Source organism: Canis aureus, chromosome 14 (genome assembly GCF_053574225.1).
Source record: "Canis aureus isolate CA01 chromosome 14, VMU_Caureus_v.1.0, whole genome shotgun sequence".
Taxonomy (NCBI): Eukaryota; Metazoa; Chordata; class Mammalia; order Carnivora; family Canidae; genus Canis; species Canis aureus.
The window spans coordinates 51,539,848-52,690,797 of record NC_135624.1 but is presented as its reverse complement, the minus strand read 5'-3'; the positions used below and the strand labels follow the sequence as shown (position 1 = coordinate 52,690,797).

General features: G+C 40.1%; 15 protein-coding genes, 10 long non-coding RNA genes, 1 other non-coding gene and 7 pseudogenes across 81 annotated transcripts; 15 read left to right on the top strand and 18 right to left on the bottom strand.

The window, feature by feature from the left end:
* Nucleotides 1-12,290: 12,290 nt before the first annotated feature.
* On the bottom strand, nt 12,291-13,606 carry LOC144282952 (uncharacterized). Its single transcript, XR_013351358.1, has 3 exons — nt 13,401-13,606; nt 12,750-12,911; nt 12,291-12,342 (listed from the first exon to the last, which is right to left on the bottom strand). It is a non-coding gene; the product is annotated as an uncharacterized LOC144282952 (long non-coding RNA).
* Nucleotides 13,607-45,955: 32,349 nt separating this feature from the next.
* IGFBP7 (insulin like growth factor binding protein 7) lies at nt 45,956-117,549 on the top strand. Its single transcript, XM_077848144.1, has 5 exons — nt 45,956-46,460; nt 104,525-104,634; nt 114,969-115,085; nt 115,815-115,941; nt 117,288-117,549. The coding sequence occupies exons 1-5, from the start codon at nt 45,986-45,988 to the stop codon at nt 117,305-117,307; spliced, it is 849 nt and encodes a 282-aa protein (XP_077704270.1). The 5' UTR covers nt 45,956-45,985; the 3' UTR covers nt 117,308-117,549.
* POLR2B (RNA polymerase II subunit B) lies at nt 117,468-164,556 on the bottom strand. Its single transcript, XM_077848141.1, has 25 exons — nt 164,229-164,556; nt 159,735-159,807; nt 154,354-154,504; nt 152,138-152,250; nt 151,799-152,018; nt 151,269-151,427; nt 147,093-147,257; nt 144,869-145,065; nt 144,595-144,714; nt 143,631-143,817; nt 142,803-142,946; nt 142,435-142,574; nt 142,223-142,334; nt 136,844-136,998; nt 135,431-135,629; nt 134,729-134,897; nt 127,401-127,497; nt 126,302-126,396; nt 124,449-124,699; nt 124,274-124,363; nt 123,927-124,034; nt 122,598-122,711; nt 122,098-122,258; nt 118,416-118,611; nt 117,468-117,729 (listed from the first exon to the last, which is right to left on the bottom strand). The coding sequence occupies exons 1-25, from the start codon at nt 164,245-164,247 to the stop codon at nt 117,640-117,642; spliced, it is 3,525 nt and encodes a 1,174-aa protein (XP_077704267.1). The 5' UTR covers nt 164,248-164,556; the 3' UTR covers nt 117,468-117,639.
* On the top strand, nt 138,810-138,985 carry LOC144283857 (U4 spliceosomal RNA; annotated as a pseudogene).
* Nucleotides 164,454-177,440, top strand: NOA1 (nitric oxide associated 1). The gene is made up of 7 exons (XM_077848142.1): nt 164,454-166,118; nt 167,452-167,616; nt 168,274-168,479; nt 171,788-171,919; nt 173,042-173,158; nt 176,592-176,712; nt 177,036-177,440. The coding sequence occupies exons 1-7, from the start codon at nt 164,984-164,986 to the stop codon at nt 177,260-177,262; spliced, it is 2,103 nt and encodes a 700-aa protein (XP_077704268.1). The 5' UTR covers nt 164,454-164,983; the 3' UTR covers nt 177,263-177,440.
* Nucleotides 177,441-191,885: 14,445 nt separating this feature from the next.
* Nucleotides 191,886-216,049, bottom strand: REST (RE1 silencing transcription factor). Of its 3 annotated transcripts, none has more exons than XM_077848140.1 (4): nt 215,836-216,049; nt 212,410-213,313; nt 206,083-206,166; nt 191,886-198,894 (listed from the first exon to the last, which is right to left on the bottom strand). In XM_077848140.1, exons 2-4 carry the CDS (start codon nt 213,302-213,304, stop codon nt 196,883-196,885), a joined length of 2,991 nt encoding a protein of 996 aa, XP_077704266.1. In that variant the 5' UTR covers nt 213,305-213,313; nt 215,836-216,049; the 3' UTR covers nt 191,886-196,882. The 3 variants fall into 3 exon arrangements, with proteins under 3 accessions (XP_077704266.1, XP_077704265.1, XP_077704264.1); XM_077848139.1 differs by lacking the exon at nt 215,836-216,049 and adding an exon at nt 215,077-215,215; XM_077848138.1 differs by lacking the exon at nt 215,836-216,049 and adding an exon at nt 215,052-215,190.
* Nucleotides 216,050-219,534: 3,485 nt separating this feature from the next.
* On the top strand, nt 219,535-219,649 carry LOC144283865 (U5 spliceosomal RNA). Its single transcript, XR_013352372.1, has one exon. It is a non-coding gene; the product is annotated as a U5 spliceosomal RNA (small nuclear RNA).
* A 59,715-nt stretch (nt 219,650-279,364) lies between these two features.
* LOC144282951 (uncharacterized) lies at nt 279,365-291,548 on the bottom strand. 2 transcript variants are annotated; one of them, XR_013351356.1, is made up of 4 exons: nt 291,314-291,548; nt 280,270-280,502; nt 279,895-279,976; nt 279,365-279,553 (listed from the first exon to the last, which is right to left on the bottom strand). It is a non-coding gene; the product is annotated as an uncharacterized LOC144282951 (long non-coding RNA). The 2 variants fall into 2 exon arrangements; XR_013351357.1 differs by having other exon boundaries at nt 280,341-280,502.
* Nucleotides 291,549-291,950: 402 nt separating this feature from the next.
* SPINK2 (serine peptidase inhibitor Kazal type 2) lies at nt 291,951-304,335 on the top strand. The gene is made up of 4 exons (XM_077848137.1): nt 291,951-292,108; nt 292,990-293,042; nt 301,770-301,879; nt 304,008-304,335. Exons 1-4 carry the CDS (start codon nt 292,033-292,035, stop codon nt 304,051-304,053), a joined length of 285 nt encoding a protein of 94 aa, XP_077704263.1. The 5' UTR covers nt 291,951-292,032; the 3' UTR covers nt 304,054-304,335.
* A 31,004-nt stretch (nt 304,336-335,339) lies between these two features.
* LOC144283858 (U4 spliceosomal RNA) lies at nt 335,340-335,464 on the bottom strand (annotated as a pseudogene).
* Nucleotides 335,465-336,498: 1,034 nt separating this feature from the next.
* Nucleotides 336,499-344,279, bottom strand: LOC144283026 (nucleoside diphosphate kinase B pseudogene; annotated as a pseudogene).
* Nucleotides 344,280-379,706: 35,427 nt separating this feature from the next.
* On the bottom strand, nt 379,707-382,329 carry LOC144283687 (uncharacterized). The gene is made up of 3 exons (XR_013352241.1): nt 381,940-382,329; nt 381,631-381,749; nt 379,707-381,256 (listed from the first exon to the last, which is right to left on the bottom strand). It is a non-coding gene; the product is annotated as an uncharacterized LOC144283687 (long non-coding RNA).
* On the top strand, nt 382,208-395,799 carry LOC144283686 (uncharacterized). Its single transcript, XR_013352240.1, has 3 exons — nt 382,208-382,478; nt 393,768-393,956; nt 394,287-395,799. It is a non-coding gene; the product is annotated as an uncharacterized LOC144283686 (long non-coding RNA).
* Nucleotides 395,331-398,843, bottom strand: LOC144283688 (uncharacterized). Its single transcript, XR_013352242.1, has 2 exons — nt 398,023-398,843; nt 395,331-395,693 (listed from the first exon to the last, which is right to left on the bottom strand). It is a non-coding gene; the product is annotated as an uncharacterized LOC144283688 (long non-coding RNA).
* On the top strand, nt 398,474-427,418 carry HOPX (HOP homeobox). 3 transcript variants are annotated; one of them, XM_077848133.1, is made up of 3 exons: nt 398,474-398,857; nt 419,346-419,502; nt 426,617-427,418. In XM_077848133.1, the coding sequence occupies exons 2-3, from the start codon at nt 419,359-419,361 to the stop codon at nt 426,692-426,694; spliced, it is 222 nt and encodes a 73-aa protein (XP_077704259.1). In that variant the 5' UTR covers nt 398,474-398,857; nt 419,346-419,358; the 3' UTR covers nt 426,695-427,418. The 3 variants fall into 3 exon arrangements, with proteins under 3 accessions (XP_077704259.1, XP_077704261.1, XP_077704262.1); XM_077848135.1 differs by lacking the exon at nt 398,474-398,857 and adding an exon at nt 402,662-402,819; XM_077848136.1 differs by lacking the exon at nt 398,474-398,857 and adding an exon at nt 418,934-419,076.
* On the bottom strand, nt 421,966-442,215 carry LOC144283689 (uncharacterized). Its single transcript, XR_013352243.1, has 3 exons — nt 440,957-442,215; nt 438,060-438,950; nt 421,966-422,041 (listed from the first exon to the last, which is right to left on the bottom strand). It is a non-coding gene; the product is annotated as an uncharacterized LOC144283689 (long non-coding RNA).
* LOC144283806 (small ribosomal subunit protein eS12 pseudogene) lies at nt 430,233-431,122 on the bottom strand (annotated as a pseudogene).
* A 15,746-nt stretch (nt 442,216-457,961) lies between the features above and the next one.
* SPMAP2L (sperm microtubule associated protein 2 like) lies at nt 457,962-506,217 on the bottom strand. 3 transcript variants are annotated; one of them, XM_077848132.1, is made up of 10 exons: nt 506,085-506,217; nt 505,317-505,772; nt 492,063-492,093; nt 481,396-481,461; nt 474,364-474,492; nt 471,241-471,378; nt 468,047-468,161; nt 464,964-465,095; nt 462,678-462,853; nt 457,962-461,199 (listed from the first exon to the last, which is right to left on the bottom strand). In XM_077848132.1, the coding sequence occupies exons 1-10, from the start codon at nt 506,161-506,163 to the stop codon at nt 461,085-461,087; spliced, it is 1,437 nt and encodes a 478-aa protein (XP_077704258.1). In that variant the 5' UTR covers nt 506,164-506,217; the 3' UTR covers nt 457,962-461,084. The 3 variants fall into 3 exon arrangements, with proteins under 3 accessions (XP_077704258.1, XP_077704256.1, XP_077704257.1); XM_077848130.1 differs by lacking the exon at nt 506,085-506,217 and having other exon boundaries at nt 505,317-505,929; XM_077848131.1 differs by lacking the exon at nt 506,085-506,217 and having other exon boundaries at nt 481,396-481,449; nt 505,317-505,929.
* A 12,650-nt stretch (nt 506,218-518,867) lies between these two features.
* On the bottom strand, nt 518,868-536,801 carry ARL9 (ARF like GTPase 9). Of its 2 annotated transcripts, none has more exons than XM_077848128.1 (4): nt 536,526-536,801; nt 533,011-533,173; nt 530,200-530,375; nt 518,868-519,159 (listed from the first exon to the last, which is right to left on the bottom strand). In XM_077848128.1, the coding sequence occupies exons 1-4, from the start codon at nt 536,799-536,801 to the stop codon at nt 518,980-518,982; spliced, it is 795 nt and encodes a 264-aa protein (XP_077704254.1). In that variant the 3' UTR covers nt 518,868-518,979. The 2 variants fall into 2 exon arrangements, with proteins under 2 accessions (XP_077704254.1, XP_077704255.1); XM_077848129.1 differs by lacking the exon at nt 536,526-536,801 and adding an exon at nt 536,117-536,270.
* Nucleotides 536,055-556,735, top strand: LOC144283683 (uncharacterized). Its single transcript, XR_013352239.1, has 3 exons — nt 536,055-536,121; nt 553,783-553,971; nt 555,886-556,735. It is a non-coding gene; the product is annotated as an uncharacterized LOC144283683 (long non-coding RNA).
* On the bottom strand, nt 538,741-568,541 carry SRP72 (signal recognition particle 72). Its single transcript, XM_077848127.1, has 19 exons — nt 568,382-568,541; nt 565,768-565,888; nt 563,172-563,295; nt 561,554-561,697; nt 561,363-561,474; nt 558,886-558,917; nt 558,141-558,265; nt 557,994-558,051; nt 555,265-555,396; nt 554,084-554,212; nt 553,037-553,109; nt 551,393-551,457; nt 549,899-549,994; nt 548,823-548,926; nt 548,610-548,687; nt 547,713-547,850; nt 544,208-544,245; nt 540,783-540,942; nt 538,741-540,163 (listed from the first exon to the last, which is right to left on the bottom strand). The coding sequence occupies exons 1-19, from the start codon at nt 568,488-568,490 to the stop codon at nt 539,986-539,988; spliced, it is 2,016 nt and encodes a 671-aa protein (XP_077704253.1). The 5' UTR covers nt 568,491-568,541; the 3' UTR covers nt 538,741-539,985.
* Nucleotides 568,542-573,012: 4,471 nt separating this feature from the next.
* Nucleotides 573,013-576,888, top strand: LOC144283680 (uncharacterized). Its single transcript, XR_013352238.1, has 2 exons — nt 573,013-575,601; nt 576,701-576,888. It is a non-coding gene; the product is annotated as an uncharacterized LOC144283680 (long non-coding RNA).
* Nucleotides 573,676-644,776, bottom strand: PAICS (phosphoribosylaminoimidazole carboxylase and phosphoribosylaminoimidazolesuccinocarboxamide synthase). 7 transcript variants are annotated; one of them, XM_077848119.1, is made up of 17 exons: nt 644,552-644,776; nt 637,305-637,479; nt 619,394-619,480; nt 617,874-618,308; nt 616,781-616,870; nt 606,991-607,362; nt 606,600-606,665; nt 604,053-604,189; nt 600,046-600,112; nt 595,630-595,827; nt 588,339-588,517; nt 586,025-586,204; nt 585,811-585,924; nt 584,850-584,933; nt 582,511-582,691; nt 580,488-580,646; nt 573,676-575,114 (listed from the first exon to the last, which is right to left on the bottom strand). In XM_077848119.1, the coding sequence occupies exons 3-17, from the start codon at nt 619,473-619,475 to the stop codon at nt 574,948-574,950; spliced, it is 2,511 nt and encodes an 836-aa protein (XP_077704245.1). In that variant the 5' UTR covers nt 619,476-619,480; nt 637,305-637,479; nt 644,552-644,776; the 3' UTR covers nt 573,676-574,947. The 7 variants fall into 7 exon arrangements, with proteins under 7 accessions (XP_077704245.1, XP_077704247.1, XP_077704241.1 ...); XM_077848121.1 differs by lacking the exon at nt 637,305-637,479 and having other exon boundaries at nt 644,552-644,706; XM_077848115.1 differs by lacking the exons at nt 637,305-637,479; nt 644,552-644,776 and adding an exon at nt 624,396-624,792.
* On the top strand, nt 600,438-638,033 carry PPAT (phosphoribosyl pyrophosphate amidotransferase). 3 transcript variants are annotated; one of them, XM_077848125.1, is made up of 11 exons: nt 600,438-600,537; nt 626,368-626,434; nt 627,054-627,260; nt 629,568-629,680; nt 629,778-629,923; nt 630,653-630,725; nt 631,234-631,385; nt 631,797-631,924; nt 633,033-633,254; nt 634,337-634,457; nt 635,581-638,033. In XM_077848125.1, the coding sequence occupies exons 3-11, from the start codon at nt 627,057-627,059 to the stop codon at nt 635,775-635,777; spliced, it is 1,356 nt and encodes a 451-aa protein (XP_077704251.1). In that variant the 5' UTR covers nt 600,438-600,537; nt 626,368-626,434; nt 627,054-627,056; the 3' UTR covers nt 635,778-638,033. The 3 variants fall into 3 exon arrangements, with proteins under 3 accessions (XP_077704251.1, XP_077704249.1, XP_077704250.1); XM_077848123.1 differs by lacking the exon at nt 600,438-600,537 and adding an exon at nt 600,803-601,069; XM_077848124.1 differs by lacking the exon at nt 600,438-600,537 and adding an exon at nt 606,825-606,847.
* Nucleotides 644,777-644,869: 93 nt separating the features above from the next.
* On the top strand, nt 644,870-684,322 carry AASDH (aminoadipate-semialdehyde dehydrogenase). 5 transcript variants are annotated; one of them, XM_077848111.1, is made up of 16 exons: nt 644,875-645,045; nt 645,208-645,305; nt 647,876-648,150; nt 649,453-649,573; nt 654,979-655,295; nt 658,673-658,865; nt 666,188-666,429; nt 667,154-667,260; nt 667,750-667,922; nt 668,883-669,075; nt 669,670-669,776; nt 671,408-672,200; nt 676,711-676,874; nt 678,185-678,307; nt 678,793-678,924; nt 680,031-684,322. In XM_077848111.1, exons 3-16 carry the CDS (start codon nt 647,921-647,923, stop codon nt 680,418-680,420), a joined length of 3,285 nt encoding a protein of 1,094 aa, XP_077704237.1. In that variant the 5' UTR covers nt 644,875-645,045; nt 645,208-645,305; nt 647,876-647,920; the 3' UTR covers nt 680,421-684,322. The 5 variants fall into 5 exon arrangements, with proteins under 5 accessions (XP_077704239.1, XP_077704236.1, XP_077704237.1 ...); XM_077848110.1 differs by lacking the exon at nt 645,208-645,305 and having other exon boundaries at nt 644,871-645,145; nt 647,880-648,150; XM_077848112.1 differs by lacking the exon at nt 645,208-645,305.
* CRACD (capping protein inhibiting regulator of actin dynamics) lies at nt 682,876-962,456 on the bottom strand. 25 transcript variants are annotated; one of them, XM_077848093.1, is made up of 15 exons: nt 961,862-962,054; nt 961,667-961,759; nt 933,041-933,215; nt 880,167-880,261; nt 850,471-850,629; nt 820,933-821,074; nt 739,367-739,538; nt 712,238-712,373; nt 704,892-705,056; nt 702,210-702,278; nt 699,774-699,956; nt 696,355-699,151; nt 688,907-689,097; nt 688,228-688,390; nt 686,112-687,441 (listed from the first exon to the last, which is right to left on the bottom strand). In XM_077848093.1, the coding sequence occupies exons 8-15, from the start codon at nt 712,355-712,357 to the stop codon at nt 687,230-687,232; spliced, it is 3,900 nt and encodes a 1,299-aa protein (XP_077704219.1). In that variant the 5' UTR covers nt 712,358-712,373; nt 739,367-739,538; nt 820,933-821,074; nt 850,471-850,629; nt 880,167-880,261; nt 933,041-933,215; nt 961,667-961,759; nt 961,862-962,054; the 3' UTR covers nt 686,112-687,229. The 25 variants fall into 25 exon arrangements, with proteins under 25 accessions (XP_077704231.1, XP_077704229.1, XP_077704232.1 ...); XM_077848094.1 differs by lacking the exon at nt 933,041-933,215 and adding an exon at nt 906,657-906,814; XM_077848090.1 differs by lacking the exon at nt 933,041-933,215 and adding an exon at nt 882,843-882,956.
* Nucleotides 744,561-744,724, top strand: LOC144283853 (U2 spliceosomal RNA; annotated as a pseudogene).
* Nucleotides 828,911-865,171, top strand: LOC144283679 (uncharacterized). Its single transcript, XR_013352237.1, has 4 exons — nt 828,911-829,004; nt 830,051-830,162; nt 833,042-833,296; nt 864,944-865,171. It is a non-coding gene; the product is annotated as an uncharacterized LOC144283679 (long non-coding RNA).
* Nucleotides 909,026-911,642, top strand: LOC144282950 (peroxiredoxin-1 pseudogene; annotated as a pseudogene).
* Nucleotides 962,457-976,984: 14,528 nt separating the features above from the next.
* CEP135 (centrosomal protein 135) lies at nt 976,985-1,054,600 on the bottom strand. Of its 5 annotated transcripts, none has more exons than XM_077848078.1 (26): nt 1,054,421-1,054,598; nt 1,050,782-1,050,939; nt 1,049,087-1,049,277; nt 1,047,400-1,047,567; nt 1,044,329-1,044,470; nt 1,042,143-1,042,227; nt 1,038,876-1,039,004; nt 1,037,080-1,037,295; nt 1,035,173-1,035,238; nt 1,032,083-1,032,221; nt 1,027,153-1,027,376; nt 1,022,138-1,022,290; nt 1,021,070-1,021,222; nt 1,017,161-1,017,238; nt 1,009,344-1,009,495; nt 1,000,664-1,000,779; nt 1,000,440-1,000,594; nt 999,791-999,846; nt 998,672-998,840; nt 997,756-997,866; nt 997,257-997,442; nt 990,784-990,993; nt 989,339-989,541; nt 988,134-988,238; nt 984,838-984,951; nt 976,985-978,754 (listed from the first exon to the last, which is right to left on the bottom strand). In XM_077848078.1, exons 2-25 carry the CDS (start codon nt 1,050,892-1,050,894, stop codon nt 984,849-984,851), a joined length of 3,423 nt encoding a protein of 1,140 aa, XP_077704204.1. In that variant the 5' UTR covers nt 1,050,895-1,050,939; nt 1,054,421-1,054,598; the 3' UTR covers nt 976,985-978,754; nt 984,838-984,848. The 5 variants fall into 5 exon arrangements, 4 of the variants coding, with proteins under 4 accessions (XP_077704204.1, XP_077704206.1, XP_077704205.1 ...); XM_077848080.1 differs by lacking the exon at nt 1,054,421-1,054,598 and adding an exon at nt 1,054,036-1,054,262; XM_077848079.1 differs by lacking the exon at nt 1,054,421-1,054,598 and adding an exon at nt 1,054,041-1,054,262.
* LOC144283672 (ATP synthase peripheral stalk subunit d, mitochondrial pseudogene) lies at nt 984,963-988,123 on the bottom strand (annotated as a pseudogene).
* A 2,148-nt stretch (nt 1,054,601-1,056,748) lies between the features above and the next one.
* Nucleotides 1,056,749-1,069,264, top strand: LOC144283670 (uncharacterized). Of its 2 annotated transcripts, XR_013352234.1 has the most exons (3): nt 1,056,958-1,057,086; nt 1,066,949-1,067,017; nt 1,068,481-1,069,264. It is a non-coding gene; the product is annotated as an uncharacterized LOC144283670 (long non-coding RNA). The 2 variants fall into 2 exon arrangements; XR_013352235.1 differs by lacking the exons at nt 1,066,949-1,067,017; nt 1,068,481-1,069,264 and adding an exon at nt 1,061,600-1,062,201 and having other exon boundaries at nt 1,056,749-1,057,086.
* Nucleotides 1,069,265-1,080,057: 10,793 nt separating this feature from the next.
* On the bottom strand, nt 1,080,058-1,147,171 carry EXOC1 (exocyst complex component 1). Of its 7 annotated transcripts, XM_077848070.1 has the most exons (21): nt 1,147,013-1,147,171; nt 1,141,710-1,141,843; nt 1,129,666-1,129,796; nt 1,126,784-1,126,943; nt 1,123,456-1,123,476; nt 1,121,814-1,122,001; nt 1,119,726-1,119,953; nt 1,119,390-1,119,522; nt 1,118,630-1,118,739; nt 1,117,810-1,117,863; nt 1,111,423-1,111,572; nt 1,105,487-1,105,592; nt 1,100,696-1,100,740; nt 1,099,264-1,099,427; nt 1,098,371-1,098,478; nt 1,096,869-1,096,945; nt 1,096,122-1,096,350; nt 1,088,885-1,089,068; nt 1,086,037-1,086,236; nt 1,082,751-1,082,945; nt 1,080,058-1,081,142 (listed from the first exon to the last, which is right to left on the bottom strand). In XM_077848070.1, exons 2-21 carry the CDS (start codon nt 1,141,831-1,141,833, stop codon nt 1,080,990-1,080,992), a joined length of 2,760 nt encoding a protein of 919 aa, XP_077704196.1. In that variant the 5' UTR covers nt 1,141,834-1,141,843; nt 1,147,013-1,147,171; the 3' UTR covers nt 1,080,058-1,080,989. The 7 variants fall into 7 exon arrangements, with proteins under 7 accessions (XP_077704196.1, XP_077704198.1, XP_077704199.1 ...); XM_077848072.1 differs by lacking the exon at nt 1,100,696-1,100,740; XM_077848073.1 differs by lacking the exon at nt 1,117,810-1,117,863.
* Nucleotides 1,147,172-1,150,950: the final 3,779 nt, after the last annotated feature.

The window sequence follows — 1,150,950 nt, the reverse complement described above, 5'->3', positions numbered from 1 at the left end:
TGATTGAGCGTCTGCCTTTGGCTCAGGTCGTGATCCTGGGGTCCTGGATCAAGTCCCACATCGGGCTTCCTGCAGGGAGCCTACTTCTCTCTCTGCCTAGGTCTCTGCCTCCCTCATGTGTCTCTCATGAATAAATAAATAAAATCTCAAAAAAAAAATAGAATATCATAGTTTAGTCAAGTTGATACCTGGTTATAAATATTATGCTTTTATTTTTTGTTAGAATTATTTTTAGCCTAGATCTAACCATTTTCATACTCTTAACTGACTGAAACAGATTCAAAGAAGTATCAAATGCCATGCACTGAAGCCTGTTTTTAAATGTTAACTGGCACTATGTACACTAATGTAAAACAGTGTTCATTTACTCAAGTTTTCAGCCTGTTACTGCCTGGTATGTCTGTGTAAGGAGCCAATTTTTGTGTATTGTTATAGTTTCAGGTTATTTATATATGATGTTTCATTAAAACATCAAATTACAACTATATGGTACTCATGGACCAAATAAATGGTATCTGCATACTTGTTTTAAAAAAAACTTTTTATCAACTCCACACATCTTGCACTTTCATATATGTTAAAGATTTGTACTCCACAGGGAGTAAATTACATTGCAAGGCAGTGGCATTCATCACAGGGAATTCTAGGAGAAAAGAGCTGGACCCAGGTTGGGAGGGACACAGGGTTTTGTGGGCAGAGCTGTGGCACCAGTATAAGCCATCAATTGTCCAAACCCTAATCCAAGCAGACATACAGCCAATGCAGCCCATTTGCAGGGGTCTCAGGGAGATCTGTGGGAAGACAAGACAGTCTCAGAGATTTAAAATACTGACCATGAGAATGTCAAGCTAACCAGAGATCCTACACAAATTCTGCCTCCACCAGGGCCTGAGAGAACAGTATATAAAGTCATGAGGACAATAAAATAGGGCTTTGCCCCCATAATCTAGAAAGGGGTGCAAAATATGAACACTCTACGTATCCAGGAGACCCAGACAAAGGAGAACTAGACCCAAGCTTGTAAAACCTGATCTCCTGTGCAGTAAACGGTTAACTCAGCAGGCCTGGGGTGCCCAAACTCTGCATATTTCAAAGAAAGGACTTGCTCTTCCTGGGATCAGGAAGATCCCTATTCCTATCAGGAAGATCGCTACTCCTATTCAGCAGTAAGTCTGTTCTTCCCCCTCCCTCTGCCCCTCCCCCTGCTCATTCTCTCTCTCTCTCTCTCTCTCTCTCTCTCTCAAATAAAATTAAAAAAAAAAAAAACTCGCCCTTAACCAGGGCCCATGGCCATGACAGTTTATGTTAACAATGTGATATATGGTAAATGCCTATTTTTGTTTGCCTGGAATCATGAGCCATACCCTGGGGTGGCTGGAGACTGAGTAGCTAAGGTCAGTTACACGAACACTCCATGTCTATACGACTGACCCCTAAAAGTTGGCAATACTTCATGTGTGTTGTCCTGCATTATTGCTGGGGGGATTGAGTGGTATCCATGCAACTCCACTGGATGAGGACAACTGGAAGCTCATACCTGGTTTCTCCCGAACTCCACCCTATACATGTTTTTCCTTCACTGGCTTTCATCTGTATCCCTTCACTCTAGTAATCTATACCTCTAACAGTTTTTCTAAGTTTTGTGAGTCCTTCAAGCAAATCATCAAAGCTGAGAGTAGCCTTGGGGATCTCATACATATCTCCCAATGCCAGAATATGTAGAGGAGTGGTTAAGGGGCTTAGAACACCGAGGTAGAGCCCAACACAAAGGCCAGTTCTAAACCTCCCTCTTTGTTGCCATATGCAACTCTTATTAACAGACCCACTGACCTCTCAGTGGGACTAGGAGAGAGCCAGATCAGCCTGCAGAAAATGGGGTTGTCATTTGAGATAACTGGGATGGATCTAGGACAGGGGTAAAAATTCACACAGATGTCCCCATCTGGTATCCGTTCAAATGAGTATGTTTTGAGTTGTTTTTTTTTTTTTTTTTAATGTATTGGCAAAATCTATGACTCTAATTGTGAAAGTAATACATATTCATTGTCAAAAATCTGGAAAACATAACAAAATACATTAAAAAGAAAACAGCCCATTGGAATCCCACCACCCAGAGGTAAGCGCGGTTAATACTGTGATATAGCTCTTTCCAGTCAATTTCTTTTTCATGAATATGCAGCAGTGTCCCTGATGAGACAGAATTTAAAATTTTTTGTTAGCAAGAAAATCTGCAAGTTAAAAGTTGCCAGCCACTTCCATGTCTAACAAGTCATCTTGGGACACATTTTTGTTCTGGAAACAATCACATGGGCAGTTTCTTTTAGTCTTGCAGATGTAAGGCAGAGGCACCCATCATAAGGCAACAATGGGTTTTTTTTGTCATGGAACATGTTTCTTGTCAAAGGCTGCCCATCTCACCCTGCTGGTACTAAAGCCAAATGTCACTGGAAAGTAAGTGAGCCGATCTGAGAGGGAGCCTAGAAGCTTCCTAAAAAAAAAAGAAATCAAGACCCCAACTACTTCTTGGCTTCACTAGTTTTCAGCATTTCTGATGAGTTCACTTAGTCTTATGCAGGAGCCCAGATTACTGAACTGTTGGTGTTTTAGTTTAGGCATAACACATGGACCCAGACAGGAACCCTCTACTGCAGTGGCCACCCAGGCACCATGCGTTTGAGGATATTATGTACGAGGGCACACTAAGAAACTGAAACAAAGAGATCCCAGGCCATTACTGGTACACAATGGTAAGAAGAAATCTCTTCCCAGCACACTGAGAACTATCCCCTGACCAGCTGTGATAGCACAGCCAGGGATGGCTCCAGGGAGTGGTAGCCAAGTCGGTAGACAACCCAACACACAATAGGCCAATAAGATTCTCCAGGGTTCTCTCCACAGGCACTTGTTCTTTAGTCTGAATAAAGTGGCACAGAGGAGCCTTAAGTACATCACAAGAAGGGTATCACTGAGAAAGAGAAGAAAACTTTCATGCTGAGTGAAATAGGGCCTCTACCCTGTGCACTGGAGACATGTGACCATATTTTATACCCCAAGCTGACAAAGCAGAAGATATACACCAAACAAAAATATAAACCTACATGATGTGTAACAAAAAGGGGATTAAACCTCATAATGTAGTTTTTTTTTTTCTCCACTTAACATTTTTTTTTCTCCAACTCTTATGCCATAAGAGTTGCATATGGCAACAAAGAGGGAGGTTTAGAACTGGCCTTTGCGTTGGGCTCTACCTCGGTGTTCTAAGCCCCTTAACCACTCCTCTACATATTCTGGCATTCTCTCCTTTGAGCCTTGAATAACACAGGTTTGAACTGTGTGGTTTTTTTCAATAAATATAGTCCAGCACTGTAGATGTGTTTTATCTTGCTTATAATTTTCGTAATAATATTTTCTTTTCTTTAGCTCACTTTTCATATACAGTATATAATACAGATACAAAATATGTGTTAACGGTTTATGTTATTAGCAGGGCTTCTGGTCAACTATAGGCTCTACAAATAGTTAAGTGTTGGGGTAACCAAAAGTGTTATGTGGATTTTCAGCTGCACAGGGAACCCCCATGTAGTTCAAGAGCCAACCATATACTGAGCATTTTCTGACATTACACTTATTTGGAAATGCACTATTAATAGGTAATAATAATAACTAAGACCTACTTATGTAGCACTTGTGTAGCACTTACTGTGTGAGGTAGTATTAGTAGCCTTATCTCTAGATAAGGAAACTGAGGCACAATGAGGTTGTATAACTTGTTAATGACATGGCTAGTACATGGAAAAACAAGCATTTGAACCCAATTTTGTATACATAGTATATATAATCACTTTTCCTATAAATAGTTCATTTTCCCTATTATAAATATATAGTGATAAACATCCTTATACATAAATCTTTAAAAGTCAATTAAAAATTTTAATCTAAATGTAGAACTTCACGTTTGTTGAACTCCACCACTTAAAAAAAAAAAAAAAACCCACAAGTTGTCTACCTGCCACCGTGTTGGTGCTACAATGTCATGGACTATATTCCTTCCGCTGTGCCTCTTATTCCCCTAACTTATTCATTCCAGAGCTGGAAGCCTATGTTTCCCATTCCCCTTCAGCCATTTTTCCCATCTCCCCACCCCTTCCCTCTGCCAACCAACAGTTTGTTCTCTGTGTTTATAGGTCTAATTCTGCTTTTTGTTTATTTGTTTATTCATTTGTTTTTTACATTCCAATATAAGTGAAATCATATAGTATTTGTCTTTCTCAGTCTAACTTATTTCACTTGGCCTAATACCTCTAGGTTCATCAATGTCACAAATGGCAAAAACAAAAACAAACCCTCATCCTTTTTATGGCTGTGTAGTATTCCTGTGTGTGTGTGTGTGTGTGTGTGTGTGTGTGTTATATACACCACATCTTTGCTCATCATCTGTGGGTTGCTTCCATATCCTATTGTAAACAATGCTGCAATAAACATAGGGGTGCACAGATCTTTTCAAATTAGGGTTTTTGTTTTCTTTGAGTAAATCCCAGTAGTAGAATTATTGGATCATATAGTTTTTCAATTTTTTGAGGAACCTCCATACTGTCTTCCTCAGTGACTGCATCCATTTATAGTCCCACCAATAGTACACGAGGGTCCTTTTTTTTCTTCACATCCTTGTTATTTCACTAGTTATTTCTTTGAATTCCAGCACTTTTAATTTAGACCTGTGAGATTTTTCTGGAATCTTAATTCTGCAATTCAGATTTTCCACTCTCCCCTCCCCCCTCAACTTTTGTGTCATTCTGAGTTAACTGACCTGTTCTCCTCAAATTCACTCTTTCTTTCTTTTTCTTTCTTTCTTTCTTTCTTTCTTTCTTTCTTTCTTTCTTTCTTTCCTTCCTTCCTCCCTCCCTCCCTCCCTCCTTTCTTTCTTTCTTTCTTTCTTTCTTTCTTTCTTTCTTTCTTTCTTTCTTTCTTTCTTTCTTAAATCTTTTTTTTAAGTAGCCCTTACTCCCAACATGGGACTCAAACAATCCTGCAATCAAAAATTGCATGCTCTACAGACTGAGCCAGCCCAGGCACTGACAGATACTTCATCTTAAACTTGACCTGGACAAGACAAGTTCCCATGGCTTGGTTCCTGTCTCTCCCACCAGTTCATCTCACATTCAGGCTTCCACTTTGTCAACCATACCATGTTTCTGTGGCCTTGCATTCTGCTCCCCTTCCTGACACCCCCTGCCTTCCCTGGTGAACTCCCAACAGTCCTTCACATCTCAACTCAAGCTGAGGCCAGAGTGAGTTTTTTGTTATATAGTCACAGAATCATATTCTTTTCCTTCCAAGTGGGAAATTCATGCACTCATTCATGAAATTATCTGATTGATAGCTGTCTCCTTTATTCAATGAAAGATTCCATGACAGCAAGGGCTACACACCTGCTTTCACATCCTGGTACCCAGCGCTATACTTAGTCTGGAGTGATAGTCAATGAATATTTGCTGAATGAATGAATACAGCATCCTGTGGCAAAGCAATAGAACAACTGACCTTCTGTGTTCATAATAGCATGCCTGGATTCATCAGCTTTCTTCGAGTATGGTACTGTAATTAGTTATAATTTATGACCTACCCACATTCTCATCTTAGCCCCAGGATATTGCTAAAGAGTGTCAGATACAGCTGACATCAAGCCATACTGTGATTGACCACCCCTACTCTCTCCTCCCTCCAGACAACCTCTATACAGCCTCCAGTTGTCCTTCCTAAGGCAGCTCTGAATACACAACTTCCTGATTAAGAACCTTTTTGGGGGACGCCTGGGTGGCTCAGTGGTTGAGCAATGGCCTTTGGCTCAGGGCGTGATCCTGGAATCCCAGGATTGAGTCCCACATTGGGCTCCTTGTGGGGAGCCTGCTTCTCTCTCTACCTATGTCTCTGCCTCTCTGCCTATGTCTCTGCCTCTCTCTCTTTTGGGTCCACAATGTCCTCTGGATGATGTCCAAGCTCCTAATCATGACATTCAAGGTCCTTCACATTTTGGCAAAGGATCACCTGCCTTGTCCCTATTGTCTGCTGCCCCTCACACTGCCACCCACTCCCCACATAGTGCAATACCACAAGTCTTCCCACACACCACGTGCTTGCATATCTCTGAGCCTTTGCCCTCTGTCCCCAGAATGCAAACCTCTCTACTCTGACAAACCCCTACTCATCTTTTAGGTCAAAAGTCACTTCCCCTCTTAAGGTCTCCCTGTCTCCTTCCCACCCTCATCAAAGGCAGAACTAATGATTCCTTCTTAAATTCTTGTTGCATTTTGTCTACTTTAGTATTTTCAATCTATGTTACATTTAGATGTTTGTGTCCTCTGAAGGATTTTGAGCTCCTTGAGGGCAGGGACCATATCTCATCCACCACTCTCTCCCCGCAGAAACCACCTCTGTTCCCAACACAAAACAGGCACTCAGTGAATGTTCATGCTGCTACGTCTTGGGGTACTATCCCATTCCACAAGTCTTGTGGTACTTTCAAAACACATTCAACTTTTAGAGCCATTGCTGACCAACTCGCCTAAGAGCCACTGGTCGATGGGATGTGGAGGTTCTCAGCCACAGAAGTGGTAAGTGCGACCTGAGGGCCTTGAGTCTCTGCTTCCTCCACCATCACACCAGCCACTAACCTACCCAGTGCCTGTCAGTCCAGTGGGGGTACCTGCTTGATCCTGCTAGTCCTCTCTGCGGCCCATCTTTTCTTTCTTTGCTTTCCTGCTCTCTACTTCTTCATGAATTAGTGACAATTCCGGACTGGCTCAAGGTGAAGAAGCTACTGAGAGAATATAGAAAAACTGATATTCAGAAATCAAGGGCAGAGAAGACTGCTGGGTTTTTAAAAAATTGAAATGGAGACATTCTGGGGTTCTAACCCTCACCTCTTTCTTCCTCTTTCCGCTCAGCTAGCTGCCTCAGTTTGCCTATCTTTCACGCACCCCACCCCCTGCCAAATTTACATGACTTTTCAGCTCAGCTCTCCATATTAAACAAGACCGTTCCTTTCAGTGTTCCAGTCCCAAAAATCTTAAAAGAAGGCTCTGATCATCCCATTGCCACCCCAGTTTTGTAGCTTTGGATCCGGTGTCCTGTCCCAGTCCAACCAGCCAGGGCTAGCACAAAGGTTCAGATCATGTGGCCAGCTTCCCTCCACAGAGGGTGGAAAGAGAAGGGATGGTTAGATTCAGCGACTGTATCTTTAGTTAGGCACTAGACTAGGGCATTTTTCAATCTCAGACAAGCCTTGAAACAGAAGTACCAGCTGTTTGGAGGTCAAGTGTTGCTATATAGGAGACCAACACTGCCCCCCATCCTCAGTGTAATAGCCCAGAGACTGCTTTCTCAACATTGTTCCAAGCAGCCCCCATTAGTCTGGCAAAATGAATAAATGGGTCCGTAGCTCAACAGAGAGATTTTGAGCGGAGATGAAAATGTAGTCATCATCAGGATTAATGAGCAATAAATGGTGGTAGTGGAGAAGGTGGTGGTGGGTCTCGGGTCTGTACATGTAAACAGGTCCTTGGGGAGGTTGAGCAAAGTGAGGAGGAGGCTGAAGTTGCAGGGACCAAGGACATGGGAAGTTGGCAAAGGAAGAAAATTTCTGAAGGACAGAAAAGAACAGCCAAGAGCAATGGAGGTCTTAGAGCCAAGATCTGGCCAAGGTGGGATGGAGTTTGGAGGAAGGGAGAGGGTGTCAAACCTAAGGAGATCAAGTAAGACCAGGATGGGCTTCTCAAGAGGAGACGAACTCCTAACTCTGGGAAACAGACCAGGGGAGGTGGACGGGGAGGGGGGCGGGGGGTGGGGGTGACCGGGTGATGGGCGCTGAGGGGGGCACTTGATGGGATGAGCACCGGGTGTTATGCTGTATGTTGGCAAATCGAACTCCAATAAAAAATAAATTTATAAATGAAAAGAGGAGACGAGGAGGTGGGAGGGGATTGAGTTAGCAAACCACGGGGGGGGGGGGGGGGGGCTGAGACAGGTGAACAGAGAGGAACTTAGTGTCACAGGGAATTTTTTCCCCCAAGATGAAGTTTAGGTGAAGAGGTTTAAAAGCCAGAGAGGCCGCGAAAGGAGCGAGGCGGAGGCCGGTGGAACGGGACTCCTGAGTCTTGAGCTCCGAAGCCGCCTGAGAAGGGTCGGTGAGGCCTGAGGGCGAGGGGAGGCTCCCCACGCGCCGTCCCGGGCCCAAGGTCAGGCCTAGGACTGCCCGCCGCCTCCGCCGCGGGGCTCCGCGCAGCGCGTGACGCTGGTGCCCTCTAGTGGCTCGAGTCGGCATCGCGGGGGCGCTCGGCACCGCCGGCGGGGAGGGGCGGGAGGACGCGCGGGTCTCAGGATACGGCTCCCGGCACGAAATGGGCGGGGGAGGAAACCATCTAGATGGGGACAGTCATCAGTTTCTCCGGGGGGAGGGGGGGGCGATCTGGGCCAATTAGCCACAGCATCGGTCACGCCCGGACCCCGAGGCCGAAGCCCCAGGACGCCCGGGCCGCGGAGGCCACCTGCAGAGCAGAGCGTGCGGCGTCCGCGGAGGCGGGAGGCGGAGGCGGGAGGCGGAGGCGGAGGGAGGGGCTCCGCGGGGAGAGGACGCGTCGGCTGCGCGATGCTGCCACCTGCCGGGCACGGCCGGAGCGCGCGGGCCTGGCGGGCGGCTCTCAGGCTTTAGCAACAGTGAGACTCACCTGGCTCGCGGAACAGCTGGAACAGCTCGGGGGAAGCATGCAGGTGCTTGGTATTTTCCATCTTCAAAGAACAAAGAAAAATCCTCTACCTGGAACCAATATAACAACGTTCGTTAAGAGTCAGGAATTAAATTTTTTGAAAATAACAATGACAATGAAGAAGCTACTAGAAACAGAACCACTCCCCTGACCAAATAAATTCTCCAATGAAATGTACACAGCAGGGACCCCTGGGTGGCTCAGAGGTTGAGCTTGATCCTGGAGACCCAGGATGGAGTCCTGATCGGCCCCTTGCAGGGAGCCTGCTTCTCCCTCTGCCTGTGTCTCTGCCTCTCTCATGAATAAATAAATGAATGAACGAAAGGAAAGAAGGGGAAGGAAGGAAGGAAGGAAGGAAGGAAGGAAGGAAGGAAGGAAGGAAGGAAGGAAGGAAGGAAGGAAGGAAGGAAGGAAGGAAGGAAGGAAGGAAGGAAGGAAGGAAGGAGAGAAAAGAAATGTACACAACAAAGAGTAGATCAGTGACTGGGGTCTGGAATGGTGTGGGTGGCAGTCTCGGGGTCAAAGGTCATTCTCAGCCTTACAGATCTGTAGAGTACATGGAAAGAAGGTTTGGGGCTCAAGCCTGTTTGCTTTTGAGCTTGGTTCCTTCCTTTCTAACGTGGCGGTAATGATGGCCTCAAAGGAATGCCCTGAGGATCAGAAATGTTGATCCTTGGAAGGAGTGTGGCAAGTGTAAGCTGCACGTCGTCACAGATGCGATCAAGTGCAAACTCTTGTTCCCTATCAGAGGTGACTGAGCAAAATGCTGCCCATCCAGGAGTTGTTGGTGTGGAGGGGAGAAGCTAAGATTCTCCATTTCGTTTCCCCAGATCCTGGTTTTAATAAAACCTGTCTTTCCTAAATGGTCTTCCCAATACCATCACTGGGATGCTGTAAGGAAGAAATTAAATCACTTATATAAAAAGCTTACCTCTCCCTGAAGAGAGACTGACAAGGGTGTTTGCTTTTTGGAGTTGTATTTGTCAAGTCAAAACGTATGTCAGTCTTATTTTTGGCAGCTAAGCAGACTAAATGTTAGACATTTTTGCAGTGAGCATGATTTTTCCATGATTCTTAAGAGAATACTGAAGTTCACAGAGGTTAATTTTCCAAGACCACCAAGCAAGTAAGCAGTGGGTATAAAACTCACAATTGGAGAGAAAAATCAATAAACTTTGGATAAAGCCAGCCTTGAGCCTAGGCAATACACCAGCCCTGCCATAATGTCAATTCAGATCCAGTATGAGGACTTTCCTGCCTGATAAAAAGCACTTACTCTGCCTACTTATAAAGAAAATTAGACTTATAAAAATCATTAGAGAATGATTCTTCAGGTTTAAGACATTTTTGTTCCCCTTTTTGAAAAGCAAATTCTCCTGAGAATGATAATAACTTTAAGCTTTTTTTAGTCATTTATACCTACAGAAGAAAAAGTTTATTGTATTCTTCCCCAGAGAGAAGCTTGATGAAGAAATGGATGAAAAGCACATGGAGAGTCTGAATACTCACAGGAAATAAAAAGAAAAGGAACACAAAAAGGGAGGCAGGTTGCCCCAAATTGCCTATTTCACTATTTTACCTAGAATTTTGGCTGTGATGATAGGATGTGTTTTTGATGCCAAAACATCATATACTGAAGACAACAAAGTTAGAGGACTGACATTTCCTCATGTCAACACTGGAAAGCTACAGTAATCATGGTGTAAGTATCCTACTGTCACAAGGATTGACATAGAGATAAATAGTATAAAATTGAAAGTCAGAAATAAACCTTAACATCTACGGTCAATTGATTTTTGACCAGGATGCCAAGACAATTCAATGGAGGCAAAATAGTCTTTTCAATAAATGGTGCTGAGAAAACTGGGTATCCACACGTAAAAGAATGAAGTTGGACCTTTTAGTCACATTATATGCCAAAATTAACTCCATATGGATTATAGATTTAAACATCACACCCAAAACTATAAAACTCTTAGAAGAAAATATAGGAGTAAATCTCCATGAACTCAGGTTGGACAAAGACCTCTTAACTATGACATCAAAAGCACAAGCAACAAAAGTAAAAATAGAGAAGTTGGACTTAAATTTTAAAACTTGTACTTCAGGGACACCTGGGTGGCTCAGTCAGTTAGGTGTCTGACTCTTGATTTCAGCTCAGGTCATGATCTCATGGGTCATGGGATCACCCAGCATTGGGCTCCATGCTCAGTGGGGAGTCTGCTTGAGATTTTCTTTCTCCTCTCCCTCTCCCCCTCTCCCCATTCGCACACTCACTCTCTCGTTCTCTAAAATAAATAAATAAATCTTTAAAAAAAAAAAACAAAAACTTGTACTTCAAAGGACATTCCTAAAAAGTGAAAGGACATCCTACAGAATAGGAAAAAAATATTTGCAAATCACATATTCTAATAAGGAAATTGTGTCTGGAATATATAAAGAACTCGTAGAAGTCAATGACAAAAAAGACAACCCAAGTTGAATGCGCAGAGATTTTAACTAGATGCTTCTCCAAAGAAGATAATACAAATGGCTCATAAGAACATCAAAAGATCCTCAGCGTCATTAGCCCTCAGGAAAATGCTAAATCAAAAACACAATAAGATACCTACCACTCCATACCTAGCCAGATGCCTGTGAAGAAGCCTCTAGATGATTCCAGCCCCGGGGCATTCACATGTTCCCACTGAGGGAACAGACAAGTCAACCCTGTGTGCACTGTCCAGATCTCTGACCCATGTGACCCACATACACAAAACGGCTGTTGTTTTATCCTCCTCGGTTTGGGGTAGCGTGTTATGCTCTCACAGATGACCAGAACATGGTTTAACTTGAGTGCTCAGACGCCTGTTCCTCTGTGAGCCTGCACAACATAGGACCAAGACACAAGAGAAGAATGTAGGGTTTTCCGATGAAAATTACCCACTGTATCAATAGAGATGGTTAATTGGCCTCTGCTATATGCTAGAGTGGTGCTGGATGCTTTCCAGACTTATCTCTGCTCTTCCCAGCAACTAACCCAGGGGTTCTATAAGCCCCATTGTACAGATGAGGAAGCTGTATCAGGCACATTTGAATGACTTGCCCAGGGTCACACAGATGCTAGACAGCCACGATTGACGTCCACACTGATGTAGTTTCCGCCGCGTGCAAAACCTATATGTTGCCCCCCACAGCGTGGCACCCACCCACCCCACCATCGCAGCCGTCCACCAGGAATGCAAAACTGTTCTGAAACTGCAAGCAAGGAGTTGAGATACATAACGAATAGTGACTTTTTTTATTCCCCTGCCAAAACTACACGAAACACGCAGAACATCAAGAGGCAGAGGCGGTCAAGGTGTTTGTTTTAATAATTCATCTTATCAAAAAATTATTAAATAATAAGAAGGAACTGAGGGGAGCTGAAAAACATATTTCATTTTTCCGGCCTCCCCTACCTGGAGTCAAGACTGGTAAAGGCATAGGGAGAGCCTTTTCTCACTTTGGGCCAGACTTAATATCTCCACACCTGACGGGGTCATTTCTTACCCTGTGGACACAAAGTGGTGTCCAAATTGTGGGAGACGATTCCAGTGGCCTAGGAAAAAAGCCAGAATCTACAGTCACCCTGAGGATGTTAGAATAGACTTAGCCAATCAATCAATCAATCAATCAAAAGAATAGACTTAGCCACTAGATATTTCCGTGTCAACATACCACATGCCACATGCTCAAGCAGTTGTACCATTATTCAAGTATGTAAATTGTTTGTTTAACATTAGACAGGGATCTCCAGAGAACCGCCAGGCTTTATGTATATAAAACCTTCTACCCTACCCCACCGCCCCACACTTGCATGCAGACTCTCTCATAAAATAAATAAATAAAAAAGAAAAAACATTACATAAATATTTGTTGAATGAATGAAGCATAACCCTAGGAGACTTCTTCATTGACATTAAGCTGCCAAGTCCCCCACAAACACTTGATTATGACCGCGCTTACCTGAGTATGAAATAGCACCCACGTTGAATGTCAAGGGTGCTATTTAAATGTCAAGGTCTAAAGGCAGCCGGCTGACTCAGCTGGAAGGGCATTGGAGTCTTGATCTCGGGGTCATGAGTTCGAGCCCCACGTTGGAGGTAGAGGTGACTTAAATAAAGAAAACTTTAAAAAAGAAAGAAAAAAATAAATAAATAAATAAATAAATAAAAAAGAAAGAAAAAAGAAAAAAGAGATGTCAAGGTCCAAAGCAGATGACCTGCCCAGTCACCACCAGTAACAGTGATGTCGAATGAAGAAGTAGAAGCTAAGAATAGAGTAAAGGCATTTAGGGATGCCGGTGAACCTAGAGTAATCCAACAGAAATGCAACGTGAACCACGTGGGGTATGTTTAGTGTTCTAGTAGCAACAATCTTACAAATTAAGAAACAGCAGGTCAATTTAATTTCAATAACACACTTTATAAATTATGATTTTTAAATATAATTATTTTACCCATATCCAAAATATCATTTCAGCATATAATCCATAAAAAATCATCAGTGAAAATAAATAAATAAATAAATAAATAAATAAATAAATAAATAAATAAAACTATCGGTAAGGTAGTTTGCCTTCTTCTTTCATACTAAGATTCTGAAATTCATGCTTACGGCTCATCTTCATGTGAACTGGCTCGTTTCCAGTCCTCGGTGGCCACAGGCGGCTCACTCCGGTGCTGTCTAGAGGCAGCAGCATGATGTCTGACCACTTGCAAGTCAGGATGAGTGGCATCCTCTGAAGCCCTGCTTGCTCAGTGAGGCTGACTTGACTCTCCATGGGATTTGATGTCCATGTCCCCGTGTCTTCCCTGATTTGAGAAAAGTCAGAACCAGGGTCACCATGTACCTGGAGTCCATGGAGACAAATGAGGCCAAGACTCAAGACCTGCTATTCACAACTGGTCAGACTTGGGGCACTCTCCGGGTGTCGGTATCCTCACAAACGAAATGTAGAATTGCTGAGAGAGTTCAGTTTGAGCACCTTAAACCCTGCACAGGAACTTCGAGATGCCAGCCTGAACCCCCTGAACATGGAACTACTTTGAACTCCTACTACTGGCTGCTTCTGCAGAATGGCTGAGGCTTCACTTTAAAAAAAGAAAGAAACTGGGGCACCTGGGTGGCTCAGTCGGTTAAATGACTGACTCTTGATTTCAGCTCAGGTCATGATCTCAGGGTCATGAGGTTGAGCCCCACACTGGGCTCCGCACTCAGCGCAGAGTCTGCTGGAAATTCTCTCTCTCCCTCTCCCCTTGCCCTCTCCCCTGCTTGCTCTCTCATGTGCTCTCACTCTCTAAAAATAAAAATAACTAAAATCTTTTTTAAAAAAAGAAGGAAATTCTACAATATGTGACAACATGGGGCACCTGGGTGGCTCAGTGGCTGAGCGCCTGCCTTTGGCTCGGGCCGTGGTCCCGGGGATCGAATCCCATGTCAGGCTCCCTGCATGGAGCCTGCTTCTCCCTCCGCCTTTGTCTCAGCCTCTGTCTCTGTGTCTCTCACAAATAAATAAATAAAACCTTTTAAAACAAAATGTGACAATATAGATGGATCTTGAGGACATCGTGCTAAGTGGCACAAGCCAGACACAGAAAGACAAGTAGTATGTGCTTCCACTTTTATGAGGTATCTAAAATTGTCAGATTCATAAAACCCAAGACTAGAATAGTGGTTCCCAGGAGCTATAGAGAGAGGGAAATGGATCATTATTGATCAATAGGCATAACATTTCAGTTAATAAGTTTAACTTTTTACAAAAATAAGATTTTTTTTTTTAATGGCCGAGGCTTGAAGGAAATCTCCCACTTCCCTAGAATTTCCTGAGACCCCTGAAGGAGGCTAGCCCGTGAGAGGCCACTCCAGAGTGGATTTCAAGCTTGCAGTCCATGGAGGGAGCTGGTGGTCTTTTCCAGCCCCTGACTTGGGCTTCTAGCCCAGACATGGGAGATTTCACAAAGAGCCCATCGAGGGCCAGAACACAGAATCCGTGGCACTCTCGATAATGCAGCCAAGCGATGCACACGCTCCCACTCTCTCTGCCATTTTTGCACCATCGCAGAAACTCAGAGAGATGTGGATGGAACACTATAGATGTTGGCATCTCCAGGGAATGACGCCAAGGTCGGTCATATTAGGAAGACAATCCCAAACTCCTCTGGGGTCCTCACAGCTGCTTCCAACCCTCTGCCCATGGTCTGGTTTCCCATCACCGGCACACCTTCAAGTGTCTATAAGATAAGCTTCTGAAAGTCATAGCCATTTAGAAATCTAAATGTTCTCCTAGTCTCTAATTTATACATCGGCTTCCTAGAGCCCTTGACATTAACCTCCCAAATGTTACCAAATTCAAATCCCCGTTCATGATCTGTCAGCCTCTTTATCTCTTAGAAAGGTAACAGAGGGAAAAGAAACAAGCCCAAATGGCTTTTTTGGCTGCCCACAGTATTCTTGGAAGTCGGTACGCGAGGCATCCAATGCCTTCTCCCCTATTGTTAGTACCAGCTGGCAGGCCACGGGCTGACAACACACTTGCCAGCGTCTGTGCTATTCCATACTGTGGAATAAAGCCCGGCTGTTTCCTTCTCTCTACCAAAGTAAGAGAGTTAGAGTCATAGGCAACTGGTAAATTCTCTGAATGAGATTTTTAAAAAATGTTTAAGATACTCCTTGTTTAAATAGAACCCTACAGGAGGGCTGCTGAAGCAGGTACCCTTTCTAAGCCCCCTACCAGGGGAGGCGGGGACTGCTGGGGAGGGCGGGATCCGAGGAAGCAGGTACAAGAGAAGCAGACAGATGGAGGATGGAAAGAAGGTGGAGAAAGGATGGTTCTGGTGGCAGGAAGGAGATGTGTCTGCTGAATGCGTATGTGGGAGCCCCACAGCTAAGCCACCCAGCCTTCAGGAAAGTGCTTGCTGTTCCTCCGCAGGAATGTGGCCAGCAGACAGCCTCCAGGTGCCAGCGCAGGGTCTGTCTCCGCTGCAAGAGCTGCCTCACACAAGGGGGTGCCCTTTCCAGGGCAGGCACGTCTGGTAGTTGAGGGAAGCAGGGCCCATCACCATGGTCCCTAGTAGGACAACTCATTGCAGGGCTCCTGGGTTGGCTGAGGCCTTGCGGGGTTCACACTGTGTCTCAGCTTCTCCTTCTGTCCGGCCCTGCTTCCTCCTCTTGCTGCGCACAGGAGCGGGTCCCTAGCAAATGCCCATACATTGAACTCCATTTCAGCATCTGCTTCTGAAAACCCAAACTGCAATGGCCTGGATTTGATTATACCAGATATTTTACATGTTACCCCACTTAACGTACACTGTTGTATGTAGTAGGTGTGTGTGTAAATAGTATATTGTATATAGTATGTATATAATATATAGTATACATAGAGCATACTGTATATAAAATATTGTATATGGTATAATATTGTATACAGTGTGTGTGTGTGTGTAATCAGTCCCCTTTTATAACTGAGGAAGCCAAAGCTCTGAGAGGTTTAGTAACTTGCCCTTGGCTTGCACATTAGCAGAAGTGGGGTTCAGAAGACCCCCTGAGTGAATTACTGATGACCTAACGTGTACCAGAAAGTCAGGGAAGAGCAAGCCCTTTCAAGGGAGGGGAAGAAGAAAAAAAAAAAAATGAGAGGGGAAGAGATGGGAGAAAAAAAAAATGCAGTCCCCTTTTGGTGACTTTTGGAAACATACTCTATACCCAAAATACTCCTCCTCCTCCTCCCTGGCCAACTGCTGACTACAATCCCTTTCTTTCCAAAATTGGAGAGAAAAATTAACATACAAATCCTGAAAACAGAATTGCACCCACATGGTTAAGTCAGCAAGCCCCCGGCACCCGCACTCTCTGCTTCTCTCATCCTCTGCTTTGCTTCCCTGCTCCTCTGTTGCCCTAGATCCCTGCTATCATGAGAGAAGTGATCTGATAAACTAACTCCTTCAGAGGGACATGCAAATGACAGCGTGTGTACATTTTGCGAGATAATTCAGGACGCAGCTAATGTGTAACCTGAGCACTGGGGTTCCAGATTGGAAAGCTATTTTGAGGCAGGAGGATCGTGACATTTGCTGTCACTTTGCAGATTTGTGTTTGGAAGGCCAGTACTCCCAAAGCTGTTTATCTCTTCCTGTTATGTTACCCATAATTGAGATAAGGTTGACAATGGTCCTTTAGAAATTGTCTAGTGGTAAAAATAGCTATTCTTTCCATGGACACAGTTAACATAGATATTTTCTAAAAGCCGAAGTAGAATTCTTCATTAGCAACATCATTAAACACCAGTCTCTAAATATAACAACAATTAAGGGAAGTTTTTTAAATAAAAATAAATAAAATCACTTGAAGTCCAATTTTACTAGTTCTTCCAATAAGTGCTTAATCTAAGCGTAGCTTCCCTCAGGCTGGATGACTATCGTCTGACTCTTTCACCCTCCGACACTGCTCAAGCACACATCTGAGTTTCTCCAGCTCTGTTGTTGGCAAGACTCAGAACCCTCTATGCAGTGAAAGGGTCCAAAATGTGCCACCCCCAAATGTGCCACTTTGGCACAGGATTACTTTGAGCTAAAGGCAATGGAGAGTCAAAAGTTGTAAGAACTTTTTTGTAAGAACTGCCCTCCCCTTACCTGCTTAAATTTCCCTTTGGGCGTATCCACCCCCCCAATCACCACCCCCACCAGGAATATAATTCTTTTTTTTTAAAGTATCATTGACATATGATTTCTGAGAAGAGCTGAGAAAAGCATTCTTATCATGCTGAAACGAGTTTTCATAAACATATCTTACTATAATAATCTTTATGTTCCATTAGTTCTCCCATATATTTCCTAGTCACTCCCTCACAATTATGCCTTGAAGCCTGTTGGGGAAGGTCATCAAAAAGATGTGACTGCCAGATGACCCATGACTTAGAGGCTCCTCATCCCCTCCCCTGTCCTTGGAAGGTGGTTCTGATTGCCTTTCCCATTCTCAGAGGCGGCTCCAAGGACACAGCCTTGAGATAGTGATGTGGTGTTGAGAACACCCGCATAGTGTACATGACTAAACCCCTTAAGGCTTCTTTATAACTTTAAAGATTTGGTGGGTGGGTACAGGGATCCATCCATCTTGTTGCTGCACAAGACAAGCTTATTAAAACCTGTCACCTACCAACCTGGAGTAACCTGTCTCTTTCTTTCATCCCTATGGGGGCCAGTTTCAGATTACACCAGAGAAGCTCCCAATAGGGTTGTCTAACCACTTCTTTGAGTTTCATTTCTTTTCTGTGAACTTCTGTGCTAATAAAATTTGGTAAGTTTTTATGCTATCTTCTCTTGTCAATCTGTCTTTTGTTACTTTGGTTTTTTTAAGATTTATTTATTTTAGAGAGAAAGAGGTAAGGGAGGGGCAGAGGGAGAGAGAGAGAGAGAGAGAGAGAGAGAATCCCAAGCAGACTCCCCGCTGAGCGTGGGGCCCTGACACAGGGCTTGATCCCACGACCCTAAGATCATGACCTGAGCCAAAACCAAGAGTCAGATGCTTAACAACTGAGCCACCCAGGCATCCCTGTCTTTTGTTAGTTTAATTCGTAGATCCCCAGTTACTGAAATTAAGAGTAGGGGATCATTTTTCCTCCCCAACATCAGCTATAGGCATCTTTTACTCAAGCCAGAGAGCCCTTTTGGTTACTATTGAGTTTCCCTCTGTCTGGACTCAAGATTTATTCTACCTAACAATGTGGGCTCTCTTTGTTCCCTACGTCAAAGGAAAATACTTTCTGAATCATCTGTCTCCTGAAACAGAAAGGCCATCATCTCTTGGGCTTTCTCTAGGAGTGGAAACCCTTGAGACATAAGGAGTAAGTGCCAGCCTGGAAGTTAAGAGGTCTGGGTCCTTTTCTAACTCTGTTCTATGACCTCTGCAATAACCAATCTGGGGCCCAGTTTCCTTACAGAGGGAAGGGAAGGGAAAGGAAAGGAAGTAGAAGAGTTGACTCTAACTCCAGCTCCTCTGCTCACTCTCATGAGTTGAGACCCTCTCATCTCTCTAAGTTTCAATTTCCCCCTCTATAAACTGGGGGCTAGGGAAGTTACTAGATCAGCACTTCTCAAGGTGTGGTCCTCTTCCACCTCCACAACCTCCCCCCCATGACCACCAACCAGCCCAGCAGCAGCAGCATTGGAGAATTTATTAGAAATGCAAATGTATGTGCTTGCAGAGATCTACTAAATCAGAATTTCTGGGATGCAGTCCAGAAATTCTGTTTTAGTAAACTTTTTAGGTGATTCTCACTCAAATTTATGAACCACTGGCAGAAATGATATCACAAGTCTCTTCCAGATTAGCAACCCTTAAACTCTTTTGACCCCAACCTTAAGATCTCTCTCTCTCTCCTTCTTTCTTTCTTTCTTTATCTTAAGAACAAAACAAAAAATCTGCTACAAATGTCTCTCTCTATAGACTACTAACTTTAAGGGACTTAAAATAAAATTTGCATTCAGTTATTTCCATAGCAACCTTAACAAAACCACTAAGATGTTTTTGTTCTTTAATGTACCTGCTACTTCTTTTAAAGGAACTGTGTTCCTTTTCCAGTTATAAATCCAATCTTATGTAAGGATATCTCTTAAAAACATCTCAGTAGTACAACCAGAGTCCCAGCCAGCAGTACAAAGATTATCATTTAAATCATACCACCTAATTGACCCTATATGTCAACTCTCTTATAAAGGCCACCTCTCAAGATGAGACATAATCTAAGATCCCAGATCTCCAGGAAAGAATCTGTTTCCATAATAGTATTCCATATACCGTTATTGATTTCACATTCTATCCACTGACCCTACTTCTAGAAATAGCTGCCAACTCTGACTGATGAGCCACCCACCCCCACCCCACCCCAGACCGTGAATTTCTGGTGCCGCTGATTCTACACCCAGATCCAGGTTTGGCCCATAAAAGCCTCCTAGCCCTGGACGCATGACCCATGTCATTCAGAAGTAGCAATATGACCCATCGAAGCCAATGAGATGTTGACTGAAACTTTTGGAATATACACATGTGATATTTCTCACTGGACTATAGCCAGGAATGATGACATCTAAAACTTCACAGTTGTTTTAATCTCATGACAGAAGATTTATCCAAGATGGAGCCACTGAACAGGTGGAACTATGAGGCCAGGTGAGTGAACATGGGGCCATATATCATTTCTGAGCCTGTATCCAATAATGCCTGAAACCAGTTCCCCTTTCCAGACCTTTTGGTACAAGATCCATTAAATTTCCTTTATTCACTTTGGGTTGACTTTCCTACCACCTGGCACCAAAAACATTTTAATGGGTACAGAGTATAAATTAATACATCTTTTGGTAAGCAACTTGTCAGTGTCTATTAAAAAAAATCCCATGTGCATAACTCTTGTCCTAGAAATTCTATTTCCAGAATATACTCTTCAGAAATGCTCTCACAATTTTGGAAATATGTACACACACACACATACACACACACATTCATTAAATTCACTGAAGTATTGTTTTCAGAGAAAAGAGTTGGAAGCAGCCTAGTGTCATTTGATAGAGGAATGGACCAATAAATCATGTTGCATCTGTACCATGGGACACTGTGATGCCACTAATATAAACGAGGCAGATCAATATAGTGATGTGAAAGAAAATTCAGATTTCTATTGATAAGTAACAATAATCAGTTTCAAAGGATATTTTTATACTATATTGGAAGTAGGAGACATGAATATATGAATTGAAAAGGTCTGGAAAGATCAAATGGTCAATTCTATGGAGTAGGGTGAGGGGACATTTAAAGCATTTTATATTGTTAACTTTTTACCTCAAATATAAACTACTTTGGTAAATAATAAAACCCAAAAAAGGATAAAAGAAAAACACTAAAAAGCAATACATTGAGTTGTACTTTGTTTCAGCAAACACTTAATCAATGCCTACTGTATGCTAGGCTCTATGCCGGGCCCTGTACATCCAAAGATGAGCCTCATTGTGAAGATAACACTAAGAAGTATACCTGTGCCATAAGGTAACTGTGCCCCACGTACTGTTTTGAAGGTTTGGCCATAATGAGTCATAGACTAAATCCATCTCTTACAAGTAAAGCCATGGGTTTTAGTGTGTGTAGGGTAAAGTTATTACCACTAAGTTACCATTCAGTGCTATCAGGAAATTTTTTGTTGCATTTTTACAACCGACTAGTCTTTCAAGGGCTCCCAAAAAACCCAGAGCTCATGGTTGGTTGTGCGACTAGTGGGAAAGCCAATAGTTGGTATAGATTTGAACCCTGGTGGCTCCATAAACAATACTTGCTTTTACTCTGTGAAACAGGCAAATGAGGCTTTGATTAAAAGAACATCTCAATGAATGGATAAAGAAGATGTGGTTTATGTATACAATGGAATATTACTCAGCCATTAGAAATGACATACCCACCATTTGCTTCGACATGGATGGAACTGGAGGGTATTATGCTGAGTGAAATAAGTCAATCGGAGAAGGACAAACATTATATGGTCTCATTAATTTGGGGAATATAAAAAATAGTGGAAGGGAATAAAGGGGAAAGGAGAAAAAATAAATGGAAAATATCAGAAAGGGAGACAGAACATGAGAGACTCCTAACTCTGGGAAACGAACTAGGGGTGGTGGAAGGGAGGTGGGTAGGGGGTGGGGGTGACTGGGTGAGGCACACCAATAAAAAATAAATTTATAAAAAAAAAAAGAACATCTCAAAAACCAAGGTCAACAGGGCTTCCCATGTGCTGGGCTCATGCACCTCCTAAAAACTGATCCAAGACCATCAATTAATGTCCCAGAGGCCACCAAACACTGTCTGAGGAGGGAGAGTGTGCAGTGGTTTTGAGAGAGCACTGGATTCATTCTAGCAATGGAAAGGTTTTAGCATCCCTGTTGTATCCTCACCCCTGGGCAACCCAATCTCCATGAAGCAATGAACTATTCACACTCTATTAATGATTTATCTGATCATGTGTTTACTCATGCTCTTGCCACTGCACAGTTAACTCCATTAGATTAGGACCATGTCTAGCCTCATATCTCCATCTATAGCATGAGGTCTGACACATAGCAGGGGCTCAATAGACATTGTTGAATTAATAACCTATTCTTTAGTCAAACCATTTTTAAAGGTTTTTAATGTGAAGTACAGTATCTTCACTTCCCTGCTCTGAGCTGTACTACAAGAAGACTAAGAATTATAAATTAAGAAGCACATGAGATGGCGTATATGGAACCTTCTGCAAACTTCAGTCTCCTATACAAATCTTGGTAAGTGGTGCTCAGGAAACTGGTTAACTTCTAAGTAATGGCTCTATCATATTTCCAACTTAATAGCTGATTTGAAAATAAATTGTGGAGCAGTTAACACTTCAATGCACAGGCTAAAGTATGTTTTTGTTTGTGTATTTTTTAGAATCCTGCCTCATTTGTGCATTTATGATGTTAATGATGAGTAAAGCACAACCCCAATCATAGAGTCAAAGACTTTTTTTTTTTTAAGATTTTTTAAATTTATTTATTCCTGATAGAGAGAGAGAGAGAGGCAGAGACACAGGCAGAGGCAGAAGCAGGCTCCATGCAGGGAGCCTGACATGGGACTCGATCCTGGGACTCCAGGATCAGGCCCTGGGCCAAAGGCAGGTGCTGAACCGCTGAGCTACCCAGGTATCCCCAGTCAAAGACTTTTAGAGCTAGAAAGGACCTAGGTCAAGTATTGTACATCTATCACCTGACAGATGCAAAATCTAAATCCACAGAGGTAAAGTGACTTGGCTGGTGTCACTCAGCTAATTCTTCACAGAGCCAGGAGAAAATCCTTTATCTTCTGGTTGCCATTCCTCCTCTACATCATGCTGGGTCTGAAATTCTGACTGTGCTGGTCATTGTCAGACAATGGCTGGCATCTGGCTTTTCACTGTAAAATCAATACCCCAATGCAAAAGTTAAATCAACATTATGCTCAGTGTCAAGGATAACAAATTAAGCTGCTTTAAGCTCGACAAAAATAGCTTTTTCTCTGCATACAACTTTTTTCTTTCCCTCTCTTCTCCTTCTCTTCCGTCCACCAAACTCACACTTGTCCTGGATACACCAATGCAAGCGGCAATTCAGAAAGCTTCAGCAGCTAAATGCCAGTCAGAGTAAAGCTCTATTCTCAGCCACAGTAATAAAGCAGTTGAAAATGCTGTTCATTCAAGTCACAAAAGATATGATTTCTGCCTGAGATTGTCCGATAACAGAAATGAATGATGGTTCTTTCCCTGAAAATACGTATTGATTGTTGGCTGTGAATTTCACCATGTTTAATGTGGAAGTCACCATCCTTCAAATGTGTGTGAATTGAAGTTGCTGTTGCCCATTCCTTGCAGGATGATTTGTAGCAAGAGACAAGACAAAGCAGGAGAAATGTCTACATCCAGGTCAGGCTGGACATTCTCCAGCCAATTTTCCATCCTGGATTATTTGATCTTCACTTCTAAGGCCCCAGTTTATTGCATTCGAAGGGCAGATTGATTGCCTGCATTTGACTAAGATGGAGGGGCCCTGGCATTCTTGAAAATCTTCTGCAGAACTGAATTCTTTAAAAATCACCCCATATTCCCAGGCCAAGCCACCATTTAACAACTTAAATCTCTAGTGGCCTCACCTAGCCTACTTTCTGCTGACCTGTGAATGGGACCAAATAGAAACCAGCACCAATACCAGGTGTCAATCTTCTCTCCCTAAGCCAGACCAAACTTCATCCTTCCTGCTCCAATGCAGCAATAGCTCTTTGTATCACTTCCTGATGCTTAAAAAGCATTAGGCTTTACTGACTGATTTGGCTACCAAAATTCCTGCAGAAGGTAGTTGGCCAGTCAGTGTTAGTCAACAGAGGAAGAGAACAGTCTGCCCCAGCATCAGTTTCATGCTACTCACAACTCTAAGACATCAGAGTCCAGTGAGCTCAGAGATTCTAAGTAGGAAGTTTCTTATGCTATAGAATTCAAGGGCTCCTAAAATTTTCCCCTAACCCAAAATGCTTCCCCAGCAGCCTATTACAATATCTAAAATCTCACCATTACAAATCTGTTTCATGAGAGTTCTATCAAATTAGGGTTTCTGAATGCCCTTCATAAAAATTCCAGAACCACTAAGAGGACTAAATATTATCTTCATTTTAGCAGAGATGTCTTCTAAGCTCTTAGCACTGAACAAAAGGCTTTATGAGGATATGAAACATCCAGATTGCGGAGACACATAGGTGGTAGTGAGACAGTCATGGAATGGAAATGCTGAAAGATACCACAGATTTCCAATTTAGCCCAGGATCAGCTGGAGGAACACACCAATCCAGTTTATAAGAGAAATCAGTCCCAGTGAAATGTTCTGAAGACAGCAATAGTAAAATTCCAGAGGACATTCCTGGAGCCTCAGTAAATCCCAGAAGAGGTTTTTGATGCCTTTCCAGTCCTGTAATTCACTTCATTACTTTCTCCTAGGTACCTAATAGGGGAAACAGGACCAGTGGATAGACACATGGAGGATTTGAGAGGAGAAACATACATTTTAATATAATTGACTGTCATTAAAAAGGGTTTAATGCTTTATATAGTCAGCAAGACAAATTAGTTGACTTCACCTTCTTTTTTTTAAAGTATAAAATATTACAGTTAGAGCAGCGCACACACACAAAAAAATCCCCTTAGATATACCAATGCTTTATCATTGTTGTCAGTTCTTGCTTTGTCTAACTAATGACTTAATCATCTTTCTCCTTCCCCCAAGTTGGAATGGACTCAGTTACCCCCTACTCAATTGAGGCTTAGGCTACACATGTAGTCATGGCTCTTTTTTTTTTTTTTTTTTTTATGATAGTCATAGAGAGAGAGAGAGAGGCAGAGACACAGGCAGAGGGAGAAGCAGGCTCCATGCACCGGGAGCCCGACGTGGGATTCGATCCCGGGTCTCCAGGATCGCGCCCTGGGCCAAAGGCAGGCGCCAAACCGCTGTGCCACCCAGGGATCCCTCATGGCTCCTTTATCATGTCTTTCCAGGAAAGTCTCTACTGACTGAAATTCTACTCTTTATGGATCCTGTAATTTGCCCAGAGATGCCACATGCACTAACTCCTTTTATGGTTTGTTCTATGTAACCATTATAGACAGAGGTGTACCAAACATACATGTGCCCCCATCCCACCTACTTCATGTGTATCTATTTTACTCTGGTTTATAACACTAATTAAAACAATTTACTTCTTGCATGTTAGGACAGCCAAATGCATCCAAGATTATCCACTGTAACTATCACAGTGCTCACTGGCCTCTGAGGAAACCTGCCTACGGATAAATCCTCCAAACTCTCTCCTCTCAATCTTTGCATGTGCTTTCCTCAGATCCATCATCCTCCTTCAGATCATCTCAGGATAAATGCTATACTACATCCCTTCTGAGAAAACCACCTCAACCTTCTCTCGGTCTTGTCCATTTCGCCTCCTACTGTATCTTGAAATATTAACTTTCTACCCCCACCCTCATCGCAGGACTCACCTTCCTCCACCTACTTACTCTTATACTCTAAATCTGCACCTGGCTCCCCAAATTAAAAGAACATTTCAATTCTCTCTCCATGTAGAAAGTGAAAGACTAACACAATGACTAAATTTTCCATCCCTTAAACCATATTTCTAAAGTGCCAGTCATAGAATGGATACTCAAATGTGGTTATTCTTTCTACCAGCTGTGATGGATTTGCTCCTCAGCCTTCCAGCCAAGCTGGATGGTACAGCATAGTAGGAAGGGCAAAGGCAGATCTTCAGAGTCAGGCAGATCTAGGTGTACCTCCCGGCTCTCCCACTTACCAATTGTATCTAAATAATGGTGTGGGGCATTGACAGTTTGGTGGGATCGTGCATAAAGAATCAATGTGGGGCTTTCCCCTCTCCCATCATCAAGTGGGGACCATGATTTCAATGATCATTGCATCTATCTCCAGGCACAAGAGACACACCTGGCATACAGAAGCCACTTACTACATATTTGTTGAACTAACATGCAACAAAGATAACAAACATAACAGATATTAGACCCTATAGACACGGGAGGGAACAAACACAAGGTTTTCAGAAGCACCAAGAAATCCCTGGAAGTCAAGAGCCACTGTCCAGAAATGGAAGAGAGGGAAAAGGGTGAGGCAGGGAATGCCATGATTCACCACAGAACAAAATGTAAGAAACTAAAGATTGCCAGAACAACGGACTCTGACACGTGGTTCCCTAGTCCTTCTTTTAAAAGGAGATTTCTATTTAAAAAAACTTTTTGAATGACTCCACTACAATATTGATATGGGCATTCTTAGTCATAAAATGGTTTTTTTGTGTGTCAATCCCCCCTTTTGTCAAAAATGAGCAAGAATTTTAAACTTACTTGGCTAGCTACAGGGAGAAGAGATGGAAGAAACTGGAGGAGGGTTAATTATCTGAAAGAACATCTAGGAAACATATTCAGGCATGGAATTCCAGAAATGAAAAGGCATCTATCTCATCTTAAGTTCAGGTTGAAGAAGGATGCAAGTTTCCCTAGGGAAGGTTCCTTCCAACCCTTTTGAAAAGGCATCCTTGACAACACTCTGCCCCCCTGCCTTGGACATTTCAAAATCATGTAGCATTTTATACTCCATAATTTTAGCCACTTATTTGTTCTGCTAAAAGAGTGTAGAGAGGGTTACAGAAGAGAGTCCATATATAATGAGAAACTAGAAGCTCCCTATGATTATTAAGCAAAAGATGGCTGAGCAACACTCTCCACGTAGAAGAGAATTCTCTGTCACAGAAGGAAGGAAGTCTCAAGGCCTCTGAGACTGCAACCAAAGCATCGGTCACAAGTTCCAACAGCCAGAAGGCCTTGATCAGAAAGAATGGTCATCGTCGCAGACACAAAGCTAATGATGACACCAGAGTGCCATTATCAAGAGAAGCCAGGGGCTAGCAAGTTTCCATCTGCTTGAAAAGAACATGATATTTTCTGATGTGCTTGCTCTCCTTGGAGGAACAAAAGATAATAAATGTGAAATACTAGTGGTTACCATATTTTAATGGTATTCTGCGGGGGGGGGGGGGGGGAGAAAAACAATAGATTCTGAAGATAGGAATATGAATTTTTAACACCCTCTTCTTTGTTTCCCCTCTTTGTGACCCAGACAAAACGGGATATTTCATGGTCAGTCTCAACACAGTTCTACCTGCAAAAGAAACCAAAAGAAGATATTGAAAAGCAATTTAAATTTTTATAGAATTCCCTTGAAGACAAAGGAAAGGGTATTGAGGGCATGACGCTAGGGAAAGCTCCTTTAAGTCTTTCTCTCTCTCTCTCTCTCTCTCTCTCTCTCTCTCTCTCTCTATATATATATATATATATATATATATATATTTCTCTTCAGCAAAATTCCATCTTTCAGTACTGAGGGGGGCACTTGATGGGGTGAGCACTGGGTGTTATACTATATGTTGGCAAATCAAACTTAAATAAAAACAAATGTAAAAAAAGAAAAAGAAAAAGATCAGCTTCCCCACCCCCCCACCCCCCCAAAAAAACTCCATCTTTCTTCCTTTCCCTCCCACCCCAACCCCTTGCTCAGAGATCTGTTTTGTTCTTCTAATAGCTCCAGGCTCATCCCACTATGGGTCAATCCTGTCTCCTTGCTCCTTCCAGCTCTTCCAGCCTCACATTTCCATAATTAGCACAACAGTAGATCCTAGCCTCCTTAGAAAAAGAGGGGCACCGGGGAAAGCTATGATTGTTTATACACTAGTACTTTTTAATATCAGGGATGCTATCATACCTACACTTTCTTAAAATTTTTAACGAACATGTATAATTTTGTGATCAGGGGGAAAAAAAAGCCATGTTTCCTTTTTTCAGTAAAAAACAGAGTGTCTTTAAAATAGAGTATCCTAAAAACAGTGGTGCCCAGATTTTAGAATGTTATAATAGAGTACAACTTTCAGAAAAATCCTAGGGAATAACACAGGGCTAATAATTTTATAGCTTGACCCAAAAAAGGATTATTTTTAAAATCTGCTACCCTCATCGTTTTATCAAAGAAAGAGCATTTTAACAACCTTAACAGTGGAGAGAGGCACGGATTCTCCTGACTGGCTAATGGTTTGGACCCATTCTTTAAGTAATGGGTGAGAGTATTTAATGAGAGTAGAAAGAAATTGACTTCTGTTAGAAGATACCCTTTTATGTTCAGAACAAGAGACAATTACATATGCTTATCATTAACATAATATTTGAACTTATTTGCAATTGTTTTTCATTTCACTGATTTTCCATTATTCCTAACTACAAAGCACTGTGCACTCATCCCCAGCCCCTCAGACTCACCAGGCATGGAAGCCGCTTACGTAGCTTTTTCAATGGGCTTTTATACTGTTTTGCTTAGTCTTTGTTAACAAAACACTCCCTTTTCTGATATGTGTGTCCTTCTTTAGGACGTGAATCTGGATGTATCCAAACCAGATACATTTTAGGAGACCTTAAAGGGCTTAAAATGCATGTGATAAAATAAATCACTTGTTCTCAGTAAGCAGGACCAAGGAATGCATGCTGGGTTTCAGAATTTCAGCTGATTGCAGCTGCCAACCTCAGGCCACTGGCGGCCGGCTGGCTAGGCTTGGTTGGGGCTGACTGAACTTGGTGCATGCTGGAATCATAAAACTATTCAGACAAAATTGGCCACCACCATCAGAGAGTGCTTTGTGTTTGCTTTTGTTTTTGTTTTTGCATCCACACGAGGGCCTCTAAGACTTCATTAGGATTAGGAACAATACACTTTTTAATGCTTTTGAAAATTATGGCACCTGAAAACCTGAGTTAAAAAGAACCATATTTCTGGGGCGCGTGGGTGGCTCAGTGGGTTAAACATCTGACTCCTGGTTTTGGCTCAGGTCACGATCTCTGGGTCTTGAGATCAAGCCCCACATCTGGCTGAGCATGGAACCTGTTTAAGATTCTCTCCCTCTCCCCCTGCTCCTCCTTCCCCTCCCCGACCCCCAACACTTGCACGTGCACACTGGAACCCAATCTCTCTCTCTCTCAACCAAAGCAAAAACATATTTTCTGATTTACAGCATCCCTTCTAATTACTTCCCTAGGAAGTAGCTCAGCTGACCTGGTTCTTAATCCAGACTCTAGAAAAGTCACTTGAATAATGGATTTGACTTTTACGTACAGTTGAAAAACCACAAAAGAATAAGCGCATGCATCCAGGTACACCAGAGATTTACCACATGTAGTTGCAAGATGAAGAGTATTTTTAAAGTCTCACCTAGTTATTGATCGCCGACCTGTTTCCCCAATGAGCATCTCGTCCAGCCCAAACTGGTAACAATTGCTTTACCTTTGAAGTAATTAGCTTTGACTGCTCCCAGATGTGGGAAGGGGGATGGGGGACATGAAGGGGACACCCAGGTGATGGCTGACAGCATGTCCTCTCGCTATCCCATGCAAGTGAAGAGAGTTGAGTCTGTCCCATCTATGTCCCTCTCCCCTGCCCTGTAATTGGCCTATATATTGTCCCCTGTGGAAAATATGTTCAACAGCAGCCACCTCTTCCCCTTCCCCTTGCAAATCTGCACCCATTTTTTTGTGCCGACGTGGACGGTTCATTCGATGTGCAGAGAGGAATGTGCAGAGAGGACCCCCCACCAGAGTGAGAGAATCAAGCCCAGATTCCCCTCCAGCATCCTGGGGAGCAGCCCGGCTCCACTGCCCCCTGGCAGCCCAGCCTCACGGATGGGAGATCAGGGCCGGGAGGACTTGGCACCTGCCGGAGCTGCCCTCTGAAGCTCATCCAATAATCCCCCCACTGGAAGCAGGAGGTATGGAGATAATGACTATTTCCTGAATATCGTGCTGTTTAAACAGCCCTGCTGTGGTGTTTGGAGAGATCCAGGATGTTTTTGCATCCCAGGTGCTGTCGGAGCTGCCGAGCTAAGCTAAACACAATGCTCAGCCTTTGAGAACAGGTGGTGGCTGGCCAGATTGCTGGCAGTCAGGGTGCTGGCGGGTGTTTTCCTTGTTCCAGAAGTTGGCAGAGGAATGCATGCTTCGGTACAATCGGTAGCTTTCCATCCTCGAAAAAGGAATGTTTTCCCTGACACCAGAACAGGAAGACACACTCTACGCTGCTCAAAAGCCCTTTCGGAGACCCAACAAAGTCCAAAACTGCAGACTGCCGTTCAGAATCATCCTCGCTTTATCCCCGATTTTAGCTGGAGCATTTTGGCTTGGAAAATGAGCAATGCACTCAAGCTAGCTCAAGAGGCTATGTGTGGGTGTGGAGGTGGCTTTGAAGGAACGCAAGGGAAGAAATAGCTCTGGGGCTCAAAGGAGCTAGCAATCCAATCTCTCAGGGACTGTGTACACCCTCCCATCTCTAGTTCCCTCACGGACTCCTTTCCTGTTGGCCAAGGCCCCCAAGTCCCCTAGTCTTTGTCACCTTCCTGGAAAGGCCTTCCCTGACCCAAGTCCTTGCTGCTGTCTCTCCCCATTCTCTATCAGATAACCCTGTTTTATCATTCCATTGCCTTTACCATTGCAATGGATTGAACGTCGTTGTTCCCCAAATTCAAATGTTGAAATCTGATCCCCAAAGTGATATTTTTTGGAGGTGAGGCCTTTGGGAGGTAATTAGGTCATGAGTAGGTCCACCGTTAAATGGAACCTTCGTGAATGCAATTAGCACCCTTTAAATAGAGGCCAAAGAGCCACCCAGCCTGCTTTCCATCATGCAAGAATATAACAAAAAGCTGGCTGTCTGCAAACCAGGAAGCAGGACGTCACCAGAAGGTGACCATGCGGGTGCTCTGATCTTGGACTTCCAGCCTCTAGAACAATGAGGAATCAATTTCTGTTGTTTATTGACTGAGCACCCCGTTTGTGGTACTTTGTTATAGAAGCTTGAACTAGGATGATTAACACCTGAATTTTTAAAAAATTTATTTGCTATTCTTTTCCCCACTTTAACATACACTAGGTAAGAGCAGGACTTTGTCTTATACATCACCACAGCAGCCTTAGATCCTAAATAGCATGAAGCAGGTCACTCAGGAAATGCATGATCTTTCGCACCCGGGGCCCTCTGCTCCAGAATTTCTGTGATAATGGGTTCAAACTCCCAAGAGAAAACATCTCATTGGTTCTCTAGCCAGCAAATGGACTTATGCCTATAGTTCTGGCATCTGTCCCTCGTTCATTCAGCCAGGGCAAGTGCCAGGGGTCATAGACCACCCTTTGCTAGGTCTCTAAGGGATCTGTGGGTGAAGAAGAGTGGGGTCTCAGGGGGGTCTTGCCACCTTTCCAGAGTTACCTCCCACTACACACGAATGTACACAAGTGTGTGTGCAACCCACTTCCCCCCGCCATGCATGTGGGTCACCCACCAAGATGACGCATAGCTCAGATTAGACATTCAAACTGATGTATTCCTGCTTCCAGATCTTGCCCACGCTATTCCCTCTCTGCCAGAAAGGCTCACTCCAACCAGTCCAACCTCCACTATCGGCCTACAGGTGTTATAACCTTATTTCAGAAATCAACTCAGATTTCATCCCTTGCCCAGAGTCTGCCTTTCTGAAGTAGCCACTCCTTTCCCCAAACTCAGGAACCGCCTTGTGGCAACCTCTATTAGCGGCTTATTCCACGCTTCTTGCCAAGAGAAAGGTAAGAATCAGATAACAAAATGTCACACAAAGACCCCTAGCAGTGAAAACCCGAAGACTTACATTAAGACAGAAGTAAAGTGTGACATCCATGCCAGGTACAAGAGGTCACTATGGGTGTGTTCACGCAGAGGACACAGCTTCTTGAAGAAGGCCATCAGAAAGAGGCTTCAAGGGCCATAAGGTTACATTTTGCCTACTAGCAAAGACAAGCTGAGTCTTTACCCAAATGCAGGCTGTCACTAGATTTTACCCCTGAGACCAATGGTCATCAACTTTGGCTGCATATTAAAGTTACCTGGGATGCTTATGAAAACTCTCCGTGTCCAGACCCCACTGTAAGAGAATGGGATTTAATTGCTCTGAGGTGGGGCACGGCCACTGAGAACCGCTTAAACTGTGTCAAACACATAAGAGACAAACAAGGGCTCTGATTCCAAAGTGGACAGAGCATAAACCCCAACTCCATTCTTTCCCAGCTTCACCATCTCTGCAAGTCACTTAAAACGTCTGAGCCTCCCTTTTCATACACCCAAATAGAGCGATGCTAGTAATTCTTATCTTATGTGATTAGTGTAAGGATTAGAGAAAACATATTTAAAATTCCTAGAACGGGACCCCTGAGTGGCTCAGTGGTTTAGCACCTGCCTTCGGCCCAGGGCGTGATCCTGGAGTTCCGGGATCAAGTCCCACATTGGGCTCCCTGCATGGAGCCTGCTTCTCCCTCTGCCTGTGTCTCTGCCTCTCTCTCTGTTTCTCATGAATAAATAAATAAAATCTTTTAAAAAAATAAAATAATAAAATAAAATTCCTACAACATAATAGACCCTCAATGAGATGCTGGGTATAAGCACTATTAAAGCCTCTCCGGGGCAGCCCCGGTGGCGCAGCGGTTTAGCGCCGCCTGCAGCCCGGGGAGTGATCCTGGAGACCCTGGATCGAGTCCCACTTCGGGCTCTCTGCATGGAGCCCGCTTCTCCCTCTGCCTGTGTCTCTGCCTCTCTCTCTCTCTCTCTCTCTCTCTCTGTGTGTCTCTATGAATAAATAAATAAAATCTTTAAAAAAAAATTAAAAAAAAAATAAATAAATAAAGCCTCTCCGGACAACTGGCTGCAGAGTGCTATTTAACATGCTGTGGTTTAAACACCTAAGAGAGTGTTGCCTACAAAACAAAATATTAGTGCTGTAAGGAAGAGGCTTGCTTTGTTTGTATATAAGCCACCTCAGCCCCATCACCGAAGAAAGTTGGTTGGCTTTCTCTGAAAAGTGACATCGTCCAGACTCTGGCTTTTCATGGAGGCAATATGCCCTTAAGAAGTAACATTTGTGTCAGCAACTCCAGACCAGAAGGCAGCTATCCTGTCACAAAGCAAATGACAGGGAAGTCCATAACCGCCCTTGAATGAGAATGCTGTGCCTACAGAAAGCTACGGGTGGCAAAGGCACGAGGGGACATCACATGAATGTGAGCCAGGCATCTCTCACATTTTTCAGGCACATTTGTATATGAGGGGAAACCATCTGCCAGGCACAAAAGACAAGGAGAAATACATTTCCTGTTCTTCATTAGCAAAATAATAGTATCCCATTCCCAAAATCCCTTAGAGACATACTTCCTGGCTTTTTCACTGTACTGGACCCTCTTCCCACCCAACACTAGAACTAAGTCTATAATGCAACAGTATGAAGCTGAGAGGTGGCAAAATCTGGCTTGATTTCAACCAAGTTCTTGGGGAAGATAAACATGCTGTCATTTACAGTCTGAACCACTAGGGAAGAGAAAATGGCACATTGTAATCAGGATAATTATTTGCTGACTTAATTTAGACTGTGGAGATATTGAGAAGCATAGGACCCTACTGCAAAATATAAGATATGGGAGGAAATTCCAACATGGAAATTTACAGATTAAATTGATACGGACGATTACAAGGCAAACGGAAAATATCTATGACAACAAAAGTATCCTGATGGAGACCCTAATTTACGAATTAACCTATTGATTTTTCTCAGCTGTGTATATTAGTCAGCACTTGGTTGTTCTCTTCCCTAGAGGGTCAACAAACTACGGCCCATGAGTCAGACCCAGCCCACCACCTGTTTTTGTAAATAAAGTTTTATTGGTACACAGCCACATTCACTTGTTTACAAGTCATCTATGCCTGTTTTCACGCTACAACAATAGAGTTGTAGAGTGTTGCCATTGTATAACCTGAAAATTTTAAAATATTTCCTATGTGACTCTTTGCCAGTGAAGTTTGCCGAGCCCTACTCTGTTAAAACAGGGCCTACAATCATCTCCCCACCAAAAATACTTAGGCTAACCATGATAGCGTCAGTAAAAATATATTAAAATATATGCTTGAAGATTTACGCTTTGTATGAAGTACTCAGTATAGCAATAATGTGTTTATTATTTGTTACATACCATTTGGGGAAAATCACTAAGTAAAATTACCTTATACCACTAAATATCCATTTTTATATAGATAAGAGTTATGCTAACAGTAAAGATTTCATTTCAGTCTTTATTAGTAATTACTAGATGGTTAGTTATTTTCACCTATCAGGGCAACTTGGAAAAGAAATACAGTTCATATTATTTCTGTCTTAGTTTTTCCACAGATTAAATGTAAAAGGAAATGGAGCTGGTGTGTTTAATTCAACTCAGCACTTTCTAACAAGGATGAAATAGTGTCAATTATATGCACTGCAGTTGTTTTAAAGCAAACTGAAACATAAAATATACTCAATTTAATTAAAGCATAAAAATAAAATGAGGTATCAATAGTAAAAGAGTGAGAACAGCAGTATTGGTATGGTAATCTTATTTATGCATCTAGATTTACTGCATCCAAAATTGTGTGGGTTTTAAACAGTCATTAATGGGAATCCGGTTAAAATAGAGCAACAAAGGAAGAAAAAAACAATTTAAATAAGTGACATTTTTCTTTTTTACATTTAGCCATCGTCTAAAGAAGGGGCTATTAAAATTTTAAATCAGTTTTTAATCAAAGTTTAGTAGTATAATATTTAATTGAAAACACCACCAGATGTTCTTTATCAAAACATCTTTCATAATGGCTAAATCAAGGTCTAAGAAGTTATTTAATGAGATAATTGTTGGTCTGTGAATACAGCAGCAATTTCTTATTTATTTGTAACACTAAAACACACAAGTTTGGAGGCTAGCCGAGGTTCTGTTAACTGCTGTTCACGTCTCGTATCTCTCCTTGTGTGGTCCAAGCAAAGATGCCTGCTTACAACACCAAACCTCAAAGTCCAAGCCAACAGATGAGCCCCAAGTATCAGTGCCCTGGGAGATTAGCCCCTTCTTTGAACCCCAGGAAAAAATACCATTGATAAGATATAGGGCATAGGTAACAAACTGCAAGGTTCCCAGGCACACAAAAGCCAGGAAGAGAAATCACAGAGCTTGGCTTCAGGGAAGAGTTATCTTCAGAAAACAGCATTTGACAATTTTGGTAGGCAGAAATCTCAACTGACTACCCAAGATTTCCCACTCTAATCACCAGGACTATAAATATGATGATAGATCATGCCCATGATTATGTGACATTACAAGGTAAAAGATTTTGCAATAGAATTACATTATTACTGATCAATTGACCTGCAGTTAAGCAGGAGGAAGATTATCCGGGTAAGCCTAGTCTAATGACGTGACCTGCTAAAGGCAGAGTTCTCTTTGGTGGCAGAAGAGGAAGTTGGAGAGACACGGGGCTCTAGAAAGATTCAACACTGCTATGGCTGCTCCGAAGATGGAGGGGGCCACACACAAGGATCAGAGAGCTGTCCAGCCAACAGCCAGCAAGAAAACAGGGTCTTTAGTCCTACAACCACAGGAACTAAATTTTGCCAATAATCAAAATGGTCATGGAAGTAGAGTCTTGTCCCAGAATCTCCATATAAGAACCCAATCCAGCCTACACTCATTTTAGCCTAAGAACCCAATCTGCAAGCTACCAAACTTGTGTTAATTTTTTAAGCAGCAATAGAAAGTTAATACCACCATCCCCTCCGTTATCAAGGCCAGAATGACCAGGCATTTCCAAAGCATCTATTGGCTTTTCTTATTCAGACTCTTGCTTGATCAAATTCCTAAGATCCCCTTGACACTCACTATGAGCTTAATAAAAATTCCTCTCCCTGGAAGAAAAGATGAAACTGAGAATCTATAAATATTAAGCAAGTTACACTGAGATTGGCAAGCACCTTTTCCAAAAAGACAAATACTGTACCAGAGGCAGCATGTAACGTTTCTGAGATTCCCAGGAGATACCTCTCTCAAGAAAAGTTGTGCTACTTTGCAGTTCAATATTGCTACTTTCAGGCAGAAGCCAACTTAACTATGAACCTGCTTCAAATGGGATGATTAAATTCAGGGCAGACATTACCACCTCTGCTATGTGGGAGGTAATAAAAAGGTCCCTCCCCAAGCGCTCCACATCAGCCCATTGGTGCGCAGAACCCTCTGTGTGCATTTTCCCCTTGAAAGTGAAAGGACTAGAACTGCTTAGCCTTTGGGAAAAATGTATCTCACCAGCAGGGGGCTGAAACCAGCGTGGGGAATATTCAAATGTCATTTACTATTCTCTGAGATAGAGAATTAAAAAGCAGTAGGAAGCCCGTCTGATGCCTTCAAACCTCTCTGCCTTATCGCTTATTTGAAAAGAACGAGGAATGAGAATCCCCAAACCTGGGGAGATCCTAAGGCAGCAAGCAGGAAGCCGGAGAACTCCTGGGTGTAGAGGATACTATGCTTTTCAAGACTAAGTCCTCTTCTCCCAGAGACCTTCTGCTCAGCAGATGGCTCAGAGATCCAGCTGGTAGGCCGTGCCAGTTTGGTAAGAAAGACCAGCGCTCCATAAACCAGTTTCCATTTTGTCCCACTCACCATTTTAACTTCATCAGTGCTCACAATAGGGTTGTTCAAAAGCAGGGGGGTGGGGAGGTGGGGAACTTATAAAACCGCTGAAAGATTTTCTTTTTTAAATGATTTTATTTATTTATTCATGAGAGACACAGAGAGGCAGAGACACAGGCAGAGGGAGAAGCAGGCTCCATGCAGGGAGCCTGATGTGGGACTCGATCCCAGGACCCCAGGATCATGCCCTGGGCCGAAGGCAGATGCTCAACCACTGAGCCATCCCAGGCATCCCATTACTGAAATATTTTCAAACTTAAGGCAAATATTAGGTATCTCTAATATTCTAAGTGTGACCCACAAAGCCATTTAGCCCTACGGGACACCAACAGAGGTACCCACCAACCCCACCCCCGCCCCAACCCTAGGTACCTCCGAAAAATAAGAGAGGAATCAAATGAAGGAGTAAAGAAAAAGAAAAATTAATCCATGTTTACATAATTCCCCCCACACCTAGTGAGACAGGAAGGTCCAACAGTGATCTTAGTCTACTAATCAATTTTGACAAAATCATTGGTTTAGCAATCCTGTGAAAACACAGAGGAATGCACAGGAAATAATTGAATAATAGCATTTACTTAAGGTTCATTAGTTCTAAGCACTGTTTTAAGTACTCTAAGTGTATTAGCTCATTTAATGTCCCTACTACCTTGTGAGGAAGGAACTATTCTATTCTTATCCTCATATTACAGATGAGAAGACTGAGGCACAGAGAGGTTAAGCTACTTACTCAAGCTTGTAGGCCTAGAAAGTGCTAGAAACTGGAATAAAAGAAGAAAGGGAGCCAAAAAATTATATATATTTATATTTAAATCGACATACACATATAATGTGTGGTGCTGAGATGTCTTAGAAAACAGGTAACCAGTGAATTCACTCATTCGTTCATGCACGCATTCATGCATGCATGTGTTCATTCATGCATGTATCCACCTGTTGGGCTGAGTGCTAGAAATACAGCAATAGTAAATCAGTTTTTAAAGCCACCCATTCCTTGAGATTGCAGAGTCTGGTGGTTAGATCCAGGGCAGCAAAGCTGAGACAGGAGATGGGCCCAGGGGGGAGCCCACTGCGAGACCTGAGGGGTAGAGAGGGCTCTTCCCACAGACCCTGATGTGTGAGCAGAGACCCAAAGTATGAGGATGCTCTGGGACTCAGACCAGATTGCCACTGCCCTTTGAGAAGGACTTTTGTCCCCCCCCCCCCAACACCCTCCAGCACTAACTGTTTTAAAAATAGACCCAAAAAGAAGAGAGAAAGAGACTGTGGCGGCCAAATTCCAAAGGAGCCCAGTCATTTCCTCCCACCCTGAAAGTCCCGGGAGAGAGAAAGGGCTGGGCAAAGGCAGAGCAGGACAGGGTGGACTGACCCGGAAAGGCTGGAGGCTGGGATGCGATGTCCTCACCCAAGGGAAGGAAGCTCTGGAGGCCAAATCCAGCTAGAGATTGGAAGCAGATAGAAGCACACCTGCGGTATGCACACGTGCGTGGAGAAGAGTGAAAGTAGACCCCGCAAGCAGCCAACCCGGGACAAGAACTGAGACTCCTGCAGCTCAGGACCCCGAGGTCTACACCCGCAGGTGGGCGTCAGACCGCGCAGTCGAGTGGGGGCTTGGCTGCGGTTCCCAACTGCAATTCTCAGAAGGGAACCGGACAAAGGAGGAGGGGTTCAGTCCCAGAGAGAGAGAGAGAGAGAGAGAGAGAAGAGGTTCTGGGGAATGAGATAAATGCTCAGCTTCTCTAGGGAATTCCAGAAGGCAGAAACAAGGTGTGAGACGTCTAGAGAGGATGGCACGCTCAGGACATTGGAGTCTTTGAGTTTGGTATCAGCGAGGTCAAAGGGCAAGTCTAGGGATGCCCTTTGGGAAATTTAAAATACTCCCAAAATTTTTTAAGCAGTCTGGCGTGTTTCTTATCCACTGAAGGTGGTTAATCAACAGGATTTATTTAGGTCTAAACCTTCGATTGACCAGGGCTGCCTCGAGGGGCCCAGATTAAAAATTTCCTATGTTCTAATCGGTTTGATGCAGTTATACCAGAGAAGAGCTTTAACTGGGTCCCCAGTGAGCCTCTTCTTGCAAATGCTTGTGGTATAGAATTACATTAAGAATGTAACCGAAACAGATTTATCGAGCCATCTTCTGAGAGGCACATGAAGCTGGCCAGTGTTGCTTTCCCACCTTAAGCCAATTTACTGGACTCCCCAATGTCCATGCCATGGGGTCTCATGGCCAAAAAGGTGGAAGGCTTCCCACAGTCACCGTTGCCACATTGTCAAAGCCCCTCCTAATATTCCCACTGTGTACTAACAGGACACCTCAGTTGGGTCTACTTCCCTCCCTGGGGGCTGCTCAAGCCTCCGGTAGACTCCCCAGCTGTGGGCTAGCCTGTCGTACAAACTCCAGAGACCTGGGATCACACATAGAACATGAGCGATTTCACCAAAGGTCAAGGAGACACGAGTTCCTTTCTCCTAGAGTTGTATCCTCTCTTCCCTCTCTTGAATATCTGATCCCCAGATCACTTTTTCTGCAATAAGAAAATCACTGGGGAACCTCCCCGACCCCCCATCAAGCCAATCACCAGTAAGTACATCTCATGGGCTTCCAGAACCCAAGGCCAAGTAACACGAGGACAAAAATTTCACCTCTGAACCTTGGAGAAAATCTAAAAATGTTACTTCTCAACAAGGCATAGGAATATACTCAAGTGACCCAAGAGAATTCCACTCAACAAGAATCAAAAGAAGAGGGACTTTTTCCAGTATTCCCTTTAATCTGGCATATCAACATTTCTCTTAAAAAACAAGCATTTTAATAAAACATTAATGCTATGAGAAGGCAGTAATGAGGGAGGTGCCCTGGCATTGGGGATTTGGATCTGAAACTTGATAGCTCTAGATGGTGACAACACTGGAATTAGCTTGCTACTCACCCAAGAGGCTGACACACCAGCCAGGTACACTGCTGTAGTAGATAAAGTAACAGTCATGTCATTCGGTTATCAGCTTTTTAAAAAGTGAATCTTTAGCACCAGTGAAAGGAATGTTGTTATTCTACTCCCTTAACAAGTTTAAAAAAAAAAAAAAAAGAAAAGGAAAAGAAAAAAGCAGTATCAATGAAGGAAAATTTGCTACTCAACATCTTAACCTCCTAGCTGATGATCTGTTCAGAAGGGAAAAGATCAAAGCTCTCGGGATAAAAATCCTCACAGACTTTCAGACACCCAGATAACCCCCTCAGAAGCATAAAGTTTTCCTCACAGTTAAGTTTGTGACTGAACCACTTATTCTCTGAAAATATTTTATTCATCCTTGTTTGATAGTCTCGGGCCTCTGACAACGATGAGGAGACATTCTTTATTTTTTATTTTTCTGCTTTGCCAAGGTGAGTTATGGAATCGGGCAACTGGAAGATGAATATGGGGGCACTGCATCATTTACCACCAAATGATCATATCATTTCCCCCATAACAAAAAAGGATGGAGCCTAATTATGGAATAACCCAAGGAGATTTCTTTCTACTTGTTGTCACAAGAAGCAATGCTTCTCTAATTTATTTTATAGGGGGATGCAAATGTAAAAGTCCGTGCTAATTCAAAGTTAAAGTGTAAAATAATGAATCTGAAGCCAGGAAATGAAGCTCCCAGAGATTTAACAGCCTCCTGTGATATATCTGGTATAGTGAGGATTAGAGCGTAAACCTAAATTTTCTTTGCACTTGTGTGTATTTGGAAGTTAGCTTATTATTCAGTGACCTTCCAAAATCTTGAAAGGTTGTCAAATAATAGAGCAGAATCTGAGAGAGATCATCTTCTTCGATGATCTCTAAAAGTCCTTTAGGGGTCTCTGTGCCCCTGATGACTCATGATCCGGGCTAATGGCATGCTCCAGCTTCACCTCGCTTTCAATGACCTCTAGAGAGTCCTTCAAGTTCTGTGTCTCTAATATTGAATTTTATAGGCTTTTAATGCCTTTTCAATTATATCATTAGCTATTTCCCTGCATAGCTGTAGCTCTTTTAAGAGATCAGATGTGGAATGCTGATAAGAAATCGGTTTCTGTCCTTTATTAAACAATGAGATTTTATCATTGAGGGTCTTCATATAACAGAGAGAGAACCGACGTCAAGGGCTGACTCTAAGTCAAATTTCCGGCAGTGTCTCCGCAACAATGTGATATGATCACTAGGGAGGCCCCCCTTTACCTTTCTAGAACTATCCAAAGAGGATAGACCTGGTTTTATAAAGAATCAGCATGTCCAAAATCAAGCTCATCATCGTCCCCTAACACAACAGTGTGCCAACAGCAGCTTTCACCAGGTCTTCCAGGCCAGAAATGTCAAGGTTTCTCTTGCCTTCCTCTCACAGTTACTTTCAGAGGCCTGTGTATTAACGTCTTAAAAAAACCTCTCATCCTCTATATAGGGTCACTGCATGTCCCTCTTGTCCCAGGCAATCTTGATCTATGCCTGTTTGTCCCAGCATAATTGCGAACAGTACTCCCTTTTGCTCATGAAAGTGTCCAGGATGGACCTCATCCCTTCCCATCACCACAATTCACTTCAAGCCCTCATTGATTCCTGCCTGGATGGTAGTTGTAGTGGGCACTAATAGTTACCCTGCTGTCTTCTCTCTCGCCCACTGACTTTTTAAAAATTCTAAGTCAGAAAAAAAAAAAAAATTCTAAGTCAGTGCCAGTTCTGTATCACACACAATGTTGGCACCGGGCTGGGCCTCCCTGTACGTCTGTGCAGTGTGCACACAGGAAGCGAGTGAGGCTGAAATTCAGCCCTCCCATCACCTGCTAGGCCCTATATTTTGGGGCAGGCTTGGTTCCCCTCCCAGGAGGAAGAGGCGACTTCTTGGCACAAAGGCACCATCTACATGCCAAGTCTTGCTCTCTCTATACTGCATCTGCCTGGGTGGCAGGCGTGGGGGCGGGGGGAGCTTTTTTCTAATTTACATAAAGACACTACAAAGACTAAAGGTAGCTCCTATTTTGTAAAAATTACACTCCTTCTTCAAGTCTATCCTATGTGAATCCATCCCTGTTTTCTGGACCAACCTTTCTACACTGCAAACCTGATCTTGCGTCTCCCCTGCATCCTTCAGCAGCTCACTGTCATCTATAAAGCTCCAGTCCAAAGTCATGGGCGTGGTGTGCAAAACCCTTGGTCACCTCCTCTCTGCCTTCTCTCCAGAGTCATTTCTCCTCCCACACACCTTGCTTCAGCTATCCTGGACTTTATCCAGTTGTTGGGATGTGCCAAAATCATTTCCACTGGCTTCATCCTTTTCATGTGCTGTTTATCTGGGCTGGAATCATCATCCACACCCGTTCCCACCACCTGACAATCTACTTCCTGACGATGATGAAAGAAGGGGAGGGAGAGGAGGAGAAAATGAAATGATGATAGAGATGATGAATAATTATCACAACAGACGGTTAGAACAACTTTTCCTGTGCCTGGAAATGGAGCAGGATCCACACCCCCAAAACACAGATGCTATGTGTCTCCCCACATTCTAGAAAAGAGCCAGCAAGAACTGGAGCAGAGTGCTCCTCAGTGCTAAATGGCCTACAACAATCAACCCCACCCAGCACACTAACCCCTACTCTATAAAAGCAGGTTGAGTGAGAGCCTAGTGGAGGACACAGGCGGGTTCTCCTCCGCTTCCATGCCTACCCCCGGCTACCCAAAGAAGCCAAGGTGGGGGGAGCAGCCAATGTATCTGTGGTGTTTCCAGAAAAAGGGAGACAGATGTTCCATTTTCCAGTTAGATATCTGCTGGAGAGGCAGGGCACAGAGGGACACAGCAGGGGAGGCCGCATGGCTCCATGAGCTTCCCATAGATGCCACTGAAGTGTGCTGGCCGGGGAGTCTTGGAGATGCCCCACCAAGATGGGTGCTTGTCAGGTACATGGATCCATTGGCAGAGGGTTTGGGGGTGTGCTATGGGTTGGGGTGGGAAAATGTTGAGCTCAAATAAGACAGAAAAGAAGGAGCTGGAGGGCAAATCTCTCATGTGCCACTGCCCTTCATCCAAAGGCCACCAGGAGCACACCTGTAGTCAAACAATTGGCTTTCTTACTCATTGTAGGAGAGAGAATGAGCTCCATATGGAACTGAGGGGTTCCCGCAGTTAAGAGGGTGTTAGAAAGAACCTATTACAGAATTTGGACTTTGGTTGAGTAATTTTGGGAAAGGTCTAAGGAAGCAGGAGTTTACTCTGAATGGAACAATTCTCTGATTATCTCAATAACTCTTATCTGTAGGGAAGGCAGATCCAAGTAAAAAAAATAATAAATGATAAAGTAAAAGACTTTTTTCCCCCAATTTTTTATTTAGATAAAGTAGCAGTCTTGTTTAGTGAGGGAGGGGGTGTTCAGTATTTTGTGGCTGGCACCTTGTCTACAGTAGGAAGAGGACCTTGCCTTTACGCCCTTGGAGGAAACCAACCCTCCCAGCATCTTGATCTTGGACTTCAAGACTCCAGAATTGGAAGAAAATTAATTTCTGCTTATTTAAGCTGCCTCATCTGTGGTATGCAGAAGGAGCCCGATGCCAGGACTTGATTCCAGGACCCCGGGATCACGACGTGAGCCCAAGGCAGACGCTCAACCACTGAGCCACCCAGGTGTCACTCACTCTCACCACTTCTATTCCACATTATACTGGAGGTTCTAACCAGAACAATTAGGCAAATAATAATAATTATAATAATAATAATAGAGGGTATCAAGATTAAACAGGAGGAAGCATAAAATTCTATTTGCAAATGACATAATCCCTTCTCCAACACCCAGGTGTTTCATCTCACTAGAACTGAAGCTGAATAGGTGGCAACATCTTCTTTTTTGGAAGCAAGGAGTTGCCAAATTTCTTTGTAAAGGCTCCATCTTCCTGCCGTTTCTTCTTCCTCTGAGTAGCCACGTCTGTTCCTATTTTCAGGTGCTCCGCATTGGCGCTGTCACCACAGCCCAGGTGCCCCCTTCAATGATGAGAACCCCGCTTTCTCTCCTGCTCACTGGGCAGTGAGGGCCCCCAAAGGAACTCTACTGTCCCATGTGCCTGCTTTCTAACTGCTGGCTTGGATGCCGGGTTTCAAAACACCACACAGCTGTGGTCGGTGCCCCCCCACCCCAAACGTGTAGAGCCTGAGGGCTTCATCTGGCTGCACACCCACCTGGGAGCTAACTTGATAAGCACCTGTACCGCCGCCTGCCTTTCTAACCCGCTCCCAAACCTCTCCCCCAAAACCCGGTGCAACTGGTGTGGCCTTATGTGGCCTCTCAACTAAACTCCTTGAACTGGGATCCTTGTTCTCAGGATCAGCTTCTGGGGACCCTAAAACTACAGCAGATAGTCAGAGTGGGTCATCATGAACCTAGTGGACCTTGACCAATGAATTCATAATGTTGCAACAGAAGAGGAAATATCAGAGTGCAATCTGCATTCGTTTCGATTTGGGACTGTATACCGGGTCACGAAACTCTATCTCACAGTGGGACAAAGGCAAGAATATTTAAGGAAACTCTCTCCAAAGACTTTTCATCGTTTTACAATCGTCATGTCAACATGTAACCTTTCAAACGAAAGTGCCACTTTTTCAGAATATCGGAGGCCAAAAAAGCAGTGCTGCTAGGTTTTCTGGTTAGGAGGATGCTTGGTTTTTTACTCCCTGATTACATTTTGCGATTGCATAATTCCCAGGAAAAAGTTTACAGGAATCCTAGTAAGGACGATGAGAGTGACATCCATATACCGCCGGTGGCATCGTGAACCGCACACTTTGAGTTAGCAATCCTAGAAATCCTTGGATTTATGCTAAGAAGAAAGAACTCTAAAGAACTAAAAGGTGACATGCAGAACGATGCACATGGCAGTGTTGTACGCTGGATAAAAATGGAAAGAATTTAAATGACTGCATAGGAAGGACGTGAAGGGCAGGCTCTCAGGAAAAGAGGCTTTACGGGTAAGTTGGCAGCGCACTTTACAGAAAGACGGAGGAAGAAACGCCAGTGGTTTAGATTAAAAATCTCATGGGATTAATGGTGACAATTGCTGCAGGTGCCTCCAGTGGGCACATGCAGCTGTGCCCCGTTCTCTGGAGGCCAACGCAATCCAGAATGAACCTAAGGCAGCGAAACGGCTCTCGTGTTTGTACTCACGCTTAAAACTTGATTTGGGGGCAGCCCGGGGGGCTCAGCGGTTTAGCGCCGCCTTCGGCCTGGGGTGTGATCCTGGGGTCACAGGATCGAGTCCCGCGATGAGCTCCCTGCGTGGAGCCTGCTTCTCCCCCTGTGTCTCTCATGAATAAATAAATAAAATCTTTAAAAATTAATAAATAAAAATAAAACTTGACTTGGCATAAGAAAGCACAGGGTTGGCAATGATTTGTCCTCTTAGCCTGGCACCTAAGGCCACACCGAGCCTGTGGCCAATGGGGACACCAAACCCCATGCGGGGCCTTAAGCACCGATTGTTAAGAGCTTCCCAACCGCAGCGTCTTCAGTAGCGGGGTGTCCCGGGCCCCCGGAGACTTTACTAGGTCATCAGCTTGGGGGGCCTCGGGCGGGGCGGGGCGGGGGGCAGCGGAGGGGCGGCAAGAGCAGCGAGGGCAGCGCGGGCAGCGGGGGGCAGCGGGGGGGCGGCGAGGGCAGCAGGGGGCAGCGGAGCGGCGGCAAGGGCAGCAGGGGGCAGCGGGGGGCAGAGGAGGGGCAGCGCGGGCAGCAGGGGGCAGCGGGGGGCAGCGGAGGGGCGGCGAGGGCAGCGGGGGGCAGCGGAGGGGCGGCGGGGGCAGCAGGGGGCAGCGGGGGGCAGCGGAGGGGCGGCGAGGGCAGCGGGGGGCAGCGGAGGGGCGGCGAGGGCAGCGGGGGGCAGCGGAGGGGCAGCGCGGGCAGCAGGGGGCAGCGGGGGGCAGCGGAGGGGCGGCGAGGGCAGCGGGGGGCAGCGGAGGGGCGGCGAGGGCAGCGGGGGGCAGCGGAGGGGCAGCGCGGGCAGCAGGGGGCAGCGGGGGGCAGCGGAGGGGCGGCGAGGGCAGCGGGGGGCAGCAAGGGGCAGCGGGGGGCAGCGGAGGGGTGGCGGGGGCAGCGTGGGGGCAGCGCGGGCAGCGGGGGGCAGCGGAGGGGCGGCGAGGGCAGCGGAGGGGCAGCGCGGGCAGCAGGGGGCAGCGGGGGGCAGCGGAGGGGCGGCGAGGGCAGCGGGGGGCAGCAAGGGGCAGCGGAGGTCAGAGCGGGGCAGTGGAGGGGCGGCGGGGGCAGCGCGGGGCAGCGGGGGTGGGCGGCGGGGGCGCGGGGAGGGGCGGCGCGGCGCCGGGAACCGCACGCGGGCCCCTGCCCCGGGCCGCGGACGCCCCGCCCCTCCCGCCGGCAGCGGCGCGCGGCAGCCGGGCGGTCCCGGGAGGGGGACCGCCCCGGGGAGTGGTTCCCGCGGCCGGGCCGGGCGGGGCGCCGGGTTTAAGGCTCGGGCCCGCGGGGCCCCCTCAGTCGCGCTCCCGCCCGCCGCCGCGCCCAGCCATGGAGCGGCCGCCGCTGCGCGCCCTGCTGCTCGGCGCCGCCGGGGTGCTGCTCCTGCTCCTGCCCCTCTCCTCTTCCTCCTCTTCGGACGCCTGCGGCCCCTGCGCGCCGGCCGCCTGCCCGCCCCTGCCCCCGCGGGGCTGCCCGCTGGGCGAGACCCGCGACGCGTGCGGCTGCTGCCCGGTGTGCGCGCGCGGCGAGGGCGAGCCGTGCGGGGGCGGCGGCGCCGGCAGGGGGCACTGCGCGCCGGGCATGGAGTGCGTGAAGAGCCGCAAGAGGCGGAAGGGTAAAGCCGGGGCAGCAGCCGGCGGCTCGGCGGCGAGCGGCGTGTGCGTGTGCAAGAGCCGCTACCCGGTGTGCGGCAGCGACGGCGTCACCTACCCCAGCGGCTGCCAGCTGCGCGCCGCCAGCCTGCGGGCCGAGAGCCGCGGGGAGAAGGCCGTCACCCAGGTCAGCAAGGGCACCTGCGAGCAAGGTGGGCACGCGCGCCGGCCCCGCCCCGCCCCCGCCCCGCCCCCGGCCTTGGCTCCCCCTGGCGGAGCGCGCCCGCCGAGCCCCGACGGCTGCGGGGGCGGCGGACGGGCTGCGGGGCGCGGCGCCCCCTCTTCCCTGCCTCTCTCTTTCTTCTCTTTCTTTTCTTTTGCTGGTTTTATTTTGGAAGCCGGTTGCGCGCGCCAGAGGCGAGGATGCGGCGGGGCGAGCGTGCGCGGACCCCGGTGCCGCCCCCCCCCCCCCCGCCCGCGCTAAACAGCTGGCGCGGCCCCCGCTGCCGGGAAACGCCGGGGCCGCTGCCTCCGGGGTCCTCCCGCCCGGGCTCCGGGCGACGGCGGGGCCGGGGCGGGGCGGCCGGACGGGACCGGGGGGCGACGAGCGCCCGAGCGAGGGCGTCCCGCGGAGTCGCTCGCCGCGCGCGTCCGATGGGCTCGAGTGCCCTTTAAACGTTGGGTTTCGTTCACTTACTGCGAACGAAAGATCCTCAAAGAATAATCTGGCCCCTTATCTGTGGGCCAGAAGCACAAACTGCTGCAGGAATGTTTTAATGGTGTCGCTTGTATCCTGAACCTTCTGGCCGGTTTTGTTCTTTCGTGTCCCCTTTTTTGGGGCCTTCATCCCCCAGGATGCGCTGTTCAGCAGGAATGCCTTTGAGGCTGTTTTATTTCCGGGCAGGTCCAAACTTGCCATAAAAGAAAGGGGAAAATAAATAAGAGTCTGGACTTGTAAGGAGGAGAAGGGGAAAAAAAAAAAACCTCAGAGGTTTTAACTCTGTCTGAAATAACATTTTCCATAGGCAGTAACTTCAAGGGAGAGTTAGAGCCAACCTTGGCAGCCCCTCTCCTGGCCCCTGCCAGTGTAGAAAAAAGGAAGGGAGGCGGTTCTCCTGAAATGACAGGAGCAGTTGCTTCTTTAGAGCACAGCTCAGGCTTTCTCCACACTTTCCAAATAATTCTTTTTTTAGAGTTCTTCCCAGAACTCCGTGCTCTGATGAGTCCTATGTCACTAATTTCAGAGTTCACCCCCGAAAGCCTTGAATTGTGTAACTTACGGTTGACTCTTTATATTATGGTCACCTTAAGCTTAGAAAATCACCACCCAGAATAATTCACAGTACTTTTTTTTTTTTTTTTTTTAATCTTTTTTTTTTTTTTTTTTTTTTTTTTTATGATAGTCACATAGAGAGAGAGAGAGAGAGGCAGAGACACAGGCAGAGGGAGAAGCAGGCTCCATGCACCGGGAGCCCGACGTGGGATTCCATCCCGGGTCTCCAGGATCGCGCCCTGGGCCAAAGGCAGGCGCCAAACCGCTGCGCCACCCAGGGATCCCAATTCACAGTACTTTTCCAACAGGAATAGTCATGTCTTCTTTTGGATCTCATTTATCAGTCCTACCCTGAAAGAAGTGTGTGGGGTTTAAAAACTCATTCCACATACTGAGATTTTCTTAGAAACATTCCAAGGGGACTTTTTCCCCATAGTCCTTCAAATTCCTGGTTATCAGAGCAGAAGGTTAGCTTGGTGATTGTTTAAGCATTGTTGCCGGTTCTGGCCGGTAGCTGGTTTTATCCCTTTTTCTCTCCTGCTATGTGCATCCCTAAACGCACAGTGGGATTATAAGATCTTGAGACTGATAGTCCTGTAGAACTGTTCCTATCACCTCCATGTACACCCTGTTCCTTAGCATCTTTCCAGACTGCAAACCCCATGAAGATGCGGACCTTGTTTTTCTTTTTGTTGGGGGGGGGGGGGAGGTGGCACGGAATGTTAAGAGAACTAGCATCTAAAACTGAAAACCCTGACATAAATTAGCCTTTTCTTCCCAATCTAAATTTAGAGATATGGGGTCTAGGGCCTGGGACCATTTATGGGAGGAATGCCAGAGAAAGCAGAAAAGAATGTGAAGCCTACCAGTGTACTTTTCTACAACAGAGACAAATGGGGCTAAAGCCATACGTGTTAATACATTTTTCCTGACGTGGATGTGTTTTGACAATTACAGAGGCAAGCCGGACAGAGTGCCGTTTATTTCTGTGCCATTTGGTACTGGGGCTCTGCAAAGAATAGGAAATGCGTTTGCTAGCTTTCTCCAGCCATTTCCACCCCAAGAAGAAACTTGAGTTATGCTTCCTTGAGTATTTAGAGGAAGGGGGCATTGCTGTTCTCTCGTTAGCCAACGTTTATTGAGCATCTAGCACACATCAGCACGGTGTCTCTACAGCCAAGGATGCACCAACAGATCTGGTCGTGCTAATTAAAAGTATCCTAATTAATTAATTAAAATAAATAAAATAAATAAAATAAAAGGATCCATACAGGTTGCAACCGCTCCTCCATGAGTGGTTTCCTTAGAGCCCTGGAGACACTCCCAATCGTCCCCTTCCTTTCTGAGATCACCACTTAACCATATAGGAAAAGAACTTCCTCTGCTTGTTTTCTGTACCTGTGATAAGAGGCAAAGCCATCTTCTTGAAGATATGTCCAGAGGTAATGAGCTAATAATCTCAAACCTTGGAACTGCCATCACAAATTTAGTGCCGTTAGATCTTACTGAGGTCCCTGATGTCATGAGTAACTGGAAGAGGGGATTTGACAGTTCAGTTTAATAAGGACTTATTATAGACGTGCTGAGATCTATAATAAAATCACACAGTTGGAAGAGAATATGGTGCTCCTTTATTCCGTTTCTTGGTTAACACCTTTTGTTTGTGGTCTTTTAAATCTGAGCTTCTTGGCAATTCCATTTCCAGTGGTCTTACGTTTCTGTTTAGTGCTTTTAGGACCAAGTTCAAACTACCTGGCTGGGCATACGAGGCTCTTTACCATAACTGTATTATTTTGGCTTCTTCTCTCCAACCCCCTTATGGTCCAGCCACTGTAAGCGCTGCTGTTTGCTATTATTTGCAATCACACCCTCACCCTCACTATCTCTCCACCCTTTGAACGCCAGGCCTTCCAGAACTGGCCCATATCCCTTTCTCCATGAAGCTCCTTAACACCCCCGTCCTTCTCCACCCACCCTCTATCCCCATAATGATGTCCTTCTCCTCCTTTGGTTCTCTGTAGGCATCCAGCCATTTTTCAACAGTATTTATTGCAGACATACTGTGTATATGTAAGCAAGAGGCGTTCTAGCAGAAATAGTAAGACACTGAGCTCTAGAGCCAGACTCCTGGGTGTGAATCTCAACCCTGTCACTTATCCTTAGGCGAGTCGCTTGACCTCTTAGGACCGGGTTTTCTCGCCTGTAATAAAACGATTCTAACCAGACCTATCTCAGAGTTGCTGTTAAGACTCATTATAAGGGAAAGGAGGGGAACTGGGTGGGGAAAAATTAGGGAGACAAACCATGAGAGACTCCTAAGTCTGGGAAACAAAGGGTTGCAGAAGGGGGGGGAATGGGGTAACTGGGTGATGGGCACTAAGGAGGACACTTGATGGGATGAACACTGGGCATTATACTGTATGTTAGCAAATTGAATTTAGACTTAAAATTTTTATTTTAAAAGATTCAGTGTTATGGAGGTTATCCATAGCAAGCACTCAATAAATGTTCATTGTCATTATGGAACTTGAAAGTAAGCTCCATGAGGAAAGGGCATTTTTGCTCCTGATCTATGCCTACATCAAGTGTGTTTTAAACATACGTTGAATGAGTGTATGAATTTGCCAGGCATTCTTCTAGTCTCAGGGCAAGCAGCCTGAAATAAAATAAACAAGATCCCTCTTTCACGGCTTTTACTCTAAGCTTTAGACAGAAACAAACCTTTTCATTTGATAGCATGTCCTGTGAAGAATGCACCACAGGAAAATGGGATGGAGGCTAGGGGTGGATGAGCAGTGTTAAGTGGGGTGGGCCACGCCATGCAGAGGATCCATGTGGGGATTTCAGCAAAGGGACCAGAATTCCTGAGGGAAACACAAGCTCTGCTAGTTAGTATAGCATTCCCCATGGTCTCCAAAGGGCTCTTTGAATGTCTGTCTCCCCCCTCCACCCCCACTAGGAGCATCCTAAAAGAAGACGGACTCCACCTTATAATAAGTATTTATAAATACAGTGGCTGGTGGATAATTGGACACTTTGTAAATATTTGTGATTAAACAAAAGAATCCATGTAAGAAAGAGCCTTCCCATTTGGAAATGCAGGGTATGGACTCTCCTGCCTGCCTGTTCTCTTTTCTCCTTGTATATTGTGCCTTCCTCAAGTCCAGGCCAGTGAATACATCTGACTGTTGACTCCTCTTCCCTTCCCCGGCTATCCTGAACTCTAACATTAGGTAATCACGTTCCCCACCCCCCAAATCCCAACATTTCTCCGTCCCCACTGTGGTAAGGATTAGGTTCAGAGCTGCAGAAACTGTTCTGCAAATAGAAAAAGCTTCAGTAAAAGATTGTGGTTTTCAGAAACTCCTTTTGTTTGATGGATTTTATTTTATTTTTTTAATTTTATTTATTTATTTACGATAGTCACACAGAGAGAGAGAGGCAGAGACACAGGCAGAGGGAGAAGCAGGCTCCATGCACCGGGAGCCCGACGTGGGATACGATCCCGGGTCTCCAGGATCGCGCCCTGGGCCAAAGGCAGGCGCCAAACCGCTGCACCACCCAGGGATCCCTGTTTGATGGATTTTAAACATTCAGTCTTTGAGAAGCTCATTTTAATGTTGAAAGGCCATCATTTAAATGTCCATGTCCTATTACCAGCCGCCAATGAGTTATGAACTTGCGATATCGTGATTTATAATGAATGTATGTGTGATCATCCTCCCTGTTTCTGCAGCGAAGCTCCTAAAGTCCTTGGAATCTCTAAAGTGTGGAGAGTGAAACAAAAAAATAAATAAATAGGGATCCCTGGGTGGCTCAGCGGTTATGCACCTGCCTTCAGCCCAGGGCGTGATCTTGGAGACCCAGGATCAAATCCCACATTGGGCTCCTGCCTGCTTCTCCCTCTGCCTGTGTCTCTGCCTCTCTCTCTCTCTCTCTCTCTCTCTCTCTCGAATAAATAAATAAAATCTTTAATATAAATAAATAAATAAATAAATAAATAAATAAATAAATAAAGTGTGGAGAGTTATCAGGGTAGTTTTTGTTATGTTAATGAGTGACTTTGGGACCAAGGAGGGTGCTGGCTGCCTGCCAGTGGAACCAACCACTTGATTATTGGGTGGGAACTTTCAGACCCACCCACCCACCCCTATCTCCTGGGAGGACAGAGGGGCTGGAGATTGAGTTCAATCACCAATGATTGTCATTGAATCAATAATACATAGTGATGAAGCCTCCACAAATACCCAGAAGGGTCGGGTTCAGAGAGCTTCTGGATTGGTGGACATGTGGAGATGCTGGGAGAGTGGCCCTCCTGGACAGGGCATGGAAGCTCTATACCCCTTCCCCCATACCTTGCCCTACACATCTCTTCTGTCTGGCTCTTCCTGAGTTGTATTGTTGTATAATAAACCAATAGTTTTTTAAGCAAAATGTTTCTCTGAGTTCTGTGAGCCACACTTGCAAATTAATTGAACCCAAGGAGGGAGTGGTTGGAACCACCAATCTGTAAACAACCAGAAGCACAGGTGGCGAACTGGACTTGCAATAGGCATCTGAAGTCCTGTGGGACTGAGCTGTGGGATCTTATGCTATCTCCAGGTAGATAGTGTCAGAAAAGGATTTTAGGTCACCCTGCTGGTGTCAAAGAATTGGCACTGGTGTCAGAATTGTAGAACTTTATCAAAAGTTGAAACAGGGATTCCAAAATTATTAATGGTCTGGTTTATCTGCAGGGATGGGGGGAATGGAAGTCCGTGTAATACTTTGTTAAACTGACACAGTTCTACCATAAGATGGTCCCAGAGCCCAGAGGAGAGGGATCCTTAACCCAGATTTGTAAGAAGAGAGCCAGGAAAGAATTCCTGGGAAAATAAGGTCCTGAGACAAGAATGTACAGGAATTGGCTGCAGAAAAGCTGGCATGGGAGTTGGAATGGACTTAGAAGGGAGGTGAGAAGGGTATCAGCTGTGGAAGGACTAGCACGTGGTTCCATGGGGCTGCCTTGCGGAGAGAGAGCGAACTATCCAGTTCGCTGGCAGCTGGACCGTTGGCAGAGTCCAGTGATGGAGAAAATTAGATGCATCAAAGTTTAGAGGTGATCCCAAGAGTAGTGGGACCTATTGAGTGCTGCTGTTGGATTTATGTTTTTTAAAAATCTGTATTGGTAGGGGCGCCTGGGTGGCTCAGTCAGTTAAGTGTCGACCTTTAGCTCAGATCGTGATCCCAGAGTCCTAGGTTCAGGATCAAGCCCTGCATTGGGCTCCCTACTCAGTGGGGAGTCTGCTTCCCCCTCTGCCCCTCACCCCACTTGCTTGCTCTCTCTTTCTCTCTCTCTCAAATAAATATATAAAAATCTTTTTTAAAAAAATCTGTGTTGACCACCATTAGAATGGATTGGAAAGGGGCAAGACTTGCAGTCAGACTCCCATTAGGAAGCTGTTAAAGTAATCCCAACGGGGGATGCCTAGACTTCTTCACAAGACCTTAAGTTTCTCAGATCTTAGAAGCATTGTCAGGTCTGGGTTCCTAACCTACCATGACAAGCTGTGTGTTCCTTGGGATAGAGGAGCCCATTGTGCCTCGCTTTACAAAGTGCCCTCACGTCACTAGCTCATTAGCCAGCCCTGCTCCCGAATTACAGCCCTTTGCTCATTTCTGGAAGCTCTTCCTTTCTCTCCACAATCCCCATTCCTCTCTCTCCTTCCAAATCAGAAACCGAAAAAGTCACATCCCCCCAAAAAAGTCTACCCCAGCCCAATAGAAATACTTTAAATATTTTTTCTGGCCTCCTTTGTCCTTCTTGAGCACAGAAACCTGAGGGCCTTGGTTCCTTCTTATTTTATCTAGTTTTAATCACTACATTTCAGGAAAGATTTGAAAACCCGAAGAAGCTTTAGAAAAGCTAATAGGCAGCCTTGGAAAAGGGTCTAAAGGACTTAAGATTTTTTTTCTAGGAAAGGAATCCAAAGAACAAGTTAATGTTTCTTCATGGTTGGGGAATGAGTTATTAAATGGAAGGTGCCAGACCCGTTCTACAATTCCTCAGGAGATGGAATTAAACGGCCTGGAATTAAGTAGCCATGAGGCACATTTAGATTACCCAGTAGGAAGAACTTGCTCGTAAAAAAAAAAAAAAAAAAAAAAAAAAAAAAACACTGCTCCTGTTGGGAGGCCAGAGCATTCTGTTTGAAAGATTCTCTCATGGAGAGCTGAGAGAGAACTCAAGTGAGGAAGGGAAGCATGTGGAAGAGGCTGTTACAAGTTTTAAAATCTTTGATCCTTGGTGTGCCTGGGTGGCTCAGTGAGTTAAGCACCCGCCTTCGGCTCAGGTACATGATCCTGGGGTCCTGGGATCAAGATCTAGCTCCGCATCAGGCTCCTTGCTCAGCGGGGAGTCTACTTCTCCCTCTGCCTCTTATCCTACTCATGATCTCTCTCTCTCTCTATCTCTATTTCTATCTCTTTCTCTCTCTCAAATAAATAAAGTCCTTTTAAAAAATTAAAATCTTTGATATTCTAGAGCTATGAGATAGAATGATTGAGCTAAGCAGGCATCTATTGACACCACTAAATATGATTTCCATCCTTCCCCTAGAGCCTGCCCCCTGGGTTTACTGCACACTTGCCTTCTACGAGAAGCTGCCTTATAAGGCTCTCTTTCAGTAGTTTAGTGACAAAACTCTCTTGGACGGAGCCCAAGGCCAGCCAGCCTGCCTTCATTCTAAATTCCTCCCCACAGTGGATAAGATTATGGAGCTTCCTTTACCTCGAGCTACCCCACAAATGATCTCACCTCGTCTGTGTTTTTAATTGTAAGACAGCCTCTTGTTTTTAGCAGCTATTAAAAAGGAACCTGAATTGTCAAAAGAACTTTTAAGCCAGGGAACATATGAATGTAACCTTTTTTTTTTTTTTTTGTAATTTAGATCCAGGAGTGGCACTGTTAGAAAGATTTGAGATGGGAGAAGGCTTGTGACTGTATAAACAATTGTCAGTTTATTTTTAGGCAATTCTGAAGATTTCCCGGTGAGACCTTTTACTCTTCAGGAAGGTGGGTGGGAGGGACTAGAAAGGTCTAAGGAAAGCTTTCCCAAGGCTCTTCTGGGTGAGTTTTTCAGGTGGATAAGACCCACCACCCCACTAGCCCACAAAGCGTACAAAAGAGAGTGAAGAGCTCTGGAGAAAGCCAGGGTTGATCTTGGGTGGCGGAGCAGGGAAGGATTTTTCTCTTTTTTACTTCAAATTGATATAAATAGTTCATGGTGTATTGAGTTCAAATAGTTGAACTCTTTTTTTTTTTTAAGATTTTATTTATTCATGAGACACACAGAGAGGGGCAGAGACACAGGCAGAGGGAGAAGCGAGACTCGATCGCTGGACCCTGGGATCATGACCTGAGCCAACTGAGCCATCTAGGTGCCCCTGAAAAAGTTGGATTCTATCTCAAGTTGGATTAATGGCAGAATGATCTGGAGCCTTTGAACAAGCTTATTTATTGAATTGACATTACCCTTCTACAAAGGAGGGCTGGTGCGGTTGACAAGGAACAGCTGGAGCAGGGGGTCACCCCACCTAGTGCCTCCACCCAGAGAGGTCACCAGAGAGAGGAGCCAGCTGTGGACCGGGCCGCACCCAGAAGCAGGCTGAGGTGGCACAGAAGTTCTGTGTCTGAAAAGGAAGAATGGTTCAGACCTGGTGAGACAAACTAGTAACCCAGTGTTGACAGAGCCACGTTCATACGGTTGTGGCTTTACTCACTTACAGTAGGAGGGCCAAGGACAAGCCGGCACGTTCCAAGTAGAGTTTCCTGTGAAAAAGCAGCACCCTCAAAACTTCGAAATGACACATTTAATTAATTGCGAAGGTCAAATTAAAGAACAGATACGAAATAGCTGTGAAGTGTGCAGCACCAAACAAATGTCAAGAGTCATTGACTAGACTAAACTCCTTTGGGGCAAGAGCTCTCCTTGGGGCCTTGTAGGTGGTGAGTCACTGATGTTTGTCGGTAACTCAGAGTTAACTGGGGGCTTCTGTGGATGTCTGCTCCTTTGCCACTCACAGCAGCCTTGGAAGGTAAGGGGAGTCCTCCAGTTTCCAGATAAGGCCCTGAAGGTCAGCCATCACACAGCCAGGAAACCGCATTTCTGGTGTGTAAATCTAGGTATCTTATAGGCTTGCTGTTCAGAGTGTGGCACGTAGACCTATAGCATCTGCTCTCTGCACTTTCTCTTCTGTAAACCTAGAGAGTTATTTCAAAATGAACAGTTTAAAACAAGAGTCAAGGGGCACCTGGGTGGCTCAGTCGGTTGGGTGTCTGGCTTCAGCTCAGGTCATGATGCCAGGGTCCTGGGTTCGAGCCCCACATTGGGCTCCCTGCTTGGGGAGGGGAAACTGTTTCTCCCTCTACCCCTCACCCCGTTTGTGTTCTCACTGTCTCTCTCCTTCTGTCTCTGTCTCTACCTCTCTCTCACTGTCTCTCTTCTCGCTCTCTCTCTTACTGTCTCATAAATCTTTTAAAAAAAGACTTTAATGAGTTTATCTTGCTTATATTTTTCTCTTTGATGAATTGAGGGGGGTATATGGTAGATTCCTGTGTCAATAGCTCTAAAAGAGTTCTTTCAATGAGCATAAAATAGAAACTCTTTATGATAACAAAGTTGACGTCTTAGTTTATTGGCTCTTTGTGGTAAGGTGATGTACCTTATAATAAATGTCCTATTACATTCAATGGAAGATGGTATTTCTTACAGGAGTGCATCCGAGGGGCCCCCTCATGGATACCTGAGCTCAGTCTTGCGTCTCCTTCCAGGTCCAAACTGGGGAGTCTCCTCAGTTGCAGCCCAGAGGCTTTGGAGGGCCAGGGTGCTGGGAGCAGCTGGCCTGAATCTTTTCCCGAACAGGACCTCTTGGAGCATAACGGTTGTGCGTGGTATTTGATCACTTGCCAGGCCTCTGGGTAACTCCGAGTGGACTGAAGGAGGAGGAAAATCACTAAGCTAACTGTCAACACGCTCGAGTGTTCGCTTTCACCTGAAGTCTTAGCTCTGAGCCCTGCCTGGGCCCTGCCCCCAGCACCACTCTGGCCTCCGTTTTCCCGCCTGGGATAATATTTACTCCACATCTAAGCTGTGATTCATCCTAGGCCTACTCTTTAGGGATCGAAGCATCGTTTTGTCAGTCAGGTGATGACTTGCCAAAGAAGGCAAGCCCTTATAGGGGCTTGAGGACTCCAGAATAATCCATTTTGACTTTCTGAGAGGAAAAAAGAGCGCACTTTAATATTCTGACAGGCAGAAGTGCAGCTGACTTCAATCACTCCCTTCTTTCATGCTGTTTTTCTTGAAGGAGGGACGTCTCCTGCCTTCTCGGAGGCTTGTCTTTTCCCTGAGTGAGAAAGGCTCAAAGACATTACATTTACATCACGACAGATGAGCCGGCCAGCGGTCAAGTGGTTGAATCAGGAAAGCTTTAGATCTAACATCTGTTCTGCTCTCTTCTGGCCTGACCCCAAGCGAGGGAGAAAATTTTATCAAGGAATAGATCTACTGGAACATTCAGAAGGTTTTGAAAGAGACCACACAGAAGCGAGGCTTTAGGAATTTGTCTGGGAAGCCGGAGCCTGCAGGATGCAAAGCCCGCTCCTTCTCCCTGGGAGCTTTCAGAACTTCGTGCTCCGGGAACAGGAACCCGAAAGTAAACTTCAGTAGCAGCTGCAGCAATTCTCCTGCAGCCCCGGCTTCCGAAGGACCCCCCCTTGGGGAGGCTGTGCCGCCTGTGACCCAGAATGAAATGCTGAGGCGGCAGGCCGCTCCCAGTTAGAGGAGGCGAGGGGACGGGCTGCTAGTTAGAGACGCCCAGCCCTGCTGGGGAGCGCAGGCCGGCCCAGAGCAAGACGCTGCTCGAGTTTGGACAGGCCAGAGCTTCGGAGCCGGAGGCCCTTGAGAGCAGGAGGGAGAAGCGGATGCAGGTTGGCCCTTTCTGCACCACCAAGCCTTTGGTTCACCAGGAGAGAGCTGCCAGGGCTGGGGCAGGCCCGTTGGGACCCAGCTGTGATGTGGGGCAGCGAGCCTCCCTCACTCCTGCCTCCTCGGAGGCCTCTTGCTTTTTGCTCTCTCTGCCTGGCCTGGCCTTGCCTGCTGCCCTTTTCTCCTGCCCCAGCACGAAGAAGGATGGTTTTCTCTCCCCAGCCCTCACCCTTCGTGAGTTCCAGAGCTCGGCCAGCAACTTTATAAATGATGAACTCTGCTCAGTCCACTCCCCCAACTGCACCCCCAGACGCATGAGCTGCACCTGGCATTCCCCCGTAGAGCGCGAATAAGCAAGAAGCAAGAATAATGCCACGTCTCAAGGCCCGTGTTAACCAGGAGATGGTTGTCCTTTTCTTGATGAAGTTTTCTTGGGATGAAGTTTTTTCAGATGGTTTAGGATCCCGACTTATCCTATGCATCAGCCCAAACCCAGTGGCCTCCCCCAGGTCTAGCCTAGGAGGTAGGGGAGACAGCCATAACCCCCTGGTGACCGTGGGCTTGATAGGTCTCCAAGGCTCACCCCCGGCTGGACCCTACCAATTGTCTTCAGTTCTTAAGACTTCTGGGTCACCCAGCAGCCAAAATGATACACGTGACAAAATACAGTGGAATGGTTAAGGATGTGAACTTTGGAGTCAGACCCCGTGAGCCAAATCCCCCTTTGCCACTTAACTACTTGTGGGACCCTAACCTCCTTGATTCGTAGTTTTTTTTTTTATTGCAAAGCAGGTATAATATTAATGTCTGCCACTTAGGGAACATGAGTGAGCTAATACATGAAAAGCATTGGTATCCGGCACATAGAAAAGTCTCATTAAATGCTGTTTCATTTCCGCTTTTATTGTTACTAGCATTATAAACCCTTATACAATTTAGTTTGTAAGTGACTAGACTGTGGCATGTTGATGTCTTTTTTTTTTTTTTTCTTTCTAAGAGGGAGAGGAGGAGGGGCAGAGAGAGAGAGAATATTAAGCAGGCTCCACATCCAGCTCAGAGCCCAATACGGGGCTCAATCTCACAACCCTGAGTTCATGATCTGAGCTGAGATCAAGAGTTGGACACAGCCAACTGAGCTACTACCCAAGTGCCCCTGACAGGTCGATGTCTTACTTTGAACAATCCAAATGTAATACTGCCTTATGTATCTCCCAAGTTAGATCTGAAACCTGTATTTAGGTCTATGCAAACAAAATGGCAGGATGACTTTGTGATAAACAAATCCCTGAAAACTCATCTACCTCTTGTTCTTGCTCTTCAAGTATTTTAGGACAGGGAGTTCTGCTCCATCTCCAGGAGATCCCAGAGCCAAATGCAAACAGTCACATGGGAGCCACCCAGGATGCTGGCCAGAGGGTTCACTTTGCTTTACAGCATGGAATATTTCCATCTTCTGTGTCACACACTTTTTTTTTTTTTTCTAATAGCACCTTTCAGGTATAGAGGATATTTTAGAATCAAAGGACACTCAAATTAGTTTTTTTTTTTTTAAGATTTTATTAATTTGAGAGAGAGCATGGATGGAGAGAGGGAGAAGCAGACTCCTTATTGAGCAGGGAGCCTGATGCAGAGCATGATCCCAGGACCCCGAGATCATGACCTGAGTGGAAGTCATCCACTTAACAGACTGAGCCACCCAGGCACCCAAAGGACACTCAAATTAAGTAATTATTGGTCTGTTTCTTCCTTGTATATATAGGAAATGTTTTGGGGTTATGTTGGTTGGTTCATTAAAAACAAATCAGAGAGACTGGCTCCAAAGAGAAACATAAACCCAAATCAGAGATTGGCCAAGAGTATGATTAGTATTGGGTACATGTTGGGTATTAGGCTTGACCGCTGAAGACTTATTGGTGGAAATAATAAAACCCTTTGCTTGCAATTCATGTATGTCCTTTTTGGCTTTCACCTGTAGCCTCAGCTTAGTAAGAACTCCTTTTAAAAATCAAAACACTTGGGACCCCTAGGTGGCTCAGTGGTTGAGCTCCTGCCTCTGGCTCAGGTGATGTTCCCAGGGTCCTGGGATCAAGTCCTGCATCAGGCTCCCTGCAGGAAGCCTACTTCTCCCTCTCCCTCTGCCTCTCTCTCTCTCTCTCTCTGGCTCTTTCATTATAAATAAAAATCTTTTTGATTTTTATTTATTTTTAAACATTTAGCTATAAACAGACAAGTTTAGACTCAAGAAGGTATCCACGTAGGTGGGTTCTTTGCGACTACTCAAAAAATGATGCCGTCAACCTCCCAGCAGAGGGTGGAGAGCAGAAGAGAGGAGGGTATGGAGAGGAAATTTAGGAAGCTAGGTAACTTTTCAGATCCACCAGCTTCAGCAGTTTTGAGTGAAATAGAACACTGGACCCACCAACTCTTGGCACACACTGTGTGCTCCGACACATTCTAAAGCGATGGTTCTTGACCTTGGCTGGATGTCACAATCACCTGGGGAGTTTTATAAAATTCTGATGCCTGAGTTCTACTGCAAAATTCTGATGTAATTGGCTTAATTGGGCATCAGGATTTTTAAAAACTCCTAGGTGATTTAATGTCCAGGCCAGGTTCAGAGCCATTGTTCTAAAAGGACTTCAGGTGACTTTGGAGGTGCATTGTTTCCTTCGGTTAATCACGATATTGATGGACCAATTTTTGCTCCATTTATCTGCACATAATGTTTCGCAGCAGGACAATTTTTCAGAATATCTATTTTACCTTGGGAAGCGGAAGCCCTCGAAAACATGAGCACTCAGTACAGTGCAAGCGGCATGGTAGTTTGGCTGCTGCTTATCTCCTTGGCTATTTCAGTGCAGTTTTATGAGTCAGAATGGAAATATTCCTACATTTACTGGTATTTGTTGGTATTAATAAAAGTTGGAGTGCCACAGTACTTTAAGTACTAACCTGAAGCCATATGACTCAATCGTTCAGTCCTGTCCCTAGAATATAAATTCCATGAGCCTAGTGCTTCTTATCTGTTTTGTTCAGTTTTTAATCCCCAGTGTCTAAATAGTCCTATGGATAAGATAGTAGGTATTCAATACACACTTGTTGAGTAAATTAATGAATAAGAGTGGATTAGAATGTGTCCTATGGGAAAGGGGAACCTTCACACAGGTGGATGCCCACCTCTCTCCCCGTCCCTCCCTATTCAGGATCTCCAATGGGGAGAGGTGATGGTCCAGCCTAGAGGGGAATCTTTTGTCCCTTGGCCGAGTGTCCCAGTTGTCATCTTCTCACATTGCCCTTTATACTTACATCCTGCCGTCACAAAAACCCTGAGACTGAGAGTAAATGTTCAGTTTGATTATATCATCTCCCTCAGTCACCTCCCAGGCAGTGGCTCTGTGACCTAAGGAAAGTTACTTAACCTCTCTGAGCATCAGTTTTCTCATCTGTAAAATGAAGATACTACCTACCTCACAAGCTGGTTGTGAGAGTTACATGAGTGAATGTATTTTAACTGTCTAGCACAGTGTTTGACCCACAATTGGCCCTTAATAAAGGTTACTTCTAGTCTGTTTTCCCCTTCGGTGAAACGGCAACAGAGGAAGACACAAATTCAGTTCGTTCCCATTATTTGTGGTAATGCAGACACTGAATTAGTGAGTACTGAACCATTGCTCTTAGGGGCAACAGACTTAAGTTCCTGATCACATTTTCATTAATCGGTACATGTGTATTTGTTTTATGTGTATTTCTGCTTAAAGACACTTTATTTAATACGTATTGTTGATTTATTTGCACTGAACTCAGGCCAACAACCTGTAACTCCTGCCGGAGTGAAGCATTTCTAACACACATTTTCTCTGTAAGACAGGTAGCCTTTTCTTGCTGGAACACTAGACAGCATTTCAGCACTACGCTTGGGGACCATTTTAAACAGTGAAATCACCAACAGGAAACAAAAAAATGCAAAAAAAAAAAAAAAAGTGGCAATAATAGACTGTGAAGGGGATTCTTGTTTACAGTGTGAGAGCTGAAACGAGCAGTTTGGCCTTGTTTGACCTCAGCTGGGACCTCAATTTTTTTTTCCACTCTGCACAAGAAATTTTTTTTGTACCCTGTACAAGAATCATTTGATTTGAGGGTTATAAATGTTAATGAGTCGGTGGCTCCGCAATACGGAATCCATGAATAATAAGGATCAACTGTCAGAAATAGATCAGTGACAAGCATTAGGAACTGTCAGGATTTCTGAGGACAGTACACGTTATGGGTTGTGCTAGACTGTCCCCGTGACAAGCCTCTGTTTTCTCCCTGCAACTCGTCTGCAAGCAGGACTCCCACTCCACAGGTGTTAGAAGTGTAGGTTTTATCGTGTTTTTATGGGACAGCAGGAGGCACCTCCCATTTCTTCTCCAGCCTTCCCAGCAGCCGGAATCTCCTGCGTGGCTCTTCCTTCACACAGAGCCAGGCTTGCAGGCACCCTTCTTCACCTTGCTCAAAACCAGCTCTCTCCTCTCTGTCTGGATTTACACTCAGCAATTAGGCTCTATCCTGGCTTCTCTGAGTTCACCCCATCCCTGAGCTCAGGAAACGAAGGTTACCTGGATCATCACTGTCATTAGAAGTAGAGAATTATGATGATTCCCTAGGAATCATGTCAAGTACCTTTTTGTAAATGCTGTGCTGGGTGCCATAATAAGGACATCTGCAGTGATGAGAAAGTTAACGCCCCTTCCCTAAGGAGCCTACAAACCTGTGGTCTGTCTGATGGTTTGTGAAGTACAGGAAGGCAGACTAATATGAAAGAGGCCCGTGTAAGTCAGGTCAATAAAAATGCGTAGGAACAAAGAACATCCACATGACCGAGCCCTCAGCTCTTTACTTTGAATAATTAGAAGCATATATTTTCCATGCAGTTTCCACTGAAAGGGAAAAAATGAACAAAGGTACCTTCACGTTTGTAGCCTATGAATACATTATAATTTAATTATTGACTTCGTGAGCTGATAAATAATGTAACTATGGCTCAATGTGTAGTATATAAATGACATAGTTATTACTTTGCCCAAAGTGACATTCTGGAGTGGAGACAAATGGATTTTATTTCTTTTTTTTGCTCAGGATTGAGCTAAGGATAGACTGTTGATCCAAAAGAATCTCAAAGATTGTGTTTACCCTGGTAAACACTGAGAAGAAAAAAAATACAATAAGTTCACTTTTGTTCCACCTAGTTCCCTGACAAAAAGCAAAATTATAAATAGGTACGAATGACCTACTGAAATCATGAGGATACTATTTTGCACTTAGTGATGCATTGTCAGGTGGTTAGCTTTTTGGACAAACTACAGTGGGTTTTAAATTCTAGACGTTTCTTATCCTTGTTAATTAATTTCAGCTGGCATGCAGTTTATGTGTGTTCTGGGAATGTGAGCTCATTTAATTTTGTTTTCAATTAAGATCATTTTTGTTACTGAAGAAAAACCCAAACATTATGGAGGCTTGTAGAATTCATTGAAATCAGAGACTGTCATTGTTAGTTTTTTTATAGTACCCATTTCATATTTTATTGTATTTCATTCTAGCAGTTTTCTAGGCATGTATCATATAATTAAATAGTGTTCTTCATATATTTTTATTATTTTCATTTATAACTACTCTCTGTGGACTCAAAATGTCTTATAAATATTATTTATAATGCTACATGATTATTTGAATGAATCCTACTTCACCCCAGTTTTCCTGTCATGAATAACCTTGAAATTCACATCTTTGGACATAAAGGCCTTCTTCTGCATTATATTTTTAGAATAGACTCCACCTTGGAGTGACTGATTCAAAGGTTTGAACATTTACCAAAAAAATTTTAATATATGTTGACATTGGTAATTCCATTTTAAAAATTAGCCTCTTCTAAATTAGACATATTTTCCCCAAAGAACAAAAGGCCAAAAGCAAAGCATTCTGTTATGCAGTCAAAATTACTTTGGGGGAGTGCCTGGATGGCTCAGTGGTTGAGCGTCTGTCTGCCTTTGGTGCAGGTTGTGATCCTGGGGTCCCACAGGGAGCCTGCTTCTCCCTTAGCCTGTGTCTCTGCCTCTCTCTTTCTATGTCTCTCATGAATAAATACATTTTAGAAAAAGAAAAAAATTACTTTGAAATTATCTTCAGACTTGAATTATACTGTGACTGTCCCTCTCCAATGGCGTAGAAACCAGTGAGAGTAGTACCTTCACCCCTGTCCCTGTCTATGAAATGTGTAGTGACTGACCAACATCCAGATCCAGTTTGCTTCCAGGCTTACCAGGCATTGGGAGTAGAGAGTTAGAGATCAGTTAAAACTCCTCCATCAGGAGTTTGCTGTAATGCCTTTCATTTGTTAGAGTCCAGTTTGGTCAGTCATACCTTTCAAAATAATAGGGAGCTGGAGAGAATATGCCTTTGTTCATCATTGAATTGGGATTCATTAAAAGCATGTGTATCTCTGTGAAAGTAGCTTGAAAATGTCTGTTGTAACAGCAGCCACCTCTATGAGATCTCAATGGTCAACACTTTGTGAACTTTGGAGGTTTTGTCTTTAGTGTCCTTTCACAGAAGAAAAATAATAGCCTTTACAACTCTATTTGGCCATGGTCAGACACGCATTCTCAGCATCTCGTTAAATACGAGTTCCATGCATGATCATGAGCCCAGGGCTTGACCACCTGTTTCATCTTGCTTTTGTGAGATGTACTGCTACTCTCCAGCTCTCAGGGTCAACCGATGGCCTGTTCCACTTACTAAAACTGGAAAAGAATGTGTTTACAACGTTTTACTGCACGTGTCCTTGCAGCTCTCCTTGGGTCCTTAGAGATTGGCAAAGCCTCATTTCCTTTTCCTCAAATCCTTAATCTCTAGCAATTCAGCGACAATAGTCCTCTGTGAGGCGGTTGTTCCTGCGAATACAGTAGTAACCAAAGAATGCTGAGAGGATAGATTTATAAAATGGAGAAGCTGCACATGATTATTCCAGCAGAATTTTCCCCATTATTTTACCAGGAGTTAGGAATAGTAACAATACCCTAAGTCAACAGGATAGTACAAGTTATAAGAATTTTTACATATGCACATATGTATGTCACCTTTTAATCCTCACAGGATCCTTGTGGTGTTAAGTGTTATCCCTGCATTATAAATTAGACAACCAAGGTTCAGCATATGTGAGTGCCCTAGCAGAGCTCTGATGAACAGGAATCCCTTGAAGCTGGAGCGAGGGTTTTCCGCAAGCAGATGTGTACCTGGGCACACACCTTTGAAGCCACAGGAAACTAAAATCGAGTCTCAGAACCAGTTAAACCTAAGAGATGCTTCATTCTAGTCCCTAATCTGTGGATTCCAGTTTCTATTTCCTGTATTTTTATGCTATATTTCCACAACTTCCAGTTACTCTGATTATTACCAGTGTGTGGAAATGCATGTGTTTGTGCTGTGCTTATTTTGTTAAGCCATGTATGTCTTTTTTTTTTTTTATTTTATTTTATTTTTATTTATTTATGATAGCCACAGAGAGAGAGAGAGAGAGAGGCAGAGACATAGGCAGAGGGAGAAGCAGGCTCCATGCACCGGGAGCCCGACGTGGGATTTGATCCCAGGTCTCCAGGATCATGCCCTGGGCCAAAGGCAGGCGCTAAACCGCTGCGCCACCCAGGGATCCCAAGCCATGTATGTCTTGTTGAAGAAAGATATCCAGAAAGTCTAAAGCTGTTGTTTTAGTAAGTTCAAATAACGTAAAGTCGAGGTGTTGGCAGTGGCAGTTGCCTAGTTTAGCATGATAAAATTATCCCCTAAGTGCCCATGATTAACTTGGTTAATTACAAGTAGCCCAACTCCCAGTTGTGCACACTGCCTGGATTGTTGGTTTTGCTCAATAAGCAGTATGTCATTCAATATCCTGGGGAAAATGCCAAATAAGTTTAAAAAGGTAATCAGGTAAATCACTGCTTTCACACATATTTTCTAAAACTCATCACTAAAAAGTAGAACTTGGGGTGCTTGGGTGGCTCAGTCCATTAAGTGTCTGACTCTTGATTTCGGCTCAGGTGGTGATCTCAAGGTCACGGGATCAAGCTCCGCATTGGGCTCTGCGCTCAGTGGGGAGTCTGCTTCTCTCCCTCTGCCCCTCATCCCCTCTACCCCATGTGTACACACTCATTTTCTCTCTCAAATGAATTTTTTAATTGTTTTTATTTTTTTAAAAGATTTCATTTATTTGAGAGAGAGAGAGAGAGAGACCAAAAGCCGGGAGAGGGGAAGAGGGCGAGAGAGAAGCAAGCTCCATGTGGGGCTCAATGCTAGGGCTCCAGGATTGGGACCTGAGCAGGAGGCAGGTGCCTAACTGAACCACCCAGGCACCCCTACATAAAAAAATTTTTAATTTTAATAAATAAAAAGCAGAAGAACTTTTGAAGAACAGATAAGTTTTCAGTCAATTCGAATAAAATTGAGTCCTGGGAGATTTATCATGGGTCTGTATGTCTGTGATCTCTACGGAATGAGAATGTGACCTGAAGCCCTTGAAACCAACAGGCTGTATCCTAACAACTGAAAGGCCTAACTTTGAACACTGCCAAAGAAAGCAGGAAATAGATTCCTCATGGAAATATGACATCGCAGACCCAAGAAGTTCTTCGGCAGAGAAGTGAAGGGATATTTCCCAGCAGTATTCTGAATTAGCCGTGTAATGTAGTTTGTATGCAGCTTGTATTATTCTTTAGTTTGTAAATACTGTTGGGTTATGTAAGTCTGTGCCTGATGAGAAGGTGCCATTCTGTGCCGGTTCCTTCAACCTGTACGGGGTGGTTGGATTTGGGGAAGGGAAAGAGAAGAACCATCCCCAAAAGAAGGCAGCAGCTAGTCTATCAGTAAGGAACGTGTTCAGCTGCAAATAACAGAAAACCTGGCTACAGTGGCTCACCCAGCTCGGGGTCTGCACAGCAAGGAGTCCAGGTGTAGACAGCTGCTGGTATGGATTTAACTGCTCAGCAATGCCACTGAGGACCCAGGTCCTTTCTGCTCTTTCATCCTTTGCCTTGTGTTGGCTTCTATCTTCATGCTAATCGTTTCAAGGGGGCTTCTGTGCCTCTGGTCATTGAGTCTTACTCGGGGAGGGGCGGGGGGCAGTAGTTAGTAGGAACAGGGACAGTGCAGTTGTATATCCCGTTTTATCAGGTGAGCAAAAGATTTCCAGAAGCTCTTCTCTCAGCAAATGTCTGCCTAATGTCATTGGCCAAAAATGGGTCAGTTGGCTACACTACAGCAAGAGAAACTGAGAAGAGGGAGGTAGAGATCGGGGCAGAGTCAGGCCTACCCTCTCTGCCAGAGCTGGGCAGCAGTTTGTCTTTGCAGAATTATTAAGGCAAATTCAGAGGATGACTGCAAGTTCAGTGGTTTGGAGTCCACAGATGCCATCAGACTTCAGTAAACAGCAACCAGTTACTTTTGAAAACCAGATGATAGGGCGCCTGGGTGGCTCAGTGGTTAAGCATCTGCCTTTGGCTCAGGTCGTGATCCTGGGGTCCTGGGATTGAGTCCCGCATCAGGCTCCCCTCTGGATGCCTGCTTCTCCCTCTGCCTGTGTCTCTGCCTCTCTCTGTGGGTCTCTCATGAACAAGTAAATAAAATCTTAAAAAAAAAAAAAAGAAAAGAAAGCCAGATGATAAAATAGATTATGTCTGGGGAAAAAATGAGACCAGCTTTATAGCAAAATATGTCATTCGCAAAATTCAGTGTGAAGAGGTTCTATGGAAAATGTACCAAAGATCTTGACGGAGACCATTATGAAAGAAATGACATTTCATTCCTTAATGGTTTCCTTTATAGAAGGGATAGGTAACAGGTTTGAGGATTCCTGCCTAATTTGCTTTTATGATGTGGAAAGGGATACTTTGAAGGTAAACAACAAGGTTTTTAAAATTGCTTTTATGCAGATATGTGCTATGAAAAAGCTTAGAAAACAAACTTTATGCAGTTTATGAAAAATCAAGCTTCAGTTCATCCTCAGGTGTCTTGGTATGATGAATTCCTAATTGTTATGTTTTTATGCTTATTTAAACCATACGTATTGCAGAGGGGTTTGTTTAGGAGAGCGTGGGGTTCAAATTCCTACTCCTATAGTTACTATATGCATGATTTGGGGGCACCTGGGTGGCTCAGTTGGTTAAGCATCTGCCTTCAGCTCGGGTCATGATCCCAGGGTGCTGGGATCGAGCCCTACATTAGGCTCCCTGCTCAGCAGGGAGTCTGCTTCTCCCTCTTCCTCTGTTCTTCACCCACCACCTCTCTCTTTGCTCATGTTCCCTCTCTCTCAAATAAATAAAAATCTTAAAAGTAAATAAATAAAAAGATTTTTAAAAATAAGTGCATGATTTGGCCAAGTTTCTTGACGAAACTGAGGTTCAGAGAAGCTGTCTGTAAAGTGGGAACAGTACTGCCTGCCTAGCAGGGCTGGTGAGAGGAGGTGCCTGGCTCACAGTAGGACTCAAAGTCTGGTTGCTGCCCTCAGCATTAGTGGTACTGTGATGCTTCTGGAACAGCCCCAAAATGTCATACCTTGGTACTTTTATACTTGTTCTTCCCTCTTTTTCTTTCTTTTTTTTTTTTTTTTCTTTTTCTTTTTCTAGAGTTGTGGTGATTGAAGGTAGAGGCAGAAACTAAGTGGTAGGAGTGGTTTTAGGGATTGCAGGGAGCAAATTAGGATTATTCTTGCCCAAACTAGTCCAGAACCTCTCTGTTTTTATATATGTATAATATATACCCTGCCTTCTTCTGACATTGGGTGTGAATAGTTTGTGTCCCCACGCTCTTCAGGTGTAACAATGGTGTTGTAAAACACATTAAGCTTAGAAGAGAGTCCAGACTATACATTGAGTGGATGTGTTGTATGGACAGGTTGCTTAGTCTCCTGGACCGCTCCATCCCTTCACCTGTAAAGTGGAGCTAGCAGGGCTTGTATTAAAAGGATAGGGTTGGAGCTCGTGGGTGGCACAGTTGGTCAAGCGTCCAGTTCTTAGTTTCTGCTCAGCTCGTGATCTCAGTGTTGTGAGATCGAGCCTACCTGGGGCTGCACGCTGAGTGTGGAGTTTGCTTGAAGTTCTCTCCCTCTCCCCTCCCCAGTTGTGTTCTCTCTCTCTCTCTCTCTCTCTCAGATAAATAAATCTTTAAACAAATAAAAATAAAGAGGTAGGATTGTGAGACGAAATAAGCGAGGTAACATGTTTGAAAGCCCTTTGTAATGGTAAAGCATGGTACAAACGAAAGATTTTATTCCTTTTGGTTTCACCAATTGTCACAGCAACAGCTCTCAAATATGCCCACCAGGTTAACTATCTCATATACATCTGTGTCAAATGTTTACTTTCTAATGGGTTGCCCCATGTATGACTGGGCCACCTCCTTCCCTTCAAATCACCACCAGCAAGTGATGCCCAGGGACTGCTCACGTTATAGCGTGTGCCTGAACCAAGCATAATTAGTAAAGAAATCTGTCACAACAAATTCATACACAAGAAAATACAAAGTACTTTAAGGTCAGCATCAATCTGAGATCATCTGTTCCTCTCCTGCTCTTCATTAGTCGGGTAATCAAGAGTTGGCAGTGTTCTTTGCAGAAGCTCATGCTGCATATTGACCTGGGTAATGACGGCAACTTTTATGTTAACCATCAATCACTTTAATGAGTATAAGAATGCCTCCTATCAGCCTTCCAGAAGATGCAGGCATTAAGAGTAACTTGTTCATGGGTGAAATATGTGAGTGTCTTCTCTGGGTTGGGTGCTGTGTTGGTGCCGTGGGCATAACACCAACTCCCGTCTCCAGGACTTATAGTTTGGTAATGGGGCTGTGGCAGCAGACTTCGTTGGTCCCCTGAATTCAACTTCCTCATAAAAACAGAGCCATACAAGGGTGGTTGCCAGGGGTTGGGGAAGAAAGGAATGGGAGTTGTTTAATTGGACCACAGCTTGGTTGTTACTTAACACTATTGAACTATACATTTAAAAATAGTGAAGGAGGTGCTAACCTTTATGGTAAATTTTAAATTTTTAATATTAAAATAAAGCCACTAGATCCCAAACCAAAACCCCATGGATGATGTTTACCACACAGAGGTGACAAGCTGTCCCTTAGAATCCCAGAATAGGAGATGTGTTAAACCACCTACGTCACAAGGTCTGCATGATGTTGATAGCTTTGTGCAAGGAAGCAGAGGAAAGTCATGAGATGATGGACAGACCCGATTATAGGCAAATCCCAACGCAATCAGCTAGTACTCACTGGAAAGTGTGATGTGTACCAAGTCCATTAGTGGTGAGTGCAAGGAACTCACAGAAGGATCCGAGGAGCTGGAGCAGCCTGGACCCCCAAGATAGGGTCCCTCACTAGGGAGAACTTCTAGAAGTAGGATCAAAATTGAGTGGGAAAGAGACAACAGAGATGAAGGAAAGAGGAGGCCAGGTAAAAGTGGGGAGGAATTTAGCTCCTTGTGATTGCAAGACAGCTCAGCAGCAACCACAGACAAAGAAGAAGGTTGTGTCTTCTCCTGCATTCCACATTATTATTATTATTCTCAGAGAGAATTTTTCTAAGAAGTGCTCCGGTAGATTTACCCGTAGGTCTCATCAGCCAGAATTGGATCACACCCCCCTGTCTGAACCAGTGACTTTGACTGTCAAGGGGAATGAGATACTGTGATTGGCTGACACCCAGTCATAATCCACCCTTGAGAATTAACCTTCTCTTGACACATGAGAGCCTGAAGACCCAAACGCAGTCTGGTTTGCCATTAAGGAAGATGGGGCCTGCCCGTTGGGTATATGATCAACAGTATTTGCAATAGTTTGCTATCGTGCTCAATTATGTTGTGGCTCCTAGTCCTCAAATATTGTGATCACACTAAGTCTGTGGGAATTCTCCTGTTAACATTTGGTAGACATGTTATCATACATGCAAAATGAGTCTTCAAGGGTGACCTATGCAGTTGTGTGTGAGCCTCTTTTCAAAATATCCGTAATTCTCTTGAGTAAATTAGGTACATTCTCTACTGCTATAGTATTAATTTAAGTATTACTGACTAATATATCAAAATAATCTGTAAATTGTGGTGGAATATAAATGAATAAGGTATGATTTCTGTCTTTAAGGCTCTTAGACTATAATTAGTATAAAGATAATCATCATTTAAGCCTATGATATAATTTTATTGTCTAAGTCAAATGAGTCTCAAGAAGTACCTGGATCTCTTATCAAGCAGTTCACCTATGGAGTAACTCAGCACCAATTACAGAAAGTTAAAATTCTTCCAGTTTAAAAAAAAAAAAAAGGAAAAGAAATTGCTGGGGAGGGCTATAGCAAGGAATTCACAGAAAGCAAGTCACCATATATTTTTTTTAAGATTTTATTTATTTATTCATGAGAGACACAGAAAGAGAAAGGCAGACACAGGCAGAGGGACCTGGAACCCCAGGATCACGCCCTGAGCCAAAGGCAGAGGCTTAACCGCTGAGCCACCCAGGCATCCCAAGTCATCATATTTTTAATACTAAGTGAAAATAGCACAAAATGGAGTTCTTGAGAAATTAGAAAAAGGTATTTTGGAATACCTCCTTCTGAAAGTTCAGGAGAAAACCAATTTTACATGAAAATAAGCACAGAAAAGGATTAAGGTTGATGCCATATTAGAAAGAAATCTATAAGGACGGAAAAGAGAATAACATACCTGCAGATAATGAAACCATCCACAAAAGACATGTGCTCAAAACAGATAAAACTATAGCCTACTATTCAAAATGAGCATAGAGACCTGTTTTTAAAAATACAAGGTATGAAATAACAATAGAGATCAGACTTAGAAACACTCAAAAATGAGGCAAATAGCTCTAATTACAAATAAAAAACAATTATTTCAGATTAAGAGTCAAAATCAAACCCAACAGCAAGCAAAAGCAATAAATAATTCCTTGAAAGAAATAGAAAGATTAAAGAAATAGAAAGGCAAAAGACATTATTATTATTATCATTATTATCATTTTCATTATTATTTATTATTTTGAAAGGGAGAGTCCAGGAGGCTAGAGAGGGAGGAAAGAGAAAATCTTAAGCAGGTTTCCCCAGTATGGGGCTCAATGTCACAACCCTGGGATCATGACCTGAGCTGAAATCAAGAGCAGGACGCTTAACCCACTGAGCCACTGAGGCACCCCAGAAGGAGGAAATTTTTGAAAAAAGAAATGAAGAGATAAAAGTAACTATTGAAAATCTGCAAAGCAGGGGTACCTGGGTGGCTCAGTGGTTGAGCATCTGCCTTTGGCTCTATGATCCCAAGATCCTGGGATCGAGTCCCACATCAGGCAACCTGCAGGGAGCCTGCTTCTCCCTCTGCCTATGTGTCTGCCTCTCTGTGTCTCTCATGAATAAATTTTTAAAAAGAAAATATGCAAAGCAGATCTAGCATACAAATAAATGATAGAGGTAACTGAAGAAGAAAACTGAAGCAGGAGAACAGAATAAATACTTAAGGTTATATTCTAGAAAACTTCCCTAAAATACAACAACAACAAAAAATTTAAAACTACATTGTGGAAGAGCAAACAGCCTACTTAAGAGTATTGATGTAGAATGGCAGACAAGAAGTCATTCTAGTAACATTACCAGACTTAAAAAAGAAGAAGAAGAAGAAGTCCCTTAAACATCTGAGTAAAAAGAGACTTATAAGGGGGAAAAAGTAAATCATCAGACTTTTAACAGCAGCTCTTTGTGCCAAGGGAAAATAGTGTAACCGCTGAGTTAATAGAGACAATTTAAGTTTACTTGCAGTCTATTTTGTGAGCAGTGCCTGTGAGTGGTATAAACAGGAATCCCTAGAAGAGTCCAGGAAAAAAAGAAAAAAAGCCATCGCTCTCAACTAGAAAAGCTTCATGAAAGAGGTGGAAAAGAAATCTTGGAAAAATTTTAAACTAATATATTTCAGAATTATAATACATGAATGTGATTTATTCTGAGTGCTCAACTATGTATAATATTGGATTCATTGCATACCACCCTGTGTCTGTATTTCTCTTACTTACTTTTATAAAAAATATAAAATTCCTGGCTAAAAGTTTTTTTTTTTTAAATACTGGAATTTGAGTAATTCTGTGAATCCAGAATATGTTGCTATTTTAAAAATTACATACAATTCAGTGATTTTTTTTTCAGTAGATGTGATAAACATAAATTTTTTGTCAGTGGAAACCTGGATAATCCAGCTTTTGAGTTGGTTGATTATTAAGACAAAAGTAATTACATATAAATAAACAGAATTCTGAGCAAAATTAACTGTCCAAGTACTCTCCATCTTTATTTTTTGGTTAATTTCTTTTTATAGCACATAGAATGGATGGTAGAGTATATTTATATTTTATTGTATAGAATACCTTAAAATCTAAAGGGAGTTTTTCGTTTTTAAAAAAATATATTTTATTTTTTAAGTAATCTCCACACCAAACCTGGGGCTCAAACTCACAATCCCAAGATCAACAGTTGGATGCTCTACCAACTTAGCCAGCCAAGTGCTCTGAATTTGCATTTTGTGTAATGCTTTTAATACAAAGTAGTGGCCAAAGTTCAGAGTCAAACAATTCACACTGCTTCATACCGTATTAAAAACAAATTCAGGATGGTTAATAGCAAAAAAAGTTAAACGAATAAAGCTATTCTGATAGCCCAGAAACCATAAAGGAAAAGATCAACTGACTTGGCTACATAAAAATTCTAGGCTTATATATTTATTTATGCATTTATTATTTTTATTGAGATCATACTAGTTACCAGGCACTGTTCTTGGTGCTGAAGATACGGCCTAAATAGCCAGTGTCACATCTCACAAAGAGCTTATATTACATGCTATATGGCAACCAATACCATAAATAAATGGCTATGGGGGAAAAAAAAAAGACATGACCTAGAGAGATTCTTTGCAAGATATATAATAAATATCTGTAATAAACAAGGGCTCGTAATAAATTAGTAAACAAGTAACCCAATAGACAAATAAGCAAAAGTTATAGTGAATTAAAAGGAGAAACAACTGGAAATGGCCAATAAACATGTGAAGAGTTGCTCAGTCCGAAAGTAGTTCTAAAAATGCAGTTGGAACAACTACAGCATACAGTGTTTCCCCCTTCAGCTTGGCCTAATTTCTGAAAATTCCTAACTCCCACTGTTGGGAAATGTGTGAGGAAATGAACACAAGTCTAAGAATTTCTAGCCTTTTTGAAAGTAATCTAGGAGTGTCTGTTAAAATGAAACATTCTCATACCCTTTGACCCAGAAAGCACATTTTCTGGAACCTCTCCTACAGACATAAAAACACTAATGCATAAAGATAAGTGTAAGAGTATTTACTGTATCATAGTTTATTTTGTATGTAGAAGAGAATTGAAAGAGGTTGACTCGCGTTATGGAACAATTTGTAGCAATTGAAAAGAATGAATTTGATACATGTGAATTATATTGACCCAACAAGAACATATATGAAATGCTGATTGTTCAATGACAAAAGGCAATTTGTTGGGTAATAGAATGAAATTTTTAATTAATTAACTCTTTTTGAGTTAGTGTTTTAGCTTTGTTCAGATAAATACCCAGAAGCGAAGTTGTAGGATCATATGATAATCCTATTTTTAGTTCTTTGAGGAAAGTCCATACTGTTTTCCATACGGCTGCACCAATTTAAATTCCCACCAGTAGTGCACAAGAGCTCCCTTTTCTTCATATCTGCACTAACACTTATTTCTTGTCTCTTGTTCCTTTTGAGGGGGTGAGGAGGAGCAGAGGGAGAGGGTGAGAGAAAATCTCAAGCAGGCTCCCTACTGAGCGTGGATTAAGGATTAAGCCAGTAGCCATCCCCTACTTTCTTCCCTATATTATTCCCGTCTAAGAGATTTCAAACCTGACTGCTCCAAAGACACCAGTAATAGAGTTCTCTCCAATCACAGTTTGCTACCCATATTGGTCTAGAATGGAAAATTTCACAGTATCCTTTGCAAACTGAGATTTACCGTATGGAGGTCTTTCTTACTGTGAGTGATATCCTTTGGACTGATGCTTACACCTGTTTTCTCCACTTCAATTATCAGAGAGAAAGAACCAGAAATTATTCTAGGCCTCTAAAGGACTCCCTGGAGGTTGCTTCAACCTTCCCATCTTAGAAGTGAAAAAACTGAGGACCAAGTAGAGTGTGGAACCTGCCTGTGGTGAGAACTGATACCAAAACCCATTTATACTCCATGCCAGCCAAGTGCACTTCCTGCTGCCCTTGTCCTACCTTTCTCTCAGAGAGACACTAGCATCACCTAATTGGTTCTACATTCAGTGCCTTTTACCTACTGATACAAGGTCGGTGAGGTACAGACTACTGTCATAACTTTTGAAGTAAAAACTAATCTATTGGAACACCTGGGTGGCTCAGTGGTTGACCGTCTGCCTTTGGCCCAGGGCGTGATCCTGGAGTCCCGGGATCGAGTCCCACATCGGGCTCCCAGCATGGAACCTGCATCTCCCTCTGCCTGTGTCTCTGCCTCTCTCTCTATGTCTATCATGAATAAATAAATAAAATCTTTTAAAAAAAACTAATCTATTAATGTTGGGATTTGCCATCCTATACCAAAGTAAGAGTGTTTCAGAGCAAGGATAAAACTCCAAATCACCACTCATTTTGGACTGAGAACCTAGAAGCTCCACTTTCCCTTCCCTGGTTTAGGCTCCATGCTGAGACTTTAATTTAAAGTCAAAACTTCACAGGATTAGGAATTGAGGGTATATTTTTTTTCATATCTACTCAAAACTGAAGCCCTACTGCCATTAGGCAGCTCAGATTCTTTGCTCAGCTTCTGCTTATGTTTGGGCAAAGTGAAGACCCCTGGGTGGGAGTGAATGCTTCCAGCACCGCATGGTTTCCACAAAGGTCCAAGCATTCCTCCTGGCCTGATATGAGGGTCACACCAGAAGGATGTGACTAATAAAGAATGTGACTTCAGAGACTCTGCGAGTCCAGACAACTTCTGATAAACATTTAAACAGAGGTTAAGAATGTTTTCGTTTCTGAAGGGAAACTATGTGGTCTGTGGTGTGAGTGGGAGGGAGTAGAGGGGAATAAATCTAAACATCAGCTTCCTCTTTTCATAATTCTTAAGCGTTTTAGCAGCAGCCGTTTTTAATACCCTGACAGGCTTTCGTACTTAGAACCCAGAGCTGGATGCCAGCCAAAAGAGAAGGGGGATGGAATCTCTGAAGACCAGGCAATTCCAAAGTGATTACCAAGCAAGTTTAAACATAAGCTGGACATTGAGGCCAATTTCCCTGGTTCCCACCCTAAGTCCGGGAATGCTCCAGAAGGTGTCCACTCAAGGCACACTTTGAGTCTCCTGGTTGGGATCCTCACTTCCTATGCTGACAAAAGGGGGAAGCTCTGTAGAGGAAATGGGTGTTGACTTCAGGGGGAGGAAAGGTGAGGTGGACCAGATGGCACCTTTCAGCATCCTCAACCCACCCAAGGAATTCTGGGAACACTGGTCCAGGACAGGGAGGAGACAGCCAACACGTTTACCCGGCTGGCAGGGGAAAGGAAAGCAGCATAGTTCTGGTGACGCAAAGCACTTTCATTGGTAGTGCTGACCCAACGAATATCTTTGAGCACTTTCTCCTCGTGGGCTCTTTGATTTATCTCCTCACATTTCCTGGATAGTGTGTGTTGGGGGAAGGGGGTGTGGATAGCATGGCACTTTCTCTGCTGAATTCTAAATAAAAAGTAAGAAAAATAATGTCATTCAGCAAACTCTCTCTAAATGGGGAGGGGAGGGAGTTCAGTATTGGAAGGAAAGGCATGGGTGTTAACTTTAGGAAAACCCTTCGTGTATCTGAAGTTGATATTCCTTTGAATATGTCTGCTTCCATTATTTTAGCCATTACCCCTACAGCCAGGAGCACTCAGGACCAGTGTGGTTGTGTTAGTTCCTTTCCTTTGAATTTTAAGTGGGTAGAGAAATTATTTTTATTTTGAAATCCTAAGTATTCCCATACTCCATTTCTGACATTTCTTGCTTTTCTGAGAGCAATTTCTCTAAAAAGGCTATTGTTCAGAAAGCACATTCTTCTTGGTTTGTTCATTTATGTAGTCATTCATTCGTTCATTCATTCAAGTGTCCACCAAAACCTATGATAGGCTCTGTTAGGATGGAAAGGGCCATCATCCCAGTAGGTCATGACTCAGAAAACTGGGAGTCATGGTTAGGATGAAAGTCGTGGAGTTAAACCTACCCTGAAATCTTGGCTCTGCTACTGATAACCTGTGTGACTTTGCACATCATTTAACCTCTCAGAGCCTCTGATTTCTCATCTGTAAAATGGAGCTAAAAAGCATAAGCCCCTCATTGGATTCTTTTTTTTTTTTTTTTTAAGATTTTATTTATTGATTCACGAGAGCCACAGAGAGACAGGCAGAGGGTGAAGCAGGCTCCCTGTAGGGAGCCTTACGTGGGACTGGATCCAGAGACTCCAGGATCACACCCTGGGCTGAAGGTGGCGCTAAACCGCTGAGCCACCCAGGCTGCCCACCCCTCATTGGATTCTTATGAGAATTACTCAAAAGAAGAAGAAGAGCCTACACTCTGCCCGGCATATAAGCTCAGTAAATGGTGGTATAGTCAAGATTCATGGTAGCTTTAAGGCTGGTGGCGATTTTTATTATTATTATTCATGAGTGATAGGGCAAAGCACTGTTAGATGTCAAGGTCGGGGAGAGAGCGCTGGACCGGAGTGCCTGCAAAGGTTCCCTGTAGAACTTGACTTGCTAGCTTGCTCTCCCTTGAGCTCTCTTATTTTTTTCAATCACATCTTCATGGAGAAATTGGGAAATTCCTTTCCCTTTGCATTTCGCTTTCTATTACATTCCTGAAGACTGAAGCTTTAATACAGTATTCAGCTGAAGGCCACATCCCGGTATTTGCATTGACCTTGGAGTGCCAGCGTAATTATTTTGTCAATTATTTGACTTTTTAGAGTGTGCTTACCTTGAAGAACCTCCACAAAGGAGAACCGTGTTAATGTGTAACACAGAGATAAGCAAGGAGCTGCTTTCTCTCTCTCTCTCTTCTCTCTCTCTCTTTTTTTTCATGACCATTCAAGTGGAAAACTGAAATGGTTCTATTTGCATCTCATGGAGCATGTTGAAAGGTGGAGGCAGAAAAGGGGCTTTTGCTAATGAACTACCCTGGGGTGTAAATTTTAGCAACACTGAATGCAAGGAGTCACCTGTGATTTGTTTTCTGTTTTAAGAAAAAAAGAAAATTACAAAACAACGTAATCCCTTGCTTGAAGAAGTGGCTGGTGTTTAGCAAGAAGACAGCAAATAGGAATCATCTGAGTTCAGCCAAGGAGCAGTGTGCTCCCTTGTAGATGGGATGAATGAATGAATGATTCTCACTTGCATTGGCAGCAAGGTCATTTTTCTCACCCTAAAAAGAAGGCATTAATCATCGGGGCTGGAGAACAACATGTGAGACAAGAAGAAATGAGCGGCTGCAGCAGGAGACACAGAGCTGGGCCGGGAGGCTTGGCGACCCTGCGGGTGGGAGTCGGGCCTGCCCAAGTGTCCCCTCCCAGGCTGGCAGGAGTGGGTGTGGGAGCTGGTGCTCCTGAGCCCTAATAGTTCTGTTGGGAACTTTCCATTGTTAGAGAAACCTCCTAGTCCTCATCCAAGTGCATTTCTGAAATGCCTGACTGTGCTCAGGGCTTGGTAAGCTCAGGATTAGCCTGCCTTCCACGTACCCAGTGTGTATTACAAGCAGGGATCAGGGGAACGTGGCTGAGCCAATTGTTTTTGTTGTTGTTGTTGTTGTTGTTTTTAAGCCCCAAACCCACAGGTAAATGGAAGGTACATATTTATATCACCAACCCATCAAGGGCAAAGGTGTTTTGCAGGAAGAGAGAGAAAGAAATTATCACGAATGAAGCTCTGGAACTTAGAGCTAGAGGAATTATGGAAGATTGAGCAAAGGAGATTGAAAGCAAATACTGGACCTCTAACCAACTTTTCCATCCACCACAACCAGTGGTTTGCCTGTATATCTGTTCGTTGACTTGCCCAGGCAGGCTCTTAGGTCACCTATATGGTAATATGGGATCTTGGCTGGGAGCCTGGGTTCTAGAACCAAATTACTTAGTTTTGAATCCCAGCATAACTACTTATGAGCCTGGGGACTTCGGGCAAACTCTCAACCTTTCTTGGCCTCAGCTTTCTCTTCTGTGAAATGGGAGACAGCCCCAACCTCACAGGGTTGTTGACAGGGTTAAATTAGTTACGTATCTATCTGTCCGTGTCAAGCCATTGGTGGGGAGCTGGGGGCAGGAGTGAGTGGAAGGGCAGGGAAAGCCATGTGGAATAGAATAACAGAGTAGGGTGGATGCAAGGAATGAGAAAGGTCATTTAGTCCAGCCTCCTCCTTAACCAGGAAAACAAATCCTGCTCCATTTTAGAGGATTTATAAGAGAGACCAACCAAAAGCGCATCTGCCAGCAGGAGGAGGAGCAGAGGGGGAAGGCAAGGGAGGCGGAAAATCTCAAGCAAACTGTAGGCTGAGCGTGGAGCCCACATGAGGCTGAATCCCACCACGCTGAGATCATGACCTGAGCTGATACACATGTGTGCACATGCGCACGCACACTCTTTTTGAAATAAAGAAGCTGGGATCCCTGGGTGGCGCAGCAGTTTGGCACCTGCCTTTGGCCCAGGGCGCGATCCTGGAGACCCGGGATCAAATCCCACGTCAGGCTCCCGGTGCATGGAGCCTGCTTCTCCCTCTGCCTGTGTCTCTGCACCTCTCTCTCTGTGTGTGTGTGACTATCATAAAAAAAAAAAAAAAAAAAAAAAGCCTTTAAAATAAATAATAAATAAAATGATAAGTAATTAAATATTTCCTTTGGAAAATCTCATAGGAAATTATAGAGTCAATCCATCATTTGATTGACTCCATCATTCAGTTTGGTTGAAATTGTGAATAAAATGAAGAATCCACCCACTAATAACTCTCAGCCTTCACTCATATCCACAGGACTACATTTTAGGAAAGTCTGTTTATTGTTGGACACCCTTAACTGCTGGTGCTTTGCTACCTTGACTTTAAACATGCAATGTAACTTTGATCTTAGTGTTTCTGGAGTAACTAAAATCAAGACTTCTCATTTCCCGATGTGGCATTCCTTCAGACGTTAGAAGATATTTAACAGGTACTTCCCCTCTCCAGGCTTCTCTTCTTCAAGCACCCCACATCACCTTCTACGTTGGTTTTCCGACCCTACACCATTGTTTGATGGGTCTCTTCCACTCTTAACCTCTTGGATGGGACCCAGGTCTGCAGGACTGAGAGGATTAGTGCAGAACACACTAGAACCATAGGCTCACATGCATGCAGACCAAGGGGGCTGACCTCTAGCCTCTTGGTTAAATAAGGTGGTGGGCTCCTTGATTAAATAAGGCAGAGAGGCAAGCAGGAGCAAGGAAGGAGCTTTCCCGAACTGTTTCAGGGTGATCCATAGTAGTCTTGGTATTGTTGCTGCTGTTTGTATTTCAAGTAAGAATTCCTCATTAAATTACTTGTAACAAAGAGATCCTTAGCATTCAAGTTTTGTTTTTTTTTTAAGATTTATTTATTTATTTTAGAGAGAGAGCATGGAGGTGGAGTGAAGGGCAGAGGGAGAGGGACAAGCAGACTCCCCACTGAGCCCTGAGATCAGGACCTGAGCTGAAACCATGAGTCGGACACTCAACTAACTGAACCACCCAGGCGCCCCAGCATTCAAGATTTTTATAGACTATTCATAAATTCTCAAGCACGAGTTCAAACAATGAAAAAATGTTCCTCCTTTTTATGATAGGGGACATCTGTAGCTATGTTGATCAGAGATCTGTATGACAAATAGACCAGGACCCATGGAAAGGGAGAGATTTAAAGATCTAGATGTCGAGATACTCAGGTGACTCCTTTGTGATCTAACTACTACGCTGCTTCCTGCCCACCCCTTCTCTCAGATTGGAAATTATTGGACTTTATTTTTCTATGTGTCACATTCTCTGTAGCTTTTTAGTTGCTGCACTGAATCCTTTCCCTTAAAGGCATTTGTTGTTAGGTTGTTGGGTTTGTTTGGGTTTCTTTCTTTCTTTTTTTTTTTTTTTTAACGTTTTTGCTTCACTGAAGCTTAGTGTGCTTTTTATGGTTTTATAGTTACCTTGCAGAAATCTCATTAGAAAAGCACTTTAATATATTACTTGGCAACCAGACATCTGACAGTGTTCTAGTTCATTAGTTAGGAAACCTCCCCAACCTTGTAGGAATGGACATTCCTCAGTGAACAGGGAAGCTTTGATCACTCCTGCAGGGGCCAGGATTTATTTTAATGCATTTTGGGAGTAGGGGAAGAGGGGCTGTAAATCTGGCAAAATAAAAATAACCAATTAAGAAAAACAATGAAACATTATTGAAAAAGAAATAAATTTAAGTTAATATTATCCTGTGGTATCTCCTGAGTCTATTGAAGGCAGAGCTTGTTTTAGGAAAATGGTCCTCCTGTCGTGAACAAGAAGCTAGTTAAGCAGCCTCACGCCAGATCACAGATTACACTGAACTGATCCTAATGAGGATAGACTTTTCAAAGCTATATTCATTTTACCATGAATAAATGGATTCAAGTCTTATTCGTGGGTTTTTAATTTTCAACTTTGAATTTGCAAACTATCAAATTCCTTCAAAGCTATGGTGTGCAGAGAAGGCTCTGAGTAATAGGATTGCTTATTCTTAAAGTCAGATGCCCTTTAGCAAAGCACTAGGCTTTGAAATGTGATCAGTCAAGGGTCCAATAGGCACGGATTGCCCCACATGGCGCTGTTTCTTGTTGAGTTCCAACCAGATTTAGTATCTCTCACACAAAACACAACTCGGCCCCGAGGGCTTCTAGTGCATTCAAAGTAGGTAATGCTATATTGTTTTAACACAGATTATACCAAATGAAGTGCAATTTAAGTTCCTGAGGCATGACGGTACTTGGGTGCTGGTAACTTTTTTTATTTGGGAGCTGGATCTTTTTTCTTTTAATTGAAAGGCTTGAAAGAAGCAAGCTGTCTGGAAAGGTGTTTTTTTTTTTTTTTTTTTAAAAAAAAGAAGACTCCTTTATTAGAATGTTAAGAATAAGCCAAAAAGCAAATGGGGTATTATGAAAGAACTTAGAGATGAGAGAAGAGAGTTTTGGCAAGAGTGCGGGAAGCCCCTGAGGTAAAGCTGGAGAATAAGCTCGAGCATCCCACGTAGTGGGAGGGTAAGTGCGTGGAGCCTGTGGTGTTTTCACACTTGCCTGAATGGGGAGCAGAACCCAGATGCCAGATGCTCACTTTTACCTTGTGAGGCCTTCAGAGGCAAGTAGAAGGAAGAAAGGGAGAGCCGAGCAATAAAATGTGTTTGTTCTGGGTTAGAGACGCGGTTTCCAAAGAGGAGACCATGTCAGGCAGTTGGGAGGCCCTGTCTGTGTCCTCACACCAGGATAGGGCCGTGTGAGCTCTGGCCTCAGGCGGGTTCCTCACCTCTGTACCAGCAGTCACTGCGGTTCCCAGTCAGCGCCACAGGACTGCGCTGAGGGTCAGCTAAGGTAACCCACTTGAGAAGGTTCTCCACAAATGGGCAGTGGTGGTGAGCAAAGTTGGAGGTGGTGGTGATGACTGTGGGGTTGTATCTGGGCTGACTTACAACCTGGCCAGTTACTGTGCAGGTGTGGAAGTTTATGGGGCCACCCAAAACCCATGCCCGTTCTAGTCTAATCCTCATGATCCAGAGACCCTAGTGATCTCAAGCAATTCTGGGACATTCTTAGAACCACCTCCCTCCCCACATCTGGTGTTCCTCAGTCTACCCAGAACAACTATTCAAGACAAGCCCTCCTAAGCAAACCCAATGTTTTGAAAGCCCTTGTGGATCTGCCCTCCTGATTACCCTGGTATCCGCCATGCCACGTATGCCACGAGCCACAAGCCATGTGGCTCCCTTGTGTCTGACCTGTTAGGATACTAACCGAGGCCAGCCCCCCTCTGTTGGGCTGAGTATTGCATCTGAGGGCTGGGGGCCCCCAGGTTCCTCCCCCAGAGGGACCCCCACCCACTCAGTGACCAACCAGGAAAACCAGGCTGGCTTGCTGAGCCTGTGTGTTGGAACTCTCCCCAGTGTTGGAGAGCTGGGGTTGCTTCATCTAAGCCCGAGTGATCAGCACCAGACGTTTACAATGTACAGAAGCAAACATTTGTCAGCACAGATGGAAGAAGGAGATGCTAGATGTGAGAGTCCCAAGGAGGCCTCCTGCCGACTGACTCTCCTCTCCCTACGCATGCAGAACTCTCCTGATGTGATGAGACATGTGTGCACTCAGTGACAGCATGGAATGTAGTGTCTGACTAGAAGAGGCTTTCCAAAGGCCGTAACAGGAGGAGTGTTCTTAGTGAGTTCCAGCTGGTGTTTCACACTCCAGATGTATCAAAAATACATGCCTTCAGTAGGACGTAGAGTTGTGCGTTGATGGGCAGCACTTCTGGCCATAATTACTCATGCTGCAGCCTGAACTGACTCGCATACTTCCTTCAGCCCGACTTTGTCACCACCATATGCCCATGGGCCCCAGGGACTTTGTTAACCTGGGGATCCAGTGTGTTCAGAACAGGAGAAATAGGAGGTAGTAAGGTGAACACACGCTGGGAGAGCCCATCTGCAGATAAAGTAGCCTTTGTAATTAGCAGTTTTATTTCAGTAAGTTATTAAATTAACTGAGATGTCTGTGTGGTACCATTCGACTCTGATCCACAAGATTGATCACGTTTGTTTTTCAAGATTTATCAATCTCACTCCAGTAGAAAAATGCACCGAGGGCTCCCCCCACCCCAGTGTTCATTGCTTATTAACCCCCCCCCCCAAATTGTCAGCTAGGTTGTCTCAGACATCCATAAGAGAAAACAAAGGTGTTCTTATTTAAGCTTTTGTTTTACATTCACACGTTTTGATTTGATTGGAGAACAGTTAAAGACTCAGGGAGGTTTAGGCCTGCAGGAGGAGATTGAGGACTTTCCATCATTATAAACGTGTCCTGGGGCGCCCACCTCATTTAACTAGAGCATAATGCAGAGGAGTGATTTGGGACTGACTCTTTCTTCCCACAAACTAATCTTTTTAAATGGCTTGCACTTTTTGCTGTCCCCAAAGGGATTTGTAAAATGTGATTTTCAGCAGGAAATTGGCTTTTTTTGATGTTAGCCATAATGGAAATGTGTAGATAAACAGAATCTCGGTTAATATAATAAGACAATCAGGCATTTGGGGGGTAGGGGGTGGAAAGGAAGGCAGGAGAGAGGAAACAAAGCTAGGAAGACGTCTGTCAAACGTGGAAGGAGTATGTCTTTGGTTTTCATTTTTATTTAAACCAGCCTCTTTATAAAGTTAATTTCTTGTTAAGACATCGTACAGTGAGTCTGATCAACATTTTGAGGGGAAAATGTCTCGCTCTGGGTGGACTTCTGGGAGAAAGAGACTCACCTAAGATTCCTGTGGGAAACCTAAGGACAACTCTGATGCTGAAGGTCTCCTGATGGAGGAACTTCCATTTGTGTTTTGGTGGAGGGGCCGTGGACAACCTTGAGAGACCAATCTCAGCATTTGGAAGTTCCTCCTATAGCCCGACCTGTGGTCCCTGCCCAACTTCTCTCTGCTCATTTGGTTTCTTTATTTTTCTCTTTGGCTCCCTCCAGCCCAAAATGGCCCAAGAGACACAAATGGCCATTTGGGTTTTCACACCAGTTTGAATTTCCTTCCCAAGGCAAGTCCGTGTGTCTTGATGGTAGCGTTGTGTCCTTAAACAGTGCAGTGGGAGGGTGTGGGAGTCTCCTTCATCCCCACCTCTGGGAGCACAGCTGGAGGAAGGCCTCATGGGGGATCCAAGCCAGTTCACCAAGCCAATGTCTGGGCAAGGGGCTCAGAACGTTTCTGTGGTCTCAACCAGAGGGTCTTCCTTCCATGGTTTTTTTCCTCTCCTGTCATTGAAAAGGGTTCCACACCTAAGACTGGCAATTGAAAAGCTTCAGGGAATTTGCTTTTAATGTAAAAAGAAGTAGCAAGCTGAGCAAGTGACTGAAGAGGAAGCCTACCCCGGCTGCCGGTCCACTTGGAGAGCATGAGCATGACAGGATGTCCTCAATGTAAACATAACTTGTCCCTTTCTCCTTGTCCTTAGAAGACATGAAGTCTCCTTTCACTTCCCTCAAGGCCTTCGCTAACCCCATTCCTGGTTTAAGGCCCGGCAGGGATAATTTTGTGTTTGCACTGTGAAAATCCAAACCTTAATGTGCCATTTACTCTCTTTTAATATCTTTTTTCCTTCTTCCTGTGGAAAATGAGGTAAAAGAATCAATAAAAAAAAAAGAATCATTTTTTATCCCAACCATATATTAATGAATGGGAAGTATTTCCGTCCTTATTTTTCTCTGCCATTACTGACATATTACCAGGCTCCTCTTATCTCTGCCTTAGCTTCTTGCTTATCTGAGCCTTCACTGGCTTCTGTTTTTCCCTGTTCTCTTGGGTATTGTGTCTACAGGTCTTTGGTGTTGGGGGAATGAGCTAGTGACCTGGTGACATCAGGCCTTTGATTGGAGTCTTGCTCTTCAAATGCCTGGGTATGTTTTTAAGCCCACTTGTCGTGAAACCTCAACACATCTCCAGATTAGCAATTCCCAAACTTGTTGGGCTTATTACTATCCTTGTTTTCCTACCTTACCTTTGGTTTATATGACTTTCTTCCTCCTCCTCTCCCATCCTGCCAATCCTCCGAGAAGAAGAGTGCAACGTTTGTATCTATTAATATAAAAACAAATAAAAATTTGTTTAATTTTGAGGAATTTTGAGACAGCATGACACGTATACTGGAGAAATTCTGGAGTGTTGCAGAAAAGAAATCACTGCTATAAATCTTGGAATAAGGTCATTTTAATCTCATGATTCCTTTTTTTTTTTTTTTTTTCAGTTTTCATTTTGGTAGAAAACATGTCACGGGGCAGCCCCAGTGGCGCAGCAGTTTAGCGCCGCCTGCAGCCCAGGGCATGATCCTGGAGTCCTGGGATCGAGTCCCACGTCAGGCTCTCTGCATGGAGCCTGCTTCTCCTTCTGCCTGTGTCTCTGCCTCTCTCTCTCTCTCTCTCTGCATCTCTATGAATAAATAAATAAAATCTTTAAAAATAAATAAAAAATAAAGAAAAAAGAAAACATGTCACATGAAATCTACCCTCTTAACAAAGTGTTAAGTATACAGTACAGTATTGTTAACGGTGTGCACATTGTTGTACAGCAGATCTTTAGAAATTTCATGTTGCGTGACTGAAGTTCTACACTCATTTCCCCTTCCCTCCAGCCTCTGGCAGCCACCATTCTACTTTCTGCTTCTGTGAGTTTGGCTCTTCATGTACATAAAAATCATGCAATATTTGTCCTGTGATGGGCTTATTTCACTTAGCGTAATGTCCTCAAGGCTCATCCATGTTGTAGTTTATGGCAGGTTAATTTCACTCACCATTAAAGTGTAAATATGAGACTCTTAAGGGGCAAAAAAAGTCCCTTATATCTTCTATGGGCTGTTTAAGGTTACAAATGCTCACATTTAGGGCTTCTGTTTTAAAGATCCTGGGGTGATAGAAGTTCCAATTCTTTATTATATAATGATGAAGTAACGTAGAAGATTGTAAGATAGCAGATACAAAAAACATATTAAGAAGAGTCCTTGAAAATACTTATCATCTCCATAGTCATCTTGTTGGGATTGAGCAATAATGGCCCGAAATCAGTAAATATCCATCATGAGGACTCTGAATATGTGGGAGTATATCCTTGGGATATATCTTTGGGAGGAAGGACTTTATGACAAACAAAAAAACCTCATTCTCCAGGGAGGATTATGATTAATTAAGGAACAACTCTAGTTGATGGTAGAGAAGGTTCAAAGATGTTGTGTCGGTTATTTATCGCTACAGAAAAAAATTAGTCCAAAATTTAGCAGCCTAAAACAACAAAGAATATTTATTAACCCACACATTTTGTATGGGTCAGACATTTAGGACTGGCTTATCCAGGTAGTTCTGGCTTTGGGATCTCTCATGAGGTTACGGTCAAGATGTGAGTGGGCACTGCAGTCATCTGAAGGTTTGACTGGGGTTGGTAGGATGTGTTTCCACACTGGCTCACTCACAGGACTGTAACTATAAGTGTGTATTCCATCACACAGGCCTCTCCATTGCACTACTGGAGCATCCTTACAGCATATCAGCTAGCTTCTCCCAAAGCAAGTGACCCTAGAAAAAGGACGGAAGCTACTGTGCTAATGGCCTAGTGTCAGAAGTCCTACTTTGTCACTTTAGCCACATTCTATTTGTGAGGAGTCCAGCCCACGGGCAAGGGGAGGAGAATTAGGTCCTGCCTAGAGAGGGAGGATTTGATAAGAGGACGGGGAGGCCTGTGCAGTAGGATTTATAAATAGGACCTGGACTGGATACTGTAGTGATGCTGCAAGACAGACAGATTTGGACACAAACTCACTTCTGTGGTTGTCATGGGGCTGATGTGGGGTGGAGAGAACCAGGGACACAACTGGCTGGGTGCCCTAGAGAAGTGATACAGGTAAAGGCAGTGGCTTTGACCTGGGAACAAAGGTAGGTGCTCTGGGCCAGCCCAGGAGCTGGGCACTCCTGGAGGGAAAAAGTACTTTTTACCAACCAGGTTTTTGTTTGCTGTCGCTGAAACTGAACAGTACCCGCAGGTTCTCCTCTGCACTGAAGATGTTTCTTCAGCTCAGCAAGAAGCTGGCTCAGAACCCAGACCCCACGGTTCTGTGAAATCGGAGGAGGGCTAACATCTTGCTGCCGTTTGTCCCTGGACTTGCCCCTTTGTACATGGCCGTCTGTTGGCATTTCCAGAGCTTAGCAGTGAACCCTTTTCTGTTTTCCCCGTGAAGTCAGATTCTGGGGTGGGCCTCGATGTTTCTCCAAAGGCCCTTTCCAAAGCTTAACTTGTGTTTACTTAGAAGAAAGTTGCCTGAATTGCCTTCCTAACCTCCGTAGACTGAGTTTATTTGTCTTGAGGGAAGAATCAGAGTTTCGAACTCATCTCTTTGGCTCCAGCTCTCTTGGCAGAGGACACAGGGAGAGAGTTTTTGCTTGTGTGTGTGCTTGGGGAGGATCTTTTTTTAATTTTTTATTTATTTATTTATTTTGTCCCAGCCATAGCCCATGGGTGAGCAAGCACCTGCGACCTTGACAAGCCTCCATGTGTGGGCTGGGGTCACATGGGGAGTTCTACCCAGGAGGACCATTTGTGATGTTCCCAAATTCCAGAGTAGGCGGTGGTTTTCCAAATTCAAGGCTCAGGGGAATTGGGGGAATTACTTTCCTGGAGCCAGCCTTATCTTATTTATCCATGTTCTACTCACGCGAATTAGACATATTCCCACAACTAAACTGTGTGCTGCCCATCTGCCGAGAAATGGAGCTGTGGATGCTTAATGGCTTTGCTCAGCACCTTTCTGATCTCTCAGCTTCACCCCACCTAATGGTGGCCAGCTGATCGAGGACAGATAATGTTTTTTTCTCAGTTCATAATAAAGTGCAAGGAGATGAAATCACATAGTTCTAGTTTTTGTTGCTACCAGCATCCAGTGATGAGCAAAGGCAAATGGTCACAACCCCCACCCCCAGCCTTACCTGTAAAATGAGGATCTGGACAAGATGTATATTAGGGTCCTTCTACATCTAAAAGTCACGGCCTATATGATATTTTAAGAGAATGAAAGCATCAATAGGAAAGGACTTCTTTACTAAAAGAGGTGAATCTCATACTCATTCCTATCCCACTAGAAAGGGCCTGTCCCTCCACTGGAACATTTCCTCTCCATGTGGAATCAGCGATTTTTCCTGTTTGGAAACAGATTTTTAAGTAGACCTTTTTACTTAAAACTTGATATAAATGTTTTTAACATCTTTGGGTAACTGGGGCTTATGCTTTCCTGTTTTTTTAATCCATCTCTTCTAACAAGAATATCGTTGGTCAACATGGATTTGAACTTTGGCGCTTTGAAGTATTTACACCACCTTTACTCTGGTTCTCCCAACAAAAGTCTGAGCAGTGATCCTGGATTTTTAAATCTCACAAATTGACTAATCAGGCAGCATTTGCTACAGACTCAGTCTTTATCTTTTGTCTCCTGGGTTTTATCTACGTTTTTAAATGAGATTGCTATTTTTTTATAGACTTTTTTTGAACATGTGATCTATGTTAGTATAAGGGTAAAAATACAGAATCAGCAATTCTGGCCATTTGATTGCTCTGTTGAGTAGCTGAGTCAGGAACATAAGAAAGGCAGACCGAAGCATTGACCTGTTTGTACCTATGAATGGTTGAGGACCGGCTTTTAAATAGGCCACAGTTAACAAAATCTCTGCACTTTCACCTTTCCCAAATGCTAAGACATGCCCTGTACAAACTCTGGAACAGAAGTAGTTTATAGCTGGCTAGCCACCCCCCCCCCCGCCCCCAGAGCGTTTTTAATAATCAACAACACGAAAGCTAGTTTCTTGGAATGATTCCTAAACTCATGCTATTGAAACCTTCACATGAAAATACTAAAAATATTAAACCTGGTGAATAATCTACTAGAGGCATTGTTTCAATCAACTACTCAGCAGAGTATTATTGGTCATCTACTCAGTGCTAGGCAGTGGGACACAGGAAAGAACTAGAGAGAGCAGGTCGACAGATCCTTACCAGCACTGAGCCCACAGTCTGACGGGCTACATAGACACAATCAGACTGCCTTGTGAAAATGCTAGGATGAGAGTCAATACAGAGAGCCAGTTAAAAACCAGAAAAGATGCCCCCATTCTAAATTGGGTGCAGGGAAGGGGTGAAAAGGAGAGGAGGGAGATGAGGAAGGAAGGGTCAAGGAAGATTCATTAAACAAAAAGATAGCTGAGACCCAAAAGATACCTAGGAGTTAACCAAGCAAAAGTGGGGAGGAGTGAGAAATGGAGGAGAGAGGGATTGTTCCAGAAAAAGGAATGATACCTGCAAAGATTAGCAGAGAGCAAGGACATTCGAGGAACACAAGAATTCTCTATGGCTGGAGCTCAGAGTTCAAGAGAGATGTGGCAAGAAATGAGGCTGGGAAAACATCAGGGCCAAATCTTATTTATTCTGGATTTTATAGTTTAGTAAATGTTTTCACATAAGGCCCTGATTCTCTTTCTGGCAATTAAAAAGTTTTTCTCAAGATGAAGATATAAATCTAGAACGTATCTAATCCCAAAGAAATGACATTTTCACTAAGATAAGGATTGCTTGGCTCTGCCCAGGAATGTTTACTAAGTGTTAACGTTGACTTTTAAAGTTCTCATAGGATTCCTGCATATATAAGATACTTTCTAAGAATCTGGCATCTTCTTAATGATTTGTAAGACAAAACATGAAATGTATTTTCTCACACTGATTGTCACATTAAATATTTATTTAATAAAATCTTTAAAAAAAAATAAAAAAGAAGAAAGAAAAACTAAATTCATGTCCTGGCCACACTATTCTCAATCTGGGTGACTTTCTACAAGCCACTTAGCCTTACTGAACCTCAACCATTTTTTTTTAAGATTTTATATATTTATTCATGAGAGACACACAGAGTGAGGCAGAGACATAGGCAGAGGGAGAATCAGGCTCCCTGCAGGGAACCCGATGCAGGACTTGATCCCAGGACCCTGGAAATAGGACCTGAGCCACCCAGGTGCCCTTGAACCTCAACTTTTGTATCTGTAAAATGACTAGCTAATCTCACAAGATTATTGGGAAACTCAAAATGAAGTAATAGACATAAAAGCTCTCTGTGTGGTTGGTGTAAAGCCCAACACCAATATAAATTATTATTTTTCCTGCAAGTGACCTCTCATTTCTTTGAGCACGCTAATCCCATTGCCTGCAATCTCCTCGCCTTTGCCGCCACCACCTTTAACTTTTGAAAGGCCCTTTCCTCTTCCACGAATTCAGTTCTCACCTATTCAGTCAATATTTTTTATATTTATATCATAGGACCAGTCAACACTCCATCCATATTATAATTGCTTATCTACTTGTATACTTGTCTACACTTTCTGTATTGTAAACCCCTGTCAGGCAGGAGTCCAACCCAACCATCTTTCCGTCCCATGTCACCAGCACAACACATAGTTCGTGGAGGGCCTGAATGAATTAATCCACTCCTTGTTGTTACCTGCTTTGTGCCAATGCAATGCTGAAATTTGGTTTGGTTAATATCATTGTGGATCATTCTCACCTTTTATGCCATTTTCCATGGGGATATTCCCTCACAGAATAAATTCAAGTAGGCAATAGTAGAAGTTAGGGCTCTAATTACAGGGATGGATGTTAAAGTTAATGATGATGAGATGACATTTTTCCTTTGATATCACCTAATTATACAGAATTAAATCTTTGGCCAGCCCAATTTTACATCTGATGATCGACCGATCAGTGTATTTCGGAAAGATCTGTCCTTTAAACATCTTCTGAGTGTGTTAACATGACATTGGGAAAGCTATCTAGTGCTGACACTATAGAATATGTGTTGAATTGTGATTCCTCAGTAGTTTTGTGTAGGTTAAAATGCTGCTTGCTCATTAAAACAAAACAAAACAAACAAAAACCTGTCTGAAATGGATTGATGGATTGACCTTTCTCCACTCCAGAAGCCATGACCCTCAGTTTTCACAGGCCAAACTCACATGGATATGTGGGTGGAAATACGGAGAGAGGTTGCATGATTGGCCAACATCCAACTTATTTGAGTCTCCTTTGAATTTTCGTCTCTTCAAGTGTTGGTTTAACTGACAGACTCAAAAACCATAATCTTTTCCCATGGACTAGATGAGCCTGGACTACTTTCCCTCCTCCTCCCCATTGTTCATAAGCAGAACAAGCATGAACCCCCTTGTGAACAGTCTTCGTCTTTGAAGACTCCAGCTTCCTAAAGAGGTCACACATTTCGCTGGGGAGATTTCCCGAGAATGTGTTCAAAAGGCAAGGCCTGAGGGGGTGTCAACTGCAGCTTTTACGTCACTTTCAGGAAGATTGAGGACATTTTCTTCCCCAAGTTTATAAAGAATGAGTTTTCCTACTTTTATGTATGGTTGCTCTGAAGAGGTGCCAAATCTGAAATCCCAGCTGCTTGATGAGGAAATTATTTTTCATAAACAAAAGAATAAGGTCTCCATGCCTGGAACTGATGGTAGCTCTAGAAGGCATACCTGTGGAGGAAAAAAATGGTTCTGAGGGACGAGGCTTTCCCCCGGTGTCACCTCACCTGCAGGGTACTTGGCATGTGGTTGCTCCCAGGCCTCACAAAGATACAGCGGCCTAGATTTTAAAACCCAAGCTACTGAAACCATGAAAACCTTCCTTGTTTCTTCCTCTGTTGTAAAAAGAATGAGCAACTTAAGGAAAACAAAACAAGAGAAACTAAAACAAAACAAAACAAAAAACCATAGCATCACTAATTACAGAAAAATAATCACTGCCTAAAAATAAAGTGCCAAAGTCAAGATGTTTGGTCCTGTAACTCCTGGGAAGAGCAGCCAAGAGCATTCCCATGTCCCAAAGGTCCCTTTTTCTGGAGAAATTACTCCCCTGTGCATTGACATAGCTTTGCTTTACCTGCTTCCCGAATGTCCTATACCTCACACCCACCCAGATGAGCTCCAGGTTGTCCTCCAGCAGATGAGAGCAAGCATGATTTGCCTCACTAATGAAAAATACAAGATCCTTATTCAAAGTTCTCCGGCTCCTACCAGATAGCTCCTCCTTCCTACCCTGAGGTCAGCAAGACATACCCATTTTTCTGACTGTCAGAGTGGTGGTGTTTGGCACTTCTGAGCCCCCCTGAACAGTCTAGCTCACCCAAATCCAGATGGTCTAGCACTTCTGTGATGTGAACTTCCTCTCAGCACCCAGGAGGAATGTCTTGCCCATGTGCCAGAACACACAGCACCTTCACAGTGATTTATAAAGCTAGCAAGCCCCCGAGACACACACATGAGAATTAGCCCACAAGGTAGGAGGAGTGTTATGCTCCAGCCTGAGCCTGGCGAGCAGCCCTAGAAAATGCAGAACATGGGAGAAGAAACCCTAAATCCTACCAGGGAGGGGGAGGGAAATCTGAGGACACTCAGCAAAGGGGAGATAAACAAAGGCTGAGTCTTGGGGTAAATAGCTGAGAGCTTTCAAGCCTGTGGCCAACATCACAGAGGAGAACAGAAAATCACCAGAGGGTTTTGATTTGTATTTCCCTGATGTGGGCGGGGGGACGGGGTGACTGAGTGACAGGCACTGATGGGGGGCACTGGATGGGATGAGCACTGGGTGTTATACTGTATGTTGGCAAATCGAACTCCAATAAAAAAATATATATTAAAAAAAAAAGAATGAAGAAAGAAAGAAAGAAAGAAGAAAGAAAGAAAGAAAGAAAGAAAGAAAGAAAGAAAGAAAGAAAGAAAGAAAGAAAGAAAGAAGAAAGAAATCACCAGAGGGCACGAGAGGGAATGAGAACACAGAGAAAGAACAGGGGGAGCTCTTTTGTGGGCGGCTGATTCACGTCTGGGGTTGGCGGCCAAGGAGGCAAGTGTAAATGAGCTCTAGGGGAGCTGGAGCCTGGAGGCCGAAAACCTCATCAAATAGAAATGCCAGCCGGGGCCTGCGCTCTGCTTCTCAGCAGCCTGGGGGGTGCTGTTTTCTGGCACCCGGGTCCCTGGTACCCTGCCCCTGGCCCTCCCCATGCCAGGGCCCATGTGTCTTCAGGGAGCTGAGCGGAGGGGCAGGGGCCCCAACTTGGCCAGATTTTCAGGAGGTAGGAGTTGCGAGGCAGCCGAGGGGGGCAGGGGCAGGGCTGAGAACCAACTGCTTTATTTCAGGAAAATGAGCCAAGGCGACTGAGAGCTTCCGACAAAGCTCCAGATGCGGCCCACAGGGGCCCCCCTTCCCCCACCAGGCCCAAGTGGCCAGAACAGTAGTAAGCACGCAACACCGGGTCACTGCCATCGGGCTTCGCCCCCTTCCCTGGAGCGGCTCCCGGAGCTTGCTGTCTTCCCCAACCCTCTGCACCTCCCAGGGCCCCTCGGCCTCTCCCCGAGGAGACTGGAAGCCTTCTGTCTTCAAATCTGTCCTCCCTGCCTCTTGTCTTACTTTGTGCCTTCCTGTCTGTCTGTCTGTCTGTCTGTCTGCCTCCTCCTCTGAGCGTCTCTGGAGCTGTGTGCTCATTGGTCCTGCCTGGAGAGGGTGCTTGTTATCGTTGTTGTTGTTGTTTTAATACTGGGCCAGACCAGTGAGAAACTCCGGGAGTGCGGCCCAGGCCTGGGCCCTGACCCTTCCCAGGGGAGTCCAGGGCGCAGCCAGGATTGGCAGCCTACCCCCCCGCCAGGTAAGATGCTGCAGGACCCCATCCTGCAGGCCCAGTTCCAGGTGGCAGGAGCCCCCCACCCCACCCCTGCCCCCCCAGCTCTGTGTGCCTGGCTGCTGCTTATTTCTGCAGGCGCCTCTCTGTGAGATCTTTCCTGACCCATGTCACCTCTGGAGACTGGACACCTCTTCTCCTTTTGGCCACTCCTAGTCTGAAAGAGTGACTGTGCTGGACGGTCCATTCCCGCAGCTTCTTCCAGAGTTGTCAGCCTGGCTGGAGGCGATTTGCTGGGACCCCTCTGGTGTAAACCTCTTCTTGGACAAATCGGAGCTCATGGCAGGGTTCGGGAACACCTGTGTCTTGGGGATGGCGCACACTGTGGCCCTTGTTAGCGACACAGGGCCCGTGGGCAAAGGTGAAGCTTTGAGGCTGGGTGACCTCCAGGCTCCAAGAGACTTTTCTTATGCTCTGGTCCAGAAAGCACTTCCGACGCCTGACAGTGCCAGGCACCGGGTGTGTATGGAGGGGAAGGGGAGCGGGCAGGAACTCAAAGGTGAAGCATCCTGGGGCAACTCACTGTCCAGGTTTCTAACAATCCCAGAACCAGGTGGCAAAAAAAAAAGTGCCCTTCTGTGGAAACTTCCCCACCCGTTTCAGTGCTTATGGCATAGGAACAAGTAACCTGCATTTTTCATAGGTTGGATTTAAGGGAAGTGAGTCATAGGTCCAGACAGGACAAGCCCACGAGATGTAGAGAAAATATCTCCGAGGCCGCGTTAACGAGATACACCCACATAACTGGGGAGTTGCCCTTCGTAATGGTACTCCATATGAGGTCAGTTCTTGCACATGCCCCCACCAGATAAAAATCTAGCCCACTCGCTTAACTTGTATGGACATCAGTCAGTCGGGTGGTGTGATGGCAGTAGGCAACTGCTGTGTGAGCTCATAAGTGAGCCCATCCCTTGGCATGGTGGCCGACACAGCCAGGTTAGCTCATCCGCTACTTGGCTACCCCCGGGACCGCTCTACCTGACCCATCTGAACCCTTCATGGATTTGCTCTACGTAATGCAGGGTTCCTCCCAAGGTGACCCCAGGCCACGTGTACCAGAATCACCGGTGGGTGGCAGTCACCCCCGGGGGTCAGACCCTTGGTCAGTACCTGTCTCCTCCTTGTGCTAGACCCAAGTTAGGGGAAAAGAGTAAGAAAACATGGTCACAATAAGAGATCTGTTTGTAAGCAACAGATTGTAAGAAGCAACTTTCTATTCCTGTTCCATGGTCAGAGTTAACGGTAAAAATTTTGAGACACTGCAAGATTCGCAATCATCATAGAATGACTTATGAACACTATGATATCTACTAGAGTTAAAAAAAAAAAAGGGGGGTGTTGCTGGAGTGTGGGCTAATACATTCTGGGAAGATTTTCGGCATTGAGGATTGGAGCCATAGTGGGGTGTCTCATTAAAACCCAGAGGTTAAATAATAATAATAATAATAATAATAATAATAATAATAATCCCAAAGGTTAAGTAGGAGTCAGGAGATGTAGCAGACAGGACCTGTGTACGCCGCCACCAGGGTTCCATCACTGGGCACTGTGCTTTCACCGTGGCTCATGGCCACGTGGCTCATCTCCTTCTCTGCCTTGGGCCGGCTGGGGATGCAACCTGCTGTCTGAATTTTTGCAGAGAAGCTGCCCATGGGATGGAGAACCAAAGCTGCCTGCCTTCCACACGAAGGAAGCTACCTAGCCTTCCCAGGGCTAGAAGGTAAACTAGACGACATTGACCTTGGCGCACCTGGTCCCTGCAGCCTGTATCCTTTCCTCTCTTTCCATTGGGTTCAGACCTCAGTCCCCAGATGGTATCTCCAATTCAGCAAACTAAGACCCAGATGCATCCTTTCCCCCCTCCCCAGACTGGCATCCTGCTCGTGCGCATGTGTAGGAGCCTTCTCTTACCCAGCCTCGCACCTTTTGACTCAGCCCCCACTTCCCCCATCCAAGCAGTTACTGGATGGCATGAGTTCCTCCTGAATACTCTCTGCTCTCCTGTCTGTTCCCCTTGCTGCAACCTTGACTTACCCCCCCAATCCCCACCGTGTCCTAATCCTGCTGCAAAGGCCTCATGCCTCTCCAACATTCGGGGACACACTTGACTATAAAGCCCCAGCTCCCCACCCCCCCACACACACACCAGATCTCTGCTCCTCCTCTTCTGTGCAACGTGCTCTCCCAGAGCCGGCCTGGTGTGCTCGCCCTTCTGCTGGCAGGCAGGCGTTTTCCTGCCTCCACACCTCTGCTCAGGCAAGTCCCTGAAGGTGGAAACCTCCTTAACAGAAGTCCTATTTCCGAACTTCAGGGCCTACTCAGATGCCATCTCCCTTCCCTGGCCATCCCAAGTCCAAGTGATGTGTGGTCTCCATTGGGGAAAAAACAATTTTCATCAGCTCCAGTCATAAGGAATTTGCTTTGAAACAGAAGCAAGAACTGTTTACCTCATGCTGCAGGTTCCAGACCAATTGCTGTATCTTGTTTGATCTTTCTAATAATCTAATGATTTGGATATTGTTGTCTCATTTCAAGATGAACAGACTGAGAGAAGTTAAATAATTTGGGCACTGTCACACTACTTGGAAGTGATAGAACAGGATTCCTGATTCCAGGGTCCATACTCCAAACTCACCAGATAGTCTCTTAACTCCCCAGAATTCTGTTTGTAGTTTAAACTGTTAAGCATCCCCCATCCTATCCCACTAGATTATATATGGAGGAGAGGAAGCAATTCTTACACACTTTTGCATCCGGCAGTGTTTGACAGGGCCCCATCATTAAAAACTGTTATGTCTTCATTCACACTAAAGTGTAAATGACTAACAGTAGCTACCATAACCAGATGACTTTGCCTTAAACTAAATGAAATTAAACCGAGGCTCTGTTGCTTGAGATTTAGTACTTTTTCCTCCTGCCTTTGCTGTCATCCACTGACACCCTTGAGACTGTGTGATAGAGTCCCATATCCAGGTTAGCTGCCACCTCACCCCACCTCTGGAAGTTCCCAAAATGACTTGCCTTGGCAGATAGCTCTGCTCTTTAATTAGCCATGGAGCTACTGCTTCCCCTTATTTAATATCAGGAAGTTTTTGCATGTTTCATCCCCTTCCCCCTCTTGGCCATAGTGCCTTCCTACTATTCTTTTCCTAGTTTGTACTTTTGTTTAGTGTTTTTCCCTTCGATGTGTTATCAGAATGCAATCTGGGGATTTTTGCCAAGGTGTCTGAACTCTTCATCTCCATATGTGGTATCACAGTTCTTTCTTAAGTCCTCCTTTTTTGGTATGAATACACATGTGCTGTATGAACTATTCCAAGATTTGGCATCTCTGAGAGTCCAGATGAGTGTGGTTTGCAGACCCACCATAATGTAGAGAAGACTGTATACATCGCTGTCTTAGCCATGTTGATAAGTACTCAGCGGGAGCTGTAATGTCCATTGTATAACCCAACATGGTGCAGAAACCCTGTTTTTCACGTGAGGATGATTGATGATGTTTTACCCCCAGCAGACCTACCCTCCTTGTTGGGATTTCTTAACTACTATATACAAATTAATTTGCATCCCCTGATCATATACAAACAGGCTAGTGAGTGGGCAGTAGCCATGATACATTGCTTACGGCAAGAGAAAGTCAAGTGGAGGATTAAAGAAAATTGTGATAAATTATCTTCCAGCTGGTAAATAAGCAGTGGTTCTAGCATCACTTTGGTTATGTGTCTTGGCAGTGTGCGCACTGGTGCATTTTCAAGACTGTGGCTAACTACTCAGTCCCACGTGGCTAATCACGTTCTGTTCTGAGTTTACTGCTGCCCTTTACCCACTGCATGTAATCTGGGCTGTCCCTCCTTCCAGTGAATGCAAAGAACATCTGATTCCAGAGTTTCTGGCTCAGTTCTGACTCCATCCGGGCACTGGTATCTTCAATTAGCTCTGCTGGGGAAAGCATTAGAGAACAATGATGTGCTAAGCCATATGGCACTAAGTGAACACAACAGAATTTCCCAGATGAAATAAGTGGGAATCTTAGCTATACAGAAGTGCCAGAGGGAGTGACACTTCAGTCCTAGAGATTCAAATAAAGGATGGGGCATAGATAATAGATGAGAGGAAGGACATCCCAGGTGGGCCAGCGCATCATCATAAGTAAAGCTTCAAAGCAGTAATGAGCATGTAATGGTGGGTGAGCCCAGGAATGAGTTTGGGTAGAAGTAAGAAGAGCGAATTTTTAGTGTGAGAACGAAAGAGATGATAAGGGAAATGAAAGCAATGAAGAAAAAAAATATATATATATGCATATACGTGTGATTAAATATCAATAAAATAGGACAAAAATTGACTATTGGGGAAAATTTGGCTTTTGACTGTTTTCCAGTGGGCTGTATTCAGCTTCAGAAGACCTCTCCTAACATCTTCTATGCAGCTCTTTCAGACTAAAAACTTGGCTTACTAGGTAACATTTGATACTTTAATAAGCTCTATTTTATTCATTGCAGAGAGAACAAACTTTGTTATGAGTCACATATGTTGCATTTAGGTAGGGGAGAAGGTCACTGGACTGTTGTGGGCCGTGAGAGCTCTAGAAGCAGGCAGCACAACTGCAAAACTTCATGGATGTCAAAGATGCCATTTGAGTTGTAGTCCTGTGCTCTCAAGGACACATTCACTTCTAAGCCCAAAGAGAAGATTCTCAGGCCCGTTCTGGTTTCTTCTGTAACGATGGGTTAGTGACTTTTCCAGGGTCTCTTGGCCAGAAGCAGCAGACGAGGATCCAGAGCCAGGTGTCCTGTCCCCAAGAGTGCTTTGATTTTTGTTTTTTTTTTTAATGGTGACATGGTGAGGCCATCTCAGGTCATGTCAGGGGAGTGTTTTGTGCTCTGTAGGAGACTAGGAAATTGTTCACACGTTTCTTATACATGATCTTCATGCGTTTTATAGGATAACAAATCTTAACCCTGTTCTACAAGTTCATGTAAATTAGTTTGCATGAAATGTTGGTCAACTTAAAAATTCTGCTTCAGGATCTTCTGGTATTTGTGTGTTTTGTGAGAACTGCTCTCCTTAGCCTCTTCAGAATCAAATTGAAATATTCGGGGCAACTGGGTGGCTCAGGAGGTTGGGCATCTGCCTTTGGCTCAGGGCGTGGTCCCGGGGTTCCATGATCGAGTCCCGTGTCAGCTCCCTGTGAGGAGCCTGCTTCTCCCTCTGCCTGTGTCTCTGCCTCTTTCTCTCTCTCATGAATAAATAGATAAAATCTTTTTTAAAAAGTTGAAATATTCCAAATTTAAATCCATCTTGTCTACGTTTTTCATGATTTCTTGGAACATAGCTCTTTCTAGGTTGTGATTGAATATTCCTAAAATTAATTGGTCATGTGTCTAGAACTTAATTAAAAGGAGCCGAGGAGAAGGAGGTACATCTAGATGGAAATTCTGCGGGAGATTTCTAGCTCCTCCAAGGTACTATTAAGGTGACGTTGATTCAATAAAGTTAATTTTAGTTTTCTTCCAAACTTAGGACTTCCTTCTTCCTTGCTACAACTTCATTTAGGATCTGGCTGTCTTGCTTCTCCTCCACCTTCTGCCTCCCTCCTTCTTCCTCCTTCCCTCCAAAGAATGATTAAAGAGAAGAGACTATGTAAGGGTCACAAGGCAAGAGTTACTAAAAAGGAGGGGGACAAGAACATTAAGAGATTGGATGAGAATGGAGTTACGAGATGTAAGAAAGGAAAAATAGTGGCTCAGTGTTTGAGCCTCTGCCTTTGGCTCAGGTCATGATCCTGGGGTCCTGGGATCGAATCCCCCATAGGGAGCCTGCTTCTCCCTCTATGTCTCTGCCTTTCTCTCTGTGTGTCTCTCATGAATAAATAAATAAAATCTTTAAATAAAAAAAGAAAGAAAGGAAAATGAAGGAGCCTGATTTGGGGAAGCATTGGGGTAGACTCCTTGTGCCAGCCGCCAGGCAGCACTGTGGGCAGCTTGGTTGCTACATGGAGTTGCCCAGGGTGGGGATGGGGAGGAGACAGGTGGTGGGCCGTCAGTTATCCTCCGTCCGCACAGGATGTTTGCTAGACAGATGTTTGAGCAGCCTCAAGTGCTTACTGGAACAAAGACCAGGATAAATAAATAACTGAACCTATCCTGGTGTCTGTCCTTATATATTTAAATATATAAATTGCTTGCTTTATATGGAATCTCCACTTGCTTTAAATGGAATCCAAACATCGAACGTGATTTAGATGGTAATGTCGGTCCCATTGGCCCAACCTCAAGAACCAGATTCTGAGCTTTCTGCCTGAAACCAAGGTCAGAGTGAACCAAAACTTCCTTTACCCTTAAAAAAACAAATAAATTCTGGATCTGCTTTGGACTTCTTGGGAACAAGGCAGAGTGGAAGGAGAAGCTATTTGGTCAAGAGTCATTTTGCTGAGCTCTCTCCTGAGGTCGAACAGACTCTTCAGGAATTGAACTGTGTGATAGACTCACAATTCCAGATGATGGTGGTGAATGCTTACCCATGGAGCATGTGGGATGATGGTGATTCAGGTTGGGGGAGGGGATTACAGTGTTTTGGGATCTGCCACCGTATTAGCCCAAAATGTTTTCACTATCCCTTCACGTCCAGACAAAACCTGTCCACTTGGTGTCCCTGTGGGTCACCATTAAGTCCCTTTCTTACTCTTTCTCACTGTGTATCCTCACTCGTCTTTCTGTACTGCTGCTGTGTCCTGCTCTCATCACAAGTTTGTCCGCTCCCCCTTCATACCTGAGGGAATTTCCTGACTGGTGAGTGGCAAAGTACCAGGCAAGAGTTTAGTAAGTAGGTGACCAAATGGGTATCAGCACTGAACAGCGTAAACAGGAAGAATCTGAAACCATGGATCCTTCCAATGCAGGAAATCAGATTGAAGCCAGCCTGCCCCCACCTACTCTAGGAGGTTGGTTATCTCTTGAATGTTAGTCTAATCATTCATTGATCTGAGCTGACTTTGCAAGAGACTGCATATCCACATCTAAATCTAAAGGTCATACCGTAGGTCAGCAACTATCGAGAGTAGATATTGCGTATTCAAGTTTTCCTTGGGTTCTTGAATCTGACATTTGTTCAAGGACATATGAAATAGCCAAGGGTTTTTGTAAATGCTCTTCTGGCAAATGGGTCCTAACGGCCCCTCTGCTCCTCCACCCCATCAACTCAAGATTCAGAGGGTAATACAGAATTTATGGTATGGAATCTTGTAGAATTCTTGGGAAAGCCTGGTAGCAGAATTGTAGAGATAATTTATGTTCTTAGAATGGTCCAAATAGTGGCTCAGCCCATTCACCCCTGGTTTAATATGTACTTCAAGGGTTGGGAGAGAGAAAGAGGAACCCACAGCTTGATTTGTCCTAATTTTGAACTTCCTAGCGATGGCTCTCATTCAAAGTATTCCTGGCTTCAGATGTTTTGAAAGAATTCTTGCTCTTCCTGAAATGTAATGCTTCTTGGAATAAGGAGAGGATTGGGGAGGGATGGGTGTAATAGATCTTCTCTCTATTCGGTGCTATACTTTTAATACATTTCTAAATTACACCATAGTCATTATTAGCACAAGGACAGGCACATAGACCGATGGAACAAAATAAAGAATCCAGAAGTAGACTCCCACACATATGGTCAGTGGATTTACCATTATGATTCTGCAGGAAAAGGATGGCCTTTTCAACAAATGATGCCAAATCAATTGATGACCTGGGCCGGAAGGGGTGTGGTGAACTTTGACCTCTGCCGTGGAGCATGCACAAAGATCAATTCAAGAGGGCCACAAACCTAAATGGGAAAGGAGAAACCATAAAGTTTATAGAAGAAAACAGGAAATCTTTATGACCTTGGGGTAGGCCAAACATTTCTTTAAACAGGGCACCTCCAAAGCACTAATCATAAAAGAAAAGTGTGATAAATAGGACTGTGTGAAAACTGAGAATATCTTAGCTTTAAAAGTGTGCCCCGGGAAGAATTCGTAGGCGTCTTCAAGGCCTGTAACAGAAAATCAGGCTGGGCTTGTTCCCTGCACCCCTGACAGAGGGGGGCCTCGGCTGCCCCTCCTGACTCTAGGGAGGTGGATGGACGCAGGTTCAAATAAGTGGTTGGTTCTAAGGCTCAGGCACTGAGACCTCACAGCAAAAAACCATCTTACGTTCCTTGTGTGGTTTTACTACATGAGAGGCAGCTTTGTTCCCGAGCCCCTCCACCCCTGAACACTAGGGTATTCTTCTCCGAACAATCTCTTGAGATTCCCTGAGCTTTGAGGTCATCCTGATGAGTCTGTGTGGGAAGGAGGACAGAGCCACATGGAGGCCCTCAGAGAGGTGAGGGAAAGTAGTTCACATTCCAGCCAGATCCGGTTCGCTGGCAGCTCAGCCCCTGGGTCCCAGGACCCTGGAGGAAGGCTGGGGTGGGGTCAGGCCCGGCCCAGGCCTTTGCGGGGTCCCCTGTTGCTTCAGTCAGACTAGGAAGCACCGGAGACAGAGCCAGAAAGACACACAAACACAGCCTGGCCTTGCTCACCGCATCTCCACATCTGCAACTGAAAAGCCAAGACCCCTGGCCAAGATAGACGTTTCCTCCTCAGACCTATGGTTTAGAGGGAAGGAAGCACGAAATATATTTAGAACTTTCAGAACTTTGATTGTTTTGCACATTCTTACAAAGGGGAAAAAATAAAAATACCCTGAGGGATTAGAAAAAAAAAATCAGCAACCAATACTTTAGATGAGTGGGAAAAAATCTTATATGCTGGAGTTATTTCCTTTCTATTTCAAAAAATTACTAGTGTGCTGGAAATAGCCTGTTGCAAAAGGGGAGATTTTGTGTCCTTTGAATGCTGATTATGCCAGAAAATTTTCCAGGCCTAAAGGGGAAGTTGTCCCTTTCCCAGGACACTGACGCAAGATGACCCTTACAGTTAGACATTTTATTTGGCAGAAGACTCGAGGCAGTGGAGAGCTGAAATTCAGAGGGAATGATTAACTCATTCGTTCAAGAAACGGCATTGAGCATTGAGGATGGGCCAGGTTTGGTTCTGGAGTGGTGGGCTGTCCTACCAGGAAGAGGGGGCGTGGGGGGGCGGGGAGGTAGGCTCCAGCTCCACCTCCCTCCCTGTTCTGGGGACTGTCCCTAATCTCCCCGAAGGCCCCTGTGCTTGAGACCTGCCATTCAGAATTTGCAGAAGTGAAATATTAAATACAACCCACTAAGAAGCAGGTGTGTGGGCCTCTTCTACAGCAGATGCTGGGGAGCTGCACCCCCCACCCCCCCACACCCAAGAAGCAGTGAGCATAGCCCTCTCAGTACCTATTGGTTTCAGAAGTGTTACAGTTCAGAGCTGGACCAGCAGGTGGGTTTACCTACACCAGCTCCAGGTAACGTGTAGAGGGAGGTCGTGTGGAGCCCTGCGGCTTTCCTGTGACATCTTTAGGCATTGGTAGGCTGATGAGAGAAGGTATCAGCGCTTCTTCCTTAAGGGGCCAATTTGTAAATTGGTTGTTTCATGCCATACAGCCCCGGGCCACAATTGCCAGACTCGCATGACTGTGTTCCAGTAAAAAACTTAATTTATGGACACTGAAATGTGACTTACAATTTTTGCATCATGAAATACACACACACACACACACACACACACACACACACACCAACCATTTAAAAACACAAAGACTGGGGCGCCTGGATGGCTCAGATGATCAAGCACCGACTCTTGATCTCGGCTCAGGTCTTGATCTCAGGTTTGTGAGTTTGAGCCCTGTTTTCTTAAAACAAGAAAAAAAAAATCCTGGTAAACGAGAAGGAAATAAAGCTCAACATTTTGGAACTAAATTTTATTATATTAATTGGGACATCCCAGATAATGCAAAACAGCCGGTGCATTTAAACCATTAAACAAAAAAAATAAAAAATAAAAAAATAAACCATTAAACATGGGCAGTCCGGGTGGCTCAGCGGTTTAGCGCCGCTGTCCGCCCAGGGCGTGATCCTGGAGTCCCGGGATCGAGTCCCACGTCGGGCTCCCTGCACGGAACCTGCTTCTCCCTCTGCCTGTGTCTCTGCCTCTCTCTGTGTGTGTCTCTCATGAATGAATAAATAAAATCTTTAAAAAAAATAATAAGCCATTAAACATGAATTAAGGGAGTGGAAAATTTTGTCAACAGTGAATTTTTCTTCCTAATGATATCTGTTTGTTTAGATGTGTGCATTTCCAAAGCAGAGCTTCAAATCATGCTGGTGGCAGGGGGATGCCAGGCTCTGGTCTTTGAAATTTATTTTAGGTAATGCACAGGGGGCACAGCCTCCTAAACAGAGTCAAGTATTTACTTCCTAGAATGCTAACGTGAGAAAAAGATGGTTTAAAAAGATGTGTTTGGCTTTGTGTTCTCTCTTGTAGGTCCTTCCATTGTGACACCCCCCAAGGACATCTGGAATGTCACTGGCGCCCAGGTGTACTTGAGCTGTGAGGTCATCGGAATCCCAACCCCTGTCCTCATCTGGAACAAGGTCAGTGGCCCAGATTTCAGGAAGGCCTCCAAGGCTGCCGGCCTCTCCTACTCCCTGCCGCTCCTCAGAGGTGAAGCCTTGTGGTGACCTTCCAGACACTTCCCCTGGATCCACAGACCGATTTTACTGACCTCCAGAATGGTCTCCGCTCTGCTTTTGTTATCAGGGCCTGAGGCTGGAGTCCTAGGAACTGGAAAACTATAATGCTGAACACCCAAACCCAGCATGTGAGTGTGTGCGCGTGTGAGTGTGAGCATGTGTGTGTCCTCACCAGAGACGGTACAGCATAGCAGCATCATGGTTAAAGATGTGAGTAACCAGGTCACGAGAGTTCTAAGGCCCCCCTGCCCCCAGGTTTCTTCCCCTGAGCACTATTAACATTTTGAAGCAGGGATCCCTGCGGGGCTCAGCGGTTTAACGCCTGCCTTTGGTCTCCAGGGTGTGATCCTGGAGACCTGGGATCGAGTCCCACGTCGGGCTCCCTGCATGGAGCCTGCTTCTCCCTCTGCCTGTGTCTCTGCCTGTGTGTGTGTGTGTGTGTGTGTGTGTGTGTGTGTGTGTGTGTGTGTCTCATGAATAAATAAATAAAATCTTAAAAAGATATATTTTGAAGCAGATAATTCTTTGATGTGGGGGCTGCGCTGTGCATTGTTAAGATGCTTAGCATCATCCCTGGCCTCCACCAGCTGGATGCCAGTAGCACCTGCCCCCTCCAGCTGGGGACAGCCAGAAGTGTATCAGGACATTGCCAAATGTCTCCTGGGGGAAAAAATCGCCTAAAGTAAGAAGCAGTGCTCTAAACCTCCATCTCCTCCTCTGTATGATGAAGGTGGCATATAGTTTTTGTAAAGAGTCCATAAAGGAACGCAGGCTTGTTATCAGCAGAGTTAACGCTGTTGGTGTCACCTACTGTTCCTGGAAATATTTCTCCTCAAGTGGTATTATCTTGTGTAATTGTCATCACATTTGAAGGATAACGTATTCCCAGCATGTCTGTAGAAGGGAAAACACTCATTTCCCAGATCAAATAGTACTTCACGGTTATACTCTATGATTTTACATTATTTCCCTTTTTGTGCATTTTCAAGGTTTTATTTATTTGTTTATTAAAGATTGTATTTATTTATTCATGAGAGACAGAGCGAGGCAGAGACACAGGCTGAGGGAGAAGCAGGCTCCCTGCAGGGAGCCTGTTGTGGGGACTCGATTCCAGAACCCTGGGATCACGACCTGAGCCAAAGGCAGACACTCAACCACTGAGCCACCCAGGCACCCCCTTTTTTTCTGCATGTTGACAGGGTGAAGCCTCCCAACAATGCGATGGAGTAAATACCATCAAACTTGTGCTAACAACAAGGAAATAGAGTTTAAGGAGAAAGGCGTAACCAGGTACCCCTTTCTGGGCTGGTTCACTTCTCCAGCGAGCTCTGAGATGGTCTCTTGATTATTTTGTTTGCAGGTATCTGACCAGAGGATCCACTTCTGGAATTCCAGGGGGATCTTGGCTCCCATGGTCAGAATCTTGATGTGGCAGGTTGTAAGAACCTCCCTTCAAACTACCCTGAGCAAGAAAAAGGGAGAGTGGGGAGTGGCGACTCCTGCCTCTGGGGTGCCTAGATCCAGGTGCGCAGTGTGGTCAGGACTCGGGTCTGGACTTTGATCTCCGCGTGTGCGTCTCATTTTTTCCTTCTACTTCAAAAAGCCCCACACGGTCGGCAGCATTGTCATTGGCAGCTCCGGACGCATGTTATGATCACCCCTTGAAGACTCTAGAGGAAAGAAAGGGCTTCCCCTGTCCCTGCTGCATTGTCCCCTAGAAGGACGCTGACTCGGGTGGGGCCACCTGCCACCCTCTGGCCAGCGGGCTGCATCATCCTCATGGGGCCATCTGGTGGGAGTGAGGTCAGGGGGATTCCAAAAATGGGGGTAGGGGGGCAGAGACACCACCAGCAATGTTGCGACCAACCTTTACAGCTGTAACTTCTGTTAAAGAGGACAGTGAAGGGGATCCCTGGTGGCTCAGCGGTTTAGCGCCTGACATTGGCCCAGGGTGCGATCCTGGGGTCCCGGGATTGAGGCCCAAGGCCCGCATTGGGCTCCCTGCATGGGGCCTGCTTCTCCCTCTGCCTGTGTCTCTGCCTCTCTCTGTGCCTCTCATGAATAAATAAATAAATAAAATCTTAAAAAAAAAAAAGGACAGTGAAATTTCACAGTAAATTTTGCATATTTCAAAAACGCAAATTTCTTTTTTTTTTAAAGATTTTATTTATTTATTTATAATAGACATAGAGAGAGAGAGGCAGAGACACAGGCAGAGGGAGAAACAGGCTCCATGCAGGGAGCCTGACGTGGGACACTATCCCGGGACCCCAGGATCCCGCCCTGGGCCAAAGGCAGGCGCTAAACCGCTGAGCCACCCGGGGATCCCAAAAACGCAAATTTCCAACGCAAAATGTATTTGTCACTACAGGCCATGTCACCGACCTAAATAATTAAACAAGCCATTTGTTTCTCCCCACTTTCCCTGTAACCAAACTGTTAAGAATACAAACCAGAAAAAGGTCACGTTCAAATTCAATTTAAGCCCAGAATTGCTTTCGGATTATAAATGGATGTTAGAGTCTCAAGTGTCAAGCTTGAAGTTCAAGAAGGCAGCTTGTCTTCCTTGCTCAAGAACTAACTCCCAGTGGGCAGCCCAGGTGGCTCAACGGTGTAGCGCCGCCTTCGGCCCAGGGCCTGATCCTGGAGACCCGGGATCGAGTCCCACGTCGGGCTCCCTGCATGGAGCCTGCTTCTCCCTCTGCCTGTGTCTCTGCCTCTGTGTGTGTGTGTGTGTGTCTCTCATGAATAAATAAATAAAATCTTAAAAAGATATATTTTGAAGCAGATAATTCTTTGATGTGGGGGCTGCGCTGTGCATTGTTAAGATGCTTAGCATCATCCCTGGCCTCCACCAGCTGGATGCCAGTAGCACCTGCCCCCTCCAGCTGGGGACAGCCAGAAGTGTATCAGGACATTGCCAAATGTCTCCTGGGGGAAAAAATCGCCTAAAGTAAGAAGCAGTGCTCTAAACCTCCATCTCCTCCTCTGTATGATGAAGGTGGCATATAGTTTTTGTAAAGAGTCCATAAAGGAACGCAGGCTTGTTATCAGCAGAGTTAACGCTGTTGGTGTCACCTACTGTTCCTGGAAATATTTCTCCTCAAGTGGTATTATCTTGTGTAATTGTCATCACATTTGAAGGATAACGTATTCCCAGCATGTCTGTAGAAGGGAAAACACTCATTTCCCAGATCAAATAGTACTTCACGGTTATACTCTATGATTTTACATTATTTCCCTTTTTGTGCATTTTCAAGGTTTTATTTATTTGTTTATTAAAGATTGTATTTATTTATTCATGAGAGACAGAGCGAGGCAGAGACACAGGCTGAGGGAGAAGCAGGCTCCCTGCAGGGAGCCTGTTGTGGGGACTCGATTCCAGAACCCTGGGATCACGACCTGAGCCAAAGGCAGACACTCAACCACTGAGCCACCCAGGCACCCCCTTTTTTTCTGCATGTTGACAGGGTGAAGCCTCCCAACAATGCGATGGAGTAAATACCATCAAACTTGTGCTAACAACAAGGAAATAGAGTTTAAGGAGAAAGGCGTAACCAGGTACCCCTTTCTGGGCTGGTTCACTTCTCCAGCGAGCTCTGAGATGGTCTCTTGATTATTTTGTTTGCAGGTATCTGACCAGAGGATCCACTTCTGGAATTCCAGGGGGATCTTGGCTCCCATGGTCAGAATCTTGATGTGGCAGGTTGTAAGAACCTCCCTTCAAACTACCCTGAGCAAGAAAAAGGGAGAGTGGGGAGTGGCGACTCCTGCCTCTGGGGTGCCTAGATCCAGGTGCGCAGTGTGGTCAGGACTCGGGTCTGGACTTTGATCTCCGCGTGTGCGTCTCATTTTTTCCTTCTACTTCAAAAAGCCCCACACGGTCGGCAGCATTGTCATTGGCAGCTCCGGACGCATGTTATGATCACCCCTTGAAGACTCTAGAGGAAAGAAAGGGCTTCCCCTGTCCCTGCTGCATTGTCCCCTAGAAGGACGCTGACTCGGGTGGGGCCACCTGCCACCCTCTGGCCAGCGGGCTGCATCATCCTCATGGGGCCATCTGGTGGGAGTGAGGTCAGGGGGATTCCAAAAATGGGGGTAGGGGGGCAGAGACACCACCAGCAATGTTGCGACCAACCTTTACAGCTGTAACTTCTGTTAAAGAGGACAGTGAAGGGGATCCCTGGTGGCTCAGCGGTTTAGCGCCTGACATTGGCCCAGGGTGCGATCCTGGGGTCCCGGGATTGAGGCCCAAGGCCCGCATTGGGCTCCCTGCATGGGGCCTGCTTCTCCCTCTGCCTGTGTCTCTGCCTCTCTCTGTGCCTCTCATGAATAAATAAATAAATAAAATCTTAAAAAAAAAAAAGGACAGTGAAATTTCACAGTAAATTTTGCATATTTCAAAAACGCAAATTTCTTTTTTTTTTAAAGATTTTATTTATTTATTTATAATAGACATAGAGAGAGAGAGGCAGAGACACAGGCAGAGGGAGAAACAGGCTCCATGCAGGGAGCCTGACGTGGGACACTATCCCGGGACCCCAGGATCCCGCCCTGGGCCAAAGGCAGGCGCTAAACCGCTGAGCCACCCGGGGATCCCAAAAACGCAAATTTCCAACGCAAAATGTATTTGTCACTACAGGCCATGTCACCGACCTAAATAATTAAACAAGCCATTTGTTTCTCCCCACTTTCCCTGTAACCAAACTGTTAAGAATACAAACCAGAAAAAGGTCACGTTCAAATTCAATTTAAGCCCAGAATTGCTTTCGGATTATAAATGGATGTTAGAGTCTCAAGTGTCAAGCTTGAAGTTCAAGAAGGCAGCTTGTCTTCCTTGCTCAAGAACTAACTCCCAGTGGGCAGCCCAGGTGGCTCAACGGTGTAGCGCCGCCTTCGGCCCAGGGCCTGATCCTGGAGACCCGGGATCGAGTCCCACGTCGGGCTCCCTGCATGGAGCCTGCTTCTCCCTCTGCCTGTGTCTCTGCCTTTCTCTCTCTCTGTGTCTCTCATGAATAAATAAATAAAATCTTAAAAAAAAAAAAAAAAACTAACTCCCAGCAGCTGCAGAGCGTGCGGAACGAGCCTTCTCCCTCAGACACTGAAGGCTACGGTGGCGCCTCTTGTGGTCTGTACTCTGTGGCCTCTAGTTACTGTGTGATGTTGACGAGGCCCATACTTCTCCAGCAAACCCCCAGCCTAGAAAGATTCCAGGAGCAGTATTTTGAGATGGAGAAATGAACTGAAATAGCCATATTTTAGGCTGAGAGAGCCTTAACCCAGCAGGTCAGAGATGATGCTTATGGAGAAGATAAAACACCTAGAATTCCTTCCAAACGCTTGTAGTTTCTGAGACCAAAGCTCTTTGTTCTTTTCCTGCCTGAACATTTCTGCAGATTTGGGCTTTCATGACCCCCAGAAATAGTTCTTTAATTAAAAATAGTGATAGGAAAAAAAATAGTGATGGGGCACCTGAGTGGTGCCCAGTTGGTTAAGCATCTGCCTTTGGCTCAGGTCATGATCTCAGGGTTCTGGGATCGAGCCCCGTGTCAGGCTCCCCGTGCAGTGGGGAGTCTGCTTCTCCCTCTACTTCTGTGCTCTCGCTCACTCGGTCTCAAATAAGTAGTTAAAAAATTTTTTTTAAATAAATTTTAAAAAGTGATGATAGTAATATTAGGAGAGACTCTCCAAAGACGTAAAAAAAAGAGTTCAAAATCTCCCACCGTCTTCCACTCCCTGAAATAACCAAGTGAACTGCCCTGGTTTTTCTTTCTAGACCCTTATTTGTGTCCAGACACCGGCACATATTCCCAGTATGTGGCAGGCATAGGGGGGAGCATGTTACTGTGATACTGGCTTTTCTCAATTAATTTCTTGGGCATCCCTCCAGGTCTGCTCTCGGTAACTACATGATATTCCTAGTATGAGAGTGTACCATAATTATTAAACAATTCCTGTATTGTTTCTAATTTTTGACCACCTTAAATAATATGAGTATATACATATTCTATATGCAAGTGCTTTTATTTTTTTCCCCTAGAAGATGGACTCCCCCCAAAAGATCCATGACTAGGTAGGTCAAAAGATTTGTTTTAATGCTAGTTTTAATAGACATTGTCAGATTACTTTCTAAATAGATTGTAGCGGTTCACACCCTCCCCAGTAGTGTAGGGGTGCCATTTCCCTGCATCCTCACCAGCACTGAATATTGCCCAACTTTTTAATTTTTGTTAATGATGGCTAAAAATATCCTTTTGTTATTGCTTTAATTTCTTTGACTACATTGAGGATACATTTTATCACATTGTAAATTTTCTTTGGGGTTCAGCAGTCTTTTATTTTAAATTTTTTAAGATTTTCTTTATTTGAGAGAGATAGAGCACACGAGTGTGGGGGTGGGTGCAGGAGGACAAGCAGACTCTTCTCCCTTGTGCAGAGAGCGCAAGCTGGGCTCAATCCTAAGACCCTGAGATCATGAGCTGAGCTGAAGTCAGATGCGTAAGCGAATGAGCCACCCATGGGCCCCTAATTTTATTTTAATTCCAGTATAGTTAACATAGTGTTATATTAGTTTCCAGTGTGCGATATAGTGATTTTTATCAATTCCATACATCACCCGGTGCTCCTTACAAGCGCACTCCTTAAGCCCCCTCACCAATTTCACCTGTTCCCCCCTCCACCTCCCCTCTGGCAACCAGCAGTTTGTTCTCTAGAGGTAGGGGTCTGTCTGTAAGGGCACCTGGGTGGCTCAGTGGGTTAAGCATCCGACGCTTGATTGCAGCTCAGGTTTTGATCTCAAGGTCATGAGTTCAAGCCATGTATTGGATTCCATGCCCAGCATGGAGCCTACTTTTTAAAAAAAAGTCTATTTCTTGATTTTTTTCCCCTTTGCTTCTTTGGTTTCTTAAATTCAACATACAAGTGAAATCATTTAGTATTTGTCTTTCTCTGACTGATTTCACTTAGCATAATACCCTCTAGCTCCATCCATGTCATTGTAAATGGCAAGATTTCACTTTTTATGACTGAATAATATTCCATTGTGTATGTGTGTATGTATACATATATATACGTTTCAGTGGACACTTGAGTTGCTTCTATAATTTGGCTATTGTAAATAATGCTATAAACATAGGGATGCATGTATCCCCTTGAGTTAGTGTTTCTGTATCTTTGGGGTAAATAATAGTGCAATTCCTGGATCATAGGGTAGTTCTATTTTTAACTTTTTGATTAGCCTCCATACTGCTTTCTTTCCACGGTGGCTGCACCAGTCTGCATTCCTACCAGCAGTGCATGAGGGTTCCATTTTCTCCACATCCGTGCCAACACCTGTTTCTTGTGTTGTTGATTTTAGCCATTCTGACAGGTATGAGGTGATATCTCATTGTAGTTTTGATTGGTATTTCCCTGATGGTGAGTGATGTTGAGCATTTTTCATGTGTCTGTTGGCCATCCACATTTCATTTTTATAGCAATGTCTGTCTTCTCATTTTTAATTGGATTGTTTTGGGGGGGTTGAGTTGTATAAGTTCTTTATATATTTTGAAAAGAGTATTTTTCATATTGTGTGTTATGTGAATTGTGTTCAAATATTCTTTACCCATTTCTCTTTTGGGTTGTTTCTAGTCTGTGGCTTTTTGTACAGGAGATATTTATTGACCCTTTCTCACGTATTAAAAATATCTTTCCTAGACAATTATTTTGTTTTTAGTGGGTTACAGTGGCCGGGGATATGCAAGTTTCAACAGACATGTATTTATTTCATCATAAACCTCTTCTGAAACTTCATCAAAAAGGCACAGCAAGTATGTTCTATACTGCATAAAAATCCTCTAATGGTTCCCTGAAATTCAGTGAACCCTTGAAATGTATTAACCTGTAAGAGTCAGACTAACTCATCCTGCTTTGTAACCACGGGCACTTTTCATTAATTGCTTATTTGCAATAGCAGGATTCAGGAAGATGTTGTTGCAGCTAAAATACAAGCAGAGCTGAAATGACTTCCTGGGTCTCCCTCTGATTCACCTAGTTGACCCCTTATGGTGAGCAGTGACTGCTAGGCAGTTTTTTTTTTGCCTAAATTTCTAAGGTTCAAACTCTGAAGCACGTCCAGCCCATTGCACATCTGTCAAATTGTCTTAGAATCCACTTTTCTCAGCCAGCATCCTTTTCTTTTCTTTTTTTTTTTTCAAACTATAAAACACATTGATCGACAAACTCCCCTCACATGAGGGAGCAAGGAAATGTGCCATATAAAAATGTACCATGTAATAATTCTTGACATTTCTACATGTTTTCTATGTGGTGAGTAGCTTTTTACAATGTATTAGAATGTGAGTTCTGTTACATATAAAGATTTGCTTTCCAATCCAACTTGAGAGCAGTTTATACAGTAGACCAGGTTTACTGGCGCAGAATGCTCCTAAGAGTGACGTAACCTGAGGACCAGCAGTTGCTGAGATTATTTTCCATGGAGTAGAGTTTTTCTGCTCTGGTCACACACAGAGCTCTAGAAGAATTCTGAAATTCACTAAAGACCAGAGATACGTTACTTTGGCCATTGAATCAATACTCTCACACCATGGTTATAACCATTTTCAAATATTTCAAAATCTGCACTAGCATAAACTGTTTTTGCCAGCTACTTGGTAAATGGGAGGAAAAAAGATGCCTACGGAGTTTATCTGTTTCGTCTTGATAGCTCTTCCATGTGAAAAACACTACATAAATAAAAATTAAAAAAAAAAAAAAAAAAAAGGGATCCCTGGGTGGCGCAGCGGTTTGGCGCCTGCCTTTGGCCCAGGGCACGATCCTGGAGACCCGGGATCGAATCCCACATCAGGCTCCCGGTGCATGGAGCCTGCTTCTCCCTCTGCCTATGTCTCTGCCTCTCTCTCTCTCTCTCTGTGACTATCATAAATAAAAATTAAAAAAAAAAAAAAAATGAAAAACACTAACCTGGCTTTCTCTAATGGTCACAATAGGGGGAAACCCCGGGGGGTGGGGGGCGCTAAGCAGGCAAGCAAAATCCAGGCATTCCAAATCAATAATGCTAGGTATTTTTTTATAAAGTAGAGGAGTTGGCCTAGGTCCCTCATGGTTTTCAGAGCCCTAGCCCTGGTGTCACGCCACAGAAAATGAGTAGACTTGAAGTTGAGACAAGCTTACTGATGTGTAGTAGGAGTGGGACACACAGGGAGATGCAACACTAATGTAGAGTGTCCATATAGTATGTCACCTGTTTTTTTGTGACTCATAATCTGCTCAATAAAATGAAAACTACTTGTGAGATTGCAAGTCCTTTTTCCTAATTAGAAGTTACTTATCAGTTAAACATCAACCTCTTACAGGTGGCCTGAGATGGAATAAACAAAACATTGCTTCCTGTATCGCTTTTTTTTTAAAGCCCATCCTTATCACAAGCCTTAAAATATTTGTACCCTGACTCAACAATTCCACTTTTAGAAATTTATACTAAATGTGTATGTACATAAGGGTTACAAGTACATTTTATTTTTCCATATACTTTTGCGTATTTTCCAGTTTATAATATGAACACAGGTCATGAGGGGGAAATTAGGACAGAGTTCACTATTACCCTCAAACCAAGGAGATGGAATGTCTTAACCCATCCCTATTTCCATCATGACGCACAGGGGTGGGCAGCAAGCAGCTTTTGTCATAAGAGAACAGAGCCAGCAGTGTGTATTTGACAGGCATTTTTTTGCTCTCAGTTCTTTAGTAAATCATTAGAATGAACTCTTAGCCCTCCAAACAAAAAGAATGGTACTGATTTTGGACTCAACCTACTGTTTTCTATTACTGAAGTGGTTGCAGAGCATAGCCTCCTACTCAAGGTCCCAAGAATCAAATCTAGCACTTGGTGACAGTTTGTCAAACATGGCATGGCAAGCAAGAAAAAGCTCAGCAAAAAACAGAATTTATGAGGGCATGAGTGAAGGATGGTAGTCAGTGGCAGCAAAGTATGATGGTGTGCCTTCCCCAAGCATGCAGAAAAATAATTAGTTTAAAATATATAAACTTAGAGGGAAACTGACAGGAAGAAATAAGATCTATAGTTAAGTATTCAGGAAAGAGTAACAGGGAAATTGCTGGGTTTAATCCAGTTAGAAAGTCTGACGCATACCCCACACAATTCTAAAAATGTGGCTGCTTCCAAGTTGGTTTTTCAGTACAAGAAAACTTAAGACTATTTGCTTTTGTTTTTGCAGGTAAAAAGGGGTAACTATGGAGTTCAAAGGACAGAACTCTTGCCTGGTGACCGGGACAACCTGGCTATTCAGACCCGGGGTGGCCCAGAAAAGCATGAAGTCACTGGTTGGGTGCTGGTGAGTACCAAGAGCTGCCAAGGATTTCATTCCTAGGATTAGACACAGCAAGCCTGGCAAAAGTGCCAGATGTCCTGCCAGGCTGCAAGTATTTGCCCTGCCACACCACACACTCTTTGGAACAAGCCTACCAGGAAACTGCTACTCCTCTTTCAGAGGGAACTTAAAGAGCTGAGATTGGTTCAATGTTTTGGAAACAACCAACAAATAAATGAGAATATTTTCTCTTAAGAATTCAAAGCACGGGTGCCTGGCTGGCAGTCAGTAGAGCATGTGACTCTTGATCTGAGTTGTGAGCTCAGTCAAGCCCCATGCTGAGCCTGGAAGCTTACTTTAAAAAAAAAATTCAAAGCAAAATCCTCACGGGGAACTAAGTGGCCCAACCATTATTTTAATCAATTCTTAATGGTTATTTTTATTTGACCTCTGATGCTCCTAAATTGTACTTATATCCACTAGTAGTCTTCCTCAAGCTGGTATGGCACATGTCCCCAGTTCTTCACCTATACATTGTGTTCAGAAGCTGTCAGTGGTGTTTCCTCAGAGCGTCAGTGCTCCTGGCAGAACAGAAGGGCAGCTGCCTCACTCTTCCAGCACAGTATCTGCACTGTTTCTGGCAGTACCTCTGCTAGGAATCCCCTATTCAGCCTAAGAAATAATGACCTAACTGGAGCCACTGGGAAAGAGAGGACTGCCATAGAGGAGCTAACGATCCTTTTTCTTTCATAGGTATCTCCTCTCAGTAAGGAGGATGCTGGAGAATACGAGTGCCATGCATCCAATTCCCAAGGACAGGCTTCAGCATCAGCAAAAATCACAGTGGTTGATGCCTTACATGAAATACCAGTGAAAAAAGGTAGGTAATGAATCTCACAACCATTTAAGGATTAGTGGTTTTGTCTCATAGAGAAACAGAACCAAGGATGAAATTTAGACGTAGCTCTTACTGAAGTTGTTAGCCACAAAGACATGCCATCAACATGTGGAGCACATGGCTCTACGAGAACATCTGGACAGTTGATGGAACGCTACTGTTAAGACTTAGATGCTTTCATCTTATCTCACATGTAAAAGTCAAAACTCAAAACTTCAATGGAATGGCTTATATTTCCCACAACCTTCTATCCACATGGCAGTCTTCCTTGGTGTTGCAACCATTACATTAAATTTCCACTTTAAAGTAAATGATTGTGGGATCCCTGGGTGGCACAGCCGTTTGGCGCCTGCCTTTGGCCCAGGGCGCGATCCTGGAGACCCGGGATCGAATCCCACATCTGGCTCCCGGTGCATGGAGCCTGCCTCTCCCTCTGCCTGTGTCTCTGCCTCTCTCTCTCTCTCTCTCACTGCGTGCCTATCATAAATAAATAAAAAAAAAAAATTAAAGTAAATGATTGTGAGCAATTCTGGTCCTTCACTTTGAGCTTTTATAAGAGAAAGCCAGAAGGGACAGTATACTGGCAAGTACCCAACTCTACTCTGCCTTGCCATCAAAAAGCTGCCTCTCAAGCACCTATCCTGGCAGCATCAGAGCACTGCTACTTTACATTTATGTAGTGGTCTTAGACTGATGTCCGAACTGGCTTCTCTTAAACCAAAAATAACAAAATTTATTATCAGCATCTGTCAAAACATCCCTCTGCGCAGATCGCTCGGGAGGAGGAAGTATCAAGTAAATATGTGCTTGGTCAGATTCTCCTTGGCCAAGATGTGGACAGCCAGGTGATGAAACAGCAGTAGCTGACAGTCATGTTTCAATCTCAGCTCTGCCACTAATTATCCTCCACTTGAATTCTGAGAGAAAGCTTGATGACAGAGGACAGTTCCTTCGCGTCTCTGGATCTCAACTTGGTTGTGAAATGAACTCTTCCACTTCTATAATTAGTTCCATCTCTCATTCGTAGACCAGAACAACAAAATCACATAGGTCAAATTCCAAAGAGTGTTTCACCCTATCATGTGTTGTTTTAGAGATTTTAATTTATTCATGAGAGGCAGAGACATAGGCAGAGGGAGAAGCAGGCTTGGTCTGCAGGGAGCCTGATGTGAGACTCCATCCTGGGACCCCGGGATCACGCCCTGAGCCGGAGGCAGGCGCTCAGCCACTGAGCCGCCCAGGCGTCCCCCTATCGTTTGTACAGTTACTCACATATCCTTTATCATTTATTATTTCTTTAATTTTCATCTTTTTCTTTTTTTAAACAGGTGAAGGTGTTGACCTATAAACTGCAGAATGTATTAATCTGCATCACTAAAAGTAGTCCTGGTAACTACAGCCTCTGTTCTTGCCTAATAACCAGTTTCTTTTCATCCAGTCCACTAACGCTTAGTTATATATTCACTGGTTTTACATAAAGGAAATCCAAAATAAAGATAACACATCAAGACTATCTACAAAAATTTATTGTCTATTTACAGAAGAAAAGCATGCATGTAATTAAAATCAATAAAATGCTTTCTCTCACAATGCAGTACACTGTGGTTTTTTTTTTTTTTTTTTTAAAAACATACTGAAGAAACAAAAATATTTACAAGTATCTTGAGGTTTTTAAAAGAACTAAACACTCATCATTCGAGGTGCAATACTCATAGACATAAGTTCCTGAAACAACAGCTTGCACGCATAAGGCATTCGCACCAAAGAAATCTGGAGGGAGAAGAAAAAGGTAATTAGCAAAACTGTATTTGAAATAACCCCACTCCCCTACCCCAGAAAAAGGTATGAGGTCTTGGTACTGTAGGTGATAAATAAGGGCTGATAACATTCATCCCTTATTTGCTACTTTGTGGCGGCTCTTTCTCCTGAGAGGCTTTGGTATTTCTTTTTTTTTTTTTTAATTTTTTTTTTAATTTTTATTTATTTATGATAGTCACAGAGAGAGAAAGAGAGAGGCAGAGACACAGGCAAAGGGAGAAGCAGGCTCCATGCACCGGAAGCCCGATGTGGGATTCGATCCCGGGTCTCCAGGATCGCACCCTGGGCCAAAGGCAGGCGCCAAACCGCTGCGCCACCCAGGGATCCCGAGGCTTTGGTATTTCAGTCTTCTAGCCAGACATAATTTATATTCACCTTTTTTTTAACTCCTTAATTTAAAATGTTTAAAATCTCTTGTACACATCCTTATTTCCAAAAGATGAGACATTACCCCACTACAACTGGTTTTTAGAAAAATCAAATTATCTTTTTCCTCATTTAAAACTAAGAATCTTATACAGGTGTTAATCAAAATTGTGAAAATGCCAATCGGTTCCACCACACTGAACCTGCCTGCATGATTAAACCAACATAGTTATATCCTAAACAAGTATCAACTGCCAATAAGGTCTACACACCTGGGTTTTATTGCGGCAGCCTCGGCATTCATATGTATGGGTCCTCGTGTTAGCAATCGCCATTATGCCACAAAGATTGCAGACATGAACCTGATATGGATCTGACGCCTCAAACAATCTTTCCCTTAAAAACTGGGCTGCTCCATGGGCAATCTGACAATCTCGTTCCATTTCTCCAAAACGTAGACCACCATCACTGTTAAGAACAAAGAACAGATTATTTTATACTAATAAATAAAGCAGCTTCTCCATGAATGAGTCTCCCAGGCAATCAAGCCTACACTGATAAATGTACACTGGTAAAAGTAATGGAAAGAACAAGTGAATAATCACAGGTTTCCCCAGTATGGAAGTGAAATGAAATGCATTATTTAAAGAGCCAAAAAGTGGATGGTTACAGCTTCTATTTAATAGTCTCAATACATAAAATTCATAAAACCAATGATTTCTTAGTGATATTACCAAAAACCAAATCATCAATTTTGGAGAATGATAAACCAAGAAAGAATCAAGCATTTATCTTGCCTAAATGAACTATGTCACAAGGTTAACCAGTTGAGGAAACAAAGTTTCTCTCTATACAGAAGTATAAACAGGGACATCAAGTAATGATCATTAATGGCTGCTGAAACTGTAAGACACAGACACTGGAAATACACAATATTGCCTATGACATTACTGCAAAACAAAAGAGTGCAATTCTTCATTTCATCAAAGCTCAAGATCTAATTAGCTATTTACAAGAAAAATAGGAATATATAGCCCCAGAATGCAACCGGCAAAATCCAGAGTGTGAGAAACCCTCCAGGGCTAACAATCCAGTTTCTTCAACACATAAACACTGCAAGGGAAAGGAAAGGTGAAAGGCAACCTATAGACTTAAAAAACAAAAACAACTCCAACTGCAAAGCACAGATGTATCTATATCCTAACTGAAAACAAATCTCCTTAAAAATTAAAAATTTCCAATCAGGAAAATTTGAACATTGGATACTTAGTAATATCAAGGTACAGCTCACCCTGAACAAAGTGTAAGGGGCTCTTATTCCTAACCCCATCCTGCAGTCAAAAATATGTGTAAACATCTGATTCCCCAAAAATCCTAATAGCCTACTGCTGACTGGAAGCCTTACCAATACTAGTCAGTTAACACATACTGCACATATGTATTCTATACTATATTCTTTTTTTTTTTCTATAGTATATTCTTAAAGCTAGAGGAAAAAAGTGTTAAGAATTGTAAGAGAAAATACATTTACAGTACCATATCAAAAAAAATCGTGTACAAGTACACCTGCACAGTTAAAACCTGTATTACTCAAGAGTCAACTATAGTGTGATTAGGTGTTTTGGTGGGATTTTTGTAATGTTCTAATACTTTAAAGTTTTCTGAGTGTAATCTGTGGACCCAGTAAGGGTGGAAACTATTTTCATAATAATATAACACATTTTTACTTCTTCCACTGTATTGACATGTGCACTGAGATGGTTGCAAAATAAACTACAAGACACAAAACAAGGCAGTGGAACCAAACTTACTAGCAGTCATATTCTCCACTGTGAAGGGAAGAGGGAAAGCCAGTTTCACTTAAGAATGTCATTAATAATAAAAGCCTGGGTGGCTCAGTCCGATAAGCATCTGGCTCTTGATCTTGTGATCAAGAGTTCAAGCCCTGTGTTGGGTTCTGCCCTGGGTGTGGAGCCTACTTAAAAAGAATGTCATTAATAAAACTGTAAAAATAGTTTTATTAAACCTTGATTCTTGAGTACACGTTTTTCTGAATATTCTATGACAAAACAGTTCTAAAGCACTTCTGTTCTATACTAAGGATGCTTGTCTTAAAGAAAAACACTTGCATGATTCTGAAATAATTTCCTTTTCTCATGGAGTATCTTGAAAAAATCGCTGACACCAATTTTGTTAATTCACCAACACGAAGAACACCAACTATGTGAATCTGAATTCAGACCTGGGTATTGGGCAGACATCATTTTTTTTTTTTTTTTTGAAAATGAACACAGTAATCCTTTTACTTTGAGGAAAACTTGTAAGTATTTGTTGAAAATGATTAAAATTTGAGCTTTCAATCAAAAAAAATTTTTAGAAAACCTCTATTTAACACTGGCCGTGAGAGCTTCTCAATAAAAGATTTCTGATAACACTGGTGAAGACACTACAAATGTGAATTTTTAAAATAAATGAAACACATCAACATGAACCAGTTTTTTCCAAATAGCCCCAGTTATAATGCTACAAAATTATACATGTGTAAAAGATACATTCAAAGTGCAAGACAGGCCAGAATTTTAATACAATATGGTTTCAGATTCTACATCACAGCTAACCTTTAAGAAACTACAAATTGTTATTTTGGCATAGCCAAAGAATATCCACAGTCATCTAAAAAGGTTATTAAAATATTTCTCCCTTTTCCAACTACATGTCTATATGAGGTAGGATTTTCCTCATATACTTAAATATAAAAAATACTGCAATGGATTGAATGCAGAAGCAGACACAAGAATCCTGCTCTCTTCTAGTAAACCAGCTCATTAAAAAGATTTGCAGGGGTACCTGGATGGCTCAAGTCTAGGTTAAGCATCTGCCTATGGCTCAGGTCATGAGGCCCAGGTCAGGGTCCTGGGATCAAGTCCCAAATGTCAAGCTCCAGGCTCAGCAGGGAACCTGCCTTTTAAGGACATTAAGGAGGGCATGTGATATGATGAGCACTGGGTGTTATAAGCAACTGATGAATTACTGAACTCTACATCTGAAACTAATGTACTATATATAGGTTAACTGAATTTAAATAAATACATTTTTAAAGATTTGCAAAAAGGTAAACCAATGTCACTCCTCACTAAGTTTACTTAGAAAATAAATTTTTCATTAAAAATGTTATTTATGAGCAGCCCAGGTGGTCAGCAGTTTGGCGCTGCCTTCGGCCCAGGGTGTAGTCCTGGAGACCCGGGATTGGGTCCCATGTCGGACTCCCTGCATGGAGCCTGCTTCTGCCTGTGTCTGTGCCTCTGTGTGTGTGTGTGTGTGTCTCATGAGTAAATAAATAAAATCTTTTTTTAAAAATGTTATTTATGTTAATGCCTAATGGGCTTATTAATGTTTTCTGTGATTTATTTTAGCAAAAAAGAGCACGCAAGCAGGGGGAGGGGCAGAGAATCCCCAAGCAGACTCTCCACTAAGTGCAGAACCCAATGCAGGGCTCAATCCCAGGACCCTGAGATGATGTCCTGAGCTGAAATCGAGTTAGATGCTCAACTGAGTAAGCCACTCAAGGGCCCCCTTATTAGTGTTATTTTTTACTAAATTAACATTTTAAGTCTTAATTTTAACTTCTACCATGATTAACATCAATAGAAACAACTCAAAAACTCTTTAGGGTCCTGGAACTAAGAAATTTGAGAACCACTTTCATAAATATATCCTGAAATATATTCACAGATGAAAATGATGTCTAGGCTTTGCTTAAAAGTAATCAGGAGCTGGTGGCAGTAGGGAGATAAATGCAGTTAAGTCAGTCTGGCCACTGATAATTACCTGATGTGGAGTGAGAGGCACATGGGGGTTTCATTATACCATTACCTCTATTTTGGTAGGTGTTTGATATTCTTCATTAAAAAAGGTTAATTAATAATAACAATGATGGTGATGCAGCTCTCTTACCGAGATCTACCCTCCATGGGCTGTCTATTAAGGATCTGAATAGGTCCCCTGGCACGAGAATGAATCTTATCATCCACCATATGCTTCAAACGCTGGTAATATGTGGGACCAATAAAAATCTGTGACGTGATTTTTCGACCAGTGAAACCATTGTACAGGACCTGAAAGAGATTTTGAAGTACAGACTTAAAAATATTAAAAATACATGCATAGACCATATGATTTCATTTATATGAAAACTGAAAGCAGAGAGAATGTTTACCTTGGGGCTCGGATGGGAGTAGTAAATGGAAGGATACAGGAGGGGGCATCCAGGCCTAAAAGAGTTCTAATTTTTGAGATCTGGGTGCCAGTCACACAGATGTGTTCATCAAGCTATACATTTATGATTTGTGCACATATTTAAAGCATTGTCATACTTCAGTAAGAATTGATTTTTTAAAAATGAAACTAGACATATACGACAAAGGATATAACTACTAATATAAGAGCAAACATACCTCATTTCCTCTGAGATGGTAGCCATAATCAGATAACAGATTAGAAATCTTCTGCACGTTAACAGCATCATTAAATGGAGTGGCATCACCAATTTCACCCTTGTTAGCTGATACCTTTTTTTTAAAAAAAAGTAGTCTTTAAAAGCTGGGTCCTTCTGTATTCCCTTAGAAGTCTTTATCAATAAAAATATATTCAGTTAAAAAATCCTTTCTATACAGGGAAGATTTTGAATTTAAAAATCTATGTTATGGAAAGCTGTAATATTATGTTTCATTTTATTAATATCTTAAATGAAATATTTATAACAAACTAATTTACTGAAAAAAATTAAACTTGGGCAGCCTCGGTGGTTTAGCGGTTTAGACCTGCTTTCCGCCCAGGGCATGATCCTGGAGACCCGGGATTGAGTCCCACGTCAGGCTCCCTGCATGGAGCCTGCTTCTCCATCTGCCTGTTTCTTTTTTCTCTCTCTCTCTCTCTCTCTCTCTCTCTCTCTCCCCCTCCGTCTCTGTGTGTCTCTAATAAAAAAAAAATCTTTAAAAAAAAATTTTAACTCAATTATAAGCCTTCAAAAAGGGAAGCTATCCATGAAACCAGATACAAAAAGAATGAGACTCCCAACTGTTTCCTATGGCTCAAAGAAAGTGACATTTTAATGCCCTCAAACCAAGTCACCTATGTGTTAGGCTATATCCATTCTACCGGAACAAGATACTTAAAAATGGAAAACCTACTGAAAGATGCATGAATATAGCTAATAATACAGCTATACAATTATTAAGTTCACACTGAACTAACCACCAATGAATTAACCCCTCATCTACAGAAAAGAACCAGTCAAAAGATAATAATAGATGTATGTAGAGATTGGATGTAGTAAATTTAATAAAAATTCTGACTTAGCCAAAACCTCACAAATTTTTGCTGGGGGAAGAAACACACAATCATAACCAACTTACAAATTAAAAGCAGGAAAAAGAAAAAAAATTAAAAGCAGGAAAGTGGGACGCCTGGGTGGCTCAGCAGTTGAGTGCCCGCTTTAGGCTCAGGGCACGATCCTGGGATCCTGGACTGAGTCCCGCAACAGGCTCCCTGTGGGGAGCCTGTTTCTTTCTCCCTCTGCCTATGTCTCTGCCTCTCTCTCTGTGTCTTTCATGAATAAATAAATAAATCTTTACAAAATGTATGAATAAATAAAAGCAGGAAAGTAAGTATCATACAATCTTTTTTCCAAAAAAGAACCCTGACTCAAATATGAGAGAATCACCTATCATCATTTTGGAAGAAACATCAGTTTGGAACATATATTTTTAAAGAATATTTCTTACCTTCCCTTGAAGACATTCAATCAAGTGACCAATAGTCATGCGAGAGGGAATGGCATGGGGATTTATGATGATATCAGGGGTGATACCCTCACAGGTAAAAGGCATGTCCTAGGAAGAAATTTTTTAAAGGAGACAAACGTAACTCTCTTAACTATGAAACTGAAATGGATCCTCCCCTTTCTGAAGTTTCCTATGTCCTCAATTCTGTTCAACATGCTCTATTCATTTACTTACTCAAAATTAAAAAGTCAAGCCTCTATCATCTTTGCACTTTTAAGTTAAAGCAAATTTTGATTCTGTAAAATGTTAAACTGTGGGTTAAGGTGAGGGAAATAAGAGATACCTACCTCTTGTCTGTACTGAATACCACAAGTACCCTTTTGACCATGTCGACTAGCAAATTTGTCTCCAATCTGTGGAATTCTAACAGAGCGGACCTGAATTCATACAAAAATAGGTTAATTAACTTAAGTCAAACTGGTTTACTTTTTATAAAAAGCAGTATGAAAAAGCTATACTCACCCTTATTTTACAAAATTTATATCCTTCCTGGTTGAGAGTTACCATAACCTGATCCACAATGCCAGTCTCACTAGTTCTAAGAAATGTGCTACAGTCTCTCTTGGTATAGCGCCTATTAGTGCCCTCTAATTCATCTTCATTTTCAGGCAAGGTGACTGTTTTGCCTATAATAACATCATCTCCTGATACACGGACTCCAGGAGCTATCAAACCATCATCATCCAGCTTGTCATAAATGGCATGCCTCATACCTATGAGGAAACAGACACAGAATTTTCTGAAATGGTACTACTATATAAAGTATTTAAAATGTCACATAACCCGGGGCACCCGGGTGGTTCAGTCTGGTTAAGTGCCTTTGGCTCAGGTCATGACATCAGGGTCCTGGGATTGAGCCCTATGATGGACTCCCTGCATGGTAGGGAATCTGCTTCTCCTCCTCTCCCTGCCCTCCCCCCCCCAAACTTGTGGTCTCTCATTCTAATAAATAAATAAAATCTTAAAAAAAAAAAAAAGTCGCATAATCCCCCCCAAAAGATTAAAACCAAATCCTGAATCAGTTCCAAGTCAGAGAGAAGTTCATAGGAATCTTTAACACCATGAGCTATGTGTAATAATAATACAATGCTCTTACTCCAAATCCTACAAACTATTCTGAATTCTAAAAAAGTACTGGACTAACACTGGAAAATCAAAATGTCTATGACTTTGGATAAGGGTGTTGCCATCTTCTGATCTCAGAGGGCCTGGGTTGTGCAGTCGGTTAAGCATCTGACTCTTGGTTTCAGCTCAGTTCTGATCTCAGAGTAGTGAGATCAAGCCCTGCATCCTGCTCTGCCACTGGGAGTCTGCTTGGCTTTCTCTCTCCTTCTTCTGCCCCTCCCTCCTACACTCACACTCTCTCATTGAAATAATCTTAAAAAAAAGAAAGAAAAGAAAAAGAATATGCTCTCTACACACATCCTCTCAAAGAAATTTTGAATTTCATCTTACATAATCTTAACTCCACTGGACATCAATTCACTACTACATAGAACCACCCACAATGGCTCTATTTCTATAGGATAACAGAAAGATGACTTAAAAAACAAGACACATTTTACTTCACACAATACCATTAGAGGTCAAAACTGTAGCAGATACATACATTTCCCTGGGACAGCCCATCCATCCCACTGCATACATAGTTTTTAAGTGTCTATGAAAATAGTAACTAGACAATAAGTTTGAGTTTTCTAAACAAAAAAAAGTGCCAGGTATCCCTTTATCTGTTAAATGTATACAAATATGGTGGCTAGACAAATATTATGGACACACTACAATGTGGAGAGGGAAGGGAGTTCCCATGCAAATACATAAATTGAGTGAAAAGTTCACAGTACAGGAGTACTGTATCCCATGAAATTATATGACCTCTGTGATGTTCTAAAACCCTCTTCGGGGATCCCTGGGTGGCGCAGCGGGTTAGTGCCTGCCTTTGGCCCAGGGCGCGATCCTGGAGACCCGGGATCGAATCCCACGTCGGGCTCCGGTGCATGGAGCCTGCTTCTCCCTCTGCCTGTGTCTCTGCCTCTCTCTCTCTCTCTCTCTGTGTGACTATCATAAATAAATAAAAAAATAAAAAAATAAGAAAAAAAATAATAAATAAATAAAACCCTCTTCGATGCAGATCTACCAGGATGGAAGGATCTTAACAAGCCAACTCCTATGTGTAAAGACTTTTGGCAAACACACATATTTTCTTATATATCAGCTCTAAAAATAGTGGAGGGGGGCAAGGGGGAGGTACTAATTAGGAAAAACATGGTGAGTTAACTTTAAATTCCATTATTTTAAATGTCAGTATCACTTACCCTGGCATGTTTCGCGAGTTGGCTTCTCAAAAACTTCTTCTTGATCAAATCCTTTCTTAGATTCCTGTTCTTTATATGATCGATAGAAGACAGACCTAAAAATGCATGGTTGTAAAGGTAACTTCTATTTTCCTTTTATAATAGAGGTTAGAATATACCAATCATTTTTACTTTGATATTTGGGAGACAATTTAACCATGAATCTAAAATAAGAGTTAACTGTATCAAGAGTCAAAGTTAAGTCTTAAATGGTATTATATGCGCCACACACGTAGCATTTGATCTGTATCTTAACACAGCTGGATTATATGTGAGAACAGGAAGGACCTAAGGTCACAACTGCAACCTCCTACCTAAAAGAAGAATCCCTTCCCTAATAACCCCCAGAGAAGGTCATTCAGGATCTGCTCCAATATCTCTGGTGAGAAGTTTATGATATTAAGGTATCATGCCCACTCTCTGGTCCTAGTTCTATCCTGACACTATGCAGAAAAAAAATCCATCTTCTCAATCTCTAGTTTTTAACCAATCTTCATATGCCAGTATCTGGGATTGTCAATAAAATAACTAAAGCATAAGAATAATAAAGACTGAAAAAATACTATAATTTTAATAGTTATTTGTGGGTCCTAAGATTAATAGGTTTATTTCTTTAGACATTTCTGTATTATAATTGCAAACATGTATTTGCTTACCAAAAAAGAGTAGAGGGTGGCGACCTCAAAATATTAGCATTTGAAAATCCTGAGACACAGGAAATAGTGTCATTCCTTCAGTCATTCATGACCATGAACCAACTGGGCCTGTTTTCTGGAGCAGGGCATTGATTTCGCCACACTGAACTCTATACAGCTATCTATACAACAGTATGTACTGGCCAGTATGTACACATAGCTTCATGAATGGAGGCAAAAGAGTAAATATCGTAACAGAAAAACTTCTCTGCTGTCAGATCATTTTTTCTTCTAGCCTGACTTTCAAAACCACCAAAAAGTTTGGATACATACAAGCCAAATCTATTTTTTTAAAAACTTTTTTTGATTAAAGTATTAATTTTTGCACTGTATCTGTGTTTTGACAACTGTTGTAAATAGCTGACCTGAAAAAGCCTCTGTCTACAGCTGAACGATTCATGATAACAGAGTCTTCTTGGTTATATCCAGTGTATGATGCAATGGCCACAATGGAGTTGATACCTGTAGTGCATGTAAGAGCATACATTAAAGCCTCATCCGGGAAACAAAGAAAAACTTTCTTTTATTTATTTTTAAAAAGTTAAAAATTCCTTAAATTTTTTATTCCTGGTACCACTACTGCAATTGACAGGACAATATACATGATGTAATGAAAAAGACAAAGCTACAACAGCTAAAAGACCTCAGGAATATACATCTAGGGGCGCCTGGCTAGCTCAGTCAGTAGAGCAAGCAACTCTACTGGGTCAAGCCCCCATGATGGGTGCAGATTACTTAAAATTAAAAAATAAAAAAAAATAAAAAAAAAAGAGGAATGTTCGTCTAATTGACACTACATCGCATTAAGCAATAGCTGCATGTTTTGAAAACTGTGGCTATAACCATCCTGAACAAGAAATGTTTTCTATTTAAGCTCTGGTAACTTTACTGACTATGGATCATCATTTCTCCTACGGCAGACTTTTACAGACGAATATTTCAAAGTAACCTGCAGCTTTCCTGACCAACTCACTCTCTCTCCTGCTAAGAACTGTAACCCTTTTCTTCTGAGTTCTTTTAGAATCTTCTGCTATCATATCCACCACTTCCACCACCAGATCCATAACCACCACCATAGGGACTACCCAAGTTTCTTCACCAAAACTGCACCCCTTCACAGGTCCATAATTTAATTGCTGTTGTCCACTCTAATTTCCAAAATCACTAGGTTCCCACCACCAGCATAGTTACATCCTCCAAAATTTCCTCCTTCACTGTAACCCCTGTATCTTCCACCACCACACCATAGCTTCCTCTACTGTTACAATCAAGACCACCACTATCATTGCCACCACCCTCTACAACTACCTCTGCTGCCAATACCTCCACCACCACAGCCTCCTCTTCCACCTAAGTTTCTTCTGTGATCCATAAAGTAGCCAGATCCACCTCTACAACTTCTTTGTGATCCAGCAGACTGCATTTCTTGCTTAGAAAGGGCCTTTTTCACTTCACAATTATGCCCATTAATAGTATGGTATTTCTGAACAGTAATTTTGTCAATTGTATCAATGATCATTCAAAGTTACAAAAGCAAATCCTTTTTTTTTTCCATCTCTTCCTGTCTTCCGTAACTTCTAGAGTTTCAATCTTGCCATATTTTTAAAAAATACTTAAGGAGGGACAGCCTGGGTGACTTAGCAGTTTAGCGCCGCCTTCAGCCCAGGGCCTGATCCTGGAGACCTGGGATCGAGTCCCACGTCGGGCTCCCTGCAAGGAGCCTGCTTCTCTCTCTGTCTGTGTCTCTGCCTCTCTCTCTGTCTCTCATGAATAAATAAATAAATAAAATCTTTAAAAAAAAAATACTTAAGGAATCTCTATACCTAACATGTGACTGGAACTCACAACCCTGAGATCAAGAGTCATACACTCCTCCAACTAAGCCAACTAGGTGCCCCTAGAGTTTTTTATTTTTTTTAAAGATTTTACTGATTTATTCATGAGAGAGAGAGAAAGAGAGGGAGAGGGAGGGGGAAGGGAGAGGGAGACAGACAGACAGACAGACAAGCAGGCAGGCAGGCAGAGGGAGAAGCAGGCTCCGTGCAGGGAGCCTGACATGGGACTTGATCCCAGGTCCCCAGGATCACGCCCTGGGCTGAAGGTGGCGCTAAACCACTGAGCCACCCGGGCTGCTCCAGAGTTTTCTTTTTTTATTTAATTTTATTTTAAAGATTTTATTTATTCATAGAGACAGAGAGAGAGAGAGGCAGAGACAGAAGGAGGCACCATGCAGAGCCCGACGTGGGACTCGATCCAGGGTCTCCAGGATCACACCCTGGGCTGCAGGTGGCGCTAAACCGCTGCACCACCAGGGCTGCCCCAGAGTTTTGTTTTTAATTTGAATTCATTTTTAACACTTTAAAAAGTAAATTTACCTAAAAACTTAGATTTTAAACTTTTCTTTAAAAATCAGATCTGGCATCACTGGGCCCATTTATACACATCACAACCATAGCTGAAGCTGAATACGGATAAGTGGAAAGGTAAACCTCTAACTCACCAACCCTGCCTAAACCTGTAGGAATTAGAGGCTGCAAGCCCTGTTTAAAAGATAACACTAAACATTTTATGCTAAATATAACCTTGACTGCTCTCTAAGGAACAATCATACTAACAAGAGGGTATTTGTTCTGAGCACCTTGATGAGTTTGTATATTTGAATTTAGATCTAAAATGCTCTCCTTGAGGAGGAAAGGACTCTGATATTCTCCAAGGAAAAACCCCAGTAGTAGCAAGGCCTTCAGAGAATCAGAAAAGTCCAATAAACCGTCACTTCTCAGGTATGCAATGAAAACTCCTCCCGAAATCTAAATGATTTGCTCTAGTAGCATTCACACTGGTCACCATCCTTTTGTGTGGACTCTTTGGGGGAACTAGAAGAATTTTTAAAAACTTCACAAATGATTAAGCAGCATAATGCAAGGAAAACACATAAAAAGCCAGCAGTAGGACATAGATCATCACATCTGTGGTACATGAAACAGGCAAGACTTCTCCAGCATGTCCTTACATTTTGGTGGAGAACCACCTATACCTATGTCCTGCACCTTTTCCCAGATGATATAGCCTATAGGTGTTCAACTGTCTTGGCCTTGTGAGGCTTTCTTGCTTTCATGTGACAATCCCTGGATCACCTGTATATACTACATCAATTGGAGCCCAGAAGATAGTCCCTTCCATCCTACCTTTATCCAATCTATCTGGGCAAGTCTGAGAGATCAGCTAAATTTAGCTAAAAACATGAACTTGGGACGCCTGGGTGGCTCAGCGGTTGAGCGTCTGCCTTCGGCTCAGGGCATAATCCCAGATCCTGGGAATGAATCCCACATCGGGCTCCCTGCATGGAGCCTGCTTCTCCTTCTGCCTGTGTCTCTGTCGCTCTCTGTGTCTCTCATGAATAAATAAATAAAATATTTTTAAAAATAATAATAATAAAAAAATAAAAACATGGAACTTAAGTATGCTTCTAATAGTTTTTTTCTTAAAAGCCCCAAATCAAGATGCAATGTAGTGAAGAGCAAAAGGCACCAGAAAGAGAGAGATGGGAGGAAAAGGTCTACGTTTGGTCAAAAAGGAAAAACAGGCCAGTTTAAATTCTGGATTTATAGTTCTTAAGTTGTTTAATTCTGGGCAAATAACTTAACCTTTTGGATCCTGTCTCCACAGTTGTAAAACAGAGATAATATAACTACCACTATCTCTAATCATTTGACATTTATTCCTCCTTTACTATCTGCCAGGCACTAAGCCATCAGTTTTAAATGGATTTAACCATTTAATCATCACAAAAGCTTCATGAGGCAGGTACTATTAATCTCATTTTGCAGGTGAAAAAAATTTCAAAATGTTTTTATGATGTTTAGAAATAACATGTAAAAAACCTTTGAACGGTGTTTCAAATTCAATGCTCAATAAATATTAGTAACTTTGACAAAAATATCTGTGAGCTATGGGGTGCTTGGGTGGTTTAGTCATTGAGTAGCCACTCTTGATTTCAACTCAGGTCATAACCTCAGGGTCCTGGGATCAAGTCCTGAGTCTGGCTCAAAACTCAGGGGAAGTCAGCTTCAGGATTCTCTCTCTCTCTCCCCTTCTTGCTCTCTCTCTGCCCCTCCCCCTACTCACTTGCTCTCTCTCTCTCTCTAAATAAAGCTGTGCAATCCTTGCACACACTCTAAGATGAAATTCTGTCACAAGCATCTTTGCTCCCAGAAGATGTCAACTAAGGTAATAGTATACTATTACCTTGATAGTGTATGATACCCCTACAAGAATGATACTCATCAAGAAGACATTCCTTAAGATAACTTGATTAGCCCGAATCCGTCAGTCAGGGCTCAGAATTTGGCCAATGCAGCTGGCATGTTAGACAAAGCCAGGGCCAATAATTCAGCCAGGAGGTCAAGAGATTGGTTATATCAATAGAATGAGCAAATAAATAAATACACTGAAGTCAGCAGGAGCCAGATTTCTCCTTATCAGAAAATGGAGTTCTAAAATAAACACTCTCGTTTTGGACTGGGATGGAAGATGCTTGTGTGAACCTGTGTTACTTAACATACAGAATCATAAAAATAGACAAAGTTATGGGAGCAGTATATGCATATGCATTTTTCTACGTATTAGCTGAGGAACCCAGAAACAATGATATTCTAATAGCAAAAAGCACACTTAACACCCACATTCTGGTTTCCACATATTATTCCTTCACTGAAAGAAACTGATGAGTCCAGGTTTAGAGAAAGCACAAAATACAATGAAGTGCATAAAGAAAGATAAGGGACCTATCAGGAGTCAACTTCAAGTTGTTCCCACTGCAAAGTCTGGAACAATTTTAGCATCAAAATGGAAGGAATGATGGAATCAGAAAATCACCATTTGACAACAATCATGCTACACACTAATGGCTGAAAATTTGACAAGGAACAGAATATTTACATCATCTCAAAGTATCTCTTCCCAAAACACAACTTAGTACAAAATACTTTTAATTAACAGAAAGTGGAGAAATCTGGCAGACATCATCTTAATCACATGAATAGTTAAAAGTCACTATTGGTACATATAGACAGCATGTGCCTCCTGATATGATGCAATAAGAATACAGTATTACTTCTTTGCTGGTCCTGCCAAAAATTCATACTAACCCTAACCTGCATACAATCATGGGGAAACAACAGCCAAAGCCAAACTGAGAAGACAAAGTATAACTTTGCCTGAACGCTTCAAAAACGTCAAGGTCATGAGACAAGGAAAAACTAAAGAACTGTTCCACACTGAGGAAACTAAGGAAACATGCAACTAAATGCAATGCACAATCCTGGATTAGAGCCTAGACCCGTGAAGGACAGTATCTAGAATGGCAAAATGAACTAGGGACTGACTGCTCACTAGATGGGTATCCATGTTAAACTCCTGATTTTGACTGTGGTACTATTGAGAAGATCTTTGTTTTTAGGAAACATTCACTGAAGAATTAAAAAGTGATGTGGCTTCATGTCTACAACTTACTCTCCAATGATTCAGGAAGAGAAAGGGAAAGAATAAGACAAATGTGGTAAGATATGAACTAGGAAACTAGATGAAGAGTATACAGAAGTTCTTTGTACTGGTCTCACAACTTTTCTATCAGTTTGAAATTATCTCCAAAAACAGTTTTTAGAATAAACAATGTGATTAAAGCTTGAAGCAAAAACAGAACTGAAAAGTATGTGTAGTCCCTACCAGCCATGACTTCACCACTTCAAACCAGTTACCAAAAGAACATTTTATTTCAAATCTAACTTTTTACCTGTATTTCTTTTCTTCTCTAGTCATAAACTATTATCTAAATATTGAAGAAAAACACAACAGTGCAAGCATCCCCCAAAGATAGGAGCACACTGTAGAAAAACCTAACAGATTGTGTTTTCCTAGTCAAGAGTAACCCCTTGTGGAGGACTTTGAAAATAAACCATTCTAACCTGTGAGAATTTACTATCAAAATGTTAGATTTTCTAGTGTAGTTAATTTAAGGCCACCATTTACAAAGCAAAATTCTATATCACATTATATAGATAATGTTACAAATAAATAACATTACCCACAGTTAAAGCCAAAATCCTATTAATAGTAAGGTAAGAAGACAATTATGCCAAAGAAACTTTGCTGCCTTGATTAATATTCAACACTCCCCTACCCTTTAGACGTCTCTGCACCATCTTACCTGTTGTCCAGTCTCCCTCTTACAAATCTGTAAACTCCTGATTCTCCTATCAGTTACATCTCAAATCTGTTCTCCTAAATTCTTTTCCTGGTGACTAAAGTTCGGTCTCTGGCTTTATTCACACTTTGTTTTTTTTTTTTTTTTTTTTTTTTTTTTTTTTAATTTTTATTTATTTATGATAATCACAGAGAGAGAGAGAGAGAGAGAGAGAGAGAGAGGCAGAGACATAGGCAGAGGGAGAAGCAGGCTCCATGCACTGGGAGCCTGATGTGGGATTCGATCCCGGGTCTCCAGGATCGCGCCCTGGGCCAAAGGCAGGCGCCAAACCGCTGCGCCACCCAGGGATCCCTTTATTCACACTTTGAAATTCCCCTCAGTAATTTCATGGTAATCTAGAATTATCACTAATATATCAAAAACCTCACAGCTCTAAATTTGACCTTCTTCCAAATCACATTTGCAACTATTAGAAAATCTTTTCTCGGGACACCTGGGTGGCTCAGCAGTTGAGCATCTCTGCCTTTGGCTTGGGGTGTGATCCCAGTCCCAGGATCAAGTCCCACAGGGGCTCCCTGAGAGGAGCCTGCTTCTCCCTGTCTGTGCCTCTGCTTCTCTCTGTCTCTCATGAATAAATAAAATCTTTAAAAAAAAAAATTCTTTTCTGTTATGGCAACAACTCAAAACCAACATGCTGAAAACTGAACTTATTATTATTTTACCTCTAAAACATCCTCCTTCTGTATTCCCAGTCTTATTAATAGTACCCCTCTCTTCTTGATCACCCAAGCCACAAGTAGCAACGTATTTCCAATTCCTATCTTCTCCCCCTTCATCACTCCACAACCAATTAATCAAGTCCATCATGGGTATTCCAATAGGCACTCACCTACTCTTCATTTCTTAAAGACCTTACACATTCTGAGACCACTGAAAAAGCCTCTAAATTATCTCCTCCAATACCATTCCTGACTGTAATCTGTATCAACTATCAGAATGATATTCCTAAAATAAATTTCTAATTGTATTACCGCCTTGCTCCAAAAGGCCGGATGAGTGTCCTTCTCAAAATTCATTCTGTTCTCTCCACATTGTGAGACCAAGGTTCATTCCTGTGCACTTATACTCCAGTCATACTAGAGTGCCAGGACTACTACTAACTTTTCCCATATCTCATACATTCATGTATATCTAAGCCCTTCCTCAACCCATCTCTCAAATTCAAATACTCTTTCATCAACTTTACATTAGTCTAAAATGCCACCACTCTTGTGAAACTGGCTCTAGATTTCCAATAGGATTCAATCATTTCCTGTACCTCACCCTAACACTTACCACATATCTATCTCTTTATTATTTGTGTTGTTTCCCACATTATAATTCTGAGAGAAGAGATGCTGTGTCATATGTATTTTATTAACCCTCCCAAGCACCCAGAAGTGCCTTAAGCATGACAGGATCTTAAAAACTAAAGAGCAAAACTGAACATACCTGCTGGAAGCTCTCTAAATCGTAGATATTCCATTGACCGTGTAGTCACAAGCGGTTTTTGAGGATAATACAGAACATGGGCCAGTGTATCCATACGAACGTGGAAGTTGGTGATATAAACTCCCATAGCCTGCTTACCCATAGCAGACTGATATGTGTTTCTAGGGGACTAAAGGTAGAAATGAAAAGCAGAATCAATGAAAATTTAATTGCTTCTGGGGCACCTGGATGGGTCAGTTAGTTAAGTGTCTGCCTTTGGCTCAGGTCATGATCCCAGGGTTCTGGGATGAAGACTTGCATGAGGCTCCCTGCTCCTCGGGGGGCCTGCTTCTCCCTCTCCCTTTGCCTGCTGCTCCTCATGCTTGTGCTCTCTTTTCTCTTTCTCTCAAATAAATAATCTTTTTTTTTTTTTTTAATTTACTTCTGAAGGAACAAACTTTACAGGGTGCTATGTAAATCAGTAATATGGTTGATAAAAGTTATGTTTTCTCAAAGATAAGTGATAAGCATTTGGAATAATCAACTATGGCTTCTAATCCAACTATGGCTTCAGCGAAAAAAGAAAATAAGTATATTAAATGCAGATTCTCTAGGAGTTCACAGTCCTTTCATCAACATGCTTTTCTTTAGGAAAAACTAGATTAATCATTTTTCTACTTCCCCCAATTTCTCACAAACCAGAAGTTAAAAACTCCTACCAACCTGGTTATGATCAGGAAAGGGAATAATAGATGCACAGACACCAAGAATCATTGATGGATGAATCTCACAGTGTGTATATGTGGAACAATAAGCTACTTCTTTTTCCTGTAAATCATCTGGAGTCATTGCAAGCATCACTGTTTCTTCTTCCAGAGTATCAATATATTCTACTACCCCACTGGCCACAAGATCCTGCCAACTAAAAAAGAAGAACTCACTTTATTTCCTTACTTACTGAATTATTTTAAATAAACTTCCTAGTTAACAGAGTATTCCAAAAAAAAAAACAGAGTATTCCTATATCTACATATACAGATAGAGTTCCAAAATAGGTCTATTATTGTTAATAGTGGGAAAAAAATCAAGTTACTAAACAATACACATGAAGTATAGTTCTATCAATATTACCATTAGTTTGTAATGCTTTGTCCTAAAAGGAACTATTTAGGGGAAGGCTAGCTCAGTCAGTGCAGCATGAGACTCTTAACCTTGGGATTGTTGAGTTTGAGCCCCACACTGTTGTAGTGATTACTCAAAAAAAATAATAATAATAAAAATTAAAAAAAAAAAATAGGAGTGCCTGGGTGGCTCAATCAGTTAAGCGTTTGCCTTCGGTTCAGGTCATGATCCCAGGGTCCCAGATCGAGTCCCGTGTCAGGCTCCTTGTTCAATGGGGAGCCTGCTTCTCCCTCTCCCACTGTCTGCTGCTCCCTCTGCTTGTGTTCTCTTTCTGTCAAATAATCATTTTCTAAAAAAATAATAATAAATCGAATTATTTGTGGATGTATACGTATAGGTTACATAATTATTTATTTTAAGATTTTATTTATTTATTCATGAGACACACACACAGAGAGGCAGACACACAGGCAGGAGAAGCAGGCTCCATTCAGGGGCCTGATGTAGGACTTGATCCCAGGACTCCAGGATCATGCCTTGAGCCGAAGGCAGATGCTCAACTGCTGAGCCACCCAGGCATCCCACATAATTACTTTTTAAGAGGAAAATACAAATTGGGGGCTTTTATGTATTTTTATTATATATACTGTTTGAAATATTTTTACAATAAAAAATAAATTTTAAAGCAGGTTCATCTTATTAAATGATTGTTACACGTAACATATATATAAATTTATATTATATGCTATTTATTATTTGATAACATGTCACAAAGACTTTATTCTTCAAACTCTACAAGTCCCTTACTTGATGACAAAAATTAAGAAAAACAAATATGACTGCTAATACAGAGTTTCTTTCTGGGGCAATGAAAGTGTTCTGGAATTAGGTAGTGGTGAGAGATGCACGATCTTATGAATATACTAAAAACCATTGAACTGTATACTTTAAAATGGTTAATTTTATGGTATGTGAACTAAATCTCAATTTTTTTCTCTTCTCAAATGTTCTTACCTGTAGTTGTTATATTCTCTCTCTTTCAACTGATCAATGTGTCTCTTCTTCAAAAGTAGTTTTTGTTTTTCTACAATCAGAAGTGGCCTACAAATACGGCCTGCATCTGTATAAATCCGAATCTCCCTCTCTCGAATATCTCTGATCATAGAAACCTTCCAGTAAAAAGACAAAACAGTGTTATAAACTTTAATTTTCTCTTATCATTAAACCTTAGTGAAAAATAAAATTCTTAATAAATTTCTGGAGCAAACCGTTATTAAATAACATGCACAAATCTCAAGTTTCTCGTTTGTTCAATATACTAAAAACCTAGCTATAATTCAAAATTTTATAAAAAGGGACACCTGGGTGCCTCAGCATTGAGCGTCTGCCTTTAGCTCAGGGTGTGACCCCAGGTCCAGGATGGAGGCCCACATCAGGCTCCCTGCACAGGAGCCTGCTTATCACCTGGTCTATGTCTCTGCTTCTCTCGGTCTCTCTCATGAATAAATAAATACTTTTTTAAAAGATTTATTTATTTATTCATGATAGACAGAGAGAGGCAGAGACACAGGCAGAGGGAGAAGCAGGCTCCATGCCAGTAGCCTGACGCGGGACTCGACCCCGGGACTCCAGGATCGTGCCCTAGGCCAAAGGCAGGCACTAAACCACTGAGCCACCCAAGGATTCCATAAATAAATTTTTAAAATGAAATTAAAAATAAAATGAAATTTTGTAAGGAACAAATATTTAACCCTGATACTTGTAAAGCTGAATAATATCCAGCAATGGGGATCTCTGGGTGGCTCAGCGGTTTAGTGCCTCCCTTCAGCCCAGGCGTAATCTTGGGAGTCCCGCGATCAAGTCCCACATCAGGCTCCCCACAGGGAGCCTGCTTCTCTCTCTGTGTGTCTCTCTCATGAATAAATAAAATCTTCAAAAAAAAAAAAAATACCCAGCAATAATGTCATGCAAGATAAAGTAAAACAAAAAATATATTTTTGGCATCACAAACACTAGTATATTACAACTTATTTTGCCTCTTTAATAATTACACAGACTTCACTCTGCAACTTTCCAGTAACCAACCCTGTATCACTTTGCATTGATCATACTTTCTCAGTAATAAGCTCAACTTCTGACACTTACCTATCAAACAAATGGCTTACTGTCTACCTTCCAATACAGCAGTCACTAGCTACATGTCACTATTAAGCACTTGAAATCGGCCATCTCTGAACTGAGATACACTGCAGTGTATAACATGTACAAACTACAAGGTAGATTTCAAAGGACAATATCACATAAAAAAAAGTACCACATTAAAAAAAGAAAAACAGACCCCTAAATACAGAGAACAAACTGGTGGTTAAAAGAGGTGGGGGGGGGGGGGGAACACCTGGGTGGCTCAGTGGCTGAGCATCTGCCTTTGATTCAGGGCATGATCCCGGGGTCCTGGGATGGAGTCCTGCATTAGGCTCCTTGTGAGGAGCCTGCTTCTCCCTCTGCATATGTCTCTGCCTCTCTCTGTCTCTCTCATGAATGAATAAATAAATAAAATCTTTAAAAAGGGGGGCGGGGAGCAGTGGTGGGGATGGGCAGAAAAGGGTAAAGAAATTAAGAGGTACAGATTTCCAGTTATGGAATGATTAAGTCACAGGGATAAATGGTACAGTTCAGAGAATATAGTCAATGGTATTATAATAGCATGTATAGTGATAAACGGTAGCTACATTTGTGGTGAGCACAGCATAACAGAGTTGTCAAATCACTGTTGTACACCTGAAACTTATGAAATACTAAGTGCCAACTATAAATTAATAATTTAAAAAAGTACCACACAAAAATAAAGAATGTAAAATTTCTCATAAATAATCCGTATACTGATTAGATACTGAAACTGTAATATTTTGGATATATCAGATCAAATAAAAATATTAAAATTACTTTCATGTTTCTAATTTTTTTTAACACGGGTACTGGAAGCTTTGTGCAGTGGCAGTATTGTAGCCAATGAGGTTTATCTGAGGTGCAATTATTGCTAATTGAAAACTTTTCCTAACACGAGTACTGGAAAAATTTAAGTATGTAGCTCATATGATATTTCTACTCGGCAGAACTAGGAAATATATTCCCAGAAAATAATTTTTTTTTCAAAGATGTTTATTTATTCATGAGAGACACACAGAGAGAGGCAGAGACCCAGGCAGAGAGAGAAGCAGGCTCCATGCAGGGAGCCTGATGTGAGACTCGATTCCCGGTCTCTGGGATCAACCCCTGAGCCAAAGGTAAACACTCAACCACAGAACCACCCAGCAGTCCCTCCCAGAAAATACTAAAAAAATATCTGGGGCAGGGACACCTGGCTTGCTCAGTTGGAAGAACATGCAATTCTTGATCTCAGGGTCATGACTTCAAGTCCCACGTTGGGCACAGAGCTGACTTCAAAAAAAAAAAAAAAAATGGGGGTAAACTTACAATAAAAAACATAGTAATTACTAAAAGCACTGTGGATCTTGAACTACCTATTTACAAAGAAATAAGTCAAAAAGAAAATAAGAATTTCCATTGAATTATATAATTCTAATATATAATCTTGGAAGCCAACTAAAGAAATGAATTGACAAAGAGTTGGGAAATGGAAAAATAGATTCGTATTTCTCCAACAAAAGTACCTTAAGAAAGTAAAATCACCTCTGGATACTTTTATTAAAGACTGAGTTTATTTAAGAAAAATTTGGATTACTGGGTTTAAAACCAAGAGTAAATCATAAAAGCTTGATCAAAAACACCAAGGTCTCCAAAACTAAAATGTCAAAAGCCATTAAATAGAAAATGTTCGGGCAGCCCGAGTGGCTCAGCGGTTTAGCGCCATCTTCAGCCCAGGGTGTGATCCTGGAGACCTGGGATCGAGTCCAGCGTCAGGCTACCTGAATGGAGCCTGTTTCTCCCTCTGCCTGTGTCTCTGCCTCTCTGTCTCTCATGAATAAGTAAATAAGATCTTTAAAAAAAAAAAAAAAAAATAGAAAATGTTCTACATCCTTAGCCCACTTCCTGTCCTTGAAAAACAATGTGAGGAGAAACACTATGTCTTTGAGCAAAACACGATCAGTGACACTGTCAAGTCCTAGAAAAGATATTGTTTTCAAATGCATTGCCTTGAATCCTTAGAGAATTCCTAGTAAAATACAGTTCTATTCTTTTTTTTTTTTTCAGTTCTATTGTCTTAATAGGACGACATAAATTGTGAACTGTATCTTCTCAAAGCCCCAAAGGAAATGGGTGTACTTTAGTAGGTCTAAAGAGGACTACTGACAGGACAGCCTAAGTCAGAAATCGGTAAAATGACTACCTCTGGTAGTCACAACATATGAACAAAAAGAAAAAGTGCCAGATTCCTTCAGGAAAATATACCCAATTCTCCCACTTACTTAGAGGCTCCCATAATCACTAACAGGAGATTAAGGTACCTAGTCCAAGACACAGGATTATTTAAATGTTCAATAAACACTTAGTGTCTACTATATGTCAGGTACTATGCTCATAGCTGAAAATAGAAAGTCGTATTAATACATGTTCCCCGCCTCTGGAGAATTAAGAGTGTAGCGAGTGAGGCTGGCATGTAAGTCAACAGTTCCCATCTGGGACAAGGATTCTGTCACAAACATGTAAGTAAAATACACTGTATACAGTCAGAGATCTAAATCAGGGGGTCAGGGAAGAGCACACAGGCCAAATCTACCCTTGTCATCTGTTTTTGTAAATAAACAGATGGTTTATGTACTGCCTATGGCTGCTTTTCACTACAACAGCTGAAGTGAATACACAGCAGAGTACATGGTAAACAAAGCCTAAAATATTTAGTATCTGGCCCTTTCCAGAAATCTTTGCCAAGTTGTGATCGAATCAAACGGGGCAGGGGGAGGTGGTCAGGTAAGGTACCCTGAAGGAGCCAAAGGAGATGAGAGTTAATATAAGCTTTTCAGAATAAGTGAGATTTATCTGAAAAAAGTAATAAACACCCTTTTCCCTACTGCTCATTTTTGGGGAGGAATGGGGACAGGAACACAAACATTCTAGATTAAAGGAATGGGCCCATGGAAAGGTAAAGAGGACTAAAACAGCAGGAGGAATTTAATTTTACTCTAGAAAATAGAAAAGCTAAAGAAGGCTCTTAGAAAAACATGGAATTACCAAAGTTCTCAATCATAAAAAATACAGCCAATTTTGGTTCTTAGGCTTTCTCTTAGTCCTGCCTGCTCTCAAGTAAAGCATGCTGTTGCTGCCTTCAAGCTATGAATACTCTGGATTCAAAACCCAGGGTCTGCTTGCTAGAGAAAAGCCTAGAGCAATCGCTCTGCTCTGCTAAGTAGAAGAGAGATCAGCTACTGACTTAAGTGTGTTAGTTTCTCTCCAAACCCACTTTCTCCTAGACATAATCCACAATATAGATTGGGGGAAATCAAGACTGAGCCATATCTCTCAATACAGTACACTAAAAGCAAAAGCCCTGTTTTGGGTAGTAATAAAAGTAATAAAGCCCATATAATATATATTAATGCTTAAAAAAAAAAAGCTCTCCTAATCCCAAAGCATTTTAATATCCACCTAAATATAAAAATCTTTATAAAGGTGTATCACATTTTAAGAATGAATCTCTGGGGATGCCTGGGTGGCTCAGTCAGTTGAATACCTGACTGTTGATTTTAGCTCAGGTCATGATCTCAGGGTTGTGGGATGCAGCTTCAAGTCAGGCTCCGCACTTAACGTGGAGTCTTCTTGTCCCTCTCCAACTCCCCACCCCCTATTTGCATGTGCTCTCTCTGAAATAAAATCTTTAACAAAAAAAAAAAAAAAAAAGGAACATATCTCTGGATTCAGACAAAGGAAAAATCAGAGCTCATTATTCTCTTATCAAAAGCATTATTGTCACCTTTACAAAAAGACCCTCAAAAGAATTCCTTTTACTTTAAAATATAATTTGAGTTCTAAAAATATAATTAAAATTACATGTCAAATTTTTATTTTTTTTTTTAAGATTTTATTTATTTATTCATGAGGGCCAGAGAGAGGCAGAGATATAGGCAGACAGAGAAGCAGGCTCCATGCAGGAAGCCCAAAGTGGGATTCGATCCCGGGACTCCAGGATGCCCTGGGCCAAAGGCAGATAATCAACTGCTGAGCCACCCAGGCATCCCTACATGTCAAATTTTTATAAGTATATACCTAAAGCATTAAAGCAAGCAATATCTTATATTTAGCTCAAAACATCACCTAGACTTTTGACAATGTACTCTACAAGGGAAACAGTTAAAGATGCCAATGCAAATAAAACTGTCACTAGTCTTATGCCTTGTTTAGATATCCCATATGATCATGCACTCTCAAAAGACTCACTTCAGACACAATGATGTCCATCTGACGCCGCAATTTCCTTAGAGTGTTCATAAGTTGTTCAGGATCTTTATGTATTCCAACCCAGCAACCATTAACAAAAATCTTGGTTGCACTAAAATGTGAAATCAAGAGCATTTTGCAGTTAGTATCTGTATACTAAGCAACAACCCAAGATTAACAATAGTTTCAAAAGAAATCACATCTATACATACTCAGCAATAGCTGCAGGAGAAATTTCTTCTAAATTTTCCATACTCCATTCTTCTAAAAATTCCAGAATTGGAGAAGGCTGAGACCCAACTGAAATATAAGCCATCAGGGCTAAATTCTTCACAAGTCCTACAGCATGGCCCTACAAATAAACAAAGTATTACTCATACTGATTTAGCATGCCTATCAAAATTCTTTTCCATAAACGTTTTTCCTTCAATTTGATTTCAGGATTTACTCTAAGAACAAAATCATAAATAAAACATTAGTTCTAGAACCACACAGCATAACTAAATACTTCCACAAGTAATTACATATCCTACATAATTATTGATAGACTTTTGACTGAATGTAAACTCTAATGTATTACCTCTGGGGTCTCAGCAGGACACACCATTCCCCACAATGTATTATGCAACTGTCTTGGTTTTGCTAGCTTGCCATCTCTACCAATAGGTGAATTCAAACGACGAAGGTGAGAAAGAGTAGATGCAAAAGTCAGGCGGTTTAATACCTAGAAAACAATAGCAAAACTTTAAAAGTTTGGGCATTTCTGTTACTCGTCCTATCACATTTTTGGCAAATACTAGAAAGAGGCAAAGTCACATTTTTACTTATAATCAATTGACATCAAACTCTCCCTATCACTCCTTTCTCCATCCTTTCCCTGAATAAGATCATTCACCTCATAAGTGCCTGTTATAGCAGGGATGGTAAACATGTGAGGTACAATTCTAACATGTCACATAAATGCTTTATTTATAATCACCTCCAACCACTAGGATGTTAGTTCCACCAAGAGTTGGTGACCCTAACCCCCACGCGTTCACAAGTCAAAAGTGTACTGTACTTTGCATCAAAGAAAGGGAATACCCATTTATTCTCTGGGTCGGTGTCTAACATGGAGATCTAAAAACATAAAAATTTCACTAACATGGACCATCTTTACCTCCCAAGCAGCTACACTAATTTATTAAATATCTTGCTGTAAGCCAAAACCTTAATTTCTCTTAAGTAATGCTAACAGCTAATTTGAAGACAAATTTCATTTTCATAATCCAAAATCCCCCAGTGCTGTTATACCTGACAGGGAAAAAAAAAAAAAAAAAGGCAAAACAATTTACACTCAATGAATGAAAGGATTTCTTAGTCCCACGACATTTTCCTATCAAACCTGTAATCATAGTCCATGTCCTACCTGAGATACTCCAGCTCTGGCTTGATGAGCTTTCTTTTGGTCACCCCAGTTTCCAGTAGCTAAGGAATATTTTAGGCCATCAGATATAATCCTTGTTTTAATTGCCAACTCCAAGTTAAAATCCTTTCCTCGATCAATAAACTTCTGTGCATAGATCCGCACTTCTTTAAGCAAATTCTTAAACATACTGCCAAATAAAATGGTATCGTTTCAAATATGTAAAGGTCAACATACATTCTCAATACGGACAATACTGCCCACAAGGGGGAGGAAAGTAGTTAGCATAGAGGAAGGGAAGTGTTATTACTCTCTTTATGTAAAAAGCACTGATGTACTTACAGTACATAAACATACATAAGAGGAACAACTAGGGAAAAAAATGTCAGAAGAGACTCCTTAATGGGGTGAAAACAAGACTGAAGAACATCAATCCAAAATACACAAAATAACAGAATACATAGAAACACTACTATAATCTTTTTCATATTGTCTACATACTTTGTTTTTAAAAACTTCTGATTATAAAAGTGTTAGATGTTCATTATAGGAAATATGGAAAATATAAGAACATATGAAAAATAAAACTCACTTTAAACCAATATTGCTAATATTTTGATAGATTTCCCTCCAGCTTTTGTGTTTTTATAAAATGCAAAAGCAGGACTAATAAAAATTCCAATTTTTATTAGTAATGTACTAACTAATGTACTTAGAAAATCAAGACAAACGCCTTATAAAGCTACCAGAGAAATAAAGAAAATGTAAATAATAAACTGTCCTCACAAACCTGAAATTGTCAGACAGGAACCAGAACAAAATCTGGGCAAGTGGCACAAAGAATGTAGCTAACTTCCTATGTACCCAATATGGATGCCAAGAGAGTTTAGTACTTCCATTAGTGCAATGACCAATCTAAAGTGAAATCTCTCTACTTTTAACAACATCGTTTTATATCATTCCTTACCCTCTAAATAAGAATGCAAGCAGTGGCCCAGCAAGATCCAATCTTTTGTTTCCATAGTGATCCCTGTCATCTAATTCTCTTCTACCCAAGGCTGCTAGAAGCAACCTATGAACCATGTACCTTGAAAAAAAAGAAAAGAAACAAGAAAATGAAAAACAATACATATGGCTTTTGGCTTTTTAAAAAACTTGTATATTAAAAACACCATTTCTGATATTTTTAACTTTAAGGAAAACTTTATCTCGACAGTATCTTGGCAAAAATCTTAACATACCCCAAAAAATAAGCTTTTTTGGTCTCACAAAAGTCACTGACACCAACATGAGGGAGCATTTCTTTTTGTAAGACTTCTTTTGCATATTTAATTCTTTTCTCTTTAGTGACCCCAGGCTTTGCCCCTCTTGAGCCAATGAAATTTAGTGCAACATTCTGCTCCTGGATGACAAAAGCTTCATCGAGAGAAGGTTTCACCTATCAGAAAATTCAAATGAAAGTTATTTTCAAATTCATATTTTCACCTTAAAATAAGTAACTGTTAACTTTCATTTATAACTTGTTAAATATCCCTATGTACTTAATAGAATACGCAAATATTTTTTTTAAAAAACAAGGAACCACAAAATCCTAAAACTTGAATAAGTCTTAAGATCTAGAGATCTGACAGAATCTACACAATTACACTTCCTAAAATAATACAAATAACCCTATTATTTAAAAAAAAAAAAAAGCAGTTTTTGGTTTTTACATTTTAGTTAACAATGGCAAAACAAAAATTCCTAAATATCTTACACCAATTTAGAAAAGTTTAATAGTCAAATTAAAATTGACTCAACTACAAATGAATAAATGCACTAGGCTGGTTTTAGTCTTGGTTTTAAGAGGTTTTTAAACCTATAAATAAAACTACTCTGTTTTTTGTAAAGCACAATATTTCAAAGGCAGACTGTTATAGAGACCTACACGTTCTATACCTGCAGCAAAGTGGGTGTGGCCTCTAAGCAGTCATGTAATCAGTTTCCTTGTCTGAGGTGGTCAGACATGATAATCCCCAAGTTTTACTCACTCTAGTTCTAACATTCTAAAATTCCATTTTACATAATGAGCATGAAGAATGGGTACCACTTAACTTTGGCCTCTGTATATACACTTGAATTCTATCACATTTTCTGAAATGTCTTTCCTGCCTCTGACTTCCTATGTCTATTTATCACTGATTCTCAAAAGTCTAAAAATATCCATATTCCAATCATAGAACCAACGATCAGAAAAAGGTAACATAAACCAGTCAAAGTGAGGCCACAATATGGCAAATGGAAGTGGTCTTTTTAAATCATCAATGTTATGAAACTGTTTTGTTAAGGTTAATATGGATTTGGAAAAAAGGAAAACAAAAGAAAAAATTAAAGTACTCTTGCAAAGTGAATGGCTTGACTCGGACTGTAAAAATTGGCCTAAGCTTCGTAAGAGCTAAAGGAACAAGCAATAATTAAAAATAAGTATGTAACAGACATAAAGCAAATCAGCTCTTTCACTTTCCTAAGAAAATTCCAGTTTGAATATGATCTGAATCAATTTTGAATCATTTGCAATGCCTTTTGGATTAAAAGATAATAAATTTTCTTAAATACTTAAATAATTACTATCTTTAAGTATTTAAAGAAAACAAACAAAAAAAAAAAAAAAAACACAAAAACGCGACCATTAGTAAAAGCTAAAAGTAAAATCTAACCAGAATCCATTTTTCTCATGGAACTGCATCAATGCTCTAATAACTAATGTACTCATTCTGCTATCTCACTTTGTGACCAATGTTTGGCCTCCATTTAACCTTCTTACTTAGTAGTCCTAAAGACTTTAGACAATTCAGGACAACTGGCAATAACCTAAATAAGATCTATGGCCTAGTAGTATTAAAGCTAAGTATTATGAATATGTAAAGAATGTCCTGGTTTTCATAGGAAATACACATTGAAGTATTTAGGAATAAAGGGCACAATGCCTGAAACTTACTCTCAAATGTAGAAAAAAATAACATGTATAAATAAAGAGAATGCTAAAACAAATGTAGCACAGGTACCAACTAGTGAATCTGGATGAGAGTATACAAAAGTTCTTTGCAACTTTTCTACAAGTTTGAAATTATTTCAAAATAAAAAGTTAAAAAAGGTTATCAACTATTCATTTTCTTTTTTTACTATACATTTCTTTTTTTTACTAAATTGCACCATATGGTATGCTTTCATGATTTTCTTACTATGGTTTCTTCTTGTTGCTATCGGTGAACTCTGGCTGCCTCTAGTTTTTATGTCTATTTTACACAGAATTGTCAAGAAAGAAGCTGAAGCAAGGCTGAAGGCTTTTGCTACACAGTAAATAGCATGGATCTGTGGCCGCTAAATTACTCTTCAAAGCATCTTTCTACTATGTTTTAAGATTACCAAGTCAGTAACTTTAAACCTCTCATTAGAACACTGCGAATATATTTTGCTTTACATTACCATTTCCATCATCTCTGGATCTTCAAAATCATAAATAATATGCTCTAAAATATCTCTGTCAGACACAAAACCTAATGCTCTAAACACAATAATGATGGGAACTTCCTGCTTGATATATGGTAGAGTTGCCACAATGCGTTGACCAATAGCACTCTTTTTTGCACCCTAGAAAAATAAAACATTAGAATATCAGTACAAAGAGATCACGGTCACATAAAAATATCATAAGAACCATTTCATACACATGTCCACAGTATGTATTTCAAAAGAAGTATACCTTTCAAACTTTAAGGAATGTCCTATGGCTGCTTGCCAAAGACACTGAAACAGGTTTACTAATTCTATGAACAGGCTGATCATTTAGACCTAAGAGAACTTCCATCCTCTATTCTATGCCTGCCAAGACTCTCTTATTAAAAATACACACACAAAAAAAACAAAACACAAAAAAGTCTCTGGAAGAAAGACATAGCGGGTCAAAAAAAAAATATGTAGGGTAGCCCAGGTGGCTCAGCAGTTTAGTGCCACCTTCAGCCCAGGGCCAGATCCTGGAGACCTGGGATTGAGTCCCACGTCAGGCTCCCTGCATGGAGCCTGCTCTCTCTCTGTCTGTGTCTCTGCCTCTCTGTCTCTCATGAATAAACAAATAAAATCTTAAAAAAAAAAAAAAAAAAAAATATATATATATAGGCAAACACAGGAAAAAAGCTAAGCATGAATGAAAAATATTAACTCAGAGCTGGTAAGGTATCTCATTTGAATAGTATTTCAAAATTAAACAGCCTCTCTCACATAATTTTTTTCCAATTTCTCTTTAATTGTATACACATACAGAAATGAAACAAAAGTTACTAGCCTACACTTTCATAAAAACTGGCTTCTCCATTTTAATTATCTTTAATATTAAACTCTATCTCCTCTTGGCCTCATAACCCTATATTATCATGGTCCCTCTAATAACAATTTCTGTCATCTCCTCCTATTCAGACCTGGGTCCTTAGAAATCTTATCCAATTTTATGGGTATTCAGTTAATGGCTCTTGAAAAATGATACCCAAACTTTCATCTTGCTCTTTTTCCTGTACTCTGAGCCAAATGCTAGTTGGTTGTTTCTACTTAGAAATCAATTATGCCATTCAGTCTATGATCTGTTTCATCACAGATCTTTTTCAGAATAAGCAAAACATAAGAAAATAATGCACACATCATGTACCCCCACAAAATCTTTTGTCTAAGAAATGAACTCACTACATTCTAAAAATCAATTCTTAGAAGTTTTCTATTTCATCCAGAACTTGAGGATAGAAACCACAGAATCTTCAGTGACTCATATTATACCAAATCTATCACTAAACCCAGATTTTTTTTTTAAAGATTTGATTTTTAAATTATCTCTACACCCAATGTGGGACTCAAACCTACGACCCTGAGATCAAGAGTTGTATGCTCTCCCGACTGAGCCAGTCAGGTGCCCCAGATGATTTTTCTTTTCTCTGCCTCTAATTTATTCATTTTGCCCCTAACTGCCATAGTAATCTCTCTAACTTATGTTTTCATTTCTTTGCCCTCCATGATCTAGGCTAATGCTGCTCAACAAAGAATGCACACATCAGGAACACATCTTTTCCAAACATTTGTACTTGGGCCCCATTCTACCTCTATTTACAAATAAAAACCACTTTAATTATTTAAAACACCTATTCTATGTGTCTATTTAACTTCAGGTAGCTAAAATTCTCTAATCTTCAAGTTCAGAACTGTTTGCAAGAGCACAGGACTAGAAACCTAAATGCCCATCAAAAGGGAAATGGTTAAATAAATTTGCTACCAAAATAAAATAAAATAAATTATGCTACCAAAAATAAATAAATAAATAATAAAATAAACCTGCATCTATAAATAAATAAGTAAATACTGAAAGAAAGAAAAGAAAAGGAAGGAAAGGAAAGGGAAAAGGAAAAGGAAAAGGAAGCAAGCTATATCTACATATGGAATATAACAGCTCCAAAATAATGATAAAGTGCTGATCTAAACATGTTTTTAGGGATCCTTGGGTGGCGCAGCGGTTTGGCGCCTGCCTTTGGCCCAGGGCGCGATCCTGGAGACCCGGGATCGAATCCCACATCGGGCTCCCGGTGCATGGAGCCTGCTTCTCCCTCTGCCTGTGTCTCTGCCTCTCTCTCTCTCTGTGTGACTATCATAAATAAATAAAAATTTAAAAAAAAAATAAATAAATAAACATGTTTTTAAAGGATACCAGCAGGGACGCCTAGGTGGCTCAGTGGTTGAGCATCTGCCTTCGGCTCAGGTCATGATCCTAGGATCGAGTCCCATATCAGGCTCCCCACTGGGAGCCTGCTTCTCCCTCTGCCTATGTCTCTGCCTCTCTCTCTGTATCTTTCATGAATAAATAAATAAAATCTTAAAAAAAAAAAAAAGATACCAGCAAAGTTCAAACTTTGTATCTCATGCTACCATTTATATTTTTTGCATTAAGACTATTTCTGAACTGATTCATGAGAAATTATTAAAAGTGACTGCCTCTGTGGAAAAGAAGGTCAAAGGAAGACTACTTTTTATATTAAATTTTTTTCTACTTTTGAACTGTTTTAATGTGCATGTATAACTTATTCAAAACAAAATATAATAAAAACTGTACCTGAAATTAAATAGAAGCAATTGCAACTACTTTTGAAGACCGTTATAAAGATAATATCAAGCAATCAGAGTAACATAACTACACACAGCAAATAAGAAAAGCTAGCTATTATTTTTTTAAAATAAAGATTTTATTCACTTACTTACAGATGTTAGAGACAGGGAAGGGGGGAAGGGAGGTGGGGGGAGGAAGGGAGAGGGGGGAAGGCAAGGGAGCTTGCTCCAGTGTGGGGAGGGGCAGGAGGAGAAAGAGAGGGGAAACCTCCAGTAGATTCTACACTGAGCACAGAGCCCAATGCTGGGCTCCATCTCACGACCCTGAGATGATGACCTGAGCTGAAATCAAGAGTCAGACACTCAACCAACTGTGCCACCCAGGTGCCCAAGGCTAGGTATTAATTATTACAAATCACATAGGGGACGCCTGGGTGGCTCAGCGGTTGAGCATCTGCCTTCGGCTCAGGCCCTGATCCCAGAATCCATGATCATGTTCCACATCGGCCTCCTTGCAGGGAGCCTGCTTCTCCCTCTGTCTATATCTCTGCCTCTCTCTCTCTCTCTCTCTCTCTCTCTCTGTGTCTCTTGAATAAATAAACAAAATCTTTAAAAAAAAAAAAAAAAAACAAAAACACAAGTAACATGGTAGGCAGCTTCTAAGATGGTGCTCATGGACTCCTGCCTACTACTATTATTCCCTTGTATAATTGTCTTCCCTTGAAAAGGGGCTGAACATAGTGGCTTATATCTAACCAAAGAGAATACAGCAGAAATGATAGGATGTTGTTTCTAAGATTATGTTATAGAAGACTGTGATTTCCATCTTGCTTGTCCACTCTATGGTCTTCTCGATTACTCTCTCTGATGAAGCAAGCTCCATGTTGTCAGCAGCTACATGGAGAACCACGTGGCAAAGAACTGAGAGAAGGTTCCTGCCACCAGCCAGCAAAGAACCGAGTCTCTCAATTCAACAGCCCACAGTGAACTGAATCACACTGGTTTCACAGACAACCACATGAAATGAGCCTTTGACGAGCACAGCTCAGGCAAACACCTTGACTGCAGCCTTGTGAGAGATGCTCAGCCAGAGGACCTAGTGAAGCCACCCCAGATTCTGGATTCACAGAAACTGTGAGATGATCTATGTTGTTACTGGGGTAATTTGCCACAGAGCAATAATAATACAACATCTACCATATAACACTGACAATAAGCTCCAGAAAACATTTTTTAACTAAGAATGGAGTCTGACGGGACACCTCGGGGGCTCAGCGGTTGAGCGCCTGCCTTTGGCTCAGGGCGTGATCCTGGAGTCCTGGGATCGAGTCCCACAGCGGGCTCCCTGCAGGAAGCCTGCTTCTCCCTCTGTCTGTGCCTCTGCCTCTCTCTCTCTCTCTCTGTATCTCTCATGAATGAATAAATAAAATCTTTAAAAAAAAAAAAAAAAAGAATGGAGTCTGACAGATTATAAGACTAGACAGAAAGAAATAAACTCAAACAACATCATATTCCAGACCATACCTGTCCTCCTCTTGCCAGCATGCTAACCCAAATAGTACTTGTGGGTCGGGAAGAATTCTCCAGACATGATCTACACTCTCCTGTGTAGGCATATTTAGAATCCTTTTTGGCGAACACATAGACGGTGTTTGTCGCCATTTTCTCTTGAGCAATCAGAACCTTTAGGAACAATAAAACAGTTATGCCATAAAACCCACAAGTCCTTGAAGTAGAAAGAAGAGTAAAATCTGCATCTTAATTTAAGCTGATCAAATGAACTCACTGAAACATCAATTCTTAAACTTTACAAACTCCATTTTACATAAATGCTTCACAGAAACACATAAGCTCAAGCAACTGACCACATTTCTAGTATTTATTATATACAACTAAATAAAGGTTTGGTTTACATAAGTTTGGCTGTCACTCCCTAAATAATTCAACGCCACTTCTAGGCTTTTCTGTATACAAGTTTACTTTTTAATTTGAAATTTCATAATCTAAATCTTAATTACAATTTTGTAATTTTCTTTAAATAACACTTATTATACCTTTTCTGATCCATTAATAATGAAATATCCACCAGGATCCAAAGGGCATTCATTTAACTCACAAAGATCACGATCTGTTAAGCCATTCAACAGGCAGTAAGTTGAACGCAACATAATTGGAATTTTTCCTATGAAAGTTTTCTGATGCTGAGTTTGAAGTTGTTCTTCACCTTCTTTAATGACTGTTTTTGTTATATCAACATAAAGTGGAGCAGAATACCTTTAGAAACAAAAGTAAAATCACAACTAAGTAATAGTAAGGTGTTTGCTAAAACTCAACTGGTTAAAATCACATTTTCTGAACTGTATTACAGTATCAATTATTGGAAAAATTCTTACGTGAGATTTCTTAACCTGGCCTCATTTGGCATCATTGGCGAAGGAGCACCATCTCTTTCCCAATGGGTAGGCTTGGAGAGGTAAATTTGTTCAAACTTCAGCAAGTATCTTGGCTAAAAGGAAACCAAAAAACATGAAAAGGATAGTTTTCCATGAAAGTTTTAATGATTCCATTTTAATCAACATTAACATTTGACTAGGAGCAGCTCTAGAAACTGCTGAAATTCACCCACTTTACTAACACTGGGGACTCTCAAAGGCCAATATCCCTATTTCAAAGATGTCAAGTTTTGTACCTGCTTTCTTAAGGCAAAGACCAAGAGACTTAAAATATCCCAAGTAAATAAAGATTATGCATATATCTCATATGCTCTATGTTTATATCAAATAGTTAAAAGATTTGTATCAGTAATCTATATACTTCTGTGTGGTCTCTCCTTAGTTAAGGTCAGAAGTACATACAATGTTACCGGAAAAACAAAGAAAAGATAAATTCAATTAGGACCATCCTCTAATTTATTCAACAGAACACTGGAAAAAATAAACCTATCTGTTCAATTAAATTTACAAAAAAATCCCAATTACTCTATATCAAGGACTGAGAACAACTTCCAACCCTGATCAAAGCACAACGTACTCCCTCTACCAAAAAAAGTTTTCAATCAGTATCTGTTCCCCAATAAAACAAGATCCATGAGCACTTTCCAGAGGTAAACGGAAAGTGGTTTCTCTCTAAACCAGATCTTAGAAAAAGAAACAATGGGACTAAAACAGACCACTAATGGTAATTAACATCCAAGTTCCCCAAATTGAACAATTCCTAATAACACCCAAAGCCCATGACAATCTCATTCTATCTTACCTTCCGCTAACACATATCAAAAACAGATCAAGCTAAAAATCATCTACTGACTGTTGTGGTCATTCCATCCCCAAGTCAAATAACACCAAGTATTTCCTTGCTGAACCCCCTAAGTATCTTGTCTCTACTAAGACAAGTTCTACCCCGCCGCCCTTCATAGTCAGCTTAAGTCTGCCCCCATCTTTTCCACTAAATTCTGATACCCCAGCTTCAGATCTATTCCTCCAATAGTACTTAATAGTAGTGACACTTTGAACCTGTTATATTGTTACCTCTCTGTTTTGCAAATACTAGGAAAATATTGTGTTAAAAAAAAATTATGCCCATTTTTCCAGCACAGTGCCAGAAGAACCGACGATTTTTGTTAAAAGTCTATGCAGCATCTCCAACTAGATACGATTTTTGTTAAAAGTCTATGCAGCATCTCCAACTAGATTAGAAGAAAAGATCAGCCCTTAGGAGATTAGCTACAGAAAAGGAGGACTGAATTTGCCAAAAATAAAAGGAAGATTGAATTGGGGCTCTCCCTGACTCACTTGGTTTTTCAGTTTCCCCATCTCTCTTCTCAAAAACTGGGGACAGCATTATTTTGGACCATATACTTCTTTACAATAACTCACATAAGACCAGATTATAAAATTATAACCTTGCGGGATCTCTGGGTGGTGCAGCGGTTTGGCGCCTGCCTTTGGCCCAGGGCGCGATCCTGGAGACCCGGGATCGAATCCCACATCAGGCTCCCGGTGCATGGAGCCTGCTTCTCCCTCTGCCTATGTCTCTGCCTCTCTCTCTTTCTCTCTCTGTGACTATCATAAATAAAAATTTAAAAAAAAATAAAATTATAACCTTGCTATGATTTTAATAATGCTAAGAACATATGTATGTATAAACAGACTATTAGAAACTTAGAAAAACTAAAACAGCTGGTATGTTTGGGTGATTTTTTCCTTTATTATCTATTATAACGTATTTCTTACAAAAATAAGGGGGAAAGTCCTTCAAATATATTTTCTTTTATGATTGTTGAAAAGAAATCACGAAAGGAAGAAAAAAGGGGGGGCTTCTGAAGCAACATGACTATTTGTGGCCTGCTTCTCCTAGTAGTTCATCATATTTCTAAGCTCCCCGTCCCCAGTTATTATATCCCTACTATCTGAATAAGGATTAGGGATTTGGATTACTTGCAAAAATATATCTACTAGTAAGAATAAACAGGAGCTGATAAAAGATGCTGTAAGTAACCTACTAAAAACATTCACTTTTTTTTTTAACCTTTAAGCCAGGTGAGAGAACTGAAATTACAAATTAATACTCTTCTTTTACATATGTTACTTTATTAGAATAACCCTCTTACCGGTTCTTCAACTTCTCCACTAGCATGCTGAGCTTCAGCTTGTAGGTCTATAGGTGGAGCATCTTCCACAATTCTTTGAACAGACATCTGAATAAACTCATCAAAAGAATCCAGCTGTTGTCTGACCAAGCCTTTCTCGTCAAAATAGGAACTGGGAAAAAATATTTGAGTTTATAACTAGTTACAACTCAGTGATGTTTTCTAGAGTATTTCCCCATTCTCATTATAATTAAATCCAACCCTTATAAGTCCATCATTACGCAGATACTATGATGTATCAAAAAAAGGGGTAAAACTAGAAACAGTTTCTCTGTAGGACTTAAGTTTTGGGAATCAAGGCTTATGGGTAAAATAATTAAAGCACAGCATAAAAACTATAAGGAATCCCTAATATAAAGATCTCTTATAAATTTTATCCAACCTCTTTAAAATGGACTGATTGATTTATATAAGTAATCTCTACATCCCACGTGGGGCTCAAACTCACAACCCCAAGATCAAGAGCTGTACACTTCTCTGACTGAGCCAGCCACGTACCCCTCATTCAACCTCTTTGAAATAGTTTTTCAAACTAAAGAAAATGTGGGACATCTGAGTGGCACAGTCAAGCATCTGACTCTGGGTTTTGGCTCAGGTCACGATTGCAGGGTGATGAGATCAAGCCCCACATGAGACTCTGCATTCATTGCAGAGTCTGCTTAAAATTCTCTCTCCCTCTGCCCCTCCCCACCATGCTCTCTAAAATTAAAAAATCTTAAACTAAAAAAAATGTATAAAGATAAAATAATTCTAATTTGAATAAGAGGAAAGGTGATAAAAAAAAAAGAGGAAAGATGATACCCATAACTAAAATACTGAAGGTATAAAAACATAATTTAAGGTTTAAGAGTAGTTCTATTTTGAATATGTTAAAGGTGAGATGGCACCTGGGTGGCTCAGTCAGTTAAGCGTCTGCCTTCAGCTCAGGTCATGATCCCAGGATCCTGAGACTGAACCCCACATTGGGCTCCCTGCTGAGCAGGGAGCCTGCTTCTCCCTCTCCCTCTGCCTGCTGCTCCCCTTAACTGTGCTTGCTGTCAAGTGAATAAAATCTTAAAGAAATAAAAAATATAAAGGTGAGATGAAGTCATTCAAGTGAAAATATTCAGCAAATGACTGATGTTAAAAAATGAAATAGGAGTTAAAAAAAAAAAAGAAAAGAAAGAAAAGAAGTATGGGAGAGATGGGAGTTACCAACAGATACAGAAATCACATAATGAAGCCCTAAAGAAGAACCTACAAGAGTAGATATTCAGTTTACAAGGAACAGACACTTCTTCACATGAAGGAAGGAAAAAGAAGAAAAAAATATATATATACACACTAAAAGTAACAAGAAGCTAAAATTGCAAGAGCAATTTCACTCCTCACCACCCAGAAAGTGTACAGCTAGGTTTTAGGAAGACTATGAGAGCTCTGAGATTTACCACACTCTTATGGACTGGATTATCTCATCACCCCTCAGCAGGAGCAAACAACGCACCAGCATACCACCATGTCCCAATTCCTTCATCTTGTGACCCTGCATCTTGTACCTATGACAATTTCTTAGTTTCTACTCACCTCTCCCTGGCCACTACCAATCCCTTATCCTTACATCAGTTTTCTGAGGCAATATGTACAGCCCAACTAATGGTCAGTTTGGCATCACCAGGTCATTTCACAGGTCACTAGCAGACCTAGATTGGATGGCTTTGGGTCAAGATCTCAACCTGATTCAATCATGGACATTAATATTAGAAGTTAGGTCTTATGGCAGAGAATAGAAAACACAATCGGGCAGCCCCGGTGGCGCAGCGGTTTGGCGCCGCCTACAGCCTGGGTTGTGATCCTGGAGACCTGGGATCGAGTCCCACGTCGGGCTCCCTGCATGGAGCCTGCTTCTCCCTCTGCCTGTGTCTCTGTCTCTCTCTGTGTGTCTACGAATAAATAAATAAAATCTTAAAAAAAAGAAAAAGAAAACACATTCTTTTTTCTTTAAAGATATTTATTTATTTATTCATTTATGAATGAGAGAGAGAGAGAGAGAGAAGCAGAGACACAGGCAGAGGGAGAAGCAGGCTCCATGCAGGGAGCCCTATGTGGGACTCGACCCCGGAACTCCAGGATCATGCCCCGGGCCAAAGGCAGGCACTGAACCGCTGAGCCACCCAGGGATTCCCCCCACAATCATTCTTGTATGAGATACAGCCTAAAAATGGTTAGGGTAATTTCCTTGTATAACTGCAAGCTAACAGGAAAGACATTTCTCACAACCATTTGAGTCTGCCATTGACATATAAGAAACATATGAAAGAAGGCACTATAATTTAAGTAACAATGTGTTGTTTTTTTTTTTTAAAGAAAAAAAGATTAATTTATTCATGAGAGACAGAGAGAGAGAGAGAGGCAGAGACACAGGCAGAGGGAGAAGCAGGCTCCACGCAGGGAGCCCAACGTGGAACTCGATCCAGGGTCTCCAGGATCATACCCTGGGCTGAAGGCGGCACTAAACCACCGAACCACCTGGGCTGCCCAGTAACAGTGGTTTTTATGGACAATTAACAATGAAAAAATCTTTACAAAACTGTGGATAAGTTTCATTTCCCCCAGAAGACTTCCCAAAATCATTAGAAACGTTAGAATGTTACCCTTGGGGTGCCTGGGTGGCTCAGCTGGTTAAGCATCTGATTCTCAATTTCAGCTCAGGTCATAATCTGTCTTGATATTATTTTTTAAAAGACTTATTTATTTATTCACAAGAGACACAGCGACAGAAAGAGGCAGAGAGAGAAGCAGACTCTATGCAAGGAGCCCGATGGAGGACTCAATCCGGGATCCCAGGATCACGCCCTGAGCCGAAGGCAGACACTCAACGGCTAAGCCACACAGGCGTCCCTCCGTCTGGGTTTTTTTTTTTTTTTTAAGATTTTATTTATTTATTCATGAGAGACAGAGAGAGAGAGACAGAGAGAGAGAGGGAGGGAGGGGCAGAGACACAGGCAGAGGGAGAAGCAGGCTCCATGCAAGAAGCCTGACATGGGACTCGATCCCAGGTCTCCAGGATCAGGCTCTGGGCTGAAGGCGGCGCTAAACCGCTGAGCCACCCAGGCTGCCCCTCAGTCTGGGTACTAAGCCTGGTGTGGGGTTCCACGCTCAGCGAGGAGTCCGCTTCTTTCCTTTCTCCCTCCGCCCTTCCCCTATACAAGCACCCTATCTCTATCAAACAAACATTAAAAAAAAAAAGGTTGTCCTTTACATGCCTAAACTATATAAATATTTCATATATGTATATATATATATCTTTTTTTAAATTTTTATTTATTTATGATAGAGAGAGAGAGAGAGGCCGAGACACAGGCAGAGGGAGAAGCAGGCTCCATGCACCGGGAGCCCGATGTGGGATTCGATCCCGGGTCTCCAGGATCGCGCCCTGGGCCAAAAGCAGGCGCCAAACCGCTGCGCCACCCAGGGATCCCCTATATATATATATATCTTATTTTACCACAAGCCCTCTTACTGAAGTCTCTGACATTAAGTAACATCACATTCACACTGTTTGGGAAAAATCACTTGACGTTAAAAAGTGAGAAAATAAAGCATCATCTCACAATAGCCAAAGAACCTATAGTCTATTAAAATGTAAAAATCAAATATTTTGTAACAAATGTTAAATGGGGTGACAGCTCAAAAATAGTTTACCCTGAACAATCATATATGTTGAAAACAGTTCTTTTAAGATCAAAATATTCCTTCTCCCTAGATACTGCAGAATATAGGAATACTCACAGAATATCTACCTATTTTTTTCCTAGTAAGACACTTCTTAGTGTTTAAAACTCAAACATCATAGAGGATACAAATGTCTTAATACAAAGTTTTTATAGCCCATGATTAGTAGTAAAAAGACACATCTCAAAATTGCAACACATTTTTTTAACAACAAAAAAAAGGTTCAAGAACGTTTAGTTATATTCCAAATACAACTGGTACAACATTGGAAGCATGTGTTCTTTGAAAAAGAAGAGACTGTGAACCCAGAGGATGTGCACCTTGGAGATGAAGGGGCTCAAAGAGACATCACAGCAAGTGTCAGTTTGATAAGAGAGCAGAGTTGTAGCATTTTATATTCTAATACAGCAGGATATAAGTTCACTACTTAAAAGTTACTTTTCTTACCTACAAAAAGGCTTCTGAGTTTTAATTATACTTAGAATTAGATGGGAAGTTAGGTTGAAATACAACCTAATGTAACTTTATCATTTAAAATAATAAAACCAAGGAATTGGGACACCTGAGTGGCTTAGCAGTTAAGGGTGTCTGCCTTCAGCTCAGGGCGTGATCCTGGAGTACAGGGATCGAGTCCCACATCAGGCTCCATGCAGGGAGTCTCTGCCTCTGTCTTTCTGTGTCTCTTATGAACAAACAAAATCTTAAAAAAAAGAAAAAGAAAAAGAAAACCAAGGAATCAAATTAACATCAGCAATGGATAAAAACAGGTTATATCACATGCTACCTAATGGACTGCAGAGAACATCACTCCTGCCAAAAGCAATCATATGAATCTAATTATGAGAAAACATCAGACAAACCCAAACTGAGGGGTATTCTAAAAAGCAACTGGCCTGTATTCCTCAAAAGTGCCGAGATCAAAAAAAAGGAAGACTGAGGGACTGTTCTGAATTACAGGAGACAAAAAAATAAGAAAACTAAAAGCAATATGAAATCCTAGGCTGGATCCAGGATCAGAAAAAAATTTACTTTTCTATAAACATTAGTGGGGCAACTGACAAAATTTGGGTAAGAACTATAAATTATTGTATTAATATCAACTTCCTGATTTTGATGACTTATTATATAAAAGAACGTTCTTATGTCTGCAACTTACTCTCAAATGTCTCGGAAAAAAAAAAAAGAAAGGGAAAAAAAGGCAAAGAAAATATGTAAGGTTAACATCTAGGGAACCTGAGTGAAATGTATATATGAATTCTTTGTGTAACTTAAAGTCTGAAATACTTTAAAAGTTCAAGTTAAATATATATATATATATAAAATAAAGAAACCAGCTTTCATGTGACATATTCATATAAAATATAACTTTTTTAAGATTTTATTTATTTATTCATGAGAGACAGAGAGAGAGGCAGAGACACAGGCAGAGAAGCAGGCTCCATGCAGGGAGACCGATGTGGGACTCAATCCCGGGATTCCAGGATCACGCCCTGGGCCAAACGCAGACGCTCAGCCACTGAGCCACCCATAGGTCACTAAAATATATAATTTTCAATAACAGAATAAGCATGAAATCCCTTTATGGATTATTATGCCTTTTAAGGCTTATTCAGTTTGGTCTCAAAAGTTACCTGATTACAATCCAGCATGCTTCTTGCCACAAGTCTGGCGTGATTTCATCATCATCTTCATCATATTGCATATCTGCAAAAACCAAAATTATTGTACTTGTGCGCAATAAAATGCTAGTAGTTAACATCTTGCTCCTATGATTTGAAGTAGCAGAAACATATTTACATATTTACTCTTTGCTAAGTAAAAAGCAATCCTTTACCCCGCTTCTCTAAACTTTCAATTAACTAAATTATTACTAACATACATAGGTATATACCTATGTGTACGAAGTCTACATCACATAGGTATTCTCCCAATATACAAAGAGCCTTCGTTACAAAGGTTCAGTATAAGTTGTGTGAATGTGTTAATAATCCATCTTCTCCAGAAAGTCCATGTAATTCTCATCAATAGCTAACTGTAATGGTAACTAAGATGAAGCACATAATCCTCCAATCAATAAGCTCCTTAGAGACTGGAAAGATTATGTAAGGAGGTAAAGCCAGAGAAGGGTTCCAATAGCTGGGCAATACCTTAAGGTTCAGTAGACTATTATAGCAACATTTCATAAAGGTAAAAGAATGACAGGTTGTATTTTCTGAGGATGGCCACAACTATATTCTTCCATTTCACATGCTCTTTTACAGGGTCATCTTTGCCCACCATCAAGATATAGAGGTCTAGGTTTCCTCCCCTTAAATCTGGGTGGGTTTTTGACACTGCCATAACTAAAAGAATGTAGCTGAAGACATACTACAGGACTTTAAAGGTAATATTAGGTAAGAAAAGGCAATGCAATGTGTTTGCTAAAACACACACTTCTAGAGCTCTCTGAGTGGCCATTAGTTAAGTCCTACTACTTCAAGGCTTGTATAGTACAAGGAAGCCCAAATCATATGGAGAGGACGCTTGTAGAAGCCATGGTCAGCAATCCTGGTCCTTGAGTCCCACTAGGCTAGGTGTCAGACATGTATAATAAACACTCTAGATCACATAGGTCCCAGTCATCAATACCTAGCCTTTGAGTCTTTGCATTGAACCACTGGTCTCATGGAGCAAATAAGTCATTCCTATTATACTCTGTGCAAATTCCTGACCCACCTAATCCATGAACACATTAATTTTTTAAGCAGCCAAATTTTAGGGTAGTTATGCAGCAACAGTAATTTGAACAGCAGGAGGTTTGAAAAATCAGACTGCACAGTTCCTCTGATATTAGTCTCATCATCTGTAAAAGAGAAGCATGCTGTATTTTTGTTTTTATATTCTAACTTATATAGCCTGTAAAACTTAAGACTTTAGGTAAATTTTTTTTAGGAAACAATACATATTCAAAACAAATTATTTCATAAATGCTTCTTGAATGGATTGGAATTACTGACCCTATTCTGGAGGTGGGGGAAGAGTAAGAAACACAAAGATAGCTAAAATAGCTCAGAGATACCTAGCTTTGATGACAGATTAGAGGTTAATATCACAGCCACACAGAGAAGCAAGAAGGTGAGAAAAGGAGAGAAATGAGGTTAGCTTTAGGTATACATGTAGATCATTTGTCCCCTTAAGTACTTGCAGTAAACAACTGGATATAAATATGAAGCTCAAAATAAGGGGTATAAATTATAAATCGCTGAGAATCATTACAAGTGGTTGGTAGAATATGGAGAGCTTACATAGGAAAGGAAGACTGAAGGCAGGATATTGAGGAATACCTCTATTACAGTCATGTGAAAAAAATCCACGAAGGAGAGTCATTTATTCATTCATCCATTCCCATTCATTAAATATTTATTGCATGTATGTACTATATCCCAGGCACTGGAAACACAACATTCAGCAAGATAAAAGATGGCTATATCCTCAGAGAGATTATTACCTACTGGAGGAATACAAACAAGATGAAAAACAGGGCAGCCCCGGTGGCGCAGCGGTTTAGCGCCGCCTGCAGCCTACGGCGTGATCCTGGAGACCCTGGATGGAGTCCCACATCAGGCTCCCTGCATGGAGCCTGCTTCTCCCTCTGCCTGTGTCTCTGCCTCTCTCTCTCTCTCTCTCTCTCTCTCTCTCTCTATGTCTCTATGAATAAATAAATAAATAATCTTTAAAAAAAAAAAGAGGAAGAACAAAGTGAAATGGACAATCCTAAGACCTGAGGAGGTTAGGGTAGCCTTCCCAAAAGAGGAGCTGAGCAGAGACCTCATGTATGAATAAACAGGAGTAATCGAGGCAAAAGGAAAGGATGAGGGTGGGAGCGGCAGAGAAAGTAGTCTTTCAAAAAAAACAATTTGTGCAAAAGACTCTAAAATGAAAGCTATTCAAGGAACAAAAGAAGGCTAATGTAGCTGAAGCACAGAGTATAATGTAGTAGTAAGAGATTGGTCTTTGCCAAATAAGAGCTGTGAAGAACCATTCTAAGATTTTAATAAGGGTGTGGTAAATCAGATTTTCATTTCTGAAAAATCACTATAGCCACAGTATGGGCAGTGAAATGGGAAGCCAAGAATCCCGGAGAGCATACAAACCAGTTGAGAATCTGGAGAAGTTAATCTAGGCAAGAGATTAGTGAGTTCGAGTGATGGCCTGAACTAGAAATTGTGGCAGAAGGGACAGACAAGTCACCAGATTTGACATATTTGGGAGACAGAACCCTTAGAACTTGGTGGCTCATTAGATAATGGGAACAGAAAAGAGGAATTAGGAATGATGCCCAGGCTTCTGGCTTCCACAACACAAGAGGAAGATACTACTCACTGAGATGGAGAACATAGGACAAAGCAGATTAGGAAGACAGATGAGTAAAAGCAAATAGCTCAGTCTGGACAGTGACAAGTTTGAGGAGGCTGGGGCATATCCAAGTGAAGTCGTCCAGTGGCAGTTAGACATGTAAGACACTTGGACTAGAAATATAAATTCGAAGTCATCCACATATAAATCATACCCGAAGCCATGGAGAAAAGATAGAATCCTCCTGAATAGTATGAGAGAAGAGAACAAGAAGGAATGCCAGACAGGTAAGAAGAATTACATGAGAGTTATGTGGCAGAAGGACTGAGTTTCAAAGAGGAAGTCATCAACAATGCTGAATACCACAGGGTCTGGATACGGTTTGAAAAATGTCCTTCTGGGGTGCCTGAGTGGCTCAGTTGGTTAAGCATCTGACTCTCCTCTTGATTGTGGCTCAGGTCATGATTGCACAGTTGTAGGACTGAGCACCATGTTGGGCTCTGTGCTCAGAGCAGAGTCTGCTTATCCCTCACCCTATGTTCCTCTGCTATCCTCATTCTATCACACACACAAATATCTTTTAAAGATTTTTTTTAAAAGATTTTATTTACTCATGAGAAACAGAGAGAAAGAGGTAGAGACATAGACAGAGGAAGAAGCAGGTTACCTGCAGAGAGCCCGATGCAGGACTTGATCCCACGACCTTGACCTGAGCCAAAGGCAGACACAACCACTGAGCCACCCATGTGCCCCAATAAAATTTTTTTAAAAAGGTCCCTCTGATTTGTCAATTGGGAAGTCATTAACATTCTTATCATGAGCTATTTTAATGTAGTGGATAAAGTATAATTAGATTATTGTACAATCTGGTTGTAGGACTCCTGGGTGGCTCAGCAGTTGAGCGTCTGCCTTTGGCTCAGGGTGTGATCCTGGGGTCCCGGGATCGAGTCCCACATCGGCGTCCCTGCAGGGAGCCTGCCTCTCTCTCTCTGCGTCTCTCATGAATAAATAAAATCTTTAAAAAAATAAAAATAAAAAAAAGACTAAAACAGTAGAGTTTATGCTTCTGCCTCTTTTTCTCCCGAGAGTGGCCTGGGAATAAAGAGAAACATGAGAAGTGGCCACAGGATTGGGAGTCAGGAAAAAAGTGAAGTCTGAAAATAGTAGCTGTGGAGAATGAGAGACCGAGCATTAAAAATGATTAAAATACACTAGACCACGACTAAGATTTCCACATGTGAAAGGAAAAAATAAAGACATAGTGGCCCTATTCAATAGGATACATAACACCTGAACACTCTGGCATCTTGTGGGAAGACGGAATTTAAAGGTCATCTTTAAAGACCATTGACTTGGACGTGTGACATCACGAAGGGATGTGCCCCGACACACACACGCTATTCTTTAGCCCGGCTGTATGCGTGGCACAGGCTGACACTCCACAATTCAGGGGCTCCATAAATCCACTACGGCCTTGAGGGAAATCCAGAAAGGAGCCCTTTGCTTCAAAGTAAAAACAATGGACTCTGTCTTGCTGCTCGGCGCGCCATTTCTGTCCGGGAAGGCGGTGTCAGACTCACCCAGGAGCCGAAAGTGGAGAGACAGGAATCAGCTGACCGGGGGCATTAGCGCTACGTTCCCCGCACCCTCCACGCTCACGATCCCGGCCTGAGGAACGCCGGGGCCACCACCGGGAACACTCGAGCGGCGACTGAGGAGAGGCCGCAAATTCAGGTCCCCGCTTCTCCCCCCTTAGTTCGCCGCGGAGCGTTCCGAGTAGTTTCACCTACCTTCGTCCGCGTCGTACATATTGGCAGACGGTTCCCAAGTTCCTAACTCTTGAAACCGGAGAAAACCGCGCAGCAGCCACCAGCGCCCTCAGCGTGAGGGGAAGTAATTTCCGTCTCCGGCGTTCCCAGAATGCTCTGCTTCTCGGGGCCGAGGCCAACCCACAAAGCCGCCAACGTAAGATCTGCGCCTGCGCAAGTCGTCGGCTGGGTTAACGAGGGTTAGAGCTGCGCACGCGCAAACTGCAGACTGGTGGCTGCGAGGAATGTTCCTATAGTTTGAGGGTCGGATCCCGCCAGCTTTTTTGTTTTTCGATATCGTTGAACAAAGAACACCTGATAAAAAAAAACCATAAAGATTTATTAATAAAAGGCTTTAATTGAAGCCATGAGGACGCGGCGTTTTGGGGGGAGGGGTTCTGAAGACCAAAACCACGAAGCTTTGAAAAACGTGATTCACTAGAAGCCCGCCGGGCCAGCAAGTGGCGCGTTCCAGAAGCCCTAAAGTACGCAACCCCTCACTGGCCTCTCCGGCCCACGCAACTCGGCCCAGGTCGCCGACGCTTTTGCAGTAACTTAGGAAGGGTTCTCGGGCCTCAGATCATTCTCGCGAGAACTCACAGGATTCGAAGTTTGGTGTCGGACAAACGAACGCCCACCGGTAGTCCCGGGCTCCGGTCTCGGGTTTGACGCACGTCTCGGACCCTAGTGCGCCTGCGCGCACGCGTCTCCGCCTCCCGCCCTGGGTCGCGTTCCCCATGCTACCTGCACGCCTCGCCCGCCGGCTGCTGCGGCCCTTCCTGCGGGGATCGGCTCCCGCGGCGGCCGGCCATGGCTCTCGGGGGCCGCTTCTCGAGCGACGTGCGGCCGCGCCCTCCTCCCAGCAGCCGTCGTGCCTGGTACGCGGGCTTTCCCGTGGCTCAGCGGCGCCTGGGGGTTACGAAGGGGGGACTGACGTGGAGGAGCATTTTCTGTTCCCGGAGTACGTCTCGGAGCCGGAGCCTGCACCGACCGTCGAAGAGCAGCTGCGGGAACTGCAGCAGCGGCAGGAGGAGGAGGAGGAGCGACGGAAGCGGCGGCGGCCGCAGAAGGGACCGCCCGGGAGTCGGGGACACCCGGTCGTGGGACACCCGGACCCGACGGTGCCGCCCAGCGGCCTGAGCTGCTCGGGCTGCGGAGCGGAGCTGCACTGCCGGGACCCGGGCGTGCCCGGCTACCTGCCCAGCGAGAAGTTCCTCAGCGCGGCGGCGGAGACCGACGGCGGGCTGGCGCGAGCCGTGTGCCAGCGCTGCTGGCTGCTGGTGCACCACCGGCGCGCCCTGCGCGTGCAGATGAGCCGCGAGCAGTACCTGGAGCTGGTGAGCGCCGCGCTGCGGCGGCCCGGGCCCGCCCTGGTGCTCTACATGGTGGACCTGCTCGACCTGCCCGACGCCCTGCTGCCCGACCTGCCCGCGCTGGTGGGCCCCAGGCAGCTGATCGTGCTGGGGAACAAGGTGGACCTGCTGCCCCAGGACGCGCCCGGCCACCTGCAGCGGCTCCGGGAGCGACTGTGGGACGACTGTACCCGCGCAGGGCTGCTGCGGCCCCCTGGCCGCCGGGGGCCACGGCACGCCGGCGAGGACGGGCAGCGAGACGGGGCGGAGAATTCGAATTCTGCCGCCAGGGCCCGCCCGGTGCTCAGGGACGTGCGGCTCATCAGCGCCAAGACTGGCTATGGAGTGGAAGAGTTGATCTCCGCGCTCCAGCGCTCCTGGCGTTACCGCGGCGACGTGTACCTCGTTGGCGCCACCAACGCTGGCAAGTCCACTCTCTTCAACACGCTCCTAGGGTCCGATTACTGCATCGCCAAGGGCGCCGAGGCTATCGACAGAGCCACCATCTCCCCCTGGCCTGGTGAGCCCTCGGGAGGCCTGCCTCCTCTCTTTTCTGAGACGCTGGGAAGTCTGGTTGCGGCCCAGGCCTCTAGTCCATCCTTCCTTAATGCCCACGTGGGGCGCAGTCTGGAGCCTTCCATTTAAAAGTTCCCTCCCGGGCATCCCCAGTGGCTCAGCGGTTTACTGCCACCTTTAACCCCGGGATGTGATCCTGGAGACCCGGGATCGAGTCCCACGTCGGGCTCCTGCATGGAGCCTGCTTTTCCCTATGCCTGTGTCTCTCTCTCTCTCTCTCTCTCTCTGCCTCTCATGAATAAATAAATAAAATCTTTAAAAAATAATAAAATGAAAGTTCCCTCATGGGCAGTCCGGGTGGCTCAGCGGTTTAGCACCTGCCTTCAGCCCAGGGCCTGATCCTGGAGTCCTGGGATCAAGTCCCACATCCGGCTCCTGCATGGAGCCTGCTTCTCTCTCTGCCTGTGTCTCTGCCTCTCTGTCTCTGTCTCTCATGAATAAATAAATAAAATCTTTTAAAAAATAAAACTTCTCTCCCTACTATGGTCACACCTGTCTTTTGTGTCAGCCTAGTGCTTGGAAAGTTAGTATATGTTAGACTCATTTTCTCATGGGAATATTTATGGAGCACTTCTGTGTTCCAGTCACTGTTCTTGAGGCACTGTAGATGAACCAGAGAGCAGAGCTCCAGTTCCTCTCTTGGAAGTTTCCCTGGTAGCTTTACCTTGTATGTTTCTCTCTTCTTTTTCTTCTTTTTCAACTTTTTCTTTTCTTCTTTTCAACTTTCTAAACTTCCACCCTCTCTTAAGTTTATTCGTAAGATCAAATCCAAATACTATACGCATTTAATATTTGAATAATTCACTAATTGTCATTTGGTGTGTGGCTTTGAGAAAAAAATGTCAACTGTGCGGTTTTAAGAAACTTTGGTAATCGCAAAATGGGTCTTTCTGTGACCCTGTTGGTATTTAACTGTTGGCAAAACTCTTGTTCCTTTGAAACCAGTGCTTAACTTTAATAAGCTGTTCTTCTCTGTCCAGACTTTGTTTGAATTATACACAGAAGTGCTTTTATACTGGATGGTAGTACAGTGAAAATGGAAAGAAAGCAGGTCTGCAGATTTGGGATTCAAATCCAAGTTGAGCCTTTGATCCAGTCTCTGAGCCTGTTTCCTCATCTGTAAAATGAGAATGATCTTGTAGAGGGTTGTCTTGAAGGTTAAGTGAAGTAAATAGCAGTACCTGAGACAATGTAGCCCCTCAAAAATGTTAGTTTTCCTCCCCTTATTTCCTCTTGTAAAATGTTTATAAGAACATTTTTATTCTTTGGTATTTCAGGTACTACATTAAACCTTCTGAAGTTTCCTATTTGCAACCCAACACCTTATAGGATGTTTGAAAGACAAAAAAGGCTTAAGAAAGATGCAGCTGAAGCTGAAGAAAATCTTAGTCCACAAGAACAAAATCAGCTTAAGCTCTTGAAAAGGCGTGGTTATGTAGTAGGTAAGTATCTTCTATAGGAAAACTCTTGTTGGGCCTATGCTAGCATTTTTTTGTTGAGCAACCTGAAATACAGCTGTCTGGGGCTAGCGAGTTTTTGTGGGGAGAGACAACCCCCCTTATTCTAGAACAAAGAGGCCCTTTAGAGGCAAGGCTACCGTTTGAAATCCCAGAGTTCATTGTGCTGAGAAAACTGAAACAGTAGATTCTTGGAGAAATCCAGGAGAGGAAACCTGCAACAACTACCCACGTAGCCAATTGCCAGCAATCGAAGCATTTTCACTGAGAAACAGCACACTCTCCGTGCAAACCAGCACAGGTTGCTGACTCCACAACACAGCTTTAAATTACCTCGTCCCTCTTTCCTTAGTATCTTTTTTCAACCTTCCTTCACTGAAAACAGTTTGGTTTCCAGAACTTTCCCCCACCCACCCAACCCCCTGCCCGATGTACACAGCTAGCCACAGATTTGACCGTTGCAAGAGTCTGACTCCCATTGCCTTTGAAAAAAAGGCAAAGGTATCGTTGTAGTCTTGCTTCCAAGCACCATAGTTAGTCTAAGTAACTTGTTTTTGAGGCAAGTAAGGAGAATAAGAATTATCTGTCTGGAGTCAAAAGCTTCAAAAGAATGACTAATAGCTTAAATATAACTTTTTCTAGGAAGAGTTGGAAGGACGTTCTTGTATTCAGAAGAACGGAAAGATGAAGCTGCCTTTGAGTTTGATGCTGATTCACTTGCCTTTGACATGGGAAATGAACCTGCTATGGTTGCAGATAAATCCACCAAACGAGTAGAATTAACTCCACAAGATATAAAAGATGCCCACTGGTTTCATGACACCCCTGGAATTACAAAAGAAAATTGTGTATGTATTTCATGTCTTTTGGAAATAATAACTTTTTTTTCCCAAGATTATTTATTTATTAGAGCACAAGAGGGAGGGGCAGAGGGAAAGGGAAAAGCAGACTCCCCGTTGAGCAGGAAGCCTGATGCGGGACTCTGTCCCAGGACCCTGAGATCATGATCTGAACCAAAGGCAGACATTTGACTGACTGAGCCACCCAGGCACCCCAGAAATATTAACTTTCAATTGCACAAGTACTGTCTTAATTGGCAGAACACAGGAAAGGAGTATCCTTTCACTTTAGGCTCAGTTCTGATTCATTCATAGAAGCAGTTCAGGGTGATCTATGTGCTATCAAGATCAGTATTCCATTTTGTAGGCTTTACTGCTCACAACCTCTTTGTGTTATTGTGGTTGTTACCTTAGTTAGGGAGACATTTATGAAATCCTAGATTTTGAGTTTGGAAGAAAACAAATATCACTGCAGTCCCGCCACATGTTCTGTGCTTGAATTCCCTCTAAACATAGCCATTTGTCTTGAACTGAAATAAGGAGTGACTTAACCTCAGCTAAAGCAGTGTCACCTCATCTCCCATGGTAACCCATTTGGCCTTTGACCTGCCTTTTGTGTTGAGCTGAACAGTCTACCTGTAACTTGTACCCATTGTTCTTTAAATGGTCCTGCATGGAATGAACAGAATGCCTGTTTTCCTTGCTAGACTTTGAACTACTTTAAAGGGTAATGTTCTATATCTTCTCACTCTTCTCTTTCATTAGTTCATCCTACAAACATTGAACATTTACAGTGCTGACATAATCCAGATTATTTCTCTTTGTTTCTTGTGGCTGTTCTGAGAGATAGGCTTTTCATCAATTCAGGCCTCTATTCAGAATATTTTCTAATTTGTTTTTGTCCTTAAAATATGACACTAAGAACTAAGTGTCTTGTATAAGTATCCTCAGATGAGCACAACTTGGAATAGGATTAACTCTACCTCTCTTGCCCTTATACATCTTACTCTAATTGCAGGATCTCCTGGGCAACTTTGTTTTATTTCATTAAATTAAGCCCGTGTCCTATACACTCATTAAATCTCACAACTTTTTATTCATTTGCAGTTTTGATTATCATCCAAGTCATAGGTTGACTGAAGAATGCATCCAGGATACAGCCTTACAACAGATCCATTAATCAGTTTCCTTTGAATCTGGTCACTGATACAAGTTCCTGGTTTGCCTAATTATGCCTGTTTATGCCTAGGAAAAGTGGTGTCTTAGCTTCTTTTCCTTCTTTGTGTTATCTGAATCACTTAGTTTCATTCTCAAAATTATGCTCTACTTATAGTGTCCCATGTCATAGAATCATATGGAGCTTTCACCGTTTTTGTGGTCCAAAATATAATGGCTTGTGTCAACTTTCTCTTCCTTAGCAATCCATAACTTCAGAGTAATTGGACTGCTTTCTAATAATGTTCCAGCACTTGAACTTCACCATTCATTGATTTCTTCCCTTTTAGACTCAAGTCAAGGATAGCAGGTATTTTAGTCATATGTACCCTCTTGTCAAATAGTCAGAAAAGCAAGAATTTGCTAAATATTGTAGCCAGCAAAATGAGACCCTCAAGTCATTAGATCTAAAAGGTCTCTGGCATTTTGTTTCTGTCAGTTTATTGATAAGTTTATTGGATGCCTTAAACCAGTGTTTTCCCAAACTAAATCAAAGAACTCTGCTGAGAAATAAAAGTGTTAAGGTCTCTGCTAAAAAGGGCTAAAAGGCTTCTACTGCAGGTGGCTTTTATTTATTTTATTTTTTAAGATTGTATTTATTTATTTGATAGGGAGAGTACACAAGAAGGGGAGAAGCAGGCTCCCCCCAGAGCAGGGAGCCTGATGTGGGGCTGTATCCCAGGACCCTGGGATCATGACCTGAATGGAAGGCAGATGCTTAACTAACTGAGCCACCCAGGTGCCCCTGTAGGTGGCTTTTAATATGCTTTTTTTTAATACAAATGCTGAGGGAAAGTACTTGCAGGCTCCTTGTTATGTATTTGCTTGTGAGGCTCTCTAGGTTTCATGTGTTCTTTATTTACTTATCTTTCTTTTTTGTTGTTTTTAAGATTTTATTTATTTATTTGAGAAAGTGAGGAGAGTAGGGGGCAGAGTGGGGAGGGAGAGAGAAAGAATCTCAAGCAGAGGGCAGCCGGGGTGGCTCAGCAGTTTAGCTCCACCTTCAGCCCTGGGCCTGATCCTGGAGACCCAGGATCGAATCCCATGTCAGGCTCCCTGCATGTAGTCTGCTTCTCCCTCTGCCTGTGTCTCTGCGCCTCTCTCTCTCTCTCTCTCATGAATAAATAAATAAAATCTTTTAAAAAAGAAGAATCTCAGGCAGACTCAGAGCCTATCACAGGGCCCAATGTGGGGATTGATCTGAGGACCCTAAGATCATGCATGACCTGAGCTGAAACCAAGAGTCAGATGTTTAACTAACTGAGCCACCCAGGCGCCCCTCCTTGTTATTTTTCTTAATCCAGTTCACAGAAGTTTTTTTTTATCCACTTTTTTACTGACTCTAATATTTCTTTAAAAAAAAAATTTTTTTTTATGTAATCTCTACACCCAGTGTGGAGCTCAGACTCAGAACCCTGAGATCGAGTCACATGCTTTACCAACTGAGCCAGCCAAATGTCCCCATAATATTTCTTTTTAAATCAGATTTTGATTCCCTGAATTCTATCAGAATCTTGTGCTTCCTGGGTTTCCTTTCTATTTTCTCTAGTTTCTTGGAACTCTTCATTCTTAGAAGCCAGAGAATTCATCACTTTCTCATTTTTTGCTGACACTTCAGGGGAAATAAAAAAACTGAAGACCAGAATGTGGAAGAGCGTTCTTCAGCGCTCTCTAACTGCTCCTAGAATGAGTGTTTTTTTCATTTAATGCATGCATACTTGCCACTGGGATAGAAGGTGGTATATTGCCTTACCTTTGGCTGATAACTACTGGTCCCTAGAAGCCTTGATGGAGAGAACATAGTGCTGTTTTGGGAATGACTCAAAGGTGTTTTCGGTTCACACCAGTTTTGACATTTGAGAGATACTGCTGACATACAAAGTCTCATACTCCCATGTAAGTTGTTTTGCGGGTTACTCAGTATTACATTGTGAAACAAGAGTAGAGCCATCCGCAAATTGATTTAAACAATATAGCAATTTTATGTGCAACAAATTCTGACATACTTTGGTTTATTTTATCACTTTTTTACCTTAGAGGGTATATCACAATATATCTTCAATAAAGGTAATTCTCTAAAACATCTGCCCTCTGCTTTACAGATTTTAAACCTTCTAACAGAAAAAGAAGTAAATATTGTTTTGCCAACATGTTCCATTGTTCCAAGAACTTTTGTGCTTAAACCAGGAATGGTTCTATTTTTGGGTGCCATAGGCCGCATAGATTTTCTGCAGGTAAGGAAAGTCTGTACTGTTAAAAAAAATGATGTAGGATTACTTTAAGGATGCAGGTATATGAACGAGATTGGCAAAATGTTGATAACGAGATCATGACTGTGTAGGAAGTTGATTATACTTTTTTGTTTGCAAATGTCCATAATAAAAACTGGGGGAAAAGAAATGGGAGGAAAAACAAGTAGTGGGTCTCAAAAACTAGATCTTCATTAGGTTATTGAATGCCCATACAGCTTGGCATGAGGAAAAGATGCTGTCCCTATCCTGTGGTATTGTTTCACATGGAAATCATAGGTTAAAAAGAAAAAAATAGGTCCAACCTTTAGGTACATGGTTAATATGCATTAAATAAATCCCACTTTTTTGTTTTAAGCTTTTTTTTTTTTAAGCAAACTCTACACCCAACATGGGGCTTGAACTCACAATTGATCAAGAGTCACATGCTCCCCTACCTGAGCAAGCCAGCCTCCCTTCCCCCACTCCTTATATCCCCAAGATATGTATACATTTATGTATGTGCTTTTCTGTTTGATATTCACTTACATAGCATCATTCTGGGGATTTTTTAGTATTTACAGAATTGCTCCGTTTTCCCAAAGAGAGGAGAAAAAAGGGAAATGAAACATGGATGTGTCCAGCAACAGTAAATGCAACTTGGAGGCCAGTGCTATAGCATATTTCTTGGGTTTTGTGTTTTTTCATAAATTGTTAGCAATTTAGCCTTACACATTTATGTTTCATTAAAGCCCACAGAACGTTAACTTTACACTGCACAATTTACACTTTAAAATGCGCAATTAAAGCATTTCCTTTTACTCACATTTCTTTGTGTGTAGGGGTTTTAAATAGGCTTCATGCCCAGCATGGAGCGCAACATGGGACTTGAACTTACCACCTTGAGATCAAGACCTGAGCTGAGATCAAGAGTTAGCCACTTTAACTGACTGAGCCACCCAGGTGCCCCTCCTTGTGTATTTCCTCTACTTATATTTAATTATACTCCATTTACTTAGAAAAGGAGCTTGATTTAGGGGGACAAAGGGGTCATTGATCGTAACTTGTAATATGCGGTTTTTGCAAGTTTTTCATTCTGTAAAATAATTATTTTCTTCCTTTCTTAAGGGAAATCAGTCGGCTTGGTTTACAGTTGTGGCTTCCAACCTCCTCCCTGTGCACATTACTTCCTTGGACAGGGCGGATACTGTGTATCAGAAGCATGCAGGTCATACATTACTCAAGGTGAGCCACACACTTTGAAGATTACACAATTAGGTTAACGTACACTGTGACAGCCTCACAGCCCTGCTAAGAAAGCCTTTGTTGAACTTACCATTTTTGTTATATGATCAGCTAACTCTCTCCTCACCTGTTCTGCTTGAGGATTTTGGCTATAAAGTAAAGTGAGCTCTATGAGAAAAGGGAGGTTATTTGGACTCATCCTAGAATAGTATGGACTTGTGTTTTTTCTAAACTACACTGGCCAATACCGTAGCCACAAGTGGCTATTTAAATTTAAATAAATTCGGGACACCTGGGTGGCCCACCAGTTAAGGGAGTCTGCCTTCAGCCCAGGGGCATGATCCTGCAGATCCAGGATCGAGTCCCACATCGGGCTCTTTGCATGGAGCCTGCTTCTCCCTCTGCCTGTGTCTATGCCTCTCTCTTTCCGTGTCTCTCATGAATAAAAAAATAAAATCTTTTTTAAAAATTGTTTTTTAATAAATTTAAGGTAAATAAAATTTAAAGTTGAGTTGTTCAGTTGCACTAGCCACTTTTGACTGCCCAGCAGTCACATCATTGCGGAAAGTTATATCAGATAGCGCTGAATGAAGAGAAGTTACACATTTTCTCACAATTGGGGTTGCTACTGACTTCCGGTAGATGGAAGCCAGGGATGATGCTGGAATCCTATAGTGCACAAGACAGACCCTCACAACAAAGAATTATCTGGTCCAAAATGTCCATAGTGCCAAGGTTGATAAGTCCTGGCCTGAGTAGAAAAGCCCTCCTCCTAGGTTCTTAATCCCAGACGCTTACAGATTATCTTAGTTTTTCACTCCTGCTCTACTTTCCCCTTGTAGGTATGTTACAGTTTCTCTCATTTTTTTTTTTTTTAAGATTTTATTTATTTATTCATGAGGCACAGAGAGAGAGAGACAGAGACACAGGCAGAGGGAGAAGCAGGCTCCCTGTAAGGAGCCAGATGCAGGACTCCCATAGCAGAACCCCGGGATCACAACCTGAGCCAAAGGCAGACACTCAACCACTGAGCCACCCACACGCTCCTCTCATCTTTAAAAAACGAAACAAAACTCAGGGTCCTGCTTGTTCCTTCTTTTTACAATCAACATTGTAAGTGTTGGTAATGATGCTGAAGGAACACATCTACAAAAACACCAGGTACATCCAGCAGAAATGATTGAGCATTAATTAGTGTTAATGCAACTGAATATAAGCCAAAATCCAAAATATATACCTGCCTGCCCTTCAAGGAGGATAAAAATAAACCTGACTTGAGAAGTAAATGCTTCTTTCTCTCTGTATTTCCTAAGAGAGCCAGACTAAACTTAAACTCCATTGAAATAACTGCCATAAGGTTAATATTCCAGAGACTTGTAGGATTTGCAGAATGGGTGAGCATATAAAGGCAATCAGCAATATAGAACCTATTGATTTTTCTACACTTAAAAGCCTTTAGGGGTAGCCCAGGTGGCTCGGCAGTTTGACGCTGCCTTCAGCCCAGGGTGTGATCCTGGAGACCCGGGATTGGGTCCCACATCGGGCTCCCCGCGTGGAGACTGCTTCTCCCTCTGCCTGTGTCTCTGCCTCTCTCTCTCTCTCTCTCTCTGTTTCTCTCATGAATAAATAAATAAAATCTTTAAAAAAAAAAAAAAAAGCCTTTAGTTCTCCTGTTATATTTGCTCACTTTTTAGGCCAAACAATAATATATGAGGTGAAATACAGTTAAGGACTCACAAGAAAGAAAACTTCTTACTCTATATAACATGGTGCTCATAAAAAAGGACCTGTGTGGTGCTCTATCCTAATGTATTTGTGTAGTTTTCAGAGCGGACATCACTGATACTTTCCAAAGTAACAATCCTAGTCTTCTCTCCTACTGTAACGGAAACTTTTTTTGGTGGGGAGGGCTGCTCAGAGACTCACTCTTCCATCCCATTTTTCTTACCTCCCAAATCAAAGTCAGCCTTGCCTCCTGATTATCACTGAATCCAGCCTCCCAATTCAAGCTGTAATCTGGTTTCATTAGGTTTATTGAGAACCTATTTTCTTAGCTTCCAGCTTTTATTGCCCTCCTCCTCCCCCAGTATATCTCCCCAGCCACTAAAGTAGTGGTTCTCAATCAGGGGACATTTGACAATGACTAGAGTCATTTTTGTGTTTCACAACTTGGTGGATGCTGCTAAAAATTCTACAATGAAAAAAAAAATAAAAATAAATAAAAATTAAAAAAAATAAAAATTCTACAATGCACAAGACAGCCTCCCCACCCCGACAACAAAAAACTATTCAGCCTAAAATGTCGACAGTGTCGAAGTTAAGAAACTCTGCACTATAGAGGTCTTTCCAAAATACAAAGCAGGTCACAGTATTTTTTTATTCCTATCTGTTCTTTTTCCTGCTAATTCCTTGGTATTTCCACATTACTAAGAAATCTAAACTGATAGCCTCGTCACTAATACACACACATACACAGACTGAACATACCTTAGACAATTCAACTACAATTCCCCGAACTCATCCTTTTTCCTGTTTTTGTGTCTATACTTGATGCTAACCCTGAATACCTTTCTAGTAAGTAATTTCAACCTATTGCTCACAGTACTACTCAGATATTGCTTCTTCATTAATGTTTTCCTTGACCAAAATGTGTTCATAACTTCTTCCTCCACAACCGTAGTACTTAATAGATGCCTCCCATCACATGCCTTACCTTGTAATTTGTTTACATGTTCTTTCCACCTTCTGACCTCCTTGAGGGCAGGGACCATATTGTAACATCTATTTTGTGTCCCTAATGTTAAACCAGAGAGATCTATTTTTTTTTTTTTTCCAGAGAGATCTATTAATAAGTTATTATCCAGCTACTTCCCATTCATGGACACATCTGTAAACAGAAGTTGAACCTTATCCATCATACATGTACCCTTCACTTGCAGTGAGGCAGGGATTAATCTTTGAGCCAGCCAGGCCTATGAGAACTAAGGTATTTTGAAGGATATTATCTTTTTTTTTTTTTTTGATTTTTATTTATTATTTATGATAGTCACACAGAGAGAGAGAGAGAGAGGCAGAGACACAGGCAGAGGGAGAAGCAGGCTCCATGCACCGGGAGCCCGACGTGGGATTCGATCCCGGGTCTCCAGGATCGTGCCCTGGGCCAAAGGCAGGCACCAAACCGCTGCGCCACCCAGGGATCCCTGAAGGATATTATCTTAATTGCCAAACATTACTCTGCAAAGCTTAATGGAGGGCTGTAAAAATAGTGTAAACTGATAAAGATTCTGCTATCAGGAGGTTACCACTAGAAACATGTTCACATGCAGTTCTTGGCACTGGGGTAGGCTTCATTTCACAGAGCTCCCATGCTTTTCATTGGAACAAGAAGTGATTTGGGATTTTCAGTAGCTGAGAATATTTATCTCAATGGCAGATTCCAATGGGTGGAGAAGAACGAATGGCAGGATTTCCTCCTCTTGTTGGTGAAGACATTACATTAAAAGAAGGACTTGGGGAATCTAAAGCAGTGGCTGACATCAAATTTTCATCTGCAGGTAATTTTACACCAAGCACTTTTTAAAAGGTGAATAAAGTAGCCTTTACTGACTTACAGTAGATTTTTTTAGAAATGTGCATTTAATTGACATAAACTGAGGATTTTAGGAAATACATACTAGTTTATTCATTAAATGAAACCTACTCTAAAAATAAATTTGTACCTTTTCACAAATGCATGCCTTCTACAAATGCATGCCTTCTTTAAAAATCGAGTGAAGGAGCAGCAGCCTCCTTTGGTGTTCCATTTTGAGCTTGGGGTAGGTGTTTTTAAGAAGATATTTGCTAACACCATTTTGTGTTCTGTCCCATGCCTGCATAGGTTGGGTTGCAGTAACACCTCAGTTTAAGGACAGACTGCATCTCCGAGGCTATACACCTCAAGGAACAGTTCTGACCGTCCGGCCCCCTCTCTTGCCACACATCGTTAACATCAAAGGAGAGCGCCTCAAGAGAAGTGTGGCCTATAAAACCAAGAAGCCCCCTTCCCTTGTGTACAATCTGCAGAAGAAAAAACAGAAGAAGTTGACCTTGTTCACTGAATATTAACATAACTACATACATAAATATAACCATAATAAAGCTGTCTTTGCTCCTACTCTTCTTGAACCACCCAGGACTGTACCTGTTTGTAATGTATTGAATTTGTATATACAAGGTTTTTTTTTGTAAGGTGTATATATGTATGTATGTGACCCTAATATACTTAAAAAGTAGTTAAGCTACATTCAAGTTTCTTGCACTATTAAGACCATATACTGGGGTCCCTAGTTGGCTCAGTCAGAGAAGCGTGCAACTCTTCATCTTAGGGTCATGAGTTCAAGTCCACATTGGGCATAGAGATTACAAAACAAAACTTTAAATAAATAAATAATAAATAAATAATAAATAAATAAATAAATAAATAAATAAATAAACCAACCAACCAGATGTCATTTCTTATTTACAGCCTAGTTGGGAGAGCAACATCGCAGCTGGCATATGAAAAAAATGGTAAGAAATGAGTCTCCAAAATACATTGGCTTAAGTAAAATAGAAGTGAATAGTGCCTCTGCTCCATATAGTTATCAAGTATCCAACTGGTGGAACACTCCATGGCTTCATCTGTAGGTCTACATCAATCAGAAGTCTATCTTTTATTATTCCTAGCTGAGTAAATAGCACTGTAGCTGTGTACAGTGAATAACTGGCAAGTCAAGTCCCAGATCCCAATGTTAGATAAATGCTAGTGGGATTAGCTGGCCTGAAATGCAGTCAGATCCATGAACTTCCTTGTAGACTAAGGTTTACCATAGAATTAATAGACATACCTATGTCTTCAGTCAACAGGCATCCATCCCCTAGCCCCCCATCTCACTAAGACAACTTAGAATAAATGGCTAGCATTTTAAGATGTAACTTGTAAGAACTGTAGATCTTGCTTTCATCATGTTTCAAAGTAAATACTATTGGCATCTTGGGGAAGGGAGCCCCTTATGTGTAAAACTGCATTTCAGGATGCCAGCATCCCTCCCCAGATACTAAATGCCACTAACAGCTCCCCCTGCCCCATTAGTCCTGGTGACAAATGAAAAGTACTTCTTATATTTATATATTTTATATCTTTTCCTCTAGAGGGCAGTAGCTTCCCAAGTTGAGAAATTTAATTTCCAGTTTTTTATTTTGGAGAAAATAAAACGCCATTAATTTTACAAGTCAAAACCTGGCATTTACATAGAAATATAGAGGAATGCCAGGGTGGCTCAGTGGTTGAGTGTCTGCCTTTGGCTCAGGATGTGATCCTGGGGTCCTGGGATCGAATCCACATCAGGCTCCCTGGGAGGAGCCTGCTTCTTCCTCTGCCTATGTCTCATGAATAAATAAAAAATCTTAAAAATTAAAAGAAATATAGAACCTAAGAACTAATGCTATCACTCTAATAACTTCTGAATTATTTTAGAAAGCAAAGCATTCCTCCTTAATGTCTCTTTTAGACCTCTTGACTAATAAAGATCCAGTTTTTAAGTGTTCATAATTTATACTCTCAGATTTTTACCTCTGAAATTCAATGGTTTTGTTTTATAAAGCTTGACTGAAACAGGTGTTTCAGGGTATCTTGCTAGAAGTTTCAAACAGTACAGTTTACTAGGCAAATTTAGTTTCCCTGGTTATATTAGTTAATGTCTTCAAGTCTTCATTTTCTCACCTACAAAAGGAGGGAAAGATGTTGGATTTCTCTTGGTCCTTGTATAATTCTCAGGAAAAACAGGCAGGAAAGCCAAGAAAGAGTGTTTCCTATACCACAGACAAAAAAGATGCCCCATGCCCAGACAGTTGAGGCCTTCAGCTAGGATCTATGTTTACTCCATACGCTGTCAACATAATACAGCCCAGGGCAACCCCGGGTGGCTCAGCGGTTTGGCGCCACCTTCGGCCCAGGGCGTGATCCTGGAGACCCGGGATGGAGTCCCGCAACCCTGCATGGAGCCTAAGCTTCTCTCTCTGCCTCTCTCTCTTTCTGTGTCTCTCATGAATAAATAAATAAAATAAAAAATCATTAAAAAGAAAAATGCAGCCCAGGATCACTACTGGTATATTCAATTCCACGGTAGATTTTACTTTAAGTTGTTACTGTATTGGTTTCTGAGCTTTATTTAGTTTATTGATAGTTTTTATTTTTCTTTAGAGATTTTATTTATTTGAGATTTTATTTGAGAGATTTAGAGCATGAGCAACAGTAGAGGCAGAGAGAAGCAGGCTCCCCACTGAGTTAGGGAGCCTGATGCAGGGCTTGATCCCATGATCCTGAGATCATGACCTGAGCCGAAGGCAGACACTTAACCAACTGAGCCACCCAGGCACCCCTTTACTGATACTTCTTAATCCAGTAATCTAAGTATGAAGACCTCCCTTGAATCAGTAATCATTTACACTATGGCAGCATGCAGGAATAAGTAAAATTAATGGCCAAGTGTCAGGACAACCCGCTCACTTTTCCACAGAACAGAGACTGGGGCAACCCCAGTGGCACAGCAGTTTGGCACTGCCTGCAGCCCGGGGTGTGATCCTGGAGTCCCAGGATCGAGTCCCACATCGGGCTCCCTGCATGGAGCCTGCTTCTCCCTCTGCCTCTATGTCTCTGCCTCTCTCTCTCTCTCTCTCTCATTTTCTCTATGAATAAATAAATAAATAAAATCTTTAAAAAAAAAAAAAAGAAAAGAACAGACTGTTTTGAGTGGCCAGAAAACAATTAAGCAAGTTTATACTAGATCATTTACAAGTTCAGCTTTGTGGTGGTCTGCATGTCACCTCTTTTGTACTCATGTCTAAAACAAGTAAAATATGTGTCATCAAAGGTTCTTGACTTCTATTTAACATTAAACTCAAAGGTTTGTTGTTGTTGTTGTTGTTGTTATACTTTCTCTCTCCTTTCCCCCTCGAAACAGCAGCATTTTCTTCAGTTACTGAAACAAAGTTTAACACATCTTGTATTTTTAATCACCATAAATGGCGATTAGAACTTTACCACGTAGTTCCCCAGAGTCTAAATTTGTTTATGTTGCTTGCAACACTCACTTCCCATGACAACCAGGGAGAAGTGCAGCACAGATGCAATCTTGGATGCTTGTGTTTCTTGATCAGACACTTCCTACAAAATGGAGATGAAGGCCAGTTCCCTGCAGATGACTAACGTGGAGCTCCAGCTGTGCCAGCCGTGGCAGAGTTGTTATTGCTTCACTGAGTAGGCACCCAGCGCTCAAGCTGAGGCGAGCTGTTTCGTAGACAGCCTCTGATCATTTATCCTGGCTCCCCTCCCACTTGGCTCTGTCTTGCGGAGCAATAGAATCATTTCCATTCTTTCTCAGACTGTTCCATTTTCTCTTGGCTGCTTTCCTCCTCCCAGGGGGATTGTTTTCTCAACTGTCAAAGAGTAATGCTTAAACATTAAAAACAAGACCTCACACTCATGTGAATCGAATAGATAGCACCTTTGCCTGCTCTGAAAGTCACTGTGTCATGTTGTCTGCCCCCCCTTAATGTCCAGTAGTGAGAGGGGAACGTTCAAGGTTAATATTTTAACACCATATAGGAATGATGCCTCACTTTTTCCCTTCATGTCAAAGAGCATTGTTATTCTCTCAGTACAAGAGTTTCATGATCTGAATATTACTAAGTCTATCTAGAGCATCCTGAAGATACCTGTGGCTTGGACCCGCCAGGTTCTTGTGTTTCAAAAGCTTCCTTTTCTCTCCCGGATAATTCACAGAATTTACCTTGTAGGTAATCAACCTAGTAGAAGAATTTCTCTGGTCTTAATGTTCTCATTGGTAGATGCAATAGATATGATGCTTAATGGCAGACGTTATCAGTACCTCTAGCCAGTAGCTGTGGCAAATCTGAAAAAACACAGGACACACCAAAACAAACAAACAAACAAAAAAGACACACATGTGCTAGAGAACACATCATCAGGTGATTTTAGAAGGGAAGAATGCCAAGGTCCTTTCTAACTTTTCAGTAAGTCTGTGAAAATAGCAGGCATTCAATCCATAATTGAATGAATTAGGAGAATGAGGGGATTTTCTTGTTTGGTTGGGCTTTCCATTCCCTGGAAAATAGCAACAGAGCAGACTTAAATTTGCATAGTAGAGGGGCGCCAGCATGGCTCAGTTAAGCATATGACTCTTGATTTCGGCTCAGGTCATGATCTCAGAGTCATGAGATCAGTTCAGGTCATGATCTCAGGATTGTGAGATGGAGCACCACAATGGGCTTAAGATTCTCTCTGTCCCTGCCCTCCCACCGTGTGTCCATGCACACACACCCATGCTCCCTCTTCAAAACAAAATAAAACAATTTGCTTAGAAGCATTTGCATTCTCCTAGGGTTTCTTTCTTTCCTGCATAAGGGCACCACCTCATGGTAGTTGTATTTCAGACTGCTAATGGTTGCTAGGATCATATATTACATTATAATAATAATAATAGCTATCTCTTATAAAGCACATGCAATGAGCCACACACAGTTTTAAGTGTTGTATATATATTAGCTGAATCTCTACAGCAAACACCATGAAGGAGATATTACTATTACCTGCATTTACAGATGGGAAAACTAAAGCACAAGTAACTTGCCCAGAGTCACACAATCAATGAACAATGGAGCTGTGATTGACACAAAACCCAAGCACTCTAGGTTCAGCACCCCTGTGGGTTTAATTGTACAGTAAAACTAACTTTAGTCCCTTTCATCGTACGGTTCCATGGATTTCAATATATGTATGTTTGTGTAATGACCTCCATAATCACAATACACAACAGTCCCATTCGACAGCACCCAGGTTTCTAACCCCTACACAATACTTCCTCTGTATATGGGAACCCATCACAAGTCTAAAAGAGGGAACTTTTCAATCTCGGGGGGAAACGTTATCTCAGAAAGGCCACTTTGAAGACCTCCAAAGGAAATGACACAATTTCCATGGAAACTCTAAATGCCACATAATTCTTTCTAGCTTTCTTGAATGCCACTATAAACAATTCTACTGTGAGAAAGGTATTTCTCAGGGTTAGGGCAGTGTGTGTGTGTGTGTGTGTGTGTGTGTGTGTGTGTGAGATGTGCTATACTCTTGCTGTCTTACTTCAGCAGTGCTGAACCAACGTCAAGTGTCCCAGTGTGATTTCCTTGCTCTCTTACCATCTCAGATAGCTTTAAATCAACTGTGCTTTCATGGCTGGCTGGGAATCTTTTCACATTGCTAGTGAGCTTTGCCAAGTACCACGGACAGATCACAGCATGAGTGGAGATCCTGACCCACAGTTCTGATTAAGAAAATAGTAAATTAAATACACAGGAAATCTGGAATGCAAACATCCAAAGAATTATACCACTAAACTATCACAGAAAAGAAATTGATGTTTAGTTCTGACTCTACTAGTGACATAGAACTGTATTAGACCAGAAGAACTCTATTCACAAAGCCAAATAGCCTCGAGTGCCAAACTGATTTGGTCTTGAACTTGTTTAAATGGAATTGCCTTTTCTATTTGTATGGTACTCATCCTCTTCCTGTTCATTTTTACATGTTTTACTAAAAGGGAATCCTGGTTGCCGAACTAAAAACTTTCTATTATCTCCAGTTTTTCTCAACATTTAACATCAGGCTTAAAAAGTTGTGGGGGTTTTTGGTGTTTTGTTTTTTTTGTTTTTTCCTTTAAACTCCATGGTTAAATTACTCAATAGGAAGGAAAAATAGAAACTACTTTTCTCTAAAATGCCAGATAAAAGATATATTTTGGTGAAACACTAGCTAAAGAAAATGTCTTTTTCACTGGACAAATAAAGTGATCGTGTAAAGCTAATTCTGAGAAATGTGAAAATTTTCAGCATGGAAACTTGGATGAGACTGTTCAACAAAGGAAAACTATGCCTAATGGTCCCATTTACCCACTAATTCCCCCATTAGGCATAAGCTAAGTCACTTCTAGGAAGTTGCTCATTTGTTAATTGGAAATGCTTTTTTATTGGGGCGCCTGTTGGGTGGCTTAGTTGGTTGGGCATCTACCTTTGGCTCAGGTTGTGACCTTCCTGGGATTGAGCCTCAGGCTCCCTGCCAAGCAGGGAGCCTGCTTCTCCCTCTGCCCGTTTCTGTGTGTGTGCACGTGCATGAGCACACTCTCTCAAATATTTAAAAAAAGGAAATGCTTTTTCATTAACTAGATTCGGGGCATTATTAGATTTGTATCCTTGTCTATTGCTGGGTAACAAACTAAGTGACAAACTCAAACTAAGTGACTTTACACAAGCATTTATTTGCTCCCATTCCTTAGTTTGGCAGTTTAATCTAGGCTCAGCTAAGTGGCTCTTCTGCTCTATAGAGACATACACTTGCAGAGCTCACTCTGTATCAGGAGCTCCATCTGGGATGGTCATTAATAACTGGGAAACCCAGGCCTTTTTCCAGCGGTCACTCCTTCTACCCAAGGTCTCACCCTCAAGCTTGTTCACAAGGGAACAGTGTTTAGAAAGAGCATGAGACTAAGGGGCAAGGCCTCCAGGGGCTGAAGCTCAGAAGCTACACATGTCACTGCTGCATTTTGCTGGTCAGAGAAAGTCATGATGGCAGCAGCACAGACAGGGACTCAAGCTGACTGGAAAGGCTACAAAGAATCTGTGCACCAGATTTTATCCACCAAATATCTGGCATGTTGACCACCTTGAGGAAAATGCAGTGTAACATGCTATCCGTTTTAACAACCTTATGAAGAGAATCCACTGTAAATCTGCAAAATAAGAAATTTGATGCTAGTTTAAATTTATCTCAGGAGTGAGGTACATATAGCAGTGATGCAACTTAGGAGAGGAGAGAGGAAAAGGCTATGGAATGTTGATGCCATCATAAATCTTTTAGGAACATTGTTTTTACCCATGCATGTATAACTTTCATAACTTAAAATGAAAAAAAATCCATTCAGGGATGGCTGGGTGGCTCGGTGGTTGGTGGTTGAGCGTTGAGCGTCTGCCTTTGTCTCCGGACATGATCCCTTGTCCCGGGGTTCTGGGATCAAGCTGGGATCAGGCTCCCTGCAGGGAGCCTGCTTCTCCCTCTGCCTGTGTCTCTGCCTCTCTCTGTGTCTCTCAGGAATAAATAAGTAAAATCTTTTTAAAAAGAAAAAACAATCCATTCAGATTCAAATACAGCCTACCTCCACCCCCATGAAGTACTTACAGTAGCAGAAAACTATCTCAGGAAGTGAGCTATCTACAGAAATCTCTCTGGGGGGGTAAGGTAATGAGAACACAGAATTTAAGGACGCTCAAAACAGTATCCTACTGCTCTTCAAGAAGGAATAGAGAGATTTGAGGCAGAATCCAAGCTGAGGATCCTCAGACCCTAGAAACTCTTCTTTTCCTGGCTCTACAACCAGGGTGAAGGATGGAGTGACATGGGGTTGGAACCCCTCTTTTAACCCTGACCACCTACTAGCACTTTTTTCTACCAGCACTTCTTGATCTCTGCAATCCCCTCCCCTCCCCTTTTAGTCCTGGGGAAGGACACTGGGTCCTGGCTTAGACGGAGTGGGGGATGGGAAGCAGAAGGAATCCTATAGGCAGTCCCATTTGCTCCAGTCTTCAAATCAATGTTTAGAACTGTACACTGGGGTATCTAGAAATTTGATAACAGATTAGCTTATTTTCTATCCCACTAGAGCTCCACCCTGCCCGCCCCCCTCCAACAACAAAGGAACCCAAATGGCAGTGTTACTGCCAGGGCAAAATTTGGGCATTTCTAGCTCCCTGGCTTCAGTCCCCAAACCAGTAAAACCTCTCAACCTGAAAACTCTAAGGAGATGTGCAAAAGAAAAAAAAAAGACACTTCAACTTTTAAATAACCAGTATTTTCCAAAGGGAAAATAACCGCACTACTACATATCTTAGCCTTGGGGGTGGTGGAAGTACAATGGGATTATACTCAACAATAGCACAGGCTAAAAATGGTTAACATCTCAAAAGAAACCACGTGAACTTTCCCCACCAGTTGATGTCAAAATTATGAAAGACGGGATCCCTGGGTGGCGCAGCGGTTTAGCGCCTGCCTTTGGCCCAGGGCCTGATCCTGGAGACCCGGGATGGAGTCCCACATCGGGCTCCCTGCATGGAGCCTGCTTCTCCCTCTGCCTATGTCTCTGCCTCTCTCTCTCTCTCTCTCTGTGACTATCATAAATAAATAAAAATTTTAAAAAAATGAAAGTGGAAAAAAAAATAGGCAAAAAGTTGTAACATTGAAGACTTATTATTTTTTTTAAAGATTTTATTTATTCATGAGAGACACACAGAGAGAGGCAGAGACAGACAGAGGGAGAAGCAGGCTCCATGCAGGGAGCCCGATGTGGGTATTGATCCCGGGTCTCCAGGATCATGCCCTAGGCTGAAGGCAAGTGCTAAACCACTGAGCCCCCCAAGCATCCCACACTGAAGACTTTTAAAGCTGTATTGTATATTTACAGAACTGCCCAAAGCTTGAAAAGGACACTTTATTGATATTTACTCAAAGTGATCAATGTTCTAGCAAGACTGGGGATCCAGAGATCTGCAAATGTCTCAGGATTATCATCTACCATTTTTCAGGCCCTACTGGAAAGCACATTTCCCATGTATGTGAGTAGCCCAAAGAGTCTCAAGGGTCCTTACCTCTGGAACCCACTGACCTGAACCTGAGGCCCTGAAATAAATCTGGACCATCCACCTTCACCTGCATGGGGTAGACTGACCTGGGCCTGCTTCCTGGCAAGCCATCTGCTGATCAGAACTCCAGCCAGTGTTAATGTGTGCATTCCTATACGTGCATGCTCATGCTGAAGACCACCAAAAAGACACAAGATGGAGAGAGAAATGCCTGCTACTATTACTGCTATCAGGGTTATAACTGCTGACTGGTCAACAATAAATAAAACATGGGAAGACAGCACAGAGAGAAGCTTACATTGTTGTTGTTGTTGTTTTTAACTGAAAACACCTGGTGTCCAGAGGACCTCAAGACTATAGGTAGAAACCTTGGTCAGAAAAAAAAAAAAAAAAAAAAAAAAAGAAACCTTGGTCAGGGACTCTGCTGCTCTTCCTCCTTCCTGCTGTGTAGAATGGACAGCCTATTACTGTTATGTCTCCACTACTCCCAATCAATTCTGGGAGACTGGGAGACACCCACGCACAGCCAAGTTATCTACAACTTGTGATATTCTAATCAATGGGTCAGATGGGACAAATGTCAAGGCCTGTAATACAGCAGGCTCACAGGGCCCAAGAACCAAGGGCATTTTCAAATAAATACAGCTCTCAGGGTGACTGGGTGGCTCAGTTAGGTGTCTGCCTTCATGACTCAATCAGGTCATAATCTTGAGGTCCTGGAACTGAACCCTGCATGGGCCTCTCCGCTCAGTGGTGAGTCTGCTTCTCCCTTTCCCTCTCCCTCTGTAATCTCTCTCGCTCTAACAGAATCTTTAAAAAAGAAAAAAAAATCCAGCTCTCAACTTTAAATTATGACATATTCTTATGCTTTCAAATAGCTACCCCACAAGGGTACATGGGTAGCTCAGTGGGTTAAGTATCTGGCTTTTGAGTTTGGCTCAGGTCATGATCTCGAGGTTGTGGGGTCAAGCCTTGTGTCAGACTGCACTCAGCATGCGAGTCTCCTAAAAATTCTTTCCCCCTCCCCCTCTGCTTCTTTCCCAGCTCATGCTCACTCTCTAAATAAAATTTTAAATATATAGCTAACACATTATAGTAGTATCTAAAAATGCCAGCTTAAAAAAATTAACATAAACCATCTCAGAACTAGGCTTAAGTAGGATTAGGGCACAATTCTTTTATCCTACTTTTGTTTAAAAAAGGTGAAATTAGGGATCCTTGGGTGGCGCAGCGGTTTAGCGCCTGCCTTTGGCCCAGGGCGCGATCCTGGAGACCCGGGATCGAATCCCACGTCGGGCTCCCGGTGCATGGAGCCTGCTTCTCCCTCTGCCTGTGTCTCTGCCTCTCTCTCTCTGTGACTATCATAAATAAATAAAAATTAAAAAAATAAAAAAATAAAATAAATTAATTAAAAAATTTTTTTAAAAAGGTGAAATTAATCTACTGATGGTAAGCTTCTGATGTGATCTTTACTAAATATAAACTGACTAGAAATTGATAGAGGGATGCCTATTTTTTTTTTTAAAGATTTTATTTATTTATTCATGATAGTCACACAGAGAGAGACAGAGAGGCAGAGACACAGGCAGAGGGAGAAGCAGGTTCCATGCAGGGAGCCCGATGTGGGATTCGATCCCCGGTCTCCAGGATCGTGCCCCGGGCCAAAGGCAGGCGCCAAACCGCTGCGCCACCCAGGGATCCCGAGGGATGCCTATTTAAAGAGCGCCCTTTTTATCATGTTAATAGGGCACTGTAAATTGAGAACATTCAGATTAGGCTGATATCCCTTTGATCACTCCTAATTGCTCCTTTTATTTTTGTAACATCCATTTCCCACATAATATTCACTTAATCAGGGGATCCCTTGGTGGCGCAGCGGTTTGGCGCCTGCCTTTGGTCCAAGGCGCGATCCTGGAGACCCGAGATCAAATCCCACATCGGGCTCCCGGTGCATGGAGCCTGCTTCTCCCTCTGCCTATGTCTCTGCCTCTCTTTCTTCTGTGACTATTATAAATAAATAAAAATTAAAAAAAAAATATTCACTTAATCAAAAAGGCAGTGTAACACAGACCTGCCACTTCCTACTCTAATATCACAATTTACTTGTCTGTAGGTTGCAATGTTTGAATAACAACTTACTTCTTGGTTATGTTAAGGGGATTCGGTTAAGGGGATGTGCTTGATACTTATAAAAAGTACTTATACTACTAGATGTTAATGCAGGATCACCAAGCCCATGCCACCTTTGTTCCCAAAGACTTAGGAGTTGTCTTACATGGATCACGAGTAAATACTACCTACTCTTACATGAAATTAGCCATTTTATTTCTCTCCAACAACAGCTTCCTTTAATGGAATTTCATACTTCTGTGCACAGGGCACAGAACATCTCATCAGAAAAATCTTTGTTCTTTTATGCCAGTAAGACTCCCGTTGGGCTCCCCACACGGGTCAAATAGACATGGCCTAGCTAGTTGACATGGCCTAGCTAGTTGTATCTTATGCTCAAATAGGGAGCTTAAAAACTGTAATTCTTTCATATATCATTATATGGGTAATTCATTCACCCCAGTAATGGTAGCTTAGTGTGAGGTGTTATTACCTACCCACATCTATGCTGAACATTAAATGCTGGACATGTTATTCATCATTCTATTTTAAGCAACACTAAATTAAACACTCCAAATATATACATCTTCTGTGTTTAAAAAAAAAAAAAAAAAGCTTTCACACACAAAGTTTAGGACTTGATTACTGGGCAGCCTGGGTGGCTCAGTGGTTTAGCACCGCCTTCAGCCCAGGGCGTGATCCTGGAGACCTGGGATCGAGTCCCACGTCGGGCTCCCTGCATGGAGCCTGCTTCTGTCTCTGCCTCTCTCTCTCTCTATGAATAAATTTTAAAAAATCTTTGAAAAAAAAAAAAAAAAGACTTGATTACTGTTAGAAAACCTGAAAGAAGTTCTATTAAGAACACAAGCATAGGGACACCTGGCTGGCTCAGCAGTTGAGCATCTGCTTTCAGCCCAGGGCGTGATCCTGGATTCTCAGGATTGAGTCCCACGTCGGGCTCCCTGCATGGAGCCTGTCTCTCTCTCTGTCTTTGTCTCTCATGAATAAATAAAATCTTTAAAAAAATATAACTATTAAAAAAAAGAACACAAGCACAAACATAATTTTTAAGATTATAAGAGATTATGGGTCCTCTGAACCTCACTTCATGAGAATACTTCCAAGATTGTCAACCAATTTTGGTGATAAAGATATCAGAGAAATAGGCATTAAAGTGATTAGACCGGGATCCCTGGGTGGCGCAGCGGTTTGGCGCCTGCCTTTGGCCCAGGGCGCGATCCTGGAGACCCGGGATCGAATCCCACATCGGGCTCCCGGTGCATGGAGCCTGCTTCTCCCTCTGCCTGTGTCTCTGCCTCTCTCTCTCTCTCTCTGTGAGACTATCATAAATAAATAAAAATTAAAAAAATAAAATAAAATAAAATAAAGTGATTAGACCATGACACATCCACCCTTTGGAACATTATGCAATAGCTACAAAGAATGAGGAAGTTCCTAACTACTGACATCAATCCCCAAATTCTGCAAGCTGCAAAATATCAATAATCCTATTTATATCAAAAGCATAGAAACCAAACAATATGTATACAGATACAGAGATAAAGAGTTAACAGTAAACCATTAAAAGTAGTTAAATCTAAAGAACATGAGAGTAACAGGGTTAACAAGAAGAGGGCTAGTCAAGATAGACTTTTTTAATGAGAATTTAGTTACACATGCATTGTGATTTTTATTAAAATATTTTTTATTTATTCATAAGAGACAGAGAGAGGCAGAGACATAGGTAGAAGGAGAAGCAAGCTCCATGTAGGGAGCCAGACACAGGTCCCTACATTGTGATTTTTACAAAGCAATCAGGGCACACACACAAAGAAATAAAAGGTATGGTATTTCAAAATCAATATAAGAATGAGGATACTGATCTCTAAAATTGCCCCTTCTGGTAGTAGAATCTTGACCACTGGTAAATTTCCACCTGCAGTTCATCCCTTAAAGACATTCCAGCAAGCTTCCATAATTTTATAGCACTGTTATGACTTAAGCAGAGGGATATTCGATATATCTGAGTTTCAAAGTATTCGGTCATAAGTAAGAATCTTCAGTGTATTAGGACTAAGTCAATTCTTATGAAAGGAGCCAGAAAGAAAGGGCACTCCGCACTCCCCACCCCCAACAAAATTGGGGTGAAGTGAATGACTGCCAGGTAATACATGAAACAAGAACTGGGATCTACCAGAAGGAAAAGCTCTTCCTGATGAGAATACATAGAACATAGAAGGTATAATGTATTCAAGCAAAAATAATTACATGCTAAAATCATTGGGTTTCTTAAAAAGATTGTTTCAATATATCTTCCCACAGATTACAAAGGGAAAAAATAACTTAATAGAGAAATCTGGTGAACCACACCTTAATCAAATGAGTTAACACCAATAATGGGATAAACTGACACGATGTATGCCATCTGGAGTAATACACCAATATTTAGTATTCCTGCCAAAATGTATAACCTGAACTGAGGCATGAATAAACAGTATTTAGAATATTCTAAATTAAGGAACACTCTTTAAACCACTGGGATGAACTCTTAAAACTCATTGTTGTGAAGAACAAGCTAGGGAATTGTTCCAAATTAGAGGAAACTGAAGAGATGAGACAATTGAATGCAATGGGTGTTAGGAACAGGGGGACTATTAAAAGGTTACTATTAAGACATTTGAGACAATTTGAACATATATTGTAATACATTTTATCAATCTTAAAAGTCCTACATTTTTTAACTAGAGCCTGGTTGTGCAAAAGAATGCCCTTATCCTTAGGAGGCAAGAACTGAAATATTGAGATAAAGAGGTACGCTACTTAATTTCTGGTGGTTCTACAAAGCACACATATTATACAGAAAGCAAGTATGAGTGAATCCAAATGAGGGTACACAAAATTTCAAGATACCATTGCTGCAATTTCTCTAAGTTTGAATCTTTTTCAAAATAAAATTTAACAAAGTCTCTTTCTCAAGATTTGCTATTTCCTGTAACTTGGGTTGACTCCCAATATCCTCGGTCTGTGAAACAAGAGATTTCTGCATTATCAGAATTTAAAAATTACAGTAAACCTACCATTGTAAATTAATTAGCTGAAATCAAGGAGAAACACAGAAACACCTCACACACAATTCTTGGCCTGGGCAACTATTTACCCTACTAAGGACCAGATACTATGTTAGCTGCTTAATAAAGTAGTGAACATAAAGCATTCTGACTCCTACGATATTATAATGTAGTTTGACACAAAAGCCCATGTACTTCTTTAACATTAAAAGCTGTTTTCCAAGACAAGCAAGTCAATTACACAACTTAATCATGCCCAAATAGAGGAAGAACTTCAAGTATTTAAGGATACTTACTTGGTTTGTCATGTAGTGAAAGAGGTCCTAGTAAAAGTATATATCAAGCAGTAGGCTAAATGCTTAATAAGCATTTAACACTCAAAGCCACTCTATGGATAGAAATTCCATGTCTCCTTTTATAGATGAATAGGTTCAGTAAAGTTAAAATAGTTTGCCCATTTTATACTGGTAAGGAAAAGAGGCCCATTGTGAACCCAGCTGTAACTCAAAGGCCCACAGAACACTTGATGCAGTGCTCTTTGAAAAGGCAATTTCTTAACACTGAAACTTTCCCTTATTACCAAACACTACTGCCTTGTTCTTAGCACCTTCACCAATCCGCCTTTATGGAGCTGAGGATGAGTGCTGTGGAGTACCCTAGGTGGGAGGTCACAGGATTATACAGCAACTCTACCTACAAATGAATCAAGCCCTCACTGAGACCTGGGGAGAAAAAAAAGATGGCCAACTGGTTTAAGTGTAAAGGCAGGATATATGTAAACATCCTAACAAGGGTAAGCCCCTGGGAAAGAAGTAGAAAGGAACTGAAGACACTTGTAACCATTCCTTCATTCATTAAAGATAACAAACCAAATCAGACATCAATAGCATTTATGTATTCAAGATAAATTCCCCATATATCCTTGGTCGGTCAAACTTTCATGCTCTTTGTCACTGATTCTACTATCTCAATAAAGTAAATGCTTGGAAATTCATTTTGCTTTTTGCTGATAAAGTCTTACAAAAGACATCAAACGAAGAATCACTCTCATCAATATGAAATATCCATTCTTTATGACTCAGGAGGTTACAGGTCACTTGTTGTTATCAGACCACAATGCAATCCAATTATTTTGATGCTTTGCAAAGCCAGAGGTTTCTCCATCACCTTCTTCTCTTTTTGTCAACAAAAACACTTTAAAAAACATGTTTCTCCATTAACAAAAGAAGCAGACTCTTATTTTCTTCTCAGAGGTCCATTACAGTAAGATCCTTAAGACAGTAGCCTGGCAGTCAACACTTAGTATAACTTATTTCCCCTTCAATGCATCTTTTTCCAATCATGAGTCAAAATGTACTAACACCAGGCCTGCTATTGAGAAAGGATATTTATATTAAAGCTATTAAGGGAAGGACGTCTGGGTGGCTCAGTGGTTGAGCATCTGTTTTAGGCTCAGGGTGTGATCCTGGGGTCCTGGGATCGAGTCCCTCATTGGGCTCCCTGCGAGGAGCCTGCTTCCCCCTCTGCCTATGTCTGTCTCTCTGTGTCTTTCATGAATAAATAAAATACATTTTTTTAAAAAGCTGTTAAGGGGGATCCCTGGGTGGCGCAGCGGTTTGGCACCTGCCTTTGGCCCAGGGCGCGATCCTGGAAACCCGGGATCGAATCCCACATCAGGCTCCTGGTGCATGGAGCCTGCTTCTCCCTCTGCCTATGTCTCTGCCTCTCTCTCTCTCTCTCTCTGTGTGACTATCATAAATAAATAAAAAAATTAAAAAAAAACAAAAAAAAGAAAAGAAAAAAAAAGAAAAAGCTGTTAAGGGAACCTGGGGTTGGGAAGTAATTACTATGTAAAGCATCCTGTGATTTGTCTTCAGGTTGTTTCTCCCTGACCTCAACCTCCTAAAAAGTAGAGGAAGATCTACTTTGGACGACTACCCACTAGACTGTTACCCCAAACAATGGATTGTGATGACCTTTCTACCTACCATGGTTTATCAGAGGTAATAATTTTAGAATTAATATACTTGCAATTCTAGCAAAATAATTCGGTTTGATACTTGACCTACCAAATAATAAACAAAGGCATAAATGCTTTTTAAAACTTTATTTCAACATAACTATGCTTACAGAAATACACTCATATTGGTTAATAGAATGCAATTTAAGTTTAACTTATCCTACACAATTTGGACCAAAAACTTGGTACATGGTTTAAGCTTTAAAAAAAAAAAAAAAAAAAAAAAAAAAAAAAGGATTTGCAATCTGGTTTTTCATCTATTACAAATGTATATAAAAGATCCTCCCATCAAATGCTGCTAAAGCAGGCAGCAAGAACCTTGAGAAGTTAACCTTTGGTTTGTCTCGGAAAAATAACACGTATTGCACTGTAAAAGTTTATAAAATTGGTGCAACAAAACATTGTTGTAATGTTTCAATGCCAGTTTACAAAGATCAATTAACTAATGGATGTTGAAAAGGGTGGGGAGAGCCTATGTACAAAGTGAAAATGTAAAAGCTATCTGATTTAGTTAAAATTGCATGTAGATTGCAAGTCTACACAAACCGAGATTCAGATAATTTCGCGAATCTGAAATAACACTATCAGCTCAGTTCATCTGCTGAGGTCAACAAGGAAACTGCACACTAGCGGTTTTTCTGGTTTATGCAAAAAAGAAAATTTTCTTCCCCAGCTTTTCAGTCCAGAACTGATATTATACTACAGGCAAGGTATTCCTTCCATTGTCAACATTCATGGGGTGACATGTGATGAGGTCTACTTGGGTTTAAATTTATTTGCATTAGCACTTATATGCAAAATAGTCCCCAAAGTTAAAGACCACATGACTTTAGAAGTGACTCTAAAAAATAAAATGGCCCTTCTTGGAAGACTAGAACAAAACATCCAGCCATAGTTATAAGAAGCCTTATCAGAAAAGTAGCCCCTTATGAATTACACCTCAATAAAAAAAAAAGTAGCCCCCAAAGAAGCAGCTCTGAAAAGAGGAAAAAATATAACTTAAGATATCTTGAAGAGCAATGTGAATATAGATAGGTTCAGAAGATAAAAAGAGATACATTTTCATAAGACTACCTAGGATTAGGCTTATAGTGTATTCTAGTATTTCAAGTTTATCTCTAGTTACTAAACATCAATTTACAAATAACATATTCACTTTTTATTCCTTTAACAAAAGGGAAAATTCTAGTTTCAATTCTATCCAGTGGAGGGGAAACTGAGAAAACAAAGATTCAAACAGTTCCATGCAAATATCACATTTTTCAAATGGAAGAACTCCCAACTAAACCAGAAGTTCATATTACTAATATATTTTTCATTGAAACAATTTTTAACAAGTACAAATACATGGCATTAAGGTTCAGAACCTAATATAGGCCTGACAATCAAGTCCTTGTTTTCTGGAAGAAAGGCCTCAAGTCCCACTCAATTTCCAGTAACAATGTTTTCACAGATCAATTTAATAATAAGGGGTTTTAATTTCCTTCATATTTTTGTTTTTTAGCATTCTAGTCTTAAAAACTAGATAAGAAAATTAGCCCAATTCCCCAGACATCTAATTTTTCTCTTTTGTAGGATGAAAGAATCCACAAAATCTCTTCCCCAAACTGATTCCCAATCTCCAATCTGTACTTAACATGAGTCTTTTCATATAGAATGTAAAAGGTAACTTACATAAAATGTACCCATGAACATTAAAACTAGTTGTTAGAAAGATTTAACTAGCTTTATAATTTAAGTTTTAAAACATAAATATTTGCAGCTTGATCTTCTGTTGACAATGATTGTCGGAGCCGTGAATTCACCTAGAATTCAACATCATTTATAATTCCCATTCATGCACACAAAACACACACCATTAACACACAACTTACTCCTCATGTCTTGAGAGAATCTTCTCTTCTTTAAATCTTTGGCCTCCCAGTCAATCCCAAGTTCAAATGTCTTTTAACTCAAACTTCACTCTCAGATATTTAACAAGTTTCCAACCACACTTCATCAATGCTTTTCCTATTCTTTTCATGTTGCATTGCCAAACTCTGAAGCCTGCCTCAAAGAGATCACCAGATAAAAGAAAATAAATGAAATATAAAGTGGTTATTTCAGAATAGAACATGGGAGGATCAGAATTGTTCAAGATTCCCTACTGGGATCATACTTTGACTGCAATGAATTAACTGCTATCAGCAAGAAAAATCCTGTTGGATTCTTTCAGTCTTTGGCAACTGGCCAAAGAACCTACCAAGAAAGTTTAGAAGTACACTCTTTCTTAATACAAAGTGCCCCCACAGGAACACCAGGATAGCTGCAATTCATCTGAGGCCTCACCTGTAGAAAGAGGCTGTCACAGGGACAGCCAGGACACCCACTAGTTTGTGGAGATCCCTGAGAAAGTATGATTTTAAAAATCTGGACTGTACTTGAGTTTCACCTGCCTTTTTCATTGTATTCATAGGAAGGAAGTAGCAGCTGGTCTACCAGCACTCATACTACTACCTCTCTCAACCTAGGTTTTCTGTGTAATTGCTATGGCTTTGGAATCTCACAACCGATATTCTGTATAACTTAAAGGAGTAATTATGCCTCCTAATTCCAGGTTTGCAGTTTCCAAATATCACTTACAGTTCTTTATTCAGCTGAGTAGCCATATGGACACCAACCATCTATGCAGAAAGGTTTTCCTCAAAGATATGACTTAACACTGCACATTTAAGGAAGTAGTTCTACTAAAACAAGCCAAAAATTTTTACTCATGGTTGGTATCTGAGATAAAAATCTGTCTAATATAGAGTCTAGTGGTTTATTGTAAAGGTCAAAATGAGAGCTGTGAATTCACTACATCCATTTAAAATAAATAACTTATGTGAAATACAGATTCTGGCATAGATATAAGATGTGAAATTCAAAATCAATGGATTGAACCTGCATGTTTCATTTGCTCACAAATTTGCACACACTAATATTCTGCAAAAAAGACAATTGCAGCAAAGGAAAAAGAAAACTGCCCTTTTGCAAACAAGACTAAAAGCATCCCTCGAAAGAGGACAAAATAAACATGCATATATATGTATAAAGTGTTACTGTTCAACACGAATACTATTTCTAGAAAAAAATTGAACTGCATAGGTTAAAAAAAAAACAAAACAATGTGCAACATCTTAAGCCATTAAAGCACCAAAAAAAAAAAAAAAAAAAAAAACTTGAAAGAAAAAAAAACACACCAAAATCATTGTTTTTATGACGATTAACATACACAAATAAGAAATATTGATCAAAACTCAGTAAGTAAATACCTGGACTGATACAATGTCCACTGTTGGGAGAATTTTTCTTCAATTTAAATGTCTCTTCTCATCTCTAAAAAAATTTTAAAGTGCTAACTTTATATAAAGCAGGCAAATTCAAGTAATTTGCTATTTAAGTATGCCAATTTTTATAGAACTAAACAAAGAACTAAGAAAAAACTAAAGCGAAACAAGAAGACAGACATGGCAAGAAAAGTGACAAGTTACAGCCAGACAAAGCAACAGAATGCTACAATACCACCTTGGCCTTCTCATTTCAATTAAATGTATAAACTAACAGATTTAGGTATCTGCTGGTTTAGTACACTAACTTCCTTGGATTTGCTAAAATTTATCCATCAATAGATATACAGAGTCCTAAGGAAAAGAGTGCCACTTAAAAATCAACATTGGACACTAATTAAAGCAATTTAAAAAAACAAAAGGTTGTCTACAGCTATAAATGAATATTAAATGTAATAGATCGCATAAACTAAGAACTGAAGCCTTATCCTAAGATTAATTACTCCTGCCCTTTAGCTGCTTTTTCAAGGAAGTATACGTTAACCAAATGACGATTGAGGTGCTTGCTGTAATCTTTTTCCTTTCTAAAAGAGCGATCACAGAAGATACAAACAAAATCTCCCTCTCCCACTTTGACTGCTAAGGCTTCCTTTGCATTTTTCCTGCTGGTTTCTTGTGGAACTGGCCGGGCCCCATTCAATCCAGAGTCATCACTACCCTCTGACATGTTGTCACTTAGATCACTTCCATCATGACTGTGGATGCCTTCATCTTCATCCATTTCCTGAGACTCATTTACTGCCATGGTGACAGGAGGTGATGTCACAGCAGTTTTAGACACTGCTTCATGGTTTTCTATTGGTAGGGGATGCAGCACTGGTGAAACAGGTTCTTCAACTGCTGGGCCTTTGCCAGGGGGATTCTCTGTTTTGTTCTCATCAGTGTCCATTTCCATTTCACAAAGCACAGTGTCAGCCTGACACTTAGCATCTAAAATTTCACCCTCTGGTATAGTCAAGTTTTGTTGAGAGGATGAAATATTGGCAGATTCCTTAATAGCAGCAAGACCAGCTAGACCTTTCTCTGCCTCTTCTACTTCTACTTTTTGAAGAGGGGCTTCTTTACTTCCTTCGTTTTCAGTGAATAATTTTTGGTCTTTTGACTCCTCTTCTTTTGAGTTTTCCTTTGGTGGCGGCAGTGGTGGTGGTGGTGGTGGTGGTGGTAAGTGATCCTGTGCACTTGCACTTTCCTTTAGAAGCTGGCTATCTTTAACAGGCACTAAGCCCACTTCAATAAGGACTTGCTCCTTCCGTGCCATTTCACTCTGTATGTTGGACTTTTCCTTTTTATCTTTTCGAGGAGACTTTTTGGGACTTGGTTCCATGTGAAGAGAAGGCTCTGTGGGAGGAGGCTCCATCTGAACAACCTCCATCTGAACAGGGCCCATGGGAGGAGGTGGCTCCATCTGAGAAGACCCTATCTGAGCAGACTCCACTGGGGGAGGCGGCTCCATTTGACCAACATCCATCTGAGTAGACTCTAGGGCCGGGGGCGGCTCCATCTGAGCAGGCCCCCTGGGAGGAGAAGTCTCCAACTGAGCAGGCCCCCTGGGAGAAGGCTCCAATTGAGCAGGCCCCTTGGGAGGAGAAGGCTCCATCAGAGCAAGCCCCTTCTGAGCAGGCTCCTTCTGAGCAACCTCTTTCTGAGCAGGCTTGCTGCTTTTTTTACTTGACTTATTTTTCAGACTTTTCTTCTTTGTACTTTTTTTCACACAGGTATTTTGCTTTTTATTCTCCTCTACTTTGCTATCACCTTTTGGCACTTCCTGACTATTTTTGGATTTGCTTTCTGCCTTCTTTTTCTTTTTTGTCACAGGTTCCTCATCATTTACAGGGTCTTTTAAGGAATGGGCTTCAGCTTCCATCCTCCTTTTGCTTTTCTTGGTTTTACCGGTAGCTTCTGAATTATTTCCTGTATGCACATCCATTTCTTTAGTTTCCATTGCTGATTTGCGAGTTCTAGTAGTCACTTGGGTGGAAGCATTACTACAAGACTTTTTCTCTTTTGAAACATTATCTTTTTTCTCCACTTTTACAGACCTCTCATTCTTCTTTCCAGCCACATCCCCCTTTACTTTTGTCTGTTCTGTCTCTGTTTTTTCATTGGTAATATTGTTATCAGGCAGGTCAGCCTCTCGCTTTTTGGTTTTCTTTAGTTTCACTTTTGAGACATCCATTGTTTTATTAGGACAAGTAGGATGCTTAGACTTGAAATGATACTGCAAATTACACTTCTTAGAAGCTGCATAGTCGCATACAGGGCAATTGAACTGCCGTGGATTAACATGTAGCTCTACGTGTTTTTTGAAATTACTTCTATCTGCTGTTTTGTAGTCACAATGTGGACAGTTGAGAGGTTTAGGCCCATTATGAACCTGTCTTGCGTGGCGGGTTACTTCATGTTGATTAGAGGCCACATAACTGCACTGATCACATTTAAATGGCTTCTCACCTGAAGGTAAATTAAGAGATGTTAGAACATAGGTTAAGAAATGAACTCACGCTTCTATTAAAATATAAGGAATTGGATGTTAAAACATACACACAACACAAACTATTCATTGAAAAGACTGTATCATGCACTTTACATTTACCATATTTATTTGTAGATCTTTTCTCTACACCTTGACATGGATTCTCATACCAAATGGAGGAACAATTACCTCATTTAACCATCATCTTCTAAAAAGTTCGTCAAGCTAGAACTCTCAAACACTGTATAAGAGAACAATGATTCATCAAGAAGTACACAACAATTATTGGCAAAGTTGGTTGGGCTGTGGATGTGAATTTTGGGGCAAGGGCACTCAAAGAGGAAAGATAATTTTTTTCTTTTGAGAAAAGATTAATTTTAAATGTTCTACATTTAGTCAAAACAAATATATAATGGAATAGAATAGAATATATAATTCCCATACATTTTTAAGATAAATCTTGAGACTTCAAAAGGAGTATCTTATACTCCAGGCTATATTCTCAGACCTTAGATGTAGAAGTTATAAAACAAAGTTTTTGGCCTCAAGGAGCAAAAGGCCTTTTCTTTAAATTTAACCATTTTATTCATCCCAGCAAGAGTAAAGTTTCATTCAGCAAACTCTTCCAGATGCCAGAATTGCTATTTTAAGGCAAAAATATAATCAAACCAGAAACCTTTTGATTTTTCCCTACCTTCTTCTAACATATGGGCAAAGAAATTATATCAATGAGAAACAGCATACAAATAGATATGGTATGTAAAATAATTGAACAAAGTCATGATCACAGATCACAGGTACATACAAAACCAAAACCACCCCCACCCCCAAATTAAAGGTATAAGATTAACATTCTACCTGAATACATACCCATCTAGATCACACTCTAGTAAATATTACCAAATGGTATCCATACCCCACTGGTCCAATGGAATGCATAGTAGAAAAATGGAAATTGACATTTATGAAAATTCATCTCTCAAACATTCTCAAATTTATTATCAAATCTAATTTTTTTTCACAAAGTAAATTTCTCAGACATTAAGTAAAACCATGGTAAGCTTTACATGATTTGAAAATGTCTGATGATAAAATAATCACAGAAACAAAAACTTACCAGGTATATCAGATTGGTTATGTAGCTAACTGGACAACTCTTTCCCATGTTAGACTACTAATAGATTCATAAATAGAGGTTTCTACAACATGCTGCATTACTCTATATTTGGCTCTATCTTGTCCTCTCCAATGAATGACCTCAGTGGGGACAATCGTTTGCATAACATATATAGACATAGAATAGGGGAAAATAGGTGGCATAATGTTTAAAACCTTTTCTAAAATGAGACAATTTGGGGGATCAAATATGGGCTCTTCTTCTCCAACTCACTGTGAAATCTTGAGCAAAGTACTGAAAACTGTAAGGCTCAATTTCTTCATCTGTAAAATACTCTTAAGTGTTCTGAGCTATAATTTATTCTACATAAAGCATTTAGGATGAACAGAGAGGCAAGCAATTCATATACATTCCCTATACATCATCACTTTTGGGACTGGTACTTTTAGAATAGGTTAATAAAATGCAAGATTCATGGGTTTATCCTGCCTGTCCATTTAAACCTTACCTCTGAGTAAACAAATGGCTGATGAATTTTCTCTCTTTAGGAAAATATTTATGCTAATAAAAGAATTATAATGGAGTATCACCATTGTATAACCCCTAACAAATGAGGATATTTACATAGCAAGCATCAAAATGCAAGCCTCCAAAAAAAAACAAAAACAAAATGCAAGCCTCCACCTATGAAATGTTCAGAGAATGGGAGTTCATAAAAACCTATTTAAATTTTGATGGCATTTGGGATTTTCCATATTCACCATTAAAGAATTATAATTTTCTTAACTATACTCTCTACTTTTATAACTGTTGAGCTTACTTTTTAAACTTTTCAATGAATAACAGACACATAAAAGTACCAATAAAATGAGCCCCTATGGGCCCACTCTCTGACTCAAGAAATCAAATTTTCCTATATAGGTAGACGTAGCCATTATCCTAATTATCAGGATATTAAATTTTAACTATATCTTAGTAAAACTGTATGAAACTACAAGATAGTGTGGTTTTACTTATTTCTTCACATTATTTTAAATAACAGTAAACATTATTCTGTGTTTTTGCCGAACATTGTTTTTCAAATACAACTATGTTAATGTAGTTCATTCACTTTTCCTCGCTGCATGACAATACTCATTTATTAGAATTTATTATTTTGCTGATGAGCATTTTTGCTGTCAGTATTTGACTATAAAATGGTATAAGCATTAAAAAAATAAAAAAAAATTTTGATGGCAAAATTTACTTGCTCCATTCATTCTCCCCCTCAATTTTATTTTCTTGCCATTAAATATTACTTGTGGGATCCCTGGGTGGCACAGCGGTTTGGCACCTGCCTTTGGCCCAGGGCACGATCCTGGAGACCTGGGATCGAATCCCACATCGGGCTGCCGGTGCATGGAGCCTGCTTCTCCCTCTGCCCATGTCTCTGCCTCTCTCTCTCTCACTCTGTGTGTGACTATCATAAATAAATAAAAATTAAAATAAATAAATAAATAAATAAATATTACTTGTATTAGGATATCTAGTCATCAAAACTGTATGTTATTAGCGCCTAGTTGAATATATATATATTTTTGCCTTGTATCAATGATTTTAACTTAATTCTTTTCCAATTCTAGTAATATTTATCTATATTTTTAATCTTTATAAATGTGTCAGATATCTATTTTCTTCTTCCCAAAGTAACTTACAGGTACATTACAAATTCAAAAGGCAAAGCTTTTTATACAATTTATATGTTCTTATCAAGAATCCAAAAAGAAAAGGGAACTTTTTATAAAGAACAGGGCATACAATTGATTACTACTTAGCAATAAGAACAAAGTTCTGATAAAGCAGCATGGGATGAATGTCAAAAACATCTTATAGAACAATGTTGGAATAGTCTTTCTTGCTAGAAATCAGTATCAGTTGCGGGGAAGTACTGATTGGCAAGGGCAAGGACAGAACTTTTCTGAGGGTGTAAGATTCCTTCCTCTAGGGGGCAGTCAAACAGGAGAAATCCTGTGAAGTAACTACACTTCAGATGCATGTCTGCATTTTCATGTGTTAATGAACCTCAACAGAATACTGTTTAAAAATTTATTCTACATACCTGCAACTAATGTAACATTGCATATTAACTATACTTCAGTAAAAAATGTTTACTGACAAAAAGCCCAAACTGCATAGTAAGTTGAATTTGACATGGCATATTAAAATGGGAATAAAATAAAATAGCAAAGACCCAGGAAAAAAACATATTCTGGAATTCATGAAGACTTTTAAACCATAACGCCTTTCAAATAAACCCAGCTATTAAAATAGTGCCGCCATAATAATTATGAAATCCTTGGTTAAAGGAAAATAAACTTATTGTTGAATAAAATATTTTTCCATCTTAAAAAGAGTAATAAATGGAGATAGAACTTGGCAAGTTGTTGATCTCCTTTAACAAAAGCATCCAACAAAACAAAACAACACCAAAACACAAAAGCATCCAGGCAAATCAAAGTAAAAAAAAAAAAAAAAAAAAAAGTTACTAAAAAAAAAAGCATCCATTACACTCATTATGGAAAAATACTCAAAATGAATTCCTATGCTAGCAGAATAGGGAACTAGCCAGTGTGATATATACAAAAATATCATTAACAGCAAATACCAACTGGATGTATTTCATCAAATGGTAGCATCTCCATTGAGAATAAGAAAGGGAGAGCTGTGGATAATGTCAGTGTAGATTCTAGGACTAGCCAAGTGAAGGATACTTTAATACCATTAGGTAGAAACACCAATAAAACAGAGAATAAGACCAGATATGTCAGATTGGTTTAGTGTGTCAATTTTTCACCTCATCAACATTCTGATCCCTTCCTAATTTAAAAGACTCATTTTATGGATGAAACTGCTCCAAGTAAACAACCAGTGTTATAAGCTGTCAATTAAGCTAAAATGTATCAACTCCATAGAGCCTCATCTTTTCCAAAAATAAGAGACTAATAATAAGCACATACTTTTTCTTCTCTAAAACACACTCACATGAACAAGAACCAACCAACCCATGGAGACCTTAAAAGACTCCAGACCACAGAGAAGGCACCCAAGAGATTCATTCCATGCAAGACTCCATGCAATCTTTAAAAAAAGACTACCTATCTAATTTGACCTAACTTAGCCTCACTTTTTATAATTGCACACTCATACACAAAACAAACTAACCATGTTTGTTTCCTGTCTGCCACTCAAACTATTGGCATCCAATAAAACACAGATCCCCGCTCTCTCCGTACGCTGTGGTTCCAATGTCATTATGCTATAGTCTCTTAAGCCATTTTCTGAGCCATAATGTTCTTTTAACTCTGCTTAACTGAAAATGTGAGGGTAAGGAGTTTAAGGCCAAATCCTAGCTCTTCTGATCTAAAGGAATGACAACCATAGGTAAAACATTTAGCCTCTCTAAATCTAATCCATAAAGTAAGATAAACCATTTAAGGAATACTAAGATTAGAGATAACAAATCCCAATTTCTCAGTACCTGACATACATACAATAAATAGTAGCTACTATTAGGGTGCCTGGCTGGCTCAGTAGATAGAGCATGTGACTCTTGATCGTGGGGTTAAGTTTGAGATCCACACTGGGTATAGAGATTACTTAGAAAAATAAAATCCTTATTTTTTTATTTTTTAAAAAATATTTTATTTGACAGAGAGCACGCACAAGCAGTAGAAGCAGCAGACAGAGGGAAAGGAAGAAGCAGGCTCCCCGCTTGGCAGGAAGCCTGATGTAGGTTTCCATCCCTGGACCCTGGGATCATGACCCGAGCGGAAGGCAGACATTTAACCAACTGAGCCACCCAGGGACCCAAAATAAAATCTTTAAAAAGAAAATAGTAAAAAACAAAAAAAAAGAAAAAGAAAATAGTAACTACTACTCATTAAGAAATTTTTTAAATACTTGCTGTAATGTAACAGCCAACTACTGAATATCATCTTTTTAATACAGCAAAGAGAGTCAAAAGACAACAGTTAGCAAACACAATTTTTTTTTTTTTTAAGCAAACACAAAATTATTCAGGCAGAAGTTACTGACTGGTGTAAAACCGACACTTATACAGTGACAAAAATATTATCTATTCAATGAAAAAGATACAAGAATGTCATCATTCTAATCCAGTGACCCAGCAAGAGTACTAGTGAGCCAACCAGATAGTACTTTCAAATGAGACACATGAAGTAGAATCCAAGCATTCCAATTTAATTTCCAGTGTACAAGTAATACAAAGTCACAGGTAAAGAGGAAAAACCAAATGACACCATGAGAAAGCAAGTAAGACAAATCTAGAAAGGAGGACACTCTACAGAAAAAATGGCCACATTTCTTCAATGCCTTAAGTTTCCGCATTGGTAAAATGGGGACAATAATAGAACCTATACATTATAGCATAGTTATAAGGACTAAAATTAGTTAACTCACATAAAACTTTTATACGTTTCATTTAAGGGCTAAAGCACAATTATCAATAGAACATGATGCCTACCCTCAACAAAACTTGAGACAACATCCAAATTACCCTCAGAAAAATGAAACCAGGAAGTACCCCTAAGCAATAAATTCAGGTTTCTGGTTAAGTGACTCAATTCAATAGCTTAGGAGATTTAGAAAGAACATTCAAAGTATATTAACATGACAAGAATGTAGGGTGAAGAAAAGCTAGTAAGCATATTATGTGACCCCTTTATAGTGCTCAAATCACAACCTGTACTATAATCAAATGTTACTTATTGACTTAAAATTGCAATATCCAATAGAAATAAAATACAATATATGTAATTTTAAATTTTCAGTAGTCACATTTACAAAGGTAAAATTAAATTTTACTACTCATTTAACTCAATATAACCAATGTTATGTCAATATGTAACCAATATTCAAAAAAAATTTTTAGGTTTTATTTAAGAACTCTAGACCCAATGTGGAGCTCAAACTCACAACCCCGAGATCAAGTCACATGCTCCTCCAACTGAGCCAGCCAGGTGCCCCAAAGTAGATATTTTATGTGCTTTTATTTATACTGTTTGAGTTCTACTATGAATTTGATACATTTCAATTCAAACTAGCTACATTTCACAAGTTCAATAACCACATGAGGCTAGTGGCTACCCAAGCAAACTGCACAAATTTCAGGCAATTAATTATTAACTTAAAGGAGGTTAAGTCTACACAGACTTCAGTTATCACCAAAATTTTGGCATAGTTTGAAAGTATTCTGACCAGTTGTGGTGGTTCACCAAGGGTCAATTATAGCCAAAATGAATTATCCTTTAAAGACCACCTATGCAAAAAAAAAAAAAAAACACCTATGCTAATATTTACTTTTTAACTCTGCCATCTATCTACCTTGATAATGGGGGCCAATTCTGGTTGGTGATCACATTATTTCAGTCACCAGAATGGACAAATCTTCCACTGCATTTATAGTCCTGCATTTTATCTATTATATGTTAATAAATTGAGATCCTAGAATTACCGATTATTCTTTAAAGTCTGGCTTTTGTAAATTAGTCCACAGAAGCCCTATCAGCTCTCAAAAAGAGGACAAATTCACACTTTAGGACCTGAAAAGTTAAGAAGGAATCCCTATAACTGGAAATCACATACTATGAAACTTGGTGTTATACTGTGTTGGGAGTAGGGGAGAGGGTGAAAAGGTAGGGGTTGTTCAAAAGTATGAACCAGCATTGGTCTACAATAGCACTTCCAGTTTTATTAATCATGGAATTTGAAGATCTGGTGAAAATTATGGACCCTTCAGCCAGAAACCGTGCATGCATGCATTCACATTCAGTTTCAAGAGTTCCACGTATGGATTCCTTGTTAAGAACCTACATTTAAATACAACACTGATTTTTTAACTCTTAACTTCTAAATTATATTAAAAATAAATAATTTGATTTTTAAAATAAATAAATCATAAATAATGACCCAGTTCCAGGTCTAGAAGAACTTCCTTATAATGAGGTATTGAATACTAAAAATCAAAGAAGAGTTTCCATTTCTTACCAACCTGAATGAGTACGCATATGTCTAGTTAGATGAGTCTTCTGAGAACTTGAGTAAGGACAAAGCTCACATTTGTATGGGCGTTCCCCTGCAAGAATATAATGATTAGGGTTTAAACATGATAAAATAAGGGAAATACAATTCTAACAATACACACAATGTTCAACACTGAGCATTTTTTTTTTTTTTGATAAGGATTCTTTTTTCCTATTCCTGGCAAAATGGTCAATTTTTTATCATGTATTAGACACATCAATGATTTAACTCAGAATTCACATTACCTACATTTCAGCTTTGCTGACAAAAAAGATCACTGGCTTTCTGAATTCTCATAGCCCTCTTAATTTTCCCAGAATGCTACATACTATCACATTAAATATTAAGAACTGAATACTTATCTTGATAAGATATCAAGGAGCATCTTTTTCTTTAAATTAGAATTATCCTTAGAAAAAAAAAAATCTACCCAAATTTTCTCCTGCTGTGACTTGGAGTATTTTTTTTTTTTATTCTTGTGAAAAATAAACCTATCATTTGAAATTGTTAGCTTAAAGCAAGAACACTTGAGTGGGGGTAATTAAGCTAAAAATACTATGAAAGGTAGATAAACCTTTCATAAATTAGATCAGTGTTAAAGCAAATCATGCTCATAAAGCCATAGAACTGATAGCAATTGCAGATGAGAAGACCGTGATTTCAGTACTAAGCAATTTAAGACTTAATGGCAGGAAACGTTTATTTTTGGGATATGGGTTGTCAACCACAAAACAGGTTTTTTAAAAACCTTGACAATTAAAAAAAAAAGGTCGACAATTTGTAATTTGTTTTCATCCAGTCTTTGGCCACAAGATAATAATTACGACCTTGGGCAAGTTTCCTCCCTAAAAGTAAAAGCGCCTTTATTTCCTAGAATTGTGAGAATTTAAATTTAAGGTAATACAGAGCATTTGACATTGTGCCTGGCACATAAAGCCCTCAATAAATACCAGTTATTATTTTGTCTATATGGTAAAACTTCCAGTAACAAATATGTCTAATAAAATGGACAAGGAAAAGACAAAAAAGTGAAAAGAGGAAGAATATGATAAGGAGTAGGAAATGTGTTCCTAGTAGCTGTACAGCTGTTACTAGTTGGTAGCTACAGATTAGCGATATAGGTCATACCAAAAGAATTCTTAACTTCAATCTCCAAGAATTTAGCTTTAAAAATGTTGCATGTGTTCTTATAAGGATATATAAATGACAGATAAGCACATGAAAAGATTCACAGTATCTTTACCCATGATGGAAATGCAAAACAAAACCATAATGAGATGAAGGCTTCACACCCATGAGGATGGCTATAATCAAAATGACAGATGTTAACAAGTATTGGTTAGGATATGGAAAAATTGGAAGTCATACAATGTGAGGCTGTAAAATAGTGCAGTCACTTTGGAAAACAGTTTAGCAGTTCCTCAAATGACTAAACATAGTTACCATATGGTCTAGCAATTCCACTACTAGGGATAAACAGTTGACCCTTGAACAACAGGAGTTTGAACTGTTTGAACTATATGGACCTCCACATATAGATGCTTTTTTCCAATAAATACACTACATACAGTACATTTATTTCGCTTTCCATGGAGTTTTTTTCTTTTTAAAAAAACATTTATCTATTGGGGCGCCTGGGTGGCTGAGTCAGATAAGCATCTGCCTTTGGCTCAGGTCATGAGCCAAAGGGTTCTGGGATTGAGCCCTGCATCTAGCTCCCTGCACAGCGGACCCTGCTTCTGCCTCATTCTCTCTCAAATAAATAATTTTTAAAAGTTATTTATTTGAGAGAGATAGAGTGAGGGGCGGAGCAGAAGAGAATGCCAAGCAGACTCCCCACTGAGCAGAGCCTAAGGCCCCGAAATCAGGATCTTAGCCCAAATCAAGAGTCAGATGCTTCATCACCGACTGAGCCACCCAGGAGCCCCCTCATGGATTTTCTTCATAACATTTTCTTTTTTCTAGCTTACGTTATCTTAAGAATACAATATATAATACATACAACATACAAAGTATGTTAATCAACTATGTTATTGGTAAGGCTTCTAGTCAACAGTAGGCTACTAGTGGTTAAGTTCTGGGGGAGTCAAAAGGTTATGTGCTCATTTTCGACTGCCCCTAATCTCTGCATTGTTCAAGGGTCAACTGTATATTCCCAAGAAAAACAAACGTATGTCCACGCAAAAACTTGTATATGAATGTTCATAGCATAATTATTCACAATAGCCAAAAATGGAACCAATCCAAATACTGTGATTTATTAAATAAACAAAATGTGGTCTATCCCTACAAAAGATTATTTGGCAACAAAAGGAAAACAAGTACTGTATACAGGACATGGATAAACCCTGAAGACATTATGCTAAGTGAAAGAAGGCAGTCACAAAGGACCATATATTATTGTATGACTTTATATGAACTGTCTAGAACAAGCCAATCCACAGTGAACTGTATGGTATGTAAAACCTATCTCAATTAAGCAGTTACAGAAAGAAATGGAAGATAAACTAAATACCATTATAGATTAACATAAAGGATCAACTAAGGATAATTTACATTTAAATTCTTTATAACAGAAAAAATAAAAAAAATTCTTTATAACAGAATAGATTGCTTCTATCTGCAATTCTACAAAATGAGCATAGATACTTCAGAAAACTTAAGTGATTTTTCAGTCACACATAGAGGCAAAAATGTCATCTTTCAAGTAGAACTTGTGAACTGGTTAAATATCAAACCCACAAAATTAAAAATCTTTGGACTCAAAACTCAAATGAAAATAATACTCAGCCCACACCATGATAATTACCCATAAAAAGAGAACTGAACTTTGACTCTTGGTTATATATGACCTTGGACACATCACTTCAGGGTTTCTTCTCAGTAAACATGGGCTATTGTAACTTACCTTATGTTCCTCAATAGATTGTTCTGCAAATTTGCATAGAAGTACCCAACACTGGGCACTAAAGAACAGAAGAGACCCATTAAGTGAATCTGAAACTAGGGTACTTAAATGAGAAGTGATTCTATCATTTCTTATCTCTACTCTTCAGCATTAAATAAATTCATTTTTCCATAAACACAATTTTCAGAACCATGCATTTAACATCAGAAATACTCAGAATTCAGATAATCAAAATATTATCCTCCTGATGTAGTATACACTACCAAATGGTTTTAAAATGCCTACCAAAAATTTCAAAATTACAAAGAAGATTAACATTAGGAAGAAAAAAAATCTTTTCAAAAAAGTATTAAGATCACTCAAGTTTAACACTAAAATGTGGGGGGAAACACACACACGCACACATAAATGTGAAATGAGATACATACAACCACTGTTAGCTTACTGTGAAAATACCAACCTTAAATTAATGGCAAGAAAAACTCATGGATGGTATAGTTAAGGACATAAAATATACCCATTAAAAAGCAGTCAACTAAACTTCAATTAGATTAAACCACTGTACAAAAGAATTTTTAAATGCCAAGAGTTTGTTGTTGTTTTGCTGTTGTTGTTTTTTTCCTTGAAGTATTATTTATTTTAGAGAGAGTATTCTACTTGAACCCACAGAAAGAGGTAGGGGCAGAGGAAGGAGAGAAGCTAACTCTCCAAGCATGGAGGACGACTCTGGGATTTTATCCCAGAACTCTGAGATCATGACCTGAGCCTAAAGCAAGAGTCAGAGGTTTAACTAACGACTGAGCCAGCCAGGCATCCCAAGAGTTCTTTAAAAAAACAAACAAACAAACAAACAAACAACAAGAAAAGCTTTACATAAAAAAAAAAAAAAGAAAAAAATTAGAAATACACATAAAATACTAAAAAGCTTTTCCAGTACTCTCCATTTTCTTTTTGGTTCTAAAAATATTCTTAAATTGACAAATTTAGATTTACTGTTGAAAACATTTTTAGCTTTTTGGGGGAATATGAATTACTCAAAATACGAACTGTCAAAAATCAAAATGTATTAAGACAAAAGCACTGGGGTGCTGATAATATTCTCTATATTGACTTGCATGGTGGTTATGAGTATATTTATTTGTAAAAGTCATCGATTATACTTCGATTAAAACAATTCATAAAATGTACAGATCAAAGTCATGCCCTGGCTATTCCTTGAAAGCCGTACAGATCACAGCCAATCTAAATTAAGCCCCAAGGTTTTCAAAAACCTGTTAAATAAATAAGAAGTACTTATGGCTGAAGTATATACAGTAGCTGGGATTTATTTTAAGATATTGTATATAAGGTTAGTCTGTTTAATTCAAACTATTAAGTGATTAATGGGGTAGAATTTCCAAATAACTTTCATTTCCTATGCCATGTAATTTTGTAATGTTTGAACTTCTTGACTTTTGAAATTAAAATGGTTTCAAAGCATGGAGAAAATCACAGGTTACAACAAATTCCAAAGGATCTACACATTTTTTTTACTTGACTAGATTTTAAAGTTTTAAATACAGGAACCATCTCTTAGAGGCTTAGAAATCTTGCTTCAGACATCTTTTTTTTTTTTTTTTAGTTTGAGAGAGAGAAAACACAGGGGGGAGGGGAGGTGCCACAAGCAGACTCCACCCAAGTGGGGCTTGATCCCACTGCCAAAGATTGTGACCTGAGCTGAAATCAAGAGTCAAGTACTCAACCAACTGAAGCCACCCGGGTGCCCTCTTTCTTGTAATAAGTTCATCTGCAAGTTTTATTAAATCCATCACTTAGTAAGCACAATGGAATCCCCTCCCCACTGTACCCTACTTTACCTGTGGGGTTCAGCCCTACTAAGTGATGACTCTTGCAAAAGTGACTTGATGCAAACAGCATCCCTACAACCCCTTTTCACTTCTGATCCAGAGTACTGTACTAGATTACCCTATCCATTTTGTTCAGACCACTACTCAGTCCTCAAAGGTACCAATTCTTAGCAGAAAAAAATATAAGAAAATTAACTACCATTAAGTTGCAAACATTTCCTTAAAAAATGAGATTCCTTGGGGTGCCTGGCTGGCTCAGTCAGTGGGGCATGCAAGTCTTGACCTCAGGGTCTTGAGTTCTAGTCCCACAATGGGTCGAGAGCTTATTTTTTAAAATGAATTATTAAGGGGTATTGAGGAGAAATAGGGTGCAAACACTAATAGAATTTTGTGCGTGTGTGTTGAAGATGTCCTAGAAACTGATTGTGGTCATAGTTACACAACTTTTGTGAATATACAAAAACCAGTGAATTTTAACTTTAAATGGATGAGTTCTGTGGTAGTGGACTGTATCTCAATAAAGCAAATAGTTATCCACCCCACCCCCCCAAAAAAAACCCAAACTGCTAAATGTGATAAAATATCAGTAACTATTAAATATAGGTAATGGACATACATGTTGGTATTTGAGATGTTTGAAATTTTTAACATTGTTCTATTTTTTTCATAGAGTACACTTACAAATGAGAAAGGTCCTCTTCCGAGCATGAGTTCAAACATGCTGAACGGCATTGGTTTTGGTCTGAAAAATAGCTTCATTTTCCACCTGTGTGTTTGCTTTCTCAGGAAAATGACTGCAAGTGTGGCAATCCCACCAATCTTTTAATTTTTTTTAAAGACTTTATTTATTTATTCAGGAGAGACACACAGAGAGAGGTAGAGACACAGGCAGAGGGAGAAGCAGGCTCCACGCAGGGAGCCGGCCGTGGGACTCGATCCCGGGTCTCCAGGATCACACCGCGGGCTGCAGGCGGCACTAAACCGCTGCGCCACCGGGCTGCCCCCCACCAATCTTTTAAAAACTACTTCTCACATTCCTATGTTTTGGAGACAAGTTGTTCCACTTAGGAACTCAATACCCAGACAAGTTTTTTAAAAAGTTTAAGGCTTCTGTGAAATGGCTCTATGCAAGGGTTAATCGCTGAGTTTTCCTTCCTGTCTAAATCCTCGATTTCTTTGGGAAACTACATTGCGTCTTCGATGTATTCACTATCAACTAAATATATCTTCGAAGAAAAAAAAAAGTCTAATTTGGCTAAATGATCTATCCCAACTTGTCAAAATATGAATTTTAACAAGAACATTGATAATATTTCTCTTGGCCATTCTTTGAAGCAAGTCTTCTTCATGTACTCTCCAATCCCTATTGTTATTACCACCATGGAGAGAAACTGAAGCACAAAAGGGGTTAAATCACTTATCCAAGGTCACAAAGACAGCAAAAAGAACCAGAATCCCCCATCTTTAGTACTACTTTAAACTGCCTACTGAATTAACGATCAGAAGAGAACTGAACTTAAGGACTACAAGGTACTCTTACCTGTATGAGTTCGAACATGTTGAACATAATTATTTTTTCTGTCGGAAAAATAGTTGCATTTTCCACATGTGTATACTTTCCTTGGAAAATGGTTTCTCAAGTGTTTCCTCCAGTGATACTCGCTGATTGTGGTGTATGTGCAAATGATGCACTTGTAGACTCGCTCATTATCCCCAGCTCTGGTGTGGTGTTTCAGGTGAGCGGTATAGTGATCATATCGATTGGTATTGTAGCCGCAGCGGTCACAGCGAATGGGGCCCTTGGAGAAATCGCCCTCCTCTGCAGTGGAAGACCCAGATTCTCTGGCTTTTGCTTGCTTCTCTGCACTTTCTTCCACAAAAAACTTCTTGGCACTATGAACTCTGATGTGATGCACAAACTGTTCTTCTGATTCCGCTTCATACTGGCATGGCTTACAGCGAAAAGGTTTGCTCTTCAAGTTCTTGCATTTGTCCTCTGCTCCAGGTGTTTCAGGAGGAAGATCTTTATTTGAGTTGTAAATTTCTGGGGCAGCTGATACCTCAAACACAGGCTGTGGTTCGACAACACTGAGCTCCAAACTTTCCAGTTCCATGTTTTCCAGTCCACTGGGTTCACCTTTTATTTCAGGAGACTCCTCAAGTCCTTCTCCGTCACTATCTGAAAAGTTGTTATCTCCAACAGGCATCAATTCTGCCATCTGTCTTTCTTCACCAACCAGGTAATCACAGCAGCTGCCATTTACTTCCCCAGTTAAGGCCACATTTGCCAACATGATAAGCTGGGGCGCCGCCAGTTCAGCTTTGGAGAGGTCATGCAAGTCATACATGTCGTTAGGCAAGGCCATGCCAATGTTGCCACTGCCTGTGAACAGCCCTCCTCCTCCAGAAGACTGCCCCATTACCTGGGTGGCCATGACTGTATTCTGAATTCAAAATAAGACAAAAAAAAAAAAAAAAAAAGAAAGAAAGAAAGAAAGAATGAATGAAAGAAAGAAAGAAAGAAAAAAACACAAAAGTACCGGTTTAAATACAACATCCAAAACGTTGCTGTAATTCCTCGTATCTAAAAAAAAGTTCTCCAATGTAATCTTTAAATTCAATATATGCTGTTAACTGCTAAAATTAAGGCTTTGATACATTTTTGTACTTCCAATTTTCTTTATTGCAGTCGCCAAAAAAACTTCTACTATCCCTACGAAAATTTCTATCAATTGTTGGACGTAACTCATGCATCCACTAGGCCTACGCCTGGCATGCCTTCCCTCAAGCAGTTTTAAATCTTTCTTGTAAAAAAAAAAAAATTAAGGAACTTCATTTTTAATGTTAGTTAAAATCATTTTTAAATTCAATACGTGAAGAGTAAACTTGCTGTCCTCCCAACTGGCCCCCTTCAGCAGTTTACTGGTCAGAAAGCGGAGAAATCCAAAAACCATACTGTGCATTTGTTAAGTACAAACACGTCTGGAAAGTAGAAGCCTGTATTAATTGGTCAAGTGAATTGAATTTCGTATGAACTCAAGTAACTCCAGAAGAATAAACTGAGAAAAAGTACCCCTCGGTTTATTTATTTAATTTCCTAATGACTCGACCTTTTTAAAGGGAGGCAAAAAAAAAAAGAAAAAAAAGCGAACCTTTCTTCCTGTTAAAAAAAAAAAAAAAAAAAAAAGGGAAGCTCCATGCATTCAAAACTTCACTAATGAAAATAAAGAAACTTTCAAACCCGCTAATAATCGTACAGCTCGACCCGACGACCGGCAACTTTCTTGCATTGTGCTGGACTTGGCCTACTTGCTTGGGGGAAGCCATTACAAGATCACCTTCTTGAAAACATGCTGGGCTTTTAAAGTCGCCTTAAACCACGTTACTTTCCCATCTACAGGGTGCTATTCTCAAACTGAGCGCTGTCTTGCAAGTTAGAAAAAGGAAAAAAAAAAAAAAAAAAAAGCAAGCAAAGTTATGCTGCAAGCCCTCAAAAAAAAAAAAAAAAAAAAAGAATGCAATCAAACCCCAAAGACGAAAAGCAGTCGGTTTTCACCCAGGTGCATAAACACAAACCGAGCGGGGTCTGCGAGGTCCCCGGAGCTGGGGCCGAATGCCATCACAGGACGCAAACCCAGGGCCCCGGCGGTCCCAGGGCTGAGCAGCCCGGGCTCCTCGCAGTTGGCCCGATCGTCGCCTTTTCTAATTGCAACCCCCCCCCCCCCAGCCCTAACTACGGTCCCTAAAGGAATTTTCACGCTGGTCGGGGGAGGCCGTCTGAGCAGAGCCCCAAAGCCCAACGTGCTGCACGGATTCCTCCGTGCGGCCGCCAGCAGCGCCGGCCTCGGCCGCGGCATTCCTCACTCCAATAGGCATTCGGCCATTTTCTCAAAATACCAAACACAAAGCAGCTCTTTGCAAAACTCGGGCGCTCTCGCTTCCTCCCGGCCGGGCGCGCTCACTGCACGCGCTCCCACCCCGGCTCGCGCGACTCGCCCCGACCCTCGTCCCGGAGCCCTTTCCCCGGGTGCCCCCCCCCCCCCACGCCGAGCGGGGCCGGCGGGGCAAGCCCGGGGCGCCGTTGGGCCAGACCCGGGCCTCCCCGCTCGCCGCCGCCGCCGCCGCCGCCGCCCCCTCCCCGGCCCCGCGGGCCCGAGTCCGGGAAGGGGAAGGCAAAGTTACCGCGTCGCCGGCGCCCCGGGCTCACCCTCCGCGGCGGGCCCGGGAGGCTCCGCGGGCGCCCTCCGGAGGCGTCGGGCCCCAAGCGCCGGAGGGGCCCCCACGCGCGCCCCGGAAGTCTGAGAACTCACTGCCCCACGGCGCCCCGCGGGCCGCGCGCCCCGGTCCCGCCAGCTCGCGCGCGGAGGCGGCCGGGCGCGGGGGGCCGCGGCGGCGGGGCGGCCCGGGAGCAGAAATCGCTGTCCAGCCCCATTGGCGGAGCCGCCCGGGCCGCGGGGCTGACTCAACCCGCCCGGCCGCACTCAACGGCGCCTTCCGGCGCAAGGGAGAGGCCGCGGAGGGAGGGGGCCGGCGGGGCCGGCGGGGCCGACAGGGCCGCGGGCCGGCGAGGGGCTGCGGCGGGACCTGGGGGCCGGGGGCGCGGGGAGGCAGCTCCGGGGCCGGGGCCGGGGCCGGGGCCGCAGGCGGCGCGGCTCCTCGGGACCCCGCTCCGAGGGCGCCCGGGCCCGCGACTGGGGAGGGGGTCCTGGCTCCACGCCGCTCCCCGGGGACGCCCCCGGCCCAGCCCCCGGGCCGCGCCGGTGTAACCCGATCCCGCCCGGCCGCCCGCCCCCGCCCCGCGCCGCGGCCGCCGCCGGAGCCACAGTATCTGCAAATCAGCCCTGGACAGCGCCTCGCTCCGCGTCCTTCCGCGCCCTCCCCCTGCCGCCGCCGCCGCCGCCGCCGCCGCCGCCGCCGCCCGGCCCTCCCCCACCCGGCCGAGCCCCCGGCCCTGCGCCGCGCTTACCGGCCTTCCCCGGCGAGGAGGCGCGGGCGACCCGCCGTCGCCGCTCCTCCGCCGACTACTTTTCTTTGTTGCCGGAGTTTCGGGGGGAGGGGAGGGGGAGGATGGAAAAGTTGGGCGCCGGGGACGTCGAGGCCCGCGAAGGCCCAGGACTGGGGCTCGCAGAGAGCGCTCAGGCCGCCGGCTCCCGCCCCGCCGTCCCGGCCGCCGCCGCCGCCGCCGCCGCCGGGGTCTGTGGCCCGGGGCCTCGGCGGCGCTCGCTCTGCTGCTGCGCCGCGAGCTCGCGGGAGCCGCACATTCCAGCACAGGAGGCTGCGCCGCGCACCCAGCCCGCGCCGCCGCCGCCGCCGCCGCTGCCGCCGCCGCCGCCGCCGCCCGCGGGACACGCCCCCTCCACCGCCCGCGCGCGCCCGCGGGACACGCCCACCCCGCCGCCCGCGCGCGTGGCCGCCCGGCACGCCCCGCCCCTCGGCCGAGGGGGTTGCGCCGGGCCCGGCCGGCCGTGGGCGCGCCGAGGGGGAGCCGCACCTAATCCGCGCGCCCCTCGCTCTTGCCCCGGGGTCGCGCGGAGGCGAGCCTCGCTCCCTTCCTCGACTTCTTTCATAAACAAACAACAGAAAAGTTGCCCCCTAGCCCTGGCGCGCGAGGATGAGAAAAGAGCTGTTAAAAGGAAAAATCTGCAGGCTCTGACCGTTCTCTTTACAACTATTGTCACCCGCCTTTCAAGTCTAAAGCGCTCGAAAAATGCCCTTTTAGAAGCTCTTGAAATCTCCACCCGTGGCCACCCTTTAGCTCATTAAGGTTCCTTAAGCTCACGCGGTAAAAAAAAAAAAAAAAAAATGCATCCCAAATGTGAAACAATAAGCAGGGAAAATGCAGGCAGCTCTTGAGTTGCGAGAAGAAACTGTCCCGGGAAGGTCGTGGCCTCAAAACACAACTGAGGGGAACAAGTCCATAGACGTGGCAGGTAGCAGGTCCTTCCTGAGCGTTCAAGACACGGTTTCAGGGGCGCAGTTATCGTGTGGGAGAGTAAGCCCGGCTTCCCCGTTTCTAAGCTGGGGTAACCATGCACAATAGCTGGTGCATAGCAATATGCTTTTAAAAGAGAGAGAGACCGTAGTCTCATGTGCCCCTTACCTCCTGTTTACACCAGAAATGCCTTCTTAGTCTGCCTTTGATAGCTAAATCATGCCCATCCTCCAAAATTTAATGGCTTCCTTAAACTCCTTAGTTTAGCTTTCAAGGCCCCGACCAACCTCACCTAGATAACTTGGACCGTCACTAATATTAAAATACCGGTAGCAGGGGCACCTGGGTGGCTCAGTGGTTGAGCCTCTGCCTTCAGCTCAGGTCCTGATCCCAGGGTCTTGGGATGAGTCCCCCATTCGGGTCCCTGGAGAGAGCCTGCTTCTCCCTCTGCCTGTGTCTCTGCCTCTCTCTCTCTCTCTCTCTCTCTGTGTGTCTCTCATGAACAAATAAATAAAATCTTTAAAAAAAAAAAAATAAGAGGTAGCAGCAAGTGCTATGGGGGTTCAGAGTAGGGAGATGGTCCCTAGTGAAGAGAACTTAGAAACTTCTCACAGTACATGATTATCCAATCTGGCCTTAGAGAATTAAGAGAATTTCAACAGGTGGAAAGTAAGGGAGGGAACAATCTACACAGTGAAAATAGCAAACTCAGAAACCCATCAACTGAGACCTAACTCCTCCTCCAGCTCTCCCAGTTTTTCTGTCAAGTTCCTTCATGTTTCTCTTAAGACCCAGCTTCCACACTCCTCACTTTCCTAGTCTACACCCTAGTAGGACCCTTGTTTCCCTATATTAGGACAGTAAATGATTAATTAATGCAGGATAGACTAGAGGCCCTAAGAGTTCAGTTACTTAATACCACATGCAAGCACTCCCCCATGAATCAAATTTGAGAAGTATTCATTTTCATTGAACCCAAAAGAGAAAGATATGCAGAAAGGAGGAAAGGAGAGAGACAGAAGAGAGGGAGAGAGGGAAGGAAAGGAGGAAAGAAGGGAAGAAGAAAGGAAAGGGAGAAAGAAAACTTTTAGTCTGCTATAAACTTGTCTACCTTTTCCTTTTTTAATTTTTTTTTCCTTTTTTCTCCTTTTTAACTTAAACCTAATTCAAGTTGCATGGCTTTTTTAGATGTTGTAGCCCAGAAAATAATTCTGGCCTCTTTCATAGCTCTCAAAGACATACAGTGTTTTCCCTTTTTTATGTCCAAAAAGGCAAAAATGAAACATCTCTTTTTAAACTAACTAGATAAATGTCCTTCATTTCCTCAGTCTGACTGCTGGAAATGTTTTATTAATTGCAAATTTACTCCCACATATTGTGATGCAAAAAGAAGAATGACAAATTGGCAGCTGCATTCATTTAAAATTAGCAGAGGCTCTTGTTCAAGAGATGGCATATTCAGAGTGACCCAAATTATCATGACATGAAGGCCACAGGTCAAATTCAAGGCCAAGTTACAAATCAATAGAAAATTTCCTTCAGAGGAAGCTGGTGCTACGAACTTGAATTCTTAATTGTTTGTCAAGAGACTGTATAATTTGCTGCATCCAAAATTTAAGATCTGCAAGATAGGACTTTGAAACGTGAATGAGTTCTGGTTTTCTTATTTTGAGAATATGGATTCTTTCCTATATATTTAATTGATCAGTTTTTTTATTTTAATTATCGTATGTTCTTAATAACATTTCCTCTGGAGATTTATTTCAAAAGTTTGGTAGAATGTTTTTGTGCTTCCGTGTGCTTTTTATTCTTAACCATGTTTCATTTTGTTTTCTCTGGAAAAGAGTTTAGTTTGACTGAACTCACATTAAATGTTTCACTGAAGTTCAACTACTTGCTTTACATGTTACATAACTCAAGGTTTGTGAATGAAAACTGGGGTACATCTCCATTCTGATGTCGAAAGCTTTTGCTTCCACTCTTGCTGTCACCAGCCAAATGGAAGACATCAGTGCGTCAAGGACTAATGTTTTGGGTGTTTCTCCCACTTTCTCTGCATTTTCAGTAGTATCTGCCACTGTTCTCCTCTCCAGGAATCTTCCCCCCAAAGCAATTGATCCTGCAGGGCCTGAGGTCTGGCCCTAAACTTTGTGCTCTGTGAGTTAGCACAGTTTCACTTTGCATTTAGATCACAGTGATTTTAAAAGACAACTTAAAAAATACTTCTTTGTGGTGCACCTGGGTGGCTTAGTGGTTGAGCCTCTACCTTTGACTCAGGTTGTGATCCCAGGGTCCTGGGATCAAGTCCTGCATCAGGTTCCTTGCAGGGAACCTGCTTCTCCCTCTATGTCTCTCCCTCTCACTGTGTCTCTCATGAATAAATAAATAAAATCTTAAAAAAAAAAAAAGAAAGATTCAAACCCAGGCCATTTGATTCCAGGTACTCTGTTTAGATAGATAGATTAGATAGATAGCTTTTCTTATTCTGAAACTTTCATTGAGAATAAAAAAAGAGAGGGATCCCTGGGTGGCGCAGCGGTTTGGCGCCTGCCTTTGGCCCAGGGCGTGATCCTGGAGACCCGGGATCAAATCCCACATCGGGCTCCCGGTGCATGGAGCCTGCTTCTCCCTCTGCCTGTGTCTCTGCCTCTCTCTCTCTCTCTCTGTATCTGTCATAAATAAATAAAATATTTAAAAAAAAAAAAAAAAGAGAATAAAAAAAGAGTGCACTGGATACTCTGGTTTCTCTTCAGATCATATAAATGTTTTGCCTTTTACTAAAGATTTCCATGGAGAGGAACAACTTTGAGTCTTAAGTAGATTTTTTGGGTCCTTGTTTCAGTAAAGTTTACAAAGAAAGAGAGAAAGGAAGGAAAGAAAAGAAAAGAAAAGAAGAAAAGAAAAGAAAGAAAAGAAAAGAAAGGAAAAGAAGAAAAGAAAAGAGAAAAGAAAAGAAAAGAAAAGAAAAGAAAAGAAAAGAAAGAAAAGAAAAGAAAAGAAAAGAAAAGAAAAGAAAAGAAAAGAAAAGAAAAGAAGGAAAAGAGTGAGTGAACACTGGCCAGATAGGCCAGAGAACTGTTTCTCCTTCCCTCTGTCATTTTAAGAAATCACTTCTCGTAGCACCTGGGTAATTTAGTTTGTTAGGGGGTTAAGTCTCTTCCTTGGGCTCAGGTCATGATCCCAGGATGCTGGGATGGAGCCCCAGCTCTCTGCAGGCTTCTGGCTCAACAGGGAATCTGCTTCTCTCTCTTCATGCTCTCACTCTCTCTCACAAATAAAATCTTAGAAAGGAAAGAAAGAGAAAGAAAGAAAGAAAGAAAGAAAGAAAGAAAGAAAGAAAGAAAGAAAGAAAGAAAGAAAGAAAGAAAGAAAGAAAGAAAAAAGAAAACGAAAGAGAAACAAAGAAAGAAAGAAGTCACTTCTCTTGTGTTTTGCCTATAAAATGAAGAGGTTGGGCTAGTGATGTCTAAAATTATCAGCAGCTTAGAAATCTAAGGTGCTTTTTATTCTGTTTGAAATTTCAAATCATGTGTAGTTGTTCCTGGTATAATTATATATATTTAAGTTCAGTGTACTGGGGACCCTAGTGTCTTCTCTATGGCTCTCTTCTGCCCCCTTGGAGAACCACCAGTAGCCTTGAGCCATACTAGTTTAAAGATCTGTGTGTCTTCTGAAGACAGGGATCTAAGGCCTGGTCTGGCTTTATTAAGTGCGGGATAATCTAGCCTTGCTTCCAGTTGAACCCTGACCCTTTGTTCTGGTTCTGACAATTGCAACGCAGTCTTATCCAGTACAGTATCCGTATCTGCAACTATGTAGGCACAGGAGATGTTCCCTAAATGCTGAGAGGAGGGAGGGAGGTGAATTAGGGAATTCCAGAATGAGCTGGGCTCCTTCCTGCCCTCTGCAAGAGCCTAGAATATACTTTGAACTACTCTCCCCTTGTTCCTCTTCCCTTCAGCACCACTGGCCTCCCTGAAGCCTGGTTCCTCTCTCCATTGTGGTTCCTTGTTCCGCTTGCTGTTCCTCTTTGGAGAGACTGTCCAGTACCCTCTGTCAATACTGCTCGGTCCTGCCCCTTCTGATTCAGATGTCCTCGTCTCAGGATCCCTGGGTGGCGCAGCGGTTTAGCGCCTGCCTTTGGCCCAGGGCGCGATCCTGGAGACCCGGGATCGAATCCCACATCGGGCTCCCGGTGCTTGGAGCCTGCTTCTCCCTCTGCCTGTGTCTCTGCCTCTCTCTCCCTCTCTCTCTCTCTCTCTGTGTGTGACTATCATAAATAAATAAAAATTAAAAAAAAAAATGTCCTCGTCTCATTCACCAAGCTGTTAGAATTACAACCTCTTCCCCTTTGCATCCGATCCTGTCATCCTTCCTCACTGTTTTTATTAGCTTTTATCACTAACTATAACATAGTTATAGCATAGCATTTATCACGTGCTATGCGTTTTATTTACCTTATTTTTACTTTCTTTCCTTACGAGAACTTAAGCTCCAGAAAAGAAATTGTTTTTGTTTTTGTTTTTTAAAGATTTTATTTATTCATGAGAGACAGAGAGAGAGAGAGAGAGAGAGAGAGAGAGAGGCAGGCTCCATGCAGGGAGCCCGATGTGGGACTCGATCCTGGGACTCCAGGATCACGCCCTGGGCCTAAGGCAGGCGCTAAACCACTGAACCACCCAGGGATCCCCGAGAAATTGTTCTTTATCTCCAATGCCTATAACATGGTAGTTACTCAACAAGAGTTTGTGAAATGAATGGTTAGGGGATCTCAGCTTGGCTTTGGCAGTCTTTCAAAGTGTGGACACCCCTTACCCATATCGGCATCCCCATTTCAGTACCCATCACAGACCTCCCTCATGCTAAATGCTAGCCTGCCTCTTTGACTCTCCCCTACAATATCCCCTTTTCAATAATCATTTGTGGAAGGAATAAAGAAATGCTCCTGGATCCCTGGTCCCTGTGGTTTGTCCTCTTATTGGAAATCTTCCTTCTTGCTCTTCTGCATAGTGTATTCCTAGCACATCACTACTTTCACATGCCAGCCTCTAGTTGGATTTTCCTTGGTGCCCCTAATAGTCTGCTGAGCCTCCAGTGTCCCTCTGTTTGCCTGTAGTTTAAATATAAGCCACATCCCCCTCCCTGCAGAGCTGTCATCTGTATTGCCCTGCCCTCCCCTCCCCTGCATTCTGTCTCTTCACTCTGGCCTTTGTCATTGTTGAATTATCCTTCTGGATGGTATGCAGACCACAAAATCTCACAAATGAAAGAGCTCTTAGGGGTCCAAGCTCTTATTTTATAGATGAAAGAAGATAGGCCTGCAAGTATTTGGCTTGTGCAGGTTTGCACTCAAGTTAGGGTACAGCTGGAACTAGGATCCAGAGGCTCAGATTTCCAGCCAGTCTGGTCCTCCTTCCACCTCTCTCAAAATCTCCAGTCTTCCCTTGGTTTTTCCCTGGCCCAGTGGCCTCCTTCCCAAAACCATCTTTTACTTCTCTGGACCTGACAATTTATTCAATGGCTGTACAAACAATGTATATTTCAGGTAAGAAGTCTTTTCAGATTCATTTTCCTTATTTTTAAGCCTATTTTCATATTAAGATTAATTACTCTGGCTAGGAAAGCCCTTACTGTATTCTATTGCATTTAAAATACTCAAGACCTGGAGCAGCCTGGGTGGCTCAGCGGTTTAGTGCCGCCTTTGGCCCAGGGCCTAATCCTGGATGACCTGGATCCCGAGTTGGGCTCCCTGCATGGGGCCTGCTTCTCCCTCTGCCTGTGTCTCTGTCTCTGTCTCTCTGTGTGTCTCTCATGAATAAATAAATAAAATCTTAAAACAAACAAAAAAAAAACCCTCAAGACCCATGGTGACTGGGTGGCTCAGTCTGTTAAGCATCTGACTCCAGGTTTCAGCTCAGGTCATGATCTCAGAGTTCTTAGGGTCTTGAGATCAAGCCCCATGGCAGGCTTTGAGCTCAGTGAAGAGTCTACTTAAGATTCTCTCTCCCTCTCCCTCTGCCCTTCCTACTCTCTCTCTCCCTCTCAAAATAAACAAATAAATCTACAAATACTCAAGACCCAACACTGACATTTGAACCTACAAAACTGTACATCAATTTAGGAAAAAGAGGACTTAACTTAAAAGACAGAATCTGGCAGCCTTTTCCTTCCTCCCACAAAGAAGCAAAAAGCTCCCAGTATGTGCTCCCAAAGTGCCATAAAAAAAAGTTTACTTGTACATGTTTTCTTTCCTGTGTCTTTCTCACCTGACTATGAGAACCTGGAGATAAGGAAATGTTTGTATGTTCTCAATATAATATTCCTTCCACAAGTCAAAAAATCAAACATCTGACAAAGTGTATCACTGGTTTTATCAATAAATGTTTCTTAGAGGAGTAAAACCATACCTTTTCCTTATTTGTTTTTAAATAATCACTTAATATACTAGAATGGCTAAAAGTAAAAGAGCTGGCAATATAAGTATTGATAAGAATGCTAAGCAACTGAAACTCTCATATATTACTGATAATGCACATTGGAATTGGTCTATGTAGTTTTCTTTCTTTTTTTTTTTTTTTTTTTGGTCTATGTAGTTTTCTATAGAGACACTTAGCATATAATCTAGGGATCCTATTGTTAAAAAGAAAACCACAGGCCCAAAATGGCGTCACTGAAGCCAAGTTTCAACCTCCCCCCTAAATATAGTCTTACCTGGTCAGTCAGGAATTTTCTGATCGACATCAATGAGGTAATCTGTCACATGGGCTCTCTTCATCTCCCCCCCCTTCCAAAAAAAGATGAGGTAATCTGCATGATAAGATTCCTGTTCTTCCCCCTAAGGGAAGGTGACCTTGTCTGAAACAATCTTTTCTTTCCTCTTGTTAATAACTTCCTTGCCCCACCCTCCTTCCTATAAGAACATTCCATTTTGTACAATTCCTCAGAGCTCCCCTCTACCTGCTAGAGGGGATGCTGCTCACTTCATGAATTGATTAATAAAGCAAATTAGATTTTCAAATACACTTGGTTGAATTTTGTTTAACAGTACTAATACAAGAGAACTGAAAATGTATGCTATCCACGCAAGGACCCTATAGGAAAGTGTCCAAAAAATGGGAACAACCCAAAAGTCCAACTGGTGAATGGATAAATTCTAATACACCCATACAATGGAATAATTGTGTCAGGGAACTAAAACTTTCCCTGTACTCTCTTAGTTTAAGTGATTGGGGCTCTGAGAATTGACTAACAAAGACAAATTAGCAAAAGATAAAATTTAATCATTGTTTTTGTTATGGTAAATAGAAGGGTACACAGTAAAATGTGACACAAAGGGGCTGTTAAGATTTGGGGCTTATACACCATCCTAGTAGAGGCAGGGGAGGAAGAGAAGGACACTTACAGAAAAACTAATGGCTTCTTATTAAGGAAAAGTGGGGAAGAAAGAGCACTTATGGGAACACAAATGAGCTTTTGGAAAGATAAACGGGCCTCAGAAGAGATGAGAGATGTAACAATTTTGTGACAATGTCTGTGTGATATAATATGGAGACCTCTCATCTTCTGGGATAAGTGATAAGAGTCTTTGGTCCTTGTTGATCCTAGGAAGAGGATTTATGACAATTGGTTTTTTAGTTCTTTTGATAGGCTCTACTTTTAGGAAGATGAGAGATTTCAGGAACTCAAAATAAATGCCCCTTCCAAAATGTTTTTTAAGATTTCATTTTTTTTTAATTTTTAAAAAAGATTTATTTTATTTTTTATTTTTTTAAATAAATTTTAGAATTTTTTTAATTTTTTTATTTATTTATGATAGTCACAGAGAGAGAGAGAGAGAGAGAGAGAGAGGCAGAGACACAGGCAGAGGGAGAAGCAGGCTCCATGCACCGGGAGCCTGATGTGGGACTCGATCCTGGGTCTCCAGGATCACGCCCTGGGCCAAAGGCAGGCGCCAAACTGCTGCGCCACCCAGGGATCCCAATTTTTTTTTATTTTAGAGAAAGAGCAAGCAAAGGGCAAAGGGAGAGGGAGAGAGAAAGAAATTTCAAGCAGGTTCTGCACTGAGCGTGGAGCCTATGCAGAGTTGATCCCAAGGCCCATGAGATCACGACCTGAGCTGAAACCAAGAGTCAGACACTTAACTGACTGAGCCACCCAGGTGCCCCTAGGATTTCATTTTTAAGGGGGCACCTGGGTGGCTCCGTGGTTGAGTTCTGCCTTTGGCTCAGGTCGTGATCCTGGGGTCCTGGGATCAAGTTCCGCATCAGGCTCCTTGCAGGGAGCCTGCTTCTCTTTCTGCCTATGTCTCTGCCTCTCTCTCTGTGTCTCTCATGAATAAATACATAAATTCTCTTTAAAAAAAAAAGATTTTATTTTTAAGTAATCTGTACACCCAATGTGGGGCTCAAACTCATGACCTTGGGACCAAGAGTCATATGCTCCACTTGCTGAGCCAACTAGGGACCCCTTCTAAAATATTTATGCCACAGTGAGTGGCATATTCTGGACCCTTCAATAGCAATAAGAACTAGGCTATAAAGCAACTGCATTGATGAATCTTGAGAGTTTTATGCCAAGTGAAAGAAGCCAGATACAAAAGGCCACTTACCATATGATTCCATTTGTATAACATTCCAGGAAAGGCAAGCCAATAGAGACACAAATCAGATCTGTGGTTGCCAGGGGCTGGTGGTTATGGAAGGGAATTGACTACAAGATGGCATAAGGGAATTTTGGGAGTGATGTCAATGATTATATCTTGGCTATGGTGATGGCTACACAACTGTATAAACTCAAAATCCATAAAAATGAACAACTTAAAAGGGCAAATTTTACTGAATGCAAAGTATACCTTAATAAGCCTGACTTTTAGGGGCCCCTGCATGGATCAGTGGTTGAGCACATGCCTTTAGCTCAGGTCATGATCCTGAGGTCCTGGGATTGAGTCCTGCATCGGGCTCCCCGCAGGGCATCTGCTTCTTGCTCTATGTCTCTGCCTCTCTCTGTGTGTCTCTCATGAATAAATAAATAAAATCTTTAAAAAAAAATAAGCCTGACTTTTAAAAAATATAGCTGTAAAGAATAGAAATGAGTTTTTCTTTGTCTAGGTGTTTATTTGAGTTATTTTGGAAAATGTTTGAAATCCTTTCACAAAACATTACATCTGAGAATAATGATTTTTCTAATAGAGTCTCTACTACCAATTTATACTTAAAAGACACTTACCATCCCTAAAGTTATTTTATTCCACCAATATTTACTAAGCACCTCCTTTGTTTAGGACACAAGGATGGGGATGCAAGGTAGGAGACAGTAAAGAAATATAAACTAGGTGTTGACCTTCACGAGCTTACAATTTAGCTCAGTAGAAGAACAGACAGTAAGAGCTTCTTGAGTTTGGAAGAGAAATCGCTTCCAGCTAGGGCAAAGCTTCAACAATGCAGAACAGGATGTCTTGCAGGAAAAGAAGCTGCTCATGGATTTGGTTCATAAGGAAAGAGTTCAAAGTCTGGAGATTAGTTACCTTTAGGTCATTCCTAATGTGTCATTTCAGGAGGAGGAGAGACTGGTTTTCTGCTGAAACATGAAGCATGAGCAGAGATGCAGGAAAGAAAGTCAGGTAAACCAGAATTGCAAACCAGCTGGGAGCTGAAGCAAAACAGGGTTGAATGGGAAGTATATGGCACCAGTCTAGGACTGACACTTTTTTTTTTTTTTAAGATTTCATTTATTTATTCATGAGAGACACTGAGAGAGAGAGAGAGAGGCAGAGACACAGGCAGAGGGAGAAGCAGGCCCCATGCAGGAGCCTGATGTGGAGCTTGATTCCGGGTCTCCAGGATCACACCCTAGGCCGAAGGCAGGTGCCAAACCACTGAGCCATCCAGAGATACCCCCCACCCCCTTTTTTTAAGCCTGGCACCCCTCTTTTTTTTTTTTTAAGATTTTATTTATTTATTCATGAGAGACAGAGAGAGAGAGAGACAGAAACAGAGAGAGACATAGGCAGAGGGAGAAACAGGCTTCCTGGGGGGAGCCTGATGCGGAACTTGATCCCAGGACCCTGGGATCACGACCTGAGCCAAAGGCAGACACTCAACCACTGAGCCACCCAGGCGTCCCAAGACTGGTACCCTTTTAAGTAGGGGCTTGGCTTTCTACTAACAATATCTTAAATAAGTAGTGATGAATTCTCTCAGAAAAACAAATAAAAATTCAAACAGAATCAGCACTGCAATCTAATTACACTTGTGATTGTCACACAATCAAAGCCTAACCAAGTAAGTATATTGATTTGGATGAAGATAAACTGTAAATTCCTGCAGGGTGCTCAGAAGAAAGAATGTGTTTCTATTAAGAAGCTTAGTCTGCCTGTAATCTAGAAAGAAGGAAAATGAAGGGGAAAAAATTGACTTTACCTCACACTTTCAGGAGAGGATTGAAAGGCTGAATGTGGCAGTTAGAAAAACCCATATTCTAGATTTAGGACAAAGGACAAGTTCACTTGGATTTTCCATGACTTAGAATAGATGTCAAAATTATTTAATCTTTCCTGACATTGAGTCCAGGCTCACAAAACAATATAATAGTCATAATATTCTCTCCACACTTTGACTTCAAGACACATTTTTTCAATTAAGATTTTATTTGTTTACTTGACAGAGAGAGAGAGCAAGAGCATAAACAGGGGGAGTGTCAGAGGCAGAGGGAGAAGCAGACTCCCTGAGGGGAGCTGGGAGACTGATGTGGGACTTGATCCTAGGACCCTAGGATCATGACTTGAGCCAAAGTTTGACACTTAACCTATTAAGTCACCCAGAAACCTCTCAAGACACAATTATTTTTTTATTTTATGTTTATTTATTTTATTTTTTTTATTGGAGTTCAATTTGCCAACATATAGCATAACACCCAGTGCTCATCCCATCAAGTGCCTCCCTCAGTGCCCGTCACCCAGTCTCACACACACACACACACACACACACACACACACCTCCCTTTCCACCACCCCTTGTTCGTTTCCCAGAGTTAGGAGTCTCTCATGTTCTGTCAAGACACAATTATTAACTGGTATTCTAATTTTTGAATTTTCTCCTATTATTCCCCCCTAACATCTACTACATCTCTTTTTCTCACTGGCTGGCATTCGCTGAGCTCCCCACACATGGCAGGCATACTCCTGCCTCAAGGCCTTTGTAGATGTAATTAAATTAAGGATCTTGAAATGAGAAGATTAACCTGGATTATCTGGGTGTGTTCTAAATCCATTGACTTGTGTCCTTATAAAAGACACACAGAGGAGAAGGCAATGTGAAGACTGAGGCAGGGATTGGAGAGATATGGCCGCAAGCCAAAGAGGCTGGCAATCACCAGAGGCTAAGAGACCTGGAATGGAGCTTTCCCTAGAGGTCTTTTAGAGGGAGCCTGGCCCTACTGACAGCTTGATTTTGGACCTCTCGATTACAGAACTGTGAGAAAATAAATTTCTATTGTTTTAAACCACCCAGTTTGTAGCAGTTTGTTACAGCAGCCCTGGGAAACTACTGCACTGCACCATTCCATCTATGTAACATAGCAAACTGACAAAATTATAGACACAGAGAATAGATTAGATGTGGCCAAGTGTTAAGAATGGGATGAAGGGTGGTGGCTTGCTGAGTACAAAGGGGTACCACAGGGACGCCTGGGTGGCTTGGCGGTTGAGCATCTGCCTTTGGCTCAGGGCATGATCCTGGAGGTCCCAGGGGTCCCACTTGGGGTTCCCTGCATGGAGCCTGTTTCTCCCTCTGCCTAGGTCTCTGCCTCTCTCTCTGTGTCTCTCATGAATAAATAAATAAAATCTTTAAAAAGGGGGGGGGGAGCACCACAAAGGAGATCTTTGTGGAGATGGAACTTCCGTCTGCATGTAAATCTGCAGATATCCGAATAAGGATTTCCTTCTCTGTGGATTATACCAATGTCAATCTCCTTGCTTCGATTTCATATTATAATTATATAAGATCTTCTCATTAGAGAAAAGTGAGAAGGAAGAGAATACAGGACCCTTCTGTACTATTTTTGCAACTTCCTGTGAATCTGTAATTATTTTTTTCATTTAATTTTTAAAGATTTTATTTGAGAGAGATAACACATGCACTTGCACACACATACACGGGAGCGTGGGGTGGAAGAAGGGACAGAGGGCAAGAGAGACGTAGGCTCCCCACTGAGCAGGGAGCTTGATTTGGGACTAGATCCCAGGACCCTGGGATCATGACCTGAGCCAAAGGTAGTTGGTTAAACAACTGAGCCACTCAGGTGCCCCTGTAATTACTTTAAAACAAAAAGTTGAAAGAAGTAATTTCACTTCTTTCTTACTATTTTCAGTTGCAGCCACTAGAAAACTTTAAATGACATACGTGGCTTGCATTATATTTCTATTTCATCAGGGCTGCTCTAGAATGTTATTTTCCCCTGTAGGGCTCTGTAAAGCTGAACAGTCTCCTGCCCTGAAATCTCAGCCTCACCTTCTATAATTGCAGTAAAAACAATACAAGCCCGGGAAGTAAAGTCATAAGAGGAGGGAAAGTACAAGCTGAGTCAGACAGACCTGGGTGGAATCCTGGCTTTGCCATTTAGAGTCAGACTTCAAGCCAATTCTTTAACCTCCCCCCGGCCTACCTCTCTTAGCCTGGACAATCAGAATAATAATGCCATTTTTTTCAGCAGGACTCCTGTGAGGACAAAATGAGATCACGGAAGTACCTGACACAAATTGAGTGTTCATTAAATGTCAGTTTGTTGCCTTTCTGTTACAAGTTTCTCACGTCACATTCGATCTTGGATGTTTCCAGAAAAGGGAAGAAGAGGGAAGTGATAATTAGGGCCATCTTAGAGGCTGTCTATCATGCATGGGAAAGTACATTATTGCTTTCAGGTCCTTGATTTCATTCACTGCTCATGATAATCCTGAGATAGAGATTATTGCTCTCAATCATCAATGTCCCAGAAGACCATCAGAAAGAGTTGCTGAGGAAGCAAAGCTAAGTTTATCAGAACACAGGGAGGGGGAGCAGCACCTCACCTTAACAGAATCTTGGTAGTCAGAGGAGGATATTTATACGGTTTAGATGGTTATATGACTTATGCAGGTCTGGGAAGACAGGAAACCGGTTGGGAATGAGCAGAATTTATAATATAATAGTTTAGGATTAGTGAGGATAGCAAGATGAGGGTATTAAAACAAGTATTAATGAGCAAGTTGTTAATCTTGATTAGTAACTTCTTTTAGTTGGTTCCTAGTAGTACCTTTCAAGAACAAGAATGTCATAGAGTAAATAGCTAAGTTATTTCTGTCTAATCCCAGAATTGTTTAGCCCAGGAACAAGAAAGTAAGTTAGTTTCAGCTCTCATGGCTAACAATTTTAGAGTACAAACACAAAAAATGATTAATGGTTCATGGTACGGCAACAAGAAAAGGTACTCTGCAGCCATTAAATGTAATGATTAAAAGTACTTGAAAAAGTGTTTATATTGTATGTTGATGATATAATGTTAAATGAAGGAAACAGAAGACAAAATCTTAAGTTACATGGTTATGACAATGTCAAAATATGTCAGGATTTGGAAGAAAATGTGCTAAGAAAAGGATGCAAAGGTGGTGAGGTGATGAGTGAATTGATCAGGGCCCCATCAGGACACAGAATCCATTTCTAAGTATTTAAAATAGAGGCAATTTGAGGCAAGGGCTTGTTTACTGAAGCGTTAGAAGAGCCCAGAAGCCAAAGAGGGCAGCCAAAGAGCTAGGGGTATGCGACAGGTGCTAGAACCTCCACTGTGGGCCTGTTTAGCAGGAGGCGGAGTCAGAGGTGGAGCAAAGGGAGAGATCACTGCCTCTGCAAAGACACTTCTCAGGACAGAGAGAGAGAGAAACTGCCAGACTTCTCACTTCCTCTCGGCTACAGTCCCTTGCCAGTGCTTCTCATTAGCCAAACCCGGTCAGATACCAGCTTACGGGAAGCCTAGGAACTGCAGCTGCAAAGGCCAGCCTCCTGCAGATGCAGAGGAACACAGAGGAGCCAGGAGAAATAGATCTGAGGCCACAATTAGAGTTTTTCCTTTGCTTTCAGATATATGTAATTGCTGGTGTTTTACTGCTTTTTCAATTCCAGTGGAGGAGGGAGAGGAGATGTAAAAAAAAAAAAAAAAAAGTATATTAATTATTCTCAGAAAGAAAATTCTAAGCAGTCTCTTACACTGTAAGTTGCTGTGTAAATAGGTATCACTTCTTGGGAGGGTAACTTGGCTACTGCGCTCAAAGATCTCATTGTACTTATCCTTTGTCCCTGCAATTCCATCTCTAAGATTTTTTTTAAAGATTTTATTTATTTATTCATGAGAGACACAGAGAGAGAGAGAACGAGAGCGAGGCAAAGACACAGGCAGAAGGAGAAGCAGGCTCCATGCACGGACACCGACGTGGGACTGGATCCCAGGACTCCAGGATCATGCCCTGGGCAGAAGGCAGGGCTAAACTGCTGAGCCACCCAGAGATCCCCCAACTCTAAGATTTTACTCAACAGAAATATTTGCAAATATCTGCAAATAGATAGATGATAGATATACACACAATATATATACACACACACATATATATGGATGGTAATTGTAGCACTATTTGCAATTGCAAAAAAACTAGAAATGCTGAAGTGTCCATCATTAAGAAGTTGGTTTTAGATATAGTTATAGGAATAGTATCTAAAAGGGACAAAATAAGGATGCCTGGGTGGCTCAGTGGTTGAGCATCTGCCTTTGGCTCAGGGCATGATCCCAGGGTTCTGGGATCGAGTCCCACATTGGGTTCCCTGCAAGGAGTGTGCTTCTCCCTCTGCCTATGGCTCTACCCCTCTCTCTGTGTCTCTCATGAATAAATAAAATCTTAAAAAAAATAAAAATAAAAGGGACAAAATAGAAGTGTATATTGATATAAAAAGATACCTTAGGTGCATTGTACCATTTTTAAAAAACAAGTTTCAGAACAGAACATAGAGCATGAGCCACTTTTTAATTTTAAAGTTATTTATTTTTTTGACAGAGGGAGCGCACAAGTAGGCAGAGCAACAGGCAGAGGGAGAGGGAGACTGAGCCACCCAGGGAGCCCCCCTTTTTAATTTTTTAAAAATTAATGTGAAAAAAATATCTGGAATAGCATTTCAAACTATTTGTGGTGATTTGAGAAGTAGGCTTACAGGAGACTTCTGCTTTCAAATAATACTTTTCTTGCTGTTTGAGATTTTAAACATAATGGATTTCGTTATTTTATAACATGAAACACATGGGAGGCCTGGGTGGCTCAGCAGTTGAGCACCTGCCTTCCGCCCAGGGGGTGATCCTGGAGACCCGATCAAGTCCCACGTCAGGCTCCCTGCATGGAGCCTGCTTCTCCCTCTGCCTGTGTCTCTCTCTGTCTCTGTCTCTGTCTCTCTCTCTCTGTGTCTCTCATGAATAAAATCTTAAAAAAAAAAACAAAACGTGAAACACATTCAATCCAGCAAATACCTTCCATATCAGTTAGCCTTGATCAGTTTCTCAAATTCAGTACTGACATTTTGGGCTGGATAATTCCTCATTGTGGAAGCACTGTCCTTGTACTGTAGAGTGTTAGCAGCATCGTGGCCTCTCCCCACTAGATGCCAGTAGCACACACCCCTACCCTGAATCTTAACTGCAGAGATGGACAAATACCTCCTATGGATATGGTTGCTTCCCACACAGTGATCCAGTTAAATTTGAATTTTGGATAAATGATAAATAGCTTTTTTGTTTTATTCTGTTTTTGTTTTTAAAGATTTTATTTATTCATGAGAGACACAGAGGCAGAGACACAGAGGGAGAAGCAGGCTCCCTGGGGGGAGCCTGATGCAGAACTGGATCCCAGGACCCAGGGATCATGACCCGAGCCAAAGGCAGACACTCAACCACTGAGCCACCCAGGCATCCCAACAAATAGTTTTTTTTTTTTTTTTAATTTTTATTTATTTATGATAGTCACACAGAGAGAAAGAGAGAGAGGCAGAGACACAGGCAGAGGGAGAAGCAGGCTCCACGCACCGGGAGCCCGACGTGGGATTCGATCCTGGGTCTCCAGGATCGCGCCCTGGGCCAAAGGCAGGCGCCAAACCGCTGCGCCACCCAGGGATCCCCCAACAAATAGTTTTTTATAAGTATGTCCCATGTAATATTTGTGTTGCATCCTATGTTTTTATTTGTTAAATCTGGCAATCCTAACTTGGGAGCAAATAGCCCTGGTTGAGACCCACTAGCCAGGGTATTATGCTGCTTCATCGCTTTTCTGAGCAGCAATCTTTGCATGGAAAATCTGTTTGTCCCTTTATTCACCATGAAACAGACATGGCCAGAAGGCTGATTGGAAACCTGTAAAGCACCAAGTTATTTTCCCGCTCTATTCTCTTGTACTATCTGCCACCAAACAATCAATAGTATCTTCCAGAAAATTCTCTCACCCGAACTAAGCCCTTGCAATGTTTTAAATGAATCTATTGGGCCAGACAATTTTTTTTTTTTTTTAAAGATTTTATTTATTCATCCATGAGAATGCACAGAGGGGAGAGAGAGAGAGAGGCAGAGAGAGAAGCAGGCTCCATGCACCGGGAGCCCGACGTGGGACTCGATCCCGGGTCTCCAGGATCGTGCCCTGGGCCAAAGGCAGGCGCCAAACCGCTGCGCCACCCAGGGATCCCGAGCCAGACAATTTTGTGTAGAAAATATACATCATGTCCTTCTGTTTGGCTCTGGTATGATCCTTTTTTTTTTTTTTTAAGATTATTTATTTACTTGAGAGAGAGCACACAAGAAGGGGAGGAGGCAGTGGGAGAGGGAGGGAAAGAAGCAGACTTCCCACTGAGCAGAGAGCCTGACATGAGGCTCAATCACGGGACCCAGGGACCATGACCTGAGCCAAAGGCAGGCACTTAACTGACTGAGCCCCCCAGGTGCCTGGTACGATCCTATTTAAGCCAGATCAGCTATGCCTATAAAGGTTTATACTCAAAACTTTGAAAATAAATTGTAAGACAGACATCGATAAAGGTTTAATGAAATATTTATGGATATATTCAGTTGACATAACGTAATAAACTTAGCATTTATTAAAATGTCATTTTTTAAAAAGCTTATAGGCTAGATTTTCTTACTTCCTAAGAAATCCTGAGTATGTAGAAAAATTATCAAGAAATTATAGCTGATAAATTAGTTTATTATGGCCAAGTATTTTTTTTTAAAGTTAACTTATTACCCTCTTTATTTTCTTTATTTTTTTAAAATTTTTTTTATTTATTTATGATAGTCACAGAGAGAGAGAGAGAGGCAGAGACATAGGCAGAGGGAGAAGCAGGCTCCATGCACTGGGAGCCCGATGTGGGATTCGATTCCGGGTCTCCAGAATCGCGCCCTGGGCCAAAGGCAGGCGCCAAACCGCTGCGCCACCCAGGGATCCCTATTACCCTTTTTAAAAAATATTTTATTATTTATTTGACAGAGCATGAGCAGGGGGAGCCACAGGCAGAGGGAGAGGGAGGTAGGGGAATAGAGGGGGCAGAGGGAGAGGGAGAAGAAGGCTACCCATTGAGCAGAGTCTGATGAGGCTCTATCAATCGATTGCAGGTCCCTGAGTCCATGACCTGAGCCAAAGGCAGATGCTCAACCAGCTGAGCCAGCCACCCAGGCACCCCAACTTATTGTCCTTTTACATATTTTACACACACACACACACACGCACACACACAATATTTGATGGTGGACATCTGAAGATGATTGGTATGATGCAAAGTAGAGCCCTGAAATGTGAGGGTACTCAGAGCCTAGAAGTTTGAGGCATGTCTCTCCCAGAATTTTTTAGCAAAGACATACGTTGTTTACTTATGCTGGGGGATAAAAGAAGAAAAGATAGAATAAAATTGATTTTGGGAAGTGACTATATTTACTATATTGTTGTCTTATTCTAAAATAATCTCAAAAATTGGATGTAGCAAAATTTAATTTTTACTTTGTATGCTCCCAAATTGTTCCAACTCTTTTTGAATGAATGTATCACTTTTATAATATAGAAATCAAGGATTTTTATTTTTATTTATTTATTTATTTTTTTTTTTAAATTTTATTTATTTATTTATTTATGATAGGCACACAGTGAGAGAGAGAGAGGCAGAGACACAGGCAGAGGGAGAAGCAGGCTCCATGCACCGGGAGCCCGATGTGGGATTCGATCCCGGGTCTCCAGGATCGCGCCCTGGGCCAAAGGCAGGCGCCAAACCGCTGCGCCACCCAGGGATCCCCAGAAATCAAGGATTTTTAAAGTAAAATAAAACAATCATGGGCCATCTCACAACACTATGTTTGGGGAGTATAAATTGTGCAACTCTTTTGGAGAATAAGATGGCATTGCCAAAACACACACACACATACACATACACACAGACAGACACAGCTTTTGACCCAACATAACCTTCCACAGTGCACAGAGATATACAAGAATGTTCAATCCAGTGTTTTTAGAAAGTTACAAGTCAAAATATTAGCCAGGATTATTTTGTGGAACAGACTTTCACTTACTAAAATATGCATTTCTATAAAATGCATCTTTTAATGTTATATTTAAATTCTAGGACTCTTGCTTATGAATTGCTTCATTCACTGGACAATATTTGGCACTTACAATAAGCCACCAGGCTTCCCCCTCTGAATCTGCCTTCACCAATATAAGACTGGGATGAAAAAATAATTGTATTTTTATTTTATTTTTTTCTTTTTAAAGATTTTATTTATTTATTCATGCGAGACACAGAGAGAAAGGCAGAGGCACAGGCAGAGGGAGAAGCAGGCTCCCTGCAGGGAGCCCAATGTGGGACTCAAGCTCAGGGTCCCAGGATCATGCCCTGAGTGAAAGGCAGACGCTCAACCACTGAGCCACCCAGGCGTCCCTGAAAAAAATAATTTTAAAAGGAGACAAAATAGGGAGGTGATTAACTGCTGTTTTGTTTTTTTTGTTTGTTTTTTTTTGGATACTGGAGAATCTATGAGGCACAGAAAGACTGGGAAGAAGATAAAATAGAGGGTGCTATCTGAAGAGTTCTTGATCACATCTTCTAAGGAAGGCCCACCCCACCAGTTGCTTTAGAAAGGAAACTGATGCTAAAGCTAACTAATCCCTTCAAGTGTCAGCCACCATCCTCCAAAACGCAGACATTTCAGATTGAAAGCAAATAGGATTACCTGGCCCACCCACTCACCCATCTTCCATGAAACTGTCTTAGTGAATAAAAACCATTATCTTTACTTTCTATATTCTGAAGCTATTAAATGAGTAGCAATCCCCAGCTTAAATGAAAAAGAAAAAAAATAGACCTTCAAGTTTATTTTTAACATGCAATATAAATTATAAATAAACAACTATTTGGTCACTCTCAGTGGTTTATGCAAACAGTTGTGGTGATACTGATTACTCAGTTTCAAGGAAAAGTTAAGAAAAAAAATAGCATTCATTGATCAGGAAATATGGAACATATATGGACTCACTTTAGTTTCACAACACCCACTCTATAAAAAGGTTCGAAGGACGTCTGGGTGGCTTAGCAGTTGAGCGTCTGCCTTTGGTTCAAGGTGTGATCCTACAATCCCAGGATCAAGTCCCGCATCGGGCTCCCCGTGGGGAGCCTGCTTCTCACTCTGCCTATGTTTCTGCCACTCCGTTTTTGTGTCTGTCGTGAATAAATAAATAAAATCTTTAAAAAGGAAAAAAAGAGGTACTGATAAAGTCAATTTGTATATGGGGACCCACTAAATGGAGGCTGCCTCAGTGGCCCAGCCCAGGTCACAAACCTAAGTAAATCTTTGTGGAAGGATTTCAATCTAAAATGGAACCAGAGGATATGAAATGGAGAAACTCATGAATAGGCTTTCAGAAGAATGAAATCTAAGAATAAGAGACTGATTTCCATTAAATGCCTGATTTCTGAAAGACTGAGGGACATCTGCCAAGAGTTTCTTCTCATCTTCAAGCCCTAACTTACTCCTGGAACTCTGGCTGGACTTCCCCTTCCTTACACTCTCTAGGCGTTAATACAGCCAATCCCAAACCCTCAACACACCCTAGCTTGCTACAGCATGTGCTTCTCGAATTTCAATTCTTCTGTGATTTCCAAATAAATTCAATTCCAGGTAATTCAAAATTTTCCAGTTTACCTCCTTATTCAGGTTGAGAGCCTGAATTTATAAGAAATGCCTCACTGTCAAGGAAACCTAACATAAACCAATCACAATCCTCCATCTAAGCTAGTTTACCCTACAAAATAGGACCTGCTAGTTTTGTTTATTTGGGTTTTTTTTTTTTTTTTTTTGGTCCCCACCCTAAGGACTTGCTAGTCTTATAAGGAAACCCCCAATCTCCTAGCCAATCATGCCCTATTTCTATGTTCCCTCTTCTAACACTCTGTAGGACTTACTCTTGTCCAAAATCCCTTGGTAAGAGTACTCACTGCTTGTTAGCACTGTATTTCCCCAATCCATGGATAGTTTTACCTTGAACAAAGGACATCAAACTTGTTCTGAGATTGTATTATTTTAGTCATTTGATAGCATGGACTCCCAATTTTACAGAGGAGCCAAGGAAAGGGTGGGTGTCTCTAGGCAAGTCCAGCAATCTGGCATTATCTGTGACATGACAATCAGTTCTAATATCATCCAGCTGAGTTTACCAGGCTGGGAACCAGAGGGTACTATATAAGTACAATAGCACCAGGAAGCCCTAGACTGGTTTCCTTTGCCAAACTATTTCGAAGGCTTTGAATTTGACCTATGCCCCAACAATTTTAAAGTATTACTTCTTATAAAACTGCTTATCATCAACATTTTCAAACATCGAAGTAAAAGAATAGTGCAATGAGGGTGCCTGAGTGGCTCAGTTGGTTGAACATCTGACTCTTGATTTTGGCTCAGGTCATGATTTCAGGGTTGTGAGATCCAGCCCCGAGTTGGGCTCCCCACTGGGTGTGGAGTCTGCTTAAGTCTCCCTCTCCCTCTGCCCTCCTGCCCCTGCTCATGCACTGTCTCTCTAAAAAAAAAAAAAAAAAAAAAAAAAAGAATAGTGCAATGAACTCCACATACCCATCACTTAGGGAAGCACTGAATTTTTTTTTTCATTAAAAAACTTGTTGAGTCACATAAAGAGGTCCATAGAAAGAGACAAGATGCATAACCAGTTTGCAGTCCTAGCTCTGCTATAGATAAACTGTACAGCATTGAGTTCTTCGTGGTGCCACCCTGGGACTCGGTTTTCTCATTAACTGAGATAATAAAACTTGGATGGGATTTGGGGGACTTTCCAGGCTTATATCCTATACTTTGATCCTAAAGTTCATTCACTCAATGTCCACTCATTAAGTCACTATTACCTTTTGCCTTGACTAATCTCTCCTTGCCCGTTCCTGCTCCTCTACATTCCATTTTCTATCTGCTGGCCTAAAAAAGTCAACTTTTAAAAATGCAGATCTGATCAGCCGATTGGGTCATTCCTCTGCTAAAATCCCCTTAGTGCCTTCACATTTCTTTATTTCTTTATTTATTTTTTAAAGATTTGTTTTAAAAGAGTTTATTTATTTATTCATGAGAGACACACACACAGAGAGAGAGACAGAGACACAGGCAGAGGGAGAAGCAGGCTCCATGTGGGGAGCCTGATGTGGTTCTTGAACCTGGGACCCCAGGATCATGCCCTGAGCCAAAGGCAGATGCTTAACTGCTGAGCCACCCAGGCATCCCTTTTAAGATTTTGTTTATTCATGAGAGATATAGAGAGAGGTAGAGACACAGGCAGAGGGAGAAGTAGGTTCCCTGCTGGGAGCCTAATGCGGGACTCCATCCCAGTACCCCAGGATCATGACCTGAGCCAAAGGCAGACACTCAACCACTGAGCCACCCAGGTGCCCCAGCACCTTCACGTTTCTTGTAGGATGACGTTCAAGCTACTCAACAAGACCCATGAGGTGCCACATCTGGCCTACTCCTGGGCTGCTACCTCTCCTTTCACTGACTCTACCTCACTGGCCATTTCCAGCTCAGGCTCTCTCTCTGGGCTGTTCCAACTCCCTGGAGGGTTCCTCTGGGCCTCGGCACTCCACCTACCTCCAACCCGACACAGACACATTCTGCTTGGGCTACATGTTCTCGTTCTTAGAAATCTGTTTACGTATAACATCCTTCAGAATGCCTTCACCTGAACCGGACCAGGTCCTAATAAGTCTGTATATGCTCTGTTAGCACTGGGATGTAGGGGCGTTAAACACCATTTTACTTAATGAATCATTTGTGTATTTACTTAACAACTAATTTCCCTCACCAGACTATAAATTCCACAATGTTGTCTTTACTGCTTTGGCCATCACTGTAATTCCAGCACCTAGCACAGGGCCTGGTACAGAATGGGTGTTCAAATACATATTTGTGGACAAATGACTCGTTCCCTGCTAGGTCTTAGGGATTAAAAAGAAACTCATAATTTAGTGGGGAGGACAGATTGAGAAGTGATAGAAAAAAGACAATGCATTCATAGAAGTGCTAGGATGAAGGAACAGATGCAAGGTGGCTTGCACCTAACAGTCTTGGGAGACACCTAACACAGTCTTGGCCAGGATAGGCTTAGCAGGGGAGTCAGTGACATCATGGAGGAAATCCATTCAACAGGCCTGGATACAGTCTCTATGCGGGCAGGGGTGCAGTGAGGGAGGGAGACAGTCTCAGTGACCTTTTAAGAATGTTCAGATGCGGGATCCCTGGGTGGCTCAGCGGTTTGGCGCCTGCCTTTGGCCCAGGGCGCGATCCCGCGGTCCCGGGATCGAGTCCCGCATCGGGCTCCCTGCATGGAGCCTGCTTCTCCCTCTGCCTGTGTCTCTGCCTCCGCCTCTGTCTCTCTCTGGTCTATCATAAATAAATAAAATCTTAAAAAAAAAAAAAAAAAAAAAGAATGTTCAGATGCGGGAATCCCTGGATGGCTCAGTGGTTTAGTGCCTGCCTTCGGCCGGGGCATGATCCTGGAGTCTCGGGATCGAGTCCCACATCAGGCTCCCTGCATGGAGCCTGCTTCTCTCTCTGCCTGTGTCTCTACCTCTCTCTCTCTCTCTCTCTCTCTGTATGTGTCTCTCATGAATAAATAAATAAAATCCTAAAAAAAAAAAAAAAAAAAAAAAGAATGTTCAGATGCTGACATGCCCATGTGATAGTCCTCCAGACTTATTTGGCCTATGGTTAGGTGCCATCTATCCTTTCTCACTTAGAGGATTGGAAGCAGAATAAGTATTCATCAGTACTCAGTTGAGCTTGGTTAGTAAATGAGTAATAATGGGGTAAGTCCTTTTTTTCCCAAAGAAGGGAGTGGGAATTACAGTTAAGAAGGTAGACTTTTCCTTAATTTAAGCTGCAAACATAACTTTTTTTTTTTAATAATAATCACCAATAACTTATCAGCAAGTATAAGGTCATCTTGAACTGAAAGTCCAAGGGTGTCTTGGTGGCTCAGTCAGTTAAGAGGCCGACTCTTGATTTCTGTTCAGATCACAATCTTAGGGTCTTGAGGTTGAGCCCCATGTCCAAGTCCCATGTCTGGTTCTACATTCAGGACAGGCTCCTCAGGATTCTCTTCCTTTCCCTTCTCCTATGTCCCTCCCCCTGCTCATGTATGTGCTCACTCTCTCTCTTTCTCAAATAAATAAATAAAATCTTTTTTTTTTTTTTTAAGAAACAGGATTGTAGAAAATATCAAACATTTCAGAAATGTGCATCTGAAAACTAGAATTGTGTATATTGGGAGACACTTAACACTCCTGCTCAAGAATAACTAAGTATCAAGAATTACACATTTAGTTACATAGGATTTTTTTCTAACTATATGAAAATATACATATAAAATAAACATTTTTAACTAAAATTATTTTGTATTGTCCTGAACTTTTTAATTTAATTTAATTTTATTTTAACTTTTTTCTTTTAATAATATATCTTGAACTTGTTATTTTATGCAGATCTATCTGGTTCTCTTTTTTTAAATTTCATTTATTTGAGAGAAAGAAATAGGGATAATGACAGAGATAGGAAGAAAGAGCACAAGCAAAGAGCAGAGGGAGAATGGGGCTGGATCCCAGGACCCTGGGATCATGACCTGAGCTGAAAGCAGATGTTTAATTGACTGAGCCACCTAGGCACCCTTGGTTCTTTTTTTTTTAAATGAGATTTTATTTATGTATTTATTTTTGCCAGAGAGAGGGAGAGGAGGAAGGGGCAGAGAGAGAGGAAAAGGGAGAAAGAGAATCCCAAGCAGACTCTGCACTGAGCATGAGCCCAACATGGGGCTCAATCTGAGGTCCCTGAGATCATGACCTGAGCTGAAGTCAAGAGTTGGACACTTAACTGACTGAGCCACCCAGCCACTCTTATCTAGTTCTTTTTAATAACTTCCCAGAATTCTATTACTTAAAAATTTTAAAGCATTCCAAAACCAAAATTAAATATTTGCCTACTGAAATTAAGTCTGTACTAGATTGTACCAATGAAATATACTTACCTATCATTTTCACTGGATTGTGTACCCTAGAAAGATCACAGCAAAATTTGCTCCAGATATAAAACCCACCAAATCAAATTGAAAGGTCAAATTGAATTTGTTGGAGAAAATCTCCTCAAAAGCAGGGCCTGGGTGGATAGAAGGGTAGAAGAAGTCAGTATGGAAGAAATAAAGAGGGTGTTTCACAAACCTGTGTATTTGTGCATTTGTGATACACAGTTTCAAGATATAATGAAAAATTTGTTTCCTCATTTTTTACAAAAGGGAAGTCTTTAGAGATAAGGGTTTCAGTAGAATAGATAACATTGGTTTGCATATTCAGGTCATTGCAGACTGATGTCTAAAGTTCCTCTAGGATCTGGAGAGGGAATTCCTCCCCTGCCCCCATCACTGTAGAAAAAAATCGTATTTTCTTTTCAGATTGATACCTTTTTTTGCTGAAATTTCTTTGGTGTTTAAGTATCTAGCTTCTTTAAGTGTTCTAGGAGTTTGGATTTTTGTCTCTGTGCAAACAGACACAATAGGGGATTTAAAGCAGGAGAAGGAGCAGATCTGATTATGTTTACAAAAGGTCACTTTGGCTGGTGGAGGAATGGATTGTAGGGATGTGTAGCAGCCTAAGTGAGGTCCTATAAATAATGCACAAGGGTCAAGTCATTCCTTGGCTCAAAAGCCTTCATCCCAAAGTAAAACCAAAAGCCTTTTGGTGTTCTGTCCCCTTCCCTATCTTCTTCCCTTGCATATCATGCCAACCCCCCTACACCCCCACCACCACTATTGGGGGCTTCATGAGGGCAGGGGTTTTGTTTTCTTCATTGCTAGAGGGCCAATGCTTAGCAGAGCTTCACATACTAGTGCTGATAATGTTGGTTATCGAGTGCATGGTTCTCCTTTGGCTTTAGAATAAATTTTTAAATTCTTGACTTAGTATCCAAGGTTTATTTAGGGTAGTCACAGCCCCATCTTATCATTAATGTCTAGGGCTTTTGCTGCAGCCACACTGACCTCGCTTTTAACTTTCTCACAGTCTTAGAATTCCCTGTGGCCTCTGCCTAGAAGGATCCTGACTTCCTCTTTTCTTAGCCGACTCCTTTTCGAACTTCAAGTCTCAGCTTGTATGTGATTTCTTCAGAAAAACATTTTCTTGTGACCTTTAGGAACTCTAACAACAAATACTCAGTTCTTTGCCTTCTTGGTGTTTATCACAAATAATTTTTGTTTTTATTTACGGTGAAAACCTTTTTTTTTTTTTTTAACTTCTAGATCTTATCTTTTTAGAACTGTTTTAGATTTACCAAAAAATTGAGCAGATAGTACACAGTTCCTATAGACTTTCTCTCCTGCTAAAAAAGAAAACCACAGGCCCAAATGGCATCACTTGGGCCAGGCCAAATCGCCAAACTGGGGCTTAATCCTAACCTAATTGCAATTTCAACTTCCTCTGGAAAAAATATAGTCTTAACCTGTCAATCAGGAATTTTCTGATAAGTACCAGTGAGGTAATCTGTCATATGGGGGCCATTTTTGCCCCCGAAAGGAACAATGAGGTAATCCAAGATCCCCTGCCATCTCCCCCACCACCCTGAAAGGGAAGGTAATCTTGCCTGGAACAATTCTTTCTTTTCTTTTACTAATAGTTTTCTTTCCCTACCCTCCTTCCTATAAAAACTTTCTATTTTGCACAACCCCCCTCAGAACTCCTTTCTACTTGCCAGATGGGATGCTGCCCAATTTGTGAATCCCTTAATAAAGCCAATTAGATCTTCAAATTTACTTGGTTGAATATTGTTTTTTGTTTTTTTGTTGTCTTTTTTTTAACATCCCCAACACACAGTTTTCCCTGTTGTTAACATCTATGTGGAGAAAAGATGGAGTCACACACATCAAGTAGTGAGGTAAGCAGCCAAGGACAATGCAGCTAAGACCAGATATTGCTGGAAACAGCAAAGGCCAACGATATTCAGAACTGATAAACTAGCAGAACCAGAAGAGGCCTGCAAAGGCCCAAGACTGATTAAACTCCTTTCAGTGGGAGGACTTCTGTAGCAAACTTTCAGACTCTTCAGGCACTGACCTCCCTCAGGTTTGACCACATCAAAAAAGCAACTGCCACCAAAGTCTCCACCCAACTGATCTCTGAACATCACAGATTCTACATGACTTGACTATAATAATCAGCATGTGCCCAGAGCTGACCCGAACCGGACTGAGTCCTCATCTTAACTATGTGCTCACAGACCGATTTTGCATTGGCTAACTTCCTATTCCTTGTTGTATCTTTGTTGTGGAACTTTGGACTGTGCTTTGCTTTGTGTGACATGTATGAAGGCAAGTTTAAGATTTTTTTTAAAAATTATTTTAAAAATTTTTAAGTAATCTCCATACCCAACATGGGGCTTGAACTTACAACCCCAAGATCAAGAGTCGCATGCTCTAATGGCTGAGTCAGCCAGGCGCCACTGAAGCCAAGTTAAACGCGTAGTGAAATGTCATTTGAGTTTACAATCCTAAACCTGCTTTACAACTATATTAAGCTTGCCACAATTAAATAAAGCTGATTGTATGGAAAGACACAACTCATGTGTGCCATCATAGTGTGCTTTTGACAATATTATATTAAAATGGTGCATTTCTGGGGCACCTGGTTGCTTCAGTTGGTTAAGTGTCTGCCATTGGCTCAGGTCATGATCCCAGGGTCCTGGGATCGAGTCCCACATTGGACTCCCTGCTCACCGGGGAGCCTCCTTCTCCCTCTCCCTCTCCCACCTGCTCCTGCTCTCTCTCTCATGCTTACTTTCTTCCTCTCAAATAAAATAAAATAAAATCTTAAAAAAATAAATAAAATGACACATTTGTTATAGTTAATGAACCAATATGTGTTCATTACTCTCAATACATTATTATTAATTAAAGTCCATAGTTTATGGGATGCCTGGGTGGCTCAGCGGTTGAGCATCTGCTTTTGGCCCAGGTCGTGATCCCGGAGTCCCGGGATTGAGTCCTACATCGGGGGGGCTCCCTGCATGGAGCCTGCTTCTCCCTCTGCCTGTCTCTGCCCCTCTCTCTGTATCTCTCATGAATAAATAAATAAAATCTTAAAAAAAAATAAAGTCCATAGTTTATTTAGATTTTTTTTAGTTTTTACCTAACATCCTTTTCTGTTCTAGCAACCTATGCAGAATACCACATTATATTTAGTCATCATATCTCCTTAGGCTATGACAGTTTCTCAGACTTTCCTTATTTTTGATAACTTTGAGTTTTGAGGAGTTCTGGTGAGGTACATTGTTGGATGTTATTTTTTTCAAGTAAACCTTCTATTTAAGTATAACATCCCAGTAGTAATTTAATTCTCTGTGGTGCAATTAGTATTAATTTTTCTCAGTATATTATAATCTCCAGGAAGGTCAGGGTCATGTCTGATTTATGCAAAGTGATAACACAGATTAACACAGAGCAGACACTCAATATAAACTGCTGGATGAATAAATTATTTGCTCATGAAACAACAATTTGTGCAGTACTCATCGCTGGAAATTCCCATTTGTAGGAATTCTCCTTGGGGCTAAGTATAGCCTTAGTATATCAATACAAATCCTATTCCTCCTTCTGGTTGAATTCTAGATTCCTTTTTTTCATAAAGTTTTTCCAAATTATTTTACTTTACAATATTTCTCTTTTTCCTTAACTTTTTTTTTTTAGCATTCATTTTGTCACCTACATATGGCTTTATTACTCACTAACCCTTACTGAGCATTAGAGAGCATATCAAAGGAGCTGTTACTACAGCAATGTATTAAGAAAACAAGTCTCCTTTCTTTTTCTTCTTTTTTTAAAGAGAAAGAGCACGGGGGCGGGGGGGGGGGGGGGGGGGGAGTGGCAGTTGGTGGACGGGAGAGGGAGAGGGAGAGGGAGAGGAAGATGCAGACTCGCTGCCGAGCAGGGAGCCCGATGTGGGACTCATCCCAAGACCCTGAAGATCATGACCTGAGCCGAAGGCAGATGCTTAACTGACTGAGCCACCCAGGCACTCCAAGCATTTTTTAAAAAAATTTTTTTTAGAAAACATACCTACTTTTGAGTGGTTTATAATCTACCTGAGGAGACTGGACATGTACATAAATATAAATAACATTAAGAAAACATTAGGTATAAAAAAAAAGAAAACATTAGATACATTGGCAAATGAATAATATCACCCTGAAGTACTTTCTAGGTCTCTCGGGACAGAGAACTCATTGGGACTAACAGACTAGGCTTTGAGGAAATCTAGAAATAAGATTGCACCTTCCAAGTTATAAGAACACTTGGTCCTGGTAATGGATATTCAGTTGTAAGCCCTAGAGCCTGGAAATCTCTATAGCACTCCTCCCAAATAAAATATATCATGTGTCAGTGGAGTATGGTGGAAGGAATATGAATTCTAAAGTCAACACCCCGGCTCTGTCCATTATAAACTGTGTGCTTAAGGAAAAAAGTGTGTTAGGATTCTGACATTTGTTAAGAAAAAGGATCTGAAATTTGGAAATAGGCAAAAAAGAAGGCTGTGTATCCTTTTAGTGTCATACTTGAGTTCTATCTTAACCAGTCTGCCCAAGGATGATTTAATTCTCTAGGGAAATGACCACTTTTGCTATGCTATTTACAACTGATTAGGCCCAGACTTGGTGAAGAGTTAAAATTAAGTTACATGATTAACTTGCAGATTCTCTGATAGAGAAGCAAATAATTTCTCCCCAGGAGAAAAGATACCTCCAATCTTATTGCCCTGTAGGAAATGAACTAGTTTTATCTCTCACCTCGCAAACTTATTTCAGAATGTCTTTCTTGGCAGACTTTATTGTCCCAATTGGGACTCATCCCAAGACCCTGAGATCATGACCTGAGCTGAAGGCAGATGCTTAACTGACTGAGCCACCCAGGCACCCCAAGCATTTAAAAAAATTTTTTTGTTGTTTTTTTTTGAATCTCTATTCTTCAAAGGGTTTTTGAGCTAGCTTCACCATTGCCAGTTCCCTAGTTTCCCTCACTGATAAGTTAAATCACACACACACACACACACACACACACGTCTGGGAGCCATATTAATTTTGGGGCAAGTTACTAGTAGATATTTCCTTACCACTTAGTTTCGTCCTTGTAGTTAATGTCACGGTGACAAGACCTTTCGGTGAGAGACTCACCTCATCTCCATAGCTTGTAGGGTTTATTTTTTCTGCATCTACCGTACTACCAAGTTTAGTTTTGAACACATGAGGTTTGAAATGTCCATGACACATGCCAGTAGAGATGTCAAGGAAGTTCTGAGCTCAGAGTTGAGGGAAGAGCCTAGGCTGACAATATAAGTTTGGAAGTCATTAACATCCTCAGGAAGGTATTTAAAGTCATGAGGCTAAATGGGGAGGGCTGAGGAAGGAGGAGAAGGAGTGAGAAAAGAAATGAAGACAGTTCACCTGAGGCAACATCAGCTTGGAACTGGGATATTTAGAGACCCATGGAAGATGAAGAAGTAGCAAAGGATGCTGGAGAGGGAAAGGAGGACATGAGAGAAAAAACAGCTTAGGGTCAGAGAAACCAGAGGGCTGATCAGGGTAAAATGTTAAGTAGTGATGTTAGCAGGGACTAGAGTGCATATATTAGATATGGTAACATGGAAGATGGCAGTGACTTGAGAAGGTCACTCTGTGTGGAGGGATGAGACAGAGGCCTAGCTAGCTAGATTCAAATGAATTGAAGCATGAACTGAAGTTGAAGCTGTGGAGACAGCACAAATGGAAAACTTGTAATACAGATCAACCTGAGACTTCTGGCAGAGATCCAGACTCTACAACCATTTATTACATTTCCCTTTTTAAGATTGATTGATTGATTGATCGATTGATTTAAGAGAGAGAGAGAGAGAGAATATGTGAGCATGATTCTGGGGAGAAACAGAGGGTGAGTGTCTTCAAGCAGACTTCCCCCTGAGCTCGAAGCCCATTCATGGGGCTCAATCCCACAACCCTCAAGAACCAGATGCTTAACTGACTGACCTACGCAGGTGTCCGACAATTACAGTTCTAACAGGATCCTAATGATTTCATCAGTATGAAATCCAACAAGATTGGATGCCTACTACACACCACACTGTGTTATGTTAGAATTATTGAGAGGAGGGGCGCCTGGGTGGCTCAGTTGGTTAAGTATCTGTCTTCAGCTTAGGTCATGATCTCAGGGTCCTGGGATCAAGCCCTATGTCAGGCTCCCTGCTCAATAGGGAGTCTGCTTCTCCCTTCCCCTCTGCCCCTCCCCCCCATTCATGCTCTTTGTCTCTCCCTCAAATAAATAAATAAACTTAAATAAAATAGAATTATTGAGAGGAATACCCCAAGAAGCTTCCACTTGAGTGGAATATGAGTTCTAGAGCCCAATTGCCTAGGCTTACATCCCAGTCCTGTCACTAACTAGCTTCATGAATTTCAGCAATTACCATAACACGAATCTCGGTTTCTTCATCTGTACACTGGAGAGTACCTATATGATAAGGCTGTTGTAGAGATGCAAAGTGATTAGAATATGCCTGGCATATAGTAAGTGCTCAATAAAAGTTACTTTCATTATCTTTTTCAAGGAGCTAGTTTAAGTTAGAAAATAAAGAGACTTACAAATCCAAGGTATAAAGTGTCATGATCAAAGTATGCATTGGGGTTGTGGAAGCCCAGAGGCATTGCTTGGCCTAATAGGAGCCCAGGAAGGAGTCTCATTGAGCTGAGGTATAAACCACCTGGACTATATCACTTTTTTTCTCATGATGACCCTATAAAGAGGATGTACTGAATTTTACAAAGAAATTGTAGCTTAGAAAGTATCAGAGAACAGCTGATGAAGAATCTAGAAAGCTTCTTTAAAGATCGATTGATTGATTTAGGTATTCTGCAAAACTATAAAGGCCTGGGAGTCTGTAGCTTTGAGACCATATATATCTTGAACAAAGACTGTATCTCTCATCCTATGCTTTATGACATTTCTCAACTTGCATTTAAATTGCTTTGAGGGAGAGTGGGAGACAGGAAGAGATAAAGAGTAGGCCAGGGCTTTGTTGTCCTATTACTTGGTTTCCTTCCCCAGTGGTGACTTGTGTGTTAATATTGATGTCATGGGATTTCTTTTCCTTTAGTGCCCACGGTTCTTGGTCACAAGCTTTGAAGAATGAAGAGGTAGACCAGATGAAGAGTGGTGGGCAGCAAAGCAAAGTTTATTAAATGATAGTAAAGCAAAGTTTAATGAGTGACAGTACAAAGCTCCCAGAGAGGGAGAGAATCTGAGAGGGTTGCCACCGCAGTTTCTAACTAAGTCTAGGGGTTTTTATGGGCTTGTGGGCAGGCTGTTTTAATCTGATTAACCCTCCATGCACTTGTCATCGAATCAGATTTTTGTCATCTACCCATCACTGGGAAAGGGGGGTGGGTTTCTTCCAGGTAGTGTAAAATCGTTTTAAGGGTGGTTTCTGCTTAGGGCAGGCCCCCTGGCTCCTGCCTGCCTTTCTTCCAACTATCCTTCATTATTGACTCTGGGACTAAAATTTAGTGCTTAATTAATAAGAAAGGAGTGATAGTAAATCAATCTGACCAAGTCCCTTTTGTTTAAAACCCAACCATATTTCTCCATGGTCAAGCTCTCAGCAAGTCCTGGTTTAAGATTGGAAACTCTTCCTTTATTAATACATTTACTCCCTACTTTTGAGACCTGCTTGCACTGGGGTTTAAGAATTCTGTGATCGAGGGATCCCTGGGTGGCGCAGCGGTTTGGCGCCTGCCTTTGGCCCAGGGCACGATCCTGGAGACCCGGGATCGAATCCCACATCAGGCTCCCGGTGCATGGAGCCTGCTTCTCCCTCTGCCTGTGTCTCTGCGCCTGTCTCTCTCTCTCTGTGACTATCATAAATAAATAAAAATTTAAAAAAAAATTAAAAAAAAAAGAATTCTGTGATCGAATATCTTGCTGCACAGAGTATAGTCCCTGGACCAATAACATGTCATCACGTGAGAGCTAGTTAAAAATGCAGAATCCCAGACCTACTGAATCAGAAATTGCATTCTGACAAGCTGTCCATGCACGTTAAAATTTAAGAAGCACTATTATAAAATAGGTAAAAGGAACTCAGGAAAATTTCAGGGAACCAAGAGATTTTTGCACAGAAGCAGGACAAGTTAAAACTAAATCTAACATAGAAATGTTTTCTAAAATCAGATTTTTTTTTCCAAAATCAGATTTGTAAGTTCAAAATAAATGTTGTGACATTTAGTATACCCATTCAAGTGAATTGCTACAGAGTTTAAACCTCTTCGTAAGTACTCAACTTTTTCAGAGAGCTGGAATTTTGTATTGATAAGTAGAACTTCTCTATAAAAAAAGACAAATTTCTTATTTTAGACACAGTCCTGAGACAAAGTCATCTTAAGAACATGGGTCATATAGAAGACATGAAATGGCTTCTTTTGCCATATCTTTTTTCTTTCCCTTCCAGAATCAAATGTAGCCACTTAAAAAAAAATCTTCTTTTGCTATTTCTATTCTTCTTTTTTATTCTTCTTCTTTTCTATTTAGGAAAGATCTTGGGAGCCCAAAGTACAACTTTATCCAGTATGGCTGGCATCCTTAGTTTACCATACAAGGAAATGGCCAACAGTGGAAACCTGGAAAGAAAGGAATGGAAAAAGGAGCCTCTGGTCCTTGACTAATCCTCAAAGTGTGGTGGTCTGAGAATCAAGACAGCTATTAAACTCTTTTAAAAGTTCATAATGGGGGCACCTGACTGACTCAATGGGTGGAACATAGGATTCTTGGTCTTGGGGTTGTAAGTTTGAGCCCCACATTGGGTGGAGAGATTACTTAAAAATAAAATAATTTTTTAAAAAGATTCATAATGAAATACTTTCAATAGTCTTAAAATTTCAGTTCTATCCCCTAAATCAGGATCCTTTAAAGGTGAGCATTTTCCTCTAATGTAATTAAACTAATATGTTGGGGGGCACCTGCATAGCTCAGTTGGTTAAACATCTGACTCTCAGCTCAGCTCAAGTCTTTTTTTTTTTTTTTTAATTTTTATTTATTTATGATAGTCACACACAGAGAGAGAGAGAGGCAGAGACACTGGCAGAGGGAGAAGCAGGCTCCATGCACCGGGAACCCGACGTGGGATTCGATCCTGGGTCTCCAGGATCGCGCCCTGGGCCAAAGGCAGGCGCCAAACCGCTGTGCCACCCAGGGATCCCTTTTTTTTTTTTTTTTTTTTAAATGGTTTTCAGCTCAAGTCTTGATCAGGTTTGTGGAGCCTACTGAATAATAATAATAAATAAATACAAATACAAATACAAATAAAATAAAATAAACTACTAAGTCGGATTAGGTATTTTTATGCCAATCCCTGTGAAGCACTGTCCTGGTGCCATTTACTGAGCATACTGCTCCAAACAAGCCAGTTATCTTTTTTTTTTTCTTTAAAATTTTATTTATTTATTCATGAGAGACACACAGAGAGAGAGAGAGAGAGGCAGAGACACAGGCAGAGAGAGAAGCAGGCTCCATGCAGGGAGCCCGACGTGGGACTTGATCCTGGGTCTCCAGGATCACACCCTAGATGGAAGGCAGTGCTAAACTGCTGAGCCACCCGGGCTGCCCCAAGCCAGTTATCTTGAATCCCATTTTCCCATTCCCTCAAAGTTCCTTATAGAAGAAAGAACATTATTTAATTTGTTTATTTATTTTAAGTTTATTTAAGCAATCTCTACATCCAGTGTGGGGCTTGAACTCATGACCCCAAAATCAAGTGCTGCATGCTCTACCAACTGAGCCAGCCAGGTGCCCTAGAACAACATAATTTTAGATTCAACAGATCTAAGTTTAAACCCCAAGAGAAACTCATTTTTCTCATCTGTAAAGCAGGACTGACGGTATCTCTCTCTTTTTTTTTTAATATATCTATATTAAATCTCCAGCAGACTCCCCACTGAGCATGGAGCTTGATGCAGGACTTGATCTCATGACCCTGAGATCAGGAGCTGAGCTGCAATCAAGAGTTGGACACTCAACCAACCAACCCAACCATGCACCCCACTGATAGTACCTCTTAAATGTGGTAAGATTAAGGCAAATCTGTAGAGCCTGTGGCCCACAGTCACTACTCAATAAATATTAGTTCCTTACTCTGGCATGCCTAAAATATCTTAATCCTTCAAAAAAGATTGCTGAGTGTAGAAGGCAAAAATGGTTTATGGTTTATGGAAGATAGTTCCTTAGAGCAGGATCTCTTCTCCCTACCTGTCCTCAGCCTCAGTTGCAGCCTTGCAGTATTAAGAATCACTGTGACGACAGCAGAGGCAGTTGGGGGATCTAGTGGAGATTGGAGCTGCCACCCCAAATTATGATGGTGAACATACATTGAAGGAAGGAAAATCATGGATTTCAGTGTGAGCAAACCCTTAGAAATTTCCTTGGCTCTCAATGTAGCCTTCAGCACTGCCTCCAGCCTCCACCACTGCTGATACCACTGTCACTGAGGCAATAGTCTCCATTGTTGTGGGCAGCCTCCCCGGGTAATTGACAGCGACAGGGGTTAGGAGAGGTAGAAAGGCCAAAGAACAGACATCAAAGGCAATTATCACAAAATCCAGCTTGCTGTGAATGGAGGCAGTCACTCAGAATCTCATTTTGGAACTGAACTCCCCAGGCAGATTAAAAATTCTGATCATCACCAAAGTTAAAATGAGACACAGAAGCTTTCTATGAAAAAGATGTTTTGACCAAAACCATACCAGCATCTGCTTCCTGGGGTTGGGTGTTTCCTGGTTTGCAAATACACTCCTTCCCAGTACCTCAAAAGCTGTTTAATTACATTTCCGAAGTAGTCACATCTGTTTTCCATTGTGCAGTAATGGTCCTACATTCCTTCCTGCCCACTTGCAGCAAATAGCCTTGCAGCACCTACTACGTGCAAAGCATTGCTTTGGGTTGTATGAAAATCTGTCCATAGAGATGGGCAGGGGAGCACATTAACACAAACCAGCCATCTTAAAATAGTTATCACCCTGTCAATTATATTTGTCAGTATTGGCTCCAGGCCATCAGGAAAAATTCCTCTCCAGTTGGCCATAAAATCTGATAGAGCCAATGTTTTTGAGGTCCCAGAGAATTAAGCTTCCCGCATTTTTCTTGTTCTTAACATTGGGAAATAGATCCCAAATTCAAATGATCTCTCTCTCTCTCCCATTTTTATTATTATTATTTTTTATTTTTTAAAGATTTTATTTGTTTATTCATGAGAAACAGAGAGAAAAGAGAGAGAGGCAGAGACACAGGCAGAGGGAGAAGCAGGCTCCTTGCAGGGAGCCCAATATGGGACTCGAAGCCGGGTCTCCAGGATCATGCCCCTGGACAAAGGTGGCACTAAACCACTGAGCCACCCAGGCTGCCCTCTCCCATTTCAAAAAATATTTTACACACTTATATTTTACTGTATATACATCTCAATTTTGTTATTATTATTATTTATTTTTGGTAATATACCTATATATCCCTAAAATTGAGATTCCTATACTGTAATATTTTGCAATTTCCATTTTTCACTTAACAATATACTCTAGGGAACCCTGGGTGGCGCAGCGGTTTAGCCCCTGCCTTTGGCCCAGGGCGCGGTCCTGGGGACCCGGGATCGAATCCCACGTTGGGCTCCCGGTGCATGGAGCCTGCTTCTCCCTCTGCCTATGTTTGCCTCTCTCTCTCTCTCTGTGTGACTATCATAAATAAATAAAAAAAAATTAAAAAACAAAACAAAACAAAAAAAACCAATATACTCTAAAGATCCTTACATATCAATAAATACCCAAATTTGTATTTTTTTAAAGCTTAAAAAATAATTTTTTAAAAATTAAGTTTAATTTTTAATTTTTTTTTATTACAATTTTTTTTTTAGTAAGCCCTACACCCAATGTGGGGCTTGATCTTATGACCCTGAGATCAAGAGTCACATGCTCCTCTGATTGAGCCAGCCAGGTGCCCCCCTCCCCGGATTTGTATTTTTCTTCTTACTACACATTAGTAGCTAAAATTAAACATTCTGTTATTAGTTATCTCAACTTATTTCTATTGATTGTTTTGTTCTCACACCATAATGCAACCTTCAGAATGCAGAGAACTTGTCTGCTGTATTCTCTAACTGAATGCCAGGCACATAGTAGAAACTTCATAGATATTTGATAAATGAATGATTAAAAAATATTTTACTTTAAACGTTAAGATGTAACTATTATTTTATTAATTTTTACTATTTTACTTTTCTGAACTTATTTACTCCACTTAAAAATAATCATGGAAACCATTGAATTGTACACCTGAAACTAATGTTACACTTCATGTTACCTAACTGGAATTTATTTTATTTTTTTAAGGTTTTTTTTTTTTAAGATTTTATTTTTTATTTATTCATGAGAGACACAGAGCGAGAGAGAGAGAGGCAGAGACACAGGCAGAGGGAGAAGCAGGTCCCATGCAGGGAGCCCGATGTGGGACTCGATCCCAGGTCTCCAGGATCACACCCCAGGCTGCAGGTGGCACTAAACCGCTGTGCCACCAGGGCTGCCCCCTAACTGGAATTTAAATAAAAACTTCAAAAAATCATGGAACATACACTCTTAAAAGCATAAAAAACTTTAAGTAGTAATATAAAAATCAAGGGAAATTTTCTCTTAATATTTGGGGAACATGCTTAAAGAAAGGCCTGAACTACCTCCAAATATAAATCAGTAAAAGTAGGGAATTTGATTTTAAATAACTTGTTTGAGGGATCCCTTGGTGGCTCAGTGGTTTGGCACCTGCCTTTGGCCCAGGGCGCAATCCTGGAGTCCTGGGATCGAGTCCCACGTCAGGCTCCCTGCATGGAGCCTGCTTCTCCCTCTGCCTGTGTCTCTCATGAATAAATAAATAAATAAAATATTAAAAAAAAAATAACCTGTTTGAAAAAGGTAACCAGAATAACCAGAAATCTAATACATCCTTTTGAAGAAGTCATGCTAAATCTTTCCAAGACTGAAATTTGAGGAACACTGAACACCTGAAATGACCAGAAGAATAATTGACTGAAGCATGGGCAGATGAAAATTGTAAAATGTCAGAGTCATATGCTCCATTATATATATTCATTTGCTCCTACTGAGCGTGCTTGAAAATATGCATTCCTTTATGCCTGGTTTCACAGTCCTTCTTTGAGAACAGATATTTTTGAAACACAGAACTTGCAAGCTACAAGGGGCTAAAATTGTCGCTTAAGAATGTGTTTACAGATCTCTCTGAATGAGAAACAGAGAACAGTATTCTTCCTTTGTTCCTTGCACGGGACAAATGAAGCTCAGAGTAACATGCAAAAATCAGAGGGAAAATGAGACTGAACCATAATAATAAAAGTTCTGGATTATTCTGTGTTTGTTGATCATTATTAAAGATATCTGTGTATGACTTGTTTCTCCAAACAAAACAAAAACAAGAAAAAAAAAAGCCCTTTAGAGATAAGAAATTTCTCCTTCATATTAACAAATGTTTACTGTAGGCATTCTCAAGGTGCTATGATGGGAAATTCAAAGATGTCCGTAACAGGATTGCAGCCCTCGGCCCCTGTCTTCATAATCTTGGGGAAGATAAATCTAAAAACCAGGCCCAGGGCAGCCCTGGTGGCTCAGAAGTTTAGCGCCTGCTTTCAGCCCAGGGCCTGATCCTGGAGACCCCGGTTCGAGTCCCACGTCGGGCTCCCTGCACGGAGCCTGCTTCTCCCTCTGCCTGTGTCTCTGCCTCTGTGTGTGTGTGTGTCTCTCATGAATAAATAAAATTAAGAAAAAAAATTTTAAATAAATAAATAAATAAATAAATAAATTAATTAATAAAAACCAGGCCCAGGATAAAATGAAAATGCGGGGGCCCCTTCTTAAAAAAATTTTTTTAGGACTTTTAGAAAGTGACAACAGAGCATTAAATCAAACACAGAGCCTTTCTAATTGCAGGGTCCCATTCACTGCACAAATTACACACCCATGAAGCAGTCCTTGTGGAAAACAACAAACCATTAAGGCCAAGGAGAATGAAACAAACCCTAGAGGATACACAAGGCACTGAGGAAATAAAAAAGGAAAAAGCCATTAGGTATTCTTGCTATAAGAAAGGAGCTAAAAGGAGGGTGGGGAAAGGAAAAAAGAAAGGGGCCAAAAGATTATACAAAAAACATCAATACTTCCTCTAAGGGCAGTGGATGTGAGGCTGAGGAGGGTAGGGAGTTGATACAGGGAGATTTTCTTTTTTTCTTTCTTTTTTTTTTTTTTTTAAAGATTTCATTCTTTCATTTGTGAGAGAGAGAACAAGTAAGGGGGAGGGGCAGAGGGAGAGGGAGAAGCAGACTCCCCTGCTGAGCAGGGAGCCGGACTGGATGTGGGGCTCGACCCAGGACTCTGAGATCATGACCTGAGCCAAAGACAGAAGCTTAAGTGACTGAGTCACCCAGTTGCCCCAATACAGGGCGGTTTTCTTGTTTAGTCTCTGTACTGCTACATTGTCTGAAATCTTTTACAATGAGTTTTTATTTATGTATTTGTAACTTCAGCAAATGACTTAACAAAGAACCTATACTATAGCTTATGGTTTCTTTCTTTCTTTTTAAGATTGTTTTATTATTAAGTAATCTCCACACCCAACGTTGACAAGACTGAGATCAAGCATTGCATGCTCCACCAACCGAGCCAGCCAGGTGGCCCTAGCTTCTTGTTTCTTAATACTTATTTCAGGAGTCAGAGGGAGACAAATCTCAGTATTCTCTATTTCTGCACTAAATCAAAACTTAGTGTTTTTTTTTTTTTTTTAAGATTTTATTTACTTATCCATGAGAGACACAGAGCCAGAGACGCAGGCAGAGGAAGAAGCAGACTCCCTGCAGGGAGCCTGATGCGGGACTCGATCCCAGGACCCTAGGATCACCACCTGAGTGGAAGGCAGATGTTCAACTACTGAGCCACCCAGGCACCCTAAAACTTAGTGGTTTTAAAACAATAGCAAACACTAATTAGCTCAGATAATTTCAGAAAATTTGGAGCACCTTTGCTGGCTGCTTCTGTCTTAAGGTCTTTCATGAAGTTGTGGTCAAGATGTAGCGATGTAGCTGGGGCTATAGACTCATCTGAAGGCTTGATGGGGCTAAAGGATCCACTTAGAAGATGGCCCACTCATATGACTGGCCTGCTTGGTGCCAGCTTTTGGCAGAGGCCTTCATTCCTCATCAGGTGGAGCTTTCTGTTGGACCCAAATGTCCTTAAGACATGCAAATCAACTTCCCCCAAAGCAAGTGACCCAAAACAGCAAGTCAAAAGCTGCAATGTCCTTTATGACCTAGACCAGGAGTTGGCAAGCTACAAGTGGCCAATAAAGCCAGCTGCCACCTGTTTTTATAAATAAAGTTTTATTGGACTACAGCTATACTCATGTATTTACTTACTGGTTGCTTTAATGGTTCCGTGACAGTATTGAGTAGTTAAAATAGAAACCACATGGCCTGCAGACTTAAAATATTTACTATCTGGCCTTTAAAAAAATTGCCAACTTCACACACCATTACTCTGATATATTCTATTGATTACAGAGATAAACCCTGATCTAGAGCAGAAGGGGACTACACAGATTATGTATACCATGAGGTTGGCATCCCTGGGGACCATCCTGGAGGCCAGCTGCCACACACTTCCCCTCCTAGAGGCTAATATCTCTATCATTGCACTTGCCATCTCAATTTGGTTACTATCTGTCCATGGGTGAGCCTCTCCCACTGCAGTACTCAAGCACCTGTTCCATCTTTGGACTTTCATTTAGCACAGCAACAGCTTTCTGCTTAATAGTTGCAAGAGCTCCATAATGTATGGGTTCTGCTTACATGTAAACTGGGAGTGGCAGGAAAGTTTGACTTCACTGGGCAAGGGGCTTTCAAACATCTTGAAGGATGGTTTTGACTTGATTAAGCAGAGAAGACATGGCAAAAGAAGGGAAGACAGAGAAATAGAAGATTGAAAAATAATTAGATAGCAGTACAGCTATTGATTATCTGTCTGATGAGTGATCATAATCTGCTCTTCTCAAAAGCCTATGGACTAGTCAGGATCTTTCTGGCTGCAAATGGCAGAAACCCAGATGGAGGAGAACCAGGGAGGTGTAGAGGTGCAAATGGGTCCCAGGGCTCTCCTGAACCAGACTATAATGTCACAGGAATCCCTTTCTCCATATCTTCCCTACTCCTCTGCCTGTGAATGAGCTAGATGGCCTCTGGTTTGGTATTGTAGTGGAAGAGACTGACCCCGGAATGGAATCTTTTTCTCTAATGCTGAAGAGAGATTCTAGGAGAGGATTCTGGATTGAGGCCTAGGGCCAATCCTGTGATGGTGGTTAAGCGTTGGCAAAGGATGGGGTATTTAAATTAGAGGTGCCCACAAGAACTCCTGACTTGAGTCAGAGGAGTTGTACTTCCCCAAAAGAACCAGAATGCAATCACTAATGGAAGAGAGGAGTATTGAGTAGACAATGGTAATGATGTCTATTCTAACAGTGGCTTCCATATCTTTTTTACCTCAATGACCTGAAAGAAAAGGAATTTTATTATTAGGACCTACTACACGTATACAGTACTTTGGGTTACCAGGAAAGCAGATTCTGGATAGAGAACTGCAAGTAACTTGTTTATCGGACTCTGGAAAACTTGTTTATGTACTCTGGAATCAGCACCTGTGAAAGAACAAAGGATTCAGGACTGGGCAGAGGGAGAAGTTGAATTGTGATGCCCTTGCCACCTGGGTGAAGCTTCATTTGATTCTACGGAGGGTTCTGAAGTAGGCTCATCAGTGGTGTTCCAAATTGTGGCAAAAGTATGGTGGCCAACCATCCCATTTTGTCTAGGTCTGAGCAGGTTCCCAGAATACAAGACTTTCAGTTCTAAAGTTAGGAAAGTTCTAGGCAAACCAGGATAAATTGGTATCGCTAGGAGGGCTAGACCTTTGTATTCACCTTCCAAGTTGACCAGCCATTGGATGTGGGCTTTCCCTGGGGAAGGATCTTAACTCTGGGTAATTCAGTTCCCTCAAACTAAGGGCAATTTCTGGGGAGAGACTCATTTTGAGTCCTTGGTCAGCAGTAAGCAACATACCTGGGAGCTGGGGATTATGTGTCTTACTCCTGTAGCAGGTCATTGGGGTAGTATACCAAAGCATCCACTACAATATATAAAACTAAGCAAATGTTTCAGGAAAAAATACCTCCTTATGCTATGTACAATCTACTCTGATATTTTCTATTCTGTTCCATTTGAAAAAATATACTGGCCCTCTGAACAGGCACTTCACAAAAGAAGATACTCAACTAGCCCATAAAGAAATAGCCTTATGAAAAGGTCCTTAACTTCATTAGTCATCAGAGAAATGCAAATTTAAACCACAATGCAATGCTACTGTAAACCCAGTCAAATGGCTAAACTGAGAAAAACAATGCCAATTGTTAGTAAGCTAATGGAGTAACTGGAACTTTCATAAATCATTTATGGGACTATAAATTGGCACATGCAAAAAACCCCACAACTATTTGGCATTGTCTAATAAAGTTAGGCATCTCTACAGATTTCAACTTAGCAATTGCACTCCAAAGTACCTATCCCACAGAAATGTTCATATGGCCATGAAAAATGTCCAAGAATGGTCTTATGCCCAGCCAGGGCATATTTGTATATTCCAAAAAGACTGCAAACAGTATCTCCTATCTCCTATCCTTTCCTACAATGTAACCTAGAGATTCTTCACTAGGAAGAGTAGGATCTGTGTTTCTATCCTTTGAAACTAAGCTTGTGACTCACTTGCAACAAATAAAATGGTGCAGAAGTAATGCTGTGTTAAGTCACATGCAAAGTTAAGTCAGAGGGTAGAAGAAAACACCACCCAAAAATATGCCATTTGGGCACTAGGATTCTTTTGAGCTGAAGGCAATTGAGAAAAAACATATGTAAGAAAAGCTCTCTGCCTCCCCCTGTGTGCCTAAATGCAGGGTATAGTTTGTAAAGGTGTCCCCCCTCTCCTCTCTACCAGGAAGGACAGAAGTTAATCGCCAGACACAACTGTAGATCTTATCAGCCTAGAGATGGCACCAGAGGAATCTACATAACAAACCTTTTTTTAAAAAAATTTTATTATTTTTTTAAGATTTTATTTTATTCATGAGAGAGAGACACAGAGAGAGGCAGAGACATAGGCAGAGGGAGAAGCAGGCTCCATACAGGGAGTCTGATGTGGGACTTGATCCTGGGTCTCCAGGATCACACCCTGAGTCAAAGGCAGACTCATAAGCACTGAGCCAGCCAGGCATTCCTGTAACAAACCTTCTAACGGAGGCTTATCTCCCATTAGTTCTGCCATATAGTTCCCTTCCCACATATAATTCCCATCCTAAAAACTTGAAGTCCTATTCATCTGCCTTATCATTTCTATAAAACTTTGTTATTGTTTGGTTAAGATGCTATACAAGCCCAAGTTCTAACCGCCCTCTGTGTCACTCATCACAGAGTGTCCCTTGTGTACATGTGCAATGCACATGTTAGTAAACTGTTTTTCTCTTGTTAATATAGTTTTTTGTCAATCTAATTTATAGGACCCAGCCAATCAACTAAGATGGGGGGAGGAAAAAGAGTTTTTCCTCTGCTCTATCAGAAAAAACCTTGTTCCCAGGGACACTCATGCTTGGAACTCTGAGCTATCTTGTAAGAGGTCCAACTGCCTTGAGGTCACCTTCCTGTAAGGAAGCCAACCAACTAGAAGAATCCACTAAGATGACCTAACTGACCTACTTAGTCTTAAGGGTTCTCTCAACCCAGGTGCCAGACATAGGTCCACCCCACTGTCAATTCACCTCCAACCACTGAGCTTTTCAGCCAGAGCCTCAGACCTCACTGGAGCAGAGATAAGCCATCCCCCCCATACCTTTTCCAAATTCTTGACTCACAGAATCTGTGAGCATGATAAATAGCCATTCTTTTATACCACTATCCATAATGGCCAAAACCTGAAAACAACCCAAATGTCTATTAAGAGCAGAATGGATAAATTGCAGTATATTCATTATAATAGAATATTCTAGGGCAATGAGAACTTTTGATACATACAACAAAATCGATGAATTTCACAAATAATAATGTTGAGCAAAAGAAGTCAAATACAAAATAATACATACCATATGATTTTATCTGTATGAAACTTCAAAAAAGACAAAACTTGGGAGTGCTTGACTGGCTTAGTCAGTAGAGTGACTCCTGAGCTTAGGGTTTTGAGTTTGAGCCCTATATTGGGTGTGGAGATTACCTAAAAATAAAATCTTTTTTTTTTTTTTAAAGGCAAAACTTATCTCTAGTGCTAGAAATCAGGCTACTGGTTAGCTTTGGAGGGAGGTAGTGACTAGGAAAGCATTTGAGAACATTTCTGTGATGCCAGCAATATTCTGTTTCTTCAAGTAAGGCTGGCTACATGGGTGTGTTCATTCTGTAAAAATTTTGTTGAGCTCTATTCTTTTGATGTATTCACTTTTCTGCTTATAGGTTATACTTCAATAAAAAATTTTAAAGATGCTGGCCATGACCTACAAATTCATTTCCCAACCCACAGATTACAACTCACAGTTCTATGTAAATGGTGGCCTATGGAGATATATGGGACAGCGACTGGTGGTGATCTTGTCTCAGCCAGATGAGTATCTTGGGTTCATAACTAAATGTTGCCAACACAAAGCCTCCTGAATATCAGAGCCAACTGCATAGGCTGTTCCTGCCTATGAAGGCTGTGGGGAATATTATTCTTTCCCTTCAGATTATGATTGAATTTGGGGTAGGACCCTAAAAAAGACAGAAATATCTTGGTGTTTTAAGAACATGGACTTGGGGATTTGATAGGCTTTGAATGACAAGCAGTGGTTAATTTAACCTTAAAAATTTATTTTCTTTCTTTCTTTCTTTCTTTTCTTCCTTTCTTCCTTTCTTTCTTCCTTTCTTTTGCAAGCTCTATGCCCAACAGAGGTTTGAACTCAGGACCCTGTTATCAAGAGTCATATGCTCTACTGACTGAGCCAACCAGGTGCCCCCTTAAAAATATTTCTTTAGCACTTACTCTGTGCTAGCATTTTACATGTACAGTCTCATTTATTATCAGAAAAAATCTATGAAGTAACTTAAGTACTAGGACTCTCTCCATTTTGAGAGATGAGGCAATTAAGAACTGGAGAGTTACATAACCTGCTGGGGTTTCCACAGTTGAGCTCACTTAGCTGGGTTGGAAATGTCTGAGGATTGGGGTGTCTGGGTGGCTTAGGCAGTTAAGCAACTGACTCAATTTTGGCTCAGGTCATGATCTCAGGGTCTTGAGATCAAGCCCCACATCAGCTCCATGCTGGGCGTGGAGCCTGCTTCAGTCTCTCTCTGCCCCTCCCCACTCTAAAAAAAAGAAGAAAGAAAGAAAGAAAAAGAAATGTCGAAAGATACAGCCTGACATATTACTTTATTTTCTGAGTTGCCTGAATATATGGAGAGACTTCAAATTGAAGAACTGTGAAGTATGAAACTAGTCAGCCAAGAATGGAAGAAAGAGCTTCCTGAAGATGTTAAAGATTCTTGGTCAAGGGCAAGATCAGGTTAGGAACACATGAATCTGGGGGTTGACTAAGTTGAGTCATTTGAGTTTTTCTTTTTGCACTGTGTTTTTTTCCCCTCCTACAAATCACTGCTTTTAGAGAAATAATTAAGATCTTTGTCCCTTTGGATCTTTGTATGATTAGCTTCTTTGTATCATTCAGGTCTCTGCTCAATTCCACTTCCCCAGAAAGCCTTCCCTAGCCTTGTCTAAAGATCCTGCTTCCCACTCTCCCACTCCTCTTATTATTATTTAGTTTTCTTCTAAGCAATTATCAATACTTGAAACCATATTATTTACTTGCTTATTGCTTGTTTTCTCCATTATAATGTGAGCTTCACAAGGGTAAAGATTTGTTGTCTTGTTTACCCAACATCTCCAGTGCCTAGAATAGAGCTAGAGTATACTGGATACTCACTGGGGAAGGAGAAATGGAAGGAGGGAAGGAAGGAGGGAAGGAAGGCGGGAAGGAAGGAAGGAAGGAAGGAAGGAAGGAAGGAAGGAAGGAAGGAAGGAAGGAAGGAAGGAAGGAAGGAGAAGGTAAGAGAGAAAAGAAGGAAGGGAGGGAGGGGAGGGAGAGAAGGAAACTGGTATAAAGACATTTTAAAGACTTTGAGATGAAAAATTTTTTAAAAGGTTTTATTTATTTATTCATGAGACACAGAGAGAGAGAGAGAGAGAGGCAGAGACATAGGCAGAGGGAGAAGAAGGCTCCATGCAGGGAGCCCGATGTGGGACTTGATCCCTGGACCCCGGGATCATGCCCTGAGCTGAAGGCAGACTCTCAACCACTGAGTCACTCAGGAATCCCTAAGCTATAGTTTTGACTTGATTATAAAACCTGCCAGGGTTGCCCCGAAAGGTATGGATTTTCTAAAAACGTGGCTGTCAACAGTCCCAAATACATTCCCAAGAATTCAAAATCTTATCATCTAGAAAGAAATGGATTTTTTTATTTTTTATTTTTCAAATTCTATTTTGGCCCAGGCGAAGCCTGGTGTTTCTACCAATTGCCTTACTATAATGTTTCTCTTCTAATTTAGTACTGGTCAAGACTATAAGCTCTGAAAGAATGAGTTTCAGGTCACTGGTCAGAGAGGTTAGAAAGGGGATAATAGGAAAGAAATAAACATCTATGCAGAGTTGTTTGTCAGGACTGTGCTAGGCACTGTGCCCATGCACTTGACTTCCAGTAATCCTCACGTTGACTTTGCAAGGAAGGTAGTAAGACTCCAGATTTATTGTTGAGGACCCTTTGTCTCTGGGAAGCTAACTAACTCACCTGTGGTCCCATGGACAACAAAAGACAAAGCTTGGATATGAGTTGTGAGCTGAGGTGGGTCTGGCTCCAAAGCCCAGATTCTTGACTCAACCAAACTGGGAAAGAGAATGAAAATGAAGAAATTGGGGCATCTGGGTGGCTCAGTGGTTGAGTGTCTTCCTCAGGTGGTGATTGCGGCATCCTGGGATCAAGTTCTGCATCAGGTTCCCGCAGGAAGCCTACTTCTCCCTCTGCCTCTGTCTCTGCCTCTCTCTGTCTCTCATGCATAAATAAATAAAATCTTTAAAGAAAAAATAGAAAAGAAAATGAAGAATTTAAGAAATGAGCTAGAGATAAACACTGAAGCACCTGGAATTTGATTTCTCAGTCTTTCCTCTCCTGGAAATGATTAATTCCTTTTTGTCTCTATTAGCCACTACACTGTAGAAAGACATAAGTCACCTGTACAGTTAGTGCTTCAGATCCCAGGACTAGCTCTCTGATGTTTGTAGTCACTTCTTAAAATCACCTCGCAAGGAGTTTTTCCAAAGTAGCTGTCTGTGGGAGCAATCAAATTCCCACCCTGATTCTGACTGGGAAGGGTTGGCCACCCTGATCACGCCTCCATGGGAAAAATGAAACTGACAGATTAAGGGAACAATTCCAAGAATAATTTTGGCATTCAATTTAAGACTGGAAAATAATTTTCCTTCTTATTTGGGCAAGGAAAATGCCTGAGGGACAGTAAAAGCCTGCAGGAGAGGTTCAGTTGAGAGCCCTTTTTCCTCTTCCCCTTTGCCAGGCTCATGTCTGTAAAACAGCTGAACTATTTGCTACCTTCCTGAGTTTGTACTCAATTGTTTAAAGCAGACTTGGAAATATATACATCATTAAAGTAAAAAATTAGGCTAAATAGCAAATCTTCGGATTGGGAGAAACAACAATTTTTACAAGTATATGAATTAAGCTTAAATTCCAGCCTTATCTATAAAGTAAGTTTTTTGAATCCTAAGAATTATATTTTGCAAAATGGAATGTATGTATCATTTTTGGAAAAGCCACTCCTTTACAATCTTCTTGGATTGATACCATTTTCAAATTTCCTTTCTTACAGCTATTGCATAAAGGAACAACTGTGCTAAGACCCATTCCCTGTAAATTGGTACAATCTCTGTGGAATCTTGATGAAGTGTACATTGGCAACATTTATCAAAATTGCAGTACAAAATTACATATTTTTGACTCAGATATACCATATTCAGGAATTTATATTATAGATACACTTGCATATGTACTAGTGTATGTATATGGTTATTCTGCACCATAGTTTATACAAAGACTAAAGGATGGAAACGACCTAAAAGTCAAGAGGGCTAGTTGAATAAATAATAGTACATGTATACAATGCAATAGTATACAGCCATCAGGGGCTGCTTGGCTGGTTCAGTTGATAGAACATATGACCCTTAATCTTGAGGCTGTGAGTTCGAGTCCCACATTGGTTGTAGAAATTATTTAAAAATAATATCCTTAAAAAAAATAGTATGCAGCCATCAGGATGAATATGGAAGCTAATATTTAATGAGCTCCAGGATATATTGTTAAGTGGAAAAAAGCCTAATGCAGGACAGTGGTGCAAGTACAGACAAAAGTTAATTTGTGTGGGTGGGGGATATAAAATTTTTTTAGACTTTATTTATTCATGAGAGACAGAGAGAGAAGCAGAGACATAGGCAGAGGGAGATAGACTCCCTGTGAAGAGCCTGATGGGGGACTTGATCCCAGGACTCCAGGACCACGCCCTGAGCCAAAGGAAGACCTCCACCACTGAGCCACCCAGGAGTCCCTATATGTTTTTGCTTTATATGCAGAGACTAGCTCTAGAAGGACACAGAGAAACTTGTAACATTGATTACTGCAAGAGAACCGGGTAGCTGGTGAGAGATTTCACTGTATGTTCTTTCTATCTTTCAAGTTTTGAACTATCCCAGCAATTTAAAAGGATAATTTTTTAATTGAAAATATTCTGAATTAAAATACATCACAAAACAAACAAACAAAAACAAAACAAAACAAAAACACATCACAAAATAATAAAAAACAGGAATTATGGAGTTATATTTTACACCCTAAGATCTGGAATTTGAAAGCTCTCTTTATAATAACTTTGTATCAAAGAAAAATCCAAGATCTTTTTTTTTAAATTTTTTTAAATTTTTATTTATTTATGATAGTTACAGAGAGAGAGAGAGGCAGAGACACAGGCAGAGGGAGAAGCAGGCTCCATGCACCGGGAGCCCGATGTGGGACTCGATCCCAGGTCTCCAGGATCGCGCCCTGGGCCAAAGGCAGGCGCCAAACCGCTGCGCCACCCAGGGATCCCCCAAGAGAAGATCTAAGTGGAAACTACAAACTGTACAGAAGATAAATATTATGAAATTTCTAGATATTTTCATGGTTTAAAAGTGTCTCTTCACAGACTGTTTATTAGTTGCAAGGAGCAAAAGAGTATATGGTAAAGAAACTGGACAAACCTAGACTGGATAATTGAAATTAATATCACTACCAGAGGCAGACAGAAATTTTGTGATAACCTGAAAAGGTCATAAATCACTTATGGGAATGTAAAACCAGGCTGTACTCAAACGGAAACCCAAACTGAAGAACACTCTAATAACAGACCTGTATTCTTTTTAAAAATATCAATGCTATGTAACACTGACTATTCCACATTAAAAGAGACTAAACAGACATGACAACTAAATTCAACTAAATTCAACTAAATGTCTTCCTGAACTGTGTCTGGAACTAGTGGGAAAAATAACATTATAAAGGACATTATTGAGACGATTCACAAAACGGGATTAGAGACTATAGATTAGATAAAAGTAATGTACCAAAGGTACATTTTTTAAAAGCTTTTATTTATTTATTCATGAGAGACACAGAGAGAGAGAGAGGCAGAGACACAGGCAGAGGGAGAAGCAGACTCCAAGCAGGAAGCCCAATGTGAGACTCAACCCCGGGACTCCAGGATCATGCTCTAAGACGAAGGCAGATGCTCAACTGCTGAGGCATCCTTACCAAAGGTTTTTATTTTATTTTTTTCTTACCAAAGGTTTTATATGAAATGTTGTCCTTCAAAAGCTCATGTAATCACAGTATGAGATAAAGGAATGTGACATTTACTCTCAAATGGTTGATAAAAAATAATGATGCATAAATATGCATGCTTAGGCATGTATCTACAGAGATAGTGAATTATAAAATGAATGTGGTGGGGTGCCTGGGCAGCACAGTCAGTTAAGTGTTTGTTAGTTTTGGCTCTGGTCTGATCTCAGGATTGTGAGGTCAAGCTCCAGAATGGGGCTCTGCATTCAGCGGGGAGTCAGCTTGGGTTTCTCTTTCCCTCTCCCTCTGCCCCTGCTTGTACCTCTTCCCCCAGGGACACGAGCTCTCTCTAAAATAAATAAATAAATCTTTAAAAAGAATGAAGTAGGGACACTTAGATAGCTCAGTCAGTTAAGCAGCTGCCTGCAGCTCAGGTCATGATCCAGGGGTCCTGGAATCAACCTCATCAGCGTCTGCCTGCTGAGTGCTTTTTCCTCTCCCTCTCCCTCTGCCCCCTGCTCATGCTTGTTCACTCTCTCTCTCTCTCTCTCTCTCTCTCTTGCTTGAGCTCTCACTCTCAAATAAAGTCTTAAAAAAAAAAAAGCAAATGTGGCAAAATGTCAAAAATTGATAGATTTATTGTGAATGTACTCATTGTCACTCAGGTGTTCACTTTACTTTTTTTTAAAGATTTATTTATTTATTCATGAAAGACAAAGAGAGAGACAGAGAGAGGCAGAGACACAGGCAGAGGGAGAAGCAGGCTCCATGTAGAGAGCCCGAGTGGAACTTGGTCCCGGAATCCCAGACCAGGCCCTGAGCTGAAAGCAGACTCTCAACTGCTGAGCCCCCCAGGCGTCCCAACTGTTCACTTTAAAATGGTTAATTGTAAATGTTAATACGTAAATTTCACCTCAAATGAAAAAAATCAATGGATTTCAGCAAAGGGTATAAGGGTATTGAGAATTTCTGTGTACTATTCCTGCAATGTTTCTATAAATTGGAAATTATTTCAAAATAATAAGTTAAAGAATTTCTCTCTGTTGAACCACCCTGGTAGGTGGTTCAACAGAGAGAATTAAATTTGGAAATTTAATCACTTATACAGATCTTAAAGGTCAGGAAAAAGCAGAGACTCTGAGGTAACACCAAGGTAATGCCTGCAGGTAGCAGCTGCCATGCTCTAGCAGAGGTCCCACTGAGCTGAGAGGTACAGTGGGGCTCATTCAGGGACCATGGAAAAGAATCTGAAGGCTAAAACCAGTTGCTGCTGTCACCACAGTAAAAAGACGTTGCTGGCCAAAGTTCTGGTTTCCTCCTCCTACCTTCTAGTCCCCCTGTCTAGTGCCCCCTCCTGGTAGAACCTAATAGCAGCCAGCTGACAGAGAAGGAATGCAGCTTATAGAGTTCCAGCCCCACCTCACAGAGCCCAGCAAGGAGGATTCAAAACCACCAGCCTGTAGGATTTGAGGTACCTGGAAAGCAATTCTTTCTGGGTTTGGATTTTACAGAAAGTAGCTTAACAACAGACACACTTTACATATCAGAATGCTGAGATGCACAAAAAGCCCACCTTGAAAGAAAAGTCACAGCCTTAAATACAAACACTAATACAGCTTGATTCATATTATTGTAGTAGTATTATTATTTGTAAAAAAAAATTTTTTTAAGTAGGCTCCACTCCCGGCACAGAGCCTAACATGGGGCTTGAACTGACGACCCTGAGATCAAGACCTGAGCTGAGATCAAGAGTTGGACACTTAATGGATTGAGCCACTCAGGCACCCCTATTTGTAAATTACTTTTTTTTTTTTTAATTTGTAAATTCTGTCAAGTTGCTGCCAACACTAATTTAACAAGTACTGAACCACTGCTCCTGGGGAAAATACAGGGTTAGCTTCCTGTGACACTATGGTCATAATATTTTTGTTCAACAGCCAATGTATAACTTTGTTTTATGGGTGCTTCTGCTTAAAGACAGCTTATTTATTATATATTTGTTGACAGATCAACTTTGAATTCATGTCTAATAGCACTATAACTCGTGTCTAAATGAAGCTCCTCTAACACATGTATTTGCTCCTTAAGGCATATCACAACATTCTTGCACATAGGAATACTAGGCAGCCCTTTGACACTTAATGTAGGAGTACAAACAGTGAAGTCACAAATAAATAAAAAGCCACAAAATATGGAAAAAAATATGGAAAATATGGCACTAATTAGACTGTGGGAGGACATTTGTTTATAATATGAGAGCTAAAATAAAAAGGCAGGGGATCACCTAATTCAACCTTATTCAATTCAGCTGGCACACCAGCCAATTTAAAAATTTTGCCATTCTGCACATGTCTGAGGATGACTGCAGAAGCACCCAAAGATTTACTCTATGTAGGTGTGGTAGACAGTACTGACATGGTTCTAGTGATCCCTAATTCCTGTATTCACACCCTTGTCAAATCTCTTTCCCTTAAGCATTAACTAGACCTAATAATTTTCTTCTAATGAATAGAATACAGCAGTATGATGGACTGAAACTTCTGTCAGCAGATTCCTGCAGGAGAGAAAGAAAATCCTTTTCCTTCTACCATTCTAAGTCCTCAGCATGAGCCTCTGTAACAAATGACATATCAACAAGAGAAAAACAAATTGACATTAATAACATGTAGATCTTACATATGCATGGGAGAGACTCAGAGTAACTAAAAAAGGTGGCTTAGAGCTCTGGCTTATACAGTATCTTCAACAAACAACAGTAAATCTGTAGAGAGGGATGCCTGGTGGCTCAGCGGTTAAGTGTCTGCCTTCAGCTCAGTGCGTGATCCTGGAGTCCTGGGATTGAGTTCCACATCGCGCTCCTTGCATGGAGCCATCTTCTCCCTCTGCCTGTGTCTGCCTCTCTCTCTGTCTCTCATGAATAAATAAATAAAATCTTAAAAAAATAATCTGTAGAGAAATGACAGGATAAAGGAAGGTAGTTTTAGACTTCCTAAAGTGGCAAACTCTAGGAAGGTAAATATATAGAAAACTAATGATAAATAAAAGCTAGTTAGGGGGCACCTGACTGGTGCAGTTGGAGAAGAATGTGGCTCTTCATTTAGGGGTTGTGAGTTCCAGTCCCATGTTGGATATAGAGGTTATGTAAAAATAAAATCTTTTCTTTCTTTCTTTCTTCTTTCTTTTTTTTTTTTTAGAGGGAGAAGAGAGTGCACACCAGTGGGACAGGGAAGGGGGAGGGAAAAAGAGAGAGAGGATCTTTTTTCTTTTAAGATTTTATTTATTTTTTCATGAGAGACACAGAGAGAGATGCAGAGACATAGGCAGAAGGGGAAGCAGGCTCCCTGCGGGGAACTCGATATGGGACTCAATCCTGGGACTCTGGGATCACACCTTGAGCCAAAGACAGATGCTCAAGCACTGAGCCACCCAGCTGTCCTGAGAAAGAGGATTTTTTTTTTAAAAGATTTTATTTATGTATTCAAGAGAGGGACACACAGAGAGGCAGAGACACAGGAAGAGAGAGAAGCAGGCTCCTGTAGGAAGCCCAATGTGGGACTTGATCCCCAGACCCTGGGATCACGCTCTGAGCCAAAGGCCAGATGTTCAACTGCTGAGCCACCCAGGCATCCTCTGAGAGAAAGGGGATCTTAAGCAGGCTCCATGCCCAGTGCACAGCCCAACTCACGACTTGATCTCATGACCCTGAGATCATGACCTGAGCCAATATCAAGAGTCAGACGCTTAACCAACTAAGACACCTAGATGCCCCCCAAATAAAATCTTAAAAAATAGGAATAAAAGCTAGTTAGTAAAGTTTGTCATATAGATTCCTCTAGTGCCATCTCCAGGCTGCTATAGGTCTAAGGTTGTGTCTGGTAATTAACTTTTGGCCTTCCTTGTAGAAAGGGGAGGAGGGATACCTTTTAATATTTAGGTCGTACTTTTAGGCAAATAGGGGGAGGACAGGAAGATTTTCTTGTATCTACTTCTTGATTGTCTTTAGCTCAAAATAATTTTTATATCAAAGAGGCATATTTTGCAGTGACATATTCTGGTTTCTTTCATTATAAAATACTGTTATCCTCATCTTACTGGTCCTTTTTATCCATGGCTCTCCTCTCATGCCTGTCTGATGGTAAGGGCCAGCTTCCAAGGAAATAACAGCCAACCTCAGACCAACAGCCAAAGAGGAACTAAACCACTGAGTGGGCTTAGAAGTGGTTCTGTCCCAGCTGAATCTAAAGATGACTATGTCTTTGGCCAGTACCTTTTTTTATTTTAAGTTTATCATTTATTTTTTTAAAAATATTTTATTTATTTATTCATGAGAGACACAGAGAGGGAGAGGCAGAGACACAGGCAGAGGAAGAAGCAGGCTCCATGCAGGAAGCCTGATGTGGAACTCGATCCCTGGACCCGGGATCATGCCCTGAGCCAAAGGCAGACACTCAACCTCTGAGCCACCCAGGTGTCTCTCAAGTTTATTTATTTAGGTAATCTCTACACACAACATGGGGCTTGAACCTGCAAGATCAAGAGCTGCATGCTCCACCAGCTGAGCCAGCCAAATATCCCTCATTGGCCATTATCTTGATTGCAGCCTCACCATAGATCCTGAAGTAGGGGGCCCAGTGAAGCCAGGATTTTTGACCCAGAGAAACTATAAAATAATAAATGATGCTGTTTTACAGACACATGGAAAGATGCATAACATCACTAATATTCAGGGATATGCAAATCAAAACCACAATGAGATACCGCCACATACCTGTCAGAATGGCTAATAAAAGAAATAAACAAGAAATAACCGGTGTTGGCAAGATTATGGAGAAATGAGAATTCTTATATACTGTTAGTGGGAATTTAAATTGGTGCAGCCACTCTGGAAAACAGTGTGGAGTCTCTTCAAAATCTTAAAAATAGAGCTATGTATGATCTAGCAATTCCACTTCTGGGTATTCATCCAAAGGAAACTAAAACACTAACTTGAAAAGATACATGTCCCCCTCCCTGTGTTTACTGCAGTATTATATACAATAGCCAAGACACGGAAGCAAGCTTAGTGTCCACTGATGGATGAATGAATAAAGAATATGTGGTATATAAAAACAATGGGGGCAGCCTGGGTGGCTCAGCGGTTTAGCGCCGCCTTCAGCCCAGGGCATGATCCTGGAGACCCAGGATGGAGCCTGCTTCTCTCTCTGGCTGTGTCTCTTGCCTCTCTCTCCTCTCTGTGCATTCTCATGAATAAATAAATAAAATCTTTAAAAAAAATAAAAAATAAAAATAAATAAAAACAATGGCTATTATTCAGTCACAGAAAAGAAGGAAATCTTGCTATTTGTGACAACATGGGTGGACCTAGAGGGTAATATGCTAAGTGAAATAAGTCAGAGAAAGACAAATATGACTTCACTTATGTGGAATCTAAAAAACAAACCACATGAACAAACAAACAAAATAGTAGAAACAGAACCATAAAAAAACAGAGGACAAACTGATGGTTGCCAGAGGGAAAGGGGAGGGCGGTGAGAGGATGGGTAAAAAGGGGTGAATGGGCGGTGGAAATACAGGCTTCCAGTTCTGGAATGAATAAATCATGGGGATGAAAGGTAGAGCATAGGAAATACAGTTAATTGTGTGGTAATGGTGTTGTATGATGACAGATGGTAGCTATACTTGTGAACATAGCATGACATACAGAGTGTGGAATCATTATGTTTGACACCTGAGGCAAATGCAATGTGTGTCAACTATGTGATTTGATTTTTAAAAAGTATGTTTTACATCACCAAGCCCTAAGGTAATTTATTAGCAATAATTAGCAAGAGGCAATTAATACAGTAAGAAAAATTAAACAAAGTAAGCACTGAATATGAAAACATGTAAAAGACCAAAACATAAGAGAAGCAAAGATCAAATACAAAAATTAACTACTTAGAGATTTTTAAAAAGGTAGCACTAATAAATAAATCCAAGAACTGACACTCTGAAATATGTTAAACTACTAACTTAAAAGAAATAAAAAAGAAGCGTGAATACACAAAATAAGGAATGAGAACTGGAAAATAAGCACAGATAGAAAAAATTTTAAAAGTTTTTGGTTGAAAAAAAAAAAAAAAAAAGCTCTTGGTTGAGAGGCCAGTCTAACTCTTCTCTGTTGGTACTGTGTCTCCCGCCAGCTTGAGCTGCAGCCCCAGTAAAGCCCTGCCTGTGCCTTTGGAAAAAGGAAGAGGAGGAAAAAAGTGCTTGATTTGACTTTGTGAATTATTAAAATTATTAAAAGAAAATATTTGTTTCATACCTGATTCCCTTCCTTTTCCCTATGGGGAAGTCAGATGATGTAAATTTGGGCTTGGTGTCTTTATCCTGACCATTTTCTGTAATTCAGGGTGAAACTGGGTGAAAATCTTACAAAGCAGTATTTATCTCCCTGCATGTCACGACCTATTAATTCTTGACCAGATTTTTAAAATGACATACAATAAAATATAAAATTTGTAGTGTAATACATACTATATTAATAAAACACAATGAGGATAAGTATTGTTTTCATAAAATTTGTACCTCAGTTATGTGTGAGTGAATGTGTACACATTAGCTGTTGTATAACAATGTACTTCTTGGATGCCTGGGGGGCTTAGTCAGTTGGGCGTCTGCCTTTGGCTCAGGTTGTAATCCCAGCGTCCTGGGATCAAGCCCCCACATAGGGCCCCCCACTTCTCTCTTCTCCCCTCTACCTCTGCTCACTCTCTTTCACTGTCTCTGTTTCTCAAATAAAATAAATAAAATCTTTTAAAAAATGTATTTCATTCTTCAAATGACTCTTTGTCCAGGTCAAAAGCATTTGAAAGCCACTAGTGCAGGACTTGGGGTATATGGAATGTAATTTTGTACACACAGTTAGCTCCTGAGAGTATCTTTCATTGGGAGCCCCAACATCAAAACAGGATGGTACAACTTTTCTCCATTAAGATGTATGCCACAACCTCATACGTTTCAAACTGTGACTCATTTTTTCCAGGGGTTAACTTTCCTTTTTCTGCTGTAATTAAACCTGCTGTATAATAGCACTGGCGATTTCCATCTGTTCCAATGATCTTGTATTTCAAGGCAACTGACTTCTTCGGTTCTATCCATTTCAAAATTATGTTTGCATGTTTTTTATATTGAGAATTTGTTCATTTCTTGCTACATGGTAGATTCCTGAGCTTTATGCTATTTTTCCTTTAGTTTTAAGTATATATATATACTTTTCCACATGGACTCTATCTGCCTAACATATGGGAAAACCAAAGGGAAACACTGAAGATCGAACTATTTCACCAGTCCTTTGGATTGCCCTTACCTACTACCTTAATTCCTTCTTCCTGCTGTTCTCTGCTTTACTCTTAAATATTGCACTGAGAAGGCATTGGCATTCTTCTCTCTCAGCCTGCACTCTGGGGGACGGGCTGCCAGGGTGTAAGTGGCCCGATGGAAAGGCCTATGTGGCAAGGAACTGAAGATCGGCTAACAGCCAGCAAAGATCTGAGGTCTGACGACGGCCACATGAGCAAGCTTGGACGTGGACCCTCACCTAGTTGAGCCTCGAGACTACTATTCTTCTGGCTGATAACATAAAAGTAACAGACCCCGAGCTAAGTATCCAGCAAAGCTATATCTGGATTCTTGATCCACAGAAAGTGTGAGCTAATGTTTGTTGTTTTCAGTTGGTATGATTTAGGGTAATTTGTTACACCACAAAGATAACGAATACAGGGGCAAGTCACCCATTGTTTGAGCTTTGTTGGAGGCATGACTCAGCCTCTGTCAGAGGTATTGAAAGGAGCCAGGTATAGTCTGTCCTCAATTGCTGATGAATATGGGCACCTGTGGGCACATGACCCAGGCTCAGCCTATTCAGAAATGGCTTGGGATTTAGTGCCCTAAATCCCTAAAGAAGTGGAATGCGGGATGCCTAGGTGGCTCAGCAGTTGAGCATCTGCCTTTGGCTCAGGATGTGATCCTGGAGTTCTTGGATTGAGTCCTGCATCAGGTCCCCGCATGGAGCCTGCTTCTCCCTCTGCCTGTGTCTCTCATGAATAAATAAAATCTTAAAAAAAAAGAAAGAAAGTATAATGGTTGAGAAATGATTCTTCAGAGTGCCTGCCCTGAGGGTTCCACAGTAGAGGTACCAGTGGTAACTTCCTAGCCAGACTATTCTTGTCTCTGGTCCTCAATTTCCCTATCTGTAAAATGGAGACAGTAATGCTTTTCCCTATAATGTAGGGGTGTTGTGAGGATTATGTGGATTCCAATAAAGTGCTTAGGTCAGCACCTGGCATACAGTAAGTGCTATTTTAATGCTGATTTTTATGATTATTTTATACATGAGGAAATTAAGGCCCAGAGAAGTAATTTGCCAGGATTGGATCTCATACTAAAAAATGGAAGGGGGTATAAGAAAACAGGGGCATCTTTCCCCTTTGCTTTCAGGGAACTTGTAGACAGATGCTCTAAAATTGGGAGTTGTTGGGACTGAAGACAGAGATTCAATGGGAGAATTTTGAGTAGCAAGGTGGAGTCCTGCTTTACCACCCCCAAGTCATTCAGTCTCTCCTGCATGAGTGAGACTTCAGATTCCCAGTGTAGTGTGCTTCTTCAGGGTTGAGCTGCTGACAAAGCTTGTGTTGAGAAGTGGGATCAGGGCATCCCCAGGATCTCCCTGTGAGCTATCCCAAATAGTTAACACCTCCTGAGAGCTTACTGTGTGACCTGCACTAGTTACCCACATGCTTTCTGTGCATTAACTCATGCCAGCAACCTTATGGAGTATACTTCTCATTAGCTCGATTTTACAGATGAGGAAACCAAAGCACAGAGAGGTTAAGTCACTTATCCAAGATCACACAGCTCATGAATAGCAGAGCTTTGAATCGGGGCAGGCTGGCTCCAGATTATGTTCTTAACCACTAGACTTCTCTGCCTCTCAGGTGAACTGACTCAGTCCTACCTACCTCCAGGCAGGCTCACTCAAGTGCCCAGTAACCACCTTATGTGCTGGTCACTATGATCAGCTGAATAACACCCCCCAAAGATACCCATGTCCTAATGTCCAGAACCTGTGAGTGTTACCTTAGATGGAAAAAGGACTTTGCAGATGTGATTAAACAGAAGATTTTGATGGTAGAGATTATCCCAGATTATCAGGGGCAGTGGGGGGGGGCACTAAATGTAATCACAAGTACCCTTCTAATAGGGAGCCAGAGGGGGGTTTGAGAACCAAAGAGCAAGTAGGAGACCTGAGGACAGAGGGAAGAAGTTAGCGATTCCAGGAAAGTGTCAGGTGTTAAGGGATGCAGGCAACCTTGAGAAGTTACAAAAGGCAAGGAAATGAGTTCTCTCCTATACCTCCAAAAAGAGCCACCTTGCCTACACCTTGCCTGTAGCTCAGTAAAACGGATTTCAGACTTCTGACCTCAAGAACTATAGGAACACAGATTTATGGATTTTTTGAGCCACTAAATTGGTGGTAATTTGTTACAGCAACAATAGGAGACCAAAAATAGTCACCCACGTTGAGAGTGCCTCATTTTGGGGGTCATGGCATTACGGCAAGGATTACAGGGGACTCTGCCCCCCTCAAGCCCCCTCTCCATCACTCATCTTCAAATCATATGCCAGCAGCTTTCATTCCTTCATTCGCATATTCTCCAAGGGTCTCTTAGGGTCTAGGCACTTCTACAAGTCCTGGGTTTATAATAAACAGTAAACAAGACAAAAGCGCTATCTCAGAGTTTCCATTCCAGTGAAGGAGAAAGATCATACACACGCAAAGGAAGACATAAATTCTCTGAAGACACTTTAAAAGTAATCTCCACGCCCAACGTGGGGCTTGAACTAACAACCCCACGATCAAGAGTGGCACGCTTCGCTGCTCCACCGACTGAGCCAGCCAGGTGCCCCCAGAGTTATTTTCCTAAATGGCCCATCAGCCCTGAGGGATCAAGACCAAACTCCTTAGCTTGGCTCAAAAAATCCTGGCTTTGGTCCTCACTCCCCACTCCAGCCTCATTCTATTCCCCTCTTTCCCTGCCTGACCTCGCCCCCCAGCCCAGCTGACCCTGGTGTTCCTGAACTAGGACCCTTCTCTAGGCTTCTGCCTGTCTACTTGCCTGCCAAGGATAGGCTTCCCCATTCCTCTTTCAGAAAGCCTTCCCAGGACTCCCAAGTTTGGGTTGGGTTTCCAAGGCACCCCGGGAACATCCCACACATAGCACTTACCCTATGGTAATATATTTACATGTTGTCATTCCTCAACGAGCTGCAAGCTCCTTGGGGAATGGGACTGCCCACTTCATTCATCTTGGAATTGTAGTGTGCCTTAGAAAACCTCCAGGCACACAGTAAGCCCTCATAAAACATTTCCTGAATGAACAAGTCTGAGTGAGGAGGTTTCACAAATCTAACCATGAGGGTGAAGAGAAAGAAGTCATTCATGAGGGCTAGGTGTGCCTTTCAGAGAATGTGAAACTTCAGACATGCCTTGTAGAAGGGCCAAGGCTTGGCAGGCCTTCCTCATGCTGGCAAGCTGGGGCGGGTTTCTGGAGACTCAGCAGAGGAAGGCTGGGGAAGAGGCTGAGAGGAGGAAGCTTATTCCTGGCTGCAGGCAGGGATGTTTGAAGAAAACAAAGTTTTTTCAAACCATGTTGGGTGCGTGGGCCTTAATTATTCAGGTGTCAGAAAAGTAATCAGAGGCAGGTAAGTTGCTGGGCTTCCATGGGTTCACCATTAGGAGGTCTTTCTCCAGAAATGTGTAACTAAGAGTCACTTCTGAAAGCACGTCTCCGCCTGGTAAACCACTCAGCCTTGAAGGAAAGAACTAGAATGCTTCTTCCTTTATCCGGGCCAGGCTGCTTTAAGATGGCTCCAACCCCCCACCACCTCCCACCTTCGGGGAGGAAGAGGAAAAGGGTAGGAGGAGGAAGTCCGAGATAGGAGGCAGTTGAGACCAAGTTGCTAGAGGCACCCCAGAATCTCCAGCAGGGCCGGGTTTTTCTGTGTGTGATCTGTAGGCACTTTTAAAGCTGGAAGGGGAGTGGCATTTTCATTGTGTATCTAAAGCTTGTTTACTCCCCTGGAGCTGGTTCTTTGATTGCTGGGCTTTAGAATATTTACATATGAATTACACACAATGGGACGATAGTTTATAGAAACCCCCAGGTGGGCTGGTTTCAAGGACCAGAATTGAAGGAAGATTGACCTTCAACTCTTCTGGGAATCTCTAGGGCAATTTAATGGACTGCAGAGCGTATTCACAAGATGGCCTGGGTGGGGCCTGAACTTGTGTTCTCTTTTAACTGCTTTTAGGCGGAGAGGAGATAGGAGAGGATGAAATTTCTGTCTTGCATCAGCACCCCAGCTCCCCCTCACTGTGGCCCTGGACTCTTGTCACTTTACTCCATAATCCCCACGCGCAGCCTCTTCCGGTTGCCACCACATGTGGAATTTTCCAAGAGGCTAGCATTTTTGTGGTTGTTCCCAGTCTGGGACAATAATCCTGATGCCAAATCTCTCCCCCGTGTCTGTCTTGGCCCCTTCACCACCCCCCACGTGGTGGTGTCATCTCAACATTTCTTCAAAGGTGTCTGGTGTTGTCAGCTCATACTGAAATGGTTGCTACTAGTGATGTTATTTGTGGAATTTTAGCCTAAAAGTGGAACCCTTCAGTGACTGAGAAATAAAAAATGTTTAAACATAATTTCAGAAAACTTGAGGACCATATATACATTCATACCTCTCCTGAATTGGGATTCGTGTAGAATATTGCCCATGAGGGGTTCCTAGCTGGGTTAAGCATCCTACTCTTGACTTCCGCTCAGGTCATGATCTCAGGGTCATGAGGTAGAGCCCCGTTTTGGGCTCTGTGCTTGGGATTTTCTCTCTCCCACTCCTTTCCCTTGTGTTCTTTCTCTCTCAAATAAATAAATAAATCTTAAAAAAGAGGAGGTGGGGAGAAAAGATTGCTCATCACTAATCCATGCTTGATTTACTGACTTCTCAAAACTTCATAGGAGAGGCATTCCAGGACTGTGGAATCCTTGAGATCTGAGGCTGTTTCACTTACTCCAGGAGCTGACACATAGCTGACATTCAGTAAACATGTTTGTATATTTAGGAGAGAAGCCACCAGTATTCTCTGGGCTGACTTTTTTTTTTTTTTATGTTCCTCCCTTTCTGCATAAATCATAGACTCAGATCTCATCCCTGCAAAACCAAACCAAACCAGTGTCTCCATAACCCACCCCCTGCCTTACCCTACTCCCTCTCACGTGCCCCTGCCATCGGCCTTACCTACCGTCCTTTCTCTTTGTGGAGAAGAAGAGTGTGATCTGCCTTGAGCATCCATTATTCACAGAAACTGTGCCCTCCACATTCGTCAGTAGCCTCTTCATTGAGAAACCGGCTGGACCCTGTTTAGTCTCTTAGACGTGCTGCTGTTGATTGTCTCACGTGGGCATGACTCCATCATGGCTTCCCTGACGACATACTGTTCCAGTTCTCCTAGGACCTCTTTAGGGCTCTTCTCCCCTCCTCCACTTCAGAGTCTCTTAATTTTTATCCACTGCCTCATAAACACAGGTGTTGCCAAGGCATCTAACACTGGTCTCTGCCTCCCTCCCTTCCCTGTAGAGCATTGCTCCCAAAGGTGCTCCACATTGACCCCCAACATTGGCATTATTGAGAGCTTGTGAGAAATGCAGAATCTTAGCTCCTACCTTGGGCTTCCTGCATCAGAATCTGCATTTTTACCAAGTGACTCATTTGCACATTAAACTGAAGGACTGCTGGTCTGTAGCAGCACTGGCTAATGGAAATACAGTGTGGGCCACATGTGTAATTTAATATGTCTAGTTATTACATTTAAAAGGTGGAGAGAAGGGGCACCTGGGTGACACAGTTGGTTAAGCATCTGCCTCTTGATGGGGGCTCAGGTCATGGAGTAGAGCTCCGTGTGGGGCTCTCCGCTCAGTGTGGAGTCTGCTTGGAACTCTTTCTCTCCCTTTCCCTCTGCCCTTCCCCCTAAAATAAATAAATACATCTTTAAAACTAAAGAGAAACAAATGAAATCAATTGTAATCATACATTTAACTCAGTATATCCACACTGTTACAACTTCAATATGTAGCACATATAAAAATTATTGCAATTTTTTATGCTTCTTTCACAGTAAGTGGTTGAAATTGGAGTATATTTTACTTTCACGGCACACCTGGATTCACCCCACAACATTTTAAATACTCAATAGCCACATGACTAATGGCTACAGTATTAGGCAAAGCAGCTGTAGAGTTTAGCATGAATATAAGAACTTAGGGTTTAAAGTGAAAAAATTTGCATATGAATCTAACTTCAGCACTTACCAGCTTCATGATCTTGGGCAAATTTCCCTCTCTGCACTTCCTTTCCTCATCATGTTAGCAGGGAGTAATATTCACTATCCCACTATTAAAAAATAAATAAAATATTTTAAAGTAAATAAATATATAAATAGAATTTTAATTTAAAATCCAGTTAGTTAACATATCAGATGTAAGCAATTTATTTATTTTTTAAAACTTTTATTTATTTATTCATGAAAGACACAGAGACATAGGAAGAGGGAGAAGCAGGCTCCATGCAGGAAGCCCGACATAGGACTCGATCCCGGGACTCCAGGATGGCGCCCTGGGCCAAAGACAGGCGCTAAACCACTGAGCCACCCAGGGTCCCAAGATGTAAGCAATTTAAAAACTTACTTTCCACACTTATATGATGGCAGACTCTGGAGGCAAGCTTCCTAGGTTCAAATTGTAGCTCTGTCACTTACCAGCTGTGCCTGTTTCTTCATCTAAAAGAGGGCTTAGGGGATCCCTGGGTGGCTCAGCAGTTTAGCACCTGCCTTTGGCCCAGGGATCGAGTCCCACGTCGGGCTCCTGGCATGGAACCTGCTTCTCCCTCCTCCTGTGTCTCTGCCTCTCACTCTCTATGTCTATAATAAATAAATAAATAAATAAATAAATAAATAAATAAATAAATAAATAAATAAATAAATCTTAAAAAATAATAAAATAAAAGAGGGCTTATAGGGGCACCTGGGTGGCTCAGTGGTTGAGCGTCTGCTTTCGGCTCAGGTCCTGATCCTGGGGTCCTGGGATTGAGTCCCTGCAGAGAGTCTGCTTCTCCCTCCGGCCATGTCTCTGCCTTTCTCTCTCTGTGTCTCTCATGAATAAATAAATAAAATCTTATTAAAAAGATAAAAGAGGACTTATAATAGTCTCTGTACTATGGAGTTTTTGTGAAGATTAAATACACAGAAATTCCTCACACCAGTACCCAACCCATAGTAGGCACTGCAAATTATAACAATAATAAAGGACCCTTTAACAATAATACCTATGGGTTTGGGGATATTGGAAATGCCTATTATGATGTTAAATAAAAGAAACAGAACACAAAATAGTTCTTGTAGTATCATCACAACTGTATTTAAAACAAAGTAGCTTAGTACTATGGCTAGGAGTGAAGCCGTAAGTGAAATGCTTCACTTAGTGAAGCACTAAGTGTTAATTGTGATTATGTTTGGGAGCTAGAATTTTCAGTGATTTTTTTTCTTTCTGCTTTTCTAAGTATGCATGAATTTTGTAACAAGGAGAACCAAATTAACTTGTATTTCTTAAATTGTTTACTGGTTAAGAGAATGGGCTCTGGAATAAAATTCTTTGGGTTCCCTTGAGGGCATTATGTTAAGTGAAATAATTCAGACAGAGAAAGACAAATACTGTACAATCTCACTTATATGTGGAATCTAAAAAAAGCCAGACTCACAGAAATGGAGAATAGAATAGTGGTTGCCAGCAGCTCTGATGTGGAAGAAAGGGAAAAAAGGTCAAACCTCTAGTTTTAAGATGACAAGTTGTGGGGAATCTGATATTCAGCATGGTGACTGTAGTTAACGATATATTAAAATACTGGAAAGTTGTGGGGAGCTTGGGTAGGACAGCTGGTTAAGTAGCTGACCCTTGGTTTTGGCTCAGGTCATGATCTCAGGTTCATGATCTCAGAGTTGTGAGACTGAGCCTTCTGTTGGGCTCTGCATTTAGCACAAAGTCTGCTTGAGATTCTCTCTCCCTCTGCCTCTCCTGCTCATGCTTGCTCACTCTCACTTAAAACAAGTACATAAATCTTTAAAAAAAAAAAGCACTAGAAAGTTGCTAAGAGTAATTCTTAAATGTTCTCACTGCACAAAAACCTTGTAGTTATATGAGGTGACGGATGTGTTAGCTAACTTTATGGCAGTAATCATGTCTTAGTATCTATGTATCAAATTATCACATTCTATGCCTTAAACTTATATAATGTTTTGCATCAATTATATCTCAATAAACCTGGGGAAAAAAAAGAGATGGAGGAATAAAAGATTCATTTCATAGATGTCAGAGAAGCACATTTAACTTTAATTATATAAAATTTTGAAATAAAAAAATTCCCAGGGCACCTGGCTGGCTCAGTCAGAGGAAGAGTATGCAACTCTTGATCTCAAGGTTGTGATTTCGGGCCCCACATTGGGTATAGAGATTACGTGGAAATAAAATCTTTAAAATAAAATAAAATAATTCCCTAGGCTCCAATTCTGGCTATGCTATTCACTATTGATGACTTTGGATAACTTGCTTAACTCCTTGTGCCTTGATTTTCTCATCTATAAAATGGGAATAATAATTATACGTCACTTATAGGAATTGTTGTAAGGATTAAATTATGTAATACCTGTAAAGGATTTAGGAAAATGCCTGGCACATAATGACAATGTTTTGAGGAAAAGAAGAAGAAGAAGAAGAAGAAGAAGAAGAAGAAGAAGAAGAAGAAGAAGAAGAAGAAGAAGAAGAGGAGGAAAAAAGTGAAGATGATGGTTGGTGTTAGTGACATGTGACTCCTCTGGTTTGAAACTTGGTGATCCTATTTATTAGCTATTGGAGTATGGGTATGTTTTTCATCATCGCTAAGCCTCAGCTTCTTCATCTATAAATGGGAATAATAACACAGGTGTAGTATCACATAGGATTGTTATGGGTGTTAAAAAAGAAAGCCACAAAAAAAAAAAATAAATAAAAAAAGAAAGCCACAGGCCCAAAGCTGAGTCATTTTTGTCAGGCTAAGTCACCAAACTGAAGCTTGCTACCTAATTTAATTGTAGTTTCAACCTCCCCCAGAAATGTGGTCTTGTCAGTCAAAACTTTTCTGATCAGCACCCACACAGTAACCTGTCACACAGACCCTCTCTATTTTCCACCCACTTCTGCAAGGGAAGATGAGGCGATCTGCGTGGTAAGGCCCTAGCCCTTTACCTTAGGGGAAGATGACCTTGTCTGGAACAATCCAGTTGCTACTAACTCAGCGCACCACCCCCTTCCTATAAAAACCTTCCATTTTGTACAACTCCTCAGGGCTTCCCTCTTCTTGCAAGATGGGATGCAACTGGATCATGACTCAATAAGCCAGTTAGATCTTCAAATTTACTCCATTGAATTTTATCTATTTATTTATTTTTAAGATTTTATTTATTCATGAGAGACACACACACACAGAGGCAGAGACATAGGCAGAGGGAGAAGCAGGCTCCATGCAGGGAGCCCGATGTGACCCCAGGACTCCAGGATCATGACCTGAGAAGAAGGCAGATGCCCAACCACTGAGCCACCCAGGCGTCCCTGAATTTTGTTTTTTTACGTGGGGAATTAATAAGATCATTCATGTATAGTGCTTGGCTCATAGTTAGCTCAATATTAATTAAAAAAAAACTAATTGGAAAAACAGTATCTACCTCATAGGTTATTGTGAAAATAAAGTGAGAGCCCTTTGGAAACTACTATGAGGCACTAGTTATGTCAATTCATGCCCACTAGATGGCCATAGACACCACCAAATACAGCTTGGCTCAACTAAAGATGGCGCTGAGGGAAAACAAATAGAGGATAGTTTTCTTGAAATTACTTACCAGACCTAGTCTCACATCTGTGATTATACTGGAATGTAGTGATCACATATAGTATTTCAAATGAGTGAACTACCTGCCTGGGCTTAGGAATCATTTTGTTTGATATATAGATTGTAAAAAAGAAAATAAAAGGAAAGGAAAGAAAGAAGAAAGAAAAAGAAAGAAAGAAAGAAAAAGAAAGAAAGAAAGAAAGAAAGAAAGAAAGAAAGAAAGAAAGAAAGAAAGAAAGAAAGAAAGAAAAAGAAAGAAAGATGATTTTGACTAGGGACTCTGTTCTAATTCCACATTCACCTCTGTCAGGTTCCATTTTCACTTCTGGACATTTCTACATGCACTTATGCTCTGGCCTACTCCCTTGTTACTCAAGGTATGGTCCATGGTCCAGCAGCATCAGTTTCAACTGCACTTGTGGAAGTGCAGCATCATGGGCCTCACCCTAGATTTGCTGCAGACGCAAACTAAACTCTTGGATTTCTCTAAAGACGTCACGCTGGCCATTGTACATGCTGGTCTTCCCAAATCAGAAGCACCTCCTTCTCCATCTGCTGGGCAAATGGGCCTCTTATTTATCCTTCTTACTTAACCCATTAGTGAGGGAACCAGCAGGACAGTAAACCAGTTCAAAGGAGAATGGAAGAGACTAGTAAATATATGGTCTGTGGGGAAAAAAGAACTTTGGAATAAGACTGCAAAACCACATGTAAACAATACTGCTTTCTATCATCAGAGCAATAAAACAGTAACATTTGGAGTTACCTTTTCTACCCAGCAATATCGTTTGCCACTTATCTTCCACAGTTAATATCTAATAGACTCTAGGCCCCATCACCAGTAAATAACAGGACAAATAAGATGTAGAGTCTGATGAGCCCCACTCAAGCTTCTTAGACAATACTCTAGTGTGACTCTGAAAAGGCACATAATAATATTTTGCCCTATTTGCAAGTTTTCAATACTTTTTCTTAAAAGTTTATTTATTTATTTATTTTTAAAAAGATTTTATTTATTTATGAGAGACACTCAGAGAAAGGCAGAGACATAGGCATAGGGAGAAGCAGGCTCCCTGTGGGGAGCCTGATTTAGGACTTGATCTCAGGACCCCAGGATCATGACCCTGAGCCAAAAGCAGACGCTCAGCCCAGGTGCCCCTTTTCTTAAAAGTTTAAACTTGGTGACAGAGATAATAAGGAACATGTTGAGCTGCTAAACTTAATATCATAGAATATGTTCGTTTCAGAGGATGAAGTGAAGATCTACACCACAGAGCTGAGTGGAAAGGAAAACAAGATAGAATTAGGTTTGTCTTTTAAAAGATCTCTTCCTGACCTTCTTTGAGCCCCACTACACTAACCATAAAATGGCTATAACATCTATTTCATATGGCAGTTGATTTCAAATATTTTGGTCTTGGGAGTCCCAGACCAAATTTTAATACTCTTGAAAATTACTGAAGATCTCAAAGAGTATTTCCTGTTATATCTATCAATATTTAATTATATTAGAAATTAAAACTGAGGAATTTAGAAAATATTCTCATTTAAATAAGAAGAATAAACATTATTTGTTCACATTAATAACAATTTTTAGGAAAAGAAACTATGTTTTCCAAACCCCAGAAAGATTTGGCTTTGATTCAGAGGACCCAGTTAAAGTTTCCACAGTGCCTCTGTTACTTCAATAATTTCTTAAAAAAAAAAACAAAAAAATTTTATTTTTAGTAATCTCTACACCTATCATGGGGCTTGAACTCACAACCCCAGGATCAAGAGCCTCATGCTTTACCAACTGACCCAGCCAGACACCCTGCAATTTCTATTTAGATGAGATTTGATAACATGCTGGATTAAGACAAGCCTAGGAGTGACAACATGTATTTTTGGGATTTATATGGCTCGATTTACTATACTGCCTAATTTTTATAAAACATCCTCTGATCTGTAGGTCTTGTGTAATCAATTAGGAGTGGGTTATACATTGATGGTTACCATTACTTGAACAGGTGTTTTCTTAAAGGCCTTTTATCATAGTAATATCACTAGATATTAGAATTAATCCCTGCCTCTTGAGGGCAGGGATTTTTAGTAGGTGTTGTTCGCTGCTAATCTGGTTCCTGGGACAGTGCATAGATAGCATTTTGAAATATTTGTGGAATGGATGAATGAATAAAATGAATGACATTTCTAGAATCATATATCCTTCTGGATAGTGTGTATGGTTTCATTCAAAAATAACCATTTAAAAAAATTTTTTTAACTTGCAAGTTATGACCCTGGAGGTTACCCACCAATATTTCAAAGAGGGCTCTAAAAATTTCTTTGTGATAAGAGTCATAAATACTTTTTGAGAATTCTTCCCAAATTAATATAATTTAAAGTTACTGATTAGTTAAAATTCTGAGAACCATATGTAATGAGCTAGCAAAAATGTTTTCAGTAAAGTCTCAGTTTCGGCTATTATTTCTCTGCTTTCTAGCTTTTTGAAATTGGGTTTCTTTTCTTTAACGCATCATAGTGCCCTTGAGATCCACTCACATTGTTGCATGAATCAATTATTGATTCATATTTACTGTGGAGTAGAACTCTGGTATGAATTACCATAGCTTAATTGTTCACTTGATGAAGGATATTTAGGTTGTTTCCAGGTTTTGGCTATTACAAATAAAGCTGCTATGAACATTCATGTTCAGGCTTTTGTGTAAACATAAATTTTCAGTTCTGTGGGAGAAATGCCCAAGAGTACAATCTCCAGGTCATATGGTATTTGCACGCTTAGGTTTTTTTTTTTTTTAAGAAACTACCAAACTGTATTCCAGAGTGATTGTACTGTTTGACGTTCCTGCCAACAATGAATGATTCAGTTTCTCCACCACCTTGACAGCATTTGATGTTTTTATTTTAGCCATCCTGACAAATGTGTATTGGTATTTCATTGTGATTTGCATTTCCCTAATGGCTAATGATATTGAATATCTTTTCATGTGTTGGCATCTGTATATCCTCTCTAGTATAATGTCTGCTCATAAATTTGTTTTCTAATCAGGTGGGTTTGGTTTTTTGTTTGTTTCTGTGTTTTGTTTTGTTTTACTCTGGAGTTTTGAGATCTCCTTATATATTCTAGATACAAGTCCTTTGTTGCACATGTGGTTCGCAAATATTTCCTCCCAGTCTGTATTTGTCTTTTCATCCTCATTACAAGGTCTTTTTTTTTTCTTTCAGATTTTATTTATTTATTTGAGAGAGAGAGTACAAGCAGAAGAGAGGAGGGGCAGAGGGACAAGCACACTCCTGGCTGAGCGGGAAGCCAGAAGTGAGGGCTCAATCTCAGGATCCTGAAATCATGACCTAAGTTGAAGTCAGACACTTAACCACCTGAGCCACCCAGGTGCCCCCTCATTACAAGGTCTTTTACAGAGCAAAGGTTTTTAATTTTGATGAGGACCAATTTACCAATTTTTCTTTTTATAAATCATGCTCTTAGCCTCAAGTCTAAGAACACTTTCCCTAGATCCTAAAGATTTTCTCCAATGTTTTCCTCTAAAATCTTTCTTTGAGGATTTTTTTTCTCTTTTGAAGAATAATTACATACAATATTGTATTAGTTTAAGGTGTACAACATACTGAATGGATATATATATATATATATATACACATTCAAAAATGGTCACCACAAGGGGTGCCTGGCTGGCTCAGTCAGTGGAATGTGCAACTCTTGATCTCTAGGTTGTAAGTTCAAGCCCCATATTAGGTGTAGAGATTATAAATAAATAAACTTGAAAAAAACTTTATAAAAAATGGTAACCACAATAAGACTGGTTACCATCTGTCACAATACAAAGTTGTTATAATATTATTGACTTAATCCCCTGTGCTGTACATTATATCCTTGTGTCTTTTTTATTTTATAACTGGAAGATTGTAGTGTTTTAACAATATGAACTTCCAATCAATGAGTATAGAATATCATTCCATTTCTTTTTTTTTTTTTTTTATCATTCCATTTCTTTGTGTCATCTTCAGTTTCTTTTGTCAATGTTTTACACTTTTCAGAGTACTGGTCTTTTACTTTCTTGATTAAATTTATTCCTACATATTTTATGCTTTTAGTGCTTTTAAAATTCTTTTTGATGTAATTTAAAATCTAAAAGGTACACATTTTACATTTAAATCCATATTTTACTGAAACACAGCCATGCCCTTTCTTTGAAATATGGTCTGTCTGCTTTTGTACTATATCACAGTGTGGACTAGTTGTGACAGACTGATCCACAAAATCTTTTTTTTTTAAGATTTTATTTATTTATTCATGAGAGACACACAGAGAGGCAGAGACATAGGCAGAGGGAGAAGCAGGCTCCCTGTGGGGAGCCCGATGAGGGACTTGATCCCAGGACCTCAGGATCATGATCTGAGTTGAAGGCAGATGCTCAACTGCTGAGCCACCCAGGTGCCCCTGATCCACAAAATCTAAAGTATTTACTCTTTGGCTCTTTACAAAAAGTGTTGACTCTTGTTCTGGGCTGACAAATGCTGAGAAAAACTATATGGAAATATTTCTAAGGTGTAATATCAACAGTTTTTTTTTAAAGATTTTATTTATTTATTCATGATAGACACACACACACACAGAGGCAGAGACACAGGCAGAGGGAGAAGCAGGCTCCATGCAGGGAGCCCGACGCGGGACTCGATCCCGGGACTCCAGGAACACGCCCTGGGCCAAAGGCAGGCATCAAACCACTGAGCCACCCAGGGATCCCAATATCAACAGTTTGGAACAAAATAATATGAAGGCAGCAGTGTCCACCCACATAAATTTATGACAAATCTGTCTTGAGGCTTTTCTTTTTGAAGCTGCAGTTCCTAACACAACTCTAAGTATTGTTCCTAAGTCTATGCTCAGATTTTGGATTGTTTTCCTGAAACATCATAGACAAAGATGTTTATAAGCAAGTGTTTGTTATTTGGTAATAGGAATCTAACAAGGTTGAGAAAGTATGTGTGTATAATATATATAACATATATACTCCTTGATGAATGCCTTTGGCAAAATAAGCCATCTTCAACTCATGGACTTTATTCAAAGAATTTACATTAGGTGACTCAGAAATATATTAACATATATTCCAAATTTACCCTCCAGCCTCAAACATGACACTAGTCAGAACTCAGCCACGCATGGTGCCGGATGGAGTTTAAAACTGTATATTGTCTTCTCATCCCAGTACTTGAGGTTACTAAAATCAAAGGGTGGGATATGTGACCATGCCAGTCATTAGATTATTGTATGTCAGCTCTGAAACCTCCCTGCCAGACTCAGCGAGGCTAGAATTCATTTCTGCCTTGCCAGCTGGCTTACTGAAGTTTCCAATTGGATGTGTTGGGGGACCCTACACGGCAGGACAGAGGAGGGACTTGATTCTGCATTCTGGCTATTTCTTTCAGCAGTCCTGTCCCTGCAATGTCCCTTCACTGGCTGTGGCAGCTGCTTCCAGTCTCTGGCTTTGTCACACACCTCAGACGGCCTCACTGCGCTCCCTCAGAACCATCAGCACTAGGCATGCAACATCCCCACTCAGAGGTCTAAATCTCAGCTTTCTAGCAACTCTCCTCCAAATTTCTAGATAATCTCAACCTCTTCTTTTATTTTTTTTTTTAAGATTTTATTTATTTATTCATGAGAGACACACACAGAGAGAGAGAGGCAGAGACACAGGCAGAGGGAGAAGCAGGCTCCATGCAGGGAGCCTGACATGGGACTCGATCCCGGGTCTCCAGGATCATACCCTGAGCCAAAGGTAGATGCTTAACCGCTGAGCCACCCAGGCGTGTCCCACAACTTCTTTTCCTCCAGACCTAGGGCTGATACCTATGGCTTGGAGTTACCATATTTGTGTATTACCGCACTGGTCCCTTACTGCTTTTTTTTTTTTTTTTTTAGTTTTCCAATACCGGCCTGGCCAATCCCTTATGTTAAATTCTTTGGGAGGGACACCCGGGTGGTTCAGTGGTTGAGCATCTGCCTTTGGTTCAGGGCGTGATCCCAGGGTCCTGGGATTGAGTCCCACGTTGGGCTTCCCATTGGGAGCATGTTTCTCCCTCTGCCTATGTCTCTGCCTCTCTTTCTGTGTCTCTCATGAATAAATAAATAAACATCTTTAAAAAAATTCTCTTTGGGAGAATTCCTAGTGAGGCTTGTGTTTTCTCCAGACTGGATCCTGAATGATACAGGGAATATTTCACGGGATCAACATTTGACACATAGGCATACAAGGCAGGAAAAAAAAAAAAAGGTCTGCCAATTCACTAACTTGTTGTGCCTCTTTGGCAACATTAGTTCTCTTCTCCAAACTTCTCATCAAGATTTGCTGAACTGGGGATCCCTGGGTGGCTCAGTGGTTTAGCACCTGCCTTCCGCCCAGGGTGTGATCCGGGAGTCCCGGGATCGAGTCCCACGTCAGGCTCCCTGCATGGAGCCTGCTTCTCTCTCTGTCTATGTCTCTGCCTCTCTCTCTCTCTCTGTCTCTCTGAATAAATAAATAAAATCTTAAAAAAAAGATTTGCTGAACTGTTACCAAAATTAGTGTTCAGAATTAGTAAATATCTCAGAGGGTGCTTGTCTAGGGAGAAAAGAATCAGTAAATCAATATTATTCTCCAATACTATATGAGTTATTGTTAGAGTGCATGAATGTGTTTCTTTCAGAGTAACCTTTCTTTTGTTCAATTTCTTAAAATGAAACCTTTTGATACAAAATGATACATGCATATAATTTATTTTATCACATACATGTACTGGTTTGCTAGGGCTGCTGTAACAAAGTACCACAGATTGAGTGGCATAAATAATAGAAATACATTTTCTTTTTTGTTTTTATTTTTTTTATTTATTTTTTTTAATTTTTTAAATTTTTATTTATTTATGATAGTCACAGAGAGAGAGAGAGGCAGAGACACAGGCAGAGGGAGAAGCAGGCTCCATGCACCGGGAGCCCGACGTGGGATTCGATCCCGGGTCTCCAGGATCGCGCCCTGGGCCAAAGGCAGGCGCCAAACCGCTGCGCCACCCAGGGATCCCTCTTTTTTGTTTTTAAAGATTTTATTTATTTATTCATGAGAGACACACAGAGAAAGGCAGAGACACAGGCAGAGGGGGAAGCAGGCTCCATGCAGGGAGCCAGATGTGGGACTCGATCCCAGGACTCTAGGATCACGCCCTGGGCCAAAGGCAGAGGTTCAACTGCTGAGCCACCCAGGGGTCCCTAGAAATACATTTTTCTTGAAGGTGGAAGTCCAAGATCAAAGTGTTGGCAGGTTTGCTTTCCTCTCAGCTATTCTCCTTGGACTGCAGATGGCTGTCTTCTGGGTCCTCACAAGGTTATCCCTCCGTTTTGTGTCCTAATCTCCTCTTCTTGTAAGGACACCAGTCACACTGCATTAAGATCTACCCTAACAACCCTCTCTTGGGTTTGAACTCTTGTTTCCTGGATCCTGTGTCTGTTTTGGGTCTACTTGCTGTGATGTCAGTTTAACGTTTCAGGATTCATCTATGCAGCAAACATGTACTGAGCTTGTGTCAGGCATGGTGCTAGGCACTAGGGATAGGCAGGTAAGAGAAACAAAGCTACTGCCTACAGGCTGCAATGGCTCTGTGACAGCACAATGAACCAATGTGACTGGAAATCAGAGCAGAGGACCACTTGTCTGGGAGCACAAGAACTGCCCCCTTTACAAATGTCAACATGGAAAAAATAGAAAGGGACTAAAATGTATTGAGTTGTACCATGTCTGAACACATGTAGGTCCTTACCTCATTTAATACTCATACGAGGGCAGCCCGGGGCGGGGGGGCTCAGCAGTTTAGCGCCGCCTTCAGCCCAGGGCCTGATCCTGGAGACCCGGGATCGAGTCCCGCATCCGGCTCCCTGCATGGAGCCTGGTTCTCCCTCTGCCTGGGTCTCGGTGTCTCTCCTTAATTAGTTATGATACCCGCTTTAGGAGGAGAAGGATGGCGAGGTGGGGGGCTAGCACCGCCCCTGTAGCCCCGCCCCCGCAGCCCAGCCCCGTAGCCCCGCCCACTGTAGCCCCGCCCCGTAACTACGCCCCACGTAGCCCCGCCCCATAGCAACGCCCTGTAGCCCCGCCCCTTGCAACCACTCCCCGTAACCACGCCCCACGTAGCCCCCCACTGTAGCCCCGCCCCCTTGTAACCACGCCCAGTACTCCCCGCTCCCTGTAGCCCCGCCCCCGCAGCCCCGCCCGTAGCCCCGCCCACTGTAGCCCCGCCCCGTAACTACGCCCCACGTAGCCCCGCCCCATAGCAACTCCCTGTAGCCCCGCCCCTTGTAACCACTCCCCGTAACCACGCCCCACGTAGCCCCCACTGTAGCCCCGCCCCCTTGTAACCACGCCCCCTGTAGTCCCGCCCCGTAGCCCCGCCCCCGTAGCCCCGCCCCTGTAGCCCCGCCCCGTCCCCGCCCCCCGCCAGCCCGCGGCCGCTCGGACCTGGGCGCCCCGAGCAGGGTTCGGATGGCGGGCCGCGGAGGGAGCCTGGCGCTCGGGGCGGTGAGCTTGGTGCTGCTGCTCCTGGCCCGGGACGTGGCAGGTAGCCCTCCCCGCGGGTCTGGTCGGCCGGCACGGCTGCGGGCGGAGTATCCGAAAGTGGGTCTGGCCCGGGGCTCCCAGCCCCCCGGTCCCGCGGCCCTCGGCGCACCCGTTACTGGCGGTTCCCCGCAGCCTGGCCTGTGCGCGTCTAGGGGCTCGAGCGGGGGGGGTGCAGGGCTGGGGGTGCAGGGCTGGGGGATGGCCCTGGGGCCAGCGCCGCTCTTTCCTTCTTGCTTGGCCTTGGCTCCGGGCCTCTTCTTAGTGACACCCAGCTATCTGCTGTCTCTCTCCCTTGAAGATTTTCTGGAGCCCAAGATTATTAGAATTTGTGTGTGTGTGTGTGTGTGTGTGTGTGTGTGTGTGTGGACACGGGGGCCCTCACTGAACCTCTGCAGGAAATGAACAGGAATTAGGGATTGTGAATGCCAAGTGCATCAGGCACACTGAGGCTTATGAGAAAGGGGCTTTAAGTCCAGCCAGACTTGACACCTGTTTGAAAATGGAATTAAAATGGTAGCACCTAATGTTCAGTTTTGCGTCTGTTACCCTGAGCCACAGAGGAGAATCTGGTGAATTAGTAAGAGTTACTTCTCTTTTATTTCATGGCTCCGAAATGCTTTTTCAAGCCAATGTGTTAGGGTGGTCAGTTCCAGAATCCGTACCAAATATTCCTTATGTGTGCCTGCCAGGAGAGGTGCCAGAAAACAACTTATTACCCTTCTTTGGGGGTGTGGGTGATGGGGGCTGTTCCAAGAAGCGAGGTGTCTGAGAGGAAGGGAGAGGTTGTGGCCAGGATAAAGCATAAGCTGGATTTTAAAAGCCCCTTATGAATAAGAATTGACCTTAATCATATACTTTAAGATGTCTGTCTTCTTCTCACAGCCTCTTTGGACTCTTTGAGCTCTGAGTTTGGTCAACCTTCAGAATACAGAACAGTAAGTAGGAGCCCACTTGTATTATTTCCACTCCCATAGGGTTCGGGTTGGGGCTAGTTTTCAGGTCTGACCTGCCAGGTTTGTTTTGTTTTGTTTTGTTTTCCCCTAACCTGCCACTTTTGAAACTGTTGACTGCCTCTTTAGAAATCAGATTCTAAGGCAGGCCTTTTGATGCAGATCAAAATTGTAAATTTTGGCCAGAAATAGCTCAGTCCTTGAAGGCCTCAGCACTTTGTTTCCTTTAATAGTTTCTTTGATGACTCAAAAAGTCCTTGGTCTAATGGTTATGTCTTGTACTAGACATTTTATGAACATTATCTAAATAAGTCTGTGGAAGCAAATGAAGACCAACTAAATGAAAACAAGCAAAAGCAAGATTTCAGAGCTTGATGTGTAGCACAGGATTCAGCCACACATCTTTTGTGTTTTGGTGGAAACTCAAAGGCTGGCAGAGGAGAGAGAAAGCGCTATAGTGGGAAGAAGGGAGGGTTTCAGGTGTGCCCTGATTGGAGGCTGTTGGCCTGGGGAAGCTAACTAGAAGGTGGGCTAACTAGAAGCAGACATCCTATGTGAAGGGTAAGATGTGCATATTTGGCTTTCTCTGGTTGGTGCTAAGTTAGAAGTGGGGAAAAACATTAGTGAACTTGTCAGTATCAATCAAATCCTGGCCATTTTGGGCTAGTTGTTATGTAGGTTATTGTTTGGCTTCCTGGATTGTCATTAAAGATAGCTGTCTGACTTCTTACAAGTCTGACTTATACTAGACTGGCTTCCTGGGTTGGTTATTTCTAAATAATGAATTGGTTTCCTGGGTAGGCTGCTGTAGGTTGTGGGTCAGAGTTTTTTTTTTTTAATTTATTTATGATAGTCACACAGAGAGAGAGAGAGAGAGGCAGAGACACAGGCAGAGGGAGAAGCAGGCTCCATGCACCGGGAGCCCAATGTGGGATTCGATCCCGGGTCTCCAGGATCGCGCCCTGGGCCAAAGGCAGGCGCCAAACCACTGCGCCACCCAGGGATCCCCAGAGTTTTTTATATACATATGTGTGTGTGTGTGTGTGTGTGTGTGTGTATTAGAAAGAGAGAGAAAAAACACATAAGTGGTAGGGGAGTGGGGTGCAGAGGGATAGAAAGAATCTTAAGCCCAGCATGGACCCTATGGTGGGACTCGATCTTGTGACCCCAAAATGATGACCTGAGCCAAAATCAAGAGTCAGACGCTTAACTGACTAAGCTACTCAGGTCCTCCAGAGTTCAATTTTAATAAATGATCTTACATTGTCCGTATGTATATTCAGTCTCTCAGTCCTCATAGTGACCTTGTAAGATATTATTTTATGTATAGGGATATTGACCTCAAGGGGTTAAGTAACTTTGAGTATTCAGAGTAGACCTCTTCCAGGAAACCTTCTCATCCCATTTTCTAACTCCAAAGGAGATATAGATGCACTTTTTCTTTGTTTCCATTCAACCTATAGTGCATCATCATCATCATTATCATCATCACATGACAGTGTAGGGAAGATTTACTTATTTATTTAAGATTTTATTTATTCATGAGAGACAGAGAGACAGAGAGAGAGAGAGGTAGAGACACAGGCAGAGGGAGAAGCAGGCTCCATGCGGGGAGCCCGATGTGGGACTCGATCCCGGGTCTCCAGGATCATGCCCTGGGCCAAAGGCGGCACTAAACCTGTAAGCCACCAGTGCTGCCGTAGGGAAGATTTAAAAGCTTTACACTTCTAAGTTCTCAACTGGGGCCTCTTGAACACAAGACAGTTTAACAAGAAAAAAAACAAGCAAGTTTATTAATAAGTGCATCACACATACACACATGGAAGCATTCAGAGATGAATAACTCAAAGAGGTGGTTTAGAACTTTGACTTATATAGAACAAATTTCTAGAGACCTGACAGGACAAAGTAAAATGGTTTTAGGCTTCCAAGGGTGGGATACTATAGGAAGGTAAATATATGGAAAGAAACTACGGAGTAAGGTTTGTTTGCAGGTTCCTCTGGGGCCACCTTGGGTGGAGTCTAGAGTTGTCTTCAGTAAAGGAGAAACTATATTCTGCCTTTGGGCAGAAAAGGGGAGAATACAGAGCACTTTTTTTGGGATTGCTACTTCTTAATTGCCTTTAGCTCAAAATATATTTTATGTCAAAGAGTCATATTTTTGGGGTGACATATTCTGGTTTCCTTCAACAGTAAATGCTATCTCATCATCGCATTGAATTGTAATTGCCTGTTTGTCTCCTTTCAGTAAACTGTATACTCCTGTGATCAAGTATGATGTCTTATTTGTTATTTGGTGTCTAATCTTCAGCTCTTAGCAGACCCCAATAATACATTTTTATCAGATGACTCCATTTTTGGGTGGTTTGATTTTCTCTCAGAAAATGGTAATAACGGGCAGCCTGGGTGGCTCAGCGGTTTAGTGCTGCCTTCAGCCCAGGGCATGATCCTCGAGACCCGGGATCGAGTCCCACGTGGGGCTCCCTGCGTCTCTGGCTTTCTCTCTACCTCTCTCTGTGTGTCTTTCATGAATAAATAAATAAAATCTTAAAAAAATAAAAAAAAAGAAAATGGGAATAACCCCACCTCCATCTCAAGGCTGGGATTAGGGTAAGGTGAGTTGGGTGCCTAGGGTGCAAATTTTTTTTCTTTTTCTAGGGTGCAAATTAAAAAGAAATATTACTTATTCATGAGAGACACAGAGAGAGGCAGAGACATAGGCAGAGGGAGAAGCAGGTCCCATACAGGGGGCCTGATGTGGGACTCGAGCCTGGGACTCCAGGATCATGCCCTGAGCCGAAGACAGGCGCCCAACTGCTGAGTTGCCTAGGCATCCTGCTAGGGTGCAAAATTTAAAAAGGCACTCACTCTCAGGAGGCAAATGCTACAGGACTCTGCTCAGTTTGTACAGGATTATTAAAAGAATGAATTACTCAAGAGATTTTTGTTTTCTTCCCCAGTTCTGTTGCCACTGCTCTGGTTTAGGGTCCCCATTACCTCTTACCTAGGCTAGCATAGTGGCCCCCTATGCAATTTTCCTGAACTCTTTATTATCTCCACTTCCTGACCCCTGCTACACACTGCTGCCACAATTCCTTTCAAAACTTCAGCTCTAGGGATGCCTGGGTGGCTCAGTGGTTGACCGTCTGCCTTTGGCTCAGGGCATGATCCCGAGATTCTGGGATCAAGTCCCGCATCAGGCTTCCCACATGGAGCCTGCTTTTCCCTTTCCTGTGTCTCTGCCTCTTTCTCTCTGTGTTTTTCATGAATAAATAAAATCTTCAAAAAAAAAACAAAACAACTTCAGTTCTAAGTACAGCATGTCCCTATGCAGAACATAGAGACTTCCCAGTGTCAACAGTGTCCTTACTGCAGCCAATCTTTCTACCTGTACCTTCCACTGTCTTCCCATAGCTTATGCTCTTCTATCCCTAAGCTAGTGCCACACTGTTTTTTTTTTTTTTTTTAAGGTTTATTTATTCATTTTAGAGAGAAAGAGAGTACATGGTGTGGGGAGAGGAGAAAGAGGAAGCAGACTCCCTCTAACACCTCTCTTCAAATCTTATTCATTTATTGAATTTTTCAAAAGAAAATATTCAGAGTATAAAGCTCTGACAATTACTTAAAAGCATATCACATCCTTCTACAAATATTGATTCTAAGAAATAAGTAAAAATGCGAGATGGCCCTCTTCCAGAATGAGAGTGTCTTCTAAAGCTCTGAGGAGCAGTCTGCCATGGATATAAACTCTCTTCTAAAGTTGGCATGTCGTGGCATGTAATTTAGAGCCTCCCCTGATGGTGAACCTATTCTGAATTGTTTTTCTTCTGTCATAAATTTGGGTAACTGAATAAAACTAAGGGTTGGTGGAGGCATAATTTATTAATGAAATTATTTGACCTCATTGATAAAAGTGAAAAGTATTTATTCGTAAAGCCTCATGTTTCCACTCAGAAAATCCAGGAAGTGAGTGGCCTAAATTTAATGAAGTTAAATGGTGGATAGCCAAAGTTAACTTTGAAATCAAGAGAATGAGACTGGAAACAGACTGGAATACCAACATTGTCTTCCAGCTGGCTAGATACCTTGGGGATCTGAGAGACATCAAAGATCTTCTGCTTAAAAAACAAAACACAACAAACAAAACTTCCTTACCAGCCTGTTAGTGCTCCTCAAAATTCATATGTTAGTCATTCTTTGAGATGAAAGCATTTGAAAGCTTCTGTTGAATATAAAAAACCCTAAGACCTTCAGGCTAAATAGATTGATTTTAATTAGTTGTTTATCTAGTCAGATAGTGGGCATAGGCAAGATATGTTTTAGTTAAAAAAAGGGAGGCAGGAAAGGTGTAGAGCAGGAGCTCCCTGAAATTGTGTGCCAAATTGTGTATCTCAGTGTATTCCCTGTATCTTCCAAATGTAGTCTAAGTGGATTGGATGTCAAGATGATTGGGAACAGCAGTTCCTAAGACCAGTCATAGCTGAATCAGAATTCAGGGGCCTCTAGACACATGGATTCTAACCCTGGAGATGCAAATTGAATCTGGCATGAGGTCCCAAATCAGTGTTTTCTTTTCTTTTTTTTTTTTAAGTTTTATTTAATCCATTTAGTTTACAGTGTAATATTAGTTTCAGGTGGACAATATAGTGATTCAGCACTTCCATACAACACCCGGTGCTCATCACCACAAACGCACTCCTTAATCCTCATCATCTACTTCATCTACTTCACAGCCACCTTTTCCCACTAGCCGCACCCCCCACGCACCCCCCCCCTCCCGCCGCCAGCCCCAACCTCCTCTCTGGTAACCATCAGTTTGTTCTCTGTAGTTAAGAGTCTGTTTCTTGGTTTGCCTCCCTCTCAGTTTTGTTTTGTCTTTCCTTTGCTTGTTTGTTTTGTTTCTTAAATTCCACGTATGAGTGAAATCATACAGTATTTGTCTTTCTCTGACTTCTTTTGCTCAGCACAATACTCTCCAGCTTCATCCATGTCATTGCAAATGGCAGTAAATCAGTGTTTTTAACACGCTTCTGAGGTGACATGCTCAGGCAGCCCTGTGTGGGTCCACTGGGGCTAGTTGTTAACACTAAACACTCACTGAACACCTTCCGCTTAAGCAACTCACAAATGACCCTCTTCCTTCTCTCTGAACAATTGCCACAGCATAATGACCATTTCCTGGTTGTAGGTAGACTACCCTCTTATTTGTATACCAGTAGACTACTTCCCATCAGTAGAGTTATATTCTTACCAAGACTTAAAGTGTGTGTGTGTTCACAAGCCTGTTGTGGCAGTTACCAGTCTCATTTTAACTAAAAATGTAAGGACAATAAAAACATGAGTATAAAGAAATAAAGTCATAGATTATATGATGACTGAATTGAATGCTTTTGAAAGACTTGGTAAAAGACATATTGTTAAAAAAAAGTTGCTGTCGAGTTAGTTGTAGGTGAAACAACTGTAAATAATTGTAACAAGATTTTTAAAAATTGTATATTACATTGTTTTAAATTCTCACAGTATTTTTTTTTAAGATTTTATTTTTAAGAAATTTCTACAACTAGCATGGAGCTTAAATCTACAACCCCAAGATCAAGAGTTGCATGCTCTACCGACTGAGGCAGTCAGGCACTCCTTAAATTCTCACTGTATTTTAAAATAGTGGTTCTCAGCTGGGGGCAGTTTTGCCCTCCAGCAGACATTTAGACTGTTATTTTGATCATCATGATTGAGGAGTTGATACCGGCATCTAGTGGATAGAGAACATCCTACAACATATAGTCCAGCCTCCCACTCCAAAGAATTATCTGGTCCAAAATATAAACTGTGGTTGAGTAATCATGTATTAAAGAAAGGAAAACAGTGTGTACTTGTGTGTACTTATTATGGGTATCATTTTTGCAGTGATAGCACACAGAACTCCTAATTATAGTTGACTCTTGAACAATATGGGGATGGGGATGCCGGCCGCCCCCCCCTTCAATAGTCAAAATTCTAAGTATAACTTTTGACTCCAAAATGTAACTGCTAATAGCCTACTGTTGACCAGAGGCCTTACTAATAAAGACTTGATTAGGGGCACCTAGGTGACCTAGTTGGTTAAGCTTCCTGACTTTATTTTGGCTCAGGTTATGATTTCAGGCTCACGAGATTGAGCCCCTCATTGGGTCATTGGGTTCGACACTCAGTGGGGAGCCTGCTTAAGATTCTCTCTCTTCCTCTGCCCCTACCCCATTCCTCTGTCTCTCGTCCTCTCTATCTCTCTCTCTATTAAAAAAAAAAAAAAAAGAGAGAGAGTTGATTAATACACATTTTGTATGTGTTACATTCTTAACTTGGTATTTTTGTAAGTTAGAGAAAATAAAATGTTATTAAAATCCCAAGGGAGACAAAATACATTTAAATACATGTTGTTCAAGGGTCAGCTGAAGTTGAAACATTCAAAGGAAAGATCTCTTGTATCAGGATTAGATTCAGCTGCAAGTAACAAGAGACAAAATAGGAGCACACAGTGCTGCCATCCTAGAATGTGCCCTTTATCCTCCTGATGTATAAGATAGAGATTAGAGCTCCATGCACCCAGAAGCAGGATGGAGGAATGGACAGAGAAAAAAATTGAGGGAAACAAAGGACAAGTAACTGCTTTCTCTTAAAGGACATTCCCAGAAGCTACTGCACAGTAATTCCATGTATATCCTTAGCTACAAGGAAAATTATATTATAGTAGCATTACAGGTGGCCCTATGTGTCTTATATCCAAAAATTGGAAATTTTGTTTTTCATCTATGTGTTTTATGATAAAATGTTTAGGGTATATATATACATATATGTGTGTATATATACATGTGTATGTGTATATATATATGCACATACAGTTATTGTTTCCTTGCTTTAATTGATTTTATCAACTATACGACCAACTACCACTTGTCCCAATCTCATTGGATAAGAGGGCATCCACTCTGCCTGTGAGAGCAGCCTCACAAGGCATCATCTTAATGAGCTTTGGGCAGCATATCAGGCTCCTGAATGAGGGCTAAATGAGAGAATGGGAAGGGTCAACAAAACCTCTTTTACTTTAGATTTTAATCCATGGCCATCCCTGCTTAGGTCTTTATAAATCCAGATAATATCAATAGAAAAATGCACTGCCTTTATTCAGAGTGCTAAACCAGGATGACTTCTTTTATTCTGAAGTGAAAAAAGTGATTACCATTTACTAAAACAAGTATATATACATATATATATAAACATATGTCTATAAAATAGAAATGTAGTGGACCATATATTTGACCTTTGTTAAAGTGAGACTGCACACCATGTTCTGATCGCTGTGACCACATCTAGTCCTGGCCCTGCTGGAGATTAGCAGCTGTGAGAAAGATATATCATTTGTCTAGCCTCAAATCCATCTAATCACAGGGTTGAGTTCCATGATGCCATGTCAGTTTCTTAGGGCTGCTGTACTAAAGTTCCACAAACTGGAGGAGTTGAACAACATAAATTGAATGTCCCACAGTTCTGGAGGCTAGAAGTCCTAAATCAAGGTGTTGGTAGAATTGGTTCCTCTTAAGGGCTGTGAGGGAGAATCTGTTCCATGCCTATCTCCCGGGTTCTGGGAGTCCCAGATGTTTTTTTGCTTGTAAATGGCATTCACTTTGTCTTCTCATGATCTTCCCTCTGTTTTAACTCTATGTCCAAATTTTCCCTTTTTATAAGGACACCAGTCATATTGGATTAGGGTCCATTCTACGGACCTCATTTCAACTTAATTTCTTATATAAAGACCCTGTTTCCAATAACGTCACATTCTGAGGTTCTGGTGTTTACAACTTTAACTTAATCACTTTTTGAATGGGTATAATTCAATCCATAACAACCCCTAAGGAAGGTCTAATTCTGAACCTGCTGTTTTCTTTGGTGCTGTTGGTTAAATGCCAGTATCTTAAAGGTCCAGACTAAAAGATTAGATTCCTGAGTTTATCTTGACATTATGCCAAGGGATTAATTAAGATGGAATGTAACAACATTCATTTGGAGTTAGTAGTAAAGTACAAATTACAAAGTGGGTATGATGGTGTGTCTTGGACTTTCGTTTAAAAATCAGCCAGACTGGGGTGCCTGGGTAGCTTAGTCAGTTCGGTGTCTGACTTTTGATTTTGGCTCAGGTCATGATCTCAGGGTTGTCAGGTCAGATCCTGCATCGGGCTCTGCACTGGGCATGGAGTGTGGTTGAAATATTTTCTCCCTCCCTTTCCCTCAGGGTCCTCTAAAAAAAGATAAAAATAAATAAATAAAAATAACCAGACCGAGGTCCTTTTCTTACATAGTAGGTATTAAACCATTGCTTCAATATTGCACCTGATTTTTGCATTAAAAAATCTTTTTTGGGCAGCCCCGGTGGCCTGGTGGTTTAGCACTGCCTTCAGCCCAGGGCATGATCCTGTAGACTCAGGATCGAGTCCCACATCGGGCTCCCTGCATGGAGCCTGTTTCTTCCTCTGCCTGTGTTTCTGCCTCTCTCTGTGTGTCTCTCATGAATGAATAAATAAAATCTTTTTAAAAAAATCTTTCTTGTGTGTGGGAAATAGAACTATTTTTGTAGGATGTTCCTAGGAAATCTAGGAGACTTGGGACTTTGTCTTACCCTCAGCTATTTTGTGATGAGAATGTCTCAGTTTTGTAATTTCTGTTTTTCTTTCTCTTTTCTAGCCAAACTGCAATCAGTATAAATTACCAGGATGTCCCAGAGACTTTAGCCCTGTGTGTGGAAGCGACATGTCCACTTACCCCAATGAGTGTACTCTGTGCATGAAAATCAGGTAACATAGTTTTATAGTATAGACTGGTCAAGTTTTCCTTAGTCCTTTTCTTGATTTTTTTTTTTTTAAATTTTTATTTATTTATGATAGTCACAGAGGGAGAGAGAGAGAGAGAGAGAGAGAGAGAGAGGCAGAGACACAGGCAGAGGGAGAAGCAGGCTCCATGCACCGGGAGCCTGATGTGGGATTCGATCCCGGGTCTCCAGGATCGCGCCCTGGGCCAAAGGCAGGCGCCAAACCGCTGCGCCACCCAGGGATCCCTTTTCTTGATTTTTGATTACTTAGGAAGTAGCAATTCTTTTCTTGGATGTAAGAATCAAATGTGACATAATAGTTCTGTTTTCAGACTGACATTTAAAAAGGCAGAATCGGGGACGCCTGGGTGGCTCAGCAGTTGGATGCTTGCCTTCGGCTCAGGTTGTGATCCCGGGATCCAGGATCGAGTCCCACATTGGGCTTCCTGCAGGGAGCCTGCTTCTCCCTCTGCCTGTGTCTCTGCCTCTCTCTCTCAGTCTGTGTCTCTCATGAATAAATAAATCTTAAAAAAATAAATAAATAAAAAGGCAGACTCATTCAGTGCATTTCCCAGGTCAAAGTTAGAGAATGACATTTGTGAGTAGCCAAGTATAGACCAGATAACCAGGTTATGTTACTCTCCACGGATGGGCAGTTTCCCCAAATTAAGAGTATATTTAATTCTTAAACTCTGTGACATATTCATCTTTCCTTTATTTTTACTCATATTTTTAAAAAATGGTTTTTTAAATAGGCCCCACACCCAATGTGGTTCTTGAACTTATGACCCTGAGATCAAAGAGTTGCATGTTCCACTGACTGAGCCAGCCAGGTGCCTCTTGAATCGTCTTTTAAATTCAGAGGGCATGTGCAAGTAACCTGTATCCCCTGCAATATGAACTGGGACATAGGTCTTAATCATTCCACCTAGTAGAATGTTAAGCAATGTATGTTATGCTTGATGCCCTTCATGTCACTCACAGGTGATGTGACTCCTATAGGTATGAAGCAGGGTGAATCACAGGGTTAAGATGCATTTCAAATAACCATGTAGTGCCAATATTAAATTCATGAATTACTCAGTTTATTGCAAACTTTATCATACAAGTTAGTCACACAAGAAAGCTAGCGGAGGGGATTAATGAACCACTCTGAAGAGGATCCAGGAAGGAGGCATCACAAAGCAAGCAGTGAGGCACCTCTCCAGTGACAAGCTTTGGCCTTGATTTCTGTCACGCCACTCTGTGCTGACAGCCTCCAGCAGCATCTGTCCTGGCACAGCAAACTTACACCTATAGCCTGGGTGGTTGATTGGCCTTAAAATGTCTGCCGGACAGCTTCTTCATTTAAGGATCTGCTTGGTTGAGGGTAACAGTTGTATCCAAACATTTTTGCCGCATCAGCTCCATCCACTTGGTCTTACCATAGATGTTTTCAAACAAGTTACTTATCTGTTGGTTACAGATATGGGCACACTCTAAGTCTGCATCAGACATTGACCAACAATTAATTATAGGAGTTCACATTGACCACTGAGACTCCATCTTGTCTTCCTCTAACTTAGCTTAATGTCAACTGTGAGTAGGAATCACATACAAAATAGCACCTTATGACAAGGGATGCTGATTTGTATTTTGGGGGTTCATTCTCTGGTGTCAGTCTTTTTTTTTTTTTTTTAAGGTTTTATTTATTTATTCATGAGAGACGCAGAAAGAGAGAGAGGCAAAGACACAGGCAGAGGGAGAAACAGGCTCCATGCAGGGAGGCCACATGGGACTTGATCCCGGGACTCCAGGATCAGGCCCCAGGCCGAAGGCAGCGCTAAACTGCTGAGCCACCCTGGCTGCCCCTGGTGTCAGTCTTTAGTGAGTTACTAGGTCTTCTCAGTATGCGTTTTTGAGGTTAGCGCCCTATACCCTAGGGTTAGAAAAAAGTGGCCAACTTGGGGCTTTTACACTCATTTTTTAACCAGATGTAGCTTTAAAAATGTTTAAGTTAGCATCACCTTAGAAGGAATCCAACGTATAACAACATGGGTCTTTTTGGTACAAAGAGTGGGACAGTTTCGGTATGGGAGGTAATAAATGTGTCTTTATGGTTGTTCAATTTGCAGGGAAGATGGGCGTGACATTAAAATAATCCGGAGTGGACCGTGTTGATGGAGCAGTCCATAGAAGAGAATTCGGAGAAACCACCTTCAACAGTATATGCTAGATGAATTCCATTTTCCCTTTTTCTCTTTCCTATGTTCTTTTGCATGGGATTTGTTAGCCCACATTTTCTGAAAGGAGGTATGGAAGAGAGCTAAGTGCAGTGACTGATAATTAAAACAAACACAAAAAATCCTTGTTTCTTGGCTTTTACCCCTTGAGTTAAGCTTAATGCCCAGGTGCCTTGTGTATTGCTTTATTTAGCTGGAATAAAAACAGCATTGTATTCAAGTATTGCTGTTCTCTCTTGAATACCCATTCTTACTCCGCAGCCTCCTGGTGGCTCTTTTCCTTTCAGGCAAAGGTGAATTTCATTAGGGCAAAGTGGAGTCTTCGTTGAGAGGGCAAGATTTATTCTACTTCCTCCTTCTTCCAAATCTTACAGAGTTAATGTAACGGGGACAGTGTTCTGCACAGAGCACATAACCATGAAATACTTGGAGCTGATTTTAGCCTGAGCCAGTAAAGTCAAAGAATCATGCAGGTTGAAATATTTACTAGATTCAATGTCTTCTTTCAGTAGTTTCCTCTCAGGGTTCGTGCAGGTATTTGGCTCCTTTTATTTATTTATTTTTAAAGATTTTATTTATTTATTCATGAGACACACACACACACACACACACACACACAGAGGCAGAGACACAGGCAGAGGGAGAAACAGGCTCCATGCAGGGAGCCTGACGTGGGACTCGATCCCAGGTCTCCAGGATCAAGTCCTAGGCTGATGGCGGCGCTAAACCACTGAGCCACCTGGGATGCCCTTTTTCTTCCTTTTAAGAGCAGTGGTTCTCAACTCCAGGGCGATTTTCCCCCAGGGGACATCCAGCAATATGTCTGGTGTTTTGTTGTCACAGTTGAAGGGTAGGTGCTACTGATATCTAGTGGGTAGACACCAGGGATGTTGCCAAACATCCTACAGTGCCCAGGTCAGCTCTCAACAAGAATTTTTTCAGTCCAAAATATCAGTAGTACTGAGGTTGCAACATCCTGTTTTCAAGTTTGATATAACTAAGAATAAACATTAGCAATAATAAAAGTGATGGGGGATTACTTTAAAATGATGCTTTCAGGCTTTCAGGTAGAGGATTTTGAATCAAATCCTGGGTGAGGACTAGCTTCTAGGAAACCATTAGCCATGAGGCAAGAGGTGGCTGAGAAAGTGTGTAGTGGAAAGAATATGGCTTTTGAGGTCAGCAAAACCTGAGTTGGAATTCCGATTCTAGCAGTTGTGCTTTGATTTTTTTTATATGGAAAATGGGATAGTGCTCAACTCATGGAACTGTTGAGAGGAAACTGCTTAGCACAGTGCTTGGACGTAGAAACCACTGAAATATCAGCTGCTGTTATTTCAGGTACCCCTCTTAGAGAGAAAGAAACTGAGGCCCAAGTAATAGAACACATTGAAAGTCTGGCCTAGATGCCTGGGTCTCCAAATTCCCAGTCCTCTGTTTCTTACATGGAATAGAGGTAATAAAGTGGGAAGTTGTATAGAATAAACGGGCTATAATAATGTTCTGTAGTTATTTTTGGCTTAAGATTTTAGTTTTATTAAAGTAGTATGTACTCTGGAAAATTAAGAAATGCACAAGGATATTTAAAAAGTGGAAGTCAAAAAAAAAAAAAAAAGTGGAAGTCATGCCCATACTAGCCTAGAGGTAACCTGTATTAACCTTCTGGAACACAGTATCCTTTTCACTCTCCCTAACTATGTGTGTGTCTATCAAATCATACAGACACATAGAAACACACACACACAAAATCCTGTCCTAAACTTGCTTTTCTCCTTATACTAGATTTTTAATGTCAATGAAGATTATTCTTTTCAAAAGCTATATAGTATTTTATTATTGTGCTATAAGGTATCCAGCCTCTATTGATCTATATTTGGATTGTTTTTTAGGATTCTCTTGGTTGAAACTGGAAGAATCCCAACTCAAACAGCCTTAGCGAACGAGGGAGTTAATTGGCCCATTGAGTCATATTTGCAGAAGAGCGGGGGTAGCATTAGCCTCCGAGGCTACATTTATTATTTATTTGCCTCAGAGGCAACTGGGGACTCTAATGCATCAGGACTTCCCATCTCTTCATGTCTCATCTCTGTTTATTTTGGCATAAGCAGCTTCATTCTTAGGCTTGCTTCACCTCCTGTGCGAGAGACAAAATTGGAAGTTACAGATTCTATCCTGGCAGCTTCCTGAGCTAACAGGAAATAATTCTTTCCTATCAGTTCCAAGTGAGTAAAATCTCCTGGAGTTACAGTCCCAACAATTGTACTTTCTGAAAAGAAAATGACTCTTCTGGACAAAGACCCTGATTGGTTCATGTTAGATTACATGTTCCCCTTCAGGCTGATTGTTGTGGTCACAGGAAGTAAGGTGGTATAGGATTGGTTTAGCTGAGATGGGACATTGGGTGCTTTGTTCTCAGAGGAAAAAAGGGGGAAAATCCAAAAGGGGAAAAAAAAATCAATAGATGTGAACTATAGGTTGTTTCCAACATCTAAGGATTATAAAACTGTTTCAGAGAACATTCTTGTCCATACATCCTTATCACTTGAGAAAAAAAATATACACATACACAAGATGAAAATAGCTCTAAAATTTTTTTAAAGGGAAATGTATGCTTGTATATAGTACACTGTAATCGTTTGGTGTACCCAGCACCTCTCCCTTCTGCCCTAAAGAAGCATTGCTTCCACCTTCCCCTTTCCTTTTCCACTCTGCTCCCAACTTCTTGCTGAAGGAAGCTGCCACCTTCTTATAGGATCCCATATCCCTGACTCTGGAGGCAGGCTGAAAGGTGAATGCCTGGACCAAATTAGACCAGTCACGGTCAGTCATAATTCCTACTACCTTGCTCACAGGGTTGGTCTGCAATGGGTTTGTGACCATTCAGAGTCCATCCTCAGAGAAGAGCCCTTTTCTCCTTTTAGGTGGTGAGATTGAGAGGCTGTGCCCCTAGAAGCTGCTGGAAGCCCTAACCCCTCACTACTGAGAAAGACTATGGTAGGAGAGCATGAGGCTAACATGCCCAGGGAAGCAGAACAAAAGACCCAGAGTGTCTTGGAGAAAGTAGACATTCTGGTTCTGGTTCGAGGGCTAGGGCTCCTATTTCCTGCCTTGCCATGGCTTAGGCTTTGTTAGTCAACTTCTCCTTTGAAAAGTGAGCTGGGGGATCCCTGGGTGGTGCAGCGGTTTGGCGCCTGCCTTTGGCCCAGGGCGCGATCCTGGAGACCCGGGATCGGATCCCACGTCGGGCTCCCGGTGCATGGAGCCTGCTTCTCCCTCTGCCTGTGTCTCTGCCTCTCTCTCTCTCACTGTGTGCCTATCATGAATAAAAAAAAAAAAAAAAAAAAAATTAAAAAAAAAAGGATTTTGTTGCAGTATTTATTTTTAATTTTTTAAAAAACATTTATTTATTCATGAGAGACAGAGAAAGAGGGAGAGACATAGGCAGAGGGAGAAGCAAGCTCGCTGCAGGGAGCCCGATGTGGGACTTGATCCCAGCATCCCGAGATCACAACCTGAGCCAAAGGCAAATACTTAACCACTGCGCCACCCAGGTGTCCTTGTTGAAGTATTTTTTAATGATATTTAACTGTTAATACTTCCATGCTTTTTTGTATAACTTTGTCTATTATTTTAAAACATATATATATTCATATATATTTTCTGTAAACTTGCTTTTCTGTCTTACGTTCGGTTTTTTTTTTTTTAAGATTTTATTTATTTATTCATGAGAGACACAGAGAGAGAGAGAGAGGCAGAGACACAGGCAGAAGGAGAAGCAGGCTCCATGTAGGGAGCCTGATGTGGGACTCGATCCTCGGTCTCCAGGATCAGGCCCTGGGCTGAAGGCGGCGCTAAACCGCTGAGCCACCAGGGATCCCCTAGGTTTGTTTTTATATTAATATATGTAGTTTCATCTTTTTATTTTTTTAAGATTTTATTTACCTATTTGAGAGAGCGAGAGAGAGAGTGAGCATGAGTTGGGGGGAGAGGCAGAGGAAAAAGGAGTAGCAGAATCCCCACTGTGCAGGGAGGCCAAGGCGGTGGCACTTGATCCCAGGACCCCGAGACCCAAGATCATGACTTGAGCCGAAGGCAGATGCTCAACTGACTGAGCCACTCAGACTTTTAAAAAGCTACATGGTATTCCATTGTATGATTGTGCTATTATTTATCTAGTCTCTATTGAGCTATATTTGGATTGTTAGGATGTTCTTGGTTGAAAGGGGAAAACCTCCAGCTTAAACTAGCCTAATTAAAGGGAGAAGTGGTTCCTGGATATAACTGAGTGACTAAGCACATGAGCTCCAAATAACATATCTACATTCATTGAGCAAGTTATGATTTAACTTTGTTTCCTCATCTGTAAAGTGAGGATGATAAGAGTACCTACTTTCCAATGTTGCGGTGAGGAGTAAATAAAATAATACATATGAGGTGCTTAGCAGACTTGAAATGTTGTCTGTTTTAGAGAAAACTATACATTTAAAGAAAAGCAGCTTGCTTTTTCTTTTTTTTTTTTTTTTACTTACCCCTGGCCCTATAACAATATATCATGTATATTTTCCCCAGTCGTTACATATAGATCTACTTCATTTAAAAAATAACTGCATTATATTCTATTATATGGATATAACATAGTTTATTTATGCAGTTCCTCAATGATGGACATTTAGGTTGTCATTTTCCACTGTCACAAATAATGTTGCAGTACCATCTTGGTACATGTATCCTTCTTTATGTGCGCAAGCATTTTTAAGGACAAACTCCTAAGATTGGAGTTACTTGGTTAGAAGACAAACCAACTTAAAATGTTGGAAGAGGGGCGCCTGGCTGGTTCAGTCAGAGCATGCAGCTCTTGACCTTGGGATTGTGAGCTCAAGCCCTATGTTGGGTATAGAGCCTACTTAAAAAATGTTCAAAGATATGTTGGCAAATTGAACTCCAATAAAAAAATTTTAAAAATGTTCAAAGAGAGAGCAGCCCCGGTGGCTCAGCGGTTTAGCGCCGCCTTCAGCCCAGGGCGTGATCCTGGAGACCCGGGATCGAGTCCCACGTCAGGCTCCCTGCATGGAGCCTGCTTCTGCCTCTCTCTCTCTCTCTCTCTCTCTCTGTCTCTAATAAATAAATAAAAAAAACTTAAAAAAATGTTCAAAGAGACTACATTTCTTCCTGAAAATATTGTACCTGTATATGCACTTTTTGTGGTAAATGAGTGCCTGCCCTTATTTTCACTGTCACTGTTATGTAATACATGCAGTGCTGCCCTAAATATGCTCAGAGTTGTATTACAAATTCAGATTTGTATCCACCCTTTATTAAATAATTCCCCTTATCCACTCTTAAAAAAATAGTCTGACTGTAAAGATGATATGTAGTAGTTATAATCACCAAAAGTAAGTGGTGAAAAGAATAGTCTATGGAAAATTTTAGAATAGAAGCTCCTAGAGGATAGAGATCTTACCAGTCTTACTCATCATGGGATCCTCAATGCTTGAGACAGTGCCTAGCACAGGGCATATTTGTTGATTGAAGGAAGGCTTGGGAGGCCTCATGATATAATGACGACAAAACCACTAACCTTCCCAAATTTCCTTCTTCCCCCCAAACAGGCAAGGTAACTTAAACATACAACCCACACACTACAAGAGAAATAAGCTTTGACTCTTGCCCAACAGTGAATTTCTGCATCCTTGCTTATTGGAATATTTGCTGAGTAATATTTATTTTTAAGAAAATACTTTGTTTTTCTTTTTTTTTTTTAAGGTATAAAGTTGTTTTGACACACTGAATTTTTTTTTCTTGGCTAAACTAAACGCTGTTTCTGTCTATGAAGCCCAAGTATAAAACACAGACTCCTAGTGTTTGAACTGGGGGCAGACTTAGATACATAACTGATCCAATGTTCTCATTTTAGAGATGAGAAAACTGAGGAACAATACTCAAAATGACATTGTCTCTCTGGGTCTGGTTAGGCAGGTCAAGAGGTCAAGATAATAATTATAACTAAATTCTAGCTTGGCATTAGCTTTCAGCTTTGTAGTTTGCTCTCCCCACTTTGGAAGCAGGCAAAGACGGCAGAGAGCTAGAGTAGATAGATGGGAAGGACAATTGCCAAATTTCCTTGGGGCATGAGGAATTCATTCGAACAGTCTCAATCAGAATGCAGGCAATCAACTGAGATGGTAAGAGAAACCACAAGCCAGAATGGTTAAAGCGATGAACCTCATCCAGGTACCTGTGGCCTGGTTGGCTTTCTGCAGCCTCTGCTCTGCTGAGCCATCTCTTGAGAAATGTGTGCCCACCTTTTACACTGCCCTCACCTGCTCTCAAGTAGAGCACCCTGTTGCTACTTTTGTAAAAAGCTAGTCAAGTAGATCTCTCTGGATCCTTCCTGTCATCTCCACAGACTGGTCTAAAATGCAAATTCCACTAAAATATATGGGATATATATGTTTTACCATGATCTGGATTCAAATCTCATATATTTCAAAGAATAAAAATGGATTTAAAAAACAGGGCACAGGGATCCCTGGGTGGCGCAGCGGTTTGGCGCCTGCCTTTGGCCCAGGGCGCGATCCTGGAGACCCGGGATCGAATCCCACGTCGGGCTCCCTGGTGCATGGAGCCTGCTTCTCCCTCTGCCTGTGTCTCTGCCTCTCTCTCTCTCTCTCTGTGACTATCATAAATAAATAACAAAATTAAAAAAATAAAATAAAATAAAAAATAAAAAACGGCACATTACAAGCATGGCAACAAGTAAGAATGTGTGATAACAGCAATCAGAGACTTTGAGTTGTTATAATTAATGTTTAATATTCAATTTTTTGGTAAAATTGTTCAGGTTTATGCATTATTATTTTATGTGCATGCATAATAATGGCCATTTGCAATTGCCATTAACTGGATCATTTAAATGACCAAATTACATAATTCCCCTAGATCATCTTTACAGAAGGAAGTTGTATTTTTCTGTATTGAAAGTGTTAAAATGTCTATGTGCATTTTTTTCTAGGTAGGCTCTACACCCAGTGTGGAGCTCAACAGGGCTTAAACTCATAACCCTGAGATTAAGACCTGGGCTGAGATCAAGAATTGGGTGCTCAGCTGACTAAGCCACCCAGGTGCCCCTATCTACATTTTTTAAAAGTGGTATATAGGAAGTAGGTGGCCTATGGAACTTTATTCCTGTAGAATTCAAGTGATCTGTGGGTCAAAGAAATGGAGAACTCCTGTTCCAGACTCTTTTGAAATATCCTCTTTGTCACAAGATCCCCAAAGAGAATAAAGGATAAGAGAAAGCAGCTGAAGCTACATTAAACTTCCTCTAAGCCCATTCCAGTTCTTAGTCACAGACTCCCTCTGACACCATACATTCATATTTATATTGTATGGTATACACACCTAGATGATATGGACAACAATTAAGATATAGAAGAAAAGGAACTTGGAGAAACAAATGACTCCTTTTCCACTCCTCCCGACATGCCCAGATCTAAGCCTTTGTTTCTACATTCTCCAAAGTGAGGAGGAAGCAACATATCTACACGACATTTAGAAATATGATAAAATCACACTGAAAGCAGTTGCCAATGACTGGATCAATTAGACTGCCAAATTTCCTAATTCCACAGGCCATCTTTAGAGCAAAGAATTTTGGTATTTTTTGTCTTGAAAATAAGATAATATTCAATTTAATGTGTTTAATAGTTGTATTCACCACAGTGTTTGTAATTCACAGAATTGGAACTATAGGCAATTTTTATAAGGCTCTATGATTTAAAGTGCTATTTTTTGCATCTTATGTCTTTTTTAAAAAAGATTTTATTTATCTATCTATTTATGAGAGACACTCACACACAGAGAGAGAGGCAGAGACATAGGCAGAGAGATAAGCAGGCTCCATGCAGGGAGCCTGCTGTGGGACTTGATCCTGGGACTCCAGGATCATGCCCTGGGCCGAAGGCAGACGCTCAACCACTGAGCCACCCAGGCGTCCCATCATCTTATAGTTTTTGAAAGAAAAAAGGCAATTTGTTTCTTGGTACTCTAGCAAACTTGAAAGTTGATTTTCTTGTTGTGGAGAAGAGATCATGTTTATATAACATTTATGATAAAATTAGATTTCATAGTTCTGTGGGTTTTTTTCTATTTCCAAGTAAAATTGGGTTTCCTTATATGGAGAAAGAAAAAAAAATCATGGAAGAAATACATCAAAATGTTAACAAAATTAAATAATTCTACGTGAATTTTTCTTCAAGAAGTATACACTACTTTGATAATTATAACACAATATGACTTTTAAAAAGTGCATATTGGGGAGGAAGAATGATTATGATTTTAAAAGCCATGAGATGAAAGGAAATCTTACTTCAACCAACAAATCTGAGAGGCAGAAATAGCCCACAATAATCTTTTACAGATTTTTCCAAATGTTCTTCCCCGGCGTGGGGTAATTCCTGGCCAGCGTTGAGACACAAGGGGGCAGTGGCTCCCTGGGAACTGCCAGCAGCTCTGGAGCTCAGCCTGAAACCAGCTAAGTGACGCGTCTCTAACTCATTGCCACTGGCCTGGGAGAGTCACATTTCACTTGCAAACTGCTTATTAAAGCCTCTTTTGCTTTGATTCTTTGAAGACACCATTTCTATGAAAAAAAACTAAACGAATGGTCCAGTTGAGATTAACATGGGGTCAAAGACCCAAGTGAAAAGATGGGAAAGAAAGACAAATAGAAACAATTTTCCCCTCTGGAGTAGGAGTTAAGGAAACATACTGAGATTGCCTGGAAAAACTGGAATTTGAAAAGATTCCAGAGAACGAGAGTTAGCTGACCAAGCTTAGCTGACCAAGCAAACAGCTCTGACACAGAAACTAGCCACTGGCCTAAGATAATTTAGGAGACCCCTTCTCTGTGGTAGGCAAGCTTATGAGGAAGCTTCCAACTTTTCTTCCCAAGCTTTTCTGCTTTACTGTCCCCCCTCTGGTTGTCTTCATCCTAAAACTTCTACCTTTGTGAGCTTTTGCATTACTTCAGATAAAGTACAATATGCAATATTTGCTCAGCTATCTTCAGTTGACAAAGTCTTCTATAATTTAGGGGTGCCTGACTGGCTCATTTGAAAGAGCATGTGACTCTTGACTCTTGATCTCAGGGTCATGAGTTCAAGCCCTGTGTTTGGATATAGAGATTTACTAAAATAAATAAGTAAATATAAAAAAAGAAAATAAAACAGTCTTTTGTATTTTATTAAGCACTTTCATGTATGTTTTCACCCACATTTGAAATGTTTTGACTTTTGACCCTCACTTTTAATGAATTTATTACTGGAAATAAGAACTTCACCACCATGACCAAACCTAATATATATTTAAAAAAAAGAACAACCCTCAAAAAACAGTGAAAGGCTGGGAACTCATTGCCAAGGACATTGTATTGGCCTGGCAACGCAGACCAAGCTGCAGGTTAAAGGTCCAGATACAGACAGAATGGGAATGTTGGAATCTTGGTTATGGAGCTCAGCAATGGATTCTTCTCTTCAAAGGAAGAGCAAGGCGGCACTATAGAAGCATTTTCACTCAAAGACTTTCAGAGGCATCCATGCACATGAAATTGGCAATGAATATGTGCAAGACAGATGACCCTAATTTTCAATGTGGTATGTTAGTCTTTGGAGGAATGAAGAAATCCTTTGTTTGCCATAGAGTAATGTCTTAGGAAAAGTTGTCCTCATAGACCATATATTTTGATAAGCTGCAACAAATCTAAGCCAAACAGAAAGCCTCTCAAAAGGAGCTTTCCTATGAAGTTTTTAGGCCTGTGTTGTTTTACATATTTAATAAATTCCTGTAACTATATTTGATTTTTTTGTTCTACTTTTTATGATCAATATCATAATGTTTGTGGTAGGAAATAGGATTGTGCTTATAGAAAATCAGAGTTCCATTCATGATGGCTTCTCTTTCAACTGTCAACCAGCAATGATTTGGTTGTAAGTTGGAGGTTGTTGTGTCTCTGTTTTATGGTTTAGGAAACAGTCTAAAATAGATCAAAGGACCTTGTTCCTGGTCAACTAAAAGGCACAGCATGTCTTCTGACTCCAAACTTGGAGTCCTTTTTTTTTTTTTTTTTTTAATCGTTGTGCTCTAGAAATATCTAACTCTGTTAAGAGAGTCTTTTTAACAGACCACCTTTTCTTCATCTCTCTATGATAGATTTGGTGGCTGCTATTTTCCATTTTGGACATACAAAACTAAGGCACTGAAAGAATTTGGTGTTTGCAGTGCTGCTGAGTGAGGAGCTTCTTACTTACACCCTGTTGGGAAAAATGTTAGTGCCCAAATAAGTGGCAGCACTTGGGTGAGTTATTTTTTGCTGACTGCCAAGGGCATATTGATCACAACATACGGTACATTTGTGCCTTCTGTAAGCCCACTTTCTCAAGCTCCTTGGCTCATATCACAGACAGAGAATAAAATAAGCAACAGACCAAGGAGTGTAATGTGAAGCATGGAAAGTTGGTGGTGGTGTTATATAGAAACCATATTAGCAGCAAAATAAATTGCAGCACCTTGGGCAAATTTTATATATTTAACTAAAATTTAAACTCAATATTAGATCCATAAAATGGCGGTTTGCAGAGCTAGGATTGGCACTTTTTCTGTGCTCTTTCAAACTGAGTCTCTCTTTTGTTTTTTCCTTTGGCTGGCTTTTTTTGTTTTTGTTTTTTTGTTTTGTTTTGTTTTTTGGTTTTTTTTGTTTTTTGTTTTTTGGTAAAGATTTATTTATTTGAGAAAGAGAATGAGAATGAGCAGGGGGAGGGGCAGAGGGAGGGAATCTCAAGCAGACTCCCTGCTGAGCTCAGAGCCTGCAGGATCCAGCATTCCATCTCCTGACCCCGAGATCATGACCTGAGCTGCAACCAAGAGTCAGATGCTTCACTGACTGAGCCACCCAGTTGCCCCTGAGTGTCTCTTAGGACAGATCTTCCTTTCGGTTTCTTCTGCTCTCTTTCTATGGCTTCTCCCAGCTATTTTTTTCCCATCGACCTTCTGCAAATGTCTGAACCTCCATTTATTTTCAGTGTTTTAATAAAGTGTTGTCTCTTTCACATTCTTCTTCTAACATGCAAATATCCCACAGCAATATGTTAAATTCTTAATGCCAGGATGGCAAGTTGTAGGCAAGTTTTGTGGCACGCTCCCAATATGGGGGATGTTAGTAATCCATCACAGCATGCTTTCTCATGGAGTCTGGAGTTAGAATCCTTAACGCAGTGCTGTTGGCAGCCTCTACAGGCTAATCAAAGTTGGCACAGGAGTTGAAGCCTATTTGGCATCCCTATCTCAGCAGTGCGATCCGAATGAGTTGCTAATATAATATCCCCTTGGTCAGAGTTCTAGAAACCAGGAAACTGTGAATAATAAGGGCATGAGAGTAGCTACTAAGGTCAAACTTGTTCTACATCACAATTTCACCCCAGGCTCTTTGCCTGATACCGTTTAATAGCAGAAATAAGAAATCAGGGTGACTGATCTACAACATAATACTTTCAGAAACACACACTTTACAATAGTGGAATATTTTCAGGCCTTCCCAAATGGATGACTGTTCATCTCTAAATAGCTCATTCATCAAGTCTTGTGCACAGAAATTCACCTATCTCTAAGCCAAGTGAAGACCACACACAATGGGCCTGAAATTGTTAAATAGGAAAATGTTAAACAGCTACTGCTAAGGGGAGTTTGATAGTGTCGTCCAGAAAATAACAAGTAAATGTCTCCTGTACACTGGGGGAGACTTTCCAGGTAGTTCAGTGTTGCTTGAAGAACTGCCTTGAGTTTCTTCTCCTCCTGCCCAAAAGTTGGTCCCCATGATCCCCATAATAGAGAAGCAAAGGAAGAGTCATACAGAAAGCGAGAAATCCTTTTAAGAGAGCTGCAGCTGCAACTGGCTCATTACATAAAGCACCTTGAAAGTGAATAAGGGCCTAATAACAGCAGGAGGTAAAGCTGTGAAGGTATAGTCATTTCTGTTCTTGGTCTGACCTTTGACCTATTGCAGAGAGACACAATTTTCAGTGGTGAGCAGAAAAGTCTTGAATTGTTCCTTCAAAAAAAGGATTGATGTAGTCACTGTAGTACTAAAAAAAGTATAGACTGAGGTAATAGAAAATGGGAGGGCCGGTGGGGAGTCTGTATTGGATCGAGGTGGGAATATTTACCCTCCCTTTGGCTAATTAAAGTTTCATTTATTCCTTAGTGATGTGTAGTCATATTCTACAGCATATAAAATCATATTTTAAGTAATATTTTATAGTATTTGGGATTCTTTTTCATACTCTGACACATTTATACATATCCATATTTTAAAATCCTGGCTTTTTTTTTTTTTTTTTTTGGCCTATTCCAGAAAGGATTTAAAGCACCTGGATATGCGTGAGTCTATGTGCATTTTTGCATGGAGGGACAGATGAATGGATGAATATATCTGACACATCATTTTAGGTCAAGTGAGTTAAGGCTAGCATGTGGGATTAGGCAACACAACTCTAAACCCTATACCTTCCACCACTCTACAAGACTGCTGTGAAGTTTAGATAGGTCGGTTTCCCAACCATTAGAAAATATTCGGAGAGCTTTGAAACCATTCTGTCATGCTCAAGGATACTGATTAACACAGAGGTCCAAACATATCCCTTGCTTCACATGGGGTCCAGAAATCCTATGGGAAGGGCATGGACCCCAGTCCCGAGTCACAGTTCAGACATGTAGAAACTGGTAGGGACTGTGACCCTCAAAGAAAGGCCTGAAAGGAGGGGCAGTAGGACCTTCTCATAGAACTGGCTGGACTGAGCATGGGGACTTGAGACTGTCCCAACGGAGCAGTGTTCTGGTGGGCTGGTTTGGCCACCTTGGCCTCCAGCCCCTTCAGAGACATCACATGCACCTGGGGGAGGAGGGCCATGGTGTAAAGGAAAGGAAAGAACCTTGTCACCAGGAGCCAAGAGCTTTGTCTTGAGAACTCTTCCCCCCCTGAATTCAAATTCCAACTCTGTCACTTATTAGCTTGGCAAGTTACTTAGCTGCTTTGTGCCTCAGTTTCCCCATCTATAAAATGGGAATAAAAATTGCATCTATCTAATAAGAGAGATGTCAGAATTAAATGAGTTAACATTAGTAAAGAGCAGTGAACACAATCTGGCACATCATATGTGTTTTATAAATGTTGTCAAATAAACACACCAGTCTTTGTCTTTGAGAAGCTCACAGTAATGGCAGGTAAATAGTGACATGTAGGGGATCCCTGGGTGGCACAGCGGTTTGGCGCCTGCCTTTGGCCCAGGGCGCGATCCTGGAGACCCGGGATCGAATCCCACGTCGGGCTCCCAGTGCATGGAGCCTGCTTCTCCCCCCGCCTGTGTCTCTGCCTCTCTCCTCTCTCTCTCTCTTGTGACTATCATAAAAAAAAAAATAAAAATAAAAAAAAGAGTGACATGTAAAGAAGCAAGTTATAATATATGTAATAAATGCTATAAAGACATATCGTGAAGTGCTGAACTTTCTTTGCTGCATGAGGGACTACAGTAAACTGTCTGGGCTCTGGACAGCATGTGCTTGTTACATACAGCTTCCTTCTGTAGAATCACAGTGGAGAAAACCCAGCAAGTTTTTATCCTTCCTTTTTATAGCTGCTACCATGACAACAACCTCCATTATGCTAATGTATAATTACCACAAATGGTTTTCAAAAACCTTTCTATCAAATTTAAATGAGAGTGAAACTTGTTTGGGAGACCACCTGCTTGAACTTTACAGGGCACAGGTGCAATTTATGTGAAAACAGGATTGGGCAGCTGTTCTGCAGTTTCTGCAGTCGGAACCCTGGGTGGGGCACCGTGTGAACTAGATGTGGCAATAACCTGCAGAATTAGGGTGGCCAACTTACGCCAGTTTGCACAAGACGTTCCCTGTATAGGGGTTGAAGGCAGCCACCCCAAGATGAGCCACTTTGGCATGAAGGTTATTTTGAGTTGAAGGCAATAGAGACCCTACGGGCTCAAAAGACAGTTTTGCCCTTCCCTTAACTACATAGAAGAATCTAAGTTGGAAGTCTTCCCAGAATAAGGGTTATCAGCAGGGATAAATTTTATCTGAGTGATCCATCTGTATGGCAGGACAAACATCTCATTACCAAACATCTGCTCTTCTTCTAACTGCCCTGTGAAATGCATTCCTTCCCTTTGAAATCCCAAGCCCTCACCTCCTTCCCCTTAGTTCAGAATAACCTTTTTGTCTGTCTTTGGAACTTCTGTGTCTGTGGATTCCCTGAATGTATGCTACTAAATTTGATTTTCTCCTGTTAATCTCCCTTATGTCAATTTTAGTCTTAGTCTGGCTAGAAGGACCCTTGAAGGGGACAGAAATTCTTGCTTCTTGACATCACTTTTATTTATGTTCTATAGATTTGATTTATTTATTTGAGAGACAGTGAGCACATGAGCACAGGGAGGAGCAGGAGAGGGACAAGCATACTGCCCTGAGTGCAGAGTCCAATGCAGGGTTTGATCCCACGACCCTGAGATCACAACCTGAGCTGAAATCAAGAGTCAGATGCCCAACCGACTGAGTCACCCAGGTGCCCCCCTGACATCAGTTTTAAAACAGAAGGTTCCACTTCTCAGGAACCCTCTCAGTCTTGGACAAATATTTAAAATTATTACAACCCTTTTGATAGGAAATGAAAGATTTAAAAAAGAAATCCAAAACTAATATAAGGTTTTATGTCAATTGTACCTCAATAAAAAAATAAATTAAAAAATTCATGTTGCAAAAGTACTATTTCAGACTTTATACAAAAAGAAAGAAAGAAAATATAATTATTGGGTCCTTTGGACTGGTGATAATTGGAAAGTACAGTAGAAATCAATAGACATTTATTGACTTTCTACTGGGGGGACACACATGTGTTCCTGTGCCTGATAAGCTACAATCTCATTCAGAGAGCAGGAAATAAACTAATGTAAAGTTAAATCTAAGTACATTACATATCATTTCAAGACAATAAGGGAAATGATGTTACAAAATGGCTAATGGCTAAATGAGTTTTCTATTCTAGAAATGCTTTGGGAATGGAGGTGAGAGGAGAGGAGGGGCCCTCACGGGGGCTGTAGCATTCATGGGAAACTCCACAGAGTTGTTCTACTTCACGATGGTCTGGAACAACTGGGGGGACTTTGATACCCAGAGATGAAGGCAGGAGCCATCACACAAAGATGGTACACGCAGGCAAGCCCACAGATATGGGAGAAGCATAAGGCAAATCCAGAGGATGGGAGGCAGTGCAGGGAGAGGAGGAGACAAAGGAAGAGACGTGCTGTGAGATGAAGTTAGGAGTCACACAAAATTCTGCACTAACACGCACTGCTCTTAAGCTTTGTTGGAAGATCATCTGCCAAAAGACCACCCTCCCTCTGTGAAGAAATACTATCATTAACCCCAAATCTTTCTATTTCTACATTTTTCTATTTTTAAATCCTAAATATAGTATGGGGAGAGTATGGGGGTAGAGTAGCTCTTTGTTTTGGTAATTCTAGTGTTAGATAATAAACCACCCTAAAAGTTCCTGTGGACTTCCTCACAGTGTGGTGGTCTCAGGGTGGTCAGCCTTCCTTTATGGCAGCAGGTTTCTCCCAGAGTATGAAATAGGAAAGTGGAGGCTTCGAGGCTTTCTTAAGTTCTAGGCCTCAAATTGGCCCAACATCACTTCTGGCTCATTCTATTGGTAAAAGCAGGTCACAGAGCCATCAAGAGTAAAGCAGAGGGTACGTATTTCTCCCAAAGATACAAATATGGTGATCCAAAGGTACACCTGCATCCCAATGTTTGTAGCAACAATGGCCCACAATAGCCAAACTATGAAGAGCCCAGATACCCATCAACAGATGAATAAAGAAGAATATATATATATATATATACCACATTTTCTTTATATAATATATATACACACACACACACAGTAGAGTACTACTCAGTTATCAAAAAATGACATCTTGCCATTTGCAATGATGTGGATGGAACTAGATGGTATTTTTTTTTTTTAGATGGTATTATCCTAAGTGAAATAACAATCAGAGAAAGACAATGATCATATGATCTCACTCATATGTGGAATTTAAGAAACAAAACAGGAGCATAGGGGGAGGGGGAGAACAAAACAGAGAGGGGGACAAACCATAGAGACTCAGTCATAGGAAATAAACTGAGGGTTGATGGAGGGAAGGAGGGGCCGATGGGGCTACCCGGGTGACAGGCATTAAGAAGGGCACACGAGGGGCAGCCCAGGTGGCTCAGTGGTTTAGCACCGCCTTCAGCCCAGGGCCTGATCCTGGAGACCTGGGATCGAGTCCCACGTCGGGCTCCCTGTAGGGAGCCTGCTTCTCCCTCTGCCTCTGTCTCTGCCTCTCTCTCTGTGTGTCTCTCATGAATAAATAAATCTTAAAAAAAAAAAAAAAAGAAAAAGAAGGGCACATGATGTAATGCGTACTGGGTGTTATATAAGACTGATGAATCACTGACCTCTACCTCTGAAACCAATAATACACTATATGTTAATTAATTGAATTAAAAAAAAGGAGTCAAAAAGAGGTGACTATACAGGAGGCATGGCTCATGGTGGGTTATGACAGCCTACACACACCTCCTTGGGCTTCCACCGCAAGGTTCTCAAGTCAAAAACCTCTTTCACAACTCAAAGATTTTACTTAACATTTAAGTTTATGCACCTCTGCTTAGAGGAAGAAGCCAGCCAGCAGTTTCCCCCAGGGAGGACAGAACCCAAACAGGAAGTTAGGTCTGTTGAGTCCTCAAAGGGGCAGCTGTGTAAAGACTGTGATCAAGGGCCTGAAGCTGGGTAGGTGCCCAAACCCAGGACAGAGTATCCTGAAAGGGAATTCAGTGTTTGGATTTGAACCCCAGAGTTCCTGTTCACATCTGCAGGGACAGGTACTACAAGCAGAGAATTCACCACAGAGCCCTGGCTGCCATATGGCTGGACGTTTGAGAGCTCCCAGGTGTGAAGTCAGACTCCGCAAGACTAAGATTGGAGGCTAGCGGAGTCGTCATGGTCTCCCGAGTGACTTGATGATGCCAGGTGAATGTTTTCCATGTGTCATACTGCAGAATTTCATAAGGCCATTGACAATAACTTTGTGCAATGGCTCTTTATTTGTCTTTCTCTCCACCCCCCTCCCCTTGTATTCAAGATACCAGGTGCAAGGTTGAGTTGAACAAACACCAATCTCAGAATACATTCTCATCAGAGGTCTATGCAGGGCCCTTCTCTTTTTAAAATTTGCTTTTCCCCACCCGCACCAGCCATTTCCTGTGCCTGATTGCAGGCCTCCCACTCTGGTGTGATTGAGATGTGCTCCTAAACACACATATATCCGCGACGCACATGTAGTGTGCTGCGTGTTTGTGCTTAACATACACAAGCAGGGGACACCTGGGTGACTTAGCCTTTGGCTCTTTGTCTTTGGCTCAGTGCATGACCCTGGGGACCCAGGATCGAGTCCCACATCAAGCTCCCTGCATGGAGCCTGCTTCTCCCTCTGCCTGTGTCTCTGCCTCTCTCTCCGTCTCTCATGAATAAATACAATCTTTAAAAAAAAAAAAAAAAAACTTACACAAGCAGGAAAGGGGAAAATATGAAGTGGTCTGCCGGGTGAGCCCTGCCCCCTCTTTGATGAGCTTTGTAGATACCCTACTTGACTTCCGCTTCCAGCTCGCCAGCCAAAACTTTGCCACTCACCCACTCCCATCTGTCCACCTGAGAGGCTGGGGAAAGTAACTGATCCTATTTGCTGACCTGAACATACTGATGTTTGCAGTAAAATAAAAGTTTATTAGCCAGGAAGAAGGGGGAAATGGCTGTGGATAGCCATGTAGCTCCTTCTGTAGGAATGAAGAAGGGACTGGCTAAGATTTCCTGGTCTCAGGGGTCCCTATGCGAGGGACAGATGCAAGGAAGCAGGAAGTCTGGAGAAAGGAAGCTGACCCAACTTCATTCCATCTGCATTCACTTCCTTAGGAGCGGAGATCATAAAAAGTGACCACAAAAGACATTCACTATAAATGTGCTTTCATCCTAGAGGGAACATGGCCAGATCTTGAGATAATTTTAGAAGGGCAAAGGAAGAATAGGGAAGTGGTAGGATGGACAATTTGTGAACATGAACTATAAATGAGGGTGAAGGAGGACTTCCCTTCACATTTTACTTGCTTTCTACCTTCCTTACAAGGCCAGCTTGCCTACACTGAAAAATATCCCCAGCATGTTGTTTAAATGAAACTGTTTCTAAGTTAAATCCAAAAATTTTTTTTTAAGATTTATTTATTTACTTATTCATGAGAGACACAGAGAGGCAGAGACACAGGCAGAGGGAGAAGCAGGCTCCATGCAGGGAGCCCAATGTGGGACTTGATCCCAGGACCCCAGGATCACGACCTGAGCTGAAGACAGATGCTCAACCACTGAGCCACCCAGGGATCCCCCAAATATAAAGATAATAAACTTTTGAGGAATACCTTTTGAAAGCTACCATGTAAACCCACATGAAGGAGGAAACAGCTGAACACTTCAAGGTGCTAAATTAAAACAAAACAACAAAACGACAAAAAACCAAAACCATAGGAAAAACTCTCATGCATTAAATATATACATGTGTATGACACATTTAAAGATTGTGATTGTGAGGGTTCATTTTATGTTATGTGTCTACTCAACTGGTCATGGGTTGCCGAGATTAAATCTATTTCTGGGTGTGTCTGGGTGTTTCTGGATGAGATTAGCAGTTGAATTCATTGACTTCAGCAAATTGATTGCTCTCCCCAGTGTGGGTGAGCATCATCCAATTCATTGAGGGCCTGAATCGGACAAAAGGTAGAGGAAGGAGGAATTTACTTTTTATTTTTTCTGCCTCACTGATTAAGCTGGGACATCTCATTTCACCTCCTGTCCATAGACTAGGTTTTACATCATCGTCTCCCCTGGTTCTAGGCCTTTGGACGCTAGCTAAATTATGCCACTGGCTCTCAGTTTCCAGCTTACAGATAGCAGATGGGACTTCTCAGCCTCCACAATCATGTGAGCCAATTACCCATAAAAAACTTCCACAAATCTATATCAGTATCTGTCTTATTGGTTTTGTTTCTTTGGAGAACCCTAAGACAGTGATCTTTGGGGGAAATTGCTGATATTTCCATTATCCTGATTTTAAGATACTAATTTCAGCATTGCAAATGACTCTTGATTTTTTTTCAATATTTTTTCAGTTTTGACATTAGTATGAATTTATTCTTACGCATTTCTTTATTTTTGCACCTGAAGTTGTCTCTCAGGCACAGTGAAGGAACATCGTACCCCAGTGCAGTTTCTCTCCCTGTGAAAATTGCCAAGGAGAATCTCTGGGAGGTATATTATTGCCTTTCGAGCTCTAGCACCAAAGTTCTGCTAACCTTATGTTGAGATAACCTGGTGATGAAGACTCTAAGGATTTCCTTGGCTCCTAGCAAGAGCTACTTTACCATGCTAACCAAGAGGCTGAGCAATTGGCAGAGCCATTGGCAGAAAGGGTGAAGATCAAAGAAGAAGTAGAAGTAGAAAGTTACATCTCTTGAATCTTTTTTCTGACTCCATTTCATTTTGAGGTGCTGAGTTTCCAAAGACGCTTAATTTACAATCAATGACTACACACCTGTTTCTAAGCTACACCAAGCCGGTACATAACTTGTTCAATAGCTGGACAGACGCACAGCTGAGATGACCTTGGAGAGAGACAGATCCTCTTCACCCCATTTGAGAAGACCCAACTAAATGAGAACAATGGACTGCTCTGGCAGTCAATCCTTTCAGGAAATTCTGGGACACACCTTCAGATCCTGCCTGTCACAGCCCTGTCAGAGCCATCACTATTTCTTTGCTTTGGTGAAAGTTACTTCTTGCAATAATTGGATTTAGTTCAGCAATATCTTCTCATCAGAAAACCCAGGCCTCTAAGTTGCTTGCCTCCACAAAATCCATTTGGCTTCAACAAATCTGTCTTTTCTCATTGCTCTTGGCAATTGGGTGTATGTATCTAATTTCTTTAAGCCAACTTACATGTATCACAGTCTCATAATTACATAGTTCTCTGCATCCCAAGCCCAGGAAATAATTTGGCGAATTGGCACATGTCCCAAGGGTTACTTCTACTGTAGTCAAACTCAGTTCTCTTCTTCCTTAGAAAAGCACCAAGTAGGGGCACCTGGCTGGCTCAGTCAGGGAAGCATGTGACTCTTGACATTGGGGTCTCAAGTTTGAACCCCACACTGGATGTAGAGATTTCTTAAATAAATAAACTTAGAAAAAATAAAAGAGAAGCATCAATTAATCTAAGACAGAAAACTACTGCCAAGCCATCCAGGGCAATTCCTAGAGTGCCAATGACTACTGTGAGAAAGGGAGATGGGGAGCGGCAGTCATTTCTGTTCTCTTTCTCCAGTCTTCCCAGATCCAGAATCAAATTCTATTCTTGCAGAGGCACAGTAGGTCAAAGGCGGAACTGCAAAGGCCATAATCTGCATCCCAGGTTTTTCCATTCTGTCTCCTTTCTGTACTCCTGGAGCCCCTTTCTCAATCTCTAGGTACCTGTTATTCTCTTCTTCTCCACCTTACTACCTCTTATTTAAAAATTTCCTCAACTCTTTTGGTCACTCTAAGCATTGATAGCAATTCAAAGTATTATATCTCCCAAATGTGTCTCCATTTTAGCAGGGATCAAAATCTCAAATTAAAGCAACAGAGTACCACTGAATAGAAGGCATCACCCAACAGGAGCAGATGGGAAGGAAGGGGGCTGCTTGAATCCCTAAAATCACACCATGTAGACAAAGGTATAATCCACCTGCACTAAACCAGCCCTGCCTTCAGGCTTTGGGGCAAAAATGACTTCTTTCCCACTGGAATCTCCAAGGTGACTTTATTTTCTCATCAGATCATTGATCAGAAGGTCCAGGCAATTATCCACTGCTGTTTTTTCTTTGTAATCATAAGATTTTCTCAGGCTCATCTGCTCTCTCAGTTACCTTCACATCTCTTTCAGACCATGGGATGTTTGACTCTTGTTCAACTGACTCTATGGCTCTGGGAATGTCAGTGGGACTGTCTCATTGCACCTTCAAGTCATTTATACTCTGTGCCCATTGCATGCTGGGTGCAGGCAGGTCCTATGATACTGGTGTTTAGGGACAAGTTTCCTCTCCTTTGGTAGACCTCTACCAAGATGGAGGTTCCATCATTTCTCCTCACTCCATCCTCAGACTTGGTCCAGAGCAGGACATTCATCAGATTTGTTCTTGATCTTCACTTCTGCTCCAAAGATCTTTACCAACTTTAGAGTGAGAAGAGCCCAGTCTTTTACAAGCATGCATTCTCTCAAATTTATTGATGAGAAATACTTATTGCCCTAAATTCTTTGAGATTTTAGCCCTTGGTACTCAAAATCCAGATACTGATGCTCCAAGGAAAGGCTTTGGGGACTAAATATATTTTCTCTCCAGCTACGTCCTCTAGCATGAGTTTCATAGTCTATTTTTAAACTGAAAAGCTAGGAATCAATTCTGTCTTTTCATGTCTGCATTTCTACTCTACAAAGCCCATGTTGAGGGCACTGAATACAGAATATTCTCACTACTGCCCAAATGAGAGATGGGTGGAGGTGACAGGAGATCCTAGAAACAGAAAATTCCAGATAATCACAGTGAAATCCACTAATACCTCCACTAGAAGAGCTAGAATTAAAAAGACTGACAATACTAAGTTGCTGAGGATGTGTAATCCTAGCCATCAGATGGATAGATGATTATCCATCTGTCTATACTGCCTTCAGGAGTATAAATTGGAAACCTGCTTACTTTCTACTAGATCTGAAATAGGTATATTTCATGAACCAGCAATTCCACTCTTGGGTCTGTATCAACTGAGTCTTTAGATTCACCAAAAGATAGTGCAAGAGTTTTCACAGTAGTATTATTCATAATAGTTAATACAACAACAGCAACAACAAAACCCCCTGGAAAAATCCTGATGGCTATCAACAGAAGAACTGATAAATTATGATAGTCTCATAGTGGAATACTACTCAGCAATTAAATTTACATCTGTATGTAATAACATAGATAAAACTTAAAGATAGTAGTGTTAAAAAAAGGAGTCAGACATAAAAAGATATTATTGTATATGATTCCATTTATATGAAGTTCAAAAGCAGGCAAAACTAATCTGTGGCAACAATCAATGACCTTTACAGGTCATTACCTGTTTTAGAGGGGGCATAAGAGAGTTTGTATTCGTTCTGGATAGTGGTGCTGCTGTAGTGCACATACTAAAATCCATTGAGCTGCACACTTTAAGACTTGTGCACTTTCCTATCTGCAAGTTATACCTTGATATAAAAGGAAAAAATTATATAATTTAATATATGTGAGATAATAAAAAAAATATACTGGTGTCTGCCCTGGCTCCAAGCACAGTGCTCCCAAAACCTTTGCATTTTCCTAAGTGAAAAGAGTGTCTTTTTTCTAATGAGGCAATTCTGAATGTGCTCCAGGATGGCTCCTGGATGGGGGCTGATGGTTCAAAAGACCAAACCACAATTAGAAACTTGGAATTTTCAGCCCCACCCCCCCATTCTTTTAAGAAGGGAAAAGGGCTGAAAATGGAATTAATGATCAATCATGCCTACACAATGAAGCCTCCATAAAAATCCCAAGAGCACAGAATTTGATGAGCTTCCAGGTTGGCGAACACATCCAGACATAGGAAGGCTGATGCACTCCAACTCCACAGGGACAGAAACTCCTGGATTCGGACCCTCCTAGACCTCGCCCTATGTATCTCTTCATCTGCCTATTCATCTGTATCTTTTGTCATATCCTTTAATAAACTCATGAACCTAAGTAAATGTATCCCTGAGTTCTGTGAGTTGTTCTAGCAAATCAATTGAACCTGAGGAAGGGGTTGTGGAACCTTCTATTTGTAGCCAAATCAGGCAGACATTATAGGGCAACTACTACTTGGTTGTAGGAGACCTACTACTTGTGTTTGGCATCTGAAGCAGGGAGGGAACAGTCTTATAGGACTGAACCCGTAACCTTTGGGATCCGACACTAACTCCAGGTAGATACAGTTAGAATTGAATTAGATTGTAGGGGTCAGGGCAGCCCGGGTAGCTCAGCGGTTTAGCACTGCCTTCAGCCCAGGGCATGATCCTGGAGGCCCGGGATTGAGTCCCACGTCGGGCTCCCTGTATGGAGTCTGCTTCTGCCTCTCTCTCTCTCTCTCTAATAAATAAATAAAAATATTAAAAAAAAAAAAAAAGATTGTAGGGGTCAAGGTGCCTGGCTGGCTCAGTCAGTAGAACCTGCAACTCTTTATCTCAGGGAGGTTGTGAGTTCAAGCCCCACGTTGGGTGTAGAGATTACTTAAAATTTATTTTAAAAAAATCTTTTAAAAATGAATTGTAGGGAACTCCACTCTGTTACAGAGAATTGCTTGGTGTGGGGATAAACCTACACATTTGGTGACCTGAGGTGAATTATTTTATAGTAGTAGTAAAGGAGACACACAGGAGGGGAAGATTGAGTTTTTCCAGTTCATTAAAATATGATCCTGCCTCACAGTCTATGTTGTCAGTGCTCAAAGAGTTGTATATGGATGCAATGGACGTGGAGGAGGAAGGACAAAACCTGCCTTGGGGAGTCAGGGAAGGCTTTCACAGAGAAGGGAATGCTTGAAGCAGGACTTGAGGGGCTTATAGGCATTGACAGCTATACGTAAGGGTAGAGCAGAGAAACAGAACATAGAAAAGCAGGGAGGCCTAGCATATTTGAAGATTACAGAGTTTGTTATTTCTAGAGCATAAAATGCAACAACAAAGGATTTTTAAAAAGTATGAAATTGGTGTAGGATTAGACTGTTTACATAGAAAGGGAGCCAATTCTATTGTTCTGGATGTGAATCCACTGAAGGTGAACGAAGGATTGATTTTTATAGAGCTGCTTTGGGGGCATTGTGGTGGATGGGTGGCCAGGAAATGTGTCTGGAGTCAGAGAGACCAGTAAAGGAGGCTGGTGTCTTGTCCATAAAAGAAATGATGAAAACTTGAAAAACAGAAGGCAACAACGGTAGAAATGGAGAAGCAAATGTGGATATGAGAAAGATATCAGGGGCTAATGGCCAGGACTTGACAAAGGGCCAAGGAAGGACCAATACCAACAAGACTTAGGAGGTCTCTGGTCAAGAGAAGCCTACAAAAAGACTGAGAAGTTACTAGAGAGGAAAAGAATCGAAGTGAGCAGAGACAGGAAGAGGGGTAGGGGAGACATGAAAGAGACACATGTGGACATGAAGGAGATACATTCCCACTATGGAGGGGTTCATAATCCACTGAGCCAGTTAGATCAGGATGAAAATACACCTCAAATTACAAGAAGGGTATAGTCTGAGCCGAAGAGAAGATCTGGGGGTTTCTTTCTGGGTTTTCCACTTTTGCACAATTCTTCTTCCAAAGGCTTGAATTCTCTTTCTATAAAACAGGCAACTATGAGATTATCTTATTATAGATAATAATATAATTATATGTAATATAATTAGCAGAGTTGTTTTCTTAGATGAAGTTATGTCTGTAGGATTCTTTGAAGTCCTAGGGAAACAGGGCATTCTTATTTTCTTTCTCCTCATTTTTCCATCATCTATAACTTTTTTAAAAAAGATTTTACTAAAAAAAAAAAAAAAAAAAAGATTTTACTTATTTGAGAGAAAATGAGAGGGCACTTCTCTCAGGAGGGAATGGCAGAGGGAGAGGGAGAAGAAGGCTGAGGCTGCCCTCTGAGTGGCCAGCTCGACTTGGGGCTTGATCCCATGACCCTGGGACCATGACCTGAGCTGAAGGCTGCCACTTAATGGACTGACCCACCCAAGGGCCCCTCTATCATCTGTAAAAATTTTTTTAAATTTAAAAAAAATTTATTTATGATAGTCATACAGAGAGAGAGAGAGGCAGAGTGCAGTGCAGAGGGAGAAGCAGGGTCCATGCACCGGGAGCCAGACGTGGGATTCGATCCGGGGTCTCCAGGATCGCACCCTGGGCCAAAGGCAGGCGCCAAACCGCTGCGCCACCCAGGGATCCACTATCATCTGTAAAATTAATAGGTTTCAACATTTGTTAATTTCACTCTGGTCTGAAAAATAAAACTAGATTTAAAATTTCTTGACCTCTAGATATGGCCTCTGAGAAACTTGTTTCAAATGACCACTAACATTCAGCCACCCATTTCCAATGTGTTTAAATTATTTTTCACATATTGGAAGAGACAATCAAATTTTTGCAAATACGAATCTTACGCCCACATTTTAAATATGAGAAATCCGCACTACTCTTTGAATATTTGTTTTTTTTGAGCTCTGAAGCTTTTAGAACTCACCTATTTTTAGAAAATATTGCCATGTGTTCAAAATGCTTTTATTGGTACTGATAAAATATTTAGTAATATCATTTGCCTGAGCTTATTTAATAATTTAGCAAGTCCACCTAAAGAAATCTGGACATTGTCCTAAGGCCTATAGTACAAAACTGACCACCTTTTGAGGAAAATTCTGAGAAGTACTCAGGAACCAGAGAAAAACACATGTGAATGCAGCTTCTTCCCCCTAATTTTCCACCCAAGTTTAGGATGATGTAAGGAGATATTTATAAAACACTTCTTATCACAGCACATTGTCCATTTATTTTTCTATCTCAGCTTACATCATTTCTGTTATTCAGAGGAGCATTTAGTTTTTCAGTGCATTGTATTATTTATAAATGGTGATTTTTGCAATGGCATCATCACCTACGTTTATGACCACTTGTCGATAAGAAATTGCTATTAGGTCTCTCTCCGCAGAGATGTCATTATCATTATTTATGTTTGGAATAATGCAGGGACACAACAGTTCTTTTTTTTTTTAAGATTTTATTTATTTATTCATTACAGACACACAGAGAGAGGCAGGCAGAGACATAGGCAGAGGGAGAAGCAGGCTCCATGCAGGGAGCCCGATGCGGGACTCAATCCCTGGTCTTCAGGATCACACCCTGGGCCAGAGGCAGCCGCTCAACCACTGAGTCACCCAGGTGTCCCACAACAGTTCTTGTTAAGTGGTGCTGAAGTTATGAAAACAAATCCTACCAACCTAGAGATAAGTGGATGGAATTAGCCTCATCTTCTCCAAGAGGTTTGTTTGGTGACCAGTTTAATGTGCCAGAGGAGATAAGGTGTTGGAATATACTTTGTGAACCTATAGAATGTTCTATAATTGCTGTGGCAGTGGTAAGGAAGCTAGAATTGAGTTTTTACCCTGTTTTTAATGTTTTGAGGAGTACCTATTGTACAGTAAGTACTCACTGAATATTTGTTGAACGAATGGATGAATGAATAAATAGAAATTGTCTTTCTAAGACCTTGTGAATTGTGAGATAAGAGTAGAAGGCCATTATGAAAACCAAGATTAGTCAACTGTGGATTGACGAGAGGTTGCTAACTGGCAGAAAACTATTTATCAGCCTGTACCCTTGCTATTGTTTTGGGGGAATTGGGAATTGGTTATTTGGGTAAGTGGTGATCAAATACTATCCGCTCATTCTATGTTGCAAGAATATATTTGAGGTAAGATAGCACCTGATAAAACTATTGCCTCAGTAATGATTCCCTTAGGCAGTGGTCAAGATGTACTTCTACTAAAAGCCATGTTGTAAGGTCAGATTAGAGCAATCTAGTTGTACAATACATTCTGTTCTACTTTGTTAACATCTCATTTCATGCCTACATCTCTAGCTTAATATTTTCAAATTTCATACATGTGTGCTTCTCTTTCTTTTTTTATACTTGTAAAACTTAATGTAAGGCATGCTTTTTCATAAGCAGGTTTAATTAAATTCATTTGCTGTAATAGAGAAAGGCCCTGACCCTTGGAGTTAATCATGGAAGGAGGGGAGAGAGCTCCCTGTACCCTGATTTCAGGCCCAAACTGTTCTGCGAAGGCTATGGGCTACACCCGCAATGTCTAGGGGGTTAAGAGGATAATGGTACTTTGGACTTGAGCCTTATAAACTAAGCCTAACATATCTGAAATATCAAAAGGAAGACAAATACAATTTTATATCTTTAAGCAGATAAAAGATGAGGGGTAGAGAATTCTCCTTTAGGGTAAACTATTCTTTTATTTCCTCTGAATTTCATGTAGAACAACAGGCTATATTTCCATTATTTAGAGTTGTATAACAATGTACTCTAAAACATAGTGGTTTGGAGCCTCTCAAGCAGCTGCAGTTGGGTAGTGATCTGGCTGGAACCTTCAAAAAGGTGTCATTCATTTATCTGGAGCTGCAGCAGATTTGACTAGAGGGCTGGGACCTCTATGTACATGGCCTCTCCTTCTATGTGGTCTCTTCAGTAGTGTAGCCTGACTTCTTATGTGGTGGCTTAGAGCTCCCAAAAGTGCAACCTAGATCTGACACAAGGTCACTTCTGGCACATTCTATTGGATACGTGAGTCACAGGGCTAGCTCCGATTTCTTGTTAGAGAGGACTATACAAGTATTTAATGCCAGAAGGTGTGGTTCTTTGGGGGCTATCTTCAGAGACTGGCTACCACGTCATCTTCTAGAATGGATGGACTTGATATGTGTGTCTCCAAGGAGCTAAACTGCCCTGAATGATAATGTGTAAGAGATAGACAGTATATTGCTTTTAATTTCTGGTAAAGGGATGCACGTGTATTGGTGTGCAAATAGACAAGAGATCAGGACACAAGACTCTGAAAATAGCTGGACAGTTGTTCTCTTGAATGAAAGGAGATTATAAAAAACAAACTGGATTGGGTTTGCTATGCCTGACCTGGCGCTAGCCTGTGATCCAAAAGAATATTGAATTGTTTCCACCTCGTGAGAAACTGTTTACCCAGTTGGGGCAAGTTTAGCCCTGTTGATTGGGAATGAGATATTCCTGCTGTCAGTTATTCTGGGAAAAGTTAGGTCTTGGAACAAAAGACAAGGCTGTTGGAAGGGGGATTTATACAGGTGTGAGTGGGGGAATTCCTTCCTCTACTCGAACCTGAATTCTTGGCAAAGAAGATACACACTTGGCAAAGAAGACTCACTCATGAGGTCAGGAAAGAAGTAAAGGTCAGTGGCCTCACTACGTGATTGTAGGCTAGGGTTTAAGCAAAGCTGTGCTCCACAAGGGAGTTATGTGGAAGGTTCAAGGCCTGTGAAGATTCTCGGCCTATGTTATAATTCCTTCGTGTTAACCACCAGCTTCCAGAAAATCTTTATTAAACATCACAGCCTGGTTTCAGCTAGTACTCTGTAGAAACAAGGGAGGGGGCTGTGCCAGATTGGGATGAAGCAGTATAAGAGAAAGCAGTAGCAACCAGAGGGAGAACACTTAGGAACCTCTGGGGGGAGGGATTTGGCAGACCAACTGGTGGCCCAAGATGGCTCAGAGATGGCCTGATCATTACTAAGGAGGTATGGGACAACTGGGATGGATTTTGGAAGCAAGTAAATTTTTCTAGCAATTTCTGTGATACTTGGTGTGTACTAACACTAGGTTTCCTGAAAGCAAACTAAATGAGGGCTTAAGCTGATATAATTAGGCAACATGAAGGAAAAGCAACACTATTTGTAGTCCCTGTTGGGAAAGGCCTAGCCTTTGCATTTAGTTTACAGGATATGTAAGACCTATGTCTCTCTGTCTGTCTACCTATCTATCACATGTGTGTAAAGGGATTTAAAAAATCCTTTAATATTTACCTATAGTAATCATTCTTTGGCATGATTTTTTTTCCAAGTAACCTATGCCCAACATGGGGCTTGAACTCATGGCACCCAAGATCAAGAGTTACATGCTCTACTGACTGAGCCAGCCAGATGAACTAGGCATGATTCTTTTTTTTTTTTTCCATTATGATTCTTTCAAATTAAATTCCCCATGCAACAATTTGACAGCTAAGAGAGATTTTGGCACAATCTATTTTTTTTTTAACTTTGAGCTTCATGAAGACATATCTATTGAAAGCTGTCATTAGAATCAGCCCTTAAGCTGACCAAAAACCATAACAGATCACTTTGGATTTCTGGAGATAAACTCACCTAGTGCCAAATAATCCCCTCCAGTCATGCTCTGGTCACAAGAAAACCCTCCCCTGTTTGCATTTTCTATCATCCTTTCTGGCTCCTACTAGTACTGTACATAGATGAATGCATGAGCTTTGTCTCCGGGCTGGCACTGACATCTGAGCTTTGCCACTTCATTTCATCCTATCATCTCCCCATATTTTTCTTGAGCTGTAGAATTGTTTGCTTTATGTTCTGGTTTCATAGAGGCAGTTGCTTCATTATGTTTTAGAGATTCATGATAGAATACTTGATCACAATTATTATCTGCTTATAGACGCATTATTCCTGTGCATATTCTTTGTCTACCATTTGGTTTCTTGCACTTTTCCACTTTTTTTTTCCTTAGAGGATCTTTTTACAGTTCCTTGCACTGGTTTCTATTCTTCAGCATTGCAGGAAATGAGTTTTTTCTTGAGCTCTTTAGAGAAAGTTTGTAAGGGGAAGTGTCAGGCTACTTGAAATTTTTCTTGATTTTTTAAGATTTATTTATTTATTTTAGAGGGAGGGGAGGGGCAGAGGGAGACGGGGAGAGAATCTTAAGCAGACTCTGTGCTGAGCTTGGAGTTCCCAGTCTCATGATCCTGAGATCACAACCTGGGCTGAAACCAAGAGTCCGATGTTTAACTGACTGTGCCAGCCAGGCACCCCTGATTTGGGGTTTTGAGTTTGTTGAGTTTATTTCTCCCTAACCAATCAAGATAAACAGCAGTGAAGTTTTTACAACCAAGGACTCTTTTGTGCTACTGCAGAGACAGTTTCTTGCAAACAGGGCCAGTCTCTGGTTCCTAGGAAGACTCATCTCTGTCTTTTAACACCAAACAGGATCTAGGGAAGCTGTTGGTACCAGCGAATGCACACTTGCCCTATATTGTGAATGAGGGGAGTTAGGTTTTGCCCCTCGATTTCAGGAGTTGCACCCTGCTCTTTCTGAGACACATAGCTACTGTGTCCCCTGGCTGTAGGTTTTTTTTTCTGCTTGCTTCCACATGCCCCCTTAAGTAATCTTTACTGCTTTGGGCAGTCCTTCCAATAAAGTGGAAACCTGGGATTTCAGCTATCTCCTACTTTCTAGGAAAAAGAATTTGTGTCTTTGTTTTTCTGTCTTTTTGTTGCTTTTGGCTGATACCAGTGAAGAGAAGAGAAATGCTTTATATCACCATGTTCGAACCAGAAATAGAAACTCATAGGCTTTCAAGTCAAACAGACTTGGATTTGAATCTTGGCTCCACTATTCACTGTGTGACCTTGGCAAGCTATTTAACCTTTTTGTTCTTCAATTTCCTTATCTTTAAAATGGCCATCTATATAAGGACTATTAAGAGAGTTAAATGAGGTGATGCTTTTAAAGTTCCCAGGACAACACTTGACACCTAGTAGGTACTCAATAAAGAGGAGTTATGACTATTAGTGTCATGGCCACCAACTGGCTCTGTTGAACTTCTAGCCTGCTGTTCTTTGGGAAAAATATTCTTCTAAATTAAAATAGTCACCTTGAAGAGATCAGTGTTTTCAAAAATGTGTTCAACAGGGCACATATAAGAAATAGTTCCCAGGTATGACTCAACAACAAAGGGGGGGCGGTGGATTTCATGGCCTAAGGGACACCATGTACTGTAATCCACCCCTTTCAGGAATCACAAGGCACATAAATCCATGATGGTGTTGCAATAGGTCCCATCACGGAGGAATGCAATACACATTATCATAGAGCACAGAGAGTGTTCTGACACATTTATGGGAGAGAGTCTCTCCCACACATTCAGGTAAGTGTCTCAAAGGACGATGAAAGAACTGACAACTCTCCTCCCACAGAGAGAAACTGCAGAACTTTACCATTAAGTCTGGGAGTCCTTCTGGGATAGCAAAGGAAACTGCTCTTCAGAAATACTCTGATTTCTTATTTTGGTAAGCATAGCACTTACACATGCTGGGCGCTGCTCTAAGTGCCTTCACATATACTAACTCATTGAGTCTACAACTGTTTGAAGAGTTTATTTATTCCCCTTGAAAAAAGAAGAAAGAATTCTTTCCAATTAGCAATAATCGCGCCTCGGATAAACCTCATTGGCTACGATACTGCCACTGCGCAAAGCTGAAAGAATTCTTTCCCAAAGAATAAAGAAAGCGTTCCCTTCCCTGATAAGAAGGATCTAGATGGAAAAAGTCTTTGAAAAAGGAATGTTGGGATCCCTGGGTGGCACAGCAGTTTGGCGCCTGCCTTTGGCCCAGGGCGCGATCCTGGAGACCCGGGATCGAATCCCACGTCGGGCTCCCTGCATGGAGCCTGCTTCTCCCTCTGCCTGTGTCTCTGCCTCTCTCTCTCTCTCTCTCTCTCTCTCTCTCTGTGTGTGTGTGTGTGTGACTATCATTAAAAAAAAAACAATCATCCTAAAATTAAAAAAAAAAAAAAGAAAAGAAAAAAGAAAAAGGAATGTTGCCTTCCTAGTGTAAATGTTACTGGCTTAATTTATGTATTCACTGGTAAAGGAACCAGCATGTATGCAACTCACACTGGTGGGATATTGAAAGAGAAAATCATGTAAGGACAAACTTGGTCCCACTGATTTTTGGGACCTAGGCCTCAGCTATCTACTGCTCATGCTCTTCAGGTTTTGCAAGTGGTCCCAACACCCAGGAAAGGGAAGGAAAGGAAGCAGGATTGAATAAAGGGAGATGTTGAGTTGTGATGTAGACTCAGCAAAAGGCTTCAAACCAATCCCACAGGGAGATGTAGATATGAAATAGTTCGCAGAGTTGCCCCAAATTGGAGTGAGGGGTTGGGCCTTTACTTGGGTCGCATTCAATGACTTTTGATTAGCCATCGAATGTGGGTTATCCTTTAAAGAAGCTGATTTTGGGAAAGGCAGTTTTTATCATCAAAGGCAATCCCCAGAGAGGGCTGACACTTGAGCACTGTCTTCTTGCCACATTTCCAGGAGCTGGGAGAAAAAGTCCTTAATTCCAGGTGAGGACCCAGGTGGTACATTTCCAGGCAGAAAGTTTTGTTTTTTTGTTTTTTTTCCAGATAGGAAGTTTGAATGCACGGACTGTGGAGAGGTGAACTCCATAATCTAGGAGTGATCTCCCTCCCAAGTGGTACCAAAGGGGACGGATGTTTTGCCCGCCTCTTATTCATAGATCCAGTCAAAAGCACAAGACTTGAAGTCAACCAATTCTTTAGACTTAAACCATAGGCTGATTTTTTCTCTCAGCACTTTTTACTGAATCACTGCCATTATTAATGTTCCTGCTAACGTGAATGCAGAAGTCCCCATGAATGGTGCATGGGTTAGAATCTGCTGGATTGATCTCCCCAAGCATCACTTACCCCATTTCCATCACGTTTAGCCCTCTCAGACCATGGTCACCACCAGTCCTGAGTTCATGTACTTCACCAGCCCTGGGAAGAATGGACACAGTCTTTCAGGCCATTGTAGTGCTGCTTCAAGAGTTCCTCAGAGACCTGAAGGAGCTTCAGGGCCACAAAGTGGAGTATCTTCTGCTTGAAAGCTTTACAATCTCACCCACCAATCCATGCTGCATGCACACTGGCTTGATGGCAATGAAGGTGTGCTCCACGTCAGCTATGGTTGAAGCAGGCAGGGATGGAACTGGCTCAAGAGGAGCCAAAAGTATTTAATTTTGATGAAGTCCAATGGATTTATTTTTTTATTTTGTCATTTGTGTTTTTGGTATACACACACACACACACACACACACATTTATATATGAAATCATTGCCAAATCCAAGGTTGTGAAGCTACACACCAGTTTTCTTCTAAAATTTTTATAATTTTGACTCTTACATTTAGGTCTTTGATCAACTTTGAATTAATATTTGTACATGGTATGATATTGAAGTTCAACTTACTTCTTTAGTATGTGAATATCCATTTGTCCCAGCATGATCTGGTGAATTTTATTATCATTGAATTGTCTTGGCACTGTTGTTGAAAATCAGTTGACCATAAATGTAAGCATTTTTTGTTGGACTCTTAATTCAGTTTCATCAATCTATATATCAATTCTTATGTACTGTCTATATTACTGAAGCTTTGTAGTAGGGTTTTTTTTTAAGTTTCATTTAAAAAAATTTATTTATATATTCATGAGACAGAGAGAGAGAGAGAGAGAGAGAGAGAGAGAGAGAGAGGCAGAGATACAGGCAGAGGGAGAAGCAGGCTCCATGCAGGGAGCCTGACGTGGGACTCAATCCCAAGTCGCCAGGATCAGGCCCTGGGCTGAAGGCAGCACTAAACTGCTGAGCCTCCTGAGCTGCCCTTTTTTTAAATTTTTAAATTCAAATTCCAGTTAGTTAACATACCGTGTAATGTTAGTTTCAGGTGTACCATACAGTGATTCAACACTTCCATACGATACCTAGTGCTCATCACAACCAATGTACTCCTTAATCCCCATCACTTTTTAAACTCATCTCCCTGCCCACCTTCCCTCTAGTAACCATTGGTTTGTTCTCTATTGTTCTTGGTTTGCCTCTCTCTTTTCTTCCCCCTTTGCTCATTTGTTTTGTTTCTTAAATTCCATATATGAATGAAATCATATGGCATTTTACTTTCTCCGACTGACTTATCTCACTTAGCATAATACTCTCTAGCTAGCTCTCCACGTTGTTGCAAATGGCAAGATTTCATTCTTTTTTATGGCTGAGTAATATTCTAGTGGTGTGTGTGTGTGTGTGTGTGTGTGTACCACGTCTTCTTTATCCATTCTTTAGTCAGTGGACACTTGAGCTGTCTCTGTAATTTGGCTATTGTAGATAATGCTGATATAAACACCGGGATGCATATATTCCTTTGAGTTAGTATATTTTGTTTTCTTTGGGTAAATACCTAGTAATGCAATTGCCGGATCTTAGGGTAGTTCTATTTTTAACTTTTTGAGGAACCTCCATACTGTTTTCCAGTTTGCATTCCCACCAACAGTACAAGTACTCCTCCACATCCTCACTGACACCTGTTTCTTATGTTGTTGATTTTAGCCATTCTGACAGGTGTGAGGTGATATCTCCTTGTAGTTTTGATTGGTATTTCCCTGATGATCAGTGATGTTGAGCATCTTTTTATGTGTCTGTTTGCCATTTGTGTATCCTTGGAAAAATGTCTCTCCATGCCTTCTGCCCATTTTTTAACTGGATTATTCATTTTGGGGGCATTGTTTTATAAGTTCTTTATATATTTTGGATGTTAACTCTTTATCAGACATGTCAATTGCAAATATCTTCTCCCATTCCCTACGTTGCCTTTTAGTTTTGTTGATTGTTCCTTTGCTGTGCAGAAATTTTTTATTTTGGGACACCTGGGTGGCTCAGTGGTTGAGCATCTGCCTTTGGCTCAAGGTGTGATCCCAGGATCCTGGGATCGATTCCTGCATCAGGCTTTCCATGAGGAGCCTACTTCTCTCTCTGCCTATGTCTCTGCCTCTCTCTCTGTGTCTCTCATGAATAAATAAAATTTTAAAAGAGAAGAAACTTTTATTTTTTTATTTTTTTAAATAAATTAATTTTTTATTGGTGTTCAATTTACCAACATACAGAATAACACCCAGTGCTCATCCCGTCAAGTGCCCCCCTCAGTGCCCGTCACCATTCACCCCCACCCCCCGCCCTCCTCCCCTTCCACCACCCCTAGTTCATTTCCCCGAGTTAGGAGTCTTTTTCTTCTCCCTTCCCTTACATTCCCTTTCACTATTATTTATATTCCCCAAATGAATGAGAACATACACTGTTTGTCCTTCTCCGATTGACTTACTTAGCATAATACCCTCCAGTTCCATCCACGTTGAAGCAAATGGTGGGTATTTGTCATTTCTAATAGCTGAGTAATATCCCATTGTATACATAAACCACATCTTCTTTATCCACTCATCTTTCGATGGACACCGAGGCTCCTTCCACAGTTTGGCTATTGTGGACATTGCTGCTAGAAACATCGGGGTGCAGGTGTCCCGGCATTTCATTGCATCTGAATCTTTGGGGTAAAACCCCAACAGTGCAATTGCTGGGTCATAGAGCAGATCTATTTTTAACTCTTTGAGGAACCTCCACACAGTTTTCCAGAGTGGCTGCACTAGTTCACATTCCCACCAACAGTGTAAGAGGGTTCCCTTTTCTCCGCATCCTCTCCAACATTTGTGGTTTCCTGCCTTGTTAATTTTCCCCATTCTCACTGGTGTGAGGTGGTATCTTATTGTGGTTTTGATTTGTATTTCCCTGATAGCAAGTGATGCAGAGCATTTTCTCATGTGCATGTTGGCCATGTCTATGTCTTCCTCTGTGAGATTTCTGTTCATGTCTTTTGCCCATTTCATGATTGGATTGTTTGTTTCTTTGGTGTTGAGTTTAATAAGTTCTTTATAGGTCTTGGAAACTAGCCCTTTATCTGATACGTCATTTGCAAATATCTTCTCCCATTCTGTAGGTTGTCTTTTAGTTTTGTTGACTGTATCCTTTGCTGTGCAAAAGCTTCTTATCTTGATGAAGTCCCAATAGTTCATTTTTGCTTTTGTTTTTTTTGCCTTCGTGGATGTATCTTGCAAGAAGTTACTGTGGCCAAGTTCAAAAAGGGTGTTGCCTGTGTTCTTCTCTAGGATTTTGATGGAATCTTGTCTCACATTTAGATCTTTCATCCATTTTGAGTTTATCTTTGTGTATGGTGAAAGAGAGTGGTCTAGTTTCATTTGAGAAGAAACTTTTATATTGAGGAAGTCTCAATTGTTTATTTTTGGTTTTGTTTCCCTTGCTTGAGACATATTAGAAAGTGTAGTAAGTTTTTAAATCAGTGAGTCTTCTAACTTTGTTCTTTTTCAAGGTTTTGGCTTTGAGTCCCTTGAATTTCCAAATGCATTTAGGATCAGCTTACCAATTTCTGCAAGAAGGGAGCCAGGATTCTGATAAGGAATATGTGAAATCTGTAAATCAATTTGGGGAGTATTGCCATCTTAACAATAGTAAGTGTTCTGATCCATAACCACAGATGACTTCCCATTTATTTGAAACTTTAATTTCAACAATATTTTACAAGTTTTCAGCACACAAGTCTTGTACCTCTTTTGTTAAATTTATTCCTAGATATTTTATTCTTTTTAGTGTTATTATAAATGAAGTTATTTTCTTAACTTCACTTCTGGATTGTTCATGCTGGTGTATAGAAATACAATTGATTTTTGTATCTGTATCCTGTAAACTTATTGAACTTGCTTATTAGTTCAAATAGTTTTTTTGTGCATATTTCTTAGTATTTTCTTGACAAGATCATGTCAACTTTGGTTTTTTAAAAATATTTTATTTATTTATTCATGAGAGAGAGAGAAGCAGAGACACAGGCAGAGGGAGAAGCAGGCGCCATGCAGGAAGACTCCAGGATCCTGAGACTCCAGGGTCACATCCCGAGCCAAAGGCAGATGCTGAACAGCTGAGCCACCCAATCATGTCAACTTTGAATAGAGATAATTGTGCTTCTTTCTTTTTTAGTCAAAGTGATTTTCTTTTTCCTGTCTAATTTTCCAGGCTAGAACCTTCACCACAATGTTGAGTAGAGGTAGTAAGAGCAGACATCCTTGTCTTATTCCTGATCTTAGAGAGATAGCATTTAACATTTTTCATTGTTAAATATAATGTTAGCTATGGGTTGTTTTGTAATACTTTTGCATTAATTTGCTTTTGTCTTTAAAAAACTTTATTTATTCAAGTAATTTCTATAGCCAACATGAGACTCAAATGCATGACTCCAAGATCAAGAGTCACATGCTCTTCCAACTGAGCCAGCCAAGTGCCCCTATCTTGCTTTTGACTGTAAGATACAGAACATCCTGACTTAAACTGACTAAAACAATAAGAAATTCACTGTATCACTGGTGGGTAAGCCTAGAGTAAGGATGGGCTCCAGTAACAGTGGGGATCAATTTCTTTTTTTTTTTTTTAATTTTTATTTATTTATGATAGTCACAGAGAGAGAGAGAGAGAGAGAGGCAGAGACACAGGCAGAGGGAGAAGCAGGTTCCATGCACTGGGAGCCCGAAGTGGGATTTGATCCCGGGTCTCCAGGATCACGCCCTGGACCAAAGGCAGGCGCTAAACCGCTGAGCCACCCAAGGAACCCTGGGGATCAATTTCTTGATGATGTCCTCTAGAATTTAGGTTCTTTTCCACTCCTTCACTCTGCTGTCCTCAGCTTCATCCTACTGTTGATTTTCCTTAGGGTTGTAAATTACCTGCCAGGATCATCAGAGCTACACGGCAGTGCTTCCTTATTGAGGCTCACCTGGCTTTTCTTACAGAGAGGTGTGAGGGAGACACAGGGAAAAAGAGAGAGAAAATGTTCCTCCCAACCACAGACTCTTCATACTCTGTTTATTTATTCATCTATTAAAATTTTTACTTTTTTATTCATCAGAGATACACAGAGAGAGTCAGAGACACAGGCAGAAGGAGAAGCAGGCTCCCCATGGGTAGCTCGATATGAGATTCCATCCCAGGACCCCAGGACCATGACCTGAGCCGAAGGCAGACAGTCAACCACTAAGCCACCCACGTGTCCCTACTCTACTGTTTAATTGGGCCAAATACCCATTTAGATTGCACACCCACCTCTGGATCAATAATAATTATCAGGGGAAACGAGATGTCTCTGATTTCCCCAGTCATCACTCCTCAGTATATTATAGAACAGGAAATAAGCTAGGGAGATGGAGGAGGACTATAAATACTACCTTTTCTCCTATTAAAATCCTATCAAGTTGTGGTGGAATGGTTCTGCATTTTGATTGTGGTGGTGGTTACATGGATCTATACATGTGATAAAATTGCATAGAACCACACACACACACACACACACACACACACACACGAATGCATGTGTAACTGATAAAATCTAAATGAGCTTTGTGGCTTGTACAAATATAAATTTCATGGTTTTGATATTATAGTTATGCAAGATGACAGCATTGTGGGAGAAAGAGGGAAGGGTGCATGGGACTTTCCCATACAATTTTTTTGTGATTTCCTGTGAATCCATAACTATTTTTAAAAATTATATCCAGTGGATTACATATTGGAGTTTTAGACAGTGATCAGCAGTATGGAAGGGAGATCCATGGCAGATTTAGGAGTAGAAGGAAAGACTTAAAGGTGGCTCAGCGGTTGAGCACCTGCCTTCAGCCCAGGGTGTGATCCTGGAGTCCCGGGATCGAGTCCCAATGTGGGAGGAGTCCCACGCAGGGAGTGTGGAGCCTGCTTCTCCCTCTGCCTATGTCTCTACCTCTCTTTCTCTGTGTCTCTCATGAACAAATAAATAAAATCTTTAAAAAAAAAAAAGAAGGAAAGACTTATTTATATACAGTATCAGTATCAGGTAACTTATCTTATATGACCCTATTAAAAAATTTGAGGTATAAGCTACATAAGGTAAAGTGCAAAAATTTAGTGTAGCTTGAATTTACACACACACACACACACACACACACACACACGCTCTTTACTAGCTGGAGTTAATCACTATTCTCATTGCTATTGTAAAGATTAATTTTGCTAAATGGCCCATTTTTATTTATATTCATTAGCACTCTTAGTGCTAGTCTAGGAAAGAAAAAGAAAACAAGTCTATTGATATTGTTGCTTATAGAACTCTGATTAAAAAGAAAGCAAGCAAGAAAGAAAACAACCTAGGTAGTGGCACTTTTCTCAAAGGAGATCAGAATCTCCTTGCCCCCTGCTCTGGAAGACCTACCTCCATCCAGGTTGAGCTAACGCTGGTGAAGCAGCTCTGATGACCCAGATCCTGCACACTAGGCTTGCATCTGCTGTCTTGATTCAGTGCTTTTCAGTGCCAGCCTGTGCCCACAATCCCTTGCCATGTCAAACTTACCACTCAACTTTTTTTTTTTTAACGCACCCCATATAAAAAGTTGATTGTATAGATTCCTCAACCAGCAGAAGAGGTAGTATGTAAGAGTGTTGAGCACATTCATTCCAAGAGACAGTAGGTATGAGACACCAAGTTAAAGATGTAGGTGGAGGCAGATGGTACCTCTGGTCTTTTGTCATCTGTCATCTTTTCAACTGCAGAGGTACAGAGCACCTTGTCTGGGGCCTGAAATCTCTGCTCTTCTCAGTGTTTTACATTAAGCAGAAAGCTTAATGGTAACAAAGTTGCTCAAGCTTTTATTTCTGCTGAGTAGGGGCTTTCCTCTCTCAGTTCATGTGATTGGATACCTTAGGGAAAGAGGTCAAACTTCTCATTCTTGAACAAGTATTTTAAATCCAAGGAGGCAGAGATGCTAATGGGAATTGCCCATTTTTAAAAACTTCCTGCAGCTCGCTCATTCACAGGTGCACTTGACTGTGCCAGGACCCACAGCCAGGAAAAACCAGGCAGGGCTGCTATATTTTCCAAGTGGAAAGACAACTGCCAGGGTCAAGGGTCCCGAGGACTGGACTGTGCACCACCTTTGCTGGGTGATAGGCACCTGTGACTCAGATCAGTCTGGGTCCTGCAACAGATGCCACACCAGCAAAGAACAATGGAGCCTGGTTTAATAAAAGGCTATTACAAAGGTGTGGGTAGGGTTAAGGGAAACCAACAAGGGATGCTGAGGACCAGTCCCACCACCAATCACCCCCAGCCCTAGAACTTCACCTTTAGGTCTAAAGAGACTGTGGAAGGAAGTGGTTACAAAGTTCAGACAGAGTTGCTAGGAAGAGGAACTGACTAGCCTGGGCCTTTAGTGGAGGAACACTGCCCATCTGAAGCCCAGCAGGAGGGCAGCCAGGGGCCTGATACCTTAATCTCTCTCTTCTCCCACTTCCAGTCTTCTGCTGTAGCCTCCCATTTTCCTAACCCAACTCACAGTCCTGGGACCAGAGATCCTTGTTGATACCTTTCATAAAGATCATCCCACTAAAGCACAGAGTGGGATTGAAAGTCCATCTGGTGGGATAGAGTAGAACATACCCAGCACACCACTCTTTTATTCATCATTGTATAGTTGCTACTCCAAGGGAGCACTGTCTCCCCAGGGAGGGGGACTTCCTACCCACTGGGGAAAAGGAAAAAAGAAGAAAGTAAATTTGTCAGTGGTACTCCTTGAGAATGTTAATTCAGGCTCACACATAGGGTCAGAGTGGATTTAACCTCGCATTTTCTTTCTGCTGCTGTACTCTCTGGGTCCCTGCACCACTCACAGTATCCCCATGTAGGTTTTTGTCCATTTGTTTGCTTGTTTGTTTTAAAGACTTTATTTATTTATTTATTTAGCAGAGAGAGAGAGAGAGAGAGAGTACAAGAGGCACACACACACAAGCAGGGGGAGCAGCAGAGGGAGAGGGAGAAGCTGACTTACTGCTGAGCAGGGAGTCTAATGTGGGGCTCAATCCCAGGGCCCCAGGATCATGGCCTGAGCCCAAGGCAGACACTTAACCAACTGAGCCACCCAGGTGCCCCTCACACATGTAGATTTGATGAAAACAATTTAACTCTATTTCTGGTGGTTATTAGGATGCCACTGATCATCATCACCGTCATCCAGCCCATATGTCTCTTTGTAAGGGATCATGAATGTCATTTGAAGTCCATCGCAGAGAGGCTTTCAAATTAACCCAAACAACCCAATATCCAGAGACATATCCTATAATGAAAACCTGTAGACAGTCACTGAATACACCAGCAGTCATTAAGGTGTTTCTATGGAGGTAGTTTTTAGTAAAGTGGTGGGTGATGAGGGCACTGTGGGGGCTGTTACTTACAAATTTCTCTCCATCTCTCACCCAGAGAAGTAGCCTTACCTCCACTTGATGCAACTGCAGTTGTAGGTGCTTAAAACCTCAGAGAAAACAGAGGCAGGGACAGATCCTACCTATCTGTAAAAAATGATAATTTGTTCACCATGGATTTTTTTGCATTTATTGATTTGGTAAAATATTTCATTATTATCCATCTTGATTGCTGAGTGTCTGGGCATCCTCTTACTTATCTCACCTTAGTCCAAGCGCTGGAGGGACGGCATATTATAAAACTTTCTGGGGAAGAGCCTTCAGTGACCTTACCTATTGCATTGTGAATGGCAATCACTTTAGAACATTTTCCCCTAACTTTTCAGGAACATAGGTAGTATACAACAAAAGATCGACTCCTCTATTTTTTTTCTTGGTGTTTTAAAGCTCCTAGAGGCAATCTAACACCTCCAATGCTTCAGGGTCCCGTCTCCAACTCCAGGCTTGTCCCCCAGCTCCGAAACTCCCTTTCAGCCAATGGACAGTCTTTATTCTGAAGAGAACTCTGTTTAACCCTGAGAGGGAATTAAATTCAAGTTATAAAAAAACAAAACTTAAGTCTCTCTACTTTAGTTTCATCCTGGCCTCTGGTATTTACTCATAGTGCTTTTTTAACAAACTGGTCTGACAGAAACTGATACTGCAGGAACCAGGAGCCCAAAACAAACAACTATATATATATATATATATATATATATATATATATATATATATAATTTTTTAAAAAAGCATTTGGGTGCAGCCCATGGGTTGTTGAACAGGCTCCCAGCAAGTAAAACCCAGTTCTTTGCAGTAAGCCCACCTACCACTTTATCTTATCACAGAACATCAAACCCTAGCAGTGAGACCCTGACCCTCCAGCCCAGGCTTTCCACTGTAATGCTCTCTCCTACTTCAGTGCCAAACCAAGGATCCAGGGATGCCAGCCTTCACTCTGTGCTCTGCCTTTGGAGGTCTGAGCTGGGGCTTTCCACGGACACACTGAAGGAGAATGGTTAGGGTGGCAGGACATTCTCCATCTACTTGAGTGTTTGGAGTGTTACACTGGGTTCTATCAAGTAGCAGATTAGTAAGGCAGGTCTGCAGGGAGAAAGACAATAACATAATTTGCACTCACTTTCTTTAAAACAAAACAAAATGAAATGAAACAAAACAAAGCTCAGGTTCTGCTTAGCGATCTCAGGACTTGCCCGAAGATAGTCCCCTAGGTGTTTTAACAAGCCCCATCCAGCCCTACCTACATCCCTACCCATAGCTCTTAAATAGTTTGATGTGCTGGTGCTGCCTGTAAGGTCTTGGTACAAGGAACCCTGCTGGACTATGTCTTAGTATGTACCTGTGGTACCCCAAATTGCCAGGGTTCTACCTCTGGTCTAGTATGTGTTCCAGGTCTTTGTTCATTCACCTCCTACAGATCCCAAGTTTGTTTGAGACACATCAGGTGTGACCTTTGAAACTGGCCCCAGGCTGGGCCTGGCACATATCATGTAGACCCAGAATGACCTGAAGGCTTAAGCTGCGTGGGATTGGCTGGTGAAGCCTTGATAAGCACTAAGCTGGCTATTCCTCATGAGGCAGAGCACACTGTTCCACAAGAGGCAGGAGTTGGGTCACCTGGAATGGGTTGACTTGTCAGATTAACGGCCTCAACTAGAGATTGCAGGAGTCTCTTCTCTACTTCCTCCAAGTCAGCCACAGGTTCTGTGTACTGGTATTGTGTACAAAGGTGTTCACATAGTAAGGTCACTGGATGTTCTTGCCCCTTCCTGGTAATGCAGGATCCCAGCTCCCTGCAAAGTCCTCTATGCTTGTCATCTTAAAAAATTCTGGTCAATCAGAGGGAGTTTCTCTTGGGTCCTTATGATTAAGTCAGTTCAATTACAGTGTTGTATCTCTGAACTCTGCTCCCAGTGTATTTTTTTTTAATAATAAATTTATTTTTTATTGGTGTTCAATTTGCCAACATACAGAATAACACCCAGTGCTCATCCCGTCAAGTGCCCCCCTCAGTGCTCGCCACCCAGTCACCCCCATCCCCCGCCCTCCTCCCCTTCCACCACCCCTAGTTCGTTTCCCAGAGTTAGGAGTCTTCCATGCTCTGTCTCCCTCTCTGACATTTCCCACCCATTTCTTCTCCCTTCCCCTCTATTCCCTTTCACTACTATTTATATTCCCCAAATGAATGAGACCATATAATGTTTGTCCTTCCCCAATTGACTCATTTCACTCAGCATAATACCCTCCAGTTCCATCCACCTCGAAGCAAATGGTGGGTATTTGTTGTTTCTAATGGCTGAGGAATATTCCATTATATACATAAACCACATCTTCTTTATCCACTCATCTTTCGATGGACACCGAGGCTCCTTCCACAGTTTGGCTATTGTGGACATTGCTGCTAGAAACATCGGGGTGCAGGTGTCCCGGCGTTTCACTGCATCTGTATCTTTGGGGTAGATCCCCAACAGTGCAATTGCTGGGTCGTAGGGCAGGTCTATTTTTAACTCTTTGAGGAACCTCCACACAGTTTTCCAGAGTGGCTGCACCAGTTCACATTCCCACCAACAGTGTAAGAGGGTTCCCTTTTCTCCTCATCCTCTCCAACATTTGTGGTTTCCTGCCTTGTTAATTTCTCCCAGTGTCTTATACTATTACCCTGTGCTACTGAAATTCAGGGCAAAGCAGGGGACAGCACCCTGTCCCCTGCTTTAGATTTTACTTCATTATTAGCATGTGACAGTAGTGTGGTAGGCCAAAAAAATGGCCCTGTGGATGGAATGGAATCTGTGAGTGTTACCTTATTGAGAAAGAAGTTTTTATTAATTATTATTATTTTTAAAGATTTTATTTTTTTAAAAGTAATCTCTACACCCAACATGGGGCTTGAATTCACGACCCTGAGATCAAGAGCCACATGCTCTTCCACCTGAGCCATCTATGCACTCCAAGAAAAAATGTTTTTGTAGGTATGACTAAGTAAAAATTTTTGAGAGGAAGTACTTATCCTGTACTATCCTAGTGAGCCCTAAATACCATCATTTGTATCCTTATAAAATAGACATACAGAGAAGATGCAGACATACACATAAGAAAGTGACATAAAGAGGGATGCCTGGGTGGCTCAGCAGTTGAGTGTCTGCCTTTGGCTTGGGGCGTGATCCTGGGGTCCTGGGATCGAGTCCTGCATTGGGCTTCCTGGATGGAGCCTGCTTCTCCCTCTGCCTGTGTCTCTGCCTCTCTCTGTGTGTGTCTCTCATGAATAAATAAATAAAATCTTAAAAAAAAAAGAAAGTGACATGAAAGCAGAAAGACTTGGAATGATGTGGCCACAAGCCCAGAAATGCTAGGGCAGCCATCAGAAGATGGAAGAGGCAGGGATGAATGGTCTCCTAGCCCCCTGGAGAGAGTGCTGTCCTCCTGATGAGATCTTGATTTCAGACTGCTGGCCTTCAGAACTGCGAAGAACAGAACTATAAGTTCTGTTATATCAAGACACCCAGTTTGTGGTAATTTTTGTAGCAGTCTCAGGAAACAAATACAGTGTTGCTTAGATTCTTCTACCATCCCATAGAGATATTTTTGTTTTGTTTCACTTTTTAAATTGGGTGAGTGTTCTTTAACTGAAAGCTCTTTTGGTTATTTCCCCCCATAGGACTCTGACACGAATATATGGGGATCCTGGGCTGAGACACTAAGCCAAGTAGCAGCCACCAAATTCTACTTGAGAGCACAAGCTTGTTCTATTGGTTTCCTTCCTTTAGGAAGAGTTCTCTCCAAAGGGTTCCTCAGCCCTGCATGGAAGTCATGGAGAGTTTGGATAGCTTACCCCCATCAACTCATATGACATGTGAAGATCTTGTTGATGGAAGGGTCTTGGACTTGAACTAGAAATAACACAGATACACAGACATGTGCAAACACAGTGTACAAAACTTACCACAAGGGTTTGTAATGGATTCAAATGTACAGGGAGAGAAGGGCAAGCTTTTCTTTTTTAGAGGGCATAATGTAAAATTCCATTACAAATTGAATCCCAGTTGCCTTTCAGCTTTTTGAAATAGTCAGCATTTCCTGAACCATTCCTTCTTCATTTTCAAGATGCTCAAGACTCTGCTATGAAAATCTTTCTTATGTTGACAATTGATATTGTTGTATGTTCTTCACCTGGAGAGCAAGTTACCTCAGAGTGCAGCACTTTTTAAATAAAGGTACCTCAAGTCACAGTTTATGATGACGCACTTTGGAGTGCTCTAGAAAATTCCCAAATAAAACATTGTATTTACAAAAACATAATTGTTCTGGGCAGCATGCCCAGTGTAAACTTACTCTTGAAAAAATGATTTTAAAAAACTATCAGAAAATAAGTTAACTTTTTGAATTAATTAAAATGATTCAAAAGTATGAGAGTATAACATGAAAATTTCCTTCCATTTCTGCCCTGCAGCCACCCAGTCTCTCTCCCCACTATACAGTTTACTTGTTCACAGGAAATAGACAATTTTTTCTTACTATACTTTCAGAGATGTTTTCTGCACAAATGGTAGCATCCTACATATACTTTTAAAACTTATTAATTGAAGTAAAATATACATAAGGAAAAGTGCATGAAATTGAATGACAAATCAAAAACTCCCAAGAAACTAAAAAAAAAAAAAAAAAAAAAAAACAACTCCCAAGAGACAAAGGTCCAGCGCCAGATGGTTTCACAGGTGAATTTACCAAACACTTAAGGAAGAATTAATACCATTCTTCTCAAACTATCCCAAAAAAAATAAGAGGGAGGAAAACTCACAAATTCATTCTATGAGGCTAGCATTACACTGATAACAAAACCAGATAAGGACACTACAAAAAAGAGAACTACAACCCAATATCTCTGATGAACATAGATGCAAAAATCCTCAACAAAATATTAGCACACCATATCCAACAATACATTAAAAAATCAATCACCATAATCAAGTGGGATTTATTCACAAATCAATCAATGTGATACATCACATCAATAAGAGAAAGGGTTAAAAACTGTAAGATCATGTCAGTACATGCAGGGAAAACATTTGATAAGGTACAACATCCATTCATGATAAAAACCCTCAACAAAGTAGGTTTAGAGGGAACATACCTCAACATAATAAAGTCCTGATATGAAAAACCCATAGCTAACATCATATTCAATGCAGGGGAAAAAGTCCTAACCAGAGCACTCAGATAACAAAAAGAAATAAAAGGCATCCAAATTGGTAAGAAAGAAGTAAAACTTTCACCATTTGCAGATGGCATATAGTGCATGTAGAAAACCCTAAAGACTCTACCAAAAAACCCACTAGAACTGATAAGTGAATTCAGTAGGGTCACAGGGTATAAAATCAATGTACAGAAATCTGTTACAATTCTATACACTAATAATGAAATGGCAGAAAGATAAATGAAGAAAATAGTCCTATTTACAATTGCACCAAAAATAATAAAATACCTAGGAATAAACTTAACCAAGGAGGTGAAAGACTTGTAATCTGAAAACTAAAACACTGATGAAAGAAATTGAAAATGACATAAAGAAATGGAAAGATATTCCATGCTCATGGATTAGAAGAAAAAATATTTTTAAGGTATCTGTACTACCCAAACTAGTCTACACATTTAATGCAATTCCTATCAAAATACCACCAACATTTTTCACAGAACTAGAACAAATAATCTTGAAACTTATATTGAATCACAAAAGACCCCGAAGAGCCAAAGCAATCTTGAAAAAGAACAAAACTGGAGGTATCACAATCTCAGTTATCAAGATATACTACAAAGCTGTAGTAATCAAAACAGTATGGTACTGGCATAAAAATAGACATATAGAACAATCGAACAGAATAGAGCCCAGAAATAAACTATAACATGGTCAACTAATTTTCATTTTTTAATTTTTTCTTTTAGATTTTACTTACTTATTTGAGAGACAGAGTGAGCAAGAGAGAGAGAGAGAGAGAGAAGGAGCAGAGGGAGAAGCAGACTCTCCACTAAGTAGGGAGCCCGACATAGAGCTTTATCCCAGGACTCCCGAGATCATGACCTGAGCCAAAGGCAGACACTTAACGACTGAGCCACCCAATTAATTTTCAACAAAGCACTCAAGAATATGCAAAGGGGAAAAGTTTCTTCAATAAATGGTATTGGGAAAACTGGACAGCTATATTCAAAAGAATGAAACTGGACTCCTTTCTCACACAATACACAAAAATAAAATAAAAATAGATTAAAGACCTAAATGTAAGCTCTGAAACCATAAAAATCCTAGAAGAGAACACAAGCTATAATTTATCTGACATCAGCTATAACATTTTTCTAGATATGTCTTCTAAGGCAAGAGAAACAAAAGCAAAAATAAACTATTAGGACTACATCAAAATAAAAAGCTTCTACACAGTGAAGGAAATAATGAACAACATTAAAAGACAGTCTAAATGGTAGAAGATACTTGCAAATGACATGTTTGATAAAGGGTTAGTATCCAAAATATATATAGAACTTATACAAAAAAACCCAAATAACACAATTAAAAATGGACAAGAAACCATGAACAGATACTTATCCAAAGAAGGCATACATATGGCCAACAGACACAAGGAAAGATGCTCAACATCACTCACCACCAGGGAAATGCAAATCAAAGCTACAATGAGATATCATCTCACACCCGTCAGAATGGCTAAAATAAGAAACAAAAAACAAAAAAACAAGAAACAATGGGCGTTGATGAGGGTGTGGAGCAAAAGGATCCCTCATGCATTGTTGGCGGGGATGGTGGGGATGCCAACTGGTGCGCACACTGTGGGAAACAGTATGGAAGTTCCTCAGAAAATTAAAAATAGAATTACTGAATGATCCAGTAATTGCACTACCATTCATGTGGTCAAGGCCAGAGCCAATTTTAGGACAAAATCTTGAAGTTCACAAGTTGAGGGGGTTCCTGACCCTTGTTGGAGCAGGGATCAAGAAGAATGGCACTGTGATCAAGTGGATAAAACTGACCTTGAAGCTAGGAAAATCTGAGTTTAAGTCCTGTGTCTGGCTCTTACTAGCTGTGTGACTTTGGGAAAATCAGTTAGCCTTTCAGAGCCTCAGTTACTTTTCTACAAAATGAGGCTAAAGTGATCACCTTTCACTGTTGTTGAAGGTATTAAATTATATACAGTAGGAACTAGATCACATACACAAATAACTTACGTAAATTCAACAACACTTGCCCTTTATATATATATATCTTTAAAAGATTTTATTTATTTATTTGAGAGAGAGAGAGTATAAGTTGGGGAGGGGTAGAGGGACAAGCAGATTCCCCTCTGAGTGAGGAGCCTAATGTGGGGCTTGATCCCAGGTCCCTGAAATCATGACCTGAGCTGAAGTCAGACGCCTAACCCACTGAGCCAACGAGGTGCCCCTATGTTTCTCTCTTTTATGTAATAAAACACCCTGAAATATTTTAATATGTAATGCTTATCACATATGTAAGATGTATGTTTCACATTGATGAAATATACATATGACTCTCTCTATATAAAGTATTTTCTGAGTGACTTAAGGAATTTTCAAGATTCATTTTGATAATATGCAATTTTTGTTTGACATGCTTGTTCTGGAATCTCATCCACACATGAGATGGGGTTCATTGTCCTCAGGAGGTGCTCAACCAACTTTAGCTCCCTTTCCCCCCTTTCCCTGTATTGGTTTCTATGTTTTAGAATTTCACGAAAGTACTTAATGTTCTCATGCTACCGCACCAACTCTTATGAAAGAAAAGCTGCCTTCAACATACCTTAGCTTCTAATACCTTTATCATAAGCAGTTAGAGATAATTGGTTATGGCTTCCCAGAGTATCACTGCAGTGGAGAGCACAGGGAGCAAAGATCAACCTAAAGGGATCTGTGGGAGAATATTGGTCATGAGTGGGAGTGGTATTTTGAAGCAAAAGTGGGCAGGGAACTTCTCTGTGTCTCAAATGTCATTACAAGGCAACCACCAACTTTATCCCCATAAAAGGCCAGCCCTATGACTAGAAAAGTTTTATCCTAGTGGTTCCATAATGGACCACAGTGGTTTTCTTGTTAGAAAATTTAGATACCCATGATCCTGTTTGTTGGCTGCACCATATAGAAGTAGTATAATTTATTTAGGTAATCCCCTCTTGATAGACATCTAGGTTACTTCCAGGGTTTCACTGTTACAGACACTATAGTAGTGAACATTCTAAAAGACAGTCTTCTATGTTTCTGAACTCTGAAATCATTAGGATAAATTCTTAGAAGTTGAGTTGCTGTCAAAAGGAAGGTATATTTAAAATATTGATGCACATTGAATTATTTTCTAAAAAATGTGTAGCAATTTATACATTTAGGAAGAATGCATTTTTCTTACACCCTTGCCAAACACTGCTCATTGACAGCTTCTTCCTCTACGCACTCTCCCTTTTTTGGTAGAGCTTATAAAGTATGAGAGTTAAGAGCATAGACCATGACATCAGAGTACCTAAATTAAAATCACAGTCTGCCACTTTTGACCTTGAGCAAATTACTTAATTTTTCTGTGCTTAAGTTCCATCATCTTTTTTTTTAAGATTTTATTTTTATTTATTCATGAGAAGCACGGAGAGAGAGGCAGAGACATAGGCAGAAGGAGAAGTAGGCTCCCCACAGGAAGCCTGATGAGGGACTCAATCCCTGGACCGGATCACGCCCTGAGCTGAAGGCAGACACTTAACCACTGAGCCACTCAGGTGTCCCATAATGATTGATTTTAAAACCAGATATCTGGTCTCAGATCATGATAAATTCTCTAGATTATTTAAAGTTTACCAAAAGTCATATTTTATTTCAATCCTTCTGAAATCTTTAGGTAAATGAATTCTTCCTGTAGCAGTAAAAATGTATATATTACACAATGTAGTCTTTAGGAGAGCCAAGCTCCGCCATCTTTCATCTTTCTCCTCTATGCTGCCCTCCAGAAGAAAAAATTGCAAAGATTATTCAAATTCTAAGATTCTTATTGGGTCAAATCTACTAGTGATCAGTGTGCATTAAAATGTCATTCACTTAGGGTGTGGGAGGATTGGAGCTCTTCACTCTCTTCTCTCCCCATGCTGCAGAGTTGGAGGGTGTCAGGGCTCACTTACTCACACACCTCACCTATGTTATAGAAGTGGACACAGAGCCTGCTTCTCCCAGTGCTACCCAGGGTCCAGATACCTCTCTTCTTTTTTTTCCCTTCGGCTGCTGATGGGCCAGAGGCTGCTGCCTTTCCTGTGATTTTTTTCAAGGACACACAGGGCTCACTGCCCCAGTAGCAGTCTAGGCCAGCTCAGCACTTGAACAAATGAGCTCTCTATCTTGCTGCTTGTGTGCTTCTTTTCTTTATGTCTTGCTGGGTGTGTCAGGTTGAGTTTTGGTCTGAAATGTCTTAGTCCTAATCAGATTGGCAAAAAAAGATTGATCCACTCAGTTCTGTTCAACTCACTCACTGGGTTCCAGGCCCAAACTTGGCCAGCAGCAAAGGTGCACCAGCTACTCCTGGGAGTAAGGCATCAGTGTGACGTCCAAATTCTACTTGCTGGATAGGACGGGGCCTTGCTTTAGATGTGGCTGAAGAGTAGCTGAGCTTGCAGCTGAGGAGATTGACGAACATAGGTGCACTTGGATTTTGAAAGGATGCTTAGCCCAGGGCTGGGGCATAGTCAGAAGGCTCAATAAATGTTGATTGAGGTGATGATTGAGGTCGTAAAGACAAAAGAAACACATGGGAAAAATTTTTTTCACAGTGTAAGTGCATATGTCATCAAATACTATATAGTGAGGCATGGCCAAAATTATGTAGGAGATTGTATTAGTTAGAATAAAAGTGGTGCTACTACAACAAAAAGCCCCACAAATTCAACTGGAAGAAGATAGAAGGTTTTTTATCTCTTGGGTAGAATAATCCATTTAGTCTAGGCTAGCAAGACAGATCTACTCTGTAAGGCCACTCAGAATCAAGCGCTTCTTCCACCATTGCTTAGTGCTGTAGTTCCCAAACCATGCACCAAATGGTCCCAGAGAGCTTCAGTGAACCTACAGGAGAACCACAGGGTATGTTCCCCTTTTGAGGAAAACAAAGGATCCTCAATATCTGACAGAGACTGCATATGCTACTAGCTTTGGTTCACAGTTTCAACATTGAGAAAGTATTACACTACTTCCTTTTGATGACATTATACCTTTGTGAGGCTAGGTCTTTGGTGGTTGCTATGATAAAAAGCAACTATGATGAGAAAATAAGCGTGGAAGAGAGAATGGGGTGGTGGTATCTAATCTGATCCCAAGGTTTGAGGAGTTGTGTGGTGTCCAGCGGATGCACATATCCCATTACCAAGTGATTGCAGTTGTTTTAAAGTAAAACTAGTTTTTCTTTTGATTTATGCATAATATATATTTTTTGCAAATGGCTTCTAAATGTTGGGAGATGATGCTCCATGTATTTGTCATGGTTTTGCATCTATTGTAAGCATCATATTGCAAGAGGCACTTATTATCTTTGATCCCAAAATTGATGTTTGTATAGCTAATAGACTTAGAAGACAGAAATAATGACTCCATCTGGAACAAAGAGCAGGTCTACTTACTGTCTAGTTTAATAGAAATAATGTCTCCCTCTAGGGCAGAGATCAGCCAGGCTTACTGCTCATTATAAAAGACTCAGATTGCCAAAGCTTGGTAACCTGAGATTCAGGTTACCTCTCCTGTAACACAACCCACTGTGTGTGCAGGTGTCACACAGCCCTCGTCACATAATCCCATGGAATTGAAGCTCAGGAAACCAAATTAATGCTGTCACATGGAGCATTGCTGCTGCCATGAGTAGTGCATTCCTTTCTCTCCGACCCAGGAGTCTCATGTCAACCTCCATGAGATGTGGTTGGCTAACTCATTAGCTTACCAATAGGGTAAAATCTCGGACCCTTCACAGTTCTCGACATGAAGTTGTTAGGACATAAGTATTTATTAGGTTGTTTGGACAAAGCTACTTAATAAACAGAACTATTAATTCTTCCTTTTGGCCAGCAGCATTGTGATAAAATTACTGAGATACTAAGGGTACTATGAACTGAAAAGTTGGGAACTTCTGGCTCAAATCATTGTTCTTATCTGCATGTTTGAAAATAAGACTTGTCACTTCCCAGCTGGCAGGGAGGGGAAAGGAAAAAGCCAAAGGAAGCAATTTCTTTTAAAAAGCAAGCCAGGCACAAGTCACACACAGCTCTCCTGCTCACATCCCATTGGTCAACTTAGTCATGTGGCCACAGTCAGTCACAAAGGAAGCAGGGAAGTGGAATCTCTACATGAGTGTCTATATGCTTGGCTTAAAATTGACATCTAGGGAAGGAGGAAGATGGATTTTGGAAGACAACTAACATTTGCCACCACATAGGTATTTCCCTATGGTTAGTTATTGTCGCTGAAATAGTAGTGTGGGGTGAGATGTATAAACAATCTTTTAATATCTTCACTGTAAGCTGGCTCTATATGGCTGTTATCTGAGAGGCATTTGCCTTGGTAACCACTTCAGTTTCCTTCCTTCCTTCCCCTCTCTTGGCATCGTATCCCAACCCTAAATTCCAGGAACCCATTAGTTAGAATCTTTTCATTGGCAGACTCTGGGATGCTCTGCTTCTTATCCTGGGTGGCAGGCCCTGCCATCTGCATTGTGCACTCTTGGCTTCAGAGCTCTTACATGAAGGGCGTAGCTGTGCATGAGTTAGGGATACCGGACCTGTGTTTACATCAGGATGGAGGAATCACATTTTTCATCAAATCACCTAGGCTTTGATGGGCTTAAAGTTTAAATAATTTGGGGGCCCTCTAAATAAAAAAGAGAACTAAATTAAGCATGCATAAAAAACACAAAATAAATATTTAGAACGAGACAAGAATTCATAGCAATTTTCAATTGTAAAAAAGCTGGCAAATATTACAAACATCAAATTTTTAAAAATGACATGTTTTTATTCATGTACTGCCCAACATGCCTTTGTAAAGTTTTGGGACAATTTTTATATGATCAGTAATTCTAAAAAATACGCAAAATTAATCTTCAGTTAAGGCATACAGAAGAACAATTTTAACTTGTTTCTTGTACTGACCTGCAAGATCATGTAATCTAAGTATATTACTTACATTGATTTATGAATGGATACGTGTGGGAGTTTTGGCAGAACATTTGCTTCATCTGGCCATTTTTCTGTGTCTAAGGGAACACTGTATTCATTTTCATCAACCAACAGATTTTGTTAGCACAAAGAGCGTCAGATATGCTAAGAGGTGAACTGATTTGATGTGATAAACATCTGACTTCATATACAGATATGCTTGCTGTTGGTAATACTGCCACAGGTTCATGACCTGTAAACCGTAGGAATTGTGATCCATTCTATTTTGCAAGATTCCCAACAACAACAAAAAAATTGGTGGTTTAATATTCGTGTACATTGTACTATTAAGTATATTTCTGATAGTAGCAAACTTTTAATTAGGTGTAAAAGAGAACTGAATCTTCTACTTACCATTGTATACGTCTAATAATTCAAAGAGCTTTTTGAAAACTAGCTGTTGGTCCCATATGTTTCAAATCTTATTGCTCTTCCATTACTGAGTGCTGAGTACCATGGGACATGTTCATACCACAATTTTGCCCTTGGCCCTGCACTTTGATGTTATGGTGCCAAATGAATTTGACATTGTAGAGTCAGGAGAATTCCTGGAAGCCATTCCTATTCTAGTAGGCCTGGTGATAACCTAACTACACATGGAAGTGACTGCCAACTACAGAAACATGTGCCACTCAGTCCAAACTTCATGTATCCCTGACTCAACTTCTCTTTGGCCAGATACCAAAAATGCCTATTGACACTCATCACTGTTCAGTAGGGAAAGATGGGTGGTGAAAAAGTTGGAGAGGGAAGACATATTACGTTTTCCAATTACTTTTAAAATATCATTATTTCCCAAACTTTACAAAGACATGTGACCATTGGAATACATGTTTAGGACTGCTCAAGGGGGCTTGGATGGAGCATGTACAAGTGAAGTCTCCATTAGCTTCCCCTGGCTAGAGGTTGTGAGCGACCACAAGGAGATCTGTCTTAAAACAAATGCAATATCCTCCCAAGCCAACTATCATTTTGAAGCAGTTTATGATTTACAGAGCTTTCATACCCATTATTATATTTGATCTTCAGGGCAGCCTTTAGGTTGCCAAAACAGATACCAAAATTTTGAGAAGTAAAATTATTTGCTCCAGGCAAGCAAAATTTCCCTGGACTTAAAATTGAGGTCTTCCGACTTCAGAATTCAAGCTTTTCTACTATATCATCCAGAAAAGACTCATAAAAGACATTTTTTGCATGACATATATTAACTGCTTGAAAAAACATATCTGTGGGACAAATGAAAGAAAAGAAAGAAGTCAGGAAGGAGCCAGGAATACTTTAAATGACCAAGGAAAGACAATCCTTCGGTGGAAAGGAAAATGGGCCAGAATCCTACCTTTCCAGCTGGAACATATATTTCCTTACATTTCTTCCAGATGTCAACCTGTTTTCCATACCCCAAAGCCCAATCCAGTGTTACAGGGAATAGGACATAGATGATTACTCCGTAAAAGGGCTCTGGGTTCATATGTTCTCATAAAACAGTTTCTATTTTTCTGGGTTACAGGTGGGGAGTGGGTTGGGTTTTCCTCTCTAGGTGGGGGTGAGGCAGGGCAATGGGGAGCAGATGGGTGAGCCTCAATTAAGGTTAATTGTAGCTTTGATAAATTATGCCTAGATAGATTTTGAGGAATGCATTGTTCGCCAGTTCAAGGCCTATTGCTTAATTTTAGTTAAGTGTGAGGAGGCATGGAAAGAAATCTATACTTTTAATTTAAAGATCAGCTTGCCTGATCTTACTCCAGATGTAGTGAGATCAATGACATGCTCTTGAGCTTCTTCCTACTTTGTCAGGCCTCAGACAGGAGGAGGCTTTTAATGCCGAATTCCAACACCTTAAAAGCAGATGAAGGGATGGAAACATGCAAGTTGATTTAACATGGCCCAGTTCATTCAGGAATCTCATGGGTCTCTGGAATTTCTGACAGCCCAATTTCTACTCTTTAGCAAGAGAGAAGAGATGGGCTTATTTAAAATTGAGACCCAGTAATTTAGAGAATTGAATGATCAGAGTAGGGAGGTCTCACCTAAGGAGGTGAAGTCTGTTCAGAATCATTTCCATCTATGTTTAAACCTTCAAACGCCTCCTTTTATTCTCCTTTGAATAAAAGCTAAACTCTCTACTGTAGGGTCACCAACAAGACCCATAAGTCCTCTCTTATCTCCTTTACTTCCCATCCTCCTGCCATGCCAGTGGCCCTTCTGATCCTCACACATGGCACCTTCTTTCTGTCTTTTAGCCTTTGCATATGTTGCTCTGGCTTTTCATATATTCCTATTATCTTTCAGGTCTCAGCTTAGATTCTTGGTGGTCTCAGCTTTCTCATGGTGGCCTTCTCCAACCACCTCATCTAAAGTAGCAGCATAACTTCCTTCTCCTACTAACCTAACCACCATCATCTCACTGTTTTCTCCCTTGCACTTCACAGTCTAACATGTTCTTATTTAGTTGTTCCTTACTTATCTGCTTCCTCCCCTGGAGTATAATCTCCATGAGGGCAGAGGACTTATTTCTGTCATTTGTCAGATATCCCCATCTCCTAATACAGTGTCTAGCCCATGAGAGATGCTCCATACATATTTATTGATTAAAGACTGAAAAAATGGTTTCCCTTCACAGCACTAGCTGACCCACTTGTGGAAGGTTCATCTTAGCTTTCAGGGTGGTTTTCAAACTCTAAACACCTTTCTTTGCCTTCTTACCCTAGGTTAAGCCTTTGCTCCATCTAAAGACCAAGTAAAGTCTTGACTTATGTTGCTCTGAGGTCTTAGTCCTGGTATACTGAGCGAGCAAAGGGAGCAGATATTTTTGCAGTGGGTGAAACAACCTGTTTCCCAAGGGTGTGCCTTCTCTCAGGTTGGACAGGATGTGCCCTCAGAGCTTGCCAGGGCATGCTTTTCCAATAATGGAGGCACTGTTCAAGTTCAACAGGCAGGGCAGCAGAAGCATAGCAGCCAGGAGCATCCATGGGAGACAACCAGCAAGCTCAGGAAAGACACACATGGAAAACAAAACTCTTGCATTAGGAGCCTACGTAGGGCTGGAAAGTACTTTGAATGAAATCCAACAGTTTAGAGCCAAGAGAGTTGGAGAAAACAAAAAAACTCCTGTCTACATACGTTTTCCATTGGAGCCCATTCTATCTGTATTTGCACTTCAGGGCCTTGCCAGGAGGACCATGCTTGCTTTGACTATCAAGAGCATTTGGCTCATGGAGAAAAGAGAGACAAAAATGGAATGAAGAAAAAAAATGGAATGAAGATAGCAAGGCCACAGAGGAGGAAAATGGGCTTCTGTGGAAATACTTCCTGATTCTAGAGGATGTTGATTTTTGAAGATGTTGATTTTTGGAGTTTCCCTGAAGTCTCCTCTGGACCCTTTATACCCAGGAGGAGGAATATTACAACAGGGAGAGCCATGGCCTGATGGCCAGTACCCCCAAGTTCTACTACTCCCAAATCTGCCACTCACTTTGCCAAGTGACCTCCGGCAAACCACTTCACCTTGAAACTCAGATTCCTCTTCCATTAAGTGAGAAATTGAAAAAAAATAGTGGCAAAACATAACATAAAATTTACCACTTTAGCTACTTTTAAGGATATATAGTTCAGTGACATTAAATATATTCACACTGTCATGCAACCGTCACCACCATTCATCTCCAGGACATTTCCATCTGTTTCCTAAATTGAAATTATATACCTATTAAACAATAACTTCTCATTCCTCAGCCTCTGATACTCACCATTCTATTTTTTGATTCTATGAATTTGACTATTATAGGCACCTCATTTAAGTGGAATCATACAGTAATTGTCCTTATTTGTCTGGTTCATTTCACTTATAATGTCTTCAGGGTTCATTATTATTGTAGCATGTGTCAGAATTTCCTCCTTTTTAAGTCTGAATAATATTTTTTATGTATACTCCATTTTGTTTATCTATTTATCCACTGATAGACACTTGCATTGCTTCCACCTTTTGGCTATTGTGAAAAATGCTGTTGTGAACATGAGTGTGCAAGCATCTGAATCCCTGCCTTCACTTCTTTTGGGTATATACCCAGAAATGAAATTGTTAAATCATATGGTAATTTAATGTTTAATGACTTGAGGAACCACCATACCATTTTCAACAGTGATTTACCATTTTATATTCTGATCAGTAATGTACAAGGGTTCAAATAAGAAATTGAATTTTTATTAATCAGAGAATCCATTCTTCAGAGAAATGCTCCAGGAACACTCTATATGCAAAAGAATTATAGGAGTGTACTCTAGAGCAGTGGGAGTGAGGAACCCAATAACCCCAAAGAAGCATTTCTGTGGAGTGAAATGAAACTCCACAGAAAACTAGAGAAGACATTCTCTGAGGCTTCTTCACATATCAAGCATCTATTAGCCTACGTTCATGTGACAAACTGAGCAGGTATATTTGGCATAGCTGATTTACTTATGCATTACCTGTTCAACAAAGGATTTGAAGGGATTTGCAAAAACCCATACAACGGAAATGGATGAAACACAGTCAAGGATATCAGGGCCGAAAAAGTTGTAAGGGATATCTTTAAGATATATATATATGAGCCTGCACTGCTTCCGCCCACAGGCTCTCTCAATCTGAAAGTTGTAGATGAAGGAATGTTGGAGAAATCCAGGGAGAGACTGCTCTATGGACGTGTGGAATTTCCAGGGGCAAAGCAAAGGAAGATTGTTTATGTTATGCATACCTGCCCCCAAAGTTACATTGCAAGACTCAAAGAATAAAAGGAGCAAGAATCTATTTTTTTTTTTTCAAGAATCTATTTTGAGCAGAACAGAAACACGTTGAAGACACAGAGCAAGTGCTTCTAAGAATGCACCCAAGTCATAAACTCCAAGTTTAAATCCTAGCTCTACTGCCTGATAATCCAGGGCAAAATACAAAGCTTCTTTAAGCCTCCATTTTCCCAACTATAAGTGAGTGTGATGCTAGGGATTGCTGTGAGGTTTAAGTGAGACAATGCATGTCAGACACTGAGTCTGGGGCCTGGTCTATAAGCTATCAGGACATGGTAGCTACTGCTACTGGAATTATATTTCAGAGGCACCCATGCCATATCATCGTTGTTCATTTCTCTGTCCCTGGCACTTAGCAGAATGCTGGCTCATAGTAGGTGTTGAATGGGTATTTGTAAACTTGAATTGATGTAATTGTCTTTCCTGTTTGACATGCCCTGTGCCACACTCCCTTTGACAGTGGCAGGTGACAGGGTTGAAAAGCATGAGGTCAGGTTAGTTAAAAGCATTGCTCATGAGGTAACACCCAGAGACTAAATGCTCATGGGCTTTGATGAAATTCAAGCTGTGTAATGTATATGACTGTGACCACCCAGTTCAGGGGCCTCTACTGCTTTTCTTCTTCCTCCCTCTTTAAAGGAATGTGTCTTGCTTATTCCAGCAAAAGATGTAAAACGATAAATTAGATAATAAATTAGGACCAGAGAAGTTCAAACTTCAGTTTAAATATTACTTACTGAATGTTTAACATGTACCTGTTTAAGACTTTCTGCTGGGCACTGTAGGATATTTGAAGTTCAACAAGAAAAGACTTCTCTCAAAGCATGTACTTTTTAATAATTGAGTGGTGTATGGATATGGTAGTATAAGAAAAATGCCATAAAGAAGATCAAATGAAGGCTTTGAGAAATGAAAGAATTACTAATTACTCAGAATTACTAATTACTCAGTTGTAATTAGCTGAATATGTTTCTTGGAAGAGGTGGTCATTTCTGATAGTGTTTGAATTTGTTTCCATGGGAGAGGCGGGGAGGGAAGGTTTCAGAGGCAGGAGGAATGATGGGAGTAGGAGGCATGGGGCAGAGAAGTACAGAGGGCTTGGCAATCAGTGAGTTATCTGTTTTAGATGGATCACACAATATATGTAGAAGAATATGTCTAGAAAAAGGGCTTGGGAGTCTTGAAGGTTTTGAGGAGAGTTTACAGAGAAAGGGGAACAACTGAGATTTTTGAGCAAGGAAGTGGTAAGATCAGATTGGCATTGGGGAAGGCTAAACTGGCAGTGGTACATGAAGTGGATTGAGGTGGAGAAAAAGATAGGAAATGAGGTATGACTTACAGGACAGTTGAAGAGATCAGGGCAGAGGAATGAGGGTATTGGCAGCAGGAACAGATTAGAGGGACCATTGGAGGAGGGATTTTGCGAAGTAGCTACTACAGGACTTAATAGTCCTGTTGTTTTACTTTGAGAGAGATGAAGCATGGCTATGTCTTTCCTGAATCAGCTCTTGTAAGCTTCTGGTGAACAGACTCCAGGCTTGGAAGCAAAGTGTGGACCCGGGGTCTGTTGGTTGGCAGAGTGGGTTGGAGAACTCGAAGCATCTCTCATTCTCCCTGATTCTCCATGTGCTTTAACCCAATTCACAGCCTCAGAGGAAAGAGCTAGATGAGTTAGATATGAGAAGGAAGCTTCTCCACTTGGCAGCCTCATCTGTGACCGTAGGGACATTGCACAATAGTCACGCGTCTCTTGGAATGTGACAAAGACCAGGATTATCAGCTTATGTGTTCCTAGCCTCCTGTCCTCTCTCCCCTCCGCATCCCCCATCACCAAAAGAGAATTTTCTCTTGATTGCTCAGCTTCTCCTTCTCCCCTCCTCACTTAGGAGACTTCTGTCTACACATTCTATGTTTTTCTTATGACACAGAAATAGGGAGAAGAATCAGATGGGACAGTTAGGAGGAAATGAGGTAAATTCCTGGTGTCTTGGCTAATTCCAGGATTACCCTTTGCTCTGTAAAATTCAGGTCATGGGCTAAATAAACAAGATAATAAAGAATGAAGCCAGAAGACCAAGTCAACCCATATAATAAGGATCTAACAGAGAAATAAGGAAAAAGAAAATAAAAAATAGCCTGGGCTGTGTTTCAGAGAACATTTGAAGGGGAGACTTGGCAAATGAAAGGCTCTGAGACACAAAACATGTTGCTGTAGAGTTTCAACAGAATCTTTTAATGATAATTAAATGTTGGAATTTCTGTTTTTGTTGCTCAATGTTTTTAATGTTTTATGTTTTTAATGTTTTGTTTTAATGTCATAACATGCTGAGACTGGACAACATTGCATCCCAGCTTATAGTCAAGTTGTAGAATAGCAGAATGGTTATCAGCAGGAATTCTGAAACCAAACTCTTGAGTCTCAGATCCCATTTCCACCACTTAATAGCTGTGTGACCTTTGGCTAGACACTTCTCTATGACTCAGGTGCTTTGTAAATGAGTTAACAAGAGCATCCACTGTTGTGAAGATTAAACATGTCTATAAAGCTCATATAAAGTTCCTATAAATCCTGACATGTAGTTAATATCATATAAGCATTATTAAAACAGCAACATTTATTTTTTTATTTTTAAAAATATTTTATTTATTTATTCATGAGAGACACACACACACACACAGAGAGAGAGAGAGAGAGAGGCAGGGACACAGGCAGAGGGAGAAGCAGGCTCCATACAGGAGCCCGACATGGGACTCGATCCTGGGACTCCAGGATCATGCCCTGGGCTGAAGGCGGACGCTAAACTGCTGAGCCACCCGGGCTGCCCAAAACAGCAACATTTAAGGTTATAAGATTTTTCTGCTTTAGTTCAATGAAGATGGTGAAGATCACTACCAGAGAATTATTCTCAGCAAAACAGTTTTGGAGGAGAATGGAGGATCTAGATGGTTGTCATAGGCAGATTTCTAAAATGCCCCTCAGTGGAGGCAAACCATAAGAGACTCTAGACTCTTAACAAAAGAGAACAAACTGAGGGTTGAAGGAGTGAGGTGGGGGTGGAGGGACTAAGTGGATGATGGGGATTAAGAAGGGCACTTGTTGTGATGAGCACTGGGTGTTAAATGCAAGTGATGAATCACTAAATTCTACTTCTGAAACCAATGTTATACTATATAAGTACAAATTAAATAAAAATTTTAAAGACAAAAATAAATAAAATGACCCTCAGTGACTCGTATCTCTGAGTATTCACACTTTTGTGTAATCTACTCCCCTTGATTGTGGGCTGGACCTGATGACTTGTCTGTAATTCATAGAATATGGCAACAATGATGGGATGCCACCACGGCGATTAGGTTACAAGAGGCTGTGACTTGAGTCTTGCTAGCCAACTCTCTCCCACTGTTTTTTGATGATGTCAGATGCCTTGTTGGAGAGGCACGTACGGCAAGTAACAGAAAGCCTGTGGCCAACAGCCTGTGAGGAACGGCCAGTAGCCAAGGAGTGAGTTGGAAATGAATCCTGCCTCATTTGAAACTTGACTGTAGCTTTTTGAGAGATCCTGAAGCAAAGATCCCAGCTAGGCCATATCCAGAGTCACAACTTCAGAAACTGAGATAATAAATGTGTGTTGTTGTTTTTTTAATGTGTATCTTAAACCCTTAAGTTTTAAAGTGATTTGTTAAATAGCAACAGGTAACTAATACAGTAATGTGCCAAAGTAGGAACTTGGGAACTGAGTAAAGGGCAGCAATCTAGCTGTTGGTCAACCGGTGGAAGCTGGGGAGGGCTTGAGGATGGCAGCCATGATAGAAGGAGCATCCCATGGGCAGCACTGGTGAAACCACAGTGCAGGTGTCTGTGCAGAGGAGAGTGACTCAGGCTGAGCCCTCGGGGTTGGGGTAGCTGAGGCTGTCCTAGTGGGAACACGTAGTTCTCATCTTGCATCAGTGACCTCTTCACAGCACTCGAGCATGGAAATGCCTCCTTATGTTTATGAAACTCCTCCATTTGTTTGTTTATTGGTTCATGCAACAACTATGAGCTGGAAACGTCTACGTGGTATGGATACAACTCGAAGAGAAGAAATGGCCCACACACTTTGCAATTTCTTTTAGCTTTATTCTAATCTTTCAAACTGCACTTCTGTCTCCTTCACTGGGGGGATTTCTGATCACGTCGGTGTTCTCCATGGCATTGTCCTGTCTTTTCTTCTTATCTTACTTGTCTCCCTGAATGATTCCAGGCTTTATCACTTGTGTGTTGATGATCCTGAATCTACGTATGTAGCTCAGCACTCCAAGTCCTCAGATTGTACATCCAACTTCATATGCTACTTCTATCCCACAGACACTTCAAGCTCAAAAATGACGAAAATTAAATTTATTTCCTCTACCCCTTCCCTCTCCTGTCCTGTCCAAGCCTTCCTTTTCTCCAACATTTCCTCTTCTAAAAAACAGCACCATCATCCCCACCGACTGAGGATAGGAGTCCTCCAGATTCTTTCTTCCTGGCCTCCCCTTTCTTCCTCCAATCTCACTAAGTCTTATAGATTTTTACCTCCTCAAGAGCCATTTCCTGTTCTCCATCACGTCTCTGATGACCATTTTAAGCTTGTATCTTCTTTCAGTAGATTTGAGGCAATAACTTTTACATTGATTTTCTTGTCTCTGTGCTCACGCCTACTGTTGCATCTTTCACACTAGTGCCAGTATGAGATTTCTAAATGCTGGACTATATAGTTCTGGCCCAAACCCTACAATGATTCCCCATTGCCAACAGCGTGAAGTCCATATTCATTAGCTTGCTGTTTGCAGCCCTTCACAGTCTGACTCTGGCTAGTTCTCACCCTCATCTTCAGCTACTTCTTCACACAAACCCTATGCTTTAGCCATACCATTTGCAGTCTTCCTGACATGCTGTGGCTCACTCTCTTTCACTTGGGAGGCCATCCCCTGATCCTATCTATCAGATGAATTCCACATCATCCTTCAACCATTTCTTTGGCTTCTTCAGGTAGAATTGATGTCCCTTACTATCTTCTGCAATACTTTTATTATGGCTCTTTTCATATCTTATTTGCATTCAATTATTTCATGTCAGTGTTCCCTGCTTGTGAGCTCCTTGAAGGCAGAAACTCTGTGTTTTCATCTTCAACTCCAGTACTTGACTTTTACTAGGCATCTAGCAAAAGTTTGCTAAGTGAATAAGTGAATGAATGAAAAAATGATTCAACTGGCAGTATAGGCCTGAGTCTATAAGTGGGGAGATAAATGGGCCCAGCCACAGGGAGTTCTAGAAGGAGAGCAGAGGAAGTGGAGCTATTCCTATCTATTCTCAGGGCCTGCAGCCCAGGCTGTTCACGCCCTTATACAAATACACCTGCCACAAACCTTCCAATCTAGTGTATTCAGCTCATATGGTATGAATCACATAAAGTCAAAGTTAGCCCCTTGAGTATCTCTTAAGGTGTCTCTTAAGTATGTTGTGCAGATATACCATTTCTCAATTCAGTACATCTGGTTTTCTCTCCAGCACGAGAACAGATCTCTCTTCAATTGAGAACCAAATGAAGAAGCTGGCTTACATTCAAGGGCTTTGTTGAAAGATAAATGATTATTCTACTCATCATGGTTATGCTCCTCACTGAGAGAAATAGGAGAAAATGGAGACTGAACGAGACCAGCTGACCCTCATTCCATATACCTCACTCCCATTTGGGGCTGCATGTACTCAACACACCACTAGCCTCCCTACTTCAGCCACCCAAGTCCCAAGTCCACTTCTGGACTTCAAAGCCCTTGCCTAAGCTGGCCCCTGCTGACCAATGCAGCCATGTGAACTGCTTCTCTCAAGAAGTGCTGTCTCCATTCAAGTGAGGTCAGCATTCTTCCAGATTTCCCTCTGAGATCTTTCCTACCTTCCTACCTTTCCTCAAGCTGTACACTCTGATAGAATGCCTTCTTGTTCCCCTTCCTTTATTCAAATCCCACCAATAGGTTGAAGCCCCACACATTTCAATCTCTCCCAAGTTTTCTCTCTCCTGTTTCTTCTGTTCCTGTTGCCCTTCAGGGTCAGGACTGAGCATTTTAGTCCAGACTTTGACTGTTAGTCTGTGGAAACTTTTCCCATGGCAAGGAGTCTTGCACTAGCAAATATCTGTAGCTCTTTGAGAAATCAAGAGGAGTAGAGAATTGGAAGGACTGACAAAACCCAGTGTTGGTAAGACTATGTAGCAACTGAAACTCTCATACCCTCGTAGTGGGAGTGAAAACTGTTTGGCAATACTTATTAAAGCTAAATATTTACATATTCTTTGACCTAGCAATGCCATTCTTGGGTATACACACCCGAGAGAAAGGAGTGCTCATGTCCACCAAAAGATATGCACAGGCATGTTCATGCCAACTTTATTCTTAATAGCCCAAAATGGAGAACAATTCAAATGTATGTCAACAGTGCTTGGATAATATTCTATAGAATGGAATGTTAAACAGCAATGAAAAAGAATAAACTACTGCTGTACACAACAACACAGAGGACTCTCACAGACACAATATTTGTTTTTAAATGTTATTTTTAGGTGGCCCAATTCTACTTGTATTCTACTTATTTTCATCTTAATAATCTTTTAAGAATTGTGGTTGACACACAATGTTAGATTAGTTTCAGGTGTACAATATAGTGATTTGACAAGTCTATTTGTTATGCTATGCTCACAAGTGTAGCTGCCATGTGTCATCATGCAATGCTATTATAATACCAATGACTGTTCCCTATGCTGTACCTCTCATCTTCATGGCTTATTCATTCCATAACTGGAAGCTTTTATGTCACACTCCTGTTAACCCTTTTGCCCATCCCTCCATGTCCCTCCTCTCTGGCAATTACCCATTTGCCCTCTGTATTTATGTGTCTGTTTCTGCTTCTTGTTTGTTCATTTGTTTTTTAGGTTTCCCCATATAAGCGAAATCATATGGTATTTGTCTTTCTGTTTTATTTCATTTAGCATAATATCCTCCAGGTTCATCCATGTTGTTGCAAATGGAAAGATCTCATTTTTTTTGGCTGAGTAGTATTCCATTTATATTCACAGACATACTGTTGAGTGAAAGAAGCCAAACACAAAAGATTCCACTTGCAAGAAGTTCAAGCACCGGCAAAATAATCTATGGTGTTAGAGGTTGGAATAGCAGTTATCTGTGGGGAGTCATGATGAGGAAATGGCACAAGAAAGACTTTGAGGGTTCTGAAAATAATACTGATTTGGGTGGTGATAATCCAACTGTGTAAAAAGTTATCAAGCTGTATGTTTAAGATTAGTATAGTTCACCTGCTTTGAGTGATATCTCAATAAAGAGGTAAAAAACAAGAAGAGTGTGTCGTTGATATGTTGCTTTTGCTATCCAGCATTTATTTATCCTTTTCTTAAAGTAATTTCACCCTGATTTACCACTGGTTTTCACCATCAGGGGTTGTAGACAAGGCTGATATATAGGTCACATGATCCAGGACTCTTCAATCAGAATTTTCCAAATTCTAGCCACAGTAACTGCTTCAGAGATAGACACGTGATTTTAACCAAACCAGTGATATTAAACTGAGAACTTTTAAAGATTTATTTTTTTATTTTAGAGAGAGAACATGCACGAGCAAGAGAGGGAGGGAAAAATCCTAAACAGACTCCCTGCCAAGCACAGAGTTCGCCACAGGACTTAATCTCACGACCCTGATGATCAGGAGATGAGCCAAAACCAAGAGATGCTTGCCTATCTGACCATACCATCCAGGTGCCCCAAACCCAGAACTTTTTAAACAAATCCTAAGCCTATATGTATATTTCCACAAAGATGAGTTCTATTGAAACATGTCAATAGCCTGTTCTTAGATATAGCTCTTCAGAGGGAGAAGAACACAAAAAAGATTTTCTAGGGCAGCCTGGGTGGCTCAGTGGTTTAGTATACGCCTTTGGCCCAGGGTATGATCCTGGAGGCCCAGGATCAAGTCCCATGTCCGGCTCCCTGCATGGAGCCTGCTTCTCCCTCTGCCTGTGTCTCTGCCTCCCTCTTTCTCTCTCTCTGTCTTTCATGAATAAATAAAATCTTAAAAAAAAAAAAGATTTTCTAATCCTCACAGTTCCCATACTGAAGCTGTTGCCTGACATTGAGAAACAACTCCCTACTATGTCCGTCCTTCACTTGCTTGAGGTTGTTGCCTCCCTGGGTAAGTGGATAGGCATAGAAAGAGTATGGTTTTGGATTTGTCAGATGCCTCCATGAAGATTCAAGGATCACATGACCACAACCTTGCTGCAAGAGACATTGGGCAACATAGAAGTGTTGAAACAAACACATTTGGTGGCCAATGTTACATTGCGTTGGCCACCTCTGAGCTCAGCCATGGCTACTGTTCTCACCGACAGCCTTTCTCCCCTAAGTGTGAAGACTTGTCCTTCAGTATCCTGCCCCAGGGCCTTCTCCAACACCATGAGATCTTCCTTGTTCAGCCCACAGATAAGAATAACCTCAGGTACAGGGGTTACTCATGTCCCTCTTAGTGACTTTCATTCCCTGGGAGATGGAAGCTGGTTGATAAAGGCTCATCTTTAGGTACTTTAAATATAGTGGTAGAAACTTTCTGTATCCTCACCTTGATAACACACTTTCCTCCTTGACATCACCTTCCCTGCTCCCTCACTCCTACTTCAGATGTTCTCTCTTTGGTATGTTACCTATACCAAGTGCTTCTGTCAGACTCTGCTTTGGGAATGAGGCTTGATCAAACTAGGACAAGAGCTCATGGAAAATCTAGGGAGCATTAACTGTTCTCAAACTGCAAGCTACAGAGCTTTGTCAACATAAGGTAAGGAAAGTTTAAAGATGTGAGAACCTATTGCAGAATTGCATGTTAGGCCTCAGGGGTTTACAGAGCCCTTGGGAGAGGCAGGGGTACCACAATATCTTAGCCTCCCTCCTTCATGGATGCATATTAGATTTTACTCGATTCCCATTTATTGTCTTACTGGTTTATGTTAAAGCAGGTTTTTGCTGAGGGGGCAGTCCAGGGTTTAGTTCCTTCACGTAAATGACAGTGGCATGTTATAAATCTGTTGCTTCTCTTTTCTGTTGAGATAATGTGATTGTGTGGGTTTGATTTTTATGTAAGATTATGCTCTCATTACAGCCATAATCTATAGCAAATCTGGTTGACACATATAAAGTTTAATTATTATTACCTAGCTATTATCTAACTTTGGCAAGGCATACCTCAAAGGTAATTCTGATCCTATAAGTATCTAATTGGGTCTAGAAGTTTCTGGGCTTTGCCAAGTAGATTTACAAATTTAGATCACACTAAGTTGGTGGTGGTTAAATAGCTACTTCTTGATAGGAATTTCAGAGTTTCTCTGATTAAAAAGAAAAAGGCAATGATTAGAAATGTATTTAGCTCTTACTCTGTTGCCCCCTCACTCACATTGCTAATCTCTGCAAAGCTCTGGCAAGGTGGTAGTCATAATTTCCTCCTTTATAGCCATGGAAGCAGGAGGCTCACAGAACCCTTGGTCCCAAGGTCATACAGCAAGTACATTGACAGAGCAGAGATTTGAATGTGGATCCAATTGATTCCAGATTTTTTTACTCCTCCTTCTGTATGACATACTGGTATATCTCTAAGTAGGAGAGTCAAAAGGAGAAGGGGAAGGAGTGTCCCACAAATGAATCATAAGACCAGAGCATCTCAGACTTGGAAGGAAGTTTAGAGGCCATCTATCCATATCTGTGGGCAGGACACATGAGTCCCTCCTGCAGAGGTGCAGGCAGGTCAAGAATCAGGGCAAGGAACCTGACAAGGATGTGGGGCTGGGCAGGTGATGGCAGTGGTGGCAATTATAATAAAAGAACACCTTGTGCCTGCTTTCTCTACTGTTTTCTCAGCCCTGAGTTGTGTATCTGTGTATGTGTGCACTTGCACACAATTACACATAATAGAATTTGCCATTTTAACCATGTTATAGTATATAATTTGGTGGCATTCACAATGTTGTACAACCATCACCACTATGTAGTTCCAGAACATTTTTATCTTGCCAAAAGGAACCTCACTTCCTTTGTGAGCTTAAGAAGTCATTTAAGAAGTCACTCTTGGAGCACCTGGGTGTCTCAGTTGGTTAAGCATCTGACTCTTGGTTTCGGCTCAGATCATGATCTCAAGGTTATGAGATAGAATACCACATCCAGCTCCATGTTTAGTGCAGAGTCTGCTTGAGATTCTGTCTCCCTCTGCCTCTGCCCCTCCCTTGACTTTCATGGACTCTCTTCGTCTCTGAATAAAATCTTAAAAACAAAAAAACAAACCCAGAAGTCATTCTTCATTCCCCTCTTCCCCCAGCCACTGGCAAATTTTTATCTCTGGATTTGCCTATTCTGAACATCTCACAGAAATAGAATCATACAATATGTGGTCTTTCTTGTCTGGTCTTTCCTACTTGGCATATTTTCAAGGTTCATGATGTTGTAGGGTATATCAGCACTTTATTACTTTTTATGTTCACAGCCTTGTCTTTAAAGAAAAAAAAAGATTTATTTATTTATTTCAGAGAGAGAGAGAGAGAGAGAGAGAAAGAACAAGAACAGGTAGAGGGGCAGAGGGCGAGAGGAAGCAGACTCCCCACAGAGTTTGGAGTTCAACACAGGGCTCAATCTCTCAACCCAGAGATCATGACCTGAGCTGAAACCAAGAGTTGGATGCTTAACTGACTAAGCCACCCAGACACCCCATAACCTTGTATTTATACTGCTTTCTTTAACCTGTTTTCATTATAGTTTTAAAGAAATATTAATTAGGTGTCATTTGAAAAGTATCCCCTTTTGAAAATGTGATCAAAGGGTACAATTACTTTCTTGGGACCATGTAGCTACCTTCCTTGTAGATACAGGGCAACCTAGTGTCTTCTTGGTTTCCTGACTTCTTGATAGAAGGAAGCCTTCTCTTTCATTACAAAAGTATATGCAAATGGGTGCCCGGGTGGCTCAGTGGGTTAAGCTTTGGACTCTTGATTTCAGTTCAGGTCATGATCTTAGGGTTGTGGGATAGAGCCATACATCAGGCTCTGTGCTGGGCATGGAGCCTGCTTAGGATTCTCTCTGCCCCTCCCCAATTTGTGCACAAATGTACATTCTCTCTCTCGCTCTCTCTCTCTCAAAAAGAAAAAAAGTACACAAGATGAAAACTATAAAACTGAGAGTTGTGTTAGACTTAAGTGAAAAGACAAAATTTGTTCCTGAATAGGAATATTAAAGATGTTTATTCTTCTGAAATGGATTTATAAGTTAAATGCTTTTCCAATCAGCATCACCATAAAAATTTTTTCTTTGGTAACATAATATTATTTTAAAGTTAATCTGGAAGAGTAAATATTTCAGAATATCAAAGAAAGCTCTGAAAAATGATAATCCTAAAGGGTGTAGGCATTTTTTAAGAGTAAAACTATTTTAAAGTTAGAGTGACTAAAACAGGATACTAATCATTCTGGAATAGGTAGTTCAATGGAACCATCTACAACAAAAACAAACTCAAATGGCCATTCACTTGGTCTAATCTCCTATCCTTCTATGTGTCTTCTTTAGGTATCCCAGTAGGCCTGTTTCCTCAGTTTTATCAAACCTTGAACCCTGACCCCTCCACTTCTTTCTATCTGTGTCTACCTGTTCATCTTGTCTTTCCTTCCTTCTTAACCTAACTTAGAGCTCATGCTTCATCATTTCCACGATTCTTTGCTCGCACTTTCAACTTTCTTGCTCCACTTACCTTTTGTTATACCTCATGGCAGAAACCCACAACAAATCAAAACAAACTTGGATCTAGTGACTGGAAAGAGACACAAAGAGGATATACTAGATTGAATAGTGTCCACAAATTCAAAACCTCACCAGAACCTCAAAAATGTCCTTATTTGGAAATGGGGTCTTTGCATATGTAATTAAACTCCTACCAGGTGAGGATGGGTCCTAACCTCAAAGATGGTGCCCTATAAGAAGGCCATGTGAAGGTGGGGAGGCATAGAGGCACAGGCATACACAGAGGGAAGACGTCCATGTGAAGATGGAGGCAAAGAGTGAAGCAGCTACAAGCCAAGGAGCCCCAAGGAATGCTAGGAACTACCAGAAGCCAGGAAGAGCCAAAGAAGGATTCTCCTGTCTAGAGTAGATACCCTGATTTTAGACTTTTAGCCTCCAAACTGAGAGAATAAGTTTCTGTTGTTTAAAGCCACCGTGTTAGGGGATCCCTGGGTGGCTCAGCAGTTGAGCACCTGCCTTTGGCCCAGGGCGTGATCCTGGAGTCCCAGGATCGAGTCCCACGTTGGGCTCCCGGCATGGAGCCTGCTTCTCCCTTCTCCTGTGTCTCTGCCTCTCTATGTCTATCATGAATAAATAAATAAATAAATAAATCTTTAAAAAAATAAATAAAGCCACCCTGTTTATAGTTTTTCTGTTGAAGTAGCCCTAGAAAACTAATATAGGGGGTTCAGAGATGCTGGGTACACAGGTACCTTCAGTAAGTGAATTCATCAAGCTATATATGATGCATGCATCCTTTCCCAAGTATTACACTTCAATTAAAAGTAAAAAATATTTTGGCAACATATACAATTATAGAATGGGGTTGGTTTTTTTGTTTGTTTGTTTGTTTGTTTGTTTGTTTGTTTTTTGAGGTGGAGGAGGGGGAGAGGGAGAGAGAGAATCTTAAGCAGGCTCCATACCTAGTGTGGAACCCAATCAAGGGCTCAATCTCATGACCCTGAGATCACCACCTGAAATCAAGAGTCAGATGCTGAGCCAACTGGGCCACTCAGGCACCCCTAGAATCATTATGTTGTACATCTGAAACTAATATATGCCAATTATATCTCAATTTTTAAAAAAAATTTTAAGTAAAAAAAAAAAAATCAACTTATCAGTCATCACCCTTCCTTATCTGAACCCACACCTGTGCTGTTCAGTGCTACTAGAGAAAAACTCCCAACCTCAGTGAGTAATGCCTATTTCTGTGGGGCTCTTGCTCTGCCTAGTGACGCTTCCTTCCCTATGTCCCTGGGAAGGGCTTTCTTTTGCTCCTCTGGAGCTATTTCAAGGTTCTCTTGTCAAAATTTATTCCATGAGAGCATTTCCTCCTTTGCTTGCATCCAATGACCTTGCCTCCAGCTTCTTTGTGAAAAGACACCATTTGAGGGAGACTGCATGGTGTCCTGCCATTCCCCCAATATACCTTTCACTCTCTTTCCCCCCCCCATAGTTCAAATGGAAGAGATTTCTCTCTTTTTGTCAAGAAATATTTTGTTCTCTGGATCTTATCTCTTCCAGACTCTAAAAAGATCTCTCTTTCACAATGTTCTCAAATTTATAAATAAATCTATGCTCTTTTTGGCTAACATAAAGATTTTACCAATCCCTTCTCATGCCACTCCCTGGAGATTCTGATATTTTTTCGCTAGCAAGGTGTGCTTTGGTGCCTTTTTAAGAATCCCTCTCTCTTCCCTCTGTGCAAGAAGAACCTGTGGGACACCATTTTGGGTCGTTTGCATCACGTAAGCCTTAAATACAAATTGTGTATTGTTTTAAGAATGTGGCCCGGTAATATATTGAACCTTTGTCCTGGGATTTCCTGTCACTCTTTCCCAGCCAGGCATTTTGTTCTGTTGTCTCAGGGAAACTATGACACAGCAGAATGTGAATAACAAAGGACACTCATTTTTGGCTTTTGAAATTTGGAATTTCAAAATCCCAGGCCTCAGGGCAAACACAATAAATTGGGAAGAATATTTTAAAAAGCCAGGCTATCCTTCTAGACTTAAGATTCTATAGTCTGATGAGTCAGAGGAGAGAGGGGCCAGGGGCACAAAGAAAGCTCAAAGGCCAGTGAGCCACCATGTGTGTGTGGGGTGGGTGTTATGGCCGCTACTCACATGCCCCCTTCAGGGCTGAACACTCATCCCCTCCAGCTTCCAGGAGTCTTGACATCTCACCTGAGTGTCTCCCCAGGGCATGCAAGAGGCTGCCTAGCCCAAGATTATACCCTCTCTCTAGAGACAACTAATAAGAACATTTCTTCTATGTGGAAGAACACAGGTCTAGCCTACTAGCTTCACTTTAGGAGGACTCTGAGGGGCCGTCCAGCTTCAGAGCCCCCTTAGGAACTGGTAGAGGCCTCAGCTGCACCTGTACCCCAGTTCAAGCGTCTCTTTCCTCCATCACAACTGTTGTTCAGAAAGGCTCCCCACCCCCACCAGCTTCCTGCATACAAGTATTCATCTACCTAAAAAGGTTGTTCCAACAGGGCCTAGCTACCTCCTGGGAAGATGAACCTGTAAACTGAAGAAGGGAAGAAACCTGAACATAACCCTAGAGTTCCAGAAGCTTGGCCTAGAACAGGAGCGTAGAGGAGAAATGGTGTGTGGCTTATATAGGCTGAGAAGGCCCAAGCTGGCCTCAGCGTTTCCCATGGGCCTGAACATCTGCCAGATGAGTACAGGATCAATGATATGGCCAGGAGGGTCCCAGTCATACACTGGCAGATAGTGGGCCTGAAGAGCCTCAAGGCTAGGATCTGCATGGACACAGAACTGAAGACCAGATAGGAACAAGGACATCTCAGAAGGTGCCACCATTATGGACAGGAAACACTGGGCACCCAAATGCAGCCCTCAAGGGCTTCATACTATCTACATCCCTCTGAACTTCAAGAAGAGGAAATCAGGCTGGGAATGGACAGAAATCTCAGTCACATAGGCTATGAAATGACATTTATCAAACCTCCATGCAACCTCCAAGCCAATAATCAACACCAAAAATAAGCAATAGATTAGGGGAAATATTCAACAAATCTAAAGACAAAGGTCTACTATTTTTTTTTAAAGATTTTATTTATTTATTCATGGCAGACAGAGAGAGAGAGAGAGAGAGAGAGAGAGAGAGGCAGAGACACAAGCAGAGGGAAAAACAGGCTCCATGCAGGGAGCCTGATGCGGGACTTGATCCTGGGTCTCCAAGATCACACCCCAGGCTGAAGATGGCACTAAACTGCTGGGCCACCGGAGCTGCCCAAGGTCTACTATTTTTAACACAGGAGTCTACACAAATGGACTAGAAAAAGACAAAGGCCCCAAATGGGAAGGGGGAAGGCAGAAATAGGCACCAAATAGTTGTAGTGAAGATCTTGGGTGGTGTGGGTGGAATTATGGGAATTTTTTACATTTCTGTAATGTTTAAGTTATTACAAACTGTAAAAATATAGTTATAATAAAAGCCAATATTTTATTGAATCTTTGTGGTCAGACATCACACTCCGCTATTTGCATAAATTACATCAGTCTATCTCCATTGTCTTTTGAAACATGTTCTATCTTTTCCCTGTGTGAGAAAAATGAGGCACGGGGCCTCACACAGTAAGTGGTAGAGTTAGGATTCATACCCAGAGCCTGACTCTGTAGCCTCCGTCCTGACCAGTATGTTATATTGGCATATATTATATATGCCAAAGCAGCATATTTACCATAGTATGTTTTATATGTATATATGTTTTATATACAAATACATTTATATACAAAACATTATATGCACTGGAGGCATAAACATGTATGTGTTTTAATTTGCAATTAAAATATTTATGAAAAAAAAAAAATAAATAAAATAAAATATTTATGAGGACAATTACAGACACTAAAAATGCCAGTGACATAATATTACCTGAAAGGTGACCCATGAAATGTGTGTACACAGTGATATGGAATTTTCTACATACATAACATGCATCTCTAAAGAGGCTATAATCGTGGCATGGATGACAGTGATCTTTTCTCCTTATTTGTCAAAGTACAGAAAGTAAGTACCACAAGCCAAGTGGCTGCACTCATTCACATGCAGTCCACGTGTCCAGACTAGACCAGCTCCCTCTCCTGCCTACATCACCACCCTGGTTCATCCTACCATGCTATCATTGTCAACATCATTGTTTGCTTATCCAACTATGCTATGAATTTATGAGGGAGCTGAAGATCAGAGAGGTGAAGTGTCTTGGCTAAGGCTACACAGCTAGGAAGAAGCCAAGCAGGGACTTAAACCAAGCTTCTCTAGGTTTGACACTAGTTTTCCTGATCCCTGTTATAGTGGCTATTACCATTCCATCATTCTACTTTCTTCTCTCTCTAGGAATTGAAAGATATTTGGGTCTTTTATTTTTGGAGAGGGAGCATGGGGAGGCTGGGGTCAGGGGGTGAAAGGAATCCTAAGCAGGCTTTCCACCTACTGCAGAACCCAATGCAAAGCTCGATATCAAGACCCTAAAATCATGGCATAAGCTGAAATCAAGAGTTAGACACAACCAACTGACCCATCCAGATGTCCCTGAAAGCCATTTTTTCTTTTTTTTTTTTAAGATTTTATTTATTTGTACATGAGAGACAGAAAGACAGAGAGAGAGAGAGAGAGAGAGAGAGAGAGGCAGAGACACAGGCAGAAGGAGAAGCAGGCTCCCCATGGGGAGCCTAATGCGGGACTCCATCCCAGGACCCCAGGATCACAACCTGAGCCAAAGGCAGATGCTCAACCACTGAGCCACCCAGGTGCCCCTGAAAGTTATTTTTTTTCAATATACTTTTTATTTTAGAATAAGTTTGGACCTACAGGAAAGCTGCAAAAGATAGTACAGGTTCTCTATACTCTTCACTCAGGTTGCCTTAATGTTAACATCTTTCATAACCATGGTACATATCAAATTTAAGAAATAACTATTACTACGATTATTAACCAAACTCCAGACTTTATTCATATTTCACCAGTTTTCTCACCAAGATCCTTTTTCTGTTCCAGGATCAAGTCCAAGATACTACAGTTGGTTGAAACTAATTTTTCTTTCATACACTAAAAACCATCAAAACCCACTCTTTAATTCCAGTGGAAAAGACTGCACAAATCTGCCTGTGGTTTCCTAAATGTGCTCAAGGAAATTTTTGCTTTTTCAATGGCCATCCTCAAGAATACACAGTCCAGTCAGCTCTTCCAAGTACAAGGAACAAAGAGTCCCTCAACTTAGCTCAAGGAAGGCTTTGGGGAGAGTCCATGGGAGTTCATGGACAGAAGTCAAAGACTCAAGGATGGGAACTGGAAGAGCCATAAGGAATGGGGTCTGTTATTTCTGGTTTGTCTGAGCTCTCTGTCCCCTCTACTCCCCACCTCCCCTTCTTTGCCTCTTCCTGTACCTCTCTTCTAAACCCACTTTCTCAGCTTAATTGTCCTACAAATACCCACATTAGCCATCTTAGCCCACAATCCTCATAACTCAGCATGTGTCACCAACTGTAACCTCACTCTGATTAAATCTCAGCTCGTATATTCCAGCCAACTCCTGATTCTCATGGGTGCTAGTCAGTTAATGAATGGTGGTGAAACTTGGGTCTATCTTCCAACCTAATCAACTTTTTAATACATTTATTACAATGTTCTTTGTTACTGTGGCATAAAAGTCAACTTATGATGCAAGTTATCATTAATCTTTGACAATAGATTTATTAGAATCCATTAAAAAAGACAGAGAACAGGGATCTTCAACATTAAATTTTTAAGTGTTGAGGGTAAACTAGACAAGAATAAAATCTCTAGGGATTTTTAAATATAGCTTTCAGAGACTATCTCAAAGGCTTTTGGACAAACTACATGGAATTCAAACATTTCCCAGAATTTCAGTGGAAACAATTTAGCTAATGCCCTAGAAAAGAAAGTACACAGCTAATTCAAATCTGCTAATTAATCTAATAGAACATACTGGCTCTTGATAGCTTTCCCCTTTGGGAGAGGAAAAAATAACCCTTCTTATAAATCAATGTTTCCTTAAACACAAAGACTGAAATTTACGGCAGTTCTTCAGGGATTTTAGGCTTCAAGGAACCAATGAGAAAGTTCTTACTTGAATGTACATACACATCCTGTTCCACCGTTGACACTTTCCACACTTCCTCTCTCTCTCTCCCTCTCTCCCTCCTTCATTCCTACCTGATTCGGGGCCTACCGTATATCTCTTAGGCCTTGATGAAACAGCAGTGAACAATAAGTAATAAAGGGGTTCAGAACATGCCACCTCAAAATAGGCTGCTTTTGAGGTGGCATGTTCATATTATTTTGAGCTTAAATCACTTGTAAAAACAACAGGTACAAGGAAAGCACTCTGACCTTTCCTTTTCTTCCTGAAAAGGAGAGATGAAACTCCCGACATGAAAGCTGTCCTCCTAATATCAAGAGGAAAAGAACATTTTTATCAAGAAAGATGGGGAGCTGAGGTCAAGGGAAATTTGTATACAATAACTCTTATCTTCTAGTCTCCCCATATATTTTACTTACTTTTCCACAATTGCCACTCTTTTTTTCAACTTAGTATATAAGCACTTGGGTCTAGATACTTCTTTGGGTCTTTATTTTCCTGTGAAGACTCCTAGGTCATGCAAATATTTATTAAAATGAATGTTGTATGTTCTTCTCCTCTTACTCTGTTAAGACAGTCCCAACCAGAAACTCTAGGAGGATAGAGGAGAAATTTTACCTCCCCTACAGTAGTAAATAAACAAAATAGAATATTATATGTGTAACATGTTGGGGGAAATATAAAGCAAGGGAAGGGCCAGGGAGTGCTAATGAGAGAGACACTGCTACTTTAAATAGAGGGTCAGAGAAGGCTCTTAAGAAAGGGACATTTGAGCATAACCTGAAGCAGGTGAGGCAGAAAGACTTGAAGATATTTGGGGCAAAAGCAAATGGAAAAGGGTGGGGAGTTTGAGAGCAACAAAGATCAGAACTGGCATTAGTGGGAGATGAGCTGTACAAACTCAGGATCGGATCCTGCCTTTTGTCCAAATTTTTAGATTTTGTGTACCATGGATTTTTTTTGCATTAGTTTTGATATCTCATTAAAATGTTATTTATCTTGGGCAGCCCCGGTGGCACAGCGGTTTAGCGCCTCCTGCGGCCCGGGGTGTGATCCTGGAGACCCGGGATAGAGTCCCACGTCGGGCTCCTGGCATGGAGCCTGCTTCTCTCTCTCTGTCTCTGAATGAATAAGTAAATAAATCTTTAAAAAAAAAAATGTTATTTATCTTGATTACTGATTTTTTTTTTTTTTTTTTAATTTCAAGGCTGGTGCTTCATGAGCTGCACTCTGGTCCAGGCCCTGGAGTTGATAGAAGGGGTGAGGGGAACCCGGGGGAGAGTAGTAGGAAATGATGTCAGAGAGAAGGGGAGGTGGGGATTCTGAGGAACTTGGCTTTTACACTGAGTGGGATGGGAAGTTGCTGCCAAAACAAATTACCACAGATCTAGTGGCTTAAAAACCATAAATTTGTATCTTACAGTTCTATAGATCAGAAGCCCCAAACAGTCTCACCAAGATAAAATCAAGCTATTGGCAGGGCTGCATTCCTTACCCTGGGAGCTCCGGGGGAGAATCTGTTTCCTCGCTCACTGGGTTTGCTAGTGGAATTCAGTTCCATGCAGTTGTACGACTGAGGTCCTGTGTTCCTCATTGTGGGCTTGTGACCCCTTCCTGCATTTCAAAGCCAGTCGTGAGAGGTCAAGTCCACACAACAAATCTCTCCTCACCTTCTGCTCCCTCTTCCATTTTTAAAGATCCATGTTAGTAGATTGGGCCCACCTGGCAATCGGGGACCATCCTCCCACCCATACACTAAGCACACCTGCTAAACCCCTCCTGCCACACAAGATAACATACTCACAGGTTCTGGGGATTAGGATGTGGACATCTTTGAGGAACCATCATTCTGCCCACCACGAGGGCTTTGAGCAATGGAGCGATGATCCCTCCAGCTGCTCGGTTGAAAACAGTTGGGGGACGGGGAGGGGCACAGAGGATCAGATCAGGAACAGGGAAACTCATAAAGATGCTGAAGCAGCAGTAATTCAGAGGAGAAATACGGTGGCTTTGCCAATGTGATGGCAGGTTTTATGGGTCAACTTGGCTAGCCTACAGTCAGCAGTTACTCAATCAAACACCAATCTGGGTGTTGCTGTGAAGATATTTCGTAGATGTGACTAATGTCCCTGGTGGGTTGACTCTAAGTCAGCAAACTTATCCTAGATTCAGGGGCCTGATTCAATCAGTAAAGAGCTTTCTGAGCAGAACTGAAGGTTCCCCGAGGAGGAACCAAATCTGCCAGTGGACAGCAGCTTCCTCTGATGCCTGGGCATTCCTGCTTGCCTTTCCAGAAGGCCCACCGTATGGCCTTCAGATTCTCCTAACTAGCCCCACAATTAGGTAAGCTGGACTCCTTGCAACGGATCTCTGAATATGCCTCTCCAACTGGCTCTGTTTCTCTTGTGGAACCACATACAGGTATAGATAGACTTACTTTTGTAATTTAGATTGTTATTGGTATAGATACTGATATAGATACTGAAGGAATTTTGAATGTGGACCCGACAGGATATGCTAGTGGACTGGAAGTAGGATGGGAGAAAGAGAGGATCAGAGAGGATTCCAAACTTTTCTTCCTGAGCAGCTAGAAGGATGGCTCACTTGTCTCCTTCTAAGATAAGGAATCACTCTACCATGAAAGCCACTCGAAGAGCCCATTCAATTCCCCGACCCAAGGCAGCGCCTTTCAGAAAGAGGATGTGCGCGCAGGAATGGGTGGGCGAGCCTGGCCAGCCCTGAGGTAGGCAGGCTCGAATCCAAAGGGGGAAATAGAGAAAAAAGTCACTGCTGTGCTCACTCCACTCATCCAGAAATATTGTGGTTTTCTGTTGCATTTGGGAAGAGCAGGTCTCTTTACTGTTCTCTACTCTGAACCTCACCTCCCCTGCTGGTCTGGGCTCTGTGGGAACCAGTTAGCTAAACCCTGAGCCAAAAACAAGCAAGGAGAGCTGAATAGAGACTTTATGAATAAATGTTGCTCTGTGGGCTTCTTTTTTTCTTGTGAGGGAACAGGGTGTGCTTGAAAGTAAAAAGTGAGTTGGGTTTGTTTGTGTTGTTGTTTTTTTTTTTTAATCTTCCCGGAAGGCACAAAAGAAAAAGATAAAAAGGAAAGAACACCATTTATTTGCCACTTGGTACTGCTCTGGTTAACACAATGGTTGGGTCCCTGACCCTCTCATTGCTAATCATAACCAAAAAATACCCAAAGCTGGCTCCAGACATGTTTCTGACCAGACATGTCTCTGACCTGGACTTAAGATCTGCACAGCCGAAACATCATGTGAGTCTCTGAAGAGACTGTGCCAACTGTGAAACCACAACTGCCCCACCATCCCCAAGGGTTATGGTGGTGGCAGCCTAGGGTGCCTGAATTAAGCCCTATCCTACCTCTTCCCTGAATTTTTGGAAAGAATCTGTATCTGTTTCTCTCTCTGTCTCTCTCTTTATTCTTCAATCTCTTATCCCCCTGCTCACTCTGAAGAGAAAGCTGGCCAATGTATTAAATCAAATTGGATCATTTCCTCCTAGTAGAATTTTTTAAATACTAGAAATGAAGTTCCTAATGGTCACCAGAGAGAAGTGCTGCTATTTCCAGCACCAGAGTGATAAGAATCGTGCCTGTTAGAATTAAGCACAGCAGGTGCAACAGGGACATTAAATATGGCTAAAATGTGACTGGGATATATTTTTCTCTCATGGAAAAGTTCTGATTCAGGGCTGGTCAGAAGGCTCCAGAGCTAAGGCATAGCTAAAGCATGATCTATTACCTTATAGGGTTGTCATACAAATTAAGGTAATTTATTTGGTGTCTAGCACATTATAAACTCTTTCTTTTGGTTTGATAATGAAAGTAATAATAAATAATATTGACTTTATCTACGTCCAGGCTCTGGAAAAGGGCTCTCTGCCTATCAGCCCATTTAATCTTCACAACAGCTCTATGAGGAAGGGACAGTCATTGTCCTAGTTTTATAGATGGGAACACTGAGAGATTAGCTATCTTGATAAAGATTGCCAAATTAGGTAGTTAGTGCAGAGCTATGATTCAAACTCAACCTGTCTGATTTTTGAGCCCAAAGACCTAACCACCAGGCTATACCACCATCTCCTTACCAAAACCCTTCCACCACCCATCTCCTTCATTCCCCTGGCTATAAGACAGTTACAAGGTACCTGGGAAAATAGAGCATGTACAAACAAAGAGCAAATTTATAATATAAGTCAGTGGGGTCTAGGAGTCAATGAGGGCTATAAGTCAGATAGAGAAGTTCCACTTTCCTGGAGAGGGCATGGAAGTTGTCACAGCAGAGAGAGTAGCCAGGTTGGGTTATGAAGGACATACAGGATTTAGAAGAGTGGAGGAGGGCATGCCAGGCATGAGGAATGGGAGTGGAGAAGGCTTGGAGGTGGGAACGGAAATAGCATGATTAAGGGATAACAAGGAAACAATCTTGGCTAAATCATAGGATTCTTACAGAGGAGTCCTGAGAGAGCAATTTGGAAATGAAGAGTGGAATTAGATTAAGAAGGAATTTGAAGGTCATTCTAAATAGCTGAACTACAGTCAGTGGACATTATTGGGTAGTCACAGGGAATGTGCGTGGCGGCAGGGGCGGGGTTTGAATGGTGAAATCGTGATAGAAGCAGTCTCTTTAGGGATAATGTGATGATTGTGGGAGGGGTGACTTAGAGACATGGAGCCTGGGACTCCTGTTAAGAGGCTTTTGAAATGATCTAGACATGAGGTAATGAGAATTTGAAATGGAGTGTTAGCACAAGGCATGAATGGAATGGCAGGGATGTGAGAGACACTACTGGTGCAGAATTGAGGGGCTTGGTGACTAGTCTGGGAGCGAGGGAGTAGGAGGGGTCAGGGTTGCCGGCCAAGCTGGGGTGATGGGAGAACACTTGTTAGTGGAAGTTCGGACTCTTCTAGTCAGAAGGGAACTCCATTTGTCATCCATCCTCTGCAAGGTCTCTGTATCCACTGAGCATCTTCACGTACTTAGCGTTTACCAAAGGTACCTGGACCAGATGGCCATATTCTCTTTCTTCTTTGCTGCCAAGTGTTACTTCCACCAAGGAAGACTCTAAGTCAGAGGGGGAAAGCATAGACTTTGGGTTAAAAGAGATAGGAATTTAAATTTGCTCTATCCAGCATCAGTATGGTAAGCTTAGGTACATTTCTTAATTTCTCTGAGATTCAGTTCTTTTTAAAATTGGGATGACAATACCTACTTGATGGGGTGTTGAGGGGATAAGATAATAGAAAGCATTTAGTATTGTGCTTGACACATGGTAGATACTCAGTAATAACGGCTAATGTGTTGAGCTTACTACGGGCACTGTTCTAACTGCTTGACTTACATTCACTGTTCATTCTTCACAACAATCCTATGAGGAGGTACCATTATTATCTCCAACTCTAGGTATGTGGTATGGAGAAGATAGAGAACCCACTAAGGTCACAGGGACAATATGAGGCTGAACCAGGGCTTGAACCCAAGCAATTCAGCTTCAGAATATTTTATTTTTCACCACCACCCTTCCCTTAAAAAAGTATTGTTTATGGGGCACCTAGGGGGCTCAGTGGTTGAGTGTCTGCCTTTGGCTCAAGTCGTGATCCCGGGGTCCTGGGATCGAGTCCTGCCTGCATCAGTCTCCCTGGAGAGATGTCTCTGCCTCTCTCTGTGTGTCTCTCATGAATAAATAAAGTCTTTTTTTTAAAGAGAATTGTTTGCAAACACTTAGTGCAAAGCTATTGTTTGTATTAAAGGGATGCAAGAGTCTCAAAAACATTCCCTCTAAGAGGACTATTAAAATACATAGCGAGACTGGCTAGATTACCAATATGAGAGAATGGCTACTGGTCATAGCTTGGAGTTGGTCTCTTAGGGCCCCTTTGGATGCTGGATCCTGGAGGTGAATGAGGGAGAGGGCCCAGGGGAGGTACAGAGTACAGTGCCTGTGGTAGGTTCTCAGGGGGCAGTGGCTTTAAACAATTTATAGAGATTTCAGTAGCTTAACTTCCAGTATGGCGGTATGAGTGTGTCCCAGCAAAATACCAGAACTGGTTATCTTTTACCAGTGTTCTCTAGTCAACCTATGGACAAAGCACAATGATTTTTAAGGAAATTCCCAGTGTTGAATATTATGTGTTTTATTTATTATTGATACCATGTTTACATTATCTTAAAAAAAAAGATTTAAGGTACCTTGTAGTAAAAAAAAAAAAACAAAAAACTCTTTAAAAATAAATTCATTAAAAATATGTATAAATAATAAATATTGTGAATGTAAAAGTTTTATAGCTGAAAACCTAAACTAAGATGAACTGAGAAATGGAATGAGTTTCCTAGTATTGATTATGAAAATTGACCTAAATGCTTAGATCCCTGTGCTTAGAATTCAGGTGTGCAGGACCAGCATGGTATTTTGATATGAAGATGAGGAGCCTCAACTTTTATTCTTGCTTAGAAAGAGCTCTACATCATATGCTATTCCACTGAATATCCTTTAATCTAAGCAAGACGTACCTTACTAGCTATACTTCTGCCAAGAAAAGAGGCAATCACAGCTTTAAAGTGAATGACTGAAGAAAAAAATGTGGGGAAGGGTATGCTTGGTACCTCTGCAGAGGAGCTTGTGATTTGCATTTGCTTTTTACTTTAATGGCCTGGCTAAGAGTAAAATGCTGGTCTGGGTGGAGTCTCGAATGATCTTAAATAAGATAATTTGCATGCCACTAATTTTCCTTCATTCCAAGTATAGGACCAGCCAATGATATGCAATCTTCTCTCATCAGAAGAAAAACCAAGAACTCTACAAACACTAGAGAGCATTATGGCGGCTACCAGTCTTCCTGGGGAGGCAGCCACATAAGATGTCTGGATTCTGTCTGGCAGGACCTTCCTAGAATTTAGGAAAGACCCTAAAGTTTGCTATTCTTGTTTGTTGGCTTCAGACTAAACCAAAGAATTTCAGAGGACTTGTTTCCAGTAGAGTCCCTGATCAAGAAGATTACAGTTTTCTAAGACTGGAAGTAACAACTTCCAGACCATTTTTAGGATCGATATATGTCCTGATTTTCCCAGATCTCACCACCCAGTGGGTACAGAAGAGATTTATTTATTTTTTTTAAGATTTTTATTTATTTATTCATAGAGACACAGAGAGAGAATGAGAGGCAGAGACACAGGCAGGGGGAGAAGCAGGCTCCATGCAGGGAGCCTGATGTGGGACTCGATCCAGGGTCTCCAGGATCATGCCCCAGGCTGCAGGCGGCACTAAACTGCTGCACCACCAGGGCTGCCCCAGAAGAGATTTAATTGGGATGCCCACCTGCTGCCTAGGGTTTCATATCCCAAAGGTTCTCCTTGTGATTTCTGAGACTCCCCAGGGGGTTTTCCAAGCACTAAGAGCAGGCCTATCTGCTAAGCATTGTCCTTGTTTGCTGGGCATCTGCTAAATCCTGCCTCACCTGCTGATCCTCCAATGATAGCAGAGCAAAGAGGAAAGTGGGAATTTGGCTTCTTGGAAGAGGAGAAAGGGATGAGGTCATGAGAATCTGCCCCTGGTTTACATAAAACAAAGTTTTAGTTCGTGAAATGGCAGACACATGGGTCAAGTCCTCATTTGTTTTACCGTAGCCCTGCACGGGTCACCTTGGTGATTTTTGCTTCAAATTCCTTTACTAAAAATGGCAAGAATCCTCACATCTCACAAAGATGTAGTGGGAACTGGCTATTTAACGATTAGACAGTATTTTGAAAACATCAAATACAAGATAAGTGCTAGGTCAGGAAAGCCAAAGACATGTGGCTTCCCTAATGAGGCAGCGGGATGCGCCTCTCCTTCTTTTTTTTTGCTTTAAACATCCAAAGGAAATACATTTTCAACTGTCTGCACAATATTAAGAGAGAACAATCTCAAATTCCCAAGTCAATAAATTATTCTTTGAACCTCCTTAAATGAACTAAGTTGCTGCATAGGTGAGGCCCAGGATCCACGGAGGACAAAGTCTTGAAAAGTCCTATGCAATTTGAAGTCACATAACTAATGCTTTTAGGATTATAGAGAATTTGGGAAGGAAGGAGACTCCATAACCAACATCTGATGATGATATTTAAAAGTTTTTATTTATTTATTTAATGACATTTCAAGAAAAAACACCTTTAATCCTAAAATCCTCTAATGGCATTAATAGCTTTAATGAAAACCTTTTCTTAAAATTTGAAACTGTTAAGGAGATAGGAGAGAATGTCAAGGGCCATGGAAAGAAGATATAAACTTTGAAAATGTTACTTGCAGTTGTGTTCTACTCTCCCATTTGTACTCTTAAAAACCCTATCAAAAGAAGCTCCTGCCTTCAGCAAATAAGAGACATGTTGCAGGTTGAATTGCCTCCAACCCCCACACTAAATTCACATTTTGAAGTCCTAACCCCAATACCTCATCATGTAACATTATTTGGAAATAAGGTCATTGCTGATATAATTAGTTAAGATGATGTCACAGGGGAGTGTGTTGGGGGGCTAATCCAGGAGGACTGGTGTCCTTATAGAAAGGGGAAATTTGGACAGAGCTACATGCACTGGGGAGAACGTCATGTGAAGATGAAGGCAGAGATGGGGGCGATGCTTCTACAAGACAAGGGACAACAAAGAATCCTAGCAAACTGCCAGAAGCTAAGGGAGAGGCATGGGCCAGTTGTTCTCCTACAGCCTCCAGGAAGAATCGACTGTTATCTGAGACTTCTAGCCTCCAGAACTGGGAGACAATGAATTTCTGTTGTATAAGCCCCTCAGTTTGTGGTACTTTGTTATGGTAGCCCCAGCAAACTAACACAGCACATTACACCCCACCGTTTGACCCTAAAGAATCAGAGGTAATGTGGAGAAGAAGGGGTTGAAGGTAGTTAACACTAGGGTCTTCAGTACATAGTTCACTAATTGAGAGATTTATTGGGTTAATGTTATTTTCTTAAAATATAAACATTTATTTATTTATTTTTATTTTTGTATATTTTTTTATTGGAGTTCAATTTGCCAACATATAGCATAACACTCAGTGCTCATCCTGTCATAAACATTTCTTTTGAAGGCTATAATCATCAGTCATTCAGATCTTACAGCATACTGCATTTTCCAAAGATGGCCACAATATCTCCCATCCCACACTGCTCTTCTGGAACCTTGCCATTTCTCCAGTAAGAATGAAGAATTCTCTACTAACTCCCCCTTGGGTTTGGTGGGTTTGTGACTCACTTGCAACCAATGTGAGAATGTAGAAGTGATGTTACATGACTTCTAAGGTCGTGTCCTAAAAGTTGATGCTTCTGTCTTGGGAGCTGAATTACTTGCACTGGAGCACTTGACTACCATGTTGTGAGGAAGCTCAACCAGCATTATGGAGAGACTGCATGGAGAGGCCTTGAGGCTACGTGAGGGAGATACCCAGTAAGACTGCAGTTTCTCCGGCTCCTCTGCTGTTCTCGCTTCAGCTACTATCTAACTACAACCATATGAGGGGCGCCAGACCAAAATCTACCGCCCCCTCCCAACCGCCCCTGCAGTCTGACCACAAAAACTGAGAGGGATAATAAAATGATTGTGGTTAGTTTAAGCTTTGGAGTGATTTATCATGCAGTAATAGTTAATGGTCATGACTTAACGCATTATTCAGATAATCATATTTCCTGACTCTTGAATTAATTGGTCCAGAATTGAATTTTCTTTAGAAAGGGGTGGGAAACACAGGAGAAAAGATAACTTGGTAACCTGGAAACATCTACCTTGCAGGTTTCCCCAGAGCCTGGTGGGTAGTTTTGTGTGCCACCAAAAGCCAGCAATATTGCCATCCTTGTCATCCTAACACTCATTAATTTAGAATGTAAATATGAAGGAGGCACCATTGGATTTGAAACCATCGATCACACTAATGTTTATATAAATTAGTAAATTCCTGATTGGAGAGTCCTTTTTCTTCCTCTCCTCTTAAATGTGACCTAATTATGCAAAATTGTGCCATCAACTGCTTTGGCCGAGTTCGCTATCACTGGTGCCAGGGTCTTGCATGTTGAATTTCCCAACTTCTGCAAACTTCTATTTTTCAATCAGAATCTGGCACTAATTCTAATGTTTCTGACTTCATTTGTGGTGGGGCTGGGCCGGTGGGGATAGTAAAGACGGTCGTGCTTTCAATCATCTCCAGCCCTTGGCATCTTCCTAATAAGAGCCCTCCTCGTGTCATTAGTGCTGACATAGCTCTGCTCAACACAGAAGGAACATTTTCCTCAGTCACTTCCTTCTGTTCAGAAAAAGCCTGGATCCCTTTGACACCTTCATGTTCCAAATACTCCCTATCAGCTTGCAGCTTGTTTTCTATGGTGTCTTTGATTAAAGCCTTTTTCTATCAGGACATTTGAATAAATAATTCCCTTGCCTCTCTTTTGTTATCAGAGTTCTTGCTTGCTGCTTCTGGTCTCCAAGACAGCCCTCCATCCCTACTGCCAGGGATTAAGACGCCTGTGAAATTCACCCTTGGGCTGCAAAATGTCTTGCAAGGGAATCTTTTGAAAACATTAACTTCTTTTCCCTTTTCAATCCCGAAACAGTAGTTACTGGGGAATAGTCACTCGGAACATGGCTATTAGTTAAGAATTTCTGCACACAATAACTGAGGGGCAACAGGAAGCTGAAAAGAAAAGGCTTCATAATCCCTTATTTGTGACTCCTGAGTGGTAGCTGCTAAAAGTGACTTCTGCAAGCAGGCAGCTGCTTCTGCCATTTACACTTAATCAGATAATCACAGGGCTGGGAGAGACGGGAATCCAGCCTTCTGCATAAACCAGGGCCTGCAAGGCTTTCTGGATTGTTCCAGAAACCTCAAGTGTCATGCTCATACCTATACTTGGAAAGGTCAAAACACAGGGAGGAGAGGAGATCTCTTCTCCCTGAAACAGAGGCAGAAAGACATTACTTTTGTCACCTAATCCTCTCTTTTCTTCTTGAACAATTTTTGGGTGGATATCAACCCTACTCCTCAAATATCTTTCACATGAGGCAGTGATCATTATCTTCATTTCACATATGATGAAATTAAGGCACAAAGAGGTTAAATTCCTGGGGCACCTGGGTGGCACGGTCAAGCATCCAACTCTTGATTGATCACTCTGACAGTGATCTCGGGGTCAGGAGATCCAGCCCTGTGTTGAGCTCGGTGCTGAGTTTAAGACTCTCTTTCCCTGGGGCACCTTAGTGGCTCAGTCGATATGCCTCTGCCCCTGGCTCAGATCATGATCTCAGGGTCCCAGGATTGGGCTCCCAGCTCAGCGAGGGGTCTGCTTCTCCCTCTCCCTCCGCCCCTCCCCCTGCTTGTGCTCTCTCTCAAATAAATAAATAAATAAAATCTTTTTCTTTTTTTTTAATTTTAATTTTTATTTATTTATGATAGTCACACAGAGAGAGAGAGAGAGAGAGAGAGGGGCAGAGACACAGGCAGAGGGAGAAGCAGGCTCCATGCACCGGGAGCCCGACGTGGGATTCGATCCCGGGTCTCCAGGATCGCGCCCTGGGCCAAAGGCAGGCGCCAAACCGCTGCGCCACCCAGGGATCCCCTTTTTCTTTTTTTTTAAGGCTTTCTCTCCCTCTTCCCCTCCCCCTTCAAATTAATAAATAAATCTTAAAAAAAAAAAAAAAAGAAGGTTAAATTACTGGCACTGATGTGAGAAGACTAGGACAGGTTGACCAACCATCCCATTTTGCCCAGGACTGGAGGGTTTTCTAGGATATGAGATTTCCAGTGCTAAACCAGGACAGTTCTGGGAAAACCAAGAAAGTTGGTCACCATAGATCTGAGCCAGGTCCACACTGTCTCCATAGCCTTTTCTCTGAATCCCGGTACCACCCTAAATTCTCTTCAGCCTGAGATTTGGCCTTGGGCAACTACTGGCAGCACCACGAAAAATACAGAGGTCATTTCCCTTTGAGTCAGAGAACAAAGTCAGTGGTGTTGATGTGAAATATTGGGGTTCAGGAACAAACAGTCAAGAAAGGATTCTTGAGATGTCTTCGTGCTAAAAGGTGATTTTATTATAACACAGGGACAGGACCCATGGGCAGAAAGAGCTGCACTGGGGTTGTGAGAAGTGACTGATTATATATGGTTTTCTATCCTCTGGAGGGGAGGGTTGGGTTAGGGCCCCAGGAAATGGAGTCTTTAGGTTTCTGGAGGTCTGGCTGTTGGTAAGCTGCTTTTATTTTTTTTTTTTCTCATAAATCATTAAGACTATTGGAAACTGATGGAGACTCATATCCTGTGTGACTATGATCTCTATCAGTTGACCACTCATTTTTCCTATTCCTTTGTTCTTGGGCAGCCAGGAGTGCCTGAGGAATATCACAAGCATCCCACCTGAGAGCAGGGAGTGGGGTGTTAGCTTATGCTTTGCCCTCAGCTTGCCTTTTGCTCTCTCATCAGTGTCACCTTTGGGAAATCAACTCAGGACACCAGGCGTTCTTGCAGGTCACTCAGAACCCACTGGAAAGACCAGTCCAGGAGCTGCCTCTCCAGAGAGGTGAAAGTCAGATGCAAGACTGTACACCACCATTTATGTAATTCACCACATCAGAAGCCATTTTACAAGAGACCTTAAATCACTGCCCACTGCCCTGCCAGGGCCTCATTACAGAAACCTCAGAGAAGGCTACGGAAGAAGGAGGTTTTTGCTGAAATGTGCAGAGCAGAATTGCACTGAATTAGTTAACAAAATCAGACGAAAGCACATTTTTGCCAAAAGCAGAAATTAAGAACATTAGACATTTTTTTCAGGGCTGAAACAGATATAGTTCCCCTCTCCCTCCTTCCCTCACCTACCCCGCCCAACCCATCTCCCTAATCTCCCCCACATCAGGGTTCTCTCTTTTAAGATGTCTCTCTAGACTGCAGTGAAAAGTCAGGCACTGACCAAACACATGCTTGGAGTATCGTAGCTGGAGCTGAGTTCTGGTTGCTCCCTCTGCTACACCCAAGCACAAACACACACATGTACCTATGCACACACAGCCAGGTGTTACCCTCTAATTACTGGATCCCAAGAGGTTTGGGGAGGCCCTACCAACAGTAGTAAGTGGAGTGCTTTCGTGTCACAACCTTCGTGCAATTGTACCTGTCCACTGATGCTTCCTCTCATTTCTCTAAGTCCTAAGTGGAGGGAGCCATCCTCCCTTATGGCTGCTGGGGGTCCCTCCTGTCTACCCAGTAGCCTCTGCCTCTCTCCCCTTGGAGGGTAGAAGATTAAAACAGAAAGGACCTCAGAGGGATCATCTTGTTCAACTCCCTCCTCACACAGGCAGGGGCTGAGGCATGAAGAGGGGATGGGAGCTTCTAGAGTCACATGCTGAATCCACCCTGCCACCTCTAAGGTGGAGAGGAGGGGGCTGGAAGGAGAAGGTCTGTAGCTGCTAACCAAAACTTTTCTCTCCCTTCAGCAGATCCACAATTTTCGCCCAAAGTATTTCTAACTTTTTCACCACTGTATCAGATATGCATTTTTGTTGTTTGGTTTGTCTTCAACTTTATGTTTTTGTTATCTTCCCTTTTTCCTTTCTTCTTCCTCTCTGTTTCCAGGTAAAATCACTCACAGAAGTCAAATATCTTAAATAGAGCTTGGGGTGGGTGTACTCATGGGGAGGAGGCCGGACCTGCTCTTCCTCGCCTGCCTGGGGCTCCAGTGAGTCACCCTGAGAAGTGGCCACCAAGGTCATGCTGTGTGGTGATTGATAGCATGGACTGTGCCTGAGTTTGACGCCCAGTCAAGTAAGTTTTCTTTTTCTTTACCCCAGCTCCCCACCCACTGCTTTCTAAAAGCACAGGGTGCATCCCTGAACTGTCATGGGTGTGGGGACTCTCTTTCTTCACCCTGTGTATTAGGGGATGACAATCAGGCTGAGGTGGCCCCAAATGGTGACACCTTCCTGTCACTCATGGAAGAGCCGCCTCTTAGGTGAGGGTCCACCCCCCTTGAGAATGTCACCCTGCAGCTCCTGCTGGCAGCAGTGAGTCCTAATGCTGAGGGCAAGGAGTAGGCATATTTGGGGACATTCGTGGGTGAAGACAGAGGCCCGCTTTCCCTCCCTCTTTCCACAGATGCGTGATGCTCCCCATTACCAAGGGCTTTCCCCTTCCTCTGACCAAAAGCATGAAGGGGTTTCTGGGGAAAATGATGCTTGTGACCTCCCCATTCATTAGACTCTGGCTGAAACAAAAGGGAATGGGAGGAAACTATGACTTTTAAGTCAAAGAGTAAAGGCAACACGGACCACACCAGTTGGAACAGCCCTCCCAGGCCTCTTCTGCAGTGGGCACCGTGGCTGGGCCACAGCATCCTGACTCCTCATCATCCACGGACTCAGGACTCCTCAAGGACAACAGGTGGATTAGGTCAGATGACGGAATCTACACTTGGAAAGAAACACCTGCAGTTCACTGAAAGAATGACCTAATCACTACCGGCTCACAACAAACTACAGAGTGTGGTTCTGTTAGAACTCAGTCCCTCCTCACCAGGGACCTCGTGAAGCCCTCTGGCAGGAGCAGCCAAGGGAAGCATCTCCAGCCTAGGTTAGCTGCCATCCTTTTCTGGTCCATGTTCCCTGTCATTGCGGACCTTTGCTACTTCCTGCGCTGTTTTCCCTCCAGCCCAGCTGGGCCCAGGCAGGGCGCCCTGGGAGTCGGCGTTTCCACACCATCTGCACATGGGATGAGATTCTTGGTCTCTCTGCAGGTTTACACCTTGGGGGCAGAGCTCTCAGCAAGTATGCTTCTACACTCTGGTAACCCTTCTTCCTAATTCGCTTCTGTCCAAGTCAGATTTTGGCCCTGGGGAGGTTTGTATCTCTCATGATCAATTGTCTTAAATGTCTTTGAGAGTTTTCTGTTCCCTAGGGAATGGCTTCTCTCTCCCGCCACCATTGCATGCTCCTCACTCATGAAGTGGCCCTCTGCACTTTGTGATCTCTGGCTTTGAGCCGGAAAGGAATAGCTGCTGCCCACTGTCCAGATATCACTGCCTTCTATGTAGCAAACACTCCTGTTGGCTCTAGCATCCGGGGCTTTAGGGTCACTATTTTGTGCCCACCATGTGTGGGCTTCGCGAAGATGACTAAGGAAAAATGGGCTTCTTGTCGTAGCTATTGGCGTAACTACCATTTATTGAGCATATACTATGTTCCAGGCATTATGCTAAGCAGCTTACATATATTATCTCTAGTCCTGGTGGCAAACCTATTTTATAGATGTGGAAACTGAGTCTGAGAGAAGTTGTATAACTTGTCCTGGCTCACACAGATGGGAAGTGGCAGAGATGGGACTTGAATCCAAGCCTGCATACAGAAGACCAGACTCTTTCCTTTCCACCATTCTTCCAGTCACTCAACAAACATTTACTGAGTCACCGACCATCTCCCAGACATGTTCTTTTGACGACATCCTTCATCCTAACTCTCTTGATCTGTGACAACGAAGAGTTCCTCAAGTCCACCACAAGGAAAAAGTCTAGAACAGCAAAGAAAAGGAAAACAAAATTACCTATCTGTGTGTTAATTTGAAGTTTGCTAATCACCAGGAGAAAATAAAAACCAGGTGAGAATTACTGTGTCAACCATGTTTCCAGTTTTCACATCTGAAGCAGTAGCTGGAGCTCCTAGATGCAAACATGGGAATATGGGACTCCACTGAAATATAATAGACAAGAGGAGGAGCAGGAAAATGAGTCTGAAACCCTTATAGACTATTTGGCAACCTTTTTGTGCTTAGTTGCAGTATTAGATTTGATGTTTCTGAGAAATAACAGCACCATCAATCCCAACTGACATAGGAGAAGAGAAGAGGCTGCAAGATTATATGCTATTCCTTGGGTATGCAAAAATCAGTAGTGATGCAGACTTATTATCTAAACCTACAGACAAAAAAAAAAAATTTCACTGTAGCCAGCTATTTCCCTTATTTGTGGGTTGTTGAAATAGTTTTAATTTTGCTGCGAGTTGAAGTAAGCTTTTTTCATTTAAAAAAAAAAAAAAGTGCATGCAACAGAGAGCTGACAGAGTGAAGCACAATTGTCATGGCCTGGACTGGCACTCAAGCTGTAAAGGGGTTTAGGTTATCAGACTTTAAAGATTTATGTATTTATTTGGGAGATTGAGTGTGCGTGTGCGAGTGGGGGGAGGCTCGAGGGGGGCAGAGGGAATCCCAAGCACACTCCCTGCTGAGCATGGAGCTGGACTTGGGTGGCTCTATTCCAGGACCCTGAGGTCATGACCTCAGCCCAAACCAGGAGTTGGCCACTTAATGGACTGAGCCACCCAGGTGCCCCTAGGTTATCAGACTTTAAAGGATTCCTTAGACTGGTAGAATTATTGGTAGCACTTTTCTACTTCTGCCCTGTTAACTGAATCCTGATTTTGTGCAGATATCGGGGAAATTTGTCCGGGAAAGGTAGATCCTTCTCTGGGGCCCATAAAAGGAACCACAGTGAGCCCGATTCATTTCCTCTCTGTAGATGATGGGTTTAGCCAGTGTGGTGGCCATTTGACCCAGTTCTCAGCAAGGGGACATAACTGGAAGTCTGCTAATAGCTTCTGGAAAGACGTGTCTAGCAAACGAAGAGGGACACTAAGAGAAAGCCTATTTCCCTCCCCACCTGTCTTTGCTTTTTTTCATTTAAGGATAGGTTATACCAAGCTACCGCAACAACCTCGCCACCATGAAAAAAGGCAATGCCACCACACTGAAGACTGCAAAATAGAACACAGAAAATGCCTGGCTTCTTGGTAACCTCATTGCATCACCGAGCAACCTGAAACCACATACCTACAGAGTTCTTAAGTGATGTCAAACTGCCCTATGGTCTCTGCCACTTTTAGTTTCATCTCCATGATACACCGGATAATGAGGAATCGCTTACAGCCAACACATTATACAAGAGCAAAAGAAACATGTGTGAACCAAGGTGACGTTACTGATTCCAGACATTTGGTCTGTTGGGTCGCACATCCGTCAAAGGAATTTAGAAACTAAGCAGACAGCACATATCTGTTGAGCACCTGCCATGCGCCAGACGCTGTGCTGGGTGTTGGGGTTACGAGGGTGGGCGAGACTGGCAAGGGCATTGAGGTCATGGAAATCACATTCTAGAAGACAGATGATAAACAAACAAGGACAACCAAAAACATTCTGAAACAACTTTTTAAATATTGATTCAAATCAGTCCTGAGTGTAAACCCAGATGTCATCATCACCATCGTCATTGTCATTGGTAGAAGCATTTGTGCCAGGCTCTGTCGATGTCAAAAAGCGAACAAGACATAGACCCTGCATTCAAGAAATCTGGGGGGTCAGAATCCAGATTTGGCCATAGAACAGTCAAAAGTTAGGCAATGAATTAGGCAACAAAAGAATTCTTCTGGTAACCAGGGTTAGGATAGGCCAGGCCCCCTGTCTCTACTATTCTCCCACACATGTTTTATAACCATTACCCCCTTTTCCAAGAGAGAAAGGAATATTCTTAGCGATTGCTGTTCTTCTTTCACATACGGCTGCTGTTCCCGAGAGAATCAAGTGGGCTCTTTCTTTGTCCAGTGAAGTGAAGAATATAGGCTGTGTAAATCTGGGTGGCACTTACCAGCCTGTGCTGTGGACCCGGCAAATCCCCACAGATACGCCCATAAATGATCTCACCAAGCCCTATCTCCCTTCCTTCATTCTCTCAAAATCATACCACCTAATGTGTTTAGCATGCTGCTATTGACTATGAATTGCCATATCTAGCCATAAAAAAAAAACAGATAAACAGCCACTGACTGGGTCCCCACACCCACACACATACCCTCACCCTCAGACACGTTTCCACTGACAGTCACATGACCCACTGAACACACTCACGCTTGGAGAACATCTTCCCACAGGCTTGCTCACATACTGGCTTTTTATTTGGGCTCTCGTGGGGAATCTTTCAACTCTTAGATAGGAATTTCATTAACAAAGGAAGGGGAGGGGAAGTCGGGATGAAAGTATAGACGCAGAAGAAAGAAATGAAAACATCTTTTTTGAAGGGGACCTAAAATTGTATCATCCTAGCCTAAACCTCCCCTCTAACTGTTCTTTGTTTGTTCGTTCTGTGCCTGAAAAAAAAAAAAAAAAAAAAAGAACCACAACTTTTCATTCATTGGGCAACTGTCCAGGCTCTTAGCTTGGCATCCAGCCCGCAGAGCTGTGAAATCAACCTCACCAAGCCTATGGTTTAAAATGAGGCTACATCTAACTGGAAACCCATTCAAAATAAGGAACTTGGCACAAGGGTCCAGGGTCCTTTGTTTCTTCCTTCCTCCCAGCGGCACCTGTCATGTAGTCTTGGGGAAGCCTCTTACTTGGTGAAGAAAGAGATCAGGGACAAGAAGGAGGTGCTGAGAAAGTTCCATGAAACTCAGAAGTCACCGCCTGCATATCAAACCCGAATAACCAGGAGAGATGTAACCTGGGCACATGTTCAGCGGTTTCCCTGCTGCCCACACTGCAGGTTTTTCAGGTCCTTGCTTGAGCGTGCATTCACGGGCGTAAATAAGCGTGCCATCAACAGCCTGCGTCAGCCAAGCCAGCTATTTAAGCGGGCTAGCATCAGCAAACTCTGCTTCCCAACCCAGGGTTGCCTTTGCCACCTCCACGTAAGTAGCTTTCAGAGGTTTGCCTTTATTACACAGGAATGAAATTGTATAGAAAGTGGACTGAAAGGCCATCGTTACCGTATTTGCTGTTCTGTGGGAGGGGGGGAAAGGTAATGGTGAGAGGGACAATGAAAGTTAAGAGCTGGTCCCAAGTGGGGAGCCAGAGAACATTGCTGGGTGCAAGATACCAGAGCCTTGAGAAGGTGCAAGGGGTGGAGGGGGGTTGGGGGCAAGGTGGAGTCTATTTTGGCCTTTTGACCAGCAGGTGAGATGTTTTGCTTGCTCTCTCCTGTCTCTGGAAGACACTTGGAAACTGGTGTTTGTATGACTGTGCCAGATGCCAGAAGCAAAATAAGCAAGTATAACCATTTGGAGGCTGATATTGCTATTATTCATCTCGGTCTAAAATCAGAGTATTATTTTTAAATTTTTTGTGTGTGTATGATATAGGGGAGTAAGAGGAGTTACCTCTGGATTAAGTAGAGGTAGCTCAGCTGTGAATTTGCGGTGCTGTTTTTTTGGTACGCCTGGTTCTTATAATACTTATTTACAACAATGCAAACACCGATCTTGTTTAAGATAAAAAGGAATCCCATGCTCTGGGGTTTTGAGGAAATGCAGGTTTGCGATATTTGAACCACAATGGTATCCAGGTAATCAGGTGGAGTGTAAGTAAGATGCAATAAGAATCATTGAATAAAGAGGCACGACACTCCACATAACTTAGGTGAGAGGGTCTTGAAGAAATGAGGAATGCAAAAGTTCCCGTGGGGCAGCACCTGCCCCTGGAGGGGCCCGTAGTGTCCCTAGTGAAGTAGGGTGAGGCATAACCAAAGCAGGCAGAGAACAAAATCAAGATTCTGAGGAGAGGGGAAGGGAGGGAGAGAGGGGCCAGACAGTAGAGGAGTTACAATTAGGCATCATATAAATGAAATACATGTAGGATTCTAATAGGAATAAAGCAAGAATCTGGTGATTAAGAATCTGGCGAATCAAAAAACAAAATGAAATCTTGCCATTTGCAATGATGTGGATTGAACTAGAGTATTATGCAAAGCAAAATAAGTCAGAGAAAGACAATTATCATATGACCTCACTCATATGAGGAATTTAAGAAACAAAACAGAGGGTCATAAGGAAAGAGAGGAAAAATAAAACAAGATGAACTCAGAGAGGGAGAAAAACCATTAGAGACTCTATCACAGAAAACTGAGGGTCCCTGGAGGGGGGGGGGGGACTGGAGTAACTGGGTGATGGGCATTAAGGAGGGCACATGATGTAATGAGCACTGGGTGTTACGTAAGACGGGTGAGTCACTGACCTCTGCCTCTGAAACCAAGAATACATTTTATGTTAATTGAATTTAAATAAAAATTTTAAAATGCAAAAGAAAAAAATAGAATCTGGAAAAAGCCAAGGACCTTTCCCAGGTAGTTCCCCCTGCCCCCAACACATGCCTTGACATTCATTTTCTGGAGCCCTAGAACCCCACGGACCCCAAATGAATGCACCTAAGCTAATGCATTATTTTTAAACTGAGCTGAAACCTGCTCACTAGGAATCTGCAGAGAGGTAGTGGGGAGTTGGCCACCAAACGGAAGCTCGCTTGTAAGGTCACAAAGGTCTGATTCCCATCAAGGAAATACTGATAAAGGGGTTTCTCTGGGCAAAGATAAGTTGGGGGCCTAAGGAAAGAGAAAATAAACAAAAGGTGGATTCTGTTCTCAGAGAGCTTGAAATCTGAAGTATAAGGACATAACACGAAGCCAGGTGAAAAATAGAATATATGGTATGATTCCATTGGTATAAAATGATAGAAAATGCAAACTATAGTAACAGCAGATCAGTGGTTGGTTACCTGGGGAAGAGAAGGGGGGAGATGAGGGGTGACAGGATTACCAAGGGGCACGGGAGACTTTTGGGGGTGATGGACATGTTCGCTATTGTGATTGTGGTAACCATTTCTTACCAGATCATACACTTCAAGACATGTGCAGTATGACATGCCAATTATACCTCAACAAACAATACTGTTTTCTGTATAATTAAAGGCATTTCTAAAAACCAGCCTATGCAACATCCTGAAAATAAGAAGTATGTTTGTAAAAAAAAGTTAATTCAGTAAATAAAATGGAGCATCAGACTGTCAGGATTGTGGGGTTTTATGGAACTTGGAAGATTCCAGAGATCATCTAACTCAGCAATTACAGATCTGGAAAACTGTTTTTAAAAATACCTAGGATGGGCCCCAACCCAACCAATTAAATATGGATCCCTGGGTGTGCAGTCCTGGCATTGTGGGTTTTTGTTTTGTTTTGTTTTGTTTTTCTCAGCTCCCTGGGTGATTCTAATGTGTGCTGCCAGGGATGAGAACTAATTGAAACCCCAACCTCTCCCTTGACACACGAGGCCAGGGAAGCTCGGAGAGCGGGTGGGTCTGCCCCTGACCATACAACCACCGAGTCCTATGACCCAAGGAAGACAGCAGCAGGATCTTGGAGGAAGAGGAACCCCTGAGACCACAGGGGCCTCAAAACCACACTTCCAGCTCTAGCTAGGATGGGGCATCGGGTGCATTTCAAGCAAATTCATGGAACTCAGACACACTCAGGGCAGCCAGAGGGAAGAATTACCCAGAACCTCAAAGGTGCATTATTTAAGGATTGTGCTAATGCGTGAGAAGAGAATGGTGAGAAGGGATGTTGCAAAAAACGAATGCTTCCTTTTGTTCCCTCAAAAATATCTGGGATAAGTCAGAGGATTAGAGTCACTGAGAGATTCGCAGCAGACACTCTGCTGGGGCGGGGAGGGGTGCACTGGGCCAAGATGTTCTTTGGGGAAGTAGCTCGAGTTCTCAGCATTGGAATGAGTCTATTTGGCACCACGGGGGCTTTTCATTGTGATTTCCAGCTCAGCCCCGGGCAGAAGCATGAGTGGGTGAAGTCTGTCTCTGTGGCTACCGCTGTTCTGTCTGTGTGGGTGCAGAGGTGCTCATGGGACCACACACCTCACCCCCTCTGCCTGGGCCACTAGATGTTTCAGGTGGTTTCTCAGCTCCCTTCCAGCCCAAACGCATCTGACTTCCAGGGTCTCCTCCCCTCAGGGCTTTGCCTCTGTCTCTGGAAAACTAATTAAAGTTATGATGTTAATAGACAATAATTGTTTAATGAGTTATGTTCCTCTCCCCTGCCCCCCAGTATATTAAATAGGTTCTAACAAGATAACATATCTGGGAATTCTTTGAAATGTTATTTAAATATATTACCATTAGAGGCTATCAGGGGAATCGAAGTTTTAGGGAAACGTGTGTATAGGCCTTCGTGGTGAGAATTCCAAGCAACTTGCTGGGGGAAAATATACCAAGTTTGGGGGTTTGCAGTAGAATTCCTCAAATCACACTGCACAGGGAATTCCCTACGGACCGTGGGGCTGACAGATGCTTTCTCTGAATTGGTCTACTGTGCCATGTGTTCGTGCTTATTAGCCATGACTACATTTATCTTCCTGAAAAACAGAGCGCCACCGTAAGGACACTACAGTGGAGGTTACACGTCAAGAAACTCTGCTCACAGGGCCTTATAAAGATTACCTAGCTCCTTCTCCCATGTGGAAGGCTGGCACTGGCAGGGCAGCTTGCCTAGCCTGGGTGACAAGGGGCCTCCTTCCTTGGGGACCCAGTCCTGCAGCCTGGGGCAAGGGACCCCCTCAGTTCCTGTGACTCGGGGTCCTCACCAACCCTTTCTTCCATTTGGAAAGCTGAGGTTGCCGCAGCTCTTGGTGGCAGGTGCCCGGTGGCAGTTGTGTGGGGCACGTCCTGCCTCTGAAGAGGGGTGTGGCCAGGTGTGTGATTAACCTCCCTCAAGGGAAGCAAAGTCTGCAGGCAGCTGGAGCCCAGAGCAGCTGGGCAGCCAGAGGGCACAGTCTTCACCGGGGAGCGTGGCATCGAGGACGGGAGGAAGAAGGTGAGCACCATCCTGGCTCCTGGGAGTCGGGGAGACGGAGCCCTACACTCAGGAGGGAAGGATTAGGCAACTGGCTTGGCGGAGGGAAGGGGGGGCAGGCAGCCAACACTGGTTTAGTGCTGCTGTTTGCTTCCTCTTGCCATTCAGAGTTTCACCAAGAGTAATACTTTTTTGAAATATGAGTGGCATGATTGCACAGGGGAGAAAATAGTTTTGTAGACCAGTGACCAAATTTCTGCCTTCTTTGGATGCCTTTTCTTTCTTTCTTTTTTTTTTTTTTTTTAATTCATGAGAGACAGAGAAAGCGAGAGAGAGAGAGGCAGAGACACAGGCAGAGAGAGAAGCAGGCTCCACGCAGGGAGCCCGACGTGGGACTGGATCCTGGGTCTCTAGGATCAGGCCCTGGGCTGAAGGCCGTGCGAGACTGCTGAGCCACCTGGGCTGCCCTGGATGGCTTTTTCTTTAAATAGTTCCCCCTCCCCTTTGTTTTCAAATTCTCTTAGCATGGAGCATGGCATGGTTTAGTTCACTCAGACATTTTTTTTAAGGCTGTGTCATGACCTAACCCAGATTAATTTTTAAGATGTTGTCGATGGCTTCCTCAAACTTTTAAAAAGCCGAGTGAATGGGGCTGGTCAACAGAAGGATGCAAAGATGAAATTGTTGGCAGAAGGATGGCATGTGGCCCACAGTAATTTATAGAGTGCTCACCTGCCCATTTAAAAGCCAGCACCTGGGGATCCCGAGGCAGCCCCTGGACCGCAGCCATCCTGTCTACTCGCCTTGGGCAGGCCGGCGGAGAACTGGCTTGAGGCTGCAAATATGAGGGATTCTCCTGATGCAGGGGGTGTGTGCATCTGCTCTCTTCCTGGCCCTGGCTCCCTTCATCACCCCACCTTCCAATGACCCTGATGTGGATTTGGCATTCCAGGGCTGTTGATTCTGAACACATGTGGGGTTTGGGTGTGTAGATACATGACCAAACAGGTAGAGGTCAGGCTGTCCTTTCTCTTTGCTGGGTAACTCCTTTCATCAATCTTCAAGCAATATGTTAAACACTCTTCCACAGACTCCCGGTGTAGACAAGTCCTGGCAGATGATAGCCCAGCCTAGGGAGCAGAGTATGGGTCTGATGTTCAGGAATCTGGGTCCTATTTTCGGTTCTAATTCAGTTGTAATGGAATTTTAAAGCAGAGGAAGCCCGAAATATCAGTTGTCCCAGTGGATTGTTAATAGCTGCCTCTCCCCCGCCCCCGCCTTTCGTTTTTTTTTTAAATTTTTTTTTAATTTTTTTATTTATTTATGATAGGCACACAGTGAGAGAGAGAGAGGCAGAGACACAGGCAGAGGGAGAAGCAGGCTCCATGCACCGGGAGCCCAACGTGGGATTCGATCCCGGGTCTCCAGGATCACGCCCTGGGCCAAAGGCAGGAGCCAAACCGCTGCGCCACCCAGGGATCCCCCCCGCCTTTCGTTTTTAAAAAATACTTGGCCTGAGCAATAAACTATATGGCCACCTATGAATACAATGCATAAAAGTTTAAGAATAAAGTGAGTTGTCCTGCATCTTAGGATCAGTTGGTAGCTGAGCTGGCTCTGGAACCTAGACCATTCTGGTCTTTCTGCCAAGTCACTCACTCTCTCTGTGACTCAGGGTCCTCGTGGGAAGCAAGTATCTGTACAGTGCAGATGAAGAGCTGATATATTTATATTGGCTTGCCAAACAGAAGTTCAACATGAACACTGGGGGTTCAAGGAAATGTTCGCCACAAGGTCAAATTACTCTATTTGCTTCAGGTTCTAATGTTAGCTTATGGCCATGTTTGGATAATGATAGAAACTCTTCTAAAAGTAGAGAAGTTAATTTTTACCCATCTTCATGTAATTTCTTGTAATTTGCTTCTGGTAGTTTTGATAAAACGTGGCCAAACATGAAAATCCTCCAGATCTTTCAGAACTACTCTGTCCTTTGATGTTAAAAACAAAACCAGACACAATCTAAGGCGACATTGATCCGTTCTAATCTCTTAGTGTGTATGGAAACCAATGGCTGTCATTCTAGCCACTAGACCCAGAGGCCTGGAAGTTTCCTGGAATTCTCAAGGACATGACAGATACGCTTAAATAGTCTAGTCTTCACTGCTGTAGTTTCATTTCCTTCCTGTGTGGTTTCTCCCTAAGAAAGTTATATAAACAATGTCTCTAGCTCTTATGCCCCTCTCTCCTTTCAAATTTCTAGCCTACTAGTCCCCCAGAGTGAAATTTATTTTTAGAAAAAACTCAAAATCAATAACTAGCGCTTGGAAGGATCTGTTCCCTTATTACATATTGTTCATACCCTTCCTGGGGAGTAGAATAGCATCCTTTGGAGATGGCTGGCTTTGGCATGAATGAAGCAGGACTAGAGAAAGGGGGAGGTCATCTCCTTTTTCATTAGCACTATACCTGGTTTGAAGGCAGACACTTAACTGACTGAGGCATCCAGGTTCCCCGCCCACCCAGCCTTTCTGCAACATCCCTCTAATGCTCAGAGGAACGACCTACAGGAGGTTCAGAGTTATCCCCCAAGCTGGACTTTGTGAAGTATCTGTCCTTTTCAATTATTTTGTGATGTTAATAAGAAGGCTGTAGCTGCACATCCTGTGTTTATCCCATTAGTTGAACACCTGTTCATAAAAACAACTGGGTAAAAAAATAAAGCCCGTATAACTGAGTTTCACGGCAACAAGCAGCATGCATGGTTGGACTTTGACATGACTTGGAGCACTACAAAGTACCAGGTGCATGTCATTTTACTCGTTACCTAATTACAGTCATAAAATAAGAATGGTGGTTGGACCATAAAAAATAATAATCGATTCAAGTATATTTGCATAGAGATAACTCCATTCTTCAAAGAGTCTTTTCTAGACATTTCAAAGTGTACAAACAACCTACTTGCATTAGACAGGTTACAACGGCCTACAAACAGACAGCCTAACCATCTACGGATCACGCATGTGCGATACCGTGGAAGTCCCTAACTACTGTTCCTTAGTATGTAATTAGGGCTCAGGCAAAAATATTGTAGAATCCAGTATACACTTAAAAAAAATAATAAATCATGATGGGCACTTCCTCTCCCTCTGCCTGCCACTCCTCCTGCTGTGCTCACACTCTCGTTCTCTCTCTCTCTAATAAATAAATAATTTTTTAATAAATTATTTTAAAAAAATCATGATGAGGGCAGCCTGGGTGGCTCAGCGGTTTGGCACTGCCTTCAGCCCAGGGTGTGATCCTGGAGACCTGGGATCGAGTCCCACATCGGGCTCCCTGCATGGAGCCTGCTTCTCCCTCTGCCTGTGTCTCTGCTTCTCTCTCTCTCTCTCTGTATGTCTCTCATGAACAAATAAATAAAATACTTTTTAAAAAAATCATGATGAAATGTCCCCAGAATTACAATCAGGCAGCCTTTTTCAGAGTCAGGCACTGGGAAAAAACTCTCCAGAAAAAAACTCTAATTTATTTGAGAAAATGGCTACAGAGCAGTATAACATATCTACCTGACTCTCAGTTATCTATGTGTGGCTTCACTGGATTCGATTTTTTTTTTTTTTATTCGATTTTTTAAATACCAGACTGATCTCTATGATCAGTGTTTAAAAAGATTTTGAGCACCCCTCCTCTTCTAAGAAAGAAATCTATCTTTCCCTACCCTGCACCCTATTGCTCTAATTAATTTAATTAATGTTCTCCTGGTCAAGCAGAATTAGGAAGCTAAATGGGTAACCAAAAATGAATAACTTAAAACATAAAAAGGATATATATAGGGGCGCCTGGGTGGCTCAGTTGGTTAAGCATCTGACTCTTGATGTTGGCTCAGGTCATGATCTCGGTCATAGGATCAAACTCCTCAGTCAGCGGGGAGTCTCCTGAAGATTCTCTCTTCTTCCTCTACTCCCCCCTACCTCTTGCTCTCTAAAATAAATAAATCTTTTTTTTTTTTTTAGTGTATTTATAATCAGCCATTTTACTTACTCATGCCACTTTTCCTCTCTACAAACTGTTTAGACAGTTGGCTTTTCTGTTATTTGCTTCTAGCCTTAGTAATGCAAATTTCTCTTTATGTTTAATGGTTTTCTTTAGAAAATATTGAGATCTGCACCCCCTCCCCCAGCAGAAATCTATTTGTCTGATTTCTTGGTGTATTAGGGCATGAGACATTTTCAAAGAGATTTGATCATTCAATTTACTTCACAAGTCTCACCCCTCCCGGATTATCTGGTTTGAAAAGCCCAGAGCACATGGCTGTGCCGGTGGAAAATTCTAGTACAAGCTGTTTTTTGTTCCTTTGTTTATATTTGATCATAGGACCAAAGTCTGTTTGAGATGTAATGAATATTCACACTTACTAAGCATTAGCACAACCATACTAACAATACCCGAAACAGGCAGAGGCCCAAGCATATTCACCCCATCAGACAAATTCCTATCCTACCTATTCAAAGTGGAATAAAAATGAAAGGTCAGGAAATTTGAAGCTATAGTGTATTCTCTTATCTTTAACCACAAGCTGCAACAATATGATTTCTTAAGAGCAAAAGCAGCCTCCTGTTCGCTACCATGGTTAGGAATATGCGTTTCTGTTCTCCAAGGTTCTAACAGAACTGCATCTTGCTACCTTGCTACTCTGTAACAGCAGTGCAGATACCTGAATTCAACAGGAATATTTTTACTATCCCACACCTAAGTGAGAAATGTAAAGTTTTACAACAAGGGGACCAGATGTCCAGGTTCGCCCGGGACACTTCTGATGTATGCTGTTGTCTTGATGTAATTATTCATAGCGTCCCTTTTACACCTATGTGTTCCAGGTTAGATGGCGAATTCTTTGGTCACGTTACTTTAACAGATAGGCTGAATATTAAAAAGCACCTTGGTTCAAAATGTTTCAAGGGCTCTTTAGTCGTCCTTTGAAGTGTTCAGGCACAAAGTGTTCAGCAAACCAGGGACACAGCCTGGAATATGCCACGGTATTCCCTTTCAGCAGGTCAGTGACATTAGTAAACTGTTGTTGAGGAATAGCATGATAATTTAAACCCAGGCCATGCTGATCGTTAGAATTGTAGAGGACAAATGATCTCAGAGGTCATCTGGCCCAGCATCTTCGCTTTTCTAGATGAATAAATCATTACACTTCTGGAAACGTGAATGTCATTGTACAGTTTTCTAAGTTGTTTCCTGAGCCGACTCTCACTGGATCACAATTGAAGTAGGCAAGGAAGGAAGTTTTTAGCCACATTTTACAGAAAAGAGAACTAAGTTTCAAATAAGTTAAAAAAAAACAAAAAATCCACACCTGGCCAAGGTCATGAGACTATGAAAGTAGAGGAGCTAAAACTGAAATGCAGCTCTGACTCTTTGCCCAGTGCTCTTTCCAATATATCATACCGGGTTAGTATTTTCATTCATTAGTGAGGATTTAAAATATATCTCCTACGTATAATCCATTAAAGATCTACCACCCTTTCTCTTCCCCACCTGCAGAGCGCTCTGGCCAGCAACTGAACTGTTCTGGCCCGACAGCGCCTCTTGGTGGCTGGCCCAGGAAGTGCAAAACACAAACCCTTTCCTATCCCCTTCTTCCTTGTCCCTTGGGTAGAAGAATGAGGAGGTGAGGACCATGGGAGGTTACCTCTGGCTTTTTCTTTATGTTCATTAATTATGTCTCAAACAGCCTGATTCTTACATCAATGCTTCTCAGCATTCCCCTTCTCCCCCCTCTCCCTCTCTTGATTTCATCTCTGAGACGAATACAGCTCTAATGATTATGCCTTAATAAGACATGGTGAAGTCAGACTTCCTGAAGTGAAAATAAAGTTCCATCACCATGCATCCGTATGTATTCACTTCCCATCCCACAATGTGTCAGGGACTGCTCCTGACTCTTGGGATACATCAGACTTGTGCTATAAACCTCCAGCCTCTTCCAAGTTCCCTGAAACCCCTTCAATATCTGCACCAGAACCCCATTTCTCTGAGCCAAGTTTCAAGTAAAACTCTTTCTTAAGCATTTGCCTTCAAAGTGAAATGATATTAAATTTCCCTAAGATATTTCAACAGGATTATTTTCTACTTTTTTCTTTCTGTAACAAATATGTAGCATTTTAGTTACACTCTATGTGTGGGTTAGCCTCAGGTTCTATCCACAATTCTGTTCTGTCTAGAGAAAACTTTTTCTGAATTCATAACAGTCACTACAGAGATGGCCTTTTGGAATAGCAATCTGGAGCAATAGGGAGATCTCCCACGAGGAGATGACAAAAATGAGGTTGCTTTCTTTCATTTGCCCATTTATTTCTTTTTTTCTTTTTCTTTTTTTAAAGATTCCATTCATTCACTCATGAGAGACACAGAGACACAGGCAGAGGGAGAAGCAAGCTCCATGCAGGGAGCCCGATGCAGGACTCGATCCCAGGACTCCAAGACCACACCCTAGGCCAAAGGCAGGTGCCAAACCGCTGAGCCACCCAGGGATCCCCTGCCCATTTATTTCTAAGGAGGTTGATGAAATCCTCTACTTATTTCACAGCATGAAGAAGCCCAAGGTTTTATTATTGTCTTTAACCATTTCCTCATATTTCTACATACAAAGCTTCGACTTAGAGCATGAGTTGGGCTACCAGTGAAAAGAACTCAGTGTGTACACAAAAAATTTTATTTCCAGGATTAATTAACAATTAATTCACCCCTTCTTCCAACAGCTTTTCCGAGCTTGCTATCATCTGTAAGTAGCTGTAGAAAGTCTAGACTGCGGAGGGACTCATTTCAACAAGTTTCAGGATATTCCTTAAATCAATAAAACTCTGTAAATCTAGGGATTAAGTAGCAGCCACAATCCCTAATACCAGCTGGTCTGGTTGAAGCCAACATTTCTATTCCATTCTGTCAGATGCTGACACCTTTTCTCATTTGTACACTATATTATTCATATAATGTCATCTTTCAATTATCTCTGTTCCAATTAAAGAAGAGCATGTGGGGGAAAGAAAGCCAGCCTGGCTGGTGGTGCTGGTAGTGTTAACTGAAATCACTAGCTAATCCATTTAGCTAGGTCAGAGCCTTGTCTGGTCACCATGTTTGTTTTGAAACATGTCACAGGGAGGAAGACATTGCTGCCAGACTGGCTCCACCCCACAGGGAGCCAGTGTAGACACAGGACGCTGCCTTACTTATCTCCCAGGAGGCACCACCTGGCTTTACCTCTTCTCTTTCCACAACCACCCATCAAGGCTCTTCTGTCTACACGGCTACTTCATGCAAAGAGGAGATATAGGGTAGTGGCTAAGAACATGGACGCAGAAGCTAGACTTTCTGGGTTTGAATCTCTTCTCTACCACTCACTAGGTTTGTATTTGGGGAAAGTTTTATACAGCTCCTGGGGAAAGGTATCTAAGTTTCCATATACATCAGTTTCTACAAGTATAAAATGGAGATGAGTGCCTCTACCATAATGCTCCTTCCTCTGGCGGTTACATGAGGTAACTCATCCACGACATAGGACTGTGCCAGGCATATAGTAATTGCTCAATAATAATAATAATAATAATAATAACGTTGTTATTGTTATAGCAGGGATGAGGTTTTTGTATGCAGTTTGATAATAGGAATCAGCTCTGTGCTGTTTTAGGCAGGGAGGACTAAAAGACATTAGAAGGCTGGAAAGTTATTTTTTCCAATGTAATGTTTTGGTTTTGAACTTGGTCAGTCCTGGTTGTTGAAAGAAAACACAGAACAGTATCTTTCCAACTTATGTCCTATATCAAGTCCTGCCAGATGCCATTGGTTAAGTTCAGTTCAGCAGACAAATAATAAGCACCTATTAAGTGCCAGATACTCCTAATGAATGGTGGTGAGATATAAATGTACAAGAGATGACATATTCCCCATAGAAGAGCATATAATTTAGTGGGGAAGACAGGCCCAGGAACAAATGATTTTAAAACAATTTCAATTTGGTCATTTTTCTCATAGGCCAACACAGCCTAGAAAAATCTACTCACCAAGTCATATTTTTTCCTGCTTATTTTTAACTCCTTACTATTCCCTTTCTGCCCTATTAATGCTTCCTTATTAATAAATAAAAAGATAAATTGAAAAGTGCTGGTGAGAAATGAGAAAAAAATACCAACAACTAAATTCAAATCAATGCACAGTATAGAAGTGCTAATAAGAAAACATGCTAAAGATAGGACATCCTCACCTCCTCCCATCCCCACCTCATTAGTTTTGAGACATTCCATCCAGGGATATGTCTTATGATGAAGGAATACAGACCGCATTTGATTTTTTTTTTTAAAGATTTTATTTCAGAGAGAGAGAGAATGAGAGGTTAGGAGGGGCATAGGGAGATAAAGAGAGAAGCAGACTTTCTGCTGAGCAGGAAGCCCAATGTAGGGCTTGATCCCAGGACCCAGAGATCATGACCCGAGCCAAAGGCAGACGCTTGATCGACTGAGCCACCCAGGCACTCCAGCATTTGATTTAAAAAAAAAAAAAAAATTTTTTTTTAAGGAAACTGCAGCCCAGAAAGACCAAAACTTTCAACTGTCCTTACCAGCTTGCCACCCAGGAGCTGCCCTGCTGAATGCCTAGCCCACAGTCATTCAAAGAACAATAATATCTTCCATAAGCAAGCACTTTACAGTTTAGACATACTTCCCTACAATAATGTCATATGAACTTTATAACAAAGCTGTGAGCTAGGTAAAGGTGTGTGTTATATCCCTTCTTCACATGAGAGAACTGGAGGTGTGGCAAGTGATGTCTTTTGTGTTTTGGGTTTTTTTAAATGAGGCTCTGCACCCAGCATGGAACCCAATGCAGGGCATCTCATTCTTCCTGCTTTGTTGAATCAATTGTAGCCTGTTCTGGGAGAACAGGTGCATGCCATTGTGAGCTGGCAGGTGGTTCTGCATGTGCCAGGAGCTCTTAAACCAAGTCAAAAACTAAGAGCTCAGATCTTACTGGACAAACTTGAACAAATCTCCCCACTTTATCTGTACCTCTAATAATGGAGTCAGAACAAAACTCGAGAGGGGTGAATCCGTTAACCCTGTTACCTTGGTGTCAAGTAGACACTAGGCTTTCCCGGGAGGCATGTGGAGGGCTGCAAGAAGTCTGCAGTAGCAGCTAAGGGAACGAGGCTGGAGAGACCACAGCAGGTCAGCAATGCCTGCCCCACACTGGGAAAGACTGGCTGCCACCAGCCCCAGTTCTTCACTAAATTAACAGATAACAACTCCAGTTAGAGCTCAGCAATCCAAATAGGTGATTCAGTGATATCTTAGAATCTCTGATATCAGTAGACCATAAGGAGAATATAGGTTTTTAAAAATATTTTATTATTTATTTTAGAGAGAGAGAACGAGCAAATGGGGGAGAAGGGAGAAGCAGAGGGAGAAGGACAAGCAGACTCCATGAACGTGGAGCACCAGGCAGGGCTTGATCTCATGACCCTGAGATCATGACCTGAGCTGAAATCAAGAGTAGGACGCTTAACTGACTGAGCCACCCAAGCGCTCCAAGAAGAATATATTTTTAAAGGTATAAATCAATCTTGTTGCTCAAGATACCACAAACTGCCTGTACTGCTAAAGCCAGAATTCTGGGTTTTCCTCTGATGCTATAAACAAGTTAGTTAACCTTTCTCTAACCACAAAACAGGACTAATTCCATTCTGATTACTATGAAAGGATTATGAAAGAAATCAAAAGAACTAATAGCAACCTGCTTTTGAACTGGAGCTCACACCCCCTGCTCCTGGCATCGCAGTCCAAACACAAGAACACATTATTTGGTTTTACATGTTTATATCCTGTTTTAAACCCACAGCCTTATAGTCTTTTTACACTTCCTGTCTATCCCTACATCCTTTCTTCTTTTACTCAGTCATTTTAAATCCATATCTGTTATTTTTGTTCGGAAACTTTGATACTAACTTTGCAGGGGTGGGGGGTGGGGGTGGATAATTAATATGGTTAACATGTTGTTTTAAATTTTTTTTTTTAAGTATAGAATCCAGTCCTCACTTCCAGGAGCTCTGTAAAAGGGAAAATAACATTTTTAGCATAAGACAGACAAAAGATCTAATATAATTGGTTTTCCATACATCTTTTGTATTGTTTTTGGTGACCCATGAAAATAACAAGCTAGCCTAGAGACAGACACTAAACTCAAAAAACCCTCAAATCTCCTGCTGGGCTGAAACAGGGAATGCTTTTATACAGTAAATAGTAAACATATGGAACCTTTTAGCCCCAAGAACTTATGCAAGCTGAACACATAAATAGCTGCAAGAGGTTTAGGTATTACTCATGGATAAAAAAAAAAATACATAACAAAAATTAGCAAAAATTAAGAAGTTTGACAGTACTGATGAGGATGTGGAACAAGGAAATGCTATACATTGTAGGAGTATAGTTCAACAACTTTGGGGGAAAAGTTGATATTATTTGTAAAGTTAAAAGCCACATAATCTTGGGGCACCTGGATGATGTAGTTGGTTGAGTGGCCAACTCTTAATTTTGGCTCAGGGTCATGATATTGAGCCCCAAGTAGGGTTCCCTGCTCAGCAGAGAATCTGCTTGAGGTTCTCTGTCCCTCTGCCCCTTCCCCCCCAAGCACTTTCTCTATATATAAAATAATCTTTTTTTTTAAAGGCCACATATCTTAAGACCTGTTCCGCTTGTGTATACCTAGAGAAACCCTCCTAGATGCACTTCAGAAGGCATATGAAAAAATATTCCAAGAGCAATGTTCATAATAGCAAAAAACTGAAAACCAAATATCTACCAACAGGAAAAGACATAAATAAATTATAGTATATTCACAAAATGGAAACAGCACCGAATATGGATGAACTTCTCTACATGCAGAAATTATGGGTGAATCTTGGAAATTATTGATGAAAAAAGCAATTCATAGAATAATTATATATAATACTACTTTATATAATTCCAAAATATACAAAGCTAAAATAATATGTTCTTTTAGGGATCCATACATATGTGATGGAACTACTTTAATAATCAAAGGAATAGGGGCACCACTGAGCCACCCAGGTGCCCCCAGGGATATCTTTTTAAGAAAAAGTAAACAAACTTCTTAATTTCAAAATAATAAATGCTCATGATAGAATAGGGAGGAAACAAGAAAATATAAAGAAAAAAATTTACATCATCTGTAGTCACAATTTAGATATAATCACTGTTAACCTTTTGTTGAATTTTTCTCTAGTTTTTTAAATATGTAAAACTAGAATTGATAATAGCATTTTTTAAAAAAGATTTTGTTTATTTATTCATGAGAGACAGAGAGAGAGAGAGAGAGAGGCAGAGACACAGGCAGAGGGAGAAGCAGGCTTCAAGAGGAGCCTGATGTGGGACTCGATCCCGGGCCTGCAGGATCACAACCTGGGCCGAAGGCGGCGCTAAACCACTTAGCCACCCAGGCTGCCCTGATAATAGCATTTAAAAAATATATTTTCCTATTTCTGTTTGGAATCCTGTTTCCCTGAAGATAGTAATGATGTTATGTGTATATGGAGTATTCATAATCTAATGTTCAGTTTTAAGTTCTATTATACAAGTTGTCCATGTAAATGATAACTTAAATTTTAGCAGTTCTCTCACTGAAAACTTTAAGAAATTAGAGGACAGTCATTTGTCCAGTTTGCCAAATCTTTTCCACTATAATTTTTGCCATCTAAATCAATTACAGATAACTGTATGAAGAGGTGGAAGGGATTTTTCTTTTGATGACCTGCTTTCTTACTCTGATGTCAATATAAAAATACATTTTTCAAGATTTTTAAGGGGTTTTATATTATTTCTAAATTTTTGAAAACAGGGAAATTTCTCTTGAAAATTCATAATTTTTAAAAATATTTTATTTATTTATGTCAGCGAGATAGAACATGACTGGAGGGGATGAGCAGAGGGACAGCAGACTAACCATTGAGGGTGGAGTCTGACTCCATCCCAGGACCCCAAGATCACCACCTGAGTCAAAGTCAGATACTTAACCAATTGAGCCCCCAGGTACCCTGATAATTCATAATTTTAAAGGCAATTTCCCCATTCCTGACCATACATAAAAAAGAGTAATAACATGGTGCCTAAATGTTTTTTTTCTGACATGTATCTGTGTACTTTAAAAACTTTATACCTTAGGGGTGTCTGGGCGCCTCAGTTGAGTAAGCATCCAACTCTTGGTTTCCACTCAGGTAATGATCTCAGGGTTGTGGGATTGAGCCCCACGTCAGCTCAGAGTCTGCTTGGGATTCTCTCTCTCTCTCTCTCCCTCTGCTCCTGTCCTCACTCTCTCTCTCTAAAGTAAATAAGTACAATATTTTCAAAAAGACTTTATTCCTTTAAAACTACCTCAGCCTATCATCTACTCAATTGTCGAGATGATACACAGCATCAAAGGTAGAAGATATTTTAATGAATTTTTATAGGTATAAAGTATAAGATGTTTTAAACATTCATCATTGACTTTAATAATTACAAAATCTTGTAAGAGCTGAGATACATTTTATAACCCTTCCACACTGGATTCCTAAAGTGGTTCTGATAGAGGACTATGGGAGACCCAGACATTTCTTTTTTTTTTTTAATTTTTTTTAAATTTATTTATGAGTCACAGAGAGAGAGAGAGAGGCAGAGACACAGGCAGCGGGAGAAGCAGGCTCCATGCACCGGGAGCCTGACGTGGGATTCGATCCTGGGTCTCCAGGATCACGCCCTGGGCCAAAGGCAGGCACTAAACCGCTGCGCCACCCAGGGATCCCGAGACCCGGACATTTCTACTGGTGATTCTGAGTATCAGTCAGGCACAAGAGCTACTGTTCTAAGCATTAATCAATCAAAAAGAAAAACAAACACATACACAAACTGTTTTTTCTTTGAAAGCAGACCTCATGGGGCATCTGGGTGGCTCAGTGGTTGAATGTCTGCCTTTGGCTCAAGGCATGATCCCAGGGTCCTCAGATCTAGTCCTGCATCAGGCTCCCCACAGGTAGCCTGCTTCTCCCTCTGCCTGTGTCTCTGTGTCTCTCTCTGTGTCTCTCATGAATAAATAAATGAATAAATAAATAAATAAATAAAGTCTTAAAAAAAAAGAAAAGAAAGAAAGAAAGCAGACCTCATGTTAGCCTGGAGAGGCAGATCAATATTCCACTCCTGTTTGTCAATTTCTTTTTTTTTTTTTAAGATTTATTTATTTATTTGATGGAGATAAGGACAGAGGAAGAAAAGGGAGAGAGAATCCCAAGCGGACTCCACACCGAATGTGGAGCCAGATCCCAGGACCCTGAGATCACAACCTGTGGGGAAATCAAGAGTCAGATACTAAACCAACTGAGGCACCCAGATGCCCCCCATTTGTCAATTCTGACAGACACAGACAGCGTGGATGGTGCCCTTTGTGCCCTGTCCGGAGTAGTTCAGTAAGTGGTGAAGAACCTCCACTTCTCTTGGGGATAGGACAGCACATTACTTTTCTCACTTAAGAAAATACAGTGTTTCTGGAGCCCGTTGCTTCCCAGAAGTCCTGGGCTAAAGGAAATTGAGAGATGGCCCTAAAAAATGATTCAACTGCTTTTTTCTCTTTTGGCCAGCTCACCATGTTTATTTGGTTTGATATTAGTGGCTTTACAAAGAGGTCTGATGGTTGGGGGGGCGGGGGGGGGGAGAGAGATAGTAAATGAGAGCTCACAGCAGTCTCTGCAGGTTAGTTTGTAGCACTCTCTGTGAGCTAGTTCATCCAGGTAAATATCTTTAAAATAAATAACCACAGGGTTAGGGGGCAAGGGTAAAACTGTCTAACCAGGTGTAGGGATTCATTTAGAAGAAAAGCCTGCTGTTTTCATTTAACCTCTTGAAAAAGCTTTATGCGTTGTCTTCCCCCACCACAAAAACAAACCACAGGACAAATTGCTCTTTGAATGTTTCATATGACTATAACCTCAGCAACAATAGAACTTGTGCTGAGATTAAAGTTTAAGAAGCTTTAAGATATTTTTAGTTCTTTTCATCTGAAAGTGTTTAGACTACTACCTCGAGAGAGGCTTTTCAACAGCTTCCTTACTGGAAAGAGTTGAGAAGTTTTATAAGGCCAAGGTTATGGGGGTGATTTGGTTTTTAAATTTCCTTTAAAAGAGGGAGAAGGAGAGAAGAAACCAAGCAACAGCTGCAAACACTTGTCAGCCAAAGGGGGCTGAAATAACAGCAACAGTTTTGTGGAGAACAGCAGATAAGTCTCACTATCGAGGTCAGACCTTTTATCTTCATTTCTAGAAATCAAGCTTGTTTGTTTGGTGTACATTGGAGAAGCAGGTATTTTCAAAAGGCCCTCCCACAAGTCTCCTTAGCAGCCAAACAAGTCCAGTGGCCCTCAGCCAACTAACCCAAGGAGCACTTTCAAGTCAACCGGAAGCTACCCATGAAACCTCATACAGAGTCCTGTAACAGGAAGCCACAAAAATAGAAGAGAAAATGCACCTGATTAAATGTTAGGACAGTAACAGGCTTTGAGTTATATAATAATAGTAAGTATGTAACAAAAAGAGAGAAAGAAGTACATGCCGAACAGACCTTGAATCTGAGTCCAGTTTAGAAATCTATACACTTGGTTAATATTTTTGAGCGACTAACTGTTCTACAAAGACCCAAAATGTTTCACTGAAAAGAGGCAGCATAACTGTGTCAAAGGAATTAGATGGAACCTTTCCAAGAAATAAAATCAGAGGCAGTAATGTCCCCTCTATATTCTTTTAGGCAAAATGAGCAGGGGTGGGGTGGTTCCAGGAGGCAGCTTTGGCTGGAATTGGGATCCTATGAGGACAGTCAATGCCCATTCAGAAGCTCCTGCCTTTAAACTGCTGCCCTCCTGATTTTTTCTGCCCAACTAAAGTCAGAATGGCCTGCTGGGAAGGGTCTCGCAGAACACAGGACTGAAACTAAAGCTAAGGGTGTCGGTCATTAACTGGGCAATGCTGGTAGAGGAAGTCCTTCTGTGCCTGCTTCTCCTGGGCTGTTCCAGGAGAGGATTGAAAAAAAATCTCCGAGATTCTTTCCAGCTCTGAATTTCTGGGTCAAAGAAAAGGGGAGATGGGTGCCCACAGGAGAGGTGGCATTTCTGACCTGGCTTGAGCCTGTGAGCACTGTAACAGGAGTGACTGGTACAGATTTTGAAATTGGGGAGGGGGGCATATAACTCATCTATAAACAGGGGACTTCAATGGTGGCCTGACAAGGGCCTTGAGCCCAAGACTCTCACACAGTGGAATGCTTTCTTGTCCCACCTGGAAACGTCTCCAAGTGACCCAGAGGGGAGGTAAAGATATTTACCAGGGAGCACAGGAGGCAGGTCCCAGTAGAAAGGGTCGTACCAGCATCAGGTACATTATGCAGGCACATCGGTGGAGTGTGGCTCCTCCCCAGGCACAAACCACTTCAAAACCTACTCAGGATTGTGCTGGATGATTTTGCAATTGTTTGTTTAAACAACAAACCAGCCTGATTCCCACACTTGGAACTTGTCTTTTACTGTCAGCAGAGTCAAGTCCTGACCTGTCTGTACCAAATCCTCAGCCAAGATCTTCAAGACTGTAGCTTCCTATGCCTCGGTACATCTTAAATTGTAGGATGGAGAGGGGTGGGGGGGAGGAGAACATCTGATGAACACCTGCCCCCCCCCCAACTTTTTTTTTGGCCCAGTTCAGAGGCTATTTAGATATGGAGAGGATGCAGCAGGAAGTCATGCTACCCAAAATCTGCCAGAGCGATGTTTGGCTCTGAAGCAAGGAAATGCAAGAGACCCTGGAGCTGGTGACCAAGTGGCTAGGCCCCGACCTGCTGGCCGTCGGGAGCCGCGCTGACTGGAGGCTGTGGATTCCTGGCTTCAGAAAAATGGGGGTGGAGGGGTGGGGCGGAGGGCCAGGGAGGCTGCAGATTGCAGAGTGAGTCAACAAGCCCTCAGGTGGACGTTTCTCCTGATGCTCAGCTCCCGGTCTTAGCGCCTCCAGGAGTAAACGACATCTCCGTGGACCTCTGTCCTCCTCTGTAGACGGGAGAGAGTAAAAGTGCGGCTCCAGTTCCCCAACTTTAAGTAACTTCCGTCCTTTGGGTCGTTTCTTCGAGGGAGGGGCGGGGTGGGGCGTCCTGCCCCCCTCGGCTTAGCCACGTTCGAGGCCGACGGACGCGCACCCGCGAGGTGGGTCCCCAGCCCCGCGACCCGTCGCCACCGCCCGGCGCAGCTCCCTCGCCCGGGGGCGAAGCTCCGGAGGCGACTTTCCAGGAGGGCGCGCCGCCGCCCCGGGGACCGCGGCCGGGAGACCCCGCGGGCAGGTCGGGCCCGAGGACGCGCGGCTCCGCGGAGGGAGCCTTGGGCGCCGGGGCCGGGCCGGGAGGCCGCGCCGCGATCTCCATCCCTGCCCGCCGCCGCCGCCGCCGCGCTCACCCCGCCGCTCCTCTCCCCCGCAGCCGCGCCGCGACTATGTCGGCGGAGACCGCGAGCGGCCCCACCGAGGACCAGGTGGAGATTCTGGAGTACAACTTCAGCAAGGTCAACAAGCACCCGGACCCCACCACGCTGTGCCTCATCGCGGCCGAGGCCGGCCTTTCCGAGGAGGAGACCCAGGTGAGGCCGGCACGCCCCCCGCCCCGACCCCTGCGCCCCCCCGGCCCCGACCCCTGCGCCCCCCCACCCCCGCGCTCTCCTCCACCCCCGACTCCTGTGCGTTCCTCTCCACCCCCATCCCTGAGCGCCCCCCCACCCCTGCGCGCTCCTCCACCCCCGACCCCTGCGCGCTCCCCTCCACCCCATCCCTGCGCGCCTCACCCACCCCTGAGCGCTCCTCCACCCCCGGACCACTGCGCGCTCCCCTCCACCCCATCCCTGTGCAGCCCCCCACCCCTGCGCGCTCCTCCACCCCCGACCCCTGCACGCCCCTCCGCCCCCCCACCTCCGACCCCTGCGCGCCCCGCCAGCCCCCGACCCCTGCGCGCTCTCCCCATTCCCCCGACCCCGCGCTCCCCTCCGCCCCATCCCTGTGCACCTCCCCACCCCTGCGCGCTCCCCCATCCCCCCGACCCCTGCGCGCCCCGGGCCGCCTTGCGCACGCGGGCCCCCCCCCCCCCCCGCCCTCCCCGGATCCGCGGTCGCTCCCGCCCGCACCCCGCGAGCCCGGACGCCGCGGCGCTGCCCCCGCCGCTCGCCAGCTGCCCGGCTCCGTGCGCCCCGCGTCTGCCCCTCCAGCCCCAGCCCGCGGCGGCCCCCCCGGGAAGCGCGTGGAAACCTCACGGTCACCCTGCCCCCTCCGTGCTTCGCTGCTCTCCCCGTACCTAGCCCGGGAGAAGCGCGCCGTCCTCCCTGCGGCTCCGGGAGCTGCGTCCCTGGGCCACTCTCGCCTCGCTTCCTCCTCCTCCTCCTCCTCCTCCTCCTCCTCCTCCTCCGCGCGCGATTTCTCACCCCCCCGCCCGCGACACCTTCGGAAGAGGAGCCTCGTGCGCCCTCTGAACCCCCGCTGGCAGCTCTGTTCTCGGGCGAGAGTGCCAGGCTGGAAGGGACTCTAGCGATCAGCTATAGTAAATTCAGTCCTCGGTTTGGCAAACGAGGAAACTGAGGCCAAGGAGAGAGTTGCCAGCATAGCAAGGGTCGTCAAGCTTGCTCTTTCCACACTCCGCGCTCCAGTGCCCCTTAGCTGCGGAGCTAAAATTGTGTATAGCCAGGGAGATTTCACAGTTCAAAAAATTCCCGGGCTCTAAGTCTTTTTCTGGAGTTTTCCAAGAAAGTAAGCATCTGACATTTACAACTGAAGGGAGTGGAAGCAGATGTCCCTTTAAGTGCTTTGATTGATTTATCTATTTTTAAAAGCTCCTATTATTCGGAATATTGTTTAGGATAGAGAAGGAAACACTGCCTGTGATTATGAACCTCCAGGTGCAATGTTGCTTCAGCAGGCTTTTTTTTTTTTTTTTTTTAAACCCTTATCTAGAGTTTACTCTGACTTCTATTTTCCCCTTGGTCATGGAAAGACAATTAGTTATGCATGATACTACTACTTGGAACCGCTCTAGCATCTCTCCCACGGGAGCCTGAAGCACTTCCACACCTCTGGTCTCAGCTCTAAAGCAGGGATTTTCTTATTTTTCCCATTTTATAGACCAGAGCATTAGGCACTTTGACCTCTCCTCACTTTGGACCATACTCAGCTGAGGCTTAAAAGCTTGTCATGGGTGCTCTAAGATATCCCAGAACCAAGACCCTGGATCCCAAGTCTAAAATGATTTTTACTAATTAAGCCAGATGTACTTTGGGGAGTTTGCCCATAGAAAATCTTCTCATTCCTAGGTCAAATAGAAAAAGTCAAGCGTATCTGTTTTCAGCAAAGGGAACAGCTGTCTGACTAACCAGAACGAGAATTTAATGGAAGGTGATTTAAAGTAACCGAGGTCCAACGGTTCATGTTTCTTGGAACCCTGCTGAAGCTTTATCACCTAAAATCCCTCACTATGTTTAGGAAAGAGGAGTGATCTCTGAGATAACGACTTGTCTTTTAAAAAAGCTGCGGATTCATTGTGGGCACAGTACCAGGCTGGGGTCTAAGCTCTTCCCAGCCTCTGCTTCTCCTGGGGTAAATCACCCTTACCCTGAAGGCAGAGTAATTATGTTGCTCTTTGTGATGACTGATGCTTGCCCAGTATTGCGCCCTGCACCCTCCAGGTAGTAAATCATTCGTCCCAACAGGGTTGTGCAGTAGGTAGCATCAGTCCAGTTGGACAGATAAGAGAAACCAAGGCACAGAAAAGTTAGATAACTGGCCCAAGGCCGCAACTAGGAAGTAACAGAGCTGAGATTTGAATCGTAGCAGTCTGGGTCACAATCTGGACTCCTGACTCTCTTCATAGGTACAGAGGAAGAATGGAAACAACTAGGGGATGGGGTGGAAGGACTGAAAATTCAACTTCTTTTTTTTTTTAAGATTTTATTTATTTATTCATGACAGAGAGAGAGAGAGAGAGGCAAGACACAGGCAGAGGGAGAACCAGGCTCCCTGCAGGGTCTCCAGGATCACACCCCCAGGCTGAAGGCCGATCACACCCCCAGGCTGAAGGCAGCGCTAAACCGCTGGGCCACAGGGGCTGCCCTGAAAATTCAACTTCTGTTGTATTTCTTCCTGGGGGAAAAAGAAAAATCCATGTATTACATGACAGTCTTCTCAGCTATGTTCAATCTTTTCTTGAGATTCACCTTATATTAAAGAACTGAAATGAAATCAGGTGAGGAATGGGAAGAAAGAAGGGGCGCCTGATTCTTTTTGTGATAGAGGTCAATCAGTTTAGACTTCTGACAGCAGGTCCGCCTTTCTCCTCGGGCAGCCTTTCTCCATCGCCCCTCTCCTGCCATCCTCAAGTGAACCAAATGGTAGCTGCAACCCTGACATGAGTGGTTGTAGGGGTGAGTCAGCCTCTGAGCAGGGTGCCTGGCTTCCTTTTCCTGCCGTGGGGCCAACACCTTCTTCCTCTCTGGGGCTGCTACAGCTCTGCTTGCCCCTCTGCCTTCCTGTGTAGACCCGCAGGGAAGCACCGGAGACCCCAGAGCTCAGAGGGAGGCAAAAGTTAGCAGGTTCAGGGGAAGTGTCTGTCCTCTGTCACTCCTTACTTGGTTGGGTCCCATTTTCCAACTTCCCATCCTTTCCACCCAAACTCTTTCCCAGCTCCTCCCACCCCCATGTGCACTGGTTGGTAAGAATGGGGTTCTTCTTTAATCTTCTCAAACAACATTCATATATATATACACACACACATATATATGTATTTTAGAGAGGGGGAGGGGCCAAGGGAGAGGCAGAGAGAAAGAGAGAATCTTAACCTTGCTCCATACCCAGTGAGGAGCCTGACATAGGGCTCAACTCTGGGGCTCGATCCCAAGACCCTAAAATCATGATCTGAGCCAAAATCAAGAGTTGGATACTTAACCAACTGAACCATCCAAGTGCACCTCAAACAACATCTGTATTTTTTAAAGTGTCTTCTGGAGATATAATGCCCAATGGTGAACTTTCAGACATAAATAAAATTATTTTAATTGACAGCAGGCTTTGGAGGGACTCCTTAACTCCATGAAGGCCAGGGTCTACAGGGCCAACATAAAGACTGTGTCTGGTATCAGCACATCCCCTGTTTCTATTCTTTATCTGTGTTGCCCCTTTCCACAGGAAGAGTTCTCCAGAGCCAAAATACTACTGATTTCTGATGCCTGGTCCCTCACCTCTACCACCACCCATCTCCAGAATTGGAATCATATTCTTCATTTTCCTAGAACAAGTAATGCTTTCATGGAAGAAAAATAGGCACGAGATGCTCCTTTGAGATAATTCACTAGAGCTGATTCACATTGCTGATACTTTGGCAGGGGCAAGAGGGACCAGAAGTTTGAAACATTCTCTGGGGGCTTGGATGACCTCTTTGTAACTGTCCCACTGTCGGACAATATTCTCTGCTATTAGAGGGACACCTGTAGGTACCAGGAGTGAGGTGAAGGGAGCGCTAAAGTTAATGACATTTTAAGTTGCATTGCTGGGATCCTAGAATGGGTTTTTTTCTCATGACAGTAATAAGATATCTCCTACAATGAAATTAGATAAACCTTACAGAATCCCAACCTCTGTGTCTTTTATTATTTTGAAGTCAGTGTTAGAAGGGACTGGGAAAGGTCTTCTATCAGTCCCTTGGGAGGCCAGGAAGATCTGGCATTTTCTATTATCACCAATTCAAGCCCAGTGTAGCTGGCGTTGGTTCTTACAGAGGTTTCCAGTATCTTTATCTCCTCTTAATGCCCTGGGACTATTCCCAGAACTCAGTGGTTTTAGTTGTTGGACGCTTTATCAGTGGAATAAAGATCTAAAGGTCTCCCCCTGAAAAGACTAAAATGTTAGTCACTAGAGAAAAGGACAGGAACAATGTTATTTGGCCTCCGCCCCTCCCCATCACAGTGTCTAATTATCATCTGTTCACTCAGAGTAAATAAATCTCCATCAATGGGGTGAGGTAATGAGGGCATTCATTTATAAGCCAGTGAGGGATGAATGTCTTTCCCAGGGGATGACGGAAACAAGGAAGAGAAGAATAAAGCCAGGTGGAAAATTAGTATTGATGTGAGCGAGATGTAAGATTCAGCTCTGGAGGGGAAAAGAAGCAAGCAAGGTGTTTCATGGTTTTTGTTGGACAGCGACTGGTTTGCCAAATTATTATATACATACCTGATCTAAAATATATATCTTTAGGAAAATCGTTCAGTTTTTCTTGAACCTTGTCCCATCCCCCAATACTAGGGTTCACTTTGGTAGGCATTTGGATGCCAACTCTCCAATTCACGAATGTGGTCCTTGCTGAAGTTATTTTTGGTAACTGTACATTAATATTCATTACTAGTATAAAGATACGGGTGGCTCTTCTGAATGAGGCCAGCTCAATCATTTTGTCTTAAATGAATCCTGATAGAAAATGAGACTTTCCTCCTCCAAGTTTTAATTAGTCAGTCTTTAAAACTTTGCCATTTGTTCAGCTCTAGTAACTGGAAATCCTATTGAATCAGACCTTGTAGCCTCAGAACCCCCCACAGAGCTACCTCATTAGGGGAACTGGAACCATGCTGCTCTCACACCAGATTCCAGAGTTAACCAAACACACGCGGGTTATGGAAGAAAATGCACCCTACCTTTAGCGGTAGAACTTTGGTGAAAGCCACCAAAGTTAACATGAGCTAGTGATCTCCAGGAGTAGAATATGGCATCTGGAGAGCAACTGCCCCACATGGGTAGTCTGCTGCCCTTGGCTTTAGGCTACTTTTCTCTGCTCCCACCTCACAGTTCAGGACAACTGATCTTGACAGCCATGTAAGGCATTTCAGTGTGTAAACTCTGTTGTACAGTCAGGGCAAGTTATAAGTATGGTCCCATGCTCTTCAGCCAGCTTAGCACTGGTGCAGAGCCCTAAATGGCCCTGCGGCCCCAACTCCTTTCTGGCTCTACAGGCCTTGATTCCTAGAAGCACTCCTTCTCCTGTGGTTCTCACTCTTTCTTCTGATCATGGGCTAATGCTGAACTACCTTTCAGCTCCCGAGATCTCTGCAGAGATGAGATCCTCCCCAGCATGACCCTAGAGTCCACCCTCTTTGTCCTGAGGTTGAGTCTACTCTGGCCATACTAAGTCAGAGCCCTCTGGATGTTTCTTACCACACCATCTCCATCAGCACATCCCAGGTCTGGTGTCCATCTCATAGCTGTGTTCTATTTGCTTCTTTTCTGTCCCCTCATGTGCTTACCTCTGGAATAGGTGAATTATAAAAACCCAGAAGGGACAGTAAAGACCCCCTAAGCTTACCTCTTCATGTACAGTTGAGCTGACTGGCACTATTTTTAAGGGGCTTCCTTGGGTTCCCGTAGCCAGTTGATCACCCTAGAGCTTCCTATTGGCAGGGTCCAGGACTACAGAGTCCTGGTGGACACCTACCCAAGCAATATGCCTGTTTATCCCAGTGTGATGTGAAAAATATCATCATGCCCAATGTTTGCCATGATGAGTGAAAGGCTGGGAAACACAGGAGAAAAAAGCCTGAGGTCTGACTTCCCACAGGGCCCTCTGACTCATCCTCTCCCATGAGGATCAGGGCAGGCTGCTTCTGTTTCCTCACTAGTCCCCCTTCAACATTGTTTTTTAAAAATCCTAGCTTCCTCCTGGCCAACCTAATCCACACCCCAGCTGATTCGCCAGCATGGGTTTCCTCCTTGTCTTTTGTTTGCAGGATCCCCCAGCTCTCAGTAGCATAGTAAAAGGCAGACCTATGACACATAAAAGTGTTTTAGCCCTCCCAGGGTACCATGTCTAGAAGCATCCCATCCAGGGCCTTCCCTAAATCCCTGGTCTCTTTTGTGAGATGTGAAGATTTGGAGTACACAGAGCTAGAAGGTTCTGAGTAAGCTGGAAGGACAACTCTTTCTTTTCTTATTATTTAGCAGCCCCACAGCAGGAGAGTTTGGGCTAGCCTACTCCATGGATCCCTAAAAAGCAGTACCTTAAGGTTGTTCAGGGCTGGTTTCCACTCATTTTACTTAACAAATACTTACTAAGCACTACTGATGACCAAGGCCCTTGATGAGATCACCACACATTGGCGAGATATAGCAGCCATAGAGGTTTATCTGGGGCATCAAGGAGATCCTTCAATTTCTTTCATTCATTAAACAAACACTGATTAATCCCTGTTAAGCTCTGGTGCTGGGTGGGGGCAAAGGATGCAATCGATGATAATAAGATGAATACAGTCTCCGTTTTCATGGATCTTATATTCTAGAAGGAAATGTAGACTAACAGCAAGTGATTAAACATAGTAATTAGAGATACCAAACATTCTGTGAAGGTAATAAAGTATTAAAATAGAGAATAAGGAGATGGGTAGAGAACCTACTTTAGACTAAGTGGTTAGGGAAGGCTTCATTGAGAATGTCCTATTTAAGCTGAGACCTGAGGATGAAAGGGAGATCATCAGATAAAGAATGAAGGCGGAACATGCTAAGCATAGGAAATAGCATGTGCAAAGGTCCTGGAGCAGAGAAGTTAAGTGTCACAGTGAGAAAAACCATCCCTGTGGACACATTCCTTGCTCTCCTTTCTGGTTGGACCATAGAAAAAGAGGGAATGTTCCAGTTTTCCAATATGTGACAGGTAATTTTGCTATTTCCCTCCTCCAGAAATGGTTTAAGCAGCGTCTGGCTCAGTGGCGGCAGTCGGAAGGCCTCCCCTCAGAGTGCAGATCCGTGACAGACTGAGGAGATGGTGGGCTGGTGCCAGGAGCTTCCCTCCATGAAGACCATGCACCGTTTCTCTCAGCTTAACCATCCTTTTTGTTTTTTCAGCATAGTGCTATGTGTTTCATTGTTAGGTGTCCTGCTATTTAACACGATGTTGTATTTTTTAAATGTATATAACTAGGAAAGAAAATAACTATAGGAAGCTGTATGTAGCTTCTGTGTAAAGCCGTGGCTGGGCTGAAAAGTGGCGGGGCTTGCATTTCCTTTCGGGTCTTGATGATAGATGGTATGAAAATCATCGAAGTATGCTTTTGACCATCATCTCCCCGTACGAGTTTATTTTTACCATCCATTTCAGAGTAGGTAAGGCCTCCGTTGAAAAGATGACATGACCAAGAGGGGGAAGCATTTCCTTCTGGTTCTAATTCCCTAAGTTGTTTTCCTTATGCTGCATTTAATACATGGAGATTGAGAATACAGAGGGATATTTGAGTCATTCAGATTTCATAAAGCAGTTCCTTGGATTATAGCTGCATTAACTTGGAAAGAACCCAGTTAGGCTGGAAGACAGAAACTCCAACGGGCAGAAAATCAAGTAACCGAGGGGGGAAAATAAAATCCACAGGAGTATTGAATTTACCTTACTTAAATGTATTTGTTAAATTTATTTTACTAAACAAAATGAACTGCTTTTTGTCTCTGAAATGATACTCTAAATAAAAACCTCTTTGTTGAAAATGCACAGAGTCCTCTGCAGGTTTGTTTGTTTGTTTGTTTGTTTTTAATTTATTTATGATAGACATAGACATAGCCTATGCAGGGTTTTTTTTTTTTTTTTAATTCATTTATGATAGACATGGGGTGGGGGGCAGAGGCAGAGGGATAAGCAGGCGCCATGCCAGGAGCCCAACACAGGACTTGATCCCGGGACTCCAGGATCGCACCCTGGGCCAAAGGCAGGCGCTAAACCACTGAGCCACCCAGGGATCTCCCTCCTCTGTAGGTTTTTAACCGAATAATACACGTATCAGAGAAAAACAGAAGAACTCCAACATAGGAGCAGACTGACAAAATTGCTATCGTTTTTCAAGTCTTTGCTGCTCAAAGTGGAGTTCATTACTCATATTATCAGCATTAGCAGCGAGCTTGCTTCTGAGAATGCAGAAATTCAGACTCCAATCCAGCCCTACAGAATCAGAATCGGCATTTTTAACAAGGTCCCCAGGTGATGTATATGCACATGGAAGCGTAAGCAGCACTGTCCTCTCACAGCCCCTACAGGCAATTTGCCTCTATCTTCTATGATAGCATATTAAAGGTCTTTTTTTTTTTTTAAGATTTTATTTATTTATTCATGAGACACACAGAGAGAAAGAGAGGCAGAGACACAAGCAGAGGGAGAAGTAGGCTCCATGCAGGGAGCCCAACATGGGACTCGATCCCAGGTCTCCAGGATCAGGCCCCGGACTAAAGGTGGCACTAAACCGCTGAGTCACCAGGGCTGCCCCACATATTAAAGGTCTTAATGTCTTATTTATTAAATGTGTGTTTGATTGGGGCCCCTGGGTGGCTCAGTTGGTTAAGCGTCCGACTCTTGGTTTGGGCACAGGTCATAGTCTCACAGGTTGTCAGATGGAGCCCCGAGTTACGCTCTGCACTCAGTGGGGGGGTCAGCTCGAAAGTTCACTCCCTCTGCCCCTCGCACCCTCAAGAAAATAAATCTTTTTTTTTTTTTAAGTGTTTCATTGTATGAAACAATAACTATCATAGTGGATTAACCAAAATGGCTTTTTGTTTAATTGCTTGATTATTTTTAATGAGACATCAGCAGGTAAGTGTCTCTCTAATGTCAAGGACCTGTGGTCACTCTGTCTCCTACTTTGCTGTCTTTAGCATGTAGGTTTTGTGCTCATGGCATACAAGGTGGATGGTTGGCCATTAAGTCTGCGTTTCAAGTGAAAGAAAAGGGCAGGGGGGAAATGCCAGCTAAGTCCCTGACCTTTAAAAAAGGTTTCCTGGAGGCCCCCACCTAGCAACTCTCAGCTACATCTCACTGGCCAGAAGCCCATGACTATTCCTAACAACAAGGGAGCCTAGGAAAGTGAACATTTTTAATTGGGCATATTGTTGCCTTGAGCAAAATCAGGGTTCTGTTGGTAAGAAGGGCAGAGGGGCACATAGGGGGCTCAGTTGATTAAGCATCTGCCTTTGGCCCAGGTCTTGATCCCAGGGTCCTGAGATTGAGGCCCACGTTGGGCTCCCAGCTCAGTAGAGAATCTGCTTCTCCCTCTCCATCTGTCCCTTCCCCACCCCAACTTGGCTTGTGCTCTTTCTCTGACATTCTCTGTCTCAAATAAATAAATAAAATTAAAAAAGAAAGAAAGAAAGAGAGAAAGAAAAAGAAAGAAAGAAGGAAAGAAAGAAAGAAAGAAAGAAAGAAAGAAAGAAAAAGAAAGAAGAAGAAAAAGAAAGAAAGAAAAAGAAAGAAAGAAAAAGAAAAAGAAAAAGAAAGAAAGAAAGAAAGAAAGAAAGAAAGAAAGAAAGAAAAAGAAAGAAAGAAAAAGAAAGAGAGGATGGATATTAGAAAGGCCACTAGCAGTGTCTGCTAACCCAGCCTGGAAAGACACTAGTCTACACTTTTTTTTTTAATTGGCTCCACACCCAGCATGGAGCCCAACCTGGAGCCCAGTATGGAGCCCAACACGGGGCTTGAACTCACAACCCTGAGATCAAGACTGGAGCCGAGATCAAGAGTCTGCACTTAACTGACTGAGCCACCTCGGCGACCCATCACTGGTCTACACTTCTGAACTCTGACCTACAATGCAGACACAATTTTTTTTTTTTAGAGCTTTAAAATAATGGGTCCAGAATAAGAAACACTAACAGTTATTCAGAATACAAATGTTTACAAGATCCTAGTACACACCCTTGGCAAGCTTCCTCTCCCTATACCTTAAAATATTTCTTCTGTAAACAACACATAGTGATCCAGGGTCTGAAAGAATAACCTCATCTGGCATGCTCCCTACAACCTTATTAGTGATGCCCTGAGCATCTCTCAGCACCCAGGGCTGGATGCTGACATCACTTTCTGGAAAGAAGGAAGGGAAAAGGTGGAAATGAGGTAGGAATGTGTGCACGTAATAAATACCTGTATCGAGAGAATATTCTTTACCTTCCAAAGCTTTTATAGATACTGGCTGACAGGAAAAAAAATGACTGGGGGCAAAGCAGATGGAGAGCACAGTGATTTACCCATATCACGCCCTGAGAAAGATGCTAAACCAGATCTAAGACCCATGTCAGAAGTCTTTCTAGACCCCAGAGACACTTTCAAGAACAATCCATCCAGGACAAGAAGAGTTAACCAGTTGGGCAGAGAGTGCGTCTTGGTACCAAGAAGCACCATTTGGGACAGAAGGATCACTTCCTGTGTTCATCAGGCCCAGGAGTCAAGAGTCCTTGAATAGCACATGCTGGGAGAAAATGAGATTCTGTGTCCTTTTAATTAATTAACTAGTGTGTTTAAACAAGTGCCAAGTTTTTTATGTATTCATTTCTTGCATTTGAAGTACTCCTTAATGGCATCCTTGGCTTGAGTCTTTGCTGTTGTCCTTAACTACTGCACAACTGCAACCAACCACTTTCCTGTTTTCCCTAACACTTTTATAGAAGCCTACCCATTCCCCTAGTTTGGTGTTGTCATCCACCTTAATTATGTGGATTTGGCACTCGGCACAAAGTGCCTCCACCAAGTCGACATACGTAGCCTCATCAGGGTCAGAGGCAGCTACACAAAGATGGGTTTGGTGCTTGTCTGAGGCTCCTACAGGTTGGCTATTCCCTGTGAAGGCCTTCATGGATGAGGCCGGTCTTCAGCACTCCTGGTACAGCAGTCTTAACCTCTCCTACACCCTACACCACCAGTGGCAGGGTCTTCTTTGCCCCTGGTGGTGGGGAAGGGGAGGCCAATCTTAAATGCTCCGCAGCCTCTGGGGGCTCAGCAGAGGCAAGGAAAGACTCGGTGCCCTTTTAAGTGTGGATCTGTTAACAGTACTAACCTTCCCGAGTAATATGAGGATGGCAATACACTACTTCAAAAAAAGCACTCTGTAAATAGTAATAATAATTACTCTTACTACAAGGTATTAATGAGAATGGGAAAAGGATCATCTTGACGCCTGAGAGAAGTCTTAAAGAGAACCCAGAGCTCTACATTTTATTGTCAGAAGTCTCTTCTGGACACCCAGGGCCACACACCAAAGTGGTAACACCCACCCCGGACTGAGAAAAATCCCTGTTTCTACCCTTGATGCCCAGTTCTGCCATTGCAGATGGTACTGGCTGCTTAGACTGATGATTATCCCCAGCCCCTTTCTCTGTTGCCACCTTTCTCCCAGCAAGGCTGTAGAGGTTAAAAAGCCAAAATGCTCCTTTTTCCATCCTCACTGGAAGCTGTGGCAGTCATGTGACACAGTCTTGCTGCTGAGACTGAAGACCTGGGGTGAGGGGAGGTGGGAGGAGATGGGAGGCTTTGGGGAGAGGTTTTGCATTTCCTGGTAAAGGGGGAGGAGAGGGTAGCAGGCTCAGTCTGTTTTTTCTTGCTTGCCTTGAACCAGTTTCATTTGGTAATTGTAAAAAGAGATAAGCAAAAGAGAGAAACAATAAAACCAACAAAATCCATAAGAATTACCCATGATCCCACTACCCAGAGGTAACCTCTTATAAATGTTTATGTTACAGGAGAATATATTAAGAGGAGGCATGTTTTTGAATGTTTTATATAAGTCCCCAGGACCCCCTCCTTGGGTGTGACGGATTGGCTAGAACAGTTCACAGAATTCAGGAGAACAGTTTCCTCACTGGATGACCAGTCCGTAATAAAGGATATAGCTCAGGAACAGCTAGATGGAAGATACGGACATAGGGGTGCTCAGCTTCCATGCCCATGCTGAGCACACCACACTCCCTAGCACCTCCTGGAAGCCCTGTGAATCCTGTACTTTGGGGCTTTTATGGAGGCTTCATTATGTAGGCATGATTGATTAAATCCTCAACCTTCAGGAAAGTTTTAGCACACGATGGCCTTGCCTTGGTGATCCTTCAGGGGACGGGGAAGGAACTGCTTGAGCCATGTGGGTGGCACACGGTGGACTGAAGAAATGTTTCTGTCTGTTCTCTTCTCATAAAGCGGTAAGAGCACCCCCTTCCCTACTTCATGTGGTCCTGGTAGAGCAGTTACAGCATCACAGGTTCCCCACCCTACTCAGAATTCAACACATGGCCCTCGCTGGCCTATCACAATGCCATATTCCTGTGCACACAGGGACTGAAACAATGTATGGGCTCTTAGCCTTCGCCAGTTTTCACAGTTGGAACTGGTAATTCTCTCTTGTGCTCTTGCCTGGAGAGTTATGAGAGGCCTGGGTTGCAGGCAGCCATCTACCCAAGCACAGAGAGCAGAGCACTCTGTAGTGGAAGAGAATGAAGCCATGCAGAGATGGGAGTTTCAAAGAGAAGAACAGAAAGAGAGGTCAGGTCCTGAGGCCCTGGTTCCCACTCTCCCCTTGGGCTTACCACAGCCTTCATGGCTCTGTGAGCTAATGAATTCTCTTCTTGCTGCGTATCTGTCACTTGCAGCAAAAAGAGTCTCAACTAATGTCCGAATCAAGAGAGGAATGCATAGAAGGAGAACTATCAGCCGCTAGAGTAATTAAGAATCCAGGAGAAGCAGAGAATCAGAGTAAGAAAAAAATAAATAACCAAGAATATGTCGGCCAACAAACCTTGAAAATAATTGGACAGAGTACCAGATTTTTCTCAATTGATGGGGACTTGAGAAAAAGATTAGTTTTGCACATTATAGGATGACGAGTAGATAATTTAAGGGCATCAAGGACATACTTTGTGAACTAAGTGTAAATGTTGGGTAGATACAAGTTTGTGACCCTTGCCATCTCCTTGTAGACATTTTGCTCCACATGTTCCACTGTCCACTAAAAGATCATTTTAAAACCTGATACCAACTGTTTCAAACACATCCCTGCTCAAATTCAATGCCAAAGTATCTAGCCATAACAATGCTAATAAGAAAAATAATTTGAAACTTCACATTCTTTTCCCATGATGGAAGTACTGAGAGGTAGTGAAGTGGACATAAGTCAGGCCATGATCTGGGATATCAGCCACTGCTTATGTTGGCAGAGCAGCATAATAGGATTTTGGGTGCCTGGTGCTATGTTGTTGTGCTCTACATAAACAATGAAGGGCACGAGGAAGTAGAGGTTTCTAGATATCTTCTCCCTTTTCCTTCACTATCATTTTTAGGCTTCAAAGTATTTAAGTGCTGTCACACTGGGGGATATGCTCCTGTAAATATAGATTCTTCTTATAAGAATTTACCACTTTAACTTAGAAAAACACAAGAAACATTAGGTTTGAATCTCAATTTATGTAACTCACCCAACTACTTCCATATAATGGTAAACTGACTCATAGTTCATATGACTCATCCTTGGAGTTCCAGATTAGCAATGCAGAAGGACTTTTTTTTCTCTCTCTTTTTTAAAATAGAGACAGAGAACATGATGAGCAGGGAGGAGTAGCGGGGGAGGGAGAGAGAGAATCCCAAGCAGGCTCCACACTCAGCATGGAGCTCAATGTGGGGCTCGATCTCACAACCCTGAAATCATGACCTGAGCCAAAATCAAGAGTCAGTTGCTTAACCCACTGAAACACCCAGGCACCCAGAGAAGGATTTTATTCTTCCTTCCAGATGGAAGCGCCCTCTCCCACTCCTTTCCTAAAAAGCTTTTTATATGGGAATTTGGCATTGTCTGGGATTGAAGAAGGCAAGTTCCTGGAGATAGTGACCTTAAGGGATAAGAATCCTCTGGGACACAGGAACTACAATTCAGAAGCCTAGAATCTTTTTAGGATATAGGATGTGTATTCATGTATGAGGAGAGTGCACCTGTAAATATGTGTGGCTAGAGGCGAGTGCAGAGAATTCTGTGTGTCCCCTTAGCCCTTCTCCCTTTCTTCCTATCTAAGGAGATGGCTGCCCAGCTAAAGACTAGCTTTTCTCACCTCTTTTACAGTGAGGTTTTTAAGCCAGTCTCCAAGATGTTTCTAATGATCTCTGCCTCCTGGTATTCCCACCTTTGCATAGTCCCTTCCCACATTGTACCAGGGTTGGTCTGTGTGACCACTAAAGAAACAGAAATGAGGGATCCCTGAGTGGCGCAGCGGTTTGGCGCCTGCCTTTGGCCCAGGGCGCAATCCTGGAGACCTGGGATTGAATCCCGCATCGGGCTCCCGGTGCATGGAGCCTGCTTCTCCCTCTGCCTGTGTCTCTGCCTCTCTCTCTCTCTCTGTGTGACTATCATAAATAAATAAATAAATTAAAAAAAAAAAAAAAAAAGAAACAGAAATGATGGTGAGTCACTTCTGAGATTAGGTTAAAAGACACTGCAGCTTCTCTCTCTGTCCGTCTTTGGGATTACCTTATCTGGGGGAAGCCAGCTGTCATGTGGAGCAGCCCTATGGAGAGGCCCATAAGGCAAGCAACTAAGGCCTCCTGACAACAGCCAGTAAGGACAGAGGTCTGTCAACAACCTTGTGAGCTTGGAAGTGAATCCACCAGCCTCTGTCAAGCCTTCAGATAACAGCAGCCCTTGAGATATAACCTATCCAGCTAAGCTGCCCCTTAAAAATGGTTCTTGTTCTAATCTGCCAAGCTTTGGGATAATTGGTTTTGCAGCAACGGATAACTAAAGCACTGTGTGGGTAAGGAAGTGCTGTGTGCTATTTCTGGGTCATGCCTCTAAAAAGAATAATGTGCCCTCTTGTTTCTCTTCCCCCTTCTCCTGAACTAGAGCTGTCTCAGATCTTGTAGATGACAGTAATATCTTAGGGTTTGGAAAGTAACAAAACAAAAGAAGCCTGGGTCTCTGTATTATTCAGAAATACCAGGTTTAACTGCATTAACACTCAACGTCCAATCAGTGGCTTAAAAGCAATGCTCTATTTCTCACTTCCACAAATAAGCTGCAGCTCTGAGGAATTTTTCAGGATGGCTGTCCTTCATATTAACAGTGCCTCCACGCAAATTTCAGTGTGAGGGAAAACATGGGCAACTAAATGCTTCTGTGGCACACCACACTCACATTTCACGGACCAAAGCAAGTTGCATGACCCTGTCTAACCCCAACAGGGCAGAGAAGGACAATCTTCCCTTATTTCCAAAGAAAGAAGACTGGAAATATTTTTTTCAACAGAACTAGTATCTACCAAAGCACACAACACCATCAAGTCATCACATCAGCCCTGGATTCCTATCCAGGAAGGAGCCTAATAGAGAAATAAGTTTTTATTTTGGTGAAATCACAATGTTTGGAGATCTCTTATTACGGAGCCTAGCCTGTTTCTTAAACAATAAAAGCATAGAGCTATTTTTAAAAAATGAATCCAGGACCTGTCTACCTATTAACTGGGTTTAAAGTTATTGACAAGGAAGGTGAAGGCACACAAATGGATAATCCTTTTTTTTTTTTACACAAATGGATAATCCTATTTGTTCTTTCAGAGCCATTCTCCACCCTTTTTTACTCTATTCTGTGGCCAAGGAGGGTGACCTTTACAGATCGCCTCAACCAAACTCCCTTCCTTCTGACTACTGATTGATTTATTCAATGATACTGACTAGCAGGAAGATCATAGGATAAGAGTAATGTCAGTGTATTTTTGCCCTGTTGATGTCTATCCAGAGTCATAGTTTGACAGTGACTATATTCTTCTGGCCAACGCCATAGCTTCTGGCAGGAGACCCTCCCCTAAATTATTGATCTCTCTGGTTTCCAATAACATCTCCCTCCCCTTGATCCATTCCAAGCCTAGAAATAGTAATTGTTATTAGCCTTAACGTTTCACTATCCCTTGTTGGTTTTCCTTAATACTCTCACGTCTTTGTAGAGCCTTTCACTAATCATTGGCAAATACCTCTGCCATCTATTTCCTGTCAGTATCCTGACCAATATAATCATTCTCCCTCGAATTATAGCTATTAGTCAAAACAACCAATGACATTAAAAAATGGACAGACATGAAAGTCTCAAAAGGATGATGATGATCTTTTGGATCAAAGATGTAATAATCAAAGCAAACAGGCATTAGCACCCAAATTTCACTATGCAAGGGAAATTACCATTACTGGCCTCATCAACATGGTGAGAAACCAAGTGGCATCTTAAATATTTGTGGCCCTATCCCAAATTATTCTAGCAAGAAGCTATCTGACATACTTATTCCAAAATTAAAGCTTATCCCCCCAAATCTCCATTATTCATTTCAAATATCAATGGCTTACCAACTTAATTCCTTAGCTGGAGTTCCATTGAGTTCAGCCAGGAAGCTCTGAATTAGGATGCAGTTTGCCAGGTTTCTGTTTGAACAAGATTCAGGGAGTCTCCAAAAATCCCATAGGCCACAAAATACAGTTTGCAGCCCAACTCATTCCATGGTGAGAGAAGAAAGAGAGAGAGAATGAGAGCAAGAAGGGGAGGGAGAGAGTGATGAAGAGAAAGAGAGGAAAAAGGAAGGAAGGAAAGAAAGAGGCAAAGGAAGGAAGGGAGGGAGGAATCTGCCTGTCAAGTTCATCATCATCAAATGAGGACCTGCCTCTTCTACATTAAAAAACCAAAACCAGGGATCCCTGAGTGGCGCAGTGGTTTAGCGCCTGCCTTTGGCCCAGGGCGCGATCCTGGAGACCCGGGATCGAGTCCCACGTTGGGCTCCCAGTGCATGGAGCCTGCTTCTCCCTCTGCCTATGTCTCTCCTCTCTCTCTCTCTCTCTCTCTCTCTCTCTCTGTGACTATCATAAATAAATAAAAATAAAAAAAAATATAAAAAACCAAACAACAACGACAAAAACAAAATAGAAAAACAAAACAAAACAAAAAACCCTTTCATTTGGGAGTGCTCCCCAAAGGGCACAAAGTAGGGGACCTAGAAGAAAATGTGGCTTTGCTTCCAAACACATCTGCTTCCAATGGAGCATCCTCAGTGGCCAAAGGAAGAGGAGCCAATAAGATCACGGAAGGTGATTTTTTCTTTCTTGTTCCTTTTTTTTTTTTTTTTTTTTTGACAGAGAAAGAGGGCTACAGCACAGAGGGTCCAGGGACAGGCAGAGGGAGAGGAAAAGAAAGACTCCTAAGCAGGCAGGCTCCATACCAGTGAGAACTTGATGGAGGCCTCAATCTCACAACTCTGAGATCCTGACCTGAGCCAATATCAAGAGCTGGACGTTTAACTCTCTGAACTACCTAGATGCCCCGTGGAAGATGATTTTTATCAATAAATATATCTGGGATAGAAACTCCTCTATGGTCAAACAACACAGCTGAGAAGAAAATGAAAAAATAAGATTCTTAACTATTCTTTAAAATATTTCCCCATTCTACCCCAAAACAGACAATGCCAACAAAAGCATGTATATTTGTTTAAATGCTTCACACTGTGACTTATCAGGCTTTCTATTGTCTCATATAAAAACAGGTAGGTGATTCCAGGTTTGCCTCATTCAGCTGCCTAACTAGGCCAGAGCTCTGGGTTATCCTCTCTGGGATCTCTTCTCTATCTTCTTGTGGTTGCAAGACACTGCTCCAGTTCCAAGCATCACATCCCACATAATACCCTCCAAATGCAAGAGGGAAAAACCCTGGTTTTCTCTTTAGATAACTCTCATTTTACTTTATCAGGGAGGAAAGTCTTTTCCCAGAACCCCCAATGGTCTTCCCTCCACCTCTCATTATCTAGAATTGGGCCACATGCTCCATCCACCACATGCCTATAATTGGTAAAATAGTTAGCACTTAGCAAGCAGGAGCTCATTAAATATTTGTTGAATGAATGAAAGATGAATTGGATTACCATGGTTGCCTTAGACTAATTACAGTCCATCTCCTAGAATCCATGTTCCTAGCACAAATTGTCACTTGATGGCTCAAAAAAATTGGCATATTCTTATCAAGGAAGATGGAATGAGTGGCTCCTGGGCAGTCACCCAATAGCAAATGCCACATTAGGCTATTTCTTCTTAAAACAGAGAATGAAAGCCACCCAGGAAAGGGCTTATTATTTTCTAAGAGTTACTTTGGGGAAAAAAATGTTTTTGGATTTAAATAAATTACTCATGCAAGAAGGTACCTCATTAGCAGACAAGTTACCATATTGTAAAAAGATACTAATCTTCTATTTTTTTGCCCCAGCTTGTGCATCATTTCCTTCAGCGTATTCTCTCTTTGCCTAAACCCAGATTGGGTTTTGTGTATTTCCTGTATATTACCAAGCACTGTCTACCTCCCCATAGTACAGAACTTACCACACCAGATTATGCTTCCTGTTTGTCACCCCTGCAGTAGAGCTTTTATGGGTTCACCAAAGTCGGTTTTCTTTTCTTTCCTTTTCCACTCAGCTACATTTCCCAATCTCCTTTGCAGTTGGGTGTGACTATTGACTCAGTCTGGTCAATGCAATGTGGGTAGAGTGGTGTGAGCCACTTGTAGGCTTGGCTGTAGAACCTAGCCAGCAATCTCCTGGCTCTCTCCTTCCATCTGCTGGCTGAATGGAGGGGGGGCTCTGTGGGAGGAGTATGGAAGGAGCTTGGGACCTGGTAGGACTGCCTAGAGCAGAATATCTGTCCTCTTACCAACATGAATTGGACTGGGATGAGATGCTGAAGAACATGGTTTCTTACTGTGCTAAATGACTGAGAAGCAAGGGTGCACGTGCCCTAGCTTTTATTACATGTTGCCCTCCACCCCTGATTAATACAATTCCCCATTAGGATGAAAATCTCTTTAAAATAGAAGTCAAAAAGTAAGGAAAGAAAGAAAGAAAGAAAGAAAGAAAGAAAGAAAGAAAGAAAGAAAGAAAGAAAGAAAGAAAGGAAGGAAGGAAGGAAGGAAGGAAGGAAGGAAGGAAGGAAGGAAGGAAGGAAGGAAGGGGAAAGGAAAGGAAAGGAAAGGAAAGGAAAGGAAAGGAAAGGAAAGGAAAGGAAAGGAAAGGAAAGGAAAGGAAAGGAAAGGAAAGGAAAGGAAAGGAAAGGAAAGGAAAGTCTCTTCCATCTTGGTTTTTTTTTTTGTTTGGCTTCAGAGGTAGGTGAAGCGGGCTGTGGTCGGCAGAGGGGGGTTGTCTGCGGCGAGTCAGGTGGCTGAAGAGGGGCCATTGGCCAACAAAGGGCCTCCAGTGGCCATGGCAGCAGAAAGTCAACCTGATGTGGGAAGAGGAAGACAGCTTTGACAGGGTTTCAGCTAGCTCGAGTGGAGGGTTGTTTGTCTCCCACTTTTTGCATGCATTTTATATGTACTTTATATGGGTATTCCTTGCCCTAAAATAGTGCCTGTCACATCACTGGCACTAAGTGGATTTTTAAATGAAATAAATGTAATCAAGTAGCTACTAGGTGCCAAAATTGTTTTAACTTTGTAGTGTTATCATGGTAATTTTTTGTAGCTCCTCATAGCTCAACATTGAAACTAACAGTAAATCCCTTTAAAAGGGGGATGGGGTTACCCGAGGTGATTGTCCTCCTTGACAGCAAGAAAGGGAGAGAAAGGGATCCCTGGGTGGCGCAGCGGTTTGGCGCCTGCCTTTGGCCCAGGGCGCGATCCTGGAGACCCGGGATCGAATCCCACATCGGGCTCCCGGTGCATGGAGCCTGCTTCTCCCTCTGCCTGTGTCTCTGCCTCTCTCTCTCTCTCTCTCTCTCTGTGACTATCATAAATAAATTAAAAAAAAAAAAAAAAAAAGAAAGGGAGAGAAAAAGCTGCCTGTTGCTTTTGAAACTGCATCACCAGGGAAGAAGAACCCTCCCATCTTCCGCCCCCTGGGAAAAAGGGGGAACAGTGGAAGCTTTTCCTCAATATTTATGTGCTTTAAAGGAAACTCAAAACATTTAAAGATCAAAAGGACCATGTCAACAAGGTGCTCCAACCTAAATTCAAGTTAGATGGGAATATTCTTGCTGCTATCCCCAGCACACAGTATGTGCAAGCATTGTTGAACCTCTAAACGATGTTTCTTAGTGCTTTTTGAAACACCAATATCACTTGCAGTGTCTCCTTAAGAGTGTAAATTCTGTTTTTAACCAGCTCTCCTGCTCAGTGAACTATGAGAAATATTGCTACTACCTACCCTGCTTTTTCTTTTTTGTATTATTGTTTTTCATTATTATTTGGAAAGAATTTTAGCATCTCCCATTCCATCAAATTCCTTTAACTAGCTAATGTCCATGCTAGGAAAAGACCCCAAAATAGCTGCAGGGTTTCCTTCCTGCTGGCACTGATCCAGATGGGACAGTTACAGGTGCCCTCCCTGGCCTCTGTTTTTATTATTTTTCATTCATCCCTCAGCTGCAAAGCATTGCTGGTTCCCTATCTTATAGATCCTTGCAAATGTCATGCTGCCAGGAGTTTGGCTCAGGTTAAGGTAGTTTGCTGACTGCTCTTTCATCTCAAAACTGACCATTGGAATTCTCACTGTCAGTGAGTGAAAAATGATACAACCACTTTGGAAAAAACCTTCTGGCAGTGTCTGCTAAAGTTAAACATATAACTGACCTATCTCCCACCAATTCTATTCCTAGATACAGCCCCCAAGAAAAATGAATGTTTTGTCCACAAAAAAGGCATGTATACCAATGTTCATAGCAGCTTCATTCATAATAGACCCAAACTAAACAACTCAAATATTCATTAACAGGACAATGGATAAGCATTATGGCATATTTATATCATGAAATACTACTCAGCAATGTCAAAAGAACAAACTACAGATACACATAACAGTATGCATAGACCCCCAAAACATTATCCTATGCAACAGAAGCCATACACAAACCAACACATGCTGTATAATTCCATTCATATGAAATTCGAGAATAGGCAAAACTAATCTATAGTGATATAAATAAGAACAGGGCAACTTCTGAGTGAGAGGTGGGGACGATTGACCTGGAAGCATTATAAGAATATTTTCTGGGAAGAGGGAAATATTCTAAATATTGATTTGGCCAGTGGTTTCATAGATTTATATATACATAAAAAATCACTCAGCTATATTAAGACATGTGAATTCTACTTTATTTAATTCAATTCTAGAAAGATAGCTGATTTCCACAGCTCTCACGAAGCAGATCCACATGTCTGCAGCTCCCACTTCCCTACCCTTTCTGGTCTACCCTTCCTGCACTCCACAGGCCTCTGCAATTTTACTTACCAGAAGTTTCCTGAAGTTGTCAGTCTCTCCTTAGTTTCTCTTCTAGAGTTTCCTCTCAATGCTATTGCCATGTGTGGCGCCAAGGCTGATCCTGTATGCTTACTGTCATCACCCACCACAAGAGTAGGTTACTAGCTAGAACAGCACAGGCTTGGTAGCTAAACCTAACCTAAAAAGTAGCTGTTGCTGATCCTTTTTTAATAGTTCTAAACGATGTTTCTTAGTGCTTTTATAACCTAAAAAGTAGCTGTTGCTGATCCTTTTTTAATAGTTCTTTTACATTTTCTAATTTTTATTTCTTCACCAATGTCTTCTTCACAAATTGCCTCCAGCTTCTGGGGATGAATGAAAAAAAAATGTTAATACTCTGGTCAGTGGATTTAATTAGCACCACTGTGATTTGGGACACAAGCCCAGATAGTTTTGCCACACAGAGTGAATGTGATGCCAAAGCAACTTGGTGATCTGCTAGCAGCAGAGGATTTAGAACACCAAATGCTGGGACTTTAGAAGGCCAAGATTAAAGATGGTTAAATAAACCTGAGTGCTACAGTTAGATAAAAAGTACAAAAGAGTGAGAAAAGGCCCAGTATAAAAATCTTCACATTTCTATCTCTTTGCATCTTAATTTTTTGTTCAGAACTTCACAAACTATAAAATCCAGATTTTTCAGAGCAGAAGTGCCAACCCATTTGGACAGAATCCAACTTTTGTTCCAAAGTGGAACAAATGATGCTCTGCCCACAGTTGAATCACAGCAACCTAACCCAAAGTGAAGAAAAAAAACTGTAAAGCATGAAATGTGTTCTTTTTGAAGTACTGAACATTCCGAGTCACCCACAGAAAGGAAAACAGCAGTGAATTAGAGGAGAGATTAAGGAACTATCTTGACTTGGAAGAGGAGTCTGTCCTTGAGGACCATGCAGCTTTCTTTGCTAATTACCATTAGTGGAAAGAAATAGAGCGGGAGACCAGTCACTTCTTGAGTGAGCCCAGCTTGCTGAGGAGCCATGGTTCTCCAGGCTGTGGGATCTCAACCTTGGTTACACATTGGAATCATGTATGGAGTTTTGGAAACCCTGAGGTCTGGATCCCACCGTGGAGATTCGGACTGAATTTCTCTGGGGTATCACCTGAGCATCAGGATGTTTTAGGTCTCCCACATGATTTTACTGTGCAGCTGAGGTTGAAAAACCAACAGTCTAGGTTCTAGACCCTAGCAGGCTACCAAACATTCAATAAATACTTGTTGCTGTGGGTCATAGTAATCTAGAGGAAGATTTTTTATTGAGATAAAATGCACATAGAAAATTCATTGCTTTAGTGCTTATAGTTCAGTGGTTTTCAGAGTTATGCAACCAGACCACTGTATAATTTCAGAACATTTCCGTCACCCCCCAAAAGAACCTTGGTACCGATTAGCGGTCAGTGCCTCTTCCCCCTTCCATCAGTGTTTCCCCCAGCAAACAATCTATTTTCTGTTTTCATGGATTTACCTATCCTAGACACTTCACCTAAATGGAATCATATAATATGTGGCCTTTTGTACCAGGCTTTTTTCACTCATTATAATGTTTTCAAAGTTCATCCATGTTATAGCACACACTAGTACCTCATTCCCTTTTTATGGCTGAATAATATTCCATTGTATGGATAAAACACATTTTGTTTTTCCATTCATCAACTGATGGGCATTTCCATTATTTTTACTTTTTGGCTCTTATGAATAATGTGGCTATGAGCATTTACATACAAGGTTTATTGTTTGTTTTTGCAAATGTGTAGTTTCATTTTTCTTGGGTATATACCTGGGAGTAGCATGGTTGGGTGATGTAGGAATGCTATATTTAACTTTTTTGAGGAACCACCATAGTAGCTACACTGTTCTACACCAACAGGGTAGAAGGATTCCAGTTTTTCCCTATCCTTGCTAAAACTTGTTATTTTCCATTTTTTATAAACATAATATGATGGAGTGGAATTCATTGTGATTTTGATTTGCATTTTCCTAATGATTAATGATGTTGGGGATCCCTGGGTGGTTCAGCGGTTTAGCACCTGCCTTTGGCTCAGGGCATGATCCTGGAGTCCTGGGATCAAGTTCCGCATTGGGTTCTCTGCATGGGGCCTGCTTCTCCCTTTGCCTGTGTCTCTGCCCTACTGTCTCTCTCTCTTGTCTCTCATGAATAAATAAAAAAAAATAAAATCTTTAAAAAAATGATGTTGAGCATCTTTTCATGTACTTATTGACCATATGTATACCTTCTTTTTTTTAAGATTTTATTTATTTATTCATGAGAGATGCAGAGAGAGAGGCAGAGACACAGGCAGAGGGAGAAGCAGGATCCATGCAGGGAGCCTGATGTGGGACTCCAAGATTACACCCTGGGCCAAAGGCAGGCGCTAAATTGCTGAGCCACCCAGGGATCCCCTGTATACCTTCTTTTGAGAAATGTCTATTTAAATCTTTTGCATATTTTTATTTAAGATTATTTGTCTTTTTATTGTTGAGTTTTAAGAACTCTATATATTCTGGATACTACACCCTATCACATATATGGTTTGCAATTTTTTTCTCCCATTCCTTGGGTTGTCTTTTCACTTTGTTGATGCATGAAAGTTTTCAATTTTGATGACATCCAATTCACCTACCTTTTCTTTGTGTATTTTGTGTCATATCTAGGCCATATAATTTTGATTGCAAATAAAATGGTCATTTTTTTCCTCTTTAGCTGTGGTAGGCAGCATCTAAGATGGCTCCAGTGATCCCTATCACTTGATATTCATGCTGTTGTGAAATCCCCTTCCCTCGACTGCAGGCAAGACCCTAAGGCATGGGATATCACTTCCAAGATTTGATTACAAAAAGACTATAACATCTGTCTCTCTTTTTTGCTCACACTCTTATTTACTCTGAGGGAGGCTGCTGCTATGTTGTGAGCTGCTCTCTGGACAGGCCCACATGCTAAAAAACTGAGGGAAGGGCCAATAGCCAGTAAGGAACTAAATCATCCAACTAAGCTGCACCCAGATTCCAGACTCACAGACACTGAGCTGATAAATACTTATTTTAAGCCACTGAGTTTTGGCATAGTTTGTTACACAGCAATAGACACCTCATACAAGGATTTTTTGCAAAGGCAAGAGAGAAATTACTAAACTAATGCCCAAGCAGCAAAGCACTCCTGCCCCAAAGGTAAAATGAATGGAATTCAGATGGTTAGCAAAATAGTAGTCACTGAGCCATTGCTGCACAAGTGTCTTATTTACTAAAGGGATTTCCAACCAAATATATTTAATATATGATAATATATTATCATATAATATATGATATACATACTAGAAATAATAAACTATACATAACTAGTTTCAGCTCAACAGAGCCCATATCTCTGAAATGCTCATTCAGAACATCTGAACCATTTTCTCTCTTCCCTGCTTTCCCTCCCACAGCTGTTTTTGCTACCTTCAAACTAAAGTGAGGTTACAGAATGCAAGTAATTATACTATTTGTCTAAGCAAGACAAGGTTAGAGAAATGACTTAGTACTCTAAATAATATACAACATACATAAAGTGACTATATCTCTTGCTTCCAGGGCAGTCTTGATTTCAAATATTTCTGATGACCTGAATGTGTCCTCTTTGGGGTTCAGAAAATAGAGCTACAGGGGTACCTGGGTGGCTCAGTCGGTTAAGCATCTGACTCTTGATTTAAGCTCAGGTCATGATCTCAGCATCGTGAGATCGAGCCCTGCATTGGGTTCTGTGCTCAACATGGAGTCTGTTTGCTCCTTTCCCTCTGCTCCTTCCCCTTGAACTCTTTCTCTCTCTCTCTCTCTCTGTCTCAAATGAATAAATAAAAATTTTAAAAAAGAAAAAAGAGGTGCACCTGCATGGCTCAGTCAGTTGAGAATCTGCCTTCAGCACAGTCATGATCCCAGTATCCTGGGTTTGAGCCCCACATTTGGCTCCTTGCTGAGCGGGGAGCCTGCTTCTCTTTCTCCCTCTGCCTGCCACTCCTCCTGCTTGTGTGCTTTCTCTCACTCTCTCTCAAAAAAATAAATAAAATCTTTTTTAAAAAGTTAAATAAGGGGACCCCTGGGTGGCTCAGTGGTTTAGCGCCTGCCTTTGGCCCAGGGTGCGATCCTGGAGTCCCGGGATCGAGTACCATGTCGGGCTCCCGGCATGGAGCCTGCTTCTCCCTCTGCCTGTGTCTCTGCCTCTCTTTCTTTCTCTCTATGTCTATCATAAATAAATAAATAAATCTTTAAAAAAAAGTTAAATAAGAACGAAGGAAGGAAAGAAAGGAAAGAGAGAAAATAGGGCTGCCACATATATACCACAAGGTCAAATAGCAATCATTTGGAATCTCCTACAGGTTTATATAATCCACTTCTACTTAAATTAAGTCATTGTATTTGCACCAACAATTGGGAGCTGTGGGGGTTAGTGGCTGAAAACTTTACCAAGAATTTGAGATTCTGTAATTCATAAGTAGGCCATAGACTGTCTTCAAAGCCCAGAAAATTCCAAAACAGTAGCAGCAACCTAAGGGGTCTTGTGCATGGATTTAGCTGAGTCTAAACAAGCATAATAATAAAAGAACTTGCCTTACACTGTCTGGGGGAAAAGCCATGGCAGGGTCACATCTAACACAAATCCCAGACAGAGGGTTGTTTTGCTCCAAGGAGCTTAGCTGCTGGCCAGAGGGAAGAGAGAACCTTTGGCATTCCTGTCCTGGCCAACTGTCATTCCTTTCATCTTCTCTCATAAGGAATCCGCTATGTTGTCCAGTCCTGGTACAAAATACTTATTCCATAAAAGCACATGAGTGTCTGGTCTGCAATTAAGAAGGGGCCTTTCCCTTCACTTTCTACTCCTTTGTACCTTGAACTCCTTACTGCTCGGGAGGAGTGGAGAGCAATAAGAAAAGCAGAGGCAAAGAATTTGAATCTTTTGAGTCAAGTAATAGAATTAATTGATCTTTTTAAGAGCCAGAGAATTATTTGGGGATGTTAAAAAGCCTGGTAAAGTAGAATCAGGTTCTAGAAATGTGGACTAAATGCACTTTCATTTCATGACAGTAAACATTGACTGAGTGGTTCTGAGGTGGCAGATGCAGGGCTGGAAATGGGGGTGCAGGAATGAATACCCCTGGACCTGCTTCACTAGATAGATGGCCGGGGATCCAGCACGGTAGCAGAGTCCCAGGGGCCGTGTACTCCAGCCTCATATACAGTACAATCGCCCCCTGAGTCTGTAGGCAGCTTAGAATTGAACTCAGCTTCAGGGTCAGGCAGGGGTTTCAGTAGGGGGTCTTTGCCTTCCTTGCTTTTGAGAGGTGCAAAGCCAGAAGTGTGTAAGCTCACCTCATTGTGAGATGTCCCAGCAGAGCCTTCTTAGCTGCTTTTCAGCTGCTTTAGGGATCAGAGAATCACCCCAGAGTCACTTCAATGGGAATTGGAGAGGGGAAGGTGATGGCTCCAAGTACCCAGTTCTCCATTTTCAGCACACAACAGAAGGCTCGACTTCAAAATAGCTTGTGATCTAGCTGTGGCAGTATGGACCCTTCTTTAGGGAGGGAACACTAGAGGTATAGAAGGTTTAGAATGAAAGAGTTAATGGCCTTGACAAGGCTTAGGCCTGCAGGGGGCTAGGTCAATACCCTCAGCCCTGTCTGGTGGAAGCCGGAGAGAACTGGTGAAAGGCTGGGCAGCCAGAGCAAAGTTCATTCTCCCTTCTCAGTCAGCATGGCACCTTCCAGTGGTGAGCCACCCACCTGAGGCCCTGGGACTCCGGCCACCCAGCCCGGGGAGCTAAATACCCCTACTGGGTAGAGTGGAGAATGAAAAAAGCTGTCATTGGACAACTCACATAAAAGCAAATTGATAGGCTCATACAACCACCTTGCCGTAGAAATCGGGCCTATGTGTCCTGAACAAAATTATGAACTTTAGTCCTGGTTTCGAGCTGCTTTCATATGTCATTTCTAATTCCAATCACCCATGGGAGACAATGGCCTTTGCCTTTTCCAATTTTCACCCTTTTCCATCAAAACTTACCTGTCTTATGTCTTATAAAAGAACTTGCCTTACACTGTCAGGCCACCCTTCAGGGTTTGTGCTCTGCTGAGTAACTACCAAGGTCATCTAAGACCATCACCAAGTAGCACGTTTACATTTTAAGATAGGTCTTTGACACCTCAGCTTAAAGGAGCATACAATGTGAAAATTTTGAGTCGGGCAGCCGGGGTGGTTCAGTGGTTTAGCGCTGTCTTTAGCCCAGGGTGTGATCCTGAAGACCAAGGATGGAGTCCCATGTCAGGCTCCTTGCATGGAGCCTGCTTCTCCCTCTAACTGTGTCTCTGCCTCTTTCTCTCTGTGTGTCTCTCATGAATAAGTAAAATCTTTAAAAAAATTTTTTTTGAGTGGCATTTTTGGGGTAGGAGACTCAATATATTAAGTCTCTTCTTGTGCCTCTTCCCTCCCCATCCCACACACAGTAATAGTAATATGATGATTTATATTCCCATCTATTTAATAATTTGGACCAAAACTTTCCCACTTGATAAAAAAGTTTTAAAATTCCATTCATTCTGGTGAACTGTGTTCAGATATAACCAATATCTCCAAAGGTGACCAAAAATATAATTGTTGGCAACAATAGAGAAGGGAAGTCTTGTGATTTAACATCAGGGATGTGACTGTCACGACCCTATAGGATAGCTCCAGAACATTCCTCAAAACAGGCCAGGCTTAATAAGGAAGAATGACCAGAGGTTGTCAGAGCACACAACTTCTCTCTCCACAGATATTGTGGAGGATACAAGAAAACAATTCATACCATCAGGTCACTTAAAATATACTAGGGGAAGTAAGACCTACATACAAATTAAATATGTAGCCAAATAATATTTCTTCCTTTTCCTCTCTGTAGGGCTCATTCTATTCCTTCCATCCTGGTAGGCTCCAGACTTACTGCCTAGGGGGAAGGATGTGTAGCAAGGGAGAAAAGACAAAACAGTTTGAAAGTAATGTTGCTCCTCCTTCCAAAAGATTAAGCCCTTAGGGAATCCTTGGGGTGGGGCATTGTGGGGGAGATTAAAGAGAGTCTGTGTCATCCCCAGACTGGAAAGGTTTCTTTGTAGGTGGGAGTAAAGGGGCAAAAATAAGAGTTCATGGATTCCACACAACTGACAAGAAAGCAGAAAGGACCTGTGTCTGGCTTTGCAAAATAGTTACTACTAAGGAAAGAAAATCCCAGAGAAAATGGCTGTGTCCAGGCAGGCAGGATCAAAGGCAGCCCTGCCGGAGACTCCTTTATCCCCGTCACATCAGAAAAGCAGCAGAAAGCTGGAGGACCTACAGGGAACATATGGAGAAGGGATGACAAGTCTTGGCAGTAGCTGTGTGGACCAAGCCCAGAGGACCGTCCCCACCCCACCCTCAAGCCACACCACTCAACATCTTGGCACTGGGGAGGCTCCTGGAAACCCAGAAAGATGTGAGGCTGTTTTTTCCATCAGCTCAGTGGAACAAGGCTCAAGGTGAGAAAGCAAACTGAGTTACAGAGAAGAAAAGCATATTTTACACAGACCTGAGTTTATGTCCTTGATTCAAGGCAGAGAAGGAGGTGAGTGGCCTGAGGGAGAAGGCTGTGTGACTGGTCCCAGGGCTAGGGGAGATTAGAGTCTTGGCCATGGAGAACAGAGTTTGAATTCTCCTCAATTACCAAACTTCCACAGCAGAGAGGGCGTTAAGGAGCTGGTTCCCTCCTGAGCAAAAGCTGTGTGTTCTGATGATGAAGTTAAATGAGGGATTGCTGATCAATGAGATAGTAACAATAAAGCACTTTGTTAACACCTTCAAGTATGCTTGTTGATGTGGTGAATCCTTTAATAAGAATCACTAAGATACAGCCTTTATTTACTGAATACACTGAGGGAGATTTGGAACCTTTCCTATAAGGCTGAGATTGACTTCACCAAAGTAGATTGATTAATGTTCGTGATTGTCAACCTAATGAGAAAGCTTATTTTGGCAACAGGTGCGAGACATTCTATTGCTCTCATTTTGTTCTTTTATGCCCTTGCAAAATAAACAATGCACCTTTATGCAAAGTAAATGAAGAACCAAAAGCATGTTTTAGCCTGATTTGTGTTGGATGATTCAAGATTTCCCCAAGAATGTACCTACCATGCGGCAACCTCCTCTTCCACCCATTTGCTTTTTATCTTTAGTTAATACACTGTAATTTGGCGGGCAGTTTTAGGTTTTCAGAAAAATTGAGTGGAAAGTAGAATTTTCCCATATACAGGCATACCTCCTTTTATTGAGCTTCACTTTACTGAGCTTTGCAAATATTGTTTTTCATCAGTTGAAGGTTTGTGGCAAACCTGAGCAAGTCTATTGGTGCCATTTTTCCAACAACACTTGCTCACTTTGTGTCTCTGTGTCACATTTTATTAATATTCACAATATTTCAAACTTTTTCATTATTATTAAATTTGCTATGGAAGATTTGTGATCAATTATCTTTGATGTCACTATTATAATTGCCCCAGGCACCATGAACCACGCCCATATACATAGGATGGCAAACTTAACCAAAAATGTTGGTGTGTCCTGACTGTTCTACCTACCAGCCATTCCCCAGTTTCTCTCCCTCCCCTCAGGCCTCCTTATTCCCTGAGACACAACAATAATGAAATTAGGTCTATTAACAACCCTATAATGGCTTTGAAGCATTCAAGAGAAAGAAGAGTCACGTATCTCTCACTTTAAATCAAAAGCTAGGAATGATTAAGCTTAGTAAGGACTGTGTGTGGAAAGTCAATAGGCCAAAAGTTAGGCCTCTTTCACCAGTCAAGTTGTGAATGCAAAGAAAAAGTTTTTTGTTTTTTTTTGTTTTTTTTTTGCAAAGAAAAAGTTCTTGAAGGGAATTAAAATGTTACTCCAGTGAACACACAACTGACAAGAAAGCAAAATAGCCTTATTGCTGGTATGGAGAAAGTGTGAGTGGTCTGGACAGAAGATCAAACCGACCACAACATTCCCTTAAACCAAAGCCTAATCCAGAGTGTGGCCCTGACTCTTGTCAATTCTGTGAAGCCTGAGAGAGGTGAAGAAGCCACAGAAGAAAAATTTGAAGGTAGTAGAGGTTGATTCGTGAAGTTTAAAGAAAGAAGCAGTTTTTAGGGACCCTGGGTAGCGCTCAGTTAATCATCTGCCTTCAACTTGGGTCATGATCCCAGGGTCCTTGGATGGAGCCCCACATCAGGCTCCCTGCTCAGTCAGGAGTCTGCTTCTCCCACTGCCCTTCACCTTGCTTGTGCTGTCTTTCACTCTCTCTGTCTCAAATAAATAAAAATCTTAAAGAAATAAATAAGCTGTTTGTATAATAAAAAGTTCAAGGTGAAGCAGCAAGTGCTGATATAGAAACTGTAGCTAGTTACCTAGAAGATCCAGCTAAGAGAGTGAATGAAGGTGGCTAGAATAAACAACAGATTATTGATGTAGATGAAACAACCTTATATTGGAAGAAGATGTTATCTAGGATTTACTAGTCAAAGAGGAGAAGTCAATGCCTGGCTTCAAAGCTTCAAAGAACTGGCTTTTGTTGGGGGCTGATGTAGCTGATAGCTTTAAATTGAAGCCAATGCTCACTTACCATTTCAAAAGTTCTAGGGCCTTTAAGAATTATACTGAATTGGGATGCCTGGGTGGCTCAATGGTTGAGCATCTGCCTTTGGCTTGGGTCGTGATCCCAGGGTCCTGGGATCTGGTACTGTGTCAGGTTCCCTGCAGGGAACCTGCTTCTCCCTCTGCCTGTGTCCCTGCCTCTCTCTCTGTCTCTCATGAATAAATAAAATCTTTAAAAAATAAAAAGAATTATACTAAATCAACTTGGCCTGTGCTCTATAAATGGAACAGCAAAGCTTGGATGACAGCACACCTGTTTCCAACATGGTTTACTGAATATTTAAGCCCCCTGTTGAGACCTAATGATCAGAAAAAGAGATTCCTTTGAAAATATTACTGCTTATTGACAATACATCTGGTCACCCAAGAGCTCTGATGAAGATGGACAATGAGATTAATGTTGTTTTCATGCCTGCTAACACAACATCCATTCGTGAGCCCATGGATCTAGGAGTCATTGTGAGTCTTATTTCAAGTCTTATTGCTGAAGAAATGCATTTCATAAGGCTATAGCAGTCACAGATAGTGATTCATCTGATGGATCTAGGCAAATTGAAAACCTCTGGAAAGGATTCTCCATTCTAGATGCCATTAAGAACATTTGTGATTCATGGGCAGAGGTCCAAATATCAACCTGAGTAGGAGTTTGGAAGAAGTTGATTCTGACCTTCATGGAGGGCTTTGAGGGGTTCAAGACTTCAGTGGAGGAAATAACTGCAGATGTGGTGGGAATAACAAGAGAACTAGAATGAGAAGTGGGGCCTAAGATGGGACTGAATTGCTGCAATCTCATGACAAAACATGAACAGATGAGGGGTTGCTTCTCATGAATGAACAAAGAAAGTGGTATCTTGAGAGGGAATCTTCTCTTGGTGAAGATACTGTGAAGACTGTTGAAATGACAGTAAAGGATTTAGGATATTACATAAACTTAGAAAGCAGCAGCAGGGTTTGAGAGGATTGATTCCAATGTTGAGAGAAGTTCTACTATGAGTAAAATGCTATCAAACAGCATCATGTGCTACAGATAAATCATTTGTAAAAGGAAGGCAATTGATGTAGCAACTTCATCATTTTCTTATTTTAAGCAATTGCCACAGCCACCCCAAACTTCAGCAACCCAAACCCCCATCAGTCAGTAGCACTCAACATTAAGGCAAAACCTCCACAGCAGAAAGATTGTAACTCACTGAAAGCTGAGAAGATGCTTAATATTTTTTAGCAATAATTTTTAATAAAGTTTTGTTTTGTTTTGTTTTTTAAGTAGGCTCCACATCCACATGGAACCCAATGTGGGAGTTGAACTCACAACCCTCGGATCAAGACCCGAGCAGATGGGGCACCTGGGTGGTTCAATGGCTGAGCGTCTGCCTTTGGCTCAAGTGGTGATCCCTGGTCCTGGGATCGAGTCCCACATCGGGCTCCATGCATGGAGCCTGCTTCTCCCTCTGCCTGTGTCTCTGCCTCTCTCTCTCTGTGTCTCTCATGAATGAATGAATGAATGAATGAATGAATAAATAAATAAATAAAATCTTAAAAAAAAAAAAGATATGTACAGTGTAGGAGTGCTTGGGCGGCTCAGTCCGTTAGGCTGCCTTTGGCTCAGGTCATGATCCCAGGGTCCTGGGATCAAGCCCCAAGTTGCTGTTGGGCTCCCTGCTCAGCAGGGAGTCTGCTTCTCCCTCTGCCTCTGACTCTCCCCCACCACCCCACTCATGCTCTCTCTCTTGCTCTCAAGGAAATAAATAAAATCTTAAAAAAAAATAGATACAGTGATTTTTAGACATAAATGCTATTGCACAGTTAATAGATACAGTTTGGTATAAACCTAACTTTTATGTGTACTGGGAAACTAAAAAAAAATTGTCTCTTTTTATTGCAATATTCACTTTATTTGGGGGGGGGGTCCAGAACCAAAGCGACAATATCTCTGAGGTGTGCCTATATCCCAACACAGTTTAGTTTGTACATTAACATGGCTTTTACTATGCTGCTACCTTCAATAATATAGCTTTAGGAAACTCTTGCCTAAAACGATGAAGTTGCAAATAACTTTGTTATTGACCTGAAAGTATTCCACTAGTCTCATCAATTCTCAAAGGCTCTTTCAGAAATTCTTGCCTTGCATGGGTCTATTGATCCATTGCCCAATCCTAATGGATCCCAAAACTCATGAATACCTCATCGCCGCCCTTTCCTTACTAGATGCTGCTAACATTCTATGAAGGCAGCGATCTCCCTTATCTTACGTAAGCTATAAATTCAGCTTTGCTTTGTTCACAAGCTCTCTGGTGGTGCTTTGGGTGGAAATATTTGACTGTACTAATCCTTACCCCCATTTTACAAGTGAGGAAATTGAGACCCAGGGAGGTTAGTTATTTTATCCAAAGACACAGAGCTAGTAAGGGGTGGGTCCAGGGTTTATAAATCCTGCCATTCTTCTTCCGGAAAGTACACTCCCAGCCACAAGTCTATACTTCCTCCCTGTGTATTTGAAATCATATGATACAGTCACTGATTCTTTCTCCACCAGTGGTCAACCATGTGGTAAAGATCCCAAAGAAGCCAGAACTCAAAATGACTTCCTGAGTGAGGCTGTGCTTTAAGCTTGCTGGAGCCGGGACTGTGGTGCTTTTATACTCTCTAAACCCTGAGGCACCCCCACCTGCTTAAATCGTTCCACAAATAACTGGGGTCCATTATTGCTTTGCCTTGATGTCCGCCTGCCCTGAGCCACAGCCACTCTGACCCTTTACTCAGAGTGGCTGCCTGACTGCCACCATTGTGTCCCTGGTATCCTGGGGTGACTTTGCTCCCCGCTTGACTTCTTTCTGCTCCCTTACTTCACACAACCACCATTCTCCGTCCCCAGTCTTATGCCTGCCCTGTCTTGCAATCCAGCCCAGGATGCTCAACTTCCTGGAAGTTCTAGCAGGCCGCACCTTGGCAACAGAGGGCCAGAGAGCCGCAGATGCGTGCTGCTACGCGGTCATTTTGAGTTCTGGCTTCTTTGGGATCTTTACCACATGGTTGACCACTGACTGGTGGAGAAGGAATCAGTGACTGTATCGTATGATTTCCAGTACACAGGGACGAAGTATAGACTTGTTGGTTGGGAGTGTACTTTCTGGAAGAAGAATGGCAGGATTTAAACCCTGGACCCACCACTTACTAGCTCTCTGAATAAAATAACTTTGGGGTGGAGGAGTTTCCCATCTGGCAGCTCCACCCACAAGGAAAAGAAAAACCAGCGCAAATCAGGAAAGAACATGTATCCTCAGGCTCCATCTGTCTCCTCACTGCCTGTGGTATGTCTCTGCTGCTGAGGGAGGCCATGGGCCAGGACCTCCTCAGCTAGGTCTTGGGAGGCAAAACCCTCCTGACGGAGAAGTGGGGAATTAAGTAAGGTGGGATTACGTCAGCAACCAACACACGGCTCTGCCTCAGTTCACACAGGTTCCTCCCGGCCAACTGCGGGGCACCCAAGCTCAGGTCCGCTGTGGGTTGCAGGTCATCACACAAGTTGATCAAGAGGCTCAGAACATCTGAGGGAGAAACGTCTGCCTGCGCATTAGCATAAACAAGAGCAAGGACATGCTCCCGAACCTGGGGCAATCAGCCAGCTGCAGTGCGAACCCCTTGGCCCTCCCCACCCCCTTGGCGCCAGTCTGATGCTCCAACAGCTTATTACCTGCTTCAGTTAACCATTGCTGAATAACAAACCGACCCAAAACATAGTTGTTTTAAAACAATAACCTTTTTTTTTTCTGTAGATTTGCCGAGCAGTTCTCCCGCTGGGCCCCCTGGCTGCCTCACGTGGGTGCACTCAGCAGAGGGTGAGCGGGAGGAGGCCCAGAGGCGAGGCCTGACAGGGCTGAGGCTCCCCGGCGGGTCTCTCAGGGAGGCTGGGTTTCTTCCCAGGCAGTCCCAGGGCAGCGTCCAAGATGGCAGGTGTGGGAAGTCACAAGACTTCTGGAGGCCTGGGCTTGGAAGTCCTACCATGTCACCTCTGCCTCATTTGCTGGCTCTAAGCAAGTCACAGGCCAGCCCGGACTCCAGGGGAGGGGAAGCAGCCTCCACCTCTCAAGAGGACTGCGTTTCACTGCACTATCCAGGAAGACAGGAGAAGCTTCTTAATACCCGCTACTAAGGGGCACCGGGGTGGCTCAGTGATTGAGCATCTGCCTTTGGCTCAGGTCATGATCCCAGGTCCCCGGATCGAGTCCCACATCCGGCTCCCCTCAGGGAGCCTACTTCTCCCTCTGCCTACGTCTCTGCCTCTCTCTGTGTGTCTCTCATGCATAAATAAAATCTTTAAAAAAAAGAAAAAAATCCATTAATAATGGTTAAGAAAACAAAACGCATTTCCTATGTACTGGATCAGTACTTCACAAGAACCCAATGAGGTGGGTGTTACAGATGAACATTTCTTTCCCAGTGCTCCTGCTTCCATGTGGAGGCAAAATTCTCCAGAAAAGAACTCCCCCTGCTTCTGCCCTCACCCAGCCCTATTTCCTCCTACCTGTGTGAATCTAGGAGAAGGAGTGCATTTCTTCCTTCTTGAGACCTCAGAGCCATAGGCATGGTACATTCTGTCTGGTTCTGGGGGACAGGGTTACCCTGTGGAGGGTTTTCAATTCAATTCAGAAGAAGGGGTATATTAGCAAAGCCATTTGGTTTACCAAAATCATCTCCAAATGGCTTTATCCTTGGTAAATGAATTATTTTGAACTCCATCTGCCTGGGTTTCTCAATGGTTTCTGAACTAAGGGAGGGAAGGGAAGGGTGTAATTTATTGGAAACTTTCAAATCCCAACAGTAAACACTATTAGCCCCTTGTCAAGGAAAAGCTAAATAATTTGTACCAGGTTGCATAGCTACTATTTGGTGAAGCCTCCTTCCTGGGCCTCCTCCACCCCCTCTCTCCCTGACTGCTGGAAGAAATTTAACATTTATGTCACCATTTTCCTTCCTTCAACCAAGTCCAGGTTAACGAACAAGTCTTTAATTTCTTCCCACTTAGTTTTTTTTCTCCTCCCCACTTACGCACGTCTCAAGCGTCAAGCCTTTGTAACCCAGAGGTCAACAGAAGCATGCTGACCTTTGAACATTCAAAGAGAACTAACTTGAAAACCCTATGGTACCCTTAGTGTGGTGAAAGTCCTGAGTCCCTCCCATTCCCCTGGATTTGGGTGAGAGTACCAGTTTGTCTTATATTACCTTATTCCTCGTGGGTTGTAAGCCCACAGTCCTACTGCCACCAAATTATAAATTAACTCACCATTTTGTTCATGCTATTTCTCCACACTGTGCCTGGATGTGGGATACAGACAAGTTGCATTGATTTCCCCCTTTAAACAGCCTTTACACGGAACCTTTGTGGGTTTGCTTGTTTTGTTTTGTTTTTAATTTTTATTTAAATTCAGTTAATTAACATATAGTGTATTATTAGTTTCAGAGGTAGAAGTCGGTGATTCGTCAGTCTTATATGACACCCAGTGCTCGTCACATCCCATGCCCTCCTTCATGCCCATCCCCCAGTGGCCCCATTCCCCCCATCACCTCCCCTCCGGCGACCCTCAGTTTGTTTCCTGTGATTAAGAGTCTCCTTTTTTTTGTATATTTTTTTTATTGAAGTTCAATTTGCCAACATATAGCATAACACCCAGTGCTCATCCCATCCAGTGCCCCCCCAATGCCCATCACCCAGCCACCCCAACCCCTCGCCCACCTCCCCCACTACCACCCTCTGTTCGTTTCCCAGGGTTAGGTGTCTCTCATGTACACTGAACCTTTGGAAACAAAGCAGACCTGACTGAAAGTACTGTGTTGGGGAAGCTTTGCATTGTCCAGCATCCTGCTCCCCAGCCTTTGCTGAGACCTGTAACTGTCCATCTCTGTTCCCCTTCCACTTTGCACTTTATTATGGAAAGCTTGAGGCACATCAAATAGAAATGAGAATACTATAATGAACCCTATGTTCCTATCACTTAGTTTCAACCATCAACTCACACTCGCATCCACTCCCTTGTTGGGATTATTTCAAAGCAAACTCCAAATACCCCACAATACACAAGTATTTCAGCACGCACCTCTAAAAGAGCTGCTTTTGAAAGCAAAACCCTCATACCAATACCCTCCTAAGTGTAATTAATAGCAATCCCTTAATATCAGCAAATATCAAGTCGGTTTTCACACCTTCTTGGTCCCTCTTCTCTCACGCCCCACCCCTGGGTTTTAATCACACCTGACAGAGATGACTTGCAAGTGTTAATCTTCAGCAGACAGGTCTACTCGCAGCAACACAGATCCATATATGGATTACCTACCTGAACAGGGCCAGCTGTCTTACTGGACAACGTAGGTAGGCCCAATGCCTACAGCTCATTGTATTTTTAGGAGCTCACAAAAATGCTGTAGTTTTAAATGAGAAGGGAAAATCAAATTTTAGTTAAAAATATTTTAATACATGATATTAATATGTCCATCTTTATACCAAAGCAGTCATAAAATGTAATTTTTAATATTATTTTAAGGAAGAACCCAGAAAGGCAAAAGTGCCTAGGAGCCATGCACGTCATAATATAGCCCTGCACCTGGCATCTCCTTTGAGCTATCTCAAAGGTATCCTCTAATCTAAGTGTCCAGAACAGAACACATGCTGCTCTACTCTCCTCTTCTGGTCCTCTCCAGTGAAGGGATAAATTGTGGAAATAAAGATTACCCAAATGAGGACACACCAGGCTATTTATTTAGAGCTTCTATTGTGAGTCAGCCATCATTACTTGCGGTTGGCAGAGACTCAAAGGCAGAGGAGTGTTAAATCTTTAGAGCAGACATGGAGGAAGCTTTGGGTATGCTCTGATTAAAGACTGCTGGCAAAAAAAAAAAAAAAAAAAAAAAGACTGCTGGCACGGGGCAGTTGGAGATGTGCTAACTAGAAATAGGGCATACTGTGTGACTGGCTTAGGGAGTATATTTGGCTTTCTCTGGCTGGCCCTGACTTGGAAGTGGGGGCAAAAATAGGTACCAGTAAGGACCACTGACCAGATCCTAACCCTTCTGGGCTAATTGCTACAGAGGTTATGGTTTAGATTCCTGACCTGGCAGTCATTGTAAAGGTTGTGAGTCAGAGTTCTGTCATCATATATGGCCAGGCCATTGTCCATTTTTATAGTCAGACTCTTCTTATTTCTTAATTTAGAAATCCAGGAATTATCTTAAATGCTTCCCTCTTTCCCACACCACATCCAACCCATCAACAAATTTTATAAAAATTCACTTCCTCAAATCTCTCTCAAGTTTGCCACTTTTTTTTTTTTTTTAAGATTTTATTTGTTCTCTGTGAGAGACACAGAGAGAGGGGCAGAGACATAGGCAGAGGGAGACGCAGGCTCCCTGTGGGGAGTCCAATGCAGGACTCAATCCCAGGACCCTGGGATCACTCAAGGGCCCCTTGTCACTTCTTTCTATTTGCACTATGGTACCACAAAACTATTTTCATCTTGTGTCTGATCTATTAAATAGCCTCCTAACCTAGTTTATCTACTTCTATTGTCTCCTCCCCAATTTATTTGTCAAGGACATTTTTTTCAAAAGGCAATCCTGATTACATTATCCCTATCCTTAAATTACTCTGACAACTTTCATGGGTTTTAGGATAAAGACTAAAGTCTTCAACATGACCTCCAGGGCCCTGTATGGTCTGGCTCCCATCCTTCTGCTTCCTCTTGCATCATGTAACCCCTTTTTACCTCTCTTTTTGAGCCAAACTTTTTTTTTTTTTTCAGTCCCCAACACATCTGTCCACCTGCCATAGGAGCCATAGGATTTACTAGAAGGCTGTGGGCAGCTCCTGAGTCAAAGGAATAGGTGAAGGGCTAGAGTAGCTCCAGGGATACAGGTGGCGAGGTGAAAAATGAAGTCCCATCAGGGCACAACTGCTTAGCAATATTGGCTCCAACTATACCTCCAACCTCCTGCACCACTCTGCATAAGATCCAAAGCCCCAGGGGCACTTAGGTCACTCAGTTGGTTAAGTGTCTGCCTTCTGCTCAGATTATGATCTCAGGGTCCATGGGATGGAGTCCTGTATTGGGCTCCCTGCTCAGTGGGGAGTCTGCTTCTCCCTCTCCCTCTGCTTTTTACCCACTCCTTGTGTGGACTCTCTCTCTCTCAAATCAGTAAATAAAATCTTTAAAAAAAAATACCAATCAAGCTCTAAGTAAGAAAGACCAAGTAATTCTCAAAAAGAAAATTAGGAGTTCTTATAAGAAGGAGGGGAAATGGATGCAAGATGGCCCTCAAATCAACCAATGTTCACTAAACACATGTTCCCACTACCTGGACTGACTTTCCATCCATTTGGTTAGTTAACCCTACTCAGTTTTTATTTTATTTATTTATTTTTAAGATTTTAACTACTCAATCATGAGAGATACAGAGAGAGAGGCAGAGGCACAGGCAGAGGGAGAAGCAGGCTCCATGCAGGGAGCCCGACGTGGGACTCAATACTGGGTCTCCAGGATCACGCCCTGGGCTGAAGGCAGTGCTAAACTGCTGAGCCCCCCGGGCTGCCCCCTACTCCATTTTTAGATTCTAGCCCAATAGTCCCTTCATTAAATAAGTCTTCCTTTGCCTTCCCAAGGGAGTCAAAATTCTCTATACTGTTATTTCATAGCACTTTAACCTCTCTGTCATGGCACTTTGCCACCGTTGTAATTTTATATTTATTTGTGAAAGTTTGAATTACATCCATCTCTTCCATTGGCTGAATAGTCCATGAGAGCACAGCCCATATCTGTTTGGGTTAGTATGATTATCTCCGATGCCTGGCACAGTGCCTGGCAAAGCAAAAACACTCAACAAACATTCATTTAATGTATGAATCAAGCCATAAAGATCTTTATTTTCTCATTGATATGAACTATGCTACACCCTCCTTAGAAGCAAAGGAACTACATTTTTTAAAAAGATTTTATTTATTTATTTATTTATTTATTTATTTATTTATTTATTTATTTATTTATTTATGAGAGACACAGAGAGAGAGAGAGGCAGAGACACAGGCAGAGGGAGAAGCAGGCTTCATGCAGGGAGCCTGATGTGGGACTCAATCCCGGGACTCCAGGATCACACCCTAGGCCAAAGGCAGGCACTAAACCGCTGAGCCACCCAGGGATCCCCAGGAACTACATTTTTAAACAAATTTTTCTAATTCATACTTTATTACACAATTTTATTTTTTTAAGGATTTATTTATTTCTAGAGGGGGGGAGGGGCAGAGAGAGAATCCGAAACAGACTCCCCACTGAGTACAGAGAGGGACTTCCAACTCCATCTCAACCCTGAGATCATGACCTCAGTCGAAATCACAAGTGGATGCCTAACTCACTGAGCCACCCAGGTACCCCTGGAATTTTATTTAATCTTTATAATAACACAGCAGGAACCCATTTTACACGTAAAGAAACAGTCACAGGGTGGAGGAGGGGAGGGTGAGAAAATTTGTTCAAAATCACATACCTGGCAAATGATCCATGAGGGAGACTAAGCCAGGTCTGCCTGATGCCAAAACACAGGCTCAAAACTACTATATAATATTGCCTCTCCATAACACTAATTATCTCCTTAATACAAAGCATTGGAGATAGAACTTATCCATCTGTAAAACTGGCTTTCAGATAAGTTCATTTTCATGTAAATCTAGATATGTCATAAAAGTTTCATTTGTAAAATACTGATCCGTGGAGAGAATAAAACAACTAAATTTGAAAAACTCTGAGCAGATGCAATTTGACAGAGAATTATAATGCTTACCAAATGCCTCACTTTTTCTGTCACTCATGATAAATGACCCAATGTGAGTGAAGGGACAGAGATTGGTGCAGAGGTGATTATTTAAAGTAACCTGTTCTCTAAATTTAATCTAAAGATTATAAAAAGCATTTCAAGTTATCCCAAAAGGCTTCACCATTTCGATGTTATTTCTCAGTTAGGGAGGGGGGGTTGGAAAAGTAACACAAAGAATTACTTCAATTCTCAGGACTTATTAGAGCAGGGACTGAGCAGAGACCAGCTGCTGGGGAATATAGATCTCTCCAGGAAAAGAAAAAGAAGCCCAGCAAACATAAGGAAGAGTGTTTCTTCAGGTCAGTCAGAGCAATGAGATGGTCTCGATGCTCATGGGGAGAGATAGTAAGGAAAAGTCAGGCCCCCTCAGTTTCATTTTATTACATGCTCGAGTCCCCAAACCTTGCTAAGGACATGACTACAGGTAATAGCAGGAACTGGTGTTTCCTGGGGGCCTCATACGGGTTTTGGAGAGATAGGGGAATACAGAGTGATGGGACCAGTATAGGGAACTAAGTCACCTAATGTTTTCTAGATACATAACTAGAGTCTGACTGATGTGGCTTTCTGTTTTTAACGCACAATAGGTTCTGCCAATTCTTGGATCCTTGGAGTACACTGTGTTTTCAAAGCAGCTGGCTTGACTTTAAAGACATCTGGATCGTAGTATACAATATGCACAGGAGACCTGAAATGGGGAGAAAAGAATGCGACCTGAAAACAGATGAACAGAAAATGGAACTAACATTTTTCTCAACCATCCACTCTGTGTTAGGCTGTAGGATATTATTCTGTGTTGGTTTTTCATAAGCCCCCCATGAAACAGACGTTATGTCTCCCACTGTACAGATAAGGACATGAAGGCTCAGAGAAGTTATAAAAATGACCTGTAGTCAAATCCAGATTTGTGTATCCATCAGATTCCAAAACCTTTGCTCTTTCCACTGAAAGTTAATTCTGGAAAATTTTTTCAATAATTTGGCAATGTTAAAACACACCCAGTAGTCCTCTGGGGGACTTAAATCAAAATTTTGAAGTTTCCACTCTTAGCATCTTACCACCAAATAATAACTTTGCCACTGGTGTAGACCCTGAGTACTTGATCTTACTTTTTCCCTTTCCTTTGTCAATGAACAGAGAATGAGCTTCAGTTCACTGCTGTTGAACTTTCTTTTAAAGGCAAACACATCATAAACATTTAAAAATATTTTATTATATAAAAATGAACATATTTCCCTGTTCCCTGAGCTGAAGATTTCTATGACTTTTCCAGGTCTCTCCTAGGTTTTCCTTTTTTTTTTTTTAAGTAAACCTACTTTTAATTTTTTTTAAATTATTTTATTTATTTATGATAGTCACACAGAGAGAGAGAGAGGCAGAGACACAGGCAGAGGGAGAAGCAGGCTCCATGCACCGGGAGCCCGATGTGGGATTCGATCCTGGGTCTCCAGGATCGCGCCCTGGGCCAAAGGCAGGCGCCAAACCGCTGTGCCACCCAGGGATCCCCTCTCCTAGGTTTTCCTAATGATGCTTAAAAAGGGGGATTAGGCATTATCTCAAGAAGGAAACAAAATGATCTGGTGTTCAGGCAGGTTAAGAAATATTCTAAAAAGTAAACAGGAATTAGAGGCCATTTCTTCTTTGTTGAATGTATTATTTATTTCAAATAGATAATGCATGTACATGATGCAAAAACATGGAAAAATACAAAAGCATATTTAGAAAAAAAATAAATCTTCTTCCCATTCCAGTTCCCTCAGGCCTCCAAAAGTAAGCATTGTTACTACCTTCTTGCATAGTCTTCTGAAATATTATAGGCACGTGCAAGCAAATATATGGCACCTATCTATTTTCTTACATAAACTAGAACAGGTTTTATGCTCTTACATATTTGTTTCACTTTACAATATGTTAAATAATCCTATATCCATCCTTACAAGGTTGTTTCCTAGATCTAAGTTTCAAAACTAGTCCACTAACCCTTTAACTGCTGCCTTATATTTGTGTTAAGTCCATAGATTTATTACAAGTAATGTTACAAATGAGATGTTTTTGAAAATTTCTTGTATTTCTATAATTCTTTTCATTGGTCTTACTAGGTTAATTTTTCCCTCTCCCTAGCACCCCTAGCTTTCCTGCCCCAATCTTAGCCATAAATTGACATACCTTGTATTTGGATTAGCTAGTTCTTGAATTCTAGGAGATATTTTGCAATGGATAGCAGCATAAGATACTGGCCAGTGGGCATCACGGATAGGTAGATAATCTTGATGAAGAGGCTTGGCCTTAGCTAGAGCTATTATTCGAGGGCTAGGTTTGCATAGCAAGGCAGCGTGGGATATCTATAGTGGAAACAAAAAGATGCAAAAATATATCCCAATTTTCACATCTCCCTCTCTACAACTATGGCCTAATTGAATCACTATGGAACATGGATCCTCTTCTGGATTACTGCAGCAGACCCCTCACTGGTCTCTCTGCTTCCATTTTTGCTCTGTACAATCTAGCCTTCATATACCAATTACTGGAGGAGAGAATGAGTATTTTAATGAGTGTATTCCATGAGCCAGACAGTGTTCTAAGTGGGGCACCTAAATTATTCCCACCTAATCATCATAATAACCCTATGAGGTATGTACTTTCTGAAGTCCAAGTCAGATTATATCACTCTTGGAGTTTAAAACCTTCTAGAGGTTTTCCCATTTTGCTATGAATAACATTTAGACTCCTTACTATGGCCTAGAAGGCGCTACATGATCTGACTGCTATCCTATTCCTCTGACCTCATCTCCCTCCCTTCCTCACCTTGATCACGATGATCCTTGCTACATAAGGTCCTTCTGGCCCAGCTCTTTCCACCTTGGGACATTTTTACCTGCTATTTCTGCTTGAAATCCTCTTTCCTCAACCTTGTCATGGCTGCCTCTTCATCATTCAAGTCTCTAGAGTCAAATATCACATTCTCAAGGACATCATCCCTCACCATCCAAGATACATCATTCTTTCTAATAACCCCCCTACTTATTTAATCTTCTTTTAGCACTTACCAACACCTCACTTTGCTCACTTATCTCTTTGTTGGTGTGTTTATTGTCTGCTTCTCCCCATTAGAATACGAACTTCTTGAAAGAAGTACATGTTTGCCAAAAGCTAGAATAAGTGCACAACTGGTGCTGAACATATGTTGATTGACTGATCAACTTCCCCTGGTCTTACTTTGAAAATCGCATCTGCCAGGTTGCCTTTGTTGGTAAAACTGGAAGGATGACATATAGCTCCTGTTCTCTCTCTTAAATTCTCACTCAAAAGAACCACAATGGATAATAAACACCCCTCGGTAGCCCTGAAAGTACTATTTTGCACTGGTATAGACCTGTTTTGGGTTCTAAGAGTACGATTTTCTGCAGTGGTATCACTTTTTTAAAAGATTTTTTATAAATTCCCAAACAATTCTAGCAACTAAAGAAAGGTAACTAATCCCCATTTTATATACAAAAAAAAAAAAAAAAAAAACCCGGAAAATAAAGTGATTTGTCCACAGGTCACAAGGCAAGTCATTTTAGCAAACTCAAAATGCTCTCCTGAGGGGTTGTGATTCCCAGACTAGTTTTCTTTCCTAACAGAATTCCATATCATATCCTCAGTTTTTAGAAACAGGGTAAAATTTATTCAGCCTCCTTGGCAACATGGTCATTAAATATTTATTGAAAACCCAGCTGGGATTGAGCACTACAATGAATGGAAGGGAATGTCAAGGAGGAAGAGAGAGGGAAGCCACAGAATTTGCCAGGCTCTGTGCTGAGCACCAAAGTCTTATCTATTATTTCAAATCACAACAGTCCTCTAAGTGGGAACTGTTAACTTTATCATCTCTTTGTTCACCTTGTTCCACCCAACTTCAAGGCCATCTCTTCTTTAAGACTTCTTTTCTCAGGATCTCTCTTAGCTAATTCCTCTTGTCACTCAGATTTCATACCAAATATCCCTTCCTTAGAGAGGTTTTCCCTGACTACTATATACAATGTAGCTTATTCTCCACCCTCACCCATAGTCAATCATTTCCTTTTTTATTTTCTTCATAGCACTTATTACTACCTAACATGATCTTATCTGTTTACTTATTTTTTGTCTTCATCTTGTTTACTGGAAATGGTATCTGGCACACAGTGGGCATTCAAATACTTGAATAAATAAATAGGCAGGAACATTCACAACATCACAGAGCTACTGGTAAGGCTGGAATTTGAACCCAGCTCTTACTGATTCCAAAGCCCATATTCTTCGCCTTCTATCCCCAGTCTCTCTACATATCTAGGTCTTCCTTCATGCCACTGACCACTCTTCCAAGATTATCTTTCCCAGTGACTTTGACCTGTGCCCTATAGTAGCAAAATAGCACCCTAGGAACAACTAGAAAGTGAAGTGAAGGATGCCAAGGCAATGGTGGCTTACAGGACGGATGGGCAGTTCACTTCTTTCTCTTTCAAAGCACAGACCCTCTATCTTGATCCTTGGATGAGCAAGGTCTACAATTCTTGGAGTTGCAACAGCAGTCAGGGCAGAAACTGAAATCTTCGTTTCAATCTAGGGGAGAAAAATAAAATAGTATCTGTAATATCAAATAATAAACATCATCTCCATCAAGATTATGAAGAACTGTCTGACCTCTGGACCAGACTTCTCAGCAAATCAAGCAGAAAGAATGAGAATCTTCAGTAACCCATGATCATGGCCGAAAGGATCAATTTCCATCTTTCTCTAACTGTTAAACTAAAGATGGGGAGGAACATGAGAACACTATAAAGGGGAGAGCTCTGCTTTGTTCTTAACTAGTTTGGCCCTTTGGAAACTGGGACTCATGTTATCACAGATCCCATACCTAAAATGAATCCACGTGGTTCTCTTCTAACTGGAACAGATAAGAAAAAGAAATCAAAGCCAAGAAGAAGAAAGACAGAAAGAACCACATTCTCCATAGACAATGCTGTCCTAATCCCCCAAGTCATTCCTTACTATCTTAATTATGGAAGTGTGTTCAAATTACATGGACTTCTATTTAAATTACTAGTATTCAAACTCAAAACTTACCACAAGACTTCGAGAGGGAATATAGTCAATAATTGGAAACAAAATAAGGTTTTAACTGTGGGCAGAAAAGGAATACATGAGGTATGTTCCAAATCCCATGAAGGTGCTTCTGTGAATATTCCCAAATGAGTCTAGCCTTTAGGTCATATCAGCCAAGGTACCACATACAGATGTTGTTATGGATAGACTATTTATGTCCCCCTCAAATTCATCTGTTGAAGTCCTAACCCTCAATGTGATAATATCAGGAGGTGGGGCCTTTGGGAGGTAGGTTTAGATGAGGTCTTGAGGGTAGAACCCTCATAGTGGGATTGATGCCCTTATAAGAAGAGAGATAAGAACTCCTCTGTGCACACCCAAAGAAGAAGGCATGTGAGCACACAGCAAGACGATGGCTGTCTGCAAGATGAAGGAGGAGAACCTTCATCAAGAAAAGAGTCTGGTGGTACCCTGATCTTGGACTTCTCAGTCTCCAGAATTGTGAAGAATAAATGTCTTTCAAGCCACCCAGTCTCAGGCATTTTGTTACAGCAGCTCTGGCTCACTAAGGTGTGAAGGAACTTTCAACCCCCTACCATTTCAGACAGACAAGTAATTAGAGATATCTCAGCTGAGAGTTCTAACTCTTAAATGCTTGAGTATAATGAAATGTTTGTTGTTTTATAATACTAAGTTTGAGGTATCTGTTGCTTTGGTATGAAGCAACAGATAACCAAATTGCCACTTTAAGAATTGATTCTCTGTATTGGTTCTAGATTACCTGGAATTTGTTTTCTGAGCCAATTGGATTTAAAGGTATTAATGATCCTATTGGCAGTAACTAAAAAGAAAAACACTACTGGTAGTCCATAATATGCAGTGGCAAAACAGAAAGCAAGACTTTGGGTGACCAAGCAGCTGCTGCCAGAAATTATTTTAGTGAAATAAAGAGGTATAATGGGATTAGTTGTTTTTTTCTAAGTGCACTAGAGAAAGTGAGTTAAGAAATGACTGGCTCAGGCCTTTAAATTTCCACCTTAGTATCTGAGTAAGGAAGGGACCAGAAAGTTTTCTGTAATGTCCCTAAAATAAATCCTTATATTCTATGGTTATAGTGCTGAATATTCTGAAAACCAAATTCACAATCTAATTCTGTTCATGGGTAAATTACAGTGCAAATGGAATTACCAAATTTGTTAATTAGAGCAATTTTAAAGTTAGAACAATGATTGGGAAGGAATAGGACCTTGAAAATTGGAATGGGGATATATGCGCAGATTCAAACAAAGCTGGGGACTTTAAACCCTTAAATACTGCTGAGCCTTCCTTACCAATATAATCAGCCCTTCCCGAACCCTCTTAAACTGTTGGTGGTAATGCAAGCTGGTATAGCCATTTTGGAAAACAATATGGAGGTTCCTCAAGAAGTTAAAAATAAAGTTATCATACGACCCAGGAATTGCACTACTGGGTATTTATCCCAAAGATACAGATATAGTAAAACAAAGGGGCACCTGCACCCCAATGTTCATAGCAGCAATGTCCACAATAGCCAAACTGTGGAAGGAGCTGAGATGTCCTTCAACAGATGAATGGATAAAGATGTGATACATACACACACACACACACACACACACACACACACACACACACAATGGAATATTACTCAGCCATCAGAAAGGATGAGTACCTACCATTCACATCGACGTGGGTGGAACTGGAAGGTATAATGCTAAGTGAAATAAATCAATCAAAGAATGACAATTATCATACGGTTTTACACATATGTAGAATATAAGAAATAGTGAAAAGGACCATAAGGGAAGGAGGGGGAACTGAATGGGGAAAAATCAGAGAGGAAGACAAACCTTGAGAGACTCTTAACTCTGGGAAACAAACTGAGAGTTGCTGAAGGGGAAGCAAGGGAGGATAACCTAGCTGGGTGATGGGAGCTCTTAACAGGAGAGCATGTGATATGATGAGTACTGGGTATTATACCATATGTTGGTAAATGAAATGAAAAGAAATTTTAAAAAAATAAATGAAAAAAAAACAACCTCCTGCTTGAGGAGGTTAGAGTTCTCTTGCCTGAAGAACCTGTAATACGTTTCCCTGAAGTAGATACCTTCCAGGTAACTGCTGACCTACCCTTACTATCTCTCATTGCTTCTAGATTTATAACCAGACCCGAGTTCCAACTGCCAAAACAGCCTTCCATGGACTTCTCTATCAGCTTCCATAATTGCTTAAGGTCTAATTCTACATTGTTGTTCTGCTTCTCTGATCAAATCCTAGGTGACACAGTAGGCATAGAGGAGGTAGTCAAAAAAGTTCATTTGATGAAAGGGGAAAATAAATAGGGAGAAAAAGGAAAATACACCCAGAAATAAAAGGAAAGTATGTTACACTTATAAACATGTTGCTACAAAATCAATCAGGAACTGTTTCTTTCACATAGAACCACTTACCCTTTTTGGAGGAACATAGTTTGGATTTGTGGCTTTGGCTATTGAGAGTTGTAATATCCGGGGAGAAGGATCAGAACTTTGAAGAGCATCTCTTGATAAGTACTCACTGTAGGACCTATATGCAAATAGAACATGAAATATTATAATTATTGGAGGAAAAAGAACCACATTTTTTCATTGTTATATTCAATCTCTGATCAATTATGTATATTTCTTCCTATCTTAGAAAACTCTTTTCCCATAATCATTAGTGTTTTTTCTACCAGATTGGTATTTCCAAAAAAATTTTTTACTATGATTCATGGTAAGAAGTTATATTGTGATACAGTATATGTAAATCTGTGAGTGTGTGTGTGTGTGTGTGTGTGTATGTTGTCTGAAACAAAATTATCATGAAACATGCCCTGAGGTTTCCTGTCAAAAAAAAAAAAAAAAAAAAGAAACATGCCCTGAGCAAGGCATTCTGATTTTTAAAATTCCATTTGATTTCATTAAAAAAAAAAAAAAAAAAAAACTAGAATCAATTTCACGATCCACTGACAGGCTGAGATTTGCAGTTTAAAAAGCACTTCATGGGCAGCCTGAGTGGCTCAGCAGTTTAGCGCTGAAGGCGGCCTTCAGTCCAGGGCAAGATCCTGGAGACCCCGGATTGAGTGCCATGTCGGGCTCCCTGCATGAAGCCTGCTTCTCCCTCTGCCTGTGTCTCTCTGCCTCTCTTTCTCTCTGTGTCTCTCATGAATAAATAAATAAAATCTTAAATAGATAGATAGATAGATAGATAACTAGCTAGCTAGCTAGCACTTCACTTCCTACCTAAACCTTATATGAAATCTCTGAGATAAAAATTCCAGTCACTACCAAGGACCCCTCTGTGATAGCCAGTTTCCTCTGCAATGCAGTTTGAGATCGTGCTGGTCATAACTCCCAGCAATTTGGCCAATTTTCATAGGCTGTTCCCCACATATTCCTTTCCTGGTACAAAAACCTATCAAACAACAAACCTACAAACCTAATATGAAAAAAAAGATTTCACAAATAAATATATGATTACCCTCTAAGGGTAGTCTGTTAGTTTTTAAAAATTGTTACACAATTGGGGTGCCTGCATGGCTCAGTTGGTTAAGCATCTGCCTTTAGCTCAGGTCATGATCCCCAGGATTAAGCTCCATGTCAGGATCTCTGCTCCAGGGGGAGCCTGCTTCTCCTTCTCCCTCTGCCTACTGTCCCCCTGCTTGTGCTCTCTCTCTCTGTAAAATAAATAAATAAAAATTTTAAGTAAAATACAATAGATACACAACTAACCACAGAATTAATGTATATAATTTTAAAGTGTACAATTCAGGGGTTTTGGCATATTCACAAGGTTGTATAGCTACTGTCACTATCTAAATTCAGAATGTTTTCATCATCCTGAAGAGAAACCCCATACTGATTAATAGTCCCTCTCTATTTCTTCATTCCCCCACCTTGTGCCCCCAGAACCACTAATCTACTTTCTGTCTCTATGAATTTGTATATTCTGAAATTTTCAAATAAATGGAGTCATATAAATATGTAAACTTTTGTGTCTGGCTTCCTTCACTTAGCATATTTTCAAGATTCATGTATCAGCACATCATTCTTTTTTATGGCTGAATAATATCCCATCATATGATTTACTGTATTTTGTTTATCCATTCATCCATGATGAACATTTGCATTGTTTCCACTTTTTGGCAATTATGAAATGCTGCTATGAATATTCATGTACAAGTTTTTGTGTGAGCGTATGCTTTTAATTCTCTTGAGTACATGCCTAGAAGTAGAATGCTGATCATATAACTCTATTCTTAACATTCGAGGAGCTAAAAAGTGGTTTTCCAATTAAGCTGCACCATTATATTCCAACCAGCAATAGATGAGGGTTTCAATTTCTCCACATCCTTCCTCACTCTCTTCTCTAAGCTAAACATGTCATTTCTCTTAATTATTTTTCATGTAACATAGTTTACAGAGGCCTCATCATTTCATTCAGCTCCTTCTGAATAGTATCAAGTTTATTATCAGTTTCTTTTTTTTAAATATTTTATTTATTTATTTATCAGAGAGAGAGAGACAGAGACACAGGCAGAGGGAGAGAAGCAGGCTCCATGCGGGGAGCCCGACATGGGACTCGATCCTGGGTCTCCAGGATCACGCCCTGGGCTGAAGGTGGCGCTAAACCACCTAGCCACGAGGGCTGCCCTATTATCAGTTTCTTAAGGTATAACATCCATAAGTGGACACATACACTTAATGTGTCTTGACTAAAGTACTATACAGTAGTACTATCATCTCCCTATAATTGTACATGATACATATTCCATTAATGCACTTAACATTTTTCCAAGAATCACATCACAATTTTGGTTCCATGTGGAAGTATCACCTAGGCTGTCCTTTGAAGACAAAGAGAAATTCAGCATTCAAAGCAAAAGGAAAAACATTTGGAAAGTCATAGAAACCGAAGAGAAACATCAAGTTCTACAAATTGCAAAAACTTGTAATGTTTCATTTTCGTATTTCCTTTTAATTGGCTGACAATGGTAAGTTCAGTGTGAATTTTAGCTTCACCACAATTTGAATCAAATATAATTACAGGGGATCCCTGGGTGGCGCAGCGGTTTAGCGCCTGCCTTTGGCCCAGGGCCCGATCCTGGAGACCTGGGATCGAGTCCCGCATCAGGCTCCCAGTGCATGGAGCCTGTTTCTCCCTCTGCCTATGTCTCTGCCTCTCTCTCTCTCTCTCTCTCTCTCTCTGTGATATCATAAATAAATAAAAATTTAAAAAATATATATAATTACAGGTGGGGTACCCGGGTGGCTCAGTTGGTTAACATCCAACTCTTGATTTCAGCTCAGGTCATGATCTCAGGGTCATAAGACTGAGCCCTGAGTCAGGCTCATGGAGCCTGCATGAGATTCTCTCTCCTTCTTCCTCTGTCCTGCCCTCCCTGCTCATGCATGCTGTCTCTCTCTCTCTCTAAACAAACAAACCCCCCAAAATGTAATTACTGGTGATAACCCTCTGATTACTTACGATTACTGCACACATTTGAGTTTTGACTCCTGATCCTTTGAAACACAAGTGAACTTCTAGTTTATGAAACTGTATACACTAAAATAAGAAAGATATTGTGAGATTTAACCAAATTAGGTTAGAATTTATAGATTACCTATTTATTAGATATTCTTTCTTGAATCTGTTGGGCAGTGCCAGCTTCTGGATCCTTTTGGAAGGTTGGCTAAACAGTGCAGGAGAAGGGATCTCCCAGATTACAGAGTCTCTACCACAGCTGTAGTAATATTGAGCCCTGCAAGTCATAGAAGAGAAAAAGAACGAAGTAAAATGAGTATGAATTCCAAAGATTGTAATTTCCAACGCTGACCCCCAGCTCTAGGCCTAGAGGAGGTATGACAGTTTACCCCTTTGCTGCTGAGCTATGGGGAGAAATCAGAAATGGTTGCAGCCATCAAGTTTCAGCTGGCTTCTAACATCCTATTCCAAAACATTAGTTTTCTGTAATAAATTGCATTCTTTTAAATAGACCAAAAAATGACTAATGCAAAGGGAAAACTTGCTGTTTTTAAAACCAAATACTTTCTTAGTCTCTCAGATACAATCACTAGCGCTTTCACAGATATTAAAAGGAAAATAAAAGGCTATATGAACAACTTCATGCCAATAAATTTTAAAATTTAGGTGAAATAGATAAATAGTTTGAAGGACACACACTACCAGTGCTCATTCAGAAAGATATAATCTGAATAGCCCTTGTCAAGAGTTTACTAAGTATTCCATGGTCTTGCTGCCTCAGCACCCATTTTTTTTGACCAAGCAGCCTCCAGGGACCTTTAAACTGACCTTAGCCCATCTCACAAGCACATGCCCTAGATAACAGTCCACAGAGTCATAAGTAAATGTACATTCCTGATATGAATTTGCCAATAGCCCTGTAACCAACAGTCTCCTGACTCCCAATGCCTTCCTTTCCTTATGTATCCTTTAGATATGAGTCCCAAGGAGCTTACCAAAACTCTGCTCTTTTGTTTGAATTGGCCAATCTGGCCTTGGTCTCCACCTGCAGATCCTAATAAGAAATGTGCCGCAGTTCCTGTCTCTCTTTGCACTCATCTTTAACCTCCACATGTGACTCCTTGAGACATGCCAGGTACTTCTACAATCTATGAGTAATAAACTTCTCTCTTTCAATTTCTGTTATGGTCTATTGTTGAACTGTGGGCCCATGCTCCACTTAACAAGTGTTATTTTGACAAATTCATAACAGCCCTATATCTATTAAATTGAATTTATAGTTAAAAACCTAAACTAGGGATCCCTGGGTGGCTCAGCGGTTTTGCGCCTGCCTTTGGCCCAGGGTCGGACTCCCGGCACGGAGCCTGCTTCTCCCTCCTCCTGTGTCTCTGCCTCTCTCTGTCTCTCTCTGTCTCTCTCTGTCTATCATAAATAAATAAATAAATCTTAAAAAAAACCCACTAAACTAGAGGGTATTATGCTAGATGAAATAAGTCAGTCACAGAAAAACAAATACTGTATGATTTCACCCATATGTGGAATTTAAGAAACAAAACATAGGGGAAGAGAAGGAAAAATAAAATAAGAGGAAAACAGAGAGGGAGGCAAACCATAAGAGACTCTTAACTACAGGAAACAAACTGAGAGTGGGTGGGTGAGGTATAATTGGGTGATGGGCAGTAAGGGGGGAACTTGAAGTAATGAGCACTGAGTGTTATACGTAACTGAAGAATCACTAAGTTCTACCTCTGAAACTAACAATATAGTATATGTTAATTAAATGGAATTAAAAGGGGCAGCCTGGGTGGCCCAGCAGTTTAGTACCGCCTTCAGCTCAGGGTGTGATCCTGGAGACTCGAGATCGAGATCGAGTCCCATGTCTGGCTCCCCGCATGGAGCCTGCTTCTCCCTCTGCCTGTGTCTCTGCCTCTCTCTGTGTCTCTCATGAATAAATTTTTTAAAAAATCTTAAAAAAAAAATCATAGGTAAATAATTAATTAATGGAATTGAAATAAAAAATTTAAAAAGAAACAAAACAAAACCTTCCCATCAAAAACTCCAGACCCAGATGACTTCATTGTGGATTCTATGAAATACATAAACAAGAAATGCCAATTCTATATATTTTCCAATTGATTCCATGATAACAGCATTACCAAAAGCAAGTAAAGACATTACAAGAAACAAAGACATTGCCACAAAGACACCATTGTAAACAATCCAAACTAATACCCCTCATAAAAATAGATGAAAAAATTCTAAAGTTTTATTGGAACACAGACATAATGAGTTTTCAGAACGTCTATGGCTGCTTCCTGCCACAATAGTGGAGTTGTGTTGTTGCAAACGGAGACTTTGTGGTAAATTTTACTATCTACCCACTTCCTGAAAAGTTTGTTGATTTTTGACTGAAGTCGTATATCAAAAAGAGATCGAGAGATGGCCATCTAAATTATCTTGGAAACCAAACTTCAGATAAATAATGGCATCTGTGCCTTTTTCTTGTTACTTTAACCTCCTTCACTACTTGTGCTCATCCCCTTCCCCCCCTCCACAGTGTTTCCTCACAGAACCAACCGGCAGAAAGCCTAGTCATTCAACAAACATGCACTAAAAGCAAATTGGCAATGGTATCAAAAGTCTTAACAGTATTTTTTTTGTCTTAACAATATTTTTACCTTTACATGTAGTAATTAACTCATGCTAAGCCCATGGTGATATACAAAATCCACGAGAAGGTGCATGCATAAATAGTTCATGCACAGCAATGTTATGTATGGCACATAACCCAGTGTAATACTGCCGCTTTGTTAAAAATTCAGTGAGCACCTGGTGACTCAGTCAGTTGAGTGCCCAACTCTTGATTTTGGCTCCAGTCATGATCTCAGGCCATGGGATCAAACCCCATATGGAGCTCTGTGCTCAGCATTGAGATTCTCTCTTTCCCTCTCCCTCTGCCCCTCTCCCTACTTGCTCTCACTCTCTAATAAATAAATAAAATCTTTTTTAAAAAAACCCTCAAAATCCTAGTAAGCCAAAACATTGTAAGATATAAAACAAATTTGCAATTGCTAAATAGTAATTTTTCTCCGGAAAAATTTTATTGTAGCATCAGGTTAGGAAATATATGGAATCGCTAATCCTCAATAATTTTTTACTACAGATTGGATCATTTATGGCTTTGAGATAAAAGTGTTGGGTTCTGTGTTCATTTTCCCTAGGGATTCCTAATAATGTAACCTGATAACATGCAAACACTAACCTGTTAGGTACATATCGGTGGGAGATTTCTTTGGGATGGGCAAGGTCCTCAAGTCTTTTGGTCAGGTGAGCCTTCAAAGCAATATGGGCGATAGGGCAAATAGGATCTTGATTCCCCCAAAACAGTCTTCTGTTAAAAAGCAGAAAAATCAAATGGTAAGGAATTCACTACTAATGGACATCTTAGAAATGGATCTTGATGGCGTCCACATTGATTTTACTTCACTTCCAGAGCTATCTCTATTACAGAATTTAACAATTTCCAGTCATCAGAAAGAGATCAACTACTTATGTAGTTAAGATAAAAATAAAAGGACTGTTTTACCTACTGTCCTAAAACATGGTGATCAAAAATGAATCTATTAGAGTTCTGTTTCTGACATTGTATAATTAGCACTATAATTTATAACCAGCTCAACATAAAACAGGCATGCCATGTACCTGGCACTGAGCTCCTGTTGTGGGTGAAGCCCTGTACCAGGGGGTCAGAAAATAAAATAGTATCAGGGTAAAATTAATAGCTCCCATTAGTGAAATATTGTGAGCCAGCCACTGGGCTAAGTGCTTAGTGACATCAGATCTTTTAGTCTGTAAAATAGGCATGATCACTGAGCAGAGGGTGAAGAGAAAAGGAGAATCAGTGTGGGATTCACTTGAAAGTCTTCACAGAAGAAAGTGAAAGGCACAGACTGCCAGAAATAAGGTACATTCCATGTTGGGGTAACCGTGAGAAAAGAGAATAATCAAGTATTGATCAAGGCATGTTTGGACAGAAGCATGTTGGGAAATAAGTAGGTAACATTGCTACAATGCGTAGGAAAGGCGAAAGGAGTCAGAAGAAGGTACATCGGTACCAGTCAGAAGAAGGTACATCGGTACCTAACTTTGTATATAACTGAAATTGTTAATTTGTTGAGCTTAACTGTTTAAAAGGCACTGTTTTTTAAACTTTGTTTATATTTTTGTATGCATTTATTTCTCTACTTTGCAACCATCAGCCAGAGTCACCATTAGAAAGATTAATTAATGAATTAATATTCCCATCCTCTACATTCTGCTGATTCCATTTCCTAAATATGGCTTAAATTTGTCCACTTCTCCCTATGCCTGTTGTTACTTTCCTTGTCCAGATCTCATCATCCTCATCCTTTGTCCACAACACTGACAGAGTGATCTTTCTAAACTCCAATCTGATCAAAAGAATCTTGCTTAAAAACAAAAACAAAAACAACAACAAAAAAAAGAATCTTGCTTAATACTCTTTAAAGATTTCCACTGGCTTTTTAATGGAGTCCCAACTCCTCACTGTAGCTTATAAGCTCCTCCACGATTTTTTTTTAAAGATTTTATTTATTTATTCATGAGAGACACAGAGAGGGAGAGAGGCAGAGACACAGGCAGAGGGAGAAGCAGGCTCCATGCAGGGAGCCCGACGCAGGACTCAATCCTGGTCTCCAGGACCATGCCCCGGGCCAAAGGCAGGCACCAAACCACTGAGCCACCCGGGCTGCCCAAGATCCTTCACAATTTTTACAAGAAGCACCTGCAGCTCCAGCCTGTAAGTTCATCCACGGGAAGGAGCATGACTTAATCTTTTGAAGATTTCTCACTAGGATAGTTTAGTGCTTTACATGACAGGTACTCCATCACAATCTGATGAATGAAAAAAGGGTGAAAACTGGGGACTCACCTGATGGTGATGTAAAACAGAGTAGAAGAGAGGAGAGTATGACCGCAGGGAAAAGAAGAGGCTGCAGCAAAAAAATTAAGGTCTCAGGTGATGAATGACAGAGTGGGAGTGAGATTGGGGGAAGATAGTAACTGTTTCCAAAAGAGAAGACTGTCAATAGAGGTAAGAACACCATGGAATGGGAGAAGAAGATTTCAAAACAAGATGCATTAAATATATCAGAAAGCATCAATTATAACTTAGACATCAAGAATGGAAACTGAAAAAAACAAAAGATGATGGGACTTGGCCAAGAAAATATCAGTGGTAATAGAAAAACACCACCAATAGAAGTGTAGAGCTTCTTAAGGTAAATACTAAAACTCTGGTGGAGAAAGGCTAAGGGAGTCAGGGATTAGGAAGCAGAGGTGACATATATACAGCTGACTCTTAAACAATGAGGAGTTAGGGACACTGACCCCATGCAGTTGAAAATCTGCATATAACTTTTGACTCCCCAAAAACTTAACTATTAAAAACCTGTTGATCAGAAGCCTTACTCAGTCAATGAACACTTATTTTTGTATATGTATTATATGCTGTATTCTTACAATAAAATAATCCAGAGCAAAGAAAATGTTATTAAGAATCACAAGGAAGAGAAAATACTTTTAAGTACTGTACTCTATTTATTAAAAAAAAAATCTGGGTATAAACGGACCTGTGCAGTTCAAATTTAAGTTGTTAAACATTCAACCAATGTATATTTGTTTTGTATTTATTGCTGCAAATGCAAAACAAAAGGTACTTTAGACACAGTAATTATATCAGTCCATAATATATGGTCCTGATGAGGAACTGAACCCTTATGAGATGGTCCTGATTAGAGACTGAACCCTCATGGGATCATTATCCACTTGAAAATCTTGGCCATAAAAACTAGAAAATACATAATATAAACTAAAAGTATTGGGAACTATGTAAAAGAAAGGAGAGCCAGCTCAAAGTAAGTTAGAAGGAAAGGATCAGTGGGGATGAGAAAAAGCAGAGATTATACAGTCGAGAAAAGTAATGTTCATCAGAAAGTCAGGAAACTAACCGACATGTCAAAGTAACATATTATGCAGATGACTCTTCACTCTACTCTGACAGCATTGAAAAATCACCTATGTTTAGCTGTTATATAGCTAACAATATCAGGGAAATAAATATTTAATCTTCTATGGTCCATAATGAGGATTTGACCCCAAAGCATACAGTTTTTACCCATATTATACCTGTTTAATGGATCTGTGAGATATAACAATGTCTGACACAATCACACTCCTAGAATTCTAGAATAAGGGACCTAGTAAAGTTCTTGAGAGTTGTGTGTTCAGTCCCTTTTCTGAACAGTGAAGTCCCTAGTCTTACGTATTTCCAGAACCAGAAAACAAAAAACAGCTTTCATTAGTCTATTTCCAGAGTGTTATTGTTCTGAAATTCTTACACCCTCTCCTATTATAACATTTATTTAGCTTTCATTTCTATAAGCTGCTTTATGTACTTGAAGATTTTTGAGGCAGTCTTTAATCTTTCTTTGTCAGTCTGGCCAACTACAGATTCTTTGAATGTATCCTCATAGGTTCCCTTTTTCTTTCTTTGTCTTCCTTTGTCTTTCTTTCTTTCTTCCTTTCTTTCTTTCTCTCACTCTCTTTCTTTATTTTATTTTTTCATTTGAGATAGAGAGAATGTACGCACAAGCCAGGAGGGGCAAACGGAGAGGAAGAAAGAATCTGAATGAGACCCTGTACTGAGCACAGGGGCCCAACCCAGGGCTCAATCCCTCAACCTTGAGATCATGACCTGAACTAAAACCAAGAGTCAGATGTTCAAACAACTGTGCCACCCTTGCCGCCCCTCCATTTTTCTTTTAATAATTTTCTTCCTTGGCTTTCCTGGTTCTCTCTCTCATTCATGCTCTCTCTCTCTCCCTCTCTCCTTCCCTCCCCCCACTCTCTCTTTTCGTTTTACTGAGAAATAATTGGTATACATCACTATGTCAGATTAAGGCATACAGCATGATGATTTGATTTACATATATTGTGAAATGATCACAATAAGTTCAGCTAACATCTATCTTCTTCTATTCTCTCTTGCCTACTCCTCAGTTTCCTTAGGTAGTGTCTCTTTTATATCTTAAACAGTGGCATGTGCCAAAAGTTTCCCTATTCCTCGAGATTTTTTTTATTAATTATCACCAAAGGGGCACCTGGGTGGCTCAGTGGGTTAAATGTCTGACTCTTGATTTCAGCTCAAGTCATGATCTCAGGGCCATGGAATTGAGCCCATGCTGGTCTCCAAACTCAGTGGAGAGTCTGCTTGGGATTCCCTCCTCCCTCTGCACCTCCCCCTCATGCTTTCTTTCTCTCTAAAATAAACAAATCTTAAAAAAAAAATACTAAATACTGATGTTTCCAAAATAGTATCTCCAAGAATTCTCAATCATCTCCTGACTTAAATTTATATTTCCAAATTCTAGATGTCTCAAAAACATCTCACATGACCAAATGTACCTTCCTCCCAAACCTTTCCCCCTCTTGCATTTCTTTTGGCAGTTATAATAACATTTTCCACCTTATTTCTAAAAAGCAGAAACCTAAAAATCAATTTGACTCCTCCTCTTCCTCAGGCTCTACATTTGTCACTAAGTTCTATCTATCTCTATCTTGACCCTAACCTTTCTTAGAACCCTGAAAGCCACTCTCCTGGGACAAAGACTTCATTATTTCTCTCCTGCATTATTGTAATAGCCCCAAACCAACCTTCTTGACTCTAATTCTCCATGCCATCAAAGGGACCATGCCTTTCTAAGAGAGCCATTGTGATATAATTTAAGGGCTATTACAACAATGCAGGAAAGAAATAATGTTATTATATTATATTATAAAATTAACTTGAAATGTATCATAGATCTAAATGCAAAATTATGCAACTTCCAGAAGGTAACATAAAGAAACTCTAGGTGACCTCCAATTTAGCAATTCATTTTTAAATATGACCAAAGTATGATCCAGGAAAGAAAAAATCAATAAGTTGAATTTCATTAAAATTAAAACTTTTGCTCTGCAAAAGAAACTGCTAAGAGAATGAAAAAATGAGTCACAGACTAGGAGAAAATATTTGCAAGACACATATCTGATGCCTAACAATCTTATAATATTGTAAGGTTACAATACTAATACCATAGATAGGATGTCTTATAAACAACAAAAACCTATTTCTCACAATTCTGGGAGTTGGGAAGTCCAAGATCAAAGTGTCAGTGGATTTGGTGCCTAGTGAGAACTTGCTCTCTGGCTCATAGTCAGGCATCTTCTTGCTGTGTTCCCACATTGCTGAGGAGCAAGGGAGTTCTCTGAGGTCTCTTTCATAAGGACATTAATCCCATTCATGGGAGCTCCATCCTCATGACTTAATCACATCCCAAAGGCCTTACTTCCTAATACCATCATATTGGGAATTAGGTTTCAATGTATTAATTTTAAGGGGATATAAACAGTCTATAGCATCTGATAAAAGATTGGTATTCAAAATATACAAAGAACACTTCCATTTCAACAGTAAAATACAAACACCCAAACAAAAAGTGGGCGAAAGAGATGAACACACATTTCACCAAAAAAGATATGCAGATGGTATATAAGCATATGAAATATGCTCAGCATCATGTCATTAGAGAATTACAAATTAAAACAATGAGAGATACCATTATACATCTTTAGAATGGCTAAAATATAAAACACCAAATGCTGGTGAGGATGTAGAACAATAGGACCTACTTTATTCATTGATGGTGGGATTGTTGGACACTTTAGAAGATGTTTAGCAATTTCTTACAAAGCTAAACAGATTCTTACCATGTGATCCAGAAATTGCATTCCTGGGTATCTACCCAAATAGGTTGAAAACTTTTATCTACATGAAAACCTGCACATCAATGTTTATACCATTTTTATTCATAATTTCCAAAAAGTGGAAGCAAACAATATACCCTTCAATAGATGAATGGATAAGCAAACTGTGGTACAACCAGACAATGGAATATTAGTCGGTGCTAAAAAGAATGAGCTCCCAAACAATGAAAAGACATGGAGGAACCTTAAATGTATATTGTTAAATCAAAGAAGCTGATATGAAAAGGCTATATACTATATCATTTTAACTATATGACATTCTGGAAAAGGCAAAACTGTAGATATAATAAAAAGATCAATGGTTTCCAGGGTTTGGAGATGTGAGCACAGAGAGAAAGAGATGAATCGATAGAGCACAGGTAATTTTTAGGGCAGTGAAACTATTTGACGTAATACTATAATGGCAAACACATGACAAGAATTTGTCAAAATCCATAGAGTTAACAACACAAAAAGTGAACTCTAATGTAAACTACAGACTTTAGTGAATAAAGTGTCAATATTTCTTCATGAATTGTAACAGATATATCACACTAATACAAGATGTTAAGATTGGGGTAAGCAATAGGAGTGGGTAGTGATACAGAAATTTTGTACTTCTGGCCAGTTTTTCTGTAAGCCTAAAACTTTTTTAAAAATAAAGTGTAAGGACACTTGGGTGGCTCAGCGGTTAAGCGTCTGCCTTAGGCTCAGGATGTGATCCTGGAATCCTGGGATTGAGTCCCACATTGGGCTCTCTGCATGGAGCCTGCTTCTCCCTCTGTCTCTATCTCTGCCTCTCTCTCTCTCTCTCTCTCTCTCTCATGAATAAATAATTAATCTTTAAAAAAATAAAAATTAAAGTATTTTTTAAAGCAATAGGGTGTCAGAGAAAAAGGAAAAAATTAAGGCTCTATTCAGAAGCCAAAGAAGGAAAGGGGGGTTCTGTGGCCAAGGATGGTCAGTGTGTCCTACTGGTTGGAGATCCAGAGAACAGGTGTGCTTTAGGCAGAGGTTTAGAGACAGTACATTAGGAGCAACAAAGTTGAACTCTAAGGATAGACAGAAGAGTTTCAAAGTAGTTTTCAAATCTGTCTACTTTTTAGAATTATCTGGGGAACTTTTAAAACTCCTAAAGTCTAGACTGGACTCCAGACCAAATAAATCAGGATTTCTGGGGATGGGGTTCAGGTCTCAGTGTTTTATAGGTCTCCAGGTGATTCCATTGCAGACTAATTTGAGAACTACGACTTAGGGTTAGTCTTCCATGTGTTGACTTAACTGAGGGGACAATATTGATTCCGTGGATTCAGTTGAGCAAAGAGTGGATAAACCTGAGATGCAAGGTTAGTGGACAAGTTAGAATAATACTTACCTATTTAATTTAAGGAACATTATCCTCACAAAGAAGACTGTAATGTTGCCTTACCTATCTGGGGCTCCCCATTGTTTTTTAGGCCTAGAAAGATCTCGGATTCTCTTCCTAGAAAAAAAACTAACAAAAACCAGCTGATTAATTCAGAGAGAATGTTTAACAAGTATGGTTATATTTGGATAGCTCTTACTCAAACAAATCCCATCTTGGGAAGCGGGGACACAAAGCTCTGTTTGATAGGATTTGAAGAGTACTAAAAGCGCAAAGTATTCAAAAATATTGCGGACCCAAAATTCTCACTTCTAGAATCATGAATAATATAGAACATAGTGAAACAAAGACAATAAATATGCAATAAAACCAAGAGCAACTTGTCTCCAGAAGACCCCAGATAAAATGCACAGTTAATGGGTAAAATTCTCATTTCTCATATTAAGTGAATTTGTAAATGGCCTGATGGCACTGGATTCTGAAGCAACTGCACAGATAAATTTCAGACAGTTGGTTTTAGGAAAACTATGAAATAGACAAAATATGCTTTGAGTACCACTCAATCCCTTTCTTCCCTACTTTGCTCCTTTGAACCTTCTCTGATTGTTCTGAACCTACCTATAGCAGACAGTTTGCACTCACCAGGTGTCTATGTGTTGTGTTCCTCCACATTTCCAAGCCTCCTTTCAGTTCTTTTTTTTTTTTTTTAACTTATTTATTTAGAGAGGGAGAAGGGAGGAGCAGAGGGAGAGAGACAGAGAGAACTTAAGCAGGCTCCATGCCCCCATATGGGGCTCAATCTCACAAACCTGGGATCATGACCTGAGCTGAAATCAAGAGTCAGATACTTCATCAGCTGAGCCACCCTGGTGCCCATCCCTTCAGTTGTTTAGAGCCATGTGAATAGTTCTGTCTTACTTCAGCAGAAGTATTGAATATCACTTCCAGGGCAAGCTAAAAGCTTAAGAGCTAGTGTCCTTCCTCCATTTCCCTCTTCTCCTGTTGCAGTAACTCTGGAAGCCACATATTCCAGATGGCACAGCTAAAAGACAGAAGAGGCCAGCCATCTCACACTGGACTGTGACACAAGGGAAAAATAAACTTTTCTTGCATTAAGTCATTAAGAGTTTTGTATCTTATTTGTTACTGCAGCATTGCTTATCCTGTGCAGATTAATATGCCACCTGTATTACTATAATTTATATTGTAATTATTTAGGTACTTGCTTGGATTGCTTGGAGTTTGAAGGGCCCAATAAATAACAACCCTTTATTGCCCACAGGTAGGAACTAACTGAAAAATAGGTACAGTAGTCAGATAAATTGAATAAAAATACTTTCTCGTATGTATGTAGGTATGTAATTATTTATTTATGAGAGACACACAGAGAGAGGCAGAGACACAGGGAGAGGGAGAAAAAGGCTCTCTTTTTAGGAGCCTGATGCAAAACTCAATCCCAGGATCATGACCTGAGCCAAAGGCAGATGCTCAACCACTGAGCCACCCAGGTGCCCCTGGTGAAATGGTTTTGAAGAGACTAGTGTGGATTCCTGACATCCCTGAATTGAACTTGTCCCTCAAACGGCAAGCCTCCCCCTGCAAGGGCTAAGTTTGATATATAAAGAAAGCAGATCACAAAGATCATTCACTATAGATAGGCAGGTCTCAAAGAAATAGGACCTTCAAGGGGTCAGTTCTCTCTCCCAACTCCATCAAACAGAAGTCATTCCTACCCACCCCCCTTCATCCCGGAGTCTAATTAAGGGATAATAAGGCAAGAGGTCAGGAAAATTATTCAAGGTAAGTGCTTCTAGATACAAAAAGGAAAAGCATTCTCCCTAAAATTTGTCTGAACTCTTGATAGACTTTTTTTTTTTTTTTTAGTTTCAAGTTTTTATTTAAATTCGAGTTAGTTAACATGCAGTGCAATATTAGTTTCAGGTATAACATTTAGTGATTTATCACTTACATACAATAGCAGGGGCTCATCACAAGTGTACTCCCTAATCCTCATCACCTATTTAACTCATCCCCCACCCACCACCCCTCCAGCAACTCCATTTGCTCTCTATAATTAAGAGTGTTTTATGGTTTTCCTCTCTTTTTCCCCACTGTGTTCATTTGTCTTATTTCTCAAATTCCACATATGAGGAAAATCATATGGTATTTGTCTTTCCCTGACTGACTTATTTTGCTTAGCATAATACTCTCTAGCTCCAACTATATCATTGCAAATGGCAAGCTTTCATTCTTTTTATATTTTGCAAGTTTCATTATGGTATGTCTTGGTTGCCTGCTTTTGTTGATTTTTGGTATGTCTTGGTTGCCTGCTTTTGTTGATTTTGAGTCTCTTGGACTTGAATGCCTGTTTCCTTCCCCAGACTGGGAAGTCATCAGCTATACCATGTTTAAATAGGCCTTCTGTCCCTTTTTCCTACTCTTCTTCTGGGACTCCTACAATACAAATATTATTGCACTTTATGGAATTACTGAGTTTCCGAAGTCTATATTCATGATTTAATAGTATCCTTTCCCTCTTCTTTTCAGCTTATTTTCCATAATTTTATCTTCTATACCACCCATTCATTCCTCTGTTTCTTCCATCTTCATTGTGATTACATCCAGACAGTTTTGCATCTCAGTTATAGTATTTTTTATTCCAGCCTGACTAGTCTCTGACACAGGGTTTCTCTGGTGTCTTCTATGCTTCTTTCAAGTCCATTCTTATGACTGCTGTCCTAAATTCTTATTCAGGTATATTACTTATATCTGTTTTGAGCAAATACCTGCTAAAATTTCTTCTTGTCTTTTTTGAGAGAGAATTCCTCTGTCTTGTCATTTTATCTGTTTCTGTCTTTTGGATCTTATGAAAGCTTGTTATGTTTCCTGCTCCCAAGAGCAAAGCTATATTAAGAAGGGGTCATACACTATCCAGGACCTGGCACTTCAGGAAGTGTTTCTGGTGCATGCTGTGTACACTCTGCTGTTGCATTTTGCCTGCTCTTTCCCACGGACCAGTGCTTTGCAAAGTTCCTCCTTGCTTGCCAAGGGGAGTTTTTGGAACTTTAACTAGGTGTGCTTTGATCTGTTTGTTAAAATGAGCCTGATTTAAAAAATAATAATAAAATAAAATAAAATATGAAAAACCTGATCCAAGAAAAGAGTAAAGGAAAAGGAACAAAAAAGCAAACAAAAAACTATAAACTTGATTCCAAAGAAAAAAGAAAGAAGGAAAAAAGAAAAATAAAGGAGGCTGATCCAAAAAATGAGAAAAGAAAAGAAAAAAAAAAGAGAAAAGGAAACAAACAAATGAACAAAAAACTATAGGCCTAATTTCAAAGAAAAAAGAGGGGGGAGAGGGAGGCCTGGTGCTATTTCCACCAGAACTGAAGCTGACACTTTGGAGTAACTCTGATCAGTAGCCTCAGTAGATGGTGAGGCGGATGGGGTGCCGTGTTGCTCCTCTAGGGGAAAAGTCCACTACACTGGCTCATAGTCAGACCTGTCCTAGGAAAAGTGTCCCTGAAGGGTGCAGTTTGATGTGAGCAGCTCCAGCCTCCACTGGGAGCACTGTGTTGCTCACTGAAGTCCAATCATGCCAGTGGGCAGAGGTGGAAGATGGCATCTCCCCACCCTTTTATCCCTCTCATCTCATGGGAACTGGTGCCCAAGGCTGTTCAGGGGGTCCTTACAAGAAAAGTGAATAATCTCCCCTCCTATGTCCCAGGCTTCCATCAGATTCCTATGCTCAACCTGTCTGCCTGGGCTCCTGGCACACTCAGCACCACAGTTCTCCTGGGTTTATCTCTGGCCTGCAGCTAGGATTCAAAATTCCAAATCTTAAAGGACACAGCAAGGAGCAGACCTGCTCCCCTCCCCCAGAGAAGAGCTTCTTGGTGCTGTGCCCAGCACCACTCTGTCCCAGAAAATCAGTTGCACAGCTGCACAGGTGCCTGGAGTTAATGGTGAAGCACAGTGAAAAGCTGGGACCAGGTTATCCGCTCTCTGCCCACACCTCTGTGCCCTACTGTTGAACAGCCAATCAGTGGTGCCCACTGGGTCTTTTGTCCTTGCAGAGGCAATATACTCTCTTCTAAATGTACTCCAGGAAAAGGAGCATTCTCTGCCAGTGTGACCCAGGAGATCCCCACACCATGATGTCTTGTGCAAGCCCTACGTGCTGCTCTCTCATTTCCTCTCTCCCTGTCTTCTCTCCAAGAAAAGGGTTTCCTTCCCTCTGTGGCACTGCAGCTTTTCTTTCTCCCAATTCATGACTCCAAATCTCACATTTGCTACGTTCCCTCCCTCTAATTATGTGATTATCTTAATCCTTAGATCAGTTTCCTAGTTGTTCAAAATGATATGATGTTGATCTAGCTGTATTCAAAGGATGAGGCAAACCCAGGGTCCCCCTACTACTCCATCATCTTAACTCTCCTCTCCTCCCAAGATTTCATTCTTTTTGATGGCTGAGTAATATTCTGATATATATATATATATATATATATATAAATATATATATATATATATATTTATACACACACCATATCTTCTTTACCCATTCATCAGTGGATGGACATTTGTGTTCTCTCCATAATTTGGCTATTGTAGATAATGCTGCAGCAAACATCAGGGGGCATGTATCCCTTTGAGTCAGTATTTTTGTATCCTTTAGGTAAATATCTAGTAGTACAATTGCTGGTAATGGAGTAGTTCTATTTTTAACTTTTTGAGGAACCTCTATGCTGGTTTCCAGAGTGGCTGCACCAGTTTGCATTCCCACCAACAGTGCAAGAGAGTTCCCCTTTCTCTGCATCCTCACCAACATCTGTTGTTTCCTGAGTTGTTATTTTTAGCCATTCTGACTGGTGTGAGGTGATATCTCATTGTAGTTTTAATTTGTATTTCCCTGATGGTGAGTGATGTTGAGCATCTTTTCATGTGTCTGTTAGCCATCTGTATGTCTTCTTTGGAAAAATTGTCCATTCATTATTTCTGCCCATTTTTTAAACTGGGTTATTTGTTTTTGAGTGTTGAGTTTGGTAAGTTCTTTATAGATTTTATATATTAACTCTATATTAAATATGTCATTTGCAAAAATATCTTCTCCCATTCTGAAAGTTGCCTTTTAGTTTTGTTTCCTTCACCGTTCAGAAGCTTTTTATCTTGATGAAGTCCCAATAATTCATTTTTGCTTTTGTTTCCCTTGCCTCAGAAGACAGATTTAGTAAGAAGTTGTTACAGCTGATGTCAAAGAGGTTACTGCTTGTGTTATCCTCTAGGATTTTGATGGTTTTCTGACCCACAGTTAGGCCTTTAATCCATTTTGAATTTATTTTTGTGTATGATGTAAGAAAGTGGTCCAGTTTTATTCTTCTGCATGTTGCTGTCCAGTTTGCCCGACACCATTTATTGAAGAGATTGTCTTTTTTCCACTGGATATTCTTTCCTGCTTTGTTGAAGATTAGTTGACCACAGAGTTCTGGGTCCACTTCTGGGTTCTCTATTCTGTACCATTGATCTATGTGTCTATTTTTGTTCCAGTACCATATTCTCTTGATCACTACAGCTTTGTAATATAACTTGAAGTCTGTAATTATGATGCTTCCACCTTTGCTTTGCTTTTTCTAGATTGCTTTGGCTATTCGGAATCTTTTGTGTTTCCATATACATTTTAGGATTATTTGTTCTAGCTCTGTGAAAAATGCTGGTGGTATTTTGATAGAGATTGCATTAAATTTGTAATTGCTTTAGGTAGTATAGACATTTTAACAATATTTGTTCTTCCAATCCATGAGCATGAAATCTTTTTCCTTTTCCTTGAGTCATCTTCAATTTCTTTCACAAGTGTTTTATCGTTTGCAGAGTACAGACTTTTACCTGTTTGGTTAGGTTTATTGCTAGGTATCTTATGGTTTTCAGTGCAATTGTGGGATCAATTCCTTGATTTTTCTTTCTGCTGCTTCATTATTGGTGTATAGAAATGCAATAGATTTCTGTATGTTGATTTTATATCCTATAACTTTGCTGAATTCATATATTGGTTCTAGCAGTTCTTTGGTGGAGTCTTTCAGGTTTTCTACCTGGGTATCATATCATCTGCAAATAGTGAAAAGTTTGACTTCTTCCTTGCTGATCTGGATGTCTTTTCTTTTTGATATCTGATTGCTGAGGCTAGGACTTCCAGTACCATGTTAAATACCAGTGTTGAGAATTAACATCCCAGTCCTCTTCCTGACTGTGGATCTTACATTAATGTGGTGTATCATGTTGATTGATTTGTGAATATTAAACTACCCTTGAAGCCCAGGAATAAATCCCACTTGATTGTGGTGAACGAATCTTTTAATGTGCTGTTGGATTCCATTTGCTAGTATATTATTGGGAATTTTTGCATCCATGTTCATCAGGGATATCAGCCTGTAGTTCTCTTTTTTAGTGGGGTCCTTGCTTTAAAATAAGCTCTGGCCTTGGTGTCAGGTAGGATTCAGGTCTGACACAGCATGGGGCAAATCCTTATGTAAAAGACATGGCTTCCCTAATTAAATAGCAACTGATACCTCATGAAGCTCCTTTGAGAAAAGTGGGAGGAGGCAAGTAGGATAAAATCCTTCAATCAGATTATTTATTTATGTTCCTCTGTCTAATGCATTTGCTCTGCTTCAGCCTTTAGGCTACAACTTACTTGCCCCTTAATGCCGTGCCTTAGCTAAGCTAGGGGAGTAATGTAAGTAGAGATTCTATGTACACAAGCCAGGCCACGGTGTTAACAGAGGGACAGGTCCCCTGAGGACAGTGTGGTGCTGGTAGCAACCAATATTGGGGATGTGGACCCTAGGTCCAACAATTCTGCTCATCTAAGAAATGATTATCCCAGCAACAACACTGGAGATTCTGGGTTTTTATTATTTTAAAATGAAGAGCCATTTTCTTATATTTGGGCAAGTTACTTAATTCTCTGAGTTTTAAGGAGTATGGGGTGGGGAAAGGGTTGCAATTTTAAGTAGAGTGGTCAAAGAAGGCATTGCTGGTCAGGTTATATTTGAACAATGACTAGCTATACAGATTTTTCAAGGGAAGATCTTTCCATTCCAATGATTAATTAGAAGAGCAAAGGCCCTGGGACAGAAGTGTGCCCCAGAAAAATAACAGGAGGCCAGAGTGTTTAGCCTCATCTATAAACGAAAATAACTCTAACCATCTCAAACGGTTGCATGCCTACCAACTTCTAACCAGGGAGTGGGTATTCAATAAATGTTAGTTCCGTTTTCTTTTCCCACCCACAACACCTAGTATGACACCTTGTATGTAGTAAAAGCTCAGCAAATGCTAACTGATATGAATTGAATTGGTATTTAATTGTTTAAAATATAAACTTAGGGGCACCTGGGTGGTTCAGTCACATGAGCTTCTGACACTTGGTTTGGCTCAGGTTATGATCTAATGGGTCAGGAGATTGAGTCCTGTGTAGTGCTCCATGCTGAGGGGAATCTACTTCAAGATTATCTCCCTCTGTCCGCGCCCCATGTGTGCAGGTGTGCAGACACAGGTACTCTCTCTAAAATAAATAAATCTTTAAAAACTAAATAAAATAAAATAAAATCTTAGTTTAAGTGTCTTATAAAGGAAAATCATGGAATTATTGGTAATCCTTTATCACTTGAATAGGTTTCTAGATAAAATACAGGTTTAAAATTACTAAGAGAGGTACCTCACCTCCATGCTCCTTTTTCCCCAATGTCTAATACTCTGGAGTCTTCTAATTTCCCCTTTTACTATTGCAGTTAACCTATCTGCGTTTTGTCCCTCAGGACTCTGCTGGCTGCTTAATTCACAAGTTCCCAGCCCGAAGTTCTCAAACTCTTAAGGGATCAACGAAGAAAATACTGGGAGTCCACAACCTTTAGAATATTTCAAAAGGTCAAATGGCATCCACATTCAGGCTGTAGAGGCTACCCCAAATACCAACTTTGTTTCTGAATTATATGATCTCTATGTGACTTCATACTGATAAGAAACTCTGATTAATACATAGATCTACCTTTAATTTTTAAAAAATGAAAAAAAAAAAGAACAAATGTCATTTGTTTTGTGAACAACAACAACAAAATCTTTCAAAACATGAGATTGTGGTTGTGGGTAGAGATATCAAAATATTTTTTGGTGGTAAAATATTTGGGATCAGTCACATAATTGATATGATGCAACCCCCAAGTTATGCCTGTTAATATCTAGAAATAATGAAGATATTGTTCACCGGCAAAACAAAACAAAACAACCCACCTACATCCTTATTCAATAGAAGAAGGGCTTCATCATGTAAGCACCACATGAGCCCTGCCGAGAGAGCCTGAGCCAGCTTTCTGGGGAGGATGGCTATGTGGAGGAAAAAGAAAGCCAGAGCTACGGACAAAACATCTTATATACATTAATCTTTTAAAACAAGGGAACTTCTGGCTTCTGTCATCACTTCCAAGCCAACGTTTTCCTTGCTACATTTTCTTCACTGGGTAAATGTTTTTTTAATATATCATTTTATAAACCAATGACAGTTTCTTAGTTATTTCCTGTAGACACTTTATTTGGGTTGTTATTTCAGTTGGAAATAATCTCATTAACATTTGCTAATTCTGTGTGGAAGTCTGACTAACACCTGTCCTCTTAACTCACATCTTGTACATTATGTCACCACAGCTACATCTCCATTCTATCCCTTTGTCTTAACACAGTCTTCCCCCTTCTTTCAAGCCTTGCATTACCTCACAATGTGTAGTCATGGTCCTATGCAGAAACAAAAGAATGTGGCTGAAGGATTTTCACTCTTGAAAGCACATTTTTTTTAAAAATGAGGATTACATTGTTCTCCCATGGGTTCATTGATTATTAGTCTCCTATAGTTCACCAATAGCTCAGAAAGTTTTTAAAATCCTTACCTTGGATGCAGAACAATAAATATACCTTCATATAGCAATAATTTGGAAACAATTGCATGTCTGAACTGATGGGGGAAAACAAACAATTCTCTCCTTCAGTCACAATGCTCTTTTGCATATAACTATGTTGTTTATATTCAGAAAATATTTTCTTTCATAACAATCAGGCACAGCATATTTTTTTAATGAGAATTTTTTGACGATGGGGACAGGGATAAATAATAGATAGCACAGTTTCCTCATCGAATCAAGCCAAATTAACCAGCCAAACAAGAGCAAGGGTGCAAAGAAGAGCAAAAATATTTTCTTAAAAACCATTCTCTTCACAGTCTTTTCTTAAAGTATAAAAGCGTATTGGGTATAAGCTATTTCACTGTCTATTTAGCCATGGGAGAGTTTGCTCACCCAGCATACATTTATTTGAAGTGATGTGGTATTTTAAGCGGGTACTTGGTAATACTCAGTAAATGTTAGTTCTACCAATTCTCAGCCACCACACAACCCTGGGAAAGTGTCATGATTTCCCTGAATTTCATTTTTTTCTCAGTAAAATCTCGTTGATTATATCTGCCCTATCAACTCCTCAGGAGTCTTATAAGAGAAAAGAAAATTTTTTTGACTGCAAAGTATTACATAAAGATAAGGTGGTAGTATTTAAGGGGAGGTGGGTGGGGGTGACTGGGTGACTGGCACTGAGGTGGGCACTTGACAGGATGAGCACTGGGTGTTATTCTATATGTTGGCAAATTGAACACCAATAAAAAATAAATTTATATTTAAAAAAAAAGGTGGTAGTATTTACTGCCTGAAAGCGTTGAGGGGAAAACAAAAAAACTAGAAAGAGTAGCAAATAAGAAATCCAAAAAACTCTAGCCTGGTGGCTCAGTCAGTTGAGCACTGGATTCTTGGTTTCGGCTCAGGTAACAATCTCATGGTCTTTGGATTAAGGCCAGTATGGGGTTCCAAGCTCAGCAGGGAGTTTGCTTGAGATTCTCTCTCTCTCCTTCTGTCCCTCCCCACCACTCACTCTCTCTCTCCCTCTCTCTCAAATAAATATATCTTTCAAAATGAGAAAGAGATCTCTCCCTATCTCAAGGATAGGGAAAATTAACCAAAAAAAAAAAGTCCAAAAAACTCTAAATAATAGCAATAAACACAAATGTTAAATAGTAACAATAAATATGAATGATTTAACCTTTTATTAAAAGAATGTATACAAATAAAATTATTATTATTTACTTCCCATCTATATGAGCCATTGATATTAATCTTTGGTATTTCTGTTTAATGATTCTACTCTGTTACTTCTTCTAACTCTATCTTAGCCAAACAAAGAGAAAGAAACAATTTTCTATTTTGTGTACTGTATATACAGTTCTTTTTTCCATAGAGACCACTTTCTTGAAATTTCATTAGCTACTGTACTTGAAATAGAGATGAGGGGAGATTGGGATATATTGACCTGGAGTTTCACACAATCTGTGACATGAGATTGTCAACACAGCATCCCAAATCCCTTAAAGGTTCAGACCTAGCATGTAGCATACACCTAGTATTTAACAAATAAATAAAACACTGAGTGAATCTAAGGAGAGTTCTAAATCTCAATCTTCTTCCCCCATCTCACTTCTTAGTCACTTTATTTCTCGTTTCCTATTTACGTAGGAACTGCCATTAGAAAACAGCTTTATGACCAAGGAACCCCCACGATAGGCTTTCCTTTCAGATGCCCCAGATTGAATCTACCCCATCAGCTAGTTAGAGCCTGGGAGAATAGTATTTTATCTATAGTCTTACCATTTTGTTGTAATGCCATAGGGAAAAGGATCTATAAAAAGAAAAGTAAAAGCAAACATTAGATTCAATAAGAATCAAAGATATAATGAAGATTGAATCACAAATCAATATAAAAAGAGACTGAAAAATAACTATCTAGGGGAATGGCTAAATTACATATGTCACATCATGTACCAAAATAAATCACAGGTATATCGAGGAGTTAAATATTTTTTAATTAAATTAAAAGAAAAATAAGAAAATACCTACTTAAATATATTTTAGTCTGACTTAAAGGTGACAAAAGATATACAGGAAAAATATAAATAGATTAAAAGATTTAAAGCTTAAAACCTCTATGTGCCCAAAATTAAAACTTGAAGAGGAAATGAAAATATCTGGCAACAAACATGACAAAGGGTTAATAGTCTTAATACTTGAAGATTATAAAAGCATAGATGAATAAGAAAAACACCAAGGTATGTGTCAAAAGTTAAAAGGACAAAGGACAGAAACTGAATTCATATATGAAGATATAGAGACTTATAAAAATACATGCATATATAAATTAAAGGAAAAATTTGCGCTTGCTTATAATCAAAACTAATGTAAGTAAAGAACGACTTTTTTAAAAAAATAAAATTAGCAAAAATATTTTGCAGAGGACAATGAAATTAGACAGGTAAGATAAAATGAGTACTCTTGTGTACTGCTGGTGGAAATCTAAACTGGTACGCCTTTTGAAAAATAATTTGGCAGTAGAAATCAGCAAGGCTTAGATTCCCTAATCTAATTCTACTTGTAGAAATGTACCCCAAAGAAATTATTCCAAGCATAGGCAAAAATATAGGCACAAAAATGTTCATTGCAGTATCAATGGGAAATTGGATATACCTGAAATGTCCAAAACAGAAGAAATGATTAAGCAAATTAAAAATCATGTTTTGGGGGTGCCTGGGTGGCTCAATCAGTTGAGCATCTGACTTCAGCTCTGATCATGATCTCAGGGTCCTGGGATCCAGCCCTGTGTCAGGCTTCCCACTCAGTGTCCCTGCTCATGTACGTGCTCCCTCTCTCAAATAAATAAATGAAATCTTTAAAAAAAAAATCATGTTTCAAGGTGTCTGGGTGGCTCAGTCAGCGAGGTGTCCATCTCTTAATCTTGGCTCAGGTCTTAATCTCAGGATTGTGAGTTCAGGCCCCCCATGGACTCCACACTGGATGTGGAGCCTGCATAAAAAAAAAATCATGTTTAGTTTCTTTGCTAAATGTGGGAAAATGCAGGAGATCATACAAACCATGTTATGAAAAGGCCTATTAAAATAGACCTCATAAGAACAGATTGATTCAGGTTTTTCTTGAGAGTTTTTAATCACATCTGAGAGTTCTGAAGTACCATTTCCTACCCTCTGAAGTATTTTGGGTAAAGGAAAGTGGGTGTGTTCTGGCATCAGACAGACATGGCTCAAACCCCAGTTCTGTTACTCAGCCATACCACCTTGGGCAAACTGCTTAACTTCTCTGAGACTCAGTTTCCCTTCTCAGATAGGAGGGTAATAGGTATGTCTGTATAAAGATTAGTGACATATATATAAAGTACCCTGCATATAGTAGATGAATGATAATCAGAATTATTAGTACAACTTTTAATGTATCAACGTGGGAGCAATGCACGAAACACAGCAACCCAGTATTGATTGTGTTTCTACTCCGTGCAGCATGGAGCATATCTCTCCAGCATTGAGAGAACAAAAATGAGTAAGACATATTCACTTCTCAAGGAATTTATAGCATAGTAGGAGATAGGTTACAAAGTTAAAAAAAAAAAAAGTAGCAAATGGAATTTTTGAATTGGGATATTTTCTATTACTCTACTTTTTAAAAAGATGGATTTTAGAGACAGAGAGAACATGAGTGGGTGGAGGGGCAGAGAGAGAGAGAGAGAGAAGCAGACTCACTGCTGAGCACAGAGCCCAATGTGGAGCCCTATATGGAGCCTGATCTCATGACCCTAAGATCATGACCTGGGCTGAAATCAAGAGTTGGATGCCCAACTGACTGGGCCACCCAGGCGCCCCATCTATTACTCTACTTTTTAAGGCTAAACTGACTCAGACCCATGGAAGAGTGGGGAGTAGGCTACAAATAAGCCCCTTGTGCCCAGCATGCCATCACCCATGACAGATGAAGCACTTATTCTGTGGACTTTTCATGTATCACCAAGCTTGGTTCCCAGTCTTGTATACACAGGTCAGAAAGTCAGTATAATATTGAACCAATCCTAAAAACACTTCTACAAATACTGATAATATGAATGAATAACACTTTTCCTATTGCCCTTTCATGGTAGTTTCTGCCACAAGTAGGGCTTGCACTCTTTTTTTTTTTTTTTTTTAAGAGAGGGAGAAGGGAGAAGTCAAAGGGAGAGAGAGAGAGAGAATCTTAAGCAGGCTCCATCTCATGATCCTGAGATCATGACCTGAGCCAAAATCAAGAGCCAGACATTTAACATACTGAACCACCTAGGCAGCCCTTGCACTCTTTTATTTTAGAAATGCTTTTGATGTTATCTTACCAATTGGTGGGATAGAATAGTTCTCAGGTGGCTATTGTTAGCTAATGTCCCAAGCAAAGCACGGTTACAATGGTTTCCAAACTTGTCTGCACATTAGAATCACCTGTGGATCTTTTAAAAAAAATTATGGGGCCCAGGTCACACCTTAGGCCAATTAAATCCACACTCTTTGGAGGTGGAACACGGGCATTGGTATTTTTCAAAGCAGACAAGTTTGGGCTCTACCACAATATTATTTAATGGGTAAGACTTCTAGCTCTGGAATCAGGCTGAAACCAAATCCTGGCTGTAACCAGGAGAGAGAGGAAAAGCATTTCAGGCAGAGGAGAGGGCAAGTGTAAAGGCCCTGAAGTGAAATCAAGCAAAAGACAAAGGAAAACAGTTGGTCAGGGTGGCTGGAGGGAAGGGAACAAGGGAGAAGGCAACAGGATTTATGATTGGGCCAGATCCCATTGAACCCAGGAGGAGTTTGACTTTTATTTAAAGGCTACCAGGAGGAAGCCCTTAAAGAATTTTCAGCATAATGATGAACACCAGCTCCCTCTAAGAGATAATCAGAATGTTTTGGCTACAGTAAACCCTATAAATGTATTTTATTCTGTAGCACACAAGCCACATCACTCAGGTTGCCACCTACAGCTAAAAAAAAAAAAAAAAAAAAAAAAAAAAAGGTCGGGCGGGGGGTGGGGGTGGCGGGGCGGGGGGTGATGATCCAAGCCATTTGATGGAGAAGGCTGCCATCTGCTGGGAGAGAGCATGATTAAACCTGTTCTTCCCTGATGGCAGTGATGAGCATTGTTCACTGGGAGTCCCCCTGCAAGCACACGTAAAGCGTTTTATTTTGTAACATGACAAGGATGAAATGTCCAAGTATAACTGTTCTCCACTTCGCCCTTTACCCTGACTCCTCAGAAGCCCATGTTTAAGATGTTCAGCCTCTAGTCCTGGATTGTACTAAATGGGGTACCACTGAGCTACAAAGAAAAGGCAGGGAGCAGTTCTCAGAATAGCTCTAGAAGCACAAGAAGGGAGGGTAAGAGAGAGGCAAGCTGGGGCTTGAGAGAAATAGGAAAGGTATTTTTGGAGATTAGCAGTCATGGGGATTGGGACTTAGCAAGAGCATTTCCTCAAGAGCATTTTTAGCAGGTTTTGCTCTGTTAGATGGTATAGTTCCCTGTAGGATACTTCAGTAAAATCTACTTTAAGCCTTTTTGAAGTAAAATTTGTGCTTGTTGTATGTGCACTGTTGTTTTGGAGATTGGTCATGAAGCAGTCTATTTCTATATTGGGTATGATATGTAAACAAACAGTGAGATGTTTTTTGATATGATGTAATAATGTGTGTATGTGTAATAATGTGATCCATTACTACTGTTCATTCTTCTTGTTCCTCTCCTAGGCATGCCTCCCTTGCAATGTGCTCCTCACTGCCTTAGCTCAGGGTCATCGGTCAAGAGATAGAAGAGCATGGGAAATGGTTTTGCTTGAGGTTGAGAAGGTAGAGGCATAAAAAGGACAAGTCCCGCTCAATTGGTTAAATAACAACAACAACAGAAATCAGGGACTTCTGTGCAAACTAGAGCTCAAAACCATTACATCCTCAAGCTAACTATTAAGCTGTGCCTCTTCTCACACCTACACTCTTGTGACCCTTTTTCTCAAGTTTCAAATCTATTTTTCATGTTTCTTTTTAGCCGATTTCATCTATGTGAAGACAGCACTGGCAGCTTGGATAGACAACTGCTAAGAAAGCTGGGTTTATAACTCTCACCCAACATCAGGATGAATTCTTACCAGATCAAAGATTTAAATGTTTTTTAAAAATTATAAAAGAAAATACAAAAGTAATTCTTTCAAAACCTAGAAGTGGAAGAAGGCCTTTCTAATTATGATTTCATAGAAGAATCCATAAAAAAACAATTGAGATAAATTTTACTATAAAAATATTTTTGTGGCAAAACAAAATGAAGCAAAAACAAGCAAAGACAAGGAGACCACCCACAAAACAGAAAAAAAAAAAAAAAAAAAACAGGTCAAACATATCCCAAAGGGCTAATCTCCTTGTAAGTAAAAAAATACCTAGCAAATCAAAAGGAAAATAGAAAAGGAGATGAAAAAATAAAAATCTAAAAAGATGTTTAATGTCATTAATAAGATAAATGCAAATTAAAAGTTAATGACATACTAGTTTTTCATCAATTAGATTTTCAAAAAGCCAGAAGTTCAACTATACACTATAATAATGAGGCTGTGAGAACAGACATTTCCATTGCCACTTTCATTGGGAGTACAAAATGCATCAACTTCCAAAGAAGTTAAATAGAAAGCCATTTTGTTAAATCAAAGTTCTAGATGTGTTTGCCCTCCAGTATCCCACGTCTGGAAATTTATTCCACAGATATAGCTGTATGACATGTACTAAATGACACCATGTACAGGTTTATCTATTACAGCATTGCTTGTAGCAGCAATGAAAGCAAATGAGGTGTTAAACTAGTAGCAGCACAATTATGTAATAAAACATGAGGCATCTGCTTTTAAAAAAAATGAGGAAACCCTTTATGCAGTTATATGAGAAGATATACCATCAAGTGAAGAATGAAGAGAAGTATAGCATGTGCTACTCTTTCTTAAGAGGAAGACACACATAAGCTTGTGTAGTATTTTCTCGTATTTATATAAAGATGCATAAAAATGAATAAAAGTGGTTACTTGTAAAAGGGAAAGAGGGGACAGGGTGGGAAGGTGACATTTCTTTGTAGTCTTTTAAGATTGTTTTGGTTTTTTAATCATGTAAATGTCTTAAAGATTTCAAAAAAGTTTTAACTTTAAAAAAGTTTACTCAATATAATTTCCCTCCATACTCCCACACTTGCCTGAGAGTCTTTCTTTTAAATCACTTCCCTAATCCCTTACAAATAAATCCAAATTAAGGGGCACCAGGGTGGCTCAGTCAGTTAAGCACATCTTGATCTCAGCCCAGGTCTTGATCTAAGGGTCATGAATTCAAGCCCTGCATTGGGCTCCACACTGGGCGTGGAGCCCAATCAAGCAAGCAATCAATTGATAAAATCCGAATTAAGTACTCTGAGCTCTGTATATTTTAGATTAAATATTTAATCTCTATTTCATCCTATTTTAGTTAAGTGATTAAATTATTACTTTGGTCCTACTTTTTTCTGAGCCTTTCTTCTCCATTAAAAATAGAGGTTACTATTGCCATTCGACTCAGAAAAATGATGCGACTGTCCTGTGGGATACTCCAATCCACTTTACTTTGTACGCTCTATGGATATGTTATTGTTAGGGATGTATTCAGCCTCCCAACCACACTGACAGTCCTTTAAGGATGGGATCCTTGTCTTACTCATCTATGGTTCATAGTCTACACCCAGAACATAGTAAGTGCTCAATAAATTTTAACAGCGACACCAATGATTAGGTGATGATACATTAGTAAGGAGATAGATGATAGGCTCCATTCTCTAAGTTTTAAAACTATGCACACAACCTGACCACCATGTCTCAGTCATCTTTACAGCCCCACAAGACACAATGAGTGCCTTAGTAGATGCTCAGCAAATGTTTGTTGGATAAAGGAATCTTACTAAGTGAACAGAAGCATGGTGACATGCTGACTAAATATTTCCCAATATTTACATTATTTTATGTAAATATTATATAAATATGCTGGCTGCGTATTAAGCTTTACTAGGGGAAGTAATGTAAAGATAGGATTTTTAACAAGGAAAATACAAAATCTAGAAAATAAATTGAGAAGATAAGTTTTTAAAAAAAGATTTTATTTATTCATAGAGACAGAGAGAGAGAGAGAGAGAGGCAGAGACACAGGCAGAGGGAGAAGCAGGCTCCATACAGGAAGCCTGATGCGGGACTCCATCCTGGGTCCCCAGGATCACACCCCAGTCTGTAGGCGGCGCTAAACCGCTGCGCCACCAGGGCTGCCCAGATAAGAAGCTTTAAGTAGTATTCTTTAAAGCAGAGTCTGAGAACTTTTGAGAGAGTCTCATCATCAAGCTACTTCGGCGGCGGGGGGGGGGGGGGGGGGGGGCGGGGGGGGGCAGGGGGGTACTTTAGGCATCATGGACAGGGAAGGGTCCCTAAGATCTGGGCTTTCCCACCTTTTAAAAATGTGGACTGGCAGCAAAAAACAAATACCATATTTCACTCCTATGTGGAATTTGAGAAACAAAACAAATGAACATGGAGTGGAGAGAGAGAGGAAAACCATAAAACAGACTCTTAGCTATAAAGAACAAACTGGAGGGGAGGTGGGCAGGAGACAAGTTAAATAGGTGATAGGGATTAAGGAGAGCACTTGTGATGAGCACCTGGTGTATGTATGTAATAATGAATCACTAAATTCTACACCTGCAACTAATATTACACTGTATGTTAACTAACTGGAGTTTATTTTTTTAAGATTAAAGAAAATTTAAGTAATCTCTACACCCAATGTGGGGCTCAAACTCACAACCCAGAGATCAAGAGTCATATGCTCCACCAACTGAGCCAGCCAGGTTCCCCATAACTAACGAATTTATTTTTTTTTTAAGATTTTATTTATTTATTCATGAGAGACACACAGAGAGAGAGAGAGGCAGAGACACAGGCAGAGGGAGAAGCAGGCTCCATGCAGGGAGCCTGATGTGGGACTCGATCCGGGGTCTTCAGGATCACGCCCTGGGCCAAAGGCGGCGCTAAGCCGCTGAGCCACCGGGCTGCCCTAACGAATTTAAATAAAAACTTGGAAAGATGATAGATATTTAAAAAGAAAAAACAAAACAAAATTAAATAAAAATCTAGACTGTGACCTGAATAGGAATTAATCACGAGACAATCCCAGAAAATAATAAGCATCTAAGGAGAGGAAACCACAAACACGGGTTGTGAAGCAGGGGCAAGTAGGAGATTGGCCTTTTAGAGAACAGAAAGAAGCCAGTACGATGGGGACAGAGTAAGCAGGAGGGAGTGGAAGGGAGTGAGGTCAGAGGGCCCATGGAACTTTAGAGGCCTCTGCAAAGGTTTGGTTTATCCTAAGAGGAATGGGAAGCCACAGGCAAGATTAAATATTAAGGGTGGCATCCTTACTTTATGAAATAGTGTCCAGTTTGATCAAGCCAAAGAAAAACTACTATTTCTCCCTGACTCCTCTTCCTTCACCTTCAAATGAAATGCATCCAATGCAAGCTATTAGTTTTTCTATCTCCTGAATTTATTTATTTCCATTGCTACGCCCTCATCCCAATTATGGCCATTTCTCACCTGGATTTCTACATGAGCTGCTCAAGTAGTCTCCCTGCTTCTACCCTTGTTTCCCCTGTAATCTGTTTGCTATTTTCTGGAAACATTCAGTTGGAGGAGGGAGGGAGGAACAAGACTGGGAGAAAAAAAAATCAAGACTTCTATATCAAAGTATATTATATTTGTGATGCCTATGATATATATCCAAACGGAGATGTCCAGTACGCAGTTCAATACATGAGTGTGGGACTCAGGAAAGAGAGTAGGGCTGGAATATATAAATTTAGGAGGCAGCAGTATAGACATGCTATTTAAAGCCATAAGTGTACATATCACAGCCTGGGAGGGAAAAGGAAGGAAAAAAAAAAGAAATGAAAATGGGTCAGGTTGGAGGTCTTTAGAGTTCAGGAAAATAGGGAGGGCTCAGCAAATGAGCCCAAGAGCAAGCAGTCACATAGGTGATAAAATGGAGGATTGTGGTGTCACAGAGGCCAAGAGAAAGACATATATGTTTCAAGAAGGGTGTGGTCAATTGTATTAAATGCTGCCCACTGGTCAAATAAGATAATACTAACATCACTACTAATAATGGCTAACATCTACTAAATACTAGTACCACAATCTGCTCTAAATGCTTTATAGATATTAACTCAATTTTCTTAACAACCCTAAGGATAGAGAAGGAATCACTGGACTTGGTGATACAGAGGCTGAATGAAGAAATCTTTCATTCAACAATAATTGCTAAGTCCAAACTTGCTCTAGGCACTTCTTGAGGCACTGAGGATGAAACAGTAGCTAAGACAAAGGTTTTGCCCTCTGAGAGCTTAATATAAACAGCAAATAAATAGACACAAAGTATTGTACAGTCAATAAGACAAGTACTTGAAAGCAAATAAGCAGGCCAAAGAGTTCTTTTTGACAGAGTGATCTCTTCATAAGATGATAAACACTTGAGGGAAGTGTGTCCTGGCAGAGGAAAAGTCAAATGAAATGACTGTGAGGTGGGCCTACACGGTTGGAGAACAGAGATGGTGGGATATTTGGTTGGGGAGGCAGGTGGGAGCCAGATCATGTAGGGCCTTGCAGGCCTGCTAAGTACTTTAGATTACAAACTATGTGAGATGAGAAACCCCTCTGGAGAGATGAGAGGAGAGTTGAGTAAAATTTAAGTTCTCAGACCCATGACCACTATATGAACAATAAACTGGGAGTGGGGGAGAGGAATGGGGCAAGAGTGGAACAAAGAGCAAGATGAAAGCTACTGTAGTGGATCAAGGAAGAGATGATAGTGGCTTACAAAGATGATGAAGATGTTAAATGGTCAGTCATGATATATCTCAAAATTGAGGTTTGCCAATGGTTTGGAGGCTGAGTGTAAGAGAAAAACAGGTGTCAAGAATGACTTCAAGGTTTTTGACCCTAGCATTAGATGAATGAGTGGTGGTACCATTTGCAGAAATGAAAACAATGAAGGAAGAGCAAATTTGAGTGTGGAAATAAGAGTTCAGTTATGAATACCTTCAATTTTACATGCCTACTAGATACTCAAGTAGAGATATTAAATAGACAATTGATGATAAAACTCTAGAACTCAAAGGAGAAATTTGAGAAAATAGCAGCATTCAGTTAAATCCATGGAACTGATGACATTGCCCATGTAACAAGGAAAGTTCTAATGAATCTGAGAAAACAGTCATCACTCATTTCAACCTAGAGGCTGAGAAGAGAAGAAGGATCTAGCTAAGAAAACTGAGCTGGGAACAAATGATGAGATAGGATGACGATGAAGGCAAGTAAAGAAGGACTTCCAAGAAAAAGCGAGCATGAATGTGTCAAATGAGTAAGATGAGGATGAAGAATTAACCATTGACTTTGGCAAGGCAGAGGTCATTATGACCTCAACAAAAGCAACTCCATCCAACTAGAGGAGATGAATGTTTACATTGGTTCTAAAGAGAATGAGAAGTGAAGCTATGGAGATAACTGTTTGGAGGAATTTTTCTTTAAGGAGTAACAGAGAAATAGGACTGGTACCTGGAGGGGTACATAGGATTAAGGGAGAGTTGTTTTTTTTTTTTTTTTTATGATGGAAGTTATTGCTGCATGTTCATGTGATGAGTCATCCAACAGAATAAAATGAAGCAAGAGAGAGAGGGAATAATTTTAGAAGAGCTTAAAGTTAGATAGGATGGGATCCAACATACAGATTGAGAGAATGGCATTTAATAGGAATAAAGACAGTTCATCCATTATTAACAGGAGAAAAGGCAACATATATATGTACAGATGCTAGTAATTTAGTAGATTCCATGTTGGAAAATGAATTGACAGGGGAAATGTAGTATGTTTGCCAAGCAGCATTAAGAGCCCACTTGAATTTCAAGATCATTAATTTAAAATCAGTCAGCAGAGTTGTTTGTTTTTCTCATCATTGTTTTTCAAGTGAAGGCAAGAACTGGACTTAACTGGCAAGAATGGTAGAGGAGGAAGCAAGGGAAGTAAGGATATTTGCAAGGGAGTGATTCCATTAGCAGACCGTGGACTATCAAGTAAATAAAGGGAGACAGAGAACAAAGGTAGTGATATAGGGGCACTTGAGTGTCTCAGTCAGTTAAGGGTCTTGCCTTCAGTTCAGATCATTATCCCAGTGCCCTGGAAAGAGCCCTGCATTGGGCTCCCTGTTCAGCGGGGTATCTGTTTTTCCCTCTCCCTCTACTCCTTCCTTCTGCTCTCTCTCACTCTCAAATAAATAATTTTTTAAAAAAAAAGGTAATGATATATAATGAAAGGTTAATAACCTCAGTAGGTTAGAGGTCCTTTTGATGCTGAAGAATTGATAAAGGGGGTACAAGGGGGAATGGGTGAGCCTGAAAGATATGACATGGTTAGAGATTAGAGTGCTTGATATAGAAATTTTGGAAATGGTACAGCAATTGACATTACAAAGGTTAGAGAAGTAAATGCCTAAGATGGGGTGAAGGATGCCATTATTCAAAGTGAGGAGGTCAAAGAACCGGGAAGCCAAGTGAATCATCCAATGGATACTGAAATCCCCATGCATGGTAACAGAGTTGGCAGTAGACAGAAAGGCAGTAAATTATAGGAGTTTCAGTGGAGTGGAGGGAAAAGAAGCCTAACTAGGTGGGTTGAGGAGAGAACAATGAGTGGGAAAATGGAGTCAGTGAGTATAGACAACTTTTTGGACAAGTTCTGCAATGAAAGGAGAACAGAAAAATGATAGCTATGGTGGGAAAAGGAGGGGTCTGAAGAAGGCATGGGGTTAAGGCTTTTCTCAAGATGAAAGGTTCTTGAGTATATGTTCATAGATATATGTGATCATTTATGGGACTGATTTATTAGAAACGGAGAAATTAGGGCACCGGAGTGCCTCAGTGGTTGAGCATCTGCCTTTGGCTCAGGTCGTGATCCTGGAATCCTGGGATTAAATCTCACATTGGGCTCCCCGCAGGGAGCCAGCTTCTCCCTCTGCCTGTTTCTTGCCTCTGTGTGTGTGTGTCTCTCATGAATAAATAAATAAAACCTTGGGAAAAAAAAGAAATGGAAAATTAATTCTGTAGGAGAGAGGGGGGATTATGGCAAGAACAAAATTCTTTGGGAGACAAGAGGAGAATCCAAAGCACAAGTGGAGGATTTTGCTTTTCATAGAGAAAGGCACAATTCTTTGAAATATGGAAAAAGAATCCACAGGTATAGTTTGGGTAAGGCAATAGATTAGTGGTAAGAAAAAAGATAGCTCGTGAGTGGTGGCTTCTATTTGCTCAATAAAGTGTGAGACAAAGTCTTCAGCTGTTTAGGAGTCAAAAGTGTAACATTTAGAGGAGGGAAAAGAGGACAGTCATTTTCTCAGAGATTAAGAGAACTAACTTAAAGTGAGCTTGCTAGGAAGTATCAAGCGACAAATTAAAATGTGTGATCATGAAATTGAAATAAAAGAAACCATATGATTGTGTGATATTGTACAGCAAGAGTCAGCTGCTCAGGTGTAGGCAGAGGATGGATGGTTAAGTTAAACCATCCAGCGTTGGTGTTTTAAAAGCTTGGGGAAGTTTGGTGGATAGCCAAAGAGTCAACAGGGTGATGGAAAATGTAAGTGAGCCACTGACAAACCATAGAACGGAAGCTGATAAAGAGGAGTCAAGGAGAACATGAGATTAAAAGTGGTCAGCTGAGGGACTGGAAGCCTAACGTGGACAAAGAATTGTTTTGAGTAGGGTCATCAATGAAAAGTCGTAAGTGAACCAGTGTACTTAGAGCAAGGGGTGTTTATACCCAAGACCCATTGGCCCTATAAGGTACCTTGTAAACTTGGTGAGGACTGCAAACATTTAGTAAAGTGTACACTTTGAATTCCTGCTCAATTAATATTTTGTTACTACCACTTTAATAATGTAATAGCTAGCATTTATTGGGTGCCACCATGTGCCAAACACTGACAAAGATATCCTCCCTTCAAGGATCTCTCCCTTGAATTAGGGAGAGAGATAATGATGTAATACATCTTAAGTGTTATAATAGAGGTACTGTTCAGTGGCAGCCCAGAGAAAATGCAATGACTGTAGAGAAGAATTAAGAAGAGCTTCAAGGGGCGTCCCTAGACGGCTCAGTGGGTTAAGGGGGTCAGACTCTTCAATTTGGCTGAGGTCATGATCTCCCAGTTGTGAGGTAGAGCCACATATCCGGCTCTGTGCTCAATATGAAGTCTGCTTCAGATTCTCTCTGCCTTTCCCCCACACTCTCACTCTCAAATAAATAAAATTTAAAAAAAGAAAGAAAGAAAAAGCAAGCTTCAAAAAGGAGTTACAGTGGGGGTGCCTGGGTTGGGCCTCTGACTCTTGATTTCAGCTCAGGTCATGATCTCAGGGTGGTGGGATCCAGACTCGTCAGGGCTCCATGCTGGGGGTGAAAGTCTGGTTGAGATTCTCTCCCTCTCCCCTGCTCATTCTAATTAATTAGTTAATCAATCTATCTTTTTAAAAAAGTTACAATGAGGGATCCCTGGGTGGCGCAGCGGTTTGGCGCCTGCCTTTGGCCCAGGGCGCGATCCTGGAGACCCGGGATCGAATCCCACGTCGGGCTCCCGGTGCATGGAGCCTGCTTCTCCCTCTGCCTGTGTCTCTGCCTCTCTCTCTCTCTCTGTGACTATCATAAATAAATAAAAAATTTAAATAAATAAATAAATAATAAAAAGTTACAATGAATAATCAAAGACAGCTAGGAGGTCATCAGGTAAAGGGAGGAGAGAGTGAAGATATTCAGTTTCACTGTCAGAGTCCCACACGGTCCAAAGATAGATGACTACAAAGCAGCAGGTAAATGACACAAAAATTACCCTTCTTTAAAACAAAGGGAGCTCTTGCATGCACCATTCACATTAGGACCCTCAGTGCCTTGGGAAGGGCCCCGACACCTACCGCTCGGGGAATATCGCAGAACCCGTGGCGGGAACCTGGTCACCAGAGAAGGCGAGACCACCACGGCAGCGCCGGGAAGCAGCTCGGCTCCACTGGGCTTGCGGGACTCGTGGGGAGCCTGGGGCTCTCTGGGTTTACGCGGCTGGCGGGGTGCATGGGGCTCGTAGGCTTTGTGGGACTCCGGGAGCTCATAGGGCTCGTGGGACTGAGAGGCCTTGTGGGGCTTATAGCGCTTGCAGGGCTCATAAGGCTTGTGGGGCTCACAGGGACGGTGCAGTTCAGATGTCTCCTTGGACTCCTCACACTCGTTGTATCGGTCTCCCTGGCTCTGCTTGCGGGCCTCCTCCTCCGGCTCCTCGGGCCCCTCAGACTTGCTGTGCACGTCTAGGAGCCTGAGCACAAAGGGCTTCTGAAGGGGTTCGGAGGCAGTGGATATTTCCGACGTGTCATGCCCATCTGAAAACGCAGATGAGCCTGAAAATTGTTTCTCCATTGACGTCCCAGAAGCTCCCGCTGCGCGCTGCGCCGATCCTCGTGCGGGCCAGGCTCGCTGCGAGCCGTCTGCTGGACCGGGGGCGGGGGGTGCTTGGCTGCGCGCGCCCCGCCCCATAGCCCCGCCCCAAGCCCCGCCCCGCCCCGCCCCGCCCCGCGGCCCCGCCCCCGCGGCCCCGCCCCCGCCCCGAAGCCCCGCCCCCAGCCTCGCTGCGCTTCCTCTGTTGCTAAGGCGACGCGCGCCCGCGGGCGGAGAGAAGCTGGCGGGCCCCTGACCAGCTGCTCCTTCAGCGGAGGGCGAGGACCCCGGAGTGCTTTCCGCTGCGGAGGCCTTGGGGACAACAGCAGTTTCCATTCTAGTTACGGCACCACTGGGACAGCCGTGCCAGGTCCCTGATAGGTTCAGAGGCTCTGTGGCGCGGGTTCTCCACGGGCCTTTGTTTCCCAATCATACTGCGAGGGATAATATTCTAAGGCCTCCGTCACTAAGATTGATTTCCATCAGCTTCTAGTAAATGCACAGCAGTCATAAGGTGCGTGTGCGAGATGGGCGACACCAGTGTGTCATTTGGGCCCAATCTAATATTTTTTAAAAATCTCGAATTTAGATTTTTAAAAAAATTTATTTATTAATGAGAGACAGAGAGAGGCAGAGACACAGGCAGGGGAAGAAGCAGGCTCCTTGCAGGGAGCCTGACATGGGACTCGATTCCAGGTGTCCAGGATCAGGCCCTGGGCCGAAGGCAGGCGCTAAACCGCTGAGCCACCCGGGCTGCCCCTGAATTTAGATTTTTTTAAAAGTTTTCTTCACACGAAGTTCTACACACAGTGACAGACACAGGATTACAAGAATAATTCATCTATATTTCATCAATATTGAATTCATCAATAATTCATCACCTGTGTCTTGTTACAGGGCACACTGTCTACTGAAGTGCGCTGTAAATCATTGTGCTCTATAAGTGATTTTATAAACCCTGTAATTATCTTGTGAACAGCACAACTCTTGGTACCATATGTGTGTGTGTTGAAAACATTAATTTGTTACATGTGATATTTATAAGGATTTTATTTATTCATGAGAGACACAGAGAGAGAGGCAGAGACATAGGCAGAGAGAGAAACAGGCTCCATGCGGGGAGCCCGATGTGGGACTCTATCCCTGGACTCCAGAACTACGCCCTGGGCCAAAGGCAGATGCTTAACCGCTGAGCCATCCAGGGATCCCCCATGTGATATCTTTAAAATACAATATACCAGAACTTTTATAACCTTGTTTTTGACAACCCCTTCCCTCTTCTGTCTTATGGAAATTGGATCATACAGTATTTCAGGATTGTTAGAAACCCCGGATTTCAGCCTCTGCCCTAAAGATCACCAAATAATGACCTTTGGACAAATCCCTTAACCACATGGTATCTTACTTGGTCTTCACTCTGGAAAAAGATTAAATCAAATGCAGACTACTTCCAGCCCTAAACTCTGATTCTGTCTTTTCCTTGTTTTCTAAGGTAGTCAGGGATATATATTATTTCCTGGACACCTGCTTCAGAAGTGATGCCAAAAGCTTTTAGGATCAGGAATGATAACTCTATTCAGTCTTGTTTTTCTCACATTCTGATTCTAGCTTCTGCATTTTGATAGTAAGTGTTGTGGCTGGAGATTTTCCCTCAGTGAAGAGCTGTTGAGTGCCAACATCATGGTGGCTGCTTGATACTGGGGATAATTAAAGCTGGGACTTGAGATGCTCTCAGGCTAGTAAGGGACGTACATGTCACAGGGGTTTCTAATGAAATGGCACTCAGCCAAGACAGGTTGGCGTGTTGTCAAACAGGCTGCCTGGCTGCCAGCCTTCCCAAGAAGCCTCATAGGTGGCATTCATTACCCTAGAATAGTGACCGCTGCCAGCATTCCAGGCTCAGAAATTTTGTTAGCACATGGAGTGGATCTGGCTCTTCAATTATTAAGTCAACATTTGTTGAGCACCAACTATGTACCAGAACTCTTGCAGTTAAAAATGATAGAAATTGAACTTAAATTTGTGTGTGCCCAAAAAGGGCATTGAGGGGTTGGAGGATTCATTATACTGGGAAATCTAGGCATGGGCAGATTTCAGGAGTTCAAGGACAACAAGGATGTCTCTCCATCTCTTGGTCCTGCTAGCCTCTGTTAGGTTTGGATTTGTCCAAAGGCCATTATTTGGCAATTTTTAGGGCAGAGGCTAAAATCCAGGGTTTCTGACAATCCTGAAATATTGTATGATTCAATTTCCATAAGACAGATAAAAGAAGGTCTGACTGACATTAGAACCCCAAGTGGCTGTTGTGATATGATACTGTTCAACATTATTCTGCAGCTCTGAACGTGAGAAAGCCAGCAACCTTCAAGTATCACACTCTAACATCTCATCTCTCGGAGGGCAATTAACATTTTGGACATGTATGCCTAAGTTCAAGCATATTCCATTTCAACCCACTACTTGATAGTTGAGGCTATGTGCTAACATTCAAAGGGGCTAATCATCCTCACTAATTTTTTTTTATTTTGCCACAGATGCCAAATTTTAAAAGGGAGGATTTGCAGAACAGATCCTCCTTTCAAATCTTTTTTTTAAAACTCAGTATGCTTAGGTGTTTTTTTCTAATATAGATTATTTTTACTTATTTTAATTTTTTTGGTTACTAAAAGTTGTTATTGCTAAATTGAATATATTTATACAACTTCAATGCAATATTTTAACACATAATATAAATGGTTCACTTAAGTTTAACACACAAATAATATTTACAAAACACTGTATGGGGGGACGCCTGATGGCTCAGTGGTTAAGTGTCTGCCTTCAGCTTAGGGCGTGATCCTGGAGTCCCAGGATCAAGTCCCACATCGGGCTCCCTGCATGGAGTCTGATTCTCCCTCTGCCTATGTCTCTGGCTTTCTTTCTGTGTCTCTCACGAATAAATAGAGTCTTTAAACACACACACACACACACACACACACACACACACACACAAAACCCAAACTCCAAAACACTGTAGGAAAAGGTAGGTTCATGAAAATTCAATTTAAGTAAAAGATTAGTCTCATTATCACTACTAATAGGAGGAAACCCAAACCTTAAGTAATGAGAAAGAAAGTTCCAAATTTCTTGGTGTCCCAATATTCTTTAGATTGGAGGAATCATCAGTGCAGGAGCTGACTGTGTCCAGCATGTGAAGGTGGAGGAAATCCTGCCAAGGAGGGGGCTCCCCTAACTCCATTCCACTGACCACACTGACCCTCTAATGGATCACATGGGTGTATACAGCCTGTCAGGTGGGAGGCCTCAGTTTAGGGGAGGGAACAGCCCTGCTTTAGGACCTGGTCCACTCCTGGGGAAGGATCCATCAGGCCTGGCTTTTGGCAACCTGGAAGTTGGAAAGCTCCTTGTGATGTGCTGATTCTCATTATTGGTCCTAGGCACTTAAGCAATTTTATCATCTCTCCTCACTTCCTTCTTGTCCTGGAAGGCTGGAGCTCTCCCCCTTCGATTATTGAAACAGGAAAGTAAATTCCTGCATTAATATCATGTTGGTCCTCTTCCCTTTCCTATAATATAGATTATTTTTTAAAAGATTTTATTTATTCATGAGAGACACAGAGAGAGAGGCAGAGACATAGGAAGAGGGAGAAGCAGGCTCCCAGCAGGTCCTCCTATGTGAGACTCAATTGGAGGACCCCAGGATCATGACCTGAGCCAAAGGCAGACGCTCAACCACTGGGCCATCCAGGTACCCAATATAGACTATTTTTAAAGCAGTTGTAGGTTCACAGCAAAATTGAGCAGAACATAGAGAGAATCCCTATATATCCCCATTTGCACATAACCTCCCTCATTATCAGTATCCCCTGGTACAATGGGATATTTTTTCCCATTGATGAACCTACACTGACACATTATCACTCGAAGTCCATAGTTTACATTAGAGTTCCCTCTTGCTGTTGTATATTCATTCCATGGGTTTAGACAAATGTATAATGACATATATTCATCATTATTATGTCACACAAAGTAGTTTCACTGTCATAAAAATCTTCTGTGCTCCACCCATTCATCCTCTCCCCTCCCCCATCTGGCAACCACTGATCTTACTGTCTCCATGGTTTTGCTTTTCCTAGAATGTCATATAGTTGGAATCATACAACGTATAGTCCTTTTGGATTAGCATCTTTCATTTAGTAATATGCATTTAAGGTTCCTCAATATCTTTTCATCACTGAATAGTTCATTTCTTTTCAGCTCTGAATAACATTCCATTGTTTGGATGCACCACAGTTTATTTATCCATTCACCTACCGAAGGACATTTTGGTTGCTTCCAGGTTTTAGTAATTATGAATAAAACTTCTATAAACATCCATATGAAGGTATTTATGTGAACATAAATTCTCAACTCCTTTGGATAGATGCCAAGGAGTATAATCATGTGGTAAGAATATGTTTAGTTTTGTGAGAAACTGCCAAATTGTCTTCCAAAGTAGTTGTACCATTCTGTATTCTCACCAACAATGAATGGAGAATTCCTGTTACTCCACATCCCCCATCAGCATTTGACATTGTCAGTGTTCTGGATGTTGGCCATTCTAATAGGTGTATGGTTGTATTCGACTATTGTTTTAACTTGCATTTCCCTAACGGAATATGATGTGGAGCATCTTCTCATGTGCTTATTTGCCATCTGTGTATCTTCTTTGGTGAGGTGTCTGTTAAGGTCTTTGGCCCATTTTTTAATTGGGTTGTTTGTGTTATGATTGTTGAGTCTGAAGAGTTCTCTGAATATTTTTTTAAAGATTTATTTATTTATGATAGACACACACACACACACACACACACACACAGAGGCACACAGGCAGAGGGAGAAGCAGGCTCCATGCCGGGAGCCTGATGTGGGACTCAATCCCGGGACTCCAGGATCGCGCCCTGGGCCAAAGGCAGGCACCAAACTGCTGAGCCACCCAGGGATCCCGAATATTTTGGATAATAGTCCTTTATCAGATGTTTCTTGTGTAAATATATTCTCCCAGTCTGTGGCTTGTCCTCTCATTCTCTTGATAGTGTCTTTTGCAGAGCAGAAAGTTTTAATTTTAATGAAGCTCAGCTTTTCAATTTTGTTTTTCATGGATTATACCTTTGGTGTTGTATTTAGAAAGTCACCACCATAACAAAGACCATCTAAGGTTTCTCCTTGTTATTTTCTTGGAGTTTTATAGTTTTGCATTTTACACTTAGGTCTGTAATCCATTTTGAGTTAATTTTTGTCAAGGTCATAAGCTCTGAGCCTAAATTCATTTTTTGGATATGTTTGTCCAGTGATTCTAGTACCATTTGTTGAAAAGGCCACGTTTGCTCTGCTGTATTGCCTTTGTTTCTTTGTCAAGGATCAGTTGACTATATTTATAGGGGTATATTTCTGGGTTCTCTGTTCTGGTTCATTGATCTATTTGTCTATCTGTCACTAATTTTGCACTGTCCTGATTACAATAGCTTTATGGTAAGTTTCAAAGTCAGTGGCATCTGTCCTTTAACTTTATTCTACTTCAATATCATGTTGACATTTCTAGGTCTTTTGCCTCTCCATATAAACTTTAGAATTGGTTTGCCTATATCCATAAAATAACGTGCTGGGACTTTAATTGGGATTGCAATGAATCAATAGATCAAGTTGGGAAGAACTGACATTTTGACAACATTGATTCATCCTATTCATGAACATGGAATATCTCTATTTATTTAGTTCTTCTTTGATATCATTCATTGAAGTTTTGTAGCTTTCCCCTCATAGATCTTGTAAATATTTTGTCAGATTTAATACCTATGTATTTCATTTTTGAGGGGGTGCTAATACAAATGGTATTGCATTTTTTAAAAAGATTTTATTTATTCATGAGAGAAACAGAGAGAGAAGCAGAGACACAGGCAGAGGGAGAAGCAGGCTCCATGTAGGGAGCCTGACGTGGGATTCGATCCCGGGTTTCCAGGATCACACCCTGGGCTGAAGGCGGTGCTAAACCACTGAACCACCCGGGCTGCCCTGGTATTGCATTTCTAATTTCAAATTCTACTAATTCATTACTGATATATAGGGAAGCAATTGACTTATGTGTGTTAACCTTGTATCTGGCAACCCTGATATGATTGCTCATGAGGTCCAGAAGTTATTTTGCTGATTCCAATTTTTTTTAAAGATTTTTATTTATTTATTCATGAGAGGCATAGAGAGAGAGAGGCAGAGACATAGGCAGAGGGAGAAGCAGGTTCAATGCAGGGAACCCAATGTGGGACTCAATCCCGGGACTCCAGGATCACGTCCTGAGCCGAAGGCAGGTGCTTAACTGCTGAGCCACCCAGGCATCCCTGATTCCAATGTTTTATGTAGATGATCATGTCATTTGTAAACAAAGACAATTTTATATTCTTCTCAATCTGTATACCTTTTATTTACTCTTCTTGTCTTATTGCATTAGTTAGGACTTGCAGTATGATGTTGAAAAGCAGTGTTGAGGGGAACATCTTTGCTTTGTTCCTGATCTTAGTGAGAGAGTTTCAAGTTTCTCAGCAATAGGTATGATGTTAGCTATAGCTTTTCATAGATTTTTTATTTTTATCAAGTTACAGAAATTCCCCTATTTTCCTAGTTTACTAGGAGTTTTCATTGTGAGTGTTGAATTTTGTCAAATGCTTTCTCTGCCTCTATTGATAGTGTATTGATTTTTTTTCTTTTTTAGAGTATTGATGTGATGGATTATATGAATTGAATTAAATGTTTTTAAATATATATTTTATTTATTTATTTGAGACAGAGAGAGAGACACGATGAGCAGAGGGAGGGGCAGAGGGAGATGCAAACTCCCCATTGAGCAGGGAGCCCAATTTGGGGCTTGATCCCAGGACTCTGGGATCATGACCTGAGCCAAAGGAAGACACTTAACCAACTCAGCCAGCCAGGAACCCCTGATATTTAAATGTTAAACCACCTTTGCATACCTGGAATGAATCCCACTTGGTTGTGGTGTATAACTATACTTACACATTGCTGGATTAAACTTGCTAATATTTTGTAGACCACTTTTGTATCTATTGGTTTGTGGTTTTCTTGTAATGTCTTTGTTTTGGTATTAGGGTAATGCTGGCCTCACAAAACGAGTTAGGTAGTATTACTTCTGTAGAGAACTGATATAATTTCTTCCTTAAACTTTTTGTAAAATTCACCTGTGAACCCATCTGGGGTTTGTACTTTCTGTTTTGGAAGGTCATTAATTGTTGAATTAATTTCTTAAATAGGTATAGATCTATTCAGATTGTCTATTTCTTCATGTGTAAGTTTGGGGAGATTGTCTCTTCCAAGGAATTGATCCACTTTTCCCTAGGTTGTCAGATTGTGAGCATAAAGTTGTTAATAGTATTCCTTTATTATCCTTTTAATATTTGTGAGATCTGTAATGATGTCCCTCTTACATTTATGTTATTACTTATGTGTCCCTTCTCTTTTTTCTTAACCTGGCTATAGACTTGTCAATTTTATATATCTTTTTAAAAAACCAACTTTGGTTTTCTTTTATCTATCTTTTTAAAGTAGGCTCCATGCTCAGCATGGAGTCCAATATGGGGCTTGAACTCATGACCCTGAGATCAAGACCTGAGCTAAGATCAAGACCTGAGATAAGAGTCGGAGTTAAGTTGGCTTAACCAACTGAGCCACCCAAGTGCCCCTCTTTAATTTTATCTATTAATTTTCTGTTTTCAATTTCGTTGATTTCTGCTGTTGCTTATATTGTTTTTCTTCTGCTTACTTTGGGTTCAATTTGCTTTTCTAGTTTCTTAAGGTGGAAATTTAGATGATTGATTTTAGAACTTTCTTCTTTTTTAATCTATGCATTCAATGCAAAAAATTCCTTCTAAGCACTACTTTTGCTGCATCCCACTAGTTTTGATAACCTGTGTTTTTTTTTTTTTAGTTTTATTTATTTATTCATGATAGACATAGAGAGAGAGAGAGAGAGAGAGAGAGGCAGAGACACAGACAGAGGGAGAAGCAGGCTCCATGCCAGGAGCCCGATGCGGGACTCGATCCTGGGACTCCAGGATCAGGCCCTGGGCCAAAGGCAGGCGCTGAACTGCTGAGCCATCCAGGGATCTCCAATAACCTGTGTTTTCATTTTCATTTAGTTCAAAATACTCTAAAATTTCTCTTGAGAGTTTTTCTTTGACCCATGTGTTATTTAGAATTGTGTTGTTTAATCTCTAAGTATTTGGGGGATTTTCCAGCTATCTTCATTATTGATTTCTAACTTAATTCCACTGTGGCCTAAAACTAGATATGGTTAAAAAAAATTTTTTTAAAGTTTGCTAAAGAGTGTTTTATGGCCCACAATGTGGTTTACCTTGGAGAATATTCCATGTGAGTTTGAGAAAATGTGTATGCTGTTTTTGTTGGATAGAGTACTCTATAGTTATTCATTATATCCAGTTTATTGATGGTGTTGCTGATTTCAACTATGTCTTCATTAATTTTCTGCTCCCTGGATCTGTCCATTTCTGTTAGAAGGTGCTGAAGTCTCCAACTATAATAGCAGATTCATCTATTTTTCCTTGAAGTTCTGTTTTTGTCTCATGTACTTTGACACACTGTTGTTAAGTGCATACATATGAATTGTGATATCTTCTTGAAGAGTTGATCCCTTTGTCATTATATAATTTCCCTCTTTATCCTTGATATCTTTCCTCACTCTAAAATCTGCTCTAAGATTAATATAACTAGTCCTGCTTTCTTTCAATTGGTGTTAGCATGGTATATCATTCTTCATCCATTTGTTTTTAATCTGTATGTCCTTATATTTAAAGTAGGTTTATTATAGGCAATATATAGTTGGGTCTTGATTTTTGATCCACTCTGACAATATCTATCTTCTAACTGGCGCTTTTAGACCATTGACAGTCAAGTGATTATTGATATAATTGGATTAATAGCCACTATTATCTGTTACTGTTTTCTATTTGTTGCCTTCTTTCTTTGTTTCTATTTTTGTCCTCCACTCTTTCTGCCTTTTGTGGTTTTAATTGAACATTTTACATGATTCCATTTTCTCTCCTTTCTTAGTACATCAGTTTACTTCTTTTACTTTTTTTAGTGGATGCTCTAGAGTTTGCAGTATACATTTACAGCCAATTCAAATCCACTTTTAAATAACAAACACTATATTGCTTCATAGGTAGTAGAAGTATCTTGTAACAAAATAATCCTAATTCTTCCTTTCCCACCCCTTGTATTATTGCTGTCATTCATTTTTTATATACATAAGTATAAATGTGGGATGCCTGGGTGGCTCAGTAGTTGAGCATCTGCCTTCGGCTCAGGGCGTGATCCCAGGATCCTGGGATCAAGTCCCATGTTGGGCTCCCTGCAGGAAGTCTGCTTCTCCCTCTGACTATGTCTCTGCCTCTCTCTGTGTGTGTCTCTCATGAATGAATAAATAAAATCTTTTAAAAAAAGTATAAATATGCAACACATAAGAATCATACATTATATATGTATGTATTATACACATTTGTATGCATTACATATGTCTGCATGTGTTATATGTATATGTATAATATATGTGTATATTATGTGTTCTACATATGTATTCACTTATACATAAGTATATATATATACATATACACATAGTTGAAAATAGTTGCTATTATTATTCTGAAGAAACTGTTCTCTAGGAGATTAAGAATAAAAAAAATAGGAGCACCCGACTCAGCCTGTTAAGTGTCTGCCTTTGGCTCAGGTCATGATCCCAAAGTCCTGAGATTGAGCCCATAATCCTGAAGTCCTGAGATAGAGCCCCATGTTGAGCTCCCTGTTCAGTGGGGAATCTCTTTCTCCCTTCCTCTGCCCCTCCCTCTGCTTGTGTTCTCTCTCCATCTCAAATAAATAAATCTTTAAAAAAGTTTAAAAATAAAAGTTTTAATTTTACCTTCACTTATTTCTTTTCCTATACTCTTCCTTTAAGTAGATCTGAATTTCTGACCTGTACAATTTTCCTTCTCTCTGAAGAACTTCTTTTAACATTTCTTGCAAGGCAAGTCTATTGGCAACAAATTCACTAGATTTTCATTTATATGAGAAAGTCTTTCTCCTTTACTTTTGAAGGATAATTTCATAAAGTACAGAAATCTAGGTTGGTGGGTTTTTCCTCTCAACATTTTAAATGTTTCACTCACTCACTTCTTACTTGCGTGGTTACTGAGGAGAAGTCAGATGTAATTCTTAATCTTTGTTTCTCTATAAGTAAGGTATTTTTTTCCTCTGACTTCTTTCAGGATTTTTTTTTCATATCTTTAATTTTCTGTAACTCAAAAATGTTATGCCTATGTGTAGTTTTTTGACCATTTAACCTGATTGGTGGTCTCTGAGCTTCTGGAATCTGTGGTTTGATATCTGACATTAATTTAGGGAAATCTGCAGAGTCATTATTGTTCCCAATATTTCTTCTATTTCTTTTTTTCCTGTCTTCTTCTTCTGGTATTCACATTACATGCATTTTACATCTCTTGTTGTTATCCTATGGTCCCTGGATATTCTTTTTTTTTTTTTTTTTTTCACCAGTCTAGTCTTGCTTTTCAGTTTTGGAAGTTTCTATGGAGATATCCTCAAACTCAGAGATTTTTTTCCTCAGATGTGTATAGTCTACTAATAAGCTCATCAAAGGTATTCTTGATCTCTGTTACAATGTTTTGTTTTTTTTAATCTTTAGGATTTCCTGTTGGTTCTTTCTTAAAATTTTCATCTCTGCTTACATTGCCCATCTGATTTTGTATGCTATCTACTCTATCCATTAGAGCTCTTGGCACATTAATCATCAAGTTGTTTTAACTTCCTGTTTTGATAATCCCAACATCTCTGCATACTGGAGTATGGTTCTGATGCTGAATATGGTTCTGATGTCTGTGTGGTTGTTCTTTTGTTTGTGTTTTGTATTAAGTAGGCTGCATGCCCAGTGCAGAGCCCAACACGGGGCTTCATCTCACAACCCCAAGATCAAGACCCAAGCTGAAATCAAGAGTCAGACACTCAACCAATTGAGCCACCCAGTGGCTTATAGTATGTCTTGTAATTTTCCTTGATAGCCAAAAATGATGTACTAAGGAAAAGAAACTGCTATAAACAGACCTTTAGTAATGTCATAAGGTGTGGGGGGAGAAGTGTTCTATAGTTCTATGATTGTTCTCAGTCTTTCAGTGAGCCTGTGCCTCTGGACTGTGAACTTCACATGCATGTTTTTGTTTATGTCTTTCCTTATGTGGGACAAGATGACTGGAATGGGCTGGAGTTGGGTATTTCTCTTCCCTAGGTTAGGGTTTGATAATACCCCAGCAGGTTAGGTTCTGGTTAACTAGTTTTCCCTGAAGGTAGGCCTTGTTAATAAAAACAGAGTGCTGGGTAGCCCAGGTGGCTCAGGGGTTTAGCGCCACCTTCAGCCCAGGGTGTGATCCTGGAGACCTGGGATCGAGTCCCGCGTCAGGCTCCCTGCATGGAGCATGCTTCTCCCTCTGCCTGTGTCTCTGCCTCTCTGTGTGTGTGTGTATTCTCATGAATAAATAAAATCTTTAAACAAACAAAACAAAAAACCAGAATGCTTTAGTATATCTCAGAATGCTTCCCTTTTCCCTCCTCTGGAAGCACCAGGGGATTTCTCTCTGATATTTGCTGCAGGAATCTCATCAAGCTCCTGAAGATAAATATCACAAAATTGTAGGGACCCCACTATGACTGGATCCCCTGGGGTTTTTACGCAGTTATCCATCTGAGTCTCCAGCAATTTGTCAATTACAGTTCTGGTTTTCTTACCCTGGCACTGGTTCCTACAGTTGGTTTCCACTCATGAAGCTCTGTTCCAATAAGTTGTTATTCTCTGTATTCTCTTGTTGGTCTCTTCAATCTTGGGAGCAGCAGTTTGCCTTGTGTTCTCCTAGAAGAGTTGTTTATTTTTCAGTCTGTTTAGCTTTTCACTTGTCATCAGAATGGAGTGGCAGCTTCTGAGCTTCTTACATGTTGACTAGAAAATGAAGTCCTTTTGTTTGTTTTTTTATTTTATTTTTTTTTAAGATTTTATTTATTTATTCATAGAGACACACACAGAGAAAAAGGCAGAAACACAGGCAGAGGGAGAAGCGGGCTCCGTGCAGGGAGCCAGACGTGGGACCCCATCCCAGGTCTCCAGGATCATGTCCTGCGGCTGCAGGTGGCGCTAAACCGCTGCGCCACTGGGGCTGCCCTGTTTGTTTTTTAAATCAAGACAAGACGCTAAGGATAAAAGTTGAATTTTTATCATGTTTGTAGGTAAATAGAGTTATCATAAAATATTTCTGGTGGGGATGCCTGCGTGGCTCAGCAGTTGAGCGTCTGCCTTCGGCTCAGGATTTGATCCTGAAGTCCCAGGATCAAGTCCCACATTGGGCTCTTTGCGTGGAGCCTGCTTCTCTCTCTGCCTCTCTCTTTCTGTCATGAATAAATAAATAAAATCTTAAAAAGAAATAGATGAAATAAACAGTCATCTGCCTTATCTTTAAAAAAATTCTGAAGAAAGCTTATCTTTGTATAAAAACAAAATGCCAAGTTTTTAAAAATAAAATCTCCAAGTGTTCCTATTCTAGTGTATCAGGCTCCTAAAAGAGAAGTCTTTCCTGTATCTAAATGCCATTAATTCATATTTCCATAATCGTCTGATACCGCTTACTTTTCTCATTGCTTTATCTTGATATTTCTTTCCTTACAGTGTTAAATAAATCTACTTAAGGAAGAACACCTAGATTTTTACTTGAAAAGAGGTAGTTTATTAAAATATTTTAATATAAATCTCATGTCATTGAAAAACTACAAATGCTTTGAATGCTTAATGTTCACTTTAATTTTGTTGATGAAAATTCAAATCCCCCAAATATATTATTTTACCAATATTTTTAAAGTTCAAAATCTGAACATAGGCTCTTAATCAATTAACATTATCTTTGTATATATGTCACGCATTAAGAAAATAGGAAATGGCCTATTTTTTATTTGACAGCAGAAACCTTTGGCTTCAAACCTGTAATTCAACACTCCCTGGTGACATTTAGATCAAGAACTGCACAGTGGGCCTGGGCTTGGTCACTGCATATCTGCAGCCAGGTGTGCAATCAAGTCTTTGGCATCTTGCATGACAGAAGGGATTTCTGAGCCATTCTCAGTCACTTGGGTTCCAAACAAGAACATCTTCCTGTCATTTCCGACCTCAGACAATGCCAAAGCTTCATGGATATCTGTAATACGATAGGCTGCTTCAAGATCCTTCACCCAGAATAGAAAAGGATAGGACAAAGCTGGTTATTTTGCAATCCTTTTGGATAGATATATTTTTTACTCTCATTTATTGCTCTCAATGATCCCACCTCCATTTTAATGTGGAGGATATTGTGACCCCATTATTATGACTCCAGTGGTCGTCTGAATATAAAAATTTTAATCAGAATTATACCAGCAATGGGGCACCTGGCTGGCTTAGTTGGTAGAGCATGCAACTCTTGATCTTGGGGTTGTGAGTTTGAGCCCCATATAGGGTATAGAACTTACAAAAGAAAAAGAAAAAGGGCAGCAGAATTATACCAGGAGTTATGAGCTGTCATCAAAAAAGAATTTTTGGAATGAATTTAATCCACTCTAATACCTTAATTAGTTTTCTAAACACTGTAGTCAATCTGCTTCTGGTTTCATTTTTCCATTTCTATTTTATTTATCCAAAATCATATTCAGTAGGATTTTTTAAATGAAATATAGTTGACACACAATGTTACATTAGTTTTAGACATACAACATAATAATTTGACAACTCAATGTTATTCTATGCTCACTACAAGTGTAGTTACCATCTGTCACCATACAATGCTATTACAATACCAATGATTATATTCCCTGTGCTGTACCTTTCATCCTTGTGACTATTCATTCCATAACTGGAAGCCTGTATCTCCTATTCCCCCCTCACTCTTTTTTGCCCATTCCCTTACCACTCTCTTCTCTGGCAACCATCAATTTGTTCTCTATATTTATGGGTCTATTTCTGCTTTTTGTTTGTTCTTTTGTTATCTACATTCCATTTATATATGGAATCAGATGGTATTTGTCTTTGTCTGACTCATTTCACTTAGCATAATACCCTCTAGGTCCACCCATGTTGTCACAAATGGTAAGATCTCATTCTTTTTTTTATGGTGAATAATATTCCAATATATGTAAATATACTACATCTTCTTTACCCAATTTATCTGTTAATGGGCTTTTGGGTTGCTTCCACATCTTGGCTATTGTAAATAATGCTGCAATAAACACAGGGGTGCATATGCCTTTTGAATTGGTGTTTTAGTTTTGAGTAAATACTCAGTAGTGGAATAACTGGATCACACACTATTTCTGTTTTTAATTTTGTGAGGACCCACCATACTGTTTTCCACAGTGCCTGTACCAATTTACTTTCCCACCAACAATGCACAAGTGTCCTGTTTTCACACCCTCACCAACACTTATTTCTTGTCTTGCTGATTCTAGCCATTTTGACAAGTGTGAGGTGACAGAGATCTCACTTTGGTTTTGATTTGCATTTTCCTGATGATTAGTGGTGTGTTGAGCATCTTTTTCATGTGTCTGTTGGCCATCTGTAAGCCTTCTTTGGAGAAATGTCTGGTCATGTCTTCTGCCTATTTTTAATTGGACTACTTGTTTTTTTTTTTTTGTTTTTTTGTTTTTTTGTTTTTTTGGACTACTTGTTTTTTGAATGTTGAGTTGTGTAAGTTCCTTACATATTTTGGATATTAAGTCCTTATCAAATATATATCATTGCCGGATATCTTTTCCCAATCAATATTTACCTTTTTTTAAAAAAGATTTTGAGAGAGATAGTGAGAGAGATCATGAGCAGCGGGGAGGGGCAGAGAGAGAAGCAGGCTCTCTGCTCAGCAGGGAACCCAACATGCAGCTCAATCCCAGGACCCCAGGATCATGATCTGAGCCAAAGGCAGATGCTCAACCGACTGAGCCACCAAGGCATCCCTTGCCTTTTGGTTTTGTTGATGGATTCCTTTGCTGTGCAGTAGCTTTTTATTTTTATGTAGTCCCAATAGTTTATTTTTGTCTTGTTTCCCTTGCCTCAGACATATCTAGAAAAATGTTTCTGGTGGTATCTGGCTGCAGTTGATAATTCAAGGTGTTGGTCATCCCAATATATTGCCTAAGATCAGAATTCATTTACTCTTAGAGTCTACAGTGACTTTAAACAGTGTTAATGGATCCAGTAATATGTGGACAATGTCTGAAAGTAATAAATTCACTGATTGGAGAGGAAGAAAATGAGGAGAATGCTGGATAAAAAGAGAGGTTCCTTGTAGTGATAAAAGCACATTGGGGATAGAGGGGTCTGGCTGGCTCAGTCATGCAACCCTTGATCACAGGGTCATGAGTTTGAGCCCCGCATTGGGTAGAATTTACTTAAAAAAAATGTAAAAGTCAATGTGGTTTTTAAAAAAAGCACATCATGTATAAATAGTATGTTTATCTCATATTTGCATATTGTGCATTTATAGAATAGAGGTCATCACTCCAACAAGAGTAAAAACAGTAAGATGACTTTTAAAAGCTATAAATGAGACACCAAATGGCTCTGTTTAATTAATATGAGGAAGATAAGAGATACAAATTACAACAGAAGGCACTGATAAAGTAGACTATTAAAAATGGAAAACTATACAGGTGAGAAAAATGTGCAAAATGAGATCAGATGTAGGGAACTTAGAGACTTCATCAAAGGTAATAACATTCACATTATAGTGATCTTATTAGAAGAAGCACATAGTGAAGAGAGGACAAAAAAATTTATTTAAAGAAATAACAGCTGAAGATTTCCCTAATATAAGCCAGGAAACAGATAGCCAGATCTAGGAGGCACAGAGATCCCCCAACAAAATCAACCAAGAAACACAGTGATTAAAATGGCAAAAAGTAGTGATGCAGAATTTTAAAAGCAGCAAGAGAAAAGAAGACAGTTACATACAAAAGAAATCTCATAAGGCTATCAGCAGAAACTTTGCAGGCCAGAAGAGAGTGGCAGGATATATTCAAAGGGCTGAAAGAAAAATATCTACAACCAAGAGTATTCTATCCAACAAACCTATCATTCAGAATAGAGCCCTACAAGAAATGTTAAAGGGGATTCTTTGAGTGGAAAGGAAAGTAAGTAAGAGTAAGATAAGCAGGAAGCACAAAAGAAATACAAATAAATAGATTTTTAAAAATCAGTCAAGGGACTCACAAAATAAAAGGATGTAAAGTATGACACCATATACCTAAACGTGGATCCATGGGGGAGAGGAGGAAAGAATGGTTTCAAACTTAAGTAACCATCAATTTAATACAGACTGCTATGTGTAGATGCTATATACAAACCTAATTGTAACCAAAAATCAAAAACCAGTAATAGATACTGCAAAAAAGGGGATCCCTGGGTGGCTCAGCGGTTTGGTGCCTGCCTTTGGCCCAGGGCACGATCCTGGGGTCCCGGGATCGAGTCCCGTGTCGGGCTCCTGGCATGGAGCCTGCTTCTCCCTCTACCTGTGTCTCTGCCTCTCTCTATATATATGTCTATCATGAATAAATAAATAAAATAAAAAATAAAATCTTAGATACTGCAAAGAATACAGAGAAAGGAAAGGAAGTATATCACTAAAAAAAAAAGCCAGCAAACCACATGAGAATAAGAGAAGATCAGAGAACTACAAAAACAACCACAAAACAAGTAACAAAATGGCAAAAAATACATACCTATCATTACTTTGAACATAAATGGACTATATGCTCTGATCAAAAGACACAGAGTGGCAGAATGGATTAAAAAACAAGACCCATGCACGCCTGAGTAGCTCAGTTAAGCGTCCAACTCTTGATTTTGGCTCAGCTCATGATCTCAGGGTTGAGAGAAGCAGCCCTGCATAGGGGTCCAGACTAGGCATGGAGCCTGCTTAAGATTCTTTCTCCTCCTGCCCCTCCTCCCTTCCCTTTCAAAAAAACAAAAACAAAAACCCCCAAACCAAAAAAGCCTGAGACCCATATATATGCTGCCTACAAGAGATTCATTTTAGGAATGCCTGGCTGGCTCAGTCAGTAGAGCATGCAATCTTTGATCTCAAGGTTGTGAGTTCAAACTTCACACGGGGTGTAAGGTTTACTTTTAAAAAAAATAAAATTAAAATTACCCTATGACTAGTAATCATGCTACTGGGTATTTTCCAAAAGAATAAGAAAACACCAATTCAAAGGGACACATGCACCTTTATGTTTATTGAAGCATTATTTACAGTTGTCCAACTATGGAAGCAACCCAAGTATCCATCAAAAATGGTTAAAGATGTGGTGGGTGTGTGCGCACGTGCACACACACACACATACACACAGAGAAAGACAAATACCATATGATTTCACTCCATGGAAAATTTAAGATACAAAAGAAAACAAACAAACAAACAAACAAACAAACAAACAAAAAAACAGAAAAAGAGACATACCAAAAAACAGACTCTTAATTATAAAGAACAAACAGTTACCAGATGGGAGGTGAGTGGGGAGGAATGGGTGAAATGGGTGAAGAGGATTAAGAGTATACTTACCTTGACAAGCACTGAGTAATATAAGGAACTACTGAATCATTATATTATAAACATGAAAGTAATGTTAACTACACTGGAATTAAATAAAATTTTTAAAATGTGGTGTTTAAAAAAATAAATGGAAAGCTGTATATAAAGAAGAGAACCATAAGCAAAGTAAAATAATAGCCAACAAGTTGCTGAAGAAGATATTCGTAATGCATATAAACAACAAAGGATTATTTCTTTCAAAAGATAAAGACCTCTACAAATCAAATAGGAAAAAAATAAACACTCTAAAGGAAATTTGGGAAAAGATATTGAAAGACAATTCACAGGGGCACCTGGGTGGCTCAGTCAGTTGAGCAACTGACTCTTGATTTCTGCTCGGGTCATGCATGATCTTGTGGTTGTGGGATTGAGCCTGATGTCAGGCTCTGCACTGGGCATGGAGCCTGCCTGAGATTCTCTCTCCCTCTCCCCTGCCCTTTCCTCCTCTCTCATGCTCCCTCTCTCGCTCTAAAAATAAGTAAATAAATAAAAGATAATTCACAGATGTGGAAATTAGTTTCAAAGAAAGAAATGAATTTGAAACTAATAACCAATGCACACCTGAAAAGAGGTTCCAGCTCACTAATAATTAAGGAAATACAAATTAGAATAATGGGCTAAAATTTTAGCTCTATTAGATTGGTGAAAATGAAAAAGTTGGACAATATCAAGTATTGAGAAGGATGTGGAGCTGCAAAAATCTGTCATATTCATTGGTGGAAAAATAAATTGGTGCAATATCTTTGGAAAGCAACTTAGTAAGATCTAGTAAAACTGAATATGTAAAAATCTGAAAACCTAGCAATTCCTCTTATAGATGTATGCACTAGAGAAATGTTGAGATACATCTACAAAGAGACACATACATGAAGGTTCACTGTAGCACTGTTTATGACAACAAACGATTGGAAATAATCCAAAATACCCAGCAAATCTCTCAATAGTAACTCTGAACGTGAACGGGCTTAATGACCCCATCAAAAGGTGCAGGGTTTCAGACTGGATAAAAAAGCAGGACCCATCTATTTGCTGTCTACAAGAGACTCATTTTAGACAGAAGGATGCCTACAACCTGAAAATAAAAGGTTGGAGAACCATTTACCATTCGAATGGTCCTCAAAAGAAAGCAGGGGTAGCCATCCTTATATCAGATAAACTAAAATTTACCCCGAAGACTGTAGTGAGAGATGAAGAGGGACACTATATCATACTTAAAGGATCTATCCAACGAGAGGACTTAACAATCCTCAATATATATGCCCCGAGTGTGGGAGCTGCCAAATATATAAATCAATTATTAACCAAAGTGAAGAAATACTTAGATAATAATACACTTATACTTGGTGACTTCAATCTAGCTCTTTCTATACTCGATAGGTCTTCTAAGCACAACATCTCCAAAGAAACGAGAGCTTTAAATGATACACTGGACCAGATGGATTTCACAGATATCCACAGAACTTTACATCCAAACTCAACTGAATACACATTCTTCTCAAGCGCACATGGAACTTTCTCCAGAATAGACCACATATTGGGTCACAAATCGGGTCTGAACCGATACCAAAAGATTGGGATTGTCCCCTGCATATTCTCGGACCATAATGCCTTGAAATTAGAACTAAATCACAACAAGAAGTTTGGAAGGACCTCAAACACGTGGAGGTTAAGGACCATCCTGCTAAAAGATAAAAGGGTCAACCAGGAAATTAAGGAAGAATTAAAAAGATTCATGGAAACTAATGAGAATGAAGATACAACCGTTCAAAATCTTTGGGATGCAGCAAAAGCAGTCCTAAGGGGGAAATACATCGCAATACAAGCATCCATTCAAAAACTGGAAAGAACTCAAATACAAAAGCTAACCTTACACATAAAGGAGCTAGAGAAAAAAGAGAAAATAGATCCTACACCCAGGAGAAGAAGAGAGTTAATAAAGATTCGAGCAGAACTCAACGAAATCGAGACCAGAAGAACTGTGGAACAGATCAACAGAACCAGGAGTTGGTTCTTTGAAAGAATTAATAAGACAGATAAACCATTAGCCAGCCTTATTAAAAAGAAGAGAGAGAAGACTCAAATTAATAAAATCATGAATGAGAAAGGAGAGATCACTACCAACACCAAGGAAATACAAACGATTTTAAAAACATATTATGAACAGCTATACGCCAATAAATTAGGCAATCTAGAAGAAATGGACGCATTCCTGGAAAGCCACAAACTACCAAAACTGGAACAGGAAGAAATAGAAAACCTGAACAGGCCAATAAACAGGGAGGAAATTGAAGCAGTCATCAAAAACCTCCCAAGACACAAAAGTCCAGGGCCAGATGGCTTCCTAGGGGAATTCTATCAAACGTTTAAAGAAGAAATAATACCTATTCTCCTAAAGCTGTTTGGAAAGATAGAAAGAGATGGAGTACTTCCAAATTCGTTCTATGAGGCCAGCATCACCTTAATTCCAAAACCAGACAAAGACCCCACCAAAAAGGAGAATTACAGACCAATATCCCTGATGAACATGGATGCAAAAATTCGCAACAAGATACTGGCCAATAGGATATCCAAAAGTACATTAAGAAAATTATTCACCATGACCAAGTAGGATTTATCCCTGGGACACAAGGCTGGTTCAACACCCGTAAAACAATCAATGTGATTCATCATATCAGCAAGAGAAAAACCAAGAACCATATGATCCTCTCATTAGATGCAGAGAAAGCATTTGACAAAATACAGCATCCATTTCTGATCAAAACTCTTCAGAGTGTAGGGATAGAGGGAACATTCCTCAACATCTTAAACGCCATGTACGAAAAGCGCACAGCAAATATCCTTCTCAATGGGGAAGCACTGGGAGCCTTTCCCCTAAGATCAGGAACAAGACAGGGATGTCCACTCTCACCACTGCTATTCAACATAGTACTGGAAGTCCTAGCCTCAGCAATCAGACAACAAAAAGACATTAAAGGCATTCAAATTGGCAAAAAAGAAGTCAAACTCTCCCTCTTCGCTGATGACATGATACTCTACCTAGAAAACCCAAAAGTCTCCACCCCAAGATTGCTAGAACTCATACAGCAATTTGGCAGCGTGGCAGGATACAAAATCAATGCCCAGAAATCAGTGGCATTTCTATACACTAACAATGAGACTGAAGAAAGTGAACTTAAGGAGTCAATCCCATTTACAATTGCACCCAAAAGCATAAGATACCTAGGAATAAACCTAACCAAAGAGGTAAAGGATCTATACCCTCAAAACTATAGAACACTTCTGAAAGAAATTGAGGAAGACACAAAGAGATGGAAAAATATTCCATGCTCATGGATTGGCATAATTAATATTGTGAAAATGTCAATGTTACCCAGGGCAATATACACTTTTAATGCAATCCCTATCAAAATACCATGGACTTTCTTCAGAGAGTTAGAACAAATTATTTTAAGATTTGTGTGGAATCAGAAAAGACCCTGAATAGCCAGGGGAATTTTAAAAAAGAAAACCATTATCTGGGGGCATCACAATGCCAGATTTCAGGTTGTACTACAAAGCTGTGGTCATCAAGACAGTGTGGTACTGGCACAAAAACAGACACATAGATCAATGGAACAGAAGAGAGAACCCAGAAGTGGACCCTGAACTTTATGGGCAACTAATATTCGATAAGGAGGAAAGACTATCCATTGAAAGAAAGACAGTCTCTTCAATAAATGGTGCTGGGAAAATTGGACATCCACATGCAGAAGAATGAAACTAGACCACTCTCTTTCACCATACACAAAGATAAACTCAAAATGGATGAAAGATCTAAATGTGAGACAAGATTCCATCAAAATCCTAGAGGAGAACACAGGCAACACCCTTTTTGAACTCGGCCACAGTAACTTCTTGCAAGATACATCTAGGAAGGCAAAAGAAACGAAAGCAAAAATGAACTATTGGGACTTCATCAAGATAAGAAGCTTTTGCACAGCAAAGGATACAGTCAACAAAACTAAAAGACAACCTACAGAATGGGAGAAGATATTTGCAAATGACGTATCAGATAAAGGGCTAGTTTCCAAGATCTACAAAGAACTTCTTAAACTCAACACCAAAGAAACAAACAATCCAATCATGAAATGGGCAAAAGACATGAACAGAAATCTCACAGAGGAAGACATAGACATGGCCAACATGCATATGAGAAAATGCTCTGCATCACTTGCCATCAGGGAAATACAAATCAAAACCACAATGAGATACCACCTCACACCAGTGAGAATGGGGAAAATTAACAAGGCAGGAAACCACAAATGTTGGAGAGGATGCGGAGAAAAGGGAACCCTCTTACACTGTTGATGGGAGTGTGAACTGGTGCAGCCACTCTGGAAAACTGTGTGGAGGTTCCTCAAAGAGTTAAAAATAGACCTGCCCTACGACCCAGCAATTGCACTGTTGGGGATTTACCCCAAAGATACAGATGCAATGAAACGCAGGGACACCTGCACCCCGATGTTTATAGCAGCAATGGCCACAATAGCCAAGCTGTGGAAGGAGCCTCGGTGTCCATCGAAAGATGAGTGGATAAAGAAGATGTGGTTTATGTATACAATGGAATATTACTCAGCTATTAGAAATGACAAATACCCACCATTTGCTTCAACGTGGATGGAACTGGAGGGTATTATGCTGAGTGAAGTAAGTCAGTCAGAGAAGGACAAACATTATATGTTCTCATTCATTTGGGGAATATAAATAATACTGAAAGGGAATATAAGGGAAGGGAGAAGAAATGTGTGGGAAATATCAGAAAGGGAGACAGAACGTAAAGACTGCTAACTCTGGGGAACGAAGTAGGGGTGGTAGAAGGGGAGGAGGGCGGGGGGTGGGAGTGAATGGGTGACGGGCACTGGGGGTTATTCTGTATGTTGGTAAATTGAACACCAACAAAAAATTAAAAAAATAAAAAAATACTAAAAATTAAAAAAAAAAACAAAATACCCAGCAAGAAAACATTAAAATTGTGGTATATTCATGCAATGGAATACTATACAGCTCACTTACATGTACCATGGTCTTTGTAGTTTTTTGTATTTAAAATGTTCCAGTTTAAAACAAAACAAACCAAAGCTCCAGCCCTTATTTTAAATATAATCTGCTGGACTAGCTTCTATTCTGGACTGTAATACACGCCCTCTTTTAAGTCATCATTTGTAATTACTTAATTTACAGCCATAAACATTCTCCTTTAGAAGTAGTGGAAGAATAAAGTTCCCTAATGATTGGCAATCTTAGCAACTGAAAGAGGGGCTTTAATATCACAATGTTATAAAAGTTTTGTTTTTTTGATTTTTTATTGTGGCAAAATACACATAACAAAATTTACCACCTTAACCATGATGAGTGTACGGTTCAGTATATTCACATTATACATGAGTGTATGGTTCAGTATATTCACAGTATTGTGCAAGCATCTACCTCCAGAAGTCTTCATCTTGCAAAACTGAAACTTTATACCAACAAAATAACTCCCATTTCTCCTTCCCCCAATTTTTTTTTTTAAGGATTTTATTTATTTATTCACAAGAGACACAGAGAGAGAGAGAGCGGCAGAGACACAGGCAGAGGGAGTAGCAGGCTCTATGCAGGGAGCATGACGTGGGACTTGATCCTGGGTCTCCAGGATCATGCCCTGGGCTGAAGGTGGCCCTAAACCGCTGAGCCACCTGGGCTGCCCTCCTTCCCACAAGGCAACCATCACCAATATAAACTTTGTACCCATTAAACAATGACTCCTCCTTCTCCTCTCCTTCCATTCCCTGGTAACCTCTAATTTACTGTCTCTATGAATTTGACTACTCCAGGTACCTCATAAATGTAGAATCATACAATACTTGTTATTTCATTACTGGCTTATTTCACTTAGCATAATGTCCTCAAGGTTATCCATATTATAAGCATGTGTCAGAATGTCCTTTTTTAAGGCTGAATGATATCCCATGGTATGTATATATCATGTTTTGTTTATCCATTCATCCATGGAGGGACACTTGGGTTGCTTCTACCTTGTGGCTATCATGAATAATTCTACTGTGAACATGGATGTAGGAGTATCAATATGAGTTCCTGCTTTCAAATCTGTTGAGTATATACCTAGACGTGGAATTGCTGGATCATATGGGAGTTCTAATTTTAGTTTTTTAAGGAACTGCCATACTGTTTTCTAAAGTGGCTGCACCATTTTACATTCCCAATGACAATGTACAGGTTCCAATTTCTCCATGGTTGTTTAACATTGTTTATGTGTGTGAAATAAATTCAGGTCAGGTTAACTGATCTAAAACAAACTATTTCTTTACATATGGTAGACACTCAAATATTTTATTGAAATCAATTCAACCATCAGTAAATGTTTATTGAATTAAATTCAACATGTATTTGTTGAATTTCTACTATGCTGGTTCAGTATACCAGGTATTATAAGGGACACAAAGATGAATAATGGTCTTTATTCTCAGGGAGTTTATAATTCAGTAGATCTAACAAGTATAAACTAAACTGAATGTATTGCATATTGTTAAATATCTAGGTATTAGAGGTAGACATTTCTTTATTAATAATAAAACTATTGAGTACAAGTTATATTTGCACAGATTTTTACCTGTTTGTTTGCAAACACAACCAGAGGAAGGATTGGGTTTGTTCCAATTAATTGATGAAGGTGTTTCTTAGCTTCAGGCAATCTGTTGTGATCTGCTGAATCCACCACAAAGATCAGCAGCAATCCTCTGGACAGGTACATTTCCCAATAAGAACGGAAAGGTTCACTGCCACCAACTACAGAGAAGAGTAGAGAAAGAAGACACCAAAAACATTGTAGAAGCATCCACTAAGGAGGCAGGAAAGGCACTTTTAGATAACTTCCAAACACCGGACAGGTGTTCTGGTAAAATACCACTGTGTTAGAGTGTATCCAATTCTGAGAATGACTGGAGACATGCTACTGGGGAAATTGGCTGGCAGAAATATCTACCCTCCATAAGTGGTCTAATCATTCTGGAACACAAAGGATCAGCATAAAGACACTAGACACTCACCTTCTGGTCTGTAACACACATCGGCCATGTGGGCCGCTGTCTATCCGTTAAGCTCAGAAAATGGGAGTAGGTTACTAAAATAATTCAAGGTGGTGGGTTAAAACACATCTTTCTCTAAAATAAATTTGAAATGGACTGAATTCACTGGCCAGCCTCACTTGCACAATCGTTTTCCTTTGTCAAAATCCCAGAACTAATTTATCCTGTTAACATTGCACTAAGAGTTAATATGATCCTGTAGGCATTAAGGAATACTTGCCTCAGAAAAAAATGCCTTTAGGTTATTTCATTTTGCTGATTCTTCCCAGAAGAAACTTACTGGTAATGATAATAACATATACACAATGAACTGAGTTTTTATTTTTCTCCTAGACCAGAGGTTGGCAACCCATGGCCCACAGTCTAAATCTGGCCCGCTGCCTGTTTTTGTAGCCCATGGACAAAGAATGGATTTTTCAGGGAAAAAAGAAAGAGTAAATTCCATGGCATGTGAACATCATATTGCATTTGGATTTCAGTGTCTACAACATAAAGTTTTATCAGAACACAGACATATGGACTTGTTCGCATATTGTCTATGGCCACTTCCATATTACAACAGAGTTTAGTAGTTGCATAGAGACCATGTGGTCCCCAAAGCCTAAATTAGTGCTACCTAACCCTTTACAGAAAATTTTCAAGACCACTATTTTAGGAATTTAAACAAAACATTTAAAATACTACCAGGAAAGGGTCTTGATTTGCCTGTCCTTTGTTTCCTTTTTACAGAACTAGGCTAATTCCCTAAAAAGTATTTTGTGTTATTAACTTTTTAAAAGAATGTTGTATAATCTAAGTCATATAGTTTTAATATATTTAGTTTAAGGATGAATGAACATTTGAGTTGTTCCTCATTTTTTTGTGACACATGACATTTCACTCATATAGGGGTTTTTACCTTTTTGTTATTAACTTCTAACTTAACTACAATGTAGTCAAACAACATGGTTTGTATGATGCCCCTTCTCTAAAAAATTGAAGACTTGGTGTATGGTCCACTAGGTGGTCATTTTTGGTAAGTGTTCCATGAGTATTTGAGAACACATGTATTTTAGCTTTGGGATGTAACTAAAATTGTCTAAGAGGGCAATCTTATATTGTCCACTGGGTGAAACTTGTTGCTTTTGTTCAGATTCTGTGTATCTTTGCTGATTTTTTTCCTCTTTGATTCTATTAATAATTGACAATATGTTGAAATCTCTCACTCCAATGGTAGATATGTCCATTTGTTTCCCCAAGCTGGATTCTTCCTTTCTTTTCATTCCTTCATTCCTTCCTTCTTTTCTTTTCACTTTTTATATTTTGAGACTATTTTCTTAGCTATTTGGTTAAAATTATTATTTATTCTACATCTTCTGAACAAATTAAAACCTCTATTCCTAATAATGTTGTTAGCTGAAAGATTTGCCTACACATTTACCAAATTATCTGCCCATATTTTCTTTTTTTAATTGGATGAAAGCAAAAATAAAAAGGTGATTGCAGTAATCTAAGTGAGAGATGGTATAGGTTTTAACTCAAATAGGTACAGTATATAAGAATATAATTAATGAATCTAAGATTTGTTTTAGAGGTAGAAAAATTCATAGTGTTTTGTTTGTGTAGTGGAGGTGGGGGTGCAAAAGAAGAAATCAAGGGTGACTCATAGTTTTCTGGCTTGAGTAACATGATAGGTGAGGAGCCCTTTACTGACCAGTAGATTATAGGGAAAGGAACAGATATGGAGATAAATGAAACATTTTGAGTATTTTAGGTTTGAGAGGCCAATTAGATACCCAGATGAAGATGTCAGCTGATATTTGGCTGGACAGATAAATTTGGGAGTCATTAGCATATTGATGGTATTTAAGGCCAATAAGGATCGATAAAATCATCCAAGGAGAGAGTGTAAAGAGAACAGAATCTAATGCAACTTTGGGGAAGAGCAGTATTTAGAAAGATGACAACTCCAGAATTACTTTAGTGTAGGGACGTCTGGGCTGCCCTCTGGTTACAAAAAGAGGTTTGGGGCTTATTTATAGAAATATGCTGTATTTATTTAGATTGAATGTTTATTGGAGGTAGTAAGGGAAGAGAGAGGCTATTATAGGTGGGAGTGCTTACAGCCTTTCTTGCAGCTAGCTCCCTTTTATGCCAGCACTGTAAAAAGGAGGAAATAAGAATAGAGGGTTATTTCCTCCACACTGCTCTATTAAACTATATATGCATTCAAAAGTATAGGGAAACCTGACTCAGTGTCACTTTTTCATAAGGGTGCAATGTTGCTAATAGTATTTCTGCATTATGGTATAACAAGATGAGCCCCTCTCCTGTTACTAATGAGAAGGAGGGCTTACTCTCCAGGAACTCCATTTGGCTATCTTCAGTGTTAATGCATACTGCGTTGAAACCTTGGGTGGGTGCCACACTGTGCTGGACTCTGTTTAAAGCTAGAGAGTGGAGAACACTGGTCTTTCCTGCTCCATCCAGGCCCAACACAAGGATCTGCTTATTCTTCTCCTGTGAAAACAAAAGGCAAATCAATAAACCTATGCAACCAGGGCCTTGTTTTCCTGGCTTCTGGCTCCTGGCAGTGGGCTTGCCTGTGTTAGGACACAATAATAATTGTGGAATTGTAAACCAGAGCAAAACTTCACAAAACCAGAGCAAAACTTCATGAGATATTTAACATGTCTAGGGGCACCTGGCTAGCTCAGTTAGTAGAGCATGGGACTCTTGCTTTTGGGGTCATGAGTTCAAGCCCCACATTGGGCATAGAGCTCACTTAAAAAAAACTTAATAGATCCAGTTTGTATTTTATAATCAACCATTAGTTATGTGGTATTAATCATACCACACCCCTCCATCCTCCAACTAGAGAGGTGATAATCAGTCAAATATAGGCTTTATATATAGTCTATATATATATATCATAGGAGGTACCATAGATTACAAGATCAATTTTCAGACTTCACTTTGCTTCTTGAGTTTATATCCACTGGGGATTGCACCAGAATTTAGTTTTTTGTTTGGGATCTTGGGACTTCTAAGGTTCAAGTACTAACTATGCCATTCAGCATGTAAGCATCTAAGGTCTCATATTATTGATCTGTTTTCTTTTGCCAATTAGATCACTAACTAGATTAAAAGATTTTAGGGCAAGATTCCCCTTGTATATTTTTTAATATAAATATCATGATTAAATGAAAAGGGCTAAGGTTACAGAAATTGTTAAATCGGTTCCAATCACAAATGAACACTTATTTTAGAACCTGATGTTAAATCTGTTGAACTTGACATAAGCTTTAAGAAGAAGCATTCCATCAACATACTAGAACTAGAAATTTTTAGGACAGGTGATTGAGAGACAAGAAAGCTGGGCTGGTATGAAAAGTTCAGAGTGCTCAGAAAGGTGGCTTTTAGTGTGCAAAATTTAATATGAACAGTAACAAATGACCAACAATACATTAGTCAGATTTGCCACAGGAATTAAATTCTACTGCCCGGGAACCTGGGTGGCTTAGTTGTTGAGCGTCTGCCTTTGGCTTGGATTGTGATCCCAGAGTCCCTGTATCAAGTCCCACATCGGGCTCCCCATGGGAAACCTGCTTCTCCCTCTGCTTATGTCTCTGCCTCTCTCTCTGTGTATCTCATGAATGAATAAATACAATCTTTTAAAAAAGAATTCTACTTCCCAAACTGCCTATTGAAGATGTTTCTCATGCACAAAACACAATTGTCTTTGACATTGGTTTAGAAATAACAATAATCATTTACATTTATACTTGAACACTAAATGCTGACATGAGACTTAGACTGGGTTTCTGGCAAAAAGTGAATTTTTTTTCACTGTCCCACATTTTCTTTTTTTGAAAATAAGATCTAGCGCAGCCCTGGTGGTGCAGTGGTTTAGCACCACCTGCAGCCCAGGGCGTGATCCTGGAGACCCGGGATGGAGTCCCACATCAGGCTCCCTGCATGGTGCCTGCTTCTCCCTCTGCCTGGGTCTCTGCCTCTCTCTCTCTAGCTGTGTCTCTATGAATAAACAAATAAAATCTTAAAAAAAAAAAAAAGAAAAGAAAAGAAGATCTATGTGAAAGTAAGACGTTTGAAGGTCTGGTCTAATAGGGTCTTATATAGAGAATGTGATTTATGAAAACTGTTTCATGAATAACAGAATTAGAAAAAGTACATGTTTGTTTTTGGAGTTCTTAATGCCTCTTAAACCAAATGGTAGTTCTATAGTTATTTCCTATCTCCATCCCCATTTCCTCCCATCTGCATCTAGATGTTATAGTGTCCTTCTGGGAGTGTGATGGCGAGGAAGAGTAACTTGATGGACAGAGAATACTTCATAGAATGACTTAAAATGGCTGTAAGGTCCACGTCTTATCCCCTCCTTACTGTCTCCACCAATGGCTCCACTCAAGGCTACCCCAACATATTTCATCAACTCCAAGATGCACTCTTCCCCCTATTTTAACATCTCTGAAATGAGGATTTTACAATTCATGGTACGTCATTTTTGAGAGAGAGAGAGAGAGAGAGAGAGAGAGAGACAATGCACTTGTGAGAGCAAGGGTGGAGGGAGTGGCAGAGGGAGAGGGAGAGAGAATCTCAAGCAGACTCCCCTTGAGCTGGGAGCCCCAGGTGGACTTGATCTCAGAATCCTGAGATCATGACCCAAGCCAAAATTAAGAGTCAGATGCTTAACCCACTGAGCTACCCAAGTATGTCATAGTTTGATTGGCAGCCTGTTTTTTTCTCAGTGGTAATAAAATAATGGTATCTGAGATCCTATGAAATATGAGTAAAAACCGTTCCTTACTCTTTCCAACCACATGGCTGTCCCTTCTCTAGCCTATATAGAAATTCCACAGTCACTGATGTTTGTCATTTTACTTAATTTTTTTTAGCAACACGCAGGCTAAAATACATTTTCTCATCTCTTAAGAAAAACTAGGATTATGGTTAAGCCAAAAGTCCTGACACAATTTGTGATTTTGAACACCAATGTTCCCTGTCAAAAGTCATTCTTTTAATGATACCTGGATCTATAATAATCTGTGTTTTATCAGAGATCAAATAGGAGTTAATAATTCAAATTGTTTAGAACCTGAAAGCAGCTGTGAGCTCAGGAACACCAGGAGCAAGAAGCCTATTAAGTTGATCCAAACAATGTCCGTTTTTTCCCTTTTTATCCTTCACCCCCTCAATTTTTTAACTCTGGTAAAATACACATAGTATAAAATTTACTATCTTACTCATTATTAAGCATACAATTCAGTGGTATTAGATACATTCACAACGCTGTGCAACCACCACCCCCATCCATCTCCACGACTTTTCATCTTGTAAGAAACTCTGTAGTCACTAATTCCCCCATTCTCCCCACCCCCACCCCACCCTCAGCCTCCAGCAACCACCAGTTCTACTCCACGCGATTCTGACCGCTCTGGGCACCTCGTGTAAGTAGTACAATAGGTGTCTTTTTGTGATCGCGGGGCCTGGTTTCCGAGGCGTCTCCGCTATAACCTGGCGACCATTCCTCTGGGCGCTGCTGGTCCGAAAAACAATGGAAGCAGTGACCCCGGAGGAGGTCCGGCCCCAAAACACAGCGCACGAACCCCGGAACCCTGCCGGTCGTGCCCCGGGACGCAGTGTCGGGAAGGGGCTCAGACCGAGCGGGCGTGCGCCTCGGGCTGGGGGGGGCGTCTCGGGGCGGGCGGGGGGCGCGGGGTGAGGGCAGGGCGGGGGGCCGGGGAAGGCGCTGGCGCGGGTCCCGCCGAGCTGGCCGAGCTGGCCGGGCACCGCCGCTGCCATCCTCCGGGGACACCGCTTCCCTCCCGCGCGGCCGGCGCCGGCCCCTTACCGGCGGCTCCAGCGGGGGCCTCGCCAAGGCGCCGTTGTCCTTCTCGGTCTCCTCTGTTGTCCCCTTAGGATGCTCCTTCTCTTTCACCGTCTCCCGCTCTTTCCTCTTTTCCTCCTCTTTACCGTTACTTTTCTCCCCCTTCCCTTTGTCTCTCCCCCTTTCCTTTTCTTTTCCCTTCACTTTCTCCTTCTCCACCTCCTTCTTTTTCTCCTCCTTTCCTTTTTCCCGAATTTTCTCTTTCTCCGGCTCCTTCCCCTTCTTCTTCCCCTTCTCCATCCTTACCGCCCTAACTCCCTTCCCTCCGAGGGCGCGCCCGCGCGCGGGGGACGGGCCCTGGGTCCCGGCAGGTGTGACCCCGCGGCGGACGCGGGCGGAGACGTAGGGCCCCGCGGCGCAGACAGGCCCGCGGTCACTAGGCGGCGAGGCCCCTCCCAGGGCTGCCGCCGGGCATCTCCCGCCCGCTAGCGGGGGCTGCGGCGCCGCAGGCTCGCCGAATCCGGGGCGGGGGCGGGGGGCGGGGCTAGAGGAAGCGCCGACCCCGGGAATGGCGGGGGGCAGCCGCCGGGGAGGCGGGAGAGCCCCGCGGGGCTCACCTCCCGGGCCGGGAAAAGCGCCCAAGGCGACACTTCCTCGGGAGGTCGCACTACGGCACGATCCCCTGGGGTCGGTCGCGGTGTCTCAGGCCTCCGAGGCCGGCCCAGGTCCTGGCGGCTCACCTCTCCCACATCATCCCAAAGCCGCCGGCCCACCTGCCTCCCACGGGAAGAACCCTTGAGCCAAGGTCCAGGGCGTCCCCCGTCCTCTGGGATCCCGCAACACGGACCCCCGCCTCTCCCGGCCAGTAGCGTTGGCTATCCTCCCGCCCTCCGTCTAGTGTTAACGCATTAGGAGAGCCTAGAGGCTGTTATCCAGGAGCCTTAAGGAAAGAGAAAACTGGAACGGTTGCCTTATCTTAAATTCCCGCTACATGTAGCTTAAACAAAGATTACCTGGAGATTAAATCAGCAGTCGACCCGTAACACGGATCCTAGTAATGCTGGGTATTAAAACTACAGCTAAACAAAATGGTCACCACCCAATGTTCTCATGTCAGGTACCCACGGAGCTTTTCAAAGGTGGTGTGACACTTCTTAAACTGGTTAAGTGTATGGATGTTTATTTTTATTGTTATGGATAATTCTTTTTATTATTTTGTTAAACTGCACTCAAGAATATATTTCACAATCTAAGGAAATTATCTTAATGCAATAAACAGACTTTCCTCATCAGATCCACTGTTCAAATAGACTTTCGAGTGATCTAAGTTTACAAGCAGCCTTGAAAATGCTGTGCTTATACTAACTTAAAAATTGTTTACTCCTCAATTTGTTTATAGACACATATAAACATCACGAATTGTCAGTGAAATTACAACTAATTTCTCTTAGTCCCATCAGATTAGTTTTGTAGCTCTGCAGGAGGGGCAAGAAGCAATTTTAGATATTCCGCCTAAAAAATTCTTAGGTATACCAAGTAAGTCCCCAGTAAGATGCCAACACCCAAAACACCTTAATCCATACTCACTGCTAGAATATTTTATTTTAAAATGTACCACAGTGAATAGATGTATCCATATTGGCTTTTATAAATGTACCACACACACACACACACACACACACACACACACACACACACACAGTATATATGTCATTGATTAAAGATCTGTCCAAAAGAAATAGTTACTAGAAAATTAATGTAGATGTTTATACTTCATTTGACAATTATGACTTAAACTGAGGTCTCAGTTGCTTAGTAATGACTGGTAATAACAATGGCTAGCAATTACAATGACCAAATAGAGAAATGTATTTCACTCTTGGTGCCTTGGGTCAAAGTTTTCAATGATGGGTAACTTTCACCAAAATTCTATAGCTCAGTTAACCCAAAAATGATTATCCTTCACCACAGAAATTTAATGGAATCTTGAATAACAAATTTATGAACAATTATTCCTGTAATGGGGTATATATTCAGAAGGATTAAGTATATCACTCTTACCAAAAGATAATTCTCAAAAAGTATTATGCCATAATAAACCATTCATATCTGAGGGTCTCATTTATATGTTACTGCAGATTCTGATTATGCTCAACAGAAAGGCAGCACCACATTTCTTACTCTTGTAAAGGAAGAAAGCTTTTTAAAATATATCTTTGAAGAAGTTTCGATAGATATGTTCAGAGTCCAACACAGCAGCACTTTATTAACAAGGATGAAGTAATATGATCACAAGGAAATACTTAAAGTCTAAATTCAATGCTATCTTGGGCAGTACAAAATGAATACTAACAAGGGTGGGCATCCCAGCATGTCTGTCTCAGAGCTGTTCAATGGGAAAGTGGCTTGCAAGCAAGAAGACCAGAGCAACACTGACACCAGACTGAATGTACAATACTTCATTACTTTGAGAAGGGTAATGAATAGTTGTACCCCAAATGATGAAGGCGAGTCATTTTAGTATCTGTTAATGGGGCCAAACAGTTCTGTTAAGTTCTAATAATGCCCACTATTGAACTCTGGAGGGTTTCCCCTCTACCTCAGAAGTCAATGTTCATGCTCTTGACAGGGCCATGAAATCTTTCTGATTGAGACACTCCAAACCCATCTGACCTCAGAACACTGGGTCTCAGAGTCAACTTCTTGCAACACTGCTACATTTTCCTTGAGTTCTTTAATGCTAAATCAGCATAATGTTATCATAATCTGAAAACAAAACGGGGTGCAGAGGAGTCCTAATTCATATATATGTGTATATGTGTGTATATATGACACACACACATTTCATTACTATTTATATAGTATGTGTATTCGGTATCCCATACTCCAGGATCACATGACAGGATGTATGGTTAAAACTGATGACATTTACTTTAGTTTTCCTGTGGTCATTCATGTAATGAAGTGAAGAACACCAGCGTGTAATAAGGTCCCTTTTTATCACATGATATCTCTAAGCAGCTATTTGGAATGCTCAGAAGATTCCACTTTCAGTCTCCTAAGGCCTCCTAAGACATAATTTAAAGTGGGATTTGATATGAACAAGTATCTTCAGACTCTAGTTGAAACCGAAGTAGTTTCTGTTTAGATCCTAGGAAACTCTGGATAACATGCATTGTTTGTGAAACTGAAAAAAAAACACCAGATCACAGCACACAAAGAGAAAGAATGCAACAGAGATCAAGGTGGAAAAATGCCCAATTTTGAGTCCTTATCATTTGTGCAAAGCTGGATGGTAAAGTAGGCCAAGTCTGACTAGACAGAGTTTGAGGAAGATGTTTTCCTGGGGGATGTGCAAGAAAATAATTTCATGAAAACGGGGGGATGGGAGAGGGGAGTAGCTCTGTGCTTCTTACTGTGTTACCTTTATTGTGTTCCTAGTGTCAGCGAGACTAAAAATAGCCTGAAAACAAGAATGCTTTAATCACCAGCCACCTTTTCCACCTTTCTTCTTTTTCTGTTGCTGTTTCTTTTTTGTTGCTGGAGCCCCTGCAGGTTTCTGGTGTCTTGGGGGTATGATATTACTTGTAGATGCAGATGCTGTTGCTGCACTGCCAGGTCTTGGGGAGGTCGGTGGGCTGCTCACAGTTTTACTGGCATCCCTGAAACCATCAGATCAGGAAAGTGTTGGTCATTCATATATTCAACAAAGGAAAAGGCTATAAAAACGTATATATGTGGCTTTCACTTCCTACTCCTAACAATCTCCCACACATACTCTATTTCTTTTAAAGTGGGCTCTTCGACTTGCTATCAATTTTTTCTTTTGAATACAATTTTAACTGCTTTATAATTAAGGAAATAGTAATATATGGTTCATGCCAATTTTTAGAAAGCATAGGAAAAAAATTTAAATGATTTAGAATCCTATAATGTAAAAATGACTTCAGTAACATCTTTAATACTTCTTTCTCGTCATCTTATAGTATGTTTATCTGTTTATTCTGTTGAATGACTCCGTGTATTTAGCTTCCTTTTGAAGACTAATTATATTCTAATACCTAGTATTAACAATATAATCAAACCAGAAACACATTTTCTTTTACATAAGCATTGCAAAACATTTGTTAAAGATATCTGACTATAAAAAAAAAAAGATATCTGACTATATTCCTTACAGCTAAAATACATTTTAAAAATTCTTACTAATGATCCTGAGTCCATCTGAGAAAGAATTGACCTATGCTCCCAAGGGACTGCATTTGAGGAGCAATGACTTACAGTTCAGATGAAGCTCCTGCAGTTGCTCCCTGGGTCCCTTTTCCAATCTGATCCTTCTTTTTTCCCTTCTTTCTTCCCCGGTAGTAAGAACGTTCTCGCATTGGTAGCCATCTTTCTGGATCTGGGGTCACCTTTGGGTCATAATTTTTAGGTAGTTTTCCTGTGTAACAAGCAATAAAGAAATGAGATAACGTTTTCAAGATAGTTTGCTTAAAAAATGTGTCCAGGACTGCGAATAAGTAACATTAAAACTGAAATAAGTTCATCTGAGAATGTTTTATTTGTATAATATAGCCAGGAAAAGGCCTTATTAATAAGCATGATACAAAATTCAGAAGCCATAAAGGAAGACTTTACAGATGTATCTATTAAAAAAAAAACTGGGGGGAGGGCGGGGTGTGGTGGCTGGGTAGTTCAGTCAGTTAAGTGTCTGCCCAGGTCATGATCCCAAGGTCTTGGGACTGAGTCCTGCATCAGGCTACCTGCTCAGTGGGGAATCTGCTGCTCCTCCACACCCACCCACCCACTCATCACTCAGGCACTTTTTCTCAAATAAATAAAATCTTAAAAAAAAAAAAAAAAAACCTTTTTAAAGTTTCATTTATTTTTAAGTAATCTCTGCACTTAAAGTGAGGCCCAAACTCACAACCCTAAGATCAAGAGTCATATGCTCTTCTGAGTCAGTCAGGTGTCCCTATATAAAAAATGTTTAATATCATTTGATAAGAGATACATTTTTAAGAGAAATAACAAAAAATATTTGCACACTATGTAATCGGGTGGACTGCTATTCTTAATATAGAAGGAGATCTTGAAAATCAATAGATAAATAATGCAAAGGAAAATGGGCATTGCTGTAATTAGGGTAAGCCAGGAGAAACAGAAGTCCTTAATCATGTGAAAAAATGTTCCACCTCACTAATTAGAAATGAAAAAGGTAATAAAATTCTATCAAGCTAACAAATATTAAAAGCAGTAATAGTATTGATGGGATAGTGAGAAACACTCAAACACTATGGCAGAGGTGTAACGTACAGCCTTTGTAGAGAGCAATTTGACAGTTCATTCAAAATTTATACCTTCAGAAATTTATCCTGCAGATATCTATAAGACACAAAGTTACATATAAGGTGGCTCAGGCGGTTGAGTGTCCAACTCTTGATGTTGGCTCAGGTCATGATTTAAAGGTCATGGGATTGAGCCCTGAATCAGGTTCCATGCAGAGTGGGGAGTCTGCTTCTCTGTCTCTCTCTGCCCCTCCCCCTACTCATGCACTAAAATAATTTTTTTTTTTTTAAGATTTTATTTATTTATTCATGACAGACACACAGAGAGAGAGGCAGAGGCACAGGTAGAGGGAGAAGCAGGCTCCATGCAGGGAGCCTGATGTGGGACTCAATCCCGGAACTCCAGGATCACACCCTGGGCTGAAGGCAGGCGCTAAACCGCTGAGCCACCCAGGGATCCCCTCTAAAATAAATCTTTACAGTATGCCCACACTATAGGAAGCTATAGCTATAGGTTAAAAAGTACATCTATATTTAATAATTTGGAAAAATGTCTGTGCAATATGATCTAAAGTAGAAGATTAAAACAAATTATCCTGGAATGCCTGGGTGGCTTAGTGGTTGAGCATCTGCCTTCGGCTCAGGTCGTTATCCCAGGGTCCTGGGATCAAGTCCCACATTGGGCTCCCCGCAGGGGGCTTGCTTCTCCCTCTGCCTATGTCTCTGCCTCTCTCTCTGTGTCTCTCATGAATAAATAAGCAAAATCTTTTAAAATAAAATAAAACAAATTACCCTGAAGACACTGTTCATTCAATTTTGTAAAAACCTTTATTGACTGAGCATGTACATGTATAATAAATGTTTCTAGGGCAGCCTGGGTGGCTCAGCGGTTTAGCATTGCCTTCGGCCCAGGGTGTGATGATACTGGAGGCCCAGGATTGGATCCCACATCGGGCTCCCTGTATGAAGCCTGCTTCTCCCTCTGCCTGTGTCTCTGCCTCTCTCTGTCTCTCGTGAATAAATAAAATCTTTTTTTTAAAAAAAGTTTCTATATACAAAAAAGTTAAATTGTAATTCTCTGGGAGCATGAATTTTTGGGTAAGGAATTTTACATGCTTTATGCCATTTTATAGATATAGATTTTGTTTGTTTTTAGAATGAGCATGTATCACTTGTAAGTTTTAAAAAATACTCTTCTGGGGAAAAAAAGAAAGAAAAGAGTGATACTGCAGATTACTGCTACCTATAGTTAATAGCTGTTCCCTTGCAGTATTACTAATACATAAAACAACATAAAACAACTTAGCATGTGACTCAATCTCAGGTTTGTGAGTCTGAGCCCCATGTTGGGCATGCAGCCTACTTAAAAAAAGTAAAGGAAGGAAAGAAGGAAAGAGACAGGAAGAATGAATCTGATTTACACCACAGACTTCCCAGACTCAGGAACAGGTAGGTGGCTCCGGGGATAACTTCTGACTAGTTGAAGTCAAACACAGTAATCCTGCCCACTCTTGCCAGGAATTAAGAACACAGCCTAAGCTAATCAATGCATGGCATTCCCTTGGTTAATGGTTCACGTTGGACATTGACCTAATGACCTATGCTGGCCCATGAGATTATTGGGAAAGACATGACAACTGCAGAAAGGCCTTTTTTGAACTGTTGGATATAAATGACAAGCTCCAGGGGGACCTGGATGGTGCAGTTGACTGAGCATCCAACTTTTGGTTTCAGCGTGGGGTCTTGAGACTGAACCCTGTGTTGGGCTCCGCACTCAGCATGGAGTCTGCTTGGTACTCTGCCCTCTCCCTCCGATCCGACATCCCACCCACCATGTGCTCTCTAAAATAAATCTTAAAAAAAAAAAGCCCTGACCCTTTTAACAAACAATGATTCTAATGGGATTCAGTTTTGTAAACAGAAAAACAAAGACTACAACTTCTAGATCAGTTAACCTTTCCTCTACACTGCCATTTTCATAAATAACCAGTTTGATGGAGTTTAGTTTGTAGCTGAAAGCACCCTAACGTATAAAGGCTTAATGTGTGCTAGGCATCATTCTGAGATCTTTTTACATGCAGTATCTCATTTAATCCTATGAGGAATATAATAACACATTCCATTTTAAAAATGAAAAATTCAGGCAGGTATATTAAGTAATCTGTTCACAGTCACAGCAAAAGAGCAATGTAATTACAGCAACAATTTGAATTCAGGCAATCAGTCTCTAGAGTTGGACTCTTTAAAGTAAAAAAAAAAAAAAAAACACCCTAAGTATTAGCTATAGTCAAGACAAAAGTCAGTATTCAAAGACAGAAAAGGAGCAGTATTTTTAGGTCTGAAGATTTTTATACTGGCCTAAACTCAAGCTTTTATCTTGTAAACTCTAAAGATTAAAAAAAGGAAAAAAATCTTTACCCTTCTTTTTTTTCTTCTTCTTTTTCAAATCTCCCTGTCTGCAAAAAAAAAAAAAAAAAAAAGAAAGAAAGAAAAAAAGAAAAATCATTACCATCATCATAAAATATTTATACAGCATTAAACATGTACAAAAGAATGAGCTGGGCACTTTATCATAAAGGCATTTAAGATTTGGCACTGTCTCACCGAAGTTAATAAACTTGCTGGGATATTAATACTGGTTAAGTTTAATCAAACTTCACAAACTACAGTTCTTGGAAAGTGGTTTAAAAAAAGACTGTTAGCTATGTTTTCAGAAAACAGATACCATTTACATGGCCACACATTAAGTCTATGTAAAAAGATAAGAAATCTGCACAAGCATGAAAATCTACAATACTACATTAAGTTACATGTTTGGCAAAACTAGAGAGCAGATAGCAAAGAGTATCTCTGGGACCATATGTGAGACAACATTGGTTGTGACCTTAGAGAGAGGAGAGCACACATGGATGGGAGGAAGCTTTAACTTTATAGGTTTTTATCTTTCAAATCTTAAACCTGGTGAGTTTACTGAACTTAAGTAAAATCTTTATTAAGTACACTAACAACAAAAGGAGGGGTGCCAAAAGGAGCATAAGAAATCAAGAAAACACTTCAAAATAATTAAGTACTCTGATGGCTATAAGACAAAGACCAAAAAAATATCTCTATACATAATCATACATGATATACCTCACCTCTATGGAAACTACAAGAAACAGCAAGCTAAAAAGATGAGAGCAACAATATCTGTCAAAAATTCATTCTACCAGGCAGCCCAGGTGGCTCAGTGGTTTAGCACCACCTTCAGCCCAGGGCCTGAACCTGGAGACCTGGAATCGAGTCCCAAGTCAGGCTCCCTGCATGGAGCCTGTTTCTCCCTCTGCCTGTGTCTCTGCCTCTCTCTCTCTCTCTCTCTGATGAATAAAGTCTTAAAAAAAAAAAAAAAATCTTAAAAAAAAAAATTCATTCTACTGAGTCATTCAATTGTGCAAGTTCTTTCAGGGTATCCTGAAGAGTAAGAGGCACAACACAATTATCTAATTTTAGAGCTTCATCTTCCATCCAGATTATTCAATGATCTTCTAAATTGTCTCTCTACAAATCACTCTACAGCCACGTCTATAATTTCTCAAAGCTTCTTTGCCATTTCTTACTCCTTTGCCCTTGCTCACGCTTTGCCTAATTCATCCCTCTCAAGAGTCAACACTACCCCCTCCTCCATTCCTCCATGAGGTGATTTCCTACCCCTGACTGTCCTCAGGAAGGACTATGCTCTCTGGGGTACTCCTCTAGGCCCCACACAATCACAGAACACGCATCCTTTATTGCAATTACTACAATATTTCCTTCCGCTAGACTTAGGTTCTTTTAGCTAGACTTAGGTTCTTTAAAGGGCAAGGATCATGACTTATTTTTTGTCAGAGACACAGTGTATCTTCAAAAGAAACTAAACCTATGGGGTGCTTGGCTGGCTCAGTCATGTTACTCCTGATCTCAGCATTGTGAATTCAAGCCCCATGTTGGGTATAAAGATTACTTAAAATAAAATCTTAAAAAAAAAAAAAAAAAAACCCCACAAAAACAAAAAAAACTAAGCCTTTGTATCCAAAAGTTATCATAAAAGGCTTTAATAATGCCTAATGAAAATAACATGCTGAAATTTAAAAGCCTAAAGGTCAATGCCTTAATAATTGGCTAATGAAAAAGAGAAGACTAAAAGATTAGAAAAGTACTATATTCTTACTAATTACTCAACTCTATTTTGGATAAGGAAAAAAATACTGAAAATATTTAAATAGGGAGTGCTTGGATGGTAATCAGTTAGGTACCCAACTCTTGGTCTTAGCTCAGGTCTTAATTTCAGGGTTATGAGTTCAAGTTCTATACTGGGCTCCATGCTGAGCGTGGAACCTACTTTCTTTTTTTTTTTTTTTAATTTTTATTTATTTATGATAATCACAGAGAGAGAGAGAGAGAGAGAGGCAGAGACACAGGCAGAGGGAGAAGCAGGCTCCATGCACCAGGAGCCTGACGTGGGATTCGATCCCAGGTCTCCAGGATCGCGCCCTGGGCTAAAGGCAGGCGCCAAACCGCTGCACCACCCAGGGATCCCCGGAACCTACTTTCTAAGGAAGGAATGGAGTAAGGAAAGAAGGAAGAAGGAAGGAAAGAAGGGAAGGAAAAGAAAAGAAAAGAAAAGAAAAGAAAAGAAAAGAAAGAAAAGAAAAGAAAAGAAGAAAAGAAAAGAAAAGAAAAGAAAAGAAAAGAAAGAAAAGAAAAAAGGAAATCTTTAAACAGGTATTATTTGAAAATCCCCTTAAGATTTGGCCTGAATTTTTCATTTTGGGTTTCTTGATAAGGCTTGAAGTGGGTGAGACTCATATGATGAAATGGAATTTGGAACAAGGTAGTATCTTTGAGACTCCAATTCTTCATTTAAAAATCTGTTATGATGATGACAATGTTTTTTTTTTTTTTTTTTTTTACCAGAGTTCATAATGAAGTTACTCATACTATTGCTGGTATTTTTTTTTAAGTTAGGAAAAAATTTTACACTTCAAAAGGCATTCAAAAAAGGAGAAAATAGTGAAAAACCATAAAAACCACAAATTTGGGGAAGGGTTATATTTCTTCCATTCTCTATTCATCCCAAGTCTTTATTCATAGAATCTTAAACATTTCACTGAGTAGGCCTCCTCTGTATTTCTAAGATGGCCAGGTGGGAGAATAAGAATCAGAATCTGACCTTTTTTTAAGTTAACGAAGGCAGTTAATCTTTCCTCCAAATCAGCAAACCTCATCTTAACTGGTATAGAATTACTAGATGATGTACTAAATGTACATAAACACTTACAGGTAAATAAAGCAGAGGACATTCAGCTAATGGAATACTATGCATAAAAAGAATGAAATCTGTCTATGCTAAGAATATGGAGAAGGGGCGCCTGGGTGGTTCAGTCTGTTAAGCATCTGCTTTCAACTCAGGTCATGATCCCAGGGCCCTGGGATAGAGCCTGGCATTGGGTTCAGTGATGAGTTTGCTTCTCCCTCTACCCCTCCCCCTGTTCATGCTCACTCTCTCTCTCTAGTTAAGTTAAAATCTTTAAAAGAAAAAAAAAAAAAAGAATATGGAGAAATCTCCACGACTTAGTAAATGAAAGCAAGGTGGATAAGTACAATATAACCCTCTTCTGCAAAAAAACAAAAAATACACCAATCCAAGGAAAATATTTCTAAATCACCTTTGTGTGTAATCACAAAGAAGATCCTGAAGGATATACACTCAATACCAAAGGTTAATTTGGTGTGGGATGGGGGGAGGTGGTAAACGGGATGAGGACTAACTGGGTTTAGCAAAAAAGAAGGGGAAAAGAAACAAGGGGGACTAAACTTTATTCACAAGGTATTTTCGGAGAATGTATTTTTCATTCCTTATGTAATTTGAAGTCCACATTAGTGAATGTTACAATGAAAATATTACCCTTGTTCCTTTGGTTGACTATCTCCAGCAACTTTTCCACCCTTTTTCCGAATGTAAGTAGCACCAGGAGAATTTTCAAGAGCCTCGACATCTACTTTTAGAGACATACTATCTGATGAGGGCAGGTGTTTACTAAGGCTGGGATCAAACAGGAGTTCAGGAACATAATATATACACACATATATGTCTGCCAAAAGAAAAACTCTTTATGTCTTTTGTCAAAAGTATAAAATTTTCTTAAATCTTCTATAGAATAACAAATCAGATGATAAAGTCAATTATATATTATATATCTAAATAAAGGAGCCATAATCTAATCATTTATTCCTTAAGTTGGTGCTGTGCTTTGAAATGGGGGCTTAATAAAATCTCTATTCCAAAACAACTATCAAACATAGATTTGCTCACTACAAAGGTTTTGACTTGTGGTTGCTTAACATCTACCACTCCATGTTGCATTTGGGAGCACACCCTGACTGAAGTAGCACATGATTCAAACTCAGCCAATCAGGACACTGAATCTCTTATTTTCAGTAAATGTTTGAGATGGGTATGCGACCTAAGAGAGTTCAATCAAAAAGACATTTCAGAATCTTTCACAACTACCCAAATAAAATATGCTTTTAATCTTTTTTGCTGCTGTACTTGAACCTGATATAAGCTGCATCCTGTTGACCTCATTTTTGCTTCTGGAACAATCAAACTGTGCTCCAAGATGGATCTATAACTGTATTTTTCAGTCATGTTAATCAATAAATTCTCATTTTTGATCTTACTAGTTAGAAAAGTGTTCCGTCTGTTGAAATTTACAACAGAAAAAGCCGTGGCCAAAATAGGTATTGGAAGGGATCTAGCACACTACTTGGGAGCTGTCTGGAAGAATAATCAAAAGGATACGCTTTTGCCTTCTCAGGATCTACAAGTGAGTAAGCAGAAATAAGCTGCGCCAGGGTGTGAATATCTTTTGGATTTTGTCTAAAAAAAGAATGAAAGAAAGTTAATGAATGGTTTATAAAACTGGAAAAAGTAACATAAATAAGCAAAATAATTCCTTGTGTCAAATAACAGCAATAAATTTGCATTTTTACATCTCTACCTTTCAGAACTTACTTCCATAGCTGTTCTAGGTCACTAATTGCCTCTTTCTTCCGCCCATATTTGAGTTTGAAGTTTGCAGCTTCTCTTATCAAGGACAAATGAGCAGAAGATTTGGGCTAAAGGTTCAATAAAAGGAAAAAAAACCTTTAAGGTAGATATCTACCAAGTTCGTGAAGTTACCATATTCATTAGATCTTTAAGATGGCCCTATCCATTAAATTCCTCAAAGTTTTACTGAATGCATGAAACAATAAAAATCACAAAAACATACGGGGAGGGAGGTAGACAAATTATACAAATGATGACCAATTTATGAATTTGGAACACAATCTATCTCTTTTTAGATTATCTACAACTAGAAATATTTTTTCATAATCAAATCTTAAAGATATGTCACCATAGTTCTCAAAATCAATACAGTATGTCTCCAAACACTGATATCCCAACACTGCTAATAGTGCCAACAGTATAAATGCCACATATAGACCTTGAAACTAACAGTGGATTACTGTTGGATATTGCCAACTTATAAAGACCCATACTGGAAAAAATGAAGATGTTCCTATTCCATGGAAACATGAGATACAATTATTGCATGTATTTATTGTTCCACCACTTAGTACCATCCATGAGCTCTCTAGCCACTAAAGATGAGTACTCTTTTTAAAAATTTATTTATTCATTCAGAGAGAGAGAGAGAGAGGGGCGGGCTCCATGCAGGGTCTCCAGGATCACACCCCGGGCTGCAGGCGGCGCTAAATCACTGCGCCACCGGGGCTGCCCAAGATGAGTACTCCTATATGCACTCATGTATTATTATTTTTTGAGATTATACACCAACATAACAAACTAGAAAGGACTTCAAAACCATAACTGAGCTTTTTTTCCTCCATTTTAAAATAATTCTTATTTCTAATAAATTTGCCTGGATCTGGTATACTTTAAAGATTAATTTGACAATCCAACAGTATTCCATTCTTTAAACAGCAACTTGGAATACTTCAATTTTTGTAACTTGAGTTCACTACTGCAGTTTTTTATTTTCATGTAAAAACATGCCCTCATAACAATTTACTCCATTTGTTTACCTGATGGTTTTGATACCACTGGATAGCTTGTGTGAAGACCTCAATGGCACTATCAATATCCTCTTCATGGCTGTACATGGTCACTAATGCAGATACCTAACCAGCGAAAAGTATAAACTAATGAATAAAATTCCCCCTTTTCTCCCACAGTAAGTTTTTTGAAAATGAAAAAAACTGGAAAAAAAAAAAAAAAGTATATAAAGGTTGTTAGGCTCTCTGCCAGTACCAAATTCATCATAAAATTTATTATCTTTCTAGACCATAATCACTAGAAAATACCATATACAACAGTGGTTCCCAAATACAAAGTGTAGTTATCTATAAAATATAACTTTCCTCTTAAACCAGTGCCAGTTGACCACTAGTGTGTAGCAAGGTAAGTATAATAGTTGAGAATGAGTGCTTAGAAAATTAGTTTATATACTAAAACACTGTTGCAACTTCCAATGTATGATCAGTGAGGTACACATCAGCATGGGTAAACTTCCATGATAAGTTCTATCTGGCCTGAGCTAAAAAAAGCCAGTGAAAGCCTTGGCTAGTGTGTTGGAAGGGCTGCAGGGAGACCCATGTGGCTAGAATGGAGTGAGAATGGGAGTAGCAACATGAGATGAGGACAGAAAGAAACAGAAACAAGAAGCTGGATCTTTGAGAAAAATCAATAAAACTGATGAATCTCTGGCTAAACTGATTAGAAAACAAAAAAGAAGCCCTGAATAAACAGTTTCATGAATGAGACAGGTTCTACAGATATTAAAGGGATAAACAGGACATACCTGAATAACTTTTATACCAATAAATTTAACACTGATGAAGTGAATAATTTTCTTGAAAGGTAATAAAAGGCCAGATATGAAATATCAGAAACATCTATATTTGATTCTAATACTGAAGAACTGTAGTCCAATCTTTAAATATGAAACTTCAAAAGAGAAAGCACTACCATAATACTGTTACACATTTACTAAGAGCCAACTGTAAATAAGCTGTGTTAGAGGATACAGACATGAATAAAAGTCCCTGTTCGATAAATGTAAATACCACCAACGACAGCATTAGCCTCTACTTAGAAATAGATGCTTTCATAGCTGTTATCAGTGGTCTAAACCTGCAAAGCTTGAATCATCACATAACAAAAACTAAATTGTTTGGCCACCACTATCACTAAACTATTTTAACTCAAGATACCACACTGAAGACATGATACAATAATTAAGATAAGAAATTCCCTATATAGGTCTTAGGTTATTTAAGGTTGGGTTTTAGTGATAATATGAGGCCTAAATAGTACTTGGTATATTTGCCTAAATAATGAATCAATGCAAAGCAGAACACAAAATGCCATTAAATGTAGAGCAGATAAGTAACCTATTTTACCTACTACTCCTATAGTATGAATTAAAAAGAAATTAAATACAAAGAAACATTAAACATACCAATAGACTGTTATTCTACTACTTTTTTAGTCTTAAAATATTTTGGTTATAAACTCACCATGCCTGGTTTATGCTTTAACTCTTCTATGCTTCTCAATATTAGACATGCTTTGGATATATTGCCTTGAGAGATTAAAAATATCATTATCACACAGAAGAAAGCATTATTATTATAAAAAAAATAAGAAATTTAAGTCACATTTTGTAATATCTCTAAATACCCAAACTTTGGGATCTTGGGGATAATGTGCTCTATTTATTCTTCTTACACATACATAAAGAAAATGAATCCTAAGAAACACTATATACCTTGCTTACACCCACAAAGAAAGTTAATGGCAGAGATGCTATAGGAAAGGAGTCTTGCAACTCCCACCAAGTCTGCTGAGTTCTATTTCAACATTTTTCAAATTCTAACTTAAAGGACATCCTATCCTAAAGACCTTGAAACATGTTACTACACATATGAGTGCAATGGAAAATTTCCTACTGTGTTAAAATACTTTCTACTCATTGTACATATCAGTAATGTAACCTTTCAGAATCTTTAAAAACAAAATAGAAATCAATGACAGCTCTTAGTAATTTTAGTATGATAAATAATCCTTTCAAAAATAAACTGAAAACTGGATAAGGAAAGAAAATAAGGGGAAAAGCAAGAAAAAGGAGAAGTGGGAAAAGGAAAAAGAAATAAGGGAGGAAGGTAAGGAAATGTGAGAATAGATAACGGGGAACAACAATGTTTCTTTCTTTCTTTTTTATTTAAGTTCTCTTTATGCTCTGGGGCTCAAACTCACAAACCTGAGATCAAGAGTTGCATGCTCTACCAACTAAGCCAGCCAGGTACCAAGACCAACAATGTTTCTCAACTTTGTTTTTATCACTAAACACTAAGGGAATCTTGTAAGACTTTTTTTTTCCCTCTAGTTGTCAACTATTCTCATCTTTACCCGTGGAATTTTCATTTTAGCCATCATAATATCTGTAATTTTTTTTGGCCACCCCCCAAACAAATGATCCCCATCCCACCCCTATATCGAGAATGCGTGGTCTATGCCAGAGACAGAACTTTTTATGATAAAAATGTCTTTATCTATGTTGTTCAACTAGCCACATGTGGTTATGAAGCCTCTGAAATGTGGCTACCACAAATGAAGAAATGATTTTTAAAATTTCATTTAATTTTAAACCTAAAATAGCTACATGTGAAAGTGGTACCAAATACAGACAACACAGCTCTAGATAATCATTCAAGGCTGGTTCAAATCATGGACAAAAAATACTAGTCAAGTTTTCTGTAGGATTAAAAAATGTCAGTTTTCCCTGCCTCTTCTCCGAGGATGTGGGTCATAAACTATAAACAAAGTATAATCGGCTAAGAAAACTAAATGCAAAGTAACCCTTCTTTCATGCAAATACTTTCAAGTGACAGATAATGAGCATTTCTACATTGAACATATCCACGAAGTTTAAGTATGGTCTTTTGAAACATAGGATTTCTTTGCTTCTAATTACTTTCAAGGCAGAGATTGAGAATTGTTCCAAAAATTTAAGAATAACCCGAGCAAAAGCTGTTTGAAACATCAATGATTATGCTTCATTATGCAAAATTTTTAAAACCACATAACTCACAACTACTTCAGAAACATTTCAACCATGTTTCCATTAAATATTTTAACCATGATGAAATAACTATTAATACCTTGGGAAATTTTCAGCTGTGCCATGGTCAGCTTAATTTCAGCTGCATTTTCTGGATGCTGATCTGAAAATTCCTAAAGTGTTTTTAGTTGGAGAAAAGAAAAATCTCAATTTACACAACTGCACACATTTCAATGATCATTTCTACATAAAATTTAAAATCCAGTTTTAAAAATTAAAGTTCTGGTTTCAGGTCTGGTTAAATTAAAGTTCTGGTTTCAGTTCTGGTAAAGGTCTGGTTTCAGGTCCAAAATTTCAATTCTGGAAAAATTGTATTGGATATCTACTTATTTGATATCCATTTTTTAAAATTATGCTCTGGAAGTGTAATAATATCAAGTTCCAGGAAGTCATTAATAGAGAAATAACAATTAATATTACACAGTTTTGTCTGTTTAAATAAGATACTCAGATGCTGCCTCCTTACTGAGAATTCTTGCTAGGCAACTTTGCTCTTCAGGATGGTTCTAATTTTATCATGTTCAACTTTCCAGAGTACAGTACCCTCAGGAATTTCAAACATGTAATGTAACAGCTGATTTAGGATAAAAACCAAGTCACTATCTCTGTAATTGAGGTTTTGGATTAGGATTCATTGGAAAATACATTATTGAAAAAAGAAGTTAAGCATATTCTGACATTATAAACCTAAAACAAACTAACTCATGCTAAATTGATCTCCAAGTGAAAAGCATTCTTCAGGGTTTATGGCAACCATTTACTAATCCAAACTTTTTTTTTTTAAAGTAGGCTCCAGGCACAATGTGGAGCCCAACACAGGGCCTGAACTCACCATCCTGAAATCAAGAACTGAGCTGAGATCAAGAGTTGAACACTCAACCGACTGAGCTACTCAGGCGCCCCATAATGCAAACTTACAAAAAACAAAGCTGTAGCTCAGGAATTAACCAAGTGACATTTGGAATTTGTCTAGTGGTATGTTACCTATTAGTTTTCCCGTTTATTTACAAGTTTGCAGGCTACTATAATGAAAATGAAACAAGGATGCTACATAACACTTCATGAAACATTCAAATAATTCCTTTACCTGAAGCAGTTCTATTGCTTTTGTGTGCTGCTTTTCACGGCAGAGCTGGGCAGCTTGGATTAATACAGGCAGGAGATGCTCAGGACTTTGGGACTGTAAACTGGCAGATATTTTGCGGCACTGTTCTGCCTAGAAAATAGCATTCCACCCGCCCCCCGACAACAAAAATAAGCTGGTTAATTAAATTAATGAAATGAAATGAAGTGAATGACCAAAAAGAAAAGGATGGGGGTGGAAAAGGAAGGAAACTCAGCTGAAAGACAATAGCAAGTGAAGAACTATCTGGGGTAAAAGAAGTGGTTTCTATGATCTATTCTCAATTTTTTTCCTATAAGAAAAGATTTTCATTTACTAAATTTAAGCTAGAAGTTACAAAAGCATTTAGGAAAGAACTAGTTCTCAGGGCAGGGTGAGGGAGTGTGCAGAAGATCAGAGAGAATCTTAAGCAGGCTCCATGCCCAGCTCGGAGCCTGACGCCCAACACTGGGCTCGATCTCACAACTCTGAGCTCATGACCTGAGCTGAAATTAAGAGTTGGACATGTAACCAATTCAGCATCCAGGCACCCTGGAAAGGACTAGTTCTAAATACTAATTTGGATGCTTATATTCCACAGTTTTGTTTAAAAAAAGAAAATACAAGTATCAGCCTGTGCTTAAAAGCAACAAAATGCATAGGTATTTCTTGCTAAAGTATTCAAAAATAACCTGGCTTAGTTCTAAATAATAAAAATGTTGCTGCCTTTCGCTCTCCCACTGAAAACCTCTGCTATGGAAGAGTTTGAAATCTTTATAGAATTAATGCATATTAGAATTAGAATTGACCTCTTTAGCATTTGTAACTTGAGTAATTATGTACAAACTAAAACGAAAGACAAATCTTAACCTATAATCACAGTCAACATCTTTGATCATTTCCACTTTAATTCAGAGACATTAGAAATACGATAATGAGAACAGTACCTCATTTACAAGTATGAATAGTATTCTCTTCCAGCTGTAGACTTTTACAAAGAATTGGGCAAATTGCTTGTTTAATAAATAAAATCTACGATATAGGACATTCTAAAAAATACACCGGTGTAAGACAAGAAGCATACATAGATTGTACTGATACTTCCATTATGCCTTATACCATACTCCAAAAGGTTTAGCTAGGGCAATGAGAGGTTTGTTACCTACCTGATTTGTGTACATAGCAAGTAAAGCTTTGTTAAATTCTATAGCTTGCAGTTGTTTCTTAGAAAGCTTAAACTCTACTCCTTCTGCGTTGGTTAATTTCACTTTCTTCTTGGAGTCAAAGACATTTTGGTCCTGACAAAGAAAAGTTCATCTGCTATTAACAACAATCTCAGACTTCAACTCTTAACACTTGAGGGCTTTATTCCTCTTCCATTTAGTTATTTTGTACACAAGAAAGCTTGGAAGATAATGCATCTACCTGGTTAGATTGTTTAAACCCCTGAGACGCATGTAAATTTGTCTTGGGTTCTTAGTTTTCTTTTGATTTATCCTTCCACTATTAACTACTTGTTTTGAGTTTTGAAGAAAAGTACTCACAGACAGAACGAATCTTACAGTGGAAATTAGGACTACAAAGATACAAAGAAATCTGCAATCTACAAACTATGCCCATTAAAATTCAGATGACAAATGAGGAAATTCTTTCCTTTTTCAAACAGTCATTATGTAAACAAATCATTAAAATTCAGAAATAAGTTCACAACTCTTTTGAAACCATTTTTAGTAAAAAATGCAAATGTAACATAGCTGTTTTTCTTTTATGTTTTTCTTTTCCTTAAGGTTCTTCTCACCTAAGCAGAAGCTCAATTTCTCAAACTTCTGTGTGCAGCAAACAGTGTTATCTGCCTTTAAAAAGTCTTGTTAGAATTATAGAACGTCACTTACTTTTCTAGGAAGACAAATTACATGCATCTTGAGGACAAAAGGAGCATCTGAATGTCTACTGTGTGCATAGCCTTCTAGCTTTGTTAAATACCATATTTATTTGCAAATAAGTGATACCCCATGCTTTTTAAACCAGGCCTTCTACTAGTTTGAAGACGAAGGAATCTAAAATAGGTATCACTTTTCCTGAGTGTGAAGCTCCAAACCAATGTAAATTTATTTTAATGTGCATGAGAAAACTGACTTTCATATAAATCAATTCTTAAGAAACCAGATTTCTAGTTGGTTCTCCTCTGTACTATTTTAATACTTCATCATCCATGCCACTACCAGACTTCTTTTAAACTTTGCTATCTTCTCTTAAACTTCAGCTTTTACTCAAAAATTTGATTTTTCAAGGCCTCCCATACCTTGGCATCATTTAATGTAACTTTAAAAAGTTTTTAAATAGCTAGCATATATGTATCCTCTAACTTCTATTTTCTCACTTTCTTTCCACAAGTCATAAGTATTTCTCCATATGTTCACTTGCTTATGCTGTTTATACCTTCAAACTGTAACCCTTCTTCAAGGGTGAGCTACAAATTTGCCAGCCCAGAGATCTTTTCTTTCATCAATAATGGCAGTTAAAAAGTAAAAAATTTAACCATGTAAATTTATTTGATTACTTATGTGATTTTTAAATGATGTAATGATTGAGTTTCACATTTCTTTTGCATCTATTGCATTCAGCACTATTTTGAATAAAAAGTCCGTTAACTAAAAAAATTTCTGTATATAATTACAAAAGATTAAGATATTTTGTGTTTCACATGCTGTCCTTCATAATTTTATCAGGTAAAAAGAATTTATCCTCACTGGCATTTCAAATAATTCATTTTTTTTTAAAGATTTTATTTATTTATTCATAGAGACAGAGAGAGAGAGACAGAGACACAGGCAGAGGGAGAAGCAGACTCCATGCAGGGAACCTGACGTGGGACTCCATCCAGGGTCTCCAGGATCACGCCCGGGGCTGCAGGTGGCGCTAAACCGTTGCGCCACGGGGGCTGCCCGCATTTCAAATAATTCATAAACACATGCAGGTATATAATGCTGCTAAGATTTAAACACCAGAATCAATTTTTGGAAAACTAAACTATGCCAATGGCCTGCAACATCCTATAACTACTAGTCTCTAATGCTATTATCTCATCTCTGGGGACCATCTGAATTTCTGCTGTAAGAGGAGAGAGGTGCCATGAAGGAGTCAGAGACTAGAATCTGAATCAAAGTTCTACGTCTAACAGGCTGTGACTTTATATAAATTACTTAACTCCTTCCAGCTTCAGATTATATTCCTACAAATTAGAGATAAGTACTACCACCTAAAAATATAATTCAGAAGATGAAATAAGATGGCACTTGAAAAATCAGACAGCTTATCAAAAGAAATCAAATGTTAACTTTTCTTATTTTCTACTGAATTGAATTTCAAATCTGAACTTCAGATGTTCTTCCATTAAAACAATGTTCTAAATGTTGGTTAATTTTACTAGTATAGTATTCTTTAGGATCATTTATATATACTTGTAATATTTTACATGTGGTTTGGAGGTGGGTAGAGAAAGAGAATCTGTCCATGTCTCCCCTCCCCCAAAATGAAAACCACTGGAAAGAAAAAAATTATATATAGGAAACTTGTATTCAGGATCACTAGGTGAAAAAGACACTTAAAACATACACATGCTTAGTTTAGAAGTCCACAAACAATTTATTTTTCAATATATAGATTCTCGATATTATCAGAAACTGGGAAAAGGGTAAGATAGTCCAGAGCCTGTAACTGCAAAAAAGTTTTATTACTTGAACATAGCTTACAGAATCATCATTATGAAAGTTAAATTGTGATTGTAATTTTGCTACAATTGGACTGTGTCAGGGAAAAAAGAAGTCAACCTAGAAAGAAACGGAGGTAATATGTTTTCAATGTAAAATGTAAGAAAGCCATGGATATCCCATACCTTGTTAATAGTAATGATGTTATTTGCAATCACTGCTAGCAATCCCACATCTGTTGGCCTGTGAACAATAAGCAACAGTCAAAAAGAAACAAACCTTTAAAAAGAGACTTCATCCCCTATAAAAGGCACTTCGTATTAATAACTTACTTTAGTTTTATTATCTGATTATAAAGTTGCAACGCCTCCTCTGTACGACCTTGAAGCTGCAGAATATAAGCCATCTGCCCATGAATGATGGCCAGTTCTGCCTGTGGGTCTTCCTCAGTCCCATCCTAAGTAGAAAAAGAAACTTTTTTCCCTTGTAAATGCTCCAAAAATTGATCTCCATATCTTTCAAGTATTCCAAACATTCCAAAGATACACAATCTTATAGACAACATAAATTTTCAGAAAACTTCCCTTAGAGTCAGTTTGTTAAAATTTGGGAATCAGATAAAGGTGATTCCAAAAGTAAATTACTGTGTAAACAGGTGTGAGCCAGAAAACAATAAAATATTGGTGAAAAGGGTAACAAGTATAAGGATTTTGTAATGACACTACTTCACAAGTGTCTTTAAGGCAATTGGAAATCAAGACTGCTGGATTATGTGGTTCATTTAAGAAATATGCATGAAATTCTATGAAAGGACCCATATTCAAAGACCTGAGCCGTACATCTAAATTAGAGAATAAATTTATATTAATATAAATTTAAAATAAAATGTATAAGGCATATAAAAATTCTGGTATTGTAATTTCCCAGCCTGAGACTCCATCAAATAAGGATCAAGAAGATTTTTACTATGATTTACATTTAATAAATCATCATCTATCTCAACAAGTCAATAAATAACACCCTATAAATTTATATTAGAAGTGTAAAATTTGGGTTTAACGACAGTAGAATACTTACAGAATCTTCTGATAATGAACGGCGGCAAAGATCTATAGGAAAAAATGATTTTAAAATTAATATTGCAGGGTAATTCCTATTTTTTTCACCATTCTGAGAAGTAAGAATTAAATTCTTGGGATGCCTGGGTGGCTCAGCAGTTTAGCGCCTGCCTTTGGCCCAGGGTGCAATCCTGGAGTCCCAGGATGGAGTCCCACACTGGGCTCCCAGCATGCAGCCTGCTTCTCCCTCTGCCTATGTCTCTGCCTCTGTATCTCTCATGAATAAAATCTTAAAAAAAAAAAAAAGAATTAAATTTTTAGGCAGAAGATCTCAAGATAATTTTAATAATAAGCAAATTTGGAAATTATTAGCATCAATTCCGTTACATAAATACTTCCAGTCCCTGACCATTCTAGTTCTCTGGCATTTTTCTTTCATTTGTAATCTCTGCCTCTCTCATGAATGAATAAATAAAATAAAATGTTGATTGCAAAAACTCAATGACAAAAAAGTAGTAAAACAAAGACAATAATCCCACCATCAAGAGATAACCACTGTTAGCATTTCCATTATTATTATTATTTTTTTTAAGATTTTATTTATTCATGAGAGGCAGAGAGAGAGAGAGAGGCAGAGACACAGGCAGAGGGAGAAGCAGGCTCCATGCACCGGGAGCCCGACGTGGGGATTCGATCCCGGGGTCTCCAGGATCGCGCCCTGGGCCAAAGGCAGGCGCCAAACCGCTGCGCCACCCAGGGATCCCTCCATTACTATTTTTAAATGCAAATGCACACTTGCTTTAGAAATGAAAGTGCCATGAAGCCTCTCTTCTCCATTTAATATATTTTGGACATCTTAATGTTATAATAAATACAGATCTACATTATTATTATATTTTTAATCAAGGCTCTCTTTAAAAAAAAAGATTTATTTATTTCAGAAAGAGACAGGGAGGAAGGGAGGGAGGGAAGGAGAAAGGGAGGAGAGAAGCAGACTCCTCACTAGGCATGGAGTCCATGCAGGGAGGGAGGGAGGGAAGGAGAAAGGGAGGAGAGAAGCAGACTCCTAACTAGGCATGGAGTCCATGCAGGGCTGGATCCCACAAACCATGAGATCATGATCTGAGCCAAAACCAAGAATAGGACCCTTAACCAACTGTGCCACCTAGGAGCCCCTAGATCTACATTTTTATTTTAAATGACTGTATGGCAATCTATTTTGTGGTAATGGCAAAACTTAGCCAATCCTCTTATAGGGCAGAAACTCATGTTTCCAATTTTTTTCTTATGACCATCCCTTTAATTACCATTCATAAAAATATATATGAATTTAAGTATTTCCTTACGATTAATTTCATTTATCTAATTATTAATTACTTTATTTCCTTAAAATGAAATCCTTGGATCAAAGGGTATGCAAATTTTAAAATATGCCACACATCACCAAACTGCCCAATGTAAAGTTGGTATTACTTTTATACTCAAAACTTCTGTGTATAAGAGTGTCCTTTTCCATATTACTGTCAACACTGGGTATAATCAAGCTATTATAATTCTCAAACATATTTTTCTTCTCACAATGCTCTTTTCTTTTTTTAAAAAGATTTTTATTTATTTATTCACGAGACACACACACAGAGATAGAGAGAGAGAGGCAGAGAAACAGACAGAGGAAGAAGCAGGCTCCATGCAGGGAACCTGATGTGGGACTCGATCCTGAGTCTCCAGGATCACATCCTGCATGTGATCCTGGACTGAAGACGGCACTAAACCGCTGAGCCACCTGGGCTGCCCTAACTTGTTTTTATTTTAACCTTCAACATTTAGAATTGACCCTGCTTCACCTTTTTTTCCTCCTCACCATCACCACAGTCCCTATATCACTATATCCCTGTATTCCAGGAACATATGTATGCAGAAGAAAAGTTTATATGTTCTTAGAGTTAAAACCAGACATAAGCTAGTAAGACTATTTTTCTTTTTTCTTAATTAAAAGCTTCAAAGCATGTAAATGTTGTATATGAAAACATACTATATGGAGTTAAACTGTGCTTGAATAGTGTTATCAATATAAATAATGTATGTGTATGCATGCACATACACACATAGGCACAGCAAATTATCACTATATTTGAGTACCAGTTTAATAATTACCAATATTTATTAGATGCTTATATTATATGCCCTGTACTGCTGTAAATGCTTGACATTAACTCAATTTACATTTAATATTCATAGCAACTTATTAAAAAACCTTCAAAAAATTAAGGTCTGGTGTGGATGAAAATGGACAAGTACTCTGGCTTAGGGATTAGATAGAAATAGGGGAGAGACATGTTAAAATGCTAAGAGAAAGATGAGATGAATTGTGAGAAATTCCCACTGAATCAGTAATTTCTGTTAATAAACCTCACAAAAATCAAATGCAGTTTCTGGAAATACTGTTTTAAGCTATATGCACATTACAATTACACAGAATTTTAATAAACTTCCAACCTTCAGCTTTTTGTAGGATTTTCATTGCCTGGCTCAGCTGGCCTTGTCCTATCAGTGCACATGCAGCATTGTAGCATAGTTCATGTGTGCCTTCTTGGAGGCCCAAGTTTTCCTGTCATGGAGCAAAATACCAGTCAGACACTAGACAAGAATACTGTTTTATAGCTGTGCGGATATACAGAGATACTCACTGGAACCACTTTTTCCCAATTGCTTTGAGCTGCAACAACTGCTGAAAGGTTTGTCTTTCTCTCTTCATCATAATCATCTTGGGAGTTTCGGACGAGATCTCTATATACTGCTAAGCATTCATCATAGCGTTCTAACCGGTATAACTAGGGAGAAAGATAGCAAGTAAAAGATCAGAGGAGAAGACATCATACAAACCCTTTTTTGAATCACTAAGTAGGAAATCTAATTCAGCATGATATGGGCAATCAACAGGTTTTTCTTTACAAATTTTCAATTAGTTCTGTGTGCTACTAATACTTTCAAAAACTTGCAATAAATGAATCTCCACTAGATTTGTGGTCATGATTCAGATAGAAAAGTCATTGTATTTACCTCCTTTTTTAGGTTAGGTAAGTGCCTATGTGAGTTGTGAAAGAAAATCTTTCCAAAGAAATCATGCTGTTAGCTAAACCCGAGTTTTTTTTTTTGTTTTTTTTTTTAAAGATTTATTTATTTATTCATGAGAGACACAGAATGAGAGACAGGCAGAGACACAGGCAGAGGTAGAAGCAGGGATGGGTCTCCGGGATCACGCCCTGGTCTGAAGGCAGTGCTAAACATCTTAGCCACCTGGGCTGCCCTAAATCTGACTTACAATGAAAAAATTTTCCTATCCATAAAATGATTATTAAGCCCCAGTGAACGGGAACAAAACTAGATGTTAACAAAAGGACTTAATATTTCCTAGGAGTTTGCAGTATTTAATCTTATTTTCTCTTTCCCAGAAACCAGCTAGTATAGGGTTAGTGTCAAGTACACAAAACATAATTCCTGCTTATTTCATTCAAGTTGTTCTCAAAGGGCAGTAAGAACTGTCACTCTTGGTATATTATGTCAAGTCAGCTATATATGACAGGGACTGGTACCCTTCATCAATCTCAAAATTTGCCTTAAATTTGGAATTTACCCTAAATTTCCCAAGCTTACTTTAAAAGTTCTTTATAAACTTATAATCCATGAACTTGTTCAAATCTTTCTCCAACCAGTATGTATTGTTAAAACTCCTACTATCTCTTGAGAATACATTTAATTCATTAATTGCTCTCACTGACATTTTAAAAATCTTTGAGAGGGTTTTGCTAGTTCTAATAAAACATTTCTGTACTCTCATCATTAATAGCTCTATTTTTACCTTAGGCTTACTTATATGCCTCCAACTCTTTCAGAATAAAATATTTTTATGGATTTCAAAGTAGCTGAAGTCATCCAAATTCTTATCATTATTTACTTTATTTTAACCTTAAACAAAATGTGTTTAAAACTAGAAAGAAATACAATTTCAAAACTGTGTAAATATAACCCACTGGCCTTCATCTTTCCAACGAAAAAGTCAAAATTTCATAGGATGTTTTTAAGTTTCTAATTACCCTGAAGGAGTAATTTATTCATAGAATACTACATATGCAACTGTTTGTGTGAAGATCAAGAAGAGGGAATATGTTCAAACCTCAAGAATTGGTTTGGTGGCAAGTTTTGTGGAGCATCAGGATGGGCTGAGGTTCCTCATCCCTGCTCCTTATAGGTACAGTCATGCTCACCGAGGATGATTGTCAACAGGTATTTTAAAGCAGTAATTACCACTTGTCCATAAAGCTCCTTTAGTTTGTCTGTCTGCTGATTGGCACTTTCTATTGTCTTCAAGGCATTCTCAATTCTGTTCAGCCTGTACTCACAATATGCCTTCTCAAAAGAAAGCGAGTTACTGCAAAAGAAAAAAACCAGTATCTGATCATTAGCTAACACTGCAGAGCACACACTATATGCTGGATGCTGCTGTAAGCACCTGACTTATATTAAGTCATTTAACCTCCATTAACAACAGATAAGGAAACTGACAAAGTTTAGCAATGCCTGAAAATTAGTTCACAAGTGGCAGAGAAAATATTACATCCATTTCCCTTGTTTCTCTTGCTTTTGTGGATAGTCTTAAAATTACTGGACTTTTGAAACAAACATTTAAGAATGAAATAATGAATCAGCTAAATAACTAATTGTCTTAGATAGAAAAACAACCTGAACACTATTTTATTTTTTTCAAGGTTTTGTTTTTCAGTAATCTCCTCACCCAACGTGGGACTCGAACTCACAACCCCAAGATCAAGAGTTGTGTGCTTCACCGACTGAGCCAGCCAGACACTCCTGAACACTATTTTAAATGGGTTATTACAGAAGTTTCTTAAATCTACTAATTAAATAATAAGCCATATAAAGCTGCTTTAAATGTGTTCAAGAATCAAATGAATAGCAAAGAAAAGGTAACTAAGATCTTAAAAAAACATAGTACTTGAAACCAACCAAACTACTGGTAAACACACAACTACAAAATCACTACCTATTTATACTGACTTAACTCATCTACATTAATGTGACAGTTCATACTCATTTTGGAGTTTTAACCATAATTCATGAGGAAAATATTTATCAAGCAAAATGACAATACCTTTTATTTACTAGCCTAAAAATTATTTGCAAATCTACCTATGTCACAAAATGACCAAAATTCAACATATGGTAGTATAAATATGTTTACTAGAAAGCAGAATCCCTTTTACTTCTTTTATTTTTAGTAAAGTGGGTTTGTTAAAAAATATTTTATTTATTTGAGAGAGAAAGAGAGAAAGCACACATGCACACAAGCAGAAGGAGGGGCAGAAAGAGACCTAGGGGCAGACTCCCCACCCGGCAGGGAGCTCGACAGGGAGACTTGATTCTAGGACCCTGGGAACATGACCTGAGCAGAAGGCAGACACTAACAGACTGAGCCACCCAGGTATCCCTTTTCAGTAAAGGTTTAAATGATTTTCAATCTATCTGTATAAATATGGCTCAAACTACTCCAAAATCAAAAAGACCTAGAACTCTAAGTTTTACTCCCATTGTTATTCACATCTACCCCGCTCCCCTTTACCTCCTACAAATGACTATTTTTATTCAGTTTCTCCAGCTAATGTTTATTTTTGCAAATACAGGAAAATACACATATAAATTTTTTTAAAGATTTTATTTATTTATTCATGAGAGAGACAGGGAAAGAGGCAGAGGCACAGGCAGAGGGAGAAGCAGGCTCCCTGCAGGGAGCCTGATGCGGCACTCAATCCCAGGATCCTGGGATCACCACCTGAGCCAAAGGCAGATGCTCAACCACAGAGCTACCCAGGTGCCCCCACATATAAATTCTTATATCCTCCTTTTCTTATACAAAAAGCATACTATATAGTTGTTGACCTGTGAGCATGGATTTGAACTGCATGAGTCCACTTATATGTAGTTTTTTTAATATGATATACTATCTTAGATGTATTTTCTCTTTCTTATGATTTTCTTAGTATCATTTTCTTTCCTCTAGCTTACTTTAATACAGTACATAATGCATATAGAAATATGTTTATGTCATCTGTCAGGCCTCCAGTCAATAGTAGGCTCCCAGTACAGTTTCTGAGGAGTTGAAACTTATACAGAGATTTTCGACTGTGTGGAGGATTGGTGCCCCTAACTCCTGAGATGTTCAATGGTCAACTGTACACTGCTTTATAAACCAGTATTTCACAAAAGAGTAAATATGCTGCAAAAAAACTTTATTTTATACACATTTCTTCGGGGGTTTAGGCATGACTGTAAAGAAAAATCAAATTACAGTAACAATTTAGAATATAAATTCACATTTCATGAAATAATAAATGAAATAAGTGAAAAAGATGAACAACAACAAATGTTATATATTCTAAAGACTGCTAAAGAACTCTGACACTGAACAATCTTGGTCTAAAATCCTACCTCAACAATTCTCAAAGGAGGTAGGCACAGAGATCAGGCTAAGATTGCCACACCATCCTAAAGGTTCTACTTATATATCCCTACCCTACATGTTCTAGTCCCTCTGCCTTTTTACTTTTCTTTTTAAATTAAGCTTCTGAGTTGTTCTTATGGCCTCCAAGAATTCATTATGCCCCATATCCTTCAGTAGTTTACCTGCTTCTTAGTGGTTCCAAGGAAAGACAGATAAAGAAAAAGGCTCCCTAAGGCAGAAAAGAACAAAGATACTATTGCTAAACAAAAATGGAAAAAAAGTGATTAAAAAATCACTGAATAGTGAAGGGAAAAAAACATGGAAATGGTTATAGCGATGGTAGCCATATTTCTAATAACTGCACAAACAACTAACTAAATCACTTACTTGGCCAACACTTTAGTATGAGTATTGATGACATTCAAGGCTTCCTTGAAACTTCCATTTTGGATAAGGCATACCACTTTACAGTGTAAGGCAGTTACATCATCCTTGTTGATCTGCAGTACTAGAGAACAAGAAGGGACATTTACATTTTATTGCAGCAACAACAATTAGTTGAAATGTTAAAAAAAAAAAAGACTGATCTTCATTTTTAACTTAAGAAGTGGCAAAAAGACAGTTACAAATTAGTAAGATTTCCAATGAGATAGATTCCCTAGATGCATGTACCAAAAAAACCAAACAAACAAAAACTTTTTTTTTTTTAAGATTTTATTTATTTATTCATGGGGGGGGGGGGGGGGAGAGAGAGGCAGAGACACAGGCAGAGGGAGAAGCAGGCTCCATGCAGGGAACCCGACGCGAGGCTCAATCCTGGGACTCCAGGATCACGCCCTGAACAGCTGAGCCACCCAGGGATTCCCCCACCCCCAATTTTTTTAAAATAATGAAATAAAGAAAAGAGAAGCTATTTTATCCAGCTTTTCCACCTTAGGACACATGCTACATCCTACATTATTTCATTAGTTCACAGAGAAAAAAAAAATTCACGTAGAATTTGGAAGCAAATGACTTAGGTTTGAGCATAAGCTTGTCATTACTGTCTTTAGGTCTCGGGCAAATCATTTCACTGCCAAATGTCAGTTTTTTGATCTGCAAAACGAGTATGAAAGTTATTAAGATTAAATAAGAATACTTTAGAAAAATCCATAAGCTGTGAAGTATACGAATGCAACTTATCTTGCTGGCAGTATTTTCAAAAACCATTCAAAATTTCCCCTTTCATCTAAGACAACCATCAGAAGACAGGGAAGGACTCAGGCGGCAAAGTTTCAAAGCTAAACAGCTGTTCAGTGTCAAAATGACCACAATCATTCCCTTTACCCCTGGGGAACATTAGGAACCCAATTCTATGTAAGAGTCATAATGAATCTTTCCCAATTAAGAAAATATATATTGATAAATCGGGGGAAAAAAAGTGCTGATTAAATAATTCCTGCAAGGGATCCCTGGGTGGCGCAGCGGTTTAGCGCCTGCCTTTGGCCCAGGGCGCGATCCTGGAGACCCGGGATCGAATCCCACGTCGGGCTCCCGGTGCATGGAGCCTGCTTCTCCCTCTGCCTGTGTCTCTGCCTCTCTCTCTCATAAATTAAAAAAAAAAAAACAATAATTAAAAATAAATAAATAAATAAATAAATACATAATTCCTGCAAAATACTTACTACACTGCTACTGAATGATACTGGTTGCAGGTTTAGCTAAAGGCTAAAAGTTAATTCAAAACAAGTTTAGAGGGATCCCTGGGTGGCGCAGCGGTTTGGCGCCTGCCTTTGGCCCAGGGCGCGATCCTGGAGACCCGGGATCGAATCCCACGTCGGGCTCCCGGTGCATGGAGCCTGCTTCTCCCTCCGCCTGTGTCTCTGCCTCTCTCTCTCATGAATAAATAAATGAAATCTTTAAAAAAAAAAACAAAAACAAAAACAAAAAAACAAAAAACAAAAAAAACAAAACAAGTTTAGGAATCAAATGAACTCCAGCAAGTAGCTATTTTCCTTAATGTCTGAAATCACCCAAGTGCACTGTGGCACAATCACTACTTCTTTACGTGAACAATAGGATACTGAAAATTATTTATACAATCCTGTATGCTACTGACACACTTTGTATGTTATTACTGCCTTAAACAGCCAAACCCGGTCTCGGTAATCACTTTTTCGAATCTACCAAATATAGGCTGCATGTTCGGTAAAGAAGAATTCGGCAGGACAGAGAGCACTAAAGAGCATGGCCCTATGGCAGTTACACAGTAAAGGATAAATGAATGCAAGGAGTAAACTTCACACCAAAGGCAGTTGACTCGAGATTATCAGGGGTCAAAACCAAACCAAACCAAACCAAACCAGGCCAAACTTTTCTTGCCACGTTATTGCGAATGTCACTGCTTTCACACACACACACACACACACACACACACACACACACACATCTTCTGATCTGATGACACCGGAGAGAGAGTGTATCTATGAGAGTGACAGGCCTAACATCCGGATCCAGCCCCTTCCCCTCTCCCCGGAGTCTACACAGCAGCTTCCACCTCGTTAGCATCAGCTTCTCAACTACGTGTCCCTAAGCAGGTTCCTCCCTCCGAGGCGGCCGAAGAGAAAAAGCTCCCTCAGCAACACTGTCTTGATCACTCCTCTAAAAGGAAAAGAGAAGAGGCGGCGACGTGAGATATCCGCGAAATAAGGAGTAAAAACGGAGGAGACGAGAAAACAGTTTGAAAGAGGCGCAGGGGGTTGCGGTCTCTTTAAATTCCACCGTCGCTTCCCGCGGTGGGTAAAGAGGGAAGTACACGTGGCTCTAGGCAGCCCTGGCCCCAGGCCCGGTCAGGTGGAGCGGAGGGGCTGCGGCTCACGCGCGCCGTGTGTTCGGGCCCCGGTGCCGGCGGGCGGCGGGATCTTCCACCCCCGCGTCTACTCGGCGGTGGTCGCGCGCGCCCCGAGGCGGCCGCATCCTTCCTGCGGCCGGGGGCCGCCCCAGCGCCCGCCTCGACACTTACTCTTGTTGACCGTCTTGAGAGCGCGCGTGAAGTCGCCGTTCTGGCCATAACGGTTCACTTCACTCCAGAGCGCAGGCACCGACACCCCCCCGCTGCCGCCGCTCGCCATCTTGGAGGAGACGCGGGGAGGGGCGGGACGACCTCTGCCCCGGAAGAGGATCCCGGCGGCGGCCCAGCGGCGGAGGAAGCCCGTGGTTGCTAAGCGTTTTCGAGTCGGAAGCGCCCTCGTCCCTCAAGTGGTGTCGGAGCTTGCGGTCTTAGTTTCTTTCCTCGAAGTTTGCATGGATAGAGGCGATACGTCTTACCCCAGCCGATCTGAAGGAACGAGGTGTAGGACTACGGCAAGGGGCCGAGAAGGGGTTCACCAAACGGTTTTGGCTCAAAGCCGCCTGCGTTTCCGGGACTAGCCCTGCCGGCGAAGCAGCACCCTCGTCCCACGAGGCGGAGCTGACCGGCGGTCTGTGGGATGGTACAATACTAACTGGAAACCTGAGGGAGGCCTGTGAAGCAGTACGGAGAGAGACGGCTTCTCTTGGCTGCTGGAGAATACTTCCTAAAGGAATTGTATTTGAAAAGGATCTTGAAAGATGATTAGAAAGACCTGGGGTTGGGTCTGAGGAAAATTCTGGCAGAGAAGATAAAAAGAACCCACAAGTGCAAAACACGTTCGATGAACCCACCCCTCCACCCGCCGCTGCTCTCTGGGCTCCAGTTCAGGAACAGTCAGCAACGCGGCCAAAGGATAGGCCAAAGGATATTGACGTGTAAGGGGTGAGAGTGCCCGGGCTCAGTTCCTGGCTCTGGGACTCACTAGGTGTTGGACGGTGAGCAAATTGTTTATCAGAGTCCCAGGTTTCCCGACTGTAAAACAGGGAAAGGTTTTTGTTTTTTTGTTTTTAAGATTTTACTTATTCATGAGAGAGACAGAGAGAGGTGGAGACAGAAGCAGGTTCCATGCTGGGAGCCCGACGTGGGACGCGATCCCAGGTCCCCAGGATCACGCCCTGGGCCGAAGGAGGCGCTAAACCGCTGAGCCACCCGGGCTGCCCAAAATAGGGAAAGTATTACTGTTGTTCTGGGGGATAACAGATACTTCATGCATCCTGGCATTTACAGGAGTTCAAGTAATACATAGCCATAGGTTTGGAGTTTTTGTAAGAGCTTAAATATCAAGATAGGTTTGTCAGAAGAGTACCTGTTGAGTACTCTTGAGAACGACAGGACATCTGTTGAAAGCCTACTCCGCAGACTCATTGTCAAGATCCTACTAACTCCTGCTACTTTCCCTTCTTTCCCCCACATCCTATTCTTCTTAGTCTTCAGTATTTCTCCAGATTTTAAAAAGTTACTTTGACCTTGCAGACGAGGTAGCACGCCCCATAACTTTCTTTTTTTAAAAGATTTAAAAAAAAATTTACTCATGAGATACACACACATGAGAGGCAGAGACACAGGCAGGGGGAGAAACAGGCTCCATGCAGGGAGCCCGACATGGGACTTGATCCGGGATCTTCAGGCCCTGGGCCGAGGGCGGCGCTAAACCACTGAGCCACCCGGGCTGCCTGCCTCTTTATTTTCTAATATAGCTCAGCACTTCTGAGCACCCACCATTTGAAGCCCATCTCTTTTTTTTTTTTTTTTTTAATTTTTATTTATGATAGTCACACACAGAGAGAGAGGCAGAGACACAGGCAGAGGGAGAAGCAGGCTCCATGCACCGGGAGCCCGATGTGGGATTCGATCCCGGATTTCCAGGATCGCGCCCCTGGCCAAAGGCAGGCGCTAAACCGCTGCGCCACCCAGGGATCCGAAGCCCATCGGAAATGATATGGACTATCATTTCCATGAGGCCAGGGACCTTATTTACGTTTATTCACTGCAGTACCCTAGGATCTAGCCACTGCCTGGCACATAGTTGGTACTCAACTTTTTAGCATGAGTTTTTGCTAATTTTTTCTCTAATCTCAGTTTCTTCAGGGTAGAAGGTATGTCCAATTTGTGGTTGTTGACCAGTGGTGCCTGGCACTTTCATGTCTGTTCAATATGGTATCATGTTAAAATAGAACTACTGGTCTAGTGAACTCTATCTCTGGAGAATATGATCTCTGTGAATTAGTAAAAATCGTGGAAAGCATTACAGACTTCCCTTGACTGTGAAACTGTCACACATTACAAACTATGCCTAGATTTCAGGTTAAGGGAGTTCCCAGTGACATCTGATATACCCAAAATTTTGCGTGTATTTTTCAAAGAAAAGTTTTTGTAGCTTTCCTTGGATTCTCCAATGGTGTTTTCATGCAACAGCCCTACCCTGCCTCACCCCACCCTACCCAAGGTGAAGAACGACAACTTTAGTCAAGTGATTCTCTTCTCAGAACATTATAAAAAGATTCGGTTTTGGGTTTTGCATCAGTCTGGTCTCATACTATGTAGCTTCCAGAAGTTCCTCAGAATTCCGGTATAGATTCCCATGTTTCTATTTCTTAAGTCATTTTCATCAGGTTTTGTGGCAAACAGGATATAAAAATGTGGGTTTTATCTGCCATTTTTGAGAGGAGTCTTCCAGAGCGATCTTTTTGTAAACATTTTATCTGATGCCATTTTCGTACCCTCAGGATGAAATCCAAAAGCCTATCTATCCTGGAAGATCCTTGATGGTATGGCCTCTGCTTTCCAACCTCCCCAGCCCACATAGATCTTTTGTTATTCACTCCTTAGTCCCCTGCATGTAATACTCCTCTAACATTAGTTACGTGTGGTTCCATGTTGCCCTACCTATGGGAATTTGCACATTTATTCATTCAACAAATATTTACTGAATGCTTTGTGTTGGTGTCCAGCATTATACTGCTCCCTAGGGATATAATTAACAAAAAGAACTCCGTGTACTCATGGAATTTATTTTCTACTTGGAAGAGGTAGGCAATAAATACACACTGTGTTCAGTGGTAATAAATTCAATGAAAATTAAGGTAAGAGGGATTGAGAATAGAGTGCAAAGAGTTAGAGACCTACCTTCCTTTTTGTTCACAATGTATACTTGTTTTAATTTCTTCCTCCCTTGTGTACTCAGAATCCTTGATCACTTACTCCATATTAGACAATGTATGTTTTGAAAAAAACAGGCAGGAGAAATATTTAGTCCTACTTTACAGATAAGAACTAAAGCTAAAAAAAAAACAAAAACAAAAACAACCACCAAAGCTCAGAATGATGTACCCAGGTAAATCTTTTCATTTCCATTCTACTGTTATTTTCACTGTACCACAATGCTAGATGAACAACTCAGTCTCAAGTAATTTGAGATCATGGGGAGTTAAATGCAAAAAAGCACCACTAAAACAATTTCACTCTGGCTGCCCAAGAACTGTGGGTTGAAGAACTCTGGATAAGCCACATTATGCTGATTCCCTGCCCTTCTCCCCTATGTTCAGAAATGAAATCAGCTGAAGGGAATATTAAATTTGAGGTGGATTTTATGGTGAATCAGTTTCACTCATACCAACTTCTATAGTCTGCCAAAGGGATATTACATAATGTATTCAGGTATCAGGATATACTTTACATATGTTGACTCAATTCTCTTAACAGTATCAGGGTAGTATTTGCAGGTCCTCAAAAAGGCAGAGCTGTTTTACCTCCTGCTTCCTTAGTCTGGTTATTTCCCCACACTTTCTTTCTTTCTTTCTTTTCTCTTTCTTTCTTTCTTTTCTTTCTTTCTTTTCTTTCTCTTTCTTTCTTTCTTTTCTTTCTCTTTCTTTCTTTCTCTTTTCTTTCTTTCTCTTTCTTTCTTTCTTTCCTTCTTTCTTTCTTTCCTTCTTTCTTTCTTTCCTTCTTTCCTTCCTTCCTTCCTTTCTTTTCCTTTCTTTCTTTTTCTTTTTCTTTCTTTCCTTCCTTCCTTCCTTCCTTCCTTCCTTCCTTCCTTCCTTCCTTCCTTTCTCTTTCTTTCAAGATTTATTTGTTCATGAGAGACACAGAGAAAGAGGCAGAGACAGGCAGAGGGAGAAGCAGGCTCCATGCAGAGAGCCCGACATGGGACTCGATCCCCGGTCTCCAGGATCAGGCCCCGGGCTGAAGGCAGCGCTAAACCACTGAGCCACTGGGGCTGCCCATTTCCCCACATTTCTGCATGGCTCACTCTTTTACATCATTGCTCTGCTGTCTGCAAAAACCTTACTCTTATCTCCAGCACTATCCTATCACTTTGGTTATTCTTCACATGCACTTATACTTCCCTAATTCTACCTAATACATCTTTTATGGTTTGTTATCCTCAATAAGATTTTTTTGACAGTGGGGGCCTTGTTTCTGTTCAGTACTGTTATCTTAGGGCCTCAAATAAAACCAGGCAAAGTATGTATCTCATGAATATATGAATGAATAAAGCTTCACACAACTTGTCTTTTATTTGGCTACAGTGTTTACATTTCAGAAGGCTTTAAAGCAACAGCAATTGTAAGCATGCCTTTATGATACAAAGTACTATATTACTTGGACAAATTTTTCCTCCTCAGTTTGTTTACCTACAAGCCCCCAAGAAAGTATAATCACCCAGATGGCAAACTAGGTAGTTCTTTTTTTTTTTTATTTATTTTTTTTTATTTATTTATGATAGAGAGAGAGAGAGAGAGAGAGAGAGAGAGGCAGAGACATAGGCAGAGGGAGAAGCAGGCTCCATGCACCGGGAGCCCGACGTGGGATTCGATCCTGGGTCTCCAGGATCGCGCCCTGGGCCAAAGGCAGGCGCCAAACCGCTGCGCCACCCAGGGATCCCCCAAACTAGGTAGTTCTATACAAGTTAATGTAACAGTTAAAGTACTTTCAAACAAGTATTTACTCTGGTATTACTGAAAAGACACTACTGGAGATATACTCTAAAATTGATAATGACCATTGAAATGGTCTTATCCACTTATCTAAATTGGTGTTTGAAACTTCTGTACTGCACTAAAGCAGGTGGAGTTTTGCTAGGGAGGGATAGAAGAACTGAAATTGCAGTCAATAACTATTCAGAGGCCACAAAGCCAAAGTTTAAAGATGTTAAAATCATCTCTTTTTAAGTGTTCTTGTGAACTAAGAATGAAGCAGTACGTTATTTTTACAATTCTCCCATCTCTAGAAGGCTGCTAGGCATAGCACATCACAGCAAAAGGCAATGTGAGGAAATAAAGTGTAAGCTTTTATTTTCTCCTCTTTTGCAGCTTCTAATCCAACAAAGAACTGTAAGTAGCCACTGTAGTTAGAAGGGATTTGGGAAGGCTTCACGGAGAATGTGAAAATGAAGCTCTAGTAAATAGATTTTTAAAAAAAATTTTATTTATTCATGAGAGACACAGAGAGAGGCAGAGGCAGAGACATAGGCAGAGGGAGAAGCAGACTCCCTATAGGGAGCCTGATGTAGGACTCAATCCCGAGACCCCAGGACCATGACCTGAACCAAAGGCAGATGCTCAACCACTGAGCTACCCAGGTGTCTCTGATTGCTTTCTATAAAATGAACATATATATAAAATTTTACATGGAAGTTTAAGGGGTTCACAGACATTCAGATTAAAGTTTAGTGATCTATCTGCATAATGTAACCGTGATTTCCAAACAGTTTATAGATTGATGATAAACTTTAACACCTCTCAGTAACAACTACTCCTTTAGAGGTGAATCTTACTGGGTACCCTGCCCAAACTTCTATTGTTATAAGAAACTAGTATGGTTATCAACTAGGAGATTCCAATTTTGGAAAATCATGGTAGGCTGAGGATTGTTAGTTTGGCTAAAACATGTATTATCAGAATTAAAATAATTTTATGATCCACAGAGGTACCTATTACAGCTAAGTAAGATTTACTAAATCTTTCATTTGGAATGACAAAGCTGACTCTACTTTTTTTCCATGGAAAACTGCCCTGACATTTATCAGAGAAGTTCTCAGAAAAGTCCCTTATCCATGGCTTTGACAGTATCCCTTCATCTTATTTCCATGTGTCTTTCCTACCCCCAACACCAATCTCAATTTTTCTTAAACAAAAAACAAAAGCAAAGCAAAACAGCATCTGTCTATAGCTATAAATACACATCTATTCTGAGATGTTGACTGCAAATAAAATACCACGCCCTTAGGATTTTATAAAGATCATAATGTAAAAGAGGATTATATTGCTCTTATCACTCTAAGATTTAAGCATTTTAACTTTTTAAAACTTATGGGCGGAGATACAGAAGGTCAAGTAACTTTAGAGCTCTGTAATAGGTACGACATTATTAGCATTTAAGAAATATATCTGATTATGTTAACTACCTAACAGTGACCTTTTATTTTTTTTACAGTGACCTTTTAGTAGCTAAGAGATTTTAAGTGTCTTTCTAATAATTTCACTTCCTCTAAAGAAATACTAGTAAATATGTCCATTTAGTCTACTGATCCATGAATCTGGAGAAGCGTTTATTCACTAGTAAATTTTATTATTTTGATTGATTTAAAAACTTTTCATCTTGATTTTTTTCTGAAACTAAATAAGAAATGTATAGTTTTTCTACCAAAAAAAAAAAAAAAAAAAAGCAATGATGTTTTATAAATTGCCCTTTCGGATTTTCTTGTCAGCCTGTTTCAAGGAAATCCATGTGTTCAATATACTTGCTCGAAGTTTAGCCCATACCAAATGGTTGTTTAATCCAAATATCTGAGCAGCAAACTGAGCTGATCCTTCTGGGGAAAGTATGGTCGAACAGCCAAGACCTATTGGTTCAGAAAAGAAAAGAATTTTAATCTGTCAGTTAATAATGAAAATAGCACTTAGTAGATTCTTTTAAAGTAATCTCTACATCCAACATGGGCTCAAACTCATGACTCCAAGATCAAGAGTCACATACTATATCAATTGAGCCAGGCAGGGGCCCTTAGTAAACTATTTCATACTCAGAAAAGTCCTGTTAACTACAAACAATAAAACGCTACTGTATCATCCTTGTTTAAAATAGGATCTGTGGAATAAGTTTTCATGGAGTGGTAAAGTGATTATTAAGAGGTAGGTAGTATTTCTCTACCATGAACAGGTATTTTATATGTATCATCTATCATTCTTTTCACTGATTCATCTGCAAAGAAATTCACCTTTTTCAAAGTTTTTTTCACATACAGTAAACCCTTAAATTCCTAGAGAAAGGCAACAGAAATAAAACAAGGATCAAGTGGAAAGAAGCACTTGTTCTTGGACAAACCTGAGGTACGTTAATTTTTTTAAAAATAATTTTCTAGCTGCCACTTTTGTCCTTACACTTTAACTATTCTAACAACTTTAAGCAGTAAAAAACCTTAAACCTAAAGATAATTTTATGAAACATCAAGTTATAAGTAAATTCAGTATTTATAAGATCTAAGAAAGTAACTTCCTTGGGGGCCACATAATTTACTCAGGCAGACTTTCTGTTATGGGATGGTACTATTGTATGTGTCACTTGAGTGAAGTACTAACTAGCTTATAGATCCAAAAGCTTCATTTTTCCAATATTCTTGGAATTCATCAGGCTCTTTGACCCCTCACTGCCCTAAAATCAAGCATAAATCACAAGGCCAATTTATTAGTTTGTATTAATAAATCAATTTATGCAGCTCCAACACTTATGTGTCATTGCTCAATGTACTTCATGTTAACATTAATATCCTTATCTATTAAGACGGGAGTGATAAGTAGTAGCTATCTTATGTGAGCATTCAACAAGTTAATATAGATAAAGTGCTTGGGGCAGTGCCTGGTGCATAGTAAATACTCAATGAATGTCAACTGTTATAGTAGTAGTATTCTAGGTACAGAGTTCTACTCTAGTAACTAAAAAAGACCTGTGCCTACTGCTCAGGGCTCCCTTTCTGACATCAGGAAAGCTTAATTAGCAAAGAATTAGGTTATCTAGTGATGCCATAAGAGAAAGAGAAACAGTTTTCAGGATTTTCAAAGGGCAGTGTAAAACTCTTCCTCAAAAGATTATACCAATTCTAGTGATCAGAATGTACAAATCTTCCATATTCCCATTCTCTAGAGAGAAAAACTGCCAAATTCTTGCTCATCTTATTCTCCCTTTTCTAAACTCCACTGATAATACCTGTACTATTCCTGACATAAATTTAATTACATTTTCATTTATAGCCATAGTAATTTCTAACTAGAGAAGTTGATACAATCATATGTCCAGCTAAAGATGACTAATCAAGGTGGATTAATCACAAGGTGTGTCCCTGAAACTGTATAAAAACAGTAGTAAGTAGCTGAATGTTATACTAAAAAGTTTGTTCAATATGTTTTTTGATTCTAAATCAAATATGTTCAGCTGTGGGACACCTGGGCGGCTCAGCGGTTGATCCCGGAGACCCAGGATCGAGTTCCACTTCGGGCTCCCTACATGGAGCCTACTTCTTCCTCTGCCTGTCTCTACCTCTCTCTCTCTGTGTCTCTCTCATGAATAAATAAAATCTTTAAAAACAACAAAAAAACCAAATATGTTCAGCTGTAAAAATATTTTTAGTAATGGTATCCTATTTTTTCTATACTTGAATTAAAAATATCTACCACAGCTTTAAAAAAATAAAGAAAAATAAAAACAGCAGTAAAGGGAATAAAGAAAATAGACATAGGGATGCCTGGGTGGCTCAGTGGTTGAGTGCCTCCCTTTGGCTCAGGTTGTGATTCTGGAGTCCTGGGATCGAGTCCCACATTGGGTTCCCTGCATGGAGCCTGCTTCTCTCTCTGCCTGTGTCTCTGCCTCTCTGTGTGTATGTCTCAAGAATAAATAAATCTTTAAAAAAAAAAAAAACATAATAAAATAAAAGCACAAAATGATAACAGCAATAACTTTTTGTCAGCTGTAAAGGAAATGGATCTACTAACTTAGTAGATCAAGAAAATTTTATCCTAAACTGAAGAAAGATGAGAAGCAAAGTGACCAATGTTAAAAAAGCCATGCAAAAGGTTAGGGAATTAGTGGCACCAGATACTTTTGAAGGGAGAAGTGGGGGGTAAAAATGGGGCTAAAAAAAGGGAGACTGGCTAAAAGTCAAGAAGCAGTTAGGCCATCAGATCTATTCTATGCACCTAAGCAATTGCCCCTTCTATACCATAGCAGAGTCTTAAATTTTTGTGAAGGTAAAACAGATTTTAGTTCAGACTTCTGTGGACTGGAGGGCACTAGGCACAGCTGAGACAAGGAATGCCATAGCGAAAACGGGATTAAGTTTTACACAGGCTGATGTTAAGATCCCCAGATTCCAGAATTCGGATAGTCAGGTTTATTCCTCTAGGTAGCAGACTGAGACTACAAAGATTCTTTGGGTAATTCTAGTCATACATGAGAAAAGATCAAATGACACTGATGTGAGAGATTATTCAAAGAATAACCCTACTAGATCACCCCACAGTGGAGCCATTTTTTTTTTAAGATTTATTTATTTTGAGAGAGGGAGTGAGTGAGCATGTGGACATGTATGTGGGAGACAGGCAGAGGGAGAATCTCAAGCAGACTCCTAGCTGAACACAGAGCCTGATGCAGGGCTCAGTCTCACCACCTTGAGATCATCCACTTGCATAGACCTTCGAACTGGTGTTTTATCATATGCAACAAACAGCCAAGGATAACCAAGGAGAAAAGGAACTAATGTGAAAGTAAGCATAATTTCTGAGACTTAAAAAGATGTTATTGCAAAGATTAAACACGAAAAGGAAGGCGGGGGGGGGGGGGAGGGGAGGGTGGCCAGAGAACAGAAAACAGCTCTTACAAATTAAAAATGCCATATCTAGAATGAAAAACTCAATAGAACTCAATAAGAAAAAACAGAAACCAAAAAGTTCCAAATTTGGATAGTAAATCAGAAAATGAGAAAAGAGAAAATGGAGGAGGAAGTAAAGTATTAAAAAAATCATAGAAAATTTCCCAGGACTAAAAAATCAGCGTTCCAGATTTAAAGAGCCCACTGAAAGCCCAAGATGAAAATAATCATCAAGACACATCTTTGTGAAATTATTTTTTTAAAGATTTTATTTATTAATGAGAGACACAGAGAGAGGCAGAGACACAGGCAGAAGGAGAAGCAGGCTCCATGCAGGGAGTCTGACGAGGGACTCAATCCCAGGTCTCCAGGATCAGGCCCTGGGGAGAAGGGGGCACTAAACTGCTGAGTCACCCGGGCCGCCCATCTTTGTGAAATTTAAGAAAAATGGATAGAAAAAGATGCTAAAAGTTTCCAGAAAGAAACAAAATTCGTAAATAACCTAGAATCAGTGTGGTAGAAAGGCAGTGGAGTTCTCAGTAACTCTAGAAGACAGAAGACAATGGAGTAATTCCTTCAAAATTGTAAAGGAAAATAATTTGCAATCTAGAATACCATTCCTAAATTATTGAGTATGAGGCTATGATAAAAACATTTTAGATACAGGAGTTCTCAAAAAGTTTACCATCTATATACCTCCTCCTCAGGAAGTTCACTAAGAATGCTCTCCAACAAATTAAGGAGTTAACAAAGAAAGGGGAAGACATCCGACCTAGGCAATAGGAGATCCAAGACTAGAGAAGGGCAAAATGGACGTCCAGGATGATGGTAAAGAGAAATCCTAAGGCAATGGCAGTACAGTTGGCCTAGAGAGAAGCCGGTCTATACTGGAACAGATTAGAGGGCTCAAGTACTTAACATATTTGACACATAACAAGAGCAGATTTACAATAAAATAAAGTTTAGCATTTAACAAACAATCAAATCTTACTGAAACAATATAGACTCTCAGGACTTGTAGATCAAATCATTATCTTGGACTATGATGAGACTATCACAATATTGTTATTCTAGGAGATTCTGCTCAGCCAATTGATAAAACGTCCTTGTGTGTTATTTATTCTGATCTCTAATTTATAGAAATAAAACTTCATTTCTTTTTTTTTTGTTGTTGTTAAAAGATTTTATTTATTCAGAGAGAGAGGCAGAGACACAGGCAGAGGGAGAAGCAGGCTCCATGCAGGGAGCCTGATGCGGGACTCAATCCCGGGACTCTGGGATCACGTCCTGGATGAAGGCAGATGCTCAACCTGCTGAACCACCCAGGTGTCCCAAAATTTCATTTCCTTTACAGACATAACATAATCACATTTACTTTTAAAAACTCAAAACCATGAATGATATATTCTTGGGGAGAAAAACCCAAATCGAACTTGATCTATCTACACATCTCACCACTAGTTTATAGAAAATATAGAGGATGGAAAAGCATGTTAAACAACATTCAGAAATGTAATCAGCTAAATCCAAAATGTAGAAAATTCTATAGGATAAATGAAAGGGAAAAAAAGGAGGACTGAAAGAGACTTAGGAGAGACAGCAACTAAATGCAATGTTAAGGACTGTGTTAGATCTTGAACAACTATAAAAAATGATGATCAGGAAAACTTGAACACTAACTGAAAATCTGAAGATTTTAAGAAATTACCATTAATTTGTGTAAGTGTGAATATGGTATCATGATTATGATTTAAAAACTAGAGTTCTTACTGCTTAGAAGAAGCATATTTAAGTATAAAATGCTTTGTCTAAGATAGACTTGGAAATAATCCAGCAGAAAGGGCTACAGATGTAATAAGATGTTAAATGTTGAAGCTGAACAAGGGGTACATGTAGATTTCACTGTTATTCTACTATTTTGCATGTTTGAAATTTTGCAAGGAAAAGAACTTTTTTTTTTTTTTTTTGAGAGAAAGCCAGCCAGAACAGGGGGTGGTGCTAAGGGAGAGAGAGAATCCCAAGCAGGCTCAACACTCTTCACAGAGCTCCACATGGAGCTCAACCTCATGACCCTGAGATCATGACCTGAGCCGAAACCAAGAGTCAGATATTTAACTGAGTCACCTAGGCATCCCTGTATTATTACCTTTTTTAAGATTTTATTTATTTATTCATGAGAGACACACACACACAGAGAGGCAGAGACACAGGCAGAGGGAGAAGCAGGCTCCCTGCAGGGAGCCCAACGTGGGACTTGATCCCCAGACCCCAGGATCACACCCTGATCAAAGGCAGACACTCAACCACTCAGCCACCTCTTTAATAAACAATTTTTAAAAACTGAATGTATCTTACCGCTGGGTAGTCGAAGAGAAGACCACACATCCTGAGCTCCCCAGTCTGGAGTGAGTGGAGGGCAGCTGATAACTGGGTATGCAGTGTTGCCAGACATCACTGGACCCAAACCATTGCTTCTGCCTGCCACTGCCACAAATACAGTAGGAATGCCATCCCCTAGGGAAATTACACGTTTGTAATTGAATTGAAAGGAAATTTTAAGTTAGATTAAAACAAAATCCTGTATATCTTAACACCTTCAGTTCCTTTATTAGCAGTCTCCAGAAAAAGCATAAATAAGACAATATACGTTTCACTTTGCCATCTATTATATCAAAGGAGCAAGTAACGAAGTAGCAAGAATAGGTCTGGCCATCTTTGAGGTTTATAGTACAAACAGGGTACCAGCGTGCCATTGAGGGAATGGCTCAAAGGCCTGGCTCACCGAAATAAAGAATGATACCACTTGAACCAGTGTCCGTCCTGGTGTCTTTCAATCAACAGGGTAGAGAAAGACCTTGTTAATGGAGACTCAAGGTTCAGGAGCACATTTGAAAGAAGGCAGGCAAATTCAGTAATACAGTACCCAAATATTTAAGACCCCTCAATACATTTTCTAACATAACTCTTAAACATTTCATTCTTTGATATATTTATGTTATTCCTTTGTTTCTTACCACAGAGATTCCTAACCTGGAATCCAAAATTGTATTTATTTTTACTTTTCTGAGGAAAGAGTTCAGGCTTTCATTAACTTAAAAGAGGTCTAAGAACTTATCCCAGTTCCCTGCCCCGTTCCCAAACCTTAATATGTTCCTGTAATAACTATCTTTAGAAAAAAATCAACATTTTTCCCAGTTGAGAAACATTTAGTTATGTCTGTAGGACTCCATTATTTTAGATCGATACTATCCCATCAAGGTGTGTATGTATGTATGTATTTATCTATTGAAAAGGACTTTATTTATTTATTTTTATTTATTTTTTTAACAAAATTTTTTTTATATTTCTCTATATTTTTTAAAGATTTTTTAATTTATTTATTCATGAGAAACACAGTGAGAGAGAGAGGCAGAGACACAGGCAGAGGGAGAAGCAGGCTCCATGCAAGGAGCCTGATGTGGGACTCGATCCCGGGTCTCCAGGATCACACCGTGGGCTGCAGGCAGCACTAAACCGCTGCACCACCGGGGCTGCCCCCTTTTTTATTGAGACACACACAGAAAGAGGGAGAGACACAGGCAGAGGGAGAAGCAGGCTCCCTATGGGGAACCCGATGTGGGACTCAATCCCCAGACCTCGGGATCATACCCTGGTTAAAGGCAGATGCTCAACATTGGGCCACCCAGGTGTCCCAAGGCATTTCTTTTGTATACTAAATTATAAAATTATTCCTTAGTTTTATGTCTAACTACCTTTTAGGAAAGGCTGATCATTATAAATATTTGTAAGGACCTACTACCTCAACTAAAATTGTTGTAGACAATTATGTCTCACTTTTTCTTGGTGGGTGGGGGCCTCTACTCTTTTATTTTTTTTGACTTTTTTTTTTAAGATTTTATTTATTTGACAGAGAGAAAGCACAAGCAGGTTGAGTGGCAGGCAGGGGGAGAGGTCTGAGAGGCAAGCCCCTTGAGAAGCAGGGATCTTGTGGGGGGCGGGAGGGGGGCTTGATCCCAGGTCACTGGGATCGTGATCTGAGCCAAAGGCAGATGCTTAACTGACTGAGCCACCGAGGTGCCCCTATTTTTGATATATTTTTTAAAAAACCTGAATAAAACCTGAATGTCATCGACACACAATGTTGTATGATTTTCAGGTGCACGCAGGTTGCATTTTCAATTCTTTCTCCCTGAGCCATTCTTTTATAAGTGCCTAAAGCACCTTACACTCTTTGGAAGTGAGTATCATGAAAGCCTAGACTGTCATTTTTCCCCTTGAAAATGTGGCCAATTCTTTTTCAGCATTATTAGTCAAAAAACAAGATTTATTGGCAAAATCAGAAGAACTTCCTGAAATGCTCTAGTTATGTGACATTTACCTTCATACTCTGCTTTAATCCTCAGAGTTTCATCTGGTCCTTTATGGGCAGATGTTACCCGAAGTTCACATGGAATGCCAAAATTTCCACAAGCCTTTTGGATTTTTTCACAGTGACTGAGATCAGAAGTTGAGCCCATCAGTACTACAACTCTGCACTGACTTTCTGATTTTAGAAGTAACTGGAAAGGAAAAACATGGATATGCAAAAGAAGATGGCAAAATGGATAAATACAGAAATGAATACCACAAGAATAATAATCAGTTTACAGAGCTAGAGGAGAGTAAAATTACAACTGGAGAGAATATTTAATAGACCAAATTCAAGACAGACACAAACAGGATAAAACGATAGAGTATTTATTTTTCATAATAACCTTTATATAAAAAAAGCAGTCTTCATAATTAAGATCTAAAAAGATTTTCATCAGATAGATTATATTTTATATTATATAAGCTATTATAAATAAAAGGCAAAGAATCACTCCTAATTAATTTCAGAAAGCTGTAATATAAAATATTTCATCCTAAGATTTTTTTTTTAAAACATCTTATTTATTCATGAGAGACACACAGAGAGAGGCAGAGACATAGAGGGAGAAGCAGACTCCATCCAGGGAGCCTGATCCAGGACTCAATCCTAGGACCCCGGGATGACCTGAGCTAAAGGCAGATGCTCAACCACGGAGCCACTCAGGCATCCCTCATCCTCAGATTTTTAGTACATTGCGTTTAATGGAGACTTTAAGGCATAATGAGCCAAAATAAAGAGATTATATCATAAACCTTTAAAGTTAGTTGCTTAGGGAAGCCCGGGTGGCTCGGCGGTTTAGTGCCGCCTTCAGCCCAGGGCCTGATCCTAGAGACCTGGATCAAGTCCAACGTCAGGCTCCCCGCATGGAGCCTGCTTCTCCCTCTGCCTGTGTCTCTGCATCTCTGCCTCTCTCTCTCTCTCTGTGTGTCTCTCATGAATAAATAAAATCTTAAAAAAATAAAAAATAAAAATAAAGTTAGTTGCTTAAAATTCAAAATGCTTGTTTCCATGGAAATGATGTTTTGAAAACTGGCTGTGACCCTTGGATAACTGCAAATCCCATTCAATTTCCATGGAATTACAGTGATTGTAATACCCTAAATCTTAAAAAAAAAAAAGATTTGAAAGAGATAGCAAGCATGCATATGTGTGTGTGTGCGCGCACACACACACACACACACAGGAGCAAGCAGAGTGGGAGAAAGAATCTTAAGTAGATACCCCACTGAGCACAGAGCCTGACTTGGGGCTTGATCCCAGGACCCTGAGATCATGACCTGAGCCAAAATGAAGAGTTGGACACTTAACCAACTGAGCCACCCGGCACCCTGATAATACCATCAATCTTTTTTTTTTTTTTTACCATAAGTCTTAAAGTAACATTTTAATGTCACATGGAGTTCTAATTCTGAACTCTACTTCTGAAACCCATGCTAGTAGAACTCTGAATAGCAGTGGCAAGGTGGGTAGGAAATGTAAGGGGCAGGGAGAAGACAAGGATTCTAGGTTTCCCCAATAGAATTTGGGAGTATACTGGCCAGTTCAACAGCAGAGGGTTTCAATATGTTATTGAGAACAGTTTAGGTGGTACATTTCTTTTTTTTTTTTTACATTTTTATTTATTTATGATAGTCACAGAGAGAGAGAGAGAGAGAGAGAGAGAGAGAGAGAGAGAGACACAGGCAGAGGGAGAAGCAGGCTCCATGCACCGGGAGCCCGACGTGGGATTCGATCCCGGATCTCCAGGATCGCGCCCTGGGCCAAAGGCAGGCGCCAAACCGCTGCGCCACCCAGGGATCCCAGGTGGTACATTTCTTAAAAGTGCTCCTTTAAAAACAAAAACTACTGGAGAAAAGGGCGCTTGGTGGGCCCTATATCTGTGCTCAATGGGGAGTCTGCTTAAGGATTCTCTCTCTCCCTCTGCCCCTCCTCCCACTTGCACACACATTCTACAATAAATATTAATTTTAAAAAACCCACTGGAAAAAAGAAAACTGCACCATCTCACTTTTACTTTCCTTTTAAAAAAGAAAAAAGATTTTATTTATTTATTTGGAGAGAGAGTTGGCAAGCAGGGGAGGGGCAGAGGGAGATGAAGAAAGAATCTTAAGCAGACTCCATATCAAACGCCAAGCCTGAGGTGGGGTTCAAATCCATGATCCTAATATCCTGAGATCATGACTCGAGCTGAAATCAATAGCATGATACTCAACAGACTGAGCCACCCAGGTGCCCTTATTTTCCTTTTAGAAGCAAGATCTTGGAGAAAAATACAGAACACCATGGGTTTATTATAAAAGTTTTACCTCTACTCTTTCTGCAACCCACTCAAAATTTTTCTTCACCATCTGGAGCCCTTCTGGAGTTACTTCCTTGAGGTCACGATATGACTAGAAAATAATAAGGTAGAAAGTTTAGAATACAGATATTCTATTAATAATATTCTTGCTAACTGAAATTATTTGATTTTGGAGTTTGGGGTAGATTATGAAAAGCTTGCATAGCAAGGAATATATCTAAAAATCTATGTAAACCTATAAATCCTTTTCCTGAATTAGACTAGAAAAAGTTCATTCATTTAAGGATAAGTGCTTTCTACACTAGCAACTACGATTAAGTGCCTTGCGCAATTCTTACATAGTGTACAGAATATCTGTTCTAATTTCGTTTTCATAGGACAGAGCAGAAATGGAATCTGATAAGATCCACCACACTTGGGACAGAGTTCCAGATCGCCACTCATTCTTATAATTAGGAAGATAGCAATCATCCTCTCAGTACCTTAGAGGATGACCAAAGAAGGATGACACCTGCTCTGTGTGATGGTCATAATATATGAGAAATCTGTTTTGTAAAGTATTGTTCCTATTTTTTTCTCAGGATATAGAAAGTATAAGAGACGTTTATCTTTTTTTTTAAGATTTTATTTATTTATTCATGAGAGAGGAGGGAGAAAGAGAGAGAGAGGGAGGGAGAGAGAGAGAGAGAGAGGCAGAGACACAGGCAGAGGGAGAAGCAGGCTCCATGCAGGGAGCCCAATGTGGGACTCAATCCCGGGACCCCAGGATCATGCCCTGGTCCGAAGGCAGCGCCAAACCATTGAGCCACTCAGTGATCCCGAGATATTTATCTTTAAGGGTAAACAGCAATCAACTCAGGTTCTTATCATATGGAACAATAACTGCCTTTTCTTTCCCCCCATCTTTCTATTCACCTCTATCCCAGCCTGATCTTGCAAAGAATAAAAAAAAAATCCTGAAGCATTACCTGTTTGTCTTTCTGTTGGCTTCGATCTCCTGATGGCCAGAGTCTCCAGGAATCATTATCAATAACATCAGCAAGAACAATTTCTTTGGTGGTTACATCAACACCAAATTCAATCTAGAAATAGCACATCACCAAAGAAAAGTTTTCAAAACTCTACAACTAACGACATTTATCAGTTATAATCTTTCCTCTCAAAATTCCATTTTATTTGTACCTTCATATCAACCAGTGTACAGTTTTGGGGCAACCAGGATTTCTCCAGTATTTCAAAAATAGCCTGTGTAGCATGACTCATGATATCCACTTCAGTCTGGCCTATAACAAGTCCAGCAAAGCAAAATTTTGCAGCAATTAGCTGTTCTTCAGACCACTGTGGATCATTATTGGCATCATCCTGAAAATAAAGTATAGGAGTACAATTACTTTAAATATGAAAATTTTGAACTTTTGAGATAAACTGAAGCCCTTTTTCCCTTGACCATGAATTCCTCAGAAATATTTTCTCTAAAAACTTTTTTTATTAAAATGCCCCTTATCCCTGGGTGGCGCAGCGGTTTAGCGCCTGCCTTTGGCCCAGGGCACGATCCTGGAGACCCAGGATCGAATCCCACATCGGGCTCCCGGTGCATGGAGCCTGCTTCTCCCTCTGCCTGTGTCTCTGCCTCTCTCTCTGTGTGACTATCATAAATAAATAAAAATTAAAAAAAAAAATGCCCCTTAATTCACAATTGTTTTAAATTTGTCTAGTTTTAATAGCTACTTTAAAATTCAAGATATTCAGTAACTTATTCTAGGTGATGAAGTATTTGAAATAATTTGCTCTCTTTATATAAACTAAGTAAGTTTGTGATTTTAATGTTTTCTTCATGAGTCAACAGATAGTAAGAAGACCAAACCACATTTTAGCTCACTAAATCTTTCCAGAAAGCAATTTTCATAATCTCCCAATCTTTTTCCTTTTTTTAAAGATTTTAAATAATTTCTACACCCAACGTGGGGCTTGAACTCACAATCTTGCGATCACAAGTCACATGCTCTACTGACTGAGCCAGGCAGGCACTACTCTTGACCTCATTTTTATTTTATTTCTTAAAAGATTTTATTTATTTATTCATGAGGGATACAGAGAGAGAGGCAAAGACACAGGGAAAAGTAGGCTCCTCGCAGGGAACCCGACGTGGGACTCAGTCCCGGGACCAGGATCATGCCTTGAGCCAAAGGCAGACAGATGCTCAACCACTGAGCCACCCAGGCGTCCCTTGATCTCATTTTTAATAAGAATTTATATAAGACTACAAGTGTTTAAGGATATTATTTGATAATTCAAGAGACTTCATATTAAGCCATTAGTAAAAAAAAAATAACTTTCATGTTATTCTAAGTAGTGTCCCAATTTCACATGAAAAATTCTTTTCATTTCAGGTTTTATTCATTTATTTGAGAGAAAGAGACAATAGTGAGAAAAAGCACAAGTAGGGAGGAAAGGGAGAAGCAGGCTCCCCACTGAGCAGGGAGCCCGATGTGGGGTTCAATTCCAGGACTCTAAGATCATGACCTGAATCACAGGCAAATGCTTAACTGATGAGCCACCCAGGTGCCCCTGAAATTTTTCTTTTATGAATTCTAGATTTGTATTATATAAACATTTTAAGGTGTGCAATTTACTGATTACACTTGATCTAGGCTAAAAGGCTGAGAGGCAATTTCAGCTCACTGTTTAAAAATGCTACATAAGGTACAAGTGGGTGCTCAGTTGATTCAGCATCCAACTTTTGGTTCTAGCTCAGGTCATGATCTCAGGGCCCTCATGTCTGGCTGGTTCCCTGCCAGCATAGAGTCTGCTTGGGATTGTTTTCCCCTTCCTCTCCCTCCCCATCTGCTCCACAACCCCGCCCCCCTCCGTGTATATGCTCATTTGTTCACTTTCTCCCTCTTTCTTTTTCTCTCAATAAATAAATAAAATCTTAGGGGCGCCCAGGTGGCTCAGTGGTTGAGTGTCTGCCTTTGGCTCAGGTAATGATCCCGGGGTCCTGGGATTGGGTCCCATTATCAGGCTCCCTCTGGGGAGCCTGTTCCTCCTTCTGCCTGTGTCTTTGCCTTTCTCTTTGTGTCTCTCATGCATAAATAAAAAAAATATTAAAAAAAAAAATAAAGGAAAAAAAATGCTACAGAAACATTACTTCTGACTTTGGAACTATGCATAAACAAAGAGGAAAAGAGACAAGGAGTTTCAATAAAGAAAACCAATACAAATTTTTAACAACTGATTCCTACATCTTTGGTGGTTTTGCTTGTAAGACACATCAGTAATAGTTTTTCTGTATCTGAATATAAAAAGATCCCTTGTATTTGCTTTTACTTCAAACTCTTTAATGAAGAATTTAAAAAATTTCTGAATTATTTTTCTTCCTAATAACTGCATTTTTCAAAAATTTTAAAAAAGATTTTAATAACATTAAATCTTTTTTGACTTTGAAATTACATTTGTTGCTATATTATAGTAAGACACAGAAGCATAAAATAATTACCTTGAAAAACAGCTCCACTTTAGGTGGGTAAAATTTATATCCTTCTTTGACACCAGGATTTCTTTTGAGAAAAGAACCAGTTGCTATTCTTCTACAAACCCATTCAATTGGAATCATCTCACATTTAGGTGCAATGAAAGCTGTCTCCCCACACATTCTGGTGAAAGCAGTTTTGATACCTATATATTGATAAAAAGTTTTTTAAAAAAGCATTAAAATTGTATTTAAAAAGGTAGACCTGAGGTATAATAAACTACTATTTACAAAAAACAAATGAAAAAACTTTATCTAGCCAAATGCATTATCCCTAAATGACACTATCAAAAATAATTTTTTAAAAAGTACAAGTAGAAAAATTATTAATATGCTTAATATTGATAAGCTTAATGCTTACCAAAATATTTAGGAATATTTCATTTTAATGTTGCCTGGCATTATGGCAAGACATAATGAATGTCTTTACCATTCATTTTTTCATACATTCAAAAAATACCTATTGAGTAACTTCTGCTACAGCTTACCTAACTTTGCATAAAGCATGTAACTCATTTAAGTGATGCTAAATTATCTTTAAACCAAATTTGGTTATATGATTTTCACATTTTACAGTCCAGTATTAAATGAGCCTTATAAAATAAAATATCAGTCTACTTATCACAATCAGATACAGCCCTAAGTTTTAGATCACCCTTTTCTCTTATATTTGAAGAAAATAATCCCTGAAAACATATCCAACAGGTGACAGCAGGAACATAGTGGCCAATTTGGTGAAGAGCAAAGAAAACACTTGTTCTTCCTTTCCCTTCTATTTGACTCAAACTGTTACTGGAAAACCAAGATAAAAAGCTAGCTAGTGATGGGAGCTGTTTTATTTAGGGGCTTTGGAAAATAATTTCTCTGATCATAGTTATGATATATCATGAACTATATGATCCAGCAATTCTACTTCTAGGTATTCCAAGTACTAACACTGCAGCCTGAAGATGAGCATTATTATGTTAACCTATACAGGTTTCCAGAAGACGTTTTAATCATGTTAATGCTACAGTATTTGTGTGCCATGCAGTAACACTTCTAGAAAAGGTAGTAAAGAATTGAAAGCAGGGACTCAAATAGATACTTGTACACCAACGTTCACAACAGCACAATTTACAATAGGGGAAAACAAAAATAAAAAAAAAAAGGGGGGGGAAAAGCAGTACCTGGGTGGCTCAGTTAAGTGTCTGCCTTCAGCTCAGGTCATGATCCCAGGGTCCTGGGATCAAACCCCACATGGGGCTCCCTGCTCAGCGGGAGCCTGCTCCCTCTACCCCCCACCCATGCTTTCTCTCTCTCTGCATTCTCTCTGAAATTAATAAAAATCTTAGGGATCCCTGGGTGGCGCATGGGATCCCTGGGTGGCGCAGCGGTTTGGCGCCTGCCTTTGGCCCAGGGCGTGATCCCGGAGACCCAGGATCAAGTCCCACGTCGGGCTCCTGGTGCATGGAGCCTGCTTCTCCCTCTCTCTGCCTGTGTCTCTGCCTCTCTCTCTCTCTGTAACTATCATAAATAAATAAAAATTTAAAAAAAAAATAAAAAATCTTAAAAAAAAGGGGGGGAGGGGGAATAACTCAAATGTCCATAAATAAACAGATGAAAAGATAGCCAAAATATAATATATACATAAAATGAATTGTTATTCAGTCATTTTGAGAAGAAATAAAACTCTGATACATGCTACAACATGGATAAACCTTGAAAACATTACACTAGGGCAGTCCGGGTGGCTCAGTGGTTTAGTGCCACCTTCAGCCCAGGGCCTGATCCTGGAGACCCGGAGATCCCTGCATGGAGCCTACTTCTCCCTCTGCCTGTGTCTGCCTCTCTCTGTCTCTCATGAATAAATAAAATCTTAAAAAAAAAAATACAAGAAAACATTACACTAAGTGAAATAAAAGGACAAATACAGTATAAATCCACTAATATGATGTACCTAAAATAGGCAAATTCATAATCAGAAAGTAGAATAGAGGTTACCAGAGCTGGGAAGGGAGAATGGAGAGTTTTATTTAATGGGCCAGAGTTTCTGTGTAAGATGATAAAAAAGTTCTGGCAATAGATAACTAATGCCACTGGATTTACACCGTAAGATGGTTAAAATGACAAATTTTGTTATGTTTATTTTATCACAATTAACAAAAAAAATTTTTTAAGTACACTCTATGCCCAATGTGGGGCCTGAACTCAAGACCCTGAGATTAAGAGTCACATGCTCTACTGACTGAGCCAGTCAGATGCCCCAACACAATTTAATTTTAAAAAGTAGCAAGACCTACTACCTTAGGTCAAACATCATAAATTTGTTTTCATTTGTTTAATCCTCATAATACCTGAGAAGGTAGATAATATGACAAATATCCAACAAAATAGATAAGGACAAAGGCATAGTACTTATGTCAGCTAGTATTAGATAAAGCAGTTTCCAACCAACACTATTTGAACTCTGGGCTACCCACTTAACCACTATGCTATACTGCCTCTCCAAGAAGTGTTAGTATATCACAGTACAAAGTAATACAACAGAATTAACGTGAATTAAAATATCTGGAAACTTGCATGGGTTCAACATAATAATGTTCACCTTCAGGCTGCAATGTTAGTACTTCCAATCCCAGTCTCATCTTCTAAGATTAATTTTTTCTTATTAGAAAACGATCAAGAATCTTTGATCATACACACACCTACACATATATATTTCCCTACATGAGGGAATCTACATTTATGTAAGACTTGCACTGTGTTGTTTTATGTGTTATGTCATGTAACCACACATAACATTGTTCTGGTAGGTATTATTACATTTTACAATGAAAGAAACAGGCTCAAACAAGTAATATGAAAAGCTGGGTCATGTTGCCAATCAGTAATGGTGCCTGGACCAGTTTTTTTTTTTTTTTTTTTTTTTAAAGATTTTATTTATTTATTCATGAGAGAGAGAGAGAGAGAGAGAGAGAGGGAGGCAGAGACACAAGGCAGAGGGAGAAGCAGGCTCCATGCAGGGAGCCTGATGTAGGACTCAATCCCAGGACTCTGGGATCACGCCCTGGGCCAAAGGCAGGCACTAAACTGCTGAGCCACCCAGGGATCCTAACCTAGACCAGTTTCAAAACCTGTATTGTATTCTCTGTACTCCCTTTGGATTTGACCAGTAAGATTTATGTGAAACAGGGAACTGTTATATGCTACATGAACAAGAACTCTGGCAAAGAATAACAGTGAGAATAAATGGTCATTTTAACCCTTAAAGAATGATTGGGCTCATGCTTATGGATAGGCAAATGATTTAAATCAATCCTGAATTATATAGGTGATAATTATATGCCTGGCTTCAAGAGTTCTCCCTTTTAAGGTCTTTGTCATATTTGTTTATTTGTCTACTAAGCTTGAAAGACTAGTATCCAAACCTATTTAAATCTAAAAAAGTTACTTTTACTCAGAAGAAAACTCTTCCTTACATCTAAGAACCAAAAGCACAGAATCAATTTACAGTAATGATCCAGCACAGGAAAAAAACTGCTTCAAAAAGAAAAGATTCAGTTTAGATGATATAATGACTGCTTCTAACACACGTGCTAATCATATTAGCAAATGTCACGGGGGGGGCGGGATGAGCTAAAGAACCCTCCTCACCTCTCACTGCTTACAAAATTTAAGACTCCTATCAAGATTGCTAAGCAAATGTCACTTCCTACTCTAAATTACAATGGCTGTATCTGATAGCTAATCAGCCCACATGTCCCGTCCCCTCATGTGTTAAGGCTGCCGGGCTCCTCATCTTTGTTTTAGCAACTGCAGGACTTCTACCCATTATCACTACTAACCCCTAAATGTAATTACAGGTTTCTGTGGGAGAATTGAGACTTAAAAGGCTAGGTTTTGATGTAAAGTATTGAGACCAAATCCACACATTTCATAACTCAGGTGTAGCACCTATAATATTATTTCCATGGAAAAACAGTATGTCGGGCAGCCCCGGGTGGTGCAGCGGTTTAGCGCCACCTGCAGCCCGGGGTGTGATCCTGGAGACCTGGGATCAAGTCCCACATTGGGCTTCCTGCATGGAGCCTGCTTCTCTGCCTGTGTCTCTGCCTCTCTCTCGCTCTCTCTGAATGAATAAATAAATAAATCTTAAAAAAAAAAAGAAAAAAAAACAGTATGTCTTGTATCTATTATTTGTATAGTATTTTAAAGTTTGCTTATGATTGACAATGAAAAAAACTAGAATCCATGAACACCAATAAAAAATAAATTTATAAAAATAAAATAAAAAAAAGAAAAGAAAAAAGGAAAAAAACTAGAATCCTGATTTACCAGATCTCATTTGGTGCTCTTCCCATTCTAACTTCTAGAAATAGCTTAATTAGGAATATAATCTTGATTATAAAGAAAGCAATTTTAAATAGTCCTTTGGTGGTCAGCTAGGCACACCATTTATTGATCTATCGGCAAGTAAAAATTCAATAAGGCAAAAGAATTCCTAATCTGTCTTCTAAAACAAATCTAAGGGGACATCTAGGTGGGTCAGTGGTTGAGCATGCCTTCAGCTCAGGTATGATCCCAGTCCAGGGACTGAGTCCCGTATCAGGCTCCCTGTGAGAAGCATGCTCCTCCCTCTGTGCCTCTGCCTCTCTGTGTCTCTCATGAATAAATAAAATCTTTAAAAAATCAATCAATCACTCAACCAATCAAATCTAGGGATTTTTAAAAACTTAAGTTTTCCTTAATTTCAGTGTACAAAACCTGAAAAATACTTTCAACATTTCTTGTGAACCAAGTTAAGTTTTAGTTAAGTGTGCCAAATACAGTAGTTTAAAGATAATTGTTGGATTACTTCACCTAGGATGACAAACTTTCTCAGCTTTCTCAGATGTAGGACTTTCAGAGTCAAAACTGGGAAACTTCTGGACAGATAATTTGGGTTACCTTAATTTACTTTTTGTTAAGCCCTAGAAAGTACACTGAATAAGCAAATAAAAACTTGGGCCTGTACATATCTTCCATTACTTAAAGGTAAATAAATAAATAGATAAATAAATACACACAAAGTATATATAAAACCAGATAGCTATGTGTAACTACTATGCGTATGCACGAGCTAATTTTTTTATTGTTAACAATTTATAGTATTAAAAAACTTTCTAAAATTGTAATATGTACAGGGAAAATGAGATAACTTGGCAAGTTTAAAATGGATCACTTATCTGTATTGCAAAACGAATATAAAATTAGTTTGATGCTCTCTATAGAAATTTACTCAGTTACTGAGAAACCACCAATCAAGGAAGCCTTGAAATAAAAATCCTAAAATCTGGGACACCTGGGTGGCTCAGCGGTTGAGCATCTGCCTCAGGGCGTGATCCCAGATTCCCAGGTTCAAGTCCCACAGCAGGCTCCTTGCAGGGGCCTGCTTTTCCCTTTGCCTGTGTGTCTGCCCCTCTCTCTGTGTGTCTCTCATGAATAAATAAATAAAATCTTAAAAAAAAGAAATCCTAAAATCTTATTACTTAGGAACTGTGGGTAGTCCTTTAAACTTCTAACATACTTTCTATATAGAGGGATTTATGATGTGGATGACAAATTAAGTTGGCAATTAACCATTTTTTTCCTATATTGACTTAAAAAGTGTTCAACAGAAAACTAGGAAAGAGGCAAAAACAGAATTGACTTAACTTGAATCACCTTGTTATTTTGTGGTAAGCAGGTATATCTATCTTGACTGGAAATAAAGGTATTAAATTCCCCTTTGGGATTCAAAAAGATTAATTTAAGAGAGATTATGGACATACCTTGAATAATTGTGGGTTCGGTTCCACACTACCACAATACATCAAATTAATTTTTTGGTTTCCCAGTGCACATACAAGTTATATTTATACTATACTGTGGTCTACTAAGTGTGTGATAGTATGGTATCTAAAAAAGGATATATTTTATGTTAAAAAATTCTTCATTGTTAAAAAATGCTATCTGAGCTTTCAGCAAGTTGTGATCACTGATCATAGTTCACCATAACAAATCTAATAATGAGAAAGTTAAAATATTGAGAGAATTACCAAAATGTGCTAGCAATATGAAAAGAACAAATGCTGTTGGAAAAATGGCACCAACAGAGTTTTTCAGTGCAGAGGCAGGTTTGCCACAAACCTTTGTTAAAAAGAAAAAATAAAAGGCAATATCCACGAAACACAATAAAGTGCAATAAAACAGGGTAGGACTGTAATGCTTACAGGAAATTCTAAGCAATGAAAAGGGCAACTGGGTAGTAAAAGGAGACAAAATTATTAAATTATAAAATTAGAACTGGGATTGTAAAAACAAAGCTTTTATTTTATAGATAAGGAACTAGAGCCTTCAAAGGTTGAATGATCCAAGACAATGAAGTCTTCCGCTGGAAGAAAAGAGCTTAAATCTTTTCTTAGCTGAGATATCATATACTACAGACAAATCAGCACTGTCTGAATCCCTGCAGAAAGGTCCATTATCTCATTCCCCTTTCTTTACTCCAGTGCCTTCCAAAGAATGTTCTGATCTCATGTTTTTGTATCTATAGGAAATAGTCTTCTTTCAGTTTCAGAGTAGGGGGTAACCCTGGAGATCCTGGATTCTAGTTCAAACCCCTCCCTCACTTGGGGCACAATGAGAAGGTGTGGTGGCAACCTTCAAATACCTTTCAGGGCTTTCAGCTGGAAAAGGGATTTGAAATTTTGTCTTATCTCTAAGGAGCAGAGCAAAGAATATAGAATTACAGGTACCAAATTTCAATTCTTCAATTAAAGCTGCCTAATCCGAGAATGGGCCTCCTTTATAGGTGAGTCTCTCCTAGGACATCTTCCTAGAAGACAAAGTTACAGAGAAGATATGCATGCCAGATAAAAACTGTGGCAAAATATTAGGAGGCCTTAACTAAATGATACCACTTACTAATTCCAAATTAAAGTGCTATAGTAAAATTTATGAGTTCCTGGTTTAAGTAACCTTAGCTTTTGAGACATCCTCAAAGGACATGTTCTAAATGCAAGTAATGTCATCTCCCCATGAAAGAGATCAGAGTATGCTCTGTGTGTGTATGCACTCAAAAGGGAGGAGACTATGGGGGGGGGGGGAGAGCCACTTACCTGCTTTTACATTAATAGCTGAAAAGGTGGTCAACACGTTGTTAATCCAAATAACGCCATTTCTCTATGAAAGGACCAATAGGTGTGTGTGTGTGAGGGAGAATATGAAAAGGGAAGTTATTGAGAGAGCCACTTACCTGCTTCCTTTAACAACTGAAAAATACAACTGGTAGTTTTATTTGAGATTGCAGCTTTTCCTTCCAGGTGATTCTTTCTGGCTGCATTTCCTGCTGTAATCTGGTCCTTGGACTGCAGGAGGACTTTTCCTGGACTATCGAGCAATTCATAGACTTCTTTTGTTTTACCCTCATAGAGTTTTTTACCAATATTCAGTACTGTGGAAATAAAATGGGAGACATCAGATTTCAGAAAAAAGTTTTCTGACTGAGACTTAAGTTACCTAGAATGATCAAGCACAGAACATACAGAATAGTTAAGGAATAATGTTAGTAAAAATTCATTCATCTGCATAGAATCTTATACTCAAAGTATTTTCACAGGCTTCATATTTGATTCACATAATTTTGAGACAAACTGTAATCACATAAATAGAGTTGACTCTTGAACTACGTGGGGTTTAGGGTTGAAAATCTGCATGTAACTTTTACTCCCTAAAAACTTAATAGCCTACTGTTGATCAGAAAGCTTGCTGATAACATTAAATGGCCAATTAACACAATTTTCTAAATTATATCTATCTTACACTGTATTCTTACAATAAACTAGAGAAAAGAATAAAATCTTAAGAGAAAATATTTTTGCAGTTCTGTGTGGTATTTATCAGAAAAAAAAAAAAAAATCCAAGTGTAAGTGGACCAGTGCAGATCAAACCCAAGCTGTTCAAGGGACAACTGTATCAAGATTAGAAAACTAAGTATCAAAAAGGTAGAGGCCCTGCAGATAGGAAATGGCAGAGCTAGACAATATCCTCTGTCTTCTGAGATGATTATTCTTTGCTCTTTCTACTATCAACCCTTCTCTCACAGAACTAAAGTAGAACTAATTTAAATTAATGTAACCTACAAATAGTATTTGCATTTTTATATGTTCACAATACAATAATTAAACTAGCTTGTAGATGAAAAAATACTTTATTTTTTGTGACTTTTGCTTGGCATGGCAGGCAAAATGGGAAAGTTCAGCCAGAAGGGTTTCTTGATTTTTGAAGTGCAAGAGGAGGCACCACTTCCCACTGAGGTTAGTCAATTTCCAAGTACCTCTATTTCTTAATCTTTCTCCCCTATCCCCCAGTGTTAATCCTTCCTCCATACTAACAATGTGAGACACTGTGAGGAAGTAAGGACAAGGGAACCCAATTTGATGCAGGTCACAGACCTATAAAAAGGTAGACTGGTCATCTGAAAGAATGATTTAGATGAAGATGAGAGATACAGAAGTTTAAGGACTTAAAATTTCCAAGGGGAGAAATCACCCCTCATGCTCCCAGATCATGGACTCATTCTCAGTATTGGCATTTTTTAATGTCCATGTGCCAGGTATACTAGGGATATACCAATAAACAAGACAGAATTCCTACTCTCAGGCAACAGGAGTCTGAGGGAAGCTGAAATTAAACAGGATATCATAATAAGATGTGAGAAGTACAGACACAGATCACAGGTTCATAGCAGGCCTACCCAACCTAGTCTAGACACCAGAGAAGGAAGTCTGGAACAAAGTGAGGTTTAGGTTGAGATCTGAGGAAGGATAAACATTTAGCCAGAAGAGGGAAAGGGGTTGGTAGTGGTGGTGAAAAAAAGACCATGGGGAAAGAGTGCATGGCAGGACTATAGAATGGTTGGAGCATGGGAATCCCTGGGTGGCTCAGCAGTTTAGTGCCTGCCTTTGGCCTAGGAGTTCCAGGATCCAGATCCAGTCCCACATCGGGTCCCCCGCATGGAGCCTGCTTCTTCCTCTGCCTGTGCCTCTGCCCCTTTCTCTCTCTGTGTGTGTTTCATGAATAACAAAGTCTTTAAAAAAAAAAAAAAAAGAATGGTTGGAGCACTGTGTTTATGTATACTGCTGTTGGGCAGAGGAGGGCAGAGGAGGACAGCAGCTACAGAACAGAAAGGATGGCAGGAGAACTGAGCAGTTGATAGATCACCACCTAGTGGAGGTAACAATTAATCAAACCAGTTACTGAATTGTAATAGTTACTGCTGCAGGGTACCTAAAGGAGGAATTCCCATCCTGTTGTACCGTTCTGACTCACAAGCTGTAAAAGGCTCCTCAAATTAGAGTCTCAGTTTAGGGCTCCAACTCTAGATTTCTCTATTCCCTTTCCAGAACTCTAAACTTCTGTAACTGAATTTCTGTATCCCACTTCCAGGCTTTTGACATACTTTCCCTAGGTCCAAACACTGTTTCCTTCCCTTGAATTTTACTATTCATCCTTCAGGCTTCATACATTGTGTTGACAATGTTTAGATTTTATCCTAAGAACAACCATGTGGCTTTTAAGCACTTTAGCAAAATGACAGATTTCTGTATTAAAAAGATTGTGGCTGCTGTGTGGAAAATGCAATGAAGAAAGGGTGGATAGATGAAAACCAGAGACTGAAATACCAGTTAAGATGCTGCTGCAGCAGTGAAGGCCAAGAAATGTCCTGGTCTAAGGAAAGCAGTGGAAAAAGGCTCAAGATATTTAAAAGGTAAAAGTTTTTAAGAACCACTGGCTCAACATGGGGATAAAATCAAAGATGTTCCCTAGGTCAGCTTTGGGCAAAAGAAAGTGCATACCTACTGTCCCTCCTCAATTAAGTTGAATCAGTATTTATTACTAGTTGTTAAGCAGGGTATGAATTTCAATTAATGGGTAGAAAAAAACCATAAACAATCATAGGAGAGATTTGTTACAAGACTAATTCATGGAATCGAAATTTAATACTCTTGAAAAGTATAGGACTTCCATAGAGAGGAGTAAGAAGATTAGGACTGTGCCCTCCCAATAAGGTAGCCACTAGCCACCTCTGGCTATGAAATATTCGAAATGTGGCTACTCCAAATTGAGATGTGAGTTAAGTGTAAAATACACAATGGATTTCAAGATGGAAAAAAAAAAAAGGATGCAAAATGTCACATATAAAAATACTGATTACTTGCTGAATTATACTAGGTTAAATAAAATGTATTAAAATTCATTTTACCTGGTTCTTTTTACCTCTTAAAATGTGACTACTAGGATACAAAGTTACATATAGTTTCATATTATATTTCCATTAAGTAGCACTGTTTTACAACACACAACATAAATGAACACAGATGAACAAACCTGATGTATCACCCTGAATGGGATGTAAGCTTAGGATTTTACAAGATAGAAAATATCAAAGGGCTGGGATCCCTGGGTGGCGCAGCGGTCTGGCGCCTGCCTTTGGCCCAGGGCGCAATCCTGGAGACCCGGGATCGAATCCCACATCGGGCTCCGGTGCATGGAGCCTGCTTCTCCCTCTGCCTCTCTCTCTCTGTGTGACTATCATAAATAAATAAATAAATAAATTAAAAAAAAATCAAAGGGTTGTAGACATAGAAAGGAAGCAGCATGCAGGAGGTGAAAGGGGCTTCAGACTGGATTTTAATAGCTCTTGGGTTGCCCCTGAACATTTTTCAGGGAGGAAGCGCCATTTAGAAATCATAAAAGTGACATTTTAGAAATATAAACCTGCCAGTTAGATTTTACCAGTGTAGATGTATAGAAGGAAAAATTGTAGTCTAACGCCTGGATTTTATAGAGTTGTTACTCGTTATCATTTGGATCGTTTCGTTTAGTCCATCAATTTTTAGTTGAATCCAATTTTTCTGCGTGGAAGACAACGTACTAACCAGTGAACACAAGCAATTTGGTTCACCGTAAATTTAGAAATCGGGCGTGTGTGTGGGGGAAGTTTTATCGGCAAAATGTCACAAACGATCTTCCCTGAGGACCTATCACTCGTAGATAAAATTGTTATGTTAATAGGATAAATGCAAAGTGAATCACGGCAACTTTTTGCTTGGGGCTTTTGGAGCTCTTCAAAGTCATTACGGCATCAAAAGACAAACACACCCACAAAATCTGGACCAAAAAAAAAAGGAAATTTTTCAATAGATTCAACTACTAACTTTCCGGAAATAGCGGGCTATTAGGAAAAGCAAGACTTTGAAGACTCAACACGCGTTCCCGCGATTGCTTTTGCAATACCTACTGAGGCACCTCTCCAGCGCTCGGCCATTTCTCTTTCTAATCACCCTCCTTCCTCTACTTGGTTTCTTCCCCCAACCGAGAGCCAGGTCCGAGCGTTTCTGGAGAGGCCCGGGAGCGCCGTGTTTCCTCCGCCCGGCGCGGCGGCGCCCGGCCCACGTGTCCGCCCGCCCCGGGGCCCAGGGCGGGAGGCGGCGGCGCGGAGCCCAGGCCCAGGCCCAGGCCCAGGCCCGGAGGAGGCCGCCCCGAGGGCCGCGGGGCGCGCACCGGTCGGCGCCGGGTCCGCCAGCTCCAGGCTCGCGGGGGGGCAGGGGCGGGGAGACCGCGGGCGGCAGGGAGCCCCCGCAGACGCCGGGGGACGCGGGATACTCACCCTCCGCCGTCGCCATTATCCCGCGTGGGCTGGGGGCAGGGGACGCGCCGGGAGGAGAGGCGAGGCTCTGGAAAAGAGGAGTGGTCAGAGAGGCCCCCGCGGCGGGGAAGGGAGGCGCTGCAGACACACCCCCGGCGGGCCTAGTACTCCGGGACGCCCGCCCGCGCGCTCCCCGCTGGCAACACGGCCGCGACGGCGCCCCGGATGCCTCCGCCGCCCGGGAGCAACTTCGATTCGGGGATTCTACCCGCCCCCCCCCCGCCACACACACACACACACACACACACACACACACACACACACACACACAAAAAAAAAGGCTTCCCGCCGCGCAGGCGCACTGGCGCGGGCGCCGTTCCAGAAGCGGCGGAAAGTGGCGCGCGGCGGCGGCCCCTCCCGAGTCTACCGAGGCTCGCCGACCGGCCCCTTCTCCGCAGCGGGAGCGGCTCATAGGTTGGAGCGTACCAAGTGGTGATGGCCCGGGGAAAGCAGGTGAGGAGGGGCATACAAAGGGCGGAGAAATGACGCTGGCCCTACTACTCTCCTCACCCCAGTCTGGGCTGTTCGAAAATAACGGAGGGTTCCACGTGCGGAAAAAAAAAGTGCTAGTCCCGGCGGAGGGTTAGCTCCACCCGGGGGCCTGCGACTCCGCCTCCCGGTCGCGGGGCCGCTCCCTCCCTCCTCGCTCACTGGTGGATCCTGAGGGGGCGGGGCAGGGCGGCCGGCGGGGCCGAGCTAATCACGCTTACTTTGGGAAAGCGCGCGCCGCCGCAGTAGCGAGGGTCGAGCTGCTGGGAAGGAAGCGAGCCTCTGAGGCGTACGGGCCGAGCGGCAGCTGGTTGGTGCTCAGGCCCCCGCCGCGGCGGCAGGTCTCTCCACGTGCTTTCGGCAGCGACATGGAGCTGGAGGAGTCGGGAATGCGAGAGGAATGTGGCGTATTCGGGTGCATCGCCTCAGGAGAGTGGCCCACGCAGCTAGATGTGCCGCATGTGATCACTCTGGGACTCGTGGGGCTGCAGCACCGGTGAGCAACCGGCTGAGGGGTGGGGGTGGCGGCGCGTGTGTTTCTCTCTCCTTCAGCCCCAGCCGTTTCCCGCGGCCCGAGTTAGCGATCTCCCGTGCGCCTGAGGGCAGGGAGGCCGACCTCTATCACCTGGGTCGATAACCGCTTGTGGCATCGACGAGGTGGCCGAGGCGTGCGCGGGCACCACCTTGCATCCCTGAACTTGCTTCTCCTCCCCCCTTAATGGTCTGTAGGGGCTCTCCCGTGTGTGCGCTCCTCGTGAGTCTGGCCAATTTGTAAGGCTCCGGTTCGCCAGGCTCGGCCGGGTCGGGACTTCTCCCGCTGCTTGCCTGTTTTAATCTTGCAGAACCCGGAGCTGCTTTTTTTTTTGTGAAGGTTTGTGTGGGGGTGGCTGCTGGTTCCAGGACCTACAGCACCTTGAGGTGTTCCCGCGGAGCCTTCGACCACCACAGGCTTTTGTTTGCAGGGGCAGAGCTAGCTGTTGAGCAAATTGTAGATGTGAATGCAGTCCCAGCTATGAGGACTTAGGAATTCTGGAGTTCAAACCCTGGGAAACCGAGCTAGTTGGTATTCAGAAGGAACTCCTGGTTGTAGATCGCAGACCAACTGAAAATAAACCAGTCACCGGAAATAGCGCATCTGCAAAAGATTCACGGGTTTCAGGTAACGAAGGAAAAGGTTGTAGTAAGAAGATGCCAAAAAAAGTAAGTCTCTTCTTTAAGAGAGGGAAAGGGGAGCAGTTCCTGTATGACAAGTACATGCTGGTTTTTTTGGAAAATTTGGTAGATCCCTTTGAGTTAAAAAAAAAAAAATAGCTTGTCTTCTGTGATCTTTCCATTCCTTATTACCTGGCATTTGATACAAACGTAGGTTTGACATTTTCACTGAAAGTATTACAAAGTTTTCATAAGGCAGTACTGCAGCAGTAACTTTTAGAACAGTTTAAGGAACTTGGCAGAAATATTTATCAGCAATATGTATATATATGTATAAATGCGTTCCAAATGATTTGCTTTTCCTCACCAAACTTGGATTGCAAGTAGTCTTTTTGATCTTTTCAGGGCCGCAGTTAACTTTAGTTGTCACATCTTACATACTCCTCCTTTATTAAGAGCTGAGAGTAACTTAGAGTCTGGGTTGAATCAAAAAGAGTATTTTTAACTTGGAGGACTCTAATCCTGGATAGTTGTGGGTTGACCTTAATAGAAATCTTGTTTTAAAATACTGAACATTTTTTGAGAAGATAGATATGTAATCCAAGGAAAAACTGAAACCTGCTTATGGTGCTTCAGAACATTTGTTTATAACATTCTTAGGATAAGTTATTTTGGATATTCTGTGAAGGGAAGAAGATCTTGAGATTCTCTTTTAAATATGTGCTGGAAGAAAAGCGTTTGTTTTTGTTTTAATGAATACAACTAGAATCCTAACTATATGCACTTTTCTGTTGCTTTTGTGTGAAAGAATTACGTGATTAGACAGTACAAGGGAAGAGCAATAAAAATTAATTATATGATAATAGAGCAATAATAAATGGATTCTCTGAGGCTGTTCATCTGCCCAAATAAGTCTTTGTTAAACTGGTTATGAAAATTGACCTTGTGATGTTTTCAATAACAGGAGCAAGGTACCCAATAGTTTCTGGGTAACAAATGTATTTATGGAAAACTAATTAAGATTTTCCTTGTGTAGGCATAGAATTATTAGGTGCATTGAGAAGGCTGGTTCTCTTCCAGTTGAAAATTTTAAATTAGCTTAAGTCCTCACCCTTCAGAGGAACTGATCTGATTGGAAGAATGGCGAAACTCCCTAATGTATCTGAGATAAAATCTCTGAAAGAGTCTGCAGGGTTCAGAAATTAAAAATTAATGTTTTTCTATGGCATTGAATCAAAGAATGTTAAAACTGGTCGCCTAGATAGGTTGTTATGGCATAATATACAGTAGAGTTAAATACACTGTACATTGGCAAGTGGTAGTCTGTTGCAGAAGTCTCTACCTCCTCACCTCCTTCCACTTACTACTTAGCTTTAAAATAACAGTAACAAGATTCTGGGATGGCCTGGGTGGCTCAGCAGTTGAGCATCTGCCTTCGGCTCAGGGTGTGATCCGGGAGTTCCGGGATAGAGTCTCATGAGTCCCATATCGGGCTCCCTACATGGAGCTTGCTTCTCCCTCTGCCTGTGTCTCTGCCTCTCTCTGTGTCTGTCATGAATAAATTTAAAAACAAACAAATCCCAGTAACAAGATTCATTTATGTTTTTGTTTTTTTTTTTTCCTTTTTTGATGAAGGAATTTGTCTCATGTTATCTTGCTATAAGCATGGAATCTGGAAGGTGAGATTGCTATCACTTTTGCATTGTATTTGGTTCTGTTTTTGTCTTAGGTATAATATGATTTTAAAACCTTAGAGATAGTACAGTACCTGAAAGTTTTATGTGTTTCATGTAAATACAAACAGAACTATCAGTTACTAGATAGTCATGCACTGGATACTTAATCCAGACGGGTTCATTCAGAAGTACATCTTTCTAGTAGTCCTGGCTATTTGGAGATTTATTCCGTAGCTCTGCTTTCTTTCAAGGGGAGTTTAACATTTTCATTTCTATGAGCTCTTTAGATGCAAACTGTTCATGACAGATTCATATAATCACCACTTGCTTTTTCAGTCCTAAAAACTTTGGTTCAGTGGTTGGCAGAGTTCTGAACAAACCACACACACCTTTGTAGATCAGAAATCTTCATGTTTAAACCACAGGCACGTTTTTTTGAGACTAGAATGACATGGACATATTATGAAGATTCCATAAAAGGAATTACTAAAATTACATCGATTTATCCCATGAATTGAATAGTTAGCCTTTCCTTGGTTAATTAGGAGATGAAAATGCCTACCCTGAAAGTGAATTATCATTTCCCGGGGTTAGGAATTGAACCCTACAACTGATGTACATTTTCATACTTCTAAAAATTTCGAGATTTACCTGATGAAGTTGGATCATGTAGGGGGTCTTCTGTCTGTAGAAACATTCTGTAGAATCCTTTCGTTCTGTTACGCTTTGAGGAAACGTATTTGCAATGATCTCAGGAACAGTTTTCTTAAGAGATACAGGTACTGGTCCTATAAACAGAGTATATAACATTATCACTAGAAAGGCACTTGTAAGAAAGACTTGTGAGAAAGGCATGTGAGAAATACAGGAATAGGTTGTCAAAGAACTTGCTTTGAGTTGCCAAATTTAAGGCTGAGGATAACTTTATTTTGATTTTCATCTTTTAGTAGAATGACCAAATATGTCCCATTTCTATAGTGTTTTTATATATTGTTGGTTGGGGAAGTGACTTATGTTAAAACTGTCTTTGCTAATTGTTCGGAAAGCCTTTAATTCAATTACTTTTGTGATTTAATGATTCTCAGTTTTAAATCCTAAGTGTTTTCAGTTCTTCTGGTTATCGCTATTATTTACAACTTTGTTTTTTGCATTATCTTGAAGCAGAATTTATCTGTCCCCAAAAGAGTTTCAAAGTATGAATGCTTTGCATTCTGGTCAATATTGGAAATAGCTCTTTAACATAAGACTTGAAATCTGTCCTAGATTTCCTAGTAACATCAGTTTGATTTTGGGCAGCAAGCCTCTTCACTTCTGAGTCTGTTTTCTCATCTGTTGGGCTAGACTTAGGTATTTAAAGGTTCAGTGGGCGAAATCTAGTGGGTTGGGGATGATACTTTTGTGTGGTTAGTCCTTAGCAATTTTCCTTTTCAATAGTATATATACTAGAGGACACTAAGAGAAGACAAAGGTTGGGGCAGCTCTTCTGACTTGCACTTTAGGTCCAAAAATGGAGAGTAAAATTTTCCTCTAACTTGAGATATAGTAAGGGTTGTTGGGGATAGGGAGATTGCTGTTATTATCTAATACTTATTCAAAAAGTACCTGTAGCTCCTATTTGTATACATAAGGCACTGTGGTCAGTACTAGGAATACTGTACTGCACAGGGCAGATACGGCCCCTGGACCTCATAGGGAGGCAGTGTTAGCCAGCTGGCTCAACAGCACAGACTTCTATGCCTCCACTTTCTCCTCTATAAATTGGGCATAATGCTAGCACCTACATCATAGAGTTGTGGTAGGAAGTTAAATGCATTAATATATGTAAAGTACTTAGAACTGAACCTGGATATATGCATACCCTATGACCCTCCATCCCACTCTTGGATTTATACTCTACAGAAATGCATACATATGTTTACTGGAAGACATGCACAAGAATTTTTATAGCATTATTTGTAATAGTCCCCATCTGGAAACAATGGAAATGTCCAACAGTGGAATGGATAAAGAAGGTAATGGTACATATATTTATATAACGGAATATTCTACAGCAGTGAAAAAGAGCAAGCTCCTACTACAAGTAAAATCATGGATGAATCTCAATGCTGATTGAAAGAAGCTTGACATTAAAGAACAGATCCCAAAAAAGTAAGAATATCTTACATGATTCCAAATTTAATCTATGGTGATAGAAGTCAGGATAATGATAACCTTTATAGAGTTTAGGAAGATGATTATGACTGGGAGGTCTGAAGGGTGCTGGTATAATGTTTTGTATCTTGATTTGAGTGGAGTTACATGGGTATGTTCACTTTGTAAAAATTCAGCTCTTCAACTATTTTGTTTACACAAAAGAATTTGATAGATTAAAAACCTATAGGAATCCCTGGGTGGCACAGTGGTTTCGCGCCTGCCTTTGGCCCAGGGCGCGATCCTGGAGACCCGGGATCGAATCCCATGTTGGGCTCCAGGTGAATGGAGCCTGCTTCTCCCTCTGCCTATGTCTCTCTCTCTCTCTCTCTCTCTCTCTCTCTGTGTGTGTGTGTGTGACTATCATAAATAAATAAAAAATTTTAAAAAACTATAAAATGCTTAAATTAATTATTAGATCCAGAAAGATGCAGTGATTTGCTCTGTTGTTATTAGAGTCGGAGAGAGACTAGGACTCCGGTTTTCTGAGTTTCAGATCATTGCTTTTTCTTCTGTTCTGCATTTCTATTGTTCTGTTTGCTAAACTACATTGTGTTATCTTTTCTGACATCTGTAATGAGTCATTTTGGAATTAATAGCTCACAGAATTAGGTTGACTTATTTGTAGGATTGCTAAAATTTTGCACCTATTGCTAACTACCTTTGGGGAAAACTAAAATTCAGAACTTACTACTTTGTGGGTTTTTTTTTTTTTTCCTTTTCTATCCCAGTCTTCTGATAGCAATCGCTATAAATTGTAATTTAAAGACTCCTGATGAATGGACAGTTGTGCAGAAATTTCTGACTCTGGGAAAGTTTCCATTTATTCTGTTACTTTTACTCTTAATGAGCTATGAAAGAAATCATTACTCAGCATTTTTTTGCTCTCACAGCTTATAAACAGTATGTTTAGTCTAATATGTCAAGGACAGGGAAAAAATATTTCTTATCAGGAAAAAGCAACAAGTTTTTTTCAGTGCCAAAACTTGGCATTTCTCGGGCTCTTACCATCTTCGTGTGCTTTTCTTTTCATGCTCGAAGTTCTTGGGTTTTTGGTATGACCTTCAAATAATTCTTAAAACAAAAGAACACAGGAAAAGAATCATTATATGACATTTAAAATAGATTCATCTTCAGGCATTCGGATGCACTAAAGTAAGTGCATTTAAGTGGTTGTACAGATAAAGAAGGATGAGCTTAAGAATTTGGAATGTTTTGGTACAAGGTTTGGAAGGAAATTGAAATTCTTAAATGAGGTATGTGCTTTATAATAAATTTTTGGGTCATTTGAATATACATTAGTATAAGGATTTTATTTTTGAGGAATTTCTTGCTATGTTACAATGCAAAGAAAAAGGTTAATAGAATTTTTATTTTAAAAAGTCAGTTTCAAGGTTACCATGTTTCCATTTGGCAGTTCTGAGAGTTGGTCCTCTTAGGATGCAGTCAACTTCTTCATAAAATCTCATTTTTCTTTGAGGGTTGCCATTTTTCTTTTGTAAAACTCTGTATTCATATTTTAAATTTTTGTATTTGGTACGACATTGTTTCCAGTCTCTGTCTATTCCAAACTGCATTAGTCTTCTGGCAATTTCCTCAAATATTTCTTTGTTTCTTGTGGCCCTTTCAAGCATTTGCTTAATTTTTTCATCAGACCATATGTGTATAAGCGCTCTGACCTCATTGTCACACCAGTGTTTTCCAGCCTCTGTGTCGCTCACTGTCACAATCTGTAAATGATTTTTAGCATCTTCTAAAGGAATATAATTACCTATAAATCAATGTGATTTACAATTATACAAACTTAGAGATAAATCTTGTATTTGAATATCATTCATTTAAAACAAACTGGATTGACATAAAGCATTGAGAATTACAGCATTTCAATGTCAGGGTCAAAATTTCTTCATGTGTTCATATTCAAATAAGATATTTAAAAAATAAGGTATACTAATCTCCAAAATTGGTAAGAATAATTCAACTTTTCATCAATAGATAATCTTCACTGGATGTTTACAAATATGGAGAGTCTTGGTGTAACTACTTAAACTGGTATATATTAGCTTAAAAGATTTTTTTCTTTTTTGAAGTAGTTTCCACGCCCAGTGTGGAGCCCAACGCAGGGCTTAAAACTCACAATTCTGAGATCAAGACTTGAGCTGAGATCAAGAGTCTGATGCTCAACCAAATGAGCCACCCAGGCACCCCTGAAAAAAATTTTAATTCAACAATTTAGACCCTATACCTGACCCAGTGATACTTTGTGGTGCCATGGGGCTGCCCACCTCTTCTGAGGCTGTACTTACGGTGTCTTCCTCTGTCAGAAAACAAAGAGTTCACAGAACTCAAATTTACTTTTGCAATTGAAGATTATACTGAGAAACGAGTAAGGCTGGATTCCAGCATCAAAACTAACCTAGGGGCACCTGGGTGGCACAGACAGTTGAGTGTCCGACTCTCGGTTTTGGCTCAGTTTTAGGTAGTGATCTCAGGTTCATGCAATCGAGCCCCATATGGGGCTCTGCCCTCAGTATGGAGTCTGCTTGAGACTTTTTCTCCCTTTCCCTCTGCCCCTCCTCCTACTCTCTCAAATCAATCAATCAATCTTTTTTAAAAAACAAACTATAACCTCACAGCCAAGAACAGTTGTCATCTCTAACAGAATTTTAAAATGCCTTTGTGTAGGGTAGCCCCAGTGGCGCAGCGGTTTGGCGCCGCCTGCAGCCCGGGGTGTGATTCTGGGGTCCCAGGATCAAGTGCCACGTTGGGCTCCCTGCGTGGAGCCTGCTTCTCCCTCTGCCTGTGTCTCTGCCTCTCTCACTGTCTCTCTGTCTATAATGAATAAATAAATAAAATCTTACAAAAAAAAAAGAAAGCCCCAAGGCACAGTATACTCTATTTGGGAAATGAATATGATAGCACTTTTAGACTCAGTTTTGTAACATTTTTGTTACATTATAATGTTTGCAAAAAGCTTTCAGATCTCTTTCATTTGATCCTCATGTAACTGAGAATGATCCTAACTGCAATATATCTATACAAGACCTTAAGATTAAGTGGTCTTGGCAATTTTCATTATGAGCTGTTAAGAGAAGACAGGTAATAAACATTTTGAGGAACTCATGGTACTTAGCTTGATAAATATAACATGTATTTATTGTGGTGTAGTATTGTATGTATAGAATGTTTATAAGTCAGCTCTTCGCTGTTTGGGGAAAGCTCTTTCTCATGCATATGTTGGATTGCTGTGTTGAAGTATTGCAGTGCTATGATAGGATTCTTTCACTCCTGTACATTTCCTATACAGTGGGACCTTTTTTTTCTTTTTTTTTTTTTTTTTTTAAGATTTACTTATTTATTTGAGAGAGAGAGAAAGGGGCAGAGGGAGAGGGAGAGAGAAACTCAAGCCAACTCTACACTGAGGGTGGAGCCCAAGGTGCAGCTTGATCTCACAACCCTGAGATCACAACCTGAGCCAAAACCAAGAGTCAGAAGCTTAACTGAGTGTGCCACCCAGGTGCCCTTAGGTTACAGTTTTGATGCTGGAATCTAGCTGGAATCTAGCTGGAATCAGGCCCAAGCTGAAACCAAGAGTCGGATGCTTAACCGACTGTGCCACCCAGGTGCCCCAGGACATTATTTCTTAAAAAAATATTCTGTGTTGGGACACCTGGGAGGCTCAGCAGTTGAGCATCTGCCTTTGGCTCAGGGCATGATCTCGAGATCCGGGATCAAGTCCCACAGGGGGCTCCTTGGAGGAAGCCTGCTTCTCCCTCTGCCTGTGTCTCTGCCTCTCTCTCTCCCTCTCTCCCTCCCTCCCCCCCCGTGTCTCATAAATAAATAAAATCTTAAAAAAAAAAATTCTGTGTTCGGATGCCTGGGTGGCTCAGTGGTTGAGCATATGCCTTCAGCTCAGGGTGTGATTCTGGTCCAGGGATCGAGTCCCGCATCGGCCTCCCTGCCTGCTTCTCCCTCTGCTTCTGTCTCTGCCTCTCTCATGAATAAATAAACTCTTAAAAAATATATTCTGTATTACTCATGTCTGTGTAGTTGCTTGTAATGATTATTATAAAACTATATGGAACTGGGCAGCCCCAGTGGCTTAACAGTATGGCGCCGCCTTCTGCCCAGAGCATGATCCTGGAGACCTGGGATTGAGTCCCACGTCGGGCTCCCTGCATGGAACCTGCTTCTCCCTCTACTTGTGTCTCTGCCTCTCTCTCTCTCTCTCTCTCACGAATAAATAAATAAAAATCTTAAAAAGTTTTTTTTTTTTAACTATATAAAACTACACAGTGGTTATGATTAGTAGAACAGTGAGGGAAAAGATGAGGTGGTTAGGAAACCCATAAGCCTATGCAGCCATAGGTATGTGGAGATTTAATTAGGATAGGACCAGATCTTACCTTAAGGACAGGTTTGCACAGTGAGACTAGAACAAAATTTAGCTTTTAGCAATATCAGTATCTTAAATGACAGGTTGTACTTTGGAGCCACATAGGGCAAAAATTGAAATTTTTTTTTAAGATTTTGTTTATTTATTCATGAGAGACACAGAGGAGAGGGAGAGAGACAGACAGACAGGCAGAAGGAGAAGCAGACTCCATGCAGGGAGCCAACGTGGGACTCGATCTCAGGTCTCCAGGATCACACACCCTGGGCTGAAGGTGGCACTAAACTGCTGAGCTACCCGGGCTGCCCAAAAATTGAAGTTTTTATTGAGATAATTGTAGATTCAAATGCAGTTTTTAGAAATAAGAGATCCCATTTGCACTTGGCCCAGTTTTCTCGAATGGTAACATTTTGTTAAACCTGTAATATACTACTAAATCAAGGATATTGACGTTGATAGAGTTCACTACTCTGATTCAGAGTTCCTGTTTTCCTTGTACTCATTGTGAGTATATATATATTTGTATTACATTCTATGATAATTTTATTAGCTTGTAGGTTCATGTCTCCACCATCAAGGTCAAGGTACTCCAAGGTTTCAACACCATAAGGATCCCTCTGGTTGCTTTTTATAACTAGACTTACCTCCTTCCATGCCCAAGCCCTCCACCCACCCTTACCTCAGTGAAGAGCACTCCAAGGTAAACTTTGGCAAACCTTATTTCAGCAGAATCTGAATTTATAACATTCTACCTATGTGACTAAAACCATTAGTTTTAGGCTCAGGCACATGTCCTCCTTCTGGGAGATAGAAATATTTAGAGATTTGGTGATCTATAGTTAGTCCTAGAAAATAAGATGTCATATTGGAGGGTAGTGGTGTGGAAATCCTAAATTTAGCATATTTTAAGGAAAGGTAAGCATTTAGTTTCTGTTAGATTTCTCTCCCAACTGGTATACTGCAATTCATTTCTGACGCTCACCACTAGAATTAGAATTAAGACTCTGAAGCTTCAAGGGCTCATTCGTCCATACAGCTGCCTTTACTTCAGATGCTAGCTAGCCACCTTTCAGCTGACTGGCTACAAATTCAGGCCATGACCTGTTCATTCTGGCCATGACCCCCTCAGGTTTGATCATTTGCTGAACAACTCATAGAACTTAGGAAAGCCCTATACTTAGAATACAGTTTTATTATTAAAAATAGAACTCAGAAACAACCAAATTGAAGATCCATCCACATAGAATAAGGTCTGGGAGGGTCCTAGATGCAGGACCTCCATGCCCTCTCCCTGTGGAATTAGGGCCTTCAATTTTCCAGCACATCAGTGTGTTCACTAACCAGGAAGCTCTTCTAAGCCAGATTTATTGACATGATTGATTATGGCATGATCAATTAAATCATTGGCCACATGACTGAATTCAGTCTTCAGACTTAATTTCCCTGTTAGAGATCAGACTGGCCTAAAATCCCAAGCCTCTTAATCACAAAGTTGGTCTTTATGGTGACCAGTCTTATCCTGAAGCTATCTAGAAACCCACTTTGAATCAGCTCATTAAAAATAAGAAATCTTCTGCCACTGGAAATTCCTAAGGTTTTTGAAACTCTGTGTCAAGAACTGGATACAAAGACCAGATTTATGTATTCTTTATTTTTTTATGTTCTTTTTTGAGATATTATTTTAAAACTATCTCTGCATCCAACGTGGGACTTGAATTTACAACCCTGAGATCAAGGGCCATGTGCTCTACTGACTTAAGTCAGCCAGGCACCTCTGTATTTTTTATTATGTTAGAGCCTCTTTTTTTTTTCTTTTTTTTTTAATTTTTTTTTTTTTAATTTATTTACGATAGTCACAGAGAGAGAGAGACAGAGACAGAGACAGAGAGACAGAGACACAGGCAGAGGGAGAAGCAGGCTCCATGCACCAGGAGCCCGACGTGGGATTCGATCCTGGGTCTCCAGGATCACGCCCTGGGCCAAAGGCAGGCACCAAACCGCTGCGCCACCCAGAGATCCCATGTTAGAGCTTCTTAAAGAGTTTGTGAAAATATAAACAGGAATTAGAAAAGCCAACACTTTTATCATTATCAAGTTGCCTGTATTTAAGTTTATTGGCTTACCTAAGTTTGAACTTTATTTTACATTTGTAATTTTTGGGTTTTTGAAATTTTAAAAATCAAATCTTTATTTGGATTTTCTACTGGATTAAAAATGTAAAAGTTCTCAGTATTATGATTCATGTGATGAAAATGCATTAGCTGCTAAGATTATCCAAGTTAAATGCAAAATCTACAAAACTGTTTATTTTCTTTTAAAATTATTTCCAATTTTGGCTTATTATAAATAAACCAAAATAAATGAATTGGAGAAATATATGAATTTGAGAAACCAAAAAAACCTGGCATGGCCTCTGAGATACTAACAATAGATAGTTTAGTGCCCTCTGCTGGCCATCACATTGTTAATTTTTGTGAAATTGTGGGGATAGTGACTATTTTAATTTTGGAAATATATTTTACCAACCAAAGAAAATTCTTTAAGACTATTTTTAAAAGAATAGTTTTGTGATTTTTAGGCTGGTAAGAATAACCTCCAATAGGATATATTTGCCTGTCTCCACCCCTCAGAACTAAAATTGATCTACCTTTGACTGCCAATACTAAAAAGCAGTGACTTGCGAGAATACTGAAGTATTCCACCTCGTGTAAATATCAACTGATACTAGAGATGAATTAAGTTAATTTTAGGTTTACTCAGAAGAGACAGGTAACTGACAAGACTGTCAAACATTTCCTGTTTAGACAGTAGAACTTTCTGATTCCTTTTATCATCTCTTGCTTATGCCTCAGGTGGGGAGAAGAATTTATTTTTAACTTTTTATTATTTTTTAAAAATTTATTTATTCATGAGAGACACAGACCTAAGCAGAGGGAAAAGCATGCTCCCTCCAGAGAGCCTGATGCAGGACTGAATCCCAGGACCCCAGGATCACGACCTGAGCCAAAGGTAGACACTCAACCACTAAGCTATCCAGGTGCCCGAGAAGAATTTTAGATCCAAAGAATTATTCAATTTTCATGGGTTATTACTTTTTACTTTTTTTTTTTTTTTTTAAAGATTTTATTTATTCATGAGAGACAGAGAGAGAGAGAGAGAGGCAGAGACACAGGCAGAGGGAGAAGCAGGCTCCATGCAGGGAGCCTGATGTGGGGCTCGATCCTGGGACTCCAGGATCATGCCCTGGGCTGAAGGCAGGTGTTAAACCGCTGAGCCACCCAGGGATCCCCTACTTTTTACTTATTGTAATAGGTAGGCATAGCTCAGGAGTTCTGTGATTCTTCCCAGTGATTAACTTATTTCATATTGCATTAGTCATGCATTTTTTAAAGTGATAATTGAAATTGGCTAAATTGTCTTCCCTAAATGGAATCAAATTGGATTTTATGTTTTAGTTTCTTCAGCCCTCTGCTAGCCTCTACTCTCTAAATACAACAACCTGTTATTTTCAACCCTTACTGTGCTTGATGGTCTGTTATAAAAATATATTGCTTGAACCCATCCTATAACCTACGCTAGACCAGAATCCCCAGGAGTTCTAAATTGGGAACTAATTAGTTATCTAGACTCCAAGGAGTTCACAGCTCTAGTTAGGTTTTTATTTGAAAAAAAGAATCTTCTAGCATACATTTAAGATGAGGAAAAATTTACTTTTGGGAGACCAGTTTCATGACCAAGTATCAATGTTAACAATATGGGGCAATAGGAACTCAGATTCCAGTAGTTCATTAGTAAAAATATAAAATCAAAATGAAATAACCTCTACCTATTTTTACATGAATGTTCATCACTTTATTGTTTCTGTTTATTTTTTAAGTAGGCTCCAAGGGGGCAGCCCTGGTAGCTCAGCGGTTTAGCGCCACCTTCAGCCCAGGGTGTGATCTTGAAGACCCGGGATCCCTGCATGGAGCCTGCTTCTCCCTCTGCCTCTCTCTGCCTCCCTCTCTCTCTCTCAAAAATTTTATAAATAAAATAAAATAAAAGATTTTATTTATTTATTCACGAGAGACGGGGGGGGGGGGGGGAGAGAGGCAGAGGGAGAAGCAGGCTCCATGCCAGGCGCCTGACTCGGGACTCGATCCCGGGACTCCAGGATCACGCCCTGGGCCAAAGGCAGGCGCCAAACCGCTGAGCCACCCAGGGATCCCCAAATCTTAAAAAAAAAAAAAAAAATAAGGCTCCAAGCCCAATGTGGGGCTTGAACTCATGACCTTGAGTTGAGATCAAGAGTGGGACTTAACCTAGTGAGCCAACCAGTGACTTTGGTTTTTTTGTTGTAAAGATTTTATTTATTTGTTTATGAGAGAGACACAGAGAGAGGCAGAGACATAGGCAGAGGGAGATATACGACTCAATCCCAGGACCCTGGGATCACAACCTGAGCCAAAGACAGATGCTCAACCACTGAGCCACCCAGGTGCCCCCTGTGTTTTGTTTTGTTTTAAGAAAGAATATTTGATGTGAATTTTTTCCCTGAAGCCATCTTCAGGAAAAATATCCATACCTCAATACAACATAGTAGAGTGGTGATTTGTGACTCAATAGTTTATATTGCAGGTATGACTGAAGTACTTAGATTTTTTTGCTAACTCTAGGAGGTGGCCCAGTTGGTGGAGCATGCAACTCTTGATCTTGGGGTGTTGAGTTCGAGCCCCACACTGGATGTAAAGATTACATAAAGGTAAAATCTGTTAATAGTTTAAAAGATCAGTTTCTGGGGCAGCCCCGGTGGCTCAGCGGTTTAGCGGCCCAGGGCAGGCTCCTGGAGACCTGGGATTGAGTCCTGCATCAGGTTCCCTGCATGGAGCCTGCTTCTCCCTCTGCCTGGGTCTCTGCCTCTCTCTCTCTCTGTCTCTCATTAATAAATAAAATCTTTTTTTTTTTTTTAAAGATCAGTTTCTTTTCCTATGTATTTAGCTGTTGGGATTCTTGTAGGTTTATATCTTTGCTTTTATTTTCATATGGAAGTTTAAAATACCTTAGTTTCTAGAATGACTAAATATTTCCCATTTTATATTTAGAAAATATGAAACATATAAACATACCAGACAGTTTTTTTAAAATCCTGCCAGTTTAATAATATATCTGACTTAATGTTTTCCTTTCACATACAAAAAAGGATCTTGAGGTGTTGTACTTAAGTGAGCCCAGAGGAGTAACAAGCTAAAATCTTCTGAATGCTAAAGTTCTTAATTTTTTCCATGGAAATATATCTTATTAAATCTATCTGATTTTAACTTTTTTTTAGCTTAAGATTTTATATTTAATCATGAGAGACAGGCAGAGATACAGGCAGAGGGAGAAGAAGGCTTCCCTCAAGGAGCCCGATGAGGGATTTATTTTTTTTTTTAATTTTTTTTTTTTTTTTTTTTTTTTTTTTTTTTTATTTATGATAGTCACAGAGAGAGAGAGAGAGAGGCACAGAGACATAGGCAGAGGGAGAAGCAGGCTCCATGCAACGGGAGCCTGATGTGGGATTCGATCCCGGGTCTCCAGGATCGCGCCCTGGGCCAAAGGCAGGCGCCAAACCGCTGCGCCACCCAGGGATCCCCCGATGAGGGATTTAATCCTGAATCCCTCAGGGCAGGCGCTCAACCGCTGAGCCATGCGTCCCTTAACCTTTTTTTTTTTTTTTTTTTTTTTTTTTATGATAGGCACACAGTGAGAGAGAGAGAGGCAGAGACACAGGCAGAGGGAGAAGCAGGCTCCATGCACCGGGAGCATGACGTGGGACTTGATCCCGGATCTCCAGGATCGCGCCCTGGGCCAAAGGCAGGCGCTAAACCACTGCGCCACCCAGGGATCCCAACTTTTTTTTTTTTTTAACTTTATTTTTAATGACAAGGGTCAATGCTCTGATGCCCTGAGAAACCTTAGGAGCACAGATTTTTGTTTACCTGTATTATCATATCATACCCCTAGTCAGCTGCATGTTCCTATCGAATTAGTCCCCTTAATTTCTCCGCTTTCACCTTTCACCATTCTAGCAGCTCTCCTTTCTCCCACTGGGCTTTTAATTTGTCATATCTGATAAGTCAGACAAAGAAGTTTGCCAAGAGTGTGAGGAATTTGATTACCTGGTTTGTTAATCAGCATGATTCTTTACATTTTTCTAAGCTTTGAACTGAAAGACTATGTGTGAGGTCTGTGATGACTAGCTCAGCTTTTGCTTGAGGGCCTGGTGATCACCCATCACTCATTTTGGTTTATGTAAAAGGCAAACCACCATATAGGAAGCACTTACTTTCCTTCACGCCATTAGTACCATAGGACAGTGTTTCTCAAACTTGAGCATGCCAAAGTTCCCAGATGATACTAATGCTGCTATACTTTGAAAACCACAGCTATAAGGAATGTTACTGTCATTAGCAGTTTTCACCTTCCATTTCTGTATTTTGTAAATATGAGTATTACTCTTCATATACAGTGTTATAACCTTGTATGTGTTATTATAAAATCTTAGTTATTATAGCATCTTTTTTATTATACATTATACATAAAATATAATTAAATCTAAAACCCATCATAAGGTCCCCAACCTCATGACCTCCAAACCTAATTATCTCATGAAGGCCCCATCTCCAAATGCTCTTATATCTGTTGATACGACTTTAGAGGTGACACAGTTCAGTCTATAGCAACATCATATAATAACATCTTACATATTTTTTCACATACATAAAACCAAAAAAATAAAAAAAATAAAAAAAAAAACACCAAAAAAATATTATTTTACCTGTACCAGGACTTTGTTTTACATCTCTGTCTCTTAGGTCTTCTGATGTATCACTGACAAAGTCATCTTCTGCTGCATCTCCAGCAATGACTGTGAATATAGTGGGATAGATGGTGGTTTGGTTTTATTCACTTCAGCATAGTGTTTTAAACTCTAATGTTATTTTCTCTTTTAAAGTGAGCGTGATAGGGGTGCCTGGGTGGCTCAGTCAGTTAAGCATCTATCTGCCTTTGGCTCAGGTCAGGGTCCTGAGATCAAGCTCCACTAAAGTGAACCTCATGCTGAATACTGTGGTTGTCATTTTAATTTCAATGGGATAGGTGGATAGTTCTCAAGCAGACCAGTTTCTTCTCTGCCAGCAAAATATTTCAGGCCTTCTTGCCACCATTTCTCAATCCTCTGTCATTGCCTCCGTTTCCCCTAGATACGTATTCATACTCTAAGAATTAGGACTGCATTGTTTACGGCAGATATTAATATCTAGAAACTTTATGGTTAGTAGAGGTCTTTAAGAACATTTTGTCAAGTCTAGAGGAGACACCTGGTTCAAGATTCCAGAAAGACTGAGCTAGAACTTTGATTTCCTGACTCCTGGTCTAGAACTCATTTATGTCATGCTGTCCTATCTTTGTGTGTAATATATCTCAGTCCTTTGTGTTAAACTTTTTATTAAAGAACTTTATGAAGTGTCCCAGAAGAACTTAGACTTCAAAGTCATTCTCATGGGGTCTTTTTTTTTCCTAAGTTCTTTAATGCTCTTTTTCTGTTCACTCACAATTTAACCACAATTAATATGAAAACTTGCTTTAACTTCTGCCATTTAGAGTTGCAGTTTTACTTTACTAAAATTGGTCTATTTTTAAACTTGTGGAAATCCAATTTTATTTCATCCTTATGTATGACTTTGTACTATTGTCTGGGTTCTGGAAGAGATTGAATATACATTAAATTGTTCATGATAAATTCAACAATTAGCTTGTTGAATAGTATTTAGTGAAACCTATTTAACTTAAACTATATTCATGTTTTTGGGTTACTAACATTTTTATAGGATTTGGCCTAATGTTCAGGTTACTTTTCTTTGCCTTCCTACCTGACTGTTTCTCTTCTGTTTTTACATTGGCACATCGTGTGGCTTGTTCTTCATCTTGGAATTTGTGTTCTTGTGATTTTTCTCTTTTATTGTATCCCAGAATAGCATCCAACTCAGTAAAAAATTTCATACTCTTAGTTATGCCTTGGTCTTGAGCCATTCTTACAGTCTTGTATTCATGTTTTAAGTTTTTGTACTTTGTTCTGCACTGTTTCCAGTCTCTCTCTATTCCAGATTTCTGAAGCTTGGCAGCAATTTGTTCAAATATCCTTTTATTTCTCACTGTTCCTTCCAGTTGTTGTTGTATATTTATATCAGACCAGATGCCAATTAGAGCCCTAACTTCTGGCACAGTCCAGTGTTTTCCTCCTTCATTTGCTATGGTTGGAATAAAAGTTGGATTATTAGGGGGTTCCATAATTGATGTGGAGTTACCTGTATCAGGTGGGGAGGAAAGAGATACATATATAGGTTATATACATAAGATAAGTAATTGGATGCAACCTTAGTAAGGAAGGAAATTTTCTCCATGGGAGATGGAAAACCTTAGCTTTTCTCTGAAACTAATGAGGAAATGAAATACAGAACCTGAGTCTATTTCTTACCACGACAGTGACTGGCCTTAAAAAAGTTGTGTTTTTAATTAGTCACATTTTGATCATCTTTTTTCTCTATATTTCTCTTACTCTTCATCCCATTCCTTTGATATGTGGTATGTATATCAGTATATAGTGAATGTTGAGTAATTTTGTATTATTTGTAGAAAGTAATACAATTAGAAAATGGCTCATTAAGGGTAATTTTTATTTGTTTTTTGTTTTGTGATAGGATAGGTGGGAGCAATTTATCTCTTAATTTGGTGATTTCCATTGGATACATATCAGTATCTGCTGGGGAGCTTTTGTAAATCACTACTTTGCTGTTACCCCCACCTTGCATCCCCAGTTTGTGGTTCAAATGGGCAGTCATGGCTGAGAACCAAAACTATTCACGAGTAAAGGGTTGGAAGAGGCACATTATTTTTCCACTTGGATTAACAACCTTCAGTAAAAATTTAGAAGCAAAATGGTGATTTGTTTGGACTCTGACTGGGTGAATAAAACCATCCCTGACCTCATTGATTTGATATTATTTACTTTCAGTTGTAGAGTTGTTTGTATTAGACCTCAGGAGTGCTAAAGTAACATGTTCATTAAATATTAAGCACCTATTATGTATAATTTTGACCACTGTATTCCCTATTATGTTTAAAGAATAAAGGTTGGGAATTTGAAGGCCAATAATACAGGCAGTTTACATTTTGTTAAAGAAATCATTTATTTTAGAAATGATTTTTTTTTTTTTTTTTTAGTATAGACTGATAAAAAAAAAAAAAAGCGGCGGGGGGGGGGGCGGGGGGCGGACAAGATAATCCTAAGTGTTTTTATCCGGAAAATCAGCCATTTTCTCAGAAACCAACCTAACTTTCCAATTTGGAATTTGATCAGTTTCATTGTATTTTTTGACCCACAATACTGTACCTAGTTCCATTGGTCTGATATGAGAAACCAAAAGTAAAGGATTTCCTGAGATATCTTCCTTATCTTCTAATGTAACTGACATTTTACCTAGAAAGAGAACAGAATTCCTTTTAGAATAAGTTCTAAGGAAGATAAAAATTGAATTAATATGACTGAGAATGCTAATAGCTTGAGCTGAATTTGATATGAAGGATTATAAATTTGTGTTAGACATAGATTGTAATAAAACGGTATAAAATAGTTTAAATATACATTTATAATACAGAAAAATTTAATTTCTTCCATTCACATGGTTAATTTTGAACTTCCACTAGATTTATTTGCTAATTTTATGTTTCTAGAGATGATTGTGGTTCGTATTCAATGAATTATATTTTTTAAATGAAGATTTAAAAAAATAAAAATAAAAAAATAAATGAAGATTTTTCTTGGGGTGCCTGGGTAGTTCAGTTAAGTTTCTGATTTTTGATTTTGGCTCAGATTATGATCTCAGGATCATGAGATCAAGTCCTGGGCTGGGCTCTGTGCTGAACATGGAGCCTACTTAAGATTCTCTATCACTGTCTCTCTCTGTCTCTTCCCCTCCTGACCCCTCCTCCATGCTCATGCTCTCTCTTTAAAAAAAAAAAAAAAAAAAAAAAGTGAGGTGTCTTCATTATTTTGTGCTTTAAGTACTTTAACATAACAGGCACTTGATAGTAGCAATCAATGTAAGACAGAGGTTTCATAATGAGATAATCAGAAAATCTTCTTTAATTGGTATATGGTCAAATAGCTAAAATTTATATGTATCTTTTATAATTAGCTAATTGGTACATACTAAACTTTCCAGAAATTTATCTAAGTTATGCTTAAATGGACCAAGGAATGTGCCATTTAAAAGAACCATGCCAACCTTGAAAAATGAAAATGGCCCCCCTTGACCTCCTGGTTTTATTTTTTATAAAATGAGGCACAGACTACTTTTAAAGTAATCAAATGAGGAGGGTAATAGGAAAAACTAAAATATATCTTTCAAAGGAACCCAGCATATAGAATTTTGGATTCAGTTGGCACATGTGAAGATGAATCATAATTATAACGAGGCTGAAACTGATCATGAGATAGGGTAGTTAAGTAGGTTTTGATTACTTTTTTGTAACTTTCTGAATCAGAGTTATTCATCTATCATTTCCATGTTTTTTCAATATTGTTTTACTGAGTAACAAATACCATTCTATTTTACTTTACATTAGGAGAGCAAATGTTAGTTATGATTTCAATGGCATGAACATTTAAAATTACAATTCACTATTTGGAGGCATTCCATTAAAAAGTAAGAAAAAGGGCAGCCCTGGTGGCACAGCAGTTTAGCGCCACCTGCAGCCCGGGGTGTGGTCCTGGAGACCCAGGATCCGAGTCCCGCATCAGGCTCCCTTCGTGGAGACTGCTTCTCCCTCTGCTTGTGTCTCTGCCTCTCTCTCTCTCTCTCTCTCTGAATAAATAATAAAAAAAAAAATCTTAAAAAAATAAGAAAAGGAATGTCATCTTAAAGATTATATTAGGGATTTCTATTTTAAAATAGAATAACATGAAAAATAAGGGAGGTACTACTGTTTTCAAATGGCATGTAGATGGGAATATGGAAAATGAAAGTCTGTAGTTACATAAGAATTTTTATTTAAGAATTCTCTTTAAGAAAATATGATATAAAAAAAGAAAATATGATATACCTGGTTAATTTAACATGTGAGCTTCATGATGAGAACAGTAAGGAAAGAGGGGAGAGAGTTTGCTATTCTATTATCTGATTTAGGGCCTACTTTTATGTTTGTTTATTTGTTTTTTCTCCTAGTTTTATGTTTGTTGAAAATAGCCGATGCTAAACATACAGGTCAGAGTAAAAAAGAAAAGCTCTCTTCCCAGCTGATTCAGGTGTAATTTTTTCTTAGATTGATCCCAAAATTATATGAAGGAGCCTCATGCATGTGCTGGAGGTTTTAAACTGAAACTCTTAACTCATTATCTCTGCATCTGTATCAAGTAAGAGGAGGGAAATAGAGTGGAAATTTGGTCACCGAAGGAATGATTCTGCGGTAGCAGTAGGTCAAAGGTATTCTGAGGTTGAGGATGATTATAATTTCCAGAACATGAAGTCTCTTAAGAGTTTGTATTTGAGTTCTTTGCCAAGGCTTAGTCAGACTACCTGCTGCCTAACGGAGGGAACCAGATCCTCTGTCCTTACCACTTGCATGAGGTTGATCCCAGCAGTGGAAAAGGCACATTCATTTTCTTCCCTTCTTCAGTTTATCATACACCAATAAAAATTTTGCTGGTTCCGCCATAGAAAAACCAGAAGACATTATAAATGAATCAGACCTGGAGAAAGGAGTGCTTTCTAAGCCTTAGAAAAGACTGTTTGATTGCATTAAAAACTTGGATTCTATAGGTCAAATAAAAAATCAACCAAAATTGTAAGGCAAAAGGGATCATGCAATTTCTAAGACCTCAGTTGACATGAACAGTTTTTTGTAAAATATATAGAAAACTGTTCGATATCACTAGTAATTAGACAAATGCAAAATAAGTTACTGAATTAGCATACTTTATTATTTGTTAAATTAGGAAAGTCTCTCTCCCACTTTAACCCCTCCCTATGATCTGATATGACAAGGTTCTCTATAAAAGGGACAGTCTCACTATTAATAAAAAACAATTCTTTTGGAAAGCAGGTTTTTTTTTTTTTTTTAAGTGTTTCAAAGTAATCATACCCTTTCTGACCAATAACTGAACTTCTGATAGTCTCTCCTAAAGTAGTAATGTTAAATATGGACAAAAGGTATTGATTGTAGCACATTTCTCTAGGGGGCCAAAATAAACTCTGATATGCACTCACTTAAAAATTATGGAATCATTAAGTATATTTAATCCTGAATTATAATTAATTCTGGGTAAAATACAAGGATTATTACTAAAGTAAACAGAATGGGGCAGCCCAGGTGGCTCAGCGGTTTAGCACCGCCTTTGGCCCAGGGCATGATCCTAGAGGCCCCTTGATCGAGTCCCACATCAGGCTCCCTGCAGGGGGTCTGCTTCTCCCTCTGCCTGTGTCTCTGCCTCTGTGTGTGTGTGTGTGTCTCTCTCATGAATGAATAAATAAATTCTTTAAAAAAATAAAAAAAGTAAACAGAATGCTAATGTGCTTATAATTGTATAATTTAAAAAGTTTAAAGAACAACAACCAGTGGCATTGTGGATGATCTGTGGGAAGGGACTGAAAAGTAGGGAGACCAGTTAAGAGGTTATCTTACATTCCATGTGATAGATGAAGTTCTGCATGGTGGTAATGAGAATGGAACAGAGAAAAACTTATGAAACATGTCAGTAGATTTTTTTTTTTTTTGAGGGCTTAGTGACTGACCAAAGGTCAAAGGCATCTCAAATGTTTCTGTAAGTGATTGGACATACAGTGATAGTAAGGTGTAAGTAATTTGTAGGAGGATCAGTCCTGAATGAAGGAAGAGTATAGTTTTAGAATTTGGGGTTTGAGATACCTTAAACATACCCTAAGGTTAAGTGGTAATTATGGGCCCTCTGCTTATAAGTGAAAGTGGGGAATTTGGAGCCAAGGGGGTATCTCAATTAGAAGGAAATCCTGTTAAGTGGAGAATAGACACACACACAGAGGAGAAAGACAGAAACAGACGTGCACGGGGTGAGTAGGAGGGGGGAGGAGTGGAGGAGACACAGAGACACAAAAGTGGCAAAAAAAAGTGAAGACAGAGCACCCACATCTTCATTATACCAATACCAACCTATGGTTAAAACCAAAGCTTTTCAGAAGCTGTATGATTTACTTATCATTAATCAATATTAAAAGCATTCAAATAATGGAGAGTGCAGGATGATTAATTGAATAAAATAATGTTACTGCTATTTAACTTGACAATGACTGCAAAGCTTCAGAATTTGGTATCAGAAATGTAAAGGGAGTATGTTAAGTGGAGTGGATTTTTTACCAAATGATTTATTATTGAGCTTTATAAACTCGAAGTTCAGAGTAACCTCATTAACCTAATTAACAGAGCTTTAACTTCTATCATGTTACTTCCCTTTCTCATTTGGTATCTTTATTCTACCACTGTAACCATTTTCTTCTGGCTGTTACATTTATTCATTGTGTCCTCCTTTCTGAGGTTACACATCACTGACTGCATGAGCATATAGCTCAGCACTTTGCAGGCAGTAGGTATTCAGAGATTTTGAATTGAACAACTCTGTTCTTAAAATTGCATCTGTAAAGACTTTGGCTATGGGAGAAATCTCCTTATTGCCACTGTTTTTCCAGCTTTCCCTAGTGATACATTTGGCTTCCACAGACCTAGCAAATTCTATGTAAATAGTTCAGGCTTAACAACACAGCAGGTCAAGAACCTTATTTTAATATCTGAATCATTTAATCATAAATCATTTAATCTAGCCAATCTGTTTTTGTTTTGCTTATTGTTAAAATGGAGCTTTCTTCCAAATGAGTAATGAAGAATTTATTAGTTCCTAGTATTTCAGTGCTTTTATTGATAAATTAAGAAAATGGGAACATAAATACAGAGCAGAAAGTTCTGTCTTGTTTGGAGATGTGGAGAAGCAACAGTGGAGAAATGTGTTGTTTTTTTTTCCTTTTGCCACTCTTAAAATTTTTTTTAAATCTAAAATATTTTCAAAACCCAATCCATTTTCCAAAAAACATACCAGGCATGCTTAAGGAGCAGTTGGCGTTAGTGGTTAATGCTATTATCTTTTTTAAGTGGTTAATGTTATTTTAATGTGTTTTTCAGTATCACAGATTTAAAAAGTGGAGGTATTTAATCTTTTAAAAATTTTTACCTTGTGCAAAATAGCATAACAGGCCAGTTGTTTTTCTCAACATGATATTCCAGACTATGTTTTATCATATGGACTCAGAAATCCTGTACTCTTATAGTTTGTTAGGTAAAAACAAAATAATGCTACTTTTTCTTTTTACCTTCAGTGGTCTCTGAAGCTGTACTTTGGCTCAGCGTTGCCAGGCACCTGCCATTTGCATCTTCCTCTGTTAATTGTGTGGCAGGTTCATACTGCAGGATCGCATCCAAATCATGGAAGAACTTCATAGTTTTAGAGCTGTCTCCAGAGTTATGAGCATATTTAACTGTTCTGTATTCATATTTGAGATTTTTGTACTTTGCCCGGCACTGTTTCCAATCTCTGTATACTCCTAGTGCTTGCAGCCTTTTAGCAATGTAAATAAATATTCCTTTATTTCTTAGTGTTCCATAAAGTTGTTTTCGTATATTTTTTTCTGCCCAGACACTTAGCAAAGCTTTAACCTCTTCTTCAGTCCAGTGCTTTCCTGCTCCACTCTCCATGTTGAAAGTGACCTGGAAATGATTCACTATTTCTAGCCAAGGTTTTGTTTCCTAGGAAACCAGACGGCTGGTTGTCAATAAGCTCCAAAGAGCTGAAAAGATCTAGTTTAACTGGCTCAAGCTGCCTGAGGGGAGTAACTTGAGAAACTGCCAAATAAGCAGGCTTTGTGATTAAAGAAGCCTAGACCTAAATGATTCCTAACGTTTTTCATTTCAGCTTAAGGGAAAATTACCTTGAGATGAACAGGAGGGAAAACCGTTTTTAAATTTCTTTTCTTACATAATTTACTCTAGTTTACCAAAGATTGTTGATTTTTTAGAAATTAATTTAGAAGTGGTTAGCAGAGGTTCTTTCTGCCCTAAGATTTATAGCTAACATTGATTTTTTCCCCCCTCTAATACAAATCATTTTGTCTTCTAGCATAGGTTAACAGTAAAGACCACATCATTTCACTAAAGAAATCCTATGTCACAAATGATTCAGATGTGTAGGGTATATAGTGTTATGCATATTTATATAATGTATTGATAATTTAGTAAATTTATAATTTTTTTAGATTTTTGCTTTGCTGGTATACTTAATGTAGTTTTTCTTATTAAAATGCCTAAAAAACAACTACAGTGTGTAATTTAGAAAAAGATCCAATTTGCCAAATAAGTCAATATATCAATTTTAATGCATACATACATATATTAGAGGTTTACTTTTTATTTCTACCCTGATATACTTTGGAACAAAAATTTGCTAATAAACATTTAATATTTGTAGCATTTGTTCGGAACTACTAAAAATTGTGGAACATTTGGAACCTTTATTTTATCACTTGATACTCCACAGTAGTACAGATCCCCTGAAGTCATGTTGTGTGTTATGCTACCTCTAACTTAGCTTTTGCTTTCTTCTCTATATCAGTCACCTAAAAATACTGACATAGGAAATGAAATACAAGTACCTGATCAGCTTAGGGTTTTTAGAAGCAGCATTTATTTTTGTGTGTGTGTGTGGTAACTAAAGTGATAGATACCTTTTGGGGGAAAAATAGTGGTAAGTGCAGAAAAGCAAAGCAAAAACCTCAGAAATAAATGAATTTTGTTCATGATTCTAGTACCCACAACTAAGCATTTTACCTGCTAATTTATTTGGAGATTTACATTTTTATCTACATACTCAACTTCATTTAGAGGTCACATAGTATCAGAAGCTCAAGTTCTCTAGCCTCAGATTATGTTCTCATCCTGGCTATGCTACCACTTTCTGTTTGACATTTGGCAAGTTACTTAACTTCTGTTTCTTTAGTGTCCTTATCTGTAAAATGGGAATAACAATCATAGTATCTATTTCAAAAGATTGTTGTGAGAGTGTAATAAGTTAGATCATTCGTGTAAATGCTTAGGACAGTGCCTGGCATGTTAGTTAGAACTCAATATTATCTGCTGCTATTGCTAGTCCTATCATCATGAATAGAAGTAGCACTAGCATGTAATGTGTTGTCACCTCCTGGTGGCTCTTGAGAAAAGTAATGCTTCATAAAGAAGCTTATCAGTGTGGTAAATTTAAATTTAACAGTTGATGCCTTTTTATATTCACAGGGGTCAGGAGAGTGCTGGTATTGTGACCAGCGATGGGAATTCAGTACCAACATTCAAAACACACAAGGTATATTTGAACATAATGAAATGTCAATAATAACGATAACAATAGCTAGATGATAACTAGTATGTTGGTGGGGGACGGAAATTTGAATAATATGCATATAAAAGTCATACTCTGGATCAGCCATTTCAGTTTATCATATGAGAGTGCATTTCTTTTCACCTGATAGTTTGCTAGACTGACTCCTTGAAACAGGCCAGTTACTTAAATATTTTAACATGCTTTGAATTTTTAAAATGCAATTGATTATATTTGACAAATTGTATTGTTTAGTACATCTGTTCTTCAATGTTTTAATGAAAAGTATCTCATAAAACAAGCACTTCAACATTATGAATGTATTAAATGCTATTGAATTGTTTACCTTAAAACGGTTAATTGTATGTTATGTGAATTTCACCCCAAAATTATTCCCAAAAAGAGGTTTTATGGTTTTTTAAAATTAGGTTAGTCTTTATTTAAGACTAGAATTTGGAGCACAAGGGAATTAAGTGGAAGTGCATTGTCTAATTTGGGATTGCCTGAGCAGAAGCTTATAAATGCCTTTGCTCACTAGGGCCACAAGTCTGTTGTTGTTGTTTTTTTTCTTTTCTAAGATGAGTTTTTACTTTGACTTTGCAAGGGAATGGGTCTTGTAAATCATGTCTTTACTCAAGACAATTTGAAGAAATTATATATTTCAAACCTTGGAATCGGACACACAAGATACGCCACTACAGGAAACTGTGAATTAGAAAATTGTCAGCCCTTTGTTGTTGAAACACTTCATGGGAAAATAGCTGTGGCACATAATGGCGAATTGGTAAATGCTGCTCAATTAAGGAAAAAGGTAAGTTTTTAAGTGCATTTTTTCATTAGGATAAATTAATGAAATGAATTTTTCGGGGATCTTGGTGCAGGATATTTTCTAATTGTTGCCACCTGTTACATAACACCTTTGTTACATAACAAAGGACAACTGTGTTAGAATTACCTGAAGTATTTGTTAAAATTACAGACTCTAAAATACCACCCCAGAGTCTGGGGTTGGAAGGGTGGTCAGTCTGCATAAGGTGATTCTCGTGTACTGCTTTGGAGATTTGGAAAAGTTAATTTATGGTTGTCGTTAGAAACAGAAAAATTTGGGATGCCTGGGTGGCTCAGCGGTTGAGCGTCTGCCTTCATCCCAGGGTGTGATCCTGGAGTCCCAGGATCAAGTCCCACATTGGGCTCCCTGCAGGGAGCCTGCTTCTCCCTCTATCTGTGTGTGTCTCTGCCTCTTTGTGCCTCTCATGAATAGATAAATAAAAAAATAAAAGAAAGAAAAGAAACAGAAAACTTAGGGTTTATTGACTCTTCGTAACCCTTCAGCTTTGTCCTTATGTTCAAAGCTTAAGAAGAAAATGGAATATATAAACTTGAAGATAACAAATACAAGAAAAAATAATTTGGAAACAATTATAGGAAACCACTTGGGAAGGGCAAAAGAGTTTAATTATGTTCTCTTTTGTTCATAGTATGTTATTTGGAGCATTCTGTGTTACTTTGTGCCTATACCTTTGTCATCATGTCATCTTTTTTTAAATTTTTTTAAATTTTTTTATCTTTTTTGTTTTTATGTCATCTTTTTTTTAAATTACTTCATATCTTTATATTTCTGATAGCTTAATTTTCCATTCTTGCCATTCATTTATTGATGCCAAATTTCTTTTGGTTCCCTGGATTCTGATAATCTTGATCTGGTAACCTTGCAAATAAAAAGAAATCTCAGGTGGTATTCATTAACAGGATGGTTCTACCACACATACACACAATTATCTCCTTAGCATTCTAGAACTAGGCATTTTATATAGGATAAGTAGTGACAGAAGTCAAACAATGGTGAATTTTAGTGGGTGAAAATATATTTAGAACCATGCTTCCCATACCACTCATTATCCTTTTTTCTTTTCTTTTTCTTTTTTTTTTTTATCCTTTTATTTTCAATTCTAGCTTTAGTTATTTCCCAGAGCTTTCTTCTGCCCTTTTCTTAGGCTTTGGTATTATAATGATATTGAAATATTTTTCTTCCCCCAAGTGAAAAGAGAATTTTTTAATTTATACAATCAGAAAAAGTATAAACATGAAGTGAAAATTACTAAAAAACAAAACAAAACAAAAACACAAACAAGTGATGACACTTACAGTAACCATTAAAAGTTCAATTCTGAACAATACCTAGCTCATTCTTTGTAGACATAACCCCTTACCTAGATGCCGGATTTTACTTCTACGTATTTAGCTGCTTACTAAAACTGTTCTATAGTATGAGTTTAAACTCAGCCTGTACATCTTAATGGGGATGTTCTTATCCTGGGCAGTCTTGCTCAGAACCTTAAAATCATCAGGAGAGTGCTCAACCAATTTTATTACATCTTATGTGTTTAATTGTTCAGTATGGCTAATTCCTTTCCTCTGTTCTGTAAGTGATGATCAGTGGAGGTGGGTAGCTACCAGCACTACCACCGATAAACCTGGCTTGAGAGGCCTCACTGTAGTGTGCTACTTTTAAGGGAATGTGTCCTATTAGGATTGTCAAGGGCTTAAAATGTTAGAATCACAATTCCAAATTCTTGTGCCTTCTCTACTACCCCCACCTTTATTGCAGGTCTACGTTCCTTCAAACTTAGTTTTCATTTTTTTTTTTTTTTTTCAAACTTAGTTTTCAAAAGCTATTCTATATGCTTCCTAGAACACTTTTTCCTTCCTTAAAAACCTTCAGAGAGGGGCTCAGTCAGGTAAGCGTCTGCCTTTTTAGCTCAGGTCATGATCCCAGGGTACTGGCATCGAGCCCCACATAGGGCTCCCTGCTTAGTGGGGAGCCTGCTTCTCCCTCTCCTTCTGCCTTTCCCCCTGCTTGTGCTCTCTCGTTGTCTTTCATATAAATAAATAAAATCTTTTAAAAAAAAGAAAATCACAAAATCTTCAGAAACTTCTTCCCATTGCCTCCAGCAGTGATTCTCCATTACTATATACACATCATTAGTAGAGTGCAGGATTTTCATAACTGAAAATTTACACAATACCTGACCTCTTTGTATAATGGTGGGCTGTTGGGTGAAGAAGGGTCAGGTGGAGCTTTCCCTCTAATGATTACACTTTTCTCCATTCTTAATAGCTTCTGCGGCATGGTATTGGTTTGTCAACAAGTTCTGATAGCGAAATGATTACCCAGTTACTGGCATATACACCTCCTCAGGAACAAGATGGTACCCCAGATTGGGTAGCAAGGTAATTGTAAAACTAGGTTAATCTCACAGGTCTGGTAACGAGCGCTGCCTTGCATGTGTTTATAACTGAAATTATTCATTCAATTATTTAATTCTAGGATTAAGAACTTAATGAAGGAAGCACCCACAGCATATTCCCTGCTTATAATGCACAGAGATGTTATTTATGCAGTACGAGATCCTTATGGAAATCGTCCTCTATGCATTGGAAGTCTTATTCCTGTATCTGATATAAATGATAAAGGTAATAAATACACTTCAGAAGAAATATAATTTCATAGTGCTTTTCCATGTCATTGTCCTACTGGTGGCACACCCTCAATTCATTAGATAAAGGAAGCTTATGAATGAGAAGGAACTAAGTAAAAAAGAAAAATATGAGAGTTTTTAAGGTACATTTCCTTGAGTATGAGCCATTTTTAAAAATTTAATGAGACATTCCTGTTTTGTCTTGTCTGAATTACCTATTCATATCCTTTGATCAGCTTTTTCATTTGATCATAGTATGACTTCAGTACTTATTTGATGCCTATTGGAGCTGTAAAATCAGATTTTGAAAAGATTTTGGTATCATTAATTTTTTTTTTTTTTTTAATTTATTTATGATAGTCACACAGAGAGAGGGAGAGGCAGAGACACAGGCAGAGGGAGAAGCAGGCTCCATGCACCGGGAGCCCAACATGGGATTCGATCCCGGGTCTCCAGGATCGCGCCCTGGGTCAAAGGCAGGCGCCAAACCACTGCGCCACCCAGGGATCCCGGTATCATTAATTTTATCTTGGCTCGAGTCAAATGAAGATCAATGGCTTTTTTTCTTTTCAAACTTATTTAAATTCTAGGTAGTTAGATCCATATGCTCTTAAAGTCATAGAATTTTTTTTTTAATTTATTTTGTGTTAACTGTTCTTTTGAAATAGGTAGTCTCTTGTAAAATTTCTTGAATCCTTTAACTATATTGCTTTGTGATTTACAGAGAAAAAGTCTTCAGAAACAGAAGGATGGGTGGTATCTTCAGAATCTTGTAGCTTTTTATCAATTGGCGCAAAGTAAGTTTTGTTTCACTCAATATATTTACTTTTTCCACATCAGTAAAAAAATTTTTTTACATAAAAATTTTCTTTCTGTTGTCTGTAAGAAGACAAATCCATAAATACAGTTTCTTTTGTACATTGTATTTAGCAGTTGCACTGACTTTTAATGCTCCAGTGATACCTTCTAATTCTGAAACTGGCATCTTGTTTTCACAATACCATGAGACATATTTTAGAAAGGAAGATCTCCTCCAGAAGGAGTAGTTATGATCAAAAAATTTAAGCAAGAATAAAAATGTTCTCTTTAACTTCTACTAAAACTCAGTAAAACTTAGGGCTTTTTTTTTTTTTAATTCAGAATTAGAATTTAGGGGTAATATATATACATACTAGATTTATTGCTGGAGGAATATTACTTGTTTATTAAGCTATCTCTTAAACTGAATCACTTTTCCTTTATAAGGGAAGGGACTCTGTGTGTACTTCGTAGTTAAGTCTTCTTTCTTTAACACTGTTTCCCAAGATACTACCGTGAAGTCTTGCCTGGAGAAATTGTGGAAATAACAAAACGTAGTGTCCAAACTCTTGATATTATACCAAGGTCTGAAGGAAACCCGATGGCTTTTTGTATCTTTGAATATGTTTATTTTGCAAGACCAGATAGTATATTTGAAGGTAAATAAAATATCTTTAACTGTTTATATAAGTGTCATTTATCTCACTAAAATGTGGCAGTCTTGGTTTGAAGGCTTACCTCTTTGGAGGCACATTGCTATATGTTGTGGATATGGGACTAAACCTACAAGTCAGATGGTCACTATATTTGCATTCATTTGAGTCCTAAATTTTGTTTTCCTTTTAGGAGTAAAGATTATGATTTCAGATGTGTATTAAGGCCAGTTGTTTTTTTGGTTTTGTTTTGTTTTTTTTTTTTGGAATAGTGAATGCCCCACTTTATTACTTTAGTTGTTTTATATGTTTTACTTTACTTTTTATACTCAGTGTATAGTGATCTAACAAGCTAATTTTCTTAGAATAATATCATGTTAAGTAAAAATAATCCATTTCCTTTTCCAAACATTCCAGACCAAATGGTTTACACAGTAAGGTATCGTTGTGGTCAGCAGCTGGCAATTGAAGCACCTGTGGATGCAGATTTGGTTAGCACTGTTCCGGAATCTGCTACACCTGCTGCTCTTGGTTACGCAGGAAAGGTATTTTCTCTTGACATGCAGGGAAATATTCTTGTAGCACTGACGTTAGAAATCCTTGTATATATAACAAGAAACTTATCAATATATGACAAGGAAAAAGAAAATGTTGGATCCTTTACAAGAATTACTTTTCCAGCCTTTTCATTCAGTGATGCTGTTTTAGTGGAGTCCACCCAAAGTTTAGCAGCATGATCCCCTTCATTTAAAAAGATAACATCCTGAATATATATAATTTAGTGGTAATATTTACTTATTATTAAAATCTATTTCATGAAGTGCCCTCAGTAACCACAGGTATATCTGTGCCCTATTTAGTATGGGTGATAATAAAGCCATTTATATTCATTTTGTGTAATGTTTTAAAATTTATTTATTTATTTTAAGTGGGCTCCATGCCCAGTGTGGAGCTTACCATGGGGCTTGAATTCACATCCCTGAGATTAAGACCTGAGCTGAGATCAAATGCCCATTGGTTGACTGCGCCACCCAGGCACGCCTTTTTTAATTCTTTTTTTATGTAATGTTTTTAGTACTATGCTTAATTTCATTTTTCATAAGCACTTAGATTACATAACTATAGTGATCTTGGGGTGTCCTACTCAGCATTCAGTATGTTGAAAAGTTTATTAGTTTTTAAAAGAAAAATATGCATACATTTTAGATTAGTATTACATTGGAAGATGGCTAAATCACTTCCTGTGCCCTCAAAAAGCATATCCTTTGCATTATGGGTTTAATTCATTTTTTGCTGATAATTTTTAGTTGCTGTGAATTTTTCTGACAGTGATTTATTATTTGTCATGTCTTCACATGTTTAGTATTCTCTTCCAAGACAGAGAAATAATATTTAAGAGAGAAGCTTTGTAACTTCTGGCAAAAGGAATTGGTTTTCCCACTGAGTATATTACCTTGAATGATTTTCCTTTTTGCCTTTTTTTCTCTGCAGTTTCAATAGTGAAAGAAAACTGTAATCTGTTGTTGGAGACTTCAGAATAGCAATTTAAAATGTTTGCTTATATGTTATAACGGAAGCATGACCTAGAGAAAATAGGAACCTAGAGTTCTCTATTTAATGCAGCTCATTGTCCTTTTATTTCTTGTCTATTAGTGTGGGCTTCCATATGTGGAAGTGCTATGTAAAAACCGGTATGTAGGAAGAACCTTCATTCAACCAAACATGAGGTTAAGACAACTTGGTGTTGCAAAAAAATTTGGAGTATTGTCGGACAACTTTAAAGGCAAAAGAATTGTTCTTGTAGATGATTCAATTGTACGAGGCAATACCATCTCACCCATAATCAAATTGCTCAAAGAATCTGGTGCAAAAGAGGTAAGTAATATTAAATATATCCTAAAGCATCAATAATTAATAATATTATACTGGCATAAAAATCGCAATTTATTTTTTTAAAGATTTTATTCATTTATTCATAGAGACACACAGAGAGAGAGAGAGAGAGAGGCAGAGACAAAGGCAGAGGGAGAAGCGGGCTCCATGCAGGGAACCCGACGTGGGACTCGATCCCAGGTCTCCAGGATCACACCCTGGGCCGAAGGCAGTGCTACACTGCTGAGCCACCCGGGCTGCCCCTATAAAATTATTTTTAAAAACTAAATCCACAAAATAGAATGCTTTTTGTTTTTAGAGCATTTCTCTTTTTGAAGATGCAGAACAAATCCTATTGCAATACATTTGCCACACTGGGTTATGTTTTTAAATCTTAAAGCTTATGCTAACTCTAAATATCTCAGTAATTCAAATTACAGAAGTGAGATATCACTTACAATAGTTGAATGGATTTAAAAATAAAATCTCTTGTAGGAGAAAGTGGCATGGAAAGCAGTGACAGTCTTTCTAGAAAGCCTTACAGATAATTATGATTATGAGGGACGCCTGGGTGGTGCAGTAAGTTCAGACAGAGTCTGACTCTTGGTTTCCACTCAGGTCATAGTCTCAGGGTCATGAGACCAAGCTCTGTGTTGGGTTCTGTGCTCAGTGTGGAGTCTGCTTGGGACTCTTTCCCTCTCTTTTTGCTCCTCCTGCTCCTGTGCTCGTGTGCCCTCTCTCTCTCTAAAATAAATCTTTTTTTTTTTTAGAGGTAATTGTGATTATGAGTTTCCAGCTTTTTAATGACTTATTTTCATGATTACGATAATCTCCTTAGAATTCTTAGATTTTTATTTTTTATTTTTGAGAGAGAGTGTGTGTGTGAGGGAGTCTTAAGCTAAGTGTGGAATCTGATTTGGGGCTGACAACCCTGAGACCAGACCTGAGCCAAAATCAAGAGTTGGAAAAAAAAAAAAAATCAAGAGTTGGACTCCTTCCTAACCAATTGAGCCACCCAGGTGCCCCTTGCACAATTATTCTTAAAATGAATGTGAAAGTAATGTGTGAAATGATTTCTCTCTAAGGTACACATTAGAGTGGCTTCACCACCAGTTAGATATCCATGCTTTATGGGAATAAACATACCAACAAAAGAAGAGCTTATTGCCAATAAACCTGAATTTGAACATCTTGCAAAATATCTGGGTAGGTATTAAAATTTAAAAAAAAATAAAAAATAAAAAAAAAATAAAATTTTTGTAAACTTTATTAACAGAGAAAATCCAAAGCTTATCAGTCTTTACAGTTGTAATAAAAAAATGTCCAGTATTTGTTAAAAATATGTGTTGTATGACATGTTGAGCAGATATTCAACAGTATTCTGAATAATGAGAGTGCCTGGTGTCTGTAGACACCAGGGTAAGTGTTATATTAGAGACGTAGGCCAAGGTCAGGTGAAAGGAAGAAAGGCTTTTCAGGTAGAGAGAACTGTAAGCATATCAGTTAAAGTCTTCCAAAGATCAGATCCCAAGAAAAACAAAAACTTTACCACAGATTGTAATAAAATAGTTTGGATGTGGGTACAAATTGAAAAGTGAAAACTAGTGTAGGGTTATTTTTTTTTTTTTTTTTTTTTTAGTGTAGGGTTATTTTTAATAATGAAGTCAGCAGACTTCGTGATCTAGGTTATCCTGGATAAGACATTTGTTTTTCAAATTAGATGAGATAAACTATTTAAATGTCACACAGATGTTTAGCCAGTATACCTTGGTACCTCGACACTGGTTGATTATGGCTTGTGTTTCTTTTGACATGCCTGTGCCTTACCACTTAAATATTTTGAATATCACCCAATTGATACCTTATTGTGAACACTTACTCTGTGCCAGGAAGATATCTATATTATTATAATAATATCACAGATACTCTGCAGTTAGGCTATGTTTCCCTTATAGATGAAAAATTAGCCTTGGGAAAGTAAGTGACCTTGAACTTAAATTTGTACCCAGATTTTCCTGACTTCAAAGTCTATTTTTGTAATCAAGAGAATGAACTCCTGAAGCCTTCTGAATTCATTCCATGTTTGAAACCTTCACTGTTATTTTAAATTCTATTCTACCTTAATTCCAATTTCATATTTTAAAAAAATGATAAAGGCCCAGAGTTTTTACTGCTTACTCCCTCCACCATCCTCTTTTTAAAGAAGCTAAAGGAGAAATTTTTATCCTGGCTTGAGTTTTTCTGTTTGTAACTGCTATCTTTTGAGGCAGATCATCCTTTTCAAAGGAAGTGTAATGATCTTTTCCTTTTTCTCTCTTTCTCCTTATAGGAGCAAACAGTGTTATATATCTGTCAGTGGGAGGACTGGTTTCATCTGTACAAGAAGGGATAAAGTTTAAAAAACAAAAAGTGGAAAAGCAGGATATTATGATTCAAGAGAATGGGAATGGTCTGGAATGCTTTGAAAAGAATGGTCATTGTACAGCTTGTCTCACTGGAAAATACCCTGTGGAATTGGAATGGTAGCTGGTAGGGTCAGGATTTTTCAAGATAAAGAGTTGGTCAAGAAGTTTTAGTGGTGGTTGACACCCTCTCAATTTACTGTTACTCCCTTGAAACCATGTAAAATGCCACATGCTTATGTTTACCTTTAAAAGTTTTGATTTCTTTTCTGAAAAGAGTACCAAAGTGCTATGCTTTCATTAACAATCCTAGGTAAATATTTTGGTGTTATCTAGGAATTTGGATGATCCTTTCAGTTTTATTTAGTAGTTTAGTACTTTGAGGCTACCGGTTCTGAAATCATAGACATTTAATTTCACATCAGCAACAATAATGCAAAGAATAAGTAAATTTTTGTTTTACAGTGAGGCTTGCCAGGCACTATTACCTTCCCACAGATTCTTGAGAAGAGAATTTTGTGGAATGTTTCTTGAAAGTTACTGAAATTCAGTTGTGGAATATTTTCATAATTGAACTTTTCTAATAGTATGTAATACTACAACATTGGTGTTTCTTTTGTTTTTTTGTTCTTTATTTTTAACATACAAGCCTTGGCTAGCCTTTTTCACCCCGTCAGAGAAGATAGGGGATAAGTGGCATTTGCCAGTTCCACGCTTTAAAGAGTTTATAAGAGGTTGGACTAAGATGGTGTGATGCAAACAGGACATGAGTTAAATATAACATTTCATGCAAACCTTGAATCCATTATATCCCAAAAGTGTCAGACTCCTGGAGTTCTGTGTGGTTTTGATCTTGGCTTCTCTAACAAATCTTAAAACAAGAACAACAAATATATGCCTTTTTGTGCCTCACTTTTCCCGCCTGTGCAATGGGGTACTTACATTACAAGATTAAATAATTAATAGGAATATGAAAAAGTGTCATACTTTTGGTGGTTAGAGCCATCGTTTCACCCCTCAATTTTAAGATAGTGCATGATTTTTAGTTTTTGAAATGTTGGCTGTTATTCTGAAATTGAGATTTCATTATGATGAAGGGAGACATACAGTTTAGCAGTGCTTTGCCAAGTCTTTGAGATGTCCCAAGAATTATTGTAAAAACATGTCTGTGGAAGGTGTTTTCCTACATTTGACTATAAAGTATGATTCATACTACTTAGTACCCGTATAGTATAAGTCCAGCAAGTAACCTAGTACATTTGAAGTAAAAACAAATTTTTAGATTCTAACAACCCTTTTATCCTTATTATATTTTCTTTTAATGAAGTGCTTGATCATTTGCAAAAATATATACATATATGTATAAATACATATACATACTTGTGATTAAATAATCAAGTAAAAACATTTGTAGGGGCCAATTTTGTTTAGGAATCAAGGTGACAACTATTTTGGAATTAGTATGCCCATCTAATTCTAAGCATCACCTTACCACCTTTTTCTACTTTGTTTTATTGGGATTTAACAGACAGAGTTTTTAAAAAATGTTTTCTTATATAACATCTGAGATTTAAAATTGTAAAATGACTTACCCCAATTCCTGTTCATGTAAGATTTTTTAAAACATAAAAGTGTTTCTGTGTTGAGTTACCTTAATTTGATGTACATAGTGTCCAAATCCATTTAGAAAATTAATATTTATTAATATTTGAAATCTTCTGTCTTCATTTGGTATAAGTCTCACATGTTATATTATGGCAGGCCAAGATAAAATCTTGACAGCTCTTTACGCCCATGTGCAGCAGGCAGCAGCAGTTCAGATAACCCTGTAGCAGTGACATAAGCAAATTGGCATTTGAATACAGCCCTGGGACCATTTGAGTGTATAGCCTCTTGTCTTAAATGTATTCCTCATATCAGCGTGGAGGAGGCAAGACCTGTGAGTCAATTTTGAATTGGCCTCACTTGTATTTGAATTGTAAAAACAAGAGACTCAGGGAAAGTACTAAACCAAAATCTCTTATTTGACTTCTGTGTTTTCCATACTTTTTGTCTCCCATTGTTTTTTGTTTTATCGAGATGCTTTTATAAAGGAATGTGGTACTGTGAGTTTGGTAATTCTACAAATTTCTTAATGTTTCTCCATCATGACCTTTTATTTCCCAAGTTTCTAAAGTCTGAATGAAATTACAGGTTTTTACATTTAATCTCAAATGTTGTTAAACTGCTTTAAATTAAAATAAGCAGAGTATTGAAAATCACAAAGATGAAAAATGTGTTTTCACAGGATCTATACTGTTGTGAATTAAAGTAAGCCTACTTTTTTTGTGACTTCATTGTGATGCGTTGGTGACAAATATATGTAATAGGTATATTTAAATGTGTGTGCTTTTTTTTTTTTTTAAATAATGACCTTTAGTTAGTCCATTATGATGAATAGCACAGTAATAGTTACATCTAGGCTCCATTCTTGGCACCAACTAGTCAGATCTTATTTCTCTGATCCAGACATTTCAATAAATAGGCCATTGCTTATGAACAGAGCAAAACTCCTGGCTGAGTAGGAAGGACACATAAAGTTATTTGAGATGTAATGCTAAGTAAGCAGTATAATAGTAGTAAGTTCTGCAGAAATACTAGTGGGAATAGGGAGTGTCACAGAAGAGGTGGCTTTGGTTTCTAAAAAGTGTGTGTTAGGGGAATTTATTTAAGATTTTATTTATTCATGAGAGACACAAAGACAGAGACATAGGCAGAGGGAGAAGCAGGCTCCCTGCAGGGATCCCGATGCGGGACTCTGTCCCAGGACCCCGGGATTACAACCTGAGCCAAAGGCAGACGCTCAACCACTGAGCCACCCAGGTGCCCCAGAATTTTTTTAAATCAATTTAAAGTAGGTAAATCAATTAACAGTGGTACATCCAGACATAATATTCAGTCATAAAAAGAAATAAGCTATTAAACCATTGAAAGACACAGAGGGAACTTCAATGTATATTATCAAGTGAAAGCAGCGATCTTTGAAAGCTACATACTCTGTGAGTCCAACTATGTGCCATTCTGGAAAAGACAAAACTGGAGACGTCAGAGGTTGCCAGGGGTTGGCGGGGAGGAAGGGATGAATAGGAGGGGCACAGAGGAATTTTAGGACAGTGAAACTACTCTGTGTGATAACTATAATGGTGGATACATGTCATTATGTATTTGTTAAAACACATAGTATACAACACCAAGAGGAGTAAACCTTAATGTAAATTATAGACTTTGGATGATAATGATATGTCCATGTAGGTTTATCAGTTGAAACAAATGTACTATTCTGGTGGGGGATGTTGTTAATGGAGGAGACTGTGCATATGTGTGGACAGGGGTTTGTAAGAACTCTGTAGTTATGCTCAATTTTGTTGTGAACCTAAAACTGTTCTAAAATATAGCTATTTTAAAAAATAAACATACCAAGTCCCAACTTAAAACAAAATATAATATATGCATTTATGTTCTTGCCTCTGAAAGTCTTGCCATAGGGCATGACTTCTCATGCCTTCTTTCTTTGGATATCAAATAGAGCCTGGTCAACTCCTAAGGAAAATTGCCTTCTTGTTTCTTAAGTCAAAACGAAAATCCAAGCCACTCAGGAAAACCTGCGTGCCCCTTAGAGATTTTATTTTTTTAAATTTTTTTTTAAACTTGCGATGTTTGTCTTTGAAAGTGAAAAGAAATAGTATTGAGTCAATTTCTTTTTGTTTTTTTTTTAATATTTGTTCTATATATTTACTTTTTTATTTTTATTTTTTTTTTAATTTTTTATTTATTTATGATAGTCACACAGAGAGAGAGGGAGGCAGAGACACAGGCAGAGGGAGAAGCAGGCTCCATGCACCGGGAGCCTAATGTGGGATTCGATCCCGGGTCTCCAGGATCACGCCCTGGGCCAAAGGCAGGCGCCAAACCGCTGCGCCACCCAGGGATCCCTGTTCTATATATTTACAAGCCTTAAAGTTGCTCTAAAGATTTCAAAAGTATTAAGAGTACTTTTCCCAGGGTAGCACTTTTTTTTTAAATTTTTAAAACAATTCTTGGAGTTCTCTGGTCCACAGCATTTCCTTCTGTTCCAAGGTTACGTATGTTTTGATTACTATTGTGATATTTTTTTAATTTTCTGAAGCAAGCTGAGAGGCAGGCAGAAAGATTTGATGCCAAAAAAAAAAAAAAATCTTTCTTACCTTATTCACCCCAAACCTTCTTAAATCTGGACTAACTACTATGCTTTAAAACAAACGTGAGGTGCATCTGAAGGGGAGGGAAATTTATTTCTCTGCTTTTCTATTATACAAGTTGTTTACAGAAACTGCAAATTAAAAAATTACACTGGCATTTGCAGTCCTTAAAATAAATTAAAAGTTCTCAACTTTTTTTTTTTTTTTTTTTGCTAAACAGATGTGGTTTTTTTAAAAGTATGAGTCCTTGTTTAAAAAGAAAAGATTAAAACAGAAAACATTTTCTATAAATAATACATGTATTTTGGTTTTAGTGCTCCCGCCCTCAGGTTTGAAGTTTACTTTTTTCCAGTACCTTTTTCCTCCATGATCACCTTTTTTCCCCTTAGACATTTTAGACTAAGCTACAGTATGCAATGTAAAAGCACTTTTTTTGTGTGCATAGATTTTAATATAGCTGATAAGTTGTTAGATGGAAGGAACCAATGCTTCTTAAACTTTTTTGGAAGTCCTTAGGATCTCCCATAATACTGAATTCCTTGTACTGTGACAAAATGGAAAATGACTGCACAAAAGAGGCCCAAAAGGAGGGGATCCTTGGGTGGCTCAGCAGTTTAGTGCCTGCCTTTGGCCTAGGGCGTGATCCTGGAGACCCAGGATGGAGTCCCATGTCGGGCTCCCTGCATGGAGCCTGCTTCTCCCTCTGCCTGTGTCTCTGCCTCTCTCCCTGGGTCTCTCAATAAATAAAAATCTTAAAAAAATATATATATATATACACACACACACACACATATATATTTGGTCTTTGTCTTATTTCTAGCCCAGATATCCTAAAGTCCTTGGTATTTCCTAAGCGGTAAGAGCAGTAAAGGTGTGTTTTTAAAAAATTCCAGTATAGTCAACGCACAGTGGTATTAGTTGCAGGTGTACAACATAGTGATTCAACAGTTTCATATGTTACTCAGTGCTCATTAGGATAAGTGCCCTCCTTAATCCTCTTCACCTATTTCATTCATCCCCCACCCCACCACCACCCCTCTGGTAACCATTTGTTCTCTGTATTTGAGTGTTTTTTGGTTTTCCTCTAATAAAAGTGTCTTGATATTCATAACCAACTCCTTTCAACCACACCTGTTTATATTAATGAGATGACTTTCTGAAAACACCTAAGAACAGGGGCTAGGGATCCCTGGGTGGCGCAGCGGTTTGGCGCCTGCCTTTGGCTCAGGGCGCGATCTTGGAGACCTGGGATCGAATCCCACATCAGGCTCCCGGTGCATGGAGCCTGCTTCTCCCTCTGCCTGTGTCTCTGCCTCTCTCTCTCTCTCTCTGTGACTATCATAAAAAAAAAAAAAAAAAAAAAAAAACAGGGGCTAGTTGCCAGGGGAACTCATGTGTGATTAGGGGTTGAATTTTCTGCCCCACCTCCCTGACTTTCAGGGAGGGGAGAAGAGCTACAAGTTGAATCAACAGATAATGGCCAATAATTCACTCAATCGATCCCTCATCATTAAGCCTAAGATAAAAACTCAGAAGGCTAGACTTTGGAGAGCTTCCTGGGTGGTGACACGGAGATTTGAAGTGAATGGTATGCTTGAAGAGCATGGTAGCTCCATGCTCTGCATTTCTTACAACTGGCTGTTCCTCAGTTAATTGGTGGATGGGAAGCCCACATGTTGGAGGTAGGGTCAAGAATACTCAAAATCGAGTTTCAAATCATTTTTATTTCTAAAACAAATGACAACAAAAGGTGTGGGGGATTAGGTGAAGAGAAGCAGTGAAATTAGCACCAATAAATGTTCAAGGGATCTGCAAAGTTCTGGTCATAAGATGTGCAACTCTGCTTTCAAAGTACTTAACTAGGGATCCCTGGGTGGTGCAGCGGTTTGGCGCCTGCCTTTGGCCCAGGGCGTGATCCTGGAGACCCGGGATCGAATCCCACGTCGGGCTCCCGGTGCATGGAGCCTGCTTCTCCCTCTGCCTCTCTCTCTCTCTCTGTGACTATCATAAATAAATAAAAATTTAAAAAAAAAAAACAAAGTACTTAACTAATTAGTATAAGAAGTAAAACTTAGAAATCATGCCGCTGTTGTCAGGTTCTATGAGAAGTATAAGTCACCATGGGGGAATGACCTACGTTTGTAGCCTACTGAAAAGCTAATATGCTAATCTGTTACTGTTCCATGGTAGTAGACACATTCTGGATCAAAGAGAAATCTACTACTCATGACAAAAGCAGTGGCCAGAGCTTCATTTGTCAAGTTTCCCATGCTCCCCAAGTCTCATTGAGGAGACGGGGAGTCAGGCAGAAATGGATGTCTGCCCATGCAGTGGGTTGTGTTACAGGAAAGGAATACTGAGTTGGGGGGATTTCCTTTTAAAGTAAATGGAAGCAAGCCTGCTCCTAGGGAAAGACATTAACTCAGCTCTGAAGATCTGTCACCCCCCAAAACCCTGAGAAATGACCTGAATAAAGACCAATCAAAACCTCTTGTTTTGGGTATACCTAGCAAGAATTCACAAAGACATTAAGGGCCATGGCAGAGTGTCCCTCCCAATAGTATGCTAGGTTCATGGGACGGTGGAAGAGGATGGGTAAATTCTATTACAAGGCTTGAACAAAGGCTTCAAGGAGGTGATATTTAAGCTGTGTTTTCGTAAGGGGGGGTAAATGTTCATCAAGCAGACATGGGAAGAAGAAAAGGTAATTCGGCCTGAGATCCAGCCGGAACACAGGTGTCGAAATTTGATAAAGGTTTGGTATGCTCAGAAGTTTTACTAGGGTCTCCTCATAGCTGTAGCTTCCAGGACAAGGTATGACGAATGTGAAGGGTAGGGAAGCAGTGGTCCACTGTGACAGAGGGTTCTAAAGATAATGAAGCATCTTGTCTACCTTGGTAAAAAGTCTGAATGTCATGTAGGCAATGAGGAGATCGTAAGCCGGAGAATGCTATGATTAATCTGGTGTATGTTTTAGAATGATCACTCTGGATTATGAGTTAAAAATGGTGTCTTGGGGATCCCTGGGTGGTGGCTCAGCGGTTTAGCGCCGCCTTCAGCCCAGGGTATGATCCTGGAGACGTGGGGTCGAGTCCCACATCGGGCTCCCTGCATGGAGCCTGCTTCTCCCTCTGCCTGTGTCTCTGCCTCTCTCTCTCTCTCATTAATAACTAAATAAAATCTTAAAAAAAAAAAAAAAAAACCTTCACTCTGGCAGCAATTTAGAGTTGAAGCTGAGGGAGACTGGATAAGCTTTAGGGAAAAGTTGACCAAGAGGACTTGAACTAAGGGTCGTAGTTGTGGAAATGAAGACAAGAGCATTTTTTTAAAAGATTTTTATGGGCAGCCCAGGTGGCTCAGCGGTTCGGTGCAGCCTTCAGCCTGGGGCCTGATCCTGGAGACCCGGGATCGAGTCCCATGTCGGGCTCCCTGCATGGGGCCTGCTTCTCCCTCTGCCTGTGTCTCTGCCTCTCTCTCTCTCTCTCCCCCACCCCCCCGCCGTGTCTCATGAATAAATAAATAAATATTAAAAAAATAAAATAAAAAAATAAAAATTTTTATTTGAGAGACAGAGGCTCATGCATGAGTAGGGAGGAGAGGCAGTGGGAGAAGCAGACTCCCCACGGAGCAGGGAGCTGGACTCAGGGATTCAATCCAGACACCTGAGTTTATGACCTTAGTCAAAGGCAGACACTTACCTGACTGAGCCACCCAGGTGCCCCAAGAACATTTTTATTTTTTATTTATTTATTTATTTATTAAATTTTTTAATTTTTATTTATTTATGATAGTCACAGAGAGAGAGAGAGAGAGGCAGAGACACAGGCAGAAGGAGAAGCAGGCTCCATGCACCAGGAGCCCGACGTGGGATTCGATCCCGGGTCTCCAGGATCGCGCCCTGGGCCAAAGGCAGGCGCTAAACCGCTGCGCCACCCAGGGATCCCCAAGAACATTTTTAAAATGCAGATTGTAGGCCCCTCAGTAGAAAACTAGTTCAGAACCTGTGGAGACAGGAATCAGATTAACATCACCACGGGTGATTTTGATGTAATCAGCTAGACTTTGAGATTGGGGACTGGAGACCTAGGGTCTAGTTGGCTAGAGGAGGGTAAAGAAAAAGTGTGTGTGTGTGGGGTGGCATCTAGGTTTCTCTACCAGCAAGGTGGATGATAGTGTCATTCTCAAATACAGAAACATGTTTGGGGAACCCAGGCCTCCAGAAAAAAGACGATAGTTTAAGTAGCCTGTGGTACAACCGGGTGAAACTGCCATGTAGCTATCTCTTTGCTTGGATTAATGCTGGTTTCTTGCCACTGATACCTAAGGACAGGAGGATGTCCCATGACTTTTCATATATAGGTGTCAATACTGGGCTGTTTCCTCAGTTCTTCAGCAAAAAAATAAAAAACTGATCATTTCCTCTGTGCTGTTGCAGAGTACCTTTAAAATAACACTATTGGGGATCCGTGGGTGGCTCAACGGTTTAGCGCTGCCTTCAGCCCAGGGCGTGACCCTGGAGCCTCGGGATCGAGTCCCGCGTCAGGCTCCCTGCATGGAGCCTGCTCCTCCCGCTGCCTGTGGTCTCTGCCTCTCTCTCTCTCTCTCTCTCTTTCTCTCTCTATCATGAATAAATAAATAAATCTTAAAAAAAAAAAAAAGCTTTTTAAAAAAATCCACCTACTGTGGTAGTTCACTATTTCCTCTTCCTTCACAATCCTAGACAGTGTCTTTCTCTCCACTTCGCGGACAAGGAGAGACTGCGGCTCTGAATGTAAGTATCTTGGCAAGTATGAAAGGGCGCGACACCAAGCTGGGCAGCTCCACAGTCTTTGCAAACGCTGTCACGAGCCCAGCGTGACCCCAACAGGTGCCTGGAGCGAAAACATGACCTGCTCTCCTCGCAGGCCCGCTCGGTCCCCTCGGGAGGGGGCGGGGCACAGTGGCTGCCGCCGATCGCGCGAGCTGACGTCACCGCAGCGACGCAAACACTACGCAAGAGCGCGCCTCTTACGTCCCGGCGGCCCGCGCGGTGGGCACGCTTCCCCCCACCCCCCCGGGAGAGCGGCTGCGTCTCTCACGTGTGTGTGTGTGTGTGTGTGTGGAGAGATCCCGGGGTCGGGCTGCTGGACGGTCCAGACGGGCTCAGGCTTCTGCCGCGACCCTCACGCCTTCCGAGTGAGTCTCGCGGGAGGCGGTATCCCGCGGCGGCCTGTGTGAGGGAGGTGAAGGAGGGTGAGGCCTCGGGGCCACCGCCACCGCCTCGCCTCCGAGGTAGGTCAGTGGCCTCCGGCAGGTGGTGTCGAGCCAAGACTAACCTGACGTGTGTGATTTCTTCAGAGCTCCTCAGCCTCGGACCCTCTGCCCCTTCATTCTGAGAGACCAGCCTGCTGTGGTTTGGAAGCGCAAATGAAAACGTGTTTTGGGGGAGCTCTAAGGTGCATTGTTATTTTATTTATTCATTCATGAGAGACCTACACACAGAGCGGCAGAGACACAGGCAGAGGAGGAGGAGGCTCCATGCGGGGAGCCCGATGCGGGCCTCGACCCTGGAACCCCAGGATCACGCCCTGGGCCAAAGGCAGGCGCCAAACCGCTGAGCCACCCAGGTGTCCCAAGGGCATTGTTATTAAATGAAGTTGTATGATGTAAATTAAGCCCGTGGATACGGCAAAATAAAGTGTCTAGGTTATCTAACTGTCTTTAACTGGTAACCTAGGGAGAGGGCCCCGCCCCCCAGCCCTAGAATTTGTTGACACTTGTAAGCGCTTTGAGGACTAAATACATGGCCCCTGCTGCTGTAAATGAAGTAGCGAGTATCTTTATTTTTTATTTTTATTTTTGACTATTTTTAACTTAATGATTCCATTACGTATAAAATCAGCTTGCCAGTTTTTCTTTTTTTTTTTTTCCTGTTTTGCTTCCCCCCCCTCTTTATGAGGTCTCAGAAGATACTTATTGGGTGACCAAGGTCTTGGTTTTTTTTTTGTTTTTTTTTTTGTTTTTTTTTTAATATAGTATTTATTGGAGAGGATGGATTTGTGATTGTTAAGGAAAATAAAAACCCGGGCAACCCCGCTGGCTCAGCGGTTTGGCGCTGCCTTTGACCCAGGCCGTGATCCTGGAGACCTGGGATGGAGCCCCACCCATGTCGGGCTCCCTGCATGGAGCCTGCTTCTCCCCCTGTGTCTCTGCCTCTCTCTCTCTGTGTCTCTCATGAATAAATAAACAAAATCTTTAAAAAATAAAAAATAAAAACCTTACACAATAGATCTTGCCTTAAGTCTCTGTAGCAACTGCTCGGAAACTGGTAGTTAAAAGTAGAAAAACATGAACATATGTAGTGAGTGTTGCAATTTGTTATAAAAATGTCATTTAAGTTCACCTTATAATCTTGCCCTTTTAATGTCAGGTATTTTGGAATATAGTAAACAGAATGTCCTTGTGAAAAACTAACTGCTGTAATTGTTTTTTGCATTAAAAAATGCATTTTTGAAAAAAAATGCATTTTTGGGGACATCTACACTAACATTTTTGTGAAAATGCCTTACTATAGTGTAAACAATCTATTGTCATAGAAAGAATAGCAGAAGATCTCCTTCTGCACTGACTATACCTCCTCTGATAAACTCGTTTGGCATAATTAATGTGTGCTATGGACCGTCTTCTTTATATAATGATCATTTATGTGTAGGAGGAAAAGTTTAAAATTTTAATCTTGTACATCATAAAAGAATGTGGAAATGCTTACTAAAAATACTGTATTAAAGTTATATTTTTAAACTTTATATTTAGAAATCCTAACATTTTCAAACCTATGAGTCTCAATAGTTGGTTCATTTTGCTCTTTAGGAATATTTTTTCTAATTCATATAAATTAACTTTCATCTGTAAGATTTAATTTTGAATACATGAAATCAGCTCAAATACGTATGAACAAATAAAACTTAAAATAGGTTACTTGAAATCTGGAAAAGAGTTCACAGAAGGAAAAAAATCACCTTTATTCTCAAGGAAATACTAGCTGTTATTTCTTCTAAAACAATGATCCCTAAAGTTTTTTGGGTTTTGTTGGTTTTTTTTTTTTTTTTTTGATGAAATACTGTTTAAAATCTTTTATATTTTTGAGAAGTTCAGAGAATATTGCATTGATACAGTGCTCTCTGGAGTTGTAAAACTATAGTTTAAATGAATTTACTGGCATCTTATTTTTACTTTTTTTTAAGATTTTATTCATTTATTCATTAGAGAGAGAGAGAGGCAGAGACACAGGCAGAGGGAGAAGCAGGCTCCATGCAGGAAGCCCAACAAGGGACTCTGTCCGGGGACTCCAGGATCACGCCCTGGGCTGAAGGCGGTGCTAACCTGTTGAGCCACCAGGGCTGCCCAATTTATTGGCATTTTAAAAATAAGTTCCTCAAGAATTATAAATGTGACTTGATGTGACCTGAAGTGTCATAATAAATAATATAGTTTATATTATTGGGTTAAAATTGGATGGATTTAGATAGTTTTTCCCTTTTTCTACCTAAGGTTTATTTAATCTTCCCTAAGTTCATTTCCTAAAAGCACAGTTTATTCGCATTAGTCTTTGCAAAGATATTGTGCAGGATTTTAACCACTTATCTTAATCTGGGACAATAATGAAAGAAAGATGAAAAAATTAAGCATATAGTGCTTTAAATTTAGTTTTATTGGTTAATTTTTTGTATTTTTTTTCACATTGTGGACGGTTGAGAGAGACCACATTTTTACCTGTTTCAGTCTCCTCATGTTTTGTTCATACTGCTCTTTCCCCAAATTTTCTTCCAGCTTTGACCCAGTGTTAGGTCAATGGTATCAGATTAATTTTCATCCTCCTTGTTCTCACCATAGACAATTCCTAGGTTCAGAGATTGTTTTTGATATAGTTGTTTTTGTGAGGAATGATTTGTATAGAATTTTCTTTCTCCCTTTCTCACCCTACCAGGTTCCCTAAAACTCCCTGTCCCCATATTTTTGTATATAGGTAGAGTTCTCTGCTACCAATGATGTTTAGAGAAACTTCAGTGAAATGACTCTTCAGGAATTGGTGCATCAGGCTGCCTCCATTTATTCAGATAAAATAGCTGTATGTTTTGATGAGTGTAACAACCAGCCTCCAGTTTATTACACCTATAAGACTGTGGTGAATGCTGCTTCAGAATTATCAAATTTTCTACTCCTACACTGTGACTTTCAAGAAATTCAGGAAGTTGGTCTCTACTGCCATCCCGGAATAAACTTACCCTCTTGGATTTTAGGGTAATTCTTTTAATATTAAATTGTTTTCTAGCCTAATATAATTCTTTAATATATAGAATATGTTGTAACTTACTGTTATTTTTACTATTGTATCTTTATGTATTGCTTGTTCAATTTTAGGCTAAATGAGTTCATATTTCCCCAAGATTATTTTTAATCATTTTAAGTTAATTAATCTGAACTTACATAGGAGAGCCAAGAAGCTTTTACTAATAGAATATTTAAATATCTCCAAAACACATGGGTTTCATTTGTCTACCAAAAGAAAACAGTCATAAATTCTGTTCTTATATCAATGAAAACAATTATTTCAGAAATAATGTGACTTTTTTTTCCTTCTGAGACAGAAGTTTTAGGTACTCAAGTATTCAGTAAGTGAATGAATGAATGAATGAGCGTTTTGGGTGATGGTTCATAAAAATTGAGCAGTGAACTGCAGAAGACGCTAATTCAAACAGTCATTTGCAAAATGTTCATTATTAAGCTGTTCTAGAATATTATCCTTATATCATGACTTACGTCGTAGGGTTCTGCAAGAAATCAAGGCTGCTAAAGAATTAGAAGTTGATATTCATCCCATAGGATGTGTGTTAGTAGGTTAGTTGTATAAATGTAAAGCAAAAAAAAAAAGTTAGTTTCCCTTTTATCCAATCATTGACAAAATTTTATTGAGAATTACTACAAAAATCTGTTGTCTTCAAAGAACTTGTTTTTTTTAGATTTTATTTTGAGATAATCTATACACCCAAAGTGGGGCTTGAATCCACAACCACAAGATCAAGAGTCATATACTCTACCAACTGAGCCAGCCAGGTCTCCCTACCTCAAAGTACTTTTAGTTAAAACAGCTAACTGATTTTGCATCTTATTGCCACTTAAAAATGAATTTTAAAGTTGTCCCCTCCCCCTTAAGGTATCCTGGTTTTGTCGAGATGTCTTTTAGTATACAGATTGTATTAATCTGCATACTAGTAAGTTATATGTGGGTATTTAGCTTATGTTATCCTAGTTAGATGAAGAAATGACTCTGCTACCTGTTTGGTATTTTAGTAGTAGCATTAACCAAGTATATTCTACTGTAATACATTAGCTTTAAAAAAATCTTGGATTTCTGTAAGTTAAGTGATAGAAATTTAATGATAGGTATTCTGTCTTAAAAGACAAAATAAAAATAACTATAAAGATGGGGTCATCAAAAACATTTGGCATTTCTGATTCAGTAGTAAAGCGCATAGAGAAATAGAAATACTTAAAGATCATTTTCAACAGATCTTCTTTGCTGACTCTGTACTGTTTCTTTAGAATTCTCCAAGTCCCTGCTGCTTATGCTCCTATTGATCCAGATTCACCACCAGCATTATCAACTCATTTCATGAAAAAATGTAATCTAAGTTATATTCTTGTTGAAAAACAGCAAATTAATGTAAGTGTGTTTAAATTTATGTGCTACGTTTATCTTTCAGTTGAAGGGTGTTTGTGTGTATGTACGTACGTACATCACAGCATCTTTATCCATTTATTTATTGGACCAGGTTGCTTCCATATCTTGTCTACTGTAAATAGTGCTGCAATAAACAGGAATGCGTATATCTTCTTGAATTATTGTTTTCATTTTCTTTGGTTAAATACCCAGTAATGGGCAGCCCGGGTGGCTCAGCAGTTTAGTGCCTCCTTCAGCCCAGGGCCTGATCCTGGAGACCCGGGATCGAGTCCCGCGTCAGGCTCCCTGCATGGAGCCTGCTTCTCCCTCTGCCTGTGTCTCTGCCTTTCTCTCTCTCTGTGTCTCTCATGAATAAATAAAATATTTTAAAAATAAAATAAAATAAAATAAATACCCAGTAGTAGAATCACTGGGTCCTATGGCATTTTTGAGGAACCTCCATACCGTTTGCCACAGTGACTGCACCAGTTTACATTTTTACCAACATTGTGTGAGGGGGTTCCTTTTTTCCTCTACATCCTCACCAATGCCTATATCTTTAAAAAAAATTTTTTTTAAAAGATTTTATTTATTTATTCATGAGAGACACAGAGAGAAGCAGAAGGAGAAGCAGGCTCCCTGCAAGGAGCCCAATGCGGGACTTGATCCTGGACCCCGGAATCACTCCCTGAACAAAAGACAGATGCTCAACTGCTGAGCCACCCAGGCATCTCTCTATTTCTTGTCTTTTTAATTCTAGACATTCTGACAGATGTGAAGTGATAGCTCATTGTGGTTTTGATTTGCATTTCCCTGATGATTACTGATGTTGAGCATCTTTCACATGTCTGTTCACCATTTGTAAGTCAGCTTTAGAAATGTCTATTCAGTTCCTCTGCCTATATTTTAATTGGATTATTCGTTTTGGTTTTTGTTTATTTTTGTGTGTGTTGAATTGGATAAGTTCTTCATATATTTTGGATATTAACCCCTTATCAGATATATCATCTTCTCCCATTTAGTAGGTTGCCCTTTTGTTTTGTTGATGGTTTACTTCTCTGTGCAAAGTCTTTTTTATTTTGCTGGTGTCCCAGTAATTTGCTTTTGTTTTTCTTGCTTGAGGAGATGTATCTAGCAAAATGTGCTAGGATGATGTCAAGGTGATGATGTTCTGTGTTTTTTTCTAAGAGTTTAATGGTGTCAGATCTCACATTTAGGTCTTTAGTCCACATTGGGTTTATATTTGTGTGTGGTGTTAGAGAGTGGCCCAGTTTTATTCTTTTGAATTTAACTGTCCAGTTTTCCCAGCACCATTTATTGAAGAGACTCTTTTCCTAATTGCATATTCTTGCCTCTTGTGTTGTAGATTAATTGACCATGTAAGCATGTGTTTCTTTCTGGACTCTGTTCTGTTGATCTGTTGTCTGTTTTTGTGCCAATACCATACTGTTTGATTACTAAAGCTTTGTAGTATATTTTGAAACTGGCATTGTGATACCTCTGGCTTTCTTCTTTCCTAAGATTGCTTTAGCTATTTGGGGCCTTTTATGGTTCTATACAAATTTTAGGATTCTTTGTTCTAGATCAGAAAAAAAATGGTATTTTAAATCATTGCAATCAGTGCAAAGAGATTGCTTTGAATCTGTAGATTTCTTTGCATGATATGGATGTTTTAACAATATTCTTCCAATCATTGACCATGAAATACTTTTCGTTTATGTTATCTTCACTTTCTTTCATCAGTGTCTTACAGTTTTTTAGTACAGTTTTTACCACCTTAAATTTATTAATAGGTATTTTATTATTGATATAATTGTAAATGGGATTATTTCTTTATTCTCCTACTTCCTTGTTAGTATATAGGTATGCAACAAGTTTCTGTATGTTAATTTTGTATTCTGCAACTTTACTGAATTCATTTATTACTTAGTTTTTTGATGAAGTCTTTAGGGTTTTCTATTAGTATCATGTCATCTGTAAATAGTAACAATTTAATTTTTTTCTTACCAGTTTAGATGTCTTTTTTCTTTCCCCTCTTATTGCTGTGGCTAGGACTTTCAATACCATGTTAAATAAAAGTGAGTGGGTATCCTTGTCTTGTTCCTGATCTTGGAGGAAAATCTATTTTTCACCATTGAGTATGGCCTTTATTATGTTGAGGCATGTTCCCTCTCTTTGGGAGGTTTTTTTTTGGTTTGTTTTAAAGATTTTATTTATTTATTCATGAGAGAGACAGAGGCAGAGGCAGAGGGAGAAGCAGGCTCCCTGCAGGGAGCCCAATGGAGGACTCGATCCCAGGACCACAGGAATCATGCCCTGAGCCAAAGACAGGATGCTCAACTGCTGAGCCACCCAGGTGTCCCTGGGAGTTTTTATCATGAACGATGTTGAATTTTGTCAAATGCTTTTTCTGCATCTATTGAGAGGATGCAAATAAATTTTTTTTTCAAATTTATTCATGAGAGACACAGAAAGAGAGAGGCAGAGACATAGACAGAGGGAGAAGCAGGCTCCATGCAGGAAGCCTGATGTGGGATTCAATCCCGGGGCTCCAGGATCACGCCCTGAGCTGAAGGTAGGCGCTTAACTGCTGAGCCACCCAGGCATCTCAAAAGGATGTGATTTTTATCCAGTTTGTTAATGTGGTTTATTACATTGATTTGTGAATATTGGACCATTCTTGTGTCCTTGGAATAAATCACATTTGATTATGGTGAATGATCCTTTTAATGTATTGTTGAATGAGATTCGCTAGTATCTTGAGGATTTTTGTATCCATGTTCATCAGGGATGTTATGTTGTCCAGCAGTTTTTTTTGTAGGGTCTTTAAAAAAAATTTTTTTGCATTTAGTGTTTATTCAGGTTTTTGTTTTTGTGAGTCTGGCTAAAGATTTATCACTTTTGTCTTTTCAAAAACTGTCTCTTGGTTTCATGGATCTTTTCTATTCATGGATCTTTTTAGTCTGTTTCATTTGTTTCTGTTTTGATCTTTATTTCCTTCCGTTAACCTTGGGCTTGCTTTGTTCCTTTTCTAGTTCCTTTAGGTGTAAGATTAGATTGTTTGATTTTTTTCTTGTTTCTTGAGGTAATCCAGCATCACTATAAATTCTCTCAGAACTGATTTTGGTGCATCTTAAAGGTTTTAGACTGTTGTTTTCATTTGTCTCCATGTATTTTTTTATTTTTATTTCTTCTTTGATATCTTTGTTGACCCATTGGTTGTTCACTAGCATGTTGTTTAGCTGCTGCAAACATTTACATTTCAGTATGTTATGGTGTAGACCTCCGTGGGTTTACCTTGATTAGAACTCTTTGTGCTTTCTGAACTTGGATATCTCTTTCACTTCCCAGGTTAGGGAATCTTCCTTACAGTTTTTTTTAACATTTTATTTGTCTAGCTTATGTTAAAATATGAATATAGAATATAATACTTGTAACATTCAAAGTATAGATTAATTGACTTTATGTCCTCAGTAAGGTTTCTGGTCAGCTGTATGCTATTAGTAAAGTTTTGGGGGCATCAAGAGTTATTCATGGATATTAGGGTTGGTGCCTCTAATAACCCTTGTGTTGTTCAAGGGTCAGCTGTGGTTAGAAAAAGACCATAATCCTGAATCTGTAAATTCTACATAGTGTGATATTGTGCTAAGGGAAGTAAATGTAACATAGTAGAGATGAGAAAACATTTTTTTTAATTTATTCATAGAGAGAGAGAGAGAGAGGCAGAGACACAGACAGAGGGAGAAGCAGGCTCCATGCAGGGAGCCCGATATGGGACTCGATCCTGGGTTTCCAGGATCACACCCCAGGCCGCAGGCGACGCCAAACCGCTGTGCCACTGGGGCTGCCCGAGATGAGAAAATTTTAATAGGAAAAGATGGTTTTGAACTAAGTCTTAAAAATATATATTATATAGGTCCTCCATTTTTTTTTTTTAATATTATAAGATACCATACCGGACCCTTAATATACACATAACGAACAAAAACAATATAGGCTCCTGTGTTGTGACCTTTTTCTCATTTCTCTCCTCTTATTTTTCTCTTATTCATCTCACTTATAGTAATTTGAAATGTAATGTTTCATTAAATTTCTTTATCAACCTGAAAAGGTATATTCAAGGGAACCTACTTGTAAGCATGTAAAAATTGAATTTAGCATCTTTTTATCTAAAGTAAATCTGTATTAATTTGTCTCCATCTACCAAATAACTGAGCCAGAAACTCAGCAATCTTCTTAGGCTCACTCTGTATCCAGAAAGTTCTGCAGCCCTATTGATTCTTGCTCTTAGGCTCTTTTTGTCCACTCTTTGTTGCAGCAGACTAGTTCGGGCCTACATAGCCTATCTCACTTGTTGCAAAAGGTTCGTTAGAAGACCCTCACTTATCAAAAGTCTTATCAGTCTATCCTTGATGGAGTAAAGTCTACCTATGCTATTGCCACCTTCAACTGGATCTTATTGTTTAGGTTAAGTTGTAAACCCCTTAGTATTTTTTTTTAAGATTTTATTTATTTATTTATATGAGAGAGAGAGAGAAAGAGGCAGAGACACAGGCAGAGGGAGAAGCAAGCTTCATGCAGGGAGTCCGACGTGGGACTCGATTCCGGGTCTCCAGGATCAGGCCCTGCGCTGAAGGCGACACTAAACTGCTGAGCCACCCGGGCTGCCCTATACCCCTTAGTATGGAGTATACAGAGTTATTAAGGATAGTGTCTCCTCTCCTATTAACAACACTACTTACTTTCTCCCTCTCCCCCAGTTCTTCAACTTATTGGAATGCCTAACATTCTCCATTAACACTGGCTTTCTCACTATCATATACTCTGCATTAGCTATTTGCCTAATAAAGCACTCCTTTATTTGGACAAAAGCTACTTAAAATGCAAATATTACATGTGATGTAGCAATCTCAGACCTTCCAGGCAGAGGTAAATTCAGTCTCCTCTGTTCCCATTGACGTTTGAAACATATTCACTGTCACAATTATCACATTGCCCTGCAGTTGTTTTTGTGTCTTTTTTTTATTTTGAAGGTGACCTTGAAAGTAAGGATAGCACTGTATTCTTGCAAGTTTCTAATTTATTTATTTATTTTTAAAATATTTTATTTATTCATGAGAGATACACAGAGGAGGCAGAAACATAGACAGAGGGAGAAGCAGGCCCCTTGCAGGGAGCCTGGTGCCGGACTCAACTCAATCCTCAGACCTAGGATCCTGTCCTAGCTGAAGGCAGACGCTCAACTGCTGAGCCATCCAGGCGTCCCTCTGATTTATTTTTTTAATCTCTAGTTATATAGAAGTACTCAAAACCATATTGAAGAAGTAAATGAATATTTTGTATTACTTCTGTGTAAAAAAAAAAGTTTTTACATATTAATATCGTGAACTTTGTTCCCTGTGTAACAGAAATTCAAATCTTCCTATGAAACATTATTGAATTATGATACACCTAAGGAATATAATGACCTAGTACTCTTCAGACTTCACTGGAAAAATGCTGAAGCGAGCTTGATGCTAAATGACAGAAAACAGAATTATGAAAAAGAGAAAATGGCAAACAGCACAAATTCTGAGAACAGCAATGCAGAAAAGACAGACGAGCGTATGGATGTGAGGCAAAAGAATTGCTTGGCATATGTTCTCCATACATCAGGCACTACAGGGATCCCTAAGATTGTCAGAGTCCCTCATGCATGTATAGTGCCAAACATCCAACATTTTCGGTGAGTTTTGTCCTTCAAATCCTTCTTCAAAATTTGTATTTTAAAGGGGAAAAATTTTTTCTTTAAGTAAACTCTATCCCTAACATGGGGCTTGATCTCACCACCCCAAGATTAAGAGTTGCATGCTGTACCAATTGAGCCAGCCAGGTACCCCAAGGGAAAAATTTTAATCTCTTTATAACTTTTTTTTTTTTTTTTAAGATTGACTTAGTTGAGAGAGAATGTGTGTGCACACAAGCAGGAAGGAGAGAGAGATAATCTCAAGCCAGCTCTGCTAAGTGTGGAGCCTGATGCAGGGCTCAATTTCAAGACACTGAGATGGTGACCTGAGCCAAAATTAAGAGTCAGATGCTTTAACTGACTGAGCCACCTGGATGCCTCTGGGTTTTAAAACCTTTGTTCCTAAATTGATAGTCACAAGTAATTAGGTCTTTTGTTGTGGCTATATCTGAACTTTAGTTCTTTGCTAGTTTGGACTTCATTTCTCTGATCCAGACCTGGATCAAATAGGGAGCAAACAAATAATATGGTTGAAGCTTTGTTTCTTAATTATTAAGAGGAAGAAAGTATATACCTGGCAGAGGTACAGCAGAGATCTGGAAGAAAGGAGTTTGGGTTTCTAGGGTATATGAGAGCTGAGGAAGGAGTGGGAAGGCAGGAGCCGTGTGACCTGAGAGGGCAGGAGTCTGGTATGCCCTGTTGAAGAATTTCGCACTTAAATCCAGTATATGTAAAAAGGTTTGCATTTCATTAAGTTCATTCCTATAGTATTGTAAAGTTTGGTTTGCTCATTGGCAGATGAGGAATCTCTATGTAGTTGACTCTCATTTGAGAGGAAAGAAGGAAACAGAAAGGGAACCAAAGGAGAATAGTCTTAGGAGATCAAGAGGAAACAGAAACAAATATAGAAACTTAGACAAATACGTATTTTTACGTCATTTTAAGTTTTATATAATTAAAACTTGCTAACAACCACATTTTATAAGTACAAAGAAATGGGTCAGTTAAGCATCCAACTCTTGAGTTCAGTTCAGGTCATGCTCTCAGGGTCGTGAGATCGAGCTCCCTGTCAGGCTCTCTGCTGGTCGTTGGAGCCTCCTTAAGATTCTTTCTCTCCCTCTCCCTCTGTCCCTCTGCTCTCTCTCTCAAAAAAAAGTACAAAGAGAGTAGAGAAAATTTAACAATATCTTATTTAATTCAATATCTCTAAAATATCAATATGAAATCAATATGAAAATTAGTGAGGTATTTTACACTCTTTATGATTATCTTAAATTTAGCATGATGAAGCTAGATTTAAGATAATTAAATCTATTTAAGATGAATTATGACTTTCCTATGCAGAAGGCAAAGTCATACGTTAAGACTTTGAGAGGTGAGGTGGGATAGAGATGCAGGGAACTTGAAGAGAGTGGAGTAGATTTGGAATATGGTTGGAGTGGGAGAGGCTCTGGGCTGACAGAGGCAGGAATTATGTGTAAGTAGGAGCAAGTATCTACCCGGTGAGGGGTAAAGGGCTAATTTAAAGTATAGGATTTTTTTTTTTTTTTTTTTTTAGATTTTATTTATTCAGGAGAGACCTATAGAGACAGAAACATGGGCAGAGGGAGAAGCAGGCTCCCCGTGGGGAATCAGATGCAAGACTCTATTCCAGGACCCCAGGATCACGACCTGGGAGCCATCCAGGTGTCCCAAAGAATAGGAATTTCTTGATTGCTGGTAGTGCTTGAATTTATTGAAATCTATTTACCTGTTTAAAATCCCCTTTTGGCTTACTTTCAGGGCCATAAAAGTCACTCGCAGAGGGGATTTATAGTAGGTTCATTCTTGGTTTCTGTCCTGGGAATAAAAGTCACTCTGAAGAAGGAATTTATGGCAATTTCATTTTCCAGAAGTTTTTACAATTAGTCATATAAAGGAAGCTCTAAGAAGGCTTCTTTCCGCATCTGTTAAATCCAAAATGTCCTCAGCTTAAAGTAATCTTCATACTAACTCTGGGCTTCTTAGTTGGTACCACAATATTATACTTGAAGATCTTTTGAAGTTAAGGTAATCCCTGCCTTTTAGATAGAGTGGGTTTTTTGTGTTGAAAATGAGGAATTCTGCAGGCTTAACACTGACTAATACTTGGTAATATCCTAACTACATACATTCAGCTCTTTGTTCAGCTGTTGAGAGAAAATGCCAAATAGTGGGGACAAGGAAATCAGAGGTCTCTACTAAGCATCATTAAATATTAGGGTAGAATAAATCAAGATTCTACCAGTAAAGCAGAACCAGGAGGATATATGAGGACTCACTTATGTTTGTGGGTGCTGGCTAAGCAACACTGACGTCTATAGAGTAAATACTAAGAGATGATCATGAGGAGGCTGGAACCCCATAGGCATGTGCTTGTTCACAGGCAAGTCAGGAAAGAAGATCTAGGGGGAAGGGATGAGTCTCTTTTTCAGAGAATGCCTAAATGTTCTTTAAAAGTCCTTCCAGTTGAGTAATCTCCAGTATTCCAGGATAATCTCCCTTTTGATTAAAGTCCCCTAATTAGAGACTCTGTCTACAAAATCCCTTCACAGCAGCACCTAGGTTAATGGTTGGAATAACAGAGAGATGTGTGTTCTACTAAATGGCAGCTGCTTCCCTTTTGTCCTTCAGCTCTTGAGAGAGTGTGTCCCTTGTTTTCTACCCTAATGGAAAACATACTAGAAATTCTGGGGACTCTGGTTCAATCCAGCCACACTTACTCATCAGAAAGCCATCACAGATGATAAAATATATCACAGTAGGAAGTGGATATTGCTTTAAATGGCTTTTTTTTTTTTTAATTTTTATTTATTTATGATAGTCACAGAGAGAGAGAGAGAGAGGCAGAGACACAGGCAGAGGGAGAAGCAGGCTCCATGCACCGGGAGCCCGACGTGGGATTCGATCCCGGGTCTCCAGGATCGCGCCCTGGGCCAAAGGCAGGCGCCAAACCGCTGCGCCACCCAGGGATCCCTTTAAATGGCTTTTTTAAAAAAAATATTTGACAGAGGTAGCACAAGCAAGGGAAGTGGCAGGCAGAGGGAAAAGCAGGCTCCCCACTGAGCAGGGAGCCCGATGTGGGGGGACTCGATGCCAGGACCCTGGAATCATGACCTGAGTTGAAGTAGATGCTTAAGGGACTGAGCCACCCAGGCACCCTGCTTCAAATGGCCTTTAATCCTTCTTTTTATAAAGAAGAGTTCTAGAACTAGGAGTACCATTTTTGTTAACCTACGAGAAACAGTAAAAATCTGGCCAACATCTAGAAACTAAACTTATGGTCATAAATAATTTTTTAGGATATGTGATTACCAAATGTTAGACGTTTCTTATAACTGCATTCTGTTGTGTTTTAGGGTACTTTTCGAGATCACACAGGAAGATGTTTTGTTTCTGGCTTCACCTCTGACCTTTGATCCTTCCGTTGTGGAAATATTTGTTGCTCTATCAAGTGGTGCCTGTCTGCTAATTGTACCAACATCTGTCAAAATGCTTCCATCAAAATTAGCTGCTGTTCTCTTTTCCCATCACAGAGTAACTATTTTGCAGGTACATTTCAGGGCAAATGAAATGCTTTGTCTTTTATTTAATATTTTAAATGTTTTAAAGAATATTTTGTATTCCTGTATTCCTGTATTTTTCCCCCCAATGGATTAATGATAATCTAGTTAGATTATTAAAGGTTGTTTCCTGATATCACTTAATTTGCTTGAGAATGAAAAAAAATCAGTTAATTCTGTCTAGAAAATTATTTTACTGTCTATCTTGTACAATAATAACTGGAGGAAGTTGACCTTCACTCACATCTGTTGGGTTATGCTGGCCCTCCTATCTTAAGCTTTAGCATGTAGTGAAAAACACAAACTTAGTTTAAGTAAGTTAAATTATAATTAGTTAGGAATTTAGATTTTCTGACTTTTTATATCAGTATATTTTACATAAACTTATAGAAACAAATATTTAGGTTTGTCACTTTTAAAGATTCAAAAAATATGTATCTGAAAGTATATGACTGGTATACAAGCGTTAATATATTACAAGTGGTTAAAGATATTAAAGAGAATTAGGGACGCCTGGGTGGCTCAGCGGTTGAGCGTCTGCCTTTGGCCCAGGGCGTGATCCTGGAGACCTGGGATCGAGTCCCATATCGGGCTCCCTGCATAGAGCCTGCTTTTCCCTCTGCCTATGTCTCTGCCTCTCTCTCTCTGTGTCTCTCATGAATAAATAAACAAAATCTTAAAAAAAAAAAAATTAAAGATACAAAGATATCTGTCACAAAGGGGAGAGGCTGTGTTATCTTGACCAAATTTATGGAGGGCTGAAGCAAGCCTCCCTCTCCCCCACCCTGGCCTCAGTGTGCATTTCTAAGATACGTATATTAATTTCCAAAGAGCCTGTAACACCTAGCCACCGACATGAACATTAAACCACTGACATGAACAATATGGAGGGCTAAAGATAGATTCAGTTTTGTTGGTTTTTTTACATGTCTCATAATGAGACATTTGTTGTTAGGGTTCATCTTTTCCTTCCAAAGTCAAATTTCTTATCAAGTGATACGTAAGTCATCAAGAATTTTTGCCTTTTTGCCTATGTATTATATATTATACTTTAAGAAAAGAGCTTCCTGTATAGATTATATTTACAAAAAATAACCTTACCTAAAAACCCAATTGGACATTAAGCAAGGCTTAAAAGCTTAAAAGAGAATACATGCTTTACTGAAGTTTTAAAAATTACAAAAAAATAGAACATCTTGATTTACTGTGGAGGAGAAAAGCCCCAAAATGAAGTGCACTGAGCTTTTGAGGAAGTTAAAGCCTATACTTTATTTCAGGAATAAGGACCTTTCAGAAAGAAAGGTCTACTTTTTAGCTTTTTAGAAACCTAAAATGCATTTGAGTTTTGTTTTTTGTTTTTTTTCCCCCAATATTCTGGGTGACAACTTTATTTTATTTTATTTTTTAAAATTTTTATTTATTTATGATAGTCACACACAGAGAGAGAGAGAAAGAGAGAGAGAGAGGCAGAGACATAGGCAGAGGGAGAAGCAGGCTCCATGCACCGGGAGCCCGATGTGGGATTCGATCCCGGGTCTCCAGGATCGCGCCCTGGGCCAAAGGCAGGCGCCAAACCACTGCGCCACCCAGGGATCCCTGGGTGACAACTTTATATTAAACTTGATGCCCTTTGAAAGTGAAACCATTTAATTAGAGCAAAATCTCAGGTTTCTAGCTACAAAATGTCACCATAATAGTGTTTCATTTTTATATGAATTTTTCCTTAGAAATTTTAGAAGGAACCTTAACATTCCATGTTTTTTCTGTTAATTTACTGAGCTCTTTTTTCTATGACTAGGATGATTTGGTAACAAAGTATACTAACATTCTGCCACTAAATTTTGTCATTTCAGTTTATGAGTATCTGAAGTGTTACCATGCCTTATCTTGATGAATGTTCATAGCTGTGCATTTATATGTAGAGTTCAAAGTTGAGATTATCTTTAGCACCAGAAATTAGGCCAGAACATTTTTTTTAAGATTTTATTTATTTATGAGAAAAAGAGTACGCACATGTGCACGCAGGAGGAGGAGCAAGAGGGAGAGGAACAAGCAAACTGTGTGCTGAGTGCTGAGCTCAATGTAGGGCTCTCTCTCAGGACCCTGAGATCACAACCTGAGTTGAAACGAGGAGTCAGGTGCCCAATCAACTGAGGCACCCCAGAACATCTCATTTTTGGCAAGAGTTTCCTCATGATAAAACTTGATGGAACAGTTAACTGGATTTAGAATGCCTGGTAAATAAGGTGGCCAATATAATTTATTACCAAAAACCCAGAATCTTGAGAGTGAATGGAGGTGCTAAATTGCTAGCAGGAATCTGGAATAATAAGTTCGTACTGGGATGTGGGGTTATCCTATTTAAATATTTTTGGCAAACCAAGACTTTAAATCATCTTTTTGAATTAAAATTCAAGTTGTCCGTTAGGGCTGCTTCTAGCTTTTATTGAAAGAAACCATTTAAAAGTCTTGATTCATGTGGAAATATTCTATGATCAAATAAGAGATTGGCAGAGCCTCTCCCTGAGGAGCAACTATAAAGCTGGACAAAATTGACAAAAGCAACTACGTTAACACTTTGGAAATCAATCAAAGGCATACAACTACCTGAAAAGTGTGTGTCTTTATAATTGTTGAGTTTTGCATAAACATGGAATGTGTGGCATTCTAGCTGCTCTCCCTGCTTCCCCAGCTCAGTCAAAACAGACTTTTCTGTCAAGGCCTGTTTCAGGGCATTTAATCAGTTTGGAGTGCTGGTTATGTCCATGCTCAAAAACCTGTCTGTGGAAATGTTGAAGTGGGCCAGCACAAAGGACTGAAAACTCTTCAGGTTTGAGGTTGTTGGTGATAGGGATAGCACATTCTGGCTAAGGCTGCATTTGTGATCAGATCAGAGAGCCCAAGTAGATTCCTGGCTGACCTTGAGCCTATGTGCATGTGCCCTAGAGACCCAGAAGGACCCATGGAAAACAAAAGCTGCATTAGGCTTGAAAATGGCCTAAACTTTGAGCTCATCTATCTGTACATATAATCCATCTCTGTGGACAGTGCAGTTGTTGCTTGACTGCTGAGCTAAGCAGACAGACACATGGTGACCTGTAGGAAGTAAGACTTATATATATATGTGTGTGTGTGTGTATACATGTATATCTGTATATAAATATATACATATTATATATATACATATATAATATATATTTTAAGATTTAAAAAAATATATATGTAATATATATTTTAAGATTTTATTTATTCATGAGAGAGGCAGAGACACAGGCAGAGGGAGAAGCAGGCTCCATGGAGGGAGCCTGATGTGGGACTTGATCCTGGCACTCCAGGATCATGCCCTGAGCCGAAAGCAGACTTAACTGCTGAGCCACCCAGGTGTCCCTTAAATATATATTCTTGTTTTCTTTTTTTTTTTTTTAATTTTTATTTATTTATGATAGTCACAGAGAGAGAAAGAGAGAGAGGCAGAGACACAGGCAGAGGGAGAAGCAGGCTCCATGTACCGGAAGCCCGATGTGGGATTCGATCCCGGGTCTCCAGGATCACGCCCTGGGCCAAAGGCAGGCGCCAAACCGCTGCGCCACCCAGGGATCCCTTGTTTTCATTTTTAAGGAGCACCTGGGTGGGTCAGATGGTTAAGATCTGTTTTCAGCTCAGGTCATGATCTTTGGGTCCTGGAATCAAGCCCTGCATTGGGCTTCCTGCTCAGTGGGGAGTCTGCTTCTCCCTCTCTTTCTGCCTCCCACCCCCTGGGTCCTACTGTCTCTCAAATGATTTTTAAAAAAAATACATATCTAAAAGAACAAGTGAGCAATGATATTAGTGGCACACATCACTAGGAAGACAGATTTATAGATTTAATCCAGGCTAGTTAGTAACAAAGAAACAAGCTAACAAGCAACAAGAAGATTTCATAGTGATATGGTCAGGATATCAAGGAGTACATTGTGTTATCAAGAAGATGTAATGATTATAAATGTATATCCACCTAAAAATAGAGACTGCAGATACATGAAGCAAAAATGGATAGGACTGAAATGAGAATTAGGCAACCCAATAGTTTGAAATTTTAATACCCTACTTTTAACAATTGAATGAAAAGCTAGACAGAAATCAGAACATATACTATAGAACACTTGAACAACATTATCAGCCAAATTCTGTTTATAGAACACAGCATCCAATAAATACAGAATACATATTCTTTGCAAGCACATTGAACTTTTTTTTTTAAGATTTTACTTATTTATTCATGAGAGACCGCACAAGAGAGAGAAGCAGAGATGCAGGCTGAGGGAGAAGCAGGCTCCATGCAGGGAGCCCGACGGTGGGACTCGATCCTGGGTCTCCAGGATCACAACCTGAGCCAAAGGCAGATGCTCAACCACTGAGCCACCCACAGGCATCCCACGTTGAACATTTTCTAGGGTAGATCATATTCTTAACCACCAAACAAGTTACCATAAATTTAAAATGTGACCAATTAGCATTTATCCCAGGAATGCACATTTGGTTTAACATCCAAAAATCCACTGATAATTATGCCTTCTGCCTGTCCATTATTTATGTGACATATATTATCTCAACAGATGCAGATGTATTGGCAAAATCCAACACTTGTGATGAAGGAAAAAAAACCTTAAGTAGGAATAGAAGAACTTCCCCAATATGAAAGGCATCTACAAAAAACTGTAACATCCTATTTGGTGAAAGACTACATGCTTTCGCCCTTAAATTGGAAACAAGACAAGGATGTTTGCTTTTGTCACTTCTCTTCATTATTACTCTCGTTGTTCTAGGCAGTGCAATAAGGAAAAAAAAAAAAAAACACCCAACACATTACTGATAGAAGTTAAAGAGCTCAATAAAAAGAATTTCATGTTTTTTTGTTTTTTTTTTTAATTTTTTTTTTTTAATTTTTATTTATTTATGATAGTCACAGAGAGAGAGAGAGAGAGAGGCAGAGACACAGGCAGAGGGAGAAGCAGGCTCCATGCACCGGGAGCCTGACGTGGGATTCGATCCCGGGTCTCCAGGATCGCGCCCTGGGCCAAAGGCAGGCGCTAAACTGCTGCGCCACCCAGGGATCCCGAATTTCATGTTTTAAAATATTTTATTTGAGCAGGAGAGAGAGCAAGCTGGGGGCAGGAGTGGAGTGGGAAGGAGAAGCAGATTCCCTGCTGAGCCAGATAGCCTGATGAGGGGCTCCGTCCCAGGACCCCAAGACCGTGACCTGCCAAAGGCAGACCCTCAACCGACTGAGCCATCCAAGCACCCTTCAGACATTTCGTGTTTATGGATTGAAGTCTTAATATTGTCAAGATCTATAATTTAAACACAGTTCCTATCAAAATCCTAGTAGAGGGATCCCTGGGTGGCGCAGCAGTTTAGCGCCTGCCTTTGGCCCAGGGTGCAATCCTGGTGACCCAGGATCGAATCCCACGTGGGGCTCCCGGTGCATGGAGCCTGCTTCTCCCTCTGCCTGTGTCTCTGCCTCTCTCTCTCTCTCTCTGTGACTATCATAAATAAATAAAAATTAAAAAAAAAATCCTAGTAGACTTTTTTTGGGTAGAAATTGACAATTGATCCTAAATTTTATATGGAAATGTGAACCTTAGTCTTGATCTGTACAATGGACTACTACTCAGCAATAGAGTCCTGTGGTCTGAGTGTTTGTGCTCCCCCCTGCCACATTCATTTGTTAAAATCCTAATGAACAATGTAATAGTATTAGGAGATGTGGCCCTTGGGAATGCTTTCATGAATGGGCTTAGTGCTCTAGGAAGAGACCCTAACAGAGTTCCCTAGCCCCTTCTAACCGTGTGAATAAAACAAGTTGGCAGTCTTTCACCTTGAAAGAGGGCTTTTACCAGAGCCCGGCCATGCTGGCATCCCGATCTTGGACTTAAAGCCCCAGAACTGTTAGAAGTAAATTTCTGTTGTTTGTAACCTACCTAGTCTGTGCTATTTTGTTATATATAAGCCTGAGCTGAGACAAAACGGACAAAGGGAATTGATAAGTACAACTTAGGTGAGTCACAAAGTATTTATATGGAGTAAAAGAAGTCAGGTCAAAACAGAATGTGTTGGCAGCCCAGGTGGCTCAGCGGTTTAGAACTGCCTTCAGCCCAGGGTCTGATCCAGGGGACCCGGGATTGAGTCCTACATCGGGCTCCCTGCATGGAGCCTGCTTCTCCATCTGCCTGTGTCTCTGTCCCCCCGCCCCCATGAATAAATAAATAAAATCTTAAAAAAAAAAAAAAAAACTGACATAAAAAAAACAATGTGTTGTGTGATTCTGTTTTCATAAAATTCTGGAAAATGCCAGCTAATCATTAGGAAATAGATCAGTGGTTGTCTGGAAAGGTCCAGTTGATGGGAAATAGGTAATTTTAGGGCTGAAGAATATATTCATTATTTAGAGTATGGTGATAGTTTTCATTGATTTTTATCTATATATCTGTATCTCAATTTATACTGTATGCTTTAAATATGTACAGTTTATTGTATGTCAATTAAATACTTCACCAGAGCTGTTTTTATTTTTTTATTTATTTTTTTAAAAGATTTATTTAGGGATCCCTGGGTGGCGCAGCGGTTTGGCGCCTGCCTTTGGCCCAGGGCGCGATCCTGGAGACCCGGGATCGAGTCCCACATCAGGCTACCGGTGCATGCAGCCTGCTTCTCCCTCTGCCTTTGTCTCTGGCGCTCTCAGTCTTTCATGAATAAATAAATAAATAAAATCTTAAAAAAAAAAATAAATAAAAGATTTATTTATTCATGAGAGACACAGAAAGAGAGAGGTAGAGAGACACAGGCAGAGGGAGAAGCAGGCTCCTTGCAGAGAGCCCAACGTGGGACTTGATACCGGGTCTCCAGGATCACACCCTGGGCTGAAGGCAGGTGCTAAACCTCTGAGCCAGCCAGGGACTCCCACCAGAGCTGTTTTTAAAAGATCTTTTTTCATATTGTTAGGAACAGGTTTACACCTTTATTTACATTTTTCTACATGGAGATGATGGGAAAGGAAATATGAACGGATTTGATCTATTTTGTCCTTTTTGTCTTTAAACTATTTTGTCTAAACTATCCAGTGAAACATAACTAATATTTTTAAGTTTGTTTGCTAAAGCAAAATTGATATCCACGGTAAGAAGGTAATGCTGCCTCAGTAGATTTCCAAAATTACTTAACAATTTGATAAACACGGCCTTAATTTCCATGTGGGTGTCTAATTATTGAACTAATTATTACAGTATTTACTTTTTTAAAGAGGTGAAGGGAGTATCTTTAATGTATTCACAGGCAACACCAACATTGCTTAGAAGATTTGGATCTCAGCTTATCAAGTCAACCGTTTTATCAGCCAGTACTTCTCTTCGAGTATTAGCCCTTGGTGGTGAAGCATTTCCATCATTGACTGTTCTCAAAAGCTGGAGAGGAGTAGACAATAAAACACAAATATTTAATGTATATGGTATCACAGAGGTATCAAGTTGGGCAACTTTTCACAGGATTCCAGAGAAGTTTCTTAATTCTACTTTGAAGTAAGGATTTCAATTGCTAAACAGACTACAAAAAAACTATTTTTCTAGTATCGTAACATTAACACTAATAATGTTTTTGATAGGCACTGCAGTAGTAATTTTAGAAACAGTACTTTATCTAGAATTTTATTTTTTTAGAGTAAGAAGGAAGGCACAGGGGAAGGGTAAGAGAATTTTTTTTTAAGATTTTGAGAGAGAGAGCATGAGGGGTGGGGGGCAGAGGGAGAGGGAGAAGCAGGCCCCTGCCCCTGAGCAGGGAGCCCAATGCTGGGCTCCATCTCAGGACCCTGGGATCATGACCTGAGCTGAAGGCAGATGCTTAAGTGAGCCACCCAGGCACCTTGGGAGAGAATCTTAAGCATGTTCAATGCCCAGTGCAGAGCCCAGTCTCACAACCCTGAGATCATGACCCAAAATCAAGCATCAGTTGCTTAACCAACTGAGCCACCCAGGCCCCCCTGTTTTATCTAGAATTTTAAGCTGAGGGTCCAGAACCTCTCTTATACCTGGTGCTGCAGATCCTGCTATAACTTTTTAGTGACTAAACAGGAATAAATAACCTAGGATAACTTTTCCACCTAACCTTTTCCTCTTGGCAGTCTTTGAATTACAATATAACCAAAACTTTTTTTTTTCTTTATTTGGTATGATGTGATTTAAATACATTGGAAAATATTCTATTCAAATGAAAAATTTTAATGTGGTTTGGGTTGTGTTTTCATAGATGTGAATTGCCTGTACCCCTGGGATTTCCACTGCTTGGAACAGTAGTTGAAGTCAGAGATACTGATGGATTCACAATTCAAGAAGGCCATGGCCAAGTATTTTTAGGTTGTTTTACATTTGCTGATTGGGCAAACCTTTTTTTTTCCCTTGAAAAAGAAATCTGATGTTAATTTTATTCTTTCATCAATTTGCCTTATGTCCAGTACTCTTTTTCAGTGATAATTTTTAATCTCATTCTCACAGTCATGAAGCATTTAATATATTACCATAATTATTTCAGATAACAATATTTGATACCCTTAAGGAATATAAAAAGGAATTTAGAAAATGTATTTTGTACTTATAGCCAAAATTCTCTTTAATTACTATTCTTAAGAATTTTTTAAATAACATATGTTTTTAGAAATTTTGTTTTATTCCTCTATTTTACTGAGGTTATTGTATTTATTTTATCAGGTAACACTTAAATATGAATATGAATATTCAAAATGTGAAACTTAGTAACAACTTTTGAAGATGTTCTTGATTTGATGGTTTTTAATATATTTTCCATGGATTTATTTTTTTATAATGTTGGTGTTTATTCTTGTGAAGGTGGCAGAAATAGAGTATGTTTTCTTGATGATGAAATGACAGTACCACTTGGCACAATGCGAGCCACAGGAGACTTGGTGATGGTGAAAGATGGAGAGATGTTTTTCTTGGGACGAAAGGACAGTCAAATAAAACGACATGGCAAACGTCTTAACATTGAACTTGTGCAACAGGTAGAACTATTTAAATATTAAGTATTCTACCAACATATGTAGGTATTAGAGGTAGCCACCACCAATTTTCTGTGCCAGCATTCTCTATTAGTATTGTTTAAGCCTAAGATTTTTTTGCATTAATGATGCATTACAATAAAAGATGTGGGTTATTCAGTGTGCCCCTTATTCCCAGCATGAAGAGGTTTTTGTTTTTTAAAGATTTATTTATTTATTCATGAGAGACACAGGCAGAGGGAGAAGCAGGCATGACGTGGAACTCGATCCCGGGACTCCAGGATCACGCCCTGAGCCAAAGGCAGATGCTCAACCTCTCAGCCACTCAGGCATCCCTAGAGTTGTTTTTTTAAATAAGTGACAGAATGGATTTTGAGAACTGTGGAAATAATGGTTTACTTTGCTCAAGGAGCAATTATTTTTGAAAAACATGAAGAACCCGGTGCACTGGTAATAGTGATAGTAGCAATCAATTTTTTTAAGTTTCTAGTTATTTTACAATTTAATTTGACTGTGTTGATTTCAGACATGAGAAGTTTGAGCATTTGGGAAGTTTGCTTTTAAATATCCTCTGACAGAGAGGCAGAGACACAAGCAGAGGGAAAAACAAGCTCCCTGCAGGGAGCCCAACGAGGGCCTCAATCTTGGGGCTCCAGGATCACGCCCTGAGCCAAAGGCAGATGCTTAACCGCGGAGCCACCCAGGAGTCCCTGCTTTAGTTTTTAAACTTTGTATATATATATTTTAATATTGTACAAGAATTACTCATTTATTTTGATGTGAGGATATGTTTAGTACTTGGTTGTGATGGCATCATGAGTGTATGCATATGTCCCAAAGTCATCAAGATAGTACATGAAATGTATGTAATTTTTTTTATATCAACTATACCTTAATAAAGCTAAGAAAGACTTAATAATAAAAAAAATGTCCTCTGACAAATTGGAATGATCTCTCTCATAGGTTGCTGAAGGACTTCAGCAAGTGGAGTCTTGTGCAGTTACATGGTATAATCAGGAAAAATTAATTCTGTTCATGGTGTCCAAAAATGACTTAGTAAAGGAATACATCTTTAAAGAACTGCAGAAACATCTTCCAAGTCATGCAATCCCAGATGAACTGGTGTTGATTGATTCTCTACCATTTACATCTCATGGTAAAATCATTTTAAGCAGATATGTTTTGGTACCAAGTGATTATTAATTCCATTCATAACTAGTTTAAAGGCCTTTTAATTCCTTATTACTCTAAGTAATATTAGGATATTTTGTAGTGGATCCTCTGTTCAATGCTTTGTATAACTAACTCATTTTATCCCTAGAAAATCCTGTGAGTAGTAGTAGTCTCATTTTTAGCTATGGAAACTAAGGCTTATTAAACAGGTTAAGTAATTTTCACAAAATTACATTGCTGATTAGTGGTAGAGTTGAAATTCTAAGACTTTTTGGTTTCAAAACGTGTGTTCTTAATGACCATATTGCCTTCTCAGTTTCATCTTTCATATTTACATCAACATGTAGTAATTGCTCAGTTATTAGTAGGGCCATTTAACTTTTTAAGATAAACATTAGCTCTTCGTTTCTTATTACCCACCACATTCTTGGTAGCATAGGACTACTTTATTTAGAATTGATTATCTTTCACAAACTATTCTATATGATTTCAAACTTTTACATTGAAAAATGAGTGTATTATTATGACTGATGAAGATAGAGTTAAGCTGAAATTTTAAAATTATTTCTCTTTTAAGGCAAAATTGATGTTTCAGAGTTAAACAAGATATATTTAAACTTGAAGCCTGAGTGCAAACTCAATGGAAAAGAGGAACTTTGGGAAAAATTACAGTATTTGTGGAAGGTACAACTTTTAAGATACAAATTTGTTATTATAAAGAGGTCATATTATATCTTTTGGGACTGTTAACATCCTAATGAGGCTGATAAAGTTTTCAAGAATGTTATTGATGCCTAAATGTTAAGTAATATACCTTTGTTTAATCAATTTGTATTAAAATAAGGATTAGGTTCTCTACTGTAAGATTAAGTTCTCCATAAAGAAATTTATTGGAAGTGAAGTACACATGAAATGCACAGGTAGACAAGACCCATTGTGACATAACTTTTCCCTAATAGGTCAGTGGAGTGCATTGCTTATCAGAGTTGAGAAAATGGCCAAATTTTGCTGTATACTACAATCTGTGGTATACGGGCTATGTCATTATTCCTGAAGACCTTGCAGCATAAATGTTTCTGCTTAATTGAATTTATTTATAGAGATCTTCCTCAACTTATGATGGCGTTGCATTCAGATAAACCCATTGTAAGTTGAAAATTTCATAATCAAAATGCATTTAATACACCTATAGAATAGCTTGATTTAGCCTACCTTAAATGTACTCAGAACACTTACATTAGCTTACAGTGTTGGGCAGACTGAGAGTTGCCCAACACTGACACAAAGCCTATTTTATAACAAATTGTTGAATATCTCAAGTAATTTATTGAATACTGTACTGAAAGTGAAAAACAGAATGGTTGTATGGGTACAGAATGATTAAAGTGTATCAGTTGTTTACTCTTGTGATCACATGGCTGACTGGGAGCTGTGGTTTGCTGTTCCTGCCCAGCATCTTGATATAATGCATGTTGCTTGACTGGAAAAAGATCAGAATTTGAAGTAGTTTCCACTGAATGTGTATTGTTTTCACACCATTGTGATGTTAAAAAGTCTTAAGGAGGGGTGCTTGGGTGGCTCAGTCAGTTAAGCATCCCACTCTTGATTTAGGCTCAGGTCTTAATCTCAGGGTCATCAGTTCAAGCCCTGCATTGGGCTCCATGCTGGGCATGAAGCCTACTTAAAACAAAAACCAACCTAAGTCAAATCATTGTAAGTTGGGGACTGTTTGTATATATAGAAGTGTGTATAGCAAACAATTTAAAAAATTTATTTTGAAATATGTATATATTACAACCATAGGTCAGTATAGTTTTTCTTAGATAAAATGTGTAGCTTTCTGAAGGGTTCTGAAAAGAGAATGTAATTGTATAGTCTGGTCTGAAAATAAAGGTATCTTGTTAAAAGTCTTATTCACTTAATTGTTAGATTCTTGGAAAATAATTTTGATTTAGTGAAGCAAATGAAGATAAATATGTTCCCATTTAAAGAAATATCAGATATTGGTATTTTGTGGACTTTATAATTAGTAAATCATATTTTAAAAATTCTACTCGCTATTTTATGGGTAGGGAAAAGTGCTCTAAAAGGAGATATAACTTGTAGTTTTAGAGTGAGTTTATGACAAATTGGTAGCATAGTAATAGACCCCTTTAAAGAAAATAACTTTAATTTTGATTATTAAAAATATTTATTTTGTTTTTTGTTCATATCATTATTGTAAGTACTATGCTATATAGATTACCTATAAATTGTTGAATTGTTTTGGTTTTAGACCTTTACTTCACCATATTTCTCCCTTTTCTCATCTGTAGTCTATTCTGAATCTCTCCGAAGATCCTTTGAAGGTTTCTGACGAGTCACTCTTCTTAAATAGTGGTGGAGATTCCTTAAAGTCCATACGGCTCCTCAATGAGATTGAAAAACTAGTTGGCACATCAGTACCTGGGCTTCTGGAAATTATTCTTAGCAGTTCCATTTTAGAGATTTACAATCATGTCCTTCAAACAGTGTTTCCAGATGAAGATCTGGTATTTAGCAAGAATTATGCCACAAAAAGAAAATTCAGCGACATTTATCAAGAAGAAACCAGTGGAAAATCTTTACATCAGAAATCTGTCATGACTTTAAACTATGACAATGAGCTAACTGCTTTTACTACAGTGAGCAGAGGGAGTCAGATTTTGTCACTGAACAGTAAGTTTTTAACTAAGTTAGGACTTTGCTCTTCAGCCCAATCTTCTGATTTAATTTCACAGACTAATATTCAAAATGTGAAAAGCTTAAATCCTCCAGCTCTTATTGGGAAGTCAAAAGATCCATCCTGTACTGCAAAAGTTTCTGAAGAGGGAACATATGGGACAGCAGCCAAGAAAATGGAGCTACATGTGAGGTGGAGGTCAGACACAGGCAAATGTGTGGATGCTTCACCTCTAGTTGTAATCCCAGCTGTTGATGAGTCGTCTGCAACTGTGTACATTGGCTCCCATTCTCATAGAATGATGGCACTTGACCTTTACTCTGGGAAGGTGAAATGGGAACAGATTTTGGAAGATCGAATTGAATCTTCAGCGTGTATATCTAAGTGTGGAAACTTTATTGTAGTGGGTAAGTTTCTGAATTTGAGGTTTTAGAGTTAAACAATTACCATACAATAATGCTAGTAGGAGCAAGTTAAATTTAAAACCTTATGTATGGTAGGTTTGGCTATTAAAGAATAATACCCATGTGCTAATTCATTGTGGGCTTTGGGATTTGAATTTGAACTGTTATCAGCTCTGTGAACTTTGATAAGTTGCTAAACCTCTAGAACACCTCATGTAAGGATCTGTTTCTTGGTGTGTCTCTTTTTTCCCCTGGTTTCTCATTTAAGATTTATTTATTTTGAAAGACAGAAAGTGAGTAAGAGAGAACATGAGCCAGGGGTAGGAGCAGAGGGAGAAGCAGACATCCTGCTGAGCAAGTCGCCCAGCACAGGACTCTATCCCAGGACTCTGGGATCATGACCTGAGCTGAAGGCAGACACCCAACTGACTGAGCCACCTAGGCGCCTCTTGTTTCGTTTTGTTTTTGTTTTAAAGGTTTTATTTATTTATTTATTTATTCATTCATTCATTCATTCATTCATGACAGACAGAGAGAGGCAGAGACACAGAGACAGAAGCAGGCCCCATGCAGGGAGCCTGATATGGGACTCGATCCCGGGTCTCCAGGATCACATCCCGGCCAAAGGCGGCGCCAAACTGCTGGGCCACCGGGGCTGCCCTTGTTTTGTTTCTTAAATTCCACATACATCATAGAGCTTTTGAGAAGATGAAGTGAGATAATTGCTTATGAATCCTTAGTATGTTGCTAGATACAGCCTCATTAAGGGTTAGCCACTAGCTGCTTTTTAGTTTCATTAAAGGTATAGGTGATTTTTACTCTACTTAGAATATGGGGTCCAGGTGTAATGCCTTTCCTTGGCTACCATTCTTTTTACTCCATCCACTGCATTAAGTTTTACTTTATCTGCTTGTCCAAATCTATGCTGAGTGCTTAGGACTATGTCTCCCTACTTACGGTATCCTAGCTGGGATCTACTTGAATCTGAGTTTGATCCTTCCTTTTCGCTCACATACATTTTGAAAAATCTACCAGGAACTTTCGGTGATACGTGTGCGTGAGCATGTGTAATTCCCATCCGTGAAAGCCAGCTCACTGAAGTTACTGTTTGTAACCAGAGTGTCTGTAAAGGCCTGTGGCACATGGTGGTCACTTAGGATTTCAAACTTTTTTTTTTTTTTTAAGATTTTATTTATTTGAGAGAAAACACAAGCAGGGGGAGGGGCAGAGGGACAAGCAGACTCCCCACTGAGGGGGGAGCCTGACACAAGGCTGGATCCTAGGACCCTGAGATGATGACCTGAGCTGAAGTCGGGTGCTTAACTGACTAAGCCACCCAGGTACCCCAACATTTTTTAATTAAGATGTAATTTATAGGGGCACCTGGGTGGCTCAGTGGTTGAGCATCTTCCTTTGTCTCAGGTTGTCATCCTTGGGTCCTGGGATCGAGTCCTGCGTCAGGCTCCTCGTGGAGAGCCTGCTTCTCCCTCTGCCTATGTCTCTATCTCTGTGTCTTTCATGAATAAATAAAATCTTTAAAAATATATATAATTTATATACAATAAAACTTTTTTTTCTAAGATTTTATTTATCCATTCATGAGAGTCACAGAGGCAGAGACACAGGCAGAGGGAGAAGCAGGCCCCATACAGGGAGCTCGATGTGGTACTTGATCCTGGGACCCCAAGATCATGCCTTGAGCTGAAGGCAAATGCCTAACTGCAGAGCCACCCAGGTGTCCCTATATACAATAAAACTTACCCTCTTTATAGTTCTGTGTTTTGACAGATTTGTACTGTCATGTAACCACTAGCACAATCAAGGGTTCATTACTCAAAAGTTTCTGTATCAGTTTGTAGTCCTCCTTCCTCCTATTCCTAACTCAAGGCACCACTGATCTGTTTTCTGTCTCTCTAGTTTTGCTTTTTCTAGTTTTTGTTTTTGAGTCTGACTTCTCTTACTTAGCATGTGTTTGAGATTCATCCATATTGCATATATCAAGAGGTTTGTTCCTTTCTTAAATTTTTTTAAGAATGAGAGAGGGCTCATGCTAGCAGGGGGTGGAGGGCAGAGGGAGAGAGAGAATCTTAAGGAGGCTTCATGCCCAGAGTAGAGCCCAACAGGGGGCTCACTCTCACAACCCTGAGATCATGAGCTGAGTTGAAATCAAGAGTGGGACTTTCGACTGACTGAGCCACCCAGGCACCCCAAGAGGTTTTTTTTTTTTTTTTATTGGTGAGTATTCTGTTGTGTGGATGTACCATAGTTTGTCCATTCACATGTGGGTTATTTCCAGTTTTTTGCCCCCCCCCCCCCCCAGTTTTTGATAATTTTGAATAAGACTGCTATAAGCATTTGTGAACAGGATTTTGTGTGAATATAAGTTTTTATTTCACTTGGGTCAGCACCTAGGAGGTGGAAAATGTACAATAAGCATAGTTTTAAGTTTGTAAAAAATGGCCAAAATATTTTCCAAGTTGACAGAACCACTTTGCATTCCCACCATCAGTATATGAGAGGTCCAGCTGTTTCACATCCTTGTTATAACACCTGGTGTGGTGGATTTGAAAATTTATTTTATTTTTTTTAAGATTTTTAATTTATTCATGAGGGACACACAGGCAGAGGGAGAAGCAGGCTCCATGTGGGGAGCCCAGTGCGGGACTCGATCCCAGGACTCCAGGATCACACCCTAGGCTGAAGGCGGCACTAAACCGCTGAGCCACCCAGGCATCCCTTTTTTTTCTTTTTAAGATTTTTTAATTTATTCATGAGAGACACACACAGAGAGAGAGAGAGAGAGAGGCAGAGGCAGAGACACAGGCAGAGGGAGATTTTTTATTTTAACCATTCAGATTGTTAATGGTATGGTATTTCATTATGGCTTTAATTTGCATTTCCCTGGTGACAAATGATGTTTCTTTTTATGAACTTAATTGCCATCTGTGTCTTTTATGACGTGTCTCTTCAGATCTTTTGCCCAGTTTTTTATTGTCATGTTTGTTTTCTTATTGGGCTCTGAGAATATTATGTATTCTGCATGCAAGTCCCTTACCAGATATGTGTTTTGCATAGTTTCTCCTAGTCTGTGGCTTGTTTTTCCTTACTTTCATTAACATAATATCTTTTGAAGAGGAGTTCTCAGTTTTAATAAAGTCCAGTTTATTATTTATTTTCTTTTATGGATCATACTTTTGATGTCTTATCCAAGAAATTTTTGCCTAACCCAAGGTCACAAAGATTTTCTTCTGGAAATGAACTGAACTGAAAGTGATTTTTCATTACCCAGCTGAGTCCTGGGGTACTGCACTGTGTAGGAGGACATTTTTCTTCACCATCACTAAGCAGGCCTCTTTCTTTCCTTTCTTTCTTTTTTTTTTTTTAAAGATTTATTTGGTTATTTATTAATGAGAGATAGATAGAGAGAGCAGCAGAGACACAGGCAGAGGGAGAAGCAGGATCCAGGCAGGGAGCCTGACGTGGGACTCGATCCCGGGTCTCCAGGATCAGGTCCTGGGCTGAAGGCGGCGCTAAACCGCTGAGCCCCCCGGGCTGCCCAGCAGGCCACTTTCTTGCAACTAAGAGTAACTGCTCGAAAGAAAACAGCAAGACAGTTACTCTGGAATAGGGCCTCCAAAGCCATCTAGGAGTGGTGGGCCAGTGCCCAAAGTCAGCTTCCTCTGATTGACATGTACTGCAGGGAATTTGAGTGATCTTCACTTTGTAAGTTTTGAGCACCCCTATCTCCCCCTGGGTTACTCTGGCTGCACAAGTCAAGGACTCCTGCCCTACCTTCTCATCTATTGCAGCAGTTTGGGAAAAGCGAACTCCTGTACTAGTTAAGTGCATAGGCTCTGGAGCTTGACTTCTTAGATTCAAATTCTGGCTCTGCCACAAGTCAGCTGAATAGTTTTGCTCTAGTAACTTAATCTCTCTGTGCTTCCTTTTGTCATCTGTAAAATGCAGATGTAATCCTCACAGTGAAGCAAGTGCTATTATATGAATTAATAGATGTAAAATTCTTAGAACACTTTACACAGCAAAGGCTCAGTACATGTTGGCTATTGTTAATGTTAGCATTTCTTGAACACCTATGCACTGGGTATTTATCTATATTATCTTAATTATCATAACAACATTGGAGTAGATCTATCCACATGCAGCAGAAAAATAATCTGAGGCTCAGTGATGCTGAATGATTTGCCCAAGGATGGCCATGAAGAGCTTTGATTCTGGGTCTATCAAAGCCTCTCTATTGAAGTGTGCTTCATGGTTTTCTCAGTAGTGAAGCACTATATGGTATTTTAAAATAAGGTATGCCTACTAAATAAGTTTTATTTTTTACAAGTGATTACTGTTCGGTTTCTGCTTTACATTGCTGTAATTTAAATCTGAGCTGAACACAGACATATACATGAAGAGCACTGAATATAAATTGTCATGATTTAGGCTAAAGAATTTTTTGTCCAGTGATGTATTTAAATCTCATCTTTTATATTTTGTTTCCCAACAGGCTGTTATAATGGATTAGTTTATGTTCTGAAAAGTAATAGTGGAGAAAAATACTGGATGTTTAGTACTGAGGATGCTGTCAAAAGCTCAGCAACCATGGATCCAACCACAGGACTCCTTTACATTGGATCTCATGACCAGCATTCATATGCTTTGGATATTTATGTGAGAATTCACCTCATCAGTTTATCATAAGCTCAGAAGAGTGTGAAACTGTCAGGTGCTCTTGAGTAAGGGAGCAAGTATTAACTATTCCCTAAGTTTAGCAGTGTGGTCTGGGAAGAATGAGTTAATTAACAGTCTTAATATCTTAAGACATTTTTAACTTCCTTACCAGATTTTCACAAATAAATTTTCTACTCAGAGTTTTTAAATATAAAGAACTTAGAATTACTATCTTGACAATAGAAACTAATCACAAGGGAAAATATCAGTAAGACCTGATAAGTTGGGTAAGTAATTTGAAGCAAATGTGATGGTTAAAAATCATTGATAAGAATAAATGGAAATAAAGAACAAACACAAATTATAAAGACCCAGATAGAAAAATAAACAAGAGATATACACATAAGAGACCCCAAAGAAGAAATGCCTAGTAAATATATTTAAATGTTTCATACCTTTAATAATCAAAGGAATGAAAATTTGAACTGTTTCTTCATCACACAGTATTAGATCAGAATGGTATGGTAAATGCTGCTGAGAGTAGAGGGAGGTTGTAACTAGTGAAGCCTCTCAGGAAAACAGTTTGGCCAAAGGTAACTTCATATCCTTTGATTCACTAAAATTCTTCTAGGATTCTATCCTGGCAAAGTTATCAGAAACATGGACAAATCTATACACCAAGATGTCTATTTCTAAGTTCATAATACCAAGAAATTAGTTCCAAATAATTTTCAGTGATAAGGTAGAGAAATTATTTTATGTTCAGATGAGGCCTTAAAGTAATATCTAAAGAGTTTTACCAAATTGAGCTAAATATATAATATTAATTAATATATATCAAGTATATATTCAGAATGATCTCAACTGTATTAAACTGTGTATGTCCCAAAAAGATCAAAAGGGAAAATGTTAAACTATTAACAGTGGTTATCTGTGGGTGGTCCTTTTTTTTTTTTTTTTTTTAAGATTTTATTTGAGAGAGCGCACAAGGGAGGGGGGATTGGGGGGAGGAGTAAAGGGAGTGGGAGAAGCAGGCTCCCCACTGAGCAGGGAGCCTGACACAGGGCTGGATCCCAGAACCCTGAGATCATGACCTGAGCTGAAGTCAGATGCTTAACCGACTGAGTCACCCAGGCACCAGGTCCTTGTCTTATTTATACTAACTTGAATCTCTACGAGGAGGCTGTATTACTTTTATACTAAAAATAAATTAGGTACATTAACTAAATAGATGTAATATCATGAGGACTAGGACAAGTGAATTTGTTAACCACCAACAGAATCCAATTAATTTGCTTTCTTATTTGCAGAAAAAGAAGTGTGTTTGGAAGTCACAATGTGGAGGAACTGTCTTTTCTTCCCCTTGTTTGAGCCTGATTCCACATCATTTATATGTGGCTACACTGGGAGGACTGTTACTGGCTATAAATCCTGTAGGCATAAAATATGTATTGATTTCATTACCTGTTTTTTAAATGTTTTATTTTTGCTTTGAATTCTGAAAAGTTGAAGTAGTTTTTAATTAGACATAGTTCAGCTCTCACTGAACCCAAACTCATTAAAAATGATTAGCATGAAGTCTAGAAAAATGAGAAAATAGAAGTTCTATGTATATCGTTTATCAATTTTTTTAATTGGCAGGAATTTCTCAGTCATATTAGAACTTAAAATGGTTTAAGGATAGATCTCATGTAATAATTATTTCCTGGCTTTACTGTAAGTTTTTATCTCTGCTCTCATAAAGAACACCAATTAATTTTATAGCTGTGTGTGTATACCAGCTTCATTTATGGTATCAGTTTACCATTACAGCTTTTTCTGATGTTTAAAGCTTTGCCTCTGGGAGATTTGAGTTTTAGAAAGGGTAATTGATTAGTAGAATGATTTAAATGCTGTCAATTGCTTTGACCCATGGCAGGCCACTGGGAACAGAGTTTGGAAACATTCCTGTGGAAAACCCCTCTTTTCTTCTCCACGGTGTTGCCTACAGTATGTTTGTATTGGCTGCGTGGATGGGAACCTACTCTGCTTTACCCACTCTGGAGAACAGGTGAAAAGTTTCTGGTTCTATTTTACATATCTTCTTCCAAATCATAGGAATTGGTGACAACTAAAGTAAAATTTTAAACATCATCATTCAACTCATTGTGTTGAAAATTGGTTTGATTTTAATTGTCAAGCCATGGGTTTCTTAATTTTTGAATGATAGTATAGTAGATTGAAGATTCTACCCAAACATTGTTACACTTGTGCCATGCCCCCCTCTAATTTTAAAAACTTTACCAGCTTTTAGCTAATTTTATTATGACTTCTTTGAAGGTTTTGAAACCCCTGCTTTTTCTATGAAAACTAAAATAGGTTGCACAACCCAAATTGCATTGCATGGAGGTCCCTCTTCATGACTGGCAGGGAGGCTGTTTCTGGGTGATATTAGATCTTTTTTGTTGGGAGCATAATCTCCACCTCTGTATCAACAGCTGACTGCCACTTATTTCATTTTTAAAGATTATTCACAAGAGACACAGAGAGAAAGGTAGAGACGTGGGCAGAGGGAGAAGCAGGCTCCCCGTGGGGAGCCTGATACGGGACTCGATCCCAGAACCCCAGGATCACAACCCAAGCCAAAGGCAGATCCTCAACCACTGAACCACCCAGGCACCGCTGTGGTAGCTTTAAAATAAGCAAATAGTATATATATCCACAGGACAGAGACAGAACTCCTAGCTTTTTGTTTAAACCTTTAATTTGAATTATTGCACATGAACTCTTCCTTTTAGTCCACTTACTTCCTTCTCCTTACATTAGGAGAAGAGAATAAGGAACAGTTTCTAATAAGATAAACATTGAAAACTGAGTGCAATTCTGTCTTTGAACTTTGCATCATTAAACATAGTAATAGTAGCTCTTTCATGAATGGGGTTCAAAATTAACTTTATTATATCATGCATGGCAGTGACTCGTGTAATAACACTCATGTACTTTGTCCTAGACTTTACCACTGGGACAGAGGTCTACTTTGAGAATGCTACTTTTCAGAAGAACTATTAGTTCCTCAGTGTGTGTGTGTAGTTACCATTTCGGTAGCCTACACTGCTTATATTTATACAGGAGAACTGAAACTAATAAATTATTTTGGCCTTTTTTGTCATCCTTCAGGTTTGGCAGTTCTCTACCAGCGAACCAATCTTTTCATCCCCATGTACCTCAGCATCAGAGCAAGAAATATTTTTTGGTTCCCATGATTGCTTTATCTACTGTTGTAATATGAAAGGTCACCTCCAGTGGAAATTTGAAACTACTTCACAGGTGTATGCAACACCATTTGCTTTCCATTACCAAGAAGGTGGTGATGAAATGTTGCTGGCAGCAGCATCTACTGATGGGAAACTGTGGATCTTGGAATCTAAGAGTGGACGATTGCAAAGTGTGTATGAACTTCCTGGGGAAGTTTTCTCTTCTCCTGTGGTCTGGGAATCAATGCTTATTATTGGATGTAGAAATAATTATGTTTATTGTCTGGATTTATTGGGTGGCTATCAAATATAATCAAGTTCAGTCCTTATTAGGTTATCTGAGATGTCTGAAAATATCATTATAGAGCATTTGGATAGTCTTTTTTATACGAAAGATTATATTTTGCCTAAGAAACTTGTTTATTACACTTTATTGGAGAATGATCATATTTTACTTTCTGTAGGAGCAACAAATGCTTTTTTTTTTTAACAAATGCTTTTAAGAGGAATTATAGAACAAAAACATCAATTTATTTAGTTGTACTTTCTTTTAATTAGGCTACAGATATTCTACTTTGAGTTTTTTTCTTTTTTTAATAGACTTCTGTGAAAAAGATATCAGAATACACTTGGGGGTTAAAAACTTAGTTTATGATGTTATGTACCATTTATTTTTTTAAAGATTTTACTTATTTATTCATGAGAGAGACAGAAAGAGACAGAGACACAGGCAGAGGGAGAAGCAGGCTCCATTCAGGGAACCTGATGGTGGGACTCGATCTTGGGACTCCAGGACCATGCCCTGAGCTGAAGGCAGATGTGCTTAACCACTGAGCCACCCAGGTGTCCCATCATTTACTTCTTTACAGTGAGATTCATAACAAAGGGTTTTCAAAGGATCTTTTTATCAAATTAGGTTTCTTATTTAGTATTTTTAAATGAACAAAACACCAATATTGAATTCTATCTATATATATCGCTTCTATAGTAGAGTTTGAAGTTGATTTACCCTCTTTTTTTCAATTTTTGATTTATAAACCTTGATGAATATTTTTTATCTATATTTCTCAATTTACTGGACTTCGTGGTTGTATGTCTTTTGTTCATTGGCTTGGTGGTAGGAAACAACAGAAACCAGGAAGGAAAAAAAAGTCTGTATACTTGGAAGTATCCTATTTCTCAGAATGTGTATATATGGTTTTGGGCTAGAGCTGCTCCTCCAGTCCCATAGCACTTTGCATCAACCTGCATTTGCCTGGCATGAAGTTGCCCCCAGTGAACTACCATCTCCCCCCAGTAGTCATGCCCTTTATGCATTCTCCTCCTCTGGTACCTGAGCTTAGTCCATGATTTACCTTAACCAGTAGAATGTAGTGGAGGTGACATGAATGTTGCTTCTGAGCCCCAGGCTTTAGGAAGGCCTGGCAGCGTCTGCTTTCATGCGATCCCAGACATAGAGTCTGGCGGCCAGATGGAGAGGCCATGTGGTAAGGGAGTGGCCCTGACACTACACTAAAAAAACTGAGGAGGCCAGATAACAGGGACAGGTGAAACCCAGACATTTGGCTCCCAGCATTCCAGCCCACCCCAGCTGTTCAGGCTATCCTGGTACCATTTAATTTCTCACCCACAGAGTCCTAAGAAATAATAAAAATGGCAGTCATTTTAAGCCACTAAATTTTAGGGTAGTATGTTAAGGAAGTAAGTTTTAGGTAGTAGTAGTAGAGATCATGACCTGAGCCGAAGGTAGATGCTTGACCAACTGAACCACCCAGGCACCCCAAAGCTTTAGCCACTAGTAGTACTAATAACTACTATTTAGGGCATATTACACCCCAGACACTCATGCTAAAGCACAAGTAACAAAAATGTATCCTAATGCTTACCTGCCCTTTATCTCTACAGTCAACTGTGGTATCAATTTCATTTGTTCATTTATGCCTCAAATAAAGTCCCAAATATCAAACATGCCAAAGTTCTTAGCTGCAAGCTATAGAAGTCAACTTAGGCTATTTTAAGGAGAAAAGAATTTTCTAAAAAAAAATATACCGAATAGCTTGGCGAATTGTGACAAGGGCCAGAGCTATACAGCCCAGGAATAATGAATGCTTGAAATCACCATGACTTTGGCCTGGGGAAGACACATCTGCTTTTCTTGAAGCTCTAAATGCTCAAATCACTAACAAACGTTGGACCCTGTTCCCTCCCACTGCCAGACTTCCACACAGAGTTGAGTTGGGAGATCAATTCAGAGCCTCTTCCAGTTTTAAGTGAAAAAGGATCCATGCCCATGAGAGAGTACAGCAAAGCATGTATCAGGCATTTCGTCTGTGGTGGTGGGAGGGGGAGTGCAAGACCCATGAGGTGGGAGAGCTCCCACACCTAGAAAGGGGACTTGAGGTACAGATTGGCCAAAAAGAACACATCTGTCAAGTCTTATATCAGTGCTGCTTAAACCTTAATATGTGTATTAACCACCTGCAGCTCTTGCTAAAATCAAATGCACATTCCAAGAGGCTGAAAGGGTGCTTTGCTGAGCCATAATAGATCCTGAGGCCAAAAGAAAAATCAGTAATACTGATCCTTGTCTTGAGTACAAATTCCACTGTGAACAAATATCAAAATTTTAAATAATTTTATTAGGTTACTCTCTGTGCCCAATTAGGTAATCTCGGGCTTGAACTCAGCAGTTCCCGAATCAAGTCATATGCTCTGCCAACTGAGACAAGTGCCCCCAAGTACTCATTTGTATTTTTTAAAAGATACTGCATTAGAACAGGATTTATCTTAGTTTTGTGGCACCCAGCGTGAGGGCCTCACTCCCATCACTCACTTTTACCCTAGGGGAGACCTGTGAGTCAGCAATAAGTCTGGCCTGGGCCCCACGCTGCCTTTCTCACAAGCTTCCAGCCCCAGCCAGTGCTACAGTTCTAGAGCCCACATGTGGAGCAAGGCAGCTGTGTAATATTTTCTCTGAGATGCATACCATTCAATTCCAATTTAGAATTGAGATAAACATTTTATTTGCCACTAAATTTTTTTCTCTAAAACACCTAGTAAAAAATACAAGGTAGCACATAAAATGCCTTGTAATTTTTCTTAACAAAAGTTATGTATGAGCTTGCTTGTGGATAGTTATTGAAATTAGCAAAAGCTTCAACCTGAAAAGGAAATTCCATACGTGCTGAAGATCTTACAGGTATTTTTTATTGAAAGATCACTTTCCTTCAATAATGGACATTTTACATTAAAACTTTATACAACCAAAAATCTCAAAATAATATTAAAATCACACTAAGATATTTTTCATTGTTGTCTCTACTTAGTTTTATTATTGGTAAAAATATCGCAAGACACTTGTAACTAATATTTCTGCTTTAAAATAAGCAATTAAACTAAATGTCACAAGAAGAGACAATACATACTATAATTTGCTGATAACTGGCTAAAATAATTTAATTGTAATGCGTAAGAAACAATTGCACTTGAAAAATTAAAAAAGTAAACAAAAAACTAGTTAATATACAAATTTATGAACAGAGGTTAATTTGTTATCTTTGCCAAGAGAAGTGTATGTTTAAGTTAAAAAAAAAATTTAACATAGCAATCATTCATTTAAAAAAAAAAGTCTTTTCTTTTTACAGAATTTCCCCCATAGTTTGTTGATCAGAAAAGACTGCAACACAACTAAAGCAAAATAACACTTCATTGGTATTTAGTGCAAATTTGGAGTCATTTTACATGAAATATTGAACATGTACCCTTTAGAAGTTGCTGGAAGTGCTGTGACTGTCCTTTCCTCAGTGTACTCTTTTATTTTTGAAGACTTTAATATAAACTTTGTAACTGAGGTATTTCTTCCTACTTTGTTATGTGCTCAGTGGTATGTGAGCCAGTAGTGGTGGACTCATCTAGGATTCTTCATCAATGACCTGATTTCTTCCCCTGTTCTCCACCCTTACTGTGGTATTACCCAAAGTTGACAGAATGAAAGGAAAAGCTCAGAAGAATTATCATAGCACTATAATACCAGGGCTCTAGGTGGAAAGATTCCCATTAAAAAGTGTGTTATGTTAGTAATGAAATCACTGAAAACTAACAAATGCCTACGTGTTTGATTTATAAATGAACATCAGTATGGAAAACATGCAGTGGAATAGTAACTGCTTCCCACAGGAATAAAAATGATTAAAGTTACACTGATTCTTAACAGTCTGAAGGTCTAGTAAAGAGAATATTAGATCCAACTTGCAAGAGTACAACTATCTGCTTGACCACACCTGACAGCTGCTACCATGAGGCTGAGCCGTCATTCCAGAAAGAAATGCTTTCTTTATGGTGAATGACAGAATAACAATACATTGCCTGTCAAATGAGCTCAGCATAAAGGAAGATAATGATGGATAAAATGTGTTTTTGCAGGAGAGGAAAAAGGAATGCAATTCCCCATGCGCTGGGCAAAGGACATGTACTTCTACTGTGGAGTCAGAATCTAAGAAGTTAGTATTGGCAACGTGTAGGTTTGCTGGTGGTCTATGCTTCATGCTTTTAAATTGCCATGTCCCCTTCTTTGGACCACAGGTATGTGTGGGATAGCAAGGCCACTTAAGACTCTGAGCTGTTTTTTAAAGGTAGCAAGGTGAATGCTCAAAACTATAAATGCTATTGAATAACATTCAACTCGATAAATATGAAATCACTCGATTACGGTAAAGAAAGAAACTTTCCACAGAAGTCCTTACTACAAAGGCTCCAAATCTTGGCTTCCTGTTAATTTTCCTTAAAGACCTAAGGGAGTATTCGGAGATAGTCAATGTGAGTAGCCTCTCTTACTTTGTAATATCTGGTTTGGGGGGATTGGTTTTACTTTCCTCCCACTTTTCTTCTTTGGGTGAAATGAACCCCCCCCTCAGGGTTTTAAAAGCTAGATGACACTGGAAGCAGTGTATCTCAAGGTTCTCCTTTGGAACGGATCAGAAATTCGTCTGAAGAGTTTTGCCAAAATAGACTTTCCTGACCCAGACTCACAGGATCTAGTTTGGTGGGCAGGACCGAGATGGAGCCAGGACATCTTAACCACTGCATTTAGATTCTTAGAGATGGAAAGAGAATCTGTAGCTTCCTTTCTTCATGATCCTAAAATAAAAATGTTCCCTAGGAGCCAACTGGGCCAAATGTTTAACACGTCCTTAAGGGAGAGAACTGGTACGACAGGACCTGTGGGACAACAGTGTCATGGGAGTGAGAACTGACTTTCCGCGTTACAGTTCTGGATCAAGGAGAATTCAGAAAAGCAGACATGGGCAGAGCTGGCCGCCAGACTTAACTTACGACTCGCACTTACTGCATTCAGGAGCATGGGCATTCTTGTTTATATGACCCTCTCTTTCTCCATTATGGTAGAAAAGGAAAGAAACTACCAAACATACGGTAGGGTAAATGTTCCAGGTAAAAAAAATCGGAGAATCAAAAAACCATTACAAAGATTGACAAGAGTCATGTTCTAAATGGTGTGTGTGGGTGTGTGTGCAAAGGCTGTGGAAGGGGCATGGTAGGCTCTTGTGAGAAGTTCTTAGTTTGGAGATTTTGCTTCATGTGGTCCCTCGGATGGAATTTTCTCTTGAGAACGAGGAGGAGCTCAAGACACCAGGACCTAGGATTGTGGAAATACACTCTTTACAAGGAACGCCACTGATTCAGTTTCTAAACATTATTTTAGAGCCTATAAAAACATGCTGCTTTTCCCTAGCTTGGTTTCTTTACCTCCTATAAAAAATAAATAACATGGGCAAGAGAAGAGCCAATAAATGGCAACAGGAGTGGATAAAAGTCATTCTACTTAATGATCTGTGGACAGTCGCTCCAGGCCTTGGCTTTCCTTTTGGCCAAAGCCAGCCAGGCTGGTTCTGTTGACACGGGGGCAGCATCTGGGGTTGAGAACCTCTTTGTGACTTCTTTCACCAGCGGCGTGGGGGGAGCTGAATCAGAGATCTCCACTGGATTGCGTTTTGAAGGAAAAGGATAAGAGTAAGTCACAGCCACATTCTGATGTATTAGAAGTACAAGATTCAGTAAGGAAAACCCAGTGAATCACTGGGCATCTTTAGTGAGAAGAATTACAGAAAGAAAGCGACGTGATCAGAACTGTTGCATGCAGAAGTATAGTGCAGCTCCTTTTAATTTCAGAGTTTCTAGAAGCCTAATTTTTTCTGCACAGAAGCTATACCTACATGATAAGAAATACAAGGTAAGTTCTGTGATTCTCGTTATACAACCAGGAGATCAAACCAGCAGTCTGAATTTATTAAACAGGTGAGGTCAAAAGTTACCCTCTCCAAGGGTGCCCTGGGCGCTCCCCCTCCCCGACTCTTGAGGCCCTTGGCTCCCCCTGCCAGCTCTCCCCACTTCCAAGCTTGTCTCACAATTCTAACACTTTCTTTACTAGACCTTAGGGGCCTCTAAGGTGAGGGATCTGGGCTTATCTCTGAGTCTTATTTAGTGCCCATGGCAATGGCCTGCACAGAAACAGAACTCAAGAAATACTGATGGAAAAGACAAATGCTTCAAAACAAAGGTTTGCTTTACTGAGCTGTAGCCGCTCTGCACTGCATTAACTCTGGTACTTCCACAGAAGTCTGGCAGAGAAAGGTGTGATCTCTGACTGGAATTTTATTTAGAAAGAATGATCTCTGTGACACACATATGTTTAGAATCCTCAATTCTTCGGTGTAAGATCAAATGAAATTTTGCTCATGGAGGTTCTTGAGAAATTATGCAGTGCTCCAAGGTGGTTTTCAAATAGAAGTTTTCTTTTTCTCCTCACCAAAACAGTATATATGGCTTTAGTGGTGAAACTTCTATTTCCATCCTATAAGCCAGCAGGTAACAAAGGCATAAAACATGTGTGTGTGTGTGGGGGGGGGGGGGGGGGGGTGACCTCTAGGGAACAGGTTACCCAGAACAGAAAACAGATGGGAGGAAGCTCTTTCTGACTTCTGGCCATCCTCCAAGTGATGTCTATCAAGGAAACAGCTAGAAACATTACTGGATGACTTTAACAATAAAGAATTTTTTTAAAATGTCTTGTGTGTCATGAATAGGAAACACTGCTGTTAATTAATATTAAGGACTCAGCTGAAAAACCCTGCTCTCTAAAGTCATGCTAGTCAGAAACTTGTCATTTGAAATCCCATCAGTGAGTAGAGACCGTCCCACTTTTGCCTGGAGTATCTGAGCCACGTGGGTCACTGATTCAGAGAAGCAGCTTCCATTTCCAACCTGGGTGCAGAGCTCCAAGTAGGGCTTTTCAGATGCAGCCTCCACGCATTTCACTTCTGAGTGTCAAAGGAAATGGGACCCTGAGTCCACTTTTCGGCTCAGGTTTGAAATCAACCCCTTTATATACAATCCCTGCTTTGCTTGGAAACTGCGAAGACCCCATTCCACTTAAAAATTTTTTTAAGATTTTTTATTTTATTTATTTATAGAGACACAGAGAAAGAGAGAGGCAGAGACACAGGCAGAGGGAGAAGCAGACTCCATGCAGGGAGCCCAATGTGGGACTCAGTCCTGGGTCTCCGGGATCACGCCCTGGGCTGCAGGTGGTGCTAAACCGCTGCATCACCGGGGCTGCCCATTCCACTTAAATCTTAACCTAAACTTCACCCTTCCCCCCAAATCCTATTATAATCTTGCCTTTTCCTTTCTTTAGGTGATTCCTATGGTGTATTGGCTCCCTTGCAGGAGCAAGTTAATAAACCTCATTTTGCTGGGACTAGAGGCAGTAGGGCTTGGAGAGGGCTTATTCGACACTCAGGAATTTAGGGGACCAGTTGATACCACACTGGTAGCTTGAAACTGGCCACGGTGGGAGGATCTACCCCATGAAAACTCAAATGCTCCAAATCTGAGGTCTCCCCGCTCGCTGCAGGGTGACTTAACCACATACCCTCACACCATGATGGTGGGGAGTTCCTGGTGATCTCTGTCAGATGGACAAGTGGACTTGCAGGGCTGAGAGGCAAGGGCCTCACAGGCTGTGCTTGTGCTCACGCTCAGGATGTAGAGCAGCTATGAAAAGACAAGCCTGTAACCATGGTGATGCAGGGGCCATTCCCTACCTGTTACGGACGTAGGAAGAGTGTTGGCCTTTTTCAGCTGTTCTCTGCGCTCAAGCCTGGACGCAGCAGTCTCCGGCTTCTTCTCTTCCAGTTGGGTGGTGGGCTTGTGCAGGGCCCCGGCTCTGCTGACACCGCTGCTCCCGGGCTGCAGGCTGACACTGACCTGGTGGGCAGAGAGGCAGGACAAGTGTGCTTTCTACTGAAGGTCATGGGAAGGCTGGCTCTGCAAGGCCTTGGGGCCTCTGCCTGCCAGCCCCCAAGCCCTGCTCCTCAGGGGCGGCTGGACTCCACCTGGAAGCACGGAGCACTTCAGTACGAAGGTCTCAAAGAGGAGAAACTGCTTCCCGAGGAGAGGCCCACTGAACAGACTGGGCCACAGAAAGCCAGGGCCACAGAGCAAGACTCTGGATTTCCCCAACTCCTCCCGTAACCACGGCAGAGGGGGACGGCTGCTAGGGGTCGTGCAGTCTACCAAGTCAGGTTGACCGAAGAGCACGTGGAGACCAGGCAAAATCACTGAGAACACTTCCCGGGCTTAACGGTGGTCAATCTATTGCTCTGCGCTAAGTATTTCTTCCCGACTCCCAGCTAGCTTCATTTATTTATTTTTAAATCCTCGTGACCTAAAAGAGCCAAACTCGGGGAAGGCAGAGTTCAAGCTGAAGACCAGGCTACTCACATTCTCTTTGGAGAGCTTTTCTGCCTGTTTGGCCTCCCTGGCTTGCTTCCTCTCCTCTCGAGTTGCTTGCTGCTCCCGAAACCCCTTCTGCTTCTGCAGCGCTAACGTTATCCACAGCGGCTGCGCGGTTTCAACCTTCTCCGCAAGTTTGGAGCCATCTAAAGAGTGCCTGCTCTGAAGGACCGGCTTTTCTGTGGAAAAAGAGACGTGATGTTGCAATTATTATTTTTTTTAAAGATTTTGTTTTATTTTTTTAAAGATGTTTTAATTCATTCATGAGAGACACAGAGAGAGAGAGAGAGGGAGGGAGGGAGAGAGGCAGAGACACAGGCAGGGGGAGAAGCAGGCTCCATGCATGGAGCCCACTGTGGGACTCGATCCCAGGACTCCAGGATCATGCCCTATGCTGATGGCAGGCGCCAAACCACTGAGCCACCCAGGGATCCCCTAAAGATTTTGTTTTAGATAAGAAAGCAGAGGGAGAGGGACAAGCAGACTGTGCTGAGCATAGATCATGACCTGAGCGGAAATCAAGACTCAGACACTTAGCTGACTGAGCCACCCAAGCGCCCCTCCCCTTTTCTAAAAGGATTTTATCTATTTGAGAACGAGCACCAGCAGGGGGAAGGGAGAAGCAGGCTCCCCAGTGAGCAGGAAGCCTGACACCCAGCTCCTTCCCAGGACGCCGGGACCATGACCTGAGCCAAAGGCAGATGCTTAACCAACTGAGCCACCCAGGTGCCCTGATACTGTGATTTAGAAGAAGTATATTTGGGGACACCTGGCTGGGTCAGTCAGTGGAGCATATGGCTCTTGATCTTGGGAGTCATGTGTTTAAGCCCCACACTAGGTGTAGAGATTAAATAAACTTTAAAAAAATGAAAAGAGAAATATGTATTTGGTCTTTGTGCCCATTTCTAGAGCACAGAGCTCCTAAAACCCTTGGAATTTCCTAAGTGATCGAGAGCATGAGAGCATAAGGTGTCTCTGGTTCTGTTAAGGAGATGGCTTTGGGACCACCCCTAAGGATGGGGCTGGTTGCCAGAGGAGCCAACCATGTGACTTAGATGAACTGGATCTTTTGTTAGCAACGCCACCCCCCACCCTCTCCACCTCCGTGGAGGGGAGAGGGACCAGAGATTGAGTTTAGTCGCCAGTGTCTGAGGATTTAATCAGTTCCGCCTACGTAACAAACCCAAAAGGATAGGGGTTGGGGCGTTTCTGCTTGGTGAGCACATGGAGATTTGAGGGGAGAGGTGTGCTCTGAGGGCACAGAAGCTCCATGCCGTTCCCCATACCGTGCCCTTCTGTATCATTTCCATCTGCCTGTTCCTGAGTTACATCCTGGTTACCTGGCAAGTAAAATGTTTCCCCGAGTTCTGGGAGCCACTCTTGCAAGTTAACTGAACCTAAGGAGGAGGTCGTGGGAATCTCTGATTTAGGTGAATCAGAAGCACAGGCGATGGCCTGGATTTGGGAATGGCATCTGATGTGGGGACCGTCTTGCAGGACTGAGTCCTTAACCTGTGGGGCCTGATGCTGTCTCCAGGTAGCCGGCATCAGAACCAAGGGCTGTCTGGTGGCGTGGAGAGCCACAACCTCCACGAGCCACGATCACGTTCTGTGATCAGAACCCGCAAGAGCAACAGCAGGTTTGCAGTGAGGCTGCTCACTTCCCCCCCAACACTTGTGATACGAACTATTCAGCTGCCTTTCCTTTTTTTTTTTTTTTTAAAGTTTTAAAGCTGGTTTTCTTTCTTTTTTTTTATTTTAATTTTTATTTATTTATGATAGTCACAGAGGGAGAGAGAGAGAGAGGCAGAGACACAGGCAGAGGGAGAAGCAGGCTCCATGCACCAGGAGCCCGATGTGGGATTCGATCCTGGGTCTCCAGGATCGCGCCCTAGGCCAAAGGCAGGCACCAAACCACTGCGCCACCCAGGGATCCCTCAGCTGCCTTTCCTGACACGAACTGTGCTCTGATGCCTGAGCGACTTCCCTCGGTGGGGAGGTCACATATCTGATCAACAGACACAGAAGCATTTTCCTTCCTTCAAAATAAGATCTCCTGTGTCAGAAAATCTCAGGCCTACAGGGGACCCAGGCTGTTATTTGATTTGTTATTCTTATTGTTTATTAAACCCCTTGCCCCCAAACATCCTACATGGAACCCCAATGTATGAAAGAGGTAAAAGGGATACTGCTCTACTTAGTGAGGCTGCTGGGGGGGGGAGCAGGGCTGTGAGGAATGCGGAAGGAAACTGTGATTTGGGTCGAATGCTCTCCCCCGACAGGCAGGAGGCATGAGTGTCCGCAGCCACCCAGTGCCCTGCCCAAGGCCACCTGGCAGTTAGTGTACAGGCTGAAGCTGGAACCTAGGACTTCTGCCTTCCAGTCTGTGCTTTTCTTGCGGGTGATGGCCTCGCCTATGCAACGGGGGTAAACACGCTTCACAGGTGGTTGGTATCAGAGGTTGAGTAACTAGACTTTTAAACTGAGCAGCTACAGGTTTGACCTCACGTCAAACAAAAGCTACTTAACTTCCCTACAGTTTTCTAACCCACAAAGTAGAGACAATAATGGCATGTGACATGCCTCATCAGGCTGCCCCGAAGATGAAGAGATCCTGGGTCAGGACATTTAGAACAGTGCTTGGCAAAAGTGGCTCTACAAAGTGACTTGTTCTTTACCATTTAGGTCTATGAAAATCACCCCCTTGTTTTCCCCTCAAGGAAAAATTATGTCCTTTTGGAGAGAGAATTATTCTGGCACTGAATCCTTTACTATGCCAAAGGAAAAGGGCTCACTATAGTCCTGTTCTTTTTGAAATCCACTAGAAGTTTACCCTTTGATGATCCAGAACCTTACCAACCAGGGCTCTAAGTCAACTTGACTTTTTTTTAATATTTTATTTATTCATGATACACACACACACACACACACACAGAGAGAGAGAGAGAGAGAGAGAGAGAGAGAGAGAGGCAGAGACACAGGCAGAGGGAGAAGCAGGCTCCATGCAGGGAGCCCGACGTGGGACTCGATCCCAGGTCTCCAGGGTCACATCCTGGGGTGAAGGCGGCGCTAAACCGCTGAGCCACCTGGACTGCCCTCAACTTGACTTTACATTGAGGAGAAAGAACCAAAGTAAAATCAAATTAAGAATTCAAGCACCAAAAAGGGGCAGATTCTGATTTTCTATACTTTTAGATCTATGACACTGCACAAAGAGAATTCCTATTTAAGATTTTATTTACCTGAGAGAGAGAGCGCGCACGCACGGTGGAGGGAAAGGGAGAGAGAGAAGCAGACTCCACCCCTAAGCAGGGAGCCCAATGTGGGGCTCTATCCCGGGACCCTGAGATCATGACCTGAGCTGAAGGCAGACATCCAACTGAGCCACCCAGTTGCCCTGAGAATTCCTATTTGTAATGACTCTTGGTCATTACACGATCCCTAATCATCAAATAAAGATTCAGGTGGGATCTCTCACAGTAAAGAAAACCAGCATTTTTTCAGAAGTATTAAAAAAATCTGAAAGGTATTTTTAATTAATCTTTAACCAAAAAAAATCTAAAAAATACAGCTGACATTTGAAAACATGGGTTTGAACTGTGCAAGTCTATTTATGTGTGGATTTTTAAAAATAAACACAGTACAGTAACTGTAAATGTATTTTCTCTTACGGTTTTCTTAACATTTTTTCTCTAGCTTACTTTAAGAATACAGTATAATACATATAAATATGTAAAATATGAGTTAATCCACTGTTTACATTATCAGTAAGGCTATCAGTCAATTGTAGGCTAAGAGTTTAGTTTTTGGGGAGTCAAAGGTTATACAAGGATTTAAGACTGTGCAGGAAGTTGGCGCCCCTAACCCTCACAATGTTTAAGGGTCAACCGTATTCACCACATGCAAGCATTAAGCTTAACCGAGAAGCTTTAGATACATGGGAACTAAAGTTTTGTTTGTTTGTTTGTCTTTTACTCCAGGGCAATGTGACACCTGTGTGTAAAATACCTGAAAAATCAAATTGCCAAGATCCAAATGATTTCTATTTAAAGCTATTATGTGAAAGGAATCCTACACTAAACATTCCATCTGAAGGTCATTAAAACAGCTGGCCAGTTTCCAGACAATTTTGAACTGTGTTTTATCACAGAGTCAAAATACCTTTAAAGTATGATTGCCTGTTTTGTTTTTTTTTTTTAAATTTAAAAGGGTAAATCAGGGGATCCCTGGGTGGCTCAGCCGTTTGGCTCCTGCCTTTGGCCCAGGGCATGATCCTGGAGTCCCAGGATCGAGTCCTGCATCAGGCTCCGGCACGGAGCCTGTTTCTCCCTCTACCGGTGTCTCTGCCTCTCTCTCTCTATCATAAATAAATAAATCTTTAAAAAAAAATAAAAAAAGACAACGGTAAATCACTAGCCCAATTTTAGTTTCCTTAGAACGGTGGCTTGAATAGCATATTTTAGAGTTATGACCAGACTTTAAAAAGGCTGTAACACAATACATGTAAAGGCCTAACAAGTCTGGTTTGTACCTGGGGATCAACAAATAAAAAACCTTTTAGGATAGTAAAATGGGGATCCTGTCTGAACTTCAGCCCGGGTTACCCAAAGGCCTTCAACAAATAATGACTCGACTCTCACATCCTAAAATAAAGTTCTAGATCACCTACTTGGGACTGGCTCAGAGAGCTACCACAAGGTCACAGAAAAATCAGAGTTGAGGTGGAAGAAGCAGGGGTAAAACATTTATTTAAACCTATTCTCTCTCATTCTAAACTCAGTGGACAAGGGGAACCAGAGCCCATTCAGATTCTCTCCCCTTCAGGTTCTGGGGACAAGAGCTGGCCTTTCCAGGGCTTCAGCCACTGCTGCCGCAGGTAAGTACTTGGACAAAGGGCTGCCTTAAGGAGGTAGGAATTTCAGAATGAGATGACCTCTAGAGGACAAACGGGGATTACCACTGTTATTTTAATTCCCACTGTGGGTGGATTCAGAGTCAAAGCCCTCCCAGTGGCTCAGCCTATGGACTGGACCTCACCAGCCTCAGCCTTGGGGTTTGGAATCTCTTTCTAAAGCAGTGGTCCCTGGGTGGCTCAGAGGGTTAAGGGTCTGCCTTTGACTCAGGTTATTATCCTGGAGTCCAGGGGTCGAGCCCCCCCCATATGGGGCTCCCAGGTTAGCAGGGGATCCCTGCTCCTTACCCAGCTTGTGCTCACTCATGGTTTCTCTCTCAACAAAAATAGAGTCCTTAAAAAATAAATAAATAAAGCAGTGGTCCACCAAAAAAAGAGGGGAGTATGTGCAAGGCAATTCAGGGGCTAAAGGAAGAAAAAGTTAGAATTTCTGATATATCTGTAAATCTGAAAAGAAAAATTGAAATCAAGCTTTTCTAATATTTAATATTTAGATTGGCACTGACATCCTCACTCAGCCTAAATACCAGAAGGCCATACAGAACGAACGTGTATTTACAGACCCCCGGGGGAAGTTGGAAGCACCAAGCGCAGCGAGGCAGGAGGACTAGGCAGGAGGACACCAAGCGCTGTCCTCAGTGTGTGCTTGCGGCCTACGGAGAGGCTACTAAGAACACAAACAGAAGAACTAGCGGAGCTGACAAGCTCTTTGCCTGTCACTTTATGAAGGCGGCAGGTCGGAGGAGGACTTGGCCAAGGAAAAGAAAAGGTAGCACCGTGATTTGCAACATAGACTTATGTCCACCCCTGTTTCAGGGACCTTTGCCCTAAATGTATATGGTGCTGTGGGGGCTTTAGCTAATGACGGCACCACCGGTACACACTTCACAAATGAAACTGGAGACCCAGGCTTAACATTTTTCTGCTGATGGGGGTGTTCGGTCAGACGCATTGGTCAGCCTGGCCTCGAATGAGGTGGGAAAATGCCAGCGGTCTCTGGCAACACCAACAGGGCCTATGGACCTCGCTCTCACGCTTCTTTTCTAACAAAGACCAATTCAATCAGCAGAGCCTGACAGCCCAGAATCTAGATACTTGGAGAGAAGACAGTAACGGTTTTTGGTAGAAAATTTTAATAATCAAAGGGACTTCTCTAAGAGTAAGAAGCACAACAGAGTTATTTCTTTGGAGAGAAGCTAAGGAGAGGGATGGAGTCCCCCAGACTGAAGGACTTTGACGAGACCATAAAATCTAATGACAAACGCTAATGTTAAGACTAAAAATTGGGCTCCAGTTCAAGATGGCAACATAGAAGGTTCCTGAACTCCTCTCCTCCCATGGACACACCCAATATACAGCTACACAGCAACAAATCCCTTTAAAATAAATCCAAAAGCTAGCCCAGCAATTCCTACACACTGGGTGAAAGAGGAAAACCCCATGTGGAAGGGGCTGAGGAGGCTGAGGCACAAGCTCACCATAAACCCACCCTCCTGTGCAGCAACCCACAACTGGGAGGCAGGGAACTCACAAGTCCTGGCTCCTCCTTGAGGAACAAAGGGTTTGGACTCCACATCCGGTGCCCCAACTTTTAAGGCTTCTACCTGACAGGCCCACAAAACGCCCAGCTCTGAGAGCCAATGGGGCTGGCGAGCATGAGCCCCACAAGGTGACAGGGAACTAAGGGGCGGCTCTTACCGGGTCTGCGGGACTCCCCTCGGCTACCCCAGCACAGACCCGAGCACGGACGTAAAAACAAAAATGCAAACAAAAGGTTGAAAGTGGGCTCATCAGCAGGACCGACGGAAATGAGGGAGAAAGGGTCTGGAAACTGCTGGTCGACACGCGGTCCGTCTGAGGCGTGGTTAAAAAGGACGGCGGACCTTCCTTCTGCGAGGCAAGTAACCAAGCCGGCGCTGCTGGGGAAGCAGCTCCGGCCTCCGCAGGAAGCTTCGTAAACGGTTAACCCAGAGAGGCCTGCGGGCTTCCTAAAACACCTCGGGAAGAATTTCTCTGAGGAATGCAACTTCCTGGACTAGGACCCAACTTTACCTCCGACTCTACAAAACAGGAAAGAAAAAGCAATAGATGAAGATTCTCAAGGGCCCCGAAGCCAACGCAGGTGACCACAGCCCTGACCGCGGCCCGGCTGGAGACGCCGGAGGGGCAGCGGCAGCGAGGCCCGCGCCAGCTCCTCGGTAGGAGGCCTCGCGCCGCAAGCTGCCGGCACCGGGAGGCACGTGCGGAGCATTTTGCACAAAACCCAGCCGAAGCCAATCATCCACCTGGAAGCTCCTCAGGCCGATGCACCCTGGTGCCACTACGGCCCCGAGACGAGCCCAGCCTCCCGTGCGTCCCTGCTCGGGCCCGGGACTGCGGGCAAGCGCGTGCACGGGGGCCGCATTCCACGTTCCCGGTCACCCGGCAGCGCGGCGGTCCGTGCGGCACCTGAACTTGCCACCCGGGGCGCAGCGGGCGCAGCGGGCGCGCCGGGCAGGCGAGGCGGTCCGTGCCCCCCACGTACCTTTCCTCGCGGCCTCGGGGGTCTGGGGAGGCTTCTCGGGCCGCGCGGGCTTCCTCTCGGGGTCCGCCGCTTCCTCGTCGGCCCGCCGGGGCGCCTTCCTCCTCTCGGCGGGCGGCGGCGACGGCGGCCAGGGGGCGCTGCTCTCCCGAGCCTCCCTGCCCGGCTCGGCGGCCTCGGGCTCCGGCCTCCCCGGCCGGCGCGCCAGCAGCTCCACCAGGTAGGGCCGGCTGAGCTTGGCGAGCGGGGAGGACGGGGGCGTCTGGCCGGCCGGCTTGGGCGCCAGGGCGGGCTTGGGCGCCGCGGGCCCCCTGCTGGCCGGCCGGTCGGCAGGGTCCTTCCAGGCTGCGGGCGGCGCCGGGCCGGGCGTGGGGGCCGCGCCCGCCGTCTCCTCTCCCGGCGCGCTGCCCGCCGGCGGCCCGCCCTCCGCACTGTCCCCGGTGCTGCTGTGCCTTTTCTTCTTCTTCTGTTCGGTCTGTTGGTCGCAGTGGAAGCGCAAGGAGTAGTTGGTCCTTCGCAATTTTATTCCAAAGGGCGAGGCCTTCTCCTCCTGGCCAGGCGCCGCGGGGTCCGGCCTGCCCCCGGCCCCGGTGGGCTCCCCGTCCGGCGCGGCGCCGGCCTCCGCGGGGGCCCCCGCTTTCTGCGGCGGGTACGGAGGGCTCGGAACCAGGAAGGACGGGAGGTCTTTGGCAAATTTGCATCCCTCCGTGGCGTCGGGCTCGGGCCCGTCTGCGCCCCGGGGGCGCTCGCCAGTAGCCGGGGGCTGCGGCCCCGACGCGTCCCCGGGCCACGGCGAGGGCCGCCTCCTACCGCCCTCGGCCTCCGCGTTCCGTCGGGAGGTCTCGGCGCCGCCGTCGGAGAATTTCTGCCAAGCGGGCTTAATGGAGAACTTGGCGTTCAGCGGCGGCGTCTTCCGGAGGCTCCCGCGGGAATCCCACCGGGCCCGGGGCGGCGGCTCCTCCGCCGGCCAGCACGGGCCCCCGTCGCCGCGCCGCTCAGTCTCGGCGCCCCTCAGGATTCGGGACCGGATGGACGCCCACTCGGCCAGCGCGGCCCCTGCGGCCGCGGACTCCGGGGCGCGGGCCTTCCCGCTGCCCGCCCGCGGCTCGGCGGCTCGGGGCGGCTGCTCCGGGCCGGGGCCATCCGCGCGCCTCTTCTCTTCCGACAAGCCCAGGAGAGACTTGCACGCCGTGTCCTTGATCTGGCTCAGGTTGACGGCCGGGCCGCACAGCTGCGCTCCGGTGACCAGGATGGCCGTGTGGGGGACGCTGAGGGAGGAGGGCAGGGCGGGGGGCGCTGGGCTGGGCCTGGGGGTCCCGGGCTCGTGGGCAGCAGGGGCGGGCCCCGCCTCTTTCACGGGCGTCACCGGGCTCAAATTGACTTTGGGGAAGAGAATCTGTTTCCCTCCCGACGACACCTGGAAGGTGTAGGGCCTGGGCATGGTCTGCCGCTCATCCACCTCCTGCCAGCGCAGTTCCTCCACCTTCCGGTCGGTCTCCGGCGCGGCAGCTTCCTTCTTCCCCCCGGGGGCCGGCGTCTCTTCCACGGGCGCCTCCGGCTTCTGCGGAGGCTGCGGGCCGCTTTCGGGTCTCATGTCCTGCCGTGCCCGACGGCCGTGCCCCGGAAGACCCCCGCGCTGCGCCTGCTGCTCCCCGGACGGCTCGGCCTCCCGGCTCTGCTTCTCGCAAACCCTTGATTCCTCAGAGTTTTCTCTTTGCTTCTCGAGCTTCAGGTGCTCGCGTTTCCCGGGCTTCTCTGCAGAGTCCACGTGCAGCGCGCTCCTCGAGCCCCTCAGCTCCTCCGGCTGCGGCCGCTTCTCCTCGTGCCCTCGGGCGGCCTCCGCTTCCGGCCGCCGGGGCACCTCCACCTCCTCCCGCTTTCCCAGCTCCGCCCTTCTCTCTGCCGCCGCCACCGCCTCCGTGGCCGCCGCCTCCTCCTCCTCCCGCCGCTGCTCCTCCCTTTCCCTCTGCTCCTCCTCCAGCCGCCGCTGCTCCTCTTCCAAAAGCAGCTGCTCCTCCCTTTGCCGCTGTTCCTCGTCCCGCCTCCGTTGCTCCTCTTCCAGCCTCTGCTGCTCCTCACGCCGCCGCTGCTCCTCCTCCTCCCTTCGCCGCTGCTCCTCTTCCAGCCTCTGCTGCTCCTCCCTCTGCCAATGCTCCTCTTCCAGCCTACGCTGCTCCTCCCTTTGCCGCTGCTCCTCTTCCAGCCTCTGCTGCTCCTCCCTTTGCCGCTGCTCCTCCTCCTGCTGCTGCTTCTCGGCTTCCTGCCTCCGCTGCTCCTCCAGCTCCTCCTGCCTCCTGAGCTCCTTCAACTCTCTTTGCTCTTCTAACTGCCGCTGCCTCTCAGCCTCCTGCCCTCTCCACACCGCCTGTTCTTGGGCCTCCAGGTGCCTTCCTTCCTCTTGCTCTCTCCACTCTTGGCCTTGGCCACCTTGCTCTTTGAGTCTCTGCTTCTCCTCTTTGCCCTGCCCCTCTTCTGCCTCCAGCTGTAGTTCTGTCTCCTCTCCCTCCCCGTCCTCTCCTTCCTCCTCCAAGAGCTCTTGTCTTCTATTCTCTTCCCAAAGCCTCCTCTCCAGGGCCTGGAGTCTCTGCTCTTCCAGACGTCTCCTCTCTGCTGCCTCGGCCTTTTGCCGTTTGCACTTGGCCTCAAGTTCTAGCCAGTATTCTTCTTGGCATCTCTTTTCTTCTTCGGACTCCAGCAGCTCTGGTTCCTCTTCGTGCCAAATTGGCTTGTCTTCTCCAGAGTGTCCGTTCTGGTCGAGGGACAGCTGACGTGGAAGGCCACCTTGTTCATTTGGTCGATCCTAACGTTGGTAAGGAAAAAAGAATTAGCCTTTGCCTTTGGCACAGGCAACCACTTCCCACCCTATCACAATGTCGGTGGCCCTCTTCATCTCAAAAGAAGGGGCCGCTGTTCCTAAGTATAGAGCTAGGTAAACCCAGGCCAGCACACCAGGAGTAATTGCAAGGGTGGAGGAAAACACATCACCTTCGTGTTTACTCAGTAGCCCCTTTATTGGTCATTCTCACATTCCTTTTGCTCAGTACAAATGAATCGTAGGAAAACCAATAGCCCAGCATTAGAACGATGAGGAAATAAAGTCCACCCTTGTCACACTGAAGAACCTTTGGCTAAGCCATAGCAGGAGAGCTGGGTCACCTTTCTGTGGCAAACCAAGTACAAAGTGTTCAAGAGGCCCTCAAAGGGCAGCCTCTCATTCTGAGGTCCACCAGCCCCCAGGCAGACAGCATGTTAGAAGGGGCGATGGAAAGGAAATGGGCCTGCTGGCCCTTGTTCACTGTAACACACCAGGTCCCTGATGGGAGAGACCTAGGTCCTTCTACTGGCCCCTCCCAGCACCACCTCCTTTGGCAAAAAAGCAAGCAAGGGCATCTGCCCGGTCAGCCTGGAAGGGCTCTACATACCCTGGCAAGTCGCCTGTGCTTCTTTGACACCCTCTGGTTTTTTGGCTTAACGGACAATTTGTGCTTGGCAGCACTGTTGTCCAGGCGAGCGATGGCCAGGGGGATGGCATCTAGGTTGACACTTTCGATGGTTCCAGCAGAAGAGAAGTGCCTTTTTGGCCGAGACGGTTTAACTGGAGCCACCTGTATGGAGATTAAACCACACAGCCCAGATCAGAACAATGTGTGAGGAATCCCAGAGAGGCAGCACTTGCTAGAGACTGCACCTTGCCTGGCCCGGCCCAGGGACCACTTCAAGCAAACAGGGCTCACTGGGACAGCGAGGTGAGCACTGCTTTGGGAATTTTTATTTTTATTTTTTATTTTTATTTTTTGCTTTGGGAATTAAAAGAAGACTCTGACTTTTTATTTGGCCAATGACATTTGCATTAACTCATAAAGGTTATATAACCTTTCAGGGACTAATTTTCCTGCTCTGAATAATACGTGGGGAAGGTTAGATTAGATGGGGTGGTTGACAAAACTTAGCCAGGGGGCCCAATCCTGCCCACAGCCTATTTTGGTAAATAAACTTTTGCCAGCACACAGCCATACCCATGGTCCGTTGTCTTCTGTTGCTTTTGTGCTACAAAGGAAGAGGCAGGAGAGTAGCCTGGTTGGACTTTATGGCCACAAAGCCTAAAATAAGACATAGTTTGCTGAGCCCTGGATTAGCTCATCTCTATGTTGAGGACTCTGTCATCTAAGACACGGCATCAGACACCTGCAAACGTCCCTCAGCTTCTACCTTAGCCCTTTGAGTCAGGGAACGTGTCTTTTTCATCTTTTCATTCTCCTTTATGCCCAAGTAGCAAATCTCATTTGGCAAGTGCTCAATAAATATTTTTTGGAGGAATGAAGGAACAACAACAAAGTATATCTATCATCTATACCTAGGCCATGAAATTGCTACCCACAAAAATGTTCTAGCACAAAACTGCTACCCACAAAAATGTTCTAGCACAATCACTCCAAAGCCACAGAGCCCTGAGTCGAGTGCCCCAAGCAACTGAAAGGGGGAGGCCCCCAGGTGGAAAAAGGGCGGGCAGAAACGTGCCGCACAGGGGCAAGGGCAGTCCCTCACAGGATGAACTGCAGCACCGTAATGCAGATGCGCAGCCTCAACAAACTGTACATATTTAGAGAGGTCAGAGAGACCTCAGCCTGCACCCAGAGGGCACCCCTGTAACTACTGAGCATTCCCGGGCAGGCAGCCAGGTGAGGGCTCCCAGCTCCACCCGCCTGCGTGCGGCAGGGGGCACTCACGGCCCTGGCTGCGCTGCCCGCAGCTCCCTGGCGCGGGGGCAGCCCTGGCGAGGCCAGGGTTCATGTGCTGGCACTCGTGCTATACATGCAGACCCAGTGGGGCTTAGCTGACAGCTTTGCTTTTTAAAATTACCTTCCATATTTATGCACAAGATAAAGGACCAAGCCAGGTCCAAGGCCAAATGGATGCTCAGTAAATAAACTTACAATAAGCAGCACAGAAGTAAGGCAAAATAATCCCAGCCTTTGGGCTCCTAGCTTTTATTTATTTATTGTTATCTTTATAAAAGGTATCATATTCTGAACTCCTGTTGAAAAGAGATGAATCAAACATTTATTTCCATCCCCTATTAGATGCATGAATAAAAGACGTTAGAGCCCAATGTGATAGACTAGGGGCACAGAGAAGGATCTGAAGCTGAGATTTAAATGCAAAGCTTCGTTTCTGGTTTATTCCAGCTGGGCTGCTTCACTCTCTGGATGGTGGCACTGTCTTGAGCCATCCGCCCTTCAAAAGATTCTGGGACCTACTCTGCTCACTGTACCAGACCCTGGGGGTATGCCTGGACCCCTGTGCAAGTGGAGACTGCTCATGGCAGTTGACTGGCCTCTACAGGAGAGGGGCACACAGGCCCCCCAGAGTTTCCTGGACACCTGCAGGCCCAGGCCCCAGTTTCAACAGAACATAGAATAGTTAAAAAGCAAAAATACACACAAGTAGAGACATGCCAAGGTCTTTTTTCTTTTCTTTTTTTAAATCTCTAAATAGAAGGAGACTCTTTTCCTTACAGACCTGTGTACCTCCAGGTGTTCTGCAGTCTTTTTCAATGGCTGAACAGTGTCCTGAAGTACCCGGCACATTTAGGAAAATGACCAGCGTCTCTGTGCTCAAATATGCACGTGTTGGGAGGGGGCTGTTTTTCAGGGCAGGGGTCAGTCCCAGCAGGTGCACTGCTTTGGAAACAGATGCTCTAACCTCTACCACTGGTTCCGTTCTGAAGGGATTTAAGGTAAGGGGTGAAGGCAGCATTTATGATTGGAAAAATGAGACAGCAGATTGAATAAAGGGGGGGGGGGCGGAAATGGAAGTTGAAATAAAGAAACTAAATACATAAGTTCAAATCCTATTACCTTCTCTTCCATCTCACTTCTGGTGCCAGGCAGATTCAGAGGACTCCGAGAACTTGGCGTATCACTGGGCTGGAACAGGAAAGAGAGCACTCGAGTCAAACGCCGGAACAGTGGGTTCTGGGCAGACAACCAGACACCGCCGCGGGTGGAAAAGGCTGCAGCTGGCTTCAGGGAGTCGGCAGGAGGCATGGTGGGGACCTTGCTAATGTCCAGACAAGGACTCCTGAGGCACAGAGTGTACACTTTCTTTTCCTGGTTCGGCACACTTCCATCCAGGCAGTCTCTAAGCTCAGTCTTTGATGTGTTTCCCCACCTCTCAGAGACGCCAGGTGCCACCCCCTAGCCACCCCACCTGGGAAGCAGGAGGGTGTCGCACTCGGCCTGCAACCTCCGAGGTTTGGCTGTGCTCGCTGCCTTCCACCCCCTTTGCCTGCTGGACCTCCCCACTCTATGCCAGACCTCTTCTCTGTGAGAAGAAAAGGACCTAGCGATGCTGTGTGCAAACGACTGGGCTGAGAAGGTGGATGACCAGAGGAGAAAAAGACCTCAGGATAGGAGGAAGAAGAGAAAGGCTGAAGATCCCAGCCCAGCTGCTCACCTGCCCCAGGAATGCCCACACCCCACACCACATCACCTGCACCTTTCTGATGGCCCACCATACCTTCTACTGTGCATGGCCAAGATCTGCAAACAGCTGTTATCGTCCCTCCCAGAGCAATAGTGTCAGCTTGTCCTATCTCAGCCTGTTTTCTGCACCACACTTAGAAGCATCTTTAGAAAACACAAATCAGGGATGCCTGGGTGGCTCAGTTGGTTGGGCATCGACTCTTGGTTTCAGCTCAAGTCAATGATCTCACGGTGGTGGGACTGAGCCCAGAGTCAGGCTCGGCATTGAGCTGAGTGTGGAGACTGCTTGGGATTCTCTCTCTCTTCTCCCTCTGTCCCTCCCCCATTGCTCATGCTCTCTTTCCCCCAAAAAAAATTAAGAAAAAAAAAAAAAAAGAAAATACAAGTTAGATTATGTCAGCATCCTGCTTAATATACTCAGAGGCTTCTATTATTCTCAGAATAGAATTCACCCTTTTCCTGTGGTCTATACAATCTGGCCTCTATGTCTCGCTATATCCTCCCTTTGCCCCCTCCAGGGTCGGGCCAGCCACACCGACCTGATTTCTTTTGGGACACCGTCAGCCGTCAGCCCCATCTTTGGGCCTCTGTACTTGCTCTTCCCTCCACCTGGAACACAGCCCCCACCTCCAGGTCACTCTGGCTGCTGACCTTATCTAAAGAACAACCCCTGGCCCACCTTGTTACTCACTTTTCCATCGCTCTGTTTTACTTTCTGTGCATTTTTCTTGATCCAGAGTTATTATATATATTACATTTATTATATAAATAAGTTATTGTATTTATCTCTGTTGACTTGCCATGTGACTAATCTGACTCACCTCTGTAATACCCGCAGCTGGGGTAGCGCCTCCTTCTCCCTCAGGCCACAGTCCCTGGCACTTATGAGCTCCTCAGTAACAGTGAGGACATTGCTCAGTCCTTGGGAAATCTCTGCATTAAGGCTGGTGGCTGTTGCTGCCGCCTAGCACTGCAGAGGCTGGACCTAGTGGAGGGATGGGCCCCATCCTACTTTACCCACCACACCGCCCACCACCCACATGTCTGGGAACCAGGAGTCTTAGGGCCGGACAGAGGTGGGCAACAGTGGGGAACGGCCTGCTCTTTCCTTCCTCACTTTGCTTTGCAAATCACTTCTCTTTGTTACTGCCCTTATGACCTATTAGCTGGCCATAAGCATGACTTCTTGGGGCACATCCATTTTAATAACATCCAGCGTAATTTCAGGTGCCTTGGCAGGCAGAGTACCGAAGATGCTTTCTGTTGAGACTGGAAGATTCTGTGCCTCACCTAGAGAGCTCCCTGCTCCAGCTGCTGGCGAGGCCTTCCCTCCTTCCCCACTAGATGCCTGAGGATATCCCTTCTGCTGCTGGAAGGACTCTCATTCTGGGATATGCTCACGGGGTTTCTTTCCAAGTATCAAGACTGAATTCAGATAGGACAATGCTGGACGAATGTGACTTTCTTCCCTCATTAAGTAGACTTCAAGCTGGCCTGTTTGATCATTCTGTCTCCCTAAGCACCTACTTCTTTCTTTTCTCATTTCCCTTTAAATGACTCCACTTTGACAAGTAATTACTCCGTGCTACTAAGTAAGCACTAACTAAGTCCTGGGGAGACAGAGATGTGTAAGATCCAGTTTGTGCTCAAGGAAGTCAACATTTAGAGACAGAGGGAGAACAATTACGCAGATGTGGAGAGTACGGATGTGTAAGAAGCACGGAGTTGGTGCAATGAAGGTACAGAGGAGATAGCACGGCTGGGGGGTAAGGCTGGGTAAGGCTTCCCAGGAGAGGTGGGCCACCCTGAGTCTTGAGGAAGTGGCAGATGCTGTGAGGAGTGAATGCCAAGGGCATGTCTCCACTTCCCCAGGCCCAGCCGCCTCTCCCAGTGGCGACTGACCAGGAAGTGCCCTCCGGCCCAGGGCCACTCATCAGAGAAGCTTCTCTCACATATTCCCTGCACTGCAGCCCCAAAAGCTATTGGATGCCCCTGTCCACTACCCGACATCCTCCCCTCCCTTAGCAATCAAGTCATTTCCTGGAGGAGCCTTACTTTGTTCTCGGTGTCTGAGAGAATGATATCCTCCTGAGTCACAATTTCCATGGGACTGGTCAGGAACAGATCCTCTTCTAAGCTAGCCTCACCACTGTCTGCCTTCTTCATGGGAATGGCATTGGGTGGTGGCTGCCCAAACTTGATGTTTTTGCTCAACTGTCGCTGGAGACAGACAAAAGAAAGATGTTCTGAAGCAGTGAAGCAGTTCATAACAAGTGCAACCAGATGCCCCAGCATATCTAGTAGGCACTGAGGCATGTTCTGTGCACCTTTCTAGACTAAATACCATGCCAGTAAGCCACGATGCAGTCCTGTAATAAGTGAATTTGTTGTCCTGTTTCCTTTCTTTTCCTTTCCCACCTTCAAGCCATGAGCTTTTTCATCCAGCCACCTCTTTCATGGAAATGCCAACATTATCCAGGGGGTAGAGAGTCCATATTTCTGAACCAAAAGTTGGGATACACGTTATGACAAAAATGTTCTGATTAACCTATACATTTATTCATAAAAAAGTCTTCAAAGTATAAACATTGTATAGAAAATAGTCACATGAAATGTAGGAACCACTGGAGGAAATGTTTTGGAGACATTCTCCTTGAATATGCGTTAGCCACCTTCCTCACCAGCCCCTAGCTTGAATACCATGTTCCAGTCCCAGTGGGCACCAAGGTGAGGGAAGCCCCAGGGCTGGCAAGTCTTTCCATGATCAATGCAGAAATCACGGAAGGCACAGGAATAATTTTGTCCTGCCACAGGGGCTTCTTTTTGCCTTGCTGCAGCTAGGCGCTGTGAACTGTGGGACAGAAGGGACCACGGGGAAGGGACAGAGAGTAGGCAGAAGGGAAGGGCCACGAAGGGATTTGTTATAGGCGGCAGGTAGCGAGAAGGGTGTGTGTGGGGGGATGGAAACAGGGTAGAAATTAGGAAGAGAAGTAGTGTTTAGAATTCGAGAAAAGCCAGATTAGAAAAGAAATATATTCTCTGAAGAAGAAAATATATATATAAATATTAAAGAAAGGGCAAAATATTTAATGGGCTGTGGCAGAGAAAATGAACAACATTCAGAAAGAAAAAAGGCTATGCCGTGGCCACCTGCAAGACCACTGAATTAAATCTGTAGAAGCTCCTGCTTTCATCGGCAGCAGGGTTTCTCAACCTCAGCACTACTGACACTTTAGGCCAGATAATTTTTTGTCGTGGGGAGCTGTCCTGAGCATTGTAAAATGTTTACAGCACCCTCGCCTCTAGGCACTAGATGCCAGTAGCAATTCCTTCCCCATCGAGACAACCAAAAATGTCTCTGTAAGTTGCCCAATATCCACTGTGGGGATAAAACTGCTTGTGGCTAAGAGCTACTGCTCTAGATCTAGGTACTTGAGCTGCATAGTCTTTTTATGCCCATAGAGCTGCAAAGAGCCTTAGCAATCACATAGTCCAACACCCTCATTTTATTAAAAATGTCAGAGGTTAGTGGTGAGAGGTGACTGGCTCAAGCTTATGGAAAGAATGAGTGGCCACAAAGGGATTTGAATCCAGGTCTCCTAAAACCATCTCAGTGTTATTTGCATTGCATTCCACAAGTTCTCACAAATTTGACATTGTGCTTCTTTCTTCTTTTAGGGGCAGAAATAAAGAGATGATGTGGCAATTTTAATACCTTGCCGAAGTTCCCTGGCAGGGGAATCCTTTGAGGGAAATGCCCCTTCTGAACTCAAGGGTACTAAATCCACCCACCTGTGCCCAGCTCCCTCTCAGCCTTGCATGGCAGATGGTGAGACTGCAGAGACATGGAAGAGATGAGCCCAAGACTCCCCTCCCCGCACCCCAGGGCACCCCCCAGCATGCCAAGTCAGGAGCACAGAAAGACAGAGGACTTGTATTTGATCTGCTATTCAGCCTGAGCCTGGCTCCCCTGGTGCCACAGGGGAGGAACACACATCCAAAGCCCCGAGTTCAGCCAGTGAAGTACAGCCTGAGCAGCCTGAAAGGGCTTCTGGGAAGAGAAGGCTGCAAAAGGGTGTCTTCTCAAAACGAGTTTAGCAGGAAGCGGCAGTTAGTATCTACGCTATGCAGATCAATAAGCAGGCACGGTTAGAGCAGCCGATGGAGATAGACAAGAGGACATGGTGTAACAAAGTCACAAGCCCAGCTCACTCTGCTGACCTGTGGGAGAGGAACAGGGACCTGGGCAGAAGAGGTGGCATGGTTGGTTCCTGTGTCCTAGTGAAAGCCCTAGCAGGTCCCTCGGAGACTCCCAGCCCAGCCTTTGGTTTACCAGTTATCCCTGCTCTGGGAGTGCTGGCCAAGAGCTAGAGAGTGTTCTAAATCCCTGTAGACGGAGACTCCGTTGTCAGCGGCTACCCTCTCTCAGTGCTCCTGAACCACTAAGATGAGGGTATTTCTTCTAGTTATCACAGAATATTCTTTAACGAGCTTCCAAGGAGAACCTGGCCTAACACTCTAATGCCATTCGGTTAGGACTTTTTGCCACCATCACACACAAAAAAAGAATGAATATGCTAATATTTTTCTTCTTTAGGGCACTTTTTAGAATACTGATGTTGCTCCCCCCCTGATGCTTAAGAGACAAACAAGCATATGACACGATGTAATCGCAGTCTAAGTGGAAATAAGCTCCAAGGTGGGATGGGTGTCGTGGTGAGCAGTGGAAGAGCTACGAGACAATGGCAGGAGGAAATGGAGGGAATAAGAACAGGAGAAATAAGGCACACGGGATGGAGCAGGGAAGTGGAGAGGGTGGCGCTGAGAACTGAAGCAGAGAATGAAATCAAAGAGGCGGGATGAGAGAAGGGTGCAGGGGCAGAGGCTGAGCAGGGAGGAGGGTGCAGGGGTGTGGCCATGGGCCTGGCGGCAGGTGTGACACCTGAGGGTGGAGAGAAAGGGAGGGAAGAAGAGGTGGCGGGAGGGAATGAGAACGTGTGCATATCAAAGGGATGATTTATGTCACAGAGATGTTCATCCTGGCAAAAGAAACACAATGCTGTTGCCTTTGAGAATAACAATGTGCGTTTCTGTAAAGCCGCTGATTTAAAATCCCTCTAGAAAAAATAAATTCAGGCTAGTGGCTGTGAGCTGAGGGGAATGGAGGAGGGGAGGACCCTGGTCATCACAGAAACGCTGGCTGCTTTCGGGGATCGGGCTGCAGCCTCTCTGTCCAGACAAAGGACTGTCTTCCTAGACACACCTGCAGCTGTCAGGGATGAGACTGCAGAAGTACACCAGGGTTAGGACTTAGGGTTCAAGGCTATGGTGACTGATCCTCAGGTTGTCAAGGCCGAGGCTCCTGCACCTGCATGTTTTCCCTCACCTGTGGTTCCTGCTCCAAATGCTTCCTTCAGCTGACTCAAAAGAGACAGGGCTGTCAAGACACTGTGTGATTTACTGACAATTAAAAGGTGACTCCTGAAACCCATTTGGCAATCTCAGGTGTCATGTTACTTAAATAGAGGGATCAGTGTGACTTTCTTTTGTGACTTTCATTCTGCCTGCATTCAGGCATTGTCATGATACAAGGAATCACTGAAAACCAGATGGTTCAGAGGGAGCTTACCCTCGTCAACTAGGACCACTCCCTCCCTTCCACCTACTACCCGGGGGCTCTTCGGATACACTGCACTTACAGCCAGAGAGGAGGGGAGAACGCTGTGCCTACGCTGACCGTCAGTGCTGCCTGTGGCTGTGAATGGGGTTACTGTTGGGACTGGAATGTGAGCTAAAAGGGACTATATTTTATTCATTCAAATTGGGCCATTTTGTTGTAATATGGAATGCCAGAGAATGATGTTATAGGAATGCACATCCATATTTATGAGTCTTTTTTCCTATGGTGTGGGAATTCCAAGCACATCATCATTCTGCATGCTCTCACGCTGCCAGTATTTAGGTTCCCCCAGATTTTTCACAGACCATGTCTGTGAGAACAAAGCAGAGGAAAAATAAAGTTGCTGTCTTCTGAGTCAACTACAGATATGCCCACAGTTAAAATGAATTTTTAAAGAGAGACGGAAGAAAAAGCATGTAGATTTAAAGACATCTGCTCTATGCAGAAGTGGCTAAGAGCGGGTATTTCTTCTCTGTGTCCTTGACAGCTGCAGGAGGTGTCAAAAATCCTCAAATATATGAGACTTTGGCATTTTTAAGTGAGATCCAGCTCAGCAGGAGCCAGGGGCTACTGAAAATGGAGGCTTTCCCTCCCGAGCTGAATAATCCATGGACTAACAGAGTTAGCTCTTCCTGACAAGGGTGTGGCATAATTCTAAGTATCACCTGCAGGCTTGGACCGTGATGTTCCCGCCTGAGTGTCATCATCAGTTGTTACACAACTGGGTCTGACCTGAAATAAGTAGGCACCTCCCTGACCCCTCACCTGGGCAGCTGTAAGGAACCTCAAGGTCACTGAGGTCCAAGTGCACAGAAGCGTGAAGCTCACCAAACTGCTCTGTGCTATGGCAAGTGAGGAGTGATTCCATATAGATGGCAGACTTTAAGAACTGGAGGTGGGCCAGGTCATCCATCATATTCATCCCCTTATTTTTCAGATGGGGACACTGAGGGTCAGGGAGGTATAAAGACTGCACTGGAAGCCACACGGCCAGGTGGTGGTGGGGGAACTGGCACAGATTTTTTATTTCACCCACTGGCCGTGAACAACTGATGGTTGTGTGTAGGGTCTTTGAAAGGGGCGCCACTGTTGGCTTTGTCCCTATAACTATCCTGTATATTAAAGTTTGTTCTCCCTACAAACATGTATTTTTTTAATACTCAGGGGGAAAAAAGAGAGTAATTTTTCTTGTAAAGGTTCAATCATCTGCCACAGAAATTTCGCCCAGTGATAGACTGACTTGATTTGGAAAAGTGTAGGCTTATTATTCATGCTGAATTTAGCCATCCTGCACTCAGAGAGGTTCCAGACCGCTGCAGTGCAAGGTATGGCTGGCGGGCTGGGCTGACCACGTGTGGACACTAGAGGGCAACCTTTCCCAACACAGTCAGTGCACTCACTGTTCTGGGGTTTTCCAAGGGCTGAGAAGTTTCTCAGACCAGAGGAAAATGGCCTCCCCCCACCCCATGGCATTATGATACAAATCTCATTTCAAAAAAATGTCTTAATAATAGTGGCTAATCAGCCTGCCAGGATGTCTACCGTCAAATAGGTGTCCATTACTCCTCTCTGTTTTTAATAAACACACATACATAGACAAACACAATTTTGGACATAAAAAACATACATGCCTCTGACATAACTAAACACCCTCATTCCATGCTGGAGTCTACGAGGGGGTGGTCTTTTATGCTGCTTACTAAGCATCAATACCAGCATAACGTTGTCATGAAAAATGCAAAGCATTCATGCAAGTTAATAAAGTTAACTACTATTTCTATGACTTACCAGGAACATACTGCTTAGTCGACTGAAAAATAAAGCACAGTCTTTTGGGGGTGATACAGTTATATCTTAATGTCACTCCAAAAATCACATTTTCTATGATAACAGTCCCCGTTTCCCTCCTCAAAGAGTAAAGTCTCTTTATTTTTTTAAAAAATATAATGATGGAGCTGTAAGGAAGACTGTGAGTACACAGACAGAAGCAACATTAGGCAGACCTTGTATGAGTAGATATTGTCCAAAAGAGAGCACTCAGATTAGTTATTTACTCATATTTTTCTTGTTATTAATAGAATTGTTGCTTCAGGGAAGTTGGCTTACATCTTAATTGTGAGATCAGATTCTTTAAACTTGCGCCTTGCAGTGTTATTAGGAATAACTGACACATATTTTTACCGAGTTGCAACAGTGCAGAATTACATATTTTTTACAACTCCAAACCCACTTCCCAGAAAGGCAGTGGCATGCAGTGTGATGTTAGCACAGACATCATTTAAGACAACACACTATTATCTAATCTTTAAAAAACTCCTCGAAAGCCCTCATAAAATCCAGCTGTTTCATGGACTGAACTCTGGACGTCACTTCTCTTGGAAAGGGCGTATTATGAGCCAGGGCCTCAGAACTTAAGAAAAATGGTCCAGAAATCAAAAGACTTCAAGAAGGAAAGGTAAGGTGGGGAGGGGCCCAAGGTTTTCTGCGGCGATCACCACCCCTTCCTCTTCTCCAACCTATGAGAAGTGACAGCTTGCTTTTTCTTAGCAAGTTCTTAGCAAGAACTAAGAGCAGAGCCTGGGTAGGACATGCTGGAATCTGAAGGAAGGGCCGAGGTTAGCCCTGAAGGCAGGACGGTGGCCCTGGGTAGTGCTTGGCAGGAGGGCTGAAGATCCAGGCAAGTTCGGTCTGTTTCCAAGGTGTTTGCTATTTCCCCGCCTGCCATATGCTATATTCAGCTGAGTGTGTGCGGACATGTAACCAAACACAGGTCACAAAATGCATAGCTAATGCTCAGTAGAAACAAGAACATTTCAAGAAAATAGAAAATTTCCTTTGAGTATAATGCTTCATTGTATTGGCAGCTACTCAAGCCAGCTGTTCCTCCCCCCCTCATTCATTCATTTATACATTCGTTATTGTAGACTTAGAGACAGATGGAAACCAGCAAACCAGAGTCCCCCGTTCATAATTTGGATGGCCTCCAAGCCTTCCCATCTCGGAGAAGTGCTTGCTGAGGCACTTCTCTCGGGTGAGTGAATTCTACTAGGCTAGCAGGCAAACCTATGTGGTCGGATCCCAGGTGTACTTGCTCCTTTTGCTTTCCCTAGATTTCCCATTATCTCAGTCACATTTAGTGAATCATTATTTTATTATATTTTCATTATTAAGGAGTTACCACCTGAGTCGATTTTATGGAGGACAACTGCCCGATTCTGCAGCAGGAGGGAGGTTTGGGAGCTTCCTGGCATTCCTCCAAGACAGGGTGGCTCAGGGGGAGCCAGATTTAAGAACACAGCAAATAATAGAGCATCCCTCTGTTCACCGTCCAAGTACGGATATGCGGCATGGCCTCTGCCAATAGTCAACCCCGTGCTCAGGGATTATGGGCAACATTTCATGGTTACTTTTCCAACTCTCCCCTACCCCCCAAATCCAGCAGCTTCTCTTGGGTACCTGCCCTCGTGATACGCAGTTAAAAATGAGGGAACAGGTTGACAGAAAAGGAGTGGGGCTGTTATATAGGCAGGTACGATGGTGACAAGGTTGACAGCAGGCTTCCAGAGAACAGAGGCAGAGTTGAGAAAGCAAACATCCTGACCAGAAGCTACCCATGGATCTCCGGATCCCTTACTCAAGGTCACTCTAGGGATTTCCCCACTTCCCGCCACAGCTGGGCCCCCTCCTACGGCTCTGACTTTCCAATCTCCAGCTGTCTTACCTGAAGAGTTTTGACTTTGCCCAGGATGTTGTCCTGTGACATTGCTTGAACTGTCTGCTCACTTTCTGCTCCCCCATCAGGGATAAAAATACTGTCATGGGAAAATGCCCGGGTTCCCATAGAATAGTTGAAGGACCTGGAATGCAAATCATGGGCTTCATTTTATTAGGATGATAATGTTTCTTTTGGCAATTCAGTTTCCTGTTCCTCCTGATTTAGGGGACTCCCCCCACAACCCCAGTCTCGTTCAGAAAGCACTTCCGGCACTGTGTCCTTTTTTGCTGGGGGTCAGCCAAATAGCTGGGCAGAAGAAAGGGTCTCCCAGAATAAAGCAGCATGTCACCAGCACGATGTTTTAGAGCGGCTCAATGAGAGAACTCAGAGACAGCTACTGATCTGCAGAGGACCCGGTACACGGTGCCCGGCAGGAATTCTCACTGGAGAAGCCCAGGTCCTGATGTGCTGCCACTGTTGGTTTTTGCCCAGGAGGCCCTGTCAACCAGAGCTTTTTATGTAACATGCATATCTAGAAGTTAGAGGCCAGATTCTTTCAGATTACAATCAAATTGTTAGAAAGATACGTACATCTCAAACAAAGACTTGACAAAGATGAGAACTGCTGACAGGGCCTACAGGTATAGCGTCTCGGGCTGGACTCCTAAGAGACACGTGGGTTAGGGCAACTCTGATGAGCCTCGTGTGCAGTGAGCAGCTCATAAGGGGTAGGTACCCAACAACAAGCACTTTCCAGTTGAAGGGTTTACGTCCAGGAGTCTGGACTCCCGCCTGACGGGGTGAACTGCAGGAGGGAAGAGGAAGCAGCGGAAACCAACCACTGCTTACTGCGTGGGGGACACTAACCGCTCTCTGGGAAGGAATCCATGCCAAGCCTCTCATGGGGCTGGGCAGCATCACACTCTGTAAGGCAAGGCAGGCGCATTTCCATGATCCAGGCACAGGGCCGACTCCCGGGGGTGAGAAAGCACTTCTCCCTCTCCCTTCCTTAAAAAGGGGTCCCACCTTGAGGTTTTACCAGTGACCATGTGCCAGCACTGGGGGAAAGGCGCTCCAGCTGGTGGTTCTAAACTGAGTTACAGACAAGCAGCGGGCGGGGTCCTAACCCAATCTAGATGGAGTGAGGAAGACTGAGTACCAAGGCCCATCTTCTCACTTGCCAAATTACAGGCAGCACGGTAAAAAAGCACATGCGGTTTAGAAACAAGACTTGGATACGAGCCTCCTGGCTGGAAGATCTTTGTCAATAATAGTAATAGCCACACCAACCCTCACCTCAGTGAAACACTGTGCCAAGAGGTTTTACTTTCATTATTTCGGCCCCAACCCTTGTTGCAGATGAAACTCAGGGGTAAATAACTCTATCTAAAGTCATCCAAAAAGTAGTAGTAAAATGAGAAAATGAATTCAGAGCTGCTGAGTACAATTTCTCACCAGACAGCTGAAGGGTTTTAAAGCAGTGGCATGTCTTAGAGTCTTCTCTTGTGAGTGAAATAGGGTGTAGCTGGGCCAGCAGGAGGGGAAATGCCACGTGGGCTGGAATATGGGAGGATTCGAGATACTAACTGACTGGAAGAACTGGTAAGCTTTCAGCTACATAACACCAGATACTATACAGCAACTCATTTTATGAAATATGAGGCATTGTTTAGGATATGAATATGAAAAGAATTAAATACATCATTATCTCCCTGTCTGCAGAGACTCTGTGACCTATGTTACAAAATGAACATCCAGGTTTACCCAAAAGAGGCTATAAAATAAATTTTCCATTTAAAGTTATGGAATAAAAAAAATAAAGTTATAGAATCAGATCTTTTAATATTCTGTCTAAACTTCTCTCTCAGACCCCTGGCTATGATTCAGATGCGAGAATTGCTAACTGACTGCATTTCTACACAGTGTTTTTACAAGTGGCTTATACACATACACATGCTTTCAAATACTCTTACAAACACATATATATACAAACCTAGTTTGAAGCTTAGTAAATGTTTACTTAATAAATGTTTACTATGGTTGTGTGGCCACATTACCCTGATGCTAGGCCAAGTCCCATTCCAGTTTCTAAGTCAACTTTGACTGAATCATGAACTTTATCTCCCTGGTCCCATTCTTTTTCCAGGTAGGTTGTGTTGCGTCAAATGTTGCTTGCTTAAACCACTATTTAATGTCTACCCATTCCCCACTTCCAGATGATTATACTGAAAAACAGAAAATGAACAGTAACAATAGCAATTGTAATAATTACGATAATAGTGGCAGTCACAATGGTAATATTAATACTGGCTAAATTTTATCAGACACTTGCTGTGTCTCTTGCATATGTGTTAACCTCTTCAGTAAAATGTCATATTTCAACTTTATGTGGTACGCACTATTATGAAGCCTATTTACAGAAGAGGTGATTAAGACTTGAAAACACTGGGTGACTTGCAATAAACTAAGTGACTGTATATATGTGGATCTGTTTCTGGCCTCGTCCCCATTGGTCTACTTGTCTATTTTTTACAGCAATAATCCCACACTGTCTTAATTACTACAGCTTTTTAACGAGTCTCGGTAAATAGTAGTTTAACCTCTCCATCTCTGATTTTTTTTGGGTCAAAATGGCTATTCTTATCTTAGCATTTCTGCATAAATTTACATACATACACACTTCAACACACTCCTAGAATTGCTTTTGTGATGATATTAGATCTACGGATAAGTTTTGGGATAACTAACATCTTCACAATATTTGATCTTATAATCCATGAATATCAGCCCTTCATTTGTTTAGATTCCACTTACTTTCTCTCAGTATTTTGTAGTTTTGTGTGTAGAGGTCTTATACATATTTTGATAGATTTATTCCCATATATTGATGTTTCTGAGAAGACTAAATGGTATAGCTTCAAATTTTTATTTTCTAATTGTTTATTGGTGGAATATTAAATTACAATTGTTCTTTACATATTGTTCTTAAAACTAGACTTAGCTAAATTTATTAATTATAATAATTTGATTCTTTTGGATTTTCTATTTACACAATCAGGTTGCCTGTGACAAAAAGCAGTTTTCTTTACTTTAAATCCTTCTTTCCTTCTTTCTTCCCTCCCTCCCCCCCACCCTTTTTCTCTTTTCTTTTTTGTCACATAGCATTATCTAGGAACTTCATACAAAGTTGAAGAGAATTGTGATGGTGGACTTTGTTATGTTCTCAAACTAAGCAAAAATGCATTCAATATTTTACCATTAAGTTATGCTGTAACCTATAGTTTTTTTTTTCCTATAGAGTTTTTTTTTCCTATAGAGTTTTTATTTTATTTTATTTTATTTTTAAGATTTTATTTATTTATTCATGATAGTCACACACAGAGAGAGAGAGAGAGAGGGGCAGAGACACAGGCAGAGAGAGAAGCAGGCTCCATGCACCGGGAGCCCGACGTGGGATTCGATCCTGGGTCACCAGGATCGCGCCCTGGGCCAAAGGCAGGCGCCAAACTGCTGTGCCACCCAGGGATCCCTCCTATAGAGTTTTTAAAGGCTATATCACTGCTTCTGAAAAGACAGGCAATCTATCATCTTTTTTTTATAGTTGATATGAAGATTCTTCTCTCTGCATTGGTTTACAGCAGTTTTACACAAGCTAGTGTGAATTTCCTCTAATTTATCTAGTTGGAGATACATCATACTTCCTAAACCTGTTGCTTGGTGGCTTTCACCAGTTCTGGAAAATTCTCAGCCATTATTCCATCAAATATCACTTCTACCCCTTTTTTCATTTATTCCTCCTCTGATTCTCTGGTGTTAGAATGCCTCCCCATGAACCAGATGTCCTTATGCTGTTTTCCATATCTGTCAATTCTTTTTACTCAATATGAGTTAGTATGGATTTTTCTGCTGACCTAACCTTCAGCTCCTTAATTCTCTCTTTAGCTGAATCTAATCTGCTGTTAAAACTATCTATTGAGCGTTTACTTTCAGTAGTGTTTTTCATATCTATAATTTCCATTTGATTCTTTTTAGTAGATTCCAGTTCTCTGGTAAAATTCTTTATCTTGCCAACTATTTTACTGACTGTATTAATCACAATTATTTAAATATCTGAAACTCCCAGTATTTTTATCATCTTTGGGTCTACTTCCATTATTTTTTCTCATAGTCTGTTTCTCAACTGCCTGTTAATTTTTTGATTGAATTCTTTTTTTAAGATTTTATTTATTTATTCATGAGAGACACACACACACACACAGAGAGAGAGAGAGAGAGAGAGGCAGAGACACAGGCAGAGGGAGAAGCAGGCTCCCTGGGAAGCCTGATGTGGGACTCGATCCCGGATACTGGGATCACACCCTGAGCCTAAGGCAGATGCTCAACTGCTGAGCCACCCAGGCGTCCCGATTGAATTCTATATATCAAGAATGGAACACTGTAGAGCTGGGTTCTCTCCTTCCAGAGAGGATCCACCCAATCTGCTAGTCATGTGGAGGAGCAGAGCACCTTAATCCAATCAAGGACTGACCTGATCATGGCTAATTAACAATCTTTGTAAGGCTCAGACTACCTCTGCTCTGTCTCCACTTCTAGGGTATAGACCTCCTGTTGTCATCTCAACTGACAGCCTAGGCTACTTCCTAAGGTCCCCCTCCTTGGTAGGCTTCAAACCCCAATTTTCATCTTTTCAACATCACAGACCATCTACAACTCTGACCTGCCTTCCAGTCTCCATCCCTGTGCAGCTTTATCAACAAATTCATCAAAAGGAAAACTATTGCCTAGATTTAGACTCATTCTTCGGAGTTTCTCTTCTCTTGGGGATTTTAATTCCCTCCAGTCCTGGCTATTTCAGCAGCTGCAAACTCCAGTTTTTGTATTCCTAGGCTCCAGGAGATTGCCTACAACTCTGCTGTCTTCTCTTCCTCTTGGCAGCAATGCTCAGGCTTCTTGGTCTCCTGTCCTCCACGAAGGGTCAATTAATGCCCACAGGGGAGAAGCTATATGCAGAAAGTTGGGCTCAACTCAGTGGACTTCTATTCTCTCCAGTATCTCACTGTTCAATTCTGGTGCACTAGCAGCAATCTGATGCCTTCAAACAGAAGTCTTTGTTTTAATATTCTATCTGCATTTCTAGTTGTTCTTGGTGGGAGCACTGATTTGCTACAAGCTACTTCATCACAGCCATAAGTAGAAGTGATTAAATAACTTTTTGATATTTATGAAGTTTCTACCTTTGTCAGAATCTACTCATTTTTAAGGCCATTACTCTTAAGAGAATTACTTTTCAAAGTGACTAAAAACATTTCTACCTTTTTCTTCTTAGATCTAGTTTTTATCCTATTTTAAAGCTCTGAGAAGCAACAGTGGAGGTGAATGGTAATTGGTTTATTAGTTACATGAACGAACACTCTCTTCTAAATATTTCACTTTACATAATGCAAATTAACATTAAATTCTTGGCAATTTGTATAATTTTAAATCTTTGATAATCATAGTTAACAGTTCTGATTTCAAACAACTCTACAAGGTAAATTATTTCCTTTTCTTTGAAGCGGAAGCTAAGACAAAGACTAGGTAAAAATACTGCCCAGAGTTCCAGAATTTGAAGAAGGGCTGGAATTGAAACTGAAAAGGCCATGTGTAGAGATCTCAGCTTGAAACTATGTTCTTACGAACAAAGAGCTTGGTGGAATCATTGTGGTTACCAGCTGGGAACTAGGAATTACATGACTGGGAGGTGGAGGGGGAATTTAGCACAAATTGTACCTTAGCGAGTTCATCTGGACTTCTTTATTCTTGACATTTAAAGATCTTTCACAATTGATTGTGAAGCAGGCCAATTCTCCCCTTTCCTTTTATTATGAGTGAACCTAGAGGCAGGGGCCGCAACTTTCCCTCAGGCTTTACGTTCTTAAATGGAAAAAAAAAGGGGTCACCCTGTGTGGGAACCTTCTCTTCCCATGCCAAGAACACAGAGCAGCCTCTTGATCAAGAGAAGAGATGTATAAAGCCCTTTAAAACCCCCTCGATTTTCTTTTTAAAGATTTTATTTATTTATTCATGAGAGTCACAGAGCGAGAGAGAGGCAGAGACACAGGCAGAGGGAGAAGTAGGCTCCGTGTAGGGAGCCCGATCCGGGACTCCATCCCAGGTCTCCAGAATCACACCCTGGGCTGAGGGCGGTGCTAAACCACTGAGCCACCTGGGCTGCCCCTAAAATCCCCTAGATTTTTAACTTCTAAATGAAGGATTGTCAATATGTTTAACACTCCTTTAAATTTAAATAAGATCTAAATTCCAATGCAAAGCACCTGTAGTAAAAACAAACTCTAGAAGGAAAGAAAAAGAGGCCCACTTGGGAAATTTATAGTAACACTGATCTCACAGGAAGTCTTCATTAGTTCAGGGAAGAAGCACAGCCATGCCTTATAGAGGTCAGAAAAATGGTCCCTTTGGACTTGGGAGGATTCAGGCAGCAGAAGTTCCTGGGGCTCTATGGCCAGAGAGCATGGCTGAGATGTCATAACTCTCATTTCTGTATCTCTGTCATGGCTTTGTTGCTGTTGTACTGATGTTATTGTTATTGGTAGAAAGGTTCAAATTTCAAACATCTAATCCGAGGCCTCCAATCAGCCCATAGAGACCAGCTTTTGGTCTTTCCCCTCCACTCTTTGCTGACTTCTATGGTTATCTTTTCAAAGGCACAGATGGTAGAACAGCCTGAAACTACTCTTCTGGTTTTAACAATCACTTTTAAAAATGGTCTATGTGACTCCAACACGACACTCTCGTCTCCCTGCATGTCTCCAGCTATGCAGTGGACCCTGCTACTTGGCTGTCCCACTGCCTGCAAACTCAACATCAATGCAACCAAAGTCATCAGTGTTCCCCACAAAACTCCTCTGTTTCCTATTTCTTTGTTACTATCGCCCCTCAGACTCTGTGCTGTATGATCTTATAAAGTGAGGTCAGGTCCAGGTTAGGGAAAAACTACAGTGCATTAGACCCTAATGAAAACCACCATCTGTCCTTTCACACTCAGAAATCCTTCAAAACAATGTATAAATCAATGGGGAAGACTGAAAATCCCGAGCTCCAAGACCTACTCCAAGCCTGCACTCCACTCTGCCTGCCTGTGCTCCTCCACCACTGCTGCCTGGAGGCTCAGGCTGCTGCTCTCCACATCTCCAGTGGGTCTCTCCAAGGGAACCAGCAGCTGGAGGGGGAGCTGCTAATCCAGGGCACCATCCACAGTAACAGATGGCGGTCCTTCCAACAGTCACTGTTCACAGGCCCTCCTGTGATCACAGGGTCCATGACCAGACTCCTTTTGGACAAGAGAAGCTGAGGTCCCAGAAGGTGAGAGACAGACTTGACCAAGACAGAACTGAAACCAGAACTCAGGCTCCTGAGTCACAGCTGACGAACTTTCTATTTTAACATGGTGCTTGTAGATGTTCGGATTTCTTTGGGAACAAAGATGCTATGTGAACAACAGCTGCTGGACTATGACAACAAAGTAATGTTAAGAGACACTCAATTCACCCACGACTACAAATCTTACACAAAAGAAGGTGAGCCAATTTTATTGCTTAAATACCATATCTGTGAACACCAAATGAGATCCCAGCATCTGTGTATTTTTTGTATTTATAAAATAGTGACTGAGATTTTTTGTTATAGTAAAATATACTTAAAATCTGTTGTTTTAGCTATTTTTAAATGCACAGTTCAGTGGCATTAAGTACATTCACAATTATCACTGCATCTGTCTCTAGAACTTTTCACTATTTCAAACTGAAACTATCCCCATTCAACAGTAACTATCCATCTCCCCTTCCCCATCCCCTGGGTAACCACTATTCCCCTTCCTTTCTTCTTTTTAATATTTATTCAAGAGAGCGAGCACTGGGGGTAGGGACACAGGGAGAGGAAGAGAGAATCCAAGCAGACTCCATGCTCAGTATACAGCACAATGAGGGGCTCAATCCCATGGCCCCAAGATCATGACCTGAGCCAAAATCAAGAGTTGGATGGCTAACCAACCAATAATGGTGCCCCATTATTCTCCTTTCTATGCCTATGAATTTGACTATTCCAGGCACTTCATATAAGTGGAATCATACATTTGTCCTTTTGTGTCTGGCTTTTATTTTACTTAGCTTGGCGTCTTCAAGGTTCATCCATGTAGCATGTGTCAGAATTTCATCATTTAAGATTAAATAATATTCTACTAGACGTGGAATACAACATTTTGTTTACCCATTCATCTATGGATGAGCATTTTGTTTCTACCTTTTGGCCAATGTGAATAATGCTGCTATGAACACTGGTATTAAGCAAGATTTTTTTTTAAGATTTTATTTATTTATTCATGAGAGAGAGAGAGAGAGAGAGAGGCAGAGACACAGACAGAGGCAGGCAAGCCCGACGTGGGACTCGATCCCGGGTCTCCAGGATCAGGCCCTGGGCTGAAGGTGGCTCTAAACCGCTGAGCCACCCGGGCTGCCCTTAAGCAAGATTTTTAAAAATGTGTAAGTATAGCATCATGACTTATAACTAACTTTGTATACATATGGCTGAAAGATATGTAGGTATGCCCTATGTCCTCATTTCACACCAAAGATCTGACATTACTTTCATATCCTCTACCCAAACTAAATAGTCATTTTCTATAAAGATTAGTAGACTTTACAGGACAAAAGAAGAAAAAAAAAGGAGGAGGAGGAGAGGGAGGAAGAAGGATTTCTTGACATTTGCCTAAAATCATGGGAAATTTGGAGGTGCAATGCTTGAAATGCTGATCATAGTATCGGAGTCACAGAGCAACGGCCCCTAGGGCTGCATCCTGATCTCAAGTACCCCAGGAAGTTTAAACACCATGAACAGGACTACTAACTGGAGACCAGGGGCTTGTAATAGATTATTAGCACTGAGACAGGCTTGAAGTGGCTTAGGCAGTCCTGTTCTACCCACATCTTATTACGTTTAAGCCCTTTGATCTAAGTCAAAGAGAAAGAAAGAGAAAGAGAGAAAGAAAGACACACTGCTGTTCCCCAACTCTACCTCCTTCTCTTTTATTTACCCAGAGTCAGCTGGACTCACTATTCTACCCAGAAGCTCTAGAAGGCTTTTTAAGAATAAATAATATAGTACTCTTGGGCACACTTTGGCAGCACATAGGCCAAATTACAGGGCTGTTTGGAAGGGCCCATTTCTACACTTAAAGTTGTCAAAGATTTCAGAAAACTCAGCTGAGGCCTGAATGGACTGTCCCACTCTGCTATAATACCCAGAATTGGATGATTATGCTAATAACCATGTCAAAAATAATATAAAGTTTGCACATTTAACCTTTGCTCAGGAGAAGCTTTTTAAATTATTTTTAATTTTAAAACTACTTCAGACTTCTAAAATCTCTGCAATTATGAAGAACTTTTGTTTTCCTGGACCACTGGAGGAAAGCTGCTGGCATGGTGCCCTTCCTTACCTCCAATCTAGGTGGATAGTGGAGGCTCAAGGATTTGTCTCAAACACATAAAAGCACGTGTGAGGGAGACCTCAGAACACTGATGGCAGCTGTATAATTGTCACTGTTACCCTGGTTTTACCTCCAGCCTGTTGGAATATGATTGATATCTGTAAATGATCTCCAACTGAAGTCCTCTCCAATACCGCTTCCTCTCAAACTCTGCAGTAACCTTAAAGCAGTTAATTTGCCAGCTCAGAAACTTCCAGCAGTTCCCTTTTGCTAAAATCTTACCAGATGAAGCTGCAATGCTTGCTGGCACTTAAAGCTCTGCACAACAGGCCCCAAATGCCTCGGCTCTATGAAATGGAGATCATGGAGTGTAGGAAGTGCGTGCTCAGACTCGAGCCAGTGTGCCTACTACTCAAACCTAGTTCTCCCACTTACCAGCGGAATGGCCTTGTGCAAGTCACTAAATCTCTAGGTGTCTCAATTTCCCTATCAGTGAATGGAGAGGATAAGAGGACCTATACCTCATGAAGCTTCTGTTAGGATTAAATGAATTATGACATGTAAAGCACTGAGAATAGTGTAAGCACTTACAAAAGTGTCACCCTACTTCAAACACCCTGTAAGGCAAATCACACCATTCCCCAAACATCCTCTCTGGGTTCTTCCCCTCCATGGACTGCCCAGTGCCAGTCTCTCGGTTCAGGCCCTACTCATCCTTCAAAGTCTAGCTGAAATCATACTGACCCCACACAGCCCCTCCTGCAGCCTGGAGGAAAGGAGTCTTTTCCTCTGAAAGGCCTATGCACATATCTCTTACTGTTTTATGTTATGGTTACTATAATCATGCTTTAAATGAGAGAGAAAATAAAAGTGTTGTGCATATTGTAGAGTGCTACAGAGACGTGATTCCAACAATAATGGTGTTACCTTATCCCCACCACAGTACTAGGAGCTGCCTGAGGGCAGGGATCATATCTGTTGCCTTTGTTCCTCCCACAGTGCTTTATATGATAAAATATGTAGTAAATTTTTCAACAGAAGAGTAAATGATTAATATTGTAGAATAGTTAGTTTACCAGATGTGTAGGTCACTAAGGGAATGGAAAGCTTGAGGCAAATGCGTTGATGTGCGGAGGAGGTGTATTTTCAGAGCATGGGCATTTTTTAGGTACAGCAGGTGCAGGCCACTGTGGAACTCTGAGAAGCCAATGGGTGGGCAAGTCAGGAGGACATTCAGCATCTTTAAAAGGTTCTTCTGGGTCTTCTTTTCAATCTGCTCCAGGTTTTGCTTCCTACCTTCTGCGTCAAACTCTCTCTCACCTAGTTTTCCTGGTTTTATCCTCTATCAGTTATAGTTCTCGGTTGCAAGCAAAAGAAATTAACTTGGTTGCACTTAACCAAAAGAAAATTTACTGGAAGAATGGTGGGCGTTCAAAGAACAAAAGAAGCTAGAGTCAAAGCTTAGAAAAAGACAGGAGTTAGAACTGTAGAGGTCCCAGCGTCAGGAACCACAGCTGCTGCCACACCACAGGAAGAGCCTGGTTACAGGCTGTTGCCACAGTTGTGCTCCTTACATCCTTGAGCAAGCCAAAGTCCAGGAGAGAAAGACCAAATGGCCAGGTGGGTCACACGCTCATGTCAGGCTGCAGGTGGAGGAAAGTGGAGGATCTGGCCCTTTGGCTTCTGTCACAGGAAGCAGGTGCTATGTCCTATTAGAGGTACACACAGATAAACTTGATTCCCTGGGGGGAAAAAACTGGGGGGAAAAAACTGTTGGGAAAAGAAACAGCCACCACACCATGCTTCTGATCCTGTGTCTTGATTCTCCTTTCCAATTTAGCCCAGCTGGATGGGACAAGTCATTGGAAAAGCACTCTGGGGTTCTGACTCTGCTTTTGCAAGAAGCTGGCTTTCTTCCTGGTAGCATGTGCTGCTGCCTGAGAGCCAGCAATGCTGTCTCCCATGCTACTGGGATGCCCAAGCCCAGGTGCAGTGCCTTGTGCCCATGCTTATTTACTAAAGTGGGAGAGATCAGACAGCGGGCACATGATGGGACCACGGCCTGGAACTTAGGCCACCAGATGCAGAGGTAGGGGGGGAGGAGGGTGAGAGAGAGAGAGAGAGAAAGAGAATGTGAGAAGGAAAGCAAGACTTTCTTGTCGTTGGCCCTGTAGTCATGCTACTCCATCCCTCACCCATGTGCACTTGGTGCTAGGGACAGCAGGTGTCAAGAAGAGTCACTTCGTTGGGATGCCTGGGTGGCTCAGCGGTTGAGTGTCTGCCTTTGGCTCAGGGCCTGATCCTGGGGTCCTGGGGTTGAGTCCCACATCGAGCTCCCTGCAAGGAGCCTGCTTCTCCCTCTGCCTATGTCTCTGCCTCTCTCTGTATTTCATGAATAATTAAATAAATTTTTTTAAAAAAGCAGACACCTCATGACAAACTGTGAAAGGAACAATACAAAGTGAGGGAAAGTGTTCTGGAGGAAGGGTTTCTGGGAAAGCTCTCCTCATCCACAAAACATGACACAAGACAGGGAAGGTCCTCTTTCTTCCCCAGTCTTTGTCGTCTGCATGTAACAGCTGGAACAACATGTGACACCTGGCAGCCACCTTGGGGCTATAAAGGGATAAACCTGAGGACCAAAGCCTACTTGCTGAAGATGAGCTAGGAAGGAATCAGCCTAGATCTCGATGCTGTTGTTGGGCTGCTTCATTAATGGACTTTGAAACTTGACAAGTCCTCCAGACTTCCGGGTACGTTAGGTAATATATTTCTTTACCTAAGTTGAAGATACCAATTGTGTTTTTTGTTACAGCTGAAACCATCCTACCTGATACAGCCTTCTAGCAACTACTCTTCACACTGGCCACATTCTAAGATGCCATGACATCATCTAACCTTGGAGTATGAGCCTACACAGGGAAATTCACCCCACCCAAAAAAGGAGAGGACTTTCTGCAGCTGCACAGTTAACACATGTCTCAGGCCAGTCCCCCTACTCCTTATTCTTTGTTTTTTTTTTTTTTTTTGATAAGCATCATGTAATTTGGGACCACAGATATTGGGTAATTACCATAGAAATGATTAGGGATTCACTTCAGAAATAAGGAAATATAATTATAGTCCCATGGCAGCTTGTTTCCATGACAACAGGGGGCAATTGCAATTGATCAGCAGTTTTCTTCTAAACAGATCCGTGAGCCTCATTCAAATGAAATGCTAAAGAGCAATTAAGTACCCTCATCAAATAAACTAGAGCTGCTGGAAGAGACTGGAATCAGATTATATTTTGTGTGGCATCTTGGAGGCTCATCCCAGACTTTGGTATCCTATGAAGACAGATGGTGCTCAACAAGCTATGGAGCACCAATCACCTAAGAATTACAACAAAGACAGGATAGGTTAAAAAAAAAATCAAGGAAGAGGAGGGAATTTTGGAATCTTAAAACACACACTCTTAGAACTGGAAGTCAAAGGATCATTTACTCCAGCCCCTGGGCTCAATCCTGTGTCTCCAGCACATAGGATGAGCAATTGTCTAACCTGCCTGTAAAATTCTGGAAGGACTCCACGGGTCTGCATGCTGTCTGTTTCACTTCTCAGTTTCTCCACCTGAAGAAAGATGTTTTCAGAAACTTCTCTAGTCACCTGCTGAATCAATTTAGTCTTGGTCTATGCTCTGGAAATAGAAAACTAGTATCAACACCCTCTTTATCTCAGTAATAATATTACCCTGCATTTGCAAACTGGGATTTTATAGCGGATAATGGTTTTTCTTTCTTCTTTTCTTTTCTTTTCTTTCTTTTCTTTTCTTTTCTTTTCTTTTCTTTTCTTTTCTTTTCTTTTCTTTTCTTTTCTCTCTCTCTCTCTCTCTCTCTCTTTCTTTCTTTCTCAGTATAAGCTGGGGAGAGAACACATCCATCTAAAAGATGAACGGGCGGCTTAAGATCAAACAGCTCATGAGTGAAAGCAACTGCATGCACAAGAGACCCTGGCTCCCGCTCTGTTGCTCTCCCACATACCATATCACCAGTAACTGCAGATTCATCAACCTTCATTCCCTCTAGACTTACTCAGCTCAGATCCATTCCTTCTCCCATTTAGTCCCTAAATTTCATTCATTTAATGGTCTTGTCCCTCTTTTCTGGTTCCTGTTCAATCAGCACATCCCAGGTTCCTAAGGGTGGAGTATAACTGATCAAGTCACCTAAGTCTTTTCTGACTTCACCTGAAAAGCAGCAAGGCCGAGTGATCTAAGGTACCACATGGTAACCAGGGAGCCTAAGCTCCACTGCAATCTCACTGATGACATGTTGTCTTACTACACTGCGTAATATTCTTTTCCCAGTGGGTCAAGGGGACAGTGATACTCTTTACCGTGGTGGGAAACCGAAGGATGAAATAGAGGAACATTGAACGTACAGTGGGAAGAGTCAGCATGGCAAAAAAAAGAGCAGTATTTGTACATTCAGTAAATGAACAATCTGAACAACTGCTATGTACCAGGCATAGTTCTAGAGGCTGGAAATACAGTGAATACACACGCAGGCCTGCCCTTATAGAAAGGTAAACTGTGAGAACAATGGCAGGAAGGCCTGATCTAGGCTGAGGGAGTCCAGAGCAAGCTTATTCCTCGAGGAAGGCATATTTGCGCAAAAGCCACAGGATAAAGAGTAATGAGCTGGGTGAAGCAAGTGGAGATGGGAGATGGGATTGTTCTAGATAAAAGGACTACTGTATGTAAAATTGGCTGGCTTGGATTGTATTCACACCTCTAACACCAACAGCACCACACTAATAAGATTACTTCAAGACTCAGTGTTCCTATTTGTAAAGTGAAGGTATTGGATTAGGACTAAAAATTACCTTAGACTTTTAATATTGGGGTGTGTGTGTGTGTGTGTGTGTGTGTGTGTCTGCATGAGGTCAACCATACGCAATTTTTTCTTCTTTTTATAGTCCAGATATCTTTTTTATTTTTAAGTGCGTATCATGCCAGGAATTCAAAGGAAAGGATTCTAACAGCTCAGGTTCCTTTCCACTGGTTCTAGAAAAGTTTGTGCTTTCCTGGGTGGAGCAAGCCGGCACTGGAACCCAAGTACTTTTCTCTTTTGCTTCCTTCTTTTTATGACCATTTTCCTTCACACATTTCAGAAAGCTATCTGGGCTAGTAGAGGGTTTAATATGGTCAATGTATATATATGAATTCTCTTGACAAGAATCTTGTCCAACAGGACCTATAGCATCCTGGGTAATACTGCGGACTCCAACAGTTTTGTCATGGTAACATTTGTGCGGCCTTACTTTCTGACGGTGTCCATTCCCTTGATGTCTGTAATCACTTTTCTTGTAGACTCACATACGTGGCCAAAGGGACAGCTCTATGTTTCCTAAAAGGCACAGGCAACTGTTTTCAAGAGGCAGTCTCAAACATGACCTGTGGCTCTTTCCTCATGTCCTCTGTCCCTTTGAGCCAACTGCTTCCCTCAGTGCAGGGCGTTCAATACCCTGGAGTGAATGTGTGCCACTGCTTCTCCTTCTAAGCCAGCCTACTCTACTCTGCAGTGATGTCCTTTTTTTTTTTTTTTTTTTTTTTTTTTTTTTGCAGTGATGTCCTACTTCAAAATTATCCTTTTCTGTTTTGCCCCACATTTCTATCTCCTATTTTAGGGATTTATGAGAGAAGAATAAGCCCTGAATCTCCCCTGCCAGTATGAGCTTATCGCCTCAGCCAGGTATGACCTCATCAATGCCACATTCATTACTTTAAAACAAAATCTTTATTGGATATAATTCACATACTATAAAATTCATCCTTTCAAAGGATGAATTCAACGATTTAAAGTATAGTCAATGATTTCCATTGTTTTTTAGTATATGCAAGAAACTGAGCAATTATCACCACCACCTTAGTTTTTATCATCCCAAAAAGAAACCCCATACCCATTAACAGCCACCCTCCTACCCACCCCATGCCTGGCAACCACTAATCTTTCTATTTGCATGAATGTGCCTATTTGAAACATTCAAATAAATGGAATGATACAATAGGTGGTATTTTCTAACCCTCTTCTTTCACTGAGCATAATGTTTTCAAAGTTTATCCATGTCACATTATGTATCAGTACTTCATTCTTTTTTTAATTCCCAAATAATATTCCATTGTATGGATATACAACCCATTGTATTTATCCATTCATCTTCTTTTTTTTAAGTAAGCTTCATGCCAACATGGACTTGAACTCAAGACTCCAGACCAAGGTCACATGCTCTACTGACTGAGCCAGTCAGGTACCCTTATCCATTCATCTTTTGATGGACTTTTGGCTTGCTTCAACTTTTTGGCTATTAAGAATAATGCTGCTATGAACATTTGTATACAAGTTTTTGTGTAGACATACATGTGTTTTCATTTCTCATGGATATATACCTAGGATTGGAATTCTGGGTCATATGGTTACTCTATGTTTAACATTTTGAGTAACTGTCAAACAATGGCTGTACCATTTTACATTACCATCAACAACATATAAGGATTCCAATTTCTCTACATTCTTACCAACATATGTTACTGCCTGTCTTTTTTTTATTATAACCTTCCTACTAGCATGAAGTGATATCTCATTGTGGTTTTGATTTGCATTTCCCTGATAACTAATGATGTTGAATGAGTATGTTTTCATACATAATGGACCTTCTTTATCTTCTTTGGAGACATGTCTATTCAAATAGTTTACCCATTTAAAATTGTTTTGGTTGTGGTGCCTGAGTGGCTCAGTCAGTTAAGTGTCCACCTTCAGCTCAGGTCATGATCCCAGGGTCCTGGGATAGAGCCCCTCATCAGGCTCCATGCTCAGTGGGGACTCTGCTTCTCCCTCTCTCAATCTGAGCTTCCATCCACTTGTTCTCTCTCTCAAATAAATAAAATCTTTTAAAAAATAAAATTGTTGTGATCATCTTATTACTAAGTTTTAAGAGTTCTTTATCTATTCTGAAGATGTCTCTTACCCGATTTATGATTTGCAAATGTTTTCTTCCACTCTGTGGATTGTCTTTTCATTTTTTGATGGCATTGTTTGTAGCACAAAAGTTTTAATGAAGCCCAATTTACCAATTTTTTCTTTTGTCACCTGTGCTTTTGGTATCTAGAAATCACTAATCATGAACACTGGCTCCTTTGTTTTCATTTAAGAATTTTATAGTTTTAGATTTTACATTTAGTATGTAATCCATTTCTAATTCACTTTTGTGAATAGTGAAGGAGTCCAACTTCATTCTTTTCATTTAAGAATTTTATAGTTTTAGACTTTACATTTAGTATGTAATCTATTTTGAATTCACTTTTGTGAATAGTGAAGGAGTCCAACTTCATTCTGTGGCATGTGGCTGACTATTCAATTGTCCCAGCACCACTTATTGAGAAAGATTATTCTTTACCCACTGAATTGCTTGGCAAATGTGGTGACAATCATCTGATCACAAATGTGAGGGTTTACATTTGTACTCTCATTTAAATTCCATTGACCTATGTACCCATATGCCAGTACAACACCACATAGGTTAAAGTAGCTTTGTAATAAGATTTAAACTTGAGAAGCATGAGCCCTCGAAGATTGTTTTGGTTACTTTGGTCCCTTGCATTCCCATATGAATTTTAGAACCTGTTTGCCAATTTCTGCCAAAGAGTCAGTTGCGATTCTGATAGGAATTGCACTGAATCTATAGATCAATTCGGGGGGAATTGCCATCATAATAATATTAACTTTTCCAATCCATGAATGAGGAAGTCTTCCCATCTATTTAGATTTTTTTAAATTCTTTCAATGGTGTTTTATCATTTTCAGTGTACAAATCTTTTGTTTATTTTTTTACTGTTTTTTAAATTTGTTTTTATTTAAGTTCGATTTGCCAGCATATAGTATAACACCCAGTGCTCATCCCATCAAATGCCCTTTTCTGAGCCCATCACCCAGTTACCCCATCCCCCTGCCCACTGCCCCTTCTGCAACCCTTTGTTTCCCAGAGTTAGGAGTCTCTCATGGTTTGTCCCCCTCTCTAATTTTTCCCACTCAGTTCCCTTCCTTTCTCTTACAATCCTTTTCACTATTTCTCATTTTCCACATATGAGTGAAACCATAAGATGATTGTCCTCCGACTGACTTACTTCAGTCCAGTTCCAACCATGTTGAAGCAAATGGTGGGTATTCGTCTCTTCTGATGGCTGACTAATATTCCATTGTATGTACACATATATATATACATATAATGGAATATGTGTGTATGTGTGTATGTATATATATATATACACACACACACATACCACATCATTATCCATTCATCTGTCGAAAGACATCGTGGCTCCTTCCACAGTTTGGCTATTGTGGACATTACTGCTATGAACATTGGGGTGCAGGTGTCCCGGCATTTCATTACATCAGTATCTTTGGTGTAAATATCCAGTACTGTAATTGCTGGGTTGTAGGGTAGCTCTATTTTTAACTTCTTGAGGAACCTCTATACTGTTTTCCAGAATGGCTGTACCAGCTCACATTCCCACCAACAGTGCAAGAGGGCTCCCCTTTCTCCACATCCTCTCCAACATTGGTTGTTTCTTGTCTTGTTAATTTTCACCATTCTCACTGGTGTGAGGTGGGATCTTATTGTGGTTTTGATTTGTATTTCCCTGATAGCAGTGATGTGGAGCATTTTTTTATGTGCTTGTTGGCCACGTGTAGGTCTTCTTTGGAGAAATGGCTGTTCCCGTCTTCTGCCCATTTCATGACTGGATTGTTTGTTTCTTGGGTGTTGAGTTCAATAAGTTCTGTATAGATCTTGGATACTAACCCTTTATCTGATATGTCATTTGCAAATATCTTCTCCCATTCTGTAGGTTGTCCTTTAGTTTTGTTGACTGTTTCTTCTGCTGTGCAGAATCTTTATATCTTGATTAAGTTCCAATAGCTCATTTTTGCTTTTGTTTCCCTTGCCTTCATAGATGTATCTTGCAAGCAGTTGCTGTGGCCAGATTCAAAAAGGTTGTTGCTGGGATACCTGGGTGGCTCAGCAGTTGGGCATCTGCCCTTGGCCCAGAGTGTGATACTGGGATCCGGGATCGAGTCCCACATCGGGCTCCTTGCAGGGAGCCTGCTCTTCCCTCAGCCTATGTCTCTGCCTCTCTCTCTTGCTGTGTCTTCCATGAATAAATAAATAAAAATGTTAAAAAAAAAAAAAAAGGTTGTTGCCTGTGTTCTCTTCTAGGATTTTGATGGATTCTTGTCTCACATTTAGATCTTTCAACCATTTTAAGTTTATCTTTGTGTATGGTGTAAGAGAATGGTCTAGTTTCATTCTTCTGTACTTGGCTGTCCTATTTTCCCAATACCATTTACTGTTGTTATTATTTTTTTAGTTTATTTTCTTTTTAGTAATCTATATACCCAACACGGGGCTTCAATTAATAACCCTGAACTCATGCTCTTCTGACTGAGCCAGCCAGGCACCCTTTGTATTTCTTTTATAAAAATTTATTACTGGGGATCCCTGGGTGGCTCAGCGGTTTAGCGCCTGCCTTTGGCTCAGGGCATGATCCTGGAGACCCAGGATCAAGTCCCACATCGGGCTCCCGGCATGGAGCCTGCTTCTGTCTCTGCCTCTCTCTCTGTCTCTCATGAACAAATAAATAAAATCTTTAAAAATAAATAAATAAATATTTTTTAAAAATTTATTACTATTTTATTCCTTTGATGCTATTGTAAATGGAATTACTTTCCTAAGTTTATTTTCAGATTGTTCATTGTTAGTGTACTGAAATATAGCTGAAACACAAAAATTCCAATCTTGTATTCTGCAGCTTTGTTCAACTTGGTTTATTAGTTTAGTAGGTTTCTTGTGGATTCTTTAGGATTTTTATATATATAAGATCATGGCATCTGCAAATAGTTTTATTTTTTCCCTTTTTAAAAAAAGATTTTATTTATTTTGAAAGAGAGTGTGTGAGTGGGAGGAAGGGTAGAGGGAAAGAGAGACTTTTTTTTTTTTTTTTTTGGAAAGAGAGACTCTTAAGCACACTTCACACTGAGTGCAGAGCCAACGTGGGACTCGATCCCATGACCCTGAGATCATAAGCTGAGCTGAAATCAAGAGTTGGGCACTAAAGTGAGTCATCCAGGTGCATCTACTTCTTCCTTTTTAAGACTGATGCTTTTTATTTTTTTTTCTTGCCTAATTATCCTAGCTATAATCTACAGTACAGTACCGAATAGACATTATTGTCTTGTTCCTGATCTTAATGGGAACACATCCATTCTTTCACACCATTAAGTATAATATTAGCTGTGAATTTTTTGTAGCTGTACTTCCTCAAGTTAAAGACATTCTATGTTAAGTGCTAGTTTTGAGAGTTTTTATCATGAAAGTGTGTTGGACTTTGTCAAAAACTTTCTATGCATCTACTGAGATGATGATGTGGTCTTTGTCCTTTATTTTATTAATATGGTATATTACATTGATTGATTACGTATGTTAAATTAACCTTACACTCTTTGGATAAATCCTGCTTGATCATGGTGTAGAATCCTTTGTATATGTTGCTTGATTCAGTTTGATAGTATTCTGTTGAAGATTTTTATGTCTATATTCATAAGGGATATTGGTCTCTAGGCTTCTTTTTTGTGATGCTTTCACCTGGTTGTGGTGTTAGGGTAACAATGGCCACACACAGTGACTTGGAAAGTTCCCTCCTATTCTATTTGCCACATTCATTCTTATATGTGAGTCTACTCATGCCATTCCAGATCTGAAATGTTCATGCCTTTCCATTAGCCATTCTAAGTCCTGTCCATCGTTTGGAGCCAGTTCAAGGCCTCCTCATTCCTGAACCCTTTCTTAACTGCTCTAGTCCCAGAGTGAGCTCCCCCTTCCAAAAGCCCCTTCGGTTCTGAATGTGCTTATAGCTGAAATTTACTCTAAAGAGCTGTAGCTGAAATGAAATGGTAAATGCTGGGTGTGAGGTAGAAGCTGGACGCAGGACAAGTGGAGTCCTAGTGAGTAGCAGAGCCTAAGGAGGGGAGGGCAGCTAAGGCAGGAAGACACCTGAGCCTGATGACTCAGGACCAGTAGAAAAACTCAGGGCCATGGGACTAGAAGGCTGAGGCCTCTTGAGAGGCAGAACAGTGGATGGTGAAGAATGAACTCTTTACTGCTTAATTACTGACTCAGGAACTTATCAGCAAGTCACTATCTAGCCATAGTTTTCTTATCTTTGAAACTGCAATAGTGTCAGGAACAAGGTAAGAATGTCTACTCTTGCCACTTTTATTCAGCCTACTACTGAAAGTCCCAGCCAGGGCAATTAGACAGGAAAAAGAAATAAAAGGCGTTCAAATTGGAAAGGAAGAAGTAAAACTGTCATTATCTGTGGATATGATTTTATATATGGAAAACCCTAAAGACTCCACCAAAAAAATCTATTAGAACTGATAAATGAAAAAAAAAAAAAAAAAAAGAACTGATAAATGAATTCGATAAAGTTGCAGGATACAAAATCAATATATAAAAATCTGTTGCACTTTTGTATACTAACAATGAACTATCAGAAAGAGAATTAAGAAAATAATCCCATTTACAATTGCATCCAAAAAAAAGATACCCAGGAATAAATTTAACCAAGGAAGTGAAAGACCTGTGCACTGAAAACTATAAGACATTGCTAAAAGAAAATGAAGACATAAACAATGATATTCTGTGCTCACGGATTGGAAGAACTGTTAAAATGTCCATACCACCCAAACCTACAGATTCAATGCAATCCTTATCAAAATCCCAATGGTTTTTTTCACAGAAATAGAACAAACATTCCTAAACATATGGAACCACAAAAGACCCCAAATAGCCAAAACAATCTTGAGAAACAAGAACAAAGTTGGAGATACCACAATCCCTGATTCCAAACTACGTTATAAAACTGCAGTAATCAAGACATTATGGTATCAGCATAAAAAGAGATTTATGGATCAATGGTACAGAAGAGAAAGCCCAGAAATAAACACCTATGTAAATGGTTAATTTACAACAAAGGCGGTAAGAATATATAATGGGGGAAGGACAGTCTCTTAAATAAATGGTGTACAGAAAACTGGATAGCCACATGCAAAAGAAGGAAATTAGACGACTATCTTATACCATGTACAAAAATAACTCAAAATGGATTAAAGACTTGAATGTAAGACCTGAAACCATAAAACTAGAAGAAAACAGGCAATAAGCTCATGGATATCAGTCTTAGTGATGATTTTTTAGATCTGACTCTAAAGGTAAGCACAACAAAATAAAAAATAACCAAGTGGGACTACATCAAACTACAAAGCTTCTGCACAGCAAAGGTAACCATTGACAATATGAAAAAGCAACCTACTGATTGGGAGAAGATATTTGCGTACCATATATCTGAAAAGGGGTTAATATCCAAAATATATAGAACTCCTACAACTCAATAACAAAAAAACAGTATGATTTAAAAATGGGCAAAGGATCTGAACATTTTCCCAAAGAAAACATAAAGATGGCCATCAGTCACATAAAAAGATGCTAGCCAACACTAATCAGGGAAACACAAATCAAAACCACAATGAGCTATGAATGTTAGAATGGCCATCACCAAAAAGACAAGAAATAATAAGTGTTGGCGAGGATGTGAAGAAAAGGGAACGAACCCTTCTGCACTGGTGGGTCAAAATATAAATTGGTGTAGCAACCATGGAAAACAGTCTGGAGGTTCCACAAAAATTATAAAAATAGAACTACCATGTGATCCAGCAATTCCACTACTAGTATGCATTTATTTATTTATTTATTTATTTTAAATTAATTAATTAATTTTTAAAAGCTTTTATTTATTTGTTTGAGAGAGAGACAGTGAGCACAAGTGTGGGGCAGAGGCAGAGGGAGAAGCAGACTCTCCACCTAGCAGGGAGCCCGATGCAGGGCTTGATCCTAGGACCTCGAGATCATGACCTGAGCCAAAGACAGATGCTTAACCAACTGAGCCACCGAGGTGTCCTCACTACTGGTATTTATCTAAAGAAAACAAAAACACTATTTTGAAAAGATACATGCACGTCTTGTCTACTGCAGCATTATTTAGACTAGCCAAGATACAGAAACAACCTAAATGTCCATAAATGGATGAACGGACGAAGAAGATGTTAAACACACACACACACACACACACACACACAGGAATATTATTTAGCCATAAAAAATGAAATCTCGCCATTTGTGATAACATGAACATACCTTGAGGGTATTATGCTAAGTCAGAGAAGAAATATAGTATGATCTCACTAATACATGGAATCTAAAAACTACAACAAATGAACATGCAAAACAAAACTATTAAATACAGAAACAGATTGATGGTTGCCAGAGGGGAGGAGGTTGAAGAGTGGGTGAAAAAGGTGAAGGGGTACAAATTTCCAGTTATCAAATAGGTCATGGAGATGTACAGCATGGTGACTATGGTTAATAATACAATTATTTATATTGTATGATATATATTATTCTATGCATTGTATATATTATCAGTATCATGTACTTGAAAGTTGCTAAGAAGATAAATCTTAAAAGTTCTCATCAGGAGGATGACTGGGTGGCTCAGCAGTTGAGCATCTGCCTCTGGCCCAGGGCGTGATCCCAGGGTTCCGGGATCGAGTCCCATGTCGGGCTCCCTGCATGGAGCCTGCTTCTCCCTCTGCCTGTGTCTCTGCCTCTCTCTCTCTGCATCTCTCATGAATAAATAAATAAAATCTTAAAAAAAAAAGTTCTCAAGAAAAAAAATTTTTTGTAACTTTTGTATGGTAACAGATTGTGGTGATCATCTTGCAATATATACAAAATAATAAATCATTATGTTGTAAACCTGAAACACGGTATATGTCAATTATATCTCAATTTTTTAGAATTTCAATTTCTGGAAGAAAGAAATGAGGATAATAACATCAATCTCATAGTGTGGCACTATGAGTTCACCTATGCAAAACACACTGCATTAAGCTCAACAAGTGGTGGCTTTAATAATATGCCATTGGATGTTCTCTGTGAAAAAAAAAGGTTTGTGGTTAAAGGAGTCTTGGGAATGTTCCATACTGCATCTCCCTTCTCAGAGATTCCCAGGGCACATTAGCATAGTAAAAGCTCTGAAAAGTCTTATGTAAAGGATCCTATTTAATTTGTTTTGGCCAAGAATTCCCCAAACCTATTTTCCAAGCTGACCCTCTTCCCCTTTTTAAATTCAACACATTTGGGGAAATACAATTTTAGTTATATTTAATTAATAAAGGAAGTCTTAAATTGTTAAAAACTGAACATGTTTTACTATTTTGCTTTCCCCGCAGGTATGTATAATTTAAAAGCAGCAGCCAAGGAGAAAAAAGGCTTATAACCTAGCGAAAGAACAGAAAGCTCAAAGGAAATGAGAAATTTCAGGCAGGAGGAAGATCAATAATGAGCTATTTTTGGCCATGGAGACACTTCTAGAATAACAGATTCTTGGAGTTTGACAGCGTATTAAAGTTCAACTCCTTTAAATTCTCACCCAATGCAGAATTTCCCTTCATCAGTCCAAACCCTTGCTGGCACATACCCAGCCTCCCGTTTTAGGCAGCTCTAGTACTTAGGAAATTCTCCCTCACCCTGGGCTGAAATCTGCCTCCATGGAACCTCCACCCAAGACGGTGCCAGCAGAATTTTGAGGTTTGTGTTTCAATGAGAGCTGTCCATCGTGGAGATAGCAAATAAAATGCACAGAGATTTTGTGAATCATTATACAATCTAAAGTAACATGATTATTAATTGAGCAGTAAGTGGAAAATAAAAATTATTGGAAACACATTAATTATACTTTAGTTAAAAAAAAAGGAAGTGTTGGAAACAGCATCTTTCATTTTCTCCATCTGTAAAGGGGGTGAATAATCAGAAATTCAGCTATACGGTAAGCAATGGATATAGGGTTTATTTTGCAGGTGGAGTTATTTTGCAACTGTCAATTTCTAAGAAGAAAAAGGAAACATATTTTAAATGACTCCTGTTTCTTGTTTTTTTATTTTTATTATTTATTTATTTATTTACTTACTTATTTATTTATTTATTTAATGATAGCCACACAGAGAGAGACAGAGAGAGGCAGAGACATAGGCAGAGGGCGAAGCAGGCTCCATGCACCGGGAGCCCGACGTGGGATTCGATCCCGGGTCTCCAGGATCGCGCCCTGGGCCAAAGGCAGGCGCTAAACTGTTGCGCCACCCAGGGATCCCTTTCTTGTCTTTTTAATTTAAAAAATAAGGGATCCTTGGGTGGCTCAGCGGTTTAGCGCCTGCATTTGGCCCAGGGCATGATGCTGGAGTCCCCCGGGATCGAGTTGCACATCGGGCTCCCTGTATGGAGCCTGCTTTTTCCTCTGTGTCTCTGCCTCTCTCTCTCTGTCTCTCATGAATAAACAAATAAAATCTTTTTTTTTTTAAATAAATAAAATCTTAAAAAAATATTTAAGGAGACATTTTAAAAAACTCTTTACCCAAAGCTTATCCTTCCAGCTTCTTTTATTATAAAAATAAGTATTAAATAATTAAAATATAGTGTATGTCTCAAAAATATAGGTTTATTAACAAAAGCCAATAACAAGGACAGGGAATGTTTACCTGTATTTTATAAAAATGTAGCTGTTTGAACCCCTATGGAATTCCAAGGCTTTGTACAACTTAAAACCTATGGAAAACTCCAAGGGAGTAGATGGAATAGAACTTAGAGGAGAAGAGAACCCCCAGGATCCAGGCTCCTCTAAAGGTCCAAAGTCATTCAGTAAGCAATCAGGGATTTGGCAAAATCATAAAAAGGACAGGCTGTGTTTTCACAGAACAGTCCTTTTAAAGGAGAACTTTCTAGACTCAACTTCATTCGCATTCAACTACTAGTTCGTCACATTTTAGTTATTTGTACACCTCATTCTGATACTCTGAGGCAAAAGGGTTTGCATTCCTGTTTTACAACCAAATAAACTGAAGTAAAATCAAAACATTCATACTGAACAATACTCAAGCATATATCAGTACATAACTGAGATTCCAACAACTGGATGAATTCAGTGCTAGCTGTGTTCTTCTTTCAGTAAAATAATTTCCTTCAGTTTTCTTACTAAAGATAATGGAAAACAAATACAGGCCTGTGAAGGAAGAGTCAGTATTAGTCAGGACCCACAAATGTGGTGGCTGAGCACTGCAGTTTCATGTTTCCTGCTTGCCTAAGAAGTCTGTAAGTTATGCTCAACGGCAGTGTTTATTACAATTTACTTACTGACACACAACACAGAGGATGTTTTTGTTCTCATCCTTGAATCACAGAAAAACCATCACAGATGACATTGTCAATTCCTTCCATGTGTATTAGGGAAACTCGTACTGTGCCAGGCATTCACAGGAAACGTTTTTGGAGCACCTAATACAAGACCGAATAAAACCTGGTCCCTGACTTCATGGAACTGGCAGTCAAATGAGAGAGACAGACCAGCAAATCAGTAATTTCCATAGAAAGTGACAAGTTCTCTGCTGGAGCCAGGTGCATGACGCTGGGGGAATACTGGCAAGGGTAAACTAATCAGATCAGGTCATGGGAAGACGCTACTCAGAGGAGCTGACTTTAAGCCATCAGTAGCAGAGTTGAACCATCTCTGACTCCGATTTCAATTCCCAGCACTCAGGTGAGAAAGTACCTCCTGACCCTGCTTTTCTGAGTTCTTGACACTGTCATGGCCAGATTTATAGCCTGTGGTCTCAGAAAGAAAGAGAGGGAGAGGGAAGGAAGATGAAGAAGGGAAGGAGAGAGGGAGGGAAGGAGAAAGGGAAGGGGTGAAGAGGGAAGCAAGAGGGAGAGACGGAGAAACAGAAAACAAAGAGCAGGGGGTGCCCTGGTGGCTCAGTTGGGTAAGCCTCTGTCAGGCTCTTGGTTTTGGCTCAGCCGGTGATCCCTGGGTGGTAGGACAGAGCCCCCAGTGGGTTCTACACTCAGCTGGAGACCACCTGCGATTCTGTCTCCCCTCTGCCCCTCTCCCTCCCTCTCAAATAAATAAATCTTTATTTCTCTCAAATAAATAAACAAGCCTTTAAAGAAAAAAGAAAAAGAAAACAATGAGTAGAAGTTACAAGTTCCGTGACAGGTTCCAGAAGCTGCTAGAGATTGCCAGAGGTATGAAGGGTGACCACTCAGTGCCTGAGCAGTCTGTGTTCTCAACGTGGATGTCCCACCTAATCTGTGACCACCCTTTCTCTATGTCAAGCAACAGGACACGGGAATGCAGTCTCCTTCTATCCAGGTTAACTTGCTGAGCCAATGCAGTGGGGGTGTTGCCTCTACCACCAGTGAGGGCAGCAAAATGAAGGTGCAGATCCCTGTGCTCTCCTGGAAAATGGGGTCAGATTCATTGCTGATCCCCCTGCTACGGTGACTTCTCCACACAGAATGCACAAAGTACCCCACGTCTTCCACCTTCCCATAGATACAACACAGCTGTGATTCCACCCTTGCCTCCTCTGGAATCCCATTCTCCACCTTGGGACTCTGCCAAAGATCTGGAGGGTGGGGGTGGGTGGAGTATGAATTGTTACCTTAGATTGTCTTCCAGGGTCTCCTCATCTGAAGAGAAGGTCCCATTGCTGACACTCCGGGAAGAGCGAATCTTAGTCCTTGTTGACACCTCCTGGGACAACAAAGTGTCTTTCTTTTTCCTTCTGCCAAACAACTTCTTAAAAGGCTGGAATTTACCTCCTTTCTTCTTGTCTGTGGATTAGAAGATAAACATATGCTGCAGTTTGACAGAGCTGCACCTCTGAGCCTGAGAGCAATTTACAAGTGAGCTGCCTCTGGCCAAGGGAGCTGGGGCAAAGGGCAGCCATCAGAGTGAGTGAGCGACCAAGCCCTGTGCCAGCAACGGCAGGGCCAGCCCCTGTCTGGGCACAGTCAGGCAGAGACAAGCCAAGGGCATGGAAAGGCTTTTGCCACCAGGCTCCCAAAAAAGCACCTGGGTCAACACGGAGGGGTCCCAAGCATCACAGTGGCCGCACAGCACCCCCGGGCACATGCTACACAAAGGTGGTGCCTGCTTTCTTTAACAAAGCAGATGGCCAGTGCCCTTCTCCACAGAAGAAGCTGAGAAAACATGTTAAGTCAGACAGGTGCTTAAAAAAATGTATATACCTTTACGTATATAACTTTGTGCATGCGTGTGCGTGTGTGTATACACACACACACACACACACACACTCCCCTGAGAATCACCCTGTTTTAGCCATTGTCAGATACGGAAGGTAACTGCTAACTCTTGGCATAAGCTTTGCCCCCAATTCCCTCCACCTCTATGTATTTCCAGTTTATTTCTCTTTTCTCCTCTTAAAATCCACTACAAAGAGTCCCAAAAGAGTTGCTATGAATGTCTCTCCATATATTACTTCATCCAGTCAGGACCCAGGGCTCAGTGCCAGCATTTCCAACAGATATTTTAGTTTATACCGTTCAGTTCTGCTTCTTCAATCACAAATCCATCCACATCACTCCGCTCCTACCTCAGGAAAGAAAGTGTGTATCACACTGTACCAGAAGCAGCATCTCTTCAGGGCCTTCCTTTTCTTTAAGAAGCCAGTCACCCAGTGGTCATCTTATTTTTAATTACTTAACCCTTAACATGCACCCCTGCTTCAAGAACTTTCCAAGTATTAATTTAGTTAATCCTCACAATGACCGTATGAGGTTGATACTATTAACATCCCCATGTTACAGAAGAGGATCCTCAGGCACAGACAGATGAACTAACTTGTCTATGTCAGGGGAAATGTGTCTCTGAAGCTGGAGTCAAGAGCTCTGAGGGAAAAGAAAAGATGGAAGCTTGCAAAGCATATGGAAAAGTACCTGCACAAAACACCTAGGTATGAGTCTGCATCTGAGTATCAGATACCCTGGACCTCTGCTGGCCAGAGAAAAATCGGCGTATAAAAATGAGGTTCAAGATGTGCAAGGTAATCATCTCATTTCTTTTAGTGATCTTCAGTTCTGGCCTTCCTGAGACCAAGTCTGAAGCACAGAAAAAGTGGTTTATTATTTTTTTTAAGATTTATTTATTTATTCAAGACAGAGAGAGAGACAGAGAGAGAGAGAAGGAGGCTCCGTGCAGGGAGCCTGACGTAGGACTCGATCCCGAGTCTCCAGGATCACACCCCGGGGCTGAACCGGCGGCACTAAACTGCTGGGCCACTGGGGCTGCCCAGAAAAAGTGGTTTAAACCTCTCTGCCCTAAACTGTAACATAAAACACTGAGAAAGCACACAAAACAGTTGCCAACCACAAAAAGACAACAGTCTGGGATCCTTACTATAGGTGCAAACAGACCTTCCAACCTCAGTGGCCCCTGAAACAGTAATGAATTATATCACACTTAAGAGGAAAGGGCACTTGTATCAGATGCCTCCCATCCACAATGTTCTGTGCCAGCTATGCAGTCCTCAAACCAGAGTTAAATTCTTTTCATTATGTTTATTTAAAAGACAAGAAGTGTGTGCAATACAATTGAAATCATAACACTTAAAAATGGTGGGACGTCTGGGTGGCTCAGTGGTTGCCTTTGGCTCAGGGCGTGATCCCAGGGTCCCAGGATCGAGGCTTGCATGGGGCTCCCCCAGGGAGCCTGCTTCTGAGCCTGCTTCTCCCTCTGCCTATGTCTCTGCCTCTCTCTCTCTGTCTCTCATGAATAAATAAATAAAATCTAAAAAAAAAAAAAAAAACCACTTAAAAATGGTAAAAACAAACAATACAAATGGGAGGGTTTGATTTCAGACTGCTTGTTTTCAGTGGTTATTTAATTCAGGAAAATAAGCCAGAGATTTTCATGACACCTACTTCTGGTTCCCATCAATAAATAATTTTTTAAAATTATAATCAATAGTCTCTGAAGACCATCAAAGAACATCAAGTGTTAAAAGAGCTAACCTTATATAAAATGACTCAATTAAAAATTTTAAAGTATTCTATAAGACACTACAAGTATCATTATATTATATAGTTGGTCTTTGGCACTGACTGATGAAATAAATGAATTATTTTCTCTATGACTGTCCAAAGCTCAAAATATGCAAATGACACCTGATTTCTTGATTTGGCAGCATTATTATATATGGTCAAAGAGTAATTTGTGCTACATTTTACTTATTTTTGAGGTGAAACTTTTCCTTTTTCCTTTCATATTGATTGCCTTTTTCCCCACTACAGAAATATCTAGTCCTTAATTCTCTAATCAGAAATATTCTAAAAGACCATAGCAAAATTCTAAAAGTATCAGTTATGAAATCATTATCCCCAGTCTGGACCCACAAACCTAGCTTTTTAGCTAAGTAGATAATTTTAGATCATGTCAGAGTTTATTGATGGGGAAACAAATCAACACTTGCTCTGAAGTCAAGGTGGATTTGGTGGTCTTCAGTTGAGTTGGAACCAAGGGAGTTAACTATAACTACTAATTTACTAGATAAACCACAGTTTCTTACAGTAACAACAGGTGACTTGCGCATTTCACTAATGGGTGGTCTATACAGTCAGCCAAGGAGGCTGATATGTATTTTTTGTATTGCTTCAGTGTTCAGAATGGTGGCAGCCACCATATAAAATTAGTCTGCATTGATCATATTGTTGGGGGAGAGCAAGTGAGTGAACAGAACCCGGAAGGAACTGAATACAAAGTTAAGGATGGGATAAAGACAGCCTTGGGGAGGACACCAGGGTATGGAAGCCTTAGCTGGGAGGTGAACTTGATAGGCTTCATGCAAGCACAGAATGGCCTCCCTCAGGCGCTTCGTCTGTAAAGCTGGCCCCATTTGAGTGCCTTGTGAACCAGGCACTCTGTCCTGCACATTATATGGGCAATCACTTGTATGAGTACACACACATTATCTAGGAAGATGTGTCAAAGTCCAAATGTGAGCATATTTCTCAAGGATTACTCCAGAAAGGCCATTTTAGCAATGCCTTATTTTTTTTTAATGCCTTAGTTATTATGGGAAAGGTAAAAGAACAGTAAAACCTATCTGAACTATCCATCCAACAACCAATCCTTCTTACCATGAGAAAAAGAGATTCTAGGCCTAAGAACATCAATTTCTCTTCAGAGGAGGAGTGAGAATGCAGAAACTTACAAGTATACTCCAGAGTCTTAGTGTTTGGTCACATCTGAGTTATAAAAAATAATTTTCAAAAATAAAAAATAAATTTTCCCCCTTCTCATTTCCAAAATACATTTCCTTTTTCTTTTTTTTAAGATTTTATTTATTAATGAAAGACACAGAGAGAGACATAGGAGAGGGAGAAGCAGGCTCCTCGCAGGGAGCCTGATGTGGTACTCGATCTTGGAACTCTGGGATCACGTGCTGAGCAGAATGCAGACACTCAACCACTGAGCCACCCAGGCATCCCCTAAAATATTTCCTGTCAGAAATATTTTTCATCTGAAATACAGTTTAAATATTTGTTTGTATGATTATTTTATTATTGATTGGGACAATTAATTAATTTTCCAGGATTAATTTCATTAAAAGACTCAGTAATTACATTTAGGCCCACCCTACATTCTGACACCAAATCATAACTAAGCAACGTTAATAGGAAATGAAATCTTATAAATCAGAGAGGGGGCAGCCCCGGTGGCGCAGCGGTTTGGCGCCGCCTGCAGCCCGGGGTGTGATCCTGGAGACCCGGGATCGAGTCCCACATCAGGCTCCCTGCATGGTGCTTGCTTCTCCCTCTGCCTGTGTCTCTGCCTCTCTCTCTCTCTCTCTAGCTGTGTCTCTATGAATAAATAAATAAAATCTTTAAAAAATAATAATAATAATAAATCAGAGAGGGAGTTATACTTATTCAGTTCCCCAGTTTTACTCTCAAAGTTTGGTATAAGATCTCTTGCATCAAAAAAGTAACTAAATTTTATGAAATATTTGCAAATCTATGGCACAACAACCATTATGAAATCCTGAGCATATGTCTACAAATAGCCATTAAATTAACTATTTTGTGATCAGTTTATGATTTGGGGGATACCCTGTCTCCATAGAATCAACTGGATTAAGTGTATGGTTATCACCAGCAGCTATCTTCTTCATAGGTAACACCAACCCTTACTGTGAAAATTTTTGTACAGATAGGGTCTAAAAGATCAAAGCAATTTTGACAATGTAGTAAAGCACTTCTGCAATGGTAGTGTGAAATATTCCAAAATACAACTGCCATACATTAGAAGTGTAAGTAGTTTAGCAAAGTCATATCCAACATTACTGTATTTGAGATGGCATTTTAGAATTTAGTAACAAATCTGCTTTCACTGGGTGGCTGGTATGGGGTAAGGGGAAGGGAAGAGAGAAGGAATTCCTACTAAAATTTGTTTTTTACTGGCTGCAGCTAGTTAAGGGTTAAGTGTGTGGGCCCTAGAGACAAAGAATACATGGCCTGAATTCTGATCCCATCTCTTACTAGCCATAAAACATCTGCTTACCAGCCTCTCTGTACATTTACTGTCTTTTTTTTTTTTTTAATTTACGGTCTTAAGTTATAAGATTGAATTTATTATAGAAAAGACAGTGGTGCTATATTTTCTTAATATTTCAGCAATTTTCTGTTGCAATTTTTCACATGAAAGAATCTATATATGCATAAAGATTGCTTCAGGGATCACAGTAATTTTCATTCTTTAAGTACTGCATTGAATTAATTTATTTTCATCATCCAATAATTACTTTAGGGAATTTTTTTTCATTTAAAAGAGTGCACATCGCTTCTCGGCCTTTTGGCTAAGATCAAGTGTAGTATCTGTTCTTATCAGTTTAAAAGAGTGCACATTATCCATTATTTCATGGATATAATTACATGCCATTTGATGGCTGCATCATCATAATTGCTAGTTTATATAGAATATTCTAAAAATTAAAAATCACTGGGCAAGTCAAGCAAATCTGCTTCATTTTCCATTTGTCATAAAGATGCAATTCTTACATTTTCATTTCTAAACCTAAAACAATAAAAATGTGCAATTTATCTGTATTGGATTTATATAGTATGCTTCCAAGTGAGAAACAGAATTTCCTATTGTAGTTCATTTTAAGCATCATAAGCGCCTTGGTTTGGAGTTTCTCAGAATGTGCTCTGTGGTTGGTACCAGGTTCTTATTCAAAGACCAGTACATTTGAGAATCCATGTAAAATAAAGTTAAATATGTTTCTTTACTATGAGACCTTTCAGAGTCTTTAATATGCTGGTATCATTACTGCTTTCCAAAATAGGAGAGAATATGCAGTGCTTCCCAGAGTTCACTTTCTGATATTGGTCATGAGTAAGTGTTCCTCTGAAGATACCCTGGGAATCACTTTATTATTTCCTTCAAAAATCTCTTTTTAATTTAATTTTTAAGTTACCTTCACACCCAACACAGGGCTCAAACTTATAACCTGAGATCAAAAGCCACATGCTTTACTAACTAAGCCAGCCAGGCAATCCTCTCTCAAAAATCATTTATTTTCTGTAGGTACCATATATTTCGTACACACACCTCCCCTACAATCTACAGTGCACTGCTCAGTAAACTCAAGTGAGTTAACTGAAACATTTTGGTTAATTAAGCCTAATATTTATGTAAAGTTCTGATTTCACTCATGTAAGTAAACAGTGTATGTTAGGACACAGTACACAACAACTGTCTGAATCCTGTAATCTAATTTAAAGGTAATTTCACGGGAAGCCCCTGTGGCTTAGTGGTTTAGCGCTGCCTTCAGCCTGGGGTGTGATCCTGGAGACCCAGGATCGAGTCCCACACATCGGGCTCCCTGTATGGAGCCTGCTTCTCCCTCTGCCTTTGTCTCTGCCTCTCTCTCTGTCTCCGTGTCTCTCATGAATAAATAAATAAAATCTTAAAAAAAAAAAAAGGTAATTTCACAACATCTTTTTTTGGCTCTGGAACATCAGAGTATTTTTGAGAGGAAACTGTTCAGTTAAAAAAGATTACTAGAGGGGCACTTGGGCAGCTCAGTTACTTAAGCATCTGACTCTTGATTTCGGCTTGGGTCATGATCTCAGGGTTGTGAGATCAAGCCCCATGTTGGGTTCCCACTCTGGGCATGGAGACTGCTTAAGATTCTCTCTCCCTCTCTTGAAAAAAAAAAAAAAATCACTAGAAGTACAGTGATACACAAGCACTTGGTAGTTATCACCTTTTTACTGTGTCCAGTTTCCCAGTACATTCTGACTAAGGAGTTGGCAACATGTCAGGTAGGCAGCACCCTCCAGTGTCATATCATAAAAAGGCTAAGGACTGAGATTCTCCTTCTAGAGAGGAGGGAAGGGGTATCAATGGTGGCTGTCAAGTTACATGAGGGAAGAAGGAAGAGTTGTTTCTTTTTCTGGGGAAGCACAGGGGGAAGCAGATATTTACTGTTGTGCTTTTTCAGAAAATGAAGAGACAAGATCAATAATGTTCTTTTATAAGAGGGCAGGGGTGGCTAGAACAAATGGTGAGAGGTCCACAGATGGTAGTGACTGGCTTTCACAAGTCAGGGGGCACAAACAGAGCAGGTGGTGACTGGCCCATATCAGGGAATACCAAGTCCTGGACACAGGCTATGGCATATGGTGTAGATCTGAGGTGGGCCTAAGGTTTGGATTTGCTATTTCCTCAGACAAAAATATCATCTTTTTCCTTCTCAATTTGATGAGGTTCTATTCATTTTTCAAGACCTATGTCCTTGAAGCCTTTCCCAAGTCACTAAGCCAAATAGTAATTGACCACACCTTCCTCTGGCTTCCGTGTGCTTTGCTCACCCTTCTTTTGTGCCACTGTATGTTATGAACCTAACTGCTGAACTGTGTCCACTCAAAATTCATACGTTAAAGTCCTAACCCCCAAGTACCTCAGAATATGACTGTATTGGAGATAGAGTCTTTAAAGAGCTAATTAAGATAAACGGAGGTCATTAGGTGGGCCCTATTCAAATATACTGGTGTCCTTATAAGAAGAGATTAGGAAAACAGATACACATAAAGGAAAGGGCATGTGAGGAATACCTCTCTGCCTTTGCCTAGAGAATTCCCAACTGTTACCCCAAGCACATTCCAGGTGTCATGTTCCTTGGATAGATGTCCTTACACTCTCTGGCCAGAAAGAATGACTCTCTCCTCTGTTCTCCATTTGTGCATGCACAGACATCTACTACAATACCACAGAGCATGCTATAGCTCCTAGACTGCAAGTTCCCTGGGTACAGGGACTGAACCTTGTTTATTCTACATCTACAGCGCCCATCATGATGCCTGGAGCACTCAATAAAACGTACCTACTATTCCCTATCTCCTTCAGAGTAGATGTGTTTTAGAAATCAGAATTTTTCAGATTGTATAAGGGTGTATTTAGACCCCAGGGGGTCTGTGACAATTCATAATCAAATGTAGGATTTCTGAAAAACACCTTTATTCATTTTAAGTTTTGCTAATATATACACCTGGGCCAAACTTCCAAAGAAGTTTGAGATTTTGAAAATGCAGATATAGGATGGTGATCTCTTTATGTAGTATATTAAAAGTACTTGTTTTGACAATGCAAATGTGTTCAAGCGTGATTGATCTAGGGTACCTCACCCATGAGAAACATGAGGTGAATACAGATAATTTCACCCAGTTAAAGTGAGATATGTAGCAAAATGCACACATGCACACCCCTCAAATACCTACCAGTTACCCCCCCACGTTGCTCCTTGTGTCAGAAGATGCATTCATACAACACGTGGCATTGCAGCTGCTGTCCAATTTGATAACCTGCCTTCCCCTACCTCACAAGCTGCAGCCCTTCTAATGTGCTAGTCCACAAGCAAACTTCAGGTCTTTTTCAAGGCTTACATATTTATTATAGTATTTACATATTTCATTATAATTTAATATGTGGAAAACAACTACTTCTTTTAGTAGGGTCCTATTCTTTTAAAATATGTCATTGAAAATAAAATAAAATAAAATATGTCATTGATAAATTTTTCGTGTGTTGTGTTAAATATCCTATTTTACCCAATAGACTTAGTTTTCATTTTATAATTTTGCATAACATGTTGATTTTGGGCAATGTTTAGGTCACATAACAGCAGCACTGACTGTAAATACCTACACAAAACCTACTGAATTATGTCTGTACTTAACCCAGATCTAGGTAAGGGACTATCAAAATGACAACAATTTGGCAGTTTTTTGGGGCCTATTATTTCTCAAAACCACATCAATTTATAGTTTTCTGTTTTTCCCATTGGTCTGTCTCAGAACGTCCTTTGATATGTCTTACAACAATTCACAAGTAAAACGAAATGATATTTAGAAATAGTAACAGAGGCAGATATGATTGCTAATGTGAAATCTGTGTCTGGACACATTTCTCCCACACGCTAGAATATGTGTGGGTGCTGGTTCTTTTCACTGCCAAATTGTGCCACTTGAGTTTCAAAGAGTGCTGTGAATACAAAAAATCAGGCTGACTTTGAGTGGAAAAAATTGGCAAGTGGGAGTTGCTTGCTACTTTACCCCACATATTTAGTGTAGTAGGACAAAAGTTTTAGGGACATCAGAGGCTGTATTGATCAGGGTTTAATCAGAGAAACAGAACCAGTAGGAGATAGAGGTAGAAACGTGCATGCACATGTGTAAGATATATTAAAGGATTTACTGCAAGGAATTGTCTTATACCAGGTGGTGGCTGGCTAAGCAAGTCTGAAATGCACAGGGCAAGTCCTTAAGAAGGAAGGCTAGAATTCAAGAGCACAGACTACAACTGCTGTTCACAGATGGAATTTCTTCTCTCAGGGAAGGCTCAGTCCTATTTTTAAGGCCTGTCTATCTATTAAGATGGAGAGAGAGAATCCCAAGCAGCCTCTTCACCCAGCACAGAGCCTAGCACAGCACTCCGTCTCACAACCCTGAGATTGTGACCTGAGCCAAAATCAAGAGTCAGACACTTAACTGCCTGAGCCACCCAGGTGACCCAAGGCCTTTCAATTTATTGATTCAGGCTCACTCAGATTATCTTTTTTTTTTTTTTAAGATTTATTTATTCATGAGAGACACACAGAGAGAGGCAGAGACATCGGCAGATGGAGAAGCAGGCTCCCTGAGGGGAGCCTGATGAGGGACTCAATACCAGGACCCCAGGATCATGCCCTGAGCCAAAGGCAGATGCTCAACCACTGAGCCACTCAGGTATCCCCCCTCAGATTATCTTGAATAATCTCCCTTATTTTAAATCGATGAATTATGGACTTTCATTATATCTCTAAAATACCTTCACAGCAATAGTTCAATTAAACAGTATTTGTGTTTGATTAAACAACTAGGGACAAATTAACACATCAAAATGATCATCACACTCTGGGACACAAAGGAATGGCTCAGTGGTTAAGTTTCCCACTCTCGATTTCGGCTCATTTTGTGAAATCAGGGTAGTGAGATGGAGCCCTGCATCACACTGAGTGCTCTGGGGGAGTCTCCTTGAGATTCTTCCTTTCCCTCTATCACTTTCCCTGCTCAGGCAAGCACTCTCTACACACACAAAAAAAATCTTTAAAAAAATAATCATCACACTTCATCCTTTGTCAACCTGGCAACCATATACATCTCCTTTAACCATATTTAATTTCCAAATAAAGTCAGTGACAAAGCCATACTTCCACTAACATGATACCAATATCCCACATACATTTGAAAACACACTAACTTGCTCCCTAGAAGAGGATGCAAAGTCCTTGAGTAATATTCACACTTCTCCTATAACTACATACTGAGGTATAATGCTATTATTAATGTATCTTACATTAAAGGATAAGGAGAGGAAAGGGAAGAAAACAAAAATATTTGGTTAATATATATATACAACCATATTCATTACAAGATATGGAAGAAATACCCATACTATGGGTCCTTGTTTTGGCAACTGGTCATGTGGTCATAGCTTTCTTTATATGCATATGCATGTTTACATGAATACATGTATGTAGTCTTTCTATGTAATCTCTGGAGCCGTCTTGTTCCACTACCCATTCCACATTCCTCATGTCCTTGGCAAGGAACTCGGTTGGCTAGGTTCTCTGGATGGTAAGGGGACACTACATTCCTGAAGAACCTGGGCCATTAGCTGTCCTGAACTGGGCTGTTGTAGTTTTCTATTACTCCAGAGGACCCGGGAGTACTAGGAGATGCCATAAAACATCTATATTCCAGACATACTCTTCCTTATTACCTCTATTATGCAATTGCAGCCCAATTTTTTTGTTGGTAGTCAGGATCAATCACTCTGGCCAGTACAGTTACCCCCTTCTTTACCTGTTCACTCAGAGTCATGAGGAGCCCCTGAGGCTGGGTGACAGTCTCAGTTCAATGGAATCACTGTATGTCCCCTGTGGAAGCATTCCTCCCACCGTAACTAAGAACTCTAGACAAGTAGAACCTTAGGTCAAGGGGATAGCAAATGAAAATTTTCCTAGGAGGTTACTAGGAGTAATAGTGACCATTTCTACTTCTACTCCTTTATTCCTAGACCCATGAAGCCTGGCTGTGAGAGTCCCAGCCCTAGTATTGCCACTTAGCTGGTACTGTAACTTGAGTCTTCTAAAGGCTATTCCACCAATTTATCAAGCCAGCCACTTCAGGAGGATGGGAACATGGTAGGACCAGGGAATTCCATGAGCATAGGCCTATCAAGCTCCTTGATCAGAAGTGATATCTGTGTCAAATACCATTACAGCAGATAAGGTATTCATAAGTCCACAGATGACAGTTTTGGCAGAAGCACTGTGTGCAAAAAAAGGTGAATCTGTATCCAGAATAAGTGTCTGTTCTAATAAGAACAAAGTGTTGCTCCTTCCATGATGGAAGTGGTCCAGTCTAATGAATCTGTACCAGGTAGGTAGCTGTTCATTCCAGGGCATGGTGTCATATTGGGGACTCAGTGTAGGTCTCTGTTGGCTTGGCTGGTGGAAATCAGTGTTGCTGACCTCATGCATAACTTCTATCCTTGTCACTATTGTATCCACAGGCCCACTGACAAACAGATGGGGAAAGAGGCTGATAGATACTCCCAAAATGTGTCATCCAATGCACTTCATTATTAAAATCCTCCTGAGGTCATCCTTTAGTTAGTGTTCACATGGGACACGAATATCCTGAAATCCTTGCCCATTCAGAGATGTCTACCTACATACTTCTTCCAGAGACCTCTTTGTCACCAATTTTCTAATAATAATCCTTCCAAATCTCTGACCATCTAAACCACTGGCTACTACCTATGAACTGTTTTATAGACTTGTACCTTTGGCCATTTTTTCTTATAAACAAAACAATCAGATATACTGATTGAAATTCTGTCCACTGGGAGGATTCCCCTTCACTGTCCTTTGGCGGCTGTCCCAGAATAGGGCTACAGAATTACAGCTTTTGAATGGTGCCTCAATATTATGCAAAACTATCCATAAACCAGGACTAAGTTTTCTTTTTCTCAGTTAACTAGTCATAGAGATCTCCCCATGAGGTTGTAGGTACAGAATGTGAGAAAGAAGGCAGTGTAGCAGGAATGGGGACCGTAGGTAATTAGGCCACTTCCTCATGTAACTTACTTGTGCCTTTTGGGCCTGCTCGAGCCTGTCTTGCATATTCTACTTCCTTTTGATAATGGAATACTGTGCACACCCAGCTTTATGACTTGGTAGGTTAGGCAACACCCAGTTCATGATGGGCAGCTCAGGTCACATGATAATTTGATGGTGCAAGGTGAAATGTTTAGTGTCTATTAAGCCAAAAGCTGTTTCTCAAAAGACATAGAGTTATCTGCAGAGGATAGTAGAGTTCTATCCCCAAATCCTGAGTGTTTGCTGTGACTCATATAGAGCCTGCCAAAGGCTTCAAATAGTATCCCTCTCTGTCAGTGACGTTCAAGCACCTCTGGATCTGCTGGACCAAATGGCAGAGCAGTTTTCATGGCAGCCTGGACCTGTTACAAAACCTTCTCTTGTTCTAGGCATTACTCAAAATTAGCAGATCTTTGATCACTCAGTAAGTGGCCACACGCAAAAGAGGAATAGGCTGCTTCCCAAAACCAAAGATACCTACTAGGTGTTGTGCCTCTTTTTGGTGGTTGGACAGGCCAGATGCAACAATTTCTCTTTCACCTTAGGGGAGATATCACAACATGCTCCAGACCAGTAGACCGCTAGCAGTTTTGCTAACATGAAAGGCCCCTGAATTTCAGTGGGATTTATTTCCCATTTTCTGGCATGAAGAGGTCTTCCCACTTTGTCTAGAGTGACTGCTACATCCTGCTCAGCTGGTCCTATCACCATGTTTATAAGTTTTTAGCCTCTGTAATATCATTTTGTATTAGTGATTTCTTTGAAAAACAAGCTCATTTTTAAAAGACTCAGTATCTCAGTGAGGTACCCCTGAACTAGTTTCAAAGTCTATGTGCCCTTGCATAAATACCTTCATTAAATTGAAAGCTGGGTGGCACTGATAAACCAGAACTAAGCTCTGAAGAATGTAATGTTGAGGACTGTCGAGTAGAGGACATTTAGTAACTTGGGTGGCTATAACTGTAAATGAGCTCAGTGGTTAGACAGCTGGAAATCATGACAAAAATTGTAGTAATTATTGATAATACAGAGACTCAATAAAGGTTTGTGCAATAATTATTTAGTTACAGATTTCAGGAGGATTTGATTCACTAATAATTTTTTTTAACTTACTGGCAGGTGTAATCTTAGTTCCTGCTGGATAGAAGGTAAGTTTGGGGTCAAATTCTCAAACCATGACTGAATATATAAATGTTCTTAGAGATAAAGGATAGAAGTCCCTAGTTCTACTATGTGAGCATCAGTTCTTAATAAGCTTAGCTGAAACTCCTGATGGTACCAGCAGCAAGTGGACCAAGGTCAAAGTGACATTAAAGTGTTGTAGACCCATCAGGCAAGGTGTTTGTGGCTTGCATAGATGACCTATGAAAGACAGATCCCAGGAGTAGCAGAATGAAACTGTTGAGTGTTCAGATGGTCTAAGAAAGGAATAAGAACTCACCTGGTCCTCTGTGCCTAAGGGTAGAGCTGCTCTGTTATCATTTCTGAGAACAGAAAGAAATATTTTCTTAAAAGATTTTTAAAAATTCTAGTCTGTCTCAGTGTTCCAGATTGTGTCAAGTAGTCCTGTCAAGCTATTCTTCCTTGATCTGAACCCCATTCTCTTGTGCTGATGCTAAGTTTATTTCATTTGCTCCTTATTCAGTTCTCACTGGAGAGCACTAGGCAGGGATGACACATTTCTTTGAGAATCACTGTCCTCCCCCTGGATTTCTCCTTCCCAGACTAACTCTTGGTCAATAGCTCAGACAGGTAACAGATTTACTCTGGCACTGCTCCATTCTAGGGAGAAATTTTAAAAAAGATACCACTACCAGTTTTGTAGGATTTTTCCATTAATTCATGCACTAGACATTGGTAGAATGGCAACCCAATTCTGCGATTACAAGGGTCAATGATTTAAATTTTCACCTGTATCTTGGATGTAACGTCTCTCTGACTACCAGGTCTGTGTGATGTGGGAGTAGGGGAGAAAACCAAAGCTGCCCTTTCTCCTTTCATGGTTGGGAATCACTTTTGTGAGGCAATCTAGGTTCTGTAGTGACAAGTGTCTTAGAAATGCAAATGTTTGTCATGCAACTCACTGTCTGAAATGAGTCACTTCAAGGAGTCAAAGGAGCTCCACAACTACCATCAGGACACTTTACAACGGTCACTCCTAAACCACAAACGTTGTGGCTTGAGTTTTGTTACCTAAAGGCAGCCCCTCTGGGCAAATATTGCTGCTTTTCTGTTTATGTCTGTTTTAGCATCACCAAGTCCAACAATGGCTAAAACTGACATTTTTGTTTACTGTTTCTTCCCAAAGGAGAAATGCTCTTCACCTCAAGATGTTGTGTGAATATGGGGAAATGAGCTCCCGAGTCTTGAAGATCTGGGCTTATTTTTTTTAATTGGAGTTCAATTTGCCAACATATATCACCCAGTGCTCATCCCGTCAAGTGCTCCCCTCAGTGCCTGTCACCCAGTCACCCCAACGCCCCGCCCACCTCCTTTTCCACCATCCCTTGTTTCCCAGAGTTAGGTGTCTCTCATGTTCTGTCACCCTCACTGAGATTTCCCACTCATTTTCTCTCCTTTCCCCTTTATTCCCTTTCATTAATTTTTATATTCCCCAAATGAATGAGACCATAGAATGTTTGTCCTGATTGACTTACTTCACTCAGCATAATACCCTCCAATTCCACCCACGTCGAAGCAAATGGTGGGTATTTGTCATTTCTAATGACTGAGTTACATTCCATTGTATACATAGTCCACATCTTCTTTATCCATTCATCTTTTGATGGACACCGAGGCTCCTTCCACAGTTTGGCTATTGTGGACATTGCTGGTATAAACATTGGGGTGCAGGTGTCCTGGCGTTTCACTGCATCTGTATCTTTGGGGTAAATCCTCAGCAGTGCAATTGCTGGGCTGTAGGGCAATTCTATTTTTAACTCTTTGAGGAACCTCCACACAGTTTTCCAGAGTGGCCGTACCAGTTCACATTCCCACCAATAGTGCAAGAGGGTTCCCCTTTCTTCACATCCTCTCCGACATTTGTTTTCCTGTCTTGTTAATTTTCACCATTCCCACTGGTGTGAGGTGGTATCTCATTGTGGTTTTGATTTGTATTTCCCTGATGGCAAGTGATGCGGAGCGTTTTCTCATGTGCTTTTTGGCCATGTCTATGTCTTCCTCTGTGAAATTTCTGTTCATGTCTTTTGCCCATTTCTTGACTGGATTGTTTGTTTCTTTGCTGTCGAGTTTAGTAAGTTCTTTATAGAGCTTGGATACTAGCCCTTTATCTGATATGTCATTTGCAAATATCTTCTGATTTGGGCTTATTTAGTCACCTTTGCCATTTGCTAGCTTCTTGGGACCTCAGCTTCCACATCCACAAAATGAAGTGACAGAGTCATATACTACCTAAGGTCCCCTGCCCAATTCCAAAATTCTATGAACTGTTTCCTTGAAAAGCAAGGCAAGTTTGAATATATTCTAACTCATAAAATTTGTAACTCTTTCCATAAATTATCTATTAATTATATTCATTATAGGGGCAGCCCCGGTGGCGCAGCGGTTTAGCACCACCTGCGGCCTGGGGCATGATCCTGGAGACCCGGGATCGAGTCCCGCATCGGGCTCCCTGCATGGTGCCTGCTTCTCTCTCTGCCTGTGTCTCTGCCTCTCTCTCTCTAGCTGTGTCTCTATGAATAAAATCTTTAAAAAAAAATTATATTTATTATATTTTGTCTACTCAGCAACTTCCCTGACTCTCCTGTCCCCGAGTCGCGGAACCTCACCAGAGGGTGCTGGCAATAAAGCTCATCCTAAGGATTAAAAAGAAAAATGTCTACTCCTGGCTTGTCTCTAAATGATGCTGCTTTTGTTACCATGTTTATTTAGGAAAATTAATGACATTTGGGGCTTGGGAGAAGCAATAACATAGTTTCCAAGTTGGTAAAAGAGGACAATCATCATTCCTTCTCTTTGTGTCAGGATCCAGGTCCCTATATTAGGAATGACAACACTGATGGAGAAGGAACCTAGAATTTGAACCCCCAACCTCCATCACCCCATCGCCATCCTGAGGTCTGATTCAGTGAAGTTTTCTAAGAAAAGTGACTAAAGTGTGAGCCTCAAATCTAAGCAGAATCCCTATCTGATTTTCTTGGTATCTTGTATATTCAAGAATCTATGCCCTACCTGGACTCTTACTCTACCTAATAACCCTACAATTTTATACACTGTCTACTAAACTCTGCCGTCTACAGAGAAGCAGTACTCTTCTATCCAGCACAGATCAATGTTCCCTCCACAAGAGCCCTATTCCATGATGTTTATTCAGTGCAGATCCCAGACCATGACTAATGGACAAATACTGCAGTCCTACTGTGTACTGAGCAATGAACTGGCATATCACAGGAATTCTTCAGTTTCTGACACCTGCTAGTACTCAAAATTTAGGAGAGTAAGTTGCTTTTCGAAATTCACAAAGTTTTCAAGATTCTGGCCTCCTGTGAGAAAAGGCTGGAGTCTTACTAGGAGAAAACTCCCTGGGGCCCTCTCTACCTGAAGGTCCAAAGGGTTTTAGTGATAGTGTTGGTGGTCAGGAAGGTGGTACATTGGGGATGAGCTGAAGAGGTTGTAGAATCTTCCCTTGAGGGCATGTGAAGCCCAACAATGTTTGGACCAAGGTGAATCCTCAGGCCAGCGTCTTTCAAATAATAGACAACAACCCATTTAGTGAGCCATGACCATGAGTCCTTTATTTTTTTTTTAAGATTTTATTTATTTATTCATGACAGATACACAGAGAGAGAGAAGCAGAGACACAGGCAGAGGTAGAAGCAGGCTCCATGCAGAGAGCCTGACGTGGGACTCGATCCCGGGTCTCCAGGATCATGCCCTGGGCTAAAGGCGGCGCTAAACCGCTGAGCCACCAGGGCTGCCTTTAAAAGTCCTGAGTCCTTTAAAACTAAGTAGAAAAGAAAAGAAGGGAATAATGTGGAATACAAAAGAGTGAGCTCTATTTCATGAAACTTGTTTCTAGTTTTTATATATGTATGTTTATATATGTTTATATATGTATGTTTATATATATATATATGTTTATATATATATGTTTATATATGTATGTTTATATATGTATGTTTGAGAAACACTAATCAAGAAAAATTGCCACACGTCCCAGTAAGTTAGACATTTAGATGCCTACAGTCAACAACTATTTGTCAACACAAGCCACTGTATATGGGGAGTCACTTTGGCTAAAGGAAGATGAGCTACTAAAGCCAGAGCTGATGTGTGCATACTGTTGAAATTTCAACTTAGGCTTTGATCTTTTTGTTTCTCAAGTACTGAAACTATCTCAGGGTTGAACAGAACCTCCTACTTTTTAGTTAAAGAAGAGAGCTTTATTAAATTTGAGATTCTGTGCCTGCTGAGCTTGGTTTGGGCATAACTTAAAAACTCATAATTTGGGGCATAACTTTAAAAAAGTACTATGCTGGGATCCCTGGGTGGCGCAGCGGTTTGGCGCCTGCCTTTGGCCCAGGGCGCGATCCTGGAGACCCGGGATCGAATCCCACGTCGGGCTCCCGGTGCATGGAGCCTGCTTCTCCCTCTGCCTGTGTCTCTGAGCCTCTCTCTCTCTCTCTGTGACTATCATGAATAAATAAATAAAATCTTTAAAAAAAAAAAAAAAAAGTACTATGCTTTACTTTTGTATATGTTTTGCCTTTTACAGAAAATTACTGAAATATACAATTTCATGCAGGAAATAAAATCTGTATGTACCAGATTCATTTCTGCTGAATCACATTATTTGGTATTTTTCAAGTGCCTTTTATATAACAATTTCAAGGAGTTGGGCGTGATGGTGAAGTCACTACCTGCTTTCCACATTAGACTGGAGAAGCTGTTAGCTGAACAAGGTCAGATGTCAAGAGTAAAGAAACCAGGTCTCTGTATTCTGAGCCTGATCTCTAGCCATATAGAGAGACAGGCACTGAGGTCAGAAGACAGACTGGTGCAGAATATTCCATTCTTCTCCATAAGTTTTTCACAGATTCCTTTCCGAGACCAATATCCAAAGTACTGATGAAACAAAAGGGTTTTAGGCAGAAGACTGAAGATCATTCTGGTACCATAAGTTGGAAGCACTATATTATGTTCCCTTATACAACATGTGGGAAATTTTAGAACCTGTTACTAACTTCCAGAACTGCACAAGACGTTCAAAGGGATACATGCACCTCTGTTTATAGCAACATTATTTACAATAGCTAAATTACGGAGGTAGCCTAAATATCCATCAATTGATGAATGGAAAAAGAAGATATGATACATACACACACACAGGAATATTATTCAGCCATGAAAAAGAATGAAATCTTGCCATTTGCTAACAACATGGGATACAACTATGCTAAGCAAAGTCAGTCAGAGAAAGACAAATACCATATGCTTTCACTCAGATGAGAAATTTAAGAAATAAAACAAAGTGAGGGGGGAGAAAGAGAAGCAAACCAAGAAACAGACTGTTAACTACAGAGAACAAACTAATGGTTACCAGGAGGGGTAAGATACTTGGGGGAATAGGGAAATAAGTGAAGGGGATTAAGGAGGGCACTTGTAAGGAACACCGGAGAAGTGCTGGATCACTATATTATACACCTGAAACTAATATTACACGGTATGTTAACAAACTGGATTAGAATGAAAACTCAAAAAAAAAAAAAGAACAACACAGAATGAGGACATGAACAGATTCAAGAAATATTTAGACACATTTATTAATGGTAAATTCCCAATGGTAACTGAGGACAATGAAAAATATTTCAAAATATGTTTGTAATCAAATGAAGTTTATAGCAGAAAGGGCAGATGCTATTTTTTTCCCCATAAATAATAATTCTAGCAAACTTTATTAAACTTTGGCTATGTGCCAAAGTTTACATGTAAACCTTGAAGTTTTACATGTAATAATATCACAAGCACTCTGTAAGTTACTATTTTCCACATTTATAGGTGAGGAAGGGGAGTCTTGGAGAGGTAAAATTATTTGGCCAGTATTAATAAGGCTAATATGTGGCATTGCTGAGAGATTCAAACTGAGTCTAATTCCAAATCCCACATTCTTAATCATTCTGCTGCATTCCAAAAGTGTGTCTTGGAGATGTCACATGACTGAGACCTCACTGTATATGAAGCAAATGGCCTCTGAAGGGTTTGAGTCTCAATTCACTTACTGTTTATAAGACTTTGAGTGAGAGGATCCCTGGATGGCTCAGCGTAGCTTCTGCCTTTGGTCCAGGGCGTAGTCCTGGAGTCCCGGGATCGAGTCCCACATCAGGCTCCCTGCATGGAGCCTGCTTCTCTCTCTGCCTGTGTCTCTGCCCCTCTCTCTGTGTCTCTCATGAATAAATAAATAAAATCTTTAAAAAAAAAAAAAAAAGACTTTGAGCAAGCTCCATAATCTCTTAATTTTCTGTTTTCTTGTCTATAAAATAGGGATAATAGTAATATGAAGCTTACTGATTAAATTAAGTACTGCATATAAAGCATTTTGCAGAATATCTGGCACTTAGTACTCAAGAAACATTAGCTATTACAGTGCTGGTACTGAGTATTAAGAAATTCACTGAATTAATAAATAGATACATATTGACCTTTATGTGGCATCTCTTAGAAAAAGAGATGAGGAAGAAGAGTGGGAAATATGGAAGCAAAAGAAGAGAAAGAAGAAGAAAAAAGAATGTAAGGAAGTACATAATACGAAAGTTTAGGAGCTTTAGTTAGTTTTCAGAGTAATATAGGTTTACTCAGAAGATGTAAATAAGGTGCTTATTCTGTTTTACCCCAATCCCAGAAGAAGTAAATCTCACTCCATGCAGGAGTATTCTAGAGAGCAAGAAAATAATGTTAACCCTCTTTTCCAGCTGCCCACAATTCTAGACAAACATATAAATAAGTAATATTATATACCAGATACACAGACAGTAATAGATACATATACAATTTAAAATTAGAGTTCAAAGAACCATGAGAGGCAGCATTCTTCCTTTTTCTGGGCGGGCTAGAAACCAACCTATATCCTGATAATGTCACTGGACTCTGTAGGTATGCTGCAGGGCTCTGGGGTAAAGAGCAAACAGTCACATTCCAAGAGGAATCTTCATTCCTCCAACACAATCCAAGAGGACTTTGTGGAGGTGGAGGCTTTAGCAGAACTGTGAAGGTAGGTGCCTGGTGTTGTAGTAAAATTTAGTGCCTCTCAATAGGCAACAGACAGCTTATGCTATCTAAACAAGTAGGCTGTCTGTCAGCTCCAGGAGGGCAGTGTCCTCTGCTTCCTTGCATCCCTTATGTGATCTACCTAATTGTGGTAGGAGCAAAGAGACACCTAATAAATACTTCTGACCAGGATGTAGTACTAGTTCACTCAAAGTGTGCATATTAATTGCCAAAAGTTTAAAACATAGAGTCTTTCATGTATAAGCAAAACTAGATCCCTCAAATGTGCAGAGTAAGATGCCAGCTCTGACTCAGGACAAGTTATTCCAAGAAATACTCTCTAATAACCTGAGTGAAAGAAGCTCTGAGAACAAATTGCACTGTGCCATCCTCCATGATGCTCCCAACTTTTCAGTGGGAAACAAATCATGCTCCTGGTCTGTCTGCAATAGAGCCTATACAAGGACAATAAACAGAGTATTCTCTAACAGGACCCCATAACCCTGCCACTTGAAAGATTAATTCTACATTCTGGTGCTGCTGTGATGTTTTATTCATTTACTTCTTTATTGGAGGGGGATACCATCTCGAATTATCCTCTGCCTTGTAGAATGCACTCTTTCATATTTTTTGTCTTGATAAAACACCGCGGAATGCAGTAAGTATGAAGCATCCCATGTAAAATCTTCTCCCAAGTGTCACAACTTTCTAGTGAGCATTCCCCTCCCAGCTACTAACTGGAAGGCTTTCATCTATGGGGAAAGAGGATGGGAGCTGAGGTCCCTCACGTAACTCTGAAAATGAGCTTTTCTTCAGATTCTCAAGTTACTGTCAGCGGCCACTCAGTGACGGCCAGATCATATAGCTGGAAAAGTGGCTGCTATGTTAATCACTCACAACACAGAAATAAGCCAGGTTAGAAAAGGCTATCTGTGGAATAGTGCTTGAGTGAATAAGAAGGATCTAGTAAGAGAGAATTAAGAGCTTCAAAAGATACTGACTATATCTGGGTCCCAACTCTTACAAGGAAGAAAGAGAAGACATAGTTCACAAAGGGGCTCACGCCATAGTGGGTTTTAGCCTCACTTTCCCCATAACCTCCATGATGGATGATGGTATAGAGCACAAAGCTTAGATTATGTGTAACACCTCTGCCCTAGCAATAATGCACCCTTTCATCTCCCATTCAACAAAGCTTATTAAAATGCAGGTAAGTGGGAATCATCTACAGAGTGCTAACTCTGAATGCACTCTAACATTTTGGAGAACTTAGGTACCTCACTAATAGTAAGTGACTAGAAAATACACCATTGTATAAAGTTGGTGACACACTGTGTAAAAAGCTGGAGGTTATACTGCGATGGCATTAGAGTTAATGTTGGTTGCCTTTCTCTTCCATTTCCCAGATCAGGACAAGTCCAGGGCCTTTCCTTCACATCTCATACACTTACCTTCTGGGCCAACTAAAGTTTCCCAATTAAACATATGAGACTCTTCTATCTGGTAGCTTATCTCAGTCAGAGACACTGCAACACAGGGGATGCAGGGGCCAGTAGGGCATTTACTATGTTATGGTAAAAATTTTACAGTATGACTCAGGTTAGGTACAGGTACCATTGATTTGGTGTTTGACATAATTCTAATTCCAGTAAGGAGAAAATGGCCAATGGAGTATTCTACTCAGGATTCTGCTCCTAACAGTCGCCCTGAGAAGCATGTGTGAAACAGCATAGTGCCCTCCGTGCTACTGCGCGCACTTTCCTTCCTGACCGTGACATCATTTGTACATCAGCTAATTTTATTTACATTCACCTCTCACATTTGCCCCAGGTGAAGATATGTAATCTCATTAAAAGATACCAGTGAAAAAGTAAGGGAGATGAGAGAGATTAGTTGCTTAGTTATATTTAGCATTTTCTGGGTTCAGAGGATAGGAAAATGACATCTCAAGGAAGTTCCATTTCCCCTATATCTGAAAACATAAAGGAGAACTGCAGTGCAGATGTGAGCTCTGGCTGGGTGCTTGGGCCAGCAGGCTGGGGCTGGCAAGTGCTGTCTCAGGTCCTGGCTAATGCCTCCATGTATCCTCCTCTCCATGAGTATCTACACAGAACAAATGCTAAACACCACCCCAGGGTAAAACAGACTGAGGTACCACATGAGAAACACATCCTGGCCTATATTTTGCCTGAATTCTTTAAAAAAAAAAAAAGGAAGAGAAAAATGAATTAGATGTATGCCAAGAAAATATATTTGTCTATATATACCAACGATCTTAAGTGCAAATTATTTGCTACTTCAATCAAACACTGGAAATTTGATTTTTACTTGACTTCTGTGAAGGGCAACAGGAGAGTGAGTGTTAGAGAGAGATTATAGGTAGCAAGGTAACCATTAGGTATTCTGCTCTTGTGTCTGACTCCAGGAAACACTTCGTGCCAGCCAAAGCAATGACTCATCCTCTGCTGCCAGTGTCACAATAGGAACTTGATTTGCTGCAGCAAACAGTGCAACACTCCTTAGAAAAGCTCTGCTCTAGCATTTCTGAACGATTAATTAAGTGCAGAAAATGGAAAATTACTATCACTGTTTTACATTAGAGACAGATGACCAAAACACACCTTGAATGTACTAAAAACTTTAGTTCAGAAAATCAGCAAACATTTCTGCATCTGTTGGTTTTTGGTTGTGGTTTACTTTTGTTTTTTGACATGTAACCAAATATTGAATTATAGAAAACAGACTCAGGGAGATTTTGGAGGGGAGTGGGAGTCTGAGATTATTCTACATAGACATTTCTAAAGAAATGGTGAAACTGCCAGCAACTACACACCAATGACGACTGGCAAGGAGTTCTTTAAACTCACACTTTCTGGACACCTGGGTGGCTCAGTGGTTGAGGGTCTGCCTTTGGCTCAGGTCATGATCCCGAGGTCCTGGGATTGAGTTCTGCATTGGGTTCCCTGCAGGGAGCCTGCTTCTCTCTCTGCCTATGTCTCTGCCTCTTTCTCTGTGTCTCTCATGAATAAATAAATACAATCATAAAGAAATAAATAAATAAATAAGCAAGCAAGCAAGCAAACTAACTTACACTCTCATTTACTCAACAATTTTTGTTGCCTTTCCATGATTTAAAAAAAAAGACTTTATAGGAAGTAGTAAGTTATCTCTAATATAAGAGAGGAAGTGATACGTTGTTCCATGGGAAAGGGATGGTTATTTTGAGGAGAGAATTATCACTTCTAAATGAGGAAGTCTTGCTAGTAGAAGGGAAAAATGGACTAACCTTGAAGGATGAATTTATTCTGAACACAGAATGTTCAGAAATCAGAGAAAAGTTTTTGAGTAGTGAGCACAAAGAAATGAAGATGGGAAAATGTAGGGAGTCAGGGAGCAATGAGCAGTTCAGACTGGCAGGAGTGGAGGAGACTTGAGAGAAGTGCTACCAGATGTGGGGATCAGATTTGTGGAAGGTCATGACACAAACTAAGAACGCTGATATGTGGGAAAGGAGTTCAGCCTTCATGAGCTATGAGTATGAATTAAATTAAAAACTTTAACAATTAGACCAGACAGGACAGCTGTGGAGCTGGAACATGGTTTTAGAGGCCCACTTCTGGGCCAGGTGTTAACCTTCTGGTTGCTGGACTGTGGGGTAGTAATGTGTAAAGATGAACAAATGGGACAGAACAGCCAGGGTGTGGGCAAGGGTGGCATTTGAGGTTTTAGGAGAAGTGACCATTCACCAATGAGTACAAAGATTTTCAAAATTTTAGCAATCAACACAACCACACCAATGTATACTAGCTGAATTTCAGTTCCACAGTAATTTTTTTTCCTTTTTTTTTTTTTTAAACTTTTATTTATTTATGATAGTCACACAGAGAGAGAGAGAGGCAGAGACACAGGCAGAGGGAGAAGCAGGCTCCATGCACCGGGAGCCTGACGTGGGATTCGATCCTGGATCCCCAGGATCGCGCCCTGGGCCAAAGGCAGGCGCTAAACCGCTGCGCCACCTAGGGATCCCTACAGTAATTTTTTAAAAAGTAAAAAGCTAATTAAAACCATTTGTTTTTCAGATCTATAGAATGGACCTCTATTTGGATGCCCCAAAGATACCTCAAACCTCAGTATGTCTAAAACGAAAACTATCATAATATTTCCTAAACATGTAACATCTTATGATTACTTCAGGAAATGTCACCATAAGCTTATGGTACTGAGGTACTCATGTCAGAAATCTGGCAATCACTATTAGGCTCTAACATCATGGCCAGCATATGAACTCCCTTCTTAGTTTTGGGAAACCAATGCTGTATAAATTTTAATAGGAGCCAGAGCAATCTCTCTCTTTCATGCTCTACGTTTTTCCCCTAAGAATGCTCTAGAGTTTCCAGAACATATCAAATATAAGGTGATCCTGAATCTCAGGCACTCTCTCATTTTCTCAATAAGATTGCCTTCCTGCCCCCAGCCAAGAAATCTTGGCCAAGACTTCCTGGCCTATTTACATGTGTAACATTTTAGGGATATAGTTGAAAAATAGTCAAATGTGTTCTTACAATGTTATATTAACTTAATGCATTTATTTAATTAAATACATTAATCTGAAAATACTGTATTATTCATTTCGGACATTTTATAAATCAGTGATACACCAATTGGTTTTGAGTCTATGGCCATACCACCCTGAACGTGCCAATCTCGTCTGATCTCAGAAGCTAAGTACGGTCGAGCCTGGTTAGTACTTGGATGGGAGACACATTGGTTTTGATAATTTCTTTGATAGTCCCCTTCACTATTTTCTCTCTCAATCTTTCTGAAACATGTTAGTAATATGTTGGACTTAATAATCTACATTTTTTTTATTTTTGCTCACCACTGACCATTGTTGTTTTTTTTTTTTTTTAATTTTACCTTCTAGGAAATCTCTAATTTCATCGTCCAACACTTTTGTTGAACTACCTGCTTCCTAAATGATTAAATTCCAAGAGTTCATTCTTACTCTCTGAATGAATAGCATCTTACTCTTTTTTCACGTAGACAGTTTCTTTCTCTTAACCCACTGAGGATTTAACTGTTTTCTTTGAAGTTTTCTTTGGCTCCTTGCATTGTTTCTGATTCCTCTGAGTTCCCTTTTCCTGTTTCTTCACTCTGGTTTCTGCCTTTCATGCTGGTTTCTTTAATCAAGTGTCTAGTGCTTCTTAGCTGTCCATTCATATTTAATAATGAGGTGCTAAAAAGTTGTTTTGAAGCTGGCACATGATATGCACTGGTAGGCTTCACTATAGAGTATTTGGGCAAAAGGAGACGTTGGTCTCTTTTGTTGTTTTTAACATACATAATGTATTAGAAGGTTACAGGCTAAGTTGCTACAACAAAGAGGTCCCCAAATACAGTGGCTCAAAGAAGTCAAGGAGTTCTTTTCTTTCTCTTTTAACATTCCACAGTTGATGGTTAGTGCTGGACAAGCTGTTGCTCTTTCTGCCTTGCTGCTCCACCATCCCCCAGAGTCTCTCCCTTGCCCACATGGCTGGGGTGGCCTCAGCAGCACATTCACATCCTACCCTTGGAAGGAGTGAGGGAAAAGAGGAGGATAGGCAAATTTTGTCTTAAGTGAGCTAAAAGCTGCTGCTCAAGCTGCTGATAAGAATTTAGTTAGTGATTAAACCTCCCTGTAAAGGAGCCCAGAAAATGTAGTCTCTAGACAGCCATGCTCCTTGCCAAAACTCAGGAGGGGTCTGTTGATACAAAGGGACTCTCAGATGTCAGTACCTCCAGATTTTTCTCCAGGATAATTCATTTTCTCTAGGAGTGAATCAGTAGCTTGGCATATCCAGGCTACTGGTAATCACCGTCAAGTGCACAAATTAGGGCTTTTCACTCCTACCTCCTCTCTGCCTGACATCTCGGAGTCTGGTGGCCCTCTGGTTGATGTCCTGGAGGTAGAGGAGGCGTATTTAATTGTCTGTGTGGAATGGGAGCTGGGAGAGACTGCTTTTGGACAGACTTTCTCCTAAAAGCCACCCTCTTGCTCTCCCACCCGGCCCCTATCTCCTGTGGTCCCTAATACCTTTATTTCTGAGCTTTTCAGGGATTCCTTGAATGCCTGCATGGCGAGAACTTAGAGTTGAACTTGCTCTTCCCTTCCCATTTCTCTGCCACTTGTTAGTCTTCATAAATTCCAGTTCAGGGTTAAATCTATCTCCTAGCATCGTCAAAGATGGAAGTCTGAATTTCTGTTTCTTGTTCTCTTTATTGTTTAGGGGATTTGAAAAAGAAGCAAGTGAAAATGGCTTTATTACCTTGAAAATGGATATTTTTTTGTCTGTACATGATGTTATCACTGGAAATTTTATCTCAAGCCACAAATGTCCATTTGCTTAAAATAAGAAGAGTTTTATTTTTCCATTCATCCTGTGGGTATATATTCACGATCTCCACAAAGTAACCACTAATTGCATTTCATTTTAAAGTGATCTTTAAAAGGCTTATTTGCAAGGATATCTAAGACTTACAGTTGTGAAGTCATTTCCCACCACCTCCCATACTTACAGTAAATCTATATTGAATTTCTTTGCTTCTTTTGTCAAATGACTTATAAACCAGCACTGACAGAGGTAATTCCAGGTTATTGTGCCTTTCTTAAACAATCGTTTGTGGTTCAGAATAATGTAAAAGAGTGCCCTATAGTGTAAGAGGGTTTTAAAGACCCAAATAAAAAAAAAAAAATAAAGACCCAAATATAAGGCAACTCTATTTATTCTGAAAGATAATTTTGGGGAATAAAACTTAATATAAAAACTTTTAATTTGGCATGAAAGAATTAGCCTTTAAAAAAAAAAGATTTTTAATTTATTTACTTAACAGAGAGCGAGAGAGAAAGAAGACACAGAGGGAGAGGGAGAAGTAGACTTCCCTCTGAGTAGGGAGCCCAGATACGGGGATCAATCCCAGGATTCTGAGATCATGACCTGAGGTGAAGGCAGACACAACAGACAGCCACCCAGGTGCTCCTAGACTGTCTTTTCTCATTTGTGCTGTTACAACATGTACACAACATGCCCTCTTCAGCTCCTTTCTCTGACCAACTCACACTGACCCTTCAAGACTCACTTCGGTTGTCAGCTCCTATGAGAAGCCTTCCTTGACTACCTCCTAGGCTCTCCCAAAGACTGATCAGGTGCTGCACCTGTGTATTTTCACAGCATCCAGTGTTCCCCCATAAATAGCATTTATTATATTATAATCACTGGTTTATTTGTTAGTCTCTCCCACTATACTTTGAGCTGCTGGAGGACAAAGGTCATGTCTTATTTATCTTCACATTCCTAGCATCTATAAACCATGCCTGGAACATAGCAGTTGCTAGTTATATATTCACTTATTGAATGAATAAGGGAAATGCTAATTTCCAGTTGGATATAAAAGTTCTTCAGTGAAATCAAGGAAAGAGGAATCGAGAGAGATAATTTACCTTGGTTACTTTTATTCACTCTTTCCCTTAGTGACTCAATATTAACTGAGCCAAGCACAGAAAATGTTTTCTATAAGCCTCAATTAAATAAAACTTCAGAAATAAAAATTTACCTTGGAAATTAAGCCACTGAATTGCTGGCTGGACAAAAAGATGCATAAATTTGTTCTTTGAGTATTTGTTTTACAAGGCTCTTTGGCTTTAATGGTCAGAAATCCACCCAGGTTAAAGATGGGAGTTGATGGACCCAGAAAACACAAAAGCCTTATAATGAGTAGTCACTTTGGAGAGAAGAACCACTGAGGGTAGGAAAACTTTGTGAGCATTGTGGGTGATGGTCTGCCCTTCTCCATATGTCAACCAGATACATGGAAGAGAACAGCAACGACTCCAATACAGACTTGTAGGCTGAACTGCTAACTGGAAGATCTGAGCTCCTTTACTGCTTTCATCCACCACAGCTGCCATGATGTAGATCCATTTATCATGCTGACAGTGCGGCAGGATGTCTCCCAAGCCATGGTGGATGTGCAGACAGACTTAATCATGGCTGCACTAATGGAACTCTTGTGGGAGGTGGGCACCGTATGAACAGGTTTCCGAGATGCAGAGGAATGGGCTGAAGGAGAAGAAGACAAAATGTAAGAATCTTCTTTTTAAAGATGAGGCACAGCCAAATGGAAGGGCAACTCTGTGACTGAGCTCAGCCACCTACACACCCTGCTTAAGATTGAGGTTGATTTCCAACCATATGTCAATTTAATTATGAGACCCAGCTGGCAAAGGAAAGAGGCAGAGTAAAACATAAAACACACATACTGAGCTCAACTGTAGTGATGTTTTTGTGTAGTTGATTTATTCCTCCAAGAAATCTCTCTTGGGGTTACCCTACTTCCCCAACCTAGTCTGTGTAGGTCCTCCCCTCCCCAATCATCACACGCTATTGGTAGATCTCTGGCCTATCTCTAATCAGGGTATTTATTTCCATACCCTTGCCAATCTTTACCATTTCTTAAGGTTGGGAATGATGTTATTCATATACCTTTGGTATACATATTTAACAAATGAATATAATGCTGTACAGTTCTGTATTCTTAGAACCTAATATATGCCTGGGTCATATACATGGATGAATAATTAAAAAATGAATGAAATTAAAATACCCAGAATTTAATTGCTCTAAAAAAGTTCTATAGTAAGAGTTGAAGGGGAGCAAAATACGCTGCTTTGGCATACTGATTATTTCGAATTAAAGTTACTTAAGAAACAGCCAGTGCAAAAATGACACTCTGGGGATCCCTGGGTGGCGCAGCGGTTTGGCGCCTGCCTTTGGCCCAGGGCGCGATCCTGGAGACCCGGGATCGAATCCCACGTCGGGCTCCCGGTGCATGGAGCCTGCTTCTCCCTCTCCCTCTGCCTGTGTCTCTGCCTCTCTCTCTATGTGTGACTTTCATAAATAAATAAATAAATAAATAAAATTAAAAAAAAAGAATGACACTCTGACTATCCTTTGTCTTCCTGAGAGCAGGAAATAAATCTCCCATGTGAAAGGTATGCTTTCTTTAACAAGTAGGCAGAAAGCATCCTTATCACCAGAGATAGGGAATTCAAGGTCATGAAGACTATATAAACAAAACTTGTTACTCCCTCACTAATTTATTACCCCAAGCCCAAACTTCAAACTTCTCTGTCTTTTTATTTCCTTCAATTCTTCACCAGATTTGTTGTTTCTTTGTCTGAAAGATATAAATGCTGCATGTTTTGGTCATTGTTTGAATCTCATATTTATATAGGTTCCCATATGTACCAAATTGATTTTGCTTTTCTCTTGTTAATTTGCTTATGTCAATTTAATTACAAGACCAGCCAAAGAATGTAGAAGGGAAGAAGGAAAAAGTTTTCCTCCCCTTATGGAGTTGTAGGTTTAAAAATTTCTCGCGACTTTCATCCGATTTATTTCACACATAAACATCAGCACAGCTGATGGCCATCTGTCCTTTAAAAAGTGTTTGTATTCCAGAAGTCTGTAAGTTCTGAGGTAATTATAACATGAGGCCTTTTATTTTGGTCTAGTGTTCTTAACACATTAGGAGACTGGAGCAAGGGGTGGGGGTGAGGTCCAAGATATCCTAAAGCTGCATGCTAATTGACCCTGATGGTGGCTTACTTGGTTTTTCCACAATGGTCCATTTTGTCTGACAGTATCCATCTTATTTCTAAATTTCTTTATTTTTTAAGCTGTTAAGATGACTTGAATTTGCTCCAGGTTCAGTTCTGCTTAAATGCATTTAGATGGCATTTAGGTCATTGCTCATTTTGGCTAAACTTGGGGGAAAGGGATGTGTTGATGGTTCTCTCTGTCATTCTTTGATGAAAACAGAAAGTAGATATTGACTTTTTACATTAAAGGTCAATTTCCACATCTGTAAATTGAGCATGATGATACCTATCTCACAGGGCTGTGGTGAGGGATAAAGGGGATGATGTCAGTGCAACACAGTGTCTGATACATAGTAGGTTCTACATAGGTGTTTGTGGATCTGAATCAATTGAATTAAATAAGGGTGCTAGCCAAAGATGTGTGGAAAGCAACTTTTCTGACAAAGAATTTCTTTCTCAGAGGACTGCAGCAGATAAAATAGGTTTTGATACAACCATCAGAAACATAAAATCTGAAAAACAAAGGACTTAGATATCATTCCCATTTCCCTCTAAACTGCTCTAAACTCACTCAATTCTATTCCACTGAGAAACCCTAGGTCTTCATCATGCTGTTTCTCCCTTGCTTCAGGAAGTGATAAGAAGCCAAAGAGGAATCAGAAAACTTCTAACATCTTCTAAGGTGTCTTTTCCTTCCTCGCCTAGTGGAGTATCACATCAGAAAACCACATTTCACTCAGGATAGTCATGTGACCATACTGAAGCCACTTTGACATATTAGAGATGGAATGAGACAAGGACACTAAGAAAAAGGCTGAACACACCATCATCCTGCAAAATGTAATGAATTAAGGGTAGTATTGAAATGTGAAACAGAAGTCCAATAACTCCTACCTTAAAATATTTGTCAAAATTTTGCCTATCCACATCAGCACACCTGATCAAGACACTCTCGTTTTTGGCTGGATGACTGTAATCCACTTACACACATTTAGCTACCTCCAGTCCTTTCTCAGCAGAGTAGCTAAAGGATCTTTTAACAAGGTAAGTCCAATAAGGTCCAGAATCTTTATTATTGGCTCACCTACTCTGGCCTTGCCTGCCTCACCAATCTCATCTTTGCTCACTCTCCTGGGGTCACACTGGTTTCCTTTTGGTTCCTCAAACACACATTTCCTCCTTTCTTTGGGTTTTTGCTTCCTTAGTGAAAATCCTAACTTTTGCCTAGATACCTCCTACTCATTTTGCAGGTTTCAACTGAAATGTCTCTTTCTGAAGGATATTTAAACAGACCCCCAACTTTGTGCTCTCACGCACCCTATGCTTTTCTTCACAACACTCATTGCAACTTACAGTTTTATATTTATTTCACTGTTTAATGTCCATCACTACCAGGGGAGAAAAGGCTCCATGAAGGCAGAGAATCTGTTCTCTGCACCACTGTATATATAGGATACAATGCATCGCTTGATTCACTGCTGAGCAAGTAGAAGCAAAAAGGCATTTGTTAATCATATACAGTTTTGTTGGGGATATACTTGGAGTACTACTAAATGCTTCTCTAAGGGTACTATATGGTTAGGATCCTCTTTACAGAGACAGGCTTCCTTATTATAAAACTTCTATCAGAACGTTACTTCCCATCCACTACAGTTCCCAGTGACAAATTATTTTGAATCACTGCTCCATCTACCCAAAGTGTGTAGTATCTATTCAAAGTACTGAATTACCTGACATAAGCTTTGCTTGAGTTTACAGAACTTTGAACTTGGGGTTCTTGTGACTCAGTCTCCCTATCGGTAAAAGGATAGGTATGAACTATTTGCTTTCTAAGACTCTAATTCAAATTTCAGATACTGGATTATATTATTTCTGCAAAAGATGTGAACCAGCAGTGTGCACGCGCGCACGCACACACACACACAAATGGCCAACAAACTTCAGGAGTAACAAAAAAGTAAATTAAAAAATGAGATAGTAACTTTTCAGATGAGATTGGTAAAGATGGAAAAAGATATCCTTATTTAGCAGTTTCAAGAAAAATCATTTTCATCATTGTACCTTATTTGGAGTAGCTATTTAGCAATATGTATCAAAAGTCTTACAAAGTATGATGCAGATTATATTTTTCAAAGACAGCCACACCAATATATAATCCATAATCCCATCTGCTCTTCCTATAATGTGATGTGGATGCACCTTCATTGAGAGGTGGGAGTCTATGTGCCCTGGGCAGTTCTGTAGAGTAGAAGTGATAGTGCCTGGCTTCCAAGGCTAAGTTAGAAAAGGCGACATTGCTTCCACTGGGCACTCTATTAGGAAGCCCTAAGCTGCACGGAAGAAGTCTAGCTACCTCCAAATCAACATGGTAGAAAGACCACATACAAATAGAGAATGGCATCTAAGGAGTCCAAGTTGTGCCAGCTCCCAACTAGCTGACTCTTCCCAGCCATAGCATCACACATGAGTAAAAGAGGTTTCAAAGATTCCAGCCTCCCACCCTAGTGCCAACCTAGCCCATGTCAAGTGGAACAAAAATAAGCTATCCTAAGTAAGATAGGCTTAGTCTAACAGATTCATGAGTAAAATAAGTGTTGTTAGAAGTACTAAGTTTTGGTGGGGCATCTGGGGGCTCAGTCGGTTAAGCAGCTGCCTTTGGCTCAGGTTGTGATCCCAGGGTCTTGGGATCAAGCCCCACATTGTGCTCCCTGTTCAATGGGGAGCCTGCTTCTCCCTCTCACTCCCTACTCTGCTCCTGTTCTCTCTTGCTGTCTCTCTTTATCTCTCAAATAAATAAATATCTTTTTTAAAAAAGAAGTACTACGTTTTGGGGTAGTTGGCTATGTAGCAATAGAGAAGTAGAACATTATATACACTGCTGGGTTAAAAGATATCTATATCTATATTTATATGTATATTGATAGATAGAAATACATAGAGATACAGCTATCTTTTAACCTAGCAGTTTCAGTTCTAGAAATCTGTGCTAAGAAAATATTTAGAAAATACACAAAAATACTCTCTCTCTCTCATAAATAAATAAAAATCTTAATAAGTAAATAAAAATCTTTAAAAAAAAAAAAAAAAAGGGCAGCTCAGGTGGCTCAGGAGTTTAGCGCTGCCTTCAGCCCAGGGCCTGATCTGGAGACCCGGAATCAAGTCCCACGTCAGGCTCCCTGCATGGAGCCTGCTCTTCCCTGTGCCTGTGTCTCTGCCCCCGCTCCCTCATAAATAAATAAAAATCTTTTTTAAAAATACCCCAAAATAGCTATAGATCATTATTAATAAAACCAAACGTTTTTAAACCATCTAAAATGTTCAGCAACTGGGAAATGATTAAATATTTTATATTCATACAATCAATCACAAGGCAGCAACACAAAAAGTGATGCATTTACTGACAAGATAGTAAGTCATGAATCAAAAATTATAATTAATCTAACTCTTTGCACCTAAGGTCCATTTTTCCTATAATTTTTTATAGCACCTTATGTGCAAATAAATGGACCTCTAACGTAAAAACTAGGTTAGCATTCATATTCATTGGTTCATGAATATTCATCATTGGTTCATGCCCAGCTCTCCTTTATTTATTTATTTATTTATTTATTTATTCATATGTACAAAGACATTAAAGCATATGGGTTTTTCTCTTTTTAACAAAAATTTTACTCTATAAATTACTCTGCAATTTGCTTTTTCATCTCATAATTACCACAGATTATGTATATCATATCATATTTCTCCAGGTAACAGATTTGGATTTAACTCATTCTACCTAACAGCTTACCATAATTTATTCAAATTTTTCTCCCATAGATGGGTATTCAAGTTGTTCCAGATTTTTCTTTTCTATCACTACAAGCAATGCTAAAATAAATGTCTTGGTTCATATATCTTCAGGCACTGATGCTTCTATTTCTATAACATAAATTCTAAACAGTAGGCTTCCTAGGTCAGTAAATTTTAATATACATTGTTAGATTACTTTCCAAAAGGGATACAGCAATTCATATTCCCTCCAACAATTTCTGTGCACCCTTACCAGCAACATATTTTCTCTCTTCCTCCCTCCGTCTTTCTCTCATGGGTGGAAACCTGTCTCAATGTTATATACTTTTCATATATTTAGGATACAAATCACTTGTCATATGCTGCAAGTATTTTTTCTGTTTGCCATTAAACTTTTCTCACGGCATATTTTGCAGCACGAAAGTCTTAAATGTTTTATGTCAAATCTAACAATCTTTTCTTTATGGCTGCTTAGACCTTTGTCTTAAAAGCTCAGTACACTGTCAATGATTAGCATTTGTGGGTGTGGGCGTGGTGGAAGAGACTGACCTGCACAAGACTATTTTTTCTACACTGAGCACTTGAAGTACAAACAAATTATTACTTTGCTGCCACTATCCAGAGAGACTGTGTATCTGTGCCATTGTGAGTTCTAAACAAGTGGTTTGGACAAGGGGGTTTGCCTGATACCTTTGTTCAAAAAAGCAATTCCAATCCTCAAAGAACTTAGCTTTACTGGTGGAGATGTGAGCTGGTATATGAGTCTATAGCATTATAAAACATGCTAATCTATTTCTTGTTCCTTCAAGGAAATAAAAGTAACCTTCAAAATAATCTTCCTATAGACATCTCACAAAATGCAAGTTTCTAAGTTCCATAATATTTCATTGTTAATAAACAAACTTTTGGTTTATGCAAATCCAGGCAGCTCCGGCTTTAGATATCCCATCTGTCTTTGATGAAAGCCTTGACTTGACAAATACCTTGAGATTTATTGCTTCACAGCATCTGGTCAGCTATGAATTAATAAGAGCTTTTACAATCTTTCTACCCCTATTCCCATTGTATTTTTTCAAGAACATAATCTTTCGTTTTTTCTATCAAGTGAAAGTAAGGGGAGGCATTTTAATTATTTCAAAATCTACAGTTTGCAGACACCTTGAAAAGTCAATTTTATCATAAGTGTACAAATGTCAATGAATTGTTGGAAACATGCCCTTAAACAGAATAGGACTCTAACGTATGAATAAGATCAGAGGGCAAAGCAGAGGGCATTATGTGCTTAATCCCCTATGTAGTGCTTAGGAGGAAATCAGAGGGCTCCCTTCACTTTAATATTACCTCTACGATAATTTCTAAGTTTGTATTTTCAGCCTTTATCTTCTAAGTTCTAATTGTCCACAAAAACTTTTCTACTTCAGTCATATATATTTGTGATCCATAAATATATACATGCATATATATTCATATATACATATATGAATATAAATATAGTCATATGCCATATATAATTATCATATATGATACATATATATCATATCATAATCATATATATGAGACATATATAATATATATGTCATATATAATTATGTCATGAAAGCAAATCAATCAACATCCCTACCATTTCTACCTATGGCACCATTTACATCTTTAAATCTTATAGTCACCTTTGCCCCTACCTTTTCTTCACCCTATCAAATCCCTTGATTCTTAAACAATTTATGCATTCAAAAAACATTTATTGCACATCTACTATATATTCTTCATTATGGTAAAATACACGTAAGATCAAATTTACATTTTAACCATACCTCAGTGTACAGTCCAGTGGCATAAGCACCTTCACATTATGGTACAACCATTACCACCATTCACCTCTAGAATCTCTTCATTATCTCAAAATGAAATTCTGTACCTATTAAATGGAAATTCCCCATTCCCATCTCCCTTGCAGGCCCTGGCAACCACTAGTCTACTTTCTGTCTATGAATCTGACTACTCTAGGTATAATAAATACCATTATACTTACTAATTTCTTTGTGTATCCTTAGGTATTTATGAGATACAGTGTTTTTTTTTTTTTTTGAGATACAGTGTTTATGCAGTAAATGTTCTATAGTGAATTAATCACTGAAACCTCAATTTTACAGATGCTTGAATATAAAGTATAAAAAACAAAATTTCTGGGTCAAAGAACAGATTTTAATACTGTTTTATACAGTGGCAAATTTTACTCCAGAAAAATGCCAATTGGTAAGAGATACTATATTTATCTCTACCATATCATTATTTATGCATATAAATCAACTGCTGATTTGTAGGTAAAAATGTTCACCCTTGTTTCAATTTGCTAATATTTATCTATTAATGAGTCTCATTTTTTTATTGTTTATTTGCTTATTAGCCATTTTCATTCCTTACAATACAGTAAGGAATGAAATAGATGAATTTCAGTACAAATAGATGAATTTCTATTTGTACTGAACATTCTGGCACTTTATCATCTTAATGTAAGATGTGGTTATGTATGTTGCTGTTGTCATTTGTGTAGCTTATGTGGTGGCTTGGCTAGGCCTCTTAGGAGATTCCAGTGTTGGTTTTATATTCCCAGCATGCTATATTATTATTCACTAATGTTTTTTCCTAGGTATATAAGAAAGATATTTTTCTTTTTTTCCTTTTTCTCCCTTATTTTCCTATATATTTTTAAGTTGAATTTAAGTTAATTGATACAATGTAAAGGCAGATGATATAATCCAGTCATACATAATTAGTGGATGATCTGATTCAAGAAACAAAAATTATCGAAGGATAAGGTAGAGTGCTGCTCTAACAGGATTCTAACTATAGTTCTTACATCATTGTTTTTAGTGTGGTTTAGAGGATATTTCTTTTTTTTTTTTAAGAGGATATTTCTTTAGCTATAGCTGTTCCCTGTATAAAATGTGTGCAAACTCTGAAGGAGGGTATCAATTTGGCAGATCATAAATAAAACAGGAGAATGTCTACCAGGAGCTCAGGACAGTGTCCCTATTCACAGTCTTATCTTCCTCATAAGAACTATTCATTCTGTGCACTCAGTAAGTACTTGAGTACCCACTAGGTCCTAAGGATATAAGACAATGTTTCAGAAATTGGGGGCCCAAGATTGCAGCAAAGGAACATCCTGAACTCATCTCTTCTCATGGACACACTGAGTCTCTGCCTACATATACAGCAATGCCTCCTGAAGAGAACAGAGGGCTGATTAAACAGTTTCTACACAATACAGAGGGATCACAAAGAAAAGAGCAAGAGAAATGGAGACAAGGTAATGGTAGGAATACGACCCTTACCCTACAACCCACAAAAGGGAAGAATATCATTGAGGGGCCAAGCACAAATTCAACTGACCTGGGACACGGCAAAAAACAAAAGAAAAAAACAAAACAAAACAGTGGTTTAAAGGGAAACTATAAGTAGAGGAAAATCCACCTACAAATGTAGAGCATCTACCAAACAGTAGGAAAACTCCTGGAACTCTCACTGTCTCCAGGGTCAAAGGCTCTGCTGAGCACCACCTTATTATCTTCTCCTCCTTTAAAAACACAGAGGGGAGTAGAATTAGGTGCTCTAGACAGCCTGATAGGGCTACCACAGTAACCCCTGGGCCTCTAAGCCCACATCAGACAACACTCTGCCAGTACCCACCCTAGCTATCCCTCCCTGCACAAATTGCATCAGCCCACACTAACTCCAGCTCTAGCAGTCTTCCTAGGGTGGCTTGGATATAGGGTATGTCAGGATCTCTTAGCCCTGCCTAGTCCAGCTCTAGTCAGCCAACCAAAGTTGCCAGACACATGCTATCTACACAGAACACATTCCTACACAAGGCCACTCATTTGAGACTGGGAACAGTAGCTGTTCCACCTAATTTATAGGAACAAAAACTGAAAAACAATGAAGAGACAGAAGAATATGTTCCAAGGAAAGAACAAGACAAATTTCAAGAAAAAGAAAAACTAAACAAAACGGAGATAAGCCATCTACCTGATAAAGAGTTCAAAGTAATGGTCATAAAGATACTTACCAGACTTGAGAGAGGAGTGGATAAACTCAGTGAAAACTTCAACAAAGATAGAAAATATTAAAAAGAATTAGGGACACCTAGCTGGCTCAGTCAGAAGAGCATGTGACTCTTGATCCTGGAGTTTTGAGTTTGAACCCCATATTGGGTGTAGAGATTACTTAAATAAAAACTTAAAAAACCAGAACTAATCACAACTCAATGATACAATAGTTGAAATGAAAAAATACACTAGAGTAAATCAACAACAGATCAGAAGATGTAGAAGAAAGAATTACCAAGCTGGAAGACAGGGTAGTGGAAAGTACCCAAGTTGAATAGTGGGGAAAAAAATAAAATTTAGTAAGAAAAGGCTAATAAATCTCTGGAACAATATCAAATATATGTACATTCACATTAAAGGGGTCCCAGAAGAAGAAGAGAGAAAAAGAGGCAGAAAATTTATACGAAGAAATATTAGCTGAAAAATTTCCTAACCTGGGGAAGGAAACCTACATCTAAGTCCAAGCAAAGAGTACCAAACAAGATGAACCCAAGCCGGTCCACATCAAGACACATAATTAAAATGTCAAAAGTTAAAGATGAAGAAAGATTCATAAAAGCAGCAAGAGAGAAACAAACAGGTAAATAGGAAGGAAATTCCATAAGGCTATCAGCTGAGTTTTTCAGAGAAAACTTTCCAATCTAGAAGGAAATGGAACAATATAGTCAAAATACTGAAAGGGAAAAAAAAAAACTATAACCAAAAAAATTCTACTTGGCAAGTTATCAATAAGAATTGAAGGAGAAGGGTACCTGAGTGGTTCAGTCAGTTAAGCATCTGACTCTTGATCTCAGCTCAGGCCTTGATCTCAGGGTTGTGAGTTCAAGCCCTGTGTTGTGCTCCACACGTGGAGTGAAGCTTACTTAAAAAAAAAGAAGAAGAACTGAAGGAGAAATAGAGTTTCAAGGACAAGGGAAAAAAAGTTAAAGGAGTTCATTACCAGTAAACTGGCCTTACAAAAAATGTTAAAAGAACTCCTTCAAGAAAAAAGAAAAAAGAAAAAAAAAAAAAAAGGAAGGCTATAGCTAGAAGTAAGAAAATTATTAGTTCATGAAAATTCTGAAAGAAAAAAATTTCATTGGTAAAAGTAAACATACAATAAAGGTAGTAGATCATTTATAAAGCTATATGAAGATTAGAAACATAAGTAGTAACATGAATTATATCTATAAAAATTAGTTAAGAGATACACAAAATTTAAAAATGTAAAGTATTATGTCATTCACATAAAACATTGAGGGGAGTAGTAAAAATGTAGTACTTCCAGAATGTGTTTGAACTTAAGTGACCATCAGCTTAATGCAGACTGCTATATACACAGGATGCTATATGTGAACCCCATGGCAACCACAAACCAAAAACCTGTAATAGGATACCCAAAACATAAAGAGAAAGGAATAAAGAGAATAAAAGTCATCAAAGCTCAAGGGAAAAAAGAAGAAAGGAAGAAAGAATAACTACCAAAATAGCCCCAGAAAATAATTAAACAAATGGCAGTCAATAATTTAAATGTAAATACACTAAATGACCCAATCAAAAGACACAGAGTGACTGAATGGATAAAAAAAACAAGACTCATCTATATACTGCCCACAAGAGATTCAATTCAGATCTAAGGACAAATAGACATTGAAAATGAAGAGATATAAAGAGATTTTTACAAGCAAAAAAAAAAAAAAAAAAAAAAAAAGCCTGGGTAGCAATACTTGTTTATCAGACAAAATGGACTCGAAAGCAAACACTATAGCAGGAAACAAAGAACAGCTTTATGTATTGATAAAGGGGTCAATCCAACAAGATATAACATTTTTATGTATCTATGCACCCAACAATGGGAGCACCTAAAAAATATATAAAGCAATATTAACAGATAGAAAGGGGATAAACTGACAGTATTACAGTGCCAGTAGGGAACTTTAGCACCCCACTTGTATCTTCTATCAATGGATAGATCATCCAGACAAAATCAATAAGGATACTGGCTTTGAACAACACATTAGACCAGATAGATTTAACAGACATATATAGAACATTCCTTACCAAAACAGAATACAGATTCTTTTCAGGTACACATGGAATATTCTTTGAGATCACAAGTTATGCCATAAAGCAAATTTCAATAAATTTAAGAAGATTAAAATCATATCAAGCATCTTTTCCAACCACAAGGTTATGAAACTAGAATTAATTATAAGGAAAAAAAACTGGAAAAAATGCAAACATGTGAAGGCTAAATGACATGCTACTAAACAACCAGGGGTCAATGCAGAAATCAAAGAGGACATAAAAAATATATGGAGATAAATGAAAATGAAACATAGCAGTTCAGAATCTTTGGGATGCAGCAAAAGCTGTTTTAAGAGTGAAGTATAGGGAGATTGCTGGGTGGCTCAGCAGTTTGGCGCCTGCCTTTGGCCCAGGGCGCGATCCTGGAGTCCCGGGATCGAGTCCTGCATCAGGCTCCTAGCATGGAGCCTGCTTCTCCCTCTGCCTGTGTCTCTGCCTCTCTCGCTCTCTCTCTCTCTGTGTCTATCATAAATAAATAAATAAATCTTAAAAAAAAAAAAGAGTGAAATATATAGTGTTACAGACCTACCTCAAGAAACAAACAAAAAAATCTCAAACAACTTAACCTCACACCAAAAGGAACTAGAAAAAAGACAAACAAAACCCAAGTGAGTAGTAAAAGAAAAGAAATCATAAAGCTCAGAAACAAAATAAATGAAATAGAGACTAAAAACACAATAGAACAGATCAATTAAATCAGGAGCTAGTTCTTTGAAAAGATCAACAAAATTGGTAAATCTTTAGCCAGACTCATCAAAAATGAGAAAGAGAGAGAGAGAGAGAGAATATGCAAATAAATAAAATCAGAAATGAAAGAGAAGGAACACATGGGTGGCTCAGTGGTTGAGCACCTGCCTTTGGCTTGGAGCGGGACCCAAGCCGCTCGGGATCCGGGATCGAGTCCCACATTGGGCTCCCTGCATGGAGCCTCCTTCTCCCTCTGCCTGTGTTTCTGCTTCTCTCTCTCTCTCTCTCTGTGCTTCTCATGAATAGATAAATAAAATCTTAAAAAAAAAAAAAAAAGAAATGAAAGAGAAGTTACATCCGATATCACGGAAAAAAGAGTAAAGAGACTACTATGAAAAATTATATGCCACCAAAACAAACAACTTAGAAAAAATGGATAAACTAGAAACATACAGTTTTCTAAAACTGAATCAGGAATAAATAGAAAATATGAAGAGACCAATTACTAATAATGAAATTGGACCAGTAATAAAAAAAACTCCCAACAAACAAAAGTCCAGGATTAGATGGCTTCACAAATGAATTAAACCAAACATCTAAAGAAGAGTTAATACCTATTCTTCTCAAACTATTCTAAAAAATAGTAGAGAAAGGAATGCTTCCAAATTCATTCTTTGAGGCCCACATTATCTTGACAACAAACCAAAGGGACCACAAAAAAATAATATTATAGCCAAATTTCCCTGGATGAACATTGATATGTATGTTCAAAATATTAGCAAGCCAAATTCAGTGATACATTATAAGTGTCATCCATGATAAAAGGTTGGATTTATTCCAGGGATGCAAGGATGTCTCAATATTCATAAATCAATCACTGGGATATACCACATTAACAAAATAAAAGATAAATATCATATAATCATCTCAATAGATACATAAAAAGCATGTGACAAACTTCAATACCCACTCATGATAAAAAAAACTCTCAACAAAGTGGGCTTAGAGTTGAGAACATATGTCAACATAAGAAAGGCCTTATATGAAAAATTCATAGATACTCAATAGTGAAAAGCTAAAAGCTTTTCCTCTAAGATCAGAAACAAGACAAAGATGTCCAGTATTATGACTATTATTCAAAAAGGTACTAGAAGTCTTAGCAAAAACAATTAGACAAGAGGAAAGAAAAAGGCATCACATTGGTAAGGAAGGAGTAAAACTGTCACTATTTGTAAATGACATGATACTATATATAGAAAACCTTAATGACTCCACCAAAAAACTATAAGAACTGATAAATAAATTCAGTAAACATGGGGATCCCTGGATGGTGCAGTGGTTTAGCGCCTGCCTTCGGCCCAGGGTGTGGTCCTGGAGACCCGGGATCTAGTCCCGCAGCGGCCTTCCTGCATGGGGCTTGCTTCTCCCTCTGCCTGTGTCTCTGTCTCTCTTTCTCTCTCTCTGTGTGTCTCTCATGAATAAATGAAATCTTTAAAAAATAAATAAATAAATTCAGTAAACATGGCACAAAATCAATATATAGAGATCTGTTACATGTCTATGCAAGAAAACAGCAGAAAGAGAAATTAAGAAAACAATCTTATTTACAATTGCATTAAAAAGAATAAAATGCCTAGGAATAAATTTAACCAAGGAGGTGAAAGACCTGTATCCTGAAAACTGTAATAAACTGAAGACAACAAAAATAAATGGAAAAATATGCCATGTTCTGGATTGTACAAATTAATATCGTTAAAAAGTCCATACTACCCAAAGCAATCTATAGATTCAATGCAATAATTATCAAAATTCCAATGGTATGGGGATCCCTGGGTGGCTCAGCGGTTTGGCACCTGCCTGTGGCCCAGGGAGCAATCCTGGAGTCCCAGGATCAAATCCCACGTCGAGCTCCCAGCATGGAGCCTGCTTCTCCCTCTGCCTGTGTCTCTGCCTCTCTCTCTATCATGAATAAATAAATAAATCTTTTTAAAAAAATTCCAGTGGTATTTTTTACAGAACTAGAACAATCACAAATTTGTATGGAACCACAAAAGATCCCAAATACCAAAGCAATCTTGGGAAAAAGAACAAAGCACAAGGTATCACAATTCCAGATTTCAAAATATATTACATAGTTCTAGTAATGAAAGCAGTCACTGGCACAACAATAGATTTATCAGTGCAATGAAAGAGCCCAGAAATAAACCCACACTTATATGGTCAATTAATCTATTACAAAAGAGGTAAAAATATACAATAGGGAAAAGACAGTCTCTTCAATAAATGGTGCTGGGAAAACTGGAAAGCTACATGCAAAAGAATGAAACTGGACCACTCTTTTACACATTGCATAAAAATAAACCTAAAATTGGTGAAAGACCTAAATGCGAAACTTGAAACCATAAAACTCCTAAAAGAAAATAAAGGTAATAATTTATTGGACATCAGCTTTAGCAATATTTGTCTTTTTTTTTTTAATTTTTATTTATTTATGATAGTCACAGAGAGAGAGAGAGAGAGAGAGGCAGAGACATAGACAGAGGGAGAAGCAGGCTCCATGCTCCGGGAGCCCGATGTGGGATTTGATCCCGGGTCCCCAGGATCGTGCCCTGGGCCAAAGGCAGGCGCTAAACCGCTGCGCCACCCAGGGATCCCAATATTTGTCTTTATATCACCTCAGGCAAGGGAAATGAAAACAAAAATAAACTATTGGGACCATATCAAACTAAAAAGTGTTTGCACAGTAAAGGGAACCATCAACAAAATGAAAAGGCAACCTACTAAATAGAAGATATCTGCAAATGATAAATCTGATAAGGGATTACTATCCAAAATATACAAAGAACTTATAAAACTTGACACCAAAAACTCAAAATAGTCCAAATTAAAACATGGGCAGATGACCTGACATTTTCCAAAGAGGACAGACATATATAGGTGGTCAAGAGACACATGAGAAGATGCTCAACATCACTAATCATCAAGGAAGCCAAATCAAAATCACAATGAGTTATCACCTCACAACAGTCAGAAAGACTAGTATCAAAAAGATAAGAAGTAACAGATATTGGCAAGAATGCAGAGAAAAAAAGAACCCTTGTACACTGTAGGTGGAAACAAATTGTTGCAGCCACTATAGAAAACAGTATGGAAGTTCCTAAGGAAATTAAAAGTAAAAATACCGTACAATCTAATAATTCCATGGCTATTTACCTAAAGTATTTCAGAAAGATACATGCACCCCTATGTTTACTGCAACATTATTTACAATACCCAAAATACAGAGCATCAACAGATGAGTGTCCATCAACAGATGAATGAATAAAAAAGTGATATATATATATATATATATATATATATATATATAGAGAGAGAGAGAGAGAGAGAGAGAATTACTCAGCCATCAAAAATAAAATCTTGCCATTTGCAACAACATGGATGGACCTAAAGGACATTAAGCTAAGTGAAATAAGTCAGACAGAGACTGACTATGCAATTTCACTTACATGTGGAATCTAAAAAACAAAACAGAGACAGACTCAAAAATACAGAGAACAAACTGGTAGTTGCCAAGAAGGGATGAGGGTGGTAGAATGAACAAAATAGATAAAGGGGATTAAGAGGTACAAATTTAAAGGGATTAAGGGGTATAAAATAAATAATTCACAGGAATGAGAAGTATAGCATAAAGAATATAGGCAATAATATTGTAAGGTGACAATAACTTTGTAGGTTGACAGACAATAACTACACTTCATCATGGAAAGCACTGCACAATGTATGTAATTGTCAAATCACTATGTTGTATATGTGAAACTAGTATAATATTGTATGTCAATTATACTTCAATTAAAAATAAAATTAAGGGGTGTTTGGGTGGCTTAGTCAGTTAAGCATCTGACTCGATTTTAACTCTGGTCATGATCTCAGGATTGTGAGATCGAGCCCCGCATGGAGCCTGCTTGAGATTCTCTCTCTCCCTCTTCTTCTGCCCCTGCCCCCCCACTGCTAGTGTTCTCTCTCAATAAATAAGTAAATAAATAAATTAAAATTAAATTTAAAAAAAGTTCCTGCCTCCAGCAAACTTTTGGTCTAATGGGGGGAAAAGAAGTAGAAAATTATAGTGTGGTAGGTACTATAATGGAGAAGTACACTGAAGTATATCCAAGGGGTAGCTTAATAAATGGATTCATAAGAGATTCAATTCTACTTTTATGAGTGAAATATGATCAAATACTTAAGGTACTCAACAGCACTTTACTATTATACTGAATCATGTATAATTTAGAAAACTATAGAAACTCTTTCCTTTTTTTTTTTTTTAAGATTTTATTTATTTGAGAGAGAGGGAGAGAGAATCTGGAGCAGATTGCACTGAGTGCACAGCCTGACTTGGGGGCTCAATTCCACAACCCTAAGATCATGACCTGGGCAGAAACCAAGAGTTGGATATTTGACTGAGCCACCCAGGTGCCCTATAGGGGTTCTTTCAAATTTTTAAAGTACAATATATATATACAAAAAGTGGACATATCTTAAGTGTACAGCTTGATGTGCAACCAGCACCCAGATCAAGATATCAAAGAATAGCAGCATCTAGAAGTTTTTCTTAAGCTGATTTGTAATAGCACAGATACTGATTTAAAATAGCACAGATAGGTTTTTCTTATATATTTTAAGTAGACTCGCCATCCAGCGTGGAGGCCAAAGCAGGGCTTGAACTTACAACTGTGAGATCAAGACCTGGGCTGAGATCAAGAGTTGGACACTTCGGGCAGCCCGGGTGGCTCAGCGGTTTGGTGCTGCCTTTGGCCCAGGGCATGGTCCTGGGGACCCAGGATTGAGTCCTGCGTCAGGCTCCCTGCATGGAGCCTGCTTCTTTCTACCTCTGCCTGTGTCTCTGCTCCGGCGGCCCCCCCTCATGAATAAATGAATAAAATCATAAAAAAAAAAAAAAAGAGTTGGACACTTAATTGACTGAGCCACCCAGGTGTCCCAGTTTTTCCTATACTTTTTAATGGAATCATGGAGCATGCTCTGTTTTGTGACTGGCTTTGGGCCTAGTTGTGGATTGTTAATTATTACTGCTGTTTTGCATTGTTTGTATGAATCCACATATTTATTTCAACATATAGGCATCCTAGTAGTTTCTGGTTTGAGGCAACTATTAGTATTACTCCTATAACATTTCAGAACAGGTGTTCCAGTGAATATATGCATGCATATCTGTTAGATACTTAGTTAAGAGTAGAGCTGCTGGTTCCTAGGGTATGCATACATTCAGCTCTAGAAGACAGGCAATGAGAGTTTTAATATCATTCAAAAAAAGGACAGAAATAGCACTTGAGAAAAACTTTACACTCTAAAATTAAACAAAAAGCCAGGATATAAAACTATATATATTCAAAACTACATGGGGTTTTCTGTTTTTTTTTAATTTTTCAAAAATTTTTAAAGTAAACTCTGTGCCCAATGTAGGGCTCAAACTCATGACCCTGAGATCAAGAGTCACATGCCCTACTGACTGAGCCATCCAGGAACCCCCAAAAACTATGTTAAACTATCATGGCACACAGGAAAATGACCTGGAAGGAAAACAAATCAGAAATGTAAAAGTGACTGTTTCTAAGGGGAGTATCTATCAGCAATTTCTTTTCAACTTTTCTCTATTTTCTAGGACTATTGAGCATATTACCTCTCATATACATTTTGATCCAAACCCACAGAGTACCAAAGAGAAGACAGGTATGATGTTCAGAAGCTATGACATTCTCCAATCTGCAAGGAATTTTGTGAAGGATTGTTGAATGACTAATACAGAATTCTATGTCACCTACCTAGCCCATGTTTATATGTTCTTTTCTTATACTTTGTGGCAAAGTCTTAGACTCACAGAAAATCAGAATTGGAAAAAATGATAGGACTCCTCTGGTCCACTTGCTTTCAAATATTTTTGGCTCTGGAAGCCTTTATTTGAAATTTCACATCAAACTTAATATATACAAGTGAGACACTGGGAGCATTTTAAAGAGGCTTGGGAATCAGAGCCCTGTCTGCTGAGTCCTCTAAAGTGAATAGGTTTGAAATGTCAAGAATCTTTAAGAGATACTGTTTAAAAACCACTGATCCAATTCAATCCATTCATTTTCTGGAAAAAGAAGCTGAAGCAAGGCCATAAAGCATGTTAGCTACAGAATCAAATTTTCTGATTTGGAGTCTAATGTTTTCCAACACATCACTGCTTTTCAAGTGGACCTGATACTCTCCAAACACAGTAACAATTTCTACACCCCTATGTCTCCCACCCAGGCCAGCACAGACAGACAGCAGTGCTCAGAACATCTTTTTTTTTTTTTTTAAATCAAAGAATTGATATTCAATAGCTATTCAATTGGAAAAGGCCAGATTATAACCCAAAGTTAATTATATATAGAAAATGCTATACATGCTTTTTATAAAAGGAGCTAAGGATCATCTCAGTCTCCATGCCTAGCCTCCTCAGTGGCACCAAGGACATTTCCCAGTACCAGTAAGGGGTAGATTAAGAACTTAAATAATAAAACAGCTGGGTATGTAATGGACTTAAAAACCAAAAGCAGGAAAAAGTCTTAAGACTGAAGAAACTTCTTCCTGCCCAGAGCAATTAATGTGGTGAACAGATGGGAAGGGAAGCAGACTATTTTCAGGCTTTAAAGGGAAGATAAGAGATATGAAGAAATTATAAGCTGTAAACCCCCAGTGCAGGAGCAAACACAAGGACATGTTTTTCTTTTTTCCAAAAGATATTTTTAGTGCTGGCAGTAACTGCTCAAAGTGTTTCCCTGTAGTTGTTTTTCCATCATTATGAAGGAACTGAGTACTGGAGAGACAGAATTAAAAATCCAGAATGGAATCACAGAGCAGGGGCATCAATGGATGCAAGAGGGATGAAAATGAGCTTCCAAATTCTGGTATGTGTCTTACCCCAAGCTGAGTTTATAAAAAGGCAGCCTTCCCTATATTCATAAAATAGGGTGCAATACTTTTAGAATTGGTGCATATGATGATCATCATGAGGTGGCATTTGTATCAGTAAGAAAGGATCAGGGCATATGTTCAGTGAAGTTTTGTTGTGGATTTTTTATTGTGTTGAAGTTATTTCCTCCACTGGTAGTCCACACACACAGCATAGCACAAGTCCTCCTCTGTCGATTCACAAGCTACTGAATAAGCTTGTCCTGTGTGCAGTTTCTCCCATTATAATTCATTTGGTCACACTTGCAAGCTTATTCTTCCTGTGTCACCACTGTCATAATGTTATCATAATTTCTGACATTTGTAGAAGACTTTATGACTTTCAAAGTATTTTTCACATCTATTTTCTCATTTTACCCTCATGACATCTCTGTGATGTGTACTTGCCACTGGACTTAGATAAAGAAACTTATGCTCCACATTATTAACAATAAGCAAACTATGAAGAAAAGCCAAATGTCCATCAACTGATGAATGGATAAAGAAGATGTGGTATATATATACCACGGAATATTACTCAGCCATCAAAAAGAATATTTTGCTATTTGCAATGATGTGGATGGAGCTAGAGTATATTATACTAAGTGTAATAAGTCAAAGAAAGACAAATACCACATGATGTCACTCATAAGTGGAATTTAAGAAAGAAAACAGGTGAACATATGGGGAGGGGAAAAAGGAAAAAAAGGGGAGAGGGAAACAAACCATAAGAGACTCTTCTTTTTTCTTTTATAAAGTAGGCTCCATGGTGAGCATGGAGGGCTTGAACTCATGACCCTGAGATGAAGAGTTGGCCACTTAACCAACCGAGCCCAGGCACCCCTAAACCATAAGACTCTTAACAATAGAGAACAAACTGAGGATTGATGGAGGGAGGTAGATGGGTAATGGGTATTAAAGAAGGCATTTGTGGGGTGCCTTGGTGGCTCAACTGACTGACTCTTGATTACGGTGGAGGTCATGATCTCAGGGTCGTGAAATCAAGTCCCACATCAGGCTCCATGTCCAGTGTGGAGTTTGCTTGAGATTCTCTCTCTCTGCCTCTCCCTCTGCCCTTCCTCTGCTCTCACACATGCTCACTTGTGTACTCACTTTCTCTCTCTCAAATCTTTTTTAAAAAATAAATTAAAAAAAAAAAAGAGGGCATTTGTTGTGGTGAGCACTGGGTGTTACATATAAGTGATGAATCACTGAATTCTATTCCAGAAACAAATATTGCACTGTATGTTCACTGAAATTTAAGTTAAAAAAGAAAATTATGCTGTAAGATTGTGAGTGATGACTCCAAGATCTCATGGTTAATAAGTGGCCAGGTGAAACAAGAACCTTGAACTTCGCGCAGCCCAGGTGGCTCAGCGGTTTAGCACTGCCTTCAGCCCAGGGCGTGATCCTGGAGACCCCGAATCAAGTCCCACATCGGGTTCCCTTCATGGAGCCTGCTTCTCCCTCCACCTGTGTCTCTGCCTCTCTCTCTCTCTCTCTCTCTCTGTCTCTCATGAATAAATAAATAAAATCTTAAAAAAAAAAAAGAACCTCAAACTTCAAGTTTTTAGTCCATCATTCTTCTATTACACCTTACTTTCTACTAAAACACATATAACACTATCCGATGTTTCCTAATGTCCTTTTGATAAATACCACCACAGCCTCCATGTGGCTTTTCACTTCCTCCCTATCTGGTGCCTTCTCCTGTTTAACCTTCTCTCACACTTCTGTCCAATACACACTAGCTGCTTGCTCAAAAACAATACCCTCACCCAGAATATCCTTTTTTCCTTTTCATTCCACCAAATTCTATACAGCCTTCAAGGCTCAGCACAAATGTCTGACAGATATAATCTTCCACTAAAAGCAATTTATGTCTGAACCACACGTTTTGACATTTCATTATATTCAATATAATTTGCAGTAAACCATAACTGTTAAGTTATTTGTTACACCACATCAGTTATTTATTCTTTTTTTAAGATTTTATTTTTTATTTATTCATGATAGACATAGAGAGAGAGAGAGAGAGAGAGAGAGGCAGAGACACAGGCAGAGGAAGAAGCAGGCTCCATGCTGGGAGCCCGACGCGGGACTCAATCCCAGGACTCTAGGATCTCGCCCTGGACCAAAGGCAGGCGCTAAACCGCTGAGCCACTCAGGGATCCCAACACATCAGTTATTTTATATTTGTTCAATGTGTTGAAATTTTGTTCCTGTTAAAGACCAAATCCTTCAGTGGTAAAGCATGATATAATATACCTTTACTCATGAACATGTACTAGTATCTAGCACAGAGGAGGCACTCAATAGCAAAAACAGATGATTTTTGTTTTTGTTTCAGTGCCGTACCTAGCATCATAGGAGGGCATGGTCATCAAGATGACTAGGGTTAGGAAAATAAGGCAGAGTTTCAGTCTTAAAGGAACCGGGGTACCAGGAGGGCTCCAAGGTAGGGAGCTACCTCCTGAAACTAGGTATACAATGAAAGCTGAACAAGCAGCAAGGCTGATCTGATGCTCCATATACATGTCCTACTTGAGAAAGAAGACTAGCTTCAATAGTGGGCCAGGAATGAGCTCTAGGTGGACATTAAATTGCTCCTAAGAGACAGAGAGAGGGAAAGGAAGAGAGGAAAAGAGAAAGAGTGTGAGCTCTGACCTAAAAAAGTTACCTTCTGGAGGACAATTGGTAGGTATGATATATATAAGACACCTGCCGCTGATCATGGGATATAGAAGTATATTTTTAAAATCCAGGTAATTCTCTAAGACAATGCCCAGCCCACATTTGCTTTTGTAAATAAAGTGTTATTGGAACACAGGCACATGTATTTTTTTAAGCCCTGCCTATGGCTACTTTTGTACTACAAAGATGGAGTTGAGTCGCTGCTGCGGCAAAGCCTAAAATACTCACTATCTGGCCCTTTAAAGAAGTTTGCCCACCTCTGCTATAAAATCTGGTTCCGCTTTTTATAGAGATCACAAAGCAATCTATGGCAAGGGAGACTCAGAAGATGTCCACAGATTCAGGGAGGCCAGAACATTTCTTTCTGTTACTGACAATCCATTGCTTTGGTCTATAACCCCATCACTTGATCATTCTTAATGTATTTATATGTGAAGCTGAGATTATTTTACCTACTCTTATCTCCTAGGACTGAAATTTCCTGGCACCTGTGTACTATGTCTATCTAAGATTATTTACTAATGCTCATGTTCATGAGAAATGTTAGGGCAAAAAAAAAAAAAAAAAAAGAAATGTTAGGGCAGGCAGAGAATGAGTTGTCAGTGTATGACAGTCAGGTAAAGTAATTACAGCAACAACTTGCTTATCTGACTATAAGGAAGCAGTAGATTTTTTGAGTTAACAAAAGTATATCCTTCACATTATGTTTATCATTTTTAGTGGAATCCTTTCTTGAATGTATTTCATCATAAATTTTGTCATTGGAACAGAGTATATTAAACACATTTTAACCATTTTTTGCTGACTCAGAATCATCATAATGAAATTTGTTACATTATAGCCCTCTAGGGCCACTAAAGAATGGAGGTTAATTGAGCTAACACAAAAGAGCTAAGAAAGCTGATTTTGTAGTTCTTGTACCTGCTTTTCTCTTTGCATTCTCAGCAGCCCTCCTACAGGAGAATGCTAGAACTGGAAAGTGGTCTAAATGCACTAACAATCTCGGGGATCCCTGGGTGGCTTAGCGGTTTGGCGTCTGCCTTTGGCCCAGGGCACAATCCTGGAGTCCGGGGATCGAGTTCCACGTCAGGCTCCCGGCATGGAGCCTGCTTCTCCCTCTGCCTGTGTCTCTGCCTCTCTCTATGTCTATCATGAATGAATGAATGAATGAATGAATGAATAAATAAATAAATAAATCTTTAAAAATAAATAAATAAATGCACTAACAATCTCATGCTGAAATTCCTAGATTAAAAAAAAAAAGTGCTGATTTAATGGGATGGTTTGTGTCTTAGTCCATTTAGGCTGCTATAACAAAATAGCATAGACTGGGTGGCTTATAAACTATAGAAATTTATTTCTCACAGTTCTGGAGGCTGGAAGTTGGAGATCAGGTGCCAGCACGGTCCAGTGAGGGCCCTCTTCTGGACTCCAGACTTCCTATTATGTCCTCACATGGTGGAGGGGGCTAGGGAGCTCTCTCGAGTGTCTTCTATAAAAGCATTAATCCCATTCAGGAAAGCTTTGCTTTCATGACCTTGTCACCTCTCAAAGGCCCCACCCTCTAACACCATCACCTTAGGCATTAGAATTTCAACATACAAATCTTGGGGAAACACAAGCATTGAAATGACAGCAGTCTGGTCTAGTTTAGTTCACCAAATCATTAAAAAAATAATATATATATATATATATTTTTTAAGCTATATTTATTATAGGAGGGATAGTATGCATACTCTCACACGGGGCAGGGGGCTGGGGCAGGGGCAGAGAAAGAGGAAGAGAATTGTCTCCATTTAACAATGATGAACTAAAGGAAAGTCCTAAATATTTCTACCTGATAAAGGGTAAATCTAGCTGTAAGATTTTTCCTTTCTAAGGAGAATTTAATCACCTCATGACTCAAAATCAAATATAATACAAAAAATAAAGGGTACCTGGAACAAGAGAAAGGTGGAAGAGAGAGAAGAGAGAAATAAACGGGAAGAAAGAAGGAAAGGGTTGAGGAAGGCGGGGACAAAGAGGGAAGAGAAAAGAAGATCAAGAGGAGAAAGATAAAGAAGATTAATACCCACTCAAGTTGTTTTTATTCAAAAAAAATTACAATGTTGAGAGAAGATCACAAATGAAGAGCTATTTATCTTACAAGAATAAGAATGTGCCTAAGGGGAAGACTGATATTTTATGGCCTAAGGTGTATATCCTCTGACACTTAATAAACCAAATCTGATACCAACTTTAAGGATACCTGGCTTTCAGCTCCAGGGCAAAGGAAACCTGTATGTCATCTGCTGTCAGGTAATGAAGAAAAAACTCGGTTTAAGACAAAAGCAAATATATGATAAAACAGTACTAGCAACTGAGGAAAAAAACAGGTTTGAATCAGGATTAAAGAAGTGGGAGGTTTAGTCAACACAATGGAAAGGAATGATGAATAAAAGACTGGAAAAGAGTAGGTTAAACCATCACTACTTATAGATGATACGATGAAAAACCCAAGAAAGTCGCCTAAAAAACTACTAAAACTGAACATTATTCAGTAAGTCTGATGGAGTATGAATAAGGCTTTCAGAAACAGTAAACTAAAGATATAATAGATGAAAAGATCTCAACTATAGTAACAGCCAAAACAACAAAATCCCAAGGAGTAAAGTTACTAGGAAAATGAAGGAATATAGGAAGAAAACTTCAAGACACTTCTAAGGGATAAGCAAGGGACCAAATGGAAAGGCACACCATGGTCTTGGACAGAAAAATGTGACATCATTCTCTTGAACTTCATCTAGAAGTCAAATGCAATTCCAGTAAAAATAGTAGGAAAATCTCTGAAGAGAGTAATAAGGCAAAACCAGATAGTCCTACCAGATATTAAGATGTTTTACAGACTCTCAATAATTAAAACAGCATGAAACTATTGCATGAATACACAGATTCAGATGAGAACAGAAAGTTCAGAAAATCAATCCAAATACATTTTGGAATTTAATTAATTTAAAATGGCATCTTAAATCAGGGGGGAACCATTCAATATATGTTGTTTGTATAGCTTGACAGCCAACTGGAAAAAGATAAATTTAGAACCAATATTCACACAATACCCCAAATCAAACTCCAAGCTGAGCAAAAATTAAAATGCTAAATATGTAACCAAGGAAGCACAAGAAGCCACACACAAAAAATGAGAACCTGATATTATCTGCCCCCTGGTGGAAGGACTCCTATGAAGTAGTCTTCAAAAACAAAACAAACAAACAACTACTTAAATCTGATAGTCCGGCCTTGATCCAATGACCAATTTAAAGAAACAGAAGAACACAGAAACTACACTGCAGGGATGAATCTGTAAAATCCATATTATGGGACATTCTGAGACTCAGGACATTCAGAGTATAATACTCCAGTGAAAAATGTAAGAATAGTATGTCTGCATACATATTTGTTAGAAGGAAGGAAAGAGGGACTTCTGGGTGGCTCAGGTTGTGATCCCAGAGTTCTGGGATTGAGTCCCACATCAGACTCCACATAGGGAGTTTGCTCCCTCTGCCGATGTCTCTGCCTCTCTGTGCCTCCCATGAATAAATAAATAAAATCTTTAAAAAATATATGGAAGGAAAAACTATAGATTAATATTTTCTTGTATACATATTAAAAATCTCTAAAGAGATTCGTATAAAACTAAAAACAGTGGTATCTTAAGGAGGGAAAAATTGGCATTAGGGATGAGATGGGAAGAAGACTTCTTTATACTTTCTAAACTCGAATTTTTGACCTTTGGAAATCTGTCACCTATTTAAAAATTAGAGAAAGAAAACAAAATTAAAAGTACCAATGAACTTAAAAAAAAAAAAAAAAAAGGACAGCAGCTCTTCACCTTGATATGACCATGATAAAAGCTCCCAAGCAGAAGTTTCTGTAGAAGTTAACAGCAAGCAAGAGATAATGAGCACCTGAATTAAGGTAATGTGTCTTGCTTTTTTCACCGGAATATTCCGATAGTTTCCAAATTCATTTTCCTGATTGCAGTCTTGCACATTCCAATCCATACTCCATGGGGCTGTTAGAATATCTTCCTAAACATTGCAATGATCTTCCTAAAATGCAGATCTAATCATGTTTAAAAACTTTTGGAGGTTTCCTAAAAAATTAAAAAATAGAACTACCCTCCACCCCCCCAAAAAAAGAACTACCACATGATCCAGCAATTTTACGTCTTGGTATCTATCTGAAAAAAATGAAACACTAAGTCAAAAAGATATCTGCACCTCCGTGTTCACTGCAGCATTATTTTAATAGCCAAGACATGGAAACAACCTAAGTGTCCACTGACTGATGAGTGTAGAAAGAAAATGTAATATATATGGATACAATGAAATATTCAGCCATTAAAAAGAACGAAATCTCGCCATCTGGAACAACATGGATGGATCCTGAGAGCATTTTCCTAAGTGAAATAAAATTCCAAAAAACTGAGCTCTTACAGAGAACAGACTTGTGGTTGCCAGAGGTGTCAGCGGAGAGGGGATGGGGATATGGGTGAAGGGGATTAAAAGGTAACTTCCAGTTATAAAACGAATAAGCTATGGGGACATAATGTACAGCATTGTGACTATAGTTAATACTGTATTATGGAGAGCCTGGGTGGCTCAGCTGGTTTAGTGTCTGCCTTCAGTTCGGGTCATGATCCCCGGGTCTTGGGACTGATCCCTGCATTGGGCTCCCTGCTCAGCAGGGAGTCTGCTTCTCCCTCTCCCTCTGCCCCTGTGAGCACATGCGTGCTTGCTTGCTTTTTTTCTCTCTCTCTCATGCACATGTGGTCTAAAAATAAAATCTTTAAAAAAAAATTAATAATACTGTGGTTGCATATTTGAAAGTTGCTAAGAGAGATCTTAAAAGTTTTTATCACAAGAAAATAATCTGTAACTATATATGGTGCAAATGTTAGACTTATTATAGTAATCATTTTCCAACATATACAAATATGGAATCATCCTGTACACCTGAAACTAATATAATGTTAGATGTCAATTAAACCTCAATTAAACAAAAAACTTTCAGTGTCTCTCTCTTACCTACTGGATCAAGTTCAACTCCCTAGCATGGCACAACATTCAACATCTTTCATAGTCTACCTTTAACCTACCCCTTTTCCAAGGGTTTGCCTTGTAACTTTTCCCTACAAATCCTAAACCCCAAACACACTGGATTACTGATTGGATTCTGAATAAATCACTTTTTTCTCTGTCCATGGTAATCTCCCTGCCTCTAACTCGTGTCTTCTCTTCTCCAGCTAAGACCCAGCTAACATGCTCCAACTTTAGGATGGCTGCCCTTACTTCCCCCAAGCAGAACTTGCAGGGACCATGCTCCCCTAGCAGAACTAATTTCCCCCTTCCATCAGGCTCACAGAGTCCTTTGTTCAAATAAGATAGTGCATGTCACAGCTGGCCACTACTATTATTTGGTCTAGCCAGTACTTAATAAGTGAATTATCATGCCTTACAGCCACCCCAACTCCTTCTCCAATGATCCTAAATTCAAAGAATGGGATTCCAAAAGAGAATCAAAAGCCAGGCTTGTAAAAAAAAAAATTACTAGTTCACTGAAATGAATTTATTGTCTTGTCTTCAATCCAGATGGTTCTTGAAATCAACATCCTGTATTACTCACACAACACATTGAGAGCGGCAGTGAAGCTTGTGCCCTTCGTCCAACAGGCTCCAGCAGGCTATGTGACTCCTTCAAATAGGAACAACTTTCCCCTAGGCATATACCAACTAAAACTCCACTGTCTAGTTTCTTAGGGAGGAGAGTGAAGCTGAAGAGCTTGTTAATGGAGAATCAAGAGTCATAAGGACAGATACCAGAAATCACACACACTCCTAATTAGATCCCTGTGCTAATCTCCCAGAAAGCAAGGGAAACCTTCAATTTTACTACTTTTTTCCTTGCATGTATAGGATATTTGACCTGATGAGCAAGTATATGGCTATAGAAATACTGCTGAGCATTGATAAAGAAAGGGCGTGGGTGCTAATCAAAGTGCTGGAGTGGAGGTGGCCCTCCAGACAAGTGGCTGTAGGCCCCACCCACAGGTAGGTGTCTGAGCGCTTTTACTCCTTTTTTCTTTTACTCAAATGTAATCTTTTGGTCTCCTTTCCCATATTTCTTACAACCAAACTGCCCTAATTTTACTTCCCTCTTCTTCCTTTTTACTTACCTGCAGTGTTATCATACTGCAAGCTTCAGTGCACCTAAAAGTCATTTATGTTTTCACAGGTTATGCTCAATCTCTGACCCAACACCATTTAAAATTTCACCAAACACAACATTTAAGCACTGACCTAAATCATTACTAAGAACCTCTTCTTACCCTGTGGCAACCCTGGGATCACATGACTGAGCTGGAAGGTATGTGAGAGACAGAGAGATGAACTTATTTGTCCAAGATCATTGTAGTTACCTGCAGAACCTTGATCAGAGTCTTGTTTTCCTAATATTCAGTTCACTGTTATTTCTATCATATCGAACTATCTCCATTCCTTTCATTTTTTTCCCCTTACTCTTAGATACAGTTTTCAAATTTCTGTTTCCTAACAGACTATGGGCAAGCCCACCAGAATCCTCAAACAAAGGAATTTTCTGGTACCAGGAGCACTGTATTGAATTATTAAAACTCCCTTTGCAACAGGAGTCAAAGAGGTAGAGGCAGGGTGGGCAGAGAGCTGGACTTGGGGGGAGCTATTCATCTTCAGTTAGATGAATTCATCCTTAGTTCATCTAGTTCTGAAGTGACCTGGTATTATATCTCTTTCATAACATGAGTAAGTTGCATTCAGGGCAGTGAAGGTCATAAGGCAGACTAGGCTCCACTACAACTACTTGCCAAGTATCAAGAAAGATGGCAGATTTCATTGCTCTGTGTTATAGCCCAAAGTAAGTGAAAGGAACAGTTATCAGTATAAGATAAATATTTCCAGTGAGAATCTTCCTGCAATCATCCAAAAGCCTTTTGGGGAACAAATTATTTGTAGCCACAATAAGAAGAAAATTCCTGCATATTCAAGTAGACATCTGTTATGAATCAAACTTTGTCCCTCCCAGAATACTTTGGAGTCCTAACCCCCAGGACTTCAGAATGTGAACTTATTCAGAGACAGGGTCTTTACAGAATCATCACATTAAAATGAGGTCATTAGGGTGGGCCCTAATCCATGTCCTTATAAAAAGGGGAAATCTGGAGAGAGGCAGATAGAGAGGGAAGATAATCTGAAAACACAGAGAGAATATTGTACTAGCCGGAGAACACCTGAGGCTACCAGAACCTTCGATTCTGGGGAGAGAAATGAAGCAGATTCTCTTTCAGAGCTTTCTGAAGGATTCAATCCTGCCAACACCTTGATTTGGACTTCTAGTCTCCAGAACTATGAAGAAATGAATTTCTGGTTCTTGATTTGTTTTCACACTTTCTGTTGTGTAAACCACTAGTACATGGTACTCTCTTATGGCAGCCCTAACAAACTAAAACAACAACTGATGACCAAAGGGATTCTAATAACCCCCAGCCAATGCTGGCAGGAATCAACTTCAGGTTAACACAGGGACTACCTCTTAATGCTAACAGAAGGTATATAGCTTAGCTCACCACAGAAAACAAATCCAAGAGTTTTTTCACTTCAGAATAATTTACATATTTATGCAAAGGCCAATTTTAAATGATGCTCCTCTAAATACCACACTGACACTTTTTCCAAACTAGGGGAGAGTGGCCGCAAGCATGTGTGCATGCCCGCCCCCCCTCCCCCACACACATACACATGCATGCACACACACACAGAGTGTATCCCTCTATTTGGCTTTGAATAGATCAGAAGTTCCCACAGTTGCTGGGACTACGATTGCAACAATTCCTGTCAATTTAAGCAGATGAGATTGAACAGCTGCATCTTCAATACACATCATTGTCTTAAAAAGATGCTCAGAATGAATTACAATTACAGAGCTGTCAAAAAGGGTTATAATAATAGCATTTATTCACCACATTTACAAGGCCAGACATACACAAAAGGAAATAAGAGCTAAAAGAAAAAACCCCACTCCACATTACTTACCTCAGCAGGAAATTTGGTTGAGGCGAGAAAAGAAGATGAGTTATCATGCAAAGAGCATAGCAACAACAATGCCCTATGTTTCCAGAGGGTCCTCCATCCCAGAAGTCAGAGGCGCTCTAAGTCATCATCTGGTAGAGACTCATCTCTCTTTTACAATTGGAAAAAGGAGGGCCAGCAAGGTTGCCATGACTCACCCACAGTTACAGACAAGAAAGGGAGGAGCTGGGACCTGAACCAAGAACAAGGGTGACTCCCGCCAGTGGCCTGAACAAGGAAAGCAAAATCAGGACAGCCAGATCTGGCCCCTTGTTTTGCTCTCATCTAGACGAGACTATTAATTTATCCAGCAATTATTTATCATGCAGTTCTTGGAGAAGCTTGAATATTGTCCTTCACTTCTGCCAGAAAAACACAGGTGAAAGAGGGGAAGAAAATCCTCAACTGCCATTTATGCTAGTCAATTCTGTTACTAATCAATAATGCATTCCGAACTACCGGAAGAATGGTACAATTCACTTAGTCACCTTCAACCTCAGTGTCCGAAAGATAAATTGAGGATAGTAATGCTTGTGCAGTGAGAAAACTCCTTGAATACAAAAAAGAAACCCTGCTAACTAGATCATCATGCAATCCAGCAATCAACAAATATCTACTGTGTTCCCTCTTTGTGTACAATGTGCTAGAAACTGTCAGGGACACAGAGGGGTGTCACATTTAGACTTGTTTCTTAAGAGCTAAGTCTGGTTAAAGAGATAAGATACAAAGAGAGAATGCAAAACAAGGCAGTACATATACTGTATTTTAAACACCTAATTTAGGCATATAAACAAGTTCAGAGCAAGGAGAAAATTAATTGACTCTTACCAATCTATTTTTCACCCTTTCTTCCCTGAATATGATCATATAACGGCAGCTTTCTGGGCACTCTAAGGTTTACCTGTGTGTTCTAAAAATTTATTTCAATTGGTCATTCAATTCAATCTTCCTTTCCACTAGTAAGTGGTATTTCCACTATACATAAAGTCCCAGCCCATTCCCCCATTTTACACCCTTGCTTGCTGGCAGTGGAATGAATCACTGGGGAAAAAAATAACACATATCTAACAGTGCCACATATGATGAACTCTATGATGTTATAGGAGCTGTTCTCTGGATTAAGACTAAAGCTAACACATGATATTATTCTCCTATCCTGTGCGCTAAGGGTAGGTATCACTTATTGATCATGTCATTATTTTTCTGCTCAGCACAAATACAGCTCTACAATCTTTTTTAACATAGTACCACTGGAAACCACTAGTAAATAATCAAAATTGACTTGTGATAACTGAAGCTATTTGCAATTAAAGTCAAATTTTTATGTCTAACTGCTTAATAAGCTAATTATGTCATATAAGAACTGCTCTGGGTTGAAAATGTGATGAGCAGAGAGCATGATTCAAAGACAAATGTGACAGTGAGGGACAGCTACATCCCAGTATCCATTCTCCAGTTCCTTAATAAAATGTTAAGCTCCATTTTTAGTGGGATACCTGGCTATCTGCTAAAAAGTCTACAGCTAAGTTCTGGGTAATGGGATACAGTGAACTTCCAGGATGTGTGCCTAAATGGGTGGAGAACGCACATGAGGGTTGGCCAAGGAACAAGAAAGAACTTAGGTCCCAGACATCTTTATGCAAAGAGTCACCATATTGTGCTGAGGTGTCTACCCCTAGGTTGTTACAAGAGATAGAAATAAATTTCTATTGTATTTGAGTTACTGTTATTTTGGTACTGCTCTTTGTGGTCAAGCTTATATAACCTGACTGGTAAAATAAGCACCTATTAATTCATGCTAACCTAGTGAACCAATTCTTTTATCAGGAACAAAGCAATATGGAAGGGTAAAAGGAAGTTTTGCTTTCAAATAAAAATCAAAGACAATTTTCCTCCAATCTGCTTTAAATATTTCCAGGGGTAAGAATCTCATATGCCAATAAATTTTGCATTTATGGAGAGAAAGGGTGAGCAAGCACACATCTATCTTTGCATATAAATCTGATCATATGGAATATTTCATATGGAAGTTCCTACAATACTGAGCCACAGGAATACTGAACTCTGTTTCAAAACCATAGGCCCTCTTTGCCATCAGAAATGGCAAACAAATCTGAAACAAATCTGAGGATCTACACTAGTAAATAAATAAAGTATGTTTTTCTATAATGAGTACTGAACTTATTTTAACTTCCAGCTCTTTTCCTAACATGTGCACAGACATGCACACACACACACACACACCTGAACACTCAAACACATCCATGCTTATACTCCACACAGAGAAATGCATACAAACAAAACATTTACACAGGTAATAAAGAGTTTAAAAAAGAAATGGGAGCTTAGTCATTGGTTCTGGATGATTTAGGCTCTTATAAAGTACATTGCCATAGTCTCTGACCCACTTTAAACCATTCCTTGGTACTACTGCAGTCTGGATACCAAGGTAAGACAGTTGTATAGCAACTCAGCATGGCCCTTCTGTTACCCTACTGTAATTTCATGGTAAGAACAAATGCAAAATTTTCAAAGGTGAATAAGAACAGATTCCATCTCCCATAACTCTTGGTATGTGCATTATTTATTTCTGGTGGGTATGGGAAAGGAAGAGAATCTAATTTCCTAATTTTTAATGTCAGCACCCATTTTAAAAAACCTTCTTAGGACCTGACCTTATTTACCTCAATCCTCACCTTTTCCTGGCTTATTCCCAGGCAAAGGTAGCCAATAATCACAAGACTATAAGGATTACAATGACTCACTTTTCTCTTGGTATATTTCATTGAAATTTTTCCTTGTTTAAACATGTTTCATCTCACTTAAGAAGTGAGACCTAAAACCTCACCAATTTAGAATGATGGAAGAAGAGTCTAATGGATGTTTGCCTACTACTAAAACATCTCATTCAGTGAAGCTGGGGAGATGGACTGCCCTATCCCAATAATAAACCATTTAAATCATAAGAAAAGGAATTTTAAATATATAAAAGCAAAAACAACCCAAAAAAGGGCCAAGAGCTACAGCCTAAAGTGTAAACCAGAGAAGCTTAGGTACTCAAGGACCCCAAATCAAGGGATTTCGATTATTGTATCAAGAAGAAAGGACAAGGGCGCCTGGGTGGTGCAGTAGGTTGAACATCTGACTCTTGGTTTTGGCTCAGGTCATGATCTCAGGGTTGTGGGACTGAGCCCCGCATTGGACTCTGCTCAGCATGGAGTCTGCTTGAGACGTGCTCTCCCTCTGCCCTTCCACCCCATGCATACTCTCTCAAATAAATAAATTTTTAAAAAGCAAAAGAAAGGACACTCTAGCTTATCTATCTTGCCACTGCATCAAAGGACCAGCCAGGCTGTCCCCCAGGCAAGGTGACTGTAGGATGATGCAGGATACCCCCTGCATGAGGATGTTCAGCCAAGTATGCTAGAAGTGAATGAACCCCAGCTTGCCTACCACTCATTAAGTGCCAGGCCAGGTGCTCTGGCATAGAGCTGTGTCTGCCGGAAGGAGGGCAGCTTTTTTGAATATGCACAAGGTTTTGAATCATGGGCCGATGGGGTTGCATCTGCCCAGAGAGGAAACTGTAGGATAGTAGATTATGCCATTTCAGCATATGCCTCTTTAGTATATGGATTATTTTGAGCTGAAGGCAATTGAGCAGAAGATACAAGAAAAGCTCTCTGCCCTGCCTTTATTTGCCTAGACCGAGGACATACATTTAACATACATTTACAAAGGTATCATCCTATCCTCCCCCTCTCTACCAAGAAGGACAAAAGTTAAGGACTGGAGACAATTTAGATCCTTATCAGCCTGGAGATGGCACCAGAAGAATCTATCTAGCTTTTATCTTTCATTAGTTTCTCCATATATTTTGCCTTCCCACAATTTGTCACCCCTGGAAATTCAAAGCCCCTTTCCTTTGCCTTGTCAGATCTCTAAATATTTATTGTCCCCTTACTAAGATGGTATATAAGATCAAATTCTAACCATCCCTTGAAGTTATTATCATCTCTGGGTACTCCCATTCTAAGTGTGATGCACACATTAAAAAACGTCTTTTCAGGGGCGCCTAAGTGGCTCAGTTGGTTAAATGTTACTCTTGATTTCAGCTCAAAGAGCAGTTTTGTTTCAAGAATTAGAAGGTCTATAGCCCTGTATGGAATTAAGTACCAGATGATCTCAAAAAGAGAAGAAGAATTGGGGATACTATCTATGCACACTCTTTCAGTAATAGGGTACCCCTGGGTTAGGAGGTAAGTGTTGTGGGCATATAACCTGTATGGTCCCAAAGACCCCAGTGCTTGTTCTAATGTTTTGCTTGTGCCGTTTTAAAATTCTTAGTTTTTGAACAAGTGGCCCCACATTTTCATTTTGTACAGGACCCCACAAATTAAGTAGCTATTCCTTAAGATAAAGGTGGCATAGTAAAGCTGAGGATTTGGAAACCACTCAATGCTGCAGCCTCTGGGAACACAGTTTACTATGCAATTCTGGACTTGGGGGTGAAGAGACAAAGGGACTTCAAGAAGCTACTGACTAGGCCCACCTGTAATCCATGGACCAGTAATGACAGTGCACCTAGGGCCTACTGCCACTGCCAGGTGAGAATACACTTCTTTTAAATAAAAGGGAGATTATAAAATTTTCATTTTTTTCCACATATATCATTGCACATCTACAATGGGCAGCATACACACACACCTATGAACCTTGTTCTTTTTAATGGCTGTCTGAACCATGATTTATTTAGTCAATTTTCCTATTGCTGAGCATAGTTTCTTGCTACTGCAAATATGGCTTCAATGAAAATTTCTGCACATGTATTTTTATATATAATGCTATTACTTCTGTAAATTTTTTTTTAAGTAGGCTCCATGGCCAATATGGAGCACAAAGTGGGGTTCAAACTCATAACCCTGACATCAAGACTTGAGCTGAGACCAACAGACACTTAACCGACTAAGCCACCCAGGCACCCCTACTTCTGCAAAATTCTTAAGAGTGTTATTCTCCAATTAAAAAGGACATTTCAGGGCAGCCCGGTGGCAGAGGTTTAGCGCCACCTTCAGCCTAGGGCGTGATCCTGGAGACCCGGGATCGATTCCCACGTTGGGCTCTCTGCATGGAGCCTGCTTCTCCCTCTGCCTGTGTCTCTGCCTCTCTCTCTCTGTTTCTGTGTCTCTCATGAATAAATAAATAAAATCTTAAAAAAAAAAGAGGACATTTTAAATCTTAATAAACCCTATCAAATTAGCCTCTTAAAAGATTGATCAATTATACTCTCACAGCATATGAGTATCCCATTTCTCACATCCTTTAATGCATATAACATTACCAATGTTTTTTAAATGTTCTTAACCTGATTCTAAAAGAAGTGTTTTCATTCACATCCCAGAACATCTTTTCATATAATTTTTGGCCACTTGTGAAACTTCTGTAAATGTGTTCATATCCATGCCTACGTTTCTCTATCTTTCTCTTGTTGTTCACTTTTATATACTCATTGCTCAGTACCCCCACTGATGCTAGCTCAGTCACTTCTTCACAATGCCCAGTGCTGAGGCTGCCCTTAGACTGAGGGGACAGCAGCATCCAAGAAGACACTAGCCTCATTAGTTAATTTATCTTTTATTCTCACATCCTAGCACGAAAGAATAAAAGATGTCTACCAGCTACTAATGACCAAAAGTATAAAGCTTTAATAGTGCTCCGGAATGTTCAAATACCAAGAGATGGCTTAGTGGAAAGCAACACACCACAGCATACACAGCCATGAAGTTATTTTCTTTGTTGGAATAATTTCATGTGTACACACAGCAGTAAGAATCACAGCACACTTCATCACACTGTGAGCAGCCTTAAAGAGACAGAGCCATCTACTCTCACCAGAAAAATTTTAAATAACTGTACAGAATAGTCATCATCCTTTGTAAAAATATCTGGATGTTTAAAAAAAAGAATAAAATTTACAAAAAATGAGAAATGTTTTGGTTAGAATGGTGAGTTTGGGAGTTATTTTTTTCTTAAATTTTCTAAATGGTATTTTAATTCTATCATTTAAGAATAAGTTTTAATTCTGAAATTAGGGTGGTTGTGGCTGCACAACTCCATGAATATACTAAAACAGAACTGTATACCTTAAAAAGCTAAATGTGATGATATATGTATTATTATTTCTCAATAAAGTCGTGATCTTCATAAAAGTAAAATTTTGAAGTTAAAATACTGCATTGTAGGGGCAGACAATATATGGGAACTCTGTGCTTGTTTAATTTTGCTATAAAACTAAAACTGCTCTAAAAAATAAAGTATATTTTAAGAAAATACTATGATGCAGTCTTTGTTAATTTTCCACTAATTTTGTTAAAAATTCTGGAAGGCAGTAGAATATATAAAAGCTACAGCATGGACAAATCTCTTTGCAACCCCTTGTTCTTGGCAATAATATTTGATAAGCAGTTGAATGTGGCTTCTTAAAGTACCAATGAAATTTGTGTCAGCATATTCAAAAACTTCTGGGTGACTTTGATCCTAAGGCAACTTATTGAGCCTGTGTAGAGTGATCTATGCTCCCACTATGCATAGTAGAATTAATAATATTAATATTGAGAGAGACAGTATGGTAGAGATATTCATTCTTTTTCTTTCTATTCTGGCTCAGCTTCTGGAGTCCCAGCTGATGATTAATGAAAATTTCTTTGTGTTGAACTGTTTCATATAAAAAAAAAATAAGTTCTAGGGATCCCGGGGTGGTGCAGCGGTTTAGCGCCTGCCTTTGGCCCAGGGCGCGATCCTGGAGACCCGGGATCGAATCCCACGTCGGGCTCCCGGTGCATGGAGCCTGCTTCTCCCTCTGCCTATGTCTCTGCCTCTCTCTCTCTCTCTCTCTGTGTGACTATCATAAATAAATAAAAAAGATTATAAAAAAATAAGTTCTAGGTTAATTAAAAAGCCACCAGGAATAAATTGATTCCATTTATCACCAGTGTACTATAATGGACAAGAGCTGTCTGGGGGCTAGGTATTCTTTTAGAACTTTCTATATGAAGGCTGAGCCAAAAAGAGAGAACTTAACAAATACTACATCTAAAGTGCTAAACAAGAAGCCATAGTAATCATCAAGGTACAAGTGGAACTGTTCTATTATGAATTTGGTAAAAATAGATTTCTGAGTGTTTTTTAATGTTTCTTTTTTTTTTTTAATTTTATTTATTTATGATAGTCACAGAGAGAGAGAGAGAGGCAGAGATATAGGCAGAGGGAGAAGCAGGCTCCATGCACCGGGAGCCCATCGTGGGATTCGATCCCGGGTCTCCAGGATCGCGCCCTGGGCCAAAGGCAGGCGCCAAACTGTTGAACCACCCAGGGATCCCGTTTTTTTAATGTTTCTGTTCTTCAAAATGATATATAAAATAAGATCCATTTTTATGCCCAAATAATGAATGGAAATAAAAGAATATTTCTGTGTATGGCAGTCTAGAGTATGGAAAAAGCCACTACCCCCAACTTAGGATCTTACAAGTTTAAATTAACTCCAAGTATTGTAAAATCTGCTCTTGGAAGCTCAGATAGGAGAATGCCTTTTACTGAAAGAAAACTTGAGAAATCCTTAGGGAGAAATCCTTGAATACTGGTTAGATTTCAAACTAAGGGCATTAGGAAATGTTAGGTTCTTTCTAGCCAAGCCTACCTCACACCTAAATCATAGTACTGCTAAAAACATGACACAAGATCTAAACAATATTTGTCACAAAATTTCACATTTCTTCCTTCAATTTGGTATGTTGATATAAGTTTTTTGGGGAGCTATATCTCATTCAAGTGGCTGCGTTTTCAGATCCTCTTCCTGTGACAGTGTAATTTAGGAGGAGGGTCTGTGACTAGAGACAATCTGAAGGATTTGTTTTGATTTCTATAGATCAAGCTGTGGGGACTGACCTCCCCAAACAGCTACTTTATTTTCAAAGAGGTAAAAAGGAGCCCAAGAAAATGCAAACAAATAATAACTCAGAAGCTGAAAAAGTACAAAGGAATCCACCTGATGAATGAAAAAGGAAAGTTTTGACTGAACTTAAGTGACCTATGGCTGCTGGGGTTTCACTAAATTTGAATCACTCATCTAATCACCACTCATCAAAACAAAAACTAGTAACCTAAGGTTAATACTTTGGTCTCACTTTAAAGTATATTATTTTCTCTATGCCTTTTATTTTCCCCTTCAATTGTAAGGGTACAAATCCTCTCTCTGGCCTTTTTTTTTTTTTTGAAGTCAGCATGGGGAAGAAACAAATTTTCTTATTCTATCCTATGGGCACTAAAAGGACATGGGTATGGCTCTAAGAAAAATGTTACTTGTGAAGTCACACAGAGCACAGTACCTGGCACAATATAGATAATAAACTCCCATTAAGTAGAAAATGAGAGCTCTGCTTTTGAAGGTTCTATCTACATCTTCACAGGTACAAAGCAGTTCAGCGCAGACCATTTTTTCCTGTTTCTGAATTAAATGCTACCTCCTACCCATCTAAAAGACAAATACCTTGCTGTATCCTAGGGGAGTAGGAATGAGATAGATCGTTATGCATCTGCTTCTTCCCTGATTAAATGCCAGAGCCAACTTCTAATGTCAAAGACCTACAATAACACAGATTTGTTCTGGTGCCTTTTCCTACCTACTATTTGAGGCTCATGGTCAATGGATAACACAATTTCTCATGATTCAAAGAAACAATAGCTTAAAATGAAACCTGGTGTACTTGGGGTTTGGATAAGAGATACTTGAGAAATCAACTTTATAATCACAGAACTATACAGATGAACCACACAGCAAAATAAAGCTGTGATTTCTAATTTGTCAAGGAAGCCACATAATCAAGAAAAAAAGAAAAACATTTTCCCACACCCCCCAAACATTCACCCTAAACAATAAGGAACTAGGAAGGCCTAATAGACTTCTTTGTAAGCCCCCTTAGGGATATAGTAAAAACCTTTATAACATGAGTCACAGAAAATTATTCTGGGCCCAGGCTCTCACACACTGATAAGTCATACTGGCCAGAGGGTCTGTGTTATTGAAGGGGGGGGGGGGGGGGGGGGGAGAAGAGAAGTTCAGTGCAGAGATAATGCAGAAAAAAAAAAAGAGAGAAAAAAAAAAAAAAAAAGAGATAATGCAGAATGTCTTCCAAAGCTCTCATTTATCTTAATTTTGATTTCTACTTTCCCAAAGAAGAAAGTTTGTAACATCCAAACAAGCTATTTTAAACCTATTTTTTAAAGGAGAGAAACTGCTCCAGATAAAATAAAACAAAACAAAAATACATAACCCTCAGGAAATCAACCAGCAAGGATGAATTAATAAACACAGATTCTTTTTATCTCCACCAAGAAAGGGTGGGGTAAATCCAATCATTGTTGGTTTCCATGTAAGTCATTTGAAGGAATTTTGGGGGAAAAAAACTGAAATGGGAGTTTAAAATCAAAATATTCTTATCACTAGTAGTAAAAATAGATGTATTTTGGGGCTTATTCGATGCAATATAAGACGATAATTCTTATTTATATGGTTTTACTGAAGGATGAGGTTAAGTAAATGCTATCCCTTTCAGTATCAACATTTTCAAAAATAAAAGCATTTTAAACAGAAATTTCTCTATGGTAAATTATACATGAACAGAACGTAAACTGTTTTTGGGGTCTCAGTGCCACTACTATAAGGCTCAGATGCAATAAAATGGTGTCTTAAGGGAAGTACTCAAGATGGTCTGTTCTTATCAGTGCCCTTCTGCCTTAAAACATTTTTGGCCCTATTTTAAAATAAGTATTCTGCTCCTATTATGTGTTTCATTGTTACTTCTTACTAGGTTGGTGAGTCTGATTCTCATAATTCCCTCTCCTTTGAAATGTATGCTTTTTGTGCCTGTGAAATAGGAGATTAAATAATCAAGCCGGATAGAATTATATGTGTCAAGAGAATCATTAGGTGTCAATCAAAAGCCTAAGAAGCTCCCCTAGGAGTTTAGAGGATGAATGGGATCTGTTTGAGCTGCCTTTGCTTTGCTGTGTCCCAGACAGTTGAGGTTATTGTACAAGTAATTTATGGTTAAATCCAAGTAATTTTGTACACTAAAAGCAACAAGGAAAAGATGGCTTTTGTCTCTTTAATTTGCCACTCAGAGTAACCACTCTGTACCATACCTGAAACAACAGCACCCAGAGCCTCATTAGGGACATTCTGTGTAAGTTTAATTTCCTCCATGGCCATGATTTTGTTAAATGTTACTGTAATAAAAAGTATAGCATGCAATCTGTGAGCACAAAGCTTATGAAATTGTAAAAAAAAAAAAAAAAAAAAAAAGTGCCCCACACTTGTATTATCAATTCTGCTCTGTGTCTTCCACTTCAGTGAAAGAAAACACATTACCTTCATCATACTGATGCATATAATTTGTAATAAAATGACATAGATGGAGGAAACAAACTGATACCTGTAATAAAACACTGAAATTATTATTGCATTTCACAGTCTATAAAAATTCACAGAATTACAGTCTCCATCAAACTTCTGACCCCTGCCAAGAGCGAGAAATTTACTGCACTCTTCATACCTGAAAAGGAAAGGTAGGATTAGTTCATGGATGTTTTCCCTTTCAGTGTTAATGGAGTCAGTGTTTACACTACATGAAATTACATAATTCCCAAACTATAAAGAAGAAAACACTATCTTGCCAAATTTACAACCCTCTCACATCTTAATCTCTTCTGCTTCAAAATGCCCTCTAATATCCAAAAATTTGTATTCTGTTATTATAGTCTAATTTCTTGTAATGTTTTTAAGCTAGGAGAATAATAGGTTTATAAAATGTAACAATAATCATGGTGATGTTTTCTTTTGTTCCCACATTATTTTCCAAGTAGCTCAACATATTTTGTAAATATTCACTCACAGAAGTTGTTCATTAGGAAAAAAATTATCCTGGACTGACAAACTAAGGCAAAAATAATTCTTGAAACATTTAAATTTATAAAAAGGTCAAGTTTTACCCTCCTGCTTTGCCAGGTATAATAAATTTCCATTTCAAATTGTATTCCTTTAGAAGAATTAAATTCCATGTGCTTTTCTAACTATGCCCATAGGTTCTTTTGGCATCCATGTTCCTAGCTGTCTTAATAATATAATACCTTTTATCTACCTTTCTTATATTTTTTCAAATACCAACGACATTTTAAAGTAGTAATTTCTCTGCATTTCTGTAAACTTTAAACTTATTTTTTCTTATTAATACTTTTTTAAGTACATTTCATGCCCAGCGTGGAGCCCAATGTAGGGCCTGAACTCACAATTCTGACATAGACTTCAGCCAAGATCAAGAGTCAGATGCTTAACCTACCAAGCCACGTAGGCACTGCTAAACTTTTTATCTTTGTAATTTGTACAGCTTTTATCTGTTTTCTTGCAACATTTTGCCATGAAGCATTTGTGTATCTTTTTCCTACATGTTTATAGCCATGTTTTGACTATGCTCCCCTCTATGCCCTGAAAATCCTATATCCTGGCACATGGCTCTATTAAGCAAGCTATATATCCTCCCTACTTCTGCATCATCATATTTGAAACTCAAAATAATACTTTTCTTGAGTTGTTTCTTTCCTAGGTCTTATTCTTTTAAAGGAATCACATCACTCATGAAAAATCTCAAGTAGAAACATGAAACTAAATAAACTGAATACTTTTCTTATACTTTTATCAACACTACAACAAAAGTCTCTTCCTTTAAAAATTCCTAAATTTATTACTCCCACCCCTTCTTAATCTATTGAATTTATTGCTATGACAATTAACACAATCTCAATATAAATGTCATCCCTGCATTTACACTTGAACCACTGGAGGATCCAAACACTTTCAGAGAACTAGCCCTACTTCCCATGGTTTTATTTTTCATTTTTCATCTATTTCTAAAACATAAACTATAGTATTCGTGGTTTCTTATTCAATTTAGATTCTTTTTATGTATCTCTTAGCTGCTTCCTTAGCTTAATTACTTTGTTAGTGGTAATCTTAAATCCCATTGTCACTTAAGAACTGGCTATTTTGAAGCTTCACTACTTTTTTGTTACTGCTGCTGTCATACTGCTGTAAATACCACAATATTGCTTTAGAATGCAATTTTCTTGGCCTGACTTACAAATGTCCTCTGTTGGATTAGGCTGAAATCAGTTACCTGTTTTCTTTTGTAGGATCTTCTGTTACTGTATACTGCAAAGTATTGCCTATGAATTTGTCTTTTACAATCTACCCATCTGATGGTGGAAAGTTAGCCAAGAGCTAGGAAAATGTATCAATATCATTCACTCTACATAAGAATGTGTCTCTATTTTATGCCTACCTGCACTGACTTTTACTGTGCTCATATTGGTATATTTTTCCATTTAACCCAAGTCTATCAACAATTTATTAAGTGCCAATGAAGCCTACAATATTGAACTATACAAACCGGGAACAGAAAAAGAAGCACAAATCATAATCTGTCCTAAAAAAAAAATCTATAATTTCAACAGAGGCAAGATAGAGAATGCTCCAGTACTGGAATATAAAAAAAAAAAAAAATACACTTTTCTTCTTGATCTTCTAAATAAAACAGTTGGCTATAAGCATTCTTTGATTTAGTAGCTTGCCAATTTGGTTATTTGCAAGGGGTTCCCTTAGATTATGGATACAATAATGGCCATACAATAAGTAACAATTTGCAATTTAATTGAAGAATGATTTTAATAATAGCAACATCTCAATCCATTTCTTTTCTATTCATAATGTACCTGATTTGGGGGGAAATTACCTGCTGTAGTAAAATGAACAATTTGGGAATGAAGAAAATCTCTAGACATGTCCTATGAAAATCATAACATATTATACTTTTTATGTCTCTTTTCTTTTTTTTTTTTGTCTCTTTTCTAATATACCCTTTCTCGTGTCAGTTTTTTTGTTTTTGTTTTGTTTTGTTTTGTTTTATTGAGATAGAGAATCTGAAGCAGGCTCCACATGGGGTTCCATCTCATGACTTGAGCCAAAATCAAGAGCCAGATGCTTAACTTACTGAGCCACCCCGGTGCCTCAGTTTTTGTTTTTTTGGCTTTTTTTTTTTTCAAACATAATTTCCTCCAAATGAAAAAAAAAAAAAAACAACCCATAATTTCCTCCATATGAATACTGCTGTGATACGCAAGTAGGAACTATCTCTGTGATCATTCTACTTGGTGCCTGACAAACATTACAGGATTCTGCCAAAGTACATGCTAGGGCTGGGCCTCAAAGATTAATCAGACATTGTTCCTGCCCTGGAGGAACTCAGTCTTTGAGAGTGTTGCCTGCAGAGGGTGAAGGGAGGCTGATATGAGTCAATCCTAAAACACTTCTCCCTAATGTCTGTTATCATAATTCTATGTGGAATTTCAAAGATCTCTCATATGCCTGTATTTTGTAAGAAAAGGTTCATGTTTTTGAGATCAGAAAAAGTCTTCTCATTCTACCTATTTGAAATCAAGTATCTTCCTTAGGTTACTTATTTTCCTTTGCATAGGACAATGTTTGTTTCTTTCTTCCCAAAGTTTTTAAAACATGACACGTCAGACTTCAAGTCATTTTTCTATTCCTCAGTCATCTCTCTCTTCATCTCTCATTTCATTTCTCTACTCTTCCTCATGGTCAATCTCTCCCCATAAGTCTTCACAACATTATTAACCTCATATAGGTTTCATCTTTGATGTTTGCTCAAGCAGATTTGTGTGCTGGAAGGCTATGAGGAGTCTGCTGTGGTTACTACACAAAGAGTTCCTAGTTTATCCATGGTTGTGGATCACAGATGTGAATTTTTTGTATCACAACTGAGAATTCATTCTCCCTTAGAAATAGTGTTGTAAATTATGGTTGTGGTATTTCACACAGATTTCCATTGAGGGATTAAGGGCTTATTCCTCTAAATGCAATAGTGCTATTATAGAATGAATGTCATGAGGTCGTAGAATGATGGCCCTCCAGAGATGGCCACTTTCTTTTATTTCTTTTAAAGACTTTATTTATTTGAGAGAGAGAGCACACTGAGTGCGCGGGGCTGGGGGGAGAGAGAGAGAGAGAGGGAGAGGCAGACTCCCCGCTGAGCAGGGCGCCCCCATGCCAAGTTACTTGGGGGACAGCCAGTGCAAGAAGGACATGCTTGACTCTTCTGTCTCCCCCCCCCGAAAGCAAAACATAAATCTCTCATGCAAAAGGTACCCTCCCTGTACCAGGAAGATGGAAGGCATCCTTACTACTCTTATTACTAGAGAGGCAAATTAGGGCCAAGAGGCTATATAAATAAACTTTGTTACTTTTTCACTAATTTAGTACCCCCAAACCCAAATCTTTTTGTTGTCAATTTATCACAAATTTATTATTTGTCTAAGAGGTACAGAAGCTTCTTGCTCAGGTTACTTCTTTGAGTCTCATATTTTTAGGGGGCTCCTATATGTATGAAATCAAATTTTTTTCCTGTTAATATCTTATGTCCATTTAGTTATTAAACCAGCCAAAGAACCTAGAAGGAAACATTTTTCCACCCCTACACTACACTGCTGGCTTTGAGGATGGGAGGAAGAAGCCACAGGCCAAGGAAGGTGGGCAGTCTCTAGAAGCTAGAAAAAGCATGGAAAGGGATTCTCCCCTTGGGCATCCAAAAGGAACACTGCCCTACTACCTCATTTTAGACCTCTGACCTCCAGAACTTTAAGATGATAAACTTGCATCATTTTTAGCCACTAACTTCAAGGTAATTTGTTTGATAACAGCAATAGGAAACTAATATATATCCTGAGAAAATTATCAAGGTTTCTGTGGTCAAATAATTTGGGGAAACGTTATTCACTGTATCTCCCTCTTGGTGTCTACAATTTGAGAAGTCCTACAATACAGAATCCTGTTTAACTTTGTTTATACTAGACTTTCCCCCAAAAATATTTAATCATAGATATCTTAAGGACTATTTAACTGGAATCTACTTTGGAAAACAATAGTTTAAGAATTTATACTATGGATGATGGCATCCCAGAAGGGATGCAGACATTCATTTATCTTGATTGAAATTCCATCCCCTGATGCCACTTCAGTGGATTATTACTGAATATCCATTATAGCTTTACATTGTGACAGGTACTGGAATGAGGGAAAAAGGGATGAGATATAAAGAAAAATCAAAATATTCCTGAATCCAAGGAAATTATCATTTCATATGTGATATGACATTTACCAAAAACTATAAACTGGGTAGAAAAATGTTAGGTTCTGTGTGTGTGTGTGTGTGTGTGTGTGTGTGTGTGTGTGTGTGTGTGTGGCAGGTGGGGCGGCGGCAGGATGAGCTTTGTGGAAGTCTAGAAGAAAAAAATGAATCATTTTTGGGAAGTGGGGGGTATGAGAGAATGAATTATGGAAGAGCTGGGATATAAATTTGTCTTAGGGGCAGCTAGGCTGATGGGAAGAGAGAAAAGGAGGGCATTCTAAAGAGGTGGCACCTAGGTGAGCAACCTTACCAATTATAGGCATTATCTGACTCAAGAACTAAGCTGTTCCCTACTATGGAAAGTAAGACAAGCCCTGGTAAGCTATGTCCTTATACGACCTATGACCAGAATAATAAATTGGGGTTCTAGTTCCAGAAAATTCTGAAGTCCTTACAAAAATACCAAAATTTATAGCAAATAAATGAACATCAAATGACATGTTTTTAAAATATACAAGTATAGGGATGCCTGGGTAGCTCTTGATCTCAGGCTTTTCATCTCAAGCTCAGGTCTTGATCTTAGGGTTATGGGTTCAGGCCCCATGTTGGGGTCCTTGTTAGGTGTGGAGCCTACTTAAAAAAATAAATAAAATACATAAGTACATGTGATCAAATACTTAATAGAATACAAAACTTTATCTTACATGCTCCCTTTGGGGTATCTTTCTGCATGGAATGGGACTTCCTGAGGCTCCTTAAAATATGTACCCAGTAAAGCTTAGACTAAAGGTGTTTTTTACTTTTCCTTGTAAGCATTCCTAGTGGTAAGGATGGCTTTCTTGTTCCTTAGACCTCTAAACTTCAGTTCAGAATTGGAGTCATATATTCCAAAAAGTTTCAATGCCAACTCTGTGTGTGAAGACTATGCTTTTTTTTTCTAAGATTTTATTTATCTATTCATATGAGGGGGGGGCAGGGGGGTGAGGGGGGGCAAAGACATAGGCAGAGGGAGAAGAAGGCTCTATGCAGGAAGCCCGATGTGGGACTCAACCCCAAAAGACCATGCTTTCATAAATGCTAAAGGAGGACCATTTCTGTGTTACTTTAGCTTCCTGTTTCGTGTCCGTTTTAGTCTTCTTGGGAGAACTATCTCACTGTTCTCTGTAACCTGAGACTCCAGAGCAGTGGAAGCATTCCGCATATGTTTGTTGAAACAGTGAAAGGATTATCGAAGTGAACTCTTGGCTCCACTCAAACTAATTTAGAAAAAGAATTTTTAAAAAAACATTTATTTCAACACAGAAAAGGAAGATTAGGGCAGCCCGAGTGGCTCAGTGGTTTGGCGCCGCCTTCAGCCCAGGGCCTGATCCTGGAGACCCAGGATCGAGTCCCACGTCGGGTTCCCTTCATGGAGCCTGCTTATGTCTCTGCCTCTCTCTCTCTCTCTGTGTCTTTCATGAATAAATAAATAAAATCTTAAAAAAAAAAAGAAAAGAAAAGGAAGATTAAAATACATGACAGTTTAGAGATAAGGAATTCAACAGGAATTTTGGGTGGGGGAGGGGCTTGTAGCCCTGAAAAAGAAACCGGCTTATCACTTTCTGGAAGAGATGCCTACACTGTTTGTGGGCTTGATCCAAAGATAGTGGTGAATGGTGAATCAGGTACTAATCTTCTGAAGTTTCATTAAAGAAAGAAAGGGCAGGATTTAGAGGATCACAGGCTCCTCCCAAGAAACATATTCACATAGGTGTGACCTCTGGAGATTGTGTGCCCTCCACCTTGTTTGTCTGGCAAAACACCTTCTCATCTTTCAAGACAGCTCAAATGACACCTCTGGGAGGCCCTGTGGCTCCCTTTGGCAGTTGTTTACTCTGCCTTTTGTGTTTCCCAGCACTCTGTGCAGAACTCTCTCAAATGTCACCAAGCACATTTTATATGGTTATCTGCTTACATATCTGAATTCAATTCCATAAAGTTCTGCTGGGCCATGTTAGATTCAAAAGCTCCAAGGCGAGGACTCTGGGCTTTAGAAGCTACTTCCTTCTCTGAGAGACAGACAAGTATACAACTACTTATTCTCGGCAACTGCAAGAGAACACATTTAGAGAGGAGACAATGGGAGGGATGGCGGGGTCACAGTTCATATCCTTAGCACAGTGTCTGGCATATAACAAGTTACATATATGTTAATGGAGGGAAGGAGATAGAAAAAGATGAAAGAAGGGGGAGGAAAGGAGAGAAGGGAGGGAAATCAACAAAAGTGCCCCACCCCACCCCTCAGTTACTCTACAGGTGGTATTCTCAGATCTGGGGAAGAGATATTTTGGAGCAGACAGTCAATGTGTCAAACACACCTGGCTAATACATACATGATAATCACCATCTGAGGGCAACAAGCCATAATTTGTCCTGCATTTAACTGTCCTCCCGCTCCCAAGGCATCTACAGAAAAGACTTACAGAGGTTACATTTACTGAAAGCACTAGCTCTGTGCCAATTTAATTCTTGAGTTCTGCATCACTAGACTAGCAGGTTCTTTTGCTTCCACAAAAGGATTTAACTGGAATCCTGGTCCCCTCAGAACCTTGTTTGCCATCCAGCTCCTTTTTCTGCCGGCTTCATCTGTGCAACCGACTTGGGTTACGTCTGGCAGACAGAGAGAGGAATCTCATTTCAGGCCTCTGTTGTCTGCATCCCACAGCCCTCCCTGAGCAGCCTCTATTTCACCGGAAAGAGAAGGGAGGTGGCAGGATGATCAACCTCCTCAAAAGATGAGACTAAAGTATTTCTCAAATTTTCATCTTCCACAGCTGGTATCATTCAATTCCCTGCGGGAAAGACTCTGCTTTCTTGCTTAGCTAGCAATATAATCTCCAGCTATCCTGAAGCCAAAGTATCAATTACAGCTTCATTTGGATGATGGGATAAATTGGTGTTCGGACCACTAGACAAGGACCTAAATTGGAGGTGGGGGAAAAGGATGCCAGAAGGAATTGATCTCTTTCCTAAAGCGAAATCGAATTCTTCATATCCTTGCAGATTAGGCGACTTAGTTCTAAACTGCTAGTTATCTTGTATGGAGAAACCCACCCACAGTGGAAGTGAAGCAGGTATTCCTGAAGAGGTTTTTCTCTGTGAGGGCCTAATTAGAGAGATGTTAATACTTCTGCAGCACCCCAGCTCTCCCAGTGTTATGACAAGAGGAGACTGAAAAAAACAAATGATTTGCATTTGTTGCACTTAAAAAGAAGTGTTTTATCAGACACACAAAAAAAATCACATTTTATATGATTCCATTTATACTAAAAAGCTAGAATAGGTAAACCCCTAGAGACAGAAAGATGATGGATGGTTGTCAGCAGCTGAGGGGAAGGAGAAATGGGCAATAACTGCTTAATGTGTACGGGGCTTTAATTCAGGGGGTGATGGAAGTGTTCTGGGATTGTCGCACAACATTGTGAATGTACTAACTGCCACTAAATGGTTCACTTCTAAATGGCTAATTCTAGGGTGCCTGGGTGGTGCAGCTGGTCTGAGTGTCCGACTCTTAGTTTCGGTTCAAGTGGTGATCTCAGGATCGTAAGGCAGAGAGCCCCATGTCAGGCTTCGCATCCAGTGCAGAGTCTGCTTCAAATTCTCTCCCCTTCTCCCTCTGCCCCTCCCGCTCATGAGTGTGCTTTCTTCCCCCTCTCAAATAATAAATAAATTGTTACAATGGCTAATTTTATGCTATGTGAATTTCACCTGAATAAAAAAAATACATGTTTTATAATTGTTTTCTAATTGAAGGCCTCTGTATTTCTCACTGCTCAACAATCTACTGCTACTGGGAAATAAGGAGGATTTTATTCCCATCTCATAGTGCTTAGAGGAACTAAGCAGACCCTACGTCCTAATACTTGTCACCTTTAGGCCTTTCTTGTGAAAAGCCTAGTATTTTCACAAAATGTCTATGATAGGGAAGTAATTAAAACCAGTGACCCCTGGCTTGCTTGGCCTTTGACAATTAGCGAGCAGCAGCAGTAACAAGAGCAGCAACTGCTTATCTGCAGTTACAAAGGGCCGGCTAGATAATCAACAGTCAATGGGGTGCACCTGTGTTTATGAACCCTGCACTCCTCCTCCACACCAGACCCAGGTGACTGCTGCATTCTGGGGAGTGGCCTTCTGTGGTGGGGACATCAAACAAAGACTATGGGTCTTTTTAATTCAGCAGAAAATATGAAGAACTTACTCTTGCCACACTCTTTCAGGATCAAAGAAAATCGATTTTAACAGAGCAGAAGCATCTTTGGAAGAGAGGCAGTTTTTCCCTTTTCTGATACTAAGAAGAATGAATGCTTCAACACACAGATCCAAAGCAGTCAGCTGTTAAGTGAAACGAGAAGTCCAAGAACTTAGGAGGAATAAAATCATACTGAAAACAGAGGTAAAAAGAAGGGGCCCTGAAAAGAAACTACAAGGGTATGTAATAAGAAATAGCTAATGACTCTATTTAAAAGCAGGTAGGGGACTGCCCAGTCCTACAGGACACCTCCTCCTTCTCACTTCACACCATGCAGTCAGGGCCATGGACAAATAAGCCTCCTAAGCCCTCACCCAACCAACTTTCTGAACCATTCAATATGTCTCACATTCTACTTCTTAACATACCTCTAATTTTTCTGATTTTGACCTTATGACCTTTTTTCCAGCCATGCTTTGTCTTACCACCTAGACTTAACACTTAGCTTTGGGATGTTTTTCCTTGACCAAGATCTAGACATTCCTCTGGGAATATTGCCTTTGTTGGCTTCATGCACATGTAGCCTGACCCAGGGATGTTACTAAGACTCACAGAAAAGTGTTCAGGGGATCCCTGGGTGGCGCAGCGGTTTAGCGCCTGCCTTTGGCCCAGGGCGCGATCCTGGAGACCCGGGATCAAGTCCCACATCGGGCTCCCGGTGCATGGAGCCTGCTTCTCCCTCTGCCTATGTCTCTGCCTCTCTCTCTCTCTCTCTCTGTGACTATCATAAATTAAAAAAAAAAAAAAAAAAAAAAAGTGTTTAGTTCTCTTTTGGTGTACCCTTCCTTTTCTCAGGTATATCCCTCAAGACTAAGACTAGAAATAAAGTTCTAATGCTGATTTCAGACTCACAAATGGCTAGACAAGCTTCATAATAAGGAAGAATTTTTAAATATAATGAGAGCAAAATCTATCAAATGCTTTCAGAATCCCCTAATTCGACTGCAATATGCCAACTGACTCAGACAGCCGTATATTTTCCTATGTTGTGTAAGAAAAACCCATGTGGTCTCGTCACAAAATGTTCTACACGTCAAAGAAATTACAGTATTATTTTTTGGGAAAAATTCCGAAAATAGGGAAACAGCATCTGTTTCCTCTGTGTGTCATGCTATGTAATGAAACACAAAATGGGGAGTTGGGTCATGGAGGGGGCATTTATTTTCCCTTTGACAGGAATGCTGAGATAGAGCATCAATTGTGAGCTATCTTGGGGTTCAGGAGTTGAATGGGGACTGCAATGTTGTGTGTGCACAATTCCTGTCCTCAGCCATAATAGTTCCCTATCACCTCCATCTCATATCCCTGCCACAGCAGTGCACTAACCTAGTGCTTCTGCTGACTCTGACTTTGGGCAAACTACTTAAGCTTTCTGAGGCTGCTTCACCCCTAATAAGATGGGAACAGTAACAACTATTGTTCATTATGGTTATGGGTAAACTATGCCCCCAAAAGGTATACTGAAGTCCTACCCTATTAGTACCTCAGACTGTGACCTTATTTGGAAAGAGCATCACTGTAAGTATATTAGTTAAAGGGAGATCATGCTGCAGTAGAGTCCTGAATCTAGTATGCCTGCTATCCTAAGAAAAGGAAAGATAGCACTGTGAAGACGAAGACACACAGATAAACACACAAACACACACACACAGACGGAGAATGACATGTGAGGACAGAGACTGAAATGATGCAGCAGCAAACCTAGGAAAGACAGGATTGATGGTCACCACCAGAAGCTATGAAGGGGTAAGAAAGGATTCCCCCTTCATGTCTCAGAGGGAGCATGGCCCTCTCTTGATTTTAGATTCCTAGCCTATAGGATTGTGAGACAATACATTTCTGTGATTTCAAGCCACCTAGGTTTGTGGTTCTTTGTTAGAGTAGCCCTAAAAAACTAATACAGTGGTGGAGTTATAATTGTGTGTGTGTGTGTGTGTGTGTGTGTGTGTTTTTTTTTTTTTTTTTTTTTTTTTTTTTTTTTTTTTTTTTTTTTTTTTTTTAAATGTTTATTTATTTATGATAGTCACAGAGAAAGAGAGAGAGAGAGGCAGAGACATAGGCAGAGGGAGAAGCAGGCTCCATGCGCCGGGAGCCCGATGTGGGATTCGATCCCGGGTCTCCAGAATCGCGCCCTGGGCCAAAGGCAGGCGCTAAACCGCTGCGCCACCCAGGGATCCCTGTGTGTGTGTTTTAAATGAAGAAGAATACACATAGAATAAACCAAGTAGGCAGGAAGAAAACAGGTAACTTTTCTTATGAATTTGAACTAAGGAAATGACATTATTTTCTCCAAAGCTGACACTGCCTCTCTAAACCCACCTCCCACTATTATCCTGTTCACACTGCTCCAGTTCACTGGCCTCCTGACTATGCCTGAAATATCCCACCATGTTCACTCCTTAGGGTCTTTGCAGCGGCTACTTCCTCTGCCTGGAGCTTGCCCAGGGTGAACTCCTGATTTCCTGTCTTTCTCAGTGAAGCTGATCTTGGAAGTTTCATTTAACATTTCAATGTGTATTCCAAGTGCCACCCAGCACTCCCAATTCCCCTTAGCTCTTGTTTTTCTCTTTTCCATATTCTTATTGGTTTTCTAATAGCTTAGTAATTTATTTCTCTATTACATGCATTATTTATCCTCTGTCTCTTTCTATGCTAGAACATAAGTGCCATGAGGGCAGGGAGCTTCATGTTTTGCTCACTGATATGAACAAGCACCTAAAACAGTATCTAGTTCATAATAGGTGCTTGACAAAGATTCCTTAAAATCCATTATTTATTTTTAATTAACCACTTTATAATTATAGAAGCCATACATGTGTACTGTAAAACATTAGAAAAAATTTAAAACTTCAGATTCCTACCATCCAATAATATCTTTCAAATTTTAATAAATCAGGATGGTTTTTATCTTCTTCTAAGTGACTCCCTAAGGGATTCTGTCTCTTAAGGAAAAATGTCATGGTATGGATAACATCCACCTTACAAGATTTGGTAGCAGATTTAATGAAATAATGTATCCAAACACTTAATATAAATGCTTGCCATAACAACTTATATAGGTAGTTATTTTCTTTCCTTTGATCTTGACTTTAACTTTCATCCCTTGCTACCTTCTAAAAAGTAGCATATACCTGTACACAAGAGAATGGTATAATGTATTCTTACAGGGGAGGCAGGTGGGGAAGGTCTCCCACAACTGGCACTCAAGATGAAGCCCCCAAATTCACAGTACAAAGCTCCAAGGTCCAAAAGCACCATGAGATACAAGACCACTAATTATTTCATAGAATTTTATAGTAGTTACAAAACAACAGTGATAATTACATTTTAATATTACATCCTCCCATTTGCAAAAGCTTTTTATATTAATTTTTTCTTATAGATGAAAGACAAGGGGATCAGAGAATTTAAGTGACATGTCCAAGTTTATACAGCTGCTAAAAGAAGAGCTAAGAATTAAATCTAGAATTAGGTCATCAGTAACAAGGATCTTTTAACTTCACAGTGAAATGCATACTATCCATTTCTAGAGTCCCACTCACAATATATAAAAATGTTATTTAGTACTTACCCAATAAGCTACTTTCCTCCTCATCCTCTAAACAAACGACTTACCTAACTTAATAGCCACACGTCCTTTCCTTGCTGGGTAACTCTCCACCAAAATTTTCTTCTTATAAAAAGGAGATCAGTGGGTAAGCGTGCCAGGAAATGGGGTACATTGTTGAGAAAACCTGGGCATCACTGCTCTTGCGAACTGTTGAGAAAAAAACAAAACATCAAGAGCTTTATAACTTCAGTCCTCTTGGGAAGCCTTCAGAATCAATCTCTTTTCCATTCTGGCAGAAGTACAACAGGAGTTGTTGGTTTTGTTTTTTTTGTTTTTTGTTTTTTTTTTTTGTGGGTTTTTGCTGAGATTTTAAATTAGGTTTAATAATATTAAGCTTGCATTCCTTAGCCTAAATTTATTCTATGGCCTTAAAAGCATTTCTTATAAATTGTTTCTACTTTTGAAGGGACTGGAAGAATCATATCCATGAATACTGAGACTTCCAATCCTTCTTATATACAGAATTTTCAGATTTATTTTTCATGGTAGTTTAGCTAAAATTCAAGGAGCTAGAAGACAAATTCAACCTAGCAGAGAATTGAAGGCAGTAATCATTAGAATGTTTCCTCCCCCAGAGGTAGCAAAGGAACCTTTTTATTCAAATACCAATCACAGAGTTAATTAGGTTAATGGGCTCCCTGTGGGTTGGGCACGCTGGATCTCTTACAAACATGCCAGAGTGAAAACCATCACACAGCGACTGCAGATTTTAAATAGAATGGATGTGTAAATGTCCAGGAGACAGCCCCAGATTCAAATATGCCTTTTGCATAGCTCAAGAAGACAATGTTCTGGGGCAATGATACAGAAAGAAATCTTTTCAAATCTCAGGGTGACAATGGGTATCTGGCCCTGACAAGGAGTTGACTGTATGGGCTTAGAGAAGGATTCCCAGCTCTGGCTACAAGGGGCTGGTTTGTACCAGACCAACTTTCCACTGAACTAGGAAAGCTGGGTATTTAAAAACCTGTCTGAAGGCACTGGAGTACTACCAAGGTAACCAGGACATGAGAGGCCAATATCTTGAGGAAAAGAGAAACAAAACTGAGGCAAATCACTATGCTGCTTTTCCTTTCAAGACATCTACTGATCTTGGGGCACCTGAGTGTTTCAGTCGGTTGGTTGGTCATTCAACTCTTGATTTTGGCTCAGGTCATGGTCTCAGAGTTGTGAGATCAGCTCCGTGTTGGGCTCCATGCTGGGGGGTGGAGCCTGCTTAAGATTCTCTTTCTCCCTTGGCCCCTCCCCTCCTCTTCCTCTCTCTCTTTAAAAAAAGAAAAAAAAAATGAAGAAGAAAAAAGACATCTACTTATCTGTAAGAGACACAGGGCAAAACTGCTGAGAAGTCAAGCAGAAAGCAGCTGCTTAGAGGCACATAAAGTGAGCAAACCAAAAAAGTGCCAGAGCTGAGTATCAAATCTGTTCGGTCCTCCATTGGATGAAGGACGTTTGCCCTGCTCTAACTGCCTAACAGAAGCAAAAGTAAACCCCACAGAGAAAGATACCACCATCTACAGTATCTGATTCTTATACAAAATGTCCCACATTCAATCAACAATAACCAGGCACACCAGGGCATAGGTTCAAGAAAGAAATGGACAATGAAACAGGACCCAGAGGTGAGGAGTCATAGGATATGGTCTTTAAAATAACTGTGATGTGTGTGTTTGAAATTATAAAGACTATAAAATATTTTAACATATAGTTCTCAGTAAGTCACAGAAGAGAAAAAAAAAAAAAAGACAAAGAACAAGAAGACAAAAGATTTGAGTAACACAATTAAACTCAGCCTTCATAACCTATGTAGAAGACTGCACCTAACAACTGTGACTACATATTCTTTTAAGGTACACATGAAACATTTATAGAAATTAATCAAAAGTGGGGCATAAAGTAAGTTTGAAGAAATTTCAACAAATAGAAACCATAGAGTACTTTTTGAACTTACTATTCTGACATAATATAGATTCAAAGGAAATCGCAAAAATAATAACTTTTTTAAAGTAAAATGCTCCTATAGAGCCGTACTATCACTCCAGGAAGTTCCTTCATGCCCCTTTTTGTCAGTTGCCACAACCCCAAGACACTATTCTCATTTCTTTACCATAGATTAGTTCTAAACTTCATACAAATGGACTCATACAAAATGTACTCTTTTATACGAAAATACTACAACTTATAATATATTCCCCTATGAGTGGACCTTTGGTAGTTTCCATTTTAGGGTCATTATAAATAACACTGCTATAAATATTCTTGTACAAACCTTTTTATAAACATGTATTTCCATTTTTCTTGGATAAACACCTAGGAGTGGAACTGCTAGGTTACAGAATTGACGAATGTTTAACTTTATAAGAAAATAGTAAATATTTTTCCAAAATGGCCGTATCATTTTATACTCCTATCAGTAATACATAGGAGTTCCAGTTTACACAGCCTCATCAACCTTCGATGTTGGCAGACTTTCAATTTGAGCCATTCTAGTGTGAAGTTTTGATTTGTAACTCCCTGGTGACTAATAATGGTAGCTTTTTAAATATCTTCTTTTATGCAACATCTGTTCTAAGTATTTTGTCCATTTCTTAAATTGTAGTTGTTTTTTTTTTTAAGATTTTATTTATTTATTAATGAGAGACACAGAGAGAAAGGTAGAGACACAGGCAGAGGGAGAAGCAGGTTCCCCACAGGGAACCTGACATAGGACTTGATCCTGGTCTCCAGGATCACGCCCCAGGCTGAAGGTGGCACTAAACCGCTGAGCCACCCGGGCTGCCCAAATTATAGTTTTTTAATTACTGATGTACAGCAGCTCTTTTTATATTCTGATACCAGTTCTTTGTCAGATATACGTATTACATATATTTTCTCCCTTCTGTGGTTTTCCTTTACAATTTGTCTTTTTGATAATCCGAATAGTTTAATGTTGATGAATTCTGATTTCTCACTTTTTCTTTACCCTTAGTGCTTTCAGTGTCCTTTAACAATCTTTGCTTAAAGTCTACTTAAAAGCCTAAAAAATATTCTTCAGAAGTTTTGTAGTTTTAGCTTTATGATCTCAGATTAACTTTTGTTTGTGGTGTAATCCAAAGGCAAGAAGGTTAACTTTTCTCCCACTCATTCCAGTAACATTTGTTGAGAAGACTATCACCCCCAACTGAATTGTCATAGCACTCTCACCAATTAACTGACAGCACGGTATGTCTTCAATTAAGCTACAAATCAACATATAAGTGATAACCAGAGTCCTTAAGTATTTGACAATTAAGCAGTACACATCTAAATAACCATTGGATCAAAGAAGAAATCACAATGGTAATTAGAAAAAATTTTTGACTTAACGTAATAGTGAAATGATAAAAAACGGTGAAATGCATCTAAAGTTATATTTTAAAAGTTTAGAAAGCAATCATTTATGTGTCTATCTCAAGGAATTAGAGAAAGAACAGATAAATCCAAAGAATGAGGAAGTAAATAAAAAATAAGAGCAGAAATCAACAAACTTTAAAGTAAAAAGTCATCAAATGCAAAAAGTTGATTCTTTGAAAAAGACAAGTAATACTAATAAATCCTTCAGTAGGCTCAACAGCCAAAGCTGGTCATTCTCAACTCTATTACCTAAGAGTCTTCTTCCCACAATGTTGATTTCAGACAGATTAATATGTCTCCTTAATTACTCTATTGTTGTTCCGAAAGACAAGCACAGGTCTATTTTGTTCATGAGAGTTTTGCTTTTATTTTTTTACAGAGACAACTCAGAGTAACAGAAATAAAGAGGGGGACATTGCAAAGTTCCAGGAATCTCAAACATGAGCTCTTTATCAGCACCATTATGAGGTCAAAACAATGTTGACCTAAAGATCTGACAAGACATCATCAGTCCCAAGATGTGAATCAATAGAAATGATTTCTAAAATACTGATTTACATCCACTATTATTAGCAGTGAACTATATTCTTAGTGCATACTCTGCCTTAAAAGGTCAATTAACAACATGATAAGCCAGTGTGATTAGAAAGACATCTTAAAATGAAGTCTCCAGCCCTATGACCCAGCTTTTGCACTACTAGGTATTTACCCAAAGGATACAAAAATACTGATTTGAAGGGGCACGTGTATCCCAATGTTTATAGCAGCATTACCAACAACAGCTAAATTAAGGGAAAAACCCCAAATGTCCCATTTACTGATGAATGCATGAGGTGGTGTGTATGTGTGCACACACACGTGCGTGCGCACACACATACACACACATAAATATAAATGACTCAGCCATCAAAAAGAATGAAATCTTGCCATTTGCAACAACATGGATGGCGTTAGAAATATTAAGCTAAGTGAAATAAGTCAAAGAGAAAGACAAATACCATATGATTTCACTCATGTGGAATTTAAGAAACAAAACAGATGAACATAGGGGAAAGGGGAAAAAGAGAGGGAAGCAAACCATAAGACTCTTAACTATCGAGAACAAAATGAGGGTTGCTAGAGGGAGGTGGGCAGACGATGGGCTAAATGGGTGATGGAGATTAAAGGGCGCACTTGTGATGAGCCCTGGGTGTTATAGGTAAGTGATGAATCACTAAATTCTACACCTGAAACTAATATTACTCTATATGCTAACCAACTACAATTTAAATAAAAACTTGAAATAAAAAAATAATAAAATTACATTAAGTCTCCAGAATGTAAACATAAATAAATATTTTTCACTGATGTTGTCACTGGGATACTCAATACAATACATAGTATTAAGTATTTTCATACAAAAGATAAAAAGCCACACATCATCTGTGAAATATCTGTTCTGCCACTGTAAAAACTGATTTAAATAATACACCAAAATCAATCACTTGCATTAGTAATTTATTGATAATTAAGTAGTGCACAGATAAAATGTGGCAAACAAATACATTCCTTAGTCAACAGGTGAAGAAAATGTTGGTGGATATTTGAGGAAGTAAATATTCAAAAATTATTCAACATGCAAAATTTACCATACTATTCAATGAAAGTACAGAGGTTTCTGTCTCAGTAATGAAATACATAAAGAACTATTTTTTTTTTAGTGAACCACTAAAGGAGTACTGTGGAAGAAATACATGTTCTAATAAATGACTTCTTTAATAAAAACTGTTTTATAGAGCACATATGCACTGATTGAAGAAAGGAGTCCTGGAAAAGTTAATACCACACAGGAAAGAAATGCACTCATTGCCTCACTCATAGGCAAATCATTACTGCAAAGAAGTTAAATCTAAAAGAGCACCAAGAATGTCAGTGGCATAGTTAATTTAGTAGAATCATTATAAAAATGCTATAATAACATGGGGAACGATGAAGAAAACTTTTTATACCAGAGGCACAGTGGTTATTTGCTTACCACTGCACCAAATTTTAAGTTGCCTGACATTTTTTTCTTTTAAAATAGACAAGTGTTCTAAAATATCATGACTGCTTCAGTGATGCCAGCTATCAGCTGTCCACTTAAGAGATATTTTTGATGTTAAAAAAAACCAGGTTTAATATTTTTTCAAAAATAATTCCTAAATAGCAATTCTGCCCATAACCAGTTGTTATTTATTTTTCTGATAAAGTTGATGCTTTAACAATAAGTGATAATTACTTTTCAAGGAAATTATTCTATAGAAATAATATTTTGAAAATGGGTATTTGGAGAGGTTTTTATGAGGTGATTTTGTTGTTGTTGAATATGATGAAAGCATCACCTAGAGAAGTCATCCCTGAATTCTCTTTCTCACACTTCCCACAATTAATGTCAGCAAATTTTTTTTTTTTAATTTTGTTTGATCTACCTTCCAAATACCTCAAGATTACAATCACTTCGTACTGTCTATACTACCATGTTAGTCTCAACCAAAATCTTCTCAACCCAAATCAGGGCTACAGCTTCCCAGATGACCTCCCTTGCCCAACTCCAGTACTACGCCCCCAGCAGCCAATCACCTTATTAACACCAAAGTCAAATCATACCCCTCATTCACCCAAAGTCATGTAATGATTTCCTGTATGTCTCAGCATAAAAGCCAAATTCCCTACAATGCCTACAAGTCATTACATGATTTTTATCATTACCTACCGACATCATTTCCTACTGCTCTTGTGTTTACTTACTCTATCTACTCAAGACCCTATGATGCTGTGCCTCAGAGGTCAGGGACACTTCGTCTCAGGGCTTTCCACTGGCTATTCCCTTTGCCTGGAGTATGTCCCCAGATACCTTCCCTTGCTTCCTTCAAGTTTTTACTTAACCATCACTTTTCCACAAGGTTTTCTCTGCCCTCCCTATCTAAAATAGCAACTATTCCCAGCACTCCCCCATTATTCCCCTTCCTTCCTTTATTTTTTCTCTTTAATGCTTCTCACCATCTAACATTTTAACTACTTGTTTATCAATTTATTGCTGATCTCCTTTTTCCACTGAATGAAGGCAGGAATTTTTTGTCTGTTGTGTACTTATTGTTCTAGTCTCGAACAATGATTACTAGCACTAGTATTTGAATATGTGAATGCTGAAAGAACAAGTAGTCAGTAAGAACCTTCCTAACTGCATAGTTTAAAAGCTTGAAAACAGATTTTTTCTAAATCTTCCAAATGAATTTTAATGAGTCTTAAACTCTTTGCTAGAAATATAAAAACGTAATACCTTAATAATAATTAACAAAAATAACTGAATAACATTGGGAAATAAAACATTAGCCGAATTAAAACAAAAATTTTGGCACAGCTGGTGGATATAATTGAAAAACATATATTATGATTTACCAAGTGGAACTAACAATGTCATTCTTCTATTTGGAGAAACATCTCTTTATGGATTATCTTTTTTAACTACTTACATTATGAAAATAAATGAACTTATAACCATACCATCAAATGTCTGTATCACAGTGTTAAATCAAGACAAAACAAGGCAAAAAGTAATGACATATATTCAATGAATGCACTCTCATTGAGCAAAAGGAATTTTTGTACTATTAATAAAATAAAAATTTTAATATTTTATCTTTGTCTCATCCTTTAAAAATGTCACTTTTCTATATGTTTTATGGTATTCAAAATACTCATATATTCAACATTTATAAATAAGCAAACAACCATTGGGGAAAAAAATCTTCATTTACAGCTTGTAAATCACGGTGTTAAAGACTTGGGAAGGAAAGAAAAGGCACATCTTGCCCCAGTTGATAGAAATATAAAAAACCACCAAATAATTACCACAGTGTGGTTAAGTATTACCATGAAAGGTCCTTTATAACTTGGTCTCTGCCCTCCTCTGCAGCTTTGTCCCTCATGACTCCCTAAATGACTCAAATTTTACAAAGTTCGTGCTCCAGCCGAGAGCTAACTTTTAGTAATTTCTCATGCACAATTCTTGATTCTGGACCTATTTACTTCAATTTAGGGTGGCCAGGTAAAATACAGAATGCCATTTTCTGGGTGGCTAGAAACAAAAATAATTATCAACATGGATTTCCCTAAGAAAACAGTAAAGGCAGAAAGTAGCAAAAGAGCAAGAAAGGGAAAAAAAGACACTCCTTAAGAAATGTTTCTTTCTCTCAACTCTTACCTCCTTTAGGTGGCAAGTGAGAACTACACTGAAATGAAATCATTGAGGAAAACTTTCTAAAGGGCCTCTCACAACTGACCAAATGCTGAAATGAGCTCATCCTTTCTCTTAAAGAAGACACCTTCTATCACAGGGCTCCAGGACCTGGGCAGCAACCAGTGACGCCAGTACCTGTGCTGCGTAGGCCTTGGGAGCTCAGCTCAAATCTCATGATGCTATAATTCTCTTTAGTCAATTGGAATGTCATTTGATATTCACCATTAACCCAACATTATTAGCGAAATATATGTTACTCTAAAGGAAGCACTCCCTTTGTGTACAGTCAATTCTCGTTATTTATGTAGGTATGCTCTACTAAGTTGCCGTGGATACTGAATTAGCAACCATGGAACCACTGCTCCTAGGAGAAATACAGGGTTAGGTTCCTGAGAGCCTCTGGTCACATTTTGATCAAGCAATCAATATATGCACATAATCTTATTTCATGTGGGCTTCTACTTAAAGACATCTTATTTAATATTTAATATATATTTAATATATTATAGATCTGTTAAGATTGAACTCATGGTCGGGATCCCTGGATGGGCAGTGGTTTAGTGCCTGCCTTTGGCCTAGGGCGCGATCCTGGAGACCTGGGATCGAATCCCACATCGGGCTCCCGGTGCATGGAGCCTGCTTCTCCCTCTGCCTATGTCTCTGTCTCTCTCCTCTCTCTCTCTCTCTCTCTCTCTGTGTGACTATCATAAATAAAAAAAAAAAAAAAAGAAAAAAAAAAAGATTGAACTCATGGTCAACAGCACTATAACTTGTGACTGAAGCTTACCTAACACATTTTTCTCTGTAAAGGACTTCACAGTCTTCTTGCGCGCAGGGAACACTCAACAGCACGTTGACACTATGTGTGGGGGCCATCTTTAACAGCACAACCACCACCACCACCAACAAAGGACCACAAAAATACAAAAACAAACCATGGTATTGAATTGACCATGACAAGGATATTTGTTAACAGTACAAGAGCTGAAAAAAGAAGGCAGCATATAGCCTTGTCTGACTTCAGCTGGGAACATGCATCCTGGGCAACTAAAATTTTTCACTGATCTGTGCATGTCAGCAAATGGCCACTAACATGCTCCAACTATTGATTTTAGGCTTACAAATAAATTTTAGCTAGCAAACTGATACATATACAATCCATGAATAATGCCTATTGACTGTATTTTGTATGCATGGTTCCAGGTCCAAAATCTGGTTTTCCTCTCTTAAATTCCTTCCCATTTAGACAAAAGAAGCCCAGTGAAACTCCAATAAATTTTATGATTCCTAGTTCAATTAAGCTAGCTCTATGGAAGCCCATTTACTGTTGAGGTAGCAATCTACAACTTGTCCTATGAACACTCGGGCTTGGAAACTTAGTCCCATGTCTATTCATTTCCTTTCTTGTATCCTCAGGTGGAACTCTGCAGAACACTTGAAATGTTAACAATTTGTTTGTGAATCAAGAGTAACTATATCTGGGTCTCTTTTTTCAGATACAACAACAAAATGAGCAATAATGAAGCAATATATGTTTGGTATGACACCCTGGGGACTGATAAAGAAGAGGAAGAGGGAAGAACAATGGGATCCTTCAGTGGGCCCCGAGTAAGTATGTCCAGGTAAATTACTCTGAACAAGTTGACAAATAGACTTTTTCCATTTGCCATGGCCACAAGTAGGATGTTGCACAGCACCTGCCGTCTGTGGGAGTCCACCCTAATAAGCAAGTTCTAAGAGTCAGTTGCTTGTAGTTCAAGCTCTCAGTCCAGGTGTCAGGACCACATCTCCAGGATTCACTTACTTCTGCAAGTCATAATGCCTATGACCTGCCACTTGAGAACAGACTGTAACAGAGAAACTACAGCTGAATCACTAAGAAAGTTTCTGCCTGGGAGTAACTATGCTGCTGGTTTGGGCCAGGCAGAATTAGGTTTCTACCTGGGCAGCTTCCATTCTGCATGCAGACACAACCCAGTCACTCTGCGCAGCGTATTCTCAGCCCATTCTCAACAGCAGTTGGCAAGAGTAGCTGGGACTCCACTTTGGGCAGCTCCCAGCAGACAGCAGGACCCACACTGTGATACTCTTCTTCTTTTCCTTCTCCAAGGCCTCCAATCTGACAGCACAGAGTATTAGGAATATCTGAACTCTGGGCCAAGAAACCCAAATTCCAGTTTGGGCAGGATATGAAATTATGGTATAAGGTTGGTGGGAAAAAAAGGGTATAAATTACCTCCTTCCCTTTCTTCTTTACATTCATGCACTAGTAAGAGGAGAACAGGAACTTTGCTCCTTCACCTCCTGACTTCCTCTGCCTTCTAAGTTCCAGCAGAACTTCTGGGAACACACAGGTGCAAAATACCTGCCCAACACTATGTGGTTGGAGCTATTAAAGAAGGAAATTTAAAGCCATGAGCTCACCGGGAACATCTCCACAGATGCTTTATCCACAGAGTCGGGCTGAAGGGTTGAAATCTTCCCCTAACCCCCTCCTGGATCTTATAATTTTCTACTATTCCTCTGTACAGGAAATACTTCTTACCAAATGACAAGTTTTGGTAATCTGAAAGGTTGCTGCTACTATTACTTTTCATTTCTCATCTTCCTTTCACTGTTAAATTTCAGAGGCAAGCGGTCTATACCTTTTATTTTCCATCATCTCAGCACTGTTCTCTCCTTAACCTCCCCCAAATAATTCCTGATGTTGTCAATCTTCTCAAATTGAATTTCTGAAATTCAACAATGACCTCTGACTCCCAAATAAAAGTCTTTGCTCAATACCTACATTTCTTGACACTCAACCCTGTCCCATCTGCAGCCCCCTAATATACAATGCTATGTAGACACAATTTAAAATTTTCTGTTTCTTTAGTATCTTCAGTGACTGTATCTTCCTTGTTGCTTCTAACTCTCCATGTAATTTTTTCCCTCTCTTTAATAAATCTTCAAAGCAAATCAAATATCTATTTCTCACCTGCTGCAATGATAACACAGTTCTACTAAGACTAACACCGGTCATTTCACTTAGTCATTCTCCATTATTTTCCATGCCTAGTTGGTTTTTTAAAAATCTTTTTTTCTTTCCTTAAATGTCTCTTTAATCTGTTCTCTCTGTCCCCATCCTAATCCAGGCTTTCATCTATTCATGCCTGACTTGCTGCAATATCCTACTATCGAGTTAGTCAGCCTCTGCTATGTACTAAACATTATTACCTGCTTAGTTCAGGAAATTCTACTTGCATTAAGTTACTTCCTTCCTACAAAACATTCAATGACTCCCTGTCATTCAAGATCTCCCCACTAAACCTGGCCCCACTTAATCCATCTAACCCCTTCCTATTACCTACACCTACCACCCCCTCTCACAAATTGCCTGATCTGAGAAAATCAGTGTCCTTGTATCCCACAAGTATCCAGGATGAGTCTCAAATCTAAGCCTTTCTTACTTTCAATAGTAAGCACAGAAAAAAAAAAAAAAAAAAGAATGTGATGTTTCCTGGACCTTCCAATTAGCATTCCCACTACCAGTGATTCATGATCACCACTCCCAACAGAGCAACAGCACATGCATAGTGCTACAAAGAGCCTCACTCTTCATGGCTAATTGGATTCCACCAGGAACTATTATTTCACTCAAATCAGAAACCATGTGATAGATAGGAGTGACAAGCCAAGAAGTGAAGGATCCTCTATGTTTGTGATGTTGGCCTCAGGAGGTTATTCCATTATGGAGGACAGAGGAAGGAGAATAGGGGAAAAGGAGGGGTTTTTGCTCTGCTGCTCAGTGAAAGTACAAACAAAACCTGAGTATTATAGACTGAACTCATTCAATTCTTGGCAGTATGGCAGCTCACCAGATACATACTTCTACTGGTTGTCTGAATTACAGATGAGTAAACTCATCTATTGCTTTATTTCAGCTTCTCAAAGGTAACTGTTTATAAGCACATCTTAGGAAATAAACTGTACCTCGATAGCTGGAGAATAAATGGCTATTAATTTCCTATATTTTTCGAGAAAAATCTAGGGTTCATGGATGAAAAGATAAGCCTAGAAAGGGGTCATGAACCTATACACCTGTTCACCAACTATGGAAATTAAAGCTTTGAGACAGATACCCAATGATCATTTAATTTTGAGAGTACAGGCATATCTTGTTTCATTGTACTTTGCTTTACTATGCTTCACAGATACTGTATTTTTTACAAATAGACAGTTTGTGGCAACCCTGGGTCGAGCAAGACTATCAGTGCCAGTTATCCAACACTTCATGTCTGTCACATTTTGGTAATTCAAACTTTTTCATTGTTATTATATTAGTTATGGTGACCTGGGATCAGTGATCTTTGATCTTACTATTGTAATTGCTTCAGGGAGCCATGAACTGTGTCCATATAAGATGGCGAACTTAATAGATAAATGTTGTGTGTGTTCTGATTGCTCCACCAACCAGTTGTTCCTCTAACTCTCTCCCTCTCCTGCAGCCTCCCTATTCCCTGAGACACAATATTGAAGTGAGGCCAATTAATAAGCCTACAAAGGCCTGTAAGTGTTCAAGAGAAAGGAAGAGTCACATGTCTCTTACTTTAAATCAAAAGCTACAAATGATTAAGGAAGGCATGCCAAATACCAACAGGCTGAAACATAAGGCCTCTTGGACCAGCTGGCCAAGATGTGAATATAAAGGAAACGTTCTTGAAGGAAATTAAAAGTGCTACCCCAGTGAACACACACAAATGGTAAGGAAGCAAAACAGCAGAACATGGAGAAAGTTCTGAGTGGTGTGGATAGATCAAGCCAGTCACAACATTCCCTTAAACCAAAGTCTAATCCAGAGCAAGGGTCCTGACTCTTGTGTTTTATTAAGGCTGACAGAGGTAAGGAACACACAGAAGAAAGTTTGAAGTTAGCAGAGGTTGATTCATAAGGTTTAAGGTAAGAATCCATCTCTGTAACATAAAAAACACTACAAAAAATAGAACAAGGGGGGGATCCCTGGGTGGCTCAGTGGTTCAGCACCTGCCTTCAGCCCAGGGCGTGATCCTGGAGTCCCAGGATGGGGTCCTGGGATGGAGTCCCACATCGGGCTCCCTGCATGGAGCCTGCTTCTCCCTCTGCCTCTCTCTCTCTCTGTGTGTGAGTGTTTATCATGAATAAATAAATATTATATAAAAAAATAAATAGAACAAGGGACCATAGGGAAGAGGGGAAACTGAATGGGGAAAAATCAGAGAGGAAAATAAATAATGAGAGACTCTTAACTCTGGGAAACAAACTGAGGGTTGCTGAAGGGGAGAGTGAGGGATAGGGTAATTTGGTGAGGGGCATTAAGTAAAGCATATGATGTGATGAGCGTTGGGGTGTTATATACAACTGATGAATTATTGAAAACTATATCTGAAACTAATGACATACTATGTGTTGACAGATTGAATTTAAATTAAAAAAATGAAAGTAAGGGATCCCTGGGTGGCGCAGCAGTTTAGCGCCTGCCTTTGGCTCAGGGCATGATCCTGGAGACCCTGGATCGAATCCCACATCGGGCTCCCGGTGCATGGAGCCTGCTTCTCCCTCTGCCTGTGTCTCTGCCTCTCTCTCTCTCTCTCTATGTGTGTGACTATCATAAATAAATAAAAATTAAAAAAAAAAAGATACATAAAATGTATTTAAAAAAAAAAATGAAAGTATAAGGTGAAGCAGCCAAGTGCTGACAAAGAAGCTGCAGCAAGTTACTCAGAAGATTTAGCTGAGATAATTAATCAAGGTGGCTACACTAAACGACAGGTTTTCAGTGTAGACAAAACAGCCTCCTATTGGAAGATGCCAATTAGGACCCTTCTAGCTGGAGAGAAGTCAATGTCTGGCTTCAAAGCTTCAAAAGAGAGACCGACTCTCTTGTCAGAGGCTAATGTAGCTGGTGACTTTAAGCTGAAGCCAATGCTCATTTACCATTCTGAAAATCCTAAGATCCCTAGGAATTATGCTAAATCTACTCTATTCTCTAGAAATAGTACAACAAAGCCTAGATAACAGCACATCTGTTTACAACACGGTTTACTATTTAAAAAAAAAAATTTTTTTTAAAGATTTTATTTACTTATTCATGAGAGACACAGACAGAGAGAGAGAGAGAGAGAGAGAGAGAGAGAGGCAGAGACACAGGCAGAGGGAGGAGCAGGCTCTATGCAGGAAGCCCGATGTGGGACTCGCCCCGGGACTCCAGGATCAAACACCAGGCCAAAGGCGGCGCTAAACCGCTGGGCCACCGGGGCTGCCCAAATGTCATTTTTTTAATGTTAAATTGATGCTTGGTCTTTATCAGTTCCAAAGGAGATGAGTAAATAAATCAATCTTTTCTTTGAACATACAGAAATCCCTTTATGTTAATTACTAGAAATTTTTATCTGATTTGATTGCCACACACTTTATTTTTATGATGCACTTTTAAAATTTATGTTGCAGGACATTTTCTCTTGGGACCAAAGAACTTTTGAACGTTTATTTTTTTAACATGATGGGAAAGAAAAAAATCTGTATAATCCAAAAACACTGCACTGTGTCCTCCTCAAGTTACACATCCACGGTATCTTCCTGTTAGGTTTTCTGAGTTATAGAAGTTCTTTGAGGGTATCATCTCATGGGCATTTTGACCCTCATGAAGCTTCCATAAAAAAACAGGCAGGAAGAGCCAGACATTACTTTTAGGGTGTAAAGAAGATAATTTTTAAATTGTTTGAAGAATTATACACTCAAAAATAAAAAGGAACGAACTCCTGCTATGCACAACAACAAGGATGAATCTCAAAAGCTTTATGCTGAGTAAAAGAAGTACAAAGGCTAAATCCTATATGATCCCATTCATATGACACTTGGGAGAAGGCAGAACTATTGGGACGTATCTCAGATGGGTGGTTGCCAGGGGCTAAGAACAGGAGGAAGGGATGTGAGGGAATTCTTCAGAGTGATGCAAATGTCTTAATACTCTGTGGTATTGTCAACGTGGTGATACATGGGCCCAAACTGCACCTCACAAAGGGTGATGTTTACTGCATGTAAATTAGACCTCAATAAGTCTATCCAGGGATGCCCAAGTGGTTCAGTGGTTAAGCGTCTGCCTTTGGCTTGGAGCATGATCCCGGAATCCTGGGATCGAGTCCCACATTGGGCTCCCTGCATGGAGCCTGCTTCTCCCTCTGCCTGTGTCTTTGCCTCTCCCTCTCTCTCTCTCTCTCTCTCTCTCTGTGGCTCTCATGAATAAGTGAATAAAGTCTTAAAAAAAAAAAGTATTTCCAAAACTGTTATAGAGAATTCCTCAGACAAAGTTAAATCAGCCTAAGAGGTTCCCATAAATTACTGGTCAGGTTAAGTTCTGAACAGGAGCTAATATTGTGATTTGGGTCAAATGCACTCCATTTGTTTACTCTCAAAGACAGACCCCGTGAGAACCCTGGGGCAGGGCTGGTCTCTCAAAGTGGGAGGAAAGAGAACACAAGTTAGGCAGTTGGAATGTCTTGACCCAAATGGCAGTTTCTGGCCATTCTTCAGATGCCTGAGAAGCTCTTGTTTCACGGTGTGAATTAAATTTAGTTAAAATTATATCACATTCTGCTACATTTGGTCTGACCCACATCTTTGCCTCAAACCGCCTGGGAAAATGGAAATCACCAACTGCCACCACTTCAACTTACTTTATGTATTACTGCATTCAGAAATGTTTCCGAGGCCAGTCATTTCAAGAATATCCACTGAGAGGCTACCATTTGCTGAGCAGCAACAGAGCAGCAAACACAACCCAAATCCCTGCTGTCCTGGAGCTTATATTCCAAAGGACAGCTAACAGCTCACACTTATTGAGTGCTCACAATATGCCAGGTGCTATGTGGACTGACTCACTTAATTCATGCAACTACTAAGTGGGCAAATGCTCTTATTATCATCCCCATTTATTATTTTTTTTAATTTTTATTTATTTATGATAGTCACACAGAGAGAGAGAGAGGCAGAGACATAGGCAGAGGGAGAAGCAGGCTCCATGCACCAGAAGCCTGACATGGGATTCGATCCCAGGTCTCCAGGATCACGCCCTGGGCCAAAGGCAGGCGCTAAATCGCTGCGCCACCCAGGGATCCCTATCATCCCCATTTAAAGGTGAGGAAACTAAAGCCCTGAGAGTTAAGTAAGCACACACAAATCCAAGGACACATGGCTAGTAAGCAGCAGAACCTGAGTTTAAGCCCAGGCCAAGCTGCTCCCTCAGCCCATGCTCCTAGCTACACTCTGTCTGAGTAGGATACAATCAGCACAAAGGTTGTACTAACATAATTCCAGGATATCAGGACTAGATGCCTAGGGAATGACTTTAACATTAAAGAATGCTATCCCATCTATATAGAAACAGTGTTACCTCATGATATAAGATTAAACAACATTAATAATTTTTTCAAAAGGAAATATGAATTAACATACACAGAAAAATGCTTACCTTATAATCACAGAAATAAAACAAAATGAGACTTAATGTTTTGCTTATTAAATTAGCAAGCAAAGAATTCAAATGGAGACTGAAAAGACTGATGTATTGCTAATGGAAATGTAAATTAATACAGATTGAAAGGCGGTTTCCATTCTAAGCCAGAAAATACTTATTTCCTTTAACCTAGTTTTTCCCACTTAATATGACTTTATCTTGGGGTGCTTGGGTGGCTCGGTAGGTTAAGCGTCTGCCTTCAGCTCATGATCTCAGGGTCCTGGGATCAAGCCCCACATTGGGCTCCCTGCTCAGTGGGGAGTCTGCTACTCCTTCTCTTTCTGCCCCTCCCTGCCCCCTGCTGGTGTGCGCACACATGTGTGCACTCTCTCTCTCAAATATAAATTTAAAAAAATATATGATTTTATCTTTAGGAAGTAATCTTAACATATGGGAAAAAGTTACATGCAGCAAAGATCTTTGTTGCAGCGAGCAATACTTACAGATTTACAATATTTACTATTCATACAATTCAGAATATATACAATTTAAAAATCCAAGCTTAAAAATTAAAATTAAACCTACACACTTCTGACCCAAATTTGTGCTTTTCAATAAAGTAAATTATTTGTAGCCTCACCTATTCTGGTTAGGCTGTGGTTAACAGCAGCTAAAAGAATAATAAGTAGAGATGTGCCAAAACACAAAACAGGTGTTAAGATCTTAAAAAGGAAGAAATTTCATTTGCCAGAAGTATGAAGAGTCTGGTGGGCATATGTAACAATATCAGGCCCCAAACTATATCAATCTGTGTGACTCTTTTTTCTAATCTCCGAATGCCAGAAGATACGTTTTTTTTTTCTTTCCACAGTCCCTAATTTTACACATTGCCAAAACATGTAAATTTATGCACAAACAAAATGTTATTTTAGTCGTTCCTGACAGAATCACTTTATTGTTATCTTCCTATAAAAACAAACATCTCCCGCTGAGTTACCCCTACAAATCCAAAGACCGAGAACTAATTATTACAATTACCAGGGATAATGAAGATTTTTCAGCTAATTATTTTCCTTACAGACATTAATGGATTTTTTTTTAAAACTACAGATCTTATTTAGGACGAGGAATATCTCTGTGGTTTTCTTAACCCTATCCAGACCCCCCAGACAGAGCCTTCATCTGGAGCCCTCTATGTCTTCCTCCTGCTCTAGTGCACATCTTCAGGATAAAGGCTAAAGAAATATTCACATGTATTCTGGTCTATTTTACAAAGTGCAGGAGGTTCTAAGGGCAGGAGCACATGGGGCAGAAAGTACTGAGCGTGAAGTAAGATGGGTAAGCAGAGGTGAACACACTAAAACCCATGCTGTGTAACAGGTACACGTATGCATATCAAATCATTTTATTTTTATGATGCTTGAGAAAGGCAGGTATAACTGTCCTCATTTTACTGATGAAGAAACTGAGGTCTCCAAGGTTTAAGCAGCTTGCCCAAAGTCACATAGCTGACAATGGACAAAAGCAGAATTCAAACATGGATTCAGTGCAGTCACTTTTACCTGATGTACTAATTATCTGCCATGCAGCACCTGTCTTCTCTAGAATCTGTTCATGTTAACATGAACTTTGTAAGCAGCTTGCTTTAAAAAGCAGCTAGAAAAACAGTATGAAATCTTTCACTATTCAAAATATGGGATGGTTGAAATATCAAAGAATGAGAGTGACTTAGCTATGTGAGTTCTCTAGTACGGCTGTTTTTGCTAGATTTTCTATAATAAATAGGCATTAATTTTTATAGAAAGCATAATTCCAATAAAAGTTATTTTTAATATTTTTAAAATCAAGGATAAAGGCCAGGTACTACATAGTACTGTACCTAGCAGGCTGAAGAAGAGGCTCCTGGGACTAGTTATAGCACTGGTGATGACTATATTTGCACAATGTGACCATGGCTAGAAAGATTTTGCATAGCTTTCCTAGAGACCCCCCCTCAAGAAACAGGAGAAAATGTACTAGCGATACAGAAGTTAAGTGCCAGAACTTTTTTCTCCTCTGTGGATACTAACGAAAACTTTTTCTTCCTTTTCATGATAACTTTAAACCAGGACTTTTTTTTTTTTTAGATTTATTTATTTATTTTAGACAGAGTGTGAGATGGGAGGGGAGCAGAGGGAGAGAGAGAATCTCAAGCAGACTCCCTACTGAGTGAGGAGTTGGATGTAGAGATCCACATCACAAGCCACAGATCACGACCTGAGCCAAAATTGAGAGTCAGATGCTCAACTGACTGAGCAACCAAGGTGCCCCTATAACCAGGACTTTAAGGGCAACTACCTTCCTGAGGGGTATGAGCTACTGCAACATTATAGAGTAATAACTACTCTTTAAAAAAAAAAAAGAGTAATAACTGCTCTCACAGCACATACAACATGTAACTACTTCTGCATAAGGGAGGTGGGAAGGGTTCCACAGAGAAAATGATTTTGGATTGAATACGAAGAAAGAATCCAATTTTTGCCAGCTGGGGAAAAAAAGAGAAAAGAGCATTTACAGGTTCAGAGGACTGAGAGCATAAGCTTGCATCTCTCCGGACTTCAAGTAACAATGCTGACAAAGAAGTTGTGCGCTAGGCTCTGTCCTGGGAATAGTTCTCCACCTTCCATCCAAATGCAAAATTAGAATTCAGACAGAAACCTTAAAGAATTGACTGATGGTGGTGCCAGCTCAGTGACATCACCCTGATGGATGTGGCAGTTTGCTGTCACCTTGTGATATACATTCTTCTTTCTCCATGTTGACATATCACACAGGTGATAGCCGGCCATAAAGATAAGGTATAATTTTCCCCTAAAACAAATATCAAGTAGACAAGTTGTGAGACTTACACAGAGATTTATCATCTTCTACAAAACACTAATAAAATAATTGCCAACTGAGCTGAAATGATTACAACTCCCCAAAATGTCCTTTCTCGAGAGTAACAGAATACAAACAAGGTCCACCTTTACCCAAGAAGGCAAGAGCTGGATGATCTTTGTTCTTTCCTTCGAAAGAATTAGAAAAGACATCAATTTATTTACAGGATTTTCTGTAAGAGCCACAAGACTTTCAGGCAAAAGCACTATTTTAGCAAACTGAAAGAACACAAAAGCAGGCCACTCATTTTCAGAAAGCTACACATGCATAATCCAAACATTTTAAAGAGCATATTTATCCTACAGGAACAACAGAGAAACAGCATTTGGTATTTCTACTTGATCTGTGGAAGAGAGATTGTTCACACTAAGTGTCAACAACCCATTTAGAGACCTTTCTAGGAGTTCTTTCTAGGACTGTAAGAATCCATATATGCATGTGAGTATTTATTTACAATTTACCTCCTTCCATTGAAATTTGGGGTAGCGTTCAGCAAGTACGTGTAGAACCAAAGAACAGTACAATATTACAGAAATTCTGAAGTCCAGACAGGGAATACTTAAGTAAGAGTAGAAATTCAAGACCACTGAAATGAAAGGCACAAATATGCATGTCATAATTAAACTTCAAGTTAGATTTTGGGGCCTAAGCCATCAAAATGAAAAAAAAAAAAAGAGGTACAATTAGTCCCATCATTCTCATTAATAGAAAGGAAAAGGCTTACAACACCTCAGGAAAGCAACGTTTTCCTGGCCTTGAATTTTAAAAGGAAATTTTCAGATGGAGCATTATTTAGAGGGCACTAAAATGAGACAGTAGACACTGCCCTCAAAACTTCTGTGTTAAATGCAGTAACTGATTTTTTTCTTCCCCTTACCATCCTTTGATTAAAAAAAAAAAAAAAACACAACAACAGGACAAACATTAAAACTCAGCTTCATGAAGGACATCTTTAAGCAACTAAGGTGATTTTATTCAACAATGTTACTTGCCAGCAGACTGGCTGATAGGACTCAGGAGTTCAAAAATGAGTAGATGGGGGACATTTCTTTCAGGCAATCTTCCAGAGAACAGATACTCATTCTTTCAGTCATTCATTTCTTAAGCTTCTCCTAAATGTTAGGAATCAAGTAAGGTGCTATGGATTTAAAGGTATAATAAGACATATTCCCAATTCTTGAAGAACTCACAGTTCAGTAAAGTCTGATTTCCAAAGATATTTTTTATCAGGGACCTTTTCTCCAAGTAGAGTAAATTTTTAGAGTAACTCTTCATGGCAACTTAGAAGGAATGATACAAAGAACAGCATTTTCCATGCTTCACTAAAAGCACTTATTACATGATTTCACAGTTTGTCTTTTGTTTTGGATGGCCTGGGTTTAAAGCCTGGCTCTGCTATTTACTAGCTATGTGAACCTGGGCCTCAGTTTCTTCATCTGTAAAAGAGAAGTAATTAATAATACTTATCTGATAGGATAATTGTGGGGATGCAATGAGTTAATAAATGTAAAGCACCTAAAATAGTATTCAGTCAATATTTGCCAGTGTAGGACATAGTACTAATGTTTCCAAAATAGTCCCCTTCTAGGTTCCTCAGGTGTCCCCAAAATATCTTCTGGTATCTCCACTGGTGCCATGTCATTTGCAGGATCCTGTAGCATGATTATTTATCCCCAATCCATTGACAATGGACTTGGCCTTGGACATCAGCACACGCATAGACACTATACACGTTGTCTGGGCAGAAATCTTAACAGCCAATGTGGGCTTTCATTGGCTCTCTTTTCCTTCTGTTATGAGTACACTATGCCCCAAATAGTGCTGTTCCTTCAGCCTGGATTATGGATTAAAAAGACACTGGGAGGGGCACCTGAATGACTCTGTTGGTTGAGTGTCTGACTCTTGGTTTTGGCTCAGGTCAAGATCTTGGGGTAGTGGGATAAGTCCCATGCTGGGCTCTAGGCTCTGCAGGGAGTCTACTTGAGATTCTCTCTCTCCCTATCCCTCACCTCCCTGCTCATGAGCGTACTCCCAAAAATAAATAAATAAAATCTTAAAAAAAAAAAAGACACAGGGAGCAGTACCAGATCTAATGCCAATCTGCCAAAGATGAGTAATGTAGGCAACAAAGAGCCTCTGTTCTTGCAAGCCACTGAAATTTTGGGACTATTTGTTACCACGTAACAGCTGACTAAAACAGCTACTATTATTTCAATTTTAACAAAAAATAGTTTTGAAAAATGTTTTAAAAAATCAATAGATGTATATATCTCAGATCATCAGAACAGATTTCTCACCACAGATCTGAATGTGTCTAATTGTTACAAACAGGGCAGCCCCGGTGGCGCAGCGATTCAGCGCCACCTGCAGCCCGGGGCATGATCCTAGAGACTCAGGATCGAGTCCCATGTCGGGCTCCCTGCATGGAGCCTGCTTCTCCCTCGGCCTGTGTCTCTGCCCCTCTCTCTCTCTCTCTCTCTCTCTATGAATAAATAAATTTTAAAAATAATAATAATTGTTACAAACATCTCTCAGAAAGTGAATAATTTAGTTCCTGGGGTGGCTCAGTCAGTTAAGCTTCTGACTCTTGATTTCAGCTCAGGTCATGGTCTCAAGGTTGTGAGATCAAGCCCAGTGGTGGACTCTGCACTCAGTGTGGAGTCTGCTTTAAGATTCTCTCTCTCTCTCTCTGCCCTTGCCCTTCCCCATGCATGCACTCTCTCTCTAAAAAAAAAAAGAAAGAAAGAAAGCAACTTACTTCCTATTCTTTATTACTATTTTTTCCTATATCTAGTAGCTACACCCCCTGACAAACCTTAAAGATAATGATGAACATCTCTGATGAGCTCATTGTTCCACTCTACATATATATCCTCCACGGGAGCCAATGATTTACAAAACGAAAGTCAGGAGGAGACTGGCTTTCAAAGGTCTCCCTTATAATTAGCTTGTATGACAAGTTAATTTTCATCTTAAAGAGGATTCATTAACGCAGATTTTATCACAGTTATTTAATAGATTCTTATTGATTCTGTTTTCCTATATCGGTCTTTTGTAGTTTTTAGAAAAATTAGCTTCTAAAAATCATTTTATTCTATTACATCAACAACAGCATTTAATCTTCTGTACACCTCACATAGGGTGCATTTCCTCTTCTAGGCAACTGCACTGTGCTCATTTTTGGCAAAAGTACTAAACTATTGTTCCTTTCTTACACTGTGAGTACTTTGGGTACAAGCCACTATTCTCATGGGCTTGGAGTCTAATAGGAAAAATAAGACAATAAGTAAATAAGCAAATGCCTTCAAATCACATTAAGTATTATGAAGAAAAGAGAGTGCTTTAACAGAAAATAATGAAGCATGGAGTGAGATGAACTTAACTGGTAATCAGGGAAGACCCATCTAAGTAAGAGGCTGTTACCCTTTCTCATCCAGAGGAGGAAAAGGAAAGTACAACTGGGTAAAGAATAAGAAGAAACTGTTCAGGCGAGGTTCTGGGGTAGAAAAGAGGTGAGAATGTTTCAGGCGCTGAAAGAAGGGAACATTTCCCTTTCACATTTCAGCAAGAGGAACATGAAATGGAGGTGCTGAGCAAAGCCATAGTTAGCTTCACTGGTTTGTATTTTATTTTGAAAGGAAAGAGAAGATGTTGCAGGGTTTTAAGCATGCAAGTGTTGTGATCCAGTCTGCATCAATAAAATGTGGAAATGGACTAGAGAGAAGAAAGAGTCAAAGTGGAGAAACCAGTGAAGAAAGAGAGAGCAAGCCAAGAGGAGTTGGAGAAAAACGGAAACACATGTAGTATATGTTGGAAATAGAATGTATAAAATCTGCTGACAGACTGAAGCTGTCAGTTTTGGTTTTGGTGAGGAAGAGAGCAAAGGCTAAAGGCTGATGGTAGTTTCCAGCCTGAGGAAGGAGGAATTTGCTACTACAACTGAATTAGATGAAGGTGACTGGGAGAGGAATACATTTAATGGGTAAAGTCAGAATTCTATTTTGAACAAGTACAATTTAAGATGCCGCTGAGATATCCAACTGAAAGGTCAGGTAGTGAATTGGATAGATAGGAATGGAATTTAGAAGAGAGAGCTGAGCAAGCAGTAAACTTAGGAGTGATCACCTATAGGTGAGGAGGGCATTCCCACTGGAGGATGACTCAGCATGGAGAATCGATGCCAGAAGGTAAGGAAGTAGTAGAAGAAAGAGGGTGATGTGTCAAAAAGACAGAATCTCCTTGAAGTGACTCTCAGTGGCTCAGAAATATTACAGAAAGAGAAAAGAGTAATTGTATAGAGAAGAAGCTCAGTGATCACCACCTTAATCAAGTTTTTAAAACTAACACCATCAGTAACGGGATGAATCCAAATCATCTGCCACTGAATATAATACAATGAGAAGAAATAGAAAATCACCTGTCATATTCCTAGAGGATACTCAACTTGAATTTAATTGTGAGGAAACAACAGACAACCATTGTTGAGAGATACTCAACAAAATAACTGGTCTGTAACCTCTAAAAGTATTAAGGTCATGAGAATCAAGGAAAGACTAAGAAATGGTTCCAGATTAGACACCAGAAGGACACAGTAACCAAATGCAACATGCAATCTGAACTGGATTCTAGTTTTTTTATTTTTAAGATTTGTTTATTTGAGAGAGTGTGCACGCACACAGGGAGAGGTAGAAGCAGATTCCCTGCTGAGCAGAAAGCCCGATGTGATGCTTGATCCCAGGACCCTGAGATCATGACCTGAGCTGAAGGCAGATGCTTAACGAACTGAGCCACCCAAGCGCTGGTGAGTTGGATTCTTTTATCTTAAAGGACATGACTCAGATACTTAGCAAAACTTGTATAGGATCTGTAGATTAGATGGTAACAATGCAATCACGTAAACTTCATGATTTTGTTACCTTACAGATACCAAGAAGAATGTTCTCATTTGTAGAAAACACAAAGTAAAGTATTCTAGAATGTTAGGGTATCACGTTAGTAATTTATTCTCAAATGGCTCAAGAAAGAGAAGGTTATATTTGTACTGGCAATTTTTCTGTAAGTTTGAGATTTTTTTTAAAAGAAATGAGTTGCAAAAAAAAAAAAAAAAAAGCAATGAGTTGCAACAATATACCAACATACCAAATTGTAAACATTAAAAGACTGACCAATATCAAGTATTTGTGAGGATATGAAGTATCAGAAACCTCCATGCTGAGTTGGAGAGAGTGAAATGGGAAGAATCGTGTTAACAAACAATTTGGTATTGTTTAATAAAATTGAAGCTACACATCCCCTGTGACTCAGAGATTGCATTCCTACAGAATATCCTAAATGTGTGAACCAAGTTCATGTGGCACTGTTTCTAAGAATCAAAAACTGGAAATACCTTAAATATTCATCATAGTAGAATAAACCAATAAATTATTTATGATATTTATATAGTGAAATATCATACAATGAATGAATTAGAGCAACACTCATCAACAAGGATGGACTCAAACACAATGTGGAATGAAAGAAGGCAATACAGACATTTGACAAAGTTCAAAAACAGACAAAACTAAACTATATGGTTTAAGGCAGTAAAAATTTAAGAAATTTAAGGAAATAATTATCCTAAAACTCAAGGTAGGGAAGGTGGAGAGGGAAAGGGTTATGAGGCAGAAGATGCACTGAGAGTAGGGGTGCTTTCTGAATGCTGGCAGTGTTCCATTTCTTGCCTTCAGAATGTTGCTCGTTTTATCATTGTTAAGGTGTACATGTATCATCTGTGTACTTTCTGAATATATATTTCTTAATTTTAAAATTATTAAAAACTGCTTATGTTTACTGAAAGATTACTATTTGCCACCTACTATATTGAGCACATATACATATTTTATCCAACTTGAACTTTCCAAGCTTATAAGGCAGGTACCATTACTACATTCTCCATTTTATATATGTGTAAACTGAAACTTCATAAATTATCCAATTTCCACACTAACAAATGGGAACATGACTTCATTCAGGCTCAGTTGAAGCTTGCAAATTTAGCCATTAATATGTCCTTTCAAGTATTGCTTTGATTTTTCTCTATTTTACAATATATGTTATTAGAATTTGGGCTTCTTCTGAGATTTCTCTATAATTCCCATACTGTTTAGTAAAATGCTTAAAATTGAGGCTCAATAAGTATTGCTGACTAGCTCAACAATCTGTTATTTCTAAAGGAACCATAAACTGCTGTATAATGTCCTCAGGTATTTTTCAGTGCATCAATCAGAGGTGACAGCTTGAGCTTAAATTATCAGACAAAAGACTTTAAAGACATTTGAACTAGGAAAACATTTATATTGAAATCAAAGGCAAAAGGTTTGTATGACTTTGACAAGAATGAGTATAAGCATATTACAGCAATCTCAAGACCAATGGAGTTGAGACAGTATTCCACATACAGCTCATGTGAAGAAATTATATGCAGCTATAAAAATTAAGACTCGCTTTGGAAAACCACACTTTTATACTTGACAAATTTTATTAAGCCAATTTCACCAATTGTATTTTTCTTAAAGATTTATTTATTTTAGAGAGAGAAGGAGAGCACATAAGATTGGAGAAAGTGGCAGAGGGAAAGGGAGCGAAGCAGACTCTTCATTAGGCAGGAAGCCAGCCATGGGGCTCGGTCTTACAACCCTGAGGAGATCATGAGTGAGGCAAAATCAAGAGTCTGACACTCAACCGAATAAGCCACCCAGGCACCCCTCATCAACTGTTTTTTTTTTTTTTTTTAAGAGTTTATTTATTTATTTGACAGGGAGATCGTGCACAAGCAGAGAGTCTGATGCAGGGCTCGATCCCAAGACCCTGAGATCATGACTTGAGTTGAAGGCAGACGCCTAGCAAAGTGAGCCATCCAGGCAGCCCACACCAATTGTATTTATTTTTAAGTCATAGCTTTTAATTTTATTGGCTCTGGACTTATGTAATGTCTTTCTCCCAATAAAATAAAATAAAATAAAATAAAATAAAATAAAATAAAATAAAATAAAATAAAAAATAAAATATAAAATAAAATAATATAATATAAAATAATATAAAATAAAATAAAATAAAATAAAATAAAATAAAATAAAATAAAATAAAATAAAATAAAATAAAATAAAATAAAATAAAATAAAATAAAACAAAACCTCTAGGGAATCCCTGGGTGGCTCAGCAGTTTAGCGCCTACCTTCAGCTAGGGGCGTGATCCTGGAGTCCCGGGATCGAGTCCCACGTTGGGCTCCCTGCATAGAGCCTGCTTCTTCTCCCTCTACCTGTGTCTCTGCCTCTCTCTCTCTCTCTCTCTCTCTCTGTCTTTCATGAATAAATAAAATCTTAAAAAAAATAAACCTCTACATTTTGTTTCACTAAAACATTATCCGTTTTTTCAGAAGTTTTACTTCCAAATTTATAGATAAACAAACAGATGTTTAATAGAACATCTAAAAGAAACTTTAAGGGCTACCCAGGTGGCTCAGCGGTTTTGCGCCACTTTCAGCCCAGGGCGTGACCCTGGAGACCCGGGATTGAGTCCCACATCGGGCTCCCTGCATGAAGCCTGCTTCTCCCCCTACCTGTGTCGCTGCCTCTCTCTCTCTCTCTCATGAATAAATAAATAAAACATTTAAATAAATAAATAAATAAATAAATAAATAAATAATAAATAACTTTTAGAAAGTATTGGTAAGTGGGCACCTGGCTGGCTCAGCTGGTAGAGCATGTGACTCTTGATCTTGGGATTGTAAATTTGAGTCCAACACTGGGTGTAGAGATTAGTTAAAAATAAAATCTTAAAAAAAAAAGTATTAGTAAAAAAGATTAACCAATCTCAAGCAATAGGATTTAAGAGTTTGAAAACTGTATATTTCTTCTCTAAAAACTAGAGTTTTCTACTGAACTTGTAGTATGATCCACCAATAGGATCATCCTCTAAGTAACTCTAATCAGTTTTAGGACATAGGAAATGGAGTTGAGATCAATTAGCAGCATTGGCAAGTGAACAGGAAAGAGAGCAGGCAGTTGTGATACTGAAGAGGAGAAAAAGATTGCTAAGGGTCTCACTGTTTCATTCTTTCCGTAGACAAAATTATTTTTAAATACATTTATAAAATCTGAGGATGGGAAGCCCTGGTGGCACAGCGGTTTAGCGCCGCCTGCAGCCTGGGGTGTGATCCTGGAGACCCGGGCTCGAGTACCACGTCAGACTTCCTGCATGGAGCCTGCTTCTCCCTTTGTGTCTCTGCCTCTCTCTCTCTCTCTCTCTCTCTCTCTCTCTGTCTCTATGAATAAATAAACAAAATCTTAAAAAAAAAAAAAATCTGAGGATAAGGGCAGCCCTGGTGGCGCAGCGGTTTGGCATCGTCTGCAGCCCAGGGTGTGATCCTGGAGACCTGGGATCGGGTCCCGTATCGGGCTCCCTGCATGGAGCCTGCTTCTCCCTCTGCCTGTGTCTCTGCCTCTCTCTCTCTCTGTGTCTCTTGTGGATAAATGAATAAAATCTTTAAAAAAAATCTGAGGATAAGCATTACTATAATTGAAATAGGATATTTAACTTATGAACCTAGTCAACTGAGCAAATGATAGGAAATAAAATATAGAGAACAACATTAAATCCTAATAAGTAGAAGACATAAAATATGCAAGGGATAATGAGAAATATAAAAGGATGCTCAATATCATTAGCTATTAGGAAAATGTAAACCAAAACCCCAATGAGATATTACTTCTTACCAACGAGGGTGGTCTATTAGTTTGCTAGGGCTACCATAACAAAATATCACAGACTGAGGGTGCTTAAACAATAGAACTTTATTTTCTCACAGTTCTAGAGGGCAAAAGTCCAAGATCTAGATACTGTAGGTATGTTTTCTCCTGAGGCTCTGTCTTTGGCTTACAGATAGCTGCCACCTTGCTGTGATCTCACATGGTCTTTTTATGTGAATGGGCACCCCAGGTGTCTCTTCCTCTTCTTATAAGGACACCAAACCTATTGGGTAATGGCCCCATCTTTATGATCTCATTTAACCTTAATTATCTATTTAAAGGACCTATTTCCAAATACAGTCACAATGAGGGGTTAGGACTTCCACATATGAATGGGGAGCTGCGGTGGGGATGGGGGGCACTACACAATTCAGTTGACACAAGTGGCTATAATAAAAAAGAATTGCAATAAGGAGAGTGAATGAGGATGTGGAGAAATTACAACCTTCATTCACTCATTGCTGGTAAAATAGCATAGTCACTTGGAAAACAGTCTGTAATTTCCCCAACAGGTTAAACATACAGTTATCATATCACCCAGCAATTTCACTCCTAAGTATATAAAAGAAATGTTTTTGTGCATGTCCATACAAAAACATGTGCATGAATATTCATAGCAGAATTATTCAAAATAGTTAAAAAGTGGAAACAGGGCAGCCTGGGTGGCTCAGTGGTTCAGTGCCACCTTTGGCCCAGGTCGTGATCCTGGAGATCCGGGATTGAATTCCACATTAGGCACCCTGCATGGGGCATGCTCACTCTCTGAGTCACTCATGAATAAATAAAATCTTTAAAAAAAAAAAAAAGGTGGAAAAAACACAATGTTCATCCCCTGATGAATGGATAAATAATACCTGAAATAGCCATATAATGGAATATTGTTTAGGAATAAAAATGAATAAAGTATTCATACATACTATAACATGGATTAAGCTTGAAAATGTTATACTAAGTTAAAGAAGACAGCCATGGGATCCCTGGGTGGCGCAGCAGTTTAGCGCCTGCTTTTGGCCCAGGGCGCGATCCTGGAGACCCGGGATCGAATCCCACATCGGGCTCCCGGTGCATGGAGCCTGCTTCTCCCTCTACCTGTGTCTCTGCCTCTCTCTCTCTCTCTCTCTCTCTCTCTCTATCATAAATAAATAAATAAATAAATTAATTAATTAATTAATTAATTAAAAAGACAGCCATTATATAATCCCATTTATATAAAATGTCCAGAATAGGCAAATCCATACAGACACAAAGTAGATTAGTAGTTGCCTAGGACTAGGAATGAGGGATGCCTGGGTGGCTCGGGTGGTGAGGCATTTGCCTTTGGCTCAGGTCATGATCTCAGGGTCTTGGGATTGAGTCCCACATCGGGCTCCCTGCTCCAGGGGAACCTGGTTCTCCCTCTCCTCCCCACTTGTTCTCTCTCTCTCTCTCTCTCTCTCTAATAAATAAATAAAATCTTAAAAAAAAAACACACACTAGGGATGAGAGGGATGCTGAGGGAAAAAAGAAAGTGCTAGTGGACACAGGATTTCTTTTCAGGGTGATGAAATGTTCTACAATTGTGATAATAGTTGCAAAACCCTGTGAATATACTAAAAATATTGAATTATATAAACTTTGAATGAGTTAATTATATATGAGTGATATCTCAATAGAGCTGATAGAAAAGAACAAATATATTATTGGGACCTCAATGTAAATGATTTTGTTCCTTTATTAAAAGAGCAGGACTATTGGGGGCACCTGGGTGGCTCAGTCAGTTGGGCATCTGCATTTGGCTCAGGTCATGATCTGAGGATCCTGGGATCAAATCCCACGTCAGGCTCTCTGCTCAGTGGTGAGTCTGCTTGTCCCTCTGCCTCTGCCTGCTGCTCCTCTTTCTTGTGCTAGCTCGATCTCTCTCTGTCAAATAAATAAATAAAAGAGCAGGGCCCTTAGCATGGGTTAAATTTTTTTTTAATTTTATTTATTTATTCATGAAAGACACAGAGAGACAGAGAGGTAGAGACATAGGAAGAAGGAGAAGCAGGCTCCATGCCAGGAGCCTGATGTGGGACTTGATCCTGGGACTCCAGGATCATGCCCTGAGCCAAAGGCAGGCTCTTAACCACTGAGCCACCCAGAAGTCCCGGGTTAAATTTTTTTTATCATGTATCAGTGACAAGAAATACCTGAAATAAAAAAAAATCACAGGGAAATTTTTAAAATAAAGGTCTGGGCAAAATATATATCAGAAGAATTCAAGAAGAAAACAAAGAGTGGCAAATTATAATTAGATAAAATATTCTCTGATCATGCCTATTACAAAAGAATAAAATATTGAATATATATATATATAGTCAACTATAAATTAACATCACAAGCAAGTCTAATCACTGAATATTAAAAAGTACTTTATTGATTAATTCTTGGGTCAAAACAGAATACAAACTTGAAATTACAGATTATTCAGAAATTAACAATAGATGGTTCATACTACAATCTATAGGATGCAATCACAGCTACATTACAGAGGAAAATTAATAGCCTTAAAATGTTCTTTAAAATAACCTTGAAAGCTACTAATGAATAAGCTAAGCATTTAACACTAGGAAACTAGAAAAAGAGTAACAAATCAAAAGAAGAGAAAAATAACCCATAAAAAAAAGCTTACATTAATGAATTAGAAAACAAAGATGAAATTAATAAATAAAACTAAGAGTTGGTTCTTTGAAATCACCAAAGTGTTCTACCGAATAGCCATTCCAGGAGATACTGATAAGTGCAATATGAAGAAAAAATCTTTTGCAGCAAAAATATTTGAAAAACATTGTAAATCTTCCACGTAATGAGACACATGGGTACCTCAGTCAGTTGAAACTCTCTCAATTTCAGCTCAGGTCATGATCTCAGGGTTGGGGATATCAAGCCCCAAATTGGGCTCTGTATTCATCAGAAAGTCTGCTTGAGATTCTTCCCCTCTGCCCCTCCCCTCACTTGCACTCAGGCAGGCTCTCTAAAATAAATAAATAAATCTTAAAAAACAAAAATCTTCCACTTAAGAACTCATAATGCACACTAGTTAATTAAAAACTGAAAAGTCCTGGGGCGCCTGGGTGACTCCATTAGTTGAGCAATCTACTCCTGATTTTGGCTCATGTCATGATCTCAGGGCTAGAATCGAGCCCCCTGTTGGGTTCCCCACACAGCAGGGAGTCTACTTGAGGATTCTCTCTTCCTCTCCTTCTGCCTCTTCCCCACTCTCACAAATAAATAAATCTTAAAGGCTGAAAAGTCCTAAAGCATGTAACTGTTTTAAGTAGTATGATCCAGTCTCACAAATTTATTTAGGCACAAACACTTTTACTTGTGAGCATTCTTTTTAATAGTGTCCCATGGAATGCCCATTTGGGAAATGCTGACACAGGTAAATCTCTGGTGTGTATAATAAAAAATAAATGAAAAAATATGAATATGAGAAATGGAATATAACCTATATGGGTGAGGTTAAAATGGTAAAAGAATTGCATGTAAGGGGATCCCTGGGTGGCGCAGTGGTTTGGCGCCTGCCTTTGGCCCAGGGCACGATCCTGGAGACCCGGGATCGAATCCCACATCAGGCTCCCGGTGCATGGAGCCTGCTTCTCCCTCTGCCTGTGTCTCTGCCTCTCTCTCTCTCTCTGTGACTATCATAAATAAATAAAATAAAAAAAAAAAATTAAAAAAAAAAAAAAAGTATCCTTCCCTGGGGGAGGGAAAAAAAATTTAAAAAAAAAAAAAAAAAAAAAAAGAATTGCATGTAAGCTTTGTACTTAAATTTTTGAAAATATATAACAAAATGGATGATTTTTAAGAAAAATACACATTGCCAAAATTTACTCAGAAAGGTTCAGAAAAAGGAATAATCTAATAATCATGAAAGAAATACAAAAATGTATGATTCAACACCCCATTTATTGGCTGTAGCCCAAGTACGGTCAAAATCTATTAGATCTTTTTAAAACAAAAGAACTTTATACTTCTCTGGCATCCAGTTACTGTGGTTCTTACCACCTTTATCCCTCTCTAGGTTACCACAATGACCTTCCAACTGGCCTCCTGGCTCCCTCCATTCTTGCTTCTCTGCTTAGCCAACAAGTGAGATTCCTCTAATAAAGGAATCCGATCATGTCACTTCTCTGCCTAAAACCCTTTAAAGGGTCCCCATTAATCTTAGGAAGAAAGTCTAAACTTCTGGGCATGTTCTACAAAGCTCTGCAAGTTCTGGTCTCTGGGAAGCACTCTAGCCTCATCTCGCAACTCTCTCCTTCACCCACGTTTGCTCCAGTCCTCCTGAAGATTTTTCTTTTTCTCAGAAGCATCATGTTCTCCCTCACTTTCAGGTTTTCCTCACAGGCTCTTCCATCTCCTAAGGACACTCTTCTCTCCACTCCCCACTAACTCTTTTGAGTAGACATTCCTTCTTTTTTTAATAAATTTATTTTTTATTGGTGTTCAATTTACCAACATACAGAATAACACCCAGTGCTCATCCCGTCAAGTGCCCCCCCCAGTGCCCGTCACCCATTCACCCCCACCCCCTGCCCTCCTCCCCTTCCACCACCCCTAGTTCATTTCCCAGAGTTAAGAGTCTTTATGTTCTGTCTCCCTTTCTGATATGTCCCACACATTTCTTCTCCCTTCCCTTATATTCCCTTTCACTATTATTTATATTCCCCAAATGAATGAGAACATATAATGTTTGTCCACAGTAACTTCTTGCAAGATACATCCACAAAGGCAAAAGAAACAAAAGCAAAAATGAACTATTGGGACTTCATCAAGATAAGAAGCTTTTGCACAGCAAAGGATACAGTCAACAAAACTAAAAGACAACCTACAGAACAGGAGAAGATATTTGCAAATGACCTATCAGATAAAGGGCTAATTTCCAAGATCTATAAAGAACTTCTTAAACTAATTTCCAAGATCTATAAAGAACTTCTTAAACTAATTTCCAAGATCTATAAAGAACTTCTTAAACTCAACACTCAAAACAATCCAATCATGAAATGGGCAAAAGACATGAACAGAAATCTCACAGAGGAAGACATAGACATGGCCAAGAAGCACATGAGAAAATGCTCTGCATCACTTGCCATCAGGGAAATACAAATCAAAACCACAATGAGATACCACCTCACACCAGTGAGAATGGGGAAAATTAACGAGGCAGGAAACAACAAATGTTGGAGAGGATGCGGAGAAAGGGGAACCCTCTTACACTGTTGGTGGGAATGTGAACTGGTGCAGTCACTCTGGAAAACTGTGTGGAGGTTCCTCAAAGATTTAAAAATAGACCTGCCCTACGACCCAGCAATTGCACTGGTGGGGATTTACCCCAAAGATACAGATGCAATGAAATGCCGGGACACCTGCACCCCGATGTTTATAGCAGCAATGGCCACAATAGCCAAACTGTGGAAGGAGCGTCGGTGTCCATCGAAAGATGAATGGATAGAGAAGATGTAGTTTATGTATACAATGGAATATTCCTCAGCTATTAGAAATGGCAAATACCCACCATTTGCTTCAACGTGGATGGAACTGGAGGGTATTATGCTGAGTGAAGTAAGTCAATTGAGTAGACATTCTTACTTAAATGTCAGTTTAAGTGACGCTTCCTCTGGAAAGCATTTTCTGATTTCCTCAAATCTGAAATAGAAGCCCCTCTTATTTTTTCCCATAGGCCATGTACTCTCCTTATTGTAGCATTTACAACACTGACTTTTAATTTCCTGGTCCCTTAACTCCATCCCTCAATAGACTACAACTCCAAGATGGCAGAGATTTTATCATCTAGTTCCATTTAATCTCCAGTACCAAACAACATTCCAGGTACATAACAGAAGTTCAATATTGAAGTTTATTAGAAGAATAAATGAAGTTTAGCTTTGACACCAAAGATAAAAAAGATAGCATCCACAATAAAACTGTAGATCAATCTCATTTATAAGTATAGATATAAAATCTAAATTAGAATATTAGTGAATCAAATCCAGCAGTCTAATAAAAGAATAATACATCATGGTCAAGGTAGGTTTATTCTAACACAGCAAGGATGACCCAACATTAGGAAATCTGAAAGGAAAAATATATAATCATTTTGATAGATGATAAAGAAGATTTGATACATTTCAAAATCTATCATGATGAACTCAGTAAATTTAAATTAGATAGATATTTAACTTTATATGAAGAATTTATCATAAAAGAATGGAAAATTCAACCTTAATGATGAATCAAGAGACAAAACAAATGAGACAGGAGGCCTGTAAAAGCTGCTATTCCTGTTTTAAACATTTTAGCTCAAGGCAGTAAGAAAAAAAAGAAACACTAAAAATACTGGAAAAAAAGAGACAAAAATTATCATTATTTCAGCTTATAGTTATCTACTTCGATACTACTTAGGACTAATTACAAATTGTAGTAAGTTTTCCAGTTACATAAACTAGTTAGAAAATACAATAGGAGGGATCCCTGGGTGGCACAGCGGTTTAGCGCCTGCCTTTGGCCCAGGGCGCGATCCTGGAGACCCGAGATCGAATCCCACGTCAGGCTCCCGGTGCATAGAGCCTGCTTCTCCCTCTGCCTATGTCTCTGCCTCTCTCTCTCTCTCTCTCTCTCTCTCTGTGACTATCATAAATAAGTAATAATTAAAAAAAAAACTTAAAAAGAATACAATAGGAAAAAAAAGTACCATTCATGAAAAACATAAAACCCCTAAAAATAAACTTAAAAAAATATACAGACCTTAAAAGAAGAAAAATTCCTCAAAGTGATCTCTAACTCAAGTCAAACCAAGCCAATGAAATTTTTACAGCTGGAATTGGATTTTATAATCTGATATTCTTCTCTTTTAAAAAACTTTTATTTATTTATTTGAGAGAGAGAGCGAGCGAGCATGAGCTGGGGAGAGAGACAAAGGTAAAATGGAAAAGGAGATTCCCCACTGAGCAGGTATGGGCCTGGATCTCAGTACCCTGGGATCATGATTTGAGCTGAAGACAGATGCCTAACCAACTGAGGCATCCAGGTGCCCCCAATATTCTTCTAATAAAATAATCAATCGACAATATGTAAAAAAGAAATTGTGGAAATCAATGAAACGTGGCTTGCCTTACCATATGGTAAATGGAATTTAACACTGATATTTCAATGGTGTGTTACCAGAACAGGAATATCCAAAAATAATCATGGGGGCAGACTAAGAAATACATAAATAGATCTGAACTTACTAGAATTTAGTATAGGTAACATTTGGACTTTTAAATTAGCATGGAAACAATGTATTGTTAAATAAATTTCCTTCTGACAATAAAGTAAACACCTGGGAAAAACTAAGATAGGTGACTACTTTATGAGTTCTTATATACAAGTATATTAAAGGAGCAAATATTTTTTTGAGTAAATATTTTAAAAGCTCGTTAGAATACTAAAAGAAAATGTTACGATGAGGAAAGAAGCAGGCTTTTATAAGCAAGAAAACAAAGCCAAAATCATGAGAGAAAAGACTAGAAGTCTTTTCCAACTCATATAAAATATCTAGCATAAAAATTTTTGTTTTTTTTAAAGGTAAATTGGAAAAAGATTTGATAATCCCCAGATTTCTCAAGAATATCTACGTAATTAGTGAAGAGTATTAAAGCAAACTTGTTCAAAACAAGAGAAGTTGAAATTCTTATATATCGCAAGTAAATATCAAAAGTGTAAAAGAATTATCTTTAAAAAAACTGGGCAGCCCAGGTGGCTCAGCGGTTTAGCGCCACCTTCAGCCCAAGATGTGATCCTGGAGACCCAGGATCGAGTCCCGTGTCGAGCTGTCTGCATGGAGCCTACTTCTCCCTCTGCCTGTATATCTGCCTCTCTCTGTGTGTCTCTCATGAATAAATAAATAAAATCTTAAAAATATATAAATAAAAATTAAACTCACTCCAAGTTCTAGAGAATCTTCTTGAAAGATTTAGTGAAGATAAATCACTGTTAGATGACAGGTAACTACAAGAAAATATTTCCAGTATGTCTTAAAGTCCTCTGCCCAGTATTTCAAGACCTTTCCATCAACTGGCCCAACTTTATCTCTTTATCTTTCAGTCTCTCATTACTCCCAGCATAAACACTCCGTCGAGTCAGTAATTTTTTTTCCTTTGGTAAAAAACAAAAAAATCTGGTGTCTATCTCTGGTATGGAGAGTTTAAACAATTTTAATTTTGTCATTAAATGTCTAGGTTTAACTCTTCACAAAATCTTACTTGGTAGCAGCTCCCAGAAGTAATAGCAAAAAACTGAAGAGAAGTTAAATCTCATCCCTTCCCTGATTACCCCCCACAATTCACAATGATCTGCTCTTTGTCTGACTTCTAAAACAATTATTTTGTGCCACCATAACTTTTTTTTTTCACCATAACTTTTTTTTTAAGATTTTATTTATTTATTTATTCATGAGACCCAGAGACATAAGCCGAGGGAGAAGCAGGCTCCCTACAGGGAGCCTGATGTGGACTTGATCTCAGGACTCCAGAATCACAACCTGAGCCAAAGGCAGATGCTCATCCACTGAACCACCCAGGTGCCCCACTACCATAACTTTTATATACCAGTGAAGAATACTTTTCTTTCGTTCATTCCTTCATGCTTAGTTGTATGACTTGTTTTCTAGATAAATTCAGGAGCCTGGGAACAGGCATGAAGAGGTTGAGATTTATTCGGCGTTTAGTTTTTAACTGGGCTTGCATTATGGAAGAGCAAGGGATTATTGCCAAGACAGTGGTTGTTAGAAGGACTATGAACTCTTAATGTGGATGGGATAAAAATGTGGATAAAAGAGAGCTGACAGGGAAAAAATGGGATGTTTCAGAGATCTAGCCCTTTGAAATGCTAACTATGCTATGCAGGATTGTTTTTCATTTACCTTTCATTATCTGAACTATAAATACACATTTTCAGAGAATAGTAATGTTTGTGTACACAGCAGTTATATAATATAGGAACATTTATGCCTAATAAAATATTATTAGGAATAAGAAACAGAAATTCAATAGGAAAGAAAAGTTCCATCAATCACACTTACTAAAGAAAGATTTTTCTCTTTTTTACTGATGTGCATATGAATGCTTCAGAGACAGAGGTTATTAAAAAACACAAATAGAAAGGGAAACTACAATAGGTGGTGCATGGGACATCAAAAAGAGTATGCTAATAACTAAGCAGTATGTATTAGCCAACAAAGCTTCCCAAATTCACACAGAATCATTTGTAGTCTCAGCAAAAATCTAGACCAATGCTAAAGAACAAGGTAAATTTGATGCACAGTGACAGTGCCTGAGAGACTTCTAGATCTTCTAGATATCAGTCAAAATTAACTTTGGCGAGTATCTGTGGACAGAAGGGATAAAGGGCAAAATTGCTGAGGCATAAAATGCTAAAAGGAGTTAAAACAGGGATCCCTGGGTGGCGCAGCGGTTTGGCGCCTGCCTTTGGCCCAGGGCGCGATCCTGGAGACCCCGGATCGAATCCCACGTCAGGCTCCCGGTGCATGGAGCCTGCTTCTCCCTCTGCCTATGTCTCTGCCTCTCTCTCTCTCTCTATGTGACTATCATAAATAAATAAAATTAAAAAAAATTTAAAAAAAAAAAAAAAAAAAAGGAGTTAAAACATACATTTCCCCATAAAAAGAGAAATTAATTCTGTCTTCTGGTAATAATACTTTAAAAGATATACATAGTGAGACAAAACGAGTACACAGTAATCCAAAAGAAATTGCTGAAAGCATACAAAATCTGTAATATGTAAAGCAGACTTTAAAAACTCGAATGTCAAGTTTTATTTATGTTATGATTTTTACTTCAAAATCATTATGCAGGTTGGCAAATACTGAAAGGGAATAGAAAAATAAAATAAAATAAAAAAAAGGAAAAGAGTTTAAATTGTGGGGACGTTTATGAACTGTTGTCTTTTTTTAATATATAAATGTAGTTTTATTTGTGAAAAAAAAAGGAAAATACATAAAACCTACTTTCTCCTCTTCTATAGAATTTTCACATTCACTGTATTCCCAGAGACATAAGCTATGTTCTAGGTACGTGTCAATCACCTCAGCATGCTGAAGCACTTCTCTTCCTCACACAAGTATTCCTTCAGAGGCAGGCTAGAGATGCGGGGCTGTGACACAGGATGAAAGCTGAGCAACTACAAGGCCTCAGCCTTCCTTTCAGAACTTCATCTTTATTCAAAAACAAAGGAAGCACTCTAAGCTTTCTAGTTACAAGGGTTTAAAGACAATCACTTTTCTCCTCTACATTCTTGCCTCTAGAGATGTAGTGAAATGAACAAGGCTCTTTGCCAGGTGATCAAGAAAAAGAGAAACTAGAAAGACAGAAAGGACTCTTATTTTCAGACTCAAAAAGAAGAGAGAAAGGTAAAGCAAAGTTGTTTTTTTTTTTTCTTGCTCTTAAAGCTTTAGAGGCATGATGGTAATATTATGACAGATGATAATTAGTAAATATTGGAGTGATTTCACAAATTCAATACATGAGGAAAAGAGATTTTATCACTTAAAGACAGTTGTAATTGAGTACACAGAAGTACCTTTTAGTGAAAACAAACTTGAGAATGGCTTCTCCAGCTTCATTTGGACCTACTGATATATAGATGCCATAACAACTTCACTAGCACTTTTCTTCATGCCATCAGCAGGCCTTTCATCAGAAGAACTGTTACATACATTGGCCTAATTCTGAAACCTATAAAGTTATATTTATTACTGGAGGCTCAAATAATCAGAGCTTTTTGAAATCTGCTGAGAAAAAGGAAGACATCTTCGGGAAAGAATGAGAAACAGTAATCATCAAATGTGTTTTTTCTTTGTTTGTTAAAGGAAAGGCAAGTTATTTTCAGTTTTCTAGGTTAAAACGTTTAAAATTAGAACAGGCATCTCTTCTAGTATCAAGTAGGGTCAAACCTTTTCAAATCTCATGTTTCAGACTCTTTTGATAGAGGAATAATAAACTGTCCTTTTACCCACAGAGAGTTCAAGTGCAGTCACATGGTGCAGATTAATAAATAGTCTGAATTAAAAATCAGAAAACTGAAGTGTCAGTGATTTAATAACATTACTTCATCATGCTATCTATCTCCTAAATCGATGGTTTAAACCTCAAGATCATAATCTCAGAGAAAGTCATCAAGGACAATTGTGGATCACTGTCACCTAAACCTAGACTAGAATGTCAAATCCTTTGAGGGAGATATTGAAAGGAAAGGCTTAATCAGCTAAAGTAGGCTTAATGCAAAAGTTTTCCGTTGAAGTTCAGTGGAGAAAGCAGGCTACCCAACTGGTTACCCTCAAAATTAATCAAAAAGAAGAATATCTGAAATAAACTCTTTACGGCTGTTTCCATTTTTTCACTCTTTAAAATGTTACCTGAATTGTCGCCATGTGGGACCAGATTTTCCTTCTCAGCTTAAGACAACGAAAAAAGTTTTGGACAAAATATATGAAGTGTAGGACAGAGGTCCCTAACAGAAGGTAAAGAAGAGGTGAGCACACTTTACTGACTGTAGAGAATTTAGAGCCAACAATGCAGGTGGAAGGAGGCCAGGTGCAGCCCCGTGGTCTGAGCTGATGAGAGTTGAAAGTTAGAGAAACCAAGGCAGCTAGAATTCAGGGACAGGGTAATAATAATGAGAGGGCTACACAGAGAAGGTCTGAAGATCTGCAGAGAATTATCCTTCAGTCTTTAGCAGAGACTATATACTGATTGGCACATTCATGTGAAAAAACTACCTAAAGCATGGATTAGAGGGCACAAGAAGTAGAGTTCACAGACCATGATTAGTTCATGTCCCCACCAGCCAGAATGGAAAGGCTTTCTAACATAAGGTCAAGGAATACAATCCTCAGAAGGGTATTGCCTGAGTAGTGGGAACAATATAGCACTAGACCAAAGGCTGTAAATCAGTTTGCTTAACAAAGGCCAACAGAAAAACTTGAACACATCAACTTTCCCATAAGATCAAACTCTTCTCCAGGTACTACATCTTAGTACAAAATCCAAAACCATTTCAAAGAATTAAAGAAAAATCCAGCATCCAGCAACATAAAAATCACAATGTCCAGCATCCAATAAAAATTTCCAGATATGCAAATAAGCAAAAACCATGACCAATAATCAGAAGAAAAGTCAATCAATAGAAACAAACCCAGAAATGACATGGATGAAAGACTTGGCAAAGTTGTTGGTTTTTTTAAAGATTTTATTGATTTATTCATGAGAGACACACAGAGGGAGAGGCAAAGACATAGGCGGAAGGAGAAGCAGGCTCCCAGCAAGGAGCCTGATATGGGACTCGATCCTGGACCTCCGGATTGTACCAAGCCGAAGGCAGACGCTCAACCACTGAGCCACCCAGGCGTCCCTTGGTAAACAAAGTTATTAAAAATGCTAATAACCTGGGAATTTGTTTATTTGAACCTGAACATATACAAAATATGCTCCATATGTTCTGGAAGGTAAAAGAAAGTATGAGCATGATAAAGAGAGAAAGTGAAGATATAAAGAAGACCAAATCAAACTTCTAAAGGATAAAATACTCTGGGCAAGATTAACAGCAGATAAGATAGTATATTAGAAAAAATGAGTAAATGTGAAGGCACAGCAATAAAAAGTCTCTAAAACGGAAGACTGCAAAATCACTGAAATGAAGGAAATGAATTCACTAAGCTGTAAGACAATATTAAGTGGCCTAACATGTATAATCGGAGTCTCAGAAGGAGAAGATAAAAGTGAGAAGAGAGAAAAATTATTTGAAAAAATAATGGCCAAAAAAAAAAGAGAGAGAAATAATGGCTGAAAAGTTTTGCTAAACAAATCCTCGGGCATGAGAAATATAAAGAAAACCATATCAAGGTATAACAAAATCAAATTATTGAAAACCAGTGGAAAAGAGGAAAATCTTTAAAGAGCCAGAGAAAAAAGATACAGCATATACAGAAGAATAAAGATAAGAATGACAGATTTCAGTCGAGGACAGAAAACAGCAGTGTATTTGTAAAAACTGAAAGGAAAAGAAACCCTGTTAACCTAGAATTTTCTATTCAGTGAAAATTGCTTTCAAAAACAAAGGTGAAATGAAATTCATCACCAGCAATCAAATACTACAAGAAATTTTAAAGGAAGTTCTTTAGGTAGATGAACAGTGATGCCAGATAGAAATGTGGGTCTATACAAAAGCATGAAGATGGCCAAAAATGGCAAACATGGGACTAAGTATGAAATACTTGTTTAATTTTAAAATGTTTTTAAAAGATAGTTATTTAAAGCAACAATAATAAAAAATAAAATAAAATAAATAAAGCAACAATAATAATAAAGTATATGATTTTAACCTAAAATCATGTAGAAGTAAAATACAGGACAATAATAAATGAAGGTTAGTAGGGGAAAGTGGAAATATACTATTGTAAGATTCATATAGTGTATGTAAAGTGAGATAATATTACTTATATATGAGGTATTGATAAGTTAAAGATGTACACAGTAAATTCTGGACAATCACAAAAAATATAACAACAATACTGGAAATAATTGGAACCATAAAAAAATACTCAGTCCTGCCCACCCACCCCCTGTAAAAAACTCAATTCTGCCTCCAAAAAGGCAGGAAAAAGAAAAGGAGAACAAAGAAAAAATGTGAAAACAAAAAACAGATAGTAGCTTTAAACTTAATCATATCATTAACCAAATTAATTCTAAATAAAAAAGGAGAGCTTGTCAGGCTATACAAAAAAAATAAAATTCATTTCAAATACAAAGTAAAAGTAAAAAAATGGGAAAAGATATACCACAATAACAATTTTTAAAAAGCTAGAATGGCTATATTAATATTAGACAAAGTAGAATTCAGAGCAGTAACTATTACCAACAATAAGGAGGGTCATTTCATAATAATAATTATGTACCTAATAACAGAGCTTCAAAATACAAGCAAAAATGATTAAAATGAAAAGGTATTGAAACGGACAAATTTACAATTAGATCAGAGATTTCAATACCTCTTTCAATAATTAACAGAACAAGTACACAGAAAATCCGTAAGACAACAGAAAACATGAACAATATTATCAACAAAGTAGCCTAGTTGATTGGACCTAGTTAACTCCATTGATCCAATGACAGAAAAATACAACATATTCCTCTCAAGTGACCACAAAAGTCAGGCCAAATAAATTTAAAAGCACTGAAATCATACAAAGCATGATCTCTGACCACAGCAAAAATAGATATTAAGAGGAGAAAGATATCTGAAATATCCAAATACCTGAAAACTAAAAAAATACCCTTCTAAATAACCCCCTGAGACAAAGAAATCAACAAGGAAATCAGAAAATGTTTTGAATTGAATGAAATGAAAATATGACATATCAACATTTGAGGGAGGCTAAGGCCTTACATAGAGGGAAATTTCAGATTGTATTTATGTCAAATCTCATCAAATTGCATGCCTTAAATACTATACATCAATTTTACTTCAATAAAACTGTTTAAAAGCACCTTGAGCATTCAACTGTTTGCTGTTCCTTCAACCCGTAATTTTGTATTTCCTCACTCCCAACCCACTCATAATATCTTTTTAAAGGAGGATGGGAAGGCTGTCTTCATGGTGTTGGCACCTATCCATGAAATACTATTTTATTTTAAGAGAAATAGAGTGTGTGCATGTGAGCAAAGGGGAAAGGGGAGAGGAAAGACAGAAGGAGAGAAAGAATCTCAAGCAGGCTTCATGCCCAGTGCAGAGCCCGCTGGGGGAGGCTCAATCTCATGACCCTGAAATCACAACCTGATCCGAAACCAAAAGTCAGACACTTAACCAACTGAGCCACTCAAGCATCCCCATGAAATACTACTTAAAATAAGATACCTGTTTTCCTTTGCCAGAAAAATATAAATGGAGGTGAAGGGGTCAGGAAATAGAGCAGATACTTGATCAACGCTAACTGGGGGATGGAGAAAGCATTAAAAATGGACATTTGGCATTTCCTTGTTGCTTTTCATGCTAGCTGGGCACCCTCCTATGTGGAACTGGTTTGAAGCTCCCAAAGTCGATCTTTCTTAGGCAAATAATGCACTGTTCCAAGAAACTGCATGAGTTGCCCCATGTCTTTTAGCAAAAAACATGTAATTCGGTTTTCTATTGATGTACTTACATGCTATTCAGAAAAGAAAAACCAGTGTGAATCTGTTTTTTCAATCTGAATCACAGATACAGTTCAAGTTAGCCCTTCTCCAGGCAGTCTTCCCTGACCCTTCTAGGATCTGATGATATCCCTTCTCCCCTCTCAACAGCCCCCCCCATCTTTGATCTCTGTAGAATTTTCTGTTTGTATCATGCAATTTACCATTACAATTGTCTGTTTTCTTATCAAGTATAGGGAGATTTCATCTATTCTCCCCAAGTGTCTGGCTTAGCCTATGGGAACTTCTGCCCATAGTTCTGCTGTCTTCAGGAAGTAATGAGGAATAAGCTTTCACGCTTACCATTTCTTATATTTCCTCCTCTCAAGAGATAAACAATCTGACTGGGGAGAAGGTCAGTACTCAGGTATGAGCCAGCTTCTGACTAGCCCATTCTCTCAGAGTTGCCAGCCCATCGGCATAGCACACCCTCTTTTTGAAGGTGGCATGCAGTTTTCTAGCTGTTATGCCTCCAATGGAGTTGACACTCGTAACCATGGAGAAAGGAGAAATGCTGTAGGCCCCATGTTGGCCCTATGTCCAAGCCACATTCCTCAATCCGGCAATATGGCTGATAATATATTTTAACCTCCACCATCAACAGGATTGGATGATGGGTATGACTAATTAATACCACCAACATCCAGAATGCCTTACCGTCCTTTACATGACTGTCGAAATGTCTACCTTTCCGGGGTGCCTTCTTATTCATGGAGTCTTTTATAATTCTTCAGGTCCCAATTTATCATTTTCTAGCCTTTGTCCCTAAGTACTATTACTATTACTTCTACAATATTTATTCTGCTTGTCATTCTAGTAAGTTGTATCTCTCTCTTTTGACACTTAAGCTATAAGCTCTTTAAAAGAAGGGGCTATGTTAAATTTATCTTTTGTATCAATTCAGTTTAATTTTTATATACCTTTGATCTGGATCACCTTTCTAATTGTTTACTGCTTGTTTTTAGGCAGACTGTAAACTCCAGGAGACAGGAAGTCACTTCTTAGTAATGCTGTATCTCTTCCACTGGCACGGAGCTTGACACAAAATAAATTCTCCATAAATATTTGCTGAACTCAATTATATTTTCTCTTACACATTCATATCCACACCTAATAAATATTTGTTTGCTGAATGATTGATAGGAGGAGAGTGAGATGTGGAAGATGAATATAAAATTAAAGTGCCATCTTATTTAGTTTTAGAATAACTAAGATCAAAACATCAATAACAACAAATATGTACCTACTTTGTAGATAACAGTAAAATGATAAAAGTTCCTCCTTTACACACACTTTGTCTTTTGGAGTTTTCATACTTACAAATTACTAATCTATTTAGTGTATTCAGTACAAAGGGCAAAATCTAATTTGCATCATCACTGATTGCTCTTGTTTCTAAATGATCATTTTCTAATGAAAAATAGGTTTTTCACATTGCAGATATAAGGAAGTCTTGGAAATAGAATCCAGTCAAACTAAGAGAATTCTGAAATAGTGACTCAGCAAGAGTGTAAGCTATAAGGGCAATCAGACGTCCAATAGCTTTCTGCTGTGTTTGCTATTGCAAAATGGGTCAGACATTCAAGATCTCTGCTATCCAGAGCCAATGGCAATTGGTGCATCTCAGCCTCATAGAGGTCCCTTGACCTTCCTTCAGAAGCTTAGCAGCACTACAGCATACATTTATTTTAGATGCTCAGATTTAGATTTGTTAGCTAATTGATTAGAAAGGGAAGGAAGAAAAATAAAGTCCCAGTGAGTGCATACTTAATAACTTAAATAAGTATGTATTTTTTTAAAAAAATAAGTATGTATTTAGTAAGTGACTACTGATTATCCAGTCTTATCCCATATCCTTTGGGAAAAAAATTTCTGTCCTCTAGAAGCCCTATAGTATGACTGATTAATACTAAAATAGAATGGCCTATAGTATGATTGATTGATACTAAAGCCATTATAGAACAATATAAAGTGGAATGTAAGGAAGTATGAGAGTTTGTGGTGCAGCTAATCAGAACAGAGAAGGATAAGAGGGATGTTTATGGATGAGTGGAGTTTTGAAGAAAAAAATGTAGAATTTAAAGTGGTAAATGAATGGGGATCCTCAGGAAAGAGGGCAAATCCCGAAAGTTACAATCTACTTGAAATCGGAATACTTCCAAAAGTCCATGTTGAATCTGATCTCCCTCAGAGTAGGTAACAATCCACTGCCAGATCCAGGTTGCAAAATCTAACCTGATTAAGACTTTACTAAGTGGCTTTTGGGTGGGTCCCAATTTTTTAAAAGAGCCCCTGAAATTGCTGTCATCACTAAAGGCCAGGAAAAGGGCATTGTTACATATGTAACAGAACATTTACTACAACCATCAAATGATTACCACTCTACCGCAGCTTCTCTGGAAGATGTTAACTACTCCAAAATGGCACACCCCTGGGTGACTAGTCTGTACAGAACATCCATAGCTAAGCTAGTTCTCTACTGCAGTAGTTCTAAATTCATAGGAAACATGATGGAGTTATTCCAAGGATCCCAGTAAATTCATATAAGCACCAAGCATTGTCTGAACACCATACTGTGTTTCACACAGAGATACTATGTTCTGAATGTATATGATTACTATTATCTTTAATTTTAATTTTTAAAATATATATTAAAATGTAATTAAATTCATAGCCAGGTTCTTCATTACTATCACCTAGGATTCCTCAAGTAGCTTAAAAAGTTATTTCAACAAACGGTAAATCCTAAGGAAAGAACAACAAAAAAGAGGTTCATCACCCAGAGTAGTGGGAGGCAGGGTACAAGGATGTCAGAAAAGACTTTCCAGGGAAAGGCTTGAATTAATGTTGGTTGTTTCTTTTGTTTGTTTCTTTTTTTTTTTTTTTTAAGGTTTTATTTATGTATTTTAGAGAGGGAGAGAGAGCATGAGCAGGGGGGAGGAACATAGGGAAAGAGAGAGGGAGATAATCACCAGCAGACTTTGTGCCAAGCGCAGAGCCCCATACAAGGCTCAATCCCATGACCCTGAGACCATGACCTGAGATGAAACCAAAGTTGGACGCTTAACCGACCAATCCACCCAGGCACCCCTTGAATTAGTGTTTCTTAAAGACTAAAGGTACCTCAAAAGGTGGAATACCACTTGTAAGAATTTTTTAGCTTTGTATTTTTATTTTAGTAACATTCCTAAAAAATTATACAAGCAGGAATGTCTGGATGGCTCAGTGGTTGAGCATCTGCCTTTGGCTCAGGTCATGATCCTGGGGTCCTGGGATCGAGTCCTGTATCAGGCTCCCCCCTGGGAGCCTGCTTCTCTTTCTGCCTATGTCCCACCCTCTCTGTGTCTCTCATGAATAAATAAATAAAATCTTTCTAAAAAATTATATAAGCACATACTGGATCACCTGGATGCCCACTTTATATCTGTAGGCAAGAATGAGAGTAGGATCTGCAATTGTGACATGGTCAAGTCAAATGCCTAAACACCTAAGCTGAATTATATGCTAAGCCACTGAATGATTTAAATAAAAGCGACACAATGTGATTTATATTTTTAAGATCTCACACTTGTGACTATACAGAGAATGGATGATGCTGAGGGGCAGGAGTAGAAACAGAAACACCAGTTGTGGGGTTTCAGAGTAGTTTTGACATGTTAGAATGACTGTTTAGACTAGAGATACTGAAACTGTGGATGGATTTTTAAAAACATGGTTGAGGTTTTGTTTTTTTTAAAAACAAAGCATAGTTCTGAACTCAGGCCTAAAGGCTGAGTAATAGTTGGCCAGCACAGGAGTAGAAAAAGAAACACATGGGGACAGCAAGTCCCAGAGGTAAGAAAGAACATGGTTCATTCAAAGAACTGAAAGAAAATCAATTATTTGGGATCTTGACAGTGGGTGGAGAAATGCAGTAAGAGACAAGGCTGGAGGTAAAAATGGGGTCAGATGTGGACATATTACAGAGTCTAAACTTCATACTAAAAGCAATTGAGAAAATGGAATGGTCTTAAGCAGAGAAGTGACAATCTTTTCAAGCTGTGCACTAGGAAGTGATTGAGGAATCCTCTGGATTTGGTAACAAGGAGACAGTGACCTGGTTAAAGTAGCTTCATGGGATAAAGTGTAAGCTGAATTGGCAGAAAGCCAATTTTGTCTCAGGCACAGAAGAAAACAACTGTGCAACTGTTGTACATTATAAACTAATGTATTAGCAGGTGAGAAAATTAAATAGAATGAAGTCTTTTTTTTTTATTCTAAGCTCTCTGGAGTTCCTGAATTATGACAGATAATGAGATATAGATAGACAAACAAATAAAATAGACAAAAAGAGATGGGGAAGGGAGGATCCATTGCATTTTGATCTTAAAAAGTTTAGGGTAATTTTAAGATGGTTTAAAAACAAATTAGCCTAAAAATTGGTTGTTAACAGAAAGAGATTAACCAAAAGATAATTAAACATATTAAAACATTTATATTCTTTTAAAATCTTGCTCCAAATAATAGTCCTACATGTTCTATATGAGATATTATTTTTAGGGATCTCTGGGTGGGCTCAGTTGGTTAAGCAGCTGCCTTCAGTTTTTGTCACAATCTTGGGGTCCTGGGATTGAGCCCCATATCAGGCTCCCTAATCAGCAAGAAGTCAGCTTCTCCCTCTCCTTTGCCCCTCCCTGCTTGTGTGCCTGTGCTCTAATAAATAAAAATTTTAAAGATAATAAATATTATTTTTAATAATTAGGACTTAGGACTTTCTAATTTGAATTTATGATTGCAGCTTTACAGGAAAACATATATTAGTTGCATAACTTACCTAAGTTATGTTCTCTTGGAATCCGTTATCTGCAAAACTATCCTTACTTTAACAGAACTCACAATCATCCCTCAAGGTATGACTCACACATTCCCTTCAGGACATCTTCCATAATATCAAGTTAGCTCTGTTTTTGTCCTTCTATGGAACTGTATGCATAATTTTATCACTTTGCCGGTTTTGTGCTTTATTCATCTTTGTATCCCCAAGGTGTAGCACACTGCCTGATGCATATTAAGTTCAATAAATACTTATTGATGGGACGTCTGGGTGGCTCAGCAGTTGAGCATCTGCCTTTGGCTTGGGTTATGATCCCGGGGTCCTGGAATCGAGTCCCACATCAGGCTCCTTGCAGGAAGTCTGCTTCTCTCTCTGCCTATGTCTCTGCCTCTCTCTGTGTGTCTCTCATGAATAAATAATCAATCAATCAATCAATCAATCAATGCTTATCAAAATGATGAGTCACTGAGATGTCTTCCAGTTTGAATCATGTAGCCCCTCCTAGACATCAACATCCCCTGGTGGCAGCAGCCCCATGGTGCAGTATACCAGGGAGAAAGTAAAAAGTTTATGGAGAGTTTGTCTTATAAGCCAAAAAAACCTGTAAAGTAATAGTAAATCTATGTATACTCCAACTCCCCCCGCACTTTCCCTCCACCACTTCCCCCATCTAAGTATCTAAATCCATGCAACAAAAAGCCAGTTAACACACAGTTCTAATGCTTTTTGTTTCCTCAGAATCAAGCCAATAATACTTGTGATGAACAAAGTAAAAAGAAAAAGGGTTTTTTTCGTTTTTTTTTTTAATTTTTTAAATTTATTTATGATAGTCACACGGGGGGGGGGGGGGGGCAGAGACATAGGCAGAGGGAGAAGCAGGCTCCATGCACCGGGAGCCTGACGTGGGATTCGATCCCGGGTCTCCAGGATCGTGCCCTGAGCCAAAGGCAGGCACTAAACCGCTGCGCCACCCAGGGATCCCTTTTTTTCTTTTTTGGACATATAAATATGTTTAATTACCTGCTACACCATTCAGATGGAAAGGTGGGGTAAATGGATAGAAACAAGGGTCATAAACTTAGAGGAGACAGGCCAGCATTTTTAGACAACTTTAGGTTTAGACATTCACCAGACTGAACTAATTTTTAACATTTAAAATAAAACTCTAAAACTTTTTTACCACAATAAACAAAACGTATTAAAATTGACCTCCAGAAATGACCCAATTACTTTGTAAACATGATTTAATTTTTTTTCACATTTCTTTAAATGCCAAGTTTTCTCTGGCAAATTTATTCAAAATACTAAATTTTCATTTTAGAACTTACTTTACATAGCAGAGTGCCCTAAATTGACATTCATCAAGACACCTTTCTCTAAGCCCTAATGGTTTCTACCTTCCTTTTAAGATGTATTAAGTAAATTTGTCATTCTCAAAAATATTCCAGAGAAAAAAATTATGAATTAAACACCCATAAATTCTTCATTTCTGTTGTAGTGTAGCAGTTTATCATCTAACCCACAGTGGTCTATCAACTGAGTAAGGCTGAGTTTCTTGTTTTCCTCAGACAAAAAAGAAAAAGTTTCATAAACAGATAAAACAATTTAGTAATACTTTTAATTTTTTAACAGATTCCCAAAATAACTATTTGACATATTTTCTTGGCTACTGAATAAATAATGAGTTCAAATAATTTTACCTCAGAAATATTCTTTCTTGTTGACTCAAGGTTATTCACTATAGCCAAGTCTATTATTTATTTTAAAGTGTCTTTAACCTTGTCCAGTTATAACAAAATACGGTCTTTTATTTTTTTTTTTAATGTAAAAGAGTACATTTGTGTGGGAGGTACAGAAATTTAAGCAATATTTTTCATACCTATTTGAACTATTATTTATCTATTTCATAATAATAAAAATTGAGACGTGTTCCTAATGGACTTTCTACTTCTAGTTTGGGCGCATCTCAAAAAAAGCAGAAAATGACCTGATCACCCTTGTTAAGAAGCATGTACAGTGATGGCATGAAGGATCTGCCCAGCAAACAAATTAATTAAGCACCAGACTAAAGAATTCCAGAATCAGCAGTGACTAAGGATTCCTTTACACACAAAGAGAAACAGGAACTGTTTCATCCTGATAAAAAGCTCTGCAATCAGTGTTCGCAGTGCTCTGTAGCTTATGCTTTGCAGACTACATTATACTCTATGAAATGCAATAAATTAAAGTCATCTATTATTTTACAGGCTCTACATCTAGCCAGTGTGAGTTAACTTTCAGTCCCTTCTGTACCATACCACATTGCTCCCCCATACACTCATGAGGGAAAATTGATAAGATGGGACACAGTGACAACTCCCATTTTATTTTGCTCAAATTCTAGTGCCTGCCTGTGTCTCAATCAATCTCTTCCACTACAAGAAAATCCTGGAGAAAAGAAAGTAACATTTCCCTCTTCCACCCATTGTGATACCAAGAACAGTGTAATAGAAGTGTCCCTCTGTGCAAACAAAGCCTACAGACAGCTTCGATATGTGCTGCCTTGGAGCTAGCTTTGGCTCTCTGGAGCAAAGCCGAGATTTAATGAGGCTTACCAGATTGAAGGTCACAGTGGTGTACTGAATAAGAGGGTTTTTACAGAGAACCATACGTTAATAAAACCAAAGAACTACATATGGCTAATGGGCAACTGAGACACACTAATAAAAGACAATCAATAACCAGTAACAGTATTTCATAAAGCCAGGCAGACACACCTAGATACCTATCTTACAAGAGTCTAAAGTAACATATGCTGTACAACAGGGAAAGCTCTGGTTTATAGGTAGAAAAGTTCACAGTTCACTCCTTTCCCAAAACACCGTATGTAGCCTCTGCCTCCAAAAACATCAGCCACTTTTCATGTTAAATATCAGGGGTGGAGGAAGCAAGAAAAATGAATTTGAGAAAAAAAGATTTCAATAACAGAGAATTCTATTCTTTTTAAGCTAGAAAATTCAGGTTCCCTGCTTCTAATTGATGCCTGCTCTTAAAATAAAAATTTATTCTTCCTTTTTTCACTCCATAAGGCCATTCTTTTTATTTGAAGGTCCTTTTCTCACTACATTCCAGAACTTACTCTAAGATAATAAATGGGGGTAAACTAATTATTTTTCATGAGAATAAAACAAACAAACAAAAAATCCTCAGCTCTAGTCTTGTTTCTGCTAGTGTGTAACCTTAAGGAAGTGACCTAAACCTTCACTGATCTCAAGCTTCTTTATACATACCACAGCAGGGTTGAAACACAACTGGGATGGATCATAAGTGGGGCTTCATAGTGACAACTTTTTTTTTTTTTTTAAGATTTTTTTATTCATTTATTCAGAGAGAGAGAGAGAGAGAGGCAGAGACCCCTACAGAGGGAGAAGCAGGTTCCATACAGGGACCCTGACGTGGGACTCAATCCTGGGTCTCCAGGATCACACCCCAGGCTGCAGGCCGCGCTAAACCGCTGCGCCACCGGGGCTGCCCACAACTGAACTTTAGAAGTACAAGAACCCAATAAAATTCTATGTAAAAAATACTTTTGTGGATGATCATTTTTCTAGGGCTAAAATTCACTTATAGCAGATTTTCAAAATTGGTAAACACACTGATGAAGACAATTTTTAAGTAAAAAGTTATAAAGAGTGTATAACTTTATGATTCCTCTGTAACAACAAAGTAGGTAAAATTTTAAGTCAACTGGAATAGAAAACAGCCTATAAATTTTCATCCTCAGAGAATGGAAAAACTGGAAATACTATTCATTCAACTATCAACAATCCTAAGGGATCTGGAAGAGATTAAGGAATTCTCTCAGCAAGGTTCAAAGGCTAGATATCCTTCCTTCACCCTCAGCTGAAGACTTCAGGCCACGTCAAAAAGCGCATGGAAAAAAAGCAATGCCTACACCCAGATCTTGGTTGTTAAAATACCACTACCCACAACAGAGGTGGAATCCTTAAGGAAATGATTGAGTTTTAGTCTGGGGCAAGGATAGTAAGGTGACCCTGGGACATCTTGCTACGCCAAAAAACAAGGAAGTACCAGAGACTAAAGGACCATGTTAAAAGTCAACAGGAACAGGTTTGAAGGGCCAAATTTGTGCAACATGAACATCAAAAAGAATAATGAGAATAATGTATCATAAACTCTAAAAATTTAAAGTCCATGAGTACAAAATGATAAGAGAATGAGAGGCAGTATAATGAGAGAGCAAATAACAGACAAGAGAGAAAAACAAGAGAAACTTTTCTTTACAGAAGAATGCAAACTGATAATGTAGAAGAAACAAGAAGGGCAACCCGGGTGGTTCAGGGTTTAGCGCCGCCTTCAGCCCAGGGTGTGATCCTGGGGTCTCGGGATCGAGTCCCGTGTCAGGCTCCATACACGGAGCCTGTTTCTCCCTCTGCCTGTGTCTCTGCCTCTCTCACTCTCTGTCATAAATAAATAAGGGATCCCTGGGTGGCGCAGTGGTTTGGCGCCTGCCTTTGGCCCAGGGCGCGATCCTGGAGACCCGGGATCGAATCCCACGTCAGGCTCCCAGTGCATGGAGCCTGCTTCTCCCTCTGCCTATGTCTCTGCCTCTCTCTCTCTCTGTGTGTGTGACTATCATAAATAAATTTAAAAAATTAAAAAAAAATAAAATAAATAAATAAATAAAAAATCTCTTAAAAAAATAACATCAGAAAAACCACCATTTTACAACCTCCACATAACAGGTGATTTAGGCAAGGATTGTCAATGGATGTAAAAAATCACTGGGGACTAAGATATTCACATGGTCTCAAAGCATCACTCGACATATTCCTTATTACCAAGGTATCCATTCTCTGAATCTACATTTTAAGAATGAACAAAGCATTGGCTATTCTAATTAAATGATATCATGTTAATGGGAATTAATTTTTTCAAGCATCTGTCAACTTACCAGTTTTCAAAGAATTAGAATGTATCACTTAATATACATTCAGTATCATTTGACAATTATTTGAGGATTCAGAAGGCACTCCTGTGCCTTATTATGCCTCTTTATTATCAGATGAACACAAAAGATAAAAGGATCACTGCACAAAAGTAGGTCCCCACACAGTACACTAGGATTGTCAAGCTGGCTGTTGTCCATTTCTGCTTCCCAGTGGCCAGTAGTTCCAGTTAGGGATATCTCAGTCTACAACTGTTCTACTGTCCCTTCCTAGGCTTTAGGGAAATGAAAAGCAAGTCTTCTTCACCAAAAGGAGGGTGAGATGATGCAGAAACTTCTACAGGACATATATGACCATGTTTCTTCAACAAATGGTAAGAGGAAGGGGGGAAAAAAGGAGTGTTCACAGATTAAGAGTCTTAAGAAATGTATCAAACACAATGTAAGAACCTTAGTTGGATTCTGATTCACACAAACCAACCATAAAAATACATTTATTAAATAGGAAAATGTCAACACTGACTAGGTATTAGATATTAATTATCTTTAAGTTTTAGGTATGATATGATTGAGATTAGATTTTTTTAAGAATTCTTTTTGATAAGACACACACTGAAGAATTTATGAATAAAATAGTATGATGTCTGGAATTTGCCTTCAAATATTACAACTGGGTGGTGCTAAGATTGGTTATGTGTTGATAAAACTGTCAAATCTGGGTGATGTATTTGCAAGGGTTCATCATACTACCACTCTCTATTTGTATGTTTGGAAATTTTCATCATTAAAGAATTTTTTCTTAAGTAAAGAAGCTCTATTAGTTATAGGTATGGAGGAATTATGGTCAGTTAAGATGTATGGTTGCCCAGCTTCTGGATCTATGTATAAACTGATTTTATGTCAGTAACCATTTACTGAATACCTGCTAGTTTCTGGTGTCTCTGGAATTCGGTGATACCCAAAGTGCTTTTAAGTATCACCAAGAATGTAGTGATTAATAGTGTGGTCTCTGGAGTCAGATCACCCACTGGAACCCCAGCTCTGCCACTTACTAGCTGTATGATACAAAGAAAATGGCTTGATCTCTCAGTTTCCTCATCTATAAAATGGGAATAAGAGCACCTGCCTCAGAATACCTATGAAGTACTTATAACAGTGCCTCATATATAGTAAACATTCAACAAATGTCGGCTATTATTATCAGTGTTCATCAATCATATTAAAAGGAAATCTGACTCCCATTCCACTGTCACTGAAAATCTCCTCTTACTCTTGATAGCTACTAAACGCTTTAATACCATTCCAGATTTCCTAAAATTTAATGGTTGTGGCATCTGCTTGTGACAAATCTATGCTTATAACAGTTTGAGGAGACATTATGTTCCTTTATATTAATTGACAAAAAAAAGATACCAAGATGCCAAACGGCAAGATGTCACCCCAGCTGCCCTTTAGTGAACCAATTTATTTGGAAATGTATTCTGTCCTCTGGCAGTACATTGCTGATATTCATCTGTGAATATAAGGTCACATCACCATAAGCAGGGCTGGAAAACACAAATTAAGTTGATTCATCAATAACTGTTCCTACTGTTGAGATTTTGAAATATAATAAAGCTGAAACATAATAAAGAGGGACAACCTCCTGCCTCTTTCTCTGACAGTGAGGATTTGGTGAAACTGCTGATGCGCTGAGGATGGGGAATGAACGTTGGAAGGGAAGGTGGTGGAAGACACTGGAGGCACTGGTTCAGGTTCCACCTAGGTAGATGGTGTAACGTATGTTTACTGGGTGGGTTACAATAAGTAGGAAATCAAAACAACAGTAATTCAAGACTGATGAGTAGTATCTCAAGAGCAGGGCAGTGGAAAAAAAAAAAAAAGAGCAGGGCAGTGGAAGTAGTCTGCTCCAGGTATCTATAGAAAATCCAAAAATATGGATGAAATGACCAAAACCCGGACCACTTTTTATTAACATCATGCATTGGCAAATCAATACAATGTCACTGATAAAATATTCCTCCCTACCCCCAATCTTTTGTTCGTTTAAATTCCAAACAATTACTGTAGTCACTGCTGAAATTTTAATGATATATATAGAAGCTTCAAATTAGCACACTTTACAATCTGTATCTCTACTAAACACTTACTCCAAGTGGAATTTAGTTTGGAGAACACCCATTTATACCTGTGTGGAAGCAGATTGAGCTACACCAATGCATTCTCAGAGTAAGTTTGTAACGGTTCCAAATTGCTCAGTCTGGCTTCATAGTTTGTGTAGCCTACCACTCTAAATATTTTTTTTTAATTTTTATTTATTTATGATAGTCACACACACAGAGAGAGAGAGAGGCAGAGACACAAGCAGAGGGAGAAGCAGGCTCCATGCACCGGGAGCCCGACGTGGGATTCGATCCCGGGTCTCCAGGATCGCGCCCTGGGCCAAAGGCAGGCGCCAAACCGCTGCGCCACCCAGGGATCCCTCTAAATATTTTTGCACTTAAAGAGCAGATTCAAACAGACAATGATAGTCTGACGATAATAAAATGAAGAAAGTGAGTTTTCGTTGCTTCATTTCTGTCATATATGTGACCATTTGAAGTTTTTAACTTGCACGAGAACAGTGAAACAGTGAGAACAGGTGTGATATTTTTGTTTGGGAAGTGCAGATTTTATTTTATACAGGAAATATTTTAATGGATATAAATAATATCCTTTATTTTTTTTTTTAATAATATCCTTTAAATCAGAACTTGTTTTTAACTTTTTTCAAGACTAAATATATCAGTAAACTAAACATGATATATATCAATAAATATATATATAATAATCAGTGAAAGATTTACTGATATTATAATCATTATGCAGAAAATAATAATTGTTGCTGATATTAAATAGTTATTAGCAAAAATAATTATGTTGTATACAGGGGGTTAAAAAAGTGATGAACCCGGGATCCCTGGGTGGCGCAGCGGTTTGGCGCCTGCCTTTGGCCCAGGGCGCGATCCTGGAGACCCGGGATCGGGTCCCACATCGGGCTCCCTGCATGGAGCCCGCTTCTCCCTCTGCCTGTGTCTCTGCCTCTCTCTCTCTCTCTCTCTCTGTGACTATCATGAATAAATAAATAAAATCTTTAAAAAAAAAAAAAAAAGTGATGAACCCCAGGTTAAATGTACAAAGTACACTATTGTCTTTGATACTCTTCGGTTCTGCAATTAACTCCACTTGCAGCGTTAAAAAAAAAACCCAAGACCTTGAGAATGAGTATCAGAACTAGTAGTGTTGACTGCCACCGGGTTCTAGCTGTCCAAATGCACAAACAAATCTCTGTTATTCTGTGATAATTCACATGTTTTAGAAGTCAAACATATTTTAGAATGGGCAGAACAGCCCTAATCAGATAATGGTCATTCGCAAAAGAAATAGGAAAAAAGACTAAACTGCTAATTGCTGGCATTAATGCTACTGAATCATGGCTCATTTATAACCATTAACCTAGTTACTATGACATATTATCTATCTTATTTTTACATCAGATTTTAGAATCCTTCAGGATGAAATAATAAATGGGAGCTTTCTAGTCAGAGTTGAAAGGCTACTTGATTAGTAGGTAACACAGCCACTCAAATTTTTAAGCAGAGAAATTATATTCTGAAATTTAACAACTCATATTGGGTGAATTGATGTGAAAAAGGCAAAGACTTGCTAAAACTATTTGATTGGATGCTTACTAATGGAGAACAATTTGATAACTTAGAAAATTAAATTATGCTTTCCTAACCTATTTGTGGTTAATTTTCGATTTTAAAATTGTATGACTCATTCCTTAGACTGGCAAACGCTGGTAAATGTTCATGCTGTCTAGCAGTGTGTTTGTTGGTGATGGCTGGGCCTCACAGACCAAACCAAAGGAGAAAAGTCTCTGCTATTCAATGGAATGATAAATATAAACAAATACTTATAAAAATGTGACCAGTGAGATCATAGAGAAACATATAAATGCTACAGAAGCAAAAAGGAATAACTCAAAATAAGCTCTAAACCTCAACTACTTTGAAATCAAGACAGACATGTCAGAATTAAATATATAACCAGTGAAAGTTCATTCAGCATGGACTTTTTTTTCTTTATATCTAAATAGTCCAATCATTTTGAGTAGTTTCACCTCCAATAGATCTATTTAATTAATTTTACCACAAAATCCTAAAATCAGAATACTTTAGATAAATGACTGGGGGCAGTGAAAATCATGGATTAGAGTAGAGACAGCTACAGGATGGTGAAAGAAAGGGAGGGCAACATCTGGATGCTTGAAGAAGGGTGTAGATGGCAAGCCATTAATGAATTCTGGAACAGAATGTACAGAGACAGATGAGCCACTCTTAAGTTTCTCTTTAGACACCCTGTGTATGAACTGTCTGTCTACGGGACAACCGTATACAGACGTCCAGTAGAAGGTGAAAAAGCAGTTTGGAGTTCTAAGAAAGGTGGGGCTTGCTGATACAGTTTTAGAAATCACCATGTGAGAGACAGGGATTAGAATCAAGGGACTGGATGAGGTCGGCTTAGGGAGAGGATGTCATATGGGAGAAAAAAAGACTGAGAATGGAACTTGATTATATACAGTTTCACATCATTCCTTAAAATTTTACCATGTGATAAAAAAAGTATAAACTTTCCTAAGCTATAGATCCCTATCTTTCTTTTATCCAGAAAGGTTGCTAAGAACATGATGTTAGAAGGTAGAGAAGGGTCAGTAGAGTATCCTCCAGACTGAGAAGGCACTCTGAGACAGAAAACCAGAGCAAGCCACTCCCTAGTGTTTGTAGTTTCATTCAGGGTAACTGACTGACGACAGGGGAATCAAGGTGACAGATGATCCATGCACTATGCAGCCGTTCTCTGCCCTCTGTTCTACCCCGTCCGGACCTTAATCCACAACTTTTATGGGGCAAGGGACATGGTGGTGAGGTCAGAGGGTATTTCTCTAAAGTGGCACCTCAGGTGTGCCAGCCATCTCTACTAGTTACCTAAAGGGGGGCCTTCTGCACATAACTCCAGGAACAATCAAAACAAGCCATTCTACATTCTGGTCAGGGCATATGTTAACCTCCCAGGGGCCTGGAACACATAGCCCACAGGGAGATCACTGCATAGGCACAAACAAGATGAAAGGCCAAGAGTCAGTGTTGTCAGCTCTCCTACGCATGGGCTCTGAGAAAGAGTACTAACTGCCACTCAGAAGCTGGGTGGTTATGGGCAAGTTACACAATATGCAGACCTCAGTTTCCTTATCTGTACAATAAGAATATCATAGTCACCACCACATTATGTACAGTGTTTGTGAGAATTAGATGAGGCATGTAAAGTGCTTCATACAGTGAGTGGCACAGAGAAAGCACTCAGTAAGTGTTAGCTACCATAATGGTGACAGTGATCAATCTTACTATAATTCTGGCCATATGGCAGGTACTTAATAAATCCTGTCTATATTGCTCTATATTTTTTAAAACTCTGTTTCCATCTTTCAATGAAAGGCCCATATAAAGAGTATTTTGTTGAGTTGAATAAAAAATAATTCACTATACAATACAGAATGAACTCATTCTCTGATTATGTACATACAATTGTCACTATACAAAAGAACTTGATTGGGAAATGAGTGCAATCATTTCCCTCTGTGTTGATATTAAGTAACCTGCTGCTTCTTGATCTTTTTCTACTTTAAACATTCTAAGTATCTATGAATAAAAACAAAACAAAACCCAAAGTTTCCTAATCATCCACTGAAACGGATGAAAATGCTTAGTCAGAGTGAACTAATGTGTCCTCAAAGCTCCCACAGTTATAGTTCCACTACTCTACTTATTAAATTGTACCACCACCAAAAAAAAAAAAAAAAAATTGTATCACAGTCAGCAACATGTGAGTCTGTTTCTTCCCACAGATTCATAGGCACATTGAGGTCAAAAAATGAATCATCATTGCATCCTCAGAATCCAATATAGTTTTTAGCATGTGCTAGATACTCAATAAGTATTCTGATTATAGGAAGGAAGGAAAGAATGAATGAAGGATTGAACAAAAGAACGAAGTAATGAATGAGCAAATGAAAGAACTCAAGGAAAGGGATAATCTGGATCGCACAAAATAAAGAAGTAGGCCAGATGATCTCTGCAGTTCTCTATGATTCAGTTGAAGATTACTCTATGGTTGATGTGTTTTATCATAATGGTATTAAGTATGTTTCACTGTCATTAATGATGAAAATCTGTCAGTTGGATAGAAATAAATGCTACAGTTTCAATATTCATAAAGTATTGGTATTTTTATGGAAAAGCAATCTTAAAATTTAAAAATCCACTCAGTTGGAAAAATATGTACTATGGCACTTAAAAATTTTTTTTGTTTTTAACCCTGCACTTACCAGGCAAATGAACCGGTTCTACCTTGTGTAGGGGTGGAGATGATGGACCACCAAAGAGGAAGAAAGAGGTTCAAAGTGCCATTCTGCAATATTGTCTGTGAATGGAAATTATGAACATCAAATTAGCATGCAAATGCAGAGATGGTATATGTCACAGATCATATGACTATGGGTGCAATCAAATATAGTAATTTTGTATTTTATGGAACACTTAGGGGTAAAGACATCATGCCAGATTAAAGAGGTTTCTAAATAACTGATCTTTAGCCCATTTTTAAAAAGGGATTTATTTGAGGGAGAGAGTGTGTGCCTGCAAGAGCATGTGGGAAGAGGGGCAGAGAAAGAATCCTCAAGCCGACTCCTTGCTGAGCATGGAGCCCACCTCAGGGCTCATTCCCACAATCCACGAGATCATGAGCCAAAACCAAGACTCGGATGTTTAAACGCCTAAGCCATCCCAGGTACCCAGATCCTTTGCCCATATTAAAGATAACATTTTTTTTTTAAATGTCATCGCTCTGAGAGGTATCATTACAAAAAGAAACCATATTATTTAAATACTTTGGACCACAGGTAAAAGAAAACCCAATTAACAGAGGCTTAAGCAATAAATGCATTCCATTCTCTACATAACAAAAAGTCTTAGGTTTTCAGAATTGGTTTAGAACTCAGCAAGGTCATTGAGGATTCAGACTCTTTCTGTGCTTCCCCTCCCTCCTTCGCCAGAATACTGGGGAGGCCTTGTCACAAAATGGCAGCCAAAGTTCTAAGTATCTCATTCTTCCTCACAAGTCCATTTCCCAACGGGAAGGAAGGAGTGGTGGTAAGAAAGGATTTTCTAGTCTTGTGGCTCCTTGATTTATCACAGAGGAAAACCTTTCCCAGAAGCTTCCACACTGGCTTGACCTTACATCTTTTATTCTCCTGGTACAGAAATTTTCTTAAATTTTTTATTCAATATACGTAAACAACAACAACAACAAAAAAAAAACCAGTTTAACCATTTCTCCCACCCCACCTCCACCCCTTGCCTCTGGCAACCACCATTCTGTTCTCAGTACCTATGAACTTGTCTTTTAAGATTCCACATATGAGGAAGATCATATAGTACTACAGTATTTGTCTTTCCCTAACTTATTGCACTTAGCATAATGCTCTTAAGTCCCATCCATGTTGTTGTAAATGGCAAGATTTCATTCTCTTTTACGATTCAGTAATATTCCACTGTGTATAAAAACCACAATTTCATAATCTGTTTATCCATCAATGGACATTTAAGTTATTTATCTTGTCTATGTATAAATGATGCTGCAATGAACATGGGGGTGCACATATCTTTTCAAGTTAGTGTTTTTGTTTTGTGCATATTTTTAAATTACATACATTTACTTACAAAAAGGAGGCTATAAAAAGATAGGGCAGAGGTTTGACAAAGTTGAAGATGAGAACTGAATCTGCTGCACCAAAGCCTATGAATATCCAATCCTTTTAAGAAATCTACTAAGCAAAGATCCCTTTCTAATCCTATATGATCACCATGGTGCTGAAGAAAGTAAAATTAGAATGATCTGGGATTGAATTACAGCTCCATTATTTACCCCCTGTAAAATGAAGACAAGAATGTCTACCCACATATAAATGAAGACAATAATACCCACACTGATTGTGTAAGGGGTCTATCTTGCCATGTTTAGGCTCTAGATAAATTTTTTTTTTCTTATAGAAGTTCCTTTTCCCCTATGCTATTATGAAACCAGAATATGACTGCTATGTTCCTGAGTCAAAGCACAGGAGTCATATTACTCAAGGAACTAGATAAGATCTATATATGCACATGAGAAAGAAAATTTATTACTATTTCTTACTGGATAGGGCTGGTACAACTTCTTATCACCTTCACCACACAGAGAAGATGACTAAGCTTGCTGATTAAAGCAATTATTCAAGAACGCAGGCAGAAGAAAACAAGGAGCAGTAAACACCTAACACTGACTGGCAAGGAGACAAATTAGCTGATCTTTTTTATTCTGAAAATGGGTCACTGTATCCTTAGCAGTAACCTCGGAATTCTAATGACTGTGGAACCCAGAGAATGCTGACCAGAGGAACAGAGCAGTGGGATGAAAATAATTAACTTGGTAGTTCTGACTACATTATTATCATCAAATAATTTTCAAGGTGTGAAATCTTACATTTAGCAAGAATAGAGTCCTAAAATAGCATTCTCCTGGCTTCTTCCTCTTCCTTCTTAAAATTACTAACTGAAGGTAGTAAAAATGGCAATGGACTGAAAAGTCAATGACCCAGGCTGGGTTCCTGGGTTATGCTTCATTACTTTGTTTTTGAATCTCCATTTCCTCAGTATAAATGAGGTGAGGTTGGACCACATCTATCTCAAGCATCGTCCAACACTTAAGACTCTATGAATCTGGAGCAGTTTGATTTTTTTAAACAAGTTTTATTTTATAGCAACACCAATCTTATATTTCCATAATAGCAAAGCTTTATTAGAAAAATAAAGGAGTATATGATCAAATTTTTCCAGTATGATAAGAATGGCCAATTATTACCCAAGACCTGGAAGTAAGGATGATTTGTCCAAAAGTCATCCTGATATTCTGGGATTTAGAAAATGCAACCAGGGATCCCTAGGTGGCTCAGCGGTTTAGCACCTGCCTTTGGCCCAGGACGCGATCCTGGAGTCCCGGGATTGAGTCCCACGTCAGGCTCCTGGCATGGAGCCTGCTTCTCCCACTGCCTGTGTCTCTGCCTCTCTCTCTCTCTCTCTGTCTATCATAAATAAATAAATAAATCTTAAAAAAAAAAAAAGAAAAGAAAATGCAACCAAAGATAACTGATACTTTTATTAACACACACTAGAATAGACAGTAGGTTAGAACAATAAGACAGTAAGTTTTGTCAAACAAAAATATTAAGACCAAAATTTTAAGTAACACATAGCAGAAACAATTTTTTTATTCCTTCTTGGCCGCTTTGACTAACAGATTAAGTTTAGAAACAAGAATCTTTTATTAAAGACTTTATTTATTTATTCATGAGAGACATAGAACAAGAGAGAGGCAGAGACATAGGCAGAGGGAGAAGCAGGCGCCATGCAGGGAGCCTGATATGGGCCTCGATCCCGGGACCCCAGGATCACGCCCTGAGCCAAAGGCAGACATTCAACCACTGAGCCACCCGTGCATCCCAGAAACAAGAATTTTTATTAATCCAGAGACTAAGTTAATCAAATCAAGCTACTGAAATAAAGTACACATTAGGATCCCACTGACCTCACGGTGGCTTCACATGACAACTAGACAGGCATGCTATTTGGGATAACTTTTTCGTCTTAGATGCAACACCTCTACTTCCAGTGATCATATTTCAAGCCAAAAATTAACGGAGCCTAATTACTGAAATTGAAACTAACCTAAAAAGCCAATAATCTGATACAAATAATCACCATGCCTGCCTCCTACCCAGCCAGAAGAAATGGGGGTGAGGCAAAGTCAAGGACTGTATTAAATACAGAGTTAAGGAATATGGTCTACGTGCAATTTCTATTTTAGCTCCTGAGGATCTTTTTTCTCAAAGAAAACAAAAGGTTTTTGAGAAGGTTTAGATAACCAGGACAACTGGCAAACTGTCATGTATATGAAGTTAATGCTTCCTCTAACAGTAACTCCTTCAGCTACTTTTTATCTCTTTCTTCACTCAAAGTTACCACGTCCAGATCATAAAAATTTCATTTTCTTAGGGTAAATTAAATATCTTAAACTTTTCAAATACTTTAATTTACTTTTGGGCATTCGGTTTTCCTTTTATTTTTACTAACGTGGCTATTTTATATTTATGTTTCCTTTAATCGCAAAGTTATATATACAAGTAGTTTAAAAAACCAAATAGTAGGGGATCCCTGGGTGGCTCAGCGGTTTCGTGCCTGCCTTTGGCCCAGGGTGCAATCCTGGAGTCCTGGGATCGAGTTCCGCGTCGGGCTCCTGGCATGGAGCCTGCTTCTCCCTCTGCCTGTGTCTCTGCCTCTCTCTCTCTCTTGCTGTCTATGTCTATCATAAATAAATAAAAATAAATCCTTAAAAAAATACAAATAAGAATAAAAAACCAAATAGTTTTACATGGCTCCTTACACAAAATAGCAGTGCCTTCCTGGTCCCATTTTTCCCATTTCCCATTTCCCAGAGGCAAAACACACTAAAATGTTTTAATTGTTTATTTTGGCAATGATCTCTATATCTCCAAATGCAATGTTATATTGCTGCTTTTGATTTTTTAGTTATAAAAGTCTATTATTTTTAGATTTCTACTATGGATGTCACCCATCTTTCCCATCCTCCCAACTACAGTTATTATCATTTTCTATGACTCTATTTTCAATGTTTACATTATTACTACATAAATGATATTTCCAGCTGACCACATGCTATATTAATGATTACATTTTCCTGAACAACTCCTCTTCCTACCCTAACCCCAACCTCAGCAACTATCTTGTTTTTAATTTTTTGAATGTACATAACTGCAATTATTTTGAAAATACTCCACAAACTGTATTTCTCTTAATGAGTTAAATAACAAATTCTGTTGATTTCATCTTTGTAGTTACATGGCCCCTGAAGATTTTGGATCTGTTCAAATTTGGACTATTTTGCTCTCTAGGCTAACAACAGAGTTGTCATCTTTGAGATTTTTCCTTCACCAACACCCTGTGCATTCCCTTTGCTTCACTTTTGTGTTAAAGCTACTGTTTCCTGCTTATCAGATTTGTCCCTCTCTTTTTTGACATCTTTACTTTGATGAAGATTCTCTTTTAGTAATTTGCTAGGAAGTAAAAATGGTGAAATCCTGAATGTATGAAAATATACTTATTTTACCCTCATACACTGAAGGTGTAATTATTTGAGGGGTGGGTGGGTATTGGATTTCACTTTATTTTTTTCTCTTTCCTGTTCTGGCATACAAAACAGTATCACCAAAAGGAAGTAGCCAGAAAGGAGCAGGTGAGCAGGATTGCAGGGATGAGGAGGGTAGGCAGGGGGCAGGGGCTGAATTGATGGAGCAGCTATGCTCAGGAGTTCTGCTTCCAATATCCTGGTTGGGGGTTCCAGGGAAAGGGATAGGCATACTTCAGGTAAAAGGGGATGGCTAGAAATACCTCCCTCAGAATCTGAAGGCCACTGCTTCATTTTCGTACTATATTCTTTCTACTGCTTTACTGTGCCCATGGGTTTCAGCAGTGCTGCTGAGAAGTTTGATGCCAGTTTGATTCTTAACGTTGGGTATACAACCTATTCTCTCCATTTTCTCTGAAAGCTTTTAAGGTCTTCTCTTTAACCCAAATATTTTGCAATGTCACACCTAAACTTCAATGTGGATCTACTTGCATCTGTTGTGCTAAGTTTTTAATGTCCTCCAGTTCCGTGAAATCTTGAATTATACCTTTGATGACCTTCTTCCCTCCATTTCTCCTTCTCTGTGGATTTCCTGTGATTGGATGTTGGGTCTCTAGTATTGATACTCTAATTTTCTTATATTTTTCTCTTTTTTCTGTACTTTCTGGGAGTTTTCCTCAACTTTATCTTCCAAATCTTATTACATTTAAAATTTTTACCTATGTTATTTTAATTTCTTCTTTTTTATATTTAACTTTGAAATAACTTCAAATTTACATAAAAGTTGCAAACTACTTTTTTTTAAGATTTTATTTATTTATTGGGAGAGAGAAACAGCACATGTAGTGGGGAGCAGCAGGCAGAAGGAGAGGGAGAAGCAGGTTCTGCACTGAGCAGGGAGCCCCATGCAGGGCTTGATCCCAGGACCCTGGGATTATGACCTGAGGCAAAGGCAGACGCTTAACTGACTGAACCACCCAGTTACCCCTAAAGTTACCAACATTTTAGAATTCATATATAGCTTTTACTCACCATTCCTTAATGTTAATAACCTATAAAACCACAGTACAATTATCAAAACCAGGAAATCAGGAGTGGCCTAACAATATTAACTAAATTTACATACCTTATTCAAATTCTACCAGTTGTTCTCCTAATGACCCTGTTTTTGTTTCAGGATCCAATCCAGGATTCCACGTGCATTTAGTTGTTACCACTACTTGATCTCTTCTAATCTGTGACAGGTCCTCCTCAGTCTTTCCTTATCCTTGGTGACCTTGACACTTTTGATAAGTACTGGTGAGTTATTTGTATTTGTGTATTTTCTCAATTTGAATTTGTCTGATATTTTCTCATGACTAGATTGAGGTTATGCATTTTAGGCAAAAATACGAGAGAAGTGATTTATGTCCTTCATGTGCATTGTATCAGGGGTACTGATATATTGTATTATTGGTAGTGTTAATCTTGATCACTTAGTTAAGGCCATGTTTCTCAAATATAAATATATCTTTCTCTTTGGAGTTAAAAAATGGAAGCAGGCAGACAACTAAGCTAACCAGCCTATCTGGCCTAAAATAGTTACCTGTTTTTCATGTACTCCATCTAAAACAAACAGAACAGAGTTATTTTCCCTCTGAAAACTTCAATAATTACCTTTCCAGAGCAAAAGGACCCTCAGCATCTTTAGATCTAACATAGTCTGGGGATCTACATACACAGTGTTTATGGTCTCTTTTATTAAATAAGATTAAAAATTTGGCAATAACTAGCAATTGCCTAATGTTTGAATCCTAACTTAGACTAAACTGTAGTTACCTTCCTAAAGAGTTAAGTATTTATTTACTAATGTGTGAGACCCATGGCCTAAAATAACTTCTTTGTTGGAATCAACACATTCTCTTCTTGCCTCCCAGCAATAAATCCCTATATCAGCTAGCACAACCAATTGTGTTCACCTCCCCCAAGGCAGAATGAGTATCTCCATCCAGTGACCTAAAAAGGAAACTTTAACTTGGAAGCTTACTAAACAGAAAGAAAGACACCTCATTTCTACAAGAGGTAGCCCTGCACAGACCACTGGGACTGACAGAGCTGGTGGGCCCTGCCAGGTCCAAAAGCTAAAGAAATGACAAGATGGAGAAAGAAGGAAAGAAAGGATGAAATGTGTCAGGTAGAAACAAGAAAAAAGGAGAAAAGGAATGACAGTAGCTAAAATTTACTGAGTACATATGTGCTAGACATTGTTATAAGCACATTATAAATACAACAGCCCTTTGAAGTAAGTATTATCACTGCCTCTATTACATACAGGGGAAAAACAGAGGTACTAAGAAGGCAAACAACCTGTTCAAGGTCATTCAGTATGTGGTCAGCCCAGGATATGACCCCAGGCAGTTTGAGTTAGGCACTAATGCTCTTTCAACAGTATGTACCTGCTTCCATTAGAGGTTCATGTGCAGGGCAGCCCCGGTGGCGCAGCGGTTTAGCGCCGCCTGCAGCCCGGGGTGTGATCCTGGAGACCCGGGATCGAATCCCACGTCCGGCTCCCCGCATGGACCCTGCTTCTCTCTCTGCCTGTGTCTCTGCCTCTCTTTTGCTCTCTCTGAATAAATAAATAAATAAATCTTTAAAAAAAAAAAAAAAAAAAAAGGTTGTTCATGTGCAAGGCTGGCAAGTGTCACGAATTATCTCTGGTGCCACCCAAAGCACCTTCTAAGTTGCACAGCCTTAAGATGAATCCAGAGAAAAAAAAAAAAAAAAAAAAAAGATGAATCCAGAGAGCTTGGGCTTGAAAACGTCTTGTGCTTTTCTAGTAAATATATATTAGTCTTTTCTACCAGGACCACCATCACAGCTCAGTGGTGCTCATTAAATATTCTCATGTTCTTACACAACCCAAATAAGATCCAATTATCAAAGACCAAGCTATTACAGAGGAACCAAGAAAAGAGAGGGAAAAAGAATAATGATTTCCCTCACCATGTTCAGATAAGCGGCCTGCTATTTGCATTAGGGAACTACATGACCTGTGTGGACTATAAAGTAGCTTTCTTATGATTGATGAGAAAATTTCCACACAGCTCATACTGAAAAGGTGTGCAGATAGAATAAATCAATCCTGCCAGCTTTGGAACTTTCCAAATATACTCTTAAGACTGGCAGTGTCAGAAGGTCAAGAAACGTACAAATCTCCTTCAACAAGGATGAGGTGCTTTTAAACAACAGCAGTCTCCAGAATTTAGTCTTAGAATTCATTATAGAGTAGGATCCACTTGTGGGACATGAACTTCGTATCTCCTTTATCATATCTCCTGTGCTTTGTTAGCTATTCATGGTTTCTAATTCTAAGGACCCCAAGGGCCTCTCCCAACTCCAGCAGAAGTCTAAAGGATGGGGAAGATTTGGCTTGAGGAACTGTGGCCGGAGAACAAATGGGTTTTTATGAAGAGCTTTAAAATCCAAGAAGGCCAAACTTGAAGGGACAATTCTGTCTCTGCATCAAGGTATATCAGAAAGGACACTACCCACAGAAAAACACCCCATACCCCATTCCACCTGGGTCTGAAAGTCCTTCAAAATGAGACCAAGCTATACCATAGTAACTTCAATACCTACCCAGCAACTTTTCAGAAAATAGGTTTTAATAAGGACAAGAGCTTGGGGTTAGAAGAATTCTGTAGGTAAAGGTCACAAAAAGATTACATAGGGTACTAGGCCAAAGCTCTGGAAGAAGCAATTAGATTTTCCAGGGATGGAACTGCAGAGTATCAAGAATGGAAAGATAGGAGTATGATTAGCTTAATAAATATCCAACATCATAGATATTTCACATTTAGAATGATGCTCTAGCTAAATCTATAGACTTGATAAATTTTGACAGAAAATATAGGTATATCCGAAATAAAAGAAAGAAAAAAGAAAAGAAAAGAAATATAGGTATTAGTAGTTAGAGAGGATGCTGTCTCTTCACTGAAAAAGACAACCTAAATTTGCAATATTGAAAGGCATCAGATAATCATAACAATAATAATTAATAGCCAACAGTTAACACAGAACTTATCACGTAGGAAGCAATCAATAAATCTAAAAACTCACATTTATTTCATCTTACCCTCATACGATCACAAAAAATAGGTCCTTTGGAGGGGAGGGGCAAGATAGCGGAAGAGTAGGGTCTCCAAATCACCTGTCCCCACCAAATCACCTAGAAAACCTTCAAATTTTCCTGAAAATCTATGAATTCGGCCTGAGAATTAAAGAGAGAACACCTGGAATGCTACAGTGAGAAGAGTTCGTGCTTCTATCAAGGTAGGAAGAGGGGAAAAAAGAAATAAAGAAACAAAAGGCCTCCAAGGGGGAGCGGCCCCGCGAGGAGCCGGGCTGAGGCCGGGGCGAGCGTCCGCAGGACAGGAGAGCCCCGTCCCGGAGAAGCAGGAGCTGCACCGACCTTCCCAGCCGGAAAGGGGCCCGCAGGGAGTTGGAGCAGGACCCAGGAGGGCGGGGATGCCCTCGGGCTCCCTGGGACAGTAACAGACACCTGCGCCCCAGGAGAGTGCGCCGAGCTCCCTAAGGGCTGCAGCGCGCACAGCGGGACCCGGAGCAGCTCGGAGGGGCTCGGGCTGAGGAAGAGGCTCCGTGAGGAGGGGGCTGCGCGGCCGGGAGCAGCTCCGAGGGGCTCGGGCAGAGGAAGAGGCTCCGAGAGGAGGGGGCTGTACAGCTCCGGGAGCAGCTCAAGGGGCTCGGGCGGCGGCTCCGTGGAGGGGGCTGCGCAGCCCGGAGCACGAATCCAACAGCGCAGGCCCCGGAGCACTGGGCGCTGGGACACAACCCAGGATCTGGCCTCCCCCCGGGACAGGCAGAGGCCGGGAGGGCCCAGGACAGCAAGGACGCTCCTGCCCGAGCTGAGCAGATCAGCGGCCCCGCCCCAGAGCCTCCAGGCCCTGCAGACGGAGTAGTTCCTGCGGGAGCTGAATCCAGGGCTGTAGACCTGCCGCAGCCACTGGGGTTGTTCCTACTGGGGCCTCACGGGGTAAACAACCCCACTGAGCCCTGCACCAGGCAGTGGGCAGAGCAGCTCCCCCAAGTGGTAACACCTGAAAATCAGCACAACGGGCCCCTCCCCCAGAAGACCAGCTAGAGGGACAAGTTCCAGGGGAAGTCAAGGGACTTAAAGTACACAGAATCAGAAGATACTCCCCCGTGGTTTTTTTGTTTGTTTTTGTTTTGTTTTGCTTTTTGATTTGTTTCGTTCCCCCACCTTTTTCCTTTCTTTCTTTTTCTTTTTTTTTTCTTCCTTTTTTCTTTTTTCTCTTTCTCTTTTCTTTCCTTCTTTCTCTCCTCTCTTTTTCTCCTTTTCCCAATACAACTCGCTTTTGGCCACTCTTCACTGAGCAAAATGACTAGAAGGAAAACCTCACCTCAAAAGAAAGAATCAGAAACAGTCCTCTCTCCCACAGAGTTACAAAATCTGGATTATAATTCAATGTCAGAAAGCCAATTCAGAAGCACTATTATACAGCTACTGGTGGCTCTAAAAAAAAGCATAAAGGACTCAAGAGACTTCATGACTGCAGAATTTAGAGCTAATCAGGCATAAATTAAAAATCAATTGAATGAGATGCAATCCAAACTAGAAGTCCTAACGACGAGGGTTAACGAGGTGGAAGAACGAGTGAGTGACATAGAAGACAAGTTGATGGCAAAGAGGGAAACTGAGGAAAAAAGAGACAAACAATTAAAAGACCATGAAGATAGATTAAGGGAAATAAACGACAGCCTGAGGAAGAAAAACCTACGTTTAATTGGGGTTCCCGAGGGCGCCGAAAGGGACAGAGGGCCAGAATATGTATTTGAACAAATTCTAGCTGAAAACTTTCCTAATCTGGGAAGGGAAACAGGCATTCAGATCCAGGAAATAGAGAGATCCCTCCCTAAAATCAATAAAAATCGTTCAACACCTCAACATTTAATAGTGAAACTTGCAAATACCAAAGATAAAGAGAAGATCCTTAAGGCAGCAAGAGACAAGAAATCCCTGACTTTTATGGGGAGGAGTATTAGGGTAACAGCAGACCTCTCCACAGAGACCTGGCAGGCCAGAAAGGGCTGGCAGGATATATTCAGGGTCCTAAATGGGAAGAACATGCAACCAAGAATACTTTATCCAGCAAGGCTCTCATTCAAAATGGAAGGAGAGAGAAAGAGCTTCCAAGACAGGCAGCAACTGAAAGAATATGTGACCTCCAAACCAGCTCTGCAAGAAATTTTAAGGGGGACTCTTAAAATTCCCCTTTAAGAAGAAGTTCAGTGGAACAATCCACAAAAACAAGGACTGAATAGATATCATGATGACACTAAACTCATATCTCTCAATAGTAACTCTGAACGTGAACGGGCTTAATGACCCCATCAAAAGGCGCAGGGTTTCAGACTGGATAAAAAAGCAGGACCCATTCATTTGCTGTCTACAAGAGACTCATTTTAGACAGAAGGACACCTACAGCCTGAAAATAAAAGGTTGGAGAACCATTTACCATTCAAATGGTCCTCAAAAGAAAGCAAGGGTAACCATCCTTATATCAGATAAACTAAAATTTACCCCGAAGATTGTAGTGAGAGATGAAGAGGGACACTATATCATACTTAAAGGATCTATCCAACAAGAGGACTTAACAATCCTCAATATATATGCCCCAAATGTGGGAGCTGCCAAATATATAAATCAATTAATAACCAAAGTGAAGAAATACTTAGATAATAATACACTTATACTTGGTGACTTCAATCTAGCTCTTTCTACCCGGGATAGGTCTTCTAAATAAGCACAACATCTCTAAAGAAACGAGAGCTTTAAATGATACACTACACCAGATGGATTTCACAGATATCTACAGAACTTTACATCCAAACTCAACTGAATACACATTCTTTTCAAGTGCACATGGAACTTTCTCCAGAATAGACCACATACTGGGTCACAAATCGGGTCTGAACCGATACCAAAAGATTGGGATCGTCCCCTGCATATTCTCAGACCATAATGCCTTGAAATTAGAACTAAATCACAACAAGAAGTTTGGAAGGACCTCAAACACGTGGAGGTTAAGGACCATCCTGCTACAAGATGAAAGGGTCAACCAGGAAATTAAGGAAGAATTAAAAAGATTCATGGAAACTAATGAGAATGAAGATACAACCGTTCAAAATCATTGGGATGCAGCAAAAGCAGTCCTAAGGGGGAAATACATCGCAATACAAGCATCCATTCAAAAACTGGAAAGAACTCAAATACAAAAGCTAACCTTACACATAAAGGAGCTAGAGAAAAAACAGCAAATATATCCTACACCCAGCAGAAGAAGAGAGTTAACAAAGATTCAAGCAGAACTCAACGAAATCGAGACCAGAAGAACTGTGGAACAGATCAACAGAACCAGGAGTTGGTTCTTTGAAAGAATTAATAAGATAGATAAACCATTAGCCAGCCTTATTAAAAAGAAGAGAGAGAAGACTCAAATTAAAATCATGAATGAGAAAGGAGAGATCACTACCAACAAAAGGAAATACAAACGATTTTAAAAACATATTATGAACTATACGCCAATAAATTAGGCAATCTAGAAGAAATGGACGCATTCCTGGAAAGCCACAAACTACCAAAACTGGAACAGGAAGAAATAGAAAACCTTAACAGGCCAATAACCAGGGAGGAAATTGAAGCAGTCATCAAAAACCTCCCAAGACACAAGAGTCCAGGGCCAGAGGGCTTCCCAGGAGAATTCTATCAAACGTTTAAAGAAGAAACCATACCTATTCTCCTAAAGCTGTTTGGAAAGATAGAAAGAGATGGAGTACTTCCAAATTCGTTCCATGAGGCCAGCATCACCTTAATTTCAAAACCAAAGACCCCACCAAAAGGGAGAATTACAGACCAATATCCCTGATGAACACAGATGCAAAAATTCTCAACAAGATACTGGCCAATAGGATCCAACAGTACATTAAGAAAATTATTTACCATGACCAAGTAGGATTTATCCCTGGGACACAAGGCTGGTTCAACACCCGTAAAACAATCAGTGTGATTCATCATATCAGCAAGAGAAAAACCAAGAACCATATGATCCTCTCATTAGATGCAGAGAAAGCATTTGACAAAATACAGCATCCCTTTCTGATCAAAACTCTTCAGAGTGTAGGGATAGAGGGAACATTCCTCAACATCTTAAAAGCCATCTACGAAAAGCCCACAGCAAATATCATTCTTAATGGGGAAGCACTGGGAGCCTTTCCCCTAAGATCAGGAACAAAACAGGGATGTCCACTCTCACCACTGCTATTCAACATAGTACTGGAAGTCCTAGCCTCAGCAATCAGACAACAAAAAGACATTTTTGTTGGATACAAAATCAATGCCCAGAAATCAGTGGCATTTCTATACACTAACAATGAGACTGAAGAAAGAGAAATTAAGGAGTCAATCCCATTTACAATTGCACCCAAAAGCCTAAGATACCTAGGAATAAACCTAACCAAAGATGTAAAGGATCTATGCCCTCAAAACTATAGAACACTTCTGAAAGAAATTGAGGAAGACACAAAGAGATGGAAAAATATTCCATGCTCATGGATTGGCAGAATATTGTGAAAATGTCAATGTTACCCAGGGCAATATACACATTTAATGCAACCCCTATCAAAATACCATGGACTTTCTTCAGAGAGTTAGAACAAATTATTTTAAGATTTGTGTGGAATCAGAAAAGACCCCGAATAGCCAGGGGAATTAAAAAAAAAAAAAAAAACATATCTGGGGGCATCACAATGCCAGATTTCAGGTTGTACTACAAAGCTGTGGTCATCAAGACAGTGTGGTACTGGCACAAAAACAGACACATAGATCAATGGAACAGAAGAGAGAACCCAGAATTGGACCCTGAACTTTATGGTCAACTAATACTCGATAAAGGAGGAAAGACTATCCATTGGAAGAAAGAAGTCTCTTCAATAAATGGTGCTGGGAAAATTGGACATCCACATGCAGAAGAATGAAACTGGACCACTCTCTTTCACCATACACAAAGATAAACTCAAAATGGATGAAAGATCTAAATGTGAGACAAGATTCCATCAAAATCCTAGAGGAGAACACAGGCAACACCCTTTTTGAACTCGGCCACAGTAACTTCTTGCAAGATACATCCACGAAGGCAAAAGAAACAAAAGCAAAAATGAACTATTGGGACTTCATCAAGATAAGAAGCTTTTGCACAGCAAAGGATACAGTCAACAAAACTAAAAGACAACCTACAGAATGGGAGAAGATATTTGCAAATGACATATCAGATAAAGGGCTAGTTTCCAAGATCTATAAAGAACTTCTTAAACTCAACACCAAAGAAACAAACAATCCAATCATGAAATGGGCAAAAGACATGAACAGAAATCTCACAGAGGAAGACATAGACATGGCCAACATGCATATGAGAAAATGCTCTGCATCACTTGCCATCAGGGAAATACAAATCAAAACCACAATGAGATACCACCTCACACCAGTGAGAATGGGGAAAATTAACAAGGCAGGAAACCACAAATGTTGGAGAGGTTGCGGAGAAAAGGGAACCCTCTTACACTGTTGGTGGGAATGTGAACTGGTGCAGCCACTCTGGAAAACTGTGTGGAGATTCCTCAAAGAGTTAAAAATAGACCTGCCCTACGACCCAGCAATTGCACTGTTGGGGATTTACCCCAAAGATTCAGATGCAATGAAACGCCGGGACACCTACACCCCGATGTTTATAGCAGCAATGGCCACAATAGCCAAACTGTGGAAGGAGCCTCGGTGTCCATCGAAAGATGAGTGGATAAAGAAGATGTGGTCTATGTATACAATGGAATATTACTCAGCTATTAGAAATGACAAATACCCACCATTTGTTTGGATGTGGATGGAACTGGAGGGTATTATGCTGAGTGAAGTAAGTCAGTGGAGAAGGACAAACATTATATGTTCTCATTCATTTGGAGAACATAAATAATAGTGAAAGGGAATATAAGGGAAGGGAGAAGAAATGTGTGGGAAATATCAGAAAGAGAGACAGAACGTAAAGACTGCTAACTCTGGGAAAAGAACTAGGGGTGGTAGAAGGGGGGAGTGAACGGGTGACAGGCACTGGGGGTTATTCTGTATGTTGGTAAATGGAACACCAATAAAAAATAAATTAAAAAAAAACAAAACAGGTCCTTTTAATTACAGCTAAGTCTTATTATTTTATTAAAAATGGGAACAGATTTAACTTTGCACTGTGTTCCTACCATACAAAACAACCCAAACTCAGAGTTTCAGTTATTGTTACCTTGTCAAAAATAAAAATAGGGGATCCCTGGGTAGCTCAGCGGTTTGGCACCTGCCTTTGGCTCAGGCCGTAATCCTGGAAACCGAGGATCGAGTCCCACATTGGGCTCCCTGCATGGAGCCTGCTTCTCCCTCTGCCTCTCTCTTTCATGAATAAATAATCTTTTTAAAAATAAATTAAACAAATAAATAAATAAATATAAAAATAACTGAACACTCATAACTACCTTAAAGAGTCATTTGAAAGATCAATAATGTACTAGAGGCAAATACCTTCTGTTTTATAACAAAAGACATTACACTTACTTGGGCACAGGTAGTTTTGCTTATTAGCTTCAATATTCCTACTTGGCATTCTTGCAACACCATAGCTGTTCTTTGCCTTTAGTGAAAGCATAGAGCTCATGGAGCATGTTCCATTGAGAACCCTGACTTCTCACAGCTATGAAGGAAATGAAGATTTACAAAGGAAGTTCTTAACTCTCTGGCTAAGAAAGAGATAACAAAACTAAACAGAAAATTTGAGTTTGTTATCACATCCTGAAAACATATGCTTGCTACCTACTGCTAAGTGAACAATCCAGAAATAACTTATTTCTTTTCGTAGTGAATTAAGAATAACATTGAAGTGGGGTACCTGGATGGCACAATAAGTTAAGTGTCCGACTCTTTATTTCAGCTCCGGTCATGATCTTGGGGTCATGAGATCAAGCCCCACATTGGACTCCGTGCTCAGCAGGGAGTCTGCTTGGGATTCTCTCTTCCTCTCCCTCTCCCTTTGCTCCTCTCTCCTCCCCTCCACCCCCACTCATGCTCTCTCTCTAAAATAATAAAGAAATCTGTAAAAAAAAAAAAAAAGAATAACATTGAGGAATTATGGAGATGTAGTGTTTTAAGAATTATGGACATACTCAGGAAAGGGTAAAGAAGTCCCCTCTTTTCTTCTATCCTGGACAATACTGAGATGTACAAAAGACACAGAATAAGAAAAATCTAATAATTAAAGCAAGATTTCTATTTGGAAACAGACTCTCAAAGGACTGTGCTAGGAGTTACATTATTCTTTAAGGATTAAGGTAACAAAATATTAGTCATATACAGAACCCATATTTGTCTTGTACAAATAAAAGCAATAGTTTGAGAGAGGGAGCAAAACTGCTTTTTATTCTTACAGTGCACCCTCATTTTGAGTTCTTCAAACCAGAATCTTCAAAGGAAAGGCCCAGCTAAGATCTATTCAGAAGCTTTCCCTTCTATGTTAATAAGTGGCCCATCAAACCACTGTCCAGACTCTCTTAGATTAGGAGTTCACCCAGCCTAACTCCGAGAGTTCAAATGGCCCATTCTGCAGGCTCTCTGATCAGGCAACTATTCGTCTAGCATTCCTCCTTCCAAGCTCTAATTCTCCTTTTTCCTTTTTCTCTCCTTGCTATATACTTTGAGTCATGAATATAAATCTTCAACACAGTCCATTTAGCATTGCTCTTTTCCTGAAGAACGCAGCGCAGGGCTATACTGAGAAGCAAATGGGTGAGTCCAATCAGCTATAGACAGTTTGCCTCCAGAGAGTTAGGTAAGATGAGCTTTTTAAAGATGAACCATTTACTCATTTACTTATTCCACGAATATTTAGTGAGTTCCAACCATATGTCAGGCACACTGCTAAAAGCCAGGGATTGAATGGTGAGCCAAAACACAGTCCCTGACTTCATTGGGACTAAGGGCTCACGAAGAAGTGATACCTTAATAACTGTACACATAAGTGTAAACCTACAGCTGTGATGAGTGTTATGAAAGGTATTGGGCCTTGTGAGCACTGAGAAGGGATATGGGCTAGTGGGAGTGTTCAGGAAGGCTTCCCTGAGGAAGTGACAATGGGAGACCTGTACAAGAATGAGCCAGAAGGAGGGAAGGTGGGGGAGAGAGCTGCAGGCAGAGTGAGAACACACAGGCCCTGCTGAGGAACGGAGCACAGCAAGTTGTGAAGCCAAGTGTGAAGCCAAAAGAAAGCCAGTCTGGCTGGAGAACAGACAAGGAGGGACCCAGAAGAGCCTGAAGAGGCAGGAGGGACCCAATCCAACAGAGAGAGCTAAGCAGTTTTGACTTTCCAAGGAGCAATGGGAAACCCAGAAGGGTTTTAAACAAGGAGATGATGGTTTGGGTTTTCAGAAAATTCCAATAAAACAGTGTCACATATGTAATCCACATACTCACTAATTAAACTCTTCTGATTAGTCAGTTTAGCTCTAGACTCTGTTCTTAACAAAACCAAAAAGGTAATTCACCCAAATGCATGATTTGACTATTTGGTAAAATAGAACAGAGGACAGGGAAGCATAGCCCCCAAATTTTTGTTTGGGGACCTTAAACTAGTCCCTACATTTCTCTAGCCCCTGTTTCCTCACTTATAAAATGAAGAGATGGACACCAGGACCACTCAAACCCATTCTGTCTCTAGGACTCTGACTAGAAAAAGAAAAAAAAAATACACTTAAAAAAACCCAAGTGGCCAATAAACATAAAGAGATGCTGATATTCATTCATAATGAGGGAAATTAAAATGCATTAGACTGGCACAAAATCATGGCTGGCAAGGATGTGAAACAACGGGTACCCATACTACTAAGTAGGAATGTAAACTGGTGCAACCACTTTGCAGAACAATTTGGCAGTATCTGGAAAGACTGAAAATGTACACAACCTATGACTTAGCACTTCCACCCACAGATACATATCCTAAATAAGCTTTCACACGCATGCACAGGAAATTACATCTAAGAATATTCATAGCAGCATCATCTTGGAACTAAAAACAGCCTAAATATCAGCAAAAAGAATACAGAAATATAGTATATTCATAAAATGGAAAACAATATAGCAGTGGAAATGAGTGAAGTGGAGCAATATATACGAAGAAAGCTGACTTTCATATACAAGAATGAGTGGAATACCAACTAAGAAGGATATATTTGACATACCTTTTATATGTTTAATATTTGTACAATGAATCTATATATTGCTTTGTAATACACTCAATTTTAATAAGAGTACAGAGAGATACATAGGAAAGCTAAATGACAAATTTGAGACAGTAGTTACCTCGAAAGGATAGGGAAGGCTATATGACCAGGGAAGGTGCTTTAATTCAATGTGTAATATTTTAATAGCTTAAAGTAGGTGGTGGAGGCCCAGGTAATTATTATGTTATTCTTTATACCTTTTTGAAGTGGAAAATATTATTTTTTTAAAAAGATTTATTTATTTATTTATTTATGATAGAGAGAGGGAGAGAGGGAGAAACACAGGAGGAGGGAGAAGCAGGCTCCAATGCTGGGAACCTGACGCGGGACTGACGCGGGACTGGATCCCAGGAATCCAGGATTGCACCCTGGGCCAAACCGCTGAGCCACCCAGGGATCCCTTGAACTGGAAAATTTTCTTAACAACATCAACAAAAAAGAACAGAAGAAAAACACATTGTTTCTCAAATCGAATTTGCCAAAACAGCAGAACCTGATGTCATATAGGTACCACCTTGAGGAAAAAAGGGGTTGGGTCTTGAACCAGAAAGATCTGGGTTCCAGGCATGGATATGTCAATAAGTAACCATGTGCTCCTAGATGAATCCTCCAGTGCTTCAAGTGTTAGTTTCCTCCTCTGTAACCAAGGAAGTTGCAACAGATGATATCTAAGGTCCTTCCCTTACAGATCTAAAATCTCATGGTTTTCTATTGTGCTCACTACTTGCCATCTCAGCAGGGGCTCTGACGCCAGGCAGCAGAAGGCCCATGCAATGGTTTCCCCACTCAGATCATTTGAAATCTAGATTAAGGTTTTAAAATTTCCATTTATTTATTGACCCATAAAATCTTTTATGTTTTTATTCTCTTGCTCACACCAGTATTAGTATTAGTTTGCAATTCTGTTTTAACAGAGTACCGCCAGACTGGGTGGCTTTATTTTCTCACAGTTGTGGAGCCTAGTAGTCTAAGATCAAGGTGGGAACAGGGCTGGTTCCTTCTAAAGCCTCTCACCATGCCTTATCTTTTTCCTGTGTCCTCGCGTTGCCTCTCACCTGTGTATGTCTCTGTCCAGCTTTTCTCTTCTTACAAGAATACTAGTCATGTTGGATTAGGGTCTACTGAAAAATCCTCATTTTAACTTAATTATTTCTGTAAAGATCTTATCTCCAAGTAGTCACAGTCTGAGATACTAGGAGTTAGGATTTCAACATATGAACTTTGCTGAGGACACAACTGAACCCGTAACAATAGAAAAGCTTTAAATCTTCATACTGACGGGTTTGTAGGAAGAGAGCAAAACTACTAACTTAAACTAATTTAAATTTGTTAACCGTTCTAATTTTATAACTGTTTGCTTCTAGTTACTAAAATGTCACACTTTTCCATAATTAACCTATGGACAATTTGTATTTAGGGCTGCTTAAAATTGGGTACATCAATTATTACATATCTAGGTATGCTATTCAAGCAAGGTTAATTCTTTCTGACATTAAAAATAAATAACTGTCTTTTAACAAAAATTCATTGTCTAGAAATAATCTGATTGGAAAAACACCACACAACTGGTTTCCACGAACTAACATCTGGTGCCAAAAATGACATACATATGATTTCCTCAGCATTTATTTCAATAGGCTCTGCTAATCAACAGACATCGCCATTCCATAGTCTATAGCAACACATATGGCATTGTACGAGGCACAGTTGGCCAGTCTGTCCCATTTCCAGCATGCTGCTCACTTAATTTAGCCCAGTGAGTGACAAATTGAACTCTGTTGGCTTGGCCTGCAAAAGTCTCAATGTCTGCTAACCCACACAGAGCCTCCTTTCTTGAGCCTGTAAGCCACAGGAAAGAGAGCCAGGTCTCATTAGGGCAAAACCATCAAAGGACACTGAGGATCATGGAAACTGGCCATTTCGGAACAGTTAATACGCCAAAACTTAAAATGCCCAATGTGGGCAGCTGAAGGACACTGTTCTTAAGCCACATTGTTATTTTTAACCTAGATAAAATGTGGTTTAGACCAAGTCATACCAAAGGCAGGTGAATACAGCATCAAAGCATGTCCCAAAAGAATAGGTATTTACAAGATCCAAATTCATTCAAGAAAATAAAGGAGAGAAAAAAAAATTAAAATTAAAAAAAAAAAAAGAGGAGAGAAAGAGAAAAACAGAGATTATCAAACACTAATGTCAGATCCTGGCCTTAAAAAATAGTACTTGAATAAGGTAGTCATTAGCAGAAGGTTACAAGTCCAGCCTCCCCAAAGTCTTCTATGTGACTCTAAAGGGCCTACAATACTCTTGAAAGATGAAGATCCAAGTTCTCAAATCAGATTTTGATGATTCAGACAGAGGTCCACAATTACCTATATCTTAAGTAAAAGTAAACAGCTACCCGCTCCTCAATCAATGCTCACCAAATCTACACCAATGCTGTTTTTAATGTAACGAACAGAGCAGAAATTCAGCAGAGAATTCACATTGTTTACCTTGGTAAAGAATAGGTATTGGTGGTAGTATCAAGTGTCAATATGGAGGTCTCCTGGGAAACTAGCTCTTGACCTCTGGGAATTATCCTGTTGACACCTTAAGTTCTTGTTATTATTAAGTGGAAGAAGTGTTAATTATATCAGTTACTAAAAATGAAGTAAGAGCTCTAATCTGTGACAATTAAAATTATTCTTATAGACTAGGTCAGAATAAGCCTCAATAATTAATATTATTTTTAGAAGTTGATCACACTTTGTAGAATTTCCTAAGACCATACTAATAGTTACTTCCATTTTTACCAAAATAGTACAAGTATATGCATATATAAAAAGTTAACACTAAACTTATGTCATCATATATGAAAATTTAAAATTTCAAAAAATTTTCAAAATTTCATCTATGAAAATATGAAAAATCAAGGCAGATTTTACAACCTGTCCATAGCAGAATCTATTGTGCCACTCCACCAGAAATCCTTAAGTTCTTTGTGTTTCACACATTTTTTCACATAGGTGCCAGATAATTTTCCTTTAATTTCGAAGTAACTTTACTAGGTACTCTGTGTGTGCTGCAATAAAACTTTCACCAAATCGGGGCACCTGGGTGGCTCAGCAGTTGGGCATCTGCCTTTGGCTCAGGGCATAATCCCAGGGTCCTGGGATCGAGTCTCACATCAGGTTCCCCACAGGGAGCCTGCTTCTCCCTCTACCTATGTCTCTGCCTCTCTTTCTGTGTCTCTCATGAATAAATAAATAAAATCTTAAAACAAAACAAAACAAAAAAGAACATTCATCAAGTCAATGTGCAAACACAGCTTAAAATACCAGAACTTCAAACTGGAAGTTTGGTTCATTAGACTTGCCATTAAAAAATACTTTGGAGCACCTGAATGGCTCAGTCATTAAGTGTCCAACTCCCAGTTTTTCGGCCCAAGTCATGAGATCAAGCCCTGCATCAGGCTCCACGCTCAGCATACAATCTGCTTGGGATTCTCTGCCTCCGCCCCTCCTCCCACTCACATGTGCACACACTCTTTCTCTCTCAAATAAATTAATTGATTAAACCTAAAAAATATAGGGATGCTTGGGTGGCTCATCTGCCTTTGGCTCAGAGCATAATCCTGTGGTCCTGGGATCAAGTCCCACATCAGGCTCCCTGTGGGGAGCCTGCTTCTCTGCCTGTGTCTCTGTCTCTGTGTGTCTTTCATGAATAAATACATAAAATCTTTTTTAAAAATCTAAAAAAATATATATATATATTAAAGGATAAGCAAAATCCAGCAAAATATTCATGGTTTGAAAACTAAACAAACATACAATTTTATTTTAGGGTTCCTTTAGAGAAATTTAAGTGTTGATGTATAGAATATTAGCAACTAAGGGAAGAACGGGTCAAAGATCATTCCTTAAAATGCCAACTAGGGGATCCCTGGGTGGCTCAGCGGTTTGGCACCTGCCTTCGGCCCAGGGCATGATCTTGGGAAGTCCCGGGATCGAGTCCCATGTGGGGCTCCCTGCATGGAGCTGGCTTCTCCCTCTGCCTGTGTCTCTGCCTCTCTCTCTCTCTCTCTCTGTCTCTCAGGAATAAATAAATAAAATCCTAAAAATATATAAATAAAAATAACTGCCAACTAAAAATCAGATCAAAAATGAAAATGCCGCTTCTCTAAAACTTCCACAAGCTCTCACCACTGCATCCACTTGCCTATCTGTAGCTGGCTGCATGTATGGTATTCTCTCTTCCCTCCTACTACTGTGAATGATGTTTCCATTTTCCTAAGGCTAACCACTCCACTTTGTAAATCAGACTTCATCCACTCTTAGCCACTCAACAGGGCAGGCTCCACCAATTCTCCCCCCTTTTCCTACATCATTAATTTTCCTACTCAAGCATCCAGTTGGCAAATGTTGGAACATAAACAGGCTATATTTCCCATCTTAAAAAAAAAAAATTCTTTGTCTCCATTTATAACTTCTGTCCCATCTCTCTGCTCTACATTACAGCAAAATTTAAAAAGCCGTCTCTCTTTGCTGTCTCCAATTCAGATCCTTCGACTATCCCTTAAACCTATTCTAATAAGTCTGTCTCTACCACCATTCCACTCAACTGCTCTTCTTTATGTCGCCAATGACCTTCATATGGCTAAATCCAATGGTCAATTCTCAGTCCTTATTATCCTTTTTCTGTCAGCAGCATCACACACACAGTGGATTGCTCCTTCTTTTCTCAAAACACTATCTTGGCTCCAGAATTTCCTCATCACTACCTCACTGGAGACTTTCTCAGTCTCTGCTGAGTCTTCCTCATGTCCCAAGCCTCTAAACATTGAAGTAGTCCAGGGCTCAGATCTTGAGTCTCTTCTTCTCATAATTTATACTCATTCTCTGGGTAACTTCATCCAGTCTCATACCTTTAAATACCAACTATTCAGCATATACTGATGTTTCCTGAATGTTTATTTCCAATTTGGTTCTCTCCCCTGAACTCCAACCTCATATATTCCTTTGCAACTTCTACCAACTCTCCTTGAATAGCTAATAGACATCTCCAATGTAATATGCCCAAAGCTGAACCTCTGACCTTCCCCTCCAAACCTGCTCCTTCCACAATCTTCCCCATCTCAATAAATAGCAACTCCAAACTTCCAATGGCTCAGACAGAAAACTTCAGCATCATCCTTGACTCTTGTCTTTCTCTCACTTCCCACATCCAAACCATCATCAAATTTTCTGGGTTCTACCTTTGAAAAATATGAAATATATAAAAACATATCTAAAATCTGACTACTACTCATCACTCCAACAGACCATTATGTTTCAACTATATAAGCAAGAGCCTCCTACCTGGTCTCTGCCCCCTATTATTCTCCATGCAGACATCAAAGTGACCCTTAAAGTTAGATTATATCATTCTCTGTCAGAATCGTCCAACGACTTTCCATCCCACTAAGGTAAAAGCCAAAGTCTTTGCAATGGCCTTCAAGGTCTCACATGAGGGTACTAGGTTACCTCATCTCCCACTACATTTCCCCTACCTAACTCCACTCCAGCCACCCAGTGCCTGCTATTCCAGGCACACCATCAATTCAGAGCCTTTCCACCCTTTCTGTCCTCAGCTTAGTTTACTCTTTCCCATTACAGCCACATGCTACAACCCTGATTTCTTCAGGTCTTTGCCCAAACATTACTCCTGAGTGAGGCTTCCCTAACAATTCTATTTATAACTGTAACACTCCCATATTCCCCTTCCCTGCTGTTTCTCTATGGCAGTCATTGATATTTCCCCATTGTGATAATGACAGTATTGATAAACTGCATGTTTTTTTTTTAAGGTTTTTTTTTTTTTTAATTTTTATTTATTTATGATAGTCACAGAGAGAGAGAGAGAGAGAGAGGCAGAGACACAGGCAGAGAGAGAAGCAGGCTCCATGCACCGGGAGCCCGATGTGGGATTCGATCCCGGGTCTCCAGGATCGCTCCCTGGGCCAAAGGCAGGCGCCAAACCGCTGCGCCACCCAGGGATCCCTAGGTTTTTTTTTTTTTATGATAAACATAGAGAGAGAGAGAGAGAGAGAGAGAGACAGGCAGAGGGAGAAGTAGGGTCCATGCTGGGAGCCCGACACAGGACTCGATCCCAGGACCCAGGACCACACCCTGGGCCAAAGGCAGGTGCGAAACCGCTGAGCCACCCAAGGATCCCCTTTTTAAGTTTTTTTAAATTTATTCATAAGAGACACAGAGAGAGACGCAGAGACATAGGCAGAGGGAGAAGCAGGCTCCTCAAGGGGAGCCCAATGCAGAACTCAATCCCAGGACCCTGAGATCATGACCTGAGCCAAAGGCAGATGCTCAACTACTGAGCCACCCAGGCATGCCTAAACTGCATGTTCTTGATTTTAAATTTATTTTTGACCCTGTGACCAAAATGGAAGTGAAAGAGAATAGGGATTTTTGTACACAGCTATATCCTCAGAGCCTAGGAAAGTTCCTGGCACACTGTGGAGAATAAATATTTGTTGAATGAATGAAAGAATGAGAATATGATAGGATTTAAACTATACATTATGTTTTAAACTTTGATGTAATATAATTTAATTTTTTTTTTTTATATGATAGTCTCACAGAGAGAGAGAGAGAGAGAGAGAGAGAGGCAGAGACACAGGCAGAGGGAGAAGCAGGCTCCATGCATCGGGAGCCCGATGTGGGATTCGATCCCAGGTCTCCAGGATCGCGCCCTGGGTCAAAGGCAGGCGCCAAACCGCTGCACCACCCAGGGATCCCTGATGTAATATAATTTATCAATATTTTTATTAGTTCTATTTTAACATCTTGTTTAAAATACCATTCTCAACTCACATTTAGCTTTATGCCATTTCTTAAAAAAAAAAAAAAAAAAAAAACTATCAATCATAAAGGAAGAAACTGTTAGGGTTCCTTACTTCTTCCTGACTGATGACAATATGAACAAAGCTAAAAGACAAAGAACTGACAGAGAGAAGATCCACAATATAAAGATTTCCTTGAAACTCGAAGGCAAAAAACAAAACCAAAACACAAATGGTAAATGAATAACACTGATGATGGAGCAAATTCACAGAGGGGAAGATCCAACAGGTCAAAAATCCTAAGAAATATCATTTTATTCTCATGAAATGGGCAACAAGCAAGCTGTCAATAATGAATGGTGATAAGGATGTAGATAAATTGTACCTCTTCCTCTACTGGTGGATATATAAATCGGTACATAAAATAATTACATTTCTTTGCTTTTGTTACAAGAAATATAATTTTTAAGATTTCAGAGAATTCTGTTAAATGTATATGGAATTCTGGAATACATATAAATGAATATAAATGCATAGATTATTATACATAAATTTCTCCTATATTTTCTTATGCCCACATTTCCAGTCAAAGGACTGCAGTAGCCAATGGAGTGGAGTTGCAAACATTATTAAGACCTATTAGGGAAGATAGTGTAAGCAATTTGAGACACAAGGATTCAAAGGAAGCAAGTAATTAGTGGAAGAAAACATATATGTATAAGCCAACACAGTTTTCACTATATTTAGAATAGTTTTCCAAATACAATTTTCAAATCCCTCAGATATTTAATAAGATAGTAAAACACCAAGATGCCTGGGTGGCTCAGTTGGTTAAGCAGCCGACTCTTAATTTCAGCTTAGGTCATGATCTCAGGGTTGTGAAATGAAGCCCCACATTGGGTTTGAGGCTCCATGCTTCGTGGAGAATCTGCTCAAGATTCTCTCCCTCTCCCTCTCCCTCTGCCCCTTCACCACCCCATGCTCACTCTCATGTGCTCTCTCTCAAATAAATCTTTAAAAAAAGAAAGATAGAAAACCATTTTTTCTAACACCAGGGTCAATAAATAACACTTGAACTAAAATTTAGGCAAACTTGTCCATGCTATGCAATTGACTTCCGATCTTAACAAGAAGCCGCATTCAGTCCTCCAAATGAGATCATTTTAAAGTTTCCCTATCGGAACCAAATCATTTTAATTGCCAGTGTCCCAAACCTGAAGCCCAGGACGTGCCAGCAAGGTGCATCCATTACTGACAGAGAAACAGAGACCACCAAGGAAGGAAAAGCCTTTGAGTTTCTGCCAAAATAAAAGGCATCAGCATTCTCTTCCAACCAATCACTATCTTACATGGCCTTGGGCCAGAAGGGCTTCTGGTTACCTAATCTCTTGAAGCATAAACAAGGTCTTCAGGATTCTGGTATTGTCACTTTTGTAGAACAAGAGTATCAACGACATTTAGAAGATAAGGCATCACTTTGGCATGGAATCTGGCAGCAGAATTCCTTTTCAGGGCTTCCAGTGGAAGAACTCACCTACCTTGTGGAGAAAAACAACAGCCATTCAAAGGAAGGATAGTTAGCCGGGAGGCAGGAAACAGGAGGCCAGGTTCTGTGTGCCTAGGTAATTCTACAGGGCCAACCTGGCTAAATTTGTAATCTCTTTATTTGTAAGATGAGAATAAATATAAGGCAAAAATGCAAATCAATATATATAGTGTCATAAACCTGTACAGCAATTTCTCAACAGTCACTCCTTAGTTCCAAACAAACTCAAGTAACCACAAGGCAGGCCTAACTTATGTCACATCACAGAGTGGGGAAAGGAACTAACATTTCTAAATCAGGCCATCATGACTTCCCAGTGCCTGGCACACAGAAGACACTCTATCAAGTCTGATTTAATCCTCAAGACAACTCTACAAGACAGTATGATTAGCTCCACTATAGATGAAAACCAACTGAGGAGAATCAAGTAAACTGTCCACAGTAAAAAACAAAACAAAACAAAACAAAAACAGAAACCACTACAACAGGGCAGCCCCAATGGCGCAGCTGTTTAGCGCTGCCTACAGCCCAGGGCATGATCCTGGAGACCGGGGATGGAGTCCCACGTCGGGTCCCTGCATGGAGCCTGCTTCTCCCTCTGCTTGTGTCTCTGCCTCTCTCTCTCTCTCCCTGTGTCTCTATGAATGAATAAATAAAATCTTAAGGGATCCCTGGGTGGCGCAGCGGTTTGGCGCCTGCCTTTGGCCCAGGGCGCGATCCTGGAGACCCGGGATCGAATCCCACGTCGGGCTCCCGGTGCATGGAGCCTGCTTCTCCCTCTGCCTGTGTCTCTGTCTCTCTCTCTCTCTGTGACTATCATAAATAAATAAAAATTAAAAAAAATAAAAGACAACTAAATAAAATCTTAAAAAAAAAAAAAAAAGAAATTTGATTAAAAAAAAAACAAAACACTACAACACCCCAGTAAGTACTCAAACCTCCATCAGTCTAAGTCCAAAGCACTGGCTAATTCACCCGTACCAGTGCTGTCCAACAGAAAAACAACACGAGTCACAGGTCCAATTTTGAATTTTCTAGCAGTCGCATTAAAAAAGTAAAAGGAACCAATGAAATTTATTTTAATCATTTATTTTATATAATTATGTCAAAATATTATCAATTCATTGTATACTCAATATTAATATTTAAATAATACATTATTTTTTCTTTTCATACTAAGTCTTCAGAATCCAGTATACATTTAACCCTTGAATATTTTGATTTGGACCAGTCAATTTAGTGCTCAAATGCCACCCACAGCTACTTGTCAGTCCAGGCCTCTACCTGGGACAGTCCATGCCTATACCAAAAGGACTGCTCCTCAGGACCCAGTACTCCCCATCTCATAGCTGGTGGAGAAGCACATTTCTGGAAGCACCTTGTTCCCTTCTTTCCCTGAGTCAGGTGCATCTCAGCTGAAAAGCTCCTTCTATAGTGACATCTTCTCTGATCCCTAAGTCACTCTCCACTGCCCCGTTCCTCAGTCACCCTTGTCCACAGCATTCTCTTTTTTCTTCTTAAAGATTTATTTACTTTAGAAAGAGAGAGAGAGAGTAAGAGAGCACAAGTGGGGCATGGGGGGAGAAGGAGAGAAAGAATCTGAAGCAGACTTCGTGTTGAGTGCAGAGCCTGACATAGGCTTGATCTCACAACCCTAAGATCATCATGGCCTGAGATAAAACCAAGAGTCAGATGCTTAACTGGCTACATCACTTAGGGGCTCTTCTTTTATTTTTCTTCATGGCACATGCCATTGAGTAAATTTTCTGCTTATTTGTTCTTTTTTTTTTTAAGATTTTATTTATTTGAGAGAGACAGAGATAGAGAGAGAACGAGCAGATAGGAGAGGGAGAAGCAGGCTCCTTGCTCAGCTCGATGCAGAACTCCATCCCAGGGGCCCGGGATTATGACCTGAACCAAAGGCAGACACTCAACTGACTGAGCCACCTAGGTGCCTCTTGTTCCCTGTTTATTGCCCATCTCCCCCAACTAAAATTTTTTTTTAATTTTTTTTTATTTACGATAGTCACACACAGAGAGAGAGAGAGAGGCAGAGACACAGGCAGAGGGAGAAGCAGGCTCCATGCACCAGGAGCCCGATGTGGGATTCGATCCCGGGTCTCCAGGATCGCACCCTGGGCCAAAGGCAGGCGCCAAACCACTGCGCCACCCAGGGATCCCCCCCCAACTAAAATTTAAGCTTCAAAACAGCAGAACCTTTTCTTCATCACTATTTCCAGAGCTTGGAACAGTGCCTGACACATAAAAGGTATTCAAAAAAATATTCATTGCGTTAATGAACTGCAATAGTTAAAGGGCACAAATTTTTCTCCCCACTAACTAGTAAATGCATTTACCATAGACATAATATCATATAGAAGTTAGTTTCACAGATTAGCCTGTGTCTGCGTATGACAACATAGGCAAGAGATTTAGTAGAGAGCAAATGCTCCTCAGAGGCAGTACATTGTAAATATTTTTACTTCTCCAATGCCTAGCCCCTAGAACGTACCAGGTCTTCAATATGAATGAATGAATCCATCCATTCTAAGGAGAAACAAAAATCAATTCTAGCTACACTAGGGGTTAAACAATCATTTATGGGCTAACCAGGGAATCTAACTAGAAATAAAACACCGTGTAAACATATGTTGCAAGTGGCTTTCCCTGATTCCTTCATTTGGGTTAGGTTCCCAAGCCATACATGTCTGTATGTGCTCTGGTGTCATACAACAGATATTCAACCCAAACTACCTTAAGCAAAAAAAGAAAGGGAAATTTATTTTAAAAATTCTGGGTACCCAGGTTGGATCTCACAAAGACCTCTAACCAGCAACCCAAATGCTGCCAGAACTTTCTATCTGTCTCTGGTTTCCATACCTCTCTGAGTTTCAGATTCATTTCCTCCCATGCTCTTACTGGGGCTTTTTCCCCTCCTCCAGGCCTTCTGGCTGCCAGAAGAGCTCCCATGTTTAGACATCCAGAAAGTCCTTGGATTTTCTGTTGTTATATTTTTTTTCTTTTTTTTTTTTTTAAAGATTATATTTATTCATTCATGAGAGACACACAGAAAGACAGAGGCAGAGACACAGGCAGAAGAAGAAGCAGGCTCCATGCAGGGAGCCTGATGCGGGACTTGATCCCGGGAACTCCAGGATCACGCCCTGGGCCGAAGGCAGGCGCTAAACTGCTGAGCCACCCAGGGATCCCCACCTCCGTTACCTTTCAAAAATTCCTGGGGGAGAAGTAATTGGCCTAGCTTAACAGGTGCTCACCTTTGAACCAATCAACCATGATCCCATCATTGGGTCAGCTTTAACAATAAGTAGGTGGATGACTGGGTATAAGCGGTGATCCTAGAAAAGGGGTGTGAGGCAGATGACCCTGCAACAGTCTGTTACAACTTCCCTGAACCCTGCGTTTCCCTTGTCATTATAGTCATCACATGTGAATGTAACTACTCATTTAAAGTATACCTTCCAGCATCTTCTTTCTGACTGGTCTTCGGCGCTTATTCTCTTCAGTGCTGCCGATAGCAAGATGTCTTCAGGAAATGCCAAAATTGGGCATCCTGCTCCCAACTTCAAAGCCACGGCTGTTATGCCAGATGGCCAGTTCAAAGACCTCAGCCTGTCTGACTACAAAGGAAAATACATCGTATTCTTCTTTCATCCTCTTGACTTCACCTTGGTGTGCCCCACGGAGATCATTGCTTTCTGTGACAGGGCAGAAGAATTTAAGAAACTCAACTGTCAAGTGATTGGTGCTTCTGTGGATTCTCATTTCTGTCACCTGGCATGAAACAAGGAGGACTGGGACCTATGAACATTCCCTTGGTATCAGACCCCAAGCATACCACTGCTCAGGAGTATGGAGTCTTAAAGGCTGATGAAGGCATCTTGTTCAGGGGCCTCTTTATCATAGATAAAGGTATCCTTTGGCAGATCACTGTAAATGACCTTCCTGTTGGTCACTCTGTGGATGAGACTCTGCAACTGGTTCAGGCCTTCCAGTTCACTGACAAGCATGGGGAATTGTGCCCAGCTGGCTGGAAGCCTGGCAGTGATACCATAAAGCCTGATGCCCAGAAGAGCAAAGAATATTTCTCTAAGCAGAAGTGAGCGCCTCGCCATTTTAGGGCCGGGCTGTAGTGGGCATCCATGAAAACAGAATCTTTTTTTGTACTACTGTCATGCTTAAAACAAGACTTTAGACTCTGTGCAGATGTGGTATGGGACAAGACAGGCCTTTCCTGCAGGGTTTGGGGAGGCCAGCCTTTCTTCCTCTGGAGAGAATGGCCTGAGCTGTGCTATGGGGCAGGCCAACTGATGTGTACAGTAGCAGGGCATCACTTTTGATCTTCTGTTGTTTCTATTATACTTTAACGGAGAAAAAAAAAGTATACCTTCCAGATTACTACATAAACTCAAGGAAGGGAGAATGTGTGTCTCTACTCAATCCCCTCACCAGAGTAGTTTCTGGCACATAGGTGCCGTTCAATGTATTTCTGTTAAATAAATGAAACCATTTTTAAATAAAATTTTCAAGTGAAGATACATAGTAAATGTAAAACTTCTCATCAAGAACTTTTTATACAAATTAAGGATAACTTGAAACTCAGCCCATGAAATAAAACCTTCTCTTTTATAGGTAAGTACTTGAAGCAATTCAACTGGGAACCCAGTGTTGCAGACCATAAAATCCTGTAATATTCTCACCAAAATGACTTTGTCTGAATGATTCTTATACACACACCGGCTAGGTTCCCTACAGGAAATAATGCCCATAGGTGGCAACTTAACAGCAGACATTCTATCAAGAAAAGTGATAGGGCTCAGAAAAAAAATCTGCAAAGTGAACCCTCCGGTAACAAAAGCAGCAACAGAGCAGAGAGGGAGAGGGAAGCATCATGTTTACTGCTAACAAAAGGCAGGATAAGAAGCTCTGTGGCTGGAGCAATACAAGCTCCTTTCACTTACAGACTGACCCAATTTATCTGGCACATGAAATCCTACTTCAAATTAAGGTAGGAGATTTTTAAGGCCTGTACATTTGTACTCCTAAACTATACCAGGCATTCTAAGTGTTGCACTCTCCTCGTTATACTAAACACTAATTCATTTATTCTTCACAACTAAAGGAAAATCTCTCTAATTTATAAGTAAACAGGCTAAGGTAAAATACCATGAAAGAACAAGGATAACTTGGCCAGAATCTGTTCTCTGAGGTGTATCCATATATGTAAACTCAAGTGAAAAACTAATAAGTCATATTTGTACATCCCTTACAAAGCACTTCCACATGCAGTACTTGTTCAATTATTATTATGCCCACTTTAAGTAAGATGAGGCAAAGCTCAGAGGAGGTAACCTGGCATGAATCAGTTTGGCTAGAAATGGCCAAAACAATATATTAACCTAGGCCTTTAACGCCAAACCTACTGTTCTATCCATTGTCCAAAAAGTCACAAGATAATGTTGGCAAAAGTATTTCTTAAGCTTACAATTAATGCAAGTTATTGTTTCATTCTGAATGTGTAGCTAGTCTGTGTAAATACTGACGAATTGCTTACACTCCTGTTACATTATCTATGTGCTACTAGGCAAGATATTTATTTATTTTATTTATTTATTTATTTATTTATTTAATAAGATTTTATTTATTTATTCATGAGAAACAGAGAGAGAGGCAGAGACACAGGCAGAGGGAGAAACAGGCTCCCTGTGGGGAGCCCACACCCTGAACCAAAGGGAGACGCTCAACCACTGAGCCACCCAGGCGTCCCAGCAAGATACTTATTTAGCTTCTTTTGACCTTTAGTTTCTTCATCTATAGAACAGGCACAATAATGTCAACTGCCTAGGGTTGTCATAAGGGCTAAATGAGAGGAAAGCTTTGGGATTCAATGAGGGACAAACAGGATTCCTTTGTCTTGGAGGAGTGCCATCCACAGACACAGAGCTATCAACAGATCACTTCAATAAAAGTGGTTAATACCATCAAAAAAATAAAATAAAAAATAAAAGTGGTTAAGAGAAAGGGATGCATAATGTGTGGGAACAAATATAAACTTTGTTTTGAAGTACACATAGAAATTAGCAAGGACAAAAGGAGCAAAACAAGGAAAGGCATGGAAACATGAAAGTGCAAGTACTGCTCCAGGAACTCTAAAAATGTGGCATTACTGGAAGGTAAAGTGGACAAAGATTATCAAGAAACGGGTCTGGAGAGGTAGAGGAGCTGGATCATGCTAAAGAGTTTGGGTTTTATTCTGTTAGCCACTGAAGAATTTTAGGGAGTGTGACATGGCAACAGGTTTGAATATTCGGTATGGCTACCCAGGGAAGGACGGATTTAAGAAAAACAAAATTTTAGAGAAAAAGCAGAAAGGCAGGATGAGAGCCTGAATTAATAACGTGGTAGCAGAGAGGAGAGACACAGGGGAAAAGCAGTTAGGAGATAAAATCAACATTATTTGCTAAACGATTAGGTGGGGAAGGAAGTGACCAAAAGAGAAACAGGTAGGAACACCTGGGTGTCTCAGGCAGTTAAGCATCTGACTCTTCATTTTGGCTCAGCTCATGATGTCAGGGTTCTGGGATTGGGATCTGTGCTCAGCAGGGAGTCTGCTGAAGATTCTCTCTCTTTCTCTCTCCCTCTGCCCCTCCCATACACACACACACACACACACACACACTCTAATAAATAAATAAATCTTTAAGAAATAATACATAAAAAATTCTTAAAGCTTTTTTTAGGGCAGCCCATGTGGCTCAGCGGTTTAGCGCCGCCTTCAGCAGTTTAGCGCCTCCAGGGTGTGATCCTGGAGACCCGCGATCGAGTCCCATGTCAGGTTCCCTGCATGGAGCCTGCTTCTCCCTCTGCCTGTGTCTCTGCCTCTCTCTCTCTCTGTGTCTCTCATGAATAAATAAATAAAATCATTAAAAAAAGAAAAAAAGCTTTTCTAAAAAAATAGAGAAACATGTAGGTCTACGAAGATGTTCACACTTCTGGCTGAGTGACTTCAGGTTTTAAAAAGCCAATGGGGGGCAGCCCGGGTGGCTCAGCAGTTTAGCGCTGCCTTCAGCCCAGGGCCTGATTCTGGAGACCTGGGATCGAGTCCCACATCAGGCTCCCTGCATGGAGCCTGCTTCTCCCTCTGCCTGTGTCTCTGCCTCTCTCTCTCTGTGTCTCTCATGAATAAATAAATAAAATCTTTAAAAATAAATAAATAAAAAATAATAATAAAAAGGCATTGGGGTAAAGTTTGATGTGAAGTGAATTCTACGATGTCTGTCAAGCATCAGGATGAAGGAGAGTAAAGTTAGAGGAAAGGTAGAGATGGATTACAAATTTGACAGCCACAAGCATGGAGGTGACAGTTAACACCTCAAAAATAAATGGAGCATGTAGAAGAGAGTTTTAGAAGGAACTCTAAAAAACTGAAACATTAGAGGGGTGGACAGAGGGGTTACGGGTAAAACCGGGGCAGTGCTGCAGGGAAAGGAGTGGCAAAAAGCTGGGGAAGGATCCAAGAAACCTGGTAATAAAGCATTTCACCGTATGCCAATGGCCAACAGTGTCCTTGCAACAAAGATGTTCAGTCAGGAAAAGATTAAAAAAGTGTCCATTCCATGTATCAGTGCCAAAATCACTAGTGAGCCTTCCAAAGGAAAAAAGAGACAGAGCATTTTTGTGGAGTGTTAGGAGCCATTACCCAATTACTGTGGTAGGGAAGTAAACAGAAGGCGAAAAAGTAGAGCTTGGTGTAGGCTTTCTCGTCAAATGTGCCTGCCTGAGGATAGAAGGAAAATGTTCAAAGTGGTTCTAGAATCAAAGCGCTGAAGTCAATAATTGGACCACATGCAATTCACCAACTGTACCTGCCAAAAACCACAATGGAGAAACTCACATGTTGGGAAAGCGATGTGGCTGGACAGCTCCTGACTGCTGTGGAAATCACATAAGTGGGCAGAGAAGAGGAGAAAAGTAGGAGGGAGCACAGGACACGGATATATTGTGGGGGGATTCTGGGGCATGTGGTCCATAGTGCCCTCTTGGGGGTGTTATCTTCCAGGAAACCAAAATGTCATCACATTCCAAAATAAGCCAAGGAGACTCTAAACAGAGCTTTGGACTGTTGGTTAAGTGTGAGTAAAAACATTCAACATTATCAGAAAGGAAGAATTGGAGTCTTTCTTAACATTCACTCCCAGCCTTCCCCTGCCATTCCCAGGTCCCTCCCAGAATTCAGAGTTGCTGGGGTCGGCCTGTTTAATACTCAGGTCTTTGCTCAGGCCTCCAGGTGCAATATAACAGGCCATTTCCCTTTCTGTAAGGGAAAGGTCACATCTCCATCTGCAAAGACAGCCATTCCTCTAACCTGTTTCCTTCTCCTAGCAATCTGTATGCAAGAGGAAATTTGATGACTACTACAGAATAGTAAGTAATAATATATTTGGAGAACAGAAGAACGGGAGGTAAGAATGGAATCAAATTTAAAACCAAGAAAATTACAAGAGAAATTATATCATGAAAATACATAACAAAAAATCAAGCAAGCAAACAAAAACCCTTGCTCTCAGAATCTACTCTTTAGTGTGCTATTCCTCACAGTCCTACATCTAAAAACTGCCAGTTCAAATTCTTCCTTTTTATTTTCCCCCCTCCTTTTCTATTACATAGATCAGGGGTCAGCAACCTAGGCGAGGGAATCAAATCCAGCACACAATCTGCTTTTGTATGGCCCAGGAGCTAAGAATGGTTTTTATTTTTTTAAGGGTTATAACAAACAAGTAAAACCAAAGTAGAATAGTAGAATATTCAAGAGACCCCATGTGGCCTGGGAAGCCTAAAACACTTACTTTCTGGTACATTACAAAAAAGGCTCTCAATTCCTGTTATAGATGAAAACTATGGTCCCCAGCAAGGCAGAGGCTTTCTTGAGGGCACACAGCTGATTAGCAGGAGAGCTTATACAATTGTTTCCTTGGCTCTGGGTCCAGGGAGCTGTCTCAACCACCACACTTAGTGCTGATATGACCATCAGCCAAATACAGACTGGCAATAATTCCCACTTGAAGGTAAAAAGGGAGTTGTTAAGGGTATTCGTGAGAGCCACATAAATAAACTAAATAAATACTACTACTAATTTTTCAAGGACTCCTAGTTGAGTAGTATCAAATGGAAGGAAAATATTTAGTGATGGGCAACACATCTCTCAGACTCTCCACGTCCACTCTCCTCTCTTCCTCTTTTTTTTTAAAGATTTGTTTATTTATTCATTCATTCATTCATGATAGATATAGAGAGAGGAAAAAGAGAGGCAGAGACAGGGAGAAGCAGGCTCCATGCCGAGAGCCTGACATGGGACTCGATCCTGGAACTCCAGGATCCCTCACCTGGGCCAAAGGCAGGCGCCAAACCGCTGAGCCACCCAGGGATCCCCTCATCTCTTCCTCTTAAAGTGCCTCTAAAATCTAATCTCCTAAAAAAAAATAAAATAAAATAAAATCTAATCTCCTGTCACCTGTGTAAAGGTGTTTGTAGAGAAGGTATGTCTGGAACTATACCTTGTTCTTGGCCAAGAAAGCATCAGCACTCCACTCCACTCTACCCACCCCCATTATCATATAAAACCTAGCTGAACTGCTATGTGGCAATCCATAGGCATCAGCTGCTTTGTGGTTTAAACGGCATTTCAGATCAAAATGTCTCTCTTTCAATACATAACACAGTTTCATCACATGTAACCCATTCACCCAACCTTTCAAGTTATGCGTAATAATCAAAATTCACCTCAAAACTTCTAAGGAAAACTCAAACGGTAATACTTCCTGCATAAAACTTTCCATACTAACAAACAAACTAGACTATTTTCTATTGTAGCTCTCTATTCTGAATGACCATTCATACAGAACTCCTCTGTGGCAGACATTTAATTTCATTCGCTAATGAGTACTGATATTTTGTCTGTCTTTATAAATCCTAATATATCCCCAGTCATCTCATCAGACATTTCTCATCGCCCATGGCCTCTTTCTGTCCTGAAGCCAGTAGAGCTGGCCCTGATGCTAATAGTACTATGAATATTGTCATAAATATCCTAAAAGGCAAGAAGCCAAGAAAAGAGGATAGTTTCATAGTATTATTTTAATAGATTTTAGAAAATCTAGTCCAGTTTTTTCACAGAAATACTGGGACATATTCATAAATAACAGAACCCATGTGTAATGTTTTAAATAAGCGTTGTCTGCATGTCCTCTTGAGGAAATATAAGAATTTTAAAAAGAAAAGAAAGAGGAGAATGGGTGGCTCAGCGGCTCAGCGGTTTAGCCTTCAGCCTAGGGCGTGATCCTGGAGACCCAGGATCGAATCCCACATAGGGCCCCCGGCATGGAGCCTGCTTCTCCCTCTGCCTGTGTCTCTACCTCTCTGTGTGTGTGTGTGTCTCTCATGAATAAATAAATAAAATATTAAAAAAAAAAAAAAAGAAAAGGAGAGAGAGAAGGAGGAAGGAACAGAGAAAAGGAGGAAAGGGTAGAGATAAAAAGAAAAATCGTGGGGCATCTCACTGGCTCAGTCGGTGGAGCAGGAGATTCTTTTTTTTTTTTTTTTTTTTAATTTTTTTTATTTATTTATGATAGGCACACAGTGAGAGAGAGAGAGGCAGAGACACAGGCAGAGGGAGAAGCAGGCTCCATGCACCGGGAGCCCGACGTGGGATTCGATCCCGGGTCTCCAGGATCGCGCCCTGGGCCAAAGGCAGGCGCCAAACCGCTGCGTCACCCAGGGATCCCCTGGAGCAGGAGATTCTTGATCTCAGGACTATAAGTTTGAGACCCACACTGGGTGTAGAGATTACCTTAAAAAAAAAAAAAAAAAAAAAAAAGGAAAGAAAATAATCCTCAACCATGCACAGTTCCTGACTTTTCAACCCAATGTAGTTCCATAGCTTAAACTCTCTCAATTATTTTTATTATTTGTGATTGAGCTTCACTGGCCTTTTGGAGGGAAGCAGAGTGGAGGTCCTGATAATATATTTCCTCTAATAGTACACATAGTGTGTTTCTTGGACTTCTAATAATACACTTACCTAAAATATCTTGTTACTCGTATCTCCCTGCTGAACTGATTCATTTATAAGTTCTGTGGATTTCTAGTAAACACATTTTTAACCAATAACCAATTTTAAAGAAAATAAACAATGGATCTAGCATGAATACAGATCCTATTTACAATATTCAAACAAATATCTCAAAGTGTTTTTCTAGTCTAAATGGAAACTACTTATTACATCAAGAAATTTAGATGGGTTTAGGGTATAGTATGATGTAGAATGTATGTATATATTCACTGTGTATTTATGTGTTTCTTCTCATAGCTCAACTTTACCCATTAATTGAAAGTTAACTTGTTACTTTTTCCATTAAGGAGAAAGAACCCCTTTGAAGTGTCTCTTTTCTTTACAAAAGTAAATTCTGCTTTGTCACTGATATATTTTTCAGATCATTATTCAACCTGCCCCCTTAACTAATAACAAATTATAAAAACCATTTCATCCTGAAAGTATTTCAGGGTGCAAGATCCTCTCTAGCAAAAAATAAGATAAAATAAGGCTATTTTCCTCCTTTTGCAAAGGATTTTGTCTCATCTGCTTTTGGCCAGTATCTGAGCATCACTTCTATAGTTAATTACAATAAAAGAAAAATGTTCTGACCTCCTTTACAACTGCCTCCTTTATCTCTCTGTAGCTCTAAGTGTAGAGAATCTATGTGCATATGCATATCCTTTGCGTCTCTAATTTTGAATGTCTTTTTTTTTTTTTGTCTGTAATTTTTCTTTCTGTATCTCTCCATCTCTATGTCTTCCTCATTTGTTTATTCCTCTTGTTTCTATTTTCCACTTTCTTTATTTCCCCAACCTTTCTGGTCTACTACTTCTGACAACTCATGATGTAGGGGGAAAAACTATACATTTATAACAGTTTTCTTTTTTATTTTATTTTTTTTTATAACAGTTTTCAATTTATCAAGTAGAATTTGATGTCCTCTGTTCTTGGAAGCATTGAATAAAAGTTTTGTTTTTGCCAAATCCAAAAAGCCTACTCATAATCCATGTCTATTGTTACCTCCGTAACTGAGATTCCTGGCTCTTTCCCTCCAAATCCAAGCCTTTCTTTAAAGTTCATCACCATTTACCCAGTTGCTTACCAGAAACTGAGAAGTCATCCCTGATTTCTATTTCCCCCATGTCCCATTTCAAATGCATTAGCAGGTCCTGTAGGCTCTATACCAAAACACATCCCAAATTTATCCATTTTACTGCATTCCCCTCTACCACCCTCCTCATAAAAGACACCATAGTCTTTTGCTTAGACTTCTACAGCTGTCCCTCATTAGTATCTCTGCTTCTGCTCTTGCCTTCCTTAAATCCATTCTTTACACAGCATCCAGAATGAAATTTTAAAAAATTAACCAGCTCTAAGTAGGGGGATGGGTAACTGGGTGATGGGCATTAAGGAGGGCACGTGATGTAATGAGCACAGGGTGCTATATGCAGTTGATGAATAAATGAATTCTACATCTGAAACTAATGATACACTATATTCTAATTAACTGGATGTAAATAAAGTAAGATTTAAAAAACCCAGCTCATGGCCCTCTTTTGCTTAGAGCTTACCACTGCAATTAGCATTTAATCCAAACTCATCAAAAAACACAGGTCCAACATCATCTGGTTCCTACCAACCTTTCTGGTCTCATCTTTTTGTCCCTCCAACATATCAAGCTCCTTTCTGCCTAAGGGTCTGGGCACTGGATGCCGCTCTGCTTATAACATGCACATCACAGGATGGCTGGTTCCTTATCATTCAGGTCTCAGCTTAATGTCACCTCTTTAAAGCACCCTATATTGGCCAACAATCTAAAGTATCCTCTCAAGCTATGCTATCTTAGCACTCTGTATTAAAGTTCTACAGGTGGCAGCCCGGTGGCCTAGCAGTTTAGCGCTGCCTTTGGCCCGGGGTGTGATCCTGGAGACCCGGGATCGAGTCCCACGTCAGACTCCCTGAATGGAGCCTGCTTCTCCCTCTCCCTCTGCCTGTGTTTCTGCCCCCCACCCCCGTGTCTGTCATAAATAAATTTAAAAATCTTAGAAAAAAAAAAGTTCTACAGGGCCATTGTCAGATATTTCTTGTTAAACTGATGTTTTCTTTTTATGTCTTGTTCTCCCCACCAGAATGTAAACACTTCAAGAGCAGAGAACTGCTGAATCCTGTCCACTGCTATATTCCCAACATATAGAACTTACAGAACTTCTAGAGAACATATAGAACTTAGTAAGAACACTGCTGTATTCCCAAAGTTCCAAGAAAGAATTTAGTCAGCTCTCAATAAACATGTGATAATGGGGCAACCTGGGTGGCTCAGCGGTTTAACGCCGCTTTCAGCCCAGGGTGTGATCCTGGAGACCCGGGATTGAGTCTCATGTCGGGCTCCCTGCATGGGCCTGCTTCTCCCTCTGCCTGTGTCTCTGCCTCTCTCTCTCTCTCTCTCTCTCTCTCTCATGAATATATAAAAAATTCTAAAAAAATTAAATAAATAAACATGTGATAAATGAATGAACAAAAAAAACCCTAGTCCTCCCAAAGCTCTCCCTTACCACTCTAGCCGACAACAATATTTTTCCTTTATGACTCCATGAATTAATTTGATTCAATGTCTTGTTAAATCTATTACACTGATGCTTTACATTAACATATTATTTAACTTTCCATGATGTCATCATTATACCACAAGTATTAAGCATGTACCTCCTATAGCTGAATGAATAAAGACAGGAAACAAAAACTGCTTTTATCAGAAAACCAATTAGCCCTTTTACCTGAGCATTCTATTTCAATGAGATTTTTTTTTTCTAGCTGTCACCATGCACAAGTGTCTTGATCATTAAAAATAAACGTGATACACTCTCCATAGATCACCTAGGTGGGTCTTAGGCAAAGTAATGCTAAGTACAAAATATTGCTATCAAAGAATCTGAACAAAAGACATCATTCAGGTGTTTAATTTGATCTAAGGAAATAACTGGGATAAGAGAGAAAATGCTGTACAGATCTAATATAGCTTGAGAAATGATACACTTTAGGAAATTTTTTTTTTTTTTTTTAGAAAAAGACATCTCTACTCTGAACATATCAGTTGTCTTTGTTTTAAAAGGTGTGGTGATGGAGATCCCTGGGTAGCTCAGCAGTTTGGCGCCTGCTTTAGGCCCAGGGCATGGTCCTGGAGTCCCAGGATCGAGTCCCACATTGGGCTCCCTGAATGGAGTTTGCTTCTCCCTCTGCCTGTGTCTCTGCCTCTCTCTCCCTCTTTCTGTGTATCTCATGAATAAATAAATAAAATCTTTTTAAAAAATTTTAAAAAGGGGTGGTGTGCTGGTTACTGACCACTAAAGGATGGGTGCTTTCTAAAATTTTTTATTATTTAGAGAGAGGAAGGGGGAAACAGATGAAGAGGGAAAGAAAAACTAAAGCAGGTTCCACGTCTTGTACAGACCTTGAGGCAGGGCTTGATCTCACAACCGTGAGATTATGATCTGAGCTGAAATCAAGAGTCAGACGCTTAACCAACTGAGCATTCCTGGGGTTCCTGGGTGGCCTCCATGGGTTGGGCATCCAACTCTTGATCTCAGCTCAGGTCTTGATCTCAGAATCATGAGTTCAAGCCCCACATTGGGCTCCATGCCTAGCAAGGAGCCTGCTTAAAAGTAAAAAAAAAAAAAAAAAAAAGGTAGTAAATATTTTAAGTCTTATCACTTTGACTTTGCTACTGAAACTATCTGATGAGAGAAGGGCCTCTATTTTCTAACTACCTCATCTAGAAAACACCATCTACCACAGCATGCACCATACTCAAGTTCAAAAGAGGTTCTATGAAAGCAGGAGCCACTCTACAGTTTATAATCAGAGAGTATCTAATAAACAAGAATCTTTAATCATCCATGTAGTAACATGCGTGCATTGTAGTAACACTGCAAAAAAAAATTAAAAATTGTGTAAGACTTCTTAGGCAGAGGTGACATAGATCTTTGGACTTATACCATAGCAAGTCCTTAAGACAAGTAAAAATCTGCTGCAGTTTAATATCAGATCCAATGTACTTTGCTGCCTACAAATAATGTATGATTTAGAATTGCTTAAACTATATCTGAGGGATAACTGGGTGATGGGCATTAAGAGCACACGATGTGATGAGCATATATGTTAACAAATTGAATTTAAATTTAAGAAAAAATATTAAAAAACAGTATTTTGGGCCAGATGAATGGTCATATGTCTAGCAAATACTACCACTTGGAGGTAATTCCTTCCTGTTTTTACTATCATTTCTTTTAATGTAGTTATGAAAGGTATTTTAATTTATTTTAAGATTTTATTTATTCATGAGAGACAGAGAGAGAGGCACAGGCGCAGGCAGAGGGAGAAGCAGGCCTTATTCAGGGAACCTGACACGGGACTCAATCCCGGGTCTCCAGGATCAGGCCCTGGGCTGAAGGCGGCACTAAATCGCTGAACCACTCAGGCTGCCCATGAAAGGTATTTTAAAACATTAAATACTTACCTAATAACACCAATTATAAGTCATTACAAAACAGTGCTTTGGGATGCCTGGGTGGCTCCGTGGTTGATCATCTGCCTTCTGTTCAGGGAGTGATCCCGGGGTTCTGGGATGGAGTGCCGCATCAGGCTCCCCATGGGGAGCCCACGTCTTCCTCTGCCTATGTCTCTCTCTCTCTCTCTGTGTCTCTCATGAATAAATAAAATCTTTAAACAAATAAATAAAATAATTTTAAAAGCCTCCTTCCACAAATAAAATCAGAAAAGAGACATCTTTAATATATACCTTTCAAGTCTGCTATAATCATCAGTAAACTGAAGAGAGGTCTACCCAGCCTCACTCTAAAGTTGCTTTGGGAAAACCTCCAGAGCCTGGAGTTGGATCTGGCGCAATACCTGTAAATGGCTTCCCCTGCCCTGGCAAGACTTGCTGGACTGCACATAAAAGAACCTTCCATCACCAGCCAAGTGTCTGCAGACTTCGTTTCCTGTACAGCCTGACTTCACCTGCTCAGTGTTTCTCACTCCATTCTCTGGACCTGCAGTGCCTCTGGAAGTTCCATCTGTGGATTCCTCCCTTGTAACTAAAATTATCTGCTCTTTCCCAGATCCCTCCCAGCCAGACTTTTCTGTCTCACCTTCTAGGTTGAACACGCTCTAATTGTATCCAAAGTAAACCCTCTGCTCAACAAGGCTATAGACACCTTTTCCTCATATACTGCCAAAAAAGGTAACCCTGCCCCCACCCCCAACCAGGCTTATCCTGGCCTCCCAGACCCAGTCAATGGAAACTCAAGGGGAAAGGAAACTTGGGTTCTGTTTATCAAAAAAGGAACAAAACGCTATCCTGTTCTACACCCTCTCCTAAAAACCTAATAAAATGTAGTCAATTGGGTATTACTAGTTTATTAATCTGGATGTTAAAAATTAAGTACAAATACAAGCAATAAGAAATAAACTAACTCATTCTAATACTCTGCTACAATAATCATAGGCTCCTATTTCATTTTGTTATAAAAACAATAGAACAACAACATTAAAACTAATTCTGAAAAAGAAAGATAGAAACCTACTCATAACTCCACAACCATGAAACACCAACTACTGACTTGGAGATATTCCTTTTTCTACTCTACTAAATATATATTTATTTTTAGACCGGAACTTTCCATAGATTAGTGCCTTCGTATATTTCTTTCTCCTTTTGATCTGACAAATTCCTACTCTCCTTTCACAACCCAGCTCAGAGGATCCCTGGGTGGCTCAGCAGTTTGGCGCCTGCCTTTGGCCCAGGGCGCGATCCTGGAGTCCCAGGGTCGAGTCCTGCGTCGGGCTCCCGGCATGGAGCCTGCTTCTCCCTCTGCCTGTGTCTCTGCCTCTCTCTATGTCTATCATAAATAAAAATAAATCTTAAAAAAAAAAAAAACAGCTCATATATGATGACTTCCCAAAATACCGCCAGGAAGAGCAGCTGCCGAGCTCATCAGGCCTCACAACATTCTGTCCCTATCTCTGCTACAGCACTACCCCACTGCAATAGAATTCATCTGTTTTCATAACTAGTCTTCAATAAATTGTATGTTCCATGTGAGTGGAGATCTTTCTTATTTACCCTTGTATCCCAGGACTTGATACCATCCAAGTCTATGCAAAAAAAAAAAGAAATGAAACAACTAAGATCCAGGTGTACATATAATTTGGATTCATCTTTGTTAACTTCCTGTAATACCATAGTGTCCAGTACCCATCTTCAGCAACTGTTAGTTTCAAGAAAGGAGTCTGCTTGCATCACAATCTCTAATAAGAAGTTACTGAAAAACTAGAAAAGGACTTCCAAGAGGCTTTCTCACTGTGGTAGGTAACATAAAATCCTGTGGGAAATGAATCAAGGTATACTTCACACCCATTACACACACAGACACACACACACACGTGTATGCACGCACACGCCCACGTCAGAATATGAAAGAGGCCTCCAGCATGGTGCAGAGGGCAGAACCCACCAGCATTCTTCTGTATTCAGAGATAAAACCACACCCATTCATTATACAAATAACTCAGATGAATTATTAGAGCTGCAGCATGGTATAATTGAGAAAGAACTGAATTTAGATGCTAAACTAAGTTCAAGTTTATTAGCTCTATGATCTGATTCATCAATCAACAAAATATCCTGGCATTCTGCTAGATGCTGGGAATACAGTGATAAAAGGCAGAGTCCCGACTCACAGTACTGCCAGTCTGGTAGAAGAAATAGATAATAAATAGGCAACCACAGCACAGTATGGTTGGCACCATCGTAGGAAATACTGAGTGCTAAGGACACATGTTGGAGGGTCAAGGAAAGATTCCTGGAGGAAGGTAGGTCCCGAAAGATTTTAACAGAGAAAAGGGGTAGGTGTAAGGAAGGGTCTTTCTAGGCAGAGGGAACAATATGATAAAGGCCCAGAGGCATCTACATAATAGGAATCTTAATACCTAATAACCATATAGAGCAATTTTAAAGTTCAAATTGGGTATTGAAATGGAAGGGTAAATTCCTTTGTGAATGGCCCTTAGTAAGATTATAAAACCAAACAATGAATAAAAGAGCCCTCAGCTCACGTGGAGCATACAATTAACTGAAGACTAGTGCCTTCACATGGTCTTTCCTTTTGTCTTTGTTCTAGTCACTTCTAATAAAGACACCAGTCGTACTGAATTAGGAGCCCTCCTAAGGACTTCATTTTTGCCCTAATTACCTCTACAAGGCTCTATATCCAAATACAGTTAACATTCTGAGATATTAGAGGTTAGGACTTCAACATATGAATTTGAGGAGGAAGCACCCCCCCCCCAACCAATGAGCCTTTTTTAGACATTTTCTCCTAATCATCCTTCCCTCATAAAATTTAAATATTCGTTATATCTAAAATTTTAGCTGCCCCCAAAGAAAACAATTTTTGTCCCCTTGGGGGCAACATCACCTTCACTGAGAATGTATGTTTTACTTTTCTGTTAACACTTTTTCTGAGTTTCATACATTTTTTACAATGATTAAGTTATACTCTTTAATCAGGAAAATAGCAAACTATTTTTTTTTTTAGATTTTATTTAAATTCAAGTTAGTTAGCATATAGTGTATTATTAATTTCAGGGTTAGAATTTAGTGATTCATTAGCTGCATATAATATCCGGTGCTCCTGGGATCCCTGGGTGGCGCAGTGGTTTAGCGCCTGCCTTTGGCCCAGGGCGCGATCTTGGAGACCCGGGATCGAGTCCCACGTCGGGCTCCCAGTGCGTGGAGCCTGCTTCTCCCTCTGCCTATGTCTCTGCCTTTCTCTCTCTCTCTCTCTCTGTGTAACTATCATAAATAAATAAAAATTAAAAAAAAAAAATATCCGGTGCTCCTAACATCAAGTGCCCTCCTCCTTAATGCTCATCACCACCCCCCACTCACCTCCCTTCCAGTAACCTCAGTTCATTCCCTATACATAAGATTCTCATACAGTTTGCCTCCCTGTTTTTATTATTTTTCCTTCTCTTCCCCTAGGTCTATGTTTCCTTAAATTCCACATATGAGTGAAATCATAGTATTTGTCTTTCTCTGACTGACTTAGATCACTTAGTATAACATCCTCTAGTTCTATCCACATCACTGCAAATGGCAAGATTTTATTCTTTCTGATGGCAAGTAATACTCCATTGTACATATTACATATATATATATATATACCACATCTTCTTTATCCATTCATTTGTCGATAGACTTCTGGGCTCCTTCCATAGTCTGGCTACTGTGGACTTTGCTGCTATAAACATTGGGGTGCATGTGCCCCTTCAGATCACTATGTTTGTATCTTCTGGGTAAATACCAAGTAGTGCAATTGCTGGGACATATGGTAGCTCTATTTTTAACTCTTTGAAGTATCTCCATACTGTTTGTTTTGATTCTCTATTTGTTCTTCCATCTCCCATTGGTCAGTGTCCTGAAGATCTTGGTAATCTGATGCTGGCGCAATAAATACTGACAAAATGGAATTAAACTCTAGAAAAAATGTTAAAGGTATGGAAAACTGCTTAATAGTTGTTCCTAAGGGCTGCATTGAGAGGTCACACTGTGTACTCTCCTGCCCCCCACCCTACCCCTCTCAAAAGAGCCTCATCTCAGTGAAATCAAGATATATGAACAAGGTCATTCACTAGGAAAGAAGTCACCAAAAGGCAGACTGAGAGAAGTGGGTGGGATGAGAGAAGGGCAGACAATTCCTCACTGGCTAATTTTGTGTATACAAGTCCGAGGACTAAAAAAAAACAAGTCCGAAGACTTATTTATTTAAGAGCACTATGTGCTCACTTTGGCAGCACATATATATATTTAAGAGCACTAGATAGTTGGGGCACCTGGCTGGCTCAGTAGGTAGGTTCTTGATCTCGGGGTTATGAGTTCAAGTCCCATGCTGGGTGCAGAGATTACTTAAAAATAAAATCTTTAAAAAAAAAAAAAGTAGATATTTTTTTAAGATTTTATTTATTTATTAATGAGAGACATACAGAGAGAGAGAGAGAGAGGCAGAGAGAGAGGCAGAGACACAGGCAGAGGGAAAAGCAGGCTCCATGCAGGGAGTCCAACATGGGACTCGATCCCAGGTCCCCAGGATCACGCCCCAGGCCGAAAGCGGCGCTAAACCGCCGAGCCACCCAGGCTGCCCCAGGCTGCCCGAGTAGTAGATAGTTAAAACATTACTTCTGCTGCCCGGCCACCAGCAGCTGAAACCCTTAAAAGTATTTACTACAGCCTAAAGTTTGACTGCTTGCCAAAGTTACTTTAACTGCGAAAATCAAAACTGTAAGAGACAGAGTTGGCTCATTTTGTGTAGATTTTAATTTGGATAAGTCACATCACGGCCACATGAAGATACAGCCACTCAGCAACGTAGACTGAGAGAAAGGAGAAGGGAGAAGAGAAGAGGAGGAAAGAGAAAGAAGAAAAGGGAAGGAAGAGAGGGAAGTAGAGGCAGAAGGCAAAAGAGAATAGAAGGCGGGGAAAGGAACAACTGACATGAGTAATGTCAGCACTTCAGCCATCCAGTCCGTGAGTATATATGTACAGTGAGGGCTTAAGAAAGGAGATAGGAACCTGCTTTGGACTCAATTTCTATATGTACAGAAACTCTAGTGTTTAAAGGTAAATAATTTTCAAAAATTGTTTTTAAGAGTTCTTTATTCTAGATACAAATCCCTTGACAGATGATTTGCAAATTTTTTTTAAGAAAAAAAATGAATCTTTCATTGCAAATTGCAAACAAATCTTTTTTTAAGATGAGAGAGAGAGTGCACAAGCGAGCAGGAGGAGGGACAGAGAGAGAGGGAGAGAGAGAATCTCCAGCAGACTCCCTGCTGAGCTAGGAGCCCAACAAGGGGCTCAATCTCACAAGCCTGAGACCATGACTTGAGCTAACATCAAGTCAGATGCTTAACCAACTGTGTCAGCTAGGTGCACTTAAAAGTAAGTATTCTTCAAATAGCAGACCCCCTTAATAGAAGCCAAGTCCTTCAGCTGGTGCTCAACTAAGGAAATAGGTGAAAAACTTCCTATTTTGAACCAATGAAAAATGGTGATGTCCAATGGTGCACCTTCCTAAGGATTTGCAAGGATAATAGCTCCTATGTTTGTTCTGTGCCTTTCCCACAAGCTGTGTTACCTAATCCAATAAAAGACAACACCACTGTATACAATATAAATGCCCATTTTTGTAATGTGAGTATTAAAAGAAGAAGAATAAAGCCACATCAATCAAGACTTCGTGGCACTGGCATAAGAATAAACACAGAACAATGGAATGGAATTGACAGTCCAAAAATAAACTCTCACCTTTATGGTCAATTGATTTTCAACAAGAATGTCAAGACAATTCACTGAGGAAAAGAATAGTCTTTTCAACAAATGGTGCCAGACAACTGCATATCCACATGTAAAAGACTGAAGTTGAAGCTCTACCTTCTATCATACACAAAAATTAACTAAAGTGGATCAAACACCTAAGTGTAAAAGCTAAAGCTATATAGTTCTTGGGAGAAAACACAGGAACAAATCTTTGTGACCACAATTAGGCAATGCCTTCATAACTCTGACACCAAAAGTACAAATGACAAAAGAAAAAATAAACTGAACTATATCACAATGTAAAACTTCTGTGCTTCAAAGGACACCATCAGGAGAGTGAGAAGACAACCTACACCACAGAAGAAAATATTTGCAAATCATCTGTCAAAGAACTAAAGAAGGGGCAGCCCCGGTGGTGCAGCGGTTTAGCGCCGCCTGCAGCCTGGGGCGTGATCCTGGAGACCTTGGATCAAGTCCCGCGTCGGGCTCTCTGTATGATGCCTGCTTCTCCCTCTGCCTGTGTCTCTGCCTCTCTCTCTGTCTCTATGAATAAATAAAGAAAGTCTTTAAAAAAAAAAACACAAAGGACTAAAGAATTCTTACAAAACAATTTTTGAAAAACCAAATATAAAATTACTAAAGAATCTCCATAGACATTTCTCTCCTGCAGGAAGCCTGCTTCTCCCTCCACCTAGGTCTCTGCCTCTCTCTCTTATCTCTCATGAATAAATAAATAAAATCTTTAAAAAAAAAAAAAAGACCAATACTAATTAGTGTGAACAAGAATATGGAGAAATCAGAACCCTCATGTACCACTAGTGAGAATAAAAAATGGTATATAGCCACTATGGAAAAAAGTCAGGTGGTTCCTCAAAACATTAAACAGGATGAATCACATGGTCCAGGAACTGACTCTCAGGAATATCTCCTAGACAGAAAACATATGCCCATACAAAAACTTGTACACAAATGTTCACTGCATCTTTATTTGTAATAGCTAGAAAGTGGAAACAACTCAAACATCTATCAACTGATGAACAGATCGATACAATATGATACATCCTCATGATGGAATAGTATTCAGCAAGGAAACAGAACAGAGCACTGATATATGCTACAATGTGGATAAACCTTAAAAATAATATGCTAAGTGAAAGAGAACAGTGGTCACAAAAAAAAAAAAAAAACATATTGTATGATTCCATTTGTATGAAATGCCCAGAATAGGTAAAACCAATTTTAGTATATGTGCTGCCGAAGCGAGCACCAGAATAGGTAAAACCATAGAGATAAAAAGTAAACTAAGGGATCCCTGGGTGGCTCAGCGGTTTGGCACCCACCTTCAGCCCAGGGCATGATCCTGGAGTCCCAGGATCAGGTCCCACGTCGGTCTCCCTGCATGGAGCCTGCTTCTCCCTCTGCCTGTCTCTCTCTCTCTTTCTCTCTCCCTCTCTCTGGTCCTCATGAATGAATTAAAAAAATAAAAAATAATAAAAATTAAAAAAGGTAAACTAGTGGCTACCACGGGCTGCAGGGACAGCGTAACAAGGAATGACTGCCAAAAGTTTCTCCTTGGAGTGATGAAGATAGTCTGGAATAAGATAATAGTAATAACTAGACAATCCTGTGTACACACTGAAAACCACCAAATTGTGCTCTTTAAAAGGGTGAATATTAGGGGTGTCTGGGTGGCTCGATTTTCAGTTTTGGCTCAGGTCATGATCTCAGGGTTTGAGATTAAGCCCATGTCAGGCTCTGTGCTGGGCATGGAGCCTGCTTAAGATTCTCTTTGTTGGGATCCCTGGGTGGCGCAGCGGTTTTGCGCCTGCCTTTGGCCCAGGGCGCGATCCTGGGGACCTGGGATTGAATCCCATGTCGGGCTCCCGGTGCGTGGAGCCTGCTTCTCCCTCTGCCTGTGTCTCTGCCTCTCTCTCTCTCTCTCTCTCTCTCTGTGCCTATCATAAATAAATGAAAATTTAAAAAAAAATTTTAAAAATCTCTGCCCCTCTCTCTCTCTCTCTCTCTGTGCCTATCATAAATAAATGAAAATTTAAAAAAAATTTTTAAAAAAAGATTCTCTTTGTCCTTCTGTCTCCCCCCTCCCACATCCCATGTTCTGTCTCTTTCCCCTCCAAAAAATTGTAAGAAATAAAAAATAAGAGAGTGAATGTTATAGTATATGAATTGAATCTTTAAAAGCTAGGGATTTTTTTATTTAAAAGGAAAAAAAGTAGAAATGACATGGTGGAACATAAGCGAATTTTCTTCTCCGCCCTTGTTACCATACATGAAGCAAGACTTATATTAAAGCAAATAAGTCTCTATTTCCATAAACTATCTTTCATTAATGTCAACAACTTCAAATGAATTACCTTCAAGTTATAAACTACAAGGGAATACAACTGTGCTATGCTATCAAATAGAACATATCCACTCATTTACTCAGAGTTTAAATGAACACCTTTATGGAACACCTTTAAGGCAACATAGAAAGCCTTAAATAAAAATGATATATGGTGGAGGGGTGGTACCTGGGTGGCCTAGAGGGTTAAGCATCTGCCTTTGGCTTGGGTCATGATCTCAGGGTCCTGGGATCAAGCCCTATGTTGGGCTTCTTGCTCAGTGGGGAGTCAGCTTCTCCGTCTCCTTTTGCCCCTCCCCCTGCTCATGTTCTATCAAGTAAATAAATAAAATCTTTTTAAAAATGATTTATGAGCGTCCATTTCTGGGTTCTCTTTTCTGTTCCATTAATCTACGTGTCTGTTTCTGTGCCATACTGCGCTGATGTTCACAGCTTTGTAATACAGGTTGAATTCCAGTGATGACCCTGGCATTGGTTTTCTTTTTCAATATTCCTCTGGCTATTCAAGGTCTTTTCTGATTCCATACAAGTCTTAAGATTATTTGTTTCAACTCTGTGAAGAAACTCCATGGTATTTTGACAGGGATTGCACTGAATGTATAAATTGCCCTGGGTAACATTGACATTTTCACAATATTTATTTTCCAATCCATGAGCATGGAATGTTTTTCCATCTCTTTACGTCTTCCTCAATTTCTTTCAGAAGTGTTCTGTAGTTTTTAGGGTATAGATTCTTTACCTCTTTGGTTAGGTTTATTCCTAGGTATCTTATGCTTTTGGGTGCAATTGTAAATGGGACTGACTCCTTAATTTCTCTTTCTTCAGTCTCATTGTTAGTGTATAGAAATGCCACTGATTTCTGTGCATTGATTTTGTATCCTGCCACATTGCTGAATCGTTGTATGAGTTCTAGCAATCTTGGGGTGGAATCCTTTTGGGTTTTCTATATTCAGCATCATGTCATCTGTGAAGAGGGGGAGTTTGACTTTTTTTGGGCCAATGTGAATGCCTTTTATTTCTTTTTGTTGTCTGATTGCTGAGGCTGGGACTCCTAGTAATATGTTGAATAGCAGTGGTGAGAGTGGACATCTCTGTCATGTTCCTGATCTTACGGGAAAGGCTCTCAGTGTTTCCCCATTGAGAATGATATTCACTGTAGGCTTTTCATAAATGGCTTTTAAGATATTGAGGAATGTTCCCTCTATCCCTACACTTTGAAGAGTTTTAATCAGGGATGGATGCTGTATTTTGTCAAATGCTTTCTCTGCATCTATTGAGAGGATCATATGGCTCTTGTTTTTATTTTCTCTTATTGATGTGATTGACATATCATGTTGATTGTTTTTACAAGTGTTGAAGCACCCTTGCATCCCGGGGATAAATCCCACTTGGTCATGGTGAATAATCCTCTATGGTCAATGGACATTCAACAAAGCAGGAAAGAATATCCACTGGAAAAAGGACAGTCTCCTCAATAAATGGTGTTGGGAAAATTGGACAGCCACATGTAGAAGAATGAAATTGGACCATTCTCTTACACCATACACAAAGATACACTCAAAATAGTTGAAAGGTCTAAATGTGAGACAAGAATCCATCAAAATCCTAGAGGAGAACACAGGCAACAACCTTTTTGAACTTGGCCACAGCAACTTGCAAGATACATCTATGAAGTCAAGGGAAACAAAAGCACTAAGAACTATTGGGACTTCATCAAGATAAAAAGCTTCTGCTCAGCGAAAGAAACAGTCAACAAAACTAAAAGACAACCTACAGAAGATATCTGCAAATGACATATCAGATAAAGGGCTAGCATCCAAGATCTATAAAGAATTTATCAAACACTCAACACCCAAGAAACAAACAATCCAGTCATGAAATGGGCAGTAGACAGGAACAGCCATTTCTCCAAAGAAGACATACACATGGCCAACAAGCCCATGAAAAAATGCTCTACATCACTTGCCATCAGGGAAATACAAATCAAAACCACAATGAAATATCACCTCATACCAGTGAGAATGGCAAAAATTAACAAGACAGGAAACAACAAATGTTGGAGAGGATGTGGAGAAAGGGGAACCCTCTTGCACTGTTGGTGGGAATGTGAACTAGTAGAGCTACTCTGGAAAACTGTGTGGAGGTTCCTCAAGAAGTTAAAAATAGAGCTACCGATGACTCAGCAATTGTAGTAGTGAAATGTAGTGAAACACCTGCACCCCAATGTTCATAGCAGCAATGTCCACAATAGCCAAACTGTGGAAGGAGCCTCAGTGTCCTCTGACAGTTGAATGGATAAAGAAGATGTGGTCTATATATACACATCAGATGGCTGAATATTACTCAACCATCAGAAAAGACAAATACGCACCATTTGCTTCAAAGTGGATGGAAGGGGATCCCTGGGTGGTGCAGCGGTTTGGCGCCTGCCTTTGGCCCAGGGCGCAATCCTGGGGACCCGGGATCGAGTCCCACGTCGGGCTCCCGGTGCATGGAGCCTGCTTCTCCCTCTGCCTGTGTCTCTGCCTCTCTCTCTCTCTCTGTGACTATCATTAAAAAAAAAAAAAAAAAGTGGATGGAACTGGAGGGTATTATGCTGAGTAAGTCATTCGGAGTAGGACAATCATCATATGGTTTCACTCATACGGGGAATATCAGAAATGATGAAAGGGAATACAAAAGAAAATGAGTGGGAAAAATTAGAAAGGGAGACAAACCATGAGAGACTCCTAACTCTGGGAAACAAACAAATGGTTGCAGAAGGGGAGGTAGGGAGGGGGGATGGGGTAACTGGGTGACGAGCACCTAGGAGGGCACTTGAGCACCCTAGGAGGGATAAGCACTGGGTGTTATACTATATGTTGGCAAATTGAATTTATATTTTAAAAATGTAAAAAAAAATGATTTATGAGACTGAAAGTATAAACAGAAACAGAATTTATGTTTCTTACACTATGTACCTTAGCCAGAGTTCATACTTTATCTGGACCCAAATATTCCAATCCTGAAACTTGTTCAGAGTTAAAGGAAGAAATGCAACCTGCACTTAAAGTAATCGCTACAATCACAACATATTAAGGTAGAGGAAAACAACTTAGATCATATATTGACAAGGCAAACACAATTTTAGAGGAGGAAGGTAAATACAAGATGACTGATCTGTCATTACTGTCACCAAGGAAACTCTGGTATTCATTTGTCTGCCCCTGAAGCAAAAAAGCATCCAACTGAAGACATTGGTTACTGTGGGCACACATTACCATTATCAGTATCTTCCTGTGAGAAATCGAGTTTTCTTTTCCTGGATTACCCTAAGTTTATCCTAGTGCAAAAAATTTAGGAGAATAAGAGCCTTACCAAAAGAAGTAACCTCTTTGATTCTTAGAAGTTCAAATAGGGCTATGACACTAGCTATTTCAATTCAAATACTATGAAAGGGATCTAACTTTTAAAGCCTTACAAGGACTTTCTACAAGGTAATAATTGAGAGCAAAATGTCCCACAGGCCATGCCAGACACAACACACAACTTCTGTTAGCAGGGCTTCTGCAGAGCGGCTGCCAGGCCAAAAACAAACAAACAAACAAAATAGAAGAAAAACAGTTCTCTTCTTCTCAAGAACCCAAAGGTACACAAACACACATTGTATATACACACACATACACACATACTGCACAGCCCCTGGGCTGCTTCCCTCAGAATTTACCCAGCAAGCTCTGTCCTGCAACACAGGCTGGAAATGTCATAAGAGGGACTAGAAGCTAAGCAGCAGCCAAATAGTACCCTGGGAATTCTTCTAGAGAATTAGAAAAAAGAAGGAGGCTGCCTGGCTGGCCCAGCAGTTTAGCACCACCTTCGACCCAGGGCATGATACTGGAGTCCCGGGATCGAGTCCCACATCGGGCTCCCTGCATGGAGCCTGCTTCTCCCTCTGCCTATGTGTCTGCCTCTCTCGCTCTGTATGTCTCTCATGAATGAATAAATAAAATCTTTAAAAAAAGAAAAAGGAAGAGAGTAGGGTGGCTAGGTAGGTCAGGAAAGAATTCACAGGTGGTGTTACAGCCATAGAAATGGGCAAGGAACCGGAAAGGGAGAGAGGAAGGGCTGGCAGGCAAAGTGGAAGGGATTAAAGGCACGGAATCAAGAGGGAAGGACATATGCACAGAGGGGAGGGAGATACCTGGACCCACAGAGTCCAGGGTGAGGAGAGAGTGGTGGGTGAGGACTTGGAACAGACATGGAGTTGGAACCAGAAAGCAGAGGGCCTTGGATGCCAAGCTAAGGACTCTTTGCTAATTTCTCCTTTCTGTGTAGATTAAGGGAGTCACTGTTGGTTCCTGAACATCTGAGTCTCAATTTCCTTATCTGCAAAATGAAAGTTTAGGATGAAAAAAATAGCTATTAACTAATAATAGTTTCATGAGTTGCTTACCCATTACATGTCAAGCTATATGCTGAGCTTGAACACACATTACTACATTTATTAAGCCCCTTCTACTCTCAACCTGCTATGATTACTTGAAAGAGTCTCTCTCTAATTGATTCTAATTCCTACTTTGATCGAGTACATTCTTTTAGAGTAGGAGGAGAAAAGGACCAAAGACACAGCTTCCCTGCAGCTCCAGCAGAATTCTGGCAGCTTTCTACTCAAGCTCCTTCTTAAGCAAGATAAAGGGTCCTCTATCTCCTTTCTTCCTCCCATAATATAAAATGTTCCCTGGTGGAAGATATCTGAGGTTAGAACAGAACAAAAGCTTGCTGGATACCTTAAAAGTAGGAAGTCTCTCATGTAATTCATCACTTTTCCCCTTCATACTCAGAAAGGGAGAAAGAGAGCTTCCTCCAGACTTCTGCTGGAATGATTTCACCAGCTGGTCTTCCTAAATCCTCTTCACCTGCCCAACCTCTGAACACAGAAGCACCCTGGGACTCAATCCTTGGACCTACTCTCTTCTGGAGACACTTTCTCCCTGAGAGTCTCATCTATTCTCGTTTCTTTTTTGTTTTTGTTTTTGTTTTTTTTTAAGATTTTATTTACTAACCTCCATACCCAACATGGGTCTCAAACTCACAACCCTGAGATCAAGATGATCCACCAACTGAGCCAACCAGGCACCCCTACTCTCATTGCTTTAAACATCAGCTCTGTACTAAAGATTACCAATTTTATATCTCCAACCCAGATCTTTTTTCTGAAATTCAAACTCATTTGTCATGTCAACATTGTCACTTTGATGTCTAACAGGCACCTGTATTAGTTTCCTAGGGGTCCCATAACAAAGCTCCACAAACTTGGGGGTTTAAAATAACAGAAACTCATTCTCTCAATTCTGGAGGCCAGAAATGTGAAATCAAGATGTCAGCTGGGCTATGCTTCCGACAAAGGCTCTAGGAGAGGATCCTTCTTTGCCTCTTCTAGCTTCTCACCACAGCATTCTTTGACATGTGGTGGCACAACCCTAATCTCTACTTCGACCTTTACATGGCCTTCTCCCTTGTGTCCATATATATCCTCTCCCTCGAAAACATACCCAGAATCTAACACTTTTCCATCACTATCCCTCCAGTCCAAGCCATTTAGAATAAACTTCTAATGGACTCCTTCTAATGGACACCCTTACTCCCCTAAAGTCATGCCACTCTGAGGCTTAAATCCATCCAGTGTCTTCCTGTCTCATTTGGAGTAAAAGTCAAAGCCCTTGCAATGCCCACAAGAACCCACAGAATCTGTTCCTACATTCCTCAGACCTTTTCTACTTCTCCTCTCTCCCTTTCCTCAGTGAGGGCTACAGGGACTCTTCACTTTCCCTTGGACATGCGAAGCAGACTCTGCCTTAGGCCCATGACACTTACTATTCCCTCTGCTTGAAATGCTTCTCCTCCAGATAACCACATGGTTTCTAGATCCCTCACCTCCTTCAAATGTTAACTTCTCAGAAAGGCTGTCCCTGACACCCTCCCTAAAATTGCCAACACCACCATCATCCCACTCTCATATGTCCATCCCCCTTCCCTGTTTTTTTTCCTCCAAACCTGAACCATGGCCTGAAATACCATATACTTTTTTTAAAAATTTTACTTACTTATTAATGAGAGAGACAGAGAGAGAGGCAGAGACATAGGCACAGGGAGAAGCAGGCTCCCTGCAGGGAGCCTGATGCAGGACTTGATCCCAGGACCCTGGGATCACAACCTGAGCCAAAGGCAGACGCTCAACCACTGAGCCACCCAGATGCCCCAATACTATATATTTCACTTATTCGTTTGTTTGCCTGCTCCCACCCCCCGCAACATATGCACTAGAATGTGAGCTCTACAAGACAGGAAGTTTACTCTGTTTTGTTCATGGTAGTTTTCCCAGGATCTAAAACTATCTCTAGCACATAATTGTCGCTCAATAAGCATTTCTGAATAAATGACAGAATCTAGTACATTCATCTGATCTGAGAAATGAGGTAGAAAGATTTAGCCTTGTCATACAATGAGCTGTAGAACCAGAACCTATTTTGGGCAGCCCGGTGGCTCAGCGGTTTAGTGCCGCCTTCAGCCCATGCTTGGTCCTGGAGTCCCAGATCAAGTCCCACATCCAGCTCCCTGCATGGAGCCTGCTTCTCCCTCTGCTTGTGTCTCTGCCTCTCTCTCTGTGTGTCTCTCATGAATGAATAAATAAATAAATCTTAAAAAAAAAAAAGAGTTAAAAAAAAGAACCAGAACTTATTTTTGTTAAGTGATTTATGCTAATTAAATACATTATACTAATGATAGGTTACAACTCCCAACCCAAAAAAAAACTGCATTTTTTTTTTTTAAGATTTTTATTTATTTATTCATGATAGTCACACAGAGAGAGACAGAGAGGCAGAGACACAGGCAGAGGGAGAAGCAGGCTCCATGCACCGGGAGCCCGTCGTGGGATTCGATCCCGGGTCTCCAGGATCGCGCCCTGGGCCAAAGGCAGGCGCCAAACCGCTGCGCCACCCAGGGATCCCCAAAAACTGCATTTTTAAGAGGAATCCTTTAGAGAAAGGTAACCAAAACCAAAGAAATAAAGCAAATGATGAAAAACTTGAGATATTATAAGGCACATTCTGAGACAGGCCAGATTCTTCTAAAAATCAAGTCACATCAGTAGCCAATGGCAGACCTGAGCAAGGGCAGGGAATTGGCTCCTATTCCATGACACTCATCCCCTCTCACCTAATAAATACTCCTCTCCTGGGCAGCCCGGGTGGATCAGTGGTTTAGCACCCCCTTCAGCCCAGGGCCTGATCCTGGAGTCCCAGGATCGAGTCCCACATCGGGCTTCCTGCATGGAGCCTGCTTCTCCCTCTGCCTCTCTCTCTCTCTCTCTCTCTCTCTCTGTCTCTTCATGAATAAATAAAATATTTAAATATATATATATATATATTTAAAAAACACAGCTTTAAAAAAAATACTCTCCTGCTCTGGCCTTTCTCTAAAGAAGAACTATTTACCTGAGTTTTTCGGTTTTTTTAAAGATATTCCCCCTCTATGTCTTGGTCTCTCTCTGTGTGTATCTCATGAATAAACAGATATAATATTTTTAAAAAGAGGAAGAAAGAAACAGAGGCTCCCAGCTAAAGACTTCTATTCTTTCCTTAAAAGGCAAGCATCTTATATAATCTTATATAATAGAAGTAATTCTTATTCTATCGTACAACTTTCCCCATCTAAACTGTCTTGACTAATTTTTTTTTTTAATTTTAGTTAGTTAACATACAATGCAATATTGGTTTCTGGAGTAGAATTCAGTGGTTCACCACTTACATACAATACCCAGTGTTCACTACAAGAGCCCTCTCTAGAATACACATCACCCATCTAGCCCATCCCCCACCTACATCCCTCCATCAACCCTGTTTGTTCTCTATAGTTAAGAGTCTCTTGGTTTGTTTCCCTCTCTCCTTTTTCTCTCCCTTCCCATATGTTCATCTATTTTCTTTCTTAAGAAAACAGAGTGAGATCATATGGTATTTGTCTTTCTCTGTCTTACTTCACTTAGCATAATGCACTAGAGCGCCATCTACATTGTTGCAAATGGCACGATTTCATTCTTTCTGATGGCTGAATAATATTCCATTGTATATCTATACCACATCTTCTTTATCCATTCATCAACCGATGGACATTTGGGTTCTCTCATTTAGCTATTGTGGACATTGCTGCTGTAAATATCGGGGTGCACGTACCTCTTTCAATCTGTATTTTTACATACTTTGGGTAAACACCTAGTAGTGGTGCAATTGATGGGTTGTAGGGTAGTTCTACTTTTAACTTTTTGAGAAACCTCCATACTATTTTACAGAGTGGCTTGCACCAGTTTGCATTCCCACCAACAGTATATATAAGAGGGTTCCCTTTTCTCTGCATCCAAACCAACATCTGCCATTTCCTGACTCATTAATTTTAGCCATTCTGACAGGTGTGAGGTGATCTCTTGTTGTGGTTTTGATTTGTATTTCCTTGATGATGAGAGATATTGAGCATCTTTTCATGTGTCTGTTAGCCAGCTGAATGTCTTCTTTGAAAAAGAAGTGTCTTCATGTCTTCTACCCATTTCTTAACTGGATTATTTGGTTTTTTTTGGTTTCGAGTTCAATAAGTTCCTTATGGACTTTGGATACTAACACTATCAGATTATGTCATCTGCAAAGATCTTTTCCCATTCCATAGGCTGCCTTACTAGTAGTTTTATTGGCTGTTTCCTTCACGGTGCAAAAACTTTTTTATCTTGATGAGGTCCCATTAGTTCATTTTTTCTTTTGTTACCCTTGCCTCCAATGATGTGTGTAGTAAGAAGTTGTTATGGCTGATGTCAAAGATGTTTCTGCCTGTGTTCTCCTCTAGGATTTTGATGGTTTGATGGTTTCCTGCCTCACATTTAGGTCTTCCTTCCATTTTGAATTTATTTTTGTGTGTGGTATAAAGAAAATGGGCCAGTTTCATTCTTCTGCATGTTACTGTCCAGTTTTTCTAACACCATTTGTTGGAGACTTTTTTCCTTTGGATATTCTTTCCTGGTTTGTCAAAGATTAGTTGACTGTATAGTTGTGAGTCTGTTTCTGGGTTCTCCATCCTGTTCTATTGATTGATGTGTCTGTTTTGTGCCATTTTGACTAATTTTAACTTATTCATTACATTTCTTTTGAATGTATCTAACTTCTACTCTTCTGTCTTACTCATTTACTTTCCTCTATTTTTTCCTATCATCATCTTCTTTCCTCCTCTATGCTATTTTCCAGTAACCTATAACATTCAGGAACCTCTGGTCTTCATATGCTCATTTATATTTTCATGCAATAATTCAACAAGCTATTTATTTTCTTCAGTGCACACGGCACTATAACAGGCCTTCCCTATGCCGTGTGTGTGAGTGTATGCATTTGTGTGTGCATGTGTTTTCCAGACAGGCATATAGGACCAGAGCCAAGCAATTCTGTCTACCAAGGAGAGTCACTCCTACTGTTCTATATCTCCCTCTTAGCCACATTGTTAGGAATCATGACTGCAATTAAAATTTTAAACTACTGATCCCCAAATGAAGTGGAAGATTCCCCACACAGAACCTTGTGTCAAACAGATTTGACATATTTAACAATGCTCCCAAGAAAACTTAAAGATGGAGGTAATAACATTGTCTGACTTTTTATTTCTTAAGGAGGTATTCAAAACTAACCAACTGGGCAGTGCAGGTGGCTCAGCGGTTTAGCGCCGCCTTCAGCCCAGGGTGTGATCCTGGAGTCCCGGGATCAGGTCCCACATTGGGCTCCCTGCATGGAGCCTGCTTCTCCCTCTGCCTGTGTCTCTGCCTCTCCCTCTCTCTCTCTCTCGTGAATAAAGAAGTAAAATCTTAAAAAAAAATTTTTGAAAAACAAAACAAAAAAAACTAACCAACTGCATGGCTGCCTTCTGGTGTTTGAGGAGAACCACAGCCCCTGCTCTGCATTGTAAGGCAATCTGAAGGCACCTTGAAAAGTATGAGGCCAACAAGTCAACCAAGACAGCACATACTCTGTTTGAAGATAGACCAGCCTGTACTTTATCTCACTAGAATTTGCAGGTATTACAGAGGAGTTGGGGCTCACCCCTAAGGACATAAGGAAAAAGCAGAGGTACTTTTGTCAATGGTCTCATCCCACAAATACATAACTACAAAAGTGATGAGTCATAGAAAATAATGGCCCCCTGTCACCTGTGTGAACATAAAGACTCACCTCAAGAGGTTCCAGAGGCACTTCGTCAACTTCCTCAAAGACTGACAGCTCTGAATAGCCCTATTTTTGGCTTGTCTCCTTAACTCACTGCCCAACAATCATAGCTAGTGGTTCTGAGTCACACTGCCAAATCTCAGGTGACTTCTGTTGTCTTAAAGGGTGAAGAGTCACTTCAGACATCTATGATCAGCCTGTGTCCAGATACAGGCTGCAGAAAGGTCACTTCATTTTTTCAGTTGTGGGTGAACTTTTGGTGAATCTGTAAAAAGCAGTTTCAGTTCAAGAGGAGAATTGGAGGGCAGCCCCGGTGGCGCAGCGGTTTAGCACTGCCTGCAGCCCAGGGTCTGATCCTGGAGACCTGGGATCGAGTCCCGCGTCGGGCTACCTGCATGGAGCCTGCTTCTCCCTCTGCCTGTGTCTCTGCCTCTCTCTCTGTGTCTCTATGAATAAATAAATAAAATCTTTGGGGAAAAAAAAAAGAGGAGAATTGGAGGCCAGAATACATAACATGAGGAATTTGTAGAAATGCTAAGAGTTAAGGTAAATACTTGAGGCTATACTTGGGAAAAACCTGTGAGTGAGTGAGCGAGCGAGCCAGTGGGAGAAAAAGACTGAATAGCATCTCCAAGAGTAAGCCCTGGTAGCTGTTTGTTTTTCATTTTTTTTTAGGAAGATTTATTTATTTAGGGGCACCTGGCTAGCTCAATCGGTTAAGGGTCTGCCTTTGGCTCAGGTCATGATCTCAGGGTCCTGGGATCAGCCCCCCATAGGGCTCCCTGCTCAGCAGGGAGTCTGCTTCTCCCTCTCCCCTTGCTTGTGCTCTCATGCGCTCACTCTCTCTCTTTTCTGTCAAATAAATAAAATATTAAAGAGTTATTTATTTGACAGAGGAGAGAGAGCACATGCACACACACGAGTGGGGAGAGGGGCAAAAGGAGGAGAGCGAGAATCTCAAGCAGACTCCCAGCTGAGTGGGGAACCAAACAAAGGGCTTGATCCCATGACCCTGAGATCATGACCTAAGCTGTAACCAAGAGTTAGTTGCTCAACAAACTGAATCATCCAACATGCCCTCTCCCCCTTTTCTTGTTAATATTTATTTATTTGAGAGAAAGAATGAGCAGGTGAACAAGGGGAAAGACAGAGGGAGAGGAAGAGAGAGTTGTTTTTTAATAATACGCCAGGCCTACGGCTATTTATATCAAGAAGGGAAAGAACAAGTGGCAGAAAGGAGATAACCTCAAACAAAAGTTTCTGAGAAGATGGGAAGTAATGAGGATAAAAAGCAACTAGAAAGTTCAGCTTTGCAAAAGGGAAGTTTTTCTTCTGAAACACTAAAGAAAAGGAGCATGGATAATGGTTAAGTGAGATAACATATATGCAAATACCTTATAAAGTGTACTGATTCATACTAATGTAATTTTTTTTTAAGATTTTATTTATTTATTCATGAGAGAGAGAGGCAGAGACACAGGCAGAGGGAGAAGCAGGCTCCATGCAGGTAGCCTGATGTGGGACTCAATCCCAGGTCTCCAGGATCACGTCCTGGGCAGAAGGCAGCGCTAACCCACTGAGCCACCTGGACTGCCCTAATGTAAGTAATTATTATCCAGCACCTACCAAATGTCAACTGAGCAAGCACTAAAAAAAAAAAAAAAAAAAAAAAAAAGTCTGTTGGAAGAACTGAGATCTTGAGGAGCCTGGGTGGCTCAGTTGGTTAAGCATCTGCCTTCCCTTCAGTTTAGATCATGATTGTGGGTCCTAGGACTCAGCGCCCCCCCCCCCCTCAAGCTTCTTGCATCAAGCTTCTTCCTCAGTGAGGAGCCTGTTTCTCCCTCTAGCTCAGCCCCTCCTCCTGCTTGTAACACACTCTGTCAAATAAATAAATAAAATCCTAAAAAAAAAAAAAAAAAAAAAGAACTGAGGACTGAAATACCTGAAAAGGGATTCAAAGCAAGAAGACTATGATCAGAGAGGGGAGTTCCAGTCTATAGGATTTAGAGCAAGAAGTCCACAGCATACTGGTAGGTAGAGAGGTGTCCTACGAGTTCATAGCTTGATCTTGAATCCTGATTGCCTAAATATATTGTTTCTACCCTGTGTATAGTACAGAGATATTTAGAGATGTTGGATGAAATAAGATCCGCTGAAGTCAGGGTCTAGAAGTTTCAACCTACTGGGAATGGGAAAGTTCTTATTTATTTCTTCTCTTGTTCCAAATATGGTGGGTGGTATGGAATTTATATTAAACTATTCTTAGCTCTAAGACAGATGCTAACACATTTGTCGTGGATGAAGGAAAGAGTCCAAAAAATACTGCAAGACTCAATAACCTGAGGCTAGGTACAGAAATGGCTCATTGTCTTACACTGAAACATTACTCAGTGCAATAAAACTCTGAAATATCCTCTGAAGAAATACTTGTTTTCCTATTACATTTTTGAAGATACTTATTCTCTAACCAATCAAACACAAATGCTAAATTTTGAGAAACTATTTATAAATAAGATTGCATAAAAACAAAGTCATAGAGGTGCCTGGGTAGCTCTGTTGGTTAAGCATCCGACTCTTGCTTTTGATTCAGGTTGTGATCTCTGGGTCTTGGGACAGAGCCCCACATGAGGCTCTGGACTCTGTGCTCAGCAAGGTCTTCTTCTCCCCCTCCCCTCCCCTCTCCCTGCTTGTGCTCACTCTCTCTAAAATAAGTAAATAAATCTTTTAAAAATGTTTTATAAAGTCATATGTGAATGCATATAAAAATTTGGTAGGACCCCTGGGTGGCTCAGCGGTTTAGCACCTGCCTTTGGCCCAGTGATCCTGGAGTCCTGGATCGAGTCCTATATCAGGATCCCTGCGTGGAGCCTGCTTCTCCCTCTGCCTATGTCTCTGCCTCTCTCTCTCTCTGTCTCTCTAAATAAATAAATAAAATCTTTTTAAAAAAATTTGGTAACTATAAAATTGCAGCTTTATGATGTTACTATTTCACTAACTAAAAATGAAGGTTTTTTAAAATATTTTATTCATTTATTCATGAGCGACAGAGAGAGAGAGATAGAGAGGCAAAGACACAGGCCGAGGGATCCCTGGGTGGCGCAGCGGTTTGGCGCCTGCCTTTGGCCCGGGGCTGATCCTGGAGACCCGGGATCGAGTCCCACATCGGGCTCCCGGTGCATGGAGCCTGCTTCTCTCTCTGCCTCTCTCTCTCTCTGTGACTATCATGAATAAATAAATAAAATCTTTAAAAAAAAAAAAAAAAAAAAAAAAAAAAAAAAAAAAAAAAAAAAAAAAAAAAAAAAAAAGACACAGGCCGAGTGAGAAGCAGGCTCCATGCAGGGAGCCTGATGTGGGACTAGATCCCAGGTCTCCAGGATCACGCCCTGGGATGAAGGCAGCACTAAACCACTGAGCCACCCAGGCTGCCCTAAAAATAAAGATTTTTAAAAAGACTTTATTTACTTATTTGAGAGAGAGAATGAGTGAGAGAGGGGGCGAGCAAGAGTGGGGGGGGGGGGAGAAAGAAACAGACCAAGCAGGGAGCTGGACATGGGCTCAGTCCCAGGACCCTGGCATCATGACCTGAGCCGAAGGCAGATATTTAACCAACTGAGACACTCAAGTGCCCCAAAAATGAAGATTTGACTGCATCTGAGAACAACTCTTGTTCTCTTATAAAAAGACAAAACTGCCAAATAAAAAAAAAATCTATACTTGTTTAATCTATTTGTGCAATACTGCCATCATGAAATTTATCCATTCTTAACTGAGATGGAACCCTGGGAGTGGAAAAAAATGTGATTAATAGTTCCTGCTTTGATATCAACATATTTGTCAATGCTAACTCTACAGCAGACCACACTTGGAGTTGATCAGGTGCAAAAAAAAAAAAAAAAAAAGTGGGCTCTTGTATGTACCCATCTTGATCAATTAAAAAAAGAACTATAGAGGTTAGGTTTCCATCTTCCATCTTTGCTCCTCATGCTATTCCTCCATCTAGCACATTGTAAAGACAATTTCCTGAAAATCTGTGCTGCACATTTTTTGCTCACTCAGTTTCACATAATCACTGCAGTCTTTGCCAGATTCAAAGAGCCAATAAGTGTACATTGGTGTTTTCTTCCCATTATCCTAACTATAGGTTTGGGTAAAGTAGTAAAGGCAATTTTCTTTGTTTTAACAATGAAAACTGCAAGCACGCTACTGCAGCTTCGATTTATAAACAATGATAATTTGGGTCAAACGGGCAAGTTTTTTGAGAAAGCTGGATGAAGTAGTTGCAAAAAGAAGACTTAATGAAAGACATCTTATAGATGGAATTATAGTACATAACCCTATCCCCAAAAGAAGTAACCAGAGAGAAAGCTTATTTGGTCACTGACTGAGCTAGTGGGTAGTTTTTCTCTCATCAACATGAGCTATGGACATACCAGGACAAATGTACAACTACAAAAATGTACAATTAACACAGAAGAAGATACGATGGGGAAAAGGGTAAATACCACAGATAAAATATTAGTGTTGATACATATATAAAAGCAACAAGGAATATGGGGGTTTATCAGCAAAGTACAAGAGACAAAGAAAGATATTAAACATTAATAAAAGGTTCAATAGAGCAAAAAGATGTAACAATTATAAACACATCTAATGACAGACCATCAAAATATATGAAGCGAAAACTACACATGTGACATTTTCCAGGAGAGACCATATGCTAGGCCACAAATTAAGTCTCAATAGGTTCAATAGGTACCTTCTCTGACCACAATGGGATAAAGTTAGAAATCAATAGCAAAACTGGAAACAATGCACAAAACTGTGGAAATTAAACACTACACTTTTAAACAACCAATGGACCAAAGAAGAAATCATAAGAAAAATTAGAAAATACTTAAGAAATAAAATGAAAATGAAGCATAAGACACCAAAACTTATGGAGTACAGCAAAAGGTGCTAAGAGAAATATATAGCTATAAACACTTATATTAAAAAACAAGAGCTCAAATCGGCAACTTAACTTTTACAACTTAAAGAACCAGAAAAAGAACTACACTCAAAGCTACCAGAAGGTAGAAAATTAAAATTAGAGCAGAAAATATGAAAAAAAATGAAACCAAAATTTGGTTCTTTGAAAAGATAAATAAAATTGACACACTTTTAGCTAAATAAACTAAGAAAAAAAAAACACTTAAAATTACTAAAATCAGAAATGAAACTGGGGACATTACTAATTCCACAGAAACAAAAACTTTTATTTTTTAAAAAAATATTTTATTTATTCATGAGAGACACAGAGAGAGAGAGAGAGAGAGAGAGAGAGAGAGGCAGAGACAAGAAGAGGCAGAGGGAGAGGGAGGCTCCCTGCAGGGAGCCCGATGCAGGACTCGATCCCCAGACCCCAGGATCACAACCTGAGCCAAAGGCAGACACTCAACTGGTGAGCCACTCAGGCATCCCAGAAACAAAAACTTTTTAATTCATACGTTATTACTCCTACATAGTCCTACTTTAAAGGGAACAGAAATTACAAATTCAAGCTCAGAATTAGTTAATTCAAATTAGTCTTATAGTTTATCCTTCTTGAGGAAGAAACATTTTTACTGGATTATAAGAGTATTATGAACTGTATGCCAAAAAATTCAATAACCTACATAAAATGGGCAAATTCCTTAAAACACAAATCCTACTAAGATTAATTCATGAAGAAAGAAAAAAATCTGAAGAGACCTAGTAAGGAAATAGTATCAGTAATCAAAAGTCTCCCAACAGGGGCACCTGGGTGGCTCAGTGATTGAGCATCTGCCTTTGGCTCAGGTCGTGATCCTGGGGTCCTGGGATCAAGCCCCTCATCAGGCTCCCTGGAGGGAGCCTGCTTCTCCTCTGCCTACATCTCTGCCTCTCTCTAGATCTTTCATGAATGAATGAATGAATGAATGAATAAATAAATAAGTAAATAAATAAATAAATATATATATATATATATAAATAAATAAATAAATAAATAAATAAAATATTTTTTAAAACCAAAAAGCAGGGATCCCTGGGTGGCTCAACGGTTTGGTGCCTGCCTTTGGCCCAGGGCGTGATCCTCGAGTCCCGGGATCAAGTCCCACATCAGGCTCCTTGCAGGGAGCCTGCTCCTCCTCTGCCTGTGTCTCTCTGCCTCTCTCTCTCTCTCTCTCTCTGTGTCTCCCATGAATAAATAAATAAAATCTATTAAAAAATAAAAACAAAAGCAAAAATCTCCCAACAAAGGAGAGTCCTGGACCTGAGAGTTTCACTGATTAATTCTACCAAACATGTAAAGAACTAACACCAATCCTTCTCAAAGTTTTAAAAAGAATTAAAGAGGGAACACTTCCTAACTCATTCTATGAGGCCAGCATAACCCTGATACCAAAGCCAGACAAAGACATTAAAAGAAAACCAGTACCAAAAAAAAGGGCAAGAAGTAAAAATAGCATTCAGCATCTATTTTGCAGTGAGCCATTATAGAGGCAGTATACATCCTGAGCTGCCATCCTGAGAGTGGCGCTGCTAAGCTCCTTCTCCAAGCACTACACTCAGCATCTTAGCATCGAGCCTCCTTTGAGCTGTGCCTGTGTGCATCTGTGCTTTATCGTGATCTATTTTGTGCATCTGTTAGCAAGAGGTGTTGTAGGTATCAGTAAAACTGTGCTTCATCATGATTTATTTTGTGCATCTGTTAGCAAGAGGTGGTGTAGGTATCAGTAAAACCTAAGAGGTTATTTTTGTGGTCTAGGAATGCTCAAAATATTTTTCAAGTAAATTAATCGTAATTGTTTCTTCATTTTATGCCGTTTCATCTTACAAAGGGTTTCATAGGAATGTTGACCTTTGGACAACAAGAGAAATCTGTGTTACCTATTACAACAAGTAATAACAAGAGGATGTGGAGAAATCAGAACCCTTGTGCAATTGCTGGTGAGATTTTAAAATGGTATAGTCATTACAGAAAATAGTATGGCAGGTCCTCAAAAAGTTAAACATAAAATTACCATATGATTCCAACAATTTTACTCCTAGGTATATATCCAGCAGAAAAGAAAGCAACAATCCAAAAAGATATGTATACAATAATGTCCATAGCAGTATTATCCATAATAGTCAAAGGTAGAAACAACCCAAATGTCCATCAACAGATGAATATTTTTAAGATAGGTTATATACATACAACATGATTTTGCTCAGCCACAAAAGGAAATAAAGGTCTGATATATGCTTCAACATGGATAGATCTTTAAAATATTAAACTGCATGAAGTAAATCAGCCACAAAAGGACAAATACTGTGTGATTCCATTTATATGGAGTATCTAGGATAGGCAAATTCATAGAAACAGTGGAATAGAGCTATCAGGAGATGGGGGAATGAGGAGTTACTGTTTAACAGGTACAGAGTTTCTGCTTGGGACAGTGAAAAAGTTCTGGAAATGAACAATGGAGATGGTTCTGTAACATTCTAAGCGTACTTAATACCAATGAACTACATACTTAAAATGGTTAAAATGATGGGGCGCCTGGGTGGCTCAGTTAAGTGCCTCACTCTTATTTCAGCTCAGGTCATGATCTCAGGGTTGTGACGTCACCCTGGTGTTGGGAATCCACACTCAGAGGGAAGTCTGCTTCTCTTCCTGTCCCTCTGCACCTACCTCTGCTCCTGCAGTGCCTGCACTCTTTCTCTCTCTAAAATGAGTAAGTAGGGCAGCCCAGGTGGCTCAGCCGTTTAGCGTCTGCCTTCAGCCCAGGGGGTGATCCTGGAGACCTGGGATTGAGTCCCACGTCGGGCTCCCTGCATGGAGCCTGCTTCTCTCTCTGCCTGTATCTCTGCCTCTCTCTCTGTCTCTCATGAATAAATAAATAAAATCTTTAAAAAAATAAAAAATAAAATGAATAAGTAAATCTTTTTTTTTTTTTAAGTTTAAAATGAGGGGCAGCCCCAGTGGCTCAGCAGTTTAGCACCGTCTTCAGCATGATTGTGGAGACCCGGGATCGAGTCCCATGTCTGGCTCCCTGCATGGAGCCTGCTTCTCCCCTCTCTCCTCTGTGTCTTTCATGATTAAATAAACAAAATATTTTTTTTAAGTTTAAAATGGTAAATTTTATGTTACATATATTTCGCCATAATAAAAATATTCTTAAACATTTGAGAAGAAAAAAATATTGGAAATTCAAATATAATAATCACATACTAACATGGCATACTAGTATTTTTTTTAATTTTTATTTATTTATGATAGTCACACTATCAGAGAGAGAGAGAGAGGCAGAGACACAAGCAGAGGGAGAAGCTGGCTCCATGCACTGGGAGCCTGACGTGGGATTCGATCCTGGGTCTCCAGGATCGCGCCCTGGGCCAAGGCACTAAACCGCTGCGCCACCCGGGGATCCCGACATACTAGTATTGTGTCCAAACAGAATCCCCCTTTCTCTCTCCCTCCTCCCTCTCCTTCTTCCTTCCTTCTTTCCTTTCTTCCTTAGGTCTTTCCTTCCTTCTCAGGCTCTATATCAAACAACCAAACATCCTGAGGAAGATGGATGCATGAGAAAATTTTAATGAAATTTAATTTTAAAAAGACAAATCATATTACAACAGGGGCCAGCAGAATGAGGTAATCTAGAGCAGGAATTATAAACAACCAGCAGGCAGAACCAAAGACCCAGAAGGTACTTGTATCTTCAGCAAAAGGGAAAATGAAGAACAAAAATAAATGCGCAAGCCCCAAATTATAAATCATTCAGTTCTGTAACAAGTCCTTGTAACTATCTTAAAGGATAAAATGAGTTAAATAATTCAAGCAGGGCCAGTTTCACTGAATTGCTAGGCAAAGAAACAAAGCAACATAGCCTGGATTCCAGGTCAGCAAAGGTTGGGGATCGCATCTTACACCATCTCAAAAGTACAGCCTACCACTCCAGCTTCCCAACGCTGCAGACATCATTTGTGGGAAATCAATTTAAAACTCTAACGGTCCTCAATAAATAGTAAGTCCAGATTTCCCAACCTAGTATCTCCTAAAGAACAAGCCAGTTATATGCATACTCTTCTGATGATTATTGCCCAACAACTTCACATCCCCAAGAAAAAGGTTATGGGCCAAAGAAAAATGTTTGCATTCTTTAGCCTTTTACTTGATTCAACAAGGATGATCTATACATCAAGCCTGGAAGACATCAGGATAGACCTAACTTATTAATGATTCTTTTAAAAAAAAATCATAATGCCACTGTTATGATTATAACTGGCAGAAATGGTCTCCTAAGATGCATTCCAGCTCTAATTAAAACAGGGCTGTCCCAGAGCTCCCACTTAATTTTAATTTATATTAAAATAACTCAGAAGAGCTATTCAATATATTGAATGACCGCCTTAAATCTACATGGTTAAATGTTAGCATCTTCCCTTTCCATAAGCCACAAGTTTTGAGATGGAATGCGCTAGGGAGAGAGGTGGCATCCAAATTACCAACATGAGGGGCATTTTTTCAGGACACCAAAGAAACTGTTTTCTAAAAGGAAATTATGCTGTACTTAATCAAGCTATTTAAAAGATGGTGTGCTAAAAGATTCTGCCCAGCAATAACCATATTTGTGGAACTAATCGAAACTGTAAGAACATCTATCTGGAAACTGATTTTAATCAATGTTGAAGAGAGCTGAACTCCCACAGCTTTTCACTTAATTATACCTATGATTTGAAAGCTGAAAGAGATTCCAAATATTCCCACAGCTCTTCTACTTCAAAGTACTCTTCAAAGTACTTTAAGCAGAAGCAATACCACGTTTCACTCCACTCACTCAGCTTTACTTTCTTTAAAGCACCTATGACATTCTAGGATCATCACCTCCATAGCAAGGGGCCCCGTGTGTTTGCTCCTGTATTAAAGCATCAACAACAGCACTGGGCAAGGACCACGCCCCTGGTAACTACTGTATCTGTTTACGGACTGATTGGGTCATTCTTGCCCCATACCCTTTTATTTTATACATAAGACTATTTGAGGCCCAGAGAAGTAAAGTGACTTGCACAAGGTCACCAGGCTAATTAGAGGGAAAGGTGCCCTTAGAACCAGGCCTCTTAAATCCCAGTCATCCTTCCAAAGTCAATGCGATTATGTCAATCGCTGCTTTTGGTAGTTCTCCATTGCCTAAAAAAAGTCAGTACTCCTTACCTTTTTCAAATTTCTCCAAACTTTGCCTGACCCACTTTTTCTAGTCCTGCCTCTCCCACTGTTTTCTCTGCCAGATGTTCTTGCCACCTCAATATACCATGGCTTTCATGCTTACCTTTCCACCCCCTCTCCATCTGTCAAAATTCTCCCCATCTTTCCAGACTCAGCTCAAATATCACTTCCTCTGTAAGCTACCTCATCTTTCTTTATTCTATCCTTCTTCACCAGAATAATCACTCCTTCTGAGTTCCCATAGCATTCTGATCTATTATATCACACTTTACAGCTTGCCTTGTGTTTCTTCTTCACTAGACTGTCAGTTCTTCATTTTTATATTCACTAGCAATTCTACACTGCCTGATATAAACAGCTGGATCGGGGGGGAAAGGAAGGAATACAGGGAAGTATGCTACCCTTCCATGCTCAATATGACTCCCAATGCAACAATACCCATCCGGCACCCCAACTGGCTGTCCCAATGACAAAGAAAAAAAATAGATGTCAAAAATTAGAGGTGAGGGATGTCTGGGTGGCTCACTGGTTGACCGCCTGTCTTTGGCCCAGGACATGATCCTGAAGTCACGGGATCAAGTCCCACATCGGGCTCCCTGCATGGAGCCTGCTTCTCCCTCTGCCTGTGTCTCTGCCTATCTCTCTCTCTGTGTGTCTCTCATGAATAAATAAAATCTTTTTTAAAATAATAGTAAAATAAAAATTAGAGGGGACATTAAACATGACAGCATGTGAAATCAGCTGGTGAAAAGAATATAAATTAAAATGCATTTGTTCTGCCCCAATGTAAAAATGCTACATTCTTAAGTTAGACTCTAAGACAAAGTCATTAATATTTTTACATTCAAGTAATCTGCACTCCCCCAACCTTTGTTCTTTTCATGTTTTACCCATGGTGCCCAGCATATTATGTGTACTCAATATACATCTGCCGCCATAAGATAAAGTGGGTTTCCGATGACTCAGGCTAGATGGGATGTGGATGGTCACCGTACTAGTGAAAATTAATAAAAGGATACCTCATTTAGAGGGAAGTCATGAGACCAGCAGGGGGAGCTCTCACACCCAGCACTCATTCAACTTCAGACCCAAGGGGAGGGGGATGCCGCAGGTGGATACCATTTTTGCAATCGCAGCAGTCCAGCCAGTGAGAGGCAGTCACAGTTCAGGCAAGGAGGAGCCACTCTACTTCCAACCCCCAGTTTATTCCAATGGACTTTTACTTAGTTTATGACAGCCCTCCAATGCCCCCCTTTTCCCTATAAAAGAGCAGTCCTCTCCTTTGTTCTCCAGTCTTGTCTATGGGTCTGCCATAGCTTCCATGTCCCAGATTGCAATTCTCTATTCCCAAATAAGCACATCTTTTGCTGGTAAATAACTGGCAGTTTTATTTTTAAGGTTAACATACTTTTCATTAAACTTCATACCACAGGGCACTGTTACTTATTTTGGCCTACTCAATGGTAACCATTAAGAGATTGCTATCTTGCTTTCTCCATACCCAGAATCAACTAGGTTTTTATTACAGACAAAAAACATAGAAAAATAGTAATCAGGAAATATTTTTATTAGCCAATCTTCTGGAAGTAATCACATATCTTCTTTCACCTCCATACCACTCCTACTTAAAAAGATAAATTCCTGGAGCATCTGGGTGGCTCAGCTGGGTAAGCATATGCCCTCAGCTCAGGTCATGATCCTGGGGTCCTGGGATCAAACTCCACATCAGGCTTCCTGCTCAGATAGGAGCCTGCTTTTCCCCCTCCCTCTCCCCATCTCGTGTTCTCCCTCTCAAATAAATAAAATGGTTAAAAAAAAAAAAAAAAAAAAAAGAGGGGATCCCTGGGTGGCGCAGCAGTTTAGCACCTGCCTTTGGCCCAGGGCGCGATCCTGGAGACCCGGGATCGAATCCCACATCGGGCTCCCGGTGCATGGAGCCTGCTTCTCCCTCTGCCTATGTCTCTGCCTCTCTCTCTCTCTCTCTCTCTCTCTGTGACTATCATAAATAAATAAAAATTTAAAAAAAAAGATAAATTCCTGCACATTTCTAGCCAGCATGGATGATGAGATTAATTGAAGTGTTAGAGGCTGCCTCACAAAGTCATTGTTCACTAGTGGTCATTAGGTCACTGATAACAAACTGATAGTGTCTTAGAACTGTATGGGCCAAAAAGAAAGACCAGATCTGAAGGTGCATAAAGTGAACATCTTTAAGATATTAATTTGAGCTGCCCATGCTGATTGAGAAAACTAAAATCTCAACTAGAAATAATAAAGGCAACAAATTTGGTCCTAAGGTTTTCTTCCTTTTTACCATCGCCAACTAAAGACCATTATGTTCACAAAACTGACAGAAAACCCACATTCTGGGGCCACGGCTTTGTACCAGTCAACTCCGGCTATTTCTTTCTCAGCTGCAACATCAGGAGCATTCATGATTAAGAGAGAATAATAGCTCATGTATCCTTCTTCAGAACATAGACTAAGTAAGCAAGGTCTCTTCACTTTAGCTCTTTTCCTTCCAGAAGAGATACAGCCTGAAAATCTTGCTGTTTTGTCCATTAAGGTTCATTCAAAACTATACAAAATTTTTGTAATAAGAAATACATATTAAAGTACCTCTTTAATGAGCACCACCTTATTTACCACCCAAGTTACAACTGTTAATGTCTAATATCTTAATGTGTTTTTCTCAGAAGTAAATAAAGCTGTAAGGCCTCTGACCCAGATAGGAAGCTAAAACTGAATCTAAACATCTACACTGGGATTCTGGGTGGCTCAGTGGTTGAGCACCCACCTTTGGCTCAGGTTGTGATCCCAGGACCCTGGGACTGAGTCCCACATCAGGCTCCCTCCCATAAGGAGCCCGCTTCTCCCTCTGCCTATGTCTCTGCCTCTCTCTGTGTGTCTCTCATGAAAAAAATCTTTTTAAAAAAGTGAAAGAAATAGGGCAGCCCAGGTGGCTCAGCAGTTTAGCGCCACCTTCAGCCCAGGGCCTGATCCTGGAGACCCGGGATCGAGTCCCACGTCAGGCTTCCTGCATGGAGCCTGCTTCTGCCTCTGCCTGTGTCTCTGCCCCTCTTTCTCTTTCCTTCTCTGTGTCTCTCATGGATAAATAAAATCTTTAAGAAAAAAAAATGAGAGAAAAAACATCAACATTATAAACAAACTCTCCTCCTACACATGTGCATGTTCACATACACACACAAATTGGCTTCACACTAATATACAATGACTCAAACACACAGATCTTGCAACTTAATCATAATTGCCATGCACTAAATGGTCCTCTAATTGTTCAAAGAGTTCCATCTTCCAGGGCACCGAACCTATTAGCAAGAAGAGATTACAGGCAACGGAAAGAACTCAGCTCAGTTACTTAACCTCTGAACTTTAGCCTTCTCATCTGTAAATGAGGGGCTGGTTTAGAATACGGCTGCCCAGAGAATGCAAGCCACAAATGTGAGCTGTATATATAGTTTTAAATTTTCTAGTAGGCACATTTTAAAAAGTAAAAAGAAACAGGTAAAATTAATTTTAATAATGTTTTTATTCAACCTAACATAGCTAAAATATTATTTCAACATAGTCTATTTTGAAATTATTAATAAAGTATTTTAGGGATCCCTGGGTGGCGCAGCGGTTTGGCGCCTGCCTTTGGCCCAGGGCGTGATCCTGGAGACCCGGGATCGAATCCCACATCAGGCTCCCGGTGCATGGAGCCTGCTTCTCCCTCTGCCTGTGTCTCTGCCTCTCTCTCTCTCTCTCTCTCTCTGTGACTATCATAAATAAATTTAAAAAAATTAAAAAAAAAAAAAATAAATAAAGTATTTTAGATTCTTTTTTCATACCAAGTATTTGAAACCTACACCACATCTCCATTTGGACAAGCCACATTTCAAATATTCAAGAGCCACATGGACCACATGAGATTGCACAATCTAATGATCTTTGGCATTTCTCTCATTACTATAGGTAATTTTAATAAAGGGAAGAAGAGATGCGTACATCACAAAAGACTTAGAAAAATTGTAAGTGTTCTCCTGTTAAACTCAGTGAAGTTGGATCTGTAAGCAACAGAGTAGGTGGTTTAATTTACTACTTGTAGACTTACCCTGTTCTCACTACCATAGCCATCATCCTATAAACCTAAAGGGAGGTTAAGAACATTCAGGACAGGGGGATCCCTGGGTGGCTCAGCGGTTTAGCGCCTGCCTTTGGCCCAGGGCGTGATCCTGGAGTCCCGGGATCGAGTCCCACGTCGGGATCCTTGCATGGAGCCTGCTTCTCCCTCTGCCTGTGTCTCTGCCTCTCTCTCTCTCTGTGTCTCTTGTAAATAAATAAATAAAATCTTAAAAAAAAAAAAAAAACATTCAGGACAGTGTATAACTGCTTAATGAATGAGACTTCTAGAAAATCTAGTTCTAACTAGGAAAAAAAAAAATTGTTAAAATGAGACTTCAACAGAAATGGCAAAGAAAAAAATCAACAACCATGTTATCTTCCAGATATTAAGATAATGCTATGACACACAATTTGCACACGCTTTGGGATTGTTTCTCTAATTACTCAATATCCACTGTTCTAGAAAGAGTCATGCTGCTCTTCTCACACTGTCTTGTTTATTAGTCCCTTTGTGATCAATGATCTGCCTTCACCAGATGGCTAGTCTGGGTTAAGAGTACAATATGAGATCAGAGAACAAAGCAAAGCTAACTGGCCTTCCCAAGAATTGAACCTGTGACCCTGACCTCATTAACTCTAGAAAACAGTTAACCCATCACAAACATGCCTGGGCAGCTGCATCATTAATAGTGCCAAGAAAGTCCACTGTGTCTGTCACAATACCCTGGTAGAGAAAAAGTCACTCTACATTTATTAAGAACTTTTCAAAATGAAGAAAATCCTGCATGCAACCTTTAAAGCAATCTGGAATTCACCAGCAGTGTCTTACTAGCTCTGCTCGATCAGTCACAAGCTTCCCTAAGAACATTAGACCTCCACCTAAGCCCACAAATGGCTTTGTCAAGGGGGTTCAGTGTACTGATGTTGACTCTTCCAAAAACAGTGATCATAGGACCATGGCCTTTCCCTTCTCTGTCTCCTTTGTGAGGAAACCATGGGTTAACAATTATAAACCATGGGTTAACAAGAATCTTCACAGATTATATACTGAATCCAGCTTATCTCAGATTGAAATAATCACCAAATTTCTCTATTGCATCCCCTCCCTGACTGTTCCCCTTGTCCCACAGTGCCAGCCAATCCCTCCCCAGGGAGGCCAGTGGACCTCTGGGTAGATTGTTCTTACCTCCTCTGGTAAAAAACCAACACCTTTCTAGTAAATTGTCCTTCTTGTTACTGGGAATAATTCCTCTTAGCAGCTACTACCTGTTTTACATTCTAACAACCTGTCTCTAATGAGCTGAGTACTCACTTCTGATTTAAATATTTCCCAAAGTGTTTCAGGGCTGCAGTTTCTGTATCTTTGCCTCAAACTCCTAATATTTAATGTAGCACAAGTTTTAGAAGCAAGTTTATTGAAATTTCCCCGTAAGCCTTAAAGTACACTTTTGAAAAACTCTACAAACATCTGAAAGAGCTGGTGAAGATTTTAAAATCTGATTGAAAATATTCCTGCTTTTAATTTTCACATTTCAAATGGAATCACCTTTTCATATGCAAACTTATTACAATATAAAAGTTATTCCACATGGTTGGGCTATTTAGCTTCTTAACTGTTTCTGATAACATGTAACTATAAGACATTCAACATCTCAAAGGTTTTTACTGTTTTTTAATTTTCTCAAAGTTATGTAAGAATTTTTTCAATTTATAGATTAAGAGTTTATAGTCTTGCACTTCTCATATCTGTGGAAATCATACATAAATGTAAATCTACGATATGCATATGTATCTGCCTCAAAGCCACTAGTATAACATCTAAATTGATTGTGCTCTTATCTCTAAGAATTTTCACATTGAGAATAGTACTATCCATATGTTGTACACCATATGATATACGTGTTATATCAATTATACTTTAAGAAAAAAATAATAGTACAAAATGTAATGGTAACCAGGTTTAGTATTCAAATTACAACAACTATTCAATAGCTGGAATGTTTCTTGATGCTCACACAAACTATACCACTTCACTAAGGGTCGAGTATTAAACAAAAGAAGTTAATAAATTAAGCATTAGATCTAAGCTTACTAAATGTACACAAATTTCATTAGCGGCAAAACAATTTTTTGAGGGCTAACCTAAGATGAAATCTGATATAAAACAATAAATTCACTTTTATCTAATCTTAACAGAAAATGAAGACTGATGAAGAGAAACATATGGATTTTCAAACCACATAAATAAACCATGAAACTGCTGTTCTTTGTCTAATATATCATGACAAACTGACTTTAAAATTATCAAATCTGAAAAGACTAACCCTAATTCAACAAATAAAGTGTTTAAACATACAGTTAATAGTTTAAAGCTCCATGCACAGAGACACTATAATGTAAAAACAGGAGCATATTTGTATATATTTAAGCACCTAATAATCATTTATTAAGAGACACTCCTGTATGTCGACAGTAATAGGCAAACCAAATACTGCAAGAGTCTGAATTTTAAGATGTAAATGTGAAACAGTGAAATCTGCTTTTCCACACTGTCATTTAAAATCATCTATTGTAAATTCTAAGTACTATTTATAAAATATATTCCCTCAAAACATTCCTTAATTCTTTCTGACAATATTTTTAGAAGAGAAAAATTCCCAAAAATCAGAAAAATTAAAATTGAAATACTGCTAAAAAATAAGAAACACTGGGGATCCCTGGGTGGCTCAGCGGTTTAGCGCCTGCCTCTGGCCCAGGGCGCAATCCTGGAGTCCCGGGATCGAGTCCCACGTCGGGCTGCCAGTATGGAGCCTGCTTCTCCCTCTGCCTGTGTCTCTCTGCCTCTCTCTCTCTCGAAGTCTATCATGAATAAATAAATAAAATCTTTAAAAAAGAAATTAAGAAACACTTGCAAAGAACTGAAATACAAAAAAAAATGTTTTTTTAATTTTTTTAAATAGGGCAGTTAGTTGTACTTCCTTACAAGTACCTTACAAAATAAATATTTTTACTGCCTGATGATTTTGAGACAAACCAATATACTATAAAATACTCTTTGCAGCTCTTAAGTCTTCATTTTGTGCCTTAACAAAAGCTGGCATTCATTTGTAATGAAGTCTTTTTATGGTTACACAGCTATTTCATCTCTCTTTTGAAGACATATTAAGCCTCTGGGTGCTCAATAAAACTGACCAATTAATTGACTCTATCGTAAAAACCTGATAAGCTATTCCAAAATATTTACATCAAAGAATGGCCAAGTCAAAATGAAGTACTAGTCTACCCAATATGCTTTCCTACTTTAAGTAGAAAATTTTCTTCAGGTGGGTCCTTTCAAAGGAAACTACAAAGATGTACCTCAAGAGGTAAATTCTTGATACAACAAAAAGAATTTACACAAAAAGAATGATACATCTACAGCAATCACCTGTGACAGAACATAGGAACAGAGTGTGGGGGGGGGGAGACAGCAGAGAACTCTGGGGTCAAACAGAACTCAGTATGAATTCTTGCTTCATCTCTACTAACTTTATGACCTTGGGCAAGTTAATAAAACCTCTCTGAGTCTTAATCTCAATTATCAAATGGAAACACAGGGCCAAATTACAGGCTGTCGTGAGCACTAAATTAGATAACATACATAAATAGGCTGCTTAGCACACTACCTAGATCATGATATTCAATAAACGGCTGTAATTACTACAAAATATTTAAGAATCCATTTTCAGTGTGATTTAATATTCATTCCAAATGATATAAATGGTTAAAAGGAAAAATATAAAGATTCAATAGCAGATTTTTCTTTCATTTAACCTGATCATCCCTTACATTAGTGCTTTTCAAACTTCAGGTTCTAACCATTAATGAATCTGAGATTCTTAACCAGCATTTTTAAATAAGATAGAAATATAAGAATGCATTCCACATAGGAAGCCTAAGCATTGATTTATGAATTTTTTTAACGTATTTGTAATGTGTCTGTATACTGACTGGCAATATAAAATTCACCTCTTACTGGGCAAAAAAACTAAAAGCCACTGTTTTAAAGGCGCCTGGGTGGCTCAGTCAGTTGTGCATCGAACTCTTGATTTCAGCTGGGGTCATGATCTCGAGGTCATGAGACTGAGCCCTGACTGGGAGTCTACGCTTGGCAGAGTCTGCTTGAGATTCTTTCCCTCTCCTTCTCCTTCCCCCTCTGCTCCTTCCCTTGACCCCTAGCACACCTGCACACGCTCTCTCGCTCTCACTCTCTCAAATAAATAACATCTTTTTAAAATAACTAAAGTCACTACTTTACAGTATAATAATGATAATTAGTTGACAGTGAATGCTTAGTTTTTGCAAGACATTGTGCTATGCACATGATTTCGTTTGATACTTCCCCAAACCCTATAAGATAGGTACTATTATTTCCACCATTCTACAGATGAGGAAACTGAGACTTGAAGATATCTAGTCACTTGCCAAAGATGCAGTGCTAGTTCAAATTTAGTCACCTGACTCTAGAACTTGCACATTTAACCACTTCAGCAATTACTAGGTTGTTAAAATAGAAGTTTTCCTTATATAAAAGTTATTTAAAAGTTAGAATTTTTTTTTTTTAATTCATGAGAGACACAGAAAGAAAGAGAGAGAGACAGAGACACAGGCAGAGAGAGAAGCAGGCTCCATGCAGGGAGCCCAATGTGGGACTCGATCTTGGGACTCCAGGATCACGCCCTGAACCGAAGGCAGGTGTTCAACCACTAAGCCACCCAGGCGTCCCCAAAGTTAGACTTTTTCATGAAGCCTATTTTGAGAGTGATTTTCTAGAGTATAGTATGTCTTGAAAAAGACAGTGTGATTCAGAGGTGAAAACACTAGGTATGAGATCCAGCCTCTGTCCCTGGCATTGTTGCTTCAGTGGCAAGGAGTTGGCAAGTCATTTAATCTCACTGTGTCTGGATTTCCTCACCTACAAAACAAGAATGATAATATCTGGCCTGCCTTCTCAGAGGCCATTATGAGAAAGTATATGTATACACAACAAGTGAAATGCTTTATTGTGCAACCCAGTTATATGAGAGTGATCATTAATACCACCCAATGGGCCCTGTTCTTCATAGAAACATATATCAAAAAATGATCAAAAAAGGAAGCTCACCAGGCTTTTATAAACTATCTGTGGAAACATTTTGCACAGTTTTGACACACAGTAGGCCTTCAGCAACTCTTCATTAAACCAAAAAAAGAAAGCCAATTCAATCTGTATGCATGTTTTATCCATCTGTATTCTATTTTCCATTAATTTATTCTTTCCATAACTATTTATTGAACACCTACCATAAGCCAAATTAGAAATGTACACTACAGAAAAATACTATAAACTATCCCTTGCCTGGAGAACTTCATATTAATTTCAATTAATTTTTGTAAGCCACAAGTTCATCCAGCAAAAATAGCTTACATTTACTATAGTGCTTTACAGTTTAGAAAAAACTACGTGGTAGCTTTTGTTTCCTGCACCAAATGCCTAAGTATGGTGAGTAGATATTACTATTTTCTTGACTCCAATTTTAGTGCTAAGTACTAAGCCTTTGGCGTGAAAGTTCCTCGATGTCAGAGGTGACTGTAAAAATAAGGTTTTGAAGAAAACACATTTTAATATTGGAAATGGGCAATCTAGTAGCATGATTTTTTTTTCCCCTTCCCATTTCTGAGTTGAAGTAATCTACAGCGCAACCCTATCACCTACATAAGATGCATTTTCCAAAATGTTCTTTTAGAAAACTTGCCTTTGAAATTTCTTCTCTTACAGGCAATTTTCTGTTGAATATTTTGAACTAGGATTCAGGTTTCTTATAAAGGAGGCGGTGGCGAAGGTGTATTTCCTTTGTTGACGTTTTAAAAAGGACTCAAAATTGATTGTTGTATTCGGATTCCTGAGTCGCATACAACACCAAGTAACTGTTGGCCATTTTAAATATAATGCAACGACTAAGATAGGTGATTCTGACAAAGGTGAATATAGATGTACTGGCAACTTGGTGACTTGAAATCTTGCTTCGCGGTATTTACTAAGGACCCTTTACTAAAATTGCCTTATCCTTTGTATTCTAACCACTCCCTCTCCATCCCCACCACCCCCAACATACTCACACTCCCTCACCTACCCCAGATCAGTTTCCGGGCCATTATCCCCTAAAACCGTCTTAAAATTTCACAACACATGGTCGTAGTCACCAGGTGCCCCCCTCCACCTTGTCCCCCTCCACCTACTGAGTCAACGCGCCCTTTCTCAAAAACACGTTCTTTCTCAAAAAATCCAGAATTCACAAAATTACCACGATGCTTTTTTTTTTTTTTTTTTTTTTTCTGAGAACGACAAACACGAAACGTAAACGTCCGCCCTTGGGTTTGCCGATAACCACGAACATAAAAGCCATACCCCACCTACCGTATCCGTGGGGTCGGGAGGTCCAATCTCACCCCGGCAGACCTCGGCGAGGAAGGACGGTCACAGGACCGGGGAAAGCATCGCCAGGAGCGCCTGAGGGGAGATAAGCGGAGCGCGTTTCACAGCCCTGGCGGCGGCGGAGTGCGGCCCCCCGCCCCGGCCGCAGCCCTCAAACAGGGAGAACCTTTGTCTTGCCTCGGCCATCAAAGTGGTGGCTCATCAGAACCGGGGCGACCGGAGTTTGTGCGAAATGGCTTGGCGGAGGTTAAACAAAGCCCGGCAGCTCCGGCGGGGGAGAGGGCTGCGCGCCGTCGGCGTCCGAGACCCCAGACGGCGAGGTGTCGCGCTGCCCCGGCCGCAGCGGGGACCCCCGGACCCCCGGACCCCCGGACCCCCGGCCCCCGGGTCAGGGCGCCCGGCGCGGGGCGGGCAGCGGGCGTTACCAGCTCCCGCGCTCTCCGCGAGTTCCCGGGGCGCAGCCCGCCCGCAGGCTCGGCCGCCCGGGCTCCCTGCGCCGGCCCCTCAGGCAGGGCCCGCCCCGCAGTCCGCGGAGCCCGCACGCCCCAGGGCGCGGCGCCGACGAGGAGGCGGGAGGGGGTCGCGAGGGCAGCGGGGAAGCCCGCGCGCTGCCCCCATTGTGTGGCTGCGGCCGCGGGGCCGACGGGGCGCTCACCTGAGTCCCCCGCGGCCACAGCGACCGGACGGCGACCGGCGGCCCCGCGCGCGCGGCGGGCGGACGCGACCCCGCCGGCGGCTCGGCAGCGGCAGCCCCCGCAGCAGCCCCGGCAGCGCACCCGCCCCTCAGGCGGCCGCGGCCTCCATTGCTCTCCCCGCCGCCGCCGCCGCGCGGCACTGCGCGCCCGGCCCCGCGCGCCGTGGTCACGTGCTCCGCCGGCGCCTCAGGCGCTCGGACCCGCGCCGCCGCCCCGCCCGCCTCCGCCTCCGCCCCCGACCCAGACCCCGGGCCCGGGCCGCGGGGAAGCGCGCGTCCGACGGCTCCCGCCCCGCACCGGCGGCGGCTGCGCTGGGCGCTGGGTCTGCCGCCGCGGGGGGTCCCGCCGGTCGTCGCCCGCAGCACGCGAAGCCGGCGCCACAGGCAGGTCCCCGCAGGTCCCCGCGGAGCGCCCACGCCGCCACACCGGGCGCTGGAAGATGCCTCTGCACCGAGGCATCGTGTCCCCATCCGTGTTGAGATTCAATACGAAGTTTGATGGTTTTTTTTTTTAAGATTTTATTCACTAGAATAAATGATTTTATTCATTTATGCATTGGAGACCGAGAAAGAGAGGGAGAGGCAGAGACACAGGCAGAGGGAGGAGCAGGCTCCACGCAGGGACCCGACGCGGGACTCGATCCCGGGTCTCCAAGGTCACGCCCTGGGCCGCAGGCGGCGCTAAACCGCTGCGCCACCGGGGCTGCGCCGAAGTTTGATGTTTTAAGGAAAATCGGGATCGCTTTTCATTTTGTGGCCTAACTGGAGACGCTGAGACTTTTTTTTCTCCATACGTTTCGCTGTGGCCGCTTCAGTGAAACTCGGAAATCAGTCTCTAGGGATCTTTGCCTTCGCTAGACCCGCAAAGACGCTAAAACATAATGCGGTATCGTTATTAATAAAGAAAATGGAAACAAAGTTTAGGAAAAACGCCTGTAACAAAAGATGACAGGTGATCTAATAGGGGCTGAATATTGAGTCACATATCCTGATGCCAAAAGCAGAACTAATAGTTATGATGTAACTGCAGGACTTCAAAGAATAAACTTTGATACTGAGAGAGTCTAGTGCATGTTGCTTTATCCAACTGGGCTTTTCTTTGTTGTTGTTTTTTAAGATCTTATTTATTTATTCATGAGAGACACAGGCAGAGGGAGAAGCAGGCTCCATGCAGGGAGCCCGACGTGGGACTCGATCCTGGATCTCCAGGCTCACATCCTGGGCTGAAGGCGGCGCTAAACCGCTGAGCCACCGGGCCTGCCCCAACTGGGTTTTTCTAAATAAACATTGTGAATATAGGTAAAATTCAGTTGTTCAGTGTTTGCGTATTCTAAATGATGTCTGCTTCATTCCAAATAAGCATAAAGAAGAATTTTACCAGGAGCTGAGCGAGTGTCTTCTGATTTGAGAACCCCTATATTGTACATCTGAAACTAATTTAACATTGTATGTTAACTATACTGGAATTTTTTTTTTAATTCTTTCTGATCTGATCCAGTAGCACTAGAAGTTCTCAGAGCCAAAATTTAAATCTGTGTAGAACATATAACTGAGATTTTTTTCTTGACATATTTAGTCTTGCCAACTACATGAAAACAGACTGTATGAAAACTCAAATGTACACAAATCAAGTGTAGATCTCCATCTTCTAAATTTGCAGGGCAAGGGGATCCCTGGGTGGTGCAGCGGTTTGGCGCCTGCCTTTGGCCCAGGGCGCGATCCTGGAGACCTGGGATCGAATCCCACATCAGGCTCCCAGTGCATGGAGCCTGCTTCTCCCTCTGCCTGTGTCTCTGCCTCTCTCTCTCTCTCTCTCTGTGACTATCATAAAAAAAAAAAAAAAAAAAAAAATTTGCAGGGCAAGGTACTCCCAATTATACAGCCTTCAAATATTGAAAGAGTTGGGACGCCTGGGTGGCTCAGCGTTTAGCGCCTGCTTTTGGGAGGGGGGGCGCGTCACCCTGGAGTCTTGGGACTTGTCAGCCCCCCTGCATGGAGCCTGGTTCTCCCTCTGCCCATGTCTCTGCCTCTCTGTGTCTTTCATGAATAAATAAATAAAATCTTTTTTAAAATATATTGAAAGAGTCCTAGAGAATTTAATGCTCATAGGAGAGCTTTCTAGTTGGGCTTTGTGTCTCATGGGCCTCAGAAATCAAAGCTGTCAGGCACCACTTTTGACAGGTTCTGTTTTTTTCCTTCACTTTTCAAACACATTCATTCATAGTTCCTACATTTGGTGCTGTAATAATAGTGTGACACAGTAAACCAGGTATCAGCCCAGTATTTCACTTTTGAAATAGCTGCCTTTCCCCGGGTCGCTCTGCGGTTTAGTGTTGCCTTCAGCCCAGGGTGTGATCCTGGAGACCCGGGATCGAGTCCCACGTCGGGCTCCCTGCATGGAGCCTGCTTCTCCCTCTACCGGTGTCTCTGCCTCTTTCTCTCTGTCTCTCATGAATAAATGAATAAAATCTTTTAAAAAATGTTTGAAATAGCTGCCTTTCAGTTAAGACAGATTTTCAGAGACCATAATATAACACAAAAGATGAAGAACATTGGGAATTTTTAAAATATTTAACCACTTAACTGCTATATTAGGGGTTATGGAAAGGCTGTAAGAAAGAGACATAGGCAGAGGGAGAAGCAGACTCCCTGCGAGGAGCCCAAGGTGGGACTCAATCCTAGGACCCCGGATAATGACCTGAGCTGAAGGCAGATGCTCAACAGCTGAGCCACCCAGGTGCCCCATATTCTGAATTTTTATTGTGAGTGAGGCGGCCTTATTTAAATGGCTCAGAGGGCAATCAATAGCTCCTGGGATGGGGTGAGAAATCAGAACACCTATCCTATCCATTGTACTTTCTCTTTATGCATGGGTCTGTCATTCAGACACTTCATCAAATCTACGAAATGAGGATAACTGTTGGATCTCATATACATAACAACTAAATTACAAAGTTATGATGGTATCTAAAAATAAAGCAGGGACACCTGCGTGGCTCAGAGTTTGAGCATCTGCCTTCGGCTCAGGGTGTGATCCTAGTCCGGGAATAGAGTGCAGCACGAGGCTGCCTGCAAGGAACCTGCTTCTCCCTCTGTCTAGGTAGGTCTCTGCCTCTCTCTCTGTGTCTCTCATTAATGAATAAGTAATATCTTTTAAAAATAAATAGATGATAGATATAGATAGATGATAGAGGAAGGCAAATACTAATTTAAAAAAGCAAAGGAGACCACTGGATATCCAGATGCAAAAGAATGAAGCTGGACAACTATCTCACACCATTCACAAAAATTAATTCAAAATGAATCGTAAACCTAAAGGAAAGAGCTAAAATTATAAAACTCTTAGAAGAAAACATGAGTAAATCTTTACATTCCTGAGTCAGACGATGGTTTCTTAGATGACATCCAAAAGCACAAAGCAACAACAACAACAAAAAAGTAAATTAAACTACATCGAAATTAAAAACTTTTGTGCTACAAATGATACCATCAAGAGAGTGAAAATATGAGTCACAGAATGAAAAAATATATTTGAAAATTATATGTCTGGGGACACCTGGGTGGCTCAGCGGTTGAGCGTCTGCCTTTGGCTCAGGGCATGATCCTGGAGTCCCAGGATTGAGTCCCGCATTAGGCTTCCTGTGAGGAGCTTGCTTCTCCCTCTGCCTGTGTCTCTGCCTCTCTCTCTCTGTGTCTCTCAAGAATAAATAAAATCTTCAAAAAAAAAAATTAACCAATTAAAAAAAGAAAATTATATGTCTGATAAAGGGACTTGTATACAGAACATATAAAGAACTTGTATAACTCAATAATTAAAAAGGCAAGCATCCTAATTTTAAAATGAGCAAAGGGTCTAAACAGATATTTTTCCAATGATGATATGCAAGTAGCCAATAAGAAAATGAAAAGATGCTCAACACCATTAACCAAGAGGGATGTGCAAATCAAAATCACAATGAAATACCTATTAGGATAGCTATAATTAAAAATATATAATAACGTGTTGGTGAGAATGTAGAAAAACTGGAATCCTCATATATTGCTGGTGATGACATAAAATGGTGCAGCCACTTAAGGAAATAATTGGCAGTTCTTTAAAATGTTAAATATCGTGTAGCCCAGGTGGCTCAGCGGTTTAGCGCTGCCTTCAGCCCAGGGTGTGATCCTGGAGACCAGGGATCGAGTCCCATGTCAGGCTCCCTGCATGGAGCCTGTGTCTCTGCCTCTCTCTCTCTCTCTCTGTGTCTCATGAATAAATAAATATTTTAAAAAAAGAAAATAAAATGTTAAATATGGAGATATCACATGACCCAGAATTTCCATCCAAAGTATACATTCAAGAAATGAAAACATATCCCTCTAAAACATGTACATGAAAAAAAAAATGTACATGAATATTTATAGTAGCATTATGGCCAAAAAGTGGAAACAATACAAATGTCCATCAACTGATGAATGGATTGAACAAAATGTGCTCTTATCCATACAATGGAATACTACTATTTGGAGATTAAAAGAAATGAAATACTGATACATGCTACTGCATGGATGAACCTTGAAAATCTTATGCTAGCTAAAAGCCAGACATAAAGGACCACATACTGTATGATTCCACCTTTACCAAATTAACCTGTATGACAGGTTAATCTATAGAGATAGTAACAGATTTCATGGTTGGAGGAAGAAAGTTGGAGGAAAGTGGTGAGTAACTCTCAGTGAGTATGCTTCTTTTGGGGGATGATGAAAATGTTCTAAAATTGGTTGTAGTAAGAGTCACACAGCTCTCCAAATATAATAAAAATCATTAAATCATACATTTAAATGGATGAATTGTATGGATGTATATAAACTATATTTCAAAAAGCTGTAGCAATGTTAATACCTGATAAAAGAGATGTCAAAAAAAGGTATCAAGTGCTAAAATGTACAAGCCGACAAAAAATAGAACAGTCCTGGGGCACCTGAGTGGCTCAGTAGTTGAGTATCTGCCTTCAGCTCAGGGCGTGATCCTGGGGTCCTGGGATCGAGTCCCACATCGGGCTCCCTGCATGGAGCCTGCTTCTACCTCTGCCTGTGTCTCTGCCTCTCTGTGTGTGTCTCTCATGAATAAATAAATAAAATATTATATATATATATATATATATATATATATATATATATATATATATAACAGTCCTGAAACTTTACATATCTAACAGAGCTTTTGAAATATTTAAGCCAAAAACCGAAACAAAAGGAAAAGTTAAAAATTTGCTCTTAGAGTGGGATACTTTTTAACTTTTCTTAGAAATTGACAAATCAGGGATCCCTGGGTGGTGCAGCGGTTTGGCGCCTGCCTTTGGCCCAGGGCGCGATCCTGGAGACCCAGGATTGAATCCCACGTCGGGCTCCTGGTGCATGGAGCCCGCTTCTCCCTCTGCCTATGTCTCTGCCTCTCTCTCTCACTGTGTGCCTATCATAAAAAAAAAAGAAAAGAAATTGACAAATCACACAAATCTATAGAGATAGTCGATATAGAGATTTTTTAAAAGGTTTTATTCATTTATTCATGAGAGACACACAGAGATAAAGAGAGAATGGTAGAGACATAGGCAGAGGGAGAAGCAGGCTCCCCGCAAAGAGCCTGATTGGGGACTCGATCCCAGATCCCGGGAGCATACACTGAGCTGAAGGCAGATGCTCAACCACTGAGCCATTCAGGCATCCTAACCATATACAGAATTAACAAGTTTGATCCAAAAGATATCAAGAGATGTGTATTCACCAAGCAGAAAATATGCATTTTGTACAAAACTATTGGCACCAGTCACAAAAACTAATCAACTTTTAGGCCAAAAAACCAAACCTTAATAAATTTCAAAAAACTAAATCCATCAAAATTCAACAAATTTAAAATTTGTAACCACTATGTGGGAAATTTAAAACTTCTCTTACTTTTTAATAACTCTTTTGTTAAAAATAGGATGACCATAGGGGGCACCTGGGGGGTGCAGTTGGTCAAGCATCTGACTCTGGGTTTTAGCTCTGGTCATGATCTCAGTGTAGTGGGATCGAGCTCCCCATTGGGCTCTGCACTCAGCACAGAGTCTGCTTGAGATTTTCTCCCTCTTTCCTTCTGTCCCTCTTGCTCATGCTCTCTCTCTCTCTCCGTCGGTCTCTCTCTCAAACAAACAAATAAATCTTTTAAAAAATAGTGTGATAAAAATAGGATGACCGTATTTTCCAGTTCACCCAAAACAGTCCTGACTTTTACCTATTGTCCTGACATAATATATATTTCATTGGCAAAAGTGTCCACATTTGGAGGATAAATTATGTAGTGACCCCAATTAAGAAGTAATTCAGAACTGAAATAGAAATCTATTTAGAAAGCAAGGACAAAAAAAAAAAAAAAAAAAGACTAAAAACCATGTGGGGGAACAGCCTGAAGTTCTCAGGGGAAATTTTGTAGCCTTTGATGAATACATTAGAAAATAAAAGGGGCAGCCCAGGTGGCTCAGCGGTTTAGCACCGCCTTCAGCCCAGGCCCTGATCCTGGAGACCCAGGATCCAGTCCCACGTCAGGCTCCCTGCATGGAGGAGCCTGCTTCTCCCTCTGCCTGTGTCTCTGCCTCTGCCTCTCCCTCTCTCTCTCTCTTTCTCTCTGTATCTCTCATGAATAAATAAAAAAATAAATAAAATCTTAAAAAATAGAAAATAAGAAAGATTAAAAATGAGCTAAGTACATAACTCAAGAAGGAAAGCAAAAACAACAAAAGCAGAAAGAAGGAAGGGATGAAAAGAGCAGTCAATGAAATAGAAAACAAATCAAGCAAAGGATTTGATCAACAAAATAAAAAGTTGATTCTTAGAAAAAAAATTGGCCAACCTGTGGTCAATTAGTGAGGACACACACACACATACACATGCAAACATTTCATAAGAAAAGAGAAATTACTAAGTTATAGATTTTTTAAAAATCTAGATGAAATAGATTTTGCAGAAAAACTGAGTTACCAAAACTGACTTAAGAAAGAGAATAGGAAAAAAAAGAAAAAAGAAGAAGAAAAAGAATAGGGACGCCTGGGTGGCTCAGTGGTTGTGCATCTGCCTTCTGCTCAGGTCGTGATCTCGGGGTCCTGGGATCGAGTCCCACATCCGGCTCCCTGTGGTGAGCCTGTTTGTCCCTCTGCCTGTGTCTCTGCCTCTCTTTCTGTGTCTCTTATGAATAAATAAAATCTTAAAAAAAAAAAAAACACTGTTGTTGCTTGCACATCTGAATGGAATAGTAGGAATTGAGGTGTTATATACTTATATACCTGTACCATAAGTGTCAGAGGGGATTTATCCCAATCAGGGAAGAGCAGAAAGTAGAGACATGCTTGTGGGACAAACTTAACTGCCATTTGTCACTAGTAGGTGAGTCAGGATTTTAGCATGGGTGCCTCTACCCTCTAATTTCACAGTTTTCCTCTTGAAGATGATATCCTATCAGATGGCAAGTCAGAAACCTCTGTTTTAAGGAGGACTCCCTAACAACTCCACCAGCAGAGGTGGCTGATAACCCTCAACAAAATTCAGAGGCCTACTTGCCAAGTGAAGCTTCTTGGGACTGTATGGACAGATTCACATTATTCAATTCCTCTGGCACCTCAGGAAAAAGTGCTGTGTCTCCAGCCATGCCCCAACCAAAAAGGAGGTTGAGCATCTTGTGGGGACTTTTTTGGGAACAGGAGTCAGTATGTGCCTCTATTGGGCATTCTATTTGGTCCTTTATATCTGCTAATCCACAAATCAGCATTCTTTGAGCGGGGCCCAAACCAATAGCAATGAATGCCCTCTTTGTCCCCTACAAAGAGCCTACATTGCAGCCTGGCAAAAAATCATATGGTCTGCCTGAATCAAGAAACTGCAGTGGCTGGCAATCTAACCTGCTTCTATCTGTCATCCCTGGCCATGTGCTAGGAGAACAGAAAAATTCACGCAAGCACGGCTGTTCTTCCACCATTTCGTTATGCCTAATGCCATCAGTGGCAGCTCCCAAACATGGACTCTGCCTTGTATATGTACAAGCACACAGACCAACGCAATCTTTTTTTTTTTTTTTTTAGTACAATCTTTTAAAAACCTGATCGATGCAAATTCATAGCTTCTCTTGATTACTGAGCAGCCTTGGTTATGCCATGTATGCCTATCCAGGCTGCAACTACTCCATGACATGGCCCATGTTTCTTAACTAAACCAATGTAATGACCATCCAAATCAAGTTTCAAAATAAACTCCAAGCTAGAGCAACTTGTGACTCTTTGGGCTATCTGTAAGTGGGGGAGAGATGGCCACAGCCTATCTTTCCGTTGTGGATGAGGCTCATCTATATTTTGGCATATCTATTGCCCCGTTGACAATGATACCAGAGATGAGTGGATCAGTCTATGTTGCAAGAGTCATCATGAATAACAGATTGACCTTAGACTATATCCCGGATATCTAAAATAACACCCACTGTTCCCCATATTTATTTGCAGTTGGCTGTGTCTGGGATACTGCAAAGCATGAATGAGGTCAGTAGAGCTGGTTAGCCTCTTCCTGCTGCTTAGAATCTTATTGATATCATTAGCCTTATCTAAAACTATATGAGACAAATTGAACAGGTTTGATCTTAGCCCCTGTTGGTTAAATTAAGCAGCATGGCCAATGAAGTGGCATAATTACATAAAAACTTAAGTTTGGTCAAGAACATATAGGGTCAAGGTGTAGATTATCCTCGAGAGACGCTGCCATGGACTCTGAACATCCCTGTATGTTCTCATTGTGGGCATGCCAAGAATGCAAAGCCCTAATCAATCTTTACGCATGCCACTTTTCAGCATTGGGCTTGCCATGAGCAATCATGTTTGCCATGAGCAACATAGAAGGATGCAGCAATGTCTCCTCAGACAAAGAGCAGGCTTACTTACTGTTTGTTATAAAAGAGATGGGTTCCCTAAACTTAGTGTTCCTAGGCTGGGACATGAACCTCTTCATGTTGGATTCATTTGGGTCCCTCCCACTCCCTCCCTTGGTGTTTTGGGGGGTAAGGAGAACCAGTGAAGACATGATCCTTATGCTACTTTCTGTGCCATAAGTAATAAGGGCCTTTGTCTCTGACCCAGGAGTCTCCTGTTTTCTACTAGCATCTTGTAAACAGGCATATATTGACTTATTAGCTTATAACTAAGGAAAAATACACCCCACACATTTATATTTATCTCTCAATTTCTTATCATATATTGTTCTAGTTGAGTTCTATATTATTTCTTGTACCAAATTTCAGTATTTTTAATATTCATGGACTTCATGTATTACACACATTAGCATATAACCATTCTTCATGCTTTCATTTTCTTGATACCTGATTCATTTGTAATTACTTTCCCCTTTTTGTTTTGAATTTTGTATATTTTTCTTGATAAGTCTTATTTCTTTTTTTTTTTTAATTTTTATTTATTTATGATAGTTACACAGAGAGAGAGAGAAAGGCAGAGACATAGGCAGAGGGAGAAGCAGGCTCCATGCACCGGGAGCCTGACGTGGGATTCGATCCCGGGTCTCCAGGATCACGCCCTGGGCCAAAGGTAGGCGCTAAACCACTGTGCCACCCAGGGATCCCGATAAGTCTTATTTCAAATAAATTTTATTGATCAGTACTTTTATGGATCCGACTCTTGGTTTATCTCAACTTTCGTAATTGATGTTATTGTTCTCTAACATTGTTTTCTCTTCATTATTTGTTATTTTGAGAAGGGGAAGAGAACAAGCGTTGCTGTTACCTTTTCCCAATCTCTTGAATTAAATCCTTGCTCATTTGTTAACATTTTTTATTTCCCGATTAACATATTTGAGTTAGAGTTTTCCTCTACACCTACTTTGGTTGTGTTACACAATTTTGATTCCAGTGGTTTTGTTATCATTTACTTATCAGTCTAAATTATTTCATTTTATGATTTTCATTTATATCAGATGATAATTTAGACATTTTTTTAGGTTCCAAACATAAAGTTTTTTTTTCTATCCTTTCATATTCTAATTTTATGCACCATGGTCAAAGAAATGATTTATATGACTTAAGGGCTAATATATGGTCTATTTTTAAATATAAGAGATGTGCTTGAAGAAAATGTGTATTCTGTTTGTTGGGTGTGAAATTTTATATATGTACATATACACATATAGTTGTATGTTTGTAATGGCTGTATCTTTATGTTCTATCGATATTCTTGTTCACCAGCATGTAACACATTGGTTTTTTCTTTTCTCTTTTCCCTAAAATTCTATCTAGTCAGATAGGATTAGTCTCTGGTTTTCTCTTGGTCCCCATGTGCTTGGTGAGTCTTTTCCTTTTATTTTTAAATTTTCTACGTCTCTTTATTTTAAACATATATCTCTTGTAGCTGACACATTGTTTTTTATTTTTTATTTTTATTTTTTAAAGATTTATTTTTTTATTTTTTTATTCATAGAGACACACAGAGAGAGGCAGAGACACAGGCAGAGGGAGAAGCAGGCTCCAGGCAGGAAGCCTGACATGGGATTCGATCCTGGGTCTCCAGGATCACGCCCTGGGCTGCAGGTGGCGCTAAACTGCTGCACCACCTCGGCTGCCTGACACATTGTTTTTTAAATTCAATCTGACTCTGCCATTTAACTGAAGAATTTTATCCATTTACATTTATTGTGGCTACTCTTAAAGATTTACTTCTGCCATCGTCTCACATTTTCTAATATACTTTCTTTTTTTCTGTTTTCGTGCTTTCCACTGCAGGGCTCATGTTTCCCTATGCTGGTTTAAATGTTAAATCAAAAAAAAAAAAATAAAAATAAAAAAAAAATAAATGTTAAATCACTCAACAAATTATCTAAAAGTGAATTCACCATTGCTAGTTATATGTCCATAGGCAAGTCTTGCCTACACCCTCATCTTTAAAATGAGAATAAAAAAGAATATGATTGTTGTGAGAATTAAATGAGTTAATGTTGGGCAGCCTGGGTGGCTCAGCGGTTTAGCGCCACGTTCTGTCCAGGGTGTGATCCTGGAGACGCAGGATCGAGTCCTGCATCTGACTCCCTGCATGGAACCTGCTTCTCCCTCTGCTTGTGTCTCTGCCTCTCTCTGTGTCTCTCATGAATAAATAAGTAAAATCTTTTTTAAAAAACGTGTTAATGTCTGTAAAATTCTCAGAATAATGCCTTGGAAGAATAAAGTACTAGGTAAGTGTTTACTGTTACATCATTATGATAGTTGCTTTTAAGACTCATAGCTGTGTTATTTTTCCCTTTTGATTTCTGAAACATTTGTATTTGTATCTTCTCCCAATAACACAAATACTTAATTTCTCATGTTCTTTTGTTCTCTTTCTTTCTTCTTCCTCACCATCTAATGTGTTGTTATTATCCAGTTTTGGTCTGACTTGTTTTGGACCTTCCTTCCTTCTTTGCTTGCTTGCTTGCTTGCTTGCTTCCTTCCTTCCTTCCATCCTTCTTCCCCTCCTCCCTCTCTCCCTTTATCTTGTTTTATCCTTCCCTATTAGTGCAATAGACTTTACCAAAATATTTGCTTATCTTTAAGTCACACAGCTCTTGCAGAATCTCCTATACTTATTTCCCTAATTGATTTCTTCCTTGAAAAGTGTTTCAATAGCCAGTTACAATAGTGGCAAAATTCCTTTTAGGATTCTAAAAATAATATGTTCTTGTCTCCAATGTAACTGCTGAGACATTTAATGTTTTAGTCTGTTTAGACTGTTAAAACAATTTGGCATAGACTGGGGTGAGGGCAGTGGCTTATAAACAACTAAAATTTAATCTTCATAGTTCTGGAGGCTGGAAGTTCAAGACAAGGGTGCCAGTATGGTTGGAGTATGGGTTGTACACTGCCAACTTCTGGGTTGTACACTGCCAACTTCTCGTTGTATCCTCACATGGCAGAAAGGGTGAGAGAGCTTTTTGGGATTAGCTTTAAAAGGGGATTAATCCCATTCATGAGGGCTCCACCCCTCATGACTTAATTACCTCTCAAAGACCCTACTTCCTAACATCTGGGGAGCAGAGGTTTCACATAGGAATTTTCACATTCAGTCCATAAGAGATGTAAATTTGATCTTTTTCAGATGAACTGTTTCTTTCTGGGGCTTTTAAAATTTCTTTCCTTTTTTAATATTGTATCTAATGTGGATTTCCCTCTTCTCTCCTACTTGGCTTTTGCTGAGCCCTTTCTTTTTTTTTTTTTTTTTGCTGAGCCCTTTCAATAAGGACCTCAGACTGTATCCTTGGATTTGGTGACATTTATCTCCATTATTTCTTAAAATATTTTTGCCTTCCTAATATTTCTCTCTTCTAAGGCTTATTATTACCTAGATGTTGGCACTGCTACACACATCCTCCATAATGCTTTTCTTTTACACTTTCAATCTTTTCTTGATGCCTTCTCAAAGAAGTCCTTAATCTTATCTTCAAGTGCATTTTTCATTTTAAAGCTCTATCTATACCCAATCATTCTCCACAGAAGATAGAAGCAGTATCAAATAAGAACAAAATACAACAAAAAAGTATTAAGTGGAAACATTAGGTGTGAAGAAGGAAATAATACATGGGGGTTCTTGGTATCTTGACAAAAATGGTTTGGAGTAATAGGAATAAAACATGATTGGAATAGTTCAAGAAGTAAAGGTGGGTGTAAAGGGGGGATGAAGTGAGTATAGATAACACCTTTAATTTTATTATTATTATTATTATTATTTGCTCTGAAGGGTACAAAAAATGAAATGGTTGGGTCTGGGAGGGTTTTTTTGTTTTTGTTTTTGTTTTAAGATTTTATTTATTTATTCATGAGAAACAGAGAGGCAGAGACACAGGCAGAGGGAGGAGCAGGCTCCATGCAGGGAGCCCGACGTGGGACTCAATCCTGGGTCTCCAGGATCAGGCCCTGGGCTGAAGGTGGCACTAAACCGCTGAACCACTTGGGCTACCCCTGGGAGGGTTTTTAAATGGGAGATTAAAAATGGGAAGTATGCATGCAAGTGGGAATAAGCCAATAGAGCAAAAATGAATCAGGAATGTGGGGTTAAAGGCAGTGGTAGAAGGGATGAATACTGATCACAACTAGATAAAATAGCTAGAGGTAGAGATGGTTCATGTTATAATAGGATAGGAAGTTATACAGATACGGAGGTCTCCAAATATATTGCTAATAGACAAAGTTTCCTTACTGTTTCCATTTTCTCAACGAAAAAAGAAACAACCTGAGAGCAAGAAAGAGGGAAGACTAAAGGTCTGAATAAAGAGAAGGCATGAAATGCTTGCTGGGGAGAGGTTAAGTGTGAATTGACCGGGAAAATGTGGACAGATCCTCACACAGTGCTGTGGACCCTTGATATTCAGGGCCATAAATTTCAAGCATTAAGAGCATGGTTTTTTTTTTTTTTTTTTTTTTTTCTCGAGCCCCATTCAGGTGCTTTGGTGCAGATGCAGTGTTGTTGGATACAAACAAGATCTGAATTTTCAGTTTAGAGGGATAAGAGAATTTAGGGTATATGCAAAGAAAATGATGCCTATGCTAGATAAAGAGGAAAGTGAGGAACTTATAGGCAAGGGATAGGTGAGAGAATCAATTGTCTGGAGAGTGAAAGAATTGTTAGGCTAGGCATAAGAGAGTGACCTAGAAAGAAAGGTGAGTCACACGCTAGAAGTTGGATTTTTGGAGGTAATGACAAGATCTAGGGCAGTGTTTTCAAACTATAGGTTGAGCCCCATTAATAAGTCATGAAATCAGTTTGGTGGATCAATTTCTAAATTAGTATTTTATATCTGGTGACACAGTAGAATCATCTAGAGAAACTAAAGTTAAAAAAAGATTGGGGGGCACCTGGGTGGCTTAGTTTGAGCATCTGCTTTTGGCTCAGGTCGTGATCCTGGAGTTCTGGGATCGAGTCCTCCATCAGGCTCCCGGCATGGAGTCTGCTTCTCCCTCTGCCTGTGTCTCTGCCTCTCTGTGTGTCTCTCATTAATAAATAAATAAAATTTTCAAAAAAAAAAATAAAATTATCCAGGGGTACCTGGGTGGCTAAGTGGTTGAGCATCTGCCTTTGGCTCAGATGGCGGTCCTGGGATCAAGTCCCTCATTGGGCTCCCCGCAGGGAGCCTGCTTCTCCCTCTATGTCTCTGCCTCTCTCTGTGTGTTTCTCATGAATAAATAAAATCTTAAAAAAGAAATTATCTAGGTAACTCTAATGTACAAGCCTGGTCAAAAACTACTGTTCTAAGAAGATTCTGACATAAAAAAGACTGATGATAGAACTAATGGTAGAAAGACAGTAAGTCAGGTGCCAAAATCTTCTAAGAACCGGGGAGAGCCTGTTTATCATTTTGTAGATGGGTTTCAAAGAGAAACTTTGACTTCATTTCTTCTATTTGAACTACCTAGAACTAAATCAAAGTTAGTGAAAAAATAAAAAAAGAAAATAAACTACCTGGAACATAAGCACAGCGATTTCCCCATATCCTACCATGATAAAATTTGATTTGAATTAATTGTACTTAATTTTAGAATTAAGAATATTGCTAAAATTTAAGAAAAAACTATTTGTAAGAAAGAAAATAAATTGTAAAGTTTATTGGAAAATCTATGTCAAACATAATTTAAAATTATTTAAAGCAAAAACATCTATAAAAGGTCAGAACATCCAGTATTTTAGGATAAAACTAATTTAGAAAAATTGTAGTAACATGGTTAAGAAAATAACAATTATGGCAAGCTATACATTTTTAAATTATAGAAAACATTAAAAATAAAATATATCTAACAAAATATGTCTTGCTGTTGCTTGGGGGGGAAAGGTGGGGACAGATATTTTTTATTTTATTTACATGTATTTATTAAAAGATTTTCCATATGACATTGCAAATAGTCCCATTTCTCTTGTATTTTGCTATATAATACATGAATTCACACAAAGAAGGCGGAATAAATAAAATTACAAAGATGGTAGAAAAGTAAACCGCATCACACCCAAATACATAGTGAATTATTGCAAAGGGCATAACCTGAACACATAAGGCATACTAGTTTTGGAAAAAGAACAGTGCCCACCCCCAGGTACACACAAACACACACACGCATACTCCACTGTAGTAAACCACAAGAGGAAACAAAACATATAAAAAACTGGTCTTCAACTTTCCTATGTTAGTTCTTAAATTCTTCTTTTCCAATCATAATGAAATCTACTAAGAACAGGATTTTTTTCAAATGTGTATGGTTCAAACACGATTAGTTTTGTATCTGACATTCTATTTTTTACTTCTGTTCTTTTATGGATGTGTGTATATATCTAAATTCCTTAAAATTACAACTTTGAAAATTAGCTGTGAAAAGTTGTAAATTAGCTGTAAAAACATGCCACGGTTCAGAGTTTACATACTATTCTGCAAGACTGATAAATTGTTAACACACAGGTTTAGAAGCAAAAAACTGATAATAATGTATATTGGCATTTTAACAAAATGCTTTACTATATTTACTCCATATACTTTTATACTCTGAATTTTTAAATTAATACAGGGAGGAATTTTATTTACTGAAAAAGTGTCCCAAATTTATTCTATTGCTTATAAAATTCTGAATGCTGCTTGTAGTTTGATTTTGATAGAATTTGTATTATATGAAAAGTCCATGTGATAACCAAAATAATGTAATACTGTATATAATATATAAATGTATCTTTTCCATCACCATTCTTCAAGTTAGCAATAACAATATATGGTAATCATTATTTTATCAAGACCTCTGCTATTGTAAGGATAGACCTGAATATATTACCCTAGATGACAGACAGCAAACTGGTGAATAATTAATTTTACATTTAGAAGAAAAAAGTTAAGTGAGACAGCACAGCATCAAAGTTGATAATCCTATGTGAAGGCATTAAAGATATGGGTTATAAACACAGGCATGAAAACTAAAAACACTTTGAAAACAAGTACTGTAAGAATATTTATATACATGTATCATGGCTCATTATGAAAAAGATTATTAAAGCATAATGTGACTAATACATTATATTAATTCACAGTACAAAAACACACTTTGAGGAGTAATTTAAGTCAGGAATAGTATAAATACAGATAAAACATTAGCACTATTAATACATATTTTGTTTTGTCATATATATAAAAATATACACATAGATATGGCTCTTTTAAACCAATTTTTTTACATAAATATTCATTGATTTAAATAAAAGTTGACAGAGGTAGAATTTGTGTCAATGTTCATGATTTTCAGGAACAAGTACTTCCGAATATTTCACTACTGTTCTGTCCTTTAAAAAATCCATATAGGTAACTCCTTGAAAGCCATCATTCTGAAATAAAGAAGGGACAGGAAAGGTGAGTTAAGAGAAAAATGATAAACAAAATTGCTTAGTACATTCACAAAAAACTGAGATTGTTTTCAGTTTTAATTGAAACTGCAGTCTCCAATAAAGCCTTTGCCCATAATCAAGTTATAGTTAGTAAGTACTGTTCTTTTTTTTTTTTTTTTTTTTTTATTTATTTATTTATGATAGTCACAGAGAGAGAGAGAGAGAGAGACAGAGACACAGGCAGAGGGAGAAGCAGGCTCCATGCACCGGGAGCCCGACGTGGGACTCGATCCCGGGTCTCCAGGATCGCGCCCCGGGCCAAAGGCAGGCGCCAAACCGCTGCGCCACCCAGGGATCCCCAGTAAGTACTGTTCTATACTTAAAAAAGATATTCCCCTGAAACCACCAAAAACACAAAGTATGAGGATTAAATAAATGATAGCTATAGAGTGAAAAGAGATAACACATTAGCTGAGAAAGACCACTCAAAACGAGGAATAATATGATGTTTAGGTTAATATACAAGTACTGTAAATTGTGGTATCTGTGTCTTAAAACAGCATATTAGGGATAATCAAGTATTTTTCCAAATATTTTGACCTTATGTGCTAATTACTCTCCCAATTAAACACACATACACACAAATATGAGAAATTCCACAATGGAAACACTGAGAAAGTAATCTAAGCAAATCCTGGAATATCCATGTGATGAAGAACTGTTAGATAATGAATTTTAAAATGGGACTTTTGAAATTTTAATTTTTATTTTTTTAAATGTATTTATTTATGATAGTCACAGAGAGAGAGAGAGAGAGAGAGGCAGAGACACAGGCAGAGGGAGAAGCAGGCTCCATGCACCGGGAGCCCGATGTGGGACTCGATCCCGGGTCTCCAGGATCGCGCCCTGGGCCAAAGGTAGGCACCAAACCGCTGCGCTACCCAGGGATCCCGACTTTTGAAATTTTAATGATTGTATTTTATTCTTTTAAGATTTTATTTTATTTATTCATGAGAGATACAGAGAGAGAGAGAGAGGCAGAGACACAGGAGGAGGGAGAAGCAGGCCCATGCAGGGTGCCCAATACGGGATTCGATCCCAGGACTCCAGGATAACGCCCTTGGCCGAGGCAGGTGCTAAGCTGCCGAGCCACCCAGGGATCCCCAAAATTTTAATGATGAGAGTAGATGCCCTCAACAATTTATTTATTTATTTATTTATTTTTTTGCCCTCAACAATTTATTAAGGAGAAAACTCCCAAAGAACAAAACAAAAATTAGGATAAAAATTGAGTAGATATAAAATCTATGGGATCCCTGGGTGGCGCAGCGGTTTGGCGCCTGCCTTTGGCCCAGGGCACGATCCTGGAGACCCGGGATCGAGTCCCACATCGGGCTGCCGGTGCATGGAGCCTGCTTCTCCCTCTGCCTATGTCTCTGCCTCTCTCTCTCTCTCTGTGACTATCATAAATAAATAAAAATTAAAAAAAAAATTAAAAAAAAATCTATGAAAATTACATATGTAGGTCTATGAATGTGTGTATATTTATTACACATTGAATACAAGAAGAAGTATATACCAAAATGCAAATTGCTAATTTTTCTGGGTTGTAGGATTAAAAGTGATTTTCATTTGTACACCCATTTTCTTTTTTTTTAAGATTTTTTAATTTATTTATGAGAGACAGAGAGAGAGAGAGACAGAGAGAAAGGCAGAGACACACGCAGAGGGAGAAGCAGGCTCCACGCAAGGAGCCCGACATGGGACTCGATCCCGGGTCTCCAGGATCAGGCCCTGGGCCGAAGGCAGCGCTAAACCACTGAGCCACCCGGGCTTCCCTGTACATCCATTTTCAGCCAAAAGACAGAAGCAACTCAAGTATCTATCAACTCATGAACGGATAAACAAAACGTGGTATATTCATATAATGCAACACTGTTCATTTCAAAAAAGAAGGAAATTCTGACACAAGCTCCAACTTGGATGAACCCTGAAAACATTATAAGTCACAGAAAGGACAAATACAGTATGATTCCAATTATATGAAGTAAACAGAGTAGTCAAATTCGTGGAGACGGAAATTTGTAATGGTGGTTGCCAGGAGCTATGGGGAGGGGAGGATGGAAAGTTAGTGTTTAATGGGTCAAGAGTTTCAGTTGAAGAAGATAAAAAAGTTCTGGAGTTGAACGGTGGACATTATTTTTGCACAATAATGTCAATGCCAGAGAAATGCATACTTAAAAATGGTTAAGAATGATACATTTGATGTTATGTATATTTTATAACAATAAAAAAATGTAAAATAAAGTGATTTTGGTTTCCTCTTTATATTTTTGTATTTTATGTTCTCTTCGTGAGGATATATTATTTAAACGCAAGATTACCACATGACCCAGAAACTCTTCCTCTTTAGGTACTTCCAAAAGATTCGAAAAAAGGGACTAAAACAGATACTGTACACAAATGTTCATATTCATATTATTATTCATTATTATTCACAATAGCTAGGAGGTGAAAACAACTCAAGTAATCCATCAACTGATGAGTGGATAAACAAAATATGGCACAAACACACAAAGAAATATTACTCAATCGCAAAAAAAGAATAAAATTCTAGCACATGCTACAATATAGATGAACCCTGAAAACATTATCCTAAGTGAAACCATTTCAACACAAACGGACAAATAAGGTATGATTTCACTTCGATAAAAAACAGAGTAGGGGGATCCCTGGGTGGCGCAGCGGTTTAGCGCCTGCCTTTGGCCCAGGGCGTGATCCTGGATACCCGGGATCAAATCCCACGTCGGGCTCCCGGTGCATGGAGCCTGCTTCTCCCTCTGCCTATGTCTCTGCCTCTCTCTCTCTCTCTGTATGACTATCATAAATAAATAAAAATTATAAAAAAATAAAAGAGTAGGTAAATTCTTTTTTTTTTTTTTTTTAAAGATTTTATTTGTTCATGAGAGAGACACAGAGAGAGGCACAGACATAGGCAGAGGGAGAAGCAGGCTCCCTTACAAGGAGCCTGATGTGGGACTCGATCCCCAGACTCCGGGATCATGCCCTGAGCGGAAGGCAGATGCTCAACCGCTGAGCCTCCCAGGTGTCCCAGAATAGACAAATTCATAGAGACAGAAAAGTAGATTAGAGAATTCCAGGGCCATGGGTCCAGCTGTACACTATTGTAAATTTAATGCCACTGAGTGATACACTTTCTTTAAAACAAACCAAAAATTTTTCTAATTCATCATAGCTTTAGAAATCGCTGAAATCCAGTATGTTCTGTATCAGTGGTTCTTAAAGTAGAATCTGGAGACATCTGGGAGTCCTCAAGACCCTTTTGGGGGGTCTATTTACATAACACTGTAGAATTCTTTGGTTTTCACTTTTACTATCTCATGGATATACAGTGGAGTTTTTCAGCGGCCACATGATATGAAAGGCCAGGCAGTAAATATTTTAGATTTGTGGGCAACAGGATCTTTGTTACAACTAATTAATTCAGCCACTGGAGAAAAGCAGTCTTAGACAATATGTAAACATGTGTGGCTCTGCTCCAATAAAGTTAAATTTACAAAAACAGGCAGTGGAGTGCACCTGGCTCACAAACCTTGGCTTACCAATTCTTGATCTAAAATGCAGTTGTGGGGATCCCTGGGTGGCGCAGCGGTTTGGCGCCTGCCTTTGGCCCAGGGCGCGATCCTGGAGACCCAGGATCGAATCCCACATCAGGCTCCCGGTGCATGGAGCCTGCTTCTCCCTCTGCCTGTGTCTCTGCCTCTCTCTCTCTCTCTGTGACTATCATAAATAAATAAAAAATTAAAAAAAAAAAAAAAAAAGCTCAGAGAAACTTTAAAAAAAAAATAAAATAAAATAAAATGCAGTTGTGAATCTAGTATGAGAAAATGTATGTCACAACTGTTACATGGCTTTATAACAAGAAGATGACCCATCTTCTTAACCATCTAATCTAATCTAAACCATCTAATCACCCTTAAATTAATACAGCAGCTTTGGAGTTGTGAGGACACAGTGATTGCAACCAGCACTGAGAAGTGGTCCTCAAAGCAAAGGAGGAAAATACACATTCTAATCAAACGAACAAACCCCAAAGCAAAAGCACAGCAAACAGGAATCATTTAAACCTACGTCCTACAAATACTAATAAACCCTGGGGGCATCAGTATGTTAAAGCATAGTACATAAGTAATGTTCATAATGAGGATTCTGGGCATTTGAGGAAATGCTTAACTATCTCCTATATACTTCTATTTAGAAAGGTAAAGAAACACCTATTTTTAAAAAAGACTGACTTTACTATTTCTGTCAGGGAGCTTGCATTTTTCAGTTACCTACCTTTTAAGTCCTGGGTCTCACATACTTCTTTCCCATTCATTCCCTTCTCCAATGAATCAGCACATCCCTCTGGCCCTTCCTCTGTCAAATGTATTCTAGCTCTTTACAACTACTTTGCTGTATCTATTTAAGTTTGAATATCTGCATGTCCAGTGACCCAACAACCTCACTCCTGAGTGAGGAGTATAGCCAAGGAAATACACATGTCAAGTAACCCACAGGTACTAGAATATTCATCATAATTCTATAATAGCCCAAACTGGCAACTACCCAAAGCCCATCAACAATAGAATGAAGAAATGGACTGTGGGAGAGTTCACACAATGTGATACTACACAGCAACAAGACTGAACAGCCTACAAATACACACAACAGTACGAATGAATCTCACAAAACTGTGGAAGAAGTCAGAAATGTATGATTTCGTGTATTAAATGTCCAAAAACAGGCAAAAGAATTATCTATGTTTTTAATAAACAGGACAGTTACTTCTGGAGTAGTGTTTATGACTAGGAGAAAGCCCAAGGGAGACAGGTTTTGTTTCTTGATATGGGTGTAGATTATACATGGGTATGTTTAGTTTGTGAAAACTCACTGAGCTGTATACTAGGATATGGCACTTTTCTGTATATATATATTACTATTTGTTCTCTCTCTCTCTCCTCTTTTTTAAAGATTTTGTTTATTTATTCATGAGAAACAGAGAGAGGCTGAGACACAGGCATAGGGAGAAACAGGCTCCCTGCGGGAAGCCCAATGCGGAACTTTGGGAGCCCAATCCCAGACCCCAGGATTACACCCTGAGCTGAAGGCAGATGCTTAACCACTGAGCCATCCAGGTGTCCTTATAATTTGTTTTTTAAAAAACAAATATTGTTATACGGATCCTGAACTTAGTATATTGTTCATTACGTACCTCTTTCTGGTCTCCCTGCCTCTGATTTTTACACTCCCCAATATGGCCCCAATTATAGTTATGACGTTAATCCACCAGGAACAGTTCTTTCATTTTAATCCCTCCTTGATACTCATTCTATACACAGAAGGTTCCCCTTGGCTTATAGAATCAAGACTATGTACAATCTCTAATTTTGCCGCACATTCAGTATATCTTGTATGTCCCACTCTACCTTCCCTGCCTTTTCCCCTCATCATTCCCCAACAATCTGCCATTCCTGTCAGATTGAGTCTACTGTGCCATGTGCATTCCTATTTGTACCTTGAACCTAGCCATTCATCAAATATTACCATGGATTTCTCATATTGTCATTTGGTATTTGATTATGGATGTCTTCTCTTTTTTAAAATGAGATATAATTTACAATACAATGAAATGCATGAACTATTAGTGTTCAGGTCAATGAGTTTTTACAATTGTATATACCCATGTAACCATCACCAAAATACACATTACATTACTTCACAAAGTTCCCCTGACTGCCTCTGTGGGCAATTTTCCTTCCCCCAATGCTGAAACTACTTTCTTAATTTTTGTAACTACAGATTAGTTTTGCCTGTTCTTGGTGTTACATACTTTTTTTTTTTTTTAAGATTTTATTTATTTATTCATGAGAGACACACAGAGAGAGGCAGAGACATAGGCAGAGGGAGAAGCAGGTTCCTTGTAGGGAGCCTGATGTGGGACTCGATCCCAGACCAGAATAACACTCTGAGCCGAAGGCAGACACTCAACCACTGAGTCGCCCAGGGGCCCCCATACATACCTTTCTGATAATTAACAGCTTATATGTTCAGGAGAATGTAAAGGAGACCTCAGAGTAGAGCTAAGGGGTGGTGTGGGAAGACCGTGTCGACGCATCTCTTGGATTGCTCGTTCTCTGTCAGTAAAGATCAAATAAGAGATTATACCAAAAAGTGGAATACAAATATAAGGTGCTGTTACTGGTTAATTAACTTCTCAATTAATTATTGAGTTTTTCTACTAAAATTAAATCCTATGTTCTTATATAATTTTTAAGTAGTAAACAAAAGATTTCAATTAAGGTAATACGTATTATAAAAGATTGTTCAAAGCCCCCCTAAATAGAGATTTTCAAAGTTGGCTGATTCCCTCCTCTTTTCCCCTTCCTTTCCTATCCTTTTTTTTTTTTTTCCAAATCATTATTTTTAATGTCCAATGTTTATGAGGGCCAGGGCTTTCACCCCAACTCAAGTTTATAAATGTCTTTTTTAAAAATTTTTATTTATTTATGATAGTCACACACACAGAGAGAGAGAGAGGCAGAGACATAGGCAGAGGGAGAAGCAGGCTCCATGCACCGGGAGCCCGACGTGGGATTCCATCCGGGGTCTCCAGGATCGTGCCCTGGGCCAAAGGCAGGCGCTAAACCGCTGTGCCACCCACGGATCCCAGTTTATAAATTTCTGATTGGCTTGTGAGGCCAATAGGGATACTTCTTCTTGTCTAATTTGCTTTCTAGGAAGACACTCATTCAGGTCCTCAATGATCATCTGATCAAATGGAATTATGTTCTTCATCTTCTCCAGCTCTTTTTCATATTCTTCAATCCTGGCCTTTGAGAGAGACAAAAACTCAGCACAGCTTTTCACATCTTCTTTTTCCTCAGCATCCACCTGGACAGTGTATTTATCCTCTGGTACAGGAACCTTCAGGGCATTAAATTTCTTCTCAAAGTCATCTACCAAGCCAGCTTTTGCCACATTGGCCTTATAGTAAGCCCAGTCGATAGCAGGTGGTTCTCAGGAAGAGTTGCCAACCTGGAGGTAAGCATCTCATTCCAGGATTTCAGGGAGTTGGCAATGGCCTTCTGGTTTCGGGGTATGATCTCCTCAAAAGCGACCCAGTTAATGGTTTTTAGAGCAAGTTTTCGCCCAGCCATCTTGAGATCCTTCACCGACCCCAGTGGCCCACAGTCCACACTCCTATCTCTTCTTGAACATAAATCTAGCCTCTTCCTTCTTCCTGCCTAACAACTCCCAAATGTCAGAAGTGAAGTAACTATTTTTCTCTGTTATGCTCTCCTGCCCTGTGTCTGAGTCAGCACCACAAAGCATGGTGACTGTGTTGCTACCTCTTTTGTGGACTATTCAGAGACTCTGGCCTAGACTTTCTGCCTTATGATCTTTAGTATCCAGGATTTCTACCCCCTTGGGTGTTTCACAAACTTTTTTTCATTATTATCCCCCTAAAGAAACTTTTAAAGATATTCCTTCTCCCCAAATTACCTACCTCTCCCCATGAAATTTCAGTACATAGATATGCTATTTATGTACTGACGCCCTTTAGAGGGCTATAAATCATTGTAATACCTAAAGTCTTTTTTGCCACTCTTCCGCCAAGAACCACTATTGTTCCCTAGGCTGGTGTAAAGATGTGTAAACTAGTTGGATGGTAAGGAAAGAGACATAGTCATGTGAGCCAAGACTTCTTTGGGGAACAGAGCCAAGGGAAAAAGAAGAATTAAGGGGGGGGGGTCTTATAACATTAGGCAATAGAGGATTTGATTTAAGGCCCTTGGATTTAAGAGAACTTAAGTCATCATTAAGAAAATGGAAATCATTATGTACGTACAGTTTAGCATATTGAGAAACTAAATCTTCTTAATTATGAGAAATTAGTAACACTGCTTTTATGACACTGATGCATTTCTTCATTTCTCAGGTTTCTTTCTCTTTGAAATCATAAATATTGATTTCTCAGCAAATTTTATCTACACTCCAAATGGCACATCAAAGTTCTGATGCCAATAGATAAGAGAACTCAAAAACTTGACTTGATAAGCAATCTGATGAACAATTTGAGAATGAAATCTCAGGAATGTTGACATCTATGGTATTAACATAGCAAGAAAGCACAATGGAAAGCAAGTAACTGAACAAGTGATTTGCAAACGAGACTTCAATTTTAGCTGTGAAAACAGTTATTTCTGTTTGTAACACTTGGGAGATTCAAGTTTTCAATATAACACAGCAAATGAACTGAAATTATAAGTGAGTGTGAAAATTACTAAGCTATGGGAATATATGTATATAAGAGCATGGGGTTTATTTTATTTTATTTTATTTTTTTAATTTGTATTTATTTATGATAGTCACAGAGAGAGAGAGAGAGGCAGAGACACAGGCAGAGGGAGAAGCAGGCTCCATGCACCGGGAGCCTGATGTGGGATTTGATCCCGGGTCTCCAGGATCGTGCCCTGGGCCAAAGGCAGGCGCCAAACCGCTGCGCCACCCAGGGATCCCAAGAGCATGGGGTTTAAAATTAGATCTGCCTCTCCTTCATTCTACTCAACTAATTATTATATAAATAAATAGTTTAATTAATTTTAAGTAGGTGTCACATCCATTGTAGAGCACAATGCAGGGCTTGAACTCATGACCCCGAGATGAAGACCTGAATTAAGATCAAGAGTTGGATGCTTAATCAACTGAGCCACCCAGGTGCCCCATTAAATTTGTATTTATTTTTTTAATTAAAGTATAATTAACATACAATGTTAGTTTCAGTTGTACAAAATCTATCTTGATTTTAATTTTGGCTCTACCATTTACTATTTGAGTGACTTTAGTTTCCTCTAATATAAGCATTATAATAATTGATAGAAATAATCAGAAACGTATATGATATCTAGCACATATGTATCAATCGCTCTTATGATCATCATTTTTGTGATGATCTATATTTGGAGTTTCCTATTGGACCATATTGTTTTGGGCTCTTGTAGAATCCTTACTAGCTTGTTGATTCCTTATCTATATTCTTTGAAATAATGTCCTAATTTTGCCCTAAGCAATGCTATCGAAAACACTGAGACAATACTTGTAACATCATTTACTATAAGGATAGTATCTTCCACAACACTTATTGCCTTTTTATTTTATTTTTTCTTGTTGCCTTTTTAGAAAGAAATATCAGAAAAATTTATTTTTGTATGAATGTTAAAAGGAAGCTGGCTATTTTTAAGCCATATTAAATCCTTTCTGAAATAGGATAGGGAATAAATAAAAATGCTGTCCAGTACTAAAATTTTTTTCTTACCGTTCGTATCTTTCAGTTGAAATCTGCCTTTTCAGAACATCATGATCAGTTTGTAATTGTGCCACTTTAGCTCGAAGCATGGTGTTTTCCCGGCCTTGACTAGTTCTTAAAACAAATTTTAAAAATCAAAGAAATAAGTAAAAAATGTGCTATTTTGTAGAGTCAAGTGCTATGGATTTTTGTTTTTGTTATCAATAAATAAAAATGGAGATGATACTTAAGGACAAAAAAAGAGAAGAACATGACTTTTAACACAAATTTTTTTCTTTTTTTTTTTTCAGGAGCTTCTATCACTAAGTTTTCTTATTCATTCATTCATCTTATTTATTTAACAAATATTTTAACTGAGCTTCTGTTATGTGCTGCAATAGTGGACATATAAATTTGAACAAGACATCAATTATAAACATCAAGATGTAAAGTATCTTTGTTGACTCCTTGAGTCCTGCCTCAAACAGAAATATATTTTTTAAAGCATTTTATTTGACAGAGAGAGAGTGCGAGAGAGCGCACGCATGCATAAGCAGGTGGAGTGGCAGAGAGAAAGAGAGAGAGAGAAGGAGAGAGAGAGAGAGAGAAGCAAGCCCCCCCCCCCCGGAGCAAGGAGCCCAAAGAGGGGCTTGATCCCAGGACCCGGGATCATGACCTAAACTGAAAGTAGATGCTTAACCAATTGAGCCACCTAGGAGCCCAGAAAGAGAAACATTTCAAACTTTTAAAACTGTTCCATTTGTACTATCCACTCTGGATTTCCTCCCCTCTTCCATCAAATATATCCAAACCTGTCCATCTAAAAGACAGTATCATCAATCTCCTAAAAGGTAATTAATCAATACACCCATGAGGGTCATATTACACAGGAAGTCTTTTTTCTAATCCACAGCAAGAGACACGGCTCTCCCCAACCTAAAATGCGCTCTCCTTTGTTGACTCTCTTTATTCCTGAATTTGAGACATTTTTCTAAAGTTCATTCATTTATTCACTTCCATGGGTACTACCTCTGTGGTGGAGATAGACAATCTGCATTTCCAAACACAATGTCCCTTTTGAACTAAACCTCTGAATTCCCCAAAGCAGCCACCACATAAGTAAGATATTTTGGTTTTGAATATCATCTTACACACTCCCATCCTACTCTACCAAAAATTGAAATATTCTTTTTGACAGGCTATTTTCTTTACATAGGTTGATTTATGCCACGTACAATTTGCTTTCTGAAAGGGTTAACTTCTCTTTAAGTAGCTGAATTTCTGTATCCTTCTCGTGGGAAGTCAAATGAGAATGAAATTCTTTATCTCTATTTGTAGCCAACAATGATTCAAGGTTTTTAATTGTAAGTCTCTCACTTGACAGTTGTTTTTTCAACAGTTCTGCTTCTGATTTTACATTTTCTAATTCCGCCACAACCTACAGGGAGAACAAAGGAAAATTACTTCAGTACAATTTCAGACTTACTCTGAAAAATTATTTGCAGAGCTATACACCCATCAGTTGCTTTATGTGGGGTATCAGTTAAAGATTTTGAACCATTTCTTTAAGTGTAAGAAAATCATCTTATTTTCAAAATAATTTTTGCTATTTTTAGTAAGGGCTTATTTGCTATAAGACCCACTCTAGCCCTTAAATAGTTTTCACTCATACTACCTTGTCAAGAGAGGGTCATTAACATAAAATCCTAAAATGTGGTCAATCTTTTTTTTTTTTTTTTTTTTTTAAATGTGGTCAATCTTATCATTAAGGAAGACTTCTTAACTATTATGTGTACCCTGACTATGCAGTCAAATCTTCATTGGAGCTTCTTAGTACCTGAAAATAAAGATACTACTATATGGATGAAAATTAAAACACCTGTGTTTGAAAACATGCACTGAGTTGTTTAGATAATGCCTCAGTTTGAGAATGCGAAGTTCTAGCTAACTAGACTTTTAAAATTAAATAAGATTTAAATGCTTTGGGATTTTAAAAAAGATTTTATTTATTTATTTATTTATTTGAGAAAAGGAGAAAGAGAGAGCACAAGGGGTGGGAGCAGAGGGAGAGGGAGAGGGAAAAGAAAACTCCCTGCGGAACAGGAAGCCAATGTGGGGCTGGATCCCAGGACCTGGAGATCATGACCTAAGCCAAAACAGACACGTAACTGACTGAGCCACCCAGGTGCCCCTAAATGCCTTGGGATTTTAATCAGAAAAACTACTCTATTTAGGAAGCAATGAATTACTCAATCTTTCATTTAAATCTTACCTTCAAACAGAGTAAAAGATGTACTGGGATATGTTCCTACTCTATAATAAGAAGACTCCTATTTTCCTAAATACCCATCTACTCCAAAACAGAGAGCATCTAATTCATCACCATGTTTGCCAGGAAAATCTTGGCAAAGAATCTAGTTGTCAAAATCCTGTAGTCAAAAAAAAGAAAAAAAAAATCTGTAGTCAACAGTAACTCTTTTCTTTTTACTTGGGGCTGGATCCTGGGGATCATGACCTGAACCAAAGGCAGATGCTCAATGGACTGAGCCACCCCAGGTGCCCTCAAAAGTAACTCCTTAAAGGGGAACAAATATATTGGGCAGTGTAATGATAAAGTAAAAACAATGAGGGTAGGGCTAAATAAAATAATGTGGTATAACAAAATCTTTTAAGTTCTTACCCTCTCAAACTCCAGGTTTTTGGAATTCAGTTGCTGGGTCATAATATCTTTGCCTGAGTCGAGCTTGATGCAAAGTTCTCTAAGAGACGACAAATCATTCAACACTGCTGCTTTTGCATCTTCTTGATGCCTCAGCTCTTCTTCTAATCTAGACATGGCTTTTGCCATTGATGAAATCTGAGATTCATAAGCATGATGTGCATTTATGTGCTGAAAGTAGAAAAAGAAACTGGTAAAAAGTTGAAGTAACACAATAATTTTAAAGGCTTGAATCTATACAGCCACAACCTTACTTTATAAAAATATGAAAGCCAATTTTTGCATATTTTAAGATACTCTCAGGAAGCTGCCTGCTATTTAAAGATGGTTTATTTAATGCTTAACCAAATGAATTGTATATAATTATTAATCACGGTAACTAAGTACCTCATGTATATATTTGGAAGATGCAAAGATGAAAATTATCATTTTAGAGTGAGTAAGAGAGGTCTCTGAAGTTAGGTTAAATTTTATCTTTAAATTGTTATAATACCCTTTCAAGAAAAAATAACATATATAGTTCTTTCTCAGTTGTCTTTAATTTTTAAAAAATATTTTATTTATTTATTCATGAGACACACACACACACAGATAGACAGAGAGAGGCAGAGGTAGAAGCAGGCTCCATGCAGGGAGCCTGATGTGGGACTCAATCCCGGGTCTCCAAGATCACATCCTGTGCTGAAGGCGGTGCTAAACCGCTGAGCCACCAGGGCTGCTCTCTTCTGGAAGTTCTTTTTTTTTTTTCTTCTGGAAGTTCTAAGAGAGAATCTATTCCATGCCTTTCCCAACTTCTGGTGGCTGCTAGTAATCCTTAGTGTACTTTGCCTTGTAGACACTTCACTCCAGTCTCTGCCTCTGTCTTCATCTGGTGTTCTTTGTATCTTGTGTACAGATTTCTCTTACAAAGGTCAACAGTCACGAGGTTATGGTCAGCCCTATAGTCCAGTATGACCTCATTTTACCTAGATTATACCTGCAAAAACTCTATTTCCAAATAAGGGCACATTCACAGGTGCTTGGGGGTTAGGATTTCAACATAACTTAAGGCCCATAATTCTATCTACTCTTTAGGTCCCCAAAATTCATGTCCTTCCTTTGTAAAATACATCCACTCCATCCCAACATTCTAGCATCAATTCTAAGTCCAAAATCACATCTAAGCATCATCTAAATTAGATGCAGGCAATACTCTAGATGTGGTCCATCTAGGGGCAAAACTATTCTCCCTCCAGAGATCTGTGACACTAGCAAACAAGTTACTTGCTTACAAAAACAACAGTGAAACAGGTATAGAATAGCCAGGCCTACTATGAAAGGAAAAAAATAGAAGGAATGAAGAAGTTACTAGTCCAGAGTAAGTTTGTAACCAAGCAAGGAAAATTCCATTTGGTTTCAGGGCCTAAGAATAATTATCAGTGCCCCAATGGTCTGTCTTCTGGGCCTGCTAGAGCGGCCCCACCTTCTCACCCTTCAGCTACAGCCCCACCCTCTTGGCCCTCAGTGGCAGTGGCATTGCACTCTGGAACGAAGGAGGGAGTAGCTCCATCCCCGGGCCTGTGGTGGCACCAGCAGCCCCATTTGCTTTTGAGCTGCCCTTTGCAGCCTTGCTGGTCTCTGAGCTACCTTCAGAGCCATTCTTCCCTCTTCTCAAAGGAGAACATATATTTGTAGCCAAGTAACACTCCTAGCCCGTTTTCTGCAGGTAAGATCCCAGATGTTCAACAGCCTTCCTTCATTTCACCTTGTTTCTGTCCCCGTCATTACAAGCTGGCAATCTTTCTATGGGGGTGACTGATCGGCTATATGAGTCACATCCCTAATCTATCTGTTCACGAAGAGGCTGTGGAGCCACACACTTGGCCTGTCTCCAGCGCACACTCAGTAGGCTAAGAAGTTTCCAAATCATCAAGACCTGGTTCCTTTTTTCCCCTCTAAATTTTAAGTCTAGTATACTTAACACACCAGTATTATATTAGTTTCAGATGTACAATATAGTGATTCACAATTCTATACATTACTCAGTACTCATCATGGTAAGTGTACTCCAAATCCCCTTCACCTATTTCACACCTCCCCCCACCTACCTCCCCTCTGGTGATCATTAGTTTCTCTAGAGTTAAGAGTCTGTTTCTCCTTTGTCTCTTTCTTTCTTTGTTCATTTGTTTCTTAAATGATTTGAGTGAAATCATATGGTATTTGTCTTTCTCTGACTTATTTTGCTTAGCATTACACCCCCTAGACCCATCCATGTTATTGTAAAGGCAAGAATGAAAAGATTCATTCTTTTTTATGGCTGAATATTATTTCATTGTGCATATACATATGCACACACATTTTATACATATGTATGTATATAATTTCTTTATTCATCTATTGATGGACACTAGGGCTGCTTCCATACTTTGGCTAATGTAATAATGCTGCAAGAATCAGAGGGCACATGTATCTTTTTGAATTAGTGTTTTGTATTCTTTGGGTAAATACTCAATAGTGGGATTACCAGATCATATGGTAATTCTATTTTTAATTTTTCAAGGACTCTCCAAACTGTTTTCCACAGGGGCTGTACTAATTTACATTCTCACCAACAGTACATGAGGGTTCCTTTTTCTTGGTGTCCTTGCCAACATTGTTTCTTGTGTTTTAGATTTTAGTCATTCTGACAGTCGTGAGGGGATACCTCACTGTGGTTTTAATTTGCATTTCCCTGATGATGAGGGATATTAAACATCTTTTCATATGTCCGCTGGCTGTCTATCTTCTTTGGAAAAATGTTCGTATCTTCTGCCCCACCCCCCCTTTTTGAGAGTGCATGCAAGCAAGCAGGGAGGGGCAGAGAGAATCTTAAGCAGACTCTTTGCTAAGCGCAGAACCTGACGCAGGGCTTGATTTCATGACTCTGAGATCACAACGTAAGTTGAAATCAAGAGTCAGACGCTTAACTGAGCCACCTAAGTGCCCCATTTCTGCCTATTTTTAAATTGGATTGTTTTTTTTTTTTGGTTGTCATTTGCAAATATCTTCTCTCATCCAGAAGGCTGTCTTTTATTTTTACTTTTTAAAGTGAGCTCTACACTTAAATGTGGGGCTTAAATTAATGACTCCAAGATCAGGAGTCACATGCTCTATTAACTGAACCAGCCAAGTGCCCCTAGTAGGTTGCCTTTTAATTTTGTTGATAGTTTCCTTTGCTGTGCAGAAGGTTTTTACTTTGATGTAGTCCTAGTAGCTTATTTTTGTTTTTGTTCCCCTTGCCTCAGGAGACATACCTAGAAAAATGTTGCTATAGTTGATGTCAGAGAAATTATTGCCTGTGCTCTTTTCTAGGATTTTTGTGGAATCAGGTCCCACATTTATGTCTTTAATTCACTTTTTAAAATGATTTTATTTCTTTTATTTTTTTTAATTTTTATTTATTTATGATAGTCACAGAGAGAGAGAGAGAGAGGCAGAGACACAGGCAGAGGGAGAAGCAGGCTCCATGCACCGGGAGCCCGACGTGGGACTCGATCCGGGGTCTCCAGGATCGCGCCCTGGGCCAAAGGCAGGCGCCAAACCGCTGCGCCACCCAGGGATCCCTTTTTTAATTTTTTTAAAAAATTTTTATTTATTTATGATAGTCACAGAGAGAGAAAGAGAGAGGCAGAGACATAGGCAGAGGGAGAAGCAGGCTCCATGCACCAGAAGCCCGATGTGGGATTCGATCCCGGGTCTCCAGGATCGCGCCCTGGGCCAAAGGCAGGCGCCAAACCGCTGCGCCACCCAGGGATCCCATGATTTTATTTCTATTAGAGAGAGAGAGAGAATGCACAAACAGGAGGAGGGGCAGAAAAAGAGGGAGAAGCAGGATTCCTGCTGAGCAGAGAGCCTGACATGGGGCTTAATTCCAGAACCCTGAGATCATGACCTGAGCCAAAGGCAGATGCTTAACCGACTGAGCCACCTAAGCACGCCTCTTTAATCCATTTCGAGTTTTTTTCTTTAAGATTTTATTTATTTATTCATGAGAGACAGAGAGAGAGAGACAGAGACATAGGCAGAGGGAGAAGCAGGCTCCCTGCAGGGAGCCAGATATGGGACTCAATCCCAAACTCCAGGATCACACCCTGAGGTAAAGGCACATGCTCATCCACTGAGCCAGCCAGGTGTCCCTTGAGTTTATTTTTATGTATGGTGTAAGAAAGTTTCATTCTTTTGCATGTAGCTGTGTAGTTTTCCTGGTTCTATCTGTTGTAGAGACGGTCTTTTCCCCCTGCATATTCTTGCTTCCTATGTGATAGAATAATATGGGTTTATGTCTGCACTCTATTCTGTTCCATTGATCTGTGTGTCTGTTTTTTGTTTCAGTACTATACTGTTTTGATTACTACAGCTTTGCAATATAGCTTGAAATCTGGGGTTGTGGTATCTCCAGGTTTCTTCTTCCTTTTCAAGATTCTTTTGGCGTTTTGGGGTCTTTTGCGGTACCATACAAATTTTAGGATTATTGGGGCACCTGGGTGGCAGAGTTGGTAAAGCATCCGACTCTTGGTTTTGGCTCAAGTTGGGATCTTAAGGTCATGAGATTGAACCCTGTGTATTGGGCTCTGTGCTCAGAGCAGAGTCTGCTTAAGATTTTCACCCTGTCTCCCTCAAATAAGTAAATCTTAAAAAAAATCTAGGGAGGCACCTGGGTGGCTCAGTTGGTTAAGCATCTGCCTTTGGCTCAGGTCATGATCTCGGGGTCCTGGGATTGAGCCCCACGTCAGGCTTCCTAATCAGCAGGGAGTCTGCTTTATCCTCTCTCTCTGCCCCTCCCCCTGCTTGTGCTCTCACTTTCTCTCTCTCAAATAAATAAATAAATAAATAAATAAATAAAATCTTTTAAAAAGTAAAAAGATAAATAAATATTTTTAAAAATGTAGGATTATTTGTTCTAGTTCTATGGAAAATGCTGTTGGTATTTTGGTAAGACCTGGCTCCTTTCTCACTTATTTCTTTTCTTTGTATTTTACTATAAGCAGCAAAAAGAAACCAGGCTACACCTTATACACTTTGCTTAGAAATGTTCTCAGCTAAATATCCAAGTTTATCACTTATTCTGTGTTCTTCTAGGGGCACATTGGTGGCTTAGTCTATTGAGTTTATGACTCTTGATTTTGGCTCAGGTCATGATCTCAGGGTTGTGAGATCAAGCCCCATGTTAAGCTCAGCATGGAGCTTGCTGAAGATTTTCTCTCTTGGGACGCCTGGGTGGCTCAGTGGTTAAGCATCTGCCTTGATCCTGGAGTCCCAGAATTGGGTCCCACATCAGGCTCCCTGCATGGAGCCTGCTTCTCTCTCTGCCTGTGTCTCTCCCATTCTCTGTGTCTCTCATGAATAAAAATAAATAAACAAACAAATAAATAAATATCCAATAACATGTTCCTCAATGGCATCTGAGACCTCACTAGAAGAAACATTAAGATTCCTGGATAAATTCTGTTAAAAATTTATGTATTTTGTAAATGACAGCAGTTTTGTCTCTAGCTATTTTTTCTAAGCCCTTACTAGGATCCTCTCTAATGTGCATCTTTCTACCAATGAGTTTTTCAAAGCAATCTAGGATTTTTCTATCAAGCACTTAAAATTCTTTCAGCCTTTATTCATTGCCATATTTCAAAGCCACTTTCATATTTTCATTATAGTTTTCCTTAAGGAAAAAAGTATGGCAATTTCTGAAAATGCTAAACTTAAAAATCATCATGATTCAGCAATTCTACTTCCAGGTATATCCTAAAGAACTGAAAGCAAGGACTTGAACAGATTGTATATCCATGTTCATAGCATTATTCCTGGCAGCCAAAGGTGAAAACAAATGAAATGTCCATTGACAGATGAATGGATAAAGAAAATGTGAGGTATATACACAATGGAGTATTAGCCTTAAAAAGAAATGCAATTTGGACACGTTACCAACATACATGAACCTTAAGCCTAAGTGAAATAAGCCAGTCACAAAAAGAAAAATATTGTATGATTCCACTTATATGAGGCACAAAAAGTAGTCAAATTCATAGACAAAGAAAGTACGTGGTTGCTAGAGGCTGGGATGGGGTAGGGAGTGAGGAATGGGCAGTTAGTGTAAATGGGTACAGTTTCTTTTTTTTTTTTTTTTATGGGTACAGTTTCAATCAGGGAATATGAAAAAGTTCTGGAAATGGTGGTGACAGTTGCATAACAATGTGAGTATACTAACTGCCAAGAACTGTGCTCTAAAAAATGATAAACTTGATTTTATGTATATCTTACAATTTAAAAAAAGTAATGATACTCATAAGCAAATTATCAGAATTAATGATAAAATATTACACTGACCTTGACTTTATCAATGCTTAAACCTCACTTTAAAGTATCTTTGAATGTTATTGTTTTACTAAATAATGTCATTGCAAGATAAATAAATATATTACCTCCTGAATTTCTTTTTCTAGTAGCTCCACCCTTTCTCGAAGATGTCTCCTCTCAGTATCAATTGAAAGAAGTTCCAGTCGAACCGAGCTACTTTCTCCCTCAGCTTGATGGGCTTTGACCTCCCAGTCTTCAGCACGGTTATGAAGCATCTGAAATCTATCTAACAAATCTTGATTTTCTTTTTCCTGGTTTTAAGTATAAGTAAATTGTTTCTAAATTAGTAACTGTCATCCATTGGAATACTCATATCATAAACATACACACACACTAGGATTTTTGTTTTAATGAGGAACCATACGCTATCTGTGCAGACAGCATACTAAGTAAGATCTGTGGGGAAATATAAAAATACGGTAGGCAAGATCTCCTCTCTCATATCTTAATATCTATGAGAAGAGACAGGAAAAGAAATAAATAAATGAGGAGACAGAATAAACACACATCAAAATATTTTTTAGATTATCAGTCTTAAATTCAACCTAAATATTTTTTATATACCTTAGCAGCCATTAAGCTCTCCCATCGTGACACTTCAGTTATGTAATTATGAACTCTACTCTTCATTTCTTCTTTTTCTTGAACTGCTGCTTCCAATTCCAGTGAGATTTCCTGTTAATCAGAGAATTGAAGACAGATAAATCTACAATAAATGTGGCACCTAATGAGTTCTATTTATTTTATTTATTTATTTTATTTATGATAGCCACAGAGAGAGAGAGAGAGAGAGAGAGAGAGAGAGAGGCAGAGACACAGGCAGAGGGAGAAGCAGGCTCCATGCACCGGGAGTCCGACGTGGGATTCGATCCCGGGTCTCCAGGATCGCACCCTGGGCCAAAGGCAGGCGCCAAACCGCTGCGCCACCCAGGGATCCCAGCACTATGTTTTATACTGAATACTAAAAGTAATTTTTAAAAAATTTAAAATATTTAAAACAGGAAAATCATTTATCTTCTTAGTGTAATCCTTTAATAAACCAGCACAAACAAAACCGATACTTCTCAGTATCTGCCATTCTAAAATATTAACTTACTTATAGGTATATCTCTAAGTTGTTGAAAGGATGTGTGAATAATTAAAATCATGGATCTTTAAAACATAGCACTTTGCCTTGAAAGTGATGTTGAGGGTGACAATGGTATCTGCCACAGACAATACAATGTTCTCAGCTTTAGGAGTCCTTATAACAAAGACCAAAATAGTAAGGAGACCACAGTTGTAACAATTAGACACCCTGTGATATACAGCAGCGTTCTAAACCATACTTTTTAATACTCTTATAAATTCAATTCCCCTCAAAGAATTATTTATGTTGTTCATATTAATATCATTAAATTTTAGAAAACATATTTAGAGCTTTAAAATTTAGCAAAGAATGAATATGGAGTAAAACAAAGTTTATGCATTGTGCTCATACCTGGTTTTCTCTTGCCATTGTATTCAGATCTTCTTGTAATCTTCTGTTTTCCTTAAAAGACACTTCTTTAGATTTTCCTACTTCATCAAGTTCTTTGTGAGCTGCATCAAGCTGGCGCCGGAGGCTGCTTATTTCTCGCTCCCGATTAGTCAACGTTTCCTTTATCTGGCTGTTAACACAAAGGATGTGGAAATAATAAAGTTTTTTGGAAAACTGTAAATCATTTAAAAGAAAACTGCTGTACTCTGAATTAAGTACACTAAGAATACAAGAAATTATACTGCATTAAGACACTGATAAATTAGGTAAAGCAGATATTTTAGATCTCTACCAATCATCATATGGAAATAGTAATAAAATAAATTTATAATTCTAAAAGGTAAAAATAGAGGACTTTTTTTTTTCTTCTTAAATAGAGGACTTTAAAATATTAGGAGCAAAACATAATAGATTCAATTGGCAAGTATTATTTAATATTTAAGTCTCCACTACCATGTAATGTGTAAAGGCATATAAAATAATAGTGACTTTTGTCTTGAAGTAGAGATTAGACATAAAATGTAAAATTGTGTAACTATTCAAGATAGGTTTTGATGTAGAACAAATTTCAGATTGGCTACTAAAGTAATCCAAGTTTTTTTTTTTTTTTTTTTTAAAGATTTTATTTATTTATGAGAGACACAGAGAGAGAGAGAGAGGCAGAGACACAGGAAGCGGGAGAAGTAGGCTCCCTGCGAGGAGCCTGATGTGGGACTCGATCCCGGTACTCCGGGATCATGCCCTGGGCCAAAGGCAGGCACTAAACTGCTGAGCCACCCAGGGATCCCAAGTAATCCAAGTTTTAATAATTAGGGTCTGAACAGAGTAATTATGGTAGAAATAAAGAGCAATAGGTATGAAAAGAATAACAAGTCAGACATAACAACTGAGATTTGATGATGGAGAGGAGAAAGTTAAAGAGGATGGCATGTTCATGGAAGACACTCAGATGCTGCCACCAGCAAAAACGGGAAAACTGAACAAAGAAATTACCTATGATCAAATTGCTACTTAAATACATAAGCTATATTCACTGAAACTTTCTAAAAAAAGCTGGATGCCATTTCATTGATTACTTACTTCATAGAAGATTCACATTCTGAGACTGTCTTCTTCATCTGAGCAATAGCTTTTTCCTACAGAAATTATGAAAATATGATTCTAAAACATTCATATAAAAATGTCTTTACTTGAATTTATATAATTTATCACATTTATATAAATTACTCTATAAAAGAAAGCTTCAAAGTAAACATTTCTATGTCTCAATACTTTACATATTGGCATGCTTTTACCCATTCTAAGAACCTGAATTGTTTCCTTGAATTTGCTATAATCATATTTGATAAAATTACATTCCATAAATAGAATTTTTTGGGGGGTTGGGGAGAAAGGCATGTGCCCATGAGTGATGGGGCAGGGGGGAGGGGCAGGAGAGGGAAAGAGAGAACCTTAAGCTCCATGCCCAGTGCAGAGCCCAACACAGGGCTTAAGTGCACAACCCTGAGATTGTTGACCTCAGCCAAAATGAAGAGTAGGATCCTTAACCAACTGAGCCACCCAGGCGCCTCTATAAATAGAACTTTTGCAGATCCAAATTAATGGCATGAAATGAAATTTAAGAATATTAGAAGATTAGGCTGTAGGCCTTAGGAATTTACATATTTGAAAGAGAGAATGAGATAATTTCTGTTGAGATGCCGGATAAAGGTATTTAGCTGTCACATACTTTATTAACCAGGTTTTCTTGCAAGTTTGCAATCTTTTCTGTCTTCTCATCTACTGTCTCCTGAAGAAAGTCTTTCTCTTTATCAATAACATCAATGGTCTTTTTCATTACATGAGCCTCTTCACTCTGCGAAGTCATCTGAAGGTATAGTTTATCTATAAAGAGAAATGTTTGTTAGACCAAATAAAGTAGGTTTAGCAAAAGCAAAATTTAAAAACGCTTACCTATTTTTTCCTGCAGTATGCTTATTTGTGCTTGGGCTGATTCAAGTTCATCTCTTTTCTTGGAGAGCCGGTGCTGACAATCATCAAGTGACCGCTGTAGCTGCTCATTTACTAGCCTAAAGAATCAGTGGATAAAAACAAATGGCATTCTTTATCTCTAGTAGAAATAATTTTTTTAAAATGAGAGATTTTAAAAAATATTTTTATTTTTAAAGTTTCTTTTATTTATTTTAAAGCTCTTCCAGTATAATCAATGGTATTATATTATATATTATTTCTTGCTGTCCACCATTCTTCTTCAAAATGGTTCCATCTTCCTAAAAATAATATAGTATAAAAATCAAATTAATTGTATACTCTTTTCTAGAGGTTTCCTGGTAGTTTTAAAGTTCTTGTTTCCTAATACTAACACTCTTTTCCTTGTAAAATCTATTTTCAAACGTGGAGGTAAAGGCATGCCCTGTTTTTACAGCATGGCCTGGCACTTCCAAGGATTATCCATAAATCCAGACTGGTGAGCTTTTAATTTTGCTTTCTATTTCGACTTTTTTGGTAGGTAGTCAACTGGAGGTCTTAGTAAACAGGGAAAATGGACATTTATTGTAGTGCAATCTATGAAGAATTCAGGGAGACCAATATCCTCTATCTACAAGGGAAAATGCTCAAAAATAGAAGGCCCACCCATAGAGTCCCTGTGGACACTGGGACACCAAGTGGTTGGCAGTGTTTGAAGTTCTAAGTAGAAATGTAAAATAGGAAGGTTAATACCTAATAAAAGTATGATTGATAAAGGAAGGCAGTATAACATCTTGACTGTATACATAAAGTAGGCTCTTGGTGAGTCCTAAAAATAGCTTTACCTTTTCATACTCTAGTGTAGACAGGAAGGGGACAGTAGAGATTCTTTTTTTTTTTTTTTTTTTTAAGATTTATTTATTCATGAGAGGCACACACACGCAGAGAGAGAGAGAGAGAGAGAAAGAGAGAGGCACAGACACAGGCAGAGGGAGAAGCAAGCTCCATGCAGGGAGCCCGATGTGGGACTCGATCCCGGGACTCCAGGATCAAGTCCTGGGCTAAATGCGGCGCTTAACCGCTGAGCCACCCAGGTATCCTGACAATATAGATTCTATAACAGATCCTGGATGTAATTTCTCTGACAGAAATACTGCTGTTAAGATAAAGGTCTGCTTAATGAAAGAACTGAGGTATAAAGGTGATAAGGATGAATAGTTGAGTGACTATCATATTATTTGTTCATCATGGTGTTTGGAAAGGAAAATCTGAGAACTATGTTATTAGGAGAAATTAACCAATTTCTTAGCTTTGAAAGCGTTATGAACATACCAAAGGGAGTGATGACTTACCACAAGACAGTGAAGCAGTAAAATTTAAAACCAAAGTTCTAGCTCTCTACTTATGAGCCATGTGGCTGATTGGACAGGACCATCTCTTGGTCTCAAATTCCTTAGTTATACTACATTACATAGAGGGACACATGATTTCATTTTAGGGGACAAGCAGTGTAGGTTTGGAATTTTAATGGCATACTAGAGGAAAGAGAAACAGTAATGATATCCATATTTTATTTTTTTGACTTTGTGACCATATTTACCATTTTAACCATTTACATTTACCATGTAAATCAGTGGCATTAAATACATTCACAGTCCTGTATACCCATTACCAGTACCTACCCAAAACTTTTTCATCCTCACCAACATAAACTCTGTACCTACTGAACAACAACTCCTCCTTCTCTCTTCCCATTCTCTGGTAACCTCTACTTCCTGTCTTTATGAATTTAACTCTAGGTACCACACATAAGAAAAATCATACAATATTTGCTCTTTAGTGCCTGGCTTATTGCATTTAGCACGATGTGTTCAAGGTTAATCCATGTTGTAGCAAGTGTCAGAATTTCCTTTCTCTTTATGGTCAATCCAGTGTACGTATGTATCACAATCTGTCCATCTGTCGATGGGTATTTGGGCTGTTACTTTCTTTTGGCTATTGTGAAGTGCTGCTAGGAACATTTGTGTACATATACTGGTCTATTCTTAATTCTTTTAGGTACATATCTAAAATTGCTGGGTCATATGGTAATCCTATGTTTACAGCTTCTTGAAGACGTGCCAGATTATTTTCCACAGCGCTGGACTATTTTACATGTTCCCATCAGCAATGAGAGTTCTGGTTTCTCTATTCCCTTGCCAACACTTGTATTTTCTTTTTCTCATTTAGAGCCATGGTAAGGGGTATAAAGTGATACCGCATTATGATTTTGACTTGCTTTTTCCTAATAAGCATCTTTTCATGTGTTTGCTGGTCATTTATATACCTTATTTGGAGAAATGCCTATTCAAGTCCTTTGTCCATTTAGACAGGTTGCTTGTCTTGTTATTGTTCAGTTATAAGAGTTCTTCATACATTTTGGACACTAGACGCTTATCAGTGTTATGAATTGAAAATATTTTCTCCTGGGACACCTGGGTGGCTCAGCGGTTGAGCATCTGCCTTTGGCTCAGGGTGTGATCCTGGAGTCCTGGGATCGAGTTCCACATCGGGCTCCCTGCTTGGAGCCTGCTTCTCCCTCTGCCTGTGTCTCTGCCTCTCTCTGTGTCTCTTATGAATAAGTAATTAAAATCTTTATTTTATTAAAGATTTTATTTATCTATTCATAGAAACAGAGAGAGAGTGAGAGAGAGAGAGAGAGAGAGAGAGGCAGAGACACAGGCAGAGGGAGAAGCAGGCATCATACAGAGAGCCTGCCGTGGGACTAGATCCAGGGCCTCCAGGATCACACCCTGGGCTGCAGGCGGCGCTAAACCACTGTGCCACCGGGGCTGCCTGTAAATAAAATCTTTAAATAAAAAAATTTTTCTCCCATTCTGCAAGTTGTCACTTTCTTGATAAAGTATTTTTTTAAATTTTTATTATTTTTTAAAGATTTTATTTATTCATGAGAGACACACAGAGAGAGAGAGAGAGAGAGAGAGAGAGAGAGAGAGAGGCAGAGACATAGGCAGAGGGAGAAGCAGGCTCCATGCAGGGAGCTCGATGTGGGACTAGATGCCAGGACTTCAGGATCATGCCCTGAGGCAAAGGCAGATGCTCAACCACTGAGCCACTCAGGGATCCCCATAAAGTCTTTTGATACACAAAGTTTTCTATTTTGTTGGAAGTCTAATTTAACTACTTTTTCTTTTGTTGCTTATTCTTACTGGTGTCCTTAGAATCCATTGCCAAACCCAAAGTCATTAAGATTTTCTCCTATGTTTTCTTCAAGAGTTTTATGGTTTTAGCTCTTCTATTTAGGTCACTGACCCATTTTGAGTTAATTTTTTAATTAGAGTGAGGTACGGGTCCAGTTTCATTCTTTGGCATGTGGATATCCAGCTATTCTAGCACCATTTATTGATGAGACTATTCTTTCTCTATTGAATGCTCTTGGCGCCCTTGTTGAAATCAACTGGCCATAGATACATGGGTTTATTTCTGGACTTTCAGTTTTATCCAATTGGGCCATATGTCTATCTTTATGCCAGTTATCACATTGTTTTGAATGCTGTACCTTAAAAACAAAAAGATTTTATTTATTTGAGAGAGAGAGTATGTGGAGAGAGACGAGAGGAGAAGCAGACACCCCCCCCCCCCCCCCCCCCCCCCCCCGCCCACTGAGCAGGGAGCCCAATGCAGGGCTCCATCCCAGGAGTCTGGGATCATGATCCGAGCTGAAGGCAAATGCCCCCAACAGACTGAGCCACCCAGGCACCCTGCTTTTTTTCTTTTTGGTATATAATACTGTATACCAGCTTTAAGTGTACAACATAGTGATTTGACTTTTTATATGTTACAAAATGACCACCACAAAAGATCTAGTTACCACCTGTCACCAAAGTGATTACAATACTACTGGTTATATTCTCTCCGCTGTACTTTACATCCCTGTGACTTCTCTTTCTTTGTCTTTGTCACTTAGTGTAATAGCTTCTAGGTCCATCCATGTTTTCACAGATTGTCACAAAATGACAAGAGCTCATGCTTTTTTATGGTAATATGCCACTGTATATGTATATACTATATCTTTTTTTTTTTTTTTACATTTTTTAATCCACTTATCAATGGATACTTGAGTTGCTTCCCTATCTTGGCTCTTGTAAATGCTGCAGTAAACATAAGAGTGTATATAACTTTTTGAATTAGTGTTTTAATTTTCTTTGAAAAATCACTGGATCATATGGTACTTTTTTTTGAAGACCCACCACACTGTTTTCCACAGTTGCTGCACCAATTTACATATCCACCAACAGTGAATGAGGCTTCTTTTTTCTCCATATCCTCACCAACACTTGTTACTTATTGTCTTTTTGATTCTAGCCATTTTGATAGCCTTAGGTGATATCTCACTGTGCTTTTGATTTGTACTTCCTGATGATTAGTGATGTCGAGCATCTTTTCATGTGTTTCTTGGCCATCTAAACATCTATGGAAAAATGTCTATTCACATCCTCCACCCATTTTTTAATTGATTATTTTTTGGTGTTCAGTTGTATGAGTTCTTTATATATTTTGGATATTAACCTCTAATGAGATACATGATTTGCAAATATTGTTCCCAATATTGGGAGAAGTCCAGAAATAAGCCCATGTATCTATGTAGGCTGCCTTTTCATTTTGTTGATGGTTTCCTTTACTGTGCAAAGGCGTTTGTCTGATATAGTTCCAATTGTTTATTTTTGCTTTTATTGCCCTTGCCTTAGAAAGATCCAAAAAATATATTGGACCAATAACCAAAAGTTTACTGCCTGTTTTCTTTTTAAGAGTTTTATAATTTCAAATCTTACATTTAGGGCTCTAATTCATTTTGAGTTTATTTTTTGTATATGGTATAAGAAAGTGGTCCAGTTTCCCCAACACCATTTATTGAAGAAGCAATCTTTTCTCCATTGTATATTATGGCCTCCTTTGCCACAAACTAATGGACCATATAAGAGTGCATTTATTTCCAGTCTTTCTGTTCTGTTCCATTGATTAGAATGTGTTTTTGTGTGCCAGTACCATACTGTTTTGATTACTCTGGCTTTGTAGTAGTTTGAAATCTGGGAGCATGATACCACCAGCTTCAATCTTTCTCAAAATTGCTTTGGCTACTTGGAGGGTTTATGGTTCTGTCTAAATTTTAAGATTTTTCATTCTAGTTCTGTAAAAAATGTTTGTGGTATTTTGATTAGGATGCACTGAATCTGTAGATTGATTTGGGTAGTATAAACATTTTAACAATATTCTTCAAATCCATGTACACAGTCTTTCTTTCCATTTATTTCTGTCATCTTCAATTACTTTCATCAAAGTCTTATAATATTCAGATTACAGGTCTTTTAACCTGTAACCTCCTTGGTTAAATTTATTCCTAGGTATTTTATTCTTTTGGATGCAACTAAAAAAGGAATTTTCTTAACATCACCTTCTGCTCATTCTGTATTAAGTGTACAGTAACCCAAAAGATTTCTATATATTAACTTTGTATCCTGCAACATTACTGAGTTCATTTATTAGTTTTAATAGTTTTTTGGTTTCTGTAAGGTTTTTTTTTTTTTTTTTTAAATTTTATTTATTCATGAGAGACACACAGAGAGAGGCAGAGACATAGGTAGAGGGAGAAGCAGGTTCCTCTAGGGGACCCCAACATAGGACTCGATCCTGGGACTCCAGGACCATGCCCTGAGCCAAAGGTAGATGCTCAACCACTGAACCGCCCAGGTGCCCTTCCCAGGTTATACAAGGTAAACAAAAAAGTCCTCATAATCCTTTCCTATAATACAGTGTCTATGAGAGAAACAGTACACGGGGTTAACCAAAGAAAAGAATATTATAACAACAACAACAAAAAAAGTGAAAGGAGCTGTATGCTAGGGGATCCAAGGGCACTTGAAAGCTCCTCCATGTAAAACTGAGAAGGGGGGCACCCAGGTGGCTTAGTGGTTGAGCATCTGCCTTTGGCTCAGGTTGTGATCCAGGGGTCCCGTGATAGAGTCTTGCATAAGGCTCCCTGCAGGGGATTAAAAAAAAAAACAAACAAACTGAGAGGGTCTCCTGTGAGAAAAGGAAATGGGGAGTTTTGGCTACAGTGTAAAGGAAAAGCAAAATGGATTAAATGCCAGTTCCTGACAGCTCAACACAAGAGGAAAACAGGTAGACTAATAATTCTGGCTGACAGAAATACATCGTAGTATCTATACTTTGGAGCTGAGTAAAGACATAAACCAGACGAAGATAGGCTGATCCCTTCAGCTAGCTTTCCAGAGGATGTATGTAGCACTCACAAAAAAGAAAAAAAGAAAAAAAGAAAAAAGCAGCTTTCACCTTAGTTCTAACTAAAGTCAAACTTATGAAGATTTGTAGTCAGAGCAACAAAAGGCAAAAATTGGAGATACTCTATGTGAGTTCCTAATATAGTATTCCTTAATTAATCAGACAATGATCTCTTGATTTTAATTTGTTAAAGTTGTTTGATAATCACACATCTCCTTATGAACAGATGTTGGTCTTTCTTTTCCTAATTATTCCTTGGATTTTCAATCCTGCTGTTTATTTTATTATATATTTTGCAATTCTCATTATTTGTATATTAGGTCTGTGTCTTTCATCATTTCCTTTTATTCTTCTGGGTTCTGAATTCTAGATGAATTACTTGAGTTTGTTTTCTATTTTACGAACCTAGTTTTCAGAAATATCCATTCCACTATTCACTAGCACTTTTAATTTATCAATCTTTCTTTATTTTTTTAAAAAAGATTTTTATTTATTCATGAGAGAGACAGAGAGAGAAGCAGAGACATAGGCAGAGGGAGAAACAGGCTCCCCGCAGGGAGCCCGAAGTGGGACTCGATCCCAGACCCTGGGATTATGCCCTGAGCCAAAGGCTGACCGCTCAACCACTGAGCTACCCAGGTGTCCCACTTTCTTTTTCAAAAAATTCTACCTATTTCAGGGGTGCCTGGGTGGCTAAGTTGGTTAAGCATCTGCTTTTGCTCAGATCATGATCCCAGGGTCCTGATATCAAGCCCGGAGTCCGGCTCTCTGCTCAGTGGAGAATTTGCTTCTCCCTCTCCCTCTGCACCCCTCCACAGCCCCAGCTCATGTGCCGTCTCTCACTACTTCAAATAAAGTAAATCTTCTAGAAAAAGATTCTACCTATTTGAGAGAGAAAGATCAAGAAAGAGCATGAGCAGTGGGGAGGGAAAGAGGAAGAGGGAGAAGCAGGCTTCCTGCTCAGCAGGGTGCAGGGCAATCCCAGGAGCCCAGGATCATGGCCTGAGCTGAAGGCAGACACTTAACTGACTGAAAACCCATCAATCTTCTTTTTTTTTCCCATCTTCTTTCTAATCATCATTACTACAATCCTTTCTAATCTCAAGTTGTTATTATCTCAGGAGTGATTTAGTTTTACATATGCAATGTCATGTTGGCATCTGAAAATCTTTTTCTGATCATTACTGCAAATGTAATTTAGAGAGGAATATCTCCTCTGATTCTTCAGAGTGATCTTCTTCTGATCTTAAGTCTTTTTACTTATTACAGCTACCCAGCCCAGAAAAAAACTTTGCTGACTTTTTGTTTCCTTCAATGTTCTGTTTTCTTTTTTCTTTTTTCTTTTTTTTTTAAGATTTTAATCATTCATTCATTCATTCATTCATTCATTCATTCAATAGAGACACAGAGAGAGAGAGAGGCAGAGACACAAGAGGGAGAAGCAGGCTCCATGCAGGGAACCTGACGTGGGACTCGATCCCGGGTCTCCAGGATCACACCCCGGGGCTGCAGGCAGCGCCAAACCACTGCGCCACCGGGGCTGCCCAATGTTCTGTGTTTTAAATTTACTAAGAGCTAAACAAAGACCCAATCTCCTAAGGCAAACGCATTCTGCATTACTCTATCATTCTGATATAAATCATCCACTCCTTTTGATTTTATGAAGAAATGTTTCCTAAATCTAGCCTCTCTTAAAGTTCATTGCCACTGTTTCCAGTCCAGACACATGGTCTCCAACGTTTGCCATCAGTCTCTTATGACTCCAAATACATCTTCCTAATTTTTGCCAGAGTTTACTTCGTAAAAGGCACACTAATAAACACTAACATCATCCCTTGGGTTAAAATTTGTTTGTTCTCCATATTTATAAAGTAAAATCCACACACTCTTGGTTATCACACAATGTCCTTCATAACCTGACTCTAACCTATAGATATAGCTTATTTTTCCATACTGACCTTCTTAACTTTCAGATGCATTACATTTTAGATTCTGTATATGCATATTCTTATTTTATATTCTTTGAAAGAAGAAAGACAAGGACAATGGCAAGCAAAAAAATCCTGTAATTTTCAGCAACCCTACAGTAGTAGGGAGTATAAATAATAGGAGGTAGCTAAGGGGAATTTTTGAAGGAAATAAGTATAAAAATCTGTGAGAGTTTTTAAAAATAGAGATACTCAAAACCTACCCAGGTTGGCTCAGTGAATCTGCCCTTAAACTCATACTTTTCAAAATCTCCACAGGTGATCCTGCTGCAAGGTCAACTGCTCAAAGGCCCAGTCCAAAATGCCACCACTAAGAACCTTCCATAGCCACTAATTTGTTCCCAGAAGTCAAATAACAAAACTTTCAATAAACTTACCTAAGAGAATTCATCTCTGTCTTCTGATGAGATGAGTCACCAGCCACATGGCTAAGTTTTTGAGCTTGGAGTTTTGCTTTGTTCTCTAATGACTCTACTGTTTCTTTCATTATTAACATTTTAGATTTTAAATCACATCTTTCATCTTCAAGCTATAATTTAAATTAAAAAAATTAATAGATGTTTCAGTTTTGTCTTCCTAAGTACTCCTTAATAATATTTCTGGAGGAAAACTAAGGAAATAAATTAGATTTATTTAACCATACTTTATTTTTATTTATTTGTTTTTAAAGATTTTATTTATTTATTTATTCATGAGAGACAGAGAGAGAGAGAGGCGCAGAGACAGGCAGAGGGATAAGCAGGCTTCATGCTGGAAGCATGACATGGGACTCAATCCCCGGTCTCCAGGATCACGACCTGGACTGAAGGTGGCGCTAAACCGCTGAGCCACCTGGGCTGCCCTTAACCATACTTTAAAAGTCATGTGTACAACTTTAGGTTCTAGATGTCAGAATGGGCATACACATTTACCTCTCCTTTTCAATATCAGTGAAATGAAAAAAAAAAGATACAAAATAAAAGAGCAAGAAAGGAAGAAAAGAATATATCCATAACAACAAGGAAAAAGGAAGGGAAACCATTAGCAAATAGAGCAAACATTTTGAGGAATGTCTAAAAAACAGTAAGTACACAGGGCTAGGTTGAAGAAAAATCAGAACAGAAAATACTATAACCCAAACACAAAACAGGCAAGATTTAGATGAAGAAACTGTAAAATTTTCCTGAAGGACATAAAACACAAACTGATTTAATGTAAAGACACAACATGTTTCTGAATGGAAACACAATATTGGGAATATATTAAAAGTTAATGAGATAACTGTAAATTCAGTGAAATTTCGGTAAGAATCCTAACAGAACCTTTTTCAAAATAAGGAAGGTAGTAGCTTAGATTTCATTCTGAAGTTCATTTAGGAAAAAACAGAATAGGAAAATTTGTGGGGGATTTATGAGATACCAGAATAAATTAAAAGCTACTATTAAACACTGTGGATTTCACACAAATGAGCAAATATATGTTTATGTGCACAGATGTAAATTTAGAAAAGGCAGCATTTTAAGGTAAGCGGGAAAAGAAAATGCTCTTTAAAAACAGAGTTGGGACAGCCACTCATTGAAGAAAAAAATAGATTTTTATTTTATTTTATATACAAAAATAAATTCTAAATGGAATAACGATCTATATATAAAACTCAAAACCAAGAAATATTTGTGTTAAATAGAAATCTTCCAGTTAAAACTGTAGAATGACCGCACACATTTGATCTCCCCTCACTTTGGAAATGACAGTAAAGGAATAGAAAGTTACGTACTCACAAGACATAGAGAACAAGAAAATCAGTAGTGGATACTGACATCTATACCTTGTGGAAGACAAAGAGGAGATCGAATAGTGACTGAAAAGTGGAAGAAAGATACAACCTAAAGCAAAGTTTCTGAACCTAAAAACTACTGCTATTTGGGGCAAGAAAATCTACACTGGGACTGTCATACCCTAGAGAGCTCCTACCTCTTTCTAGAAAGTTTAGAAACCAAAAATATAACTAAATTTTAAAATAAATCAATAGAAGAGTTAGTAGATAAAGTTGATGAAATCTCAAAGAAGAACAAAAAGTCAGAGCAAATAAGGGAGAAAGGAAAATAACTTTACTTAGATCTCCTTAGGAGGTCCAAAACCAACTAATAAAAGTTCCAGAGGGGTGCCTGGCCAGTTCAGTAGGTTCAGCATGTGACTCTTGATCTCTGGGTCATGAGTTCAAGCCCCATGCCGAGTACAGAGCTTATTTAAAAAAAAAAAAAAAAAAAAGGTTCCAGAGGGAGAAAATAGATTAGTACAGTAAATTACCCAAGAAATTGAAAACAAGAGGTAAGGAGCAAATTCTGTGTTTTCAGAAATAAAAACATGTCATGTCCAAAGGACTATGGTATAGAATAATATCAGACATCTCAAAGGAAGTTAAGAGACAATGGAAAACAATATTCAAAATTTTTACTGAAAATAATTTTCTAATCTAGATTTCCATATACCTAAGCCAAATCATAAATCAATTATGAAATGTGAATAAAGACATTTTCAGACAAGCAGTGTACCAAAAAAATTTTCTCTCATGTAGTCTTTTCCAGGAACCTGTTAGAAAAGGTGCTATACAAGGATGAAGGAAAAACAAAAACAAGAATAAAATGTAAGATTCAATACAGAAGAGGAGGACAGAGAAATTCTTAAGAGAAGGACAGTCCACAATTGAGCGAGATAATGGAAAGCTCAAGAAGGGAAGTCTTCAGCAGGAAAAAACAAAACTAATAGGTTTGAATGTTCAAAAACAACTGATAGGTATGTGGTAGAGATGTTGGAGTTCTTGACAAAAATTAGCAACAGGTTTAATGAAAACGGAAAAATAACAAAAAGGAAAAAAAGGCAATTATTAACTCCAGGAAAAAGATCCATAAGAGAAAAGGCAAGAGTAGTACTATCCCATTTGGCCAACCCATGGGCCACAAGAAGTCATAATAATACAGATGGTTACTACTAAAGTAAGTATAATATATAATAAAACTATGTTTGAAATAATGGGGGAAGAAAAAGGTATCTAACATCACAGATACTCACTAAATAACCTTCAATCAACGAAGTTAAGACAAGTCTAAGCAGTTATACCAGCACATTATTTAGAAACAGGGAGGTAAATATCAGGAGGAATTATGATCGTTGTTAGTAGTTTTAGGGGTAAAGAGGTAGGAAAGGAAACTTTTTTTTGGCACTAAAAATATTTCAAAATAAAAAAATATATTTCAAAATCCCTTGGGTATATCATGTACAAACAGGAATACATGTATTGTATAAAGAACAAAAAAAATTAAATTATATATCTACTATCTGGCTTAAAAATATATTACCTGAACCCCGAAACTACTTGTGAGCAGTCTCCAATCATATTCCCCAAACCCTGCCACAGTAACCACTATCAGGAGTCCTTATGTTTCTCATTTCTTACATTTTTATTGGTGTACCATATCTGTATGAATCTTTAAATAACATATAGTTTAGGTCTGCATATTTTTGAACTCTACAAAAGTAGAATCATACTGCCATGCTCTTTGACACTGTATTTATAAGATTCACACACATTGATGTTTGCAGCTACTATTCACTCATTTTCACTGCTCCATAATACTTCACTGTGTGAATTACTACCACCATTTCTCTATTTTCCTCATAACTGACATCAATATTGTTTCTTGTTTTCTACCAGAGAGTTAAATATTTTAGGCTTTGTGAGTACTATGGTCTGCTGCCCTCACTCCTTGGTAAAGTAAAGTGAAGTAAAGTGAAGTGAAGTAAAAGTAAAGTAAAATAAAAATAGCCACAAGCAATGTGTAGAAGATAAACATGGCTGTGTTCCAATAAAAACTTTATTACAAAGACAGACTAGTGGGAATGCTTGGGTGGCTCAGCAGTTTAGTGCCTGCCTTCAGCCTAGGGCGTGATCTTGGAGACCTGGGATCCAGTCCCACGTTGGGCTCCCTGCATAGAGCCTGCTTCTCCCTCTGCCTATATCTCTGCCTTTCTCTCTGTCTCTCATGGAGAAATAAAATCTTTTTAAAACAAACAACCAACCAACAAACAAACAAAACAAAGAGAGACTAGAGGTCAGATTTGGTCTGGGGGCCACAGTTTGCTGACCTCCAACCAGGGTTCTCCGCAAGAAATGGATTTCCTGGCTCATAGAACATTGCTAGGCAATGCCAAATTACCCTCCAAAAAGGTACCTGTTTGCTCCCTGACATATATTTGCTAAATTATGTGTGTTATAACTTAATTTTTTTGTAAGATTTTATTTTTTAAAAAGTAATCTCTACACCCAACGTGGGGCTTGAACTTACAACACTAACACCAAGAGTTGCATGCTCTACTGACTGAGCCAGCCATGTGCCCCTAACTTTTTAATTTCTGATGCCCTGATATATATAAAATGTTTTTATTATAGTTATAAGTTGTATTTCCTCTATTAGTGATGTAGAACACCTTTTTAGGTTTATTAACCATTTATAATTTCTTCTGCCATGAAGTGTCAATTCACATTTTCTGTTACTGTTTTTTGTTTTTTGGGGGTTTTTTTGGTTAAATGTATAGCAAATTCTCTTAGTGGCTTGTCTTTTCAATTAATGGCCATTTGATGAACAAGGGAGTTCTTGTCAACAAGGTCCTATTTATCTGTTTTCTTTCATCTGTGTTTAGGAGCTTACATTCTGGCAGCAAACACTTGCTAGCCAAGAGATGTTAGGGAAATTTCCTCTTTAAAGTTCTATAAAATGTTGAGAAAGTGCCTGACACACAGTAAATGCTTTATGAATTATTGCTATTATTATTTCCCAAGTCAAAAAGATTTTCTGCTTTTCTTATTTTTTATTTTATTTTTTTAATTTTAAAAAAGACTTTATTTTATTTTATTAATGAGAAGCACAGAGAGAGAGAGAGAGAGAGAGAGAGAGAGAGAGAGGCAGAGACACAGGAAGAGGGAGAAGCAGGCTCCATGCAGGGAGCCCAACGTGGGACTCGATCCTGGGACTCCAGGATCATATCCTGGGCTGAAGGCGGTGCTAAGCCGCTGAGCCACCCGGGGTGCCCTTCGTCTTCTTTTTTAAAGTAGACTCCACATCCAGTGTGGAGCCCAATGCAGGGCATGAACACAAGACCTGTGATCAAGACCTGAGCTGGGATCAAGATCCAGAATCTTAACCAACTGAGCCACCAACACACCCCATCTCCTATATTTTCTTTCAAAAACTGTAGCTATTTCTTGAACATTCAAGGTTGCAAATAACCTTGAACTGATTTTTGGGTATGGTATATTTGATGTATAATCTTTTCTCACTGATCTGAGTCCTTGATAAAGTTTTCATGTATTTGTGGTTTGTGGGTTTACTCTTTACTGAATTTTTACCATTTTCCTTTAATCTTTGTGAACTACCACTATGTATTAATTATTAACTGTAAAGTCTTTGCATCCATTAGGCTAAGTTCTACACCAAGATCTTCTTTAAAATTTCTTTGTGATTCTTAGCTCCGTTTCCATGTAAAATTTATTTTTATTTTTTTAAAGATTTATTTATTTATTCATGATAGACATAGAGAGAGAGAGAGAGGCAGAGACACAGGCAGAGGAAGAAGCAGGCTCCATGCTGGGAACCCAACGCAGGACTCGATCCCGGGTCTCCAGGACCACGCCCTGGGCCAAAGGCAGGCACCAAACCGCTGAGCCACCCAGGGATCCCCTCCATGTAAAATTTAAAATCCATTGTCAATTTACACACACATCTTGGGATTTCATCTGGAACTATATCAATTCTATAGATCAATTTGGGGAGAATTTACATTTTTTTTTATAAATATGATGTCTGTCACCTTTTTTATATACCTGATATAGCTCTTCACTTATTTAGGTCTTTAATGTCTTTCAACAAGGTATTATATTTTCTATAAAGATTCAGCAAATTACTACATAAGTATCTTATCTCTATTAAAATGGTATGGATTTTTCTTTTCTTTTTTCTTCTTTGGGAACTGTCATACTTCCAGGGCATTTTTCATTGTGCGTTTCTTTAAAAGACTTTATTTATTCATGAGAGACACACAGAGAGAGGCAGACACAGGCAGAGGGAGAAGAAGACTCCCTGTGTAGAACGTGACGCGGAACTTGATCCCAGGACCCAGGGATCACACCCTGAGCCGAAGGCAGAAGGTAGATGCTCAACCGCTGAGCCACCCAGGAATTCCTCACTGTGCATTTTGAATCAGAGAATTCCTGTGGTTTTAGAATAGCTATAAAATTATCAGTCATTATCTTTTCAAATACTGCCTCTCTCATACATTCTATTACATTCTCCTAGAATTTTGGCTAAATGTATGTTAGACTTTCTCACTTTATTCTCTAAGGCTTTGACTTATTTTACATTTGCTATATCCTAGTCTCCTTCCAATGACCTCTAGTACTTTATTTTTTTTTAAAGATTTTATTTATTTATTCATGAGAGACACAGAGAAAGAGAAAGAGACCAAGGCAGAGAGAGAGAAGCAGGCTTCATGCAGGGAGCCCGATGTGGGACTCGATCCTGGGTCTCCAGAATCACACCCTGGGCTGAAAGCAGATGCTCAACTGCTGAGCCACCCAGGCGTCCCTCTAGTACTTTATTTTTTTTAAGATTTTATTTATTTATTCATGAGAGACACACAGAGAGAGGCAGATACACAGGCAGAGGGAGAAGCAGGCCCCATGCAGGGAGCCTGATGTGGGACTTGATCCCGGGACTCCAGGGCCAAAGGAGGCACACTAAACCGCTGAGCCACCAGGAATCCCCTCCCTCTAGTACTTTAGATACATTTTTCAGTTAATTCTCACTTTCAACCTCTGGGCAAGCTGGAGTGACAGGGACCCCTCTACTTGAAATAACTAAAAATAGGACAAGATACATGAAACAATGGTTTTCAACACACTGAGCATCAGGCAGTGATGGACACTGACCCTGAGGGACAAGAAACAAATAAGATGAGCCCTACGATTGCTTCAGCTTACTGCTTCAAGAATTTCTAGGCTGTGGCATAAGGAAAGGAACGCAGGTGAAGCCTGGTGTTCCCCTAAGTTCAGAAGACACAACTGAATGTCAGGGGAGGCTAAGGCAGTTAGGCAGATACTGGAGGAGAGCTACACAGACAGATCTCCAGAGATCTGTAAAAGGTGTCCTTTAAATGTTCAGTTGAACAGAACACTGAAGAAGTTAATGCCAGAGAAAGAACTAAGAAAAAGTCAAAGTAATTCTTGTTCCCTTCAGTCATTTGAAAACCTTATAATTCATGGGGCAATAGATAGGGTACTCAAAACGGTTTTGTCCTAGTAACGAAACAAAATTAGTCCAGGATTAAATGCTACTTTGATCCCACCTAATGAAGCTTAAAAGCAAAACTGAAAAGACTCAAGCTATTTCCATCTGATCTAATTGTATGCTACAACAAACCTCAAGAGTATTTACAGGAATACAAGTTATCCAGCAACCAAGAAGGTAAAATTCATAATGTCTGACATCTAAAGTTACCAAACATACAAAGAATCAGGAAAATGTAACCCATGATGAGCAGAAAAAAAATCAACTGACCCAAAGTTGATAGAAACAGATGATAGAATTCAAAGACATGGTAAATAAAAACATTTAAGATATAGTAAAGGAAACTAGCCAAAACAAAACACCAAGAAAACAAAGGACTGTGAGAACACATAAACATTTGTTAAAAAATTATATTTTAGAGAGCAATAAGGAATGAAAATGAATTTCATTTTTTCCTCTATGCCTGATCTTTAACAAAACAACAATAATCATAACTAACACCTACTGAGTGCTCTACCACAGGTCAGCGATTCTTCCAAGTTCTTGACGTGTATTAACTCGTTTAATCTTCATAAAAACTTAAGAAGTAAGTACTAGCACCATTCCGTTTTACAAGTAAACTGAGGGATGGAAAGTTTGAGTAGCTTATCTACAGGTAATGGGTGACAAAAAAGTATATGAACCCAAGTAATCAGCCTTCAGAGTATATACTCCTAATCACTGTTACACAGCATCTCTAGCATATTATTTTGTTTTTTTTTATTTTTAAATTAGCATACTATTTTGTAACTTTAAAAATATATAAAATGCTGAAACTGTAATTGAAATAGTTAGCCATACAATATAATTTACCCCAAATCCAGTTTGTTAATTACCTGATGATTAACACATGTCAAATGTTCAATAGTTTTCTCTAATTTTGATTTTTCAAAAATACTCATTTCCTGGAGACTCTGAAAAAGAATTTTATGGAAGATGTTCATTCACACCAGATATCAAAACAAAATTAGCAAAGTAATGCAAGTCTACAGTACAATTCTATTTATCTTTTTATGACATAGAAAGGTTTTAGAAAGAAAATCATTAGACATTTTATAATAATGATGCTTTTGGTTGAAAAAAAAAAAGGACAAGAATTTCTTATCCTTATATACTATCTCCATGTGTGCTTGTAATAGAAGACACAGAATGGCATGGATTTGTTTTTAAAGATTTACATAGACCACTCCAGTAGTACAACTATAAAAGGAAAAAACCAGCAAGTTAAGTATGATCAGGAGTATGCCCTTATGAGACATGTCAGAGGAACAAAGGGCAAAGAAGAAAAGATGAGATCACAAAGATATAGGAAAGAATTCTACAGGGCCATACAAGAGACCAAAATTTCAAGAATAGGCTAGTCAACGGTGTAAAACACAACTACTATTTCTTTGGTCAGGTTACCTTATCCAACTCTTGCTGATGTTAAGTATAGGATAAATTATATAAGCTGGTGTTCCCTGAGACTTTTTCTAGTGCAGATTCATACTTCTATCCATGTTATTAATTAAAAACAAATAAAGACACCTGATGTTTGGATCATATATCTGGTTGGAAGGGTCACTCTGGTGCATGCATTTTTTATTAAATCATTCAATCAGTATTAAGGACATACTGCATACCAAGCACCAAGCACAATGTTAGGAATACACAGTAAGTAAAATGGATAAAGCCTCTGACATTATAGTTACTAAAGCCTAGTAGATAAGACAACCTTAAATAAGATATTATAGTTAAATCATGAATATTCTGCTAGGAAAATGAACTATATGGCAACATATTGAAAGGGAATCTAGAGTCTAGGGTCCATTTCCTGCACGAGGAAATGTTTAACCTGGCTCTAAAGGATGATTGGAGTTAGCCAGTTGAAAGTACTGTAAGGAGTGAAAGACTTTTCAATAGCCTTTGTAGAAAATTGGGGACTTGGGAGTTGAGAAAATGAGGTAGGGGAACCGGGAGAGATGAGTTTGGGGAAAAGAAGCTAGACCTCCAAGTAAGCAAAAGCGAATCACTGAAGTCTTTGAAAACAGTTCACAGATTTTAAATAAAAAGCGATCTGATCACATTTATATCTCTGAAAGGTGATTCTGCCTTCAGTGTAAAATACACATTTGGGAGGCTGCTGACATACTAATGCAGCTGGGAGAGAATAATGGCCAGAATGGGATGCAGCAGGGGAGTGGAAAGAAGTACACAGATTCAAGAGAAACTAACTGGGGCTCAGGATCCAGACTCCATGTGACTTTATAGTTAAGTGATCTTGGGCAAATCATTTAAACTCGCTGTAACTCAGAGACCACATCTGTAAGCATTAGCTATCTGAAAAGTCAACTGTGAAGATTTACTGAGACAGCTCACGTGAAAAGTCTTAGAACAGAGTTTCCCACGTGAAAAGAACTTAATAAATGTTAATTATTATTTAACAGGCAGCACACGTAGGACTCGGTAATTGAGAGAAAAGTGCTTTACAGGAGAGAGGAGTGAGTGATGATACTTGGTTTGCCAACTGGGTGGGTAGTCAAATAACAGGAAACTACCAGATGCTTAAGGATTGAGATGACTAGTTTTTAAGTAAATCTAGAAAGATTCTGGTAATATGAATATCACTTATTCTGAGCTTTCAGTACTACTGCATTTTAAAATCCTGTTTCTACGTTCCTTGGTCCTTTCAACGAATATGGAAAAGAATAAATCAGTACCTTATGCTAAAAGCTGTCACACTGCATATAAGTTTTCCATTTGGTAATTTTAACACTTATTTTTATAAGAAAGCACATTCTGCAAGGCAGTATTCCAAAAGATCTCAATTAAAAGTATTTTGTTGGGATAAAATTTTAACCGAAAATGTATGACATAAAGACTACCTTATAATGCTTAAATGTTCTTATTGCTAACCTGAGCTGCTAATTTCCAAGCATTAATTCAATAGTATTTACTGGAAGTAAACTAAGAATCCATAAAAGTAACAATAACAGCTAATGTTGCGTTCTTATCATGTTACAAGAACTGTTTAATGTTTTATGTACATTCACACATTTTTTTTATTTTATAAAAGAAAATATAAAATATTGCCCCTAAATAGGACACCAAGAACACAAGCAACAAAAAATATATATAAACTGGACTTTATCAAAATTAAAAACTCTTCTCATTAAGAAAATGAAAAGGCAAACCACAGAATGGGAGAAAGTATTTGTAAATCATGTAACTGATAAGGAGCTCCTAACCAAGACATAGAATACTTGGACAGTTCAATAACAAAGAGACAATAATCCAATGGATTCTGTTGACATTTTTAGGCATTTCTCCAAAGATATACAAATGGCCAAATAAGCACATGAAAAGATGCTCAATGTCATTAGCCACCAAGGAAATGCAAATCAAGACCACAATGGATAGTACCTCACATTTACCAGCATGATGGTAATAAAGAAGGCATAATAACAAGTGTTGGTGAGGATGCAGAGATATTATAACTTTTATTATTTTTTTTAAAGATTTTATTTATTCATGAGAGCCAGGGAGAGAGAGAGAGAGAGAGAGAGAGAGAGAGAGAGACCCAGAACATAGGCGGAGGGAAAAGCAGGCTCCCTGCAAGCAGCCTGATCCGGGATCCCAGGATCACACCCTGAGCCAAAGGCAGACGCTCAACTGCTGAGCCACCCAGGCATCCCAAATTAGAACTTTTAAATACTGCTGGTGAAATATAAATGGTACAGCTGCTTTGGAAAATAGACTGGCAGTTGCTCAAATGGTTATGGTTATCCTATGAACCTAGGTATATACTCAAGATAATAAAAACCTACATCAACAAATGGTTGTACACGAATGCTCAAAGCATCATTATTATAGTCAAGAAGTAGAAACCACATCAATGAAAATTAAAATGTCTATCCATACAATGGAGTATTATTCCACAATAAAAAGGAATAAAGTATTGATACATACTACATAGATGAACTTGAAAACATTATGCAAAGTGAGAGAAGCCAGAGATTAAAAAAAAAAAACACATAGAAAAGGATTCAATTTATATGAAATGTTCAGAGTAACCAAATCTACAGAGATGGAAAGTAGCTCAGTGATCACCGAGGCCTGGGGAGGCCAGGGCACAATGGAGAACAGCTGCTAACAGGTTCCAGGGTTTCTTTTCGACGTAATGAAAATGCTCTAAAATTGTGGTGGTAGGCTGGCTGAACAAGTCTCTGAATATACTAAAAAACACTGAACTGTATACTTTAAATGGGTGAACTGAATAGTATGTGAATAACTCAGTCAAGTTGTTTTAGATTAAAAAAAAAAAAGGTTAAGGTCCTTCCACATGAGGAAAGAACTTCCTATTGAGATCAGAGGTTCTCTAAAGAACCGGATAATAAACATTTTAGGCTTTGTGGGCCAGTTTCTGCTGCAAAACGCTCAGTTCTGTCACTGTGGCACAACAGATGCCACACAGAATACTACGGTACACGAATGAGCTTGGTATTCCAATCACGTTGACCGACGATGATATTTGAATTTCATAGTTCTCATGTCATGAAATACTCTTCTTTTTATAGGTTTTCAATGACTTAAAAATGTAAAAAACATTTTTAGCAGATGGGTCATAAAAAAACATAATGGTTTGGATTTGGTTCATGTGTCATTGTTTGCCAACCACTTGATCTAGCCATACATTCTAAACAATCACTTCAGAGGAAAACTATATATAAATTACCTTTCAAAAATAAGTTGATCTTATAACTTACCTTTAACTTTTCTTTTAAAGCTTCTTTTTCTGACATAATCCTTCTTAGGTCAGATAATGCAAGTTCTTTTTCCTTTTCCATAAGACTAACGACATTATGGGAGACTGTGGTTTGGGCGGACTCTTGTCTTAGTGCATGTAACTGTTCCTGAGCCTTTAAAGAATTAAAATATATAAATAAAAACACTTTGGATATACTCCAAAGGAAAAAAAAAAAAAACCCTGGCAAACTAACATGCTACCTTTGCTCTCTTCCCAAATCCCAACAAAATGAGGAAAAGGATTAAAATAACGATGACGATGATGAAAACCCCATATGACAAGGAGATTGAGGGGAAATGCCAGCTACAACATTTCAGAAACTAGACAGCAGATGGACAATAAGTAATTAAGTAAGCAGACCCAAGAAAACTGAAATCCAAGCCAACAGTGGGGAGAGCCCAGAAATTAATCAATTTGCAACCGCAGATTCAAAAAAAAAAAACTCCAAAAGTAAAAACAGCTTTTTCAACTTTACCCGTTATCTTTCATGTCCCTCTCCCTCTTTCAAAGTAGAACTTCATGGGAAATTGGCATAGAACAAACTTAAACACTATGGTCTGCACAGACTCACCTTGCTCTCTGATAACTGAGGCTTTGTAACTGGGCCAACCTGTATCAATTCTCTCTTCCTCAGAGTTTTTTTAAATTATGGACTAAGTCCTTAATATCCTATATACCCAAATCGTGGGTGCTACCCACTGTTTGATAGATTCCTAACATGTCTGAATCCCAAGGATAAACTTAGCTCAGAGTCAGGCTAAGACCTGTTCCAGGTAGCTTTAGGAGATTTTCTCTAACAGACTTGAAACATAGATAGACTAGAAAAGAGGAAGAATAAATGTGGAAGAGTAATAGAAATCTCTGCTTTGGGAACAGGACAATAATAGAAACTACTACCGTACTTAGATAATTCTAATTATAAAGGAATATCACAAGGTCCATATATTACAGTAATTTAAAAGATTTATACTGGTTCCCTTATAGTTAACTTGTTCTATATAATCTGTCAGCTTAACCAATTTCTTACTTCATTATATAAGACACTTAGTTTATCTCTTTCTGCTGTCAATAGCTTAACATTGGACTGTATATCTTCCATATGTTTTTCAAATCTTTCCAGCATGCGCTGAAGTTCATCTCTTTCTCTTGTAATCAGATGAATTTCTGAGTTATAATCACCCTGAAACATAATTTAAAAACAAGTTATTATTTGTTATAATTATCACCCATATGGTCATCACAGGATGTTGGTAATGACAGTGACTGAATGTTAATAGACAAAAAAGAACACAATTTTTTTATCCATAATGGGAGCAGAAGATGAGAGTGCAGGCAGTATCGGGGCAAATTTCCTGGCCTTCAAATGCCCAGGAAGGGACCCCGCTACCAATGATACTACTTGATCAGATCCTGTCATACACTTCAACTGTCATTCTCCTGGATTTGTTTCTAATGGTAGTAACTAAAGTGTACTTCCCAGAGGAGAAGCATCAGCAGCATCTAGGAATTTGTTAGACATGCAAGTTTGTGGGCCCACCCCAGACATACTAAATCAGAAACTGTGGGCATAGGGCTAGTAACTACAGTTTATCAAGCCCTCCCCGTGATTCTCATGCATGATAATTGTTGGGAACCCCTAGTTTACAGCGCTCTCCAGGGGAAGGACTAGGAGGGCATGTGCATGTCTGCTCACTCTATGCAAGTAACTATTGTGGTCTAGCATATTCCTCAGTGTTTTCTAACCAAATCTAAGATCAGTTTCCCAGCCACACCAACCTCCACAACCATCCCAGCTCCAACCTATGTGAAGTCTATTTTTGCAATGAGATAAATATTTCTACCAGGCAATATACATTAAGGATGTTCACCAAATAAGCAAATACTTTCAACATTTCTAAAACAGGATGATGCCTATTATTTCAGTCCCATTCAAAAGATCCACTATCTTCATGACTATTGTGGAAAATAAAGGTGATAAATGTAGACTTGGCATCTAAGGTATATATACATAAATACATATTATATACGTGTGTGTGTGTGTGTGTGTGTGTATATATATATATATATATATTTTTTTTTTTTTTTTAAAGGCAGAGTGAGAGTGTGAGGACGGGAGGAGCAGAGGGAGTGGGAGAATCTTAAGTAGGCTCCATGCCCAGCCAAGCTTGACTACGGGGCTTGATCTCATGACCCTGAGGAGATTTAAGATATCTTAATATTAAAGTACTAAATGCAGATGCCCCAGGTAGAAATAATCTGATAATCTGGTACACTGGAACACATTTTATATACGTTACTATCTCCTGTGCACATAACTATATCCAATGTAGACGTGGTATGTGTGAGGTACTCCTAAACTGCCACTTAGAAGTTAAGTTATTCACTTGTTAAACAGGGCTAAACAGGGCAAAATCAGGGTATAATGGACAAGATTAATTACCTGGATACATTAAAGGATACAATATTTTACAGGACAAAAGCATATTAAGGTTTGAGGACTTAATTAAGGCTTAGGTAACTAAAAGAAAATCTGTAACTTAACTATACATAAAAATATCTTATAAAAAGGAGGTGGTTTGCATAGATTTTAGAAAAGGAGACTCCGTGAATAAAGATTTGACAGTACTGCAGATGTGGTCATTGAGTACTGGAATGAAGTAGAGCTGAGTCTTGTCCTGTCTCACTGCATTGGCATCACAGATGGGGCCATGGTTGATAAAATTCAGCAGCCAGGAAAAAAGTCCAGAAGTAGTAAGGGGCTCACCCTGCACATCTCCTTGAGCTCTAAGCTTGGCAGAAGTGTCACTGCTTATCCAGCTTCTCCCCTAGAGCTAAGCTGAGGATCTGGTTGAGTGGGAGTGAGGAGTATGGTTGTAAATAAAGTTAGGACATTAAAAAAAAAAAAGATTTGACAGTCTACTTTCATTACTGTTTAGGTCTCAGCTTAAATGTCACTTTCTCTAAGGAGTCTTCTGACTCTTCAACACTTATGATAAATGAGCTTATAAAGTTAACATGATTGTGTGTTTACTATATGTCTTTACTACTAAAATGTAAGCTCAATGAGTGTCACAGTAGGTATCTGGTCTGACTACATCTTGAGTGCCTAGCATGGTACCTAAAACATATGAATTCTCCAAAATCACTTACTGGTCTTCCTAAGCAGGGACTCTTGGTCTTTTCTAAATATATCATGATTGACATAAATATGCAGATACTTATACTTGTGTTCATATGTAATTGTTAATAATTCTTTTACCACTCCATTGTCCCTGATACATACACACAAGCTCATGCACATATATGCACAATACTAAAGGTTATAAGTAAACAGACTATGTCTTCTTTATCTCACGTCCAATGCCTCATTCAGAGCACGACTCAACATGTACCTGTTGAACTGAACCTAACTTTCTACCTAGACTTGATGTGCTTTGAACCAGCAAATAAACAATAAAGAATACGATATTTATAAGGAACTAGCTGTTATGCTGGGACCTTATTATCTCTAATCTTTGAAAACAGGGATTTCGTGAAGTAACTTGTCCAAGACCATAAAGGCAATTTGTAGAGTGGGAACTTCTATCAGGTCTCCAACTCCAAAGCCCTATTACACTATACTTGAAACTCACAATGGAAACCATAATGAGTACAAGTACAAGGAGAAAGGAGGCAGTGCTCACCCCACAGACAGCAGAGAACCAACAGGTGTATTTTTGACAAAGATCACTGACACTAAAAATGTCAGTATTTTTTTCTGAGTTATTGCAATCCTAAGAAATTGTGTCTAACCGTTTGCAATAAAGCAGGAGCTGAAAACCCATAGAGTGTACCAAATCCAGCTTTATAGGGGTCTTTGTTGTGTGCTATATGGTTTCTAAACATGTTTAAAATACCCAAGTTTAGGCGAGGATGCATTCTCTAGTGCCCCGAACTCACAACAGTCTACACTCCACCACTTTCACTCATGTACACACCTACTATTTCCTACCATTCCTGGAACTTATTATTGGAATTCTAAAATGCTCTGAACATCCTATCTTTCTAAACTTTAGAAAATGAATTCTTTATCTGTATCAGGTATCATTAGAACATTGTAAGAAAATACCTAAAAAAAAAAAAAAAAAAAAAGAAAATACCTAAGTTGAAGGGGGATAAAAATCTCTTCTAATTTTACCAGTACCTTAAAAAATCTCATTTTTTAACTGTGAATCCATATGGAGAAGTTAAGTCAAATATTTAGGTTAAAAGTTTTGAGATATTTGCCTACTCAGTTTTTATTTAATAAATACTTGATCAAGCAACCTTTTATGGAAGATGCTCCTATGCAATGAAGGTGATCAATTCACTAATATTTTCTGAGTCCTAAGTATATATGCTTAAAAAACAACTCAGTAACACATAAATTAACTTATACAGTATTTTCCCAACAATTCATTCTGCTTATAACAGTTAACATAGCATTGTGTTTTTACTAACACCTATAAATCAAATTCACCCATTAGCCAATGAGGTTAAAAAAAGTCTAATCAGAAAACTTCAAACCATTTTACAATGGACATGGGATCTTCAAGAAATGACGCAACTGATAAATTCAGTCAAGTCTGAAATTTTTAAACCTAGTATCTTCATGTATATGTCACAGCGACTTGATATTTTTAAACATTTTAAATGTTCTGAGTTTTAATTTTACACCCAACTTCCCCTAATTTTATCCAGTGTGTGGAATGTTAAAATCATAAGCCTCATAAGCCAGGATTCCTATAGCTCTAAAGCTTTAAAAAAAGAAAAAGAAAAACCTTAATGAAGAATTCAAATGATATTCAGAAAACACTGAAAATAATTAGGACCGAAAACAGAGAGATACATGATTTTAATCTCTCATGAAACATGGTTAACTTTACCTAATACACATCTTTAGACTACCAACTTGTCAATGTGGTTGTAGTAGACAAATGGGATGGTCTGCCCTGCACTCACTTCCATACTCTATCTTCTCCTGTTGCATGGTTAACATGGTATGCACAATGTGACCCGCCCTTCTGACTGGTCCAAGCCTGAGAATGGCATGTCTGCCATGTGGACGAAGCCGCTCTGCTTTGAGAGAGAAATGCAGCGGGTTCCCAAAATAATGGACTGAAAGAAAGGAAATATCCAGTAGCATGAATTACTGGTTCTAGTTTCTGGAAGCCCAGATGTCCCTGTACTTACCCTACACACCTAAGCTATTCAATCTTTCCTTAATTTCCAAAAATCAGTATGTTACACTTTGTTAAGTAGTTTTCCTAATAAATGCAGTGTTTCTATAGTATTGGTCATGAAAGAAAACAAATACCAAAATTAAGAAAAACTTTTTTTTTAAGAGAAAGAAAGTGAGAGAGTGCACACGACAGCATGAGCGAGTGACAGGGAGGGGCAGAGAGAAAGAAAGAATCTTAAGCAGGCTCCATGCTTAACATGTTAAGCATGACTGACTCAAGGTTCAATTTCACAACTCTGAGATCATGACCTGAGCTAGAATCAAGAGTCTGTGGAAAGTTAACCGAATGAACCACTCAGGTGCACGCAACTCCCCACGCTTTTAAGTAGGCTCCATGTCCAGCATAGAGCCCAATGTAGGGCTTGAAATCATGACCCTGGGATCAAGACCTGAGCTGAGATCAAGAGTCAGATGTTTAACCGATTGAGCCACCCAGGGGCCCCAAGAAAAACTTTTATTTATTTTATTTTTTATTTTTTTAAAAGATTTATTTATTTATGATAGAAAGAGAGAGAGAGAGAGAGAGAGAGAGAGGCAGAGACACAGGAGGAGGGAGAAGCAGGCTCCATGCCGGGAGCCTGACGTGGGACTCGATCCTGGGACTCCAGGATCACACCCTGGGCCAAAGGCAGGTGCTAAACCGCTGAGCCACCCAGGGATCCCCAAGAAAAACTTTTAAAAAACAAGTATGAATAAAGTTATATTTAATACAATAACACCGAAAAAGTTTGTTCATAAAGATACACTCCTGATTATCAATCATCCTTAAAGAGAGATATTACCTTTTCTAGTGTTTTAAATATTGGAATTTTTTCACGTGTAGAATAATTTGTAGAGCAAGATCTTCGCTGTATTATATGTTGGAGTCTTTCTAGCTCTTTCTTGTAAAAATCTCGTTCTTCCTCTATACCTTTCAGAAATGTATCTAAACGAGAGGGTGACTTGTCTCGACGTTTTATTCCATGTTCTAGCCTCATCCTTTCAACTTCCAGAGTAAGTTCTCTTTCTGTAAGTAAATTAAATATTAAAAGTGTTGCATATAAATTGTATGATTAGCCAAAACATTATATTAGTAAGTTTTAGAATACAAACTACTAAAAAATTATTAACTTTTGTATATCACCTATCACTGGCTGATATCAAAGAAGCAAATATTGAGAAAAATGAGGAAAAAGAGCACAAACAACATTAAAAGTTTAAATAAAATCTAGTAAGTCAAAGTCGTCCTACTTTTGTCTTATTATAGGGATGGGTACCATTTAGTACTATAGAGTGATGTAATAAACTACCATTTGGTACTTTCTGGTGACCTGAAAATGCATTAAAGGAAATTTTATCTATAAGCAATTAATCATAATATGCATGATTTTTAACAGGAAGCTTGAATTTAATACAATATTACACAAAGAGATCAAAACAATTCATCTTTCTCCAAATAAGCAAAACTACTAACTTTTACCACAACAGTTACCTTTTCATGAGTCAAAAGTAGCCTAATACTGGTAATTTCACATAGTTCAATCTAATTTAACTCTGAAGCATATGATTTTCAAGACATATTCTGTCTGATTCACTCTCCTCTCTTCTTTTATTCATTTGACAGGTATTTATGGAGCATCTACTCTATGCCCAGCACTAGCTAAGGATACAAGTATGAAAAATATAGCCAAGATCAAACAATTATTCTGTGTGTAGTAAGATGAAATCTACAAAAGAATAGCATGTAATGCAATCCAGAGGATGAAATGACAAATTCATCCCAAGGAGTGACTAGAGAGGTAAGAAGTAGGAGAGGGGGAAGGAATGGGCAATTGGGTTGAATGCTAAGAAGTCAAATAAATTAATGAAGAAAAGTGTCCACTGCATTTAGCATAACGGGAATGAAGGAAGCCTTTCCAAGAGCACCTCAGGTACTGGGTGGGAACAGAAGCCAACTGGAGTCCTTGAGGAGCTAACAGGTAGTACTACTGGGCAGATACAGCAAGTGTGGATCACCTTTCAAGATGTTAAAGATGCGAAAAGGAGAAAAGGGTGTCTGGAGGGGAGTAGGTCACAGTTTTTGTTATAGATCGGGAAAAGGGTAAGTATGTTTTCTTGTTAATTTCAGTTAGTTCGCATACACTGTAATATTAATTTCATGTGTACAGTAATTTACCACTTACATACATCACCCAGTGCTCATCAAGACAAGTGCACTCCTTAATCCCTAACCCCTATTTCCCCCATCAACCTACCCACCTCCCCCCTGGCAACCACCAGTTTGTTCTCTAAAGTTAAGAGTGTTTCCTTTTTCTTTTTCTTATTCTATTTTTAAGTAATCTCTACACCCACTGTAGGGCTCAAACTCACAACTCTGATATCAAGAGTCGCATGTTACATTCTTTTGATGGAGCCAGCCAGGCGCCCCAAGAGTCTGTTTCTTGGTTTGCCTCTCTTTTTTCCCCTTTGCTCATTTGTTTTCTTAAATTCTACATGAGTGAAATCACATGGTATTTGTCTTTCTCTATTTCACTTAGCATAATACTCTCAAACTCCATCCATGTTGTTGCAAATGGCACGGTTTCATGCTTTTTTGTGGTGATATTCCATTATATGTATATATACCACCTCTTCCTTATCAACTCTTCAGTTGATGGACACTTGGGCTGTTTCCATAATTTGGCCATTGTAGATAATGGTGCAGTAAACATCAGGGTGCATATATCCCTTTGAATTAGTATTTTTGTGTTCTCTGGGTAAATACCTAAGTAGTGTGATTGCTGGATTATAGGGTAGTTCTATTTTTAACTTTTTGAGGAAGCTCCACATGGTTTTCCACAGTGGCTGCTTCAGTTTACATTCTCATCAACAGTACAGGAGGGTTCCCCTTTCTCCAAATCCTCACCAACACCTGTTGTTTTTTGTGTTACTGATTTTAGCAATTCTGACACACGTGAGGTGATATCTCACTATAGTTTGGATTTGTATTTTCCTGATGATAAGTGATGATGAGCAGCTTTTCTTTCTTTTTTTTTTCAGCTACAGATTTTTATTATGAGCAGCTTTTCATGTGTCTGTTGGCCATCTCTATGTCTTCCTTGGAAACATCTATTCATGTCTTCTATTCATTTTTTAACTGCATTGTTTGTTGTTTGGTGTTGAGTTTTATAAGTTCTTTATAAATTTTGGATACTGATCCTTTATCAGATGTATCATTTACAAATATCTTCTCCCATTCTATAGGTTGCCTTTTAGTTTTGTTGACCATTTCCTTGGCTGTGCAGAAGCCTTTTATTTTGATGTCCCAAAAGCTCATTTTTGCTTTTGTTTCCCTTGCCTTAGGAGACATATCAGGGTATGTTTAAATGCCTGGGGAACCCCGAGTGGCTCAGTGGTTTAGCGCTGCCTTTGGCCTGGGGTGTGATCCTGGAGACCTGGGATCGAGTCCCACATCAGGCTCCCTGCATGGAGCCTGCTTCGCTTTCTGTGTCTCTGCCTCTCTCTCTCTCTCTCTCTGTTTCTCTCATGAATAAATAAATAAAAATCTTAAAAATAAATAAATAAATGCCAATGGACAGGGATGCCTGGGTGGCTCAGTGGCTGAGCATCTGCCTTCGGCTCAGGGCATGATCGGTCTTGGGATTGAGTCCTGCATTGGGTTCCCCACAGGGAGCCAGCTTTCCCTCTGCCTATGTCTCTGCCTCTCTGTTTGTCTCTCATGAATAAATAAAATCTTTTTAAAAAATGCCAATGGGGATCCCTGGGTGGCGCAGTGGTTTGGCACCTGCCTTTGGCCCAGGGCACGATCCTGGAGACCTGGGATCAAATCCCACCTCGGGGTCCCGGTGCATGGAGCCTGCTTCTCCCTCTGCCTATGTCTCTGCCTCTCTCTCTCTCTCCCTGTGTGACTATCATAAATAAATAAAAATAAAAAAAAAAAGCCAATGGACAAAAACAGTACAGGCTAAAGTTATGGAAAAAAGATAATATGCAAGGTTTTAAAATTAGAGAGGGTAGGATCCAGAGAACAGATGGAAGCAGTGGCCTTTCCTAAGAGGGACACACTTCCACAGTAACAGGAGGAAAGATAAAAATGGACAGTTTAAGATCTTGGGACAGAAACTGACAGAAGGCCTCCCTGGTGGCTTCCATGCTCTTAGGGAACCTGAAGATCGCCCACTCAGAATGGGAAGTGGAATGAGATTCCTAAGTTTACTGAGAATGGAAAACATGTGAAATGTTCCCTGCAGAGAGTAGGAGATCAAGTGGTAAGAAACATAGAGTAAGATTTCCATACATCATCAAGAGTGCTGCTCAAGTTCAGGACTATCTAATTTATAGTGCTACTGGGCAGCCCCGGTGGCTCAGCGGTTTAGCGCCGCCTTCGGTCCAGGGCGTGACCCTGGAGACCCGGCCAGTCCCATGTCAGGCTTCCTGCATGGAGCCTGCTTCTCCCTCTCTCTCTCTCTGTGTCTCTCATGAATAAATGAATAAAATCTTAAAAAAAAAATTTTATACTGCTACTGATGTGTTGGGTACACACACAGCCAGTACTTAGCTGCTCATGTGTAAACGTGTAAAAGGTAAATATTTTGGTTGACTTGTGGTAGGATTTTTGGCAGGCTGGTACTTTTGCAGCACAGAGAAGTAGGGAATTTCAGACGTGAAGGATCATGCAGAAATGACAGGTTACAGCTAGGTATGAAAGGAAGTAAACTGAAAACTTACATACATAGGTCAAAGCAGTTTAATGTATTAACCCATTTAATCCTCAGAACAATCTTTTGGGTAGTTGCCATCGGTAACCCTTGGGACAGCATAGAGAGGTTAAGTAATGCACTCAAGAAATACAGCCACTAAGTGGAGAAGAGGTCAAACAGATTATCCACATGGATGCTGAAGAGCCTAGGATATAGCCTCTTTGTAATATAATACACTGGCTTTTCTTTTACTTCTGAAGACACATGGGAATTTGACAGCACCAGGCTTCTGCTCTTACCATTCCTTCTGACTGGAAAAAACTGCCCCAAATCTTTATTTGGCTGGTGTCTTGTCTCTGAGACCTCAGGTCAGTCAATTCTAGCACATCTTCCCCCATTTTAATACCTCTTATCATCTAAAATTGGCTTGTTAATTTATGTGTTGCTAATTTGTCTAACTAGAACAAAGGCTCCACAAGAGCAGAGGCCTTGTGTATTTTGTTTACCATCATATTCTCCAGTACCCAAAACAGAGCCTGGCATACAACAGGCTCATAAACGTTTGTCGAATGGATGGAACATTCTTACATGTTTCTTAAACTAACTCATTCAGGGTTGGTACCTGGCAGAAAGTTGCCCTATGAAGAGAGAAAAAGAGAGAGAGAAGGAGAAAGAGAATGAGAATGTGTTCTTTCAGGTGATGCAAGTGCTTCAATTTCCGTACTTCAATTTTTCATAATTTTAGTTTTCCTCTGAGTCTTAAATAATTCCATTATCTGCCTCAAAAAAGGATATACTTCTATTGGAAAATATTCAAGCAGGGTTCCCTATACCAAATAGTCAAAATATGAAAGAATCCTGTAAGGTCATTGAGGGAGAGAGGTTTTCCATTCCAAACCTGGTATGGTTTCTGGTATATAACAAGCACTCCACAAATATTTATTGAATAAACGAATGAAAGATTACTAAGAAAAATAATAAGTCAGGTGGAAATCACATTCACTTTTTAAGTTATCAACATTTTGTATTTTACCTGTAACTGCAAAACTTTCCATTTTTTTGTTAAGTCTTTGCTTTTCTTGTTCAAGCTGATGAACGACAGTTTCCAGGTCTGATTTTATAAGTAGTTCATCACTCAGTCTCTCCTTTTCTTTATGGCATAAGTTTAATTCCTACAAATTTTAATACTATAATTAGGATTTCTAACAACTTTATAAAATATTATAAAGCTTAAAAAATATATTTTGGTAAGTACATTTAATTAAGAATAATTCATATATACACAGACACACACTTTTAGTTAGTCATATATATAATTTCAACTAAAGTTAATTATCAACTGTGGCTAAAAGGACCGTAAAACCCAAACATCAACAGTGCTCCTTTCTGAATACAATTATTAGATTTTATTTTCTCTTAATTTGTTTAGCATATTGTCCTACTTTTTAAAATGAATATGTACTTGTGCAATAAAAAGTTTTAAAGCTTTCTTACTTTTAAAGGAAGGCAGAATGAAGACATAGTGCTTAAGACTACCGTAGGTACCAGTAACTATGCTGGTTATTCTTGCAGACTCATCTGCACAATGGGGATAAGAGCATTATTGGACACCAAGGATTCACTGGTGAGTATGAAACTAAGGATATGAAGCATTCTGCACAGTGTCTAGCACATGGCAAGTGCTCAATAAATGTAAGCTATTAATATCATTTATCTTAAAAATACATAATATAGCATAAATGGGAAAAAATAAGAAAGGTCAGAAAGTATCTTACTGTCAGCCAATTCTACTGAAACTTGGCAAGACAAGCATTATGAATCACACTCAACTGTTTAGAGTGTACATACAATGGCAGTGAACAAAAATCCCTGCCCTCACAGAGTTTACATTGTTAGTAAAAATAACATCTAAACATCTACTTTCTGTTTATTGACCTCATGGAAGAATTTCACAAGACTGATGCGACTCAAGAGTAGACCCCATCCAAAAGAAAAAAAGAGAGGACAATATTTTGCAGGTTTAGTTGATTCAGTTATTCAATACTGAATTGAATAGCTGCAGGTGAATAAAAGGGAAACCACTGTGATTCACAGTGAGCATATAAAAATCAGCAAGTATTCAAGCACCTACAATGTACCAGCATAGTAGCCCGACGTGGGACTCGATCTCGGGTCTCCAGGATCACGCTCTGGGCTGAAGGCGGCATTAAACTGCTGAGCCACCTGGACTGCCCTAGATGCATTTTTTAATTTTCCTTATGCCACCACAATATTGCTGATACACTGTTTAAGACTATATATATAATGAGAAAACTTGAAAATTAGTATTAGTCTTAGTTTCTAATATAAGAAACCCATCCAGGGATGCCTGGATGGCTCAGCAGTTGAGTAACTGCCTTTGGCTCAGGGTGTGATCCCGGGGTCCTGGGATCGAGTCCCACATCAGGCTCTCTGCATGGACCCTGCCTTTCTCTCTGCCTTCTCTCTGTGTCTCTCATGAGTAAACAAAAAAATTTTTTTTATAAAAGAAAGAAACCCATCCAATTTAATAAGCTATTAAAAAAAATCCCCAATCATCAAAATTAGAGAGGAAGACAAACCATGAAAGACTCCTAACTCTGGGAAACAAAGGGTTGGAGAAGGGGAGGTAGGTGGGGGGATGGGGTAACTGGGTGACAGGCATTAAGGAGTGAACATGATGTGATGAGTACTGGATATTATCCTATATATTGGCAAACTGAATTTAAGTAAAAATTTTTAAAAATCCCTAATCACTTTTTAGGTGACCACCCAGGAGTTTCTACCTAGAAGCAAGACATGCTGTCAGTTCTAGACTATAAAACCATATGTTAGATCTAGGCTTATGCTGGGAAGACTACCATTTTTCTCATTTGAAGACTATCAGAGCAAATACTATCTAGGAAGATGGTTTGCACTACCAAAGCTTATTAAAAGAGGAGTGTTTCTTTTCTTTAAGATTTTATTTTTAAGTAATCTCTATACCCAACATGGGGCTTGAACTCACAACCCTGAGATCAAGAGTTGTGCACTCCAGGGGCACCTGGGTGGCTCAGTTGGTTAAGTGATCAACTCTTTGATTTTAGCTTAGGTTATAATTTCAGGGTTGTGAGATCAAGCTTTCTGACAAACTCCTGTGTTCAGCGTGGAGACTGTTTGATATCCTCACCCTCTGCCCCTCCCCCCACTCATGCACATGTTCTCTCTCTAAAATAAATAAAATTAAATCCTAAAAAAAAAAGTTGCATGCTCCAATTGAGCTAGGTACCCTAGATTGGATGCTTTTAATAAAAGTCAACAACTTCAACAATTATCAATTTCTAGTTTTAAACTGACAAGTCATGAAGTGATTAAAAAAATATAAAATTCCTAACAGGTTTTCCAAATTCAAATTGCCATCTACTCTGTATGAAATTAAAGAATTATAAAAACATAAGTGAAATTAAATACATTCATACAATGGAATATTACTCAGCCATAAAAAGAAAGTACTTGGATGCATGCTACAACAAGCATGAGATTTGAAAACACTGTGCTAGGGATCCCTAGGTGGCGCAGCAGTCTGGCGCCTGTCTTTGGCCCAGGGCGCGATCCTGGAGACCCGGGATCGAATCCCACATCGGGCTCCCGGTGCATGGAGCCTGCTTCTCCCTCTGCCTGTGTCTCTGCCTCTCTCTCCCTCTCTCCCTCTATTACTATCATAAATTTAAAAAAAAAAATTAAAAAAAAAAAAAGAAAACACTGTGCTAAATGAAAGAAGCCAGAAACAAAAGGCCACATATTGTACAATTCCATTTGTACAAACTGTCCAAATATGCAAGTCTATAGAAACAGAATGACTAGCAGTTGTCAGGGGCTGAGCAGAGGAAAATGGAGAGTGACTTCTAATGGGTATGATGTTTCTTTCTGGGGTGATGAAAATGTTCTGTTACTAGATGATCATAATGGCTGCAGTACTTCATAACTATACCAATACCAATGAATTAAATGCTTAAGAGTGAATATTATAATGTGTAAATTACATCTCAACAAAAAATGTATGTAAAATATAGCATACAAATTTTCTTATCAAAATTTCTGGCAATTTAACATGACATCTACTTACCAGTTGAAGTTTTGCCATTGTTTCTTCAAGATCCCGCATTTCAGAAAGCTTTCTTTTAATCTCTTTCTAGGAATAAAAAACTTATTAAGTACAGACCTAAAAGTCAAGAATACTTATCACACTGAGTCACACTGCAAATAAGACCAAGTCATTTTTTTAGTCTTCCTTCTCACCAGTGAGATGGGAGGCTTTAGCTGTTTTAAGCCTCAATTTCAGTAAAGAGGAGACAAAGTCCATGCTTCTCTTTAAAGTCTTGGCATCCTAAATGGTTACAGGGAGCTATTTGTAACATCTGAAACAAGAGGGCCCTCTCATATACACCTGTAGGACCTATATACTTGTAGGACCTTCCTTGAACCTTGATTTGTGGGTTCTTTTTATAGCACGGTCATTACCTACTTTTTCTATCTTATTTGATTTCCCTCACCTGCTACTACCAATGTGGAACCTCTATACGGCAAATGAGAGCACTGAATGCCAACATTAAAATATTTTGACCCAACAGAACCTATTGTGAGCCAAACTGTCATTCTTGAGCACTGCCAATGGGACTTGAGAAGCTATGTTTAGTATGTTGTATGCATGAACATAGAAGATGCAAAATGAAGTGGAAAAAGAGAGGAATAAGTTATAGGAGTGTTGCGATGAAACTAGAGCCACAAAAACAAAATTAAAACCACAATAATTTTCTTTTCATTTTCTTTTTAAGCTTATTTTAAAAATTTACTATTTTTTAAAAGATTTATTTGACAGAGAGAAGAGTGAGCACAAGCAGGGACAGTGGCAAGCAGAGGGAGAGGGGGAACTGCTTAGCAGGGAGCCTGATGCTGGGCTCGAGGCCAGGACTTTGGGATCATGACCTGAGGCAAAGGTAGATGCTCAAGTGACTGAGCTATTCAGGTGCTCCTTAAGTGTTTTTTTTTTTTTTTTTTTGGTAGTCTCTATACTCAACGTGGGGCTTGAAATAATGACCCTGAGATCACATGCACTTCCAACTGAGCTAGGCAGGTATCCCTATATTCTTCATTTTTAAGACTCCACTGACTATTCTCAGTTTCTTGAGATTTAGTAATTTTATAACTTTTTTCCATTTCTATAAAAAATGTCATTGGGATTTGGATAAGGATTGTACTGAATCTGCAGACTGCTTTGAGTACTATGGACATTTAAACAAGTTCTAAATAAATATAGTTTCAATTTATATATTTTTTATTGCAGAGATGTTGGATAGAGTGATCATGAAAAGATCTTCAAGTATAAATATGTTAAAATAGGATAAAACTCTGGAGATTTCAAGAAGAAAAGGGTCATTTACATTCTACTAGCTTTGTTTAAAAGAACAATGTGACAGTTTTAAGAGTATTTACAATAAAATGGAAATTATATCTTTCACATCTATTATTGTATTATTATTTTTTAAAGATTTTATTTTTTTTAAAGATTTTATTTTTTAAGTAATCTCTACACTCAACAGGGGCTTGTACTCATAACCCCAAGATCAAGAGTTGCCTGCTCCTCCCAACACATCAGCCACATGCTCCCTTTCATATCTGTTTAAACTTAAAGATGAAAAATGTTAGCTACCAACTTAAAGATTTTAAGGACATATATTATTGCAGAAAATATTTTTAAAGGGCTCGTGAGCACAGGATGACACAGAGGACATATTTTCAAAGCCCACTCACAATACAGAGATAAAAAGGACAGAGATGAAAACCTTGAAGAAAAATAGGACAAAATCTGGAGAGTTATCCTAAGAAAAGGTGTGCTTCAGAAACACACCCATATTTAGAGAGCATAAACAATATTTCAGAAAAACTTGAATTAAGACCAAATCAGATATCAAGGAGGCTTAAACTCACGATGTTCCAGGAGAATTAACAAATACTCCCACAACCCAGACATACCTTTGCTTCCCCAAGTTCTTTATCGGCAGTCTCAAGCACTTCTTCTTTATGTCTTTCTAACTGCTGTGCTAACTGGTCTATTTCAGTTAATTCTTGGCAGAGTTTTTCATTTTTGTTACTTAAATTAACAACTTCAGTAGTCACTGTTTCCTTGGTTTCCATAAGCTCTTGTATATGCTTCTCTAGGTCTTTATTAGCTCGCTGAAGAAAGTCAACCTAAATTGAATTTGTAATCACAGGTATATGAATTGGAAAATCATCCTAAATACTGCACTTACAAAAATATTTCAAAATACTGTATTTCTTAAAGCACTAAAAATTTAAACAGAGCTATTTTACATTTATAATCTTACACTGCTTTGATTAACAAAACTGACAATGTAAAGTATAATAAAAAGATATAGCCACTGGCTTCCAATTTTTAAACACGGATGGAAAGGAAAAGTAAAACATGTGTGTGAACTTTTTTCTAACAGAGAGTTCTAAAATTACAAGAATATCACTACAATGATAATATCACTCTAGACTGTGCTGTCCAATATAGCAGTCACTAGTATCCATATGTGCATACTGTGGCTTGTCCAAACTGAGATGTCCTATAAATGTAAAATATACACAAGATTTCAAAGACTTGGTGCAAAAAAGAAAGAATGTAAAATATCTCAACATCATTAATTACACATTGAAATTATATTTTGGATACACTGAAGTAAACACATTATTAAAATTAATTTCATTTGTTTCTTTTTACTTTCTTAATCTAGTTACTAGAAAATTTTATGGTTTTATGTTTTACATTGAAATCTGGGATTCATTTTTTCCCCTTTTTTCTTTTTTAAGTGGGTTCCACGGATGCTTGAATTTATGACCCTGAGATCAAGACCCAAGCCGACATCAAGAGTCAGTCGAATGCTTAACTTAATGAGCCACCTATGTGCTCCCAGAAAATTTTAAATTACATTTGTGGCTCATATCATATTTGTGTTGGAGAGCACTGCTCTAGAGCTACTGCTGATATTCATGACTTACTCAATTCTGGTAACAGCCCAAGCAGCAATGACATGTCTAAATTTCTATAGGTAATGTAACATGTTTTATGTAAGTCTCCTGTTCTTTTACTCCCAAGTCAAATGCAAGGCAAGAGAATCTATTATATGATTACTTTTTTAAAATAATATTTTATTTATTTATTCATGAGAGACACAGAGAGGCACAGGCAAATGCAGGGAGCCTGACATTGCACTAGATTCCAGGTCTCCAGGATCACACCCTGGGTTGAAGGTGGCCTAAATGGCTGAGCCCTTTGGGCTGCCCGTATGTTTAGCTTTTCTATTTCTTTTTAAAAATCTTTAAAAAAAATAAAAAATAATAATAAAAAAAATAAAAATCTTTTTTTACATTATAAAACAAATAAATATTTGAAAATAAAGAAACTAAAAAAGGATACCTCATGACCCAAAGATAAACTGTTAGTTTACTTTGCTGTATTCTCTTCTAGTGTTTTCTCTCTCCAAGTTCATATGCACATTTCCAAAAGCAAACTGAAGATCACATTGTGTCTATAGTTAATTCTCCTCTTTTAAATATTTAACATTATGGTGTATATATTTTTCTGCCTCATTAAGTATTCTTTAAAAACATGATTTTTCAATAGTTGCATCCTATTTCTGGATACTTTGGCTCTATCAAATTTTTCCCACTGTAAATAATACACTAGTGAACAACTCCGTCACTTTTACAAATCCATGATACTTAAGGATTTTATATACCCAGTGAAATAATTATAAAGTCATTACCTGAATATTTAAGTGAGCAATAAGCTTCTCATTGCTTTTATTTCTAGTCTCCAAAGAGAGAATATCAGGGGAGCGGCCCCTGTCCAATGCAACTGATAGTCGTTCTATCTCTCGTTCTCTTAGCTCAATCTGAAGACATAAAATCATGTTATCATCTTTAAAAATCTGCTTTGAACTGAAATAATTAACACTGGACAAACACTTATTTGGATATACTTCTATTTCTTATGTTTTATAAGTATATAAGAGATTAACATTCATGTATGTACCAACACCTATATGGAATTATGAAATGCATATACACAGAGCAAAAATAAACACAGAAAATATCAAAATAAGAATGTCAACAAGGCTTTTGTAAGTATTTCTATTGAAAATATTATTCCCAATTAATTTTAGATTTTTCCCCCCTCCTCCAAGATTAGGCAATGTTTATATAAAAATAAACTATTAGGTATCAGAACTGAGGTCTAATCTACTTCAGTGCCTGGTGGAATAAATGTAGAGTAAATGAATGAATGTAGGACACAAAGAATTGCTACTGAAACTCAATATAGAAAAGGACAGGAAGTTGGGGTGAATTTAATAATTATTTAAAAACAACACACATAAAATCACAGAGATCACTATCAACCATGAATTCACACTTACTCACCTGCATGAAAGGTATATGAAAGGAAAAAGGTATATGGCACCAAAGTAGTTAAGGGAATAAACTGATTTACTCTCCATGATATATTCATATGCCTATAGAAATTAGTGAAGGCTTGATCAAAAATTAAAAAGGTTATATATGATGCTACGAAGAGAAGAAAGGAGAACTGTTCCAGGCAGTGACACAGAAGCATAATGCCACATGGTATGATTGAAGGAGCAGAAATGGCTCAGTAAGACTGGACTGTAACACACAAGGGAACTTATTTATGGTAAGATCTGCGGAATCAGGCTGGAGTTAATTATTATAAGCTCTGAATACTTTGCCAAGGAGAAAGATTGCTCTGGACTAAAAGATGAATAAGAATAAAACCAGGGGAAGGGAGATCTACTGGAGAAATTTATGAGAGATGAGTAAGGCATAAAATAAAACAGCAAGATAGACTAGAGCCGAAAAAGTAAGTTTACAAAGTACTTGAAAATGACAGAACTTGGTGAGTAGTAAGTGAGTGGTATGTGAAGGGAAGAGAATGAGATCTACAAAGATCACAGAATGTTGGCTTGGACAGATGGTGATGCTACCAAAGTAGAGAATACTGGAGGGAAAACAGATTTGAGGGAGAAGATAACAAGTTCAGTACTAGGCATATGGTACGAAGAGCTTTCATTCAAGTGGAAATGCCCAGTGTGAAATTGGATATATGGGTCTGGAGCTCTGCAGAAATTTGAGCCAGAAGACTGGGAAGTCATCAACATACAGGGAATATTTTAAACCAAGAGAGAGATGAGACCTTCTGAGAAAATATACTGGGAAAGGAGAAGGGTCAAAGACAGGATCCTGAAAAACAGTAATATTTCAGGAAACAGGCACAGGAAAAAAAAAAAGCAAAAAAGAAATGATAAGACTTTTTTTAAAAAAGGGAAAACAAAGAAAATGAAGTCATGAAAGTATTTCAAAGAAAAATTATCAGATATGTTGAATGCTACAGAGGGATTGAGAAAATAAAGACTAAAAGTATCCTTTTGGATCTAGCAATTAATGTCACTGGTGTCATTAACTAGACCAATTTACGTAATGGGAGGCAGAAGCCAGAATGCAATAGGACAGCAGGAGATAAAGACGTGAGACAGAAGAGTAAGAATAAGATGCTCTTGAGAAGTCTGTCTGAGAGAGAAGACACTGGCAAGAGAGAAAGGTGGTTAAAGGAGATCTTTTTAGGGGATATTAGTAATGACCATAATAGCACGTCCTTCTAGGATTGTTAGGGAGATTAAAAGCATTACTAGTTGTAAAGTGGCCATATTGTTAAAGAAAGAATAATCGACTAAAGCCAAAAAAAAAAAAAAAAAAAAAAAAAGGAGAGGAAATGGAGCCAAGAGCAGAGGTAGAAAGAGCAAGCCTTACCACTTGTGAAGAATGCCACACTACCCATTAAGTCTAGAGAGTTCAGTGTGAACACTGTTAATTTTAAGGTAGAAATAAAGCTGAGACAAGGTGGTATCTTGAGAAGGAGGGTGTTTATTATAGGCTTGGGAAAGAGCTGGAGGAGAACAGCAGTGTTTGGAATAAAGACTGAGAAAAACAGAACAAACTTAAGCAAAAAAAAAAATAGGCATCAGAGTACATTCAACTAAGACTGATAACCTGATAACCACAATAAATTGATAGTTTCAATCACAACGGTCAGGCTATTTTCTCCAAATACCTCATCTACCTCACAGAGATAGTAAAGATTGGTCAGCTTATGTTTATAAAGTACTTGGAAAAAAATATGGTGGAAGTGTGATTATAAATTGAAAAATATAAATAATATTCAACTTCTGCATATTTGATACTTTCCATCTCTCTCCATATAGTTAAGTTTTTTGGTTGACATGATCACAACTCCTTTTTTACTCCAAATTTAACGGAATAATCTTCAAAGTACTTTACAAACTTAACAGTTATACTAACACATAAGTTACATCTATATTTGTATGTGCAAATCACTTCACTCCAAAAAAATACAGTCATGTGCAGAAAATGAAAAACATGTTACCCAATTTAAGCTTCAGTAAGCATATTAAGAAAGAAAGCCTGTAATTATATAAATACAATTTAGCCAAAACAACAATAGAGGGTATGATTATGATCTAACCTACATACATTAATTCCCCTGCTTCTTCAGAAAACCATTTTACTAGGTCTTGTATAGAAAACACACAACAAATATGGTACCACAGAAGAGTGACTATCAAAAAAGACGTTCCAAATGACAAAATCTAGAGTAAGAGTAAAAAAATTATTTAAGATACCCCTACAAAGCATACTTCAGTAAAATATCTCCCAAGATGTAAACAAGTAATATGGTTACAATACTAGAGGAGATAGCTGAGTCACCTAAAGAAACCCCCCAAAACTATTATAACCAAGGGACTGCACTGTTTACTCTGAAGCTATCTAAACCACTCCAGCTATTATCTCTATTAACAAATTGGTGGAAAAGATAAAAGCTGAATAAAAATTCAGTATCAGTTATCCCAAATATAACCCAACTTTATTTACAACCACAGCATATCCATCTCAACAATGTAACCATGTATCCTTACTATGGAAGTAAATAAAAATCCTACCTGCTCGTTATAATCCCTCAGTCCACTTTCCATCATTGTTAACTTTTCTCGTAACTGGTGGACTTCCTGTTGAAGTTCTTGAATTCTGAAATACATTTATAATTAATGCCAATATACTTTTATTAAGAAATACAAAAAAAAAAAAAAAAAACCAACCCAAAACCTCAAGAAATGAAAGTAGATATATTCTCCTATAAATTTTCTACTTTCTATTTCTCAATAAGTTATGAAATATCGTGCCAAAGGGTTCCAAACCACAGCATAAATAGAGTAGAACATCTTGGAGATTTAATTTTACAAGAATAGATTAAAAAAACTGAGTGGGAAATAATTTTTTTAAAGATTTATTTATTTATTTATGATAGACATAGAGAGAGAAAAAGAGGCAGAGACACAGGAGGAGGGAGAAGCAGGCTCCATGCCGGGAGCCCGATGCGGGACTCGATATCAGGACTCCAGGACCGCGCCCTGGGCCAAAAGCAGGCGCTAAACCACTGAGCCACCCAGGGATCCCCTAGTGGGAAATAATTTGAAACTCAGATAACATTAGGTCTACTATTACATTTTGATCCTTAAAACTCTTTGAGGTACTGCTGCCAAATCTTAGGTTCAGGAAACTAGAGCATCTAGCCCAAAATGCACATCATTAAGTGAAATAAGGGACTAAAGTATATTTTCTGACCCTAAATGACCCTGTACTTTCTAACGAACTACTCTGCAATTGTGGAGAGAAGAAAAATATTGAGAAATACTACAATTTACCAATTAACTACAGCGAAAACCTACTCCTTTATGGAACTCATTAATTCTAACAAAATCAAGATTTGTTCAAATTATCTGAATTCTACAACTGCCCACGTGTATCTGTACTACATCAAACTTTGCCAAACATTAACATAGATATAATATAACCACTTTCATAGTGGAAAAATAAAGCCAGAAGCCAGGTCTGCTTTTAAGAGAGATTTTCCATGAAGAAGAGTGAGGCTGGACACACCTTGTCCTTGCTGTTAATGGCACCAATATTTTTACTAACCTAGGTTTAGGAGAAAAGTTGTATGCAACTGCACTCATATGCATGCACACAGATTACCCAGAATACAAACAAAATGTATGTGTGAAAGAAAGCAAACAAGATCATCAAGCGACCAATGCCACCTATGATGGTTTGATAGAAATGAAAGATGTTAATGGGAAAGATAAACACAGAAAATGACATATATGGAGACCAAAAGCCTCCTTATATAATATACTAACACACTGCTGAGAAGTCCTAGATTACAACGATAACAGAAAAAAACCGCACAAAATATTTCACAATTAAGGTCAGGTAACTGTATAAACATAGTTATGTAATACTGTGTGACAATAACTAAGAGATCCTAATCAGTAACTCAACCAATGTTCCTTTAGATTGTTATGAAATTAATAAAGCAGAAAAACTCTTCATGTTCTCTGCATGATCTACAAAATGAAAGATTATCTGCACTAACCAATTTTACTACCATAGTACATATTTTACAATGTTTCTCCAGCTATGACCACAGAAGTTGTCATGAGTGTTCTCTTGCTCCTGTGAACCTCTTATAATTTTCTTAATGGCATTCTGTGTATTTCTTATCTTTACTATTTGAATAAAAGCTTCTCAAGAGCAGCAATACCATCTTACTCATCTTTCTATCCCCAGAACACTTACATAGTGCCTTTCCCAGAGACCTTAACGAAGTTTTAATTAAAACAGAATTTATATCTGATTCCAGTTTAAGGAAAAACAAACACACAGAGCTAAAGAATCATGAAGCAAGAATATCAAAGCCAGTTACAAATCTATTCATGTTCACTGGCATTAGACATAATATGAAGTAAGAGAGTCCTGCAAAAGACAAATTAGGTGATAAAATTAAATATTAAAGCAACTCTACTAAACAGGTCCTAGATGGCCCTAAATTATTTTAAAGCAAATATGGACAGAAACATCAGATTTATGATCTACCTGAGATCAAAATTTCAAAACAAGTAAAAACATTCTATATTCAGGATATATTCAGAAAGGATTTCCTGAGTGTTCATGCAAAGTTCTGTGCTAGGCCCTGGAGATAAAACAGCTAAGAAGATGGAAGCCCTAGTATCAAGAAACAGAGTTAATCAGTAATTAACCGAAACCAACAAAAAATGATTTAATCCACCTGTTATCAGCCACTTGCAGGAGGTCTGCAATGTAAGGGTCATCTGGCTGAGGAACTGGATATGAACTGACTTCAGAGGGAGGGACTGGTTCATCAATCTGCATACGCTGGCGCCTGAAAGCAATACTTCTTTTCTTGCCACCTAAAACACAAATGTGTTTGTTTATTTATTTTTAAAGATTTTATTTATTTATTCATAGGCACAGAGAGAGAGGGGCAGAGACACAGACAGAGGGAGAAGCAGGCTCTATGCAGGGAGCCCGATGGGGGACTCAATCCCCGGTCTCCAGGATCACAACCCAGGCTGCAGGCGGCGCCAAACCGCTGCGCCACCGGGGCTGCCCCACAAATGTGTTTTAAAAACTTTTAAAAGAAACAAAACACTGTCTTAGAATTAAACAGTCCAGTAGGCTAGACTTTTTGTTATAAAGGGTGTCTCTAGCTCATGTTAGTTAGTTACCTAGATATAAAATATCTCCTCCCTTATATATACACTCACTCCCTGATCTTTAAACAATGCATTCCTGAAAATCTCAATAAGACATGGTTATAAAACAAGTTTTATTTTCTGCATGCATGGTACTTAATCTGTTCCTCCACTAGATGGGAACAAGACTTTGGTGAGATTAAAAGTTGAGCGTATCTTGCGGTATTTGCTGTCATAAATCCAAGAGACCATCATCAGCAGAAAACTGGCAAATGAGAACCTTAAAGCAGTGATAGCTAAAATAAACATGTTTATTAAGCAATCCCCAAAGAAGAGATAACAGAAACTTCATGCAGCAAAATTAGTAAATAATGAATGAATGTCATCTGTAATATAAAAGATGCTATAACCTGAATTAGTGGGGTATGTCTACTTAATTATCCTTAAAACTAGTGGGAGTAATTTCTTTTTATGGAAAGATATATCCAAATTACATAGATAATTTACCTTTCCCAGTACCTGGCCAAGATTAGACACACACTTGAAAAATGAATTTATGTGCACAAAGAACAAACATAATCCACAGCCACGTCTTCGTTAGAAGCCTGGCACATTTTGTGTATACATATCTTTTGTTTTGAGGATGAAGAGACTGGATCAGAAGTATTTAAATGATTTGCCTGTAGTCACACACCTAAACAAGGTAAACCATTTTCTCCTCCTCTTCTTTCCTAGTTTTCCTCCTTGGTTGTTCCTTCTCAGTTTCTTTTAGACCTTCTCCTTCCACCAGTCCTTTAAATACCAACCTCCTCTCAGGGTCTGCTGTTTCTTCCCAGTCTACATAATCTCACTAGGTAATTCCTACGGTATCTGTAACTTCAATTCCCACATTACTCCAAAGACTCCCAAATTTGAATCTCCATCTGAGACCATATATCTAAAAACAGATCCACATATCCCACCATGTACTAGAAATCTCAAATCAGATGTTCCTTGGGTATAAGACACATGCCAAAATGAATTCCTGCTCTGCTTTCTACCTTCTCTACCTTAAAAATAGTACCATCATCCACCAGCTCATTCACTTGAAACAGAAATCTGGGAATTCCTCTTCTTCCCAAGTCTTCCAGAGTCACTGAATTCTATAGATTAGACCTGCTGAATCTCTCTGGAATCTGCCCCATTCCTTTCTCAGGAAACATGATTATCTTCATTTTCTCTTTAATCTTCTAGTTACTTGAGACCTTCTCCCAAGTTTCTCACTCTTTTCTACCTTTAGCCCACAGTCCCCCTCTCCATTTCATTTCCTGCCATTTCGATTCTCCTCTGATTCCACTCAGCTACAGGCACACTCTAATCACTCTAAGATGATTATGTCTGGTCTTCATCACCACTTAGAACTGTGCCAGCATCTAGATCTCCAACTCCCTTCTGATCCCAGTCTTCATTCTGACCAAATCACTCCTGGTCCTCGCTATGCTCTTAATCTCTCAGTCTCCATCTCATCTCATAATCCAGCACCTTCCTACACCCCACTCACTCCCATAATCCTCATCCCTTGATTCAGACATCTCAAGTACTTGTCACTGGTACTTGTCACTGGTACTTGAGATGCTTCCACCAAATTTATGCCTGGACCGCCCTCAACTCTGGATATGCCCCTTCACTTCTTTGATTTTGCTATAGAACTACTGAGCATAAAGAAAATAAAATAAACTAAGAAATCCAGAAAGCATGTCATTTCCAAATTCTTTGATGAGTATGGGTTACCTTTATAACTAAAATAATGATAATATTGAGATGGCATCTCTCAAAAGAATTCCTTTTTTTAGCTTGTGGATCTTCACATTGATAATTCTGCCATTTTCATTTCATTTCCTGAAAGTCAGGGCCGGCTTATGAGAAGTTGTTGAACAACATGTTAAGCATGAACCATCAACCCTCACCCTAAACCTTCCCTGTTCAGAATATCACATGAAGACTTCATTGGGTTTTACAGTGGCTTTCTGATTTTGGTAGTCCACTGAAGAATGGATTTTTGAAAGCTGTTGTATACTACTAACAACTGTCTGCCATGTCCTCCCTGAAATACCACGATTGTTTATGACAAGTACCTTTAAAACAGCTGAATACAGTTAGGTTTGGAAAAAAAATACTAAAATAAAATAATAACAATTTTATTTTTATTTTATTTTTTTAAAAAGATTTTTGTTTATTTATTTGAGACGCAGAGAGAGACAGAGAGAGAGAGAGAGAGAGAGACAGGCAGAGGGAGAAGCACGCTCCATGCAGGGAGCCTGATGTGGGACTCAATCCCAGGACTCCGGGATCATGCCCTGGGCTGAAGGCGGCACTAAACTGCTAAGCCACCAGGGCTGGGGCTGCCCCAACAATTTTAAAAAGAAGTTAAAATAATGATTAAGGAAATAAAACTCTGAGCATTAAAGTCAGACTACTTGTATCTAAAAAACTACTATTATATAACATTCCTAAGCACATGTATAAAATACAACCCGGATCTTTAGAGATAAATTTAAAAGTTTATGTGACAATCCAAAATCATCTAGTCTTATTTCAGTCAACAGTTTTAATATCTTTAAAAGATTAGGTGTGTATAATTTGTTTTGAGAAGAAGCAGACTCACCCGGAGTTTGTACTACAGCATGCAAATTCTTTTCTTGAAGTTGTTGAATTCTTTCATTCTTAGCTTTGCTCTCTTTCTCCAAAAGTTTGAGTTTATGAACATATTGGTTATTTAGAAATTTCAGATCAGCTGTTTCACGTGCACACTTCTTCACCGTAGTTTTCAACTCTTAAAATGAAAAAGATTCAGACTATTTTACAGATCAAGAAATCTATGAAGTCCTTCCATTTAACAAAGATTCAAAAAGTCACATTAATTTGAAAGGCTCCATCTGATTCTTTTTTTTTTTAATTTTTTTAAAAAATTTATTTATGATAGTCACACACAGAGAGAGAGAGAGAGGCAGAGACATAGGCAGAGGGAGAAGCAGGCTCCATGCACCGGGAGCCCGACGTGGGATTCGATCCCGGGTCTTCAGGATCGCGCCCTGGGCCAAAGGCAGGCGCCAAACCGCTGCGCCACCCAGGGATCCCTCCATCTGATTCTTATCCAAGATTTGTTTGAAAGGCTATTACTTTTTCTAGCACTGTTAACAAAACTACAAGTAAGTCACTAAACAAAAAAGGGAATTAGTTTTCCTCTGCTATACGGCTTAATATAAATTATGGCTTTTGATCTAATGTAGTAAACTGGGTATGAAACTGAAGGATTATGAATTCATGCCGGGTATTAGGCAGGGCTCCTACTGAATTTAAGAAGAAGTTATAGTAAGATAGCCATTCAATTACCCTCTGTAGTTATCACCTTTGAAGGTGTAATCAGCACCTTTGAAATCATTCTATTCACTCTTCTAGTTCGAAGACCAAGTATTAAAGAATCGGAATGATACAAGGCTTTCACCTCAAAAGTCATTTCAAGGACATTTCTTTAATTTCAGCATTTAATATTTCCTACAGCAATATTTTTTATTGATTAAAAAAAATTACTGAGTATAGTTGACACGTTACATTAGTTCCGGGTGTACAACATTGTGATTCAACTTCTCTGTAAGTTATGCTATGCACACCACAAATGTAACTACTCTCTATCATTGTGCAGTGCTATTACAATATCATTGACTATGCTGTGCTTCTTTCTATAGCAATTTTAATTCTAAAATTTTTATTTATTTATTTTTAAATATTTTTATTTATCCATGAAAAACAGAGAGAGAGGCAGAGACACAGGCAGAGGGAGAAGCAGGCTCCCTGCAGAGAGCCCGATGCGGGACTTGATCCCAGGACTCCAGGGTCACGTCCTGAGCTGAAGGCAGGTGCCAAACCGCTGAGCCACCCAGGGATCCCTAATTCTAAAAATTTAATTCATATATAGTGAGGATGATTATAGCTATGAAACGCAAATTTATTTTACTTGTTGGGAACTCTTCAGTGCACTCTACATTACTTCAAGTCTGTTATCAGGAAAGCTCTCACATTTCTACATGAGTCTTCCCTACATAAAAAACAAAAAGGGCAAAAACACAGCATTTTAAAAATCACAAAACTATACTTTTTTATTTTTAAAGATTTTATTTTATTTACTCATGAGAGACACAGAGAGAGAGAGGCAGAGACATAGGCAGAGGGAGAAGCAGGCTCCTCGCAGGGAGCCTGATGAGGGACTGGATCCCAGGACCCTGGGGATCATGCCCTGAGCTGAAGGCAGAGGCTCAACCGTTGAGCCACCCAGGCGTCCCACAAATCTGTACCTTTAATGTGTTGGCTTGACTGTTCTCTCAGTTTCATTAACTCCAGGTATAATTCATTATTTTCCTTGATCAATCTTGCATTTTCAAGTTTATAAGGTTCCAAAACAAAATCAAAATTGGCACTTTCTTTTTCAGCTTTCACAGTAGATAATTTTGATTTCCGAAGACTTTCTGTTGTATGAACTAGGTCACTAAAATTAAAGAATAGAAAACATAAATACAAGGAAACAGTCCATTAACTTTTAATAGCTAAGAATATATTTCAAAAGAAGACTTAAATGTTAACATTAAGTGAGATCAAATCTAAAAACAAACAAAAATACAAGAAATCTTTCAAGGTACCAGATGCTCAAAAATTTCTCAAAATAAGATTAAAAGTCATAAAACATACACGTAACTATGTGTATGTTTCAATCTCTCCTCTCATTCATCCCCCATGTCCAATTAGTCACTTGATCCTGTGAAATCTGTGAAACTTATCTGCACATTCAGCAAAGATTTATTGAGTGCCTGTTATCTGCTAAGTACTAGTCTATAAAAACTGGTTCCTTTCCTCTCAGAACACATACCAGTAGAATATTCATTCCACCAGTATTTACTGAGCAGGTAATACTGCTTTTTGCTTTTGACAATTTGTCAAAAGTTATATTATGTGATAAACTCAATAACTATTTCAGTGCCAAATATGTTTTCAGCCTGTACTAGGTATAGCAAAGATGAAGCCAACCTCTAGTCTTATGGAGTTTGCATTCTAAAGGAAAAACGAAAACAAGTTTCCAACAATGATAAGTGGTGAAGGTAACATGTGGCAGATGTGACAATCCTGCAGGCCATACAGATAAACAAGCATAGGGCAGGAGGGAGAGGACAGAGGGACTTACCAGGCAGACAGAATAGCACATGGAGAGCCCAGTAGGGAGAGCCCGGTAGGGAGTGTTTATGTTTAGGGAGCTCCAAGTGGTTAAATACATGGCAGATGAAGCTGTAGGAGTATAAGTTCACTGTAGGAAAAGTCTGCCAGTTTCTTAGAAGGTTAGACATACTTCACCCACCCTACAACCCTGAATTGTAGAGCTAGAACTAGATCATGAAGGGTTCTGGAGGCCATAATAAAGACCACCAAATATCTTTCTTCCATTCTCTTCTTACCATCATCATAGCTTGTAGTCCTTTTTTTTTTTTTTATAGCTTGTAGTCCTAATGCAAAAGCTTTCTCAGCATTTCCCTTTTCCAGTCTCAAGGAAAGAACAGAAAAGAACAAAATCACATAGAATCTTCTAGTTAAAGTAACATGTAACTGCTAAAGTATGACCAACCACATATTAGAGAACCTTTATCGAATCACAGTAATTTAAAACTAATGAGGCAGACACAGAACTCCCAATGATATCAGAAAATCACATTAAAAAATTGTAATTCTATTCAGAGAGAACTCTCAGAAACATTTGCTCTGAATAGTATAGTGTGAAAGGTGACCCCTAGAGGTCTGCAATGCAGAGGCCCTGAACTGATGTTATATATGGATGAGCTAAGAATAGATGAGCTTCAGATGACTGAAGGACTTAAAAAACAACAAAAAAAACAAAAAACAAAAAAAAAACCTACCCATTTCTTTACTGTAACATGAAATTTAATAGAAACTAGATAAATGGGATAAAGGATCACACAGGTTTAAAACTGTATTTTCATCTTTACCTGAAAAGTTTTTCTACCAATGGTAAACACTCCACTGTCAGAGTCTGGCGGTATCCCAACTGATCCAATCTTTTTCTAATATTAATATACTTTCTTTCTGCAGCTGTAGTCATCTTGTCTTCCAAAACTAGTTTTATTCACTACCTAAAATAAAAGTCCTAAAAAGAAGAGAGTAAAACATTATTCTATTATTATGGCTATCATTACTATTTCATGATAAGAAAAGAGTCTTTCAATATGAAGCAACTATTTTTGGTTTTTCTTTGGGTAAGCAGCCCTCTAGAATATTTAGACTGATTTAAATGCAGTGCTTATGATAGTCATGTTGCTGTAGTAAAAGAAGTATCTCCTGATAAACCTATATTGAAAAGTTAAAAAAAAAAAAAAAAGGAGAAAACAAAGAATATTTTCCTAAGCCTGAGATAGGCAGAGAATCTTTAGAGAAGTCTTTTGGAAGCACTTAAATATAAAAGAAAAACCTGATAGATTTTTGGACTTCATCAAATTAAAAACGTCTGCTCATCAACATATTCCACTAAGAAACAAAAAGACATTGAAGGGGTGGGAGAAAATATTCATAATATCTGACAAAGGATTTGTATATGGAATACATAAAGAACACTTATAGTTCAATAATAATAATAAACACAATCTGGTAAGAAAATGGGCTAAAGTCTTGAACAGGCACCTTGCAAAGATAACTGAATGGGAATAATCATATAAAAAGGTGCTTATCACCATTAGTTATATGGAAATATGAATTAAAACCACAAGGAGACACAATTTCATCCATACCAAAATGACTAAAATTAAAAAGCGCACAACCAAATGTTATCAAGGATTTAGAGCAACTAGAATCTTCACATTGCTGACAGGAGCGTAAAATCATGGTGGAAAAGGTCTGGCAGTTTCTTACAAAGTTAAACTTCTACCCCAGAACTCTATAATTCTTTTTCTTCAAAGAAATGAAAATAAGCATCCACAAAGACACTCTATAAGAATGTTCATAACAGCTTTATTCATAATAGCCCCAGATTGGAAACAACATACTGTCCATCAACAGTAGACAGATAAATAAACTACGAGATATTTATACAATACTATTCAGGAATAAAAGAGAAGGAAATACTGATATATGTCAACCACATGAATTAACTTGGAAAACACTACTTGAGCAATAGAGGCCAGTCATACATACTGTATGATTCTATTTACATCAAATTCAGGAATGGTTGGGACACCTGAGTGGCTCAGCGGTTGAGCGTCTGCCTTTGACTCAGGGCGTGATCCTGGAGTCCCGGGATCGAGTCTCACATCAGGCTCCCTGCATGGAGCCTGTTTCTCCCTCTGCCTGTGTCTCTGCATCTCTCTGTATCTCTCATGAATAAATAAATAAAAATCTTAAAAAAAAAAAATTCAGGAACTGGCAAAATGAAACTATGTAGACAGAAACCAGAATAGCTGTGGCCTGGGTCAATGGGAGTGGACACTGACTGGAAGGGTTATGAGGGAACTTTCTGGGGTGATGAAAATATTATGTTAATTGGGGTACTGGTTACACAAATGTATTTACCAAAGGTCTTCATATAGTACACTTGAGATCTGTGCATTTTGTCATGTAAATTTTAATGAAAAAAAAAAAAGACAAACATATGAATCTCTACACACAGTTCATCCTTCTTTTTCAATATCTATGAATGTGTTCTCTATTAATGTACCCTAAGATAGAGTTATTAAAAAATTGCTTGTTTAGGGATCCCTGTGTGGCTCAGCGGTTTAGTGTCTGCCTTCAGCCCAGGTCCTGGGATCGAGTCCCTCATTGGGCTCCCTGCAAGGGGCCTGCTTCTCCCTCTGCCTGTGTCTCTGCCTCTCTCATGAATAAATAAATAAAAATCTTAAAAAAAAATTGCTTGTTTAGAACCTCTGCCAGGTAAGTATAGTTCTAGTATTCATATTTCTAAGACAAACACAATATTGCTTTAACATCTCTATTGTTTTTCACAACTTATAAAACATGAATGCATGTGAATACATGCAAAACTGATCCTCACAAGGGAGACATGGTGTACAAGACATCCTTTCTAATCAAATGTGAGGAAAGGCTGCCTCTAGAGAGCAACTTTGCCCAACCACTGGGCCACAAAGAAGGTAAGCATTCAGGTCTCCTGAGTCCTGATCCAGCACCCTGGTTTCTGTACCAAGCTGCAATGGCCTCTTGGCCTTTTGGCTAAGATCAAGCATAGTTATCTGTACCAAGCTGCAGCAACGTGCCATGTCACTTCTAATCTACTCCTTTCAAGAGAGATCTTTCTCTCTCCACACTCTTGGCTAACCTTTCCTTTTAGGGGTGTCCCCATGGACTTTCTAGGTTCCTTTCACAAGAGTGACCGGACTGATGATGCAAGGCGTTTTAGATACACTCCTGGAGACATGGCCCGTACACCTGTCAAGACCTAGCAGGGCCTCCCCACTCAGACATTTCTCCCCTTTGTCTGGTACCAACTTTTGTTTACCGAGAATTAAGACTTCCTCCTTTGGCTGAGACGGTCAATGAAGACGAATCAAAAAAAACCACCCAAACACAGGACGGATGGAAAAGATTAAAATCCATCCCTCTCCCCCGGAAGAACGAAAAGCATCCTCATCAGTGAGCGGCACCTACGTCACCCAAACACTGTGGCTACACTGAAAGTTTCCAGCACAGCATAAAAGGGTAGGTTTGGGGCAGCCCGGGGCGGGACTCAGCGGTTGAGCGCCTGCCTGCAGCCCAGGGCGTGACCCTGGAGACCGGGATCGAGTCCCGCGTCGGGCTCCCTGCATGGAGCCTGCTTCTCCCTCCGCCTGTGTCTGTGCCTCTCTCTCTCTCTGTGTCTCTCATGAATAAGTAAATAAAATAATAATTTTTTTAAAAGGGTAAGTTTGGAGGTCCCCCCCCCCGCATACGTGTTTAGAACTCCTCACTCGCTTAATACTGAGGGAGGGGGTGACTGAAAGCCGGTACATCTTTTTAAAACATTTTATATATTCTTGAGACACACACACACACACACACAGAGGCAGAGACACAGGCAGAGGGAGAAGCAGGCTCCATGCAGGGAGCCCGACGCGGGACTCGATCCCCGGTCCCCAGGTCACGCCCTGGGCCGAAGGCGGCGCTAGGCCGCGGGGCCACCCGGACGGCCCGAAGCCCCCACGTCTCATTCTTACAAGTGTATCCTGTACGCACAGGGGTCGAAAGAAAACAAAACACCAACCTTACCTTAGGCTGCCCCGTGTTCTTCCACGCTGAACTTAAGAGTCGAGACTGGGAGGGCGGGGTGCGCACCGAGGCGCAGGACAAAGGTCACCCAGCGGCTCCCGCCCTGCGCTTTGCGGCGCCGCGGTTTCACACGCAGGCCTGGCCCCGCGGCGGCAGGCGCCTGAGCTCTTCCGTCAGCCCGTCAGCCGCGGCCGGCGGCAGGCACACGCCGCACCTTCGCCCGCGGGGGGCGGCGCGGGAGGGAGCGGGCGGCTCGCGGGCGTCGCCGCCAAGGCCGGGCCCCACTTCCTCCCGCGGCCGCGCGGCCGCCCTCCCGGCAGCCCCCGGGCCCGGCCCGCGGGGACCTGCCGGAGCCCTCCCGCCGCCACAGCCGCACTCACCCGCAGCTCCCGCCGCCGCTCCTTCCGCCCGCGGCCGCATCGCCCCTCGGGGCTCGCCCCCGCCCCGCGGCTGGTTCCTTCCGCCCCGCACTTCAGCTGCGGCGCTGGGAGAGTTTGAAAATGGCGCGGAGTCGGCGCCGCGGTTGCCCCGGTAACGGGAGCGGCGGGCGCTGCGCGGCGGCGATGGCGGCGCTGGGCCCGAGCGCCCGGAAACGCAACGGCCGGCGGGCGCGCGGCCACGGCGCCCCCTGGCGGCCGGCGCGCCCCGCCCCACCGAGGAGCCCGAGGACGCCCGCAACGCTCCTTCCGTGGGCCCGAGTCGTGGGCCGGCGGCGCAGCGCAGGCTTGAGACGCTGCCCAGGCCTTCGTCCCCGCGACGGATAAGCGTCCCCCGCCAGGTGCACGCCGGCTGACCGCCAGGTGGGCTGACCACGCCAGGTGGGCTGACCACGCCGGGTGCACGCCGGCTGACCACGAAAAGTCCAATCCGAAAGTCACGTTTCTTTGCAACTTTCCCCGACAATCGCCCAATAAAACTGTTGCTGCCACACCCATCTCCCTGTAAAGCTGTGTAGGCACTTAGACTTATTTATTTTAAAGACTTTATGTATTTATTCAGGAGAGACGCAGAGGCAGAGACACAGAGGGAGAAGCAGGCTCCATGCAAGGAGCCCAACGTGGGACTCAATCCTGGGTCTCCAGGGTCACACCCTGGGCCAAACGCAGGCGCTAAACCGCTGAGCCACCCACCCGGGCTACCCGACACTTAGATTTATTATACTCATTCCATCATGAGCATCATATTAAATTTTGATTGCATGAGTTATAGTTTTATTCCATCAAAACATAATTGGAACTCCTGGGTGGCTCAGTGGTTGAGTGCCTTTGGCTCAGGTCGTGATCCCCAGGTCCTGGGATCCCCGCAGGGAGCCTGCTTCTTCCTCTGCCTATGTCTCTGCCTCTCTCTCTGTATGTCTTATGGATAAATAAAGAAATAAATAATCCTTAAGAAAAAAAAAAAAAAAAAGTAGCACCAACATAGTTGTATGTCTCTCCCTGCCTCCCCCAACTGTGAATTTTTTGAATCAGAGATTATTATATTCAGCTATGTTTCTCTAGCACCTACCACAATTAACATTTTGTGAAGGGAATTAAATTGAAATAAACTGGTTGTAGAGAGCTTGCTCCCCTAAAGAAATCACATAGGTCAAATCCTACAATTCCATGTTTACCCTGAAGATTTCTGGATAATTGGAGAGGAGCTTGATTCCTTTCCGTTCACTACTCTCCCAAATAGGCCCTACAGTCAGAAAAGGCACCTCATTTTTATATGTCACGTAACTTCTCTGTGGGTTGTGAATAACTTTGTGCCCATTCATATACTGCTAACGTTTCCATTGCGTGTACCTGTCTGTTTTCCTACATGTCCTAATGAGTTGTTTTATGGAATTTCTAAGAACAGTGACTTAGGCACCGTAGATGGCTTTCATAGTCTTGTTGTATATATACAACATATACATATATTGTATATGTTCAATATACAATAAACCCATTTTTTTGCTGAAAAACAAACATCTCTTTTGGAAATAGGGAGGCATAAATAAGTTAATAATATAGCTATTTTGCTGTGCAACAGCCATTCCAGTCCAGAAGACTCCTTCCTTGGCATCCCTTTGCCCCCCAAACACAGTACTTTGAAATATAAAAATCAAAATCAAAGAAATTAAAAAAGGTGAGTGAAACACTGATGTTACGGGCTGTTTTGCTCCAGGGGACATGAAAGACCAGAGTCAGTCTCACTGCTGGACTCCAGGGCCTCAGGTCAAGGTCACTGCACACATATACATATCTCTTAGAGGGCTCCCATTTAGCCCACCACACTCCCTTTATTCCTAACATTTGGTGTGGGTGCTCAGGAGAACAGAACGATCATGCGTATGTGATGGAATCACTGTAAAAGCCCTGAACGACAGGATCCAGATTTCCAGATTGGTGAACACATCATGCATCAAAGTGTTGGGAAGGTGGCATGTCTGGAAGGCTTTGGAAGTTCCATGCCCCTTCCCCCTTCCTTGCCCTGTGCATCTCTTCTACTTGGCTGTTCCTGAGTTATATCCTTTATAATAAGCTGGTAGTAGTAAGTAAAGTGTCTTTCTGAGTTCTGTAAATCATTCTAAAAATCATCTAACCCGAGAGAGGTCATGGTCCATCAGAAGTACAGGAGGCCAGGGACTTGTGAATTGCATCTGAAGTAGGAACAGTCTTATAGAGTCTTTTTTCTTTTTTTTAAGATTTGTTTATTTAAAAAAAAAAAAAAGATTTGTTTATTTATTTCAGAGAGTGCACAGGTGGGGGAGGGGCAGAGGAAGAGCATCTTCAAGTCCCCATCCCCCACTTGATCCCAGGACCCATGAGATCTTTACCTGAGTAGAAACCAAGAGTCAGTCGCCCAACCAACTGAACCATGTAGGCACCCATTCTTGTACAGTCTTAACTTGTGGAATCTGCAGTAACTCTGGGTGGTTAGAGTCAGAACTCAGTTGAATTCTGGAACACTTGGAAAAGTGGCTTTGGAAAAGATACTGTATTTGGTGTCAGGAGGCAAAAAACCTTTCATCTGATGTCAAAAGTGTTGTGAATAAAAATAACTCACAGGAAACAACTAGGTATGTACAGATAATGTTTAGGAGAAACTTAACAGAGATAAATTGAGGTGCCTTCAGGTTTCTTCTCTGTATTTTCAAAACATATTCAGTATATCTGGATATCATTAACTCTTCCGTGACTATAGATTATCCCATTTATCTGTGAGTATTGATTATCCCATTTCCCCTGTTACACTATGAGCTCCTTATACTACACAGATCTTTGTCCTCAAAACCAAGCAGAGTGACTGGCCCTTAATAAAAGATCAGGAAGTGTGAATTGAATTGAACAGAACTGAATGAAGTGGATCTTCTGACACCGAGTCCAATATAACACAGTTGCCTCCCTTCAGTGCCTGGCCCAGAGATAGGACTAAAATGTCAGCATGAATTCACGTCCTTTTATTTAAGCAGCAGGGACTCAGTTTCCCTATTACCACAGGTGTGTGGTTTGGCTGGCAACCTGATTTTTACTGGCAGATAAGGATAATGGTTACAGTAGTTCCCGTCTGTCTGGAGCCTTGCAGTGGAGCCTTTGAAGTGACTTGGCTACAAAAAATACTCAAGCTTTGTAAGTAATCAGATGTTATGAGAAGCTATTCTTTAGCAGCAGAGACACTAGAAAATTATTTCCAAGAAAGTGTCCTTTTAAAAGCACAATGCTAAATCATTTTAATGACATAGCAGTTTCTTTTGTGCATCCTCAAAGACATCAGAACTTTTCATTGCATAATGCTACTGCAAGGGATTATGCCCTTTAATCAGCATTTGGAGTCAGTAAGAATAGAGATAAGATAGGGGCTCTGTATGAATGAAAAGACTGAAAAAAGAAAAAGAAAAGACTGATAAATACTAATATATATTTTTAAAAACTTTTTTTTTGCACATGAAAATTTCTATGGTCAGAAGACAAAGGATAGCTGGGAAAAATACAACTATTATCATAGACCTAATATATAAAAAACTCCTGTAACTCAGCAGTATAATGACTAGCATATATTAGAACATAGTAAGAAAATAATTTTGTTTTTAAAAGATTATTTATTTATTTATTCATAGTGACATAGCTAGAGAGAGAGAGGCAAAGACACAGGCAGAGGGAGAAGCAGGCTCCATGCAAGGAGCCTGACGTGGGACTCGATCCCGGGTCTCCAAGATCACACCCTGGGCTGCAGGCCGTGCTAAACCGCTGCGCCACCAGGGCTGCCCAAGAACATAATTTTAAAATGAGCAAAGGTATGAATATGTAATTCATCCCATGGCTCTTTACCAGCATAAACAGGGACTCAAACTCACTGAAAATAAGAGGCATGTAAATGAAAACTAATGGAGGTGTGAAGGATGAGGAGGTAGTCAAGTAAAAGGTAGAAAAAGACAATAAGCAAAGATTTGAATAAATTAATATTAGTCATTATGTATTGAGTATATGTTAGGTTATATTCTAAGTGCTGTGCATGCTTTATAGCATTTAATCACCATAATAACCCTATGAAATAGGAGGTTTTGATATCTCCATTATACTGATGAGATCAATTTGCCAAGAGTCACAAAGTAAGTGATAAGAGTGTTGGCTTCAAGTCTGGAAGTTAAAATAATTCTATCAAGGGAAGGAACTCCATAGGACGATGGTCAAAAAAGAGGATATTCAGATGATGATCAATTAAACTTTTGGAGGAATAGAGTTGCCAGGGTCCCGAAAGATTAATTAGACCAGCCTCCCACATAAACCCAGATTTCTGTGCAATCTCTCTAACAGATGGCCACCCCAGCTACCCTGTAGCTACTTCCAACAACAAGAGAACTCACTGCTTTTCAAAGCAGCTCATTGCATTGCTAAAAGTTTTGTTGGAAAAATTCTTTATATGAAGCCAAAATCTGTTTTTCCTTGAGCATGAGCAATTTTTTCTGAGCAATTAAAAGAAAGTGAATCTTCTCCCTTATATATATAATGACCCTTCAGAATGCCCCAGATCCTTCAACCTTTGCTCACCTGACATGGTCTCCAAACCTATAACTTAACTAATGTCTGGAGTAGAAACACTCTAGTTTCTCTGTTTTCTTATCAAATTTATACCCAGAAATTATTGTATCAGATTAGGGCCGAGGACTGGGATATATTTGTTTCTGTTGATATATCTAGCATAGCACATTCAATGTGTATCAACACAATCTAGTATCACATTAGCCTTTTTATAACTGAGTCACATATTCACCAGTAAAGAACCATACACAAGCTTCTTTCTATGATTGATTCAATATTTAATACCTATATTTACTTATATTATCTTGAAGGCAAATATGAGTCTTTGGAGCAGAGATCAAAATTATTATTACTTACATCAATAACTATGGGTTCCCTTACCCCTCTCCCCCCAGAGAGATAAGATGAAAGCCAGATGTTACCCAATATGTCTGGGTTCTACACTGCGGGAGAGTAAGCATCTCTAAATTAAGGATTTGAGAGTTTTTTTTTTTTTTTTAAGATTTTATTTATTTATTCATGTGAGAGGCAGAGACACAGGCAGAGGGAGAAGCAGACCCCATGCAGGGAGCCCAATGTGAGACTCGATCCTGGGACTCCAGGATCACGCCTGGGCAGAAGGCAGGCGCTAAACCACTGAGCCACCCAGGGATCCCCCAAGATTTGAGAGTTTATATATGACAGGGACAGCTCTCACCCTTCCCCTCCGAGAAAGGGAGAGAAATGTTTGCTGCCTGTGGTATACTCATTCTCCTTGGAAAGGAAAGGGAAAGGTCCTGGGTTCTTACCTTTGGGAATGTAAATATGTTTGACCTTTGAACCACATGGAGAGTTGCGGTGTGCATCCCCTGCACAGTTGAAAATCCACATATAATTTTTGACTGCCTTAATACTAGTAGCCTACCGTTGACAAGAAGCCTTACTGATAACATAAAATCTATTAACACATATTTTGCATGTTATATGTATTATATATTGTATTCTTACAACAAAATTAGCTAGAGAAAATATTAAGAAAATTGTAAGAGAAAATACATTTACAGTGCATTTACAGTACAGTATTGAATAAATATCTGCATGTAAGTCAACCTGCATAGTTCAAATCCATATTGTCCAAGGATGAACTGTGAATGTCTCCAGGAGAGAAGACAAGCCTCTCCTGGTCTATACCTCCTAGATGTCCCCCTGATTTCAGGTTGTGCCCCACTTTGAAAGGTAAATACATATGTCTAGGAGGTAAATCTCTCCATTCTCTCACTATATTTTAACTTCATAGCCATAGGCATATTTTAACTTCTAAGGCTTGCTCTTTAATCCAGGTTCTTGGTGAAACTTGCTCAGGAGTCCTAACTCTGCAGAAACATGAAAGTACCTACTTGCTGACTTGGCTGCATTTGCATCTTTTCCCTAGGCTCACACTGGCTCTCTCATCCTCTCTCAGAACTTACACAAGTTCTAGAGATTCAGCCTGTGTCTTGGTCGACATGTATTTGGCTATAAGTACCAGAATGCCTGACTAATAATTGGTTAAGTAATCAAAGCATTTCGTGGTCTCACTTGACAAGATACCTGACAGTAGCAGGTTCTAGTTTGGTGTGCAGTTCAGCGATGCCATCAAGGATCTGATCACTTCTCATCCAACCACATTCTCTCTTCTCAGTGGATGGCTTTTAGCCTCAGGCCTTTTGCCTCATTGTGGAATGGCTGCCACAACTAAGAAAGAGGTCTGCAAGCAAAACACCCAAATACAAGAAGTGAGAGGAGAGGAATAGGATTGCATGATGTGGAAAAAAAAAAAAAAAAGAGATTTTTGCCTCAAAGGCCTCTTTCTCATCAGGGAGAAAAATGTCGCCCAGAGTCCGCTAATAGAGTTCCCCTGGTTGGCCAGAACCGGGTTCCATGTCCATCTCAAGAGTAAAGAAGGCCTGAATCAGTTATGATTCATTCCCAAACCAAATTAGTGTTTTATTAGTGGTGTAACGGATTGTTAAAAGTGATCCAGGAATTTTTGGAGAGCTTATGTCTTCATCTCAAATCAAGAGAGATTTCATCCTGCCAGTGAAAGCTTTTCTGACCACAAGGGAGATGTGATCCTGGCATTAGTAGCTGCTTCTAGAAGCTTTGCCTACAGTGTCTTCCTTTAGCCTTTCCAAACAATTTTTGTCAGCCTCCTATAACCTGGTTGTAAGGCCCCTTCTGTTTAAATAACCTAAAGGGATGTCTGTGGTCTAGTAACTAAACCTTAACAGGAAAGGGGCCTGTCTAGAAATGTCTACAGGAAGGAAAGTTGCAGATAGTCCCAGTAGCAGGGCAGAGGAGGAGTTTGTTAAAGTTTTGTTTACATCTGGGAACTAGATATTTTAATTACCAACCATGGAATTATTCTACTTCAGAGACACCAAAAAAGTCATGGGTTATACTGGAGTTATTTCTAGGGGCGAGAGGAAGAGCTGCATGTGAGGAAATAAAATTTATGCTTTGAGCCATTCTGAGCCAACCATATGTACCATCTAAACTTCGAACATATACTTTGGCTTCTTTTTCCTTTCTCAGGGTTAGGGAAAACCATCTGAAGAGGAAGATTCTGATACACAGACCCTGCCTCACCTCGTTCTTCCTAACTCCTTGAAATTGGATGTTAACAAACAGAAGTTTCAGACATATCCTCTACAGAGACTTAAAGGCCTCTGAAAGACGGTGCAGATGTATAAAAATGTTCAAGAAGAGTTGGAGAAATCGATGGATGCCAAATACGTAGTGGGATATTATAAGAAGCTGGTGGTATTTCAAGAAATACCCTTAATTTTCCAGTTGATGCAATGTGAAGTCAAAATCAGTCATGCTCCCCACGCTAGCACTCAGTGCATGAGGTTTCACTAGAAAGACCAAATCAGGGGCTGGATGCTCTATGAGTCTGATCCAATACAGCAATTAGTTTTGCTGTGTAGAGCTCCCATTGCACCCTATGCTTTTTTTCATAGCATTTAATATTCTGTATTGTAATTCATTTTTAAATTTATTTAGCAGGATTGTGAACTTAACTCACACCTCATCTCCAAAATACAGAGAAGTTGTAGTCCCTTTGTTAATGAATCCAGCCTTCTTCCTCCATCCTCACCTGCTGATGAGGAATAAAAACAATGAGCATTTATATCCTTCCTGATTTAAATTTAATCTGATCCAATAATTTAAACACTCCCTTTAAAAGGTGATATTAGTCTGTTTTAGAGAATAAGTTTAGTTTGTTAGATTTCTCACCCTTTAAGTTCCAAGATGCTAACTGCATGTATGCTTATGGGGAGATGTGGAGTTGCCTGACCTTGTGGCTGAGGGGAAGACTGTGGTCCTTGGGAACCTCTTCTACTCTTGTCCACTTGGTTGCTCTTTGCATTGTATAGGTGACTCTAAAGTTAAATCTCATGACTTTTCTCTGCCTGGCTGTACTGGCCCTACTTGGGTTGACATGAGGCAACCTGCAATGAGGTCTTGTCTCAGAGTCTCAGACAGGGAAAGAGGGAGAAGGATCTCTTTTTGCCCTTGATGCCTGCCCCAGTTCCATACTACATACTCGGGACAGGTGTCTGACTGCTGTGTTTCTGTCTTACTCTCTTCATCCCAGAATTCTGGGGCTGAAGAGGAATGGCTTCATCCTCACTTCCTTGGTAACACACTCTCCTTCTACCACAGGGTAGTTAGAGCTCCTCAGCTGGGTGTCTTCTCAAGGAAAGAAATGTAATCTGAACCAAGTCATTCAGACCTGGTTTCTAATGGATGTGGAATGAAGCTTAATAAAAGATTTTAGGCAATCCCTCCCGATTCAATAACCTATCTTTTGAGGCTATTGTTCGGCTGCACAATCTTATTTGAAGGTCAAAAGCTGAATATTAATTTGATCTTTCTCTTCGTATTATGTAAATTGTTTAAAACAGTGCCTAGCACCCAGTAAGCAATCAGTGTTCTCATTCTATAACAAATCTCTTAAAATCCTTCTGAGATTGGTTGGTATCTTGTGTAAACCAGGAAAAATATGTGCTAGGAAAAGCAAAAGAGAAAAATCATGCTGATAATTTCTATGATATTTACCTTATTAACTAACATATACATTTTACCATATTTAAAATTATCAACCAGTATATGCTTATAGAGGAATTCAAACAATATAGTTGTGAAAAGTTCCCAACAAACTTCTAATATTTTCCTTGACCTGGCCCTTGTTTTACTCTTTTCCCTAAAGATCATGACTGTAAGCTGTCTGGTTGAATCTTTTTTACATTTTCCGTATTACACTATGGGCATTTTGAGCTTGTCTCTATAACACCAGACATCACCAGTAAATGCTTGATGAATGAATAAATAATTGAATAATGAATTATCAATAATATAGATTACATAAAATATCTTTAAGAAAAAATTTACTGTTACATAAATTTGTAAAGATGCTTAGTCATTTTTTTGAGCTTTCTTGATAGGATTACATCTAATTAAAATAGAACATAGCTTAATTTATTTACAGTGTTCTTTTAAATGCATCCTCATGCTTATTTTACTGAATAATGAAGATTGGATGATGACAAGACATTTTATCAAGGCTTTTGTGCTTTTATGTGAATATTTGATACCATAGCAATAATGTCCAAAGCTTTCATGCTTATTTTATTTTTGATGTGTCCTAGAGTATAGCCAATACAGCCTCTGCTATCTAATGTGTTAAGGTAAAATGGAATGTGCTGGTGATTAATCTATTGGAGTCATTGGTGTTTTAAAAGGCAGTGATATGATTCTTAAATTAAAAAAGAAATAATTTTGGCAGTCTGATTAAAATAGGGAAGAGACATAGCAATCTGATGAACAGATTATTTGTGCATGAATAAGAAACAAGACACAGTTTATGCTTTATTTCCAGAAATGATAATGGGGTTCTTCCCCAGGTCATTTTGGAGGATTCCAAACCAATTTCTTGGAAGACCAGTTGAGGATAGAAGCCCTTCTTCCCTGCTGTGTCCCACATGGGTAGATGGCAGACATCTATGTCCTTGCATTGTCATGGAAGCACATGTGAAGATAGATGGACCTGGGATGGAATTGTTTCATCATTTCTTAGCAGCATGGCCTTAGGAAAACTGTTTGACCTCACTAAGTGAGCTTGTTATAAGAATTAAACTAACACATTCCAACCGTAGTGTTTCACACAGTGTGCTCAAAGTTAACTACAAACTACTGGCCATCTAGAAAATAGGGCTCTCTTTCTAACCAAGATGTGTTTGGGTTGCCACTGCAAGGAGCAAACTTCCACTTTCTGCATCCACATCTATAGTTATATGAACCCGTACCTGTCTCCTCCCCATCTCAGAGTAGGAAGGCTATGTGGTAGCAGCGGTGGAAGCCGTGGATTGCTGCTGTAGTGATGTGATCTTGAAGCTGAAAGTCATTGGTGGCCTTCTGACTTCTGGCCCCCTGAACCTTCCATTGTTTATAAGCACATAATTTCATGAATTAAATTCCTTTCTTTTTGAAATACCTGGAATGTATTTTTATTTCCTGCACTGAATTCTGATGGGTATACAAACTCAAGATCACTTTAATAAAGTCCCAGCTTTGAACCAGCTGGGTTCCTATCTGGGACATTATTCTTCCTTTCTTCATAATCAAGCTTCTGCAAAGAGTAGTCCTTCTATATTGTAAACCTGTCCTTTATCTCCTATTTGTACTCAATTCTACCACAATCAGGCTTCCTCTCTGCTACTAAAGTACTGAAATGCTTTGACCAAGGTCAGCAATGACCTACCAAATGCCAAATTGAGTAGATTTTTTTTCAGTCCTTGTCATATTAACCATCATTAGACACTACCCTATTGGACACAGTTGATCATAACTTTCTTTCTGAAAATTGTTCCTCTCTTGATTCTTGTGACACACATCTCTTGACCTTCCCTCACCACTTTGGTCAGCTTCTATTGTGAGCTCCTTTTCTTTCCTAATCCCATTAAATGTTGGTGTTTCCTAGGGTTCTGGCCTCAGGACTCTTCCCTTTTTGCTCACTACACTGGGGTTCTGTGAATTCAGCTATTATTCCCATGGTAATGACTCAAATCTCCACCTCTCCTCTGTGTATAATCCCTGCATGTTCTGGGCACTGTAGACAACCCCCTCTCCCTCTGCCTCCAGACACACTGAATTTTGAAAACACCTTGCCTGAGGCTTTCATTCTCCCATGACTTTATTATATGGCTTCCCCTCATCATTGTTATATTTTTCTTCTATTTAATTTTCCTGAAATATAAACACATTTGCTTGTTAGACAATGGTTTCTTAGATACAACACCAAAAACACAAGTAACAAAAGAAAAAAAAAAGATGAATTGAATTGTATTAAAAGAAGATATTTTGTGTTATGAACAACATCACCAATGAAGTGAAAAAACAACCTGAAGAATGGGAGAAAAATTTTGCATATAATATATCTGATATGGGACTTACATTCAAGATTTGTAAAGAACCGTTATGACTTAAAAAGATAAACTAAACTAAAAATAGGCAAAAGTTTGGGATAGATATTTCTCTAAGAAGATATACAAATGGCCAGTAAGTACCTCAAAAAGATGCTCAACATCATTATTTATCAGGAATGGACAAACATCCATATGGACATATAATGAAATACAACCTCATATTCACCAGGATGGGTATAATCCAAAAGACAGATAATAAATGTTGACAGGGACATGAAAAAATTGGAACCTCATACATTGCTGGTGGGAATGTAAAACAGTTTAGTTGCTTTGGAAAACAGTTTGATAGTTCCTCAAAAGGTTACACATAGAGTATGAATCAAAATTACACTAGTGGGTATAAAAACACTAATTCAAAGGGATACATGCACTGCTATGTTTATAGCAGCATTATCTATGGAAGCAGCCCAAGTATCTACTGATAGAAGAATGGATAAAGAAAATGTGTTATATAAGTACAATGGGATATTTTTCAGCCATAAAAAAGAAAAAATCTTGCCATTTGCAATGACATGGATAGAGCTACAGAGTATAATGCTAAGCGAAATAACTCAGTCAGAGAAAGACATAAACCATATGATTTCACTTATATGTGGAATTTAAGAAACAATTCAAACAAGCAAAGGGAAAATAATAAAAGAGAGGCAAATCAAGAAACAGACTCTAAGTTGTAGATGACAAACTGATGGTTACCAGAGGGGAGACAGGCAAAGACCCTCCTCTCAGTGGGGAATGTGGGTGGGAGATAGAAAATAAATGAATAAACAAGTAAGTGAATAGTTTAACTTCAGGTTTTACAGGTAACTAAGAAAATGAGATGGGGTAATGTGACAGGGAATAATGGGCAGAGGAGAGCTGGCCGGGAAGGCCTGTCTGAGGAGTGGCATATGAGCTGAAACCTGAATGTCAAGGAAGCAGGCTTATAAAGATCTGGGGTTGGAGTGTTTTAGGGAAAAGAAAAGTTTAGTTTAAGCGGCTCATGGAACAGTAAAAAAAGTGTGACTAGAGTGCAGGAAATGAGAGAGAGAGAGAGGAAGGAGACGAGTTCAGAGGGGTAGCTGGGAATCCAGACTACACAGGGCCTTATAGACCATTCAAGGAGTTTGAATTTTACTGAGAGCACAGGAGCTGTTGAAAAGTGTAGCAGATTGAATTCTCCAAAGACAGCTGCCCCGGTATAAATCTCATTCACACATTCCTCTTATAAAGTGACTGCAACTCTCCCATTGCGAGGTGGGGTTTATGTCACCTCAACTTGAGTCTAGCATGGGGTTTACCACTTTTCTGACCAATAGAGTATGATAGGAGTGAAAGCATGTAGGTTGTAAAAAATAGTTTTACTCTGTCTCTTTGTCTCTCTCTCTCTCTCTGGACATTTTCCCTTGGAACCTAGCTACCATACTGTGATGAAATGCAAACTCGTTTTCACAGAGAGATCACCTGGAAGGGTTCCTGTGGACAGGTACTGAGGTTCCCAGCCAATAGCACCAGCCACCCAGTCAAATGAGAGGGCGAGTCCTCAAATGATTCCAGCTCCAACCTCTGAGTGCAGCAGCTAAACTTCCAAACATCATGGAGCAGAGACAAGTCATCTCTGCTGTGCTCTGTCTGAATTCCTCACAGAATTCACGAGCATAAAAAAGTGTTTTTTCCCCAACAGTCAGGTTGTTACATAGCTATCGCAACTGGGATAAAAGGTACAAGTGAGGAAATCTGTGTGATTTGTTCACGTTTTAAAATGTAATTTAGGTTTCTGTGAGTAGAATGAATTATACAGAGTAGAAGCAAAAAAACTTATGAAGAAAGACTCCCTAAATGTATCCCAGCTAGAATCAGTTACTTTGTCTCCACCTACTTCTAGCATGTCACCTATGCATGTATTTTATTCATTGGCCTACATCTCCCTCAAGGACCTGAAAGTTTAGTAGTTTTTCTCTTTAGGAAAGCTAAAGTAATTTTTGTTGGAAAATCCTGAAATATTTCCTAATGGAAAGAAATATTAAAATAGTTGCCTTCTTAGTCTTGTTTGGAGTATAGAAGGAACATAGGCTTTACAAAGCAGGGAGAACATCAAATTAATAAAAAATCAACTTCTTAATCTTCTAGATTGTTTGAATTAAGATATTTTACTTCCTGTGCCTCTCTATGGCTGATGGTGACAATAATGCTTATCTCACAGGTTACTAAAGGTTGATGAAACAACATTAGCAAGTTATTAGAGACTTTTAATAGTGGATAATGGCTTACCAGTCAAAGACCTTGTGAAACTCCCTCTAGCCTGAAATAATATGTGCATGTGTGGAGCGAAGTAGGGTGGGTAGTGGGAAAAAGGAACGGATCCTTTTTATGTGTTGTCATTTTCTTGGACCAATTATGTTGCTCTATTTCATCCATTCACTCAGGAGAGCTGAGTTTGATTTCTCAACCATTGCCAAGAAATACATGATTGATTCATTTCTTCTTAAAATCGAGTGCTTATCAGCATTGTGCTAAACATTTTACAAATGTTATTTGATTTAATCCTTACAATGAACTTGTGAGAGGAGTACTACTATTTCCATTTTACAAATAAAGCATACTGAGGCAAGAAGAGGCTAACTCACTCGAACACGATCATATAACCAAACAGAGCCAGGATTTGAGCCCAATTCTCTCAGGCTTCAGGATCTGAGCCCTTAGTTCAATGCTATACTATCATTGATCTTCATGGATGTTGTCCAACGGGTAGGTGGCAGTAACTCAATGACATCTGTCCCATTTCCTTTACAAAATCTTCCTTGCCTGGACTTTATCAGACTATAGATGTATCTAGCTCCTCTGAATTATTACAACACTTACTGTCTGTATCATTCACTTGGCATCTGTCACTTATTGTCTTATACAGTGTTTTTGATTTTGTGTATATATGTGTTTTATCTGCTTCAGCTGGGGATCTTTGATTGCAAGCTATAGAAACTAACAGGAGTGCTCCCTACCATGTCCTGCCCTCAATACGGGAAGAATATTGGCTGATTCGCAGAATCAAAGGAAAACAGAACCACCTTAACCTTGGGAGAAAGAAAAACCAGAACTCTGGGGATTTTTAGAAATGTTTATATATGGCCTCTTTGATATGACAATTGGAACATTTAACTCCAAGGGCCTTCCTTCTACCCAGGTGTCATTCTCAAGATTCAGATTCCTGGCAGAGACAGAATCTGGTTGAACCAAGTACAGTCATCTGCGTAATCCTTCTAGAGCACAGCGACTGTGATGGATAGTGACCAAGATCCAGATGATTCTACCGTAATATGGAATGAGCAATAGTTGAATTTGTTTCTAAAGTATCTTGTTAAATTGTTTACCCCCTGATGAAGAGTAATAGGATTTTTCAAGCAGAGGGATCTGGAGAAGAAGCAGAGAAATGACCATTCTTATTAGGATGGAGAGGCACATCATTTCAGTCTTCATTAGTAACTGAGTATTGATTATACTCTCATTAACTGTCCCCCCCCTTCTATTTACAGACCTGTTCACTGTGATGAATTTTATGGTTTGGTCAATCTTACATCAGACTATACCTACCTCCTGAATAAACAAATACGGAAATGAATTATTATGAACACAAGTTGGAAGTAGTACATTCATAGCTATAGTTAATTCAAAGTAAATTTGGTTTATAAAATTCCAAGTTATAATAAGTAAATTTTAATACATACCACTTAAAGATTTTTTCAAATTAAATTTCATGACCTACAAACTTTCTTATGAAATCACATAATGTTTTGGATTAAATGTTGTATTATTCCACTTAGAAATCCTTTTAGAAAGTTCTCTTTCTCTAAGTGCTATAATATCGACTGGTCAGTGTTGAGCTCAAAGTAGTTGCAGAGAATCAATATTGGCTTAGTTACAACTTGGCAAAGCCTGGGAGGTAACCGAATTAGAGCTATTGGACTAGAAAAACCATTCAAAGATAAAAGCCTTTAAAAAAATTATGGCAAATGCAAGACATGTTAAATTCTAACAAAATAATGTAAAATTTCTTCCACAAGAACTCTCAAGCCTTTTTGCACATATTGTTATTAAAAATCATCTGCAAAAGACAAAAGGATCATGATTGTGCTCAAGACCCCCAAATGTTAAATCACTTGCCTAGAGTCACACAGTAATTAGTGTGAAAGTTTGGGCAAGAATTTTTTCATCCTATGTTTGAGCTCTTATGCAATGAATGTTGAATAGAAAACTCTAATGATTAATAGTAACATACAGATGACCATTAAAGAAATTAAACCCAATCCCCCCAAATTGCAGATAATTGCACCTATACTTTCTACTCTTCTCTATATGTTATTTTTACATTTTTGCTATTCATGCACACATATCATTCTGTGATCTACATTTTTCTTTGATTCCTCAGTATAATCTTCCTATCTTTCTCCTCATTTTGGACACAAGAAACCAACCTAATACCTCTCACTTCAGAATGCTCATGTGGACATTTGCATATTAATCCAGTAAGACTTAGTTCATCCTCCCTTCCCAGACAAAGGCACATCTTCTGTTCTCTACTTAGCCTTAAAGTACTAAGTGGGCACATGACTTGAAAATTAATGTGCCAGTTCATCTAGTGCAAAAAGAATAACTTAATACTCCTCTTGGTTAGTAAAATCAAGGTTACAGAAACATTCATGAAATGAAATACTGGTCTTCTAATTGGCAATAGAATGTCTGCTACCACATTTCATCTTCTCATTTTAATTGCAAATGAATAGAGCCAGACTACTGATGTTTGAATATGTTTTTCTTTGCATATAGTGCTTCCAGAAAACAAACAAATCACTATTCTGTTATAAATCGCATACTCAGAGAGGTATGTGAAAATTCTAAAGTATAAATTGTGAATAGCAGGATGTTGAATTAGGATTACTGTACCTGGGAAAGTTCTGAGGTAGTATTTAATGATCAAATGCATTACTGAATATCATTTGGAATGGGTATGCTTTTCTTTTTTTAACTTAATGAAAAAGAGGAAACTTCTGGTACAGAGCATGCATGTAACAGCAATGGCTATCATTGATTGAGTGTAGTGCCAGGCACTGCGCTAAGTGCTTTCCGCATATTATTTTATTTAATTCTCATGAAGAAATGATAGAGTAGGCACCATTATTTTTATAGAAGAGGGAACAAACCTTAGAAAGATATGAAACTAGTAACAGGTAAATAGGGCTGGGACTTAAACTTTATGGGGCTGTCTGATTGCAAAGCTCATGCCCTTAACTGTTATGCATCTTATTTTGACAAATGAATGCATTTTATGAATGAAAGAATGAATAACGGTTATATTATAAGTAGGAATAGAAAGGTAATTAAATGCAAGTCACAGAATAACTGTGGCGTAACCAAGGAAGACATTGAATCATTTCAAGTAACAAGAAAGTTGGGGAGATTTGGAGTTAAGCAGACTCTTGCTTTTTTTTTTCTTAGGATTTTATTTTATTTTTTAAAAAAGATTTTATTTATTTATTCATGAGAGACACACAGAAAGCCAGAGACACAGGCAGAGGGAGAAGCAGGCTCCATGCAGAAAGCCCAATGTGGGACTCGATCCCGGGTCTCCGGGATCATGCCCTGGGCTGAAGGTAAGTGCTAAACCACTGAGCCACCAGGCTGCCCTAGGGTTTTATTTATTTACTTATTTGCAAGAGAGAGAGACAGAGACAGAGAGACAGAGACAGAGAAAGAGAGTGAGGAGCAGTAGGGGCAGAGGGAGAGCAACAAATAGACTCCATGCCAAGCACAGAGCCCTATGCGGAGCTCGATCCCATGACCCTGAGATCATGACTTGAGCCCAAACCAACAGAGGCTCAACTGACTAAGCTACTGAGGCACCCCCAGATTCTTGCTTTTTGTGCTCTGTCATCTGAGTGTGTCAGCCATGCCTCTTCATGACTGTAGCTCTAATGATCTCATATCATGTCTTAGTATGTAAGACAGAAGAAGATGTAAAAGGAAAAATCCTGTATATCTTATACATTGCTTATCAAGGTAAAAATCTTTTAAAGGACTTCTTAGCAGATTTTCTCTTCTACTTCAGTGACCAGAACTGGGCATAACCTCTAAACCAAACATAGGCAAAGGAGAACAGGATTGTCATGGCTACCTTGGACCAGTGCAATGCTGGCTGCCCATTATAATCATCCAGGGGATTTGTAAAAAACCTAGGCCCCACCTTTGGAAATTCTTACTTATTTGTCTGGCATGGGGTATCAGTTTTAAACATTTCCCCAGTGATTTTAATAAAAAGCAAGTTGGGATCCAATGGTTTATGCCAATCTTGATTTTTTGCCTTTGTTTGGTATGTTCCTACCCTGTAAAAAGTAGAGCTCTGTTAGCAAGGACAAGTAGGAAGACCCCACAGCCCACAGTGGCTATCTGAGAAATTTACAGAAGTAGGTCTAGAAAACTCTCCTGAAGAGAGCTTATGTGAATTCTATAGAAGGTATCGTTCATTTAGGTTGTTAAAAAATAAACCACAGGCCCCCAGATGGTGTCACAAACCAGCAAACCAAGACAGTATCTAAATTCAGTTTTAACACCCTTTATCCCCTTGTACCAGGGATATAAACTAACCAGCCAGGAATTTTCTGGTCAGCACTAAAAAGGAATCCATCATGTGGACCCTCTTTGGCCCCCAAAGGGAGATGAGGTAATCCACCTACTAAAACTCTTTTGTCCTCAAATGAAGGTAACTTCACATGAAATAATCCTTTTTTTTTTCCCCATTTGTGACCTCCTTGACTTGCCTTTAAAAACCTTTCCCTTTCTGTAGCCCTTTAGAGCTCCCCCCACCACTTCTTAGATAGGATGCTGTATGATTCATGAATGATTTAATAAAGCTAATTAGATCTCTAAATTTACTTGATTTGATTTTGTTTAACAGGTCCTCCATGAATTAAATTCAACTTATCAAGCATTTGTTAAATTTATACTACTATATTTGCAAGACCCTATGTATTTAAAGTAAAAGCTGAGTAAAGCACAATTTTTCTATGTCTTGTGAGTCAATTTCCTTATAATTCCTTCACTCAGTATCTCAAATGGGTATTAATCTTCAACATCTAGTTAGTGAGCACTTAGGGCAAGGCGGTGTATTCGGCATTGAGTTCACTCACTGAACAAAGCAGGCAGTCTCTGCCCTAGTGGGACTGACATTTGAGAGTATGGTTGTGCTCTTTATATTGAAGAGAATAGTAAAGAAATATGAGTGACAGTTTCCTCCCTCCATAAATTAACAATTCAGGCTTTACCTATTCACTTTTTACTTTTTTTTTTTTTTTTTTTACTTTTTACTTTTTAAGCTCTGTGTTTCTTAAGTACTTATATGTGGTAGATGGATACTTGTAAACAAAACGGTCTTGATCCTCGTCATAAAACTTGACTAAGCAGGGGAAACAAGATAGAAGAAGTAAAAAGACAGATAGATTTTAAATTACAGTAAATGCCATGAAGAAAAGAATAGGTTCTTCTCAGAGAATTACAGGGCAGTAATTTAAATTAAAGAAGATCAGGAAAGAAAAAAAAAAAAAAAGAAGATCAGGAAAGACTTTAAATAGAGGCAAGTATAAAATTCCAATTAGGGCACATCACTTCACTTTCTTAATTTCTTCTCCACTACTCTTTCCTCTAGCCAACTGGGCAACTATTTAACTTCTAGAAAGACCCACCATCTTGCATAGACAAGTTAAATTAATTGAGATGCTGATCTCAGAGAAGCTACTTTCTTAAGGTTGTTGGACAAGCAATTTGCTCATAGATGTATGGTTGCTTTGTCTTGCTTGCTGTATTTGTCATTGCCTTGAAGTAACTGCTTTCCCCATCTTTCTCATATTTTCTTTTTAAAAAGATTTTTGTTTATTTATTCATGAGAGACACAAGAGAGAGGCAGACACATAGGCAGAGAGAGAAGCAGGCTCCATGCAGGGAGCCTGACGTGGGACTTGATCCTGGGACTCTAGGACCATGCCTTGGGCCGAAGGCAGGCGCTCAACCACTGAGCCACCCAAGCATCCCTTTTTCATATTTTCTTCTCCTTCTTTCCATCTACCTCACTGCCATTTGACTGCTCCCCTGTCCTCTTAAAAGCGTGAATTAGTCCTAAATTGCACTCAGTACTATACTCGCTTAGGCATTTCGGTATTATAGCACAGTGTCACCAAATTTAGCAACCTGAGAACTCTTAAAACCATGGCCTTAGGGCAGCCTGGGTGGCTTAGCGGTTTGGCGCCACCTTTGGTCCAGGGCGGGATCCTGGAGACCCAGGATTGAGTCCCATGTCGGGCTCCCTGCATGGAGCCTGCTTCTCCCTCTGCCTGTGTCTCTGCCTCTCTCTCTCTCTCTCTCTCTCTCTGTGTCTATCATAAATAAATAAAAAAAAATTTTAAAAAATAAAAATAAATAAATAAAACCATGGCCTTAATGTTAGCTTTCTCCCAAGGAAGAAAAGCACAAATAATCTTGGTTTGTTCAGCGGGTATCCACGGTATAACTCTACATTGTAAAGCTTAGTAGTTCAAACTGTGGCCTACAGAGCGGCAGCATTGATGTTACTTGGGATCCTGTTAGAATAGCAGAATCTTATTTTGAGGGGAGTGGGTATTAGATGTAAGTAATGAACCACTAAATTCTACTCCTGAATTGAAAACAAAACCAATATTACACCACATGGTTACTAGAATTTAAATAAAAATTTGAAAGAAAAAAAGCAGAATCTCGGACCACACAAAACCTGTTGAGTCATATGTATATTAAAGTTTGAAAAGCAAAGATGCAGAGGATCCCAAAGCAGATGAACTCCAGGATTCATAATCTTACTTCCTGGACACCACTCTATTACATATTCAACCCGGTATTGATATTTTTACTTTCTCAGTTCTTTTTAACCTATAGTCATTCTTTAAATGATCATTTTCAGTATTTTATTTAGGAGTTCAGTGTTCCTTTCTGTCTCTCTCTTCTAACAAAGAGTAGTATAGATCTTTAAAGTCCAGAAAACTATGGCTGGTGGGAGTCATCCATGGCTTTTGCCTGCCAGTTGGAGATATTAGACAGTGTTTGGTCCTTAGATGTGATGTATTTTTGTATCTGTATCATTCCTGTTCATAGTAGAGAAAAAGAAAGTCCAGAACTTTGAGAGGGAGTTGGGTGTCATATGGAGTATCAATTCTGTTAATACTTGCCTTGGACCTTGATCAAGTCACTGGGTTTCCTTTGGCTCCAAATCGTTACCTTTAAATGTTCAGGTTTTATTGTATATCAATAAAGATGGACAACATACAAATCTGATTTAAAGTTTTTAAGTTAAATGTTTGAACTGACAAAAGATTTATAAGGTATATATGTAAGGGATAAAGAATCATGATACAATAAAATCCACGTACCACTGCCCAGTTTAAGAACATTATGATATGCCTTTAGAATCCTAAGCGTACCTGCCAGATACCAATTCTTCCCTTCCTGTCCCTCAGTCATCTCTCCAGAATTTTGCCATTTTTCCCCTGCTTTTCTTCAATTTTACCGTATTTCTGACTAAACAATATAGTGTTTAATTTTGAAGGCTTTTGAATTTTATATTAATAGAATTATATTGTATGCATTCTTCCATGACTCACTTTTTTCATCTGACATTATTTTCCTGGTGCTTATGTATACAGTTGTGTGGAGCTAAGATTCACTCATTTGCACTGCCACATTGGCATTTCATTGAATGAATATACTTTAATTCTACTGTTGATGGACATTTGGGTTGTTTGTAGTTTTTCTGCTACTACGAACAGTGTTGTTAAGGTGTCTGTTAAGACTGTACTAATGCCCAAGTAAGTGAGTTTCTTGATCGCAGTGATTCTCAATACTCACCGAGTACCAGAATCACTGGGATGCTTTTAAATGATACAGGTGCCTAGGTTTCACACTGAATTGAAATGTAATATCTGGAGCTGGGGCCCAGACATCGGTATTTTACAAGCATACCATAGTAGTTAGGGGTGAGATCTATTGCTGTGGAGCACCAGTTTGAGAATGAAGTGCTGAGTCATAAGTTACACGCATCTTTAACTTTACTAGATAGTGTCAAATTGTTGAAGTGATTGTACTTTCCCATGGGAATAAAACCAAACTGAAACAATTGTGACTTTGACTGGGATTGGACTGAATTTTTCACTCCCGAGTATTTTAGGACTTACCTATCTTTCCAATATTTTTAGCTTAATTCCATTTTGTTCTGAGGGCAGACACTATATCATTTCTATTTTTTTAAAAAAAATTATCAAGGCATACTTTAGGGTGCAGAATGTGGTCTATTTTGGTGAATGTTCCATATGACCTTGAGAAAAATGTGCATTCTGTTGTTGCCGAAGTGGTCTAAAGACGTCCATTATATCCAATTGATTGATGATGTTGAGTTCAGTTATGACTTTGTTTTTCTGCCGTTGGATCTGTCCATTTCTAATAGGGGTGGGTTTAAGTCTCCAACTTTAATAGTGGAGTCATCTATTTCTCCTTGCAGTTCTCTCACTTTTTGCCTCATGGATTTTAATGCTTTGTTGTTATATGTATACATGTCAAGGATTTTTAGGTCTTGTTGGAGAATTGACTTGTCATTATAAAATGCCCTTTATCCCTGATAACTTTCCTTACTCTGCAGTTTGCTGTCTGAAATTAATATATTTACTTCTGCTTTGATTAATGTTAGCATGATGTGTCTCTCATCTATTTACTTTTCAAATATTTTTTTAAAGTGTTTTTAAATTTATTCTTTAGAGAGAGAGCGAGCGAGCATGAATGGGAGGAGAGTCAGAGGGAGAGGGAGAAGCAGGCTCCCCACCAAGCAGGGAGCTTGACTCTGGGCTTGACCCCAGGACCCTGGGACCATGACCCAAACCTAAGATAGACACCTAACTGACTGAACCAACCAGGAACCTCTAATGATTTTAGGTAGTCTCTACACCCAACATGGGGCTTGAACTCACAACCCCAAGACCAAGAGTCACATGTTCCACCAACTGAGCCAGCCAGGTGCTTCTTTTGTCCACTTACTTTTAATCTATATATGTCTTTATATTTAAATTGGATTTCCTGTAGACAACACATATAGGCATACCTTGGGGACATTGCAGGTTTTGTTTCAGATCACTGTAATAAAACAAATATCACAATAAAGTGAGTCAAATGAATTTTTGGCTTCCCAGTGTATATAAAAGTGATGTTTATACTCTACTGTAGTTTTAAGTGTGCAATAACATTATGTCTAGAAAAATAATGTATATACCTTCAAGAATACTTTACTGCTGAAAGATGCTAACCATCATCTGAGCTTTCAGTGAGTTATAATCACTGATCATAGTTCACCATAACAAACACAATGAAAAAGATTGAAATATTCCTAAAGTTATTGTGACACAGAGACATGCCTTCATTCATTTCACTTATACATTAAGCATATATATATATGTATACACACACACAAATAATTGAATACATTGTTGCTATTATTTTGAACAAACTGTTACATCAGTTAAGAACAAGAAAAAATAAGTTTTTATTTTACCTTCATGTATTCCTCCTCTGGTGTTCTTCCTTTCTTTATGTAGATTTTTGAATTTCTCACCTATACCATGTTCCTTCTAAAAGTTTTTTTTTTTTTTTAGGGATCCCTGGGTGGCGCAGCGGTTTAGCGCCTGCCTTTGGCCCAGGGCGCGATCCTGGAGACCCAGGATCGAATCCCACATCGGGCTCCCGGTGCATGGAGCCTGCTTCTCCCTCTGCCTATGTCTCTGCCTCTCTCTCTCTCTGTGTGACTATCATAAATAAATAAAAATTTAAAAAAAAAAAAAAAAAAAAAAATAAAAGTTTTTTTTTTTTTAAAGATTTATTATTTGAGAAAGAGTGAGTACATGAGTTGGAGGGCAAGGAGAGGGATAGAATCTCAAGCAGACTCCGCACAGAGTGCAGAGTCTGATGTGGGCCTCAATCTCACAACCCTTAGATCATGACCTGAGCTGAAATCAAGAGCTGGATGCTTACCCAACTAAGCCACCCAGGTACCTCAAGTTCTTTTAATATTTGCTGCAAGACAAGTATACTGGCAACAAATTCCAATTTTTGCTCATCGGAGAGAGTCTATCTTGCCTTCACTTTTGAAGGATAATTTCACAGGGTATAGAATTCTAGGTTGGTGGGTTTTTTTCTCTCAATACTTTAAATATTTCACTCCACTCTCTTCTTGCTTGTCTGGTTTCTGAGAAATTGAATGTCATTTTTATCCTTATTCCTCTAGAAGTGAAGTCTTTTTTTTTACTCTGGCTTATTTCAGGGTTTTAAAAAAATCTTTCATTTTCTGAGGCTTGAAAATGATTATGTGTAGGTATGGCTTTTGGGGCATTCATCCCGCTTGTTTTCTGGAATAGCTTCCTGGACCTGTGGTTTGGTGTCAGACTAACTCAAGGAATTTCTCAATTGTTTTTTTTTTTAATATTTTTTTATTTATTATTTATTTATTTAAGTCACAGACAGAGAGAGAGAGGCAGAGACACAGGCAGAGGGAGAAGCAGGCTCCATGTCGGGAGCCTGATGCGGGACTCGATCCTGGGACTCCAGGATCGCGCCCTGGGCCAGAGGCAGGCGCTAAACCGTTGAGCAACCCAGGGATCCCCTCCTGTGGGTTTTTAAAAAGAATTTCCATCTTTGCTTATGTTGCCCATCTGTTCTTGCCTGCACTCTACTTTATCCATGAGAGCATTTATCATATTAATTATAGTTATTTTAAACTGCTGCTCTGATCATTTGAAAAATTCTGTCATATCTGAGTTTTGTTCTGATGTTTGCTATGTCTCTTTAAATTGTTTTTTTTTTGGGGGGGGGAGCACCTGAGTGACTCAGTGGTTGAGCGTCTGCCTTTGGCTCAGGGTGTGATCCCAGAGTCCTGGGATCGAGTCCCTCATCAGGCTCCCTGCAGGGAGACTGCTTCTCTCTCTGCCTATATCTGCTTTTCTCTGTGTCTTTTTGTGAATAAATAAAATCTTTTAAAATAATTTATTTTTGCCTTTAATATGTCTTATGATTTTTTTCCTTGCTAGCCAGATGTGCTAGGTAAAAGGAACTGCTGTAAATAGGCTTTTAGTAATGTGGTGGTGGGATTATTTCTCACTTACCTACACTCAGCCTCAAGCAATTTGTCAATTATGGTTTAGTTTTCCCTATCTGGACACTGGTTTCTGTGTATGTTTCAGCTTGTGGGTTTCTGCTCTAGTAAGTTGTGATTCTCTGTATTCTCCAGTTGCATCTCTCTAATTGTGGCAGTGGTTTGCCCTGTGGCCTCACTTCTTTTATAGATCTAAGTTGATTTTTTCAGTTTGTTCAACTTTTTGTTAGAATGGAGAGGGGACTTCCAAGTTTCTTATGCAACAGGACTGGAAATTGGAAATCTGTACTGAATCTCTAAATTTAAGAATTACTGCCATGTCTACTGTGTTAGCATAAAATAATCCTCCACTTATTTAGACTTTAATATCTTTCAATAGTTTGTAACTTTCTTCCTAAAGGTCTTATACATATTGTATTATTATTTTTTAAAAGATTTTATTCACATGACAGACACAGAGAGAAGGCAGAGACACAGGCAGATGGAGAAGCGGGCTCCATGCAGGGAGCCCGATGTGGGACTCGATCCCAGGACCCAGGGATCACGCCCTGAGCCGAAGGCAGGTGCTCAACCACTGAGCCACCCAGGCATCCCTACATCTTGTATTATTAGCTCAGGCTACCATAATAAAATACCATAGATTGAGTGAGTTAACAGAAATTTATTTTCTCAGTTTTGGAGGCAGAAAAATCCAAGATCAGGGCGTCAGCATGGTTGAATTCTAGTGAGTTCTCTCTCTGGCCTGTAAATGGCTGCCTTTTTGCTGTGTTCTCACATGGCAAAGAGCATGGTGTTTTCTTAAAAGGGCACCAGTTTTGTTGGATCAGGGTTCTATCCTTATAATCTCATTAAACCTTAATCACTCCCTTATAGGCCTTATTTCTAATACAGTGGCACTATTGTGGGGAAAGACTAGGGGCTCCACATATGAATTTTCATAAGGCACAATTCAGTCCATAGTACAATGCTTTCTTAGATTTAGATCTAAATACTAAATATTTTTGATATTTTTCTTATTATACTTTTTTTAAAAGATTTTATTTCCTTATGAGAGAGAGAGAGAGAGAGAGAGGCAGAGACACAGGCAGAAGGAGAAACAGGCTCCATGCAGGAAGCCTGACGTGGGACTTGATCCCGGGACTGACTCCAGGATCACACCCTGGACCGAATGTGGCGCTAAACCGCTGAGCCACCTGGGATGTCCCTCTTATTATACTTTTAAGTGTTTTGTGGTAAATGAACATGTAATTTTTGTATGTTGATCTTGTAAAAATTTGCTTTTATACAAAAAACCAGCGTATAACAGATCTGAGAATGATACCAAATTTTAACTTTTCTGAAAAAATTATTTTTTTGGAAAATTTCTTTATTTCAGATTTTTTGCCACACAGAATCACATAATTCTCAAAATCTAAGTTTACAAATGATCATCACAAGATCCCTTATCCATATACACACTAATTAGACAGAGGGAAAAATATTCTGTACAATATTTTAGTAGTTACATGATTTGTAAGCAATAGTGAATTAATGGCAACAGAAGAACTCCTACTGCCTTACACATAGGATAACCATTCTCAAATACAAGAAACTAGGCAATAAAGAAAACTTTCTGTTCAGTTATAGAAATATGTTTAAAGGCATTTTATGATGAGAGAAATGTTTCAAGTTAGTACACAACCTATTGGGCAACTAAAACTGCTAAATAAGTTGGTACTTTTGCTCTTGAATATTTGTAGTATGGTATTACCCATTTATCTGACATTTAATAATGCATAAAGTTTCAAGTCTGGGTTCTCAAAACAGTTACTTGAAAATTTCGAATAATGTCTGGTGTACTCAGAGTGCTTTTTCATTTATCTTTTCTTCTTTCAGAAGTTTTTTTAATTTTTAAAAATTTAAATGATACATTTATTGGAGCTGTGCCTTTTCTACCACAAAGAATTAAATAAACTTGTCAAAAGTATGGTTCTGTCACTTTCAGGGACACTTAATTTGCTGTTCTTCCTTTCACATGCCCCTGTTAGCACATATATCCAAGTGACCACCTGCAATAGGTTGGTCTCATGTTATTAGTTACACAAATAAGGAAAGTTGTATATAACCATTCCTCCTGCCTAATCTGTTGAGTTAAAGCAACAGGGGCTCCCTAGCATCTAAATCTTTGCTTTTCTTTTCATATATATGTATATGAAAAGAAGATATAAATATACATATACATAAAATAGTAGACACTTCTTTCATTTATCTCTTCTTTTTAGTGGGACTGTGCAATGCTAGAACAATAATCTAGAATGTCCTGAATAGTGAATTCCATTGTAACACCAGAACCAGGGTAACAGCGAGCTATCAAACCTTCAAAGTGCTTGTATTGGCGTATAAATTCATCTTGCATAGAGTGCCACACCACCTATTACAAAAATGAAAACAAAGTCATTAAATTACCAATGGAAATATATAATCAAGTATGTAGAAATAATGTCAGGACATATTCTAAGAATTTAGCAGAGTGTCATGGGTAAGAACATGCATCTTTGCTCCTTCTACATACAAGATATGTGATCTTGAATATGTTACATCACTGCTCTGGGTCTCAAGTTCCTCCTCTGTAAACCAGGGTAGTAACAATAATGCCTTCCTCATAAGTTTCTTGTGAGGATTAGATGAGTGCATGTATGTAAGGTGCTTAGAACATTTGACATAGTAAGCACTCATTACATTTAAGCTATTATTTTATCTATTACAATATCTAATACAGATGTGTATATGCACAACTATGCATGGAACTAAGACTAGCAATTAAATGAAATGCAACAGTTAATCCTTAAATTTCATTTCAGATGAAAGTTTAAAAATTTATCTCAAATTGATGATACAAAACATAGCTTGAAGCCATGAAGGAAATTAAGATGAAATAGATGGATTATATACGATCTAAGGATTTATGGTTTAGCAGTAGAAACTACTATGTAAATAACTATCAGGACAGAATCTGATATTACATTGAGATATTAGCTAATAGTAACAGGTGACATTTATTGATACTTACTTTTTATCAGCACAGTACAAAGTGCTTTATATATGCATTATCCTATTTAAGTCTCATGACTACCTGGTGAGGGTGGGTGCTATGACCATCATCACTACCCGATAGATGAGGGAATGTATTCTTCTAGGATTTTTCCTTGTAAACGCTAAATCCCATAAATCCTAAATTCCTGTCACCTTAAGTCTACTTACTAAATAATATACTTTTTGCCTTACATCTTTAGCCTTTGGTATTTCTTCTACCCGCCACTCCTATTATCTGTAACTATCTGAGACTTTAGGCGAACACAAATGCAATAGCCCTCATAAAGGCTTTGATGATGTTGAAGCCAGAATTATTCTCACTCATCTCTGGGCCTTTCAGTATGGCTCAATTTGGGATTTAAATCTGACTCTACCATCCATTAACTATGGGTTCTTGGTCATGTTACTCCACTTCTCCAAGCTTTGATTTTCTCATCTATAAAATGGCAATGACAATAATAGTAGTATCCACTATATGAAAGAGGTATCATTTCCACTTTTCAAATACGAAAACTGAGGCTCAGAGAGGTTAAATGACTTGCCCAAAGTCATACAGCTTAACCTGAAGCCAAATTATGAACCTGTTTCTAACTCTGGTTCCCATGCTTAAATCATTCCACTGTACTATACTCTATTCCGTTCAGTTACTCTCATCTGTAAAAAACAAACAAAAAGCCTAAAAAAACCCCTGCCTTACTCCCAAACAAAAGAAAAACTAATGCCTCAAAACAATAAAGCAGAAATATAAAATAAGCAGGAATAGCCATATATACTTATAAATATTATTCCTTTGTTCCTCACAACTCATTAATCTGGTCTGTACTTTATGGAAATTTCCTCCTGCACTATAATTAGAAAATCTGTAGTCTTTCTAGAGGACCCTTTTGGAGAAAAGCAATATACATAAAGATGTACAATCTAGGGTGGTGAACAGAACTAAGCATACCTGAAGTAAGTTTTCCTCTTCACATAAGTGTTTATCAACCTTCTTGTAGAGGTTATCTAGACCTTTTTTCACTTCCTTTCCAGGATACTCTTTAATGACTTTACGAAGTTCTTGTTTGTTAAACGCAAGTTGATAGCTTACTTCCTCCTCTCTTATACCCTGTGCTACTCGAGCTTCAACGCCTTCAAAGAAGTGCTTCAAGGAAATGAAAAAAGAAAATGTGGTATACATATACAATGGAATATTATTCAGCCATAAAAAAGTAATCCTGCCATTTGCAACAATGTGGATGAAGCTAGAGAGTATTGTGCTAAAGGAAGTAAGTCAGAGAAACTTCCATATGTAGAACTTAAGAAACAAAACAAATGAACATGGCAGGGGGGAAAGAGAAGCAAACCATGAGAGACTCTTAACTACAGAGAACACACTGAGGGTGGCTGGAGGGGAGCTAGGTGGGGGATTGGGTAAATGGGTGATATGTATTAAGGAGGGTACTTGCTGTGATGTGCACTGTTGTACGTAAGTAATGAATTATTAAATTCTACACCTGAAACCAATATTACACTCTATGTCAACTGGAATTTAAATAAAAACTTGAAACTACAGAGAAGAAAAGAAACTAAAATAAATAGATAAAAATAAAACTTAATAAAAAGAAATACTGGTTAAGCCTTGCTTTTATTATCATTTAAATAAATTTTAAAAACCCTACTTAAAAGTAGTATTTATTCACAGTGTAAAACTCAGAAAATATATAAAAGTATAAAGGATAAAATAACAATCAGCTATTATTCCACTCAGAGATAATCAGTGTTAACATTTTAGATTTCCTTCTATGTCTTTTTTTTTTTAAACACTCTATTTTTTTAAAGTAGTCTCTACATACAAGTAGGGCTTGAACTCACAACCCCAAGATCAAGAATTGAATGCTCTACCAACTGAAGTAGCCAGGTGTCCCTCCTTCTAGTCTTTTGATGTGAATACATAAATGAAATTATAATATTATATGTTGTATTTTCCATGTAATATTTATGTTTTTTCCAAAGTATAAATTTTAATGGCTGCATAATATTTCATCTAATGGCTGAACTATAATTTTTTTGAACTACAATTTATACATCCATTTCTTCATTATTGAATATTTAACATTTTTCACTTTTTTTCAGAGTTGGCAAAATCTACTCAGATTAAATTTATTGTAAACACAATTGTCAAAAATATCTTTCATACATAACTATTTACCCACGTTACTGATTACTTTTTAGCATGAATTTCTATAATTCCTCAGTTGAGAAGTATAATTTCAAGTATTCTGAAAGTTCTTCATATACATAAATTGCTTCTCAGGAAAGTTCAATCAATTTATATTTCTGTCAACAGTTCACGAGACTACTGTTTACCATATTATCATCAGCATTATCACAATTTAAAGAAATCACTGCAGCTTGATGAGTGAAAAAGATTTATTTGTTGTTTTATTTCACAATTCTTTGGCTATAAATGTAGTTAACCAGCTTTCATATATTTCATAGTATAGGAGTATACTCATATACTCATAGCATATTCAGAACCTTTATTCATTTATTGGGGTCTTAGTAGTTTTCATATAGATTTTAACAAGGTATTCTATATTTTATATTTCTGACTACTAGATTGTTACAAATATTCATCTCAGGTTGTCTTTAAAATGTATTTGTTTTTTAAATATGCAGTTTCATTGATTGGCATGCCTTTATTTGACCACTATACAGTATAATCTAATACTGAAGAGCTTACACTCTCTCATTACTTTTCTCTAAAATTTTCTTGACAATTACTGTTTGTTCTTCATTAAATTATCATCATTATGTTTTTGCTAATAATTGTTTTGACAAGTCTATTCCTGGTACTTTAAAATTTTGTTTCTACATACACTTTTAATTAGTTATTATGACATACAGGAAATAAATTGGTTCTTTATATATTTATTTTGAATCCTGCTACTTTATCATAGGTCAGTAATTTCAACCTATCATATACAGGTAATTTTAATCTTGACTCTCCTTTCATTTTTTTAGAGAGAGAGGAGACAGAGAATAGGCCTGTGTGTGTGAGCAGGGAGGGGAGGGGCAGAGGGAAAGAGAGAGAGAATCTTTTTTTTTTTTTTTTTTGAGAGAGCGAATCTTAAGTAGGCTCTACTCGCAGCATGGAGCCTGATATAGGGGCTTGATCTCATGACCTTGAGATGATCTGAGCTAAAGTCAAGAGTCAGATGCCTACCTAACTGAGCCATCCAGGTGTCCCATTGATTCTCCTTTATATATCTTTTATTTATGTTTCAGGTCTTACTGCATTGACTAGAGCTTCCATAACAATGTTAAATATTAAAAGGATCCAGCAATGTTTCTGCTTTAAATTTGGTTTTACAGGGAATGCCTCTGATGCTGCAGTTAAATATCATGCAGGATTTAGATTCCTTTTACCCTAAAGGAATATCTAAATTCTTAAGCTTTAGAAGGAATTGGTTCTGTATTTGATTAAATATCTTTTGTGTTTGTTGCTGACAACAGATATATATATATATATGCATTTTAAAGATTTCATTCATTCATTCATTTATAGAGCATGCAAGGGGGGGAGGGGCAGAGGGAGAGAAAACTCAAGCAGACTTCTGCTGAGTGCAGAGCCTGATGTGGAGCTTGGTCTCACAATCCCTGAGCTTGGTTTCAACCTGAGCTGAAACCAAGAGTCAGAGGCTGAACTGACTGGGCCAGTAAGGTGCCCCCAAAACATCCATAATTTCAACAATCAAATATGCTCTGAGGAATGACTCAGTTCAAGAAAGGAAGGGAAAGAAAAAGGCAATGAAAAAAACAATTTTTGGTTTTCCTTTTCTCTTAAGTTTTTGAAATCTTCATCTGAGCTAAGGTTAAAGATCAGCCATTGGTGAGGTATGAAATACGAGCATCTGGTATAACGCCTAATCTAGGTTCATCCCCCAGCTTTCCTACTTGCCCATTATTATAACTTCAAGCAAGTTTATTTACTTTCAGTTTCTTCATACGTAAAATGGGTTGATACTACATTATCATATGTCATTGTTTACAAGTATTAAAAGAAGTAACGTATAAAGCATCTAGCAGCATCTTAGTACACTGGAACCTTTGATACCTGGGTCCCTTCTTCCTTATTCTTCACATCAATACATGACCAAATTTAGGATGAATGTCTAATTGTGTTTTTATATGTAAATATATGTATAGAGGTTCAAAATCAGGAATATAATACTAAATGAAAATATACTTACATTTAGTTTTTCAAGAGGTTGTCCTAAAGAGTAAATGACGTAAGACTGAAGGTGATCTGTGTATTTTTGTTTGGCTTCTTTTTTTTCAGCTTCCAGACATGAGATTTTCAAACGAGAAAGTGTTGCAAAAATATGGTGAAAATTTTCCATCATAACTACATCCCTGGGGGTCTTCTGGCTTTCATTTGCTACTTTCTCCACTGAAATCAAAAAAGAAAAAAAATAATATCCTGACATGAATATTAGCTATAAAAATATTTACATGATTTTTTCATTTCTAAGTTTAAGAAGGAACATATTTGTGGACCTAATAAAACATATGGAAGGGTCTTCATATGTACCTAGCCCTAATAAAAAAATCACTCTGAAATAGTCATACATATATATATATGGAAGTGTTATATATAATCAAGGTGGCTTTACAAATCAGTGGAGAAATGATGAATTACTCAAAATGTGTAAGGACAACTAGCTGGACTTTTTGAATACACTAATAAATCTGGATTCCTATTTCTCATTTTCAGCCAAAGAAATTCTAAATTGCTCAATTACATATGAAAAAAGCAAATAAATATAATCATAAGTATTAAGGCAAATAAAGCTAATTAAAAAAATGATTTTGTGATAGCATGACATTTTTACAAATGGTCCAAAACTTAGAAATCATAAAAGGAAAGCTGGATAAATCTGACATGAAAATTTAAAGCTGCTGCATGATAAAAAAAAAAAACCAACAAAATAAATTTTAGTCTATTAGGCTGACAAAGAATAAAAACTGATAATACTTACTGATATTCAGCATTAATGAGATGTGATGAAAACTTTCACCAACTGCTAGAATACTAAACTGGTATAACCTCTCTGTGAGGCAGTTTGGCAAATGCCTTGAGATATATGCAAACCTTCTGACCTGGTAATTCCATTTCTAGTAATTTACACCAAGGAAATTACTCGACAAGAATCCAAAAATATATGCAAAAAACTGGAAACAAACTAAATGCCTATTAATAGATTTGATAAATGATATATGAAATACTATGTAATCATTAAAAATGATTATAGCTACAATATAAATTGACAAGGAAAGGCATTAGAATTATAGAGTAGCAGATTCCAAAACAGAGTGCTAGGTATGATAAAAACTTTTGTATTCAAGAACACACACACATACACACAATAAGCACATATACACGAAGAAGTACTGAAAAGTTTAGAATGGCAAAATTAAATGTTATCTCTGCCTGGTGAAATTACAAATTATCTTTATTTTCTTCTTCATTTTTAAAATCTGTTTTTTGATTTCGGGGGGTATATAATGAGCATATATTACTTTACAGTCAGATGAAGCAAATCTACTTTGAAATAAATTTTTCTTTCTTTTTTTTTTAAGTAGGCTTCATACCCAGCATGGAGCCCAGTGCAGGGTTTGAACTCATGCCCCTAAAATACAGACCTGAGCTGAGATTAAGAGTGATGCTTAACCAACTGAGCCACCCACATGCAAGCTACTTTGAATTTTAAAAGAAATATCAACCATACAGTCAATCATGTAATTTATCTATTTTTCCTCTAGATATGCTTCCATTGAAAATGTTATATGTAATTGGTAAGAGGATTCCAATTTCTGTCAATTATTTTAGCTTTTAAAATTTATGAATATATGCAATCAGATCATTTATTTCAAACTAAGTGGCACATCATACTCTTTCTGTAACTTACTTGTGGGATCTGACACAGAAGACAGTATTTTAGCATTAACCTATCTTATGTGTGAAAATCTCATGTCTAGAACCTTTCATATCTCAGATATGAAAACTGAGGCCTAAAGAAGCAAACTGATTTGCTTAAGGTTACATACACATCACTGTCTATCATCACCAGAAGACTCTTGATAAAATGCAAATGTAAAATCTCATTCTTTTAAGTTTGTTTATTTTTATTCATTCATTCATTCATTCATTCATTCATTCATTTATTTTATTTATTTATGATAGGCACACAGTGAGAGAGAGAGAGAGGCAGAGACATAGGCAGAGGGAGAAGCAGGCTCCATGCACCGGGAGCCCGTCGTGAGATTCGATCCCGGGTCTCCAGGATCGCGCCCTGGGCCAAAGGCAGGCGCTAAACCGCTGTGCCACCGGGGGACTACCTTCTTTTAAGTTAAAAAATTTTTTATTCGGGGATCCCTGGGTGGCTCAGCAGTTTTGCGCCTGCCTTTCACCCAGGGCACGATCCTGGAATCCTGGGATCGAGTCCCGTGTCGGGCTCCTGGCATGGAGCCTGCTTCTCCCTCCGCCTGTGTCTCTGCCTCTCTCTCTCTCTCTTTCTGTCATAAATAAATAAATAAATAAATCTTTAAAAAAATTTTTATTTGATAAACTCAAACCAATATATATTCCTTAATAGGAAAGTTGAACTTTTTTCATGTGTTTTCTTTCTTTTCTATTATTTTATTCATTGTCATTATTTGATTATATAGGACTTCCTTATATCTTAACCAATTATCTGAGATAAATTAAATGTGTAATAAGTATTTCATTTTGTCAAAAACATTGAAAAAATTTTTTTAAAAAGGTCAGTTTTTGTGATTAAAAAAGGAATTCCAATTTTGCATAGTGATAATCCCAAATGAACCTTAAGACAGAAGTGGTTCCTGATTAATATGAATAGGTTTTATGTACTGCTTATTTTTCAGGTTCAAGAAATATCTACTTTCAGAAAACTTAAAAAAGATGACAATATGGAAAATAAACATATCTATAAAATAATACACATATCCTCCAACTAATGAGTTACCATAAATACTGAAAACAATGAAAAAATTCTTTAGAACATAACAAAAGCTTACCATTAACAAATACTCCTCTGATAAGTTTAGTATATGCTTTATCTAGATCTCCACGACGTTCAGCATTTTTAAAAATCGATTCTGCGAGTCCAGCAAATTCTTCAAATTCAGCAACAAATGGAAGAATTCCTACTTTACTCTTCTTTGAGATTTTTACTTCTTCCATTTGCCTTATTTGGTTACTCTACAGTTAGGCAGAAAGCAAGGGAGAGAAATAGCCAAGCAACTTATAAATAATATAATCATAAGCAAACATATACATCATAGAGGCAGGACATAATTTAGTACCTCAAACTTTTTTTTGGATGTTTACTAATTACAGATTAATACAATAGGGATAACTAAGAAACACTATTTTTATAGATTAAAAAGTACATATATATATATATTTTTGTTGTTAGGGAAGGAGAGACAGAGAGAGAAAGAGAAAGAGGGTGAGGGGCAGAGAGAGAGAGAGAGAGAGAGAATCTTAAGCATGTAGCCCAATGTGGGGCTCAAACTCACAACCCTGAGATCATGACTTGAGCTGAAATCAAAAGAGTCAAAAGCTTTAACCAACTTGCGAGTGCTTCAAAAGTACATATATTTTAAGAAAATAAAGTCGAGGAAAAAAGCTAAATTATTTAAAACAAGCTACAATCAAGTTTTTGTTCAAAGTGAAAACAAGCTATAGTTCTATCATTCATGAAAGAGAAGTATAAGGCGATTGTTCATTTTAAGGCAGAGTAGATACCAGAGCATGCACAGGATTTCTCTAGGTTATTTCTAATTGGTGGCCATGTGGCCAAGTTTGGAATCATAGTCATTTCCAATTTTCATTAGCCTAAAAATCTGTGCTTGGAAAGACCAGATTTCTGGTCTTGGAAAGACCAGATTTCTTTAATTTCTGGATATAAAAACAGAGAGGGGGAAAAGGCATTTCTACAATGGGTATACACTATATAGTTTGCCATGTATCTATTAGTTACATTTTCTACTTACTCTACTTATTTCAGCACAGTGCTTGTGGATGATGGTGACAAAATACAAAAGGGATGTCTCATATAGACAAAACCTAGATATTTGGGTCCAAAAAAGATTCATGAATTCAATTATGGTTCTGTGTACTTCTCAGAGGGACCTAGGTTAGAATTACACTGCCAAATGCTACTAAACATTTTTACTTCTATCTAGAATTTCATAAATGATTTTGAGGATGTAACTTGAAAATCATGACATGTGGCTTAAAAAAAGTAGTTATTTGTAGGCTACAGGCATTAGTATAGCAAATCCCATGGAGTACTATCAACCATTTGATACTATCTTAACTATTACAGCACACCCGTTATTGCAATTCACTTTATTACAGTTCACAGATACTGCATTAAAAGAATTAAAAAAAAATTCTTATAAATTGAAGGTCTGTGGCCATCCTGCACTGGCAAGTCCATGTGACACTGTGGTAACTGTTTGGCAATATATCAAACTTTTCCATTATTATTTGTTATGGTGATCTGTGACCAGTGATTTGTTTAGGGTGCCACAAACTGTGCCCATATAAGATGGCAAACTTAATCAATAAATGTGTGTATTCAGACAGCTCCATCAATCAGCCATTCCCCCAGCTCTCTCCCTCTGCTTAGGTCCAGAAACAGTTTTATTCCCTGAAATACTGTATTGGCATGAGGCCAATTAATAGCCCTACAATGGCCTCTAAGTGCTCAAGCGAAAGGAAGGGTCTCATGCCTCTTACTTTAAATCAATAGCTAAAAAATGATTAAGCTTAGTGAGGAAGGCATGTGAAAAGCTGGCAGGCCAAAAGCTAGGCCTCTTGTGCCAAACAGTCAAGTTGTGAATGCACAAGAAACTTTTTAAAGGAAATTAAAAGTGCTACTCCAGTGAACACACAAATGATAAGAAAGCAAAACAGTCTTCTTGCTCATATGGAGAAAGTTTTGAGGTCAGGATAGAAGACCAAACCAGCCCATACTATTCCCTCAAGCCAAAAAGCCCAATCCAGAGCAAGGCCCTCTTTTGCATGAAGGCTGAGAGAAGGGAAGAAAGGTGCAGAGGAAAAGTCTGACGCTAGCAAAGGTTGGTTCATGGGATTTAAGAAGCCATCTCCATAACATAAAGTGCAAGGTGAAGGAGCAAGTGCTGATGGTGAAGCTGCAGCTAGCTACTCAGAAGATCTAGCTAAGATCTTCTTCAAGATGACTACACTAAGCAACAGATTTTCAATATAGACAAAACAGCCATATTTTGGGGGAAGATGCCATCTAGGATTTTCAAAGCTAGAGATGTCAATGCCTGGCTTCAAAGCTTCAGGGGACGCACTGACTCATTTGTTATGGGCTAATGTAGCTGGTGACTTTAAGTTGAAGCCAATGCTCATTAACTATTCCCCAAATCCTAGGGCCCTTAAGAATTATGCTAAATTTACTCTGCTTGTGCTCTATAAATAGAACGACAAAATCTGGATGGCAGCTCAGCTGTTGATAACATGATTTATTGACTGTTTCAAGCCCACTGTTGAGACCTACTATTCAGAAAAAAAGATTTCTTTAAAAATATTACTGCTCATTGACAATGTACCTGGCTACCCAAGAGCTCTGATGGGGATGGACAATGAGATTTAATGTTGTTTACATGTTTGCTAACACAACATCCATTCTGCAGCCCATGGATCAAGGAGTCTTTTCAACTTTCAAGTTTTATTATTTAAGAAAAATATTTTGTAAGGCTAAGCTGCCATAAGTAGTGATTCCTCTGATGGATCTGGGCAAAATAAAGTAAAAACCTTCTGGAAAGCATTTCACCATTCTAGATGCCATTAAGAACATTTGTGTTTCATGAGAAGAGGTCAAAGTATCAACACGAACAGGTTTCTAAGCCTCATGGAGGACTTCAGTAGAGGTAGTAACTGCAGATGTAGTGGAATTAGAATTAGGAGGGGAGCCTGAACATGGGACTGGAATTGCTGTAACCTCATGATATAACTTTAATAGATGAGGAGTTGCTTCTTGTGGATGAGTCAGGAAAGTAGTTTCTTTTTTTTTTTTTTTTAATTTTTATTTATTTATTTATTTATTTATTTATTTATTTATTTATTTATTTATGAGAGGCAGAGACGTAGGCAGAGGGAAAAGTAGGCTCCCTGCGGGGAGCATGATGCAAGACTCAATTCCAGGACTCCAGGATCATGACCTGAGCCAAAGGCAGATGCTCAACCACTGAGCCACCCATATGCTCAAAAAAGTGGTTTCTTGAGAAGGAACCTATTCTTGGTGAAGAGGCTGTGAAGACTGTTGAAATGACAATAAGAGATTTAGAATACTACATAAATTTAGTTGACAAAGCAGTGGCAGGGTGTGAGAGGATTATCCCCAATTCTGAGAGAAGTTCTGCTGTGGGCAAAATGTTATCAAATATCTTTGCATGCTACAGAGAAACTGTTTCTGAAAAGAAGGGTTGATTTATGGGGCAAACTTCATTATTGTCTTATTTTAAGAAATTGCCACAGCCAACCCAACCTTCAGCAACCACCTCCCCGATCAGCCAGCAGCCATTAACATGGAGTGAAGACCTTCCATCGGCAAAAAGATTATGACCCACTGAAAGCTCAAATGATGCTTAGCATTTCTTGGCAATAAAGTATTTCTAAATTCAGTTATGTACATTGTTTTTTAGACATAATGCTACTGAACACCAATAGACTACAGTATAATATAAACATAACTTTTATATGTACTGAGAGACCAAAAAATTCATCTGAATTAACTTCATTTCAATAACTCCTTGCTTTATTGTGATCCTTGCTTTATTGCAGTAGTGTGGACCAAGTGAACCTGAAGAATACTATGAGGTGTTCCACTGCATCAGTATTGTAATTGTGAGAAGTAAAAATGGATGCAGTAATAGAGGGTAGTGTAAGACTGTAGGTGCTGGAAACAGACTGGGTATGAATACTAATTCCATCACTCTTTACTGTTGACCTGGGAAAAATAACACAACCCCTCAGAATCTATCTTATGTAGGGGAGAGGAAGTTGTGAAGATCAGATGAGGTTAATATGTGCAAGGTGCTTAGAACAGTGCCTGGTATACAGTAAGCACTAATTTATGAATGCTGGTCTATGGCCGTTATTAAGCTACATGAGGATTTTTCTTCAGTGCGCCATTTAAATGCACAGGATATAATTATAGCCCGAATATACTTAAACTTTAACAGGAAATATCCTAAATGAAAAAAAAAATAATCCTAAATGATGCTTGGTTGTAATTGGTACAAGAAAAAGACAATGCATTTATTTAAGAAATGAGCCATGAGTGTGCTTGGGTGGCTCAAGTCAGTTAGCCATTGGCTTCTCGGTTTTGGCTCAGGTCATGATCTCGGGGTCATAAGACTGAGTCCTGTGTTGGGCTCTGTGCTAGGCTTAGAGCCTACTTAACATTCTCTCCCTCTCTCTCTCTCCCTCTGCCCCTTCCTCTCAACTCACACACGTGTGTGTATGCTCTTTCTCTCAAAAGAAAAGCCATCAATGAACTAAATCTTATAAAAGCAAAATTTCTCTCAAGCTCAATGTATGCATTATTTGCAGCAGATTACTCGACATAGAGGTTATTCAGTGATTAAGACTACAAGTTGGATGCAAGGCACACATCACTATATTACTTATCCATCCCTTGTCCATGGCAATTTAACCAAATCATATCATTCTCAAAGGTTTAAGAGCACAAATCCATATCACTATAGTGTGAAGAATTTTGGAAAGTAAATTAAATGCAGATCATAATGTAGGGCCCAACTTGGTAGTACTTGATTTCTTACTTAATTTTTTTTTTTTTAAGATTTATTTATTTCTGGAGGGTATTATGCTGAGTGAAGTAAGTCAGTCGGAGAAGGACAAACATTATATGTTCTCATTCATTTGGAGAATATAAATAATAGTGAAAGGGAATATAAGGGATGGGAGAAGAAATGTGTGGGCAATATCAGAAAGGGAGACAGAACGTAAAGACTGCTAACTCTGGGAAACGAACTAGGGGTGGTAGAAGGGGAGGAGGGCGGGGGGTGGGAGTGAATGAGTGACGGGCACTGGGGGTTATTCTGTATGTTAGTAAATTGAACACCAATAAAAAATAAATTAAAAAAAAAGATTTATTTATTTGACAGAGAAAGAGCACAAGCAGGGGGAACAGTAGGGAGAGGGAGAGGGAGAAGCAGGCTCCCTGCTGAGCAAGGAGCTCCATGTGCGGCTCCATCCCAGGACTCTGGGATCAGGACAGGAGCTGAAGGCAGACTCAACGGACTGAGCCACCCAGGCACCCCTGTCACTTTCTAACTAGCTCTAGCACAATTTAGGCTAGCCTCCTTAGTCTTGTTGTGTTCTTTGAAGAACAGCAGATACTTTGAGCTTGGCCACTAGGTGAAAGAACCAAACTCAGGTGCTATCTGTTCCATTTGCTACAGCCATCTGACATTCATGCTTTTGGGTCAATACAAACAAGCCCATTCACTACCTTTTCAAGGCATGCCTTAGATCCTAGTCTTGTCCCAAATACCAAAATGTACTGAGTACACACTATTCACCAGAAGCTGTGAGAAGACAGGAGTTAAAATAGGACACAGAGAGATGTCCCTTTAGTGGCAAAAGAAAAATCCTTTAGATTTTATGAGAAAATACTGAGTTTATACCTTTGTCTAAGTTAATTTTACTTTGTTTTCCCACTGTTCTGTCTTGAATAACATGAACATTCTTTAATAAACTATTATTACTTGCCACCACGGCGGCAGCAGCACCACCATTATGAGCTATCACTAAGGCCTTACTTCTATGCAAGGCAGTGTGTGCTAATAAGCACTTTATTTGAACCCACATCTACCTCTACCTGATACTACATCCTATACTTTTAACAATTATGTTGTGTTGGATTAACAGGTATTATATAAAGTTATATTTTACTAATAAAAGCAACAAAGCCTTCATAGACTGGAAATGTACAGTGTCTCATGATTTAGTGTTTCTACTGGGTCACATGGGACTCATTATCTTAGCCTTTGGCCACTCTTCATTCTCCCTTTGGTTCTCAGCTTGCAGTCAGATCCTCTAGGTTTAGTATCACCACAGGAGAAGGTGGGAGAGGGAAGAGGATAAGGGTCAAATTTCATAGTATTTCAAATACCAAGAGAAATCATGTGGTAAGGAGAGGACTAAGAAGGTGACATTTAGGTTTCTATAGATAACGTAGGTTGCCTTCATACTTTAAAAACTCAATAAATATTTTCCAAAAGTATAAAAATGATGTGGATTTTACCTGCCCTTAATATTTTTATCTCCTATTATTTTATGAATATTCAAGAGCTGGATATAACTTAGAAGTTACATAGTAGAAATATTCAGATGATAGACATCCACTTTTACACACTAACTAGAAGCTTTGATTTTAGAACCTGGCCCAGCCCAAATCATATCTACAAGCTTACCAAAACCTAGTGAACAAAAATAAAGTTGTTAATGATTTTTCTTTCCTATTAGAAGGAAGAACATAATGATTGCTGGAAGTTATTATAAGAAAAATGTACTCTCTATTTTTTTTAAAGAATTAAAAAAAAAAGATTTATTTATTTATTTGGGATGGTGAAGGAGGGCACTGAGCCCAGAGCTCAATGTAGGGCTCCATCTCAGGACCCTGAGATCACAAACTGAGTGGAAACCAAGAGTCAGATGCTTAACCAACTGCACCACTCAGGTGCCCCAAAGAACAATGGATGCTTAAAATAAAGCAATATAATTATTAATTAAAGCTATTAAGTGAGTAAACTAAAACAACTAATTAAGTCAATAATTTAAACAATTAAAATAATCTAATTATTAATTTTCCTATTAGAACATATTTAAAAAAGAACAACAATAAATCCAAATGATAGTTTCAATTGTTTTATGTGATTTATGATCACTAATCAGTTAACTGAGATTTCAGTCACCTAGTAGACCTCTCAAGCAGCTGCTACCTCAGTGCCACTTACTCCAGAACTTGCCAAGATTCATACACAGTGTAGAAGGGGAAATGGCTAGCACCGTAGCACCCAACTAACTCTGTTCACATAAATTGCAGCCAATACTCTACTTCAGGACTTTGAGGGATGGGAATAGTAGATCCTCCAATGAAAAACTGGAAATCTCTTGATTTAAATACATTTACCTATTTCTTGCAACGATTAGAATTCTAAGTGATTTTAAAAAAAACAAACTTACAATGCATTTGTCAAAGTTCCTTTTGACAGTCACCAAAACATTTCCTAATGTCGTACTCAGAAAAGAAGCAGGGTCTACATTTTGTGCAGTCCACACATGATGACTCATCTTGACAAGCATGTAAAGGGAGTTAAAGCTATCAATTTTATCTCCTAATGCAATTAGGTTGTTCAGTTCTGGCTCAATACAGCGAAATATTTTAATCATCATTTGACGGATCATATCTTTCCTGTTCAGAAAACACACAAAGTATAGGAATTTATTACAGGTTTCTATAACTTTAATCTTTATTTTTAACTTTAATCCACAGTATATACACAAAATAACTAAAATTTTATATCTTAATTAAAAATGTCCATTCATGATGAACAATTTCATCATACAGCAGTTTCCAACATAAAAATATTTTTTGAAGTTTTATTACTCAAAATATAACTTTGTATCATGTGTAAAGCTGGATCCTGAAATGTGCTTTGTAATTTCTGAGAAATATCCTGCAATTCAAATGCTACTTCTTACCAGCAAACATTAAAATTGATTGCATTTTTGTGTGTGTGTGTGTGATCACTACAGCAAAAAAGAGCTAAAGGGTCAGACAACAGGACGAATTTCAACTCAGACCTTTAAGGCACTGGGCAGACATGTCAGTGTTCTGAGTGTTGTGAAATACCAGAATCATCTGGCTCCTCAGTGAACAGTACTCCTTCTTCCCTTCAAAATAAACAACGGATAGTAACAAATACATACTCAGATGAAACAGGCAGTGGCACACCAGCATTATGCTGCCGGGAAAATGGTCCTCCATCGAGGTCCTCTGCTTCAGTCTGCAAAAATTATTCAGGTACTTTACATAATAAAAGACCAACAATTTGACTAGTTTATATAGCAAAAGCCTGCTCAGTCTTAAAATTCCTAGGAGAGAATAGATTATGAAAAATAATGATTTTTAAAGGTAGTATTACTGATAAAACTATATAATTTAGTATGTTGTTTAAGAATGTTTATAAAATGTTTTGTTCTTAGATTTTATCTGAGAATTATTGTGGGCTGAGAAGATAGGCTTGTGTGTCCCATGAAGGGAAAGTGTGGACAGAGAAATTACAGAAGGCTCTGAGGGGCTGTGGGAATGGGGGGAAGGTAGCTCAAAAAAACCCAGAAACAACTTTTAAGAGAGAATTTTAAAAATTAAAGAAATCTCATTAATCATTCAAATAAAACTCTGGCATTAAAAAAAATGCTATTAAAAACCCTTAGAGGGGCACCTGGGTGGCTCAATTGGTTAAGCCTCTACCTTTGCCTGAGGTCATGATCCCGGGATCCTGGGATGGAGCCCCACAAGGCAAGGGGCCCTCTGCTCAGTGGGGAGTCTGTTTCTCCCTCTCCCTCTGCCTGTGCTCCCCCTGCTTGTGCTCTCTGTTAAATAAATAAATAAAGTCTTAAAAAAAATTCTTAGGCTAACAAGCCAACTTACTACCATCATCATCTATAACAGCAAATTCATTTTATGATTGCTTTTTTTATGTTGACTCTGTTTTTTTAAGATGACCTGATATTTTTTTCAAGTAAGCTTTACACTCAACATGGGGCTCAAACTCATAGCCCCGAGATCAAGAGACATAATGCTCTATCAACTGAGCCAGCCAGGCATCCCAAGATGACTTTAATTTAAAAAATCACTTTATTTGCATTGTGCTTTTAAGTTTTTCAAAATATTGCAGCAGTCTCTCATTTCTTACATATGTGCCACCTGAGAGGCATGCTGAATAGGGATTATTATATTCATTGTACAGATAAGGAAAACTAGGGATTAAATAATTGGTTTAAAGTCTCATAGCTAGTTAGTAACAAAGACATAGGAAAGATTCAGATTTGGGGCTTGTTTCTTTCTTTTTCTTTCTTTTTTTTTTTTTTTTTGCTAGACCATGGTATATACACTGAAATATCTTTTTTCTTTTTGGCAATTATATTTTTTCTTTATGCTAAAATTGCTTTTTGAATAATATTTATTACAAAGTAAATTCAGACATTTTCCCCTCACTAATTTAGAGGAGTATTAAATCTGATGCTCAAACTCTAACTATCACTGTTTTTTTATTATCTTCTGGTATGATAAAAACTACTGAAAAAAATCCTTACACTGTGAATTTTTTCTTTTTTCTCTTCTGATATTGAAATTGTGACAATAAATTAATTAGGCTAATTATACTGCAGATCATAAATATTAGCCAATAAATAAATGTGAGCCATACCATAGTTCCAGGCATACTTTGATGTTGCTGTAGTTTGAAAAATTTACTTATGAAGTCCTGTTCTGCCAGACACAAGGGCTCTAGTTCACTTAGTACCTGTTCAAAGATCTGAAGAAAACAAAAATGAACTGCATCAAATGCTTAAAAAACTGCCACATTTAATTCACTTTTCTGTAGGGACCATAGATACTTTATCTATAATCTCAATAGAATCCCAAAAGCAACTACTCCAAGATTGATAGGATGATGCAGAAGTATCAAGGCTTAACAGGGCCAGGCATACCTAAAATAAAACTCACAATAATGATTCACTTGAAATCTGCAAAGAGGAACACAGAGATAAACTTTTTAAACTTAATGCATTGCAGAGAACAGTTTAACTTCATAAAAACTGTTATTTCCTCTTTACTTTGTAGTTGGCTCAAAGAACTTAGAGATGGGGATCCCTGGGTGGCGCAGCGGTTTGGCGCCTGCCTTTGGCCCAGGGCGCGATCCTGGAGACCCGGGATCGAATCCCACATCGGGCATCCCGGTGCATGGAGCCTGCTTATCCCTCTGCCTATGTCTCTGCCTCTCTCTCTCTCTCTCTATCATAAATAAATGAAAATTGAAAAAAAAAATTAAAAAAAAAAGAACTTAGAGATGCAAGCACTTAATCATTTTTTCATGTAATGATTTATAATAAATTCTAATAAAGCTGTTATATCAATGAATTGATAACACACAATTCAGTTGCCATCTGACTAGTATTTTTTTCAGATTCAGAATTCTAAAGTAAGATATGGTTAATTCATAGAGTCAACAAAGCCCAAATCCTCAAACATACTTAAAGCAATAACTGCTGTTAGAAAACAAATGTTAATATTTAAGACATATTTGTTCCTTTATTTTACCTTATCAAATTTGGTCCTGTCGGCAACATCGAGATCAGAGGCAGACATGTTTCCCATATCCAACAAAGAAGATGACTGAGATCTGCGATTCCCTGAACTCTGAACGCTGAGTTTATTTAGACTAGAAGTAGATCCAGTTAATTTCCCAGAACTTCCATGAAGACCTAAGAAATAATAGAACTTTGAAAGTTGTGACCTTATGGACAAAAGACCCATAGCGTAAATGAGGGCTGTCTTCTACTGTCTTCGTCTTCAGTGCTCATATCAGTCATTGCACAAGTCTACTGCATGGGGTGGGGGTGGGGGAGCTGTAGAGTGTCCTGCTCTCTCATCAGCATTTGTGCCCTATTCTTCAGCATACTGTAAAGAATAGTGAAAACTACACAGATCTACAGAATAGGACTAAAGGGGTCTCATAATCTATACCTGGCCCAGTACCATCAAAGTCACCTGATATTTCCAGACTAAAGTAGATGGAAGATTTCCTTCCTACTCAAAAGACATAAATACAGATGAAGGCCAATGACTCCTTAGTGTACTAGCTAATGTGACTTTTTAAATTTTTTAATGACTTTTTTTAATTTCTGAAGAAAACAGCCATATTCCAATATTACTTGCCTCCACATTAAGTGAAAATATTGGGTTGAACCATATAAAACTGCTAGTACTCGATCATTCTTGCCCTACAAAAAGTCAATTACTATGATTCAACTTAACACATTCCAGAACCCCGAAACTCCGCTTTGTTACTGCTCTGTTCAGTAAATGAACTGATTAACTACAGTTCTTTAAAAACTAAACAAAATGAAGAGAAAAACACCCTTAAAACTTGTTATATTCAAAATACAACTAAAATATGATAAATACATCATGAATTATATATTATGAGACATCTTTGAGGAAAAATGGAAGAATGTGGCTGAATATTCTACATACATCAAGGAATTAAAGGCTTCCATTTTTACAAGAGAATGTATTTATTTTTATTCAGAATTAAATATAAACAATTCTTTTAATCTTCTAAGATATTTCTCAGTTAATCTATATTATTTGTTGATGGTCAGAAGACACATGAAGATCTAATAAGGTCAATTAAAGATAAACTTTGATTTCATTATACAAATCTGACCATAGCTATAAGAATTCTTACAGTTTCTTTTTTTTTTCAAAGAATTTTTTATAGTATCTAAACACAGCCTGAAAACAGAAGTTTAACGGTTAATTAAGCCTTTTCATAAATTTCTGACTACCTACCATATATTTCTAATTACATTTCTTCATATAGCCATACCACTACCATCATGTTGGTTTTCTTTCATTGAACCTGTCAATCAATATTTTTGGTGTAACTTTTTTCAAGACAAAAAACTAATTTCTAGACATTAAACAAACATGCATTGAGAATACCTACTAATACACTAAGCATACTCACTCTCTGTTTCCTGTTTGACAGCACTTTCTTTTCGAGGCAGTGTAGCTGTGATGGATTAGGTTGCAAGCATCAAAGACAAAGACAAGTTAATAAACTGCAATTTGCACAAACCATGCACAAGAGGAAGTTAAAGCTCTAGTTTAAAAGACACATGCAAAGAACCATGAGCATCAAGTAACAAGAGGTGCAACATATGTTTAGTTGGTCTGCTACTGTTTGACAAATTCTGAGAGAAAAAACTTTACTAGTCTACTAAAAAATTCAGGTAAAAATATTTATATCTGTCAGCCCTTTTCCCAATATTTTTAAATGATTTTTTTAAGTTTATGAAGCTAGTGTACCTAAAATTTAAAAGACTACATTTTTAAGTCTTGTTTTCTGGAAAAAAAAAAATCAAACAGTTCAAGTAAAAGTGTTTTTAAAATTTTTAAAAAGTCATTTTATTTTATTTTATTTCAGTCATAATAGGTGTACTCTTTAATTCCCATCCCCTATTTCACCCACCTCCTCACCTCTCCACTGGGAACCATCAATTTGTTTTCTATAGTTAAGAGTCTGTTTCTTGATTTGTCTCTCTTTTTTTTTCCTTTGCTCATTTATTTCCTAAATTTCACATATGAGTGAGATTATATGGTCAAGTAAAAGCTTAATAAAGTGAAAATTTATTAGAACGAAGTTGTAGACTTAGACATTAAGTACATCAACAATCTCATGTCCTGAGAACTCCTGAGAGGAGTCTCCATTGTACTGAACAATATTATATTACATCTGATAAAAAATGAGTGGGACTTTATAATCATTTCAAAATATCAAGCAGAACTACTTAGTAACTGGCTTTATGAACATTTACAATGCAAAGTATATAACAAAATACTAATTATCAGGAGATGGGTAGGTAGATGGAAGGGTAAGGCCAAAGAAACAGGCCTAATACAGGAATCTGAGCAATTTTAGGGTCATTTGGTATTTTTTTATTCTAAAACTTCTCTCTATAATATTTATTAGAGCTATTGTAGAGATCATCTTATGAAACATTCTAAACTCAAATTAGAAGTTAATGTGAAAGCCAAAGAAATTATAGAATGAAAGAGAAAATTAAAGAATATAACTATAACCTGGAAATATTTTAAAAATAGAGAACGTGTCAAGTGTCAGAATCCCTGCCAAACTTCAAGGAATAGCCCAGGTAAAAGCTGCTAACTTGTCATACCACGGATATGTATATCTTTGCAGCCCTAGCTATATTAAGCTCAAGAGAGCCTGAAACGCCAAGGCTAGACATTAAAGTGGTAAGAAGGGATTGCACTAGAGCTACTAGCTGGTCAATTTGAATAGTACCTCCTGGTGGCCTTAAGGTGTCACTAGACTAAGTTCACCAGTTTCAGAGCCTGACACTTTATACACTTTTTTTTGGTATCTAATAAAGAATACAGTTACTAAAGTCGTGCCAATTAATTATAATTTGGGGCTCAGCAAAGCTATATTATTTATCAGCAACAATATTCAGCTTATCTTTTTTTCTTTTTTAAGTAGGTTCCATGCTGGCTGTGGAGCCTAGTGCCTGAACTCACGACCTTGAGATCAAGACCTGAGCTGAGGGATCCCTGGGTGGCGCAGCGGTTTAGCGCCTGCCTTTGGCCCAGGGCGCGATCCTGGAGACCCGGGATCGAATCCCACGTTGGGCTCCTGGTGCATGGAACCTGCTTCTCCCTCTGCCTATGTCTCTGCCTCTCTCTCTCTCTGTGTGACTATCATAAAAAAAAAAAAAAAAAAAAAAAAAAAAAAAGACCTGAGCTGAGATCAAGAGCAGGATTCCCAACCTATTGAGCCACCCAGGTGCCTCTTCAGGTAACCTTTTAAATATCTTTTTTTTTTTTTTTTAACCTTTTAAATATCTTTAAATAATCTCCACTAGACTGTAAACTTTATGAGGATAGGGTCTTTGCTTATTGCTGCATTCTCAATACTTAGCAGTGCTTATTATATAATAGGTAATTAATATTTATTAAATGAATCTTCTAGCCAGCACTGAATTCAGTCTTGTACTCAAGATTCCTTTTGGAATCAACAAGATTCTTAGTTTAGTGGAGAAATACAAAATGAAAAATAATTTTGATGTACCACTTTTAAGGTTTTGGAAAATTAAATACAAGGGAGGCAGTAATTACATAAATGCATATGTTAAGGGACTGAAATAATGTGTGTGTTGTCCTAGCTATAGAAAGAAAAAAATTGGTGATTTAAAAAATAATTTCTAAATTTCCTTTGCCTGCCATTTCATTAAGTACATTTGGAGAATACAAGGAGAAAAAACCCCCACCAAAATATCAAACATGGTGGGGGGGGGGGGGGCTTGCCTCTGAATTTATGAAAGCAAAACTGTAATTAAAAAAGGCAATTATGTACATAAAGACCTTATCACAAAGAAAAGATATTTGCTGGTATTTTAACAGTATTCTGAATTACTTGAAGTAAAGTGATAGTCAAGAGTGGATCAAAGAGTATTCCCCTAAATCTCTATGACTATGCTGACTATACATTTCTTTTTATTTTTTTATTTTTTTTAAAGATTTATTTACTTATTTATTCATGATAGACATAGAGAGAGAAAGAGGCAGAGACACAGGAGGAGGGAGAAACAGGCTCCGTGCTGGGAGCCCAACGTGGGACTCGATCCCGGGACCCCAGGATCACGCCCTGGGCCAAAGGCAGGCGCTAAACCGCTGAGCCACCCAGGGATCCCCCTACATTTCCTTTTATAATGTACTTTTAATCTGACTTTCTATTCTTATTAGCATCTGTGTCCCAGGAATTTTTTTTTTTTTTTTTTTTTTTTTTTTTTGGTGTCCCAGGATTTTTAGAGCAAATAAAAACCAAAAAAATTTAAATTTTATTTACAATTATTTCATTTTGGTTGACAAATTATCTTTCCAAAATTTCAGGTTTCTATTTTAATTATAATGTCTATTAAAAATTAATTTAAACACAATTTGAATAACTGAAAAGAGATTTAAAAATTTTTTCATTCTACCGTATTTAGAATTTGAGTCATCTGTATTTAACTTGTCCTGTGAATTGTTTATTATTTAGCTTTTCTTCTCTTGTAGCTGATGATATCAAAATAACTGAAATTATGATTTTCTAGTGCCACCACGCATCACAAATTACTCTCTTGTTATTATTTGATACATAAGAAGAAATGTGATTTTAATGCTATTTTAAAACTATAAAAGTGCCTTCTAAACTTCTAATTTAAAAATATTTTAAATGAGATAATTTAAAAACTTCTCAAGGGGAAGAAAAAGAAAATTTAATTTTCAGGTTAATGCAATGATACCATTAAGATACTATTATACTTGTTTTAAATTACATTCTTGTTATGTCATTTATTTCAACTGAACCTCAGGCTTGATAAACTATTATGATACTGGGATTAATAACCTCCTAAGGAAATAATTTTTTGAAAGATGTCCTTTTTACCTCCAGTTTTCATATACTCTAGAAGAGTTCTCTCAAAATAAAATGGTTCACTAACAAGTGATGACAAATATACTAAATGAAAACATTAAACATGTAACTCAATTAATATGCTGCTTACTAAAAAAAAGCATAACATATCCACAGTGAAACATTAACAAGGATATAAACACAGTGCTGTTTAAGAACAATTAACCTTTAGGATGAGTTAGCATTTCTGTTTCCAAAAGCCTATGGTCCCAAGATTATTATCAGTATCTTTACCTAAGTGTTAACATATTTGTACACAGATTCAAAACATTTCAACAATCTGGACTAGTATAATCAATATATTAGAGTTGAATTAAAAAACAACAACAATGAATTACTAAATAATTACCCACTAAAGACAGTCTTCTCTGTCCTAAAGGGAAAGAATGGAAAGATGTGCTATCAATTTCAGTCTTGTTTCCTGATTACCAGAAGTTGCTCAGGGCATAGGCTCCTTTCAACAAGCAAATGCTAAACTCATTATTCTAAAGGGGAACTATGCAGACACACTCAGTACACATTGTAGCCATTTAAGGCCAGGTTTTGACTTGAATAGGCACAGAACTCATCCAAAAGGAACTCCAGAGATGGGTACATGCAAGAGCAGAATGTGGCCTCGGCAAATCCCCTTCCTGGAAACTTGATACTTTCACTGGTTATCTTTTCAAATCATGTTTCTGTCCACTTAACACATTTAAAAGCAACAAAAAAATAACATGCTTGAAAAATACCTTTTTGGAAAAATAAGGTATAATCACAGAAATTTGGGTGACATTTTATAACCCCTTAATGAGGGGAGGAAACACAAACTTTCTTTTTGATTCAAAATAGCCAGTGAGAAGTAAGAAGCCAGGAATCACTTTCATTTCCCTGTAAAGAGCAATGACTTAAGAGATCAATGACTTGCCACCAACTGTTTAAAAAGGCCTTTTAGGAAGTTGGAAACTGAACTCTCAAAGTGTCTCTTAGCCTAATACTTTGTCTACCAGATTGTACTTCGTTTTCTTGTCAACTGCTTTTCCTATGAATAGATCCTTCCATTTATGGGATGAATATACAATTGCCATCAGATTCATATACTACAGAATTTTAGTAAAAGCCGTATCTACAGATATATTTGTTCTGCGAAATAACTATAAATCCATCCAATGCATTACACTTACTTTTTCATCAATTCTACTGTATCTTCTTCCACCTTGCTCTAAAAAGTCTCAGAATTATTAGTCATAAATAAAACCACTTTTAATGGACTAGAAAACAATGAGCTGAGGTGTCTAAGCTTACCAAATTTCTTGCTTTCTTTAGTTGTGCCAGTCATCTTGATCTTTGCAACTTCAAAGAAATCTTTAATTTCTCTCTCATATAGTCGTGATAAATAATCCATGTAATTCTTAAAATAAAAGTAACAGGTACTTCTTACTAATAAAACAAATGTAACAATTCTGTCCCCCCAAATCCTTCGTGCTTGCTTTAAATTTTGTGGTCTAAACTTCTGATGTGTTTCATAGAATATAAAAAGTCAGCTGTTTTCTGTCTTAAAAAAAAATTGAACAGGCATCAAAAAAAAAAAAAACAGCAATTTACAAAACTATGAAGCCAAACATAATCACACTTATATTTTCATTTTTATGTATTATCTTTCACGTATTTTCGAGTTGCAATCATAATGTACAGGATATCTGGGTCAGAGTAATCAGGTTTCTCCCATTTCACACTTTAATGACTATACAGTGTTATGCTTTGTTGATGTACTGCAATTCAGTAAACCAATCCCCCAGCTCAGGCCACTTAAGTGGTTTCAATGTTTTGCTATGATAGACAATGTTATGATAAGCTTTTCATCTTTTTTTTTTTTTTTTTTTTTAAGATTTTATTTATTTGAGAAAGAGAGAGGAGGAGGAGAGGGAGAAGCAGACTTTCCTGCTGAGCAGGGAGCTGGTCTGGAGCAGATTCCAGCACCCTGGGATCACGACCTGAGCCAAAGGCAGACAATTAACAAGCCACCCAGGTGCCCCAAAGCTGTTCATCTTTAATGAATTGTTTCTTGAGAATAATTTCCTAAGGGTGAAAATACTGGGCCAAAGAACATGGCAATCTTTTTAATTATTCCTCCCTACTGCCATGTTGCTTTTATTTTTTTATTTTATTTTATTTTATTTTTTTATTTATTTATGATAGTCAGAGATTGAGAGAGAGAGAGAGAGAGAGAGAGGCAAAGACACAGGCAGAGGGAGAAGCAGGCTCCATGCACTGGAGGCCCAATGTGGGATTCGATCCCGGGTCTCCAGGATCACGCCCTGGGCCAAAGGCAGGCGCCAAACAGCTGCGCCACCCAGGGATCCCCGCCATGTTGCTTTTAAAAACAATCATACTAACAGACAGTGTCAATGGCAGCAAAGGAGTACATTCAGTTTTAGTGTCCCCTATCAACTTAGTGTACTAAGGTATATCAAAATAGGTTATTTCCAATAAACTGTCAATAAGCTTAGGGTATTTTAGGTATACCAAAATATATTATTTTCAATAAGAATCTAATTATAACTAATATATTTTATAGCTTTTACAATTATTTTTTAAAAAACAAATTTGATTTATTCTAGCTCAAATGGAAACATCTATAATTTAGCATACAAACTCATCCTATCTGCTTATTATCACATAAAAATATTTTATGCTCTCAGGAAGGATTTTTCAAAAGTGGGAGAGACCATATATTTTTCCAAGTCCTAAGAGTTAAATGCCATACACAGTTTGACTAAATTTACATAAATCCACAGCAGAAAAACTATACTTGGCTATTCTTTTGAATTTATTATGGACTCTAAGCCTCAGCTTCCTTTATTATTTCAAATTAATACATTCCATTTTAGAGCAGGTTTATGTCACTTTAAATATCAGGTGAACCTTTCAAAAGATATATATTATGTGAATAATTTGTATACTGACTCATAGTTTACTACTGATTTTCTTAGTTTATAGGTGTATCCTTATAAAATAGTATTTGGATGAAACATATAAATCCTTGGTTTTTCAATTTGTAGGCCATATATATATATTTCCCACATTGTCTCTGTAAGAAAATATAGTCAAATGGGCAATTCTTTCCCATGAACATTGTATAAGTTTAAAAGCAAATATAAATGAAAATATACCTTAAAATTAATTCCTATTTCATTGGGTTGTCTCATTTTTTCAAGTTTAAATTCTCATAAAAATATTAATCACTGCAAATCAGTAAATAGCTGACAAACAGGAAATCAGCTTCACACAATTTGTGAAATCTTCATCAGTGGTTTCTACTCAAATCATTCAACATTTAACTATCCATGAGTTTAAATATTGTTGTCTCAGGCAGTCTTTTTTACTTTACATGTATGGTCTTACAGAGATCTCTGTATTTTATTTTTACTTTACACAAACAGCACAAACAGGTAAATTCCATACAAAATAGAACTGAGGTTGACAGAACATGTCTGAATAATCTTTAAGACTGTCAACCTCAGGAGATTATTAGGAGAGGAAAGCGCATTTCCTTCCCAAGCATGGATGGACCATGTCTATTATTGACTGCCCTACATGGATAACCAGAGCCACAGACAGGGGTTGTAGTCCTGGGCAGGAAGGAATTTTGGCAGCTGAGTTATTTTCCAAAAACTCTAATTATGTATACTAAAAATCAGGACTTTGCTTAGATTCAGCCCTAAGCAGAGCTGGGGCAGTGCCCAGTGATTCTTATCCCTTAAAGAACAGGAAACAGGCTTTTCTTTTCTTTCCTGCCAGAGAGCTGTGTACACCCAACCAAGTGCAAACAGTGTCTGCATTTAATTATTATTTCTTACTAAAGAAGCTCTGCTTAGTCTGTTTCATTCTTTCTTTCCTTCTTTCATTCCTCTCTTCCTTCTTCCTTTTTAATAAAATTCCTGTTTTTGAAAACTTCAGCAACCAAATTAGATTATGAGGTAAAACTGTCAAAAGTTCAAACCACAGGATCCAGTAACATTGCTGGGAAAAAAGTCAATTTCATTTAAAAAGGCTCATTAATATTGTCAATCAAAACTATACTGTGAGCAGAGAATGATTCCATAAATCATTGCTAGGTTGGCCATCATCTTGTTTCTTCACTTAAATTACATTCATGAATACTGCATTATATATAAAGATAGAGCAATAATACTCACTGAGAACACAATTAGGCAAAAAGCTTATTGATTACTTTACTTATTTGAATATTCACTAGGGGACAAAGCACTTGTTGGCACAAAACTCTTAAGGAGATATAATAATGTTTAATTATTCAAAATATTAATCCTCCTAAAACTTCAAAAGGCAAAGAACTCCAGTACTGTAAATATTTTTCCTTAAGATATCTCCAAATCAGAATTCTGTTGAATGAAAACAAAACAAAACAAAATATAACACAACAGTAGAGTTGCAGAATACTTAAAAGACTAATTCTGAGGAACAAAAGTAATCTTACCTAAAATAGCTGGCCAGATAAGATGTATATAAACACCTAGGGATACTTATAGTCTTTTTGAAAAGCATTTTTAAAATTATACTTTAAAAACATTATTTATTTTACCAAGGTCTAGGTCCCCTTTCTTATGATCTCAGTTTGGAAGTTAAGGGAGCCAGATCTCACTTTAAGTGAACAAAGGCACTTTTGAAGAAAAAACATATACTGATAAGTAAGAATGTCCTTTTGCCAAACATGTTCATAGTGATACACTGATAGGAATGTACAATCTGCTTTTTTATTACCATCATAGTTCTCATAAATTTCTACCTAATCCTCTGCCTTCTGATGAAGCATGAGCCTAACACAAGAGGAAGTTATAATAATTATTTCAGTAAGTATGAAGATAAAGTGGGTTCATGTATAAACATTAGCTTCCTGAGAGAATAATCTTCATTATAAAACACTCTGAAAGAAAGCATCACTTTTGGAATAAAACTAGGAAAAATTTTTGCTAGCAAAAAATAAGATGATTTTGCTAAATTATGATAGGAAATTTTTGATCATAAGTACATGGGTTGAAGGGAAGAGCTTTTATATTAACAATCTCAATATTCTTGTTCCCATTCCAAGAAATATAACACATCACTCTTTCCAATTCCAGAACATCTTTTAAAGTTATATTTTCTGCATAATTAAATTATTACCAATTATTAAAATAACATGCATTATTTAATTTTTAACTCCAAATTCATAAAAACTTAAAAGATTTTACATGTTTTTCAAGGGTATTTCAGATTTTTAAGTAACTGCTCTTATGTCCAATATATAAATATAGCTATTTATATATTTGAATTAGGTAGCAATTCTTTAGCTCTCTAAGTGACATGATCAATTCCAATACTAAAGGTCACAAGAGAAATGCCAGAAAAGTATTGTATCCATGGCTCCCTGCCACAATGGCCATTTATTAGAGCTAAATCAGATCACGTCATTGAACTGCTCAAAGCCCACCAAAACCCCCTCTCCCATCTCCTTCACAGTAAAAGTCACATCCTTACCATGGTATATGGTCCCTTCCCCACTTTTCCTCTCCTACCTTCCTTCTAAGGTCCTGTCCCTGGTCCTCTGTGCTCCAACCACTCTGCCTTCCTTGCTGCTGCTCTCCAGTACAACAGGCATGCTCTTGTTGCATGCTCTCTTGCCAGAGATCACCTGTATTATGCCTGGAAAGCTTTCCCCAAGAAACTCCCACTGCTCATCCTTTTTTTTTTTTTTTTAAGATTTTATTTTTAAGTAATCTCTATACCCAACATGAGGCTCAAAATCACAACTCCAAGATCAGGAGTCAAATGTTCTACCAACCGAGCCAGCCAGACACCCCTTACTCTTGCTCATTTTAAAAATCTATGCTCAGATGTTTTCTACTCATGATGTCTTATTTGAAACTATAGCCTTCCCCCAGTCCCAGCATTCCCTGCTTTATTTTCTCCAAAGCACTCAGCAGAACATTCTGACATACTATACAACTGGCTTTTTGGTCGGTCTTTCTCCACCAAAACAATGCACAAGGCAAGCATTTTGCCCGTTCCTTCAGTGCTGTATCTCTAGCACTTAGAACATAACAGGTTCACTTCATACATGAATGAATGACTTAAAACATAACAGGTGCTCAATTCATATATGAATGAATGACTCATCTTCTCCAATTGCTGATGTTTCTGGCACTGCTCTTCTAGTCTCCAAGCCTACAAAGTTTGGCATTATCCTGTCTCTTCTATCCTTGGAGTCTCTCTTTTGGTTTCTTTTCTTTTTTAAATTTTTTTTTCTCTCTTTTGGTTTCTATTCTCTGTTCCAACCACTATCTTCCTGGTTCAGAGTTCATTTCATCCGAATTATTATACTAGGTTCTTAATTAATTTGCCTCAATTAGTCTGTTTCCATGTATGAGGAGCAATGCTGTTACGTCTCATGGCTCATCTTTTCAACAAAATTCTTCTCTGCTTCCAGAATATGAAATTTCTGCTTCATAGGCTTGCATCCTCATTGTCCTGACAAAAGGGCGTATTTTCCCACTGTTGTCTGCATGCCTTGTTCCTCATCCCTGGAATGCTCTTTCTCCTTTTTCTGGTTTATCTAATCCCATTCATTATTCAAAACTTAGTTCAAGTCCAATTTCTGCCATGAAGTTTCCCCCCATGGCTTTAGGATGGAGATTTCTCTTTTTTAAACTGACATGCATTTAAACTAATTTTCAGTTTAGCACTTAATTTTTTGCTGATTATTTTAAGTATAACTGTTCTTCCCAGTTATTATGTAAGGCTCTTTAGAAGTTGGGCTTGTTTGTTAGGCCCTGTGTGCCTGGAATAGTGAAATGCTTAATAAAGAGGCACTCTGCACTGGCTTAATTAAACAGATTATCAAATCTTAGAGGGCAAACACCTCACTTATACATCTTCATAGTCTCTAGTTTCTATTGCATATTAAGAAACTCAGGAAATAATTATTGCATTTAATTAAATTGAATGAAGCTTAAGGCCTATCACTGTATTAAACTGAAGTTCAAAATTTAGTTCTTCTTTACTGAAGCAAATAAAATAAATGTTGTGCCTGGTTAATGAGCACTCAGAAATTCAATTAATTTCTGCTTTGCTAAGAAGGTACTACAGTACTTCAAATGTCACTTGGAGAACTAAATACACGACCTCTCGATTCTAGAAGCTTATGTGCCATATTCAGTGAGTAACTGATATCAAACTCATACCTTTGTTAGTCCCTCGTATTTTCCATAATCTGTACTCTTTAGCCACTCCATCAACTTGGCATATCGAAGCAAGTCTCTATGAAATGGATGATGATTGGGTAAAGCCAGTTCAACAGAGTGCTGAGCAAGAGTTGAACTCTGATCATGACCCTACAGTGAGTAAATAAGTAAATAAACACATTGACAGTAAAAGAAACATGCTATAATTGAAAACTCTTAACAATGACCAAATACAGTCAAAGAAAAGCAAAAGAAGATAGAAAGATAAAAACTGAGTACTTACTTGTCTTCTTTATCATCCTGTATAAATCTACTGAACCCCATCACCATAAAATAATCAGAAACATGCAAGAATGGCACTCTGATAAATCAACTACTCATTTCATCTTCTAAAGGCATTGACAATGAATGTTTTAATCAAACTTGTTTCTCCCACACCATATTATTTTACAACTTACTAAGTAAATAAACCTCATGATACAACTGTACTGAGAAACACAGCAAATATAGAAGTCATTCAAAATGTATTGTCTATATCTATGGTATTTCCATTAGTTTACAATATTTAAAATAATAGATAAAGACATATAGGATACAGAATTTTAGAACTGAGAAGCACTGCAGATGATGATATCTGGGGCTTTCCTGGATAATCTTTAATAATAATGTAATTTTAGTTTTTCTAGTCAATTGTTAAATAACTACATATGATTTTATTTTAAAATGCTGACAAAACTTTTATGTAAATAAATAAATTATGAGTCAGTCTCAGATGATGCATCCTGAGTTTTGTTTTGAAAAATATAAGTCTGGAAGACCATCTGATCCAATGACCTTATTTTCTAGAAGAAACTGAAACTTAAATGGTTAAGTGATTTATTCAGGTCATTCCGGATGTCAGAACTGGAACCTCAGTCGAGTCTCCCTTCTATTTTCTTTTAAAAACATATCTAATAAAATCATTTAGCTAGACTGAAAAATTGCAAATGCCTACTAATTATTGGTTTCTAAACAAACAAACAAACAAGCAAACAAACACAATAAAAATCTTCCCAGCTCTCTTTGGAAACAATTTAGCTCTCTTTCTCTACTACTTGGTCAATATTTGTCATGGAAATCAAAGCCAGTGTCTAAGAGATGAAGATTGAAAGACTAAAGGAGTAGATTCCCTTTGAAAACATAAGTTCCCAAGAATAAGGAAGGAAAAAACAAGATAGATTTATTCAATGTCATTCTGACTCAATCTAATTTGCCCAGTCAGAAGTTATTTTTTAGCATTCTATTAAAATGATACAGTGATTGAGTTTTGGGGCTGGTTAACTCATTTTCTAGGAAAGTTACCGAAATCTGATTATATATGTGTTATATTAGCTGACATAAATTAGTTTACAAATATCCTGAATTTAAATTCTTTTATCTATGTTTACTTTTTAAAGATTTTATTTATTTAAAAAGAGAGAGAGAGAGAGTGCATGGGGTGATGGGCAGAGGGAGAGGGAGAGAGATAATCTCAAGCACAAATGCTGAGCACAGAGCCCGATGTGGCACTCTATCTCATGATCCTGAGATGTCTACCTGAGCTGAAATCATGAGTCAGACCTTAACAGATTGAGCCACTCAGGTGCCCCTGAATTTAAATTCTTTTAATTTAAGAGTTTCTTTCCTCTAATTTATATGTTTTACTACATACACAAAATAAGATAGTGGTCATGAATTTTTTAAACAATTTCTTTTTTTTAAACTAAAGCAGTTGACAATTTTATTTTCACATTTCACAATACAAATGAAAATTGCCCCCCCCCTTTTTTTGGTCCCACTACTCCCCTGCAAAAACTATTCTTTGATAGGAAGGGGAAGCAAGTCTTCCTTGTCATGCTGTTAGAAAACACCCAGAGTCACAGCACCATGATCTCCTGGTGAAGTAGAACAAGTAATATAAAATGAATATAAAGAGGTTCCTGTCTCTCCTTATCTGTGTGGTCGAGTCATTCCTGGCCGAGTGGGCACCATCATGGGACGGGCAGGAGGTCTCATCATTGGGGCCCAGGCATCACTGGCATGTGGCCTCCCACAGGTGGCATCATCCCAGGAGGAGGAGGGCCCATCATTGGCATCATGGGAGGGCCCCCCATATGGGGGGCTGGCATCATACCAGGGCGAGGAGGGCCCGGGAGCCTAGGGGGAGGTGGGATCACTGCCCCTGCAGGAGGAGGAACAGAGGATGGAGTAGGAGGGATCTTTACTTGTTGAAATGCAGTGGTTGTTTTGTCCATTAGGCTCTGAGCCTGCTCTTCCATTTATTTCTGATAGTAGGCTTTTACATTCTCTTTGTGTTTCCTACCACTGCAGTGTGTCTTTCTCACAGATGGAGAGTCATGGATGAGGTATGTGTCGCAGTAGTCACAATAAAACTTAGGCATGGTGCTCTAACAATTTCTTTTAACCACGGAGTATGCAGAAAAAATTCCTGATCTATGGACATGAAGAATTCTCTAGGAATTACAAAGCAAGAAAGATAGGAGTCTAAGACATGTGAAGTACTAAAACCATCATAATTTGAGTTCCTTCTTCATTAAAGTTTTCAAATCAGCCTGTTGAATTTTCTTCTTCCTGTAAGATTACATCCCCAGTTTAAAATGGAGATAATAAAAAAATAAGGATCCATTATACAGAAATTCCATATAAAACCAATCAATAGAACTATCAATATATTTCTAAGATTAAGGATGATTTAAAATTAAGATTACTGATATCACTTGATTAAGATTATTGATATCTACTTAGGAAATTGGGCCAGAGATAGCAGAAAAGTATCAGAAAATTAGGCTAACCAATTCAAAATAAGAATCAGAAAGGGTGAGGTAACACAAGTTCACAGCTATTATACATGTTATATACAAGGTAATCCTTTTCTGCAATTCTAAAATACAAAAAGCTCTAAAAACTCCATTTAAATTTGGTGCCAAATCTATTTTAATGGTAAAACTTGACCTGAACTGACATGAGGCTATTTATAGTGTTTGGAATGACTATTCGTATTTTTTTTGCTGTAGGAATATTGTGTGCTTAATCACAGGCCGTGTTCTAGACTCTCTTGGAGAGAAAGTACTATAGTATATGCACTATATTACTTTACTAAAGTCTGAAAAATTCTAAAAACATAATTGACCCCAAGAGTTCTGCATAGGGAACATGTATCTGTGTGAACATTCTTTTTTGGATGGCTGATTAAATATAAAACAATCAAAAAAAATATAAAACAATCACACCTCCCAAAAGAATCATTGTGGACTAAGAGATACAGTTTTGAAAAATGTAACTATTCACATATTTAAAATGCCTGGTCACATGTTTTTTTGTGAAGTAAAGACTAACAATAGATGTGAACAAAATTAACAATTTTTTAAAAAACAGTTATTACCACTAGACTATACCTCATCTCTCATGATAGTTGCCAAAGGCTGATTTTTAAAATTCTATTAATATAGTATTAGACATCTTTTATCATCCCAATCTTTCTCATTAATTTTTTTCAATGTTTCAAGACTCAAAATTATCATTTATGTTCTTCTGCAACTGTTTACTCATGCCATTACGTGTTAAGTTATATTATTTAATTGTCAGGAAAGTTCTTCAATTAAAAACCTTCCCCTCCCCCAAAAATGGAAGAAGTAATTACTGTTTGTCAAGGATTTTACAGGGATCCCTGGGGGGCGCAGCGGTTTGGCGCCTGCCTTTGGCCCAGGGCGCGATCCTGGAGACCCGGGATCGAATCCCACGTCGGGCTCTCGGTGCATGGAGCCTGCTTCTCCCTCTGCCTATGTCCCTGCCTCTCTCTCTCTCTGTGACTGTCATAAATAAATTAAAATGTTCAAAAAAAAATTAAAAAAAAAAGTAAAGGATTTTACAGTTTATAAAGCTCTTTCATATATGTTATTATTCAAAACTTTCTTTTGCAAATAGCATTTTAAGATCACTATCACCTGAAAAACTGCCTTCTTCTATGAAGAACATCATTACCTTCAAATCATTACTATTAAGATATTAAATGTGATTAGTGCTAACAGAAAATTTAGAGAAATTGGTTCTAAAATAACTATAAAAATAGGAAAATTAAGCATTTAAACTGTTTAATTCAATCACTAATATAGGCTACTGTCACTTCTAGACCTCTCATGTGCACACCTTATTCGTTATATATTAAAAAAAATAAGACATTGTTTAAAGTTTCTTATTGTATCTAAACTATAGGAAACAACTGAGGGTTGCTGGAGGGAAGGTGGGTGGGGGACGGAGTAACTGGGTGATGGGCATAAAGGAGGGCCCTTGATGGAATGAACACTGGGGTTATATGCAACTGATGAATCACTAAATTCAACTTCTGAAACTAATAATACATGTTAATTAAATGGAATTTAAATTAAAAAAATAAAATTTCTTATTATAAGTAATAAGTAACAACCATCTACTGAATGTTGTTATGCTTGACATGCTCTCTCTTTCTATAGGTATAGATTCTAATGTTCACAATAACCTTGCAAAGCACTTTTCTCCTTATTTCAAAAATAGAAAAACTCAGGTGCCTGGGTGGCTCTGTCTGTTAAGCATCCAACTCTTTGGTTTCAGCTGGGATCATGATCTTGCAGTTGTGCAATCAAGTCCCAAGGCAGGCTCTGTGCTCAGCATGGAATCTGCTTCAGATTCTCTCTCCCTCTCACTTCCTGGGCACTTTCTCTTTTTCTCTCATCAATCAATCAATCAATCAATCAATCAATCTTTAAAAAATAGCAAAACTATGATTAACATAATTTAAAAATAATATGGCAGGTTTTGTCCAAATTAATCTAAGAGAGACACATTTTCTATAAACTAAATGCATCATAAATTTTCATTAGTGTATATGTTACTAGAATTTGTGGCACAAAGAGGTTAATTAACATGTTAAAGGTCACCCATCTAGGAGGTAGGAGAGTCAGGGTTTTGATTCCAGGAAGTTTGGCTCCACCATTGTCCCTTGTACTCTTAACCACTTTAACCAATTTTCCAACAGAAATGATACACTCATTTCAAATGTTGGGTAAATTCTCAAGATTCTGTATTATGACATGTTTATTTTTATTGTCTTAAAAAAGAAAGTCTGAGCAAAGTTCCAACAAACATCACAAAAATTGATCGTAAATAATCAATTATTTCTCAGCTTTTAAATACAGATCATTAACCTATGTTTAGGAAATTGTAAAACATTCTTAAAGAAACAATTTTTGTGAAATGAACTGAATACTGGTGGTATATTTTATAGGCTTTATTTTATGATGTTTCTATAAATATATGTTGAAAGAAAAATTCCCAAACTTAAGCATATAGCAAAACCCCTACAATTTCAGTTTTTTCCAATTGTACTTTTAGTTCAGTGCATAATCAGATCTCAGCATATTGCAAGAGACAATGACAGAATTATGAGGTCTCTGCAGAACCCAAGGGGGACAATCTCTTTTCTGTACTTGAGACACTCTCTCCCACTTTCTTCAGCACATCCTAGGTTGTTGCAACATTCTGGATTTTAACATGCATCACTCACATTTAACAATACGTATTAGATTTTCAGAACTGGAAGCATTCATAGTAAACAAAGCCATTAGTTTCCAAGGCAAGGAAGCAAAATCATAAATTAACTGCATGTTACAACAAACAATGAAGGGTGCAGAAAGGACTACCGTTTACCTACAGTAACATTCCAACATTTCAATGCCATCTACAAATGTGGATAACTATCAACAATGTCATTTTTTAAAACTACAGAATTGGGCAGACATAGCTATCACTGAAGTACTAATGTAAGAAAAATGTGATTAGTATTACCTATGTGACTTCTAGTTTTACTTTTTTCTTGATATTTTTCAGGTCAAGTGAAACGTAAAGAGAGTCTTCCCCAGTGTCTCCCTCACACCCTCAGCTAAGATGGTCTTCCTTTATGTTCGCGCATGTGACCACTATGATAATATTTACCCTTCCTAAGTATATCTACCTCCCTCTCCTAGACTGTGAGGCACTGGAGGACAGGATCAGCTCCTCACCTAGCCTAAGAAAATGGGTGGTATGCATCCCAATCACGTGGTAAAATGTTTCTAAATAAATGAAGGAGTGAGTGAAAGAACGACAGGAAGAGAGAGGCAAGCAGAGGACATGAAATGCCTTTTTGGCCAAAATAACCTTTTTGCTATGGGACATTAAAAAACTGCTATAAATATGGTTAACAGGCAGCTTAAGTCAGTAAAGTTATAATCTATAAAGATTCTGCTGCTGTTAAGTTTAGCAAACTTTATAGACCAAAAAAAAAAAAAAAAAAAAAAAAATCAGAGAAGCTTGAGCCAAATTTGATGTACTCACAGGCACCGAAAGAAAGTAGGACCTGTTATAGAGTTGAAGGAGGGCCTGAGTAAACTAATTGGAAATAAAATATAGTAAATACAATTGTTTTAGAATACTGCAAAGCGAAAACAAAATAAGAATTCAATGTTTCAGACAGCATTTCTTGATGAACGAAATTTCGCAGTTTTTTTTGTTCAATAACCTTAATAAGAGATGAAAAGCATAAGAAACCTAATCCTTATGCCAGATTAAAATACCTTCTATTCAAGTCCTGCTAAAGTACTCTTAATATTATTAATATTATTGCCACAACCTAAGCTATCAACCTCCTTTTCCATATAAAAATGTAGACAAAGGGTTTATATAAAATTAAATCAAATAGAACTTAACAACTGAGTGATACTTATTTTTCTCATATGAAAATACATACAGCCAATGAAACATTTAAAATATTGAATCAAGTTCTGGTTCTCATCTCGAAATATTGAAAAATAAAATAGGCCAAGTAGCAAATATGTAACAAGTTTGGATGTACTTTTATAAATAAAGAACATATAAATGGTATATTTAATAAGTAAGCATAATTATTTGATTTATTTGATTTCTAGAATCAGACAGTTTTAGCTGCAAGGAACTAGACTGCCTAACTAAGGAAGCAGTTGAGGGCCAACACACATCTATGAGTAAATACTTAAAAATCTCAAAACTGGATAAATGTGTGAAGGAATATACTGTGGTCCCAATTAAACACATTACAATTTTTGTGGAAATTTAAGTTTAAAGTAATATATAAAAAAGCTACAGAAACATGCCACTTTTATTAATGAAATAAAATTACCTGCTGAACAAAAACATTGTTGAGGTGACTGGCCAGTCTCCGGGCAAACTGCTCACGCAAATCACTGAAACGCTGCTGCTGCTGTTTGACTGCCAGCAGCATGTCATGGCCTGAAACCAGAACGTTTCTTGACTGATTTAATAGGTAAAAGGATTTCTCTGATCTTCAATGAATACATTTATAATAGTATCCATATTTCATTCAGTTTTGAAGAACCCAAAGTTTTACTGATTTATTCATTTGCTTTATAAAAAAGGTAAGCAAGAGAAGAAAATGGTAGAACACAATGGTTCTCAAAGTGTGGTCCTGCCTCAGCATTATCTGGAAACTGTTGGAAATGTGGATACTAGAGCTTTGGCCCAGACCTACTGAATCTGGAGGTGAGGCTCAGCAATATGTGTTTTAACAAACCCTCTCCATGATTCTGAGCAAACTCAAGTTTTTGGAATGACTGACCTAACAGAACCTCAGCTCTCTGGTCTAATCAAAACACTGACTTTGTGCAAGGTCTGTGCATAGTACTAAAGAAAAATCATGGTGTTAACTAGAGTCACTGATGATCAGTCATAGGAACTGAAATGAAAAAGTTCTTAGTGCCAAAAGAAGCATGTTCGGAAAGAAGTGAAACTAGTTTGAGGACCTAATACTACAGTCACCTTAAACCACTTGCCCCACGTTATTTCTTGTTAAAAGCTTTATAGCAAATTACAGGCTTAGTCTCAGATCCTTGGTCAGATTTTATCATTTCTAATGAACATACCTGGACGAAGAGCTACATTCATGCACTGCAGAAGGGCATCAGCGGCATTGGTACAGGCTTCAATGCCTCTAGAAGAAGCAAGATCTCCTTCCTGAAGGGCCTTTATATGACCTTTGGCCAGGTCCATGTGGTTCTAGAATATATATAAATATACCATTTGCACATGTGATTTCAGGAAATTTACAAGTAACATGCTACTCAAGCCTATCATAAGGTCTTTGGAATTATTTTAAATCTTACTCTCATAAGGAAATTGATAAATGTTTACAATAGGGTTTTATATATTATTAGATTTTTTTGGTTTTTGTTGGAGGTGGCAATTTACAAAATACTTACCACGAGAAACTCTATTTCAGAGAGGAGTTTTACATTATTAGTGTTACTAAGATGAATTAGGTGGTTGCTTTCAGAGATCTGATCCATTTGTTCCTTTACACTTTGGAGCATTTCCTCATAACTGCTCAGTTTCAACTCAATCTGATCTACCTCCTTTAGAGCCTCATCCAGCAACTTCATCAGAATGTTCACTTGCTTTTCAGAGGCCATGATTGATTGGATGTTGGCCTACAAAGTGAAAAACAAGAGTAACTCTTCATATTATTTAAATGTATAAAAGAAGCATAAGATGAAATATTGCTAAATCCCTTTGACAGGTGAGTAACAAAGATTGATATGCATCTACATATTTATTTTAGTGTATCACTCTATCTTTATGTTCCCTTTTTACACAGTGTTTCAAGAAGATACACTTGCCTCTCTATCAAGGTTAGGGACCATTTCTTAGTATTTTATATTTCCCCAGATTGTACAAGTAGGGTTCTGCCCCACATTGTATCACTGGTGTTGACATATTACCATTTCTGACACCTCCAATTCTACCAGCTATAAAAATTTTCTATACTTACGTTTTTGTAAAAGGCTTAAAAAAAAGCATAATCACCTGTGTAATACCTTAGTCAAGAGGGTAGCAGTGATATACCAGTCTTTGAAGGATACACTGAACTAATTCATAACTGTAGTACAATTGGTACTTACAGGATGTGGAAGAGCCATGACCACATGAGCACAGACTATATATCCATAAGATAGCTCCTTCTTTTGTCTTCTTTCTTTTCTTTTTCATTTGCAACTACTGTATGTTTTTTTCCAGGCAAAACAGGAACAAACCACCATCCCCTTATCATTGTTTTCTAAGTGATTCTGACTATTGATTCTAAATTTCCTGAAATATGGAAGCTGTCAAATCCAAAATAAAACTGGGAAGCAACATGATAACTTGTAACAAATATGCAATATTAATTACAAAAGAAAATATAAACCACTAAGCCACACTAAGAAGGCAGGTAACTAAAAAAAAAAAAAGAAGGCAGGTAACTGGGTATGAGGAAAAAACTTGGACCAGGAATGAAAAGAATTTCATTGGACAGTTGATACTGTAATTTCACATATTTTATATGCTATTCAGAATAACTCAACTGTAAGTACAGCCCAATGGTAAGAGTCAGCAGGGCTCAGGGTCATTAAATAGATCTCTTCAGTAGAAGACGTGGGGTTCAACTCTGTCAGGACAATTTCCACCTTAACATCTTGAAGTTTCTTTTAGACTTAGCTTCCAGTGAGTTTTATAAACTTATAAACTTGGACTATTTGTATAATCTCTGGGCCTGAGTTCAACTTCATAAATTCTGTACCTTTCATGTATAAAATACCAAATTCTTTAAGTCTTTAAAAATACTTCTCATTCTCTGAAGGTTTTTCTTAAATGTTTACTTTGTCTAAACAAAACAAAAATAGCACATGTTCTTGTTATAGATTTTTCTCACATTAGTGGTGTTATTTTTAGCTGTGTCTATTAGCTTTTTACTTTCTAAAGATGTGCATTTAGTTTATAGACGCAGAAACTTGTGTACAAATGAAAAAGAGCCATCCCAAAACATTTTAGCAGAGGAGCCAAACATCCTTTTCCCCTGGCTCCTTGTTTTCACTTATTTTGCTCCTTCTGGGTAAATAATTCACTTACTTCAAACTAATTTTCCTATTTCTAATTTGTACCTATTTTTTTTTCAAACCACAAAAATGATGTGAACTTTTGCACTGAACTGTCCTGTGATATTTCAGGGGCTGAGGGGAAGCAATCCCCAAACTGGTTTCTGGTTGGCTACTTTTCACTTCCATCACTTCGTGTCAAGAACCTCCCCAAGTCCCCCACTGCAGCAAACTGCCTTCACTGACCCGATTAGAAGGAATGGTTCTGTCTTTTGAACAAGAGCAGTGAAAGATACGGCATCTGGTAATGTGCTTACAGAAAGAGATGGCAAGAATCACATTATAAAGGCTTAGGTGCTGAGTCAATAAAACTTGAATATCACCAGTCTTTTCAATCTACTATGTATGATTCATTCACAGGTTATAAAAAGGTCTTACCCCATCTAGCACCTGCAGCTCTCTGGACAGCCTTTCTGCAAAGGCCTCAGCATTAGAAATTGCACATTCACAGCCTTCCATCATTATTTCAATGTCCTGCTCTTCTCTTGCATTTAACTCTTGGTATACATCTACTACTTCTTCATCACCTCCTGTCACACTCTGATTTTCTCCACTTGGAACAGACTCTTAAAGAGGGTAAAAATTAAAAAGAAAGGAGTAAAAAAGTAGGAAGGACAATAACACGGGACTTATAACTGACTAGTTATAAGTACAGGTCACATTTAGTGGCTGAAAAATAGGAAAGAATGATTCAGAATATAAAAAAACCCTTATTTTTGTGAAAAACTTTATATGTTATTATATTTACTGTAACATTTAGTATAACAAATACAAAGCATGCAGTCTAATTCACTTACTTATAAGTGTTAAAACAGACTTTGGACAATTTCCCAAAACATAATTAAACTACAAAAACAAATACAAAAGCAGAAACAAAACAAGGACTATGAATTTAGGACACATAAAAAATAATTTGCTTTCTTTTTTTTCCCCAGGTAACATTTTTCTTCTGTTCTTTTTTGTCCTACTTTTTTTTTTTAATAACTTTTAGTTGAAATGAAAAATGTATTCATAATTTATTTTGGGTATTAAAAATTTTATATGAGTTTTCCATTTCTTTGTTTCAAAAAATTTCACATGTATTGATAACATTTCTAAAGATCAGGTATAAAAGTTTTCTTAACAAGTCCATAGCAACAAGAACAACAAAACATGGCTGTTTGAAATTACAAAAAGTTAAATGGTCTTCATGCTTTTTAACAAAAGATCAAGAAGTCAAATGTAAAGTGTCTGCTGGACAAACGCTTCAGTTCAAGTTTTTAAGAAAATACAATTGGCTTGTCGGATTTTACATAAAGCTTGAGGTTAGGAGAGGTAAAGGGGAAAAAATAATTTTACCCCCTAACTGAAACTCTATATATAAAGTTATTGATTTTCATAAATTTAATGGGACATGATTTAAATAATAACCTCTGGACACTTTAAATATTCATTATTTTGTATGAAGGTGAAATATTTACATTCAGCATGACTTGACATATTTAATTTGTTCTAGGAATAAAACAAATTGTCAAAGCAATAAATGGTTTATTCTTAAGAATGATAATTAGGCAGATTTAGATAATGTCCCAGGAAGAAAAAGAGGGGAATAAAACTTTTGGTATAGGCAATTACAGATTACAATATATAGATAGTTCTTTACACAGACATCATCTAGCTCTCTGTCTTTTGATCGAGTCCATTTTAGCTCACTGTGGCAATGTCAAATTGTCATATCTGCCAGTTCATTAGCCACTAGGGGGCAGGGACTGACCAAATCATCCTGTACAGCTCCTTACACAAGCAGATATTTAAAATAAATAAATATGATCATAACTTCTTCAGAAGTATTTTCTCTTCCATGAAACAGTCCTCTGGAAGTCAATAATTAATCTTACCATTAATTTTATTACTATATGGATTCTGTGGTAATAAACTTGTCCCTATGCACAATTTCATAAAATATGCAACCAACAGTACATAACAATGGCAAGTAATAAAAAATATATGGAATAGAATAAGAAGAAAAGGTGTTACGCACCTTCTGTAACTTTAGGCAGTTCTGGAGAGTAAAAAGGTATGAAAAAAGCAGAGGAAAGTAAGCAAAGAATATTAGCTGGGTAGAAAAGTATACAGATTTAAAATTTTTAAATACTACCCATATTTCATTTGAACTTCTGGTACATCAAAGTTTAAAAGATAACGTCCAAATCAACTACAAAGTGGAAAGATCCACCGAAACTAAATTTCCAGAGTTAATTCTCTTATTCTTTTTCTGACAATGACTAAAAATACATGTATCTTACTATTTTTACTTTCTTTTAAGAAACAGTACTGACTAGTCCTTGGAGAAAACTGGGAAATAGATCACTTCCTGAGAATTATTTTTAGGTCAGCTGTGACTCATGCATTTAGTCTAGTTATTTTCACTCAAGGCCCCAAAACTTTACCCAGACACTATCTCACAATAGATTAGTCATAAAACACTGTTAGAAAGGACGAGATTAAAACAACTTTAAAAAACACACATGAGGTATCTGTTCCAGCTGGCTTTTAAGGATTCAAGTAAGAGATTTCTTTTTTAAAACCTGGCTATAAGAATGAAAAAGAAAAAGCCAAACAAAAACTTGACTTCACTTCAAATGCTAACAAAATCCTCCTTTAAAAACCTTAAAAACCAAAAAAAAAAAAAAAAAAAAAAAAAAACTTAAAAACCTTCTGCTGAGAAACCCCACTTACTAGCACACTCAATTGACCCCAATGAAAACTACTAGAGTTGCCACTGTTAGCATTCTAGCATTCACAGTGAAGTATCTTACTTATCTTAAAAGTAGATGTTGATTAAAAAAAAAAAGTAGATGATGATAATTTCTTATTCATTTTTTAACATCACCTAAAGCTTAGACATATTTATTATCTTTTTAAGGTCAATCAACAGCTATGATATCAAAATCCATTAAAACATTAAAATAAGTTTGCAGACATTAATAAAACTATTCTCTGAACTCCACTAAACCGAAGCAACAGTTATTGATATATAGAAAATGATTTTCAAAGTGAGATCCTTAAGGATCTTCACAGTATTCCTAAAATTGATCTGAATTAGGGATTACTTTTGTAAACATGAAAATATCTACTTTGCTTTAGGCCTTAAAAAATTAAATGCTTTTTTTAACTAGACACTTATTTCTAAAAATTCTTCTCACTGATTACCAATAATATTTCTTAAGGAGGGAAATCAAGTAGGCTATGTAGTTTTTCTACTCTGTTGACTCAATGAAATGTATTGGTTTAAAACACATGGTAGGCAACAAGTAACCTCTGGATATATGCATATTTAAAAACAGAATAGCTGTCATTTCCTCATCAAAATGTTCAACACTGAAATGGTAAAATAAAATAAAAGCCATTCAAAACAAATTAAACCACTATTCAAGGCATGAAAAACTACTATCAATTTCTTAAAGGTCATTCCTTCAACATACTCAATTGCCAAGAGGTCTAAAATGTTAGTGACATGGCAACCCCAAGAGCTCCTACACAAGGGCTTCACTCAGGGGAGGGGCACAGGGCCTGACATATGTGACTTGCCTCTGCCAGTTTCAAACATCAAATCTGAAACCAATAACGGTTTACTAACTACTAAGTGTTGGGAAGGAATACTATAATTGAGGGAAATACTCATAGGCAAACAGAAAAGGATTAAGTAAAATAGAATAGAAAAAGGACAGAGTCAGGTAGCTAAGTAAATGAATAGCTTGAAGCATCTGAAATGGCCATTCTTATAGGTCAAAATGGTTGAATATTGGCTATTTCAGACGTTACAACCGAACAAAATGAAGCTCCTATTTTAAAATGCTAATAATATGGAACGCCTGGGTGGCTCAACAGTTGAGTGTCTACCTTCAGCTCAGGGCATGGTCCCAGAGCCTAGAGATCGAGTCCCACATCTGGCTCCCCTTGAAGAGCCGGCCTCTCCCTCTGCCTATGTTTCTGCTTCTCTCTGTCTCTCTCATGAATAAATAAATAAGATCTTAAAAAAAAAAAAAGCCAATATGTAACTTAGGACAAATCTAAGTTTTCTTTCTAATATATATTATTTGGAATAAATCTGTTTTTTTTAAATTAATAAAGAGGAACAACAACTCTCTTCATCTGCATACTAGCTCTTATTTCAACTGCTTTCTTTGGGACCAAGAATACAACACAAAGTGTATCCACAAGGCATACAGACCATTTTCTTACAATATTTATGTCTTCATAAAAGAAATTTTAAAAGAATAAAATCCCATTGTATATTTTTAATGAATAACAGTAGTTTTCATCTTGTAACACAAAATAATCCATAGTAACATCCCTGAAGGTACACTGATCACAAATATCTTATTTAACTTCACATCTAAAGATTTTATTCTGATAATATAATAAGAGCTAATATTTATTAAGTACTTACTATACACCTGGCATTGTTCTTGTTACATTCATATTTAATTTAATTGTCCTCACAACAACCCTATGGAGTGGATACTACTAATTATCTCTATTTCTGAGATAAAGAAAACTGAAACATAGAATCACTCAAGGTCATATAGCTGGTAAGTGACAAAGCCAGGATTTGAACTTAAACAGTCTGACCTGATGTTCTTAACCACTATACTTACACTCTGTACAAAAATACAACCACAAGGATATTCATGTCAAAATTATTTAAAATAGGTAAAGATTGGAAATTTTAAAATAAATGATTAGTTAAACAAATTAAGGTATATTCATATAATGGAATACTATGGTACTGGGCAGTCCTGGTGGCGCAGTGGTTTAGCGCCACCTGCAGCCCAGGGGGTGTGATCCTGGAGACCTGGGATCGAGACCCACGTCGGGCTCCCTGCATGGAGCCTGCTTCTCCCTCTGCCTGTGTCTCTGCCTCTTATTCTCTCTGTGTGTCTCTCATGAATAAATAAATAAAATCTTAAAAAAAAAAAGAAATACTATGGTACCACTAAAAATAATGTTAGGGTAAGTATTTAATAACATGAAAAATGTTCATTATAAGAAAAAGTATGTTAGAAAACAGAATGTGAATTTATTTTTTACGGGATTTAAATATGCATAGAAAAAAAGACTAGAGAACTATCTAACAAAACATTAACAGCAATCATCCCTGAGGATTAAGTTTATAAGTAATTTTTATTTATTTAATATATCAATTTCCATAACGAACGAGTATCAGTCCTACATTAAGAAAAATTACGTTTCAACTCCTTTGCAATATAAGGTGAATCAGTGTTCTAATCATTTTGAGTAATGTCAAATTATATATTCACTTTAGATATACTTGATTTTACATTAGCATTTTTATTTAACTTTACCTTCCAGGAGCTGTGAACTAACATTGACAAAATCAATTTTCTTCCGGAGATATCGCTGATTCAATTTCCAAATGCATGAAATAAATGCATTCTTTTCAGCAGTGCTGCTGGCAACCCATTTATATATTTTTTCAAAATGTAAATCAAATTCAGGATTTTCCTGAAATAAAAATATACAAAAGATACTGTTTTTGATCTTATCCCTTTTTCATTATTATGAAGTCTATATTTCAATAAAATGAAAAGAAGTTGAAGCTGTTCTTAAAAAAAAAAAAAACCCACTAAAAATCAGCTAAATGACTTACAGAGAATGGTTCGAGAATTCAATATACAGGAAAAACTTTATCTCCCAAAAGAAGCTGGATTAAAAAAAAAAACCACAATGTTTCAGTAATTTCCTTCCTATGTCCCTTAAGTATATGAGTAGAAGTATAGGATATCTAGGTAAAAGCTTTGTGTCCCAGCTTCCTGGTCTCTAAGATGACAATGGTCTCCAGTTTTGATGTGGACCTAATTTTTCTTTTTAAATTGCCTATGGGGTTTTAAAGTTATACATCTTCTTTGATAATGCACTAACTCCTTAGTAAGCTTCTTACTATAACATATGAGAAAAAAATACAATCTACATCCTAGTGTAGTTTCCAAGAACAAATGAAGTGAAAGCAGGGACTGATTCTGTTTTCAATTCTGAAATCAGAGAATGATTAAAGGTGCCTCAAAAATAAAAAATGCTGGTTAGCCTCAAATTAAAAAATGCTTGTCTTTTGAATGACAAAGAAGCTCAACCTGTGGGAGAAGTGCAGTATGCTTCTCTTAAGTCACACTGCAGCAGTGATTTCATATCAGGATGATATTTCCTACGTGAATGTAGGATCACTTGACTGCTATCTAAAAAATGAAAACCTATGGATGTATGCTTTTCTTCACATCCAAGGAATTAAAAATAGATTCAAACGTTCTTAATGTTCTATGAAAGGCTAATGATATATCCAATTAATTCAAAATATCATTTAGGGGGGACAAAATGTAAATGAATGCCTTAAGGGTAAGGGAAATTATATCAGACATTCACTGTAAAGAGCTGGGATAATTTAGGGATCAGGACTTGACCTGGTAAAATAATCATATTATGGTAGCATGGAACTACTAATTAGCTCATAAGCAGAACAGAAACATCAAAAGATTAAAAATCTGCATTTACAATAAAGAGGTAATTGCATTATTACATATAAAAAAACCTAAAAGTATTGGCAACTAATCTAAAACTTGATGGGAAATTATCTCTTCCTTGGGAATATTTCCCATAATGCCGTAAAAGAAGCTGAGTGCTCCTGTGGCAACACTCACACAAATCAATGTGTGACACTAAATGGCTAATGTTAGGCTATGTATAAAAATTTTATGTTTTATATCCATATATAGTGTACACACGCCAAGGTGCCTATATAATATGAAAAAAAATCCATTAAGAAAGCTAGCAATGAGGCGTCAGCTGTGAGAAAGCATTTAAATAAGCATCAGCAATGTTAGTGAATTATGCAAGTCAATGGGGTTATAAAGTGCAAAACTATTGAAGGGAAAGGCTCTTTAATAAAGACGCATTTCTAAAAAGCCCTTACAGTATTTTTTCTTAAACAGAAACCTACCAAAAAAGTCTCTACTCTTGATCTTTTCCCCTGGTAACAGAATTTATTAAATAATTTATTAAAGTGTTTTGGGTGCTCCTTAGGGATAAATCAACGGCCCAGAATGCCCAGAGAAAGGCATTCTCTACATTTGTTAAAATCTGAATTCTGAATTGCATATTCTAGATGTGCAAAGCTGTTTTTGCTTCATTTGAAAATATTTTACTCAACTGCCTGTCATTTTGTCCAGCTTTCAGATCCCCAGAGGTCTGTACCAGGGTCAGGGTAAAGTCAGACTTCTACTTTATTGGATGCTCTACAGAGGTAGCTTTTACTTCTTTGTGCCTTTTAAATAAACGTGTGAGACTTGAAGGGTTAAATCAAAGGGTCCTTGCAGTTAGGTAATGCAAACCTTGCTATCAGCCCTATCACCAATGGGTGTGATGCAAAACATGCCTGTGGAGGAAGGAGAGGGGCAGCGTTAGAGAGGCTAAGGGGAAGGAGCAGCTAATTTCACCAGAGGATCTCTACTTCATTTCTTTGAAAAAAGGGTATTGCTGTGAAAAGCCTTGACTTGTCAGAAATAAACGTGGTCCTTTAACATGATTACTACATTATTCAACCTCCTTCAAGTTGGAGTGTGGCTTCAGTGAAAACTGTAATATTTACATTCTTATATCTTATTCTTTAAGTTCCTTAAAATAAGGTGTGTAACTCACCATCACTTCCTTTACTTGAGCCACAAATATGAAACCATGGCCTCAACAGGCCAGCCTGGTTGCCTTAGCTGATGATTCTACATTCATTTGTGAAGACAAACTAAGGAAGACTCACTTTGGTTAGAGTATTGCACATGATTTTGAACCAGGTTTTACCAAAACAATGAAGGTTTAAAAAAAAAACTACTCATAATACTTTAAAATATGTATAAGGATTTTATACAAAATATACCCAACCTAAATACAGAAATATAGAGTTATTTTGCTCTAATGTACATAACTTGTGCACAAACATAACTATGGCTCAAAAAAAACCCCCAAAACAATGAAACAAACACACATACAGATTTATTTTAGTAGCTTGAGATTTAAGAGTGGGAGAATAGAAGGTTTAATAATACACTTTAGACTAATTCTTGGTTAGTTGGTAAAGCAGAGAATTATATAGTAAAAAGTTTAGATCTTAAAAGACATAATATCATGTTATAAAATGAAAGACACTTTCTGAAGACAGGTCAAAGAACTAAGAAAAACATACTTTAATAGCATCTTTGGCATCTACCACAGCAAGGTCTCGAAGGAGCCAAGCAATCTGCCTTTTGTAGAAATCTCCTTTATCAGATTTCTTGACTTTGACCATCTTCACCTGCACAGGGCGTTCAGTTGTCACTGTTGAGTAAAACACACTTTCATTAGGAATATTACTCACTTATTCTTCATCCATTCATCCACTCATGGCAAGTGTCCTTGTCAGGTGCCTGTACATGATTTAGAACAGGAGTAGTATTTCCTAATATGTGTTATGATTGAGGAATGCACAGAGCATCAAAGGGAACATAAATCGGACAACTGGGTCAGAGGCAGGTTCCTTGGGAAGTAAAACTTCAGACCAGTTCTGAAAGAATTGTATGAGGTCGATGAAAACAACTCTAAAGACTGGGGGAGGGGGGGGGCAAGATGGCGGAAGAGTAGGGTCTCCAAATCACCTGTCTCCACCAAATTACCTAGAAAACCTTCAAATTATCCTGAAAATCTATGAATTCGGCCTGAGAATTAAAGAGAGAACACCTGGAATGCTACAGTGTGAAGAGTTCGCGCTTCTATCAAGGTAGGAAGACGGGAAAAAAGAAATAAAGAAACAAAAGGTATCCAAGGGGGAGGAGCCCCACGAGGAGCCGGGCTGAGGCCTGGGCGAGTGTCCCCAGGACAGGAGAGCAAACAGGAGCTGCACCAACATTCCCGGGCGGAAAGGGGCTCGCAGGGAGTTGGAGCAAGACCCCAGGAGGGCGAGGATGCCCTCGGGCTCCCTGGGACAGTAACAGAGCAACTGCACACCCAGGAGAGTGCCCCGAGCTCCCTAAGGGCTGCAGCACGCTCGGCGGGACCCGGAGCAGCTCGGGGGGGCTCAGGCGGCGGCTCCACGGAGGGGGCTGCGGGGTGGGAGCAGCTCGGGGGGGGCTCGGGGGCGGCTCCGGGGAGGGGGCTGCGGGGCGGGAGCAGCTCGGAGGCGCTCGGGCGGAGGAAGAGGCTCCATGCTGAGGGGGCTGCGCAGTTCCAGGAGCAGCTGGGGCAGGGGCGGTGGGGGGGCGGGGGGCTCGGGCAGCAGCTCCGCGGAGGGGGCTGCGCGGCCGGGAGCGAATCCAACAGCGCAGGCCCCGGAGCACAGGGCGCCGGGACACAGTCCAGGATCCAGCCTCCCCCGGGACAGGCAGAGGCAGGGAGGGCCCAGGACAGAAAGGACGCTCCTGCCCCGAGCTGAGCAGATCAGCGGCCCCGCCCCGGAGTCTCCAGGCCCTGCAGACGGAGAGCTCCGGAGGGGGCTGAATCCAGGTTTCCAGAGCTGACCCCGCCACTGGGGCTATTCCTCCAGGGGCCTCACGGGTAAACACCCCCCACTGAGCCCTGCACCAGGCAGGGGGCAGAGCAGCTACCCCAAGTGCTAACACCTGAAAATCAGCACAACAGGCCCCTCTCCCAGAAGACCAGCTAGAGGGACAAGTTCCAGAGGAAGCCAAAGGACTTAAAGTACACAGAATCCGAAGATACTCCCCCGTGGTTTTTTCTCTTTTTTCTTTTTTTTTTTGTTGTTGTTGTTTTGTTTTGTTTTGCTTTTTGATTTCCTTCCCCCACCGCTTTTTTTCCTTTCTTTTTCTTTCTCTTTTTCTTTTTTTTTCTTCCTTTTTTTCCTCTTTCTCTTTTCTTTCCTTCTTTCTCTCCTCTCTTTTTCTCCTTTTCCCAATACAACTTGCTTTTGGCCACTCTGCACTGAGCAAAATGACTAGAAGGAAAACCTCACCTCAAAAGAAAGAATCAGAAACAGTCCTCTCTCCCACAGAGTTACAAAATCTGGATTACAATTCAATGTCAGAAAGCCAATTCAGAAGCACTATTATACAGCTTCTGGTGGCTCTAGAAAAAAGCATAAAGGATTCAAGAGACTTCATGACTGCAGAATTTAGAGCTAATCAGGCATAAATTAAAAATCAATTGAATGAGATGCAATCCAAACTAGAAGTCCTAACGACGAGGGTTAACGAGGTGGAAGAACGAGTGAGTGACATAGAAGACAAGTTGATGGCAAAGAGGGAAACTGAGGAAAAAAGAGACAAACAATTAAAAGACCATGAAGATAGATTAAGGGAAATAAACGACAGCCTGAGGAAGAAAAACCTACGTTTAACTGGGGTTCCCGAGGGTGCCGAAAGGGACAGAGGGCCAGAATATGTATTTGAACAAATTCTAGCTGAAAACTTTCCTAATCTGGGAAGGGAAACAGGCATTCAGATCCAGGAAATAGAGAGATTCCCCCCCAAAATCAATAAAAACCGTTCAACACCTCGACATTTAATAGTGAAGCTTGCAAAATCCAAAGATAAGGAGAAGACCTTAAAGCAGCAAGAGACAAGAAATCCCTGACTTTTATGGGGAGGAGTATTAGGGTAACAGCAGACCTCTCCACAGAGACCTGGCAGGCCAGAAAGGGCTGGCAGGATATATTCAGGGTCCTAAATGAGAAGAACATGCAACCAAGAATACTTTATCCAGCAAGGCTCTCATTCAAAATGGAAGGAGAGATAAAGAGCTTCCAAGACAGGCAGCAACTGAAAGAATGTGTGACCTCCAAACCAGCTCTGCAAGAAATTTTAAGGGGGACTCTTAAAATTCCCCTTTAAGAAGAAGTTCAGTGGAACAATCCACAAAAACAAGGACTGAATAGATATCATGATGACACTAAACTCACATGTCTCAATAGTAACTCTGAACGTGAATGGGCTTAATGACCCCATCAAAAGGCGCAGGGTTTCAGACTGGATAAAAAAGCAGGACCCATCTATTTGCTGTCTACAAGAGACTCATTTTAGACAGAAGGACACCTACAGCCTGAAAATAAAAGGTTGGAGAACCATTTACCATTCAAATGGTCCTCAAAAGAAAGCAGGGGTAGCCATCCTTATATCAGATAAACTAAAATTTACCCCGATCTGTAGTGAGAGATGAAGAGGGACACTATATCATACTTAAAGGATCTATCCAATAAGAGGACTTAACAATCCTCAATATATATGCCCCGAATGTGGGAGCTGCCAAATATATAAATCAATTATTAACCAAAGTGAAGAAATACTTAGATAATAATACACTTATACTTGGTGACTTCAATCTAGCTCTTTCTATACTCGATAGGTCTTCTAAGCACAACATCTCCAAAGAAACGAGAGCTTTAAATGATACACTGGACCAGATGGATTTCACAGATATCTACAGAACTTTACATCCAAACTCAACTGAATACACATTCTTCTCAAGTGCACATGGAACTTTCTCCAGAATAGACCACATACTGGGTCACAAATCGGGTCTGAACCGATACCAAAAGATTGGGATCGTCCCCTGCATATTCTCAGACCATAATGCCTTGAAATTAGAACTAAATCACAACAAGAAGTTTGGAAGGACCTCAAACACGTGGAGGTTAAGGACCATCCTGCTAAAAGATGAAAGGGTCAACCAGGAAATTAAGGAAGAATTAAAAAGATTCATGGAAACTAATGAGAATGAAGATACAACCGTTCAAAATCTTTGGGATGCAGCAAAAGCAGTCCTAAGGGGGAAATACATCGCAATACAAGCATCCATTCAAAAACTGGAAAGAACTCAAATACAAAAGCTAATCTTACACATAAAGGAGCTAGAGAAAAAACAGCAAATAGATCCTACACCCAGCAGAAGAAGAGAGTTAATAAAGATTCAAGCAGAACTCAACGAAATCGAGACCAGAAGAACTGTGGAACAGATCAACAGAACCAGGAGTTGGTTCTTTGAAAGAATTAATAAGATAGATAAACCATTAGCCAGCCTTATTAAAAAGAAGAGAGAGAAGACTCAAATTAATAAAATCATGAATGAGAAAGGAGAGATCACTACCAACACCAAGGAAATACAAATGATTTTAAAAACATATTATGAACAGCTATACGCCAATAAATTAGGCAATCTAGAAGAAATGGACGCATTCCTGGAAAGCCACAAACTACCAAAACTGGAACAGGAAGAAATAGAAAACCTAAACAGGCCAATAACCAGGGAGGAAATTGAAGCAGTCATCAGAAACCTCCCAAGACACAAGAGTCCAGGGCCAGATGGCTTCCTAGGGGAATTCTATCAAACGTTTAAAGAAGAAACCATACCTATTCTCCTAAAGCTGTTTGGAAAGATAGAAAGAGATGGAGAACTTCCAAATTCGTTCTATGAGGCCAGCATCACCTTAATTCCAAAACCAGACAAAGACCCCACCAAAAAGGAGAATTACAGACCAATATCCCTGATGAACATGGATGCAAAAATTCTCAACAAGACACTGGCCAATAGGATCCAACAATACATTAAGAAAATTATTCACCATGACCAAGTAGGATTTATCCCCGGGACACAAGGCTGGTTCAACACCCGTAAAACAATCAATGAAATTCATCATATCAGCAAGAGAAAAACCAAGAACCATATGATCCTCTCATTAGATGCAGAGAAAGCATTTGACAAAATACAGCATCCATTCCTGATCAAAACTCTTCAGAGTGTAGGGATAGAGGGAACATTCCTCAACATCTTAAAAGCCATCTACGAAAAGCCCACAGCAAATATCCTTCTCAATGGGGAAGCACTGGGAGCCTTTCCCCTAAGATCAGGAACAAGACAGGGATGTCCACTCTCACCACTGCTATTCAACATAGTACTGGAAGTCCTAGCCTCAGCAATCAGACAACAAAAAGACATTAAAGGCATTCAAATTGGCAAAGAAGAAGTCAAACTCTCCCTCTTCGCCGATGACATGATATTCTACATAGAAAACCCAAAAGCCTCCACCCCAAGATTGCTAGAACTCATACAGCAATTCAGTAGCGTGGCAGGATACAAAATCAATGCCCAGAAATCAGTGGCATTTCTATACACTAACAATGAGACTGAAGAAAGAGAGATTAAGGAGTCAATCCCATTTACAATTGCACCCAAAAGCATAAGATACCTAGGAATAAACCTAACCAAAGATGTAAAGGATCTATACCCTCAAAACTATAGAACACTTCTGAAAGAAATTGAGGAAGACACAAAGAGATGGAAAAATATTCCATGCTCATGGACTGGCAGAATTAATATTGTGAAAATGTCAATGTTACCCAGGGCAATATACACATTTAATGCAATCCCTATCAAAATACCATGGACTTTCTTCAGAGAGTTAGAACAAATTATTTTAAGATTTGTGTGGAATCAGAAAAGACCCCGAATAGCCAGGGGAATTAAAAAAAAAAAAAACATATCTGGGGGCATCACAATGCCAGATTTCAGGTTGTACTACAAAGCTGTGGTCATCAAGACAGTGTGGTACTGGCACAAAAACAGACACATAGATCAATGGAACAGAAGAGAGAACCCAGAAGTGGACCCTGAACTTTATGGTCAGCTAATATTCGATAAAGGAGGAAAGACTATCCATTGGAAGAAAGACAGTCTCTTCAATAAATGGTGCTGGGAAAATTGGACATCCACATGCAGAAGAATGAAACTAGACCACTCTCTTTCACCATACACAAAGATAAACTCAAAATGGATGAAAGATCTAAATGTGAAACAAGATTCCATCAAAATCCTAGAGAAGAACACAGGCAACACCCTTTTTGAACTCGGCCACAGTAACTTCTTGCAAGATACATCCACGAAGGCAAAAGAAACAAAAGCAAAAATGAACTATTGGGACTTCATCAAGATAAGAAGCTTTTGCACAGCAAAGGATACAGTCAATAAAACTAAAAGACAACCTACAGAATGGGAGAAGATATTTGCAAATGACATATCAGATAAAGGGCTACTTTCCAAGATCTATAAAGAACTTCTTAAACTCAACACCAAAGAAACAAACAATCCAATCATGAAATGGGCAAAAGACATGAACAGAAATCTCACAGAGGAAGACATAGACATGGCCAACATGCATATGAGAAAATGCTCCGCATCACTTGCCATCAGGGAAATACAAATCAAAACCACAATGAGATACCACCTCACACCAGTGAGAATGGGGCAAATTAACAAGGCAGGAAACAACAAATGTTGGAGAGGATGCGGAGAAAAGGGAACCCTCTTACACTGCTGGTGGGAATGTGAACTGGTGCAGCCACTCTGGAAAACTGTGTGGAGGTTCCTCAAACAGTTAAAAATAGACCTGCCCTACGACCCAGCAATTGCACTGTTGGGGATTTACCCCAAAGATTCAGATGCAATGAAACGCCGGGACACCTACACCCCGATGTTTATAGCAGCAATGGCCACAATAGCCAAACTGTGGAAGGAGCCTCGGTGTCCATCGAAAGATGAATGGATAAAGAATATGTGGTTTATGTATACAATGGAATATTACTCAGCTATTAGAAATGACAAATACCCACCATTTGCTTCAACGTGGATGGAACTGGAGGGTATTATGCTGAGTGAAGTAAGTCAGTCGGAGAAGGACAAACATTGTATGTTCTCATTCATGTGGGGAATATAAATAATAGTGAAAGGGAATATAAGGGAAGGGAGAAGAAATGTGTGGGAAATATCAGAAAGGGAGACAGAACGTAAAGACTGCTAACTCTGGGAAACGAACTAGGGGTGGTAGAAGGGGAGGAGGGCCGGGGGTGGGAGTGATTGGGTGACGGGCACCGGGGGTTATTCTGTATGTTGGTAAATTGAACACCAATTAAAAAAAAAAAAAAAAAAAAAGAATGACTGACTAATGTGAAGCCAAGTGGCTTGAAAGAGCCTAGCACCGTCTCACAGAACAGCGATTAGTAGTACAATATGAATTGTACATGTAAGAAAGTGGATGGAATGAAGTTACCAAAAACGATGAAAGTTCAGATCACAAAGGGCCTGTATGCTCTTGTTGGGGGTGCTCTTAGAGGATTTTAATTAGGGAAATGACATGTTCTAGTTTGTTTCTAAAAATTACTCTGGCAGCAGAATAGTGGATGGATTGGAGTGAATGCCAGTACATTTAAAATTTTAGATGAAGTGGTTGAATCTCTAAAAAAAAATAGAAAAAAAAATGTAAAACTTACCAAAACTGACTTAATAGAAAATATGGAAAAATTCTATAACCTATTAAAGAAATTGCATTAGTAAGTGAAAAATCTCTTCCCAAAAACCTAGTCCAATGCAGTTTTACTGGTATGTTTTGCCAAGCTTTCCAAGGAAACGTTCCAAACATACATAACTATTCCACTCTACAGAAAACAAGGGAACATTCCCAACTTACTTTACTTTATGATTTTGGTTGTAGAGCTAAAGATAGTGTACAAAAGAAAATGGCAGGACCATGTCACTAATGAACACGGGGGAAACTCTTATAACTACAAATATATAAATAACTACAAACAAACACTGCATTGGCAAACTTAATCCAAGGGCATATACAAAAGATAGTATTCTGAGATGTATATTTTTTTCCACCTTTTCAGATCTCTGAAATGAGAATATGTCTTAACAACTGATGCAATACCACAGTATTTTTTTGAGTGGTACATAAAATAATAATATATACTATAATTGATGGCATATGGTACATCATGATTGAGTTAGGTTATTCCAAGAACTCAATTTACAGGGGTGCCTGGGTGGCTCAGCGGTGGTGTGTTTGCCTTTGGCTCAGGTCGGGATCCTGGGGTCCTGGGATCGAGTCCTGCATCAGGCTCCCAGTGGGGAGCCTACTTCTCCCTCTGCCTATGTCTCTGCCTCTCTTTCTGTGTCTCTCATGAATAAATAAAATCTTAAAAAAAAAGAACACAATTTATCATTCTAAAAACCAAGTGCAATCACCACCAACAAATTAAGAAAACTATATGATAATCTCAATGATTTGAAAAAGTATTTGATAAAATTGAACACTCATTCAATGATAAAAAAACAAAAAGAAACAAAGTAAAAAGTCAGGAATAGAAGGGAACTCCCTTTAGCATTGTAGAGGATAGCTACAAAAAAACCACTGCCATTAAAAAGTGAAGCCATTCGCTTTGAGATCAACACTATATTGACAGTCCTAGCCAGCAGACTAAAGCAACAAAAACAAATAAAAAATATAAAGACTATAAAGGAAGGAAGAAAATATCACTATTTACAAAGAGTCTATGGACAAATTATTAGAATTAATAAGTTTAGCAAGATTGATATAGAAATGCATATAAAAAACCAACTGTATTTCTAGATTCTAACAAGAAATGATTTTTAAAACATATTTATGTTAAAAAAACTAAAAGCTTCTGCTCTGCAAAAGACATCAAGAGAATTAGAACACAAGCCAGACTGCAAGAAAATATTTGCCAAAGACACATCTAATGAAGGAATGTTACCTAAAATGTACAAAGGACTTTTTTTTAAAAAATGATTTTATTTATTTATTCATGAGAGAAACACAGAGACGCAGAGACATAAGCAGGCTCCTTGCAGGGAACCTGATGCGGGACTTGATTCCTGGACCCAGGATGATGCCCTGAGCCAAAGGCAGATGCCCAACTGCTGAGCCACCCAGGCGTCCCATACTCTTTTTTTTTTTTTAAGATTTATTTATTTGAGAGAGATAGAGAGAGAGAGACGGAGCATGCATGTAGTGGGGAAGGAGCAGAGAAAGAGAGTCTTAAGCAGACTCCATGATGAACTCAGGGCTCCATCTCACAACTTTAAGATCACAACCTGAGCTAAAACTAAGAGTTAGATGCTTAACTGACTGTGCCATCCAGGTACCCCTATACAAAAGGACTCTTAAAACTCAACAATAAGAAAAAAAAAACCTAATTAAAAAATAGCCAAAGATTTTAACAGACATTTCCCAAAGAAAATATATAGATAACAAATAAGATGGTTATACACCTATTAGTATGGCCAATTTCCAGAACCTGACAACAACAAATGCTGACAAAAATGTGGAGCAACAGAAACTCTGAGGCATTGCTGGTGGCATTGCAAAATGATACAGCCACTTTGGTAGAAAGTTTGGCAATTTCTTACAAAACTAAACATACTCTTACCATATGATCCAGCAATCACACTCCTTGGTAGTCAGCCAAAGGAGTTGAAAACTTAGCTCCATGCAAAAATCCACATGAGTGCTTATAGTAGTTTTATGCATAATTGTTAAATTGACAATCGAGATATCCTCCACAGCAGGTGAGTAGATAAAATGAGATACATCTAGGCATGGAATATTATTATTTCATGGCTATCAAGTTATGAAAGGGCATAGAGGAACGTAAATGCAGACTACTAACTGAAAGAAGCCAATCTGAACAGGCTACAGACATACTGTATGATTCCAACTATATGACATTCTGGAAAAGGCAGAATCATGCAAGTAAAATGAACAGTGGTTGAAAAGAGTAGAGGTTGGAGACAGATTAATAGGCAGAACACACAGGATTTTTAGGGCAGTGAAAATATCCTGTATGATATTACAATGATAGATATATTTCATTATACATTTGTCCAAAATCATACAATGCACAATACTAAGGGTGAACATTAAGGTAAACTAGGGACTTTGGATGATTACTATGTGTCAATATAGGTTCATTCTTGGCCACAAACTGTTGTCATTGTTGCTAGCAATATTGATAAAGGAGGAGGGTACACATACATGGGGGCAGGGGATATATAGGACATCTGTGTACTTCCCACTTTGTTGTAAACCTAAACTGCTATAAAAAAAATTAAAGTCTTTAAAATGTATTAATACTAATAAGTTATTATTTATTATAGTATCAAAAAATCTAGGAATAAATACAACATATGTGTAAAACCTTTGAAACTATGTAACTTATTGAAAGTCTTTAAAATTGTAAAACTTATTGAAAGGCATTAAAGAAGACCTAGATAAATGGAGAACTGCACTATGTCCATGGACAAGAAGACCCAATATCATGAAAATGCAAGTTCTCTTTGAACTGAATGACAATTCAAAACAATCCTAATTAAAATCCCAACAGAATCTGGAACTTGCCAAGTGGATTCTAAAATTTAGGTAGAAGAATAAAGAACCAAAACAAGACAAAATAAAAGCCAGATACAGGAGAACCCAGAAATAGGCATACATACTTCATCACAAGGACACAGGTAAAAACTAAAGTTTTTAAACTAAAGCAAAAACTAAAATGTGAATGGCAAAAATATAAAATCTTTAGAACATGGTATAGGAGAATACTTTTATTACTCCAGGGAAGTGTGTGTGCGTGCGTGCGTGCGTGTGTGTGTGTATGTATATATATATATATATATATTTCTTTTTTTTTTTTTTTTTAAGTAGGCTCCGTGCTGGGGCTTGAACTCACAACCCTGTGATGAAAACCTGAGCTGAGATCAGGAGTTGCATGCTCAACCAAGAGGCACCTCTCTATGGAAGTATATCTGTCTTAAATAATATAAAAAAACTGGAAGCCATATAGGATCAGATTGACAAATGTGATTTCATTAAAATTAGAAATTTCATAAAAAGCTCATACACAAGCCACAAACTGGGAGGCATATAAACAATACAGGATTGGTAAATATATAGAACTTGTACAAATCTGTAAAAAAGCAACCAATACAACAGAGAAATAAGCAAAAGGCTTTAAGGCAAATTACTAAGACAAGGTAACTAAATGGCCAATAAACTCATGAAAAGGTGCTCAATTTCATCATTTATATGAAAATTTAAAACCACAAGGAGATATTATTTTACATATTACTTCCACCAGGTTGGAATCAATTATGTCTGTCAAAACTAAGTGTCAAAACCAAGTTTTTACTAGGATGTAGAAAAAGAACTCAAAACACACACTGCTTGTGGGATTGAAAACCAGTATGATGGGATGCCTGGGTGCCTCAGCGGTTAAGTGCTTTCAGCCCAGGGCATGATCCTGGAGACCCGGGACTGAGTCCCATCTCAGGCTCCCTGTATGGAGCCTGCTTCTCCCTCTGCCTGTGTCTCTGCCTCTCTGTTTGTGTGTGTTTCTCATGAATAAATAAATAAAATCTTTAAAAAAAAAAAAAAGAAAAGAAAACCAACCTGACTACTTTTGAAAATAATTTGGTATTAGTGTTGAACATTTATGCCTATATCCCAGCAATTTCACATTAGGTATCTACCCTAGAAAATTCTTGCCTAGGGGCCCCTGGGTGGCTCAGTCAGTTAAGTACCTGCCTTTGATTCAGGTCATGATCCCAGGGTCCTGGGATTGGGATCGAGCCTCACATTGAGCTCCCTGCTCAGCGAGGAGCCTGTTTCTCCCTCTGCCCCCCGCCCATACACGTGTGCGCTCTCTCTGAAATAAACAAATTTTTAAAAATTGAAAAAAAAAAGAAAATTATTGCCTATATACATGAGACAAAGACAAACATGTTCATAGAAGTACTGTCTGAACAGTAAAACCTGAAAACAAACCTAATGTTCATCATTAGTAGACTGTGTAATTAAACTGATAACTCTCATAGAGTAGAACACTCCATAGGAGCGAAAATGAAAGAATTATGGTTACATGAAAAAAACAGAAATAAAACTCATGAACATGAACATAATACTGAGTGGAAAAAGTCACAAAAAGATATATGCACTGTGATTCAATTCCTGTAAATTTCAAAGACATGCGAAACCAAACAATATGTTATTTGAGATTAAATATATATATATAGTGAAATGATAAAGAAAAGCAAGGAAAGACTAAACCAAAATTCAGGACACTAGCTACTTCTTAATGAGTGGGGGAAGGGAATGGGCTTAGGAAAGGGTGCACAGGACACTTCACGAACAGTAATAGTAATATTCTTCTTACATTAGGTGGTAAGCACACGAGTGTTTGCTGTATGGTTAATCTTTACACCTTATATACTCGGTATAGATTCTTTAGTATCTACTCGATATTTAATTAAAGGCAATTTAAAAAATGAATTTGTTGGCCCAACAGTCTTTCCAATTACAGAGACAATGAGAATACTAAAAATGAGAGGAAATGTCCCCTGGTGAATAAAACAATAAAAGAATGCCAAACGAGCTTTTTCTAACTAAATACCCACCTGTAGCACACAAAAAACAGTTCTTTTTCTTTTTTCCTGCTTTGCAGACATTGACAATACTCAGCAGGCGTTCATCATTTGGTGTAAAAATATCTCTTTGTAACGCATGCTTGATTGCTGTCATTCTTAATCAGCTAAAAAAAAATTGAGAGTATAGATATTAAGGTCATTCTCAATACCATTCTATCTCATATTGTTCCACTTATGATTTAAAAAATGATCTTATTTGTGGCTAATAAGCATAGGAAGAATGATTTCATACATCAACAAACCAACATCATAAAAATAAAAAGCTGTATGTTTGGAAAAGAAATTATAGAGAACCAGCATTATCAAACTCTAAAAATTTTGGAAGTGCCTACCAAATATTAAGGTACAAAAATGTTTTAAGAAAAAAAGCCCCGTGCACAATATTTAAATATAAATTTCCTCTATAAGGAGTTCTTTACAACTCAACAATTAAAAAAACCCAATTAAAAGCTGAGCAAAGGATCTGAATAGACTTTTCTCCAAAGAAAATATACAAATGGCCAATAAGTACATGAAAAGATGCTCAACATCATTAACCACTAGGGAAATGCAAACCAAAAACAAATGTGATAATTACAACTTTATATAACTTATTTATATATATATATGGAATTTATATATATTTAGCCATTCACTGGAATGGCTAAAATTAAAAAGACAAGTGTTGGTAAAGATGTGGAGAAAAAGAAACTCCCTTTTTTTAAAAAAAAAAAAAGATTCTATTTACTTATTCATGAGAGACACACAAACACACAGAGAGAGAGAGAGAGAGAGAGAGAGAAGAGGAAGAGACACAGGCAGAGGGAGAAGCAGGCTCCATGTAGAGAGCTGGAGGCGATCCTGGGTGTCCAGGATCACGCCCTGGGCTGAAGGTGGCTCTAAACCGCTGAGCCATCCAGGCTGCCCAAAGAAACTCTTTCATACATTGCTGGTGATTGTAAAAAGCTGCAGCCACTTTGGAAAAACAGTTTGGCAGTTCCTCAAGAAGTTAAATATGAAATTACCATATGACCCACCAATTTTATTACTTTGTATATACTCAAGAGAACTGAAAATATATGTCCACACAAAAACTTGTACATGAAAGTTCATAGCAGCATTATCCCCAATAGCCAAAAGATAGATACAACTCAAATATCCACCAACTCATGAAATGATATAACAAAATGAAGTATATCTACAGAGGAATATTATTTGTCCATAAAAAGGAATGAAGTACTGATATATGCTACAACACTGAAATTTGAAAACACTACGTTAAGTGAAAGAAGTCAGTTAAAAGACCACATATTCTATGATTTTGTTTACATGAAATGTCCAGAATAGACAAATCCATAAAGACAAAATGATTTGTGGTTGCTAGGGGTTAGGGGCAAGAAGGAATGGGGAATGGCTATTAATGGGTATGGAGTTTCTTTTGAGGTGCTGAAAATGCCCTTGAATTAGATAGTAGGGCAGCCCTGGTGGCTCAGCAGGTTAGCACCGCCTTCACTTCAGCCCAGGGCCTGATCCTGGAGACCCTGGATTGAGTCCCACATCGGGCTCCCTGCATGGACCCTGTGTCTCTGCCTCTCTCTCTCTCTCTCTCTCTCTCTCTCTGTGTCTCTCATTAATAAATAAATAAAATCTTTAAAAAAAAAAAAGAATTAGATAGTGATGGTTGTAAAACTTTGTGAATATACTAAAAATTGAATTATACACTTGAGAAGGTGAGTTTTATAGTATACGAATTATATCTCAATAAAGCTATTATAAAGAAAGAGGTTTCTCACTAAATTCAATGTCTTTCTTCAAATGTCAACTTAAATATTTTTAAAAATCTCTTTTCAACTTTATTTTTAAATGTATGTATATATAATGTATATATATATACACACACTCACGTTACTATTTTCCAATGTGAATTTGCTTAGGAAATTAACTTCTAATACCGTTTCTAGGGAAAATGAAGAAATTATGAATTTTAAAAGACATAGAATGAATTTTTATAACACAATGACAATTTTGGAAACTAGGTATCTTCTATGTCTTACTCAATCTGTGAAACTTCAATTTCTGCCCCAGTTTGAAAAATTGCTTTTCTCACAAGAAATCACATCTTCCCACATCCATTCCTTTTTCACCTAATCTTGGCCTTTTAGTGTTCTGACCTCCCCCTCCTTCCTGTTCTCATCCTCTCTCTGGCCTCTCCAGCTTAATTTCTTTTCCAACCTAGCCTGGAGGCAGTTTTCACCCATACTATCTTCTTCAATTATCTTATCTGTTTGTAGATTAGTTCACCATGCTTTATCAATCTCCGTGAACTGTATTTTTCTCCACTACTTATGGGCTACCGTACACCACTTAAGAAGGCCATATACTTATGTTCATTGCATTCTTTACAAATATCTAAATCTGATCAAAGCTAGACTTTCACTATTGCTCAGTAACCCTTTAACATTTCCTTTGATGACTCCTCTTCCTATTCTCCATCAGTGTATTGCAGATCTTTATCTTCTTCAATCCCCAACTCTAGTGTCAGCAAATGATGTTGTCATCTACCCTGCAGAAGATTAGGAAGCCATGAAGTACGATTTTTCCCCAACTGCTTTTTTCTCCATCTCATTACATCTTCACCCATTCCAACATCCATTCTACCTATTGTAATATTTTGTGTCTATGTTACTAATCACTTAATATGTTCTAGGGCTTAGACACTGTATTAAAAGCTCTACTCTATCCTATGTCCAAGCTACTCTGGATGATGGCCACTTTACTTTTCTATCTCTGGGCTTTGTTCATGCAATTTCCTTTTCCTGGAATTCTTTTCCCCCTAGGAAATTCCAACTCAATCTTCAAGATCCTGCTAAAATGTCACCTCTTCTGGGAAGTAGTCACACACACAAAAAGAATAATTCTTTTATATTTCTCAAACATTTCCCCTCTACTCTGCTAACAGAGTAGCAAACCATATTTTCTAGTTAGTTGTATTCTCTCCCCCATTAAAAGCAGCACTTTGTAGGAAAGTACCGTATCTTATTCATCTTTGTATTCCTAGAAATTGGCAAAGACATAGCAGGCATTACAAAATTAAGCAAAATGATAGCAACAAATAACATGACAACTAAACTTTCCCTGATTCCCCCTTTCCAACTCTCACACCTGTTAAGCAAATGTCCAGGTTCAAAATCCATCATATTTGATTCTCCTCCTCCATGTCAACATGAAATCTTAATGCCACATTCTACTAATTTCCTCTCATCTACGTGTAATTTACCCTTCCTTTCTGTTCCCACTGCTAACACACTAATCCAGGTTCACATCAACTATATCCATTTAACACTTCAGTATCTGGTTATCTCTTTGCAAGTTGCCACAATCCCCAAATCCTTGATAAACAAATAATATTTAAACATAGCTTTCGGGGATCCCTGGGTGGCGCAGCGGTTTAGCGCCTGCCTTTGGCCCAGGGAGCGATCCTGGAGACCTGGGATCGAATCCCACATCGGGCTCCCGGTGCATGGAGCCTGCTTCTCCCTCTGCCTATGTCTCTGCCTCTCTCTCTCTCTCTGTGACTATCATAAATAAATAAAAATTAAAAAAAATAAACATAGCTTTCATCACAATATGTCCCTGCTCCGTATTTCCCCAAGGTTCCCAAATACAGATCTTCCAGTCCAAGCCCTCTCCTTGGTGCAGTCTTTACATCTTTGCTTAGTGCTTTTCCATGCAGGGAGTATCATCTACCCAAACCCTAATTACACTTCATAGTTTATGTGGAATTGATTCAATAATGATCTTAATCCAAACTGATCTCTCCTCCTGATTGCTAGAGCAATTTTTGTATTTACTAAACAATCAAGCACTTGCTGTTCAATTGGTTCATGAGATCATAAGCTTGTAGACCTCAAGAACTCAGAGAGAGAGAGAGAGAGAGAGAGAGAGAGAGAAGAGGTTCTCCAGCATTGTTCTGTGTTATTTCTTAGAAGGTACTCAGCAGGGATCCCTGGGTGGCACAGTGGTTTAGCGCCTGCCTTTGGCCCAGGGTGTGATCCTGGAGACCCGGGATCCAGTCCCACGTCGGGCTCCCTGCATGGAGCCTGCCTCTCTCTACATATATATCTATCATGAATAAATAAATAAAATCTTAAAAAAAAAGAAGGTACTCAGCAAATACCCCTTGAGATAACCTGAACTGAATAGTAAAAACTGGTCAAATGAATAATAGTGGTCAGCGTTGACCACACGGTGCCTCTTGGGTCAAAAGCAACAATGAGTGTTGGGTTAAGTATAAAGCAAAAGAGGACTGGTTATACCTCATAAAGGAGTTAGGCATAATGGAAAGCTCGATGCCACCCTTGTTCATTCAGCAAGTACTGATGCCTACTAAGCATCACCCACTGTTCTACATTAGAGGTGAATATGACAGACATGCTCAGGAAGACAAGATCGTGCTTCCGTCGCATTTACGTTCTAAGGGTCCAGCCTTTAGAGCACCTTTGTGTAAGTCAGTGAATAAGTCATCAGCTCCTCTAAAACTATCTTCCAGGTTTAAGAATCCAGGTCTGACCACGTTCCAGAAATAGTCAGCCACTGGTTCTTGTTTCCTTAAACTCAGTGGTACCGGGGATTCCCTGGCTGGCTCAGCGGTTTAGCACCTGCCTTCGGCCCAGGGCGTGACCCGGGAGACCCGGATCGCTGCGTCGGGCTCCCTGCATGGAGCCTGCCTCTCCCTCTCTCATTCTCATGAATAAATAAAATCTTTAAAAAAAAAAAAAACCCTCAGTGGGACCATTACACTGCGCGACAAAGAGCTTGTCAATGGGAGTGTCCGCGTGGGTCGGGCCCCGTGTGCTATGGAGGCAACTCGGCAAGCGGAGCATTGTCACGCAGACGAGGAAGCCGTGACACGGACAGGGGAGTGCGCTTCCGAGATCTACAAGAAAATGTGGATTTGGACTATGAAGAAGGCATCGTCACGCCCTCCTCTCCTGGCCCACGCCAGAGAGCAAAAAAAGATCAGGGCCGTTTTGCACAAATGAAATCTTGGTTCTTATGGGTGAAACCGGGAAGGGATGTGTGAGGTCTGCTCTCCCAGCCGCCCGGACAGCAAGGAGGTGGTGGATGCTCCTAACGGGCTGTGCGCCTGACCCAGACCGCGGAGAGAGGGGTACCCCACCCGGCCGCGGAGCCAGCAGAGGGGCCGAGGCGCCGCCTCAGACCTCGGCGCCCGCCTGGGTGCTAGTGGGTCGGCCGCCGCCGGGACTACGGGGCAGCCACGGCCCAAGGCTTACCGCAAGGCCGGACCGAGCCCGGCTGTGCCGAGGCAGGTCCTCCAAGACAGACACCGGGCAGGGCCGGGGCGGCCACCGCTACAAGGATGAGCCCGTCAACTGAGCCGTTCCGCCACCACTTCCCGTTTCCGGGCACGTGACAACGCCACGCCGGAAGTCGACCCCGTAGAGGAGGGAGGAGGGGCGCTGGTGGGCGGGGCGGGGCGGGGCGGGCAAGGTCTCGCGGGGGCGGGGCGGGGCGGGGGGCGTGTCAAGGGGGCGGGGGCGGGGCCGCTCTTGCTCGGAGACGGACTTGGCACCTGGGAATACTGGTGTCGGCGCGAGGTTACTTTTTTTTTAGAAGAGTTATTTATCCCGATATTTTCTGCAATTTCATTTAAGAAGCGGTCCGATTAAGTGTTTTCTCTTTCTGTGTATGTAAAGCTCTGTTAACTCTAGATCCTTGCTACTTACAGCGTGGGGAGTTTAAAGGACTTAAATCAGAATTTCCGAGGGGTGGGGACCCAGACTATTCTCAAAATCTTCCGAGAAGATCCTAACATGCAGCTAAGATTGAGAACTGTTGATGTACGCACCTTGATGGTCAAAGTGTGGTCCTCAGACCAGCTGGTAGGGCGTCAGCTGTCTGAGGCCTTTTTAGATCCTGCAGCCTCTCCGCAGACCTATTGAATATTCGCATCTATTGAATCTGAATCTGCATCTTAACAAAATGACGTCTACGCACATGTAAGTTTGAGAAGCACCAATGGTGCCAAGGTTGCTGGTTGCAAGACAGGTAATTCGTATTCCATATTCTTGGCACTGGTTTTATGCCAGGCACTTTGATCCAGGTGCAGAGGTGATTCAGACCTAAATCCTACCCTGAAACAGTTCACAGTTTGGTAGGTACAAATATACATAAAATAAGATAAGTGACCAACGAGAGGTACAGGTTAGATAAGTGTGCTGGGAATTCGAAGGCATGATTTCTTTGCTCCTGCTCAACACAATCTTTTGTAGGTGTTCTGCAGGGTCCATTCATGTATGCATTCTTTTTTTTTTTTTTTTGGACAAAGTGCAACTTCTATACCAGGCATTGTGTCAGGTGCTGGAGATACAAACGCAAGGATCCCATTCAGAAGAGGGCACACTCTCCTTGGGGGAACAGACTTAAATACATGGATAAATTACAGTTTGGTGAGGTAATTCCAACAACAAAGGTAGATAAGAGGCTACAAAAGAGGAAGTAACTCACTCTATCAGGGATGGAGTCACTGAAAAAGAGAAAAATAAGTTGTGTAAAGTATCCTCTAGTGTCTGAGTATATAATTTGGTAGGAAAAATATCAGGGTTAGTTTTTTTTTTTTTTTTAGATTTTTTATTTACTTATTCATGAGAGGCACAGAAAGAGGCACAGACACAGGCAGAGGCAGAGGGAGAAGCAGGTTCCATGCAAGGAGCCAGACGTGGGACTCGATCCCGGGTCTCCAGGATCAGGCCCTGGGCTGAAGGCAGCACTAAACTGCTGAGCTACTCAGGCTGCCCCAAAATCAGAGTTAGTAAAGACCTATTTGCTACTGAGTTTAATATGCTCTAGTGAATGCTACCTCAAATGCTTTTCAATTTCATTAAATGATCTTCCTTTTAAGAGCAGGATCTATATCTAGTATTATCTTTAAAAAGACTCATTTGGCCTTTCGTGCCCAGTACTAGAACTCTTACTGTGGACACTATTTATGTGACAATTGCACGTGCTATTTTGTCCTGTTGTTGTTGTTTTGTAAATTAACAACTGTATGTTTGTGGCCCTCTTCAAAGCTAGGATTCAGTGAATTGAGTTTTAGAAGTCTGGACTTCTTTCCTGAACTCCAGATTTGTGTATACACCATCTCCCCAACATTTGCATTTGCATGTCTTATCAGGCATCTCAACTTTTGGTCCAAAAATTATTCTCTCCCCTTTCCCCTCTTGGATTTCCTCCAGTCGAAACTAAAACAAAGGCTCATGTACAGTGGTTTATTTGGGGCTTTGACCCTAAGGAGCAAGAGTAAGAGAGGGAAAGTGAAACAATGAAGAAAGAGAAGCAATATAATGGTGTGTTACTGAGTTGGTCATCACCACATTTGAATATTTTCTTGATCTCTTAAGACTTTCTGAGAAGTTTTATGAGATGAGTCTCAAAACTGCCCACTGAAGGCGAGAATGGAGCCCAAAGTGATCAAGTAATAGAATTTCAAGGTCACTGAATTCCATGTTGTGTATTCTGCTGGAAATATCCTTCCACCCAAGGCCTGGAGAACTAAGTATTATTATCTAGCAAAACCTAAATTTGAGAGTAAGGAAACATAAATCTATAAGTGACTCATTGATAAGATGGGCCAATCCTTTTCCAATGCCTGGGTTTCTAGAGCCATGTCTTTAACTGTTTAGGGATACTCTTTATTGGTTGGTTTTGAGCATTTACCACATCTTGTAGGAGAACACCTCAATCCCAAGCAGGCATATTAACTGGGTTTGTAGCAAGCCATTCCACTACTTTTATGAACCTGGCTGCCTCTGAATGATGTGTGATATTTTAATATTAGTGGATTCCATGCTGATGTGTATATTGTCACTTTGAGGTTTCTTTGGTTTGGGGCTCTGAAGTGGATTCCTTGGTTGAGATAATGTTGATCAAGAATGTTATATTCTGGTGATCATGGATGTTGGCAGAGTCACCGTAGGCAAGACAGAAAAACCTAGACAGCTGTAAAGATTTTTATTTCAGGCTACTTTTCTCTATATATAAAGCAAACAGGAAGAACACTCTTCTAAACTCCGCCAGCTGGAAAGATTCCCCTTCACCTTTGTTCTTTAGAGCCATTCCTGAGTGGAACTGTAGTGCAACAACAGTCCAATTTTGCCTACCTACCAACATAATATTTCATCTATCTGTGAACCAGATTTAAGTTTTTGATTCTTTGTTAGGTGGTCATAGGGACCTCCCAGAAGGTCATAGGAGTGAGTTGATAAACAGATGTCAGTGCTGTAGAAGTGCCAGGGGTCGAATTTACCCAGTCATGTAGTTTGCTTGTGTCTCCTGGATCTGCTCAGGCTCGATCCCATACCATTTCCATCCTTCATACATTCCTGCTATCTCCATGTGCTTATGACGTGGTAGATCTGATTCTATGCAGCTCATGAAAAATAGCTCTAGTTTTGGGGCACCTGGGTGGCTCAATGGTTGAGTGTCTGCCTTTGACTCAGGTTGTGATCTCGGAGTCCTGGGACTGAGTCCTGCATCAGGCTCCCCACAGAGAGCCTGCTTCTCTTTCTGCCTATGTCTCTGCCTCTCAGTGTGTCTCATGAATAAATAAATAAAATCTTTGAAAAAAAAAAAACCTTTAGTTTTTCCAGTGACTGGTTCTCTGGCCTTGCAGAACATGAAGGACCTGTACTGCAACTCTTTTATCAGGGACTTTCCAGAAATTTCAAAGTGTTTTTTTTTTTTAATCTATCAGAGATCCCTCTAGCACCATTAGATCTGCTCAAACAAATGACCTGAGCGTTAATTGACTTGCATCATAGCCCTTGTGGCAGTATATCCAAGTGATGGGCACTTTAGTTTTACAAGTTCATTCTAACATCCTTACTTCTGAGAAACATTCTAGTGGTGGTTCTTCAGTCTCATGATCAATTCATTCTAACATTGCTATTTCTCTGTCTTCTGATTCCTTTCTCAATATTCATTCAAAATTGTCCAAACATCTCATTTAGCACAGGCCATCATCATATCCAAGCTTTATGAAGACATCAAGGTTGTGTGTTAGAACTGACTCCATGTGTCTTTGCCAAAGCATTAAATCCAGAATCACAGATGAATGGCCCTATGATATAAATTCTCCCCTATTCAGCCTTACAACCTTTGGTTTAACACTCTAAATATTCACTCTCACAGATACTTCCCTGGTTCAAATCAG

Coding starts and splice junctions, on each gene's coding strand:
- IGFBP7 (XM_077848144.1), top strand. CDS start 45,986: ATGGAGCGGCCGCCGCTGCGCGCCCTGCTGCTCGGCGCCGCCGGGGTG. Junction 46,461..104,524: donor CAAGGGCACCTGCGAGCAAG/GTGGGCACGCGC, acceptor TCTCTCTTGTAG/GTCCTTCCATTGTGACACCC. Junction 115,942..117,287: donor TGAAATACCAGTGAAAAAAG/GTAGGTAATGAA, acceptor TTTTTTAAACAG/GTGAAGGTGTTGACCTATAA.
- POLR2B (XM_077848141.1), bottom strand. Junction 122,712..123,926: donor TTGAATGTCTTCAAGGGAAG/GTAAGAAATATT, acceptor TTTAAAAAAAAG/GTATCAGCTAACAAGGGTGA. Junction 117,730..118,415: donor GCTGCCGCAATAAAACCCAG/GTGTGTAGACCT, acceptor TTCTCCCTCCAG/ATTTCTTTGGTGCGAATGCC.
- NOA1 (XM_077848142.1), top strand. CDS start 164,984: ATGCTACCTGCACGCCTCGCCCGCCGGCTGCTGCGGCCCTTCCTGCGG. Junction 173,159..176,591: donor CAGGTCATACATTACTCAAG/GTGAGCCACACA, acceptor TCTCAATGGCAG/ATTCCAATGGGTGGAGAAGA. Junction 176,713..177,035: donor CATCAAATTTTCATCTGCAG/GTAATTTTACAC, acceptor ATGCCTGCATAG/GTTGGGTTGCAGTAACACCT.
- REST (XM_077848140.1), bottom strand. CDS start 213,304: ATGGCCACCCAGGTAATGGGGCAGTCTTCTGGAGGAGGAGGGCTGTTC. Junction 206,167..212,409: donor ACATGTTCGAACTCATACAG/GTAAGAGTACCT, acceptor ATATTCTTGCAG/GGGAACGCCCATACAAATGT. Junction 198,895..206,082: donor ACATATGCGTACTCATTCAG/GTTGGTAAGAAA, acceptor ATTTACCTTCAG/GTGAGAAGCCATTTAAATGT.
- SPINK2 (XM_077848137.1), top strand. CDS start 292,033: ATGGCGGGCCGCGGAGGGAGCCTGGCGCTCGGGGCGGTGAGCTTGGTG. Junction 292,109..292,989: donor CCTGGCCCGGGACGTGGCAG/GTAGCCCTCCCC, acceptor TTCTTCTCACAG/CCTCTTTGGACTCTTTGAGC. Junction 301,880..304,007: donor ACTCTGTGCATGAAAATCAG/GTAACATAGTTT, acceptor TTCAATTTGCAG/GGAAGATGGGCGTGACATTA.
- HOPX (XM_077848133.1), top strand. CDS start 419,359: ATGTCGGCGGAGACCGCGAGCGGCCCCACCGAGGACCAGGTGGAGATT. Junction 419,503..426,616: donor TTTCCGAGGAGGAGACCCAG/GTGAGGCCGGCA, acceptor TCCCTCCTCCAG/AAATGGTTTAAGCAGCGTCT.
- SPMAP2L (XM_077848130.1), bottom strand. CDS start 505,926: ATGGGGCGGGGCGCGCGCAGCCAAGCACCCCCCGCCCCCGGTCCAGCA. Junction 492,094..505,316: donor TCTGCGATATTCCCCGAGCG/GTAGGTGTCGGG, acceptor TTCTTTTTATAG/ATCCTTTTCCCTATGGCATT. Junction 471,379..474,363: donor CACCGATATGTACCTAACAG/GTTAGTGTTTGC, acceptor TATGACTTGCAG/GGCTCAATATTACTACAGCT.
- ARL9 (XM_077848128.1), bottom strand. CDS start 536,801: ATGGAGAAGGGGAAGAAGAAGGGGAAGGAGCCGGAGAAAGAGAAAATT. Junction 533,174..536,525: donor GGCCCCCGCTGGAGCCGCCG/GTAAGGGGCCGG, acceptor TTGTTTTCACAG/GAGAAGAATAAGCAGATCCT. Junction 519,160..530,199: donor TTGTGTTTGCAAACAAACAG/GTAAAAATCTGT, acceptor TTCTGGGTGAAG/GATCTTGAAGCAGCCTATCG.
- SRP72 (XM_077848127.1), bottom strand. CDS start 568,490: ATGGCGAGCGGCGGCAGCGGGGGGGTGTCGGTGCCTGCGCTCTGGAGT. Junction 561,698..563,171: donor AGGAGCTTTATGGACAAGTG/GTAATTACTGCT, acceptor CTTTCTCCCTAG/TTATACCGGTTAGAACGCTA. Junction 554,213..555,264: donor TTGCTATGTACACAAATCAG/GTAGGTAACAAA, acceptor GCTATTTTCTAG/GCAGAACAGTGCCGCAAAAT.
- PPAT (XM_077848123.1), top strand. CDS start 600,942: ATGGAGCTGGAGGAGTCGGGAATGCGAGAGGAATGTGGCGTATTCGGG. Junction 629,924..630,652: donor ATCTGATATAAATGATAAAG/GTAATAAATACA, acceptor TGTGATTTACAG/AGAAAAAGTCTTCAGAAACA. Junction 631,386..631,796: donor ACCAGATAGTATATTTGAAG/GTAAATAAAATA, acceptor CAAACATTCCAG/ACCAAATGGTTTACACAGTA.
- PAICS (XM_077848115.1), bottom strand. CDS start 624,777: ATGGAGAGTGGAGCAGGAAAGCACTGGACTGAAGAAGAGGTTAAAGCT. Junction 619,481..624,395: donor AGCTTCAGAGACCACTGAAG/GTAAAAAGAAAA, acceptor TTCTCTTTCTAG/GTAAAATGTCAGTTACATTA. Junction 595,828..600,045: donor GATAATGGCGACGGCGGAGG/GTGAGTATCCCG, acceptor TTATTTCCACAG/TACTGAATATTGGTAAAAAA.
- AASDH (XM_077848110.1), top strand. CDS start 647,921: ATGACTCTTCAGGAATTGGTGCATCAGGCTGCCTCCATTTATTCAGAT. Junction 667,923..668,882: donor ACATTGAACTTGTGCAACAG/GTAGAACTATTT, acceptor TCTCTCTCATAG/GTTGCTGAAGGACTTCAGCA. Junction 678,925..680,030: donor TTACCCACTCTGGAGAACAG/GTGAAAAGTTTC, acceptor GTCATCCTTCAG/GTTTGGCAGTTCTCTACCAG.
- CRACD (XM_077848089.1), bottom strand. CDS start 712,357: ATGGGAACCCGGGCATTTTCCCATGACAGTATTTTTATCCCTGATGGG. Junction 702,279..704,891: donor TCTCAGACACCGAGAACAAA/GTAAGGCTCCTC, acceptor TTCCTGTTCCAG/CCCAGTGATACGCCAAGTTC. Junction 699,152..699,773: donor AGCACAGGCGACTTGCCAGG/GTATGTAGAGCC, acceptor TACCAACGTTAG/GATCGACCAAATGAACAAGG.
- CEP135 (XM_077848078.1), bottom strand. CDS start 1,050,894: ATGACTACAGCTGCAGAAAGAAAGTATATTAATATTAGAAAAAGATTG. Junction 1,009,496..1,017,160: donor TGACATGTGTTAATCATCAG/GTAATTAACAAA, acceptor TTTAAATTATAG/CTTGAAGATGAAAGATGTGA. Junction 988,239..989,338: donor ACCCTTTCAGAAAGCAAATT/GTACGTGGCATA, acceptor ATTTGTTTTAAG/AACTAGTCAAGGCCGGGAAA.
- EXOC1 (XM_077848070.1), bottom strand. CDS start 1,141,833: ATGACAGCAATCAAGCATGCGTTACAAAGAGATATTTTTACACCAAAT. Junction 1,099,428..1,100,695: donor TGTCAAACAGGAAACAGAGA/GTGAGTATGCTT, acceptor ATTATTTCTTAG/GTCTTCATGGAAGTTCTGGG. Junction 1,096,946..1,098,370: donor AAAGTATGCCTGGAACTATG/GTATGGCTCACA, acceptor TAATTTTTGCAG/ACTGAAGCAGAGGACCTCGA.